Source organism: Pseudorca crassidens, chromosome 3, assembly GCF_039906515.1.
Source record: "Pseudorca crassidens isolate mPseCra1 chromosome 3, mPseCra1.hap1, whole genome shotgun sequence".
NCBI lineage: Eukaryota > Metazoa > Chordata > Mammalia > Artiodactyla > Delphinidae > Pseudorca > Pseudorca crassidens.
This window is the reverse complement of record NC_090298.1, coordinates 92,098,491-93,251,923: the sequence shown is the minus strand read 5'-3', so window position 1 is coordinate 93,251,923 and position 1,153,433 is coordinate 92,098,491. Positions and strand designations below refer to the sequence as shown.

Genomic DNA, 1,153,433 nt, shown 5'->3' with positions numbered 1-1,153,433 from the left:
ACTATCTGAGTTATGAAAAAAGCTACATTAATCAAGACAGTTTAGGATCAGGGAAAGATACAACATACAGATCAATAGAACAGAGTTCAGATACAGACCTATATACATACGATCATTTGAATCTGACCAAGGTGAATGGTACTTCAATGGAAAAAAAACCAATTAGACATGCCAAAAAATTTTAAAATAAAAATAAAGAGAGCTTCCCTGGTGGCGCTGTGGTTGAGAGTCCGCCTGCCGATGCAAGGGACGCGGGTTCGTGCCCCGGTCCGGGAGGATCCCACATGCCGCGGAGCGGCTGGGCCCATGAGCCATGGCCGCTGAGCCTGCGCGTCCGGAGCCTGTGCTCCGCAACGGGAGAGGCCGCAATGGTGAGAGGCCCGCACACCGCAAAAAATAATAATAATAATAATAAAATAAATAAATAAATTTTAAAAATAAATAAAGAGCTTTGACCCTTACCTCACACTCATTGATCTGTTTCCAAAACCAGTTTCGACTTCAAAAACCAGCTCCAATCACATAGTTCAAACAGAAAGACCTTGCTAAGTTTTTAAACTAGGCTTTATTTACTTGGAATTTAATGTCTCTTTTACACACATTCTCTCCTGTTGCTTTTTTTTTTAATTCAAATAAAATTGGGTCCAGGCAACCTGCTTGAGCAAACAGGTATTTTCACAGATTACTAGAGTCCTGAAGGATACGTCTTCTTAGGCTTAGTTTTTCACCAAAGCAGGTAAAGGGTGAAGCAGATACACACATATCCTCCTTTAAACTAACTCACAGACTTTCCCATATGGTCATCAGGAGAATGGAGCTAAACTTGCTGGTGGTCAGCAGTGACCCTCAGAGTGATGGTTTTGCCTACAGTCAGAAACCAGCTGCAATGCTTTTAAAAATGCCCTTCTGAGTCACACCCAGGCTTACTGAATTAGAATCATTGGAGCTGGCTTCAGGAATTTGCATTTAAAACAAATTTTCCAAGGGACTCTTTTACTCAATAAAGTTCCAAAACCACCAGAAGAGTGGATATATTAAAATGTGATTGTATGAAATTATCTGATTTTAAATATTTTTATAATAAACATAAAATCTTATTAACATGACAGATTAGAGAGTGGGTACTTTATCGGTATGACTAGGGTAAAGGGTTCATTCGATCAGGGACTGGCAACGTTCAGACAGGGAAAATTCTTGTACACTAGGCTCCCAAGTTTGGGCTTTATTTTGTAGGTCAGTGTTTCTCAAACTTAAGTATGAATCAGAAATACCCTGGAAGGCTTGTTAAAATACAGATTGCTGAGTCCTACTCCCAGCGTTTCTGATTTAATAGGTCTGGGTTTAGGCTAGATTATTTGTATTTCTAACAAGTTCCTAGGTGCTGCTGAAACTACTAGTCTGGGTAACACACTTTGAGAACCACTGAGAAGCTTAAAAATGTTAAGAGTGAGTGTGACACAATCAAATTTACATTTTAAAAAATCTGGTGCAGTCGTTCTCAAATTTGGTTGCACATTACAATCACCTAGGCAAAGACCTCAGAGCAAGTAAACAGAAGTTCTTGGGGGTAGAGTTGAGTATTAGTATTTTTTAAACTCACAGGTAGTTTCAATAAGTATCCAATTGGCGATCTGTGATGAAAGTGTTGGAGGCCGGTTGAGAGCTAGTTGAGATGGTGATTCTCAAATCTGGTTCCACAGAATTCAAGGATAGACAAGTGAGCAGGACTCCCACTTCCATAATTACAATAAAGCAGTTATGCTTTTATCTTTTCAGACAGTCAGTTAAAAAGAAAGCAAAAGGTTTTGTTGCTCTAAAATAAAATAAACAGTTTTGACAATCCCTGAGTCAGGAGTTTATTGAAATAAGCTTGGCTAGGATGTTGTTAGAAGCATCTGAGAATGGCTAGAGGGTGGCTCAGGGTTGCTGAGAAACGACGTCTCCTGAAACATCAAGAAGCAAATGGTAATTTGCCAGTGAGAAACTTTGTGTGAAATGAGGGGCTTGGGCCAAGGTCTCACTCAGACACTGTACTTCCTTATGACTCCCTAGTGGTGCAGATCATCAAAGCTAATAAAACTGAGGGTCAGGGCTGTTGAAAAGGGAGAGGTTAGAGATTCACGTTTGCGGTCATTCATCCAGGAGACAGGCTTAGATATTGTTATAGGGGCATTTTCAGGGTTAATTCCCCCCTAGAAACCTGAAATCACTCTGGTACCAGGAATAAGACCATTTTTCCTTCTCATAAAACAAGATTAATTCTGTAAGCACTGGTCATTGTTCCTAAGCAAAGTATGCCCAAGGTCACACAAAACATTTTTATGAAAGACAATTACATATTTACATTGAGGAAAACAAATACCAAATAAAGATATTAAGGATATTGGTGGCTTGCCCTAGGGCAGTAGCTTTCAAACTTGAAAACACATACTTCCTGGGGGTCTACCAACTTTTCTCAAAGGAATACAGCATGGTTGGTTTTGAGGGAATCAATTCCAGACTCAACTCTTACCTCTTTCTTCAAAAATGGATCAGCTGACTGCAATATATATACAAATAATGAATTATGTTGTACAACTGAAACTAATATGTTATATGTCAATTACACCTCAATAAAAAAATAGATCATCTGAGAATATCCCCGTAGTGGAGACATCGTGCTGATCCTCCCCTCGTCCCCCTTCTCCCCTTCCCAGTCATCCTTTTTCCTTTTACAACAGAGAAGGACAGCTTTCAGTTACCCTAATCCTACTATGGTGCACTGCTTCAGGGTTTAAAAAGCTCCAGCGTGCCAAAGGACATCATCTCTTCCATAACCCACAATCATCACTCCTATCTGAGAGTCCCTAGAGATCAAAGCCACGAGCACACTGTTACAGAAGACTGCAGAGCCCAGAGGCTTAGCACGAACCCTTGGCAAGACTCCATGCCTTAAATGTCTATATATTTTAGAATTAGAATGTAGAGAGAAGATAGTTGTCCCTGGGGTATGTTTCTGAATGAAAGTGTATTTGAACAAAAGATTCAAAGTAAATATTTTTACAGAGAAAAAGTCTTATTTGAAAGGTTTGACAGTCAACACTGGCTTTGCAAATTGGTTATAAGGCAGACATTTTCCATAAATTGAAGGAGCTCAATCTAAAGCTTCAAGGTTGTGACATATATACACACACACACACACACACACACACATATGTGAGAAGAAACTAAAACATTTTATTAAAATGTATTCAGTTGGAAAAGGGCTTTAAAATTAATAATTCTGTTTTCCAACCCTTTCTGAATATATCATATTCAACAAGGTCCATAAAAGTAAAGAATAATGGGTGTAATTAATAATTGGTTGATGAGTCTTGATAAAGCTTTTTTGATATACATTCCAGAAACTGGGAAAGAAGATTGCTCTAATGACTGCATAATAAATTGATTTGGAAACCAGGTGGTTTTCCATTCCTTAATTTCAACAAAATTGAAGGAGGACCTAATCAAGTTATCAGCTGATATATTATCAAAAATAATTTGTGATAACATAAAACTGTTACCAAACATATGATATGGATATGATTTAGATGCATAACTTGGAAGAAGTCCAAAAATTCAGTGCCACTGATATAACAAAATTCCTTCCACTCCTACATATTTATGTGGGAATATGGCTTTTCGTGCTTGTATCTAGAAAACAAAAATATAAATAAAAGGGATGCTCAGTCCTATTTTATTCTAGCAATGAGCAATATTTATTTATGGATTTATAAATTAACTGGACATAAACTCCATTACTTTTATTAGGAGAAAAATTTCCTTAAAAATTTACCTCATGTTTAAAAGTCACTCATCAAAATTTTAAATTATCTATTTTACTTTAATTGTACAGGAATAATCATTGTCATGGTAACTCAATCCAGAAGAGTTTTTCTTCCAAAATTAATTTAGAAAGAATATTATGGTAAGGTCAAATTTAGAAAAAAATTAATTTCAATTCACATATTTTTGTTGCATAGACATATGGTAGAGTGATCAATAAAAGAACTCTAAGCATAAAATACATTGAGATAAAATTCTCTGAAGGAACTGAAATTCAAATATAAATCCAAGAATAAATGGAGTGATGTAAAATTTCTGTTAAAGAAAACTTCTTATTTATTTTGTAAGCAGAGGATGGAGGGTATCAACTCTTCAAGGTATTTAGATTCCCCTGGAAGCATGTGAAATAATATAACAGTGCACCAGAAATTATAATTCTTTTCAAATATTTGTAACTTATATTGAAAAACAGAGATACCCACTTAACGTTGGGGCGGGGGGAGAGTTGTATAATTTTTCAAAATTCTTTTAGTAGGTATATAAGAATAAAATGTTTGAAACTATTGCCCTCATGAACATTTACCCCCTACACTATTTAGGAAAAGGTGAATTCCTTTGCTTGTCAAATAAGATTGTCTTGGATGGTGCTGACCTAACAGGTTTAAGCCCAAAGGGAAGAGGAATAGATTTCAACTTTAAACTACCAACGCTGCCTTCTGATGCTCAGAAAGATCATGAAAAGACACAAGGATCCATTATCAGAAATGCTCTGCAGAGGCTCAACTAGAGGCTGAGAGCATTCAAACTTTCCACTTCAGACAGAGGCTGAAAGCAAGGAGGTAATATTTAAGTACTGTTTAGATACTGCACTACTAATAAAGTTTATTCTCAATGAGATTTAAAGAACTGGAGCAGTCTGACACAGGGAAAGGGGTTCCCCCAAATTTGGGCACTGTATATATTTAGAAAGTCATTTCTATTTGAAGGTAGACATTATTTTGAAGTCGTCTACTGAACAAGAGGGCCTCTGTAAATCATCGGAAGAACAAATTTAACTCTTTCAAATGTCATAGCAATTTTGGAATTGTTGGGAATCTTGAATTTCATACATCTGTGAAACCTGTGTCTCAAAGAGGTTAAATGTCTTGCCCGAGGTCACATAACATTTTAGTGACAGATGTAAGAAGAGACTACATTTCCTATCTTCTTGGTCTTTTGCTCTTTCTACAATATGGCCTAAAAGGCTATGCCAAAAATAGTCTCTGATTGCTGATTTCCCACATCGCCTAATATTTTACATATTAGGGAATGTTGTTAATCACCATAACAGCAGCTAGCATAGCTTATAAACCCTGAGGAGAAAGAGGGCAAGTTCCTGAGTGCATGATACCTTCCTTAATATTATATGAAGAGGAAAATAACTTCAAATATACTATTAAAAAATCCTCTAATGAATACTGTACCAATGCTGATATAAAAGCTTGGTCTGGTAAAATTTCCCTCTTCCTTTTTCCTGAGATAGGAGAAGCCTGTGGGCTACTTTCCTAATCTTGCTGCTGTTTAGAGCAGAGAAGAATTCTCCTGTGGTTTTCTTGCTGCAGACGGCAAACATCACTCTCCCACAGGCAAGGCAGAAGAAAATGATACAGGATTCACTTGTAATTAAATATGTAGACAACAGTTCAGGAAAAATATATCCAAACCTTCATCAGAAGACTGAACTGACAGGATGGAAAAAAAAAATTCCACCAAGCTACTGATACATCATTTTCTTGAAAACATTATGATACAGCACGTTGGCTCTTATTGGTTCAGGCTGCAAATAGAGAACTGAGTATATAGAGATAACTGACGTTTCCAGGATCTGGTTTATAAAAAGGGGGAGGTGGGTCCTTAAAAGACATGTTCTACAAGATCTGCATTCAGACACAAATTAGATTTCATCCAGACTATAGAAGGGAACAGGTGACTGATAAAATGAGTTAGAAAGGAATTGATTGGCAGACCTGAGTTTTGACAGGAGATTAAAATAAGAGAAGGGACAGGAAAGCAAGAGGGCACTACGAGAAGATCACAGAGCAAAGCACTGACTAGCTTGACAACTGGAGGTTGTTTGGGTCCTGGTGAACACAAGCAGAATAGCTATAAAGAAGGTTTGTGAACTACTTTGAATTTCTAGAGTACTGGGACTTCTCCAGGGAAGAGTAAGAAAAGAAGTGATATTAAAGGAAACCCCAGGGGAGCCAGTGGGCCAACTACCCTCTCCTCTCAGAATCGGGGCACAGCAGGGAGCAGACAGTGAGGAGGGGAACCAGCACCAGTTGCCCAGCACTGGCTGGTCTGTATCCATTGGAAATGTAAAGAGGAAAGAGACTAAATGTATCAGCTGACCCTGTTCTCTTTGCCTTTGGAGGAGAATCTCATCATTGAATCTTCCTGGGTACTATGTTCAGGGGATGACCACGCACCTTGGAATTTACAGTATTGCCAATAAAGGGTCCTATGTCATGAGTCTGATTATGTCTTGTATCCAAACAGTTCTCCAGGTGGATGGGAGGCTGCTTAAAAAACTGTGGAGATGATCTGATCAGTCACCTAATGTTTGCATTCACGGTAGATCCCTAGGGATTATGTGATCCTCACAGACACTGTGGCAGTTGGGCAAGATGTAGTTATTTCATGCTATGGCACTCAGGTCTGTGTTCATAATAAGGAATGATTTCCCTGTTAATAAAGTTGAATGCATCCTGCAAACACCTTGTTTTCCCACAGTTTTTAGGGAAATCACAGACAGAACTTGTATTTACTTCCTAGGTCTCTGACTCTAGCTGTAATTTCTCCCAAAATCAAGGCCTATAACTTAAACCTCTTCTAGCACTGAACATTAAAAACCATGGGCTTACTTAAGTCACTCCAGCATTTTATAAAATGAGGTGTCTATTTAGCTGATGAAACAGGTTTTTTTTAAGCACATACACGTCAAAACTACAAAATAAGAAATACTTAAAATCCTCCCTCTGTTCCCGCTGCATTGTCTCAGGCTCCACAGCCATTCTCACCGCACAAGATGAGCCTTGGACATTCCTCAACTCTTCACACTCCTTCTGTCGGGATACCTTGATACCCCAGGGCTTTTGAATGGGGCAGTTTTATATTTCCATTTCCTTTGTGGAATGTCAGACCCTCCTGGAGACCATGACCTCCAGTTGTACTTGGCATCTCCAGATATCTCTGGGTGCCCCTCCTCTGGCAGCTCTCTGTCTGCCCGTATCCAGGGGAAACAGCAGAGCAGCTCTGCCCAGCTCGGGGTCACTCTCCACCTCACTTTCCTCAATGGAATATGGAGATGGGACTAACTTAGTGGCTGCAGGCCCATGAGTTCTGACTTTAAAGCTTCCTAGATGAGCAAAAATCCTCACTGACTCACCTACCTTACAGTGTTCTCCCTCAACTTCTAGGTGCAGAGCCTGCTAAATTCCCGATGGTTCCATCTGCTTGGAAAGGCTAATTCAAAGTCTGCAAGGACTTAAATATCTTTGGGATGTTACCACCATAGTCAAGAAACAAAATATATTTCTAATGGGGTGGTGGTGGCTGAGTGTTGATGACTAATAAGTGCTCCCTAAAAGGTTTCATTTCCATTACAAACAATGAGAGCAGTTATTCCTGATTCACTTTGACAAGTGAGGAATTTATCTTTGAAATCACACTGGACACTTAAGGTATTTTAGAGCCCATTTGAGCTCTCATCACATACTGCATAAGGCAATGAGGAGTAAAACTTTTTGCAGTAAAATCAATAACTAGAATATTAGACCTCAGGACCCTGAGTATTTATAGTTTAACCGGAGGGACTAATGGGTAGCAAAAATGCTCAGACAAAATATTTCATTTCTTCCAGTAGAATCGCTTCCATGTTTAGCACTCTAAGGGTAATAACTAACATTTGTTTATCACTCATAAAAATTACACAGTTTGGTGCTTATTTGTGGAGGGTTTCCCATTGCCTGAAAAATACCTTTCTTTAAAAAAAAAAAAGGTTATAAAATTAAAAAGGGAATTGAAATAAGTCTTAGGATTCCAAAAACCTTAAATATCTGTTGTTTCATTTAAGCTGCAGCAGCATTGTGAAGCAGGTAATTCTATGACAACACTGGCAAAGGAGGAAACAGGGCTCAGAGAGGTGAAGTGACAACACACAGCACACAGAAAGAAATTTTCAGACAGGAACCCAAGCTGTCCACAGTTAGGTGCATCACTTTCAGCTCCCCAACAAGGCCCCACTCTTATAAGAGTTCATACTTGAATTTCAAGGTATTTTTCCTGAATGAGCAACAGATAAAATAAATCATATGAATTGTATCACCTTTTTTGGTTCCTAAATTTTTTCATTGGTTACCCTACAGTTTGCAATATACAGTTGCAACTAATCTAAGTCCACTTTCAAAAACCACTTATGGGTGGTACCTTATGACAGAGTATTCACGATTCCTCCTTCCCACTCTTTACACATCACACATTCTTTGACTCATCCATAGGCTCTATTCACCCAATATGTTACTGCTATCATTATTTTGAGCTATTACCATTAGGTCAAATAAAATTAAGAAAAATAAACTTTTATTTTACCTTCACTTATTTTTTTCTCCAATGCTCTTCCTTTCTTTTTGTAGATCCTAATTTCTGAACTATATCATTTTCCTTCTCTCTGAAGACCTTATTTTAACATATCTTACAATGCCAGTCTATTGGTGACAAATTCCCTCAGTTTTTGTTTGTCTAAGAAAGACTCTATTTCTCTTGAAGGATAATTTGGCTGGATACTAAATTCTAGTTTGGTGGGTTTTTCATTCAACACTTTAAATATTTCACTCCACTCTCTTCTTTGCATAGATTCTGATGAGAGGTCTCATGAAGTTCTTAACCTTGTTCCTCTATAGGTCCCCCCGCACCCTGGCTTCATTCAAGATTCTCTGTTTGTCTTTGGTTTTCTGCAGTTTGAATATATGTCTAGGCCTAGATATTTCTAGTATTTATTCTCCTTGTTCTCTGTGCTTTCTGTATTTATGGTTTGGTTTCTGTCATTAATTCTAGAAAATTCTCAGCTATTGTCAAAAGAAAGAATGAAAGAAAGAGAGAAAGAGAGAAAGAGAGAAAGAGAGAAAGAAAGAAAGAAAGAAAGAAAGAAAGAAAGAAAGAAAGAAAGAAAGAAAGAAAGAAAGAAAGAAAGAAAGAAAGAAAAAGAAAGAAAGAAAGAAGAAAGGAAGGAAGGAAGGAAGGAAGGAAGGAAAAGAAGGAAAGAGTACACGTCTTTGTAACATCCCAAGAACGTTAGAGTCATGTTACCATCAGAGTTCTGATTATGTCAAGATGGCACCTTGGAACAATCTAGTGGGAGAGTGATGCTCTCCTGTGGGCAGTCCATAAGAGTACCATACCAGAGAGAACAGACACAAATATATGGGAAAAGTCCAGAAAAGCAGGGTCACAGCTAGGAACCTAGAAAGTGTGTTGAGCTGAGCAAGCAATACCAGCAGAATGGGCAATCAAGTTAGAGGACAAAGCAGTAGAGAAATGGAATTGGCATGTGTAGTACAAAGTAGACAAGATATATCATTGAGGAGATTTGGCCAAGATTGTTAAGCCTCACAAAAAAAGCAGAGCCCTGTAGAACCACAAGGAGAGCTCCCCAAAGGTGCCACATCTCACAGGGCACTGGTTCATCCTTCAAAATCTCCTTGTGCTTTGTCGATAGGGTGCTTGACTGACAACAAGGAAAAATGGGTAAGGGGGAAAGTCTACAGTGGAGCAGTGCTCTCTTTGCCCTGTTCACTACAAGTTGGCCTCTGTCCCTATCCTGAGTCAAGTCATACTCTGCCCCACCTCAGGGCCATTATTTGTACTACTTCCTCTGGAGTGATCCTCTCCTCTTCCCACACATTTTGTAATTATATATGTTATTTGTGTGCTCGTTTGATTTCTGCTTTTCCCCCTACCTACAGGCTCCAGGAGGGCAGGGACCACCTCAGTTTTATTCACTACTAAATAACCCACAGGGCTTAAAACAGGTAAGAACCCGTAAATATTTAATGAATGAATGACTAGCTAGGCCACTGTGGTGAGATTCCTGTTCCCTTTACACAGTCACCAGAATAGGCCATGGATGAAAGGTAGCATCAGAGCTGACTGAGGAAGGAGAGGGAGGGGAGACAAGGGAGGTGGTAAGAGTGTGGTAGAAGGAGAGCCAAGTGGTAGCTGAGAGAGACTAAAACATCTGTCAAGGTAATGGGGCACTGGAATAGCTTTGATGCACTCATAAAACAAGCCATGACTGGGAAACCAAGCAACTTGAGAGGGAATAGCATAGAGTATAAAATGCTTACAGTAAGGCAAGTTTCATTTACCCAACGGCCATTTCTTAACAGTGCCAGGTGGGGCTATTTCTTAACAACACTAGTGTTGACAAGCCAATAAGAGATCAAGTTCCCATTTGAATTCACTGGCTTTACAAAGCAGTGTCACCATACTGGAAAACGAAGTTCCTTAAGACAACTAGAAACGCAACTTGGATGTGAGTAGACTACAGGATGCCTCACATTCCATATTTACAAAGCTAATTATCCTGTTAAGAAAGGAAAGATTAAATCTTTGAATGAAGTAAGAGTACCTTGGGAATAGCAGTAGGGCTCTTTCAGAGTCAGAACAACCTACTGGCTTGATTTAAACTTTGTTATCTAGTTTGAAACCAGCAAAAATTTATATCTCTCACCTGGATTGCTTATCAGTTAAATCTATACACCTATTAAGATAATTAAGTTCAAAAATTATGTAATTGCAAAACTGAAGTTTGATCTGATTGAGTTGATCCAGTAAGACTTGTGTCTATGAATCAGTGTAACACTAAATCCTTGGATTTCTCCTCCTGAAATACAGAGGAGGTATATTTCTCTCCATCTTATTACATACTCATGAGTTATGACATATATATATGATTTCCACTAAGGGCTGATGGTTATCCAAATTGAAGGTATTATGTATATGTATACCTAATGAATAACAATTTTTCCCCTAAATCGAAGAATGAAAACCCAAGGCCACTCAGCTACTAAGTGCCCAAATCACATTTTACCAGAATCAGGTTTTTCCCATTTCATCGTTCCAGAATATCCTCCAATCACAAATTTAAGGTCATCAGTTGAATGGCATAAATTTCTAAACATTCATAGACTAATTGTTTGTTGTTGCCATTAAGAAGTTTTATCAATATATTTTAGAACCTTAAAATACCACACCTTTCAAGTTGTTTGCTCCTTCTCTCCCTTCTTAGAACTTAAGTCTATAAGAATAAAATTTTGGTTCTATTCACCCTGAGGAATTATTTGACCAAATGTTAGCTCTATATGATAAGATAGAAAGGATTCTTCCCTACCTATTTTCTTGATTGTATCTTTTCTCTCACCTCGTGTTTACCACAGATAACACTCAACATTTTCCTAAGCAGTCTTTCCCAAGTGATGACTTAAGGAGTCAAGGCACAAGAGAAACAAGGGTGAGCCTAAGGATAATCTGGCCGAGAATCTAAAGCAGTGGTTCTCAATGAACTGTGATTTGGCCTGACAGAGGACATTTGGCTGTGTCTGGAGACATTTTTGGTTGTCACAACTGAAGTGGATGCTACAGTCATCTAGTGGGTACAGCCAAAGATGCTTCCAAGTATTCTCCAATGCACAAGACAGCCTCACCCCTATGAAGAATTATATGGCCCAAAATGTAATAATGTCAAGGCTGAGAAACCCTGTTCTAAAAGAATCAGTGGGGCTGTTCCTGTTTCTTTTGCATCCCCTAAATATGTTGGAAATGTTTACCTTTAGGGTTTTCAAAAGGGAAAACTATTCCCATAACTAAAGTTTTCATAATGCGATTATGCTTTCATATTGCCAAAGTTGGGTGGTAGACTACTGGTCACATTTTTTTTTTCCCAACTCCCCAGTACAACCTAATTCCCCAATAGGACCTAACCCTGATGTCCATATTTTTGTGCCTGACAACAATAAACAGGAAATAAGCTTGCTTTTTTAATATATAAGATTCCTGGGAAACTGTTTGGTGACTAAATCATATCTCCCTTGCCTGACATTCTACACTGCAACATCTGTTCAATGGTTTCAGTCTAAGGCCTGGGTATCACCTAGTAGAAGAAGAAGGAAGAAGGAAAGGGGGTGTTGATATAACGTCCTGATCCAAAGTCCTACCAGTCACGTCAAGGGGACACTCTGAGCCCATGGCAGCTGCCAATGAGAGGATAAATTTGTCATTTCCCACCCTCCCACTCAACCCACAGGTAAACTAGGTTATTCTAGATCCATCCAAGGCTTCTAATATGAGTCCTTGAGGTCCTGATCAGTTTCATAATGATTAAGCATTAGCAATGACTGCTCTATAATAAATGCTTTCTCTTTATAAAAGACAGAATACAGGAGGTGGGGAAAAAAAGCAATTCATGTATTACCTGCAGTCCTCAGTTTCCCAAGATCTCGTTTAATCTAATTTTAGGTTTTAAATGAAATGATAATAATCTTAAGCACTTTTTAGGGAACAGAACCTTAAAGAGTTGTATTACTAGCTTATGGAAAGAATGGACAAATATCCACCTTATACCATTCTGCTTTGATTAGGAACGTAACCACTACCATACATCAGATTTAGTCTTTTCACCAGCTTAAACTCCTTTATTGGCAACTTATTGCACTATGAATAAAATCTAAATTTCTGAAAGTCCCTCCATGTCACAATAATTATTTTTAAAGACCAATAATGTGAATAAACCTTGCCTCTCAATATTTGAGACAGTAAATGGGTTATAATTATTAAAATAAAATAAAATGGAGACGAAGCTTGAAGATCCCCTGAGTATACAAAATCAGTTAAGCCATGTAAGCAGTTATTTCTTGTAAATGCCTCTGAGTCATAAATTAAATCTAAGTCATCTTTCTAAAATGGTATAAGAAAATCACTTTTAACTTATCCCCTGCTGTCTGGACACTCCTCCCCCCCAATAAGCGATCATTGTAAAGATTAAACAGCTTCCTCATTTTCACTTTATAAGCCAAGTTGTGACATCATGCCTCTGAGCTTCTTACCAGTTTCAATATTTCAAGTTTAAAGGATTCCTGTTTGCAAACAGTTTCTCTCTCACTCAATAAAATATTCATATCAAGTAAAAAAATAATAATAATAAAAGAAGTCCCTCCATGACAGTTGTTATTTTCCATGCTCCTCCTGGCTCTGTATCCCTAACCTCCTTTCTGTCATTCAAGAATCCCAAGCTCTTTCTTGCTTCAGTGCCTTAGCACTCACTCTTTCTTCAGCCTACACTGGAGCATTCTTCCTTAAGCCTTTGCAGCATGACTGACTCTTTCTTATTCTCAGGCGTCAGCTCAAGTGCCACCTCTTTTAAAGAGACCTCCCTAGCCCACTTCTCACCCACACACGAGTTATTTTCACATGAGCCTATTTCTTTTCCTTCTGAGCACTTTTTACAATTATCATTAATCTTTTTAGTATGCTTCTTACAATTTTGTTGTCTGTCTTTCTCCACTAGAATGCTAGCTCCCATGAGCACAAGGTCTTATCTGCAGTGTTTCACTGCCGCCAGACCCTCACAGTACCTCGCTCATGATAGCAACTGACCACATTTGCTGCATTAATAAAGGAAGAAGTTCATGTAAGCGAGACATCCTCCACAAGCAGAGATTATTCAAACTATATCTTCCAGAAATTTCAAATGTAATCACATGACCTGAGTCAATATACAGAAACAGAGACATCAGCTCCCCAAGCTCTGAAATGGAGCGGGACACAGAAATTCTCCAATACGTTGACATCATTGAATAAGCCACACAAATAACCTGGTTTGCCAGATGAATGCAGTTTGTCTGTACTCCACAAGTTGATCCAGGAAAATACCACAGACCAGTCCCCTTTCTGTATCAGCACTGATTGAATTTGGATGCTTTTTGCAAAAGTGAACATTTCCTAAATCACTTCCACCAAAGTGGAAATTACAAAGAAGTAAAATTGAAATTATTCTAAAGGATTATGTAAACAATACATCCTGTTGGAAAGTTAAATAATAACAATGTATTAACAAAGGAAGGCAACTGGAAAAGTCATTAAATGGCCATTAAATAAATATATACGTGTATTTGTATCTGCATCTGTATATGTACAGGACTGCAGAATTTCCAGGTTACAACACAACAGCAATATAGATACTGAAGGAAGAGATGCACCAATTATGTGAAAACCTTAAACTAGCATATGACAAACTTCACTGTTAAAAAAAAAAAAAAAAAGGCTGTATATCCCAATTAGAGAAAAGCACGTAGCAAATTCTAGGTTTGTGATACTGCAGTATTCACATACGTTGAAAGTTGAAAAAAAAAGAATTAACTTACAAGGATAATGCTTAAAATATGTTTTTAAAGGTAACAATAATAACATTAAACTCCCAGGCATAAAAGACCCTTGGGCTCTCATGCCTCAATTTCTCTCTCACTGGCATCATGGATGTGGGTCACAGGATGGCCAATCCTACCATGAAGTGGTGAGCTCTGCTACCCAGGTGCTTCCCGGAGAGGGTGTGAAGTCCCTGATCTAGGACCCTAGAGTCTTAGTCAAGTCTTTCATACATGGGGGGTCAACCTGTGAAATCACTGATGCTTTTCGTATTTTTAGTACGTGAGAATTTTGTTTCCGAATCTAGATCCTTTTCCTCTCATTCTACATGCTGTACTCACCTTCAGCTGTAAAGTTGCATTTGTTTCAGAGTATAATCAAATATAAGTCTAGAAATCCAGCAATTCAATTGTTAGTAGCTATCAGCAAAATATATATATGTATATATATAAAGCTTTTGTTCATTGTGTTTGTACCACAACCAGCTGAAGAGCATCCAATGGGAGGAATTTTGATATAGAATCCTACAACCCTCCTCCCCTTTCTCCCTTAATATCTACTAATTTAATACTCTCTATCTTAGAGTTCCCTATGCATGACTACGTAAGATAAATCATTGACCTTTGACTTACATTGCTTAAACAATGATAAACTTTGCTTAAAATACATATGTCCTGTGAATGCACAATGTCAAGTTTACTCAGACCTCTGAGGAGGGGGTGCTGCCTGGCTGGTGCTGCTACATTCAAGAAGGCATGATAAGGCTGGCTCTTAGGATGTGGAAATGAAAGCTGGAGACTTGAACCAAATGCACTGCCAGGATGAAGGGGCATTGCTGGCAGGAGCAGGGAGCAAACTGGACAGAGTGTGCCTCTTCTCCCTCCAGCCTTCTAGTCACTCTCTAGTGCCTCATACAGGTGGACCTCACTAAAAGCCAGCACGCAAAAGAGAAAGCTGTTTTGCGGAGTCCGAGCCCCAGCATTACAAAGCGAGTATAGACAGGTGGATTTGGAGCCAAGAAACAACCTCTCCTACTTGACCTCAGGGTTCAGTGATGTGTTCACTCCACTTGCCACTTGGCATCTACTCGACGCTGCTCAGTTGAAGAATTCAACTTGTCTTCTCTAGAAACAGATATGGGTTTCTGGTTATTAGTGTTGAAACAGAGCACACAAGTCACCCACTAAATCTCCACTAACAGAAGCAGTCAAGCCAATGCCATAGATGAATAAACACAACTTTGATCATATGAAGCATCTTAGCTGATGAAATACAAATTGGGCCAAACTTTCTCAGAATAACAAAATCAATCCCAATAAGTCATTTTCTCCGAGTATGAAGGTCTGCCTTCCCTCTCAATTCTAAAGTGAATGCAGATTTCTCAGTAAGCCAAGGACAGTTGGGCTCGTTAGTAGATTTTCTGAGCTTCTTTCCTTTCTTCTCACTGGTTCTTTTCTCTTCAGCCCTTCCTCTAAAAAGGAAATGCAGCAGTGAAAGCCCATTCAGCTGCTTTCTCCATTGCTCTCTCAAAGGTTCAGTGGGAAAGGACACAGAACCACTAACAATAAATTATGAGGCCTTCCAGCCAAATTCTGTGAAGTTTGGATTAAGACAAAGGGGTGAGCAGAGCTCCCGCCCCATGCCTTGAGCAGGATGCAGATTTCCTCAAAAGTTTACAGCCATCAGATGTGTTGCTACTGATCCTGTGATTGACTGCTAAGATGTAGGGACATGCACAGTATCCTGGAGCAACTGAGAGTGTTGCTATAGAGACTCATCTCAACAATGCAGAAAAGCAGGGGAGGTGTGGGAGGAAACATGTTGCCAGGCCATTCCTGCTGCCCATGATGTAGCATCTAAGCCAAGGAAGCTCCCACTGGTAAAGCTGAGGGAAGGAGGGGCAGGAGTCAGGAGCTGCTAAATCAAAATTCAGGAAGTCTATTACCTAAAGGATGCATCAGGAAAAGGAACTAACAGATTTAACAGAAGAAATTTAAGACAGAAAAACAAAGTAAAAGTTTAGGATGATCATGATCATTCCTCCTCCTCTTTTCCACCAACCTGCTCCCTCCCCACACTCCATACAGGTGGCCACGCAAAATCCCAGATGAGTGAAAATTCAGAAAGGAACCAACTGGGACATATACATCAAAAATCTGCCAAAAAAAAAAAAAAAAAAGAAAAAGAGAGGGAGGTAGAATAAAATAGAAGCAACAGGCAAATAGAGAACACATTTCAAAGGGGAATCACCAAAAAGAATCACAGAAAGAGTTCAGAGTAACAGTCATTTATAGTCTGAAAGAAATTGCAGAAAGCTAATTAACAATTTTAAAAGAGCTCAAACAATAGATTCAATGGTTCAAAGAAGAAATTATGAGTTATTATGAATGGATGAGAACAGGAAGAATTTGAGAAAGAAATGGAAGAAAAAAGTTAGAATAGTAAAAGATAAGCCACATATAAAGCATATCCAACAGAAGCAGATCTTGTGTTCATTAATCAAGCCAGCAATTAGAATATATGGGAAAAAATAAAAGAAGTAGTAAGTATAATTTAAGTATGCAAATAATATATTGGAAATAGATCAATAAAATAAGCAAAAAGTATACATAGATAGGAGGAAATTAATAAAGTTTTTAAGCGCTAAATTTAATGAAAGAGAAAATACAAATAATAACAAGGAAAAATGAATAAAACAAAAGCTGCTTCTAAAAAAATCTAAATTGATCAACCCTTGGAGAAGGGAGAAAACAAAAATTAACAATATTAGATGTAAAAACAATGATATAAAGTATAGAAGAGATGAAAAGACTGTAGAGATAACATATGCAATTCCATATCAACATTTCTGAAAAACAAGAGGAAATGGATGGTTTTCTAGCAAAATAGAAGATGTTAAAATTGGTCCAAGACAAGGTAGAAAATTTGGAGGTATCAATAAACATAGTAAAACATATTGCAAAAGCAGTTTAAAAAATCTGTCATTTCAAAAAACCACTTGCCCCAGACATTTTAATGGATGAGTTTTACAGGCAAGTTAATATAAAACAGATAGTGCCTAGCCCTATAGTAGTTAAACTGTTTCAGACCGCAGCAAAAAAAGAAGTTATTTATAAAGTTAATGTTACCTTAACAGCAATATTAAAGTATGCAAATTCCATTCATGAATATACATACAAAAACTCAAAAAAAAATATTGGCAAATTAAACACAGCAGTATATTGAAAAAAACAATACACCATGACCAAGAAGCTTTTTTAATATATATTTTATTGGAGTATAATTGCTTTACAATGCTGTGTTAGTTTCTGTTGTACAACAAAGTGAATCAGCTACAAGTATACATATATCCCCATATCCCCTCCCTCTTGGGCCTCCCTCCCATCCTCCCTATCCCACCCCTCTAGGTTGTCACAAAGCATTGAGTTGATGGCCCTGTGCTATGCAGCAGCTTACCACTAGCCATCCATTTTACATTTGGTAGTGTATATATGTCAATGCTACTCTCACTTCATCCGAGCTTCCCCTGCCACACCCCTGTGCCCTCAAGACCATTCTCTACATCTGCATCATTATTCCTGCCCTGCCACTAGTTTCATCAGTACCGTTTTTTTAGATTCCATATATGTGCATTAGCATACGGTATTTGTTTTTCTCTTTCTGACTTACTTCACTCTGTATGACAGACTCTAGGTCCATCCACCTCACTACAAATAACTCAGTTTTGTTGCTTTTTATGGCTGAGTAATATTCCATTGTATATATGTGTCACATCTTCCTTATCCATTCACCTGTCGATGGACATTTAGGTTGCTGGCAATTATAAACAGTGCTGCAAGGAACACTGTAGTACATATATCTTTTTGAATTATGCTTTTCTCAGGGTACATGCCCAGATGTGGAACTGCCGGGTCATATGTAGTTCTATTTTTAGTTTTGTAAGGAACCTCCATACTGTTCTACACAGTGGCTGTATCAATTTACATTCCCACAAACAGTGTAGAAGGGTTCGCTTTTCTCCACATGCTCTCCAGCATTTATTGTTTATAGATTTTTTGATGATGGTCATTCTGACCAGTGTAAGGTGATACCTCATTATAGTTTTGATTTGCACTTCTCTAATGATTAGTGATGTTGAGCATACTTTCATGTGTTTGTTGGCAATCTGTATATATTCCTTGGAGAAATGTCTATTTAGGTCTTCTGCCCATTTTTAGATTGGTTTGTTTGTCTTTTTGATATTGAGCTGCATGAGCTGCTTGTATATTTTGGAGATTGATCCTTTGTCTGTTGCTTCATTTGCAAATATTCTGTCCCATTCTGAGGGTTGTCTTTCCATCTTGTTTATGTTTTCCTTTGCTGTGCAAAAGGTTTTAGGTTTCAATAGGTCCCATTTGTTTATTTTTGTTTTTATTTCCATTTCTCTAGGAGGTGGGTCAAAAAGAACCTTGCTGTGATTTATGTCATAGAGAGTTCTGCCTATGTTTTCCTCTAAGAGTTTTATAGTGCCTGGCCTTACATTTAGGTCTCTAATCCATTTTGAGTTTATTTTTGTGTATGGTGTTAGGGAGTGTTCTAATTTCATTCTTTTACATGTAGCTGTCCAGTTTTTCCAGCACCACTTATTGAAGAGACTGTCTTTTCTCCATTGTATATTCTTGCATCCTTTAACAAAGATAAGGTGACCATATGTGCGTGGGTTTAAATGTGGACTTTCTATTCTCTTCCACTGATCTACATTTTTGTTTTTGTGCCAGGACCATACTGTCTTGACTACTGTAGCTTTAGAGTGTAGGTGAAGTCAGGGAGTCTGCTTCCTCCAGCTCCATTTTTCTTTCTCAAGATTGCTTTGGCTATTCGGGGTCTTTTGTGTTTCCTTACAAATTGTGAAATGTTTTGTTCTAGTTCTGTGAAAAATGCCGTTGGTAGTTTGACAGGGATTGCACTGAATCTGTAGATTGCTTTGGGTAGTAGAGTCATTTTCACAATGTTGATTCTTCCAATCCAAGAACATGGTATATCTCTCCAGCTGTCTGTATCATCCTTAATTTCTTTCATCAGTGTCTTACGGTTTTCTGCACACAGGTCTTTTGGCTCCTTAGGTAGGTTTATTCCTAGGTATTTTATTCTTTTTGTTGAAATGGTAAATGTGAGTGTTTCCTTAATTTCTCTTTCAGATTTTTCATCATTAGTCTATAGGAATGCAAGAGATTTCTGTGCATTAATTTTGTATCCTGCTAGTTTACCAAATTCATCGATTAGCTTTTGTAGTTTTCTGGTAGCATCTTTAGGATTATTTATGTATAGTATCATGTCATCTGCAAACAGTGACAGCTTTACTCCTTCTCTTCTGATTTGGATTCCTTTTATTTCCTTTTCTTCTCTGATTGCTGTGGCTAAAACTTCCAAAACTATGCTGAATAATAGTGGTGAGAGTCGGCAACCTTTTCTTGTTCCTGATCTTAGTGGAAATGTTTTCAGTTTTTCACCATTGGGAATGATGTTGGCTGTGGGTTTGTCATACATGGCCTTTATTATGTTTATGTAAGTTCCCTCTATGCCAACTTTCTGAAGGGTTTTCATCATAAATGGGTGTTGAATTTGGTCGGAAATTTTTCTGCATCTATTGAGATGATCATATGGTTTTTATCCTTCAATTTGTTAATATGGTGTATCACATTGATTGATTTCCGTATATTGAAGAAACCTTGCATTCCTGGGGTAAACCCGACTTGATCATGGTGTATGATCCTTTTAATGTGCTGTTGCATTCTGTTTGCTAGTATGTTGTTGAGGATTTTTGCATCTATGTTCATCAGTGATATCGGCCTGTAGCTTTCTTTTTTTGTGACATCTTTGTCTGGTTTTGGTATCAGCATGATGGTGACCTCATAGAATGAGTTTGGGAGTGTTCCTCCCTCTGCCATATATTAGAAGAGTTTGAGAAGGATAGGTGTTAGCTCTTCTCTAAATGCTTGACAGAATTCGCCTGGGAAGCCATCTGGTCCTGGGCTTTTGTTTATTGGAAGATTTTGAATCACAGTTTCAATTTCAGTGCTTGTGATTGGTCTGTTCATATTTTCTATTTCTTCCTTGTTCAGTCTTGGAAATTGTGCTTTTCTAAGAATTTGTCCATTTCTTCCAGGTTGTCCATTTTAATGGCATAGAGTTGCTTGTAGTAATCTCTCATGATCCTTTGTATTTCTCAAGTGTCAGTTGTTACCTCTCTCTTTTCATATCTAATTCTTTTGATTTGAGTCTTCTCCCTTGTTTTCTTGATGAGTCTGGCTAATGGTTTATCAATTTTGTTTATCTTCTCAAAGAACCAGCTTTTAGTTTTATTGATCTCTGCTACTGTTTCCTTCATTTCTTTTTCATTTATTTCTGATCTGATCTTTATGATTTCTTTCCTTCTGCTGACCTTGGGGTTTTTTTGTTCTGGTTTCTCTAATTGCTTAAGTGTAAGGTTAGGTTGTTTATTTGAGATGTTTCTGGTTTCTTGAGGTAGGACTGTATTGCTATAAACTTCCCTCTTAGAACTGCTTTTGCTGTACCCCATAGGTGTTGGGTTGTTGTGTTTTCACTGTCATTTTTGTTAGGTATTTTTTGATTTTCTCTTTGATTTCTTTAGTGAGCTCTTGGTTATGTAGTAGTGTACTGGTTAGGATCCATGTGTTTGTGTTTTTTACAGATTTTTTCCTGTAATTGATATCTTGTCCCATAGCATTGTGGTCAGAAAAGCTACTTGATATGATTTCAATTTTCTCAAATTAACCAAGGCTTGTTTTGTGATCCAAGATGTGATCTATCTGGGAGAAGGTTCCATGAGCACTGGAGAAGAAAGTGTATTCTGTTGTTTGTGGATGGAATGTCCTATAAATATCAATTAAGTCCATCTTGTTTAATGTATCATTTAAAGCTTGTGTTTCCTTATTTGTTTTCATTTTGGATGATCTGTCCATTGTTGAAAGAGGGGTGTTAAAGTCCCCTACTATGATTATGTTACTGCCGATTTCCCCTTTTATGGCTGTTAGCACTTGCCTTATGTATTGAAGTGCTCCTATGCTGGATGTATAAATATTTACAATTGTTATATCTTCTTCTTGGATTGATCCCTTGATCATTATGTAGTGTCCTTCTTTCTCTCTTGTAATAGTCTTTATTTTAAAGTCTATTTTGTCTGATATGAGAATTGCTACTTCAGCTTTCTTTTGATTTCCATTTGCATGGAATATCTTTTTCCATCCCCTCACTTTCAGTCTGTATGTGTCCCTAGGTCTGAAGTGGGTCTCCTGTAGACAGCATATATACAGGTATTGTTTTTGTATCCATTCAGCCAGTCTATGTCTTTTGGTTGGAACGTTTAATCCATTTACATTTAAGGTAATTATCGATATGTATGTTCTTATTACCATTTTCTTAATTGTTTGGGGTTTGCTATTGTAGGTCTTTTCCTTCTCCTGTGTTTCCTGCCTAGAGCAGTTCCTTTTGCATTTGTTGTAAAGCTGGTTTGGTGGTGCTGAATTCTTAGTTTTTGCTTGTCTGTAAAGGTTTTAATTTCTCCATTGAATCTGAATGAGATCCTTGCTGGGTAGAGTAATCTTGGTTGTAGGTTTTGCCCTTTCATCACTCTAAATATGTCCTACAACTTCCTTATGGCTAGTAGAATTTCTGCTGGAAGATCAGATGTTAACTGTATGGGGATTCCCTTATATGTTATTTGTTGCTTTTCCCTTGCTGCTTTTAATATTTTTTCTTTGTATTTAATTTTTGATAGTTGGATTAATATATGTCTTGGTGTGTTTCTCCTTGGATTTATCCTGTATGGGACTCTCTGCAGTTCCTGAACTTGATGGACTATTTCCTTTTCCATATTAGTGAACTTTTCAACTATACTCTTTTCAAATAGTTTCTCATTTGTTTTCTTTTTCTCTTCTTCTTCTGGGACCCCTATTATTCGAATGTTGGTGAGTTTAGTGTTGTCCCAGAGGTCTCTGAGACTGTCTGCAATTCTTTTCATTCTTATTTTTTTACTCTGCTCTGCAGGAGTTATTTCCACTTGTTTATCTTCCAGGTCACTTATCCATTCTTCTGCCTCAGTTATTCTGCTGTTGATTCCTTCTAGGGAATTTTTAATTTCATTTATTGGGTTGTTCTTCATTGTTTGTTTGCTCTTTAGTACTTCTAAGTCCTTATTAAAAGTTTATTGTACTTTCTCCATTCTGTTTCAAAGATTTTGGATCATCTTTATTATCATTACTCTGAATTGTTTTTCAGGTAAACTGCCTATTTCCTCTTCATTTTTTTCATCTGGTGGGTTTTTAACTTGCTCCTTCATCTGCTGCATATTTCTCTGTCTTCCCATTTTGCTTAACTTACTGTGTTTGGGCTTTCCTTTTCACAGGCTATAGGTTCGTAGTTCCCGTTGTTTTTGGTGTCTTCCCCCAGTGGGTAAGGTTTGTTCAGTCGGCTGTGTAGGCTTCCTGGTGGAGGGGGCTGGTGCCTGTGTTCTGGTGGATGAGGCTGGATCTTTTCTTTCTGGTGGGCAGGACCACGTCCAGTGATGTGTTTTGGGGTATCTGTGAACTTATTACGATTTTAGGCAGCCTCTCTGCTAATGGGTGGATTTGTGTTCCTGTGTTGCTAGTTGCTTGTCATGAGGAGTCCAGCACTGGACTTTGCTGGTCGTTCAGTGGAGCTGGGTCTTAGCATTGAGATGGAGATCTCTGGGAGAGCACTCACCAATTGATATTACCTTGGGCTGGGAGGTCTCTGGTGGTCCAATGTCTTGAACTCTTCTCTCCCACCTCAGAGGCTCAGGCCTGACAGCCAGCCAGAGGACCAAGACCCTTTTGGGAGGTCTGAGGTCTTTGGCCATTGTTCAGTTGGTGTTCTGTAGGATCTGTTTCACATGTAGATATATTTTTGATGTATTTGTGGGAGGAAGGTGATCTCCACGTCTTATTCCTCCGCCATCTTGAACGTCCTACCCCTTACTGTGGTTTTGATTTGCATGTCTCTAATGATTAGTGATGTTGAGTATCTTTTCATGTGTTTGTTGGCAATCAGTATGTCTTCTTTGGAGAAATGTCTATTTAGGTCTTCCACCCATTTTTGGATTGGGTTGTTTATTTTTTTGATATTGAGCTGCATGAGCTGCTTGTATATTTTGGAGATTAATCCTTGTCCATTGCTTCATTTGCAAATATTTTCTCCCATTCTGAGGCTTGTCTTTTCACCTTGTTTATGGTTTCCTTTGCTGGGCAAAGCTTTTAAGTTTCATTAGGTCTCATTTGTTTATTTTTTATTTTATTTCCATTATTCTAGGAGGTGGGTCAAAAAAAGATCTTTCTGTGACTTACATCAAAGTGTGTTCTTCCTATGTTTTCCTCTGAAAGTTTTATAGTGTCTAGGCTTAGATTTATGTCTTTAATCCATTTTGAGTTTATTTTGGGGTATGGTGTTACGGAGTGTTCTAATTTCATTTTTTACATGTAGCTTTCCTGTTTTCCCAGCTCCACTTCTGAAGAGGCTGTCTTTTCTCCATTGTATATTCTTGCCTCCTTTGTCAAAGATAAGGTGACCATATGTGTGTGGGTTTATGTCTGGGCTTTCTATCCTGTTCCATTGATCTATATTTCTGTTTTTGTGCCAGTACCATACTGTCTTGATTACTGTAGCTTTGTAGTATAGTTTGAAGTCAGGGCGCCTGCTTCCTCCAGCTCTGTTTTTCTTTCTCAAGATTGCTTTGGCTATTCAGGGTCTTTTCTGTTTCCATATAAATTGTTAAATTTTTTGTTCTAGTTTTATGAAAAAATCCATTGGTAATTTGATAGGGATTGCATTGTATCTGTAGATTGCTTTGTGTAGTATAGTCATTTTCACAATGTTGATTCTTCCAATCCAAGAACATGGTATATCTTTCCATCTGTTTGTACCATCTTTAATTTCTTTCATCAGTATCTTATTGTTTTCTGCATATATGTCTTTTGTCTCCTTAGGTAGGTTTATTCCTAGGTATTTTATTCTTTTTGTTGTAATGGTAAATGGGAGTGTCTCCATGATTCTCTTTCTGATTTTTTTGTTGTCAGTGTATAGGAATGCAAGAGATTTCTGTGCATTCGTTTTGTATCTTGCTACTTTACCAAATTCATCAATTAGCTTTAGCAGCTTTCTGGTGGCATCTTTAGGATTTTCTATGTATAGTAGTATCATGTCATCTGTAAACAGTGACAGTTTTACTTCTTCTTTTCCAATCTGGATTCTTTTATTTCTTTTGCTTCTCTGATTGCTGTGGCTAAAACTTCCAAAACTATGTTGAATAATAGTGGTGAGAGTGGGTACACTTCTCTTGTTTCTGATCTTAGAGGAAATGCTTTCAGTTTTTCACCATTGAGAATGATGTTGGCTGTGGATTTGTCATATGTGGCTTTTATCATGTTGAAGTAGTTTCTCTCTTTGCCCACTTTCTGGAGGGTTTTTATCATAAATGGGTGTTGAATTTTTCAGAAGCTTGGTCTGCATCTATTGAGATGATCATATTGTTTTTATCCTTCTATTTTTTAATATGGTGTATCACATTGATTGATTTGTGTATATTGAAGAATCCTTGCATTGCTGGGTTAAACTCCACTTGATCATGGTGAATGATCCTTTTTATGTGCTGTTGGATTCTGTTTGCTAGCATTTTGTTGAGGATTTTTGCATCTATGTTCATCAGTGATATTGGCCTTTAATTTTCTCTTTTTGTGACATCTTTGTCTGGGTTGGTATCAGGGTGATGGTGGCTTCTTGGAATGAGTTTGGGTGTGTTCCTCCCTCTGCTATATTTTGGAAGAGGTTGAGAAGGATAGGTGTTATCTCTTTTCTAAATGTTTGATAGAATTCTTCTGTGAAACCCTCTCTTCCTGGGCTTTTGTTTGTTGGAAGATTTTTAATCACAGTTACAATTTCAGTGCTGTGATTGGTCTGTTTTTGTTTTCTATTTCTTCCTGGTTCAGTCCAAGAAGTATTTTTTAAGGGAGTTAAGACAGCTCCTTTAGGAAGTCTATCAAAATAATTGAACATATCATCAAAGTAAAGGAGAGAAAATGTGTAAAATTCACTACTCATTTCAGATAAAAACTGTGAGTCAAATAGAAGTAGAAGAAAACTGAAATATGATGAAGACTCTCTACCAAAATCAATATTGACTTATCAAATATATGTTAGTATTGCTCTTCTAACCAAGCAAAATTTGAGTCTGCAACTCAATAGTCAATGCTATATGATAGAAAAAAGACTGATTAACACTAAAACATATATTGAAGAAGTTACTGAGCTTCAAGTATATTAAAAAAACCTATAGACATTTACACCAATAAAGCAAGTCATATAGGGTGAAAAAATATCAGAGTATACCTAGATTTCTCCAAACAATAAACAGAAAGTGTACTGATGTCTCCAAATTTCCAAGGTAAAGAAAGTTTAATTCAAGACTTCCTCTTGCAAGACAGACATTCTCAACTGAGGGAAGAATTTAGGGATTCCAATTCCAAAGATTCATGTTTACAAACAAACACACATGTCTGCACACCTGCGTATGCACACACACACACACACAGAGAAATACACTTCCACACTGGCACACACATGTGCACACGTGCACAGGCAGACACTCATACATGCACATGTAAAATAGGCACTCTTGCAAACAAACATATCATACACAACATGTGCACGCACACAGACATTCACACACATATACCTTGTTTTTTAAATCCTGTTTTTTAACTGCAGGGGGATCTTTAAGAATAAATATCTTACACAGAAAAAAAATATTTAGTGGGTTTCAGCAATTCCTTCAATTTAATTTCAGTGTCTTTTTAAAAGAAATAGACTCACAGACAAAGAAAACAAACTTATAGTTAGCAAAGGGGAAAGTGGGGTGGGGAGGGATAAATTAGGAGTTTGGGATTAGCATATACATACATATACATATACATCTATATATAAAACAGATAGCCAAAGGACGTACTGTATAGTACAGGGAACTGTACTCAGTATCTTTTAATAACCAATAAGGGAAAAGATTCTGAGAAAGAATATATATATATTATATACTATAATATATATTACACATATATATAGTATATATTACACACATATAATATTCATTACACATATATTATATATTTTTATATTACATATATAATATATTATAATATATTACAATATACATATAACAATCACTTTTTATACACCTGAAACTAACAAAACATTGTAAATCAACTATACTTCAATTTTTTAAAAAATTTCAGTGTCTTTTTTTGCAAAAATCAAGAGAGAGTCAAGGAGAGTTTTATTTAATATATTTTGCTTCAATTAGCATGTATTATATGATCTCAGTTTTCTAAATTATTTCTACCTATCCTGTCCAAATATATAGATTAAAATAGCTAGAGAACAGGGTTCATCAAATATTAAGAATGTTATTTCTGAATGGACTTTTGAGGGATTCCAGTTTCTTTTCCTTTTGTTTATTACTTGAATTTATTATAAATTTTATACCCTTTTTACAAAACCAATATAGTTCATTGTATGCAAAATGAAAAATAAAAATAGGGGGAAATGAGAAGAAAAAGAGGAAAAAAATAGTATTACCATAATATTTCCACTATAATGTGTTTAGTGTGTCTGTCAGAGGAGTCAAAGAAAATAGTATAATGGAGTTTCCATTCTGTAAATTTAATTTTACAACAGGAAACATGAGATGAGACAGCCATTCCAAACATTTAATGGGCATCCCTGTCTTCCTCTTATTCAATAATAGAAATTAGAGCTGGAGAAGTCCTCCCCATCTCCTGATAATGTTTCCTGTGCTGTATTCTCTTGGGTTCTTTTAGTTCAGTATTAAATGACTCAAGTGTCAGGGTTTCATCTATTTCGCATTACAGAAGCCAGCTCTTCGCTTACATCTACAGGGTGACAATACCTCCTAAAAATGTGAGGAAAGATTATACCTTATTATTGAGTTCTAATAGGGCCTTGCCTGAGGACTTCCTAGCCAGGCCACAGTTCACTGGATTCTGATTAAGCCACAATGACAGTATAAATTAGACTCATTAGTGGGTATTTTCAGTAACAATAAGAAAATCTGAGGACCATTTTTTAGTATTCATATATTCTTGGACACGCTGCCTTGCTAACCCTATGTAGAAGCTTGCGAAATTATAAATGGTCATTTAAGAAAAAGAGATCTACTCTCCTAGATCCCACCTCAGTTTTCTACTCACTTTGTTTCTCCTTCCTAAGTCACACACACAAGCATGCAAACACACATATTCACATATGCGGCTGCCTTCCTGAGAAGCATAATAACCAACAGAGCTCCAATGGGAATATGGCATTTTTTCTGGTCAAGAGAATAAACATGAAATTCCACAACATAAATGAGGACTACAAGGTGGTAACAGCTAGTAAAAGGGGTTAAATCAAAGTCTAGAGCCTCACATATTAACATGGCCATTACTTTAAGTTTGTACTTTGGATGACTTCTCGTTCTTTTAATTTTGCCAAACTGATTTTCCATGTCTTGAGAATGGACGTATTATTTTTATAAGAAAAAAGCTAGTTTTTTAAAGGCTTGTTTTCTCCCCTCTCAGAGAGTTCCAGTAATTAATCCCTATTCCTTTCATTTTAGTGACTCTGGTAAAAACCAAACTAAACAGCTCTGAAAGGACCTAAAAGCACAATACCCCAGGATCCATGAGCACCCTTTATTTGTATAGTTAGATGATTTTCAACAAATTTTTACACCTGTGTAGCCACCAATAAATCAAGGCTAAAAATATTTCTATCTCCTTAAAAACTCCTATGTGCCCCCTTTCAGTCAACACCTCCTCACCATTCTTAACCTCTGGCAACCACTGATATACTTTCTTCTCCTAGATGTTAGTTTTACCTTTTCTAGAATCTCACATAAATGGAATCATACAGTACCTATCCTTGTGTCTGGATTCTTTCTCAGAGCAACATGTTTTTGAGATTCATCTATTCTGTTGCATGTATCAGAATGTAGTTCTTTTTGATTGCTGAGTAGTATTCCATGGTGTGTACTACAATTTGTATATGTGGTCAGCTGTTGATGGACATTTGAGTTGTTGCCAGTTTGGGGCTATTGTGAATAAAGATGCCATGTACATTCACGCACAAGTCTTTGTGTGGACCTGTGCTTTCATTTCTCTTGGGTTAATACTAAATGCAAAATTCCTAGGTCATATGGGAAGTGAATGTTTAACTTCATAAGAAACTGTCAGATATTGTCCAAGGTGGTTGCACCATTTTAAATTCCCACAGTAAGTATGGGAATTACAGTTGCTCCACATCCTTGTTATGATCAGCCTTTATAATTTTAGCCATTCTAGTGGGTGGATGGTGGGACATTTCATGGTAGTTTTAATTTTCATTTGGGGAGTAAACTTTGATAAGGAGCAGGACATTTGCAAGGTCTTAAAATGTCTCAACACGGGCTGCTTATTAGGAGCAAGAAAAAAATAACAGTATCTATACAGTGGAAAAATCTGGCAAAATTAACATCATAAATGGGAGGTAAGTGGAAATCACGTGCCTCTGGACAACATACATTAAGAAGGATACAATCTCACTTATGCAGTATTCTGATTAGGGGTGTATAACCTAAAACAAATCATCACAAAACATACATAAACCCAAAATGAGGGACATTCTACTTTTAAAAGAAACTACCACAGTCTTCAAAAGTTTCAGTGCCATAAAAGAAAAAGAAAGGCTGGGGAATTGTTCCAGATTAGGGAGATTCAAAAGACATAACTGCTAAATGCAATACTTGATCCTAAATTGGATCCTGTAGCACAGAAGAAAAATACACATACATGTACAGAAATACTATAAATGGCCTTATAGAGTAAATTGGCAAAACTTGTCTGTAAGAAAGTAGATTAGCTAAAAGTATCATACCACTGCTAACTTTACTGAGGTTGATCATTGTATTAAGGTTATGAAGAAAAAGGTCTTCTTCTTTGGAAATCTACACTGAAGTATTTAGGGATAAACAGTTATATTTTTTTCAGTTTCCAAATGGTTCCCAATAAAGAATATATGAGAGAGAGAGAAAAATGATAAAGCAAATAGGTCCAAACAGGCTAAAATCTGGGTAAAGAGTATAGTGCAATTCTTTGTACTATTTCTATAACTTTTGAAGTTTGAAATTATTTTTAAATTAAAAAAAAAGTTTTAAGTAGCTAAACTAGATTGGATCAAGATGGTACCTACTTTGTTTCATATCTAAAAATCCCTAGAAATTAGAGGGAAAAAAAGTTGAGTTTTTTAAAAATCAATAACAGCAATAGGAAAATATGAGTGACATGTGTGGACCAGAAATGTTGTGGTCCTAAAACTATAATAAGCAGACAAGATATTTAGAACAGAAGTCATAACTCAAAACAAATATATAAACTTTCCACTTCCCCTGCAAACACCAAAATCCAGACCTAAATAATGGTCAGCTGGTTTCAAGTTAGATACAAGTACATGAGTGTGAACTTTGAACTCTTACGCCTTATCCAGGTCTCAAAGGAGCCATTTACAGATTCCAGGATTCTCAGTGATGGCAGCAATGTGGCTCTGCCCCTCTGTCCTGATAAGGGATGAAGTTCTTCTGAGGGCCCGGCCCCATGTCTGGCCACAGTTAACAGCTGCAGGCCCAGAGCCCATGACCAATAGGAATTAGTAAACAGCCCAGAGAATGAACAGCCTCTGCTTTCAGAGCAGGGCTTTATTTCAGTGTCACCTGTCCCCGTGCTGCTTTTCTAAAACCTCTCTGACCCCCAGTCACTTGTCCTCAATCCTGCAAACTTACTATGCCTGCTTCTCTCTGACAAAATGAACTTCTCTGCATCACTAAACAGCTGACAAACCCCAAATGGCAAAACCTGTCCTGTTACTGCCTTAGCTGTTTCCCGAAAGTGCACATCTTACTCTGGTCATGTATTCCCAAGGTTCTTGTCATTAGCCTCAGTTCTGCTAATCCATGCTCCCTCTTGAAAACTCCCACTTTTTCATGCTTGGCAAGATAAATCATGTCTCTCCATTATTTCAAGAAGTTATAAATCTTTTGTTAGCAGCTTATAAATACATCATCCTTTTCATTTGTCCTCACAAGCCAACCTTCCTAATTTCCTAATTTCCCAAAGAGTCTCATTGCTCTTCTCAGAAGCCTTTTCCAGCCAAGGTGAAGTTTTGGAAGCAGGGTGCCAAGTAGTCACTTTTGATTCCATTCTAAGGTGATATATCGGAAGCTTCTTTAATTACAAATAGGGAAAGGTAAAAGGATCACCTTCCCTCGACTGCCAGATATGTCATTTCATATTAAACAGGAAAGAAAGAATAACTAGGAACATCAAGTAATTAATCAGCCTAATTTTTAGGAGGTTTTACACCAGCTTCCAAAAATCATATTGAGATCCAACCAAATTGAACTTAACTATTTCCGTGCCACAGGACATTTACAACTGATGTCTTACATGCCACCCCTCAGGTCAAGTCCTCTGGCCTATTTGTTTTTTTCAGTTCTCTCTCATGAAAGTGTAGATTCTGAGTCTTTGTAGAGGCAGTAGTCTAGATTCATTTGTTCAGTAGAAATCTCATATTATCACTTCCCCATACTTCTAATCTGGGTTGGAATTACTGTTGAAATATAAGTCTGGCACCTGTGATGGCACATTTGCCTCATGTACCAGTGTTTCTCTTAAATAACAAGCCCTAATGAGCATCCCAGAGGTCCTGGACCTCTACTAGGGCAACGACATGGACCATACGCCTGCTCTAGTCAATAACAGGGTTCATCTTAAGATAAAAATTTTAAAGTAAAGCAACAAAGATTTAAGAAAAGCATTTCCACCAGGTTTACCCCTTCCGGCTTGTTTATAATGGTGCATGTAACAAAGCCTGATATCCAGAGAATTTGAATTGTTCAATGTCAGTAAAATTACATGAGACCCTATTGGAAGCCCTTTATCTTTTATTACTGTAATTTCATGCAAAACTAGCAGTTAATGTAGACTTGTATGATTTTTCCATAATTAATTATTATTACATCACATTTATTAAAGGGCTCCCGCTAAGTACTTTATTAGTAGCAGCTCTTGAATCTCTACAACAATAATACTCTGAGGTGGATACCATTGCCTTCATTTTACAGATGAGGAAACTGAGGCTCAGCAAGATTAAATAAACTGGCCAAGATCACACAGTAAATGATAGTACAAGGACTCAAAGCCAGGCTGGACGCACCATTATCTGTGTTCTAACCACTCTTCTATACTTCCTTCCCTCATGTTTGTCTCAGCATCTGTTCATGTGTCTTCACAGTCAATGGAGTTAGATTTATTAGAAACTACCTGCCAAGAACCATTCTACTTAAAAATATCTCAAACTGCTCTCTTGTCCATAATATTTTTGAAATGAATTGCCAACAAGTGTGTAAATTAGCTAAGTAGCATCCTCAGGTCTGAAGAGCACACATCTGCAGGCTTGCTGATTCATATTCATTCCAATTTTACAAGTGCTGCCTCGCCTGTGTTTTACTGATAGCTGTTTTACAAGATCTTCATTACTTCCTAATTGTTCAGGCTTCTACATTAAGTTTTGCTTATGAAGACAGATGGTTTGCATGCTTGTAAAGTTGGAATAATAAAAGGAAATGAGAATGCTATACCAGAGCATCCTTCATCCCCAGGACCAAAAAAATCACTAAATTAAATATTCCTTTTCTGGAGCACTGTCAGAGGACACCACCTCTGTGAGCCAGCTTCTTATAAAATTCTGCAGGGTAGCAGAAGCCAAGAACAAATGAAGGGAACGTTAATCTATTTCATTAACCAGGAAATGTGCCCACAGCAGAAACAGTCTGTGTCACCATTTCTAAAAATAAGCCATTTACATTAATCCAGGGCTTCCTTGGGTCAGGCACGCACAGCACATTGAAGCTAGAACCATTCTGAATCAGATAGAGGATGGAGAAGAAGGAGATAGCTCTGGTAGAACAGAGGACAAGATGACTACTTTACTTTGTTGGGTGTTGAATATTTTTGGTATCTCTATAAATACTCTTGAGCTTTATCCTGGGGTATAGTTAAGTCTCTTCGTAGTATTTTGAACCTTTTGGGTCTTACATTTAAGCTTTGCTTGGCAAAGCCAGAGCAACGTGTGTTCTAAAGTTAATTTTTCCCTATTACTAGGGCAAGATCCCTCTGAGTATTTGACCCAAAGCCCTGTGATTTATAAGGCTTCCCAGTATGGCTGTTGGGAACAGGCACTATTCTCCCTGCCCTCATATGAGCATTGTTCCTTCTGATCCTTTAGGATGGTTCCTTCCCGGCCATGACTGTTCCCTTACGCATATGTGCTGATCAGCTCTCTACTGTATATTTAAGGGTAATTTCTACAGAGCTCCAGAGTTTTCCTCTGTGCAGCTTTCTCCTTTCTAGTACTCCTCTCTAAGAATTCTACCCCTCTTAGGCTCACTGAACTCACAGCTCCATCTCAGCCACTTAAGGAGACTGCCAGGCTCAGCCTGGGTACCCATATCTGCAGTATTGCCTAGAAACTCTCACCAGGCAGTCACCTGAGACAATTACAGAGATCACCGAATTGGTTCACCATCTCTCAAGGATCACTCTCCTTCCCTGACTGATGTTTGATGTCTTGAGAACCATTGCTTTATATATTTTGTCCCATTTATTAGTTGTTTCAGGTGGAAATGCAAAACTTATCCCTTTACTGGACCTTTACTGGAGGTGGGAATTTCTCATTCTCTCTTAAAAATTATTATTTCCCAAGAAAGCCTGAAGTTTACCTGCATTCTGTGCCTTCCTCACAATTTACCTCTATCTAGAAAGTTATTTCCTACCTTTGTCCGCATCTTCAACTCCTACCCTTCAGGTTAGACCCGGCTAAAATACCACTTCCCCCATGAAGTCTTTCCTCCATCCCCCACCAGAAGTATTCTCCCTCTTCTGAACTCCGCTGACAATGTTCACCTTCTAATATGTCAAAAAGCAAAATATGTGCATATCTTATCTCCCCAGTAGACAGTTTGCTTAAGAGCAGAGATCACACCTTATCCTTTTCACTTCCTCAGCAACACCTGCTACTCCACTCTACTAGCTGTTAGTAAATGTTGAATGAATGAACAAATAAAATGGAAAAAAAGCATCCCATCACAGAGCACTTAACTCGGATTCACTAGACACACTTGACGAAAAGGCGAAGATACAGACCACAAGGCACATATGGCAGGAGATGGCAGCCGTCATTCACACAATGAACACATCCTAGAAGTAAATAAAACATGAGACAGGTTACCCTCTTTTTCCTGTCTATCTACATTCCTTCAAGTCTCACCAGCTATGACCCTAATGTTAAAGAGTGTCATTTTATGACTTGGTCCCTAGATGTAAGCCAAACATTTCTTTGAGCCCACCAAGAATTCTGAAAATCCTTTGCCCAAAAATGAGACATGTTTTAGTTAATATACACCAGAGTTGTCAGTTTGCTACCACACTTTTTCAATATCAAACAGCTAGGTAGTATAGCCTCAAGTTCTCTCCTTCAGTCGGTCCTTATTGTTTCTCTCCTCTCCTTCCTTTTCACATTTTATATTCCACAAGGGAGCCACTTTGAACTAACCCAATACTTCTAAAAATTTGAACTGAACTAAGCCATTGGCAATCAGCCTGGGGTACACATTGGTAGGAGAGTATATGTTTGGATCTTGGTAATTAATATTATTGACACCATTCTGAGTTGTGTATCATTTAGATGTAAAAAATAAAAGTCAATAAACTCAGACCAACCATCAGAATACCAAGGTCTGGCTGCAGTGACAATTACCCCAAACTTAGTGGTTTAAAATAACAGAAATTTATTCTCTCGCAATTCTGGAGACCAGAAGTCTGAAATCAGGCCAAAATCAAGACGTCAGTAGGACTATGCTCCTTCTAGAGGTTCCAGTGAAGAATCTATTCCTTGCCTCTTCCAGCTTATGGTGGGCGCTGGCATTCCTTGGCTTATGACCACATCTCTTCAATCTTCCAGGCCAGATCTCTCTGCCTTGTTTACATTACACCTTCTTCTCTGTGTCTGTGTAATCTCTCTCTCTCTGCCTCCCTCTTAAAATCATACGTGTGATGGCATTTAGAACCCACCTGGATAACCCAGGATAACCTCCCCACCTCAAGATTCTTAACTTAATCACATCTGCAAGGACACTTTTTCCACGTAAGGTAACATTTACAGATTCCAGGCACTAGGACCCGATACCTTTGGGGGACATTATTCAGCCTACCACATCTTCTCTGCAAAAGTGTAAATAAATTAAGACTACTTTGGAGGGTTCAAGTAATGGATGCTTCCTGGAATCCAATGGTAGCTGACTGTAGATCAAAGTTGGTTCTCTCCTGATCTCTGACACGACAGGGGGTTAAAAGAACTGATTTCCTCGAATATACAGATATATCTCATCTCCCACGTGCAGCCTTGGCTCATGGTCCCACCATGAGGTCACACCCAAACTTCTGTCACACTACCAACCAATTTCGTTAATGAGGAGCACAAACTTTACTGAAGACTGAAGGGGGGTAAGGGGAAGGGACAAGGATGGTAGAAAAGAGAACTTACAACACATAACAAGTTTTCATTTTAAGAAATTCTTCGTGAGACAATGCTTTCCCCCTCCTGCAGTTCTCCTCTAGTCACTAAACCCTTCATCACCCTTCTCTCCTTTATTCTTTGAAAATCCTCTCGATTGTCACAAGCAACTCAATTCTTGCACCAAGTTTGCAAATTTTAGTCAGCAAAACAAAATCCTTGTGGTTACCTAATCCTGCCATCCTCTGAAAGTAATTTGAAAAAAAGCTCTCAGGCCTTGAGCAAGCTGTCTCACCCCCCAGCTCCAATTGTGTACTAGCTTATTCACTCGACAAACACAGCTCTTCCTAGAAAGGAATCTGCTGCTAAGTAAAATAAGAATTTTCATAATAAAACCCTGACAATGAATGAATAATTGTTTGTACCTCTTCATAGTCCTCAACAACTTGCCCACTGAAGAAGTTGGAAAAAAGCGAAGAATCCCACACTTTGTCGAAAGACTCCATACAAATTACAAAATTTCATAAAAATGAATTCTTATTTCTGTCCCTCTCAAAAAATGAAGTTTATTGCTTTTCTTGTTATTACGGTCCTCAGTAAACTTTTTGTAGTAAACACATTATTTTGTATTCAGGATTTATGAGAGCTAAGAAAAAGTTTTTAAATGCTTAAAACATTTTTTTCTGGACATTTCCTTTCACAAGCCCGTAGGTGTCCAAGAATTTTCAGTTCTCCAAATATGCCTGGCAGCATTGTGGAAATAACAGAATCTTGGATATCTTTTCTGGATCCAGTTCTGTATCTAGTTTGTAAGTATCTGGAAAGATTAATTTTTTTCAGTCAACAGTTTAGTAGCTAGAGATCCATAGTAAAAAGGTTTTACCCTTCTCAGTTGCACATGAATCATCTCCTCTAGCTCTCTGACCCACACACGCACACTTTTTACAGGGATTAAATTAAGCTAGCTGAAATGCCAATCTGTCTTCTAGGCACCACAGAGGATATGAAAATGAGTGACACCATCCTTGCCACCAAGAAGTATGCAGGATGGGACAGGACAGAGAACTCAGCCGTTTACCCAATAATCACAAAAGCACAAGCACATAAAGTCATTGGTAGCAACTGATTACACCAGGAAGCTGTTTCTATCACCTGTTTTAGGACCAAAACTGCTCTCCACATAGATTAGAAGACTCTTAAGATCAGGTAGTTTGAGAAAGCAGCCTAGCATTTTGGGACCAAATCCACATAAACATCTCTCTCAGAAATAGCAACAACAGTTAAAGTGAGTCATTTGTTGGTTTTAAAACCCACAGATCGAAAATAGTTCATCGTTCTAAAAAAAAAAAAAAAAAAACTAGACAAGAAAGAGAAGGAACAGGAGGTAGAAAAAGAAAAAAAGGACGAAAGGAAGAAGAAGAGCAGGTATAAAAGGATCACAACTCTCAAAAAGAAATAGAGAAATAGAAGTTACAAACGTCGTGTGTACACGGCACACTTACAAGCCCAAAATCTGCACTTAAAACAACCAGGTTCAGCTGGAATTCCTGAGCTCCTGTCTGCTTAGCAGCCTCAGAGGAGCAAGAGCCACCACTTCTGGAAGGAAAGGCACCAATGCCAGGCAGGAGGCAGCTGAAGAGGAGGGGAAGCAGAACCAGCCCTCATCCCAAGGCATCACGTGTTAGAAGACAAACCAGGGTCTCCATTTTCTGAAATATACTAACCAATTCCTCTTTGATCTGGCCTTTTCAGAAGAAATCTACCTCACCTAGCTGTTGGGAGAATTCAACGAAGAATCTTGGTTCATTTTAATCTTTCCAGGAAATTGTGCTGGAGGTCAGAAATATAGCAACTCAATATGATATTGAAATGACAAGCCAAAGCGAAGGCTATTCTGGACAATTTCGGCACTGGCTGAGTTTTTCTTAACCTCCATGCTAAGCATGCCAAGACTCCCATGCTAACAAGGGAAAACTTTTCAAATTGTGATCCCTGGGGTTTCTGGTCTCCACACATGGTACAAGCCTGAAGACAGAAAAAATGAGGTCAGCAACCTCGCAAAGGCAGGGGGGTCATAAACAGGAAGGCTGTGAAGATGTCTGACAATCTCTAAAAATGAAAACGCCTTTGGCTACTCGCTGGAGCGTTCCAGAAGCTGCGCCTCTGAATCAGGAAGGACAGGGCACCCTTCACAGCTGACAGCTTTCAGGAGCCGAACACTGGGAAAATACGATTTCTATTCTTACACAGAGAAATCTGATGCCTCATGACTGCATCCAGGAGCAGAAGGGGTGCCTGCGTGGCTCTGCTATTTGCTGGCCTGCAGTGAAGGGCACTGGTGACCGCAAAAGGTGTTTTCCCTCCTGCAGTAGAGAGCAGCCCATCTGTTATCCTGCCCTGGCGCAGTGCCGGGGAAATCCTTCACGAACTAGAAGCCTCCTGCCAGAGTTCCCTGGAAACACTCCCCAGACGATCCTGCCCACGCGCGGGAACGCACGCTTCTTCCCAGCCTGCCTTTTTGTATTTTTCCTTTTTATTGCTCCAGACAGCTAGCCAGAGAACAACGCCTGTGATTTAAAACTAGCAGGAGGGTCTGCCTTCAAAGCTGTCAGGAATTTTTCTTATTATTTTAACCCTAGAAGAGCACTGATTGCCTCAATTCAGAGACGCACACCGCTAAGGATGGCATGTTGTAGACAAACCGATGGGACGTGGAAGCCAGCCAAAGCTGTCTGTCTCCGTGCTTAAGCAGGGACCCTCCAAAGATCACTGAGCAATGTGAACTGAATAGAAACAGGGCCCCTAGGGCTGATGGCTAGGCTGTTGACACAGCCACCTGTCCTGCTGGGGGCCAGGTTTCACTGACCCAGGGCCCAAGTGACAGCTCTGGGCACCAGGGCAGGAAGGACTTCCCCTCCCTCAGGCTCCAGAAGAGAGGAGGAGAGGGAGCTGGGCGCACTAAGAGCCCTGTGCACCCCATAGATTCAACGGTGAATCCTCGGAGGAGGAGAAATGGGAAATTGTCCTCGGGTTTGGGCCACCCAGGACACGTGTAGTTTTCACCTGGAAGCAGGCATATGCACCTCTGGTCTGTTTTGGGAATGCTTCTGTGCAAAATGCCTGTTAGGCTCCCTACTCCTCGGCTTTGGGAATACAGAAACCTCTCCACCCACTCGCAAAGCTCTCCTTTCCCTGTGCTTTTCTTCAAGAGTTAATTCATGTTTTCTCTGGCCTGATTTGAGCTTTGGGGAAGGTTGGAGAGCTTTCTGAAATGAATTCCATCAGCCTTGAGTCTGCCTCCACAGACCAGACTGCCAGTCTGTTGCAGTCAGCTCTGCCTTCTCAGCTGAGGCTGGTATCTGATGCTTCTCTGTAGAAGTGACACCGACCCAGCCAAGGCACCTGGTGACCTGGTGGGGCACCAGACATGTGAGCCAGGAAGACACTGGCAGGCCCTCCCCCGACCTTTAGAAGTCATTGGCTTGTGTCCTGAGTCATGGGGTTGAAGGGTGCTTTCTTCTTTACCTCGCTGCTAATGTTGTTAATGATCCAGGGAGGGAAAGCCCTAAGCCATCTTTAACAGGGAAACAAGAATAGGGCAGCAGCACCACCATTCTCAAACTGGCAGAACTACAGGAGAGAAAGTGAAAGAAATCCTGGATGGGTAAAAGATAGTCCTTTTGTTAGTGCCTAAATGAAACCTTTTCCCACATCTATCTGAAATGCAGAAAGAAATAAGTCATGTAACTCACTTTGTAACTATCACACAAAACAAGAGAAGGAGAGTTTTACTCATTTTCTGTTGAAGCTAATCAGCGCAGGCAACCAATCAGGGTATTCCAGTGATAAAACTATAAGATTTTCAGCCTTTTGCTTTTCAGCATTTTGATTTTCTACATAGATCAGAATAACTGTATAATGAACAGTTCTTCATTAAATTTGATTCTGTATAGACACAGCCTTTTATGCTACTGAAGGAAAGTACTCTAAGAACAGAATTCATTCTTTTACAAAAATTAAAATTTCAGTTCCATCACTGCAAGCACAATATATTTTTGTATGAGTAGCCAAACCACCCCCATGCCATAATGCTCTTTGGTATATGGCATATTACCTTTTCAAAACTGAAAGAAAGTCTTTGAGTCGAGAATTCCAAAGAACAGTGTTTCTGGGGAGGGACAGATTGGGAGTTTGGAATTAGCAGAGACAAACTAGTAAATATAGGATGGATAAACAACAAGGTCCTACCGTATAGCCCAGGGAACTATATTCAATATCCTGCAATAAACCATAATGGAAAGAAATATGAAAAAGTATATATATGAATATACATATATATGTATAACTGAATCACTTTACTACACACCTGAAACCAAGCTAAACTAGTCATCATTGATGGCTGGCTCCCCAGGAAATGAAAACAACAAAGAGCAAGTGCTACATGGGACAGAAATATCCCTTCTGCAGTATACAATGAGTATACCAGTAAAATATGTGCAAGAGATTAAAAAGAAATTCCCTACTACAAAGAAACACACTTAACATGCTAACGTTGAGAAGCTATCGCTTATTCTCCTACATTGCTTCCTCCGGCATGAAAAGCAATAGTATTTTCCAAATTGTGATGAGCCTCATTCAAATTCTCATCATTTGAATTCTCCATGTGTTCTAAGTGAAGAAACTGGACAAACGTGTGAACATGAGAAGCGATCTGCAGATCATCTAACCCAATGTGCTCATTTAACAGGTAAGGAAAAGAGGCCCAGAGGAGAGAAGAGACTAACACAATCCATCAGAGCCGTTCATATCAGTCCCCAGACTAGGACCCAACGGTTCCATTTCAGGTTTCCTCTGCAAACCATCTCACCTCCTTCTGCCAGGCCTGCTCTGTCTCCCTCAACAGACTGAAGGGACAGCAGGGGGGGTCTGCCTTCATTTGTCCAGCTAAAGTGTTTATCCTTCCGGGTCTACCTTACATGTTCCCTGCCGTTTACCACTTACTGCAGACTCTCTCCCCTCTGGCATAACAGTAATGAGTTCTCCCTTTCATCTTTAGCTGTGAGTCTGCACTCTCCTGTAACCTCTCTGATATTGCTATCAGCTAAATACCTACATAACGGTTACCATATGGAAGACTCGACCTTTCTATTTCCACTGCTGCTTTATTCCTGTCTTCCCCCCTCAACTGTAAGCTCCTTTAGAACAGAAAATATTTTTATCTCTACACCCTTATACCTAACACAAGGCCCAATCAACAATACTTGCTAAAGAGTATTGTTATTTAAAGCTGGCTTGTTTAGCTATTTCACTTTTCATGTTATACGCATTCTCCCTCCCAACTCCCAAGCAGGTTTCCAGTTCCTTGAATTCAAGACTATTTGAGTTCTTTATACCCCACTATTATTGGGGCATTTGAGGGGGGACTGACTTTTCACTCTGAGGGAACTGTCAGATACATATTTTAAACCTCAGATTCTTTTGCAAGAGTCTGAGTGTTCCTCACAGGCTCTGTCTGAATTCTGCCACATTTTACCCACGGTGGCACTGTAATAGCAAAGTACTTCTCAACCTCATGCCATGATGCGTGGATGGATTTTGTCCACAAGGTGGCTCTGCAAAGGAACATGGCAGGTGCAAACCTGGATGAGTCAGCTCAGGCTACCGGGCTTTCTGTTAAATGAGGGGAACTCCATTCCTCAGCCCTGCCACCGGGAGCCTGCAATCACTGAAGAAGTAAAGTACAATGGAAGACTTGGGTATAGGTCATTCCTCATTCTCTCTTCCCAACTACCATAAATTTTTTACAAACACGAAGAGGCAATCTTCGGCAGGAGGATGGCTGGAGAATGGACATACTTTAGTAATGTTTCCATAGTAATTTATCTTCAGGTTTACTCATAATGTTATTGTCTTATAGATTGCTTTGGTTCAAAATAGTCAGGAAAGGGATTATACACATATCTGCCCTCATTTACTGAGCTTTCTCTGTGGTTGACAGTTTGCTAAGTATTTTACATATTTTATCTCATTTTATACATCCAGCTCTATGAGTTGGGCATTATTAAAAAAAAAGAAAGAAAAGCAGGAGGTATCATGTTCACTAACTTCAGACTGTACTACAAAGCTACAGTAATCCAAACAGTATGAGTTGGGCATTATTTCATCTGTTGTACACTAGAGGAAACTGAGGCACAACCTTAGGTTAGTAGATGGTAGAGAAGTCATTAATTGCCTCACTTGCCAGGCTGAATGCTCCATGAGAGCAGAGACCATGTCCCCATTGTTTCCATCAGGGAGGTTTCCACAACCCCCAGTAGACACACACAGCATAGTTCTTGACACACAGTAGATGTTCAATTAATAATTGTTGGAGGACTAAACAAAAGAATGAGAGAAATAAAAAGGTTATCTCGAGAGTAGAAAGACTAAGAAATCATAAATAAATCAATCTTTGGTTAGCCAACCTTTTTTTTTGTATTTTGATGATAATTTCTCAACTCCCATATTTCTATTACTTTTCGATAAATACATAAAGAAAGTTACAGTTGACTTTTTTTTCCCCCAGCCATTTGGTAAGACATGAATAAAAGAACCCAAAATTGAAGACGCAGACCTCCTAGAGAACGGACTTGAGATTATGGGGAGGGGGAAGGGTGAGCTGTGACAGGGCGAGAGAGAGTCATGGACATATACACACTAACAAACGTAGTAAGGTAGATAGCTAGTGGGAAGCAGCCGCATGGCACAGGGATATTAGCTCGGTGCTTTGTGACAGCCTGGAGGGGTGGGATAGGGAGGGTGGGAGGGAGGGAGACACAAGAGGGAAGACATATGGGAACATATGTTTATGTATGACTGATTCACTTTGTTATAAAGCAGAAACTAACACACCATTGTAAAGCAATTATACCCCAATAAAGATGTTAAAAAGATAAAAAATAAATAAAAAAAAAGAACCCAAAATTGGCCAAAATTCCAAATCTCTCCCTACCAGGGAGGAAGGAGACTCTGGACCGTGGGGATTAAGAGTGGAACAGAAATTGGGTTTTATTAGGAAAATACTAGAGTCACAGCACCAGAATAAATCTCACTGTCATCTAGCTCTCCTCCTAGCTTCAAGCACTGAAATACCTAAATCAGCCAATATAAAACCTTGATTCTAAGGAAGAGCAAATTTATACAAGAAGGCCAGCAACGATAAACCAGACAAATTTGGAAGAGACCTTCAGGGATCAATAGCCATTCATTTATTCATCAAATATTGGGAGCTCTGAATACTTTTTCTCATGGATAAAAAAGCTAGGTATCTTTTTTTAAGAGCTGAAAATTTCAGTTTTGAAGTGAGAAAGGTCTATAATAAAGAGATCCTATGTCCTTTCCATCTTTAAAAATTTAGCAGCTATTTTTGTAGTATTTGAAGTTAGCCAGAATCAGTGTCTCTCACAAAAAACCTCTGCTATTGCTCACTGTAGTTCTATACAGTGGAAACACCATGTGCTATGGAGAGAGAGCCTGCTTTGGGTCTGGTGAGTTCAATTTACCTCTAAATGTTCCCTTAAGAAACCACATTACTCCTCTGTAACTACCTGGGATTTCACTACTACTTTCACTGAAATCACTCTGAGAATGAGCCACAACTCTGTTGGAAATGACTGATAAACAGTTAAAAATTTGGTGGGCTAGCACTGAAGCTAACATTAATTGGGTCATCTCATTCACCAAATCCAGACAGTAAAGATTCCTATTCAGAAATCTTTCCAATTTTCAGACCAATGTAAATCAGCGCAACCCACACCCTATACAAAGGATGTCATCTAAAGAATTCTTTTTATGACAATAAATCATCTTAATTAATGCTTTGCTCTAAGCTCTCTTCTGCCAACACAGGCTTCGCACATTTATTTCTGGGATACACCAGACAGTCTTCTCCCAAGGCTCAAAATTGGGTCTTATTAACTACCTCATAAATACTACTTCAGCTTTTAGTCAAGACTGTGGTGGCCACCAGGCAGTGCCACCTAATTATGCAAAACCTGGGGTGTCTTCAAGGCACTTGCACCACCTCCTATGGGTCCACCAAGGTACAGAGCTTCAGTGGTGAACTGTACCACACATTTCTTTCTCTGCTTTTACCAACCTCTCTCCTATTAACAGACACAGCTATATATTGATGGGCTGGGAAGGGAACAGAGCTGATGGACAGATGGTAGGGAGTATTCAAATCCACCTTAGGATGAGTTCTCTCCCAGGAGTAGCCTCAGTCCTTCATGCGTATGCCCTCCTGACAGATCGCCCTACCTGTTCCCCAGGTGTGCTCACATCCAACTAGTAGTGGGCATTCTTTCATCTAATTTGGGGCCCCAGTGCTCCATGTTTTCATCAAAATCAGTGACAGGATAAATAGAATTTCAATCCAACCTTTTCTAACCACAAAGAAAAATTTGATACCCAACTTTTAGAAATTTCAGTCCCATCTGTCAATATAAAATTGTCAGCCTTTGTCAATCAAAAGAGAAAAAATGAGATGAGTATGAGTGAAGAAAAAGGCTCATAAGCAAAAAATCAAACTGATGCAGTCAACTGAGGTTATGTTTAACAGATGGACACCAGCTTCAAAAAGCTCTCTTGAATATGTAATTGGATTTAATGCTGAGTGATAAATATGATAACTACTTATGTCTGAAAGATGCAAGTAAATGTCAATATTAATTGAATGAAAAAGAGTACCGTTGAGAGAAAGAAAGAACATATTCTTTGTTCAACGTGCCATACATAGACAATAGTGAATAATATCAGGAAATCAGGAATAAGAACACATTTGAGAGTCTCTGGTAAATTGTAAATGTCATTCAAACAAAATATATTACTATGCAAATGCAAAATCTATGTTACGATATTTTCAAAATTAATAGTTTCTTTCTACACTCAGATTTAATAAAGTAAAAAGGAAGTACCTAAAGAATGTGGCTACTTCGGAATAAATGTAAGTGTTCCAGGGTCATTTTCAATTATCTCTGCCTAATCTCTCCTCCTTTTAGCACTTAGATTACAAAAAGAAGGACTCATGTTTACTTTTTCATAAAGCTTAACCATAGCACATCCTCACAGAGTATTATTTCTCTTCCCCCTTCCTCCCCCTCGTCCCCATGCCCCTCCTCCCTTTCTCCCTTCCCCCTCCCCCCTCCTTCTCCTCTGTCTTCCTTTCTTTCTCCTCCGCCTTTTCCTTCATCTTCTTCTTTAAATTTAGCTTATTCCTTCCATATATTATTTAAAAGGGGAAAAAAAGGTAAAACAAACCATAATCCTACAAAAACCTGCCAAAGTTAGTTTTGCTATTCATTCTCACTACTTTTAAAATTTGTTTCTTTTTCCTTTTCTGCCAATTTTCTTTCCTTTTTATGTTACTTCAATTCCTCAGTAACAACAAACCTTTAAACCCCAGTCAGCTGAGGCTATGAGAATACCTTCAGAGTCCTCTGAAGTTAGATCCAGTTCACCCTGGGACACTAGATTTTCTGTCAGTCACTAATCATAATAATCATTTTTGCCTTCCAAAAAATATAGGCCTCTTTTGATACAAATCATGTTAAAGGGCAGGAGCAGAACAGTTTTTAAAGTAATTGGTTTTCCAGTTAAAACCACATTCTCCTATGCTAAAAAGTCACAATGTTGAAAATCATTCTGTCAAAATAGACCTGCTCTAGAATAAATCTGTATTTTTAGCTCTGGCAAATGTTAATTGAAATCAGCATTAGAAACATGGATGAATCAATGAACTGGGTATTTGAAAGCTATCCCATTATAATGGGTATATAAACTGAGCAGGCATCGTCAATATCACACCAATTTTGGGAATCATTTTCTTAGCTGACAATATGAAATTGTAATAGAATCAGAGCATTGAAAGAAAACTTATTTAATAGTTAATCCCTGACTTTATTTTATATTTTTATTGATTCAAAATAAGATTTACTTTTATTCCATTTAATTTTAGATAATGTATTCACATAATTTTACAGTATGAAAATATTCAGTAAAGGGTCTTGCCTGCCTTTCATCATCTGTTCAGTTTTCTTATACACGTATACCTGCCCCATTAGGTAATCACATTTTATTCCGTCAAACGCTGGTTCTGCTAAAATCACCAGCACAACTTATTAATAAGACAAAGCTAAGTGTATTGTTTACTGCAGTAAAAGAGGACATCACACTGCGAAACTTTGTAGTGTAAGGTCAAAAGTTATTGAGAATTAGAAGCTTGGTTTGAGGCTTGTCTTTCGGTGCAGTGAGTTGACTGGAATTGAGTAAGAATCGCCACACAACAGTCCAGGATTAATGGAAACATCAAGGTGAGGATTTTAAAACCTAAGAATTCAAAGAACCGTAAGGCACAAATGGTTGATGTTTGGGGAAGTTCCTATAATGAACAATCAAGGCATTTGATTGGGCATAATTGTCCCAGAAGAGGAATGAAGTGGTATTGGAGACAATGGAAAAGCAAAGTCACATTAGTGTAGACGTAAAATATGGTTTCCATCTCAGTGCCCAGGCTAAGCAAGGGAGTAGATGGGCTTGGTTTTCAATTACTTTCTTGTGTCTCCTGCCAAAGTTTCTCTGTGCAAATGAGATCAAGTATATATTCTTGTTCGTCTTCTCTTCTTTTAAACAAACAATTACGCATTACACACATTCTTCTGAACCTTGTTTTTCTGATTTAACAACATATCTTGGACAACTTTCCATGTCAATAATGGAGAGTACAACTGTGTAACATTCTATAGTACCTACAGATGTACCAAAATTTATTTAACCAGTCTGCTATTGGGTTGCTCCCAAACTTCTAATAACACAAACAGTACAATGATGAATGTCATTTTACATGTGTCATTCACAATCTGAAGGATTAATTTTTGGAAATGGGATTGATCTAAAGGTATGTAAATGTGTAATTCTGATAGATATTTTGAATTGACCTGCATAGGGCTTGTGCCAATTCACTCTCCTACCAGCTCCCATTTTATAGACTAAGAAGACTGCAGCCCAGAAAGATCAAATCATCTGCTTAGTTCACCCAACCCATTAATGAACATGAGTCTCTAACACCTAAGTCTTATAAGTTCCTCCCCAGGGCTCCTATTTTCCTGAATCTTTCTGAATAAGAGGTTGGCCAGTGCTGACCTCCAAGAACCCAACTGGATGATCTCTGAAACCTCCTGATAAATGACCAGTTTAGGAAACCCAAGGGCATTTCCTAATCTGCACTTCCTAACCCAGTTGCAATAGCTGAGTAGATCCTACCAGAAGAAAAAGAGGGGGAAAAAAAGTTTAAGTGGAAGATAAGAAAAAGGAAAAAAAATCCAGTGAAGGAGCAATAACATAAGAGTCACTCTGTGCTGTGAAACAGATTGGCTGTATTAGTGTGTGTCTTTAAAAATAGCAACCTCATTAACAAATGTAGTAATTTGCATTTTCAGACTTCAAGAACCTACTTGGTTTAATACAGTCTCCATCTCTTGGCATCTAAGTTGCTTTTGCCACCATCCTTTAAATTCTAGCTCACAAAAATCAAAGCCAGTAGATGCATTTTGGAAGGTGTAAAACCCCATATGCACAGATCAATAACAGGCTTGTTTGTTTGCTTGATCTGCCTCTTTCTGGCCTCCTAAACCTTGACTGCTTTAAACCGGCTCATCAAGAATCACGTCCGTTAATGATAGTTTGGCTAAAGGACAAAAAAGGCCATAAAATATCCAGTCTCCTGCCTGACACATTCAAACATCTTTGATTATCCGATCCTGCTAAAGACCAAAGCTAAGGGTACAAAGCATGAACTTCTCCTGGGTCAAAAGGAATTGGAAATAAATGCTGAGTGTTCTACACAAAGAAGGAATTTAGTAAATGTTGGCTGATAATAAGGTCTGTCTTTAAAACAATTAAAAATGATCATACACCTCATTATTAGCAACCCACATTTGTTTAAAAACATAGGGCACCTCCTGTTGGCAACCACTTGTACTGGAATTACAGGGAAGATGAAAAAAGAAGGCAAGAGAATTGACTGGTGACTTATCTGCCGGACTCCAAAGGTCCCAGTAGGAGTTGAGGCCTCAAATCCATTTGAGCTTCCCCAATAAGCTCTTTGAACCCTGAGGAAGAATGACATGCAGGGAAGCATAGAAGATGGAGAGATGCTCCATGATTGAAGTAGGGAAGGCATCCCATGGCAGAGGGTGGCACAGCAGCCTCTGACAGTCTATAGATGAAATACTCAAAGAGAGATGGCTTTGTGCAAACAATGCAACAAGCAACAACCTAAAGCACCTGACTTTTGCAAATGAAACAAAACTAACAAAATACTTTTTAATCCGTAACATAGTAATTAGAGAATAATCAGAAGGCAACACCCCTTCTCTCTTCCTTACCCACTAAGCCATATATACTGCCAAGCTCTAATTTGAGGGTTATGACTTCAATGAGAATTCTGTAGCTAATCTAAATTACTCCAGGTTTTAGATCTCCAAAATATCTGGCTTAATTTTACGCATGTTCTAGTTTGGATAATTAATCCAACTATCTGTGATTCTTCACTTTAGTTAACAGAGGATGAAGGGAAATGCAAAATTTAACACCTATACAAAAGTTGTTAATTTCTTAAGGTATCAACCAGCCAAAGAAAAAACAAGTAAGTTGCCTGCATTCTTTGTATGTAAGTATAAAGATGTGACTTTACAGTGGTGAGACTTTTTTATATGTGGTGTGTGAATTTTTTCCTATTACTTTATGGTCACATAAACTTCCACACCTTTCACACGAATAGCTTGAAAATCACCTTGTAGTGTTTTGTTTCTTTTAATTTCTAAGTAATGTGGGCAGTTCCTCATTATACAAACATTGGTTTTTTTGGTGTGTAGATGACATAAGGTTTCTGTTCTTAGTCTCCTTCATTTCAGTCATTCCACAGCTTTGAAAAACTCCAACAAAAAGCAGACTTCAGAAAAAGACAGTTTGATCCAATTTATATTAAAAAAATTAATGGAAATAAAAGCTATGTATATATTTACACATATGTGTGCAAATCGAAGAGAACCATCTGGAACCTTACCAGTGACCCCTCTGTTAAAAGGAGTGGGATAACTGGAAGGGGAAGATGCTTTTCATTTTAACTCTATGTATTGATACTTCAGCCATTGCTCGAATTTTTAATGAAGTGAGAATATATTTACATATTACTTATAAGAAATAATCTAAAATAAAACTTACCTGGATTAAATTCCAATTATAAAATAAAGTTTTGGTCTATACTGCAAAATCTAGACGCTTCATTGTACTTCCCTAAGAATGTAACCTCCCTCTTAGAGGAAAACATAGGCAGAACACTCTATGACATAAATCACAGCAAGATCCTTTTTGACCCACCTCCTAGAGAAATGGAAATAAAAACAAAAGTAAACAAATGGGACCTAATGAAACTTAAAAGCTTTTGCGCAGCAAAGGAAACCATAAAGAAGACCAAAAGACAACCCTCAGAATGGGAGAAAATATTTGCAAATGAAGCAACTGACAAAGGATTAATCTCCAAAATTTATAAGCAGCTCATGCAGCTTAATAACAAAAGAACAAACAACCCAATCCAAAAATGGGCAGAAGACCTAAATAGACATTTCTCCAAAGAAGATATACAGAGTGCCAACAAACACATGAAAGAATGCTCAACATCACTAATCATTAGAGAAATGCAAATCAAAACTACAATGAGATATCATCTCACACCAGTCAGAATGGCCATCATCAAAAAATCTAGAAACAATAAATGCTGGAGAGGGTGTGGAGAAAAGGGAACCCTCTTACACTGTTGGTGGGAATGTAAATTGATACAGCCACTGTGGAGAACAGTATGGAGGTTCCTTAAAAAGCTACAAATAGAACTACCATATGACCCAGCAATCCCACTACTGGGCATATACCCTGAGAAAACCATAATTCAAAAAGAGTCATGTACCAAAATGTTCATTGCAGCTCTATTTACAATAGCCCAGAGATGGAAACAACCTAAGTGTCCATCATCGGATGAATGGATAAAGAAGATGTGGCACATATATACAATGGAGTATTACTCAGCCATAAAAAGAGACGAAATTGAGCTATTTGTAATGAGGTGGATAGACCTAGAGTCTGTCATACAGAGTGAAGTAAGTCAGAAAGAGAGAGACAAATACCGTATGCTAACACATATATATGGAATTTAAGAAAAAAATAATGTCATGAAAAACCTAGGGGTGAAACAGGAATAAAGACACAGACTTACTAGAGAATGGACTTGAGGCTATGGGGAGGGGGAAGGGTAAACGGTGACAAAGCAATAAAGAGGCATGGACATGTATACACTACCAAACGTAAGGTAGATAGCTAGTGGGAAGCAGCCGCATAGCACAGGGAGACCAGCTCGGTGCTGTGTGACTGCCTGGAGGGGTGGGATAGGGAGGGTGGGAGGGAGGGTGACGCAAGCGGGAAGAGATATGGGAACATATGTATATATATAACTGATTCATTTTGTTGTGAAGCTGAAACTAACATACCATTGTAAAGCAACTATGCTCCAATAAAGATGTTTAAAAAATAAATAAATAAATAAAGAGAAAAAAAAAAAGAAATCAATCGCAAATGCTAGAAAAGCTCAATGTCAAAAAAAAAAAAAAAAAAAAAAAAAAAAAAAGATATGGAAGAGCAGACAAAGTAGTTAGAAATGAACAGGCCAAGATCCAGAAGAAAAAAATTCTAGAGACATGGGCCCAAACTTGGGGGCTACATTTGCTGTGGGCATGTTAGCCAATATAGAAAGCCAGTTGAGAATTTTCCAAAACTGATATCAATCCACAGATTTCAGAAATCTCAACAAACACCAAGCAGGATAAATAAAAAGAAACGCACACCTAGAGAGATCATAGTAAAACTGCAAAAAACACTAGACAAAGCAAAAAATCTTCAACACAGTCAAAGAAAACAGTCAAACTGCCTTCAAAATAGTAACATTTACACTGACATTCAACTGTCAATAGATAAAAGCCAGAAAACAGCAGAATGATTAATTTAATGTGCTCACATGCCAACCTAAAACCTGTCCCTGGCAAAAACATCTTTTAAGAATGATAGTGAAAAGGCATTTTTAGATCACCAAAAAAACAAAAACAAACAAAAAAAGACCTGAAGGTATCTGTCACCAACAAACCAATGCTAAAAGGAAATACTGAAATATGTTCTCTAGGGAGGAAAAAAGAAATGATCTGAGAGAAAAGGTCGTAAATGAAGGGAGGAATGAAAAGCATCAAAAATGGTAACAATGATAATCACCTAATGAAGACTAACTTTAAAAAAAAGTAAAAATCACTTGTGAGTAAACATCCACAGATTTAAAATGTGTAACACAATGGATAAGTCATTGAGGGAATGAATTGAAATAAAGTATCTGAGGGTCCTTGAATTGTTAACTATATAGTAACCTCTAAAATAATAATAAGTATGTAAGTATATAATTTCCAAACTAGTGGGGGAAAAAATTTTTTTAAATAATTATCAAAACAAAAAGAACAGAAAAAAAGGAATATAAACAGATGAGACAAAAATAAAGTGCATTCTATGATGGCAGGTTTAAATTAAGATATATAAGCAATTACATTCACTGTAAATGGATTTGATGTTTCAAGTAAATAACAAAGATTGCTGGATTGGATTTTTTTTAAAAAAACAACATGCTGTTCATAAGACACATATCTCTAACACAAAGAAATGGAAAGGTGGATATACCATGCAAATGCTAAAGAAAGATGACTCAGCTACACAAAAACCAGACAAGCAGACATTAATACAAAAAGCATAATTAGAGATAAGGAGGGATACTTCATAATGACATGTTACAAAGAACCAGAAAGCTATAACATTTCTAAACATACATGCATCCACTACAGTGCCTCAAAATGTAATAAACTCGAAAGATTTACAAGGAAAAACAGTCAATCCACAACTATACTTGGACATTTTAAACATACACCTCTCAGTAACTGATAGAACAAACACACAAATGAAACATCACAAAGTTAAAAAAAAAAAAAAGAATGTAACCTCCCAGAAGAACCTTTTTTTTTTTTTTTTTTTTTGCATGTAGAGATATCATTTGTGTCAAAGGGAATAATCCAAGAAAAGCGTCTTTTTGAATAAGCGTTTGGAAAAGTTCAGCGGCTATAGACATTGGCTGCTTTTGTCACTTGTACTTTGCTGCCGTGCAAGAGGAATATTATCCATCTTAAGTGATTTCCACTTGTCTCCTCTTTCTACACAGCAGAGATTCTGTACCATCAATTCCAACCCAGTTTGTTCCATGTCCTTTTTGGATTCTTTCAAAGAATGTTCTTTTTCAAAGCCAATATCTTTGTGCTATTAACCTTTGAGTATCCCTTTGCCAGAGCTGCACATCAGATTGAATTCCGATCACTTACCCCTCAACCTATCACTTCTCTCTTATTGCTTTGCTTGGCTCTTTCCCAAGCATTTCAAGCAGCCAGGCTGCAGTCAAACACCGGCAGATCTAAACAAACTGTTCCAAGAAAACACGCCTTTAAAAGCATTTCCCTGTATTTGATCAGGAAATCCACTTATTCCCCTCCTCCAAGGACAAATTAAATAGAAAAATCCTGTAGGCCATCACCTAATTCTATTCAGCTAGAATTCATTGAGTCTTGCGATGTGTTTAAGACACTTTAATAGATATTGTAATATCTATTGTACAATAGGACAATGTTTCTGTCCTCAAGAAGTTTATAATCTAGCAAACCTAAATCATCATCCTTCAATCCCATCGTTTACCCTCTATTTAATGTATTTACTCTTAGAATCTTTGTATATTTTTTTATTGTGGTAAAACATATACAGCATAAAATTTACCATTTTAACTATTCTTAAGTGTACAATTCAGTGGCACTAGGTACATTCACAGAGTTGTTCAACCATCACCACTATCCATTTCCAGAACTTTTTCATCATCCCAAACAGAAAACTCTGTACCCATTTAAACAATAACTTCCCAATCCCCACTCCCCTCTGTTTTCTGTCTCCATGAATTTGTCTATTTTCGGTACTTCATATAAGTGGAATCATATGGTATTTGTCCTTTTGTGTCTGGCTTCTTTCATTTAGCATAACATTTTCAAGGTTTATCTATGTTACAGCATATATCATAATTTCATTCTTTCTTAAAGCCAAGTAATATTCCATTGTATGTATTAACATTTTGTTTATTTTTTCACCTATTGATGGACACGAGTTGTTTCACCTTTTGAATGGGGGTTTTTTAGTAAGGGAATCTATCTTTTTCATATTTCTACAACCTCTATATTTGCATTGGTTTGAGAAACCTGGATCAATCTTTTTCAAGTGTCCTTAGCCTCCTTGATATGAATACAATGCTCTATATTATGAAAAGCAAGTCATAGAGGAGTAAAACCATGTGCAGTGCAGGCTTCAGCTTTAACAGGGCACAACTTCTTCTGCTGGTATGGACACTCCCGCCTTACACACACACACACACACACACACACACACACACACACACACACGCACTCCATGTTGATGTCTGGTTAAAGGCATGTTAAGCTCTGTTTTATAATTAAAGAAGGAATGTGTTTTCCATTGAGATCTTACAACAAAATTGGTGGAGGAGGGTAAAGAGGATGGTATGCTGTTTATTTCTCTTTAAACATTCTGGGTTTGACCCCCTACTAGAAGACTGAGAATTATAACATAGAATACTGTTTAGAGATTTTTTTGTGACATTTTCAAGATAACCAGAGTTGCATCAAGGCCCAAATGGCATAGTATGCCCCAGACCTGGGAAGACCTTCTCACCTCTGAAAAAAATCCAGCGCTGAGGATTTTGGAGACTGAAGACAATTTCCAAGCACAGACAGAACTATCTTTCTGATGGGTAATGGTACGGGTGGCCTTATTCCTTTTCCTAGCAGCTTTGTGGGCTAGAGAGCGCTAGAGCAAGAGCAGGAAAGAGGGCAGATGTGACACGGTGCCCACAAGTGACAAACTGCTGTGGGGACCCATGGGAGGCATCTTTTGGGAAATTAGTGGTGAACACTTTTAGGAGAAATGAGATTCTGCTAATATGTGGTGGGGAGTATTATCTGATGCTACAATGTCTTTAGTACATATAGGATTGGCTCTAGGCCTATTTTAATTATGATTCTGGCTTTTTAACCATCAAACTCTAAGCCTATATGAATCTCAGTAAATGTTTATAGAGACCTCCTGAGACACTGTGTGCTCCCAATGCCAACAATATAGAGATCATTATTTTTCACAGTCCTATACTAAATCTGCTCTAAATGACAAAATGGTGACCAGCTGTTGATGTTATTTGCCACATGAAAAATAGTGGACGTGCTGGAAATGGCATCAGTGTCAACATAATTTATTAGAGTATAATGAATAATGACAAAAGATGCTAATTTGGGGCTCTTTAAAGACATGACCTTAAGGAAACAGTCAACCTATTTCAGCAAGAGACATACGATATATGTCAACTATAAAGTGAGGTATATTCTCAAACTATTCCTTTAAAAGGGGGGTGACTTTATAGCCAAGTCTAGACAATGGCTCATATGATAGGGCATCTCTCTTGTTTTATCTTACTTGTTTAGAGAAGACATATAATTAGCGAGGGAGGGCAAGGTCATGCTGTGACGGCAAATTAGCTCCAAAGTCCATGTGGCTTGACACAACTTGTTTATTTCTCTCATACTACCTGCCCCTCACAGGTTGGCAGACCTCAGTTCCATGTGGTCACCCAGGAATCCAGAACACTAGAGCCTCTGCCATCTTGTAACTGCTCCACATGGAATATGTGTCTCGTCAACAATGGTACTAGAAACTTGCGCACAGACTTTTTCCTGCCTTACGTAGGAAGAGACCCAAACACTGCCTCACATGATGCATTGACCTAAACTCCTCACTTAATCTCATCCAATTGTAAGGGGGCTGGGAAGTGCAGGAAAAGAAACATAATATTTTGTGAGCTTTATAGTCTCTGCTCCATTAGCCTGATATGACCTAGGTCAGTGTTTGGAATGTGTAATAGTGGTCAGCTGACAGAACTGGGTTTTAAAAGGGAAAATAATAAACTTAACACAAATTCAGTTAGATGTTTTTGTAAACAAATTTTTTAAACATAATTTAAAAAGCAGCAAAATGAGTAGTTACATTGTACAGATCTCAACTACACACTGAAAATAAATTTTAAAAATAACTTCCTTAATGTTAGACAAATGAGGACTTATGACTTGAGCTAAAGTGCCTATTGACAGCATCATATATGGATTCAGAAAGAATATATCTTCAATAACTAAAGCAGAAGTGAAACTTTAAAAAACTATGAGCCTAGAGGCAGCGTGCACTCAGGTGGCACCACAGGAGTACACAGAAGTTGTTGCCCAATGAGACCACTCTGACTCCGCCCACTCCACACCACAGCTTAGCGCTAGATCTGGGACAGACAGGTCCTGGGAGAAGACTGACAAAGAGGCAGCCCAGATCTCTGGTGGCAGTGCCACCATCTCAGTTCCTGCAGCCATAACTCCCCAACCCCCAGCCCCAGCCCCCTCCACACCACAGCCTTGCACTAGCTGGGAGGGACACTCAGGGGAAAGGACACAACCTTGGGCTGCATCTGAGCAGAGCCCCAGGTGCTTGCAAATATGGTTCATTGGTCTTCTGTGAGGGCACCGGCTTCACTTGCCACAGCAATACCCCCCATCCCATTTTGGGGGCAGGCATGCATTCAGGGGAATGGAGCCTGATCAAGATCAAACCTCAGGGCTTCTACTCTCACACCGGGAGCAAACCCCACCCCTGACAGGGTGGTGACAGCCATGGAGCAGAGAGAAAGTCATGCCTCACACCCTGCACAGGTTTTAGATCCCCTAACAGCAACCACACCTCCTATCAAGGGGACAGTGGCCAGCATACCCTGAGGAAAGATGTGGCTGGTATCCATATCAAAACCAGCCCTCGTACCAAGGGTACTGCACACAAATAGTCTACACAGGGACACTTCCACATACAAATACCCTTGCAAGACCACAATAGATAACTTTCTCCTAAGTTCATAGAGGAAGAGAAAGTTAAGTAAAATGAAAAGACAGATGCACTACTCCCAATTAAAAGAGTAAGAGAAATCCCCTGAAAGAACAAATAATGAAACAGAGCTCACAAGTCTCCTAGACCCCAAGTTGAAAGAGGTGGTAATAAAAATGTTAACTGAATTAAAGAAATATTGATAAAAAAAGGAGATCACTGTAACAAGGAACTACAAACTATAAACATGAACCAATCAAAAATAGATAAATTGCTGAGAAAAAAAACAATCTAGAAGCAATGAATAGCTGACTAAATGACACAGAACAACAAATAAGTCATCTGGAAGACAGAATAATGGAAATCACCAAATCAGAACAGCAGACAGAAAGACAAAAAGAATGAAAGCAGCATATGAGATGTATGGGATAATGTAAAACGTACCAAGCTATGCATAATAGGGGTTTCAGAAGGAGAAGAGAGAGAAAGGGGAACAAAAATGTACTTGGCTCCCTCCTTGCCAGGTCTGTGGGTCTGTCCAGTGATCATACTCTCTTTGTGGACCCCACCCCATGACTGGAAGGGACCGGGCAAGCCCGGTGTGGGGTGCTGACGAGGACACAGTGGGGCAGCTGCCCACTGGCATCCTCTGCACTGACCCCACCCCCCACCCAGTGTGGGAAGTAAAGATCAAACCAAAAGAGAAGTGAGGCGCTGAGGCAGGAGCTGGCAGAGTGATGGGAAGCACATGAACTGGGGCTGAGGTCCGTGTGGCTGTCAGGGTCTTGGTGCTCCGGTTGGGTGTCAGGCCTGAGCCTCTGAGGTAGAACAGCCAAGTTCAGGACATTGGTCCACCAGAGACCTCCCAGCCCTTCAACATATCAATCAATGAGAGTTCTCCCATAGATCTCCGTCTGAATGCTAAGACCCAGCTCCACTCAAAAACCAGAAAGCTGCAGTGCTGGACACCCCATGCCAAACAACTAGTAAGACGGGAACACAACCCCCGAAAATCTGCTGATTTTCGTCACCAGAGAGGCTGACGAAAATCATAATAAGTTCACAGATACCACAAAAAACACCACCGGATGCAGTCCTGCCCACCAGAAAGACAAGATCCAGCCTCATCCACCAGAACACAGGCACCAGTCCCCTCCACCAGGAAGCCTACACAGCCCACTAAGCAAACCTTACCCACTGGGAGAAGACACCAATAAAAACGGGAACTACGAACCTACAGCCTGTGAAAAGGAGACCCCAAACACAGTAAGTTAAGCAAAATAAGAAGACAGAGAAATACGCAGCAGATGAAGGAGCAAGGTAAAAACCCACCAGATCAAACAAATGAGGAGAAAATAGTCTACCTGAAAAAGAATTCAGAGTAATAATAGTAAAGATGATCCAAAATCTTGGAAACAGAATGGAGAAAATACAAGAAACGTTTAACAAGGACCTAGAAGAACTAAAGAGGAAACAAACAATGATGAACAACAAAATAAATGAAATTTAAAACTCTCTAGACAGAAGCAATAGCAGAATGACTGAGGCAGAAGAACGGATAAGTGATCTGTAAGATAAAATAGTGGAAATAACTACCACAGAGCAGAATAAAGAAAAAAGAAGGAAAAGAATTGAGGACAGTCTCAGTGACCTCTGGGACAACATTAAACGCACCAACATTCGAATAATAGGGGTCCCAGAAGAAGAATAGGAAAAGAAAGGGACTGAGAAAATATTTGAAGAGATTATAGTTCAAAACTTCCCTAATATGGGAAAGTCAATAGTTAATCAAGTCCAGGAAGCACAGACAGTCCCATACAGGATAAATCCAAGGAGAAACATGACAAGACACATATTAATCAAACAATCAAAAATTAAATACAAAGCAAAAATATTAAAAGTAACAAGGGAAAAGCAACAAATAACATACAAGGGAATCCCCATAAGGTTAACAGCTGATCTTTCGGCAGAAACTGCAGCCAGAAGGGTGTGGTAGGACATATTTAAAGTGATACAAGGGGAAAACCTACAACCAAGATTACTCTACCCAGCAAGGATCTCATTCAGATTTGACAGAGAAATTAAAATCTTTACAGACAAACAAAAAAAGCTAAGAGAATTCAGCACCACCAATCCAGCTTTACAACAAATGCTAAAGGAACTTCTCTAGGCAGGAAACACAAGAGAAGGAAAAGACCTACAATAACAAACCCAAAACAATTAAGAAAATGGTAATAGGAACATACATATTGATAATTACTTTAAATGTAAATGGATTAAATGCTCCAACCAAGAGACATACACTGGCTGAATGGATACAAAAACAAGACCCGTACTACACTGTCTACAAGAGACCCACTTCAGACCTAAGGACACATACAGACTGAAAGTGAGGGGATGGAAAAAGATATTCCAAGCAAATGCAATCAAAAGAAAGCTGGAGTAGCGATTCTCATATCAGACAAAATAGACTTTAAAATAAAGGCTATTACAAGAGACAAAGAAGGACACTACATAATGATCAAGGGATCAATCCAAGAAGAAGACAGAACAATTGTAAATATTTATACATCCAGCATAGGAGCACTTCAATACATAAGGCAAGTGCTAACAGCCATAAAAGGGGAAATCGACAGTAGTACAATAATAGTACAGAACTTTAACACCCCATTTTCACCAAGGGACAGATCATCCAGAATGAAAATAAATAAGGAAACACAGCTTTAAATGACACATTAAACAAGATGGACTTAATTGATATTTACAGGATATTCCATCCAAAAACAACAGAATATACATTCTCTCAAGTGCTCATGGAAGATTCTCCATGATAGATAATATCTTGGGTCACAAATCAAGCATTGGTGAATTTAAGAAAATTGAAATCATATCAAGTATGATATGTTTTCCGACCACAACGCTATAAGAGTAGATATCAATTACAGGAAAAAACTAGAAAAAATACAAACACATGTAGGCTAAACAATACACTACTAAATAACCAGAGATTACTGAAGAAATCAAAGAGGAAATTAAACAATACCTAGAAACAAATGACAATAAAAACAGGATGCCCCAAAACCTATGGGATGCAGCAAAAGCAGTTTTAAGAGGGAAGTTTATAGCAATACAATCCTACATCAAGGAACAAGAAACATCTCAAATAAACAACATAACCTTACACCTAAAGCAGTTACACAAAGAAGAACAAAAACCGAACAAAGAACAAAGAACAAAAAACCGAAAGGTAGCAGAAGGAAAGAAATCATAAAGATCAGATCATAAATAAATGAAAAAGAAATGAAGGAAATGATAGCAAAGATCAATAAAACTAAAAGCTGGTTCTTGGGGAAGATAAACAAAATTGATAAACCATTAGACTCATCAAGAAAAAAATGGAAAAGACTCAAATCAACAGAATTAGAAATGAAAAAGGAAAAGTAACAACTAAGAGTACAGAAATACAAAGGATCATGAGAGATTACTACAAGAAACTATATGCCAGGGCTTCCCTGGTGGCGCAGTGATTGAGAGTCCGCCTGCCGATGCAGGGGACACGGGTTCGTGCCCTGGTCTGGGAAGATCCCACAGGCTGCGAAGTGGCTGGGCCCGTGAGCCATGGCCACTGAGCCTGTGCATCCAGAGCCTGTGCTCCGCAACGGGAGAGGCCACAACAGTGAGAGGCCCGCGTACCGCAAAAACAAACAAACACAAAAGAAATGATATGCCAATAAAATGGACAACCTGGGAGAAATGGCCAAATGCTTAGAAAAGCACAACCTTTCAAGATGGAACCAGGAAGAAATAGAAAATATAAACAGACCAATCACAAGCACTGAAATTGAGACTGTTATTAAAAATCTTCCAACAAACAAAAGCCCAGGACCAGATGGCTTCACTGGCAAATTCTATCAAACATTAGGGAAGAGCTAACACCTATCCTTCTGAAACTCTTCCAAAATATAGCAGAGGGAGGAACACTCCCCAACTCATTCTATGAGGCCACCATCACCCTGATCCCAAAACCAGACAATGATGTCGCAAAAAAGAAAACTACGGGCCAATATCACTGATGAACATAGATGCAAAAATCTTCAACAAAATGTTAGCAAACAGAAGCCAACACAACATTCAAAGGATCATACACCATGATCAAGTGGGGTTTATACCAGGAATGCAAGGATTCTTCAATATATGCAAATCAATCAATGTGATAAACCATATTAACAAATTGAAGAAGAAAAACTATATGATCATCTCAATAGATGTAGAAAAAGCTTTTGACAAAATTCAACACCCATTTATGATAAAAACCCTCCAGAAAGTAGGCATAGAGGGAACTCACCTCAACATAATAAAGGCCATATATGACAAACTCACAGCCAACATCATTCTCAATGGTGAAAAACTGAATCGATTTCCACTATGATCAGGAACAAGACAAGATTGTCCACTCTCACCACTATTATTCAATATAGTTTTGGAAGTTTTAGCCATAGCAATCAGAGAAGAAAAAGAAATAAAAGGAATCCAAATCGGAAGAGAAGAAGTAAAACTGTCACTGTTTCCAAATGACATGATAGTATACATGGAGAATCCTAAAAAGGCTACCAGAAAACTACTAGTGCTAATCAATGAATTTGGTAAAGTAGCAGGATACAAAACTAATGCACAGAAACCTCCTGCGTTCCTATACATTAATGATGAAAAATCTGAAATAGAAATTAAGGAAACACTCCCATTTACCACTGCAACAAAAGGAATAAAATATCTAGGAATAAACCTACCTAAGGAGACAAAAGACCTGTATGAAGAAAACTATAAGACACTGATGAAAGAAATTAAAGATGATACAAACAGATGGATACATAAAAGCCATGTTCTTCGATTGGAAGAATCAACATTGTGAAAATGACTATATTATCCAAAGTAATCTGCAGATTCAGTGCAATACCTAAAAAACTACCACTGGCATTTTTCACAGAGCTAGAACAAAAAAATTCACAATTTGTAAGGAAACGCAAAAGACCCCGAATAGCCAAAGCAATCTTGAGAAAGAGAAACGGAGCTGGAGGAAGCAGTCTCCCTGGCTTCAGACTATACTACAAAGCTACAGTAATCAAGACAATATGGTACTGGCACAGAAACAGAAATATAGATCAATGGAACAGGATAGAAAGCCCACAGATAAACCCACACACATATGGTCACCTTATCTTTGACAAAGGAGGCAAGAATATACAATGGAGAAAAGAGAGCCTCTTCAATAAGTGTTGCTAGGATAACTTGACAGCTACATGTAAAAGAATGAAATTAGAACACTCCCTAACACCATACACAAAAATAAACTCAAAATGGATTAGAGACCTAGATGTAAGGCCAGACACCATAAAACTCTTAGAGGAAAACTTAGGCAGAACATTCTCTGGCATAAATCACAGGAAGATCCTTTTTGTCCCACTTCCTATAGAAAGGGAAATAAATACAAAAATAAATAAATGGGCCTAATGAAACTTTTGCACAGCAAAGGAAACCTTAAACAAGATGAATAGACAGCCTTCAGAATGGGAGAAAATATTTGCAAATGAAGCAACTGACAAAGGATTAATCTCCAAAATTTACAAGCAGCTCATGCAGCCTAATATTAAAAAAACAAACAACCCAATCCAAAAATGGGCAGAAGACCTAAATAGACATTTCTCCCAAGAAGATATACAGATTGCCAACAAACACATGAAAGGATGGTCAACATCACTAATCATTGGAGAAATGCAAATGAAAACTACAATGAGGTATCACCTCACACCAGTCAGAATGGCCACCATCAAAAAATCTACAAACAATAAATGCTGGAGAGGGTGTGGAGAAAAGGGAACCCTCTTGCACTGCTGGTGGGAATGTAAATTAATACAGCAACTATGGAGAACAGTATGGAGGTTTCTAAAAAAACTAAAAATAGAACTACCATACAACCCAGCAGTCCCACTACTGGGCATATACCCTAGAAAACCATAATTCAAAAAGAGTCATGTACCACAATGTTCACTGCAGCTCTATTTACAATAGCCAGGATATGGTAGCAACCTAAGTGTCCATTAACAGATTACTGGATAAAGAAGATGTGGCACATATATACAGTGGAATATTACTCAGCCATAAAAAGAAACGAAACTGAGTAATTTGTAATGAGGTGGATGGACCTAGAGACTGTCATACAGAATGAAGTAAGTCAGAAAGAGAAAAAACAAATATCATATGCTAACACATATATATGGAATCTAAAAAAAAGAAAAGAAAAAATGGTTCTGAAGAACCTAGGGACAGGACAGGAATAAAGACACAGACGTAGATAATGGACTTGAGGACACCAGGAGGGGGAAGGGAAAGCTGGGACAAAGTGAGAGTGTGGCATTGACAGATATACACTACTAAATGTAAAATAGCTAGCTAGTGGGAAGCAGTAGCATAGCACAGGGAGATCAGTTCAGTGCTTTGTGACCACCTAAAGGGGTGAGATAGAGAGGGGGCGAGGGAGATGCAAGAGGGAGGAGATATGTGGATATCTGTATATGTATAGCTGATTCACTTTGTTATAAAGCAGAAACTAACACACCATTGTAAAGCAATTATACCTGAATAAAGGTGTTTAAAACAATGTATTTGAAGAAATTACAGCTGAATATTCTGAAACCTAAAGAGGAAATAGATATCTAGGTACAGGAAGTATAGAGAGTTCCAATCAAGATGAACCCAAACAGATCCACATCCAGACATCGTAATTAAAATAGCAAAATTTAAAGATGGAGGATTCTAAAGGCAGTAAGAGAAAAATAGAGCCAGTTACAAGGGAACCCACATAAGGCTATCAGCTTATTTCTCTACAGAAACTCTGTAGGCCAGAAGGGAGTGGCATGATATATTCTAAGTGCCTAAAGGGAAAACCTTCAACCCAGGATACTCTACCCAGCAAGATTATCATTTAGAATAGAAAAAGAGGTAAAACAATTTCTCAGACAAGCAAAAACTAAAAGAATTCAGCAATACTAAACCTACCATAAAAGAAATATTGAAGGGTCTCCTCTAAATAGAAAAGAAGCAAGACTCTATAGGAAAAGGAAAAATCACAATGGGAAAGGCAAATAAATATGTAGTAAGGATTGAAAATCACTTAGATAAACCAGTACAGAAACATTTTTTAAAAAGTCAAAAAATTGTCAAAGCAATTATAAGTGTAAGCATGAAGATGCAAAAGAGGACATCAAAAATCATAAAATGTGGGGGAAGGGAGTATAGAAATGTAGATTTTTTAAAATGTGTTTGAACTTTCAGTTCAAATGACTATCAGTTTATAGCAAGTAGATATAGTTATAGGTTAACATACATAAACTCCATGGTAACCACAAATGAAAACACAGAGTCACAAAAACAAACAAAGAAAAAGGAACTCAAGCATACTACCAAAGAAAATCATCAAACCACAAGAGCAGAAACAAAAAGAAGGAATGAACAGAAAATAACTAAAAACACAACTGGAAAACAAGTATTAAAATGTCAATAAGTACATACATATCAGTACTTACTTTAAATAACAAGACACTAAATGCTCTGATCAGAAAACAGAGTGGGGGCTTCTCTGGTGGCACAGTGGTTGAGAGTCCGCCTCCCAATGCAGGGGACACGGGTTCGTGCCCAAGTCCGGGAAGATCCCACATGCTGTGGAGCAGCTAGGCCCGTGAGCCATGGCCGCTGAAGCTGCACGTCCGGAGCCTGTGCTCTGCAACGGGAGAGGCCACAACAGTGAGAGGCCCGCGTACTGCAAAAAAAAAAAAAAAAAGAAAAGAAAGTGGAACAAGGCCATAAAGAAATACAAAAAAGGGCATTACATAATATTAAAGGGATCAATACAAGAAGAGGATATTAAACGTGTCAACACATACACATCCAAAATAGGAGCACTTAAATATATAAAACAAATACTAACAGACATAAAGGGAGAAATAGACAGAATAAGATAATAGTAGGAGACTTTAACACCCTGCTGACATCAATGGATAGATCACCTAGACAGAATATCAATAAGGCAACAGAGGTCTTAAATTACACAGTAGATCAGTTGGAACTAATTGATATCTTTAGGATGCTACATCCAAAAAAACTAGAATACTCTCTTTTCAAGTGCACATGGAATATTCTCTAGGATAGACCACATACTAGGTCACAAAACAAGCTTCAACAAATTTAAGAGGATAGAAATTATTTCAAGCATCTTTTCTGATCACAACAGTATAAAACTGGAGATCAACCACAAAAAGAACAAACACAGAGAGACAAAAAACATGCTACTATAAAACCAGTGGGTCAACAATAAAATCAAAGAAGACATCAGATAATAACTCGAGACAGATGAGAATGGAAATGCAACTTTCTAAAATCTGAGATGCAGCAAAAACAGTTCTAAGAGAGAATTTCATTGCAATACAGGCCTCCTCAAGAAACAAGAACAATTTCAAATTAACAACCTAGTCTACCACCTAAAAGAATTATAAGAAGAATAAACAAACCCAAAGTCAGCAGAAGGAAGGAATTAATAAAGATTAGAGAGGAAATTAATAGAATAGAAATCAAATAAAATAGAAATCAAAATTAATAAAATAGAAAAGATCAATGAAACCAAGAGCTGGTTTTTTGAAAAGATAAACAAAATTGACAAACCCCTAGTCAAGCGCACCAAGAAGAAAAGAGAGAGAACCTAAATAATCAAAATAAGAAATGAAAGAGGAGAAATTACAACCAATACCATAGAAATACAAAAACAATCATAATAGAATATGAATATGAATAGTTAAATGTCAACAAATTGAACAACCAGAAGAAATGGAAAATCTTCTAGAAATACACAGCCTGCCAAGACTGAGTCAAGCAGAAACAGATAATTTGAACAAACTGATCACTAGAAGTGAAATAGAATCTATAACTTTTTAAATTTCCCTCGAAACTGAAGTCCAGATTTAGACAGATTCACTGGAAAATTCTACCAAACATACAAAGAACTACTTATACATATCCTTCTCAAACTATTCCAAAAAACTGAAGAGGAAGGAATACTCCCAAATTCATTCTATGAGGCCACCATCACCCTGGTACTAAAACCTGACAGACACTACAAAAAAAGAAAATTAATGGCCAATATCACTGATAAATATAAATGCAAAAATCTTCAACAAAATATTTGCAAACTGAGTCCAACAATACATAATAAAAGATCATACCCTGTGATCAAGTTGGATCCATCCCAGGATCACAAGGATGGTTCAACATTCACAAGTCAATCAATGTAATACACCACATTAATAAAAGGAAAGAAAAAAACCACATGATCATCTCAACAGATACAGAGAAAGAAAGCACTCATCAAAATTCAACATCCATTCATGACAAAAACTCTCACGGAAGTGGATATACAAAGGACCTATCTCAACATAATAAAGGCCATTTATGACAAACCCACAGCCAACATAATACTCAACACTGAAAAGCTGAAAGCCTTCCCCCTAAATTCAGGAAGGGATGCCCACTCTCACTGATTCTATTCAACACAGTATTGGAAGTTCTATCCACAGCAATCTGTTAATAAAATGTATCCAAATTGGAAGGGAAGATGTAAAACTGTCACTATTTGCAGATTACATGATACTCTACACAGAGAACATTAAAGTCTCCACATGAAAACTATTAGAACTAATAAATGAATTCAGCAAGGTAGGATTATACAGAAGATTAATATACAGAAATCTGTTGTATTTCTTTACACTAATAATGAAATATCAGAAAGAGAAAGTTAAAAAAACAATCCAGTTTAAAATCACATCAAAAAAAAATTCTTGGAGTAAATTTAATCAAGGAAGTTAAAGACCTATATGCTGAAAACTATAAATCACTGATAAAGGAAACTGAAGATGATTCAAAGAAATGGAAAGATATCCTGTGCTCTTGGATTGGAAGAATTAATATTGTTAAAATGGCCATACCCAAAGCAATATACAGATTTAATGCAATCCCTATCAAAATACTCGACATTTTTCACAGAACTAGAACAAATATTCCTAAAATTTATATGGAACCACAGAAGACCAGGAATTGCCAAAGCAATCCTGAGGTAAAAGAGCAAAGCTGGAGGTATAACCCCTCCAGATTTCAGACTATACTACAGAGCTACAGTAATCAAAACACTGTGGCAGTGGCACAAAAACAGACATATAGATCAATGGAACAGAATAGAGAGACCAGAAATAAACATAGGCACCTACAGTCCATTAATGTACTACAAAGGAGGCCAGAATATACAATGGAAAAAAGACAGTCTCTTTAACAAGTGATGTTGGGAAAGCTGGACACCTACATACAAAAGAAAAAAAATTAGAACATCCCCTCACACCATATACAAAAATAAACTCAAAGCAGTTTAAAAGACCTGATTTTACAACCTGAAACCATAAAACTCCTAGAAGAGAACATAGGCAAAACATTCTCTGACATAAATCACAGCAATATCTTTTTGGACCCACCTCTTGAGTAATGAATATAAAAGCAAAAATAAACAAATGGGATCTAATCAAACTTAAAAGCTTTTGCACAGCAAAGGCAACCATCAATAAAACTTAAAGACAATTCATGGAATGGGAGAAAATATTTGCAAATGATGTGACTAACAAAGGCTTAATTTCCAAAATATACAAACATACTATACAGCTCAATAACAACAAAAAAACCCAATCGAAAAATGGGCAGAAGGCCTAAACAGACATTTCTCCAAAGAAGACATACAGGTTGCCAATAGGCACATGAAAAGATGCTCATCACTGCTAATTATTAGAGAAATGCAAATCAAAACTACAATTAGATACCACCTCACACCAGTTAGAATGGTCATCATTAAAAAGTCTATAAATAACAAATGCTGGAGAGGGTGTGGAGAAAATGGAACACTCCTACACTGTTGGTGGGAATGTAAATTGGTGCAGCTACCTTGGAAAACAATAAGGAGGTTCCTCAAAAACCTAAAAATAGAGTTGCCATATAATCTAGCAATCACTCCTGGGCATATATCCAGAAAAAAACCTATAATTCAAGAAGGTACATGCACCCCTATGTTCATAGCAGCACTATTCACAATAGCCAAGACATGGAAATAACCTAAATGTGCATCAACAGATGAATAGATAAAGAAGATGTGGTATATATATACAGTGGAATACTACTCAGGCATAAAAAATGAAATAATACCATTTGCAGCAACATGGATGGACCTAGAGATTATCATACTAAGTGATGTAATTCAGAAAGAGAAAGACAATACCATGTGATATCACTTATATGTAGAATCTAAAATGTGACATAAATGAACTTATCTACAAAACAGAAACAGACTAACAGACATAGAGAACAGACTTGTGCTTGCCAGGGGGGGAGGGGGTGGGGGAGGGATGGATTAGAAATTTGGGATTAGCAGATGCAAACTCTTACATATAGGATGGATAAACAACAAGGTCCTATTGTATAGCACAGGGAACTATATTCAATATCCTGCAATAAACCGTGATGGAAAAGAATATGAAAATATATATATATGTATAACTGAATCACCTTGCTGTATAGCAGAAATTAACATTGTAAATCAACTATACCTCAATAAAATTTAAAGAAAACTTTCTTTTAAACTTTCTAATGTTAAAAAATGCAACATCATACAACTGTTTATATGGAAGGTACATTTAACTGGGAGTCCTCTCCTTTTATTTGCTATTTCCAGTAACCCTAGGAAGAACTCATAATCCGTACTCGTAACAGAAAAGAATTCAAAAAGTTTATTTTCTAGAGACTGTACTAAAGAGCTCTTCAATTATGTTGTCTCATTTGATACTGACACTAGTCCAATGAAAGATATAAAATTACTATCTTCATTTTCCAGATTAGCAAAAAGATTGAAATTCGGGAATGTGTCCAAAGTTACACAGTTGTAATGGCATATTCAAGACAGAGCTGTTGAACACCAAAGCCAGGAAACTTAACCTCAATGCCAGCTGGGTCTGAAACTTGAACCTGCACCAGAATCACCAGAAGAGCCTATTAAAACACAGATTACTGGACCCAGACTTGAGTTTCTGATTTAGTAGCTCTGGGTGGGGCTTAATAATCTAGTTTCCACACATTCCCAGGTGTTGCTGACGCTGCTGGTCTAGGGACCATACTTTGAGAACCACGCCTTCTGCTGCAGTGCTGTGTGCCAACAACAACAGTGCTTGCCCCTATAAATGAAACCTATATGCCACGAATCATCATGAGCCATCCAAGAAATCCAGCGCCCAATTTTCACCTACTGGATTTTTTTAAAATTGTTATGAAACAGAAGGTAATATGTAACCCCATAAGCATTATTCCAAATGCCCTAAACATTTTAAGGCCATGAATGTCTTTCCATCCTCCTCCTCTGACTTTAAAGTATCAGAGGAATTTCTTCCTAGTGTTGCCCTGAAAGAAGCACCATCCCACAGAGGTAAACACTAACTGGTACACACACCATTAGGAAGTAATCAAAACATGACTTTATTTAGTCTCTCACTGTCCCTTGAAAATTTATTCAGTGGGGAAAGTTCTTCTCCAGCCCCTGGATAAAGATTTGGACAAACCCATGACTTGTCTCATCTTTTATATAACAGACAGTTCTAAGGTCACTTTAAGTCACACACACAACCACACTTTAGATATTAGGCGGTGCAGCCCACCACATTCATCAATATTATAATTTAACACCCCATCTTCTCCCCTCTTGCACCTGGACTGGCTGTAGGCTGGAGTCACTGTGAGCAGTTTTGGAAGACAGAGCAGGGCAGCAGAAAGCCCCCCGCCCCAGGGCTCCCAACACCTTGGTTGGAAGGTCCTAGGAAAGGTCTCGCTTGAGGTGGTTCTGTCTAAGTGAGACTTGTGCTCTCTGGACCTGCCAGATATTTAAAACAACTCTCTCTCATGCTCACAGGACACCTCCGTGGATTCCATGAAAATTCCACCATGGGAACCTCTCTCCTATAGGTCACATCCTCCTAGCTTTTCCACACCCTTGCAACTTCTTCCTTAGCCCCCAGTAACTGGATGGCTCCCTCCTCCGGCTTGTGGCTTTGGTCCCTCTGCCCTTCTAGGCAGGTCTATTGAAAACCCCAAGCTTACTCCCCCTCCCACATGGCCCCCACCTTGTCCACAGACACACTTCTACATCCTTTGCCCTAACAACTCTGGGACAGCAGGCTGATCCCACGGCAGCAGTGAGCCAACCCTGCTCTCCCTATCTGGATTTCCCAGGCTGGAGTCATACCTGGTCTACAGTGGTTCCTAAATGCAGAGCCCAGCACATCCCCATTTCTTTGAGTGCACCTGTGGAGTCTACCCTCACACAGCTTTGTGCAGAAAGGAGCATTCACAGCAACAGCGCTTTCCAAAGAAACCTCCATTAACACCACCACCTCTTCTACTTTCTCAATTTTTGAAGTGGGTGAGGGAGTCCCGAGGCATGGATCCGCTTCGAGACATTTCCTCTGAAAGTCTGCTCTAAGGTGACTGGCAGCACACTTTGGAACTTCACATTTATCCTACCTCAGCATTCAGTGGAATCTTCCTTTCTGACATAGTTACACAAAAGACTGAGCAAAGCCAGCTGGGTCTCTAGTCAGAGGACATGGGCTTGGTTCCCTGAGGGTGAGGGGTCCTATACAAAGCGGGTGAAGCAGAATGAGTCAAAGATGCAAATGCATTGAAAGGGCCCAAGTCAGAAAGTCAGAAAACAAAGACACCACACACTGAGCCAGGCACAAAGGCAGGAATGGCATCATGAACATGGGGAACAGAATCAAAATTCAGAATCTGGACCCAGATTTCTATAAGCTAAGCAAGAGATAAAGAATGGACTCCCAACACCGCCTATTCCCCCTCAACAGGAAAGCAGCAATCCCAACCCCAGAAGTTGCTGGCTTTTTAAAGTCTAAGTTTCATGATAGCCAACCTACCTGGAAAGAGTAAGTTTATATCCTCATAACCACTTCTCTCCCACTGTTATTCCAATACTGGCTATTTCTGCTCACTAGCACGTACCAAAGGGTGGCACCTGAATGTTCAGTCCCACCAGCAACCAGAACCAATGACAGCCCAGCTCAGGGTGTTTTAGTAGCAAATTCCTAATAGCGCTCAAGAAATGGAAATCATCTGCTACTCCCACACCCAGCCAATAACTGTCACTCTGCAATGCCCAGTAGGTCTGACTGAACTTCTGGACCACAGATAGGAGCTCCCCAGGAGAATAGTGTCACACAGGGTGTCTTTTTGATACATAGGACCACTATGATTTTCCTGCTCTTCATGCAAGTCAAAGCAGATGACTTGTGACAGACTTTGCAAACAGCAAATCCACAGTTCATGGCAAAACATACAGCCTTAGCATTCATTCTTATCTTATAGAACAGGGCCTCACCTGCTTCAGCTCTCCTGATTTCTTCTTTGTTAGTCTATCTATCTATCTACCTACCTATCTATCTGCCTACCTACCTATCAATTCATCCACCCACCCATCTACCTACCTATGTATCTACCTATCTTCCTATATATCTATATTCCTGTTTACCTATCTTTCTTTCTGTATTAGTTTGCTAGGGATGCTGTAAAAATGTACCACAAACTAAGTGGCTTAGAACAACAGAAGTTTATTTTCTTACAGCTCTAGAGGCTAGATGTATGAAATCAAGGTGTCAGCAGGGCTGGTGCCCCCTGAGGGCTGTGAGAGAGAATCTGGCCATCCCTCTCTCCTAGCTTCTGGTGGCTTGCTGACAATCTTTGGCATCTTTGCCTATAGACGCATCACTCTGATCTCTGATTTCATCTTCACATGACATTCTCCCTGTACGTATCTGTCTCTGTGTCCAAATTTTTCCTTTTCATAAGGACATAGGTCCACGTTAATGACTTCACCTTAACTTGATCATCTGTAAAGATCTTATTTCCAAATAAGGTCACATTCACAGGTATTGGGGGTTAAGACTTCAGCATCTTTTGGTGGGGTGGCGGGGGTGTGGGACAGAACAGTTCAATCCATAAGACTATCTTCTCCAGCTTTTCTCATAAAGTCCCATATTAGCAGGTTAAAGAGAAACCATAGCCCCTTGGCTCCACTCATTCCCACATTCAAGTGGCAAATGAAGTCAGTAATAATAGTGAATGTTACTGTACTATAGAGTTTTGGGAAATTATGTAGAAATTTACATTAGCAATAGGACTGTGGGTGATTCATATCTGAATTACATGATATTCATATTTAAATATCTAGCTTTTAGAAAATTACTGCATCAATACATACTTAAGGTTAACCAGTAAATCTACAAAAAAATTTTAATTGGTATAAAAAGATAAGCTAATAATTATTTACAGTTAAAAAAACAGAATAACAGTAATAGAAAGCAGTGAACCACTCAAGACAACACTGGTGACTGGTGGGTGCCTTGATTTTAAAAAGAGCCCTTCCTGAAAAAAACAAGAAATCCAACTATTTGCATTTGTACATGTGCAATAGGACCTTTGCAACTGTGCTAAGAATGATGGGATCCAATTTTCTTAAAGCATACTGAAAGAGTGCCCCAAGTCAACTCCAGGAATGCCAGAGTTTTTGCAGACATCGAAACACTGTGTTTTAGCAGACATCAAGGTAGGTGACCAGCCATATCAGAGTCATATGAATAACACCCTCTGGAAATATGCATGGACCATACATGCATATAGAATGTAGAATGATGCCATATAGAATAGCCCTGAGAAACATGCCAATTTAAATTATAAAAATAAAATATTAGTAATCAAAAATAAGACAGTTTCTAGTAACTAGCCTCTACTTGTTTTTAAAAATGAAAGGCTATGGAATTAATATAATTCACCTGGAAGAAATAAAGACATACTTGTTTATTTAAATTAGTTCACAGGCACTGTATTGTGGACCACTGACTGAGCCCATTATTTAGTCCATGAGATCAGACCATCTTCTTTCCAAAGAACTGCCACCACCTTCATCCACATGACTACTGCAGGAGAAGCCATTTCATACAATATAACTCCTGGCCACCTCTGATAGGTCCAAGTCTGTGTATTTGAACCAAGTTGAACTAATGAGTCATTTTCTAGAAGATATATGAGAAATAAAATGGAAGAAAATATAAAAATTGCAACATTTGTTGCATGCTTACTCTATTTCAATACCTGTTCTAAGCATTTTCTATATAATAATTCATTTAATCCCATGCTGCAGGAGCTGTTAATACCCCCATTTTACATATAAGAGAACTAAGGGGCACATAGGTTAAGTGACTTTCCCAAAGTTAAATAGCTAGCAAATGGCAAAGCCAGAACTCAAACCAGACAGTTTAGTTCAATAAGCCATTCCTTTGTCCACTATGATATACTACTTCTTTGATTTTGAGAGAGAGAGAGAAGAGGAGAGAGCTCTCCAGTGGCTGATGCCCTCCACGTTAACAAGGAAGCAGATAAGAGACAGAAAATAATAATGCAGAAAGCAAAGAAGCAAAGTTGATCACATTCAAGTTCCTGTTTCCAGTCATTCTACAGACAAAAAAAAAAAAATTCTGTCTTAGGATTCCAAGAGATTCTTCAGTTTTTGTATGATATAACTTGCAGCCAAACAAGTCTAACTAATAAAAGTACTAGAATTTTTTCTCTATCCTCTAGTCCTTTTCTTCTTTGAAAAAGAGGTAAATTTCCACAGATTTCTGCTTGCAATAATATGTGATCTAGGATGCTGCTACTAAGAGGGTGGTCCATGGAGCAGAAGCAATAGCATCATCTGAGAGCTTGTGAGAAATGCAGAATCTCAGGCCCCACCCCAGATCTACTGAAATAGAATTGGCCTTTTAACATGATTCACAGGTGATGTGTACGTATATTAAATTTAAGAAACCCTGGTCTGAATAACATTAAAAACCCTTCCATGCAAAGCATCTAGAGGAGCTGGACAACAACATTCCACTTACATGCATGACAAAGGACCCTAAAGTAAGAGAAAAGCCCAAAATGAAGAGGAAAACTAAAACACTGAAATTCAGTAGACAGCTGACATGGTAAATGGGAGCTGAAGCTTCACTGATATCAGGAAATAGAGAATAAAGGGGTGGTTCTAGAAGGATTAGCATATTAACAGCCAAATAGTGATAAACTTTGGCCTGGGCAAGTCAGGGTGATGGAACAGACTCCACAAAAACCTGGGATCTTCAAAGGGATTCACCCTCAAGAAAGAGTGGATTAGGAAGACATCATTTTAACCTTCAAAACAAAAGGACAAACATATTTGTTGAGGTAACATATAGAATGTTAGGAAATGAGTACCATAATGAATAGATAGAGCAGCAGATTCAAAATCTGAAGAGAAAATCAGTTAAGAGGAAGATAGATGTGAAGAAAGGATAAAAAGAGAGAAGCAAACCATGAAAGTGTGGTTTAAGGGAGCAGAAGAGAGAATGAAAAGGTCCAACATGTGTCTTTAAAGAGATGGGAGGAGGGAATGGAGGAAATGGGAGAGAGGTAATATTGAAAAAGATAATGGCTGTGAATTTCTCACAACTGATAAAAGAGGAAACCTTAGTTTCAGGAACCCCAGTGGGTCCCAAGTAGAATTAATACAGCTAAAGCTACATCAGCCCTCATGGTACAACTACAAGAAATCAAGGAAAAAAAGTGAAAAGGCCAGAGTAAAATGATCAATTATTTATAAAGGGATACTAATTATTAGACTGACAACAGACTACTCAATAGTAAAAAACAGAAGAAAACAATTCAGTAACATTTTCCAAGTGCCGAGAAAAAAGAGGCATCATTCCAAAATTCTAAATGCAGCCTAACTATCATTAGAAAAAGAGAGTAATATAAAGACATTTTCAGACAAACAAAACTGAAAGAGGAAAGCTCTCCATGTTCTTCCTTATTGACAATATAATAAAACTGTATCTCACAACTTACTGAAACCAATAAAATTCTATTCCTTAAATCTGTAGCCTAAAAAAAAGGGTGTCTATGATTCTCTCCACCCATGCACAGTATCCCCATCTATTAGAAGGCAAGAAGGCACCAGAAAATACCTTTTCGTGACAAAATGATGATTCCTGCATTGAGCAGTGTCTCTGGTGGACAGCATCCCTTCGTGGAGATTTGTGCAAAATGGACAGGACCTTAGGTGCTGAGTCAGGAAATCTGCTTCCAAGTTCTAGCCCTACTGCTAACTGGCTGTGTGACTTTGAACAATTTACTCTGGTTCCCTGTGTATAAAAAGAGGCAAGTGAGCTAGTTCATTTCTACAACTCCAGTCTCCATCCCTTTGCAGTTCCCTCTTCACCTTCCTGATTGTTGTGATCCGGCATCCACCCAAGGGCCAATTATTTCACAGTTATTATGTAGAATGCAATCGAGATGGTCTCACCCTTTCATGGCAAAGATCTCGAAATTAAAATCTCAGCCCAACAAATATAGAATGGCAGGCCAGAAAATGTTTAGTTCATCTTCTCCTAAGAAAAACTCCTAAAAGTTCAAAACTCCAAAGTCAATTCTTTCCTCACCCTCCGCTCCACACCCACACCAAAAAGTCACAACTCTTCTGAGTTTTGCCACATTTAGCTGATGGGACTCACCAAGACTCCTATGGATTTCTATCCTCCTGGCACTGCCTCCAGCAGTCTCAGTTCTTCCTTCTAAATACCTTAGCACTTACTCTGTGATATAAGTTACCACTCTCCTACTTCCAACAGAGAATGAAAAGATGATTTACCATTTTGCCTTTAACGGTCACAAGAAATATTGAATTCTTCTGGCCCAAAAGAACATTTCCCACAGGGGATCATCTTAAATCGTAATACAAGTTTATGTATTATTCAGGCTATGCTAGAAACTTAGCTTTGGGTTAGCATTACACCACTAGTCTTCATTCACTCCTCCTTGGTTTTTCCCCTTGCTTCCAAATGATGGTCATTCCAGTCCTGTTGCTTCCTTAATTACACTTCAGTTACAATCACCTTTCCCCTAGAGTGCCCACATTTCTCTGGCAGAATGCCCATGACCTCTCCAACAAAAGGGCTTGACTCTCCACTGGGCTCCTTGCTGGCAAGCATTAGGGATGCAAACGGGCTATTTATCACCCCCAGAAATCCAGCAGAGGTGATCTCTCATAGGAAAGGTTCATCGGGTTAATACATAGACAGCTCTCTTCTCACAGTGCATAAGTGAATATATGCACGCATGCACACACACACACATATTCCCATACATACGCTTGCCCAAAGATTAAAATAAGGGAGACGATTTTTCACCATTTGCTCAAAGATGCTATTTCTTGGCTTTACTAAAAGCCTAAGACTTGAATGAGTAGCTATTACTTGTCAAGTACTTTCTGTGTGAGGTAATCTCACTACATACCTGTGCCCTTTAGCACTGCTCCCTGTATTGCTTCATTGCCTTCCCTCTGTCCTTCCAAGGTGTTCTGGGCACCTCATCCTCTATGTGCTGTGAAGTCTTTTTCATCTTTCTATATAGGCCAGGGTGTGATGAACAAACTCCCCACCCCCTTGCTCTCTCTCTCAGAAGGAGTCCTAAAATTAAAAGAATTCAATTTGAAAGTGATGCCACTCCTCGCAAGTCACAAAAAGGTCAACCCAAAAGCTGTTATGATTTCTGTTCTGTTTTGTTTTGTGTGATGCTAGGCCTTCCACAGGACAGAAAAGAGCTGCACACTCCTCAGCACAATCATGGGAATCCCCTTGCTCCTAACGTGCTAAGCCATGAACGTGCTAACAAAAGAAATATTCTTTCCTTTTTAGGGTCTTTTTCTTTTTGGAGGTATGATTTACCTACTGTAAAGTGTACATTCTTAACTGTACAGTTAGGTAAATTTTTACTTGTGTATGCAAACTATGTAACCAACACCCAGATCAAGATAGAGGACATTTCTGTCACTCCAGGAAATGCCCTTGTGCCTCTTCCCAGTGCAGTGCTCTGCTCAAGCACAACCACTACTCTGACTTCCATCATCATCATTTGTGTTTGCCTGTCTTTAACTTCACATATGCAGAATCACACAGTATATACATGTTTGTGTCTCGTTTTACTTCTCCAACAGAATGTTTCTGAGATTTATCCATGCTTCTGTGTTTATCAGTCCCTTCTTTCTACTGCTGCATAGTAGTCCGTTTCATGACTATCCCACAATTGGCTTCTGCATTCTTCTACTGTTGGATATTTGTACTCTTTCCAGTTTGGGGGTATCATAACTAAAGCTACAAACAACAATCTTGTACAGCCTTTTGGTGGATACAGACACTCATTTCTCTTGGAAATATATATGCAAGTAGAATTGCTGGATCACAAGGTTGGAGTATGTTTAGGTTTAATAGAGAACAACTACTAGTTTTCCAAAGTGACTGAGCCAATTTACACTCCCATCAGCAGCTCCAGCTGTTCTGCTACCTCACCAATGTTTTGGATATTTTAATTATAGCCATTGTATGAGTTTGTACTATTCTCTCACTGCGGCTTTCGTCTGAGTTATATGTCTTAACCGTATTGATTTACAGATGTTTAACATCTATACATATTGGATATGAGTCCTTTGTCATATATATACATATATATATCTTTACTGATGAATATCTTTCCTTGCCCACTTTCTTAATGATGTCTTTTGATGAACAGAAGTTCTCACTTTCAATGAAGTCCAATTTATCTTTTTCTTTTTTTTATGACTTAATGACTTTTGGGGTCTTATTTAAGTAATCTTGCCTACTCCATCGTCATTCTTCTTTGTTACATTCTAAAGTCTTTATTGTTTTACCATTCACATTTAGAGTATGAGCCACCTTGAATTCATTTTTATGTATGATGCAAGGTCAGGTTGAAGATTCATTTTTTTCCCAAACAGATACTACTTTCTCCAGCACCATTTATTGAAAAGTGATCTTTTGTCCACTGAACTACAATGGCACTTTTATCAAACCATGTAACCATATATGTACACCTCTATTTCTGTACCCTATTTGTTCCACTGCTCTATTCATCCATCCTTGCACCAAAATGCTATTTCCAGGAGGTGGGATTAGCGTGTGCATCTCTGATGAATGTAAATTTACCTCACTTCACGTCAAACCCTCACTGACTTCACTGTGCAGGATATTAACTGTTGTTTCACCTCGAAGCCCTCCCTTCTCTACTCAGCCGTGTGATGCTGGGGCTCGGACTCTGTAGACAGTTCTCCTGTCCCAGCAGCTCCCTGTTAGTTTCTGCCAACAGAGATCACTAGAGGGAGAATGTGAGGCTGGAGGAAGAACAAAGAATTTTCTCCTTCCTGTTTACCCATCATTCCTATCGGTCTTGCCCAGCCATTGTTCTTTATAGCAGCAGCAGCAATTGGTTTTAATTACAGATGGTTCCAGTTTGGGCTTTATTTCCACACTCCCAGAGCTGGCCTCAATGCAATCCCTCAGAGATACCACCAGGCAGCTCCCTTTCTTCAAGTTCTGGGTCCCAGCTCCGCAAGCCCCCAACTGCCAACCTTCAGGGTCCTATTAACCTCACCCTCTCTTCCATTTCCCCTGCCCTAGGGTGACAGTAGCTCCATGCAGCTCCTATCTCTATATTACCTCACTCATCCCTTATTATCCTTCCGTCCTCCAATACCAATTCCCTGTATTTCTTGTTTTTGTTAAAAGCACATGTCATGCTATGTGCCTAACTGGACCCTGACTAATACACTCACTAACAGAGGGGACGAAGTGGAATTGAGTAGGGTGGGAGAACATACTCACTCTCCCTCCTGGAACTGGAGCCCATGACCTCTGGATTCCGTACAACTGCCCAGAGATGAACGCCCATGCTCACCCTATGTTCTCCAGTTAAAGGCAGCACCAGAAAACATCAAGGCATAAAGGTTTCCTTGGAAAAGGGTAGAATTTCCTCAGAGATGTTGAAGTTGTTAAATTGAGAAATGTGTGTGTTACAGGAGAGGGTCACATACGAGAGAAGTGAGGTCAGCGATGGAAAAAAACATGCAAGGGACACTGAACATATGAAGGCCAAAAGCCTGGAAATATGCTCCCTTGTGCAATAAAGATAAACATTTAGACCAACTAACACTTCAACTGCTGACCTTCCTACCATGCAATACCATTTTGGGTATATCTAACCCTGCAGTAAAGTGCTTCATACACATACACTTTGGTCTGGCAGAGACCCACGTAGTGGTGGGACTGGAGGAGAGATGGGTCTACTCTGCCCCACTTTCCCTCTTCTGGAAAATCTTATGAGTGGCCATTCAGTAAATATCCTCTTGCTTCCTTCTGAGAAAACTGAGACTGAATAATTGAAACAATAAATTATTTTTAAGTGAAAATGATGGAAAAGAGAAATAAAAGAATGATTTTTAAAAGTATTACTGTGACATTTTCAAACTACCTAGCAATCAATTACCTACATGTTTAGAATTTTACTGATTATGAAAAATAGTCAAGACTTCGCATGAGTTGCTGCTTGGCAAAGCTGCTGTAGTAACTACTGCATATATTTTTTTCAATAAACGTCTGCTGTGTACCCAGAACTCAGAATATGAAAAGTGATCAAAACAATGAGAGACTAGAAGATACAAAATATAGGTATGTATTTATATGTACATATATTTTTTTCTAGACAGGGGCAACAGAATAGATGAGGCAGAAGGAGTTTCAGAAAAAAATGATCCTGAGAAGAAGTCTGGAGTCTGCAAATCAAGATGACTAAATTAATGGAAAGCAACTCCTAAAACACAAAAGAATGAACTAGTAAAGCCATTAGAAATAAAAAGACATTCAGAAAGGTGCCTAGTTATATATATAATCTACTAAACTCACTTTCTTGTGTAGGAAAAGCAACTTATTAGAAGAGAATTTTTTTTAAATTACAGATTTCTGATTTAGATGCTCCCTCCCCAATCATACATACACACTAAAATCTCCTTTGAATGGCAGTAAATCCATACTAACAAAGATAAGCCAGAGCAATAGTGAAAGTAAGAACCGTTTTTATCAGAAATGTTGATGGCTTTCTGGAAAACAGAAAGCAGAACAGATCATAATGAGAGAGAAACCAGAGCAGAGAAAACCAAAATGAAAAATAAGCACAGGATAAGGTTTCAGCAGAAGTAGGGGTTATTCCTCCCAGGAAAGCTCTAGGCTCAGAATTGGCAGGAACAGAAGCCAGACAGGCTGTGGAGCAACATTAAAGGTAATTAAGTAAAGGACTGCCTTTGATGGCTAGATCAGGCTGTCCATCCTCTGCTCGGTGGATACAGAACAGCTGTCTGCAGCACCTGCCCTCAGCCAGAATGCTAAGAACTACTTCCTAAATCTAAACAAAGGGAAAGCTGTGCTTGGCTAGTCAATTTCTAGTTAGAGCCTGATCCAGATCTTCCAGGAGTGAAACACACACCCCACCTGTACAGTCATCTTCACTTGGCGATCATAGGGGACCTTCCACACACACCAAAGGGAAGTCCACCTAGGAAGTAGCACCTACCCGCTACCACAAAACCTAGTGTGTAAACTCGAGCAAGGGATCAGTGTTTGGGGTGAGCATACAAATATCAATTGCCTATTCTAATCAGCATAAAAATAAATGTAAAACTGAAAATAACCAGTCATTTAAAGAAAGTCAGTAGCCTGAGAGAGATACAACCAACTGAACAAAACTACTGAAGAAAAATTTTCCTAAAGGCCTTAAAAAAAGATCTGAATAAACGGAGAGGTAAAACATGATAATGGAAGGTAAGGGAATATCGCAACCTTTTAATTCTCCCCCAATATATAAAATCCAAGTAAAAAGCCAACAAGGTTTTTCATGGAACACACAAAAAAATGGATTCCAAAATGCTTAGAAGAGTAAATGTGCAAGAATATCCTTAACAATTTTGGAAAAGACAAAAGAGAAATTTCCTACCAAATACCAAATTTTACTCTAAAGTTTTAGTAATTAAAACAGTATGGGATTTGAAATGGATAAATAAATGGAAGAGAGTAGGTACTTGGGAATTAAGTGTATAATAAAGGCAACATTTTAAATAGAAAGAAAAGGACAAACTATTAAATAAATGCTATGAAAAAATGGAGTAACCATTTGAGGAAAAAATAAGTTCATTTTTATATAACAACTTGTAGCATAAATTCCAGAGGGATCAAAGATTTAAATATAAACAATAAAAACATAAAAGTACCAGAAGAAAATGAGTAAATATTTTAATCATCTCAGGTTGTGAATAGGCTTTCCTGGCATGGCAGGGAAGTGATTAAAGACTGACATCAATTTGACTACGTAAAAGGTAAAATTATTTATGCAAAAATAAATTCGATAAGAATAAAAGACAATGAGCTGAGGGAAAATTCAACAAATGAGGGTATTAATACTCACATAAAGTATTCCTACAAATCAAAAATAAACAGATTAATAACCTAATATGAAAAGGGGTGGAGAACACAATGATACATCACATGAAAAGATTCAAAAGTTTGATCAACATACATTAAGCAAAGAAATGCAAATTAAAGCAGTAAGATTAACTAAAATTGGAAAGATTGATAATCTATTTCAGATAGTATAAGGGAAAAACCACTGTAATACTTGGCTAATGAGAGTGTTTATCAGAATCACCTCTTTTGATGGTATTTGGCAATATTAAAGTGAAAATCGTGTGTATAATTCCAGAACTAGGATTTATCCCATAAAAATACTTACAAAAGAGTGAAAGACTATTGATTTCAATGTATTTGTAATAGTGGAAAACTGAAAACAAACTAAAAACTCATCAGTAGGTTATTAATGCAGCTTTTAAAAAAAGAGTAGTTGGGGCTTCCCTGGTGGTCCAGTGGTTAAGACTCCATGCTTCCAACGCAGGGGGGTGCAGGTCTGCTCCCTGGTCAGGGAACAAAGATGCCACATGCTGTGTGGCCAAAAAAATGAAAATTAAGAAGTTTAAAAAGAGTAGCATGGTCCTACATCAGTGGGTCTCAACTGGGGGCAATTTTGCCCCTCCCTCCAAGGGCCATTTATCTGGAGACACTTTTGGTTGTCACAGTTGCAGAGGGGACGGGCTACAGACACCTTGTAGGTAGAAGCCAGAGATGCTGATAAACATCCTATAGGATTTCCCTGGTGGCACAGTGGTTAAGAATCCGCCTGCCAATGCAGGGGACACGGGTTCAAGCCCTGGTCCAGGAAGATCCCACATGCCGCAGAGCAACCAAGCCTGTGCGCCACAACTACTGAGCCTGTGCTCTAGAGCCCGCAAGCCACGACTACTGAGCCTGCACTCTACAGCCTGCAAACCACATCTACTGAGCCCATGGGTCACAACTACTGAAGCCCACACGCCTAGAGCCCATGCTCTGCAACAAGAGAAGCCACTGCAATGAGAAGCCCACGCACTGCAACAAAGAATAGCCCCCGCTCACTATAACTAGAGAAAGCCCGTGCGAAGCAACAAAGACGCAATGCAGCCAAATTAAAATATATTAATTAATTAATTAAATTTTTAAAAAATCCTATAATCACAGGACAGGCTCCTGCAACAAAGAATTATCAAGCCCCAAATGTCAATAGTGCCAAGTTTAAGCAATCATGCTCTACATGGACTTTAAAGACAGATTCCCTTGATATATTAAGCGGGGGCAGAGGGGGGAGCCAAGTTGCAAAACAGTATGATGTATACTATAGTACAAATATTTGTAAATATTTTATAAATCAGAGGTAATAATAATTAATTCATTGAGTATTAAGTTTAAAAGAAAATCTCATAGAATAGTTAACCCAACTGGCAAAAGTAATATACTCCATTTCTAAGCCTGGCTTACTATATGACTCTTAAATCCCCTCTTCTCTGTCTCTGGCCAGATGCAGAGTGTAAATTTGAAATTTTTCAATGAACTGAATAATTTTCTAGAAGAAAACAGAAATTACCAAAATTGCTGAAAGAAGATATACCAGTAACAATGTAAAAATATTAAATGGATGAATCATACAAAAGTAGCAAATTCCTGATACAAAATCTGCCAAAATAGAATAAGAAAATTATGTCTGTCTCTCATATAAATACGGATTCAATCGTTTAAAATAAAGTTGATGTTCACTGCAGCATCCAATATCCAAGATGTGGAAACAACTGAACTGTCCATCAGTGGATAAATGGATAAAGAAAATGTGGCATATATATGCAATGGAATATTATGTAGCCATGAGAAAGAAGAAAATCCTGCCATTTGCAACAACATGGATGGATCTTGAAGGAATTATGCTAAGTGAAATAAGTCAGAGAAAGACAAATATCTTATGATCTCACTTATATAGAGACTTTAAACAAACAAAAAACAAAATGGAATTCACAGACACGGAGAACAAACTGGTGGTTGCCAGAGGTGGGGTTGGGATGTGCACAAAATGGGTGAAGGGGGTCAAAAGGTACAAACTTCCTGTTATAAAATAAGTAAGTCATGAGGCTATAACATACAGCATGGTGACTATAGTTAATAATATTGTATTGTATATTTGAAAGTCACTAAAAGAGTAGCTCTTAAAGGTTCTCATCACAAGAAAAAGTATTTGTAAGTATGTGCGGTGACGGATGTTAACTAGACTTACCATGGTCATCATTTTGCAAATCATCTGAAACTAATATAATGTCATACATCAATTATACCTCAATAAAAAATAAAATAAAGTTGGCATACTTATAATTCAGTAATTCACAAAATTCAGTAAGTCCAAATAAAAATGTATCAAGTCAAATCTAGGAAAATGTTTTTTAAAAACTGGCCAAATCAATTTATTGAAAAAATGTTACAGTGTTTAACATGAGATGTATTTTTGGTATCATTTTTATTGAGTTATAATTAAGATACAATATTATATTAGTTTCAAATGTACAACATAGTAATTCAATAGTTATAAATTATGAAATGATCACCACAATAAGACCAGTTACCATCTATTACTATACAAAGTTGTTACAATATTATTAACTATATTCCCTATATGGGAATTTTACATTACTTATGTACATTTGAATCTATGTATACCACTTCTAATTACTTCTAAAATGAGATGTGTTCATGTAAGTTATCACATACTGCAACTTGAAAAAAAGCTCTAAGTCTTTTGAAACAAGTACAGAAAAGATATTTAATAAAACTCAGCATTCAGTGTTGGTTTTATAATATGTACATTAAAAACTGTTAGTAAACTAGACCCAGAAGGATATTTCAAGCCCCTAGCAGAGTGCCTACAATGTTGGAAGCATTCAATAAATAATTATCAAATGATTGCATAAACAATGATTCCTTCATTTGATATAGAATATTTACCTTAAAGCAAGAGCAATTTTTTCTTCACTTTATGGTGAAAACTCAGAGGCATCGCCTTATCAGGGATTAGGGAAAAATTGCTCACTCCACTGTTATTTACCTCTGAAATAAGTTTAAAAATGAAAGGTATAAACACCAATTTTAAAAAGAGAAGACAAAATTGTTATTATTGACAAATGATCTGATTGTCTCTCTGGAAATTCTTTATCCTCTCCTCATCTCTTCTTCCATCTTCCTCCTCTCTATCCTGTCCCTTCTTCCCCAAATACACATACAGAGTAAATCAGGCAGGATAGAAAGAAAACCATTCCAGCCCATCAATATTTAAAAGCCAAATCTTTAACACTGTATTCATTTGCAGTCTTTTATCCTGGGCTTTCCATTAGTGTCCCCAAAATTGCTACTGTTCTTCTGGGACAGAAAAATGCCTTCCTATCTCAGTTCTGTCATTCTTTTTTCGGTACTGAACAGGTCTGACACTGGAATTATTTCTGTTGCTTTAAACTAGTGACTTGAAAAGCATAGTCTACGACCTGCTAGGAAGAGATGAGGGTCTTCCTTCTGAACTGAAAACTAAACCAAAATGCAAGTCCTTTCCTTGTCACTACAGGAGAATAATTTATAATTACAAATACATTCATTTTACACTCCACAAATCCTACCAAAGAACAAACCCTTTAATAACTCCATTATGCATGAATTTTTATACCATTTTGTTCATCACCAATTCTCTGTTATCAATGAGTCCACTTTCCACTGGAAGGTTGTAACAGTTCTTAAAAAAAGTTTGAGAACTGATACTTTAAGAAATTCATCTTTTATGTCTCATAGTAACCAAGAATAGAATCTGAAGCACTATGGCAGTTGAAGTGACCCAATAATAATTTTAAAAGCAGATGCCACTGAAAATATTGAAAAGGGTTAAGAATACAATTTCCAGTCTGCCATAAAGCAAGTGATTTAAGACTCCATCATTTAAAAGATTTTAATGTATTTTGTTATTAGACTGAGTTCACAGACATTTTATTAGTTTTCCAAATGTTTTATGTTCACTATACAAAGAAGCAAAAATATTTGGTAGCTTAATAAGCATTTTAAAGCTTCAATCTATCTTAAATGTAGCTTTCTTTTGCAAAACTATAAAGCTGACCCATGGCATCAGGAATTCAATTAGACTATTTCACAGGTAATGGTTTCTTACTTAGTGGTGCAATCACCCATCAAACGGAGTTTTTTCAGAGTTTATTGAGCCATTTTTAATTGTTTTTTCTGAAAGTCAAACTGAAGGCTGTTATAAGAAGGAATGATATACCTCCCCGGGCACATTTAAGTGATTTAGAGCAATATACAACACTTTCAGCTAAAGAACTCTTCTTAGATTTCTCACTCATTTAAAATCTGGGTTTACAGTTCTAAATGTTCTGCAATTAAATATATGTATACATACCTATACATATATATGTACATTCATATATAAATACATGAATATTCTGGTAGATAGTCTTATAGTGACAATAGTATTCCATGTTCTTACAAGCAATTTCTTTTAGAAAGCTAAAAATGTTCCTTACTTGTAATGATTATATTTATTATGATGTCTCAACAAAATTAATTGAATTTAGTCATTAAGAATGTCAACTACAATCATACACCACGATTAAGTGGGATTCATCCCAAGTTCACAAGGATGGCTCAACATATGCAAATCAGTCAATGTGACACATCACATCAACAAAAGACAAAACCACATGATCATCTCAATAGATGCAGAAAAAGCATTTGACAAAACTCAACACCCATCCACGATAAAAACTGTTACCAAAGTAGGTATAGAGGGAACATATCTCAACATAATAAAAGCTATTTATGACAAACCCACAGGCAATACAATACTCAATGGTGAAAAGCTGAAAGCCTTCCTGCTAAAATCTGGAACAAGGCAAGGATACCCACTCTCACCATTTCTACATAATATTGGAAGTCTTAGTCACAGCAATCAGACAATAAAAATAAAACATATCCAAATTGGAAGGGAAGAGGTAAAACTGTCATTATATACAGATGACATGATACTATATATAGAAAACCCTAAAGACTCCACACAAAAACTACTAGAACCGATATACGAATTAAGCAAGGTAGCAGGATATAAGATTAACATATATTTAGGTTGCTTCCATGCCCTGGCTATTGTAAATAGTGCTGCAATGAACACTGGGGTGCATGTCTCTTTTTGAATTATGGTTTTCTCTGGGTATAGGTTGACGTATATACACCATCGATACTATGTTTAAAATAGATAACTAATGAGAACCTGCTCTATAGCACAGGGAACTATACTCAGTGCTCTGTGGTGACCTAAACGGGAAGGAAATCTAAAAAAGAGGAGATAGCTGATTCACTTTGCTGTACAGCAGAAACGAATGCAACATTGTAAAGCAACTATACCCCAGTAAAATAAATAAATAAATAAAGTCTACAAATAACAAATTGTTGGAGAGGGTGTGGAGAAAAGGGAACCCTTCTACACTATTTGTGGGAATGTAAGCTGGTGCAGCCACTATGGAAAACAGTATGGAATTTCCTCAAAAAACTAAAAATAGAATTACCATATGATCCAGCAATCCCACTCCTGGGCATATATCCAGACAAAAAAAGATATACGCACCCCTATGTTCATAGCAGCACTACTCACAATAATCAAGACATGGAAACAACCTAAATATCTATCAACAGATGAATGGATAAAGAAGATGTGGTATATACATATACAATGGAATGTTAGTCATAAAACAGAATGAAATAATGCCATTTGTAGCAACATGGATGCAACTAGAGATTATCATACTAAGTGAAGTAAGCCAGAAAGAGAAAGACAAATACCATATGATATCACTTATATGTGGGATCTAAAATATGACACAAATGAACCTATCTACAAAACAGAAACTGACTCACGGACATAGAGAACAGACTTGGGGGTTGCCAAGAGGGAGGAGGCATGGGGGAGGGATGGAGTGGGAGTTTGGGGGTAGCATATGTGAACCATTTTATAAAGAATGGATAAACAACAAAGTCCTACTATATAGCACAGGGAACTATATTCAATATCCCGCAATAAACCACAATGGAAAAGAATGTAAAAAGAATGTATATATGTGTGTGTGTGTGTGTGTATACACATATGTGTATATGTATGTATAACTGAATCGCTTTGCTGTACAGCAGAAATTAACACAACATTGTAAATCAACTATACTTCAGTAAAAATATATATATTTAAAAATGAATGTCAACTATACAGACTGCATCAATACTTGGAAATACATTTACAAAATGTAATGAGTGTAAAACGCAATGTATAGCATAGTACAGACATACTTACCAAAACTCAACCATGTAAAATTCAAATGGAAGGAATTCTGTTGGGATGTGATGGGATGATCTCAGGCCTGAATGTCTAGAAACCAACGTCTGAATTTCAACCTGTGCAACTACGGGTAAGATACCTAATCCCCCCAAGCCTCTTTGAAGAGAGTTGGTTTCCTCAGCCATGCCATCCTTCAGGTTCCCACTTCTACAAGTGACAAGTGGTGGAATCGACAGACAAGGGCTGCTGCATACGCACACACGGAAGGCCTGAACTATAGCCTCACTCTTGGATGCTTCAGCACCCGAAGAACCACCATGGTGCTGCCATCTGTCTTTCTACCTCTTCTGGTCCCTACGTGTAGCTGCAGCCTCATTTCTTAAGGCTTTCAAAATACACAAAAAACACAACATTTTATTACTCAAGGCCCCTGTTGAGCATCCTACAGCCTATCTTCTTCAGAATACATAGTCTGAATTCCTTCAAACACCTCTTCTACCTAAAGTGATCATACAGTCTGTTTTTCCCAAGACAGTCCTAGTTTAACATTGTTTTTCCAGAATAATAATTATACCTTGTCAAAGTATAAAGTTTTAAAAGTTAAAATATGTATTCAAACAAATATAGAATGAATGTGTGGCAAATATTTTATTTAAATTATTAATCAATTAGGGAACAAATAACATGGTAGAGGACTTGGAACAGAGATGTTAGAATAAGTTTGCTAGTTAAGATATAAAACTGGTTAACACTCTAAGAGGCATTGAATAATAAATTTTGGGATTATCTTTTCTATTAGACAGAAATCTACCAAGTAGGTTTTGTCTTTTCCAGTTGTAATTTCCATTACTAATCAAACAGTGAGATGCTATACCCTTCTAGAGAATCAAATAATCTTGGGCAGGCCTGATAAATTATGCCCCAGTAGGACGCTGAAAGGATACATAATCATTCTCTTGCTTTATTTCCAAGTTTTAGATAATTTTCTAATAGCCCCCTTTCACTCTCAAACGTACCCTAGTTTGGACAATAAATTACATGGCAACTAAAGTTATAGCATATCACTGACATATTTTTTACCTTCCTGGCTACCCTTCTATTGATATTTTTTTTAATACATCTTTGTTGGAGTATAATTGCTTCACAATGCTGCATTAGTTTCTGTTGTACAACAAAGTGAATCAGCCACATGCATACATATATCCCCATATCCCCTCCCTCTTAAGCCTCCCTCCCACCCTCCCTATCCCACCTCTCTAGGTGGTCACAAAGCACCGAGCTGATCTCCCTGTGCTATGCTTCTCCTTCCCACTAGCTATCTATTTTACATTTGGTAGTGTGTATATGTCGATGCTACTCTCACTTTGCCTCAGCTTCCCCCTCCCCACCCCCATGTCCTCAAGTCCATGTTTATCTTTTAGGATGTAGCATCCAGAGCCCCCCCCAAAAAATTTTTTTTTCCACATGTGCCTTGAGCAGTGCAAGCTACAGAGGAATTATGACCTCTCATAATCTCAACACCATCTTGACACTACACATGGATAAACAGAGATCACATTAGTGGGCATCTGGTATTTGTTAGCTTATGTTAAGCAACTGAAACCCTCCAAGTCTCCCTCATCTAGTCTACTCCTTTTGCAAATGTGATATTCTTCAAAATGCTGAATTTACTCTTCCTGGCACATAACATTGTTCTTCTCTTTTGTATATTTTCTTCCAGTTGTGTATCTCCTTCTTTTACATCTTAATTAATATTGGAACTCTTCAGACTTCTAACATGCATTACTCGTGCTTAGTGAATATTGCTTATATGTTTTAAAAAATAAATTGATGAGCCTATCTCTCTGGAATATAAATTATGGATCCCAAATTGGTAAGCTCTAGAGCCAGAGCAATTATCACATCCCACCTAACCCCAGACAAAGTACACCACACCCATCTAAAGAACAGCCTCATCAGGAACTGGCTCAGCGCCTACCACCTGGCACCTGCCCTTGTCCCGCCAGGCCATGAGTCCAGCTGCCCACCACCCCCCTGGCTGCTGCTTCCACCACACACACTTCTGTGGCTTTTGCCTCCTAATGGTCACCCCAGCTCTGGTGCTTGATTAATTGTGTCCAATTCCTGGCCTTTGGTTCACTTCTCAACTCTTGATTAGTCAGTCCTTCCAGCAGACCCATGAATAACAAGTCCTTCTTGCATCAGACCTCAGGATACTACTTTCTGAGTCCTGCCCTTTCATGCCTGCAGACAAGTTTGGTGTGGCCCTAGCTGTGCTCCACTCTTAACAACCCAAGAATATGCGTGGCAAGAACATCGCCAGAAACTGCCTCACTTAAAATTCAAGGTCATGAAGACTCCCACTGCCACCTTCTGTCACTTTCCATTTTGAGAGCTTCACCATCAGATGACCAAACAACTTCACCCCATCCTCATCCTCAACCTACAGAAAATAGAGTAGTCCCCCCACTCTCCTGCGTTTCACTTTCCATGGTTTCAGTTACCCACGGTCAACTATGATTCAAAAATATTCAATGGAAAATTCCAGAAATAAACAATTGATAAGTTTTAAATTGCCATTCTGAGCAGCATGATGAAATCTCTCACTCTCCTACTCCAACCCGCCTCATAATGAATCATGCCTATTATCCACACTGTACCTGCTACCTGCCCGTTAGTGTAGGGGAAAAAAGTATACCTAGGCTTCAGTACTATCCATGATTTCAGGCATCCACTGGGGGTCTTGAATCATATCCCCCACAGATAAGGGGGGACTACTGTAGGCTGTACCCTTTAGCTTATCCTCTAAGCCAGAAGCTGTCAAACTAAAGCCCACAGGCCAAATCCAGCCACTGCTTGATTTTGTAAATAAAGATTTATTGGAACACAGCCATATCCATTTGTTTGTGTATTGTCTGCGGCTGTTTTCGTGTTGCAATGTCAGAGATAAGTAGTTGAGAAACATGTGTAGAGCCCATAAAGCCTAAATATTTACTATGTGATCTTTTACAGAAAACCTTTTCTGACCCTGTTCCCACTCCTTCAAAGGCCATCTTGAATGTCACCTCCTTGTATGTTCTTCAGTATACCACCCCCTGCTAGGTGGAATTAATGGCTTTGTCACTAATAGGTCCACAGCCCTTTATGGATCCTCTATAAAAGCAATAAACATTTTGTATGATAACTGTTGATTACAGGTCTCTCTCCCTAATGGAAGCACTTATCTTCAGGTGTAGGACCATATCATCCCTAAATGTCCAAGACCTGCCTAGTACAGCATCCGACCTACAATGGTTAATCATAATTTGTGACTTATTTTGTATTACTAAACAACTGTGTCCAAGGCACTGTAATAAGCATTTACAGTCATTCTTTTTCATAACCTTCACAATAACCATCATAAGAAAACTGAGGCCCTGAGAGGTTAAGAAGATGGCCAAAAGGACAGAGTTCATAAGGGGTAGACAAATGGTAGAACTCTGATTTCTCTGAATCTGGTGGCTGAGTTCCTGACTCCTAGCTTACATAATTAATGTTTATTTAATAAACCTTCTGGTAAAAAAAAAAAAAAAAAAAAAACCCTTCTGGTAAAGTCACTATTAGCTCCTTATTCTAAATAGTTGGAAATTCAAAAGTAAGAGCTAGAGGTTTTGTGCTTACATTACTCATGTTTACTAAAGTGAGATTCTAGAACTCTTTGGGAAGCTGCAATATTTGTGGGAGTGCCCTGCGAATGAGGCTGCCTGCCATTAGATTTGCCCTGTTCTGTGGTCAAGGCAGCATCCTTGTCCCTTGTAACACAGCCGGGGGGAGTCCAGGAAGGTATAAGGAAAATGTACATGGGTGGATCACCTCTTCAGGTCACAGAAAGGATCTGCAGTCATGGAAATAAGCTGAGTCAATAGTCCTTTTGAAATAATATATCAGAAAGGAAAAAGGGGTACACATCCCATACTTTCAGAATCATAGGGGGGCAATGACCACCCAAGCATTGTACACAGGAACATAGTGTTTACCACAGATTAAAGGTTCTAGATGCAATGAACTTGTTAACTTGTAGATTTCTATTCAGTATAACAGACAACCCCCAAAGATTTATGACCTGTTATACATTAAAGAGTTTTTATAACTAGCTGAGCAATCTTATCATAATACTTCTTTATCACATCACCTATAAATGTCCTAGATTCTTAAATGTTCTTTCAACTAGTATTAACATCTAACTGGTTCCTTCACTAATTAATAAGTTAAATAAAATTAATGACACATGTTCATTTCATTATTGCCTGGAAATCATTATTTTACCTCTTTAAAAATTGTACTTTTCAAATATGTGAAAGAGTTCACATTCGCATGAAGAGGTTCAAGTGATAAAACACAAAGATCTCAGGTCACCTTTAAAAAAAAAATCTGTCTATTATTTAACTTTCCCTGGTGGAAAATCTATGTCTTTTTTTAATCTTCTAAACTGAGGAATGCTTAACTGCCCTCTAGACATCTTTTTAAAGGTACAGTTATCATTGATCTAAGATAATTCAACACCAGGAAATTACACTGGGAGCATTCTCAGTCTGATGGAAATTACTCGTGGACTAGATAAAGCTAAATAAAAATAAGATTTCACAGGTGTTCACATCACATTGTGTTGTATTACAGGTAAATGCAAAGGTTGTATTTTCTCCCTCTATTTATAGCTGACATGAAGTATTTTCAACTAAATTTAGTAACTTTTGCCTTTGAGAAAACAGTGTTAACTCCAGCAATTACTCCAGAGCCTAGACATATAACTGCAATACCAGAGGTCTGGTCCTTCAGAGAACACTGTCCCAGGATGGCTTCACAAGACCTCCTCTCTCATTATATAAGATTACTCAGCAATGGCTAGCTGGCCAACTTCTATACAGAGGCTGAGATTTTCAATGGGGCCAACCTGCAAGATGGGGACTAAGCAAGGCCTGCTGAAACAAGGGCAAGTTGTTCCTGGGCACTCAAAATGCAAATAACGTCACATCTCTTTATTGTAAATGTGTAGATACAACTCAGCTGTGTCCCCTTCAGCTCCCACCACGAAAGGCTGGAAGGCTAATATGCTAGTTAACCTTCAAGCCTCTCCCCATGCACTTTGTACCTTTCAACATCCCAGGGTTTATGGCATGTTGGGTCACAGGGAAGGGCCTGTTACTCAGCCTGTGTGGTCACCAGTGACCTGCCGCTGGCCCAAGCCAGGATCCATTTACATCTGGGGGCTCGAGGCCCAGTTTGGCCTTGGGGACCTTTGCCTCCACTCTCAGTGGGCTCCCCATGCAGCCATCATTCCTCCCACCTCGGTGGCACTAAGCACTCAAAGATTCCCACCTGTCTCCATTCCACCTGGCAGAATCCTCACAGCTCTCCTGGATGGATGCTTCTCCCTTCCACCCTTGAAGTGCCAAGTCTTCAATCCCCTTCCCATCCAATCAATCCATGTTAATCTTCTAAGTGGGCAAAAAGCCCTCAAGAACAAGCACACACTTAGCCCACCTGGCCTCTCAGGGTGAGAGTAATCTACTTTCACCTTGGAACACACAGATGGTAAACTACAAGCTGTGGTGGGGTGTTGAGGGGATGGGGGTCTAGCCTGGGATGGGGAGATGGGCTGGGATTGACGTCTGACAAAGAGGCTGCAAAATCTCTCACTGCTCTACAGTGTAAGGCTACACTCAGGAAAATAAGTTATTTCCCAATAAATTTTTCAAATCCACCTCCTCCACATAATAGCCATATGTCTCTGGGCAAGTTACTTAACCTCAATTTCCTCATCAGAAAACACGGTTAACAATGGTATGTATCTTATATGGTTGGATAAGAATTACATAGTGATCATTCAATAAATCTTGATATTATTAATACCTAGGATTATGATTAATATTTTCTGCCACAGTAAATTCTCAATAAACTGCCACCTTACTTTGGGTGTACCACTGTATGCCGTTAGAATGGAATTACAGGCATGACTGAAGCTGAGACACCTTGAGACAATGTCTCTAACTCCTGAAAAGAACAACTAAATCTCAAAAAATCCTTAAAGGGAAAATCTATGCAATGGAATTGTGCCTGAGAATGAATGTTGTCTCAAAGCCTCATGTAGAAGTGTGGCTAGAGCTGGGCAACTTGGCAACATGAGGGGCACACAGATCTGGAAATTCTCTTATGCTGTTCTTCCCTCTGAGCCCACAGCATGTCATATGTCTAAGCAGGAAGCTTATCTCCTGCTAGGAAATTCTGCACTTAACCTTGGTTTGCACAGTGCACCCATGGAAAACATTTAAGCCCTGCTGGGGGCCAGAGTAATATGAGTGTTCAAATGGATTACCTACAGTGCCGTGATGTTAGATTATAAGCAACGTATGTTTAAAGCACTTGGCTGAAAAAGAACACGAAAGAAAATCTAATATGGCAGCATCATAGAAAGCAAGGGAATAAGTAATAAGAGAGGCCAGAGACTTGGGGTGGAGCCAGGTAGTCAGGACCTGCAGGTCATAAGGAGTTTGGACCTTATTCTAGGGAAGTGAGATATGATCATGTTTTCATTTTAAACAGATTACTCCGGCCACAGTGAAGACAACTGATTATAGTGCGGTAAAATTAAATATAGGGGATTCAACAGAAAACTACTGCAGAAGAACAGGTGACAAATGATGCTGACTTAGAGTAGAATGGTGACAGTGAGAAAGGAAAGAAATGGATGGGTTCCAAAGATATTTAGGAGGTGCTGATAATGATAGTTCGAGGAGGTTAAGAAAGAGGGAAAAGCAAAGCCAACTGCCACGTCTCTGGCATGAACAGCTGAGTGGGAGGTGCCAACCATTTACTATTAGAGAGAGTAGTGGAGGAGAAGCATTTGGGAGAATATCCTATTTGAACTGATGAAACCTGAATATTAAATATGATACATCCAAGTAGGAATCTCAAGCAGGCAAACCAATATTCAGAAGAAAGCTTGGTCAAACGTTTTGGAAGTTCTCAATATAAAAATAGCAATTGAAGCCATGGAAACAGGTGACATCGCCTGGGAAGAGAATACGGAGTAAGAAGAGTAACAAGACAGAAGCTTGAAGGAATAGAGGAAAAGGATAAAGCAAAGAAGACTGTGAAAGAGAATCAAGCCAGGAGTTCTCACCCTATCAGCCTGTGCTACAGAGACCAAAAGGAATTTTATTCTGTATCTACAGGGATGTAATGATGGGGACGTTAGGCCAGGGAGAGGAGGGGAGGAGAGGATGCCATATGGAGAAGGTGGGGGCATGTGTGAGAGTAGGACACAGCTCCCTCCACATACTCACTCCCTACTCCATCCTGCCCCAGTCCCCTCAACTAGCTGGGCTGGCAAAGGGGATTGTGACGGCTGCTCTTCTCTCCATGTGGCTGCACTCAGCCTAGATCTGTCTGGCTGACCCACATTCCTCTGGGTCCAGGTGACCAATAAGGGAACAGAAGTGAGAAGGGAAAGGCCCGCAGCCTCCAGGAGAGAAGGTGGTGAAGGCTGTAACTCCCTTCCAGGCCTTCTTACTAACCACTCATCAGAATACCATTCACCCGATTCTTAGAATCTACAATTTAATAAGATCCCTGGCTGATTGGTATGTACATTGAAGTTTGAGACATAGTGATGTATATAGTAAGGGTCAGTAAACTTTGTAGAAAATGAGAGTAAATATTTTAGGCTTTACAGGCTGCATAGTCTCTGAGAAGACTACCCAACTTCTTCGCTGTTGTACAGCAAAGCAGACCTAGATGATCCATAACACATGAGGTGTCTGTGTTCCAATAAAAGTTTATTTATGACACTGAAATTTGAGTTCTATATAATTTTTACATGTCACACGCACAATAAAGAAGAGTTTTATTCTAGGAGGCTTCTAGAAAATTTGTAGGTAAGAGTATTAGATGACTCCATAAAACCCAGAGAGTAAAGGAGACATACAATTTTAAAAATAAGGTCCTTTGTGAAGATTATGTTTATTCTATTTCTAAATAAAACTTCAGCGTTCAACTTTACATAGCCATCACCCAGAGTCCTATGCAGATGTAACCTGGCCTCACACATAAAAACTGAAGAGCTAGAGCTATTGTGAGTATTTTGAATAAACATTTCTTATCTGCAGAAAAAAAACTGCCCTACTGTTCGATGGTGACTTGGACATCCACAAGTTCTTATAGGCATTTAAACCCAATATTTCCTTCTTAGGATTAATTTTATGAGTTTTTTGCTTGTTGGTTTACCATTCTTTCTCTACAGCTAAATCTTTACAAATGGGTAGGAGGTTCATGTGAAATGCTTGTTTTATCTGTTAAGTCGGGCTGTACTCCCAGATGAAAGATTTCTAAAGATGACCCATTCTTTACTGAGAGAAATAAAATCACCAGAATTTCCCTCTCATCAAATTGAGTGAGATATTTTTCTTAATATTTAAATTGCTCTGCCTCAAAACGGTTTCCTATTTTTTCCATTCTTAAGTCATTAGTGTTCTTGGCATCTCACAGTACATCATCCCACTCAATGCACTCCTCTTGGATTTCTTTTAATCATATCTTGCCAAAAGAATTGAAAAGTGGAAAACTGAAACTTTCCATTTCATTTTAAAAGTCATTTGATATTAAGATCAAATAAAATTCCACCTACTGGCTAAAGTCCCTTCCAAATGCTGTTTCATCCACTCTTTTCCAAATGTTTATGGTGCATATATCTAAGTCATACAAAAAGTTCTAACATTTTAAAACATATATTCTCTATATTACAAGGCAGTAAAATTTAATCATCTTTTAAGAATCTAAAATTATTCAAAGCAAGAGCCAGTCAAACTCTGCAGCCATGTCCCACATTTTTTCATAACCCCCTTTTTAAAAGAAATTAACTGTTTAGTATTGAAACATTAAAATTTTAAACATGAGAATATGTATGAACTTTAGAAGATTTCGTTATTCACTCAACTCTTAAGAAGAAGAGATGAAGTGTCTTCATGGCTTCAGTTTCTTTTTGGGTACACAGAATCCTAATGATATCTTCTCCCAAAAAGTATGAGGAGTTGCTACCTTTCTGTGGTATAGGAGAGCCAAGAAGAAAGTCAGAAATAATAAAGACTAATTAAAGAGGGATCCTGTTTCTCTTCCCTTTAGACTTACAAAGCAGAAAAAAAAAAAATGACTCCCACCTTGAAAGCAAGAAAAAGTTGGATAATTAATAAAATCATGATTTGCCTTGAGCTCATCAGAGAGCCGAGACAGCAAGGCAGACAGGTGAACTGATTTTCACAGGACAGACTTCTCTGAGGAGAGGCCAGCTGCACAAACTGCTTCACCTGTGGCAAAGTACAGCATGAAGCGGTGACCACCTTAAAATAGGATAGTGAGGAAACAGGTAAAATTTAAGGAATTCTTCATTCTTTAAAGTGTAGGCTAGAGTGATGTTGAGATCCCTGGTTAATCCTGACACAGGAAGTCCCGTTCTGTCAAAGCTCTTCCCACCCCATCCCAGCCCCACCCCCCAGCCCTCTGGCACACAAAGTCCCACCCACTTTCCCTTCTTGAAGAAGACCCTTCTGAAAGTGAGAGCCAAGAAGCGTATGTCTCTGGGGATTGGGGCAGGGAATGCTCCCACCTCAGAGCCCAGACAAAGGTTCATGACCTCTGGGCTGGGATAGAAACCAACAAGGCTTGCCCTTCCCTGGGGCCCAGGCAAAGGTAAATTCTGAGGGCAGAGGCAGGAAGCCCCCTTCAAGCCCACCAGTAACCACGTGCTGGCACAGAGATACCAATCTACCACTGCGGTTGGGGCGCAGTGGTACAGGGCAACCACCCGTCTGATCTCGAGCAAAGGATCACTGCTGCTGAGGGAAGCTTAAAAGCTATAGCTGCTGCCACTGGGGATGGGCCAGGAAATCCCCCAGGGTCCAGGCTTCTGTTTTGGCACAAAGTCAGCTACCACTGGGAGAAGACCAGGGAGCTCACTCCTGCCACCAGCTCACCACAGATACTAGGCAGAGCCTGAGGTACCATATAGGGGATAAGAATGATGAAAAAGCCCCACTCCTGAGATCTCTGTACCCAGGATCTAAGTGAGGTTGAACCAAGAGAAGTGAGAACAACCCCTCACCATTTTTAACCTCCCACCAAATCACCAATAATGGCAGCACACAGTGTGGGAGGTGTAAGAGCGTAGAAAGAACCCCTTTTGTGACACAGGCATTCATAAGGGTGAATTGGGAGCACTGAGAAAAACCCACTCACCTAAGAATTGCAACCTCAGGTCAGTAAAGCAGATGATTTTTCCAGTTCCCAATCAAGTTCATCACTTTTAGCAGACGAAGCCACAAGTTTTAACTCCCACCTCCCACCCCAAATCAAATCTACCCGCTCTGGCAGCAAAGCTACTGGTTGTCCCAGCTAGCCCCACATTCTTGCTGCTTCAGCTGTTGAGGTGAGGGGTTGTGAGATAGAAAGGGAAGGCTGCCTGATTTAGCAAATAACAGTAATAATAACACAGGCTATCCAGTTAAATTTAAAATCCAAATAAATAATGAGTAATTTTTTAGTATAAGTATGTCCCATGCAATATTTTAGACCTACTTACTAAAATAATTACTTGTTCTTTATCTGAAATTCAAATTTGGGCAACGTGTATTTTATCTAGCAACGCTAGGGTTATTGTGAGAGGGAACCTCACGCAGGAAGGCCACATAAGCCTGCTGTTCTTATGTTAAATTCTCTCATTTTCAAGGATAAACTCTTCTCAATTTGTTGTCTGCTTTTGGTCAATTTCTAGTGCCCTTAAATGGATATCTTGGGCAACTTTTTCCAGTTCTGTACTTGTTTTGGCAGAAAGGAATCACCATGATCTTCATCCTGCCATAACTGGAAACTGATCTCCCTTAGTTTATAAGTATTAATATTTTTAGAAAATTTTAGTTGGTCTCAGCTATGCAGAGAATAAAGCAACAAAAATGTTAGTTCTCTCATATTTGGACCCAGGTTTAAGGGTAGCATTCTCAGATCATTAAGAAGGGTCCATAGAGAAAGCTCCAAAGAGAAGGTTAACTGTGGAGAGGGTCAGGTTTCTTGTTCAGTTAATTCCACTTTCCCACAGTGAGGTGGTCCTTCTGGGCGCTTTGCCAGTGGTGAACATCACAACTTTGCGGTAGTGAAGAGAGTCTCTTCACCAACATGAAGAGTCTTGGGAAGGTCTGAACTCAATAAAAGTGCAGTACTAGGCACTAAAGTAGGAAACAGGCCAGCCCAAAGATGGTTCAGGGTGCAAGGACTGGTGGGAACAATGACTGGCTTTGAGCTTCATTCCTTCCACTTTGGTTTATCACTCAACAAGCAAACAAATGATGCAACAGTACATACAAGGTCAAGAATTTATGATACTGTGTACGGATGCAACTCCCCTGAAGCTCTCTTGTTCCCCAAGAAGGTGCATCTGAGTTTTAGTGTTTTCAGCAGCCTGCATGGGTCAAGGGATCCTTGCCCGGGATCCAGAAGGGCCAAGAACTGAAGATTCTCCTTCCTTGTCTCATTTTAGACCTGGGAGCTTGCACTGGAGGTTGGCAGGACACGTCGGCACCAACACTCAAGGGTATACCTTATTAAAACATGTCAAGTGAGCTACTATGCAGGTTCAGGTTCAAAATGTATCACTGCATGACAGTAACATAACACAGCTATTAGCACTGACAAAGCACTTTGTATAGCATAGCTACTGCCATGTTTTATTCCTTGCTATGCCATTGGGCTGTCAGATATGTCCATAGAGCAGGCCTGGCAATGACCTTCCACAGTGGAGGACAGATTTTTGAGGTCAAAACCAGGCTTTGCCACTCATAATTTGTGGACCTTTGGTCTCCTTAGCTGTAAAAGGAAATGCAAAGCATGACATATGCCTTGAAGCCTTGTTGAGAAGGTTTCCTTAAAATTAAGCATCAGTTTCATTCCTTAAGCATTTTGCCTCTATGCACCTCCAATTCTTTCTCCCCACATCACTCAGAGTAGAATACTCTTTCAATATCCCAGATCTGCTCATTTTCCTCTTAACACATGGATCAGCTCTCTTAGAGCCTTAGCACCATGCTTAGCATAGTGTTGGCAATAATAATGCCTAATGTTCAGTGAGCTCTTACTACCCGCCAAGCACTGCTCTACATACTCTACTTGCAATGACTCATTCAATCCTGAAAACAAGCAAATAAATAACAGTATGCACTATTATTATCTCCACTTTATGGCTGAAGTAGGTGAGAAACAGAGAGAGTCAGCAACTTGTCCAAAGCTGGTAAATGTCAAAGCTGGAATTCAAGCCAAATAGTCTAGATCTAAGCTCCTGTACTCTGACAATCATGTCCTATTGTCTCATTCTGAATGAAAGGAACATGAAGAATGACTTTATAAAATAAACAGGTGAAATTCACCATCGCATTCCTCAGATCAAAGCAGTACTGTATTTTGTATAAGTGCATTTTTAAATGGAACACTTCATTTAAACTCCCCCCAATGGCAGGAAGATTTAGTTTATTCTCCTAGATAATTGTAAGATTAAAGTAGATGCACTAACTTGAAATAAAGCTCCTAGGAATAATAAAATTTAAACAAAAATAAATTACCATTTAGTTTCCCATTAAATGTTACACGGGTTTGCTAGCTAACGTGTCAAGTGTACTGTTTCAGTTATATCCCCCATTTCCTGCATTTCAAATAACAAATCACAGCAAGTGGCACTAATTTGTTATCTATATCAAGGCTTTTATTCTCCAACCAGCTACTAATAACTTCAGTTTTTACAATGCCTTTCAACACAGAAATTACCTTCTTATATACTATCTCATTAATCTTCAAAACAACCCTATGAGGTGGGCATTATAATTCTCATTTTAGGATGAACTGAATGGCAAACAGAGAGTTTAAACAATGTTTTCAAAGTCACACAGCTTGTAAGTGGCAGAATACAGATCAACCCTCAAACCAGACTCCAAGCATAATCCCTTTCCTATTGCCCTAAAGCTAGACAAAAAGAGAAACAGCTTTCAACCCTATCAAATTCTGCCCCTGGTGGACCCACTGACTAAAACTGGGAATAATATTTATAGTTAAATTAGAATGTGTTTGTTGCAGGGCCCAGTAGTAAGACCAGGTAAGAATCACAGGATTGGAGATATATGAAACAGAGTCCATATTCAATTCATGAATCACTTGGTTTACCGCATACAATTAGCACACACACAGGTTATCAAAGTAGGAAAAATAGAAAGAGGGTCACGAACCACTCCAAGGAGAAGTGTGGGAAGCAGGCATCTCAGGACGAGCAGGGGTCCCTGGTCCGGCTCTGGGTCTCCCAACAGGCAGGAGCAGGAAATGGCCCTCTGCTCCAGCAGCATCCGTCTGGAACAGCTCCAGCAGCCTGGAGTCAGTCCTACAGCCAAGGGCCTTCAGGTTACTGGGCTCAGTGGTCTCATTTGAAGGGGTCTGCCAGTAGGCGGTAAATGTTACTCACCAGGGAGTCTGGCCTCTATCAATTGCCCCTCCCGTTCCAGTGAAGTTTTCCCAAGGATGTTACTAAACAAGTTCCTTATCTAAAGTAACACTCTTAATCTATCACCCGCAGTCCTAGACTGGATGTTTCAAAACAACTAGTGTAGAAGTCACATTGGCCTCTGCGACTCCATCTTGAATTTAAGTAACACAGCTTAAATCCTATCAGTTTCACACAAGATGAGTAGGAATCACAACACAAAAGAAATCACATCATAACAAAGAAACTTGTCTCTGAAGAGCTCAAATACTTTATGCTCCATTAATCTTGCATAATGTCTCTACAGCTGACAAAGGCAAGACCAAAATGTGGATAGTAATCCTCCTCTCAGTCCTAATGCCAACAGCCCATCCAGCCCTCAGCTCTCTGATTCCCTAGTCGCTCCATAGCTGGGCAACTTGGCCTGGGCTTTATTTGCCTTCAAGTCACAGAACAAAAAGTAAAAAGTTGAAAGCAACTTCCTTGTTTCCAAGGCTCTGGGGGAACTTGGCTATGTTTAGGAGTCACTTTAACGCTGCAAAAAGAGCAAAGTGGAGGCAAGATCACAGATGAGTAAGTGGATGAAGCGATCAATTGAGTTCTTCCCCTCACAAGTGGAGCAGCTCTGGGCAAATCTCTTGACCTCCTCTATGGCTCAGAGTCTTCATCTATTACAAAAGGGAGAAGGCGTCTAGGTCAGGTGTCCACAAACCAGTGCCTGAGAGTCAGATTCTTTCTAACGCCTGTTTTGTGAATCAGATTGATTGGAACACAGCCACATCCATCCATCACTTATCGTCTGTGGCTGCTTCTGTACTACAAAAGCAGAATGGAGTACTTGTGACAGATACCATCTGGTCTGCAAAGCCTCAAATACTTTCTGCCTGGCCCTTTACAGCAGAAGTTTGGCAACCGCTAAGCTAGTTCATGCTCCAGCCTTCTCCCTCCAATCCCAAATCTCTGGTAATGACACAATATGAAAAACATATTTGAGTTCTGTAATAGTCCTGAAAAATGAGAAGGGGTATTCTTGGGCACATAAATTTCTGAGGACTCCCTGAAGGACAGAAGGCAAATGGGAGTAGAAGGAAATGGTACATACAAGAAAGGGACAGATGCAGAATGGCCAACATCAAAAAGTCTACAAATTATAAATGCTGGAGAAGGTGTGGAGATAAAAGAACACTCCAACACTGTTGGTGGGAATAAAGATTGGTGCAGCCACTATGGAGAACAGTATGGAGGTTCCTTAAAAAACTAAAAGTAGAGTTGCCATATAATCCAGCAATCCCACTCCTGGGCATATATCCAGGGAAAAGCATAATTCAAAAAGATACATGCACCCGTGTTCATAGCAGCACTATTTACAACAGCCAAGACATGGAAGCAACCTAAGGGTCCATCAACAGATAAATGTATAAAGAAGATGTGGTACACAGATAAAGTGGGATACTACTCAGCCATAAAAAAGAATAAAATAATGCAGCAGCATGGATGGACCTAGAGATAATCATACTAAGTGAAGTAAGCCAGAAAGAAAGACAAATATCCTATGATATGGCTTATAGGTAGAATCTAAAAAAATTGATACAAATGAACTTATTTACAAAACAGAAATAAACTCACAGACACAGAAAATAAACTTATGGTTACCAAAGGGGAGGGAGGGATAAATTAGGAGTTTGGGATTAAAATATAACTAACAAGTTCCTACTGTATAGCACAGGGAACTATACCCAATATCTTATAATAACCTATAACAGAAGAGAATATAAAAAAAGAATATATATATATTTTATATGTATAACTGAATCACTTTGCTATACACCTGAAACTAACACAACACTGTAAATCAACTATATTTCAATCAAAATTTTAAAAAATAAACTAGAGGGACAGTAAAAACATCAGTGGTTGCTACAGGTTAGGGGAGGGAGAATGAATTGAGAAGCACAGGGGATTTTTAGGGCAGTAAAACTATCCTGTATGACACTGTAATGGTGGATACATGACATTTTGCATTTGGAAAAACCAATAGAATATGTACAACACAAACAGTGAACCCTAATGTAAACTATGGGTTTTAGTTGATAACAATTATGTACCAATATTAGTTCATCAACTGTAACAAACGTACCACACTAATACAAGATGTAATAATAGAGGAAAATGTGTGGAGAGAGGAAGGGTGGGGGAGAGGTATATGGAAACTCTTTAATTTCTGCTGTTTTTCTGTAAACTAAAAACTATTCTAAAAAATAAAGTCTATTACTTAAAAATAAATAAATAAATAAATAAAAGAAGGGGCAGCCGTGGGAGGCGGGAGTGACTCCAAGGAAGGCCCAGCTCACAGGAGCAGGACAGAGAGGACAGACAGAGGGCGGCCAGCAGTGTGGCTGGTTAGAAGCCTACCTCTCACAGACTCCACCATGCTGGGCTGAGGCAGCAAAGGCATCGGCCCCAGATGGAGCAGGAAGAGGGGTACATGAGTCAGGGAAGTAGAACAGCGTCCCAGGGAAAACGGGGGGATTGCATTCCCAGGAGAGTAGCTGCCGGCATAGTCTACCCACCAGTGTCACAAAGAGATGAAGCATTCTCAGGGGAGTCAAGAGGGAATCTTACTTACAAGATGAATTCAGCCAAATATTGATGAACTTTTGAGGAAAATCAGCACAATGACTAAGAGACCCCATGTATAAGCACCACCTAAGGCCTGACTAAACAGTGTTACTAAAGCAAACAGAACAAGACTTTAAAGTAGGAACAACTTAAAATAGATAAAGAACTCTTTGAAATAAATAAGACAATGACTCTATAAAAAATCGGCAAAGGATACAAACAAACAAGGTAATTCACAAAACGGGAAACACAAACAGCAATAAATACATCAAGAGGTTCTAATTCTTACCAGAGGTCAGCAAAATTCAAACTCAAACAACAATCACTGACTATGCCGGTCCCCAGCCTCCCTCTGCCCTGCATCAGATTGGTACACTTTGAGAGAATGACAATAACTATCACTGAGGGAAGAGGGGTAAGTACTCATACCCTATTTGTAGAAGTGTAATTTAGATCAGCCTATTTAACATTAAAAATGCCTATTTCCTTTAATCCAGCAATTCTACTTCTTAGTATCTACCAGAGAGAAGTATTATTACATGTAAAGAAAGATGCACAAACATCAATATTCATGAAGCTGTTTAAATAAGGAAAAGTTAAAGTGGCATAAATTCCCATCAGTAACAAATCATTAACAAACTCACACATACAAGCTAAGAAATATTCTGCATCCTATGGAACACTGACTCCAATACTAATGGATGTGAGCTCCTGAAGGACAGTGGCTTTTTTTTTTTTTTACCTTATTCTCTTGCCCCTAGAACAATGTCTGTCATCTACAGGCACTGAAAAGTTACAGAAGAGTTAAATCTGCATGAATGTGCCTGCTGTGCCTTGGGAGGCTGACATAGATGGGCTGCATCAACAACTCTCTAGCTCTCCAGATTCCCACTGGATTCAGCCAACAAGGACCTCTCTCCAAGATCAGAGGGGCTGCATAACAAAATGCCATGGACTGGGTGACTTAAACAACAGACATTTATTATCACACAGTTCTGGAAGCTGGAAAGTCCAAGATCAACGTCCAGCAGGGTTTGGTTTCTAGTGAGAGCTCTTTTCCTGGCTTGCAGATGGCCACCTTCTCACTGTGTGCTAGCATGGCCTTTTCGCAGTGCCTGTGTGTGGAGTGAGAATGAGCAAGCTCTTTCATCTTCTCTAATGAGGGCGCTAATCCCATCATGAGGACCTCACCCTTATGACTTCATCTAACACTGATTACCTCCCAAAGGCTCCATGTCGAAATACCATCACATTGGGGGTTAGGGCTTCAACATATGAATTTGGGGATATACGATGTTTAATCCATAACAGAGAGGGAGGAGGGAGAGGGAAGGATTCTTATTTCCCTGGCTCTCTTCCTATGGAATTCGTGCATAGTGACTGCCTCCCTCCACTGAAGATCTCTCGGTCCTGCCAAGCAGGCTATTCCATCGCTCTCGCTCTCGCTCTCGCTCTTGCTCTCGCTCCCTCCCTCCCTCCCTCCCTCTCTCTCTCTCTCTCTCTCTCTCTCTCTCTCTCTCTCTCGATCCCCACACCCCATCTCAATCACCCCCTATAACTCCTCTGTCCCGGTCTACAGGTGACAACAATGCTCTCATTATTACTCATCTCAGGGTACTGCACTGTCCCCTATGGTCTCCCTATGAAGTTCAGGTTGTCAAACTCTCCTGAAATTACTGAATTTTATTTGAGCCATTTATTTTCTGTCAGGATCCAGAGTGAAATGATAGATTGACATGGTTAGATGTCTAGAGCATATTACTAAGTGAAGAATGCAAGTTTCAGACCAATGCACAGATAACGACACAGTTAATGTAAGTATATATGTAAGAAAAACTAAATATTTCTATATGTATATGTGTATATAAATATAGGATACACATTAAATTGATAACAGCTATTATGTCTGAGGAGAAAACAGACTGGGGAGGTGAACAGGAAAAAGGAATCAAGGGGAAATTTCAATTTATCTACATTGTTAAAGTTTTTAATGAGTATGCACTTATTTATTACATAATTAAAATATCTTAAAAGAAAAACATACATGAAGGACATAAAATGTTCATACTTATATTTTTTTAAAGTATAACAATACTTATATTGTTATACTTAACAATAACAGGCATAACAATATTTCTTTTAAATGTGTACATCAAAATATCGGTAACAGCTACCATTGGACAGTAATATTACATGTGATCCTTGTTTCTGTTTTTTCCTTTCTGTCTTCAAAGTTTCCTGAACTGAAAATTATATGACTTTTGAAATTACGAAATGCTTTACATCATAAACTGGCAAATTAAATTGACAGGATTGGACTAGAGGACCTCAAATGTTGCTCCCAGTTCTAAGTTCTAAACTCGGATATTTCACTTAAAAAAACACAAAATTATCAAAATAGCATAAAGCTACAAGGAAATCAGAGGTTTGACCAAGTCATGGAAGGTTTGAGGAGAACGAATAATAATGCATGAATATTCACAATAGGAAAACAGAGAGCAAGGCCACTGACAGGCATGGAAGACCCTCAGTCTAGTGTATGAGTGGGGCCGGGAGTATTCCAGGTGGGGACCTGGATGAATAAAGACCATGGCCTCCTCTCTGTTGGTAAGGATTCAGGTACCAGGGCCTGGTGGACGTCATGTGGAAAGGGCACGCGTATCAGCAGGGGCAGGAGGGAAAGAAGAATTTAGATGGTGTCCAAAGCCCATGTTTGGCTTGTGCATTGTTCAAAAGCAAATTGGTTTATCCTCCTAAGCCAAAAGCGTGTGCCAAAGCAAGTGGGCAATGACAGCAACTGGCGAAAGAAGGACTTTCCTTCGCCTGATGGAGAGTCTATAAGACCATAATTTAAAATTTTTGATCTTATGGAAAAAGGAATTGGGGAATGACAGTTGTGTTCTGGAGATGCCCCAGCACTCTGAAAAGATGACGTTGGCCCTCCCGTGCAAAAGGGAGTGAGCAGAGAGGGTGGCAGCAGTCCACTGAGAACTAATATAGGCCTGTGGCTGTAAGAATGGGGAAAAAATGGATCAATGGCAATTAAACCAGGAAGACTGATGTGCTTGCATGAAGATGGCAGAAGCAGAATGATCATAATATGTAAGAGTACAGGTTTCCCTCAAACAACACAGGAGCTTAATTTCACTCACTTCTGTTCTGTTTGGGTTTAAATTCCTGTCTGGCTATTCACTAATCGCGTAACCTTGGGGCAAGTTCCTTAACCTGTCATTCTTCAGTTCACATATACAGTGTCTGGTACAGGGAAGATTCTCAATAAATATTAGCAACCTTCCCCCACCTCTCGTTTTTCTTTTTCCCTCTTCTATTTACAGATTTATGCACATACCAGATATATTTTTAGTGCTGCTTCCAACGCGCTGTAATAAATTATGTTATAGGAAGTAATTTGTTTACAAAGCAGATTCATGGATATGAATGCTAAAGAGGAATTCCCTTCCCAAGTATAAAAATATATCACCTCTCTCATTTATTAGCAGGTAACCTACTAATAGGCAAATTTGGAGATTTACTTAAATACAGTATGAATCTTTAACAATGCATACCTATCCTAAAACCCTACAGAAGACCAGTGGGCAATTTTTGTGGAAAAAGGAAGTAGGAATGGTGGTTAGAGGAAAGTCAGTAATGGAATGAATGGAAATAGAATGAAAACATTAAGAGTTATAATGCAACAATCCACCACTCTGTGGCATTCCAATTCTAACTCCACACAGCAAGTGTCTGAGGTTGGGTTCCCTATAGGGAGACCCTGAGATGCAGATTCATGTGAAACTGATTTATTAGGAAGTATTCTGAAATAAACAATAGGGATATGGGGAAAGGAGACAGGACAGGGAAGGGAGCTATCAAGGGTGAGATTTCAAGCCAAGTCTGAGAGGATGTAGCTTCCATTCAATCCCACAGGGGAACTCTGGAGCTAGTGCAGCCCGCTGTCCCATCAAGGGCAAGGGAGATTGAGATTTATTACCTCACACCTGTCCATCACTTGTTAAGGGCTGGCTCTGGGAACTAAATTCCCAGGCACTCCCTGCTCTCTTTGCACAGAGGCAAAGCTATGTTCAGCAGCCGGAGGGCAGCCCTTGCAGAGAGAAATCACAAAGGAAACAGTACACAGGGAAATGGAATCGATTCTGAGGAGATGTGGGCAGAGCACTGACAGTACCCATGCAGGTGTTTGTACGTTTATTGATCTCTACCCTTACACCCGTCCTGGGATCTATCCCCAGGACCTTTCCAGTGAATTCATTTTAAGAGAAATAGAACATATACACTGGCATTTCTCAATAGCATAGATTTTGTTTCCATATGTAAACACAAATTAGTATAATCAAATAAATAGATGCAGTTGCAAAATGGAAGCTAATCTTCAGTCTGGCTGTTAAAAAGAAATTCTACATTATTCTTTGTTACTGCCACATTTGCAAATCTTCAAAAGGGAACCTATTCAGAAGTTGTTTTAGAACGGTTCTTACTCTGTTCAGTAATATCAATCCCTTGAGAAGATTTATTAGGCTATTATGATGTTAGACCTCTTTTATAAAAGAAATATGTACTGAACATCTGATGCAGCGTAATACTCAAATAGAAGGATCTCCACCAAATGGTGGTCACTGTGGGTGTCCAGTTGTCCATCTGCCTCCTACCCTCCTTGACTCCCGTTTCCACTAACCAACTTGGAAATTGTTATCTGCAGTAGCAAAGAAAAGATAATCAAATTTGGCTCTACTCAAAATCATCTACTGCTAATGATAGTACAGAATTAATAGGTTCTTGAGACAACATATATCTCAGGAAGTTCAGGCTACTTCCCTGCATGATTCGCTTTCAACTCTTCAAGGAATTTGCAACTTTGGTGTCTTTTGACTGCTGTAGCACAGGAAGTGCAGAGAAGATGTCCATCCAAAGATGGCTTCCCTATAATCCACAGCATTATACCCTTCCACTTTACCTATATTCTCCTACAGTAAAGCAAACAGAATCAGCTATTTAAATTACACAATCTGCTTTGTTACAACTCAGGAAACTCTCAGCTATAAACTACAATTGGACAGATCTGTCATTCCTTATTGGTTCACTCTTTACTGCAAGGCAAGAATTGTATCTCTCTGCCCTTTGGATCCAGAGGAAGCTGAGTCTTTTTCATATGGGTTTCCTACTAGGTTTTGGAGGTTTTAGCTTTATCATTCCCTTTCTGTCCTCAGAGTGTCCTAAATGCCACATTTTTTCACAACTCAGTACCCCCTTTCTCACTAGGGAGTCCTCTACCTCTACCAGTGCCTGGCTCTGCCTTTGTACTTTCCCATCTATAAAATATGCATCAGAATTCCTGGGACATAATGCATTTGTCACTCTGTTGTGAGAATTTTAAGCATGGAAAGTGCTTTGAACTTGTTGAGGAAAATGTATAGACATACATCAGAGATATTTCGGGTTGGGAGATCACTGCAATAAAGTGGGTACCGCAATAGAGCAAGCCATACAAATTTTTCGGTTTCCCAGTGCATACAGAAGCTATCTTTACCTTATACTATAGTCTAAGTGTGCGATAGCACTATGTCTAAAAAGAACAATGTACGTAGCTTAATTTTAAAAGTACGTTATTGCTAAAAAACCATAATTCGAGCCTTCAGTGAGTTGAAATCTTTTTGTTAATGGAGCATCTTGCCTCGATGTTCCTGGCTGCTGACGATCAGGGTCGTGGCGGCTGAAGGTTGGGGTGACTGACAATTTCTTAGAATGAGTCAACAATGAAGGTTGCTGCGTCAGTGGCCTCTTCCTTTCACAAGCGATTTCTCTGTAGCTCGCAATGCTGTTTGAGAGCACTTTACCCAAAGAACTTCTTTCAAACTTGGCGTCAATCCTCTCAAACCCTGCCATTGCTTTACCCACTAAGTTGATGTCATATTCTAAATCCTTTGTTGTCACTGCAACAAGCTTCACAGCATCTTCACCAGGAGTAGATTCCATCCGGAGAAACCACTTTCTTTGCTTATCCAGAAGAAGTGACCCTTCATCCATTAAAATTTTATAATGAGACTGCAGCATTTCAGTCACATCTTCAGGCTCTGCTTCTAATTCTAGTTCTCCTGCTATTTCCACCTCATCGGCAGATATTTCCTCCACAGAAGTCTTGAACCCCTCAAAGTTGTCCATGAGGGTTAGAATCAACTTCTTCCAAACTTCTGTTAATGTTGATATTTGATCTCTTCTCGTGAATTAAAAATGATCCTAATGGCATCTAGAATGGTGAATCCTTTCCAGAAGCTTTTCAATTTACTTTGCCCAGATCCATTAGAGGAATCACTATTTATGACAGCTATAGCCTTACAAAATGTACTTCTTAAAGACTTGAAAGTCCAAATGACTCCTTGATTTGTGAGCTAGAGAATGAATGAATGTTGTGCTAGCAAGCATGTAAACAACATTAATCTCACTGTACATCTCCATCACAGTTCTTGGGTGACCAGGTGCATTGTTAATGAGCAGTAATACTTTGAAAGGAATCGTTTTTTTCTGAGCAGTAGATCTCAACAATGGGCTTAAAAGAGTCAGTAAACCATGTTGTAAACAGATGTGCTGTCATTCTGGCTTTGTTGTTCCATTTATAGAGCACAAGCAGAAAAGATCTGCATAATTCTTAAGGGCCCTAGGACTTCCAAAATGATCAGTGAGTACTGGCACTGACTTCAAGTCACCAGCTGCAAGGGAGTCAGACTGTCCTTTGAAGCACTGAAGTGAGGCATTGGGTTTCTTCTCTCTAGCTACCCAAGTCCTAGATAGCATCTTCTTCTAACAGAAAGCTGTTTCTTCTACATTGAAAATCTCTTGTTTAGTGTAGCCACCCTCACTACCTTAGCTAGCTTTTCTGGATAACTTGCTGCAACTTCTACATCAGCACTTGCTGCTCCACCTTGCACGTTTATGTTATGGAGATGGCTTCTTTCCTTAAACCTCATGGAACCAATCTCTGCCAGCTTCAAACCTTTCTTCTGCAGCTGCCTCACCTCTGTCAGCCTTCACAGAATTGAAGAGAGTTAACAGCCTTGCTCTGGATTAGGCTTTGGCTTGAGGGAATGTTATGGTTGGTTTGACCTTCTATCCAGACCACTAAAACTTTCACCATATGGGCAATAAGGCTGTTTTGCTTTTTTATCATTTGTGTGTTCACTGGAATAGCAGTTTTCATTTCCTTTCAAGAACTAGTTTCCTTTGCATTCACAACTTGGCTAACTGTTTGGTGTAAGAGACCTAGCTTTGAGCCTGGATTTCAACATGCCTTCCTCATTAGGCTTAATCATTTCTAGCTCTAGATTTAAATTGAGAGATGTGCAACTCTTCCTTTCACTTGAACACTTAGAGGCCATTGTAGTGTTATTAACTTGTCTAATTCCAATATTGTTGTGACTCAGGAATAGGGAGTCCCAAGGAGAAGGAGAGAGGTGGGGAATGGCTGGTTGGTGGAGCAGTCAGAACACACTCAACATTTATTGATTAAGTTCACCATCTTATATGGACATGGTTCGTGGTGCCCCAAAACAATTAGAGAGTAACATCAAAGATCACTGATCACAGATCACCATAACAAATATAATAATAATGAAAAAGTCTGAAATACTTTGAGAATTACCAAAATGTGACAGAGACACAAAGTGAGCAAACCAAACGTTGTTGGGAAAAAAGGCGCCAATAAATTTGTTTGATGCAGGGTTGCCACAAGACTTCAGTTTGTAAAAAACACAATATGTGTGAAGTACAATTTAAAAAAATGAGGTGCAATAATACAAGGTATGCCTGTAATTTCAAAGCTACATCATTGTGTTGCCTGCAAGCAAGCAACTCATAAAACAAACGCTTTTAAGAATAAGTGTTTATATTGAACAACATATCTTTGTTGGAAAGGATTCCTTTTCCATTACTGTCATATAGTTGGATTGTATTATATTAACTAAATGTTATATTATTACAATATATATATGGCGATAACTAAATTAATTTTTAAAGAGGTCAAAGGTACACAGAAAGGATAAAATATAAGCTTAAGGTATATTTTACTCCTCAGCATTTATCAAATAATTCAACCCCATTCAACAAATATCTATTGACACTTACTATACTCCAAGGCACCATGGGGTTATGAAAATGAAAACCAGAGGTAAACATGGCTTGTGGTTTTTTTTTTGTTCAACTATTCAACTGTTGTTTCTTCAACTCCCCTAAGTGGCAGGCTCCATTCTAAGCATCTGGAAGATTTGTGAACAAAGTTCCTGGGCCCCTTGGCTCTGATATTCCAGTAGGAGACAATATATACAACAAATAATTAAATTTAGAAGTTAGTAAGTAGTTTTTTCTTAAAAACCTATTTTCTTAGTTTCCTATGTACTATGCTTAACTTTTCTCTGTGCCCCATCGTATCTGCCAAACGCCTACAATTATTATTTTTCAAATGCTCAAACATTTCAGATAATTTGATTTTAAAAGAGATCTCTCCACCAGCAGAGAACTGGACATTTATTCAGGTGCTATCAAATATCAATATATCAAAACTTCCCATCTCCTCTCTGGCTACATCTGTCCTGAGAATCAGCCCATCCTGAGAAGGAAACTGGGAGCCCCATTCTCAGTACGCAGTCTTTTCTTTAAACCTACTGTATTCAACAATGAGCTTCACCTCTGCCTTCCACTGTGTATCGCGTGGGCTGGAATGCCAGCTCAGAGGCAGTACTCTGTGACAATGGGTGTCATCCTTGAGGATGTAGACACACCAAATCAGAGACCTATACTCCTCACTAAAAAGACTACATGGATCCAGGTCCAAAGCATAAAAGCAGAAACAGCCCCACTGGTCATCATTCCCAATGTCTTGCTGGGACTTTTTGTGCTTCCTGATCTCACAGCTCTGTGCAGGGTTAAAGTCCCAGTCCAAAAATGGGAGAGAACACTCTTGTCAGGGAACACAATAAAGGGCTCTTTGAACCACAAGCCAAGATTGTAACCTGGATACTTTGAAATCCTGTGTCCGGGGACCAAGAGACAAAAAGACTGGCCACCATCACGGCAGGGATAACTGACCCTGATTAGCAGGTGGAGGTGGAGACCAGGAGGAATTCAAGTGATCCACCTGGACATCTCTGGGCACTCCTTTGTCTAATTTTGACTTTTAACGGACAAGTGCAACAGCACTAACTGGAGAAGGGTAGAATTATCAGGGGCTCAAACCCCACAGGAATGAGAGCTTGAGTCACACCACCAGGTAAGGCACTAAATCCAGCAGAAATGCTAACTGAAAGCAAAGGAATTTCGAATGGATAGTGTAGGAGGGAAACCGCGAGCACCAGATGCAGCCCCAGAATCAACTGCAGCAGTGAGGGCTGTAGTTCATCCCTAACTTCCCTCTTTTAAGTTTCTCTTCATGAACAGAGGCCACTGAAACCTGGAAGAAGCTGCTCCCTGAACACGTGGATCAGAGGGCACAGGTGTGGACTGTGGCAGCAGTGGAAGTGTGCCACTCGTTTCCCTTCAAGAAAAACACTGGCTGTTCAGCTGCGAGGAGGGCATTCAGGTGACAGTGTCCACCTGTTAGTACCTTCAAGCTCTGCCTCAGCTTTTGAGTCAAGGCCACACTCTTCCCAGCTGCCCTCAGCCAGTGACTAAGCATTTCTGCCCCAAGAGGGACTCTAGAGTGTTCCCCATTGAGTCTGTCAGATCTACATTGTGGTCTGTCTTGCTCTCCCCAAAGCTGCTTCCTCTCTTCTTTTTTCACAAATGTCAAATTGCATCATAGTCTGAAAGCTTTCCCTGCCCAGTTCTTGCCCCCTTAATCGTTTAAAGGTATTATAGCCACTTGCAGTACCCTCTTGCAGTCCTGCTGCAACTCGGCATCTGTTTCCTAGAGAACTCAAGTGGCCCTTCATTCCAGCAGCTTATGAGTGATGTGGGATGAGGTATGATCAGTGGATTCCATGGCCACATGCCCCCCACCCACATTTTTTCCTGTAAAGTATGTCCCTGGTCCTATGTGATGTTATGCAGAATCCCATGTTGGTGAGTCAAACATTGGGGGTGAGCCCTTGGTTAGTGGTTCTGACTGGGCCTTGCGGTGGAAAGGACAAACACAGTCAGAATATGTATCTATCTCAGCCAAGATGAAGTATTGCTCTTTCCAGGGTAGAAGGGGTTCAGTTTAGCCAATTTGCCACCAAGGGCCTGATCGTTCACCTCGAGGGATACTACCATAACAGGAGTTCAGCATCAGACTTGTTGACAGGTCAACCATTCAGCAGCAGCTAGATAAGCCCAAATGGAGAGACCCCATGCCCATGGGTCCATCATGGCCTTCACATCTCCCACCATAATTACTTCATTCAAAAGCCCATTGTAGGAGCACAGGGGTGGCCGAGAACAGAGGTTGGCTAACATCAACTGGCTGAGTCGTTCTGCCCATTCGGTTGGTTATTGACTCTTCCCCAGTAGACACTTTCTGTTGTCTATTATTATGTGATACAAAGATACTCACACTTCATCATTACTCCCATATGTCTATCTATATGTCTCTACACAAAATTCCTTGTCTCACACCTTTCGATCTTACTCATTCCAGACCCCTGACCAATCAACTAAGTCATTTGCCGCTGCTCATGAATCCATATATAACCTTACCTTAGGCTACTTCTCCTTCCACACAGTGGGTGATCAAGTGCACTGCCCAACGCTCTGCCCATAGGGAGTACTTCCCCACACCAGTCTTTCAAAACCACCCCTGAATGAGGATGAGGCACAGTATCAGTAAATTTTCACTCTCATCAGTATACCAGGTCTACCCATCCACGAACCAAGTTCAGGTTTTCCCACCTTGAGCAGCTCCCATGAAGTCACAGGTGTGAGCTAGGAAGGGGCATTACTGCAACTCCTCCATGGCTGGCCACGCCAGCACTGGCATTTCAACCCAATTTAATGGGGGCTATCATTTTTCCCAAGCTTCCAAGATACATCCCAGCAGAGTAATAGAACTAGCTCCAGGATCTTTGCCAGGGTGTTAAATCCTGCCTTAAAAGAAAGCATCTCATAGATTCAAAAAACTCCCTTATTCAGCTTTAAATTCCATCACCTTTAATCCAGCACCTCAGCACACTCTCCTGGTTTCTGGCAGGTCCTACAGCTCCTTTTGCATATAGCACTTCCCCTTCATGACCTCCATGGGTCATGCTGACACTTGACCTTAGTTATGGGTTGGGTGGCTAGGACGAGAGATGGGGGCAGATTCTGAGAAGGCCAGCATAGTCCTGTAGGCACTTCTATCATATAGGGCTCCTCTACAGTATTCCAGCAAGCAGGAGGAGAGTTCCAAGAGTATAGAGGAATCTGGCAATTCCACATACTCAAGTATATCTACCCAGTTATCTCCAACCTAAATCTCAGAGTCCTACTCCCTGCCTAAGGGGAACTAACTTTGTCATAGAAGACTTGCCTGAGTTGAGAATTCAGCCTTCTCCAAAGTTCTGTCACTCTTACAATTAAGTCTGGTCTTTAACTCTGCCATACATTTAAGTGCTGCCAAGGTAGCTCTCTGTCACACTTTCTTTTGAGTTGGTGATTGATTGCCATGAGCATGAAGGGCATTCAGCAACAGGCGCCCAATTCAGTCCTTATAATACTTTTGCTTCTGAACCTCTCAAATACCAGAGATATTACACAAGCCAGTGCATCTCCTTCCTACCCCAGTTCACCATAAGTAAAAGGCTTAATAACTGCACTGCTGCTACATACCAGGAACTATCAGTACCTCACCTACCAGCAGTGACAGGGACTCATTGCCAGCCACCCTCAGAATCCCTCAGAATCTCTTTCCCAGGACTCTTCTTCTGGTACCAACCATCATAGGTCAGTTTTCCTAGAAGCAGGTCTGAACCAGAGATTTAAATTCGTGGAAAAAGGGGAGCTGAGCAGGGCATCAAAGGTGTCTACCAAATCCCCCATCCACTAAATGTTTCAAACATGAGCACTGCTTTCCCAGATTGATACTTACTGGATTTGAAATATCTTCTTCAAAATGAAGATACTGAAATGGGAGTTTTGCTCATTAGAAACAAAAAAAAATTATGGCCAACCATAAAAAGAAATATATCATTTTCACTCCATGGACTTAGAATGAGAAACCTGGACGGTGCTACAAACCCAGCAGTTAGCTCTCACAGATCATCAACATGGAATCAAGTCTAAAAACACAGGAATTGAAAATCAAGGAGAAGGTGTGGGAATCCAGGTTTAAGAAGTCCCATTCTCCAATCAGTCTACCAATTCTGTAACAGAATGCAAATGATTAAAATAAATAATTTTAAAATAGTTAGGAATTCAAAATAAAGCACCCCTTCTATTAATTTGATATAAGGCTAAGCCTAAAACATCTCATAATTACTTATATCAGAAAATTAATGTACTCTGCAAATTCTAAAGAGAAAATGTGCAAAGGAGTGCTTTACAGACATTTTTAGCTCAAATTTCTCTGTTTGAATTCATAAAGCTCCCTTCTGGTTTCCAATCTGTCTCAAGAAAAAGTACCTAATTGACTGCAATTTCAGAACTGGTGGAAAACAGAAACAATCTGAAGGCCAATAATAGAGTTGAAATGCTTTTCTTCTTTACCCAAACCTAGGTTTGCATCCAAAGATACCGGCTTTGAGAAATGCATTATTTATTTAGCACCGAGAAGAAGGAAGCCAGGCTCTGTTCAGGAGTTTTCCTGCTTTCTGTTATCAAAATGACATTCTGCTCTACAACCACACTTCCCACATAATAGCCTTGCTATTTCCATTTTAAATGTTTTAGACCTTTTTCTTAGAGGGCAAAAGAGGAGTCACATAGTAGAGCATTCTGAGCCTTTCAATATGGAAATTGTCCAAATAAGGTACAAATTCAGCACAGCTATTTGGGAAAAAAAGACCTTGAGCAAACACTGATATTTCCGCATTTCAGTTTTCTTCTAAAGATCAGAAATTTCCTGCATTAATAAAAGTAAAAGAGTAAAGCTTGCACAACTCCAGCATATTCCCAGGGGCCCCACTATTATCAACATTTTCTCTGGTCATATATTAAAAAAGAAATGTAGCAGCTGAGCTAAAAAGAGAACAAAGATGGACGTGAGGGAAACTTTCGAGGCTCAAAATGCTAAAAACAAACACTAAGTCTTTGATGTTGACAAATGTTTTTCCAGAAAAAGAATACCTAGAAACAGTTGAACTTAATCTCTAAAGCCAAAAATGCAGTATGGAAACACAGAATATCTTAAATATCAGTATATGTGGGTAGAGTTCATTCAAAAATATATAAGAAAAGCTTTTAAAAAGCCCAAGCCTAGAATCATCAGATTTAGAGCTAAAGGGGCTAGAAAAATATTTTACAGATAAGGAGGTAGTTAACACGTACTTAACTTGGACATTTCTTATAATGCTCACAAGATAGTGATAGTTGTTCACAAATAAATTCCTTTGGATAGTAGATGCCAGCATAAAATTAAAATTTCTTGGAGACAGAAGAATTTTCAACCAAATATAAACCTTGGCCACAATCCATAGGACTTGCTGGCCACCCTGTGAAATTCAGATCTGGGTTAAGTACACTCACCAATTCTTTCACAAGAAATGCCAGTACAAGCAGTCTAGGTGTCCACTACTGGCATTTCAAATTAGTGGAGAAAATAATTGCATATTAAATAAATGGTGCTAGAACAATTGGCTAAATTTTGGGGAGAAAATTAAGTTAAAACCTCTACTTCAGAACAGTTATAAAAACAAAATAGAGACCAATAAAAGAGCCAATCTTTTAATTAGGAATTCTGAATAAATATAGGTAATTCTGTTGATACTTATTACTATATTTGAGTGGATACTTGCATGATGAGACGGCAACACCCATGAAAAGATCTGAGGAAAGAACATCATTATAGAAGGAAAAACTAGTGCAAAGGCACCAGTACTGGAATGGGCTCAGCAATGCTCAAGGTCAAAGAAATCCAATGTGTCTATAGTGAAGAGACCAAGGAAGAAAGCAGAAGATGAGGTCCCAGAGCTAGAAAAGAACAAGATCATGAGAGACCTTCTAGGCCATGTCAAGGAGATTGGCTTTTATTCTAAGCATAAGGGAAGTTTTAGAGTGCTTTCAGGAAGGGTGACATGATCTGATTTAAGCTTTAGAAAGATTCGTCAGGAAGACTAAAGGAGGAATGAAAAGTAGAGCCAGGGACTGTAGAAATGATGCAAAGAGAGATTACGGGGACTTTCACTAATAGGGAATAAAGTAAGAAAGCAATCCAGGACGAATCCTAGGCTGCAGCCTGGTGTGGATGGTGTGCCATTTACTTGGGGTAGAATTGGGGGGGGCAACTTTGGAGAAGAGGAGTTAAGAGTTCTATTTTGGGCATATTGCATCCCAGCTGCCTACTAGACATCCCTGTAGTAATGCCCAGTAACCAGCTGAATATCTGAGTGAGGAGCCCAGGGAAGAGACTTGAGCTAGAAATATAAATTCGAGGATTCATCAACATATAGATATTATCTGAAGCTATGGGACCAGGTCAGATCAGGTCGGAAGAGAATATAGATAAAGAAAAGAATAGGACCGAAGACTGAGCCCTGGAGGACTCTTACTTTCAGGGATCTTGTAGAGGAAAGGACAGGAGAGGAGTGAGCAACAAGACTGAGAGAGGGGGCCCAAAAGGTGGGGGAAACCAGGCTTACCATGTCCCTAAAGCCTAAAGAAGAAACCTTTTCAAGGAGGGAGTTATCAACCATGTCAGCTGCTAGTGAGAGGTCGATTGGGACAAAGAGAGAGAACTGACAATTGACTCTGACATGGTATAAATCACTGGTGACCTTGATAAGTGTCATAAGATCTGCTTCACTGGCATGCGTTGGACAAAAACTCCATTCCAATGAGTTAAGAAGGAAAATGAGAGAAAGATAGCAAGCATAGGCAACTCTTTAGAGTAATTTTGCTATGAAGCAGAGATAAAAATGGGGAAGTTGCTGGATGGGGACAAAAGCCCAAGGGACACTTGTTAATATATGATGATAAGGCATTTTATATGTTGTTGCAAATCATTTTAAATAATCGGATAATTAACATTTGTTCACCATTTACATCGTGCCAGGGACTGTACCACATACTTTCTTGTTTGCTCTTTTAATTATCAAAGTATCACCGTTTTAGAGATAAAGTTACTGAGACACAGAGAAGTCAATTAATTTGCCCAAAAATACGCCGCTAGTAAGTTGCAAAGCTGATTTGAAAACTGGCAATATGAGCTCTTTACTGCTGCAGTAGAAGGTGCAAGAAAGAAAGCAAATAATTATAGAAAAGTAGTCCTTGAAAAGGTGAGAGATGGTGGGCTCCAGAGGGATGGGTCTTAGCAACAAAAGTAGATGGTACACAGAGTATATAACAAGTAGTTAGGATTTGTGGTAGGAATTGATAGTTCTCCTCGGATTGCATCTTTCATTCCTATAATTGAAAGCTAATAACTTAAAAGTATTATTAAGACATTCCCCGCCCATAAAGGGAGACAGATAAGTAGTCAAGTAAGTGGTTTGTGTAAAGTGCTCAGAATGGAGCCCGGAACATAGTAGGGACCATAAAGAGCTAGAGTCTATTAAGCTCAATGGTGCTACCTAACGTTCTTGAGAAGAATGTGCAGGCAAGAGTGGGGACTTAAAAGGGAGAGTGGTCAATTCTACTGCGGGGGAAGCAAAAGCAGGAAAGTCTTTAAGGCAAAAGATTATTGAGTTTACACTTGAGATGACTTTTGAAAACTGAGTAGGTGTATTTAAGGCATTACCACCGAGAGAGGGAAAGAGCATTACCACCGAGAGAGGGAAAGCCTGAGCACCAGGGGCTCCAGAAAGATCAAATCAGCTATAAAACGAAAAGGATCCACAAATAATTCTTTGCGGCCGAATCAGAAGTTTCAAAGAAGGTCAGTGCAAGAAAGAGGGTTGGAGAGAGAGACAGGAGGGTCTAGGGATAAAGGGCTTTGTATACTACACGGGGAGCCTCCTAATCAGATCTGCAATTCAGAAAGATTCCTTTTGCTATAAAATGTGGGGCGAGGGGGGTGCAAAACCCAAGCTAGGAAGACCAGTTATTAACAGCATAGGAAGAAGAGGATAAGAAGTTATGAGGTAGTCATAATGGAAGATAAAAGTAGAGGCAAATTAAACAAAATTATGGAGTATGCAGTATTTAACAGAGGAAAATAAGTGAGAGAATGGTGGACATTAAAGTAAAACATAAAAGAAAAACTAAACTTACCTCAGAAATGAGTAGATATAAACTCCCCTCAAAAGGGCCTCTGCCAAAAACATAAAACAAAAGTGTACGGAGTAGAAGTGAGGAGGGGAGGGGAAGGGGGATGGAGGATACAAGTGAGGAGGGGAGGTTGAAGAGGTAACAGTAGTACCGACAGAAGGAGGAGGGGAGCGGGGAGAGGAAGGGGCATGGAAGAGGGAGAGGAGAAGGCAGGGAAGTGGGAAGAGGAAGAGAAAGAAGAAAAAGGAGAAGAAGACAAAATGAAAAAAGACGGGTCAGTTGCAACCAACATTTGAGAAATATAATGAGAAGGAAGCATCCACTTCTTATACTTTTGGTCACAGCAGCAAACCATTTGGAAGGAAATCAGCTGGCCCTTTGGATTATCAGAGGTATGACCAAGGAATAGTCGGACAGGTGCTAAATGAAGATAAAGCCACACCCTCTGTGAAATACGAAACACAATCACTGGAAGTAGAACCTCATACACAAGCAACTAACTGTTGGACCACCCAGTGGAAGGCCCCAGATGGGAACTGCCAACGTGTAAGACAAGTCTCAGGGCATCGGAGCTCTGTTCACTCTCCAAAGGATTCCAAGCCAGTCCACAGATAGTAAACCATATCCACAAGGCCAGGCTGTGTTTACCAGGTGCTTTCACTGCATGGAAGAAACCAAAGAAGGGGCAAGAGGAATAGTCGTGTTCCTGAGGCCTTATTGGTTGGCCAGGGGTTGAAGCCGTCTAAGCAGCCTGTGTCAGAAGTAAAACAAGGGATTGGCAGTAGCGTCAGCAGAACTGAAGATGGGGGATAGGTCTAAAGGAGGTGTGGAGACAAAATCTACAGGATCTGGTGACCGAATGGGTTTGTTGGATGTGGGAGAGAGAAAAGTCAAAGTTGATACCCTTATTTCTACTGAAATGAGAGCAGATTTGAAGGTGGGGAGAATATGAGTTCAATTTGGAAATACTGAGTCTGAGAGGCTAGTGAGGCATCAGTCATGTTTGTGGATCAGGAGCTCAGGAGAAAGGTCTGGGCTGGGAAAGTGGTTTCTAGTCATCAGGACATAAGTGGTGTTAAACCATGCAGAGAGCGTGCAGGTCCAGCCATGCAGCAAGAACAGGCAGAGGAAGAAGATCCAGCAAAGGAGACACCACTCCAGGAAGCAGAAGGAGTACTGGACAGGTGTGACTATCAAGGAGACTAAGTAACCAGTAATGTAGGGTCAAAGCTGGTTTAGTGTTTCAGCTTATTTAGTCAATGAGCAGAAATTATTTTACTACATCACTGTTCACTTAACACAGCTGATACAAAGCAGGCGTAAGGAGCACGGCTAACAAGAACACAGACATATCTTGCTGTAACAATAGCACGACCTTCACGGGAGAACAACTTTTAGGGACAAATCTTTTCCCTGAACTCTCCCTTCTCTAGCAATTTTCTCCCCTGAACAATTTTAAGTCATTAAGAGACGCAGCTTCTAATTAACCTAGTGATACCTCCTAATTACTGCCTGCACTCAAGTCAAGACTTTGAAAACTCTCTAGATAGCACAGTCATGAGATTGCAAAACTCTGTGGTTAAATACAATATGATCTTTATTAAAAATTGACACCTTCCTTCTCTAAGCTTAAAATATAATAATAAAAAAAGATCCTCCTCATAATGTACTCCTCCAACACCTCATTTCATTGCTTTTGAAGGAAGTGGAGGAAGAAAGGTTAAGGATCCATGGGAAAAGCTAATTAACAAGTTAACCATTGACCACTTGCTCTTGCAAAAACAATTCTGTAGTTGAGTAACTACAAAGAGATGCACCATATTTCTTTCTATCTTTAATAACTCAAAAAGCCTCATTTAGCTGCTGAAGACCCTAAAGTATGTGCTCTCGCTTCCTATAATTAAGCCAGATTTGTAAGAAATTTTTTTACCCCAGTTGACATGATATTTAGACCATATATATTTGTTTCCACAGTTTCAAATGACCTCTAAACAGAGAAGCTCAAAATACTCTTCTCTACCTTATAAATAGTTTTCAAGGTGATCATTTCTGACACAAAAATTTTGTGATTTCTAAGAAATACTAGGCTCCCTAGAACATAGGTTCTCAAACTTCCCCAGTCCCCTCCTGACCATCCCTGAGGGATCTGAGCCAGTTGCATCTGTGAAAAAGCACATGTGGAATCTATCCCCCAAGTGCTCCTTGTGTGCAGGTGACGAGGGGACATCCACTCTTCATTTGCCTCACTGTTTTCTCCCTACTTCTAGGCACCTGTGGGACATAAATTTCTTAGGAAGGATAGAGCGTGTTTAAAACGGCTCCTGAAAGATTTTGAGTTGAGCAATCTTTTTTCCATCACGAAAGAGCTTTCTGAAATTCATCCAGTCACTAGCCCTCCCCTTAGCATTTTTCTTCAGCATCCATCTGTACCCCATGCATACTCTGAACCAAGAGCTTGCTGAAGAAACCAGACATGAAGGCGAACCAAACAAACATACAGTAAATACCTTTGCTTCTTCTTGGCTACGTGATTTTATTCCTAAACAAAAGTCTCACATGACATCAAAACCAGAGACCGCTTTAAAAGCGGACAAGAAATTATAAATCACTACAGAGTAAATACCATTTTTGCAACTTAAGAGCATAAACAATGTAATACATATAAATAAGACAAAAAACACTCCACGATATAAATCCTATTACTGCAGAACAGACAGACACAACCTTGAAAGCATCCTTGGGAGCCGCAGCATAGACGGATCTGACAGCCTGCACACAACATTTACATGCTGTGAAATTGTACATTCAGCTTCCGAGGAATTATGAATAAACTCTAAATAAAACCATTTCTCTGCTGACTTGAGCCCCAAAAGGGGGAGGGGGCGCTTTGAATTGAACTGACAATGTACTCACCTTGGAATGAAAGTTATTCACCCTTTCTTTTTTTTATCTTTATTTTTTACTATTTTTGCTGATTAAAATATAATCCGTAATTGTAAAAATTACAAAGGAGACAGATGTGAAGATATCTATTTTCCTAATAAATACTGAAAATTATCTATTTTATCTCTCAAACTCAGGCACAAATTATATTGACCTTTTTTCTTTCCATACCTTTGCACATTCTAGTTCCTTAGTGGGAATCCCCTCCCTCTCTTCTTTACCTGATGAACTTACTCTCATCCACTGACACTTCTAGACAATACTCAAAACCTCCTTCTTTTTCCACTAGTGTACATTCCTTGGGGGGACTCTAGTTCCCTGGTTTCAATGGAATCCAGGCTCTGAAAGGGAATAAAGGAGAATGTAGGGGTGTCCATTCACGCTAAAAATGAGGTTTGTACATGTGCTTACATATTCATATTTGTGCCCACAGACATATATGCACACACACAAGTATATATAAACATACAGAAGTAACCGCAATTATCGCTCATCATCTCCTTTACCTGGAGGACTATGTGATATGGCCACCCCCGCCTGAATACCATTTCAGAACATGTTTTACTTTTTGTGACATCTGTTTCCCATCTACATGACCCTTGATGCTCATCTTAGCCAGAGTTCATCTCTATAGAAATGCTGAGGAAGAAATAATATTTTGTAATACACTGTAATTTGTCCATATTAGAGCCAAGAAATTGCAGTTCCCCACGAGTAATTTATAACTAATCCAAGAAGCAGCCCGAACACTAAAGGACCAAGGGCTAAAGGCATCTCAAAACACCCGGCCATTGGTGTTAGTTACTGTCTGTTAGCAGGCTTTGCTAATTCAACCAAGAGTACTTGTACAGATGGTTATTAGAGACCTGGAGAATTCCACTGAACATTAAGCTACTGTGCCCTGCTCATTTCAGTCAACTCTTCTAAACGTCAGGGTTTTTCTGACAGAAAATGATCTCATTGATCCGTGAACAGTTAATTATCCAAAGTACTAAAGGCAGCTACTCAGACCAAGGCTCATTTTGCTTTGGCCTTCACCCCATCAGACCTTGGAAAAATGACTGAGCTTTTAAGGGACAAACTTCCCAGGCAGGCAGCATTAAAAGACAGTGGACTGAAGATCTATCTTTCCAGCCCCACTCATTCTCAACAAGCAGAGCTGTAGAAACTTTGCTCTGTGATGTTCCCTAGAGTACTGTCTGCCCTATAGGAAAAATATTAGCGTCACCTTCAACAGCTGGGCCTCATGCTGATCGCCATTCTAAAAGCAGAGTATTATCGTAAGCTTCCTGTCAGGTATCCTCAGAAAGGGATTATACAACTTACACACGATGGAACCACCACTGCACACCACACACACACACACACACACACACACACACACACACACACACACACATCCAGCCACATACAACCCAAAGGCATAAACAGTATCCAAAGAGCTCATTTATAACCATACCTTGGGCTGCAGGCTTACTTAGCCTTTGCTCCATAAAATTTCAAAATCCATTCAGTTTGGCTGCTTTTCCATCAAATGGGAAGAAAACCACTTAACCTAAGACTTTAAGCTTTAAATCCCCATATTCCTTCTCTATAAGAGAGAAGCGAGAACTCTGTCCCTTTTGGTTTTACCATATTGCTAAATTGCCCATTCAAAAAGCTGATTTTTCTTTTGGAAAAGGACAGATTAAGAATAAATTTTTCAAAGAAAATAAAATCAAGCAGTCGGAGAGAATCTCCCTAACAAGTCTTGGGTGTTTTTGAGGGACAGGGAAATTCACAGCAAGGGGGCAGAAGAGCCCAAATCTTTGAAGCCATGTGATTAATCCAATCAGGCTAGGACGGAGAAGCCCCCCCAGCCCCCAACCGGCAACCCAAACCCAGGGGCTGCCTCTGCTTGCATCCTAATGTCCTCCAGCCTGAAAGATGCAGTGGGAAGGGATTCCCTTTCTGTGCAGCCTCTTTATTCTCGTCCATTCATTCATCCTCACTTATTTGGTTTCCAAGTCAGTAACCCAGATGTCTACAGGCTGGAATACTTGTCTCTGCCAGGAAGGAAGCTTCCGCTAGGGAATTTACCATAACACCTTTTAAAGTGAATAAATGTTTTGCAAACCCCTCTGGGAAAATTGTATTAAAAGGAAGAACAAGGAGGGGAGTTGGGGGGAGTATTGCAGTTCCTCCCCGTGGCTCTAGGACATCTGCAGTGTCATGCCTATTTCATCCCAAGCTCACTGCTTGAGGCTCCACTCAGGGAATTGGTTGATTCACCTATAATCAACTCAACTTGGCAACTGCCTGGAATAATAGTAAAAGATAAATACCTGCAGCCTTCCATACCTTTGCTTCAGCTTCTTTGAGGCTTCAGCTCCACGCCCACCCCAGGCCAAGCCCCTGTTACTTTTAGTTCCTTCTATTACCTGAACTAGAAATAATATTCTAGAGTTGTTTCTGTTGTTGCTGCTTTGAGTTTGTGAGTTAAATAAATGATTTGGAGACTATCTGAGAACCACATGCTGAATTCTAAACTAGAAAAAAAATTGTAATAAACACTTCACTCTTGTCAGAAGAAGAAGGCTGCATTATCTCCTTAAGTTTTTAGACTAAATATCAGTGGTTTTTACAGTGATTCTGTTCATCCCCAACTAATCAAAATAGGTTTATTTGCTCATTATCTTTTAAAAATTTAATTATTCCAGAGCCTTACCCATTTTACTGTTCATTTATATTTCAATCAGTGGCCTTAAAATTTCAGTGAAAATCAAATCTTAATTTTTTTCTAATTTGTCAGGATCTTTGTTGAAAATTTTCACGAAGGATGGGGAAGTTATAGGTATTACAATATAGAAAGAAAAGTTAATTCCCTGTAAACTTTATTTGTTCAACAAAAAAAGACTGAGAAACTAGAATACATGACACTATGCTAAAATGTGTGTGTGTGTGTGTGTGTGTGTGTGTGTGTGTGTGTGTGTCTGAGGTATAAAGATAAACACAACAACGAAGTTCTCAGAGAACTTAAATTCTAAAAAGAAAGATGTTATGTATACATTTTACTGTTACACAAGAAAAATATGCTAAGGACCTAAAGAAACATAAGCAATGTGCTATGAGAACCATTTGAGTTAGTTATTTCCATCTGTGGTGATAGAAAAAGCCAAGAAGGCTTCAGGGAGAAAATGGCATTTGATGCAGGTCAACGGATGGGTAGAATTTTGATAGAGATGGAAAGGGAAATCAAGATGGAAGAAATGGAGTGACCAATGGCATAGGGGACAAGAAGGTTCTGGTAACATCCAGGAATTGGACAATGGTCCAGTGTAGTCACTGCACAGGACACAGGACTCTCAATTTTAAATGTGGAATACCAATTAATATATAATGATGCCTTCCACAATTCATTCCCTCATCCATTTCAGCAAATATTTACGAGGTGCCCACTCTTCTTGGCAGGGACTTAAAAGGATATTAAAAAACAATACTACACAAGTGATTCTGCTATAATTTTTGACAAGGCCCTTCCCCAGAGTTGTTGATCAAAAATCACCATTCCTGCCTTGAGATTACAATAATATCATAGTTGATGTTGCTAAAACATTCTATGTTTAATATAATGTTTGTGAAGACGTTTCATCATTCCAAGGGAGCAACAGAACAGCCTGTTGTAAGAAACTGATTCAAAGCACAAATTATCACTGCATAAAGCATTCACACCATTACAACCATCCTGACTACATGCAGTTGTACCTCCTAAAGTATTGTCTAAGGAGTTGGATGTTTAAAGTGTGAAGCTTAGCCATTTAACTTTGAACTAGCCACCACACAGATTCACTGAAAAGCCAGAAATGCCCATTTCATCTGAAGGGAAAATAAATAATGTCCTCAAACAGTAGTGTTCAACTTTGTAGATAAAAGATAGATAAAAATACATGGGGTTAATGTAAGGATAAATGAGGCAATATATGAGAAGTAATCTGTAACCCACAAAGCATAAACAAATATTAGCTGATTTTTACCACAGAAGTTAGTCTTTGCTGCTGAGTCAGTGCCACTAGAACCCTTTCATTGAAAAAGGCCCCAGCATGCACCATAGGGCATGCATCATATTAAGTCAAGTTGGAAGCCTCTCAAAAGTTATTTCTTGGATTTCAGAAGATCATCACCAGTAAGTCCAAGTAAATAGTAGCAACTGCAGCAGCGGTGAAACTGAGACAATAGCTTTGAGAAGCTGCGAACATCTGCAGGTTGGTAGGGAGCTTCATCAAGATGCATCCTTGCCTCTAATATTGAGATCATGTCATATGGCCTCTATTATAAACATTAACCCAAGTTAAGGTATAGCTGCAAATGGTCACTTCCATCCAAGCACCTTGACAACAGGCTTGTCATTTGAGGTATTTTCTTTGGTTTAAAGCATTCTCACATTCATATTTTGGCTATATTATCTGAGCCACCAAATAAAGCAAGGACATTAGGTCAGCATAACTCATTACAACATCATAATGGCTGAAACTGAGTTACCTAATATTTTCCTAAACCATCTTTGCTGGTCAAAAGTTATTAAAGACAGACAGATAATAACCAACAGTTATTAACTGCTTGTTCTGTGCCAAGCACTCTAATTGGTATTTACACATTAATTATCTCATGTCACATCCAAAAGACAGCTGTATACCAAGGGGTATATAATTAAATGTAATACTTTTAAGTTGTTATAAATGTAAATGTCTGGCTGAGACTAGCCCAACATCTCTTGACCTCTTTCCCCAGCATTTTCCAGGACTTTTAGGGGTTATCTGTTGAGAGACTAGCGCAGAAGTGAGGCTGAAGCAGAGTTGCAGAGATTTCAGACTGCTCCTCTGGGAGACTCAAGAAGGAGGGTCAGCAAAAATGATTACCGAGGGCAAATAGAAAGGATTCATATGACCAACCTGACATCACGGCTTCTTCCAGGATGAGGATAATAAAGGACACAGCATCAGGATTCTCACGCCTTCCTCTCTGCAAGAAGAGAGAGAGAGCTGAAACAATCACAACGAACATGTTACATAGCGTTCAAATTCAAAGGGTGCAGCTCACTATGGCACATTCTCCAAATCCACATGGATGTGGAAGGACACGGACGGACATGCGATGGACACAAAGTTTTAATTCACTTTATGAAAGAGCTTGATTTTCCTTGAAAAAATCCACATCAATGGAATTCCATTGGTTGGCATTACTAGAATAAGGAGGGATATCTCCTGGTTTGTAGATATTGACAAATAGGTCTGAGGATTTTAAATTATTATTAACTAATTTCTCTCTTTTATTATTCCTCACAAAAGACTTTCTCTTTCATCTTCAAGCCAACACTAAAATTTCAACTCCCCTATGAAGACCTGCCTCAAAAGTCATAAAGCCAAAAACTATATGATAATATCCCAGAACCCAAATTATGTAATGCTACTATCATAACAAGGTACTTCCTTATTATTTGAACATTTTAAGTATTTAGCCTAATTAGAGAATAAATTTGAACAAATGAGATCATGCATGTGAAAACATTCTGTAACTGCAGAACATAATGCAAACCTAAGAGATCAGCTCCCTTCCTATCCCCCATGTTCTTCAGATAAGACGGACTGGCGGTAAACAGGGATAAAATCTGTCTGCCCCTCTTGTAAATAACATAATGTCCCAATTGCTGTCACAGTCACTACTACTCTACGCTAAAGCTTTATGGTCGCATTCAACTAGGTATGCAGTCCACTAACACAATTAGACAGAATTACACAAAATCGTCAACATTCAATCATTTCTAACCTACAAGAACAGCCATTTCATGGTTCAACCAAATACAAAGCATTAGTTTTACTTTTAAGATCCTGAAATTACAGACATCACAAATAATTTGTTAGGATTCTGATAAGATTTACATTTATAGAAGATCAATAAGAGCTATACCAGGACTGAGGGTCCTCCATAAGAATTCGGAAGAATTCAGAAGAAGGAGATAGGAAAGGGGCAGTTTTTCTGATTGAGACGGACTGAAACCTACATACCAGGAGGGGACGAGCTGTGTTAAGGAAACCCCAGATATAATGCATCTTATACTGTGATTAGGAGACATGCTGCTATCATCCTGTAAAAGGATAGTGCCTCTTCCTCTCTTGTCTCAGAATTTTAATGAAAGCCCAAAGCTGAAGATAATAGGTGCTAAGAACCCCGACATTCTGAAGTGAACTGCCAGGCATGTTTCTGCAGAACTTATCAGTCACGCAGCTATTACCTGCTACTCCCACCAGCCTGTGTAATAGATTAGAAATTGTAGAATTCCTACGGGTTACTGAGCTGCTGGCCTAGCAATGGTTCTCCAACCAAGTGGAGGTTGGAAAGGTGAGGAGGCATTCTGGGGAGTGTTATTGGCATTCAATAGGCAGGATCCAAGGATGTTAAAGATCCTGCGGTGTAAGGGAGAGCCCTGCACAGCACAGAATTTTCCCACCCAAAATAGCAATAGTGCTCCCATTAAGAAATATTGGCATCAGGAATTTCCTGGTGGTCCAGTGGTTAGGACTCCGAACTTCCAATACCTGGGTTCAATCAGGGAACTAAGATCCCACAAGCTGCGTAGTGCAGCCTGAAAAAAAAACAATATTGGTGTAAATTTTAAAAGGTGAATCTTGCCAGTTGTGACAACATGGATGGACTTTGAGGGTATTATGCTCAGTGAAATAAGCCAGACAGAGAAAGACAAATACCATATGATTTCACTCACTTGTGGAATAATAATTAATAAACAAAATGAACACACAGATACAGAGAACAGAGTAGTGGTTACCAGATAGGAAGGAGGGTGGAGGGAGGGAGAGAGTAAAGGGGGTCGACTGTACGTTCATGGATGGAAACTAAACTTTTGGTCGTGAGCCCACTGTGGTGTATACCGAGGCCAAAATATAATGTTGTACAGTTGAAACTTATATAATATTATAAACCAATGTTACCTCAATAAAAAACACATACATATATAACATAAATAAATAAGGGGCTTTAAAACATGAAATTAAAAAAAAAAGAAATACTGGCATAAGGTGAAAGTCCTGTGGCTTCTCCACTCCCCTCTGAGGACGAGGCTATTCTCCTACCCCTAATCCAAATGATATGGGATTTAAGAAATTAGCAGTGGCTACAAAAGGGCACCTGGCATCCATCCCCCAGGTGGACTCTACCACCTGATCTGCCTCTGTGCCCTTTGGAGCAGAGAATACAAGGAATTAGTTGTGGGAAGCCGCTGGCTGAGGAAAGGGGCAGCCTTGTAGTGGTCTGCCTTCCCGCCTATAGATGTACCTGCTCTGGGCCAAATGGACACCATGGAAGTTAGCCAGGCTTAAGCTCTGAAGCCAGAGGGCTGCCCACTGGGTAATAAACGCATTGTCATTTGATGTCAGCCATACAGAGGACATGGCCAGCCAAGGATGAAACACAGCCCTCTCATAGAGAAGACGTGTGCCCCTTCCTCCATTCTTCCTCCCAAACCTGGGGAAAAGAGGAGCCCCAGGAGAGGGAAGGAAAGTAGGTACAGGAGTCAAGGAGGTGAAGGCACTGTGCAATTTTGGCAGTAGATACAATGCCACCACCATTGGATGCTGCCACCACTGCAGATGGACACTGATAGGGCTGTGACCACCAACAGATTCTAACCAGCCCTTCATTTTTGTCTCCCCTATTGATTCTGTCCCATTGCTCCTAGCAGAACATCTATGTGGCTGAAGGAAACCAGGATATGCCACCCCAAAATATACCTCTTTGATATAAAAAATATACATTTAAAGCTGAAGGCAGTTGAGCAGCAGCAAATGCAAGACAAGCTCGCTCTGTCCTCCCCCTTTTCTGCCTAAAAGCAGGATATAAATTCTGCTTTTACTGGAGATAAAATCTATCAGCCCAGAGACCCCACCAGAGGAACCTGCAAACAAACCTCATTCGTTAGTTCCCTCTCAGATATTTACCTTCCCACTGTTTGCAGCCCTTCCCACAGTTTTAGCTCTTGGAAGCCTAAAATCACTTTCCTCTGTTCCTCTGTCTTGTCACTTCTCCGCAAATGTACTGTTCTCTGTTGAAGACGCTATGTAAGCCAGAATTCTAAGCCACCATCTGAGTTACTCTTTATAAAAGATACGCGCTGCACACGTTAGTCAACTGTTTGCCTCTTGTTAATCCATCTCTTTTTAAAGAGCCCCAGCTGAAAACCTAAGAGTCCTGCCCCCCGCATATGGCCAAGCCAGGTTATGTGAACCCTGCCCTGGTTCCAGGGGTGGACAGAGGGAAGACAGGCTGCAGTTACGTTCACTGGGGTTCCCTCTGCTTTGGAAAGATGAATGTCTACCACACTGTTGTTTTTGAGAACCTACTCGGCATCTTTAAAGAGGTTAAATGGCTTGCTCTGGCACTGTGAGGTGGAGCAGGAATCCAGACTCCTGTCTCAGCCGACTCCAAAGCCTGTGGCCCTAATTACAGTGAGAACTACTTCCCCGTGTGAGCAATTACTTGCCTTCTTGCCAGTACGAAATGGGAGGGAGTGAAGGGAGTGACTGTCTCCAAGGTCGCTGTCAACCATGGGCTCCTTAAGAAAGTATTTCATATCAAGTCCCAGGACCCTCACTCTCATTTTAGGTGTTTCTTCCAGCTTTCCTCACCTCCTACTTTCCCTGCGTGCAGCCAGCTCCTACTCAAACCAGGTAGTGGTTTGACCCTCCAGGTCAGTGTTTCTCAAAATGTGGTTCTCAGAACAGCTGAGCCTCATCCAGGACCTCATTAGAGATGCCAAATCTCAGACCCCACAGCCAGACCTACTTAAACAGAAACTGGGGGTGGGGGAGCAATCTTTGCTTTAACAAGCCCTCCACATGATTCTGATGGAGGCTTAAATTGGAGAACCACTGCTATAGGTCTCACAGCTGTTCTAGATGCCCTACCTTCTCAATGTAGGTCCTGGCATTGGAGCAGCCATTTGTCTTCCTCTCATTAAACCCCACTCCTCTCTCAGACAGTCACTCACCTGCTTCAGGAAGCACCCCCAGCCTGCACACGGGAAATCTCTACCCTAAAAAGGCGGTATGAATTTGTTCTTACCTATAAAGTCTACATCAAGCCACAAAACCTTCAGAGATTTAAAGCGAACATTCCTCTAAAGAAAATGTGCGCGTGTGTACAATACTGTATTTTGACAGTCAAAGGTGGGATAGATGCCATGATATACCTTGAATTATGAGGCCATGGAGAAAAACCATGTGTTTTCTATATAGCACTGAAGACATCAGCAGTGCTTGACAAACATTTTTTAAATGCTCATCTACTTATTGGAATAGTTGAATCCTGACTATATTGTTGGGTAACTGCCTATCATAGGCTTTCCATGGGTACAGAGTTCACTCACATTACAATGAAATCCATGGAAAGGTGAGATGATAAAAAACAGAATGAAATTTTTATAGCTTTCTATAAATGCAGATTCATACCCCTAGGCAAAGCTTCACACAGTTCTTTTTTACCAGAGCAAAATGAGACTCCTCAGTTTCCATGGATTTATGATTCTCATGAGTCTTGAGAAAAACATTCCAGTATTCTTCCCCAATGAATTTTACTTCATAATACCTCAGAAAATGACTTTTTTCCTACTTCTAAATAGCTTGCACACATCTTTTGGTAGGTTAATTTCTTTATTAATAACATTTAATTGCTCTTATTACTGAAACTATATATATTCACTGTAAAAATGATCATTTCCTTAAGTCAGTATTTTGTGTTTATCTTTTCTTTTTATAATTCAGTTTTACAATTAGTAGAATTTGTCAGGTGATGGAATGATTTTAGAGAGATTAATGCAAGAAAGCAATCTTGGATTCTCTTTCTCTAATGCCAGAATGGCAACCTCTATCCTTACTTTTTTTTAAGATGCTGGTTACCAATATTTAATAAAATGCTCACTGTATTTCAGTGAAACTTTATGGTCAAATTAAGTAAAATATAGTTATTTAATATGCATTTAATATCTCCCTGCATAATAGAGTCCCATTTTTGTTCAAACTTAAGTCAGTGAGAACAAAACTACCTGCCCCTCCGTCACTTTTCCAAGGACTGAAGTCTGTTTCATGGGTGATCCTCCTGAGACAGTCTAAGAGCAAGGAAAGAGAGAGGGTGCAGAAGATTTAGTGTCTAGTCATGAGTGATCCAGTGTGGCTACATGATAACTCCTCCCTGCTGTTCACCATCTATATTACTGCAATCTCTCTTTGATACAAAGAGAGCATCACCCCACTCCCTATGTTAGCACTAAATAGACTAGAAATTCAAATTAGATAAGAACAGGGTTAAACTATAAAGTTTCTCATAGGTAATTTTTTATATTTGTGATAAGAAAATGTATGTGATGTATTAGGTCCCATAATCTAGATATATCTAATCATTCTTTGCTAGACATAACATGTTATTATTGATTCAAAGGTAATAATTCATTAGATCACAAATATAACCACAAAACTTCCAAAAAATAAACATAAAATAATTACGCCTAATACTCACGGAGGGGAATGTATTTTCGAATCTTTATTTTTTAGCAAACGCAGAGCTTCTGCAGCAAAAAGCCTAAAGCAAAACCTACTCCGTCAGATAAGGGGGCTGGCGACTGTAGCCCCTCAGAGGGCTACAGAGAGCAGCTCAGGCTGAAGGGTTTCATTGCTTCATTGCTCTGAGGTCACACCAGGAGCACAGTTGAGTGGCTTTTCAGTAAACTCTAGAGCTCTTGCTGGAGATTACAGGTGAGGAAAAGAGAGTTAGTCTAAAATATAGCTGAGGTGGCAAACAGGACTCGGGACTCTTATGGAAAATAAAGAGTGCTCCACTTCTGCTACCTGATACAGCAGGCAGATCTTAATAATTCCCGCCTTCTAACGTTAATGCCTTTGTGAAATCTCTTCCTCTTGAGTGTAAGACCCATGACTTCCTCCTAACCTATTATATATAGCAAAGGTAATGGGCTGTCACTCCCATGATCATGTTACATGACTCCATCTTAGCAAACAGAGAGATTCTCTTGCTGGCCTCAAAGAAGCAAGCAGCCACATGAGAAACCAGCTGTGAAGAAAGTCACACGGCTGATGGTAACTGCAGGTGGTCTCTAGAACCCAAGAGGGCCTCCAGGCAGGAGCCACTAAGAAGCAGGGGTCTTCAGTCATTCAGACGCACAAAATGAATTCTACCAACAACTTGAATGAGTTTGGAGCAGATTACTCCCAGTCAAGCCTCCAGCTGAGAGTACAGGCTGGCCAACACCCTGACTGCAGCCTTGTGAGGGCCTGAGCGGAGGGCCCAGCTAACCTGTGCACAGCCTCCTCACCCACAGTAACTGTGAGATAACACCTGTGTGTTACTTTAAGCCACTGAGTTTGTGGTAACTTGTTATGCAGTGTAGAAAACTGATACACTGAGTCAACATGGAATCTTTCTACTTTGAATCAACCAAGTTTAGCTGACCTCCTTCCCTCATTTATTCGTAATGATCCCAACCCTCACTGAAGGGGGCCTGGTACTTAATCTCTGTGAGGTTTTCTTCAGAGACGTCTCAAGTTTTAAGTGAACCACCACAGATACTTCTCTTTTTTCTTTTTTTTTTTTTGCCACTGAACTGTATACTTAACTTTTTTTCTATTTTTACATTTTTCACTCAATATTTTTTTATTAGAGTATAATTGCTTTATAATGTTGTATTCGTTTCTGCTGTACAGTGAAGCGAATCAGCTATATGTGTACATATATCCCCTCCCTCTTGGACCTCCCTCCCCCCCATCCCACCCATCTAGGTCATCACAGCATCCCAGGGCATCCCTGTGAGTGTGCTCAGTTCCCTGGGGGGTCGCAGCACACCGATTAAGAACTGTGGTGTTAACACATACCTAAACCTCTTCCTTTCTCTTACATCAAGCTACTTCGAGCCTCTTCAATAGCTTCTCTGGCTTCCTTTCTAGAATTTCTCCTCCACGATTTCTTTTCTGAGTAGCCCCAGATTGCCTCAATAAGACATAAATATATATACAACCATGCATCCCATAGTAATACAATCATTCAGAGGCCTTTATTCTGGTGAAGAACTCATTTCCTTTGTCCTCTAGGTTCTTTAAAGGACTTAACTCCTTTTGAATATTTTAAACACTAAACTGAACATAACATAATTAACAAATTAAAACACATCTCCTCACAACACCTGTAAACAATGGGAAGCTCAAAGAATAGTCTCTGTTCCCACAAAAATAATTCTGTTTACTGTGGAAGCCAGTAATCTCTTCTGCTAGCATTTTCCTCTTAGACAGTACCTTAAGGCTTAACTGTTCAATTGCTTTTAAAATCATATTAACAGTCTGAATCATTACAAACTGTTTTTTAAAGGGCAACATTTTAGCCCGTTATGGGAATTTCCAAGGACTATGACAAAAACCAATACTTTTATTCTAATGAAAATTAAATAGTCATTAGCTTTCAGAGAAGGATAGACTAGAAAGCACTTTCTCATTGTGAGAATCAATCGTGCACTTCCATTTCTCCAAATCTCCAGTCACCTTCTGACTGCTCATGTGACACAGAGTTAGCTAGCAGCAGGAGGGATGCTGTCATTGCCCATCACCAACACCACACACACAGTGAAACAGAGCCGGCTGCAGCCTGGCATTCCATCCCTCAAAGTGAGAATTAAATCAAATTGAATTTGCTTTATGCAGAGGTAAAATAATACAGTAGGTCTCTGGCCACCCCCTCTCCACCAAAATAAAAAGGTCAGGGTTTCTTATCAGACTTAAACTAAACCTCTGCTTATCTACATTCTTAGCTAATTACAAAATTAGAGATCCCACCCCTGCCACCACCAACCCTAGGGCCCGTCTTCTACGGTGACATAGCGCCATCTAGTGCTAATATCATCTTAGGGGTATTTAAAAGCACACAAATACGGGGATTCTAAAAAGCAATGGTAAAATAAAATAAAATAAAATCGACAAATATTCACTGAGCACCTACTATGAAGGTATCATGTGCTGTTTTTTCTTCACGACTCTGCAAAAGCTTTCAGAGGCTTGAGTCGCCCTAAGTTTTGTGGAAATGGTTTCTATTGTGGTAGGAGGGAAAAAAGAGATGCTCCGTTGGAAGTTTTGCAGAGGATTCTATCAACATTAACTGTAAGCGTGGAGGTGGCCATCAGGCTGCTCAGCTTGAGCAGATCCATGATTACATTTGCGGCACCTCTTCCCAGAAAAATATGTGGCTACTTAGCATTTATATTGCACTTTCCATCTCCAAACCACTCCACAGAACCTGTCTGATTAATTCCCCCAGCACCCTGGCAAAGTAGTTATTACTCTATACTATTAGCTTCTTTATGAAAGCTTTTGATGGCCATTTCCACTGCGTGTTAGTGAACTGCATTTGCCAAAGAGAATTTCTCCAAAGACTCAGGTCCAGAATCAAAGAACAATTACCATCTGAAACCTTAATGTTTCCCCTTTTTTTTTCCAGGGGAAAAAAAACACATAATTAAGGAGTGAACATATTGTCCCTTTCCCATTCAAGATAAGACTGTCAGAATAAAGGAAAGCTTTATATCATCAATGTGAGACTTCTCCCTAATCTCCCATCACTACTACCACGCCAGAGACCTCTCCTCTAAAACAATAATATCATTGTGTCCTAAAATAAAGAAAACCCAGGAGACAACAGGAGGACTTTGTAAATTAGTATTCTGTGATAAATTAAAAACCTGACGTTTTTAATCTAAATTCTAAAAATCTGTCACTCTTAATCACATTTCATAAACCGGCTATTCCTTACAACATTTCAATTAGTGGTATAATTTACTGCAAAAAAAAATGGTTAAGAAGTTGTGTTTTAATTAGTAAGTCCACTACCCAGAAGTTCAGGACCTGCAGGCCAAACCTGCCTTGGTTAATGTTCCTTAGCTGGTGACAGGGCCCTACAACTGGGATGATGACCTTCGGGGTTATAAGCTCAGTGCCAACCCTGACTTCTGACCTGGGCCCCAGAGTGGGTTGGAATGGCAGTGACCCCACAGTTCCGCCCACTGCCCGGCACCCAGTCTGCTTCGTATCCATAGGCAGTTGGAGACCCTCCTGTCTCTGACCTGCTCTGACCCTCGCCCGACCGCACTGCTGCAATGAACTCAACCCGACCCCTGGTGCATTCGTCAAGACCAGGTGCAGCTCCAGCAGCGCGAGGTCACAAAGGTGAGCGTCACCTGCACCCTCAGCCCTTATAGACTCCCTGGGGACAGAGGCCACCAGGTGGGTGACTCAGACAATCCTGGGCTGCCACCAAGATGACGTGGATCCTGCAGCACTGACCATGGGCCAGGCCTGTGGGGCCTCCTCCTGGCTCTGTGGAGGGAGGGCTGCTGCCAGAGGTGCCCGTGTCCATAGGCAGAGCCCGAGGAGGTCAGAGCTTGTCCACCTGGCACAGAGGAGGTAGAGGGATAGGAGGAGGAAGGGGAGAGGATGCAGGAGGAGGAGGAAGTCAAGGTGGTTGGAAGTAGAGGCGGAGGACAGAGGGCTCCAGGAGGAGAGATGGACAGAGGAGGAGGAGGTCAAGGGGCAAGAGGAGGAGGAGAGGCAGGAAGAGGAGAGAAGATGAAGGGAGTTGGAGGAGTGGGAGAGGCCAGAGCTGGGAGCAAGATGAGGAGAACATGACAGAGGAGGGGAGGAGGGTGACCAGGGGATGGAGCAGGCAGGGCCGATGGATGGAAGAGGTGGAGGGAGGTGGAGGGAGGTGGAGGGAGATGGAGGAGGGGGGAAGGTGGAGGACCAGGGGATCCAGGCCAGCCCAGAGCAGCTGTATCGGCAGCAGGTTGAGGGTCCACGGAAAGGTTGTACCCAAGTGAGCCCCTGGCTTGGCCATCAGACCCAGAGAACCTCACAGAAGCTGGGTGAGGCCTACCGTGGGGAAATGGCTTCAAACTACAAAGGCTTCGGGTTAGCATATGAAACCTCCTGGCACTGCTAACAAGCAGGGGGAGGGGAGGGGTGAGGGCCGGTCGGGGTTTGGGAACCGGCTGGTCCTGAGGGTCCGGTGTCAGGGCCCGGCACCTGCCAGGCTACACCTGCCTCTGGTCACCTTCCCCTGCCTGGTGACAGGACCCTCCCCTTGGGCACCTGACCTTCGGGGTTACAGGCTCAGTGCTGACCCAGGCCCCGTTGTGGCTTGCAACGGTGGCGACCCCACAGTTCCCTCCGCTGCTGAGCACCCACTCTGCCTCATGTCTGTAAGTGTTCAGAGGCCCTCGTGGGCTCTGACCTGCTCTGACGTTCGCCTGCCCTGTTCCATCTCTCCTGCCCCATCCCTGGGTGCACTTCCATCGAAGAGGCTCAGCTCCACCAGTGAGAGGTCATATAGGTGAGCATCACCTCGTCTCTTCTGGCCACGTTTGGGACAGAGGCCACCAGGTGTTGACTCCATGCTTCCTGGGATGCGGCAGAGGTGACACTGAGCTCCCAGTATTGAAGGACAGCCAGGCCCGTGCAGCCCCCTCCTGGCTCCGTGGCAGAGAGGGCTGCTGCCAGAGGTGCCCGTGTCCATGTGAGGAGCCCAAGGTCAGAGCTTAGCTACCTGGCGCAGTGGAGGAGGAGAGAGAAATGATGCAGGAGGAGGGGAAGGAGGGGATGGATGGAAGATGCAGAATACAGATGGCTCCAGGGAGAAAGCTGGATGCAGGAGGATGGAGCCAGGAGCGGAGGTGAGACAGGGAAAGGACAAGGAGCAGGAAAGGTAAATGGCAGAGGAGGTGGAGGACAGCATGAAGGAGGAGTGGGGGGAGAAGGAAGCGTGGCTGAGGTGGAAGGAGGAGTAGGTCTGGGAGTGGGGCAGACATGGAGGGTGGAGGCGAGGGGCTGGCCGAGGACCGTGTAGCAGCTGAGGGAGGAGGAGGGAGGATGGAGAAGTGATGGAAGATGACAGTAGGAGAGGAGGATGCAGGGGATGAGGTGTGTGGGTGGAGGAGGGAGACCAGCAGAACAGAGGAGAGCAGGGGGAGGACGTCAGAGTGTCGGCAACGCCAGAGCCCAGTGCTCACTCCAAGCCCTGTGCTTGTGCTCTGGATCCTAGAGGTGTCCTGTCCATCCGGTCCCAGATCAGAGAGACTGGCCACATGCGGACGTTTGGCCTGTGGGCTGGAGTGGGGACACAGGGCCTCACTCGGTGCAGCGCTTTGCCCCCAGTGCTCTCGATGAGTCACCAGCCCCACACACGCCACCTGTGTGCCCTATGGGTTGGGCCTTCTGTGCCTGTCCAGGAACAAGTGGGTGCCTCTGTGTCAACGGGGGAAATGAGGCCCTTCCCCCTTTGCCTTGTTCAGAACTGTGGACCGAGAGATGGTCTCAGCAGCACAAAGGCTGCCTGACGTCAAATATGTCATCCTTTTCCCAAACCAACACATTCCTGATCAGCCGGTGTGTTGTCTGAGCTGATTCACCAGCTAGAATCAGCTGCGAGTTAAGTTGAATGGAGTAGGTATGAGCATCTTGTCCTAGAGGCCCCTGGTCCCCAATCCCTGCTCTGCCTCCCGAGTGGGGCCATTCTGGGTGGGTGAGTGGTCCTGGGAAGAGCCTAGCGGGCAGGAGCCCGGCGCCACCCTGGCAGTATTTTCATCTACGTGCAGTTTCTCAGCTGCCACCTTCAGGGTCTCCTAGGGCTGAGACGCTGGGGAATCTGGCTTAGAGAGCTCTTTTTCTTAAACTCAACACATCATCAAATTTAGCTGTTAAAGTATACCAGTCAGTGCAACCATCACCACTATTTCCACATCTCACTACCTCGTAAAAACTCTCTTATTCATCAGCGGATACCCACCACCCCTTCCCCAGCCCTGGGGACCAATGATCCAGTTTCTGTCTTGGATCTGGTGATACTGGACATTTCAGATCAATGGAATCATACAACATGCGGTCTCTTGGGTCCTATTTCTTTCCCTGAGCATCATTTCCATCCGTGTTGTAGCCCAGATCGTTATTTCCTGCCCGCGGTACAGGAGGGTTCCAATCTCTCCGCATCCTCGTGTTACTGGTAATAGCCATTCCGTGGGCGAGAAAGTGGTGTGTCCTGTGTTCTTGGTTTGAATCTCCCTGATGGCTGGTGAGGTTGGGCAGCTTCTCCTACACCTGATGGCCTTATTCTCTAAAGCTGGGTAGACTTTGGAGAAAGGCCTATTCATGTCTTCTGCCCATTTTCTAATTGGGCTGCTTCTTTTTATTGTTGAGCTAGGAGTTTTTATATATTCTGTATAGTAGGCCCCTTATCAGATAGGTGATTTACAAATATTTTTATTGTGTAGGCTATCTTCTCATTTTCTTGATGGTGTCATTTGAAGCACAGAAGTTTTTCACTTTGATAAAGTCCAGTTTATCAATTTTTTTCTGTTGCTCATACTTTTTTTTTTTTTTTTTGGCCACGCCACAGGACATTTGGGATCTTAGTTTCCCCACCAGGGGATCGAACCAGTGCCCCCTGCCGTGGAAGCACAGAGTCCTAACCACCAGACCGCCAGGGAATTCCGCTGTGGCTCATACTTCTGATGCCTGAGCAAAACGTGATTCCCGGAAGCTGCAGGAGCCCCTCCCCAGCCAGCAGCTGCCCTCTCCTTTCCTCAACGCCCGAGGCCAGGAGCACGCCCCGCTGCACTGCGGCTCAGCACTTCACCTGGGCCTCCTGGCCCCCTTCTTGTTCCTCATCATCTCCTTGTGACAGAATTTCTCAGGCAGCTGGGAGAGGGGAGTCTGGAAGTGGAAGTGTTAGGAGGTGTGGGTGCAAACCATGACCAGCCAACTGGGATGCCACCCGCCTAGGTGGCACAGTTTTCTCCCCCTCTGATCAGACAGACCAGAGAGCTGCCAAAAGGGAGCCAACTTCAACTTGCTGGTTCCCTGAAGTTCTTTAGTGCACTGGAATATATGGACTTTTTTGTCTTGTAGCATTGGACATGCAGAAGCTGGAGACCCTGCTGGCCTTGGAACGAGCTGAAATAACATCAAAATATGAGCAGGTGAGGCCGCGGCAGAGATCGTAGACACTGAGAGCAGGTGCAGCCCAGGAAAGTGAGGCCTGGTGGGGATCATAGCCAGGAAGAACAGGTAAGGCCCAAGTGGGTATCGTCACCAGTCAGAGCAGGTACATCCCCCAAGCAGGACCCATAGCAGCCCAGTTGAGGATCGTGGCCCCCAGGAGCAGGTATGTCCCAGGAGGAATCAGAGTCAAGCATGAGCGGGGGAGGCCCAGGCCGGGATCACAGTCATCAGTAGCAGGTGAGGCCCAGGTGGGGAATGACAGCCAGCACAGCCAGCAGGAGCAGGTATGTCCCTGGTGAGATCGTAGCCAAGGAGGAGCAGGTGAGGCCCAGGTGGGGCCCATCGCCAGGTATGTGTAGGTACAGCCCAGTGGGAAGCATAGGCAGCAGGAGCAGTTATGTGCCAGGCGGGGATCACAGCCAAGGCTGAGCAGGCAGAGCCGGGGAGGATATCCTCACCAGGAGGAGCAGGTATGCCCGGGTCGGGGTCACAGCAAGCAGGACCAGGTGGCCCAGGCAGGATCCTAGCCAGGTGCCAGCAGGGGAGGCCCAGGCAGCTCCCACTCAGGCAGGCGGGTCTGGTGCTGAGCCCCTGGGACACAGGGCAGGGGAGCCATCCCGCCCCTCCTTTCCCCACATCTCTGGCCCTGGTTGCGCCCTCACCATGGGCCCATCTGGGTTTCAGGGACTCCAGGCAAGGGCTCCAGTGGATCCAGGGGAAGACACTGACCTCTCACTGTACAAAATCACCGACAGGCTAGGATTTTTGCCGTTAGTCATCGGCATGCCCTTCCTTCCCACCTCGGGGCGGGTTTTCATTTGCAGAAAGACCTCTCTGGAGGCGGGACCCATCGCCCCAGCCCAGAGCCTCGACCCCTGGTGGCCACAGCGGGTCGGAGTCTACACCGGGCTGGAGATGAGAGGACTCGGGGAGGTGGTAGGGGCAGGGCTGGGCGCCAGTCCAGGCCTGGGCCTCAGCCGCGAGGCCTCCATGCCCAGCCCTGGCCTCTGCCTCCAGGGTCAGAGGGAGGCCTCAGCCTGGTCAGCAGGCTCTGCAGAGCGTGGCCACAGCGTAAGGGGTGCCTGGGCCACAGGTCTTTGAGGATCCGGTGGGCCCAGCCAAGCGGCCACATGGGACGGTCCCGGAGGGTAGTGCAAGGTGTGGCCTCAGGCATTGCAGGGATGGGCAGGGGGAGAGGGCAGGCAGGACCCGGCCTCAGAAGCTCACGGGAAGGTGACAGAGGCAGGAGAGTTTGCAGCGGAACACGACCTGACCCCTCAGCCTGGAGGACACTCGGGGAAGAAGGCCAGGCCCAGCCATGGTGTGGGGAGAAAGGAGGAGACGTGTATCTGGATGGAGCTGGCCCGGGGCAGGCTGCGGGTGCTGGGCTCCTGGAGGGCGGCATCCTCTCTGCAGAAGGGCGGCCTCGAACAGGGCGAGGCCCTGGGCAGCGACTCACCCGAAACACCTGAGCCAGGGCCTCCACTCTCCGGCAGGCAGGGGCCGCGAGGGCACGCAGCCCACCCCTGAGCCAGCACCCTCCTGGGGTCAGCCCCCACCTCCGGAGTTTCCTGGGCTGAGACCTGGGAGTTGATGGGGGTGGGTGGGGCCTTCCAGGCACCCGGCCCGGTGCAGGGCCTCACACTCTGCTTCTCTTGCCTTCCAGTCAGGAGGTGCTGCCTAGCCTCAGCACTCAGGGCCTCAGTGTCGGTGGCCTCAACACCCACTTGGCAAGGGTAAGAGCCCGTCCGTGCTGTACTGGCAAGAGGAGGTCACGGGCGCAGCTGTGGTTCCCTGCCACCCCTGACCCCAGAGCCGGCGAGGTGTCCTCGGGCTGGGAGGGATCTGTGCCTCTCCTGGCCCTTTTGAGTTCACACCCATCAGGGCCACCCTAAGAAGCTGGCAGCTGGGCCAACACCACCATTTCCCATTTTCCATCAAAAAAAAGCCCAGGAGATTGAGCAAGCCGACAAGTGGGTGAGGATGCTGTGGAACTGGAGTAAATACCAGGGCAGTGAGAAGGTAGAAGGCTGAGCATCCTGACCCTGAAAGGCGCTGGCCTGGGTGCCCCACAAGGCCTGGGGAGAATCCGATGCCAGAGCCGCAGCCAGCCCAGCCCAGGACCCGCAGGAAGGGAGCAGCTGGGGCCACAGTCCGCTCTTAGTTTTGAGAGGCCAGGCCCAGGTCTAGGCAGACCCGGCTCCTCCCGAGCATCTTCCAGATGCTTCTCGCTCTGTCTCCTCCTCGGAGTCCTCCCCACTTGTCTCAGGGCTGGCTTCTCTCCCATAGATGCAGTGGCGGGTCTACAAAGGAATCCCCCCACACGTTCGAGGTCAGGTATGGTCTCTCCTGTTGGATGTGGAGAAGGTGAAAGCAGACACAAAGGGAAATACCACGTACAGCCTGTCCACCTGCTCAGGGGCAGCACTCACAGGCCAGGCCATCAGAAGCTTGTGGGGAGGGCTGCACCTCGGGGACCCCTTGCCCATCCCCAGTGCTTTCCTGGCACCTCCCAGGCTCACAGCCCCCAGGCCCGCCTGGCAGGAAGGCCCTGCACAACCCCCCTGCTGCCCATCCCGTCTGGCCCAGTGCAGACACTGGATCCAGAGATGGATAGATGCCACCTGGAATCAAAATAAGCCCTCCAGACAGCTGAGGGGGGGGAGGGGCAGAGTCACACAGCCAGGGATAGAAACCAGGGGGAAAGAGCAAGGAGACACCCACAGAAACCATGAAAGGAGAAGGCAAAGCCAAACCTGAATCAGGACAAGAAACAGGTCTTTTCCCATCGCCCCAGAGAGGTCCCTGCCAGGTGCCAGCAGGGGAGGGCCTGTTCCCACCGCTCAGCCCCGCCTCTCCACCGAGGGGACCCCAAGGTCACATAGCCCCGGGAGGCTGCTCTTTGTGCCCAGACCATGTAGGAGCAGCAGGGTAAATGAAGCAGAGTGGGTGTGACGGTGGTGGTCACGCTTCTACAAGCAGCCCGAAAACACGTTAACCTAAGAAGCTAAGAATGTGGTGAACACCCACTGATAATTGTGGGACCACACCCAGAATCAAGCTCAGTCCCAAAGCTCTTAAAGGGTCCCCCGAAAACCAGGCAGATACATACAGAGATCAAGATATATGTGGAGGTCAAGAATGTCCCTCTATACCAAAAAAAGCTCTGAAACTGGAAACATGCTTGTCTGTTAGGCCTAAGGGGAGCCCCAAGGATACTTTTCGCCTTCTTAACCAGGGGTCTGAGAGGGGGGTGTCAGGGCTGTGGAGCTCCGCACTCCTCCTGGGCTGTTTCAGCGTCAGGGTGATGGGAGCCCAAGCCCCCCGTTCCCCGGGGCCCTGAGTCTGGCTGGTGCCAGATTCACGCTTGGGAAACGAGGAGCAGGTGACTATCAGAGGCGAAGGCAGTGAGCCCTCGCCCCGCCTAGCCTGTTCCCGCCTGTTTTGCTGTGCCACTCCGGCGGGTGTCAGTGAACAGAGGCCCAGCCGCCCTCCCTCCCCCCCGCCACCACCCCGTACCTGGGAGCAGCCTGGGGGGCAAGCTCAGGGCCGGCTGGCCCTGTCATCCTGGAAGGCCCCATGCTGGGGGCGGAGGAGGGGTCCAGCTGGCCTGGACGGTGCCTTCTTAACTGGCAGGGGTCTGGGCCTTGCACGTGTGCGTCACTCGTAACCCGCCCCGGCTTCAGAAACAAGCAAAATGAGCTTTCTACGTTAACAGCTCACGTTCCGCGGTCCGCCCAGCGCCCGCTCTCTCGCGGTACTTGTGGCTGTTGGTACGGGTTCTGCCTGACGCTGGGCCCGCCCACAGGGAACGAAGGAGCAGGCCTGACTGTACGCCCCGGGTATAAGACAGACAGAGCTGAATGTGACCCGCGCTTTCTGAAATCACATCATGTTCCGGGAGCGCTACGGCATCAAGTGGGTTCCCAGGGCCCCCCGGGGCGAGGGCGAGACCGTGGACCTGGGCTGGCGGGATGCCTGACCCCTGGCCTGGCTGAGCCTTGAGGGGGCGCTAGTGGGCACGTGAGGAGCAATGGCAGAGGTGTGGGGCACAGGGCAGGGAGCGGGAGGCCGAGGGGAGACTGGGGGCCGGCCACACAGGCTCAACGGGCCCCAGAGGGCCCCGTGGGAGAGGAGGGGCGCCAGGCAGCAGAGAGGCTGGACCGGAGCCCAGATGGACTGAATGCGAGTGGGAGGGGTCAAAATGATGCCCCATCTTGATGTTTTTAGCTATATATTTCTGCTCTTTTAGACCGTTTCCATCGTTTATAAAAATAAAGTGTGGTGCTTCCCTGGTGGCGCAGTGGTTGAGAGTCCGCCTGCCGATGCAGGGGACATGGGTTCGTGCCCCGGTCCGGGAAGATCCCACGTGCCGTGGAGCGGCTGGGCCCATGAGCCATGGCCGCTGAGCCTGCGCGTCCGGAGCCTGTGCTCCGCAACGGGAGAGGCCACAACAGTGAAAGGCCTGCGTACCGCAAAAAAAAATAAAAAAAATAAAAAATAAAATGTGACAAACCCCCAGATTCCATCACCCAGGTCCAACACTAAGGACCCTGTCCTGTCTCATCTCCTGCATTCACCACACACTTGACCAGCACAAATGTTTTGCAGGGAACCCAAGACGTCTGGCCTCACCCCATCCCTAGGCTCTCAATATGCATTTTAAAAACAGGGATTCTTGGGACTTCCCTGTTGGTCCAGTGGTTAGGATTCAGCACTGTCACTGCCGAGGGTCCAGGGTTCAATCCCTGGTCGGGGAACTAAGATCCCGCAAGCCGTGTGATGTGGCAAAAAAAAAAAAAAAAAAAAGGGGGGGCTTCCCTGGTGGCACAGTGGTTGAGAGTCCGCCTGCCGATGCAGGGGACACGGGTTCGTATCCTGGTCCGGGAAGATCCCACATGCCACGGAGCGGCTAGGCCCGTGAGCCATGGCCGTTGAGCCTGTGCGTCTGGAGCCTGTGCTCTGCAACGGGAGAGGCCACAACAGTGAGAGGCCCACATACCGCAAAAAAAAAAACAAGGATTCTTTTCTTACACATGATCTGGACCCCGTTGCTACACCTGAAGCATTTACTGTACTCCCCTAATACACAGCCAGGGAGTGGCTCTCCCAATCCCTCACTGCTTTCTGAACAACCTGTTCCAACCCAGGTAACTGTGTGTGGGGTGAAAAGCCTGACTGCCGAGGAGACCGTATGGGCGGGCAGGAGAACAGGTTCTGCCAGCAGATTCGGGGCACCCATGATTAGCCAGCAGGTCAAGCTCAGTCTGGACGAAGAGATGCTCATCAGAGCCCCGATCAGAGAGAAGAGGGGTCTGGCCATGGCGGTGCTGAGATCAGCAAGGCCAACGTGGGCTGTGCTGCCCAAGTGGTCACCCCGGACCCTTCACTCTCCTCTCACAATGAGATGTCTCTACCAAGGGGGCTCCATGGGCACCGAAGTGGGGTGGCCCCATGTCTGCCTTGGCCAGGAGAGTATGTCTGTGTCTCTGCTGACCTCCAAGGCCAGGCCCAGGGCGAGTCAGACGCCACTGGCCCTCGGCACATCCATCACCCCACGGCCACCAGGCTGCAGGCCTCACGGAGATAGGAGCCCAGGGCGTGAGGGATGAGCCTGGTGGGCCCCGACGTGCCCGCCACCCCTGCCCATCTACAGACCTGGGGACAAAATCTGGGAAGTTGCGTGTAATGGGCCAGATGGTAAATATGTTAGACTTCAGGCCCAGCCATGGTTGTCCAAGAACGCAGCCTACTGGATACACAAACGAGTGGATGTGGCCGTGTCCCAACGTGGGACTCTATCTTAAACCTCTGGCTTGTTTGCAGGATGGGGGGACTTGCTTGTGGCATTAGAAAACCAGACAGTCAGGACGGGGTAAGACCATGGACACCGGGGAAGAGGCCAGCCAGGTGAGAGAGAGGACACCTATGAGAGAAAGAACTGACAAGTACAACTGAATCTAAATATAAAACTTTCATTCTGCAAAAGACACTGTTAAGAGAATGAAAAAGAAAGCTACAGAGTGGGAGAAAAGATTTGCCAATTGTATATCTACTAAAGGACTCACATGGAATCAGACGCAAAGTGCTGGCGAGGACGTGGAGCATCAGGAACTCTCGTCCAGCACCGGTGGGGATGCATATGGTGCAGCCACTGTGGGAGACAGCTTGGCGGTTTCTTACAAAACTGCACATACTCGCACCATGTGCTCAGCAGTCACGCTCCTTCGTATTTACCCAAAGGAGTTGAAAATTTGCATCCACATAAAACCTGCACGCAATCTTCACTGCTTTGTTCATGATTGTTAAAAACTGGAAACAACCAAGATGATCTTCAACGAGGGAATGGATAAACTGTGGAATTCCATGAAATGGACTACGATTCAGGGACACAAAGGAACAAGCTATTGCTTCACTCAAGAGCATGGATGAGTCAGACGCATTTTGCTAAGAGAAAGAATCCAGACCCATGTATGATTCCATTCATAGGACGTTCTGGAAAAGGCACAGCCCCAGGAGGATAAGGATCAGCGGCTGCTGGGCTGATGGTCTGGGAGCTTGAGCTGGAGCGCAGATGCGGCGGCCCCTCCTGTGGATGAAAACCCACGGGGCTGTACGTCCCAGAGACTCAACTATCATGTGTGCAAGCTGCAAAAATAAAGAAAATAACTCGTCAAACTGTATACCTGGGATATTTGCGTTTCATTGCATGTAGACTTTACTCCTGAAAAATATTTAACACCGAGGTGCCCTGAAGACTTCACTGCTTTTTTGGCTTATTTCTTAAACACACCTGTTTTGTCGTGAGGGTTTGTCAGATGACATGAAACTAAGATCCTCAGCATGAAACAAGCTCCCCTGTGTCCCCTTCCCCAGGCAGCAAGCCCTGTTCCATGTGCTGGCAGCCTACTCCATGTAGACACTGCGAGTGTACCCAAGCTCAGGCCCTGCGCCTTCCAGGGGGTCTTCACGCTGGTCAGTACGCAGGCGCACAGGGTCACAGAGATGATGCAGGGGGCTCCCCAGTCTCAGACTGAGACATAAAGGCTGGGGTGCAGACCTCTGTTTTTCAGGACAGAAACGGCCCCCGACTCCTGGGTTGTGCGAGCCCCGCGCTTGGCAGGGCTGCCAGGTGCTGGCCTCAGCAGAAAGTTTTTGTAACAAGTTAGCTCGAGGCCTAATAAGCATCGCTGTGGTCATGAAACTTGAGTTTTGATCCTGAAGATGCCATATTATTAATCGGAAACTTAGCAGGGATGGACGTTCCCAGTAACCCAGATGCCTGTGGGCCCCCACGGAGGTAGCTCCCACCCCACCTACTCTTTCCAGAACATTCCCTCCAGGAACACCAGCTGAGAGGACCCCACGGTCTGCTCACAGTGGGGTCTTGGGCCAGTCTCCTGGCCTTGTGCCCTCCGAGGCCCGCATGGGCCACAGTCAGGCCCCCTGCCTGCTCTCACGGCAGGACCTCCAGACCCCATCACCCTGCATGCCTCGTCTGAGAAAGGGGACTTCAGGACAGCGCCCAGAGCCTCAGGCACGGAGCTCTCCCAGCCCGGAGGGCATCTCAGGTGGCCCCCTCCAAGGCGGTGTGAGCTCAGCCGGGCAGGAGCCGTCTAGGAGATGAGGTGGGAGTGTGATGAGGGGGCAGAGGAGGACTCCATGTGCGTCTGGCTCTTGCAGGAGGTGGGCACTGCCAGGGCATGAAACAGGTTGTGGCTGTCCTGCTGATGTTCCTGAGCGAGGAGGACACCTTCTGGGCGTTGGTCCAGCTGATGACTGACGAGAAGCACGCCACGCATGGTAGGTGCCTGATGTGGACTGCTGGGTGTGCCTCAGGGCCAGGGGTCTCCCCGCAGAGTTCCCCTGGCAGCAGGGCTGGCGGGGACCCCAGCCCAGTCCATCTTCCCATCAGCGAAGGGCCCTGGCTCCCCACGCTGCCCTCTGGGTCCTGGAGCCACGGCCCTCAGTCCCGGCCACATCTAGACAACTCTCCCTTCCCTGCTGGTCCTTCTGCCTCATGCCTGCCATCCCCCAATGCCCTCCGAGCCCATGGCCAGACAAAGCCCCGCAGCACCCCCTCCTGTGCCCCCAGCCTGGATGCCAAGCCCAGGAAACAGCCAGGCACACCCCTGTCCCCCACCCCGTGGGCCGCACGCCCTGTCCCTTACTACTGGGACCCCCATCCCACACTGTGGCTGCTCTGGGGAGGGTGAGTGCCAGGACCGGATGCCCGCCCGGCCCTCGGCCCAGGGCACCAGCTGAGCTGGGCTTCTGGGAGCGGGGCCTGTACCCCGGCCGCCCCAGCCTCACAGGCTGTCCTGCCTGGGAAAGGCATGTCCAACCAGGGCTCGGGAGGGCCCCACACGCTGGGGTCACTGCCGGGGACACCTGCGGTACTCGACTCCCCTGGGCATGGCTCTGACTTGTGGGGGTCCGGGGACTCCTCAGTCTTCTTCATTCCGGGGTTCCCAAAACTGCTGAGATTCCAGGCCCATCATGAGCACGTTCTAGGCAGCGCCCTCCCCCAGCGGAAGCAACACCTGGTGAGTGGAAGTGTCGTCCCCCACCACAGAGGCGCTGTCCCACGTCCACTTCGGGGGCCTGGCCCTCCTGCAGGCTTCATTCTCCTTCTCCTGGGGGGCCAAGGGCGAGCTCAAGCCGAGCAGGCCCATGGGCAGCACATCCCCCCGGGCCCTGGGGGCGGCTGCACAGGGCCCTGAAACAGGGAGGTTTCTGGCCCAGTGGGCAGGCCCTGAGCCCCTGTGTCCGCCATTAGGATGAGGAGCAGGTGTCCACGGGGATTTACACCACCAAGTGGTTCCTAAAGTGCTTCATCGACCGGGTAAGGCTGCCCAGAGACGCTGGGTCCCCAAGGCGCTCCCTGCCCCCCACTCCTGAGGCCCGGGGAGGGCCCAGCCCCACCCCCCGACATGCCAGGCTTCTCCTGAGGCGCATCTGAGGGGCAGCCCAGAGCCTTCCTGGTGGGCGCGGAGCACCTCAAAGTCCCAGGGACCAGCCATTTCCGCCTTGGCTCCCATCCAGCAGGCTGGGTCAGCCCTGGGTGCAGGCAAACCAGTGTCGTGCTCCGCTGAGGTGTTCCCACCGAGTGTGGGACAGTCTCTGTTGCCCCCCAGGTTAGTAGTCGTGCTGGCCAGGCCCTTAGGACCCTGAGTGGCCTAGCAGGAGCATCTTCGTCCAGGAGCCACAACCCCACCGGGACGAGCCCACCCAGATGAGGAGCTGTAGGACTTTGATGCAGCCTGGTGCGTCTGTAAGGACCAGAGGCAGATGTGGGGGGGGGGGGCGGTTCTTAGCCTGTGCTGGGACCCCCACTGCGCCCTGCTCAAGCTGCCCCTCCTGTGCCTACTGTCCCCACAGACCCCCTTTTTGCTCACCCTGAAGCTCTGGGACACCTACATCCTATGGGGCGAGCATGTGCTCACGGCCATGGCGTACACGGTCCTCAAGGTGCACAAAAGTAAGTGGGCCTGAGCATGGAGCACACAGGCTGTGGTGGAGGGAGGGCCAGCCGGCATGCAAGCTGGGCAGTGTGCCCTCCGGAGAACGCCCTTTGCTATGGCCCTGCCCATGGCTGTCCCGGGCACAGCTGGACCCCCAGGTGTGGCGCACAGTGGAACACAGCTGCAGCCCACGGGAGGTGTCCCAGGATGCGGGGGGCTGAGCCTTCCCAGTGGGGCCCCCGCTGCCCTGACAGCATCCGCAGCCCTAGAACGCTTCCTGAAGCTGCCCCTGGAAGGCCTGCAGGACACGCTGTCCCAGGCCTGGGCCCTGGAAGATGACACAGAGCTCAGGCAGCTGCAGGCCTCAATGGCTGAGCTATGCAGGATGAAGTGTGACTTGCTCCCCCCCAGATGGGCTCAGCTGCGGTCTCCTTCCGAGTCACCCTCTGGGGCAGTGAGCAGTGGGGTGAGCCCCGGGCCTTCCTCCTCACCCCCATCCATCTGCTCTTCTGCTCTAACACTCGGCCGATCACACCAGGGCTGGGCATCAGGGCAGCCACCACACCAGAGGCAGCCATCGGACCTCTGGCAGATACCAGAGGTCAAAGGCCTGGAAGGCTGCTCTCAGTGTTGGGCTGGGGCGGCCACGCAGGGCCCCATGGGCCCACTCTGCGCAGGCTGAACAGCCGGGTGGAGAAGCTGACCCAGTCTGTTCATTTCCAGCAAAACCTGAGGAGCTCGCCACGAGGCCCCTGGGCCTCTCCCTACCCCTCCCAGCATCAGGATGCTCCCTGGAGAGGACAGACTGGCCCTCCCTGGCCCACCTGCCCAGCACAAGCAGCCCGGACCCTCACCCAGCCCAGCTGTCCGGAAGGCCAAGGAGCAGCAGCAGCATGAGGGGACCATGGGCGCAGGCCTCCCTCTGGGGGCCTCGGAGGCTCCAAGTCTGGCCTGTCCGCCCCCAGCCCAGGACAGCCCTCAGGATCGGCTGCGGCCACGGCGATGGAATTCCTTCCCGAACCTCCCAGTGAACCATGAGGCCACAGGCAAGTGGCCCGCGGACATCAGCTTTGAGCCAGAAGGCTGGGTCCCTTCCCCTGCAGCGCCTGGCTGGGCCACCCCCAGGGCCGCATGACAGGCCTGGCCCTGCAAGGCCACTGAGGCCCCAGCCACCGGCTCTGCCCAGCCTGCTGAAGACAGCGCCGCCAGGCCCAGGATGCTCCTGCTGCCCTGTGGCACCTGCAGCCAGCGCCCCTTCCAGGGCAGTGACCAGCACGGCCACGATGGAGTCAGGGCAGTGCCCCAAGAGCTGCCCCACGGCCCCGCACGTCCCCACGACCCCCTGACCTCTACATCCACAGGGAAGCTGGACGCTCAGGGGCCTCCAGAAGACAAGGTGACTGTGAGCACAGTGACCCTGAGGCCCCGGGAAGCCAGTGACGCACCTGCTTCTTCATGCTGGCCTTCCTGGAGGACGGTGCCCCCCTCGCACAGCACAAGTCCCTGACCCGGAAGGGCCTGGCCTGGCCTGCATTTGGGCCCCGGAAGGGCGGGGCGCCGTGAGCCTACCCGCAGCCAGGATGATGACTAAAGGGGCTGCCCTGGCCAGTCCAGAATTCTGGCCTAAGGCAAAGCGAGCCTTCTCGGAGCTGTATATGGCCAGCTGGGGTGTAGACGTGCCCCACAAGGCCACTTCGGTGACCTGAGGTGTCTCTGGGAGCAACAGGCCACCTCCACCGAGGGGTGGCAGAAGCAGGTGGACTGACCTTACCCTCAAACACGTAAGGAGGCACGGCTGGCCAGATGCCAGAGCCCACGCAGCCACCTGGCCCCCGCGAGGCAGAGCAGAGGACGCTGCTGGGCAAGCTGGACCCAACAGGCTGCCTCCCTTCCTCTGCCAAAGTCAGTTACTTCCTTTCAGGGTACCCCAAACTCAGGAAATACAACCCCATCCAGAGGCCAAATGAGCTCCCCACCTCCCAGCCATTCTTTATGAAGGCCTCCCTCCCAGGGGAAGGGACAGCCTTTGGTCCCAATTTCCCCCCTTGCTGGTTAAATGTTAATAAAGTTTCATGTGTTAAGTGCTAGACTGGCGGGTTCTTGCAGCACACAGAGGTCTCTGCAGGATGCCCCCGGGGCCCCAAGAGGCAGAGGAGCTGCCGGCTGAACAAAGCTGAGGTTCCCGCATGCCTCCTGGGGGGCCACACATACCGCAGCCTCTCAGCCTCAGCCAAACACGGGGGTCAAGACCATCAGATAATTTACTGCGATTCAGCCCGTGCCCAGCGGGCGGCCTCGAGCAGAACCCCAGTCCCTCCCCCACCCTGCCCTACAAACGGGGAGCTGGGCCCTGCTCGTCTCGGGCCCCAGGGCCACTCCGTTGGGAGGCCTGTCCTCAGCAGCTCCCCCACGGCCCACTGACACCTGCGGGGTGTTCTGGGGGCACAGGGGCTACGGCTCCAGGGTCACTGCTCCGGCCTGGCTCAGGGCAGCTCTCTCCGGGGACCTCCACCTCCCCCAGGAGCTGTGTCGGCCCAGACCCAGGCCCTGGCCTCCCTCGCTGCCCTGCCATCCAAGGAGACTTACTTGGGGCTGCTAGGTCACGGGGGTCCCAGAGAGTCCCAGATAGTCCCGGAGCTGGAGCCAGAGCGTCTGCCCTGCATCGAGGGAGAGGGGGCAGTGAGCCCTCTGCTCACTCAGCATGGCCAGACCAGGCATGGCACCCCCGCTGAGCGCCCTGGGCCAGCCTGCTCTCTGGGCCCAGATACCCAGGTAATAGGGGTGGCAGGCAGAATGGTGGCCCAGCCGCCCACCTGTGGCACCTCCAGCCCAGAGGTGGGAGGGGGGTCCTGCCTCCAGCTGCACTTAATGACTGCATGAGAGAAGCAGGGAGCCGGCCCCCCAAAGGCAGGGCTGACAGCTGAGAGCATCTCCCAAGCACGGACCTGAATTAGAAGCTGCTGGGTAGGCAAAAAGGCTGAACAGGAGGCACCGTGGGCTGAGGTTACTAGCACCCCCATGAGAAAAGGGGGTGCCACAGTGGCAGGCACAGCAGCGTGCTGGCACAGGCCAGTGGCAGCCAACAACCAGGTCCAGGCCCCCGCCCACCGGCCATGCTGGTGCACTTGACAAGTATTCACTGAGCACCTATTGCATGCCAGGTGCTACTCCAGGCACAGGGTGACAGGCAGACAGAAAGAACCCCTGCCCTGGCAGGCTCAGGCTATGCTTCAAGGAAAAAGTCCACATAAAGGGAAAATAAAGAGAAACCCACGGGGCCCCAATACCAGAAGAACTTTGGAGACCATAAGACAGGTGAGGAGGTGGGCAGGTAGGGGACCAAGGCTCCAGGAAGCAGAGGCTCATCACAGGAAAAGACCCAAAGGATGTGTGGGAACAAGGGGACAGGCGAGAAAGGAAAAGGGCCTCGGGCCAAGGACCCTAGTAGGGGTATCCCCAATTTGTGATGCTTAAAGAAGGCGTTCCCTTGCGGGGACAGTGGGCAGTGACTTCCTAAACCCCAGAGTCACCTGGTGTGTGTGATGGGGGTTCCTTGGAGCTCTGGAGGGTGGGACCCCGCCTAGCGCCATGGTCACGGGCGGGTCTCCGCTCCGGGGCACACAGCCTACTTGTGGGGCCCCGGAAGACAGGGCCCGGGACACGGAGCCGAGGGGCTGACCTGGGCAAGGTAGAGCGGACCAGCCGCTGCCCGCGGTCCCCGCCGCCGCGCCCCGCCCACTGCTCTTGAGGACAAACTAGAGGCCAACTCCTGGACTGGCCTGGAAATCTGAAGGGATTCAAGCTAATTAAGAATAAATCTTAACAACTGGAAAATGTTCCTTTACAGCCAGGTGCCTTTTGGCTCTGAGAGACCAGCACAAGCACACCCAGGCTCGAGGCTCTGTACTCCTCCATTTACTGAGCACTTCCAGAGGCGGCCCTGCAGGGTTGCAGGTGAGGTTGGGGAGGTGTGGTCCCTTCCCAGGCCAGCAGGCAGGGTGTGGATTCGGAGCCACGATCCTCCCCACTCAGCCCCACTGCGTACCGCGAGGGCCTACTAGGTACCAGGTGCTTTCTGGTGCTTTCTGATTTTGCTAACAACCCTGAGCAGATGGTGCTCCTGTTTACAGAGAAGGAAACTGAGGTGTGGAGAAGGCACTTCACCTGTTCCAGGTCAGTCCCAAAGCTACTGAGTGTGAAAGCTGAGATTGAAACACTTCTTTATCATTAACTATAGTCACCATGCTGTACATTACATTCCCGTGACTGCTTTTATAACAGGAAGTTTGTACCTTTTGGCCCACTTCACCCATTTTTACCCAACCTCCAATGCCTGGCCCCTGGCAACCACTACTTTGTTCTCTATACCTATGAGCTAGACTTTTTTCCTTTATTTTTTAAGATTCCACATATAAATGAGATTGTATGCTATTTGTCTTTCTCTGACTTATTTCCTTAGCATAATACCCCCAAGGTCCACCCATGTTGTCACAAATGGCAAGATTTCCTTCTTTTTAAATGGCTGAATTATATACCATTATATATATGAGTGTATATATATATATATATATGTATATATATGTATGTGTGTATATATGTATGTGTGTATATATATGTATGTGTATATATATATATGTATGTGTGTATATATATGTATGTGTAACATCTTCTTTATCCATTCTTCTATCAGTGAGCACTTAGTTTGCTTCCATATCTTGGCTCTCGTAAATAATGCTGCGATGAACATAAGGGTACATGTATCTTTTCAAATTAGTGTTTTCCTTTTCTTCATATAAATACCCAGAAGTGAACTGGTAGTAGTAATCCACCCAGTAGTTTTAATTAGACCTTTTTACCAAATTTTCAGTTTTTCAGACTTTGCTCCCTCACTTCCAACTTCCCTGAGATGGCCACTGTATAGATAAAAGGGACTTACTATGTCCTCCTGGCAGCAGCAAGGAGGGGTCCCCAGACCACCATGGCATCCTCTGAATCCAGTGATCCTTGCTGCTGAGTGGCTAGCTTGCCTGACCCCAAAGGTGCAACTGTAACCATCACAGATCAGTTCAAACTGGCCCTATCATATCAATAACAGAATGTCAAAGTTATCTTGCAGGGGCACTGAGTCTAAACTGTGAGTCCTGTAACTGGAACATGTGCAGAAGAGGATATTTTGACCTGAAATAACACCTGGCACCAAAGTTTTTCCCCACCGTGGAATCGAAGGACTGGGACACGGCCAGAACTTGAAAGCCAGAACTTCTTCACAAGAAGGGTCCATTGTTCAGGAAGATCTGGTGTTAAAGCCCTTTTTCAGACCTTACCATAAATGGTCTTGTTTAAAGGTGTTGCGATCAAAATCTGTCCTGCCAGTGCTTCGTCATACCAACCCATCCTTCCCTAACTCATAAAAGTTTGACCAAACCCCAGATCATGGAGACGGATTTGCCCTTGCCTCCTGTCTCCTTGCTGGTGGACCTCACCATAAAGCTTTTTCTCTTCTCAAAGGCCAGTGCCATGGTATTGGCTTCTATGTGCATCAGAAAAGTCCTTGCTTCCTAACACAACTGGCCATGTCTGGCTGTTTGGAGGTGATGTGAGAACATCCATCTCTAGGCCTGCGGTCCCAACTGTTTGTCCCCAGTCTAGATGGCCCCACAGATGGTAACCTCGATGTTCTTACTCTGGGCCTCTACCAGGTCCCATCACAGATGGCACCTCCATATCTCCTCCTTGGGGCAAAAAGGAATTCCTGCATCCCTTGCTCATGACTCCAAGTCCATAGGAAACCAGAAGGGCTACTACAGGCCTGTTCATTTCCACCACTGCTTCTGGGACACCATCTGCACTTTCCATGTTAGTAGTGGCCAGCTGCAAGATTGCTTTTAAATCTTGCAGTGTCCCATAGCATAACTGAGAAGGTTTATTAGTAGAACTAGTATCTTGGGCTCCCACATACCTGTCTGGATAGTTCTGTAATCCTTGATGCCTGACCTCCTTGGTTTCCCTTCTCCCCTAAGCCTTATAGAGGGGACAGAGGGACCTCAGACTTTCTTCCTCTTTGTCAATACTTCTAGTCCTTTTTCACAACAAACATAAAAGTTCACAATATTTGTTCAGTAAACTGGAGGAGATTTGGGGACATCTATATGTGGTCTGCTGAAAAAAAAATCATTACATTGTAATTATGATAAATAAAAAGACAAAAATCAAGAAAGTTATTAAATCTTGAATTTGTATAAAATACACAAATATTTTCCAGTCTTTTAAGAGAAACCTGAACGTGACTCTAAATGCATAAATTTGATGTCAGCTTGTATCCCTAAAATAGGCACAAGTAATTTCTGAGCAAGTTTTTCATGATGAGCTCTTCAAATTCAGAAAGTCGACACTGATGAGAAAATTTAATCTCACAAAGGTGTGATAAATTTAAAACCAGTTTTTGCATCAAATATTTTGCAACCATTCAAAATTTGGGGATTGTATAAAAGTTCAAAAACTTACAATAGTAGAAATAATGACATTTAAAGAATCTACTAGGGCTTCCCTGGTGGCGCAGTGGTTGACAGTCCACCTGCCGATGCAGGGGACACGGGTTCGTGCCCCGGTCCCGGAAGGTCCCACATGCCGCGGAGCGGCTGGGCCCGTGAGCCATGGCCGCTGAGCCTGCGCGTCCGGAGCCTGTGCTCCGCAACAGGAGAGGCCACAACAGTGAGAGGCCCGTGTACCGCAGGAAGAAAAAAAAAAAAAGAATCTACTAGCTGTTTCTTTCCTTTCATGGATAAATGTAATATTGAAATCTTGGGTGATTATGGAAAAGCACCTCAAGTGCAATCCAACTTTTTCCCATGTCAAGTATTTAAACTAATGGTAAAGTTAATTTGCAGAAGGCACTTGCGTTGTTAGAGCAGTCACTCCACCTACAGCTTGGGCACCATAAAAGGGTGCATCTGCTGTACCTGGCAAAAATATATCATATATGGAAAAACAGCCATACCTGGGTCTACCAGGAGCCTGCACCAGGCCTCCCAACCTCTGAACTCTGACCACAGGCCCTCAGGTGATACCCACGCTCCCCAGCACCTAGAAGATGAGGTCCCCCACACCCCTGCAATCCCCTGCAGCATCAGAGGCCATGTGTCCACAATGGGCAACAACGCATCTGCCTGATCCACTGGCTGAGGAAGTCCACGCTCAAGTGCAGGGCATCTCCTAAGCCAAGCATAGGGAGAGTGCCTGATTCCATTTTGCTCAAGCCACAGACAAAATTGTTCATGTCTAGAAGCCACGAGCCAGGAGCCACAGCTACTAGCCAAGGGGAATGGCTACCTCAGATCATGTCAAGCTTTCCTGAAAACTAAGAGTCAGGAGGCACCTCTAACCCACTGGCAGTACACAGGTTGGGAAGCCCAGTTCTGCCTTATTCTTGATTCCTACTTGGACATCAAGCCTCCAGGCCTAGACAACAAAAGGGACAGGGGAATCCTTTAAACACTTTAGCAGAATCCTATCATCTGAAGCCTCTGGGTTCTTTTCTCAGCCTGATAAAGGAATTCAAAAAGCAGTCCTACTTTTAAGAAAAAGCTTGGCTTCCAAGCTTATTGTCTTGCTGCTAAATCCTATTTTGAATTTCATAGGCTAAATAGTAACACTTGCTTTTCATCTGCATTTCAACTTTAAGAATTCTAGTGTCTTTGCTCCCAGGGAAGTTGTATGCTTTGGCTGATGATGGAGCAAATCAAGTACATAGAAATAAAAAAGGGAAAAGCTCGTTACTATTTTTCGATACACTGACCCTAATACATGGACATTCGATGCCTCCTAATAAGGAGCCTCAGCCTAACTCTCCAGCTTCACCTCTCCCTACTCTGCTCCACGCAGGAATGCTGCAATCTAGACAACACAGAATTTCTTGCACAGATACCATGCATTCCCCTTTGCTCATGCTATTCATTCTGCTTGGAAAGTCTTCCCTTCCTGTCTCCAGCATTTAAAAAATCTATTCTTTTCCTTCAAGATCCATCTTTTGCTGAGTCTCTCACCACATTTGCTCGTTGATAAACTTGATGCATCTTTCTCCTCTGAACCCCTACAGCATTCTGCAATCTTTTCTGCACCTCTCCTACTTTACCTTGTGCCAGAGTGAGTTGTACAGGTTTCTGCCCCTCATGCCAACTTATGAGCTCCCTGAGAATAGTGATGGTGTCCTGTTACTTTTGTGTCTACTCAACACTCACAGACTCAGGTTTGAAATGATTAGGGTAGCAGTATTGATCAGAAGTAGGTTTAGCTATGTATAAAGAAAAAATAATAGTAGCTTCAACACAGTGGGTGTATTCTCTCACCTAAGAGCTTCCAGGTATAGGACTGTTTGACTGGGGTTAGGCAATCTAGGGCTGGGATCAGGCTCCTCTTAGTTTCCTGCTCTGCCATCCTCAGAATGTGACTTACATGCTCAAGGACACCTTGTGGCTCCTCCAGGTGTCATACATGAATTATAGGCAGCCAAAGGGAGAAAACAGAAAAAAGAACACAAAGGGTACACTGATGTCTCAAAAAATAAAATCTTTTTAAAAATAAGGAAAACAAGCCTCCCCACCACTACCACACACACCCACACCCCCCTACACACACACACACACACACACACACACACACACACACACAGAATACCTGACAGAAAGAGAAGTCACAATTTGTGCCCAGTTTTTCAGGGGGTGAAGAGACACAAGAGGGACTGCCACAGGCAACCCAGGGGAACAAAGTATTCAAATCCTTTGGTACTTCTAAGTCAGGATAGGAAACACGTAGAAGACTATTTGCAGCACAATTTTCCACACACAGAGGAGGCTCCCTCGGCTGCCTGAGCAGTCAGAAGGGAGGCAAGAGAGTCAGAGACTAGTGAGCATGCCCAGTAACTGCCCCTGCCCTCTCTCAGTTGAAAGAACCCACCATAATTTGAGGGATGTGACAATAGATAAAATCTGAACCTTGCTTCCTAAATGAAGTCCTAGAAATTACCAACATGCTGCAGTGGTGGAGTAGAAATAGTGACCAGACAGAGGGTGCTTCAGACAACCCCACTGAGTTCTCATGGCCCAGTGTGGCTTGGAAGAGCATCAAAAATTTTCCTTCTACCAAACTCTACAGAGGTTCAGTGTAGCAGAGAAAGCCCAAGGACCTGAAGAAGCTTGGAACTGAGTCAGATTGAGGGAACACAGAATAGAATGAAAAGAAATGAGAACAGTCTAAGGGACCTATGCAACAACATCAAGCATACCAACATTCACATTATAGGGATCCCAGAAGGAGGAAAGAGAGAAAAAGTGGTGAAAATGTATTTGATGAAAGTATGGTTAAAAACTTCCCAAACCTGAAGAAGGAAACAGATATTCAGGTACAGAAAGCACAGAGGGTCTCAAACAAGATGAACCCAGAAAGACCCACGTCAAGATATATTATAATTAAAATGGCAAAATACAAAGATAAGAAGAGATTTCTAAAAGCAGCAAGAGTTTAAAAAAAAAAAAAAGACTCATATACAAGGGAACCCCCATAAGGCTATCAGCTGATTTTTCTACAAAAACTTTGCAGGGCAGAAAGGAGTAGCGTGATATGTTTACAGTGCGGAAAGGGAAAAGCCTGAAACCTAAGACACTCTACCCAGCAAGATTATCATTTAGAATTAAAGGAGAGATACAGAATTGCTCAGGCAAGCAAAATCTAAAAGAGTTCCTCAAAACTAAACTGACCCTAAAAGAAATGTTGAAAGGCCTTCTCTAAGTGGAAAAGAAAAGGCTGTAGGGCTTCCCTGGTGGCTCAGTGGTTGAGAGTCCACCTGCCGATGCAGGGGACACAGGTTCATGCCCCGGTCCAGGAAGATCCCACATGCCGCAGAGCAGCTGGGCCCGTGAGCCATGGCCGCTGAGCCTGCGTGTCCGGAGCCTGTGCTCCGCAACGGGAGAGGCCACAACAGTTAGAGGCCTGCGTACCGCAAAAAAAAAAAAAAAAAAAGAAAAGAAAACAAAAAGGCTGTAACAAGAAGAACCTACAGGAAAGGAAAAATCCCACTAGTAAAGGCAAATATATAGTAAAGGCTGTGGATCAACCACTTAAATCAGTGAGTATGAAGATTAAAAGACAAAAAAGTATAAAATCAACTGTAACTATAATAAAGAGTAAAAGGATAAATATGAAGATGTAAATTATGATATCAAAAACACAGAATGTCATAGAGGGGAATAAATCATGTAGATCTTTTAGAATGTGTTTGAACTTAAGTGACTATCAGTTTTTTAAAAAGTAGACATAGTTATAGGTCAATATATATGAACCCCAAGGTAACCACAAATCAAAAACCTACAACAGATACACAAAAACTAGAGAGAAAGTAACACAAGCACATCACTAAAGAAAATCATCAAACCACAAGGGAAGAAACTAAAAGAAGAAGGAAAGAACAGAGAAGAACTACAAAAACAACCAGAAAACAAGTAGTAAAATGGCAATAAGTACATACCTAGCAATAATTACTTTAAATGCCAATGGACTAAATGCTCCAATCAAAAGATATGGGGTGATTGATTGGATTTTTTTGAAAAAGACCTGTCTATATGCTGCTTACAAGAGACTAACTTCAAAGCTAAGGACACAAAAAGACTGAAAGTGAGGAGGTAGAAAAAGATATTTCATGCAAATGGAAATGACAAGAAAGCATGGGTAGTGACACTCATATCAGGCAAAGTAGATTTTAAAACAAAGTCTATAGCAAACAATAAAGAAGGACATTTTATAATGATAAGGGGATCAATATAACAGGAGGATATAACATACATTAACATATATACACCCAATATAGGAGCACCTAAATATATAAAGCAAGTATTTACAGACATAAAGGGAGAAATTGAGAATAACACAATAATAGTAGGAGATTTTAGCACCCCACTTACATCATTGGACCAATCACCCGGTAGAAAATCAATAAGGAAACAGTGGTCTTAAATGATACAATAGACCAGTTGGACTTAATTGATATTTAGAGGACATTCCATCCAACAGAATACACATTCTTTTCAAGTGCACGTGGAATGTTCTCCAGGATAGATCACATGCTAGGCCACAAAACAAGTCTCAACAAATTTAAGAGACTAGAAATTATAGGGGGCTTCCCTGGTGGTTCAGTGGTTAAGAATCCACCTGTCAATGCAGGGGACATGGGTTTGAGCCCTGGTCCAGGAAGATCCCACATGCCACGGAGCAACTAAGACCGTGCCCCACAACTACTGAAGTCCACACATCTAGAGCCCGGGCTCCACAACAAGAGAAGCCACCACAATGAGAACCCTGTGCACTGTAACAAAGAGTAGCCCCCCCTCGCCGCAACTAGAGAAAGCCCGCATGTAGCAACAAAGACCCAATGCAGCCAATATTAATTAATTAATTAATTAACAATAAATAAATTTATTTTAAAAAAAGAAATTATATCAAGCATTTTTTCTGACCATATCAGTATGAAACCAGAAATCAATTATAGGAAGAAAAATGGGAAAAACACGACACAAACACGTGGAGAGTAAACAACATGCTACTAAAAGACCCATGGGTCAAAAATAAATCAAAAAGGAAATCAGAAAATACTTCGAAACAGATAAAAATGGAAACACAACTTTCTAAAACCTATGCAGTGCAGCAAAACCAGATTTACGAGGGAACTTCATAGCCATATAGGCCTACCTGTACACTAGTACACAGCTGGAGGCAATGTAAATTGGTACAGCCACTATGGCAAATAGTATGTTGGTTCCTCAAAAAACTAAAAATAGAAATACCACATGATCCAGCAGCTCCACTACTGGGTATATATCTGAAGAAAACAAAAACACTAATGCAAAAAGATACATGCACCACAATGTTCATAGCAGCATTACTTACAACAGCCAAGATATGGAAGTAATCTAAGTGTCCATTAACAGATGAATGGATAAAGAAGAAGCGGTTTGTACACACACACACACACACACATACACACACACACACACACACACACACAATGGAATATTACTCAGCCATAAAAAATGAAATTCTGCCATTTGCAAACATGGAGGGGTTAGAGGATATTATGCTTTGCAAAATAAATCAGACAGAGAAAGACAAATACTCTATGTTTTCACTTATAGGAGGAATCTAAAAAATAAAACAAATGAATGAAAATAATAAAAATAGAAAGAGATTCACAGATATAGAAAACAAAAACAAACTAGTGGTTACCAGTGGGGATAGGGTAGAAGGAAGGGACAAGGTTAGGATAGGGAATTAAGAGATACAAACATCTACGTATGAAATAAACAAGCAACAAGGATATACTGTGCACCACAGGAAAATATAGTCATTCTGTAATAATTTTAAATGGAACATAATCTATAAAAATATTATATCACTATATTGTACACCTAAAACATTTATTATTATAAATTAGTTATACTTCAATCAATCAATCAATAAAAAATGATTTGTAAAAATATTTTAAAATGCTACTCTTCTCACTAAACTGTTTGCTTTGGAAAGTTTAGCTATTTTTCATAAATATGTGTTGTTTATATTTAAATGCAATGAGTTTGTTATTGTTTTAAAAAAATTTCTAACATGGTAAATGTCAATTGATATAACCAACATAAACAAAAGCTCTTCGGAAGTTTCAATAATGTTTAAGGTCCTGTAGAGAGTTTTTGAAACCAAAGAGTTTGAGAATCAGTGCACTGGAGAATTGAACCTGAAAGACTCCAGATTTGGGGATATCTTGAACAGCAGAAGGCAAAGATAAGGCATGAAACAAGGAAAGGATTAAGAGTCTACATACTGATCTATAAAACCTTTCTAACCCTTACTCCCATTGAGCACCCAGGAATCTAGGAACAAGGATTATACCACCTCACCCCAGGCAAAAGATAGGAGAATTCTATTCTGGAGAAACTAACCGACTAAGGGGAAAGTCTAATAAATGACTCCATACTCCCAGTATCATCCTACAGTGAAGTCACCAGACGACAGGCCCTGGCCATGCACACAGCCAAACCAGCTGGTTAATGTCTCATTTAAAGATGAATTGACAGCCCAGGATCACCAACCATTTGGGGGAAACTTCTAATGTGAAAGATAAGACCAAAACAAGCAAACAAGACAAGAGAAAGGCCATGAAGCAAAAGAAAACTTCAAAAGAAAATTATCATTGCCATCCTAAGTAATTGACATTACTTTAGGAAACAATGAAGGAGTACCTAAAGTAACAGAAGACTTGGAAATTAAAAACAAGATAGCCAAAATTAAAAAGATCAGTGGAGGTTTGGAAAACCTAGTTGAGGAAATGTCCTAGAAAACAGAGCAAAAATATAAAAAGACGGGAACTAGGAGAGAAAAGGCAATTAAAGGACTGGTGAAACCAAGTCCAGTCCATTAACTAGTATTAACTTTTGATTTTAAAGCTTTTTTTTTTTCTCTTCATTTTCTTCTTACCCCTCTGACTCCTCTCACACTTGAGCAGTAATAATTAACCAGTACAGGATGCCTTAAGAATGTAACCTGTGATAATATCACTGACGCACAAATCTAAGTTGTTTTCCAGGGCAAGATGACCTTTGCAGATCATGTTAACTCAGACCACCAGGTCACGGACCACCGGACCAGAGACACATAAACCACAGACATCCTGCCTCCTTGTAACTATGACTAAGAACTGTCACAAGATGATTAACCACAAGCTTCCGTTTCTTTCCCCTTTAAAAATCCCTAGCTTGAAGACCAAACTGGAGTGGATCCCAGACTTGCCTCCCACTTCCTTGCTTGGTGCCCTGCAATAAAATCCTTACTTTGTTGCAAACTCTCACTGTCAGTTGGGCTTTCTGCGCTGCAGGCACATGAACCCTTTGCTTGGTTTCACTGGTTTAGAATGTGCAGCATCTGACTTAAAGTAGTTTCACTAAAAAAGGAGAAGAAAACTAAAACACAAGAGAGGAAATTATTAAAGAAATAATTCAAAAAATTTTCCCAGAGCTAAATGATATGAATTTCCATATAGAATGGGCTCACACAAGTATAAGCCTCCAGAGAGGAAAAATGTCATATTCAAATAATGGGGAATCAAATCTTTGTCATAACTTCACAGGAACACTGGAAGCTCGATGACAAATGACACTTCAAAATATTAAGGAGACTATTATTCAGCCATAAAAAAGAAGGAAATCCTGCCATTTTCAAGAACATGGGTGGACTCTGAGGGCATTATGCTAAGGGAAATAAGTCAGACAGAGAAAGGCAAATCTCACTTGTATGTGGAATCTTTAAAATCAAACAAAAACAAACAAAACTCATGTCCAAAAACCAGTTTTTGAATACTATTTGATGAAGACCAGCAAGACTAAAATACAAGTATTCTACTTATAAGAATAAATTACAATGAATCAGAACCCCTAATCATTAACAGTTAGCTTTGAGATGGAATCATACATTCAGGAACATCAGCACATATCTATATACATGTATTCTTCACACTAGCCTAAGCCAATCAGGGATTAGCATCTCACCCGATAACTGCAATGAAGCACCAGGAGAGGTTTGCTAATACTTCTGAGACAGAGGCAGTTGCAGCTGTGAGGACATAAATCTTCAGCTACTCCTATCTGCCCCCAAAGGACTGAGTTTGTCTGAGAATGGAGCCCAAGTGGAAGGGACAGAGCTGGCGGATATAAAGAAATTCTGTCCCATTTTCATTATTTAATCCCCTAAGTAAACCAATGAGCATTCCACTGGCACCTCTCAGTCAATCATCTATTTACCAGTTTGGAGGAGGCCAGTTGGACTTTCTGTCCCAAATGAAAAATTCCTAAATGATAAAAATATAAAAGATATTTGAGGCAGAGGAGGTTTTTCTTTAGCTAACGATGGTCTGCCAAGCTGTAACTCCAGCCCAGCTGCCCACAATGGGGACATTTGAACCTGAATTACAAAGCTGCCCTGTGGCTATGATTCATGTGCAGCAACAAGCTAGCATTCATCAACTGCGTCCCTCATTTTAGCATCTGTTCTCCTACTACAGCACCATTAGGTAATGTATTTGTTTCCTAGAGCTGTCATAACAAATCACTGAAAACTTAGTGTCTTAAAACAATGTAAATTTATCCTCTCATAGTTCTGGACTCCAGAAATCCAAAATCAAAATGTTGGCAGCCCACACTCCATTCAGAGGCTCTAGGGGAACTTCCTTTCCTTGCCTCTCCCAGCTTCTGGTGACCACTGGCATTCCTGGGATTGTTGGCACATCATTGCAATCTCTGCCTCCATGGTCACATGGCCTTCTCCCCTTCTCTCTGTCTATTCTCCCTCTGTCTACCTCTCATAAGGTTACTTGTCATTGAATTTAGGGGCCACCCAGAAAATCCAAGACGATCTCCTCACTCAAGATCCTTAATTTAATTTCACTTGCAAAGACCCTTTTTTCCAAATAAGGTAACATAGGACATGAACATATGTTTTGGGGCACCATCACTGAGCACACTACAGGTCACTAATGTCTTTAAAACATGTCACAGATCATGAAGCATCTTCTTGAGGAAATACTCTTTGACATGGTGGTTCCCAGACTCTGCTTACACACTAGAATCACATGGGAAACTCCTAATGCCCTGCTGACACTCCATGCCAACTAAATTGCAATATTGAAGAACGAGAACCAGGCATCAGTAGTTTTTAAAGATGCCCCAGGTCATTCCAGTGAGCAACAAAATTTGGGAACCATTACTTTCATAGCAGTTCTTTGTTTCTATATATTTTCAGTAATCTTCAAGTTCAAAACTCTCCAGTTTACTTTTTCTGTTTGTTTATTAAAACTCTTAAACTTTTCCCTTGTGGTATCTGTTATTAAAATGAAGTCATTTTATAAAAATAAGACAAAAGAATATCTTACCAGATATATGGTTATGTTTTCCCATTGATTGTGCTCTGAGATCTTAGGACCTGCTCTCACCCCAGAGATCCACAAATTTGCCAGTCTTTGCCTCAGTATACATATCTCTGCCAAACGCAAAGGCAAATTGCTTTGGATGTAATTCCTTTGAGTAGATCTTGTACCCACTGGAATTACATATCGTTTTCAAAGAACTGCTCTAAAATGAATGATTAAACATTTAGAGCTTTTAGGTCTATGAAGTATTAACATCAGAGAAGAAATGAAGAGATTGAGTTTTGAAGGAATCTTGATATGGGTATGGAAAAGAGATGCTCATACTTCTTATATTTCAAGAGAAATTGTTTGTAATATTTTCAAATGAGATCCATGATCTGAGAATCTTAGGGCATGGCATTAGTCCTGAGACATAGTGCTTTCAGGAAGATGCTAAGTTTATCTTTACAAAGAGAAGTTCAACTTGAGCCACATATGTAGTTAAAATAGCTCTTAGATATTGAAACCATGAGCCATCTTTCCATTTTTCTTATTAACTTTTTATCAAATTTGCCAACATTCCACTGAAATATTTTAGGTAAAAATATTTCCCAGTATATATCTCTCCTCACACTAAATCTTAAAGCTCTCCACAAGGATACAGCCAAAAGTTATTAAATAATCCAAAAGCCCAGAACAGATGAGAACATAGCTTATACTTACTAAAAGAAGTTTATACCTATTTAATATCCATTTCATATTACTGCGAGTGATTTTTTTCCCATAATATAAGTTTGACCTCTGGAATAAGCTATTTATCAACATGGCTAATTTTAATACGTATTTACTACATTAATAAGACGCTTTTTACTTTATACACTAATATTTGCTAAAGATTTTAGTAAATCCAAGATACTATACTCTCTGTCTTCCAAGATCTTTTAGCCAGAAGACACAGGAGGATGCAGATTAAAATCTTCCAAGATCTTATAGCCTGAAGACTCAGGAGGACACAGATCAAAATCATCAAGAGCAAATATTTATCAAATGCCTACTTTATGAAATGTGTTTTTCTAAGAATGAGATACCAAGAGGTTTGATGCCATTCCTGGGCTGGAGAGATTTGCTTGGCCTTAGTTGAAGACTAGGACTTGGACAAGGAGAGCTGCTAAGCAAGATAATCAGTTGGAGGAAAGGACCACTGATACGAAAGTACTTGTTGTGGTAGTAGGTATCTGGTCATTGTTTGCCCAGCATCCTTTTCTTCCTTTTCAGGTAATTGCACCCCAACTTTCTTTCGGACATCTATTCTTCTTTCATTCTCAGTCAGCCACAGTTTACAGATCCTGACAGAAGACACAAAACTCCTGGATCAGAGTCAAAACACATGGTTACTCACAGCAATAGCAGTTGCCAGAGTATTTGCATTTTCTTGTGTCAGTTACCTGAGCCCTGGTTCCCAGAAGGCAATGCAAAGAGAGTGGAGGGACATCTGTACACACAGAGGGGTGTGTTTCAAGAACCCAAGCTTTCACAAGGATGGTAAGCATGCCTCCCATTTGTTCCAGAGGGAAACACCATCTCTGTCTTCCAAGGCTGTTTGCTATATAAATGTGAACAAAGAAGAACAAAGAGTGTTGCTCACCACCTGGTTTTGCTAGGGTTAAGTCGTAACCCACTGCTGATCCACAGTGCACTCTAACAGGAAACTGAGACAATAACGGGATGAGGCCCTCTGCTTTGGACAAGCAGTCCCCTTAGACAGTTAGATGTATATCTCAGGCAGAATTTTAATGACCCCAGATTCTTGCATCTTCCCATACACAGAAAAGCACTAAAATCATTCACTTGAGATATCTGTTCTTTGTGATTAGCAGTAATCTTTTGCCAAGATGTATGCTTGACTGTATGTATTCCCTAGCCAAAAATCAGATATAAACTGGTTTCTCCCCTACTTTTTCAGAGCAGTTTCCTCAGAGCTGAGTGATTATCTGTTGGGCTATAGCCTTCAGCAAGACCCTGAATAAAACTTAAACTCGCAACTCTTAAACTGAGTGTTTTCCTTTAGGTTGACACAAACATCATTGAAAACAAAACAGTCACTCAGTGCCTCTGCTCACAAGACATGCAGAAACACATGAGACACAAGGAGAATTGTCTGCCAATGGGTACAGTTTTTGTTTTTCAGTCCATTCTTCCCAGGAAGTATACTGAGTATGCAACCACTCAATTAAAAACTGCTAGTCATCTGGCAGTTTGTTTCCTTAATTCCCCAGTGAAAAGTAAGGACGAGAATATCCACCTTGGATGCTGTACTTAACCATGCCTCAGAAATGCATAGAAGCCTTGCTGAGAAATTTTGTCCAATACAACAATCCCCAAACTTTAACTCTTGGGAGAGGGCTTTGGATGTCACAGTGATAGACAGTACACAACAATTTTAAGAAATCATCTGTTTTTTACTCGAGTAAAAAGAACAGTGTCTTCTGCATTTTGGTGAATAATCTAGTTCATTTGCCAGGTCACTTTCAAACTATCTCATTTTAAAGATTAGTATGCAACATGAAAGTAAAAATATCATTTTCCTCATTCCTTTTTTTCTGAAAAACTAACAAAGAAAAACATTTGTGTCTGAGAATGGTGGTTTTATTACAAATAAAAGGAATTTCTGCACAGTGTGGGCAAAAACTGAAGGAACCCATCCTCTTTAAGAAATTATGCCAGTGAAATTTTTCAAAGATTTAGAAAAGTTCATGAGTAAGAAATGCAAAATAAGTTATAGGGATCACTTAAATATTAAAGGAAATAATACCTAACCATGAAGTGAGCTCTAATGTGACATTAAAAATATACATACTTAATAAGATAGATAACTAGTGAGAACAGACTGTATAAGCAAGGTGCTCACTCAGCGCTCTGTGGTGACCTAAATGGGAAGGAAATCCAAGGAAGAGGGGATATATGTCTATGTATAGCTGATTCACTTTGCTGTACAGCAGAAACTAACACAACATTGTAAATCAACTATACTCCAATAAAAATACATAAATAAATAAAATATACATACTAAGCTAATTCATAACTGGTATATTGTCTTATGATCTTATTCTGATCTCTGAAAGTGGCATTTAATATGATGAAACACAATGGAATTCCTGTTAATGAGCTATCCATATCATAGTCTTTCTCTGCTCTTTTCTAACCAGGTGAAATGATGATTCACCATTTCAACTAAAGAATCTGAAGATATAGTTTCTAGCCTTACAGTTAGGTCTTTAATCCATTTTGAGCTTATTTTTGTGTATGGTGTTAGGGAGTGATCTAATCTCATACTTTTACATGTACCTGTCCAGTTTTCCCAGCACCACTTATTGAAGAGGCTGTCCTTTCTCCACTGTACATTCCTGCCTCCTTTATCAAAGATAAGGTGACCATATGTGTGTCGGTTTATCTCCGGGCTTTCTATCCTGTTCCATTGATCTATCTTTCTGTTTTTGTGCCAGTACCATACTGTATTGATTACTGTAGCTTTGTAGTATAGTCTGAAGTCAGGGAGCCTGATACCTCCAGCTCCATTTTTCGTTCTCAAGATTGTTTTGGCTATTCGGGGTCTTTTGTTTTTCCATACAAATTGTGAAATTTTTTGTTCTAGTTCTATGAAAAATGCCAGTGATAGGGATTGCATTGAATCTGTAGATTGCTTTGGGTAGTAGAGTCATTTTCACAATGTTGATTCTTCGACTCCAAGAACATGGTATATCTCTCCATCTATTTGTATCATCTTTAATTTCTTTCATCAGTGTCTTATACTTTTCTGCATACAGGTCTTTTGTCTCCTTACGTAGGTTTATTCCTAGATATTTTATTCTTTTTGTTGCAATGGTAAATGGAAGTGTTTTCTTGATTTCACGTTCAGATTTTTCATCATTACTGTATAGGAATGCCAGAGATTTCTGTGCATTAATTTTGTATCCTGCTATTTTACCAAATTCATTGATTAGCTCTAGTAGTTTTCTGGTAGCATCTTTAGGATTCTCTATGTATAGTATCATGTCACCTGCAAACAGTGAAAGCTTTACTTCTTCTTTTCCGATTTGGATTCCTTTTATTTCCTTTTCTTCTCTGACTGCTGTGGCTAAAACGTCCAAAACTATGTTGAATAAGAGTGGTGAGAGTGGGCAACCTTGTCTTGTTCCTGATCTTAGTGGAAATGCTTTCAGTTTTTCACCACTGAGGACGATGTTGGCTGTGGGTTTGTCATATATGGCCTTCATTATGTTGAGGAAAGTTCCCTCTATGCCTACTTTCTGCAGGGTTTTTATCATAAATGGGTGTTGAATTTTGTCAAAAGCTTTCCTCTTAGAGGAAAACATAGGCACAACACTCTATGACATCAATCACATAAAGATCCTTTTTGACCCACCTCCTAGAGAAATGGAAATAAAAACAAAAATAAACAAATGGGACCTAATGAAACTTCAAAGCTTTTGCACAGCAAAGGAAACCATAAACAAGACAAAAAGAAAACCCTCAGAGTGGGAGAAAATATTTGCAAATGAAGCAACTGACAAAGAATTAATCTCCAAAATTTACAAGCAGCTAAATAACAACAACAACAAAAAAATCCAATCCAAAAATGGGCAGAAGACCTAAATAGACATTTCTCCAAAGAAGATAGACAGACTGCCAACAAACACATGAAAGAATGCTCAACATCATTAATCATTAGAGAAATGCAAATCAAAACTACAATGAGATATCATCTCACACCAGTCAGAATGGCTATCATCAAAAAATCTAGAAACAATAAATGCTGCAGAGGGTGTGGAGCAAAGGGAACACTCTTGCACTGCTGGTGGGAATGTGAATTGGTACAGCCACTATGGAGAACAGTATGGAGGTTCCTTAGGAAACTAAAAACAGAACTACCATATGACCCAACAATCCCACTACTGGGCATATACCCTGAGAAAACCAAAATTCGGAAAGAGTCATGTACCAAAACGTTCATTGCAGCTCTATTTACAATAGCCCGGAGATGGAAACAACCTAAGTGTCCATCATTGGATGAATGGATAAAGAAGATGTGGCACATATATGCAATGGAATATTACTGAGCCATAAAAAGAAACGAAATTGAGCTATTTGTAATGAGGTGGATAGACCTAGAGTCTATCATACAGAGTGAAGTAAGTCAGAAAGAGAAAGACAAATACCGTATGCTAACACATATATATGGAATTTAAGAAAAAAAGATGTCATCAAGAACCTAGGGGTAAGACAGGAATAAAGACACAGACCTGCTAGAGAATGGACTTGAGGATATGGGGAGGGGGAAGGGTAAGCTGTGACAAAGCGAGAGAGTGGCATGGACATATATACACTACCAAACGTAAAATAAATCACTAGTGGGAAGCAGCCGCATAGCACAGGGAGATCAGCTCGGTGCTTTGTGACCGCCTAGAGGGGTGGGATAGGGAGGGTGGGAGGGAGGGAGACGCAAGAGGGAGGAGATATGGGAACATATGTATATGTATGACTGATTCACTTTGTTATAAAGCAGAAACTAACACACCATTGTAAAGCAATTATACTCCAATAAAGATGTAAAAAAAAAAAGAATTTGTAGATTTAGAATAAAGCTGCTGCCAAATATATAGACTCAGGACACTCAAAATGCATCCCTAATAAGACCCCTTTGATTTATTTACTCTCAAGTTTGTTTTCACACAAGGCAATAGATAGTCCACATTTTTAATGAAAGTGAATGTTTATGAGCACTTATTAAAAATTACACATATTAACCCATGTGTCTGAAAGCCACTCTCTGAAGACATTTGATTCTTCCCATCTTCAGACGAGGCCACTGATGCAACTTGGCCAAGCTCCAGTGCAGGGAATGGTGGAGCCTGGATTCGAGCCCAGAGCTTGTGCTCTCACCTCTACACCCACTGGCCTTAGGAACAGTAGCTAGTTTTCCCTACTTACTGGATAGCAGTCAGAATCAACCCCCAAGGTATATAGCATTTCCTCACTGAATTTCTAGAATTTAAAAATATCACAAGGGTTTTCTCATCTTAATTTGTTGTGGCTGTCATTTTTCATACTATGTAGTTTGTTTTAAGAGTTTTATTGATTTATTAGAACTGTAAATTTCTCACCCTTTGCTCAGATGGGCAGAGGAAATGTACATTTTTAAAATCTTGCCTATAACTCTTCTGATAAGTGCTCACAAGCACCCACCAGCTAGTAGCAGGAGGAAGACATTTACATTTCAGTCCAATCTAGTAATCTGTCTGTCTGAGAACATTCTTTGAAGTAACTCATTGATCCCTCCTGGGATCATACAGGAGATACAGCCAGACTTCCACTGGGGATGCCCAGGCTGGGACCAAGGCCAGGCTTTCAGAAATTCTCCCTTCTACCACCCCTGCCCTCAGATGGGGTGCATGCTCATGGCAGTGGACAAAGGGATCTAATGATCTGAGTGGTAACTTCTTGCTTCTCTGACCTCTGCATCAACCACCCTAGTCAGACTGGTCACTTATCCCTCTGACAGCATTTACAGCACAAATCCGTGCCTGGTGTAATTTGTGGTTTGGTCTCTTTGGCTTGTTCTGGGCCTAGCATTACTCATTGGCTTACTTGGCTTACTTGGAAGTATGTGTGTCTCTTGTATGATCCCAGTCACAGGCTCTGCCTTGCAGCCTTCAGCCAACTGGTAACTTCCCCCCACATTCCCCCACTCCAACCTAGAGCAAATTCCTCATCTAAACCCTTAGCAGGGACTTCCCTGGCTGTCAAGTGGTTAGGACCCTGCGCTTCCACTGCAGGGGGCGTGGGTTCGATCCCTGGTCAGGGTACTAAGATCCTGCATGCCGTGCAGCGTGGCCAAAAAATAAAAAATACTTTTTTAAACTAAAAACATTTTTTTAATTAAAAAAATCCTTAGGCAAATGTTGTGTCATTCCTAAAGAATATCAGAAGCTTCTGGACTTGTCTAGGCCATGAACCAAAGGTGAGTGGGAAAACTAAGCTTAGCCCCCTTTTACGCCTAAAACCACTGTCAACGAGTTTAATTTGATGTGGTTTCTCCCACAAATTAGGGTGTAACTTACAAAAATAACCCCCTACCCCCAACACCAAAATGCCAATCAAGGACACAGCTCCCTGACCTTGGCATTCCCTTCAGATTATTTAACATATTTTAGCCCAGAGAGGAGTGGTTGGGATGCCTCTCACCCCCTACCTACTCTGCCTCTCTCTTCCCTCTTTATCCCACAATTCCTCATGACAAGAGGATTTCATTTCATGCTTAGGGCAGTATGCCTCATGGAATAACTGTCATAGATAGATGGGAATTTACTTTTGTTTACCTTTATTAAAGAAACCCTGATACTCTGATTCAAGTTCTCCCTGTTTGGTTCTTGATGTGCTAAGTTTCAGAAACTTGCCTCTTCCTCATAAAGTTTATCATGCAAGCCTATTGCCTTAATGCAAAATCCTGTTTGATATGGCAGAAATTGAATGTTAATTCTTTCTTTCTCTTTATATTCCTACTGTAATAATCCTATAACCTCATCCCCACGCTCAGCCATATGAATCCCTCAGGCTGTGGAAGAAAAACACATGGAAGGAGACGAAAAAGAAAAACACAACATATTTTTAAGAATATTATCCTAGTTGCACTCATATTTAACATCTATAAGTATGTGCATATTTTCATGATTCTTGTATGGAAATATTGCTTCTACTTTTTTTTCTTTAAAATGTTTTCTGATTCAACCTTGGAGACGTCCTTTTATCACATATGCCACTTATGAGCTATTAATTTGATCTAATTTGAGCTAATTAATTTGATTAATAATAGGTATATATAAATCTTTACTACTGATATAAAATTACAAGAAATAATTACATTAATGCCAGAAAGTGCTCTTCATCTTATTTTCATCATTTAGCAACAGTTTGCATTAGGTATCATTTCATTTCTGAAGCATTTTTATAATGGTTACTGTCTATATTTTACAGTGTATTCAGTTGGTGTGCATATCCATGGATGAGAAGTTATCTCCACAGTTTCTCCCAGTATCAGCAACAACAACAGCAAGCCAGAAGTAAATGCCTAAGATCTTAACTCTTCTGAAGACAGAAAAATGAATACAAGGCACCAAAGAGAAGCAGCAGCATCAACAGTCACTAACCATCAGGGAAATGCAAACCAAAACTACAATGGGATATCACCTCATGCTGTCAGAATGGCTAGTGTCAGAAAGACAACAAACAACAAATGTTGGCAAGGATGTGGAGAAAAGGGAGCCATAGTACACTGCTGTTGGGAATGCAATTGGTGCAACCATTATGGAAAACAGTATGGAGATTCCTCAAAAAATTAAAAACAGAACTATCTTATGATCCAGCAATTCCACTTCTGGGTATTTATCCAAAGAAAATGAAAACACTAATTCAAAAAGATACACACACCCCTATATTCATTGTGGCATTATTCACAAAAGCCAAGGTATGGAAGAAACCAAAGTGCCCATCAATAGATGAATGGATAAAGAAGATGTGCTCCTGCAACTATAGGTAGAAAATGTACAAAAATCCTTAAATTTATGTAAGTTCCCTGTCACATGTTAGCCCATAGCCCAAAGAAAATCTCTGTAGGGAAGTATTGATAGATGTAGCCTTCCCCCTTCCACTTTCCTGCTGGGCTTTTACTCAGAATTAGCACTTTCCTATGTTTCAGCTTCACTCTCCTAACCACACAGAGAAGTCGCCATAATTGTTCCCTTCCATCACTGCTGCCTCATTCTCTCAGCAAAGTGTGGGGGAGTAAAATAAACAGAGTTCTCAGGACTTCCCTGGTGGTGCAGTGGTTAAGAATCCACCTGCCAATGCAGGCGACACGGGTTTGATCCCTGGTCCGGGAAGATCCCACATGCCGTGGAGCAACTAAGCCTGTGTGCCACAACTACTGAGCCTGCGTTCTATAGCCCGCGAGCCACAACTACTGAAGCCCGCACGCCTAGAGCCCATGCTCCGCAACAAGAGAAGCCACCGCAATGAGAAGCCTGCGCACCACAATGAAGAGTAGTCCCCGCTCGCCGCAACTAGAGAAAGCCTGCGCACAGCAACGAAGACCCAACGCAGCCAAAAATAAATAAATTAAAAAAAAAAATCAGGCCACATCTCGATATAATTTAACAAGTGTTTTAAGAAAAAAAATACTGAAGTAAACGGAGCTCTCACTTCCTAACAAAGCCTGGAGGCAGGCCCACGTCAGGGACTGTTGGGCACTTGAACCTAAGCTACCTCCTGAAACACTGAAAACTAAGTCAAGAAGATGAGTTAGGAAAGTCAAACCAAGCAACTCTTTCAAAAGCTGATTGGAAACACACTAATCTGAGAAAGATTTTGTCATCAGAAAAAAAATTTTAACTAGCATTAATTTACAGGTTCTGTGCTTCAGACTACCAGGTTGTGCCCAGTTTTTCTACTCAAACACTTGAGAATATCCTCCTTTCTCTCATGTTGGGACACTCTTCAAGGAAGGAAAGGTTAACCCAAATACGAATACACAATGGTCCAACCACAAATTGTAGATGTGTAGTTTTTCACGGTAAAAACACTAAGCTCCCAAACAGACATTTGTGCTCTCACATTCATAGCAGCATTATTCACAATAGCCAAAAGTTGGAAGGAAACCAAGCATCCACTGATGGATGGATTAACAAATTATGGTATGTATGTATGTATGTGTGTATATATATATAAAATGAAATATTATTCAACCTTAAAAATGAAGGAAATTGTGACATGCTACAACATGGATGCACCTTAAAGACATGAAATAGGCCATCCACAAAAAGGCAATTATTGGTATGATTCCACTTCTATGAAGTATCCAGAATAGTCAAATTCATAGAGACAGAAAGCAGAATGGTGGTTGCCAGGGACTGAGGAAAAGAAAGAATGGGGACTCATTATTTAATGGGTACAGAGTTTCAATTTGGGATGAGGAAAAGTTCTGGAGATGCATAGTGGTGATAGTTGCACAGTACTGTGAATGTACCTAGTGCCACTGAACTGTACACTGAAAAACTGTTAAAATGGAAAATTTCATGTGGGATATACATTTTACCACAACATAAACACACATGCGCGTGTGCATGCATGCGTATGCCCGTGCATGCGTGCACGCGCGCGCGCACACACACACACACACACACACACACAGCTGTGTCCTTGCTCTGAATATAAAAAGTTCCTTAGCCATGCTCCTATACTTGCTGTGTACTACTTAGGAACTGATTTTCTTTTTAGAAAAATTGAGGCATACTTTCACCAGTTGCAAACCCCCTTCCTCTGTCTCGAGGTCATGCTTTATGACCATGCGCATTGGCAGCCTGATCTTCATCCTGGATTGGAGGAGGCAGAGGAGGACCCCAGGACCTCAGCTTGTCCAGCTAAAGCATCTCATTCCACTTGCGCTACCTCCCTGTTTTCCCCAGATGACGGATTCCATTCTTGGTGCCAGCTGAACTTGGTGAACTCCTTGCCCGCTCAGAAAACATCCTGACTGTGAGATGGTATCACGTGGACACGCATAAAAGATTCTGAACAAGTTGAAACTTTACAGTGTGAAGCAGGGAGGGAGGAGAGCCAAGATCTCCCAATGCTCATCCCAGTTCCTGACTGAGGAAGGGAAGTAAAGGGTCCTGATCATGAAGTTAGAGACTCCTCTAGGTCTCCCTTCAACACCTGTCCTTGCACCAGACCACATGAATGCCTTCAGGCTTGGACTCTGACCTGTCCTGGAAGTATTATATCACCTCTGGGCTCAAATGCCTTTCCACATGAGTTGGAGTAAGGGTTAAAAACTGAGGCAGTAAGTCCTCTTACCTGCAGCCTTGAGAAAGGGCTTTCTGTCTGGAATTAGAACAGAAATATATGTTGAGGTCCAGTCATCCAGAAAGCCCCACATACCTGATCTTCATTCTGGCCCCTCTGTCAACATATCATCTGAATGAAGGACTCAGAGTTAAGTTTCAGAGACGCACTTCTCCACTGTCATAAAATATTATTACATGCATCCTCATATCTGATTATTCTTTCTTAAGGGTTTTATGCACTCCTCCACTGTCATAAAATATTATTGCATGCATCCTCATATCTGGTTATTCTTTCTTAAGGGTTTTTATAAGCAGCTTGTAAATTTCAAAAGAAGTTATGGGATGCAAATTTCTTAGCTAAATCAATGTAACAAATGGACTTCTTGACAAGGGTAGGTCAGTCGTGGTGTCTTTGTAGAGTTTGTACGTTTCAAATATGTCTTCATTGTTCGAGTGCTCACAGTGACAAGGTCTCAGACCTGAGACCTGTTGTAGGAGATTCAAGGAAAGAGGTAAAAACAACACAATCTGAACTGGAATAGGAAAGCATATGAGATTGACTCAGCTCAGTCTTGAATTAAACCTCTGAATTAAAGCTCTGAATTTCCTCTAAGCATTTGGCAGCAATTTCACCCACAAATGGCTTGCAGTATCACTTAATTTCCTATTGGAACTTTGGGGGAAATAATGATGCTAACAATAAAGTGAAATAATACATGTGCAAGAACCTAACTCAGTGCCTAGTAACATGTCAGTGCTTGGATGAATTTGAAAAACAATAATAACTTCTTTTATTAAACCAGCTGTAAAACATTTTTCTATACTTTATAGCAGTGTTGAATGGGGATGATCATTTGTCTGTTGGTTGCTTCATCTGCTTCAAAGTGTTCAGCCTGTAAGAGTGGATCAGTCTCAAATAGATATGACTCCTGGATGTGGGAGGGAAGGCATGCGCAGGGCTCCTACACCCGACCAGCAGAAAGTAAACTTAGAGGATTCGATTCAACTCTCTTTCCTCAACTCCAAAAATGGTAATGCTTCAGAAATGGGACAAGTCTAAGTCTGGGCAACAGGATTAAAAAAATAATATGAATCCACTCTCCCTCCTCCCCAGTCCGATCCAAAATAGAATTTAAAATGCTAAAAAGTACTGTAGACCCCATGGAATCACAACCAACTTGTATTACTGACTTAGGGAGAGAGCTTCGGCCTCCTTTCACATCATTTGCACTCTGAGTGCCATCCCAAGTGAAAGAAAATTGACAGAGCAAGGCACCTTCATTGATAAAGGCTTGTTTTTTCAAAAGATTAAACCTTAAATGACAGAGCTTGGTTTATGAGTCCTAAATGGAAAAAGATTCACAAACAGGTGCTGAATTCCTCCCTATTCACAACTTGCTCAGCTTTATGACATGCTTCTTGTGTTCCCTGAACTGCTTGAAAGTTTTTATTTTTAATTTAGTCTTTTTGCTTTGAAACAGGCTTCATTTACTGTGTGCTTTTGGCATTATTTATTTTTCTAAATTTTATTTTCTAAGACACTGTGGTCCTAAGATTCTACTCTTCCCTGGAGCCCATTTTTATGTTTTAAAACTGATTAGGTGGTTTATTTCATTTGTTTGCTTCTGTTTCCTGATTTTATGTTTAGTAGAAATAAAGCATCATGTTAGGGTATGTCTGATGAGATAAGCTGGTGTCCTCTTATTATTCACATTCTTACTTCAGAAGCCTCTAGAACTACTCTAGAGAATGTGCAAGCAGAGAAGAGAGAAACTGCAATGAAGTCATCACTTGTGCAGGATCTGCAGAGGAGACAGAGATGTCTGAGTATGTTCAGAACTTCTCTCCTGATCACCAGAAGCACACTTATTTTCTAGGGTAAGACATCTTTCTTTATCCCATAACTGTGTTCTCACCTTCTTGAGAAGGTAAGAAGTTTGCATCCCATAACTTCTTTTGAAATTTACAAGCTGTTTATAAAGCCCTTAAGAAAGAACCATTTTAAGAAGAGATTGGAGCCTGGACGAATGGCTCTGAGTTTGTGTTGGAGCATACCTTCAACACTCAAGAAGTTACAACTCTACCTTAGCCTTCACTTTCCGCTTGCACATGGCCTCAAAGGCAGCCAGAGGGGAGAAAATGAGGCCCTCTCAGGCCTTTCCTGGATATGCTCACAGTCCCACACATGCACATGGCATTCTAGATTACCAGAAATAAATTAGAGTTTTTCAAAACCCCCTATACATATTTTGTTTCCCAGATTTTCCTCTAAAGTTTCTGGCCAGGCTTGTTTGCCCCAACTGGCATTGTAGCTTCAGGCAGCTGAGATGTTAAAGACTTGCTGCTTATTGTTTTTGACAAATGCCTTGGGGACAGAGCATTTCCCAACAGATCAAGTTCCTGAGTCAGGTCAAGTCATAACAATGCCAGTCATCTCACTAATTGTATTTTGTTTGAAATATACATAAGTATGCTATTTATGTTAAAATGTAACTAGTAATTTTTCAATGAAGTAATACAATTATTTTTAAATCTTTTTTTCAGTTTTAATATCAATTGCATTAAATATTGATAGACATAATCCACAAAAACAGCATCTCTTTAGAGTCCTCAATGATTTTTAAGAATGCAAAGGAGTTCTGAGATCAAAAAGTTTTAGAACGAACAGTTTAGCTAAAAATAAAATTCTAAGTCTAAAGCATTTTTCCTTTAACATTTTGAAGACACTACTTCATTATGTTCTTGCATTCCATGTCATTGAAGAGAAGTTCAGCATTAAATTTACTCTTACCCTTGTACTGACTTATCTGTTCTTTCTTTCTAGAAGCTTTTAGAATTTTCTCTGGTTCTTATTTGTTCTTAAAGTTTATGATAGTATGTCTAGGTATAGGTATCTTCTTATCTATCCTTTTTTATACCCAGTGAATTCTTTCCACTTTCTCTCACTCTGGAAAGTTCTCAGTCATTATTTCTTAAAATATTTACTTCTCTGCTTATTTTTTTCTCTCCTTTGGGGCCTCCTATTTTTATACAGATGTTAACACAGTTTCTTCTACTATTCATATCTCTCGGCTTTCTGTTTATATTTCTTACCTTTTTATCTTTTCCTAACCAGTGTGAGCTCCTCAAAGTAATCATATTGAGTTTTAATTCATTCTTTGTTATTTTTGAGTTCCCATTTTATTCAGTTATTTTATTTATTATGAAACATAGCAAACAGAAGAAAGTGCATAAAACATAAACACCTAGCTTAACAAATCATTATAGAGTGAATACTCATCCAATCACCACCAAGGCTGACTCATGTGCAATTACACAGAGACCCATACTAAGGTCCCCATGGTTGATCTAATGTCACTGTCTTGAGATTTTTAATAATCTTTAAAACAAGGGACTCCACGTTTTCATTTTGCAATGGCTCTGCAAATTATGTAGCCCATCCTGATCACCATCCATGTCAAGAAACAAAAAGATTGCCACACTTCAGAAGCCCCCAACTTGTCCCTTCCCAATTACAATCCCTTCCCTCCCCACAAAGATAATATCTACCCTGACTGTTATGGTAACCACTTCATTGCTTTTCTTATAGTTTCATCACCTACATATGATCCTGAATACTGTAGTTTAGTTTTCCCTGCCTTATGAATGTCTCACGTTGTTGCTCATCAATAAGATGGAGTACACAGAAGCTACTAAAATTTAATTATGAAAGTCACAGGGAATGGAAATAGGGAATTCCTTGTTCCTGACAAGATGGCTAATTATCATAGGCTCTTACTTCCTCCTCCAACTCAACTCTGAAGATAACACATAGAAAAGAGCAGTGAATGAAGCCAAGGCATTAATGTAAAAAGAAGGGGGGAAAAGGCTACAATGTCCCAGGTGGCATGCTGCAATAGTGCACCTAGTAGATAGGGTTCCTGCACAAACACTGAAAAAACAATCACACAAGGTATACGTCTGATAAATGTTCAAAGAAAAATACCTCGTGCAATAAAAGCACATAGTGGGGATTTGACCAAGCCTGAAAATCTGAGAAGGCTCCAGGAGTAACTTTTGCTCTGAAATCTGAAGATGTGGACTGAGGTGAGCCCTGCTGTGGGAAGGAGCACATCTCAGATGAAGGATTTTAAGACAGTGTGCAGCAAGTGAAGAGCAGGTGTCAGAAAAATCTGGACAGGCAAGCAGGGGCCAGATCAAACAGACTTTTATGCCAACAGCAAAGATTTGAAATAGGTCAGGGATGTAATCCAACTTGGTTTTAAAGGGTCACCTGAGTTGCAGAAAGTGGATTGGAATGGAAAAATGGAAATGAAGAGACCAATTAGATGGCTACTGAAGTACTCCAGGTAAAATGTGAGGATGGCTTTTCCAGGGCAGTGACAATGGAGATGGAGAGAAACAGATGGATTTGAAAGATATTAAGAAGTAAAATGGTCAGTTGTGGCTGTAGAAGGTGAGGCAGAGGGATGCATCCAGATTAAGAATAACCACTAGCTCCTGGCACATGCATCCGAATGAACTGGGGTGCCATTTGCTGAGTTAGTAAATCAAAAATGAGGAACACCTGGAGGGGGTTGTGGAGTGGGGGAAGGGGGCATCCAAATAGTGAACTTGGTAGTTTTAGACATGGTGATTTGTTTCCTTGGAGACATCTAGTGAAAATAGTGAGTAGGAGGCAGTGTGGACCTTAAGCCTTTCATATGGCCTCTGATCACACTTGGAAGTTTACCAAAGAAAAAAAGAAAGAAAGAAAAAGGCACCCAAACAATATTCTTTTCATGTACCTATCTTACTCCTTTCTCCATTTTCCAAGGAAATTAATGAAGCCAGAGGTATGATTCTTACTAGGACAGCCTCATTCACAAGCCATGACTCTATCTGAAGAGCACTACAACCTATAATCTCTGATAAACAAAGATTCCTGATCCCTGGACATTAAATAATAATTATTATAATAAAATATTTAATGCAAAACAACTTGAGGAAGCTCTTTAAAAAGCATTGTATACATTATGAACTCTTATTACTGGGTGCCTACAATTGTACTGAACATTGGGTAACTTATTGAGAATGATTCCTTACTAAAGGAGAGGGATTATGTAGAAGAATATGACTTTGTACAGCAACAATTTTTCAGAGACAATATAAGCATCACTTTTCCTTAAAAGGCTGCAGATGTATTCTGTATGAATTTAATACTTAAGCACTAATCATTAACAATAATTCAGGAGTTCCCATAATATCATTATTCTAATAAAGTAAGATAACTTCCAAGGCATCAGTGATCAGTGTTTAAATGAACAAGACTTATTTTATCATCACAAATGGTGGGAGGTAATCAATCTAATATGCCAGTATGTTAGCCAAGGTCCAATCACCCTTCAAACTTTTCTTTTGTTCTAATTGCATGTCCCTTATAGACGCATGTGTTTCTGACTTGATGCTTCTGATTCTCCTTTCATGATACATTAAACTTCCTTAGCACCAATTATTAATTTATTAATTATCATCAAGTAAAAATTTGTTAAAAATGCCCAGAGGATATGTACTGTAGGTTCACAGCTGTAGATCCAGCAGAGCTTATGAACTCATTTTCAGTGAATTAGGAGACTTCTATATGCTCAGAGGCCATTATTTGAACCAAAAATAAAATTTCTAATTATTTCCATCCATAAAATGTCCAGCAGAATGCTATGCTATGCTAATTTTAAGAATATAGAGTAATGTAACAGGTGTCATGAGTGGGCTACCACCTAGGAGAGACAAAATCCTTCAGTGAAGGAAGCTTTCTTTTTGGCATTATCATATTTCATTACTTATGAGCTCTTACCACTGAATTAGCAACAATAGTATATTACTAGGATGCCCTCTCTGTCCCAGACTCTGAACCAGTTGTTTTCTGTGAAATACTGTTTAATCCTTACAACAAGCTTATGAGGTATATATTATCTGCATTTTACAAAGGCAAAACCTGAACACATTGGGAAACTTGCCCCAAGTCACACAGATAAGTAAAGGCAGAGCCATAAATTAATACCTTGCCTTTGGACTACAGAATCTCTATAGGAAACGATGGTAAGGAACAACTGGTAACCTGTGTACACCAGAAATCCTAGAAGCAGAAAAAGAAAACACCCAATAACAAAGATTTTCAATATGATTTTCACCTCCAGTCAACTCTTGATCATCTCAGGATACAGAAAACAGAAATTACCTAAACGATGGGAGTTATAGGAAAAGCTTCAAATTTGCTTCACCAGTTCCTTTTCTTACTTAGTGTAAAAATGTGTTTAGGTTGCAGAGAACTAATGCCACAAAGATCTAATATTAATTATAGGGAAACAATAATCAAACAGAATTAAACTATGTGTGTTAGAAAATGACTTCAGAAATTTTTCATTTTTCCTCTTTCTCCATGTCCAAACCAGGAATCAGACATTTCCTCAAGATATAATAGCACAGACTAGTACCACATTTTCACCATTAATTTATTTCTTGATCATTTTATTGTCAAATCTACTTGCTTTAGAATATCTCTGCCACAACCTCCATTTTCCCTTTTTGGAATTTTGGGGTTTTATTTTTCTGCCTTTCCATAGAAACCTAGGCTTAATATAAAACTTAATATAAAACTCATTAACTCTCTATTGTATAAACATTGTTTCTGTAAGGTAATCTCTTAGGATCCTGGTCATTCTGAAAATTATCCTAGTCTGGGAGCAGATCTTAAACAATAAAGACTGTGTAGGTACATGGTCCCTTTTAACATCATCTCCCTTGTTTTTGGGAATAGAAACATGCTGCAGTCAAGGTCCTCCCTACTTCTCCTTGATCCACCCATAGGATTAATCCTTACTGTATCAAGTTAAAGGTTACTAGTGGGGCTCTTTTTAATCCACTAATTTACATTTTGAAATCTGCCAATTTCCCAATATCAGAGGATATAGGAGTCAGCTCTGAGCATCCTTTTTCAATTTAGTTCAAATGATGTTATATCTAGAAGATATTCCTTCATCTGCGATGTGGAATTTAGCTGTTTCCTAGTTTCCTCTATATTTGATTCTTTTTGTTCATTTTGTGTTTTCAGGGAGAGGAATAAGGCAAACCTACTTTTATTTTACTATCCTTCCAGAAACTTATCTAATTTGAATATTTAAATACCTTATCAAATATTCATCAAAATATTGATTAAATAATGCATATTTAAATTGTAGAGGTATATTCTATGGAATTAAAAAAAATTCAAACATCTAAAGCCTCTTCTGATATTCATTGTTAATAGTACTTACCCAAGCTTTGTTCAAAATGTGAACCTTTGACACAGATATGAGAAATCACATCACTCACTCCCTTACTAACCACTGGTTAATAGGAGTCTTGGTCTTCTCTACATTACACTAGGACCCTATAAGAACACGGAGATAACAGGGGGGTAACTACTTAACCTGTACATACTATACATATCGACTGGCATGGTGAGTAGGTAGGTAAATTTGTTTGAACTATGAGCAGGAACCACAAATGACGGTTTGCACATGATTTAGGAAGAAATAACTTAAAGAGCAGCAGCAATACTTTTTTTTTTTTTTTTTGGTGGTACGCGGGCTTCTCACTGTTGTGGCCTCTCCCATTGCAGAGCACAGGCTCCGGATGCGCAGGCTCAGCGGCAATGGCTCATGGGCCCATCCACTCCGCGGCATGTGGGATCTTCCCGGACCGGGGCACGAACCCGTGTCCCCTGCATCGGCAGGTGGACTCTCAACCACCGCACCACCAGGGAAGCCCAACAATACTTTTTAAGAGTATGAATTCCATGGTTAGGCACTACTTATTAACATTGCCTGGACCACAATATGAATTAGCCCCAAGACCACTTGGTCTGGGTCACCAGACTACCCCATAACTCTTGTCACAATGGACTACTCATTCCTTTATATGTTGCACAAAAGTGCCTTTCCCCACAAAAGTCTACCTGAACATTTCTGATTCTGCCTGCCAGTTTTACCCATTGCAATGTCCAATGTAAATGCTTTCTCTTCCATGAAGCCTTTATCATTGTTTTCTCCAGTCAAAATTAACCTTTCCCTACTTTGCATTTCTATTTTTCCATCTGCCCTTTGTCCTCATTCATTAATTATTATTCAGCATCTATTATATGCCAAGCACTATTCTAAGGCTTACGGATACAGTACTTTAAAGGGTACAATTATTGCTCTATTAGCTCGTATTCAAGTGGATGATACAAAGTAACAAACAAAAATAATTGAATTTCAAGTACAGTTTGGTGCTATAAAGAAAAATTAAACTAGTTAAAGAGTTAGGTGAATAGAATGACCTTATGGAAAGGGTTGGGGAAGACCCCTCTGACTAAGTGACATTTGAGCAGAGACCCACGTAGCGAGGGAGTGATCATGGTAAAATGAGGGAAGAGCCTCCCAAGCAAAGAGAACAGGTGCAAAGGCCCCACGGCAGGAATTAAATGCTTAGCATACTTAAGGAACAGCAGGAAGGCTAGCGTGGCCTAGAATGTTGGGGAGGGGGACAGTGGAAGGAGATGAAGTTTAGAAAGATAGAGGCCAGGTCAAGTACAGCCTTGTCGGCAATAATAAGTACTTTAGTAACAAGGACTGCATCTCCAACTGCACCAGACATCTCATCATCCCTTTCTTTGGTGAACTCTCACCCTCCCCCATAGGGTTCTGTTAAATCTCCATCACAACACCTTGCCAGTTCCCCTGCTGCAAAGTACATGACCCAGGTCAGGTCCAGCACTATCCCCTCCCATCCAGTCCCCAGAGAGTAGATGGTCATGTGACTCAAGCAAGGTCAAAGTTTTAACAACTGCATTGCTACCTTGTGCCAGGGGCTATCTGCATTCCATTTACCACCAGTGATGAGAGTCCTTATTGTCAACCAAATGGTGCATAATCCAGATCCAACATCTTCTGCCAGCATCTACATTTTTGGATCACTCCTGGCACCAAATGTCACAGGTTGGACCCAACTCTGAGAAGGATTATGGCATGCAGGAGTGTTCTTGTGATAAATACCTGAAGAGGGGAAGCAAAGAAGCAGAGTTGGGCAGAGGGAGAAGATGAGCCACAATGCAATCTCAGTGGAGGTCTCAGCCCTCTCTACAGAAAGTCTTGAAGCTGGAATGACCCTTCAGAGTTGGGACAAGAGGCCTAAACATTTATACCCCAAACGTCAATCAGTCACTGGAGATGGGCCACCCTGGAAAGCAGGCATGGCTTGGGCAAGGCAGTTCTCTTCAACTGAGGCAGTACCCACAAGGGGCTGACATCTGAGGGCTTTCTGCCAGCAGCCCAGGCAGAAAGGGGACCTGTTTCCTTCCTCAACAGGTATCTGGGTAACGTACCAGAGTGCCTACATAGAAACTATGACTAGCAGTAAATAATGGATTTTTAAGATAGTGTTTTAAAACACACATACAAATACATACACAGTAAAAAATGTCAATGTTCAACTATTATGTTAATGCCTAAAAAGTTTCAGCTATAAAGCCCTCAGTTCAACCTAGAGGGTGGTGATGAGGATAATACATAATGAGAAACTGAAGTGCCTCATTTTGTCAGGGAGGGGAAACTTTACCCTTACCCCTCTTGTTTCTTTTGGCTGGTTAATAATTAAACTGACACAAGGCAGATTAACAGGAGGAAAAAAAAAAAACAAATTTAATTTTATATTTAGGGTGGTCCCATGGATATAGGATCCATAAAAGTGACAAAAGCAGGCAGCTTTTACACCTTTTAGACAAAGAAACAGTAAATTCGTGAAGAAATGACAAGACAAAGGGGTTTGGGCTTGGAGTAGTAAATTAGTAAAGAAGTAACAAGGTTTGTTTATACAGCCTTCTTGGCCCTGAATTCCCTGTCTCTAGTGATCAGGATGTCTCTCTCCCTCCTGGTACAGTGATGGTACCTTTCACATGGGAGATTTATTTCCTGCTTTCAGGGGGACAAATGGAAATCAAAGTGTCCTTCTTGCACCAGCTGTGTCTTAAATAACTTTAATTCAAAATGATTAATATGCCAAAGGGCATATTTTGAGGCAGCATGGCCTAAGCCTCATCAATGCCATACCTGGCACTCAGTAAATGTTTTCAAACTAAATCTAATAAAACTTGACCATTAATGCTCCAATTTGAAAATTCACATATAAATCCATCATCACAGATGTTAATAAGGAATCTCATACTACAGAAATTCAATAAAGTTTCATTGAACAGGTCAGGGTTTTGACTGAAAACAGATGGAAAGATTGAAGAGATTTTTATGAAGTGCCTATTTACAAAGGACTCAAGGTTAAGGAAAAACAACAAGGGGGAATGAAGTACCCAATGACTGGCAAGAGCAGGAGGCTACTACCACCCCTAGACCAGATGGAGCAAAGGAAGGAACAAGAAGTCGCTGGAAACCAGAAAGTCCCAGCTGTAGGATAGAGCTATCTGACAGGAGCTGTGGCTTTTAGAAGATCAAGGACACAGAGAACCTGCCCAATGACCTAGCAGACGGATGTAGGGAAATAAATTCGCAGCTCTCTATCTTCTCACCTTCCCATTTCTCACTGTTGCCTTCCATTGGCCAAGCCCAACAAGAAGTCAGAGGACATAAAAGCCAGTATCCTGGGCACAAAGGAGAGTGATCTGTAGAGTCAAGGTCTAGCCATCATAGCAACCTTCACAATTGCTCACTATAATTTAAGACACAACATTGAGTTTTAGATATAGTTAGGTATGTTTATCAGTGCAAATGAAAAGAGTATTCTTTTAAAGGACACTTTATTGACTCAATATTATTAGCTTCAGTGGAAAGAGGTGTGAACAGTGAGCACTTTAGTTCCTGTCTTGGCTGGAGTGTGGCTGAGGATATTACCAAAGTCAGAAAGGACTGGAGAAAAAAGAGAACAAGGAAGTAGAGGGGAAAATAGCACATCTTTTGGAGATTTAGGCACTTCAAGAATTTGGGGGGGGAAAAGGGGAATTCCCTGGCTGTCTAGTGGTTAGGACTTGGTGCTTTCACTGCCCTGAGCCCAGGTTCCATCCCTGGCCAGGGAATTATTTAGATCCTGCAAGCCACGCAGTCTTGGCAAAAAAAAGAATTTTGGGGAAAGAAATATGGAAGGGTTATACTCTAGAGAGGTGGGTCCTGAGCACACGCCACGGCTCTTCTTCATGCCTTTGTTTAGTGGTCTGTACACAAGGGATGCTGCAGAGAATCTGTATAGCCACTTTGCCCAAGTGGTCTCCCCATTTGACTTGGGTTTTGTCTCTCTTCGTGTCTGAGGACTCCAAACACCAGTATTTACAATATGTTCCTTATGTGTCATCAATCCTCCATATCCACACATTTATAGTGTTACCTTTGGCTGTGGAGAGAACATAAAGTACATAACTATAAGGTACGTGAAGGGGGTAGGGAAGGTTAGTTACAAGGAAGGCTCTGGGCAAGCTCTCTCCTTAACTAAAGCCTCTCAGCATTACTAGGACACCTTCTGCCTCAGGGGAGAAGGACCGGCTTTTAAGTCATGATTGTAACTGAAATACAGACATGTCTCAGAGCCAAAGAATCCAAGTCCACAACCAGTATCACCCTGGTCCCTCAGCAGCCAGAGGCATATCCTTAAAGTATGTTACGACTGAAGAAGAGCCCCAGTTCCAAGTGTTCCTCCCCATCAGGGCATCCTTTTGACTTTTCCAAAGTCCTGTTTTCCATCAAAGCTCTCCCTTAACCTTTGGGCATTAGGTTCTTCATCTGTTAAAAAAAAAATCATGCACTTTGTGATTTCTTAAGTTCCTTCCAACCCTAAAATGTTCTTGAGAACGTGCCATTTAAATCACTGCACTTTTTCATTCACGTCTATAAAGCTTACGATTGAAGTATGAAAGCACCATGCAATACCACCATCTAGTGGAAAAAAGGAAATAATACTAGGGATAATTAATACAAACAAAATGAAATTTCACAAGGAGAAAGTAATTATGTAGAACATTCCAGGCAGTTTTTTTTTTTATTTATTTATTTGTTTTTGGTTGAATTGGGTCTTCGTTGCTGTGCACGGGCTTTAGTTGCAGAGAGCGGGGGCTACTCTTCAATGCAGTTGGGCGGGCTTCTCATTGCCGTGGCTTCTCTTGTTGCGGAGCACAGGCTCTAGAGCGCAGGCTCAGTAGTTGTGGCACACGGGCTTAGTTGCTCTGCGGCATGTGGGATCTTCCTGGACAAAGGGCTCTAACCCGTGTCCCCTGCATGGGTAGGCGGATTCTTAACCACTGTGCTACCAGGGAAGCGCCTGTATTTCTTAACTTTTTATACATTGTGGGCCTCTTGGAGATTCCCCCAAAAATGATAAAGTCATATATACCTAAATTCTGCATACAATTTCAGGGAACATATGGCCCTGTCGAGGCCTCTCCAATCATGCATGGGCCACAGGTTAAGAACCTCCACTGTTTACATTATTTCAACCATTGGGAAAATTAAAAATGATACTATAATCATCAGGAATCAGTAGATGCTATAACAGATCTATGTCTCCCTTAAAAAAAAAAATCTAATCATAATTCAAACCTCCTTGTTCTTGGGAGGGATACTTCATTGTATTTGGGTGGTTGGGAGGCAGGGTCCCACTGTCCATGGCAGAAGAGGCCGGATGCTTCTGCTTCCTACTCTTTGACAGGAAGGTTACCCACTTGGCCAGTCATTTGCTCCCACCAATTTTGATTCTTGAGAGGGTGGGGAAAAGATACAGGGGAGACTGGGAAATTCATTGAAGAAAGAAGTGGGAATCTAGCATTGTCAGTGTCCAGTGGCAGCAAAGCCAGTGGTAAGATCCTGGACTGACTTTTCCTTGGCTCTAACTCCATCTACACACTCCCCTGCCCATTTCCATAAATTTAATCCTATCAGTTCTCTAAACTGTTTTGACATCCTTCAAATAAATTCCTTTACGGCTTAAGTCAGAATGTGTTGCTTACAATTAAGTTACACCAAACGTTTTGATTGATACACACACCAAATTCTTAGGGGTGACCCAAAAGTTAACTTTCATTCAATACAACATATTTTATCATTTACTTACCAGCACTTCTACTTAAAACAAAAGACTGAAAACTAAAATTTCCAGAAGTCACATCTCTAAAGATGATCAAGTATTGACAGTGCATTACAGCAGTATAAGTCAGTCTTATATGCACACTTCTCTTAACTGATGACCCTATGTTTTGCTGTTTATACAATAAGTCGTTTCTTATTTTGTTATTTTCCCCTATGTTTCACACCAGAATTTGTTTAGTACAATCTCAAATACACTTTGGAACAAGATAAAGGATTCTATATATTTACATACTCACATAAGTGTTTCTGATGGTTAACTAGGATGAATTAAGGGTAGATGAAACATGTTCTGAGAAAAATTAATTGTAACTATAGAATCATTTTTTAAGAAACTGCCACACGAAAGGGAAAGAACCACCAACAGGTTTGTGTGTGTTTTTCAAACCCAAACAGAATAGGCCTAATTTTTAAAAAGATTATTTCCCTGATTTAAAAATAAAATTTTTTGTTCACTAAACTTATTGTGATAATCACTTCAAGATGTATGTAAGTCAAATCATTATGCTGTACGCCTTAAACTTATACAGTGCTATATGTCGATTACATCTCAATAAAACTAGAACAAAAAATAAAGAAATTTAAAAAAAATTATCCAGGTATAGCTAAGACCATTTCCATACCCAAATCATTCTGTTTAAGGAACTATATCCTCCACTTGTAGCTAAGTATACCTTGAAATACATAGTAGAATTGTTCATACCCTCTCATCTAGTAATACTACTCCTGGGTATCTGTCCTAATGAAATTATTTAAAATAAGAAAATATTTGCAATAATACTATTCATAATAGGGAAAAATAAATGAAATAATTTTATTCTAAAAAAATGAAATGTATTTAATATTATATAGCCATTACTATGAATGAATCAGAAGTCTGCAATACCATGGGGGAACATCATCATATAATTTTAAGTGAAAATAAATAAAATATTATACTGTACTATAAAAACGACTAGGTAAAATTCATATTCAATAATGACTTTTTCTCATTGCTATTTTCATTATTGCTCTTAGTAATTTCTTAGCAAATATTTATTAAATGCTTACTAAACACTGGGCAAGAAACTCAGCATATAAAATTGAAAGATTCCTCACCTCCAAGGAATGTCTGTGGACAGAGAAGAAGGCAGACATGAAAACAGTGAATCATAAAGCAATTAAAGTATCTGATAATAACTATAATTAAAATATGCAAAACAGTGAGGAAAAATTATGTCAATACCTAGGACTGGAATGTGGTAAGTGTATGTTTAAATTTTTAAGAAAATGCCAAACTATTTTCTAAAGTGGTTGTATCATTTTACATTGGACTGAGAAATCCAATTTCTCCCTGTCCTTGCCAACATTTGCATGGCCAGTCTTTATCATTTTAGCTATTCTACTAGATACATAATCGTATCTCATTGCAGCTTTAACTTCCTAATGACTAATGGTATTGTGCATCTTTTTCATGTGCTTATTTGTCTTCTCTGTATCTTCTTTGGTGAACTACCTGTTGAAATGGCCCAATTTTTAAATTGGGTTGTTTTTCCTATTATAGATTTTGGAGAATTTAAGTGTTCTGGATACCAGTCCTTTATTAAATGTATGTCTTCCAAATGTTTTCTCATGGTCTACAGCTTGTGTTTTCATTCTCTTAATAGTGTCTTTTAAAGAAGAGAAGTTTTAAATTTTGATGAAGCCAAATTTATCCTTTTGTTCTTTTAGAGATAGTGGATCTAAAAATTCTGGAAAACGAAGGAAGATTTTCTCCTGTTTTCTTCTACAAGTTCTACAGTTTTAGCTCTTATATTTTAATCTTATGTTCCATTAGGAGTTAATTTTTATATATTATGTGAAGTATGGATCTAAGCTCATTATTTTGTATATGGATACCCAATTGTTCCATCACATTTATTGAAAGGGGTACACTTTCTCCACAATATTGCCTTTGTGCCCTTGATTTTATTTATTTATTTTAACATCTTTATTGGAGTATAATTGCTTCACAATGGTGTGTTAATTTCTGCTTTATTACAAAGTGATTCAACTATACATATACATACATCTCCATATCTCTTCCATCTTGCGCCCTATCCCATCTCTCTAGGTGGTCACAAAGCACTGAGCTGATCTCCCTGTGCTATGAAGCTGCTTCCCACTACCTCTCTATTTTACATTTGGTAGTATATATAAGCCCATGCCACTCTCTCACTTCGTCCCAGCTTACCTTTCCCCCTCCTGGCATCCTCAAGTCCATTCTCTACATCTGTGTATTTATTCCTGTCCTGCCCCTAGGTTCTTCAGAAACTTATTATTTTTTTGTTTTACATTCCATATATATGTGTCAGCATACAGTATTTGTTTCTCTCTTTCTGACTTACTTCACTCTGTATGACGGACTCTAGGTCCATCCACCTCATTACAAATAACTCAATTTCGTTTCTTTTTATGGCTCAGTAATATTCCATGGTGTATATGTGCCACATCTTCTTTATCCATTCATCTGTCGACGGACACTTAGGTTGCTTCCATGTCCTGGCTATTGTAAATAGAGCTGCAATGAACATTGTGGTACATGACTCTTTCTGAATTATGGTTTTTTCAGGGTATATGCCCAGTAGTGGGATTGCTGGGTTGTATGGTAGTTCTATTTTTAGTTTTTAAGGAACCTCCATTCTGTTCTCCATAGTGGTTGTATCAATTTACATTCCCACCAACAGTGCAAGAGAGTCCCCTTTTCTCCACACCCTCTCCAGCATTTATTGTTTGTAGATTTTTTGATGATGGCTATTCTGACTGGTGTGAGGTGGTATCTCATTGTAGTATGGATTTGCATTTCTCTAATGATTAGTGATGTTGAGCATCTTTCATCTGTTTGTGGGCAATCTGTATATCTTCTTTGGAGAAATGTCTGTTTAGATCATCTGCCCATTTTTGGATTGGGTTGTTTGGTTTTTTGATATTGAGCTGCCTGTAAATTTTGGAGATTAATCCTTTGTCAGTTGCTTCATTTGCAAATATTTTCTCCCATTCTGAGGGTTGTCTTTTTGTCTTGTTTATGGTTTCCTTTGCTGTGCAAAAGCTCTTAACTTTCATTAGGTCCCATTTGTTTATTTTTTTAATTTCCATTTCTCTGGGAGGTGGGTCAGAAAGGATCTTGCTGTGATTTATGTCAGAGAATGTTCTGCCTATGTTTTCCTCTAAGAGTTTTATAGTGTCTGGCCTTACGTTTAGGCCTTTAATCCATTTTGAGTTTATTTTTCTGTATGGTGTTAGGGAATGTTCTAAGTTCATTCTTGACATGCAGCTGTCCAGTTTTCCCAGCACCACTTATTGAAGAGGCTGTCTTTTCTCCATTGTATAATCTTGCCTCCTTTATCAAAAATAAGGTGACCATATGTGCATGGGTTTAATTCTGGGCTTTGTATCCTGTTCCATTGATCTATATTTCTGTTTTTGTGCCAGTACCATACTGTCTTCATTACTGTAGCTTTGTAGTATAGTCTGAAATCAGGGAGCCTGATTCCTCCAGCTCTGTTTTTCTTTCTCAAGACTGCTTTGGCTATTCAGGGTCTTTTGTGTTTCCATACAAATTGTGAAATTTTTTGTTCTCGTTCTTTGAAAAATGCCATTGGTAGTTTGATAGGGATTGCATTGAATTTGTAGATTGCTTTGTGTAGTATAGTCATTTTCACAATGTTGATTCCTCCAGTCCAAGGACATGGTATATTGTCATCTGTTTGTATCATCTTTAATTTCTTTCATCAGTGTGTTATAGTTTTCTGCATACAGGTATTTTGTCTCCTTAGGTAGGTTTATTCCTAGGTATTTTATTCTTTTTGTTGCAATGGTAGATCAGAGTGTTTCCTTAATTTATGTTTCAGATTTTTCATCATTAGTGTATAGAAATACAACAGATTTCTGTGCATTAATTTTGTATCTTGCTACTATACCAAATTCATTGATTAGTTCTAGTAATTTTCTGGTAGAGTCTTTAGGATTCTCTATGTATAGTATCATGTCATCTGCAAACAGTGACAGCTTTACTTCTTCTTTTCTGATTTGGATTCCTTTTATTTCTTTTTCTTTTGTGATTGATGTGGCTAAAACTTCCAAAACTATGTTGAATAATAGTGGTAAGAGTGGACAACCTTGTTTTGTTCCTGATCTTAGAGGAAATGGTTTCAGTTTTTCACCCTTGAGAACGAGGTTAGCTGTAGGTTTGTCATATATGGCCTTTATTATATTGATGTAAGTTTCCTGTATGCCTACTTTCTGGATGGTTTTTATCATAAACACGTGTTGAATTTTGTCGAAAGCTTTTCCTGCATCTATTGAGATGATCATATGGTTTTTCTCCTTTAATTTGTTAATATGGTGTATCACATTGATTGATTTGCATATATTGAGAAATCCTTCCATTCCTGGGATAAACCCCACTTGATCATGGCATGTGATCCTTTTAATGTGCTGTTGGATTCTGTTTGCTAGTATTTTGTTGAGGATTTTGCATCTATGTTCATCAGTGATATCGGCCTGTAGTTTTCTTTCTTTGTGACATCTTTGTCTGCTTTTGGTATCAGGGTGATGGTGGTCTCATAGAAGGAGTTTGGGAGTGTTCCTCCCTCTGCTATATTTTGGAAGAGTTTGAGAAGTATAGGTGTTAGCCCTTCTCTAAATGTTTGATAGAATTCACCTGTGATACCACCTGGTCCTGGGCTTTTGTTTTTGGGAAGATTTTAAATCACAGTCTCAATTTCAGTGCTTGTGATTGGTGTGTTTATATTTTCTATTTCTTCCTGGTTCAGCCTCAGAAGGTTGTGCTTTTCTAAGAATTTGTCTATTTCTTCCAAGTTGTCCATTTTTGGCATAGAGTTGCTTGTAGTAATCTCTCCTGATCCTTTGTATTTCTGCAGTGTCCATTGTTACTTCTTTTTCATTTCTAATTCTATTGATTTGTCTTCTCCCTTTTATTCTTGATTAGTCTGGCTAATGGTTTATCAATTTTGTTTATCTTCTCAAAGAACCATCTTTTAGTTTTACTGATCTTTGCGATTGTTTCCTTCATTTCTTCTTCATTTATTTCTGATCTGATCTTTATGGTTTCTTCTGCTAACTTTGGGGATTTTTGTTCATCTTTCTCTAATTGCTTTAGGTGTAGGCTTAGGTTGTTTATTTGAGATGTTTCTTGTTTCTTGAGGTAGGATTGTATTGCTATAAACTTCCGTCTTAGAACTGCATTTGCTACATCCATAGGTTTTCGGGCGTCATATTTTTATTGTCATTTGTTTCTAGGTATTTTTTGATTTCCTCTTCGACATCTTCAGTGATCTCTTGGTTATTAAGTAGTGTATTGTTTAGCCTCCATGTGTTTGTATTTTTTCACAGATTTTTTCCTGTAATTGATATCTAGTCTCATAGCATTATGGTCAGAAAATATACTTGATATGATTTCAATTTTCTTAAATTTACCAGGCTTGATTTGTGACCCAAGATATGATCTATCCTGGAGAATGTTCCATGAGCACTTGAGAAGAAACTGTATTCTGTTGTTTTTGGATGGAATGTCCTGTAAATATCAATTAAGTCCATCTTGCTTAATGTATCATTTAAAGCTTGTGTTTCCTTATTTTCATTTTGGATGATCTGTCCATTGGTGAAAGTGGGGTGTTAAAGTCCCCTACTATGATGGTGTTACTGTTGATTTCCCCTTTTATGGCTGTTAGCATTTGCCTTATGTATTGAGGTGCTCCTATGCTGGGTGCATAAATATTTACAATTGTTATATCTTCTTAGATTGACCCCTTGATCATTATGTAGTGTCCTTTCTTGTCTCTTGTGATAGTCTTTATTTTAAAGTCTATTTTGTTTGATATGAGAATTACTACTCCAGCTTTCTTTTGATTTCCATTTGCATGGAATATCTTTTTCCACCCCCTCACTTTCAGTCTGTATGTGTTCCTAGGTCTGAAGTGGGTCTCTTGTAGACAGCAAATATATCTCTTGTTTTTGTATCCATTCAGCCAGTCTGTGTCTTTTGGTTGGAGCATTTAATCCATTTACTTTTAAGATAATTATCGATATGTATGTTCCTATTACCATTTTCTTAATTGTTTTCAGTTTGTTATTGTAGATCTTTTCCTTCTCTTGTGTTTCCCGCCTAGAGAAGTTCCTTTAGCATTTGTTGTAAAGCTGGTTTGGGGCTGATGAATTCTCTTAGGTTTTGCTTGTCTGTAAAGGTTTTAATTTCTCTGTCAAATCTGAATGATATCCTTGCTGGGTAGAGTAATCTTGGTTATAGGTTTTTCCCTTTCATCACTTTAAATATGTCTTGCCACTCCCTTCTGGCTTCCAGAGTTTCTGCTGAAAGATCAGCTGTTAACCTTATGGGGTTCCCTTGTATGTTATTTGGGTTTTTTCCCTTGCTGCTTTTAATATTTTTTGTGTTTAATTTTTGATAGTTTGATTAATATGTGTCTTGGCGTGTTTCTCCTTGGATTTATCCTGTATGGGACTCTCTGTGCTTCCTGGACTTGATTGATCATTTCCTTTCCCATATTAGGGAAGTTTCCAACTATAATCTCATCAAATATTTTCTCAGTCCCTTTCTTTTTCTCTTCTTTTCTGGGACCCCTATAATTCGAATGTTGGTGCCTTTAATGTTGTCCCAGAAGCCTCTGAGACTGTCCTCAGTTCCTTTCATTCTTTTTTCTTTATTCTGCCCTGCAGTAGTTATTTCCACTATTTTATCTTCTAGGTCACTTATCTGTTCTTCTGCCTCAGTTATTCTGCTATTGATTCCTTCTAGAGAATTTTTAATTTCATTTATTGTGTTGTTCATCACTGTTTGTTTGTTCTGTAGTTCTTCTAGGTCCTTGTTAAATGTTTCTTGTATTTTCTTCATTCTATTTCCAAGATTTTGGATCTTCTTTATTATCATTACTCTGAATTGTTTTTCAGGTAGACTGCATATTTCTTCTTCATTTCTTTGGTCTGGTGAGTTTTTGCCTTGCTCCTTCATCTGCTGTGTGTTTCTCTGTCTTGTCATTTTACCTAACTCACTGTATTTGGGGTCTCCTTTTCACAGGCTGCACATTCGTAGTTACTGTTGTTTTTGGTGTCTGCCCCAGTGGCTTAGGTTGATTCAGTGGGTTGCATAGGCTTCCTGGTGGAGGGGACTCTTGACTGTGTTCTGGTGGATGAAGCTGGATCTTGTCTTTCTGGTGGGCAGGACTGTGTCCAGTGGTGTGTTTTGGGGTGTCTGTGACCTTATGATTTTAGGCAGCCTCTCTGTTAATGGGCGGGGCTGTGTTCTCATCTTGCTAGTTGTTTGGCATAGGGTGTCCAGCACTGTAGCTTGCTGGTCATTGATTGGAGCTGGGTCTTAGCATTGAGGTGGAGATCTCTGGGAGAGCTTTTGCCATTTGGTATTACGTGGCGCCAGAAGGTCTTTGGTTGACCAATGTCCTGAACTCAGCTCTCCCACCTCAGAGGCACAGGCCTGACACCCAGCTGAAGCACCAAGACCCTGTCAGTCCCACGGCTTCATTTCTATAGATTAGGGCTTTCCAGATGGTAGAATTATAGATGTCCCTCAATATATTCGGTCTTCTTATCCTTTGGGAAGTCAAGGCAAGTAGCTTGATCCTGAGCTTCTCAAATTTGGGCCTGGTTTAAAGTCAGGCAGCCTGGAGATGTTGGGCTGCAATGTGTCTCCTCTGGATAGTGGTTCTCCAAGTGTGATCCCCAGACCCTCAGCCTCAGCCTCCCCTGCGCATTTCTGTGCCCTTGTTTTTTTTTTAAAAATCAGTTATCCCTAGATGTTGGGTTTACTTCTGGACTATTATGTTCAATTGATCTACCTGTCTATCCGTATGCCAATATCAAGCTGTTTTATGTACTATAGTTTTTTTATGAATCTTGAAATCAGGTACTGTGAGTCCTCTGAAGTTGTTCCTTTTCAGAGTTGTTTTGGCTACTCTAGATCCTTTGCAATCCACATGAATTTTGTCAATATCTACAAAAAAGGCTTATGGGATTTTGATTGAAATTTTGTTAAATAAAGAGTTTGAAGAGATCTGACATCTTAACGATACTGAGTCTTCCAACCCATGAACAAGTTTAAGTCACAAGTTGCTTTTTAGGTCTTCTTTCTCTCAGCAATATTTTGTACTTTTCACAAGTACAAAAACTTTCACAAGTTTTTCCACATCTTTTGTCAGTTATTCCTAGGTATTTGATATTTTTAATGTTACTATAAATGTTATTTCTTTTAATCTACAATTGTATATAAATACACTTTTTAAAAACTGACCCTGTATCCTGCAACCTCGTTAAACACACTAATTAGTTCTAGTAGCTTTTGGTAGTGGATAGCTAATAATTTTGCCTTCCCCAGAATGCTTATTCTGGTAATATTACTTTGATATCCCTTTAGAGGATCATTTCTCTTCTATTCTTGGTCCATGTGTTTGGGGTGAATATTTGACACAGATTTGGCCAATTAGCATAGTGATTGGTATAGAGATAAGCACATGACCAATTGATCCAATGAGAGTCAATCCTGGAGCTTATGAGGAAACTAGCGAGAAAACGTTGCTTTTTCTAGCTGGTTTAAAGTAGGATGTTACTCATTTCTAATTTAAGTCCATTGTGGTTAGAGAACATACTTTGTATGACCGGAAACATTTTTAAATTTATTGAGATTTCTCAAAAATAGAATTATCATATGATCCAGCAATGCCACTTCTGGATATATTCAAGAGAACTGAAATCAGGATCTCAAAGAGACATGTGCACTCTGTGTTTACTGTATTATTATTCACAATAGCCAAGATACAGAAACAACCTAAATGTCTATCAAAAGATGAATGGATAAAGAAAATGTGGTACATACCTACAATGAAATATTATCCAGCCTTGAAAAGGAAGGAAATCCTGCCAAACACAACACCATGAATGAACCTGGAGAACATTATGCTAACTAAAATAAACCAGTTACAGGAGGACAAATACTGCATCATTCACTTTATGAGGTATTTAAAGTAGTCAAAATCATAGAGACAGAGAATACAATAATGGTTGCCAGGGAATAGGGAGAGTGGGAAATGGAGATGAATAAGTTCTAGAAATCTGCTGTACAACACCGTGCCTATAGTTAACATTATTGTATTGTACACTTAAAAATTTGGTGAGGGTAGACCTCATGTTAAATGCTCTTACCACAAGAAAAAATAAATTAATAAATAAATGTATTGAGATTTGTGTCATGGTCCACAAAGTGGTCTATCATGATATTCTGTGTGTACTTGAAAAGAGTGTATATCCTGCTGCTGTTGGTTGGTAAGTTCTATAAATGTTAATTAGGTCAATTTGGTTGATAGTGTTCTTCAAGTCTACAATATATTTGCTGATTTTTTGCTTACTTTTTCTATCAACTATTGAGAGAGAGGTATTGAAATCTGACAATATTGTGAACTTATCCTTTCAGTTCTATCAACTTTCACTTAAGTATTTTGAAGCTCTTTTAATTAGGTGCCTACATATTTAGGATTATGTCAATTGATCCTTGTATTATTACTAACTGCCTGTCTTCAACCCTGTCTTTATAGTCATTGCTCTGAATTCTACTGCCATTCTAGGTTTTTGTTTGTTTGTTTACTAATAGTAGCATGGTATAACTTCTCCCATTTTTTAAAACTTTTAACCTATTTGTTTTCATATTTAAAGTATATTTCTTGTAGGCATCATGTAATTGAGTCTTGATTTTTTTTTATCCAGTCTGACAAGCTCTCCCTTTTAACTGGGATTTTTAGACGTTGATATGATTATTGCTTTTGTTATATTTGAGTCTATCATCTCATTATTTGTTTTCTATTTATTTTGTTTCCATTTGTTATTTCCATTTGTTCTTTCTTTTTTCCTCTTTTCTGCCTTTTTTTGAATTTTTACAAGTCTGGCTAGTGAGAAGAGTTACTATTACTAGCCTTTTATAAGCACCAGGCACTATTCCCTTTAATCCTTTCAGATGGTTCTTTTCCTGACCTCAGGCAGTTTCTGTGCATGCATGACCTGACCGGCACTCTGATGAGTATTCCACGGAGACCGACAGATCTCTGGGGTTCACCTGCTATGCAGTTCTACCCTCTCTGGTCTTCTCTTCTATGAACTCTAGCTGCTCTGGTTTCCCCACTCTAACCTCTGTCTCCTCAACTCAGAAACTTTCAAGTTCTGCTTCAGTTCCCCTCCCTATGCCACAGTCTGGAAACCCTCTGAGGCAGTAAGCTTGGGCAATTGTAGGACTCACCTTGTTTGTTTCCTATGTCTCAGGAATTACTGTCCTTCACCTGATGTCCAGTGTCTTGAAAACTGCAGCTTCATGTATTTTGTCTTATTTTTTTAATGTTGTTTAAGGAAAGAAAGTAAATACGGTCCACGTTACTCCCCATCTTGGTTAGAAGTGCAAGTCCTCACTACCCAATTTTTAAAAATTACTCTAAAACACCAATAATCAAGACTTCAGTATTGGTGAAGGACAAATATATAAATCAATGGGACATAATAGAGAGTCCAGAAATAGAGCCAAAGAAATAGGCAAACTGATTTTTGTCAAAGGTGCAAAGACAATTCAATAAAGGTAAAGTTTTCAACAATGGTGTTGAAACCACTGGACATTCATATGCATTAAAAATAAACCTCAACCTAAATATCACAACCTGTACAAATATTAACCCAAAATGGATCATGAATCTAAATATAAGACATATAACTACAGAACTTTTAGAAGGAAACATAGGAGAAAATCTTCATGACTAAGGATTAGGCAAAAGACTTCTTAGATGACACCTAAATCATGATTCATAAAAGAAAAAAACTGATTTTTTAAAAAAATTTAAAAATACAAAAAATACTGTTATGAGAATTAAAAGCTACAGAGAGAAAAATAAATTTTTAATCACATATCTGACAAAGAACTTGTATTCCAAAAATATAATGAAATCCCCAAACTCAACAGTAAGAAAACAAATGATTTAATTTTTAAATGGTCAAAACACTTAGACAGGCACTTCACCAAAGATGGAGGGTGACTGCTAGAGGCTGAATGTTTGTGTGCCCTCAAAATTCTTATGTTGAAATTCTAATGCCCAATGTGATGATATTAGGAATCTTTCAGGGACCTTTGGCAGGTGATTAGACGATGAGGGCTGAGCCCTTATGAATGAGATTAGTGCCTTTAAAATCCCCTTCTACCATGTGAAGACACAGTAAGAAGTCAGCAATCTGCAAGCAGGAAGAGGGCTTGCACCCAAACTCAACCATGTTGGCACCTTGATCTTGGCCTTCCAGGCTCCAGAACTATGAGAAATAAATTTTGGTTGTTTACAAGCCACACAATTTGTAGTATGTTGTTATAGCATCCTAAAGAGACTAAGAGAGCACATGAAAAGATGGTCAATATTAATAGCCATTAGAGACATACAACTTAAAACGATGATCAGATGCTATCACACACCTAATAGAATGATGAAAATAAAATATACTAGCAATAGTAAGTACTGTCAAGTATGTGGAGCAACCAGGAACTCTAAGACATCGCTGGTAGGAATGAAAAATGGTATAGCCACTCTGGAAAACAGTTTGGCAGTTTCTTATAAAATAAAACATACACTTACCATATGATCCAGCAATCCCAGTCCTAGGTATTTACTCAAGAAATGGAAACATATTTCCACACAAAATACTGTACACAAATGTTTAGCTGTTTTACTTATAATCACACACACACACACAAAATGGAAAACAATCTAAATACCATTTGACAAGTAAATGGTTAAAAACAAAATGTGGCACATTCTATACAATGGAATACTACTCACGATAAAAAGAAATGAACTTCGATATACACAACTTGGATCACTCTTAAAGGCATTATGATGAGTGAAAGAAACCAGACCCAAAAGGTTACATACTGTATGATTTATTTAAATGATATTCTCAAAAGGAGAAAGCTAGAAATGTCAGAGAACAGACCAATGGCTGGCAGGTGTTAAGGGTATATAACTACAAAGGGGTAGCATGAGGGAGTTTTGGAGGTGATGGAACTGTATCTTGATTGTGGTGGAAGTTACATAAATCTGTACATGTGTTAAAATTCATAAAGCTATACGTCTAAGAAAAATTTGATTTTACTGTTTGTTAATTCTAGAAGTTAAATAAAATTTTAAAAAAATTTACAGTAAACCTAACACTGAATGATGACACAACTAATTGGCCAAACAGATATTCTGAGAAGAGTAGGCAGAGTGAATAGCTAAAACTAGTCTCTGATGCTGGAAGGTGCCTGGTATATTCAAGGAATAGTGAGGAGGTCAATGTGGCTAAAGTGGAATGAGCAGAGGAGGAGAGTAGAGTAGAGAAGTTCAGAGATGTAATGGGGGACCAGATCATAAAAGGTGCTTATACCATTATAAGGACTTTGGCTTTGAGCGAAATGGGGAGCCGCTGAAGGGTTTTGAGCAACAGAGTAATACGAACTGATTTAATGTTTTTAAAGGACTACTGATTTCTGTGTTGAAAACAGATTGGTGGCATGAGGAACAGGAGAAAAGGGAAGACATCTTAGGAATGATGGTGGCTCAGTCCAGAGTAGTTATGACACATGTGGTGAGAAACAGCTGGAGTCTAGATATATTTTGAAGGTGAAGCCAAGAAAATTTTCTGATGGATTAGTTTGAGAGAAATAAAGGAATCATGGATGACTCCAAGTTTTCTGGCCTGAACAACCAGAAGAATGAAACTGGCATCAATTGAAAATAGGACAGCTTTAAGTGGAATAGATTGTGGGGAAAGAACTGTAGTTCAATTTTGAATATACAGAATTTGACATTTTATTAGACAGCCAAGTAGAAATTCATTTTTGGCTAGAAAGACCATGATGCATCCAGTGGCCCTGGCTATACTGACTGCACTGTATGGTCCTCTGGGTAGAGAGGAATCATGGAGAATTCAGGAGCATAGTGAGGATCTGTGCTGCGGGAAGCTCATTCAGACTGAGAGGTGTGGCCACTTGTGAATTATGTGTCCAGTTTTTCACCCTGGTGTTGATTCAGGGGTTAAGTTCATTTGACTTATTCCTTAACACTTTCTCTGTCTCAGGATATAAGGTTTTAAATGGTGAAGAATGAGTCTCTGAGCATAAATTCTTAAATGAACATGCCTTTTCTTGAAGTACTCATTTGAGATTATTCTTTCCTTATTGTCTATCTTTGCTGTAATTGGTAGAGTGAAGCTGGGTTGTTCAGTGGATGCAATAATGCAGTACCATCATGCAGTGTCCTGAGAACAAAAGGTCCACGGCTACATATTCTATTAATAAGCAAAGGATTTTATATAAAAACACGTCTTGGGATTTTCCCCATTCCCCTATCGTAATAAGGCAATTTTTTTTTGAGGGGGAGGTATTGATATGAGGCCATCACCTTCTATTGCAATTTAGTATTCTTCAAAGTGTATGAAATTCATTAATATCTCAAGGGGTATTGTTGATCATTGTTACCTTAGTCCTACTATATAGTGTCAGAAATAACAAAATTTTAATGATTTAACAGAACTTCATTTAATAAGTATGTTTAAAGTGCATCTCTTCCAAAAAACAGCATTTTAATTACATTCAAATTGTGTTCATCTTAAATATCAACAAACTCATCATTTACATACAGGGATATATATTAGAAAACAGATGGAAATTAAAACAACTTCTATTTTTTAGAAGTTCTTACTTCCAAATTAGGACACTGTGAACTGCTAAATATGTACCTAAACAAAATGTATCCATTATCAGAAAACCACAACTTGCTCTAATAGGAAAAGAAGTGTAATACGAATATAGTGGAACATAATTCACATAGGCTTAATTTACAGTTATGTTTCAAAGTATAAAACAAACAAAAATCCTGTACCTACAAATACAGGCAAAAGTCACAGCCGACATTTTAAACTAATGCACCAACATATAATGCTCTCCCAGAGAAAGTAGAAGAGTTCCCAAGATTTTATGTTGACCCATGATTTTTCACTTCTTTGTTGTCAAATACAGAAGCAGAGGACTTAGAGTTTTCTTTTTGTCTTTAAATCATATTCATGTTGGTTTTTTGTTACATGGCAATGACCCAACTGCATCATGAGAAGTGCTATCAAACCTGTTCTATTTAGAACTCAGTAACCAAGACATTTCTTTGATTTCTCCCTGTACCTTTATTTCCCTTCAGAAAGCGTCTAAGGAAACTTCATAGACAATTGTGGTAAAGAGAGCAAACCAAATAATTCTGAGATGGCAAAGAAATACATGAGAGTTGGCACTAACATGGGTTTACAAAAAGTTATCCACCATTTATTAAACCACAAATGCAAAAAAAGAGAAATCTTACCTGGAAACATAAGTAGAATAAAAAGTACTAGAAAACAAATAGAAGGCATTTAGAATTGTGGCGTTTGGAGGCTTCAGTTTGGAAGACATAGAGAAACCAAGCTACCAGTAACTGTTAAGAGCATTTCTTTTCAACTTGTATAATTTACTTAAATTTTTAACCTGTCTAAATCAACTTTCTCTAGCCAAAACAAAGAGATCATAATCACTGTTTTTATATCAGAGATGTGTGACGACTGTAATGTAGGAGAAAAGAATGTTTGGGACACATCAGGTTAAAAGAGGTAGCACCAGGAATAAAACTAAGCACTTAATCTGATCTGATCAAAGTCAGGGAGGAATTCTGCCTTTCTTCAATTTTTACTGCATTTCATAGTTGCAAAAAGAACATCCTTTCTTTTTTTTTCTTCCTTAATGTGCCTCAGGTTAAAAATGGCACAATGAATAGTCCTTAATCAGCACACATTATTTTTGAAAGGGACATTTTTAGATTTTGGTCATTTGCTTTTCTTTGCTTGTTTTTTAATGATAAATCTTTAGAGTTGACTCTTCTAAAATGTTGCTCAGATGGACAGATATAGTCAGACCTTTCTTAAAAGTAAACAATTTACTCTGCGTTAAAAAAAATCACCAATAAGAGTTCTAAGTCAGTGTTTCAAACAAATGAAATGTTTAACTTCAAATTAAGTATGTTTAACTGCTATTGTGTTAAATAATGAAACTAACTCTATTTCATTCAATTATAAATGTATTAACAAACATATAATCATTCCCTATGATCACTATAAAAATTAAATTATCCTTTTCTCTTTTATATGAAGATGGTGGTTCTAAAGCAACACTTTCAACCAGAAAAGCCCATTCAGAATAACACACAACCCCATTTCAGTTTTTGGAAGTCAGTGCATTCAGTGGTTATGAGCAGGCATGATGTTCTTCTGAAGCTAAGAAGTCTGGAAGGGTTAAAAAAAAAGAAGAAGAAGAGGAAGAAAAAGAAGAAAAAAAGAAAAGATAAATAATCTGAAAGATATCCTTAATGATCACAAATACTGCCAGTACTCAAAGTCAAGTATGGTATAACCTGAATGTCAATCAGTTGTGGTTTTTTCTCCCAATGAAAGGCGTTCCCATAACTGGAGCAACTGTTCACCAACCTGAGGTTCTAGTTCCTAGATAAACCAAAAGTCAGAATGAACATAAAAAGGACTAGACTGAATTTTTTATCATCAAAACCTATACTGATAAAAATGTAAGAAAATCAAATCAAATTCCATGTTTCTACAAGAACATGCTAAACTCCTATGTTATGCATTGCTCTAATTCTTTTCGTTAAGATTCAGAATTGACTTCCAGATTTCCAAGATTGTAGTTAACCTGCAAATATTGCAACTCTCTGTGACACAATGGTGAGAAATTTCCAGGGAGTTCTTCTGCAATTTTTTCTATCTGGAAATAATGAATTTTGTTTTCATGGAGATTTAGCAAAAGCACTCAGCTTAAACTTCCAAAGGTTTATGGTGATACTTAGCATATTAGATGTTTGGGGTATTTTTCTCAAGAAACTATCTTGGATGACTGTAAGGAATGTGACTTATTTCAAAATCATTATTATAGAATAAAAATGAAAATATTTTTATATATTTGAAAAGAGCATTTATAGTCCCCTTGTGACATCATGTGCACTTAAAAGGAACCCTAACACTTTTCATATGGTGATTTGAACTGAGTCACACTTGTTCAAATAAAGTATTAGATGTGACCTTAGGCAAGACTAGATAGATTCTCTGAATCTATTTTCTCCTATAAAATATTTGGCTAATAACTCATTTTAGGCCTAAGAATTGAACTACCTCATATAAAGAAGCTAGCCCAGTAGTCAATATATCAATATATGTTAATTCCCATCACCTTAACTAGTTTAAAATACATAGCAGCATCATGAAGGCAAAGCAAAGCATAATAAAAATAAAACAAGCCACAAAAATATTAAAAGGTTATTATTTATGTTATATCATTAGTTAAAGCCATAAAGAACTTAGATACTGTTGTTATCCTTAGACTTTAGTGAAATTACTTCAGAATTACACTAGGTTTTGATCATATCTTTAGTTAAACAGGAACCTCCAAGAATTGACTTATGAAAGATTTTATATATGCAATGACAGAGCAAAGTCAAATTTACAAAATGTTAAAAAAAAACAGTGAGCTCTGTCAGGCACATTTGAAAGTAGGCTTTTAACTAGCACTTTTACAAATCTGAACCATTATCTCCCCATGTGCACATAGAATATACAATTTGTATTCTTGCATTTGCTCCTCAAACAAATCACTGAATAACAGCCAAACAAAACAAAAAGAAGAGTGGAAGAAAAATATTAAATGCCATTGCATACCTGCCCATCTCTGCTTATCTGGACTTTCTTGTTGTCATTCCAAGGATTGAGTAAATGGTGTGCAAACTGAAAGGGAAGACTTTCTTTTCGTATCCACTCCACCTTAAACACTCCTCCTAGTCCAGCTGAACCCCAGTCCTGACTCTTCTCCCTTCCTATCTCAGAAGACATTCTAGAAAATCCCTGTGGGTAAAATGAGGGGAAATGGTGAAGGTGAGGATGACATTAAGACTCTGAATTCAATTTATCTGAGAAACTCTGAGTTTTTTTTTTTTTATTTTAAGGTAAAAATGTAATATAAAAATAATATATAACAAAAATCCAGAAAGCCACCCATTGTTTTTTATAAAAAGATGAATTAGCAAATTTTAGAGGAGAGACCAATTCCAGCCTTCTAATATAATTTCAAATACAAACAGATATTTTCTAAATAATATATCATAGTTCTAAACCCACATTTATCCATTACAAGTGGATACAATCTAACTTCTGGGTTTTTAATTCCAAAAATGATAATAATATCAAATAATAATTCATTATTTTATAAATTCAGATATACATCAAATAAAGATGAGTTAAGAAACACACTCAGTTTCCTGACAGTCAAAACTAATCTCTTTGGCCTATTTAAAATAAACATTTTATCAAAAAGTCACGCTTCTCATTACTTTTAATCCACCTGAGAAATAGTAAATCTAAAGTTGTCTCAAAAGGAAAAATTGTTTATCTGGAAAAGCTCTGGTAAAACAAGGCGAAAGTAAAGGGATCCCTATACATCATTCCTTTGAAGAGGTGCAATATATTCCTCATCCAAGCACAATGCATTCTTGCATTCCAATGCAATAAAAAGCCAGCTTCTTTTTAACCTCTATGATTTAAATGATCTAATCTGCAAACAGAAGAACAATGCCCTTTTACTGCTTCAGGATGGCTCACCTGGAAATGTCCAGATCCTTGAACAGAAAATATCAAGTAAACCATGCTGCTTTCCCAAAAGGCTCGGTTTAGCTTCCTCTCATTACTAGAGGTTGTAGACCAGATACCCTTCTGTTGAGAAATTTCAAGGTTTCTCAGATTGCTACTCTTCATTATGAAGTATCGAATAGGCATGTTTGGTCTTGGTGAAGGAGATTTTGAGCCCTAAAAAAGGAAGTATAAATTCTTGAAAGGTAATTTGACCTTTCAAAATCAATAGGCTCTATTAAACATCTTCATAAATATATAAACCAAAATATTTTACCAAACAGTCAACAAATGCAAATAGCTCTATCATGCCTGAAAACCTACACAAGACTCAATCAAAATGAGGTTAAAGAGCCAAAACCAAGCACTCATTTTCAGAGTATTCAAAATCCCTTATCAAGAAAGGATCCTGGGCTTCCCTGGTGGCGCAGTGGTTGAGAGTCTGCCTGCTGATGCAGGGGACACGGGTTTGTGCCCTGGTCCGAGAAGATCTCACATGCCACGGAGCGGCTGGGCCCGTGAGCCATGGCCGCTGAGCCTGCGCATCCAGAGCCTGTGCTCCACAACGGGAGAGGCCACAACAGTGAGAGGCCCACACACCACAAAAAAAGAAAGACAGAAAGAAAGAAAGGATCCTGGTTTGCCAACTTTGATTTACACTCCAAATGTACTTTCAGAAAATATTTTAATAAACTTGCGAAGTCTGAAAACAAAACAAAAATTGCTCCAGCTTACCGCCTCGATACAGTTTCCAGGCAATGCGGGAAGGGAAACACAAACAGAATCCAATGGTCTTACTGAATTGCAGACATAGACCTTAGAGTTTAAAGGCCAAGGTAACTAGATTTTCCATGGCAGTGTACTATATAGAAGGAAGCTTCATGGGAAGAGAACTCCCAGGGAACTGCAGAAGGGGTTCCCAGAAGTTTTTGGCTAAGTAGTGACCTGCACATAGGTAAGAAAAAATGACCTGAGGCCAGGAAAGATCCAAAGGAAAAGAGTTCTTAGAGCTCACACACGGTTGGGAATACTTCATCTTATTCCAGACAGAAGAGAAAGAACTTGTAATACATAGTGCATTAGCCCACAGAAGGATCATACCTTAGTACTGGAACTAAATTAGTATCAGAATAAAAACTGCCCTGGATCCACCCTAACACTGCCTAAAAGCAAATCCCGGAAGGATTACACTGATTGCAACTAACTTAACTGTGTATCAGAAAAATGTCTAACACTATTTAAAGAAATACAACAAAAATATAGCAGCCAAACAAAATTTTAAGGAATGCAAACAACAGGAGAATACGACACACAACCAGAAAAAGATTAATCAACAGGAACAGAGTGAGATCTGACAGATGATGATATTAGGAGATAAGAATTTAAAGCAGCTATCCTAAATCTATGTGCTATGTTCAAGAAGGTGGAGGAAACATAAATGTGATGAGTGGGGAAATAGAAGGTATTTTTTTAAAGACCCAAAGGAAGTTCTGGAGATTAAAATATAATATATGAAGTAAAAATACACTAAAAAGAATGCACATCAGATTAAACATTACAAATAAAAATATCAGTGAATTTAAAGATGTAGCAATAGAAATGATCTCAAATGAAGGAAAGAGACAAAAACAACTGAAAAAAATGAAGAGAATATCAGTGACCCGTGGAACAATATCAAGTAGTCTTACATTTGTATACCTAGAGTTCCAGAGAAGAAGGGGGAGAGATGAGATATAAAAAAAATATGAAAAATAATGGTGTTAAATTTCCCAAAATTGATGGAAACTATAAATATACAGATTAAAGAGGAAATATAAAGAGAACCAGACCGAGTCATATCAAAATCAAATTGCTGAAAACCAGTGGAAAAAGAAAATCTTAAAAGCAGCTAGGGAAAAAAAGACAAATTATATATGGAGAAAGAAAGATAAGAATGATAGTAGACATCTCATGAGAAACTATGTAAACTACTAATATGATAGTATTATAATAATGAAAGAAAATCACTGTCAACCTAGAATTATATACACAGTAAAAATATCTTTCAAAAATAAAAGTGAAAAAGAATTTTCACACAAAAGCTAAAAGAATTCATTTCCTGCAGATCTGTACTTAAAGAAATGTTAAAAGAAGGTTTTCAGCCAGAAGAATATGATCCAAGACAGAAATTCGTGTCAATACAAAAGAATAAAAAGCACAGGAAACTGTAAATATTGAGTAAATATACAGGACATTTTCCTAACTTTTGATAAAAAGATAATTGACTATGTAAATAAAAAGCAATACATTGTGGCACTTATAATATATGCTGAAAAAAAATGTATGAAACCAATAACATAATGGATTGAAGGGTAAAATAAAAGTACATTATTGCAAGGTTCTCAAACTGTAACTGAAAGGGCATAATACTGATTCAGGATACATTAGGGTAAAGTAAAAATGACTTAACTAGTGAATTCTATCAAACATTTAAGGAAGAAACAATACCAAATCTATACATCTCTTCCAAAAAATTGAAGTGGAAGGAACACTTCCCAACTAATCTTTAAGAGTACAGCATTATTCTGATACCAAAACCATCCAAAGATAACATAAGAAAAGATAACTAGAGAATAATATCTCTCATAAACAAAGATCCCTCATTTAACAAAATTTTTGACTGAACAAAATCAAATCTAGCAATATTTTAAAAGGATAATAGATTATGACCAAGAGAGGTATAAACATTAGAAAATCAATGAAATCCATTATATTAACAGACCAAAAAAAAAAAAAGAATTGTATTATCATTTCAATAGATGTAAAAAAAACAAAACACTGAGTATAATTCAATGCTTATTCCTAACAAACCTTCTTATCAAACTAGATCCAAAAGAAAACATCCCACTAAATGGTGAAAGACTTAAGATTTACCCTCTAAGGTCAAGACAAAGAGGAGGGCTCTCAGCATCTTTATTAAATATTTTATTGCAGGTTCTAGCCATAGATATAAGGCAAGAAAAGAAATAAACGGCGTTCACTTTGGAAAGGAAAGAAGTAAAACTACCTTTATTAACAGCATGATTGTCCATGTAGAAAATCCTGAGAAATCTACATAAAAAGCTAATAGAATTAATAAGTGAAGTAAGGTCATAGGATATAGGATAAATATACAAAAATCATATGTATTTCTATATGATACCAATGAACTGAAACTTAAAATTTAAAAAGAACAACAGCATCAAAAATATAAACTATTTAGGAATAAATGTAACAAAAAAACTGTAATATTTGAACTCTGAAATTCACAAAACACTGTTGAGAGAAATTAAAGACTATCTAAATAAATGCAGCTATGCTTATGGATTGGAAGACTAAAAATTGTTAATTGTAGATTTTCAAGTTGATCTATAGATTTAGTGCAATTCCACTCAAAATACCAAAAAGTTTTTCTGTAGAAATTGACAAGCTTCTTCTAAGTTTATACAAAAGCACAAAGATTGCAGAAGAGCGAAAACAATTTTGCAAAAGAAGAACAAAGTTGGAGAAAAATCATTAACTGATTTCAAGACTTACTAGGAAGCTATTATATAATCAAGTCACTGTAGCACTGGCAAAGGAGAAGTATGCAGATCAATGAAATAGAGTCCAATAAGTAGAAAACATATTTATGGTCAATTGATTCTTGACAAAGGTGCCAAGGTAATTCAATGAAAAAAAGATCTTTTCAACAGATGGCTCTGGAACAACTGTATAGGCAAACACCAAAAAATTATCGTTCACCCACCCATACTATAAACAAAAATTAACTTGAAATTAATTAATTCAAGGTATATGAAATAGATCATATACCTATCAATACATGTAAAAGTTCCAACTGTGAAATCTCTAGAAGAAAGCACAGGAGAAAATCTTGGGTTAGGCAAGGACTTCTCAGGACACCAAAAATATGAACCCTAATACAAAAAACAGATGAAACCAAAATAGAAAAAAATAGATTAAATGGATTTCCATCAATATTTGTTCTTTAAAAGACAACTGAATTGCTTTGCTGTACACCTGAACCTAATACAATATTGTAAATCAACTATACTCCAACATATAATAAAAATTAAATTAAAAATATAAAAAAAATAAAGTAAATAAGCAACAAGGATACATTGTACAGCACAGGGAAATACAGCCATTATTTTGTAACAACTTTAAGTGGAGTATGATCTATAAAAATATCGAATCACTATGTTGTACACATAAAACTAATATACTATTGTAAATCAAGCATACCTCAATAAAAAATTTTTAAAAACACTCATAAATAAATAAAGTGATGGGTTACATGAGGAAAAAAAAAGACACCATTAAGAAAATGTAAATGCAAGCACAGACTACTAGAAAAAATGTTCAAAACATAAAATTAAGACTTGTATCCAGAATATACTAAGAAACGCTTACAACTAAATAAAAAAAGACAACCAATAAACAATGTAAAGAGGTTAACAAAAATTTGCACAGATATTTCACCAAAGAAGATTCAGAAATGGCAAAAAAGCACATGAAATGATGCTCAACATCCTTAGTCACTGGGGAAATGCAAAGTAAAACTACAGTGGAGTATCACTATATACCCATGAGAATGGCTAAAATTAAGAGACTAGTAATGTTAAGTATTGTTATGAATACTGAACAAATGGAATTCTCATAGATTATTGAAGGGAATAGAAAATAGTACAGCTATTTCAGAAAACAGTTGAGTAGTTTCTTGTAAAGTTACACTTACCATACAACCCAACAAACCTACTCCTGGGTATGTACCCAAGATTAGAAAACATATCTACACGTAAAGATTTGTACCTGAATATTATTCATAATAGTCAAAAAGTAGAAATGATCCAAATGTCCATCAATGGTAAATAGATAAACATACTGTGGCATATCCATACAATGGAATACTACTCAGCAATAAAAAGTAATAAACTAATAATACACTCAATAATACAGATGAATTTCAAAAGTGAAATAGCAAGTCATAAAAAGCTATATACATTCCATTTACAGGAAGTTCCAAAAAAAGCAAAATTCCCAGAACAAAGAGTAGGTTAGTGGTTGCCAGAATCTAGGGGTGATGGGCATGTTCTCTACATGACTATAGTACAGTTACATGATTGTATACATTCGTCAAAATTCACTCAATTGTACAGTTTAAATCCGTGAATTTTATTGTGTAAATTATGCCTTAATAAAGGCACTTTAAAATTAAAAACAAAAAAACAAAAAAATCTTAAAACCTAAGAATGCAAATCTGCAAAAACACTGCTTTTCCTCTTATTTAACAAGAGTAGTTCAGCAGACATTTTCACCAGAACCACATCATATAGCTAACGAACACTAATCGAATACTCAGGTACTAACAATGCAGGAAAGTAAATGTAAACATATTCTAGACATTTGAAGTCATTCGTATTACAAATTTTTTAAAAGATACATAGTTCTCAATTCTTTATCAACATTTCCTATCTTCCTAACCCCATCCAGTCTTGTGTTTTTTAATATAACCATTGAATTGGAGAAATCAATTAAGAATTGAAAGAAACTATTGTTTTCAATTCTGAAGGTATGAACCAAAATTAATTTAAGAAAATCTTCTTGTCATTTGTTTTGAACAAAAAAAGGTTCTAAAGATACAGAAAGGAAATCATGAACTGCCTAGCTACATGCCATCAGTGAATGACCTATTAGGTTTAAAACACCCCAAGATGATAATAACCTAAAATACCTGGCAAGCAGGAAAAAACTAAAATATTTACTCAGTTTGTCAGCTTCTATTTATATCTAGAACAGAGGCCATGATTAGTCACTTAAAAACAATTATTTTATAATTTTGTTTAAATATGTAACATCAGATTTGCTACAAATCCTTGATACTCTACCTTTCCTGAGGATGGAGGAGAAGGACTAGCACAAGGACTTTGATAATTATTGCTGTCTGTATTCACAGAAGACTGATCTGACCTGTCATCAGTGCTTCGTTTAGGATGTAAAATTCCTCTATCTTTGTACTTCTGAGGTGGGTGCAGTGCTGGAGATGGAGATTTCATCAATACTCTTGAGTGAAAATGAGAAAGCAAAGATCAGTTATACATAAGTTCATAATACAAAGCACAGTCCATTTCAAACCAAAGCTCCAATGACACTTTGATTTATGGAATAGTATTTAAAAAGGCAATTTCATTCTTCAATTACATTTAGATGAAAGAGTTGTATTATTACAGTATACTTACAAAAACAACATTTAAAATAATACAAAAATACATTTAAAACAACCTATAAAAATCTTTAACTTAATATTAAATACCCAAGTATTATTCCCTTACAAAACTCCTAATCTCTTTTAATGTCAGTCCAGGAGAAGTCCTTAACAATTATAATGTCTTATATTGATGTTTAATGTCTTTTAACATTATAAAATTAATTAAATATACCTGTGCTAATGGCCTTTACTAGAATATCACTGACTCCGCTTCCATTCCACTTTCATATAATATCGTAAAGCCAAATACAATAGATTTCAAAAGCATACTAAAAATTACAGTATGGTAAAGTGGAAATAAGACAGGACTAGAGTCAGGAGAGAAGGTTTTTGGGACAGTACTAAATTTACAACTAACGAGGCAGGTGATCCTGGACAAGTCTTAATTTATCTGAGTTTTAATTTCCTTACCTGTTAGATAAAGGGAGTAAAGTAGATAAACGCTAAGATTCTTCTGTTTTAAAATTCTATCAATAAATGCAGCAAAAACGGCAGTCAGGAATTTTATAATTTTTTAAAAAGTATACATCTTAGTGGAACAACCAGACATTAAAAAAAAGACATTAAGTACTTCCTAAAGTAGTGCAATATAAAGTTCATAGCACTACCTATAAAATATTCTTGCCAAAACACTGGATCTAATCAAGCCCTGAGAGCTAACCACCATTTTCCATGAAATACATAGGGTATAGCAATAAAAAGAAACCAATACAGAATGTGGTACATCTAATACCACTGACCTCATTCCCTAAAAAAAGTCAGCAGAGGAACTAACTGCTCTAGATCACAAGAGATTCAAGAAACAAGACACCCTAATACAATGCATGAGTCCTCCCTAGATGTTGTTTCAAATAAATCTATAGTTTGAGAATTGGGGAAATGATTATTTTATTGGGACTGATAATTGGATTTTGATTATGTAGGAAAAATCCCTCTATTTTTAAGAGATGCATATTTAAATACAGAAGGGTAAAATGACATGATGTGTGAGACTGATTTTTGAAATATGTAAACAGAAAAAGAAAGGAAGCAAGAAAAACATAATTGGGGTAGATAAAGCAAATAGGTGAAAATCTTGGTAAACTACTGAAGCTGAAATATGGAATTCACCATGACATATCATTTACTTTGCTATGTTTAACAATATTTATAATAAACAAACAAAACAAAAAAGGCCAAGTCATCAATAGTACATAAACTTCCACTGAGTCTTGCAATTATAATTATTCTGCCTTCAAAACAAGTTAAAATAGCTTATCCCCACAATTTGCTTCTCTTTCAGTAAGTATCTTAGATCCAATACTATTTCGTTCAAAAATGAAATAAAATAGCTAAAACCTAAAAATATTAATGAAAATATATAATGAATAAACATCTGAATAATTAATAACAACTTGATAAATGTAAAGAACCAACTTTTCAGGTTTTTTTCCCTCTCATGAATTGACGTTCAATGAATTATCAAGTTACACCTCTAAAATTCCATCATTCTTTCCCTGGCACTTTATTTACCTAAAAATTAGGTAACAGAACTTAACTGAGTATAATACCTTATTAAAATAAAAATGATGTTTTCAATAGAACTAAATGTCTACTTTCGTGGTTTTCAATTTGATCTTTGACTCTGTGCTGTATTCTAAGCTTTTCTCTCATACTTGGCTTCCCCCCCAAAATTTCATGCACGTAGAAACAAAACATTCGTGTAAACCCTTCCAACCTAAATTTTTATTTAAGAGGAACAAAGAGTTCTGATAACTCATTTATATCTCATTTTTCTTATAGAAAAGATATGTTTATTCTCTGTAAATGAGCAAGTTATTATTTAGAAAATGACAATAAAAATTGGTTTAATTTTAAGGTGGGATGTGGGTAACTTCTATTTTTAAATAGTTTCTTAAACTTTTAAAAAATAGTTTCAATAAAATGCTTTTATTAAAAGAAATTATCTAATCTATATCTTGCCATGCTAGCATGAAAACTCTAACTATAACTCCCTTTTCTCCAAGAAGTAATCCTAGAAAGATTATAACTTCTCCACTCAAAAATAAATCTTCCTAAGAGTCCTCATTCTATTCCTCAACAAGCTACACCAATTCCAGGCCTTATCTATTAATGCTACCAAAAGTCTAAAAGTGGATGAAATTCTGTATCTCACTGTTCAACAGACAAGAGAATGAAGAATGCAAGGCTACAACTTGTAAGGAAAGGAAAATGGTAGACACTGGTATCACAGGTGGAGAAATGAATTTATAAGATAATCAGTTTCTAAAGCATAACTAATATTACACTTTATAATTCTGATTTTCTTCTTCTGTATTTCCAAATTTTATTAAATGAGTATGTCTTACTTTTATAAAGAAAAAAAAAAATGAAGGGTTTTTTTCTCTAAAACTGTATGTGTGTAGTATGTGTGTATGTATATAGACACATATGTGTGTAAAAAGTCTCTGTGAATATAACAGGTTTTTTACACATTAGTCTATAAATAACTCTACCACATAATTTCTATGCAAATGTATTCTCACATTCTAAACAATCATTGTTCAAGTAAACTTTTAGAACACTCTTTTTAGAAAGTGAAGCGTGTCTAAGTAGAAAATGTGTTTTTTACTATTTTCCTTTCACTTGGCAGTGTCTACATCAGAGAAAAAGGTTCAGGGATGCATATTACGAGAAGGTTCTCTAAGCAATTGGTTAAATTATTCCTAAAATGTAATATATGAAGAACTTGGAAACCACCATGTATTATTCCTTTTCAACTGAAGTCTTAACTGATAACATGCTTTTATGCTTCATTCAAATAAGTAAAATCTGATCAAAAGAAGGCAGGTACTATATACTCCATCTGATCCTTGAAAAACAATAAGCACTACAAATCTTTTATGTTTCCATTGTTCCTATTTTCAGGTTTTTAACAATGAAATCATATTCTTATCACAGAGACTATCTACCATACTGCCAAAATTAGCATTCCAAGCAAGAATTTTGTCTCTGTTATCAATTCTAACCTGGTTTAAAAAAAAAAAAATTAACTGATATAAAGAAATTTAAATTTGATTCTAACAAATATTTTTACAACCAGAAATATTTCTGCATCATGACCAACAATTCATTATAACCACTATTATACCACCAAATACATTTTTGGATAAATAATTCAATATAAGAGCTCTCATTATTATTACTAATCATATAATAAACAAAAAAATCACATCTAATTGCCGAATGCTAGAAAGGATAAAAGAAGTTAGCTAAACTAAAAAATTTTGCCAAGACAGTAAATTTATTTACTTTTTTAATATATGTATGCCTCCCCTCAATAAAATGTAAACTCTCTGAAGAAAGAGATTTTGTCTGTCTTACACATTGCCATATCCCTCACACTAAGAACAACAGGCATTCAATGTGTCCCTGTATGAATGAATGAATAAAGTATTTTTCTGTAGGAATACTAGTCAGTGTTATTAATATCTAGGTAAGGCTTGTGGGGAGGCTGTTCTTCTAAATGGCCACAGCCAACACTTCTCGTTGTGAAGTATCTAGGAAAGATATGGCTTGACATATATCAACTAAAATACATAATAAAAAATGTTGCTATCTTTTTCTCAGACCCTAAATTTGTAAATTCTGGAAATTAAACGTTTTGAGCTTTTCCTGACAAAAAAATTTCCTTGTTAAATAACTCAAGACCCCAGGAGCTTGAAATCCTTAATATTATCTAACACTTGAAAGAGTTATCTTTTGAAAGTAACTCTTCCTATTTTATTGCGACCTTTTTGTGTATCTTAGATTATAAGAAAGTAATTTTAAAATATTATAAAAGCATGTGATTCTATGATAAATAACTATTTTCCTAGAGAAAATATCTCGTTTTGATAAAATGTTATGAATTTACCTTTCTGCAGTAGTAGACTCATCAGAAAATTCAATATCTGCTGAAATTTTCCTACTATTATTTGACCTCCAAGATGATGCCAAAGGAAGTTCTTCTGAAGACATAGGCCTTGGCCTTTGGCCAATCCCAGATGGTTGTTGTAAACCTGCAGACTGTTCTTCAGTGCTTAAAACAGCTATAATTGCTCTTATGGTAGCATCATCAACTTGGGACCAAGGTTTGGATGGAGCTCTCATTCGGCGTAAAAATAAGCTATGCCACTTCTGTCTAAGCTGCAGCAATAAACTGGCTGCCTATAATAAAATGGTTTCTTCAGTTCAAATAGATACAAGCAAAATATCTATCACACTTGCAAGACAACTATTTGTTTATTAGTTAAGGTCTAAAACTGTTTCCAAAGAACATGTTTTACATTTCATATCATTTACTATCAATTTCAGTCTTTCTGTTGCATGAAAGAAATAAAATTTATTTACCATTTTGAGGCACTAGAGACCCAAAATCAAATGAAACACTCCAATGAGAGAGAAAGTAAACAATGTGTGGTAGAGTGTGATTAATACTGGAAAAGTAACAGCAGGGTAAATAAAGAAAAATACATTTAGTTCCATTCATACTTTATTTTTACTGCCAAATGATGATGTCCATAAGGCAGCTGAATTCATAGGCCCAGAGAAAAGCTTAAGCTAGAGATACAGATAAGATGTACCTGGAAGTTATCAATGCATAAATGGTTACTAAATCTACACATAGAGGTAAGGTCCTTAGAGATTGTGCAGAGACAGAAGAACAGAGTAAAGAACAGACTACTAGAGAACATCTAACATTTAAGGCACAAACACATACAGAAGAGTTAGTGAAAGAACCTAAGACGGAATGACCTCTCTAGATAGAAGAATCAGGAAATAGTAATGTCATAGAAACTAGTGACAAAGAAGTTAGGACAGGGGTGAGGAAGAAAAATGGGGAAGGGCAGAATCAATAAAAACAAGGGTATGGACAATAGCTAAATATGAGAGAAAGGTCAAATTTATCAAGGACAGCAGGCTGGCTTTGATAACCTGGAGGAGACAATATTGACCTTGGCAAGCACAGTTTCAGTGAAGTGAAAGATCGATGGGAATGGAAATGAGACTGCAGTAGGTTGAAGTGATAAATGAATGTATGGCAAAAAAGTAAACCTAGCCAGTATTGACTTTTAACAGTTGATATTGTCCCAAAAAAGGATATAGAATGATCTTTAAAAGTAAAGATGGAATTAAGGGAAGGCTTTATCAAGAAAAATTTTAATTTGAAAAAAAACATTCATCTTTCCTACTCCAGAGAAATATGAAAAGAGAAAACAGGATGAACTCACACCTTTCCCTTATAAACAGAGTTACATAAAATGAAAGGATTTCTTGTGTACCCAATATTCAATATTTTCTTATATACACAAAAATATTCAAATATTACCATGCTCAAATACTGAGCCACACCTAGATTTTTCAAATCCTCTAGAGAATAAACCCCAATATGGCAGAGAATGTATGAAAACTGAAAAACAAGCTGTATTCTCTCATACTAAGGGCTCAATTTTAAAGATATAATTTTCATCACACTGTGTATCAATTCATACAACTGAATAAAAGAAATCTATCACACTACTAAAAAGCAACTTACCTCTGGCTCTAGTTTGAAATTGAGCCACTCATCAAGTTTTAAAGCTGCCAAATTAGCAGTAGTTCTGTCTTCCATTTCACTATCACTACTGTCATTAGGAATACCATCTGCTGTTCACACATATTGAAAGGAAAAAAAATTCACTTTTACTATCTTATATCACAGACAAAATAGTAAGTCAATATAGATACTCTACATTTACACAAATCCTCCTGATATACTAACAATTTGTGTGGGGAGTTCTCCAAACACAACAGGTCACAAATTAAAACTCAGTATCTGGCCATTGTTTATTTCTCTACTCAAATTCTAAATAAAAGAATTTTTCAAATTTTGTCAAGAACCCTTTTCTTTTTAATATCATTTACTAGCTGATGATTTCCAAATTTGTATTGCTAGTCCAAACTTTTTCCCTGAGCTCCAGATATGGATAATAAATCCACTGACTCAAAAAGAAAAAAATCTTACTTAGGATTCCTTAGCCATCTCAAATTTAACATGTCTAAGAGGACCCCTGACTTCCCTATACAACCTGCTCCTCCCAGTTTTCTGAATCTCAAATAAGTGGCACCAATTATTCAACTAGCTATCACAGCCAAAAACCCAAGAATTAATGATTCCTCCCTTTCACTCACCACCCACATTCGATCCAGCCATTACTAGTACATCCAAAATAATTTTAAATCTATTTTTTTTCATATCAGATGCCATCACTGTAGTTCTGAGCCATCATTATCTATCATAAGACCACTGCAAAAGCCTCCTACCTGCCTCTTCTCTTCCGTCCTTGCTCCTTCAAGCAATCCATTCTCACAGCCAAAATGATTTTTTTTTAACATCAATCACACCATGTTACTCCCTTCTTAAAACCCTTCAACGGTTTCCCTTGCATTTTCCTTTACAAGTCCATGTCTTTCTTTCAACCTCAGATCATCCCACTCTCACCTTGATCACTATGGTCCCAATCACACAATCTTTCTGTCTGTTCCTATATCATTTCCTAGTGCAGAATCTTGGTCCTCGACATCTTCTCCTACCTAGAGCATATTTCTGCATCTTCACATGGCTGATTTCTTCTCATACTTTAGAGCTCAGCTTAAATCTCATCTCCTCAGAGAAACTTGTCTAAGGTCCCTTTCTAAAGTAGGTCACTCCTAAGGAGACCCTCTTCATTTTCTTCAAAGTACCATGCATGTTATTTACTTTTTTGCTATATGTCAACACCCACTAACAGGTGAACTCCTGAAGACAGAAATACTTTGTATATCTTGTTTTCTGTTATATCCTCAATGCCTAGCACAATAACTGACATGTAATAGTTGCCCAATAAATATTTGCTGAATCACCAAATAGCAAAAAATTGGAAACAATCCAGATGTCCGACTATAAAGGAACATTTCAAATGCATTATGTCACTATAATGTGATAGAATATTTTCCAGCCATTAATATGAAATATTAAAAATGTTTTTTATATTTTGTGAAATGAAAATAGCAGAATATAAACAGTATGGGTAAAATAACCTAAAATATGTAAACATACAGAAAAAAATGTATAATATTAAAAAGTGTTTGCGTAAGGGTAGTGGGATTATGGGTAACATTTCCTTTAAACAATTACTTTTTTGTTTTCTTTTTAACATCTTTATTGGAGTATAATTGCTTTACATTGTTGTGTTAGTTTCTGCTGTATAACAGAGTGAATCAGCTATACATATACATATATCCCCATATTCCCTCCCTCTTTCGGCTCCCTCCCACCTTTCCTATCCACCCCTTTAGGTGGTCATAAAGCAAGGAGCTGATCTCCCTGTGCTAAGGGGCTGCTTCCCACTAGCTATCTATTTTATATTTGGTAGTTAAACAATTACCTGTTTTTTATGTTAAACTATCATTTAAATTCAAGTGGAAGAAAAAAACAGACTATCAACAAGTTTAATCAAAAATGCACAAATGAATATCAAGTTACCTTAGAAATCAATTTCAAGAACAATGGTACACTTTAGTAATTTTTAATTAGTCTTAATACATCAAAAGGGAGCTAGTACCACATAAATTTTTATAATTTCAAAATTTGTTTGGTTTAGTAAGAAGAAAAAATTTTATTTCAAATAGATTTGTATTTCCTTCAATAATATATTTACCTCGAAAAGATGAAAGTTCCTGAAGAGCATTACTTGCCAACCTAGCTGGTCCACAAAATATCAATACAGTGACAGGTGTCACTGCTGAACAACATCTAATATTAGCTATTCTATGAGCTCTGGTCATTTCATCATAAATAAGCCAATCTGTGGGCAGTGCCTGAATTGCTGCAGCTTGACCATTAGCTGGAGGAATCTATTAGGAAAATAAATTTTAAAACTGTTAAGTAAATTTATCACTTAATTTACTGGTAATACTTTTAAAATGTACAAAGTCCCTCAGCGAAATAGATGTTGCATATTAGTACCCAAACAAAAATTAAAGCAAGTCATTGGTCATGTAGTTTGTACAAAAGTCCTCAATACTTAACACATTACCTCTTCCAACTTTAAGACTCAACCAAAATATTGTTCCAATGTTGAATTATACATACATAACTAATTAATTTCTTAAAGCAGGTTGGCATTGGGAGCATTTTTTTATTGATCTTCAACTATGTAAATTAGATTAGTTTTACCTCAAGGCCTAAGAGCATTCAAAAAGTTTTACCTTTTTATAGTGAGACTGACTGAGAACTGAAGTGGGATGAAACCGTACTTTTTTCTCCTTTGGCCCTGTCAATACTACATTCTCTCTGTCCACGTGGACTAAATGAGGATACATGCCTGCAACCAATGCAGCTTTAACGACAGCCCAGTTCTCAGAATTTGTGTTAACATCTCGAATGTCACCACCACCTCGTGCTCTCACAAAACCTAGAAAGAGGAAACAAACCACACCAACTTTTTCTATTGCACAAAATATACTTTTAAATTTGGGTTTTTAACAAAAAATTGTATAATCCATACAAGTTTAATGATTCAAATGCCACAATAATTCATAAAATCTCCTCTGAAAAGTTTATAATATAGTCAATGTTCGAAGAAAGTTTAAGTTTGCTTAGGCTAAAGTAAGCAGAAGATTCATTGAGGAGTTAGGGACTTCAGAAACAAATACATATTCTTGCAATAAAGTTCTTCATAAGCTGCTATCAGAAACATACTAAAATCATAGCTGAAAACCTAAACTATTCTGCTGAATGGTATTAATAAATCTTGGTTGTGACAGAAACTAATCCTGGAAGTGAAGTCAAGTAAATATAAAGTACTCTTGCTTGAATTTCAAAAGTCCTTCATATTTCCCCATATTTGAGACAACTCTGAATCCTCTGGTTCATTCCTTATATTACTTTGGCACTTCAGCTATTCCATAAATCCAGGCTCAGGTACTTTTCTTCTGTTTCCTCAATGTACTATGCCACTCAAAAAGAAATTCAAAGGAGCAGTTCTAAAATGAAATAGCAAAACTGACATTCTCTTTAAAAAAAAAAAAATCAAGTGCCTTCAAGTGATTACTAGTTGTTTTATGTTCCAAAAATATAAAGGCCAGCTTTCATATCAATCTACTTAAATTTTTGTAATTTCTCTTTCATAGAGCTAAATATTTATTAATAATGATAAAATATAACAACTACAATCTCTAAATTGATTTTTGCCAACAAATATATTATAAATGGCTCATTGCCAACAGTATCAAAAAGCATTCATATATTTCTCAACTATAGCTTCTACAATATCATTTTTTTAATCAACAAACAAAAGTTGAGGTCATGCAGAAGTCTACAAAGCAGTTCATGAACATAAGATATACAACATGATAATGTCATAAAAATAATATAAGATGGCATTAGTTAACACTAGAAATACTATAACGTATAGGCAACTCTCAGTAGTTTAAATAGGTTCTTTGGAAGAAAACTTTACCTGATGCTCTAAGTTGACCAAGCAACTGAGTTCTCATGCCTATGATTATTTCCAGAGTAGCTTGTGAAAGAAAATTCTTTTCACAAAAGGCTCGCTCCCACCCATCACTTCGAGCCTTCTGCCATGCCTATAAAAATATAATTAAATAACAAGACACGTTTCTAATCACTTCTTAGGAACCAAAGTAACTGAAAATCACTACAATAACCACTCAAGGTCAATTCTCCTTTTTCTAATTACTTTATAAAATCTAAGACTATGAAAAACAAAAACAAACTCATAGATACAGAGAGCAGATTAATGGTTGCAAGAGGCGGGGGCTTAGAGGAGTGAGGAGGGTGGATGAAATAAGTGAAGGGGATCAGAAGGTACAAACTTTGAGCTATAAAAATAAATAAGTCCTGGAGACATAATATATAGCATAGTGACTATGGTTAATAACACTGTACTGTATACTGGAAAGTTGCTAAGAGAGTAATTTTTTTTCATTTTTCAACATCAACATTTATTTTTTTAATTAATTTTTATTGGAGTACAGTTGGTTTACAATGTTGTGTTAGTTACTGCTTCAGAGCAAAGTGAATCACTTATACATATACACATATCCACTTTTTTAGATTCTCTTCCCCTACAGGTCATTACAGAGTACTGAGTAGGGTTCCCTGTGCTATACAGTAGGTTCTTATTAGTTATCTATTTTATATATAGTAGTGAGTATATGTCAATCCCAATCTCCCAATTTATCCCTCCCCTCCCTCTTTCCCCCTTGGTAACCATAAGTTTGTTTTCTACATCTGTGACTCTATTTCTGTTTTGTAAAAAGTTCATTTGAGAGAAATATTTTTTTTTTTGCCTCCACTGAGCGGCATGTCGGATCTTAGTTCTCCAGTGAGGGATTGCACCTGCACCCCCTGCACTGGAAGCGTGAAGTCTTAACCACTGGATCGCCAGGGAAGTCCCTGAGAGTAATTTTTTTAATAAATAATTTTATTGAGACATAATTGACATATAACATTAGTTTTAGGTGCATAACATAATGATTTGTATTGTGAAATCATCACAACTCTAATTAACAGACTAGAGAGTAGACCTTAAAAGTTCTCATCACAAGAAAAAATTTTTTAACTATGTGTGGTGATGAATGTTAACTAGACTTATTGTGGTGATCATTTCACAATATATATAAATACTGTCATTAGGTTGTACACCTAAAACTAACATAATGTTATATGTCAATAACATCTAATTTTTTAGAATAATTTTAAAATAAAATCTAAGACTTTATGACCAAATAGAATTTATCATTTTCAATTTATACTCAAATGCTATGAAAGCCATTGAGTTTATAAAATCCCAAAGAGAACAAAGTATCAGGCAACCTAAATACCTAGCTATGTAAAAATATTTACCTTTACAAATGTGCCTGCTAACTTTCCTCCACTGAAGTATGGGAGATTTTCAATTAAGCCATCATAATACCATTTATATCTAAGAAACCTGCCACTTCAGGCCTCTAAAAATAATCTTTATATCACCCTCCTAATCTGTCTGAGAATGGAAAGTAGGATTCCTAGAAATCACCTATATGTAGCATAATGGAGCTCTCTTTGAAAATGAGTTATCTTGCTTTGGAATATAACAGAAAGACAAAAGCAGTAATTTACCTTCTCTGTTTTTGAAGGAGCTGGGGAAAAAACAAAGAATAGATAGGAATTCTACTCCAAATCTCCCCCCAGTTATAATCACTCAACTGATCTACTATAATATATGGTATCTAATAGACTAAATTAATAGCAATGCATCAACCACTATTCAATAATGCCCACAAAAGACCTTATAATTACTTTTTTAATTGTATATATTGGAAAAATCCTGTATGCCTGGAAAAGAGTACTTTCTGCAAAAACACAATTTTTTAACGTATAGATACAGCCTACATTCAAGAGAATTGAAGGATAAATAACATGTCTACCTTTTCAAGAAATAACATATTCTTCCCCCACATAGCTGAATTTCTAAATTATATATCATTTCCTTTACTCAGGTTCACTATACTTATCTTTTCTTTCCCATTTATCACTTTCCTCAATTTCTCACTATTATCATCTTAAAATTTTTAAGTGATTTTTGGATTTTGCTTTATAAAATTAAATTCTTAACATAGTCTCTTGAGCACACAAGAAAGGAACCTACTGTAAAAAATCAATAAATGGATATTAAATTCAAGATAATTTTCTTCTAAGTTTTGTTCTATATACTTTGAATAATATACGTTTCTTAACTAAAATTTTAGAGCATTCCTAAACAAAATATGATTAAAGATAAGGAATTTGGGTTTATAAAAAAGAAATATATATATAAGTATAAATAAAAATAAATATATACATAGTTTTACAAGGAGAAAACTGAGAAAATGAAAGAAAAAAGTAGAGACAAACATGATAATTTTAACATATTAACAGTTTAGGAAGGTATTTTTCTGAGCAATTAATAAAATGTGACTTTATAATGAAACAAAATTAACAGAATCATATCTATTTTTTAATTTGTTACACTTACCCTAGAAATGTGTTTAACCAGCAACATTTCAAAAATAAAATGACAATAATAGTACCTGGAATGCTCTGAGAAGTGCCATGTGGTCACTGAAAGTCCCTGCAGTGAAACGTTTCCTACAAAGCATAGCTGCACGTTTTTGAGAGGCCTGTGTTGGCAGGACAAACGGATCTCGATAGGCTAGTGTGCAGGCAATTGTAAGGATGGGATCCAGACACTTTAACACCACAGCACATAGGACCATTTTACCAAGATGTGGTTCTACTGGCAAGTCAGCCAAATGATATCCAAGTTCAGTGAGATCTTCCCATGCATCCATTGCATCTATTGTCTAAATAAAAGGATATAAAATAGAACTTGACATGACCAAAAACTGTTTAATCAAACCACATACTTAAAAATCCATAAGTAAGATACAAGAACATAAATTTTCTTTTGCTACTGTACCTCATAAAAAATATATTTTGCTTCAAATATATTACGTAAAAATGAACTATACCTACTGTGTTACTATAATTACCACGAGAGTATTATTCAAAATACATAATACGAAGATAATTTTTTTAGGTAAAAAATTAGTTAAGACATATTCTCAATTGGTTTAAATTTCAGGTAAAATGAAACTATTAAGACACCAACCTTAAGCATGTGCACAGCATTTCTTACAATTAAAGTTGGTGGAGGTTCAGGAGCTTTCATAAGGAAATCAGCAATAGGACAATTAACTGGGGCTAAGAGCTTGGTATGTAAACAAAGTTCCTGTAAATAAGAAGAGCAAATAATTTTGAAATACTGACACTTATAATTGATATTTATTTTTTTAAAAATCCTGGGAACTATAGTTTCCCAACACAGACTAGTAGAGTCTCTGATTAAAATGAACAGCAGAGGGAACAATGTCTTTCTATGAAAGATGGGCTCATACTTTAGTGCGAGAATCTTAATAACCATCCTCCATCAACAGCGGGCAATGTCTCCTCACACAGTTCTTATATATAACAATAACAGTCACTGTCCAAAAATCTTTTTTTCCCCTTTATATTACATTCTAGAATCTTTTATCCATTCAACAAATATTTAAGTTTTTGCTAGGTGCCAGGCACCATGTATCAAGTTGGAGAAAAAGAAGAGGATAGGCAGACACTGCCCCCATGGATTTTCACTGTGTGTGAAAAACAGAATAATTATATAATTAACTACTTAATTACAACTGGGATAAGTGCTATGAAGGATACAGGGAACTAAAGACGTAAACACAAGTTCAAGAAAGAGTAGGAGGAGGCAGCCATGGGAAGTCAAAGACAATTTCTCTGAGGAAATGACACTTAAAGTAAGATGTACAGATTAATTAGGAATTAAACAGAAAAGGAATAAGGGGGTGGTTACAATGGAGAGGGGATAGCACATATGAAGGCCCTAAGATAGAAGGAAACAAAATGTGCTTCAGACACTGAAACTACTGGTATGAGCAGAGAGAAGAGAAAAGGCAAGAATTAAAAAATTAAAACTGGAGACACAAGCAGGAGAGATAATTTAGGCTTTTGTTAAGAACTTTGCATATCCTAAGAAGAACAGAAAATGGCACACAGGCATGGAGAAGTGGGAAGTCATCCAGGTACCTGGATGCCAAAAATATGACCCAGTGTCTCTTTAAGGTTTGGAAGCCAGCATCTAGCTCAGCACACCAGAGAATCAAATTAATGCACTTCTGATAGTTTTCCCTAGAAAGTACATAGTGTTTGGCTGTTCCATGAAGTCAGAAAACCAAAAGGAAAACAATTCATACAGGCCAGGAAATCTCAGTGAACTCAATTCCAAAACTACCAAGGTAAGATCAGCATCTTAAACTGAGATTTTGGTATCATATTTTGTACTTTAAATGATTTGTTTTCTACTTCTCATTGAGAATTTAAAAGGTGAACACTCAGGTGGTTGACAGACTCCTAGAATGTTACATTAAAAAAACAATGTATCTATAAACCATACTAAAATTCAAATGCACTCAAGTAATTCTTTTAAATTTTGGAGGTTTTTGAGTTAAATTTTCTTATACAGAAAAAAATATTAGTTATATATAACCACCCTCCATAATATATACTTTATAATTTTATTTTATAAATTGATTTTTTAAAAGCCCAATCAGTATAAGTTGAAATGGTCCCTCTCCTCCCTCACCCACAAAAAATAGCCTTTTAGATAGAGTTAAGTAAATTTCCACCTGTAATGGCATTCTCAAAAGTTCTGGAGTCTGAAATTCCAACATATTCTGGAATCGAAGTCTACTGAACAGCCGGAAACAAATTCCAGGTCTGCATCGCCCTGCCCTTAAAATTGAAACACAAAATTAAGGCTCAAACAAGGAATAAAGACTATAATAAGGAAACTGTAAAAGCAATATGATTTAGGAGACAGAACAATGAACCAGTATCAGGACATGTGAGTCTGAACCTCTACTCTGATACTGATCCCCTAACCTTTGAAAAGGTACTTCACATTTGTGGGACTCAATTATTTCATTTATAAAGTGAGATTCATGAATGACAAGTAATACTACCTGACAAGTAATACTTCTAAGACAATGGTAAAAATTTATGTACTATATATATATATATATATATATACACACACACAAAAATAGAAGTGAGTAAAAAATAAGGCGTGAATAAATATATGGTAATTTAAATTTAATCAATTTTACAGAGCTGATACTAAGCACTGTGTTTAGGCCCACTAAACACAGAGTTGTGGAAGTTATGCATTACACAACTCTAAGGGAGTGTCATTTACCCCACGATCATAGAGACTTGCATAATTTTCTGGAAAGCACTAGAAATACATCTTGAGGAAAAGCAGTCACTTTTAATTTCATCCAAAGTCCCTGTATCAGCTAATAGCAAGGCTGAATATGCCAAGTGACAGAGATACAGAAATATCCCTATGTAGCCTCACAAAGCTCATAATCCAAAGAGACAAACCTAACCATAACACAGTGTGATACAAGTTAGAAAGTCTGACATTGTTGGACCATTCCTTCCTTCATCAAATTTTTCCCTCACTACATACCCATTAGCTTTCCCACCTATCCAGCCTCCTCTGAAAGATTTCTATCCTTCCCAGTTTTTAAATGTTGATGTTCCTCTGAGGTCAGACCTTAGCCCTTTGCTCTCCTTATTCTGCTCTCTCCCAAGTGATATTAATAATCCTCCTAATTTCAAGTTCCGTCCACCTAGGTCTCCTTATCCTAATTCTAGACCTATATTTCAGAAGGCTCTTAGCTCCATTTGGATTTTCCACAGTCAACTCAAACAACACAACCAAAAATTAATTCTCCCCACATAACCACGCTTCACATTTTCCCCGACAATAGCACCACCATCCACAAAATTTTCATAGAAACCTGTAAGACATCCTTCATTCCACTCTATTCCTTAACCCCCACCCCCTGGATATACAATCACCAATATTACTCTCCTGGATATCTCTTGAATTAGTTACTTACAGGCATACCTCAGAGATATTTCAGGTTCAGTTCCAGACCATGGCAATAAAGCAAACATTGCAATAAAGTGAATCACAGAATGTTTTGGTTTCCTAATACACAGAAAAGTTATGTTTACACTATACTGTAGTACATTAAGCATGCAATAGCATTACGTCTAAATAAACAACGTGCATACCTTAATTTAAAAAATACTTTATTATTAAAAAACGCTAACCATCATTTGAGACTTCAAAGTCATAGCCTCTTTGCTGGTGGAGAGTCATGCCTCAGTGTTGATGGCTGCTGACTGATCAGCTGAAGGCTGAAGGCTGTGGCAATTTGTTAAAATAAGACAATCATGAAGTTTGCCACATCAACGGCCTCTTCCTTTCATAAACTATTTCTCTGAAGCATTCCATGCTGTTGGATGGATAGCATTTTACCCACAGAACTTCTTTCAAAATCAGAGTCAATTCTCTCAAACCCTGCTGCTGCTTTATCAACTAAGTTTACGTAATATAATCCTTTGTTGTCATTTCAACAATCTTTACAGCAGCTCGACCAGGAGTAGATTCTATCTGAAGAAACCACTTTCTTTGCTCATCCATAAGAAGCAACTCCTCATCTGTTAAAGTTTCATCATGTGATTGCAGCAATTCAGTCACATCTTCAGGCTCTACTTCTAATTCTAGTTCTCCTGCTCTTTCCACCACATTTGCAGTTACTTCCTCCCTCAAAGTTATCCATGAGGGTTGGAGTCAACTTCTTCCAAACTCCTGTTTATGTTGATATTTTGACGTCTCCCCATGAATCACAAATGTTCCTAATGGCATCTAGAGTGGTGAATCCTTTCTAGAAGGTTTTCAATTTACTTTGCCCAGATCCATCAGAGGAATTACTATTTATGGCAATTATAACCTTACAAAATGTATTTCTTAACGAATAAGACTTGAAAGCTGAAGTTACTCTTTGATCTATGGGTTGAGGAATGAATGTTGTGTTAGCAGGCAAGAGAACAATATTAATCTCGTTGCACATCTCCATTAGAGTTCTTGGGTGACCAGGTGCGTTGTCAATGAGCAGTAGTATTTTGAAAGGAGTCACTTTTTCTGAGCAGCAGGTCTCAACAGTGGGCTTAAAATAGTCAGTAAACCATGTTGTAAACAAATGTGCTGTCATCCAGGCTTTGTTGTTCCATTTATAAAGCACAGGCAGAGTAAATATAACATAATTCTTAAGGACCTTAGGACTTTTAAAATGGTCAATGAGCATTGGCTTCAACTTCAAATCACCACTTGCATTAGCTCCTAACAAGAGAGTCAGCCTGTCCTAGTGGCATTTTCTTCCAAGAAATGGCTGCTTTCCAAGGAAAATCTGTTTAGTGTAGCCACCCTCATTATCTTAGCTAAATCTTCTGGATAACTTGCTGCAGCTTCTACATCAGCACTTGCTGCTTCACCTCCACTTTTATGTTATGAAGATGGCTTCTGTCCTTAAACCCCATGAAACAGCCTCTGCTAGCTTCAAACTTTTCTTCTGCAGCTTCCTCACCTCTCTCAGCCTTCACAGAATTGAACAGAGTTAGAACCTTGCTCTGGATTAGGCTTTGGCTTAAGGGAACGTTGTGGCTGATCTGATATTCTATCCAGACCACTAAAACTTTCTCCACATCAGCAATAAGGCTGTTTCGATTTCTTATCATTCATGTGTTCAATGGAGTAGCACTTTTTATTTCATTCAAGAACTTTTCCTCCACATTCACAACCTGGCTAACTGGTGCTAAGAGGCCTAGCTTTCGGCCTGTCTTACCTTTTGACATCCCCTCCTCACTAAGCTTATTCACTTCTAGCTTTTGATTTAAAGTGAGAGAAGTGCGACTCTTCCTTTTACTTGAACGCTTAGGTGCCACTGTAGGGTTATTAATTGGCCTAATTTCAGTATTGTGTCTCAGGGAATAGGGAAGCCCAAGAACAAGGAGAGAGATGGGAAATGGCTGATCGGTGGAGCAGTCAGAACACACACAATATTTATGGATTAAGTTTGCCTTCTTATACGAGCACAGTTCGTGGTATCCCAAAACAATTACAATAATAACATCAAAGACACTGATCAGAGATCACCATAACAAATATAGTAATAATGAAAAAGTTTGAAATATTTCAAGAATTACCAAAATGTGACACAGAGACAAGAATTGAGCAATGCCGTTGGAAAAATAGTGCTGATAGACTTGTTCAACACGGGGTGCACAAGATTGCCATAAACCTTCAATTTGTAAAAAAATTCAGTATCTGAGAAGTGCAGTAAGGGGAGGTATGCCTATATTCCCTTTATTTCAACCACCACTATAATAATTCAGGCTACTCTCATCTCTCCCTTATTGTAAATGACAGGATTAATGAAAAGAGTCTCCTATTGGGGTCCTCCTACCATCATTTTTGTCTCTACCTATTCATTCCTCAAAAAGATGGAAGAATACTATAACCATGTTATTAAAAAGAAAAAGGAGAGAGAGAAAATACAAAATGATCCTAAAGGACCAGTCTGCAACTTACCTCTTTCCACTCATTTTTCATTATTCTCCTCTAAACTCCATCCAAACAACTTTCTTTGTCACTCTTGCCTTTAGGCCTCTGTGAATGTTTTCCCTCTGCAATGCCTTCCCCAAATAACTATTTAATCATATTTGTCTCAGATTCTATCTTAACTCCTCTAGAAGCATTATCTAGTTACAGTGCAGATCACATAATATTAAAATTGCTTAATTTATTGGATTCCAAGATGGACTGCAACATTTCCCCATCTCAAACTTTACCCATCAGACCATAGTTTATTCATCATTGCACCCCTAACACTTGCACAGTGAAGGCTGCCAAAAAACATCTGTTGAAAAAGATGACAAAGAAAATTTCTATAATTTCTGATTTTTATCCCTGATAATATACTATTAACACGGTATAAGTCCAGCTCAATGTGCCAAGCCACACTTGTCATAAGAAGACAACTGACACAATAACAACAAAAAATAACAACAAAGAGCATTCTATGAAGTTATAAAGTACAGAAATCAATGTATCCACCGTCTGCAGTAGGCAGCACTCTTAAAGTCAGTATCTGATGTTTTCTTGTTAGTTAAAATGCAAGAAAAATTAGTCAAATAATTACTGAAAAATATGACTCTTTTTAATCTTGCCTTTTTAAAAATGAAAAAGTAATGCAAGTATGTGCTAAATAACTGAAATACAAAAAATACAAAAATAAAAATTGTCTCCTTCCTCCAAGAGCCCCACAAATCCTCCTTCTCAGAGTCAACAATCATTGTTTTGTAATGTTTATCTCAGCCTCAACAACATATGTGTCTAAATATACATGCAAACATACACATGCATAGATATTTTTTAGAACAAGAAAATACTAGATACATGTTTTATACCTTACTTTTTTCAATTAATATGAAAACTGAAAACTCATTCCATATAAAACACATACATCTACATATTTCCTTTTAACAGTTACTTAGTATGACATTGTGTGACAATAATATAATTTGCTTAATCACTTCACTAGTTATGGATACTACAGTGTTCCTAGACTTTTCACTACTACAAATAATACTGCAAAAAACATTCTTAAACATACATCTTGGCACACATACTATGAGTAACACATACTTGGCACACATTTATCCTGAGTACAAGTATGCTCAGGATAAATTATGAGAAGTAGAATCCACTGCTAAAGGGGAGATCTGGATAAACAGTTTCAAATCATCCTCTGAAGAAGTCACATCAATATAAACTCCCATCAGCAAACTGTGAAAGCCTATTGGCCCATGCTTTTGTCAACTCTTGTTGTGTGTGCTGTTAAAAATTTTCATTGATGCCAATCTGATAAGTAAAAAATAGTACCTCATTAATTCGCATTTCTTTAGGTATATATGAGATATATGTGGTATATGTGAGGTTAATGTAGTGGTCTTTATTTAATTGATTTTCATGGAGCTTTTTATGTATTGTACAGAAATTAGTCCTACATCTTACACTGCTTTTATTTTTGTTTTTTAAGTTTCTTATGTCTTCTGAGTGTAGATCATACTAGACAAAATTTTTTATTTTTAACATAACCTAAATTCAACTTTTAAAATAAGTATTAAAATGGTATGCTTTGCAAAAATAATATAAAAATTAAGACTAACACGAAAGTTTTAACATTTTAGAGAAAGTAGAATATACATTAAATATGTAATACATATGAAAATGTTTCCATTTTATAGGCAATTGAATCAATGTCCATTAAATATACATTACCTGCCTTTTCGCTGTATGGCACTAGCTTTGGAAATCCACACCATTTTTAACATTGTAACAAAATTCAGTGCATCGAAGGATTTCTGTAATATTTAAATCACCTTCATGTTAATACATAAAAGGTATTTAAGAAGAAATAGCAGAAAACATTATGAACATATTTTAGCACATCGAGTTTAATTCAAAGTCCCCTTTGATTAATTAAAACAGGATACTGATTTAAAAAAAAAATCCAGATTTCTGGTCACAAACATTCTAAGGAAAAAGAATGAAAACTAAACTTAGAAGAGCTGTAAAACTTCCTCATTCTGTGCCTTGCTAAGCTATCTGTTTTTCTCTGCTACACTTGGATAATGGCAGTCAGTTCTCATAAGGCATCAAGATTGGAGAGAACTGATCTATTCCTTGAGGTCATTTTCTATCAGATTTACATCACTGTGGGTAATAGGAGTGACCAGGGAAAGACGTTTTCTGAAATACTTTCCAGGAAGTTGATTGGAAGAATAACAATAATCACTAAAGTAATCCTATTCCCAACTGAATAATTTTTAACCCCTTCCATTTTACCTCCTGCTGAACTACTAATGCAGTTAGCCTATCCAGAATGTTACAAAAGAGAAGGTAAAAAAGAACCTTTACTATCCCCATACTTTCACTTCTAAAGTGGAAACTTACGTACAAAAATATTTTAAAAGAATTCATTGCTAGAATATATACATCAATCATTCAGTGACTTTACACTTTCCTTTTCATAAAATTACTACATAGAGCAAATACAAATGTGTTCTCATAATTGTTTAATTATGGGATTTTTAGAAAAGATGCTGCTTATTTTGTTTTTAATAAAATGTTACATTTAACAATTTTGTACATAAAATAACTTTGGCACTACCATCACAGTTTACTTGATAAATAACACCTAAAGGCAATTAATTTTTTCACATTAAAAATGATCATTCATATCCACTAGAACAGATATAATTTGCTTTCCCAACATGGATAGCATTGCTCTCCTTGAAAAATCAATTACCTCTATCACTTTCAATTATTTCAGTGAAAGGATCGACCAAAATTAAGGATGCTGAGAATTGCTGGGCATTCCAACACTAAAAGGAAATAAATGCTGCCTTTTATTTATATCAGGAATTGGCAGTAAATATTTTAGCCTTTGCAGAGGGGGTCTGTTGCAACTACTCAAATCTGCCACTGGAGTGTGAAAGCAGCCACAGACGATGGGTAAAAAGTAGACATGGCAGTATTCCAACAAAATTTATTTTTACAAAAGCAGGTGATGGGCCCAATTTTACTGCTAGCCATCATTTGCTGAAGCCTGGTTTTATGTTTGTTTGTTTCCTATCAGCATGGTTCTCTAAGTATCTTTTGAATACCTACTATATGTGGAGCACTGGAGATATAACAATGAACAAGAGGGACACGGTCCATGCCCATGAGTAGAAAGAAAACATACAAAATATGTGATCAAATTCCCACATTGACAAAATTTTCACTGTAACTAGCCAAATCCTTTATTTTATTCCTAATATTTAGTGAGCAGAGGCTAAATTTTTTGTATAATTTGTTAAAATAAGACAGATCCTACAAACTGAATTGTTTAAGGCAGAATATTTACTTTAGTGAAACCAACATTTACTACGTTAAATTCATCTTAGAACCAGAAATTTTCCCATTAAAATGAATTCTGCTTATAAAAGCATTTATTGTTATGGAACTTAACCTTTGTCATTTAGGTAAAAATACAACTTATCCATACATACCTCTTTCACTTTACCAGAATCAATAACAAAGACAACGTCATTGACTGTGATGCTGGTTTCAGCAATATTGGTGGAAAGGATCTGCAATTGGATATTATGTTATCGTTCATATGAAAGCAAAACCAATGACTAATAAAATGGAAAAAAGAAGATTTTATGAAGCTTACTATTTTTCGAACACCTGCAGGTGGGTTTTTTAATATCTTCTTTTGATCGGATGTTTGCATATTTGAATGAAGCATAAAGACTTGGTACCTGTCGACAATTAAGAGAAATTATACTGTGGTACCTAACTGTTATTTAATGCAATAAATATAAAGCTTTAGCTTTTACCTATGAGTATTGTCAGCGAACCGCTTGTCATCAAACAGGATGCGATCCCTCAGACCAACAATTTCATCATATCCAGGCAGGAAAATCAATATTGCACCTTGAAGAAGAATGACTTTTTTTTAAACATTAAATCTCTTTGTAAAACCAAAATCAATCAAAACAACTAGCTATAATGAACTACATCATGTGTTTTCAAGTACTGATAAATTCTAATACTTATAAAATGACATAAGAGATTATTTGTGCATTATTATCAACAAAATTGTATAAAAATTTGTACACACACAAAATACTAAATTTAAGTCAAAGAATATATTTTTGCTTCAGTTCTTTTAGACAATACTTATTTACCAGAATCACAACTATGGCAGATATTGTATAGAAGATGCATGATCAAATCCAAGTCTACTTTTTCATCATCAAAACTATGATGATAAGCTTTCAGGAGCTCTCTGTCTTCTGCACTGAGATCACTCCCATTTGTTTGAACCAAAGAACTTTCATCTAAATTTCCAAATTCCAATGAAGCACTAGAAAAGAAAAACACAGACCAAGTCAAATTTCATTAAAAAGAGTAACGCTTAAAGGCCAATGATTCCCATTATGTCCATGTTCAAATTTTCAATATACTCTAAAGAGGGTAAGTGACAATTAATACTCTATAATGTAATTCATATTTTGGTCTCAAGTATATTACTCAAAGTAAAATTTGGCAATATGTGTTTTTAAAAAAACTCTATCTGAAGACATTTCTCCAAAGGAAATATACAAATAGCCAATAAGCACATGAAAATACATTCAACATCATTAGTCATGAGAGAAATGAAATTCAAACCACAATGAGATACCACTTCACACCCACTAGGATGACTATAATAAAAAAGACAGATAATAATAAGTGTGAGAGAGGGTGTGAAGAAATTGGAACCCTAATACACTGCTAGTGGGAATGTAAAATGGTGCAACCACTTTGGAAAACAATCTGGCAGATCTTCAAAACTGTTAAACATAGTGTTACCATATGGCCCAGCAGTTAGACTCCTAGGTATATAGACAAGAAGAAATGAAAATATATGTCCACATAAAAATCTGTATACAAATGTTTATACCAGTACTATTCATAACATCCCAAAAGTGTAAACAACCAAAATGTTCATCAATTGATGAACAGATAGACAAACTGTGGTCTATCCATAGAATGGAATATTACTCAGTCATTAGAAAGATGCTACAACATGTACAAACCTTGAAAACACTATGCTAAGTGAAAGAACCAATCACAGAAGATCACATATTATATGATTCCATTTATAGGAAATGTCCAGAACAGATAAATCTATAGAAATGGGAAGTAGATGAGTGGTTGCCTAGGGCTGCTAAAGTTGGGGAAAATTAGAAGTGACCTCTAATGAGCACAGATTTCTTTCTGGGGTGATGAAAATGTTCTCAGAATTGGCTGTGGTGATGACTGCATAACTCTTTGAACATACGTACTAAAAACCACTGGATTATACACTTAAGTAGGTGAATTATATGGTATGTGAATTTTATCCCAATAAAACTTAAAAAAACACAAACTTTTGCTCGTCATTTACCTTTTCTTAATAGGTTGTTTCTAATTGTTCATTATTATAAACAATATTCTGGAGAATAGTTCATACATAAAAAAAAAAAAACAGTCTACAGGTATCAGCTTAAAATGACTAATTCAGTTATCCTATACTAAAAGCAGGTTGATTATGCTATTTCCCGAAAGCCAAAATCAGTAGAAATTACTGAAATAACCCCCTTGCTTCTTCATCCTGTAAGTGAAAATATAAAACTGCCATCACTAGTAATTATCAATATGATTTCTAGAAAGTTCAGTTCAGCCCAATCTTTCTTAAAGAGCTTAGCAGAAAAATAACATAAGACTGCTTTCAGGGACTTCCCTGGTGGCTCAGTGGTTAAGAATCCGCCTGCCAATGCAGGGGACACGGGTTCAAGCCCTGATCCAGGAAGATCCCACATGCCACAGAGCAACTAAGCCTGTGTGCCACAACTACTGAGCCTGCGCTCTAGACCCCATGAGCCACAACTACTGAGCACACGAGCCACAACTACTGAAGCCCACAGGCCTATAGCCCGTGCTCCGCAATAAAAATAAGCCACAGCGATGAGAAGCCCGTGCACCGCAACAAAGAACAGCCCCCGCTCGCCACAACTAGAGAAAGCCCATGTGCAGCAACAAAGACCCAACACAGCCAAAAATAAATTTTTAAAAAAAAAGACTGCTTTTAATAGGAAAAATATGAAACTTCTGCAACATTATAATTGTAGTATTTAAAATTTTTAAATGCAATTTAAAACATTCCAAGTTTTTTGTTTTCTTATTTTTACCAGGTAAATTAAGGAGGTATTATGTTCTTTGTTTAATGCTATAAACTTTAGATATCAAGTATCAATAATCCAGCAAACATAATAAATTTAATTTAAATATTTGAAATTTATAGTTGATAACATCATGATCTGTGGAATAAAAAGAAAGCTGACTTAGCTGGGATAATTAAAATATTATCCAGATAACTGTTTTACATGGTAATCTGTAGTACATATTGAGCTACACCTAACACCGTAACAATATCTGGAACATTCGAAGTGTTAGCATTAAAAGGAAGTTCTGGTGCAAGTTCTGGTGCTATTAATGAAGCGATAATAAAACCCACCACACCAGAATTAGTATTTGGATCTGCCAAGACTTTCAGACTCTACATTATTATTTAATGAAATTAAAATGATAAAACTAATTTCATATTTCAAATGTTTACTTCATCTAATACCCGAGACTTCATCTACAGACTTAAATACAAAAACCCAAGTCAAATAAAACATTTTATATGTTCTTGAATAATAGATGTTTTAATATATTTTAACTTCATACTCTATTATTTTTTTGACAGTCTTATCGGTTGAAAATAGATAAAAGCTATCAGTGTACTATAAAATACATTTCCTTTAAATTTCTTTTAAATATATTTTTTCTTTAAATGTCTAATCTAAACTCTGTATAAACATCAAAATTTATCTAAAATAATTATCTAAAAGAAGAATTATAACAGTCTCATAGGATTTTGGAAGTATTGCCCTTTTTTTTTTGAAATCAAAGTAATACATGTACATAGTGTTAATAAACAAGGGTTTTATAGAAGTTATAACAAAAACCCCTCTCCACTCCTAGTCACACTGCCTAGGACCTTTTTCAATTCTTTTAGCCATTACTTTTGGTATTTACTGCCGTATTTCTAAGCAACATGCATCTTCTGCTATTTATTGATTTAACAATTTAGTAATTATCTGTGAATCTCCAATTAATGAAAAATGAGGTCACCACCCCCACCCTCATATAGTTTCCACACACATAAACCCATACAATTTTCGTTAAATCTGCATTCAGCTTTACTTTGCTACGTAAACATTATTTACCCCTGAGCTAAATAGTAAACTATGATTACACTCCCTTTCTTCTGTAACTTTTTGGTTTTCCTTGAGTAATTACTGTCTAATTTTTATTTGCTTAGTTTTCTGTGTACTTAGCACTAATTCTTCCCAAAGTGTCCAACAAATTCATAAAATCTTTTTAATATGATCAAAACCATCAGGTAATCCTTTTTACCCCAGAGGGACTTTCCTCCTGGAGCTCTCTATCTTCTGTTTCTATGAGACAAGGCCTACTGGGCAGCTGTCATAGGAATAGCCCTGTGCACCAACATACTAAGCATTTCTTTCACCTATCTCCTGTGCTGGATCTACTGTGTTCTTCTCTGTTTTACTTCACCTCCTCATTTTTGTAGGACACATTCTCTAACAGCTTCCTCATAAAAAAATACATAGGAAATAAATTTTCCTATCCTTTTTCTACTATTTTCTATTTTTTTGTCTTTTTTTCCTACTCTGTCAGCAATTTTTTTCAACTTTATCTTGCAACCCTTCTGAATTATTTTTCTGCTATATTTTAATTTTCAAGGGCTCTTTCTTGTTTATTCATTCTTTCAAAAATAATCACTGAACATCTATATCCAGACACTGTCCCTGAACAAAGGAGACAAGAAGATTACTAAATTCCACTGGAGAGAAGAGACAGACAATAAACCAATAAATACAGTAAATAAGTAAATTATATAGTTTATTAGAGGATGGTAGGTCCTATGGACAAAAGAAAAAGTAGAACAGGTTAAAGAGGATCAACTGTGGGGGAGGCAGATTGCAATAGATAGGTAAATTTGGGTAGCCCTCATGAAGATGAAATTTGAACAAAGATTTGTGGTCTGTTCCTTTTTTTCTTTTTTTTAAGCACACTGTTTTCTGGTTCATGAATGTTATTTTCGATTACTATTTTTGAAGTTTTCTTCTGGTCACTGATGCTCAGTTTTATTCAACTTCTTGGGGTACTGTTTATTTGATGTTTGAGTGCTTTTTCCACTCAAATGTCTGGTGATCAATCCTTGGCAGTTTGTTTATTTTTAAAGAGTAAAGCACAAAAACCTCCATGTGTACAAGTGGGGAAAATTGAGTTATCTGGTTTAAAGATGGTCATTTCATTGAAGGAATACCAAACCTCTTAAAGTTCTAAATCTTTTCTCTAGGCTTGGTCTGTTTTTCCAGGAAGGAATTCTCAAGTTTTCTGCCAAAGAACATAAGCTTCAAACAGGAAAAGGAGATAGGGACATCAGGGGAACTGAGTGGATGGTATCTCAACTTCTAGTCTTTAAGTAGACTTTCACTTAAACCCCTTTTCTGTTTGATACCTTACTCCCACTCTCCCACTGTACCTGGTCACCCCAAGTCCAAACTCTAAATGGTTTAATTTTTCAATAAACTTCCTACATCCTGCTAAAGTGGGAAAGAGATATCACCTGAGGGCAGGGGAGAAGGGAATCTGAAATTCCAAATATTCCTCATAGAGAATTTCAACTAACTCTGTTATTTTTTTAGCCCTTTCTTTCATTGCTTCATTCAGAAGTAGTTGAATGAGCCTCTAAGAAGTTCAAAGCTAAAATGAGGTTGTTTCTCATTGGCACTTCCCTCTTTAGGCACTCAGGCTTCAGCTTTCTTAGCTTTGCTAAGTCAAACATCAGTAATCCATTAGCCATATATCATCCAAAAATTTACTAACATCTTTCATCAGTTGCATATCCTCTTCCATTCTCTTTGACTTTGTTAGTTTACACATTTTATATTCCTTCCTTACCATTTTAGTGAGGTTTTGGGGAAATGCAGAGAGACAAATACCAAGTTTAACTGGAGATTCCCCTTCTTCTTTTTTAAGATAAAATAAAAAATAAGGTAAATACTATAATACAGTGGATCTTACTAACAACCTACAAAATAACTGAAAGCTGTTATTAGAAAAACTCCTTAGAAACACACACAAAAAAATCTGGATAAGAGACTATAAATAGCCTTCATTTGTCACATTCTATGATTTATATGGCTAAGTTTTTTAAAAAGGAGTCAGGATTAATTAAAAATAGTATAAAGTGTTACCTGTAAGATTCTAGAAGATCCACAATTTCAGTCTGTCCAAAGTGTTTAGCCCAATCTAAAGCCATCCTGCCAAAATTCAAAGATATTGAATTAAGAAAGAGAAATAATATTCTCAAAATTATAAAACCAGTTACTCAAATTTATTCATTCACCCATTAAAGTAGAGATGTATGAGCAATTATTACAAATAGCTTTTAATATAAAGACATATAAGAAATCAAAATAGATATGTGTAGTTATACAAAGATATACAAAGAATGAATGCAATTTAAAATTACCAGCCATTTGATGCTTTAATATGAACATTGGCTCCCATACTAATTAACTGTTCTACTTGACTTGAAAAACCTCGTCCTGCAGCAACCATCAAAGCTGTTGCACTGGTTTCACTATGTCTGTAATCCACTAAAAGAAGGAAAAGATACATAAATGTTACATTTCCAAATTACTTTGGAAAATCATTTTAATTTTCTTGAATGTTAGCAGAATTAACCTGGGACTTGCTCCTTTACCTAAGTATATAACAGCATTGTATAACCTTTAACTCAGTTGATCCAAGAAGATCTGATACTGATGTATCCTTAGTATAAGCAGGATGAAATAGGTACTATCAGTTGGAAGGCAGGAGAAGGAAAGATAGTTGTTAATTAAAATAGAAAAGGAAAGCTACTAACTTTGTAGAATCCTTAAGTAATCTTCCTAGATATGCCTTGACCAAATGACAAGATATAATTAAAGAAGAATTAAAAAGTTAATTTTCATCAGTATCTGGTAATGAATGCTTAAAAGGGCAAATGAAAAGTTCAAAATGATTTTTTGAGGTACTTTTGTTTTGCTTTTATTACCCCATCATGCCAGGTTCTTATTATCTTAGATGCTTAATGAGAATAACACTGGCAGGAAGTTTACTTCCCATAAAACCCTTCCATGAGAAAAAAATTAAACTTTTATTGAATTTAAATTCATTCTTAGAATATATTTCAAGCAATGCAACATACTATAATTACTGAGAACTAATTTTCATAAATCACAAAATTAAAAAATGTCAGAAAGAAATCACCACTGAAAAAAAACCTCTGTAGTAAAATTTAAGATAATTACAAAAGGAAAAATTTAATTTTCCATATATACCCAATTATCCTCATAATTTAACAACCCTCTAAAACATGGTATCCGTTATTAATATAAGCCAACGGTTCTTAAGGTGGGGAGAGGAACCTATGGAGAGAATTACTTCAGGCTTTTTATTTCTGAAAACACAGAGAGCTATGCCTTACTCCTAGATTAAGATTCAGTAGGTCTGGGATGGCCAGGAACATGCATTATTACAGAGATCTGCAAAGATTATGATTTGTACTCAATATATGGGAATTACTGTTCAACGGAATATTCAATTAGGGGTATGGATAAGTGTGGGAGTTTGAAAACATCCAAAAATTCTTTAATACTCTTCCCTTCAAGGGGTGGAGCCTAATTCCCTTCTCCTTGAGTGTGAGCTGGACTAAGTGACTCATTCTAGCAAATAGAATAAAGTGGAAAAGATGGTGTGCAACTTTGGAGACTAGGTCATGAAAGGTACCTATAGCTTCCTGCTTGCCTTTTCTTCTTCTCTTCTGAATCACACACTCTGGGAGAAGCCAGCTGCCACATTCTGGGAAGAATAAGGCAATCCTATGGAGAGGTCCAGATGGCAAAGAACTGAGGCCTTCAGCCAACAGCCAGAGACAAACTGAGGCCTCTAGCCAACAGCCATATGAGTGAGCCTTCTTGGAAGCAGATCCTCCAGCTGCAGTAAATCTTAAGATGACTGAACCCCTGCCAACAGCTTAACTACTACTCCATGAGTGACTAGGAACCAGAACCACTCAGTTAAGCCACTCCCAGATTCTTGACTCTCAGAAACTATGTGAAATAATAGATGTTTCAGGTTGCTAAGTTTGGGAATCATTTGTTATGCAGCAATAGATGATTAGCATCCAGCGTTCCACAGAATGCCTAGTCTTACAAAACCAGCTAATTACTACCTGGTTATACAAGATCACAGAGGGAAATTGATATGATTAAAAAAAAATCTACCAAGCCCAAGGCTTCCTGGATCACATGAAGTATTCTCAACTCTGGTGCCAATTAAGAGTTGAGATTTTAGAAGAGAAATAAAAACATGGGAAGTAAATTACTGTTCATAGAGATACCATAACATTTTAGTTTACTACATACACATGGCCTAAGACATTAGAATACTGGGCTGCGGAAAATGTCCAATAAAACTATAAAGGAGAGGGACCTGGATGGTCATAATGGATGACCATTATCAAAGTAATAGTCTAGTACTCTCTAAAGAAATATCGAGGAAGAGGGTCAAAGATAATACAAAAATACTTTAAAATGTTTTATAAATATTTTAAAGCAACATGTCTCAGAGTTCAAATTTCCTAACTTATGGATAGAAACCTAAATGAAGTAGGCATTGGGCCATATGAGTATCTGTGGGGACCACGTTCCAAGCACAGAAAACAACAAAAGCAAAGGCCCAAAGGCGGGAATGGGCCATATGAAGAGCATATATGAAGAGCAAGAAGACAAGAGTGGCTAAAGCACAGTGAACAAGGAAAAGAGTAGTAGAAAATGAGATAAAAAAGACTGTCAGAGACTAAATCAGGGAAAGAACTTTGATTTTTATTCAAAGTGTAATTGAAAGCCATGGGACAGCTAAGAGAAGAGAAGTGGCATGATCCAATTTCCTTGTCAAAAGGATCAATCTGATTGTTCTCTGGAGAACAGACTAGTAACATAAGAATAGAAGCAGTTAATTGTCCACTGTAATAGTCCAGGAAAAAATGCTGGCTTTGACTAGGATGGCAGCAGTAGAGGAAGTAAAACATGTGAGATTCGGGATTTATTTAGAAGGTAAAACTAACAAGATTTGCTAATGGATTATATGTGGGGTATGAGAGCAAAGTCAAAGATGATTTTATATTTTGTTGCCTTAGCAACTAGGTGAATGGTAGTACCCTAGAGTTAGATTCAGTGTGCCTGGGATGGCCAGGCACATGCATTTTTAAAGAGGTCTACAACTGATAATGATCACTAAGGGAACACTAAGGAAAAAGCAGGTTGAGAGAGAGGTAGAGAAACAGAGAATCAAGTTGTTTGGGGAATATCTAGTTTTATTCCCCTAACAGACTCCCAACCGGAGATGTCAAGTGGTGAGGTGTATTGAAGTGAGGGGGGAGTTCAGGATTGGAGACGTAAAATTAGGACTCATTTTAAATAAATATTTAAAGCTTCAACTAGATGAGATCCATCTAAGGAGTAAGTGTAAATAGAAGGAAGGTCTGAGGATTGAGGCCTGGGACATTCCATATTCAGAGGTCAAGAAAAAGAAAAAAATCCTGCCAAGGAAACCAAGACATACCAGCCAGGGTGATGAGAAGAAAATAAATCAAGTATGGAGTATCAGAAGTTAACTGAAGAACATGTTTCAAGAAAGGAGTGATCAAGTATAGTAATAATAATGCTGAGAAGTTCAAGTGAGGGGATAAACTACTTGACATCTAAATCCCTTCCAGTAATGACCTTTTATTATCATCATTCTACCTTTTGCCTAAAAGCCTTCAGGGTCCTAAAACTCACCCCTGATTGCCAATATCCATTATAACCAACTAACGAAATCAGAATAAATCATTAGTGAAAATATGTCATGTGACATAACGCAGGTACATGTGAATCAGAACTTGAACCTATATAACTAAAGGTATACTAAAATTTTCCATTTATTCAATGAACAATCTAGAGTTAAAGTTATTAACATTTTTCCCCTGTTTTGAAATAACAAATCTCTTTGAAAACCCAAGATACTCCAGGGGTAAAGGTGATGCATAGGGGGGAGTATATTTATGTCACAAATTTTATACACATAAAAATACTTTTGCATATAACTGTCATATATTCACAGACCCCATGAAACTATTCTGGAGACATTAGGTTAAGAGTCCCTGATTTAATACAATACTTATCTATTCTACTATGCTAATAAGAAGATCCTGATTTGTACATTTGAAATAGTACTCCAAAAGAACAAAATATTGGTTGTGAACAAAAAGTGAATTTTGAATTTTATGAATTAAGCTACACTTCTATCATAATAAATAACTTCAAGAGTAATACAAAAAACTTAAATAAATTATACTTACCACTAACATTTTCAGTTAAAATAAGGTGAAAGACCTGAGCAAAGGCATCAACATCTTTACGCAGCCATATGTCAGAAAGACAAGCATCCATTTCCTTTATTAACCATGGTTCAAGGCAATTCACATCTTTTTCTGTCTTTAAAAAGAAGCAAAGATTATAAATTACTAACAGCTTAACCTTTGCTTGCAAAGAACATGAGATGGCCATAAACAGCCACAAGAACTACTAACCATTCGGTATTACAGCAAAGGCTTTGCATAAAAGTTTCTCATCTCATCACAAACATAATCACTCACAATATTGTACCTTGTTTTCACATTCATCTTCTATCTGAGAATGAGCCTGTCAACAAAGGAGTATGATACAGTCACAATATTAACTGTGCTTCTGACAGAATGTTGCTAAATGTACCTGTCTATCAGTGGTCTTGTGTCCCAACTGCACAACAGAGGAAACATCACCTGGAGCTTTTCAACACTGAAGCCACGTCCCACCCCAGAGCAAGTACTTCAGAATCTCTGGAATGGAGGCCAGATTCCATAGGACTTTAAAAGTTCTTTAGGGGATGTTACTGTGCAGCCAGGCTTAAGAATCACTAATTTAGGGACTTCCCTGGTGGCACAGTGGTTAAGAATCAGCCTGCCAACGCAGGGGACACAGGTTCGAGCCCTGGTCTGGGAAGATCCCACATGCCACGGAGCAACTAAGCCCGTGCACCACAACTACTGAGCCAGTGTTCTGGAGCCCGCGAGCCACAACAACTGAGCCCGTGTGCCACAACCACTGAAGCCCGCATGCCTAGAGCCCGTGCTCCACAACAAAGAGAAGCCACCACAATGAGAAGCCCGCGCACCACAAAACAAAGAGTAGCCCCCACTCGTTGCAACTAGAGAAAGCCCACACTCAGCAATGAAGACCCAATGCAGCCAAAAATAAACAAATAATTAAAAAAAAAAAGAATCACTAATTTAAATGGTCAAAATGCTGTTCACTAAACCAAATGGATGTTCCCTGCACTAAATAACAATTTTTAAATATTCTTTAAAAGTACACATTCTTTAAAACTATAGTTCATTTGGATGCATCAGAACTTTAAACACTGGGAGAAAACTGCAAGCATATCTGCATTATGTAGCTTCTCATGCTCAAAAGAGTTAAATTCTTTTTCTAAAAAGTGCATAGTCCCAGCCATCTCACTAATCACCAATGCCTTTTTAAGAATTCTAAACCAGAATCAAAGACCAGAAGGGACCTAGGAAATCCGCTGGTTCCAGTTTTCAAACAGACTCCAAGGAATCCAAAGTAGCAGAAGCCCTGCTTAGGGGTGGGGATGGAGAGTGATGGATGAGCAGGCAGGATTTCTACAAAATATTTCATTTGTAAAAGATATTGTGGCAAAATAGAAGGGAGAAAAGCAGAGAGAAAAAGAAACTGAGGTCTATAGTGGGTAATTGATTTTACAGATTCACACGGCTTTGTGGTATAAACATCAGTCTTGATTACTTGCCCTAATACCAAGAGGCTTTTCTCAGTTTTTTCCTAACTTAGCTTATCTTGCATTGCTTAGCTCATAGGTTCTTAAACTTCTGAGATGATAAAATATCTAGCAATAATAATGTATGTATATATACATAATATCTACAACTATTTTCTTCACAAAATTTATAGAAAATATTGAAATAGTTTTAACTCAGAATGAAACAATAAAAGATGTTGCATTATTTGAAAAAAAAAGTGTGTAGAAAATTATTCTGAAAAATGTGTTGTAGTCTAAGATAAACTAAGGGAATTATGCCTTAAGAATGTAATAAAAAATATAATCTCATGAAATGTTCTTTAAATTACACAATTTTCACTCAAAATAGCAGTGTGAAACCACTGAGGTCTTACCAACTGACTGAAGACGGCATCACCACCATCATCCAATAAATCATTTTCTTCAGTTACATTTGGGACAGCTCTCTGTCTCTGAGATTCAGGCTTGAAAGTATTCTCTTGAGCTGAGTACCATTCTGTAAGTGTGGTTTGTTGTCTTTCTTCTAAATTAATTACCAAAGAAAATAAGTAGATAAATTCTTTGCTTTTTGAAATATATTTCTTTGTTTAAAAAAATTAAGTGAATCTGAAAATACCTAAAAGTTGGCCTTATTTTAAAGTTACTTTTTAAAAATATATTAATTAGGAACATTCAATAAAATGTGTTATGCTGAACCAAAAGGAGACATGAAACTGCTTTATAAAACCTCATCTATTCATCTACTAGTAAGAAGTTTACTTCTGAATCAGGACATAATTTAATGAACAGTATTTTAGCCATATAACAAATAATGTTTAAATCAATGACTAATATTCATATAGCACTTTGTAGAAAATCATTTATTGAATTTCTACCACCATTCTGTTTGAGACACAAGTTATATTCAATTTTCATCTTCAAAAGTTTTGAGAACCAGAAGTTTTATAATTTACATATTAGTGATTCAGCACTGCACTGTGACACAGGCATTGCTAATTGCTTTTTTCAAGTGAAGAATCCAAAGAAGTTAAGATTATTTGTCCAAGGTTATACTAACTAAACAAAGGAATCAAAGCTTGAAGCCAAGTCTTCCATCATGAATAATGTAATTAAAAGTAAGCAAAAGGAACTTAACCTTAATTCAAAAGCTGAGATATAGTATAAATCATAAGAGATGTATTAATAGGCAAGTAATGTTAAATTCAAAGTACTGATGCAATTCATAACAATATCAAGATTTGAAAAACTCAACAATTATACCAAAGATGAGCCTGTTATTACTCATATGCTACTCTTTTCACTTCCTCACCCACTCCCCACTCCCACTCTATAACATATGCTGGGGACAGCCCGCACAAATCTTCTGCCTCCTTAAAATAGTGGTTGAATATTTGGATACAGACACACTCAGCCTCCTCAACTCTGGCATCCCCTTTCAATTCCTCTCTATAGATTATAACTTCTAGACATAAACCAGAATGTAGAACTTCCATATGGGACAGTATTCTAATATAATATTCTACAACTATACACAGAGAGAAATACTTTCAAGTGTCCTTGTATCTGCATAGTATAAGACTGGAGTACTCCAAAAAGTCAATATCAATAGTAATTTTCTTTTATATTTGTTTGATAAAAAGCTTACCTCGTTGTTTTTCCTTTTTGTATTTTAACATTTCTTTATTTGTGTATCCAGTAGTTCTTAAAATGTCTTCCAGAAACATTTCTTTTACTTCAAATGGTCTTCCCTGTACTAAATAGGAATTTTTTTAAACAGTCAATTTGCATCTTAGAGATAATTCACATAAAAACATGAGATTCTCAAATTAATAAATCTGAATATTAATCCAAAGGCAATTCCATAGGTCAAGTGATCCTCATACTGTCCTTTAAATATAACTCTGATCTATATTTTAGACAACTGTTCATTTGCATGTTTTTTTCCAGTGTTTACTATTTACTTGATTGTTTGGCATCATGATAGGCACTAGGAATATAAATGGTAAGCAGAAACAGAGTTCCTCCTGCTCTCTTGAAGCTTGAAGCTTGTAATCTAGCAGGGGAATCTGACATTAATCCAATAATCCAAAACATCAATGTAAAAATAAAGTTGTAAAAAGTCCTGTGAGAGAGAAGTACAAGATACCATGACAGTACATAATAGGGGAATTTGAAGGAATCAAGAAAAGCATCTTCACTGAGAAAAATGAGAACCAAGAGAAGGGAGTAAACAAAATAACTAAGCTACACAGAGAGGAAAGAGTATACTATGAAGAAAAAAACAGTATGTACAAAGCCCCTATGGTGGGAAAGAGTATGATGTTCTCAAGGAACTAAAAGGCCAAGCTAGTTGGAACATGATGTGAAGAGGGGTGTGAAGAAGGGATTGTAGTTCAAGATGAGGCAGAAGAAATAGATAAGTCTTATTAAGGGTTTAGGTCTTTATTCTGAGGTAAAGGTTGTTCAAAGTTTCAAGCTCATGAGAGTATTTAACATCATCAAAATTCCACTTCAGAAATCTGGCTGAAAATTCCACGTTGGCTGCAACATGGGGAATGGATTTAAAAGAAACCAGAGTGGATGAAACAGACCAGGTAGGAGCAATTACAATAGTTCACGATGAAGAGGACACTAACCTGAACAAGATTGGTGATAGTAAAAATGGAAGGAGACAGACAGACTAGATAGATGGGAAGTAAAATCCACAGAACTCAGCATTAGATTGGATATGGAAGAATGATAAGGAAGTGTCAACCACAGTTCTTGAAAGTCTGGCTTACAAAACTCAATGGATGATGTTGTCATTTTCTGAGGCTGACAAGGAAAGCTAAAAGAAAAACAGGTTGGCTTGTGGGAGCCGGGGTTTGGTCAAATGTTAGGTGCCAAAATGACCTTCAATTAGCAGATGCATAAATTTTATGTGCCTTACCACCCAGTAATATTATGAGCAAAACGTCTTACAGGTTTATGACTTAGGTGATTAGGTCAATGGTATGATTAACCAAAACAGGCAACACAAGAGAAGCAGATTTTTTAGAAAGGATTAAGTATTCAGTTTGGGCATATTAGAGGGGAACTGCTTATAAGCAACCAAGTCCAAAGCTCTGGAGAACAGTTTGAACTGGGAAATAAAGATTCAGGACTCATCAGTGCAAGAGAAAGTAGAAGTCAAGGTCAAGAATGAGATCTTCCAGGAAAACTAACTGTGCACCCCCAGTACCTAGTAGAGAACAGCATAGAGCAGGAAAGAGAGAAAAAGCAAAGAAATCAAAGAAGGAAGGGAAGGGAAAGGGGATGGGGAAGGGCGAGGAAGGGCAGGGAAGGGCAGGGAAGGGCAGGGAAGGGAAGGGAGGGGAAGGAGGAAAGGGAGGGGAGGGAAGGGAGGAAGAGGAAAAAAATGGGTCATGGGAAAAATCCTCAAAAATATCAATATTTAAGCACGATGCAAAAGAAGAGAAGCCCACAGAGGAGACCAAGAAAGTACAGGCTGTAATACAGAATGAGACTTAGGATGTAGTTCTGGCAAATAAATTATGGGATACGAGCATTTCACAAAAAAAGGGTAACGATTATGAGAAATACTACGGAAAATATAAGTAAGATTTTTATGTAAAATTAAATCAATTTCAAAACAATACTGGTAAGAATGCACAAATGAATAGCCCCATAAACTGCGGAAATGTGAATCATTTCAGCCTTTTGAAAAAGTAAAATGACAAAACCATCTTACTGTTAAAATTAAAAATAGATACATTCTTTTACTCAACAATTTCACTTTCAGGAATCTATCCTTAGAAATAAGAGCACCAATATATAAGAATATATGTAGAAGGATGCTCATAACAACGATGTTTATAGTAGGGGAAAGGGAGAATCCAGGACCAATCTAATGTCCAAATATTAAGAAATGGTTAAATAAATCATGGTACATTCATACTAGGAAATATAAAAGCAGTTCTTCAATATAATGAACTACATCTAGAGCTTCTAAACTGGAGAACTGTTCATGATATACTGTCATATGAATAAAGCAAATTGCAAAACATTGTATATGGCATGTGCCCATTTATGTAAAAACCATTTTCTATAAACCCAATATATATGTATATATTTACATATGTTGTATGAGCATGGACAAGGTGAGACAGGATATACACTAGGCTTCAACATCAAGTAATCTCAGGGAAGAAAAGATATGAAATGAAAAGAAGACAGGTGATTGTGAACTTTTTCCCTGAATGTCTGTACTATTTCACTGAGGTAAACACATACAACTTTTTCAATTTTTGAGGAGGAAATCAATAATTTTTTTAGAGATTGGTGGAAAAACCAGATTTGATTAAAGGATAAGGACAAAATTTAAGTGGCAACATATTTAGAAGTACATGGGAGGTAAACACGGGCATTAAGACTACTCTTTGAAAGAGTCTAGCAATAAAGGCAAAGCTATAGGACAGAATTTAAAGGGGAATACAAAATAAAGCATATCTCCTTTTAAGACTAGAGAACAGGCTCACTACACAATACCAAAGAGTTGTAGATGGAAAAGGAGAGGACGAAAATATATAGATATGACTGATTAAGCATATTTCAGAGAAAACATAAACAGATGCTCTATACATCAGAACATTCCCCAATTTCTATTATAATAAATAAAATCAAGCCAAAAAAGTATTCTTTCATACAAATCCTAGAAGAAATCTGACAGTTTAACTTACTGTATGTCACTGGACAACTCCCGAAATATCTCATAAAAAGATTTACATCTAAGGCAGCACTAGAAAGAACTAGTTTCAAAGTTGGGTACTTCTGCAACAAATCTCTTAACTTTGTAAGTAAAAAATCACTAAATCGATCCCTTTCATGTACTTCATCCTGCAATAAACAAAAACAAAACCATGGAACAGTTAAAATACAAAAATAAAGTCTTTAAAATTATGGAGCTGCTGGGTTTCACACTAATTCAAGTTAAATGTGGACACAGCCAATTAGTGAAAATGTTGTATTATGGACAATTTAGAAATAATCAGACATTAACGACCTACTGTGGGTAACAAAACACTGCCCTTTTTCCCACAAAAACTACAACAAATGCTGAATTAGTGGAGTCTAATTTAATGTAATTTTAATAAATACAAAATCTATTTTAATATGCTTCTGTTAGCATCAGGACCAGGTGCATCCTGTGGTTTGAATGCACAGAACTAATAAGTTTCCAAAAGCTGCTCTATCACAAGCTTATAAAACTTAATCTAAGTTTTCTGACACAAACTGGATAAAAGCTTAGAATTCTTTAACAAGGTGGTAATTCATCTACTTATTTCATCAGGAGCTAGTTAATTTAGCAGCTTAACCATGAAGTTAAATGACTTTAAAGTATGCCTCTAAGATTTGGAAGAGAAATCAGATGACTAAGCACAGAGAAAAAAGAAAACTTTCACCATTCTGGAGAACTCTTAAAATACATGTGCCATTTTCATATATAAAAAGCACTTTTTAAAAAACTATCTACTTATTTTATTCTCACTCATAAAACCTGATGGTAAGAATATCTTTATTTAATATAAAATATTTATTTCTAACAATTATGGACAATAAAAAGTAACTTGAGGGACTTCCCTGGTGGTCCAGTGGTAAAGAATCCACCTTACAATGCAAGGGACACGAGTTCGTTCCCTGGTCAGGGAACTAAGATCCCACATGCCGCAGGGCAACTAAGCCCGCACGCCACAACTACTGAGCTCCTGAGCCTCAACTAGAGCCCACATGCTCTGGAACCCGCACGCCACAACTACAGAGCCCACGTGCCCTGGAGCCTGCACACCACAACTAGAGAAGAGAAAACCTGCAGGCCACAACTAGAGAGAAGCCTGTTCCACAACAAAAGATGCTGCATGTCTCAACAAAGATCCCGCATACAGCAACTAAGACCCTAAGATCCGACACAGCCAAAAATAAATTAAATAAATAAATCTTTAAAAATAAAAAATAAAAGTTTAAAAAAAAGTAACTTGATTAGAATAGCCTGTTTTAAAAAAATTGGTTCTCATTTATATCCTATTCTAAAAATTTAATTAAATATTTAAATTTAAATATTCTTACCACAATAACATGTGTCACAGTTGACAATGAACTATCTCCTGCCATCAGAGTACGAAGCAGTACCCCATTGGTGCAAAATGTCAGAAGTGTCTTTGGAGAAACCCTTTTTAAAAAATCAAAAAAGTTCACAATTACAAATCTTTTATGTAATTAAAACAAGGTCATATATTAAATGCTAGTGTCCTTTGTACTTAATAAGTGTTACTAATATAACAGTGTACTAGTATATATGCTTTATTAGCAAAGTTATGTGAAATATGTATTTTATGCCTGACAATCTCACAAATTTATTATTACTAACAGCCTTTTATTAATTTAGTAATTATTTTGTTAAAGAACTTAAAAAGATTTTTTTTAAAGATCTTAAACATTTTTTACTTGGGGGAAAAAAGTGTATCATAAATGAGATTAGCTTTTTGAATCACTATATCCAAATAACTATGAGCAAAGAAATGGTACTACTTCTCAAGAAGGTACTACTAGCATTACTACTACTACTAATAATAATCAATTCAGTCACTAACATTTACTGAGTGCTTACTATAAACTTCACATCAAACCTGTGCTCTAGATGCTTTCATTAGCCCCATTTTATACATGAGGAAACTAAGACTCAAAGAGGTGAAATAACTTGCACTTTATCATGAAACTATGAAACAGGATTTCTATCTACGGCCCAAACTCTTTTTCAAGCTATTTATTTATTCAAAACCTCACTAAGTTTAGACATGAGCTCAATGGCCTATTATAAACTTACTTGGAGCAAAATGATCATCTAACTTTTCAACTAACACATGCTCTATATTTAGTGAAATATAAATATTTAGTCTTTTCTGAGAATGATAAAAAGCTACAGGTGAATTGTCTTTACCTGCTTTCTAAACGGATCTGATACCCAATTGTCTGACCAATCCTTTCTCTTCTCTCTGCAGCAACTCTTTCAGCCACAGCAATAGCTGCTAATCGTCTTGGTTGAGTACAAAATATACGGCAGGGGATACCATTTTTAAAGCAATCATCTAAAAGGAACTGAGGAATCTGAAACAAATTTTAAAGTATTATAAGACAACATAATTGTATATCCAGAAAATCCATGTCAATCAACTGAAAAACCATCAGAACTAAAAAAGTTATGTAAAATGTCCAAACATAAAATAATCATAAAACCAACAACTTTCATGTAACTGCTAATAATCAGCTAAAAAATGTAATTTAAAAAAATCTTGTTCACAATAGAAACTAAAACTAAAACACTTAAAAACAGAATTATAAAGAAATAGTTAAGATTTACATGAAAAAGATTATAAAACACTACTGAAAAACCAAGATTATAAAACACTACTGAGAAACATAAAAGACGGGAATATACTAGAAAAATACAACATATTACTGGATAGGAATAATCAATATTGCAAAAATGTCAATTCTCCCCAAGTTATCCTATAAAGTCAATGAAACAACAATCAAAATTCCATTGGAATTTTTTAAATAGTGAAAAATATAAAGAAACCAGAAATAGCCTAATACCAGGATTGCAGACACTTTTCTATAATTAAATTTAAACAGGTCAGAAAGATTTAAAATAAAAAGTAAAAGTCTTCCCCACCCATACTACTACCAATAGTCCTCTCCATGAAAGTAACTACTGTTAATTTTCTTATAAACTCTTTTGGGGAAAAAAAAAGTTTATACAACTTAAATTATTTGTGTATATAAACAGGTTTTTATTCACACAAAGTCATTATTATACTTAATGTTTGTAATTTGCAGATGTCACTTAATAACACATCAGATCTACCTAATCCATTTTAATAGCTGCACATTCCATCTTATGGATGTGCTATAACTTAACAAATATGACTATACATTAAGTAATTTCCAGTTTGTTTAGGCTTGTTATTTTTGATGCTGTTGCTTACTATTAAAAAGAATGCTGCAGTGAACATCTATCTTCACATACTTACGCAAAGACAAATATATGTGGAGTCAAAGAGTATATATAAATTTAAATTTTTATAGAAAAATTATCAATCTGCTCTTCAAAACAATTTATACTTTTACCAACAGAGCAGAAGATGCTGTTTTCCCAACACCTATGCAAATGCTGGATTTCATCAATTTTTAAATTTCAGCCAATCTAATAGTTGAAAAATATAATTATTGTTTTGATTTCATTTCTTTAACTATGAGTGAAAAGGACATCTTTTCATGCACGTCTTACCCTCCAGGATTTTTTAAAATTTGACCAGTTCATTCGGAAGCATAAATGCAAACAAACTGCTAAGAAATATCTAAAAAGAGAAGCTAATAATAAAGAGGAATATTATGCTACATACTGTAAAACTACAAAATTCAAAAAGTGAGATCTTGGTGTAGGAACAGATAATTAAAAATACATAACAAAAATTCCAGAAATATACCCAGGTACTACAGAAATTTAGTATTTGATCAAAAGTAGTATGCACCCCAATGTTCACAGCAGCACTATTTACAATAGCCAAGACATGAAAGCAACCTAAGTGACCATCAACAGATGAATGGATAAAGATGTGGTGGGTATATATATATATATATATATATATATATATATATGCACATATATGTATATACACACACATACATATACACACACACACACATATGTACACAATGGAATATTACTCAGCCATAAAAAAGACTGAAATGTTGCCATTTGCAGCAATATGGATGGACCTAGAGAATATCATACTAAGTAAGTCCGACAGAGAAAGACAATGATTATATGATATCACTCATATGTGGAATCTAAAATATAATACAAATGAGTCTATTTAAAAAACAGAAACAGACTCAAAGACATAGAAAACAAGCATATGGTTACCAAAGGGAAAAGGGAAGAAGGGATAAGTTAGGAGTATGGGATCAATAGATACACACTACATAAAATAGATAAGCAACAAAGATTTACTATATAACACAGGGAACAATATTCAATATCTTGTAATAACCTATTATGAAAAATAATCTGAAAATAATTATATATATATATATATATATATATATATAACTGAATCACTTTGCTGTACACCTGAAACTAACCCATATTGTAAATCAACTATACTTCAATTTTTAAAAAGTAGTATCTTAAAATCGGGGGAAGGGATTATTAAATGAAAATTATATTGGAACACTAGATACTAACATATTGGAACACTAGATACTAACATAAGGAAAAAAGTTAGATTCCTACCTGATATGACACAATAAAATAAACTCCAGATGGATTTTTTAAACTACAAATATAAAAGTATTAGAATAAAATATTTGTAGGAAAATGTTTTTTAATCTTGGGGTAGAAAGTGATTTTCTGAGCATGGCATGAAGCCCTAAAAAAAGGCTGACAGATTTGACTAAATAAAAATGTAAAACTACTAATCAAGATACCATAAGCAAAGCTAAAAAAGCAACCAAAAAATTGTGAGAAATTGTTTTTAAGATATATAACACATAACAGCCATGTATCCATAATGTACAAAGCATTATTAAAAATAAATCCAAAATGATTAAACCTAAAGAAAAATAAGATATAAATAAGTAACTCACAGAACATAAATAGATAATAAGCAAACGAAAAGATACTCAACTAAGAATCAGAGAAATGCAAACTAAACATTATTTTTTGCTTATCAGATTGATAAAGGTAAAAAATAAATTATATCCATTGTTACCTAAGTTTTAGAGAAATGGGAACTTTCAATACATTCAGTACTATTTTAATACGATAAGTCTTTTTTGAATTAACAGACAGTAACTAGTTAATCTAGCTACTAAAATTTTAAATGCAATATTTTTGATCCAGCATTTCCACTTCTAGGAATTTATCCTATTAAAACATTCCCACAAATTAGAAAAGAAATATTAGGATGCAATATAATAAAGTAAGTACAGAGTAAGATTCCTGCTCTGCCACTTCCTAGTTATGTGAATTTGGGTAGATTAACATCTGTAAGTTTTAGTTTTTATTCCACATCTGTAAAAAGAGATAATAACAAGCCTACATATCTTGGGTTAATAAGAGGTTTAATTAAGATAACTGTTGTAAAACTTCAGCACGCAGTAAACAGTCATTTATTTTATCACTGTTATTACAAAAATGCTCAGGAATGCTACTCAATTGTTTAAAAAATGAGGTCTATCGCTAGGTACTAACACAGAAAAATATCCAATATCTATTAAGTGAAAAAAGCAAGATGCAAAGCGTATACATATTATCCCATGTTTGTTTTAAAAATAATCTATATCAATACTGTAAAGAGAACAAAAACAAAACAAACAATCCCCCGAAAAACCCAGAAACATATACTCCAAGTTTCTGACAATAAACCAGGGAGAAATATAAAAACATTATATTTTCTATAATGTTTGAATTTTATATAATGAACATTCAAAAGGCAAATAGGGGTTTCCCTGGTGGCGCAGTGGTTGAGAGTCCACCTGCCGATGCAGAGGACACGGGTTCGTGCCCCGGTCCAGGAAGATCTCACATGCCGCGGAGCGGCTGGGCCCGTGAGCCATGGCCGCTGGGCCTGCGCGTCCGGAGCCTGTGCTCCGCAACGGTAGACGCCCACATAACGAAAAAAAAAAAAGGCAAATAACTTCCTAACGCTCCCAAAGGAAAGATGAAAATGGCTAATGATATTAACTTCAAACTGTCATATTTGTATTTCATAGGACAGGAACATTAGTAATTTTACTTGAACTCCTTGAACAAGATACAATTATTTCTTAGGTTTAAACCCATTTAGATTAATAGTTTCTTTTGAAAAGCAAAGAGAATAATATTTAATTCCTAACTAAATTCTCCAGATCTTTTCATACCTAGTAAAATGATACACATAATTGTGAAAATAGACATCCATAATTCCAGTATACAAATATCCTTAGGAAGAACACTCAAATAATTTAAATAAAACCATATTTGTTATATTTTATCAAAACTTTCATTATCTCTATTTGATATAATTAAAATGGCTACAATTAACATCAACTGGCAAAACTTTCTAATACTAAAACAATTATAACAATCTAAGACATCTGAACAGATTCTTTGGCATGACTCCATGGAATTTCACTTAATCATAATCATGTTGAAGAAAAATCTTATACATTGTCTTCATATAAAAATTTCATCATGTTTGTAATTAGTTTTATAGGCTCAAGTTTTAGGTATAACGAGTTGCACTTCTGTGAAAATGATTAAGTCCCACAAGTAAATAACTGATAAAGTTTATAGTCAACCTCTCCTACCACCTTGCCTTATTTATCTAACTTTATGAAACCAACCAATATAAGCATAGGAAATCTTAAGCAACTGTCAAAAGCAAATTTATTTGTCCATAGAAGAGAAGAAGAAAATGTAAAATTATACTGACTATTCTATCTGCACCTCAATCAAAAGCAAAGTAATTTTACTGTTTCAACGTGCTAACATGTTAAAGAATATAAACAAGAAAAGGTCATATCATTGTACCATGCTTACTTCCAACCTTGTCAGCCTATGAGTGAAACTTCATAAACAATGAAGTACTATGATTCTAAACATCCAAGTCAAACATGTCATACTAATCCCACTTTATGTTAACTTTATATTAACACTTCTTGTTGTTATCAATATTACTTTTAATTTAGCTATGTAAAAACACTATGCTAGGCACTTCACAGACATTACCTCTAAACCCCACCTCGAATGGTAGCAATTGTTAGTACCATTTTATAAATGAGGACTCTGGCTTCAAGAGTTACAAGTCTAGCCTAAAATTTCACATTCAATAAATGTGGAAGCTGGAATCTGAACTGAAGGTCAAAGTCCATTTTCCTTTCATGATACCAAATCACAACCTCACCTCTGTTTAAATAAAGCCCTTATGTACTAATTTAAAAATAAATATTTTAAAATATTACCTTTCTACAAATTCTCAAAATGTACTTCCAGTAATAATTTATTTCTGAAATAACCATTAAAATAAACAAAAGTTCCTTTTTTGTTTTTGTTAAAATACATGTAGTGTAAATTTGATATAAAACTATCACGACATAAAATAATTTTTTCTTCTATAAACAACAAAGAAGAAACAAACCTGTGTAGTCTTTCCAGATCCAGTTTCTCCTACAATCAAAACTACTTTATTTTCCTTAATTATTTTAACAATTTCTTCTTGTTTCTCAAACACTGGCAGAGACTGCCTGAAAGAATCAAATTCAGATTCTCCTCTTTTCACTGGAATCTGAGATATGCCACTGTTGAGTCGCCCACTTGTCTTGCTCATTTCCCGGTTTTCTTTGAAAATGAATAAGAGAACAAAAAAATTTATGATCAACAATAAAAAGAGTTAAAAAACAAAAATAAGTAATTTCTAATGTAATTCCTTTCAAGTGCTTCTTCTCTACTCAGTCTAAAGTTAAAAAGCAATGCCTCAGCTGTTGTACTGCCACACAATATTCTTAGAGAATGTTACACATTTTTATATCAATCAGAAGGCAAATTTCCCAAAAGTATTTCTGGTGCACAATGTTTAAAAATGAACAAAAATCAATCATTCAAAAATCATTAAAAATAAAACCCAATTTTGATATCCTAAAATAATTTTCAGCCTTGTTTCTATCAATTATAACACAGAAAATTATAATTTTAGAGTAGGAAACAATGTATATTATACTTATAAATTCTGTTACATACAGTATGAAAACACATATGAAAAATAAAAAACCCTCTATGTTTAAAGTTAGCATGTAAGATCATGTGATCAAACAGAATGATATGTGTAAATATAAGGTCCTAATGCTTAACAAATCTCCTAATTGTGCATTCTAGCCAACATCTACATTTAAGCAGATAGGAATACAAAAGGCATGATGTGTTTTATACTCTTCACATAACTCAAAATATTTTTATGTGCATGTATTTTTAAAACTCCTTGATAGCTAGCACCATCCATTTCTACATTCTGCAAACATACTCCACCAATAGAAATTATGCAGATTCTTTCACTGGAGATAATAAAAGAAATAACTTTCTCATTAGAAAAGTTATTTTTCCAAATAGTAAAATTACTTCATTTTATAACCTAAATATATTTATTTATCTACCTTTGAGCAAGTTAATGTACTGAAGACTCTGTCCTGTCTCTTCCCAGAAGCTAAAGTCCCAATTCAAAATCCCACTCATTAGTATGTCACGGCAGCATAATATAGGAAAGTTCAGACTTTGACGTCACATCCCAGCTTTGTGGTTTACTGGCTGGTTGAGTGGCCTTGAACAAATTTAACTGCTCTGAGCCCCAGTTTCTTCACCTGTGAAATAGGGGAAATTCTTACCTTGCAAGGGTTTCTATGAGGCTCTATGTAGAGTTTAGTATACTGTCTAGCACACAATAAGTGCTCAATAAATGTTTAGCTATTACTGTAACACTTTACAAAAAACCCTGTCTAACTTAATGACATGCCTTAACACTGCAATTCATTCCAAAATCTTCACAACTCTTAATCATTTCTAACCAACTATTCAAATTGAGAAATCATATTTCATGTTAGTTTTTAAAAATAAATTTTAAGTGGAAAAAGAACAGTCAAGAAATAATAGGATAAACAAGGAAGCTCCCCAGAAAATACATACCAGCTTCAACTGCAAACACATTTCCTCTTTCTGTTTTAGGCAGAAGTTCAGTACGCTCTTTACTGGTGACAGGAAATCTTTGAATTAGGCTCCTAACAGCATGTTTTGTATTATGAGTCAAATTACAGGTCATCATTGCATGAGCTGTTTCTGATCCATCTTTCTTCTTCACAGTTAGGTATCTACTTGCTCCCTTTCTGAATATTAATAAAAATCATTTATTTACTATATATAGTCAATTTGTTCACATATGATGTATGGCTACTTAGAAAACATGTCTCAAGCAAAACACTGAAAAAGATCAAAATGCTCTGGGATAAGATGCTGGAAATCCCAGAAAATTCAGTAAAGAGAAATTTAATGCTAAACTGTCCACAAGACCATTTTCAATTAAAATGCTGCAAATCCAATTTTAAATCAGCAAAAAAAAAAAGGCTTACTTACCCTTAAGTGTTAAAGTTTGTCTTAGCAGGCTTCATGGTGGATGAAACATCACCAGTTAATACATGCTGGGAAACATATAGAGGGAGAAAATCAGTTTGAACAACAGAATCTAAAATTGATAATGAAAACATTATGGTGGTCCAATTATAACAGTGGTCCAGACTAATATATCCCACTGAATGTTTCTCCAGTATGCTGGTAATGTCACACTCCCATGAAAACCTGTTAAGAAAGCCAAGTTTAGTGGCTGGACCAAAAAAACATAAATCAGCACTACTGATAAGTATTTTCAGATGTATACTGGGGAAAAAAAAAAGTTTTTCAAAGCTTCTGACTCTAGCCTTCAATTATAAGGTAATGATGATTTATAACTGTTCTCAAGTTACCTGATGTAGGTATATTTACTTCTTTAAATGGTCCTAATTATGTCTTTGATGACTTCTGTAGCTTTAGGAGTACTAAGTACAATGTTATACACACAGGAAGTCCTCAAATGTATTTTGAATGATTTAATAATACATGTCTATAATCTAGTACAATGTAGTACTGTAAAAAGCTTGGGTTATGAAAGCAAACAGACTTGGATTTGAATCCTATCTCTACCACCTACTAGCTGTGGGACCACAAGCAAATTATTTAATAGCTCTGAGCCTAAGATGATGATAATAATAATAATAATAATAATAATAATACCTGCCTCAAAAGACTCTTCATATGATTAAATAAGATAATGCATGTAAAGGGCAGTATCTGCTACAAAGTACACATTAAATAAATGAAAGCTATTATTATAATTATAATTATAGCCAGGAAAAAATATCGTTTCTTGTACCAAAAAGAGTTACACAAAACATTTCATAAAATGTTTTGCCATTTGTTAATGCCACTATCATATTATAGAAATGAGCAACAAAGCCACAAATACAATGAAAATTATATATATAATTTTACTAATTCTAAATTAAATTTTAGAATTTTCCTAATTCCTAAATCTAATTTAAATATTTTCAACAATATCTTCACTATAGAGTGACATGAAACTGAAGATTAACCTATACAGCCTTAGCTATCTAAGTCTTCTAAGTGAGGCTTTCAATTTACCAAGATTTTTAATTTCTGGAAACTCCTCAATGAATTATACCCTTTCTATGCCATCATCTACTCCTGGACAAGTGCTTAGTGATGTTTAAATGATGGCATAAAGATGAGCTTATTAAAATCTAACTGATCTAGAAATTTTAGTCATTTCCATGGTAAATCAAAATTATTGGATTCTAGAGATGTTCTCTGTAGTAGGTTCTTTTCCCATGGACTTTTCTGAAACCTCAGTACAGTCATGATAGACTCAATCATTCATTCCCCTTCTGTTCCATGTACTTCATAAAATTTTAACTATAGAAGGCCAGAAGTGTGCTGAAATGAGCACTAGAGCAACAGTCAGGAGGCTTGTGTTCAGCTAGTAATAATCTTTCAATTAACTAGCTATGTGATCAAAAATAAATCATTTTACTTCTCTGACACAGAATTTTAAAACCTCTAGTATTTCTATCAGCTCCAAGATGCTTTAATTTTCTCAAAAATCATCTCAGGAAAGTTTTGCTATATTTCACTTTTAATTTTATTTTATTCATTCATTCAATCATAATCATTCATCATATATTGATTACATACTGTATGCCAGGCACCATGCTAGAAGCTACGATTACAAAGTTGAGGAAAATATACTCCTTCCTCAATAAGCTCACAACTAAAATAACAGGTCAGATTGAAACTTTCCTAACATAGGTTGCCTAATAATAATTCAGCATTAATCTATAACAATAACTCATACTAAGCAAGTGTGAGTACTTAGTCATTACCATTTACAATTTACTAAATTCAGTTTGAACCCAGATGGTGGGACAGAAAGAGAATATCAACTTGATAGTTTTTATGTTTTAGTAAAAAAATTCTACTATTAGTGCTATTAGGGCTCACTCCTACCCCATTCAGCACCACAGTGACACTGATATATAATTAAAAAATTAGTGAAATTTTGGCAAAATATTCACCTCATTATTGTGTGGATGAAAACATTCAATATAGTAGAGTTGTCCTACTATGTAAACTAACACACTGAAATCTCATCATCATGCTTTCATTCCAAGGTAACCAACACTATAATTTGATGAATATCTAGTAGTTCCCTTTACACAGCAAAATTGACTAGAAACTACCTGCACAACATGGAAAAGATGCTAGATAAATGAACTTCACAAGAATTTTTTTAAATAATAACATGTAAGCCCTATATGCCATATTTAAGTATAAAAGTAAATGGCCTACAAATACAGATAAGAACATCATAACTTCTAACTTTCAAAGGGAAAAGTAATCATGCATGTTATAATGAAGTTATGACATTTCAATAGCTTCTTCTTTTTAAAGAAAAAATGATGATATAACTAATCAAATTTGATGCAATTTTAATATTAATAAATGTTTCATTTACACAGCATGTTACTGAGTAATCTACCTCAAATACAACCATACATCTTGCTATTCCCCACTTTACAAACCTGAGAACAGTTTAAAAATCTGCTAAAGAGCCAAAATCTGAAATCACTGCTTAAAAAGCTCACAGCCGCCAAGGAGCTAATGCCTCTAAAAAAATACACATTTGTTTGATGTCTAGTATATACTTAATTTCATATCCCTTTAATTTATACTTCCACTAAGCAGACAGATGCAAAGATCTAACTCCAAACCATTTTCTCCTCAATACTGTAATACAAAATTACAAATTTATTAAAGTTTGAATCATACAAATTTGTGCTTTATTACGATTACCTAGAAAATAATAAACCAAACGAGTTATTTTTGTCACTAAACACAATTATTTTCATGTGATGCTATGTTTGTGGTAAATTTTTTTCTTTTTGTGACTTAATGGACAATAAGCAACTTAGAGATGAGCTTTATCCAATATCTCTGTCTTAACTCCTCGCAGTTCCTAAAACACTGTTATGAACTCACTGTGAAAAACAAAAATTAATTAGCTAAACATTAACTAGGTCTGATTGCTGGCTCTGCCACCTGCTAGCTGTGTGATCTTGGGAAAACTATTTAATTCTCTAAGCTCGAATTGCCTCATCTGTTATACAGGCACCAGGTATTGAAAAAATAGAACCTACCATACAAGACTGTTGTGAGGATCAAATAATCTACTTAAAGCACCTAGCACAATGCCTGTTGCACAAGAGCACTTAATAAATGTTAGCTACTGTTACTATTATTCCTGCGCACTGTAGGGGTTTATTTAATGGATATCCAAAACTTCACTAACAGGGTTCATCACTTTTAACCCATTTTCTGTTTTAGCTAGGGGAAGAGAGGTGGAGTGCGGTATGCAATCTTCCATGGCAGGAGGTAAGGGAGGCAGTAACTCAGATCTGAAAGGGGGTCTTGTTGTACGGTAGAGCCTCCTGGTCAGGGTGAGTAGAATAACTGGATACCTATTAAGCAGCACCTTCAGCAATCACAGGATAAAAAACCTGTACTTGGAAAAACCTACTTTCATACACTTTATATTTTCTCTTTCCACAAGTTTTTAACAAAGTTCATCTTGTAAATTTCTTTTTGTCTAACTTGGACTAAGAAGAATAGGAAAGAATTTTGTTTTATTCATGAACAAATTAAAGACTCAAAAAAGTGTGCTCTTAGAACCAAAACACAGTGACATAGGTTGAGGAAAAACAGAACAAATTACAAGGAGGTGAAATCTGGGGTATGGGAAAACTTGACTGGAATGTCTAAGAAAACGTTAGGATATAGTGAAGAACACAAAATGGGGGTGTTACTCCAACAAGAGTATTTTTACCAAAAGATGAGCAATTATAAAGAAAATAATCAATTCAAAGTAAACCCAACTCTCTAAGAGGAGATGAAAAACAAAATCCAACACATGTGGCCTTCATTTTGAAAGAAAGGAGATTTAAAAAAATTAAAAAGTGATCAGAAAAAAAAAAACTGTAAATTATCACACAGTAAGTCTGGAATCTGTTTTTTGAAAACCTTGTAAGAAACTCAAAATAAACTACGGGATCACAGAATCTTAACCAACACATAGAGATTAACTCCTTCATTTTTTACATTTAAGAAAACAGGCCTTTAAAGTTAAGGGACATGACCAAAGCTAAAGAACAAAGCAGTGACAGACTGGGATTAGAATCCAGGTTTCTTGTCCTTTCCTCCACACCTCTCAAATAGGTATTATGGAATCATAATACCAGGCACAAAAAAAAAAAACAAACATACAACAGAAAGACTAACTTAACAATTATTAACTAACTTAACTATCCTAAATTAACAAAGTTAATTCTAGGAGGTTAAAAATAAAAGATCTTCACTCAAGAGTGAACAGAAAAACCCATACAAGTCAGGTACAAATTCTCATATAAATGAAAAGAAAGGATTTAAGAAATATATTCAAAGTGATTTAGTTCTTTATATATGTAAAAAGAAGGAAAGGCATTTGAAAATGACAAGGACCACTAGAAAAACATTGTACTAAGTTTGCTCAAAGATAAAAAGGGATTGGGAAAGAGCTAGGACATTTACTAAGAAGAGGATTTATGGAACACTAGATATAGGGAGTAGGGATGAGATAATAGGTGGGGTTGCCTTGATTCCCTTAGCATCTCTTTCCTGTTTCCTCTTTCTGTCTCTTCAATGTTTCTTCATCCCCCTTTTTTTGTCCTGATAACTTGCTCTCCCCTTCCCCCCCAAACTTTTTTTCGTCTCTGGACCATCCTTTAAAGGATCATGCTACTGAACAAAAGTAGAGGTAGTCTAGTCCAATGGACTGCTTTTCTAAGAGTAATTTCTAAAGGTCATTTCCAAGTTCACTGTTTAGAATTAAAAACCCATGTAACCACAGAAATGATGTAGCTGCAGAACAGTGTGTTTATAACAGATATTTTCTAGTGCAGGCCCACAATCTCTTATCTACTACCCTTAAATTCAAACAGCTCTGAAAAGTGGCAGACTTCTGAAAGTCTGCAGCAACTTCATTTGGCAGCAAAGCCTGGTTAAATTAACATGAAGCTATTTATGATCTTTATTTACCTTAGTGTCAATAATCATACATTTTTCAGCAAGAAATATAACATACTGCTAATATACCCTATTGCCTTTCTGAAATCTGAAAATCTGCATCTCAAAACATATTTGGCCCAGGCCCTTTTGGACAAAGGATTGTGGCCCTGCGCCTTCTTTTTATTTTCAAGTGCAATATTTTACCTATCCAGATGACTATAATATGGGTGGAACCTTCCCAGGACGCCAACACTGCTTTTAGTGATGTTCAAAGTGCACATGCACCTAAGCTACATCCCTTGTCTCAGTCAGTAACTGTATCATCACTATGGTGGACATTCATATGAAAGACATTGCAACCTCAGCTACTTTCACCTTAGGACCTTCTATTTAGTTATTAATATATTTACTTAATTAAGGCTTTGTTTTCCCTCTTCTTAACCTAAAAGCTGGAAGCTGAAATTTCATCTTTTTTTCCCCCAATCTCAGTGGTTCTCAACCAGGAGCAATATTGCTCCCAGGGAAGATTTTGGAAATGTCTAAAGACATTTTTGGTTGTCACAACTGGGGGTGGAAGTGTTACTGGCATGTAGTGGGTGAAGGCTAGGTATGCTACTAAACATCCTACAATGCACAAAATAGCCCTCCACAATAAAGAATTATATAGTCCAAAACGTCAATAGCACCAATACTAAGAACTCTATATCAATCCCATCATTCTTATTCCCAAAATAAAATAACTCCACAGAATTTTAGAGTTCTTCAATATGGATGGCTCAAATGACTTTTCCCCACTATGGATAAGTGATCTTCAAAAAATATTTAAGTTTCCTCTTGTTCAGTTTTATTTAATCAGTTCTAATCATCAGATTCGTGACTTGGTATGAAAAAAAACAACAAGCATGTGTTCTAAAACCATACCATTATAGTACAGTAGCATTAAAAGAGAAAAGTTCTGTAAATAATTGTACTTATTATTTTTAGTCCATCCATTCTTCAAGAAAAAAGTTTTGGTTTCCATACAAGAAGAGAATACCTTTCTCAATGCAATCAACTTCAACTTTTAAACCATTCTCTTTACATCTTAAAATTTACCTTCTTCTCCCACTCTCCCCCAATCAGGGAAAACAAAAAAGGGGGACAGTAAGAAAAGCAAAGAGCTGAGTTTGGTACAGACATGAATCAGATCATCTACACACAATATAATTAAGGATGTGAATCTAACTAAAGCAGTAATAACTATTTAGTCAAAAACATTTCTCTTTTTCGGTAAGTAATTTTTTCAATTAAGAAAACTTGTCAGCTTACCCTTTACTTTTAGAAACCAAACCAAGAGACTGACTCAATCGATGAATAAAGGCTCTTTCCGTACTGGTCAAAGAAGAAGGAAATTCCATTTCTACATGGAAAAAAACACAAAGCATCATTTGTGGATCGGCAATTTTCCTTCAAGGTACTTCAATACACATATATGTTTATAAAATATGAAAAATCATATAAACATATAATCAAATTATCATATTTTATGTGAAAAATAGATATAAGCATTCCTAGGAGATACTGTGGGTTTGATTCCAGACCCTTGTAATAAAGTGAATATCATAATAAAGCAAGTCATACAAATTTTTTTGGTTTCCAGGGCCTATGTTGGTTTGTTGGTTTCCAGGGCCTATGTTATGTTTACACTACACTGTAGCCTATTAAGTGTGCAACAGCATTATGTCTTAAACAACAACATACACAATTAATTTAAAAATCCTTTATTGATAAAAAATGCTAACCATCATCTGACAACATGGAGTTGCCACAAACCTTCAATTTGTAAAAAAACACAGTATTTGCAAAGCACAATAAAGTGAAGTGCAATAATGAGATATGCCTGTACTAATTAACCACTGAATGTCTACCAGAATTCTGGTATTAATAACATTTAAACCTAAATGTGATAAAGGACCCTGATGTTCACCAAAGATTAGTCCTCTTGTGCTGAAATCTTGAGCTCCTGATGAACATATTTTACTATCTTAACTTACTTGCTTAACCAACAAAATGTTTATTTCCTTCAAGGATGAGGTATGCTCAAGTATTATGAATGCTCAGTATCAGATTCCAGTGTCTTTGCCTTCAAAAACTGCATAGAATCCCTATTTCACTGTCTCAGACTGGATATGATGCTGTATATTTCTGGGGCTTCACCTCTGTTTAATGAAAGTTCAGAATCACTCTGTCCAGGTCCTTTTTTGGGGGGAGAGGGAAAGACTCTAAGCTTCCAGAATAAGGGGTTCTCTACTTAGAGCAGCAAATCGGAATGAGCTCTCAATATACTGTACTGATCACAGGTCAGCTGGTTCTGCACTGTGTGACCCAAGACAAGTAGCTTTCCAACCTTAAGAGGTATGGAAGACGTTTCGTCTAACAGAACGAGTTTCTTTTTTTTTTTTAAGTGTTTAGAGTGATACTTCCAGGATGTAAACAAAGCACTACATATTGCCACTGCATTTATTCGTCGAATTTTCTTCTGTTCCTCTACTTCCGAAACTCAAACTAAACGTACCTCGATTAAGGCTACCACCACCTCCTTTAAAAAAAAAAAAAAAAAAAAAAGTAGAGGCTTAACAATACCTAAAAGTTGTGGCAAAGCTACCGAAAGGCCTCTCCCTGGGGAAAGAAATGCCTCCTGCAGTTGAGCAACCTGATTTTCGTGCCTTCGGACGCCAGACAAGTGCCCCGTAACCCGGCTGAGCCGCAGGACGCCACGGGGCTCTTCACATCCCCGGGCAAGGCTCACAACTCTGGCCCCAGCCCCGCGCCCGCTTCGCCCGGGCCCGGTGGACCGCCCCCGTCTCCCCTCCCTCCGGTGAGGCAGCCCCTTCCCACGAGGGACCGGGCTTCCGGGAGGTGGGGCAGCCGGCGGGGTCCCTGTCGGGAACCTCACCTCTCTGGTCCCCGTATCGGAAACGCTCCAGAGCGATATTGACCGCGATCTTCACCTCCTCGTCTATACGAATGTCCTTCAGCCCCTTGGCCCGGCCGCCTCCCGCAGGGCCACACGGCACCGGGCCGCTGCCGCCGCCCCCTCCAGGAGCCGACGGCCGGTGGGAGACGCTACTCGGCCTGGACATGGCCCTGAGGATGTGTTCTCCTCGCGGTACAGCGGCCAGGCCTGCTGGCTGACGGCCAACGACAGGGAAAGTGGGCCTCGGGGGCCTTGGCGGGTTCAAACGGCTCCACAGGCTACCTGCGCTGGATCGGGCTCACCGGAAAGCTCCCGGTGTCCACAACAGCCGATGAGGCGCCGGCGACGCTAGAGTGCCAGCCGGGCAGAGAGCGCGGGCGTGATGACGTCACCGGGGCCGGCGCCGGTGACCTCAGCACGCCGACTGTCCCTGGCGTCCTGCGCGCTGCGTCCAAATCTCCAGCTCCCTGTCGAGCTGGTTCTACCTGTCGTCTCCTGTCCCCACGCACCGCCCCCACGCACCGTCCTGAGGGCCTCTCGTTCAACCACTTATTCAGTCGCTCGCTATTTGGTTAAATCATTAATTCATTCAGTAAGCATGTGTGGGCTTCTACTATGTGCCCTAGATATACATTGGGGAACCAGACAGAAAGGGCTCCTGCCTTCGTGGATTTTACATTCTAGTCGGGGTAGAGTTGCCAGATTTAGTAAACAAAAATACAGGATGCCCAGTTTATTGGAATTTCAGATAAGGAACACAATTTCAGTATAGGTATTTCCCATGCAATATTTGGGAGCACACAGAGTAAAGAATTATTCGGTACCTGAAATGCAAATTCAACTGAGTGGCCTTATTTTATCTGGCAACCCTATATGGGAATAACAGACAGTAGACAAAAAAATGATTAAAGGTAGTTGTAAGTGCTATGTGAGATAATGGAATAGGAAGATGCAACCCTTTAGTTTGGGATGTCAAGGAAGATTATGAGAATGTCCATTTGCTTGTATACAATTCCACTAACATAAACCTCAACCCAGCCACCCTAATTACTTCCACTCTAGTCTTCCTATTATCCATTCTCCAGAAAGCAACTAGAGTGATCTTTTTAAAAACACAGTTGGCTTTCAGTATCTTTGGGTTCCTTATCACTGCTTCAACCAACCACTAAACCAAAAAAAAAAAATTTTCAATTCCAGAAAGTTCCAAAAAGCAAAACTTGAATTTACTGTGCACTGCAACTATTTACATAGTATTTACATTGCATTAGGTATTATAAGTAATTTAGAGATTATTTTAGGTACATAAGAGGATATGTATAGGTTATATACAAATATTACTGCCATTTTATACAAGGGACTTGAACATCCTTGCATTTTGGTATCCTCAAGGAGTCCTGGAACCAATCCCCACAGATAGAGAGACAACTGTACAAGCCAAGTAGGTTAACACCCCTACACAAGGCACTCCAATTGCTCCCCATTGCAACTATAAAACACCCTCAATTCCTTACCATGACCCTGAAGACCCTGCCTAATCTGGCCTCTGTCTACCTCCCACCATTCTCATCCTCACAGTGCTCAAATGCACAGTGCTCAAATGCACTGTTCTTTCTGTCCCTTGAACACAACAAGCTTATTACAGCAGGGGAACTTTCCACTTGCACAGTTTTCTCCTGCACATGACAATCTTCCTCCCAGTACTTCACATGGATGCCTCTTTCTCCTCATATAAGCCAGGATTCCATCCGTTACCTAGATAGGCTCTCCCACATCAACCCATTATCATTTACCCCTGTTTGAAATTATTTTGTTTATTTATATATTTATTATTTGCTCTTTTCACTATAATATAAGCTTTTTAGGAGCAGGAACCTTATCTTGTTTGTCACTGTTTCAACAGTAGCTAGAACTGTATGGTCATACAATAAAAATTTATTGGTTTTCCATATTGTAGAATCTGGAATTAAGATTTGTCATCTCTATCCTCTGAAAACTTTCTTCATAATCCTTGGGATCCTAATCAATTTGATTTGCTACTAGAAAGAGTTCTGGATAAGCAGAAATAAGTCCTGTGTCCTGGTCCTGTCATGGTTACCAGTGAACTGTGTGAACATTTTCTACTATGTTGATCCTAATTTCCTTAGCTGTTCGTAATAATGCCTGCCATTTATTAAGTGCCCAGGGGCACTGTCTTTATTTTTCCAATCCTCACAAAACCATATGAAGTAGTTATATTCCCTCATGATACAAATGAGTAAACAGGCTGGATGAGGTTAAAAACTGGTCCAAGGCCATGCTAGTGATAATTAATGAGGTAATAGAAAAAAAGCCCAGCTGATCATGAGGCCTAGCTTCATTCCAGGACAAATCATAAATAGAAGATAATACCTGGATGCACCAAATATATTGTGATAAAACTGAAAACATTTTATGTGGGGTAAGACACATATTGCTTTCAATTTCACTCGATAACCTCTTTGTTCCACACTTTATTGGCTCCATCATTTATTAGCTTTGTGACTTGACTACTTACTTTGCCTTCTGAGCTTCTGGTTTCCCATCTGTAAAATGGGTATATTTAATATTCATTTTATAGTATTGTGAATTTGACATAATATGTAAGTATTAGGCATTGATCTAATGTGTGCTTCTTCTTTCCTTCTTTCCTTTATTTTGGAATAAATGCCAAAATATTTGTATTCCTAGTACCTAGTAAACATATGGAATATGTTCATTGAAATAAAAGAGAATATTTACTTAAGTTACATAGCAGTAAATTATAAAGTCAATCAGATTCTACATTATCTAATGTTTTTGCATACTCCTAGAAATTCCTGGTGCTTAGGGTGAACACTGCAATTCTACTTTTTACATGTGCTTCAGAAAAAAATTAAAAATAAGGAAGATATGGAATATTTACAAATGATTTCAAGTTGAACTTACTGTCAGATAGACCTAAAGTTTTTTGTTTTTTGTTTTTTGCTGTACGCGGGCCTCTCACTGTTGTGGCCTCTCCCGTTGCCGAGCACAGGCTCCGGACGCGCAGGTTCAGCGGCCATGGCTCATGGGCCCAGCCGCTCCGCGGCATGTGGGATCTTCCCGGACCGGGGCACGAACCCGTGTCCCCTGCATCAGCAGGCGGACTCTCAACCACTGCGCCACTAGGGAAGCCCCAGACCTAAAGTTTTAATCTTTGTTTTTGCCACTTTATAGTTATGGCCTTGTGCAAGGACTTAATCTCCCTATGCTTTAATTTACCCATCCATAAAATGTGTGTGATAAAAACACCTATATCACAGCATTATTACGGGAATTAAGTTAGACTGTATTACCTTTATGCAGATGAAGTACTTAGTACAATTCCTGGCTCATCCTTAGCATTCAGTACTAACTAGATACTTTTGACTTCAAGTAACAGGAAACTAAAGATTAAAAAAAGGCCCAAAATAAGGACATTTATCATCTTACATAGCAAGAAGTCTTAGGATAGGGTGGTTCCAGGAATGATTAGTTCAACATTGTACATCAATGCCCTCAGTCATGCAGAATCTGTTCAGCTTAGCACTCTGCCTCCTAAGAGTGTTTGACACTCCCCTCTTGGTTGCAGATCCAAGTAAGCACATCATCACACAGAACCAGATAAAGGCAAGATAAGTGCCCCCATCTGATGTTTCTTTTTAAGGTAAAGAAAAACTTTCCTAGAAGTCCCAGACATAGACATCCTTATGTCTCCTAGCCAGAACATGGCTAACCCAATAACCAGCAAAGAAAAATGGGATTACCATGAAAGGTCTGGTCTTTTTTGAAAGAGGTGGTCACCTAGAAGAGAATGGAGAAAATTGGGGTTCTCATAGCAAGTAAAAAGGGATGGAGAATGACTACTGGGTAGGCAACCAAAGATATTATGGTAGTCAGCAGTGATGTTTGTCAAATATTTCTGGTTTTCTTCCTTCCCAGGGATGTCCCAGAACTATACTTCCTGGCCCTGTTTCAGTTAGGTGGGAACATATGATTAGTTCTGGGCAAGGAGGAGTGAGTTGAAGTGCTATGTTTCACTTTCATGTTGACCTCACTTTTCGCTGCAGTTAGCTGCAAACAACTAACAAAACATGTCTAAGAAAGAAAAGTGAATTTATCTTATTACAAATTATTTAAAAACTACAAAAGAACATTGCTGAGAAAAACTTAAAGACAAACAAATTAAAACATATACTGTGTTCAGGGATCAGAAGACTCAGTAGTGTTAAGATATCAACTCTCCTCTCATTAGTCTATGAATTCAACATAATCCCAATCAAAATCCCAGCACAATTTTTTTCTAAAAAAGTAACAAGCTGATGCTTCATATGGAAATGCACTAAAATAGCCCAAACAACTTTGAAGCAGAAAAAAAGTTTGAGGGCTAACACAACCTGATTTAAAGACTTAGTATAAAGCTGCATTCAACAAGATAGTGTGGTACAGACATAAAGGTGAACAAATAGATCATTGGTACAGAATAGAGTGTCCAAAAATAGACCCACATATATTAGGACAACTGACTTTTGACAAAGGTAAAAAGATAATTCACTGGAGAAAGGCTGGCCTTTTCAACAAGTTGTGCTGGAACTGAATGGCCAAATGCAAATAAGATTTTAAAAATAATCCCAAACCTTCCCTCACCCCATACACAAAAGTTAACTCAAAATGGATTATAGGCATTACCTAAATATAAGAGGTAAAACTACAGAACTTCTCGAAGAAAACATAAGAGAAAATCTTTGTGACCTTAGGTTAGACAAAGATCTTTTTAGATATAACACCAAAAATACAAACCATTAAAGGAAAGAATTGATAAATTGGATTTCATCAAAGTTAAGAATTTTGCTTTTTGGGGGCTTCCCTGGTGGCGCAGTGGTTAAGGGTCCGCCTGCCAATGCAGGGGACATGGGTTCGATCCCTGGCCCAGGAAGATCCCATATGCTGTGGAACAACTAAGCCTGTGCGCCACAACTACTGAGCCTGTGCTCTAGAGCCCACAAGCCACAACTACTGAGCCCATGTGCCACAACTACTGAAGCCCACACACCTAGAGCCCATGTTCTGCAACAAGAGAACCCATGACAATGGGAAGCCTGTGCACTGCAATGAAGAGTAGCCCCTGCTCGCCGTAGCTAGAGAAAGACTGCACATAGCCATGAAGACCCAACACGGCCAAAAGAATTTTGCTCTTTGAAAGACATTGTTAAAAGAATGAAAAGATAAAACACAGACTGGGGGGAAGAATTTGCAAATCATATATCTGATAAAAGCCATGTCCAGAATATATAAATAACTCTCAAATACCATAATAAGAAAACAAACAACCCAATGTTTTAAACTGGGCAAAGTTTGAACAGGCACTTCACCGAAGAAGATATATGGGTGGCAAATAAACACATTAAAAATGCTAAATATTATTCATCATTAGAAAAATGTAACTTAAATCCACAAAGGGATGCCACTACATAACTATCAGAATGTCTAAAATTAACTGATTTTACAAAGTATTAGAGAGCTAGTTGAGGAACTGGAATTCTCATACACTAGTGATGGGAAAGAAACCACTTTGGAAACAGTATGGCAGCTTCTTTAAAAAGTAAAACACACAGTTACCATAAAATCCAGCCATTCCATTCCTAGGTATTTATCCAAGAAAAATGGAAGCATATATCTGTACATAGACAAGAACACAAATGTTCATAGTAGCTTTGTTTGTAATAGCCCAAACACAGGAAAGAATCCAAATATTCATCAGCAGGTGAATGGATAAACAAATGGTGATACATGCATACAATGCAATACTGCTCAACTATAAAAAGAATGAACTATATATTGTTACACACAGTAACATGGATGAAGCTCAAAATAAGTATGCCAAATGAAGAAAGTCAGACAAAAAGAGTACATCTATATAATTTCATTCATGTCACACTTAGAAAGTGCAAACTAATCTATAGTGACAGCAGATCAGTGGTTGCCTAGGGATAACATGGAGAGGAAGGAATTTCAAAGGGACATGAGGAAACTCTTTGGGGTGATGGATATATTCATTACCTTGATTTGGGTGATGGTTTCACTTATGTATACATATATCAAAGCTTTTAAAATTATACACTGTGAATATGTGCTATTGTATGTCAATTATACCTTAATAAATTTGTTTTAAAAAAAAATAACCTACAAGACTCTGAGTCTAGTACTATTTTTTCCTACACAATATCAGAAGGCATATTCCCTCCTTTATAAAAGTCATTCTTGGACCTCCAGATAAAGAGTTGTTGTGTGATCTTTTATGTTTTAAACTGACATATAATTTCAATCCAAATTGAATGATCAAATATTCTGTATTAATTAAATATTCCCTTATACAAGGTACGAAATTGTAGGTCTGTTTAGCTCAGATAATTAATTTATCTAAAGTAAACATGTCTAATTATCCACAGAAAAATATCTCGGATATGGTTTTGCTAAAAGGGGAAGAACGGCTATCTTGGAAGGCAGAATATTTTAATTCCCAGAAGATACATTAAGACTTTATAAGAAATTAGAAAGTAAGCCACAGAGAACAGCCATCTCCTTCACTAAAGTAGAAAAGACCACACAACTGCTAATATATCCATATAGAATTTGAATTAGCAACTCAGTATCAGTCAAAGAATAATTATTGTCCCACCATGTTAGTCATTTTCCTACAGTACCTCACAGGATGTCACAGAGTTACAAATAATGATAATTTAGAAACTAAAACCAAAAACCTAACCCAACAAAGAGACTTACATACATAAACACTCAGATTTTTATTTGTCTTAGAGATTAAGGTGAAGAAAATGTGTCCTGAATTGAAACCTTGAGTCTCCTTATTACACCCAAGTTTTGGTGTTTTCCCACTGACTTCATTATTTACATATCAAAAATATTCCCAAATAATAATAAAATTGTTGTGCTCAGCCCTAGTTAGATAATATGATTTAATTGGAAGAAATCTAGCTGCTCCTTAATTTTGACAAGTTATTGAGTCTCTCTAGTACTTCTCAAATTTTTCACTTCATGGCACACATAGAAAATTACAATATTTTCATGGCACTGTAGCTATGGCAAAGATGCTAGTGCTCATAAATTTTCATGTTTTCCTCTTCTTTCTAAGCACACTAGACCACATTTCTTCCATATTCTCCCATGTTTCTGTCCCTATTTTTGCCGTGAAATTGTGACACTAAATAGCTAAGTGCCGGCCAGTGGAATGTGGACAGAAGTGATTTATCCTACCCCTCTTGTGATCCTCCCTCTTCTCTAGTCTGCAGCCAGATTTTGGAAGAAGGAATTACAAACAAGGAAAGGGGGAAAGCCAGAATGAGGTCTGTGGTGTTGGACTGGAATTAGCAGTATCAGTATGAAATTATGGCTTTTAATATATATACACAAAGGGATAGGTAAAGAAATAAAAATAACTATGTAAGAATGTATGTGTGAGTGTAAACACTGAGATGGCCTAGAAGCAGACATCCCAATATTATTGTGTACATCTAGCACTCAGATCCTATTTTCCAAATTCCATTCTCCAATAAAAAGAACCAAGGCTCCCTAAAGAAATGGTTGACTCCGGGGCTGGAATAGGACAGAAACAAGATGAACCTGAAACATTTTTATGTGTCAGAAGGTAAGGAATTGCTCAAAACAGGATACAGGCTTATCAAAAGAACACAGGAGCCAACCTCAAGGAGCTCTTTCCTAGGGGCTAATGCTGGCACAATCTGACTAATAAAATAGTGATAGTATTGGAATATAACCCATAAAATAAAATAAACATCCATGAGCCCACGGTAATATTAATACATAACTGGATGTATAAGTAAAGGAGGGATAGGACAGCTCTTCCTTACAGAAGGATTCTAATTATAAATGGTGATGGGAAAACTGGACATACACAAACAGAAGAATGAAACTGAACCCCTATCTTACACCATGCACAAAAATTAACTAAAGATGGACTAAAGATTCGCACATAAGACTTGAAACCATAAAACTCCTAGAATAAAACAGGGAGTAAGCTTTTTGACATTGGCCTTGGCAATGACTTTTTTGGATTAGGCAACAAAAGCTCAAATAAACAAGTGGAACTACATCAATCTAAAAATCTTCTATTCTGCAAAGGAAACTATCAACAAAATGAAAAGGCAACCTATGAAATGGGAGAAAATATTTGCAAACCACATATCCCATAAGGGGTTCATAATCAAAATATATAAGGAACTCACACAATAGCAAAACGACAAATAACCCAAGTAAAAATGGGCAAAAGACCTGAATAAGTATTTCTTCATTTGTATGAAAACATACAAATGGCCAACAGGTACACGAATGGTGGAAATGTAAACTGGTACAGCCACTGTGGAAAAGAGAATTGTTACTTCTCAAGAAATTAAAAGTAGAACTACCATATGATCCAGCAATCCTCCTTCCGGGTAGAAATCCAAAGGAAACAAAACCACTATCTGGAAGAGATATGTTTATTCCCATGTTCATTGTAACATCATTCACGATGGGAAACAAAGTGTTTGTCAATGGATGAAAGGATTAAGAAAATATGGCATATACACACACACACACAATAAAATATTATTCACACTTTTTTTAAAAATAAGGAAATTCTATCATTTGCAGCAACATGGATGAACCTGGAGGACATGATGCTAAGTGAAATAAGCCAGACAGAGAAAGACAAACACTGCATGTGGAATTATAAGCACTTATATGTGGATTTGTTTTTTTTTAAGAAAGAAAAAAATGTCAAACTCATCAAAACAGAGAATAGAAAGGTGCTTGTCAGGGGCTGGGAGGTGGAAGAAATGGGGAGACTCGGGGGGAGGAAGAAGTCATGTACTAACATGCTTGTGAGTCACTAAAAAGGATCCTGAGGGAGTTCCCTGGCGGTCCAGTGGTTAGGACTCCAAGCTTCCACTACAGGGGACACGGATTCAATCCCTCGTTGGGGAACTAAGATCCTGCATGCTGCGCAGCATGGCCAAAAATTTTTTTTTAATTTTAATTAATTAATTTTTAAGAAGGATCCTGAGCCCTGCCCTCCTAGAGGAGAACAAAACAGAAACTCCAGATGGTCTGGGAGATCCTCTAAGAGCCTGACCTGTGCAGCTTTCCCAGGTGGATCCCCAAGGAGGCAGCCTGGGAAAGTGGTGGTGTGGCCTGTCTAGGCAGGTGGGGCTCAGTGTGGTGTAGAACAGCAGGCGATTCCTGGTGCCCAAAAGGGGCCCAGAATTGGCAGAGACATACACCAGACCTGAAGGTTTTGTGCAGCTGGGAACAAGGAATGAAAGACTTAGAAGTTACCAATGTTGTTTGACAACAAAAGAGAGAAACCCTTCCCACATTTCCTGATGCCCTGATACCCCTTAAGTCCTCCAGAGTTTAGAAGCAAGCCTAGGGGTGTATTAGGGGCCACTGAACTGACTGAGATTAAGTTAATTACAGAGAAATGAAGTCCTACATATCAGAATCTGTGGAGTGAAATTTGTCCCCACTACCTGAGTTAATTGTGAAATTTCTTCCAGCTCAATCATTTATTACATGTATAATTACACAGACATCAAAAATATATATTTTGCTAATACTCTGTATATCTATCTACATAAAGGTATATTAATAGGTTGGCCACAAGGTGGTACTAGAAAATGATCTTTTGCTCTAGGCCTTCCTTGACCATCACTGGTTTTAATATACAACTGTGAACAACTATAATTGCAGTAATCAGAGTAGAGGTTGAGATGGCAGAGACTGGGTTCATGTGAGGCAGTGTGCATATTTAAAAACCATAAAAATAAACCCTTTCTATGAAAGTTTCTATTAACTATTTTGTATTCTTCCTCTTTTTCTTATCCACTATCATGTCATCATAGACTATCCCAATTGTTACCTGAAACATCGAACACTATATATTCAGCACTCAGGGAAAAATTTAAATACACATGGTGTTTTAGATCCCAGAGTGTAAATTTTAAATGAATATTTTTACAGGATGTGCCTCAAACATATCTGGGACACCCTTAAACCTCTCCGAAATACTAAAGCTCAGTGCCAAAATGAGAACACAATAGACCAGCAAATGCACTGTGTAACTAAAACAGCACCTGCTATCTCATGCTGAGGATAACCAAGGAGAGGAGGAAGGTCACCTCTTCCAGGTGCAGTCTTGCTAGGTTTTTTTTTTAAATAGATGTAATTTTAAAGAGATGCACAGTAAAAAAAAAGAGAGAAGAGGTATGGAAAAGCTCACAGTTAAGAACTTTCTAAGCAAAGGGGTGGTGTCGAAGACAAAGTACCATGTCACAACCCTGAAGACTACCCACTGGGAACAAGGCGAGGCAGGTTGAAGGAAGCAAGGAAGAAAGCAGTGACCTGAGGGGAGACGTGTAAGTCTAGTCTATGGTCTGGCAGAAGAGGAAATTGATTTTACAGGGAAGCAGAACCACTATGTGGCTTGAAGACAGGAGTGATAAAAATATGCCCACTGGCATACATCCCTGTAGAACTGTAAGGAAATGAAGCTGTTAGGAAGCCAGTCAAGAGCAGGCTGTAAAAATCAAGGATTTCACTGTGATTGTAAGAAGAATCAGATAAGAATCTATGAGAGGAGATGCAGTAGGGTGAGGAGAGTGAATGTCCCTAAGTTTCTCCCTCAGGAGAATGTTCGAAAGAACTCAGATATGAAGAGGGAGAACCTGTCTATTTGTGGAGCCCTCTCCTGGAAACCACTTTCTGGGACATTCTGAGGAGAAGAAAACATAAAAAAAAACTACTGACAGAAAAAAAATTTATCACTAAATATTTACTGTTTCCATTTTATTAAAGAATCTAGTTTTTAAAGCTTAGGCCAAATTTACCTTTACATGTAGTCAAAGAAGAATTAGACACATTTTCCTCTACCTTAACAGTATATTTACACTCCACAAAATAATGACTTTATTTTCCCCATGGCACACTTAGTACTTTGTAAATATAATACTTTGTCTCTCACTGATATTTTTCTTTAAAATCTTCACCAGCAAATCCCGGTAATCACTGAATCTGGGTAATGAGTATAAGAGTTCTCTTTGTACCATTCTCTTTACTTTGGAACATGTTTGAAAATGCTGCTAATTTTTAAAAAAGTCTTTCCAGCTCCAACAAGTATCAAGTTAATAAACCTACATCACATGTAGGACAGGTTAAGAGAGTAAAAATTGCTTTAAGAAATGCAATCACTTTGTTTGAATAGATCATCTGAAAGTAGTCAACTTCATCCAAAAGTAGTCAACTTCAGCAACAGCTCCAGAAGAAAGACCAACCTGGTAACCTCTGGTTGAGGAATAATGTTTAAGAATAATGCTTTCAAATGTTTTGAGGATTTTTCTGTCATGCTTACTTTGGCAAACTGGCTCATGGCTAACACTGGAAGGGAAGGGGGCTACATGAGTAAAAGGAGATTGTATTAGTCAGCTCAGGCTGCTGAGACAAAATACCACAGGCTGAGGCTCAAACTAGAAATTAATTTTCTCATAGTGCTGGAGGCCGGAAAACCTAGAATCAACATCCAGCAGGATCCCGTTCTGGTGAGAGCTCTCTTCCTAGCTTACAGACAGCCACCTTCTCACCACATGCTTACATGGCTTTTCCTTGTTATGTGTGTGTGGAGACAGAGCAAATTCTTTCAAGTCTCCTCTTATGCAGGCACTAATTCCATCGTGAGGGCCCCACCCTACATAGCCTCATTGAACCCTAATTACCTCGCAAATGCTCCATCCTCAGATACCACAGCATTAGGGATTAGAGCTTCAACATGTGAATTTGAGGGGATGCAAACATTCAGTCCATAACAGAGATGGAAGGAATTTCAGAGTCATGGCCTAAAATTCATGTTGACTCCAACTGATTCAACCCTCCCCAAACTATTGTCTATCCTTAGTCTCTCTATATTACCTTTCCCATAACAACTAATCCATCACTCAGGGTAGTGGAGCCCAAGAAGTGCACTAGATTCACATTGGTGTTTGAACTCTTCTTCAGCCCCTTCCTCTCCTCCTGCCCACAAGATCTACCTAATGGACTACTTCCATAAAGTTTTAAATCAGTGCTAAGGACTGAATATTCTTCCAGGGACACTTCCATTTTAATAAGGGAGTCTTAAATAGAAATCTCCAAAGTGCAAAGACATAAATCTCTTTTGTGTAATTCAGGAAATGCTATAGCTAGTGAAGAGTTTGCAAATTTGGGATTCCATCTTATTATGCCCTAAATAATCACATAGAAGTAATTATTACTCTCCTTGTGAGACTGACTCTTATCTGAAATTAATACAGTATTGTAAATCAACTATACTTCAATTCAAAAAAAAAAAGAATTAGGGTAATGCATGAGCAGAGAACAATTCTGTCTCATTGATAATTTGCCAATATAATGGGTATGGGTGAGTGAAACTTTAACTATGGCAAATGAATCATGGAATTTTAGAAATAAAAGGGACCTTTAGAATTCAACCGAATCATTTTACATATGAGGAAAAGAAAGTATAGCTTAGCTGGGTGGATTGTCCAATATGTATGGTTACTTGAAGACTCAAGACTAGAATGCCTTTCTACTACATCATTTCACACCAGTGCTCCAGTTCTGCCTCATATCATTAGACATCAAGATCAGCCTCTGGCAGCACAGAGGACCTGTTAATGAGGAGGTAGTTGAGGGGGAGCATTTCCTCACCAGCAAGGTTTTATATTCCTAGCCCTGAGCAAGCAATTCTGCAGGTTTCATGCAGTGTTGGGCCTCAAAGATTAGTTTGTGATTTCCTGTTAGAGCAAACCACATGTGTTGAATTGCCAGCTGTTGCCACCCACCTTCTCTAGTCATAATTCACAACATCGGGTACTTTCTAGGTAGTCATAGGTCTTATTGCCTCCTTAATTATCAATGCACAACTGAAATAACAAGCACAAGTCTCTTCTTACCTACATAGACTGCTGGACAGGTATAACATTAAAGAGATTTGTGGAGCCCATGGAGAAATGCTGGATTTACTAAATATTTCAGACACAAATCTACTGTCTCTCTTAGATCTCTTCTCATTACCCAATGTGACTATGGTTGATATGCCTCTCCTAGAGAGCTTGATCTCTCTTCACTTCAGGACTTGGCTATTGGGAGCAGTTAAGAATGTAGAAAAAGTGTAACCCATTCATTGCTTCCATGTTCGTTTGAGGTTATGGAGAAAAAGGTAATATCAGCCCTTGGATGGATTAATTACAAGGAAGACTATTAAAGGCATTTGAGGTATTATGGAAACTTTCAAACACAAAGTAAACAGAATAGTATAATGAATCCCCAAATCAGCCATTCTTGACCCATTTGTTCCTCCATACATTTCCCGCTCTTATTCAATTTTATATCTATATATAACAACAGAAATTTATTTCTCACGGTTCTGGAGGCTGGAAGTTCAAGATCAAGGCACCATCATGGTCTCCTTCTCTGGTGAGGACCTCCTCCCCAGTTTTTATAGCTGGAGCAGTCTCACTGTATCCTCCCATTGTGGGAGGGGCTTATTGTTTTTTAAAGTAAAATGTATACATACTGAAATGCACAATTAGCTATATAATTTGGAAATGCCCATATAACACACGCCCCTATTATCTCCTTCTGGTCTCATTTAAAATATGTAAATGTATAGATAAGGAAACAACTTACAGCTTTTTAGCTTTTCTCATTTTCAGATCATGAAGCATTGCTGTGGATGTTCCTCATTTTGGGAATTCTTCCCTTTAGCCTCCCCTCCTCCTATTTCAACATTGCAAGATCAACCCTTCCAACTCCACTTTTGTTTCAAACACTGTTTGCCTCTGCACGTTGGCTCCAGATTTCTGTCTAGCAGCCTAGGTTTGAGGACCTAAATGAGATTTTCTATAATTCCTTCATTGGCGTCACCTATCTCAGATAAGACAGCTGCTCCAACCTGCTCCCAGAACCCAGCAACCTAGCTCACTCTTGACTGTTTTGCCCCAGGGGAGAGAGAAATGGAGCAGTCCGGCCTTCTAGACCCACCTGGAAACCACCTGGAACTGAGAAGGGGCATAGGAGGAACAGAAATAAAAAGCATTCTTCCTTGATTAACCCAAGTGTGATGAACAGAAGGTGAATGAAATGGACAGGATTAAGAGAAATGTCTCAAGCCTTTCCTCATCAAAAGAAAGGAAAGAAAAGTAAGGCTTCCTGGCTCAGAGTGTCAGGGTAATTGTTCTTGCTACAAGTATCTTCTCCCTAAGGTTATTTATTTTGGCCAGATATACAACAAGATACACACTCTTTTTACATTGTATCCCCAAAAAAGCAATATATGCACAAAAGAAAAGGTTTTCTGAAACAATATATAAGACTACTAGGTTAAATACATTCAGATGTTTTCTATTTCTTTAGCTCATTTAAAAAAAAAAAAAAGCTGATCAGCATCCACTAAAATGATTTGGCATTTTATGGGTTGCAATCTAAAGTTTGAAAACCATCGCCCTAGGGGCTTTGCCTACGATGTTGGGTTGGGATGCTTCTCTCTGGGGCTCTTGGTCTCACTGTTTCCTTCACGGGGGGCCAGTTTGAGCCCTCACAAAGTATGGTGGCTCAGCTTAAATCCAGGATACCTAGGCTCCTTACAAGAGATGATATTTAGCTAGGAATTATTTAAAACTAACCAACATTGAGTAACTGCCAGATAGAAGGCTCCCCGTCACAGCCTGCCAGACTCGCCATAGCTGGGGTGGAGGTGGCTGGAGAGCCAGTCATCATCTGAGGTCAGGAGAGAGTGATGATGATGCACAGCCATCCACACACTCAGCCATGCTCCAAGATTCCATGTTGTGTTTGCCATACCCTTTAGCTGCAAGAAGAAATGCAAGCCTCTTACATACAAGAGGTGCTTTGTGTGCAAAGAAAATACCAGACTGCTTCTCCAGAGATTTGAATCTAAATACTGTATAGCTAACTTCCTGTACCTGAACACAGACAAAAAAAAATAGAAAACATTTTAAAGGAGAAGGTCTGATGATAGCTATCCAACAATAAAGGTCCTGGTAATACTATGATGCATAGCCTGATCCAGTTTTCTAATAAAAAATAATCATAGTTAAGTTTCACTGGGCTCTTCCTAGTGATCCATATGACATGCTTTACATGAATTACGTCCTGGAATTTCACAATATCCCTAGGAAATAAATAACACTACGACGCCCATTTTACAGATGAGGAAACCGAAAGGCAAAACAGTTAAGTGATTTGTCCAAGATCACCCAGGAAGTAATCAGCACAGACAGGACTTGAACTCAGGCTATCCGATTCTGTGTGGACACAGAAATATGCCACCTAATCCCCCTTCAAGAGAAGACTTGTTGTCCAGCTGCTGGGAGTGTCATCAGTGGCAGCCTGCAGCTGTCAAACTGTTCAGGGGTTGACTCAGCCTCAAAGAAACTCCTTGACCAGAGTCACGACTTTCTCAGAGCAGCCGAAACCCAGTGACTGATTGAGGTGGAGATATGAAGGCCCAGCCATGACAGACCAACATAGGACAATTCTAAAAGATCACTTTAACTCCAGAGCTTCCTATCAGATTGACATTAGGCCCACACCAAGCTATACTTCTCCTTTTACCTAATCTTGCTTCCTTTCTTTTTCCCACAGTCCTTTCAAGGACAGTCCTTAATAGATATCTTGCACACCATATTCTACCTCTAGGTATCTTCCCTGAGAACCAAAACTGTAGCAAGGAAAAAAACCTTCCCAATGGGCAGAGCTTCAAGTGGTCATCTACTTTGTATAGAGAGAAATGGCCCAAGTTAGAATATATACAACTCATAGGTAGTGGCAAATGGTCTAGCCAGCTGGTCAGGAGCATGAAAGCAGGAAAATTGGAAAAACAGGGAGACAAGAAGGACTAGATAGAGACATATGAAAGGACACATGGGAGTGGGCAAAAGATGTGAAAACCTTTCTATCATATTTTATAGTCCACCAAAGAGGATCAACCACAGAAGAGGCACTAAGCAACAAAGTAGACAAAATAACTCAGCCAGATGACACCAGCCAGGCCCTGTCATCAGCCACCCCAGTGCCAGCACAATGGGCATATGAATGAAGCAGCCATGGAGACAGAAATGGAGGGTATGCCTGGGCCCAGCAATATAGGCACCCACTTAACAAAGGCTGATGTTGCTGCTACTGCTGCCAGATGTCTAGCCTGGCATTAACAGAGACTAATACTAGAGTTCCAATATGGCACCATTCCTTGAGGAGATGAACTGACCATCAGTTCACCTGTTGGTCAAGTTGACTACATTGGGCCACTATTAGTTTGAAAAGGCCTGAGATTCATGCTTACACTAGACACATATTCTTGGTATGGGTACGCCTTTCCTACCTGCAGGGCTTCAGCCAGCATTACTATCCAAGGGCTTACAGAGTGTTTGCTCTACGGGCATGAGATCCCACATAACACTATGTCAAATCACTTAACTCACATTACTTGAAGCACAGGAGGGGGCTCATGATCTTGGGATCCACTGGTCATATCACATACTGCACCACCAAGAAGCTTCTGGAAAGAGAAGTAGAACAGCTTCCTGGAAGTACAGCTAAAACACCAGCTTGAGGGTGATACTTTATGAGGATGGTGAACCCCCCTCCAGGACTCAGGATATACCTTGAATCAAAGGCTTCATATAGTGCTGCATCCCCATTAGGAAGACTACATGGGTCTAGAAGCCAAGGGGTGGAAGCAGAAGTGACCACACTTACCTTGACTCCCATGACCCCTTTGTGAAATGTGTGCCTCCTGTCCACAAAGCTCTTGCCTTTGCAGCGTTAGAAATCTTGGTCTTCAATGGAAGAACTCTTCTACCAAAGGATACAGATATCAGCAGGTAAGAAGAAAAGTCAACATCTTTGCTGAGGTCATTGACCCCAGTCATTAAGAAGAGGCAGGGCTATAGTTATACAATAGGGGCAAAGAGGAATATGTTGTGTGATTCATTTGGGCACCACTTTCATACTCCCTTGTTCAGTTATTCATTTGGGCACCACTTTCATACTCCCTTATTCAGTTATAATTAAATGAACAAGTGTCACAATCAGAGATGAGGATCTGGGTTGTGCCATGAGGTAAGCCACTGAGGCCAGCTCTCTGAGGGTAAGGGGAATCTAGACTTGCTAGTGGGGGAGGGGGACAATGAGTACCACTTGGGACCCCAAGACCTGCAGCAGTGGTCAGAATTGTACTTTTTCCCATCACTTCCTCTAAGACTCCCCCAGATTAAGAGACACACCAGAATCCAAGAGGAGCTGTTCCCCAAATAGCTATGAAGAAGTGGATCCAGATGGCTCAAAGAGTTAACTGTGATGAACATGGAGATGCACCACACAGTTCTTCCTTCAAGAAAGGAGCTTACTGTCCCAGCTTCTAAGAGCGCTGTCAGTAGACAACATTCAGCTGTCAGCCCATCAGGAACCAACTCTGCTGCAGAGACCTCACCAAGGTCACGACCTTCCTGGGGTTTAGATCCAGTGGGATGGGCTCTCCATCCAATAACTAATTGAGGCAGAGGTAGAAAGGTGCAGCCATTTCATTTTAGTATAGGACAATCTGATGGACCATGTGGTAAGCAGAATGATGCCCCTCAAGATATCTACATCCTAATCCCTAGAACCTATGAATATGTTATGTGCATGGCAAGGGGGATCATAGAAGGTGGGAAGTGAGGGGCAGAGGGAAGCAAGGACTCTGGGGTTTCTGGCTTGGAAGACTGAGTGGATGATGGACATAATAAGAGGAAGCAGCTGTGGAGAAAGCAAATAAGTTTAGTTTGATGTGTGCAATATTCAAGTAAAGATGTGAACCTACCCAGTGGGAACCTAGATATATAGATCTAGAACTCAACTGAAAGTTATGAGCTGCTGATACATATTTGGGGATTATTAATATATGAAGATACCCAGGGATAACGGGTAAAGGCATCAGAAAAAGTAGAAAAGAGGATCCTGGGAAGTGCCAACATTAAAGAGAAAGGCAAAGCAAGGAGAGCTGGAAACCAGGAGAGAAATGTTCTCATGCCGTGGGATGAAATGATTTTAAGAAAGAAGGTGTGGCTGTCCATGTTGGAAGGAATGGTTCTCATTTTGGTGAGAAACTTAAACAGCTGTGGAAAATTACCACAGATCATAGAGTAGAATACTGTGGAAGCCCATCTGTTTGATGTTTTATTCAACTCAGTACACATGTATTAGACCACTCCCCTATGCCTAACGGTGTCTTGGAGAAAAGTATAATCTAGATACAGTTTGTGCTCGAGAAGCTTAAGGTCTAAGAGCAGACCCTGAAGTCAAATATAAAAATGACTGCGTGTAAGAAAAACCAGATCTATTGGACTGAATTCTTCAATTTTCATTTGAGTATTTATTTTTTAGATAAAGGCTTTGCCTCTGTTATGTCAAAAATATGACCAACGAATGGAAAGATTAATTTAAAAATTAGACTCTGCAATATCAATTTTCTTTAAAAAAGCAGTTAGTTTGGAACCATATAGATACAGTCATGATATATTCCTATTTGGGATTATACCACAGTTTGATTGGTCATTTCATTATATAGTAGCAGATCTTGCCAACATTTAAATGCTTCCAAATTACATTTATTAAAAAGTCATATGTCAGGGCTTCCCTGGTGGCGCAGTGGTTGAGAATCTGCCTGCCAATGCAGGGGACACGGGTTTGAGCCCTGGTCTGGGAAGATCCCACATGCCACAGAGCAACTAGGCCCGTGAGCCACAACTACTGAACCTGCGCGTCTGGAGCTTGTGCTCCGGAACAAAAGAGGCCGCGACAGTGAGAGGCCCGCGCACCGCGATGAAGAGTGGCGCCCGCTCGCCGCAACTAGAGAAAGCCCTCGCACAGTAACGAAGACCCAACACACCCATAAATAAATAAATAAATAAATTTTTTTAAAAAAAGTCATATGTCGTTATTACAATTTTGTTAGGGACTTTGAAAAAATTTTATAAATCAAACAGTCTGTTTCTGTAGGGCCTATTTCTCCAGTACTTAGATTTATCACATTCCTACATTTTACACTGAAGAGCATTCAAACAGAAATCAAAGAGCCCCATTATTGACTCAATTACCTCTGAAGAAACTGCTGAGAACATTTATCAATATTATGTAAAGGGGAAGGAATGTGGAATCAGGAATTGGGAAACTGGGTTTTCAGTCTCAACTCAATCACTTACTATTTGGGTAACTTTGGGCAAGACACCCAACTGCACTGAATCCGAGAGTTTTTAATCTATAAAATGGTAGTCACAGTAGAATTGCATTGAGGCTATAACAAGGTGTAAAATTCATTATAGTAAATAAATGTGTAGAACTGCTCTACAAACTATAAATTCCTATACAAATATTTATCATATTATCATTACCATTTCCTTGAGAGAAAGGTTAATGTGAAAAAAAATGTTCAAATATGAACCCCCATTTGAGGCTTATAGATGCATACTACATAAGTTTAAATGGCGTATAGAATCATTGCCAAGCTGTAGAGAGAATCACCAAATAACCAATCCCTTTTGGTAGTAAGTGGAATAGAAATAGCCACTTGGGGCATTTTGCTGATCTTAATGACCAGATATCACTCTTTGGCACTTGACATTCATGACAGATATAAGAAATTAATTGATACCTAAATAAATCAATTACGTAACTGAGATCTTAGGATTTTTTAAATCATCTCATATGTAGAATTACATGAATATATGTGATCTATATATGAATGTTTATCCTAGTTGGAAATAGATGATAGATATAAGATAGATATTATATTCATATAGCATAACTCCCTCAATTTTCATCAACATTTTTACCAAATCTTTTAAGAGATTGAAGGAAAAAATAAAGATGTGAACAAGAGAATAGCATTTTGAATAATTTTGAATATGAGGCAACATTTTTACCACAGAATCTTTGAATCTTAGAGTTGGAAGGAATCCTAGATTTTGTATATAAACACCATCCACTAAATCCCTTATCAGTGGTTTTCTGGCCTCTGCTTGCACAGAGAATAAAAGAGTAAATATTCTACAAGGTATCCCATTCTTTTTTTTTTTAACAGTTTTTCTCTTCCATTTTTAAACAAAATTAAGAAAATTCTTCTTTATATTGAACTGAGATATCATCTTAATACTTTTAAAGCTTTCTGACGACATTTTACGGGGCAAGAAAATCATTCATTCATTCATTCATTGAACATTAATTGCCCGTTACCAGCTGGCATTCATACAAGTAGACCCACTCACAAGCCAAGGTGCAGTCAAGTTGGAGATAGGTGTAACTCAATTGTAATTGATTTTGTCCAACACCAAACCCCAGCCTCATCGGAAAATCTCTTTCCCTACAACAAATCTAATTGCCTCTCCTAAAATACTTCCCTCAGTTGATTTTGCAATTTAGCCATTATCACATTTTCCTGTTACTTCCCCAAACCAAATATTGAGGTAAAATAGGGATATCCAGAGTGTAGCAGGCAAACAAAACAATTTCTATCCTTTTCCCTTCTAGATTTTCTCTAGCTCTATGTAAAATAAAGAGTAAAATGGATAAACCTGTGATCATTTTACTTGCCCCTCAGGACACAGTGCTCTGAAACTTCAGCAAGCATATCTTCTGTTTGTTCTCAGGCCATGTTATCAGAAGGCTATCTGACCAATCGGAAGTTCACACAACCAGTCAGGAAAAATTCTACACTTTTAGGGGCCAAGGGAGGAGAACTTCTCAAGAGCAGAGGGAAGAGGAAGGAGGCAGGACTCACAGCAGACGTCAGTTCTGCACAAACTAGCTGTGGGATTCTTCCTGCCTCAATCTCCTCATCTGTAAGGGTGGTAATAAGGAATCTTTAAAGCACCTTACAGTTTAAAAAATCTACAATTTCAATTTTTATTTGAATAAAATCAAATAAATTTGGAAAAAATGCGTTTTCAACATTCTGACGTATGGCAAGCTTATTAAGGACTTTTCAGCTTGTTAATATCTTAGAACAGATTTCTTGACACACATTCAAACTAGATATTATTGGAGGAGGTCATCGAGTGGATGTGACTGCCTGGTGACCTGTAAGCTGAACCCAGGCAATTGGAGGCTCCCCACGCTCTTCCCTTCCTTGGAATATACATTCCGCCCACAGTTCCCACAGCTGGAGCCATTTTCAGGGATGCAGCCTTGAGACAGTAATGTGTTGTTGAGACCATGTGGATGGTATATGTGACTGAACCCAGTTAAGACCCCATATAAGCTCATATTCTGGCTATCAGGTTCAGAGATCTACTGGTCTTGCAGCCACCCAAGACAAGCCTCCTACGTAAGTTTTCTTGCTTATGAAAACTGCCGCCTGCCAATCTGGAGTGGTCTTCCTCTTTCTTCAGTTTCTCCTTGTCCTCCATGCATGGGGGCCAGTTTACAAACCAACAGATATATAACATTGTTCTTAATAAGATTTCATGCATGTGATTTTTATCATGCATATGATCCATTATTACAACATACAGGAACACATTTACAAATTTATTTCTCAACTGATTTAGTTGGAATTGTGATTGTTTTATTTATTAGCAGATCTATGCTGTCTTATTACCCTGAGGTTTTCAGTGACTTTTAGCTTGTAAGAAAAGCTAGAGAAAATAAGGGAAGATGAGACAAACATTTGTGAATATACATGATAGTTGAATTAAAACTTTCCATCATATTATATAGCATCCTAAAAAAACAGATAGGAAAATACATGAATCATTCCCTTCAATCATTCCCTTGTTTATTTGCTTTTGCGGTACGCGGGCCTCTCACTGTTGTAGCCTCTCCCGTTGCGGAGCACAGGCTCCAGACGCGCAGGCTCAGCGGCCATGGCTCCCGGGCCCCGCCGCTCCGCGGCATGTGGGATCTTCCCGGACCGGGGCACGAACCTGTGTCCCCTGCATCGGCAGGCGGACTCCCAACCACTGCGCCACCAGGGAATCCCTCCCTTCAGTTTTGAATGGAACATTTAACAATCATGAAATAGAATATCAATGAGTAAAAAAATATTTCCCTTAAGAATATCCATATTTAAATGCATAGATTTTCATGTAACCAATAAATAACTCACTGATAGGAAAGACTGAATTGTTCCTGGTTTTTTAAAATTTATTTTATTTATTTATTTTTCGTTGTGTTGTATCTTAGTTGCTGCACACGGGCTTTCTCTAGTTGCAGTGAGTGGGGCTACTTTTCGTTGTGGTACACAGGCTTCTCATTGCAGTGGCTCCTCTTGTTGCAGAGCATGGGCTCTAGGCGCATGGGCTTCAGTAGTTGTGGCACACGGGCTCACTAGTTGTGGCTCACGGGCTTAGTTACTCCACGGCATGTGGGATCTTCCCAGACCAGGGCTCGAACCCGTGTCCCCCAGATTCTTAACAACTGCGCCACCAGGGAAACCCCTGAATTGTTCCTGTTATCATCATTTTGATGAATGATTATATAGTTCTCTGCAGTTTTCAGGTCTTACTCTTGTGTTACAGTTTGTTAGTTGTAACAGATTTTCCCTCTGTAACTGGGAGCTTTCACCAGCCAACCAAGAACCAGCTTTCTGAACTTCTTTTCCTTCTGACACAGCGCTGGGACCTGAAATCCTGTAGTTACACCCATTTGCTTACTGGTCAGGAGAACATATGGTCACAAACCGATTAAAACGAGATTTTCTACAGAATGGGGCTGATTTTCCAAAGTGCAGTGATGCAATTCCCCTCTGCTCCCTATCTGCACCATACCCTCTCTGGACTGGATTTGTGAGAAGAAAATTATTCCATAACGGTACAGCATATCTTTCATTTGAAGAGACTTGAGCAGTTAAGGAAACAGCACCAAAGCAGGTGGGTGTAGATTTTCCTTCCTGTCCCAGGCTTGCCACTGACCTTGGGAAAGTCTCATCTCATCTAAGTTTCCACAGTCAGAGCTGAATAGTTAATGAAGCTCCTCGTAGCTCTTTCATCCTGTGACTGACTGTTTATCCCATTTATTCAACTTCTGGTGATTTTCCCTAAAAACTAACTCTATTTTAAAATTTAAGTTAATTTCCCCAAATGATCATGCAGTAAATTTGACTTTTTTTGTTTTGGAGTAGAATTCTATGAGATTTAACACATGGATAGATTCTTGTACCACCACAATCAGGAAACTGTACTGTCCCATCACCCAGAAAACTCCCTTTATAGTCACACCCTCATCCCCTAGCCCCTGACAACCACTAATCTGGTTTCTATCTTTGTCTTTTTGAGAATGTCAAATAAGTAAAATCATACAACAATATGTAACTTTTAGAGACCAGCTTCTCTTAATCAGCATAATGCTTTCAAAATTTTTCCAAGTTGTTTAGTACATCAATAGTTTGTTCCTTTTAACTACTTAGTCGTGTTCCATTGTATGGATATACCAGTTTGTTTATGCCTTCACTCATTGAAGGACATGGGGTGTTTCCAGCTATTAGCTATTACAAACAAATCTATCAATATTATGAATATCTGTGTGCAGGCTTTTGTGAGAACATAAGTTTTCACTTCTCTATGGTAAATACCCAGGGGTGGGGTTGCGGGGTCAGTGGTTAGAGTCTGTTTAACTTCATACAAAACCACAAAACTGTTTTCCAGAGTGGCTGTACTATTTTGCATTCCTACCAGCAATGTATGAGAGTTCCAGTTCCTTGTCAGCACTTGGTATTGTCAGCATTTTTTCTTTTAGCCATTCTGATAGGGGTGTAGTGATATCTAATTGTGGTTTTGTATTTGCATTTATCTAACGGCTAATGGTGTTGAGCATTTTTCATGTGTTTATGTTCACTATCCTTATATCCTCTTTGGTAAAGATTCTGTTCAAGTCCTTTGCCCATTTTTTAATTGGGTTGTTTGCTATCTTATCGTTGAGTTTTGACCTTTTAAAAATACATTCTGAATACATGGCCTTTGTCAGAAAGGTGATTTGCAAATATTTTCTCCCCATCTATAACTTGTCTCTTTATTCTCTTGGTGATATCCTAAGCAGAGCAAAAGTTTTTAAATTGCTGAGGTTCAAATTATTAATTGTTTTCTTTACAGATCCTATTTTGGTGTCATTCTTAAGAACTCTTTGCTTAACCCTAGGTCATAAAAGATTTCCCTAAGAAAATAATTTTAAAGAAAGAAAATGTTATATGCCTAAGGACATTCTTTATGGCACTATTAGTGAACAGTGAAAAAGTGGAAATAATATCATGTTGCCACCATAGAGCAATGGGTACATAAACTATTCCCCTATCATCATAGGGCCATGAAAAATATTTACGGAGAGTATATAATAACATCACAGGGAAACAATTATGGCTTAAGTTAAAGTAAGATACAAACGCTTTGTGCCATATGCCACAATTACAGAAAAAACAAAATACTGCTTAGAAAAATAGATAAGAAAAAGAGATAAGAGATAATACTGCTCAAAATATTATCAAAGGCTACAGTGATTCCAGGTCTTTTCTATATTTACTTATTTTTTTAAAAATATGTTTATGAAATAAATCAAATTATATTTTATGTTTAAAAATCCATTTTTGACATTTTGTCTCTGCTGTGAGACCAAGCACTGTCCTATATTGAATCTGACTGCTCTGTCCTTGAGGGTTGACCAGCTGGCCAAGGGATAGATGTTTGAAAAGAAAGATCTTCCTGCCCTGGCTAGAGGAGAGTTTCCCCAGAGTTGGGGCAGGGAACGTGGGGGGTTGGGCAAGAGCAGGAGTACACCTGATAACACATGGAGACAGAGGCTGTAGCCTCCACACTAGCAAACTCCATTCTCTTTTCTCTCTCCAGTCTACTGTCTCAATTTACTACATTCCAAGGGCTCTGGAAAGAGTCTCCATTTTTGTGTGGATCATAGCGATTCAGCCACTATCGAGGTCCCTCTGTGTGTCAGAACCTGTGTCCTGGAACACCAAGAGGACGGAGGCACAGCCTCCACCCTGTAGGACCTCAGCATCCAGTGATTCCAACTGCCATGCTACACAGGCAAGCTCCTTGTCACTGCTGCAGCTAAATAAGCTCTCCTCTGCTGGACATGGGCTGCAGTTTTCAAAATTACCTTTCACTTAACATCTCTTCAAGTAGCCACACAATTCGCCCTTCATGGTCTCCTGCCCTGAGCTGTAAAATTGTGCTGTGCTTTCTTAAACATAGTTGCCCCATTTCACACCAGGGCATTGATGGCTCCAGAGGAGATAGGTGATCACCATACTCTTCTCCAGGAGGAAATCCCCAATCCTCGTGGATCAGGAGTAGAACTGACAGGCTTTCTGGGCCTATTTATCCCAATTCCCCCCTTTCCACATGGCAATCTAAGCAAACTGAAAAGCCTCCATCCACCAGGCCTGACAAAGGTAATTTGTTCTGAGTTCCTCTTAAAATCCTTAGGACCCACTTGAATATTTCAGATAGGAACTGCTAGAGCCACCCGCAGTGTCAGAGAGAGGAAACAAAGCATGATGGCACAGAGTCACCATTCTGAGCCAATGGGCAAACTAGCCTGTTGCAATAGATTACAAAGTAACAGACCTCCCACCAGGGGGAGGCGCTTGCGGACATGACCTGTGGCTACCTACATCTTGGTCCCTTTGACCTCAGAGCAGGGCTGTGCTAATAAAAAAGGGAGAGGCTCATTAGCTTTCTTTTCCATTCATGCTTGTTTTGAAAACATTACATGCCTTGCAGATTACATGATAATTATACTTAAGGGCTGCCAAGGAACTTCAGGAATAATTATCATATGATTTGCAGGTTTTAGAGCTCATGGTAACACTTTGGTGCTGGGAGGCCTTCTTTAGTGACTCACAGCAATTACCCTACTCTCACAATCTTAGATTGTTCCTTGAGCCCTATGGGAAGACAAGGAGGCTAAATATTCAAAGAAGGCAGGGAGATATGGGGGATGTGAAGCTCCACGGTGGTGGTCCTGACTAGAGGGCCGGCCAAATCAGATCATTCTACTGGAGCCACATGAAGGCCAAGAATTAATCAAAACTAAAACCTGCTCAGGGATCTTTCTTGCAATAGACACAAAAGCGCCTACTCCTTCCTTCTTCTTCCTAGAAGCCTCCAAATGTGATTAAAAGTAACAAGCCAGTCATTTTCACCACTCAACTGAAATTGCTCGTGATAATGTTTCTAACAGTGACCACCTAAGTGGTAAAGCCTTTGAGAATTTTGCCTTCACAGCAGGTGAAGTTTCAGCGGATCATACCTCTCCTGCGTGATCCCCTTTCCCCCTGTGGCGCTGTAGCCCCAGCTGTATTCTACTTCTCTTTAATTTCTCTGTTGATTCCTTTTACACTGCATCAGTTTCTGTGTTTGACACATAGTAGGTGCTGGGTAGTTGTTTACTAAACTGGTGGTGATCAAATACTGCCCAGGAGTTGTATTGAATGTGTGTGCATTAGCGTTTAAGGAGTGTGTGCAGAGTTAGAGAATGATGTCTTGTTGTGTGCCACTCATTTATTCATCACCCAACACCTATTTAACACCTATTAAGTGACAGACAACAGGCTGGGCACTGGTGTCACCACCAGGAACAAAATAGGTAGAAACAGAATTTTTGCCTTTGGGGAGCCTGGTCTAGTGGGAGATGCTGATAAATAAAAAGGTAATGAAAACAGAACCCAATAAGAGCTATGTCTGGGAAGCAAAGAGCACTGTGGGTGCTTGTAGGACATGCCCGAACTCCAGGCTTGGAGGAGGAGAACAGGTCTCCCCAGATTTTTAGGCTGAGACCTGAAGGATCACTAAGATTTGGAGAAGGTTAAGAGGAAGCATGTTTCAGATAAGGAAAATAGCCTGTGAGGGAGCCTGGAGGCAAAAGCGAGTTGAAAGACTGCAGGAATGAAGGGTGAAGGCCAGGGAAGAGGCAAGTAAGGGACAGATTAACTCAGGGTTTTGTGCATTTAGGAGAATTCAGGAGAATGAATGAGGAGGGTGCAAGCAGTTTGTGTTCAGGACACTCACTTTGACGGGGAACTGGGTTACCGGTTTAGAAGGATCTCATAGAATTGAGAAATACACCAGTTCAGCCACAGTGAGAAGAGAGAGGAGAGATCAGTGCTGGATGAGACTTGGTCTTTGAGGCTTTATAGGAAACTTTGGGAATCTTCACAACTGTGCCTTGTGTAAGATGACAGGGTAGGTGGACGGCCCCTTCCCTTGCAAGATAATTAATGAGTTTCCCACAAGAGGGCGCCCTTGCAGAAGAAAGTCCTCATTCATCCATTCACATCCTTTGTGCCTGACGCCAGCAACCTCAGAAGAAACGGCCCCTCAGAGGAGCCCAGCAGGAAGACGTCCCCTGATGAAGACAGAAATTCCGTAGCTCCCTTAAATTCCTGTGGAGCTGAAGCAAAGGTGTTCCTGTGAGTCCAAAACAAAAGACTCCTATTATCACCTCAGGGCTCTATTTTCTTAAGTCACGTCACTCTTTAGGAGTCTCATACTATTTACAACAGCTCCAGTTAAATTTGTACTTATCCTCTAAGCAATGAGCTGCCTGCCTTTGGCGTCTAGAAGGATTCAAAGTGAACCTTTTGGCTTCTTTCAGTTTTACACCATACACATCACCATCAGCTCTGCTACAAGACCAAGAGATTGTGTCTTATTTGAGGTGACATACTATAGTCATGTAGGTGTCTCTAGAAATATGCCCGTCACCTTAACGTCTCTTGGTTTCTTAGTGATATTATCTTGGAATTTCAGCCCATTTCCTCAGGAAGTGCTATTAACAGTACAGGATGCAGCATTTAGTCTAATGAGCAGACAACAGTGTGGGTGTTTTAAGCCCAGGCTACATCTTGGCTGACTGCTTAAATTAAAAAGAATAAATGGACCCTATTTTTTCTTGCCTAAGGACCCCTCAATGGAAAGGCACTCCCCTGCCCCTGCAAGTGTCGACAATAATATACGGCAGGTAGTGAACATCATCTGACATGCTCCTCGCTTGCCCAGACCCTTTCCAAGGCTCTAGGAGGGTCTTAGCAATTTTGTATTGTAATTCTGTTTTTTTTTCTTAAATGGGGCTTCCCCAATTATATAAACTTCAGGCTGTCCCCACAAAATCTTGATTTCCCCAGATATTATTTACATGAAGCCATACCTAGGACCATCCTTTCAGCAGCAGAACACCTGTCAGTCACTGCTAGATCGACCATGTCTAGGACAATAGCAATTGTTTCAAGTCTCACGCATTTCCACCAGCTTTTCTCCCCTGGTCTTTCTTTAAGGGCCTATTGTATCAAAGAGAAGGAAGGAAGTGACTAAGAAAAGGAAGCTATGCCTAAGTCATTGGAAAAGTGTATTTGTCAAATGACACAACCTTTTCCCAAAGTAGAAGTTTCAGGTGAGGCTAAGGACAGCCATGAACTGAAACACGAATCTTAGGAGTTGAATTCCTACTCTTCTGCCTATGGATTGTCCTTTGAGCTTTTACAGATTTTTCCCAGGATCCCCTATATTCCCAAACTCACTTAATTTGTGGTCCATCTACCTCTCTGTTTCCTATTTCCTCTGCGCCCCCAGAGATACGCACGCCTCATTTTCTGCATAGCTGGCTTCATTTCCATCTTTGGCACGTGAGAGTGTCTGTGATGGCTGCAGATAAAATACTTCTGTTTTCCTGGAGTCGTTCCCATCCCTGCCTGTCTCAGACAGCTCCCTTCCAATGATTTTATTCTGTGTCATTCCCCTCAGCCACATAAGCTAGCAAAGCTAACGGAGACAGTGAACTTAGCCTTCTTGTCCATCCCCGCCATGGGAAATCATTTCCAACGGCATTTTGACTCTTTGCAGTGGAAAAGCAGGAAAGAATCTTGTTTTTTGTGGTCTCAAGCCCACAGTGGCAGAGGCTGACTTACTATGAAACTTCCAGCTTCAGGCAAAGAGGGGAAAGAGTGCAGGGCACGTGTAAACTACAGGAATGCCCACATGTGCACACGCATTGAAACATGCCTTAGGTTTTCACAGTGATCGATATGCACATGGGTACAAGCCCCAGTTTCAAGCTCTTTCTACATATTGGATATGCTCTTGTGAGGGAGCCCCCCTTTTCTTTCTTTGACATTCAGTTAAACTAAAAGCAAAAACGGCCATCTGTACTGCCTTTGATACAGTAGATTGCTAAAAGCTGTTCCCTGTCAGACCTCTTCTTTCAGCCTTGGCAGGGAGACACATACACATATGACACTTCTCTCATCCACATATGAGACACAGATTTCTACAGGGTCATAGGTCTTCTATAAAACCAGCAGGCTAAATACTAAATGCTTCCCAGTGACTGGCTTGCCTTCTATGGCCATAGCAGAAAGGAAGGGCTTCATTTTGCTTTCAGGTTTTCTGGTTTGTGTGTTTGTGTGTTTTGTTTTTGCCGCTGAGGGCACCAAACCTTCTCTCTGATCCTCACTTGTGTTTCACATTTTTCATTAACACTTGCATTTAAGCAGCTCATTCTAATTCTTTCCGTTGTTCCTGTTCTGCGTGAACTATCTGCTGGCAGTTGCCATGCCAACCCCAAATCCTGGGGTCCTGCTGCTAGATCACAAGCTGCCATTAGCATATTTTTATTAGCACCTGATTGCCCTCCAAAGACCTTCCAGTTGCTGAACGCCATTAGCTCAGAGTGTCACGAGATTTGACTGCATATTTACAGACTGGATCAGGAAGAGAACAGGCTGAACTGCACAGCCCTTCTCCAGGCTTAGTTTCCATAAGTGCCAGGTTGGTTCCCTGGGTCTCGTCCACAGGGAAGATCATCACAATTGTGTGGTCCTTGCAGGTATCAGTTCTTGCTTCCTGGAGGTGACTTACAATAATGTGGATGCCAGCATGACCCTCAAGCTGGTGGAAGACTTCTCTCACCTGTATTGCAAAATAGGCTGCTCTCCACTGTCTAGGGACACGGGCAGGGGGGATGATGCTACCATCTTGCTCTTTCTAACTTTCACCGAACAGAACGGAGCAGGCAATACTGATCAGAAGTCAGTTTCTCTTCAAAAAAGGGTTAGGGAGCAGAGAGTGAATGAGAAGTGTTTCGATAATTAAGAGTTAAGAAGGCAGATTATTTCAAGGTATGTCCTTAAGAGCTTTTGAAATTAAGTTGCTTTGAAGTTCTGAAGACTCTCAGCAAGCCAGTGAGCTAGGTCAGAGAACGTTGACACCTAAAGTGAAGACAAGAGGAAGTTTAAAACTGCTACTAAAATCTGAAGAAAGCAAAAAGAGTTAGGCTAAACTGTAGGTAAAAACAATTTAGAGAAAAGGGACCTTGCAAACTCAGATGCTTATGGAGACAAGACAGATAAGGCAAATGGATGAAGTGAGATGCTTGGAAGATGATGGAAGGCAAAGGGCCCTCAGTTTCCGTGCTGTAGAAACACGAGTGACATAAGGACTGGAGCAATCGGAGTGCTGACTCTATCTGGAGTGAGCGTCCCTCCTACAGGTAATCAGGAGGGCCCAGTGCTGCCAGATCTTCAGAGAGCTGAAGCAAAGTTAGAAATATATATTTTTGAGGAAAGTTCCAAATTTTAAAACATTGAGCATATAATAATTTGACTTGATTAAAACATTGGGCCACCCAACACTGTGTAGGGCAAAAAAAACCCATTTCTTGTGTTGAATATTGTCCACAAGCTGCCAGTTTGCAACCCATTTTAAAAGGAAGCCACGCTTAATCCTAGAACTAAGATATCATTAAAATAAAAATCCAAATTCCTAACTAAGTAACTGTATTTTGATAGAAAGCACGCTAGATGAGGTCGTATGTTGATCTGTATCCCCGGGTAAATTTTCATGAGCTTTAATATTTGGTTCGTATAATCAAGCAATGCTAGAAGAATGGGAAGTTCAATGATCAGTACAAAAGCTCAAAAGATAAGACCAAACAAATCATGCTTGGCTGGTAACATCATAGAAGGCTTCAAGGAAGAGGCAGGACTTTCACTGTCCTTCAAGGATGGTTGGATTTGGAAAAACAGAGATGAGAGGGGAAATTTCTTGGGTAGAAGGCACAGTGGAACCACAAGTCCAAAGGAAGAAATTATAAGATGCTTTATTCTCCATTGTGCAGACTGAAACATCACAGAGGCAATGCTGGGCTAAATAAATAGTAAAACAAAATATAGAAAAACATTACTGCTCACTTACAGTCCTTAACTTCACATATTAGGTCTGAGAGGCGTGAAAAACTGAATTTATCTTGGGAATGCAGACTCCGGTATTTGAATGTGTCTGCCTGGAAAGCTGACAAACTGAAAGGCATTGCGTTAGTGCTCAGAGTATTTACTTAAATTATGTTCATGTGGATACAATTTCAATTTTCTTCAGAAGACTTGTATCTCTTCATTTTTTTATTACCACTATATGCTCCCACTGTAATCACAAGCCTGGTTGTGAATTCCATTTGGAAGCCTGGGATCTCAAGCCTGGATTTTCTTCAAAGACTTAAAAGTTTACTTGCCCATCAAGGTCAGTTCTTTGACACTTGCCACCTGTGGTCCTCTAAGGGCTTGGTGGTTTCAACATTAATTTGATTAGTCGATAGACTAAATATTATGATAGTCTATCTGTTGATGGAGAATTTGGGTCTGTTAAGTATAACGACTCTGGCTTTCTCATATAACTTGATTACACATCTGTTTCTGTAGAGCTGCTTCCTACAGCCTTCTCAGGCAAAGTCAGATGCGGAAGGGATAGTGAAGTTAGTTCATCCCCAATCAGGCTATCCTGGAGAAAAGTCTGCAAGGGTGGGAGGGGGCCTGGAAGGGTGCCAACAGGGGCTTGCATAGGACTAGCAGGAGGAAGAAAGCTGATTAAAAGTCCAGTTAAGTCAAGTCAAAAGAATAATAAATCAAAAAGGTCATCAGGCTAGAGGAGCTGAGTGGGACATGAGCCAAAGGATCAAAGTGAGGGTCAGAAACAGGATGACTGGAAACAAAGCCAATTCAGGAACTCACCCTGGGAAAGCTGAGACAATGCTCTGGCATATCGTAGGCACAGATGGGTGAGCCCAGCTGGACAGGACCTGTGTTATGACAGTACCAGAGCCTGGATGGAACCTCCGAAGCTGATGTGAAGAAAACAATGTTGAGAGACAATTCTGCAAGCACTAGTTTTGGAGCATTGTTTCCCTAGCCTGTTGAACGAAAGATTTGCACTGACCATCTCTCATGTCCGTGTGAATGACAATGTTCTCTGATGCCATCTGGCTAAAGCACCGTTAGGCTCAGGCCCCTCCTGCAACCAGCCAGTCCTCCCTCAGCCTTTGCAAATCTGTTTCTGGTGAACATGCCAATCATCAGCACTGATCCACTTGAAGGTAACATCTGAGGAGAGCAAATAGCCGGAGCAGAGCCCCAGAACACCCATCCTTCCTCGGCAGGGGAAGGTACCTCAGTTAGCACCTCCTGCAGGAATGAAACGCCTGTAGAGACAGCCTTTCCATATGCCCCAAGATCAGGCCCTAGAATCTGGAGAAATGCTTGTAATGGGAATGTGCCATCCTATAAATTCAAGTACACAGATCAGGCTGAAAGAAAGCGAGGAAAGTGCATGCCAAGTTTGCCTGCGGTCACATAAGCGAGGCTTAGCTGTTTCCTGAAGATAGGAGCTGGAAGTCTCCTGGGTAAAGCTGACTGAGCTCACACATTTCACCCTTGGCCTACTTTATTTATCTTGAAACCACTGAAGCATTCAGTCTAGACCATACAGTATTTCCAGTATCTCTTGTTACTTCTTTCCCAAGCATCTGGTTTTTCTCAGGCCCCACATGACTCACCCTACATGGCCTCGTGCTGGGATCCAAGAACTCCTGCGGAATGTCCTGCCCATGCTTGGGTCACTGCAGACAACTGCTGAAGTCTGGGGTCTGTCCTGCAAGGTGACCTGTCAAACAGTACAAACCTGAGTTTTCTTTCTGAACAGCGAGTTTGGGGCCTTTGACTAGGACTTTATACTGGACTTCTGAATTCGGGGAAGGGAGCAGCCAGGGAGCTCCTGGCCTGGGAACTCTGCCTCAGGCCTGGCATCTGGGAACTTCTTGAGAAAGAAGCACTGAAACTCCTTGGGAGGTCTCAGCTCCCATACAAATTGGCTTTCACATCGTTCATGTCCGTTGTGTCACAGTGTTTGTTATTTTAGTTTTTCTTCACTTCTACAATGTTTAAAACCCCACCCATCAACAAGTGTGAGTAGCTGCCACATAGCTGTGCTAAGCTAACTGCTTTGGTGAAGGCTTCCAGTTTCAAGAGGTGAGATAATAAAAATAATTCATAAAAGGGAACACTGAGTAACACAAGGCTGTGTGTCATGAAGGTATTCATGTGAGTGGCAGACAAGTTCTGTAAAGATGGAGCCTAAAGGGAGAGAAGTGGATGCTTCCGAGTAGAAATAGATTTATAGTAGGCTTTGTAGGATGGGTAGAAATTGAATGGTGGGTGGATACTAAAGGCTTTAATGCAAGAAAAATTATCTGAATTTATTCAGATAGATAGAAATAGTGAACTAAGTAAAGCATAGGACAACAGAGCAGATTGGGTTGATTTATCATTTTGTCTCATTATATTGTATTACCTTTTTATATGATGCAAGATAAGGAATTTGATTTCTATTTGATACAGATTCAGATAATCCCTAGGTATTTACTTACATCTGCCCTTTGGGTTTAAGCATGACACTCCCAGTTCTCATAAACTTTGGCCAAAACACCATATGCTCCTTCAATATCATCATTTTCTTTCAGCCAACAATTTTATGCTATTATGCTGAATATTGTCTATTTGGGATCAGATCCATTTCCACCCCAGGCTTCGTGCAGTCCTTGACATACCACTTTCATATAACATTTGCTTCTCTTGCCTTATGAATGGTCAAGTCAGATAAGTTCCTATTTGTCAATATTTACAAATATTTATGAATATGTAATTCATATCCATCTTGGGTTTCAGAAAGTCTCAATGTCCTTCTATTATTTATTCTATTTCAAACTAAGAAACAATTAACAGCCAATAACTGACATCCAAAGGAGGTATACCAGCAGCCTCAGGAGACACTGAGGCCAGAAACAGGCTGGTTCTGTTGACTCCCTCAGGGAACTGTCAAGGGGTTGATGTCACTTCACTGTTGAAGACAGGTACCAGAAAAGATAGCCATGGTGGAAACAATGTGAACATTTGGAACCAGAGAATGCTTCATATGGGTAGTGATGTGCTTAATCAGAACTGCAAGTGATGGCCCAGTTAGTCATAGGGAAGTTGATGGCCTGCAGAGAATACACCCAAGCCTTTGCACTTGGACAGCCTACCCATAAAACATGTTCTGACCTGTGCCAGATGGCTCCCAGTTACAATCAAATCTTTATCTCACACAACTTTGGATGTTAGAAGGCTAACATCCAGTCATGGCCACAGGGAAAAGAAAGAGGAATTATGTTAATAAGGATGCTATAGCTTCAACATGCCCAGTGGGGCTGTTTCCAAAAACAGAGGAGGGTTTATAGCAAGGTGTTTGGAACTCATTTGTAGAGAGTGTGCACAGTGGAGCAGGATTTGGAGGATGTACAAGAGCCAGAAATTGTGGCCGACAAGTGAGCAGTTTTGTCTCTCATAAGCAAGACAAGTCCCATTGGGTATAATTTGTCCCTTGGCTGTGTTAGCAAATACTCCTAAAAGTGACAACAGCTGAATTATTGGGACATTTCTGGTACCCTTATTTTCACAGAAGAAGAAGCATTATCCTGTGATCAATGAACATGAAGTTCACTGGGTAAAATTTTTAAATGCTGGACCTGATTCTGGGAGTGAGATATAAACATTCTATCAGTGTATATCCTGTTCTATTGCATTAAGTGTTATGTAAGGTCTAGAACAAGTGCACCCCTAAAGTGAGACATGTGTACCCCTGAGTGTCCTTCTGAGATGTAGCTTAGAGAATAGAAGGCTTTGGGAGAATGCTATAGGGTAGAGTTCTGACTGGATGAGTAATACTGCCTTCTTGATTTGACTGCCAAGGACCCTGGGGAATAAGTAGTAAAGAGTATAAGAAGCAGAGATTGGTTCAAGATGGCGGAGTAGAAGGACATGCGCTCACTCCCTCTTGCGAGAGCACCAGAATCACAACTAACTGCTGAACAATCATCGAAAAGAAGACACTGGAACTCACCAAAAAAGATACCCCACATCCAAAAACAAAGGAGAAGCCACAATGAGATGGTAGGAGGGGTGAAATCACAAATCAAATCCCATAACTGCTGGGTGGGTGACTCACAAACTGAAGAACACTTATACTACAGAAGCCCACTCACTGGAGGGAAGGTTCTGAGCCCTATGTCAGGCTTCCCAACCTGGGGATCTGGCAATGGCAGGAGGAATTCCTAGAGAATCAGACTTTGAAGGCTAGCACAATTTGGTTGCAGGACTTTGACAGGACTGGGGGAAACAGAGACTGCACTCTTGGAGAGCACACACAAAGTACTGTGCACATTGGGACCCAGGGGAAGGAGCAGTGACCCCATAAAAGACTGAACCAGACTTACCTCTAGTGTTGGAGGGTCTCCTGCAGAGGCAGGGGGTGGCTGTGGCTCACTGTGAGGACAAGGACACTGGCACCAGAAGTTCTGGGAAGTACTCCTTGGTGTGAGCCCTCCTGTATTCTGCCATTAGCCCCATCAAAGAGCCAAATAGGCTCCAGTGTTGGGTTACCTCAGGCCAAATAACCAAGAGGGAGGGAACCACGCCCCACCATCAGCAGACAAGCAGATTAAAGTTTCACTGAGCTCTGCACAGCAGAGTAACATGCATGTCTACCCACCACCAGTCCCTCCCATCAGGAAACTTGCACACGCCTCTTAGATAGCCTCATCCACCAGAGGGAAGACAGCAGAAGCAAGAACCACAATCCTGCAGTCTGTGGAACAAAAGCCACATACACAGAAATATAGACAAGATGAAAAGGCAGAGGGCTATGTATCAGATGAAGGAACAAGATTAAACCCCAGAAAAACAACTAAATAAAGATAGGCAACCTTCCAAAAAAAGAATTCAGAATGATAGTGAAGATGATCCAGGACCTCGGAAAAAGAATGGAGGCAAAGTTCGAGAAGATGCAGCAAATGTTTAACAAAGACCTAGAAGAATTAAAGAACAAAAAAACAGAGATGAACAATACAATAAATGAAATGAAAAATACACTAGAAGGAATCAACAGCACAATAACTGAGGCAGAAGAAAGGATAAGTGACCTGGAAGACAGAATGGTGGAATTCACTGCCACGGAACAGAATGAAGAAAAAAGAATGAAAAGAAATGAAGACAGTCTAAGAGACCTCTGGGACAACATTAAACGCAACAACATTCGCATTATAGGGGTCCCAGAAGGAGAAGAGAGAGAGAAAGGACCCAAGAAAATATTTGAAGAGATTGTAGTCGAAAACTTCCTTAACATGGGAAAGGAAATAGCCACCCAAGTCCAGGAAGGGCAGAGAGTCCCACACAGGATAAACCCAAGGAGAAACACGCCGAGACACATAGTAATCAAATTGACAAAAATTAAAGACAAAGAAAAATTATTGAAAGCAACAAGGGAAAAATGACAAATAACATACAAGGGAACTCCCATAAGGTTAACAGCTGATTTCTCAGCAGAAACTCTACAAGCCAGAATGGAGTGGCACGATATATTTAAAGTAATGAAAAGGAAGAGCCTACAACCAAGATTACTCTACCCAGCAAAGATCTCATTCAGATTCGATGGAGAAATCAAAAGCTTTACAGACAAGCAAAAGCTAAGAGAATTCAGCACCACCAAACCAGCTCTACAACAAAAGCTAAAGGAACTTTCTCTAAGTGGGAAACACAAGAGAAGAAAAGGACCTACAAAAACAAACTCATAACAATGAAGAAAATGGTAATAGGAACATACATATCGATGATTACCTTAAATGTGAATGGATTAAGCACTCCAGCCAAAAGATACAGGCTCACTGATTGGATAAAAGACAAGACCCATATATATGCTGTCTATAAGAGACCCAATTCAGACCTAGGGACACATACAGAGTGAAAGTGAGGGGATGGAAAAAGATATCCCATGTCAATAGAAATCAAAAGAAAGCTGGAGTAGCAATACTCATATCAGATAAAATAGACTTTAAAATAAAGAATGTTACAAGAGACAAGGAAGGACACTACATAATAATCAAGGGATCAATCCAAGAAAAATATATAACAATTGTAAACATATATGCACCCAACATAGGAGCACCTCAATACATAAGGTAACAGCTATAAAAGAGGAAATCAACAGTAACACAATAATAGTGGGGGACATTAACACCTCACTTAAACCAATGGACAGGTCATCCAAACAGAAAATTAATAAGAAAACACAAGCTTTAAATGACACAATAGACCGGATAGATTTAATTGATATTTATAGGACATTCCAACCAAAAACAGCAGATTACACTTTCTACTCAAGTGCACATGGAATATTCTCCAGGATAGATCACATCTTGGGTTACAAATCAATTCTCAGTAAATTTAAGAAAATTGAAATCATATCAAGCATCTCTTCTGACCACAATGCTAAGAGATTAGAAATCAGTTACAGGGAAAAAAAAATAAAAAACACAAACACATTGGAGGTTAAAGAATACATTACTAAATAACCAAGAGATCACTGAAGAAATCAAAGAGGAAATCAAAAAATACTTAGAGACAAATGACAATGAAAACATGACGATCCAAAACCTATGGGATGCAGCAAAAGCAGTCATAAGAGGGAAGTTTATAGCAATACAATCCTACCTCAAGAAACAAGAAAAATCTGAAGTAAACAACCTAACCTCACACCTAAAGCAATTAGAGAAAGAAGAACCAAAAAAAACCCCCAAAGTTAGCAGAAGGAAAGAAATCATAAAGATCAGATCAGAAATAAATGAAAAGACATGAAGGAAATGATAGCAAAGATCAATAAAACTAAAAGGTGGTTCTTTGAGAAGATAAACAAAGTTGATAAACTGTTAGCCAGACTCATCAAGAAAAAAAGGAAGAAGACTCAAATCAATAAAATTAGAAATGAAAAAGAAGAAGTTACAACAGACACCACAGAAATACAAAACATCCTAAGAGACTACAACAAGTAACTCAATGCCAATAAAATGAACAACCTGGAAGAAATGGACAAATTCTTAGAAAGGTATAACCTTCAAGACTGAACCAGGAAGAAGTAGAAAATGTAAACAGACCAATCACAACCAATGAGATTGAAACTGTGATTAAAAATCTTCCAACAAGCAAAATTCCAGGACCAAAAGACTTCACAGGTGAATTCTATCAAACATTTAGAGAAGAGCTAACACCCATCCTTCTCAAACTCTTCAAAAAATTGCACAGGAAGGAACACTCCCAAACTCATTCTATGAGGCCACCATCACCCTGATACCAAAAGCAGACAAAGATACTACAAAAAAAGAAAATTACAGACCAATATCACTGATGAATATAGATGCAAAAACCCTCAACAAAATACTAGCAAACAGAATCCAACAGCACATTAAAAGGATCATACACCATGATCAACTGGGATTTATCCCAGGGATGCAAGGATTCTTCAATTTATCTAAATCAATCAATGTGATACACCATGTTAAGAAACTGAAGAAGAAAAAAACATATGATCATCTCAATAGATGCAGAAAAGGCTTTGGACAAAATTCAACACCAATTTATGATAAAAACTCTCCAGAAAGTGGGCATAGAGGGAACCTACCTCAACATAATAAAGGCCATATACAACAAACCCACAGCAAACATCATTCTCAATGGTGAAAACCTGAAAGCATTTCCTCTAAGATCAGGAACAAGACAAGGATGTCCACTCTCGCCACTATCATTCAACAAAGTTTTGGAAGTCCTAGCCACGGCAATCAGAAAAGAAAAAGAAAAAAAAGGAATACAAATTGGAAAAGAAGAAGTAAAACTGTCACTCTTTGCAGATGACATGATACTATACATACAGAATCCTAAAGATGCCACCAGAAAACCACTAGAGCTAATCAATGAATTTGGTAAAATTGCAGGATACAAAATTAATGTACAGAAATCTCTTGTATTCCTATACAGTAATGATGAAAAATCTGAAAGAGAAATTAAGGAAACACTCTCATTTACCATTGCAACAAAAAAAATAAAATACCTAGAAATAAACCTACCTAGGGAGACAAAAGACCTGTAGGCAGAAAACTATAAGACACTGGTGAAAGAAGTTAAAGATGATACAAACAGATGGAGAGATATACCATGTTCTTGGATTGGAAGAATCAATATTGTGAAAATGACTATACTATCCAAAGCAAACTACAGATTCAATGCAATCCCTATCAAATTACCAATGGTATTTTTTACAGAACTAGAACAAAAAATCTTAAAATTTGTATGGCGACACAAAAAACCCCAAATAGCAAAAGCAGTCTTGAGGGAAAAAAACGGAGCTGGAGGAATCAGGCTCCCTGACTTCAGACTATAGTACAACGACACAGTAATCAAGACAATATGATACTGGCACAAAATCAGAAATATAGAGCAATGGAACAGAATGGAAAGCCCAGAGATAAACCCACACACCTATGGTCAACTAATCTATGACAAAGGAGGCAAAAATATACAATGGAGAAAAGACAATCTCTTCAATAAGTGGTGCTGGGAAAACTGGACAGATACATGTAAAAGAATGAAATTAGAACACTCCCTAACACCATACACAAAAATAAACTCAAAATGGATTAGAGACCTAAATGTAAGACTGGACACTATAAAACTCTTAGAGGAAAACATAGGAAGAACACTCTTTGACATAAATCACAGCAAGATCTTTTTTGATCCACCTCCTAGAGTAATGGAAATAAAAACAAAAATAAACAAATGGGACCTAATGAAACTTCAAAGCTTTTGCACAGCAAAGGAAACCATAAACAGGACCAAAAGACAACCCTCAGAATGGGAGAAAATGAAGCAACTGACAAAGGACTAATCTCCAGAATATACAAGCCAGCTCATGCAGCTCAATATCAAAAAAAAAGAACAACCCAATCCAAAAATGCACAGAAGACCTAAATAGACATTTCTCCAAAGAAGATATACAGATGGCCAACAAACACATGAAAGGATGCTCAACATCATTAATCATTAAAGAAATGCAAATCAAAACTACAATGAGGTATCACCTTACACCGGTCAGAATGGTCATCATCAAAAAAATCTACAAACAATAAATGCTGTAGAGGGTGTGGAGAAAAGGGAACCCTCTTGCACTGTTGGTGGGAATGTAAATTGATACAGTCAGTATGGAGAACAGTACGGAGGTTCCTTAAAAAAACTAAAAATAGAACTACCATATGGCCCAGCAATCCCACTACTGGGCATATACCCTGAGAAAACCATAATTCAAAGAGTCATGTACCACAATGTTCATTGCAGCTCTATTTACAATAGCCAGGAGATGGAAACAACCTAAGTGTCCATCAACAGATGAATGGATAAAGAAGACGTGGCATATATATACAATGGAATATTACTCAGCCATAAAAAGAAACGAAATTGAGCTATTTGTAATGAGGTGGATGGATCTAGAGACTGTCATACAGACTGAAGTAAGTCAGAAAGAGAAAAACAAATACTGTATATTAACTCATATATGTGGAACCTAGAAAAATGGTACAGATGAACCAGTTTTCAGGGCAGAAATAGAGATACAGATGTAGAGAATAAACATATGGACACCTAGGGGGGAAAGTGGCCGGGGGTGGTGGTGGTAGTGTGATGAATTGGGAGATTGGGATTGACATATACACACGAATACGTATAAAATGGTTAACTAATAAGAACCTACTGTATTAAAAAATGAAATAAAATTCAAAAAAGAAAAAGAGAGTATAAGAAGCAAAGTGTGGGCTTCCCTGGTGGCGCAGTGGTTGAGAGTCCGCCTGCCGATGCAGGCGACACGGGTTCGTATCCTGGTCCGGGAAGATCCCACATGCCACGGAGCGGCTAGGCCCGTGAGCCATGGCCGCTGAGCCTGCACATCCGGAGCCTGTGCTCCGCAACGGGAGAGGCCACAACAGTGAGAGGCCCGCGTACCGCAAAAAAAAAAAAAAGAAAAGAAAAGAAAAGAAAAGTATACTTGATTAACCACATCAATAAATTTGTTTTGAGTCCCGATACATCTTGAGCCCTGTGATGGGCACTAAAGATATGGAGATGAATGGTCCTTGCTCTCAAGAGCTTACAGAATAATGGAGTAGAGAGATGACAATTCAGATGAGTAATTGTTTTGATTGATATATATATGGGACTAGACAGAAACACTTAGGAGAGTACTCTCCTAGGATATTTGTATGGATAGCAAGTGGGGGTGATCACATCATAGGAGTTAAACCCATGGATAATTGTCTTTCTACACCTTTTGTCTCTGTCCTCTAGGGCAGGGATTGGCAAACCATGACCCCCAGGCCTAATCTGGCCCCCCTCTGGTGTTTGTAAATAAAGGTTTATTGGAACACAGCTATACACACTCATGTACATATTGTGTATGGCAGTTTCAGGGCTACAGTGGCTGACATGCATAGTTTCAACAGAGACTATATGGCCTGGTTATAGAAAAACTCTGCCAACCTCTACTCCAGGATATGGTCCTTGTCCACCTGACTGAAGCTGGCTGGCTAGTACCAATCTACAATCCAGTATATAGAAAGGAGGAAAAGAGAAAGAAGGGTGAAACAATTTGTTTTAAGGATGTGACCCAGAAGTTAACTTCTGTTCACTTCTCCCTGGCTAGAATTTAGTTACATGTTTTGTAAGGAATTCCCAGACTTCTTCCAGTTTCAGTGATACACAAGTACTCACAGGACTCAGCATACAATTAAATTCATGGCCAAGATTTACTGTAAGAAAAGGATACAAAGAAAAATCAGCAAAAGGAAAAGGCCCATTGAGTGAAGTACAGAGGAAACCAGCTGCAAGCTTCCGAAAGTACTTTCCCAGTCGAGTCACATAGGATGTACTTAATTCCTCCACGAACAAACTGTGGTTAACATGTATGAAGTGCTCTGTGCCAGGAAAGCTCCTTAGAGACTCAGTACCAGGGGGTTTTATTGGAGCTGGTCATGTCACTCTCTACTTGAGAATGTACCAAAATTCCAGATCCCCAGAAGAAAAGCAAGAGGTCACCATAAACTATATATTTATATACAGTTTAAGCATAGTAACCCACTCCTATCAGGGACTGGTGGGAACCCTCCTGAAATTCGAGTTCCCAGATGACAGCCAAAGGTCAGCCTTGCAAGCAGGGCTTCCTAAGGATAGAAATCTCAGGCCCACAATAATAACCCTTTACTGCACACATGCCTACACTCGGCTGCAATGGAAGCTGGGGAATGTAGCCCGGCTAAACTTGGGAGGTTTGATGATTCAAAGAAAAATTAAGAATGATACTGCGAATAATGAGTAATCTCTGCCACACAAGGGAAGGAAAAGGAACAGGGTAGGGTTTCTTAATCCTGGAACGATTGACATTTGGGGCTGGGTTATATTTTGTGGTGGGAGACTGTGCTGTACATGTCAGTAGCACCCCTCTCAGGCCTGACGATCAACAAAGTCTCCAGATGTTGCCTAATGTGTTCTGGGTGGTGGGGCGGTGGTCACAGATGCCCCACTTGAGATCCAAGCTAGGGTGTAAAGGCTAGAGAGAAACTATAGGCCTTGTTCAGGAAACTACAAGTAGTTTGTTACAGTTTCAGTATCAAGTGAGAGTTGAAGAGTGGCAGGACATCAGGTGAAGGCACAAGGGTGGGGTCAGATTATAAAGCAGGTTGTGTGCCATGATAAGGGGTTTGGATTTTAAAAAAGCATTTAAAGATATGAGGAGGTACTGAAAGATAGTTAAGCCCAAGGATCCTATTTGTATTTTTCAGAAAGCCGGTTTGACCTACAATTGGAGAATTAATTGAAAGGCAATAGTCTGGAGTCAGAAAGACTAATTAGAAGGATATGTCACTTATTCAGGTAAGAAATTTTGAGGAACAAAATAAAGATATAGATGTTGAGAATAAAAAAGGAAGGAATTGAGAAATATCATATACTATCAAATATCATATAAGAAAAAAGAGGGCTTGGTGATTGGTGGGGATGTCTCCCGGGGTTTAGCTTTGGGCATCTGGGCAAGTAGGTTACCGTTCACTGAGGTAACAAAGTCAAAAGAAGGAGCATAATATAAGAGGGAAAGGGATCAGATCAGTTTTTGACTTGCTGAGTTTGAAGTGACTGTTGGATTTCCAACAGGAGATTGTTGATATGAGATGAATAATTTGATATGCTGGACACTTGGTGTAAGTGGGCAGGGGGAACTGAAACCTGCACATACAATCAACTACTGTCCATATTTGTTTCTTTACTGAATTTTTAAAACCCAATAGCTTAGTTTCAAATGTGTATAAAACAACTGTTCTATCAAGCTTTTTAGTTGGAGAGGGTGGTTCCCTCATTCACTGTTTATTCAGATGGGTCTTAAATTATGGCAAATTACCAGCTACCCAAACATTTTCATGTCTTCCTGGACTAAGTGTCATTTCTTGGGCACAATGACTATTTTGGCTTTAGTAACTTTTTTAGGATCTACTGGCATTCAATGCCCTCAAGTAGAAACAATCTTTGCAGGAACTAAAGTACAAAAACTTAGGTAATACTAAGTATTCTGTATCTAAGTAGATACAGAAACTACTATTTTGGAGTTAAAATGACTTAAGCAGATGACATTTCATGCTGGTGACTACAGTTTCCCTGTCTGCAGTAGAAGGTATCCTGTGTCTAGCAGAGTAGTTAAATTTGCATCCTGTCAGGCAGGACACGCATCATGTGATGGAATTAGTTGGAGATGAGTTACTTTAATTAGTAATCAAGGCACAAGATGCTAAACCAAAGAGCGCTGATTCTGAGCCCTGCATACCTCAGTCCATAATTATAAGGGAAAGTGCTTGTATACATTCCTTACCAAGTTTGATATGAGAGTAAACAGTGGGATAAAATTCAGTATCTAGTCCTTAATGACTCGAACGCAGATGTTGCCGTTGACAGGAAGAGATATGTTGAGTGTTGTTTCTTCATTTGCTTAGCAAGATTTGACATGTGGTGAGCCAGAATAGAAATTTGAAAAGTTGATTCAAGATGTGTTGAGGGAACTTTGGGTGAAAGAAGTGATAAAAGAAGCAGGTCTGGATATACAACATTATGCTGCAGATGGAAACTTTAAAAAAAAAAAAAAAACAACCTTCCAAGGATTGCCTGTTTTGATAAGCTGGTTGGTAAATTCAGTTACTCTTAGGAAAGAATTTTTAAAATACATAAAATACACAGTAAGGATATCATAACTCTAAACAATGTCCATTGCCCATCTCTTTGCATTTGTTTACATAGTGATCAGTGCTTACAGATGGCCCTGGAAGCTTGAGCTGGGGGAAATAAAATAAGGTGATGGAGTACAGGGTGGGGTTGTACACCACGTCCCCAAATGCCAAATCTTCCAAGTCCTTTTGATTCATATTGACTGTGCTTTTCAATGCTGGCAAAGGCTAAGGAATGTACCACAGATCAGCTAACAAGAAAGATGAGCAGATTCTATTAAGATAGGGGACATTGATATTGGTAGATCTCTTCTTTGATAAAAGAAAATAGCCACTCTTCACAATGTCTGCTGAATAATAATACAGCATGGCACCATTCCAAGCACTAGAGCTTTGTCTTTAATATTGCCCCATCTTAAGCATGAGCCAGTTGAATATCCTTGGACCACCCGTAAGAGCCAGGATTTAATATACTGCTGTAAGGTCCTCTTCTCCCACCAGCCATACTTGCTAATTTCTGAAGGCTTAGTCACTATTTTTGAATTGCCTACCAAGTTTTCCCCTTCCTTGTGACTGTGTTAACCTATTTTACTGTTGAAATTTTTGAGGACAGTGAATTTTGATGGCCCCTGGGATCAATCACCTCCCATTTAATGCATTAGGGTAGTATTCGAGCCAGTACTTCCCAAAGCCAGTGCTCTGGACCTCATGTCTCTAAAATCCATATCTCATGTTTCCATATCCCATTATCAAATTGGCCTACTGGCATTTTTAAAAAAGTATAAAGTCACTAAGCTACTAATAACTGTTGCTCTTGGAGAGGGTTATGCCTTTCCATATATACAGATCTTCCTCAGCTTACAATGGGGTTACATCCCAATAAACTCATCATAAATTGAAAATACTATAAATCGAAAATACATTTAATACACCTAACCTACCGAACATCATAGTTTAGCCTAGCCTACCTTAAATGCGCTCAGAACACTTTTATTAGCCTGCAGTTGGGCAAAATCATCTAACACAAAACGTATCTTGTAATAAAGTATTGAATATCTCATTTAATTTATTGAATACTGTACTGAAAGTGAAAACCAGAATATGGGTACAGAATGGTTCTAAGTGTATCAGTTCTTGCCCCTCATGATCTCATGGTTGACGGAGCTGCCACTGCCCAGCATCATGAGAAGGTATCATCCCACTTATTGCTAGCCCATGAAAAGATCAAAATTCAAAGTACAGTTTCTACTGAATGTGTATCACTTTCGCACTGTCGTTAAGTGTTGTAAAATCGTAAGTTGATCCATCATAAGATAGGATCATCTATATTGTCCTTCATTTGTTCCTACTATAAATATTTGTTAATCATCATTCTAGGCGTTGGGAATGTATGGATTTTGTTAGTCAGAGTCCTGAAAGGAAAAGGAAGGCACGCTTAAGTTGGGTGATTTAAAGGAAGTATTATAAAGTGACTATTTACAAATTATCTGTTAGGTGGAGTTAAACACAGGGAAAGGACCAGGGCTAGTGCAATTTCCTGGGGCTACTAGGACAGTAGTAAGGAATTCATCACCACCACTACAAAGAGGTGAAAGGAAGGAAACTGAGGCAGGGAGACCTGTGTGGAGAGAGCCAACTGATAAGAAGCTGTGACCTTCAGTTAAAGGAAGCCATCAGCCCTTGATGACCTTGCAGAAAGGGCATTGGGAAGAAATAAACATCTCAGACCACACTCTTCTCACATCCATCTCCTTCTGGTGCCTTCCATCAATCAATCCTCCCAGGATACTGCTGATATTACCAATACAGATCTGCTTCTTAGGACCCAGTAGTGTGAGAATGCAGGGGAATGGATCTCAAGGAGCAAAGGAAGACACCGAACATGCTTTAGATGGATGAGAAAGGGTTCCTTCCTAGGAGCCTGCAAGAGTGCTTCCCACACTTCAGCAGATGCAAGAATCACATGGAGGGCTTGTTAAATACAGATTCTTGGGCCCTACATACCACCACCGCCCAGCAATTCTGATTCAGTGGGTCTAGAGTGAGGTGGGGAAATTAGCATTTCTAACACACTCCTAGTGTTGCCTCTGCTGCTTTTCTACAGATCACATTTTATGTGGCACTGGTCTGACATTTTGAGAAAGGACAATCCCAAACCCTAAGGAATGGAGGTCTAATAGTAGAAAATCAACTCTATTACAATAGTTGAAAAGATATTTTTGCCACTTTCTTAGCACACTATTGACAAGCCTGCTTTCAAGGCAAGTTGATCTCGACTAGAAGCCACCAAAGAAGAGAGTTTTGAATTTGCAAGTAAGAATGTAAGGCTGGCCATGGGTTTAACTTTTCTCCTCCTAAATACATCTTCCTCTTTAAAGAAGCTATTGCTTCACTCAGAGGAAGCAGGAAACATTTCATTTCCAGGGTACCCAAAGGCTAACCTGTGGAGAGACACCATTTTTACTATTGAAATATATACATATTATTAAATTTTTTAAAAAGAGAATGGAAGTCAGATGATTTCATTTTTTTAAATTTTCTGTAATAATTTTTTCTAAGTGAACTTCTAAACTAAAAAAGGAAAACAAACAACAAAACGGCTATAGGAAGCACACAGAAAAGCATGGGAACTTCTCTCCCAAATATTCTTGGATAAGAACCAAATTCCTTCTTATTTACTCTTTCTTTAGCATTATTCCATGAGGGTGATGTACAGTGTTAATCAGATGAGAGGAGCTGGCCTTTGGCTAGAGTAAGAGAGAATCAAAGTGTTTGAACTGAAAACATCTGCTCAGATCAATCACTTTGTATGTGCATAAACTGATGTCTCACTTCAAATGGTTTTCGTATCTCCCATTAGCTACTCCTAATTCTGTCCTTTATCAGTCAAGCTTTTCATTCGAGTATATCAAACTCACTGTCCCACTTCTTTACCTATCATTCATTCATTGCCCATGGACTTCTGACTCCCAACTCTTCCAAAACTGCATTGGCAAAAGCTGACCTGGTTATTTGATCTCTCAGCAGCACTCAGTTCTGAGCACTGCTCCATCATCTTGTTGGTTTCTGTGGCATTTTCCCTTTTGGGTGCCACCTACATCCCTGATAATTCCTTCTTATAACCCTAGTGAATCTGTTGTGTCATATTGCTCAGTCCCTACACAGAGGCTTTCCCCAAAATGTCCAGAGCAACAACTAAAAACCATTTAGGCTTAGATCCCTCTAAGAATATTAAAGGGAATCTAATTCAGCCACATTTTCCAAAGATTCCTATAACACAAGTTTTCTTAAACCTCACAGCTGGTTTGGAGTCTCTCAAACCAAAATCTCCAAAATTCTCTTCCTGAGCTTCAGAGATGAGACTCTTCTTCTTTATTCTCCCACACTCTTCTTCCATCCATCTCTTTATTATATACATTTATTTGCCCTTTCTGCCTCTGCTTTCCTTACTAATTTGGAAAGGGGAAGAAGCAAGAAATGAGGGGCCAAATACACATTTCTTCTTCAAGCATGGGTGAGAAGTAGAGGAAAAGTGATTAACCGGGGTGATGACTCACACATAAGTACTTTTTTTCCACTACACACTGATTCTCTTTCATTGACCCCTCTTGCTCTGCCTTCCCCTGAAATTCTGGCACCACACCAAGTTTCCATGATTGCATTGCCCTGCTGGTTTTTGGTTTTTTGTTTTTAATTAAAATTTACTTTTTTTTAAATATATTTATTGGAGTATAATTGCTTTACATTGCTGTGTTTGTTGCTGCTGTATAACCAAGTGAATAAGCTATATGTATACATATATCCACATATCCCCTCCCTCTTGAGCCTCCCTCCCACCCGCCGTATCCCACCCCTCTAGGTGGTCACAAAGCACCAAGCTGATCTCCCTGTGCTATGCGGCTGCTTCCCACTAGCTATCTATTTTACATTTGGCAGTGTATATATGTCCATGCCACTCTCTCACTTCGTCCCAGCTTACCCTTCCCTCTCCTTGTATCCTCAAGTCCATTCTCTACATCTGCGTCTTTATTCCTGTCCTACCCCTAGGTTCTTCATGACATTTTTTTCTTTCTATTTCTTTTAGATTCCATATATATGTGTTAGCATACGGTATTTGTCTTTCTCTTTCTGACTTCCTTCACTCTGTATGACAGACTCTAGGTCTATCCACCTCATTACAAATAGTTCAATTTTGTTTCTTTATTAGGCTGAGTAATATTCCATTGTATATACCTGCCACATCTTCTTTATCCATTCATCCAATGATGGGCACTTAGGTTGTTTCCATCTCCGGGCTATTGTAAATAGAGCTGCAATGAACATTTTGGTACATGACTCTTTTTGAATTTTGGTTTTCTCAGGGTATATGCCCAGTAGTGGGATTGCTGGGTCATATGGTAGTTCTATTGGTAGTTTTTTAAGGAACCTCCATACTGTTCTCCATAGTGGCTGAACCAATTCACATTCCCACCAGCAGTGCAAGAGTGTTCCCTTTTCTCCACACCCTCTGCGGCATTTATTGTTTCTAGATTTTTTGATGATGGCCATTCTGACTGGTGTGAGATGATATCTCATTGTAGTTTTAATTTGCATTTCTCTAATGATTAATGATGTTGAGCATTCTTTCATGTGTTTGTTGGCAGTCTGTATATCTTCTTTGGAGAAATGTCTATTTAGGTCTTCTGTCCATTTTTGGATTGGGTTGCTTGTTTTTTTGTTATTGAGCTGCATGAGCTGCTTGTAAATTTTGGAGATTAATCCTTTGTCAGTTGCTTCATTTGCAAAGATTTTCTCCCATTCTGAGGGTTGTCTTTTGGTCCTGTTTATGGTTTCCTTTGCTGTGCAAAAGCTTTGAAGTTTCATTAGGTCCCATTTGTTTATTTTTGTTTTTATTTCCATTACTCTAGGAGGTGGGTCAGAAAGGATCTTGCTGTAATTTATGTCATAGAGTGTTCTGCCTATGTTTTCCTCTAAGAGTTTGATAGTTTCTGGCCTTACATTTAGGTCTTTAATCCATTTTGAGTTTATTTTTGTGTATGGTGTTAGGGAGTGATCTAATCTCATACTTTTACATGTATCTGTACAGTTTTCCCAGCACCACTTATTGAAGAGGCTGTCCTTTCTCCACTGTACATTCCTGCCACCTTTATCAAAGATAAGGTGTCCATATGTGCATGGGTTTATCTCTGGGCTTTCTATCCTGTTCCATTGATCTATCTTTCTGTTTTTGTGCCAGTACCATACTGTCTTGATTACTGTAGCTTTGTAGTATAGTTTAAAGTCAGGGAGCCTGATTCCTCCAGCTCCTTTTTTCGTTCTCAAGATTGCTTTGGCTATTCGGGGTCTTTTGTGTTTCCATACAAATTGTGAATTTTTTTGTTCTAGTTCTGTGGAAAATGCCAGTGGTAGTTTGATAGGGATTGCAATGAATCTATAGATTGCTTTGGGTAGTAGAGTCATTTTCACAATGTTGATTCTTCCAATCCAAGAACACGGTATATCTCTCCATCTATTTGTATCATCTTTAATTTCTTTCATCAGTGTCTTATAATTTTCTGCATACAGCTCTTTTGTCTCCCTAGGTAGGTTTATTTCTAGGTATTTTATTTTTTTTTGTTGCAATGGTAAATGGGAGTGTTTTCTTGATTTCACGTTCAGATTTTTCATCATTAGTATATAGGAATGCCAGAGATTTCTGTGCATTAGCACTTGTTTTAAAGCTGGTTTGGGGGTGCTGAATTCTCTTAGATTTTTGCTTGTCTGTGTAGGTTTTAATTTCTCCGTCAAATCTGAATGAGATCCTTGCTAGGTAGAGTAATCTTGGTTGTAGGTTTTTCCCTTTCATCACTTTAAATATGTCCTGCCACTCCCTTCTGGCTTGCAGAGTTTCTGCTGAGAAATCAGCTGTTAACCTTATGGGAGTTCCCCTGTATGTCATTTGTGTAATAAACCATATTAACAAATTGAAGGAGAAAAACCATATGATAATCTCAATAGATGCAGAAAAAGCTTTCGACAAAATTCAACACCCATTTATGATAAAAAGCTTTCCAGAAAGTTGAAAGCTTCCCTAATATGGGAAAGCAAATAGTCAATCATGCCCTGCTGGTTTTTATCAGCTACTCCTGTGATTCTAACTCTCTCTCTGAATGGCAATTGTAAATAATTTTCTTTCACTCAACAGGTACTAGACATCTCCATTTGGATAAACTACAGACTCCTCAATATTCAACGTTCTCCAAATGGCACTTTTCATCTCCACATATGCTTCTCCTCCAATGTTCCTATTGCAGTTGCTCCATATTGCCCAGCCCTGGAAGCTCAGCATCATGCTTGATCCACCCTTGTCTTTCATATACCATCTCAAATCAATCACCAAGCCTTGGGTTATTCAGTTCTAAAAGTCTCTCAGTTCATTGCTCTCTCCCCTACTCTATATTTCTGCTCTAAGATATACCCTTAATATATCTCCCCTGACAGTCTCTTCAGCAATTGGTGCTGGGAAAGTTGGACAGCCACATGCAAATCAATGAAGTTAGAACAGACCCTTGTACCATACACAAAAATAAACTCAAAATGGCCATAAGACTTAAACAAAGACATGACACCATAAAACTAGAAGAGAACATAGGCAAAACATTCACTGATAGAAATCATACCAATGTTTTCTTGGTATGACTCCCAACGCACTAGAAATAAAAGCAAAAATAAACAAATGGGACCTAATCAAACTTATAAACTTTTGCACAGCAAAAGAAACCATAAACAAAATGAAAAGATAACATACAGAATGGGAGAAAATATTTGCAAATGATGTGACCGACAAGAGCTTAATTTCCAAAATATACAAACAGCTTATATAACTCAATAATAAAAAACCAAACAACCCAATTGAAAAATGGGCCTAAATAGACATTTCTCCAAAGAAGGCATACAGATGGCCAATGTCAGACACATGAAAAGATGCTCATTATTGCTAAATATTAGAGAAATGTAAATCAAAACTGTCACCTCACATGGGTCAGAATGGCCATCATTAAAATGTCTACAAATAAATGCTGGAGGGGGTATGGAGAAAAGGGAACCCTCCTACACTGTTGGAGGGAATGTAAATTAGTGCAGCCAGCATGGAAAAGAGTATGGAGGTTCCTCAAAAAACTAAAAATAGAGTTGACATATGATCCAGCAATCCCACTCCTGGGCATATATCCAGACAAAACTATAATTCAAAAAGATACATGCACCCCTATGTTAATAGCAGCACTAAATAGCCAAGGCATGGGCACAAACTAAGTGTCCATCGACAGATGAACGGATAAGAAGATGTGGTATACACACACACACACACACACACACACACACACTGTGGAATATTACTCATCCATAAAAAAGAATGAAATAATGCCATTTGCAGCAACATGGGTGGACCTAGAGATTTTCATACCAAGAGAAGAAAGTCAGAAAAAATGAAGACAAATACCATATGATATCACTTATATGTGAGATCTAAAATACAACACAAATGAACATACCTATGAAACAGAAAGAGACTCACAGACATAGAGAACAGACCTATGGTTGCCAAGAGGGAGCAGGGTGGGAGAGGAAAGGATTGGGAGTTTGGGATTAGCAGATACAAACTAGTATATATAAAATGGATAAACAACAAGGTCCTACTTTAGAGCACAGGGAACTGTATTCAATATCCTGTGATAAACCATAATGGAAAAGAATGTGAAAAAGAGTGTGCATATATATATGTGTAACTGAATCACTTTGCTGCACAGCAGAAATTAACACAACACTGTAAATCAACTGTACTTCAAGAAAATTTTAAAACTATATATCTCCCCTGAACTATTTCAACAGTGCCCTAAATATTTCCCTGCCTACAGACTAGCTTTCCTCAAATAAAACTTCTTCATCACTGACAAAGTGACCTATCTAAAATGTAAATCTTACCCTGTTATTCTACACCCTGCTATTTAAAATCCATCAGTGTCTTCCCCATTACTTATAGGATGTGGGTCCTTCAAGATCTGAGCTCTACCTGCCTCTCTCTTTATGCTACAGCTCTTCTAAAAAGTTTGCAGATCCCTCACAAACCAACCTCTACACTCTGGCTTGCACTTTTCTCTCACTCTCTCTCTGAAGTGCCCTTCTTTCTCCACTGGTTAGTGCCCACTCATCACTTTACCTTCATAGACTGAGATAAATGACCCATCTTGGTGTTCCTGTTCCCATAGCATGGGATTAATCACATGGTATTCTCACGTCTGTCCCCAAGGTTGAATTTCTCATAAGTGTTTTGAGGACTGTCAGAGGTAAAGTCCAAGTTCAGTGGCAGAAGGAAAAAAATCACTGGACTGGAAATCATAACAACTCAGGGTCTAAATCAGCTATTAATCTGCTGTGAAATCTTGGACAAGTCACTCCCCTTCTCTGATCCAGCTTGCATAGGAGAGGCTTACACCATATACAATCATAATCTACCATGTTCTGATTCCTCTCTATACCTTCCAACATATAGAGAGAATATATTCCAACATATATAGAGAATATATTCACTTATGTTCACACACTACCCTTTCTACCTTCCCATCATTCCTCTGCTTTCTTTCCCAGGGCTTTATGTAAGATAGCTGTTCTCAACCCTGGTTTCACTGTGGCACTTTACAAGATACAGATGGCTGGCCCTATTCCCAGGGATTCTGGCATTACTGGTCTAATGTAGTACTCCAGCATTGGTATTTTTTTAAAAGCATGCCAGATGATTCTAATGTGCAGATGATTAGCAACCATCAGCATCAAACAGTGATTTTCAAAGTTTTACCCCCTAGGCCAGCAGGATCAGCATCACTTGGGAAACTGTTAGAAATGCATATTCTCAGGCTCCAACACAGACCTAGTGAATTAGAAACTCCAATCTCTATAGGTGAGTCTGATGCACTTTAAATCATTGCCTCTTTTTGAACAGTTCTCTCTCAAGCCCATGACATCAAAATTAGAGGTCACTACTATAGTTTCAGAGCATTATATCCCTGGTGTTTATCTTTAAATATGTTCATTCATACAACCAAAATCAGCTTCAAAGTTGTTGTTTAAGCTACCCTTATGTCTTCCAATAAGGGAGCTTCCTTGACTGGATCAGAGTTAACATGCAAAAGATATATATGAGGTTAGGGCATAGAATGGAATGCTGGATTTATCTTGGAGAGCAGTAGGGCATATCTCTGGCTGGGATATAGAATAGGAGTGAAAATCAGGCACAGATGCTGCCAACATGGGCAGCACTCTTGGAAGTAGGCCCACTGGAACTGGATACGAGGTTGCCTTTTCTTTCTCTTATATAAGTCTCTGATACCCAACCCTTTCTTTCAAGTCCTGGGATGAAATATATGATACTGGTTGAGGTTACCAGTAAGCCAACATCTAGAAAATTGAATATTTGTCCTAACTGATGTCCTGAGAAATAGAACACTAATTTTAGAGCCACACAACTTGACTGTCTGAACTTGCATCAACATTGATAATATATCAGCTTCATAAGAAGCTTGTTTATACCATTCTTTTATCCTCTAAAGAGAGGGGCAGACAATAACAGCATGAAGCAATTTCCTCACTCTCAACCCATCCTGCCTACATGAGAGGCTGTCAGTCTCTATGGGGTTTAGAGACAAATTCCAATCCTAATTTTTTCTTTTTATTTGCACAAGCAATCTCTCTTCCTTAAATTATGGAGCTCTAAAAATGTGTTTATTCAATCATTAATTAATTCTTGAACAAAATGTTTCTATTCAAAAGCAACATGTTTGTTTTATACTCATCACTTTTTAAATTATATCACTTAACATGTGGAATCTTAAAAACACAAAAAACTAGTGAATATAAAAAAAAAGAAGCAAGATGGCGGAAGAGTAAGACACGGAGATCACCTTCCTCCCCACAGATACACCAGAAATACATCTACACGTGGAACAACTCCTACAGAGCACCTACTGAACGCTGGCAGAAGACCTCAGACCTCCCAAAAGGCAAGAAACCCCCCACGTACCTGGGTAGGGCAAAAGAAAAAAGAATAAACAGAGACAAAAGGATAGGGATGGGACCTGCACCAGTGGGAGGGAGCTGTGAAGGAGGAAAGGTTTCCACACACTAGGAGCCCCTTCGCGGGCAGAGACTGTGGGTGGTGGAGGGAGAAAGCTTCGGAGCCACGGAGGAGAGCACAGCAACAGGGGTGCGGAGGGCAAAGCGGAGAGATTCCCGCACAGTGGATCAGGGCCGACTGGCACTCACCAGCCCGAGAGTCTTGTCTGCTCACCCGCCGGGGCAGCAGGGCTGGGAGTTGAGGCTCAGGCTTCGGTTGGAGCACCGGGAGAGGACTGGGGTTGGCGGCGTGAACACAGCCTGCAGGGGGTTAGTGCGCCACGGCTAGCCGGGAGGGAGTCTGGGGAAAAGTCTGGAGCTGCCGAAGAGGCAAGAGACTTTTTGTTCCCTCTTTGTTTCCTGGTGAACGAGGAGAGGGGATTAAGAGCGCTGCTTAAAGGAGCTACAGAGATGGGCGCGAGCCATGGCTAAAAGCGCAGACCACAGAGATGGGCATGAGACGCTAAGGCTGCTTCTGCCGCCACCAAGAAGCCTGTGTGCGAGCACAGGTCACTATCCACAACCCCCCTTCCGGGGAGCCTGTGCAGCCCGCCACTGCCAGGGTCCCAGTATCCAGGGACAACTTCCACGGGAGAACGCACGGCGCGCCTCAGGCTGGTACAACATCACGCCGGCCTCTGCCGCCACAGGCTCGCCCCGCACTCCGTGCCCCTCCCTCCCCCAGCCTGAGTGAGCCAGAGCCCCCGAATCAGCAGTTCTTTTAACCCCGTCCTGTCTGAGTGAAGAACAGACGCCCTCCGGCGACCTACACGCAGAGGCGGGGCCAAATCCAAAGCTGAGCCTCTGGGAGCTGTGAGAACAAAGAAGAGAAAGGGAAATCTCTCCCAGCAGCCTCAGGAGCAGCGGATTAAAACTCCACAGTCAACTTGATGTACCCTGCATCTGTGACATACATGAATAGACAACGAATCATCCCAAATTAAGGAGGTGGACTTTAAGAGCAAGATTTATGATTTTTTCCCCTTTTCCTCTTTTTGTGAGTGTGTATGTGTATTCTTCTGTGTGAGATTTTGTCTGTATAGCTTTGCTTCCTCCATTTGTCCCAGGATTCTATCTGTCCGTTTTTTTTTTTAATAATTATTTTTTATTTTAATAACTTTATTTTATTTTACTTTATCTTCCTTCCTTCCTTCCTTCCTTCCTTCCCTCCTTTGACAACGAATCATCCCAAATTGAGGAGGTGGACTTTGAGAGCAAGATATATGGTTTTTTTCCCCTTTTCCTCTTTTTGTGAGTGTGTATGTGTACACTTCTGTGTGAGATTTTTGTCTGTATAGATTTGCTTCCACCATTTGTCCTAGGGTTCTATCCATCCGTTTTTTTTTTTAAATTTTTTTTCCTTTTTTTCTTAATAATTATTTTTTTATTTTAATAACTTTATTATATTTTATTTTACTTTATCTTCTTTCTTTCTCTTTTTCCTTCCTTCCCTCCTTCTCTCCTTCCTTCCTCCCTTCCTCCCTCCCTCCCTCCTTTCTTTCTTTCTTTCTTTCTTTCTTCCTTTCTACTTCTACTAATTCTTTCTTTCTACTTTTTCTCCCTTTTATTCTAAGCCGTGTGGATGAAAGGCTCTTGGTGCTAAAGCCAGGAGTCAGTGCTGTGCCTCTGAGGTGGGATAGCCAACTTCAGGACACTGGTCCACAAGAGACCTCCCAGCTCCACATAATATCAAACAGCGAAAACCTCCCAGAGATCTCCATCTCAACACCAGCACCCAGCTTCACTCAACGACCAGCAAGCTACAATGCTGGACATTCTATGCCAAACAACTACCAAGACAGGAGCACAACCCCACCCATTAGCAGAGAGGCTGCCTAAAATCATAATAAGTCCACAGACACCCCAGAACACACCACCAGACGTGGACCTGCCCACCAGAAAGACAAGATCCAGCCTCATCCACCAGAACACAGGCACTAGTCCCCTCCACCAGGAAGCCTACACAACCCACTGAACCAACCTTAGCCACTGGGGACAGACACCAAAAACAACGGGAACTATGAACCTGCAGCCTGCAAAAAGGAGACCCCAAACACAGTAAGATAAGCAAAATGAGGAGACAGAAAAACACAGAGCAGATGAAGGAGTAAGATAAAAAACCCACCAGACCTAACAAATGAAGAGGAAATAGGCAGTCTACCTGAAAAAGTATTCAGAATAATGATAGTAAAGATGATCCAAATCTTAGAAATAGAATAGACAAAATGCAAGAAACATTTAACGAGGACCTAGAAGAACTAAAGATGAAACAAACAATGATGAACAACACAATAAATGAAATGAAAAATACTCTAGATGGGATCAATAGCAGAATAACTGGGGCAGAAGAACGGATAAGTGACCTGGAAGATAAAATAGTGGAAATAACTACTGCAGAGCAGAATAAAGAAAAAAGAATGAAAACAACTGAGGACAGTCTCAGAGACCTCTGGGACAACATTAAACGCACCAACATTCGAATTATAGGGGTTCCAGAAGAAGAAGAGAAAAAGAAAGGGACTGAGAAAATATTTGAAGAGATTATAGTTGAAAACTTCCCTAATATGGGAAAGGAAATAGTTAATCAAGTCCAGGAAGCACAGAGAGTCCCATACAGGATAAATCCAAGGAGAAATATGCCAAGACACATATGAATAAAACTGTCAAAAATTAAATACAAAGAAAACATATTAAAAGCAGCAAGGGAAAAACAACACACAAGGGAATCCCCATAAGGTTAACAGCTGATCTTTCAGCAGAAACTCTGCAAGCCAGAAGGGACTGTCAGGACATATTTAAAGTGATGAAGGAGAAAAACCTGCAACCAAGATTACTCTACCCAGCAAGGATCTCATTCAGTTTTGATGGAGAAATTAAAAGTTTTACAGACAAGCAAAAGCTGAGAGAGTTCAGCACCACCAAACCAGCTTTACAACAAATGCTAAAGGAACTTTTCTAGGCAAGAAACACAAGAGAAGGAAAGGACCTACAATAACGAACCCAAAACAATTTAGAAAATGGAAATATGAACATACATATCAATAATTACCTTAAATGTAAATGGACTAAATACTCCCACCAAAAGACACAGATTGGCTGAATGGATACAAAAACAAGACCCATATATTTGCTGTCTACAAGAGACCCACTTCAGACCTAGAGACACATACAGACCGAAAGTAAGGGGATAGAAAAAGATATATCATGTAAATGGAAACCAGAAGAAAGCTGGAGTAGCAATTCTCATATGAGACAAAATAGACTTTAAAATAAAGACTATTAGAAGAGACAAAGAAGGACACTACATAATGATCAAGGGATCGATCCAAGAAGAAGATATAACAATTTAAATATTTATGCACCCAACATAGGACCACCTCATAATACATAAGGCAAATCCTAACAGTCATAAAAGGGGAAATTGACAGTAACACATTCATAGTAGGGGACTTTAACACCCCACTTTCACCAATGGACAGATCATCCAAAATGAAAATAAATAAGGAAACACAAGCTTTAAATGATACATTAAACAAGATGGACTTAATTGGTACTTATAGGACATTCCATCCAAAATCAACAGAATACACTTTTTTTTTAAATTTATTTTATTTATTTATTTTTGGCTGCATTGGGTCTTCATTGCTGCGCAGGGGCTTTCTCTAGTTGTGGTGATCAGGGGCTACTCTTCATTGTGGTGCACGGGCTTCTCATTATGGTGGCCTCTCTTGTTGCAGAGCACGGGCTCTAGGCATGCAGGCTTCAGTAGCTGTGGCACACAGGCTCAGTAGTTGTGGTTCATGGGCTCTAGAGCACAGGCTGAGCAGTTGTGGTGCACGGGCTCAGCTGCTCCTCAGCATGTGGGATCCTCCCAGACCAGGGCTCGAACCCATGTCCCCTGCATCAGAGGCGGACTCCCAACCACTGTGCCACCAGGGAAGCCCCAGAATACACATTTTTCTCAAGCCCTCATGGAACATTCTACAGGATAGATCATATCTTGGGTCACAAATCAAGCCTTGGTAAATTTAAGAAAATTGAAATTGTATCAAATATCTTTTCCGACCACAATGCTATGAGACTAGATATCAATTACAGGAAAAGATCTGTAAAAAATACAAACAAATGGAGGCTAAACAATACACTACTTAATAACGCAGTGATCACTGAAGAAATCAAAGAGGAAATCAAAAAATACCTAGAAACAAATCACAATGGAGACACGACAACCCAAAACCTATGGGATACAGCAAAAGCAGTTCTAAGAGGGAAATTTATAGCAATACAATCCTACCTCAAGAAACAGGAAACATCTCAAATAAACAACCTAACCTTGCACCTAAAGCAATTAGAGAAAGAAAAACAAAAAAACCCTAAAGTTAGCAGAAGGAAAGAAATAATAAAAATCAGATCAGAAATAAATGAAAAAGAAATGAAGGAAACGATAGCAAAGATCAATAAAACGAAAAGCTGGTTCTTTGAGAAGATAAACAAAATAGATAAACCATTAGCCAGACTCATCAAGAAAAAAAGGAAGAAGACTCAAATCAATAGAATTAGAAATGAAAAAGGAGAAGTAACAACTGACACTGCAGAAATACAAAAGATCATGAGAGATTATGACAAGCAACTCTATGCCAATAAAATGGACAACCTGGAAGAAATGGACAAATTCTTAGAAATGCACAACATACCAAGACTGAATCAGGAAGAAATAGAAAATATGAACAGACCAATCAGAAGCACTAAAATTGAAACTGTGATTAAAAATCTTCCAACAAACAAAAGCCCAGGACAAGATGGCTTCACAGGTGAATTCTATCAAACATTTAGAGAACAGACCTATCCTTCTCAAACTCTTCCAAAATATAACAGAGGGAGGAACACTCCCAAACTCATTCTACGAGGCCACCATCACCCTGATACCAAAACCAGACAAGGATGTCACAAAGAAAAAACACTACAGGCCAATATCACTGATGAACATAGATGCAAAAATCCTCAACAAAATACTAGCAAACAGAATCCAACAGCACATTAAACAGATCACACATCATGACCAAGTGGGGTTTATTCCAGGAATTCAAGGATTCTTCAATATACGCAAATGAATCAACGTGATACACCATATTAACAAATTGAAGGAAAAAAACCGTATGATCATCTCAATAGATGCAGAGAAAGCTTCCGACAAAATTCAACACCCATTTATGATAAAAACCCTGCAGAAAGTAGGCATAGAGGGAACTTTCCTCAACATAATATAGGCCATATATGACAAACTCACAGCCAACATCATCCTCAATGGTGAAAAACTGAAAGCATTTCGACTACAATCAGGAACAAGACAAGGTTGCCCACTCTCACCACTCTTACTCAACAAAGTTTTGGAAGTTTTAGCCACAGCAATCAGAGAAGAAAAGGAAATAAAAGGAATCTAATTCGGAAAAGAAGAAGTAAAGCTGTCACTGTTTGCAGATGACATGATACTATACATAGAGAATCCTAAAGATGCTACCAGAAAACTACTAGAGCTAATCAATGAGCTTGGTAAAATAGCAGGATACAAAATTAATGCACAGAAACCTCTGGCATCCCTACACACTAATGATGAAAAATCTGAATGTGAAATCAAGAAAACACTCCCATTTACCCTTGCAACAAAAAGAATAAAATATCTAGGAATAAACCTACCTAAGGAGACAAAAGACCTGTATGCAGAAAAGTATAAGACACTGATGAAAGAAATTAAAGATGGTACAAATGGATGGAGAGATATACCATGTTCTTGGATTGGAAGAATCAACATTGTGAAAATGACTCTACTACCCAAAGCAATCTACAGATTCAATGCAAACCCTATCAAACTACTACTGGCATTTTTCACAGAACTAGAACAAAAAATTTCACAATTTCTATGGAAACACAAAGGACCCCGAATAGGGCTTCCCTGGTGGCTCAGTGGTTGAGAGTCCGCCTGCCAATGCAGGGGACATAGGTTTGTGCCCCGGTCCGGGAAGATCCCACATGCCACGGAGCGGCTGGGCCCGTGAGCCATGGCTGCTGAACCTGCGTGTCTGGAGCCTGTGCTCCGCAATGGGAGAGGCCACAACAGTGAGAGGCCCGCATACCACAAAAAAAAAAAAAAAAAAAAAAGACCCCGAATAGCCAAAGCAATCTTGAGAACGAAAAACAGAGCTGGAGGAATCAGGCTCCCTGACTTCAGACTATACTACAAAGCTACAGTAATCAAGACAGTATGGTACTGGCACAAAAACAGAAAGATAGATCAATGGAACAGGATAGAAAGCCCAGAGATAAGCCCACACACATATGGTCACCCTATTTTTGATAAAAGGGGCAGGAATGTACAATGGAGAAAGGACAGCCTCTTCAATAAGTGGTGCTGGGAAAACTGGACAGGTACATGTAAAAGTATGAAATTAGAACACTTCCTAACACCATACACAAAAATAAACTCAAAATGGATTAAAGACCTAAAAGTAAGGCCAGAAACTATCAAACTCTTAGAGGAAAACATAGGCAGAACACTCTATGAAATAAATCACAGCAAGATCCTTTTTGACCCACCTCCTAGAGAAATGGAAATAAAAACAAAAATAAACAAATGGGACCTAATGAAACTTCAAAGCATTTGCACAGCAAAGGAAACCATAAACAAGACCAAAAGACAACCCTCAGAATGGGAGAAAATATTTGCAAATGAATCAACTGACAAAGGATTAATCTCCAAAATTTATAAGTAGCTCATGCAGCTCAATAACAAAAAAACAAACAACCCAATCCAAAAATGGGCAGAAGACCTAACTAGGCATTTCTCCAAAGAAGATCTGCAGACTGCCAACAAACACATGAAAGAATGCTCAACATCATTAATCATTAGAGAAATGCAAATCCATACTACAATGAGATATCATCTCACACCAGTCAGAATGGCCATCATCGAAAGATCTAGAAACAATAAATGCTGGAGAGGGTGTGGAGAAAAGGGAACACTCCTGCACTGTTGGTGGGAATGTAAATTGATACAGCCACTGTGGAGAACAGGATGGAGGTTCCTTAAAAAACTAAAAATAGAACTACCATATGACCCAGCAATCCCACTACTGGGCATATACCCTGAGAAAACCATAATTCAACGAGTCATGTACCAAAATGTTCATTGCAGCTCTATTTACAATAGCCCAGAGATGGAAACAACCTAAGTGTCCATCATCAGATGAATGGATAAAGAAGATGTGGCACATATATACAATGGAATATTACTCAGCCATAGAAAGAAGTGAAATTGAGCTATTTGTAATGAGGTGGATAGACCTAGAGTCTGTCATACAGAGTGAAGTAAGTCAGAAAGAGAAAGACAAATACCATATGCTAACACATATATATGGAATTTAAGAAAAAAAATGTCATGAAGAACCTAGCGGTAAGACAGGAATAAAGACACAGCCCTACTAGAGAATGGACTTGAGGATATGGGGAGGGGGAAGGGTAAGCTGTGACAAAGTGAGAGAGTGGCATGGACGTATATACACTACCAAATGTAAAATAGATAGCTAGTGGCAAGCAGCCGCATAGCACAGGGAGATCAGCTTGGTGCTTTGTGACCACCTAGAGGGGTGGGATAGGGAGGGTGGGAGGGAGGGAGACGCAAGCGGGAAGAGATATGGGAACATATGTATATGTATAACTGATTCACTTTGTTATAAAGTAGAAACTAACACACCATTCTAAAGCAATTATACTCCAATAAATATGTAAAAAAAAAAAAAGAAGAAGCAGACTCCCAGATACAGAGAAAAAACTAGTGGTTACTAGTGGGGAGAGGTGGGGAGGGGCGATACAGGGTTGGGGGAGTGGAAGCACAAGCTATTGGGTGTAAGATAGGCTCAAGGATGTATGGTACAATACAGGGAACAGAACCAGTATTTTGTAATGACTGTAAATGGAAAGTAACTTTTACAAATTTTATAAAGTTTTTAAAAAGAAAGGATATTTAAGTGATCTAATGAAATTGTGCATGAAAGGATAAAATAGATAAATAAACATATAGTTGTTTGATTATTTGTCTAGCTCCCTCATTAACTGGAAGTTTCATTCAGATAAGACCATGTCAGTTTGTTTACCATAGTGTAGCCGGTATCCAGCACCAGGTAGGCACTCATTAAAGAGTAAATGAAGGAAATACTGAATGGTGCTTCCAGTGTAATACAGAGGAAGAAAAGGTGCTGTGGGCAGACATGGCGGCTCGTAACCTCTTCTGGTGCAAGTGTAAGAATAAATACAAATTAAGAGGCTCCATTCTCCCTGTTGGAAAGAAAGGAAAAGATTCCCCCCTCTCTCTCTTTTTTTTTTTTTTCTTTTTTTACTCAGAGCATGTACTATAGAAAACTTGTGATTGTAAAGTACTTTCTCCTCTCTTTGAAATGTATATAAATCCTTTTGAAAACTAAGTAGGCCTTTTGTCAGCTTTAGAGAATGTCTTTCTCAAAGACGTGGGAGCTATCTTTTCAAAACATAAATATCAAGAGAGATAGCACACCTACCCCCCAGTTTCTAAGGGAGAATAGGAGCCTACCTTGGGTGGGTACTTTGCTCCAAGTTGCAAAACTGCCTCCTGTCATACAAGTAATGAGAAGTTTGCTTTTCTTCTGGATAAAGCCAATTAGCTAACACAGATGGTCACCTCAATTACCAGGTGAACTAGGAATGAACTATGTGTAACAAATGATGTTATCAAGTCCTCTTACTTGTGGACTAGTTATTATCTATCTTGAAAACATGTATGTAATAGGCTGTATCTACTTGGTAACAAAAAAGGGCGAGATTTCTTTGTCTTCACCATCTTTTAGTGGATTGCCTGTGATATATACATCACATTCTTGTTTTATGTTTATTCAATAAACATAAAACTTCCTTTCTCTACTACCTTTGTGGGGAGGTTTTCTGGATTGGGAGATTTTGTTTCTCATTTTATTTCCCCAATACAGGCCAGGGACAATCAATGGAGAATTTATATGAGAGCAGAAGTTATCTGTGTGAAGAGAGGGAAGCATGTTTGTCATGTGAAAAAGACCAGAGGGGACTCCCCTGGTGGTGCAGTGGTTAAGAATCTGCTTGCCAATGCAGGGAACACGGCTTCAAGCCCTGGTCCAGGAAGATCCCACATGCCGCAGAGCAGCTAAGCAACTACTGAGCCTGCGCTCTAGAGCCCACGAGCCACAACTACTGAGCCCACGCACCACAACTACTGAAGCCCGTGCGCCTGGAGCCCGTGCTCCACAAGAGAAGCCACCGCAATGAGAAGCCCATGCACTACAACGAAGAGTAGCCCCCACTCCCACAACTAGAGAAAGCCCATGCGCAGCAACAAAGACCCAACACAGCCAAAAATAAATACATACATACATACATACATAAAAATAATAATAAAAGACCAGAGATGTCAGAAAGGACTTGATGCAAGAGAGGTGCAGGGAAAATCCAGGTAATGAAGAGCCTCTTAAGTTATGTGAAGGAATTCAGACTTTATCCTGAGGGAAATTGAATAATCAAGGTGGTATCACAATAGGATTTGCCTTTAGAAACCGTAACTCTTGATGTTATGTGCAGAAGGGATTGGAGAGAAGTATTAGTGAATATAAGGAGATGAAGTTAGGTGAGAGATGGGCAATAATAATTACAGTAATAATAATAGTAATAATATATAGCCACAGCTAACATTATCTTGAGCTAACTCTATGCTGGGCCCACTTCTCAGCACTCCACATGTATTGTCATTAATTTTTTTAACGTTTTATTTTATATTGGAGTATAGCTGATTAACAATGTTGTGATAGTTTTAGGTGCACAGCAAAGTGACTCAGCCATACAGTATTGTCATTAACTTTTGCAACAGCTCAATGAGGTTGTTGTGTTACCATACCAATTTATAGATGAGAAAACTGAAAGATAAACCAATTAAATAACTTGCTCAAGAGTAATATAAGATAGAGTTGGAATTTAAACCTGGGCTCAGGGACAGTTTTCTTAACCTCTACACTCCCTCCCGATGTCGGTTAGGTTGAAGGCGGTGGCAAGATGGTTATAATAAGGTGGATTGATTCAAGAAATATTTAGAAGGTAGAATAGACAGACCTGAGGATTGAGTGGATGTGGGGAATGGGTAAGAGAAAGGTGTTAAGGATGTTGCCCAGTTTTCTATTAGTATAGTTGAACTATTCACTGGGGCAGGAGGGCCAAGAACACAGCAATTCTGGAAGGAAAGTTAAAGAATTTGAAGGATACACTGCATTGAGGAACGAGAGTGGAGATGTCCAGTGAAGCAGCTATTACATAGCTGTGGAGCTCAAAAGGGAAGACAGTCCTTAACAGAAGGATGGTAACTGAGGCTGTGGGAGCAGATCAGAATGCCCGAGGAGAGAGAGCACAGTAAAGGGGAGAGGCCCAGATCAAACCCCGGGGAACATCAAGAAGAGAAGAGTCACCTCCATAGTAGATTAAGAAGACTGTCAAGGAAGTGGAGGGGAAAAGAATGCGGTATTTGCAAAGCTCAGAGAAAAGAATGTCCCTGAAGGAAATGGGGTCAATAATGCTAAGAAAGGCCATAAAACCTTCCTTGGCTCAGAAAGAAGGAAGTAAGGTTGTGACCCTCCCTGCCCAACAATCAACCAGTGTGAACATAAATCTAACTCAGGTTCTGATGGAAGGCTAACATGGCAGTACTTTGATTCAATTTTTGTTTTAAATGTTCAGACTACTGTCATTTCCCCCACAATGGTACACCATATTGCTTTCCTTCTGTGAAGCTGAGTATGCAAAATAAGACTGCAAATCCTCCTGCTGCCTCAGGAAGAAAATGCAGAATATGAAAACTGGTGCGGTAAGCAAGCTGATTATTTTGTCTCTGTGAAATCAAAGCCAGCCATTTTCATAGTCTCCTCTCAGATGCCAAAGATGCCATTAACTCTACCACCCTCTCTTATTTGTGACCCTCATCTTCCTATTAATCTCATTTCATTCCTTGACATTTTCCTCTGGCAGTAGATTTAGGGTGAGTTAACCATATTTGCAGAGATTTTGTTGTTTTCTTAAAAAGTAGACCTGCTAATGGGATTTTTGCCTAGTTTGGGTAGGCTAATACAGAGCCTATTATTCATGCTTGAAGATTTGGGGGAATGACTAAATGTTTTCATTCTGTGCAGCTGGGCAACTTAATTTCATTTTGTCCCCTGACATTTGAAGATAACTTTAGGGTTTTCTTTTCTCTTTCCCTCTATTCATTCTCTCCCACACTCCCCCCTCTCTTGCCCTACCCTACCCACTATTGGATTGTTCATCTTTATTGGCTTGGAAACTGGGCTGCAATGTGATTTTCCACTTGGTTTCTAGTGGAATGGAATTTTTAGAAGTTTTTCTATCTTCTGGCTGCATGTGGGTGATGAGGAAAACCCTCTTCATCCAAGCTCAGAAGCTCTAACAATACTTACCTACCAGAAATGGTTGAGGTCTGGAGTTGAGAGTGTCTAAGCCAGTCTCTAAAATAAGGCCAGACCTAAAACAACTGAGGAAGTAAGGAACTAATGACAGGTCTTAAGGATTTAGAGATACTCTCTTTACCCCTTCCTAGTCTTTCTGTACTGAGTCCTCATGGAAATGAACTAGCACTGGTTGGAATTCTGTGCAAGGCTCTGCCAATCCTGTTTTAGCGCTTGACGTGGGTAGTGATAGCTTGAGGTAAGATGTGAGATAGTGAACGGGATAGCTCTGGGGACAGTGCCAGATAGATTTTTTTCTTAAGTTGATAATTTTGAGAACCACCCAAGTTTGGCTCCATTTAGTTCTAAATATCTGCTCCCAGCTTCACTATTGATCTGCTGAACATCCAACAAATTCTGTTTTTGCTTGCTCCACCTTGAAGTATAAGCGGCAGCCCCCTTTCTCCATGGCACTTGTGAGGGAAGTGAAAGCAGTTCTTTGTGCATGCTAGCACTTGTATTTTCCTTCCGCTGTAGATTTAAGGTCCTAGCAGCGATCTCGTGCAAGGGATCCCTCTTGCAGGAGCACGGGGGGTCATTGCTTCTAAATAAGTAACTGAAGAGCATTCCCTTTTAGCTAGAGAAGCATGAAGGATTCTGAGATGGCCAAGAACTCCCCTGCAGAGCTGGTAGATTCAAGTTGGCAGCAGGGAGAGAAGAGTAAGGCTTTCTGGAGATGAGAGGAATGTGGGCCAGGAAGAGGTGTCTGGTAGGAAGCTGCCGGGCTACAGGACTCTCTCCTTCACTAAATGGGAAGAGGGAAAGGAACTACATTTCCTGAGTACCTTGTCCATGCCAAGCACAGTGCTAGGCAATTTTATGCAGATAATCTGGCTTAAGAACTGCTCAGTAAGTCAGACACTATCACGTAACTGCTTATGATGAAACTGAGGCTCAGAAAGGTTGTAAAACTGCTGATCGACACCCAGTTAGGAAAAGACAAGGATGGAATTTGAAACTAAATCTATTTGACTTCAAAGTTCATACACTTCTCTGTAGCCTGCTTCGGACACTTATTCCTTGCTCTGGCATTACAGGGAAAGGGAGGTCACGGTGGACCCTCCCCTGTTCTCTCCACACACTGGAGAGAGAGGGTGTTGACCCTACTCCTGGTCTCCAGGGCTGGGCACTTGACCCTGGCCCGGTGGTGAGACCATGGTCCTTCCTTGGCCACCATGATTAGAGCAGGGTCAGGCAGATGACACAAGTAAATCTAATGAGTTTCAACTCCTAGAGCTGAGGAAAAGCTTCCTTCTTTATTTGGGGGTTGCTAAGCCCGTGGAAAGTAAGCCTGGAGCTGCCCGCACTGAAGAACAGCCAATCAGTAGAAAGTGAGCACAGAGGAAAGCACAGAGGAGAGGTGGATTTCTGGCAATGTCAAACTTATTTCATCATCTCTTCTGCTATGCCTGAAGCTAGACCTACTCCAGAACTTGTCATTGATGGAGCCAGTTTTGCACCTTAAGAAAATTTTTGCTAAGTTTCCTCTTACTTCCAACCCAAAGAACCCTGATTAATATGAGCATTAAAAGAGGGAATTTTTAAAGATATTTATACTGTTGCTATCTTTGGAAACTGGCAATTTATATTGGGGGAGATCACACAAAGCTGTGAAAGAGCTACATCACCATCAAGTGCTGTTTTCTATTGCTACCATAACAGATTATTGCAAATGTAGGGTCTTAAAACAAGACACATGTATTATTACCTTACAGTTCTGCAGTTCAGAAGTTCAACCCAGGTCTCATCAGGCTAAAATCAAGATGCCAGCAGGGCTGCATTCCTTTCTGGAGGCTCTAGGGGAGGATCCATTCCCTGGCTTTTTCAAGCTTCTAGAAGTCACCCACATTCAGTGGTTTGTGCCTTCCTTCCTCCACCTGCAAAGCCAGCAACACCATATGACCCAGCAATCCCACTACTGGGCATATACCCTGAGAAAACCATAATTCAAAAAGAGTCATGTACCACAATGTTCATTGCAGCTCTATTTACAATAGCCAGGACATGGAAGCAACCTAAGTGTCCATCAACAGATGAATGGATAAAGAAGATGTGGCACATATATACAATGGAATATTACTCAGCCATAAAAAGAAACGAAATTGAGTTATTTGTAGTGAGGTGGATGGACCTAGAGTCTGTAATACAGAGTGAAGTAAGTTAGAAAGAGAAAAACAAATACCATATGCTAACACATATATATGGAATCTAGGGGGAAAAATGGTTATGAAGAACCTAGGGGCAGGACAGGAATATAGATGCAGATGTAGAGAATGGACTTGAGGACATGGGGAGAGAGAAGAATAAGATGGGACGAAGTGAGAGAGTGGTATGGACATATGTACACTACCAAATGTAAAATAGATAGCGAGTGGGAAGCAGTCGCATAGCACAGGGAGATCAGCTTGGTGCTTTGTGACCACCTAGAGGGGTGGGATAGGGAGGGTGGGAGGGAGATACAAGAGGGAGGAGATATGGGGATATATGTATATGTATAGCTGATTCACTTTGTTATAAAGCAGAAACTAACACACCATTGTAAAGCAATTATACTCCAATAAAGATGTTAAAAAAATAGAATGAAATAATGTCATTTGCAGCTACATGGATGGACCTAGAGATTATCATACTAAGTGAAGTAAGTCAGAAAGAGAGAGACAACTACCGTATGTTCTCACTTATATGTGGAATCTAAAAACAAAGCCAACCAAACAACAACAAAACTTAAGCTCATAGATACAGAGAACAGATTGGTTGTTGTCGGGTGGCAGGGGGAGATGGACAAAACAAGTGAACAGGGAGGTCAAAAGCATAGTGACTATAGTTAAAAATACTGTATTGCATATTTGAAAGTTGCTAAGAGTAAGTCTTAAAAGTCCTCATCATAAAAAAGAAAAAAGAAAAAAAATCTGTAACTATGTATGCTGACAAATGTTAACTAGACTTATTATGGTCCGCATTTTGCAATGTACACAAATATTGAATCGTGTTGTGCACCTGAAATGCTATATGTCAATTATACTTCAATTTAAAAAAAAAAGTAAATTTTAAAGTTGTGAAAAAATAAATTAATAAAGCCAACAACATAACATCCATCGTCACATATCTTTCTCTGACTCTTCCCTTCTGCTACTTCATCCACCTTTAAGCACCCTTGTGGTTACACTGGGCCCACCTGGATAGCCCAGATAATGTCCCCATCTTAAATTCTGCTGATTAGGAAACTTAATTTCACCCGCAACCTTAATTCCTCTTTTGCCATGCAAACTAACACACTCACAGGTTCTGGGCATTAGGGTGTGGACATCTTGCTGCCAGAGGTTGGGAGACGCAGTATTCTGCCTAACACATTGCATTCTCCTGTGAGAGCAAGGAACATACTTTTTTGTAATTTCGTGTTAATTGCCTGCTTTTGCAATAGACTGTGACCTTCTCTTGTTTCCAGTTTTGTCCCAGTGCCTTCCATGGAGCCTGTACCATACTGCCAATTAATGTTTATGGGTTTGTTTGCTATAGAAAATAAGGGAAAGGGCAATGAGACAAGAGGTCAGGAAAGGCTTTCTGGAAAGTGATTGTTTTGTTACTGCTGTATGTTTGGCACCTAACACTGTCGATTTTCAAAGAATATTTGGGGAATAAATGAATAAATGAAGGTGGGATTTGAATTGGACCTCTTAAGATGGGTAGCATTTAAGGCTTAGAATAAAAAATGTGCAAGGTATGCCAGGGACTCAGGGAAGAGAAGATGAAAGTATGACTGTGTAGAGGATTCACAAAAGGCAAGACTGGGTTTTTGAACAGCCAGCTCAGGCTGGATTCCAGACAGCCTTGGGGAGGAGCCTAAGGTGCAAAGGGCTTTTGTTCTCTATAGTCAGTGAGAAATCCCCAGAGCCACTGCACACCCTACATGACGCCGCTCCGAACACTCACTCCCTTGGTGATCTCATCTGGTTCCATCAATGCCGTCCATACGCTGATACCTGTCAAGTGTACGTATCCCGACCTAACCTCTCCTCTGACCTCCACATTCACACATCCAAGTGCCTATTTGACATTGTCACGCAGGTATCTAAAAAGCATTCCAACCTTCGCGTGTCCAAAATCAAACTCCTGATTTCCACCCTCATTCCTCAACACCAACTTTCTCTTTCCGCAGTCTTCCACATCTTAATAAATGGATATTCCAGACTTTCAATGGTTTGGGTAGAGGACCTTGGAGTCTGCTCTCACACCCCACATTCAACCCATCAGCAAATCCTAACCACTCTACCTTTAAGATATTCCCAGAATTCAACTACTTCTTGGCACCCCTGCCATTAAGACTTGGTTCAACCAGTATGACTGAAATGGCTTCCTAGCTGGGCTCCCTCATTTCACCATCTCCCCTTGATTCTCAATAAAGTAGCCAGAGTATTCCTTCTTCTTCTTTTTTTTTATATATTTATTTATTTATTTTTGTCTGCATTGGGTCTTCGTTGCTTCGCGTAGTCTTTCTCTAGTTGCAGCAAGCAGGGGCTACTCTTTGTTGTGGAGCACAGGCTCTAAGCACCCGGGCTTCAGTAGTTGTGGCACGTGGGCTCAGTAGTTGTGGCTCTTGGGCTCTAGAGCGCAGGCTCAGTAGTTGTGGTGCACAGGCTTAGTTGCTCCGAGGCATATAGGATGCTCCCAGACCAGGGATCGAACCCATGTCCCCTGCATTGGCGGGCGGATTCTTAACCACTGTGCCACCAGGGAAGTCCCCAGAGTATTCCTTTTAAAATTCTAATGAGATCCCTGCTCAAAACCCCCAAGTGGCTCTGCATCTTACTTAGAATAAAAGCTAAAGTCCTTACAACAGCATACAAGTGCTTATACTAGCTGGCCTTGCCCCCTGCCCCCTTCTCTGCCCTCATAGCCCACTATTCCCTCATGTCAAGCTCTGCTCCAGCCACACTGGTCTCCTTAACTGCTTCTTGAACACACCAAGCCTGCCTCTGAGGTACTTACAGCTCTCACTCCACGGACTGCTCTTTTCCCAGACGTTCAAATGACTCGTGCATTCACCCATTCATTCTTTTTTTCAGGTCTCTGCTAAAATATCACTTTCCCAGAAGCACCCTCCTTCACCACCCAATATACAACAACACCCCATCCCCAGCATTCCCTATGCCTCTTACTAAAGGCTTTCCTTTCCCCCCCGCAGCATTCACCCTCATCTGATTTACTATATATTTGTTTATTCCACTAGAAATGTAAGCTCCAAAATACTAGTGACTGTGCATATTTTTTGCAATGTACACTCAGTGCCTAGAACAGTACCCAGCATGTAGTAAGAACTTAATCTTTGTTGAGTGAATGAATTAACAACGGAAAATAGATGAGGAAGTGTCACTTGGGGGTGGGCTTTGGAAGAATGAGGTGGATACAGAATGCAGACTATAGAACCATCTAGGAGACTGAGCTAAAAGCCCAGATTTTTGGATCAGGGAACGTGGGAAAGGAGAGACAGCATGAAAGAAGTCTGCAATGGGAACATCTTAGATATGGTAGAATGAATATTGGAAATGAAGAAAAAAAATGAAGATAAAAAATGAAGAGTCTGGTGATGTGAGAATTTTTAGGGAAATGGGAATGTGAGTGCCACGAACAGAAAGATGCTGGTATAGAGGACCACTTTGGAGGAGAATATGGGCTCAGTGTTTGGTTAGACTGTATTTGATGTGTCTACAAAACATCCACTTGGAGGCTTCTCTCAGGGTGAAGGGCAGACACTAAGCCTGTAAGATGGGCAGGAGTCTTGTGCACTCTTTTGGGCCACAGTCTAATACTCAGGCGGGCTGGGTATCCAGCTTAGCTTAGAAAATAATTAGATGAGGCGTCCTGCTTGACAGGCAGCATGCTTGGAGCTTGGCGTGCTGGGAGAGGGCAAATGCGGGTCCTTCTAGTGAAGTGCTGAGTCGAGTGGAAGGCAGAGACAGCCAACCCAGCAAAGCAAGAGCAAGAGTGTAGTGTTTTTTTTGGTAGCGCCATACGGCGTGCGGAATCTTAGTTCCCCGACCAGGGCTCGAACCCGGGCCCCCTGCAGTAGAAGCATGGAGTCTTAACCACTGGACCACCAGGGAAGTCCCAACAGTGTATGTTTTTTCATGTTGATAAGAAAGTTTGGGACTTACTAGGGATTTCTGAAGACAGGAAAATGCCATTTTATAGACATTCCAGTTTCACAAGTGATTGAGACCATCTGCAGCTTTAAGCCCACTGATAACTGGATGGCTGCAGCAACCTTGACTGCCCAGGAATGCGCTACCTCATAAATCTTGCTTAAATACTTACGGCTCTCATGTCACCCTAGTTGGGAGTCCACTTAAGCAGTTTCACCAGTTAAATATTGGCAGAGACCTGTTTTCCCACCACTCAGTGAAGGAGATTTGATGCCTTCCCCAGAGGGCTGGTGGTGTGAGTGGAACCTCTCTACATTCCTGGGTGAGGACCACGTGGCCCCTGGTATGGAGGCCGTGGTGAACGAGGGGAAAGAGCCGGCTCCCTAGAGCAGGTCCTCACATGCCTCGGGAGGACAAACTATGGAATCAGAACCTCATCAACTGCCCAGTGAACCTCAGTAAAAAGATAGCACCCAGGGCAGCTGAACCCTCAACAGCTCACTGACTGACTCAGCCAATTCCCTTCAGGTAAACTTTTGAAAGTGGCAATGATTTATCTTTAGCTGGGCACCTCTGAGCCAACAGCTAAGAGGACCAAATTACCCTCTTATTTAAAAATACACGCCCGTCTGTCCTCCCTCGATGCGCTCTGTAAAAGGCACTGGCTCTGATTTTCCCTGCAGGATGCCTCGGGACGCCTCACTCCTGCTGTCTTTCTCTCCTTCAGGCCTGGAGCAGGTGTTTGCTTTGCCCTGGGTGGTTTGAATAGATTCCTAATGGACATGTCAGTTTGGTCAAATATTTATCCAAATGTGTGATCTTTCGTTCAGAGAAATGGATGATTTTCATTTTCGCTTGATTTTTGCAACCTCAAGGGGAGATGACATAGCATAGTTTACGGAATAAGGCTTTCTCATCTCCATACATGATGGGCCCACTGACATCATCATGGTCTAAACCTAGTGAGCTGTTAATATCCAACTTTCTGCCCCTGTAACCTGCCCAGGGAAGTGAAACTGTGCTGGGGCAGGAAAGCCCTGGCCTTCTGACTCATACTTGGGACCGTGTCCCTTTGAGATCTTGATTTCTCCTGCCATTGCAATGAGCTGGGCACACTTCTCCACGGCTCCAGATCTCATCCTCGGTCTGCTGGAATTTTCCTTCTCAGACCAGTTCTTTTCAAAGTCATTCTCCTCCTCCCTCACCCCGCCAGCACACAAGCATCAGCTCTTCAACGGGAGGAAATACAGGAAGGATATCCAAATACAGGAAGAGCAGCTGCCTTCAAACAACCCAGCAGCAATCTCTGACATAAGGAAATGAAAAGCCTGACAACCTGCTCGACAGAGTGGGAGACGGGAAATACAGGGAGAATCATTAAATTACTCTCCCGATAAATTATCCTCACTCACAACAAAATCCACCTCTACTTGCTAGGCAGCCTCTTACAGGCCATGTCTCTACTTTCTCATTTATAAAATGGGGACCCTCCTAGGCTTGTTCCAGGAGTTAAATATCATAGCTCCTCAAAATGAAGAAATCGGTAATTCATTCTTCCACACATACTAGTGTCTAATACACGATGAGCCCCAAGGATAAAGCAGTATCCTCTTATGGAACTGACATGCTAAGGAGAAGCTGAGGCTAGAGGACAAAGAAGGAAGCCTCCAGCCACACAGAGTCAGAAGGAAGAGCGTTCCTGGGAGAGGGCAGAGCTGAGGCCCTAAGGCCCTAAGCTGGAAACAAGTCTTGCACCCCCAGGAAACCAGAAAATGGCCAGTGTGGCTGGAGCTTGTGGGTAAAAGTGAGAGTGGGGAGGGAAGCAGGGATCAGTTCATGTGAGACTTGCAGGTCAGGGTAAGTATTTGGATTTCAAGTTCAGTAAAATAGGAAGAATCTACATTCTGATTTACATTTTCAAAGGTCACATTGTCTTCTCTTTGTAGAGGATTGCAAGAGTGAGAGGAGGAAGGGTAGTTTGGAACAAAGGACAGTCATTTAGGAAAGAGAGTATGTGGCTTGGACTCTACATATAGGACTTTTCACTTCCGGACAGTAAAAGTTGAGTCTTAACTGGTTTCCAGTAGCATCTAAGTGCAGGCATTCAGAGTAAAGCATCTTCCCTTATGATCTATATGAAGAGATTTTTGTGACCCTTCTGAAAAATCCAGTTTACTTATCCTTTGGATCACATCTAAGTCTGGTATCTTTGTGGGTCAAAGTCAGAGGATAATAGTATCTAGAGCTGGTAAGAGGTCATATGGTACATTCTTGGCCTCAGCCTAGCTACACGTAGACCCTTTCAGTCCAGATGAATGTCTACGCTTTGAAAAAACTTAACAGTTTTATTGAGATGAAATTTACATACCACAAAATTTACCTGTTTAAAGTGTAGAAGTCAGTGGGTTTTAGTATATTCACTGAGCTGTGCAACCATCACCATGATCTATTTTTAAAGTATCTTTCATCACTCCAAAAAGAAGTCTTGTCCCATTAGCAGCCACTCTCCATTCCCCGTTTCCCCTTCCCCCCACCTAGGCAAACACTAACCTACTTTCTGTTTTCATGTATTTGCTTATTCCATACATTTTATGTAAGTGCAGTCATACAATCTGTGCCCTTTTATGGCTGGATTCTTTCACTTTGCATAATGTTTTCAAGGTTGATTCATGTTGCAGCATAAATCAGTACTTTCTTTTTACCGATGAATAAAATTCTATTATATGGATATACCAACTTTTGCTTATCCGTTCATCAGTTGATAGATATTTGTGTTGTTTCTATTATTTCTACTTTTGGGCCATTATGAATAATGCTGCTATGAACATACATGTATAAGTTTTTGTGGACGTGTGTATTCATTTCTCTTGGATACATACCTAGGAACGGAATTGCTGGATCATGCAGAGAGTCTATATTTAATTGTCTGAGGAACTGCCAGACTGTTTCCACATGAATTTATACTTTTTGAAAATACTGGATGCACAATGCAAGAGATTTCACCCTGCTCCCTGACTGTGCATTTCTTAAGTTATCTTCATGACCAGGAAGTTTTTCTCTACACTGAATTTTGTAAAACCTTTTTCCTTATATTTCTATACTTGAAAGTTTCTTCCAAATAAAGCAATAATGAATTCTTTGGCTTATTTTCTTTCCTCTAGATATTTTATTTCTCCTATTCCATTATAGACCCTTTCTTCATTTAAAAATGAAGGATCTAAAAAGGATCTCACCAATGCCAGCAATTACAAAAGACTGCTTTCCTAGTGACAGCACATATTGCTTTCTTAGTTATATCTACAGTCACTTGGACCTTCAGGTGTTTTCCTGTCGTACTTGTGTAAGTTGCGTTAATCGCTCTCCTCTGTTTGTGGTTTTCCATATTTATACCCATCACTCTACATACCAACACTTAAATTTGGTGCTCATCTGGCCCCTGAAATGGAGGCTTTCTTGCTTGCTTATCATACTCCTCTTACTCATTTCTCCATTTTGGTCCCATAGAACCAGCACATATTTTTCAGAGGCTGGGAGAAGGGCCTCTTTCTCTGGACTGAACCTTGTCTTAAATTCTCAGCTCCTGCTGGGCTCTCCCCTTTGAGATGAAGGAATCTGAATCCTCCTTGCTCCTATGTGCAACATAATAATTTTGCTCGAATCACAACTCTTTATGAAGTAATGCCTCCTAGTTATCGGTTCATCCATCCCTCATTTAACAAAGTTATTAAAAGTCAGGCACTGCTCTAGGTTCTGGGGATACTGTAGTGAACAAAACAGACTAAGACCCTATGCTCACGGGAAGTTTATGTAATTTAAGCATCAACAAGCTTGAACTTTGGGATCAGGTCATTTGAAAGGGACTTTATATTTTCTGGTGAAGTCCACCCCCTCTATTTTTTAAAAAAAATAAAGTTGTAGAACAGAAGGGTCACTTGACTTGTTCATAATCGATCCCTAGTAAAGCTAAAATGGATCCCAGGTCTTAGATTCCCAGTCTCCTTTCCGCCACACTGTGCTAATGGAAAAGGTTTGAGAAGTCCTTTGAACTGGCAGGCATGACATGAATTAATATAGCTTCTCATAGTTATGGAACCATTTATGAGATGTTAGTAGACATTGCTATCGATCTTGGAATAAAAGAACACAAGGTACATGGAAAAGAAGGAAAAGCAAGAAGTGGTATTTGAAACTTCCTTTTTAAATCAGACCCTCTTACTTGAACGAACATCTCTGAGATCAGACTCTCAAGTTACAGTAAACATTGTGAGCAAACATATATGCCTTAGCGTCTCTTTCAGAGATTCCTTTTATTTTCTACAAGGGACGATGAAAGCTGCTCTCAGAGGGCAAGTCAGGCAGCGAATTTTCCTGTTATAATTTCAAAGTTCAGCATGTTGTTTTGTTCCCAGTGGCTTCCTGTTTCTCCTTTCCCTCAGAGGTCAAGATTAACGGCAATTTTCCACCTTGAAAACAATGCAAACATTTCACCCCTATGGATTACAGGGAGGCTGGGCTCCTTGATGTGGGTACACATCTGGCCCTTTATGAGGTAGCTTGTTTCTTCTCAAGGCCTTCTCTTAGACTGGACAAAGAAGAGGATTTTTTTCACTGGTGTGGGAAATAATTCCAAAATTGTGTTTATTAGAAGCCTATGCTCAGAGGCATGCCTTTGAGACTTCTGGTTTTGCAGCCTGGAAGAATCAATCTCTTTTTTTGTGGGGGGAGGGGGTGTCTTCAAATGTAACACAATTCTTTTTTTTTTAATTGAAGTATAGTTAATTTACAATGTTATGTTAGCTTCAGGTGTTCAGCAAATTGATTCATATATATACATATATATGAATATATGTATATTTATGAATATATATATTCTTTTTCAGATTCTTTTCCCTTATAGGTTATTACAACATACTGAGTAGAGTTCCCTGTGCTATACAGTAGGTCCTTGTTGATTATCTATTTTATATATAGTAGTGTGTATATGTTAATACCAAACTCCTAATTTACCCCTCCTCCTCTTTCCCTTTTGGTAACCATAAGTTTGTTTTCTGTGTCTGTGGATCCATTTTCTGTCTTCCTGAGGTCTACCTTGGTTTTGATGGCTGAGTGTCATGAGCTTTCTTCCATCCTCAAGAGCAGAGATGTCCCTGTTGACTCTATGCTATTGGACCTTTGCCTCTATCACCATATCTTTTTCCTTCTAAAACCTCAGGGAAAGCAATGAGAAATCAATGGAGACAGTAAAGACAAGAAACAGGAATAAATACATACCAAGAAAATGCAAGATTTATCCTCTAAGATAGAAAGAAATTAAAGGGGAAGCATCATGGTGGCTTAAAAGTGAAATGTTTACAAATTAGAGACAGATTTGGAAATTTAAAAGACTGGTTAGAAAGAGAGAAGACAAAAATCTGTAGGAAATCTCTGCCGGTCCACCCTTCCCTGTAATATTCCTTTCCCTCATCATCTCACCTCCCCTTCTCCCCACATACACACACCTCAACTTGACAACAAATGCAGTCTGGTAATAAGTGGCAGCAAAAAATTTAATAATTTCCCAAATGAGGCAAGGGATGATCTGGTCCTTTGTCTCTAATATTTATGATTGTTCCCATTTACACACTGTAAATGGGAGCAATCATGTTTCTTGACAGAAATCCCTCTGTCTGCATTTGTTTACTTAGAGATGATGCGTGTAACATCCATCAATCCCAGGAACCAAAACCTTCTGGTTTGCAGCTGTCACTGTGCCACACATGACTTTTAGCTAGTTCTTCAAAGCATTTTCATCTTTCTGTGGTCACTGAAATAAAGTGGGATTCTTTTCAATTTCTATCAGCTTTTATTAAATACTTCCTGTGTGTTATTTTTGCTCAGGAAAGTGGCAAGTTGAAAGGGAATGAGTATACAATTGTCTAGTTTCAAGTCACTCATAGTCTTTTGAAAATGAGCAGAAACAGGATCACCCAATGAGTATTGTGATCTTATGCTCATGGTCTCTACCAAAGCCCACTAACTGGTTAGAACAGGGAGTTGTCAAAGGGGAGCTGTGTCTTTCACCGGGGACCGAGGGCCACCTCTGATAACTGCTGGATACCTTCAGACCCAGGGCTGCTCCCTGACAGGCACAGCCATATAAGACTTCAGATGTCTTAGGAACTTCTCAGGAGAATAGTGACAATTTTTCTTGCTTAGACTTGGAGGAACCAGGTGGATTAGAGTAATTTTGACTGATAGTATATCACAGTGGCTACATGGCCGTCACACGGTGATATAATTAGTCTGCAAGAACCAAATTATATCCATTCTGATTCATCATGCTAACGAGGCTCACTAGAGGACAGTGAGAAGATTTGCAATTCAACAGGGGAAAAAAACTAACCCACAGCAGGTAACATAGTATAAAGAATAAAACCAAGGCTCTGGAGCCAGACTCTCTGGATTTGAATCCTGATTGTGCTCCTCACTAGCTCTAAGACGGTGGACAATTCTCTTAATCTATGCTATACCTGTAAAACTGGATGATAATAGTGGTGTCTGCCTCAGAGAGTAATGAGGGTTAAATGAATTAATACTTTGAAGTGTTCTGAATAATGTCAAGGCCATAGTAAGGGCTCAGTAAATGTTACATCTTGTTATTATATTAACTACCTTAAACAGTAGGTTAATTCAGAACCAACTCATGCAATATTAGCCATGTTGAGAACTCAGAGCACAGATATACTGATGAAATCTGAGTTGGCTTCATGGAGGTGGTGACACTCAGTTTTGTACACAGGTGGGACTTTCAAGGTAAGGGAATAACACCTGCCATGTCTTAGATATATGAATGAGTTGAGCATTACACATTAGGAGGAGGCTGAGGAATACGCGCTACAAGAGTCAAAGTTGCAAGATCCTCAGGCAAAACCTGAAGAGAAAAAACACTCACTGTTTAAAATTCCACCCAAACTAGCTGAGCAATAATGAAGCAAGGTGACAGAATGAGTACAATGCATAAGACGACAGAAAACAATTTTAAAGATAGAATTAATTTATACTCGTATAAGAAAATAAGCACCTTTACTGAACAGAAATTTAGAGGAGTTACTATAATGTAAGGAGGACAGTGTATAAATCAGACTTTAAGTTTCAAACAACAGAATTCACTGTCTATTTTAAGCAGAAAAGAAATTTCTGAGGGAATATTTTTAACCACCTCCCAGGATAGAGAAGGAAAAGTAGAATCAAATTACAGAGTTACACAGCCCCAAACAATGCCCAACCATGCTGGGGCTTCTCTAGCTAAAATTCCCTGACACCACAAGTCAGTACATATCACACACAGGACTAGATAACAGAAGGCCCATCACTGCCATCTTTGAAGTCACGGTCTAAGTCAGGGGCAGACAAACTTGTCGGCTGGACATCAATTTTTGTTAATAATGTTTTTTGGAATGCAGTCATGCCCACTAGTTTACACAGTGTCTATAGTTATTTTTGTGCTACAGCCACAGAACTGAATCTTGGAGACACAGTCCATGTGGCCCTGAACAAAGCTGAAATATTTATTATCTGCCCTTTTATAGTATAAGTTTGCTAACCACTGGACTAGATACTTATTTAGCCCTCAGAAGGAAAAGGAATCCAGACCTAGAACCAAAAACGAAACCATGGCATCCCCTACTAATCAGCGCATTCTCCTCTCTCACCAGAAACAGGCTACAGGAACAGAAACAGCTTCCATAGAGACATGAATAAGGGTCTCAAATGGAAAGATGAGGGTGCTACTAATAATCACAAAACTTTGGAAGAAAACTAAGTACAAAAAAATCAAGATACATAGAAAATAAAATAACATAAAGAAAAAAATTGTCAGAACAAACAGACAAATACCTTAAAGTTAGCATAATTAACATCTATAGAAGCTCAAGAGAAGGTATTGCATTCAGCAAACAAGAGTTTATTACTCTATAAAAGCATGGAAAATTTTTAAAATGTGATCATAAAAAGCAAAAGATGAATGTACATTGGTAAAAGAGAGTAAGTAAAAATACTCCCAGAAAACACTTCAGAATGGAAAGGATTTGGGAAGTATGACAGAAAATTTACGTGGTGTGAAGGGTACATTAAAAGCTTTCATTTCCATCCCAAAAGAGAATATAAAGAACAAGATGGAGATGGGATCTGGGGAAAATCTAAGGGGGAAGAAAGGAGCTTTACATTAAATGGTGAGCAGGTTGAGTGCTGAGCAGGATAAATAGGGAAAGTGTCTTGTTTCTACAGATTTTGATGAAATGTAAGACACTAATGATAGAAAATCTTAAAACTCACAGAGGAGAATCTTACAATTTTCTTAGGGTTAGAGCTAGAGTTACCTCAAAGAAATAAGAATCAATTTGGCATAAGATGTTCCACTGACACATTGGATCCTAGAATAATAAAGCAGAAATGAGAAATAAGATATAATTATAATTAGGTATAAAATTTTTTAATTACGAGACAATGCTATATGAAAAATCCTTACGAAATGAAAATTTTATGGGAACACATTACCCAAACTGGCTAAAGAAGGATAGAAAAAAATGCATAAACCTGTGGAAAACTAGAAAAGATTCCCAAAGATCTATACCATAAAAGGCAATAATTTCTGCTCTTCCATAGATTATAGCTGCCAAACTTTTCAAGAACACATAATTTCTGTTTTATAAACTCTTGCAAAGGTAGAAAAAAAGGAAGGTTTCCTAACTCGAGCCGAGGCTAGCATAACCCTCATACCCAAGGCACAAAAGACTGGCATGGAGAAGGGAAGTGGGAAGCAAATCTCACCTTTGAACAAAGACACGAAAGTCCTAAATAATATATTAATAAATTAATTCCAAGAATATGTAAAATGAGTAATAACTTATGTTGTTTTATCACTCCACTTCCCCTCCTTCATTGTTTTGGAAGTCATAGTCTCCTCCACCCATTAGTTAGTTGTTTCGTGCCTTTAAGACTGTAACCTTTTTCTCTTTAGTTACTCTCAGTAGAAAGCCTGGTCAAAATTATGTAGCCTACTGTTCCTAGAAACAGAGGCTCTGGAACCTTCAGTTTTTGGAAACAAATAATTCAGTGCCCTCAAATATCATACACAAACATAAATTATAAATGAAATATATATATATTGGGGGAAAAATGAATAATTTCTATACCATTATCCTGACCAAAGGTAGCGGTTAGGATGAAAGGAAGAGAATTTTTTTCTAAGCAAGACACAAAACCCAGATGCTATAAAGAAAAATGATTAATAAACTTGACCATATACAAATTTAAACTTATTTAAATTTAAATTAAACTCATTACACATTCACAATTACAAATTTAAATTGACTTAACAAAGGACATCATAAGGTATGTCAAGAAACAGGAGACAACTTGAGAGAAGACATTTAGGGTCCATATAACAAAGAATAATGTTCATAATAATGAAGGGAGGATTTACTAATCAATAAGAAAATGACAAGGAACCGTCCCCCTTCTCAAGTGAGCCAAACTTATCAACAAGTAAGTCACAGAGCAAAAAATGTAAATGATGAATAAAGTTAAGAAGATAATCAACTTCTATAATAATCGATGAGGTGAGACCAGACTACAGATAAACTAGTACTAGCCTATGCAGCCAGCGATAGCAAAACATGTATATACCTTTAGCCAGCATTTTACCTGTGATTATCTATCCTAAAAGATTCACACATGTTTGCCAAGGTGCTTATCTGGAAATCCTCAGTGCCCCTCAGTGACTAAATAAAGGTTACACATCCAACCTATGAAATGCTGTGTAAGTGTTATAAATATTGGGATAGAGTTATATCTGCCTTAGGAATATATCACTGTGAAAGGATATTAGGTAAAAGAAGTAAGTTTGAGAACTTTTATTTTTCATTTAAGTTAAAGAAATCCCATGTGTACCTGTGCATACATATTTATAAATGCTAAAACAAAGCTAGAAAGATGAATTACCAAATTGTTAGCAATGTTTGCTTGTGGGAGGCATTTGAGAGTTCCGCGAGGGTGAGTGAGGGCTCTCGCATGTTTTCCTATATAGTAATATATTTCTTGACTGTTTTATAATGAGATGTATTCATTCATTACGTATATATTAAAAGAAAGAAGTATGGTGCAGAGGCTGTAAGATACAATTAAAGGAGCCTGAGTTTTGGAATTAAGCAAACTTGGCTTTTATAATCCTGGCTTTTTCTTGCTGGGTCTGTGAGTTTAGGCAAGTCACTCAAGCTCTCTGAACCTTCATTTGAATGTATACACCCTTAAAATGAGGGAAATTAAGTAAAAACATGTATGTAAATGTCAACTAGTGCTTTGCATGTAGTAGGTTTTTAACACAACTTGATGTGTTCCGTCTGTCTGGGGAGAGTGAACAATAAGACAGGCAGAGGTTGGGCCGAGACCTCTTCTTCACGACTTTGAAAGTGAGACTTAGAATGACCTAGCCTTCATGTGGTAAGGAGACAAGTCACTGTAAAATCTTGAACTGGAGAGTGACTTGATCCAAAAGATGTTTTAGGAAGATTAGTTTGACAGTTCTAGAGAGAAAAGGGTCCATTGGCATAGCTTTCTCTCCTTTTCTGTATAAACAGTGATATTGAAGAATTCGAACTTTTATGATCATTTGTCTCTCACTTTCAGACATGACCTAGCTGAGGATCTGGGCAAAAGAAAGGTCCCCAAGGAAGCCCTTAGCTCCGTAGCTTTATTTGATCCTCTCAGAATCAGCATCGTGGCTAAGCTCCAACAGAGTCAGTTTCTCTAACTGCTTTTTGCCAGGATTGTCTATTATTCTTTCAGCTTTCTAAGCTACCACTGCAGACAGCGAAGCACAACCAATTGTTCCTTAGTAAGCTGAGGGGTACTTTGAAGGTAGACTTGGTTTTCTCATAGCACAAAATTGTGTAATTACAAACATTCCAAAAAGGATTTATCAAAGTGAGGATAGACTCTCTGTGTTTCCCTGGGAGCTAACTGATATTCTGGCAGGATATTCTCACATGGTCCACCCACGTCAGCCTAGCTGAGCTCCAGCCCCCAGCCTGGTCATTCAGGATAACCCTCATGCCCCAGCCCCCAGCCTGGTCATTCAGGATAACCCTCATGTCCCAACACATTTCTCCTAGAGGATAACACTCATCTGTGGTCCACTTAATGATGATAGTACTAATAATGAGTACATCTGCATACTAACTTGGAGTTTACAAATCCTACAAATATCTACCATTAAGAAAAAGACCATGCTTCTTAACAATCTTCTGTCTAGGGCTCTCTCACCCTATGTTTTTTTTCCCCATCTCCTCTCTATACCAGAAACCATCCTGGCTGAATCTCTAGATTTTGGTGGTATTAACTGTGCTCAGCCTTGTGAAGGCAGGGGATAGATGTTAACCTTTTTATGTTCAGTGTGCTGTCAAGTCACGCCATTGCCCATATTAGTTTCCAAAGACTTAGAAATAAAAATATTTGCCATGGATTGGCTGAATTGGGTCATATGTTACGACAGCAACTGCGATATGCCTCTGGGTGCACTTTGCAAGTCATTCAACAACCTGCTCTGAGAACCACACCTTTGCAGGTGCCTTTATATATGTTCTGTGCTGCGGCGTGAACACTGAATTTACAGAAAGATCACACTGAGATGGACTTAGGTGCTGTTCTCCCTAGAAGGTAAAGAAATCAAGGTAAGCTTCCAGAGGCTTTGGAAGTAGGAAGGACAGAGTAGACAATACAAATTGCATAACCCAAGGCTGAGGTGTATGCCATTGCTTTAATCTTTCTTTTCTCTTCCCTAGGATTCAGTCTAACTGTCACATCCTTATCTCCCAGCCCTTGCTAGAGTGAAATGTGTGAAGCTCTTTCCAAATCCACATTGTGTTGGAGAAAGTGTATGAGGCTACTTTTCTGGGTAAGAGTCCTGTATTACAGTTTTCCTCTTCAACTGGCCTGTGTGGTTTGGGTTCTGTTTTTTGCCTTCTCTGTGTCTCAGAAGCTCCTCCCATAAAGCTGACTTAAAACAAATTAAACAAACATAAACAGAGGTTTATGTTTCTGATCAAGATGGTGTAACAGGCATGGATTTATCCTCCTGCTTTGAACAATCTAAAAAATGGACAAAATACGGAAAAATGGGTCTCATGACATTGGAAAAAAATCAAACGAAATGAACTCTACAATTGCCCAAATTACTGCCTGGAGAAAGTCTCCAGGCTGCAGTTTAGAGATTAGAGGTCTGAGTTGTGGAGATGGAGTTGGGTGCTTGAAATAGCCAATGACTCCATGCTGGAGTTCATGAGGTAGGGTACAAAAGAAGGGAGACATAATCAGAGAGAGAAATTGGAAGATCATGAGAGGGTCCCCCTTGAGTATTCAGTTAAGTATGGATCAAAGCATCTATGTAGGAAAACTACCTGAGCCCAAGGAAAGAATCACTAAAAGGATTCAAGGGAACAATGTCTGGAACTCACACAGGGCTGGAAATAGTGTTGATTCCCATCAGTCAGAATGGAAAACCTCATAATTCATGGGGCACTGGATATATCACTAATAAACGTCTTGTCTGAGTAGTGAGGCATAATTAGCCTTTGACTAAATGTTGCTTGGGTCCCACTGAAAAAGCTTAAAACCAAGACCTAAATAATCAAAGTGTTTCCAGTAACGTAATTGTGTCCCAGAACAAAGCTCATGAATATTTTCAGGAACCTAAGGCAAAATTAACAATGTCTGGCACCCAATCTAATGTTACCAGGCATCTTAAGAGGCAGGAAAATACAACCCATAATGAGGGAAAAAATAAGTCCATTGAAACTAACTCAGAAATGACGGAGATGATAGAATTAGTAGTCAAAGACATTAACAGAGTTACTATAACACTATTCCACATGGTCAACAAGCTAGAGGAAAGATTGAACATGCTAAGAGAGTCATAGTGTATATAGAAATAAAGATTCTAGAGATGAAAACTATAATGCCTGAGATGAAGAATATACTAGATGGAATTGATTACATTTAACATTGCAGAAGAAAAGACTAATGAACTTAAAAGACAGAAATACAAACTATCTGAAATGAAACAGAGATAAAAGGACTTACAAAAAAGTGAACAGGGCATTGGTGAACTGAGGGACAACCTGAAGTAGCCAAAGATAAGTATAACTGGAGTCTGAAGGAAATGAAGGGAATAGAGGAACAAGTTAAACTACACCATGAAAAAGCAATCAGCCAAATCCAGAACACTGGGACATTTTTCAGATCTCCTCAATTAATTTCTTTAAGAAACAAAACAAACAAATGAAAAAATAATGGCTAGAATGTGAACTGATGATTAAAAGAGTCAGCGATAACGTCTTACACCTACTAGAATGGCTAAAATTTTAAAACACTGAAAATGCAAAATATTGGCAAGGATGTGATTCAACCAAAACTCTCATGCATTGCTGATGAGAGTGTAAAAGGTACAGACACTTTGAAAAACTCCTTTGTAGTTTTATATAATGTATGTTTATATACATTTTACCATATTATGGACTAGCAATTTCAATCCCAGGTATTTACCCTAGAAAAATAAAAACTTAGATCCATAAAAGGACTTAAAAAAGAATGTTTGCTGCACCTTTATTTATAATAGTCTCAAACTAGAAACAACCTAATCAATAGGTAAATGGATAAGCAAACCATGGTATCCCATACAATGGAATAATATAATAATTTAGCAATAAGAAGCAATATATAATTAACAGAAGCAAAAATATGGGTGAATCCCAAAAACATTAAGCTGAGCAAAAAAAGCCAGAACAAAAGGGGTATATACTCTATAGTAACATTCATGTGAAGTTCTAGAACAGTCAAAGCCAACCTATGAACGGTGACTGCCTCTGGGGTAGGAGGTAGTAACTGACTGGGACGGGACTTAAGAAAACTCTTTTGAGTGATGGAAATGTTCTATATCTTGATCAGGGTATGAGTCACACAAGTGTATGCGTTTGTCAAAAATTAATTGAACTGTACACTCAAGATTTGTGCTTTTCATTATATATAAATTATACCTCAATTTAAAAGAATGGAGATGAAGAGTAAAATACATTATCATCAATATGTGGACCCTATTTAGACCCCAATACCAAACAAAACCTGACTGTAAAACATTTTTTAGGCAATCAGAGAAATATGAAAATGAAATGGACAGACAGACAGATGATATCAAAGAATTACTGATCATTTTGTCTGGGTGACAAAGCTGTCCTGGTTATATAAGAAAATGTCTTTATTTTTATTCCTATCTGGAAAATATTTGGGCAAGGTAATATGATGGTAGGGATTTGCTTTAAAATGCAAGCAACTAAAAAAAGTAAAGAAGGGAAAAAGAAGGGCTGGATGAAGTATAGCAATATGTTGATATTTGTTGAATCTAGGTAACAGATAAGAAGGAATCCACTAAAGTAAACTCTCTTTTATATATATGCATATATACATGAAAATTTTTATAATAAAAAATGCAAAATGTGTGTCCCATAAAAACTTCATAAGAAAAGTGAAAAACATGTTTTTAAAAAATGATTTGTATCAAATAGAAACTAAAATTTCCTTCACCAGAGATTTTCATGAATTGATATTTGAGTCCAGGCTGGTGCCTCCGTGAACAAAGATTTTCTTTGGCCCTGGTGTTGCTGGTGGTAAAGGCTCCACTTCAACCTCTAGACTCCTCATCTGGAGCACAGGAGAGGAGAATCCCTCCTGGCTCTGTTCTTGTTACTGACAGGAGTCACCTTCCCATATACGCTGTATTTTAGATAGTGGTTATAGCTCAAGCTGATGTGGACTGACCTCAAGGGTTATTTCACATTAGCTGTCTCCACACTTTTTGATCACACACCCTTATGAGCTAAAAATATAAATATATGGGTGAGCATTTCCAATATATATATATGTATTTATTTATAAATTTCACACACCCAGGCACACAAATGTTCTAATATATTTTGCACATGAGAAAACATTATAAAATTGAAATAAAAAGATGGGATAAAGATGGGATAAATGAAATAAATACTATTTTAAAATTTCTTACTAATCTTGATAGCTTCCTGATATCATTCATCTTGAAAAGATGGCATGAATCTAGCAAAAGACAATCAGTTAGGGCAAGGATTTTCATGAATGATAGTGCATATGGTTTACCTCAGAGTAAGGCAGTTACCTTAGAACTTGCACTTGAGGAAAGCAGAGCCACCAGTGGTCAAACGGAGAGCAGGCTGCCCTCTTGCACTAAGTATGATCGGAATCTTTCATCTGTACACAGTCCTTCAATGAGCCTCACACCACAGGCCCTGCTCCTCCTGTCTCACTGCCCCAGCTTCATATCCATTTATATTTTGTTTTCTTTCCCAGTTTCCCAATCTACAATGGAATGGATAGGCAATGGATGATCCAGTTCTCCCAGGGTTCCCTCTGTTCCTTGGCACCTTCTTTCACCTGGTCTTTGCCTGGCATCCTAGCTTGTCTCTCTGTCTCTCTTCTTGAGTCTTGTTGCCCTGTGCTGTCAGATAAAACTTTCCAAGGTTCCATGCTACCCACAGAAAAAGTCCCATGTGTTTTTACCTGGAAGACCACCCTCAAGCCCAACTTTATTTCCCATTGCTTCCTTCTACAATCATTAACTCTCCTGGTCCCTTTACTGTTCCCAAATAATCAAGCCACATCCCTGCGTCCTCGTTTTGTTTCTGCTTTTTCCTCTCTCCGAAATGTCCTCTCCTCCCTACCTTCCTTAATAATCCTTAGTTTTAAGTCCCAGTTTGGGTATCACCTCTCCACAAGGCATTTTTGGACCATTCTGGTCCCTTTAGAATTCTTTCTTCTCCTAAAAACAAAAACAAAGGCAAAAAAACAACCACAATAAAAAACCCTCATATAGTAGTTATTGTTGTTCTCTCTCATGCTGTTATTAGACCACAATTTATACTCCTTTTATTTATTGATTGATTTTTGTCTAATCTGGGAACAATGTAGATGCTGAATAAACAAGTGAATGAATAAATGACTCTGCGATCTACTGTCCTCTCTGGAGTGCCATCTTATCCAGCTACTTTTTTCTAGGAGGACACATAGCAGCTGAACTGTAGGCATTAGAAACATCTGCAAGCGTCATCATATTGCCTGAAGTATGAGTATTATAGTTCTGACTTCACGGAGCACTGTCTGAGTTGTGTCTCTCCTCTCATCCCTCTGGTTTGCTTTCTGTCCCAGGGTAGGGGAAGCAGGGCACCTTGGAGGCAGCACTTTCCCACGTCTTCAGGATGAATCCAGAACCTACAGCCCCTGGAGAAGGATACAGGACTAGAGTAGGTTGAAACAATTCCAGAGGAGCCAGGATTCAGGTTATTGAGGTTACGAGCAGGATTACAGAAAAGATCAGACACTGATGCGAGAGGAATAATGTCAGGAAAGGTGTGCTTTGGACATTATGTGGAGGGGAAATCACAAGAAGCAGCATGTCATCTGCTGTCTCTTTACTTCCTTCTAGGCACTGAGAAACGGATGATTTCCTTCTAGACAGTTTTGCTACAAACTGGACAGTGGTCACTATGGTGTAGTGGGACCAAGTAACTGAGTAGGTTTCTCCTAGGCAGGGGGGCAGTTAACAAAGATAATACAATGTTTATCCAGTAACTTAAGCATTTCTATTAAAAACTAAGCTATTTAAAATAAGGGCATTCATACAAAACACTAATTACCAATCAATGTATCAGGCAGATCAATTTAGGGCTCCTAGATTCCAGTTGGTATTGTCTCTATTCGAACATTAACATATTGATACTTTAAATACTTCATCTGATGCTGAGTTTCCTAAATTTTTATTGTAAGTGTTTATGAAGCATATGCTTTGTGTTTAACATTGGTAATACAAAGAACTACTCTTTTGCCAATTTTTCTGTGAATTCTATTTCAATCTTTCTTAATGTAAGTCCCAAAGGGGCTCTGGTAAATAGGTAAATATGGACTTTAGATCTGCTGCTTTAAAATGGATAGGCACATGAGGGTTAGATAAGGCCACAAGATGGGAATGTAGTCCCTAAATCAATATTTTGGCCTGGTGATCTACAAAGAGGGGCACATTTGAAGAAAGAAGAGGAATCATTTGAGAAACTGTATCATGAAGCAGAGTAGTTAGAAATTTAGCCACCAACAGGAAGATGTAACTTGGCTACAAAGACTTGAAGCAGGAAAGAGGTAGTGACTTAGGGGAAATAGTCAGTGCAAGCAGGAAAGGCCTGGGGACTGTAGCATGATAAAGAGCTTGGGCAGAATGTGTGCACAAGGAACTGATGAAATTTAAAAAAAAAAAAGGAAGAAGAAGAGAGTGCTAACATCTTGTTGTGTGCCTGACTGATATGGAACTGTGAACTGTGTCAAAAAAAAAAAAAGATGAAAATACACTTATGACAATGCTATAAATAAAATAGTAAATTACAAAAAAAAAAAGTCCCTGTGTATTTATAGCCTGCCTATCTGTGCAACCATACATATAAAATATCTGTATTTTACTGTGTTTAAATATTTATTATATTTGATTTCTTTTTTTTTCCACTAAAAATGGTGTTTGTCCTCTAAATGGCCTGACCATGGTACGTGCTAAAAGAACATATAGGAAGCATGGAAACCATAGAGAGTGTGAAAGAAAAGAGAGATCATACAAAGAAAAGAGTGCATGAGGCATCTACGTACAGCTTAAAGAATAATTACAAAGTGCACAACCACAGACCCATCTCCCAGGTCAAGAACCTGAACTTTGCCAGGACCCAGAAGCTCCCTCGATGGCCTTGCTTCTCACCACCACACTCCCTCCCCTGAGCTCAGGAAGATATTATCTTAGATTCTTCTAAAAGCTTTATAATTTTGCCTTTTACGTTTAGGATTATAATCAATGCTGAACAGATTTTTGTGTATGAAATGAGGTACACAGCCAACATTTTTTTTTCTCATTTGGATCCTCAATTGCCCCACATTCACCATCTATTAAAAAGCCTATCTTCAGTGTGCTGCATAAATTATCTGTCTATAAGTCCTGAATTTATTTATCCGGCTTTAAAGAGACACTTCACGAGTTCGTTCATTAACTTAAGCCCCTGATTGTTCTAGCTCCCCATTCTTGAGCATTTCCTACATCTGAGACTCTCTAAATAACAGCCAATTTTCATTTAGTCTCCATCATAACCCTATGAGGGTGCTCTCATTGTTATCCCAGGTGGTTCAAAGGTTGAGTAACTTGCCCAAGGTGGCCAGCTGGTTTGCAACAAAGCCGACTTTCCACAGTCTGCCCTACATTCTCCTCTGAAGCCCAAACACCTTCCACAGTGATGGCCAGCGATTTCATCTCTGGCCATTTCAGCCGCAGGCTTTAAGGTATCCCGCCTAAAACCTGCCCTGACCCATCCTGCGCTCTTAGGCACATAGCTTGCTCTCTCCGTCTATCTGTCTAGAGACGTGTCTGCTGATTCGATTTGAATTCTTTGTCTATTTAAAGAATCAAATATCAGTCAGCCGCTCAGGCGGCCCAAGCCTCAGGCTCTCTGCCCTGTGCTCTTGCCAAGGGATTTTGGCCAGGTCTGGGGTTTTCCCAAAAGGGCTTGATACTTGATACACACTCTTCAGCCTAATTTTCAACCTGTGATGCTTTCCTGAGCCCATACAGGTAGTTGATTGTGCAGCTTTTCCTTTGTGTGCAAAGAATGTTTCGTCATCAGCCCAGATTTACTCTTCTCAAAGGTATCAGTGAGAGATGGCAGCCTGTGGGAACAGGAGAGCTGATTGGAGGGTTGGAAATGGGTCCTCGCATTGACGTGCGTTGCTTGGGTTGCCAAGCAGGGCTGCATTTTCAAAAGGGATAATTATCCAAGGTCTGTTTCAGAGCTGAAATCTGGTTTATAAAAGAAAGGGTTAGGGGTAATGCCATTCACACTGAATTTGCCAAATCCTTGATCATGAAATATTCTCAGAATGTTGGCAATCACTTCTGGGTAACCCCACTTACACAATAGTTCCCAAAGCTGCCAGACACACTGGTATGAATGCTTACGTAAGGTCAATAAACAATGTGGGAGTTCATTGCCTTTCTCTGAAATATCTTACTGACTCTGAATATGAAAAATTTGGATAATCTTTCCTGCTACAAAAACACATGTCAGAGCATGGACGTTGATACCTTGCCCCATCCCTGTGACACTACCACAGCTTGACACAGACCCCATGAGGTTGGATACAGCATAAGACTTTGTTGTTTACATGCTTTACACCTGTTTTTCCTAAGTCTCTTCCTTTGAGATATGCTGGCTTAAAGGCCAGCAGCACCTTGGAAAGAATAGTTCAGCTTTCACTGGAACCTATTCCATGCCTGGTGGGCCCTCACCACACAACTTTAGGTTTCTTGGCAACCTGTCAACAACAAGAGGACTTCAGCTCTTAGCACAGGTGGCATATTCTGCTGGGAAATGAGGTAGACAATGAAAAGCCACTGCAGTTACTTTCCCCCCTTTTTTTTTTGACTCAGAAAGATTCTAGTTTTCTTGGAGCATGGAATGTGCCTATACTTCTGACCATTTGTATTACCAGATCCTTCACTGCCAGCCTATAACACGAGGATGCTTTTGATACATCTCTCACCTTTTAAAAACATTTGTTTCATCAGCTGTTGTCACTACTATCTGTATCGGCTCCAAGAATGATCTCAGTTGATTATATAAGTATTGGATTTATTTATAAGAAGGAATGATATAGACTTCCTCACGGCAAAACCCTGAATTGCAGCGATGCTTCCTCTTCAAAATCAGCTTCAAGCTAAGTGTTTATTTCAGAATTTCCTGGCACTAGAGAAAGCTGGAGGATAAGGAAAGATTACTCAGTCAGTTTAACAGGTCCTTAACTTATATATAACTAGTTCCCTGCAAAGATATTTCTCAAAGTCTGAATTTTGCTATGAGTCCCAAAATTTGCTGAGACAGATTGGTTCACTGTAAATGGGGCTCAGGAAAATCAGTGAAAACCTTTAATCTTATATTTTGGAAGTGAACTTCAACATATAGTGTCTAAATGTATAGAGACTGTGTTGGCAGCAAGGAAATTAGCATTGATTAGAAAATCCAGGGGAATGCACGTTATAGACAGACAGCTGCTAAGCTGTTTCTCTTGTTTACTCTTCTGGGGTGTGGAAGATGAAAGTCCTGCTCTTATGCTCATACTTCCCAATAAAAATCTTTCAGGGACCATCAGGAATGGAGAGAAAGAGACTCTCTGAGGTATTCTAAGATAAACCAAAAGGTAATGTCTGGGAAACAGACTGAGGTAGTTAGGACGGCTGATGCTGCTTCCCTCTACCCCCAAGTCTGTGCTAGCTGAAACATGCAGCAAGGTGGGATCCAAATAACAGCGCATGAAGCCAAGACTGGGCTGGTTGAGATACAAAGCCAGACGGCAGCTTGCATCACCACATCAGCCCACCCCCCCACCATTACCATTTGCAAGCACTTTTGAGAAGTCTCTCTCTGGCTTCTCAGAATAGATGTAGGGTTGGTACCCTCTGTATAAGTTCTCTCCTGTGTGTCTGCATCTTCATTCCTCTGGCCAAACATGTCCTGGGGCTCTAAGGTATGTCATGAGTGTAAAGCCTTCCTTGGAACCTGGGGTTTTCATCAATAAGCCTGAAGGGGCAAGAAAATTCCAGGAGGTGGAATTTGTACAGAATAATAATGGTATGCTGATTCCCAGTTTACAAACAGTTTCCATATCTGAGATGGCAATGAGTCTGCCTGTTTGGTCACCGTTGGTTACCCCCAACTACAGCTACATCCTGACACTAAATAGGTGCCAACATCTGTTGATTTATGAACGAAGAAATCTGTCATTTCACTTGACATCATAATCATCCACTGAAGTAGCTAGGGCTGTTGTCCTCCACCCTCATTCGTAGATGAGGAAACTGAGTCTCAAAAAGAGTAAATGCCCCCCACCCCCACCCAGAACTAAAGACTGTGAGATTACTGCATTGGAATCATAACCCAGTTATTTTTATTCCAAACCCAGTGTTCTGCCTACTATACCAAAGAAAGAGAAATGGAGGAGAAGGAACCTAAGGTAATTTGAGCAAGACTTCCAGGGAAATGGATGAATTCCTAATTTTCTATTGCTGGAGAGGTTGGGGTTTCATCCACACCATGAATCCAGTGAGGGTCTAGAGAGGTCAGCTGGAGGATGTCAGGGGCTACAAGGAGAGGGGCTTCTTAGGGCTTCCTCAGGAAGCCAGCTATTGGTTTGGAAGGGGTGATGCTAAGAAATAGAGTAGCTGTAAAAATTGAAAGCAGGGAGTTCCCTGGTGGTCCAGTGGTAAAGAATTCGCCTTCCAATGCAGGGGACGTGGATTCGATCCCTGGTCGGGAAACTAAGATCCCACATGCCGCGGGGCAACTAAGCCCACGCGCCACAACTACTGAGCTCACGCACCTCAACCAGAGAGCCCATGCGCCACAACTACAGAGCCCATGCGCCCTGGAGCCCGCATGCCACAACTACAGAGAGAAAACCCACACGCCATAACTAGAGAGAACCCCACATGCCACAACAAAGAGCTCGCGTGTTGCAACAGAAGATCCCACGTGCCTCAGTGAAGATCCCGCGTGCAGCAACTAAGACCTGACATGGCCAAAAAAGTAATAATTAATTTAAAATAAATAAATATTTTTAAAAATTGAAAGCAGAATTTTGGAAGAAAGGTTCACAAGGCAAGGGATGGAGGTAGGGCCTAGGGGTCACAATATGCAAGGATAAGGAGGATGGGCCCAGGGACTTGGGGGAATTCTAAGGGTCAGAGGCTAGGGTGCTTTGAGAAGAACTACAGTTGAGCTAGAACAAAAGCGGCAAACCAAAAAGTAGCACAACTGAGACCTGCAGAGAAAAGGTACTATCTTTAATCAATGTGTCTCTGCAGTAGAACCATGATGCATAGTAACATGCTCTGTATTCCCACCCACCCCCACCCCTTCTCCTGGGAATTCTAGAAAAGGTAAAGTAGTAGAACCTACAGCTGCTCTTGAGAGAATGATAATAAATGCCTGTCTTAGCTCCTGAAAATTGGGCTTGAGATTCCTGAGCCAGAGCACATGACACTTTCCTAACATTCATCTCACCCTAAACACCCCTTGACTATTTCAGAAGAGGCCTTTTCTATGACTCTAAATTAACTGAGAGAGACAATGAAATGGCAAGATCACTGGCAGAAAGCGAGGAGACATAGGCTGAATCCTGGCTTTGCCAATAACTGTGTAACCTTAGACAAGTCACTCATACTTCCTGGGTTTCACTATCTCCATTTGGAAATGAAAAGATTAACATAGATTCTATGTTGTAGAAGCCCCCTGAGCCTAACAATCTGTGAAACAAAGGATAGAATCAGACTCAATATTTATAAAGCATTTTGCATCTTCATAGACAGGGTTTTCAGAGGCTGAGTTTACCACATGACACTCAAGTCAGGCTGGTTTCCAGGTTCAGGTTCATTACGCTGGTGATTTACTAAGCTTATCTAATTACTATTCCTATATAAAAATAAATGAACCATTTTTTTTGTTAATTTAGCCTTCCTAGGAAAAAAGTTGAATTTTAATAATTTATAAACTATTACACTAAGAAAGAACAGGAGATTGAAAACATCAAAGACTTTTTTTGCTTTGAGAAAGATGATAGAATATTTCCTTGAGTTATTAGCATATAGTGTGTTCATTTAAAGAGCATATAAATGCATTTGAAATGTCCACGCAGTGACACTTGGAGAGGATGGGAGCATTTCCAGAGAATGATAAATACTAAAGTTCCTTCAAAGGCTGAACTTGGGGCGGAGAGGAGATTGGGAGAGAGATAGTCATCTGAGGATGACATAATTCTAAATGCATGACTCACACTTGCTTTCACTAAGCAAAGTTCCTAAGTAGAATACATGGCCAAAGAGGTTTGTTAGTATTCCCTTTAAGAATTATCACCTGAGAGCAATTGTTAATCAGATACTAACACCTCTGCTCATTGAGAATAGACAGGCTCTATGCAGGATGAGATCAGGTTTTACTAGAATGTTCTCCAACATGTTTTCCTTGTTTTATTTGCTTCACTAGAGTGGTTAGGACCACAGAATCTGAAGTGAGACTACCTGTGATGTATCGTTAGTAGCTGAGTGACCTTGAGCAAGTTATTTAATCTCTTGCCTCAGTGAAGTTATCTCTAAAATAGAATCTCAGAGAGTTATTACAAAGAATAAATGAGTGAATACCTGGCTTGAAAGAATCCTGTTGAGTGCTACTGAGTAGAACACTGTGTTACCTAGGATGATCATTGCTGTTGTTACATTATGTTGCTTTGGAATAACTTGTGCACCCTGGTTGAGGTGAGGAGTAGGGCTCATGATAGGGCACTGGCTGAGTAATGATGACTGTTTACATTGGCTGGACCGAAAAGACCAAAGCTTGGGCATAAAGGTTCTTCTTAACCACAGTTGAGTCATCTCACATAATCAATAGTTGACTATACCTTGGTTTTCATTCTAATTGGGAATTATCTTTGTCCCCTTTCTCTCCATAATGAGAAAGGAGAGTTGACTCAGTATAATTTTATAATGATCAATTAAGTGGCCTGAGATATAATGGTGACATGTGTTCTGTCAATTCTTTCAGAGCTATTGGGAATTGGGTTAGAAGTGAATGATCATGAAACTATCAACTATTATAATTCAAACACAGTTCACTCTAGAAAAAAGGATATTCCAAGCTCCTTCCATACATATTTAGTTCTTTATAGATTTTTGACTCTAACAAGATAATCTTTGCCAATAATATGGTACCACATATGCTTGCAATGAGAGAAACACAATTTGGGGACAAATGGACTCAAGAGAATTAACATATTTCAATGCCTGTCAATATTACCAAGAGGGAGTCAGACATTCCTTATATAGTATCTTCTCCTTATATTTTTTAGTTAAAATAGGTTCACTGATCTACGGAATGTTTCTAATTTCAACTCTATGTAAACAGAAAAGGAGAACTGAGTTGGGTATATTAAAGAAACAGATCATACTTAATTGAACATATGCCTCTTTCTTTATTCACCTTTCTGAAAAGGTGACATAGCCTCTGCTCTGTCTTTTCCTTTCTGGCATCCTGGGGACTTTAGTATCCATAATTCAAACAACCACCACTAAGAACAGAGTTTAAGATTTGTTGTGTCTGGTTGGAAAACAATGGAGGGTTCTGATGTCATTCTTACAATAAACAACACTTTTGGCATTTTGTTTCATGAACTGATTTATTATTTGAACAAATACTCCTTTCTAGAACCCAGTAATCATACACACAAATGCTAATTAATTTCTTTCTTTCAAGCCCAGGAACCACACTTTGATGGCAAAAGTTCTCTAATCTTGACTGAGTAGCAAACCATTTAATTTCATATGTACTAAGAAGAGAAGTAGGGCAGTGTAAGGATGGAAATGAACTGAGGGATGTGAAGCTACAGATTCTACGTAGCAGTGGATATTTCTCTTGGGTAATGGCTTTAATAATCCTACACTTGACAGAAAGGGCAAGAAAGAAAATAAGGTTCTGAGGTCTATTTATTCCTGAATCTTAGCAATTACTTTAGCCCCTGAAATTGGGGTCATCATACTCGCTTTTACCATTTTATCCTTAAAGTCATAGATTGAAAATACTTACTATACTCATTCAGGGATCCCTGAATCAATGGTATTAAGTGGATGGGAGATGGTTCTATGAGTTAGGATTAGGATCAGCAATATATAACAGAAAATCTCAAAATGACAGTGGCTTAAACAAAATAGGTGTGTTTTATTTCTCTCACACACAAAAGGAGTACAAAGTCTAGAGCTGATGAGGTGGCTCTACAGAGTCATCAGGAACCCAGCATCATCCCTATGATGTGGTCCTTGTTCGTGAAAGCCCCCACAAGTTTTCTAATTATATCTATGTACCAGACAGCAAATGGAAGAGACTCTCTTTTAAGGGAATTCTACCCCCAAACTCCACTTAACAATTACATCTACGGGACTTCCCTGGTGATGCAGCGGTTGGGAATCCTCCTGCCAGTGCAGGGGACAAGCCCTGGTCTGGGAAGATCCCACATGCCGTGGGGCAACTGGGCCCGTGTGCCACAACTACTGAGCCTGCATGCCACAACTACTGAAGCCCGTGTGCCTAGAGCCCGTGCTCCACAACAAGAGAAGCCACCGCAATGAGAAGTCTGCGCACCCTAACGAAGAGTAGCCCCCTCTCACCGCAACTAGAGAAAGCCCACGTGCAGCAATGAAGACCCAACGCAGCCAAAAATAAATAAATTAATTTTTTAAAATTAACTATATACTGAAAGCATAAATGAATGAATAAACATGTATGTGATATCTATTTTTTAAAATTACATTTACAACTCACTGGCTGAAACTTAATATCATAGCCAAAGTTGGCTGCAGGAAAGGCTGAGAAATGTGCCTTTAGCTGGGCAGCAATGTACCCAACTTATGGTCAAGAAGCAGAACATAGGTAATGGGAAGTGGCTAGCAGTTTCTGTGCAGAATATTGCAGTAAATTCATTTTAGACGGAAATGTTAGAGAGAAATTGAAAAGATTCTGTGAAATAATGCCTAACTTTTGAGGAACCTATGTTTGTATTCTCTAAGTTTTCTATTTATATGGGTAATGCATGTAATATATACAGGTTGTATTATCAAATTCATGTATTGATAATGCGGGACTTGCAAAAGCTGATCATAGGAAAAGAAGCACATATGAGAATTAAGTCAAGAGTCAGACCTACTATTGTTCCCAGACCACCCATCAGCTGACACTCTATAAGTTACATGCCATTATATTGTGGGCATTATGCACATACAACCCCTTTCAGATTCCACTACGAACAAAAGACAAGGGCATATGCAAGATCAAGGTAATTCTAGGTGCAGGGGAGACCCATCCACCTAAAACAACCAAATAGGTGGCTTTAGAACTGCTGCTCAGTTCATGGGAAAAAACCTATTTCCTAGATAGCTTAAGAGAAAGCTTGTATTAAGAATAACACATCTGTGAAAAGCAATTTTGCAGAATACTGTGATAAAAGCCAATGAATGCTGGAGAGGCACAGGGCAAAAGCAATAGATGAAGGTAGAACTCAGGAGGAAAGGCCTGTGGAGTTACAGTACTGAGAGTCTGGTTGAGAGAAGGTTCCAGCCCAGATGCCAAGTGGAGGATTCACACTAGCTGAGGGTCTGCTAGTTCTTTCTCTCCTCACAAGGTTAGTTTCGAAACCCTCTCAAGGTTTAACAGAAAAGACATGCAATTTATTCACCTGTTGCTGCAGAAAAAGTTAAAGCAAGGATCAGTGTCACATCTGTCAGTCCATAAAAGCCAAATGATGAAAATTTAAATGTAAACAAAGGGCAGAATCACAGACACTCACTTGTGGATCTCAGAAAGGATACCTCTCTTGTGGTCTTTTGTTCTCCACTCCAGCTGTAAGGGAATCCCGGGTCAGGTCACGTGTTGCTGACAGTAGTCCAGTGGCCCTGGATGGCCTGAGTCTTCTCAGGGATCCCTGTGAAAAATGCAACCTTATTGACTTTACAGTTTTTATTTAGTCTCACTCCAAGGAGTGGATCCGTCTTTCTCACTGACCTGAGACAACCCCTTTGCAGTCTTGAGAAAAATCCTCCATAAGCCCTCTGGCGAAGACAGAAATGGAATCATGAAAGAATCAGAGATGTTCCCTTGCCTGAGATCCCAAAGTCCTCTCAGATGGTTGAGTGGAAGCCAAGTGCAGAGAATGAGGGGTCAGTGCTTGTCCTCAGACCTGAGCCACCCTGAAGCCTGACCCAATGGCTTTACTCCCCATCTACAAAGAGAACAGTATTGAGATTCAGACCATGTATATTATTAACACTATTGTAGGAGGCTGACCCGCCCCCCCGCCCCCAAATCTACCTCTGGATCTCAAGCCTTTCCGATACAGTTTCTGGTTTCCTAGGTTTCATCCTACTCTAATAACATGTCTAGGCAGCATTAAAGAGGCTTGATATGCCACAGCTCTTAAACCACCTGCCTGTGGCTGGCCAAAGACAATATCTGCACATCCTCTTGCAGATTCCACAAAGCTGTGTTTGGAACACTGACAAGTAGATGGGAGCCACCAGTGAGCTGCAGCAGAGAGAGACCACTGAGAGGAGACGTTCTCAACTGTGAAGGTCTGTGAAGGTGTATTCTAGCCCTCTCCTCATAAAAAGCCATAGAGTTCCATAAAAGGGACACAGGCAAGGCTTTCCAAACTTTTTGTGGATAATCGTAATATTCATTTGTTCAGTTAACATCTATGGATGCCCATCTTAACCAGACACTAAACTAGCAACCAGGGATACAATGGTGAACAAGACAGATGGCCCCTCCCATCACAGGACTTATATTCTCACGGGGGAAACCATGACAAAGTAATTAACTGCAAGTGTGCTAAATTGCTACAGGGACATACCCAGTTTTACAGAGTGTATTATAAGGGAACTGACCCAACCTATGGTTCAGGAAAGGCTTCCTGGGGCTGTGTGTTTGTGTAATGAAGTTTAAATTGATATCTGAAGGATGAACAGGTGTTAATTAGCAAAGATGGTGCTCCTGGCAGAGGGAAAAGCAGGTGGGAGGCCCAAGGAAGAGGAGGAAATATGGTAATAAGAAGGAAAACGTGATATATATATCTATATATATAGATAGATAGATATGGAATATTTTTCAGCCATAAAGAAGAAGGAAATCCTGCCATTTGTGACAACACGGATGGACCTTTAGGGCTTTATGCTAGGTGAAGTAAGTTGGGCAGAAAGATAAATACCGTATGTAATCATGTATGTGTGGAATCTAAAAAATCTTCAGACAACAAACTCATAGACTCAGGGAACAGATTGGTGGTTGTCAGAGGCAGTGGGGTGGGGTGGGTGAAATAAGTGAAGGTGGTCAAAGGGCACAAGCATCCAGTTATGAGATAAGTAACTCCTGGGGGTGTAAGGTACAGTATGGTGACTAAAGTTAACAATACTGTACTGTATGTTTGAAAGTTGCTAAGAGAGTAGATCTTAAAACTTCTCCTCACAAGAAAAAGAACTTGTAACTACGTGTGGTAATGGATGTTAACTAAACTTATTGTAGTGATCATTTTGCAATATCTACATATATCAAATCATTATGTTGTACACCTGAAACTAATACAATCTTTTATGTCAATTATATGTCAATTTAAAAAAGAGGAAGGAAGGAGGGAGGAAGGAAGGAAAGAAAACAGTGATTCTGGAGCGCAGTGAGCAGTGACTATCCCTACTTGAGCCTGAGGGGGCTGGCAGGATGTCTTAAGGACTTCCACGTCACATGGATAAAAAGAACCTTGCAAAAGCTTCCAGATAGGGGGAAGAAAACTAAATGCATACTCTCTTCTTTCTTGCTCCTTACCTCTCTAGCCAATGAGCTATATATTGACATCTCTAGCCAATGTGCTATATATTGACATCTCTAGCCAATGAGCTATATATTTTAGGGCAAACTAAGAAAAATCAAGCCAACCTTCAAGCTTTGTGCAAAACTAAACTCTTATGTGACATGACTATAAAGCAAATGCTCAGAAATATAAAAACTGTTTTCATCTGACTGAATACATCTATAATTCAGTGGATTTGGCCTTGGCACTTGAACTCAGTTATCTCTAAAAACATGTGCAGATATTTCAACCTCCTGATTTGTATGCCTTCATAGCTCGCTACAGAAGGCAACAAATACATGCCAATTTTGAGTAGTGAAAGGAAAATATGTTTCCCTGAATTGAGAAATAACTTTATTAGGCATATAAGAACTCATTAATGGAAAAGTAAAGCATCCTCCTTAGCTGTAAAATTGGATATCATACTTTCACCTGTTGAAAGAGAAGTGTAAAGACATGGAATCCATCTACAGCCATGGCAAGGTAAAAAGAGAATGTACCCACAGACAAAGAGTTTTAACTTTTAATTAATTTATTTAAAAGTTCCTCAATCTGTTCTTCCTGAAAGTGTAAGCCACTGAGACTTAAAGAGTTTGTATCTTTTTTTCCAAGTCCCAGTTATTCAGAATATTTAGAAGGTAAGGCTATTTAGCTTACATGACAGAGACTTATAATCTCCAAACACCATTCCTCCTCCTCCTGGTACACAGCTAGCCTGCATTCCCAGCCACTGTGATGTGAGTTCAACAGAAGATTAGTGGAAGTAGTATAGGCTATTTCTAGGCCTGGCCTATAAGACTTTCCAACAGGCCATCCTCTGTGCTCTTTTATCCTCCATCAGCTTGATGAAAATAAGCACAGTGACCTTGGAAATTACATAACGAAGATGGTGGAGCCATAAGACACAGAGAGTCTGGGTCCCTGCATCAAGGCTCATAGAAAAGTAGCCAATCAGTTGCTCACAGCTCTGACTTTGTGTTCACTCTTCATTTCTGGCACATGGAAATTTTCCTTTTCTGAGCTCTGCTGTAATACAAAATTTCTGTACTCTTTGTTCAGCATTTCTATATAACTGCATTAGAACATTAAACATTAGTTAGCTCGACCTACCATGTCACTGGAACCAGAACTATATTAATACATGTGCATTATTAGTACCCTGATAAGTAGCAAGACTGGTAACTGAGGAGATAGTCTGGGATCTTGCAGTGCCTCTTGTCATAATTGTAACCTATCTTGTTTCACTGTATCTATTACAGTTGAACTCTCTGCCGGATTGTTGGATAACCTGGGTTTCTTACTCTCACAAACATTGTGGATTGGCCTGATTATAGGAAAGAGTTTATACTTTATGTGCTCCCACCCTGGGGGAAGGGGACATCTCCACTCGGAGCACAAAATATTCAAATAATCTGTCCGACCTTTTCGAGTGGGATACAATCTTTAAAAATTGTACAATTACTTGTTAATTTGCGAGAGAGGGTGAAATTGCACAAGAAATAGTGTAGGCACATAGGAAAAAGGGCAGAATGCAGGGTGGTAGAGCAAGAAAGGAATTATTCTTAGAGAGGGGTGTAATCATAGCGTAACCAGAAGTTAGACATTGTAGATTCACCAGCTACTAATTGTGTAACCTTGGGCAAGTTACTAAACCTCTCTGAACATCAGTTTTCGTATCTGTGAATATAGAATGATAATATTAGCTACCTCGTAAGTTGTTATTTGGATGAGCTAATACAGTAAGTCCCCTACATACCAACCTTTGAGTTGCAAACTTTCGCTCCATCAACGACAGACATGAGTGAAATTGCAGCTTGCCCTCCATCTCCTATTGCTGGCGATCCTCTGGCTCTACCATCTCCCACCTCCTCTCCCTCCTCCAGTCAGTAACTCTTCTTGCCTGTTCAGTCAATGCCAGCCTCTGTATGCCAGCTGTGGTACTGTACTATAGTACTTTTCAAGGTACTGTACTGTAAGATTTTAAGTTTGCTTTATGTTTTGTGTTTGTTTGTTTTTTATGTATCATTTATGTGAAAAGTATTATAAACCTATTACAGTACAGTACTGTATAGCCGATTGTGTTAATTGGGTACCTAGGCTAACTTTGTTGGACTTACGAACAAATTGGACTTATGAACGTGCTCTCAGAACGGAACTCGTTCATATGTAGGGGACTTACTGTACATGTAAATTACTTAAATGGAGCCTGGAACAAAACAAGCACTGAGTATATGCTAAACATTATTATTTAAAATTATTCTAGAAGTGAAGGGGAGGCAAAATGGCAAATGTGGTTGGTTGCTGGAAGCATCTAAAAAGGCACATTGCCATTCCTCCTTGGAGCTCAAGCCTGTTATTATCCAATTGTCTACCAACTCTGACTTAGCTGATTCTGGACTCTCAAGTCCAGCCCTCACTGTGAAGTTAAGGGCCGTGAAAACCCACAAGGTCATGGTGGCAGAACTGGGCCAACTCTTCTCCCTCTCAGCCCCTCCACACCACTATCTGGCAACGGTCACCATGGCTCACTATCAACTGGCCACCATCAACACTTTTTGAAGGACTCAAAACCCCTATGATTCCATCTCTAGTGCCAGGGTGAAGACTCACACGCACACAAATATATTCCTCAGTTCCCTAGGTAACTTACAGAAGCCACTTTGAAAAGACCCAGACTTTTGCTTTGAAGACCATCTTTTTATCTTTTAACAGATGCTGTTCTAATGAAACTTGGTCATTGGTGACTTTAAGTGAATAGTAGGTCCACAATAAGTGACAGCTATTACTATGACTAATTTCTTTAGTCACTATGCTATCTACTTAAAGTCTTTGTTTTCATTTTCAAAGGATTTCAAACATCCCGAGAAGAGTAGTTTTGTGTTTGGCTCAAACTCCGTGAGTTTTTAAATTTTTAATGCAAATGAGATTTATGAGTCACTCTCTGGCAGAATTTGCAGCTTTTACCATGTCTAGTGTTAGAAAAAAGACCCATAACAAGATACAAAATTGCAAAGGAACAAGTGATCAGTTTCAGAAGAAGCTGCAGAAGTAGAACAAATGAAGGGAAAGAGAGTTTCTGGTTATATAAGTGATGGAGTATTTGGAGAAATGAGACATTGAGAGTAGCATTTCTTATGTCTCAGTAGATACCCTTTTCAATACTTATCCTGTGGCCCTGCCTGGCCTCTGTCCTTCCATTAGTCCACTGGGTGGTCTTGTCTTGACAGAGATCATGATCTCCCATACAAGTTTCTTTGTTCTCTTCTCTCTTGGGCAGGCCCATTACATTAGAGAATGTAGAAAAGTGGAGTTGGAAACTGATCTCTGGATTGACAAGAGCAACCTGAACTGCCTCATCTTTTTTTATTCCTGTTAAGTCAATCACAAGCACAAACATTTGCCCACATTCCTTGGAGCTCAAAGACAAGGAGCCAAACCAGAAGGAAATGAGGCTGTGGCCTTGGGAAGATATTTTCCCATCTTTTCTCATTTCTCTTCTCTGGTCTCTGAGTTTTGAATGTGAGCCATAAAGAGACAGATGGATTATATTTACTCCAATGCCTGAAGGAAGGGCAGTGGATAGGAAGGGGCCTTTTTCAACAAAGTAAGCTAGACAAACTCTTATTCAATGATCCACATAAAACTTTAGGATTTGTGACCAGCCTCACCCCAACCCCTTGACTTGATGGTAAGGCAGCTGAGCCCCAGTCAGTGACTTGCCCAAATAGCCATTAAAGTGGAAGATTCAATTCTACTGCTTAGTAACTGACAGTACTGAGACGTTATCATCCTAAACATTTCACAGTGACATCTTGGTAGATCATGTTTGACATCATGATATGTCTTGACATGAGTTGATAGTATGGTATTATCCTTACCTCCATATAGCTATTTGTGACTAAATTCAAATTATAAGGTCTTAGAGATGAAGATATTCTCCTGCTCAATAATGCTGGACTAGGACTGACATTTTCAGATCGACTTTCATTCTAGTCATTGCTGCTGTGATATAGACAGAGAATAACTGGAATAAAGTCCACCCTGGCTGAAAGCAAAAGGTCTTTGATCACATATTCAGTTCTAGTGCTTTGGACAAAGATATGAAGAAAACAATGGGTCCCCACCTAGTTCCACCAGCAGTTCCCCACACTACTGTCCTCAACACTGTTTCAGACAAGCTCTCCAAGGGCTTCCCTCCCTTGTTGAAAAGTCAATAAAGCATAGCTTCACCAGAGACCATGGAGTACACTGATTCTGGAACTACTTGGGCTTCCTTCTGTAGCATCCATCCTTGGACAATGAATGACTAGATTAATTTCTAGCTTACATAATGTCGCTTGCACAAGAATATGTTTGCACACTAGAATATTGACACTGGCAAATGGGACCAGACTTTTGGCAGGTTTTTTGGCAGGTTTCTTGGATAAACAATGCCAAGCTGGCTAACGTCCTATACTTCTTTAGTCTTTTTTGGAAAATACCTAGAACACTTTCCAAGAAATTAATTTAGGTCAATCAGAGTTTATTCTGGATAATACTATTGGTTGCTGTGCAAGAATCTAAGTCAGAATCGACTCCTCTTCCAGACCCAAGTCAGTTAATACTGACATAACGCTTAGGCTTTTTTGCTCAGGGCATGAAAGCTACTGAAAGTTCCAGGAGGTGATACAAATTATATTTCTGAGTGGATTGACCTGGCCATGATCTCACTACTAACGCTAAGGCTTTGAGGAGACAGTGATAATAAGAGAAACAGTACTGTCCAAATAATTTGGAAAGCTAAGGGCTTCTCTGTGTTCATCCCTTTCCTGGCTGGTGGGGGCAAGTGTTCTAGCAGGGAAGAGCACGAGGCTGGAAGCCAGTGACTGGGTTTGAACCTGGTTCTCACAGTTACTAGCTGGTTATAGTAGGTAGTTCAGTGGGACACAAAGTATTCTGTGGACAAGTGTTCATGTCAAATTTCAACAAAGCTAAGGCTACTCTAAACTTCAGTTCATCATAGAATGGATGCTTCTAGTCCAACAACAATTTAATTAGTATGATAATTTTGTTATTAAAGTTTTTAGTTGACAATTTTTTTTAAACTGGACATTATGTTAGAGGAACAACAATTTCTCAGTAATGTCAGCCACTGGATTGCTTCTATGGTCATTACACTGTACATCTGCAATACCAAGTAGTCACTTTCCATTTAGGTTAATTGAGGAGCAATATATATATATATATATATATATATATATATATTGGCTAGTCTCAGAGACTGCTAATAGTGATGTTGCCACCTAGGATTTAATTTTTTTTTCTATTTAGTAGTAATATACTAAGGTAAAGACTTATCTTCTCTTATCATATACCAGAAGATATAATTTTATTGAAACAATGCCACAAACTGAAGCTTTGTGCACTGCTTTAAGAAAATGCTTTCTAAGTATTTTTAGAAATCAACTTCAAATTATTCTACATAAAATTAACGATTTTCACAGTCATAATGAGCTATGGCAGAATTTTACAAACTGCAAGAATTTCAACATGTGAAGCACATAAGTAGGTTTTCTCTTTGTGTCTGGGATGCTTCCTTATATTTGAAAGTGAAGATTCAGTTATTAATAGTAAACTCAACTAGTGTAGACTGTTTGTTTAACTGTCATTACACAGATTAGATTTTATTGTACCCTGGGGGTTCAAATTATTGTTGATCAGAAATACTGTCAGAAACACTATATGAAGGCCTTCCAAAGACTAAGGCTGAAGACCAACTCAAAGAGAAAATTTTGGTCAAGTCTTTAGGTTGATATTAAGCTATGCAAGGCTGGGCAAGCTTACATAGCTTACATGGCTTATATTGAAATTTTCTCTTCTTCATCTGAGAAAGGGGGACATCACATCTTCTTTCCACCCCTTGCTTGATTGTTGTGACGATAAGAGTTAGACAGTAAATGTATAAGTCCTTAATAAATGGTAAAGGTCTATGTATACACAATGTGTTATTCTTACTTATTTCAGAAATGCCAGCATATCTTCCGTTACACAAGCAGAAGGACAAGGGCAGTGTGTTGGTGTAATTGGTGCTTGTAGATGCTTCGCTCCTCAAAATCTCCTTGCCAGGAACCCCATCATTAAGCCATTTTTTGTAGTGCTCAACGTGTCCTTTTCTTCCCCCGAACACAATCCACTTCCGGCCCCGACTGCCTCAAGCCGTCTATATAATTAACTTCAGTAACGCTCTCCCTGTCTCTGGGTCCTCTTCACCATTTTGTCCAGAACACCAGGACCAGATTCATCTTCCAACAGATTTTTGTCATGTCACCTTAAACTCAAATGCTGCTCCCCAAGGCTTACTAGATGAGGTCTGAACTGTCTTTAAAGTCCTTCGCAATTTGGTTCCAGCTTACACGTAGAATCTTACTACTTTCTTACCCATTCCGTATAAGCCAATCAAATCTTTTGTTTTCCCTTCGTATGACTTTTTGCTTTCCTGAGTCGGCATCTCTCTTTGTACTGCATATGTGACATAAAATGCCCTCTTTCTCCTCTCATGCCGACAGAAATCTTGTCTGCCAATTCGGGCTCATTCACAGTCATAGCTTATATTTATACATAACATATGTGCGTGTATCCATATGTGTGCAAGTATATATATCTATAAATAAATTTCATTTCATTCCAATTATATAAATACAGGCTATTTTAAAAAATTAAGTCAATATATAAAATTATAAGAAAGAAAATAAAAATTAGTTGGACTCTCAATCTTGAGACAACCACTATGAACATTCTGGTGACTCTTTCTTGCACTTCTATGTGTACAAATATACACATATATTTATCTTAGTATATAAATGACATAAGATTATACCTGCTTTTTAAATCATATTCACTGTTAGGTATAAATAAAAGTTTGGTTTTTGTTTATTAAATAGGTTCCTCCCTATCTTCTTCTTCCACCATTTTCTCTAACAAACTCAGCCCAGGTGATCAATGTTAAAAACTTGCTGCATATTTTCCCATATCTTTCCTTATGCTTATGTCATCCTATGTGTACTTTATGTTATTGATTAATGTTCAAAGTAGACTCATAAACATATGATTGAAATTCCTCCACTGAACACAGAATTAACCCATTAAAAGTTATTCTATTTTCTTTGTTCACATAGCCACAAATAAACATAACTTTATATAAATACATGCTTGTTCTCATAGTTATACTCTTTTATGCCATCTTTATTTGCCTTTTGTTCCTTTCTTTTTTCCCCTCTGTCTTCCCTTTTTTTTTTTTGGCATGCATTCTCTTCCTCTAATTCATCCTTTTTAATGGCTGCATGATATTATTCAATACATATACACATGCCACAGTTTATTTTACTAGTTCTTTGTTGATGGCTATCCATCTTGTTTCCAGTTTGTTTGCACGAAGACAATACTACAGTAAGAAGGCGTGTGTGTGGGTTTTGTGTGTGTGTGTGTGAATTCTTGATTTTAATTTGATGGATTAGATTTCTAAGTCAAAGGGAAGATACTTTTAAAATTTTCATTGATATTAACAAATTGCTTTAAAAAAAAGGCTGTAGAATTCATATTTCCATTAGCAATAGATGTATGAGTGCTGTTTCCTCATGTTCATAATTAATTTGAGTCTTATCTGAGAGTTAATGTGATTCTCTCACTGCCATTTTAATTTGCATTTCCACGACTACTGTAGAGAATGAGAATCTCTTCACATGTAGAATGTAATTTGTATTTCTCTTATCTGAATTGCCTATTCCTATCCTTTGCTCACATTTATTCTGTGTTATCTTTTTCTAACCAATATGTACAAGCAATCTGTATATCACTGTGGTAGGCAGCCTTCCAAAAAGTCTCCCAGTGATTTCACATCCTGGTATTCATGCTCTTGTATAATACCCCTCTCTGAGTGTGGGCTGGATCTAGTGATTTGCTTCTAGAGATTAGTATACAGCAAAGTGATGGGATACCACTTCTGTGATTAGGTCACAAAGACCATGACTTCCAGTTTGCTAGTGTTCTCTCTGTGGCTCTTCTCATGTGCTTGCTCTGATAGAGAGGGCCACCTGGCATGGAACTGAGGTGACCTCCAGTCAACAGTCCATAAGAAGCTGAGGCCCTTATTCCAACATTTCTCAAGGAAATGAATCCTGCAAACATTCACATAAGCTGGGCAGCAGATTTTTCCCCCTTCGAGCCTTCAGATAACACTGCAGCCTGGCTGACATCTCGACTGCAATCTTGTGAGGGACCCTAAAGCAGAGGACCTAGTTAATTTGTGCCTGGATTCCTGACCCACAGAAACTGTGAGTAGTAAATGTGTATTGTTTTAAGCTGCTAAGTTTGGGTGTTATTTATTTTGCAGAATTAGATAACTAATACAATTACATATGTTAAATTTTTATTGGATTATATATTACAGATATGTTTCCTGATCTTTTATTTGTTTATTGACTTTGTTTATGACATCTTCTTCCATATAGGATTAAACATTTTATATAATTTATTGTCTATTCTTTTCTTGGCCTTTAGATTCGATAGAGTATTAGGGTTAGGGGTAGGATTAGGGTTAGGGTTAGGTTATTAGGTCACTCTAACTCTCTAAGGATGGAAATAAACATGTTAGCCACAGGTTTTGTCCAAAATATGTTTTAAAGTTCTTTCTCCTGGATTTCATATTGGCAAAAAGTTTCCCAGTTATTCTCCAATTCTTGCCTTCTACTGTGATCTTTTTAAATTAGATAACATCTTTAGGTACAATTATTAGGTAATAAGTCGCTCTCTCCTGGAAAACAGCATGACTCTCTAGATTGTAGTTGGCCACAGCCTATGTAGGGAGTTAAGTTGTAAAGTCAAAGAGCAAAATGATAATCATATTTTCTCAAAGTAATCCTTGAGAATCCTTTAAATTGAACATACAATAGAATATATGTGGTTTGGTATATATGCTCCTCTAAGACAGCATGTATATATACATGTGTAAAACAAACAGAGGCTATAACACAGTGTACACATGCAAAATATAACACTACAGTATATTAAATTATGGGATAACAAGATAAAGAGAAAGACACATTTAACAAAGCAGGGGAAACAATACTACTGAATACTCACCATGCATCCTGGGTATCCTTGCCTGGCTCTGATGGTAATAATGTTGACTCACCATGATGACTGATGCTGACAATAATGATGAGTTCAGCGTCTGTGTGATGAGGAATGAGATCATGAAGATGTGCACAGTACACACTCCAGGGATTCGTTTTCCTCCTCCCTGACAACACGATTGTAGGTCATGTGAGCAGTGAAGAGACTGGCAGGCAGAATGGCTCATAATATTTGAAGTGTTATTTTCTCAGCTCTAACTTTTCTTCTTGCTCTCTCTTTAATGGCTCATCTATCATTGATTTCATGGAAGTCAAATACACATTTAGGCTTTTCCACTGTTTGGGGTATAAGGAGTTCAGCTGACTCCAAACAATAGTCAGCCAACTGATTTCTGTGTCGGTGGCAACACTGAGGTTGCATCCTGCAACATGAAGGATCACAAGAACTTATGTGTGGTGGCTCACAGTTGGAGGAGAATTTGCTTGTTTATTGTTTGTTTTATTTTGTTTGGTTTCAATTTCTATTCTGTAGGAGGGGAACCAATTTATACTTTATAGTTACACATGGAAACCTGGATTAACTGATACTATATTTCTACAGTAACTTTTTCCAGGGATGCTTTTTCATCTCTTACAAAGTGGCACGCTTGCTCAGGTGACCTGAAGATAGGGAAATGGTCAGTGCAAGTTCCGTGAGATGTTGAGACATGATGTGATGGGTAAAACCTACAGAACATCTGACCTTTCATAGGAGGAGGGCCTCCTTTTCTTTTTCCTTTTTTTTTAAAAGACATTTTAAAATTTATTTTTGGCTGCATTGGGTCTTCATTGCTGCACGCGGGCTTTCTCTAGTTGTGGTGAGCAGGGGCTACTCTTCGTTGCGGTGTGGGGGCTTCTCATTGCGGAGGCTTCTCTTGTTGCAGAGCACAGGCTCAGTAGTTGTGGCACGCAGGCTCAGTAGTTGTGGCTCATGGGCTCTAGAACTCAGGCTCAGTAGTTGTGGCACACACGTTTAGTTGCTCCGCGGCATGTGGGATCTTCCTGGACCAGGGATCGAACCTGTGTCCCCTGCATTGTTGGCAGGCGGATTCTAACCCTGGCACCACCAGGGAAGTCCCAGGGCCTCCTTTTCAAATGCAAGGTGCGAAGCAGGAAAGGGATGTGAGAGCAGATCAGCATAGAACTCAAATTGGAGAGTTCCAATTTGATGAGGTAAGTGAGAGAGTCAGAAGTTTGGGGGGAATTTTGAGGGAGAAATGGGAATGTGAATTGACCAGGGAAACAGTGAAGATTGCTAGACTGTTCCACATCAAGCACCCAGGTGAAGATAATGACCATACTTCTAGGGAGACAGCAATCTGCCCAGCTGGGGCATTTTGTCTAGTAGTGGAGCAGGCTGGGCTTAGCACTGGAAGGCCTTCATTTCAGGAGAAAATAATTAGGAAGAACAATATCAGAAACCTGAAGAGAGAACAAACTTACAAAGACTAAGGCATTAAAACATGAAGGTAAGACTGACTAAAAAGTGAGAAGTATATGTTCCTAAGGCAGTGGGGCCAGGCCGTGGGTGTTGAGGCTCTGGGGGTCCTGACCACATGGAACCCCAGTGATCATAAAGTTGCAAGTATTAGTCTAATCAACAAAAGCTTAATTTAATGCAGAATCGATCATTCTTACAGCCTGTTGCCCCAGGCTGTTCCTATTGGAAATGTTAGTTATGAATTTTATGACCGCAAATAGCAGTTCCTGTTCTACTATTTGAACACAGGGAATGCTAAGCCATAACAGGTTGACTTGAGGAGGAAGAGTCCTATTTCCTCATGGGAACAGAGGGGCCTCTAATGGGTGGTCCATTCCACTTTACAAAGACTTTTAACAGTTTAAGTCAAAGCCCAAGCAAGTTCCCAGGGAACAGAGCCATAGCTGTGTGACTCACCCAGGAAAAAACTGATGCCAGTCTTGCTAGAACAGACGTCTTACCCCCAGGCAATGGGTAGTATATTTTCAGTCAAGACTCAGAAAAGACATGTGAAGAAGACCTCTTTTTCCCTCGGTCACAGAACACAGAGGTCAATAAACATCTTTACTTTTAATAGATGGCATGGGAGAATAGGAAACCAGGCACTAGCTTTAGTTCTGACATTTACTTTCTGTGGGACTTCCAGAAAATTCCTTCACTTAGAGGCTGAATTGTGCAATGGCTTTCTTCTTAGACTCTAAAATCTTATTTCTTGAGTCAAATCCATCTCCACTTATTATTATAGCTCTGTGACCACAGGAGAGTTATTTAAGCTCTCATGTCCTGATTTACTCACCTATAATAACCAGAAATACTAGTATTGGTTGTAGGCACTAAGTGAGATAGTATTTGCTAAGGCACAGTGCTTGGCATATAATGAGCATTCAGTAATGGTTGACTCTTGCATAGACCTGTTTTATCTTCTGTAAAAGGAAGTTCTTGGGCTCATATCTTTTCCAGCTCTGAAACTCTTAAGATTCTGCGATGAAAATGATTTTTGGTTATTGTTTCACAGTTAGGGTCAGTAGACATTTTCTGTAAAAATATAGGTAGTAATAGATTAGGCTTTTCATGTCATACAGTCTTCATCATGACTACCCAACTCTGGCACTGTAATGTGAAAGCAGCCATAGACAACACTTAAAATAACAGGCATGGTTGTCTTCCAACAAAACATTATTTACAAAACTAAATCCATGGCCTAGATTTGGCCCATGGGAAGTAGTAGTGTGCTGACCTCTGTTCCATAGAATAAAAAAATGTAGAGAAAAGAATTGAAAATCAATTTGTGATAGAAAAAGGACACAGGAAATGATGTGCTGCAAAATTGTATAAGCTTATGGTATATTTTTTTAGCTCAAAAACTTTTTCTGTAATGAGCATAAGAAAAAAAACAGATATTCTACAACAAAGGTGGATAATAGAGATACAATAAACAGCTTTTACAAGCTTAAACATTTATAAATATTTAACTGGCATAAATATGGAAAGTAAGTGAAATGGAAAACAATGGCCCAGAAATTCCCTTTTGCTACAAGTTGAAAGAAGGCAAGATGATGGCAATCATGCAAACAGCATGAGAAGCCCAGGTTGTAGCAAACAGCTAATGCCGCTGTTGACTCCATAATTAAGGAGACAGTTATGCATTAAAATGGCTCAAACACTTGGGTGATTTCTCAACCTTCAGATCACATTTGACCCGATCTGGTCATCTGAATATTACAGTGCAATGACTGGATTATGGGCTGTTTTCCTTATGAATTTGGCTCAGTGACTAACCGCTCAGAAACCAGGCCTTCGTGGTATCTGGATACCTTAACAAAGAATATCAAACTGTATGGTAGTCATATTATAGCTGTGAGCACCTCTTAAAATTATGTTGAGGAAAGAAAAAGAAGAAAAATGCAATGAATAAAAGAAGAGACATACAAGAAAGGTACAAAGGAAGAAATGCTAGTGGAGCACCATAGAAGTAGAGTCCAGATGCCTCATGGGGGCATTCACTTCAGGGGAACTGTGAGAATTCACATGCTATAGCAACTACCATCCCCGTCCCAGGGTCCACTACAGCCATCTCTGTTCCCCAGGACCCCCTACAGATGTTTATGTGTCACCCCTGCCTTTCTCCTCACTTCCAGGTCTCGCCTAGGTGGTTCTCCTAACTAGAGTTTATTCATTTAAAAAAGAGCAAACAGGATAGTATTTGAGCAAATAATTGACTCACAGTATTTTTCCATCTTCTCACTTCAAGCATCCTAACACTTTGCTTGCATCAGGATTTTGCACAACAGAAAACTTGACATCAAAGTTCTTTCCTGCCTTTTGTGAAAGCTTAAACCCTCTGAAGAAATTTTGCCAGGTGTCCCAGAGAGGAAAGAGAGAAAAGATGGCAACTCTCAAGGGGGAGAGAGATTTCCCAAGATGGTGAAGGATGAAGGTCAGAGAGTCTCTCTAATGGTGGGGGTCACACACTGCTCCTTGACAGAAGCCTGAGGAGGGGAAGAGACCCCAAGAACAACTGTAGAGGGCATCTAGGAAAGATGGCCCTAGGTAGACGAGGCTCTATCCCTAAGATTCCAGGGTGAAATCTGGAATCTGAAGATGGATGCTGGGGCTGATGGCCCCAGTTGGACTGAAACCACATGCATCTCAGCAGGAGCCAGCAAGCACCATAGCCCGTGACCAGAGGGACCAACCTGTTACCTGGGCAATACCTAAGTTCCTTTGCACAGGCCTTGAAAGCGGGGAGTCCCAATAATGACTGAAATTACGTTTCCCTCCAGCCTTGAGGGAGGAGGACCCAGGGCAGATTTAAACTGATCTAAAGATATGAAGAAACAGAATGATTCTTGCAACATAGCATCCGTGGGCTGATATTCATGTACCAACAAATGTCTGGGAGTGGCGGGGTAGGGGAAGAAGAGGGGCTGATATTCTACCTGGCACAGTCTCTGAGGCAGAACCAGCAAGCTCCTGGGGGTACGTATTAGGTGCGTGGAGGCAGGGTGACCACCGTGGCTGGGAGAGAGCACAGGGTTGCCTTATAAGTCCTTTAGTGGGTAAACGAGTGCCCAGAAAAACAGAGAGTGGGTGGAGTAACATAACTGAAAACAGCTGAACTGCGAAGTGGGCCTAATTTTTTCTGAACTAAGAATGAGTAAAATGTCTTTTCAAGAACCGGGTATAAAAATGGAACCAGGAGATAAAGAAAACCCACTATATTTAGTTGTTCACACACATGCACACACAGCTAATATAGTAGCCATGCAATGCATTAAGAAAATCTCCCCCTGTACTTTTCATAACTTGCCTGGTTGTGTGATGATCCAGCATTTGGAGACAGGGAAACAAAAGGCCTCCTGACCCAGGGATGGACCCTAAGAGCCTGTAGGCCCATCTGATGGGGAAACATAACCACTCAGGGGGTTCAGGAAGGGCTTCTGGCTGCAAAGGCTGCACCTTTTTGAGAAAAGCACACAGAGTGGAGGGAAAGAGGAGTTCACTGCCCCAGCAGGCCAGGTTGGCTGGGGCAGCCCTGGCCATCTGGACAGCTCGTGCCATGGGCTAGTCTCACACCCACTTTCTCATCCAGCTCTTCTTTCGGTGAGATCAAAGGGATGTAGTGAGTCACCAGTGTAATCAACAGATTTGCTGTTATCTTCATCATTATTATAAAATATTCCAGTCATATTCTGAGTAAGAAGTAATTCCCTCCGAGCAAGTTGTAGAGCAGTAATTCAAAGCAGGCTCTCTGGATCCAGAACTCACCGACTCACCTCCTCTTTGTTATATGGCTTTCTATGAGCACAGCAATGATGGCTTTCACATGCATTCCACAGATGTGGCACCAGCTGTGGACACCCATCAGTGGCACTAAGCCACTGTAATCTGTTAATGACTATGCAAGGTCAATGGTAATTTAGTTTTAAATGTCACATAAAAGGAAGGAGGGAATCACATAAAGGAGAAAAATAAGCCCTCTAGAAACAAACAATTAAGAAGGTCTAATACTTAGCACCTTAGAAATATAATTTTACTTTTTGTTATGTTCATATACCCATTATTAAGGCCTGGTTCTGGGCTAGGGAGTCCAGTAAGCTGGGCAGGCTTTGAAAAGAGGGATCCAGACAAAATCACTGATTTGCTTTTATAAAGTTACATTAATTAAATAATAATAGGAGAAAACAGCCATAAAGGTGAGAAGACAATAAAATGTATTTTTTTCTCTTTGAAAAATTATGCATCCCCAGTACACAGGAATTAGCTATTATCTGCAAATACTATGTTATTAAATTTTCTCTTTCCTTATGCACACATCCTTTTTTTTCTTTTTCCTACAAAAATTGATTGCCACGGATGTGGTCCTGAAATCCCTGTGGTTTCTGAAATCCTGTTCAAAGGACGCAATACATTTTCCTATTCCTGTAGTTTGAGCCAAGCAAAAACAGGAACTAAGTCAAATCATTCCATTTCCTTTTTTATAAAATTAATATACTGGCAGATTAGCAAAATGCCATAGATATGGTCTACCCTTTGTTCACTGGTTTAACCACTCAGTCAATAGGCATTTAATGAGCGTCTAGTATGTCTCAGGCACGGGGAAAGCAGAGGTCAGTCAAACACTGGTCCCTGCCCACATGGAGCTGAATTTAGTAGAGTTGGTGGCCATATCAACAAAGAATTGTGATAATATTTGGAAATACTATGAGAAGTCTTTTTCTTTCTCAGAAAATCTTTTTTTTACCTTGTGACTCTTTCACCATTTAACCAGACCGAGAGACGAAGGCTGACTGCCCGCAAAGAAAAGACACAAAAGGATCCAGTCAGAACAGCATCCAATTTCTGGCTGAGAATATAAAAAGAAAGCCTTGAAAGCTTTCACTTCTAAGAGCCCGGAGTTTGAGGGAGGGAGGAGATGGGGGGTAGCTCTTGTTGTATTTATTTATTTATTTTTGAATGCTAAAACCTTGGCTCTGACTCAACAGAGTAAAGCCTGAAACACTAGCCAGTTTCTACCAAAAGCCAGGGAGTGGGACAAAATGCATGATGACGCAAAAACAGCTTTACAGCCTCAGAGGAGACAAGGCCTTTTCTGAGAAGGAGAAGGAGCTTTGAAAGGATGGAGAAAGGAGAACTAGAGTGTTGAGATGCAATGTGGGGTCTGCTGAAACCCCTGCCTGGGGGTGGGGGGCTGAGAGACATTAGGGATCTGAGGATGGAAGGTGCCCTGCTTTCTATCTGGAGTAGCCCTGCTGGCCTTCTCTTCGGTCGCTGTCCATGCTCAACTACTTGTTAAATCTTTTTAATATTGTCCCTACACTGGAGAATTTGGGTGGTTTTATTCAGGGGTGTCATAGAATATGACCTGCAGTTTTGAAAGAACTCCAGTGAGGATGAAGAGGAAGGATGGGAGGAGGAAAGACCAGAGACTTGGGGAGATGCTTAGAGGCCATTGCCCAGGCACAAGAGGGGAGCAGCCAGTCCAGGAGTGGCAGCACCTTCCTGCTTTACACTAGTTCACTTCTGAGGGAGGTGAAGTAGGGGGAGGATCGGGGATTGTTCCCAGGATTCCGGCATGTGGGCTGGACAGTGCCATCAACCAGCAGACTATTGAGGAGGACGAGTGAGTTGACTGGATCCAGTTGACTGGAGTTCAGTGTCACCCAGGCAGGTCGTGAAATCTCAAGAAATCCTTGGGAACTCAGAGAAATGTGAACTGCTTAACGGTATGGTAAGGAGAATCTGAAGCTAGTGGAACAAATGGACAGCTCCTCACTTGGTGATTTAATGTCCTGATTGAGTCATCACTTTATCCAGAGACAGCTGGTGCTCACTGACTATCCACATGCTCTCTGACACTTTCCGGGGGGCTTTCACTTGGGTTGGGGACTTATGACTGAGTCCTGGCAGTTAAGAATGAGAGCAGAAGGGATATGGTACTTCTGACCCTAGGTTCTGAACTGTCAGTGTGCGTGCTCCATCCATCTCCACCCCTGAAGGATGAACTCGGAGTCACATATTGAGATGCTGGCAGTACAAGATGGAGAGAGCCTGGACCCTTGAGCCATTGGATAACAGACAGCCCTGCTGACCCACATACGTCACGTGAGCAAGAACTACACTTTTGTGTTTGTTAAGCCCCTGAGATTTAGGGGTGTGTCCATTGCTGCCACTAGCATAACCTAACCCTAATAGTGTTTATCCTCGAGCATCCCTGGTCTCTGCTAAAGTGTGTCAATGGGCCATAGCCATTATATTCCTCTTTAGGGAACTTTTGGGAAACTCAGCCTGGGGCTCCAGCTCAGTGTCCTTGATGAATAAATGCTATGGTCACACACAAAAGGAATGGGTAACATGGCTGGAGGAAACCACTGTTTGAATCTAGATAATTTATATTTCAAGGGAAGTACCAATTTATTCGAAGACAGAAAGACACTCAGTCATGAAATTCAATATATCTCTTGAGTTTTCACATCGAATATACTTACTTAGGGTAAAGGTTTGACTAGATGCCAGCCTGGGTCCCTTTCAGTTCTATGAAGTAAAGCTGAAATAACATAAGGACTAGAGGAAATCTTAGAGTCCATCTAATTGTACCAAATGCCAGGCTTTATAGATGAGGAAACTGAGCCCAAGAGAGGTTAAGATATTTATCCCAGATCCCTTAGATCTCCTGAATTCCATTTTCAGTGCTCTTTCTAGTATATTGCCTTAAACAAACAAACCAACAACAATAACAAAAAGGCCTCCTGATTCTTTTTACCTTAAAGGTGAGCTGATTCCTTTCTCTGGGACCCCTTCAATCTATATGAGTCCATGAAACGGGGAGGGAAATGTCTCCTTAGGAGCAAAAAGAAGGAATAGAGAATGGCAGATAGAGGAAGGGAAAAAAGTGCGAGCATATCGCCTTCTTATTTCAGGAACTCCATGTACCTTTCTTGGCCCCAAACCCCTAACCCTTTTTTTCTGCAAGCCCTCCTCCTCCTAGGAATAGACACAGGCTGCAAAATCAGCCTGGAACAGAGTCCTTAACTTTTTCTCATTCCAGTTTAAACTTAGTCTAGTACGGTGATATTTTTTAGTCCAATCCAGTTATAAAAATTCTACTTTATAATTCCAACCCCCTAATATTCTTATTTCAAGATTCTTTCCCTATTCTCCACCACCTAGTTTTAACCTTTTGGTGAGAAGCTGGGAAGGAAAGGGTATCTGCCGGCTTATTAGAATAATGACTCCTAGCTGGAGGGCAACCAGAAGCTCAGGTTGCCAGACTCTACATCCGTCGGAGCCACTGGCCAGTTCCATCGTGGATAATCAGGGGCCCCGCTGGTCCTCACTATGTTGGGGATCCCACTTCTCAGTGCCATTTTCTCCCTCTCACCTTGTATTTGTTACTTAAATTGGAAATTCCACGGAATGACCAGTGGGTTGCTGTGTGTGTCCTCTTATTCTGTAGCTGGTCCGGGTTTAGGAAAGTGAAAAATCTCTTGAGTCACTTTGGATTGATTTCATGAGAAACCAGGGGATTGAGCCTTGCCTTTTGCCATTCCCTCCCCTTCTCTGACTCTCCCTAAAACCCCTTCCCACACTCCAGGAACACCACCTGCAACCATCCAGGAGGAAGGAGATGCCAGGCTCCCCTTTAGCTCATCTGCCCACATTTCACTAGGGAAGACTTAGAAGACTTCAGCTTTGGGAAAGCAGATGAAATCCCCTCCTTCCACACTGGGAGGTGAGATAGAAAGGGATACTGACCACTTCAGTAATAATAAAATCTACTTATCACCTACTGTGTGCCAACTGCTTTTCAAATGCTCTACATATTATCTCGGTGAATCCTCACAAGGACACTAATGAGGTGGGAATTCTAAAGAAGGTGACTTTTTTGTTGTTGTTTTAGGGACACTGAGATGGGGATGTGGAGAATGCTGCTTCAGAGGTTCTGCTAAAGTGCCTCATCTTAACACCCCAGGGGGAGGGCATCCAGTTTCTTTTGTCCTCAGTTTAGAACTGTCTCCACAATTACCCGTTACTTCCAGTCAGCAAACTTGAAGGAGCAGGAAAGGGTTTTGTTCTGTACACTTTTTTTTTTTTAACATCTTAATTGGAGTATAATTGCTTTACATTGTTGTGTTAGTTGCTGCTTTATAACAAAGTGAATCAGATATACATATACATATATCCCCACATCCCCTCCCTCTTGCGTCTCCCTCCCATCTTCCCTATCCCACCCCTGTAGGTGGTCACAAAGCACCGAGCTGATCTCCCTGTGCTACACGACTGCTTCCCACTAGCTATCTATTTTACGTTTGGTAGTGTATATATGTCCATGCCACTCTCTCACTTCGTCCCATCTTATCCTTCCCTCTCCCCATGTCCTCAAGCCAATTCTCTACGTCTGCGTCTTTGTTCCCATCCTACCCCTAGGTTCTTCAGAACCATTTTTCTGTTTTTTAGATTCCATATATATGTGTTAGCATACGGTATTTGTTTTTCTCTTTCTGACTTACTTCACTCTGTATGACAGACTATAGGTCCATCCACCTCACTACAAATAACGCAATTTCGTTTCTTTTTATGGCTGAGTAATATTCCATTGTATATACCTGCCACATCTTCTTTATCCATTCATCTGTTGATGGACACTTAGGCTGTTTCCATGCCCTGGCTATTGTAAATAGAGCTGCAATGAACATTTTGGTACATGACTCTTTTTGAATTATGGTTTTCTCAGGGTATGTGCCCAGTAGTGGGATTGCTGGATTATATGGTAATTCTATTTTTAGTTTTTTAAGGAACCTCCATGCTGTTCTCCATAGTGGCTGTATCAATTTACATTCCCACCAGCAGTGCAAGAGGGTTCCCTTTTCTCCACACCCTCTCCAGCATTTATTGTTTGTAGATTTTTTGATGGCCATTCTGACCGGTGTGAGGTGATACCTCATTGTAGTTTTGATTGCATTTCTCTAATGATTAGTGATGTTGAACATCCTTCCATGTGTTTGTTGGCAACCTGTCTGTACACCACACTCTTACGCTATAACTAGCATGTTGCTTACAACAGGAGAGTAATAGGAATGCATGTGTGTCTCTGTTTACATCGCTTCGTTGTGCTTTTTCACTATGAGAGTAACAGAGACTGTAGCAACAAATTCAAGCAACACAGAAATATAACAAATAAAAACCAATTTTCTGTTACTTAATTGACTCATCCACTGACATTCAACCACTTTTATTAGTTTGGAGTGTGTATGTGTGTGTGTTTGTGTCTTCTACGTACATACTTTATTTTTTCACTGTACATACAGAGATAATATATTTGCTTTCATTTTCATAAAATAGAATTATATTATATATGTCTCTATATACACACATATATATCATACATGTGTTTTATATATATAATATATATGTAATATATTTCTGAGTCTTTTTTTCACTTAACATATTAGTATGTCAGTACATTCAGATCCATCTCATCTTTTCAGTGGTCCTGGAATATTCCTTGGCGTGAATGTTCTATGACTTATTTGTCCATTTCCCTATTGATGGTATTTAGTTTGTCTCCAGTTTTTTGCTCTTACAATGTGTACACACACACACACACACACACACACATATACCTTTCCCTCTAGAGTCAGAGCTTTTCTGAAACAGAATCTTGTATGTGGGACTACTTGGTTGGAAAATGTGTTTATTTTAAATTTGATAAAATCTACCAAATTGTCTTTCAAAAAAGGTCACATCCATTAACAAAACTGTAAAGGGCTTTGTCTTCTTATCGTATATGTCATCAAAAACTTACTCAATTTTTGCCGACTTACCCCTCCCAAAAAAAGAACTATTGTTTTAATTTCAATTACTGTACCTGTTAGTCTGTTTGGGCATTTTTCAAATGTTATTGTCTATTTGTAATTTCTTCTCTAAAATGCCTCTTATCATTTGCCCATTTTTTCCCCTTTCATCTTTTTATACTGTTTTGGAGGAGCTTTTTAGCTATGATAGATATTAGCTCTGTCTTTTCTATGTGTTGCAAATATTTTCCCACAGTCTTCATCTGACTTTTAAATTTGTTCATGTGAGCTGATTTTGCCAAGCAGAAGTTTTGGCTTAATTATTCCAATCTGTCGGCCTTTTTCCTTTATGGTTTCTGGGCCTCCTGTGGACCTCAGAAGGCTCTCCCCACTCCCCGTTTGTGAAAATATGGAGAATGTGCTTACTTAGAGCACGAGATGGTCCAATTCCAAGAGGCAACAGCAACAGAACTGATAGAATGCCAAGGAAAATTGCGCTGAGCCCTGTGAGGAATCTGCCTGGCCCACATTTCCCCTCCACTGTACTTTTCCAGCCTGTGGTTATTTGTTCTGCCTCTAGGCAGCCCTGACGTTCCACCAAGTTCGCCCCCTTCCTCCCTCATTCCTGTGCAGAGAACTGTTTGGTTTTCTGTCTTTGTTCTTGTTTTCCAGACAGTTCTCTGCAATAAGTGGGGCTCCGTTTACCTGCAGGTCTCCCACCCTAGGACTGAATGCAACATTACTGACGATATTTGCATCTTCCTGCACCCCCTTCCTGCTTCACCCCCCCACCCCGCCACTTCCTGGAGTGAGCAAGCAAAGCAGCCAAAGTAGACGTTTGACACATCTGCCCTGGGTTGGCTCAGTTCCAATGGGAAAGTTTGATGTTGCAAGATTTTCATAGCCACTCGCATTTCCCTGACTTACAATCATACAGGCTTCCTTGACTTCCTTCTAATTCAATAAAGACAAAGAAAGCAAGCTGAGTTTGCACTGCTTGGGTCCTGGGGGAACCAGCCCCAGGCAAGCAGATGACAACAGCCTTTGTCTTGGGCCCCTTTCTCTGCCCCAGCTGCCCTTTCTCTCTTGGCTCACTGGGCATAAGTGCTATCAAGTTTCTTTCCCTAGTGGGGTCAATCACAAGCCAATGTCAAGGTTTATCATAGGAGGATTTTTGCCCCACCAGTCTGTCAGCATCCAACATCAGTTATGTCCATTTCTTAAATATTCTGAGTAAACGTAGTATGCCTGTGTGCACATGCAGCTTCAAGACAAGCTCCCCAGCTGCCCATTGCAAATACATTTTAGCCTCCTATACCTGAACTCCTCCTGTGCAAACATCTGGCACACTGCCCCTTCCCTAACTTTTCCAGGTTTCTGGGGTTGGGGGTAGGATGAGTGCAGGGGATGGAGGATTAAGCTCAAAGGCTAGGATTTCAGGTTTCAGTGCTCAAAGCCTGGGAAGCTCAGAGCCCATGGGGACCCGTGGACCCACTGCCCGGAAGGGCAACTCCTCCTGACCTCTGCCCCGGAGGAGCACTGCTTCCCTGGGGACTTTGCTGGTGAACTCTGTGCAGGGTGCTTTCAACACTTCCTTTTGTCTTGGTTATTCATATTTTCTGATTTTTTTCTCTCAAAATTCTAAGTATTGTTTCTAATAATAAAATACAGTTTTATCCTAAATTAAAAAAAATATTATCCTTAGAGAGAAGCTCTCAAAACTCCCAGGAAGACTTTAAAGGAAGCTATGTGGACATTTAAATGAGTTAGTAAGTCCCCCAGAACTTAGGAAGCTCTGGCTAAATACCAATTGTTAACATTATCAGTATTATTATTACTACTATTATTCTGAAGAAGGAATACTTTTAGGGTAAAAGTAGAGTTGGCATTGAATGAGGAACAGAGAGTCGAGTCTAGGATTAGAGGGTGCTTCTCATGGAATATAGAATCTGCTCAAATTAGCCACATTTATCTTTGGGAGCCATATGAGTTTTTCAACTAGTAAGGTTCCCAGCAGCATGATGGATGCTGATATCTTGATGTTTCTCCCTGTGGCCTGGGTTATAGACAAATAATTCAGGGGGAAAAAAAACCACAAGAGTCTCTCTAAACATAAAGCACTGAAGAGAGACTAGAAAAATCAGGAGAGAACTGGGAAGAGATGAGAGGACTGAGTTCCTAGCTGATCCTGAAGCAAAGAAAGATCATTGGTCTAGTGATTCCTGAGAGGCGTGCTTACCACGTATAATTCTGATTTTAGATATTCTGTCCCTTTACGTCAACATATACAGTCAAGGGTTCTGATACTTACATTAGAAACCATGACCACCGCACGTGTCCTTAAACACAGGGAAACGTCTAAAGGATGCATGATTTCCTCTGTTCAACATGCATTGTAAACCTCATATAACCAAATCTTTTGAAGTTTCCTTTCACCAAAAGGAGAGAAGCAGCAGCTCAGTGGCACACAAGTTGTTGAAAATGCATTTCAACCAGAGGGTGCCATTGCCTCTGGGGCCTCATGCCTCCAGCTCACATACAGGGCTTCCGCTGTTTGGGGTGCCAGGAACCCCGCTAGGGATCCAAGTTTTCAAGGCTAATGAAGATGATTTAGATGTGACGTCTGAAAGGGCCATGTGGCATAAAGCCTTTCCTGTATGAAATCCTGGCACAGCTGCTCAGAGAAATGTGAGTGGGCGGGGATGAGGGGGTGTGAGAAGGCAGGATGCCATCAGGCCGAGCTAGCCATAAAAAAGGAGTTAGAGAGTCCAACACCCCTTTTTGTCTTAACTTTATCAATTTCATCTTCCTTTCTTTTTTTAAAGAAGTCCCATTTTAAAAACTTGGTAATTCATCCAATAAAGCATGCCTCTATGCCCAAGTAGTAATATTTACTTTTTAAAATGTGGGATTTAAGATAACAGGGTCAACAGAGAGAACATAATTAATGGAACAAACGGCTGTTGATCACCTAATTAACCAAATAAACTTGAACCTTGGGAGAAAAATAGGTGGGCTGTGACCCAATCATTCCTTGTATTCATGAAGCACCAGGAAAAGCTGAATAATTCCAGAGGGAACATTCGAGAGCATATATTCATTGGCCATGAGTTTAATGTAAATATGCATCAGCCGTGAGGAACCTAGAACTTTCCAACACAGTAAAAGCAAGGTTGTGCTGATTTAAAAAACAAACAAAAAAAAAGACGTATAGCCTTTCACCTTGTAATCTTTTTTCTTAAACCTGACATTTCGGGCTTCTGTGGTGGCGCAGTGGGTGAGAGTCCGCCTGCCGATGCAGGGAACACGGGTTCGTGCCCCAGTCCGGGAGGATCCCACATGCCGCGGAGCGGCTGGGCCCGTGAGCCATGGCCGCTGAGCCTGCGCGTCCGGAGGCCTGTGCTCCGCGACGGGAGAGGCCACAACAGTGAGGCCCGCGTACCGCAAAAAAAAAAACAAAAAAACCCTGACCTTTCAACCCCCTTCCGAGACAGACAAGCCCATTACAGTCCCCAGTGCCTCACTAAGCTCCGCCTAGCGGTCTGAGATCGTGACCTAACAGGTGGACCTCTCATGCTTAATGATTTCTTTCAGCTTCTTTCTGCAGAAGGAGCACACCCAAGACGGTGATAAGAAAAAGCATGGCTGCACCGCCACTGTTATTGCCCCACCAGGCTGATTTCTAAGGTTAAGGCAGCAATTGTAAAACTTGCCATATTTTTCTTGATGATGATGTTAATGCTCTTTACGAAGTTAAAACAACAATGATCTGAACTGATGTAAACCTTTGGGGGCTTGCTGCATTTTCATGAAAGCCTGTAATGACACGTGCAGAGTAGGAAGAGTCACCATCCTTAGTATTCATGAAGAAGACTGGCGGTGAGAACCCCAAGCACGAGCGCCATTGTATTAGCGCTTCCCGCCAACAGCACAGCCTGGGCACTTGATGGCGCAAGAGCAACACGTGCCCTGCTTTAAGGAACCCTCAGACACAGGAGGAGCTTATACTTGGAGTCAGGTCCATAACTTCCCATTACCGCGTATTAGCGACTTTCTAGAACGGGACAGTTTCTAGATTTTTAATACAATCTAACCTTTATATGAAGTGCTTTATTATGCACTACACACTACATATGCATTTTCTTTTTTCCTTCTCATAAAAATCTTATTGGTCACTTTTATTATTATCCTCATATTATGGATGAGAAAACAAGGCACAGAGAGGTTAAGTAGCTTTTCCAAGCTCACACAGCAATACATGGCAACAGTGAAACTCAATCAAAGACAACAAAGTTCATGCTTCTCTGAGACACTGTTTTTGGGTCTGTTTACCAAGAACTTTCTCACATGTAATCCCCGGTAAACTTCAAAACAGCCCTGTACATTAAATATTATTGTCCTCATCGTATGAATGAAACTAATAAGGCTATAACATATACTTAGGTCCATTAGCTTTTTAAGTAAATCATTTTTAAATGCCAAACAGATGTATGAACAACTAAAAACTCTTAAATATAATATTTTTCATATCATATATTTCAAATATTCATCACCTAAGAAAATGTTAATGTTCAATTTTAACATAAATTTTGCCAACTCCCTTTCTGGATAGGTTGCCAGATTTAACAAATAAAAATACAGAATGCCTAGTTAAATTTGAATTTCAGATAAAAAGCAAATGATTTGCATGGGGCATACTTGTACTAAAAAAGTATTCATTATTTATCTGAAATTCAAATTTAACTGGGCATCCTGAATTTTATCTGGCAGTCCTATTTCTGGAAGATATATTTAGTGTGCCATAAATAAGGAAATTTTAAGCCAATTGAAAAAGATCAGAGAACTACTCTTTTGTCATCAGCTACATTTGTACTAAGCGTATATCTGAGGATGATGCCTGCCTAGCTACTATACAACTGTGTGGTCTGGTTTCTGCCCTCCAGGAGTTCACAGTCCAAACAGTCATTACAATGTAAAAATAGTGATAAGTCGATGACTCTTTCAAATGCTTTTAGTTCTAGCTACTAAAAATTAATAACAGGAAGTGCCGTTTGTATAGTTTTTGATGATTTGTGCTAATTTAAGATTCACAAAATTTTATGAGGGCTGTGGGTATTCCCATTTTACAGATAGAGAAAAAGAGACTACAAAGTTATTTGTCTAAGGAAACAAAGAAATGGAGCAGAACTGGGGTTTAAGTCTCCTGATTCCAGCCTCACTCATCTTTCCTCTACTCCCAAAGGACCACGTTTCTCAAAGCAGCAGGCTAGCCATGGAGGGGAGCACGGGGAAGCCACTGCCAGATAGCGGTGAACGCCCTATCTTTCTGGGTACCTTTATGATGGTGCCAGATCCTGGAACCCCAGATGACAACAGAGGGTGATGACTCACCATTAAGAGTCTTCTGGTTGGCCTCAAGCCCTTCAGACTCTGTTAACGGAGCAGGCAGGACTGGCTCAGGTGAACAACCTGGAAAGCAAATTTGTTGGGAGCAAAAAGTAAGTAATTCAGGAAAAGCTCAGGTCCTATAGAGGTGGTCTGACTTCCATCTAGGTCACATTTTTCTAAGTGGATATGATGGTTAACTTCATGCGTCAACTTGAATAGGTCACAAGGTTCATGCTTGGTCAAACATTATTCTGAGTGTTTCTGTGAGGGTGATTTTGGATGTTTTTAATGTTTCAATCAGTAGACTGAGGGAAGCAAATTGCCCTCCCCAGTGGGTGGGCCTCATCCAATCAGGTGAAGGCCTGAGTAGGACAATAGGCTGACACTCCCCTAAATAAGAGAGAATTTCTCCTGCCTGATGGTCTTCAAGCTGAAAAATCCGTTTTTTCCTGCCTTTGGACTCGAAGTGAAACAGTGACTATTTTGGGTCTCAAGCCAGTTGGCCTTTGCACTGGAACCACACCATCAGCTCTCCTGGGGCTCCAGCTTGCTGACTGCAGATATGGGGACTTGTCAGCCTCCATAATCACAGGAGCCAAATCCTTATAATAAATATATACATACACATACATATGTATACATGTATGTATGTGCATATATATATAAAGCTAATATTTTCAGGTTTCTGAATTCTTTACACATAAACATACATATTCACATATTTGTGTAATATACATAGACCAAAGCCATTCTGAAATAATTCATTTCAGAACAATTAATCATATAGAACTGTAATGCATCCTTTCATCAGGAAGCGGTAGAATACAATTTATCTTGACTAAGGAACAATTTCATCTATTTAAGCTGACTTTTGATTACATGAACCAGAGCCTTTACATACAGATGAATGCTATCCTCTTCCTAAGAGTTACCTAGAAAGACTATCAATTCTATAATGCTGAAAATATTTTTTTTCAGATTGTCTAGAGCCCTCAGTACGTTCCACTGAGTATTTCTAGTTGCAATAAATCTCTATTCTTCAGAAATGAATCAGATGTCTGAAAATAGTCAGATATCCAGAGAATAAAAAGGAGGACCAAGCTGGATAATGTAGATGGATGGCCCACTTGGGGTTACAAATTCCAAATGAAAAACGGTGAATCTGGTTTTTTTACTTTCTCTGAAGTCAATCGTATAGAGAAGGATAAAAAATTTTTCATCTGGCAGAATCGTTTTAATATACATATCACCTTCGCGGGATATTTTAGAACAGCATTGAGGGCCTTCAGTTCTCTTCCTGGGGTACCTCTCTAATCTCTCCTCCCACTTCTTGTCATTTCTCGTTCCCTAACAGCCTGCCTGAATTTCATGTGTTCGTGCCCTTTACATCCCTCCTCCTCATCTGTAGAAAACATACTCATACTATTTTTTAACATCTTTATTGGAGTATAACTGCTTTACGTTGTTGTGTTAGTTGCTGCTGTATAACAAAGTGAATCAGCTATACGTATACATATATCCCCTTATCCCCTCCCTCTTGCGGCTCCCTCCCACATTCCCTATCCCACCCCTCTAGGTGGTCACAAAGCACCAAGCTGATCTCCCTGTGCTATGCGGCTGCTTCCCACTAGCTATCTACTTTACATTTGGTAGTGTATATATGTCAATACCACTCTCGCGCTGCTTCCCAGCTTACCCTTGCCTCTCCCCTTGTCCTCAAGTCCATTCTCTATGTCTGCATCTTTATTCTTGTCCTGGCCCTAGGTTCTTCAGAACCACTTTTTTTTTTTTTCAGATTCCATATATATGGGTTAGCATATGGTATTTGCTTTTCTCTTTCTGACTTACTTCACTCTGTATGACAGACTCTAGGTCCAACTACCTCACTACAAATAACTCAATTTCGTTTCTTTTTATGGCTGAGTAATATTCCATTGTATATATGTGTCACATCTTCTTTTTCCATTCATCTGTCAATGGACACTTACACTGCTTCCATGCCCTGGCTATTGTAAATAGTGCTGGAAATGAACACTGTGGTACATGACTCTTTTTGAATTATGGTTTTCGCAGGGAATATGCCCAGTAATGGGATTGCTGGGTCATATGGTAGTTCTATTTTTAGTTTTTTAAGGAACTTCCATACTGTTCTCCATAGTGGCTGTATCAATTTACGTTCCCACCAACAGTGCAAGAGGGTTCCCTTTTCTCCACACCCTCTCCAGCATTTATTGTTTGTAGATTTTTGATGATGGCCATTCTGACTGGTGTGAGGTGATACCTCATTGTAGTTTTGATTTGCATTTCTCTAATGATTAGTGATGTTGAGCATCCTTTCATGTGTTTGTTGGCAATCTGTACATCTTCTTTGGAGAAATGTCTATTTAGATCTTCTGCCCACTTTTGGATTGGGTTGTTTGTTTTTTTGATACTGAGCTGCATGAGCTGCTTGTATATTTTGGAGATTAATCCTTTGTCAGTTGCTTCATTTGCAAATATTTTCTCCCATTCTGAGGGTTGTCGTTTTGTCTTGTTTATGGTTTCCTTTGCTGTGTAAAAGCTTTTAAGTTTCATTAGGTCCCATTTGTTTATTTTTGGTTTTATTTCCATTTCTCTAGGAGGTGGGTCAAAAAGGATCTTGCTGTGATTTATGTCATAGAGTGTCCTGCCTATGTTTTCCTCTAAGAGTTTTAGAGTGTCTGCCTTACATTTAGGTCTTTAATCCATTTGGAGTTTATTTTTGTGTATGGTGTTAGGGAGTGTTGTAATTTCATTCTTTTACATGTAGCTGTCCATTTTTCCCAGCGCCACTTATTGAAGAGGCTGTCTTTTCTCCATTGTATATTCTTGCCTCCTTAATCAGAAATAAGTTGACCATATGTGTGTGGGTTTATCTCTGGGCTTTCTATCCTGTTCCATTGATCTATATTTCTGTTTTTATGCCAGTACCCTACTATCTTGATTACTGTAGGTTTGTAGTATAGTCTGAAGTCAGGGAGCCTGATTCCTCCAGCTCCGTTTTTCTTTCTCAAGATTGCCTTGGCTATTTGGGGTCTTTTGTGTTTCCATACAAATTGTGAAATTTTTTGTTCTAGTTCTGTGAAAAATGCCAGTGGTAGTTTGATAGGGATTGCATTGAATCTGTAGATTGCTTTAGGTAGTATAGTTATTTTCACAATATTGAATTCTTCCAATCCAAGAACATGGTATATCTCTCCATCTGTTTGTATCATCTTTAATTTCTTTCATCAGTGTCTTACAGTTTTCTGCATACAGGTCTTTTGTCTCCTTAGGTAGGTTTATTCCTAGGTATTTTATTCTTTTTGTTGCAATGGTAAATGGGAGGGTTTCCTTAATTTCTCTTTCAGATTTTTCATTATTAGCATATAGGAATGCAAGACATTTCTGTGCATTAACTTTGTATCCTGTTACTTTACCAAATTCATTGATTAGCTCTAGTAGTTTTCTGGTAACATCTTTAGGATTCTCTATGCATAGTATCATATCATCTGCAAACAGTGACAGTTTTACTTCTTCTTTTCTGATTTGGATTCCTTTTATTTCCTTTTATTCTCTGATTTCTGTGGCTAAAACTTCCAAAACTATGCTGAATAAGAGTGGTGAGAGTGGGCAACCTTGTCTTGTTCCTGATCTTAGTGGAAACGGTTGCAGTTTTTCACCATTGAGAACAATGTTGGTTGTGGGTTTGTCATATATGGTCTTTATTATGTTGAGATAAATTCCCTCTGTGCCTACTTTCTGGAGAGTTTTTATCATAAATCGGTGTTGAATTTTCTCAAAAGCTTTTTCTGCATCTATTGAGGTTATCATATGGTTTTTATCCTTCAATTTGATGAAAATTTTTTTATCCTTCTCTATATGATTGACTTCAGAGAAAGTAAAAAAACCAGATTCACCGTTTTTCATTTGGAGTTTGTAACCCCAAGTGGGCCATCCATCTACATTATCCAGCTTGGTCCTCCTTTTTATTCTCTGGCATATCACATTGATTTGTGTATACTGAAGAATCAATATTTCCTTGCATTCCCGGAATAAACCCCACTTGATCATGGTGTATGATTTTTTTAATGTGCTGTTGGATTGTTTGCTAGTATTTTGTTGAGGATTTTTGCATCTATGTTCATCACTGATATTGGCCTTTAGTTTTCCTTTTTTGTGACACCTTTGTCTGGTTTTCATATCGGGGTGATGGTGGCCTCGTAGAAATGAGTTGGGGAGTGTTCCTCACTCTGCTATATTTTGGAAGAGTTTGAGAACGACAGGTGTCAGCTTTTCTCTAAATGTTTGATAGAATTTGCCTGTGAATCTGTCTGGTCCTCTGCTTTTGTTTGTTGGAAGATTTCTAATCACAGTTTCAATTTCAGTGCTTGTGATTGGTCTGTTTATATTTTCTATTTCTTCCTGGTTCAATCTCGGAAGGTTGTGCTTTTCTAAGAATTTGTCCATTTCTTCCAGGTTGTCTATTTTATTGGAATATAGCTGTTTGTAGTAATCTCTCATGATCCTTTATATTTCCGCAGTGTCAGTTGTTACTTTTCATTTCTGATTCTGTTGAGTCTTTTCCCTTTTTTTCTTGATGAGTCTCACTAATGGTTTATCAATTTTGTTTATCTTCTCAAAGAACCACCTTTTAGTTTTATTGATCTTTGCTATCATTTACTTCATTTCCTTTTCATTTATTTCTGATCTGATCTTTATGATTTCTCTCCTTCTGCTAACTTTGGGTTTTTTTTTTTTTTTTCTTCTTTCTCTAATTGCTTTAGGTGTAAGGTTAGGCTGTTTATTTGAGATTTTTCTTGTTTCCTGAGGTAGGATTGTATTGGTATAAACTTCCCTCTTAGAACTGCTTTCGCTGCATCCCATAGCTTTTGGGCCGTCATGTTTGCATTGTAATTTGGTTCTAGGTATTTTCTGATTTCTTCAGTGATCTCTTGGTTATTTAGTAGCATATTATTTAGCTTCCATGTGTTTGTATTTTTTACAGTGTTTTTCCTGTAATTGATATCTAGTCTCTTAGCATTGTGGTCCGAAAAGATACTTGATATGATTTCAATTTTCTTATATTTACCAAGGCTTGATTTGTGACCCAAGATATGATCTAACCTGGAGAATGTTCCATGAGCCCTTGAGAAGAAAGTGTATTCTGTTTTTTCGGATGGAATGTCCTATAAATATCAATTAAGTCCATCTTGTTTAATGTGTCATTTAAAGCTTGTGTTTTCTTACTTATTTTCATTTTGGATGATCAGTCCTTTGTGAAAGTGGAGTGTTAAAGTCCCCTACTATGCTTGTGTGACTGTCGATTTCCCCTTTTATGGCTGTTAGCATTTGCCTTATGTATTGAGGTGCTCCTATGTTGGGTGCATAAATATTTACAATTGTTATACCTTCTTATGGATTGATCCCTTAATCATTATGTAGTGTCCTTCTTTGTCTCTTGTAACAGTCTTTATTTTAAAGTCTATTTTGTCTGATATGAATATTGCTACTCCAGCTTTCTTTTGATTTCCATTTGCATGGAATATCTTTTTCCATCCCCTCACTTTTGGTCTGTATGTGTCCCTAGGTCTGAAGTGTAGACAGCATACATACGGGTCTTGTTTTTGTATCCATTCAGCCAGTCTGTGTCTTTTAGTGGGAGCATTTAATCCATTTACATTTAAGGTAATTATTGATATGTATGTTCCTAGTCCCATGTTCTTAATTGTTTTGGGTTTGTTTTTGTAGGTCTTCTCTTTCTTTTGTGTTTCCTGCCTAGAGAAGTTCCTTTAGCATTTGTTGTAAGGCTGGTTTAGTGGTGCTGAATTCTCTTAGTTTTTGCTTGTCTGTGAAGGTTTTAATTTCTCCATTGAATCTGAATGAGATCCTAGCTGGGTAGAGTAATCTTGGTTGTAGGTTTTTCCCTTTCATCACTTTAAATATGTCCTGTCACTGCCTTCCAGCTTGCCAAGTTTCTGCTGAAAGATCATCTGTTAACCTTATGGGGATTCCCTTGTATGTTATTTGTTTTTCCCTTGCTGCTTTTAATATTTTTTCTTTGTATTTAATTTTTGATAGTTTGATTAATATGTGTCTTGGCATGTTTCTCCTTGGATTTATCCTGTATGGGACTCTCTGTGCTTCCTGGACTTAACTATTTCTTTTCCCATATTTGGGAAGTTTTCAACTATAATCCTTAAAATATTTTCTCAGTCCCTTTCTTTTTCTCTTCTTCTTCTGGGACCCCTATAATTCAAATGTTGGTGTGTTTAATGTTGTCCCAGAGGTTTCTGAGACTGTCCTCAATTCTTTTCATTCTTTTTTCTTTATTCTGCTCTGTGGTAGTTATTTCCACTATTTTATTATCCAGGTCACTTATCCATTCTTCTGCCTCAGTTATTCTGCTATTGATTCCTTCTAGAGAATTTTTAATTTCATTTATTGTGTTGTTCATCATTGTTTGTTTGCTCTTTAGTTCTTCTAGGTCCTTGTTAAACGTTTCTTGTATTTTCTCCATTCTATTTCCAAGATTTTGGATCATCTTTACTATCATAACTCTGATTTCTATTTCAGGAAGACTGCCTGTTTCCTCTTCATTTGTTTGGTGTGGTAGGTTTTTTCCTTGCTCCTTCATCTGCTGCATATTTCTCTGTCTTCTCATTTTGCTTAACTTACTGTGTTTGGGGTCTACTTTTTGTAGGCTGCAGTTTCTTAGTTCCTGTTGTTTTTGGTGTCTGCCCCTAGTGGGTAAGGTTAGTTCATTGGGTGGTGTAGGCTTCCTGGTACTGGGGACTCATGCCTGTGTTCTGGCGGATGAGCCTGGATCTTGTCTTTCTGGTAGGCAGGACCACATCCAGTGGTGTGTTTTGGGGTGTCTGTGAACTTAGTATGATTTTTAGGCAGCATCTCCACTAATGGGTGGGCTTGTGTTCCTGTCTTGCCAGTTGTTTGGCATGGGGTGTCCAGCACTGGAGCTTGCTGGTCATTGAGTGGAGCTAGCTCTTAGCACTGAGACAGAGATCTCTGGGAGAGCTCTTGCTGATTGATATTACATGGGGCCAGGAGGTCTCTGGTGGTCCAATGTCCTGAACTCGGCTCTCCCACCTCAAAGGCTCAGGCCTGACACCTGGCTGGAGCACCAAGACCCTGTCAACTACATGGCTCAGAAAAAAAGGGAGAAAAAGAAAGGAAAAAAAAAAGAGTAAAATAAAATAAAGTTACTAAAATAAAAAATTATATTACTAAAATAAAAAAATTTACAAGTAATTTTTAAAAAGAGAGCAAAGAAACCAATAAGCAAATCCACCAATGATAACAAGCACTAAAAACTAAGATAAACATAAAATTCAGAATCTAGTCAGGCGGGACTTCCCTGGTGGCACAGTGGTTAAGAATCCGCCTGCCAGGGCTTCCCTGGTGGCGCAGTGGTTGAGAGTCCGCCTGCAGATGCAGAGGACACGGGTTCGTGCTCCGGTCTGGGAAGATCTCACATGCCGCGGAGAGGCCGGGCCCATGAGCCATGGTCACTGAGCCTGTGCGCCCGGAACCTGTGCTCCGCAACGGGAGAGGCCACAACAGTGAGAGGCCCGCGTACCGCAAAAAAAAAAAAGAATCCGCCTGCCAGTACAGGGGACGCATGTTCGAGCCCTGGTCCGGGAAGATTCCACATGCCGCGGAGAAACTAAGCCCGTGTGCACAACTACTGAGCCTGTGCTCTAGAGCCCGCAAGCCACAGCTACTGAAGCCCGCGTGCCTAGAGTCCGTGCTCCGCAACAAGAGAAGCCACAGCAATGAGAAGTCCGCGAACCGCAACAAAGAGTATCCCCCCCTCGACGCAACCAGCGAAAACCCGCATGCAGCAATGAAGATCCAATGCAGCCATCAATAAATAAATAGATAAATAGGATAGAATAGAATCTAGTCAGGCGCATACAGCAAACCCCAAGTCTACATTTGCTCCCAAAGTCCACAGCCTCAATTTTCGGATGACGGGGTTAAAGGAGCAGCTACTTCGGGGGCTGTGGCTCACTCAGGCCGGGGGGAGGGAGGGGTACGGAGTGCAGGGCGAGCCTGCGGCGGCAGAGGCCGGCGTGATGTTGCACCAGCCTGAGGAGCGCCGTGCGTTCTCCCGGGGGAGTTGTCCCTGGATCCCGGGACCCTGGCAGTGGCGGACTGCATAGGCTCCCGGGAGGGGAGGTGTGGAGAGTGACCTATGCTTGCACACAGGCTTCTCTGTGGCTGCAGCAGCAGCGTTAGCGTTTCATGACCGTCTCTAGTGTCCGCGGTCATAGCCGCGGCTCGCGCCCATCTCTGAAGCTCGTTTAGGCGGTGCTCGGAATCTCCTCTCCTCGCACACCCCAAAACAATTGTCTCTTGCCTCTTAGGCAGGTCCAGAGTTTTTCCCGGACTCCCTCCCGGCTGCTGTGGAGCACTAGCCCGCTTCAGGCTGTGTTCACGCAGCCAACCCCAGTCCTCTCTCTGGGACCTAAGCTCCGAAGCCCGAGCCTCAGCTCCCAGCCCCCACCCGCCCCGGCGGGTGAGCAGACAAGCCTCTCGCGCTGGTGAGTGCCGGTCGGCATCGATCCTCTGTGCGGGAATCTCTCCGCTTTGCCCTCCACATCCGTGTTGCTGCGCTCTCCTCCGTGGCTCCGAAGCTTCCCCCCGCGCTGTCCCCACCAGTGAAGGGGCTTCCTAGTGTGTGGAAACTTCTCCTCTTTCACAGCTCCCTCCCAGAGGTGCAAGTCCCGTCCCTACTCTTTTGTCTCTTTTTTCTTCTGCCCTACCCAGGTACGTGGGGAGTTTCTTGCCTTTTGGGAGGTCTGAGGTCTTCTGCAGGCATTCAGTAGGTGTTCTGTAGGAGTTGTTCCACATGTAGATGTACTTTTGATGTATTTGTGGGGAGGAAGGTGATCTCCACGTCTTACTCCTCTGCCATCTTGAAGGTCTCCCCATACTTATTTTGAGCCAGTGTTTCTCAAACACCAGCGTGCATCAGAATCACCTGGTGAGTTTGTTACAGCACAGCTGGCAGGGCCCAACCCCCAGAGTTTCTGATTCAGTAGGTCAGGAGTGGGGATGAGAATTTGCCTTTCTAACATGTTGCCGGTGAGGCTGATCTGCGGCCGACAAATTGAGAACTACTGCTTTGCACTGCTTCTTCGACTTTGCTGCATCTACCGTAACCTGAGGATCTTGTTAAATGCAGAGCCTGATTCAGTACATCTGGGGTGGAACCCAAGGTTCTGCTTTTCTAACAAGCTCCCACTTTTAGCAGCATGACTGTGGGACTCAGCTCCGAATACCCCTAATTTTTTTTAGAAGAAGAGGGCCACCCCCCTCCTCTATATCAGTGGTGGCCAAACTTGTCTGCATATTAGAATCACACAGAGATCTTCAAAATATACTGGTGCCTATGTCTCATCCCAGAGATTATGGCTGGTCTGAGGTACAGCCTGGCCTTTGGGAGTTTTAAAAGATCCTCAGGTGACTCTAATAATGCCAACAAGCTTAGGAACCGCTGCTCTAAAAACTCAAGCTACTTTCCATCCTCCATTGTATTTTCATCACAGCTATTGTCAGTCTGTTGGCTTCTTTTGTCTTTGCTTTCATCTAATCTGCCCTACCAGCTCATTCACCCCCCTGAAGGCAGAAACAGAGTCTGTTTCCCTAACAGTGTTTGACACACACTAGCAGTGAATAAATATTTGTTGAATAAATAAATGAGTGACAAAAATAGAAATAAAAATGAATTTTAAACGATATTACCCAAGTCACCAGACCCCAGTAGAGTAGGGTCTGCCAAAAAGCCATTTACCTAAAATAAATTGTCTGACTTTCTCATAATAGACTTACAGGGACTACTGCTCTTCACATGTTCAACCGTCTGACTCGTTTGCGTTATGAATTCCATCAAGAAACTTTTCTGGGGCTTCCCTGGTGGCGCAGTGGTTGAGAGTCTGCCTGCTGATGCAGGGGACACGGGTTTGTGCCCCGGTCCGGGAAGATCCCACATGCCGCGGAGCGGCTGGGCCCGTGAGCCATGGCCGCTGAGCCTGCACGTCCGGAGCCTGTGCTCCGCAACGGGAAAGGCCACAACAGTGAGAGGCCCCCGTACTGCAAAAAAAAAAAAAAAAAGAAAGAAAGAAAGAAAGAAACTTTTCTGATACAGCTTTTATCAATATTTCACACAGCTGATTTTTCACTTGCTACTGCAGGCTTGCTAAGGACTCCAGCTCAGCCCTGGGATCTAGAAACTGTCCTGCCTGCTCCTCGGATTTCAAAAGAACAGGAACAGAGCCCACCCCAAGTTTGTGCACTTACTTTCTCCCGCAGGGGAACTCTATCCCTCTTCTGCACAGGACATGGAGCCTTTTACCCCATCATCAAGGGGAACTATACAGAAGCCAAATGTCTCTGAAAAGATGGAGTCCATTCTCTTTCCCATCATACTCTTCCCTTTCAGACCTCTCCACAACTGCAAACGTAGAGAAATCAGCTGAGTGTAGGCAGCTGAAGCCTGGATCCCAAGCTCCCGTGTCTCATGATGAAGTGAAGACTCCTGTGGGTTTGTTGAATGAGCATAGTTTCTTAGGGTCCATTGGCTTTGTAGTCACACCTGGAAAGGGCAAAACTTCACTCTGTATTTATTCTCAGAGAACTATTAAGTCTTAAGTCACTCACTGTGCCAGTGGCTCCTATACACATTTCCAGGTCCTCAGGCTGCTTCTTGATGTTTGGAACAGATTTGTGTCAAGTCCTGACATTGTACCAAAGAACAGTACCGAGGCCCTGCAGCATTACATGAACTAGGAGAGAAGTTAGCTGCTCATATCAAAAAACCAAATCTCCACTAGCTTAAATATGTAGGATTTATCTTCCCCCCCCCCCACCTTATCTAACAAGACTTTTAACTAATGCTGCAACTCAAAATACAATTAGAGGCAAGGTTCCTCTATTGTCCTTAATAAGAAGACATTATCACCTCTTGGTTACAAGATGGCTGCTGTGTCTACTTACTTAATTGGATACTGGCATTCTGCTTAGCCAGGATCATACATGACAGTTTGTTTTTTCTGGGAAAACCTAGTATCCTGAATTGATTTTGGAAACATAAAATGGTTTTAAGGTCAGCTTCTTTTAGATTGGTAATTTAATTCATTTGGACCAAGATTCAGTGAGAGGCTAGAAAGGCCACTGTAGCCACTGAGCCATGAGGGGCCCAAGTTGAACAAGAGGCTATCCCCGCTTCAAGGATTTTATATTAGCATTGTCACCTAAAGCCTCCTCTTTAGGGACAAGTTCTCTATACATGTGCTGTTTGCACATGCTCTCTGTAAAATGCTTCAAGTAGCATGCTTTGAGGTGCTAAGCTTATCCTTGGTACTCTGAGAGTAGGAATCGAATTCCACCACATGATCCACTTGAAATGTCATCTGGAAACAATTAAGGACCAACAGCTCTTCCAGATGGCTCATAAGTGATACTCTTGGCACTTGGTGGCCAAATATTTGTGGAGGAGAGGAAAACCCACTCTTTTCTAACCACAAATGAAAATACAGTAACTGCTAAAGCCTGACTCCTCCTTAAATAGTCTTTCGGGGAAGGGCCTAGGTGACAGGCTCTCATGTAGTCAGGTAATTAGAAAGCACATACCTTGTGGCAACATCATGTTCTCTTAGACAAAAGGATAACCCTGGAATCAGCTTAGGAAGAACTAAGTAAAGAGAGTAAAGGTTAAAAAAAAAAAAATCTTTCTGAGAGCTGAGATTAATGGGTAACTTGTTTTACTTTCTAAACCCAGTTTCTCCATCTAGAAAACAAGGGTAATATTGCCTACTTCAGAATAAGTTGTGATGAAGATCAATAAAGATAATGTTTGAAAAGCAATAAGGCAACGCCTCTCACATTTTAAGACCCAAATAGATGGTGTCTGTATTATTATTACTCTTATTGTTGCTGCTATTGTTATTTTTACAGTCAAGTGCAATTACCAGTCTAGCTCAGGAAGTCTATTTCATGGTTGTCATCATTATGGTAGAGGTGTTACAAGATTACAGTTGGGAAAGAAGAATATGAGAAAAGCATATACTTTTGAGTGATGTCTCTCCTTATCCCTAAATATTCTTCTTTCATGGGGAAAGGTTTTTTCTTATTTGTTCACAACTATCAGCCACCATAAGGAAACCCTTTGGGAAAGCAATAATCTGAGGCATGATTCTTTTGCTCTCTACTAAATGCAGAAATGGAATCTCTTACACATCACAGACATCTTGTGATTTTTTTTAATTACTTTTTAATTAATGACTCTCATAAACTGTCTCCTGTGTAACTATTCCCTTTAGTTACACAACTGTGTGCCAGACTTGAGCACAGAATCATGGGATTGCCTTGCTGCACACCCATCCCCTGGGAGTGGGTGTAGGAATGTCCTCTGGAAGGTGGGATTTTCTTCCTCAACCATAGATCCAGGGAGAAACTAAGTCATGCCTTGATCCCACCTTCATAAAGGGGGACTGTTCTCTTTTCTTGGGATTGAGCTGAGGTTGGAGCCCTCAATGCTGGCTAGAGGAGAACAAGCTCAGTCCCATGCACAGAGTTCAGGGGATCCCTTCGTGGCAGGGTATAGGGAGCTCAGGACCAAGGCAGCCTGCGGAAGCCCCTAGGAGGAGATTCCAGGAGACATCCTATCTAGAAGCCAGTTTTAAATTTCCTCTTTCTGCGTTATTATTCCCTTCTCTTACACCTAATACTTCACTAAGCCTATGTTAAACATTGCTGCAGACTCTCTGGTAGTTGGAGGAATTATCCATGTCCATATGCGAGGGTCCAACGTCAGTACTTTAGGAGGAAGCAAGTTATGAGATGGCAAAAGATGAATGACTAGTAGACAAGGAATATCAGTCAGAGGAAGAAAGCCAGCTGAGGGGTGCAGGGGAGAACAAGTTGTTTAATGGAACATAAAATCATCCCTAAGCAAATTTTCAAAAGTTTACTAGGGGTGGTGGGAGGGTAGAGAAGAATGTGAGAAGACCAGATTTCCACATGGCATGGGATAGGATTCCAGACTATCATTGTGTTTGTTTTTCTACTGTCATTGTTTGAATTAAAAGGAAAAATTACCCAAAAAGCTGGAGAGTTTGCCGACATTGGGGTTGTCCTCGTTTGCTAGGGCCACCATAACAATATACTACAGACTGCATGACTTAAACAAAATGCATTTTCTAACAGTCTGGAGGCTAGAAGTCTGAAATCAAAGTGTCAGCAGGACTGGTTTCTTCTGAGGCCTCTCTCCTTGGCTTGCAGACGGCCACTTCCCCGCTGTGTCCTCACGAGGCCCTTTCTCGGGCACACACATCCCTGGTGTCTCTCCCTCTTTTATAAGGACACCAGTCCTGTAACTCCTATAAGGACACCCTAACAACCTCACAATCACCTCTTTAAAGACCTCATCTCCAAATACCGTCATGTTCTGAGGTCCTGGGGGCTAGCGCTTCAACATATGAATTTGGGAGGGACACAATTCAGGGGTTAATACAGATGTCAAAAGGCAATAACATCTAGGCCCTAAAGTCTAGAAAAATAAAAGAAGGAGAGACAGGTGGCCATCAACATCAGGGTGACAGCCTTTCTTCTCTTCATTCTGATCCTCTCTTTTGTCTGCAAAACATGGCATTGTTTTTAACGGATCGTCTTTCTGAAAACCCTAGGCTGTCTCCTCGATGCTTTCTCGAAGATTTTAATAAAGAGGTCTCCATTAGGGGTGAGTGGAACGGTGTGGTGGGAAGGACTGCAGGGGAAAAATCAGGAAATGAAGGAAGCCTCCGGTCTCTCGGCCCAGCAGGAAGAGCGTTGGCTGAGACGTGACAGGTTTGCTGCACACAGACCTGCTTTCAGCACTCGACTTCCCCACTGCCTCTGGGGCATCCAGCACTTCATTCAAACACACTCAAGGCAAAGCACTCCAACATTGCTGAACGTTTCTCTGGCAGGTTTCCTGTGCTTCATTCTTCGAGTTAATGGTGGCCGAGAAAATTACACAAGGTATCCAGGATGTTGACATGCTACTTGCTTCACCGTCTACTTCAAAGTCCCTCAGGGTTCTCTGAATTTTGTTTTCTAGAACAAATATTCTTGACATAAGCATCAAGGATGCCCATGCAGTTATTCTTAATGGTGGCAGAAAGCAAGTTCCGGATTTTCAGGTCAGAAGCAATCTGTCTTTTAGCAATTAACAATTAATGGCTTCATAGTAATAAGTTTGGTTGGCACAGGCTTATTTCTTCAATTCACTGATACGATAACAACCATGCATTAAAAATGAACTTATTTCTATTGAGTGATATCATTTTGCTCTTTTTCTTGCTCTTACGCTGTAACTTACCTGGCATTGCCCGAGGTTCTCCTTCAGTTTCCTTGATTGAAGATGCCATCTAAGGAGATGAATTTGATTCACTAAATCATAAAGCTAGATGAGACCACAAGAAATTGTTCAGTTAAATCTGCCAGGAAAACTCCAATGCAACAAAACCATCAACACTTTCCAGGGCAGAAAGGCAGTGTTTCCTGTATATTTCACTGTCAGAAGGATTTTCCTATATCAGGTCACTCCCCTAACAGTGTCTGAACTTGAATTAATTCTGTATTACCGAATCCTCTGCCCCATATCTAGTCTCAGGAAGAGGCCTGGCATCCAACGTTTCCAAGAAAATACACAAACTGAATTCTGAAAATGGTGACCCTGGGTTCCCCTTGAAATCTTGATTTCCAGTGTTAGTTACGGCTACAGCTAGAAGAGCACTTAGCCTGTGGCTAATTCAAGAATTTTTGCCCGATGGATGACTTGTATGGTCAACTCCCTTGAAATCTGGAGAGTCATGCTGGTCATAAATGCAGATTTCCAGGGGGAACCCTCTGCAATTTTTTTGAAGCAATTTTTCTTTTTCTTACGATACATTAGAAATTTGGCTGGTTGCTTATCTTATGCTATTTGCTTATGACTTTGCTGTACTTTTACATGGATGATCAAAGCTTACTTTGCTGTGTCCCCCTCCTTCTGTGGTCTCCTATTCTGCTCTCCTTCCCTCAGTCTTCAGCAAGGATTCACATCTTTGAGAAGACCATCCACCCAACAGTGCCCTCTCCCTTCCATCTGGCAACTTGGCAGTGGGATCAGTCAGGGCTGGCTCTGAACTCCTGCCTTGTGCTATTGGCCAAATAGGAAGGGAGATTTGCTCAGTGACCTGCTATTTGCAAATAAAGAGCCCAAGACACGGTCACTGAGTGACAAGTGGCTGAGGAAAGACTTGGGTTGTCCAATGCTGCATGTTAAAAGCACCTTCACCAGCCCAGAAACCCAGGGTTTCTGGACAGAGAGTCAAAGTGGAAATGCTTCAGGGGTCATCAGCATAGCTGCACTGAATCCCCTACCACTGCCAAACAGCCCAGCTCAGGCCTTTATTTCAAGGGTGAGGAAACTGAGTCTCTGAGACATACGGTCATTTGCCCAAGTTCGTGTAGCTAGCTCATTGCTGTGAAGCTGAGCCCATAACTCAGGTCCCTTGATTTCTAGCTCAGGGTTCATGCTGTTATAGCATGTGGCTCGCAAGGGCTTCTGCACCATCCCATCTATCCCACAGTGCCACCCTAGCCTCCAATCGATAAAATCAACTCTCTGCATGCCAGACAAAATAAGAGGTCTGAGAACGTGAGTTGTGCAGCCAAAAAGCCCGAAGCTACTCTTGTCTCCCTGCCTCAAGAATTGTCCATTTCCCTTACCAGCCAGCCCCTGGAGCAGCTAAAGGGCATGATGTGGCTTTGCATGCTCATTCTGCAGGGAACAAAGGCATACAAAAAGCAACTCATATTACTGGTGTCCTCAAATTCTTTCAGTGTTTCCCTACAGAAGGTCACAATCCTCACTCAGTATTAGAGGCATCCCTTAGCCCGCCCCGAACCTCCCCACATCCTTTCTCCCCAGCAGCTCCTTACCCTGCCCGTTCTTGTCAGTGCTGGATTCTTGCCTCTTGCTATCCCATTGCCCTCCACCAGAGCACCCCTCCTGCACCCTTCACCTAATGCTAGCTGAGCCGCCAGATGCAAATTCTTTTTCCCAGGCGTTGCTCGAGAGGGATCCCCTCCACCTCTTCTCTGAGGTCATCCAAGTACTCCCTGCACATGGAGCATGTGAGTTCAGGTATTGTTTTCTGTGTGTCTCCCAGGCTCTCCTTCCCTAATGGCTCCCGTGCTTTTTAATATCTATTGGATACACCTTGTACTTTCTCACCTCTGTACCTTTGCCCATGCTGTTCTCTTGCTGGGAATTCCATTTCTCATTTCTGCCTATTAGAATCCTACCTATGCATCAAAGTTCAGCCGAAACATTACCTTCCATTAAACCGTCTCTACTCCTCTGTATTCTAATGCCGTTGTAACAAATTACCACAAACTTAATGGCTTAAAACAACACAGATTTATACCTTTATAATCCTGGAAGTCAGAAGTCTGCAATGGCTTTCACTGGGCTACCATCAAACTATTGGCAGGTCTATGTTCCTTTTGCAGGTTCTAGAGGAGGTTTCCTTGGCTTTCCCAGCTTCTAGAGGCTACCCACACTCCTTGGCTTGTGGCCCCTCTTCGTCTTCAAAGCTAGCAGGGTCGCATATTTAAAATCTCTCTCTGCTTCTGCCATAACTCTGCCTCCTCTCTGTCCCTCCTCTTATAAGAATTCTGTGATTTTATTGGGTCCACCTGAATCCTCCAAGAAACCTCATCTCAAGATCCTTAATCACATTTACAAAGTCGTTTTTACCATGTAAAGTAACATATTCACAGGTTCTGGAGATTCCCCTAATGGAGAATCTATCTTTTTCATTTCTATAACCTTATAACATTGTGTTTGAGTATCTGTAATTCAGAGTTCATCAGAGACTGTCTGTATCCTTATAGCAGGATAAATGCTTTTTTTTTTTTGAATTCCAATAAAAGTTTGTTTTTGGACACTGGTATTTGAATTTCATATTATTTTCACATGTCACAAAGATTATTTTCTCTTTTTCTTTTTGTATTGAAGTACAGTTGATATATATTACATTAGTTTCACATAGTAAAATCCCATAGTGATTCAACATTTATGTACATTATGAGTTGATCACCATGATAAGCCTAGTAGATATCTGTCACCATACAAAGTTATTCCAACATTACTGACTATAGTCCCTGTGCTGCACACTACATCCCCATGACATATATTTTAACTGGAAGTTTGTACCTCTTAATCCTCTTCACCTGTTATGCCCAATCCATACCCCCACTCCCATCTGGCAATCACTAGTTTGTTCTCTGTATCTGTGAGCCTGTTTCTGTTCTGTTCTGTTGGTTGGTTTGCTTTGTTCTTTATATTCCACATATGAGTGAAATCATACAGTATTTTTCTTTCTCTGACTTATTTCACTTAGCATAATTCCCTCTAGGCCCATCCATGTTGTCACAAATGGCAAGATTTCATTCTTTTTTATGGCTGAATAATATTCCATTATATATATTTCTCATGACAACTTCATTTCTTGGAAAAGTCTAATCTCCCTTCCCCACTGCAATGTCCACCTACAGGCACAAAGATAATTTACATAAGTATGATCACTGCAGAAATATCTATAGTAATGAATAATTGGAAACAACTTAAAAGTCTATCAGTATGGTACTAGTTAATTAAATTGTGATGTAGTAAAAAAAACAGAATATTAAGCAGACATTCAAAACAAGATGAAGATGCATAAACTGGCATGGAAAATGTTCACAATATGTTGTTAAGTGAAAAAAAAAAGCAAGTTGCATGTAGTACGTCTAAAACAATTTGGCTTTTGAAAGCAAATCATAACATATGTGTAATAAGTTATATATGCAAACAAAAGGATCTGGAAAATAAAGAGGTTATCATTTGTCTATGTGATTTTGGAACATTTTCACCCTCTTTGAACATTTGAACTTGATTTTACAGTTATGTTTTGCTTTCATAATTGGAAGAAGGGAAAGAAACCTATTCTGAAAATACAGCAACAGATGTTATGTGAATTCTGGAAACAAGGGAGGTCAGTAATGGGCATTTGGTAAGAGACTAAAACAGAAGACATTTTTCTTTCACAGGAAACTGAAAGCTAACAAGGAGGTCCTACCCTCTTGTTAACCTTTTCGAAATTAACTGCTTTGCATTCACTTTCTTTCCCACAAAGTGACAGCACTCACATAAAAATGTCTCTCAATGACATTAGGATGTCATGATTCCACGGCTCTCTACATCTGACTCTTCCGGTGCTTCTGCAGCTTGACAATAAGCTTAAGGAAATCTCCCAGAGTTCCCAGGGTGAAGAGTGAGAAAAAAGCACCCCTTTGTTATTGAATTGGATACAGGATTCCAGGCAATATTAACAAAGGAATATTTTTAAAGTGGATTTAATTAGACTGTTCATGGTATAAATTTCTTTTTATATCGCTCCATTTGTGAATTGAGGAAGACTTTTAAATGTCATCTTTTCTTTCCTTACATTTATGTGTCACTGTATTTTTTTTCTCCTATACTCCAGAATCTAATCAATTTAGAATCCTTTACATGTGACAATTCTTTGAATTGAGTTTGGCCACCAAAATAGCAGGACGCTATCAAACTTATTTTTGTATATATGATTCCATATGTTTAAAAGTCAACATGCAAATATATGCAAAAATTCTAGAATTAAAAAAAAAAAAAACTCCCTGAACTTAAAACCAGGCCTTATGGGTGGTTCCAGGTGTTTCGAAATCGGGTGCCTTGCATGTGTGGGTGGGTGGTGGATGGTGAACACCAACCTTACTTTCTTCCTTGAAGTTGATAAAAATGAAATTCTCCAGGAGACAAAGGAGATGCATTCAGTGAGTGTTCAACGATGACTTTCTAATTGACAGTTTTTTCGTAGATACTTTTTAAATGAACATAATTCCATTTACGTTAGTCAACAATACTGCCACTGTTATCTCTGGAATGAGAACCACAAGATTATGCCTTTATACTCTGTCTAGTACCATGATTCCTCTATTACAGAATAATAAATCCAGTTATCTGTTTATTCAAAATTTCAACTTAACTCAATAGTATTCAAAAACACAGCAATTATTTTTTCTGAGTCTCATTTCCATTATTGGCAATCTTCTCTGCATAAAATGTCTTCTGCTATGATGAGGCTAGAATTTCAAAACCTTGAAAAATGCCTTGCTTAGTGTCAAAATAAGAATTACGAATTTACAAAAACTTGGCGCTGTTTATTTCTACTTAGAATCACCTCCTTCTCTCTGGAATCATAGAACTCTTATGAGGAATCTGTGTACCAAGCAAAGATTGCAAGCACATGGAAGAAAAGAAAGAAGAAAGGAATTCAAGTGGTTGGGTTATAAGATATAATGGACAAGAGAATTCTAAGAGGTTTAGAGTGCTCAAATATCTTCCCAGCTCTAGGCAAGCCCAAGCTTGCAGAGTACCACCCACACTCCCACCTCCTAGTCTCCAGCGTCCCACTTCCTATCCACGTACTCTCCTTCCCCTGACCCAGGACCTTCCCTCCTCCTGCCCACTCACCCTCTTACCACCTATCTGGATACTCACCTATAAAGGTGAGCTGATGACATATAATTCAGGATATGAATGAACATGTTTTGAGGTTGAAATCTCAACCCATTCTTAATTTCTTGGCGCATTCTAAGATACAAAGTGACCTTCCCCAGGATGGAACACAAATATGCCCTGTTCATCCCGGGCAGTGGATCAAGTAATTGTGTTTCTGAGGATTAAAATTGCCTTACATTGGGGAAGTAAAGCCAGTTTTTTTGATGTTGAAGATTTGGGCTCATGTTTAAAGTAGAGTCAAGTTTCTTACTGATTGGGCCATTAAAGTCTTTTGTGAGAGGAAATAAAGAAATCTGAGCTTTTGGATAAAGCAGAAGTTGGCATGAAGTTAAGGAGGTTGGGAAGAAAGGGGAGGGAGGGGAGAACGGAGCCCTGAGCCAGGAGGATGTTCCACCATCGCCAAGGCCATACTAGGAAAGGGACCAAGAAAAAGCCCTCCATGAGGAGGTTATCATAGGCATGTTAGCAAATATTTTTCCCAGTTGGAATAAGAGATTTTCAAGATAGGTGGTTGGCCAGGGAGATTTAGAGATGCACACTTCGGACTGGTCAGTCACAGATGCCCATACAAAGTGGGGATTTGGAAAGGATACTCACACAAGAGGTCATGTTCTAGTGACATATATTTTTCCATAAGATAAAATGCATTTCTATTGTGAATGTTTAGAATAACTAGAAAAAAATGGATAGTGAGAGTAGATAGTGGCAAGATGGGGCAGAGGGGTGGGTAGCAGTTGTGGGGAAAGGGCCAGGCTTTTGGGAATACCAGAAATAAGAACACAAAGAGAACAGTAAAATCAACAAAGTTATTTTCAACCATAAGTGCAGAAAGATCGTTTTGCCAAAGTGCAATTCAGATAAAAACCAGACAAGTTAATTTTAAGTAATCAAGACAACTAGAGTCATTGTTCTAGAGCCTATTTTTTATGTCTTCATCCTGGAATTCTTTTTGGTATGTTTTTATTTTTTAAAATATATAGCTAGGGCTTCCCTGGTGACACAGTGGTTGAGAATTTGCCTGCTAATGCAGGGGACACGGGTTCGAGCCCTGGTCTGGGAAGATCCCACATGCTGCGGAGCAACTAGGCTAGGCCTGTGAGCCAAAACTACTGAGCCTGCACGTCTGGAGCCTGTGCTTCACAACAAGAGGGGCCACGATAGTGAGAGGCCCGCGCACCGCGATGAAGAGTGGCCCCCGCTCAATGCAACTAGAGAAAGCCATCGCACAGAAACGAAGACCCAACACAGCCAAAAATAAATAAATAAAGTTTATATATATATATATATATATATATATATAGTTTCTTCAGACCTGGAAAATTTACACTCGTGGGTAAAAGAAAGATGACAATAATGTCAGTGATTCATCACAGATAAATATTGAGAAACTAACAATGTAGACCAAGGACAGAGCTGGAGGATTTGGTGGGCGGGGGGGTGGGGCGTGCGTGGTACAGAGAGGGGAAACGACCTAACTTTTTAAAAGGGAGAATAAGGTAGATGCTGAAGACTATTAAATTTAACACCATTCTCGGGATTTTTCCTGAGCACACGATGATGTTGGAGTTAATCTTTTAGAGCCAATCCGTGTCACAAAGGAAAAGTCATGCCAGGCTATGGTTTCCTTGATGGCTACGATTACTCTACAGGTAGATGGGGGTGCTTTAAATCGAGTGAGTCTAGACTTAAGCAAGTCACTTGACAAAGCCTAAGTTCTGTCCTTGTAATCAAGTCAGGGAAAAAGAGGCAGCAGTGATGAAAGCTAATCCTTGGACTACTGCCAAAACAGTTGCTTAAGAGTAGCCTGGGGAGCTTGTTAAATGCTCCAAGATAGTCGACTGTGCCATAGCTCTTTAGGCTCTGGAGTGAATTCCAGAAGTCAGGTTTTGGTAATCTCCCCAGATGACTCCCATGAGCAGACAGGCATGACATCGCTGAAGGAAGCTGACTTACAGACAAAAGACAAGCTGAAGGGAGACACCCCAAAATGCCATGCGGTGTTCCATTCCAGTCAACACTTTCCTCAGTGTCTCAGATAAGGAGGAGAAGTTTATCACATTCTAGGATGACATGAAACTGGACAAGATTGTAGAGTTAGCATCTGAAATGATCTCAGCCTAAGTCTGACCAGATAGAAACCAAAGATTAGGTAAAAAAAAAGCGCCTGTCAGTAAAATTTTCACATCACCTATGACTTCAAGTCATAGGGGAGACATCTAATATTCATTTTATAATTTGTAATATTAGAAAGTCAATGAAAAAGAATGCAGGGATCTGGCCATGGTCAAAGGTCTTTCGGCCTGGGCAGGAAGATGATTATGTATAGACCTTGCAAGACAAAGAATCAATCATGTGGTCACTTTGGCACACGAATGGGGAGTTACAGATTTCTGTGAGTAGACTTCAGGAAAAAATAGATAATGTGTATGTCTTGAATCCAAAAATGTAGATCACATGGCATACCTTTCTTAAAGTTATGGAATCAAGTATTAAAAAACTGTACTGCATCTCAACAAGGTCCAGGCCAAAAACGCTAGTCATCAGTTAACAACGATGGTACTTGCCCTCCTTGAAAGGTAAGCATTTTTCAATCTCAGAATTGAAAATTGAGTAGAGGAATATCTTAGAAAACTAAAACCCAATAATATCAACATTTTTGCATCAAGGAAACTTAAAATTCAATATTTTGCATACTTGTAATGTTTGAGAATTGCATTTGAATGACAGCTTTGTAACTTCAATGTAAAATATTTAAGTAACTGATTCAGACTTCTGGTTTGCAGTGGAATTCTTACTAACTATATGATACAACAGTACCACTTAAGATAACTCAGGGTTCACAATATTTATAAACTTAATTTATTAGATTTATATGAATTACTTAGTACTTGGGAAAGTTTGCCCATCAGGCAAACAAATTACTCTAAATGGAAATAAAATATATTAAAATTATTAATGCAATGTAAAATATGTGAAAGTGTTTAATTAACTAGTTTTAAATGTGATCAAATGTTGTTCAAAGTCCATTAGAGTGATTGCTAAAATTGCTAAGCATAACTAGAATAACAGGATTTATACATTGAATTTACAGCCTAAGGAAGAATGAGGTTATTAAAAAGCAGTGACTTTAACTAAGTGAGTATCGATTTTTGAGAACAAAATCAACACCTGAATAGTCTTTTCTACATAGACAAGCTATCCTTGAGTGAATCAAAACCTCACGTTAGCTTGTCCAAAGTTGGGATGGACCAGCAGCAAGTGTGAAAATGATGAAGGCTGGAGTTTGAGTCCTTAAAGCTCCAGTGGAGGTCTCGTGATGTTGAACCTGCCAAGAGCCGCCACGATCTTGGACTGAGCAGAGAGGTCAGTGTCCACAGAGAGGGAGCCCATCACCTCTCTCCACTCTACACTGATCAGATCCCTTGACATACCATGCTCACTCCTGGAAAACCTGTCTTTAAGACCAATTGTTGCTAACTGTCCTGAGCCAGTTTGATCATTCACTGAGGTTCTTTTTAGTTTGTTTTTGTGAATAATGGCAGATGTTTTAGTAGATAATAGAAATGGGTGAGATTAGTTACCTCCCCACAAAGTCACTACCAAGTTATAATGAAAGCAGGTCTCCAAACAAATTCTGCCACATGTCTATCAGACGTTTATTAAGGAAACATCTATTAATAAATAGGCACAAGGGGCTTCCCTGGTGGCGCAGTGGTTGAGAGTCCGCCTGCCGATGCAGGGGACATGGGTTCGTGCCCTGGTCCGGGAAGATCCCACATGCCGCGGAGCGGCTAGGCCCGTGAGCCATGGCCATTGAGCCTGCACGTCCAGAGCCTGTACTCCGTGAAGGGAGAGGCCACAACAGTGAGAGGCTCACGTACCGCAAAAAAAAAAAAAAAAAAAAAAAATAGGCACGAAACACTTCATACAATCTGAAATGCCAGTTCTCTGTCCTTTTATGGCATCTGACCATACTTTTCACGGAGATGTTTCTAGAAGCAGATGTAACAACATTTTGATGGCAGAAATCTGTACCTCTTATGGAGGAGCTGGCTTCCAAAACTTAACAGGGCTCTCACGAGGGCACAGGCTTAGACCTGTAAGGCAGCTTAGCAGAACCTAAGAAAATACGTTAGAAAAAAAGCCTGAATTCAAATATTGGCTGTTCTCATACATCAACTTGGGAATTTTACATAATCTCTTTTGCCTTCCATTTCTTCATCTGTAAGGCAGATATAATAAAAATTACCTATTTTAAGTAAAGGAACTAAAGGAAATAATGCATGTTATGTACATAGTGTCAAATAGCCAGCACTCAGTAAATATAAACTGTTATTGTCATTGTTTTGTGTGATTCCAGAGAGAGAACTACTGTTTATGGGTGAGAGTGAGAAATGGGAAAATAGTGAGTCAACTCAAAGAAGTAATTTTCTGGCAATTAGACCATTACAGAAATAGATGAAGGTATCTTTTGCTGAAATAAATTCCTATCAAGGTCGGTATCCAAGATGAAACTGTCTTTGGTCTTACCAGGAGTTTATCTAAGGTTTCAGAGGAGATTCCTGCTGAGGGTAGAAGATTAGATGTAGAGAGGTCTCTTTACTTCTCTCCAGCACAGATTCTACAATATTGGCCCCTTTTCTTCCCTGGCAGGTGTAATTTAGATGTGATTATCCATGTGTGGTCACAGGAGGGTCCTCTAGTCTTGTACTTTTACAGATTGAGAAGGTTGGTCTAGAGAGATCACTGTTTTCTTCATTTCTAACTCTGTGTCCTTTTCCTGGAAAACAGTCACAAGGTCTCTGCTACCTCTTTATTCCTGTTATAAGCAGTGTAGATGATTTTCTGCTTTCACGTTTCTTTCAGGTGAGTCCACGATCACCAATCTGACATTTCCCATTCCCCACTTTACATGCACAGTCACACACATCTTCAAGCAACCCTCACCCCATATTTGTTTTAAAGAATAGACTAGGACCTTGTTTCTGGGCTTAAAATTGTACCCTGGGCTACCTCTCTAGCTTTCTGCCATTTGTATTTCTATGCCATTTGATTCTTGCACAATTTTTGTATATTTACCCACCTCTGTGCTCCTTTTCTCCACCGGGAAAGGCTACAAGCAACTCTTTATCTGTGACGTTCTTGATGTAATACCTCTATCTATACAGAAATCACCTCCTGACTTCTCCTAGGCTTAAATGATGTCTAGACCCCAACTCTGACCTTGCCCTGGTTATGTCTGCTCATCTCCTCATTTCTTGGTTATATTTCACCTGAGGATTTCCTTAACACCCAAACCTGTTACTTTTACTGTATCTTTTAATAAATGGCAATCAATTTTTAACCAGCTCATAATGTTTTCCTGTGCCCATTGCTTCATGCATGAAGAGTCAGAAGAATCCCTTGGTCCTTGATGAACAGACTAATCATAAAATGATATAAGTGATTTATAAACATTTTAAAATGTTCATCCTCACTAATATGAAAAAAGAAAAGAAAAGAGACCCAAATAGGAGCAACGAGGTACTATTTTACTCTTACAAAATTAGCAGATTGGAAACCAGGTGAGTACTGCAAGTCTGGTGAGGATGTCATAGGACAGGTATCTGTGCCTACCCTGTGGATAAGAGTGTAAGTTGGTACAAGCTCTTGGGAAAGCAGTTTGGCAAAATATAATTAGGAAACATGACAGATACATATATAGCCTTGGCGGCAAAGAGTTTCATCATAGATAAGGTAATAGGTAAGAAAGTTTGCTATAATTGAATATTTGGTAGCCATTCAATGTTTTTTTCTTCCTCTATTCTAAAAATTAAACTTTCTATTTTGAGATCATTGTAATCTCACATGCAGTTGTAAGAACTAATGCAGAGGGATCTCATGTACTCTTTACACAGTTTTCCCAGTCATAACATCTTGCAAAACTGTACCACAGTATCACAATCAGAACACTGACACTGAGACTGTTAAGATGCAGAACGTTTCCATCACTACAAGGATCCTTCATGTTGTGCTTTTTTTTTCCTTGTAATAAACTTATTTATTTATTTATGGCTATGTTGTGTCTTTGTTGCCACGTGTGGGCTTTCTCTAGTTGTGGCGAGCGGGGCCTACTCTTTGTTGCAGTGTGTGTGCGGGCTTCTCATTGTGGTGGCTTCTCTTGTTGTGGAGCACGGGCTCTAGGCACCTGGGCTTCAGTAGTTGTGGCGCATGGGCTTTGTTGCTCTGCAGCATATAGGATCTTCCTGCGTCAGGGCTTGAACCCGTGTCTCCTACATAGGCAGGCAGATTCTTAACCACTGTGCCACCAGGGAAGTGCCGTGTTGTGCTTTTAATCACTTGATCCTGCCCACACCCTCTCTTTGGCCCCTAATCTATTATTTGTACACTTTTGTCATTTAAAAAAAGTTATATAAATGGAATCATACAGTATGTAAGCATTTGGGATTGGCTTTTTCTCACTCAGCCTAATTCTCTGGAGGTTCATCCAGGTTGTTGCATGTATCGATAATTCATTTCTTTTTATTGCTGAGTAGTATTCCATGATATGGGTGTACACAGTCTGTTTAACCAGCCCATTGAAAGACATCTGGGTTGTTTCCAGTTTGAGGGTATTATGAATAAAGCTGCCATAAACATTCAGGCCTAGGCTTTTCCATGAACAGAACTTTTCATTTCTCAGGGATAAATGGCCAGATGTGCAATAGCTGGGTCATACGTTAGTTGCATGTTGAATTTTTTAAGAAACTACCAAACTGTTTTCCAAAGGGGCTGAACTTTTTACCTTCCAGCCATGTATGAGCAATGCAGTCTTTCCTCATCCACAGCAGCCCTTGGTGTTGGTGCTATTTTTATTCTAGTTATTCTGATAGGTGTGTAGTAGTATCTCTTTGTGGTTTTCATTTGCATTTCTCTAATGGCTGATGTTGAACAATCTTCAAATCTTACTTGCCACATCTGTATATTCTCTAAGTTGAAATGTCTTTTCATGTCTTTTGCCATTTTCTGATTGGATTGGTTTTTTACTGTTGAATTTTAAAAAATTGAGACATAATTAATATATCATAAAACTCATCCTTTTAAGATGTACAATTCAGTAGTTTTAAGTATATTCAAAAGATTGTGTAACCATGACATTTTATGTAAGTCCAGAACATGGCAATCACCCATATTCGTTAGCAGTCACTCTCCATTCTCTCCTTCCTCAGCCCCTGGCAACTTCTAATCTACTTTCTATTTCTACGGATTTGCCTATTTCGGACATTTAATATAAATAAGATCATGCGATATGTAACTTTATGTGACTGGCTTCTTTCACTAGGCATAAGGTTTTCACGGTTCATCCACGTTGTAGATGTCTCAGTGTTTCATTGCTTTTTTATTGCTGCACAGTATTACATTGTGTGGCTATATCACATTTGTTTAGCTGTTTATCAGTTGATGGACATTTAAGTCATTTCTTCTTTTTGGCTAATATGAATAATGCTGCCATATACATGTGTTTTGTGTACACATATTTTCAGTTCTTTGGCTGTACACCTAGGCATGGAATTGATGAGCAACACGCTAAGTCTACGTTTAACACCGTGTTGCATCCCCAAAAGCCACGTAAGAGTGTGTAGGAAATGTAAAGGTTAAGGAAAAGGCTCTGCCATCTTAGACAAGCTATTCCACTCCGGGCAACTAATTTTCCCTCAGCCGAGCTAATGATTCTGACCTCGTATCACTGCAGAGGGGCCACATGTGAAGTGATATAAGTGGCAGCTCCTCAAGTGTCCTACACAGACAATGAGCAAGCGGGTATTTTTCACACTTCCCAGGAGCTGCCACCACACTTTTTAAATGTCCCTCTGAGCTAGCCCTCCTCAAGAACTCATATCAAATGCTCCTTCATTATCACATCTGACAAAGCAGATCCTAGCTGTTAATGACAAATTAGAGCATCCCAGTTACCCCTCTCTCCAAGAAAGCCGTGCCCCTTAGCTCTGCAGGGAACATTTGCTTTTCAGAAGCTAGCTTTGGGATTTGAAGGAGCGAGCCAGGGAAGCAGCCTCTGAAGAGGCCTGAGTGGCTACCCTTGCTTGCTCCCCTCTCCCAGTTCTCCAGAACCTTAGGTACAAACAGCCCAGGGAGACGAGGGAGGAGGTCTAGGGCCTCTGAGAAAAGACGTGACTGTCTTCCTCCTTCTCAGGGGCACTGGGAGCAACACTATGGTGAGGGGCGTACGGAGACTTGGCTCGGGAGTGGGGCTGCCCCAAGTGTCTGGGAGCAGAGAGCAAGGGACTCTACAGCAGCTGTAGGGACAGTAAGGGGACCCCTGCTCCCTCAGCTTAGCTACGTCACAGGACACCCCGATGGCCAGCGAGCCATATAACGTGTCCCTGGTGTAAGCCTCCACCCTTGATCCTTCCCAGACCTCGGCCATCATTTTTAAAAAAGAGCTGGGTCAGCCACAAACAAGGGTTCTTGTAAAAGGGCAATAGGGGGTTGAAAGCTCCAGAAAACAGATCACAGGGGAACTGGCTAAAGGAACTAAGGCAGTTCTGCCTGGAGGAGAAAAAGGTGAGGGAGCAGGACACGAAAGGCTGTTGTGTGGAAGAAAGAGCCCACTTAACCTCTGTAGCTCTGAGAACTCAGCTAGGACCAAAGGGTGGGTGGAAAGTAATACAAGCGTTAGGCTCAGAAAGGTTCCAAGTAATAATTAAAGCTGCCCAACTTGAAGGATCAGCAAATTAATGCATTCTTAAGATTCTCTATTCCATGAGGCTTTCACGTTAGCTGCATGGGTCTCCCAGGGAAATAGCTAAGCTATGTGTTAATGGCACTGTGTACTGTGAGAGGGAATAGATCAATTTCACATTATTTCTATGGAGTTATGCTCAGAGGTAAGCCTAATGGACACACACACAATAAAAGAAGATGACCCCCTTTTTCTGCCCTGATGCCCAAGCTGCCTGCCGCTCTATGGGCTTTTCTTCAGCAGTGCTGGGGTCCCAAGGACTCAAGGATTGGGAGCCTGCTGTATAACTCACCTCTCACTGACCTGGGCCCCCTTCTCCTGTGACCACTGACCACCACCCCCGCCTTTTGGATATGCTAGATAGAGCTATAACAAAGTGTTTAAAAGAATTTGGAAGAAAAGGATTAGCACTAAAGAGATTTGACCTTGTAAGGAAATGAAGTAAAGGCTCTGAGAAGAATTACCGACTTACTGAATTCGAAGCCCAGGAAGACTGATCTCTGAGATCTTCCTCCTGCCATTTCCCTGTGCAGCAGGGCCTCGGTGGACCATCCACTGACAGGTAGTCTGGATCTTTCTTTCCCTTCGCCATCAAAATTCATTCCTGCTGTGTTCCCTGGGAGTCTTGTTCTCTGCAGTGCACTAAGTTCATGGCCAGCAAACTTCAAGGCTTCTTCATTCAGAAGAATAATGGGGGAATTCAGGCACTGGGGCTGGGTGAGAAGTACTTCTGGCCAAGAGTGAGTTCCTCAAAGCCCAGTGGATAGGTGGCTATCTAGCTCAGAGATCTTAAAACATTTTTATTCTAAAAAAAGAGAATCTTAATAGCGTATTTCCATCATGCAATTTTTAAGTTAATAGTAAAGTTTTTCATCGTAAATTTAAATACTTTCAAAGGTTATAATTTGGAGTATATTGTAAATGTTTCTGTTTTAACATAAAAGTTTAATTTCTTTCATAAATGTATACAATAAAATCCAAACACCGTGCAATTGATAATCCATAATTTTATTTTTGAAAACAAACAATTCTTTAACTTGCAGAAATTTGACGTTTTTTCATGAACTTAAATTTTTATTCCAGTTCCCTCTAAGAATCTTATATTAATAAATATTGATCACCCTATCACATTTATCTGCAATAAAAAAAAGTATCTAAATTTTAAAACTTTTATCTTCTGTGACCATAAAACTGTAAGCATTAAAGAAATCTGTGTGGATGAATTAGCATTATTAGCAATTCACTACTAATTAAAACTACATGCATATATTATATTAATTATTAAACACAAAAATTGAAATTATAATGAAAATGCACCTCAATGAGACGAATTTTTTCGGTTAGTTCTAGTATCCGTGGATGGATATTACTTATTGCTAAAATGAGACAGGGGTTGTCATCAATTCTATTTCTTTTGTTTGTTTGTTTTTAAGCTATGAACTGTAAGAATTGAAAGTGTTTTATTATAGCAATGTAATTCAACTCTTTGATCTCCTTCCATGTTATATGCCAAAATTCATATAATGATCTATTATCAAAAAATATTTCTAATCTCCTGTCACCTGACAACTTGATTAGGTCCTTATGCATTTTTCTTATAAGCAACGAATTGGAAAGCACCCTGACTTGCAAAGAGATTTCTTCTCGTCATTAGAATCTAATTCACTTTCTCAATTTCTGGGAAGAAAGATCTTTGCTACGATTTACCAAATGATTGTTAATTATGCTGTAACGCTTTCACCTAGACCCACCTTTTTAAATCCCATGTCTTCAGAAATGAAAGGAAAACCAGATATATTACTAATTTCATTATACTTTTGCCAAAATAATGCTTTTGGATAAAATATTTTGATCTTATTTTTTCCCTTAACCATATTACTGTTACCTTGGAGTTGCAGATTCAGCCCATTTACGGAACATGTCCATCACAAACCTCATTGGCAGAGCCAGTCTTCACTGTTAAACCAATTAGTCAAATCAGATTCACTTTCTGTCAGAAAAAAAAACTTTGACTTCATTTTTCAATTCAAATAGCTATTTTGAGGATTATTATAAAAATCAATGAGAATTAAAAGCATATCTTGTGAAATTGATCACTAAAACCAATCAGAGAAAATGATATAGAGCTAATATAATTTATTGCATGCTTAAATAAGTTATAAAAACAAAATGATCCATACACTTTCTCAATCAAGAAGAATGACGAAAGGCATGATGTATCTCTAGTAAAACTGTGTGAGGTTACTGAATGCTGCTGACTGACTTTGGAGAATAAGTAAGAACTAGTGTAAAAATCAGAAACGCCACAAATAATAGAAAGGTTCTAGGCGGCTAATCAGTCTAGCAGCACGTAATATTTTTTGTTGTTGTTATGAAAAAGATATTAAACATTTTATAAGACAGAATATGATGAGAATTGACTATAATTGAAACAAATATCTCATGCTATGCTTTGATACCACAGGTTTTTGATAATTTTATTAACTAATGCACATCAAGTCTGAAAGAATCCATAATGAAAAGTTTTTATTCTTGAGTGTTATCCATTTTATCGTGTAAAAATTGAGTATTTTCAAAAGGCATCCTAATTGCATTGAAAATAATCAGCATTGCAAACCTATACTGCTTTAGCTGTTCTAAGTTACTTTCCTCCCAGGTAAGAAATATCCTAGGGATAAGTATGGAGAATAGTGGAAAAAAATTGCTTACAATTACATGAACAAGCCATTTTGGGTAGTTGATGTCTCCTACTGATTTTCTCTTTGCTTCACTCTCTCAGGACTCTCCCTCAAGTGCAAGGCATTCTTTGACAAGAGTCAGGAGGAGAAAGAGGAAAAAGCATTAAATAAAAATTGTCATTATTTCCATCACTCCACTTTACCAGTATTATCTGAGTTCTGAAAATCCAAATGAGTCCAAACACCTCACTTCCGTATTTTCTAATCTATCAGTTTGTGTGTATAAGAAGGGAAAGCCCAAAGCACTATGGATTTATGATTAATCATTAAAGGAAACTTTCTCTTTGTTTGCCACATCTGGGGTTTTTGTGTCGTATTAAGGCAATCTGTTATATTAAGAGTTGGGATGTATGAGACCTGTATCTTTTTTTATATAATGTGGGGAGAGGACTATTGTGAATACAGACTCATTCTCAGCAGAACAATCTTAGGAACACGTCTAGTTTGCATAGAGGATCTAGAAATGAGTTCCTTAAAACTATCCATGAGCATGTATGTACTCCCTGGAAAGACTTCACATACTCTGAGTTACACATACCCCGGCTTGAAAACCATGCATTTATCAGACCCGTATGTAGCCTAACCTAACCCAGTCCAAGATGTTATAGCCTGGGGATCTCAGTCACTGGAGGAGAGTAACTGAAAAGTTGAAAAGAGGGCCCAGAGGTACAGAGAGAACTGCAGCAGCCCCTGTTTGGGGACCAGTAATGAGGAGCCTCTGTTTCCAGTCTGGTGTTCACAGACATGCACGTGCTCCAGCTATCACAGAAATTAGAAGATCCCCTGGCTCTTTGTTGGTGCAAATAAGCACACCACCATCTTCTGAAACTAGAAGTTTCATATTGCAAACTCACAGGCCAACAGAGGGAGGCAGGTGATGTAAACGAACAAAGCAGACGGGGTCTGAGATTAGCTGTGTGAGACTGGATAATGGAGGGGCCAGGCCTCATCAGAGATGGAGGCTGCTACTCAGCTTCCATTTTTCAAGGGAAGCCAAAAACCTGAATTTTCATGTGAAATCTTCCAATTTGTAAATGTTGGCAATTAAATCAACACTTTTATAAAACACATTGCAGGCCAAACAGAACAAGTCTACAGGTCATATCTGGTCCGCGGTTGTTAGTTACCAATCTCTGTCCGCCCAAAGGCAACTGGGTGATATTTTTACCTCTAGAGAGAGAACAAAGCAGTCTTTAACTAAAGTTTGGGTCTCCCGCTCTGACTCCAGCTACTGCTCCAGTTTCTTAGCTCCAGCTCCGCTTCAGCAGTTTATTAACCCTGAACAAGTCGTAGCTGATTCACACGTGGGTCCTGCAAGTTTAGAGTGAAGTGCATGGTCAATTATCTAGTATTTCAAGCTTCATGGGGATGGAGGGAGTTGTCATCATCAAACCCAAGCCATTTAGTTGGATGGACTTTCAAACATCATTTATTTCAGCTTCCCTGTTTTTACAGCTTCCATTAACATTTTCTAAATATTCCTTTCAGGGCTGATAGCACTTGGATTAGTAAATAGTATTATAGTTCCTGGATGCTCTCCTCATTTGCCTTCAGTCTCTGGAGCTTCAAGGACTGTAAAACCTTCTTCAATCAAAGAAATATCTATAGGTCTGCTCTCAGCCATTCTCACTTCCAGCCCTTGGCCTACAATTACCCTGAGGCTTTAACTTCAGATGGTGTGCTGGTTTTCCAATGTGTCCACAAATTCTTTGATACTCCTCCCTTCAGGAGGTAGAGCTTAATTCCCTCCCTGTGAATGTGAGCTATACTTAGTGACTTGCTTCTAATGAATAGAATATGATGGATGATAGTGATTCTGAGAATAGGTCACAGGCATTATGGCTTGCTCCCAGCTCTCTCTTGAATTACTCACTGCGGGGGAAGCCAGAGGTCATAAGGACACTTAAGCGGCCCTGTGGAGAAGCCCATGCATGGGGGAACTGAGTTCTCCTGCCAAGAGCCATGTGAGCAACCCATACTGGGAGCAGATTCTCCAGCCCTGTTTAAGCCTTCAGATGACTGCGGCCTGCTCACCTCTTGACTGCAAACCCAGGACAGATCCTGTGCCATAAACACCAGCTCAACTGCTCCTGAATTCCTGACCAATGGAATCTGTGAGACAAGCAAATTTTGTTGTTCCAAGATGTCAAGTATGGCTGTAATTTGCTATGTGGCAATAGATTAACACAGAGGGGCATAAAGCAACCCAGCCTACCGTCCTCCTGGCCTGGCCTCATCACCTTTCCTGTTCCAGTTTAACCAGGGAAAGAAGACAAGATGTAACTCCTCCCAGCTGTGATGTTAGCTTATCATTTGCTAGATTCCAGGTAGCTGGCTATACATGAATTCATGATTTAAAATCCTATCTCAAATTTTTATCCACTTACAAGTGGATAAAGCCTTTTGTCTTATACATTTGTACACTTTTGTGTGTGTGTGTGTAAATATTCCATGAAGCAGCAAGGTCAGGTATCTTTTGAGATGGGTAAAGAATACCACACAGTAGGTCTTTATGGCAAGGGGTAAAAAAGAGTGTTTTGAGGTGTGTGGGAGTGCCCTGAAAGAGAAAAAATATAGAAATAAAAGGGTCTCGATTTAATTCTCCTTTGTACCCAGAGGCAGCTCTGCAAATACCATCCTAATGAGCCACTGCCTAGCCCCTAATCTCATAAAACCCTCAGAAGGGAAAATGCATGAAAGGCAGAGCTGATTCTATCTCTTTTGACATTTGTCCTTGGGTCTACTTTTGGGGCTCTGAGAGCACATGAATTAACATGAACAAGTGGAAGCATTCAAAAGTAGGCCTTTCCAATGACGAGCCAAGCCAGTTACCATACAGCTTGCATATTTATTGAATACTACTAAAATAGCTAAAATACATTGGGTACTTGTTGTGAGTGCATCAGTAAAGATCACATTGCTACAAAAGCCTGCATATTCAGCAGTACACAACTGCAACTCTACGGAAATGCCACAGATGCAGAATACTGTTTTCTTGCTCTATTTACACAGCGGATATACCTATTCTAACAAAGGAGGGAGGGGGGTAAATGCACAGGAAACTCAGGCCAATGGGGGAGCGAGAAGAGAACGAAGAAGTGCAGTGCATGCGTCGGTTGATGTGTAACAGTCAGAAGCGGGACAGTTCAGAACAAAGCCTGCCCTGTCAAAGGAAGAGCTAAAAGACAGTTATATAAAAATTAAGGTGGGCTTTCAGACTGGCTAACACAACAACATTCCATGAGTGGATGGTATTGTCTGATTGTATTTTTGTTTATCCATTTCATTGGGAGCAAGGACAAAAATGTAAAATCTACACCTTGCTTATCAGAACTGCCGAAAGAGAGTGCTCTGCCTTTAAAAAAAAAAAAAATTTGTAAAAACATTTTTTTCCAACCTAATTTTTGGGAAAGGTCTAATTTTCATGTTCCTACTGAGATGTCAGTTTTTTAGATTTTTTTCAGAGGGCATTTGTTAAAAAAAAAAAGTTTGCCCTTTCTTCCCCAAATATTCTTTCAAATGAAAAGAACCAAAAGAGACACCTAAAAATGCCTGTCAAATTATTGCTTTTCGTTCTCTAAGTGAGGCAGGCGAGGCTATGGAAAGGAAGAGATTTGGTAAGGAAATTACAGTTTTGTGATTGCTCCCGCTACAGTGACTGCGTGTCCAGGAGTGCCAGCCCATGAGACATGGGTCTCTACCGCTCTGTGGTGGCACTCACTCAACCTACAACGCTGAAGAAGAAAGCCACACTGAAGACACAAGGAGAACAAGTCAATCCAGTCTAGAGAACAACATTCGGGGAAACAGAGTACCAACACCTTCTTAGAACATGAAAATAAAAAATAACTCCATCAGAGCTACCTTGCCAAGGAGCATGTTGAAAGTCCAAAATAGCACCATTCATCAGTGTCTCAGGTCCTGTGGCAGCATCTCGATCACTTACCACAAGGAAACAATGAGTTTCAAACTACTTCTATACATCGAAAGAGTACATGGATAAAATATAGAGATATACAGACAATTGATGAACATAAACTACTAGGCTTGTTACATCTAAATGAAAAAAAAAAAAAAATGGGGACTCTCAGCCTCTGCAAGAAGCAGTCGGGAGCTGTGTGAGTGAAAAGGCAGAAGTGGACCGGTTGTGTGAGAGCAGAGGGGGTTTGAGTTGTGGAAGACATCGTCGTAGCAAACCAGGCCTGAAGGCCCACCTGTAAGGGTTGTAAACGTGGATTCACAGTGTGAAATTCTGAGCGTTTTCACTTGAGTCAGAATGATTAAAAACTGGTTTGATGATACCTATTTGTCCACTGTAAATTCTCTAAAGCAAGGCTCAGAGTCCCATAGTTTCTTCTTATACTTGATGATTTACACAGAAAAAAATCCCATATATGATACCATGACCTCATCAATACCCATACACCATGTGTAATACAAATGGAGGTGATTAAAAAGAGAGGAGGTAACTGATTCCCGGGGAGTGGAGCTCACTGCTGCCAAGTGGATGCAGGGAGGCAGCCTCGGTCTGGCCATCCTTCTTGCGGCTCACTTCCTTTGGGACAGGAAGTCTTCCCTGAAGAGCACACAGACAGACACACACAGAAAAGAGACACACTGAGTCACGCTCCTAAAACCATTTGAAAACTTTTGCTTCTCTCTCCCGCCTTTTATCCCTGAACTCCTGGTGTTTTGCAGAGCTTACATATTAAACACAGTTCACCTGAATGTAAATATTAGGTCTGTCGGGGCATGAAGTAATTAAACACTAGCTGCCGTGGCTGCAGTGGCATCAAGCACATCCCTAATGGCTGGGCCCAGCCATGCAGGAGACAGCATTCCCCAGAGTCAGGTTCCTGAAGACAGTTTCCAGGACCCGATAGGACCCCCGACAAAAGACTGGGTGAGAGGTGTTCCTAGGAGTGCTAACACTTTTTTTAAAGAGTTCAGCGGCCGTGGTGGGGATACTTGTTTTCTAATACATAATAAAAATATTTAAAGCATGCCACAACTGCACAAATGTAATTTATGTACAGTTTATTCTAGAAGCAACTGGGACAGTCCCTATGGGCCTTATAGTAAGAACCAGAAGTGGGTACCAAAGGCAGGGGAGTGTCTGGGAGGGAAATCATGTGGGCTGGGGGTGGGAAGGCGGCGGCTGCAGAAAAGAGGAAAATAGTGGGAAACCAAGGCCAGAAGAGAGTGAGATTCAGCTAGATTGGACTGACTGGGGCTCTTCTAGTCTCTCCTCATGATCCTGATGAGTGAGGGTTTCGTGGTTCTGACTCGGAGAATCCAAACACACTGTGACTGATGATCCTTTGAGTACCCACAGGGAGAAGCTCCCCATCACAACCAAACAGCAAGAGGACAGGACAATGAAGCCCATTTGCCCCAACGATGATGCAAAATAAAGGTCTTATCACAACTAGACTTTATGCCTCATTCAGAAATGAATACAGTGAACATTTGACAAGAGTCTCTTTTAGGCTAACACTTAATTACTGGAGTTGTCTTAAAAAAAATTATCCACTATGGTTTTAAAAGATCTGTTTTTTTTTTTCTTTTCCTTTTTGTTCAGGTTACATGTTCTAACAGGATAGTTATAATAAGCCAATTTGACTGAATATAAGTACTTGGGTTAAAGTGATAATCTTGCTTTGTGATCTGCAAATTACTTTATTCAAATTTTTTAAATTCAGAAGTCAGGGACTTCCAAGCAACTTGAAACCAAATAAGTGTTTTCAGCAGCCACCAGAGTGAACTAAATGTAACAGATAATTCAACTTTAAGAAGTCTTATTTACTGTATAGGGTTCCCATATTAAACATCTGTTATACCTAAATATGTTTTAAAAATCTCAGACTTTGAGAGCATGTAACATTTTTAGAACGTATATGAAATCCACTCAGTACGTACTTTAATGCTCCAGTCTTAGTTTGTGATTTAGAGGTTGTTTTTGTATCATTAAATACCAACAGGACCAAACCAGAAAATTAAATTAAAATATAATTCATCATTTACACACACTTAAGGATCTAGATAAATATCCAAAAGCATTGTATTGGGCAGTTCCCTTCACTTGTGAAAATAATTTCAATCTTGAAATTTTGGCATGCAATCCCACTACTTAAAAAAAGAAATCCACTGTAATCCTGATGTCTTTAATGTCTGTTTCTCCTCCCCTATCAACCAGCTAGCATCATGGTTCAGGATATGACAAGCTTAAGTTTTGGGCAAATGAAGAATTCAATGGCTGTTAACTGTCATAGGCCTAGAAAGGGAAATCAAAAGTTCATAACACATTTCACTCAACAGCTATACTCTTTGCATGGCTGGCCTTAACACTGCCTCCTTCAGACTTACTGTGAAGTGAATATATAGAACATCAGTTGGTCCTTACATAAGTCTCAGTTTTACTAATCTCTTATCTCCATAAAAAAATATACAACAAAATGAAATAAAGAGCTGGGTGGGATCTGGGTAATTGGGAAAGATGTCCTTTCAGGAAAAAAAACGTGAAGGAGATTATTTCAGATTTGAATTTATCACGTTTACTATTTTTTTCTCTTTCAAGGACCCAAAATGTTCACGCATGTCTTCCCTTCATTATTCATGTTTTGTGTGCCTACTATATGGATTGAGCACTCTATTAGATTTTAAGTCAACGGAGACAAAAGCAGTCCCTCCAGCCTGCCCTTAATTCATTTGCTGTATGGGAGACACCTAAATAACTGGAGGATGACAAGGCAGTGGTGGTAAACCATGCAGGGAGTTCTGCTACGAGGCACCCTGGGGAGCTCCTGGGGAGATAAAGGTCTGTGTATACTCCCTTTGGAGGCTGGAATTTACTAGATTTCAGTCCCTACCTCCTGTCCTTCATTAACAACAAAAAAAGATATTTCTGCCCCCATTAAAGGAATTTCAAGCTTCTGCAGCAAGGGGAGGAGGTATTTTGAAGAGGAGACACAAAGATGTCTTACTCCCCACAAGTAAGGCCTTGCAAGAATTCATACACACAGTGTCATATCTTCCTCTATCATCCACCATATAATGGTCCCTACAGGACTGAGGAATTTGAGTAATCCAGAAGGCTGGAGGAGGGGATGTGCTCCTAGACGTCCCTTCGCTGATGTACCTCAGGTAGGATGGCCCTCTCTGCTCATGACTGTTAGTACATGAATCCCCCAGTTACTCAATAATGTGCTTTGGGCCAAGTAAGCCAAGATTGTTTTCCATATGATTATGCAAAGACGTGCTTTTCCAGAAGGCAACAGCTAGAAAAAGGACAAATATATTATGCTTGAAATACTATTCATATATTTAGAGAGGAAAGAACTCAAAATAACAGAAGACCTGAATTCCAGGATCCACTATGCCAGCCCCCTGGAGCATACCTCAATGCAGGGAAGGCCTAGGACACAGACTGGCCTTCCAAGAGGAAAGGGAGGCACTGTTGACCTCACTGAGGAACTTGCCCAGTCTACCCCTCTGGTTGATACCACCAGTATCAAAGAGAGGACCTCTGGATGCCTCAATGGGGCAGGAATTAATGAAAAGACTATACTCTCCCCCTTCTCTTCCATAATCACATCTTCCTCTCAGCTACTCAGGGGAATTATGCCTTGAGGTGGCCCAGTAAAGAATGTCTAGACTATACGGCGCCCCCGGTGGTGTGGTCCTGCTGAGGAGGTGGGGTGTGGGTGTGTTTTAAGTAAAGCTCCAGTATTTTAGCGCAGCTCCACTCCAACTCTACAAGATCAGAGTAACTCTAGGTCAGGCAGGGCCCAAATCATTTGGTTCACCCACTTTGCTGCCAATGATTTCAACCTTGACCTTCAGAAATTCTCTGAAAGATTAAAAGTGATTTAGAACTGTTTTCTTCCAGTGCAAACTGCCAGTAGACATAATCTCTTTAACTAATGTCTGCCTGTTAATAAAAGATAAGAAATTGCTGAAACCATTAAGGGTAAGTAAGATAGTTTCCCAAAGTTGAAATGACAGTAGTAGCTGGGGAGTCCTCTCCATTGGTCAATTACACTTAAGAAATTTTTAAATGGAAATTTTATTTTCAATGGACTCTATTTTTTTTTTTTAATTGCAAAATCAATTGGTCAGTGGTAAAAAGTACAGTCCTCCTTGCTTAAGGTCAAATTGATATTTACCCTAACGGGAAAGTCCAAAGGTATCTACAGTAAAAACTGGTAAATGTTTTTGTTGTTGTTGTTGCTGTTTTGAAATGCTGCTAAAATCTAAAATGTAAATTTTACAAATTTTCTTAAGGCAGAGAATTGTCACGCCTTAAGATGTCTGAACAATGAAAGCATGTTTATAGAAAATATTTTTAGGCTAAAAATTATAAGAAAAAATGTAACAGCTTTTTTATATTCTTTCTGTTTTGTTTCATGGGTAATCTTATCAGATAGTCAGGTATTATTACCAGACAAAACTGTCACCATCTTATACTCTTAAGATAACTTTTAGTTAGATATCTTCATATTTGAGTTTATCCACCCAGGAATGGAACGAACAAAATAAAAACCTGCAAAAGGTACATTTGACAAATTGGTTCCATGATTCTTAAATGAAAATTTGCTTTGGACTTTGGACTTGTCAAGAAAGAAAGATAGTATGAACTGTAAGAGTCACAGGACTTTAGGATATTCTTTTTCTTTTTGTAGTATATGTTATTTCCAAGGTCATAATAGTATCAGGTTAATGGATTATTATAGTAGACAATAATGAGTATTAAAATTAGAAATAATTGGGTTTTGAAATTGTTTCTAAATGGAAAAGAACCAAAAACCAAAAACCAAAAAACCTTAACAAAATGTCAGCTAGAGATCTTACCTTAGGAAGCCTTCCCTCCATTTCCTTGTTTGGAAATGGTTCTTGACTGACCCAGACAGAAAGCTCTGGGTAAGAAACCTAGAGAGATATAAAAGTACACACATTCAGATTAAAAACTGGATCCACTCTGAAACCACTTGGGAACAGCTTAATGAGCTCAATTCTCCTCAATGGTCACTTATTTGCCAATTGCAACTTAGAGTGCTGGGGAAGCCCGTCAGTTCTTCAGACTGTCAGTGTGCTTCTGAATGTACACTGCACTCAGGAGAGTTTTAGCTCAATGTCTTCCAAGACCAAGTCCAGCAGAGCAGAGATATCAATCAGTGCTATCTTTTAGCATGCAAAGTGGTAGCTTCGTGGCTTACTGCCTGAGCAAACGAAGGCAATGGGGAGGCCTAATTTTCAAAGCAACCTGTGATAAGCATCCTTGCAAAACTCCATGTTTATGAGATAAATGTGTCATGTACCCACCAAACACTGTTAAATCCTGACTCATTTATTAGAAGGCTCAATTATGCACAAAACATATGGAGGAAAGGAAGAAGCAGCCTGCATCCTCCCCAGATCCACACGTCCGCTGACAACATACTCTGCCCAGCTGCCTGAAAGTAGCCAAGTGTCTCAGAGCGGGGCAGGGCAGGGGACTGGTGGCATCGCCATGAATGATTCAGAGAACGCTAGCTGTTGCATATGGGGGTGGGGCAGGGGTGGGACGAGGTGGAGAGAGTGAGTCCCACTGAGCAACTCTTCTTTCAATATTAAAAAGGGTTATGACGATCCTAAGAAGGTTGCTGACTAGCTGTTCTCCATCTCTGGTAAAGGCAGGAGAGGGGATAAGGACTTAAATTACGACTACAGATTTAGGTCAGCTGTAAGGAAGAACTTGGCATAAGAATTGTTAAATTACTAAAAGAATTTAGAGAGGAAAACTGTGAAATCTTCTTTAAGAAATTTAGAAACCGAATCCAACAACCATCTGTCAGGGCTAATTTACATTTGATACAGCCCTGCTTGAAGGGAGGGGAGAAAATTAGGTAAGATTCCCTCCAGATCTGATTCTCTAGATGCTGTAAATGAGCTTCACATTTAATAAATAATATTAAGAATTACACCTCATTAATTGGTTAACAGACTTGTATGTCTTTTTTTGTTTATGTTTGAAAGCACTAGATGTGGTAGCCTAATCATCGGGCTGACTGCAATGTTTTCAATGTCCCCATCAGTCACTTCGGTCAGGGGGTCTGAGGCACAAAATGTGACGGCTGTGCCTGTTTTGTGGGAGAGTCTAACAGAAACTATCTTTGCTCAACCCCAGGGACATTTATGGCACATCCCACTGTACGAAGCAATCTTACATGCATTACCTAATTTATCCTGAAGGTAGGTTGTAAATAGGTCTTATCATTACAGCGAAGAGGAAACTGAAACTCAGAAAGGTCACATGACTTGCCCAAAGTCACACAGTGTAGGATAGGACTCAAACTCAAGCCAGCCTCCCAGGTTCTGAAGCTGGGTTCTTTCCACCATCCTGATGCCCTCGAATTATCCCAGAATGCAAATTGCCTACCACCTCTCTTTCAAAATTACACCAGTCCACAGCCACCACACACATTTAGGTCTTAAATATTTGAGAGCTCATGCTGCAAGAACTGGGCCTGTTTTCTGACTTCGGACTGGGTCTGCTTTCTGGGCCATGTGGTTCCCCCAACCCCAAACTCCTGCCTCTTGCTCAGCTTTCCCTGCTCTGCTCAGTTCCTTCTAGGAGAATGCCACCATCTGCCTTGTCTGGGACAAACAGCCACCACTGACATTCCCCTGAACCAGGAATGGGTGAAAAGAACAAAACTGCCATCTTAGATACACAAGCTTTGTTTAAGGCTTAAAAGAAAGTTACAGCACACAGAATCCCACTTTGGGAAATTATAGGAGATCTCAAATTGGGACCTACTGTAAATTCACTCAAATAAATAGATAAAAGACGATGACATCTCTACATTACTGCTTTTCAAGGCATGCTTTAAGTATAATTAAAAACATGACACATATCAGCAAGAAATAATACTCTACTGTAAACCAAAAACATTGATAGAAATACATGTAGAAACATAGTAGACACATGGATGCAATGAAAAGCAAAATCAAGTAAATGTTGTATCTGTTTTCTTATGCTTTTTTATGATATTCTACTTTAACAAAATGACACTACATTAGCATTTAACTTCTAGGTCCAAAACATGAATACTGAAGCCACCCAAGTCTGATCTGTAGGGAAAAATAGCTTACCCCTCAGAAATTATTATACTTACTGTTACAATACTTATTACAAGTTTTTTTTCCAAGAAATTTCCTTTTTTTTAAAGAAAAACAGCCAGCGACTGTATGCCAATGAGTATCTGCCGGCAAATCCATGACTAAGGAAAGTTCCTTCCCTACTTCAAATTTGTTCTTTTGAAACATATTAATTTAGCTACAGATTGACCAAGGGCATTTCTAATTAGGCATTTTCTTAGTGTGTGAATCATAAAGTAATCAGTGTATATGTTACGAAAAATAAATGTCACTTTGGCCTTGTGGTAAATTCATCTTGTCTCCTTCTGAGTCAGAATTTTAAGCCCAAAATGGCATGGACATATAAGAATCTCAATTACATTCTTAACACCTGTCTGGCTGGTCTCTAAGAACTCAGTATATCCCTGGACACAGAATCTAAAGGGGAGTAGTTAAACTTTTATTTTTTGGTTTGGGGAAAAGGTGGTAGATTATTAGAAATATATGCTATCTACATTACAGCTTTGTTCATTCCTATACCTGTGGCGTTTTGAAGACTCTTAACATGAAGGACTTAAGAGGAAAAAAATCAATGACAATCATTATCCTTACTCTCGAATAACTTAGAATACCTTTGTCCATGCAGGCATTCACCATGAGTTTGTGAAATGCCCGCAGCGTGCTGCACACAGATAGACTCTGGATATCACAAGAAGAAAAATAGAGTTCCTGACTCCTAGGAACTCAAATCAAGGGGCAGGGGAGGCAAACAGCAGGGGCGATAGATCCTCTAAAAGATCATTTTAAAGCATGTGCTATGGGCTGAACTGTGTTTCCCCCAAAATCCATATGTTGAAGTCCTAACCCCCAATACTTCCGAATGTAACTGAATTTGGAAATAGGGTAATAAAGAGGTAATTAAGTTAAAATGTGGTCATATGGGTGGGCCCTAATCCATTATGACTGGTGTACCTATAAGAGGAGGAAATCAGGACACATCTACACAGAGGGAAGACCATGTGAAGACACAGGGAGAAGACAGCCATCTACAAGTCAAGGTGAGAGGGCTCAGAAGAAACCAACCCTGCTGACACCTTGACCTCAGATCTCGAGACTCCAGAATTGTGAGAAAATAAATTTCTGTTGTTTAAGCCACCTAGTCTGGGGTACTCTGTTTTGACAGCCCTAGGAAACTAACACAGTGTGTTTTAAGTGCAATTTTAAAAAATGTATAGGTTATGTCAACTGTAATAGCAGTTGGAATATCCATCAACAAATTTAAAAAAACAAACAAAACCAACATTTAGCAAGACATCCACTAGTGCTGTCAAGAGAGGAAGTAAGGGTGGCAGCGAGGGATCTGGGAGGGTATGTGATGGCTGCCAGATGCAAGCCAAGGAAGACAGAAGGCTGAGGGGTAAGGATGTAATGAACTCTGTGGGGGGAGGCACCTCCACGGCCAGATCTCGCTACAGCTCTCAGTGGCCACAATAGTAACGACACAGATGCAACCCCACAGGCTGCTTCTTACCTAGTTCAGAATATCAGAAGCTGACAATGATCCTGTGATAGAGGCTTCTGAGTGCTGATAATATGTGGGTCAGAAAAGAAGGTAAGTTGATCTATCTTTCTGGAGAGGATCTGTGCTTGCTGGACCCCAAAGCTGTTCATTCTTCTTGGTATTAGTCAACTGATGCTCCGAAAGTGGACACATGGTTTAAATTGTATCCCTTGCATTCAGGTTTCTGGATTCAAGTTTGTGTTTTTCATGAAGACCGGTTAAACTAACTTTTCCTCTCTTAAACTTCACCAAGTTCTCTCTTGGTGGTGGTGGTGGTGTGAGCACCTCAGAAATGTAAGCACATGGGAATCCCTCACAACTGTTGTTTTATTAAACAAGTAAACCAAAGTTTGTCTTAGTCTTCACAAGAGAAGTGTGTTCTCTTAAAACTGTCTTCCATATATAAAATAAACAACTGTTTGTTTTTGCTCAAGTAAAATCCTCAAACCCTCTCGAATACTGCTCTTCCAGATGTCAGGAATCAGAGAAGCAAGCTATAGCCTCAGCAATTAAGAAAACATCAGTATTTGTGAAAATACAGAGGGGATGAAATATTTTAATGTTTTAAATTGGAGAACATGCAAAGGTTTTGCTTGAATTCGGGGGAAGGTTGAGTGTTTATGCTCATTGAATATGTTAGTCATTGCGTCTTTTTCTATAATGCCACATTTATCTCATTGATGACTATGTTTAGAAACAACAGAACATGAAGAATCATGTTGGTTTAAATACACTAATCATGATAGATATGTATTTAGATATCCATGAGCAATTCTTAGTTAAAACCAATTTTTTTTGCTTTCAAGTATACTTTATATATTTTAACCCACTAATATAGTTTTATGGAGAAAAGGTACTATTTCTTCCTCATTCCCTTAAATGTATTTGATGGTTGGGCATTTAAGTTTCAATTGTCTATCACTGCATACAAGTTTAGAAGAAAATGCTCATGGTTTTTGCCTTTTGTAATCTTTATTTCCTTCTTTCTTTCCAGGCTTGTTTTATTCTCAGGGCAATGCATAGTGAAAAATAACCTCATTTTTTAAAGTCTATAAGACAATTAGCTTGCAATGATTATTGCCAAATTAGAAAAATAAAATGTGGAGGAATCAGAGACCACTCAGGCAAGGTACCCCGGCCTCTCAAAATGCCAACTAGATTATCATTCAAATTATTTTTTCTAACCTCTCAAGCTTTTCATGGCAAAACCTGCTATTTATTTTCCAACAGTATAGTCCACATACAGAATCAATCTAATTGACATGTTTCCTATCACTTCTACCAAACTGCATGTAAATTTTGAACTATATCTATTTAGTACCTGTTTCTAAATTCGTATTTTCCTCTGCTCATTTACTGTCTTTATCAATATTTCTTTGGGGAGACTGTTATATGAGAACAATCTTCAAAGCAGGGTCATGGCTTTATTCGGAGCCTAAGTATACCACAGACATATACGCTGCTTATTTCGCTGGTTAACGTAACTTCTCAGAAACCTGCTATGAAGATGTTGCATGGCTTGCTTGTTAATGACCATAATTATAATATTATTTTCTACCCTTAGTGGGATTCTATGTGCTTAAACAATGGCCTTTTTATGACTTACCAAGGATAGGTGCCCACCCCCAGCAATTAGGAGAGGGAACTAGAGTGGCAGATGTCCAACCTGCATAATTAATTCTTTGAGCAGCAAAGGAGTATATTTTATCATCTCTCTGCCAATGTGTGTGTGTGTGTGTGTGTGTGTGTGTGTGTGTGCGCGCGCGCGCGTGGAGCCAAGTTCTATTCTGCCTAATTGGCTGGGAGGTTGTGAAACCCAGTACTGTAATACAAGGAGAATTTATGTGCACATACATGCTCTTCATTTCTGCAAATACCCTTTGAAGTGGTGCTATTAAGAATCTCCCTCAAAAGTCAGTCTTCTCCCAGGTGTTACTGGTCATGGGAGAGGGCAGAATGTAAACTGAAACCATAAATGAGTTACAAGGTCATTTTCTCTGAACAGCATTACATCAAAGATTAGATGGTGCCAAAAGATGATGCACTGAGCTGTCTCTCTAGAGACCTACTCTTAGAATCTGCCTAACCCTGTGAATGCTGCTTGGAGATGGAGTACACAGTGGGGGAAATGACCTGCAATTAGAAGACCAAAAGATAAATATGCAGAACACTGGGTCATTCAGATAGTGTACGTCACCTCTGCAGATTCTGGAAAGTAAAATAAAAGTGTTAGTTGGTCCCTAAGTTGGCCAACATTCTGGTTTGAGAACTAAGTGAAACATGCAGCGACCTAACTTAAATACACACACACACACACACACACACACACACACACACAGGAGCTGGCTGTGGTAACAATGGATAATCACAGAGAAAGACTTACAAACACCTGACTGTTGCACTCAACCACAAATGCCCTCCTGCTAGAAAGGAAGGCATGGCCTTTTAGGGCACTGCTGTATTACAACACTTGCTGACACTCCCGGTTTTTCCATGGCCTGGTAAGTTCTTAATCTGTAGAAATGAGGGTGGGAGAGACAACCGGGTTCATAGCTCACAAACTGGTTAAGCCCACTGGTATTAACTTTGCTTTGGGTGCATATGTTTACTATGGGCACAGAAAATGTCCACATTTTATTACTATTATGCAGCAGATTATGTTACTGCCCGTGATTACAGGTCAGGCAGGCAAAGGATTCATATCTCTTTACTTTGTGAGTTGGGGTGTTTGAAACAAGCTGTGTAGAGTTTAATAGTGGAATCCTCTAGATTCCCTCTGCTGGTTGTGAAGCCATCTTGAGAGGCCGCTGATGAATATGTGGGAGCCTGACAGCTGTGGAATTTCATTTCTAGATTTCAACTAGGCAGAGAAAGGAAAAGGAAGTCTCCTCACTGGCAACAAAATGAAAGTGTTTACATGTGAAATTAATCGTCAGCACAAAGAGCTTTCACAGTCACTCTGTTCCACAATATAATATTCTGCTTGTTTGGCTGCTGAGTCTTTTAAAATTTGATTTCTATGAATAAGAACAAAGACTTAGAGGAGCCAGGAATCAAGTCAGGAGCAAGTTACAAAAGGTTAACAACATTACCCAACTCTGCTCTGTCACCCCTCTTTGAAACCATGCGCTATGTGAGTTTGGGGGGTTTGGATGGCGTGTGGTTCAAGGCAGGGGTGAAGCAGTAGCTGGAGAACTCAGTGTGCTGAACCCGAGGTCAGTTGCAAACGTTTGTATTGTGCAAACTCCTCTCATCCCAGCCTCATTCCTTTCCAACAGGAACGTGCCTAACACAAAGCAATCCACCTAAAGGCTCCATAAATCCAAAAAAGGGAGTTACTGATCGAGGAATTCTCAGATTTCTGCCAAGGCACCCTCCCCTGGGCTGGAGGTCAGCCTGGTACAGGAATCAGAGCCAAAATGTGGACTGGACTCCGGGAATTAAGTTCACCACTTCAAATCTAGACTTTTAATGGGTGACTTTTCTTTTCAGTGATGAAGACAAAACAAAGTACAAAAAGCTGATAACAGCCCAAAGTAAACCAGGAGAAAAAGTACAAGAAGAAAGCTTGGAAACAAATCTCATAAGGGATATCTAAGAAGAGATTTTCTGAACAAAGGGAAAAAATAAAGCAGCTTTTAAAAACTCTAGTTTGAGATTAAGCAGTTTGTGAGTGAACAATAAGAAAGTGCAGGCCACAAAACAAGACATTTGCTCTTTTCAGCAGAAAAAAAATACTGGCCTTTGTTAACTAGCAAGAAAAAAGAAAAGGCCCCTCAGGCATTTAAGCACAGCATAAGCTTCTCCTTGCCCCATGACCTCAACAAATATGTTAATAAAATCTTTACCTCCCTGGAGTGGAACCAGAATAAATATTTACTTAACACGTCTGAGTTCTAAGTCTGGACCACCTTATTCCCTTATATAAATTGGTTTTCATTTGTAACCAAGAAATCAGAAAAACACCACATCTTGCAATGTTTCTCCTACTTTTAAGGTGAAAGAAAAGAAGAAGGAAGGATGAAAGGGAATGAAGGGAGGGAAAAGAGGAAGAAAGAAAGAGAGCAAAAGACTGAAAAACAGGAAAACGAAGGAAGGACGGAAGGAAGGAAAGAAAGAAAACCATATTGGGCCCCAGTGCACCAAACTGCACTTAGGAATTTTTGAACTGTATTCTCTGCCACAAATGAGAGTCACGCTGTTGATATGCTTTCCAATACTAGACATCTGGAACTAGCAGGACTTTTTCCAAGCACATTCCAAGGTTAATAGGAAACATCTAGACTTGCTTTTATTAGCGGGTTTGAATAATTTTAGGTATGCTGGGTTTCAAACAACTACAAGAAGTCTGATTTCTACTCACCAAGAATACTGATTTTTCTTTCCTCTTGTCCTGAAGTTACTGCACCATCCACTAAAATCTTATAAAACTTTTCACCAACAACATGGAAGAATAAGTCCTCAAAACTCAGATTTCTTTCGCTAAAGCCCTCAATCAAAGGCTAGTGCAATAGGTATTTATTTATCTGGACATAAGGATTTGGGGTTCTTCTTGATCTGGATGAATGATGAGATAACCAGTTGCTTTTGACGAGCTTGTGGACATTTCAAAGCATTCCTATTGATGACATGAGCAAGACTGACTTTTCCAGAAAGTATGTATTTTCTCCCAAAGTGCTCATTCCGAAAGAAGTTATTCTCGCTTTCCATCAATGCACCCTCTTCTGCTGGCAGCTGCAAACCGCTCAGCATTTAGCAAAACACATTTCACAGTTCAGTGCTTGTCTTGCACCGTCTTGGTCATTCAAAGACTGATAACTCTTTAACAGCAAACAGCATCATAACAGATCACCAAATTTGGAGGGAAAATGGTTTCTGTTGTGGAGAGGGTGTAATTAAAACTGGTTTAAATCAGAGGCTAGTTGATTATCTTATAAGAAGTTTGGCTTTAAAAAGGGGGAAAATATAGCCAGATCCGTATCTGCATGCTGTAAGTGTTTAGGTCACAAACAGGGCACTAAGAGGCTTCCAGTAACCTGTCCTCTATGAAAACTGGCAAAAAGCTAAAAGTACAAGAGGAATAGAATAAGGTTAGGATGGACGTGCCCCTGTACACCACCTGGATTTTCAGCCCCACTGAGTACAGCTTGGTCTGATTCAGTATTAGTCTTCTCCCTGACAAAGGCTCAGCCAGGCAGTACCATGGGAAGCAGAGAAGACCTATGGGGGCGGCCACCAACCCAAATAGACAAGGTGTTTCGGTACTGGGAGTCACCCAAAAAATACTTCAAGAGCTGTGAAGATAACTGCAAAAGGAATGCCAAATTAGGAGGCTAAATTCCCTGGGAAAGGGATCACATATTCCAACTGACGCGAAAAAGCCAGCTTTGGAAACTCAGAACTTCATTCCAAGTCCTGACTGCATTCTGCGACAACAGAATACATTGACATTGACATCTTCTGGGCTTTTCCCCCTCAGTCCTTCTTCCATTGCAAACCAATCAGCAAAACTATACTACTCCAAAGGAAGAGAACTGTGAGCAATGCATGAGGGTTGTTGGAACCCACACGGGCAGAGTATGTAAATTTGGAGACCCACAGTTTCCCATGGCAATGCATACTAGAGTTCATTGTAATTTTTTTTTTTTTTTTAATTTTAGGCATGTTTTCCAGGCACACTCATTTAACCCTCAGGGTGCTGTCGCAAGGATGAAGTGCATCAATACCTGTAAAGCCACGGCAACAGGGCCCAGCACACAAGGACTAAGTGGATCTGGGGTAGCTGTTATTATCATCACCCTCACAGTCTGACAGATGAGAATGCTGAGGGGGAGCAGTCAGGGAGCCTGCCCAAGATCACACACCCAAGAAATGGAGAAGACAGGATGCGAACCCAGTCTCTCTTCTCAGAGAACACGGTCTCTCAATATCGATCTTCTCTGCTATTTCCCCAGAGCTACCTGCAGTGGCGTCATGAGGCTCCTGAGAGTTGGGGCCTGTTTTCAACCCCCAAGTAGGTGCTGAGCATCTCCACTTAGTGCCCTTGTGATGAAATTTAGATAGATTTCTGACACCTACTATCAAGAGTAGTTTTCTCAGAAATATTTGTTACTCTGCCAGCTGTGTTTCTGATAAATAGCTGCCCTCAAAAATAACTTACCTAAAAAAATCAGCACTGTCTGAGGGCACAGAGGGTGTGCTCGTCCACATGTCACTACAGTAGTGGGGGAAAGACTACTCTTAGAGCAGCAACTCTCGCTTGGCTACATGAGGGCTGCGGATCTAATTAAACCCCAGCAACACTCATCACCACAGTTTTGTCTTTTTCAGTTTTCCCTGGAAGGAAATGTTCAGCACAATATAAATATCTAGCAAACACTGCAGCTAATTACAAAGGGCATTTGCTGAGAAACAAATGGTTTTCATATGACCCCTAAATGAACTCTCAAACGACTTCTTCTCTGATGGCCTAGTAACGGACAGTCTAATCCAGAATATTTTTCTTTCATCAGATGCCTTTGAAATCATGTTCACTGTAACTTTGCTTTTCAAAATTTCAATTTCAGAACAAACTGTTTAGTCAAAGGAGACTTAAACTCTTATCTTTACCAATGATATACAGATATACAAACCATACACTACATATAAAGTAATCCTAGTTGAAGAGGAAGAAAATAAACACTTATTAGACCAGAGAGGCAGTGTGGAAACTACTAAGAATGGTAATTCAGAAAGAAAAAAAAATTTAACCCGATTCCATTTGGAAACTTTTAATTAATGTAGTAGAAATGCAGTCAGTACTAAAGACAGAAAAATGGAAAAATAGAGATCAGGGAACAAGCCAATTATTAGTTATTTCTATCATGAAGGTAACAAATAGAAAATAACAAGGAAAGTAGTATCTGATCCTCAGACTACAGGCAGAGTACTGTATTCAATCAGTCAAAGACATAGTGCCCCTCTGGGTTTGTCTGAACAACGTAAGAATACTGATCAATTTGGTAAAAATTCACATTAACTATCAGATGAATTGTTTATATGATGCCAAAGAAACAAATTTAATTGAACTTCTGATTGAATTGATTGTGACAGTGTAGACAATTAATCCTGTAAAAGAAAATTAAAGTTTCAAAAGGAGTCCTCATGAAAAAAAAAGCATAGGCTTAATGAAGATGAAATGAAAAGATATGGAGACTTGACTCCCAGACCTTGATAACAAGATCAGAACAATTTGAGATTCTATTATCAAGAAATGAACAAAATATCCAAAGGCCAGAGGCATTCTGTGATGTATAATTAGACCTAAGTCTCCACAGGGCACATGAAATGGAGCCTTAGCTGCGGTCCAGAGCACCTAGGCTTTGGAAACAGTCAAATCCAGGTGACTAAGGATCAAAATTACAAAGATGAGAAGGGCTCCAAGAAGATGTAGGCAGAATTTTTGATGCTCTACTAACTGAATTGGTTGAGTAGATATATTAATTGATTATCCAATCAATAAATCAAGAAATAGTTACCAAGTACTTACTTTCTGTGAAGCATTTAATATTTAGTACGTAGCTTTCAGCTCTAGAGAATGAACATATTATCAAAGAAAATGTCCCATGACCTTGGCTGGAAGTGCCAAAGTAGCAAAGAAAACCCCCTTTTTTTTTTTCTCAAAAAAGTTTTTCAGAGCTAAGCCACCAAATCCTGGATATCTATTCAGGAAAGGAGAGGGCCAGTTAATGAATTCATCTTTTCAAATTCTAATTCTCTTAGCCATGCAACCACAGAAAGTACATGAGATCGCATCTTTCAAAGAGTGGGTCCGTTCCCTGCCCAGTATTCATTCTCTCAGCCAGTGTTAACTGAGTCCCTACAACGCAGCAGGCACTAGGCTAAATGTTCAACCATGTGCTGCCAACAGTGCACGCAGGTTCAGCAACCACCTGGCAAAGGTGCACAAGAACAGACTCTCACCTCATGGTCTCAGTAAGCCTTTTGGTAACTTTCACTATGACGACAATGAAGGACATGAAACAGTCCTTCTTAGTAAAGTACTTGATAACAATCCCTTACTTGGGTCATGTTTATAAGTATCTTAGTCAATAAGTTTTATTCATCTAACTACAGACGCTAGTTTTTCCTTGACGGTTCTTAACGCTGGCTGCCAAACACGCAGTATCTTCTAATTTCTACTCTTTCCTGTCCAAGAATGGGTTCTATATCTGACACTGACTTTATCCCATAAAAGTGACCTCAAAATGCCTGGACCCATTTTAAACCCAACTTTTGTAGATTTCTCCCTGTTCAGCCACTGGACTGCAGTATTTTTCCCTGCTGGAATTGTATCAAACACAATTCAGACAGGAAGGCTGTTACCTGCCCCAGTAATCAAAGGACACTGGTGTGTGATGGTGATCTGAGTAAGGGCTGGAGTGGAGAAGGGAGAAGAGCTAGAACCGGGCAACGACACCAAAACTTCTGTGCACGTTATGAATCTCCCTCTTGTTTTAATTGCCTATTGGTATGAGTCTCTGGCTCATATTTTCACTGGCAACAACTATTCAGCCATTCTCCCTTTCTTTCCAGTCAATGGCTCTGGTTCCCAATTTCAGCTTAAAAGGGGCAAAGAGACCTTCCTTTCATCAAGCACATTCTCTTAAATATCTTCTCCTTCTCCTTTTCAAACACGAATTATGTTTGTATTTTAGTCTATGAAAGTGAGGATAAACAAGGATAGTGTAAAATCAAGGGTTTAAAAATACTTCCAGCTAGATAATCCTAACACTTTTCAGGCACAAAGCTTAGACTGGAAACCATTCTAAGGTAATAAGAGGCAATCATTTCACTTATGAAGATATCATTACCTTGTGAAACCAGAGCAGATGATGCTCTACCGTCATGAATGCCTTAGTCAGACTGCTGAGAGGCAAACTGGGACCACTGGCAAAACACCATTGATGACTTGGAGCACAACGGCACCCCACAGCCAGTGTTCTGGATGGATGTGTGACTCCACCCTAAAGATGAGAGTCCTCTTCCAGCAGACCACACTGAACTAACCTTCTGGACACTCTCAGGGCCTCTTCTGTCTAAAGAAGTGTAGAGGAAGGGAGCACAGAACTACAGAGCTGGTTTTGTATTGTGCTTAGACTTCACTTAACTCTCCCCTTTTACCTCCCTAACAAACACTGAGCCTTCTTTATTCAGTGAGAGGGGTTTTCAGCAGCAAATTCATCACCTGTCCATGGTGATCTCATTTCCTGGGTCATACATTCTACAATCTGCACTGTCGCGACCCTGCAAAGTGTTGGGCTATTACTAGTTGTAAATCTCAAGGTGAACCACCCGGTTCTGCCCAGAAATAACAGATCTCCACGTATCCCTGAGCTCTGACTCATTCATGTATTCCACAGACATTTATCGATTACTAAGAGTGTGCCAGTTCCTACACAGGTACTGGAGCAGTGGTCAGAGTGGTTCATGGAGGTGCAATCTATTCTAAGGTCCATGAAGGTTAGGGGTTCCTTCTACTTTGTAGGAAAAGAATGCCAATCAACTTCACTAGCTGTTCTAGAGTTCCCTCTCAATGACGAAACTTTCCCACATCTGAACTCACCATCCTGGTAGAGGAAAAGGAAAAAAATGAGGCATCACAGCCTCAACTGCTATCATAAAAAGAGGCCTGATGTTCACTTACTAGTGGTCAGTGTTCGTGTTTCAAGTTTACAATCTTGGAGGGTAGAAAAGCATGCAGAAAGAAGCCAGCTACAAGTAGACTGTTGTGTGATGAGTGTACAGAGGAGCATGAGATCATTCCTGCTGGATGTCCTGGGGTGAGTTTCATGGAGGAGTTGTCATTTAAATTCAGTCTGGAGGAAGAGCTTTATTTTGTCAGGAGGAGCATTCTTTCTAGGACTGAGTAAGCAAAGGCACAGAGGGAGGGCCTCCTGGGGCATGTTCAGAATAACAAGTGGCCTGGTCCCTCTAAGAAAATATATGCTATAGTAGATAGAAATAAAAGATGAGTTCACATAGTTCCTGGCATGGCTGCCCAGCCACAGAAATTAAACTTATGAAGGTTTAAACACCGAAGTTGAAAAAAAATACTTGAAAGTATGAGGTGGGAGTAGGCTTAAGGAATTCAAGGAACAGTGCTTACCTATGTCACTTACTGAGAGACTTAGGGGATGAGTCCAACCTCATCTGAAGGGGCCAAAGGAGCTGGTAAAATCGTTTCATATTGAAAACCTTGCAGCTGATGCCTTCTGAGTCTGTGCTGTTTCCAGAAGAGGTTCCAGAAAAATCCTTCTTGGTCTTGGCTTTCCCCAACTTTTGTGTATCATGTGACAAGATTCCCTTATGATGGTCACTAGACTACTGACTAAATTAGTAACAGCCTGTAGGCCTCAAATTGTAAACAATTTTATTATGGTGATGTAAGTGTTGGCTTGAACTCTGAATACGTACATCTGGCTAATCAGGAAGAAGTAGAGAGAGAGAACCAGCTGGGTGCGTGTGGTTACAACTGATTAGCACATGGCTACACCCAGTTAGCCTCACAGAAGGGACGCATGGGGCCGCCTTTCATGCAGCTGGCACGGCAGCAACACCCTCTCTGGCCAAGTGGACACTGACGAACCCTCTGGCATTTACCAGTGGAAGTGCTGCCACCTTCTCCCAAGAAAGAGGTTAAGCGTATGCTCCCTTCCCAACTCCCTCCAGCTAGGGACCTTCTTTCTTTTCCACCACTCCACCCTGACCCAAAGAGAGTGAGAGGCAGCAGTAAATTAAGCTTACAATCAATCAGAAGGTGTATGTGAGTGTGTGTGCCCTTTTCTGTTGGGCACAATCAAAACGCAAAGAACCTGAGACAGGCTGAACCTGAGTGAGAGCCTCGGGCCATCTCCAAGATGCCCGCTCAGTGGCTTCCTCTGGCTCAGCACATCAAGTCCTCAACCTCTAGGTCGAGTGTGTGAGGTCTGTCTTCGAGAGCACAGAGGCCCTAAACAGGGAGGAGGACATTCCCTACTGTAGTAAAAACGCATTATGCTCACTCCTGTAAGCATACTTTTCTTTTATGAGAAATATGCTTTTCTCTCAACTAAATCTACCGGAATATTCTTAATTCTTCATTCACTCAATATTTATTAAGGATTGATGCTAAGCCCTAAAAATCTGAAGAAGGCATAGTACCTGCTCTCAAAGAGCTTCTAAGTTTCAAATTTTGTGCCGACTCCAATCAGTTGTTAACAGAACAAGATTGTGAGGATTGGGAAATCATATTCAGGGTGAATAATAATAATGAGCGTCAAGACACTGATTAGCAATGTCTGCCACAGGTATATAGCAGGAGTCAGTGGTGGCACACATGCCATACATTTGTCATCTCTGGGTCTAGCTGAATTTCTACCTCCTTAAAAAAAAGTTTTTGCCTATAATCCCCAGTCCCCAATAATACCACTCTTCTGCATTTTACAATTTAGCACTAGATTATACTGCAAGACAATGTTTAAGTTTGTCATGCATATTAGTCTTCTTGCCACAACTAAAATATAAATCCACTGAGGCCACTGGCCAACTGTGCACTTTCCATAATGCAAAGAACTAAGCATAAAGAAAATGCTCAACAACAACAACAACAACAAAAACTTGTTCAGCTGACATGGGAATATATGCATAACCCTACTGCTAACTCTTCTCATTTTCTTTTCTTTTTTTTTTTTTTTTACTCTTCTCATTTTCTTCAGTACTTTCAGACATGGCATCTTTGTTTTCTTGGGACCACTTTCATAATATCACAGAATGAGATTATACTGGAAATAAGTAAAGACTCTTTAAAGTTCCAAAACTGGGAGCAAAGGTCCTCCTAGATCCCAGAGGGGATTTTTAGGACTGCAGGAGAAGCTGCTGTGAGTTTTGAGTACCACAGCTAGATCAAACCTGGAGAACTAGCATCGTACCAGGTTGTTCAGAGTGTGGTTCTAAATGCTGGTAAAGGTGAGCAATTGCAAGCCATTCTTTTTTGGGCAAGTGGCTTTATGGCTTAAGCACATTTTTTTTCTCCTGTTAATAAATAATGGATGATCTCCCTGGTGGTGCAGTGGTTAAGAATCCGCCTGCTAATGCAGGGGACACGGGTTCAAGCCCCAGTCTGGGAAGATCCCACATGCCGCGGAGCAACTAAGCCCATGCGCCACAACTACTGAGCCTGCGTTCTAGAGCCCACAAGCCACAACTACTGAGCCTGTGTGCCACAACTACTGAAGCTCGCGTGCCTAGAGCCCATGCTCCGCAACAAGAGAAGCCACTGCAGTGAGAAGCCTGCGCACCGCAACAAAGAGTAGCCCCCGCTCACTGCAACTAGAGAAAGCCCACCTGCAGCAACGAAGACCCAACGTGGCCAAAAAAAATAAAATAAAATAAATTTATTAAAAACAATCAATATGCCATTGAGGTACATTAAAAAAGAAAAGGGAGGGAAGGAAAATAATTTACTGTGGAAACTAAAATTACACTCACTTCAACTTCCTAGCTCTTTAGAAGAATGGAAGGATACAAATTACTTCTAGTCCAGCAAAACTAAACAAGATTAAGTCATTAACGATGAATTTTTTGAAAGTCCAACTTAATAGGTATTAGCATGTATAGACCAAATATTTACTGAGCTTCTAACATATATTTAATACTTTATTAAGCACTATATATGAAGTTTATAAACCCTCTGGGAGCCTATAATTTAGCTGGTCAGTGAAAGAAATGTATGTGGTCCAACTAACAAATAATGCAAGAGAGTATAATCTAGTGTTACACTAGGTTAATACCATGTCACTGCTACTAATAACTGAATTGATATTTAGAATTTAGTTGAGAGCCATGCTAATGCTTAAGTCCCAAACCATTAGAGCTGCTAATACTGTCATGCGCTAATAGATCAGTTTCAGGATCACTGCTGTTTTTTAAACCACTGAGATGAGAGACTCTTGAAGCTGTCCTTAGGTGCAAAACATGTCCAGAAATACCCATTTCAGATAAATTTAGAACCAATAAGTAATATTTTTAGTAACCATAATTTCTACAGCTGTGGGCTGAGATTTATGGTTAACCTGTTTTCCAGTACAAAGCAAAGGAGTGGTTTAAAATTAGAATTTTTTAAATGTATCTTCATCAACTAAGATGACACAGTCCATGTACATGCAATATATTTTCTGGTATACTCAAATTGGATTTGCTGGTAAGATTTCCTTATTGCTAGTTTTTTCCTGAATAAGAAAGGAATTATTCAGATAATTCAGGCAAATCCCTCCCACTCCTACCTCACTCCAGCAACATTTTGAATAGCCAAGATGAATCAGACAAAAATCAACTTTTTTTTTTGTTTTAAGCATAATTATTCAGATAATTATCTCAACCCTCCATTTCACTTTGGTTGTGAGAATAAGACCTTAAAAGACTTTCCAGCCAGAAACAGCATTTAAAAAAATATGTGCAAGAGCAAGGAAGCCACAGTACTTCACTCCAAGGCTCCCAGTCGGTCCAATGTAAGTGAACAGGATGTATAAGACTCATAATCTGGAGGTTACTCATTTGGCTTACTAAAGTATTCATATTTTAGAAGTGTATTTTCTGATTTTAAAGTATTCATCTTAGGGTTTAAAATAAAGTGAATTCCTTCAGTGTATTTATGAAGATCTGATTTACATGCCAGTTTTTAAGGATTGCATCAGGTTAAAATAGAAGAAACAAACAAACAAAAAAAAAAGAATGGTGCTTTAAATAACTGTTTATTCCAAGATTTCTGCTTAAATATCTTCTCCTGCCTGAAATATCTATTTAGTTCAAGAGGAAGCAGGACTGGGGCTAAACCCAGATAGACCATCCCTACTGTCCTCATTCCCTAAACAATTCCCAATTCTCCCCTCACAGTGTGCTAGAAGGCCTGGTGAAAGAGAAGATAGTACCATCTAAAATTACCCTTCTAGGTACTTTTCAGCATCTCCACAATCAAGAATCACTAAGCAACTTGTAAATTTACATTCCAAAACCCAACGGCACAGCTACCAACAGGACCTCATCCCTCCGCAATCTTTGTATTTTTCTTCAAACAAGGAAACCTTATGTTAATGGAGAGATTATTGAAAGAGTCTCCTTGTAAGCCCATGAATGCCACTTCACAGACTGTACAGAAAGCAGAGCTCTATGAATGGTACAATGGAGTCAACTCATCTTTTTGAAAAGCTCAGCATCGGTCTTAGAGAGAATCTAAAATTGTTCCAATTCCTAGGTCTCTGTTAAAACATAATGAGCCCATGCTTATGCCACTGTGAATCCATGGCACATCCATACTTGGAGGCAAGTTTACAGCACAGAGGGCAGTCATGTTGAAAATAAGGACTTACTCTTGACATGGAATTAAATAATTTAGTTTTTCAAACTATTCAATAAGACCCATCTGCTCATCCTGAAATATTTTCTTCTCAGTGATGTACCTGAAGCAAGTACCTTTAAAATAAAACAGCTAAGTAAAAACCAAGGACCCATATAAAAATATAATCTTAGAAATTAAATTTAACAAAAAGCCAAATATAAATTAAAGAAATGCTGAAGATTTCTGCAGACTCACAATATCTTGTTAATTGCAAAGAAGGGGGTGGGGTGGGGACTAGAAAAACGTATGTTTACTAGAAAACTGAAAAAGCTGAGGGATGAGTTATTTAAAAAAAATTCTAGGAAACTAAGATAAGGCAAACCACACTCAAAATTAAAACTTTTAACAGTCCTCCTAAAAGGCACAACCCCAGATGAACTGTAGTCTATGTAAATGGTGCCCCCTGGAGTTGTGCCCAAAGGGTCCCCTACACAGAATACAATGTGATTAAAGCCTTGTAGTGTCAACAAAGCAGTTGTATTTTTTTGGTAATGCAAAAGGCACATTAGTATTCTTTAGTGCCTTCAAATTATCGTTGTGAAACATCACTTTAGGGTATGTCAAATGTCTAAATATTGAATCACTCTGTTTTGAATTCTGGAGTCTACTAGTTAATTTCTTACTCTGGAATGAGCTGACTATAAATTTGTATTTGGAATAGGCCCTTTACTAAGCAGCTCAAATACACTGAAATTAGATCCTCTTTAATGATTTAAATTATGTAAATGGAAATACACATTTAACAGAAAAGGCATGTTTGTATATTTTCTAGAGGTGGCCAGGTGTTAACTCTATTGCTTCCCTAGTACTAGTTTCTACTGTATACGGGCTAAGTCTTTAAAAAGCCAGTTACAGAGATCAGCAAAGTAATCTGTTTTAATCAAGGAAAGAAAATAACTTCATTTTTCCAAAAAGGAGAAAAGGAGGTATAAGACCCCTCTAATATCAGTTTTAAAAAAAACACAATCGAAACATTTTTTTTTAACATTAGAATGTGAAAAGACTTTGAAGACCTCAGACCTCCTGGAATAAGAGAATTGCTAGAAAGTTACTTGGAATCACCCACGGACAATAACTGTCGGTGGTTTCATTTCAGGCAATGGGCTTGTGCCAAAAGGGACTGACATCTTGATGAAAGGATCACCAAAAAGTTGTGAGAATTTTTCCATGACTCAAAATCCTTCCAAGAGCAACAAATTGTGATTTCTCATTCTGCCACCATACATAAACGACAACTGTGAGAAATTGACAACATGTAGTAATAACTCGAATTTGCTCTTCGGCATGCAAATCGTTCCAACTTTCATTCTCGGCTTTGGCACACATGCTTGCCTTCCACAAAGCTCACTCCGCTCACTACTATGGAAACATGATATTTACTCTTTGAGTCTGATCTATAGGGCTAGTTTTGGCAGAGTCAGTGGTCAAACTGATGTTCAACCAAACTGGTCACCTGACATATCACAACACACATGAATCTTCATGGTCTATCTATGGTGACACAAAGGGTAAGGTTCTGGGATAAAGAGCTATAAGACATGATGATGTGGCCAGTCACAGTAAAAGATAATTAAATAAACAAAAATACTTTGCAGCAGTTTATTTTATTACCATCCTAGAACTCTATGACAATGGCTAGTTAGGAATTTAATATGGAGTTAGGAACCATTTGCACAAAACCTACTGATTAGTTTAATTTTCTGTTCATCCCTTTTGCCTCCAACCTTAAGTTCCTTAATTTGGTCATTATCAATCTATGCCCAAACAAGATCTATTTGATTAGGTGCTTTGACACCCACCTGTTGAAATTACAGGTGAGGCACACACAAAAAATAAGAGCTTACTTATTAACAGAATTCAAACAGAATTCATTTAACTGCTTCTGATTCATTTTTCTCGTTGGAAGCTTATACTTGGATTGTTCTCAAAGAAAACACCAAGTACATCGGATTCAATTTTGATTCATTAAATTCCTCCCTCGTTTAAAAGAAAAAATGAAAACTAAATTTGGAAATCACACACTCTAAGTGGCAAAGAGGTGTTTTAAAGAGCATAAACATCTGCAGGAGGACATGCTGTACTTAAGTGAAAAGTTTCATGACATTTCTGTTCTATTTTTCAGTTCAACTTTATTTCCATAGAGGAAATTTTTCAAAGAAAATTAATACACTTATTCAACTGTTTATAACATGTATTTCATCTATTTCTTTAATCAGTCATCAAACACTTAACTTCCTCCTCTGTGGATCATAATGCTTGTCAGAAATAGTTACACTTTCATTTAGAGGATAACATGCTTATCTTCTAAAACTGAGCAGACATCTCTCATAAATGAAGTTATAAATCAACAACAACAAAAAAACACTAATTATGTTAAAGATACAATAGACAGTGTATTAATATAAAAGTCCATGCTCTATGTATATATTGCTTTTAAAGACAGCAGATTCTATAGCTGTTGGATTAGCTGGACACAGACTCCTATTTTGGGGGATAAGTTCTGGCTATCTCTAACAGAAGACTCATTGCTTTGTTTGAGCCCTACTGCTGCCACCTCTTCCACGCATGTCACAACATATCACTCTTCTTAAAGAACAGAATGGTTTCTGTTGTTGGAGTTAAATAAATCGCCCCTTCTGAAAGAGGAATTTCAGTTTTCTATTCAAAATGATTGAAAATCAAAAGACCTAATCCCTAATTCACCACATCCAGTTCATATAAATTGCTGTACTGCAAAGCTCCCCAGGCTAGAGACAGAACCTTTGAAAGGTCAGATGGGGTAGGAACAATGGAGGGTTCAAGCAGGATGAAGGTGGGTGGTTGATATTTATATGGAATAAAGGCTAATAAGAAGCAACTGAGAATCTCCTCTGATGACCAATGCTTACCATTTTGAGAATCCTTAACAGTCTTGGCCTTGCACCCTCCCTCTCTTCAGTCCAAGGAGACCAAAAAACCTGCAAAATATGTTTAAATACAGTAGACAAATTGCCACACCACAGGTCAGCAAATGAGAAAGCCTGTTTAGAGGCTACAGACAAATAACCATTTTCTGTGGTTAAGCTAAGTTACATGCAAATTATTGTAACCACTGGGGCTTCTGAAAGAGCTTTTCAATCGGTCTGTAGGCTTAAATAGGGGACAAAGGAATCCCTGGTACCTAGCTTCCCAGAGTCCTGGGCTATTCTTATTGTTGGGTTCATCTTTAAATTGCAGGAGTTCAAACTTAAAAGTAGAACCAAGTGATAAAAATAGATTGTTTTCTGGCTGCTCTTTGTTCCCAGACATACTACTGGCAGTATATTTGCAATCAAGACAGCAGAATAGGAATCAGCCTTCCACCGCGTAGTGTAATGCCTCAGAGTGGATATTTTTGGAAATGGCACTGCATTACATAACCTTCCGTGCTTAAAAAAAAAAAAAAAAAAAAAAAAAACTACACTGAGGGGGAAAAGTCAGGAATATACACCATTATGCCCTTCTCCCTAAACCAAATAAACATTAATGTACATGCTGCAGTGATTTTCCTCTCAACCTTTGTGTCATCAGAACACAGTTCTTTTGTTAACATAAGTTAAGACAAAAATTAAGATGAATGGAGAAACTAAAAGTTCTCTAACAGGGTATCTTAAGCTCTTCGAGTTTTCCTATAATGGTATTACAGATACATATAAATGCAAATGAGATTATTATCATCATCAAGCAAAAAGCAGTCAGTTATTTTTAAGCCCTCCCTCCCCTTAAGTTCAACTGCTTTATAAGAAAATGCAGGAAAAAAAAAAGTGTTGCAAGATCGAATGCCTGGAAAGACCCCAGGAGGCGACAGCAGCTTTGAAAGAGTAATAAAGTCTAAGGATGGAGGGACACAAATTCATTTTATAAAAGGCGCGGGGGGTGGGGGGAGGCTTGCATGCACCAAAGTGCATCTCATGAAAAGAAACAAAACAGTTCCTAACAATGCTTTATGAGCAAGAAGAACAAAAATTAACCACACCAACAAGCAAAAAACCCCACCCCTTCGCAAAAGAATTCTCCCTCTTAACTTGTGCATTTTTTTTTAAAAAGCCCAAGTTAAATTCCAGCCTTAATGCAGTAGGACCCAAAATGCCAGAATTTCTCCAAGTACACGCTTCAGCTCTTTAAAATTAAGAGGGAAGAAGCATGAACTCTGCAGGGTTGAAGGGTCCAGCTAAGAGCAACGGAAAGAAATCGACACAAAAGAGAAAGCAGCGCTCCCGGCCGGGGATGGGAATGGCATATACTTACAGACAAAAGCCCCGCTCCCTGTTCACTCTCTCCTCTCTACACCTGAAACACAAATGTGGATGAAAAAGGGTATCATGCTAGAAAGACAGCTGGGGGATGGGGAGAGGGGGCAGGGGGAGGGAAAAGGGGTGGAGGAAGAGGAGGGAGGAGGGGGAAGGGAAACAAAACCCAAACCAGCTTCACTTCCAAGAAGTGCAGCCTTGGAAAAAGGAGGGGAAGGTCTCCCTGCCTCGCGCTCTCTCTCTCTCCAAGAGTGTGTCTCTTTCTCTAAGAGTCAGTTTCTTTCTCTCTCCCTCTCTCTCTCCCCCTCTCTCTGCTGCTAGTGTGCTAGTGAACAATGAGCTAATTCTGATGGGCTGGTGCGGCGCCAGCGCCCCAGCCTTGCTGCCACTGTGCTGCCGCGGCGGAGCCAGACTGCTTACTCGGCAGGAATCGGCGACTCGGGGCCCGGTCGGCGAGCGGCCAACGAGCGCGCGCCCCGGCCCTCGGCACCCCGGGCACCCCGCTGCCCCCACTGCGCTGGCCCGGGCCTGGGGGACAAAGGGGCCCGCAGACAGGCGCGCCGCCCCGGCCCCGCCCCCCGCAGCGCGGCGCGCACTCACGCCGGCCCGGCCTCTGTTGCCCCGGCGGGCTTCTTCGCCTCGACGTGCGGTTGCTTTTCAGACAAATAAGGAGGCGGAGGAGGCGGTTTGGGGGCGAGCCAAGCGTGAAGGCGGCCAGGGCGCTGCATAGCCCGGCGGCTGGCCAAGGCCGCGGGGAGAGGCGGCGCGGCCCGTACTGTAATAATAAACCTGCAGCAGAGGGCATCTGAGGGAAAGAGGACGGCGACGGGCGGCAGCCGCCTTCCCTTTTATGTGCCTGTCCCGAGCCGAGCAGAAAATGGTGCCCGCGGCGGCGCGGAGCCACACAGACACACAAAGAGCCGGCGTTGCATGCGTTTGCGCACGACCCGGGTCTGCCCAGCCGGGGACGCGCGCCCCGCTCCCGGCCGCGAGGAAGCCCGCGGCCCGAGCACCCCAGCGGCCCTGTGGCTGCGCGCGCGCACACACGCAGGCACACACATACACACACACGCGTGCGTGCACACAGTCACACGCGTGCACAGGCAGCAAGAGCTGAGCTCTGATGTGATCAGCACGCTCCCCAGGTGCTCCCTTCTCCTTCCCTGAAGGATTTAGTAGGTTCCCCACTCTCAGCCCCACTGAAATCATACTTCTGAAAATTGGAGATTGCGTTTTAAAAGCGGTTCTTTGCATTTCTGATTTTTTTTAAACCTCATCTTTCTAATTTAAAATCTGACTGTCTTTTCACAGTAATGTAAAAGCTCAAAATTTTGCTACAAATTCGAACAAACTGGTTTCGTTGCCAACCAAGTGGGATATAATTTTATGGTAATTGTCAGATGTTAGAGGACAAGATTATTTCCTAATTAAATTGCTTTGCCAAGAGAAAAAAGATATAAAGGATCGTAATGTCTTTTAAATTTGCCATCAACATTTTACTTCTAATCACTGAAAGCAATGTTTTCCATTATAACAATCAAAAGGAAAGGGGGGGGTGGACTTACAAAACTAAGTTATTAAACATATATTTATAGAATGTCTTGTTTTTTAGTCTTAAGTTTTTTTGAGTACAGAAAAGCACACCTTAAAAAGCAATGTTTTACACTCAATTATAAAGAATAAATTCTCTGTAAGCTTATTGCCAGGACTATAGATGTCCTTGCACACTACCAAAGCAGCAAGTACTGATTAGGCTGCCAGTGGGTGCGATGTTTAAGGGGTCCACTAGGAGCTTCCCTGAATTAATCTAAAACATCACAGTCGTTTTCCTGCCAAAAAAACTTACCTTGGAACCATTACTAGGAACAAAGGGAAAAAACAAGTCTCAGTGAACTTCCCTAATGCCTTCAGGGCCGGTGTTCACCAGACAGGAAAGTGATGGAAGGCAGGTCTGCCGAGTAAACAGGGCAGTGGGATAGGGCAGAAGCCTGGGGGCTGCCTCTGCACGTCTGAAGCCCCAGGAAGCTGGTAAAGGGTACCCCAACATTGAGATCTTGGGCATTCACCTCAGAGTCAGACTCGAAACCCAACAGGGCACTGCCACATGTACCAAAAATCTATCCCAGGAAAGTATGCTCAAAAGGTACTTCTACAAGAAAACATTTCTACACACATACACACACACACACACACACACACACACACACACATACACATACACACAAACTGCCTTTAGTGTTTATGCAAAATTTACCTAAGATGATGTCCTTTCAAAACACAGGGAAATTTGGAATTTATTAAACTTTATTTTTTCTCCACGTGTAATCACAGACATCTAGGTGACACAGATCTTTTAAGTAATAAGAACACTGGGTCAGAATCATAATCTATTTACTGTGTTCCAGAAAACAGTTGCAAACCAACTATTCAAGAAACATTCTTGAGTCCCTCCAGGTGTAGGAGACTACACTAACCACTAGGGACCTAAATAGGACCACCCACCATGTCACCTCACTCAGGAAATGTAACAATAGCTGTCTCAGGCGCTCCTGGCTGTCATGCCCCGTCCCACTCCCATCTATCCTGCGGGTGACATGGTAGACCTACTCTCCTGAAATACTTTTCAATCACGGTACTTACTCCCTGCTCCATTACAATACAAAGACCATACTTAGTCTTCCACTTAGAATTCGCCACAATGTAACCACAATCCAGCTTTCTAGCTTTATCATCCCATCTTTTTCCCATTCATGGTATATCAGTCCCTTGCATCCGTATGGTTCATATTCATCCCTAGACCATTAACGATCAGGAAACAAAGTCACACAAACACTGACTTAAACCAGAGTGCCTCTACCTCAGTAGTATTTTGTTGTTTGGGGCCAGATGACTCTTTGATGGGGCCCAGGGGCCCATTGCGGAGGCGATAGGGGGCCGCCCCGTTCATTGTAGGATGTTTAGCAGCATCTCTGGCCTCTACCAAGTGGATGCCTGGAGCAAGCCTTGGCTGTGCCAACCAAATATGTGTCCACACATTGTCAAATGTTCCTTGGAGGGGAAAACTTACCTCTGGTTGAGAATCACTGGCTTAAACAACCAGATCCATTCGTGAGAGGAAAGAGGTAGCCTTTCTTGAGCTATGTGGACCACATGCAGGAGGGACAGAGACCTGAACAAAACTGAGATTTTCTTAGGAAAGAGGAAAAAGAAGAACGCAATGTCCTTATCTTAGACTGTACAGACTGCAGTGAGGGGGTAGGGAAACAATCAAAGCCAAAGTTACAGTGCATTGTGATAAGGACAGTTGTTGAGTTCTACACAGGGTACACTGTGAACACAAAGCCTCCTTTCTTAACCAGACCAGGGGTTCAAAGAAAGTTTCCTAAAGGAAGTGATGCTTAAACTGAATCTGTGAAGAATGAACAAAAGGCAGCAAATTGAAGAAGGGGGAAAGAGACATTCCAGCGGAGACGGGGGCAGATCATGAGCTACGAAATGTGATCGCTGACTGGTGACAGCCAGGTGACAGAAGAACCCTGCGTCAGAAACTGACGGTTGTGTTCTATCCCTGACATGTATGCCAAAGAATAGTCCATCAGAGGACTTGGTCAAAAAGAGAAGTTGTACTTTAGAAACAGGGTTTTCCTTCAATCTCTCTTAGATATCTGGTTCTCAAATATATCCAAATGTATATTCCTACAATTCTATTTGTTTTCAGCCTATGTCATTGCTTGAGGTAACAAGTTTCATGAGGTTGAATTCTAAGTGAAAAGTTGTGTATAAAAGTGGTTAGAGCCAGGTCTATATGACCCTGTATAAGTTCTTTAGCCTTTTAGTCTGAGTTTCTTCATCTTTCGGTTGGGGTTTACATTCTAACCCCAGAGTGCTGTATTAAGTGGAATTGCATACCGTGTTTGGCCTTTAGTTAGCAGTACATACACAGTAGCTTTATAGAATACAACAGAAGTATTATCGGAAACTTTATAGAATAAAACTTATATGACATATATAGTTCCTCTCTGGTCAACCCAAATGATGTGTGGCTCCCCAGTGACTCTTGCATGACTCTTGGGCCTTTTCACTTGCTGTTCCTGCTGCCACAATGCCTCTTTCCTCTTCTTCAATGTGTTAACTCTTGCTCATTTTTCACAAATTTGGGTTGTGTATCACCTCCTTTAGGAAACTTTCTTTGAAGCCCTGGTCTAATTTACAAAGGAGCCTTCATGCTTACTGTGCAACCTGCGCAAAACTCTACAATTGTCCTTATCACACTGCACTGTAACTTTGCCTTTATTTTTCTGTCTTCACCACTAGGCTGCGAATTCCGTGAAGGAAGAGACTGAAGACATTACTGGTTACCTGCCTGAAACCCACTGTCTCTTTCCTCCTCCACATTCTTAGTGAAACCCTGATTTTGTCCTGGGCCCCATCTTTCCCCCATCCAGCCCATGATTCCAGGGAAGATGACCCTAAGGAGTAGATCCTAATTATTTTAGCCAATCAGCGTATTGGATTGCCTGGGTCTAATAACGCTCACCCAGAAATAAGCATGTGACCATCAGACTGAAGGGAAAGAATTATATTGCATGTTAGAGCTAAGAAATTTGAATTCTATGCTTAAAGCAATGTGGAACCATTAAAGAAATTCAATCTGAAAGTGACATGACCAGATTTTTTTTTCCTAGAAAGACTACTCTTAGAGCAGTTTGGAGGATGAATTTTAGTATGGAGAAAGGGCAGAATTGAGGAAATAAGATGAATTAGGGGATTATTACAGTAATCCAGGTGAGTAATTATAAATAGCCCAAAATAAGGTAGAGACCATGGGAAAGGAGATGAGGGAAGGAGTCAAGATACGTTCCAAGGTAGAATTGCAGGACTCATTAGGGGTTTAATAGAGTAACAGGGATTAGCTGGAGAAGAGAGCCCAAGAGGATTCCAGGTTTCTGGCTCTGTGACTGCTTAGATGACGATGGTCCCTCCTGAAACAGAAAACACAAGAAGAGTGGATTTGGGAGGAGAAGGAGGTGATGATAAGTTCAGTTCTGTACCTGTTGAGTGTAGAACTCATACACTCAATACTCCAACAGCAAGCTTTGAGTAATTTTCTTATCACTACCTCCCTTTTCCTCCTGTTTCCTTCCTATGATAGGCTGAATTGTGTCCCCTCCAAAATTCATATATTCAAGTACTAACCCCCAGTATTTCAGAATGTGACTATATTTGGAGATAGGGTCTTTAAAGAGATGATTAAGGTAAGATGACTCATGAGGGTAGGCCCTAATCCAATGTGACTGGTGTCCTTATAAGAAGGAGATTAAGACACAGGCACAAAGGAAAGACCCTGTGAAGATGCTGGGAGAAGATGGACATCTACCAGCCAAGGAGATAAGCTTGAAAGAAACCAACTCTGCTGACACTCCAATCTCCAGATTTGTTAGAAAATAAATTTCTGTTGTTTAAGCCACCCAGTCTGTGGTATTTTGTTATGGGAACTCTAGTAGGCTAATACACCTGCCTTACCCCAAACATCCAGACGACTAAAGGATCTGTAATATTTCTGTTTGTCATGAGTTTTAGGATATTGTAAAATAAAAAGTCCAAGAAGGAGCCTAAGCCTAAAGAAGTAACATGTCCACTAAGGGCAAGGCTTTGTCCAAACCCAGAAAGTAATATTAAATATGTATATGAAAGCTGTAGCGATGGAAACTCATCTGAAATTCAGGGTTCATGGTTCTCAGAACAGCATTCCAAAACACATAAGGAAACCAATTTACAATCAACGCTGTCCACTTGCAAGTTTCCAGCTGTATTTACACAGCTGCTGAAGGCAGCACAGATGAGGATTCTCTACTCCACCACTGAGAAACCCACACTGAGAATATGTTCAGAAAAGTGTCTTCATATCTGAGAATTCAGTAAGTCTCAGGAAGTAACACAAAACATCAAGAACTGAGCCATTGATGTTGGGGACATTGGCAATGAAAGGAGGAAAAATAGGTTTATATTTAGCAAACTGTGAAATCTGAACATAAAAGTGAATATAGGATAACTTCCAACTTACGTCACTCTATCAAACATAATGATGAACATAGCATTTGAAAGATAAAGGACAAATGTAAGAGATGAGGAACTTTTGAAAATCATGGTGATCTCAGTCTTGTATTTTGCCCAACATCTAGAAATAATTGAAAGTCCCTGGAAAAGTCAAGTTAGCCCTCCTGTAGGTGAAGAACAAGCTGGCTGTTGTAGAAACAAAGAGATAAATGGAAGGAATGTCTCAAAGGAAGATTTATTCAGATGATCCTACTATGCAAAACAGACCCATATGAAACATTTTAAAATTAGCCTTCTGCTTGCCTTAAAACTTATCTGAATGGTGGTGCAAAACTTTAAAAATAATATGAGTGGTAAATGCTGTTCCAAAACAAGTATAAGGAATTTAAAAATGCCATGTGTGTGTGCCCATGTATGTGTGTGTGTGTGTGTTACCTAATTCGTCTTAACAAAGAAGAAGGGGAAATTGTGAATTTTTAAAAACTGATTAAAGTAATCAATGAATATTCTCCATAACACTGGGAAAATGCAGAAACATGCTCTAAGAAGCTGACAGAACGTACACCATTCTATTATATGAAGATAGTGCTCACCTTATTCAGGACATGGAGTAACAAAAAAAGTCTCCAGATTTAAACATCCCTTGATACTGTGGCATGGTTAAAACAAAATTTTATACATACTAAATCTATTTTTGAAATTAACTCAAGCACCTTGACAGCTGAGCTAAGTTCTGTCCCCTTACAGTGGGATTTGTCATCCTCAGACTTCAGGATTTAATAGATAGATACCTGAGATACCCAGGGTTATAGTTTGGGGAACCCTCGTTAGGCACTTTCCTCACCTCATCACCCTTCTCATCTGACCACTTAGTCGAGAATGGAGATGGAAGGAGGAGGCTGACCAAAGAGAGAAACAGCTGATTGGAAGCCAGAAGGCTTTTTGCCTTTAGTATGAAGTTCTCCTTTTAAAAAATTGAAGTGATTTACTTCCTCTCCTTGTGGAGATACTCAAGAAGGTAAACCCTTGCCAGAAACTTTAGACATCAGATGTTGTAGTTCCCTGGAATTCATGGGAATACACATGCAAAGAATGATGAAAGTGTTTGAATTTAAAAATAATAATACTTTCACATATTTTTGTTGTACTTTCTTTTTATCTTGTAAAAATCTTCCAGTATATATCTCATAAGCTTCAAGAAACAGATTTTATTATTTTATTTAACAAATGAGGAAAAAGGCAAAAAAATTAAAAGAAGTCACTTAGGATCACAACTCTAGCTAGTAACACTGATTGGACTATCTAAACCATGACTAGACTGCATTAATTTTCACCAAAAGCCCTCAATTCCCCAGAAAATAGCATTTGAAACAAGCATTCCGGGACTTCCCTGGTGGCGCAGTGATTAAAAATCCGCCTGCCGGGCTTCCCTGGTGGCGCAGTGGTTGAGAGTCCGTCTGCCAATGCAGGGGACACGGGTTCATGCCCCGGTCCGGGAAGACCCCACATGCCGCGGAGCGGCTAGGCCCGTGAGCCATGGCTGCTAAGCCTGCGCGTCCGGAGCCTGTGCTCTGCAATGAGAGAGGCCACAACAGTGAGAGGCCCGCGTACTGAAAAAAAAAAAAAAAAAAAAAAAAATCCGCCTGCCAATGCAGGGGACATGAGCTCAATCCCTGGTCCGGGAAGATCCCACATGCCGCAGAGCAACTAAGCCCGTGTGCCACAACTACTGAGACTGCATTCTACAGCCCGCAAGCCACAACTACTGAGCCCATGTGCCACAACTACTGAAGCCCGTGCGCCTAGAGCCCATGCTCCGCAACAAGAGAAGCCACCCCAATGAGAAGCCCACGCACCACAATGAAGAGTAGCCCCCCACTTGCCACAACTAGAGAAAGCCCGCGTGCAGCAACAGAGACCCAACCCAACCAAAATTAATAAATAAATTTTATTTATTAAATAAATAAAATAAATAAATTTATTTAAAAGAAAGAACAGAAACAAGAATTCCTCCTGGGCTGAAAGTTAGCTTATAGAGTCCTTGTATCAATTCTGTTACATCTGTATCCTCATTTCACAGACGGAAAACTGAGGTGAAGAGAAAGCCACCCAATTACTTCATACAGTGTAAAGAGTGGAGCTGAGACTTGAACTCAGGAAGTCTGACTCCAGAATCCTGTCTCTTAATCATCATGCTGTTGTACCCACACTGCTGTGCCCTGAGGTCTAGAAATTCCCAGATCCAATGGACACTGGTTAGTCCTTCACTGCTTGACTCCCCTTAATTTCTTAGCCTTTACTCTCTGGCTTCTTTGACCTTTTCACCGACTCATCTTCCGTCTTCTACCCCATAAATTCTGGCAATTTACAGAAAAGAGATGGTTCTGCAGGCGGAACAGTTTGTAAACTTGAGATTCTTTGAAGAGATTAACTTATTTCACAAATGGTTTTGAATGACACCATGTGCCAGTTACTCCACCAAATACTGGTAATGACGTATTGTCAGAAAACAGAACTGAAAAACTAAGGTTCTCTTCCCCGCCCCGCGCACCACACATATATATTCATCTACATACCTATCCTTACGGTTCCTTTTAAAAGGGCAAAGATTTCATAACCTCAGGTTCATCTTAGTTTTGGAGTTGCGTGTTTTTGACGTTGGCCCTAAATTAAACATCTTTCTAGAGTTGAAAAATGTGTCCTAAGCATTTTTTAAGAGAGGGTAAAGTTTTATTTTTGTTGATTCTCAAAGGCATCATAATAAAACAGTGAGAATTTGACTCTGTGATTGGAAAGTCCCATGAGACTTTCCTGAGAATGCTGAGAATGTGCACATTAAGAAGCTGAAATCCGAAGAGTCCAAGAAAAACTGCCAGGTCTTCATTTGCATGGATTTGCCTCATTTTTCACCAAAAGATCAGAGCCTTAAAGCATCCAGCTGTAATCCCTTAACTATGCCCTGAAAAGGTTAAACACTGCTCCTTAGTAGAGAGAAAATTCTTAGGTTTAGACAATCAAGATCACAAGTGCAGAGGGTGCTGCAAGGTGGTTCTCCATTATGCATCTTCAGTCGCCTCCTACACACTGAGTCCACCCGGATGGACATCTGAAAGCTTCTCTCCTTGAGTCTCCCTCCCTTCCATTGTCTACTAGGCATTCTTAGCCCTTTGCCTCCCCCACTCCTCTTTTCATCCTCCCTGGAGTTCTGTTGCTTCCTCCTCACAATCTCAAGTTCAAATTAGCAGCCCATTGATTTCTCCTCCAGGGAGTCGTTGTCCTTCCGGTTCTGGTGGGAGAAGGGCTGAAGGCCCAGGAGAGGGGTTGGTGAGAGCTTTTTCCCTGGAAGAGCTGGACAAGAGGAGAAAATTTCTGTCGTAAATCATACGAATGGTAATTTTTCATTGGTTGCTAAGTTCAGAACCTTCTTTGTTCCTTCTGTCAACAAATTTATTTTTTATAGTTTTGCAGTTTAAAATGTCCTGAGTTCTTTTTCATAAGTTGCAATTTACTTTAACTTCCCCCCCATCCCAGGGATTTAAGGACACACATGAACAAAGCCTAAATTGGTGATATATAAATGGAATCCATGCAGTCAATGCTTCAACTTGAGTTAGGCTAAACTGAGATTAGACAAAGGTGTATTTTGGGGACATATATGAAGGAAGATTTTATGAGATAAATTAATGAGATAAACAAAATTTAAGCTTAGGGCTTCCCTGGTGGCGCAGTGGTTGGGAGTCCGCCTGCCGATGCAGGGGACGCGGGTTCATGCCCCGGTCCGGGAAGATCCCACATGCCGCGGAGCGGCTGGGCCCGTGAGCCATGGCCACTGAGCCTGCGCGTCCGGAGCCTGTGCTCTGCAATGCGAGAGGCCACAACAGTGAGAGGCCCACGTACCGCAAAAAAAAAAAAAAAAAAGTTGACTGCAAATCAACTATACTTCAATTAAAATATATATATATACATATATATATATGTGATACAAAATTTAAGCTTTTAAAGTCTAGCTTTATGTTTCAAAGTCTGGCTTCAGCACATTTTCAGTAATTTTCACAAAATGTGCTGCAAATTAAAAAAAAAAAATTATTAAAGCAGTCCCTGAAGGATCTATGCTTAGGAGTAGTTCACTGGCAACCCTCCTGAGTGGCTTTACAAGGTAAAAAAGTAGTGGAAATCTCTGTCTCCAAGACAGACCTTTTTCCCCTTGTCTAAGTGTCCATGACACATCCCTACCTGAATGACTCACAGGCATCATAAACTCACCTTATCCAAAACTGAAGTTATCATCTCCCTTGGAAGTATGGGGCCATCTTCTGTTCTCTGTTTATGCAAATCATCACACTTCCACATACTCATTCACATATGGTGGAAACCTTCCTTAAATCCTTCTAAACAGTCTGCAGTTTGGGTGTTAATCCCATATCTCAAATATGGTCCTTCAAGCCTCAAGTTCAGCATTACCCTCTGTGTGAAGTTTTCCTGATGGCCCCAGTTACTCCTCATGGCACCATTCGTTCAATTCAACAAATATTTATTGAGCATCTGCTTACTGTGTGCAAGGCAAAGGGCTAGGCACTGGAGATAGAGCCATGAACACGATAGATCCAGGCACTATCTTAATGGAACGAAATTCTACAATTACAATCACATATTCAAGATACAAGTAAAAAATTAGTAAGCAAGGGCTTCCCTGGTGGTGCAGTGGCTGAGAGTCTGCCTGCCGATGCAGGGGACACGGGTTCGTGCCCCGGTCTGGGAAGATCCCACATGCCGCGGAGCGGCTGGCCCGTGAGCCATGGCCGCTGAGCCTGCGCGTCCGGAGCCCGTGCTCCACAACGGGAGAGGCCACAAGAGTGAGGGGCCCGCGTAACGCAAAAAAAAAAAAAAAAAAAAAAAAAAAAAAGAAAAAGAAAAAGAAATTAGTAAGCAAGGCATTTTTAGATAAAGAATTTTTTAAAATGATGTGGCAAAGATTGACCCGGGGCAAGATGAGGGAAGGGGTATTCAGGGATGGCCTCTTTGAGTTGACACTTGAGCTAAGACCTGAATAATGAGATGGAGCCGGCAATTGAAAGATATGGGGGATAAGCATCCCTATCACAGGGAGGGGGGAAAGCAAGTACAAAGGTACTGAGGCATGAATCAGTGGGGGTGTTCAAGGATAGGAAAAGTGTGATTGAGATAATGTGACTAGAGTGTAATGAGGAAGAGAAAAGAGTACCAAGGATGAGATCAGAAAGGTAGCATTCTTCTAGTTTAGGATGTGTTATGTTGTATTGTAAGACTTCACTGTGTCTGCTTGTCTTATCACCAGACTTTGGGATTACTTTTGATTTTTGGATCCCTGATGTCTGACATAAAACCTGGCACTAAGTAGATAAAATATCTGCTTAATGTGTAAGTATAAAAGAACAAGTTTTTCTTCAAAAATAGAGTTTTAAGTGGTCAAATGGTTCAAGATAATGAAGTTTTACGAAATGTTTAATAAATTATCAATATTCAACTTCAAATATGCACAGAACTTGTGGAGGATTATAAAAGCAAACTATAGTTTCTCTCTTTAGGCTGTAAAGGCTGCTCTTAGCTTTAGAATTCATTTGAGGTGTTAAAATTATTTTTCTTAATCCTTAACCACATCAAGCTCAAGTTTGATTTAGTGCCAAAGTTGAAATGAAGTTGATGCTAACTGGACTAGACTTCAGGAAGGAAAAATAACAAGTTATTCCCAATTATTCCCTCTCCCTGGGTAAGCAAGAGAAAAAAGCGCTACATCGTGATTTGAATGAGTAGTTTCAAAGTATTTTCCAAAGCTCATGCATGGAACCTTTTTTTCTCCCAGGAAAGAAACGTTCAATATAGAAAATTCTGCTTTCACCTAAAGAACAAAAGTGTTTACATTTATTTTTCTCATCCATGTTAATGTTAAAAAAATTTTTTCCTACAGCTATTAGGAGAATAGTAGTAATACTTCATTTACAAATAATGAAATGATGCAGAATGTGTTTAAGTAGTAGGTAAAGACAGATGAGTGCTGGTGGAAGGAAGGAATGAAAGAAGAAGCTATTGAGCTGATATGGGTTTTTTGTAAAATTTTTAAAAATTTATTTATTTATTTTATTTTTGGCTGCGTTGGGTCTTGGTTGCTACACGCGGGCTTTCTCTAGTTGTGGCGAGCGGGGGCTACTCTTCGTTGCGGTGCACGGGCTTCTCATTGCGGTGGCTTCTCTTGTTGCAGAGCACAGGCTCTAGGAGCGTGGGCTTCAGTAGTTGCAGCACGTGGGCTCAGTAGCTGTGGCTCACGGGCTCTAGAGCGCAGGCTCAGTACTAGTGGCGTGCGGGCTTAGTTGCTCCGCTGCATGTGGGATCTTCCTGGACCAGGGTTCAAAGCCGTGTCCCCTGCCTTGGCAGGTAGATTCTTAACCACTGTGCCACCAAGGAAGCCCTGAGCTGATATGTTTTGAGATGTATTGTGTTAGGCACATTCATCTGCATAATCCCCCTTAAACTTCACAAAATTCTTTGAGTTAGGCATTTTTAAACTCATTTTAACAGATCTGGGATTACTGAGTAAATAATTGCCTGAGATCACACACAGTTACTAAATGACAGAGATAGCATTTGAAAGCAGGACTGTCTGACTAGATGCTTCATATTCTTTTATGTGTATATGTAATACATACATATTTATATATATAAAACAATTGAACATGCATTCAATATATATTACACATCCAATAGAAAACTTAGAGGCAGGATTTTATTGCACCATCAAAATTTAGTATTTCCCTATCCTTCTAATATAAACCAAAAATTATATCAAAATCCCTAAGAACATTCTTCATGACCACAGTTTTAGCTAAAAAACTGAAGCAAAAGAATCGTGATTACAGAATGATTTAAAAATATATATCAGCTGTTAAAATAGCTTAGTTTATAGGTTGTTATAAATGCCACTATAAAAAACTGTAATTAGAAAAAGTTTTAGAGGAAATTGACTTACTGGAATTCCATGATCTATAAGACAAGAGAACAGGACTGGAAATTTCTCCAAATCCCTTCCAGTTCTAACACTCTAAAATCCTTTGACTTTAAAGCTTAGAATGGAATTATTATATGAAAATCTATAAGTGCTGTCTTCTGTTTAAATGAAATTCTTTAGTTGCCCTCAAACTGTGAGGATTTGTAAAATCATTTCAGTCACACTCTATTTGCTCACTTCCTCACTTTTGCATTCCTGATAAGCAATCAGAAATGACAGGATGGAGGGGTTTTTTTTTTTAATTTTTCAGTAGTTTTGAAATACTCTTCCTTTGTCATTTTTGTCAGTGCTTGTTTCACTAAATTTTAGAAATGATTCTGAGATGTCCATCATTAATATGCAAAGCTTTATTTTAAAGGGCAATCTCATTTCTACCTAAGAACTATTCTAGTTTCTGAAAGTCTGGAAGTTCAGCTGCCATAAGCAAATCATCATTTGGTTTGGGAGAACTTCTTTATGCACTTGGTGAGCATACTTAGTCTGGTCCCACATAGAGGAACAGGCGTAAGGCGTGAGAGCTGCAAAACCAAGTCGTCTCATCCAGCTTCTCACTAAACACTAACACGGATGCCTCTGGTTCTTTATGGGAACTATAATCATACCCTCTGAGTAGGGGGTTGCTTTGTTTCCCATGAAGAACGTAACTGGAATAACTTTTGACTCAACTTGAAAGATGTTATTTTCCTGAAATGTTCCTTTTCATGAATCTTTCTTATTACATATTATTAATCATGGAGGTATAATACAAATGATGTTGAGTTTCATAGCATGGCAGTTTTGGATGAGGTAATGTTATCTTGTTACTAATGGTTACTGCTGCTTAGTTTCTCTTCGGTAGCAGAGTAATGATATTCAGATGATCTATTTTAGGTTCCATGTTTATCTGTATTCAACTGAAGTCAACATAGTATTGATAATTCCAGAATTTTACTGCACATAAACACATTTTCTTTCAACTATTAATTATGTTTATACATCATCCATATGTCTCTGGTTGAGGGATCCAACAGATCCAACTGTGCAAGTTACAGTGCAAATAACTTTCATTTGATTCTCTGAGCCTTTATTTTTTAAAAATTAAGGAACTATTATATGCTCAACACTGTACTATGTTCTTGGATTAAAGATGAATCCTTTGCTCAAGGAAGGTGCAGCCTAAAGGGAGACTGAGTTGTAAACATACATAAAAACTCTAGTAAATATCTAACTCTCTAAAACAAATATAGTAAGTAGTATTTGAAGGTAACTAGTCCTTGACCATTGCAAAAAAACAATAATGATATAGTGCTTTTATTTCACTCAAACCAAGCCATCGGAGCTAAAGTATTAGTCAAAATCTCTTTGCTCAAGAAATTTGGAGATGTTTATTCCACTGAGAATATTTAACCATAAGGATTTATCTTTAGTGAAATTTGCTGGGGAACGCTGAGAATTTGTCTTTCTCAGTTGTCTCTGGGTAGATTGTGATCAAAATTTTCATGCAAAGATGTCTCTGCTTTCTGCCAAGAAGAGCCCAGAACCAAAGATAAGGTACAGTGATCTAAAGTTCTTCCTCTACCACAGTATTTCTTTGTTCCAAAACAGATTGCCTTCTCTCGAGTGCCTAATATTCTTCTCTGTTTTTCTAAAAACCCCAGCGAGTCCAAATTTGGCTTGTGTTATCACAGAGTTTTACCTGTTCTGTCCCCAGAGCCCTGCATGCATGGCACAGCAGCCCTGAGGTGCTTAGGACAACCCCAAGTATTTGCTCAGACTAAGAAACACAAAGCCACACTCTTGGACCAGACAGGCCCTTCATCCGAGGTTGCAGGAGAAAGGTGATGAGAAGCGCCTTGTGTTTTTTCTACTCTGATCTTCTGGCGGTTCATAAACCACCTGACAAATTCTGGATTAAATATACATTCTGAGAATTTAGACTAAAGCCTCAAGATGAAGAACTCTAAAAAGATCATTCAACTCATCAATGTTCATTCTCCTTACATTACAAACTCAGCATTGTGCTAGATGCTGTGAATAAAGAAGAAAGAGGAGGAAAGAGAGAAATAAAGAGGGAAGGAGGGAGAGAGGAAGAAAAAAAAATAGGTACAGTAGGCATCTTAATGGCCTCCCAAAGATGCCTGTGTCCTACCCCCAAAATCTCTGAATATGTGAACTTACGGGGCAAAAGGGACTTTGCAGACATAATTAAAGTTACAGACCTTAAAAGGGAAGATGATTTTAGATTATCCAGTTGTGTCCAGCTAGTCACATAGGCCTTTAAAAGCAGAGAACCTCTTTTAGCTGCAGCAAGATGTCACAGAAGGGGAAATTCAGAGATTCCAAATGTGAGAATGAGCCGATGCTGTGCTGAGGGTTTGAAAACGGGGCGGTGTGCGGTGGCAATAAAACAGGAAGGCAGGTGGCCTTAAGGAGCTGAGAGGAGCTCCTGGCTGACAGCCAGCAAGGAAACAGGAACCTCAGCTCTACAGTCTCAAGGAACTGAATTCTGCCAACCACCTGAATGAGCTTGGAAACTGATTCACGTCCAGAGCCTCCGGAAAAAAACACAGCCCTGCTGACCCCCTGATTTCTGTCTTACAATACTAAGCAGAGGATTCAGCCAAGCTATGGTGACCTGGGCTTTTAACCTGCAGAACTATGAGATTTTTAAAAATGGGTGTTGTTTTAATTGCTAAATGTGTGGCAGTTTGTTATGGAGGCAATAGGAAGCAGATACAAATAATACGTGGTACTTGGCCGCAAAGAATCTAATGGAGAAGAAAGTGACTGAATGTTAGGTTATAACACTATGATTTTAATGGAGGAGGTCAGTGCGTGAGGAGAAATCATCTTGAAGAATGAGACTAACTGTTTTAAGCATCTCAGTGATATCGCTATTTAGAATACGCCTCATTTTGAGGGCATTTTGTGAGATACTCCAAGTTGACCAAGGATTTGGGAACAGTGTGCCGTGCCTGCCAATCTCTCTCTGACTTGTGGACTGCCCTAGGGAAGCATGAGGCATCTGACTACCCATATAAACACTTTTCAAAGCTGAACAAATAACCCTAACACAGAATCTTACGAAGAATGCAACTTGTCTTTTGCTTTCTTGAGAAAATTGTTAAGTTAGCAGCCATACTCACGTTCTGTGTGTCTGCCAATTGCTTTTTTATAAGCAGGCTTACTTTCAATTCTCTGGAGTGTGCACTAGGGCAAGATTATTTCTAATAATCCAGAGAATGAATTTAGAGCATACATGAGAATAAACTTTTTACTCACTAATAATATCAAGACCCATCTTGTGGGTGGTGGAAGAAAGGGCAGACTAAGGCTTTGTAAAATATGCTTTAGAAACCTGATGTAAAGGATATTTCAAATTACTCTTTCAATTATTACCAAGGTAGTAGACGAGCAACAAGCTGGGGAAGAATATTTGGAACTCATATCACAGAGAAAGGACTAATTTCTTTAATGTAAAGAGAGCTCCCCTAAATCAATAAAAGACCAACAACCCCAGAGAATAATTGGTAAAGTATATTTTAAAAGAAGTTGCAGATGAGGAAATTCTAATGCTTTTTAAACTTATAAAAGATACTCAATATCACTTATCATAAGAGACATTCAAATTAAAACCAAAAATAAATATAATTTATACCTGTTGGACAGAGAAGTTCAAAACATTTTATGATATACTGTGTCTGGAGTATGAGGTGAAACAGTGTCCAATAGCTGAAACACTTTGGAGAAAATTTGTTCATATTTACTAAAATTAAAAATGTGCAAATCCTTGAATCCAGCAAATTCACCTCTTACACTTTTTCCTATAGATAAACTTGTATTTGTAAAAATGATTTATATAAAAGGACAATATTTGAAACACATTTTGTAATAGCAAATGTTTGGAAACAACTTATATTTCTATTAAGAGTGAGCTAGTTTAAAGACATCATGGAAAAATCATATAATACTATTCATCTGTTAAAAAGAATGAACGAAGTTGGAACAAACACTTTGTTAAACTGTTTGATAATGTTTACTAAAGCTAAACATAGGGCTACCTTATGACCCAGTCTTCTCCCAGGTATATCCCCAAGAGAAATGAGTGCATGTAGCCACCAAAAGACATGTGTAAGTCTGTCCCTAGCAGGTGTATTCAAAATGTCCCCAAACTGGAAACAACCCAGATGTCCATCAACAAGCAAATCTATTCATAAAATGGAATAATACTGAGCAATAAAAATAATAGCTGCTATACACAACAACATGGAAAATCTCTCTGATGTGTTGAAGGAAAGAAGGAAAATACAAATACGGTTTCATTTATATGAAGTTTCAAAACAGGCAGAACTAAATGTAGTGACTGACATGAGACTAGAGGTTGACTCTGGGGGCATGAGGAACATTTTAAAGTGATGAAAATGCTCTATATCATGATCTGAATGGTGTTTACATGGGTGTACACATATACAAAAACTCTTCATGCTATATACTGAAGATTGACACACTTTACACACTTTCCAATTTATGTTATACCTCAGTAAAAAAAGTAAAAGAGGAAGAACATGGAAATGGATGAGGATGAGTAGGAGGATGTGTAGGAGGAAGACAACAGCTCTACATGTATCCATGTGTATAATCTGCAAGCTAGATTGTTAAGTGAAAGCATTTCTCACCTAGAGTTCCTCATCTGAACCAGAGCACACAGAAAATTATTTGTAATTATTCCTTCAATTCTCCCAAGAATGGTACATAATACCCATCCTGATGCCAAAGAGAAAAGTTAATTTATCACATATAACTGATGTCTTAGGGTTTGAGAGATTAATTCTCTCCAGGAAATTTAGCCGAGAATATTTATGTATGCTACATTTTGTGTGCTTAAGTATATATTTATCACAAGAAACGAACAGTGATTGTCTCTGACAGGGAACTGTGTAGCTCACTTTTAATTGTATGACCTATTAAACAATTCGAATTGTGTACTATGTGATGGAAACACACACACATTTTTCTTTAAATGGGAAAGTGGGAGTGTAAGAGAGGCGGGACGCTCAGGAATAAATGAAATGATGCTTCACTATAGTTGCACATTAACCAAAACATGTATGCTAGTGGTATTTAGCAACAAAAAATGTTTTAACCTCGGTTTTTAAGTCCAAAAATGCTGACTGTATTACTTTGAGTAATCTAAAAAAGAAAAAGTAAACATATTGAGGGCAAGGTGCATGATTTAAGACTGTCAAAGTTCCAAAACTGTCAGGGACATAGTTAAAGTATGGCAAGGCTCCAAAAATATTCTGCTAGCTGGTTGGGTCACTTTTTCCCATCTAGTCCAATTGTCATCTGATTGCCTGTGTGAGGGCTCACGTGAGAGGCTGATAACTGAGACAAATAGGCTAAGGGAGGTCCAGGAATATGATTGTTTTGTGGGTAATTTTAAAGGTTAGACAGAAAAATACCAAAACAGTTTTCCTGTTTTGCCCATGAATACAGCAAGCTAAAGAAAGCCAAAGAAACTGAAGCCTGATGGCAGAAACTACAGGATTTAGCACGGATCAATTTAGCGTGTGTGCAAGCACATACACACACACATACAAACACACATCAGAAACTGAGTGGTCTGGGTGAGGAGAGGCAAGTTGCTTGCCAGTCTCCAGCCAGCACATCAGGCTCTCCGTATACCGGGAAAATTGCACCAGAATTTCCAGATAGAGTTGTAATAATGAAGATAACAACTACTATACAAGTATTATGAGATTTATTGAGCACATCAACGCATGTGCCAAGTGCTCTACGTGCACTGTATTGTTAAACCCTCACAATATCCCACTGAAGTAAATGATGCTGTTATCCTCATGTTACAAATGAGGAAACAGGCTCAATGAGCTTAAATAGCTTGCTTAACAGTTAGTGACTGTAGAGCCTACTTCCTTTCCTCTGAACCATGTCCTGTTTGTGCATTACATGGCCCATTGTCAGTCAGTGGTAGGAATTCCTTACGTAAAGAATTATACATGCAGCTTCATACAGAGTCCAGCTCCAATTGTGACTTAGGTTTTCCCCAAATCCATTCCATTTCTTAATTTACTAATGCATTTGACCCCATTTCTTGAAATGGGCACACATTTCTCAGAAATGCTTTACAAGTTTGTTTTTATTTGTTTGCTTGTTTGTTTGTTTTTGCTGTGATGCTCACCCCAAGGAGCTGATAGAGATTTCTTGAGAAAACTGTCGAGTAGCATAATCTTTAGCATCTTGCAAAGCCCTGCTATGGAGGCTCCTTAAAGTTCACTGTCTAAGGGTTAATTCACGCAAAATATCTTTAGAGATACTTCAGTAGCATACCATTTCTTGAGAAATTTCTTTGATTACCTAGGATAAGTTCATAATGACATTTCGTTCAGTATTAAAGTATGTTCTATCCTTTTAACAGTCCTAGAGTACCAGAGAGGAACATCAACCACACTTTATTGAAACTCCTTGATTTATAATTCTTCACTACTTACAATATATATGCCCAGAAGACAGTAGGTAAGTAAATTAATGACAATAAAAATATCTCTCCATTTTCTTTCTAATATTCCATGTAGAATAATCTGTTTGCTTGGTTACAAAGTGATTGAAGCAATAAGGGTCAGCTTATTGTTTCATTTTGGGGATATCTCAGCCAACCCAGGGGCGAGAGGAAGAGTCAGATCCCTCAAGGGGCTGGAAGCAGGAACTAGGTGCCTTTGGGGAACTAGATTTCTTTCTCCAGTTCTGGAAGCCAAATGGTTTGCATCCATGTCAAACTTCTCAGCATCTGCTTTGTGCTCTGCTGTTGCTGAGAGGTTTGCTCTGCTTTGCTCAGACTATGTTAGCTACTATCCTTTAGTCCTATCCCATTGTCCTAGGAAAACCATCTGATTGGATGAGTTTGAGCCCGTCGTCCACCATAAGCTATTTCTCTGTAGGCAAGCGTGTGGAATCATGTGGTACACTCCCTCTCAGCATGGCTGTGGGAATGGAGAGGAGAGGGTTTGGGTAGATTTGCTAAGAAGAAGGTTATGGGAGTAGTGAGGACATGACTATGGAGAAAATAGTTGGAATTTGTGTTATAGTTGCCATATGGGAAGCAATATTCTTCCAGAATCTGCCTATTTAGGAACTAGTCAGAGAGCATCTCCATCGTATTTAGATATTTCCTCTCCTGAGTCAATCTAATTCTAAAAGTTCCTAGGATCAAAGGATAGACTTTGGAAAGGGAACCCAAACAGAACCAGAATTGTGCAACAGAACCAGAATCGTGCTATAGGAGAGAGGACAAAAGTGGAGTTTACCTATTTGGTTTCATTATAAATGGGGACTTGGAGGCTCTCTCTTGATTGAATGGTGATTTTTGCCTCAGAAGATCTGTTCTGAAGCATATTCATAAAGTCTGAGGCTGAAGCTTTCCCTGAATGTTATGGAAATTAGAGATGGAAAACTTAAGTGGATAGTGCTGGCTGCAATTCAATGCATGCTAGTGCAATGCAGAGGGGGAAAATGTTATTTAAAACCACAAATGAATGTAGCAACTTCTGCCTTTTCCATGGAGAAGCTAGGGGTGAAAACAGGGAACAATTCATACAAATGAAGGACTAAATCTCTTCGCTTTTCCTTTTGCAGAAAGAGGTGGAGGAGGGAGCACGGGTGAGGCTTAGATTTAGATGGCCTGTGTGGTTTAGCAGAATACACTAGTGGGTCTTTGTACACAAGAGAGAGTCTACGTGCTGAGTATAGGGTATGGAGATTCAGCGGAGCTAATGTGAATTAATTTTTATAAGAAAATGGAAGGCATTTAAAGTTATTACTCCTGAGAGAGAAGGGATAGATAAGAAAACAGAGGAAACCAGGGAGGAGAGCCCTGGAACATAGGAAAGGATCCAGAGGGCTTTTCATGTTAGGGTTTTCCAATATTCTATTTTAAGTTGTTTGGCTGCAATGTAAATACCATCCATTGCTGCAAGCCTCAGTCAAGTCTGCTACACAGAAAAGACTTTAATGAGTGTTTTTGCTTGTGAGTGTTTATTTGGTAGGGAGTGTATTTCTTTGTGTGTGTAAATTATGGAAGCAGGCTTGATTTCAAGTCTTATTGTATGTGGTAGAGAATAGAGAGAGGACATAAAAAACAGATAATTTATTAGTGGAACTAACTCAGTAAAAGCAGGAGCTAAGGGTCATCAGTGACTTGGAAAATTTTAAAATTTCTCATTCTTGCTTCCTGTTGCGAGTTACTTTGCAAACAAGTCCACACCAACATATACCTCATCCCTCATGCTCTTTTTACAATGTGATGTTGATATATATCCCTCAAGAAATGGAGTCTGTGTTCCTCCTCCTCGAACCTGGTAGATCCTTATAAATGCCTCACCCACTAGAACACGGGGGAAGGAATGCCACATGACTTCTGAGGCTAGGTCCAAAAAGGCAATATGGCTTCCACCTGGCTCTTGCTTTCTCACAGGGGGTCTCCCTTAGAACCACACCACCATTTTGGAAGGAATCTTGTGCACCATAGAAAGGCCATGTGTGGTTATATTCTGACCAACAGCCTCAGCTAAGCAACGAGCAAGCATCAACTCTTAAAACTGTGGACATACAGCCTGATGATTCCTGTTCTCAATCTTCCCATTTTCCAGCATAGAGTCCAGACATTGTGCAGCAGAGTAAGGCCATCTCCACCATTTCCTAACTGACTCAAAGAAAGTTTGGGAAATAATCAATAATTATTATTGTTTTAAGCCACTAATTTTAAGAAAATTTGTTATGCTGCAATAGATAAATAAAACAGCCTCACTCCCAGGATCCTCAGAAAAAAATTAAAGAACTTTGTAATGAAATTTGGACTAATTCTCTCTGAAGCTTAAAGAATTGGGTCATATCTGTTTTCACGGCACTTGTTAGAACTCAAGTACTATTCTTTGAACTTCAAGAGTTCTGTAGACTGAAAGACTAAGGCTACCAGTGCAAGGACGGATGAGACGCGCTATGGTCTGAATGTCTGAGTGCCCACAAAATTCATATGTTGAAATCCCAGCCCCTAAAGGTGATGATATTAGGAGTTGGGACATTTGGGAGGTGCTGAAATCATGAAGGTGGAGCCCTCATGAATGGGATTAGTGCCTTATGAATGAGGATCCAGAGAGATCCCTGGCCCCTTCCACTATATGACAGTAAGAAGTCTGCTTCCCAGAAGAGGGCCCTCGCCCAATCATGCTGGCTTCCTGACCTCACACTTCCAGACTCCAGGACTGTGAGAAATAAATTCCTGTTGTTCATAAGTCCATGGTATTTTGTTATAGCAGCCAAAACAGACTGAGACAGGAGAGGCATTGGTTCACGTTTCAGGAATAAAAAGGAAGATCCCAAGGATAGCCAAGGAGAAAACAAGTAGCTTGGAATTAATCCCTCTGGACTCAGCTATTAATCCCTCTAGACTAACCATGTGACTGGAAAATTTCTGGTTTTTGTCTCAGTTTCTTCATTTTAAATGAGGCTCGTCCATGTTTATAATTGTAAGGATCAATAGAGAAAATGCACGTAAAGTGTTCATCATAGTGCCCAGTACAGAATAAGCATGCTTTGAATATTAGCTATTGTTATTAATATTACGCTTAGCACAGCACCTAACACTAGGTAATTGCTTAATAAGTGGTATCTGCAACTACTGAGTGCTCCAAATATTTACTCTAACACGCCAGTCCATATTACTAAATTCTGCATTCCTATTTCCAGGGCTATGTCCCTGGATTTCCATAAGGAGAGGATAGAAAGTTCTGTAGTCTATGGAACTGTCAGCTTATCAGTGTGACTAGTAAGCTCACCATAAAATTGAACTCATTCAAAATGTCCTCATCTAAAGCAATTTATTAGCTATCAGGCTAAAAAGGCATTAATTCACCTCTGCTTGTGTTGGAGTATAAATGGCAATCCTTAGAGATGTGATCATATATTCTGCCAACCTTGGAACATATTCATAACTTGGAGAATCTGTGTTTCAAATTAGACTCTCTTACATTTTGAGTGCTTAATTTCATTTACACTTAACTATATGAAACTTTTGACTCTTCTGTAAAATAGAGCTGAAAATAGATTTTCTGGGCATCTGAGAGTTCTAAATTACCTCTAAAAATAACACTTTGATGAGTAAAGCAGAGAAAAACCAGAAATTTCCCACAATATACACAGTAAGTGGAAAATTCAAGTAAGTGGGTGTAGGAAAACAAAGAACCACATGGTATTTTTTTAAATGGATACTTTTTTTCACGCTTTGCATGAACTTGTGGTAGAAAGGTCTAATTGTTCTGCAATATCAGCAGGAGACAACCCCCAAACTATAGATGACACTTCCAATAGACTTACAAAGTATATAATTGGTCACAATATCTCCACTTTAAATCTCTGTGCTGACTGCCCCCATGAGAGATGGAGCAAGGAAGAGGCACTAATGTAGGTATCCTACGTAAATTCTTGTCTTACTGCTTTATAATTTGAAATTTTAATTTTCTTAAAAGGTAAAAAAATCTTTCCAATATTACCTCATATGTTCTATATGATGGGGAAAGGAGATTATTTGGCTCAAATATTCAACTCAATTGGTCATTGTTATCCTTAACTTTGTCAGCCAGGTAGATGCAAACTAAACGATTTAATTAAGATGTCTGTTGGGTGCTATTTAAGGTCGGGTACTGGGCTATATGTATGCTGTACCAGCTTTGGTTTGTTATAATGTAGCATTTCTCATCTATATCCAGCAGAAGAATAGTGTCCTGTACCACTAATGGTCTTTGAAAAAATGGTTTTGCCTGGCCAAATAAGTTGAGGAAATGTTAGTTTAAACATATTAAAACAATTCTCCCTCCTGTAGGACTTCTCAGGGTTTTAAATATATTAATGTGCATTTTGACTCTCCAAGAATAATAGAAGATGAAGCATTTCCAAACCTTATTTAGTTGCAAATCATCTGTGAAAACTACAGGGCTTGCTTTGAGAACTGTTAGGGCAATGGATACTCAGTGATGGCAATTAAACAAAAAGTTACACTTTTCAAGGTTCCTAATCATCACTCATTCCACTTATTTTTTTTTAATAGATCTTTATTGGAGTATAATTGTTTAACAATACCATGTTAGTTTCTGTTGCACAACAAAGACAATCAGCCATATGCATACACAAGTCTCCATATCTCCGCCCTCTTGAGCCTCCCTCCCATCCTCCCTATCCCACCCCTCTAGGTGGTCACAAGGCAACGAGCCAATCTCCCTGTGCTATGCAGCTGCTTCCCACCAGCCAACTATTTTACATTCGGTAGTGTATATATGTCAAGGCTACTCTCACTTCGCCCCAGCTTTGCCCTCCCACCCCATGTCATCAAATCCATTCTCTATGTCTACCTCTTTATTCCTGCCCTGCAACTACGTTCATCAGTACCATTTTTTTTTTTTTTTAGATTCCATATATATGTGCTAGCATACAGTATTTGTTTTTCTCTTTCTGATTTACTTCATTCTGTATGACAGACTGTAGGTCCATCCACCTCACCACAAATAACTCAATTTCATTTCCTTTTATGGCTGAGTAATATTCCATTGTATATGTGTGCCACATCTTCTTTATCCATTCATCCAATGATGGGCACTTAGGTTGCTTCCGTGTCCTGGCTATTGTAAATAGTGCTGCAATGAACATTGTGGTGCATGTCTCTTTTTGAATTATGGTTTTCTCAGGGTATATGCCCAGTAGTGGAATTGCTGGGTCACATGGTAGTTCTATTTTTAGTTTTTTAAGGAACCTCCATACTGTTTTCCATAGTGGTTGTATCAATTTACATTCCCATCAACAGTGTAGGAGGGTTCCCTTTTCACCACACCCTTTCCAGCATTTATTGTTTCTAGCTTTTTTGATAATGCCCATCCTGACTGGTGTGAGGTGATACCTCACTGTAGTTTTGATTTGCAGTTCTCTAATAATTAGTGATGTTTAGCATCTTTTCATGTGCCTCTTGGCCATCTGTATGTCTTCCTTGGTGAAATGACTATTTAGGTCTTCCACCCATTTTTTAACTGGATTGTTTCTTTTTTTTGATATTGAGCTCCATGAGCTGTTTGTATATTTTGGAGATTACTCCTTTGTCTGTTGTTTCATTGGCAAATATTTTCTCCCATTGTGAGGGTTGTCTTTTTGTCTTGTTTATGGTTTCCTTTGCTGTGCAAAAGCTTTTAAGTTTAATTAAGTCCCATTTGTTTATTTTTGTTTTTATTTCTGTTACTTTACAAGGTGGGTCAAAAAAGATCTTGCTGTGGTTTATGTCAAAGAATATTTTTCCTATGATTTCCTCTAAAAGTTTAATAGTGTCTGGTCTTATTTTTGTGTATGGTGTTAGGAAGTGTTCTAATTTCATTCTTTTACATGTAGCTGTCCAGTTTTCCCAGCACCACTTATTGAAGATGCTGTCTTTTCTCCATTGTATGTTATTGCCACAAATTCAGTGCCCATATGTGTGTGGGTTTATCTCTGGGCATTCTATCCTGTACCATTGATCTATATTTCTGTTTTTGTGCCAGTACCATACTGTCTTGATTACTGTAGCTTTGTGTTATAATTTGAAGTCAGGGAGCCTGATTCCTCCAACTCTGTTTTTCATTCTCAAGATTGCTTTGGCTCTTCAGGGTCTTCTGTGTTTCTATACGAATTGTGAGGTTTTTTTGTTCTAATTCTGTGAAGAATGTCATTGGCAGTTTGATAGGGATCACATAGAATCTGTAGATTGCTTTGGGTAGTATAGTCATTTTCATAATGTTGATTCTTCCATTCCAAGAACATGGTATATTTCTCCATCTGTTTATGTCATCTTTGATTTCTTTCATCAGTGTTTTATAGTTTTCTGAGTACAAGTCTTTCGCCTCCTTAGGCAGCTTTATTCCTAGGTATTTTATCCTTTTTGTTGCAATGGTAAATGGGAATGTTTCCTTAATTTCTCTTTCTGATTTTTCATTGTTGGTGTATAGGAATGCCAGAGATTTCTGTGCATTAATTTTGTGTCCTGCAACCTTACCACATTCATTGATTAGTTCTAGTAGTTTTCTGGTGGCATCTTTAGGATTTTCTATGGATAGTATCATGTCATTGGCAAACAGTGACAGTTTTACTTCTTCATTTCTGATTTGTATTCCTTTTATTTCTTTTTTTTCTCTTAGTGCTGTGGCTAGGACTTCCAAAACTATGTTAAGTAAGAGTGGTGAGAGTGTACATCCTTTTCTTGTTCCTGACCTTCGGGGAAATGCTTTCAGTTTTTCACCATTGAGTATGATGCTTACTGTGGATTTGTCATATATGGCCTTTATTATGTTGAGGTAGTTTCCCTCTATGCCAATTTTCTGGAGAGTTTTTATCATAGACGTGTGTTGAATTTTGTCAAAAGCTTTTTCTGCATCTATTGAGATGATCATATGGTTTTTATTCCTTAATTTGTTAATGTGGTGTATCACATTGATTGATTTGTGCATACTGAAGAATCCTTGCATCCCTGGGATAAACCCCAGTTGATCATGGTGTATGATCCTTTTAATGTGCTGTTGGATTCTGTTTGAAAGTATTTTGTTCAGGATTTTTACATCTATGTTCATCAGTGATATTGGTCTGTAATTTTCTTTTTTTTATGATATCTTTGTCTGGTTTTGGTATCAGGGTGATGGTGGCTTTGTAGAATGAGTTTGGGAGTGTTTCTCCATCTGCAATATTTTGGAAGAGTTTGAGAAGGATCGGTGTTAGCTCTTTTCTAAATGTTTGATAGAATTCGCCTGTGAAGCCATCTGGTCCTTGACTTTTGTTTGTTGGAAGATTTTAAATTACAGTTTCAATTTCGTTACTTGTGATAGGTCTGTTTATATTTTCTAATTCTTCCTGGTTCAGTCTTGGAAAATTGTATGTTTCCAAGAATTTGTCCATTTCTTCGTGGTTGTCCATTTTATTGGCATATAGTTGTTTGTAGCAATCTCTTATAATCCTTTGTATTTCTGCATTGTCAGTTGGGATTTCTCCTTTTTCATTTCAAATTTTATTGATTTACGTCTTCTCCCTTTTTTTCTTGATGAGTCTGGCTAAGGGTTTATCAATTTTGTTTATCTTCTCAAAGAACCAGCTTTTAGTTTTATTGAGTTTTGCTATTGTTCTCGTTTCTATTTCACTTATTTCTCCTCTGATCTTTATGATTTCTTTCCTTCTGCTGACTTTGGGTTTTCTTTTTTCTTCTTTCTCTAGTTGTTTTAAGTGTAGGGTTAGATTGTTTATTTGAGATTTTTCTTGTTTCCTGAGATGAGATTGAATTGCTATAAACTTCCCTCTTAGAACTGCTTTTGCTGCATCCCACAGGTTTTGGGTCATACTGTTTTCATTGCCATTTGTTTCTTTGTATTTTTTTATTTCTTCTTTGATTTCTTCAGTGATCTCTTGGTTATTTAGTAGCACACTGTTTAGCCTCCATGTATTTGTGCTTTTTACAGGTTTTTTTCCCTGTAATTGATTTCCAATCTCATAGTGTTGTGGTCAGAAAAGATGCTGGATACAATTTCAATTTTCTTAAATTTTCCCAGGCTTGATTTGTGACCCAAGATGTGATCTATCCTGGAGAATGTTCTGTGTGCACTTGAGAAGAAAGTGTATTCTTGTATTCTGCCACTTTGGGGTGGAATGTTCTATAAATATCAGTTAGATCTATCTGGTCTATTGTGTCATTTAAAGCTTGTGTTTCCTTATTTACTTTCTGTTTGGATGATCTGTCCAGTGGTGTAAGTGGGGTGTTAAAGTCCCCTACTGTTATTGTGTTACTGTCAGTTTCTCATTTTGTGGTTGCTAGCATTTGCCTTATGTATTGAAGTGCTCCTATGTTGGGTGCATAAACATTTATAATTGTTATATGTTCTTGGATTGATCCTTTGATCATTATGTAGTGTCCTTCCTTATCTCTTGTAACAGTCTTTATTTTAAAGTCTATTTTATCTGATACGAGTATTGCTACTCCAGCTTTCTTTTGATTTCCATTTGCATGGAATATCTTTTTCCATCCCTTCACTTTCAGTCTGCATGCATCCCTAGGTCTGAAGTGGGTCTCTTGTAGACAGCATATAGATGGGTCTTGTTTTTGTATCCATTCAGCCAATCTGTGTCTTTTGGTTGGGGCACTTAGTCCATTTACATTCAAGGTTATTATTGATATGTATGTTCCTATTACCATTTTCTTAATTGTTTTGGGTTTGATATGTGGGTCTTTTTCTTCTCTTGTGTTTCCCTCAGAGAAGTTTATTTAGCATTTGTTGTAAAGCTGGTTTGGTGGTGCTGAATTCTCTTAGCTTTTGCTTGTCTGAAAAGCTTTTGACTTCTCTGCCAAATCTGAATGAGATCCTTGCTGGGTAGAGTAATCTTGGTTGTAGGTTTTCCTCTTTCATCACTTAAAGTATATCCTGCCACTCCATTCTGGTCTGCAGAGTTTCCACTGAAAATTCAGCTGATAACCTTATGCGGATTCCTTTGTATGTTATTTTTTGCTTTTCCCTTGCTGCTTTTAATATTTTTTCGTTGTATTTGATTTTTGATAGTTTGATTAACATGTGTCTTGGCATGTTTCTTTTTGGGTTTATCCTGTATGGTACTCTCTGTGCTTCCTGGATTCGATTGACTATTTCCTTTCCCATGTTAGGGAAGTTTTCCACTATAATCTCTTCAAATATTTTCTCAGGTCCTTTCTTTTTCTCTTCTTCTTCTGGGACCCCTATAATTTGAATGTTGGTGCATTTAGTGTTGTCCCAGAGGTCTCTGAGATTGTCTTCAATTCTTTTCATTCTTTTTTCTTTATTCTGCTCCTTGGCAGTTATTTCCACCAGTTTGTCTTCCAGCTCACTTATTCATTCTTCTGCCTCAGTTATTCTGTTATTGAGTCCTTCTAGTGTATTTTTAATTTCAGTTATTGTTCATCTCTGTTTGTTTGTTCTTTAGTTCTTCTAGATCTTTGTTAAACATTTCTTGTATTTTCTCAATCCATGCTTCCATTCTATTTCCGAGATTCTGGATCATCTTTACTATCATTACTCTGAATTCTTTTTCAGGTAGATTGCCCATTTCCTCTTCATTTATTTGGTCTTGTAGGTTTTACCTTGCTCCTTCATCTGTGACATACTTTTATTGCCGTCTCATTTTCTATTTTTTTTTTTTTTTTTATGAGTGGGATTGTGTTCCTGTTTTACTGGTTGTTTGTCCTGAGGCTTCCAACACTGGAGTTTGTAGGCTATTGGGTAGAGCTGGGTCTTGGTGCTGAGATGAGGACCTCTGTGAGACCTCACTCCGATGAATATTCCCTGCGTTCTGAGGTTCTCTGTTAGTCCAATGGTTTGGACTTGGAGCTCCCACCGCAGGAGCTTCTGCCTGACCCCAGGCTCATGAACCAAGATCCCACAAGCCACGTGAGGTGGCAGAAAAAAAACACAAGAGAACAATGATAAAGTAAAAAATAAAATTAGACTAGGAAACTAACAGATATGTTAGAAAAAATGTAAAAATAAAAATATAGATGAATCAAAAAGTGGAAGGTACATCAATACCACAATAGTAAAAAAGAGGAGGAGGGAAAAGAAAAAAAAAGAAATAAAAAAGGGCAGGGGGCGGGGGAAGGCCTTGGCTGTGGAGGGCAGGGCCTAAGCATGGGCAACGTTTGGGCAGTGGGTGGGGCCAATGCTCAGGACCCACAGGGCTGCAAAAGGCCCTGGGGGCTGTGGGGGTGGGGCTTAGGCTCAAGGACCAGAAAGGGCTCAGGTGTGCCCCCCACCCCTGGTCTCAGAGGGCAGGGGATCTCACCTGGGAGCCCAGCAGGCTTCCTGGGCTTGAGTGGGCTAGGCAAACGCCCTCCTCTCCTCTCCTGCTCCTCTGGTCTGGGGTCTGTGAGGGCCCCTGCCACTTGCCTCTCCTGATCTCCCCAGCCTCCCTCCTATGCCCCCAGGACCAATGTGGTGGGAGGGGGTGGGTGTGCCTTGGAGAGCAGGGGACTGGCCTGGGAGCTCAGCAGGTTCCCCTAGCCTGAGTGGGAGGGGCAAACACCCTCTGCTCCTCTCCTGCTCCTCTGGCAGGGCCCCTCCCGCCTGCCTCTCCTGGTCTCCCCTTGGCTTCCCTCCTGTGCCCCCAAGGACCCACGTGGCCTTGATGCAGCTTTGGAGGTGGGGAGCCGGCTTGGGAGCTCAGCAGGCTCCCTGGACCAAGTGGGCCAGGTGATCGCCCTTCACTCCTCTCTGGCTCTTCCAGGAGATTCCCTCCCACCTGCCTCTCCTAATCTCCCCGGCCTCAGGGGTGCCGATCCTGTCTGGCCTCCACTTCTCCAACCCACTTAGTTCCCCTATGTCCTACTGGTTCACTCTGGGGTTCCTCCTGTCTCCTTGGGCGTCAGAGTCCCCCACCAGTGGCCGGCAGGCACCCTGGTTGTGGGGAGACGCTAACTCTGCGTCTTCCCACACCGCCATCTTGACTCCGCCTCCCCCACTTATTTTTACAGAGAAAATACAATGATACTATCTGGGAACAAAATTACTTTCCATAAAGTCAGGCTGGGTGTGCCTGGAAAAGGGAGAAACTGTTCCAGCCAAGGGAAGGCTTATATTCTCAGGGATCCCTTGGTGCCATCCTCAAGCTTGGAGTTATAGAGTCATTGAGTATCTTGCCCAGAGAGAACATCAGATATGTATATGAACTGCAGGCCAGAATCTGTATCCTATCTTCCTGGAGAGAAATAAGAGGAAGTGTTCCTAGCAATAACCCATCACTGAGATTCCTGTTTCCTTTCTTCCTTTGATACAGATTCTTTGGACCACAAAATACCCATCATGATTTTCTTCATTAACAAGAAGCATGACTTTGTTAAACATAGAAATGTTGTACTCAGACATGACACATTTCTATCTTAAAGTGACTAATCATTACTCCAAGTTTTGGAAGCTACTGTTGGTAAAAATAGGTGCATGCCATAATGACTCCAGAATTTATATATAAGAAGTGGCTTGAGGTGGTGAGCTGGTGGAAGGGAAAAGAAAGAGGACTTGAAGCTGTTCTTGCCCCCCACATGTTTTATTAGACTGGGGAAAACATAGATTATCAATAGCAATGAATGGGAATGGAGGGGGTGAGAGAGGCAACACTGGGACAGGAGTGGGGTCTAAAGCACTCATACGTCTTCCCGAGTCCCCTTGGTTCTCATGTGTAAACTACAAGAAGGAGACGGAGAAGTAAAGGGAAGGAGATGTAGAGGGAGGATGGGGGCAAGAGCAAGAGCTAGAAAAAAAATGAAAAGAGATCTCTACTTTTCCATCAAAGTGCTGAGGAGCTGGAAAGGGCCTTAAAGGCCACCTTGTCCAATTTTCTCTGAAAGAGCCTCTATCTTTCATTAATGTTCCTTCACCTTCTGATCGTTTTCTTCCAATGACAGGGTGCTTATGCAGTTCTCAAAGCAGCTCATTTAATTTTCAAACAACTCCAATTACTAGAGAGTTCTTTCTTACATTTGTTAAAATATCTGTCCTTGGTGCTTACTTCTGTTTCTTGGTTCTAGTTCTGCTTCCTTCCTGGCCTCCCAAATTATACAGAAAATGTCTTCAACATGACTGTCTTAAATATTTAGAGATAGTTAGCGTGAACTCACTAAGTGTTTCTTTTTCTTCTCCAAATATCACCAAGCCTGTCACATGTTCCTCAGATATGATAATTTGAGAAACCTCCTCCATTCTTGTTACTTGCCTCTGGATACATGTCAGGTATCCAATGCCCTTCTTAAAATTTGGTATGAAGTAAATGCAATCAATGTACAACACATAACTAATGCTGTTGTATCTGAAGATAGCACTTTTGGGGAACTAGGATCTTTGGAGATTTGGTAACGTTAATCTCCTTACAGGGAAAAAATGATTCGAATTTTGTATATTGGAGTGGACCACATGGAACCAGTAGCAGCCACTAGACCTGCTGGCTCAGAACATGTCTCTGTCATATATTCTCAACCCTGCTGGATATTCCCTCACTGTGCTTCTTCCCAAGTCCCAACTGGTAGCATTCTCTGATCAAGGTCCTATAACCACTCCTCATCTGACAATGGTATTCCTCAGTGACCTTAGTAGAAAAACATGCTGAAGCTACATACACATTAGCTCCAATGCCCAATAGTTTGTGTGTGTGTGTGTGTGTGTGTGTGTGTGAGAGAGAGAGAGAGAGAGAGAAAGAGAGAAATATTTTTATTATTAACACAAAATAATTTGCTTTAGACCCAGGGGTGCAGAAACTACTTGTTTCTCTGAGCAAATATATTATTTTTTAATGGATTGACGATAAGAGATTCACATTTAATTGATAGCTTAGAGCCCATGTTATGGCCCAGGTTTTACAATTATATAAGCTCTTATGGCTTGCATGAATGCATACTTAACTACCACCCAGACAGTCTCATTCTCCTAGTTAAATTTTTGAGTTTCCAATTTTCATTGTCTTGTTTAAAGTTCTATACACTGCTCTAGATATCCTATATAGAATGAGAGACCATTATTAAGTAACCAACTAATCCAATTTTATGATATTTTGGGAAAAGGTTTAATATATATGTTGTTACCAACATCTTAAAATTAAAAGAAAAATACTGTAAAGATTGTGTAGATTAAACTTTGGTGTACAATAAAAAAATAAATAGCCTAATTTTCCACAGATGATGTGGTTTTAGCAAACTAGATAACAGTTCAGATTCTACTCTAATAGGGACCTTGTGAGAAAAGGGTAAAGCACAGTTTTCTCCTCTTCAAGATACTTTGCTTATATAAGTAATATCTACATAGTTTGAAAAGGAGAGTGGTTAGATGCCACAGAATCAGTAGAAAAAAAATATTTTGGTAACTTTTTGGCACCTGAAAATAAGAGAAAGAAGAGAGAAAATAAATAAGAAGGGAGGGGAGAAAGTAGGAAGAAATTGTTTGAATGAAATGAACAAATAAAATTCATTTCTGCTAGTGATAACAACTAGTTATAACTTAGCTTATAACTAGGTTATTAAGTTTGCTAACTTAGATAATAACTTAGTTTCATGTATGTCATTTGTAATATGGTTGATACTTGGCTAAACTGGCACATGTTAAAGCCACATTAGGATTCGAAAATTCCTTTGTGATAATGTTTCTTATTATTTGGTGGTCCTTTGTGATTTCTAGTTTTTCTAGCTCTTCGCTGTTGAACATCACTGTACAAAGGATACAAATGGGCCTTTGCAAGGGAAAGGGGATGTGTGGTACTGCTTAAAAACTATAACCAGGCATGTCAAATAACAGAGCTCTCCACAAGCCACTCAGTCAAGTGGGTGCTATGAATTCAAAGGAAATATGGGCATTTCCCAACTGAATTACCTTTTTTCATTTTGAGAAGTGTTAGGTTTTAGCAATCTGCCTCACTCTCTTGCATAATGCTATACACCCAATAATATTAGGGGAAGTTGATGAGTGAGTATCTATTGTAAAAAATTTCTGAAATCAAAGTGATATCTATAGCATCCATCTTTAATAAACAGAAGATAAATTAATTTAATGTGTCCTGTTCAGAATTCAATATAGAAATTTGATGTAAAAAATTGCCTTGTCTTAAAATAGTTAACTGGTATAAGTATCTTTGATTCAAGTAGCATTATAAAGACATATAAGGAGATATTGATATTCTACCATATTGTGTCTCTATTTTGTTCTCTTTTAATCTTCCCACTTTGTATGACTAGATGTGGAAGCACAGATGGATCATTATTAAATGAACACACAAGAATAAATAAAACGAATATGTCAGCAGCCAGGGAGTGGACTGACTACCTCATGGCTATATTCTATTCAAGACTGCTGATTCCTGTAGGAAACATCAAGGTGATTTTGCTGACGCTGCTTCACAAAGAAGCCCTGCACAGCAGAATGTGGGGGAAACTTAGCTTTCATTTGGCAAATTCAAGCTGTGTAGACAATCAATCTGAATTATTCTGAACTATTTCCCTTGACATCAAAGTTTTTCCACAGTTGCTTGAATCATCCTTTTGATTTGTCTTCACCTGTCCTTTACAGTCTATGATTTAAAAAAAATAATAATAATTTTTCTAAACTGAATAGGAGGTAGAGTTTCTGTTACTATTATTATTAATATTCAAGTCAAAGAATTTATATATATTTAACCCTGAAATCCAGTAACATATATTTTTGTTTAAGAAATGATTCATGCATTAAGCTATACTAAGTACTCTGAGAGTAGGTTGCTTTGATAAAATTTAGCTAATTCTTCCAGGAACAGCTAATTAAATTGCTCAAAAATACATAAATGACAGCTACAATTGATATTTTAAAATCAATTGGAAACAGAATACTTGGTGCTTACATGTCCATTATCTTTCCCTTTCAAAAGAATTTCCTATTTCCTTTTTCCCTGTGAAGGATATTGTAAGTATATGAAAAAATATTAAAATGTATTTATCAAAAAAAAGAATACGTGGTGCAAATAAGTATTTATTAAAAGTCAAGCATAGCTAAGCAATCATCTAAGAGGAATGTGCTTTCATTATTCTCATTTGGAGATAGAATAATTGAGGCAATGCTGTGTTTTTGAACAGTAAAGCCTGAGTTAACAACCACAGTAGTTTCCTATTGCTGCTGTTACAAGTTATCACAAACTTAAAACCGTACAAATGTATTATCTTACAGTTATGGAAGTCAGAAGTCCAAAATGACTTTTGCTGAGCTAAAATCAAGAAATCAGCAGGCCTGCACTCCTTCTGGAGGCTCTAAGGGAGAATCTGTCTCCTTGCCTTTTCCAGCTTCTAGAAGTCAACTGTGTCTCTTGGCTCAGGGCCCTTCCTCCATCTCCAAAGTCACAGAGTAGCATCTTCAAATCCCTTTCTCCCTTTCTCTTTCTCTCTCCTCCTCCCTCCCTCTTTCTCTTTTTCTCTCACCTCTAGCTTCTGTTCCCACACCTCCTTCTCCAATTCTTCTACCTCCTTCTTCCATTGTTTTTAAGGACCTTTGTGATTACGTTGGGCCCACCTGGAAAACCCAGGTTAATCTCCCTAACTTAAAATCTTTAATGTAATCAGATGTGCAAAGTGCCTTTGCCATGTAAGTTAATATATTCACAAGTTCTGGGAATTAGATGTGGGCATCTTTGAGGGACACTTATTCTGTCTACTACAACCACTATATTAACTGGCATCCCAAAGTCACTGAGTGCAGAAAGCAGAGCCAAGACAAGACTCAGGGCTTCTGCTTCTTTACATAATTCTTATTTTTCATCATATTGTGAGACAGGGATTACAAGGACAGTAATGGCAAAGGAAAATATTTTGAAAGAAATGTCTACTCAAACCTACTGTGGTATCACAGTCTGGCCCAGTAAGTATTTGGAGAATTAATGAATAACTAATAATAGATGACTCACATAATCAAACATTCAGAATATAATAATCACTTATTCATTGCCTAATACTTTGATATGACCCATAAGTACAACGACAGGGCTTGTGGCATTTTCCCCTGCTCTCAAGAAGCTTAAAATCACATTGCAGAAATCAAAACTACAATGAGGTATCACCTCACACCTGTCAGAATGGCCATCATCAAAAAGTCTACAAACAACAAATGCTGAAGAGGGTGTGGAGAAAAAGGAAACCCTCTTACACTGTTGGTGGGAATGTAAATTGATACAGCCACTATGGAGAACAGTATGCAGGTTACTCAAAAAACTAAAAATAGAGTTGCCCTATGATCTAACAATCCCACTCCTGGGCATATATCCAGACAAAACTATAATTCACAAAGATACATGCACCTCTATGTTCATAGCATCACTATTCACAATAGCCAAAACATGGAAACAACCTAAATGTCCATCAACAGATGAATGGATAAAGAAGATATGGTATTATACATATATATATAATGGAATACTGTTTAGCCATAAAAAAGAATGAAATAATACCATTTGCAGAAACATAGATGGACCTAGAAATTATCATAATAAGTGAAGTAAGTCAGAAAGAGAAAGAAAAATACCATACGATATCACTTATATGTGGAATCTAAAATATGACACAAATGAACCTACCTACGAAACAGAAACAGACCCACAGACATAGAGGACAGACTTGTGGTTGCTGAGGGGAAACGGGGATGGGAGAGGGATGGATTGGGAGTTTGGGATTAGCAGATGCAAACTACTATATAGAGAATGGATAAAAACAAGGTCCTACTGTATAGCACAGGGAACTATATTCAATATCTTGTGATAAACCATAATGGAAAAGAATATAAAAAAGAATATATATATATATATATATATATATATATAACTGAATCACTGTGCTGTACAGCAGAAATTAACACAACATCGTTTATCACCTGTACTACAATTTAAAAAAATCACATTTCAGAGACAACTTTACCGTGTATGAAACCTTTAAGACAACTACCAAACTGATAAATAAGAACTAAGTTGTATTTGGAGGGTTGCGTTTCCTGCTGTAAAATTGGATAATAATTTTGAAAACTGAAGAATCAGTGAGATCCATACTGCTGAGAGAAACAATGGAGTCTTGGGAATGACAGTGTTTACCAAAGAGATAAGAAAACACAATTGTAGTATCTGCAAAAATAAAGAAAGAAAGAAATGAAAGTAAAAAACTCACTAGTGGTAAATACACATGGACTATGGGACAGCTTAGAGAAGAAAATTGAGATTCAAAAATTCACCCATTCTACAAATATTTATTTTCTGAGCACCTATTATGAGTCAGGCACCATTCAGGTGCCAGAGAAAAAATATTGAAAAGCTCATCACCTGAAGCTAACACAACACTGTAAATTAACTATACTTCAATTTTTAAAAAGTGGTTAAAAAAAAGCTCATAGCTTGTATTTCTACTGTGACATTTTATTTTCTTGCAATTGAATTTTTTTACTTATAGCTTAAAATTAGGTGGAGGAATACTGGCCCAATTGTTATCCTGTGAAAGGTGCTAACACTTTCAGGATCAAGTCTATATATATACTAGAATTTAGAGAAGAAAAGACGACTTGAGTAAGAGTCCAGATTTTGCAAGTACCATCTTCTGGATGGGCTGTCTTCCCTTGAATTTATGAAGTCCGTCACTTAAATATGCACTTTCTGATACTAAATATAAAGCTGATAATCTTGCTAGAGCTCTTAGAGTCTCTGCAGCTAAACTGGGAAGGCCAGCAGCAGGGCTGCTGGATTGCAGTGTCTCAGATGTCAAATGAGTCCAAAATTGTGCCATCTTTATGTTCAAATGAAATGAGTCCGCTAAATAAGATAATTGAAGTGCTAGAGCTGGTAGCAGCCTGAATGAGTCAGAATAGCCTTCCAACTGCAAATGCCCTGATGAGGATGGGACTTTTATCCTCTTTAGAAAAATTGGTTTTCTTAGAAAAAAGAGTGTAATAGCAAGAGGTAGATTTTAGACAATTCAATAGAACACATTTATGGAGGAAGGGAAGTAGTCTAGGTAAAAGGAGAACTAAGCAATGTGTATAAAGTTCAGAAAGAGAAGACTGATAGGAAAAGATATCAAGTCTGCCAGAAACAGAGAAATCATTCATTTTGTCACTTTTACACATTGTTATTATTTGAAACTTTACATTAAGCACAGATTACTGGGAACTAATTAAATATTGATACAGTTTTCTCCTTAAATTTAATGACCTTAGATATTTTGACCTGAAGAATATAATAAATGGTTATTTGAAAAGATGATTTTGTTTCTTTTGGTACAACTGGATCTTGAAAGACAGGTAAAATTTAATTATAACAAATATGATTGAACTCCTATTTACATAAGACCATAGAGAAATGAGAAATTAAATTATTTAAGGCCCAAATTTTCTAAAAATGAAATACAAAAATCTTCGGAAATGGATTTTAAAATTCCACACCTTGGTCAATAGAGAGTACTATAGCTATTTTAACATTTCCTGGGAGGTCTGGCATTATCAAATGTTAAATCCCACATGGGACTGACAGATGTTGAAGATCTTTTGCCCTAAGATAATTGACTCCATAATACAATTACTTTAAAACCTTTCTCTTTTGTTTTCTCCCTTGGCTGTAGTCTTGCTGTTTCTAGTGCCTAGGTTTCCTATATGCTTCTAATCTGCTCTTGTACTGAATATGCAAATGTTTGCATGAAAATCTGAGATTAGGTCCATATCTCCACTAAGGAATAAAATATTTGGGCCTAATACCAGTTATTTCTGATTTAAGTTTGTCCAGAGGTTACAGTCACCTACTTCTGGTTCAATAAACCCCGAACCAGGAAAAGTGTTATTTTCTTGGGAAATTATTTGTAAATAAAATGTTCCCAAGACCTAGCCAATAGTCCACGTCCCTTCCAAAATTTGCAGAAAGTAGGTAATGGTGATCATGGAATCATATAATTTCCTTTCTTACTTGTGTTACTTCCCTGTGTTCACCAAACACGCATAAAATGATGACATAAAAGGAAAGAGAAAGTTAAAACTTTTCCTAAGTCCTTTTCCTTTCAGTCTTTCTTTGCTCCGAAGGTAGAGAGTGTTGATAGAATGTGTGCATATCAAGAACTGAAAGAACAGTTGAGTTAGTTTGTGAAGTTTTCCACTGTTCTGATAAGAAAAAACACATATGCATGTATAAGCTATGGAGTATGAATTGAACTAGATACCCTTATATTTGCGTTTAAAACTGGCATTGTACAATATAAAGATAAACAATAAAATTCACTCTAACGACTTAAAATTTTATACTTTTTAAATAACAAACTTAAATAGCAGGTAAAAACTAACATGGTAACTTGAGAGAGAGATCACGGGAAAAAAAGAAAAAGCTTTATATTTTAGTACTTTTAATGGCATTTTCCCCCTTGCTTTTTGAACAAGGGACCCAGCATTTTTGTTTTGCAGGGGATCCTGCAAATTATGGAGCCAGCTCTGATCACTGGTGGAACTTTAAAAAACAAGTTTCCCAGATTATATATCTCAGACCTATGGAATCACAATCTAGAGACAGAGGACACAAGCATCTATACTTTAAAAATTTTTAATGTAAAATAGAGGATTCTGATGAGTAACTCTGATTAAGAACCACTACTATAGGTTGTTAGGAGAAGACACTGCTGCCTAGAGTTGTCAGGAAAGGCTTTAGAAGAATTGAATAGAGCCTTAAAGGAAAAATAAGATTTGGTTGAGCATAAGTTTAAGTGGGATCGTAAATATTAAGGCGAAGAATCCAATGAATAAAAACATTAATAGTGTATCAAAGTGTTGGAAAGGACAGTAGGAAGATGGCTTGTCTTGGGCAAAAAAATAGGTGAATCATTAAGCAGGTGATCTCCAAACTGTTAAAGACTTTCAGGATGAGATCTAGTATTGAAAACATTAGGGAGAACAGAATGTTTTTAAGAAACGGACTTGGTACCTTATGTAGGAGAGAGTGTTGATATGAAATATGGGAAGCAGGAAAGACAGTAAGTATGATACCACAGAGCTCCAGGTAAGAGATGGCAAGGGCCTAGATCAGCATAGTACTTTTAAAAATAATATTTAACAAATGTAAAAATAACAAACTAATAGTACGAAAAATATCAGCAAAGGTGCACCCAACTACCTGAACATTAGCCAAAGCAAACTGACATGTTTCAACACATGTTAGAGGACAGAAATTATTTTAAAACATAATGTATTTTTAATTAGAATTAATTTTATATTTAAAATACACAGTGTATATGAAAAAATAATTTCATAGCTTTTTTTTTTCTCTGAAAATACAAAACATCCTGGAGAATACTTAGTGGGCTGAAAGGGACTGTGGGATCCTTAGATGGACCTTTGATCGATGTTGGACCGGACCAGACTGTGGCAATGACCCTAAGAATGAAGTTGAAATAACAGAAGCAAGAAATAATGTGATGGAAGAGTCACAGAATTTGGTGACCGATTGACTGTAAATGACTACGAACCAGTGGAATCAAAAACTTGGAGAATGATGTGTCAAAGAAAAAAATTAAGATTTCAGACGTAAATTTGGTTTTAGGTAAGATGAGTTTAATACAACTGTGGAGCAAGTCCATGGAAATTATTAAGTGCCATTGTTACCAGCCATACAGTCAGAGGTCAGAAGAAGAAATTATTACTTCGGTAAAGTCTAATAATAGGGATTTTATTTAATCTGGATAGGAAATGAAGTTATAAAGGTAGGTGAACCCTCCAAAGGAAAAGCCTTAAATAGAGAAGATCTTGGCAAAAACTGACAGAGGTGATTACCAAAGGTGGAGAAGACTATTTCAGAGAGGTTTCAGGAAATCCAGTTTGACATACAGTCACAAGGAACCAAATGAGTATTTTGTCTAAAATACACATTCACTAGACAGCTAATTGATGTGTCTAAATGCTGTACACATCTTTACCATGATTTTCTTTCCTGATGCTTTCATCTGTTTCCTTTTAATTACCTGCTCATTTTGATAATATTCTAATGTTTGGGGTTCTCCCTTTGCAGGAGATGTTAAGTTTATCTTTTATTGCTCAGGGCATTTATGTCGATGCAAGTGGGAAAGACAAGGTCGCATTTTAAATGCATATTAATATTTATTATTGTCACAAAGCAAGAATATTCAGCATTATTAATAGCCCTATCATATAAAAATCCCCTGGCTGTATTATCAGTTATATTTCCTGATAGAATTTTTTTCATGTCATTTTATGTTATGTCCCTCACAGATATCAGTGTTAACATTTGGAAGGGGGAAGATTTAAAAAATCATGCATAGACACTAAAGATAATATATACAAGAATAACTTTAACAAGTTATGTGAAAGTCTTCAGTGACATAAAAGTATACTGATCAAATAAAAGATATTCCTTATTCCTGAATAAGATAAATAAGGACCATAAAAATATGACTTCTCCATAGATTAATCTAAAAATGTAATGCAACCCCAGTGAAACTAGTCATCTTTTTTTTCGCCTCTGGAACTAACAAGTTGATTCCAAACTTGCTATGAAACCTTTTCTGGAGTGGTCAGGAGAGGCTTAATGAAGAAGAATAGAGATGAGATTATATGAGAAAAATAAGAAAAATGAAAGAGGGACTACTCCATTAGACATTTAAACAGAAATCTATAGAATTAAAACAATATGGTACTGGCACATGAATGCTTACTTAGAACCACAGAACAGAATAGAAAATCTAGAAAGAGATGGCACATGGAAATTTACTATATGTTGAAGGTAGTATCTTAAAACATTGGGGGAATAGACTTTTTTTTTTTTTTTTTTTTTTTTGCGGTACGCGGGCCTCTCACTGGCCTCTCCCGTTGTGGAGCACAGGCTCCGGAGACACACAGGCTCAGCGGCCATGGCTCACGGGCCCAGCCGCTCCATGGCATGTGGGATCCTCCCGGACCGGGGCACGAACCCGTGTCCCCTGCATCAGCAGGCGGACTCTCAACCACTGCGCCACCAGGGAAGTCCCGGGAATAGACTTTTTAATAAATGATTTGGAACACCTGGACAGTCAGTTGGAAAAAGATAACTCACATATACAAGAATAAACTGAAAATAGATCAGTGATCTAAATGTTAAAATAAAATGAAACCATAAAAAGACTGGAAGAAAACATGAGTAAATTCCTTCAAGACAAAAAGTGTAAGGAAAAATGTCTAACTATGACTCAAAATCCAGATGTAATGAAAGATAAAATTAACAATTTGAACTACATTAAACAATAATAAAATAATGAAATCTATTATGTATAGGAAGACATATATTACGTATATAAATCTACAGGTATAGGAAGAAATCTGTTACGTATACAAAATCTGTTGTGCATAATAAGAAACAGAGTAGAAGCTGTAGAGGATGGGATAGGATTTCACTGATTACACCACCTTATATAGTTTTGAATTTTGAGCAATGTTAATGTTTTATATATTAAATAATAAAGTTAAATAATAAAGGATAGGGGGATCCAGAATCCAATGCAAGCAGAAATAAATGAACCTAGTTATATCAAATAAATAACATAACCACACAGAAGAGAATAAAAAAGAATCAAGTAACTTTTTAAATGTGAATTCCCTGACTGATACATTGAGAAGGACACAGTACCCCTTATGTAGCATTCCTGACAAGAAATGTGTGCCTTGAAAATAATCATGAGGAAACAGTCAGACAAATTGAAATTAAAGAATAATTACAAAACGACTAGTTTGGACTCTTCAAAAAATGTCAATGTCACATAAATACAAAAAATTTAAGACTGGGGAATTGTTCTAGATAAAAAGGAGACTAAAGAGACATTACAATGAAATGCAATACTTGCTCTTTTTTTTTCTAAGATTTTTTTTTAATCCTTTTTTTTTAATTTTTAAAAAATTATTTATTTATTTTTGTCTGTGTTGGATCTTTGTTGCTGCACGCGGGCTTTGTCTAGTTGCGGTGAGCGGAGGCTACTCTTTGTAGCGGAGCGTGGGCTTCTCATTGCGGTGGCTTCTCTTGTTGCAGAGCATGGGCTCTAGGTGCGCTGGCTTCAGTAGTTGTGGCTCACAGGCTCTAGAGCACAGGCTCAGTAGCTGTGGCGCACGGGCTTAGCTGCTCCGCGGCATGTGGGATCTTCCCGGACCAGGGCTCGAACCCATGTCCACTTCAATGGCAGGTGGATTCTTAACCACTGCGCCACCAGGGAAGCCCCAATACTTGCTCTTAATTGGATCCCAGACTTTAAAAAGAAAAAAAACCAACAACTGTGCAGTTCCTTATTGGGACAGTTGATGAAATTAGAATATGAACTGTGTATCAGATAATAGTACTATATAAATATTAAGTTTCATGTGACAATTGTATTTATGTAGGACTGTCTTGTTTTATTTTATTTTTTTAAAAGATATACATATAAGTATTTGGAGGTAAAGTATTGCAAGGCCCATAATTAGCTCTCAAATGCTTTAGCGAGTAAATGAATTAATGGTTGAATGAATAAATAAATGTTTGTGTGTTTATTACAGAGAGAGCAAAAAGAAAGAGAGATTAAGCAAATGTGACAAAATGTTAACAATTGGTGAGTCTAGGAGAAGACTATATGAGTGCTATTGTATTATTATTGCCTCTCTTCTGTAGGTTTGAAATTTCAAAATAAAAAGCTGTGGTATGGAGAACATACATATACCTATATATTAGGGACAGGAATAGCTATGTGTATCTAGCCCTGGGTCAAAGAGCACATATACCCAACTCTCCCTGTGGATGGGTACTGCTGCCTCTGATGATACAGCCTTGACAACAACATAGTTTTTCATTTTTTTAATTTATTTTATTTTATTTTTATTTTTGGCTGCGTTGGGTCTTCATTGCTGCACGCGGGCTTTTTCTCTGGTTGTGGCGAGCGGGGCTACTCTTCATTGTGGTGTGCAAGGTTCTCATTGTGGTGGCTTCTCTTGTTGGGAGCACAGGCTCTAGGTGCGTGGGCTTCAGTAGTTGTGGCACACGGGCTCAGTAGTTGTGGCTTGTGGGCTCTAGAGTGCAAGCTCAGTTGTTGTGGCGCACGGGCTTAGTTGCTCCGTGGCATGTGGGATCCTCCCGGACCAGGGCTCAAACCCGAGTCTCCTGCATGGGCAGGCGGATTCTTAACCACCGCGCCACCAGGGAAGCCCAACAACAACATAGTTTTATGTCCTGCTATCCCAGAGTTTCTCCATACAGGGAGAGAGAGGGAGATTCATGTGGTTTTAAAAATGTGTACCACCCTTCATCAAGAAGAATGACAGGTCCACTGCAGAGAAGGAATAGGCCTCCAATGCTCTTCCATGGATAATAGATCTAAAATTGTGTATTCATAGTCTGTTGTAGTAAATCAACACGTTGACAAGGGTATGGAGAAGAATAAAGAAGAGAAAAATAATTTCCCACCAAGTGTTATTGGTGGGGGATGAATTACTCAGCTTAATTCTTACAACCTCCAGCCTTGGAGAGCAGCTTAGCCTTGAATTTTTGATCCAACATGGGAAGGATACTAAGCATCTAATTCAGGCCTCCTAGCCCTGACTATTTGGATTCTGGTGCCAATCCAAAAGGTTACCTTATTTATTTATTTACAGGAACTGGTTTTTCTCTACTATGAGTTTGAATGGCTCCCTCTGACCCTATCCCCAGAAATGGACCAAACTGTGGATTGTCTCACAAGTCTGATCTGAATTCATATGTATGAATGGGGTAGGAAGGTGTGCTTTAGTAGGAGGTTTCTGGTGTTGGAGTAAGACCCCAGAGATCACGCTTCCTGAAGTAGAGCCCTGAGACCGGCCTTGGTCCTGCCTGGACCTCCAAGGACAGCCAGACTTGATGTGGCTTTTGGCTGGAGGAGAAGGAACAGGCTGTGCTGGGGAATTTGTGACTTGGAAAGTCTATTTTTTTAAAAATGTGGGCTGGCAAATTTTGATGTCTTTACAAGACTCCATGTAAGGTAATTAAATCTCATTTATCTTAAATAAATAAATAAATAAATAACTTTATGTATCTGACTGTAGACTTCAGCTTAAAAATAACGCCTAAATAAAATCTTACACCTCATAGTTGTTGACTCAGTGTTAAACAACTGGAAAGTCAGAGATTCTTTATACCAGGCCCAAGTTTAGTGCAAACTCTCATATAAGATGGAAAAAAAATCTCTAACTTTACTACAGCCCATCAGGTTATTCAATCTTTGGAGAATAACAATCCTAACCTTTCTTTCAGATGACTCTTAAAAATAACTAATAAACATGAAGGAATATGCCCGGAAGTTACCAAAGATTATGTAAATGCATATTGATGAAAACAATTCAACCAATTTTATCATATTATGAGTTTAAACTTTATAAAAATATACTTTAAAACTCTTTTTGCTGATTTTTTTAACAAAGAAATTGTTGCTTTAAAGGTAGCAAGTTTTAAAGACAATTTTTAAAAAAACTGTAGTAGAAGGTGAAAATTAATTTTATTAGGTAGATTGAGATAATCGAGCGAGAGTTATTTATATGTTTAGAAGCCCTAAAGAAACTTTAAAAACTAAAAAAAAAAAAAATGATTTCAAGGATAATTTAGAAACTTTTATAACATGCCTTACTATGCACATTTTATAAGTTCACATAAATTTCCATAGAAAATGACTCAGCAGTTCCATGAGTGAAGTTAACCCACCAAGATGGTGCTTAAAAGAGGAAAAGGCTCATCTTGATAACAAAACAAAGCTCTTTACAATTATTCAACTAAATAAAACGTAAATGCAGTTTTTCCCCTTTGGGGAAGGTTAGAGATGACTTTTTCTCCTGCTTTATAACCTCTCAACAGTTCTGTACTCTCTCTCGCCTCTAGACACATACACATGGTCTTCCTTCTGTCTGGAGCAAGAATTTTCTCTTGTTTCTTCACCTGGTTAACCTTTATTTATTTATAAGAATGCCACCAAAGTTTTACTTTTGTGATGCCCAAGACTGTGTTAGCTTCTCCTCCAATGTGTGTCCATCTCAGGTGCTTCTCCCATTGAGAATGCTTCCCACACTTATTATAATTGCTCCTCTGCACTCCCCACTGTGTTGTAATTCTCTACCAGAGAGGGAGGCATGTCTATCTTGTTCAGGGTTATATCTCCAGCTTTTGGTGCGGTGCCGAACATTTGGTGTTTAAAACAAAACCAAAACCTTTCTTCTCAATTATACCAGGTAACCAGGCAGAACTACTTAGTACTGTTATTTTTTGTTTAGCAATTATTCTTTGGCCTAGAACTGAATGCCCCACCCCTTTCCCCCCAATATCATCCTCTGCTTGGATAATTTCTATCTAGCTCACAGGTCTCAATTTCGATAATATTCCCTTTCAGGAAGGCTTCCTTGAACTTCCGGTCAGGGCTTGGTACCCCTCCTACGTGCTACCCTCGAACTCTACAGTGTTCCTATGATAGCCTTTACTGTTCAGATCGTAATTGCTATTTTGCTTTTCTGGGTCTTCTGTCAGAATGTGAACCCTATGATGGCAGGACCACGCCACCTTTTAAACCTTTCTATTTTCAGCATGTGGCATTGCTGGAATGTTGTGAGCACTTAAGAAATATTTGTTGAGTAAGAAGTATTACATTATAATAATTATAATTACAAATGACCTCCTTTTCTTTAGGTTCTCACTCTTCTCTCCATCCTTTGTATCACTGCCAGGTTGGCCTTTCTTAAACTCTGCCTTCCTCAGCTTGCTGCTCAAAACTTTTTTTTTTTAAATAAATGTATTTATTTATTTATTTTTGGCTGTGTTGGATCTTCGTTGTGTTGCGCGGGCTTCTCATTGTCGTGGCTTCTCTTGTAGTGGAGCGTGGGCTCTAGGAGCATGGGCTTCAGCAGTTGTGGCACGTGGGCTCAGTAGTTGTGGCTCGCAGGCTCTAGAGCACAGGCTCAGTAGTTGTGGCGCACGGGTTTAGTTGCTCCGTGGCGCGTGGGATCCTCCCTGACCAGGGCTTGAATTCGTGTCCCCTGCATTGGCAGGTGGATTCTTAACCACTGTGCCACCAGGGAAGTCTGGCTCAAAACTTTTGAATGCCACTTAATTTACTACATAATGAAGGCTCAACTTCTATGTGTTTTTCTTTTTAATATAGTCTCTCCCTACTATTCTCACGTTAAGTCCCTCTACTTCTAATTGTATCTCCCACTTGAGTTAGGCCAATCACCATAGTCTAGATCTATATGACTCTGGACAAATTGACGTTCATTTCTGATTCTGTGCTTAGTTTAGTCCAACACAAAAAACACCTGCCACATCCATAGTTCCCTTCTATAGAGTTTTTTATCGCAGCCTCCCCCTCCCTCCAAAGAGTCTTTTTCATAAAAGTCACTATGTTCATATATGTAAATTTTGTCACCCTGCTGACTGGGCCTGATGTGTGTGGTTGTGTGTGTGCGCATGCATGCATGTGTGTGTGTGTGTGTGTGTGTGTTCTTATTTGGGGTTCTTGATAAAATAACAACCAACCACTAGATGAGCTAGAATCTATCTATGAAGCAGCCAGGGATGCAAGTTCTGACTAATATGGACAATAGTGATCTAGGAACCAATCAAACCAACCTCTTAGGGAAATTTGAATGAGATATTAGTGAGCCAGATAAATATCCGGACAGAGATATAGGTAGACCCAGACAGGGGAGAGAAGGGAAAGAGAGATAGAAAGAGAAAGAGAGAAAATAATAGATACACAGGGGTAAATCAGGCAATAACATGTGTGTGCAGAGCCCATGAGGCAACAGAAGCTGTGAGGAAGAAGAAGAAGAAAAATATACAAGAATAGAATGTGATGTAGTTGGAAGCAGATGCGAATCAGGAATTAATAATTCTCTGCTGGTGTGGCACAATGACATAACCAGGTCACAAGTGCTGTGCTGGCCTGTGGGTCACCCTTCAGTTCCTGACCCATAAGCCACAAAATCAAAAAATCATTCTCCACAAAATCAAACTGTACAACTCCTTTCATTCCTATAATGCCTGACGTGTGGCCAGCATCTGAATCTTCCTTATTTCCAAACGCAGTTACAATAGTCATACCTTTTGATTTAAGATATCCTGTGTGAATCTCTGTTACTGTCACTCTGAAAAACGTCACACAGATTCATTCTGACTTTATAAAACAGTGAAATTCAATTTCACTTGAAGGAATTCATAAAATAGAAATAACTTTCAACACGTAGACCACAGTATAGCCTCTGTGTCATGTAGTTTCTGGTGCTGAAATTTTATAAGCCATTCCATCACTGCAAAGAATGAATGAGCATCTTGCTTTGCTAAAAATGGTTTCCCTCTTAACAAGTTTCATACATATTGAGGCTTTTATATATATATATACATTATATGTATTTGTTGTTGTTGTTGTTGTTGTTGCGGTACGCGGCCCTCTCACTGTTGTGGCCTCTCCCATTGCGGAGCACAGGCTCCGGACGCGCGGGCTCAGCGGCCATGGCTCACGGGCCCAGCCGCTCCGTGGCATGTGGAATCTTTCCAGACCGGGGCACGAACCCGTGTCCCCTGCATCGGCAGGCAGACTCTCAACCACTGCGCCAGCAGGAAAGCCCAGAGTCTTTTATATTTTTTTGTACAAAATTGTTACTGAATTATGTGAGCACTATAGTTATGTTTCAACATTGACAGGTAATATTTTTATTAATTTTTATTTTTGGCTGTGTTGGGTCTTTGTTTCTGTGCGAGGGCTTTCTCTAGTTGCAGCAAGCAGGGGCCATTCTTCATCACGGTGCGCGGGCCTCTCACTATCGCGGCCTCGCTTGTTGCGGAGCACAGGCTCCAGATGCGCAGGATCAGTAGTTGTGGCTTACGGGCCTAGTTGCTCCATGGCATGTGGGATCTTCCCAGACCAGGGCTCGAACATGTGTTCGCTGCATTGGCAGGCAGATTCTCATCCACTGCTCCACCAGGGAAGCCCTGACAGGTAATATTGAATGTTGGCTGAAGTAATTTCTTCAAGTGCATTACAAGTACTGCATACTTATTGAAAATTACTTGGCTTATCTGGTCAATACTCTGTAAATTAATTGAGGGAATTGATTCCTGGTGTTCACTGGGAAAAGAAAAACCAAGCAGACTTACAGGAAACAATTGTAGAGGAGAAAACCACATGTTGTTGAGAAAAATAGTACAATAATGTGGAATGAACACTGGACCTGTGCCCCTTAATCTTTGCTTCCATTTCCTCCTGAACTTCAGATTCGTCTAATCATTATTTCCCTCTCTATCCAGTCTGTATCCAAAGCACCTCATCAATCACTCTCTTGCCATCAGCCTTAATCTCTGTGTTCCCCTGCCCTTTCGCCTACTATTCTGTAAGAACTGGTCTCAGATTAATTCTGAAATAGCCTCTTATATTACTGGAATTTTGAGTACCACTAGAAAATAAAACAATTATGAATATAGGTGCCACTACACATGAATTGTCTTCAGCCTCAGCTTGGGAAACATTTTTATGTGTTTGGTCACCAGTCACTGCTGCTCCTATAGCAGAGAAGTCCAGAATAAGTTGTCCTTTTCAAGTCCCCGAACTCAGGGCCCACCTCTTTCAACAAGGGTTTTGCAATCCCTTTCATAGACACACACTCAAAATATCAATAGAAACTACTAGGCGTGCAATTCCTCAAATTCCGTTCAATACACCTGCAAGTTACTTATAACCTAACCTGTCTCTGGCCTTCCATCCAATCTCAGAGGCTGGGGATTATCAAAGTACAATGTCATCAACTCCAGAAGGAAGGACTTAAAACAAAAGAGTTTTAAGAGCTTTCTGGAGGAGGACAAACATTCTCCTGGGATATTTATTCTTCTCTTGACATTAGAGAAGCCTTTTTCAGAGATACAAGTGCTAAACTGAAGTGCAGACCTGGCTGCAGTTTTCATTAGTTCCAGATTATTGGGATTATCATAAAGGGTTTTGTTTTCTATACAATGATGAATAACTAGAATAAGAGTCAGTGATCTGATTCTTTTTCAGTCTTACCCTCACTGATACCTGGTCCTGGAGAAACAATGATCAGTTTACAAAAGGTAAATATAACTTTAAAAAAATTAGAGACTAATGTTTTTCAATTAGATGAAATTGGGTTCCACTTGTTTCATCTCAATTTGGTCCCTGAACTTTTTTTTCGCAAAGTCCCACTCTAATTCTTAAGAGAGTAATATATTGTGGCTTAGATACTTTTAATATTGACTTTGACCTAAGCAAAAGTCATGAAATATTCTTTGAAAATAAAAATATTTTAAAATGATAAGTATGCATTAATTTCTTCATTTAATATGGCTAAAAAGGGAGAATGAAGAGAAACTGCTTTGGTATTACTTTTAACACAAAACAAAATCTAATTCTATATTATAATCAACATATTATTGAGCAATTTAGGCCAAGGATTTAAAAGTAACAGCTTTTCAAAATTTTATAAGACAAATCTTTTATCTTTATCTCTCTCCTTTAATAAGTCATACCTATGCCAATCACTTGGGATCCTTAACATTCTCCAGGGCTTTATTCCCATATTGTTTAACTGAAAGTTGCCATTTCTATATAGATAAGCGGTAGTTCTAGTATAGTAATAACGGTCACTTCACTGTCATCATTAGTTACCATGTATACCATATGTTGCATAAGTATCACATTTGTATAATATTAGTAATAATATACCTTACCTAGAACTTTTTTGTGTGTGTCACAATTTCTTAGAGCTGGGTATAACTTATTCTCATCTTTTGTTAACACTAAAGATCTGAGCAATTAAGTAACTTGGTAGTAGTCAATAGTACATTCTTGAGTCAAATTTTAACCTAGGCCAGCCTAACCCAAAATGCTAGCTTTTAATTACTATGCTGTATTTCATTTTATAGGTACTTTACCTTCTGTGTTCACATGCAGTATTTTATTTGACTTTGAGAGGCAACATATGAAATAGGCCTTATCACTTCCATTTTACAAATGAAAATTCTGAGGCCCATAGAGGTTATTTAGGTGGTAAGTGGCATGGCTGGCCCCCTGATGGCAAGTCCATCTACAGACTTCTCTCAAATGACCTTAAGGGATATGGCATATATGGTTAGAGGAACAAAGAAGTCTCTCTTTTGTTGTTCCACTTTCAGTAAACAAACTTAATAACACTTAAAATATTTTTTCCAAATTAGAAATCCTCATAGCTTTCTTTGAGGATAAATTGAGATGGTTAGTGATAATGGTTAAAAAAAATAGAACTGACCATTTATGTTCAAATTTGTCAGCTCTGTTTGATTTTCTAGATACACCTATAGATTTTTCTTCCTTTATTTTAACCTCCATTTTCAGAGCCTTAAAAACAATTTCTGTAAAAAATGAACATTGTCCAAAGTATACTTTATAGATGATCATATTACATGATATATTCTTTTTTAGTAACTGACCTCTCTGAAAGGAAACGGTTGTTATGGTTACCACAGAGCAAAAGTGAAAGAAAGAAAGAAAGAGAGAGAGCGGGAGCGAGTGCAGTCACTTTGAAACAAAGTGCTGCAGAATTTTGTTCTGAGTGATCACATTAATAATTTCCTGGCTGGCTTATCTCATCATCCTCTCAGGAAACAAAGGACTAATATACATAAGCACAATAAATGCTGTTTCTTAGTTCTTTTAGGATCTGATATTTTGAAGATTCCACAGATATGGAATCTGCTATTGCTATTCTTTTGTGTGCATACTCTTAAATAATTTTAATTAATAGCTATAGGACTAAACTGTGCAAGTGTTGGAGAAAAGAGGGTCTTAAAACTTCCAGCCAGTTTTTCTTTGTTGCAGAGGTATTTGTCTGATTAGGATTCTGCTGAAGGCTGGTAGTCATGTGCAAATCAAAAAGCATGAGTTTCAGTTATGCAAATATAGTGTCCTTAGATTATTTGATATGTTAACTTGAGACACTGAGCACCTGCAGATGTGATCAGTTAAAGAAAAGAAACATTATTCAAAGGGAGTTAAGTTTCTGACTTATCTATTTATTTATACAAATTTTCAAATGTTTAATCAAGACACAAGGAACAGGCAAGTGTTTAAACAAGACTTCTTATTCATTCTCATACCAGGATGTATTAGGGGATACAATAAAGTGAAAATAATTATATACCATTCCAAGAGCTTAATATTAAAAAAAGGCAAAGACAGAAAAATAACTATTTTACCTCTCCACTGCCTCTAATGACTCACTTTTTGATTGATTTCTGCCATTTACTGACTTGCCCAATAAACAGATATTTATTGAGCAACTACTATGTACCAGGCACAGTGCTGGCTGCTTTGGAGGACTTATAGGGGTATTGATGACAAACAACTCCCTCATCTTCTGCTGGGAGGGACTGGGATTTAAAGAAACAGCCAGACTTGGAAAGACTATATGTGTAAAGGATTGGAAGGGCAGATTAGTCTAGGGGTTAATGGGAGAAAATGGATTGGCCGAGAGGCATTGGGATGCTGTTAAGTAGTTGGTAGGAACTGGTGATTATTGGGTTTGAAAGCAATGATAGGGAGGTTTAAAGTAAGTACAGCGAGTATGGAAAATATTGGAAGGATTGAAAAGAATGGGGTGAACTACTGAAAGAAAAAAATAAAGGAGTGCAAAACACTAAAGGAACTGAGGATACAGGAAGGATTTGGACCTATCAAGGAACCTTAAAGAAGTAAATCCAATAATCAACTCAGTTTTGCCCTCGAGGCGTTTGCCAAATCCTAAATGATATAGGGACAAAATTAGAAAGAAACCTAGTAGACACCTGCTATACCACAGATTTTCACAGTCTTATAGGCTAAAGAGATAAGAATTTCAGTCCAAGATCTACCAAGGAGGATATGGCTGATTAAACACCCAGGCTTTCAGTTGACAGTTCAGAACCCAGTAAGGTTATGCCATAATACTGAGAAAAAACTGGAAATTGACAAGTCTGAAACTCAGCCTTGAGTCAACTCCATATTTGATTGGATTGAGATGATTATCCTTTAACTTCTCTCCAGGAGAAAAGTAAATCATCTCTGAAGAAAAATAAAACTATCTACAGCCTATATAATTTTAACAAAGACTTTGGTTGTCACTCAAGGAGAATTACCAGGCATACAATGATTATTGTACAAAGATTTGTTTAAACTATTATAAATAAGTTGAAGAAAATGGATAAAAAGATAAATTTTTCAACAGAGAAAGTATCTATGAAATGTCAAATGGAAATTCTAAAACTGAAAAATGCAATCAATGAAATAAAGAATTCAAAAGCTGGGTGTGGGAGAAGGTAAGACAGAACAGAAGAAATGATTAGTAACATAGAAGATGGATCAGTAAAAAAGATCCAAACTGAAGCACATAGAGTAAAAGGAACAGAAAATACACATCAAGTCACAGATCTAAGAAGATTCATAAAGCCTAAACAAATAAGATACAAGCAAACCACATCTAGTCACATCAGAGTGAAATTGCTTAAAATCAGAGACAAAGAAAATAATCTTAAAAGCAGTTAGAGGGGAAAAAAGACATGTGGCCTTCAGAGGGGCAATAGTAAGACAAACAGCACTATCTATAATAGCCAGACATAGAAACAACCTAAGTGCCTACCAACAGATGAATGGATTAAAAAAAAAATGTGGTGTGGATACATACAATGTAATACTATTCAGCCATAAAAAAGAAGGAAATCCTGCCATTTGAGACAACATGGATGAACCTTAATGACATTAAATTAAGTGAAATAAGTAAGAGAGAAAAAGACAAATATTAAATGATCTTATTTATATGTGGAATTTTAAAAAACCAAAACCCCAAACAACAACAACAACCAAAGTCATAGAAAAAGAGATTAAATTTGTGGTTACCAGAGATAGGGGATAGGGGGGTGGGCAAATTGGATAAAGGTGGTCAAAAGGTACAAACGTCTAGGTATAAGATAAATAAGTACTGGGTATATAACGTACAACATAATGACTATAGTTAACACTACTGTGTGGTATATGTGAAAGTTGCTAAAGAGTAAATCCTAATAGTTCTCGTGACAAGGAAAAAAGCATTTTTTCTTTTTTCTTTTCTTTTGTATCTATACAAGGAGAAAGACGTTAACTAAACTCAATTGGTAATCATTTCACAATATATGTAAGTCAAGTCATGCTGTACACCTTAAACCTACACAGTGCTATATATCAATTATATTGCAAAAAAGCTGAAAGAAAAAATAATCCTAAAATCAGTAAAAATATTCCCCTGAAATATTATTTTTATCTTTTTAAAAACATTTCTTTCCAAAAGAATTTTGGAATGAAAAGTAGAAACTTTTCAAATAAATGTAAACTAAGGGAATTCACTGTCAACAGGCCCACAAAGAAAGAAATTTCTTCAAAAAGATTTCAACAAGCAACAGGAAAATGATCCTGGATGGAGGCACAATAATGAACATGAGAGAATAAAGGGCTCCAGAAAGAGTAAGAAGGTAAATCTAAATGAATATAGATGTTTAAATCAATGATAGTAATATCTTATGAGGTTTAAAATATATATCAACTGAAAATAAAGAGCAATAACAGTAAAAAAAGTAAAAGGATGGTAAATAAATTTAAAGTATTGTTAGGTCCTCTCACTGTCTGACAGGTGTTAAAATTACTAACTTAATGTTGGACTCTAATAAACCAAGGGTACACTAATAAAATCTAGGATACACTAAAGGAATAACAAAAAATATACACTCAGTAAGCTAAGAGAAGGAAAATAGAGTGATAAAAATAATTGATTAATCCAAAAGAAAGTAAAAAAAAACTGATATTACCAAAAAATAATAAGATAATAGATGACAATTTCACTAGATGTAAATGGTCTAAATATTTCCAATTAAAGTTTTATGATTCTTAGATAAAATTAAAATATTAACCATAACAACCAGAAAACTTGAAAGCATAAAAGGATATACCATGAAAACACTAAAAGAAGGGTGAAGTAGCTATACTAATAACCAAAAATGTAGGCTTTTGGGTGGGAAGTCTTACTAGAAATAAAAGGGACAAACTTATTCTTTAAAAAGGTCAATTCAGTATGAACATATTACATTTATAGATTTTTATATAACTAAAAACCTAGTCATGAAGTATAAAAAACATAAAATATGATCAGAAGTAAAAGAAATAGATATATACACAATAATGTATGGAAGTTTTATACAAAACTGATAGAACAAGTGGACAAATATATCAGTGAAAACAAAGAAGACTCACATAACATGATTAACAAATTGATTGGTTGTAATAATTCCATAAATAATACACAATTTTCTCAAGTGCACATAGAATGTTTATCAACTTTATCCTTAGACTGGGTCATAAATCAAATCACAACAGACCTTAGGGGAAAAAGGATTAAAATCATAAGGAGTATGATTTTTCTGATCACAGTGGAATTAAGCCAGAAATCAATTTAAAGAAAACTAGAAAATCCCCACATATTTGAAAATTACACAATGTATTTCTAAATAGCACGAGTTGAAGAGAAAATCACAACAGGAATTTGAAAATATCATTAACCAACTTATTTATTACTAGATATCAGGTGCCTTTTTATAATATTGTAATAATATCATTAAAAATTTTTATTTCTAATTGTTCATTTCTAGTATATAGAAATATAATTTTTTTGCATACTGATCTAGAATCTAGCCATGTGAATAACTTCACTTAATTCTAATATTTTATCTGCAGATTATTTTGATTTTTTGACAAAAAAATTGTCAACAAATTATGACAATTTTACTTCTTCCCTCCCAGCTCTTACATATTTTATTAATTTTAGTGCCTCATTGTACTGACTAGGACCTCAGCACATCATTGAATAGAAATGGTGATGGTAGACTTCCTTTCCTCATTCCTGATCCCATCAGGAAAGCTTAAATTTTTACCATTAAGTATGATGTGTGCTATAGGATTTTTGTAGATTTTGTCAATTAAAGAACTTCTGTTATGAGTTTGAATTTTTTTTTTTTTTTTTTTTTTTGCGTTACGCAGGCCTCTCACTGCTGTGGCCTCTCCCGTTGCGGAGCACAGGCCCTGGACGCACAGGCTCAGCGGCCATGGCTCACGGGCCCAGCCGCTCCACGGCATGTGGGATCCTCCCAGACCGGTGCACGAACCTGCATCCCCTGCATTGGCAGGCAGACTCTCAACCACTGCGCCACCAGGGAAGCCCTGAGTTTGAATTTTTTTTCTTATTCATATGTAACTGAAAACATTTTACAGAAAGTGTTTCCCTATAGAAAATGTAAAAATACATTAAACATATTGTTATTAATAGAAAGTTCCATAGATGTTAACTTTATGATCTTTTATACTTTCTTTTATTTTTATTTTTTTTGAATTTTATTTTATTTTTTTTTTATACAGCAGGTTCTTATTAGTTATCTATTTTATACATATTAGTGTATACATGTCAATCCTAATCTCCCAATTCATCACACCACCACCCCTCCCCCACCACTTCCCCCCTTGGTGTCCATACATTTGTTCTCCACATCTGTGCCTCAATTTCTGTCCCGCAAACTGGTTCATCTGTACCATTATGAGTTTGAATTTAATTTGCAGTTTTCTTCCTAATTTCTTTCTAGATTATGTATATTCAGCCTTTCTTTTAAAAATTATTAGAATATAAAAAACATAGTCTACACTTAGAAGTTTACTCTGAGCATACAAGTTCAATATCTGCAAGAGAATATTTTCTCAATAAAAATACTAGGTAAAATCATATGAAAGAGCCATTTTTTATAGGTCAAAGACAGTTGGATATCATAAATTTCATAAGTTTCAATTAATCATTATGGCATACCCAGAATAATTACTCAATTGAAGCTATCAGCTATTTCAAATTTATTAATTGCAAGATGCAACTCTGAAGAAAACGGCAGGCAATTAGTAGGAAAAAAAAATGTAACTAAAAAGACCATACATTTAAAAAAATATTCTTCAGAAAAACTGGAGTGACATGATATTACAAATTAATTCCATATGATTCAGCCTAATATTGTAACTTACTGTGAAGAGTCAAATGAAAGTGTCAACAATTTCAACTTTATTAACTATAAGATGCAATTTTAAAAAAATTTCAACAGAATTTCAAAGAGACTTTGTTTTTAAAAATCAAGTTAAAAAAATACATTCTTCAGAATAGTAGAGACAAGGCATTCAGAGATTTGAGTAAATAAAGTCCTTGATTATGTACTAAGAATAATCATTCTGTTAATATTATTTTTAATGTTCCCATATCAATATAAAGAAGTTTTTCTGCTTTCTGTTTTGTTGTATGGTCAACGACATTCATTTGTAAGTTGGCTGGCTGAGTTCAAGGCTATGGTTTGCTGGAAAGCATTCATTTTACAAACCACTGTAGGGAATTAGTATATCTCACTTGACTATGAAGAAGACATATTAGGGTTGAGTTAACGATTTCTCTCAAATATTTAAAATAAAACTGACTAAAGATATGAGGCCTTCTAGGAACATACCCAAGTGACACTCTCATGCAGATGCACAAAAAGACATGTGTAAAGTCATTTGTTGTTGCATTGTTGGCAAAAAAACTAAAATAAGCTAATTGCAGTGGTAAGAATAAATAAAGTTTGGTCTTTTTGTACAGTGGAATTTAGAGGTTAAAATAGTAGAATTAAATATTCATGTATAAATCTCGACAACAAAATGTTGAGTGAAAAAGGAGAGGTAGAGTATGATACCATTTAAACTTAAAATGCATAAAACAATACCATTTATTATTTACAAGTACAGTTGATTCTCATTATTTGTGGTAGTTATGCCCTATATAGCCATCATGACCACTGAATTAGTAAAGACGGAAACACTACTCCTAGGGGAAACACAAAGTTAGGTTCCTGTGACCCTGGTCACAACATTGTTGTCAACCGATCACTATATAACTTTGTTTTATGTATATATCTGCTTGTAGACACCTTATTTCATATATAGATTGTTGACTCATTAACACTGAACTCAGGGCCAGCAGCACTGTAACGCACGCCTGAACAAAGCTTATCTAACACGTGTATTTTCTCCATGAGGTGCCCTGCCGGCTTCTCGCCCTTAGGAATACCGGACAGCACTTCAGTACTACATTTAGGGGACATTTTAAACAGCAAAATCATCAACAAAAAGCACAAAAATGCAAAACACTGGCACTAAATAGACCAGAAAAAGACCACCTGTTTATAGGATGAGAACGAAAACAAGGAGGCAGAGCTTTGCTTTGGTCAATCTCAGCTGAGAAGGTGCACATCCAGTGACTCAAATTTTTCACTACTCTGTACATGTCTGAAAAAGCTTCATGAGTATAGATTTGGGGGTTACAAATGAGTTTTAGCAAGCAGGCAAATTTACAAATACAGAATCCACAAATAATGAGGATCGGCTCTATATACTGGGTTGGCCAAAAAATTCATTTGGGTTTTTCCGTAACATCGTACAGAAAAACCCGAACGAACTTTTTGGCCAATCCAATACATATATAGCACAATTACCAAACTATGTATGAGAATGATAAACACCAATTTCAGAATAATGATAAACCTCTGGTAAAAGGGAATGGAAAGGGGTGAGGGAAGGTTACAAATGAATTTGCTTTTTTTTTTTTAATAGAAAACTGGTATATATATGGCTGATCATAGATATATATTATTTTTAGTAATTTTCCACTTACTTAAAATATTTTATATTTAATAAGAAATTATATAAGTGTGATCTGTCTTCCTTCATTGTTTTATTTAAAGACTAAAAAAACTTCAATTACAGATGAATGTTATTAGATAAGATATGAAGAATTTTTGTATAAAAGTTGTCAAGGATTAAAGTGGATTATTGAGAAAAGAAAAGGAAAACCATCAATTGAAGATGATGTCTGAGAACAAGAAGAGTCTAAATCTGTAACAGCATCTTAGAAACAGAGGTGGGGGTACTTCCCTGGTGGCACAGTGGTTGAGAATCTGCCTGCCAATGCAGGAGACACAGGATCGAGCCCTAGTCTGGGAAGATTCCACATGCCACGGAGCAACTAAGCCTGTGCGCCACAACTACTGATCCTGTGAGCCACAACTACTGATCCTGTGAGCCACAACTACTGAGCCCGCATGCCACAATTACTGAAGCTCACGCGTCTAGAGCCCGCACACTGCAACAAAGAGTAGCCTCCGCTCGCCGCAACTAGAGAAAGCCCTCATGCAGCAAAAAAGACCCAGCACAGCCAAAAATAAATAAATTTTAATTAATTAATTAATTAATTTTAAAAAAGAAAAGAAAGAAAGAAACAGAGGTGGGAATGAATTTGACCAGAAGTTTCCAAACTTGGCTGTGCTGCAAAAACAACTGGATTGCTTTCAAAAACACAGACAGATCTTTGGGTACCAACCTTTCAGATTCTAATTCAGTAGGTCTGGAGTCAAATTTTTGCAAAGCTCACTAGATAATTCAGACACATAATTAGGACTGAGAATCAACAGACTGGATGTTGGCCTTAGACACAGGGCTTCTGCCCTGGAAGGACTTCAGAAGTCATTATGCACACAGCCCATGATCAGTACCTCCTGGGGTTGTGCAAAGAGGCATTCCTATTAGACTCATTTGCTTTCTCTGTTATATTATTTTTATATTCCTGATTGGAATTCTGAGGAATTATGAGATCTAATGACTCATTCAAGAGTGTGAAATATGAAACAGAGCTCCTGATACATACATTTTTAGTCCATTTTGTCATGCCCCTTCTTAAAAAAAAAAAAAAAAACTTTCTTTGGTGTTAAATGAGTTGCTTAAGTCATGTATGTGTATATAAAAAAACTTACAAATGTGGTCTAAAATAGATTTAATATAACCTTAGTTAAAGTTATCAATGTAATCATATTTAGGGACACAGTTATACTTATAAATCTGAATACAAATATGTGAACCAAATCAAAGTACAAGTATTTAGGAACAAAAAACATCAAAGAAATTTCTTGAGAAAACCACATACCAACAGTTACTCTATTAAAATGTCTGCTACTGGTATTTCTTAGCTGAGCCTGGTTGTTTTGTGTGTGTGTGTGTGTGTTTAACCTATTGAAACAGGAAGCAAGTAGGGCAAAAGATGTTAACTAGTTTTGTGCCCCTTTTTCTTCCTTTCTCTCTTCATCTAATTTGTTCAGCATCATAGTCCCAACTCTGGTACTGGAAGGTCCTTCTTCAACCCCCTCTTGCCTTTGCTGTTTGCCTGGCTATGGCTTAGGACTCAGAAAAGGCTGTTTACAGAAGAAAAAAATGTTTATATTGGGGTTTTTTTTGATGGTGCACAATTATCCCATGTTGCTGTAATATTATGTAGGTTGTGTTGCTTTCTAAATAGCACCAACAAACTCTTCTACTATGAAAACACTTGAAATATTTTCTGTATATATATTTTTAATGCACTTTTTGTTATTTTTAAACCACAATTAATTTGCAAATTGGTTGATCAAATTCTGTATTAGCAAGAGTTGCCTGTATATCAATGTACACCTATGGAAGCATAGGCAAATTCCAGTTAGGGTAGACTAGCTTGTTTCAGACCAATTCTCCCAATGTAAACAATCAGAAAATCTGGGGAAAAAATGGTAATTAGCTCTTTGAAGGCATCAGAGAGCTACCAAAGCAGTGAAGATTAGGAATCCAAGACCCTGGAGAGAGAGGGGAAGTATGGAATAATGAGCCTGACATTTGATGTTACTTTTCGCTGAAGGTATTTGTAAATTTATGGTAGATCTGAGAGACTGGGAAGCTAGAGGCAAGTGGCAGAGACGAAGAGAAGACTTGAGACTGAGAAGCTCAGTAGAGCTTTGGGGAGACAAAAACTAGAGGTAGGGCCTGCAAAAGAGGAAAGACCTTGGTAAATACCCCCAGACTATCAGTTGGGACCCCTGAAAGGCTACATGCTAGAAGTAAGGCTGAAAGGAAATAGACCAGTCCTTACAAAGACCAAAACTCAGCTCCGTATCTGTTTCCTATCAGACTGGATGAAGGTGAACTGCCTTTACTCTGCCTGTCTGTCAAAATATAAATACTGTTGGTGGGAACATAAAATCATTCACAGCCTGAAATTTACTCTACATAGACACTGTCCGCCATGAAATAATAATGATAATTTTAAAAAATGCCAAGCATACCAGACAACAAGATCAAATAGTCAAAATCAACAGAAAAAAAACACATATTGTAGTTATGAGGATTTTAAGATACTTGCCATTAGTGTGCACAAAACATAGATGACAAGATGAAGAACATCAACAGAGCACTGGAATCTGCAAAAAAAGAATGAAGTAAAAATTATAAAACTGAAAACCATATACATCTGTCTTTCTGCCTACTACCCAATCCAGCTCTGTTCCCTGATCATTGTAATTAACCTAAATTCTGACTTCAATTAAAACCCTCATATATATTTATCTTTTGTTTTTCTTTAATATACTTTTTTCCCTAAGGAAAGAGAATGTCTAATTGCTAAAATAGAATGCTACAAATAGTTCAGTAAAAGCATTACATATACCATATACTTCCAAATGTGTTACATTATTTGATTCATAATCAGATACAGAGTTATTCATTAACTAGGACTGTTTATAATTCCATTATTAATGAAAAATATATATTTATTTGAGCTGAGCTTTCTTTATAAGATTATAATCTAATCTGTCAGTCACAGATAAAGTTTTCAGGTTTCAAAAAATCACTTAATTCTTATCGTTTTACATTTCCTAGGAGGAGTCTGGAGTAATTCAATATGTTCTCTGAGTAAAAAATCTCAGGTTCTTACTTAATCTAATAAAATCATTATTTTATGAAGTGAGATGACAAATGAGAGCCTAATCAATTAGTCTTTTAATAGATGTTTCCTAGTTACAAATGCATTTTTAAGTATTTTATGAGTTTATTTTTAGGGTAGCATATATCTATAAATATAAATAAATGCATATAGATAAACAATTACCTTTAAAATTAGTTAACAGATTAATGAAATGAACACTTAATTTTCCCGAAATTCTGAGGAGCCAGAGGTGGGAGTGGCAATTAGGAAAAAACGGAAAGGAAATAATATTTATTAAGATCTAAGCCTTGTAAAGTAGGTATTATTCCTTCCATTATACAATGATGTTCAGAGAAATTAAGTAATATGATCATGGCCACAGACCTAGTAAATGGCAGCACTGGAATGCAAACACAGTTCTATTTAATTTTTAAGCCTATATTCTTTCAAGTACACTGTGCTTTCTATCTTTAGAAATAGATAGATGAGTGGGCAGATTTATGTTAAAAGTGGTGAGGAGGGCTTCCCCGGTGGCGCAGTGGTTGGGAGTCTGCCTGCCGATGCAGGGGACGCGGCTTCGTGCCCCGGTCCGCGAGGATCCCTCGTGCCGCGGAGTGGCTGGGCCCGTGAGCCATGGCCGCTGAGCCTGCATGTCCGGTACCGCAAAAAAACACACAAAAAAACAAAAAAAAACAAAAAAAACCAAACTGGTGAAGATATAATCCTGTTAGGAGTTTAACAGGATTTTTATGTGAAGTCTATTGTATTCCAAATTTGAATGTGGCCAGGAAGTTCATCAAAGTTGGATCTCATATTTCAAAAGTGTACAGAATTCCAGGGCCTCCCTGGTGGCGCAGTGGTTGAGAGTCCGCCTGCCGATGCAGTCGACACAGGTTCGTGCCCCAGTCCGCGAAGATCCCACATGCCGCGGAGCGGCTGGGCCCGTGAGCCATGGCCGCTGAGCCTGCGCGTCCGGAGCCTGTGCTCCGCAACGGGAGAGGCCACAACAGTGAGAGGCCCGCGTACACCAAAAAAAAAAAAAAAAAAAAGTGTATAGAATTCCGTATAAAATGTTTGTATCTACTATTGATAATCATTTCCAGGTAAGTTTTAGCACACAATGTTCAGTTATATAGCCTTGAGTGTGTAGGTGCATAAGGTATACATTAGTTAAGATAAATTAATTCCATGAAGTAGAAAGGGATTAAGATATAGATCTCTATATAAAGCACTATGAACAGTTCAATAAATGCATTACCTTTATTTATTTTTACATCTATGTTGTACTTGAGCTAATTCATAACCAGAGAAGAAATATAAGTTTCCTCATTAACTGTTTCCTATCTAGTCAGAGTTGAGGACAATGATGTTGTATCAGAGTTAAGAGATATATATATATATTATATAGTTACCATGCAGATTCTAATTTCCCTTTGCATTAAACTGCTTTAATATTCTGTTATGATACATACTTATGAATAGCAATGTTAGATCATTTGACATTTAATGGAAAAAAAAAAAAAAGCCCAGAGGTTCTCTATATTTTCAGAAGAGACCCAGCTAGCAATGCTCATACTGAAGCAAGATGCTCGTTTGTTTCTTCCTCTAGTCCTTAGTTGCAAGTGGATTGATGGGTATTTGGGTTGGGAGATTAGAGCAGGGCTACAGCTGCAAACTTCAACCCCATTATTTTCCATATCTCCATATGCTTTTTCCATAACAGGAAAATCCTAACAGGATTATATCCTCACCAGTTTTAACTCCTCAATTGCAGTTACATGTTTTTCATTCTATTTATGTTTAATATCTATCTCTCCTTGTAGAATATACCAAAGCACAGGGAATATGTCATTAGTACACCAAAGACAAGCAGAATTCTTGGTTACAAACAACAGAGAACACTTTAGTTTGTTGAAACAGAAGGGGTTTTTGGTAGCTTACAAATCTCTGGGAGGTCTAGAGAACCAGACTTGGATACTACCTAGCCAGGTACAATGAAGGCAGGAAAAATGTCTAATTCATACCATAGACTCTTCTAATAAACCACTACGGCTGCAGCCCAAAATTTAGCACTGAGCATGCTAAAATATGAACACCACAACTTCTACCAGAGCTATTCCAAAAGAACCAGCTTCCAGCTCCACTGTGCATGCCAGAAGATCTATTCTCTCTCTGAGACCACAGCCTTGAGTTTCTCATTTTAGTATTCAAGTCTCCTTCAGGGCCATCTGACTGGTGGCACCTAGGTCACAGGTCTGCAGTCTAATTGCAAGGGGGTATGTAAGTATGACTTTTACCTTTCAGCCTCTTTAGTGGAAGAAGACAAGTTGGAAGAAGGTTGAAATGGGAACTGAATGACTTCATGTACAAAATCTGTTACAACACTCAATTAGTATCTGTTAGATTTCCTTCTTTGTAACCAGGATTTATTTTCTTATTTGAAGATGTATTCTTGTGGACCAGAGTAAAAGTAGAAAATGGATATTTTCTTGAAAGGCAATTCTAATTGCTTATTAGTAGCAGGCTTTCCTATGCCCAGTGGGAAAATGTGATTGATTGGTGATGTCCTTCTTACATACTGAAGGACCATTACTGCTCTAAATATGTAACTTTTTCCTAGTGGAAAAATGGGCACTATTGCACAATATGTATCAATATAGGGGATGTACACTTTTGGTTTGCTTGCTATATATAGTTGTAGTTTAGAGTCAGGGAACCTTGAAGATCAATGTGTTACATCAGAAGGATTGTTAAGGGATGCTGAACTTTTTCTTAATTTTCACTTCAACAATATTTAGCATGAAGACAAGGGTCACTGGCAGAATCAAAGAACTTTTTTCACAAAATGGCCACCTAATGCCTAAGATACTGAGAAACTAGGTTATTCCTCCAGAGTAACAAGATCTTCCATTTACTGTGCTTTTCCAGAAAATGGTTGAGTCAAATGTTCTTCAGGATGAATAAATGCTGTGCATCTCTGGAGATTCAATACACTACAAAGTGTACAAGAAGTATGTTTTCCAAATGTTCCTTCAGACAACCTTTCAAATAACTGCTTCCATAAATATCTTTTGTATTTATGGATAATTTGACACAAAATCTATATTTCTTTTGGATATTTGTCTTTTAGGCAAGGGATGAAGAGGAAGGTTGTGTGGAGGGTCGGAGGTACTGCCTTTGGGACCAAGTAAGAGCATCACAGAAAAAATCTATTTAGTATGTGTATGACCTGTGTCGCTTTAAAAAAAAACCATACACAAACATTCATTCTCTAAAACAATGTTCACCTGCTGTCCCTTGGATGAGTTTAGCTTAATTTCACACTAAATAACCTTAAAGATTAGAGGGCTTAACTACAGTAGTTACTGCTGATTGCTTTGGAAATGAAAAATGGATATCTAATATAAAGGCATTAATATTATACTTGATGGATTATTTATAATAATCCAGACTCTTGGGTCCTCATCTGTTTATTTAACATGATAAAATGAGACACTTCTTGAGCAATCTTCAAGGAAATAATTTAGTACATCATAAAGATATAAATGTATTCCACAAATATTGAATAAATGTTTACTATATGCCAAGGACTATAGTAGGTAATGGGGGCTACCATAATCAATAAGACAAGTTCACTCAGAAAGGTCACAGTCTGGTGGCAACACAGACGTAACAATTGCACTAACATGGCATCATAATCGATGTACATATGATACCATGGAAGCATAGTCTGCTCTTTAGAGGGGGAGACTGAGCTGAATCTAGTAGTTTTCCAGGCAGAGAAAGGCAAGGTCATTCCAGGCAAGACAATTAAGGCAAACTGGCATGAAAGAGCACAGTGTATCTGGGGGAGAACATATAATTCTATGTGGCAAGAACATTGGGTACATGTTAGGGAAACTCAAGAGATGAGGTTGCAAAGCAGACTGTCAAGCTTGTGTAGGATGATACATGACCTACAAAAGAGTTTAGACTTTATTATTTTGCAGTGGGAGCCCAAAGAAGGGTTTTCAAGCAGTGAACTAACATAATAAGATTTGGGCTTCATAAATGGAACTCTGGCAGCCACAGGGAAGACGTATTGGCAGGGGAAGAGTCTGGAGTCAGGAAAACTAGCTAAGACTTTATTTCACAATACCAGTGAGAGATGATTATCTTGAACCTGTTCCTCCAAGATAGCTTGACACCCACTGCCCATAAAGACAATGTTGCTGATACTTCTGGCTTCTTCCCAATCTGTACCCAAATATATCAAGTTCCCATTGGGTTTTCAACCTTTGATTCCAGATTCTTTATATCCACTCTTTCTCTTCTAAGCTCAGTCCCCCACTAAATTTCTTATCTAACGATGAGCTCAGAAAGCAAATACCTAGTAAATAGCTGGTATCTGACCCTGTGAGTCCAGACCTTATCTGAACTCAGCTCCTGTGCTGAGGGCTAGCACCCCATTCATCCTCCTATTCCTCTGTGTTAGAGGATAGAGGATCTGGACTTTGAATAGCTACTGAATTTGTCCAACCCATTCCTGGTCCTTTAAACTCAGCTACCTCACCCACAAACTATGCCATAGACAAACTCCTGGGGGAAACTATAGATGAGTTATTGAATACGATATGACTACTTACTGCCCTGTATTGGGTTTACAATGCTGATGAAGGTGATTCACTAGAGGATGAGAAACTTACCCAAAGTAATCTAGTTACAGTCTTATATCAGCCCTGCCTCCCTGGAAAATTCCCCTAGATCACATGTTAAAACCAGGTGAAAATTTAAGAGATGTTATTATGACAAAGCATCAGGAAATGCCCCAGATTAAAGAGGATTCCTTTAAAAAAAGAAAAAAAGTGACAAAGAATCAAGCCCAATCAGGCAAAAGGTACAAATCTCACAGCCTAAGCTCAAAAGCAGTGACTATCACTGCTGAGTCAGAAGGTACCCCAAACTGAAATGATGGTATCAGCCATGAGGATCTCATCTTTTGACATAGAGGATTAGGTGAGCCCCAGATATTGGAAGTTCATTTGATTGAATCATGATCCACCACCACAACACTCTAACCAGAAAGAGAATGCAAAGATGTGTTTACTGGCACAGAGCCATTTTCTCCCTCCATGCCCCTTGATGCCTCCCTTCTCTCCAGTCTAAATGACTTTAAGAGAAAGTGTGATTAGGGGTGTGGCCAAGGTCTTTTGGCCTCCAATGGTTAGATACATCCATAAGAGTATGTTGGGGAATTTCAGGGAGAAAAAAGACTCAAACTTTTATGACTGTTGTATACAGGTGCCCAATTCACCATCCTACTATTTCCATGAGGAGTGGGGACCTCAGAATTCTACTAATAAGTATTGGCAGGGCCTGCAGCGGGACAGGGAAGCTAATGTGACTTTATGGGTGGGGCCCTTTGGGCCAATTCAATATACTGTTGAGTTATTTGTAGTGAGGTGGATGGACCTAGAGTCTGTCATACAGAGTGAAGTAAGTCAGAAAGAGAAAAACAAATACCGTATGCTAACACATATATATGGAATCTAAGAAAAAAAAAAAAAGGTCATGAAGAACCTAGGGGTAAGATGGGAATAAAGACACAGACCTACTAGAGCATGGACTTAAGGATATGGGTAGGGGGAAGGGTAAGCTGTGACAAAGTGAGAGAGTGGCATGGACATATATACACTACCAAACGTAAAATAGATAGCTAGTGGGAAGTAGCCGCATAGCACAGGGAGATCAGCTCGGTGCTTTGTGACCACCTAGAGGGGTGGGAGGGAGATGAGAGAGGGAAGAGATATGGGAACATATGTATATTTATAACTGATTCACTTTGTTATAAAGCAGAAACTAACACGCCATTGTAAAGCAATTATACTCCAATAAAGATGTTAAAAAAAAATCAATGTACTGTTGTTGCTGCTTCTACAACTGACACTATTAAAAGAACTAATGTTATATGCTTGTACTTTCTTGTTCCATAAGTGCCAGAAGGAATTCTGATTAGGAAAAGCTGCATGTAGTGAAGTGTTAGTGAAACATATAAATTGCTTTCCAACCATCTCTCTAGCCCATCCCAAGTAGGGCTCAACAACCTTAATGGCCCCTTTGAGCTACAAGTTTCTATGACTGATGATTTTGCCCATTGAAGCCTCTGGCGAAAGATGCCTTCATCTGGAAGCCTCCACCAGGGGCACTCCTATGGCTCTGGAGTCATCACTTCCCTGACAAGGCTACTGGGTACATCTCTTTTGAAAAGCATCTATTAGTTTGTTACTGGGCTCTTGTTGACACTGAACACCCGACCCATGAAAAACTTGTAACTCTTTAGACTGATAATTCCATTTTGGGGTGGATCAACTCACACTCAACAACAACTAACAAGATGTGAAGGGCACATCAAGCCTCACTTGTCAAATGAAAATGGAATGTTCAAGAAAACAGCTAGCCTAGCGCAAGCAGAATCTTGGCTTGACATGAAGAAATGGCAGCTATCCTCCTGGGGGAAACTTTATTCCCCATCACACTGCCTAAAGCAAAGCCACTAGCTCAGTGAGATCATCAATGCACAGAAGTTCCCCTAAATGACTGGCTCACCCATGGCTGAGCTCAGCTAAAACCAAATGGCATCCAAGTGCTGCTGTGGTACTTCAATCTCAATGCCATCAATGCAGAGCCAAAAGTGTGGACATGATGGTTGCTATTCTCAATGGGTAGGACTCAAGGCTGTTCTTTGTCCAATACTCACTTTGATGAACCTTGTTTCAGTTTTGTTGACTCTTAGGTTGTTACCAACGGCCTAGCAATTTGGTCAGCCCCTCTTTGGGGCCGTGAACAGTAAAAATAAATTACAGCTGCTGATTCAACCATCTGGGTCACTCCTGTAGAAACCCACAGTAAGGGCTTGTTCTCCTATGAGACCAACTATAATCAAGCTGCTGATGAGCCTGCACCACCCACATTGCTACTATTCCTGTCTAGATCCATGTTCTACCAGATATGGAAACATATCCACCAACATAGAATGGGCAAAAAGCAAAGAACACTTTTTCTAATGCCAAGGTTACTGTTGCATGCCAGACTTGTGACTCCTGCCAAAGGCTGACCTGTCTGTCTCAAGGTGAAGGAGACCGCATTGTATGCACGTGGATTCCATCTGCTCCTGTAAGACTGACTAAATTGGATTTTTTATTCCTACTTGGGGCTATTGGTGGTTCCTTCCTCTAGTGAAAGTTTCACAGAATCCTGTGTTATTGTTCCAGTCCCATCAGTCAACTACGGTCACACCATTGCGCCCTTGAAACTAACTTGTGTCATGTTTTCTGTTTTTTAGAGTTTGAAAATGTGTGACTTTTATTGACAAAACCACTCAATGGTGGGCTGGTTGTCAAGGTATTCAGTGGACTTTTCACTCTCTTTACCACCCATAGACACTCTGCATTGTGGAGTGTGGACCTTCTCAAAAAACAACCCCCAGAGATTTCTGATTCTACCTGTCTCACCTCCTGGTCTACAATATTTTAGCAAGGGGGTTTGTTCACTAAATGTGGCTGTTCTCAGAAAGGAATCATCTTCTCTCAGACACTTCCTGGGTAATAATCAGGAGTTACGTACATCTGTTTTGAAAACTTGAGGTTCCATCCTGACCTTTCCTGGACAAGATACCTCTTTCTTTCCCCTAATGGCAACCTCAGACCAAGCTGGTTGGTACAACTTCCTGGTGGCAGCCAGATTAATGGAAACCTAGAGAATCCAAACTTAATTCTGGTGCTACCATCTGGTTCTCTTGTGGGTTTGACATGGTCCTAGGATGGCCTAAGGATAATGGCTACTTGGTTGGGTACACTGCTTTCCAAGTGATCCATAGAGGTCAAAGTGGTGGACATAAACAGTCTCTGTAAGTCTTATAACTCTTTATCCTCTTGCCTTGAAACCTTCTAGGTGAAAGGTCTAAGGGTAAGGAGGAGGTGATTTTAAACAAGGTAAAGCTACAGATGGGACTGGAATGGAACTTGCCAATTTTATGGCGGTAGAACTCTGGCCTCAGAGGAAGGAACACATTAGACCTTGACAGGTACAGGAGAAGGAGGGATAATAGTTACTTTTGTCTTTCAGAACCACATCGGAGCCTTCCTCAGGAAGGAAAATGCCCTAGTGCACTTTTCCCTGATTGTTGCAAGCACTTTAAATTTATCTGACTGCTGGCTCTGCCATTCCCCACCAGATGGTTCTGGACTTGACTTAGTTACCATTTCCTTTAACCTTACTGAGCAATCTCAGAAATTACGGGAAAAGGCCCCAGCTTCTGCACTTTCCATGCAAAATACCTGCCAGCACCTCTGGATCTCTTTATTCCTATTCCCATAGCTAATACTCAGTCATTCAATGGGTTGGATGAATGCCACCAAGATGGCGCCATGGACAAATAGGTCAAGTTGCCCTCAGGCAGTTCCTCCAAAAGCAAGGATTAGATTACTGTAAGTAAACTTGGAACCTGGGCTGGCCCTGAGGACACACTGGCTATGAAGAACTGTCAGCTTGTGCCCCTGACTGAAGTTGGCCCAACTTGGTGGGCCCCAAGGAATGTAAACAACAGCTATCTCCTCAGGACTGTATTTCTTTGTGGAAGCCAGGAACTAACTTGCCTCCCCCCTTAAAACACAGTGCTTTGCACCTTAGAGATGGTCATACCAGACCTGAAAGTGTTTAAAGAAACACCTCTAGATCATGTAGCCCTCAGACAATTGCAATGATCTCTCCAAAATAAGGCTACTTTTAGCTCCTCAGGGAAAATTCTCAGAGGGAGAACTGACTTGTTATTTATGGGCACCCTCAAGAAAGTTTTCCCTACAATAGGAATCCTTCAATTACAAAAGACAATACACATTTTTCCCCTGACTTTAGTTGAACTGACTGATGACTCACTTTGGCACTGGAAGGAATTTAAGTCAGTCTCAGTCCACAGGCCAGAGTTAGTCTGGATGACAGAGTCATCCTAGACTTCCTTCCTCCTTGCAGGCCAAGATGGAATCTGTCCAGTCACTAATACATCTTGCTGTACCTGGATTAATGCCTCAGGCCAAGCAATTTAAGGAGAAACCATCTGACTTTCTACAGTAGACACTGATCGCTTATGGGATTTGTTTAGCTAGGTGGGACCCCGGGTGCACAATTAAAGTAAGCACTGCAGATGGCCTCATCCTGTTGCTTGAAGTTTTGATAAGAGTACCCTTAATTAAATGCTGTGTAAAACTACTTCACAGGGCTTCCCTGGTGGCGCAGTGGTTGAGAGTCCGCCTGCTGATGCAGGGGACGCGGGTTCGTGCCCCGGTCCGGGAAGATCCCACATGCCGCGGAGCGGCTGGGCCCGTGAGCCATGGCCGCTGAGCCTGCGCGTCCGGAGCCTGTGTTCCGCAGCGGGAGAGTCCACAACAGTGAGAGGCCCGTGTACCGCAAAAAACAAAACAAAACAAAACAAAACCTACTTCACAGATTCAGTGCCAGCCTCTCTCAGTCAGATTAAGCAGAGTGGCTGATGGAGTGGCGTACTCATGGGAAAATTAACCAGAAGCCAAGGCAGTATAGAAATGAGTATGTAGGTATTAGTGGGAGACAATACTCTGTGGGTCCATTTTGTTTTCACATGTTCTGTGAGCAGAGGTACTGAGAAATCTCTCTTTCAGATGATCTTTTCAAGGATATTTTTCTGTTTGTACAGCAGACAGCCTTGGGAGATAGAGATGGTGTCTCCCTCTAAAGTAAAAGGCAGTCAGCCTTACTGCCTATTATAGAAGACTCAAATTCCCTAGTCTCCAGGTTCTTCTCCTATCACACCAACTCACTGTGAGTGCCAATGTCACCCGGCCTTCTTTGTGTTGTCCCGCGGGAATTGGGTTTAGGAAACCAGCGCAAGTGCTGATACTCTGGCTACTGCTATTGCCAGGAGTGATAAAGTCCTTTGATTCTAACCCAGGAGATTTGTGTCTTCCATCAGCATCCATGAAGCTGACTTGAAAGAGTACAAGTATGGTAAAACTTCAGACCCTTCCAAGTTCTTAACAGCTATCCAATGGCAATTTCTTTATCAAATACTGTGGCTCCTATTAATCCTGTCGTTGATTTCATGATCTTTCCAAAAGTAGAACCATGCATTTTGTAGCTGAAGAACCAAAATGTGAAACAGTTATTTTCAAACTAAAATATTTTAAGTATCAGGAAAAATCAACACCAGGTCATAGATCAATGTAAGGAAATGACAAATGCAATAGTGTTTGGAATCATATGTAAGTTGTTAAACTATCTTATTGTACCATAATACATTCCAGCTGCTTGGTCATCCCTTTTTCTCTTCGTGTACTTTTCCTATTTATGCACTTAATTAGCGTAATGAAGTTGAAAAAGTGTTGGGTGGAATATCAGGAAACCTGAGATCAAATAACAGTTTTGCCAATTACTGGCTATGAGACCCTAGAGAGGTCTTCTCCTACTACTCTGGACCTTAGACTATTGATCTTTAAAATGTGAATTAGGGTAAGCAAAATGAATGGGTTTTGTTAGATGATTTTTAAGCGTATTTTTTTTCTAGTTCTTATTTGCAATGAATGGTAGAAAAGAACTTTTAGCCAAGATGGGTAATTATGAGGTTATTTTTTTTTCTTTTTCCTATTTGCTTTAGTGGAAAGTTCAAACACTGGAATAAAGATTTCTACAACCAACTACTTGTCCTAGCCCTTGTGAGCAAGATTTGTTGTAACCCTCCTTGAATTAGGGTTTATATTTCAAGGAGGCACCTCCTGTGAAATGTAATGTAGAAGAGGAACATTCCTTGCACAGAAGGTCTTTTCATTTGCTGTCCTCACCCCACACAACCATCTTTCCTTTGGCCAGCATATTACACAAACAAGAAATTTAGTTGATTTCCTATTCAATAATGACACAACCTTGCCAAGGTCAGGGTGCCCTTGCCAGAGCTGGTACAGGAGGAACACACATTGGCTTAAACTATCATGGGATTTTTCCTGAGCACAGTGCAGCAGCTATAGGCAATGAGATGGTCAGTCTCATTGGTTTATTCATTAGTCGGTATATCAATTATAGCCTTTAGGACCTACTACAGCCAGCCACTGGGAATACACATGTTATTAATAAGACTGTGTAACTGCCCACAATGATCCCACAGTCACTTTGGGGAGGCAGATCAATCAACAGATAATTATAACACATCTGAAATTGGTGAAATTATAGAAGGGAGCAATGACCAGCTCTTCTCTGAGAGTTGTAGAGGACTCCTCAGAGGAGAGAATGCTTGAGTGAGACTTGGAGGCAAAGAATGAGAGGATATTCAAGCAAAAGAGCATGTGAAAAGCAAAAAAGACAGGTGAACGAAGATAGAGGGTCAGATATTTCAGTATGGCTGGAACATAGCTTTAGGGTTGCAAGTAACAGGAGATGAAGATAGAGAGGCAGGTAAGAACATTTGGGGGCAAGAGAGGAAGAGGGTGTTAAAAGATTTGAAACACTTGAGGCTGTGTTTATATGCTGACTAGAAGGAGGTAAAGATAGAGAAAGGGAGATCACTGCTGAATTGAGATCCCAGGGAAATCAGAAGATGGTTTCTAGACAGGCGATGAGCAGAAAGGCTAGTCTGCGATTGAAAATGGATCTCTTCTTCCTCTTAAAAAGACAAAGAGAAAATAGATGCAGACAAAAGTAAGTTTGAAAGAGAAGTGTGGAAAGCTAAGAATTTAGGCATCTTGGCCCTAGGAGCTAGAGAAAAGATAAGGTTCCTGCAGTCCAGGTGGTCAGCAATTCACATGCTTATTCATTCAGCCATTCCTACCTTCCTTCAGAAATATTTGCTGAGTACAGAAATACAATGGTGTACTAGACACTGATTCTCCTTCCAAATAATCTACAATCTAGTTCAGATTTAAAAAGCACAAACTTGGGCCTCCCTGGTGGCACAGCGGTTGAGAGTCCGCCTGACGATGCAGGGGACACGGGTTCGTGCCCCGGTCCGGGAAGATCCCACATGCCGCAGAGCGGCTGGGCCCGTGAGCCATGGCCGCTGAGCCTGTGCGTCCGGAGCCTGTGCTCCGCAACGGGAGAGGCCACAACAGTGAGAGGCCCGCGTACCGAAGCACAAACCTTAGCAGGAAGAAACTTCTTAGTATATGTTTATAGAATGAATAATGAATAAAATAATAAGTCCGACAAGAAAGGCAGAAATGAAGTATAATTAGAATAGAAGGAGAAAGGACTATTTTTTAGGTTTGTGTGGGCCCTGAAGAATGGGTGGATCTGAATATACAGAGACTGGGAGGGGGTGGGAAAGGTCAATCTATGCAAAAAGAACACGTGAGCAAAATTCTGGAGGTGAAAAATGGTAGGCGCTAAAGCAGGGAATAGCAAATCTCGCCTAAGTGATGTGCAGCAAAATAAAATTGGAAACAATAACACTAGTCTTTCTTTTGGCCCCCTACACCAAAATTAGTGATATTTATTGCCTTGGGTAGGACACAAAACACTTCAAGAGAAGCCAGCATTAAAGTAGAAATATGTGGTGAGGAATAGAAAGACAGTCCCTTGAACCTTTCAGAGCCCCAGAGGAGGGAAAGAGAGCATCCTAAATTTTCTTCCATCCCAGATGCAGGTGGCAGTGGTTGTGAATGGATGACTAGACCTAGAAATTCCTAGCAGCTGGGACAAGGAACCCAGAGAGTGGTCTGCAAAGACCTGGTGACCAAGGAGCAGAGAGAGCATGTACATTTTAGTTACGGATACGGATGAAAAAGGACATCCTGTGCTTTTATTTGCACAATCTGGCATCCTACACATGAATAAGACACTCCTTTTAGGTGCTAGGACAACATAGAACACTCTTACGCTCCTAGACCCCAAGTCTATACCGACTTTGAGGAAAACGGAAGGATTGCAAAGAAGGAGAGAGATCTAAATTTAATTGAATTTTAATCCAACTAAGCCTAGGAAAAATCCAGAAGGGATTAAATTTATTTGGACTGGAAAGATTTAGTTTACTGACATCAGTGGAAATTGAGTTTGCTTATAGGAAAATAAAATTCCACTTTTTTTACCCTTAAGTTTATGACTGTAAAATTCAGATATTATTACAAGTAAATAGAGAAGAGTTATGACTCTAAGCACAAGATCACAGTTTCTAAACACACTTTCTAAGACAAGGCTTTTCATAGAAATGACTGATTCAAGATCTGAGCAGGAAGGCACAAAGTGAGTCTGGGATATAATATTGCTTTCCCAGAAAGCAAGAAAGCTTTCCAGGATTCATGAGGTTGCATCAAAGGGCACTGGAACCATCCTGAAGGCCCTCCCATAGCTTAAGTGTAAAGATTCAGGCATCAAAGAAAATAATGATTGAAGTTGATTGAAAGATATTCTGTATATGAAGAAAATCCACAAGTTTATAATATTCAAAAAAGAGAAACCAAGAAAAAAGTAATTTATCATCATTTATGGCATCCATTAAATCAATTCCTTACTTTGAAAACTGGCAATTAAAGGTAAGAGATAAGAATTTATCTCATCTTTCCAATAAGTATTCATAGCAACCAAATGGTCTCAGTTAAACAGGAAACAGCTACTTTACAGATTAATGATAACTAATTATGTGTAAGCAGTGACAAAATTGGACATTAGCTATTTTGAAATCTCTGACAAAATTATTGATTTAAGCAAGAATTATCAATGGCTATTGAAATCATTGGTGAATTGGTAGAAACGGAATGTTCTTATGGCAGCAAACTAACACGATGAGGATTACTTTCTGGTGACAAGGAGAAAACCATAATTTTACCATGGAAGATTCAAAAGGTCATCCCCTTAATCCTGTGGCCAAACTCTAAATCACTAATAGTATACAAGATAATACTTTCTACTCCTATATGAAGTACCATGACAATGTAATCTTACTGGGAAAGTTTAAGTTTAATCTAATCAAATCTTTAGAGTCTAATTTCTAGGTTACCGAAAATATAGGAGGCTAAAGTGGCACTACCCCACAAAAATAAAATGTTGCCATATATATAATTTAAAATTTTCTAGTAACCCACTTTGAAAAGTAAAATGAAATGATAAAATTAATTGTAGTAGTTAATACATTTTTTAACCCAGCATACCTAAAATGCTATCATTTCATGTAAACAATAATAAAAATAATTAATGATAATCCTCAATAATAAAAAATTATTAATGAGATCATTTATACTCTTTTAATTTGTATTATGTCTTCTAAATTTGGTGTGGATTGTACACTACAGAACATCTCAGTTCAAACTAACTACATTTCAAGTGCTCGGAAACTGGTGGCTGCCATACAGGACACCAGAGGGCTGGAAGAATAAGCTAAACAACACTGTGACATTTAGTTCCATGTGCCAGCTTGGCTAGGCTACAGTACCTAGTTTTCAACCAAACACTAATCTAGGTGTTGTTGTGGATGTATTTTATAGATGTGGTTAATATCTATCACATCACTTTAAGGAAAAGAGATTATCCTTGGGGTAATGTGGGTGGGCCTCATTTAATCAGCAGAAAGGACGTAAAAGCAAAACTGAGGTTTCCTTGAGGGAGAAGCTCCTGACTGAGAGCATCTAGCCTGCCAGCCTGCCTTTCACATTTCAGACTCGCCAGCTCCCACAATCCCATAAACCAATCCCTCGGTTTTCATATACATACATGTATGTTTCATATATGTATGTATGGTTTTCATATATATACACACACACATATATATGATATCTATATATAATCTATGTTTATATCTATATATTATAAATGAGCTCTAAAGGATATGTTAGAGACAATTAGAAATTTTTGAACATGGACTTCTTGAATAATTAAGGAGCTATTGTCAGTTTTGATAGGTGGGAAAATGTAAATTTGTCAATGGAGGAAAACATCAATATTTTTTAGAGATGCCATTTGAAGTATTAAGGGATGAGCTATCATGATGATGATGGATTATACTCTATTGACTAAATCTACATGAAGTCATAACCTGTAGTGAAATGAAGGTAATAAATCCAGCCTGCATCCCCATGGACATAAACCACGTTATCTCTAGCATAACAAATAATAGTTAACAAAGTTTTAGCCTAATATTTAACAGAGCTTTACTGCATGATAAATTGGTCTTAAAAAATTAAATGAGAGGGAATCTAAGGCTGTGATGCAGTTAGCTCTCACTAGCTGAGAGACCAGAAGGCATTCTACTTCCACAGCATGAAGGGCAATGACGAGTCATAGGAAGTGATGTAGATGATTCCAAATGTGAGTTTTTCCCCACTTGGCCCATGTCTCCACATGATACCCAAGGACACTATGCCTCAGAATAATAACTTTTTCAAATCAGCTATAAAACCGATATTTTGGCTCTCCATGTTGTTTTCTTAAGAGTACAGATGTCCTGGCCAAGTTACAGTATGTTCTTACCAAAATTCTCCCATACAACTAAAATGACAAGATATTTTTCCTTCCTTCCTGCCATTAAATTGTAATGAAGTGCTGATGGTCCTGTTGTTATGGTTACCATTATTGCTATGGTGATAGCCTATACATTCCAAAAGAAGAAAAACTACACCAGCCCAGTGTATAGCATTATTTTATAAAGGTCCTCTGTCAGAAGTAGAAGGTAAATGTATTTTTCAACATAAAATCTAAATACTGTGTAACTACCATGTACTTAGTTCAGTGTGGGATAGAATAATATTTTCCTATTTGTGTGTACAATAAACTACTTAATAGCTTGCATGGCATTCTGCAAAGCTCTTTCACATATGTGATCCTACTTGAACTTTATAGGATTCTGCAGAGTTGGTAGGTTAGGTGTTATTAACTTCATTTTGCAGACTGGGAATGTGGCAGACACAGTTGGGTGTCTACCTGACATCCATTCATCCCACCATCCCATCTTCATTGCTAACAAAATCCTGATTGTGTCTGAGAGAGAAATTGCTCTGCTTCAGTCTAGGTATTTGTTTTTCCCAGTCCTGCTGCTAGGGGTATGTGCTACAGTTCAGGCTCATGACTCATAAAGGAGAAATCTGCTAGGGTTTCTGGAACATTTTTGTTTGGTTGTATGTCTGTTGGTTTTTGCTTAAAGGACCTAATACAGCTGTCTCTGTCCTCTACTCTCCTTCCTGCTTTGTATGTGAATGTGAGGACTGGAACTGACATAGCCATTATATGACCAGGAAGGAAAAGAAAAAAAAAAAAATCTGGTTCACCAGCTTATTTCTGGATTTTATTATGTGAGACTATAAACCCTTATTTGATAAAGAGACTAATGCAGGTAAGTTTTCTGTTACCTATAGCCAAATGCATTCCCAACTGAGGCTGAGACTGAATGTTTACATGACATTCCCAAGATCACACAATCTATTAGGGGCATACAGAAGACTAATTTAAGTCAATTACTCTTTACACTTTGCAAAGCTGCCTCATCCATTCAATGGTCAATAACACTTTATCCAAAGCTTACAAATTGCCACTATATGGAGATACAATGATGAATAGGACAAAATGCTTCTGCTTAGTTCCACAGAACATAAGCCAAGTCTCAACCATGTAAACAAATATAGAAAGAAGAGATGTTTACAGGAGAAACTGTGGACCAAACCAGGCCAAATCTAGCGTATGACCTCTGATGTAGATGATATTTGAGCAAGGGTTGAGGATAAGGAGATTTACCAAATAGAAAAGGAGAGGGTATTTTAGGCTTAAGGTATAGCAGAATAAAAAGTGGAGCCAGAAATTGTTTGGTGTAATTTCTGTGTGCTTGAGTTTGAGTTTCTCCTGAAAAGCAGAGTCTGAGCCAAGGGCTCACATGCATGTCATTTATTTTGGTACATGATCCCAGGGAGTAAGTGTAAGAGTCTGGGAAGGATGAAGCAAGGACAGGGAGAAAGCTGACACATGAGGGCATTATCACGTGGGACCTTGCTTTGTGCAGTCTTACTGGGACCCTCCAAGGGTCTGTGTAAAATACACCTCATAACTGTCCACCTGAGGTCTGGAAAATGAGAGTGCTAATTAATCGACTCCTGTCCTCCATCAGTCAAGGGTGCCCCAGGGATTGTTAACTACTGTGTACTTTCAGGTTTGTACACATGATAATGTCAAGAAAGTTATCAATAGCATCCTTGCCTTCCTTCCAGAAAAGTCCCAGGACAGAAAGCAAGAGATAAGAGGTTTAGTTATACATGCAGGAAGCTGGTCTCTGCAGCAATAGCTGGAATAAAAGGTACACAAGTGGGATATGAAGCTAAGCACAAAGGCTGGTCTGGCACACTGTGATATGGTTTTGACGGAAGAGAGAACATCTAGAGATGAGACTAGAAAGACAGATAGGACTTGATGAGAAAAGGCCCTGAATTCTGGTGGAAGGTTCTTAAACCCGGGGTCTCTACTTTGGGTACACTGCTGAATTTTATGTAGAGGTTTGTTTATGTGAGTGTGGGTATGCATTTTTTTCTTAGTGGAAGGTCTTAGAGTTTCAGAGCGCTCGGTGATCCAATAGGTTAGAAACTCCTGCTCTGGGCAATAAGCAGAGTAGGGGCAAGAAAATTTTGGGTTGGGGTTCACATTTCAACTTTGTATAATTGCTAATGTTTCATGCTTTTTGACTGGAAGCCCAGTGTCAAAGATGTGTTCAGTGACAAGCCTCTCTGGTTAGCACCCTGTGTTTTAGCCCTGAAACACCCAGGGGCCTCTGGATGGAAAACTCTGGTGGGATCATATTGTTGAGCACTGGTCATTTCTTGACTTCTATATATCATCTCATTTCATTTTCACATGATTCTTGTAATAGGTAACGATGAAATTAATGCTAATTTCTACTTAACTGAACTTATGATGCTCTTCTGTTACTGAAATGTCTAATACAGGCATACCTTGGAGATGTTGCAAGTTAGGTTCCAGACCACCACAATAAAGTAAATATCACAATAAAGTGAGTCACACAAATTTTTTGGGTTTCCCAGTGCATATAAAAATTATGTTTACACTATACTTTAGTTTATTAAGTATGTAATAGCATTATGTCTAAAAAAAGTATAGACCTTAATTGAAAAATACTTTATTGCTAAAAATGCTAACCATCATCTGAGTCTTCAGTGAGACGTAGCAGTAACATCAAAGAGCCGTGATCACAGATCACCATGACAAATATAATACTAATAAGAAGTTTGAAATATTGCAAGAATTATCAAGATGCGACACTGAGACATGAAGTGAGCAAATGCTGTTGGAAAAATGACGTCGATAGACTTGCTCGATGCAGGGTTGCCACAAACTTTCAATTCGTAAAAAATGCAGTATCTTCGAAGACCAGTAAAGTGAAGCACGATAAAACAAGATATGCCTGTATTTTCCTTTTTCTAGGGGAAAATATGTCCATGCTCCAAATTCATGATTGAAATTGAGGCCCTAGAAGTTTGGCTAGTGGAGACAAGACAGCCTTTCTCAGCTGAGAATTACTGTAAGGAGTCCAGGAGCCTGTAGATACACCAAAGAGTCACATCTTATGCAGGAGAAGGTTACGTAGGGATGAGCTTAAGAGTCAGCTGGGTACAGGCAAAGTCACCCTTGAAAACCCCTTGGGAAGAAGCTCTGCTGAAGAAGCCTAAGTATCTCCCAAGTGTTACAGCACAGCCCCATCTTCACCCTTGGTGGAGCCACGTTCTCTCCCTTGGGTGAGTGAGATTTCTTCTTGAGCTGCCAATTAGCTTGCATTAGGAGGAAAATGTTGTTCAAACACCAGATACTAAAACTCTAGAATCACTGTGAAGGCTGCAAGATGCTTACACTAGGGAAGCACAAGGACCGGGGCAGCTGAGATGGACAGTGACTCACATCTTCCCTCTCACCCTCCCTCTCGGGCATTTGTGAATTGAGTAGAACAACAAGAGTAATTATTCTCATTATTTATGTTGTGGCTACTCTTTTTGCTGAGCTACTTGAATTTACATAAGTTAAATGCAATTACGAATGACTCTGTGGATTAAGAATATTAATTAATATTAAGAGCCAGCAGTTACTGAACAACAAAACCAAACTATGAGTTTTAACTGAAATAAGCCACACATGACTCTAAGAAGGAGGTACTATTATTATCCTCATTCTACAGGTGGGAAAGCTTAGGTGCAGAGAGGTAAGGTAACTGTGGTCACACACCTAGTAAGTGGAGAGCAGGTACTATGCCAGACAGACTGGCTACAGAACCTGTGCTCTTAACTAGACTCTGGTGTGTGTATGTGGGTGTGTGGGTATGTGTGTGTGTGGGGCGGTGTATTGGGGGAAGTCAGTGAGAAGGGGAATATTTCAAAATATTGAAAAGGTTGGGAGCTACTTTAATACAACCTCCTCATTGTACAGATGAGGAAAATAAAACCCAAACAAAATAAGGTGCCTGATACAACCATTCATGGGATACAAAGGTATGGTAAGTTGCATAATAGCCCCAAAGATACTGACATCCTAATTCCTGGCACCTGCTGATGTTGCCTTACCTGGGAAAAGGGGCTTGCAGATATGATTAACTTAAGAATCTTGGAAAAGGGAGATTATTCTGGATTATGCATGTGGCCTTAAATGTAGTCACAAGAGTCCTTATAAGAGGGAGGCAAGAAGGTGAAGGGAAGAAGCTGGAAATGTGACGATGAAGACAGGAGATTGGAGTGAAATGAGTCCAGGAAGGCAGGCAACGTCCAGAAACTAGAAAAGGCAAGGAGACAGACTCTCCCTTAGAGCCTCCAGAAGAAACCAGCCCTTGACTTCAGCCTGTGGAATGGACTTTGGATTTCTGAGCTCCAGAACTATAAAAGAATAAATCTGTGTTGTTCTAAGCCGCTAAATTTGTGGAAATTTGTTACAGCGGCCGCAGGAAACAGCACAAAGGGCTTCTTCCTGTTATTATGCTTTGGTTAAGCAGATAGCTTGACCTCTGTTAGACCACAGTCTATTCTGAGTTACATTAACTTGAGAAGAATAAAACTTTATTTCTTTTATAAAATATTTTGCAGTTCACTTTCTACTAATTCAACTTTACCTTTCCCACTGTTTTTTGTTCAGTCAGTGATATTTTAGTGTTCTTCCCTGTGACTTTCTGGCTGTACAGTTCAATGAGATGATACCAAAATCACCTGGGTTTTTTTCTCTTAATATGACATTTCTTTTATTAGCTAACATTGCCTAAGGCATATTTAATGCTATTTGTATATAATTTAAGAAACCTTGATTAGAAACCAAAATGTGTTTATTCATATTCATGGTTCATTCATTCATACATGAATTAAACTAATTTTTTATTAAGCATCCCACAAATGTCATAAAGTCAAGCACAAAGACTCAGGGGACCAAACACTAATCAAGGTGATGCCTGATCTCAGAGGCTTCTCAGCCATGAGAGAGCTGTGGCCTCTTCAGTTTCATGAGGCTATGGATATATTTTCAAAAAGGAAGACATGAGAAACGTGTTTTGTTTTCCATGTCAAATATTTACGTTTAACAAACCAAAGCTTTGGACACATGCAAATTAATGTGATATAATTATGCTCTCCATGCAATAATGATGAAACTTATAAACTGTACTATCTCATAGTGTTCTGCAAAGCAGTATTATCCAGCAAGGGACCTAAGTTTAGATATATGATGGATGCTGTCTGGTTCCAATTCTGTAAGCACATCTCTGACTCTGTATATGCTTGTTTGGAGACAAGGTCAAACTTCTAAATTTGCTGCCCATTGTGAGTGTGAGGCCTGGGCCAAATGTCCCTGCCTACCCCCAGTTATTTCCTATCAGATTAGAATAAATTGCATACAGAGTTACCAGTCACATAGTTAACTATATACAAATAGAATTCAAAGTTTCTATTCATACCCATAAACTAGTCAAAACCACTGGTTGCATCAACTCTGAGGGTAAATATACATGTGTTCTTTCTAGGTCCTCCATTCCAAAATATTCCCAGAGGACACTTGCTGGTGGATTTTTCAGCATTAACAGAGATTTAAGACCAAGCAAGTCTTAGGGAGGGCTCTGTCTGAGGAATGCCCGACCCTGAGATTGAGCACGGCTCAAGAGATTGGGTCTGCAGGGTTGGGTCCTGCTCAGATTCCTCTCTTGAAGGGAACACCACAAATACTCTAAGTCAATAGATGTCTGGTTTATGGCTTTGGGTGTCTTTGTGTCCAAATACTGATGACAAGAAGAAAAGAGTAATTAAAAGACATTTTTTGATGCTTGGATTGTTATAAATTTAAAAGTTAGTACGTTTTCTTTCACATAAATTATTTGTAGACACAGTTGGCAGACCATATGGGTGTATTTCTAGTTCTTTATTTCTAGTAAGGTTTTATTAAAAAAGAAAAACACAGACTAACTAGAGCTTTCAAATTAGCGCAGATTTCAATGCTAGCCATTTAGATGCTCACAGGAAGCCTTCAACACTCTCATTTGCCCACATGGAAAGAAAAACCTTTTCTTTCCCAGTAGCACCTTGGATCTATACCTGCCTATTTAAAATCAAGCATACAAAAGAGGAAGTGCTGATGAATTTGGTACTGTCTAGACAAGTACACTAATGTGCAGTGTTGGGCTGGTGGTTGCCATGGTAATAAGCAAAAAAGCTCTTACAGCTCTGTTAAAGAGTGGGTTGTGGATGCTTCCTTTACAATAGGCAATTTTCCCTCCCTTGAAATGGGGATTGCCAAAAACAATCTGACTAGCTCTAAGACATGGAATCATGACATCCAACAATGTTTCAGGTTGTAAGATAGATGCCACACTCTGATGTTTCTTGTCAAGGTAATTCATTTTCTTTGCCATTTGTCAGCATATTAATAAGTTCCTCATTATGTAGCAGAGGGGCCTGAGCCTAAGAAACAACAGTAAATGGACAGGAAATCCAAAGTGTTTTCACCTGCTTCGATAAGTAATAGTTTTTAAATTTTTCTCTCATTAGAGTTATGCCTTTCTTTCATGAAACCAATACTTTTGGGTCTCCTACTCTGTAACAGACCCTGTGCTAACCTCCAGGCACACAGATTTGCATAATGGGCTTCCTTTTTCTTCAAGGAGCTGAGTTTAGTGGGTGACACGGAGAAGCCAAGCATTACAAGGCAGAGTTGGATAAGTGGTACACGTGACACTCTGGTACTTCCGGAACACGTAGATATGGCACAGAACTCTATCCTGGAAGGCCTATGAAAGTGTCCCGGTGGGCGTAGTGTCTAAGCTAAAAGAAGACAGGAGGAATCCAAGCAAAGTGGGGAAAATATACTAAGAAGGGGGAAGAGGAGATTCAACACATGGGAGGGAGAGGAAATTAACCCTGCATTCCAGTCAATGTGAGAAACTGAGTGAGGGAGGAATGTAGGGTTTAATGGGCTGTGTGAGGGAGGGGAGTAGAGAGAGGTGATTCTTCAAATGTGGGTAAGGTTCTAATCACAAGAGCCTAGCTATACTTATGGTTTTAGACTTTATCCTAAAAGTGCTGAGGAGTCAATGAAGTGTTCAAGCAGAGGAGTGACACTTTGGAAAAATTACTTCTAATTGTCGCATGGACAATGGGTTGGAAGACAGCAAGAATGGAGGCAGGAAGAAAAGTTAAACAGGCTTTGGCAGTAGCCAACCGCTTGTCAAATTCAAGGGTCTTTTCCGAATTATTATTATCCTTTCTATTCATGATGGCAAGGGCTAGTGGGCCCCCAATACCCATGCTTCCCTTATTACACAGTAAGAAGCTGAAATTCAGTTGGGCACGTGGCTGCCCAAAGATTTACATTTCCCAGGTTCCCTTGTAACCAAGTACAGCCATGGAATCTAAATTGAGGTGTGCAACTTCCAAGGTAGGCCTTTCCCATTCCTCTTTTCCTCCTTTCTGCAGGCTTGAATACAAACGTGATGGCAAGAACTGGAGGAACTAACTTAAACCATGAGAAGAAAGCCCAGTGTCTTAGTTCAGGCTGCTATAACAAAGTACCATAGACTAGGTAGCTTACAAACAACAGAAATTTATTTCTCACAGTTCTGGCGGCTGGAATAAGGATGCCATAATGGTCGGGTTCCGGTAAGTGCCTTTTCCAGGTTGCAGACTGCCACCTTCTTGTGCTATCCTCACATGGTAGAAGAAGGACGAGAGCTATCTGGGGTCTCTTTTATAAGAGCATTAATCCATAACTTCCTAGTTTACCTTCCAAAGTCCCCACCACATAATACCATCATATTGGGGGCTGGGATTTCAACATATGAATTTGAGGGATACAAACATTCAATCCACTGCATCCAGTGTTAAAGGAGGCAGAACAACAAAGTACAAGGATCCCTGGACTCTGATGACTGCGGAATCAACATACCAGCCCCGCCAGCATTTAATGCTACCATTTTGATTTTTTAGTTACAGAATCTCAGCCAATTCTCTAACACAGTCTTTATGTCATTTGACAGTGTTGGGAGCTAGTCATTTTCCCCATACACTGTCTATTGTCTCTTCTATATGACAAATTCTCTACCTGTCTGTCTGTCTAGCTAGCTATCAACTCTGTTCTCCTTCCACTTTCTCCAGCTACTCCCTGTGTAGTAGCTTTCCTGGATTCTCTTTGTCTTTCTGTCTCATTGTGGGTATGATTCAAGGCTCTGTTCTACACTCCTTTGTTGACAGAGTTTTTATTCAAGGCAGAAGGCTTCCAATTTTATATTTAAGCCTGATCTTTGTCTAGACTCATATTTTTAGATGCCTGTAGCATATTTCCATTTATGTCTCCAGCTATCATTCCCAAATCAACATGTCCCAAATTGAGCTGGTCATCTTCTTCCCCTCACCCACAAGATTCTATTTTCCAGAACTGTCTTTTTGTTCCAAGGCAGTATCATTTTCTTCTACTCTGTCAGCCTCCAAATCTTATGATTAACTTGAACTGCTCCCCTCATCCTTCATCCCTTATGTCTAACCTGTCACTAAGCTTGGTTACTTTGTTTTGTCTCAAATAACTTTAATATTTGTCCTTCCCATCACTGCTGCCAATATTCAACTCAGCCTTTTTGGCTGGGCCCCCAATGTCCTTTCTCATTCTTTAATACTCTGTCTTGAGCACGGACCCGGTGAACAATTTCCTAAATCACTACCTTTCCTTTTCCCTCCTTAAGAACTAAGAATAGAAGTGATAAGGCTTTACCACATTACTTCCAAACCCATCTCCTAAGAAAGAGTGTGACACAGTGGGAAGAACCAGGTCTTTAGAGTTTACAGAACAGGATATGAACTACTAACCTGTTGATCACCGGGTGTGTGATCTTGAGCAAATTCCTTTACTGCTCAAAGCTTAAATAGTTACATGTATAAATAAAGACAGCAAGAATTCATATCTGGAGATTCAAGTGGGATAAGTCATCCTTACTGTAGTTTGCAGTGCAGAGAGGGTGTCAGTAAATGTCATCTCCCTGTTGGGCAACTACAGTCTGGTGCTACTCTACCCAGCCCATCTCAGTTCCACTTTTTTCTGCCCTCGTCAGGATGACTGCACTCAGTTCCAGCTCTGTGCCTCTGCCCATACTGTTCCACATGAAAGATATGTATTTTCCTTCTTTTTTGTATTGAACAAATATTTATTGAGAGCATTCTAGGTACCAGGCACTGTTTCAGCCACTTACTTAAATCCTGTTCATCCCTTATGGTGTGTCAAGCTCCATGAAGCCTCTGTAGATACTCTAGTGTTAACAGAATGTTGTTCTCTAAACAGCTATTGTCCTAACACTGAGAACCTGGTTGCTGCCTAGTTGTTTGCTGGCCATTTTCTCGCATAGTTATAAGCTACTTGAGAGCAGGAGAATTTGTTAATTACTCTCCTTCCCATTTCCAGTTTGATATACCCTCCCTATTAGTAGCCGACTGACAAATACTGTTGCTTAAAAAAATAACTTCAGGGGCTTCCTTGGAAGCACAGTCGTTAAGAATCCGCCTGCCAATTCAGGGGACATGGGTTCAAGCCCTGGTCCACATGCCATGGAGCAACTAAGCCCGCGAACCACAACTACTGAGCCCGTGTGCCACAACTACTGAAGCCCGTGTGCCTAGACCCCATGCTCTGCAACAAGAGAAGCCACTGCAGTGAGAAGCCCGCACACCGCAAGGAAGAGTAGCCCCCGCTCGCCACCATTAGAGAAAAGCCCACGCAGCAACAAAGACCCAAATAATAAAATAAATAAAAATTAATTAAAACAAAAGAAAAAAGTCAGCTTTGCTGTTTAAAAAAATAATAACTTCAACTCCAATATTTATCACTTAATAAGGAAGCCTCTTTGATTACTTCAGCTCTGGTTTAGGAAAAGTTTAAATCAAGGTAAACAAAAGTTACAGCCATACTAATGGGTAATACAACAAGCCATCTTTAGCTGCTTACATAAATATCATTGGAGATTGGAACCATCTTTTTAGCCTTCCTTCCCACACTGAATATTCACAATAAAGACTTAATGTCCTGCACAACATGAATCATTTCCTAAGGGTCACTTCTATAGAGACGCCAGGTAATCTCCTAAAGAGCTTCAGTCGGGAGGCAATTCTAGATCACCTTCGGGGATGGGCTGTCAACAGTCAAACTTTTTTCCCAGTGGTTGGACAGTGGGGGACAGGGGTGGAGTGAGGCTGTGTAGTGTAATTTTTCCACCTTCATATGTGTAATCTACTTTTTGTATCTCTTGCTTTCAAGCCAAAGTCCCAAAGGGCATGTTACCATAATGTTGTGCTACTGCCCTACAGATTCTCCTGTGTGTCAGGCTTTCTTCACAACATTCTGACGGGGGCGCGGATGAGAACACTGACATGGCCTCAAAGCCTAGAGATGTGCAGTATCTTAGTGCTTCTCAGACTTACAGTCACCCTGACTTGTCATCATGTCCCCTGAGAATGTGAATATATTTCAATTCAATTGAAGAGATACTTACAAAGTGCCTAGTAGGAGCAAAGCATGCCCTTGAGGTTTTATTTAAAGTCAGGAGTCCTGGGTTCTGGTTCCATCCTACCACTCACTTTGGGACTTTGAGAAAGCCATTTCCATTTGCGGTGGCACGGGGCGTTTATTTACTTTACTTTTACTAGTAAATTAGGAGATTCTTCTTTAGAGTACTATGCTCTATGATACAATACAGTTCCTTTGTTTTTGGAGTATACACGCAGGACATTAAGACACTGCAACCAGGCAGTAAAAACATGGCCTGTGGAGCCAGATCACTGAGGTTCAAATACTGGCCCCACCTCTTTAGTAACTGTGTGTCCCTGAGCAAATCAGGAAACCTCTCTGTGCCTAGATCCCTCATTATAAAGTGGTCATGGGAAGAGCACCTTCCTCAGAGGTCTGTAGAGAGGATTTAAAGTACATATCAAAGAATGAATCGCAAGGGCCATGAGGGAGCTGCTTGGGGTGATGAAAGCAGTCTATATCTTGACTGTGGTGGTACTACTGCACACATTCGTTAAAATTTATAGAACTATACACCTAAAAAGGGTGAAGTTACCTAAAAAAAAAAAACCCTAATTTTAAAAATAAAGGTCAACTGTGTGATTCTAATGATATGATATTCTGGAAAAGGTAAAACTATAGCTATAGTAAATAGATCAGTGGTGGCAGGGATTTGGCGGTAGAGAGTCAGGGATGAATGGGTGAAGCACAGGGGATTTTTAGAGCAGTGAAAATATTCTTTTGAATCTGTAGCAGTGGCTGCATGTCATTATACAGTTGTCAAGACCCAAAGAATATACAACACAAAGAGCTAGCCCTAATATAAACTGGGGACTTCAGCTAATAATAAGGTATCAATCTGACTCATCAATTGTAACAAATGTACCACACGAATGAAAAATGTTAATAACAGGGGAATGTGGGAAATCTCTGTACTTTCCACTGCAACTTTTGTAAATCTAAATCTGCCCTAAAAAGTAAAGTTTATTAAGAAAACAAAACAAAAAAAGAAACAAGTACTTAACAGAAACAAGCACTTAGTCAATTAGTTACTATTATTACTATCCCTTTCTTTGAAAACAACAACGAAGGCTTTTTCCTTAAAAGCACACCAACATACCTAGGCCTGGGTTGCATCTTAGGGGAATAAGAGTGTACAAACAAGCAACAAAGAGTGGTCCCTCCCAACTCAGACTTCTTAAATATTGCTTTGTTTAAAAGGGGAATATAATCTCATAGATGTCTCCTCTCGGATCATCTCTCTGAGGCCTGAACTGCCTGTGGAAGCTGCTCTTTTCTCCCGAGCTGCTCTCCTCCATGATTCAGCCACAGATGCTCTTTCTCATTTCATGATCGTATCGGCTGTTGTACCAAGGCACTGAAGACACGGAACAGCCAATTAAATATCATCACATTTTCAGTGCCCTTGGGAAAGCCATACAGGAAACAGACTGTGTTTATATCTCACACCTCTGGGGAGGCTGCATAAGCTGAAAGCAATGTAGGATTTTTCCTTCTCTTTATTCTCAGAGAAGAATTAACAACAAAAATCCAAGCCACACAGCCACCCAAAACAAACAAAAAAATGTAGTTTCAAAGATGGAAACACTCTCCTTCATGATGAATATGCATGTGGGAGAATTGTCACAAAGTCTGTGAACAATCTGGCCAAAGGCTGTTTTATCTGGGGGGCTCAGCAGCTCTTGGTGCTCAGGGTTATTAGAGCACGTACACGAAGTTCACTGAGCACAGACGGGACCAGGCTCCGGGTGGCTCTGTCAGGCAGCACCTTGCAGGGTCACCTGCCGATGGAGCACTGGTAGTTGAGCTGAGTGAGGGGTGTGAGCCCTCCCTATGAGCCAGAAGGCTTGTATGCCAGGCTCACCATGATGAGGACTCTCTGGGGGACCACAGTCAAGTTACATAATCTCCCAGAGCTTCACTTTCTTCATTGGTGAAATGAGCAGGTGAGATTAAAAAATCTCTAGGGTCCTTTCCAGCCCCACCATCCTGTGATTCTAAATTCCTACCGGCAGGGGGTGGGGGATTCCCAGGGCTGAAATACTACATTAAAAATACTTTTAGGGCTTCCCTGGTGGCGCAGTGGTTGGGAATCTGCCTGCCAATGCAGGGGACACGGGTTCGAGCCCTGGTCTGGGAAGATCCCACATGCCGCGGAGCAACTAGCCCCGTGAGCCACAACTACTGAGCTTGCGCGTCTGGAGCCTGTGCTCCGCAACGGGAGAGGCCACGACAGTGAGAGGCACGCGCACCGCGATGAAGAGTGGCCCCTGCTCGCCGCAACTGGAGAAAGCCCTCGCACAGAAACGAAGACCCAACACAGCCAAAAATAAATAAATTAATTAATTAAAATTTAAAAAAATACTTTTAATTACTCTATTTATTTATGTTTATCCATCTGTCAATTTCTATTTTTAATTGTATAAGTAAAACATGAAGATGTGAAAATGAATATGCATAAGAAAACATGAAAAAAGAGAACACTTTACACATAAGGCCAGACCCCTCTGATTAACATCTCCATTACCTTTCCTTCCACCCCTTCCCAGAAGTAACCACTGTTATTATTCTCCTGGTATCCTTCCAGATATTTTCACACCCATATAGATGCAGAGAAAATATAGGCAGTATTGTGTTTGTTTTTTTACATTAAGTGGTATCATACCATTTGCTTCATTCTGCAACTTGCTTTATCACTCCATAATAGGTCTTAAACATCTGTCCATAATGTGCTTCATTCTATAACAGCTCTATGTTATTCCACAGTGTAAAAACTGTGGTTTATTCATCCATACCTTTACTGATGGATATTTAGGTCGCTTATACAAACAGTGGTACAATCAATGCCTCATGGTGAATGAGTGAGTGCATATCTCTAAGGTAGACATTAGTAAGTGGAATTGCTGAATTAGTTAATCAGTGCTTATTTTCATGGGTATTACTAAATTGTTCCAGAAACTGTCTATGCCAAATGACACACCTGTAGGAAGTACATTGTCACAGAGTCATGTGGAATAATGGTTAAAAACACAGGATCAGAGACAGATTGCATGCATTTACCCTCATGCCACCACTCAGAGTTCTGGGACATAGGTCAAGATATTTTCTCTGTGCCTCAGTTACTATGTATTAAAATAGGAGTCAAATGTATGACAGGTTTCTCTGCGGTTTACTGGACACTTGCTGGCACAAAGTAACTGCTCCACATTAGCTTTAATCATCATTTTTACTAGGTTTTGTTTTGAGGAGCTTTAAGCTTCTTAACCAAGTTGGTCTGCCATCCCACTTCCAGAGAATCACTCCGTGAGTCACGATTTTTCCAGACCCAGAGGTTACATGCCTGCTGGGCTCATTTAACTCACACTTCTGAGTCCTTCTCTGAAGTGAAGCCAGCAGAGCCCTGACTGACAGGCTGCCAGTGCCTGTTTGTACAACAGTCTTTGCTAATGTAAATAGCTAAATGCAAACTGCACCATCTAAGAACTTTCAGGGGATTTGAGGACATTCTTGGAGGAAGCTGATTTCATTAATATTTAAGAAGCAAACCACCTAGGACACAGGGCACCCTGACCCCACGTGCAAGTCCATCCCTAGGGGTTGCAGAACAGGACAAATCACCCAGGGCCTCTCCTCCTCTTTCATGCAGGTGAAATCAGGTTAAAATGAACACCGGAGACAGCTTGGAGGGGAAAAGAAAGGTGAAAGAAAATGATCTGCAGCTGTAAGAATGTTTGTAAAACGACAAAAATCCTGTTCTGTCCACTTTCCTCTGTGTTATTGGTGAAGACGTGAATAAGAACAGACTGTGGATGAACCAGTCTTGGTTAATTTGCTGAGCACCAGCTGCAGAGGTCCAACTTTGTCCTGTCCCTCCCTCTCTTGCTACTTGTATGCTAGTCCACCTGCCACGGAGGAAGGAGGAAGGAAGGTGGAGGATCTGGGATGTTTCCACTTAGGAGGAAGGAACTGCCCCCAAAGGGCTACTGAATCTAGCTGTGTCATTAAATATAAAATATGAACATAGTTTTATTTTTTTCTTTTCCCCCAAATCTTTACAAAAAAGGATACTGATGTCCAGAGAGTTAAGTTCACACAGGAGTGTCAGAGCCACTATAGGCCCCAAGTGTCCTGTTTTGTAGCCCAATTGCCCTTTCCATATGTAATAGCCAATTAAACAAGCACACTCAGATCCTTATATCGAGGCTCCTAAGGCATGAATTCTTTCTAACAGTTGCCTTGGACTTTGGTCTTCTGTATAAAGGACTGTGTTTGAAGCAGTATGGTGGGTGATTAAGAACAGAAGCTGGGACTTTCACCAACCTCAGTCTGAATTCCACGGCCAAGTTCTTGACAGCTCTCCACACTAGAAAGAAAACAGTCTACCCTTAGCTCAACTACTTGACCACCTGACAGTGCTTATCCCAAATAATTACCATGTTGACTGTCAAGGCATTCAAATTTACTCATTTTATGATACCAAAATGAAATGGATTTAGTGATTTGTTCCAGAGTCACTGAAAGAACATTTAAACTCAAGCCTTTGTCTTCTTTTCAGCTTCCCTCTGACAAAAAAGAGACAATATGGTGTATTGATAGGTTGATCAATTCATACTTTCAACATACAGTTTTGATCTACTGTGTGCTAGACTGCTTTTGTAAGTTTGATGCCAACTTTGGTATTCCTTAATTTTTTTTTTTGCGGTACATGGGCCTCTCACCGTTGTGGCCTCTCCCGTTGCGGAGCACAGGCTCCGGTCACGCAGGCTCAGCGGCCATGGCTCACGGGCCCAGCCGCTCCGCGGCATGTGGGATCCTCCCAGACCGGGGCACGAACCCGTGTCCCCTGCATCGGCAGGCGGACTCTCAACCACTGCGCCACCAGGGAAGCCCGGTATTCCTTAATCTTAAGTCACTTTTGTATCTGTATGTTTTAATTTAGTCTCTTTGTAAATTTTACCTCAAATTTTTTTCTTTTTATAGAAACATGCTAGTTAAATATTGCTACACGATAACAAAATACAGCTGTAATAGGAAATTTCTGCAGAATTCAAAGCACATGTGCTGGATTTCCAAATGGACGTTACCCTGCACATTTCCCTGGAAAGTAGGGTTGGGAGAGCCAAGAGTAATTGTGGGACTCTTTAGAAAACACAAGTGAGTGCTTGTTACCCCCTTGTTGTGGGACCTAGAGGTCACAACATCCAGAAGTTTATACTAGGCCAGACATTGGAGCCATGAAGTGCAGAGCTGCGTGGTGCTCTGTGGTACTGGCTTCACCTTAAGCCCGTGGTACTCATCATAGATGAGGGAGCAGAACCGAAAAGCCAAATTGATGGTTCTTCAGCCTACATGATGGGCCTCCCCTCCTAACTACTGACCTTAAAATCAGTATCACACAACTTAGCATTTAATGAAAAATGGAGCATCCTGAATAATACTCCCTGAGCCAGACTGGTAGCTTCATGTGTTTTGGTGTTAACAACCTACTAAACCTTAAGCCTCTTGAGTGTATGGATTGTTTGTTATTCTCACCTAGCGTGAGCTGTGTACTAGGGTGCTGGGTGTAGAGTAGGTAAACCTTAAAAATATCTGATGACTAAAATGTCTTCCTTGGGACAAAGGGAATTGCTTGCATTGAGTTCTCCTTACTACACTCTGGAATACAAACTCCATGAACAGACAGATTTTTGTCTGTCTTCTTCATCACTAGATCCCCAGCTTCTAGCAAAGTGAATGGAACATAGTAAGAACTCAATAAAATATTTGTTGAATGGAAAAATAAATGAATGCATGTGCTATTTTTCATTGTCCTCTGAATGGTGGCAGAGAGGAAATGAGTAGCTGCCCACCTTCCTATAGTACATAAAAGCAACAGGAAGTGACAGTAGCCACTGTCTCAAGTGGCAGTCCCTGGAATTGACTGTAAAGGACATGAAAAAATAACCCATTCAATCCTCTGCTATTTGAATCTACTTTAGAGCTAAAACACTCTCCTACAGATTATAGCACCTAAAAGTGAGAAAATTACTTACAGCAATGGCTCTCAAAGGAGGTCCCTGGAAATAGCAGCATCAGCATCACTGGGAACGTGTTAGAAATCAAAATTTCAGGTATTGGGGTTTCTCTGGTGGCGCAGTGGTTGAGAGTCCGCCTGCCGATGCAGGGGACACGGGTTCGTGCCCCGGTCCAGGAAGATCCCACATGCTGCGGAGCGGCTGGGCCCATGAGCCATGGCCGCTGAGCCTGCGCGTCTGGAGCCTGTGTTCCGCAACGGGAGAGGCCACAAGAGTGAGAGGCCCGTGTACCGCAAAAAAAAAAAAAAAAAATTTCAGGTATTACAGCACACCTACTGAATCAGAAATGCTGGAGGTAGGGCCAGCAATCTGTGTATTAACAACCCTCCGGGTGATTCTGATGCAGACTGAAGTTTGAGAACCACTGACCTGAGGTCCACAGTTCTTGCTTCTGCACCTCCCCACTCACCACCATGCCCAGAGTAAGGTTCCTTTCTATTTTATTTCTTTTTACTTTCCTCTACCTAAGTGGTCTAGATTTTCCACAACCCATATTTTGTCCACCAAGTCCAGATCACCTTGTCTTGTCTTGTATGTCCCGGAAGCAGCTGTGTCCAGCTTCTTTTCTGGGGAGGAGTAGGGTAACTGTCATGAGGTGATTCTAGATACTAAGTTTTAGCAAATGTTCACAAGAATGCAGGAGCCATAGGGGCTTTGTTCACAAGAATGCAGCAGCCATAGGGGCTTTGGAAGTCATTAGGTCTGAATCACTCATTTTACATATGAGGAAAATGAATCTCAAAGAGACTTAACTTAGCCACACCAAATAGAGATACATTTAAAAGACTAGAACTCAGTCTGGCCACTCATAAACAAGTTTATCCCACCATTACTGCAATATGCCCCACATAACCTTACATTTACACTTAAGATGTATATTTCCAGAACTCTGAACACCAAGAGTGCATGGAACCTTTTTATGCTACAGTGATTCTCACAAAAAATGCCGTATTCATTCCCATTTCCCAAGAAAGCCAAAGCAATGTGAAAGGCCACATATGGGTGACCAGCCAAAGGACTGGTCTTGAGAAACAAATGACAAAAAGCAGGAAAAGTTTTTCTATCTCCTACTTCACAGCCCTGGGGGTAGATCCTGCTACCCACGTGCCTCTGATAAGACAATGTGAATTTTGGGGGCTGCAAGGGGGTTAAAGAGGTCATTCCCAACACTTTGAATTATAGCTTAGACAGCATGTTCCCTTATCTCTCTCAGGCTGGAGAGCATTTATCTAAGAAGGAGTCATTCTGAGCAAAGATTTTTGTCTTTGGCTGCTAGACACTCCAAAAGGGACTCCACGGTAATAGGTAGACAGACACTAGTTCTAGCCCTCTAGCTAGCCAAAGAAAACCCAAGGCACAATTGAAATGTTGCAGCAAAAGATCCATCCACTGAAAGGCAAAAGATAACAAGTTTAAAAAGGAGAAATTGCTTTCAGAATGAAAATTTTTGCCAAGGAAAAAAGGCAATATTTGAGTAAGTGAAGAGAGTGTGCTAGGCAGCTGTGCCCCAGAGCATTTCCTCTTGCTGTTTAGTGTAAATTAGGCCACCAAAGCACCTTAGAGGTCTTGTGGGTGAAGCTTGGAGGACAGGTCTTAAAAGGGCAATGCTAATGTGCTCACAGATCTGCTGGGGATCTGGAGCCCGGCACAGCCTTGGCCCTGCTGGCTCACTGCTCTCCTACCCTACCATACCTGGCCGTATTGATTTCTCCAAGGGCCGCAAGAGGAGGTCATGCGCGGCCAGGCTGAAAACAGAATGGTTCCAGGAATCTTGCTGAGAAGTCCAAAAATATCTACCATCCCACAGGCAACTTTATCTGCCCAGTCTTTTTTAATCAGGTCATCCTACTACTAACAGTGACTGGTAATGATCCTTGGGCAGTGAACGTAAACCTAAACTAATTCAGGATCAATGCACAGGTCATGTTGTACATTTTTATTAGCATTCTTACTTTGCATCAATTTGGCTTTATAGGCTTACCAAAATTTCTTTCAGATTTCAGGTCTTTGGGCTAATTTACAGGGCAGGCAAATACTCTGGAGCCTTACTTATGACTTTCCTATTACATGCAAGTTGCATAATCATGTTGTTAAGTGAAAAGTGATGTTGTAATGAAATCCTTCTAGGACTTCCAGGAATAAACTTTCTTGGATGGGGTCCAAGATGAAATCAGCTTACACTGAATTCAAGGCTTATAGGAATGAGATCAAGGCACCAGTGTGACTGTGTTTGCACTCAGGGCATAGGACACGCTCCCTTTGAGTTCTCTGTCTCCACAAATGACACCACTGTCTTCTTTAGACTTCATTGAAAACCGTGTCATCCCCTTTGATTGCCTCTTCCCATCAATCACATACAACATTTCGCTGAGACCTATCATGTGTTTCCTTGAAATATTTCTTCCATTTATACCTTCTTGTCCATTCTATTCGCACTTTAATCCTGGGTCTCATCAGTTTAGTGCTTAGATTACTGTGGAAATCTCTTACCTGACTTTCCAGATTCTAATCTCTCCCTCCTTCATTCTGTCCTAAACTCAGTTTCCAATCTACATACACAGGAAACAAAATTTTTTCCCTATTTTCCAGAGCAAAATCCAACAAGGTTTGTATTCCATATCTTAACTGTATTTCTTATTCATCACCCAACATATAATAGATATCATTTAAAAAGAGCAAAGTGAAAAGTGGTTGTGTTAGGAAAGAATAGGATAATTCATATGAAAATGCTTAATGTATTCAGAAACATTATATCAATGTAAAGAATTAAAGAAAAAAATCTCTCAGGAACACTTGGGAAACATTTGTAACATGCCTTACACAAAATTTTGTGGTTCACTGCTCATAAAACAACAACAAATGCTCTGGAGTTTGGATCAAGGTGGTGCTCTGAGAACAGAAGGCTGTGTCTATTTCTGCCCTAAATCCTTAAAAGTGACAGAAAAGGATGTTAAAATTCTGAAAACAAAGAAAAACAAAACATGATGAGGAATCCCTGAAAGAAAACAGACGAGAAAGAAATAATGGAGAAAACAACAGCCTAGAATGCATTTCAAAGAGAACAACTCTGAGAATGGAAAGGGTCAAAGGCACTTTGAGCTTAGAAGCTTCAGGGACAGGGAACAGGAAGTGTTCCTGTAGCAACTGCTATGGTGGTGGGCTTGGGCTCTGCTTTTGGAACAGCCAGATGTGCGGTGTCCCCTCTCTAACTTCTGCCTGGGCTAAGTAGTGGCTGCAGAAGTCTTTGTCCCTGGGCTAATGCCTGGGATACTTGGGTGTGAAAGGTTTGGTAGTGATGCTGATGGCTACAGATACACAAGGGGGGTGAGCACATTATGCCATTCAAATACCAAGTAAAAAAATGAAATAAATGAAATGGTGCAAATCGCACATTTACGCATGATGATTTTCTTATTTACTTTTTCAGCATAATGACTATATTTTTTATATTCCCCTAAACAGTCAGGGAAACTGCTTATTTTTAATAAGTTATGAGTATAATTTTGAAAGCATATATATTTTTATTAATAGAAATGCACTGTCATACTATATCAGAAAATAACAAACCAAGTGCAATTCTTTGTATAAAGCCTCCATTTACAATGAATTCACTTGGAAATTATAAGTTTGGTGAAATGTCTATATTTTGGACAAGAATTAAAACCCCCTGAGGATAGTCAAATTATCCATGGAGCATGTAAATTTTTCCAGTAGTTGGTAGGTTAATAGATGATGGGGCATATTGGTACAGAAAACAGACTGTCACTGAAATATTTCCAAGGACATAGGTCAGATAGCAGGGAAGCCAGCTAAGTGTGAGCACCTTCTTATTAGCACCTAGTTCATTATGCAAGAAAGGAAGCTGTAACTCTCTCTGAGGCATGAAGGAGAGTACAGTGAGGCTCCCAGGGAAGGTTCAGTCCTTCTGAGGCACAACACCAGGAAGTGGAGTTCTCTTACTCAAGGGAGGATTATTGGGAGAATGGAGATATATGACTGTCACAATTTTAAGAATGGACTTTTAAACAGCTGTCAATGTTCTAGAAAAATTGGCTTCCTGGACCATGCTATATCTTTTCACACATTTATAAATCTGTTACCAATCACAGGCCAGGAGAAGGTAAACATTATTCATTGATGCATCAACTTTTATTACCTAATTCTTTGTACCAGGCCCTGTGCTACATTCTGGGAACAGAGCAGGGAATCTGACAAACAGGACTTATAATCTGTTAAAGATGATAGACATAAAACTACTCATTGCACAATTATTTGTTTATAATTGTGACATATATAACAAGGAAGAGAGTCAGGTAAGAGCATGTTATGTTTAAAAATCAAGAGACAACCAGTGTAGCTCATTTCATCTGACAAAGAGAAACGTGACACCAGAGTAGGTTTTCTAAGGTAATCAGGAGGCTGGATTATTTAGGGCATTAGAAGACATATTAAATATCTTAATATTGATTCTAAGAGCCATTCAAAGCTTTAGTCAGGGGATAATATGATTTTATTTGCAATTGTAAAAGATTACATTGGCTTCTGGGTGAAAATAGATTCAAGGAGGAAAGAATGGACCCTAGGGGACCAGTTAGAAGGCTGTGGTAGTGTCCAGGTGAAAGTGGTTATGACTAGGTGCAGAATGATAGTAGTAGAGATAGATAAAAGTGAAAAATGTAAGAAAGAGTAAGAGTTAAAATCAAAGTGATGGGGTGATAGATTAAATGTGGAGAGTGAATGAGAGAGGGGATGATTTCCTGGTCTCCCTTTGCTGGCAGTGCCACTCACTGAGGTAGATTACATTGGAAAAAAAAGAGAGATTTGAGTTCAGTTTTGTATGTGCTGTATGAGAGATACCCATAAAACACCCAAGTAGAGAGACTGAGGTGGATTGATGGATGTTGAATACACAGTCTTGGAAGTCAGAAAGAGGTCTGTGCTGAAATTGTCTCTTTCCAAATGGTTGAAGACTTGTGCACAGATGAGTTGGCTTGCAGAGAATATTAGGAGGAAGGGGAAGGGAACAGGAAAGAGAAGGAAGAAGGGAAAGGGGAAGAGGGAAGAAGAGGAAGAGGAAGAGGAAGAAGAAGAAGAAGAAGAAGAAGAAGAAGAAGAAGAAGAAGAAGAAGAAGAAGAAGAAGAAGAAAGAAGAAAGGAGGAGGAGGAGGAGGAGGAAGAGAGGGAGAGGGAGAGGGAGAGGGAAAAGAGGAGGATGGGGGGCAGTGGTGGTGGTGGGATGAAGTGGGAGATTGGGATTGACATATAAACACTAATATGTACAAAATAGATAACTAATAAGAATCTGCTCTATAAAAATAAATAAAATTTTAAAAAAAAGAAGAAGAGGAGGAGGGAGGAGGATGGTGGTGTGGTCTAGGACAAAGCATTATGGAACTCTTAACATCTCAAGTTTGAGAGGAATATGGTAAGACAAAGAGTCTGAGAAATGGTAGCCAGAGAAATGAGAGAGAAACTATGAGAGTGCAGTGCCACTGAATCAAGGGGAAGTGAATATTTCAAGAAGTGACTATAATTAATGTCAAATGGTGATGAGCAGTTGAATAAGATAAAGACCTTATTCCATTATCAGTTATTCCTATCCAAGATGGTCCATATGCATGACCAGCAAGCTGGTGCTAGCTTTCAGCTGGAAGCTCAGAATTATCACCAGGAATCCTCAGTTCTTTCCCATTTGAACCACTCCATGGGGACTGTTTGGGCTTCCTCACACCATGGCGACCAGCTCCATCAACAAGTGTTCCAAGATACAGGAAGTCTTTTATGGCCTGAGCCCAGAAAATGGTACAACATCATCCCTACTATAATCTATTCATCAAGCAGTCATGTTGTTCACCAAGATTCAAGGGCATGAGACACAGACCACACTTCTTGAAGGAGGACTGTCAGAGAAATCATGACATCTTTAATATACCACAGACCTCAATATTTGACATGTATAATCCTAATCATGGTAACATGTTTAATAAGCAGAAAAGATTGGAAATAACCTAAACATTCATCATTGGGATGAAATAATTTAATTTAGATTATCTTAAGTAAATTAATTTAAATTTATAAAATTAAATACTATGCATCCATTAAAAAGCAATGGGGATACTTTTAATACAATATTATAAAAATATTACCATGAGATATTTTGAGTAAAAAAAGCAAAGGTTAGTATGTGTATAATATGTTACCATCTGTGTAAAAGGAGGGAAATAAAATGCATTTGTATTTACTTGTATTTGCACAAAACACTTCTGGAATAAGCATTCTCATTGGGGTGATATCACCCCCAAAGGGGTAAAAATTGGTTCTTGTGTGGGAGGAATCAATGTTTTAATATATAAAGCACGGTTATACATATAGTGCAAAAAAAGATATACAATATACCTGTGTATTCAAATTAAAGGGGGAGCCAATAATCAGGAAAAAGATGTCTTCAAAGGCTCTTTAGGAGAGTGGTGGTGAAAAAAAGGTTGAGAAACACTTTTCTAGAAGGATGCAAAGAAATGAGTCCATATGGTTGCCTGAGAGAGCTGAAATGAGCTACTGGGAGAAGGAAGTGATGAGAATAAGAATGTTCAGTGTATGTTCTTTCATATTTTTGGTATTAGAACCATGGGAAGAGAGTATCTATCAAAATTTAAATTAAAAAATAAAATTTAAAAAGAAGGTTATCCATTTTATTTAATCATATAGTATTACTAAATAGAAGCTCTTTCAGCATATATTACAGTGTATATAAATCTTACACTTTTAAAGGGCTAGTCTGGGCAAGTAATTAACAATTTCACTCATTTATCTTGACTATTTGAAAGGGAAGCTGGTAAAGTGAAATTTCATGCAAAGCATTAAAAGTCAATTATTACTATACATTCAAGGTAAACAGTTTTAAAATACAGGTTGTGTGGGTACCTGCTTCATTCTGAAGGGATAGAGAGCATATTACTCTCCCAGGGGGTGTGAAGGATCACTGGAGTTATCTCATGCTAAAGTGTTCCCTCCTTCACACTCCAGGATAGGAGAAGCAGCTATCCTGAAGATAGAGAAGATTCAGAGAAGTAGATGCAATGTGAACAATAAAAGTCCTCAGCAACATCCAAATTCGTAAAAAAATTTTTTTTACATGTACCAGTATGCCCCAACTTACACTGCAGAAGAATGTAGCCATGCTAAACACTTGGCAATCTTCTTCTAGTTGGGCACGCCCATATGGAAAACTGGCCAAGTAGATATGTCCTTGCTGTAATCTCTGCTCCTCTAACATTGAAAATCCACAGTAGGGTTGTAGCTGCTCGACTGCTGAAGTCACCAGGAGAAGAGCAACATTAGACTTGACCCTGGTATGTGAATGACAGCATGTAGCACTGGGAGCTGGACCACATCCTAAGGAGGGGATCAGTCTCGCCCAGTGTTGCAAGCAGCAGCCAGTGGCACAGGCCTCATGGTGCCACGTTGCCACTACAACCAATACAGGGCAGCCTGAAAGGATAAGGAGGAGACTTGGAAGCAGTAAATAGTTATGGCTTAGCCTAATCCTGGCCTTGCAAGACAGTGGCTATTTCATCTTCAGAGTTCCTATCTCCCTCCAATGATCTCAACTGATATTGAGGAAGCTTACTTAATTGCATAGAAATTCCACAGTTTGTGGATACAAAGCCCTGAAAATAATTTTGAAAGTCCACTTAGATCATCCATCATTTCCCAAATTTACTCCCAGGTCATATCAAGTTCAACTCTGGTCACAACTGCCATTTAAAAAAGAATGTGAACATATGTGGTGTAGTCTAAACCATAAATTCTGCTCAACAATGCATAAAAGCTAACGCCAGAAATCACCAGGGGATATGTAGCCACTCCCTGCCAACTTTGGATGAACTCCACTGCCTTGAAATGTAGCTCCCTTGTGTGTTTCTCTATGGACACTCAGACAGGAGTTGTTAGAAAGAGAATGGCGGTTAATTCTCATTAAACTACTGTCTTAGTTCTGGTTGCCATAACAAAATACCATATACTGGGTGGCTTAAAGAACAAAAATTTATCTCCTCCCAGTCTGGAGACTGGAAGTCTGAGATCAGTATACCAACATGGTCAAGTTCTGGTGAGAACTCTCTTCCTGGTTGGCAAATGGCTATCTTCTTGCTATATGCTCACATGGTCTTTTCTCAGTGCATGCATGGAGAGACAGAGAGAAAGAGAGAGAAAGAGAACCTTTCTCTTCTTATAAGTCCACCAATTCTATTGGATTAGGATCCCACCCTTATGACCTCATTTAACCTTAAATACCTCCTAAAAGTCCTATCATCAAATACAGTCACATTAGGGGTTAAGGCTTCAACATATGAATTTGGGAGGAAGGGAGAGGGTCACAATTCAGTCCACAGCATCTATAAACAGGGATAAGAAATATTTAAATATTCGCAAGAAAAATTTAGGTTACTATTAGAGAGGTTAAGAATTACATAAGGAGAGCTTGAGAAATGGAGCCATCTACTCAGAAAACAAAACAGAAGAAAATATGGTACCTGATATCTGATACTTTATGCCCCTCAAATGATAAAGATGCATCTTGGACCTATGGCAACGGCTTTTTTCTTTAAATTGAGGCAAAATTCACATAACAAAATTCTCTACTTAAACCACTTTAAAGTGTAAAATTCAGGGACTTCCAGTATGTTTACAGTGTTGTGCAATGATCACTTCTATCTAATTCCAGAACATTTTTATCACTCAGAAAAGAAACCCCATACCTGTTAAGTAGTAACTCTCTATTGCCCCTAACCCAAGACCCTGGCATTGGTCTTTTAAAGTTCAGGAAAAAAAAGTTACAAAGGTGTACTTATTCTTTCCACTGAGGAAAAAAAAATGGCACTATTTTAAAAGGTACTGGTACCACTAACTCAGAGAGTTTAACATAGAGAACTGAGTCTTTGTCTTATTTTGTTGTGGAAAGGACAACTTCATAAAACATGGAGTCAGAGATCATGCAGCAGATCTCTGTTTCCAGGGTATCTCTAAATGCACAATACCAAACAGTTAAAAAAAATTATGGATATCATGTCCTCATACACCCTCCACAACAGAGAAACAGATTTTTGTTGAAATACATTTAAGGAATTCTAAATTAAATTGTTGACAGATTCCTTTGCCAAGCAAAGAGGATGGATAGAGCACCAACAGGGAAGTTTTGTTTTTTATCTTAATTATCAGTATAGAATACCAGTTGCAACCTGGTGGTTTTTCGCAACAAATGGACCAAAATCACAGATAGATTTTATTTTTAGATTTTACTTTTCAAAGAACTTGAACAAATAATGTAATATCTGTAAATTTTACACAAAATGTATACATTTCTAGCTTCACTCAAAAAAATACTAGGTTAAGTGGCACCTCTGGGCCCTTATAGCTGAGGTGAGAGACAATTGCTGGTTTTGAAAGAATCATGCACAACCGAGTTTACTAGAGCTCGCATCTAGTCCATTTCCATCGTGTGTTAGCTGCTTGGCCCCTGATGGCACTTGAATTTGCTTCTCCTATTGTACAACGGCCTCTGCAGAGATATTAAACAGGCATATTCTTTTAATCATACTTCAAGCACAAAGCCATCTAAATAGCAGGCAAACTTGAAGCATCATCCAACTTTTTATCACAATCCTGAATTTTCCATACTCAAAATGAATGATAGTTGCTATCCCTATATATCTAGCAACTTCAGTGAAAAGTACAAAGTTTTTGAGTGGCAGACCAATGACTAAACCGGCCTATTTTGAAAGGTACACAAAAACTTCTGCTTATGTGGCAAACAGTCACTGCACATTGGGTCTCATCATAGGTATATACAATTCACTTACAATCTAATAAGAAATATGTAGGAGCTATGAGGTGGGAATAATTTGAGTTTAGTTTACAAAATTAAGTCTATTTGCATATGTATCTCTCTCACATAGATACAATTACAGATAAGGAGGTATAGTTATAGAATTTCCATACGCATACTAGTTAAAGAGGAGAGACAATTTAACAACATCAGAGGAAGCAACTGTGAAGCACAGAGGTTTACCCAAAATTACCCATTTGCTCAAAGAACAGTAATTAGAATTCCCTTAAATTCCATTTGTTAACATGTAGCTTGAAACTATACTGAAGTTATTCCAAACATATATATTTCTACCATTTAAATATGAAATCAAGGACTTTTCCAAAATATTTTGTTTACATTTCATTTCTCCTCTAAAACCCAGTAGTATAATTGCTCTTAAATTAATCACTGTTAATCAAGTTTTAACTAAATGTCCCAAGTCTTATGAGCAGTTGCATGCTGTCCTGTACTTGTTTTATAGTCATACTATTCTTGGTGTTAAATAGTGTAATACATGTGATCCAGTACAATGTCATGGCTAAAAGCTCAGGTTTTAAAGTCAGAGAGACCTGGGTTAAAGTGCTCATATGGAAAGGACGAACAAATGGAGTCATGAGGATTCTTCTTAAGAGGAACAATGGATTTGTTTGGAAGGGATACGCTTTGAGAAATGCTAAGGAAGAAAGAGTGAGACCCTAAGAGTACGCTCAAGAACAACAGAAGCAGGAGACAAGGAGAAGAACTTGTTTCTTTCCTTATAGAGTAAGTAAAAATAGGAAGAACCAGCCTAAAGTTGACCAAATGCAAGATGTGTTTTCTGGGAGTGAATTTCTTAATAGAGAAATATGTATGTGCAGCCAAGTTGATACAGGCCAAAAAAGACATTAGAATGTCTATGATTTAAACTTCTTCAGCATAGACTCTGCAACGTTGTGTATAAGCCAATTATTGGCTTGGCCAAAAAGTTCGTTCTGATTTTTCTTTCGTCTTACAGAGAAATCCGAATGATCTTTTTGGCCAATCCAAGAGTTTAAAACTCTAGAGGCAAACTATTGACCTTAATGCACCACGAAGGAGTGGTCAGCCAGCTTGTTCCTACAGCTCTCCGTATCTCCCCCAACATCTGAGGGTTTTTAGCCTGACACGGATAATTAGCACAGCAAAAATCGATTTTGTTTGGTGAAATTAAAGGCTTAATTAGTGTGATGCATTTTTGAAAATGGATTTCATTGGTGAAATTAAAGGTCTTCATTATATGTGGATTGGTTGAAATATTTCATAAACAAGTACTGTCAGTTCACTTGTGTCCCCCAAAAAGACATGTTGATTTCCTAACCCCCAGTACCTCAGAATGTGGCCTTATTTGGAAATAGGGCTGCTGCAAATGTAATTAGCTAAGATAAAGTCATGCTGGTAAGGTGGGTCATTTTCAGAATGACTGGTGTCCTTATGTCAAATAAGGAGAGAGATACACACAGGAAGACTGCCATGTGGAGATGGGGGCAGAAGTTGGAATTACACAGCTGCAGGCCAAGGAATGCCAAGGACTGAAAACCAGAAGCTAGGAAGAGGCAAGGAAGGATTCTACCCAGAGCCTCACAGAGAGCATGATCCTGGTGACATCTTGATTCTCGACTTCTAGTCTGCAGAACTATGACAGAATAAAGTTTTGTTGATTTAAGACATCTAGTTTGTGGTCATTTATCAGTTTGAAACTAACATAACAAGATATAAGATTTTGGAGAGGATCATACCCTGCACCCTTAGGGATGGCATTCATAATCGTCAGAGTTCTCCAAAAAAAACAAAACTAATGAGTCGTGTGTATGTGTGTGTGTGTATAAAGGAATTTATTAAGAGGAATAAGCTCATATGATTGTGGAGGTGGCAAGTCCCAGAATCCGCAAGGTGAGTCAGCAAGTTGGAGGCCCAAGAGAATCAATGTATAGTTCCAGTCCAAAGGCCAGCTGGCTTGAGACACAGGAAAAACCAATGCTTACATTCTAATCCAGAGGCAGAAAAAAAAATTGATTTCAGCTTTAAAGGTGGTCAGGCTGGAAAAATTTTCTCTTACTCAGGGAAGAGGCAACTTATTCAGGCTTTCAGATGATTGGATGACTGACAATGACTCCACATTGTGGAAGGGAATCTTCTTCATCTACCAACTTAAATGTTAATTTAAACGTTAATCTCATCCAAAAACAGCCTCATAGAAACACCCAGAATAAGGTCTGACCAAATAGCTGGGCCCCTCGTGGCCCAGTCAAGTTGACAGATAAAATTAACATCACAGCATCCACACTTGATCTCGTGGAAATCATGTGTTCTATCATTAGTCTAGGTGTATTGATAGCTGCTTGTGCCACCTCTAAGGGTAACAGAATCTTGTCCCTGGAATGTAGTTACATCTGCCTGAGTGAGCCTTTTGTACGAGGTGGGGTTGGAGTATCTAAAGGATAAAATATTGGAACTTGCTAATTTATGAACTGTGTTGGCTCTGCATCCTAATGAATATGTGTTTAATAAATGTTTATATTTGTGGCAGAATCTGAGGTGAGACTTGCTTTAATTTATATCCTGATGGCAAGTTTCGAGAGTAGGTAGTTAAACCTCACAATTCTCAAATTTCTTATGTTTTACTTTAGCTATCGAAAAGAATGTAAGAGTCATACTTGACCAAATCTCTGGGAAGGGCTTTAGATTTTCACAGACTGAGAAACTGTCAGCATTCCAGCCATTTTTACTTGGATCAGAGGCATAAGGCATTCCCAGTTGATACCTAGGTCATGTCACTTATGTAATTGCAATCTGACATTGGGCTATTAGCCTTTCCAAATCTTGGTTTAGTCACCTGTAAACTGGGGAAAACAAAGTACCTGCCTCAAAATTAGATATAATAATTCAGGTAACATATTTATCATAAGGCCTGACACATTTTAAGCACTCATTAAAAGTTGTCCTTATTATTTTTGATCTTAAATGATGTTTGACAGGCCAGAAAAATAAACAAGGAGAGCAAATGGGAGTGATCATAAAAGGAACAGAGGGAACAAGGAATGTATTAATTTTCTATCAGTACTGTAACAAATTACCACAAATTTAGAGGCTAAAACAGACACAAATTTATTATCCTACAGTCATGTAGGTCTGAAGTGTAGTAGGCTCTCACTAGGGGATAATCTGTTTTCTGCTCATTCAACTTGGAAGAATTCAGTTCTTTTCAGTTATAGAATCAAAGTCCCCAATTCCTTGCTGGCTGTTTACTGAGGGCTGGTCACAGCTTCTGGAGGCCACCTGCATTTCTTGGTTTGTGGCCTCCTTCCTCCATCTTCAAAGCCAGCAATGGCTGATCAAGTCCTTCTCACATCTCATCTCCTAACCCATGCTTCTGACTCCTTCTTCCATTTTTAAAGATTTATGTGATTAGATTGGACCCATCCAGATAATCCAAGATAACCTCCCCATCTCAAGGTCCTTAACCTTAACCACGTCTGCAAAGTCCTTTTCGTGATATAAGGTAACATATTCACAGATTGCAGGGATTAGGATGTGAACATCTTTGAGGGACCATTATATTGCCTACCACAAGGAATGAGAGAGAGAGGGCAGGTGGAGTCCTAGTAACTCCATGAAATCTCCTCACATTTTCTCCTGATCTAGACACCTTCTCCCCACTCCCACCCCATCCATGCCCAACTTTCTCTCCACAAACCCAGACAGTCAAAGTGTCTCAGGTGGAGACAAAAACAGTGTTAAGACAGGACCACACTGTTTAGGCTGGTGATTTTTATTCTGAGTGGTGGTATAATCTCATCTCTTCAGGAATTGGGGGCTTAGATATTGATGAGGAGAGTTAGATGTAAAAAGAAAATAATCCACATGTACCAGAGCCCAGTCCCTACGGGGCATTTGAGGTGTCATAAAGTCCTAAGATAGGACATGTTCATTTGCAGATACAGTTGAAAATATAAGCCATGTTTTAAAGCTCTCCTTATACTGTTCTCCTTATTAGTCAAAATGCTAAAGCAAGTCACCTGTATTAACACTACATGTGTGCTCTATGGTAAGACTGAGAGCCAAATGTGGAAGAAAGTGAAAAAGAATCATTTCACAAGTCCAAGATATGAATATGTAAAATCCTTCACTCATTGAGATCTACGGGTTTTGATTCTTAGGTGAATGTTCTTTTATCCAATGCTTTCATCCTAAGAAGCAGGGTTTTTCCATTATAGTTCTTTCATGATTTGTGGAATTCATAATAGGCCCAAGCAAGGCTGGCCCTGTCTAGGGAGAAAGTTTTGTGGTTTAACAGGCTTCATTTAGATTAGTTTGTTTGGAGCTGCTAATGTAGGGGGCCTAGTATTTTTTACTACAGATCAGAGAGGCAGGTAGCATAAACTTTTGCAGGACGTCTTCTGAGGATTGCATGGAACTGTGGGCTGAGTGGGAGAGACACTTCTCCCTCCACTCTGAGTTACTTGTGAAGTAGGCTCCCTAGTACCTTATGACCCATTTTAGGCCTACCTCAGTGTAGCCTTGCTTCTGGTCATTTGTCACAGAGCAGAGTGCCTGAAAGACCCTACTGTCTCCTACACTCTCCACTAATAAAATGATTTAAATAGGATGATTCAGATGGCTCTGGAACATGAGCTCTAAAACCATAATGTCCGTCTATCCTTGGGTTGACTAGAATGTCTGAAATCACATTATTAAAGAGTTGTTCTTTGGACTCCAAACTCTGTTAAAATGCAAATACAGGTAAAGGGAAACGATTAACCTTTACCAGCCACTCACCTCTTGAACAAGAGAATATTTTATTAGAACCTTTCCAAAGAATAGATCTTTACAAGGAGATTTATGGAGAATGAGCAAAAAGGGGAGTAAGCTTTCCAGAACAGTAAAATCTCCTTTACAAGGAGATTTATGGAGAATGAGCAAAAATGGGAGTAAGCTTTCCAGAACAGTAAAATCGGAAGAACCAAAGACAAGGTGCACCTACCTCAAAATTTTGCCAAGGGATAATATTTTCCTCATTTTGTGACTTTCTTTGCTAAAAGTTCTTAGAATTTTCTCTTCCTAAACTTCCCCTTAACTATTCAATTTTAAAATAGTACTACTCCTAAAAACATCTTTTAATAATAGGCCTTATGAGATGAATAGAAAAAGAGATAGATAGAAAATGCTTTCCACTAGATCTGGAGCTGTCATTAAAAAACAAAACAAAAGAAAAAATTGCCCTCGTTGCATTTTTGCTGAGAGGATCACTTTTCAGAAATGTAACAGAAAAAAGTAAAATTTAGATAACATGGGAGGCTTATCGTAGTCTCCACCACTCAGAATATACCAACAGTTTACATAATGGCTCTTGGACACCAAGCTCTGCCGGCTCTAATTTCTTAGAAGTTTATTCCAAGGGTTTTTTTTTTTTTTTTCTCAGTACTTCTCCTTATATTATAGATAAAACATTATAATGCAGAAACCACATTCAGAAAAAATCAAGTTAACCCATCACTTCTAGAACATTCAATTTAACTCTTATTATACTTCTGACTGGTAGAGATTAATTCTTTTTTTTTTTTCATTTTTGGTAGGCCAATATTATATTACTCCTATACATTCAGTCAAATATGTTCAATTTGACTTATAAGAGTTACTTGAGGTTGGCAGCAATCTAAAACGCACACACAACATCTTAAAATATTACAAGTACTAAAGAAATGCATGAAACGAACTTAATGTAAAAATAATTTGAACAATACAGAAATATATAAAGTGAAACCAGAAAGGCCTCTTCCCTAATCCTCATTCTCCCCAATCTATAGAGGTTAATTTCTAATTGGTTGAGGAAATTTCTGTTTTTCTCTTGCAGGTATGGAAACCACACCCGAATTTCATTGGCCATCAGTGATGATGGGGCTCAGAACTAAGAGTGAAGCCTGCGTACCAGTTTATCGACTCTCCTTCCCTTGACCATGAATCCCAAAGCACTTCAGAAGGGCAGTCCCTTGGTCTCCAATGACGTAAAATTCCCACACACAGTCCCAGGAGGGGAACTGGTGTTCTTGGGCTGTGAGTACCAAATCCCTCCACTTTCTAAAGCAAAGCAAAAGAAAACACAATCTACCAACACGAGGAGACACTATCCAACAACATTCTTTTATTTAAAATATACGTCAGTAGAATCAGGATGTCAACCCAGGCAGTCTTTCCTCTTAACTATTCTACTTAGTTGGCTCTCATTCCCTAATAATAAAATAGTGGCATATTTTGTATAGTTCAATGTTCCATTACTGAAATCACAATTTTTTCTCAAAATCTGCTTTTATTCCTACGCTACTGATTCTGGTTACTGACATAACCATCTAACCCATCTACCCTAAGCCAGATACCCGCTTGTTAATTCCCGAAGGCTAATCTATCACTTTTATCTGTTAACTCTATTTCCTACATGTCTCTCAGTCTTTCCTCTCTTATCTCTTGCTTCTGCTACAGCCTTGTCAGCTCTCTCTGGGCCCCTGCAACAGCCTCCTCCACAGATGCCCTGTTGCTTCTTTCACATCCTTTACCCACTCTTTCTCCAATGATCCTAAAACACAAGCTAATCATACTACTCCCACTGATAAAAACCCTCTCATGATTTCCCATCCTCTATACCAGGGTCTCTCAAATTATTTCTCATGAACCACCAACATATTAGTCATTCTAAGGATCTTTTCATTTTATTTTTTAAAATTTTTTTTAAAAATATTTATTTATTTATTTTTGGGTGTGTTGGGTCTTTGTTACTGCAGGCGGGCTTTCTCCAGTTGCGGTTAATGGGGGCTACTCTTCGTTGCCATGCGCGGGCTTCTCATTGCGGTGGCTTCTCTTGTTGCGGAGCACGGGCTCTAGGCACAAGGGCTTCAGTAGTTGTGGCACGTGGGCTCTAGAGCGCAGGCTTAGTAGTTGTGGCGCACGGGCTTAGTTGCTCCGTGGCATGTGGGATCTTTCCAGACCAGGGCTCGAACGCATGTCCCCTGCATTGGCAGGTGGATTCTTAACCACTGTGCCATCAGGGAAGTCCATCTAAGGATCTTTTTAAAAGTAAAATTTTGTGGCTGCCACCCTGACTCTACTGAGTCAGAATTTCTGGGGATGAGGCCCAGGAGTCTGAATTTCGATAAATGCTTCAGGAGATTTTTATATACACTTAAATTTAGAGCAGTATAGATCTGCTGAGGAAACTCCAACCCCCATTGCAGGGTACAAAGGTCCACAGGATTCTGTCTTACCTACTCTCCAGTCTCTTCTCCTGCTGTCCCTCTCTCACTTGCTCTCCCACAATACTCAGCCATGCCATGGCTGTGCTAAGCTGTTTGCATTGAGGCGAATGGCCATATTTTGAGGCAAATCTCCCATATTGCCTACTCCATGAGGCCTTCTTCAAATACACCATGCAAAGCAAATGAATCCTTTCCTCCTTTAACCATTTGTCCCATGACGATTCCTTTCAGAGAGTACAGTAGTTGTTTGTTTACCTGTCTGCCCCCCTGTCGCACTGAGAACTCCTTGGGGGCAAAACCTGTCTTTTTCAGATTTTATCTCTACTTCTACCATACAGCCTGGAACAGAGAGAATCTTGGACCAATTTTGCTGTATGAATGATCTTGAGTTTACAAAGGTCCATGAAACAGATAACTCCACATCAGGACAGAGCAGCAGGAGTGGGTATCTTTAGAGGTGACATTCATGTCAAGAAATGGAGCCTCAGCACAGACCACATCCAGGTCATCCTTTTCCTGTCTAAAGCCAAAAAGGCCTATAAAACCTTCCCCACTGCCGCACTCAGGGTCAGTCAAGGTGAAACTTTTTGGCAAAGCTGTGTGTATCACAGTTTCTTTTTCTGCACAGTAAAAAATTTTAGAGAGAAATTGAAATGATGTTTGAAATATAAGTCTGTGTAATTAGCATAGAAAGACTGCACCTTGAAAAATAAACTTTGAGCCACTGAAGGCAGGTATGCTTGACGTTGTATTAATTAGGTTGCTTTTGTAAACATATGACAGAAACTAACTTGAACTAGTTAAGTGAAAAGGAAAATCTTATAATAATACCAGAGTATTTTACAAAACTCAGGCTTAAGAATGCAGCTGGAGATGCGGGACAATTTGAACTAAGGACATGAACACTGTTGGGAATCCCCCCTCTGCTCAGCTTTGCTCCATTCATCACTCTGGCTACACATAGAAGGCATGGTTGCTGTAACTCCTGAGTTTTAGATCGCATAGTTGTAGACTCAAAGAGATCTGACTGAGCTCTCAGGGGAGCAGCTCAATAACCAAGTTGAGTCAATGACTGAGTTTCCCCTGGCTAATTCAGTGTGGCCAGGGACACTAACAGAGTCATACTGGAATATGGGGCCCCAGCTAGGGAGAGATAAGTGCAGTGGGAAATCCCTTAGGTGATCACCAGTGAGAATAATCTCATTGATACTAGAAGCAAAGAGGATAGTTTAAATTGTGAGTAATTCAGGTGGGAATTTTGGAATGGGACAACTGAACAAGAAGACTCAGGCTAGAACTATGCCAGAGGCTGGGCTAAAACCTCCCCTGGTAAAAGCCTTTGCCAATACCACAGTGAGGAACTGACTATTAGGCCCAAGATTATCTGTATAACATTTATCATTTGCTGCTATGCCTGCTAAAGTTAAACATTAATATGCTAAATAAGAAGTTTGTTTCATAGAGTAGTTTCAGTTTTTAACTAATCTTTGCATCATCTTTTTAAAGCCCCAAGTAAACAAACCTTTTTGAAAAGAGCAAACAAGTAGAAAACAGTAAGAAGTTTAGAATCCGATATGCCTGACTGACACTCCAATGCACTAGAAGGTACTTGTGTTAGTCTGCTCAGGCTGCCATTTCTGGTATCTGTCTTTATGTGTCCAAATTTCCTCTCCTTATAAGGACACCAGTCATATTGGATTAGGGCCCACTCTAAAGATCTCATTTTAACTTAATCAACTCTTTAAAAACCTTATTTCCAATTACAGTCACATTTGAAGTCCTGGGATTTAGAACTTCAATATATGAAGTTGAGGGAAGGAAACATCAGAGACACAAGTCAGACCATAACACCAGAAATGCAAACCTTTTAAACTCTCAGGTATACTATTTTTTGGTCTTCATAGTAACTTTTAACATAGCAGGGAGACTTGTATTACCCTTATCTAAAGCGTACAGATAAGAAAACTGCAGGTAACAGTAGGCAGAATCGTGACTCCAAATCAAGTGCTCAATCCCCAAGATCACAATGCCTCTACAAGCTGTCATTTCCACTAATCTTAGTCAGATGCAATTACGAGCTGCTGAGGTCCAATTTGGGCAAGACAGAGTAGGACTGTGGTGGAACAACTGCTCTGAACACTGTAGAATAGGAATCTGTACTTTGGACAATTTAATTGGTATGGAGAACAGAAAAAAGGAGGTTAAGTGCCTTAAAATATAGCTGAATGCCTTGTCATCTGGGGTTTGCTTGACTATTTTTCACTGAGGCTGTTCAAATCCAACCAAAGGCATCCCTGGCAGATTTTACCCAGAAAACTCTAATTTTAAAAAGTGCTGACATTGCCATGGGTGTTGCTCTTGAGATGCAGGCAGACCTGATACACATTTACCTTTTTTTTTTTTTTTTTTTTTTTTGGCAGTACGCGAGCCTCGCACTGTTGTGGCCTCTCCCATTGCGGAGCACAGGCTCCGGACGCGCAGGCTCAGCGGCCATGGCTCACGGGCCTAGCCGCTTCGCGGCATGTGGGATCCTCCCGGACCGGGGCACGAACCCGTGTCCCCTGCATCGGCAGGCGGACTCTCAACCACTGCGCCACCAGGGTAGCCCCACATTCACCTTTTTTATTAAGTCCTGCTCCAATCCTGTCCAAGTACAAATTGGATTTGGCCCTCTCATAGCCACCCAGCTGATGGGCCCAGAACACACAATTCTGATTACTTCATAGCAGTATTCGCTAAGGTACCTTGTTAGAGCAATCATAAAACCATTTGAAATAGAAGGGAAAGTCCTGGCAAACGAACTACTAAAATGGTTGTACTTTACAAGCGTTACGTAGCACAGTTTGTTGTAGCACTGAAGAAAAACAGTAACCTCAGAATGGGATTAAGGACTGTAGGATGGGGCCGGGGGTCAGGTCAGGCAACAGGCCTTTGGTTTCAGAAATGCTGTCATGCTTTTGGATTGAAAGTCAAACTGTCGCCTCTAAATTATGAAACAATGATCACTGCCAGCACCTACCTTTAGTTAGATGCAAGCTTTCATTTTAGTCTATGTCCCACTTCCTAGGTAATGGGTCTCAACGAAAAGCTTAACGGCCAATTGCACACAGCTCACCATCAAGAGAAATGTCTTTTCCTCACTCTCTCCTCCTCCTCATCTTTGTACCACGCCCCAAGCTAACTGTAATGCATTGAACAGGAGATGGCTGAGCTGCAGTTCAACTGTTGGACTGAGCACACACATTTGCCTCCAGTCTTTCTCAATACTCCATTGAAATAAAATTTTAGGAGTGCACAATGAATCAACATATAGCAGCAAAGAGATCAAGAGTGGGGTGGTGGGGCTTCCCTGGTGGCGCAGTGGTTGAGAGTCCGCCTGCCAATGCAGGGGACACGGGTTCGTGCCCCGGTCTGGGAAGATCCCACATGCCGTGGAGCGGCTGTGCCCATGAGCCATGGCCGCTGAACCTGCGCGTCCGGAGCCTGTGCTCCGCAACGGGAGAGGCCACAACAGTGAGAGGCCCACGTACTGCAAAAAAAAAAAAGAGTGGGGTGGTGATTTTTAGTGAATTGGTGGATTTCAACAAATATGCAAAAGCCAGAAAATGGAACGACGTGTATGGCCTATGACACTGTAATCACACTCTTGGGATATATATCAGAGAAATTCTCACTTAGGTCTGCAGAGAATGTGTACATAGATGGTCTTTGCACAGGAACACAATGGCCATTAAGGTAGTGGGGAGCAGAAGAGACTTAGGGAAAGGATGATTAGAGAGGAGTGAATGCATTCTATGGAACACTGGGCAGTAATACATAGAGAAATTAGAATAAGTGAGAATTTATCAGAAAAGTAAAAACAATGAGAAAGCACAATGTCATTTGTGTAAATTAAAGACTCTATTAAAAATTACATACATATTTTAAGGACATGTAAATACATTACTGCAGGTACCTATGGGGGAGAGGCAGATGGAAAGAAATGAGAGTAAAGATTAGAGGAGAAGGAAAAAATATATAATAATAGAAGGTACTCGCTTAAATTACTAGTAACAATGTGCTCTGCATATCATGCCTGGGACCCTATAGGAAAAATACATTGAGTGGAATGGATTGTATGAAACAGGGAAGAAGCCACATCTCAAAATGGGAGGGAATCAATCTATGTACTATAACATCAAGATGATCTCACACATTTATTTATATATATAAGAAATTACCTGAAAATGCACTCTAACTTTTCAATATAAGCAAGTCTAAATAATTTCATTTTTTCACCATGGTGCATACATCATTTAGATTAAAAAATAAAAATTAAGAAAAAGAAGGGTTGCGATACATTGAAAAAAATTCAATTTGATCCTTTTTTTGCAAAAAAAACAAAACAAAAAACCCCCACACCAGTAGGGAGAGAATGCCTGAAGGAAATGTAGGTTACGATTTTAACATGCAGAGTGCCTACAATCTTATTTATTTAAAAACTTGACTTTCTTTGTATGTTTTAAGAAAACGACTCCGAAAACACAGGAAGAGGCTCTGGAGAGCAGTTGCCACAGGGCAGCCTTTCAAGACATTGGTTTGGGCTTCCATAAACCCTATGAAAACTTGGGTTTCTTAGGATCTGAAGGTTAGTGGATCTTTTATTAACAAAAGTCAAGCCAACCAGCAACATGAACCTTCTACTACGTGAAAGGAAATACTGATTAACTGAAGCAATCATTAAACTGGAGAAAACTTAAAACTCCAGTGGAAAAACAGCTTTATTGATTCCCCATGTTTGCCACTGAAGTACCAGCAGCAGGTCTCATGATACTACACAGGAAGTCCAGGTCAGTCAGAGGATTTGCTTTGTTGTATGATAGTTGCAGCCAGATCTTCCTGTCTAGATGAAGATACCATCCAAATCCCAAGAAAACAAAACAAAGGGTAAAAACCCTAGCAGCTGCAAATAATTTCTGTCCAGTCATCAGGATAGTTTTTTGCTTTAATTGAAATTATCATGCAAATGTTCAGAACTAAATAGGGAAATAACACAAAAACATTAACTTAAGCAATACTCAGATTCTATATACACTGTAAATTGAGTAAAGAAAATAATTAAGGGCTTTTAAGAAAAGAAACAGTTGTTTCATTGAGCAAAGACTAAATGGGTAAATCCTTAAAACTCCTTTTCTTTCTTCTCTATCTCTAAACTATACTTGACATTCAAGTATCATTTTGAAAGGTTTCTAGAAAATCTTTATTCCATATTTCCAAAGCAAAGCAAAGACTATTTACAACAAGAGAACTGTACACTAAGTTTAGAACGTAAAAACAGAAAATTAAAGCCGAATAAAATGATGTATGCAATGATGTAAGGAATCTAAGTTGCTAGGATTTCCCATTTAATTTTGGGGGGACCTGAGCATTCAAAATTCATTTTACAATCTTATACCTGTCATGAGGCATAAATGGACAGGAGCAGAATTTTTACAGAGAGGTCTAAAAAATGCAATGACTTTAACCTAGGAATTACTTTAGCTTTAGCAAATAATAATGATAAATTTTCCAAATAAAACCTCTTGGTTAGGGGCTTCCCTGGTGGCGCAGTGGTTGAGTGGCCTGCTAATGCAGGGGACACGGGTTCAAGCCCTGGTCTGGGAGGATCCCACATGCCACGGAGCAGCTAGTCCCGTGAGCCACAACTACTGAGCCTGCGCATCTGAAGCCTGTGCTCCGTGACAAGAGAGGCCGCGATAGTGAGAGGCCCGCTCACTGCAATGAAGAGTGGCCCCCGCTTGCCACAACTAGAGAAAGCCCTTGCACAGAAACAAAAACCCAACACAGTAAAAATTAATTAATTAATTAATAAACTCCTACCCCCAACATCTTCTTTAAAAAAAAAAAACTCTTGGTTAATCTTAAATCAGGTATAGTGTATTGAAGAGAATCCATTTAAATAGCTATGTTTATGATAAGCAATTTTATTGTTTCAAGGGAAAATTTGCTTTTTTTAATGGACAGTTCTGTGATTAAGACTTAGAATGAATTTATTCTAATTAGGTTTTCTGCCAGAATAACCTTGAGGGATTTTCTTTTTCTACTTTTTTTTTTTTCAGTATGAGGTCATGCTAGAACAAAAGTAAATTTGGTGAGATTTGGGAATTCAGTTGTGCTTTTCCTTGAAATTTGATCTTTTAAAGTCAAATCAAATGGAAAACCAGCAACTTTCCAAAAGCACAGGCACTTGTGTGTTGAAAAATGACTTTCTAATTCCCAAGACAAATTAACCTACTGATTCAAAGCAACTCAGGCCTTGGCCCAGCTCTTTACTGAATGATTTTTATCTTCAGGCAATGAGAACATGATTGTTGATGCACAACAGCAGACACCCCTATGGGTGTGGGCCTTCAGATTATGACCAGAGTGGGGTAATCTCAAAACCAGGATGGGGAGGCCATTCACATGAAGTGAAGAGTCATAATATTTATATAGCTATCTATCACAGTAAATTGAAATCAGATCCTCTGCAACAACATTGTTAAGACGTTTAATCACCAGGGAAGTCATAACTCAAGTTAAGCAGAGGATGCCTAGGCAAAACAATCTGTGTTAATAGCTCTTAGAACACCATCTGAATAGAAGGTTCTGGGGCATGGCTTTGGCTATCATGCCTTTTGAGGCTGCTTTATGCTGCTGATCCTGGGGATGTTAAAGAAACCGTCATTTTAATTCAGAGACAATCTGATGCGGACTAAAAACAAATCAATACACTTTCAGCTGTTTTTATTACCCAGTGATGTGCGAAACAGATACGCTTATCTTATCCTTAAACCTCACCAAACCCTTTACAGATCGGGCACAGAGTAGAGCTCAGGAATTGGTGGTAGTGAAAAATAAGTGAGGCTGGGTGTAGGGAATAGGGAGGATGGAGAGAGGACAGACAAACATTCAGAAAATATTAAGGCACTGTTCTCCATGCTGGGAGAGAGAAATATTTCTTTTCATATGCAGTTTACATTCTAGGTGGGAGTGCCAGAGATGAAACAAAAATAACCAAAAAAGGTAATATCAGATGGTTTTAGTGCTATGAAAAAAAATTAAACAGATGACGTGATAGAGAACCCCTGGGGTAGTAGTAATTTGCCAGGTAGAGCAAGAAGGCAGTACAGATAACAAGCGGGGAAGAGAGTGCTACGGATGAGGCGGGCAGGAAGAAGATGGTTATCTCACAGTGTCGCGACTTGGGCATTATTGCCATCTGGGACCAGATAATTCTGTGTTACGGGGAGCTGTTCTGCATTCTACAGGATATTAGCAGTGTTTCTGGCCTCTCCCCAGTAGATGCCAGTAGCACTCCCCAATTGTGACAACCAAAAATGTCTCCAGGTATTGCCAACTGTCCCTCGGAACATTTGAGACTCTCCGGTTGAGAACTACTATCTCATGTAGGGCCTTAGGACCAGGAGCAAGGGCAAAATATTGAACAACTCATGTGGCAAGAGCACTAGCCACTCAGACCAGGCACTGTCTGTAAATAACCCATAAAACTGTACCGGTGCATCCTGGATCAGCCCTGCTATAGCGCACGGTAAGGAGTTCGAATTTTATAATAATTGTGATAGAAAGCTACACTAGTGACTCCTATCAGTCTATTAAGACAAAAAGTGACATGATTTATTTTATGTTTTCAAAAAGACCATTTTAGCTGCTAAGCGGAGAATAGATTTCATGGCAGGGCAGCATAAGAGGAGGCAGGGATACTGGTAGGAGGCTGAAGAAATCTATGTGCAAGATGCTGGTGACCTGAACCACAGTCACAGCACTGGAGACAAATCAAAGTGACTACAATACATTCTACAGGTGGAGGGCAACTGAGGAATCACGGATTATAACTAAGTTTGGGCTTAACAACTGAGTGAATGGTGTTCATTTATAAACATGGGGAAGACTAGGGAAAGATCAGATTTCAGAAGGAAAATCAAAAAAATTTTTTTAGGTATGCTAAAGTTTCAGATGCCAATGAAACATCTAAATGAAATTGTCCAACAGGTACCAGTACCAGCTGGGAACTTGAGTCTAGAGGTCTGAATAAATTTGATAATCACCAGCAATATACAATATAGAAACAACTGATATCCAGAAGTGTATGCTTACATAGGTAATCAACAGAGGAGAGGCCACCAGCCATTTAAATCAGTGTATCTGCTCATTTTCTAAAGATTGACTTGCATATTTCATGGCCTGTCTCCCATAACCTTCAATTTCTTCCCTACATTTTACAAAGATTAGCCTCATTTAATTTCAATTAACAGACCGACCTTTGTACTTTGTTTTTTACTGAAAAATCTTGAGCAAATACTCCTGTGCACTTTTCAAGGATTTCCTGATAATGCAAAATTGAATGCAAATCTGTTAGGGACTGGGATGGGGACAGGGGCATGGAAAGAAAGTCATAGTTGTGTGGGTAACAATATGATTCCTTACTCTTAGTCCCAGATAGCCCAGGACCCCACAATTAAATACTGTCTGTTTTTAAAATATTCAATGCATTTTGTCATCATTTCATTTACTATTATTAAATTCTCATTGGTCTTGGAGGACATGTGTTACTCCATTAGATTCAAACCTGGTTTTAACAGGTGTCAGTATAAACTACTGTTAATAATAAATGAAATCTTATATTTAAATAACACACTGTGGTTTTCAAAGCACTTCTTATGCTAAGATTTTATTTTTACCACAATTTTATGACATAGAAAAGGTAGATATTTGTACACCAATTTTAAAATAAGGAAACTGTTCAGTTAGATTAAATAATTTGCCCTTTGTCCTACAGTTGGTAAATGTTAGGAAAAGTATAGGAACACGAATATAAGACAACTCTAATACAGTACTGAGAGAGTAGAAAGTGTTCTGCCAGTGCATTTATGACAGTGTAACTCACAATATATGACACCAAAAGTGAACTCTTGACTTTTTCCTGAAGATGATATGAGCTGGTCCTCAACCCAGGCATATTTTCCTATGTTCCTTCTCTGTAATCTAATTTTCTATGCTTGATAAAATTTGTGTGTCTGCCTTCCGTGTTCAACATGCTATCTTTCTGTCTGCTTTCTTGGCTTGTCTTTACCCTAGCTGTTAACATCCTCCTGAGACTGCCTTGCTGGCATCTTAACTTTTCCCTGATTACTTCAATCTTATTATGACCAAAACAGTGGTACAGACTATAAAAATTGAATTATATTTTCTCCTTTTCCATGCTTAGTGAGTTTACTCTACCTTTGCTCTCCATTATTAATAAAGTCTCCCATTTTCCTAACCTAAATGTCTCATTCTGAACTGACAAAATGTTTTCTTTACTGATCTTACAACTAATGTTTGATATTGTGGAAAATGACATAAAAGAACAAAGAAAGAAAACATAAATTACCAAATTCCCACTAATCAAATATCAGTAAAATATGATTGCTTGATTACTTTTGCTGTCTTTTGAATGCTGTTAACATTTTAAATGTATTCTTGTTAATAGTACAGGGATTCAAGTCTATGAATTTTACTCAAAGTACAACTTTGGCCACATTCTATAACCTTGGAGGAAAGTGGCCACATTCCATAACCTTGGAGGAAAGTGGTAAAAATGAACTCAGAGAGGCAACATGGCAGAATGTGTAGGGCTTTGTAGGCCATTCTGAAAACTTTAGCTTTTACTGAAATGAAATAGTCACTGGAGAGTTTTAGGCAAAGCAGTAGCATAATTTAACTAAAAGGCTCAACTGCATTGCAAAGTGAAAAGTGCCTATTTAGGAATGTGAACAATGCCACAGAAGTACAAAGAAGCCTAAGAAAATTAATATGCAGTTTAGCCTTCCCTGTCTGTAGGTAATGAGCCCTGTGATTTAACAGAGACATGTTTTATTCTCCATAACTGCAATAACCAAATAAACATTTAAGTAAATACCTAATAAATAAATACCTGTTGGTTTAAACATTTAAGTAAAGTACCTAATAAATAAATACCTGTTGGTTTAAAAAGAATGAAGAAAGGACGGGAAGGAGAGGGATGGATAGAGAGGAAGAAAGAAGGAGAGAGGGGACAGGAAAATCATTTAGTACACCTGCTTCTACAAATAAGGAAATACTTATACTGCTTAGGACAAATACTTAGGCTAATATATCTACTAACTAATCTCAAATTTGAGAGAATATAAAATATGATGATGAGCCTATAATTTAAAAACAAAGAACAGAGAAATGTTTTATTTCTTAAAACTGCTCTTAAAAACTGAGCTTGTAAATGTCAGTTCTTATATGTATAACGTTTGTTTGCCCTGCCTTTCTCACTAGTGTAGATTAAACAAAATACTTACATAGTTACATGAGCCCCTACTCCCTCACATACACAACACGGAGAAGGACAAATTCCTGTGAGAAACTAAGATGGGGCAAAAAGATGCACACAGAGCTGGCTTTCTTCCCTAAGTCAATGCAGAACAACAAATAAAATGCTAATTTGCACATCTGGGCTTGGTTTTGTTATTAGTGTTTGAAACAATTTCATTTTTTACATTGATGATTGTTTACAGGATTTAGTGTGTATTGAAGAGAGTTATTTGATGCATTTACAAAATGAAATAAGATCTGCTTCTCTATAACTATGTTTAGCAGCTCAAGATATCATGGGAATGGACTGGCGTGTAAATTTGCTCTCCCCATGTGAAGCAAACCTACTTCTAGCACAAGTGGCTTCTAAGTCTTCATGATCTAAAACCACAAAATGAGAACAGATACTTGAATTGAGGTTACAGCAGGAAAGTACTTTTGTGTGAATCCCCAATTATCTTTTTGTAATGGCTTGCACATCAAATGTATCCCATCTATATGTCAAAGTTTTCATTTTCTAATACGAAATCCACCCAGAGCCTCAATACCAAGCTGTGTTCTCTCAGCCTTTCCTGTCAATGCCAGATAACAGATCTAGCAGTAACAATTCATCTGACAGTTTTGTGATGAACATGTGAGGAACAATTGGATACAGATAGCTCTGCCATCACTGCGTTATCATTCTTGCAATTCTAACCATAAAATCCATGTTTTGTGGATTAAGTAGGCATTTGTGATGAAATGTCTGGGCCACAGCTTTATTTGTGACTTCTTTCTTTCTTTCCATGTATAAGACTGACTTGATTAGTAAGTCTCAGGAAGGCACAATATAATTTACTGTATCATATAATGCACATTTACAAGAGAATATAAATTACTGAATTTGTTGTAGACTAGAGTGATGTTACATTTTTCATTTCCTTAAATTCAATTATCTTCAGCTAGCCAAATTTATCCTGATTATACCCTGGATAAACCATTTGCACTTCTGATTGCCCATATACCTCCCTGAATTTTCACTCTGGATATCAACAAAAGATAACATTCATTTTAGTCTCTGACATGGAAGCATTTTAAATTTTTATAAATATAGATTAAATAAAAAACTTGCCACTTCTCTAAAAGGGTAAGTTAAATCATCTTTTTTTCCATAATGAGAGTTCTCATGGGGAACATCACAAAGGGTCAAGGTGTGGGAATTAATTGGCTGCTGTATTATGGGGGATTGGTTAGCAGAGTGTCCTTACAAACAAAAAGACCTGAAGAACGGAACAACTCAGAAGGACCCATATACTTATCATAATTGGCTTTCTCCATGAAAAGAAACTTACAGTAAATTTTAAATTGTATCAAAGATAAAATTTAAAAAATATGAAAGGTGCTAAGGATAAGAATGCTTGCCAAGTGTGGGTGTAGGCACGATGCCGTTTGGCACCATCAAGGCCCCAGGCTGGGGAGCTGAGGAACTTGGCCTCTGTGACTGTGAGAAACACAAAGTTCTCCCAGGAGATAAGCCCTCTGATGCCAATGGAGTCACTCCCAAAAAAGAAAGCCCTATGAGGAAGGGACCTTGTCTATCTTGTTCACTGCCAGAATACATTAGTGTGACCAGCTTTCTAAAACACAGATTTCAAGATATTAAATTATTATTTCTCACTAGCCCATATACAGCTACCATTGTGCATGACCCAAATGGTCTCCTACCACCCCAGCCCCTTTTTGGTCCTGGATGCTTCAGAGAGGCATTGCCTGGCAGAGAAGAGCACCCCAGGATGCTGATTTATCACCATTAGTGTCGATTCTGCTGGCTGCTTGCTCTAGACCACCCCGCACCCACTGTTCTGAGGGTCTCCGGTGTACAGACAGTGTCTGCCACACACGAACTGCTCAGCAAGCTCTTCTGAGTAAACTGATGAATAAGGACCCATTTACTTTCCTTATTTTGTGTTTTTTAGTTATGCATTTCCCCAGAAACATTACCTATTTGCTAGTTCAACCCAATGAATACCAAATATCTGCGTGGCTATTATCCACATTTCCAATGCCAACCACCCAGACAAACCCTGACTGAGCACCTACTATGTGGCAGAAAGCCTTCTGGATCCTGGACTGACCCTCCAGGAGCCTGAGGGAGCTGGAGATAGGTTTGGACTTCTTTCCAAAAGCACAGATCCCATAAATAATTATCAAATAAGACAGAAAATGAGATGCCCAAGAGATTAAAATGGCTCATAAGTGTGCTACTATTCTTCAGGCTCCACTTGACTTCTTTTTGGCTTTAGTCATAGGGTCTAAAAGTTATTTTTATGACCAGCTATAGACATTAAAATAGGCACAACTATATGACAGGTGAGGTTACATAAGCTTGAGGAGACCTCTAGACATACATGTAGAATCCAAACCCCAAAGAACTTATACTCATTGCCTACCTACTATGTGCCAAACACCGTGCTAAGACATATACACAGCCTTTCATTGTGTCCAAAACCATCCCATGAGCAAATTCTAGTCTTTACCCCATTTTATACACGGCATAACTAAGTTGTGGGAACCTAAATAATTTGTCCAAAGGTACGCAGCTGATAAGTGGCAAGGACAAAACGTAATCTCCTTTCTTTCTGCCTGTGGAGTTCGGGTGATAAGCACTGCACCATCTACTTTGTAAAGATGTAAATCTAGTACACCAGGCTTCTCTGATATTATAAGTTCTATGCTAGAATATCCAATATTTAAACTAGAGAAGTCTTTACACTTTGTTGGCCACTTTAATTTTCTTCCAAGCTTATGAATTGGTACAAGTTGCTATGGCAACACTCTCCAGGCTTTTCCTCCTGCTCTTTGCTCATCGTGCTCTTCTCTCTGACTCCTTCATCCAATCTGGTGTGGCTCCCATAAGTGACTGAACCCACCTGGCAAAATGGCTCGGGTCTCCCTGGTCACATTTCAAGTGGACATGGATTTGCTTGGTGAATTCCTCACTTTACCCACTCAGAGCCTTGCTCTTCCCCCTGTTCTCCTGATGACCTTGACTACTGGTCTGATACATATTATTGTGTCCATATATCGACCCTGCTTATGATTAGAGCTTGACTCAAAATATATTCTTTCTATATCTCTGAAAATGATCTCTCTCAACTTTCCAGAACGTTATAGTTATGTCTCTCGACTTTGACTCTGAATATTCATGGACAAACTTCAGAGGGGACTGAGATATTCTCTTTCTTGTCTTTCCAATATCCAAAATACCTAAAGACTGTTTTTTTTTAAACCACACTCAATTATAAGTCAAGATGGGACTATGTACCACATACCTTGTATCCTTCAGAGTACCCATTCTAGCATTTTGCACCTAGTAAGTACATAAATAAGTTAATAAATAAATGAATGGATAGTTGGCTGGTAGATGAATAGACTAGAGAAGAGCTAGTATAGTGCATAGGTGAAGGAGAATCTAATTTAAGAGGTACCATTTGTATTTCTTTCCTACTATACAGAGTATCTAAGAAATACTTGTTTATTAAGATTACCAGCATTACTTGGAGTTACTTATTTGGTTTACAATATTGTTAATATATTAGCTACAATCTGTAAGACACCTACTATATATCAGACACTAACCTGGGTACTCTTTATAATTTTTAATTAAATAGCCCCCAAAACATGGAAGGTAAGTGTTAGTATCCCCTTTTTATGGGTGTGAAAAGGTAGGTTAGGCAGGTCGGTTAAGTAACTGTGGATGATCTCTTAGGAAATAAGAAGGAGAGATGGATTTGATCCAATGTCCGTTTCATTCCAGAAGCAGGACTTCACTTTCTCCTATACCACACTGCCTCATTATTGAGGGAGTCTTATAAAAATGTTCCTCTTAAAACTTGCAGGTGTTTTCAGGGGATGAAGAATTAGCATGTTGTCTTTAATCCATTACCACAAACTAGCTGACAAGACCATCAAACTATCTCCTAGCAGAAAGAACAACCTTGTATAAATAGAACTCAGGATGGGTTAATTTTGATGGAAGAAAAGGAAGTTTAAGAAGATTCAAATAGGCATCTTCCCAGATTAACAGGGGGATGAGTCTGTAATTCAATGCCCTACACGACCGAGGAGTAAGATAAGGACACTTAATGATCAGAAGAGACATAGAACCAGAAGCCAAAAGAAGGAACTAATAGAGAACAGGGTGGGAGAGAAGGGATGGGTGCTGAAAACAAGATTTTCTACTTCACAAGAGAGAAGGGGTAATTTCCCAGTTCTATTCTTTTTCTCGCCTCTGGCTCTAATCATAGGGATGGTGCTATTACTACAAAAGACAAAAGGGTAGGGCAGGATAAGAGAAGTAGAAGAGTTTCACATTGAAATAACATCACCACTTAAAGGTGCCTAATGATGGATGAGGGCATCATAAATTCAAATCAAGCCACAGATTTACTTTAAAAACTAAAAGCATGTCCAGTTTGAATTAGGAGATAAAGGAAATGTAACCATCTATAGGCATCAAAAAGTAAGGTTATTTTGTGGTCAATAGTACTTTTAGATTTGAGTCCATTGATAGAAAAAAAATTAAATGGAAATGACAGTCTGGTGCAAAAGCAGGCTCTAGGCTAAGGGCCATATTCCCACTTCAGGTCCAAGGATCAGCATAAAGAGCCATCTAAGCGTAAGGGCTGGTATATCTTTAGCTGAAGCATTTATTGCAAAAGGGAGTACTTGGCTTCTCTTTCTCTCTGCTTACAGAAAACATCCTTAAGGCAGAACATTTCCATCTTAGGTGGTTAGAGAAGCTTAAGAAGTTTAAACATGCAACTTCCTCTAATATGAAATTAGGAATGTGCCCCAAAGTTGCTCTCAGGGAGTGGTCTTTCCATTTTTGTAAAAATCTTGCTCTTCTTTTTGATTATCCTTTTGAACTATGTCCATGCATGAATAAAAGTCCTTTTAATTGTAGACACAGATAACCACTCAGACCAGGGCCAGCAAATGCTATTACTCCAGCCTGATGCCCTCAGATCCTTTTGGCCATTTCTATGCTGCCCCTTTTGTGCTGGCTTTGTTGTCTATTGCTTTCTGTGGTCATTGTTCTTTCAAGGACTCCCTCCAGCTACTGAGCTGTACTCTCAGGGAACTGGACATGCCTGGGAGTTTGCATCCCTTTGAGCCCTGAGCCTCTGACTGATGGTGTGGGGCAATGAAAGACCAGCTTTCTGGCCTCAGGTCAAGAGAACACTGAGGCTGAAGCTACCTTCCATAGACTGCCTGAAATCACAACTTACTCTCCTCTTCTCTTATAGTGCTTTCTGCACTTTTTTCCAGCTTCTCTTGGGAGTACTTCCTTAGTCAATTACTTGCACATAAATCCTCACCTCAGAGTCAGCCTCCAGGGAACCTGACCTAAGACACCAGCCCAAATAAAAAATGGCCGGAGTGGCTTGGGTAACACTGCAAGAGGCGATCACAGACACACATACAAGGCACAGCACCGTCTTGGGAACTGGAGCTCAAGAGCATTTGGGTCCTAGTGCTTCTCTCCCCATTGCACCTCCATGCCACTCACACATTTGTATCGTGTGTGTGTGTGTGTGTGTGTGTGTGTGTGTGTGTGTGTGTGCATTTCTCTCAGCACCTTCCCCAGTTCCCTCACTGTAGACAGCCTTCCCAAACTTATGGCAGCCATGCCCAAGGACACAGGTCAGAGGTAGAAGACTGGTCACCCCGGGGTACCCTTTCATCAGAGGTGCACACACACACACACGCACAAAACCTGTAAGTTGTAAAGTGCACAAGTGAATTAAGCTGAAGGGGAGTAGAAAAAAGGTTTATAAAATACAGATACATTGGCATATTACTGTAAATATTTTATATGTGAAAATACACTAGCGATTATATAATATGGAAAATGTTCATGAGAACAGTAGAACAATTTACTAGTTTTATTAGCCTTTCACATAGGTATAGCTACCTTGTATTCTAGAAATAGATGAATGAGAAAAAATATGTCCTATTTAAAAAAGTATTTGTGTGAAGGGGAAGTGAGTGAGAGGGTCAATGTGAATTGTGGCCTTCTCTTTCCACCTTAAAGAGTATGAGTGAATACTCACATGTTCCTTGGGCCTGTCTTATGTTTTATGATGTAGGTAATTACTGAGAAAATTCAGAACCCTGTCTCCAAATCCTTCCCTCTTCTCTTCTTCCAGAAGATGTGACACACTGACCAAAATCACATCTATTTTTGGCCCATAGTAATACCACAACCCAATATATGCCCACATATGCACATATAAACAAAAGATGTAAACACAATCAAAACAAACATTTTGTGAAATAATACTTAATCTTCCTACCACTGATGCACTCTGTTTTCCATTGTTTTGTTATAATGGAGTCTATTTCATTTTTAAAAATGCTAGCAGCAAGCAACTAAATCGATTTCAGGGCCCATTAATGGGTTGCAACTAGTGCCTTGGGACATTAAGGGTCTGCATCTAAATGCTAATATTACTAGAAGCATTGCCCCTATAAGTCATTATCACCCACTAACACCTTGCTGTGCATCAGCTCATTATTCCTGTAAGAAATGTGTTTTGAGCACCTGCTCCATGCAGGTCTTTTTGCTGAGAGTCAAGAAAGACACAAGCATAAAAAAGCACCCATCTTCACCTTTAAAAGCTCACCAGCAGGGTCCGATAGGTAGGTAGGTAGGTAGGTAGGTAGGTAGATAGATAGATAGATAGATAGATAGATAGATAGATAGATAGATAGATAGATAGATAGATGGTAGTTTTCCCAGGACCACCAGGAAAGAGAAAGAACCATGTAGAAAGTTGCATGGCACGAGCTACAATCATAGTCACACCCCAGCAGTGGTCCACAGCTGTCCCAACTGGCACTCCAAGATGCACTGTATACACCAGCACCCCTAGCCAGCCATCAACCCCAACTGTTGGCCATCACTGCCATGTTGCCCTGGGACAGTCTATGTGGTGGCCACAGTGGTCCTCCCCAGTCCCAGATAGAATCTCCTATCACTGGTTCCCTGAGGCACCAGCTCTTGAATAACAGTCTGCAGTGATTGTGTCTGACTGTTTGAACTTGGGCCATGTGCCTTTGCATGGTGACTTACAGCTGAGATTCTAGAGTCAGATTCCTTGGGGTCAAACCTTGGCTGTCCAATTACTTGCTGTGTGACCATGAGCAAGTTACTTTCTCTCTGTGTGCTCCAGTTTCCTCAACTGTATCAACTGGGCCTCGGACAGGGGAAGCCTGGCTGCCAGAAATCTCTGTGAGGAAAACTTCAGGGGGAAGGCAGAGTGGAGAGAGGAGAAGGCATGAATGCCAGACACTTCCTCACTTGACAATTTTGTGATGGACTACTCCTGTTTTTCCCCACCCTAAGATAATATGACATTCTAGGGCAGTACTCTTCAAATACTTTTGCCCAAATAGCCCCTGAAAGAATTCTACAAACTCTCTACATCCCACAGATATTTAAGTTAACATCTAGAATTTTTATCATAAATTTAAATAGTTGAAAATGTTGTGATTTCTAGCATATAGTATACATATATAGTTCCAGACCTTTTCACAGTCCCTGCTCTCCATCCCATTCTGGGCTTCATTCCTTCTGAGTCCTGACCTCCAAGAGCAGGGATTTAATTATTCAAATTACTTTTTAAACGTTTCTTCTGTTCCCCTAAATTTGTCTTCAGGCAATTGTCCAGCAATTGTAAAAGCTCCATGAAATGACTAAAACAGAGCACAGACGAGACATGACAAACCGCTGTGGAGATGCACTTTGAGTGAGCAATGCTGAAGTCACCCTGAATAGCTCTGCAGGTCTCAGGAGCATAGAGAGGCAAGAGCATCAAGGCCTATGGCCCTCAATGGCCTGTCTTATGCTCTGATTGAGCAAGACCACTGGAGGGGAGGGAGGGTGTGAAACAGAGGGGAAACAAAATATAAGACAACCAGTGCAATGCTAGACCATTTAACACACAGCTCAAAACTTCCCTTTATTTTTATTTTTTTGAAGATTAAGTTAACTTTTTAATTTGAGATAATTGTAGATTCCAATGTAATTGTAAGAAATAACACAGAAGGATACCACTTTCAAGTACCTTTACCCAGTCTACTCAGTTCAGAGTACACTTTCCTTAACCTCTGGCAATCATACTTGGTTCTCCAGTTCAATAATTTTATAAGTTTAAGAATATTGTATAAATGGAATCATACAGTAGGTAACCTTTTGGAATTAGCTTTTTTTATTCAACATAATTCTCTGGAGATTCATCCAGGTTTTTGTGTGTCAGTTGTTTGTTTCCTTTTATTGCTGAGTAGTATTCCAAGGTACAGATGTACCACAGTTTGTTTAACCACTCACCCACTGAAGGACTTTGGGATTGTTTGACTGCTGTGAATAAAGCAGCTGTAAACATTGTTTACAGATTTTGGTGTGAACCTAAGTCTTTATTCCTCTCGGATAAGTGCCCAAGAGTGCAATTGTTGGATCATATTGTAGTTGCATGTTAGAAAACTTCCCTTTAGATGTTAGACTCCCATAAGTATTACCAACCAGGGTTTTTAGCCTCCTTAATCAATAGAAGTTGATCAGAGGCTAGACAAGAAATTCAGGTGAGGCTTTTTTGGGGCCCCTGCTGCAGCAGGGGGGAGCCAGAACAAACAACAGGTTCCCCTGCTTGCTTGCTCTCTAGGGGGGACGAGCTTGTTCCTTATATGGGGTGAGGGTAGGGGTGTGTCCGGGGGTGGGACTGGAGGGGTGGCTTAGGTGTTTTGCCCACCCCTCTGGTGGTGTCGTGTGCAGGGGGCATGCTCAGTACCCTGCTTTTGCTCCTGACACCCTGCTTTTGCTCTGGGCTCTTCAAAAGTGGCAGTTGGGGTTTTTTTTGGTCTCTTTGTATCTTTTGTCCAGAATTTGCCCCAACTGCACATGCACCTAGATATTTTTAGTCCCATACAGTTTCTTTGTATTTTGTTGCTTGAGGAGAGGTGTGTCCAGGTGCAAGCATTGCAGCACTGAAGCAAAGGGTCCCAGGTCCCAGCCTGTCTCATAAGGACAAAAGACAAATTTACCCTATCTGTTACTAACACCAAATGAGAAGAAACAGTCCCCTATACCCCACCCCCAATGATATAATGATTCCCTCGTAAGTGGTGACTTTAATTTAATCTCTAACCCCTCTCTCCCACCAACACTGAATATTATTAAACATGTAGTTTGAAATTGTATTTTCTGAATTTTTTACACCTTTTAACTAGAATGAGTATTATACCAAGAGCTACTGAGGCGCTGCCTGGACTTGATCTTCTGTCGAAAGTGTAAGCCTTCATATTCTACAAAGGAGGTGATGTTGCCCTGTTCACATGGCATGGTGATTGGAAGACCATCATGGAAGGAGGTGAAGGATCCAAAGCTAGCTACCTGTTTTTGCCAACCCAGTAGCCATTTCCCTCCCTTCCTTGCAAAGGGAACTCTAATTTGCTTCAGTGTCCACCTCAGGACAAGCGTCCTGATCCCTAGTTCGGGAACACATCCTGATTTACGTAAGTCACTCATGGCAACCCCACTCCTCTTGTTTGTCATTAGTTTAGAGGATGTGAGACAGTTCTGGTCAGGGAGTCAAGACAGGAAACCATTGAGAGCTTCTAAGAAAGGTTTTCTTACATGTCACAAGGAAGACACAAACCATTTTTGCTGCTGGATATTGAGATGGGGCATGGTAGTCAGTACTTGTACAGTCATTTGGCAACTATGTGGGGAGCTAACTGGAGCACAAAGCCAAGGCACCAAGCATGGCAGAACAGAAGGGGGAAAGAATTCAGATCCTTGACAACGCCACAAAGATGCTGAACTAAATGAATTCAGGCACTGCCCTATCTCGCCCCTTCTCATGTCCTTATTATTTCAACCTTCTGTAGTGGCTTTAAAATATGCCACAATTCTCTGATCCTCTTCCTTAAAAGAGATGAAGTCTAAATCTCCCCCGAGTATGAGTTAGACTTAGTGACTCACTTCTAACAAACAGAATGAGGCAGAAGTGACTAACTTCAGAGACTAGGTCTTGGAGGGTGCCAAGGCTTCCTCTTCACTCTCTCTAAGATCACTCATAGTAGGTGAAGCTAGCTGTCGGGTCATGAGGACACCCAAGCAGCCTAAGGAGAGGCCCACGTGGTGAGGAACTGAGGTCACTTTCAGACAGAGGTACATTAATTGATAAAATGTTCTAAAAGACTGTAACCTAAAGCCAGAGAATTAGAGGGCCTTCCAGGGGTCCTCTGGTTCATTTTCCTCTTCCTTTAAAAGAGCATATAATGGTCTCTGAGACAAAAAGAAGTCACTCTCATAAGGCCTTCCAAAAAAGGAGATGAAAGTTGTTCTAGGGCTTTACTTTCAACAACCATCTGGTGAGAGGCCAAAATCCTCTGGTTATGATTAAACCAATTGCATCTTGAATCCTTGGAATTGAGTAGTGTTTTCCAAAATTTCTTACAGGAAAAGTATCCTGAATAATATTAACAGATATTCTATCAAAAAGGGGGGGGGAGGTAGAGATTTAAAACATACACAGAGCATATTGAAGACTTTGGAGAATTCCTTCTGTAAAGAAGTCTGCTTAACTTTTGTTTAACTCAGAATTTCTCAGATTTAGGGTGACTATGGTTAGTCCTCTGATGCTCCGTTCTCCCAACAAAAATACCTATGATAATTTCTTGGGACATAAATGTTCTTTAGGACACAGAGAAACATGAGTGTGGATGAGAAAATGCTCATGACGATACACTGAATGAATGTATTAACATGAATTGATCAAAATAATTCAACTCTATACTCAAAATACCATAGCCATCCTACGGAGACACAGTCACATCCATTATCTGAGTAATTCAAAGTGTCTAAGTTTAGATTTGGATCTCAAGTCAGAAATGGCACAAGAACTAGCAATGTGCTATGTGCAAAATAGGACTCATGCACATTTACTCAAAAAGATTAGCATTTTTCTCCCCAAATCCAAACTTTCAGATTTTCTTCTTTTCCATTAAACAATACAATTTATGCTCCCTCCTTTAAAATTTCTTATTTTAATATTTCAGAATTTTTCCTCTCAAATATTTGGAAAAGGGAAAGAACTTCTTATAGAGATTGCTAAAATATCCATTTCTGGTGTATAAAACCCCAAATTCGCATGTCAATGCCTGCAAAAAGGTCAAACCATTCACTAACAAGGCAGCCAGTATTGCCAAGGAAGCCAAGCCCTGTTGACTGGCAGTGTCAGTCCCTGAATTCTATCCTGTTAAGCCCCAAAGCCAAGTGAACAAAGCCCCACACCCCTGAGTGAGTAAGAGTATCACTCACAGCAGTCAATTAGGACTTGCTCTAACCAGACAAGGTCCCATAAGGTAAATGGTTCTGTCCTGGGGCTAGGCCAAATCTGACACGCCCAGAATACCTCTAACTTCTCCTAATTATAACTTGGAATTTCTTTGCCATTTAAAATCAAATCATCAACCCTTTAAGACTCAGCAGAGATGGGATCTATGGAAATGAGTATATGCAAGCAGGTATATGAGAAACCCCACTTTCCCCCTCCATCCCCATGGCTCTCCATCTTTGATTCCTGTAGCTGCCACCATGCCTACCACCCAGGAAGAGAGATCATTCTTTTTTTTAACTCTGGTTCAAGGGAGGACGTGAATGCTTTTCCTTAGTTTCCTCAGTACAAATGAGATACACTGTCATTTAGGAAAAAGAACCCCAAAGAAAAGAAACAGAGTAATTACAGAGCAATCTTTGAGTGGTCCATTTTCAAAAGGACGTGATTCTGATGCTCCAACTATACTGTGGTCCTAATGGCTGGTAAATCTGTTTGGACATTTTCCTGGTCTCTTCTATTAGCTAACCCATTAACTGGTTATCCCATTGCCTATAATCCTTTATTGAGAGAGGGTATTACCATCTGGGTCAAGGATGAAATGACTACATTCTTCCTCACCCACCCCCATAACCCCCAATACTCTAAGTTCCATTTTTTCTCTGATATGAGAGATTCCTCATCTATAGTTTTTCTAACTTCCCATATCCAATTGGTCAGCCAACCCATGAAGGGCACTGCTCAGTCCCAGAATTTCTAAGAGCTTAAGGACACCTGCACCATTTGTTTTTGCCTTGCTTGAGGGAAAGATGGACATCACACCACATGGTAAACAGCATTCCTCAACAGAAACCACAGCTACTAATCTAGAAGCTAGGGAGAATTTAGATGGTCTCAGAAACCAGAGAGGGTCCATGGAGTGGAGCCACACAGAACCTAAAAAGACCTAGGCTTCCTTAGCCTGTTTTCCCCCTGGAGCTAGACAGACATAAACACCTCAGAGACTCCTCACTGGCTCTCAGGAGGAGGAAGCTGTGCCTGTAGTTCCATGTTGGGACCCAGCCCACATTGCCTAATGCTTTAAGCAGTAGGCTCAGTATCTGTTATGTGAGGCCCAACAGAGGATTATCCTAGGTGAGAAGTGTGGCCAACACAGGTGGCCGAGCAAGGATGGAGAACTTCCTGGGGGAACAAACAGCAACCCCCAGATGAGGGAGACAATAACTTCAGCCAGACTTACCTACACAACTTTGGAGAGGCTGGAGAATACATCACCCACACGGCCAGATGCTTCTTGGCCTGTGGGAGTTACTGTCCTTGAGGAATGCATACATTCAGGATGAGGCCCCAAACCATGGTGAGGTGGGTGGGTGGGAGGGGCATGACAGGGCTGCCTAGAAAAGAAAGAGTATTTTTTGTAGGATTTTTTCCGGTAGTTCTCTACTTCCTCACCCATATTCCTTGTCTGTGATACAAAGCCCTTCACAGACTGATCCTTAGACTCCTCTCCCAGTGCTATTGCTCTATAAGAGGTTATCAGATGGGTCACCAGACTACTGAATACTACTGGAAAGACATTTTACAAAACCAAAACACCCGAATCTACACTGTGTGAAGTTATCGTCAGTAACTGTGTCTTATTTTTATTTTATTTTATAATAGATTAGGTACATTTTAGTTCAATTTTTTTTAGTTCAATTTTTAAAATTAATTTTAACATCCAGACAAGTGAAATTTGAACTTAAAATGTTTTAAAGTTCACTTCCTCCTTGAGAAAGGACAGAATTATGCAATGGCTAAGTGTATGGGCTCTGTAAGCACATGGCTTTCTTTGAGTCTTAAATCTGATACTTATAATTTGTATGATTTCTAGAGCAAGTTACCTAACCTATGCCTGTCTCATTTTTCTCATCTACAAACTGGGGATGATATGATTTCTGACCTCAAACGCCTATTGTAAGGTTTAATATGCCTTCAAATGTATAACGCACTTGAAACAGAATTTAGGTCTTAAAAAGCCTTCTGGGAATACTAGCTACCCTTATCATTGTTCCTGATTGGAGGCTCAGTCTACCACAGTCATCAGTTCAGAGGTCATCCATGAACTCTAACAATAACTCTCAGAATCTTCTGGCAAAGCAATTAAGACAGACGATGAGGTCTCTATACAAAATATGAAGGAGTAGTTTCCTTATTGGGAAAAAAAAGAATATAACCCTGCTGCCAGGGTTACACTGAAAGAGCAGGCTGGATCAGTCCATCTCCACAGAGACCCTAATCTTACTGTCTTATTCAAAATGTATTTGGGATAGACTCTCAGATGGATTTTTTTTTTTTTGGTCTATAGTACCTAGAAACTACATGTATTGTTCTTGGTCTTCCTTCCTTTTCTCCCACTCTCCGCACAAATACTTTCATTCTTGGCAAAGAGTCCAAGGATCCTCACATCCTCCAGCGTGCAACATCCTCCAGCCTAGCAAACCAACCAAATTCCTTATCAAGACTGATGACTTCTCATGGTAAACATCTGATGCATTAGGTAGGCTAGAGGGGCAGAGATTCTGGCAATGTCCCCTTTGGAATGGTGTGTCAGAAAAATATAAAGAGCTTTCACGTCTTCCAGAGACATGAACATCATAAGCAGAGTACCAGTTTCCTTTTAAAGATATTTTAGAGCAATCAGCATTTTCCCCAGATGACAGAGTGGATCCTCATTATTTGTGGATTCCATACTTGTGAATTTGCCTACTTGCTCAAATTTATTTGTAACCCCCAAACCTTATTCACAGCACTTTTTCAGTCATTAGTGGGCATGCATGGAGTACAAAAATTTTGAGTTGCCCCACGTGCAAGCTCCCAGCTGAGGTCAAACAAGGCAATATTCTGCCTTCTTATTTCAGCTCTCATACTATAAACAAGCTTCCTTTTCACAATCTAGTTAGTACATGTTTTTTGCATTTTTGTACTTTTTGTTGGTGATGTTGCTCTTTAAAATGTCTCGCAACTGTAGTGCTGAACTGCCGTCTAGTGTTCCTGAGTGCAAGAAGGCTACCTTCGGGAGAAAATACATGTTAGACAAGTTTCCTTCACGCACGAGTTATAGTGTTATTGGCCATGAGTTCAAAGTTACTGAATCAACAATACATTAAATAAGGTGTCTTCAAACAGAAACACACATAAAACAAGGTTATTGATCAGTTGACAAAAATGCTGTGACCAGAGGTTTGCAGGAGCCTAACCCTGTACCTCCCCCAGGGGAAATGGTCCAGTAGTCATTAATTCAGTGTTTGTGGCAACTTTATAGAACATAACTGCAACAAATAATGGGAATCAACTGTATATCCAAATCTGAATTAATTCTTTCCATGAAGAATTCTCATTGTTAGCCACTCTCCAAGCATAGTGCACTAGGTTGTCAAAACAAAACTTCTCTTCCAAGGTAAATTTACTTGTTACATAAATTGAAAAACTGAATTAAGGTATCCAGCCTGTTGTTATAAAGATGTCTAATCAACCTTACGTGAAAAAGGACTCTGAGACAGCAAAAACAAAATTTAGTTTAAGGACAGGGATAAAAGATAAAAATCATTATTGAAGTACTATTCCCTCCCTTTTCCACCTACTGATTTAAATGTCACCCCTCTACCCTATCACCCACCAGAGAGTTGCCCTTGTCTCTCTAATACCACAAGCTGTAGCTCGCATGAGGCTATACTGACAAGGGGATCAGAGTATCTATTTGTCTATCTCCTATGTTCCAGGCCCAGAGGAAAATAACTCAGTATTCACATATCTCCCTTCTCTTACAACTTATAGAAGCCTTAGAGGAGAGGGCAAAAGCAGGCATGGTTTTCTCTATCACTCACCACCACCTACTCCATCCCAGTGGGGAAGGAGGGGGGGTCAGAGTTACAGGGATGGGTCCTGACCCTGAGATAGAGAGACACAGGTGACCCAGTGCCAAGATTGGGATCATCCAAGACCACCCTCACTTCTGACACCTAATGCAAGGTTGGGGGCCCTCAAGCCCAACTCTGGCATCAACTACAAGTTTCAATTTCCCCAAGAACATCCTCAGGTTGAGTAATTCACTAGATTAAAAAGCAGCAAAGGGAAGAGGCACATAGGGCCTCAAAAGCATTCCAGGTATGAGCTTCCAGTGGTCTTCTCCCAGTGGAGTCATGCAAACAGCGCTTATTTCTCCCAGCAAAGATGTATGACAATACACAGAGTACAGAGTATTGCTAACCAGAGAAGCTCACCCTAGCCTTGGCGACCAGAGTTTTTATTAGGGCTCAGTCATGTAGCTATGGTAGACAACCATATTGTGTGACACAGGGATCCCAACATAAATCACACGGTCACCACAGATTATCTGCCATCACTTAAGGCCCCCAGGTGAACAGAGACACTGATCAGGAAGGACATTCCAAGGGCTAAAATTTACTTCCCAGGAGTCTGGGGCAAAAACCAAATCTCTCTTTGGCAAGGTAAATCCTTTGCTACACATCTGGTTAGAGATTTCTGCCCATTCTTCTGTGCATGTGGCAAAAACAGCTGCTCCTCCTTTCCACAAGCCCAAGAGCCACTATGTTTTGACTGATGCAGAAGGATCTCTGCCCGGTGAACCTAGGACAGGTGAGATGCAGAGGAGTGAAGGCATGAATCTCATAGACCAGTGGAAGGAGATGGAATGGTGTACTAATTTACTGTTACTGCTGTGACAGATTAACTAAATTTAGCAACTAAAAACTACACAAAAGTATTCTCTTGGAGTTCTGGAGGTCAGAAGTCAAAAACAATTTCACTGGGCTAAAGTCAAGGAGGCTGTAGGGCTGTTCTTTCTGAATGCACTGAAAGGAGGCTCCATTTCCGTGCTTTCTTCAGCTTCTAGTGTCACCTGGAATCTTTCGCTTGCATTCCCTTCCTCCAGCTTCAGAGCACATCACTCCCTTCTCTGTTTCTATCATCACATCGCCTTCTCCTGTGACTCTGACTCTTCCTGAGTCCCTGTTATAAGGACCCTTAACCAGGGTAACCTTCCGTCTCAAGATCCTGAACTTGATCACATCTGCCAAGCCCCTTTTGCCATATAAAGTAACATTCACAGCATGCAAGGATTCGACATGAACACAGTTGGGGGTCCGTTATTCAGTCTAACTCAGATGGGCTGTATGCCTAAAGAGTCATAGGTGCCATAAACACCTTTTATCTTGTATTTTATCTTCATTTTATCTCACCCATAGTAAGAGATTTGCTATGAACAGCAAATATTTGTTTCTCAGAAACATGTATGATATGGAGAAAATTTTTTTAATTTCCTTAATAGAAAAAAATCCCTCTCTAAAGAGACAAGCATTATGTAGCATAAATGTTTTGATAACCTGGAATTATCAGTTGGCTTCAAAGAGTGAAAGTGCTAGCATAACACAAAATTAAGTCGCTCTGCATAAAAAAGAGCTCATGGGATGGGGAAGGGGAGGGATCACGAGTGGAGAAGACAAAATGATTAATGAGGGCTTCCCTGGTGGCGCAGTGGTTGAGAGTCTGCCTGCCGATGCAGGGACACGGGTTCGTGCCCCGGTCCGGGAAGATCTCACATGCTGCAGAGCGGCTGGGCCCGTGAGCCATGGCTGCTGAGCCTGCGCGTCCGGAGCCTGTGCTCCACAACGGGAGAGGCCACAGCAGCGAGACATCCACGTACCACAAAAAAAAAAAAAAAAAAAAAAGATTAATGAGAATTTTCTGAGTGGTGTGTGCTGTAAAACTTCTCCCCCGTTTTCCATGAAATCTTCAGTAAATCCATAATGTGCACTGATATTTTAAGAAATAGGTTTCTTTTTTGGGTATGAAACACACTCTGATTCCTGATTCAAGGATGCTGCTGGGGAAAACCAGAGAATGACTATGGGATCCCAGCAACCTCTGGGTTACAATGAATAAATGGACATCAAACTTTTCTTTCCTAAAACAATTGCAAACTGTGAAGGAGGAAATCAATGAAAATCATCTGGGAATTACAGTCATATTTTCTGGTAGTTTAATTATCTTGTTATAATCTGGAGTTAATACCTGGAGTGAAAGCTCAACGTCAGTCTTCTAAGTGTGGCTATAACAAAGTACCACAGACTGTGCGGCTTAAACAACTAAAAATATGTTGTCTCACAGTTCTGGAAGCTAGAAGTCCAAGATCAAGGTGTTGGCAGGACTGGTTTCTTCTGAGGCCTCTCTCCTCTCTCCTTGGCTTGGCGATGACTGTCTTTCTCCCTGAGTCTTCACATGGTCTTCCCTCTGTGTGTGTCTGTGTCCTAACCTCTTCTTTTTTTTTTTTTTTGCGGTACGCGGGCCTCTCGCTGTTGTGGCCTCTCCCCGTTGCGGAGCACAGGCTCCGGACGCGCAGGCTCAGCGGCCATGGCTCACGGGCCCAGTTGGTCCGCGGCATGTGGGATCTTCCCGGACCAGGGCACGAACCCGTGTCCCCTGCATCGGCAGGCGGACACTCAACCACTGCGCCAACAGGGAAGCCCCCTAATCTCTTCTTTTAAGACACAAATCTATTGGATTATGACCTACCCTAATAAACTCATTTTACCTTAATTACTGCTTTAAAGACCCTATCTCCAAGTACAGTCACATTCTGAGATACTAGGGTTTACAATGTCAACATATGAATGGCCGGGGCCGGGGGCGGGGGGGGGGGGGGGGGTGTTGAGGGCAAGCCCACAGTGAACACAATTCAGCCAAACACTTCTACAATTAAAAAATGATGGAAGGCTGGTATTAGCATTTTAAGACAGGATGTTAGAATGGGCTTAACTGATAGCTAAAAGCCTTAGTGCTTCTGGCCCAGAGTATGGCATACATGTCTTAAAGCTCATTTAAGAGGTTGACCTGACAGAATAAAAAAAATGGAATGTAAATCTCTAAATTGTGTTATTCTCTACAAGGTTTCTACCCTAATTAGTTATGTCTTCTTTTTTTAACATATTTAACTTTTATATCAATACAATAATATACTCACTACTGTTTAATTTGCATTTTAACACCATGTGGGGACTCTGGATTCGATTCTTGGTACAGTCAATCCAACATTTTGTAGAAGAGCAAAACTAATTTTCTTTTTTGTTTTTCTTTGCTTCTGTGATAAGAGTACCTGCCTCAGGGATCAATTCCATAAGGCACTATCTTGTCTTATCCTTACAAAAATAACTATGTTAATTTAGCCTTACAAAAGACATTTTTCTCTATGGTAATTATTTTAGGAAAAACTACCAGTATTTAATAGCTATTTGTTAATAAAATTTTATCCTGATGCTTACCATAAAATGTTTAATATCATTTGAAGTTTTTATTGAGAATGACACCAAATAACACTAAAATCAAAATGATTCATATCTGCTTCAATTGTGGGCATTCTGAATTTTCTCACTTTAAAAAGTCTCATGAGATTTGTATTCCCATCTGATTAATGAGAATCATGGTCACATGTGATAGAGTCATTGTTCAGATCCCTGGTGCATGTTAAAAACAGTCTCTAAAATAGGCTCTGTTGCTTTTCCTGGTGTCTCGGCTCTATTACACTACATCTGCAACACTGCAGGTGTCTTTTATTCATTGCAAAGCAGTTTGTGCTATCAAATAACAACAGCAAGTGTGCACCAAGATCAAAAATCAGAGATAGGTTACAAAGTAATTGCAAAGAAATATGAAACGATATATAAGTTGATATTCCTATTTAAAGACTTCTAAAACACTAATTTGAAAAAAAATAGCTTTAGATTATGGTACTAAAGAAGCCTTGGAAATAGATTTTTGCACTCAAGATTTGGTTCAAAAAAAAGAGAGAGAGAGAAATATTTTACTATGACTACTCATATAAACAGGAGGCTGTACAGAGAAGAGGTCAAGCACATGGACTCAGGAATCAGAATGCCTGGGGTCAAATCTTGCATTCACCCTTTAGTAAAAGGAAATGCTAGGCAAGTTACTGGAACGCTTTGTTTCTCAGTTTCCTCAACTGTAAAATGTGGACAAATGTAGTGCTTTGTAGGGCTGTGGTGAGACTGAGTCCGTTAAAGCACTAAGAACAACACCTGGCACTAGGCAGCACTCAGTACTGGGGCTAAAATATTATCTTCTCCTCCTCCTTCTCTCCTTTGATCTCATCCCATCTCATCACTGCTCTCTCATGTCCTCCTTTTTCCTTTTTCCCACCTTCAGCTTTCTACACAGCTTTGACAATTGGCTCTCCTTTTGCATCTCCACTCTGTCCCCTGGTGAATTCAATAACACATTAATAAAGCACCCTGCTATTACTCTTCAATAATAATAATAATAATAGCTAACATTTTTTGAGCTTTCACTATGTTCCTGTTATGCATCCTTTTGTGAAGTATACTCCACTGTCCTGAATCAGTGTCCTCCCTGAACCCATGTGGGAACATACTGTCCTAATTTTCCTTGCTTCTTCTTCCAAACACTGGGTTCCCTTGGCATTCTTTCCCAGTCCCTTCTCTGTACACTTTCCTTCGTGTGGTGAAGATCACATATCTTCAGTCACCAACTATATGCTGAACATTCTCAAAGCTGTATCTCCAGCTTGAACTGCTCCCCAGAGCTCCAGACCCTTATATATGTGCACTGAACATTTCAACTTGGATGTCCCACAGTACCACAAAGCCAGCACAGGCAATCTGAGTTCATCTTCACACCAAACCCTCTCCTATCTTGCATTCCTGTCTGAAGAAAAAGCATCATCATCCCCATCCCATCCCAGGATGGAATGTGTTAAATGCCGAGTTGAAAAAGTAAACAGCATGGAAATGGGCTCTGCCCTCATAGAACTTAGAATCTAACTGGAGGATACAGTAGAAGAAACAAGTAAATAGGCCATACTTAATTTTCTGTCTTTTTAATATTATCATTAGTTATATAATTAAGTATATTCTTTTCTTGGGATTTTTTTCATTAGCATTTTATAAAACTGATTAACTCTGTCGTATTTTACTACAGATATTTTCTTATCCAGTAACATTGGGTTTTTTTTGCATTCAGAAACTTATTATTTTTAAATGATCAAATCTAATGGCCTTTCCTTCCATGAATTTTTTTCTACCACTTCTAAATTTACAAATGTTTTCTCTATCAGGAGATCTGATGAATATTCAATTTTGTCTTCCAGTTTCTCTATTTGTTTATGTTTCATTCTATTCTACTTGGAATTTATTTTGATGAGGTATTAGTAAAATTTAATTTATGAAGATTTCCAAATCTTAATAGGTTGGATGAGAAATGGCTAGATAGCAGTCTTTTTCATTTCTGAAATATTTTAGACCACCAATTTTTCTGCCTTAAAATTTGCATCTTCCTTGGTTTATCAATAGAACTTTTAGGTTTTTTCCTATTTTTTCAACTTTGATGCCTCTCTCCTATTTTCTCATTCCTCCTCCTTTTTCCTTCTAGTTGTATTTGTTCCCACAGCCAAAGTCTTGGACATCTGTCCTTATCTTGATTGCTTTCCTTGACTCAACTCTGGCCCAAGACATCAAAGATACATTGAGGGACTTCCCTGGTGGTCCAGTGGTAAAGAATCCGCCTTACAATGCAGGGGATGCGGGTTTGATCCCTGGTTGGGGAACTAGGATCCCACACACTGCGGGGCAACTAGGCCCACGCCCCACAACTACTGAGCTTGCACGCCTCAATTAGAGCCCATGTGCTGCAAACTATAGAGCCCATGTGCTCTGGAACCCATATACCACAACTACAGAGCTCACAGCACCCTGGAGCCTGCACGCCACAACTAGAGAGAGAAAACCCACATGCCACAACTAGAGAAAAGCCCACACACCACAGCGAAAGATCCTGCCTACCTCAACGAAGATCCCCCATGCTGCAACTAAGACCCGACACAGCCAAAAATAAAATAAATAAATAATAAATAAATCTTTTTTAAAAAAAAGATACTTTGATTAGGATGACTTTCTACTCAAATTCAGCAAGAATAAAACTCAACATACAATCTCCTGCAGCCTTCAACTGGCTCACTCCCCCATTTCTTGATTTATAATAATCCTTTGTTCCATCAAAATCCCAGTCATATATACCCAAAACCTCAGAATCATCTTCAACTCTCCTTTATCCCTCTTATTGCATTAGTTAACAATTTCTACTAATGCTGTATCTATCACTACGTCTCTATTCTAATAGACTGATGATCAAAGGCCAGAACTCTTCCTTGTAAGTTTGAACAACACCCTAATTTCTCTTCATGAATGTACTCTCTTCATTCTTCAATGTCTACTATGCACTTCTACCAGAGTAATCATCCTAATGTACAACTCCTATCATGCTATTTCCAAAATTAAAAAACTTCAGGTTATAAATGATAAAGTCCAACACCATTATCCTAATTTTCAAGTCCCTGTATGATCTGATTGTATTTGCTTTAGTTTCTTACTAAAGACATTTAAACTAAGGGGGAAAGGAAGAGAAGAAAGAAAGGATAAAAAGGAAAGGGAAGGAAAATGAAAAAGGAAAGAAGAAAGAAGAAATGGAAGAGAGGAAAATGAAAAAAAAATTAAAAGAAGGGTATTTTTGTTGGAAATGACAGATTCCCAATCTCAAAATAAATTAAACACAGAAATAAAATTGTTGGCACATATAACTAGGAATGCAAGAGTTGAATTTGGCTTCAGGATAGTTGGATCCAGGCTTTTACACGCTATCATTGGGACACTGTGTCTTTGTCTATTTCACAGCCCTGTTTTCCTTAGTATTTGCTTTATTCTATGCAGGGTCTCTGTAAAAAGATGGAAAAGATCTAAACCAGTTTATAGCCAGCTCATTTAGATAGCATCACCAAATTTCTATCATTAACTCTGATTGGCTCACTTTGGATCTTATGCCCAATTCTGAACCAATCACTGCGACCAAAGACAAGTGGTACACTCATCAAGCAGATCTGGGACACATCCTCATCCCTGAAGCTAGGTAGTGTGAACCCCACTAAACCAAATGGATGAGACTGGGGGAGAGGAGACTCTCCAAAGAGATTCTGATATGGCATAACACACATTTATGTAAGAAGAACTAAACTTGAAAGAGCTAGTGAGCAGAGTAATCTACTAATCTGAAATTGCCAATTCTGCTAATCATCCACTGGTGAGATTTTGTCAAGCTAATTCAATTTCCTTTGTACTTCACTTTCTTTCACAACAAAATGGGCATAGAATTTATGCCACCAGCTACTGCCAAAAAACAAGATCCTCAGATGAACCTTGACAGAGTACTGCCAACATCACAAATGGCAAAAGTTTACAGAGGTTAGTATGGGCCTTACACTGAAGTTCTTCATATACATATATGGAGCTTTTGATTTTAAAGCACTTTCATGTTGTCTTATTTGATGTGAATAAGATCACCATGAAATACATAGTTTTTCATTTTACACATAATGCTTTGTTTCTCAGGCCATCGTCCCCTGAAAACTTCTCAGCTGTCATGCAGAATCAGTCATTTCCTCCCTTCCTACTCTCATTCTTTCCAACAAAGTCACTTGTAAAGAAGGCATATGGAGGTGCCTCAATACTGCCTCTATCAAGACCCATTTTGTTAAGGGGCTGACATCTGTTTAGAGGATACCACATTTCCTCTTTACTCTCTTCCCCAGCTAAAAAATAAATCCCCATTGACCCTGTGCCAAGAGCAGCCACAACTTCCTCCAAAATTATCTCTGCTTCTCTTCCAGACATACATCTTCTAGAGTTTTACAGTCAACCGATTGAGAGATCAAAACCAAAACCAACCAACCAAGAAACATATAAAATTTCTTCTAACTAAGAAAAATAAGAAAATTCCAATCTCCTTACTATTAATCCAAACTTTTTTTTCCTACAATATAGTGAACTTTAACTCTCCTAGGGCAGTGACTATTTGTAAGATTCAGAAGCACAATTTATGGTTTAAATGTTCTCAACAAGAATAACTTTGACATTTCAAAAGGTATAAATTCAAAGAAATAATGTGGAAGTAATAACTATGGAAGTCCCTGTTTTTGTATTCCCTCCTCCACAATATTTTACAGTTGTCTGTACACAGTAGCTACTTTAAAATTCTTGCTTAAAATTAATTAAAACATTATCTTTGGAGATCCTAAATAGCAAACTTGCTAGAGAAAAAAACACTTTAATTCAGATCTCATTAATTCAGATTCTGTGCTCTTTCAATTAAGAACTGAAATAAATTGTCTACCTTTATAATATTAGTAAGAAATGTGACATGATAAATCATGGGTAATATTGAACTACATTATAGAGGGATATCTATCAACTTTGAAAAATAGTTTTTAGTTTTATCATTCACATATCAATTATAATAATGTAATATGATAGATATGACTTATTGAGTACTGATTGGGGATTATGCTAACTGCTTTATATTATCTTGTTAAATCCTTACAACAAATCTATAAGGCAATTACTTTAATCTGTTCTTTACAGATGCAAAAATTAAATCTCAGAGAGAAACCACTCAGAGGTTATATATACAGGTTGGACCTTAGCTCCAAACATTAGGCTCTTAACCAATACACTGTACTTTTCCTCCTTTTAAGAGGTGACCACTCGTTGGAAGAGTGCATTGATGTGGTAATTTTAAATTATTTTTATACATACCTTAAAGTAAGGCATCTTGGCAAGGAATATTTTGATAACATATTTTAGTTATCATGAAAATCTTAGTATTCATGTAATGTTTGAAGTAAACGTATTTCTTTTTGATGTCTTATAAATGTCTTTTTATGAGTTGCTGAGAGGTTCCTAGACTTTTCTACTTCATTTATTATCAGTTTAAGTTTACATGCTATATTACATACCTGCAATCCTCACTCACATTTCTTATAATTTCTAATTCAACATTTGCTGCCACCTCAATTTTCATGAGCCATATTAAATGTTTTAGATATCAAAGTTACATTTGTTGAAAAACACATTTGTTGGTCCCAAATTTTAAATAACAAACTGCTGTTGAGAGAGGTAGGGGACTAATCATCCCTATAAATCCAGAAATATTTAGTTTCCCACAAAAGCCTTATTCTAATAATTTCATATTTCCTGTAGTGTTATTTCCCTGGTGGAAAGATCAGGTCAGTGTGTTCCACATTTTTTTGGACAACTTTGTATTTTGGATCAGAAATGTATGGCAGTGAACAGCTGTGGAGAAAGTAGAAGGCAGTGTGCTGGATAAATGTTGGCCAAAACACAATAAAATGAATTCTCACTATTTTAGAACAACAACCATACAAACTATATACTTCCAGTCTTCGTTGTAATTCAGCCCTGCCCTTACAGGATGCACATGAGAGAGAGATGTCCTGGTGGTACTTGCTTCTATGTCAACAATCACTAGGCTAGAATCTGTTCTGGCCAACTCAGTTCTATCAAGTTCAAAGACCATTTGTCATATATGCCCAGAGACAAAAACAAGAGTCCTTCCCAGACAGCTGTGCCTAAGGGCCATGCAAAAGTGGTAGTCCAAGTCCAAGGCATGTCTTCATGGAAAAAATTCCTAAACACTAATCCAGCACTTCTCTCTCCTGCCCTGTCAGTCTGTCACCTTTCCCAAGCATGGAACAGCTCACTGTAAGTGGACAACATGTTCCCAGCTGCAGCTGACTCATATCATGACTGCGAATCCAAATCAGCATCTTTCCAGTGTGGGAAAAATCTGAACTTAATCAATTCCCTATGTAGAAGACATTTCCAATTTTTTTCATTCTCTCATTCTCTCTAGAAAGTCACCTAACTTGAGTTTTGGTGACCAAAACTCGCCCATCTGAAATGTGAAATAAAGTACAAAGATTGTTGGTGAATCTCTTACTAGAATGTTCAAAGAGAAAATGCAGATAACAACAAATAAACCATAGAATCTGAGCAAGAAAACTGAAGTAATAGTAAAGTACATAAAGACAAATAAATGAAAAAACAAAACAAAATCATGAAAACCCTTTCTGCCCTCAACCAGCAATTTTCCATAGCAACCTATTCTAATCACAAATAAGAGTGTTCCTGGAAGACCAAGGCTATTGAAAGCATTTTCACTGCCCAACACAAATGTTCTCACGTTAAAAGTGCTGTCAAACAGGCTCCATGGATGGAGCATGTAGGTCACACCACTGAATGAGACATTAAGATTTAAGGTAATTGCAGCTGTCTGCCAACAGTGGGTCAAAACCTGCAATCCACACAAAGGCATTCAAAATTTAAAACCCTAGAAATTTTTTAAAATTATAAAATATTTGAGACAAACAAAAAGGTCTAGGATATAGTATAATGAGCACTCATTTACCCATTTGTGTCTCCCCCATGAGCTTAAGAACTAAAACATTAACAGTGCAATTTAAGGCCCCTATGTGCCCTTCCCTGACAGCACTATCCTTACTCTTGCCTTAGATTACCATCATTCTAAATTTGGTGTTTGTCTTTCCCATAAATGTCTTTATACTCTTACTACATATATACATATCTTAAAATAATATGTGTAATTATTTTGTAAAACTTTAAATAAATTGTATCATACTGTCTGCATCCTTCTTGCTTAAACATTGTGAAATTTATCCATGATGATATAGAGTGCTCCTGTTTATTTATTTACTCTGATATAGTGTTTCATTGCACATACATACAATTTGTTTATCCATCCTTCTAGTGATGAACATTTAGTTTATTTCTAATTTGTTCTATTGCCAACAGTGCTATTATGAACATTCTTGTTTACTTATCTTTGTGTATATGATTAAATGTTTCTTTAGGGCAGAAGTCAGCAAACTATGCCTTTGGGCCAAATCTGACCTGTCATCTGTTTTTGTAAATAAAGTTTTATTGGAACACAGCCATATTCATCTGTTTATATATTGTCTATGGTTGCTTTCACGATACAGTGGCAGAACTGAGTAGCTGTGACAGAGAATGTATGGCCTGTAAAGCTGAAAATATTTATTATCTGTCTTTTTTACAGAAAAAGTTTGCCAACCCTACTTTAGGGTATAAACTTAGCAGTCATCTGTTTGAAGACTACGTAAGTATTCAATTGTACCAAATGTTGCCAAAGGCCTCCCAAAGTAATGTACCGATTGAGACTCTCTTCAATAATATAAAAACATCCCTATTCCCATTGTTCCTCAACCTCACCAACACTTGAAATCTCAAAAACTTTCAAATTGCGTCCATTTATTTTGCAGTTTCATTTCAAATATCCTGGATTTATTATAATGGTTCATGTCTATATTTGTGAGGTATGTTTCAAGGTAATAACTGAAATGGTAGAGCAATGGTATAACTCCATCCCAAGGTCAGGCTGAGGCACAAAAGTGCCAAAGGACATCTCCCTATTTGTTTCTACATAGAGCTCCTCGTCACAAACACTACATCCCATTCTCTTTCCCGACACCTTGACCCCAGGCACACTATCTCTAAGGATCTGTGTGTCTGGATCATGTGTACCAAGTTCTTCTATAGCTCATAATTTGATACCTGCTGAATACTCCTTCTACTCCTTCTGTTCACAGATAAATTGCAAGATGAGACATAGTCTCAGAGTACTTTTTGTTTTGTTTTTGTTTGTTTTTGATGTGGACCATTTTTAAAGTCTTTATTGAATTTGTTACAATATTACTTATGTTTTATGTTCTGGTTTTTTGGCTGCCAGGCATGTGGGATCTTAGCTCCCTGACCAGGGATCGAACCCACACCCCCTGCACTGGAAGGCAAAGTCTCCACCACTGGACTGCCAGGGAAGTCCCCCAGAGGTTTTTTTTGAATAGGGAGAAGAGAGGAGAGAAGTCCTACTGCTTCAGTGTGGGACACATGGTCTCCACACTGTATCTCTGAAGGGCAATTTCTACCACCTACACATGAGGCCAACCAGCTAGGCAGCAGTGAGAATATGTTGAGAGAAGGAAGGATTCAGCTGTGCCTCTGGCTACTCCGAAGGTGAGGTTCCCTGTCTAGGTAACTCTGGATTATCCAGTTTTTTTTTTTTTTTTTTTTGCGGTACGCGGGCCTCTCACTGCTGTGGCCTCTCCCATTGCGGAGCACAGGCTCCGGACGCACAGGCTCAGCAGCCATGGCTCATGGGCCCAGCCACTCCGTAGCATGTGGGATCCTCCTGGACCGGGGCACGAACCCGTGTCCCCTGCATCGGCAGGCGGATTCCCAACCACTGCGCCACCAGGGAAGCCCCTGGATTACCCAGTTTTGATTAAGCTCTTTGATGGAAGGAAATCAACTTTTTATCTTCCCAGGGCCTGTAATTTTGTTCTGGAACACAGGTGTTGATTTACAAGAGTCTAGGTTATTATTATTTCATTTATTTAGTTGGCTGTGATAAGGGAAATTCTCCTCCTCATGGATATTTCTATAACCTGGGTAGGTAAATGAGGCAAGAGGGTAGCAGGGGAAGGGCAAGAAGTAAGGGAAGAAGTTTATATGTGACAGTTACTGGCACATACTCAGAGCAATGAAATGTCAAGTTATGCTTCAATTTTGCAGTAAAGGCTGTTGATCTAGGTGAATTTAAAGAGGGAAAAGGCAGATAAAAGAGAAGAGGGAAAACTGGGTGAGGAAAGGAAGAGAGGAAGTCATGATGAAACAAGAACGTAAGGTAGATAGCTAGTGGGAAGCAGCAGCATAGCACAGGGAGATCAGCTCGGTGCTTTGTGACCGCCTGGAGGGGTAGGATAGGGAGGATGGGAGGGAGGGAGATGCAAGAGGGAAGAGATATGGGAACATATGTATATGTATAACTGATTCACATTGTTATAAAACAGAAACCAACACACCATTGTAAAGCAATTATACTCCAATAAAGATGTAAAAAAAAAAAAAAAAAACCAGCATGAAGAGAAGTTGAAGAGAGCAATTAATAATAGATACGAGGGCTTCCCTGGTGGCGCAGTGGTTGAGAATCTGCCTGCAAATGCAGGAGACACGGGTTCAAGCCCTGGTCTGGGAAGATCCCACATGCCGCGGAGCGGCTAGGCCCGTGAGCCACAACTACTGAGTCTGCGTGTCTGGAGCCTGTGCTCCACAACAAGAGAAGGCATGACAGTGAGAGGCCCGTGCACCGCAATGAAGAGTGGCCCCCGCTTGCCACAACTAGAGAAAGCCCTCGCACAGAAACGAAGACCCAACACAGTCAAAAATAAAAAATAAATAAATTAAAAGAAGGCTCAACATTTAAAAAAAAAAGAAAAAAAATAGATACGATAAGTAATGATTAGCATAACTCCAGCCACGGTGAGGTACAAGTTGGGCAATCATAATACAGGAACGTGTGCTGATACTTAAGGACAAGATGCAGGAACTTCCCACCATGGGGGTGAGTGATTCAGGGCAGCATAGCTCAAAGCCCTGTCAAGCACATACTTCCCAGAGGGGCAATGAGGAAGCTGGTGCGGTGTGCAGGGAGGCCACTCTGCAGCAGACATGGCCATGGCCATGATACACCTTGGGAATGATTCAATGAATTTCCACTTGAACACTCTGTGCGTGGGTACAGGACCATCTGAGGCCATTAGTTTTGTTCCCAAAGATTTTCTCCTGCATTACTGGCAACCTCCTGCACTGCTGTCTTTTCTTCTATCAGACTAGTTGTCTTCTAAAATGTCTGGCTTTTAAGCTTTATCTGAGCTTGCTTTCATTCTCTGGGCATCGTGTGTCCAACCAACATTTATGGAAGGCCAGCTCAATAAATGAGCTTAATTACTAGGAAAACAAAAATTTAAAAAGACACTTCACAGACACTTAAGTCACATTACAGAGTGGAAAGGAGGAGAACATCAACCAGGTGTCTAGACGGGGAGCATGGAGAAATATACTCTTCCTGGGGGAATCGAGGTATATTTTCAGAAGATTTGAGCTGGGTTATGAAAAATAATGGTGAAAGGGGAGAAGGATAGTCCAGGTAGAAGGACCAACATATGTAAAGACACACTGATGTGGAAACACATGGCATGTTTAGGAGAAATACTTTTTAAATAACCACTCCTAGGGGATGGGAATTCTTAGCTTCATGTCCTTGAAATACGAGCACAGGTACCTGTGGAAGTACCAGCAAGTGTAAGATGGGTTAGGGCCAGAGAGTGAGGTGTATGACAGCGAAGGAATTGCAACATTATCCTCTAGAGCCCCACACATCTCACTAATGTGAATTTAATTAAAGTGAATGGACATCTAATTTTCAGCCAGGAACATGATTAGCTCTCTCATGACATTCTGGCCAAGATGGAAAAACATGGGCTCTATGATGGCACATTTGGTATATCATGTGATCATCTCCAGATATTGGAAGAACTGTCAGGTAGAAGATGGATTTCATATTTTATGCCCAGATCCAGAGAAGAGCTGGAACTAATAAATGAAAGTTACAGGGAAACATATTACTGGTTTGGGTCAGAAATGCAAAGTAAGAATAAATACGTGAAATGGAAAGTTCCCTTCATGTTACAATGAGGACAGGGAGGTCTAAGCAGTTAAATGCCTCCAGTGTTTGCACAGAGCTAGAAGCTGGGTCCCCAGATTGTCTGGGGCCTTACCCTCGGACCATGCTGTACCTACCTTCTGCTAGGAGCAAAGAGAGGGCAAGAACAGGATGTTAAATAACTTTTTGAAAAATACATTTTGATGACTATTGGTAACCAATACAAAAGACTGACTAAGTGCAAAATGTTGCAGATTATATAAGGACCAACCTATTGTCAGAAACAGATCGATTATTTTAAGAAGAAAAAGAGAGAGTATATGTATTAGTCTGCTAAGACTGCCATAACAAAACATCACATACTGAGTGACTTAAACAACAGAAATTTATTTTCTCACAGTTATGGAGTCTGGAAGTCCAAGATCAAGGTGTCAACAGGATTGGTGTCTTGCCTTTCTCTTTGGCTTTCAGATGACTGCCTTCTCACTGTGTCCTCACATGGCCTATCCTCTGTGTGCACACATCCCTGTGTCTCTTCCTCTTCTTGTAAAGGATATCAGTCCTATTGAATTAGAGTCCCACCTTGATGGCTTCAACCTTAATCACCGCCTTAAAGGCCCCATCTCCAAATACAGTCACATTGGGGGGTTACAGCTTCAACATATGAATTTTTCAGGGACACAATTCAGTCCATAACAGTATGTAACAGACAGGGAGACACGTCCAGACAAAAGACAGCAGTGTCTGCATTACTGTTCCAAAGAATTCACTCTCACCTCTACCTTGCATGTCCTGTGGCATCTAACTGACCTCTAACACCCTACTTTTTTGCCTTTTACAATTTGTCAAAATAACTATTTATTTATTGACTTTATAGTCAGCTTTTCAACTCTTGTCTTTGGAACTCTGAACTCTATTCATGCACCTGCTACTTGTCAGTTTCTAACACAAAGACTTGATCCTCTTGAACTCTCTTGTTTGCCCCAGTTTGACCCTTTCCTATACACTGACTGGAGTATGATCATCCTTCTCCCCCAGCCCCATCCATCTGTGTGCTTTCAGGCTTCTGAGTGGGCCACATCTGCCAGCACAGCTTCCCAATGGAGCTTAAACTATCTGCCAGCAAGTGTTCTTCCACCACTAAACCAGAAGGTCCTTGAGACAAGGACTATGTCTTGTTCATACTTGTGTACTCAAGGCCCACAATAGTGCTTGAGAACATAATAATTTTCTGAAAAATGTTTTGTGTTAAGTGACAAAGAACAAATCAGGTTCCCAGCGAAGATACATGAGGAAGAAGGCTAAATGAAATTGATAGTGAGTCTGCATTTTTTGTTTGCTCTAGTAAGGAAGATGTATCTCCGCATGCATTGATATTCTCCTCTACAATCACACTCACCCTCTGCCTGCCTGACATGTAGATGGAATAGAAAAGCATATGTAAAGGGTTGTGGTAAGAGTCACACTCCCAGGGCTTCATTCCTTCTCTCAACCAGCACTTTTTAAGCACCAGCTACAATCAAAGAACGATCACAGTCTGTACATATCCAAAGAGGAATACCATTCTTATACTTCTTAAGGTCATAATCTGTTATGATTAACAGATATGTTAATAAAAGAATAATAATATTGAGTATTTTATTTATATGCCACCTCATTCTATAAAAACAATTTAGAAATTTTACAAAAATTTATATAATGCAGAAATATAAAATTAATAGTTGAGAAAGTTCAAAAAAAAGGAAAAATTTCACATACACACAGGCCATCCAGGACTCTGTATCTACAGGTGCTAGAAGTGTGTTACTAATTGGGCTATAAACTACCTATGACTAATACAGAGGAAAAAACATTCAGTTACAAGACTTGTGGTAAGAAACACAACTTGTCCTTATGTAGAGACCCATAAGTAATTTCCTTCTGTGTCTGTATGAGGGAAACATTGCAGAGATTTTCAAGTCAAGATGACATATTAAGTACACTTAAGGACTTAAGTCCTCACTTCCACTCCAATAACCAAACTACTAAATAAGACATATAAACTATACTTATTTTTATGTACATAATCGGGATGAAAGGAATAATGAGAAATACCCAGGTGTCAGAAATGAGTGCTTTTAGGCTGAGTTCTGGCAGCTCATGGTATAGGAGGCAGATCCTGGGAGTAAACAGAACCATGGGGTCTGTATTTCAACACCAACATGAGGATGAGAGTTAAGAGTTACACATCTCACCCCTGTGGTGAAAAACCACAGTTGGGCCTCCTGTGAGAGAACAGGACCTGGTAAGCAAACCATCCACTCAAGCCATGGTTGGAAATAATTTCCTATGGAATTCCAGAATCTTGGATCTGTGTCATATGATTGCCTAGTTACACTATCTTAATCCAAAAAACCCAGAGCCAAAACACAAATGTAAGAACTTGCCCAGGGACAGTGAAAGCCCCTAGGTAAAGCTGCAAGGGGAAATGTCCACAATCCAGGGTATACATGAGGGAGCTCAGAGAAAGGACGATGCTCCAGGAAAATGAACTCACAGACAAGGGTGACACAACACATGAGAATGTCTGGATCCCAAAACCAGACAACACATATAACTCACAGCAAAGAAATAATATGACAATGAGCAATAGATTTTAAAATGAGTACTTTTAAAGTCTTCAAAGATATGAAGAAATTGTTTTTGTGAAACAAACCCAGAAAATTATAAAATAGTAAGTTGATATTAAAAGCTCAATAGAAGAATTAAATACTATATTAAAGCAATTAAAAAGAGAATTAATATATTTGAAGAGAAACCTAAGGACATTTTCCAGAATGAAAGAGAAAAATTAATTGAGTTGACAAAAAATTTTTCTTTTTAATTAAGAGACATGAAAGAGAGTATGAGAAGATCCAAAACACATCTAAGAAGCATTCCAGAAAAAGAGGGTAAATTTGGGAAGCAGCAACATTCAAAAAGATAATAGTTGAAAATATTCAGAAGTGAAGAAAGATGTGGAGAGCTTGTGATCTAGAGCTCAAGCTCATTCTTCTCCATTCTTTGATCAAAGAATAAAACTTTCCTTTGCTTCTGTACTGAACTTGTTCTCATTCTACTGGCATGAAGGACACTAGGCAGAAGGATCCTTGTTTGGGCCCAACTCAAAAAGCTCTGCAAAGGTACCTAGAATAAGGGGCTGTCAGGACTGGAAGTTCTAGTCCTCTTTCTTCCTGTCCTACAAAACCACCTCTAAGCTCGGGAGAGTGGCCAAGATGGCAGAGTAGAAGGACCCTAAGATCACCTCCTCTCACAAGCACACCAAAATCACAACAATCTGCACAAGAGTCATCATTGAAAAAGACTGAAATCTACCAGAGAAGATCCTCTACAACTAAAGACATAAAGACAGAACCAAAATGAGACTGTAGGAGGGGCGGACTCGCGGTATAATTAAATCCCATACCCCCCCAGGTGGGCAACCCACAAACTGGAGAATAATTATATTACAGAGTTTCTCCCACAGGCGTGAGAATTCTGAGCCCCACATCAGGCCCCCATCCTGGGGGTCCAGCACTGGAAAGAGAAGACCGCAGAACATTTGTCTTTGAAGGCCAGCGGAGCTTGACCGCAGGAGCTCCACATGACTGGGGGAAATAGAGACTTCACTCTTAAAGGGCACACACAAAATCTCATGTGCACTGTGACCAAGGGCAAAAGCAGTAATCTGATAGGATCCTATCCTTCTGAAACTATTCCAAAAAATTGCAGAGGAAGGAAAACTCTGAAACTTATTCTCTGAGGCCACCATCACCCTGATAACAAAACCAGACAAAGATACCACAAAAAAAGAAAATTACAGGCCAATATTACTGATGAACACAGATGCAAAAATCTTCAACGAAATACTAGCAAACTGACTCCAACAATACATTAAAAGGATCATACACTGTGACCAAGTGGGATTTATCCCAGGGATGCAAGGATTTTTCAATATGTGCAAATCAATCAATGTGATACACCACATCAACAAATTGAAGAATAAAATACCAGGACTTCCCTGGTAGTCCAGTGGTAAAGAATCTGCCTTACAATGTAGGGGACACAGGTTTGATTCCTGGTCAGGGAACTAAGATTCCACATGTCTCAGTGCAAATAAGCCCATGCGCCACAACTACTGAGTTCACATACCTCAACTAGAGAGGCTGTGTGCCACAAACTACAGAGCCCACGTGTTATGGAAACCGTGCACCACAACTACAGAGCCCATGCGCCCTAGAGCCTGTGCGCCGCAACTAGAGAAGAGAAAAACCCGCACACCACAACTAGAGAGAAGCCCACGTGCCTCAACAAAAGACTCCACACGCCTCAAGGAAGATCCCACGTGCTGCAACTAAGACCCAATGCAGCCAAAAATAAATAAAGCTTAAAAAATATTTTTAAACTATATGATCATCTCAATAGAGGCAGAAAAAGCTTTTGATAAAATTCAACATCCATTTATGATAAAAACTCTTCAGAAAGTGGGCACAGAGGAAACCTACTTCAACATAATAAAGGCCATACATGACAAACCCACAGTTAACATCACACTCAACTATAAAAAGCTAAAGCATTTCCTCTAAGATCAGGAACAAGACAAGGATGCCCACTCTTGCCACTTTTATTCAACATAGTTTTGGAAGTTCTAGCCCCAGCAATCAGAGGAGAAAAAGGAATAAAAGGCATCCAAATTGGAAAAGAAGAAGTAAAACTGCCACTGTTTGTAGATGACATGATGTTATACATAGAAAATCCTAAAGATGCTATCAGAAAATTACTAGAGCTCATCAATGAATTCAGTAAAGTTGCTGGATACAAAATTAATATACAGAAATCTGCTGCATTTCTATACTGACAATGAACTATCAGAAAGAGAAATTAAGGAAACAATCCCATTTACCATCGCATCAAAAAGAATAAAATACCTAGGAATAAACTTACCTAAGGAGATAAAAGACCTGTACTATGAAAACTGTAAGACACTGATGAAAGAAATTGAAGATGACACAGATGGAAAGATATACAGTGTTCTTGGATTGGAAGGATCAACATTGTTAAAATGACCATATTACCCAAGGCAATCTACAGATTCAATGCAATCCCTATCAAATTACCAATGGCATTTTTCACAGAACTAGGACAAAAATTTTTTAAATTTGTATGGAAATACCAAAGACCTTGAATAGCCAAAACAATCCTGAGAAAGAAGAATGAAGCTGGAGGAATCACACTCCCTGACTTCAGACTATACTACAAAGCTACAGTCATCAAAACAGTATGGTACTGGCACAAAAACAGAAATATAGATCAATGGAACGGTATAGAAAGCCCAGAAATAAACCCATACACTTATGGGCAATTAATCTATGACAAAGAAGGCAAGAATATACAATGGAGAAAAGGCAGTCTCTTCAATAAGTGGTGCTGGGAAAACTGGACAGCTACATATAAAAGAAGGAAATTAGAACATTCTCTAACACCATATACAAACATAAACTCAAAATGGATTAAAGACCTAAATATGAAACTGGATACTATAAAACTTCTAGAGGAAAACATTGGCAGAACACTTTTTTACATAAATTGCAGCAATATATTTTTGGATCTGTCTCCTAGAGTAATAGAAATAAAATAAAAAATAAACAAATGGGACAATTAAATTTAAAGCTTTTGCACAGCAAAGGAAACCAATAAACAAAACAAAAAGGCAACCTTCAGACTGGGAGAAAATATTTGCAAACAATGCTACTGAAAGTGATTAAGTTCCAAAATATGCAAACAGCTCATACAGCTTAATATCAAAAAAACAAACAACCCAATCAAAAAGTGGGCAAAACACCTATATAGATATTTCTCCAAAGAAGACATACAGATGGACAACACGCACATGAAAAGGTGTGCAACATCACTGATTATTAGAGAAATGCAAGTCAAAACTACAATGAGGTATCACCTCACACCAGTCAGAATGGCCATCATTAAAAAGTGTACAAATAAGAAACACCGGAGAGGGTGTGGAGAAAAAGAAACCCTCCTACACTATTGGTGGCAATGTAAATTGGTGCAGTCACTATGGAGAACAGTATGGAGTTTCCTTAAAAAACTAAAAATAGAGTTACCATATGATCCTGCAATCCCACTCTTGGGCATATATACAGAGAAAATTTTAATTTCAAAAGATACATGCACCCAAATGTACACAGCAGCACTATTTACAGTAGCCAAAACATGGAAACAACATAAATGTCCATCAACAGATGAATGGGTAAAGAAGATGTGGTACATGTACATAATGGACTATTACTCAGCCATAAAAATAATGTAATAATGCCATTTGCAGCAACATGGATGGACATAGAGATTATCATATTAAGTGAAGTAAGTCAAACAGAGAAAGACAAATATCATATGATATAACTTACATGTGGAATCTTAAAAAAATGATACAAAGGAATTTATTTAAAAAATGGAAATAGAATCGCAGACATAGAAAACAAACTTATGGTTACCAAAGGAGATAGTGGGGAGGGGGAGATAAATTAGGAGTTTGGGATTAACATATACATACTACTATATATAAAATAGATAACCAACAAGGACCTACTGTATAGCACAGGGAACTATATTCAATATCTTGTAATAATCAATAATGTAAAAGAATCTGAAAAAGAATATATATTGGGTTCACCAAAAAGTTCATTCAGGTTTTTCCATAACACCTTACGGAAAAAACCTGAATGAACTTTTTGGCCTACCCAATGTATATATGTATGTATATATAACTGAATCACTTTGCTGTATACTTCAAACTAACACAGCATTGCAAATTAACTACACTTCAATAAAAACACCAAACAAAAAAGATGTGAGTCTTCATTTTTAAAATGCCAATTAAGTACACTGACATACAGTGTAGTGATATTGCAGAATATCAAAGTTAAAGAGAAATCTTCAATTTCCCAGACAGGACAAAAAGAGATTGCTTCCAAAGAATAACACTGGGGGCAAGGGGTGTGGGGGGGCAGGTTTACAGACAAATTGTATATATGAGAAACGAAAGGGGTAACATCATATATAATTGTGATTTGACAAAATAATATAGGTACTTTACCAATTTAATGTCAACAAATTTCAAAATTTGTTAAAATGGGAAAATTTCTAGGAAATGTTGAATTACCAATATTGAACCATAAGGGATTTTTAAAATCTCAGTGGATCAATACACATTAAAGAAATTGAACAAGCAGTTTACTCCTTCTCACAAAGCCAGAACAATACACCTTTATCAAGCTTAAAGCATAGATAATCCCTATCTTATATAAATTCTTCCAGATAATGCAAAAAAAATTATCTAATCCATTTTATGACATTAGTAAATTTATGCTGAACCAAGACAGAGTACCAGAAAATAAAATTATAAAGAAATCTCCACGTATGACATGAATGAAAAACTTTAAATAAAATATTAGCTAAGGCAGTCTAACTTCATGTCTAAATATATATATAGCTTTATGTAACAAAATACACTATGATCAAGTAGGCTTGGCCGTATAGTTCATCATTAGAAAACTTATCAAGTTAAATACATTAGGGAAAATAGAGATTTTAAAAGTCACAAGAAAAGCATAAAGAACAAAACATATACATTTGGTGACACCAAAATTTTAAAAGATCATCTCAATAGATTTTTTTAAATACTTGATAAAAAATCAACAATACGCATTCATGATTCAAACAATGAAAAAACCCCAGCAAAGTAGTGATAGAAGAGAACTTCTATAAGGGAACTTTCAAAAACTAACAGCAAGTATCTTATGTAATGACAAACTTTAGAAGCATCCTCCTGAAAGCAAGAATAAGGAGATATTTTTCATTATGTAATAAAATTTGTGTGCAGAATTGTTTGTTTCCTACTTCATACAAGGAAAATATCAGATGGGTTAGGGAACTAAATGTGGAAATTAACACTGCAAACCTATTTAAAAGACAACATGAGTTTCAGATGGGAAGGTTTTCTTAAGCAAGTTACAAAAAAAGTCATAAAGGAAAGATAAACATATTCGACTAAATAAAATATACAATGGCTAAACATCAAAATATACTCTAACTTACTCCATACGTTCATTCATGTAAATTTTAAGAGCAGGCAAAACTAGTCTATGGTGATTGAAATCAGAATAGTGGTTACCTTTGAGGAAGGGATGGGTGGGTAATAATTGGAGAGGTTTATAGCAGGGGGCCTCTGAGTGCTGGTGAAGTTTTTTCTTCCAATCTGGTTGATGATTCCACTTTTTGCAAAGACATCAGGCTGTACATATGTGTGCACTTTTCTGTATGTATATTAACTAAATTTAAAATTTTAAGTAAACACAGATATCTAAACATGATTAAAATGCAGTGTTTGAGGGTATTGGATTAGATATCAAAGAAACTGAGTATCCAGAATATATATTTTTGTAAAAACTCACAAAATCAAATTAAAATAATGTACCAATTTTTTTAACCTATAGCACTGATAAGAACTTTTAAGAACTCGAATATCAAGAGTTAACAAAGAAGTGGCGAAAACTGCATTCTCATACAAAATCAGTGAAAAAATAAACTAGTTTAAACATACTGAAGAACAATTTAGCATCGTTTCTATACAAATTGAAAGTTCATATACCTTACAACTCAATAACTCCACTTTTGCATATGCATCATAGAGCAGTATTTTTCAAACTGCATGCTGTGATTCATGAGGGGGTTCTTCAATCAACTTCATGTTTTATAACCAGGTTTTTTTATCATGAAGTGTAAAAACAATAAAACATTTGGAATAAATACCAAAATGCTATACATGGAAAGCTGCCAGCCCAAGACATGCTCTTCACTGAACCAAATGAAGAAACAAAAGAGTCAAGTTTTCCATAAAACCAATCTGATAATTTAATATTTTAAATTCTGAGATTGTCCTTACAACTTTTTTTTACTACAGAAAAGCTCTTTCTATTGTAAATTATGATGACCAAATATTAATGGTGGCTGTTTTTTAATGTTTGCATCTGGCAAAAGTAAAAGTTGGCAAACCCGTGTGTATCCCCAACTTTTTGTTTTTTCTGAAATTTCACTGATCTCTGACATCCCAAAGTCTGGGTGTCACTATTCTACTCCATACCACAGCAGTTCCGAGCAGATCAAAGTCACAGACTGAACCTTTCACACTGTAACTACTGAACTAATCACTCATTCTTTAACACATTCAGTGAATGGATGTTGAGGGGACTGAGGCATAAAGGTCAGTTAGCTTGATTTAATTCCACAGTAAGGTCTTTAAAAATGTGTGCCATTGTTCACAAGGGCATGGCAATGGAGGTGGATGGATTATTACAAATCCATCATGATGTGAAAAACAATCCAGTGGATGGGTCAAAAGCTTCATCTTTATTTGAATATGATAGCATATGAGTGCAGTGCTAGTGATCTAAATAAGCAAGAATGTTGAGGATCAAAAAACAGTGAAGGTCTAGAGCCCACTCGAAGTTGCTCACTGGAGTGCTTGTGACAAACAGAAATGGAAAGAGGTTGGATTCTGAGATGGAATTTACCAGAGCTTTCTTAATCTGACAGTAGAATGAAATAACATTTGATGGGACACAAATGGTAAAAACATGCTAAAAATATTCTAATTTCATCTATAATATTTTCTGTTCATTTAAACTACTTTAAAGAGTTTTATATGGTATTTTAGAGTTGAGCTTATCATATTTCTAGCATGAAAAATACATCCTTTTATTTACTCTACATTTATGATTTTCAAGTAGTCCTATAGTTCCTGTGTATAATTTCTGCTGTTTGTAAATCCTACACTTTAGGAAGTGTCAAATACTGCTAATTCCCTAAAGTCTCCTGAATCTATAAACTAGAGATTCCAAATTTGAATGCTTTTAGGGACTAAGCAATAACATAAACGTGTGAAGTGACAATTTGGAGTAATGAGGACTTAGTGAACAGATTCATGTCTTTTTGTTCTACATGGATTTTGAAAACATGTAGAAACTTAACAGGAGTGTTAAAGAGAGTATCAGTGAGCAATTAGCAAAAACTCTAAGGAAGAAGGGGAGAGAAACTGAGATGGTCCTTTAGAAATGAAGGTCCTGCTTTCTATAACTTAGGGCTCCAGTCAAGGGTACAGTCAAATCTCAGGGAAGGTATAGCAGCCTCCATAAACACAAAGCTCAGGTTGCCTCAGTAGTCCAGTGCTAATATCATGCTAATACCATACTTTCATGCTAATACCATGACCAATAATGACCAAACTTTGTTTTTAACCAACTGCACTTCTTTTCTTACACCTTATTTTTGCCTGAGAAAACCTGTTCATTCTTTAGCATTAGCTAAGAGAAGACTACCCTAAACTTGAATCATTAAAAAATAAATCACTAATTTCATTCTTTTACATGTAGCTGTCCAGTTTTCCCAGCACCACTTACTGAGGAGGCTATCTTTGCTCCATTGTATATTCTGGCCTCCTTTGTCATAGATTAGGTGATCAGAGGTGTGTGGGTTTATCTCTGGGCTTTCCATCCTGCTCCATTGATCTATATTTCTGTTTTTGTGGCAGTACCATACTGTCTTGATTACTGTATCTTTGTAGTAGAGTTTGAAGTCAAGGAGCTTGATTCCTCCAGCTCCATTTTTGTTTCTCAAGATTGCATTTGCTATTCGAGGTCTTTTGTGTTTCCATACAAATTGTAAATTTTTTTTTCTAGTTCTGTGAAAAATGCCATTGGTAATTTGATAGGTATTGCATTGAATCTGCCGAACACCAAACACAAAAATAAATTCAAAATGGATTAAAGACCTAAATTTAAGGTCAGGCACTATAAAGCTCTTAGAGGAAACATAGGCAGAACACTCTTTGACATAAATCATAGCAAGATCTTTTTTAACCCACCTCCTAGAGTAATGAGGATAAAAACAGAAATAAACAAATGGGACCTAATTAAACTTAAAAGCTTTTGCACAGCAAAGGAAACCATAAACAAGATGAAAATACAACCCTCAGAATGGAAGAAAATATTTGCAAATGAAGCAACTGACAAAGGATTAATCTCTAAAACATACAAACAGCTCATGCAGCTCAATATCAAAAAAAACAAACAACCCAATCAAAAAATGGGCGGAAGACCTAAACAGACATTTCTCCAAAGAAGACATACAGATGGCCAACAAACACATGAAAAGATGCTCACCATCATAATTATTAGAGAAATGCAAATCAAAACTTCAATGAGGTATCACCTCACACCAATCAGAATGGCCATCATCAAAAAATCTACAAACAATAAATGATGGAGAGTGTGTGGAGAGAAGGGAACCCTCATGCATTCTTGGTGGGAATGTAAATTGATAACAGCCACTATGGAGAACAGTATGGAGGTTCCTTTAAAAACTTAAAACAGAACTACCATATGACCCTGCCATCCAACTACTGGGCATATACCCAGAGAAAACCATAATTCAAAAAGGCACATGCACCCCAATGTTCACTGCAGCACTATTTACAATAGCCAGAACATGGAAGCAATCTAAATGTCCATCAACAGAGGAATGGATAAAGAAGATGTGGTACATATATACAATGGAATATTATTCAGCCATAAAAAGAAACGAAATTGAGTCATTTGTAGAGACATGGATGGACCTAGAGACTGTCATACAGAGTGAAGTAAGTCAGAAAGAGAAAAACAAATATTGTATATTAACACATATATGTGGAATCTGAACAAATTGGTATAGATAATCTTATTTACAAAGCAGAAATAGAGACACAGATGAACAAATGTATGGATATCAAGGGGGAAGGGGGGTGGGATGAATTGGGAGACTGGGTCTGACATATATACACTATTGATACTATGTATAAAATAGATAATAAGAACCTACTGTATAGCACAGGGAACTCTACTCAGTGCTCTGTGGTGACCTAAATGAGAAGGAAATTCAAAAAAGAGGGGATATATGTATACGTATAGCTGATTCACTTCGCTGTACAGTATAAACTAACACAATATTGTAAAGCAACTATACTCCAATTAAAAATAAATAAATAGGGCTTTCCTAGTGGTGCAGTGGTTGAGAGTCCGCCTGCCGATGCAGGGGACACGGGTTCGTGCCCTGGTCTGGGAAGATCCCACATGCCGCGGAGCGGCTGGGCCCGTGAGCCATGGCCGCTGAGCCTGCATGTCCGGAGCCTGTGCTGCGCAACAGGAGAGGCTACAACAGTGAGAGGCCTGCATACCGCAAAAAAAACCCAACAAAACCCAAAAAAGAACAACAACAAAAAATAAATAAATAAAAAGAAATCACTGATATGGTAAATGAGCCAATGAAAAGTAATCCACATAATAAAACTGATGTACTCAGAACATTCCTCACATTTTCCAATCCTCAACCCTGATATCTACGCTGCTGAAAAATCAGTATCACAGAAGACATTGTCAAGTACTTTTTCTTTTCTTCTTTAATAGATGTTTCCCTAAATACTCAGTGAACGTGTCAGAGAGTGACCGCATCTCAGAGGAACTCTCTGAAGCAGAATCTATAACCCTTATACCAAAATATCATTCCACCAAGAAAACACAGAACAAGAGATGTTTAAAATGGATCATCAAAACCCAGTTCAGAATAAGAGGAAACAAAGAGAGCAATTTGAGAATTGAAGGCAGTCAATTAAACAAGACTGAACTTCTTCCCTGTGGCTCTGTCCATAAATGTATTTTAGGGCTTTCTAACAGGCCGTGCTGTTTTCATAGCTGAATTTATTACAGATGTTTCTATGGCACCTTACTCAAATTCACAAGTTTCATATAGTCTGTACTCAAGACCAAAAGCTAGTGAGCTTGACAAAGAAGAAAACGTAGAATGAAGTGATACATGATGGAAAAATAGAAAATTACAGTAAGAAGTGACTCTACTGGTTCAACTCCCTCATTTTATAGAAACAGAAACTGAGCCCTTGGTAGTGACATGCTCAAATAAGGTGAGTGGCAATCTTGTTCATTTTCTACTACTCTATCTCCATTGGTAAAGGCTTTTTAAAAAATTCTTTCAAAGTATTATTAATGCATATAGGAAAGCAAATTAAACAAATGTACATTTTAAAAAACAATAATAATAAAGCAAGAACTTGTGTAAGCACTACCCATGTAAAGAACTAAAACACTGCCAGTCCCTTGGAAACCCTCGCATGCCCCTCCTAATTGCACCCTCTTCCTTCCCTGAAAAGGAAACTAGTCCCTCACTTTAGTGACAACTGTTCACTTGCTTTACTTTATACTCTTACTACTTAGGTACTGTATCCCTAAACAATATATTTTTAGTTTTGTTTATTTAGTGGGATCACATCATTATACGTAAATTTTTATTTCTGACATTTTTCATTCAATGTATATTTGTAAGATTCAACTAAGTTGATGTGTAAAGCTATAATTTGTTCATTTTTTTGCTGTTTAATATTCCATTATGTGAGCATGTCATATTTTATTAATCTTACGGGTATATATCTGTACAGAGTACAATTTCTATGCTGTAGAGTGTGCACATAGTCTACTTAGAACACTTTCAGCAGGAAAAAATATGTAACTCTAATTTAAAATGGCTTAAGCAATAAGAACATTTACTGTTTTGCATAGTAAGAAATCAAGGCATAGGTAAAGTCCAGTGTTACCTGTTTCAGTGGCTCAACAACGTCATCAAGGACCCAGGCAATTCCATCTCCTGCTCTGATCCTTAATATCTCTCTCACTTTGTTCTCAGGCTAGGTCTTTCATAATCACAAGGTAGCTACAATAGCTTCAGACACCATATCCAATCATGATCACATCCAGAGGAAAAAGAGGCCATCTTCTCCAATGTTTCTCTCTTAAGTGTAACATAACCTTTCCCTGAAGCCCCCAGCAAACTTTCTCTCACCTCATCGGTAAGAATTACATCACTTGCCCCACCTAAATCAATCACTGGATAGGGAAATAAAACTCATCTAAGCCAATCAAGGTGTTCAATACACACTCAGAGGCTGGTGACAGGCCCTGTCCCTGAGCACCTAGCCATAGGAATGAGGTTGTATGCTTGATCTTTTTTCCCTTAAATTTTGCTATCATTAAACATAATGATATATTTGTTTATGGTAGAAAATGAAACTTTAAATCTATAGAAAAGCATAATAGAATAGAATAATATTATAGAATAATAGAATAGAATAATAAACCCCATCCCATGAAACCAGCTCTCAGCTTCACAATTAACTCATGCCCCATCTCCTTGCATCTATATCCCATCCATCTCCCCATTCTCTCCCCAGATTATTCTGAAATAAATCCAGCTGTCATGTTACTTCATCTGTAACTACATCAGTATATGCCTTTAAAAGATAAAGACTCTTTTAAAAAACAAAGCCCCAATACAATTATCACATCTTTAAAAAAAGTTTCCTAAGTCAACAAATATCCTGTTAGTATTCAAACATTTCCAATTATCTCATAAATATGTATCTGTGTGTAGTCTGTGTGTGTGTGTCTGTGTGTCTGTGTGTGTATTTACAGTTTGTTTGAGATCCAAATAAGGCCGAAACATTCCAACTGATTGATATATCTCCTAAGCAGGACCAGGTATTCTTGAAAAAAAGTCAGGGTTTTCTAAATGAGAAGGATGGGCATTTAAGGAAATGTGAGCACAGGCTGGAGCCCCCAAACTAACAGGCCTCAACCAGGCTCTGAAAGGTCTTCCTAAAAGACTCATGGACCATGGTCAGTGGCCACACCTAGAAATGTGCAGGTTACAATCTAGAAGACCTCTGTCACTCAAAGGGCAAGAAATATTAAGGATCCAGATTTCTTAGGAAAAGCATATCACAAAGAAATGAGCATCATTAAAAGTTGGGTGGGGAAGAGCATGAAATTAATGCTAATGTCACTGCAGCAAGAATTTGTTTTTAAGAAACCAACCATTAGCAAAAGATTAATAAAGATGGCAAAAGACTAGAAATTTATAATTCCCTGGCAAATGACCCTATTGATTAAATAAAAAGTATAAAAGATAATGACTTCAACTCACCACTTCTTTGTAGTCAATTTTGCTTTTAATCTACACTTAGTTTTAAAAATTAGGTTGTAAGTATTTGAAATGATTGGTATTGAATTTGAAATTGTGATTTTTAAAAAAATGTGGAGTTGAGATAAACTGCTAACAGAAGAAATGATATAGTGCTAATAAGATTTTATGGTATTCTTTATTAATAACTCTCTGGATTCTAAAAATGATTTGTAGTAACAAAGTAAAATATATAGACTTGATAAGATTGGAAAAACATCAAAGCAGAATAAAGGCAAAATTCAAGAAATGAGAGAAGGAAAGGAGATTAATTAAGCAGAAAACATGGGCTAAAAGAAGGGATTGACTATTTTTTTTAAATAATAAAACTTTTTAAAGTTTGCTGTCCTCCTGGGACTTCCCTGATGGTCCAGCAGTTAAGACACTGCGCTCCCAATGCAGGGGGCCGGGGTTTGATCCCTGGTAAGGGTACTAGATCCCGCATGCCACAACTAAGGGCCTGCATGCCGCAACTGAAAGATCCTGCATGCTACAACTAAGACCTGGCTCAGCCAAATCAATAAATAAATATTTTAAAAATAAATAAAGTTTGCTGTCCTATGTCTCCACTTTTCCAACATATTTTGTTTCTGTCTGACAGTCACAAGTCAGAGATAGTAGTTCAATGAGCAGAAAAAAATGTTTACTATCAGCACAGCTTCTCCAGGAGTCGGGCATGGCAGGATGTGCTGAATGGACTAGGACAGTGCTTCTCTACGAGGGAAATCTAGCCCCCCAGGGGACATTTGGCAATGTATGGAGACATTTTGGCTACGTTTGTAGCAATAAGGGAGAGGTACTATTGTCAACTAGTGGGTAGAGGCCAATGCTGCTGCTAAACATTCTACAATGCACACAATGCTCCCCTTTCCCCCAGTAAAGAATTATTCAGCACAAAATGTCAATAGGACCAGGTTAAGAATCCCAGATCTAGTGGATGGAGATGCAGAATAATTCCAAGGCACCAGCCCACCATGCATCATTAACATATACAGAAGGACTTCTCTCTCCTTTGTCCAATAAATTCTTTCTCTACAATTTTCTTTCCTCGTTATTACCTTCACCACAATCAAAATGCATGCTTTAACATCTCACTTCTAGTTTACTGAAAGCTCCCAAATGATCTCCTGGCCCACTTTAGTTCATAAGCTCACAGTTGTCCGACTAATATTTTTTCTGACATTGTAATTCACCCCTTTCACCTAAAGAATGGCAATGGCTTCTGTTTTCCTATGATGTCAAAGCTAAAGTCCTCATCCTGACACCAGACTCATCACCCATTAATGGCTAATTCTTCACTTTTGTAATCTCACCTTAAATCCCCATAGCTCCTCCAGCCAAGACATCTTTCTCCTTTTACTTCCTTCACCTTATTCAACCCGCCTCCTGGTTGTCTCTTGCTGCTTTGGTAAAGAATAATTCTGGGGCTTCCCTGGTGGCGCAGTAGTTGAGAGTCCGCCTGCCGATGCAGGGGACATGGGTTCTTGCCCTGGTCTGGGAAGATCCCACATGCCGCGGAGCGGCTGGGCCCGTAAGCCATGGCCACTGAGCCTGCGCAACCAGAGCCTGTGCTATGCAACGGGAGAGAGGTCACAACAGTGAGAGGCCCGCGTACCGCAAAAAAAAAAAAAAAAAAAAGAATAATTCTGAAAAACCCAACTGCCTTTTAGTTGTTTCCACTGTGATAAGTGGGACAATAGCAGAATCTACTACAAAATTCATGTACTTAAAAGAATTAAGTATGTTCCTTCTAATATTCTATGTCAGGAAACTGTTTTCAACATTAAAGGTTGAAACAAAAAAACATTTTCAGGCAAAAACAATGTCAACTAATTGAAACTGAGTCCCCCTAAAACCAAGTTCCCCTGACAAGTTTATGATTAACTTCTCTATCCAAAACTTTATTCTCCTTCTTGTCCTGCCCCCTGCTCCTCTCAGGACTGGGGAGTATCAAAGGAAAGGGGGAACTGAAACCAAGCAGGACCCTGTGGGGCCCTCCAGAGTACAAAAGCCTCACTGTGTCCCCTGTTTGTTGTTTGTAGAAAAGGGCTTTAGTCTCCTAGGCCTCCCCTGAGTTCCAAAGAGCAGACTTAAGTAATTACTAATTAGGTAAGTGAGGGAATGCAGAAACAAAGGAAAAGCAGTTAAGCAAGAAAAGTAATGACAATAGTTCAGTGATAAAACAGAGTCCTAGTTCCTCCTCAAGGATATACATAACAATTTGATGCATATCTTTGAGTCATTCTGCAAGAACCAAGACCCACAACTAGGTAGAGGATGGTGACTACATGCTGAGCACAAACACATAGAGCCTAGACTGGTTGGAACTAGAAGGTTGATGATTAAGATTCCTGAAACACCACCCTGTTACTTTACCACCAACCAATCAGAAGAAAGTCATGCCTCCTGCAACCCTCACCTCAAATGTTGCCTTTAAAAATCCTCCCTGGAAACCATAGAGGAGTTTGGGTCTTTTGAGTGTGAGCTAACTGTACTCCTTGCTTGGTGCCTGCAATAAACACTGTAATTTCCTTCACCACAACCTGGTGTCAGTAGGTTGGTTTTGCTGCAACGTGGGCCAGGTAGACACAAGTATGGTTTAGTAACATAATCATAATTTTTCCATTTTCCACTCCTCTAATTAATGGAGATTTTCTTTCATGAAAATCTTGGTTTGGAAGCAAGGAAAATTAGGGAGATATCATTCACATCTTTTTTTAAAATTTGGGGTTTTTTAACTTTTAAAAAAGGTACTGCAGGGAGAAATTTTTTAATATACTGAAACCTACTGACTCAAAAAATAAGATTAAAATAAAATACGAAAATTGAGTTTACATTTTTCCACTAAACTCTACTGCAGAAGAGAATTACTCCCTTATTTCTGATAATGCTAAGTCAATATTTATAGTACAGAAATTGAAAACGTTCAGTCTGAATAAAAGAAACATGGGCACTATTTAAAAATATTTAAGAAGTTGTTACACAGAAAGGGGAATAGATAAACTTTCAAAGTTGCTCACAAGGACAAAAGCAGAACAAATAGGAGGCAGTTGCCAGGAGTGAGATTTTGGCTCAATATAAGGACAAAGACCTGCCGCCACTTGATTTTGAAGGACCTTCAGCAATGTTTCAAGACCATCACTTCAGTTAGGAAAATGTGCCCTAATCAAAAACTGATGGCCTTGTCTTCAGCATTCTCTCCTTGACGTTTTATGTACACTACACATGCAGCCCCATTACTTCATATCCTTGGTTACTCAGACCCCTGGGTGTCAGTTTCTCTCAGCATCTGGGCAGCCACCAGTCTCACACACCATATTTAGATGTAATTATGTTGCTTCTTTGCTCATCTGCAGGAGTCCCCTGCTGTGTCCAAAACAAAGTCATAACCACTTAGCATGATTTTCAAGGCCCTTCACAATCGGCAGGCCACCATCAACCTACTCCCCCACCCCAGTGGATAAGTAAATATTTTGATGTAAAATAGGTCAATTTTTTTCAAATTTATTGTTATTTAGAAAAAAGATTTTAACGGAGTTAAAGGACTGAGTTGGTGAAATGTCATAGATAGAAAATGCATCCATATAGTATAAAGGAATTTAACAAAGTCTCTGTAAGACCTTTGTAGTCAAGTTAGAGAAATGTGAACCAGATACTAGGATATTTAGGAGAATCTATAACTAGAAAAGTGACCATCAAGGACTAACTAATTAGGCTGGATAATTACCAGCCTAAAAAGAGATTTCCAGTGGTGGATCACAGAATGCTGTTTGTCCAACAACATGTTTAAAAATATGGAACTCACGTTCATCACATTTACAGATCATGATGCTGAGAGGGAAAGCAAATAAAGTAAATGGCAGAAACAGGACACAAAAAGCCAGGAAGCCGGGATGCTGGATGGAACAAAAGAAGATGAAATTCAACCAGTTCAAAAACCAAACTACAAAAGTACAAGACAGGAAGACAGTGATATTGCAGAACCATTTGTGGAAAAGGCATAAATATTTTACTCAATTGCAAACTTAATATAAGTCAACATGTGACTCTCTCTCCAAAACGAAACTAATATGACCTTGAGTTGTATTAATAGACATACAGTAGCTATAATAAAGGAGATAAATGTTCCTCTGTCCTCTACAACCTAAATACAAAGGAACTGGTGATATTTAGCCTGAAGAAAGACGGTGGATTGATTGCTCTCTTTAAATATTTAAAGAGGTGTCATGTAGAAGCAGCCCTCAGAAGTCTGACATACAATGGGTAAAATATATGAGGAGATAAATTTGGATTCTTCTTCCTAACAGTGCAAACATCCATGGGAGGGAATAAAGCCTCTATTACCAGACTGGACATTTTATACATGCTGTAGGTTGGATTCAAGTCCTGGAGAAGTGACTGGAGTGAATGAGGTAGGTATTTTGAACTCTGAGATTCTACAACTTGGAGTAACTCACAAAGCTGGGGGTCACTGGGTAAAGCTGTAATGGTGGTGGATTGGGCAAGGTGGGGATTAGTGAAGGAAAATTGCTCCATCCTCAAAAAGTGTGAAGCAGAACTCTGGCTGTCTCTCAACAAATTTTACTAGAGATGAATTTCACTTCCACACTCATTTGGAATAAAATTTAACAGAATTATAGAGAAAATTCTCTTTCCATTGTATACTTTATAAAAACTTTAAAATGTTTTCCCTTCCTAAACCTGATCTGCAAACTCTCTTTTCTAAACTGTGTACAATGTAGATTTTCCAGGAGTAATTTTTCAACTGTAATAAGTAAAAGCCTAACAACAAGTTGTAGAATAAATCTGTTCCTCGGAACTAAAATGTGTGGTTCTAAATTTATTTTTTTGTTTGAATTTATTTTGTGTTCCCAAGACATCATAAACCTATCTGCCCACATACATGGGTCTCCTCTTCTTACACCAATGTCAAAATGATGGTTTCGGTCTGAGTGCTTTAGTTCTCAACATCAGTGACAGGCATTTGGCCAACATTCCTTCGGGATTTACCTGTGCCGGTTTTGTATCAACAATCCACGGACATGTTCATTCTCTCTGGCTCCTAGGGACTTCCTGGCCTCTAGTCTGCATTTATTTTCCATTCCTACCACTTCACTATGCATTTTTTGAGGCAGTAGATAAGTCTAGAAATCTTGCTGGCCAGATCTCTTATAGCTTCATTTGCCTGCTTTTCCTTTCTCTTGAGGTGGTGGTTCTCACATTTAGAGTGCTTCCTAATTACCTGGACAGCTGGTTAAAAAATATGGATTTCAAGATCCCATCCTCAGCTGTTCTCATTTAACAGCTGCCTTGAGAGGGGTACACCATTTTTAACAAACCCCAATTCTCCTAGAAGGTTTTTTTTTTAAAATTTTTTACACAGGAGGTCAACAGATTACACACTGAGAAACAATCTCTAAAGGATTCTAAATTGGAATGAAGAGATGTACTATGTGGTCTTTTTCTCATCAGACCTGAGGAAATTTGTTGATGGCCTACATTTTTACAACGATTGGTTAAAAGATATCTCCCTCATCCAAGAAGAGACGGCAATAAATGTAGTTTCATGAATATCTGCTATTCAAATGGTGATCTGTGCAGAGCTTTTTAGAAATACCCCACTCCACACCTACTGCAGAATCAGAACCTGAACTCTAACAGGATATCTGGGCAATTTATATCAACACTAAGATTTGAGAAGCAACTGTGCTAGAGCACATGAAAAAGTGACAAGCAACGTAAGTCATCATACCAGGATTAGATTCAGCTTCAAACAACACAGACCCAAAATAACAGTAGCTTAAACAAGAAAGTTTCTCTCACACATAAAAGTCCATCTATAGATTAATTAGGGCATATACTGTAACTTTGTTCCATGTGGTCCTCAAGGATCCAGGCTCCTTCTAGATCAGACTGTCGTGTTTTGCTATGCAGAATGTGCACTGCACAACTCTAGGACGCCTTTCATATAATAATCAAAACAGATTTGTGAATTGATTATGACAGTTTTCCTGCATCTGGCAATAAAGGGCTTATAGAATGGATGTTTTTTCCTTAATCACAAAAACGTGCTCTTCTGGGCTGATGGCAGAACAGCGTCTAGCTTTCTGCTTACCATCCTTTTGTCCTCCTGCTAAGCTAGATTTCCAGATGTCACATTCACTTTTCAAGCAGAATCCTGGAGGATGGGGCAAAAAGTATGCACCAGCTATCTAGTGCTACTAAATTTATCTGGTGCTGCTACAGTCTTAGCATACATCCCACTGATCAGGCAGGGTACCAGGGATACCCTTTAGCTGCAAAGGAGGCTGGAAAATGTAATCTTTATTCTGGGTAGCCATATGCCCAGCTTAAAAGTCTATTATGAAGAAGAATGGGAAAATCGGTATGAAAAACAACTAGGAATCATATATTTGGGGACAAAGCCATGTAATTCTGAGATTTCTATAGCAAAATAGTCTGCTCTTTCGGAACCTTCTCCACTCAACTAGACGAGTCTAGTTCAAAGTTGAGTCTCTCCAAACTGCCACATTTGATATAGCAACTTCAGCAATGTTTGACCATGTCTCAGTTTTCTTTCCTTTGTCCTGGAGGAGCAGGGGTAGGAAAGTGGTTAGGAGTGAGGCTAGACAGAGTAGCAGAAATGCAGGTGCCAGTTCTGAGGTATAGAGGAAATAATAAAAAGAAAGTAGAAGCTGTCATCAAAGAAAAACTAGCAAACAAGGTGACCTAATACTGGCTCTTAGGGAGTTAAGCTACAGCTTCTTCAACGCTTGTGCTCAAGGCAAGGATTGTCCTAAAGGCAGGAGAGATTGAGTGTGTTAATGGAGGGGTCACCACTCTGGGAAGCAGGTCCAGCTCCAGAATTCATGCAAAATAAAAATGCAGGGTAATTTGTTCAAAAAGAAGGGAGAAGATGCAGTTAAAATATAAAGCTGTTTCCTTTAAAAATATTTTATTATTTATAAAATGTAATAGGGGTGGTAATAATATATGAATAAACAATAACTTACAAATTATACAAAAAATAATACTTTGGTACATAATTTTATAATAAGTAATATTTTATTAATGTAATCTCTTGATTGATCACAAGATTTGTTGGATCATTTTTCTGCAAATTCATTTACCAGGTCATCACAATACTTCATTTTCAATTGATATAAACTAAAGTCACATAAATTGTTCCTGGCAAATAAAAGATAGCAAGTAATTTTTTACAGTATTTAATTGTGAGAAGGCTCTTTCAGCTTACATAACTGTTACTAGAGCTATTAAGAGTATTTCATAGACTGTGTCAAAATTGGGATAAATTTCTGATAAACTATTTTGAAATATAAAGTTTAGTATATCTAGAACCAATGATTCTTGCAAAACTTTTTTAAACAATTTAATTCCTCATAGAAATTCGTTTCATGCATCTGAATTTAATTATAAACGTAAATTAGTACAATGGCATTTAAGTATTTCCTCTAAGAGTTCCTGAAATGGAGGTTGTACAAGAAACCAAAAGTGGCGTCATGAATTTGCAAATAATCCAGAACACTTGCTTATACATCCTATCATATTTTCAATTAAAAGGAAAAATAAATTTTACAATTGTCATCTTCATTAGTAATTGGTTCATCTGATGCTTCATATGAAAACAGTGTTCTTTTCCATCCAATGGGACAATCTTTACATTTTATTTGTATTTCTAAGCCTGTGGCTATTGATACTGAGCAGGGCCCTGTGGGGCTCCTGGGCACAAAGCCTTTCTGTGTTCCCCATTTCTTTGATTACAGAAAATAGCCTTCATTCAGCCTCCATGACCTTCCCTGAGTTCCAACGGGCAGATTCAGGCAGTTGTTAATTAGGGAACAGAGGGGATTCGAGACCAGGGAGAAACAGTCAAGAGAAACAATAGTGCAACCTTGGGGCAAGGTGCTGGTTCCCTATCAAAGGATACATACAACAATGTCTTTACCTGTTTTGCAGATACTGAAACCCCCTCCAGGTGGGAGAAGTTAACTGTTAATGATGGTATGCTGCCCACAAACGTGTAGAGCCCGGACCAGTTGGAACCTGAAGGTTGACGATGCTGACTCCTACTTACCTCACTACCAACCCATCAGAAGAATGTCCACAAGCTGATCATGTCCTCTTTGAACCATTACTATAAAACTTCTCACTATCCTCTCCAAGGGGGGAACACATAGTTTTTCAGGGCAGGAGCCCACTGTATTGCCCTTTGCCTGGCAAAGTAATAAAGCTATCCTTTTCTACTTCACCCCAAACTCTTGTTTTCGAAATTCGATTCTGCACCAGCGTACAGAGAAGCTGAGCTTTTGGCATAACTATTTGCTTTACAATGTTGCAGCAGCTTTCAAACCCAGGGATTCTAAACTCTTTGAAAAAATAATAATAATTCCCTAATATGCTTTATTGCAAGGTCCATATGTACACTTTTATTTTGCAGATATTTATTAGCAAAATTTACTTAACTGCTGGCAGTTCCTATACCAGCGCTCAGTCCAGAGAATTAATAGTTGTGCTAAAGCCCTAGGGACAAGGTCCCAAGACAACAGCCAAGCCAGGGTCATAGCCCCATCTCAGTACTACAGCCTTCCCAAGGCTGCGCTACTGGCTGTCACCACTGCCAACCTAGACTGGGTCCTGGCCCCAGTGGCTCCCTCCAGGTCTCACATCACCCTAGACTGTCCCAGGACCAAGAGTGCATACAGGGCAACGCTTGGTGCACACACTGCTGCCCACTGCCCGTGCGTATAACACAGTGATTTTAAATTTTCAAACATTACACTCTGTTTAAAGTTATTATAAAATAGTGGCTATATTCCCTGTGCTGTACAATATATTCTTATAGCTTATTCATTTTATACGTGGAAGTTTGTACCTCTTAATTCCCTACCCCTGTCTTGTCCCTCTCCCCACTGGTAACCACTAGTTTGTTCTCTTTATCTGTGAGTCTGTTTCTGTTTTGTTATATTCATTCGTTTTATTTTTTAGATTCCACATAGAAGTGATAACATACAGTTTTTGTCTTTCTCTGTCTGACTTATTTCACTAACCATGATACCCACCAGGTCCATCTATGTTGTGGTAAATTGCAGAATTTCATTGGTTTTTTTTTTTGGCTGAGTAATATTCCTGTGTGTGTATAGATATATATACACCACATCTTATTTACCACTTCATCTGTTGATGGACACTTAGGTTGCTTCCATACCTTGGCAATTGTCAATAATGCTGCTATGAACACTGGGGTGCATGTATCTTTTCAAATTAGTGTTTTTGTTTTCTTTGGATATATACCCAGGAGTAGAACTGCTCGAGCTTATGGTAGTTCTATTTTTAGGTTCTTGAGGAACCTCCATACTGTTTTCCAAAGTGGCTGCACCAATTTACATTCCCACCAACAGTGTACCAAGGTTGCCTTTTCTCCACATCCTTGCCAACATTTTTATCAGTGGTCTTTTTGATGATAGCCATTCTGACAGGTGTGAGGTAATTTCTCATTGTGGTTTTGATTTGCATTTCTCTGATGATTTGCAATATTGAGCACCTTTCATTTCTTTTCACAAGCCTAAATCAAAGTCCTAAGTCTTGAATCCTTCATTTGTGTTTAGTAAAAAAGGCATATTTGTAAATTATTTAGTGTATATTTACATTTAATTTCTCCTTTTTCTATCCAAGTTACCAGGCTTAATGCTATTTATCTGCCCCTAATTTGCTATAAAGCAAATTGTTTCTGAAATACTTCCCCAAATCACATATACATATATATATGTATGCGCTCTATTTCAGTTCTCTATCACTGAACATTTTCCCAATGCTCTGAGTACTACCTACATTTATAGGCTGTAGGCCAACAAGAATTGAGACACATACTGAAAAAACCCTTACCTGAGTCTGTTGCCTTGCTTTCCTATAGCTAGTATGTTCTGTATGGCTTCCTCTTTCCCCAGTCTTTATTTCTACCAATTATTTTGGCTCTGGCCAAGATTTTTACTCTTATTGGCTCACAAAATGTTTGAAAGTGATAGAGTTGGACTTTCCCAAAGAAAGCAAGGAAAATATCATGTTTTATGCTGTATTTATACAAGTTGTAGGGCAACTGATGTTACCCTCAAAGAAAGAGATGTGGAAACATAGGGTGAAGCTAGGCAGACAATTCAGGAATTGGTGGAAATTCAGTGACATTAGAATGGCATCATAAACATCTCTGTAGTTTGGGATAATTGACCTGCCATTGTTGGAAAAACACCTCGAATAAAACCGGCCCTGCAGTAGTCTTGACTTCACGTCATTTGAAGAGAATGGAAGATGTACTGTCAACATAAAGTGCCAGGAATTCATAGTGTTGACAGCTGTTCTGCAACAACCTTATGTGACATTGCTAGCAGTCCTATTTCCCAAAACACATCCTCCTTGCCAAACAGTGTGCGCATACATCATACAACAGCATCTTTATATAAAGCTCATCATTATAAGAACTACTGCTATTTAATTTAATCTAATATTAAAATAATTACTCAGCTAACATGAGTTCACTATATTTAAATTCATTTTCCACTTAAATTGCATTTTCAAGATTATCGTATACCTATAAAATAATAGTTGGCAACATCATCTTTATCAAAACCAAGAACCTATAATGTTTAAGGCACTGGAGAGACACAAAGGTAGGATATATTGTCTCAGCTCTCAAGGAGTTTACAATCCAGTTTGAGGAAAAGGAAAGTATCAGTGAGCATTTACTGAGAACAAAGGCTACGTGAGTGCTGAGGATAGAAAGGATGCCCTGGTAATTAGGAAAAGATACAGAAGGCAAGTGGAACTTGAGCTGGATGCTAGTAAGGATTGGACCTCCATAAGGGGAGAGACTGGTGACAGTCCCAATCCAGAGGTGTGGAGGAAGGAACACAAATAAAGTTTAGGAAGTTGTGTGAAGCACATGAATTAACTGAAGAGCTTATATAGGCAGTAGTGAGGATGATTGCAATACTTGGGAACTGGTTGGTTGCTTATGATAGAAACTCAACTTGAACTAGTTGAATCAAAAAGAGGAAATCAGAATAGCAGAGTGTCTTACACAATTCAAGAATAGATATCAGGCACAGAACCTGGGAACAACTGGAACCAAGGACTCTTGTCTGTCTTCCTGTTCCTCTGGGCTCATGTTTCATCTTCTCTTCTACTCTGCAGACCAAACTATATGGTAAGAAACATGGATGCCAACACTGCCCCAGTACACATCTTACAGCCTCAGCAATTCAGAGAGAGGGAGAATAGGCTTTGTTCCCAGTTCTAAAATCCCTGAGAAAGACACTGACTGGCTAGGGTATATGACCAGTAGATCTGGAAGCCTAAGGATTAATGTAAGGGAAGCAGGGTCGTTTAGGAAGTGATGAAGTTCTAAGAAAAGTGTTTGAAAAATAAAATGGTTATATACTAAAAATATATACACGTTACATATAGAAACAATATCCATAAACATAGACGTTCACACTGAAAACTAAAAACGCCACATTTTGTGTTCCTTAACTTGGAATTAAAAATGCTAAAAAAACTCACCTCAAAATGCTAACCTGAAATAGATTTGATTCATTCCTGTTATTCTTCCCTAAAATAATTAATTTCACCTGCAACTATTAGAATGCAATGCATTTATCTTAAGGACTCACCGCTGCTTTGTATTCTATGCCAGTGTTTCATCAAATGCACATTCCATCCTCTTGCTTTTCTGTCTTTAAGTTAGGCAGCATATAGAACTGTTTTACAAATTAAGCTGCTTTTTCTTCTAGTTGAAACCTTTTTTTAATGATAATTGAGTGGAACTAAGCTAACCCCGAAGTATAGATTAACTATGTTATATCATGATTTTACGGTACATATTATGTTTTGAGGCCTAAGATTTTACTAATTTCATATAATAAACTGTATTATAAGGAATCATTACTGCCTTCATTCAGAAAAAATTGTATAACAGCTTCTGACTTAAATAGGAGCTCTGAATATTTCAATATTATAGTGAAAAGTGTAGTTAGAAGCATGATAGAAAAACTGGTATTTGTTTTATGGCATCCTTGACACTTTAAGAAATGCAGATTCTAGTCTTATTCAAACAATTTCCACATCTATGACTGGCACGTTTATATTTCCAGGGCTGGAAAGTAGAATACGTCCCAGAATACATTCTCACGGATCCTCAACAGGATTTAACTCTTCCCTTTCCCTGCATTTCCATGGAAATGCATTTATGTGCTTATAAGAGTACTAGTCATAGTCTCTCATAATAAATCACATAATACATTTCACCATAGTTAGCTCTTTGTGCTAGGAAGTGCTCAATAAAAATACATTGACTTACTTAGAAAAGCAAAAAAAAAAAAAAAAAAAAGAAAAGAAATGTAGATTCTACACCCAGTGTTCCTTTCGGAATAACCCTGACATCTGTTTCCTAGCACATTACTCTTTGCTGCACCCCAGTGCCTTCAACCCAAGTCTGTTCTACCATATACCTGTAGGGGAGCAAAATTTGTCACCCCAAAATGTATCTCTTTGTCGTGAGGATTTATTTAGGTTGATCATTTTTAAGAAACTGAAGACTCAGGAAGTCTTTCTTTTTATCTTCCCCCCTAACTGCTCAAAAGAATGTAGACAGAGGACTGTTCCAGGAAGGGAGTTATCACCATAGATAACTATAGTTTGAACTAGGTGTGACAGTGAGGAAACTAGCAAAGTCTGTCTGTTACAGTTCATCTCTGTATCTCATGTATCTACATGGCCCAGCAAACATTTGCTTTACCAAACATTTGCTTTTCATCTCCATGTGAATTACCTTCCTCCCCTTTGAAGTCCCAGACCCTTACCCCCAACATCCTCTTTCGTCTTTAGCTGTATTTAAGGTGAGGGTTTCAGCCATTTTGGTGAGTTACTCCCTGTTCCTGGGTCTCTCCCATGTATACATGTTATTAATCTTCTGTTTGATTTTCTCCTGCTAATCTGTCTCATGACAGTTTAATCCTTAGAAAGAAAATTTCTTCCTCCTCAACATACCTCAAGGCCAGGGCTCAGCCTCCACTGGAGCAGGAGCCCCATTCTATTCCAGCACCTGAAATGGTGCCAGGGCCACTGGCATTCAGTAAATATTGAATAAATGAATGCATTACATAAAATGTTGGCATTCATAGACATAGATTAATAAACACAGAGTAAAAACATCCCCCAAGTAAAAAACGCAAGGTTAAAATGAAGAGGTCAGTGAGGCAGGCACCAAACAGCCTATAATTGCTTCCTTTCTTTAAAAATGTCCCTTCATATGCATAAACAGTAAATTATTCTTCACATACAGAGCTGAATAATTCCAACTCCATTCATTCCAATTCTGTTAGTACTTCAGTCTCTAAAGGACAAAGTTTCTTGCTCAGTGTTGGCCAGATGGCTCAGGACACAGCTCTGAAGTGCATTCTGATTGTCCAAAGTTTCTTTTGATAAACAGCATGATTGCAACTGACTGGAAAAGTAATTCCTTTTATCAGAAGATACTGGCAACAGAATCATTCTGGACCATAAAATTGCAAAAGGAAATGATAAGAGTGTCAGAAAATTTAATCAATAGGATGAGATCAGTTTTTATTGGGTTCCTTGGATAACCAAACAACACATAGCATATTCTGTGAATTAAGTCTATCCAAGCCCAAACACACAGTTTCACACACTGCACCACATTTCTTTCTGCTACACCCAAGGCATTTTCCTAATTAGCACAAATGAAGGGCATATGGTGGGAAGGAGAGAGACAGCAGGAACCAGGAGTTAGAGGTACCTATGGGGCAATCCAGGGGGAGATATGCAGTAGCAGATATAAAAGTCTTAAGATCAGTAATGCTAACTGATAAGTAATGCTAATCATAGCTAACATGTATTGAAACTTGCTAGGAACTGTGCTATGACCTTCACCATGTGACCTCGCTTAAGCCTTGCAACAGTCCTCTGAGTATGCTCTACATTAATCCCCATTTTACAGATAAGGAAATATAGGCATAGAGGGATGAAATAATTTGTTCACAACTAACAATTGTGAATTGGTGAGTTAAAGCTAGCTGATGCCTCTTTCAAAGAAAGAACAGATCTCATGGCAAACACTGTCTCATTATTTTAATCTGCTACAGGAAGAAAAATCTGTTCATTCATTAGGGAACCCACAGAAGCCCAGCCTGATAAATCAGAATCCCACCTAGACAGTTTGTCCTCCTGAAACTGAGCAGGACCCAGTGGGGCTCCTGGGCATGGAAGCCTTTCAAACAGTTGCTAATCAGGGAACAGAGGGGATGCAGAGACAAGGGAGGAGCAGCCAAGAAACAACAGTGCAGCCTTGGGGCAGGGTCCTAGTTCTGCCTCAAGTGATACACATAACAATATCCTTGAGCTCTTTATCGAACTAAAACGCCAACACATGGAAGATGTTAGCATTCTTCATTCCAGAGAAGCTCAACAAGAGACCACCTGAGGCCAGATTAAAGGAGCGCAGGCCCTGCACACACACTGATCCTTATCAGCAACCCTGCCCTTGAACCACTGCTATAAAACTCCTCACCAAATCCTCCCAGGTTGGGACACAAGTTTTTGAGGGGCAAGAGCCTGCTGTGTCCCCTTTGCCTGGCAAAACAATAAAGCTATTCTTTTCTACTTCACCCAAAACTCTGTCTCTGAGATTTGATTTGGTACTGGTTCACAGTGGACAATTTTCAGCATCATTCCCACCATCATTTATATATCCCAGCAAATTTTTCTTTCTCCAAATAACAAACGTTGAGATTCTGAGCCAAAATAGACTTTGAGGCTTTGAGAAATCCCATAAGCCTTTTGCTGATGGAGGTAATATCTCCTCTTCTTTACACCCATGACACAAAATCTCTGGAATTACTAATGCCCATCTAAAACTTCCATGGTAACCCTGTCTAAGGTTCTTGCCTCCAAATGGTGCTCTCTCTTACCTTTTGAGTCCAGGTAATTCAATTCTGTTTGCCTCCCTTGTCTCAGTTCCAAATTCTGCAGTTATTTCCTGTACTGCCCCAGAAAACGGAACTAATCTTATCTTGTCCAAGAAATATCAAAGATGTAGTTAGCCCTTTAGAATCTGATACCCTGCCATTTCTTTTTTTTTTTTTTTTGTGGTACGCGGGCTTCTCACTGCTGTGGCCTCTCCCGTTGTGGAGCACAGGCTCCACACACACAGGCTCAGCGGCCATGGCTCACGGGCCCAGCCGCTCCACGGTATGTGGGATCTTCCCGGACCGGGGCATGAACCCGTGTCCCCTGCATGGGCAGGTGGACTCTCAACCACTGCGCCACCAGGGAAGCCCTGCCATTTCTTAATGATGATTTAGGACAGAGATCCCCAAACTATAGCTCACAGGTCAAATCTGGTTTTCTGCTTGTTTGTATAAGTACACTTCATTGGAACACAGCCACATTCATTTGTTCAGGTATTGTCTGTGGCTGCTTTTGTGCTAGAAGAGCAGCATTGAGTAGTTGCAAAAGACACTATATGGCCCACAAAGCTTAAAATATTTACCATCTGGGACTTTACAGAAAAAGTTTTTTGACCCTTGGTCTGGGAGGTTAGATCGGCACTCTATCACCAGTATGCTTTCTGCAAAATACATAAGATGTGAAAGACAGCAGCCTTAACATAAGAATATTTATTGCTTTCCTAACCTAAAGTCTAGAGTCAGCCAGGTTCTAGTTGGTTCATAGATTCAACAATGACATCAGAGACCCAGGTTCTTTATACTTTTCCACTCTGTTGTCCTCAGCAGGTTGACTTACCAGTTCAGAGTTTTCAGATGGCTAAACAGCTACAAGCATCCTCACAGGACAGCATCCATAAAAGAAGGAAAGTAAAGGGCAAAGGAGACTTTGACTATATTAAATTCTTTTTTATCATGAAAGCAAAGCTTTCCCAGAAAACGTCAGTAGAAATTCCCATATTTGGTTGTGTGCATAGCCTTGGACCAATCACAAAGGAAACTGAGATTGCCATGATGGGCTTGGAGCCATGGCTGTCATGCCTGGTTGCATATTAGAATTACCTGCAGAGTAAACAGCAAATTAGAAAACACCAACATCTGTGCCCCATCTCAGACCAATTATGTCAAAAACTCTGAGACTGTTCCTAGCAGTGGCATTTTTCTATAACTCCCAAGAAGATCCCAATAGGTAACCAGGAATGAGAACCACTAGTTAGACAAATCATGATTCATTTCCTGGAGCTAAGCATACTTCCACATGAACAAAAGCAGAGTTCATTTGTCTGGGAAGAAGATGGAACAACAGATGGTTTGGGGTAGGCAACCGATGGTGTTTGCCACAGTCATATACATGGACACTGAAGTAATTCAGATAGATGGTGGGCTAATGGGGAAGAGAAGATGAGCAAGGATCCACCCAGAATCCTCAATAAATGGGGAGAAGTACTCAGAAAGTTTCTGGGCAACAACTCCGAGAAGAGTAGAGGGCCATGAACATCAGTGAAGGAGGAACACGCAGATGGAGATCACAGGGGATAGGGAATGTCACAAGAAGCAAGGAATACAGGAAAGAAAGGAGTGCTGAGGATATAATTGGTTCAGTATTAGGCACATTGAGGGTAAAATGTCTATGTTATTTCAATATTCACATGTCTAAAAAACACCCATCAGTCTAGAATTCAAAAAACCATTCTTTTTTTTTTTTTGCAGTACGTGGGCCTCTCACTGTTGTGGCCTCTCCCGTTGTGGAGCACAGGCTTGGGATGCGCAGGCTCAGCGGCCATGGCTCACAGGCCCAGCCGCTCCGCGGCATGTGGGATCTTCCCAAACTGGGGCACGAACCTGTGTCCCCTGCATCGGCAGGCGGACTCTCAACCACTGTGCCACCAGGGAAGCCCAAAAAAACCATTCTTTATAAGCGTTTTGAGAATGATAGGCAGGAGCCTACTAATAATTTCCCCAGGAAATAGGCGTAAAATGAGTAAGTCTGGAGAAAACCCTATCTATGAGGATGGTGGAAATCATAAGCCTGCGTGAGGTTGTTCTGTGAGATGTGTAAAATACAGAGAAACGCATATAACAATCATAAATCAAGTCTGCTGCCAATTGTTTTAATAGACTAGATGTTTAGAACTATCCTGAACTACTTCTGTTAAAGATAATAGAAATTTGTATGTTTTACTTGACATTTTAAGCCTTGATACTAAAATGAAATCACACTGTTTTCAACTAATAAGACAAAGACAATTACCAGGAAAAATCCAGGTCTTCTAATTCCAGATCCCTTGGATTGAGTCCTCACTTAATCCAAAGAATGATTTGCACATAACTGGTAACCACAGAACCTGAGTGACCTTTTGGTCTCCAATGAAACACCCTGGGAAAATTGTTTTCGCTGCACTCATTTAAAAACAGTAACTGCTCTACATCATTTAAGATCTTTTGTCAAGGGAATTCAATTAGCATCAGCCTGAGGTCACCTCAGGACTTCTTAAACTTTTTCATCCTGTAAACTCCCCTGGGTTTTCCATGACTCATATCAACTGTCCACAGAAAAATAAATTCCATTTTCACTGTACAGATTCTGCAGTAGCTCTGGTCTCACCCTCAGTATCACATCAAATCTGAAAGGAGGAAGCACCCAAGGGGAGGCAGTAGGTAAAGAATGCCGGGTCACCCATAGTTCACTGCCTCTTCTCCAAATAGCTACTTGGAGCACTGGGCTACAGTCTCTGACTTCCTGAGAACAGCCCATGATCTCCCTATGAATCAACCAACTCCCAGTGTAGAAAACACTGGGAAAATACTGAACATCTACTTGGTGTAATGACATACTGTAAGTTAAGTAGAACCCAGGAATGCTAAAATAATAATTTGCCAAAGTTGCTATATCAATAGCATTAAAATATCAGCTTAAATCAATAAGCAAATATTTGTTTGCTATTACTAGTAAAATTAAATATGTCACATTCATTAAACTATCATAAACTGAAAATGCCATTCATTAGCCTTTAGTTCAACAAATACTTGAGTGCCTACTATATGCATGTCATGTGCAAGGCCCAAGGTTAGTGGAACACAATTCCTGCTCTTCAGGAAATTTAAAAATCTAAAAATCTAAATAATACCTTTGTTAAAAAAAAAGTTAATATAATATTTTAATTTGGCACAAAGTTGTCAGAGTAAGCCCCACATTCACTGTTAGAATTCAGATGTGCCTGATATTCCACAGGCTTGATTTAATAGGCTGACCAGGAATCCAACCAAAGGAGCCTCTTGCTAAGATGTTGTCATGAAGACAGGATTAGGTAGGTAAGCCTGGCCTGGTAGAAATGCACTTGCTGTCAGAGGAAGGTAATTCTGACAGCCTTGTCAATCAATTGGAAGTTTCCTCTGCCCTTTGTGTAAAAGCAGAAACAGCTGTTTTCACTAACATCTATAGGTTATTGGAGCAGACAGGACCACAGCTTGGTACTCTTTTTTCTAAGCGACAGGTCTATTAACACGACCAAATCTTAAGCAAATTCAGTCATTTAACAAATATTTATTGAGAGCCTACAATGTGGCAGAAACAGTCACAGGGCTGTGTGACCTGACAAAAACCATGTAACAAATGAATAATGTACATAATCCATGAAGTAATCAAGCTGATATATTTTAAATTAATGAGGTCCTTATTGGAATGGAGTGTCCAATGGGTGACAAATTTTTAAAGGACATGTGAAGGCTAAACAAGATCCAGAGGACAATGGTAAGGATGATTAATTAGGAAAGGAAATTAGGTTCTATGAGAAAAAGTTAAATTAATTCCAGCTTTAACTTGGAGAAGACTAAGGGCTTACTTGATTATTATCTTTATGATCAGGAGTGGTTTTATGCTTTTCTTTCCCTTAAAGGCCTAGACATAAGAAAAATGGGATAAAATTAAAGCATTTATTTAGGCATTGTTTCAATCAAAAAAAACACACAATACAGGCACTGCCTTGTTGCCTAACACAATAGGAGATTGCAGAAGCACAAAGATGAATTACAACATAGTCTCTGCCAGTAGAAGGCATTTCATTTCGACATAAGAAAGAACTCCTTTGACCAACTAGGTGATAAAATTCAAGAACTGGCTGAAGGAACATATATAATATATAAATGCCTAGAGATTGTCAAGAATAATATTGACTGCTATTCAAGATTGTTATGATCGTTATGATCATAGAACTAGATGATTACTGATGTTCCTTTCTAGACTGTGATATAAAACCTGTACCTTAGTTTTACAATCAACAGTCTCCTACAAGTGATGTTAGAAGTGACATATTTGCCCATTGACTAATATTATGATTTCATGGCAAATATTCTTATGTCCATTTTTTAACTGATTTATTTAAAAGCAATACCTAACTCCTTAGATTTAAGTGAAAATATCTGATAAATGATTAAGACAAATGATTAAGAATTTAAACTCTGACAAATGATTAGGAATTTAAACTGTATCAAAATTATTGCCAATAAACAGATTATAGCTATAAAATGAGACTATTCAGAATATGATCATCATCTATATTTTAATTTGGACTGTCAGGTTGAATATGCAGACTAGAAAACGAACTATGAAAGCTTAATTAAGTCCTTCTCAAGAAATGTAATGAGTACATATAACCCTGAAGCATAGAGTCACACCTAGAACACTTGTTGTTTAACAAAAACACTAAAAAGAATAAAAATATTTGAAGCTGCCTTCTAGATATTTGTACTTGGATATCCCACTAAAATTTCAAATTCAATGCATCAAGAAAAGCGTGAGAAAGCGAGAGAGAGAGAGAGACTTCAACTCAAACCTGTACCTTGTACTCTTTATGTCTTTCAATTACAGGTATCACCATCTTCTCAGTACTTCAGAATAGAAATGTCAACCATCTTTGACTCCTCACTCTCCTTTGTCCCCCAAATTAATTAATTTAGCAATAATTTACTGGGCACTTATCATATGTCTGTCACCACATTAGAGGTTAGGAGTGCAAAAATATATGTCACTGTATTTGCCCTCAAGTATATGGCCATGTAAACCAATTTTCAGTACCACATAATTAGATTGTTTTTGTTTTAATGTCACTGAGATCACTGTGATTCACATGCAGTGTTATAAGACATAATACAGAGAAAGCTCCTGTACACTTTGCTTCATTTCCCCCAGTGGTAACACTTTACAAAACTACAGTGTATCAAACCAGGATATTTACATTGATCCAATCCTTTCACCTTATTCAGCTTTCCCCAGTTTTACTTGTACTTGTGTGTGTGTGTGTGTGTGTGTGTGTGTGTGTGTGTGTTTAGTTCTACACAGTATCATCACTTCTGGAGGTTCCTATATCCACCACCACAGTCAAGATACTGAACAATTCCATCACTACAAGCGTTGTGTTGCCCTTTTACAATCACACCCACCCCTATTCGAGTGATTTCTAGTCCCCATTTGGGTATCCTTAAAGACTCAGGGATCAGTCTGGCTTCCTTTTGTGAATGTCTCCCAATCCCCTTCCCTCCTCCACCTCCTGATTTATGCTATTATTCTTACTTTAGCTTTCACCATCATTTTGCTTCTATCATGAAGCTACCAGTGTACTATAGTTTAAAAACTCCTTCTAACATATGTCTGTGGACATCAAATCCACTTCTGGTAAGTTTATGGAAATGCAGAAAGTGAGTTGCACATCAATGACGTTGCCAGTTCCAGACATTTTTCAAATACAAGGGCTCAAATGACAAAACTGCCAAGAGTGAGGTCAAGATGACCACTCATTACGTGGAAGATGTGACCAGACTATTTTTTAATAGTTTTCTCTTAACAATAATACCAATATAATCAGAAACCTTAGAACAAATAAATACAGGATGCAATGCAAAATTTATCCCTTGGTGATGAGCCAATGAATGTGTTGATCTAGTTTGAAATTTATCAGGAAAGCTTGACATCTCCTGCCCTTTAAAAAAAATTTACATAGGGCTTCCCTGGTGGCGCAGTGGTTGAGAGTCTGCCTACTGATGCAGGGGACATGGGTTTGTGCCCCGGTCCGGTAAGATCCCACATGCCTCGGAGCGGCTGGGCCCGTGAGCCATGACCACTGAGCCTGCGCGTCCAGAGCCTGTGCTCCGCAACGAGAGAGGCCACAACAGCGAGAGGCCCGCGTACCGCAAAAAAAAAAGAAAAAAATTTACATAAATTATTCTCTAAATCAAGACCAAGTAAATGCCACTTTATTTTTCTCTAATAAAATTAGTATTCTATTCCTATAGTGTACTGATAGCACTCAGTGTATCTTCAATTTAAAGAAAAGGAGGGCTTCCCTGGTAGTGCAATGGTTAAGAACCCGCCTGCCAATGCAGGGGACACGGGCTCGAGCCCTGGTCTGGGAATATCCCACATGCCACAGAGCAACTAAGCCTGTGCGCCACAACTACTGAGCCTGCACTCTAGGGCCCATGAGCCACAACTACTGAGCCTGCGTGCCACAGCTACTGAAGCCTGTGCGCCTAGAGCCCATGCTCCACAACAAGAGAAGCCACTGCAATGAGAAGCCTGCGCACTGCAACGAAGAGCAGCCCCCACTAGACACAACTAAAGAAAGCCCGCATGCAGCAACAAAGACCCAATGCAGCCAAAAATAAATAAATAAATATGTATTTAAAAAAATAAAGAAAGGAAGAAGGAAAAGGAAAAAGGAACAATGCCATACTAACCCTTTAATGTATATAAAATAAATACCATAAAAGGTTAAAGGTTAAAAGGTTAAAGTAGGATTGCTTGGTCTCCTCTCCTCTGAACACACAATCATTAGAAGCTGATCACTGGGACTGTTTCTGAGATTCTCATATAAACTAAACTTTTATTTGTTTTTATTTCCTGAGGTAAAGCAAATATTTTTTACTTTTTGAAAGAAATTCAGAAACATTGAGGTCATGATTTATATTAAGTCCTAAACTTATAGCCATTATCTCAATTGCATCTTTCGATAGACCTTTAATCAGTTTTTAATCTCACTGACCACAAGTTCCAGGCATGGTAATCAAAATTTCCCTCTAACTTATTGGACCTGAGAGGAATATAATCTTTTGGAAATTCCAACATAGGCTTAGGTGAACACAGAGGTTTCTTTGGAGCCAAATTTTATTTTAGCCCTCTTTTCTGATTAGAAATGAAAATAAAAACTATTTAACCAGTAGGTGTATCAAAGAAATGAATGGCTAGCTGTGCCTTCAATGGGAAGTACTGCCAGCTAGGCAGGACCCTCATAAACTAATGATAGGCTCAGTTCAGCCATAACGGATAACAGTTACTAATAAAATTGATTTATATAAATGTTTCAACTTTTGTACTTTTCTCCTCCTTTAATACTGAAGAAAGTCAAAAGAAGGAGCTTTAAAAGGAGACTGGAGGAAGGGAAAAAGAAGCTCACTGGAGGGGAGTCAGAGAGTGGAAAAGGAGCCATGGCAGGGAAGTGCAATGAAAATTTTTGATGGATCTATGTTATGTATTAGAGTGTAATAAGAAAATAAATTAAAAAGGAAAGAAAGGAGAGAGCCTTCAAAAGTCTGCCAATGCTTCAATAACAATAAAAATAATGCTAATATAAATAGCTCCCATCTGATTTGTGTTTGGAACTTACAGTGCACTTTCACCCACACCCATTTTCTTTCCTAATCCTCACAATAACTCTGAGTTAAAAAAAAAAATTACTTAGTTTTATACCACCTAATACTGCAGCATTCAATTGTAGGAATGGCATACCTCTTCTTAGTCGCCCTCTGCATAGAATCTACATTCTCTATCTTTAAACAGGCAAGTAGAGTGGTGGATTCAATCATCCACAGTGTGAATAAGATCTGCCAAAACTGTATTGACCTGACAAGATTATGGAATGTTGATTCCTGTGTGTACCTGACCCTACTTCTCAGTGCTCATGTCATGTACCACACTCTAGAAGCTACTTCTTTACTTAATGTGACTTCTGATGATATGGCCAGCATAAGACATCCTCTCTTAATGACAAATTTGATAGAATTAAAAGGCAACTCGAGGGGCTTCTCTATGAATATGGCAATTTTGTAGTGTTATCTGACAAATCTTTAATTTTTAATTTACTTAGACCTGGTTAAATCCATGTGAACTGAACAGCTGCAATTTAACTGGAAAATTCTTGCCAAGTTCTTCATCCTATTCATGAAACTTAAGCCTTCAAACAATGATTGGTGGGTCAGAAATGAAAGATAACAGTTTCTAATAGAGTTGCATTTACAAAAATATTTCACGTTTTGTTAGTTTGTCATCCAGTACATATTTAGTCTAAAATAAAGCAGAAGCCATGAATATTATTATTGTGGCCTGGGTTCTGACCACATGAGACATATATGGCCTCAGACAGAGCACACTGAGTCCGCACTGTGGTCTAGAATAAGGAGGAATTAGCCTTAGATTGGAGCTCATGTCCATGGAGTAGAGTCACATGGACCAAACAGCTAATGGAGTTGAGTTATCAGTGTCTAGGGGCTCAGCCAATTATTTCCCAACTGAGGAGCTTTTTAGAATACAGATTCACAGGCCATTCCCTGGATCTCTTTCACCCATATTTCTTGGTATACTTATGTACCTGAATTTTTCAAAAGTTTCCCAGGTGACTGGATGATCAGTAAGTTTTGGGAAACAGAGGGCTAAACTAAAATTATTCTAAGTGGGCATAAAAAAGGGGAGAGGAGTTCTCCATCTGCTCACAGACAGAAAAAGCCTCCTTAAACTACTTCAGCATCCAGTGCTGCTAACTAGAAGTTTGATTACAATTTGACTCTTACTCCTTTCTTGGCCATCTGTTTGTGTGATTGATTGATTGGTTTTTCTCTCTGGAAGCTTTAAACTTTGGAAACCAGAAACCTCATTAGGATGTAGCTCTTTAAGGGCATTCTATCAATCTGAAGACCCAAAACCTTCGGCTCAAGGGAAATTCCTCTAGCTCCTTTTCATCACTTCCATTTCCTATGTTCTCTTTTCCTGAAACTCCTGTTTTATGGGTGTTTAACATCAAGGATTAAAATGCTTGTGCTTCAGGGCTTTCCTGGTGCCGCAGTGGTTGGGAGTCCGCCTGCTGATGCAGGGGATGCGGGTTCGTGCCCCGGTCCGGGAAGATCCCACATGCCGCAGAATGGCTGGGCCCCTGAGCCATGGCCCCTGAGCCATGGCCGCTGAGCCTGCGCGTCCAGAGCCTGTGCTCCGCAACGGGAGAGGCCACAACAGTGAGAGGCCCGCGTACCGCAAAAAAAAAAAAAAAAAAAAAAGCTTGTGCTTTAATTTTTAAGTCATTTTTTCCTATCCCTTTCTCTTTTTTCTCCAAATTTTAAAATATTTTATTGTCCAGAACACTAATTCAGCCTTCAGCAATGTTCATTCTGTTTTTCAACCCTTGCATTTGATTTTTTTTCCCTACTCTGCCAATGAGATTTTTAATTTCTAGAACCAATTTGTGTTTTCTAATTACTCATCTTCGTAAGAGTCTTTTCCTCTCCCTCTCTCTCCTCTCCTCATCTTCCTCCTTCTTTGCTTTTCTTTTAATGGATAATAGCCACTTGACTTTCTCTAAAGATACTTTTTACGTGTTTCTTATTAAGCTTTCATCCATTTCTTGAATTATTTCTTTTATAACCTTAGATCTGTGGTTCTGTTACTTCATCTTGTTCCTTCTATTGTTTTTCATCAACTACCTGGTGATAGGTGGCTGTCCATTAATAGCTGGCATGGGTTACTTCTGCAGTGATACAGTTCCAATGTTGCAGCAGGCCTCAACTTTGACTGAAAAGACTGCTTTAAGTTTTTACATAAATTGTTAGGGTGGGTCAAGCAGACAACACCCCTTCAGGCTCCCTGGGCAGGCAGGCACTGGGTACCCATCTGCTCTACACCTTGCCAACTTAGGAAGATGTGTACATTGGCAGAGAAGCACTTCAGAGCTTGAAACTCCTGGCAGAGCAGTCTGTTCCCTTTTTTCTCTCTGTGCTTGTGTGCGTTTCATGTCACCACATGATCTGCTCTCCTTCTCACTCAGACCCCTAAAGGCTTTATTTTGATAATACTTTTCAGGCTTACCCTGACACTGAATTTCGCTTGTGCCTGTCATATAGTTTAGTGGGGGAAGTGAAAGGACTGACTGTTCTGCTGCTCAGATTTAGCTCCTGTTTAATTACTCCGAGGGCTATTCCTTCACCTCCCTCTCCTCTATATTAGGTCACTCTCAAGTTGGAGGATCTCAGGATTGCATTCTCTTTAATTCACAGAAATTCTCAACATTTTCTGCCTGCTGATGACATTCTTCCTCCTTTTCCAACATTGCTCTGAAATATATACATATATTTTATATACACATACACATTCAGCCACATAAGAGATTCAGGACAAGAGGAAATTTAGATATGCTGTCAGTCTAATCTCCTACAATAACTTCTCTTAGACTTCTCCCATATTAAACCACTGACACATTTGACCCCAGGCACAAACACAAACATTAAACCACACCTTTCCTAAAATACATAAGAAACCAGTGAGTAAAAAAGCCACAAAACTCAAAGGCTAATGACATCTGTTCCTTCATGAAAGCATAAATGGAGGAATTATATTTTATATTGACCATTCTTTTTTTTTATTTTCTTTTTCAATGAAAGAAGTTCTATCTGACAAGGTATCTTCTTTGGTAAAGAGGAGCATTGCTAGAGTTGATAAAGCATACCGTTCGACTACATGTAATAGTTTCTATCATTTTCAAAGTATTTAGTCCCAGAGAAACGTAAAGTGAACCCATCATCATGGCCTATTGTGTCATATAAGTTTATAATAAGAATGATGCTTGCAAGGTACTGTGAAAACCTACATTAATAATTCTAAATCTCTTGGATGGTTATCAACCATCTGAATTTACTAGTTACACAAGGAAACTGTTTCTTGCCAAAACACAGAACCACTGGCAGAGGGTTACAACCTCCTATTAATCTGCATACATGCTTCCCTTAGAGACTGAATTTTGAAATCACATAATTCGATATTTGTAAATTCACTCAGGTACATGCTATCTCCCATCTGCCCATAGTGAAGAATCAGGAATCACTCATAAGTCACACACCAATTCTATGTGTCCACCACAACATTAATCACAAATGTGTGTAAATATGTATATATATATATATATATACACACACACACACACACACACACACACACACCATCCAGTTGTGATGTAAACTCAAAACTAAGTGCTTTAGAATCTCCTTATCCTATTTCCAATTCACATCTAGATGGTAAATAGGACGCAAAAAGTGACCTGTAACAAGAACTTGCCTGTCACATATTCATGCATTCAGTTTGGTCTTCAGTTGATGGGAGATGACATTCTACATGGACAAAAATATAAAGGGAGAAAAGCAAAGAGTTTTGATATTAAATGGTAAGTTGTCCAGACTGCCCAGAGCAGTAAACTATAAAATTAACCAATGGGCCAAACGGCCATGAAGGTAAGTTTGAAGCATTTCTAAACACCAGGAGATGGAAATAGAGCTGTAATGGTAGTGCCAAAAGTTGTGATTATCTTTTCTCTGTGAACTTAGAGACATCCTCAAATCAGCCATGTCACACTAGGCTACCCCCCAAATTATAAATTAATAGCAAGCCACCACTAAGGTAGAAAAGAAAGAATCTGAAGAAAGCAAATGCTCATGCTAGCAGAAGATCCTACAGTATATATGCAATGGAAGAAAAACCTGCCTTGCGTCCCAGAAAGCCAGGGATCTGACAGTATTAAAATGATACATAAGGGACTTCCCTGGTAGCACAGTGGTTAAGAATCCATCTGCCAGTGCAGGGGACACAGGTTCGAGCCCTGGTCCGGGAAGATCCCACACGCCACGGAGCAGCTAAGCCCATGTGCCGCAACTACTGAGGCTGTGCTCTAGAGCCCACGAACCACAACTCCTGAGCCCAAGTGCCACAGCTATTGAAGCCCAGGCACCTAGAGCCCATGCTACGCAACAAGAGAAGCCACTGTAATGAGAAGTCCACGCACCACGACAAAGAGTAGCCCCTGATCGCCACAACTAGAGAAAGCCCGCATGCAGCAACAAAGACCCAAGGCAGCCATAAATAAATAAATAAAGTTAAAATGATACGTAAATCATATGCAAAGACAACTTCATTTTGATGGCCTAAGTTGAAAATATTTCCAGTCAAGACTGTGTGTCATGTTATGTTGAGTTTGGAAAAAGAAATAATTATATTATGATCTTTTATTTGTGTATAGAAATGTATTGGACGGATAAATCTAAAAATGTGTGAGGCGTTTCAGGCAGGAAAGTCTAGGGAATAAAGCACCTGTGCTGTATTAGCTTTCTAGAGCTGCCTTTCCTCTATACCTGTGTCCAAATTTCCTCCTCTTATAAGGGCACCAGTCATATTGGATCAGGGCCTACCCTAATGGCCTTAGTTTAACTTAATTACCTCTGTAAGACTCTATCTTTATTTTTTTTAATTTTTTTTAAAAAATTATTTATTTATTTATTTTTGGCTGTATTGGGTCTTTGTTGCTGCGCACGGGCTTTCTCTAGTTGCGGCAAGTGGGGGCTACTCTTCATTGTGGTGAGCAGGCTTCTCATTGCTGTGGCTTCTTTTGTTGCAAAGCACAGGCTCTAGGCGCGCGGGCTTCAGTAGATGTGGCATGCGGGCTCAGTAGTTGTGGCGCACAGGCTTAGTTGCTCTGCGGCATGTGGGATCTTCCCGGACCAGGGATCGAACCCATGTCCCCTGCATTGGCAGGCGGATTGTTAACCACTGCACCATCAGGGAAGTCCCAAGACTCTATCTTTAAATACAGTCCCATTCTGAGGTACTGACAGTTAGGACTCCAACATACGTATTTTTGAGAGGACACAATTCAGCCCATAACACATGCTATCTATTTTTGCTATGTTTTTCTGTAAAGAGAGCAGCAGTGAATGGGTGAGGGCAAGGGGGTGGTGGTGGGGAGACTTACCACTGAATTCTAAATAAATAAGTTCACCAGAGCCCACACAACTGAATTAAATGTCAAGCAAGAGCCCACACTCGATGAAAGAAAAACTTCTACATATTCTTGACAAGAAAAGAAGCAGTGGCAATTTGAAGGAGACACACTGGTTCTTGCATGTGGGCCTTATTAATTCGTATTAACAATAATAGTATACAAAGGTATAGCTTCATCAACAAATTAGAGAAACATTATTAATTGCAAAGTGAACAGATAATCTAGGATTATTTAGGATGAGATCAAAGTTAATTACGTATGAAGCTCCTTTACTGGAAAATATGATAAAGTATTTGTGGTATTATTATGATTGGGATATCAAATCAATAATATTGTCTATACTATCTTTTTTCCAGTTTTCTGGTTTCTATATAGCAGTTGGTTTTCATTATTAGGATCAGATTGTTGATTGAGGTGTCTGGCTTCTTTTTTCAATTTTTTTCTTTTTTTTTTAGAATATCATTAATAGCATATGAGTAGGAATATGAGTAACGTGAAATTTCCTGGCATTTTGACTCTTACTGAAAAATCAGGCAGACCAACAAAAAACTACAGCAAATTCACTTCAGTAGGGTTTTTGACTTTATCTTTATACTCTCCCCTCCAGACCTCATCAGCTCTCTGGAAATGCCACCAAGCAGTCTAGGTTTAAAGAAGTCAAAAGCATTGATGTTTCTTGGCAGACACATATTCCTCCTTTCTGAATCTCAATCACAGCTCTAAAACTCTATGGGGTGATGCTGGGACCTGCTTGGTTTACCTTGGGATGTGACCTGTTTTAGCTCTTGTGCTGGTGACTCACTGAACACATCTCTTTTATTAATCCTTGTATCTACTGCTATCAATCAACACTGGGGCTGAAACAGCTTTCCCAAATGTCAGAAATAAACACAGTGTTTTCCTGTAAGCTCAGAGGGAAAAAAAGAGATGAGGGCATTGGACATATAAAACCATATGCTATATATATTTGGCTTAGAAAGCTAAAGTTTTTAAAATCTGTATTTTAAAAGTTGGGAACCTATTTAATTTTCTCCACTCAGATTCTAGGGGACATGATTTGTCTATCTTAGCTTTTTTCACTTTTCTGATATCTATATGAGATTGATTGTCATTAGGACAAGATTGTTGGTTAAAGCATTTGTATTTTGTTGCTGTTTTTTGCTTGTGTGGTTTTTTTATTCATTTATTTGGAGGAGTTTCATTTTCCATTCATTGGTTTTTCCTGGACAGCCCTCTGTCTCTGCTTGCCATAGTTCATAACTATGGTTACTTTGAATCTTCTCAAAAACAAAGCAAAATCTTTTATCCAAATGAACTGTTTATCCTAAATATTGTTTCCAAACACCATTTTGTTACAGAGCTCAAAACAAAAGTACCAGTAAACACTGTATGTCTGAAAAATAAAAAGGATAGGATGTGGGGACTCAGCCTCTCCAACACAGAGGCAAAATATAAACACACTTGATAATGAAAGCTTTCTTTTAATACAAATCATAGAAAAATCTTCACACATGTGCTCAGAGACATATAAAAATATTTATGAAGTATTGTTTGAAGTAGGAATAAATAAGGAAACTATGTGTGTTAATGGAAGAGTAGTGAATAAACTATGAAATATCAAATCAATAGAATACTATGCGGCAGTTAAAGGAATGAGGTGGACCTGTATGTATGTAGCAGACATTTACCAGGTCTCTATATTTTGTTTTGCTTTTGCCCATTCAGCCTGCAGACCCATTTCTTTCTTTCTTTTTTTAAATTTTCTAATTGTACTTTTGTTTGAGTTGAGAGGCATTTATTTATTTATTTACTTTTAATGGCTGTGCCGCACAGCATGCGGGATCCTACCTCCCCAACCAGGGATCGAACCTGCGCCCCCTGCATTGGAAGTGCAGAGTCCTAACCACTGGACTGCCAGGGAAGCCCCCCATTTCTTATTTGAAGGGAATTCTCCTTTCACAAGATAGAAACACTTGGTAGATTTAACATGTGACTTGCCCATCTCCTCTATGTGCCCCTGGGTGGGCCCACAAAAATATTCTTTATGCCAAAGATTTTGGATATTTGGTGAAAGAGATACCAGCATCTAGAACATTTAGAAACAAGAATCAGAACAGTGCCTGATGCATAATAAGTGCTCAGTAAGTGTTATCTATTCCTATTATCCATCTACACGGAAATCTACAGCATTAACTGGGAATGTGAAACAAACTTTTGTATCAATGCTACTGCACTCTGGCTCTGAGCTAACACTAATTCCTGAGGACCCAGAATATCACTCTAGACTACTGGTCAGAGAGAGGGTATATGGATTCAGATTAAAATGGAATGTTGACAGCCTCAAAGTGGGTTTAGGAGGACCCTGAATTACAAACAAATACAAACTCAGGAGCTGAAGAACGGATATCCTTAATCATAGAGCCCTTCATGATAGCTTCCTGATTCACAGAGTAAAGAATAAAGGACTAAGTAACAAATGAAATACTCTGGAACACGTATCCCTACCACAATATTCAACCAAAAGCCATACTGCAATTCTGAGGACTAGCCAATGTGGTAACACCAGTGAAGATTTGAAATGAATGGGTGGTGGCTTCTATTCTACTGCCATTTAATTCTCCAGTTTGGTTGGTTGAAGAAAGATGGAAGGATACTGGAGAGTAACAGTGGGTGAACATAATCCATCAAGTAAGGCTGTTCCCAGAAGCACTCCATTATCAAACAGAAGTAGATTTAAGGATGAGGTTTGAGCAGTTCTGAAAATCCAAGTAAACTGAAAAGGAGATTGCTTATACTTATTTCAGTCCAACTGCAAAGCCACTCTTGCTGAGAGGATCTTGGAAGCATTTGCCATCAGACTGTGACTGCCCTGGTCCATCTGGCAAAACCATTCCTCTCAAGAGATGGAGACATCACATATCCCTGGACTGGTGCCACTGTGCACTGAGTTTATTTAAAGTCCCCTTCTTCTGGGTCTGGGATTACCAAGACACTGTGATTCCCAAGTTGTTTAACTTTAGGAAAAGAACAGACTGATAATATAACTTTTATTCCTGAAATCATTGTATTTTTCCCATGGTTTCTAACCATGATAAAGCTTCTCAAGAAGGTTTGTATACAGAGAAGGACTGCGTTGATCATGCTCTCACATATACGCCCAGTCCACACAATAGTTATATTTTCCTTTGTTAATAAATCATCATTCTGTGTCTACCTCAGTCATGCAAGTAGTTTGGTAAGCATGAGTCATATTGTCAGGGCCTGGTCACTCCTGGGAAATACAAGTCATTGGAACTTTAAAAGATGACCAAATTTAGCTGGCCTCTCTTTTAGATGACACTGCATGCAGGAGCATATGTCCATTCAAAGCATTTTGAATTTCCTTCCTGTCTTTTAGCTGTTGGTAAGTACCTGCACTTCCATTTTTATTCCTCCATCCTTATTGCATGGTAATTCAATTTCCAGTTACTCTTCTACTCCAAGGTCTTCACTGAAGGTTCTAGAAGGGTTTTCTGGGAACCCACGGTTTTATTGATATTGTTGTCGCTGTTGGAGATTATGGTCACATGATAAAACTAGGCCAGGCTCCAATTTTTCCTTCTCTATCCAACTGTGTCTAGAAACAATTAATACTTGATGTTCGTATAACTGAAAAACTGGCTTCTTTATAGGTCTGTGGGATTTTTTTTCCCCAGAGATGCATGTGCTTGTTGATGCCTCTCCAAGAACTCTGCATTTGCCTGTTGCCCAAACCTGTTGCCAAAGCCAGTACTCTTTACTTCCTGAGTCTTACTTAAACACATTAACCTGGATTAAAAAAAAAGCAGTTTTCTGCTGACCTGTCAAAAAATCAACTCCACAAATGATTAAACTTTTCTCAAGTCTTCTTCCAAACAAGTACTGGATTGCCCAGATATTTATCTTGGCAAAAGGAACACTGCAAACCTAGGGCATGCTGGGTAAAAATCCCATCATTAATCCTAAAGAGGTGACTGAGTTTGCTTGGTATTCACCTTTGGCCTTTGGCCAGATATGTAGAAACTTTTTCTTAGTGACAAAATAGACCTAAGGATATTCAGGAGAGAAAGGGAGAAAAGGAGGGAAGAGAGGAGAAGGAAAGGATAATAGAAACATGTAAATAAGAAATGTGTTCCTTTGGGCTTATGCGTCATAGTGTGTTATACTCAAATCCCAAATATAGGTTGAAATTTTATATTGTATTATTTTTGTAATTGGCTTATTAAGAGTAAATTCCCAAAATGGACCTATTACATGTCACAATTTAACAATGGAAGAGCACAGAACTTTAAAAAATTGTTTTAAAAATAATTGATTCTCTAACTCATGAGTTAGCAACTGAATCATTATAGAATAAATGGCTCACCTAAAAAAAATGTGTTAGAGTTTCATATAAAGTTAGTATTTTTGAACTATTTTAAAAGTAAGTAGTTGTATCACCTAAAATTAAGTTTAGCATTTGATAAAGTCACTTTCCTCAAAGCTCTAAGGATCTTATGTTAGAGCAGTTAGTAAACAATCACATTCCTTTCTTTTTGTGGTTTGATCTGCTTGGTTGATGCCCCATTTAAAAAATATGCTTCAATTAACTAATTCCTTTTACGTGGGATGCCCTATAATATAGTGGACACAACTGTGTTTGTACTTATATGCCTTAAGTAAAATTAATTAACATATAGGATGTTTTAGTTTTTTAGGCCTCCTCAATGGGAAAAATTTATCCTAAATCAATGAACTAGAAATTTAAAATAACACGTGTACACTTATATTAATATAAAACAATAATGATGATGGCATTTACACCTATAGAAGCCATCTAGCTCAATTTATAGATAAGGGCACTGAGGTCAAGAGAATTATAAATTAGATGACATCTGGCTTCAAAATAGTAAAAATATTTTTGTCCTCTTCTTTTAAAAATCACTCTCAAAAAGCATAGGTAACAAGAAACAGAAACAAAACTTTGACTTCAGTACGACTGAGGCTCTCTATAACCCTGAACCAAATAGTATATAAAAGCTGAGAGCAGATGGAGAAATGGTAAGTGGCTTAGCAGGCAGCAGGAAGATTAAGTCTACAACAGCATGATACAAATGAGAAGCAAGCCATTTCTATCCTAGAATCCTGGAAAGTCTTAGGAAATGGAGGCAGCAGTTGTTAAGGAAGCCAGTTGGAAAATCTCTACGAGGAGCAGTGAGAAGTTCAGGTCCCCACCTCCATAACCAGGCAACATACCTCTTCCACCTCCAACAAAAACTGAACCAGAGGGCCCTAGATTGGGACACCAAGCACAGAGCAGGGTGTACCCTCCAGGCAGGAAGCTGGAAGATCCTCTTTCTGAGAAGAATTGTTCCAGAATAAAAATCAACAGAATCTCACATCCAGAGGGAAAATCTTGCTGACCATCTTGATGGGATCCACCAATCAGTAAGACCCAGCCAAATACACCAATTCCAATCAGTATTTTACTGCTTCTCTCATCAATATAAACATAGTCAAGACTGATTAGACGTTTGAGATATGTGAAAGACAGAGATCAGATCTGCCTTGCTGGGCTTTATGATAATCATATGAGTTTGTAAATTCACAGTGTCTGGCAGTGTGAAGGTGCCTGCAAAGCATCCATAAGGTTCTCAAATAATACTGAATTCAAGTGTACATTTTTCCCCTCCCCCAATCACCAAATATGCATATTTACAGTATACCTTTAAAGGTAAATGGAGCATTTTGTTGCTATTGCCCTTGTTGTGATTTTTGTTTTTAAATAAAGTGGAAGGACTATGTCCTCAGCAGTTTCAAGAAGGATATTTGGAGCATGGATACTATAAAAATTGGAAAATTCCTTGTCTGAAATGCACATTCATGGAGAGTCACACATCTAGCTACACAAAGATTAGATGCACACTTTTCATACAGGTGTGCAAATCAAAACCTCCAGGTCTACCTGGAGGTTCTGGAAAGGGATCTTTCACACTGCAATTAAAGAAATCGAAAGCACAGTGATAGTTTTTCTAGATAGGGTGTCTGATCACCAATGTAAATGGCAAAATACATAAGATTAATGTTAATCTGAAGCTCTTTCTCCTCTCTCTTACCAACCCCATCAGCTGGAACAGTCCCACACCTGTCACAGGATCTTTGCTGTGGATCCTTGTGTGACTCCTCATCATGCCTCCCTCTTCCTTGAGTAATGGGCCTGGGTGGTACTTCTTACCAACTCTCAGACTAAGTGGTTCACATGGAACCAACTCCATCCTCCCATTCTCAAGTCTAGAGGTGGACACTTGATCCTTGAGGGACAGTCAGAACATCATCCACCTACTCCCAAACACAGTAGTCAGTTAAGCAAAGAGAATATGTCCACATCAGAAAGTTCCAGGCCTTTGGCCATGGGCATAGGGTGAGAATTCTTTCCTTTCTGCAACATGAAAGATGTAAGTCTGAGCTGCTACGGGACAGCTCAAAGAGAAAGCCTACCTGAGAGGGAAGCCAACTTCCAGAGGGATGTGAAACCAAGATTAAAAGGGTGATTTGGTTCTGATTACGTCAATACACTGGATCTAGCAGTACTCAAACAAGAAATACCCTGGACTTTTCATGTATATGGGCCAATAAGTCCCCTCTCTAGCTTAAGGCAATTTGGATTGGGTTTCCTATCACTTGAACTAAAAAACCCTAATATAATCCTGAATTTGTATGTAAGTATATTCAAGATAAAACTTTATGGTATAATCTAGTCTCCTTCCTTAGATTGTATACGCTAAACTCCCCCACACATGTCTCACATATAGTCTTCCAGCACAAATATCTATCATATTAATAATAGAGCCTAAAAGTTATTTTTAATTTTCCAACATCTAGTATACTTAATAAGGAGTGCAAAATGCTCAATAAATGTTTATTGAATGATTTGAAAATGACAGGCTGAATAAATGAATGAATAATGTACATCCCTGACCTTGTCTAACATTAATGCATGCAGTATAGATTCTCTATATAGATAATCATTAATCCTAATTTAATGATTTCCAAGAATCATTAGAAGCTCCCAATCTCCTTCAGTGGAAAGAAAAATATGAAATTAGCTGTATCTAATGCAAACAGAATGTGCCTAAAAAATTCTTAGTGCTTGCTTAGAAATTAAAAAAAAAAACAAGTTAAACTGGCATGGTTCTTGTCAACTAGAAACTCATCAGCTATTATGGATAATGTATGGAGAGAACTCTAAAGGAAATATGAATCTACAACTGCATGCATACAGTTAAGACAATTACTTTTTAAAAAAATCCTCACATTATACTGATCCCTTTATAGACCTGGGAATTTTCCTCTAAATATACACTAATCTGTTTGTACAATAATAATAATTAAAGTCATTTATTAAGCAATTACCTTGTGCCATACATTGTGAGAAATTCTTTATATACATTACTATTTCTTGAACTCCTCATACCAATTGTACTTAAGATAATTTATCTGAAAGTTTAAATACTGTAAGCATTCAAATAACTAATTTATTCTTAAAAAAAGGTTTTTCATGATTGTCCATTTTTAGTTACACTGTAATAAAAGAGGAGCATTTTGCTACAATATTCTGTGCTAAGAGATGGTGTGACCTCCAAGGCTGCAAATGATAGGAAGGTGATGACAAAATGGACAAGGCAGTGAGGATTACAAAGGATGGTTAGAAAATGATTCTGATGAGGGTCTTTGATGTTGTGAAAATTTCATAAATCCCATGGAACAAAATGTATTCATTGGTAAACAGAAGTTACTCCAAATGCATAGGATGGGAGAGAACCTTGAAAATGAAGGAAGGCACAAGCAAGCAGAGCCCCTGCCTGATCTTTTCCAAAGACCTACTGTATCATCCTCTACTGTGGCTGCTATAGAAAAAGCAAATCCTGATGGTTAGTGATCTTACGAAACCTCTTTCTGCAGATTAGGAACAAATTTCATGTTTTTAAAATAAATTTTGTGCTTAAAAAAATTACCAGACTTTTTTTAGCCATTTTTTTTAAGGAAATCAGTATGGCTTATAAAGTCTGATTTTGCAGTAAAAATTTGGTGGGCAAAATATATAAATATATATAATAACATTTACATCATTAAATATTTATATTTTATGTGATACATATTTTCCTTTCATGGGTAAACAAATATTTTCATTCAAAACATTCGGGCTTCCCTGGTGGTACAGTGCTTGAGAGTCCGCCTGTCGATTCAGGGGACACGGGTTCGTGCCCTGGTCTGGGAAGATCTCACATGCCGCGGAGCGGCTGGGCCCGTGAGCCATGGCCGCTGAGCCTGCGCGTCCGGAGCCTATGCTCCGCAACGGGAGAGGTCACAACAGTGAGAGGCCCGCATACTGAAAAAAAAAAAAAAAAAAAAACTCCACAGATACACAATGAATTCTTTAAGTAATTTGCACGGCATTCAACTCATAAAAAAGATTCTGTAAGACATCTATGCATATAAATTTGTTCATTTCTTATCATACTTGACATCTCATATTATATACCAAAACTGTCAGACTAAAATGTCTTTTGTAAATCACTGTGCTATTTTGGAGTTAAGATACCTAAAGTAAGAAATATTAATCTGGAATGGGTCAGGTCCTGACAGTCTAAGTAAATGATCTTTTACTGTAGGTAACAGTACCCACACTTTATTGATGGGGAAAGTGGGGCTCAGAGAAGTTAAGTAATTTTTCCAAGGTCAAAGTGAGCCAAGATTCAAATCCTTGTCTCCCTGATTCCAAAGACCATGCTCTTAACCAGTGTGATTCAAAGAGTAATGACCAAAGGAAATGCAGTATGATTGGTCTGGCATAGCCCATACAGAATACAGTGTATTACACTAGATACAGCAGTGCACAATAAAATATACCAGGATATAACTCCATGAGGTCAAGGATTTTTATTTGTTTTGTTCACTGTTGTAGCTCCAGAACCTATGACAGTTACTAATATATAAGAGGTACTTAATAAATATTTGTAAAACAAACAGAAAAATGGTTACTTCCCTATACTTACTATTAACACAACCTGATGCTTAACTTTTTTAGCAATGAGAAGATAACAGTGTCTTGTATTTACATCTAAAACTCTTGTTTTTTCTCATAAGCAAATGGTAAGTCACAACTCTTCCATCATGTAAATGTGAAGTGTTTTTAAATTCTACAGGGGGAGAAAGACAATAAATCTGATAAATAAATAAATAACATAGTATACTGAAAAATAAACAAGTGCTATGTAAAAAGAAAAAAAATAGAGCAGGATCAGAAGTGCTGGGAGTTGGGGTGCAGGGGGGTACAATCATTAGTATTTAATAGTGTGCCAGAGCAGACTTACCGAGAAGGTGACATTTAAGCAGGAGGTTACAGAAAGGCACGCAGGTATCTGGGGGAAGTGTGCTGCAGGCTAAGGGAACAGCCAACTCAGACCCTAAGGTGGGACTGCTACTGGTGTGTCTGAGCAACAGCAAGTGGGCCATTGTGACTGGAGCAGAGTAAGCAAGGAGGAGTCTAGCAGAAGATGAAGTAAAAGTTATGGGAGGAAGGGCAAAGCATGCAGGCTCCAGCAGTCACTGCAAGGTTCTGACTTTTACTCTAAGTGAGATGTAGCAGGATTTTCAGCAGAGGCTGCTATATTGAGCACAGACTGAAGGCACCAAAAGCAGAAGCAGAGAGACCAGGAGGAGTTTCCTGCAATAATCCAGGCTAGAGATAATAGTGTCTGGGTCTAGGGTGGTAACAGTAGAGGTGATCAGATGTGATGAGATTTTGGATTTATTTTGAAAGTAGTGTCAACATGCTTTCTCAATATACTGGATATGGAGTGTGAGAGAAAAGGAGACAAAATCAAGGTTTTTAGCCCAAAAAACTTTAAGGATAGAATGCCATTAAATGAGATGGGGAATGCTATAGATGGAGCAGATTTGGCAGGGGGAAATCGTTCCTAGACAACTGTAAGAATCAGGCATTTGGGAAGGAGATCTAAACTGGACACGCAAATTTGGAAGTCACCAGTATACAGAAACCATGAAACCAGATGATCATCGGGCAATAAATGCAGAAAGAGAAGAAAATCAAGGAGTGAGCCCTACTTCTAGGGCTCATAAAGAAGAAGAGGCTGCAGAGAAGAGAAGTAAAAGCAAACAGACTGAAAATGAGTAGACAATAAAGTAGTGGTAAAAACAAACTAGAATGGTATCTTGGAAGTCAAAGAAAGAATATATCACCCAGAAAGAAAGAGGTAATCAAAGCACCGAAGGGTGCTAACAAATCAACTAAGATGAGGATGAAGAGCAGTTTTAAAAGAATTATGGGGGCAAAATGCTGATTAGAGTGGCTTTAATAGAGAATGGGAAAAGAGAATTAGAGACATTGCCAAATAGACTCCTCTGAGGAGTTTTGCTGCAAAGAACTAAGGCAGAAGATCTAAAGAAGACTTTTTAAGGTAGAAGAAATAATAGTAGGTTTATATTCCTGTGAATGTGATATAGTAGAAAGTGAAAAAAGAAAAGACATTGTAAGAAATCCCAGAACTCCTGGAATTATTTTCTTGAGTAAATGAAAGGGGTGGAATCCAGTGTATATGATGATGGTTTTATGTCTGGTTTAACAGTTTATCTCTCTAGTAACATAAAGGAAGGCAAAGTATGTGGGTGCAGAGGAGATGATGGGTGATGTGGAAGTTTTCATGAGATTGCTTACATTTTTTTCAGTGAAAAAGAAGGAAGGTCATCAACTGAGAGTGAGAATGGGGAATGTGATAGTGTTCGAGGAGAGACAGAAAAAGTCTAAACAGTCGTGTGACAGACTTGGAGAGGGAAGAGATTAGGGACATACAAAATGATCAGTGGCAGCATTAAGGGCTCACTTCAGGTTAGTGGTCATGAATTAAGAGTGAGGCAAGGGGGACTTCCCTGGTGGCACAGTGGTTAAGGATCTGCCTGCCAATGCAGGGGACATGGGTTCAATCCCTGGTCCGGGAAGATCCCACATGCCACAAAACAACTAAGCCCGTGCACCACAACTACTGAGCCTGCGCTCTAGAGCCTGTGAGCCAAGACTACTGAGCCCTCGTGCCACAACTACTAAAGCCCACATGCCTAGAGTCTGTGCTCTGCAACAAGAGAAACCACCGCAATGAGAAGCATGCCCACAGCAACAAAGAGTAGCCCCCACTCTTCGCAACTAGAGAAAGCCCGCGCGCAGCAACGAAGACCCAACGCAGCCAAAAATAAATAAATAAAATAAATAAATTTATTAAAAAAAAAAAAAAGAGTGAGGCAAGTCTGCAGGGAGGTGGGCTTTTCTTCAGTCCTGTTTATCCATGGATCCATGTAGAGAGTTGGATTTACCCAGGGTTGTGGTTTTGTAAAGGACAAGGCAAGAGATGGGCAAGTGAGTGATTATAATGATCAACCATGAAATTAGGCTTGGTGAGGGGGAAATAGAGAACAGCAAGGGGGTAAGAGACAATCAAAGGTGGTCGGTAAAATAAATGGAGTTGAGGTATTGAACTTCATCATTTTAACTGGAGCCATTTTTTTTAGCCACTCAACTCTTTTTGAATCTTAATTCTGTTATTAACTATACTGCATTTTTGTATTACATGAAAGTCATGCTAAACTTGGCACTAAATCACTCATTCATTCACCTATTCAAAAATTTTTTTACTGAGTACCAGATGCTGTGGGATATAAAGTTAAATAAGATTGGTCTTTGACCTCAAGAATTTCACAGCCTACAAAAGGAAACAGGCAGGAAAAATGAGGAATTACAGAACAATGTGGTAAATTCTATGAAAAACTACTATAGCAGTACAGAGTGGAGATCTCTAAATCAAACTTAAGGATGACAGAAGACTTCTGAGGTGGTGTTTTGAAGATCAAATAGACAATCAAACAGGAAATAGAAAAGGGCCTTCCGTGGCTCATCCAAACCATAAATCAAAACACTTATTGAAGCTGGGCCAACTAGAGTCTTGTGGCACACCTCTAAAAATCACCTCCTAAATTATACAATTTCACTAAGTAGCCTTAGCTGTTCTGCCAGACCTGACCATTTCACTCAGCTCTGTTTTCTACATCTTGTCCATGAAGCCACCGTCCATGAAGCCACCTTGAGTAACTACTTCAAATATCTTGCTGGAATCAAAATGCTTTATACAGTTTCTCTGACCTCCCAATGCAGGGAACCTATCTAAGGGAGAGATTGGTTTGCCATTTGTTCTTAGAAAATTCATTCAGACCCTCACAATTTATCACTGACTTTTTTCCTAAGTGCTAACAAACCACTTGTTTAATATTCTGTTTTAGGATTTTGCCACTAACTTATATCAGATTCATCAACCTGTAACTTGACTGCTTATACAGGATGAAATCAGGGTGGGAATCAAAACCTCATTTTGAAAATATTTTAGGGAGATGACAGTGTTTGAGAGTCACTTTCATGCTAAGGGAATTGAGACAGTAAAGTTCTGCCTAAGACAAAGGATGAGGATAGACAGGGTAAGATAAATGGAAAGAAAAGAGAGAACATTAGCCTGGAGAAATGGAGTGTTATTTAAGAAGTTTGCATTCAATCCATGAAGGGGAGTAATCCAGGTCAGCCTGGATAAAGTCCTTAGAAGTCAAAGACTATGTCTTGGTTCTGACATCTGGTAAACGGCTTTCTTGGAGCTTGAGATAAAAGCCAGACTAACTAGGGAAAAACTTGGAAACCACTTTTAAATAAAACAAAGGAAATTCTTTTCTATGACATCACACCAACTCTGCCAAATCCCAGTTTGCCGATGCTTGTCACAATGTTTACAATTAAGAATTTGCATACATAAAAGTCCTTGGCTCCACTGCAGTTCAGCAAGGCTGCCAGGAATCTGGAATAACTCCTTCAAGGGGAAGGGAAAAAAATTTAATTGATGACCGACAAAGAATCACTGCTCAATCCAGATAAAAGAGACTAGTGGGTTAAAGAAATTGCATTAAATGGGTCGGTGAAGGCCTATCAGATAGCCAAGCCACTAATTGCTTTTCTTCTTGTCTTAACTGTAAAAGTTAATCCCCAAGTTTTGTTTTATTTGATTCCTTTAGTTGCCTACATTAATTTTTCAACCTTAAAATCAAAATACAGACTTAATACTGCTTTTATCAAGGTTAAAAACAGTGCCTGACAAGGATGAGGATGGCCAAGGGAGAGACTACTTTTGATTAAATCTTATTTAAAAAAAAAAAAATACTTTGCTTGAGCAAAGTATCTGACAAGCAGAAAATCCAATATTCTCTGTTCAGTTTTTCCTGGGGAGGCAGGAAATGGAAGCTAGAAATCCTGAAATTGCCAAAATGAAAGCAGTCTGATTAAATTTCTCTCAACTTAACATTGAGAACAATGTATTATTATTCCAAGATTAGCCAGCCCTGAAAACAAGCATGTTTCCTTCAGGGAAGGCAGCTAAGGCAATCAGAACAATATGCCAATTGTTGCCTTCTCGAATATCGTTGAAATACTCTTTCCATTTCAACAGAAAAAAAAATTTTTTAACCAGCATTATTTATGAAACATCAACCAAACAGTGTGAATAATTATATGGGTGGGTACTCGATGGGTGGGTATTGTCTTCTCTGTTGTTTTATATGCTCTGAACAGACAACCATTCTACAAAACCAAGAAATTTTTTTTTTTTTTTTGCGGTACGCGGGCCTCACTGTTGTGGCCTCTCCCATTGCAGAGCACAGGCTCCGGACGCGCAGGCTCCGCGGCCATGGCTCACGGGCCCAGCCGATCCGCGGCATGTGGGACCTTCCCGGACCGGGGCACGAACCCGTGTCCCCTGCATCAGCAGGCGGACTCTCAACCACTGCGCCACCAGGGAAGCCCAAAACCAAGAAATTTTGAAGACTAAGTCACATGAATAGTTTAAATGAAATATATGCAAAATCAATCTGGCATATTTAATGATGGATCATTGTTATTGTGATTTTATGTTACTGGTGATTATGCATAATTGAATTGGTTTATATATTTATCATAACCAGCATTTTAAACAATTTTTTTCTCTTTTTTTTTTTTTTATCTCTCAGTGCCTGCTGTCAGTGTTGCTTGACAGTTTTCTTCACTCCATGGTAGATTTTAATTCTCATCACTTTATTCCCGTCATAGAAGTTAAATTTCTAGACTTGGCACCTCAAATTTAGGCCCAAGGCTCTAGTCTGTGGACCTCTGCCCTACAGGGACTTGCTCACTCCCACCACCACAGCAGGCCTTCAAATGCCATGGAATTAGTCTCCATTCAGGACCCTTGAATTCCTGCTGGCTGAAGAGTGAAGAGAATGAAAATGTTGGTTGTAAGCCTGTGCACGAGCTGGTGATATGGCAAGCACATGCGGGAAGAGGTGTACAGTGCAGGGGTGGAAGAGCAGGTCAGTCCGCCTGCACAGACTGACAAAAGGGTGGATGACAAAGGGAAGAGGCTGATGCCAGGGAGCGAACAGATGTGGAGTTTATAAGCCTACACCCCAATACCTTCTGAGAAAACACAAAGCTGTTTCCATTGTTTTTTTCCTATCTACCTTCTCCTGACGTTTAGCCTTAATATTGCCAGATGCCTTTAAAAATAAGGGACAGCTTATCTCCACATTATTTCACAGACATCTTTTCCGTTTTATGCACTGCCTAGGACTTAGCGTAATGCCTCATATACTATAGGAACTCAATGAATAATTCTTGAATACATTATTTTTAACCATTTTTGAAAGAAACTGCTCAGTATTGTATGTAGATTGCTCACTAGAACCAGGTCATTGACTCACCTAACCAGTTCATAGCTTATTACTAAATTGTTGATCCAGAAACAGTCCAGGCATCCAGGGTATAGCAAGGAGAGAGTGCGCCTGAGTCTAGTTCTGGATTGTTCATCCAGTGTTCTAGGTATAAAACAGGTAGAAATCTATTTTCTGGCTCAAATCTACATTTTGTCTTAAATAATTGTGTGAATTTTTTTTTTTTTTTTTGCGGTACGCGGGCCTCTCACTGTTGTGGCCTCTCCCGTTGCAGAGCACAGGCTCCAGACGCACAGGCTCAGCGGCCATGGCTCACGGGCCCAGCCGCTCCATGGCATGTGGGATCTTCCCGGACCGGGGCACGAACCCGTGTCCCCTGCATCGGCAGGCGGACTCTCAACCACTGCGCCACCAGGGAAGCCCAATTGTGTGAATTTGATCCTAATAGCAGCCAGCTGCTAGATCTTAGAGCATATAGTTATTATACTACCTAGGTTTTCTTGTCTTTAAGAAGAGGGGCTCAACGGGAGAGGCCACAACAGTGAGAGGCCCGCGTACCGCAAAAAAAAAAAAAAAAAAAAAAAAAGAAGAGGGGCCTATTCATTTCACTACATTTTATTAAGCAGGTCCTGCCTGCAAAGCATTGTGCTCCACACTTCTATAGAGGAGAAACATGACAGTACGGTGCCCTCTATTTTCTTCAGGAGCCGAGACCACCCAAAATAGGTAGGTCTCTATCCTCCTCTAAACATTCACAAGGAAGGGTATTTAGGAACATCTCTTAATAAACAATGTTAATAAAAGTAATTCTTCCTATTTCTTTTCCTTAAATCCCTTTTGGGATTTAACAAGGAAACTGATAAAATGCCTTACATTCCCTAGAGTTAGATAGCTTTTTATTTCTAATCTAAATCCTGTGTGCTATAGCTTAAATCTACTTCCTCTTATTCTGTTCTCATGCAAGACAGAGAAAAATCATTCATCCTCTTCTATATCCTCTATATAATAGTTCTTCATGTATTAAAGATTTCAGCCTTCATTTCTCCAGGTTACATAATGCCAATTCCTTTCATTTTATTCATATATCTTATTTTCCCAAGCTTTTAAATTAATTCCATTGCACTCCTCTCGGACTCTATGGATAATGAAATAGTCATGCGGTCCCTTTCAGATTCCAATTGGGTAATAAACATTCAAGGAGGGAAGTATTTTTAAATCTTAAATCAGAATCTCATATGACCTGGGGTTTAAAACATTTTTGGAAAGCAGGAGGAGGCTGGAAAGCACATATAATATTGTCACAGAAAGCATGGGAAGAAGTAGGAAAGTACTGTTTGGGTATTGTTATTATTTTATAAAAGAGAAAATTAAAGCATGTGTCACAGCAAATAAGGAAAAGATGGAAGATTAAAGTCACATTTAAAATAACCAGCTGCTGATTCCTGGTTTCCTACCAAATTACTGTCAAATGACTATGATATCTGATCATAGTAATCTGAATTTAAGTTAAAAAAAAACAACACAGTATCACAGTTTAATTGGGCAGTGGGAATTCACTCTACACTGTGGTCATATCATTGTTCTAGAAAGTCTTCCAGTTTTCTCCTCTTCCCTTTCCAACCAAGTTCTGCAGAAGAATTCCTCTCCACTGATATATTCTACAGGGAGAAGTAAGTACAACCTCTGAGATTGTTAACCTACTAGACTTCATCTGATATCTAGAATCAATTAGCATGTATATGAAATATTACTTGCCTGAATTCCTTAACTGATGAATGGATAAATAAAATATGGCATATCCATACAATGGAATATTATTCAGCCACAAAAAGGAATGAAGTACTGACACATGCTACATACCATAGATAAACCTTGAAAACATTATGTTACGTGAAAGAAGCTAGACACAAAAAGCCGCATATTGTATGAGTCCATTTGTATGAAATGTCCAAAATAGGCACATCCATAGACAGAGAAGACAGATTAGTTCTTACCACAGGCTCTGAGGAAGAGGGTTGGGGAGTAACTGCTTGATGTGGACAGCATTTCCATTTGAGGTGATGAAAAAGTACTGGAACTCGATAGTCGCGATGGTATTGCAGGGCTCATAAAGTGATATCATTTTTGTGAAGTTCGCCTTATGAAATGTACTTAATACCCCTGAATTGTACACTTTAAAATGGTTAAAATGGTAAATTGTATGCTACGTGTATTTTACAACAATAAAGAAAACATCAATTTGTATTCTCAGGGAGTGTATGTATTAGCACAAAATGAAGCATAAATAGAGGTGGGACACAAGAGGACCCTTTTGCAAGTTGGTAATCAGTTTAATATTTATTGAGAGCCTACTAAGAGCAAAGTATTGGGCTGAGTGCAGAAACATAGCAGCGAACAGAGACAGATGTGGCCTCTGCCCTAGAACAGCAGTTTAGTGGAGCAGCCATTTTTCCGTTTCTTCTCTCCCACAAGAGATATGTTCACATTCTTAGAGAAAAAATAAGAGGGAAAAAAACCCCAAAAAGAAACAGACTCTACTGAGCCACCAAATATACCTCTATCTGTAAATAAACAACCAAAAATGAAGCAAATACCTGCTAAAACAAACAGCTGCTAAAAGTTCATCTCGGGTCCTAAAATAAGGATTGGCAAACTTACAGTTAAATTTACTCTTAACCTTATTGGATGCCATGAAAAAGAAGGGATACTATATAGTGTATCTGCACATGATTTCACAAATAGTATGATCCCTATTTGTAATATAAATTACATATAATTTATCATAAAGAATAAAAATTACAAGAGAGTTTGGATTACTCTTCAATAAACACTAACTCCTACCCTTCCTTACTCCTCCATGGGTTTGGTATATTCCCTTGCCCCGTGGATTAAAGGCTTGGCCACGTGACTGACTTTGGCCAGAGGAACCTTAGAGGATGATGGGTGTAGAGAGTTTCTGCTCTTTACCACAAAAAAGTGCTCTGAGCAGAAACTGGTCCAAGCACAGTGAAAGGGACACAAAACTGATATAACTCTAATTAGCAGCCTTAAGAAGAATTGCCCAACTGTTCCGGGCTAGATCACTCTGCAGTCAAATATACGCCTTTGAGCATGAGAATAATTTCATGTTGTTGTTTAAGTCATGAAGTTTTGGAGTATTTATGCAGCATTATTGTGGTAATAGCTGATTAATACAATACATACATTGGAATCAGCTGACCCAGAATTCTCCCACAATATATGATTTTTTAAAAAATACTTAGAAAGTTAACCAGCAATAATAAATTAACTTCTTCTTTATATATTTCCTTATTCAGTTATAGATTTAGCATTAAAAATTGTCAACTGTGTAAAATGGAAATTTACACTAAGTAACCTATCTTTTATCTATTAGTATAACTGGTAAGATATGCAAGGATATACTACCGAGATGTTAAGAAATATAGAAACTATATTTGCTTCATATATCCTGATATAATCAAGTTCCAATAAACATTTTGATGAAAGCAAATTAATCACTAATTTGACATTTTCTTTTGGCAAATTAGCACGATTAGGTTTCACATTAAATGAAATGTGTTTGTGCCTAAGTACTTCATCAAAGCAAGATCACTGGTGGCATGGCTAAAGGAATATAATTCAGGTAAATCTCTTCACTATATTCTCCCATTTCAGACATTTCTATTCTTAATTTTCATGTTTTCAGGCCTCAGGCAGAGCTTATAAAGCAGTATCACATATTTTTGTGAAATTTTCCTTATGAAATATTGAAGAAGTTTATAGGTAAAGCATCTGGCACGTTCAGAAAACCTTATGATGTTTTTCTTTTAATCTGTGTCCCTCCATTGGTCCAGGTGGAAAACTGACAATACTGTACAGTGACTATTAAGAAGATATTTATAAAAACATTGAGTCTCTTAAAGAAATGTAATTCAGTTTTAACCTTTCATAGGGTGTAAGTTTTTGTTTTTCCTAATAAAATGTTAGCTTATGAGGTAAACATTGTTTACAAACTATGATGGAACATCTAATGAAGTTAATTTTCCTCTCATTGGACACGCCCTGCTATTCACAAAAGTTCACTGGATTATGAAAAAGTGCAAAATAATAAAGAAGAAAAAGATGAAACAATGCTTATTGAGAAACACAAACCAAAAAAGGAATTTAATCTTTATGATAATTAGAAAAAAACACTTTAGGATAGATATGTAATAAAGGCAGGCAAAGAGACACAGTATTCTACTTGCCTGGGATAGCTGAGAGTTAAAAATGACTGTGAAAAGACCGAAACACCCGCCTAAATAGCCACAAGATGAAGTGGAACAGAAACTGCTATTCATTCAATAAACATCAACCATACAGTACGTACTTGATTAGAAGCTAAATAAATCAAGGGAGTGGAGATTACAGGTTGTAGTAAGTCTGAGAAACTTAAATAATGACTAGAGTAGAAAAACACATCAAGGAATCATGAGTTCTGCCCTGAGGGAAAGAGTAGTCATGAAAAATTCCAGAGGCAGGTCTCCAAAGTAAATTCATTGCATGTGTCCTTTGACTAAATTAGAGCCATGGAAACCTTTTTTTTTTTTTTTTTTTTAATATTACTGCACTGTAAAGCAATAGGCCTTGTGATCAGAAAGAAAACTTACAGAAAGCAAGAAAAGAAAGTATTTGAGAAGGACTCAAATACTTTAAATACTTCAAAATGAAATCCATCTCCATAATCTTGATCAATTTTTGTTTTTCTTAAAAAGATAACATCCCTTAAGTAAAAAGGGAAAATACCAATGGCAGGTTGAACCTTGAGGAAGAAAAATAGCATCCACTAGAGTCATATCTGCACATCCAAGGACAAACAATGAGACAAGGTTGAAGATGGTACTGGGCCCTGTGTCATCTTTATTTTGTGTGAACCTAACTGGGGTAATCCATCATTATGATCTTTAAAACAAACAAAATTAGAAGGCAGTATCTCTTTCCCATATAATACCCCAACTTCACGCCCACACATACACCCAGAGTGAGACATGTCTAAAGGCAGATGATGTATCATTTCTGGAAAATGTTTAGAAACAACATACTTGAACTAAGGCTACAGGCTGCCTGCTATCCTAGCTCACACATCACTGCCCCCCACCCCTGACACACACACATAAAATCTTACTTTCCTTTTAAGTTTTAATGGGACGATTTAAACAATGCCTACATAAGCATAATGGAGATCCCACCCACTCTCTGACAAACAGCAGATCAAGAGTCTTCATTTATGACCCTAACCCCAATCATCAGGCATCAAGGAGGCCTGTTCACAGAAACTGAGACCTATCCTCCTCTAGGCCTTCCACCTAGATTACCAGTGATAAAGGTGGGGGGGGAGTGTCTTTGCACAATAAGTGACAAGTTCCCCCAGAATCCCAATTCCACTCAAGTTCAAGGCAGAGCCTCTCCCATCAATAGCAAATCCCAGACCGTGTCTAGTTCAGGGAGATGCATCCCTTAGGCTTTCTAACCCTATGATACAGTGTCAAGCTGGAGTCCATACACTGGGTCAAAGACCCACTTCCTCATGTCCTGTTGCCTCTGCCAATAGGGATCAAGAGGGAGCTTCAAACACCCAATTGTTCCTGCCCAAAAGACTCAGCTTTGCTACCACTTTCTGCCTTGAATCAATGAGAATGGATCTCACTATAGCCTTTAGCCTTGTATATGTTAATCTTTAGACCCAGGTATCTAGGTCCACCCTTAACTCCTACCTTATAATCCCCACAAGGTTCTGCTAGCTCATCTATTCTCTTCTCCCAACCCTCCTGTACTCCTATTACTAGACTTTTGAATTCCATTACTGGCATGGTCCCAAACATCCCCAGCCCCTTCTCCGATTCTCTTTATCTTCTTACTCTAAAGGAAACCTGGCATTGCCCTGAACACACTGCTTCCTGCACAGCCCTCTCAAGCGAAGGCTGATTTTCTCCCATAGCCCTTATGTCCCTGAGCACAGGAATGAGGCGGATATCCTCTCTGTTGCTCATTCCTTTCTCAGTTCCACTACCTAAAAACCTCCAGTTGTGTATTTCATGGCATCAGATTATATTATCCCTCATGCCTCAATATTGCTTTATCTACAGATCTTCCACCAGGTTATTCAGTCTTGTGTCTCAAAGACTTTCACTTCTGGCTCACTGTCTTCCTCTCCAGACTACTCCTTTCTTAATTTTTGGAGATTTCAACATACATGTAGATAATCTTTTCAAGTCTCTAGCTTCTCAGTTCCCTGAACCCCTCTTCTCTAGTGATACTGTTTTCCACATTATTTTAGCCATCTGCTCCCACAGATTTTGTCATTATAACTTCAGCCTCTCCATAAGCATTATTTCACATATTCTACTATTGGATAACCACCTCCTTTTATTCTTCTCACTATATCTAGCATGCAAACTGCAACAATCCTTTGGCCCCACTAGGACTCCAGACCATTGGTCTTACCAACTTCCACTGTACCTCACCTTCTTGCTATTTCTCTCCCTTCTTTAACCAGCTTTACTCTCATAATCCTTAACTCTCTTGTCCTTCTCTTCCATCATTATAAATACTTAGAAATTTTCTAACCCTGGTTAAAACCTTTCAACCACTACATGTATGCACCTCTGCAGCTGGATGTGGCTTTAAAAAACCACAAAACTGGGCTTCCCTGGTGGCGCAGTGGTTGAGAGTCCGCCTGCCGATGGAGGGGACACGGGTTCGTGCCCCGGTCCGGGAAGATCCCACATGCCACGGAGCGGCTGGGCCCGTGAGCCATGGCCGCTGAGCCTGTGCCTCCGGAGCCTGTGCTCCGCAACGGGAGAGGCCACAACAGTGAGAGGCCTGTGTACCGAAAAAAAAAAAAAAAAAAAAAAAAAACCACACAACTACCTTGATTGGTATCACTTTGAATTCATGATCACAAACCTCAAACAATCCCCTAATGCTCTCTTGCTATCATACTACTCTTCTGTAGCCTGTTCATTTTCTACTCTTCTAGAAATTCATTTTACTTTTTCTCATTTCTCCTCAAACTTCCATCATCTCGTCCTGCATCCAAACTCTTGATTATGATTTTGCTTCCAACTTCACTATGAAAACTGAAGCAGTTGGAGGACAACATTCACAAACTCCTACTACCACATCTACCCAATTGCCAGTCTTACATATGTCACCTGTTACCACAGCAGCTTCCTGACTTTCACAGACGAAGCAGCTCCCATAGTACACCAGTTCTTGAGGGCTAGTCTGGGAATCACTCTTGGTGACCCAGTCTAAAACCTGCTCCTCATGTCTTTCCAGACGCCATAATACAAACTTTCCAGCCATAAATTCCTTGTGCTTAAAATAACGAAAGTAGCTTTGTTTTTCTGCAGCTTAACTCTCACTGCTACATCAGTCAAAAGTCAACAAAATGCAGTGGAAAAAAATCTAATATGGTTGATAGGTTTTTTTTTTAAGGAAATAAAGGAACATACCCAACAAATAACAGATGAAGAAAAGATTTTTGAAATGGGAGATACTCCAGAAAACAGAAGAAAATTTTAGGCAAAACATCTTAAATAGGTAATTGGATCAAAAAGAAGAGATGCAAAAGAACAAAGGAGAGATGCTATTTCAAGTGCAGAAGCTATAAAAGGGAGCCAGAAAAGCTAAGGAGAAAACACCATTACAGAAGTAAAAAATAGATTGAAAGCAGAAAGACAATGAACTAATACTGGTGAAAATGCAATTGTAATATTGAGGGAAGCTCAGGAAAATAACAGAGAAGTGAAGATAATAAACTTCTAAGGTAGTCAATACATAAAGCAGAGAATAGAATGTAAAAATTATTCACCAATATTTCTTTTCTAAAATAACACCTATATGTTAACGTTAAAAGGGCTAACTGTGCTCCATGAAAATACAAAGAATTGTATTTACTAATGACATTATTAGATGTCCAAAACAAAGGAAGACTCTTATAAGTACCTGAGGAAAAGAATCAGATCCCCTACAAGTGTTAAATAAAATAAAATAATCTCAGGCTTCACTTCAGCAACACTGAAGGCCAAAAAAGACAGAGGAACTACATCTACAGACGGTTGAAGGGAAAGGAATGGGATCTAAACACTGTATATCCATTCAGGCTGTAGTGTCTGATGTTATAATACCTCAGGAATAAAAACATTAAAAGCTCTTCTTGAAAAAGAAATATACATGAATTCTTAATGGAGCCAAGTGAAAGATGATCTGGAATGCAGCAAAAAGAAAAAAGAGAAATGCTTCCTAGATCATTTATAAAATAGATATCACTGCTACCATAATCATACAAAGGTACCTTTAAAAAAGAAAATATAGGTTAATTTCACTTATCTAGTGATAGCCATTCCAGAAAGGCAGGGATGGATCAAAACTAAGAATTCTATTAATAATGTTCACCATATACTCATCTAAATAGATAGCAAAAATGCATTTGATAAAATTTAATTATTTATAAAAATTGGTTTGAAATCAATCATTGATTCTTGATTTTTTAAAATTTCAATAAACATTTATAGTTATTTAATTAACATGGTAGCATATACAACCCCAAAGCCAGCATTATGCTTAATTTAAGACACCAGAAGCATAAATGTTAAGGTAAGCAGTAGGATGAAAAGATGCCTAACATCACTATGACAGCTTCACTTTGCACTAGAAAAAGTCGGAGAACAGAGCACTGGACTAAGATTTAGAAATACAGAAAAGAAAGGCAACATCATTACTATTTACAGACTGTATGACTGTCTCTCTGGAAAACCAGAGGGAAGCAACTTTAAAAGTACTAGCAGGAAACAAAGTATTCAGCACAGAGCTGGATTCAAAATTAATATACAAAAGTCAAAAACTTTATATATTCTTATAAAATGTACTGAAAAAAAAATTTATAATAGAAACAAAAACTACAAAACATCCTGGGAAAACTGACCAGAAATACATATTCCCTATAAGAAAAGAGTATAAAATTCCAATGAGGGCCATAAAAGACTTGAAAAATGAGTTTTATTTTATTTTGGGGTAGAAAGACTCAAGAGTTTAAAGCCATCATTTTTTATCAAATTAATCTATAAATCAGTGTTATAAAAATCAATATCCCCACTGTACTTTTAAAGTTGGGTCCAAAATTTGAGCAAAGGAAAGTGGAAGGTCTCTTAAATATTCAAATATATTAAAGCCACCATAATGAAAACATCCCAGGATCAGCACAGAAATAGACAGAATTAATAAAAGAAAAGACTCAAGTATATAGAAACATAGTATTTGATAAGGATGGTATTTCAAATCAGTAGAGAGAAAAATGAACTATTGAAAGAAGCAGGTTGTACAATGAACCTGTCATTTGGAAAAGGATAGCAATTTGGAAAATAATTAAATTGAATCCATGACTTACATCTTGTTACAAAATAAATTCCAGAAGAATAAAAACTTACATATAAGGCAAAAAAGTAAATTCACAAATAAACTAAAGGAAACAATGGCAAATGTGTGTCATAAACTTAGATTGCAGCAGGTTATTTCCAAGCATGACATGAAATCTAGAAGCAATAAAATAAATGGACACATACGTTCACAAGAAAATCTGAAACTTCTGCAAGGCAAAATATACCATAACAAAATGAAGAAGACAGAGTCAATCAAAGTATAGACAATACAGAGAAAAGACAAAAGTCTAACATCCCTAATATATATTAATATATATATTTATGTATCATATGTTAACATATTAATATATGATATATTAACATTATATAAAAGTCTGTATTTAAAAAGGCAAATAACCCAACAGGAAAAAAATACATATGAACAGGAAACTCACAGAAGAAATTCTGTGGGCCAATAAACTTATAAAAAGAAGCTAAACCTAACAAAGAAATTTAAATTAAAATGGAATTAACAAAGATTAATAAAGACCAACGACAGATACTAGTCAGTATTAATGAGTGTCTAGACAGGTGTAGTTTAATACAACTTTATTTAGCAGAGCAATTAATAACATATCAATTGGCAAAGTATTTACTGACAATCTACTAAAACTCTAAAAGTTCAGAATCTTTGATCTAGCAATGCCACATGTACTAATTTAGAGTACAGAAAGAAGAGTGGGGGAATGAGAATGGGGGGATATGGGGAAGAGGAATAAGGAGAGTAGAATGAAGGGAAGAGGAAGAAGAGAAGGAAAAGGGGAGGAAGCCAGAGGAGGGGGAAGAGGAGAAGGAGAAGGGAGAGAGTCCTATAAAAAATAAAAAATAAACTCTGGAAGAATATAAAGAATATACACAAACTGTTAGTGACAGTTACTTCTGGAGGATGAGGAAATTGCACCTTACTATTAAATATCTGTGTAGCACTTAATTTTTAAATAACAAAAAAATATTATTTTTGAAATCAAATATTTCAAAAGTAAAATGAAATTGCAAGCAAGCTTAGAAAGACAGCATTTCTTCTACATTGATTTCATTGCTAGGTTTTTCCTGCCAAGTGTATATTTAGAGCTCCCATAGATAAAATTTCTGATTTCCATCCCAGTTGTGACCATCCCATCCCCTCTGTTCATGCACTATAAAAACAGAGGAGAATGGAATGGTCTCCATCAAAGCTTTACCCCTTAACACCCAACACTGACACAATCTATTTCCCCAAAGTGCTCAGATTGTTCATTTTACGAATCATTAGGCAAGAAATGCTGTAAAGCTAGCACTGAGTTATATAAATAATGATCTGAAAGGAATGAAAATGATTGTACTTTGCCAAGTCAGCAATCTAAGAATTCTGTTGGAGAAGGAACAGAAAGTTGTTTACATCAAGATACTCTGAGATGTTTCCAATAAAAGTAAAAATCAAAGAAGTTACTTGGACAGGACTGCTCCATAATTAACACTTTGGAAATGTCTTATCAGCAAAAGGTCTCCTAGGAATTGGTATCCCCGCTCAGTGAAGAGGAGGATTTTGACCTTTTGACTTAAAATTTTTGAATCTTTCCTAGCATTAATTCAGTACCCAAAAAATCCAATTTAGTATTGACTTCTATATGATAAACAAGATAGTAAATGGATTTATACATATTAATTTTTATGCCTCTACATATTTATATTTTCATAGCCTAGGCAATGATAAAAATGATGAAAGGAACTTGGAAAAATAGTTTAGTAACCAATTCTCCCAATCAATACACAAATTATTTCAAAGACAGAGAGTCAAAGTTCTCTGAGGCTTTAATTTTCTTCCCACTGAAAAGCATAGACATGACTCAAAGAAACTGAAGTCAACATCAACCCATCTTCTGTAATTTGGAGATAGTTTAGGGGTGTGTGTATTGAATACAGACCTTGGATGGTCCTCTGTGTCCTCTGTGAAGAAAAGCAACAGCTTGCTTCTCTATATCGTTCTCATCTTCTGGGTGACATCTCTCATAGTTGCTAGATAGCTGTACTTCACAGTCATTTTAATTCAAACCTCACTATGCGTTTAGAGTAAAGTAGTCCTTGTCTTTTGTAGTCTGTTTCTAGTTTAGTCTTCAAGTTGAAGTATGTGATCATCTTAAGACAGATCCAAAATTACGACCCTCTGTGAGTAAAATTCCACCACGGCTGACATGGGAAAGAAAGAAATTTTGGTACCAGGTGTTCAAGGGTTAAGATTAGAGGCAGATCATGGCTGAGTATCCATAGAGAATGTACAAAAAAGATGGTAATTCATAAGACGTCTTGATCTCATTCAATTTAGAACAAAAAGGAACCTCATACTTTGATAGACATTATCACTGCTCACTAATATCCAAGTCTTCCTCCTGGACACATAATACTGCACCTCCAGGCACACATGTGATTTGGCAGGGTCTAATAACTAATTCTGGTCAATGTTATGACTGGAAGTGCTGCATGCCTCTTCAGGGCAGCAATATTCAATTACTGGCATGAGACCCTACCTGCTGTGCTGACCAGATAAACACTTTATGAAATGAAACTGTCGTGAAATGGTAGTGCATTCTTCATCTTGGGACCACAGATGACTGTGAAGAGCAGAGGTCTACTGCCGGACCTCATTGGGTGTATTCTTGGTTTTAAGCCATTGAGATTTGAGGGATCTGTTACAGCTGCATAACCCAACCTCTCTTGAAAAATGCATATACTCAATCAATTATCATGGTAAAAAATGAAAGATCTTTTTGATGTCATCATTATGACCCACAAAGGTGAGTTGGGGGCGAAGTATTATCATTTCAAATCTAGAATAAAGTTCATGACATAGTTGGCTACACACATAAATGAGCACATATATAAATTGGTGGATAAAAAGATCTTTATAGATAATTTACATAAACTAATATTTGGTTTTTTTCAATTTGCCTTTTATTTCCAAATACTTTGGTTTACTTTTTTTAGTGAATAATATTCAAAGGAGAAAGAAGATGGAGCTAAAAATATAAATTCATCCTCATGTGGTTAACAGCATGTATTATAGGTAAGAAGAGTGCTTTCTCTCTGTTTTAGTAATGGGAAGGAGATATTGTTAAATCAACAATGACATGTTTATAAGCCACAGATGTACCATATAACATGGGGATACATGTTTAGCCTGAGACAGTTCTGTTCTGATGCGACAATTAGCTAGCTTACTGGATATTTTATATTTGCTTAATACAGGTACCTTATCTCTCCTTTCACCCTGCTCTTACCCCACAGGCTCTCATGAATTTTGTGTTCAGCCAACAGGGATGCTCAAGCAGCAAATAAAGAGAGAAGAGAATATGGTCAGGGTATTACGCCCTTAATTCTCTCCTTGGAAAATCACCTCAACCTGGCTGTGTCCCTCAAAAGAAAGTCACTGATTGGTTCTCTCAAGGAAGTATGCCCTACTCTCATCTTTCTGGCTTCCATTAACATCTCCCCTTGTAGCTTCCAGCCTAGGGGTGGTAACAGCTCCACTATTCCTAGCTCCAGGTTGCTGCGCTACCCTTGACATCTTACAGAATTCTACAATAGATCAGACTTAATAAAAGAAACGTTTAGGCATTGGCTCTTACTGGCTATTGAAATGGGGGAGAGAGAATTTATCATTATTCCTTCCACTGAATCACAACACTTGATTTTAAAAACGGAAGTATAACGTAATAAATTGTTCATAACAGAATCCAATTTGTTATTTTACTAGGGCTATCACTTCATGTTTATATAGTATAATAAAATACTTTTGTGAAGAATCTGCACATAAAAAAAGCAATCAACTAGATAGGAGAACAAAACAACTTTTGCAACAAAACTAGTCGACAAAAAAGACCCACACATCCCTAAACACAGCAGGTAACAAAAAATTAACAGCATCCACAAGTTGTACATGGTGTCAGTGTCTATGTGGAAGAAGACAAGAGAGAAGAAATGGGGTGTCTGGTGGATCTGAAAAATGAAAGAGCAAAATAGTGCACAGGTATTCACTGAGAAACAAGACCAGCCAATCTGAAAACAGCAGCCAAAATTGGAAAGCATTTTGCCCAACTCAATAGTAGATGACTGCAAGGGACCCACAGTAAAGTCTGAAAAAGACTGAAGCAGTGTGGGTCACATGAACTGGCAAGACCAAACAGCCAGAATTTCCTTTTGAGAGAGCACCCCACAATGGGGAGAAACTTCTTAGAATGAAATAAAAATTCAGGAAAAATTTGGACAACATAGAAAAATGAAAGACAGGGCCCAGGTAAATAGGGAAAGGGAAAGAGACCCAGGAAATCTCAAAAAGTAAGTGAACATATGCTCTAATGCTACAAAAAATATAAAAACTGAAGTGGGAGCACTAAAAATTAAGAAAACTACCTTGAGTAATAGAGCCATAACTTCTAAAAATGTAGGAAAACTAGTTTCACATAAATATGAGCAACAGAAAAGGATCTAGGTCAAATCCAATACAAAGTTATAGGAGGAAAAAAGAGAAAAACCATATACTACCCCTCTGGACACTGAAAACATACTAGAAAGACAAAAGCACAAAACAGATCTAATCATGACCTCCCAGATCAAATGAAGCTGTTAAGAAAACTATATAACTTAAAAGAACAACATAAATCAGAATTATAACTCAGAGTGTTAAGAGTTGTTACACCTAAACTGAGCTGTCAGGCCGTTTACACTGAACTCACCATCTCCCTGGCTCTGTACCCACCTGTCACCCACCCACCACCACCTTCCTTCCACTGATTTATGAGGGAAGGTGAGAACAACAGGGACATGGCATTGCTGTCAGGTCAGGAGGCTCCAAGTGCTCCAGCATAAGCCTACAGCAGAGCATGCGGGAAGATCTTGGGAGAACCTGATCATCTTCCCCGGAACCAGGGGGTCACAGAGCTTGGTTTACCCCTCTCACCTGAAGACGTCAGCTGGCCCTGACTGAGAGTGAGAAGAGCCCCTGATGGGTGCAGGCACACATCCACCAATGGCAGGCAAGAGCACTGCCTGCAGGGGACCAGTTCTACCAGAAGGAGGGGGCAGTGGACCACCAGGAGCCGGACCTGAGGGTGAACCTAAAAGCGTCAGCGTGAAGAACGTCACCTGCACCAAGGAAGTGCAGATGGAAGATTCCCTATGGTGAAGCTTCCTAAGAACTCACCAGGGTGGCCTGTGAGAGGAAGAGCACTGAGCAGTTGCTGTGAGGAACACCAGCACCAACCCGGTCGGTTTAGACGCGCATGTCCCATTCCCTCTCTGTCCTCCTTCCCACCCTCACGCTGGAAGAAGCAGAAACAACCTCAAGGACAGGGATAAAGATGTGGAAAGCCCAGGAGGTGTAATCATTGGTCAAACTGTGCACCCCTTGCCTACTACAGGTTTCACAGGAGCAAGCTGTGAAAGGGGAAAGTTTTTAATTGAGTGAGAGATGGACGTTGCATTTAGACAAGACTGAACTTTCTAATGTCTGAAAATGAGACTGTCTCCAATGCCTGAATATGACCAGAAGACGAGGAGATCTGTCCTAGATAATTTCCTGGGGTGGAGAAGGGAGATCAGACAGAAAGGGCTGATCGAGGGCAAGGTGAAATTAAATAATGAAATAAAGTTGCTCCTGCTGGTATCCTACCAATGAAGTGGTTGCACGGTAACATTTCTGGATCTAGCACAGAAGAGCTACACTCTCTGGGACTCCTGAAGAAATAAAATTAACAGATGGTGAGGACTGACTGTGCCCACACTCAGTGTGGGCCCTTAGTCCTTACAACCTAATGATTCAGTACGGGTTCATACATTCTAAATCTTACAGGTAAGGAAACTGAGACTCAGAAATTTTATGTACATTCCCCAAGGATGAAGCTGATAATAAGGATGGCTAGGACATTTGCTGAGTAGGCTGCACCAGCTCTGTGCTGAGTTTTACACTCGTTTCTCATTTAATCCCCCAAACACTTTATGGGGTAGGTTTTATTTTTATGCCCAGGTCAGGAAGTCAAATTCAGGTCTTTGGTGCCTCGTCCTGCTTCACTACCTTGGGCAGTCAGGTGCTTTAGGAAGCCAAAGAAAAGCTTAGTCCAGCGTATCTTTTAGTGAGGAAAAGGTCCCATTGGCACCCTCAGAGCCAAAGAAAATGTGTTCTAGATTTAATGCCCACTTTTCTTTTCATGTCAGAAGCAGGTAGTCGCAACAAAATTACAGAATAGAGTAGATTTTACTCACTATCCATTTGTATCCCGAAATTACTTGATTCATACCAATAGTTGCTGGGCTGTTTTAAAAATACTCATTTTCTCTATTTAAAGCTGTCAGACACAAACTCTTGGGTTGCAGCCTGATGTAAAATTAACTACCAAGCATACTTCTACTGCCAAGAATAAAAACTCAGAACCATAAAATGTAGATGGCTTACTGTGCTAGAGTTAACGTTATAGTTAGCATTATTAGTTTTCTTCCTAAGGAAGAGCACAATATTAGGTTTGGGACATACCGCTCAGTGCCAGGCAGTCACAGAGAAATATACTTCCAGGAGTCATTGAAACTGTACTAGCTGGAGAGGAAGGATAGATAATCATAGTACACAAGTACACAAATTACACAAGTCAGAACAATGGAGCAGACAGGAAGATGATAATCCTGGTTTCCTTGGGGCAGTATAGAATGTGGTATTTGTAAATCTTAGTTAGATGGTACTGAAATCTACAAAGACACCCTCAGTCACGCAGGGGGCCCTTTTTTATTTTTAGCTACAAAGTGAGGTTACATTCTGTTCTGTTTCAGTAAGAAATGGATTTTGTTTTGTATTCTCTAGGCTCTGTTTTAATTAAGAAATTCTATGACAAAGAGACAAGTTAATTTCTAGAAATCAATTTTATAACCAAAATCTCTAAGCCCTCCACCCTTTAGCCAAACTTGTTTTTAGTAAAAATGTGTTCTGTAACCAACATCTTTTGTTCATTTGTTGTGTCAGGATTTGTTTTCTGCGTTCTTAGTATATAAGACATAGATAAATTCTATGACTCTTGCTGTCCTAGAATTGGTTTTCAAGGTGGACAATGAAAAACGGAGAATTACAAAAGGACCTATAGGAGCCAAGAAACTTTGTCAGATTTCTTAAACACTTCTAACTTCTTGGAGTTTCATGTTATTATCTCATTATCTCATTTCTTTCCCCCTTGTGATGAGTAGTTGTTAAACCATTAAAATAAAAAGATTCTGTGTTGTCTTTAGGTACAGAAAGCAAAGGAGTTCTCAAAGGGCTGCATCTGAATCCTCAGGCAGAATCATGGAAAGAGGAAACACACACACACACACACACACACACACACACACACACACACACACACACACACACACACACACACACAAGAAGTATGCAGTAGCATCATTAAACAAGGAAGGATTCCAGGTTCAGGTAAAAAGGAAGACCTTCAAGAAAGAACACCAGAGCCCTGGGAGCATATTTGGGCCAGGCTGAAGTGAGTGGGGAGAACGTTGCGCCACAGCAGTTACAGGTGCATGATCCAAAGGACGCCAACAGGTTTGCATTTAGGTAAAGCGCCATGCCACAGCGAGCATACCGAACCCAGCAAGGTCATGTCACACAAAAATCTTTCTGACTTTCTCCATTTTAAAGGAGATATGGCCAGACCACCTCTCCCTACTAAGACAGTTGGTAGAGAATATCGTAGCATTTATTCTTCTCTGGTATTGTGGGCCTACCAAGCCAAACTAAAAAGCCCCCTTAAACTAAAGACATAAAGTAATTCTCCACAATGTGGTGTGTTGCACAGTCTCAAAATCAAAAGACAATGGATAGCAGAATTGGAAAGTGGATAGGAGAAATGAAAACTGAGTCCTCATATAGAGAAGTTCCCCCTAAAGGAAGCTTTCTTTAATAGCCCTCCCAAGAACAAGCCTCCAAGGAGAAAAGGAAAAAAAAGATTTGTGTACTTTGCACATATTTGGATATTCATACTTGGAACGTCTTTTGAAAACCTCAACAAAATGGCCACAGAAACCTGGATAAACACTGGCAATTTTTAAAGTAACGACTGCTCCCTTCCAAACCAATTTCAGAAGCAACAAAGAGTACAGTACTGCAAGGAGTAATTGAGCAGTCCATAAAAACAATTCTGCTTTATGAAAGTGGGTGATACTCATGTATTACAAGAAACAGGAAACATTCTCTGTTTCTGAAGCATTTATGGTCATGTGTTAGTATTTATATTAACCTGGATTATTCGCTCTTTAATTGTAGGTAATACAGTGCTATCTAAAGTTAGGTCTCTTTTTTTCTTTGTTACATTTTTCTTATGTCACATGTGCTTTTGGGTCAACATTAATGGTGCAGCACAGAAACACACATGCTGGTAATTATATTTTCCTTAAGATGCATTTCTTCTCTGTTGTGGATTAATTCTTATGATCTTTCTCATGACCAAGCAAATCAGATTTATGTTCATGGAACTATAACAAGAATTTTGGAAATGTTTGTAATGGATCCCACATGTTCTGTTTGCTTAGACTCATAAAGCTGGAAGGGAATTTCAAGAGATCATGTGGGGATTTTAGAAACTGAATTTTATATGATCAGATATCATTTACTAATTTTCCAGAAGGACAGATTTCTAAACAAATGGGTAGTTTCTCTTAGGCCTCTGGAGTTCTCACTTCTAAGACTGAACCCACTTTTGTGTAAGAGAATACACTGTTTATAGATAAAGGGAATTCTGATGTCACCCTTGTGAAGACAGCAGAAGGCAAGTGACAGACACCACAGAACACCTTAAACAATTCTGGTATCAAGAGAGACAGATGACACCAGAATTCCAACCAATTAAAAGCATAAAAACATCTATGAGGCATGTGTAAGTAGTCATTATTATTTCCTAAATGTACTAGTGATGCAATATGCAATATAAGGTATGTTGAATGTCTGCTTTCCACATGTTGAATCTACAAGGGATAATCCTGCTCAATTACTCTTCAATCAGGAAACTGTTTTATTATTTGGTGTCCCAAATATCCTTTGCCTTGAGGAAACTGAAAAAGTTTAGTCATTTTGGCCAGCCCCCTGCTGCTCAGGCATCCATATTTAAATCATCCAAAACAGGTGGTTGCTTATCTAGTTTTTAAACCCTTTCAAACACAGGGATCTCAAAACCTCATTACACCAAAATGCTTCCTACATGTAAATTTGCCCTTTGGGTTACTACCAAACTCACTATAATGAGTACACCTTATCATGGCAGCAGATAGACTTTGTAAGTTGGTAAAGAAGTAGTAATGCATGGTAGGGAGCAAAGAGACAGCTGTAGGAAATAAAGAGGAAGCCTGGGATTAGCTCATGAGCACATGGTGCCTGGTGGCAATTCTCAAACTGTGGCCTGCATCAGAATCACCTGGAGGGCTCATTAAACAGATTGTTGGACCCAGAGCTTCTAATTCAATAAGTCTGTTGTAATGTAATGCATGAAAATTTGCATTTCTAAAAATTTCCCAGTGAGGCTGATACTGCTGGTCCAGGGACCACATTTTGAGAGCCACTGGCCTAAAGTATTTGCACCTGCAAAAGCCCTAGCTTCCTGAGATACAGCAATGTATACAATATAAAGACAGAACAATTTTAGGAAGAAAAAGTTTGCTTTCATTTCTCCTAGAAACATTTTTCACATACCATAAGGATTAGATCAGCAACTGTTTGTCTCCCTAATGATGGAGTTAACTGCTCTGATCCAAAAAGACCCTAAATGGTTACTGCTCAGCCTGAAGTGTTACCTCCCTAGGTATTTACATTTCAAAGAGGCATGAGCTCCAAAACTTGAAGACATCTCTTGGTGGCAAAGGTCACATGGCATTCTGGTTCCTGGAGAGATTTTATTTATAAACCGAAGGGCTGAAGTAAAGATTCAGGCCCATTACGTTTCCAGGGAGACATTTTCAGGAGGGGAGGGGTACAGCTGTCTTCTTCCCATTATAAGCAGAGAAAAATCATTTTCCTTGTCTCTCACCTATGGAGTGTTCAGCAGCTCAAGTAGGACATTTGTCCTGTCTTTTTTTCTTTTTAACATCACTTTTTATTTTATTTTATTTATTTTTTGGCCATGTTGGGTCTTCGTTGCTGCGTGCGGGCTTTCTCTAGTTGCAGCGAGCAGGGGCTACTCTTCGTTGCGGTGTGTGGGTTTCTAATTGCGGTGGCTTCTCTTGTTGTGAGCACAGGCTCTAGGTGCGCAGGCTTCAGTAATTACAGCACGCGGACTCAGTAGTTGTGGCTCACAGGCTCTAGAGCGCAGGCTCAGTAGTTGTGGCGCACGGGGCTTAGCTGCTCTGCGGCCTGTGGGATCTTCCCGGACCAGGGATCAAACCCGTGTCCTCTGCATTGGCAGGAGGATTCTTAACCACTGAGCCACCAGGGAACCCCCTTGTCTTGACTTTTATCACATCACCCTAGAGGTGAGTTCTGGGGCAAAAGGGGTTGATGTGTTTAAGAAACCTCTCTTACCCACAATACTTTATGTATGCATTTAGGATAAAATTAATAAAAAACAAATATTAAAATCCAACAGCATCCCAACCCTAAATCAGCTCTACTGTGATTAGGATACCTAGCAACTCCTGATAAAGATCAAGACTGCACCCAATTGATTCAGTAAAAGGAATATTAACAAATTTTATCCAAATGATTTCTTTCTGGTAGAAAAAATAACCCCATATGTTACAGTGTATTGCCTTTCAGGCCATTAACCAGTTTCCAATCTAACTTAAAAATCTCATTCTAAGATTTTCTTATTGAATTTCCTATAAATGTCCAGTTTCTGTACATGTCCAGTGCTACTGTAATCAGCCTTTCATCTTACTGGTTCCTTCATTATTTGATAAGCTAAGTGATATTGTTGACAGGTTGTTTATATTTGTATGAGTTATACTTTTAACTTTGAAAATTTTATTTACAGGAGGGTCCAGTAGTCATCACTCCAACAAAGCCTGTAGCAACTGGGCTTGCCCCTGGTCTGTGCTGCTACTGCATCTCTATTACCTACTCATGGAAGTATTGACTCTTCTCTTGACAAAAAAGGACTCAGTTTACTTGGGCAGGCACAATCATTCCTCACCTAACATCATGTTCACTCTACCCTGATTGAAATGGGGAAAAATGTTAGCCCTTATATCTGCTCTTCCTTTGACAAAAGGTTCTCCTAGAGCTTTTAAGTAGCACAATTCCAGGCATCCACGGACATTTATATAACCCCCATTTAAATGATGACCTCTGGAGTTGTGCAATATGGGTAGCTCTTGATCAACCCCACTGAGTCTTGTCTTGGGAGGTAAAGATGGATCATTAAAACATTATTTATATTTTATGAGCCTGTGGTTGTAGAACTACACACTCAGCCAGAGGAAGAAGAATCTACTCTATGTCCACATTTGGAGTTACAAAACTAATGAAGAAGGAGGAAGCTCTAGGCTGCTTAAATGTATATAATGAGCACTTTCCATTTTTCTTGTTCTTATGCAGACAGTCATTCTTTCTCCATATAAGTAAATACATTTAGTCACTTCGTGACTCTCAAGCACTGAAGGAGTACAGACGGCCAGGCTCAGCTGTCTCTACCTGTTTCTTTCCAGAGCACATTTGCCTCAGAAGCAAATTCTGGTTCATCCATCCAGCTGTATACATGGTTTGTAGTGTAACAGCCCTTGGTAGGAGTGATTTTGCTGAACTGTTGTTGGATGTGAAGCCACTGATAATCAACAACCCTGAGAAATTATCAGTGTACCACAGAACTCTGTTGAGAATACCATTCTTTACATTACAAGATGCCATCTCCATTAAGTCTTCATTCAGGAAACAGCTGCCTGTCCCCAGCCTCAGGGATATTTCTGTACCTCTGGAGCCACAGATATGTTCGTATCTTATGTACAACTGACTCCATATGCTTCTTTTCTGAATGGCTTCTAAAATATCAGACATAAGCATAAGGGCCTTTGTAGATCTTTGTGGTTGACTTTTAAAATTATTATTATTATTAATGTTATTTCTTGCTCCATTTTAATATCCATGCCTTTGTGTTGCTTACTTCTCTTTTCCTTTAAAACTGTATCATTTTGCTTTCTCTTGTTCTCATTTCCATCTCTTTCTCTCTCTCCAACCACCCCAACTGTCATACAGTTATACACACACACACACACGCACACACACACACACACACACATCTGGAAATGTAAGATCTTTCTGGAACAGGCAGGCAGTAGAAGAAAGAAACTGTGGATTCTCTAAGTCAAGGACTTAGTACTCTAGTTGCCTGTTAACATATGCCCTCATGACTCCACACATTATTCATCTGTCATCCCCCCCACCCTATAGTTTCCAACCTTTCTTCCCTACTTTTATCAGGAACACTAATCAGCTTATCCAATATTCAGTAAGTTTTCAAAAAATGCAGTTCTTGATATTAGGTAGTTCTTTCAATGTTGTCAGGAAACTGGGATGTATCAGTTAAGGGGAGTCATTTGTTTGGGGGAAGCAGTTTTTTGAATTAGTAGGCAATAATATGTGTATTTATGTCTCTGTATAGCAAAAATAAAATTTATTACTGCAGAATATGTTTCTGATTGTTTTAAACTTTCATTGACTACCAGCAGCATATGAAGTAACAGAAACAACAGCATCAGACCTAATTACAGCCCACTGGGCATGCTGCCTAAAATGGTCATTTTCTGGCTTCTGTCTAATATAATTCTGTATATTTGGCTTACCCTGCCAATATAGGTTTTATTTGTCATCACTTATTCAACATTATTCTTAAAGACCTATATCTATCACTAAAAATTCCCAAGCAACTCTAATCATGTAAAGAAAAGAAAAATCTAATTTGTAGAAAATATCTGAGTCCCAACTTTGTTATAAATTCTGAGATTTATTTCTTTAAAAATGTATCAAGACAATTTGAATAACAGTCTTTTTATAGGTTTTAATGTTGTAAATTCTAGATGTTAAACTTTTTGCTTTAATTCTCATTATTTCCAGGAACTCAAGTAATTTGGAAAATATTCCTTCAGGTACATAGTATACTAACTAAGGCATTACAGTTTCTTATGTATCGTGATTACTCGTGTAAGATAAGAGCAAGGATAGGGTGAAGGTTACCATTTCCTACCAAAGAGTCTGTGGTACTAAGATCTTCATAGTTCGTGAGTGCTACCTAAATATTTGTTGACTGTGAAAAGAAGACACCCCTTCCAGGGCCCAGTTCCGTCATTCAGTCCATCCACTGGTCTTGGGATACTTGCACTGTGCTGTTACAGCTCTCACTGTCCTTAACCCCTATTCCCTTTCAGCTTTCCATGATCTTTGGCTCTTACGCAGACAACATAAGCGGGAAGCATCATTAACATCAAATATGGGGAAAGGTGGGGAAGCTGCAATCCCTCTTCCTTTATTTAAACTGCATAAAAGTTCACAAGGCAGTCATATAGAAAGAAATCATATGTCTCAAATGGATAGTTGTAAAAGTTCCCACACCAGGGCAATAGAAAATGTGAAATGTAACTCATCCCCTTACTCCAACCCGATGATATTCCAAACTCTTCCAAGTTCTAGGGCTGGATCAATTATTCATGCATGTTGTTGGTTATTTCTAAATATCCCAGATAAGTTACAGCCATTTGGACATGCTTCCTTTCCTCAGAATTCAAAAAAAAGTGACTGAAATCTAAGGCCCACCCCCACCCTATCCCTGGAGACAGCTGAGTCATTCCAAAGCATCAGAAAATTATCTATTCTGGCAAAATTTCCATTCTCCCCTGCTTGCCTCATCTTTATGGCAGTTAGAAACCCATTGCAAAGCTTCTGGTTACATCTGATGACCACATGCATTTACCTAGCCTAACTTGCATAACCCCGTTAAAATGACAGGGAAGGAGAAAAAAACAACAACTATGCCTTATATTAGTTTCCTGAAGCTGCTATAACAAATTATCACAAACTCGGTGACTTAAAAGAAATTGATTCCCTTACAATTCTAGAGGCTAGAGATCTGATATCAATATCACTGGATAGAAATCAAAGTGTTTGCAGGGCCTCTGGAGGCTCTAGAGGAAAGGCTGTTCCCGCCTCCTCCAGCTTCTGGTGGCTGCCAACATTCCTTGGCTTACGGCTGCATCATCCTAACCTCTGCCTCCATGACCACATCCCCTTCTGTCTGTAACAAATCTCCCTCTGCCTCCCTCTTACACGAATATTTGTGGTTGCATTTAGGGCTCACCTGGATATCCAGGATAGTCTCCCATCTCAAGATCTTTAACTTAACCACACCTGCAAAGTCTCTGCCACATAAGGGAACACTCATAGTTTCCAGAGACTAGGACATGGATCTCTTTCAAGGGGGCCATTATTCACCCTACCACATGCCTAAAAAGATATCAGGAGAAGAATCAACAGCATCTAAGGAAGGACAACTTTTTAGATGATTAAAGTAGATGAAGCAGCTCAACATCGCTAATCATCAGAGAAATGCAAATCAAAACCACAATGAGACATCACCTCACACCTGTCAGAATGGCGATCATCAAAACGAACACAAATAACCACAAATAACAAATGTTGGTGAGGATGCAGGGAAAAGGGAACACTTGCACACTGTTGGTGGGAATGTAAATTGGTGCAGTCACTGTGAAAAACAGTATGGAGAAAAGAATACTAACAAAAAGTGAGCCACTGCATCCATCCAGTGCCTTTCTCCCAACCTGACAGGAGAGCAGAGATTATACTGTGGAGAAATAAAGTCAGAAAGGCCTTGCAGTTATGGCCATCAAATAGAATGGAGGAGAGGAGTGTGGCATAGGATGAAAACTAGGGGATAAATTCAAAGTGCACTAGCGAACTAAGGGATATGCAGCCCCCTTCCTCTGACCCACTCCCAAAATGCCATCGTATAGCCAAAGGTCAAAGAAATGAGGGATTCCTCTCTGGAAGAAAATAAACAATTTCAGAAATATGCATCTACAAGTAATAACATTTGGGGGCATTCCAATGAAAAGACCAGGTCCTCCTTTTAAGACTTACAGTAGCATGTCTCAAATTTTTGGTCCCTGCACCTCCTTATATTCATAAAAATTACGGATGCCTCAAAAGAGCTCGTGTTTATGCAAATTATAGCTATCAAATTTTACCATTTTAGAAATTAAATTGGGAATTTAAAAAATACTTATTAATTCATTTCAAAATAACAATAACAAACCTACTACACAACATAAATAACATTTTTATGGAAAATAATTATTCAAAACAAAAAATATTTAGTGGAAGAGTGGTGTTTTGGCAACCTCTTTAATGTCTGTCATAATAAAATACATCTGGGTCTTCATATCTGTTCCTGCATTTAACCTGTTGCAACATGTTGTTTTGTTGAAGTACATGAAGAAAATGCAGCCTCACACTAATATATAGTTGGAAAATGGAAGAGTATTTGAACACCCTTTTTGGATAAGTGCAGATTGAAACTCCATCACAACTTGAAAATCAGTAGTTTCTTACAGGTTACCTTCAGGTAGAATCTGAAGTCATATCAGTGAACTTTTTCTACTCTGTTACATTAAAGTCCATTGGTCGATCTTGTACTTTGAACGTATCTTTTGATTTTGTAACATCGTGCATTTATCATTTGGAAAAATCATTGCTCACTGAATTATAGAGATCTTCCAAATGTTGACACATTTCACTACACAATATCCAAAAAAATCACATTTGTTAATATTACCACTGATTTCATCAGAAAATTCTGTAAGTATTGGTAAGCTGTCAAGTTCCCAGTGACTAATTCAAATGTTCCAAACTTCTGATATTTCTTGAAAGCTTGAATTCTATCATTGGCAAAAAATATTGTGAATTGTTCTCCTTAAAGTGACATACTCACTGTATTCATTTTTAAGAAAATGTCTACAAGATATCCAACTGTGAATGATCATAGTTTGTCTATCACTCATTTTTGCAAATAAAAAGGTTTCCATGAAAAAAATAACTTCAACTCTCAACTCAACTGCACTAGTGCTTTTCCTTGAGACAGCCACTGTATACAGTATGTAGCAGAAGTGCCCTAGGCAGACTTGCCATTTTCTAACACAAAATGTTAAAAAAACGTGTACTCAATTCAAATTTTACTATTTCACCAAGGTCTACCTTAAGTGAATCCAGCATGTTTTCCAATAGCTTGTAGTGGTGAATAATACTGGTATGGTTTGGTGCCATGTCCTTTGTTCATGGCAAAAGCTTTCAGCACTTTCATCCACCAGTGCTTTGCACCATCAGTGCAAATGTTAACACAGTGAAAAAGCAAATAATATCTGGTATTAACATGAAAATAATTTTGACCTCATGAACTCCCTGCAAGTTTCTCTGAGATCTCAGGGGTCCTCAAACAACACTTTGAGAACCACTGCCCTATAATCAAATGAACAAACCCTATCTTTATGTTCTGAGAACACTTTGTGCATTTTAGTCACTTACTTAAAAATATGAAGAGTTAATTAAGAATAACTTTTGTGTTAGGGTTTTCCAAGACCACCCTCAGGCTCAATGATCACTAGAAGGACTTACAGGACTAGAAAAGCTGTTATACTCATGGTTATATTTCATTACTATAAAAGGATATAGATTAAAATCAGTAAAGGGAAAAGGTATGTGGGTTGAAGTCCAAGAAAAGCCAGGCACAAGTTTCCAGGGTTCCCCTCCCAGAAGAGTCATATAGGGATACACATAATTCTCCCAGCAATGATATGTGACACATGTAAAGTTGTGCCAATCAGGGAAGCTTGCTGGAGCCTGAGTATCCAGGGTTTTTATTGGGAGTCAGTCATGTAGTCAAGCAGTACTTGTATGACTGATCTCAGCTGCTGAGACTTCAGCCTCCCTCCCCCAGTACAAAACCAGGCATTCACCATAAATCACAGTGTTAGCACAAACTATTGGATCACACTGGTACAGTGTGGCCCAAGGCCTCAAGCTTACAAAATCAATCTTATCAAGTAGAATATTCCAGGGGCTCAGAATTTATCTTACAGGAGCCAGCCAAGGGCCAGTTCTGAAGACAGGCCTTTCTGTGAAATGTGCTGGCTTTAATCCAGGCCTGCTCGGTTAACCCTTTCCTGCTCAACCTGCCTCCAACATGAAAGAAAAAGATAAAGAGTTCAAAGGAAAATAGAAGAGACAGAAACAAAGCAAAAGCAGAGAAAAATTCAAATAAGTTATAAATAACATCCTCAGTGAAATAAAAGATACTGCATTCATAAAATAATATGGGTAAGCTACACAATGATCAGAGGATAAGAAAGAGCTCTTGGGAATTAGCCATCACAAAACATCCGAAATAAAGAAATCAGGGCTTCTCTGGTGGTGCAGTGTTTAAGAATCCGCCTGCCAATGCAGGGGACACTGGTTCGATCCCCAGTCTGGGAAGATCCCATATGCCGCTGAGCAGCTAAGCCTGTGTACAACAACTACTGAGCCTGTGCTCTAGAGCCCATTAGCCACAACTACTGAGCCTGTGTGCCACAACTACTGAAGCCCACGCACCCTAGAGCTCGTGCTCCTCAACAAAAGAAGCCACAAGAATGAGAAGCCCATGCACTGCTACAAAGAGTAGCCCCCACTCACTGCGACTAGAGGAAGCCCACACACAGCAACAAAGACCCAATGCAGCCATAAATAAATAAATAAATAAAATTTATTAAAAAAAAGATCAATGTCTCCTAGACTAGATTTGAATCTTAACAAACAAAAAAAAGAAATCAAATGGTTGAAAGTTAAAACAGAACATATCACCAAGAAACTAGAACAAAAAAGTAGAGTCAGAAAATATGAAAACAATGGTTAAAAAAAAAAAAAACCACAAAAATCCCTCTCGAATTGATCCAGGATGGCCAATGAATGAAAGGAGTATGAAAATGAGAGACCAGGGACAATGGAGAGAAATAGCTCAAAGAAGTAACACAAGACATTTTTCCAGAACTATAATACAAACGTCTACAGTTTGAAAAAGTCTACTGAGTGACTACAGCAATGAAAGAATATGCATCATTTCCAAATTTCAGAATGCCAGAGATAATGAGAAGATGCTAAAACCTGCCAGAGAGAGAAAGCCTGTCAATATAAAAGAATGAGAATGGTATCAAATTTCATAACAGCAATACTGAATGCCAGAAGAAAGTGGAGTAGAGCAATGCTTCAAAATCTAAGGGAAAATATTTTTTCTACTTAAAGTTCTATCCAAGCCAAAATATAAATAAAGTGTGAAAATAAAATAGAGTCAGTTTAGACCCTAAAAGTTTTTTTTTTTAACTGAATGTCCCAGGCACCCTTTTGAAGGATATGCTTCAGCAAAAAAGGGAGTCAGTCAAAAAAGAGAAATTTGTGCACTGTAAGCTCCAACAAAGTGACTGCAGCAAAGGGCAGTAAGAGTGTCAAGGAAGGTCCAGAATTATCCCATGCATCACTCTGTTTCCTATACAAGTAGGATGATTGTTCAGCCTCTGTTTGTTGGAACAGTACCAGCTTATACAAGTTGGTCATAAAACCTCCTTTAACTCTCAAAAATGTCCAGGTTTGACAATAAATCATATGGTCACTTTAATTAAAAGCCACTGTATCAAACAGCCTAGCTAAGTTATTGTGATAACAAACGACCCTAAAATCTCAGTGGTTGACAACAACGGGAATGGAATTACTTCCCTTTAGTGTTTACCATGGGTGTCTCTTCTCCACATCTTCATTACAAGATCAAGGCTCAAGAGTGGACTCTAGCTGGGGCACGCAAATTGCATAGCAGAAGGAAAAGAATGACAGCAGAACCACATCATGGCTCTTAAATTCTCTGCTGAGAAGCAGCACTTATCACTTCCATTCACGTTATGGGCCAAAGCAAGTTACATGGCTAAGTCTGACACCACTGAGTTGAGAATTAAAAACCTTCTCTAGTGTGATTCCCAGTAAGGAGAGAAGTTATGTTTCATAACTTCTTGGGAGTAAATTATGTTTCAAAAGTAATTTACATTACCACAGGTATTTAGAACTATTTAGTTTTAAAACTGTGTGTATTTCACTTTAATCAAAATAAAAATTGACTTTAAAGTAGCAATTCATGAAAAGTCCTGATTCTTATCTAGAGAGCAATCAGTTGGATAGATGTGCATTAAATAATCGCATCATTCCTCAATATAGATCTAATGTTGTTTCAGGGAAGTTAGAAGTAGCACCAGAGCTTTCCAAGTGAACAGTGTAAACCACTAGGTAAGACTCTACTCACTCGTGACTTACTACATCACAGGCAAACTGACCTAAGTCTGCTCATTCATTCATTCCTTCATTCAATACACATGTACTGAGCATTAGAAATCTAAACTCAAATAAGATTATATAACTTCCTACAAGGAGCCCTAAATCTTAAGGAAAAAGATGTGAAAATACTGATAATACAATGGGACGTGTACTTTATGCTTTTAATAAAGTACTTTGTGAGCACTGTTAAGTTGATCTTGTTCACTGGTCTGAATCTCACTATCTCCCTCCTGCTCTGGCCTAGCTGAGGCGCTTGGAAATATCTGTGAATTTTTAAACTATATGGCATTTTTATAAGGTGGTTAAATATCCAAATAATCTACAGTGACACTCTTCTCCTTAAGTTCCATGCTAAGTAATCATCTCATGCTATCTACCGAGAGCTTCTTTCTCTGGATTGACAGTCATTGCCTACAGTGTAAAGGAAATGACAATAACACAGAAGCACCAGTGTAGAAGATGCTATTTCCCAAAGAAGCTCTGATTCCGATTATGACCATTCACATAAGAATTCTGATTAAGGGAACCTACAATTCCACAACTGTAAAACCCCAAATTATCAGCTAACATGTAAACTTTCACTAGTAAAAAAAAAAAAACAAAAACAAGCAACAACAACAGCAAAGTACAGTTGACCCTGAGCAAAATGGGTCTGAACTACACAGGTCCACTCATACACAGATTTTTTTCAATAGTAAATACTACAATACTACATGGTCCAGCAGTTGAATCTGCAGACGTGGAACTGCAGATACAGAAGAATGACTGTAAAGTTATACACGGATCTCTGACTGGGGTTGGGGGCTCCATGCCCCTAACCCCCACATTCTTCAAGGCTCAACTGTAGAATGAAAGTGTAGAGCATCGTAAATCAAGGCAGAAGGTGAACCAGATAAGAACGAGAGTAGGGGAATTTTCAGGCTCACATTGATGATGCTTCCCTAAAGGCTGCTCCTCACTGGTCCGTGTATTCCTTCTCTGGGTTGAATATTCCTGGCACTGCAATACATCTCTTCCATTTTTCCCTTAACCTCTCCTCACTTCATGAGATTGTACATGCCTATTGTCCTAAGAGTCAAGCAGATCTCAGGCCCCATCTCCTTAATCTGGGGGAGAATGTATTTCCTTCCATTTTCCCAAAGCTAAGATCACCTAGGAGTAGAGAAAGATGAGAAAGTGTAGGCAAAAACCTTCTGAGAGCTGTGCCTTATTACCTACTGGAAATAGCTCTAAGTGCTTTGCATGCAACATCCTACTTCATCTTCCCATGAGACCCATGAGAACTTTTTTTTAAATCTCCATCTTACTGATGAAAAAAATTGTGTCCCAGAAAATGTAATAGTTTGTCCAAGGTCACATTACTAGTAACTGGTGGAGCTAGGATTTGAGCCCCTGTAGGCTTCAGAGCCAATGCCTTAATTATATACTATACTATACCACCTCCAATAGCAGCAAATATGAAAGAGACTATAGTGATAGAAACTGAAAAGTAACAAACATCTTGAATAGGTGCCAATCCAACAATCTGCAGATAGATTCCACGGAATTAGAAACTTCTGTACTATTTTATGTGGAACATCCACCTTTCCTTTCAAACAACCCCAGCTAGAACAACAACTTGCCAAATGGCTTGAATGCAGTAAGAGCAACTAAACATCTCAAGAACTTATACAAAATCATTTCACAATATATGTAAAACAAATCATCACACTATATGCCCTCAACTTATATAATAACATATGTCAATTATTTCTCAATAAAACTGGAGAAAAAAGAAAAAAAAAACTTAAAACCTAAAATGTTTTCATAGTTACTTCACAGAGCTAGTTTAGCAGCTTGATTTATAGTCAACAATTTGTTCCCTGTGGAAAAAAAATTTTTATCATACAGTAGATCTCATATGAATATTCACTCCAAGTTAGTATGAATTTTAAGCATAAGCATTGTGGGAGAAAATAGTGTTCACTTTTTAATTGCTTAGTGTTTAATTTTAAAATATTTCATTTCTATTCAAGTTGTAATCTGAGCAACATATCCTGCCAAATATTAAAACAAAACTTGTCTTAATTGATTATTAACCATATTTTATAGAAACAAGTTTTATTTATAATCTATTAACAATAAGGAAGAAGACATATAACAATACACATTATTTTTCAGCAGAGATCATCAAGAGATTTGTATTTCAAGTGCTGTATATACTCCAAATATCTAAACCCACATGTATTTATTCTTTGAAAGGAAAAAAGAAAGCAAAAAAGGTCAATTTCTAATTTCACAGAACATTAGTGTGTACTTTGAAAGTACTGATTTTGCCTCTGACAGTTATTTCACTCCATTAGAAAATTATGGCTTAGAGGTTATTAGAAATATAGCAGAATATTACATGTGCATGATGGCAATTTATTACTAAGCTTTCTCAATTTTATTCCCTCTATACTTCCACTTTCCTTTATGCAGACTGCCAGACATGCCACACTACAAAAAAGTAATAATAAGAAATTTTATTTGTTAACTGGATTAGAAGACTTTTCTGGATCATCATTAAACCATTACTATATTTCAAGTTATATTATTCACATACTCTTAGGAATGAAGATAAATATATCTGAGTGTTTTTCTTAGCACACATATTTCTTCATTGAACATGTCTGCCACTTCCTTAATGATATGAGGATTTTTTTTTTTTACATCTTTATTGGAGTATAATTGCTTTACAATGGTGTGTTAGTTTCTGCTTTATAACAAAGTGAATCAGTTATACATATACATATGTTCCCATATTTCTTCCCTCTTGTGTCTCCCTCCCTCCCACCCTCCCTATCCCACCCTTCTAGCTGGTCACAAAGCACCGAGCTGATCTCCCTGTGCTATGCGGCTGCTTCCCACTAGCTATCTATTTTACGTTTGGTAGTGTATATATGTCCATGCCACTCTCTCACTTTGTCACAGCTTACCCTTCCCCATCCCCATATCCTCAATCCATTCTCTAGTAGGTCTGTGTCTTTATTCCTGTCTTACCCCTAGGTTCTTCATGACATTTTTTTTCCTTAAATTCCATATATATGTGTTAGCATACGGTATTTGTCTTTCTCTTTCTGACTTACTTCACTCAAGAAAACATCGGAGGGTTTTTAATGGGGAGGTAACATGACCCAATTTACATTTCTATAACATCTGTACACTGTATGGAGAATGGATTAAGTATGCAAGAGAAGATGCCAGAAGACATGTAGTGTTGAGATTACATAGCTAGGCTTAAGGTAGAGCTCTAAGATGGAGAAAAGTAGACAGATATATCATATATTTGAAGGTACAGTCCATAAGACTCAGTGATAAATCTGATATGTGTTGAAAAAGAAAGAATGACTCTTGGCTTTAGCATTCTATCAATTAGAGATAATTTTATTTTGAGTCATTTTTTCTCTATGTATGAGGAATTTGGATCTCTATTGTATTAATTCAGAGTATATTTTATGAGTATACTTTTCCCACACTTCGTCAATCTGTCAGTACAGTTGATTTCACATCATCAGGGCTATTGTGCCCTTGTTGCCCCAACTCCTGGTGGAGGATCACCCATCCCCCACAAAGGAATTATTTCAAAAGGACTTTCTCAAAGGCCTGGGGAGGCAGAGGTCTCACATAAGCATTAAAACTTCATAGCCTAGAGTTAGGAATCAAACACAAATAAACAAAAGGTTGAATCTTCACTTTTCCTGGAAAAGACTTCTCTTTGGGGAAATATAGTAGAATGCTGATATTTGAAAATATTTAGAATCCAGTGGATTCTATTTGAATATGCTTATGTTTCATAATTTTTCTGATTATCTTTGTTGTTTAACTGAGTAACCACTGGTTTTGACAATCTTCATAAAGCGCTTTTAAGTGGCAAACTGACAGCTTTGATTATGATTATAACAGAAATTGTGTAATGGTATAGAAGTTATATAAAAGTAAAAATAACCATATAATTCGAAGTAACCTTACTTGAGCTCAGTAAAAACTCTGCATTATATAGGAAAGTAAACTGCCTCCCCTTACAAACAGCATTGAAGACCATAAAAATAAGGTACAAATAGAAAACTCACTTTGTCACTAATTGACATTTACGTGTTTCAATTATATCTAAGTTATTAAAATATAAAAGTTTAAATATTACACAAGAACTTCATGAAGATTGTCTCAGAAGAAAAATATGCTCACTGCTTATCACACTGCATGTGGATCAACTGAAAATTAAGTTTACAATGCTGCTTAAAAAGAGACCAAAAGAATGTCCTAAAGTACTAATTCTGGTTGGTGGTATTATGAGTATTATTCATTTTTTCTTTGTTTATTATATTTTATAATTTTATACTACTAAAATGTAAAACTTTTGAGATCAAATAAGGGTTATCGTATTAAATGTAAAAGATAAAGGGCATACATCCTGATTTCAAAGCTACAGAAATTACAACGTGTGGTACTGGCACAAGAATAGACAAATAGGTCAATGGAACAGAATTTAGAGTCTAGAAATAAACCCTTACGTTTACATTCAATTGGTTTCAAGAAAGGTACCAAGACAATTCAATGGGGTTTTTCAATAAATGATGCTGGGACCACCAAATACCTACATGCAAAAGATGAAACTGGACCCTATCTCACACCATATACAAAAATTAACTCAAAAATTGATCAAAGACTAAACATGAAAGTTAAAGCTATAAAGTTTTTAGAAGAAAACCTAGGCATAAGTCTTTGGGACTCTGAAGTAGTTTTGGGGACTGTGAATTAAGAAATCTTTGGTTTCTTATATGTGACACTAAAAGCGCAAGCAATGAAAGAAAAAGAGAAGTTGGACTGTATTAAAATTTAAAATGTTTATGCTTCAAAGGACACCATCAAGAAAGTGAAATAAGGGGCTTCCCTGGTGGTCCAGTGGTTAAGAATCTGCCTTCTGATGCAGGGGACGCAGGTTTGATCCCTGGTTGGGGAATTAAGATCCCACATGCTGCGGGGTAACAAAGCCCATGTGCCACAACTACTGACCCCATGTGCTCTAGAGCCCGCACGCCACAACTAGAGAGCCCACAAGCCGCTACTACTGAGCCCGCGCACTCTGGAGCCTGCGTGCCACAACTACTGAGCCCGCGTGCTCTAGAGCCCGTGTGCCACAACGAAAGATCCCGCATACCGCAACAAAGATCCCATGTGCTGCAACTAAGACCCGACACAGCCAAATAAATAAATAAATATTTTAAAAAAAGAAAGTGAAATGACAACCCACAGAATGGGAGAAAACATTTTCAAATTATATACCTGATAAGGGGTTTGTTTCCAGCACATATTTATAATATATGTAAAGAATTCTTGCAACTCAACAATAAAAATCGAATGTCAAATTTTAAAATGGGAAAAGGGTTTGAATATACCTTCTTTCTCCAAAGAAGATATATGAATGAAATAAGCACATGGAAAGATGCTCAACATCATTAGTCATCAGGGAAATGCAAATCAATAACACAATGAGATACCAGTTCACACCATTAAGATGACCGTTATCAAAAAGACATACTGTAATAAGTGTTGGCAAGGAGGTGGAGAAACTGGAACTCTCATACATTGCTAATGGGAATGTAAAATGATACTGACTCTCTTGAAACAGTTTGGCAGTACCTCAAAATATGATACATCGAGTTACTATATAACCCAGCAATTTCACTGCTAAGTATCTACATATGAAACTTATAAAGAATTATGTCCCCACAAACACTTCTTCACAAATAGTGGAAACCCAAATGTCCATCAACTGATGTAAAGACAAACAAAATGTGATCTATCCATACAATGAACTACTATTTGGCAATAAACCAGGATGAAGTACTGATACAATAAGGATGAATGTTGAAAACAATGTGTTAAATGAAGGAAGCCAGACACAAAAGGCCACATGTTATATGAGTCTGTTTACATGAAATGTCCAGAATAGGCAAATCTACAGAAATAGAAAGTAGACTAGTGGTTTCCAGGGACTGAAGGAAGAGGTGAGGTGAGGGTAGACAGTGACTATTAATAGGTACAGGGTTTCTTTTTGGCATGATGAAATGTTCTAAAATTAGATTTTGCTGAAACTTTCAAAATTTTATAAATATTATAAAAACTATTGAACTGTATGTGCACTCTAAATGGGTGAAATTCATGGTATTTATGTATCAATAAATTTTTTTAAAATATTCACGGCAATAGTGTGACAACACATTATTCTGACAATAATCCTAATATCCATTAACAGTAGAATAGATAAATAATCTTGAATATTTACACTCTGCCATGTCCATGGTGGTGGAAATGAGTGAGCTATATACTAAGAGTACAAATAAAGAAGAATCTCAAAAACCCATCACTGAACAGTAAAAGGAAGGTACAGAAGTACATAGAATGATTACATTTATAGATTTCAGATAGGCAAAACTAAACAAAGTAACTCTTCTCTGACTTGATTACTCGCTTAAAGGGAAAACAAAATCAATGTCATGGTTAACAATTTGTCCCTATTATAAAATCTTTAATTTTTAAAGTTTAAGATTATTTTGTGGGAAAGAAGCCCTTCTTCTCTAAAAATAGACACCATCAATATCTTTATCTTCATTCTGCACTTTATTTTACCAAATTCTTATTCAAAGAAAATTTAAAAAAAAAACTCTTGATAGAAATGTCAATATAAATGATGAAAAAATACTAAACATTACAAAAACATCCACTAAACACTGTAAACATAAGGGTAGGTCCATATTTTATCCCATAGTGATTGATGGCAGATTAAGAGACTGCAATTGAGGACAACAGCATTTTTTGTTCCAATTAGTGATGAAAGATTTCATAGAGTCTCATAATACTTTAAGATTTGTTTCAAACACAAAGAGATTATGAAGTAGAAAGCCTTTAAAACTAAACTGCCTTTATTTTGAGGCCATTTTCTCATTTTACAATTCTCTGCTTATATATTTAAAGTCTGATTGAATGAGAAAGCTACAGTATCCCCATATTTATCAATTTACTATGTGGTTTATAAGATGATTTAGGTTGTATCATTTTTGAAAGAACAGTGAAGGACAAGATTAGTGGGTTCCTGGAGACTCTGATTCAACATTTGAATATTTGAATATAAACATTTGAATATTTTTCAAGGCACCACAGGGAATTTTAAGGAAACCTCTGAATTAGAGACTTTTTAAAGTCCCAATTCCAGTTTTACACTATAAAATACAATAACCATGTAAAGCAACTAGTTAGTAACAACAGGATGGTACTAGGTTAGTAAAGTTATCAAATCACAAATCTTGGAATATAAACACACTGCTTTGTGATGAGCAGAGTAGCTGTTCTATCTGGTAAGAAAAATTGAAATCACATCCACTAGGAAGGCCTGATAGGCACTGAACACAAAATGAGTAACCAGAATTCATTCTTTTAATAAGGTACATTCTTCAAGGCACTTACTCACAGGGAAAATTAGAAATTACGTGATAAGGAGTTCTCATTATCTAGCTGTATGGTAATATTTTTCTTGTAGATATATGTAAACAATCTCTATGCTGTGATTAGATCTCAATTTTTACCCAAAGGTTTTTATGCCTTTCTGCAAAAATGGACATTAGGAATCAAGAGAAAATTATTAAGATTCAGATTTCTCTATTTCTCCAACTTGGCAATGAAGCAGTAACATGGTATGTCAAAAACACCTAGAACTAAAGAACAAATTTAACTCTGCATACCTTATCCATTTGTGGTTATTTACATAATAGTTATCTCCTACAGACTTCACAGAAATTTTAGAAGGCATCTGATTTTTTTTAAGTGGTTGTCTCATAATATCCTTAAATTCCTTTCAAAGGTAAATTCTCCCTTGGGTTTCCCATGTTATGTCCCTTTCTGCAGACACATGTCAATGGAAAGCCAGAGGAATTACCTAAATAGGATGGAGAGAGGGCCAAACATAGTAGTCCAGGCCTGTGTCAGAGCTGAACCTCTTTTGGTTCTACCAATTCCCATCCCCATTTCCACCACGATCCCCTCCCAGCATGCATTATAGGTCTGCTTCTGAATGGTCCTATTTCCACAAAGCTACACATCAACAAGCAAAAGTTTCCTCTTATGTCGTTATTTCTACCTGCAATTGACTTACTGGCTCAACTTCTCTAACGTTCTTTGGAAAAGAAGTTACATAAATAGAAACTTTCTTCTGGTTAGGACATGTTGACTAGAACAAGGTTATCTTTGATTCCTAATATATTTTGAAAGAACAAATACCAACAATTAAACACTGAACATCAATATGTCTTTTGTTTTTTATTCTTTCAAGAAGAAGAAAAATATGAGAATAAGAAAACAAACAACTCTATTAAAAAACGGCCAAAGACCTTAACAGACACCTCACCAAAGAAGATATACAGATGGCAAATAAGCATATGAAAATATGCTCTACATCATATGTCATCAGAGAAATGCAAATTAAAACGACAGTGAGATTCAACTACATACCAATTAGAATGGCCAAACTCCGGAACACTGACAACACGTGATGCTGCTGAGAATACAGAGCAACGGGAACTCTTGTTCATTGCTGATAGGAATGCAAAATAGTACAGCCACTTTAGAAGACAGTTTGGCTGTTTCTTACAAAACTAAACATTCTTTTACCACTTGATCCAGCAATTGTGCTCCTTAATATCTAATCAAAGGAACTGAAAACTTACATCCACACAAAAACCTGCATATGGATGTTTATAGCAGCTTTATTCATAATTACTAAAACTTGGAAGCAACCAAAATGTCCTTTAGTAGGTGAAAGGATAAATAAACTGCGGTACATTCAGACAATGGAATATTATTCTGCATTAAAAGGAAAAATGCTATCCAGCCATGAAAAGACAGAGTAAAGTTAAATACATATTACTAAGTGAATAAAGCTAATATGAGAAGGCAATATACAGTATGATTCCAATTCTATGACAATCTTGAAAAAGAAAACTATGGAGACAGTAAAAAGATCAGTGGTTGTTGGTGTTGAGGGGTGAATAGGCAGAGCACAGAGGATTTTTTAGGGCAATGAAAATACTCTATATGATAATTATGAATATATGTCATATACTTGTCCAGACCCATAGAATGTACAACACCAAGAGTAAACCCTAAGGTAAACTATAGACTTAGGGTGATTATGGTGGGTCAATGTAGGTTTATACTTGGTAAAAAATGTACCATTCTAGTGAATGATATTGATAGTGGTGGAAGCCATCCATGTGTGGGGTAAGGGGGTATGTGGGAAATCTTTTTACCTTTCTCTCAATTTTATTTTAAACCTAAAATTGCTCTAAAAAATAATAAGGTCTTAAATAAAAACAAATATTAATAAAAGGCTGAATAATTTATCAAAATATCACTATGTGCTTTTTATTCTCCCATCCATAGGTATTTTCCCCTCTCCATCCCAAGATTTTCTAAGCTATGTGTCCCCTTGCCTTGCCTCAAATGTTTTCGTGTCCAAATATAAAACAGAAGCTTTTGAGTACCCAGAATATAATACCTTCTCCTGGATTTTATATTCAAAAACTTAAACTCATAGAAGGAATTACGGGGGTTCCAAAGAAAAAGAAGAGAAAGTTGAGGGAATTGAGGTAGGGGGAGGAGGAAGTAGGAGAGCTTCTCTTAAAGAGGTAGGGGACCACAGCTCATCTCCACACAGATGTATCCACATACCCTCTTTCCAAAAGGTGAGTAGCTTTCTTCTGGCTCTTAAAGGTAACCTGTGGAAGAGTGATGGGCATAGAATACTAAGAATCATGTCCATGGGAACCTTAGGGAAAGATCTTATGCCCAGTCTTGGCACAGAAATGACAATGCTATAATGTAACTTAGGATATGAACAGTCAAGACTAAAGACTGAGGGCCACAAAAAAGAATGAAATAATACCATTTGCAGCAACATGGATGGACCTAGAGATTATCATACTAAGTGAAGTAAACCCGACAAATATGATGTCACTTATATATGGAATCTAAAAAAAAAAAAAAAAAGATACAAATGAACTTATTTACAAAACAGAAACAGTCTCACAGACTTCAAAAGCAAGCTTACAGTTACCAAAGGGGAAAGGTTGGGGGGAGGGATAAATTAGGAGTTTGGGATTAAATATACACACTACTATACATAAAATAATCAACAAGGACCTACTGTATGGCACAGGGAACTCTACTTAATATTCTGTAATAACCTATATGGGAAAAGAATCTGAAAAAGAATGGATATATGTATATGTATAACTGAATCGCTTTGCTATACACCTGAAAGTAACACAACATTGTAAACCAACTCTATCAATATAAAAAAAATTAAATAAAAAAAGACTAAAGACCGAGGATATAATGTTCTGAACTGTAAAGAACTCTTAAAACCTTTGGGTGATAAAGGTGGCAGGGAAAGAGCCTTAATAATGATTAAGATTTAATTTCTTGGCAGTCCATCAGGATGGGAACTTGGAGAAAATCTGACCTGGAAAAATGAAGGGGATACAATAGTTTCTTATCGCCTCATGTTATAGAATAAATACTAAATTTTCTACCATAACAACATTAGTAGAAAAATTCCATGTATATACACCATACCTTTTCAGCTCAAGTTTAGACGACCAGACAGAATTCTTCCAGAAAACCACTAATCAATTTTTTCAATTTAAGTAAGGTCATCTATAGAACCATCAAGATATTTGATGCAGGGCTTCCCTGGTGGCACAGTGGTTGGGAATCTGCCTGCCAATGTAGGGGACACGGGTTCGATCCCTGGCCCAGGAGGATCCCACATTCCGTGGAGCAACTAAGCCCATGCGCCACAACTACTGAGCCTGCGCTCTAGAGCCCATGAGGCACAACTACTGAAACCCGCACACCTAGAGCTTGTACTCCGCAACACGAGAAGCCTCCACTCGCCACAACCAGAGAAAAGCCTGCGCACAGCAAAGACCCAACACAACCAAAATTAAAATAAATAAATTTTAAAAAATGATATTTGATGCAGTGGCCACAGCAGAAACATGTCTTGTGTGCACAGTAAAGAGTATAAAGTATAACAGATTTCTCTGAGTAACACATAAAAGCCAATCATTTCTTTTCACTCAGTGGAACAAAACCAAAAAGAAATGAATTATAAAAATGCCAGACCTCCACTTCTAAAAGTATGTAATTTTGTTCTCACATGCATGGAAGAAGTCTAAACTTTTGAAGAGTCAACTCAATTCTTTGTATTAACAGTAGGCTATAATTTTTAAAAATAATCTCAGAGAGAATTTATATCTAATTTTAGAGTAGACATTTTCAAATTCACTTGACTATCTTTATAGGAATACTACAGTATAGAAGGTAACTATCTTTATAGGAATTTATAACTTACAAAGCCTGAAACTGGAGGCAAATCTAAGGAATAAATATAATGCTTGTATGTTTAATTATTTCTTATACACTGCACTTCTTGAAGGCAACAGATCATTCACATTGTAACCCCCTTTGCCCTAGTATATTGCTTTGCACATAGTAGGCATTCAATAAACTTGTTTTGAATTAAATTTAACTCTTTCCTTAAACTTCAGGTTCCTACCCAAAAGTAAACCTGTAGTAGATGATGTGGGTGCCTCTTTTTTTTTTTTTTTTTTTTGCAGTACGCAGGCCTCTCCCGTTGTGGAGCACAGGCTCCGGGCGCGCAGGCTCAGCCGCTCACAGGCCCAGCCACTCCCCCGCACGCGGGATCCTCCCAGACCGGGGCACGAACCCATGTCCCTTGCATCGGCAGGCGGACGCTCAACCACTGCGCCACCAGGGAAGCCCGTGGGTGCCTCTCTTAAATCCCTTTTACAGGTTAATATGGCCATTTCCTAGCTCTTCAAATTGCTATTGCTAACAGCTTGTACCTGTGACCTTCTCCAGAGCATTGCCTCAGCGGGAGATGCCTTGGAAATTATATCACCGTAATTACCCCCATTATGTCCACCCCAGGGGATGGCCAATGATTGGTCGATATGGGATACAGAGTCTGGTCCTCTTGCCTCAAAGCAGGACAGCTCCAGGTTGGACCATTTATGCCTCAGAGCCCTCTGAATCAGGTTAAGGCTAGACTTTACCCAAGACTTTATCATTGCTCAACTTCTCTGCCTTCCTTATCCTGCTTCCTTTACTCCCTTACAGATTTGTCCTGAAAATCACTTCATCAACTCACATATACCTAAATCTGTGTCTTGGACTCTTCCTTTAATGAATGTGATCTAAGATACAGTGACTCTCGTTCTTGTTTCCCTCTCCCTCTCTCATGCGTGCACCATTCCATTAATACAACCACACCTTCCATAAATTGACTTCAGGTTTATTTCTGCTTAACTCTGCTTAATAAGTATTGACTGTTGCCTGGACTTCACCAAGCAAAGACAAAGGGGTGGTTCCTAAAAAGGCAGAGGGTCCCACACAGGCCTGAGAGGTTTTTCAAGAGAGAATCTTGGAGTTTGCTCCTGCAGTATCAAGACTATTTGAAAGTGTAGTTGCAATGCTGAACATAACCAATGTAAAATTCAACTAAAGGTCTAGATTTTAAGAGAAAATCAGGCTCCTGGCTCTATGGGAAAAATTCACATTAAAATTATTTGTCATTACTAATTATGACTTAAAATTGTACAGTAACTGGGAAGACCACTAAGAATCTGGTGACCTCAACACCAACAAATAAAGTATTTAGTTGGCTTACTGTGCAAAAGTTTATAGTAAACTTATATGTGAATATTATATAGATCACAAACTTTGATATTTGAATCACTACAAGATAAAACTTTTTCATGAACATCTAGTAAACAGAAGAGTTGAGGTAAAGTATAGTTTTTACCAACAACAAGGATGGTAAAACAAATGACTACCTTCAAGAGCCAACTCAGTCAGAGGCTTACACTTCCAACTCTTGCTCAGTGTTGATAAATCAGATGACTTCAAGCTGCAACTCTGTAATTCTCTTGTTCTTCATAGTCTCAAAGTGAATACAGAAGCTCCAAATATCACATTTCCACATCACTTTCAAAGACAAAAAAGCATGGGGAAGAAATCTTTCCCAGGAGCCCCCAGCCCATGTCCCGTGGCTCAGATCATTTTCTCTAGGTGAAATGTGAACAAAATGGGAGGACATGGTGGAAAAAGTTTGGGGCCAGGCAACAAACAGTTCTGCTATAGTCAACATAAGTCAAGGAATCCCCTTTAGCAAACCTATTTCCAAGTATCCTTCTCAAAGTTATAAACAGTCATTTGACCAAACTCAAAGCTTTTTCATCTCAGACAAGATACACTGCTAGTTGTAAGGGAGAGATACATTCATTGCAATTCAAAGTTGTAGACAGTGGCATCGTATAACTTTTCTCAAATAAGGAAAAAGGCCTAAAAATAGAATTGCTTTCCTCTGCACATTTTACAATATTACATAAATGTCCACATATAACAGCTACTAGGTTCATGTTGTCCACTAAGAGGGGGCATGGGTGTAAAGTTAAGAGCACAGAAAGCCAGAGAGAGGTGAGTTCAATCTAGCATCCTTCACTTACCAGCCACGGACCTTGGGTCAGTCATTTTACCTCTGTGTGCCTCAGTTTCACTATCTGCAAAAGGGCCCTATCAATCCCTACCTTGCTCTTTTGAGGATGAAGGTTTACATTAAAAAAAAAAAAAAAGCAGTTTCTGGGCCGGAGTAAGTAGTCAATAAGTGTTAGCTATTATTTTTAGTTCAAGACTCTAAAAGCTGAAACGATGACAGTCATCTAGCCAATTCCCATTCTCTCCCTCAACTAGAGCAAAAAAGTAAAAATGACCAGGATCGGCTTCATCCCTTTCCAACCTAAAGGTTTCTGAGAAGTTATGATTTACTGGTAAGCATTTACAGGCCTGAATGATCCCTTCAGAGAGACTTCCTAAAGCAGGCCTCCTAGAAGACTTGTGACTCACTGGACTTAGTTTCTATTATTCCCATGAACTGTAGTATGGAAATGCAAGAGGGGCTAATCTCATTTTAGTCTATTTTTCATTACCACTAATGGCTTTCACATGTCTTGGTCTGAGTGGTAGGTTTTGTGTGAGTATCTCTTGTTTCAAATGTAAAATAATTGCATGATTATAACAAACATAATTTCCATCCTGTAAGCCTCCTAGACAGCATCAGTTACCCATGCTGAGAAGGAAACAATATTTGGAATGCTTTCCTACATTTCAAAAACACTGTCATCTATGGTACAAAACATATTTTTATTAGTGAAATTCTTCTAGATGCTTTTTTCTCTGCAAAGGTACACCAACCACACGTTAGAGTGAATGGCTTTTCTAACCATACTAGTAATTTTACAATATAGTTTTAAATTTCTCTTTGCTATTCCAGTTATTATACCAAATAAACTATGTCATGAATTAACAATACTTGAGATCTTTAAGTATATAATTAAGAAATTATGGGCTTCCCTGGTGGCGCAGTAGTTGAGAGTCCGCCTGCCGATGCAGGGGACACGGGTTTGTGCCCCGGTCCGGGAGGATCCCACATGCGGGGGAGCGGTTGGGGCCGTGAGCCATGGCCGCTGAGCCTGCGCGTCTGGAGCCTGTTGCTCCGCAACGGGAGAGGCCACAACAGTGAGAGGCCCGCGTACCGCAAAAAAAAAAAAAGAAATTATATAAGCCAATCCTCAGTTCCTAACCCATAACTGTCCTGTATTTCATTTTGTCTGGGTCCACTGGTGGAAGGCATCACAACGTACCTAGCATTAAACACCTTCTTTTCGGAACAGATATTTTTGGTTTACAGAAATAAAATACCATGAAATAAAGACAATAGTTTCCAGAGACATTATGAAAAATACATCCAGTAAGAAATTTAAGTCTCTCTCATAAAAAATGAATAAAAATGGATGAATTACTTAACCATATGGAACAATACAGATAACTACATTGCATGCTGTTATACCTAATACAATATATAATAAAAATATATGTCAGTCAGTTTTTGCTGCATAGCAAACAACCACAAAATCTCAGTGATATATAACAAAGGCACTTATTGCTTGCTCACTTGTCTGTAGGTCAGTCGGGCTTCAGCTAAAGGCCTGGCATGGCCAGGCTTGACACAAAGCTGTTAGATGATTCCAAGTCCATTCTAGATTCCAGGTCTGTGCCTTTCCTTGTCTTGGGCCCAACAGGTTACCCAGGGCATATGCTATCATGGAGATGACAGAAGAGCATAAAGGCAAGTCCAACATATATAATATGAAACCATTCATGTAAAATTTTTTAATAAACACAAAAGCAAAACCATGCATTCTTTACGGATATACACATGTATAATAAAGAATAAAAACATGAATGGAAATGGAATGACTTCAATATAGTGAAATGGAGGGAGACGAGATAAACCTGGAGTTTTAGCTATAAAAGTAAAACCTAATTAAAAAGAGAGTCCACAAAAAAAAAATATGGCAAAATATGAACATCTCTTAAATCTCAGTGTGTGGTGAGTAAATACATGTCTATTATAATTTTTGTATATTCAAAATAATTCATAATTAGAAATTATAAATGATTTTAAGTTTTTGAAAAACAGCATAAAGACTAACCAATTGCCCATAATACTTCTGGAAAATACTGTTTCATGGGAATCATAGATTAATTGAGCTGAAACAGTATTTGAGAGAGTCTGAAGACTCTACAAATGTCCTCAGTAACTTAGCCACATATTAATAACTCTCACTATCTAGGACTTCCTCTCCTTTCATTGCCATCAGGGGCTTTGTTCAAAACATTTTCATAATTTATGAGAAATCTTGATGTTTGATGACAACTTTAACTGTGCAATTGACCACACGTACTGAACAATCTGATATTTTCTGGCTTTTTGTCATGCTTATAACTCCCCAGGGGTATTTTTAATACATGGAGATTGTAAGTAGCTAATAGAATGACAGCCAAATCTTATCACCTTCTTTGTTTTAAGGACAGCTCTTATTGGGTTGCAAACAGAGACTGAATTAAAATCTGGATGTGTCCACAAAAAGAGAATGCTCCAACCTGAAAATGGGGTGTTCGGCCAAACTTTACCTAAGGAAAGAGAGCTACCAACACGAACACTGAGTATATATGTTAGCATTTGTTTTACATGTATTTTCCCACAGAATCTTTGCGGGGAGAGTATCCCTTCCTCCATTCTGACTCTCAGTTGAAATTATCACTGTTGTCGTAGTCTCAGCTAAGTGTCACAGAAACAATTTTAAAGACTGATTCATACCAATATGTAACCTATGTACACACCCCTGGAATTCATACCAATATGTAACCTATGTACACAGCCCTGGAAACAGGTGTAAAAACAAAGTTATTATACTGTGACTGAAAGTGAAGACTAGCTATAATTTCCTTCAAAAGACCGAAATAAAATAGTACTATAGTGTAGAGATACATGGAGATATTCTAAGGCAGTTCTATTTAGTAAATAAATTAATTAAGCATATTACATTTATTTAGAAAATGATTACAATTGTTCATGGATAACATTAATGAATTTGGAATTCCTGCATCTTAGAACAAATATGGCCAACCAGACAACTCAATGTTTTCCTTAACCTAGAGAAGGCAAATGAAGACACCAAGAGAGAGCAATGGCCCCACAATAGCACAATCTCACTAGATGATAAAATTTTAAGTAAGAAGAAGAATGGTCAAACATACATTATTGGGCAGGAAGTTCTATTTCCCCTGCAGGAATACATCACAGCCCCCGGACTAATGTATTCACCCAATTTCTCACTTTAAGCCCCAGAAGACACCAGCAAGTCTTCTTATTCCATAGAAGAAATTAATATTTTCCCTTCTATGTAGGCCTGTATCAGCTACCTACATAATACAACATACTAGAGGAGCCATGAATAACAGCATGGATTTTAAAAGCCTTCTAAGGCAAATAATCTCCCTTCTGCTCAGAAAACAAGGCTAAAGTCTCTGACAACAAGCATATAACTAAGTACTCTATAGGCACTATGCTCATTCAACAAGTATTTACTGAGCACCTACTATGTGCCAGATATAATGCTAGACCCTGAGGATACAGTTGATGGCAGGCAGCCTCTCACCCCCAGTAATCCCTACTCCCTGTTATTCATCTTGTGTAATCCCCTCCCCGAGTCACTAGATCCAGTGACTTCCTTTTAATGACTAAAAATGGCAGAAGTGATTGGATGTCACTTCCAAAACTAGAATATGAAAATACTGTAGCTTCTGTCTTAGGTTCATTCAAATTCTCTCTCTCTCTCTCTCTCACCAGTCACCCTAGGGAAAGCCAGCTTGCCAGGGACAGAGGCAGCCCTGGCCCACATAAATTAGCTTAGAAGTAGATCATCTAGGCCTGCCAACAACCACAGGAGTGAGCTTGAGAGGAAATCCTTCAACCCAACTTCAAAAGAGAGCTTGAGCCAGAGGTACCCAGCTATACCACACGCACATAAATCCAGACCCACAAAAACTATAAGATAATAAATGTTTGCTGTTTTAAGCTGCTAAATGTGGGGGTAATTTGTTAAGCAACAATAGAAAACTATTACACTATGATTTACAACACAAACAAGGTCCTTGCCTAAGTGCAGCTTACAAATGAGCGGGTAGACATGGATAATAAACACAGACATAGATAATACAATTTTGTATAATTTTAAATGCTATGGGGAAAGTAAAACAAAGTAATGGGATACAGGGTGACTGTATAGGTGGGTGGAAAAAGAAGATCTCTCTGTGGAGACCAAAGTGAAGAGGATCTGAGCAAAAGGATATGTGCTACTGTAATAAATGAAAAAGTAGATATGAGAATCCAGCTATCTGCTGTTAAGCCAAACATTAAAGAAATTTGCAAAAATGTAAAGCGATGCCATTCTTTTCAGTAATTTTTTGTTTTGAAAAATAGCTATTTTCAGTAAAATGTGATATGTACTATGTATTATTGCTGTCTTTAAATGAATTAATATTTTTCAATTTTAAAATTTTCTGTTTTAATTTCTAATATAATAAATCTAAATAGTTATAGCGCACGTAAACAAGGTCTTTTGAGGATCCTCAATAATATTTAAGAGTGTGAAGGGGTCCCAAGACCAAAATAAGTAAGAAAGCTGGTGTAGGTCATGTTATGGTATGGGGTATGGATCTTACGTGAAGTTGAATGGGACTAAACTCCACTGAAGGTTTTTTAAGCAGATTGATATGACCTGATTTAAATTTTTGAAAGATTATTTGGTGTTCCATAAGGAGAACGAACTATGTGGGAGAGAAATGTGGAAATCTGTCAGAACTTGGCAAATAACTACCCACGGATATTTTCATGTGGACCTAAGGAGGACAGTTCATAAACTGAGGGTTGAATTTTTTACAATAGAAAAAAAAAAATCCCACACGAAAATAACTTATATCTCTATTTTGCAACTAAAGATTTGCTGGTGTCATATTAATAAAAGATTTGCTAGTACCATATTAATAAAAATAAAGGAATAAATGAATCCTGATGATTTAGACGGCAACATGGAATTTCCTTTTCACTTGTTCCTCAGACCCTAGTGATTTGTTCCAAGCCTTCATGTTGTGCTCTGTGGACTTTACCTAGGCACACCATATAATTTCTAAGCAAAATAGCAAAATTATACTTTGGTGACATTTTCTACAAGACGAAACAATCAGAAAACAGGGCTACCTGCTGGCTGCATTCAGCTTTGCTTTTGCCGTTATGAAATGCATGCTTCTATAAACTGGCAGTAATAGAATTTCATCTGCCTTATAAATAGCACTTTTCGAGATGGATTAAATGTTACCTCTAACAGTGGTGTGCCACAGAAATAGAAAACAAACAAATCAAACCAAAAACCCTCTAATTTTTGCATTGTTGGATGAAATGTGGTGGGTTTTTTTTCTGCCAGGTATCAACTCACAGAAACAATAGGATCTAACTTGAAGTTCTAAAAAGTAAAAATTTCAATTAAACCGAATTACTATGGGTGTTTCAGATATCTTTCCTGAACTTTTCTGCCAACACTAAGGAATACCCAATGCTGTTGATGACTAATAAGTCTAGCTTGATTTCTCTCCCACAAGTAATGTTTCAGGAAATACAGTTAAAATGCTAGGAAAAACAGAAATTATACGTCTTTCTGAACTAAGTGAATTTCTGACCTTGCTCATATCCTCCTTTGTGAATTAATCAAGCATTGAGGTAAATGCCTACCTAGTGTAGCCTAAATACAATATCACATATTTCTCATTACCTTCAGTAATTTCCCTTACTTTACAAGACAAGAAAAGGAAAGGAAACAGAGGAAAAACCTCTAATAATTTTTTTTTTCCTGAGAAGCAAAGACAAAGCTGATGGCATCAAAGAATAAAATGTAACAGCACAAAAAGAAGTGAAAACCTGTTAAGGATTTGGTGTAGTATTCCTGAATTGGTCTACAGAATACACTTTTAGCGTAAATTTCTCATCCTGTCTTTCAACACCGAGAAAAGCAAGCAGAAGTAAGATCAGATTTTTTACTTCTCTTTGAGCCAACTTCAGGCAAGCAGTTTTAATATAGCTATTGACCAGTGGCAGAACAGAAATTATTTTCATGGACATGTGATTATGTAATCAAATGTGGAATAAATGCAAACAAACTTGATAATAAATAAGTACAGCTTCTATGAAATGAAAGCATAATTATTTTTTATGCACTCTTTGTAACCCAGTGGAATTTACCAGAGCAAATTTTAAATAGTATGTTTGAAATAGCACTTTATTTGCAGAGATTCATTTACGCAAATTTTCAAAACTGTATTTAAAGTAAAGCACGTCAGGCTTATTAAATTATTTGCCTGATAGCTAGAACAAGGAAACCCTGGAAGTTGGTTTAATTCCCTTCTATTTCTCCCCATCCCACATCCTTTTCCTTCACTCTTACTGAAAAGCTCTCAAGACCTGACTGTTCCAGTTCTGTAGGGTACTAATTGCCATATGAAGCAGGAAGACTTAAACAGAAGAGGCATTAAGGGTGCCAGGGCCAAGCACCCTTGGTGTGTGGCAGCTGCCAGCATCATGTGATTTTAAAAGTTCCAAAAGTCTTCGCTACCCGTCCCCCCACCCCGTCCCAACTTTTGCCCACTGGCTTCTATCTCAGAGCCAGAAATGTCTATAGGTTCCACTCTTTGACCCAAGGAAGTACAGACTCTTGCCTAAATACCAGTATTGCGGAGGAGAGATAGGATAGCAAGATTTAAGTGGAAGGGAAAAGAATTGTGAATTGACACATTAGTGGGAGACTGCAAAATTTAAGCTTATTAAAGTTGAAATGTCATCTACAATATATTTGTATGGGTAAAATAGTACAGGGTCACTAGACTAGAACCTTGGTAGATAAGTAACATAGTGAGTATGGGTGCTCACTTACTGAGGAAAAATGAATCTTCCCACTGGAGCAAAAATCCAAAGTCTTGAAGCAAAGTTGATTCAGGAGCTACAGAGAAAGCCAGGCACCAAAGAAGCAAATCAGGTACACATCAGAGGAGTTTTGCTCTGTGGGCTTATTAAAAGAATCATGCAACCTCCTATCTGATAAAAAAGAGTATGATCAGCTTTGTACTCAAACGTGGCCTGGAAATGAAGTAGATTGTCCAGTAGGTTGGCACTAAGGGTCTGTAACTTAAGAGAGAATACTGGACTGGTCATTTAAGATAAAAGAATTACCCACAGTGAGTTGATGGAGGAGTGTGAAGAGGCAACATCACTAGCAAAATATATTAAAGAAAGTAGGACAGAGGACATAACTATGAAGACCAGGAGTAGGCACTGAACCAGAAAAGGGGCAAGAGAAGGATTTAGGGAAGGAAAAGAGGAGCCAGAAGGGTGCAGATAACTAAAGAAAGGAAAGAATTTCAAGAAAAAAAAATGTGTGGACAACAGTGTCACCAGAAAGAGAGAGTTAAGCAGAATAAAGACTATTAAGTGATGCTAGAAGAGCAAAGTGGAGGGCATTGGTGAACTTTCAATGCATAGACTCAGTGGAATAGGAAGAAGCATAGGCTTTTACTGAAGACAGTAAAAAGTGAGCATAAATAGGCAAGAAGTGTTCTCACCACAGATCCCTCCAGAAAAGGAACCGGGAGAAAGTTAACTCCCTCTCTAAAGTAACAGGTATTGGCTTCTCCTCCAGAAACTTTTGTTAAGGAATGAAGGATGTTCCTCCAAATACTCCCCACTCCATTCCATCCTACCAGCCGACCCACCTGGCAACGCTATTCGCCTTCTAGCAGTTTCCCATTCACAGGGTCTCAGTTCACTCCCTTTCTGCACCAGGCCTGGTGGTAAGAATCACTCCTCTCCCTATTTTCAACTAAATCATCTACTTACCTCTAGATCAGGGTTTCTTGACTTCTGCGCTACTGTCATGTTGAATCCTGTAATTTTTGGTGGGGGTGGGGATTCCTGAGCACTGTAGGATGTTCAGTAGCATCCCTGGCCTTTCCCTGCTAGATGTCAGTAGCATGCTCTCCTACAGTCCTAACAATCAAAAATGTCTCCATATAATGCCAGATGTTCTTCTGGGACAAAATACCTCATCCCCACATCGAGAATCACTGCCATGGACACCTCTGTCCAGTGATTCTCCCTGAAAGCCGGTACAGACCCCTTCTCCCACCCAAGATCTCCCATACTGCCTGTCTCTGAAACAAGCAAATGATATATATATATATTGCAACCATTTTTCTCTGCAGGTAAAAACTGACAAGGCTTAACAAATATAATCCTGACAAAAGTCCAGTTTCAAGAATGCTAACAAAGTGGCCATGCCCTCATATTCCAGAGAAGCATGATGGAAATGAGGGCTGCAGTTTCCATGCCCCCTTCCTGGGCTTCCTTCTTAGCTAAGCACGGGATATAGCTGCATCCCAGTTATGATGAGACTGGATGCTGGACCCACCTCCTGATTCACAGTCCCACTGGACACAGATATGGACTGCATGGACATTAAATCCAATACGTTGGCTTCTTTATTTCATTGTTAGGTTTCAGCTTCATGGTCACCCATTTATGCCAAAAGTCAGTGTAATTTCTCTGCAGTTTGTTCTTATTCTGTGGGGCTCCCCACGCCTATCCTTCAAATATTCAGATTGCCTAGGTTTCAGTCCATCATTTACAGAACTTGCATCATAGTTAGAGTCTTAAGTTTCCAAGCCTGGTATCTTAATCCTTCTCTGGGCCCTTGGGTCAGGAATAGCATCTCCCTTTTGACTCCAAAGCTCCTTCCGTGAATCTCAGGCTGCCCTGCACTAACCTGCCCTCACTCAGTTAGTGGTGGTGGTCTCCTGGGCTCTGGCTATGTGATCTCCAGTCTCATTTTTCTCTGCACCTTTCATTTGTCTAAAACATCTTTTTATTTGAATGTTGAGAATAGTTTGACATGTTAAGAGTTCCAATAAATTCTTCTCAACTTCTTCTTTACTCACTTCTCAACATCGTGGGTCCTTAGCTCATTTGAAGAGAAGAAATAGTAGATATACCTTGAGTCCAATAAATTGTTAATATATTTCTGATGGATTACACTAGCTTTGCCTACTTTTCAAAAGCCTCTCTGAGTCATTATTTATGCCCTTTTCCTCATGTCTCTGAGGAAAGGTTCTTAACCAGGTAAAGCCATTTTACACAGACAGCAACACTAACTAATAATTTAGTTGACTTTGGGATACATCCCTGACCTGCTAGCCAGCAAAGACATTAAAAGCTCTTGCTTTTAAACAGATTGTCCCTTTCTTTTTGGAAATGTATTTGCATATCTCTTTGGAACCCTCTCTTTGAAAGGCTTCATTGGTTGAACTATACAGCAATACTGATTGGTCCTATAAAAAGGAAAGATGTGCTGTCTTCTATCTTCCTCGTGTTTTTATCATCTTGAGGATGGTTACCATTTATCAAAAACCGTCTATCCTTAGCAATGCTTTCCAATTCATTCCCAGATCAATCAACATGCCTGTAAATATTTTCCTTTCAGCCCTCTGCCCTCATATAAGCATAGAGAGGAATAAATTCCTTCTGGCTAATTCATTTAATCTCTGCTCCAGAAAATAAGCAGATACTTCCTTAAGGCTTTCATTAAAAGACCTTTCCAAATCCTACTGATTCTCCTCTAAAACTATATAGTCTAACATAACCACTGACTCTAGCATATGCTTAACTTGCTTTTAAAAAGAAAAGAAAAAAAGGTCCCAAAATCTCCAAAATGTCAATACAAGAGTCCAGGATATCCACCACGTTACCAAGGACTGATAGTACACACGCACAATGAGCTCAGGCCCTCCCTTCAGTGAAGACTCTTGAGAATCTGAAGAATATACACATTGAATTGATCTCTTCATGTCATGGATAAAACTGACAGGAGAGAGCCTTTAGATCATTCTGCTCCCTAACCTGCAAAGTGAAGAATTATCATTTACAACCATAATCTTTTCCCCATTATTGAAAACTCCATAAATACCAGTAACTGTAACTCTTGGTTTATACCAAAACTTTTTATTTAACTGACCTAGGAAGGTTGATTAAAATTCCATTTGGTGTTATACTTTAAAAAACAAGTGAGATGACACCTCTAAGAATACATATACATCCACTTTTCTGAGTCATTTGGAAGGATTATAGAAATAAATGAAATGCACAACAAAAACAGTAGAAGTGAGAATCAGTCCCTGTGGGTGTGTAGGGATTGAGTATAAGAGAGGAAGTGATAAACTGGGAAAGGAGAACAGGATGCATCTCTCTTTAGGACACAGAAAATAAAACAGGAAACTGGGGAAGAGTGTAGGAGGGGTTTTCTCCCACTTTTTTCCTCCCACAGGAAATCACTAATACTTTCTGAGAAAAGAGATAAGCCATCCAATTTTTACCCATTAGTGAAACAGCAATTTCTCAACATAAGCATATTAGTGAGTACTATCCTTTATAATAGCTCAAGAAAATTCTGCTTAGAAAACACATGACAGTAATCCCCACTGTTTCTAAGGTACACTCACCCTATTTTAAACGTAACTCCAAAAATGTGACTTCTAAAGAACACCAAGCAGAATATAGGAAATTCTAAGACCCTGCTAAAAACATGCCAGTGTAATATAATCCTTATACAGAACTGACTGAAGCAAAATGGGCAATATGCAGAAATGTATGCTTTTTAGGGAACATTTTACATTTGAATATATGACATGCCAGTCTTTTTGAGAACCTTTCACAGAAGCAGCTAAGTGGAGCTATTTGGAGTCCCTATTTCCTTCCCTGTCTCCTTCTCTGAATATGACCACTATAGAAGTAGGTTCAGCTCATCCACTGATCTGGCATTCTTAATCCAGAGTGACCCTTTAAGAGACCAGGCCAATTTTCATGAAGGATGAGGCTGGGACATCCTCCTTCCACCCTTCACTTCCCCTATTCAGGGCTTCACTCCCTGGGCTCTCCCCAGAATTAACCTGGAAGCCCAGCAATCAGAGCAGACAGATATAGATTTGATTTGGTAAAAATCTCCAGGATCAGCCCCCAAGCTAACTTCCATCTCTAGAATTTAAGCACCCACCAGCCTTCCCCTAAGTCATTTCACTAGATCATGATGAAAGAAAGTTCAGATCTCTAGTACAATCACAACTTCTGATTCAGAGGAGGAAATCATGGCATTAAAAGTCAAAGCTATTGACAGAGTTTCTTAGCTCATCTGCCTTCTAGTAATATGTGATTCTTTGCATAGTTCGATATTTTATAGCAATTGCAAGAAATAGGTTCTGATCTGTTTGGCCATTTATAATTATTTCAGGATCTCTTTCTACACTTAAAGACTTGAAAACAATAGAGAAATTATATTGTTGACTCCCATGAAATAGCATACATTCAATATAATATATGAATGTGAAATGTTGGGACAGGTCAGAGTTGGTTTACATGAATGTGTTGTAATCTGAATGAAAATACCCCTACATTATTAAAAAGAATATCTAAATATCATTACCATTTGGTATGCAAGGCTCTGGAGGATCTCCTTCCCCATTTCTGTTTTAGGATCTCTACTCTCCACACATTTGCTAACTCAACTTGCATTGTTTTCTTGACATATATGGGGGGGCCGGTAAATCCTACCAGGTTAGCATTTTGACAGCTAGAAGACTAATACCACTATGCAGCATATTCATATATTTCTTGCCTGATAATTAACATATGTATTTTTGAGATCCAAAGAATCCCAATACCCCAGAAATGCCATGTGACATTAAATATTTCTGTGCTCTTCTTTCCCACTGTTAGAGGCTGAATTGTGTCCCCTCAAAATTCATACGTTGAAGCCCTAACCTCAGAATGTTACCATATTTGGAGATAGGGTCTTTACAGAGGTAATTAAGTTAAAATGAGATCATTAGGCTGGGCCCTCATTCAATATGATTAGTGTCCTCGTAAGAGGAGGCAGCATGGATACTGACACGTACAGAGGGAAGATGACGTAAAGACACAGGGAGAACATAACCATACACAAGCCAAGGAGAAAGGCCTAGAACAGATCCTTTTCTCATGATCATCAGAAGGAACCAATTTTGCTGACACCTTGATCTTGGACTTGTAGTCTCCAGAACTGTAAGACAATTAATTTCTGTTACTTGAGCCACTTAGTCTGTGGTACCTTGTTATGGCAGCCCTAGCAAACTAATACACTTACCATAGGAAGAAGGGTGCAGGAAGTTTTAAGATGCCAAAAGGACAGATTGTAAAACAGTAGGAAATGGGGAAGTTCATTAAGATGACAAGTGGGAGCCAACAGGTTACATAAGAGTACAACTGTTAAGCATTCCCAGTAAAAGAAAGGATTAATTTTAGGTTCTGCTGGACCATTCAAAAGGTGTAAATTAAAGAAAATGATCTATCTGTTCCTAGGTTTAAAGAAAAAAATAGAAGAACACTGAAATTCATGAAGATGCAAAGTAGCTAAAAGAAATCTGCCATATTGAAAATATATTAAGATACTGAGTTAAAATAAGTAGTCCTAACATTTGAATACATAAGACATAATACAAAGACATAAGTCTTTGAAGCTGCTCCGTGGCAAATTCTAGGATTCCTTTCTAATGCTTAAAAAAGTCTCACTAACCGATTTACTCACTGGAAAATGGCAATAGAAAGAGTCCTAAGATATTTGTAGCACAATGCAACCCAGGCTGGTAAGAAATAGATTTCAGTTAAATTGATAGAATAATTGATAATGGATTTTTCCCAATATAATTTTTTAATACATATAAATTTTCTTCTAAAAAACACTGATACATGTATGGCAACTTCAGGTAACTCATTAACCAATTTTGGTCCTCTGTTTCCCCATTTATAAAAATGGAAAATATGTGGTTTATAGCTACATAAATATTTGAGATACTCAGATTGAACTTTTTATCTTCCTGGATAGGAGCCATCAGAAGTGGTACAAGAAAAGGGCATACAATATAAGTGACTTTATTTTTGTTCTCATCATCTTCATTATATCATCTCACTCACTAGGGTGGAGAAATATACCATCTAATGTTTCACAAAAGATAAAGCATTTTTCTGTCTTTCATATTGTGAAGAAGGTTGAATTCTCTTCATCATACATTGTGTTTTTTGTCTCAAGCATCAACCCTCTCCTTGGTTTTCTATTCAAGAGGCAGAATATTGGGTTGATTATCATCCTTAAAGCATACCCTTTGCCAAGGTTTACCATTATTTTTCATTAGTTTCAATTCTGGAAGGAAGGAGCTAGAGCCTATGTAGGTGATGGATGGGGTTAAGGGCCCAAGGACTAACACGACTGTATAAGAAGCTACTGCTGGGTGATATATGGACATATTGGAGTAACACACGCTAAAAATGAGGAGGCAGCATGGAGCAGTTGGCAGGACAACAGGCAGCCTAAATTACATCATTCATTTAATAAGTCTAACATATGGCAGCTATTAGATCTCCAAAACAAACGTAAGACTAACCAAGACTCTCATAGAAAAGAAGCTTCCATTCTTATTTTTGTTTATAAAAGTCCTCAGTCCAAGTTGCAGACAATTCCAACATAATAATAACATGTATTTCTAAATGCAATAATAATACAGACCTTGCCACAAAATTAACAGTTTCACCTGATAACATACAGAATGTTAAATGTTCTTATTTTCATCTTATAAATTTTTTGAGGAGTTCTGTAGGAACTCAATTGGATAATTTAATGGCTTTAAACAGCAATTCTCTAATATATAAATTAGCTCATAATTGTTTTCAGAATGAATGATACAAATACTCTATATTAAAGCTGACCTTGCTCAAAGCAAGTGAAACATGCCTTCAATTCTGTCATTCTTCAATTAACCCCATTTTTGTGTTGCAAAAAATGTAGGCGAAAGCTCCAATGATCTTTTGAGAACCTAATCTTGCACTTGTTCTACATGGTTTTTAAATAGTTTCCCTAATCAGGAAAAAGAAGAGAGAGAGAGAGTAAAAGAGCAAGGTAAAAGCACTATAACCTACTAATAATCGTTGGAATTTTTTTTATCGTTCTTAAGTAAAACCCTCCATCTAGATTCCAGCTCTTCTGGTGAGACACCCATACAAAACAACTTTGCACCAAAATTCAAATGGGGACCCAGAAATTAGTTCATTCCTCATTGCCTACCTCTGAATTCTATGCTTTATCCATGTCATTCCCGGGCATGACCCAAGGTGCCATCCCCCCTTATCTCTTGAACTTAATCCTGTTCAGTGTAGCCCTTTGCTTCTTTGACTGACTTCTTCTTCCCATCTGACTTCCCTTTTACCAACTGTCTAAGGCTTTACAATGGAGTATCATTCTTCTGCCCAGAAATTTCCAACATTTTAAACCTTTTTAAGAGTGTCATTTCTCTACCCCCGTATCCATTCACCTTTTTCCAGATTGCACTACTCCAATTTTCCTCTGGGAAACCAACTTCTTCCTCATTCTGTCTTCTTATAATGAAGTTAACTTCACCCCTGTCTCCAGAATTAAAGCCAAAAATTAAAGCATAATCAATCAAAGAATTATATTCTACACCCTTCCTCTTACCATCCATTCCACTTTGTGGTGAAGATGAATTTAGAACGAGCATATGAACCAATAAGGTCCAATGAGATGCAAGGAGATGTGCTGGAACTGCTGACAAAGACAAACTCTGTTCTACTGGGCACAGCCTGGGAGGACATGACCTGGAGTATTGGTAGACATATTTCCAATACATGAAGCCCAAGAATGAAGCCACAGTGAATGATCCAAAACCAAGAGATGTGCAAGACCATTGGGAGACCTTTACACTGTCATTTACTTCTTACATTACTATTTAATTATCTCAGGAGTTGAACAGTGTATCCCTTGAGATCAAGCTCCTGGATGTTTCTTTGTACCTTCAACCATGTCTAACACTGTTCTGTACTTTCTCTACCGAGAAAGAGAATTATAATAAATGTAATAAATAATGTGTATATCTTTGCCGAACATTTCATTCACACCCCAAACTGAGATTAATCTGGGAAATGTAAAGTGCTCTTCCCTTAATTTACTTCTCATAGGGTGAGCATCTCACCACACTGAATGTGATTCCAGAATTTAAACAAACTTTAAAAATACAACACTGTCCCTAAATATGAGGCACCTACTTCACATGAAGCTCAGCTGAAGATTTAAGAAAGTTTTAGGGTAGTGGTCACTGTAAATTTTTGGTTTAAGTGTTGATTTCATGACCAAACCAAAATAATATGTGACCTTCCTTTGTGTGACAGGCTAGTGCAGACCATGGTCATACTAAGTTCACAAGATGGAGAGACTGATGTGGTTTGAAAGTCTGTAGCAGGAGCTTGATACGGCATTTCTTGATACACTGTAGGAGAAACTTGTCTGTATCTCAGAACCTGAATTCTTTGCCTCTAAAAACTCCCTTGGACTGCCCAAAGAGGTGTTACTGTGAAAACAATTCAAGTTTGCCTCAGAGGGAGTGACCTGGAGACCTCTGACCATAATTTGCTCTCATGAGTGCAGTGGGAGTGGGGGAGATGACTCAGAGAATTCCCAATATAAGTGTGAGAACATGTATACCTCTGTGTTCTTATAAAACATTTTTTCCCTTTTAGCAAGCTCTTATGCTCCTCTGAGCCTCACTGTGGTTTCTGCAGAGGAAACGTGATGAGTAAGAACCCAAGAACCTGAAGGTCCCAGCACCTGGTTATCAGAGTGGGACCTCAGAGAGGTATCAGGGCCTCAAAAAGAGACTGAGGTACATCGAGGAAGGTGGGCCACCAACTGCCTCACACAGACGGCCGTGTCTTAGCATGGTACACAAGCTACCTCCTCTAGCCTGGCAGAGAGGAAAAATCGGAGAGAGCTACCTCACGCCAAGGGGCTGTGAAAACTACTCAGTGTAAAGAATGGAGAGAATGTGGAGACCCACATGGATGGATGACCATAGGACAAGTGGAACAAGGTACCGTCTGGAAATCCCCCTATGGGAAAATGTCTGCTGCTTCAAGGCCCCTGGTACATAGGAACATATGAGAGGCTGTTTTGGTCCCACTTGCCAGGCATTCCATGCAGCCATTCCTCCAGAACTGCACTCAGGCATCAGGGCATTGAGCCCCTCTCTGAGGCTCAGCTTGCTCCCCTTCTCACCCTCCAGCCCAGGGGATCTTTCTCTAATCTTGGAGGAAGCCTGTTTTCTTCCCCCTACAACTTCTAAATATTTTGTCTATACCCAAAATACTCTTAGTTTCCTAAGGATTTAGGGTTTTGGAACACAAGTCTAGAGAGGCTCTTTCTACACTGTCACTTCCCTTCCTGAGGTGATGAGCTCACAGCTGACCATCTGCTCCAATGGAGAGAGGAAAGATGTGCCAAAAGAAATAAAATAATAAATTTCAAAGATATTATTCCACCATATTCTCCTCCTGAATTAAACATTTACATCCCTACAAAGAAAATTTACTCTACTTGCAGGCGTCACTCCTAACCCTCACCAAATGCCCCCTTCAGGTACACACACACCACAGTTCAGACCTGGGCCCAAATCTCAGAAGGATGAGAACTGCTGTGTATAAGGCAGCCCCTGACCACAGGAGTGATATTTTCTCTGGGCTCTCAAAGGTGATTTACATAAGAATAGACCCTGGGTGATTTTTGCCCTTATAATTCTCCTTATCTGAGGTCACCCAGGAAATTCTCCCATCTCCCATCAATAATCCCTTCGCCACCTGCTTCCCAAACCAACCCATCATTTCCACTGAATTAAGGAGTCCACTTTACCCAAGAAGTGAAAAACTGTTATTGACTTAAATAAGGCAGCAGGTGTGTGAGCAGGCTCCCCAGCCTGAATTTCCACCATTACTTCATCCCCGACATCTCTGTTACAATATCTCTGGGCTTCACAGGTCTGGAGAAAAAAAGAGATATAAGGGTTTCCTGAGCCCAGACGCTTTCTTAGGTACAAAGTGGCTCTATTCTTTGGTCCTCTAACTTTTCTGAGACCCTTTCATCCTACCCTCATCAAGCAGGACTTAGCTCCACTGTTAGTGCCTGAGGGTTTCCATTAAGGCAAAGTTGCCATTAAAATGGTCCTTTTTTCCTGCAAACGAAACAAAATAGTGGCGTGCTTGTGCTTCACCAGTCTTAGAAAGGTCCTCCAATGCAGAGCAGTGCCCTCTAGAGGCTTAAGAGTCCTGTCTTCTTCCCCAAGACAGTGTCTGACTGTGGCCCTGGCCATTACATTAATCCATAACACAGTAAGGGGACACCCATTCGGCAGAGCAACAGAATCCTTCTGCCTTGGAAGCTACCTTACAAACAGCCTAGGTAAGGGCATCCCAAAAGCGCTGCTGGGCTAAGTACCCATCTATGCCATCTGGCAGGGTCTGAGCTGGTGTTGCCTGCAATCACTCCTTTCTCCTCAGCGTCCACTCTTTACATTCAAAGTCTGAGAAAGATGCCTTGAGAAGAACATTCCATGCATCTAACTTTATAATTACTTTCCTGACACCTATAGAACTCAAATCCATCCATTAACTTTATTAAGGTTACATTTGTCCTCTCTTCCTTCTGCCCACCACCCTCAGGTTGCCCAAAAACTTTAAAGCATTTTTGCAGAACTCTTGCCACCCTGATCTCACTGCAGTCCACAGTTTTCTGATTCCTGGTGTCTTTTGAGTACTAACCTTATCTCTGCATGAGATCATGAGTATTGCCCCCAAAGTGACTTGACCCTAATTCTGGAGTGTGTCTGCAATCTCTAGTCCAGAAATATGCTGCATGAGGAATCACAGAAATTCCAGACAGGTCTCCATGGGTATTAAATACAAGTCTCAACCCTCAAAGCAGGTGTGCTACTAACATAATATTACTTCTCTGTGACTCAGTCTAGCTTTTATTTCAAGCTCCATTTCACTGGAGGGGTTAAAATTTAATCTGTTGGTTTAGCATTCTTCCTTTCACACTTTCACTTTCCTGGGTTGCATCTAAGTCTCCAAGGATTCCACAGTGCCATGCTGTTGGTCACCTACTAAGTCACCTGATGTCCCGTCTGGTACTCTCTCACCACCATTAAGACCTCCCTCACTTCTGTCCACAGGGCTCTGGCGAGTTCAGTGACTCTCCCCTCTGCTTCTGAGCCCTGCTTGAGGGATCCAGGAACCTCTGTGAGGCCATCGGTGGCTGACTGCTGAAACACACCACGTAGCAGCTCCCATTCTGGATCTGATTCCTACCCCGCGGTTTCTCCTGGAAAGTGGGACATAGAGTCATACTCACTTGGGCCCCACAAACCTATCTAAGACAGCACATCCTCCAGAATATTTGGAATTAAGTCTCAGAAACACTAGTCATTCTCCACTGAGTGTTTGGTCTCAAAAATTATGCAGCATGCCCATTTTCCACCCATGCATGAAGAAGCAAAGAAAGCTTGTGTGAAAACAGAAAAGAATTAGTCAAGTTCCCATACAGAAGCAGAGAAATAAAGAAAAAGATCCAGAAAACTGCTACTGGGATCCTAATGGTTTTTTGGTCATAGTACAGTCCCTTGTAAGGCCAGAATGAACCTCTACTTTCAAATTCTGTGATATAAACTTGTATCTTTCCAATAAATTTTAATTTGAGTAGGTAACTATTAAAATGGATTCACATCTTACTTGTAGGTTTTTTTTTTTTTTTTGCAGTATGCGGGCCTATCACTGTTGCGGCCTCTCCCGTGGCGGAGCACAGGCTCCGGACACGCAGGCGGACTCTCAACCACTGCGCCACCAGGGAAGCCCATAGGTTTGATTTTAAAGTCAGTTAAGTGGAAAAAAATCACATACAGTGTTATGTATCCTTAAAATATCTTACATTGCTTAAAAAATATAGAATGCATTTTTTTACAGCTCTGTAAGATGATTTTATTGGCTCCCTAATTAATCCCTTGTAAATGTTTCACCAATTAATTCTTCAACTCTTTCTTCAAGAGTGTAGGTGAATCTACCACTACTAACCTACCTGGTCACATAAATAATACATTTCTTTCCATTGTCAATGATAAGAATAATTTTTTTTTTTTTTTGTGGTACGCGGGCCTCTCACTGTTGTGGCCTCTCCCGTTGTGGAGCACAGGCTCCGGACGCGTAAGCTCAGCAGCCATGGCTCATGGGCCTAGCCACTCCACGGCATGTGGGATCTTCCCGGACCGGGGCACGAACCCGTGTCCCCTGCATCGGTAGGCGGACTTTCAACCACTGCGTCACCAGGGAAGCCCAAGAATAATTTTTAAATGAAATCATTTATACATTATCTCCATAGGTTTTGACCAATCTGCACTGAGTACTGACTATTTAAATCCCCTGCATTATTTAAACTCTCTCTCTCAATCTCCTACTCTTTCTCTCTTGCTCTTTTTCTTTGTTTTGAATTTTATTTATTTTTTTAAACATCAAGTTTTTATTAGTCATCCATTTTATACACATCAGTGTATACATGTCAATCCCAATCTCCCAATTCATCACATCCCCCTCCCCCCGCTTTCCCCACTTGGTGTCCATACGTTTGTCCTCTACATCTGTGTCTCAATTTCTGCCCTGCAAACCGGTTCATCTGTACCATTTTTCTGGTTCCACATATATGCATTAATATATGATATTTGTTTTTCTCTTTCTGACTTACTTCACTCTGTATGACAGTCTCTAGATCCATCCATGTCTCTACAAATGACCCAGATTCGTTCCTTTTTATGGCTGAGTAATATTCCATTGTATATATGCAACACAACTTCTTTATCCATTTGTCTGTCAATGGGCATTTAGGTTGCTTCCATGTCCTGGCTATTGTAAATAGAGCTGCAATAAACACTGTGGTACATGACTCCTTAAGAATTATGGTTTTCTCAGGGTATATACCCAGTAGTGGGATTGCAGGGTCATATGGTAATTCTATTTTTAGTTCTTTAAGGAACCTCCATACTGTTCTCCATTATGGAGAACAATTTACATTCCCACTAACAGTGCAAGAGGGTTCCCTTTTCTCTACACCCTCTCCAGCATTTGTTGTTTGTAGATTTCCTGATGATGCCCATTCTAACTGGTGTGAGGTGATACCTCATTGTAGTTTTGATTTGCATTTCTCTAATACTTAGGGATGCTGAGCAGCTTTTCATGTACTTCTTGGCCATCTGTATGTCTTCTCTGGAGAAATGTATATTTAGGTTTTCTGACCATTTTTTGATTGGGTTATTTGTTTTTTTAATATTGAGCTGCATGAGCTGTTTATATATTTTGGAGATTAATCCCTTGTCTGTTGATTAGTTTGCAAATATTTTCTCCCATTCTGAGGGTTGTTGTTTCATCTTGTTTGTACTTTGCTTTGCAAAAGCTTTTAAGTTTCATTAGGTGCCATTTGTTTATTTTTGTTTTTATTTCCATTACTCTAGGAGGTGGATCAAAAAAATCTTGCTGTGATTTATGTCAAAGAGTGTTCTTCCTATGTTTTCCTCTAAGAGTTTTATACTGTCCAGTCTTACATTTAGGTCTCTAATCCTTTTTTTTTTTTTTAAAGATGTTTGGGCATAGGAGTTTATTAATTTATTTATCTATTTTTGCTGTGTTGGGTCTTCATTTCCGTGTGAGGGCTTTCTCTAGTTGTGGCAAGCGGGGGCCACTCTTCATCACAGTGCGCGGGCCTCTCACTATCGCGGCCTCTCTTGTTGCAGAGCACAGGCTCCAGACGCGTAGGCTCAGTAGTTGTGGCTCACGGGCCTAGTTGCCCCGCGACTTGTGGGATCCTCCCAGATGAGGGCTCGAACCCATGTCCCCTGCATTAGCAGGCAGATTCTCAACCGCTGTGCCTCCAGGGAAGCCCTCTAATCCATTTTGAGTTTAATTTTGGGTATGGTGTTAGGGACTGTTCTAATTTCATTCTTTTACATGTACCTGTCCAGTTTTCCCAGCATCGCTTATTGAAGAGACTGTGTTTTCTCCATTATATATCCTTGCCTCCTTTGTCATAGATTAGTTGAACATAGGTTTACCTCTGGGCTTTCTATCCTGTTCCATTGATCTATATTTCTGTATTTGCCAGGACCATATTGTCTTGATTACTGTATCTGTGTGGTATAGTCTGAAGTCAGGGAGTCTGATTCCTCCAGCTCCGTTTTTTTCCCTCAAGATTGCTTTGGCTATTCGGGGTCTTTTGTGTCTCCATAAAAATTTTAAGATTTTTTGTTCTAGTTCTGTAAAAAAATGCCATTGGTTATTTGATAGGGATTGCACTGAATCTGTAGATTGCTTTGGGTAGTCTAGTCATTTTCACAATATTGAGTCTTCCAATCCAAGAACATGGTATATCTCTCCATCTGTTTGTGTCGTCCTTACTTTCTTTCATCAGTGTCTTATAGTATTCTGCATACAGGTCTTTTGTCTCTCTAGGTAGGTTTATTCCTAGGTATTTTATTCTTTTTGTTGCAATGGCAAATGGGAGTGTTTCCTTAATTTCTCTTTCAGATTTTTCATCATTAGTGTATAGGAATGCAAGAGATTTCTGTACATTAATTTTGTATCCTGCAACTTTACCAAATTCATTGATTACCTCTAGTAGTTTTCTGGTGGCATCTTTAGGATTCTCTATGTATAGTATCATGTCATCTGCAAAATGACAGTTTTACTTCTTTTCCAACATGGATTCCTTTTATTTCTTTTTCTTCTCTGATTGCTGTGGGTAGGACTTCCAAAACTATGTTGCATTTTAGTGGTGATAGTGGACATCTGTCTTGTTCCTGATCTTAGAGGAAATGCTTTCAGTTTTTCACCACTGAGAATGATGTTTACTGTGGGTTTGTCATATATGGCCTTTGTTATGTTGAGGTAGGTTCCCTCTAAGACCATATTCTGTAGAGTTTTGATCATACATGGGGGTTGAATTTTGTCAAAAGCTTTTTCTCCATCTATTGAGATGATCATATGGTTTTTATTCTTCAATTTGTTAATATGGTGTATCACACTGATTTGCATATACTGAAGAATCCTTGCATCTCTGGGATAAATCCCACTTGATCATGGTGTATGATCCTTTTAATGTGTTGCTGGATTCTGTGTGCAAGTATTTTGTTGAGGATTTTTGCATCTATGTTCATCAGTGATATTGGTCTGTAATTTTTTTTTTTGGTAGTATCTTTGTCTGGTTTTGGTATCAGGGTGTTTGTGGCCTCAAAGAATAAGTTTGGGAGTGTTCCTTCCTCTGCATTTTTTTGGAAGAGTTTGAGAAGGACGGGTGTTAGCTCTTCTATAAATGTTTGATAGAATTCACTTGTGAAGCCATCTGGTCCTGGGTTTTTGTTTGTTGGAAGATTTTTAATCACAGTTTCAATTTCATTACTTGTGATTGGTCTGTTAATATTTTCTATTTCTTCCTGGTTCAGAATTGGAAGGTTATACCTTTCTAAGACTTTCTCCATTTCTTCCAGGCTGTCCATTTTATTGTCATAGAGTTGCTTGTAGTAGTCTCTTAGAATGCTTTGTATTTCTATGGTGTCTGTTGTAACTTCTCCTTTTTCATTTCTAATAATATTGATTTGAGTCCTCTCCCTCTTTTTCTTGATGAGTCTGGCTAATGATTTATCAATTTTGTTTATCTTCTCAAAGAACCAGCTTTTAGTTTTATTGATCTTTGCCATAATTTTCTTTGTTTCTATTTCATTTATTTCTGCTCTGATCTTTATGGTTTCTTTCCCTCTACTAACTTTGGGTTTTGTTTCTTCTTCTTTCTGTAGTTCCTTTAGGTGTAAGATTAGATTGTTTATTTGATATTTGTCTTGTTTCTTGAGGTCGGATTGTAGTGCTATAAACTTCCCTCTTAGAACTGCTTTTGCTGTATCTCATAGGTTTTGGACCGTCGTGTTTTTGTTGTCATTTGTCTCTAGGTGTTTTTCGATTTCTTCAGTGATCTCTTGGCTGTTTAGTAACGTATTGTTTAGCCTCCATGTGTTTGTGTTTTTTACATTTTTTTCCCCTGTAATTGATTTCTAATATAATAGTGTTGTGGTCAGAAAAGATGCTTGATATGATTTCAATTTTCTTAAATTTACTAAGGCTTGATTTGTGACGCAAGATGTGATCTATCCTGGAAAATGTTCCATGAGCATGTGAGAAGACAATGTAATCTGCTGTTTTTGGATGGAATGTCCTATAAATGTCAATTAAATCTATCTCGTCTATTGTGTCATTTAAAGCTTGTGTTTCCTTAATAATTTTCTGTCTGGATGATCTGTCTGTTGTTGTAAGTGAGGTGTTAAAGTCCCCCACTATTACTGTGTTACTGTCGATTTCCTCTTTTAGAGCTGTTAGCAGTTGCCTTATGTATGGAGGTGCTCTTATGTTGCATGCATATATATTTATAATTGTTATATCTTCTTCATGGATTGATCCCTTGCTCATTATGTAGTGTCCTTCCTTATCTCTTGTAACTTTATTTTAAAGTTTATTTTATCTGATATGAGTTTTGCTACTCCAGCTTTCTTTTGATTTCCATTTGCATGGAGTATGTTTTTTCATCCCCTCACTTTCAGTCTGTATGTGTCCCCAGGTCTGAAGTGGGTCTCTTGTAGACAGCATATATATGGGTCTTGTTTTTGTAACCATTCAATGAGCCTGTGTCTTTTGGTTGGAGCATTTAATCCATTCCCATTTAAGGTAATTATCAATATGTATTTCCTATTACCATTTTCTTTATTGGAATGGGTTTGTTTTTGTAGGTCCTTTGCTTCTCTTGTATTTCCAAATTAGAGAAGTTCCTTTAGCATTTGTTGTAGAGCTGGTTTGGTGGTGCTGAATTCTCTTAGCTTTTGCTTGTCTGTAAAGCTTTTGATTTCTCCGTCAAATCTGAATGAGATCCTTGCTGGGTAGAGTAATCTTGGTTGTAGGTTCTTCCCTTTCCTCACTTTAAATATGTCATGCCCCTCCCTTCTGGCTTGTAGAGTTTCTGCTGTGAAATCAGCTGTTAACCTTGTGGGAGTTCCCTTGTATGTTACTTGTTGTTTTTCCCTTATTGATTTTAATAATTTTTCTTTGTCTTTAATTTTTGTCAATTTGATTACTATGTGTCTCGGAGTGTTTCTCCTTGGGTTTATCCTGCCTGGGACTCTCTGTGCTTCCTGGATTTGGGTGGCTATTTCCTTTCCCATGTTAGGGAAGTTTTCGACTATAATCTCTTCAAATATTTTCTTGGTTCTTTCTCTCTCTCTTCTCCTTGTGGGACCCCTATAATGCAAATGTTGTTGCATTTAATGTTGTCCCAGAGGTCTCTTAGGCTGTCTTCATTTCTTTTCGTTCTTTTTTCTTTATTGTGTTCTGCAGCAGTGAATCCTACCATTCTGTCTTCCAGGTCACTTAACCGTTCTGCCTCAGTTATTTTGCTATTGAGTCCTTCTAGTGTACTTTTCATTTCAGTTATTGTATTGTTCATCTGTTTTTTGTTCTTTAATTTTTCTAGGTGTTTGTTCTTTAATTCTACTAGGTCTTTGTTAAACATTTCTTGCATCTTCTCGATCTTTGCCTCCATTTTTTCCAAGGTCCTGGATCATCTTCACTATCATTATTCTGAATTCATTTTCTGGAAGGTTGCCTAACTCCACTTCATTTAGTTGTTTTTCTGGGGTTTTATCTTGTTCCTTCATCTAATACATAGCCCTCTGCCTTTTCATTTTTTCTATCTTTCTGTGAATGTGGTTTTTGTTCCACAGGCTGCAGGATCGTAGTTCTTCTTGCTTCTGCTGTCTGCCCTCTGGTGGATGAGGCTATCTAAGAAGCTTGTGCAAGTGTCCTGATGGGAGGGACTGGTGGTGGGTAGTGCTTGCTGTTGCTTTGGTGGCAGAGCTCAGTAAAACTTTAATCTGCTTGTCTGCTGATGGGTGGGGCTGGGTTCCCTCCCTGTTGGTTGTTTGGCTTGAGGTTACCCAGCACTGGTACCTACAGTCTCTTTGGTGGGGCTAATGGCAGACTCTGGGAGGGTTCACACCAAGGAAGTGCTTCCCAGAACTTCTGCTCCCAGTGCCCTTGTCCTCATGGTGAGCCACAGCCACCCCCGCCTCTGCAGGAGACCCTCCAACAGTAGCAGGTAGGTCTGGTTCAGTCTCCCCTGGGGTCAGTGCTCCTTCCCCTGGGTCCGATGCGCACACTACTTTGTGTGTGCCCTCCAAGAGTGGAGTCTCCATTTCCTCCAGTTCTGTCAAAGTCCTGCAATCAAATCCTGCTATCCTTCAAAGTCTGATTCTCTAGGAATTCCTCCTCCTGTTGCCGGACCCCCAGGTTGGGAAGCCTGACGTGGGGCTCAGAACCTTCACTGCAGTGGGCGGACTTCTGTGGCATAAGTGTTCTCCAGTTTGTGAGTCACCCACCCAGCAGTTATGGGATTTGATTTTATTGTGATTGCGCTCCTCCTACCATCTCATTGTGGCTTCTCCTTTGTCTTTGGATGTGGGGTATCTTTTTTGGTGAGTTCCAGTGTCTTCTTGTCAATGACTGTTCAGCAGTTAGTTGTGATTTCAGTGCTCTCGCAAGAGGGAGCGAGAGCAGGTCCTTCTACTCCGCCATTTTGAACCAATCTCCTGCTCTCTTCATTTGAGGAAATTTTGAAGTTGAGTAAGTTAATTATGCACATGATAAAATGCTATTATACATGCAAACAAGCAGAGGACATAGGGGACCATCTACTTTTAGGACAACTCATATATTTTTCCAATGAGGAAACTAAGGCCCTGAGGGCTCATAGTCACTTCAAAAGTATACAGTAGGGCTTCCCTGGTAGCACAGTGGTTGAGAGTCTGCCTGCCGATGCAGGGGACATGGGTTCGTGCCCCAGTCTGGGAGGATACCACATGCCGCGGAGTGGCTGGGCCCTTGAGCCATGGCCGCTGAACCTGCGCGTCTGCAGCCTATGCTCCGCCATGGGAGAGGCCACAACAGTGAGAGGCCCGCGTACCACAAAAAGAAAAAAAAAATGTATACAGTAGTGATTAAGAACATAACCTCTGGAATCAGCTACAAGGGTTAAATCCTGCCTTCACTACCTACTAGCTATGTGAGTTTGGGTACATTCCTTAACCTCTCTGGCCTCAATCTTTCCCTCTACAAAATGAGTATGGTTATAATAATATCTACATTGTTGAGCTGTTGTGATTAAACTTAATAAGTGAAGAGTGTAAATGAATGGTTTTGAACAGTAGCTAGCTTATAGTGAATGTTCAATATATGTTAGCTATTGGTTTTTATCTGTCCAACGACATGAGACAATTAGTAGCAGAACTGGAAGAAATATTGAGTTTTCCAAATCCCTGGCAGGTGCTCTCCACTGCGCTAGGCTCTCTATCATGTGCCATCAACACACTGCCTGGCCAATAGTAAGCAGTTAACAGATGTTTACTGGATGAGTGCAGAGGTATCCATAGAGCAGAAACTCACATGCATAGGTATTTCAGTGACAATAATGGTAAGCCAAGTGGATCCTTGCTAAAATAATGATTTAGTTAGGAAAATATTCAGAATACATTTCTAAATATTCTACAGATTTGATACCAATGGTGTTAAATATATGTATACATAAATATGTATAAAATAATGTGGAAATTCTATGCATCAAAATGTTAACACTATGCTATAAAGTTTGGAGTGGTTTTGTTGTTTTCCTTTGGGCTTTTCTTCATTGTCGAGTGTTCTGCAGGGAGCATGAATTTTTTTTTAACTAGAAGACACAAATAAATGATTTTATTTAAAGGTTATGGATCTAAAGATGAATTGAGTTCAAATGGAAGAATTACTGGTGTTATTGTCAGTAATTCTTCGTAATTCCCTAGTTTCATTATGAAGTGTTTATGAATTCAGTGTGAACAACTCAAGGTTATAAAAGTAATTACATTTAGCTTCAATTACAATTAATAGTTGTTCCACTTCTGCTCACATGACACCTGGTGTTTGGGCTTAAATGACCTATAAGCACACAGGTGCTATCTAATTAAGAAAAAAAGGTTTTCCAAAGACTTCAGACAGACCACATCCTGGGATCAGAAATGTCACAATGGATTTGAAGTTACATGTCATATACTCCTAAATGAATGAATAAATAAATGCGCAAATGACCAATAATAGGAGGTAGATACCATGTAGTATGTGACACGATGTTGAAAATCATTGCAAGCAAAACATTTAATCCACTGGGGTTTTGTTTTTCAAAGCTTCCCCCTTCTCTTCTCCTTCTGTCCATTCTAGTGAAGTAAAGTGAGTGACTACAAGAGTGCAACACTGGGTGTGGTGGGCAGCCTCTAAAATGGCCCTCAGGGATTCCACCTCCTCATATTCATGCCATTCTATTATCCCCTCCCCTTGAATGTGGGCAAAAGTGACAGACTGTCACTTGCAAGATGAGGTTACAAAAAGACTAGTTTCCCTCTTGGGCACCCTCTCTCAGTCTCTTGCTTTGAGGGAAGCCAGATGCCATGTTGTGAGCTGTCTATGACTGGTTCTTGCTTATATGGCAAGGAGCTTATGGCTACATGCAACAGTTAGCAAGGACCTGAGGGCTACCAACAACATGTGTGTCAGCATGGGAAAGCAGATCCTCCCCAGTTGAGGCTTCAGAAGATTACAGATCCAACTTACACCTTGATTGCAGACTTGTGAGGGTCCAGAGGCACACAGTTAAGTCACACCCAGATTGCTGACCCATAGAAACCCTAAGATAATAATGTTTGTTGTTTTAAGCAACTAAGCTTAGGGGTAATTTGTTATGTGGCAACAGATAGCTAATGGACCAAGGAACAAAAAGAAAGCTTAAATTAATACCATACAATGTAATAAAAATAATAATAAAAATAAGACCCAGAAAAGCTAGAATAATTTGGGAAAAAAAATAATGTTGTATTAGATCATAATGTAGAATTGGATTATAAAATAAATATACATATATTGATACTGATATAAATAAAGGATTGAAGAAAGGGAGGAAGGAAGGCATATTTCTTACAGAAAAATTCTAATACATACTATCCTCCCCACACTCCAAGGAGGTATAGCTTAATCTCTCACCTACTTGAGTGTGGGCTGGACTTAAAGACTTATTTCCAAAGAATAGAGTACGGAAAGGGAAAATAGTGACTTCACAATGGAGAAACCTGGAAAACTCTACCACACCTAAGTGGTCAAGATGAACATCAGCAGGGGTAAGTCATGTGGATATATATATCCCTTATGATGTAATGAAAGGGGCACTACAACCCTGTGGTATTCTTGCCCAGAACTCATAACCCAGTCTAATCATGAAAAACATAGCAGACAAACCCATAGTGGGGGATATTCTACAAAATATCTGACCAGTGCTGCTCAAGACTATCAAGATCATGAAAAACAAAGAAGGACTATGAAACTGTCACAGACCAGAGGAGACCAGAGAGACATGACAACTAATGCAATGTGTTTCTCTGGATTAGATCCTAGGTCCAAAAAGGAATATTGGTGAAAAAACAAGCCCTGTCCTCTTCTCTCTATATGTTTCTCCTCTTTGTGCCTTTTATAAGGATCTCTGTCATTGGATTTAAGGCCCATTCAGATAATCTAGAACAATCTCATCTTAAAATCCTTAATTTAATTACATCAGCAAAGACTCTTTCTCCAAATAAGGTCACATTCACAGATTCTGGAGGTTGGGATGTGGACATATATTTTGCAGGCCAAGATTCCACCCACTTACAGATGTTAAACATTAGGGGAAGATGGGTGAAGTGTATATGAGAACTTGCTACACACTCTTTGTAAATTTTCTATACACATAAAATTATTCCAAAATAAGAAGCGTACTTAATAAAATAGTTTAGCAAACTTGGCTTATGACATAAATATTCAGAGAATGAAACCATAAAAAGAAGCATCCAGAGACAGATATCCCTATGTAGCCAGCAAAATTGGTGGCAGCTGTTATCTATAAATTTGTGAAGAATAACACGTATATTAATAACAATACTCTTGGATTACTTTTGGTTTTGAAAACATGTCTAAATCACCAGAGACGGAACACCATCCTGATCTTTCAAATACCTTCAACCAGAACTTGGAAGTGAAGAATGTGAAATTGCTTTGTTTGGTTACTTTTCCTCCCCTTTTATTTTTATTTTTTAAATTTTATTTATTATTTTTGGCTGTGTCAGGTCTTCGTTGCTGCGTGTGGGCTTCCTCTAGTTGCGGCGAGCGGGGGCTACTCTTCGTTGCAGTGCGTGGGCTTCTCATTGTGGTGGCTTCTCTTGCTGCAGAGCACAGGCTCTAGGCGCATGGGTTTCAGGAGTTGTGGTTTGTGGGCTCAGTAGTTGTAGCTCATGGGCTCTAGAGCGCAGGCTCAGTAGTTGGGGCGCACGGGATTCGTTGCTCCGCAGCATGTGGGATCTTCCCGGACCAGGGCTTGAACCCGTGTCCCCTGCATTGGCAGGTGGATTCTTAACCACTGTACCACTAGGGAAGACCCCTCCCCTTTTATTTTTTTTGAAGTAAAAAGAAATCATTTTAATATACATATTTTCACTCAGTTAATTCAACATGATTTCTACTAGGTATGCATACCCATTTAGTTTGATTTGCTTCATAGTTATTTATTTTTCAAAATGCAGCAACCCTCCCAATGAGATAGTTCAGTTGAACTCTTTATTCTTAAAGAGTACAAGGTAGCTTGTCCTCAAAGAGTTGTATCAACTTCAACATTTTCAAAGAGCCCTATGAGGCTGCTCAATATGGTGGTTTTTCACTGAAGCTTCTTATTTGGAAGATGGCAAAACAGACTAGGATCTTCCCAAGTCTACTGGTTGCTTGTATTCATATTGAAGCTCAGGTGGGTAAGAGGTAGAGACTGAATAATAAGTAGATCACCTCCAAATGCAGCTGGGTGAGAAAGCTTCATTTTTAGAAAGGAAACCAAATCATGAAAACCTTCGTAATGGTGTGATTTGTTTCAGGGTTCTTTTGATACTTAAGAAGGGAATTAATCCTGGTGCACACTACTCTTCTTTATAGCCTTCTAGAGTTTTCTTCTCCAGCCATCGTTCTTTAGCCAGGTGATTTACTGTACTTGCTGCAGAACTGAAAGCATGAAGACTCTGTCTACTTTCATAATCAGAGGTGGTGATAGCCTTTTCATTTCCTGCCAAATGGATCCGACCACACTTTTAACCCTGGTGGCTGCACGTCTTCTTGGACAATACCAGCTCGATTTATGGCTTGTTCCTTCTGGTATTCCTCCAGCCGCATTAGGGGCCGGAAGTAGATGGGGTAGAAGGCGGCGCCGATCAGGGAGATGAAGCAGCCGAAAATGAGCGCGGTGCGCAGGTTCAGGGTCATGGCTCCAGCCGGTGGCCACCTTGACCAGCCGAGCAGCCCTCACTCTTGGAAACCGGGATCCCGCCAGCGGTATCCGCCCTCCCCTTTTAAATTACAGATTTATTAGAAGGGTCAATCACTGTAAAAATATATATATTATTTGCAAATTCAACAAATCTTTGATTTTGAGTACTTGTCACATCACAGTAAAATTCCAAACTCTAAAAATTTTGCTGTAATTTATTCAGTGCTTTGAACAAATGCAAGATAAATGGTTCCAATGGCTGATCCTTCCTCTGCATTTATCAACAAAGACATTCCTACAGCTCAGACTTGTGATTTAAAAGCTTAAAATGATTATATGAAGTTGCCCTACTTGAACGTGTTTTTTGGTTTTTTGGTCTTCTTTCTGAGACAGTCCTATCTAATGGCCATGGATCTGTTTTCTTTTAATTTCCTTGGGTTATTTTCCTTAATATCGTAAAATGTGATCTATTATCTCAAATGGTTCATGTTGAAAAGTGATTTCAGGCTTATACAGAATTCTCACTCTCGTAGTTAGAACCCTGCACCTTTTAGTGTAAGGGAAAGAGTCTGCAATCAGATGGCAATCTGATACAGACAAAATCTCAGACCTGGGGTACAGGAACGTCAGGTCCCACAGCCCTGGGATCCAGCCTTGACTGCAGGCCAAATTTCTCTGACTTAGGTAGAGTCATCCAGTGCCAGGATGCAGACTAACAGACAAGAGAGAAAACTGATTCTCCATTCCAAGGTTCTCTGTGCTTCTAAACACAGAATGCACAAACCTCCTTAAAAAAGTCACTTAGAAAGCTCATCAGGGAGAGTGTAATCCCTGTCTTGTTCGCTCCGAGAACATGCTACAGTTCTTTTGATACCCCATCATTTCCTGACCACCAGATTCTAAAATCAGAACCTATTCTTGTATTAAATTGGCATGTTTACCAATGTAATGAAAAGAAGGTGAACATATAGGCTACTATGATGTTTAAAAACTATATCTATGACCTTTTCCCCTACTAGCCAGTTTCTAAGGCATAAAACCATCTGCTTTTCTCACCAATCCAGAGATATCTTCTTACTTGTCCTCCTTCACCTACTCCTGTCTCATTTGAACCATTTGAACACTCCCTTTCTCATGTTTATATCCCAGGTGTGAGTTCCAGTCAACCTACCTCAAACCAAATGATCTCTGAAATGTTCACAAGTGTTCAGTTCTAATCACTAGTGCTACCTTCTGGGAGAAGCCCTTACTTCAATTGCAGAAAGTTGACAGTTGTCTGACAGTTGTCTCCTTTCATTTTCTACAATCTGTTTGTTTCTATACCTTCCTAATCTTCCTTTCTTCACAGCAATTGTGTTTTTTTTTTTTTTTTTTTTTTTTTGCTGTACGCGGGCCTCTCACCGCTTGCGGCCCCTCCCGCTGCGGAGCACAGGCTCCGGACGCGCAGGCTCAGCGGCCATGGCTCACGGGCCCAGCCACTCCGCGGCATGTGGGATCCTCCCCGACCGGGGCATGAACCCGTGTCCCCTGCATCGGCAGGCGGACTCTCAACCACTGCGCCACCAGGGAAGCCCCAATTGTGCATTTTAATCACTGAATTTCATGAGATAAAGTTGCCTATGTGGCCATCCCTTTCCCCCAACACCCTTAGGACTGTTCTAGAGGAAGAATTATAATACCCAGACTTTTAAGCCAGGCATTCACAGAGGGTTTGAGCTAAATTATTTTGGTAGAGGCACAATATGGGGCATCTGAGTCTTAGAGTGCAATACCAGGCTCTGTGTGCCTGTCTCTGCTCCCCATAACCTATCCTTTTGAGGATCCTTGGAGAGAGCTATCCCTGGAATATGCATGGAGACTTTCACCCTAGGCTATAAGATTCCTCAGCTTAAATGATAGCCACTACAACCACTACTCTCCTCAGAATCCTACAGGATTGAGGTCCACTGTCTCTTTCTTCTGTTTGTTGACAGGCTTCTTCTCTTTTTATAGCTCTCAGCATCTTCCACCTTCCCACTTGCCTGAACTCATTGTTTCCTCACTACCTCTAAGTATCATTTAAGAATTTGCTACATACTACAAGTTATTTTATCTATTCTCCTACAAATAACACCTGGTATTTCAAATCATAGCTGTGATGCAAGATAAAAATATGAACTTCCTTTTGTTGTGGATATGAATATGAATAAAAATGCTTATAAGTATGGCTCAAGAAAAACCAATTCATGGACAGTTAATACCTTTACTATAATAAAGAACTCATCATAATAACTTACAAGTCATTCAAAAGTGATCTAAGAACAGGGCTTTAGAAACTAATTAAGTTGTGACATCTGGACTATATAGATCAATCAACAAGACTAGAGAGAAATACTGAAAGAGTGAGATTTTCAGTCAGGAGATTAAGGCTCAAATCGTGTCTCTAACGCTTATTAGCCATGTGACCTTGAGGAAATTTCTTAACTTCTGAAGTATATGTACATAATAATTTTTTTAGTAAATGAGTTATGGTCCCATTTTTCCATGCCTGCCTATACTCATTCCCTTTGGCTTCCAACTCCTCCCATTAAAACTAGAGACTATTTCCTCATTCTCTGAGTCAGGGCTGGCCTTGTACTTTGGCCAATAGGATGCAGCAGAAGTAGTGAAGTACCAGTGCCTAGTCTGGGCCTTGAGAGGACCTCATGCGCCACTCACTCTCTTGGAAACCTACAACAACCATGTGAGCGAGCCTGCGCTATCCTGCTGGAGACACAGATATCCTTCCAGTTCCAGGAACACAGAAGCAAAAGCAGTTTTCCCTACTGACTCCACTATAGTAAAGTCCTAGACAAGGGCTCTCACTGGCCTTGATTGGGTCATGTGTCACATCTGAACCAACCACAATAGCCAGGTGAATGGAGCTCTCGGACCCTATGAGTTTCTTTTTTGACTCCGCTGGGTCTTCATTGCTGTGTGCGGGCTTTCTCTAGTTGCGGTGAGCAGAGGCTACTCTTCGTTGCAGTGCACAGGCTTCTCACTGTGGCGGCTTCTCTTGTTGCAGAGCATGGGCTCTAGGCGTGCAGGCTTCAGTAGTTGCAGCACACGGGTTCAGTAGTTGCAGCACACGGGCCCTAGGGTGCGCAGGCTTCAGTAGTTGCCTGGCTCAGTAGTTGTGGCTCACAGGCTCTAGAGTGCAGGCTCAGTAGTTGTGGCACACAGGCATAGTTGCTCCATGGTATGTGGGATTTTCCCGGACCAGGGATCGAACCTGTGTCCCCTGCATTGGCAGGTGGATTCTTAACCACTGCACCACCAGGGAAGCCCCTATTAGTTCTTGTGCTGATCCCTGTGTGAAGAGAGGAAGCAGTCTGCACTAAAGGAGTAGAAAAGGATAGGAAATGTGCTGAGTTGCGAAAATAATAGTGCCAGAAGCCTGAAATAATATGTTATTGCTACCCTCCAATTTATTACATATGCAATTGTCCTTCCTTATTACTGGACTACATCTTTGTACTTGTAGTCCATAGTCCAGTAAGGCAGAAAGAAGATAATCTGCCTTCAGAAACAGAATTTTGGGCTTTTTGCCAACATCTTTCTCTATAACCACTCTTTATAATCCTCTTAACCACTACGATATGGAGCAATTCTGGGAACATAAAGGAAATTAAACAAACATATATGTACTTCTAAGGAAAAGCACTTTATTATACTTAACTTTCTGTTCTGTCACCAACATACAAATATTCTCATTGCATTCTAACAGGGTTTTTGGTGTTCTGGATACTGAGATTATAGAGGCTTAAGATACCATGGCTGAATTTATACCCAGGCTTTAAAGATGATGTCTCTTGTGAACTGAATCACAGGATTGCAGAGACAGAAAACTTAGTGATCACTTAAACCTAAATTGGGTGAAGGGAGACCTTCAAGATGGCAGAGGAGTAAGACGCGGAGATCACCTTCCTCCCCACAAATACATCAGAAATACATCTACATGTGGAACAACTCCTACAGAACACCTACCGAATGCTGGCAGAAGACACCAGACCTCCCAAAAGGCAAGAAACTCCCCACGTACCTGGGTAGGGCAAAAGAAAAAAGAATAAACAGAGACAAAAGAATAGGGATGGGACCTGCATCTCAGGGAGGGAGCTGTGAAGGAGGAAAAGTTTCCACACACTAGGTAGCCCCTTCGCGGGCGGAGACTGCGGGTGGCGGAGGGGGAAGCTTCGGAGGCACGGAGGAGAGCGCAGCAACAGGGGTGCAGAGGGCAAAGCAGAGAGATTCCCGCACAGAGGATTGGTGCCGACCCGCACTCACCAGCCCGAGAGGCTTGTCTGCTAACCCACCAGGACAGGCGGGGCTGGGAGCTGAGGCTTGGGTTTCAGAGGTCAGATCTCAGGGAGAGGACTGGGGTTGGCTGCATGAACACAGCCTGAAGTGGGTTAGTGCACCACGGCTAGCTGGGAGGGAGTCCGGAAAAAACTCTGGACCTGCCTAAGAGGCAAGAGACCACTGTTTCGGGGTGTGCGAGGAGAGGGAATTAAGAGCACCACCTAGACAAGCTCCAGAGACGGCTGCGAGCCGTGGCTATCAGCGCGGACCCCAGAGACAGGCATGAGACGCTAAGGGTGCTGCTGCAGCCACCAAAAAGCCTGTGTGCAAGCACAGGTCACTATCCACACCTACCCTCCTGGGAGACTGTGCAGCCCGCCACTGCCAGGGTCCCATGATCCAGGGACAACTTGCCCGGGAGAACACACGGGGCGCCTCAGGCTGGTGCAACGTCACGCTGGCCTCTGCCGGCCACAGGCTCACCCCGCATTCCGTACCCCCCCTCCCCCCAGCCTGAGTGAGCCAGAGCCCCCTAATCAGCTGCTCCCTTAACCCCGTCCTGTCTGAGCGAAGAAAAGATACCCTCAGGCGACCTACATGGAGAGGTGCATCCAATCCAAAGCTGAACCCCCGGAGCTGTGCAAACAAAGAAGAGAAAGGGAAATTTCTCCCAGCAGCCTTAGGAGCAGCAGATTAAATCTCCACAATCAACCTGATGTACCCTGCATCTGTGGAATACCTGAATAGACAACGAATCATCCCAAAATTGAGGTGGTGGACTTTGGAAGCAACTGTACACTTGGAGTTTGCTATATGCAACTGACTGGTTTCTGGTTTTATGTTTACCTTAGTTTAGTATTTACAGTTTATTATCACTGGTAGACTTGTTTATTGATTTGGTTGCTCTCTTCTTTTTTTTAATATATATTTAGATTTATTTTTCCCCTTTTTCCCTTTTTTGTGAGTGTGTATGTGTATGCTTCTTTGTGTGATTTTGTCTGTATAGCTTTGCTTTTACCATTTGTCCTAGGGTTCTGTTTGTCTGTTTTTTGGGGTGTTTTTTAGTATAGTGTTTAGTGCTTGTTATCACTGGTGGATTTGTTTTTTGCTTTGGTTGCTCTCTTGCTTCTTTCTTTTTTTATTCCTTTCTTTAAATTTTGGATATTTAAAATTTTTTTTATTTTAATAACTTTATTTTTTTTTATTTTCTCACTCCCTCCCGCCCTCCCTCCCTTCCTTCCTTTCTTTCCTTTTTCTCCTTTCTCCTCTGAGGCACGTGGCTGACAGAGTCTTGGTGCTCCGACCAGATGTCAGATCTGTGCCTCTGAGGTGGGAGAGCCAAGTTCAGGACACTGGTCCACCAGAGACCTCCTGGCTCCATGTAATATCAAATGGCGAAAGCTCTCCCAGAGATCTCCATCTCAATGCTAAGACCCAGCTCCACTCAACAACCAGCAAGCTACAGTGCTGGACACCCTATGCCAAACAACTAGCAAGATAGGACACAAACGCACCCATTAGCAGAAAGGCTGCCTAAAATGATAATAAGGTCACAGACACCCCAAAACACACCACCAGAGGTGGTCCTGCCCACCAGAAAGACAAGATCCAGCCTCATCCACCAGAACACAGGCACTAGTCCCCTCCACCAGGAAGCCTACACAACCCACTGAACCAGCCTTAGCCACTGGGGGCAGACACCAAAAATAACAGGAACTAAGAACCTGCAGCCTGCGAAAAGGAGACCACAAACACAGTAAGTTAAGCAAAATGAGAAGACAGTGAAACACACAGAAGATGAAGGAGCAAGGTAAAAACCCACCAGAACAAACAAATGAAGATGAAATAGGCAGTCTACCTGAAAAGGAATTCAGAGTAATGATAGTAAAGATGACCCAAAATATTGGAAATACAATGGAGAAAATACAAGAAACATTTAACAAGGACCTAGAAGAACTAAAGAACAAACAAACAATGATGAACAATGCAATAAATAAAATTTAAAATTCTCTAGAAGGAATCGATAGCAGAATAACTGAGGCAGAAGAATGGATAAGTGACCTAGAAGATACAATAGTGGAAATAACAACCACAGAGCAGGATAAAGAAAAAAGAATGAAAAGAATTGAGGACACTCTCAGAGACTTCTGGGACAACATTAAATGCACCAACATTCGAATTATAGGGATCCCAGAAGAAGAAGAGAAAAAGAAGGGGACTGAGAAAATATTTGAAGAGATTATAGTTGAAAACTTCCCTAATACGGGAAAGGAAATAGTCAATCAAGTCCAGGAAGCACGGAGAGTCCCATACAGGATAAATCCAAGGAGAAACACACCAAGATACATATTAATCAAACTATCAAAAATTAAACACAAAGAAAAAATATTAAAAGAAGCAAGGAAAATACAAGTAACATACAAGGGAACCCCCATAAGGTTAACAGCTGATCTTTCAGCAGAAACTCTGCAAGCCAGAAGGTAGTGGCAAGACATATTTAAAGAGATGAAAGGGAAAAACCTACAACCAAGATTACTCTACCTGGCAAGGATCTCATTCAGATTCGATAGAGAAATTAAAACCTTTACAGACAAGCAAAAGGTAAAAGAATTCAGCATGACCAAACCACCTTACGACAAATGCTGAAGGAACTTCTCTAGGCAGGAAACAAAAGAGAAGCAAAAGACCTACAATAACAAACCCAAAAACAATTAAGAAAATGGTAATAGGAACATACATACCAATAATATCTTAAATGTAAATGGATTAAATGCTCCCACCAAAGGACACAAACTGGCTGAATGGATACAAAAACAAGACCCACATATATGCTGCCTACAACAGACCCACTAGGGACCTAGGGACCTAGGAGACCTAGGGACACATACAGACTGAAAGTGATGGGATGAAAAAAGATATTCCATGCAAATGGAAATCAAAAGAAAGCTGGAATAGCCATTCTCATATCAGACAAAATAAACTTTAAAATAAAAATTATTACAAGAGACAAAGAAGGACACTACATAATGATCAAGGGATCAATCCAAGAAGAAGATATAACAATTGTAAATATATATGCACGCAACATAGGAGCACCTCAATATATACGGCAACTACTAACAGCTATAAAACAGGAAAGCCACAGTAACACAATAATAGTGGGGGACCTTAACACCTCACTTACACCAATGGGCAGATCATCAAAACAGAAAATTAATAAAGAAACACAGCTTTAAATGACACAACAGACCAGATAGAGTTAATTGATATTTATAGGACATTCCATCCGAAAAGGGCAGATTACACTTTCTTCTCAAGTGCGCATGGAACAGTCTCCAGGATAGATCAGATCTTGGGTCACAAATCAAGCCTCAGTAAATTTAAGAAAACTGAAATCATATCAACCATCTTTTCTGACCACAGTGCTATGAGATTAGAAATCAATTACAGGGAAAAAAGGTAAAAAACACAAAAACATGGAGGCTAAACAATACGTTACTAAATAACCAAGAGATCACTGAAGAAATCAAAGAGGAAATCAATAAATACCTCGAGACAAATGACAATGAAAACACCATGATCCAAATCCTATGGGATGCAGCAAAAATACACCAAAGTTAGCAGAAGGAAAGAAACCATAAAGATCAAATCAGAAATAAATGAAAAAGAAAGGAAGGAAACAATAGCAAAGATTAATAAAACTGAAAGCTGTTTTTGGAGAAGACAGACAAAATTGACAAACCATTAGCAAGACTCATCAAGAAAAAAAAGGAGAAGACTCAAATCAATAGAATTAGAGATGAAAAGGAGAAGTAACAACTGACAATGCAGAAATACAAAGGGTCATGTGAGATTACTAAAAGCAACTATATGCCAATAAAATAGACAACATGGAAGAAATGGAAAAATTCTTAGTAAAGCACAACCTTCCAAGATTGAACCAAGAAGAAATAGAAAATATAAACAGACCAATCACAAGCACTGAAATTGAGACTGTGATTAAAAATCTTCCAACAAACAAGAGCCCAGGACCAGATGGCTCCAAAGGTGAATTCTATCAAACATTTAGAGAAGACCTAACACCTATCTTTCTCAAACTCTTCCAAAATATAGCAGAGGGAGGAACACTCCCAAATTCATTCTACGAGGCCACCATCACCCTGATACCAAAACTAGACGAAGATGTCACAAAGAAAGAAAACTACAGGCCAATATCACTAGTGAACACAGATGCAAAACTCCTCAACAAAACACTAGCAAACAGGATCCAACAGCACATTAAAAGGATCATACACCATGATCAAGTGGGGTTTATCCCAGGAAGGCAAGGACTCTTCAATATACTCAAATCAATCAATGTGATAAACCATATTAAAAATTGAAGGAGAGGGCTTCTCTGGTGGCTCAGTGGTTGAGAGTCCGCTTGCCGATGCAGGGGACACGGGTACGTGCCCCGGTCCAGGAAGATCCCACATGCCGTGGAGCGGCTGGGCCGTGAGCCATGGCCGCTGAGCCTGTGCGACGGAGCCTGTGCTCCGCGATGGGAGAGGCCACAACAGTGAGAGGCCCGCGTATCACAAAAAAAAGAAAAAAAAGTTGAAGGAGAAAAAACATATCATCATCACAATAGATGCAGAAAAAGCTTTCGACAAAATGCAACACCCATTTATGATAAAAACCCTCCATAAAGTTGGCATAGAGGGAACTTACCTCAACATAATAAAGGCCATATATGACAAACCCACAGCCAACATCGTTCTCAATGGTGAAAAACTGAAACCGTTTCCTGTAAGATCAGGAAGAAGACAAGGTTTTCCACTCTCACCACTATAATTCAACATAATTTTGGAAGTTTTACCCACAGCAATCAGAGAAGAAAAAGAAATAAAAGGAATCCAAGTCAGAAAAGAAGAAGTAAAACTGTCACTGTTTGCAGATTACATGATACTATACATAGAGAATACTAAAGATGCTACCAGAAAACTAATCAATGAATTTGGTTAAGTAGCAGGGTACAAAATTAATGCACAGAATTCTCTTGCAGAGATTGGTTCAACATGGCGGAGTAGAAGGACATGCTCTCACTCCCTCTTTAGAGAACACCGGAATCACAAGTAAGTGCTGAACAATCATCGACAGAAAGATACTGGAACTCACCAAAAAAGACACCTCACATGCAAAGACAAAGGAGAAGCCACAATGAGACGGTAGGAGGGGCACTATCACAATAAAATCAAATCCCATAACTCCTGGGTGGGTGACTCACAAACTGGAGAACACTTATGCCACAGAAGTCCACCCACTGGAGTGAAGGTTCTGAGCCACATGTCAGGCTTCCCAACCTGGGGGTTTGGCAATGGGAGGAGGAATTCCTAGAGGCTCAGACTTTGAAGGCTAGCGGGATTTCATTGCAGGACTTTGGCAGGACTGGGGGAAACAGAGACTCCACTCTTGGAAGGCCCACACAAAGTAGTGTGCGCATCGGGACCCAGGGGAAGGAGCAGTGACCACATAGGAGACTGAACCAGACCTACCTGCTAGTGTTGGAGGGTCTCCTGCAGAGGCGAGGGGCAGCTGTGGCTCACCAAGGAACAAGGACACAGGCAGCAGAAGTTCTGGGAAGTATTCCTTGGCATGAGCCCTCCCAAAGTCTGCCATTAGACCAAGCAAAGAGCCCAGATAGTCTCCAGTGTAGGGTCGCCACAGGCCAAACAACCTACAGGGAGGGAACCCAGCCCCACCCATCAGCAGACAAGTGGATTAAAGTATTACTGAGCTCTGCCCACCAGAGCAACAGCCAGCTCTACCCACCACCAGTCCCGCCCATCAGGAAGCCTGCACAAGATTCTTAGATAGCCTCATCCACCAGAGGGCAGACAGCAGAAGCAAGATGAACTATGATCCTGCAGCCTGTGGAACAAAAACCACATTCACAGAAAGATAGACAAGATAAAAAGGCAGAGAGCTTTGTACCAGATGAAGGAACAAGATAAAACCCCAGAAAAACAACTAAATGGAATGGAGATATGAAATCTTCCAGAAAAAGAATTCAGAATAATGATATGAAGATGATCCAGGACCCCAGGAAAAGAATGGTGGCAAAGATCAAGAAGATGCAAGAAATGTTTAACAAAGATCTAGAAGAATTAAAGAACAAACAAACAGGGATGAACAATACAATACCTGAAATGAAAAATACACTGGAAGGAATCAATAGCAGAATAACTGAGGCAGAAGAATGGATAAGTGACCTGGAAGACAGAATGGTGGAATTCACTGCTGTGGAACAGAATAAAGAAAAACGAATCAAAAGAAATGAAGACAGCCTAAGAGATCTCTGAGACAACATTAAACACAACAACATTCACATTATAGGGGTCCCAGAAGGAGAAGAGACAGAGAAAGGACCAGAGAAATATTTGAAGAGATTATGGTTGAAAACTTCCCTAACATGGGAAAGGAAAGAGTCACCAAAGTTCAGGTAGCGCAGAGAGTCCCAGACAGGATAAATCCAAGAAGAAACATGCCGAGAAACATAGTAATCAAATTGGCAAAAACTAAAGACAAGAAAAATTATTGAAAGCAACAAGGGAAAAACGACAAATAACATACAAGGGAACTCCCATAAGGTTAACAGCTGATTTCTCAGCAGAAACTCTACAAGCCAGAAGGGAGTGGCGTGACATACTTAAAGTGATGAAAGGGAAGAACCTACAACCAATATTACTCTACCCGGCAAGGATCTCATTCAGATTTGACGGAGTAATCAAAAGCGTTACAGACAAGAAAAAGCTAAGACAATTCAGCACCACCAAATCAGTTCTACAACAAATGGTAAAGGAATGTCCCTAAGTGGGAAACACAAGAGAGGAAAAGGACCAAAAAACAAACCCAAAACAATTAAGAAAATGGTAATAGGAACATAGATAGCGAAAATTACCTTAAACGTGAATGGATTAAATGATCCAACCAAAAGACACAGGCTTGCTGAATGGATACAAAAAAAAGACCCATATATATGCTGTCTACAAGAGACCTACTTCAAACCTGGGGACACATACAGACTGAAAGTGAGGGGATAGAAAAAGATATTCCATGCAAATGGAAATTAAAAGAGAGTTGGAGTTGCAATACTCACATCAGAAAAAATATGCTTTAAAATAAAGACTGTTACAAGAGACAAGGAAGTACACTACGTAATAATCAAGCGATCATTCCAAGAATTAGACATAACAATTATAAATACATATACACCCAATATAGGAGCACCTCCATATAACAGGCAACTGCTAACAGCTCCAAAGGAGGAAATCGACAGTAACACAGAAATAGTGGGGGACTTTAACACCTCACTCACACCAATGGAAAGATCATTCAAACAGAAAATTAATAAGGAAACACAAGCTTTAACTGACACAATAGACCAGATAGATTTAATTGATATTTATAAGACATTCCATACAAAAACAGAAGATTACACTTTCTTCTCAAGTGCACACGGAACATTCTCCAGGATAGATCACATCTTGGTTGACAAATCAAGCCTCTGTAAACTTAAGAAAATTGAAATCATATCAAACATCTTTTCTGACCCCAACACTATGACATTAGATATCAATTACAGGGAAAAAACGTAAAAAACACAAACACATGGAGGCTAAACAATACGTTACTAAATAACCAAGAGATCACTGAAGCAATCAAAGAAAAAATCAAAAAGTACCTAGAGACAAATGACAATGAAAACACAATGAATCAACACCTATGGGATGCAGCAAAAGCAGTGCTAAGAGGGAAGTTTATAGCTATACACGTCTACCTCAAGAAACAAGAAAACTCTCAAATAAACAATCAAACCTTACACCTACAGCAACTAGAGAAAGAACAAACAAAACCGAGAGTTAGCAGAAGGAAAGAAATCATAAAGATCAGAGCAGAAATAAATGAAATAGAAACAAAGAAAACAACAGCAAAGATCAATAAAACTAAAAGCTGGTTCTTTGACAAGATAAAAAAAATTGATAAACCATTAGCCTGACTCATCAAGAAAAAGAGGGAGAGGACTCAAATCAATAAATTTAGAAATGAAAAAGGAGAAGTTACAACAGACACTGCAGAAATACAAGGCATCCTAAGAGACTAGTACAAGCAACTCTATGCCAATAAAATGGATAACCTGGAAGAAATGGACAAATTCTTAGAAAGGTGTAACCTTCCAAGACTGAACCAGGAAGAAAGAGAATATATGAACAGATCAATCACAAGTAATGAAATTGAAACTGTGATTAAAACTCTTCCAACAAACAAAAACCCAGGACCAGATGGCTTCACAGGTGAATTCTATCAAACATTTAGAGAAGAGCTAACACCCACCCTTCTCAAACTCTTCCAAAAAATTGCAGAGGAAGGAAAACTCCCAAACTCATTCTATGAGGCCACCATCACCCTGATACCAAAACCAGACAAAGACACGACAAAAAAAGAAAATTACAGACCAATATCACTAATGAATATAGATGAAAAAATCCTCAACAAAATACTAGCAAACAGAATTCAACAACATATTAAAAGGATCATACACCATGGTCAAGTGGGATTTATCCCAGAGATGCAAGGATTCTTCAATATATGCAAATCAATCAATGTGATACACCATATTAACAAACTGAAGAATAAAAACCATATGATCATCTCAATAGATGCAGAAAAAGCTTATGACAAAATTCAACACCCATTTATGATAAAAAATCTCCAGAAAGTGGGCATAGAGGGGACCTACTTCAACATAATAAAGGCCATATAAGACAAATCCACAGCAAACATCATTCTCAATGGTGAAAAACTGAAAGCATTTCCTCTAAGATCAGGAACAAGACAAGGATGTCCACTCTCACCACTATAATACAACATAGTTTTGGAAGTCCTACCCACGGCAACCAGAGAAGAAAAAGAAATAAAAGGAATCCAAATTGGAAAAGAAGAAGTAAAACTGTCACTGTTTCCAGATGACATGATACTATACATTGAGAATCCTAAAGATGCCACCAGAAAACTACTAGAGCTAATCAATGACTTTGGTAAAGTTGCAGAATACAAAATTAATGCACAGAAATCTCTTGCATTCTTATACACTAATGATGAAAAATCTGAAAGAGAAATTAAGGAAACACTCCCATTTACCATTGCAACAAAAAGATGACAGACCATGTTGTTGACCATTGCAAAAAAAAGAAGAAAATACCTAGGAATAAACCTACATAGGGAGACAAAAGACCTGTATGCAGAAAACCATAAGAACTGATGAAAGAAATTAAAGATGATACCAACAGATGGAGAGATATAGCATGTTCTTGCAGATGACATGATCTCTTCAATAAGTAGTGCTAGGAAAACTGGACAGCTATATGTAAAAGAATGAAATTAGAACACTCCCTAAGACCATACACAAAGATAAACTCAAAATGGATTAAAGACCTAAATGTAAGGCCAGACACTATAAAACTCTTAGAAGAAAACATAGGCAGGACACTCTATGACATAAATCACAGCAAGATCCTTTTTGACCCACCTCCTAGAGAAAGGGAAATAAAAACAAAAACAAGCAAATGGGACCTAATGAAACTTAAAATCTTTTGCACAGCAAAGGAAACCTTAAACAAGATGAAAAGACAACTCTCAGAATGGGAAAAAGTATTTGCAAATGAAGCAACTGACAAAGGATTAATCTCCAAAATATACAAGCAGCTCATGCAGCTCAATATCAAAAAAACAACCCAATCCAAAAATGGGCAGAAGACCTAAACAGACATTTCTATAGAAGATATACAGATTGCCAACAAACACATGAAAGGATGCTCAACATCACTCATCATTAGAGAAATGCAAATCAAAACTACAATGAGGTATCACCTCACACTGGTCAGAATGGCCATCATCAAAAAAATCTACAAACAATAAATGCTGCAGAGGGTGTGGACAAAAGGGAACCCTCTTGCACTGTTGGCGGGAATGTCTATTGATACAGCCACTATGGAGAACCGTATGGAGGTTCCTTAAAAAACTAAAAATAGAACTACCATACCACCCAGCAATCCCACTACTGGGCATATACCCTGAGAAAACCATAATTCAAAAAGAGTCATGAGGGCTTCCCTGGTGGCGCAGTGGTTGAGAGTCCGCCTGCCAATGTAGGGCATATGGGTTCATGCCCCAGTCTGGGAAGATCCCACATGCCGGCGGAGCAGCTGGGCCCATGAGCCATGGCCGCTGAAGCTGTGCGTCCGGAGCCTGTGCTCCGCAATGGGAGAGGCCACAACAGTGAGAGGCCTGTGTACCACAAAAAAAAAAAAAGAGTCATGTACCACAATGTTCATTGCAGCACTATTTACAATAGCCAGGACATGGAAGCAACCTAAGTGTCCATCGACAGATGAATGGATAAAGAAGATGTAGCACATATATACAATGGAATATTACTCAGCCATAAACAGAAACGAAATTGAGTTATCTGTAATGAGGTGGATGGACCTAGAGACTGTCATACAGAGTGAAGTAAGTCAGAAAGAGAAAAATAAATACCGTATGCTAACACATATATATGGAATCTTAAAAAAAAAAAAGGTTCTGAAGAACCTATGGGCAGGACAGGAATAAAGATGCAGACATTGAGAATGGACTTGAGGACACGGAGAGGGGGAAGGGTAAGCTGGGACGAAGTAAGAGAGTGGCATGGACTTATATACACTACCAAATGTAAAACAGATACCTAGTGGGAAGCAGCGACATAGCACAGGGAGATCAGCTCAGTGCTTTGTGACTAGCTAGAGGGGTGGGATAGGGAGGGTGGGAGGGAGATGCAAGAGGGAGGAGATATATGTATATGTATAGCTGATTCGCTTTGTTATAAAGCAGAAACTAACACACCATTGTAAAGCAATTATACTCCAATAAAGATGTTAAAAAATAAATAAATAAATAGGCTGAAAACAGAAAAGACATCTCAAGTTACAGGCTTTGGGGCCATGCATGGGGCAATTGTTGCTACTGCTGTTCTTGTTCAATGTGTAACACAGATGCTGTATGTATAAATATGTAATCCAGGTATAGTGCTAAACTTTGGAAATACTTTATTCAGTATCATTACAAAGACTGAATGTCTTATAAAATTTAAAACTAATATATATATTAGTTTACAAACTAGTTACACAAACTAGTATAACTTATAACAAACTTGCTACTGTTCAAGAGATCAATCCAGAAATTACGAATTCCAGCAAAGAAGTGAGCAGATTAAGATGTATGTTGCCTACTCATTCTGCCTACTTTATGATGCTCTAATCAGTGTTTCATTTTCGTTTGAACTGAAATGTACACCTTACTGTATAATTTTAAATAGCTAAACTAGTTAAATAAATGATTTGCTTGTGCCAACCCTTTCTGGGCCATGTCAGAGACTCTGACAGGAATTTACAGATAATTATATTACCTTAGACAGCAGTTGTGTTACGAAAAGACTTAAAATTCAAGGACAAACTAAGCCTATTTTTTGCTGCACACATGAGTAAGAAAATGCAGAACTATCTCATGAATTCCAAGAGGTCTGAGAAATTCTTTAATATTTAATTGTATTTAATTGACCATTCCTTTTACCTCCTTGAATTTAGTTTGCCTGTGCCTTTTCATCTATAAAATGTAAAAAACACATGTAGACTGAAACAGCAAAGTTAATACGGGTAAGATGTTTAAAATGCATGTGTTCACAATGCCGTATCTTAGTAAAGCTTATCTATATTAAGTTTAGCAGAGAGGAAAACTACTGGAGAAATGAGAAACACAGAAGATAATCTTAACGCTACATTTAGGCACAAAACACGATCAGCATGCTAAAAGGAAGAAAACACAAAAGTTCAGTTAATTAAATCTTTTCTGGAAAAAATTCTGTATAAGTAAATATTTATAAATACTAAATTAGATAGATAATAGATAGATACCAAAACTTGGTTGTGAAGTAAAATGGAAACAGAATTACAAAGCTAAAAGGAACCAGGAGATCTTCTACAGGTGAAGAAATTTAGGACCCAAAGAGGTAGGGTGACTTGCTGTTGACACGGCTATTTGGGGACAAAACCACACCTAGAATCTATCCATGGCTCTGGCGTTTCCACTCACTGCCTGTAACCAGTTCATCTATTTATTGAGCTGGTCTGCACAGGCCTTATACAGAAAGCAGCTTTATCCTTTTTTCCACTGCCTCTTCAAACCTGCTTTCTGGGCTCATTTTCTACCTTTGATTGGAAACTTGGGAAGGTCCCATAGTTCTCTTTATCCCTTTAAGTTGCAAGAAAAGTCTTACTTGGATATTTTAAAACCCCTTTTATTTACTGTCCAAATTCAAAAATCTTCTCTAATTTAAATTGGCTCCATCTTCCTAAGATTTGGGCAGGAGCATGGGGTTAGGTTCTTCTACCTTTCTTGCTCTACCTCTACCCATGATCACACAGCAAATAAGCAGCAGAGCCAGGATTTGAACCTAGATGGTCTGGCTCTTGTCAGTTAATCTCTTCTCACTGACCTCCTTTTAGTCTCCTCCATCAGGCCCTCTTGCTGGCAGTCCACCTCTCCAGGCAACCTTTTAAAATAACCTCACTTGTGGTCTAGGGGCAACATGCACCTTTGCCACCCCCTTCCTGGTGGTGGAGACTGTTCCCACCAAAGCTCTCTCTCTCTTCTGAACCACTGCAGGCACGGGTAGCTCCAGCCACAGTCTCTCTTAGTGAGCGTCACTGTCCTTGAGTCTCCCAAACTTCCATATCTATCAAGTTCTCCCAGCAGTTCCCCACAGGGGGACAGAGATCTTGCAGCATGCCAGTGCCTCTGTCTAACAATCTTCATCACCAATTCTTAGGCTCCAACCCAGTGGTGAGCAATGGGCTAATATAGGCAGAACTGGTTGCCCAGTCATATAACACAACCTGCTTAGATATCTCTTCAGGATTTGGAAGTACTTGGTAACTAGGGTGTTTATCTTGGTATTGGGGCTTTGACCATATCTCTGAGGCAACAAGAATAAAGGTCACATTTAAAATCCTGATACTGCCTGTGCTGACTAAAGACATTGAAAAGAAAAAACAACACATATTAGGATTATTCGGATAAATTAATACTGAGAAATCTTTAAAGATGCCTATTCTTAAGGAGTCCTGTTAGCTTAATAATGCATTAAGAAAATAACCATAAACTCTCAGAATTGGAAGGGATTTTTAAACTCATTCAATTATGTATCAGTTGGTAAGATATTTCTAAGCTCTTACCTGTCTATGCTTGAACACCCTAATGATGAGAAACTCACCATCTCTTCAACAGTTTGTGCCCATCTGGGACTGCTTCCAACCATCAGTTATATGAAACTCAAAACTGCCTCCTTAAGGTTTCCACCCCTTGATCTTAATTTGATCCCTTGGGATCACACAGAAAAAGTCTAATCCCCCTCTCACAGGACAGACTTCCAAACATGTGAAGCCAGTGTCACTCCATCTTCTATAATGTACTTTCTAATACCCAGTTCCTTCAGCCACTTCCTTTATAACACAGATTCTATTATTGTTATCTTGCTTGTCTTTTTCCTGAATAGTCCCTAGCCTGCCTATGGCCCGCCTGAGGTATAGCACCTAGAAATGAAGACAAGATGGTCCAGGCACGAGAAGAGGAAACATCTCTCTCCTTCAGCATGGCACACTTTTTGATTAATAAAACCTAAGTTAATATTTATGCTGCCGACTGCCATGGTACGTGCTGATTTATACTATATTCACTGCCAACAACACTCCCTTAAGTCTTTCCCAGGTGTGCTACAGCTAAGATATGACTTATCCTGTACACATGCTGTTGATTTCAGGACACAAGTAGTGGTCTTTACATATACGCTCTTTAAAATCATTCTTTTAACACTCATCAAGTTCAAAAAGACTAAGATTTTAGGATCCTGTTTGACCATTTATCTTCTTTAACTTCATATCATCTCAAACTGTTAAGAGTGTCTTCAACACCTTTATCCAGATCACCAATAAAAAGGATTAAAGGAAAAGGCCAAAGACATCCCTAGAACCATCCCTCCATTTGACATCTATCAAACAACACCCCCGGTACCTATTCAATTAATTATCAATATACACAATGACACGTTTCATTTCAGCCAGAGGTGTATGATAAGAGACTTTGTCGTGTCTTGTTCAAATTCAGATTTCTAGGTTCTCCACCCTTCCCAGCTCTGGAGGTCTGGATGCCTTGTTAAAAAAGAAATTTGGGGGACCTTCCCTTATTGTCCAATGGGTAAGACTCCATGCTTCCAGTGCAGGAGGCCCGGGTTTGATCCCTGGTCGGGAAACTAGATCACACATGCATGCCTCAACTAAGAGTTCGCATGGCGCAACTAAAAAGTCCACATGGCGCAACTAAAAAGTCCACATGATGCAACTAAGAGCCCACATGCCACAACTAAGAGCCTGCATGCCACAATTAAAGATCCCTCATGCCACAACTAAACATGCTGCAATGAAGATCCCATGTGCCGCACCTAAGACCGGGTGCAACCTAAATAATAAATAAGTATTTTTTTAAAAAAGCATTAAAAAAAAGAAATCTTGCTGTGATGGGTGTTAAACCCATTCTGGCTCCTCATGAATATGTGATGCTGCTTTTAAGGACGCACCAATCACTTATTTGTTAGTACATTACAGAATTGAGACCACGTTCATCGTTATAGACCAGAGTTTATTGAAATTACTTCTTCCCCTTTTTAAAAGTTTGAAGGATCAGAATCCTCAAACTTCTCCCATCTTTCAGCCCTTTTTGGGCTCGCCATGTTGTCTCACAGATTCCTGACAGAGGTTCTGTGTGGTCAATTTCAAGTTGCCTCAGTACTCAGGGATTTAATTTATTCAGCTGAGAGACTTCAGATCTCTAATGGAGCAACTTGGAATTCTCTTTCAGTGACTAAAACAAATATTAACATTAATACAGCTAAAGCAACTGCAGCAGTGGTGGCGACGGCAGCAGGGCAGAGCAGAGCAGGACGGGGCAGCCAGCCGAGCTTGGGGCAAGGGAGCCACAAGCCGCCAGCACACAGTGTCGCCAGTCCACCCACCTGCCCTCTCCCCATGGCGTGGCGGTGGGGAGGAGGCGAGAAACATAGCTACTATTCTAGGTTGTAAAGTGGACGTCTTCTAAAAATTTTCTAACAAGATGGTGGAGTACAAGGACGTGCACTCACTCCCTCTTGCGAGAGCGCCGGAATCACAACTAAATGCTGAACAATCATCGACAGGAAGACACTGGAACTCACCAAAAAGATACCCTACATCCAAAGACAAAGGAGAAGCCGCAATGACACAATAGGAGGGGCGCCATCACAGTAAAATCAAATCCCATAACCGCTGGGTGGGTGACTCACAAACTGGAGAACAAATATACCACAGAAGTCCACCCACAAGAGTGAAGGTTCTGAGCCCCACATCAGGCTTCCCAACCTAGGGTTTCCGGCAACAGGAGAAGGAATTCCCAGAGAATTAGACTTTGAAGGCTGGTGGGGTTTGATAGCAGGACTTCGACAGGACTAAGGGTAACAAAGACTCCACTCTTGGAGGACACATACAAAGTACTGTGTGCATCGGGACCCAGGGGAAAGGTGCAGTGACCCCACAAAGAGACTGAACCAGACCTACCTGCTAGTGTTGGAGGGTCTCCTGCAGAGACAGGGGGCAGCTGTGGCTCACCTCGGGGACAAAGACACTGGCAGCAGAAGTTCTGGGAAGCACTTCTTGGTGTGACCCCTCCCAGAGTCTGCCATTAATCCCACCAAAGAGCCTGTAGGCTCCAGTGCTGGGTAACAGGCCAAACAACCAACAAGGAGGGAACTCAGCCCCACCCATCAGCAGACAAGCAGATTAAAGTATTACTGAGCTCTGCCCAAAAGAACAACACCCAGCTCTACCCACCACCACTCGCTCCCACCAGGAAGCCTGCACAAGCCTCTTAGATAGCCTCATCCACCAGAGGGCAGACAGCAGAACCAAGAACTACAATCCTGTAGCCTGTGGAATAAAAATCACATTCACAGAAAGATAAACAAAAGGAAAAGGCAGAGAATTATGTACCAGATAAAGGAACAAAATAAAAACACAGAAAAACAACTAAACGAAGTGGAGATAGGCAACTTTCCAGAAAAAGAATTCAGAATAATGATAGGGAAGATGATCCAGGACCTCAGAAAAAGAATGGAGGCAAAGATCGAGAAGATGCAAGAAATGTTTAAAAAAGACATAGAAGAATTAAAGAACAAACACCTAGAAAAACTAAAGAACAAACAAACAGATGAACAATACAATAACTGAAATGAAAAATACACTAGAAGGAATCAATAGCAGAATAACTGAGGCAGAAGAACGGATAAGTGACCTGGAAGACAGAATGGTGGAATTCACTGCCGTGGCAGAGAATAAAGAAAAAAGAATGAAAAGAAATGAAGACAGCCTAAGAGACCTCTGGGACAACATTAAATGCACCAACATTTGCATTATAGGGGTCCCAGAAGGAGAAGAGAGGGAAAGGACCCAAGAAAATATTTGAAGAGATTATAGTTGAAAACTTCCCTAACATGGGAAAGGAAATAGCCACCCAAATCCAGGAAACGCAGAGAGTCCCAGGCAGGAGAAACCCAAGGAGAAACACATCGAGACATGTAGTAATCAAACTGACAAAAATTAAAGACAAAAAAAATTATTAAAAGCAACAAGGGAAAAACGACAAATAACATACAAGGGAACTCCCATAAGGTTAACAGCTGATTTCTCAGCAGAAACTCTACAAGCCAGAAGGGAGTGGCACAATATATTTAAAGTGATGAAAGCCAAGAACCTATAACCAAGATTACTCTACCTGGCAAGGATCTCATTAAGATTTGATGGAGAAATGAAAAGTTTTACAGACAAGCAAAAACTAAGAGAATTCAGCACCACCAAACCAGCTCTACAGCAAATGCTAAAGGAACTTCTCTCAGTGGGAAACACAAGAGAAGAAAAGAACCTACAAAAACAAACTGATAACAATTAAGAAAATGGTAATAGGAACATACATATTGATAATTACCTTAAACATGAATGGATTAAAATGCTCCAACCAAAAGACACAGGCTCATTGAATGGATACAAAAATAAGACCCATATATATGCTGTCTACAAGAGACCCACTTCAGACCTAGGGACACATACAGACTGAAGGTGAGGGTATGGAAAAAGGTATTCCAGGCAAATGTAAATCAAAAGAAAGCTGGAGTAGCAATACTCATATCAGATAAAATAGGCTTTACAATAAAGAATGTTACAAGAGACAAGGAAGGACACTACATAATGATCAAGGGATCAATCCAAAAGGAAGTTATAACAGTTATAAATATATATGCACCCAACATAGGAGCACCTCAATACATAAGGCAAACACTAACAGCTCTAAAAGAGGAAATCAACAGTAACACAATAATAGTGAGGGACTTACACCAATGGACAGATCATCCACAGAGAAAATTATAAGGGAACACAAGCTTACACCAATGGATTTACACATATGGACAGATCATCCAGAGAGAAAATTATTAAGGAAACACAAGCTTTAAATAACACAATAGACCTGATAGATTTAATTGATATTTATAGGACATACCATCCCCAAACAGCAGATTACACTTTCTTCTCAAATGCACATGGAACATTCTCCAGGATAGATCACATCTTGGATGACAAATAAAGCCTCGCTAAATTTAAGAAAATTGAAATCATATCAGGCATCTTTTCTGACCACAACACTATGAGATTAGATATCAATTACAGGGAAAAAATTGTAAAAACACAAACGCATGGAGGCTAAACAATACGTTACTAAACAGCCAAGAGATCACTGAAGAAATCAAAGAGGAAATCAAAAAACACCTAGAGACAAATGACAACAAAAACACAATGATCCAAAACCTATGGGATACAGCAAAAGCAGTGCTAAGAGGGAAGTTTATAGCAATACAATCCTACCTCAAGAAACAAGAAAAATCTCAAATAAACAATCTAACCTTACACCTAAAGGAACTAGAGAAAGAAGAACAAACAAAACCCAAAGTTAGTAGAAGGAAAGAAACCATAAAGATCAGAGCAGAAATAAATGAAATAGAAACAAAGAAAATTATGGCAAAGATCAATAAAACTAAAAGCTGGTTCTTTGAGAAGATAAACAAAATTGATAAATCATTAGCCAGACTCATCAAGAAAAAGAGGGAGAGGACTCAAATCAATATTATTAGAAATGAAAAAGGAGAAGTTACAACAGACACCACAGAAATACAAAGCATCATAAGAGACTACTACAAGCAACTCTATGCCCATAAAATGGACAACCTGGAAGAAATGGACAAATTCTTAGAAAGGTGTAACCTTCCAAGACTGAAGAAACAGAAAATATGGACAGACCAATCACAAGCACTGAAATTGAAACTGTGATTAAAAATCTTCCAGCAAACAAAAGTCCAGGAGCAGATGGTTTCACAAGTGAATTCTATCAAACATTTATAGAAGAGCTAACACCCATCCTTCTCAAACTCTTCCAAATAACTGCAGAGGAAGGAACGCTCCCAGACTCATTATATGAGGCCACAAACACCCTGATACCAAAACCAGACAAAGATACGACAAAAAAAGAAAATTACAGACGAATATCACTGATGAACATAGATGCAAAAATCCTCAACAATATACTAGCAAACAGAATCCAACAGCACATTAAAAGGATCATACACCATGATCAACTGGGATTATCCCAGGGATGCAAGGATTCTTAAATATATGCCAATCAATCAACGTGATACACCATATTAATGAATTGAAGAATAAAAACCATATGATCATCTAAATAAATACATAAAAAACTTATGACAAAATTCAACACCCATTTATGACAAAAACTCTACAGAAAGTGGACATAGAGGGAAACTACCTCAACATAATAAAGGCCAAATATGACAAATCCACAGCAAACATGATTCTCAATGGTGAAAAACTGAAAGCATTTCCTCTAAGATCAGGAACAAGATAAGGATGTCCACTCTTGCCACTATTATTCAACATAGTTTTGGAAGTCCTAGCCACAGCAATAAGAGAAGAAAAAGAAATAAAAGGAATCCAAATTGGAAAAGAAGAAGTAAAACTGTCACTGTCTGTAGATGACATGATACTATATATAGATAATCCTAAATATGCCACCAGAAAACTACTAGAGCTAATCAATGAATCTGGTAAAGTTGCAGGATAAAAGATTAATGCACAGAAATCTCTTGCATTCCTATACACTAACAATGAAATATTAGAAAGAGGAATTAAGGAAGCAATCCCATTCACCATTGCAACAAAAAGAAAAAAAATACCTAGGAATAAACCTACCTAGAGAGACAAAAGACCTGTACTCAGAAAACTATAAGACACTGATGAAAGAAATCAAAGACGACACAAACAGATGGAGAGATATACCATGTTCTTGGATTGGAAGACTCAATATTGTGAAAATGACTATACTACCCAAAGCAATCTACATATTCAATGCAATCCCTATCAAACTACCAATGGCATTTTTTACAGAACTAGAACAAAAAGTCTTAAAATTTGTATGGAGACAAAAAAGACCCCAAATAGCCAAAGCAATCTTCAGGGAAAAAAATCGGAGCTGGAAGAATCAGACTCCCTGACTTCAGATTATACTACAAAGTTACAGTAATCAAGACAATATGGTCTTGGCCAAATACAGAAATACAGATCAATGGATCAGGATAGAAAGCCCAGAGATAAACTCACACACATATGGTCACCCTATTTTTGATAAAGGAGGCAAGAATATACAATGGAGAAAAGACAGCCTCTTCAATAAGTGGTGCTGGGAAAACTGCACAGCTACATGTAAAAGAATGAAATTAGAACACCATACACAAAAATAAATTCAAAATGGATTAGAGACCGAAATGTTAAGACCGGACCCTATAAAACTCTTAGAGGAAAACATAGGAAGAACATTCTTTGACATAAATCACAGCAAGATCTTTTTTGATCCACCTCCTAGAGTAATGGAAATAAAAACAAAAATAAACAAATGGCACCTAATGAAACTTAAAAGCTTTTGCACAGTATAGGAAACCATAGACAAGACAAAAAGACAACACTCAGAATGGGAGAAAATATTTGCAAATGAATCAACGGACAAAGGACTAATCTCCCAAATATATAAACAGCTCATGCAGCTCAATATTAAAAAAAACAAACAACCCAATCCAAAAATGGGCAGAAGACCTAAATAGACATTTCTCAAAAGAAAACATACAGATGGCCAAGAAGCACATGAAAAGCTCCTCAACATCACTAATTATCAGAGAAATGCAAATCAAAACTACCATGAGGTATCACCTCACACCAGTTAGAATGGGCATCATCAGAAAATCTACAAACAACAAATGCTGGAGAGGGTGTGAAGAAAAGGAAACCCTCTTGTACTGTTGTTGGGAATGTAAATTGATAAAGCCATTATGGAGAACAGTATGGAGGCTCCTTAAAAAACTAAAACTAAAATTACCATATGACCCTGCAATCCCACTACTGGGCATATACCCAGAGAAAACCATAATTCAAAAAGGTACATGCGGAGTTCCCTGGTGGCGCAATGGTTAAGAATCCGCCTGCCAATGCAGGGGACATGGGTTCGAGCCCTGGTTCTGGAAGATCCACATGCCACAGAGCAACTAAGCCTGTGTGCCACAACTACTGAGCCCACATGCCACAACTACTGGAGGCTGCGTGCCTAGAGCACATACTCTGCAACAAGAGAAGCCACTGCAATGAGAAGCCCATGCACCACAACAATGAGTACCACCTGCTGACCACAACTAGAGAAAAGGCCGCACCCAGCAACGAAGACCCAATGCAGCCAAAAATAAATAAATAAATAAATTTATTTTAAAAAAAAGGAAATACACATGCACCCCATTGTTCATTGCAGCACTATTTACAATAGTCAGGTCATGGAATCAACCGAAATGCCCATTGACAGATCAATGGATAAAGGATGTGGTACATATATACAATGGAATATTACTCAGCCATATAAAGGAACGAAATTGGGTCATTTGTAGAGATGTGGATGTACCTAGAGACTGTCATACAGAGTGAAGTAAGTCAGAAAGAGAAAAACAAATATCGTATATTAACACATATATGTGGAATCTATAAAAATGGTACAGATGAACCAGTCTGCAAGGCAGAAAGAGAGACACAGATGTAGAGAACAAACATATGGACCCCAAGGGGGGAAAGTGGGGTGGGGTGGGGGGATGCATTGGGAGATTAGGACTGACATGTATACTCTAATATGTATAACATAGATAACTAATAAGAACCTGCTGTATAAAAATTAATAAATATAACACTCCACTGTAAAGCAATTATACTCCAATAAAGATGTTAAAAATAATAATAATAAATAAATCAAATTAAATTTAAAAAAATACAATTAAAGCCACTCATTAGAAACCCACGTTTGGGGGTTTGTGCTGTTGGAGCTATGCTGTGCCTCACAGGAGCACCAGTCTCACAGAAGATTTTCCAATGCTGTCTGCTCCCCCAAAGAAAGACTCTAGCACCACCAAATAGAAAAGTTACTAATATGGAAACAGATGTTCCTAAGAATACTCCTGGAAATCTATGGATATGAAACACATGCCACATATATTTAGTTATAAAAATAAAAAATCTTATTTTTATCTAGCAACTATTTATTTCCAGAAAGTGACTAAGCGCTGCAATCAAGTCATACCTGACTTAAAAAAAAAAACTGAGACATTGAGCTGTCTAACCCACAAAAGAAGTATCTATTAATAATTCAACTCCAATTGCTATGTATATTTCCTGGCAGGTTGGCTCCTGACTAAAAGCACCAGCTTTATTTTCCTGATTGGCTTAGGACATATAGTTCTGCAGCACAGGAATCTTACCACTGAAAGATGTTTCATTTTTGTCTGGACTGGAATACATAAGATGTTCTTTTGGATTACTCAAAGTAGCATATTAAAACAGGTCTTTCCCATGCAACTTGACCAGATATTTAAAAAAAAAAAAAAAATCAAGCATCACCTCTGAAAAACTAGTATAAAACCAGGTTTAAAAAGCACCTAGGGAAGTGGGTGATTCTACTCAAATGTGGATATTCGATTGCTAATTTCATTCCAATTAAAGTGTAACTGAGAATATGCCTCTATAAATTATAGTGCAGGTTTTGTGCTTGGCTTGTACTGCCACCTGGTGGTTTCCTGCTTGTACTAATATCAGACTTGTAAGGAATTTCCTGAATTAGCATTCACTTAGCAGTTTCTTTGCAGTATCACTGTCATTGACAAGTCAGTACTTCTGTAAGATCTCTAAAATGGTGATGCAGAAGAGATTGCACATAAAGTCTCTGGTAACTAAGTTAAGACGAACCCCATCTTATTCAAACACATCATTTATATACGAACACAATAAGTATAATGATTAGTAAATTAATAATAATAAATCTGGAAGAAAAAAATTTAAGCCCAATCACACCACATAAGAAGAACAAAATGAAAGAAAGAGACAAAGCCTCTTTAAACATAGGCCTGCCGAGCTTTTAGTAATAAATAAATAAATAAATAGGACTTCCAGAATCCACCTGCCAATGCAGGGGACAGGGGTTCAAGCCCTGGTCCACATGCCGTGGAGTAACTAAGCCCGTGCTCCACAGCTACCGAGCCTGCGCTCTAGAGCCCAGGAGCCACAACTACTGAGCCCGCGTGCTGCAACTACTTAAGCCCACGCACCTAGAGCCTGTGCTCCGCAACAAAAGAAGCCACCGCAGTGAGAAGCCCGTGCACCGCAACAAAGAGCAGCCCCCACTCGATGCAACCAGAGAAAACCCGCGGGCAGCAACAAAGACCCAACGTAGTCAAAAATAAATAAATAAATAAATTTATTTTTTTTAAATATATATATGAATATCAGAAAACCAAACTGGAAATTTAGGGGTTTGTATTTATGCAAATGAGTAGTGTTACAAAAATATTTTTCATAGAATCCCTTAAGGTATTAATACTTCTTGATATATTTCAGAACTCATGTTTCTCTTTTGTGAAATTTCTCTTTTTGGTTTAGGTCCCACGGTGTTCTCAGCATTCAAAAGATTAACAGGAATATTTTATTATTAAGCATTATATTTGTTAGATTATACCTATTATAAGAATTTGGCCTGTAGATACATGGAATTTCCCTTTAATTACTGAAGATAAAGAAGTTTTAAATTTTGCCAAATCAAGATTATCAATTAGTGTTTTACTCCTTCCATTTATTTATTTTTTTAAATAAAGATAATTTATTAATTTGAAAGGTAATACTTTCTCATGGCCAAAAATAGGAAAGTCTCTCTACTACATCACCATTCCTTGTAACCAGTTTCTTCCAAAAACTGCCGCTGATTGTTAAGTTTAGGAAATCCTTTGTACAATCAAACAAATGTTTTCACTTAGCCTTTCTATTAGTTGATTTTTTGTTCCATTTAATTCCTTAAACTACACAGGCCTTATTTTGATTTATATCAAGTAATATTCTTATTTTTTCCAAAATGACAAATCCCTCTTGCCAGTGACAGGTGTGGGTCAAAGCCCTTCCTTCTCTGCTGATTTGTGATGCTTGCTTTAAGACACATTAAGATGTAACATACAGCACGAACTGTTACCAGTTATATCTTCCATTCCATTGACAGTGAGTGCCTGTGTCAATACCACGCTGAGTTAATTACCTTATAAAGTTGAGAATGTTTTAATATTTAAGTTTAGAATATTTGTTTAACATTTAGTGTTAAGTAAGGAGTTAGTCCTCCACCATTACTCTACTTTTTCTAAATTTTTCTGGCTATTCTCATCAGTTTCTTATTCCAAATGAACTTCAGAATAATTTTGTGAAGTTCCCAAACAATTTAACCAAGTTACTTTAATAAAGAGACTCTGTGAGAATTGTTCTAAATTATAAATTATTTAGGGAAGAATTATTACCTTTACAGATAGCTTGTTAGTAGAAAAACAGGCTTAGTGATAAGCCTTCCAACGCTCTTAAGCTGGACCGCTTTTCAAGGAACAAATTGATGAAGAAACTCAAACTGGGTTTTGTGCCTGCAATGTGGCAGGAGGCATGCAGAGAAATCCCCTAATTCAGATTAATTTAAAATGCTGGATAAAATATTTTAAAATATCTTTCTAAATGCATGGCTGAGTTGGTTGAAAAATAAGGGAAGTCCTCAGGGGCCACACATAAGAGATAGCATGAACCCAAAGTAAGTTCTGGAGCTGGCATTTGCCTGGGACATCTACCTACCTATCCCTGGTGGCTTGCGGCTTAGGCGTCATAGGGCCAGTTGGGAGTTAGGACATCAGGCCTGAACAAGTGGAAAGTAGAACTAATGACCTGTGCATAAAGTTGTGACCCCTGAAAGGTAACACCCCCAGTAAGTGAATTAGGTACGGTGCGGGGGTGGGAGTGAATCACCCTACAGAGAGAAATAGTGGAGATAATTAACCCACTTATTATTAAGAAGGACAAAATGGGGGAAACGTTTCCCTTGAAAGTGACTAACACCAGCCCTCCCTCATGCAGGAGAGAGCACAGCCTATTCTTCGTGGAATGGATGAGACAGTCTGACAGTGCTCCCAGGGTATCAAGTGCCCCAAATGCCTAGCAACACCATACATAAATCTTTTCTAGAGGAACACACCCAAATGATTATCACAACTTAGTTTCCAAAGAACATATGCTTACAGTTTAAAAACAAAACATAAACCTATAAGAAAACAACATGTGACAGTGAGTGGAAACAGTTAAGACAATGCCAATTTTTGACCTTGAGAATATCTAAATGAGTGTGTTTATATTTAAATATAAATCTCGAATATACTTTTTGAGAAATAAAAGGGGGTACCTAACAAAGGAACAAAAGATATCACAAGTAACCTACATCTTTGAAAAAGAACCAAAGAGAAATGCTAGAAAAATAATTTCTAATAACTGACATTAGAAACTCAGTACAGGATCTGGCTCAAGATAGCAATGCAAGAGGCTCCTAAGCTCATCCTGCCACAGACACATGGAATCAACAGCTACATACGAAACAACTCCCTCTGAAGGAAATCCAGAAACTACCTGACTCCTACTCAATGGGCAAATGAGAAAAAACCCACATCAAGATAAGTAGGAGAAGCTGAGAAACAATCTCGCCATAAACCCCACCCCTGGTGCAGCAACGCCCAACTGGGAGGGAACTCACTACTCCCAGCTTCTTCCTAAGGAGTGAGGGACTTAGACACCCCCAATCTGGTGCCCCAACTTTTAAGACCTCCACCTGAGAGACAGGTGCCCGCAAGACCAGTGGGGCTTGCATCCGTAAGACCTACAAGGCCATAGGGATCTAAAAGATAGTTCATAAAGGGCTCCCACAGACTCACAATGGCTAACCCCCCAGGCCCAGCACAGAACCAGCAGACTGAAACCTGCCCAGTCTTTCCAGAAAAGAGGCCTATTTGCATACTTTGATAGCTCTGACCTGAGGGGTAGGCTTCTAATCTAACACACATCAAGGGGCTGACTGCATTTTTTGCTCCCTTCCCCCTACAATTAATGTTTTTGACATGATATCTTACAACTTTTTGTTTTGTATATCCCTTAACTACTCACTGTAGATATAGATGATTTTACTACTTGTACTTTAACTTTCCTACTGCTTTGTAATCAACAGAGTTGATTAACTATGTTTACTGTATATTTGCCTTTACCAGTGAGCTTTCTCCTATTGTAATTTTCACATTTCTAGTAGTGGCCTTTTGTTTTTCCGTTAGAGAAGTCCCTTCATCATTTCTTATAAAGCTGGTTTGGTGGTGCTGAACACTTTTAGCTTTTGCTTGTCCATAAAACTTTTCATGTCCCCATCAAATCTGAATGTAAGCTCTGCTGGGTAGAGTACTCTTAGTTGTAGGCTTTTCCCTTTCATCACTTTAAATATATCGTGCCACTCCCTTCTAGCCTGCAGAGTTTCTGCTGAAAAGTCAGCTGGTAGCCCTAGGTGAGTTCCCTTCTAGGAAACTTGTTGCTTTTCCATTGCTACTTTTAATATCCTCTCTTTAACTTTCCTTTTTTTTTTTTTTTTTTTTTTTTTGCGGTACGCAGGCCTCTCACTGCTGTGGCCTCTCCCGTTGCGGAGCACAGGCTCCGGACGCACAGGCTCAGCGGCCATGGCTCACGGGCCCAGCCGCTCCGCGGCACGTGGGATCTTCCCAGACCGGGGCACGAACCCGCATCCCCTGTATCGACAGGCGGACTCTCAACCACTGCGCCACCAGGGGAGCCCACTTTTTTCCATTCTAATTAAAATGTGTCTTGGTGTGATCCTCTTTAGGCTGATCTTGTTTGGGACTCTCTGTGCTTCCTGGACCAACAAATTTCAAAACACACAATGGATAAAACGGCACAATGGATGCATTCCTCAGAAGGATAACTTACCAAAACTGCCTAAAGAAAAAACCTGAATGCTTCTACAACCATTAAAGAAATTAATTCAGTAGTTTAAAATCTTCCTACAAAGAAAATACTAGATCGAGAAAGTTCTAAAAGCGAGGTTTGTTTTTTAATTCTGACATTAAATTTTTCAGAGAAGAGGAAAAGTTCTCCAACTAATTTTATAAAGCTAGTATAGGCATACTCCTCAGAACATTTCCCTGATTAATGTTTTCCCAATAAATTAACTCTTGTATTTAATACTCCAACATCATATAACATATGTATCATTCAAAACAACATTTCAACAGCGTATATAGGAAATAATATATTTAGGACCCAAAACTCAATACATTTTTACCAGTAACAACAACAAAAACAACAACAACAACAAAGGTGTGGGAAATGCCCTGAGTTACATTACAAACACAACTGGCAATATGTTCTCAGCATCATGTGTCAGGAAATCAAAAAACACACTGAATATCAATGAAGGGGATATTCACATAGATGCCAGTAGTGATAAAAGAAGCACTAAAGTATCATCCTCAGTGTGAATCATTCTCTGTCACATTTCCATAGTGCCTTTCATATTTCATATTACCCTTTTTTCCCCTAGTTTTGTATTATAAGAACCAAAAAAGCTGAGGAAATGTTAAAGATTAATGAAAAAGAAGCAAACCAAGCAGAAAAGCAGTAACAATGAAAGAGAATATGTTACTGCTGACAAAGCAACTATTTGTTAACAACTATATTGTTTGGTGATCAGGAAGCAAAGTTATAGACATTTACAGCCTAATGTTATAGTTTGTTATTTAATTGAGGTTTGTTTACTATATTTTAGTTACATTTTAGGAAATTGGTTTGGGTTAACAAGTAACTCATTATAATTTTACCATTTAAAACAGAGGGCAATAGGCTCTCAATTAATATTTTTGCATAGAACATCTGATTTTCATAAACAAATTACTAATATTAAGTAGATATCTGTATAATTCTAATATCAAAACTATCAAAGACAGTATGAGAAAGATAATCACAGTCCCCTCTTGTCCGTAAACATAAATTCTAAACAGAATATTTTTTGAAATGACAAGTTTGGTTTCTTCCAGAAATGTAAGATTGGTTCAACCTTAGAAAATGTATTAATGCAATTCACCTCATAAACACATTGCAGGAAAAAACCCTATGTTCATCTCAATAGAGGCAGGAAAAAAACATTTAATAAAATTCAACATTCACTCATGATTAAAAAAAAAAAAACTACTAGCAAACTAAAAATAGGGCACTTCCCTAACCCAATAAACAAGAAATGCATTAAAATGTTATACACGTCATACATACATGCTGAAACTTTAAGAGCATTCCTTTAAAGCCGTGAACAAGACAAGGATGTCTATTATCACTCTATTCAACATTGCCCTAGATGTCTTAGTCTCAGCATTCACACACACACATGTGTGCATGATCACAAAGTATAAGTAGAAAGAAAGCTTCCACAGATGATATGATTGTTTAAAGGGAAAATCCAAAGAAAATCTACAAATGCTTCTAAATTATAAAAAGTATTCAAATTATTTAATATCTATTGCATATTAAATCAGATCCCTAACACTCAACATAAACAGAATGTCAACCCCATATGGATTAAGCACTTTAAAATGAAATGTGCACCGCTTATATGCAAAAGCTTACTTATGCTCCTGATGAGAAACTGGAATGGCACAAGGAGTGGGGTAAGAAAAACAGCCCACTTCTCACTCTCCACCCCTTACAGGGTGCATTATTTTCTTGCTGCCATAACAAATTAACACAAATTTAGCAGCTTAAAACAACACAAATTTATTATCACAGCTCTGTAGGTTGGAATTCTGTCACGAGTCTCACTGGGCTAAAATCAAGGCATCAGTAGGGCTGTGTTCTTTTCTGGAGACTCCAGGGGAGAATCTGCTTCCACGTACATTCAGGTGGTTGGCAGAATTCAGTTCCATGCAGCTGCAGAAATGAAGTTTCTGTTTCCTTGCTGTCTGTCAGCTGAGGGCCATTCCCAGCTTCTAGAGGCTGTCTGTATTCTTTGGCTTCAAGGATCTTCCCCCTCCATCTTCACAGCTAACAATGGGAGGTTGAGTTCCATTCCTGCCTTCTCTTCTGACACATCTCTGACTCCCCACTTTTCCTCTTCGTTTTTTATCTCCTCATCTCATGGTCCCTCACGTTAATCATATCTGCAAAGCCCCTTTTTTACTATGTAATGGAACACATTCACAGGTTCTGGGGATTAGGGTGTGGACACCTTTGAGGGACCATTAGTCTGCCTACCATACAGAACAAGGAAACCGGGTCTGTTCCATGCTTGCACTAACACTGTATGTCGTTTGTACATCTTTCCGTAACGCCTCTGCTCCAACAGGGTAGAAAATATCCCCCTTTTCTCACGTCCTTTCTGCTTGTGTTGGCTGAATTACTGAATTTTCCTTCCCAGGCTACGTGAGGTCAAAGCAGACAGGAAGATGAAGAATTTAGAATTAATTTCCTAACACCAACATTATCCAATAATTGAAACAAATGCCTCCCCTCTATCTGTTCTTGAACCATCCAGAGTTTAGGGACGAGTTACAAGGGGCAGATAGGAAAGAATGGGGTGGGAACAAAATGTCAAGCCATTCAAAGAAAAACGGCAGCATAGTTCCCCCTTCCTTAAGAACTCAACCCAAGAAGTTTCCATACCTGGGGTGGCAGTCAACAAGGAGAGTCTAGCTCGTGAGAGTCATTAATTGGGTGTCACTATGTACAACACAGTGTGAGATAATTCAACAAACCTTCCTTAATTCTTTAAACTAACCTATGTGGTACATAGGTAAAGGTATTATCATGTAAAATAGGAACCCGGGCTTACAGAGGTGGTCATATACCCAAAAGCACAAGCGTCAAAGAGCTGGATCGAAACCTAGGTCTGCTGGCTGCTCAAGCCCAAGGAAATTTCCTCTCCCTGACTTTCCCTAGCAAGAAGGCAAGACTGAAGTTTGTTATAATCCTCAAACGGTACCCTTCAGTGTATTCAAATGACACTCTTTGAGGTGTCATTCCCCTTCCCCAACCTTTCTCTCCCCAGATGTTACAGAGAATTCCTGATGAAGGACTTAGAGTTATCTACCTGCTTATTATCATACACATTTACTTCTGTATGGTCACTGTCCCTATTGTCCCAACAGTGATGTTATCATTGAGGCCAGTCCTTGGGTGATGATCACTGGGCTATGGGCTTGAATTTTCTTTTTCTTTTCTTCTTCCTTCCTTCCTTTCCTTTATTTCCTCTTTCTCTCTCTCTTTTTTTCATTTCTTTCCTCCCTCCCTCTCTGTCTCTTTCCTCCCTCCCTCTTTCTTTTTCTTTACCTTCCTTCCTTCCTTCCTCCCTCCCTCCCTTTCTTCCCCTGCCTCCCTCTCTTTCTTTCTGCAATAAGCTTCAAAGAAACAAAGCAAGGTGCTGGGATGTGGTCTCTCTGGGTGAGTCTCTATAGGACTCACAGGTGCCAGGAGACCCAGGTGCTAACACACAGTCCTAATCACCGCAGTCTTTATCCCTTCAAGGAGTTATGGTTATCAGCAAGAAAGTAATTAACTACCTCTGCTGTCTTTCGGTGGTAATAATCAATTCTAAACTTCCAGCATAAAATCCCAACTCCTTACCCCAGGTACAAAGCCCTACATGATTCGCTCTTGCCTGTCTCTTCCGCTGCCTCGGACGCCGCCTTGCGCTCCACACGCGGCTCCAGTCACGCTGGCCAAGGTCTAGCTTCTGAGCAACTGAAAGGTGACTAGTCTGAACTGAAATGTACTGGAAGCATAAAATACACACTGAGGGCTTCCCTGGTGGCGCAGTGGATGAGAATCTGCCTGCCAATGCAGGGGACACGGGTTCGAGCCCTGGTCTGGGAAGATCCCACATGCCGCGAAGCAACTAGGCCCGTGAGCCACAACTACTGAGCCTGCGCGTCTGGAGCCTGTGCTCCGCAACAAGAGAGGCCGCGACAGTGAGAGGCCCGCGCACCGCGATGAAGAGTGGCCCCCCGCTCGCCGCAACTAGAGAAAAGCCCTGCACAGTAACGAAGACCCAACACAGCCATAAATAAATAAATAAATCTTAAAAAAGTAAAATAAAATACACACTGGATTTTCAAAACCTAGTAGGCATATAAGAATGTAAGGTATATCACTAATAATTTTATAGTGACCACATGTTGAAATGGTTATACTTACAACATGTTGAGTTCCTCTTAATTTAACTTGTTCCTTTTTAATGTGGCATTTCTAAAATTTTAAAATGACATTCGTGGCTCACACGAGATTCCTACCGGACAGCACGGCTCTATCACATTTTCCCCTCCTTTGTTTCCTTGGCCCTTACACTATCTGGACTTAACAGTGTCCACGTTACCTGTTTAGTGTCTTTCTCACCCAACTAGAACGTAAGAGAGGAACTCTGCCTCATTCATATCGGATTCTCAGGCATTTAGAACAGCGTGAAGCACAGTAAGTACTCAATAAATATTTCTGGAATTAATGACCTTACTCTTCCTCAGCTGGAGACGGTGAGCTCTGTCTGTCCTCTCCCAGAACACGAGGTCTCAAGTCTTTTGGGCTACACCCGCAGCTCAGCGCTGACCGTGTGCTCTTGACACCGGGTGGAGGGGTGGTTGGGTATCCACACTGGAAAAACGCGCTTCCCGCGCGGAAAAAGCTTCCCGCCCGACGCCCCCGCGCTCAGCGAACTCGCGCTCCTCAGAACTCTTTTCCCCGGGCAGCCCCGCCCCTCGGCCCATCAATGGGCACTTCGCCCTCCGGCCGCACGGCGGCGTCTCGCCGGGACGCGGCGGCCGATGGTACAGTCCGTCCTCCCCGCGCGCCTCGAGCAGTGGGTCCTTCCAGTCATAGAAAAGCATTGTGGGAAAGCCGCACGTTCTTTCTAACCTCACCTCTCTTTCAGCCTGTATGGCGGCGGAGGTTCGGACGGTCCCGGGCCTGTGGCCGCTTGGCCTCCGACGGCTGGGGTGCAGGGCAGGAGCGCGCGGCCGCCCTGAGCCTAGTGAGGCTGGCGCCGCGGCCGGGCCGGGTCCGAGGCTCCCGGTTCCTGAACGCGTGTAGGACAGCGGCCTGGTCTGGCCTCCGCCACGTTGTCGGTGAGACCTCAGAAAGCCCAGAAGCGGCCCCGGGTCTGTGTTCCCATGCCGGGAGATGCGGCGAGGGGGGTGAGGGCTTTGGGGTCGATTGGTCATCGACTGTATGTCAGGGAATTTTTAATAGACGCGGGGGTTTCTTGCGTGTGACAGGGAAAGGCCTCACCGTATAACGGCACGTATGCCTACCTTGTCACGGTGGGAAATCAGGTCATCGCAGAAGTGCCATTTCAGATTTAGTTCTTGATAACTGTGTCCTGGTGCAGAACTTGGCGGAAATCGAATGACCATCACCAGCTCTGCAGGCGAGTTTTCATGTTCCTGCAGAACAGATCAGTTGCCTGGAAATTTTAAGGTTTCAGCCATTTGAAAGACGTTAATTTGGTGTTCGTTACCTAGTCGGATGTTGAGTCGTAAAGGAAACTGTTGAGCTGGGCTTAGTTCTTCTCCCAGGTCATCAACACAACAGTTCATCTCAGCCAGCTGTTTTGGGGACCGCAGCTTTGTGCCGCACAGCATTCCTTACGCGGTTTTCTTGCCGCCTTTGTGTTGCCCGTTCACTTTTGGAAACTAGTGGATGAGGTGTCAAAAAAGGCGTAAATCAAACACTTGTGCAGCCTTTTCCTGCCCTAGTATTTGACATCTTTGGTGTAGGAGCTGCACAAGTAACAGTTATACTCCTATATTATGTACACATGTGGTTTTGATTCTGCCAACGTTAAGTGTATGTTTCTCTTAATAGGTTTTAATTTTTGTTCAGGTGAAAGATGGACGCTTGAAGCATAGACTGCTGCTAGCTGACTACTTACTATCTGGGAGCACAAAGATGACCTAAGGTAGGGTGATAGTTTTGAATTAGAAGTTGTCATACAGCAGTTATTTGTGATGTGAATTTTATCTTTCTAGATTGGGGGGCCTTCTCTAGTGGGTATTAATTAGTTATTAAGGGTTCACTAGTGTTAGTACTGCCGCATCTGTAAACAAATAGTTAACTGCAAATGGGATAGCTTCTTCCCAGTTTGTCATGAAATCTTTACATGATTTTATGTGAATTGTAAAAAACCACTTGCCAGATCTCAGGCATGTTTTATGTTGACATTTAAAGTCCAGAAGTGCATAACTTAATCCAGCGAAGAAGCATGTACTGAAAGTTTTTAAGATGTGGTGCGTGTAAATGTCAAATTGAGTGCCTTATTTTTCTTTTTAGGATGTCCTCGGTGAGGAACTTGACAACTTGATCTTCGGGAGTTGCTTAGAGTATTTACAATTTCCAGGATTGCTAAAAAAAATACTGCTTTTGGATAGTCTATAAATGTACATATAAAACAGTGGGGCTATAAATAAAAATTTAATGTGCTTCTTGGAGGTTTGTGTGCTAAGTGATTAACTGCCAGAAAATAGCATTTTTTTACTGAAGGATCATAGGGAGGGTACCTCCCTCTCCCAGCAACTTCAAAATTATGTTAAATCTCAGCTGTTAAGATTAACATTGAGTGATAGCGATCACTGATAGCCTCATGAAATATAGGCTTATGCTAGGCTCCAAGGAGAAACACGTGCTTTCTTGTAGTGCCTCTTGCGTGATGAAGTGAATTAGACTATTTGGTTTCTAGGTCACAGGTGCGCTGTATGTTACTGCATTTTTTTTTTTTTAAGCTAAAAGCAAATCTGCCTTCACTTTGCAGGAAAGAACAAATAGTGTATTCGGGCATTCAAAATATTTATTGAAAGCACTGAACTAGGAGCTGGGAACACAATGGTGCACAAACACAGTTCCTCCCTTTGGAAGCTTACCTTTGTTTAAATGGAGGAAATGTCATCACAATTGAAAACTTCGTGAGACAAATTCCATGTATGATAGGATTTGACCCAGTCAGGGAAACCTGAGAAGGCAGTTAGGACTAAGGGTAGGTAAGTATTTATGCAAGGCAAAGCTGACCCCGTGCCATGTACAGAGGCCTTGAACAAAAAAAATGGGTATGACCATAAGTCCAGATTTCTGACTATTGTAGCTTCTTTCCCTCTAAGTGTCATCATTTAGGTAAGAGTTGAGTGCTTAATGAGGCTTGAAGGTGGCCATTATGGGAGCTCTGGGTGTTACAAAATGAGGCTGAACAGGTAAGAGGCCAGACCACTTAAGGCTCTGTATAAAGGGAAAATCCATGATGGAAATGCACATTTGCAAGAAAAGGGGTGCTGATGGGCCAACTGGAGGCTACTACCACTGTCTATGCGAGAGATGACCACCTTGGACCAGGGTGGTGGTAAAGTTAAGGAAGAGAGATAGTTTATAGCAGATAGGAGTTAGTAATAAAGGATGTGTCCATAATGACTGCTAGGTGTGTAGTCTTGTACATTTGCAAATCCAGCTGGGGAGCAGTATTTTCAACTAGCTCTATTTGAATTGCCTTAGAAATCTAAGTGACCCCTTGGTACTACACTGGTTTTTAGTCTAAGCTATAGAAATAAACTGGGAATAAATGAGATCCACTGGGGTAGTGGAAGAGGGCCTAGATTTGAGATACTCAACTGGAGAGGTAGAACAGCGTGAGCTGCAAAGGATAGTCAAAATGGTAGAAATGGGAAATGCATGAAAGAAACAAAATATTGTAAGGTAGCCTAAAAGTTAACTTGGATTTGGTGACATGAAGGTGATTTTTGAGGTCCACTTTAGTGGACAGATAATCCTTTTTTTTTTTTTTTTTTTTTTTGTGGTACGCGGGCCTCTCACTGTTGTGGCCTCTCCCGTTGCAGAGCACAGGCTCCGGGTGCGCAAGCTCAGCGGCAACGGCTCACGGGCCCAGGCAGGTGGACTCTCAACCACTGCGCCACCAGGGAAGCCCCTATCCTTTTAAGAAACTTGGAATGGGAGAAAAAAGTGGTAGCTGGAGAAGAATTTGTTGGTGTGAAATTTGGTTCGCTTACTTTTTTTAGATGGTAGTCTAGCTGAGAGGAAGCGGCTGAATATATTAGTACTGGAGAGAGCAGGGATGAGAAGGCTGAAGGAGATGGGCTTGAGAGGACAGGTAGAGGGAACAGGAGAAAGGGAAGGACTAGGGTTGATGGCAGCCATGGCGAGGCTTGTCTGTTGGGTAAGGAGAAGATGAAAGATGTCCTGCATGAGTATTCCTGTTTTTCCTGTAGACTGCAATCATCTGCAGAGAGGAAACGTCTGAAATAGTATTTGGGGAGAATTAGCCAGGCAGACTGGAAGGGACCATTTCAGGTAGAGGGTCATGAATTTATAAGCTGAGGTCAACTGAAATCCACACATAGCCTTTTTTTTTCTGAAAGCACAAGACAAGGACACTAGAAATTAAAAGCAGCACTTAACAAACTTTTTTTTAACATTTGCAAATAATCGTTGGAACTTAATGCCACAAAATACGGTATTACAAAGAACATGTGAATAAAAATATCTGCAGTGTGAAAGCGATGCTTCAGTCATGCATTTGTGCGCAGGCAGATCCACCCAGAGTTGGGAAGGACCTTTTCATCCCACTTGGTGTACTACTGCACAGCGAGCCGGCTGCAGTCCAGGATTCCAGAACTTTGAACCGAAGCATCTGGTGTTGGTTGTGGCAGACACAAGATAACTTGGGAGCTTCCAGGAAGGAAAACATGGCATCAAGTGAATAAGTTTTAAAATACTGTCTTTCCAGTTACCAAATAAAAAGGCCCTTAGGCACAAATATACTGTAGTTAAACCTTTAAAAGATGCAACAGACTCCATTATTTTCTTCTGAAGAAACACTTCTGCAGGTCCAAGATACTTGAATAATTATAATTCACAGTTTCAAAGTAAAGGTGGCACACACACCCTTCCCACCCCCCCATCCCTAGCCCTTCACTGGGATTAAGTCTCTATCTTGAGGCGTGAAGCTTGGGTAGTTTTTATTGTTTTTGCTGTGTGTTTTCCAGCCAGATTGCTTGTAGACGTCTGAGATTTTTCTTCAATCAGGCTATCTTTAGACCCGTTTCTTCTCTAGAAAAGAATGCATTTGAAAAATACAGAAAGTAAGATTCAGAGAAGAAACTACAGCCAAATCAATTTTATTAACACAAATACTAAGATTTAAGACATCACGTTGTATTTAGGAAAGGTATGTAATGTCAAAAGCTGTTCAAATATTCCCTTTATTTAAATAGTTATGATAAACAACATGAAGATTATGTTTAAATCTTAAAAAAGTTACTCTTACAGTTACATGCATAACAAATCTTACTCATGAAAATCAGGCATAAATCTCAACCCATTCCCCCAATGAAGTGTTATTTCCATGGTAGTTGCTGCTAACCCAGGCTCTCAGGCCTCCTGCTTTTCCAAGGAGGGGCAGAGAGATGAAGAGCATGGGGAGCTGGGGGTAATTTTTACTTTTCCCTGATTGTATTTTCAGTAGTCACTGAAAGAAACCTGTACAACACAATGCCCTGGGGACCCGCATCACTTGGGGCTAGAGCTCCCTGGTAGCTGCGGTGGCCCCATCCTGGAGAAATGGGAGTGGAGCTGCCAGAGCCTGAGCACCACACCCAGGGCTTCTGGAAGTGGGTCATGTCCTCCCACAGCCACAGGTGGAGGCCCTGAGGATGACACCAAAGTGTCTCTACAGCTCCCTCTTCTGCTTAACAGACCTGCTCTTAGCTCCTTTTAGAGATGGCCCAAGCTGTCAGTAGATCTGGCTAACAAGCGTTATTTCCTTCTGCACAAGTACCTGCCCATACATAATGAGCTACACTCCAGAATTCATTATTTTGAGATTCATTTGGGCTAAAAATAAACTACCCTCTAAGCGGCTGTCTTTCATCTGTTCCTACAGCTGGCTTGATTTGATTTACTCATATTCAGAGAGGCACCGATGGAGCAACAATTCTGCTAAGCATGAGGAGTACAAATCAAGCTAATTTTGGATCGTCCGACGTTATCTGTTTGGGACAGGTTTCTAGGTAACGGGAGAGGGAGGAGGACACCAGAGCATGAGTAAGTCAGGGCAGGGGAATAGAGAGCTAATATATCAGAAGAATCACTACCTTATAAGTTTGTTGAGGGTTGAACCTATGTCTTCTGCCTGCACACCTTAAAGGAATAAGGAAAATGAATCAAAGTCTCTAATCCACCCCACTTTTACCAGGCTTCTGCATGAAAAAGTAAGGTGAGGTATAGGCAGGCCAGGCCACTAGCAGAAATCTGGCATCATTCTGGAACTTAGGAAATGCAGCTTTCCCACTTCCCCATATCATTTGCATCCTTTCTCCACATGGCAACCAGATCAGTTGTTTCCTTTTGGCACTCAATAAAATGCAAACAAACTCTTTACCATGGCATCTAAGGCCCTGCATTATCCACCCTCCTTCCCCTTTACTCTGCTCAGACCTCAAACACCCCGGCCCTTTCCAGCCTCAGCTCTTTCTTCTGCTTCCATCAGCCTTTCACAAATACTCACATGGCTGGCTCCTTCTCTACCTGTGAGTTTCAGCTTTACAGGTCACTTTCTGAGACCGTCTTTGCCCTATCTTTCTAAAGTGAGGTCATATGTTCGTTTTCTAACTCAGACCTTTGTTTCTTCATAATACTTACCTAGTTGTTGTTTTTTAAATTGTTTTACCTGTTTACTTTTATGTATTATGTGTCAAGGCCAGGAGTCAGCAAACATTTTCTGCAAAGGGCCAGATTATAGACTACCTTCTGTCTCTATTGCATATTCTTTTTCCCTCCCCACAAGCAACCCTTTAAAAACATAAAAACAATTATTAGCTCCTGGACTGTACAGAAACAGGCTGCAGACTAACTTTAGCCCTTGGGCTGTAGTTTGCTGACTGTCCCAGTGAGTGCCTTGTCACTCCTTAGATGTGCTCATTAGATAGCTGTTGAATTCAAAATCAAAGGTTCCCAGAGACAAGCTTAGAATCAGTGCCACTGATTAAAAGGTGCATGTGAGTTGTTCTTGTATGCAGCACAGTGACGGCTATTCTTTCAACATTTCATGTGTATAATTTAAGTTTTTTGAGATTCCTAAATGATGGTGATTAGAGAGTCTAGAGTAGTTGGAAAAGCAAAAATACATGAAATTCCCATTTGTATTGAAGCCAACTTAAATTTAAGACCCAAAAAAAAGAGCTTTGAAAAGTTAACAGTGCTTATTAATCTTCCCAGCAACTTTAAGAGGTAGGTTATTATTTACATTGCAAAGAAATTTAGTCTTAGAAGTTAAACAATGTTCAGAGTCACACAAGTGGTGTGTGGAGACAAGGAGACACCAATGCAGGTCCTGTTTGAATGTGAAGCCTCAACTAATCATGAATGTAATTTTTTTAAAGTGCTATTGACTTGAAACAAATTGTTTGGATAAACTATTAGCTCTCCCAGATTTATCTAATCAAAAATTACACAGATTTTAGTGGAAGTTGTGGTTAACCACTCAGATCTCCATTCCAGACTGAGGCATTCATTCCCCAGCAGCTTGGAGTGTTGGCTGCCATACAGCTCAAAGCTGAGCCCCTGGGACTTCCCTGGTGGCGCAGTGGTTAAGAATCCACCTGCCAATGCAGGGGACACGGGTTCAAGCCCTGGTCCGGGAAGATGCCACATGCCACGGAGCAACTAAGCCCATGTGCCACAACCTCTGAGCCTGCACTCTAGAGGCCACGAGCCACAACTACTGAAGCCCATGTGCCTAGAGCCCATGCTCCACAACAAGAGAAACCACGGCAGTGAGAAGCCCGCACACTGCAATGAAGAGTAGCCCCTGCTTACCGCAACTAGAGAAAGCTCGTGCACAGCAACAAAGACCCAATGCAGCCAAAAATAAATAAATATTAAAAAAAACCAAAACTGAGCCCCTCCCCAGGAACAGCCCTGCGCTAAAGAGAGCCACCTTGTTCAAGGTCATGCCCCCTCCCAGGGGCACCCTTTACCCAGTCACTTGCTACATGGTGAGTGTTTAAGGCCCAGCCCCCTTGTCTCCAAGTGGGATGAATCAGAAGAGCCATCTCAGCTCCAGAGCTCCCCATGGGATCATCTGATGCCTTTATTGGGACTATACCACTCAGTTCAACTCTTACCTATCTCCTAAGAGCACTTTCCAGTATACCTCCTCCATGCAAACCTCCATTGCAGAATCTCTTCCTAGGGAACCTAACCTAAATTAGCACAGGCTTTTTCTGTCCTTGCTCAAGTCACTGACAAAAATGAGTCAAGATAAGCACAGGGCAGTATATGACGGATATGCTGGAGTCAGGGTTCTTAGGTTGTCCATGAACTTCCTGAATTATATGCTTATGTGCATTAAATATGTGCTTACATGCATTTTTATGGGGAAGAGACAGTAGCTATAATTGCCTTTCAAAGGGATCCACAATCCAAACAATCCACTGCAAACAACAGGCTGATACTGATCCATTGTAAACATCAAGTTTGTCTCTGGAGTAATGATTTAAACAGATGTAAATCCATCCAACAACCTTACACAGCCTCCATGTTTTTCTATCACATTAAAAAAAAATACAATGAGAGATGATGTCAAACACCTTGCTGAAATGTCTGCTACAGTGCTCCCCTGATAACAGCTATCTAATTCAGCTGAGTGTTACATTGATTTTGTTAAGGCAGCTAGATGCTTTGCCATGTCCTTGAATTCCGTTTTGACCACATTTTCTAAACATTTCCAGAAGAAAAGTAATTCTCTTTGATGAAGAAGACAGAAATAAAATAGGACTTGAGTAATTCTCTGTCTGCCATCAGTTAACGATCGAACATGGGCCCCCTCTGAGTCTACCACTTTATCCCTGTTTCTCTGGCTCAAAAAATAATCTAGACATACTTTTTAAAATTAGTGAAGCCCATTGTTTCTTTATTCTGGCTCCAAACAATCTTACGATCTTTGTTATCATTGGCTTTGCCCCAAGCCTCAGATCATTTTAGACCTTACACTACCTCTAGCTCTCACCGCTAATGTAACTCTTCCCAGGTTGTGCCTTGTCTTGAACACACACCCTTCCTTCCTTCTCCTTCCATGTTTTGTACATGTTTTTTTTAAACACAGAATCTTGTCATCAGTACAACACCTTCTTAAAACTTGATTATTACCTACTTGATGAACTGTGGAGCCACCAGAACCCTGAGCATCTGAAGATCGGGTCACAGGAAGTGGAGGTACAAGATCCGTTTTTGAACTGCAGAGAGTCAGTTTTAGAATTAATGACTGAGGCAGTACCTAGAATCACAATCCAGCAATACCAAGTACATGAATTTCCATGACTACAGTACTTTTACAAATGGATGCATAGTTATTTCATTAACACATTCATTTAACATATAGTACCTATCATGTCAAGCTGAGATATGGCCACTTTCCTCGAAAGAGAAACTAAATAACACAAAGAAACAAACTACTGTAATATATAACATTTGCTGTGGTAAAAGAAGACAAAATGCCATCAGTTCCAAAAGAAACTCTTATGCCAACTTCTCTCAAATACGGATGCATTTATTATTCAAAATAGAACAGCTCATGCATTTTCTCTTTCTTCTGAAAGCTTCAGTGCATAGCCTGGAAGGGCCATAATTCAGCCTAAGTATAGTCTAGGTCTGTGCTATCTAGTACGGCAGCCACTAGCCACACATGGCTGCTTAAGTTTAAATTAATGAAAATTAATAATATTAGATTTTTAGTTTCTAGGTCACACTAGCCACATTTCAAACACCCCATAGCCACAGACATAGAATACTTCCATCACTACAGAAAGTTCTATTGTACTGTGCTGTTCTGGAGCCGTGAGGGTGATGATGTACTCACACTTGCCTACTTACTTCACTTCTGAGAGAACGGATCGCTCTCCATCTGAACACTGGGACCTGCGATACTGGCGGTAACTTCGAGGTGAATGAGAATGCCGGATGCGGACTGGGTCACCTTGAGTCCTAAACAAGACACCAAAAACCGTGGAGACAAACACAGCAGAAGTCAGAACAGGATAATTTGGAGGTTTTCCTTAATATTGAAACTGCAAAGCAATAATAACTTTGAGAGTTTTAAAAAGAACTTGATTCCTCTAAGCTTGGAAAGCCTAAGTGGCTTCAATCTCACAAGTTAACAAAAGAAAACTGCCTCCATCATACATGAAAATAAAACTTTATAGTACAGTTGACCCTTGATCAATACTGGGTTAGGGATACCAACCCTGAGCGAAGTCAAAAATCCCCATATAGTCTGCCCTCCATGACTGAATCCCTCCATGGATTCAGCCAGCCAGGATCCTTATTTAGTGTAAAAAATCCCAGTATAAGTGGACCACCTACAAACAGGCAGTTAATAAGAGAGAGAGTGATTGCAGTACGGAATGAATAATTAGCTTTAATACCCTCTTTTCTACTTCTTCCTCTATAGTTATTTTTAATTTTAGTTAAAATGTAAAGACAAAGCACTGAATGGAACACCACTGAAGAGTAAGAATGGATTACTCATTTACAAATATTAATAAAACTTTTTAAAAAAGATTTTCAAAGACATACTCTATTTTAGTGTATGGAATCTCTTTTAATTGTTCTTCTGACAGTCCAGATGGATCCACAAGTTCCTTTCTAGAAGGGAATGAGCATAAGAATTAACGTTTTGATACTGGTATAAATACTAACACCTTTCGCAATTGGCAGGTGAGTTTCCCCCTTTCTAATCTTGTTGCAAAACACGGTGTTAATAAAACTAATAGAGTATAAGCCAGGAACGAAGATTTTAAAACTAGGATGTATTTCAGGAAGAAAATGGGAGGAAAACCTTTTCTAGAGCTCTTCTACCTTCTTCCAGCTTTTCTGTATCCAGAATGTAGATGACTCTGCAGCCACCTCCATTTCCCTACAAAAGATCTGCTTCTCTCCCCTGTAGCAGGTGTCTTTTTTTCTTACAAATTTCTTTTCCTTGATATTTATTTATACAATATTGGCCTGTCTGAGGTTCATTTACAGGCGAGGCTAACTGGCCTCAGGAGAGGAGATGTCAGGGCTGCCTGCAGAGGTCTGCTGGTGTGGTAAGGCACCACCACTGAGTGCCAGGCTCCACAGAATGACGGCAGTGAAGGCCACCTGACGGGCTTCAGCCCGAGGCTGCCTCTTGGTGTCAGTGGTCTTCCTTGTAAATGCCTTCAAACCACATGGGTTTTAAAAACAGTACTCACTGAATATGCTTCCATAACTCTTCTTTTGCTTGAATATCGGGACTTCTCCTATAAATAGTAAAAACAACACTCATCTCTGCAAACATGCTTCATCTAACAATCTAATCTCTAACTTTAGAAGAGCTACAACATTAACAGTTTCCAGACTGTGAAGTTCTTATTTGCCCGCTGACACCAGACAAGGAAAGACTGGACAGGGAGGGCTAATGTGGGATGGTTAGTACAAAGATACCAGACAATTTATCTGCTAGCCCACTAAAAAAAAAAAATCACATAAAAATCAGCCATAACCAGGGCTTCATTTAATGAAAGAGCTTAGAACTACAGGGGCAAATCTACACACCCTCCAGTGGTGGTTTTACAATGAAGAATGATTTGAGGCTTCTGTTTCTGGTCCTGCTAATTACTTCTAAGAAAAGGCAAAAGAATTCATCCTGATTCTATTAATATGAACGAGTCCCAACGTGATCTGTGATTACCTAGTGGAAGCAGCCCCGCAAGGGCAAAGAAAATGGTGGGACAGCCAGATTGGCAGACTGTGCGCCACTGACCCACTGTCCTTTCTTGTTGCGTCTGACGTTGCATTTCCGGGCCACGGCGTGGGCCCACAAAGCTGGAACCTATCTGTGGCCTGTGCTGCCACCCCCCACATGCCCTTCTCCATCCTATATACAGAGCCCACAGATCTCTTCTGCTCCAAGAACTACTTGAATAGAAACCGTACCACTACTTTTAATTTCCTAGAATGAGAAATTCAAAGCCAGCATTCAGGTGTTCACACTCCCCATAATAGCAATGAGAACTGGAAATCTATGATCACAGCAACTGTTGCCACAGAATGATTTTTTTTTCCTAGTGAGAAAATAAGCTTTCATCAGTCCTTTCAAGAGAACCAAGGTCTAATAAAGGCCCCAAGAAAAGACCCAAACCCTAACAATTAAAATGCCTGGAGCTAAACAAAGCCACTGATATTCTGTCCTGTGGAATTTTACATTCATAATCTGTATCAGCATTTCTGGGCTCAATATTACTTTCAGCGTATGATATTATCATTGCTTTCGTTTTTCTCAGTTAATAAGGGCATTACTGAAGCATTCTGGTAGGGCTTTCTGAGATCACAGAATACAATAAGTTACTTTCTAGCAATTGAATTGACTAAGTGGTTTTTCCTTTGTGGAGAAAAAAAAAATCTGTAAAGACCTTTTAATCAACTCAAAAGGAGTCAAACACAGAAGATAAGGGGAAGGAGGACTTCCCTGGTGGCGCAGTGGTTAAGAATCCACCTGCCAATGCAGGGGACACGGGTTCGAGCCCCAGTCCGGGAAGATCCCACATGCTGCAGAGCAACTAAGCCCGTGCGCCACAACTACTAAGCCTGTGCTCTAGAGCCCGCGAGCCACAACCACTGAAGCCCGCGCGCCACAACTACTGAAGCCTGTGCACCAAGAGTCCGTGCTCCGCAACGAGAAGCCACTGCAATGAGAAGCCCGCGCACCACAACAAAGTGTAACCCCCACTCACTGCAACCAGAGAAAGCCACGCGCAGCAACGAAGACCCAACACAGCCAAATATAAATTAATTAATTAAAAAAAAATTTTTTTTTAAAGAAGGTAAGGGGGAGGAGATGAAGCCTTGGTCTCAGATATATAAAAAATGGTATTGTTAAAGGTAGAGTTCGTTATAAAGAATAAAATTGTATGCTTAAAAAACTTAAATGCTTCTTTGGAAGGATTTCCTATATGGGATCTGCCTTTCCTACATTTGGCTGGTCTGATTCACTAGACAATAGACAATACATTCAATGATACTTCCAGAGAAGGTGCTAATATTAAAAGCACTAAGCTATTATTCTGTTCCCAGAGAGAGATGGTTCCATTGTAATTATACATCCGCATCTGATTCTTACAGGAAGTCACCCAATAATCCATAGTATTATATAATATCTAGGTTAGGAAGCTACTCTGCTGGGAATCATTCTTATTTCAGGAAGGTGCAGTAGTGAGGCTATCTTCAAGTTAGAGCAGGGTGTCTCAACCTCAGCACTGCTGACATTTTGGGTCAGATAATTCTTAGTTGCCGAGGGCTGTCCTGTGCACTGTAGGATGATTAGTAGCACCCACAGCCTTGACCCCTAGATGTAGTAACATCTTCCCAGTGGGACGACCAAAAATGATGCTGGACATTGCCAAATGTCCCCTGGGGGGGAAAACTGCCCCAGATTTGAAACCACTGGTCAAAGGTATGATGAGGCAGTAAAACAGCTAAGGTTTCATGAAGGAACAAAGGGGCCAAGTTATTGTAAAGATCCAGTATGTGGCTACTGAATAGTGTTGGAGAGAATGACACTGAGGCAGGAACTAAATCTTAAAAGAATGAAGGAATAATCTGATGGCATGAGACTCAAAGCTAAGTGCTTTGAGGGAGGAGGGGAGGAGAATGAGAAAAAGCAATGAGGGGCAAGGAGGACACGCCCCCCAAGGCCACCACACCAGGCCTAGTGGTGGTGAAAGATGATGAATATGAGCAACATACAAAAAACTGATAACAATAGATATTTCTGAGTGTTGGAATTGCAAGTAATTTTTTATTTTCTTATTTATACTTCCCTATCGTGTCTGACTTTTTTTTTTTTTTTTTTTTTTGCGGTATGCGGGCCTCTCACTGCTGTGGCCTCTCCCGTTGCGGAGCACAGGCTCCGGACGTGCAGGCCCAGCAGCCATGGCTCACGGGCCCAGCCACTCCGCGGCATGTGGGATCCTCCCGGACCCGTGTCCCCTGCATCGGCAGGCGGACTCTCAACCACTGCACCACCAGGGAAGCCCTGATGTTCTTCTTTTAGCCAAGAGAATTTCTTACGTTAATTATCAGAAAAGAAAAAAAAAAGGTATTTTCGTGTTTTAAAAAGCTACTATGGGGGGGGAGGGATAAATTAAGAGTTTGAGATTAACATATACATACTACTATATGTAAAAAAGATAAACAACAAGGACCTACTGTACAGCACAGGAAACTATATTCAACATCTTGTAATAACCTATAAGGGAAAAGAATCTGAAAAAGCATATGTACAACTGAATCACTTTCTGTACACCTGAAACTAACACAACATTGTAAATCAACTATACGTCAATTTTTTTAAAAAAGTTATTAATGCTGCAATTCCACAAGAAATGCCTTTCATTCCCATCTCAGAAAAATTAGCAGAAATGTTACCTTTAAAGAAGATCAGTCCTTCTAGCCATAAATATTGGTCTTAAAAAATTCAGGAATTTAGTCTATATGTTTAAATTCTACAGCAACATAATAGTCATATATTTAACCAAACTGAGTTCTGAAATGCCAGCAGTTTCAAACAGCTTTAAGACAAGGAAAAGTCCCAAGGCTATAAAAAAAAAAAAAAAAACGCTAATCTCCAACTGCTAGACTACCTGTGATTTAATAAATGTAAACACAGGCTACATGCTAATGAGAACTATATCATTTTTATGCTGACAACTGCACAAATTTCATCAGTAATTTAGGATGATTTCATTAGGTGCAGCTCAACATCATTTTGTGGATTCAGGAAGCTGTGGAATTTTAACAGCCATTTTTCTTAATTAAAAGGCTTAATTATGTAGGTGTTTTACTTGAACTCTCCAAATAAATTCCTAAGGAAATAAAACCATGAGTTGTCCATAGGTACAATGTATATATAAAATATACATGCAGTCCAGTATTAGTCCAATATCTTTCAAAAGTATCCCTCATACACACCTTATACCAATAACTCAAATTAATATTCACCTTTCAGAGAAATTTCTTTGATGAGACATCATTTAGAAATAATTTTTCTTCTTCCTTATAGTCTTCTTCTGCATCCTCCAAATACTCTAATTATATTACCTAGAAAATATTACACTATAATATATGGCATATATTATATAGTGTATATATAATATATGGCATATATTATATAGTGTATATATAATATATGCCATATATTATATAGTACAGCATATAACATATGCTATATATTATAGTATAGTAGATAATATACTACATTTTGTGTATTATACTGAAAATAAAATAATAAGTATGACAGCATTTGACTTATTATTTTTGTGATCTTATACTGACCACTGCCATAGAAGGAAATTTAGAGCTGAAAATGTGTTACTAAGAAAACTAAGTTTACAAAACATCTTTATTTAAAGAATTCAAAGCACTTAACATATATCTCAGAATAGATATGATTAGATGTCTTAATCTTCCCCTCCTTCCCTCTCCCCCTCTCAGAATTAAAGAAAGATTAGAAAGCCAATTAGATTAGAAAGTCACAGAGCACAGAAACCTAGCTGCTGAATATCGCTCAGGAGTCACTTCCAGGGACTTCACGCTAAATCTTTATCTAAGGCCCAGACTTCTGTTCTGTGTTTAACTGGGAACATCCTTCTACCCTGACCACCTCATTTTCCACAGTAGCATTTTTCAATAGAAGTAGTAAGATATTATTACCACCAGGGGGAGCCTGAGCCTTCATGCACAGCTTGAACCTATGAGAACTTAACTGTTTCAGCTTTGATGCCTCCTCCAAATATCCCAGTGAGTAAAAATTCATCCATGTAGAAAAGAAGTTTCATCTAAGTTTCCTAATGATAAGAAAACGTTAATGGCAATGCAACTGAAAAATAAACTAGATAAAACCGTACTTCTCACATTTTTCTAGATAATATCGAATCATATTTCAGTTTAATGTGTTTTAGGAGAGAAGATTTTGTATTTTATACTACTGTGTGTCTCTGGCATTTAATAATAAACACAAGTTTCTAGTTTATCACTGGAGATTTAAAAAACAATGAGTGAATCATGTATGAATGATGTATCATAACATTCATCCTCAGTGGATACCTCTACATGGGCAATTTACAGACACTGTAGTAGGAATTCAAGAATATGGAAGTAACTGAGATATGTGGTTTACTATATATCTGAAATGCTACATATACTCATAAATATATCTGAAGAACAATTTTAATTACTTTCTTCAGATGGTGCTCTAACCATGTTTTAACTTAAAAAAAAAAAAAAAACCTGTAGTGATTCCTAAATTCTCAAATTCTAATTTTCATGTGAGTTGGGCCCCACCCGACTCTCTTCACTTCTCAGCTATTCCTCATTTCAAGGGAAAAAAAATCAAGTACCTTGTTTATACAGATAAACTGAGACCTGGAGAACTTACTAATTACAGTAACTGCAATTAAGTATTTACGCTGTCACTTGACGTATGTGATCTGACTTAATAATGTTCAGCAAAATCTCATGAGGATGGTATCATTTGTGTTGTAGACACGACACTAGAAGTTTGTGGAGATTAGGTAATAAGCTAACACTAGGAGACGCAGAAGGCAGACAGAGGTCTGGTCTGACGATAGCACCCAGCAGATATTTTCTTAATTGTCAACAAACCTCGGGTTTTTAATGTCATAGCTCAAATAAAAGGCAGAGCCCAGTTTGTCCTAAATAAAGTAATCCATCATCTTGTAGAATTTGAACACTTTTATCCAGTTGCCTACCTGACATTTCCATTTGATCACCCACTTGGTTTTTCAAACCTAATGGAACAGAAATCTTGTCACTTCCCACACATCCCCAGACCACCTCACTCCATCTCATGGATGGAGTGGGTAAAAAGGCATGTCTATCCACTTAATCCATCAATTCAAAATTCATCCACAGTATCTCTCACACTATGAACCTGTTGGCTCTCCTTCCAAAATGTGTGTTCATCCACTTCTCTTCAATTCCACCACCACCTTGCACCTGGACCACCAAAATATTTTTAAATTGCTCTTCCTGCTTCCTTGTCTTTCTCAATCTGCTTTTTACTCAGCAGCCAGAGCAACTTCTGAATGAACTACTCTTAAAACAGATTTTTTTGTTAACTGCACTTTGGCCATATCAGCTATATAGTTAAGCAATCAAGTTCAGTTACAACGTCATCCCACAAACATTTACTAAGTCTTTTCATGGTTTGCTTTAAAACTAAATTCCAGAAAGGTACACATCAAACTCTTAATGGTGTTCTCTCATACAACTGCATTGTTCTGAAATAACCCTCTGTCTGATCTGATATTTTTATCATGAAGGTAAGATTTAAAAGAAAGTTTAAATAAGATTTTAAATTCAAAGTATCATTAGGCTCTTTTCTGATTTCAGTTGATCCGATAGAAGCAATATGCAATTCAAAGATATTACTCTACCTCAAAAGAATATTCTTTTTTGTTTGTTTGTTTGTTGTGCAGTACGCGGGCCTCTCGCTGCTATGGCCACTCCCGTTGTGGAGCACAGGCTCCAGACGCGCAGGCCCAGCGGCCATGGCTCACGGGCCCAGCCGCTCCGCAGCATGTGGGATCTTCCCAGACCGGGGCACGAACCCGTGTCCCCTGCATCGGCAGGCGGACTCTCAACCACTGCGCCACCAGGGAAGCCCCAAAAGAATATTCTTGAACTTCCACTTCTGGTCCAATGGAGTAACTGGTATCAGACAAACCCTCCCTTCCCATCCTCAAAAACTATAAAACAAAATATACAAAGCAGCTGTTTGTCAGACATTGGGCAACAGATACCATAAGCCTGTGATCTTTGAGAGAAGGGAAACACAAGGTTAACCCCCCCCGCCCCCCCCCCACCAACTTGCTCAAGTTTTCTGCCTGGAGGCACTTTCCCAATGTGGTACAAGGAGGTGAAACTCAAGAAGCAACAGATTCACAGGGCTGAGGAGGTAGAAATCAAAATTTGAGGCTAAAATTTACAGTGCAGGATAAAAGAAAAAAGTGGGACTCGAGAAGTCTGCATGGGGTTTTCCTTAAGAGGTTGGCTGAGAACATTAACTACATTTAATCTATACATAAGCTGGGTGGCACTCTGAGGCCTAACAAAAAACAGCCACTGCAAGGCTGAGAGCTGTGTGAAATGGTAGCAGACAAGGCTCTGTTGCAGTCACAGTGGAGAAGCCACATGCTGAGCACTCTGTGCATTCAACTAAGACTCCAGAAAGGCCAGGCCTTAAGAATAAGGACCAAGACTAAAGTAAAGAACATACCCTAGGCTAAGGACAAAATCTAGAAAGTCCCATCCTATCAAAGCATGAAAAATAAGATCAAGAGGATCCAACAGTAATTCAGTTGCCTTCCAGAACAAAATTTGATACTCTTTAAAGGAAGACAACATAATCCAGACCTCCTACAACATATCCTCTAAAATTTCCAGCATGCAATAAAAAATTATTATACATGCAGAGAGGCAGAAAAATATAGTCATAATCTAGGAAAGAAAAAAAAATGTAAGTAGTCAATAGAAATAGATTTTGAAAGACCCAGATATGGGAATTTACCAAGGGCTTTAAAACATCTTTTTTTGTGGGGGGAGTGGGGGCACTGTGAGGCTTGTGGGATTTTAGTTCCCTGACCAGGGATCAAACCCAGGCCCTCGGCAGTGAGAGCTCAGAGTCCTAACCACTGGACTGCCAGGGAATCCCCCCTAAAACATCTTGTATAAATATATACAAGAACTTAAAGGAAAATAGGAACATAATCAGTGAATAGATGGGAAATCTCAGCAGAGAAATGGAAAGTATAAAAATAACAAAACTGAAATTCTAAAACAGGGAAGTACAAAGTTCACTGAATGAGTTTAATAGCAGACTGGACTATGAGGGTAGGAGGAAGGGTTGATGAAGTTGAAAACAGGTTAATAGAAATTACCATGATTGAAAAAAGGGAGAAAAATTTGAAACATGAACAGAACCTCAGTTGCTTATGGGACAATATCAAATGGTCTAACATACATACAACTGGATACCCAAAAGGAAAAAGAGAATGAGTCAGAAAAAAGAATTAGAAAAATAATGGCCAAAAATTTCCCCAATTTGGTGAAAAATACCAAATTACAGAAGAAGATGATAGATACAGTTGACCCTTGAACAACACGGGTTCGAACTGCTCGGCTCCACTTATACACGGATTTTTTTCAATAGTAAATACTACAGTACCTATACAGTCCAAAGGTGGTTGAATCCATGGATGTGGAATTGTGGATAAAGGGGAACTACGTATACCAAGGGCCAACTATAAGTTATACATGAATTTTCGAGGGCATGGGAGGGCTGGTGCCCCTAACCCCTGTGTTGTTCAAGGTTCAACTGTATAAAGAAAACCACACTTAGCCACACCATAATCAAAGAGCTACAAAGCTAATGATAAAGAAAAAAAGTCATAAAAGTAGCTAGTGAAAAAAAGAAAAATTCCATACAGTGTTTACAGAATGAAGGCTAACTTACCACAAATGACAGAGATCAGAAGACAACAGACAATCTCTTTAAGGTGTGAAAGGAAAAACCATCAACCCCAAATTTGATAGATAGTGAAAGTATCTGTCACAAATAAGAGTAGAATAAAAACATTTTCATATAAAATAAAACAGACAATTTATCAACTACAGACCTGTATTACAAAAAATGCTAAAGGAAGGAAAATGGAACGTTGGATCTAGAGAAAGGAACAGAACAGACAGGTAACAGTAAATTGGGTAACTATTCATTTTCTATTGCCACTGTAACAAACTGCCATAAATTTAGTGGCTTAAAACAATACAAATGTATTATCTTACAATTCTGTAGGTCAGATCTGACACTGGTCTCCCTGGACTAAAATCAAGATGTTGACAGGGCTGCACTCCTTCCAGGGGGCTTTAGGAGAACATCCATTTCCTTGCCTCTTCCAGCTTTCAGAGGCTGCCCACATTCTTGGTTGATGACCCCTTCCTTCCTCCATCTTCAAATCCAGCAACAGCAGGTTAAGCTGTTCTCAAATTGAATTACTCTGACTTCCTCTTCTGTCCCTTTTTCCACTTTTAAGAACCCTTGTTGTTACTTGGGTCCACTTGGATAATTCAGGATAATCTCCTTGGCAGAAGGTCAACTGATTAACAAACTTAATTCCATCTGCAACCTTAATTCCCCTTCACCATCTAACATAAAATATTCACAAGTTATGGAGATCAAGACATCGACATATCTAGGGGACATTTTCTGCCTACCACATTAACTATAAAATTTTGTTCCTCTTTTCCTGATTTCTTTTAAAAACAATGTACTGTTGAAGCAAAGATGGTAACATTGAAATGTGGGGCTACTAACATGCAAAAATCAAATATAGGACAATAGCACAAGAACAAAGAGGGGATGATTGGAACTATATTTTTCTAAGATTTCTAAGTTTTAATAAAATTTTATATTAATCCTAAACAGACTGTGATAAATTAGGAACCATACTGTAAGTCATAAAGAAACCACTAAATAAAATAATAATAAAAAGTAGTATAGGTAAGATGTCAATATAAAAAGTAAAATAGAATACCAAAAAATATTCAGTTAACGCAAAATACAATAGAAAAGGAGGAACAAACTAACAAAAAATAGATTCAGTAAACAGGAAGAAAGAGTAAGATGGCAGACTTAAACCCCAAAATATTAATAATTACATGACCCATAAGTATCCTAAACATTCAATTTAAAAGTTAGAGATGGTCAGACTAGATTAAAAAAAAAAAAAAAAAGATCAGGGCTTCCCTGGTGGCACAGTAGTTGAGAGTCCACCTGCCGATGCAGGGCACACGGGTTCGTGCCCCGGTCCGGGAAGATCCCACATGCCGCGGAGCAGCTGGGCCCGTAAGCCATGGCTGCTGAGCCTGCGTGTCCGGAGCCTGTGCTCCACAACGGGAGAGGCCACAACAGTGAGAGGCCCGCGTACCGTTAAAAAAAAAAAAAAAAAAAAAAAAGATCAAATACTGCTGTCTACAAGAGATCAAGAGATGAGCTTAAAGTAAAGCATTAAAACATATATACCATGCATCTTCCAAAATGTAAATAAATAAGGAAACACAAGCTTTAAATGATACATTAAAACATATATACCATGCAAAAAGTGAGCATGAAAAAGGTGTAACGGTTATATAAATACATACACACACACACACACACACACACACACACACGAGTATGTGGGTATAATGGACATAGAGAAAAGAGTATTATTATAAAGAGGATATTTCATAATGATAAAAAGAAAGAGAACAAGCCAAGGATGTCTGCTTTCTTAACACTTCGACTCAACATTGTAATTCAACACTATTCTGGAAAATCTAGCCGGTACATTTAGGAAAGAAATAGAAGTAAAAGGCAAAAGATTAGTAATAAAGGAAAGCTGTCTCCGTTCACAGACAAAATGATTGCAAAGGTAGAAAATCCTAAGAAAAAAAATTTTTTAAAGGCTTCCAAGGCTAAAAAGTCAATTTAACAAGGTTACAGGATGGCAAGATAAAATATCAATATTAAAAAAATAATTTGTTTCTATATACTAACAAACAATTTGAAAATAATATTTTACAAAATGTAGTTCAATACCATTGAAAATATTAAATATTTAGGATTAAATTTAACAAAATAAATGCAATAACTATACTGGAAACCTAGAAGCATTGCTGAAAGAAGTTAAAGACTTAAATACATGGATGAGTAGGACACTAATTTTCTCAAAATTGATCAATAGATACTCAACATAATGCTAATCTAAAGTCTACAGGATTTTTTCTTTTTTGTGTGCAAAAACTAACAAGCTGATTAAAAAATTTACATAGAACTGCAAAGGATCTAAAATAGCTAAAACAACCTTGACAAAAAGGACAAAGTTGGACAATTTACACTGCATGATTCAAATCTTACTGTAAAGCTACAGTAACTGAGACAACATGGTGGCTTAAGACTAGGCAACAGATCAATGAAACAAAATTGGCCCATATCTAAGCAGTCTATTGATTTTCAACAAAGGCTCTAAGGCATTTCAATGAAGACAGTCTTTTCAACAAATGGTACTGGAAAAACACCTGGGAAAAAAAAAACTTCTCAACATCTACCTCTACCTCATACAATGAACAATTAACTCTAAATGGATCACAGATCTAAATATAAAAGCAAAGTCTACATAGTTGCTACAGGAAGATATAAGAATATCTTTGTGATATTCTTTGGGGTAGGCAAATATTCCCCAAAAAAGCCTTAACTATAAATGAAAAAAAAAGATATACTGGTCTTCATCAAAATTTAATGTCTGCTCACCAAAAGACAATGTTAAGAACATGAAAAAGCAAACCACAGCCGAGAATTCTTTTTCAGATATGTATATTCACAATACACATATCTGAAAAAGAACTTATATCCAGAACATATAAAAAGCCCTACAAATAAATAATAGAAAACAACAATTAAAAATGGGCAAAACTTGGACACTTTTCAAATGAACATATATGGATAACCAATAAGCACAGGAAAATGTGGTTAACTCTGTCAGTCATCAGCAGGGTACTACTACTTCAAGCCAACTAGACGAGCTAAAATTAACAAGACAGACAAAACCAAATATTGGCAAGCATAGAGCAGAACTGAATCTCATACATTGCTAGTGGGAGTATAAAATGATACAGCCTCTCTGGAAATCATTTGAGTAGCTTCTTATAAAATTAAATGTGGTTAGACATATCCTCTAACCGAGCAATTCCACTCAGGTATTTACCCCAAGGCAAAAGATAACATACTCCACAGGTACACTTGTGTGGAGTATCTTGAGCTTTTTCACAACACAGCAAAAACTGCAAACAATCCAAACATCCATCAAGAGGAGAATGGATAAACAAACTGTGGTATAATCATACAATGGACTAAGCCACATTTTAAGAGAGCATATATTGTATAATTACATTTATGTGACATTCAGTAAGAGAAAAAATCTAATCTATGGTGATAGAAATCAGAACAGTGGCTGCCTATGGGGGATGGGGACTGAACAGAAGGAGTAGGAGGGAACTTTTTAAATTCTGTATCTTGATTGGCATGATGGATACACTATGTATACACTTGTCAAAATTTATAGACTTCTACCCATAAGGTGAGAGCAATTTCACTAGATGTAAATTTCACCTCAAATTACCTCAATTGTGAAAAAGTTTATTCCATAAGGTGTTAAATGAATCTCAGATCACTCAATTAAAAATGATTAAATCTATAGTCCCATCTACAATATTTGCCCCATAATGTAACTGAATTATAGTAACTGTAATACTCAACAACTTTGGATTATTCTCTTTATCAGTTTTATCTATAAATGATTATTCACTATTTACTATTGTCCCCAGAAATGTATTTCAGCTTCTTCAAAGTTTATATATAGGATTTTTCCTAATTTCATTTTACTTTTCCCTTTATTTAATAAATGAAATTTATTATTGGCATTTAGTTGAATTTAGAGTGCTTTAGAAATAATCAGAAAAACTGAATGCTGTTTTTAAGATTTAATACCAAGTTACCAAAACTTGTGTATAATAAGTCTCTCATAGAAAAAGATTCCACATGGAAGCGTAAAAGCATAGTTGCAAAAGATATGCCCAGGACCACGCTGGGATCGTATCTTGGGGTTCTGTGCCTTTTGGTTAAACTGTCCACAATTACGGCTTGATTCTTCCTGTTCTAAACCTCTCTTTTTTTAATGGAATTAGGGAGAGGTGGTATGCAAGACAAAGGAAACTTTTATTAACTTCTGCTTTAAATTGAACAGTTTAATTAGTCCAGACAAAAACAAATGGAGTAAAGAATAAATCTATAGGGTGTACAGTGCTTAGTGACTACCTGCAAATTTTCTATTAGAGAAGAAACAGACATCATTCGTTATGATGTACCACTGATAAAAACACACACACATTATGGGTTAACTTCTCATTTGAAAGCAAGTCCCTAAGACTGAGCAGAGTCCCCTAGGGTTATGGGGTGTTCCCTCTGGAGCCTGCTCCTGTCCTCTGTTAAACTGAACTGGCACCCTTCTGCCCAGCTCCCTCGGAGCTCCCCACCTACCTCTAGAGACTGCCTCCCATCCACTCCCAGGCATCCTCCCACCGCCCTGCTGAGACACCATCCCTCCTTCCACAAGTAGGCAACACCAGACATCTAACCACCCAGGATCATAAAGGGATAGGTAGTTAGGTACAGCTCACTTTAAAAAGGTATGCTTTGGGGCCGCTCTCGCCTTTTGAGTTGGACCACATTCTGTCTATGGAAGGTGTATCTCCCAGGGCCTCTCACCTTCTAAGGTGGCCCACACTCTGACTATGGAGTGTGAATCTCCCTAACCAAAGCTGCTTTCCCACTTAGTTCTCAGGGCAGAGCCCCCTTGCCTGACCGCTTGTGCATACTGTATTAGTAAATCTACTTCTTGCACATCAAAAAAAAAAAAAAAAAAAAGGTATGCTTTGGGACAAGAGGTGGGTGTGGACAGTCTAAATCTGGATGGTGCAAGCATTTTTGTTTAAGTATAAACTTTATCAGTGCAAAAGAAAATTAATTTGGGGAACTGGCAACCTCATCATCATGGGGTTATTATGCTCACACATGGCACTGCCTAGCAACAGAAGGAGCAGGCCAATCTCAACACGGGTGTAATGAATCACTCACTGACTACTGCTCACAAATGGTGATTTGATGGGAAGTTATTCACATCTGGTTTAATCTGGCACAAGACTTAAGAGGATTCTGCAGACTCAAATTGAGATAAGCAGCAGGTATTTCACCAACTGCCAGGCTCCAGAACAAAGGAGACTATTCCTACTTATTCAGTTGAATATATACCTTTGTTTAAAAACAAAACAAGACATGATTTTGAGATCCTTGTTTTTTATGACATTTTGCTTTGGCCGTGCTCCAACTTCTACTGCTTCAGATACAGTTGATGAGCATAACAAATGTAAGCAGGTATCTATGACAAATAGACAGTGGGATAATCATGGTTGAACTAAATCACTTTAGAAGACCTCAGAGAGACAGCCCAATGTGCCCTAGACACTGCATGCTAGCAAAAGCTCGGAGTTTTTGAATCAAGGCATAAAGAGAGAGCACATACGAGCGAGATCTGTGTCTGGATCGTCTGTTGTTGGGGTCCGCCTGGTTTTTTTCCTTTTGTCTCCTTAGTACAGCTTCCCACTGAGGCGCCGAATCAACCATATCATTCTCCTGCCGTATTCTGAAAGAAAGACCATTCATCTAAAATTAACATCCACATATGTGGTGCTTTATCAGTTCATCCTAAACATGTTTTTAAAAGTTATTTCGCAATATTACCATAATCACTCAAAGCTAGGAATGTATTAACCTTATCAATATATCCTTAAGTAGATAAGTATATAATATTTATATATAAATACATAAACATATATTGGTTATTTTCAGACTTCATCCCCGGCTTAAAATTTCCTAGTAAAAAGACGTGTGTCAAAAACAAAACTCATTTAAAACATATTTAGGGGCTCCCCTGGTGGCACAGTGGTTAAGAATCTGCCTGCCAATGCAGGGGACACGGGTTCGAGCCCTGGTCCGGGAAGATCCCACATGCCACGGAGCAACTAAACCCGTGTGCCACAGCTACCGAGCCTGCGCTCTAGAGCCCGCGAGCCACAACTACTGAGCGCACGTGCCGCAACTACTGAAGCCCGCGCGCCTAGAGCCTGTGCTCCGCAACAAGAGAAGCCATCATAATGAGAAGCCCGCACACAGCAATGAAGAGTAGCCCCCACTCGCCACAACTAGAGAAAGCCCACGCGCAGCAATGAAGACCCAAGGCAGCCAAAAATAAATAAATAAATTTAAAAATCAAACATATTTAGGTTTCGACTAAAGAAACAGTGGTGTGTGCTACACAATCTTAAATCATGAATCATTTTATACAAATATACTAAGTAAAACAGCAATGAATAGTTTTCCTTTGAAATGCTCTTAAAAATTCACAAATTGTCCAAGTTTTCATGCACAATAAGTGCCAGATACAATTTCCATTTTTTTAAGACAAGAAGCTACAAATAAAAAAAGTTAAATGTGGTGCATAATGCCTCAGCAACCGAGTAGGCACAGAACATTCTGGTTATGCTGCTCGCATGTTTAAGAGGGAATGAGGGCTGGGCACTCAGCACTCAGCGTGGCCAGGGGCCCTGCAGGGAATGTAAAATGAGGGAAAGGGAAACTGCGGGGAGGGGGTACTGGGGGGCACAGGCACTTGCCATGTAAGAGCACGGGACAATGTTACTTAATCCTCTCAGTTTTTAAAAGATAATCCACAAATCTGGATTTTTTAAAAACAAACTCTTCTATTTTTTAAGTAATGGTAACCAATTACGAATGCGAAATACTGTATTGACCTGGCAAAACCCATCCATGGACCACACAGCCTGCAGAAGTTTCGGACTTTTGATGCATCAAGTCTTTCTAAAAAGAAGGGTGAGGTGTTACAGGGGAGAGAGGGAACCAAGTACTTAATTAAAGCAAGTGCTTAATTAATGTGTAAATAATGTCTGGAATGCACTGCAGTGATGCTGTGAAGCCATGAGTATTTCTTGCAAAAATCAAACACCTGTTATTTGAATCTTTGACTTTGAATTTATGTACGTTCTTGAGGAAGCTGCTCCAGGGTGTTTCTTTCACACTGCTGCTCCCGGGGCGTGGGAGAGCAGCATGGAATTGCACGGTAATCATCCCAGTACTGTGACTGCATGAGCATAACTGCTTCGAAACAGAAATGAAAAGAATAGACAAGTCTGGAGTCATTTCTCTCACTGAACAGATGTCTTTCCGCTGCCCTGTTACAGCACTTAGTACAGACTGTGGGGTGGATTCCGCTGCCCTGTTACAGCACTTAGTACAGACTGTGGGGTGGATATCTGGATCTGCTTATAATGCAAACCAGTAGAAGAGTGACATATATTCATCTCACTTATACTTAAACAGAGACAATGGAAAGCAAATTCCAGTTTAAAAAAAAAAGTAGCTTATGGGCTTCCTTGGTGGCACAGTCATTGGGGGTCCGCCTGCCGATGTGGGGGACGCGGGTTCGTGCCCCGTTCCGGGAGGATCCCGCATGCCGTGGAGCGGCTGGTCCCGTGAGCCATGGTCGTTGAGCCTGCGCTCCGCAACAGGAGAGGCCACAACAGTGAGAGGGCTGCGTACCGCATTAAAAAAAAAAAAAAAAAAGTAGCTTATGAGGAAGAAGCTATTTAAATCTCTCTAGATTAAAGAGGAATTGTGTTAAGTAAAAAATTATCTGTAACACATTTCAAGTCTTTGAACTGTATATATTTCCTCACTAAAGCTTTCATTCCTAATAGGCTATTATTTGAATATTAACAGGATACAGTCATGGTATTTTTCACAGATTCAAGAACATAGTTCCCTCTTCTAATGACATGTGCAGAGGAAATGAAAACTGAACATATGAATCTGAATATTAGAAACAGCTGAAGAAAAGTATGAGAAGGTGTACGACGAGGTCATAATTAATCACTCTTTGAAGCAAACACTCTCACTTGAAAATTCCATGTGCGCATACACACACACGTGTATGTATATGTATTTTCATAGCCAGAACCTACACCTCTGAGCCATTCCATGTATCACGTGACAGCCAGGGAGTGACCCACCAGACCTGCGGGGCGGGGGGGAACTGTCCTGGACTCTCCCCGGACTGAGGGATCCAAAAGCTAGGAAGAGACAGTGGGAAGGCGTCAGGCTGGCGAGGAGCTGTCTTCCCTCCCACAGGAACCCACACCTTGCATTGCCCGGGGTAGACATAACACCAGGTCCTGGCAACTCCTAAGCCTGGAGTCTTTTAGACTACAGCTTCCGTTCTGAGCTAAATCGCTGCACAGCTCGTGGACAGGACAAAATTCCACTAATTTTTTTTTTTTTAAATCGGTAAATCAGCATCCTTAAATATTTTTGAGAGGTCAAGCCTGCCAGCAAGGGTGAAATCTGACTGAGGCAAACATACGTTTCCTAGAGAAACATTCCTTAGACAGTTCAAAGGAAGCACAAGCAGTATATGCTCATTCTTCTATTGTGGAATTTAGCTGGCTACTTTCATACTGAGGCTTTATTCTGATAACAAAAATTAAAACTCCTGAGACAAGAGCACACATATTTCTTGTACCTTACTAGTAACAAGAGCTAAATCAGAAAGAATTTCAGACGACGGCATGCACCTTTAACTTTTATTTTCCTAATCAAAAAGTCGAAAGTGAGGGCAGTGAAACCATGTCAGTTAATATCCTTGGGACCCACATGTTCCAAAGACAGTTGCCCTCTACTGGGGATACTCTTTCATAAATATTCTAACAAGGTACATTAAAAATGTAAGGCTCATTGGAGAGTCACAACAGAAGCACATTCTCCTGAGTAACGGGTGGTGTGGCTGCCTTAGTCTGTAATGAAGTTTGAAATTACACCCTTACAAAAGGCCTCTGGTTAATGGTACCTCATTACAAGAATGAAAGTGTCATTTCTTCCATCCCTGAACTGCTCCAGAAAATACAGATGCTACATGGAAAGGAAAAATCCTAGCCCTAAAGGCAAGGATATTGTAACACTGAGTCCTTATGAGGCAGGAGTTAACTATTTTGTTTATGCATGAGTAACTAAAGAAATCTTTAAATGTAAAAGACATATCCTATCATGATTCTACCTTGTAAGTCTCATTTCTCCTTAGGTGTAGCACACACAAAGTGTTGGATTTTGCTCCTTTCCTGCTACATTTTAATTTTAATGTGGGGATTTACATTATGAAGAATAAAAACACTGTAAGCATTATATCAATATAGTACCTTTTAAAAAGTCAAAACGTCTTATATGACAGTCAGTCATGAAAGTCTTAAGTGGGGAAAGGAGTCCGTTGAAATTTTCACTGGGGATGTAATCATTTTCAAATGTTATATTTAAAGCTGAACCTCAAAAAATGCTGTTTCTTTCCTGTATCCATTAAGGCAATAACTCTACGTGCATCACATTTTGTCTATTTCCTCATGTACAACCAAGGAGAGTTAGCAACTAGGCTAAGAAGCCTTACCGTAAGGTTTTTGCTTTTTAATCAAGGTATGAGGGAGAGCGTCACTCTAGAATAGAGCATTCTCCAGTAACATTTCAGAATAAGAGAATTCTGATACATTTCCTCCATGTCTCACCAAACTTCAACACCCTAATTTTTCAGGCTATCCGTGCAATTTAGATTTTCACTGCATTTGTCACTTAAAGTTTGCAAAAGGTTTGGAAGACAAAACGTCATATAATCGTTTGATAACAATAATGAAGATAATGACTGTTCCTAGTCTCTTCTTTCCTATCTTCCCAATTACAGTTCTGCCTCTTCTGCAAAATTCTTCACAGTACCAAATGAATTCCTATACAAATCCCTGCGGGTTTTACTTCATCCTCTAGCTTTATCCAGGCAGTTTTGTTCTTAATAGGACCTTCCTTTATACCAGTTCTTAATTCATTTCTCATTCACTGAGATAAAGACCATGTGTAATACTGAACTTGAGAAATCTTACAGAGCAAGTGTATAATGACGCTTCCATTTCTCATTTACTGAGATAAAGACCATGTGTAATACTGAACTTGAGAAATCTTACAGAGCAAGTGTATAATGACGCTTCCAGGCGATAAGAGCAATACCCATCGCTCCTGAGTTCAGCCTCGTTCCAGCTCTGTCATTATCTGACTCAGAGACCCTGGGCAAAACGCTTAACCTTCTTTGGTAGGTTTGTTTCTTCATCTACTGAATTACTGTAAAGATCCTTTCCAGCTTTAAAATTATGGTTCCCTATTCGTGCTTTAATTTATAAGCCATTCAGACACGGTAAAAAAAAAAAAACAAAACTCTCCACTCTTCAGCAATAGCACAACTTCCCAGACAATTGCTTCATACAACCACTCCATCGCTAATATTAAATCTGCAGTTCCCAGCTGACTGTGGACTTGTGTTTCTCATCCACTGCTCTCATTTTTGGATCACATGCTATAAACCAGTCTTCTTTTTTTTTTCAGTAGTTTTTCTTCCCTTGGGAAATTTATGTTGGTTCCAGGCATCTGTCGACATACTCCCTGAAGACCAGCAAGCAAAAAATTCATTTGCTTTTCCCACCTTCCCCCACCATCAATAAATTATTCTTATTTGCTCTTAAAGGTGATTCTATCTCTTCCACTTACTCCTTATACTCTCCCAGCTAAAATGGGCTGCGTTTGGTGCCATCTCCCTCCCCAAACTCTCCTGCTTTCGTGATCCTTCAACCTGCTCTGCTTTTAGTCATCTGACAGCATTCCTCATTTGCTGCAGCTCCGCACTTCCACAGTCATCTCTGTCAACTTGGATTATACTCTGGAATCCCTAAATAATCCACATCAAATGTCTAAATCTTAATACAACTTATTAAAGTGGAAATCAGAACCCTGTGCCATCTGTACCATGGTGAACATCATTTCCATTGGCTCTGCACGAACTGCTCTCTCCCTACCCGCAATTTTTACCTGGTTTGCAGCCAGCCCCAACACTTCAATCAGGGACAGGGACCGGGCAGGAGGGAATGCTTACAAGGAAACAGTTACCTATCTTCAGGCCATGTGGAAGAAACGTCCCTTGGTTTAAGTTTGCCATCATCAAAACCACATTTTTTCCCTGGGGCAGAGGGACAGGAATGCTTTGCTTTGTGTTACCACTCTAACAACAACAAAACCCTGCCAAAGCCGTGATCTAGATCTCCCCGGCTCAAGTGTATTGTCCCTGTTAGCTGCAGTGCCACAGAGGATGGTTTCTTTCTTTTTTTCAGAAAAATAATATAAAAGACCTGTGGAACACATTTAAAATACTTCAAACCATCTTAATCCATTATTCAGATACAGATTCTAAAAGACGTCTAAAAAGCAGGAGGAAACTCTAACAACGTTTGTGGAAGAACAAATTCATGTTAGAAATACTGACTTCTTTATTGTGAAAGGGAGCTGGGCCCCACTTTGCAGATCCAACAGGACTTCAGATAACACTGAGCAGCGCTGAACATTCTCATCAATCGAATAGTACCTGCCCATGCAGGGCCCTTTGTGCTTTTCAAAGTGCATCCACTATCTCAGATCTTTATAAACCCCGTGAAGTAGGCGGGGCAGGTATTGTCCCACTTTGCATGTGTGAAAATTAAAACTCAGAGGGTAAAGGAACCAGCTCCTAGGCACAAAGATCTTCAAAGCATCTTCAAAATTCGTAACGCACCCGTCCCTCGTTCTTTGTTCTGAGCTTTATTTCACCCACACGCGCACACACGTGTGCACACACATCACCTCGGGTACGTAACTCATGTGATTATGATGCAAACATCCCAGAATGAAATTTGGGAAAGGCCCAAATGGTCCCCTGTTGCCAATTTATTCTAGTCCAGCATTTACCCCCAGCTTCTATCATTTCTCTTACCCTTTTAATCCTCACCAGGCTCCAGAGTTACTTCCACTTTTATGCTTATGCAAAAAACACCAGACTAGTTCTCTGCCTCACTGCCCACCTCCTCCAAATCTCCCACTTCAAATCCTAAAAGCCTAGCAACACATCAAAGCTAATGACTGAGTAATCCACAGATCCTCCCCGGTGAATGCCCAAAGGAGTGCTGATTTTCATCAACAGCACAAAGGATACTTTGCAGACCGGTTTCTTTGAACGTGAAGGATATTTTATTAAGCTCAAGGTATTTTCAGGGAAAGCTGGTTTATGAAAGGCTTCACTCTGATAGGTCTACCTCTTAGGTCCTCCTTCAACATACACTGTGGGCAAGTCCTGAGCATGGCCCAGGGGCTCAAACCCATAAAGACCAGCTGACTGACCCTTCTGATCTTAGGTACAAGATTCAAAATTCTAACGAGTAAAACATAATGCAATCTAATATTCACGTTAACTTCATGCTGCTTTGTACTTGGTAGGTTTCTAATTTGATGAATTTAATTCAACCGATTTTTTCCCAAATCGGTATAACAAAGAGTAATCTGAAAAGAAATTTGCAGCCTTTTAGTTTTCAATCCTACCAGTGAATTGAATCCTACCAATTCCACTTCCCAATATCAATCTATCTCTCACTATTTAGATCATAATCACCACTTCATAACTTTTTGGAGGTCAGACACCCCCTTAAGAATCTGATTAAATCTACAGACTATCGCCAGAAAATTGTATACTTAGAAACACAAAGAATGTTACATACAATTTCTTGGCGTTATGAGACCCCTAAAACCTACCCATCAATCAGAGGGTAAGAATACCTGGTCTGAAAATACAAATGTGTAAAGTCAGGGTAGATGGGGAAATGGAAGACAAGGTTAAAAGAAAAGTGGAAAAGGTTGGAAAGAGGGTGTAGGAGAGGTGGGGACAGCCAAAGGAAGAGGCAGTGCCTCCAAAATTAGATAGTAAACTGTCCGGCTCCCTCCACCAAAGTGCTATCACCTCTCAGATTTCATTTGGTCTTTGCAGTAACTCATTCAAGAAAGCAGATCAGGTAGTATGCACTCCATTTTAGGGATGAGAAAGCTAAGTTTAAATTTGTTAAATGAGCTGCCCAAGGTCAAACAGCAGAACATGGCAGAACCAAAACCCTGACCCACACCCTTGGGGGTTTTTTGACACATCACTGGCTCCTAAACAGAGACAGAAGTCAGAGAAGACAGGAAAGAAAGAGTGAGAAAGAAGCTAAGAAAAGAAAAAAAAGGGACCTGGGTGAGGAAAAATAATGTGATATAGTAAAAAGGGAGGCAAGAGAAGAGAAATGAAGATGAGGGTGTACGTAGAGACACTGAGGGGAAAATAAGGACTTTCTGTCATCTGAGATGTTATCACAAGAAACTGTGCTCCAACTTCCAGGTATTATACAAAGGGAGGAAAAATCTATTTTCTCAAATCTTAAAATCTAGAGAACTGTAGGTACCCATGCACATTATGAAAACAGTAAGGAAGCAACAACTGAAGTGAAAGGGGATTAAGAAAGACATAAACAATTCCCCAAAGGAGGCTCGAAGCCTCTGGTATTGTCGGAAACTTCTGTGGAATGAAACCCTGCAGTTACTGCACAGCCCTCACCATCTGGCCTCATTAGCTCTAGACCCAAAACTGACAGAGGGGGTGCTTATCTACAGTTATATTTTTCTAAAACTGAATCTAAACAACAATCCTTGTTTCTGATACTAGCCTTCCAGAGTCGATGGGGATTATGATTTTTTTTTCATGGTTGTTAAAAGCCACAACTACTGCTTTGGATAAAGTTGATCTGTGAACATTGTCTTGTTAACTTGTGTTTCTCCGAACACAAAATCTGAGATATTGAAATTGTCATCCATGGGAACAGCAAGGCAGCTTAAAATCCAATGGGTAGACACAGTGAAAAAACAGTATTTACACAGAATTATCTCCAACCTAACAGGAGAGACCTTCCTTATGTTAAACAAACAAACAAAAACAAAAACAAAAAAAACGGCAAGAAAGAGTAGCATAGGAAAGAGCATCCCAAAGACCACACACAGTCTCCAGAAAGTCTCTCTGGAACTCTGTCCAGAGTTCCACTGGACACTTCATGGGCTTCAAAACAGTGCCTGAAAAGCAAATGCGCACAGTCTTTGTTCCTCTGCCTCAGGCTACAGTTCCCCTGGGGAGACAGGAAAGTGGGGTGTGTCGGGTGCAGGCTCTGGTTTCCAAAGTGAGGAAGCATCCAGGTCTGCATTTAGAGACCTTTTGCTGGCAGGAAGTAGAACATCAACATGTTCAAGATTCACTTTGCCCCATTCTAGGGTTACCAGAGTCCTTTAATAAAAGTACAAAAGACGCCGGTGAGAGCTTGGCTGGGTCACGTTCCCGCCCAAAATAAGGAAGGACAACTGAGGTTGAAGAGATTCATTCTCTCCCCCAAAGTAGAAAGTCAGACATCATTTGACAACCCTTCATTACAGACACAAGACATACTGTGTCTGTAATGGGACCATCAGCAGGGCCGCAGTATAAATACTCAGACCCTTGTACCCCGAGGTGGAATGACTGGGTTCTGGCAAAATTTTAAAGGCTAATAATGGGACGGAGGGGTTAGCGGCAGCATTGCGTAATGGGTACGTGGCACCCAGGGGCAGTGTAATGTGTTGCACCATCTTTCTCTGCACACTGTACCCACACCAGGATTTTCAGGAGTGGATATGGGAACTGCAAGACATGTTTCTTCCTCTGCCCACTTTTTGCTATGCCTCTGAGAGCTAGAGTCCAGACCTCATCTTCTACAGACACAGGCAACTTGTATAACCCTAGGGCAATATCTCTGCAGGTAAAAGAAATGATTTTGAAAACCTTTGTGTCAGTGTGTTTTGAAAGCAATTTCTCATTAATAGCCTTACAAAGTACATTTGCATTTAAACATTCAGAACCACCATCATTCTAAAATACAGTACAAAGAAAGCCAGTCTAAAAAATTGTTCATGAAATTGGGGTGGGAGGAGAAACTGGGGTAGAGGGAGAAAACACCTAGAAGGAATATTGAAACCAGTGCCCCTAGATCAGTAATGAGCTATTTAGGAACTTGTTGGCAACCTTTAAATAGTGTTTCATTTTAATAGCAAATGTCACCGTGAGCATTTTGGCCTGAAAAGACACTGTTTTTAAACAGGTTACCTTCTGAGAAGTTGAGAATAGAGCACCTATGAGCTCAACTTAGAATACACCAAGCAAAACAGAAATATATTTATTAAGATACTGGCTTGATCAGTAAGTACAAATGGGGGAGGGAGGCTGTTCTGTTTGTTAGTTTTGCTTTATTTTGTGTTGTTTATGCAGAAATACTGAATTTTAGAGCACAAAGAGGGTACCTGAGGGAGATCTACCCTCCACACTTGGCTTTTTATAGATAAAGAAACTGAAATCATTTCCTTGAGAAAGGTGTCCTTACACACTGAGATCTCACCTCTATCTAGTGTGATGCCAGCCCCTAAGAAGGCTCCACATGGAAAGCTTCCTAAGAAAATGGCCCACTCTTATAATGCTATCTGGGCTGTTATTATACAGGCTTTGTAGTTAGAGAGGGAGGCCAATTCAATGCATGACCAGCACAAGAGCTCTGAGCACTAAAGAAGGACCTTGGAGATTATCTTATCCAACTTCTTCATTTTACAGAGGAGAAAAAGACGGCCCAGAAAAATAAAGCAACCAAGCAAGACTCCACGTCAGGTGAGAACCGGTTTCCCAACAGTGGCCCTACGGACATCCTTGGGACCAGGTATTTCTTTGCTGTAGAGGGCTGTCCTGTGCAGTGGAGGATGTTTAGCAGCCTCTCTAGCCAGCAGCAATCCCCCCCTACAATTGTGACATCCAAAAGTATCCCAAAACATTGCCAAATGTCCTCAGGGAACACAGGGAAAGACAACTGTCCCCATTTGAGAACCACTGGGTTGGAAACTGGCATAACCAGTAACCAAATCCCTCACCTCGCCAACCTGGTGCTCTTTCATTATATGATCACTTGTTTTCAAATAAGTATTCCAGAACTAGGAAGAACTGATTAGTGCATTAAGCCATCACTGACATTGATTACATGTCAAATCATGTTATTAACAAGCTCTTAAGAATAAGTCTTAAAGATATGAACTAATTGCATTTACCCATCTAACTGTGTGCGCCTGGCACGAATATAAACACGTATTTGCATGTACACATACATAAGGCTGAAACTATGCAACTATGAGTGTCTCGTTTTTTGGCTGGGCAAAGGATAGTGATGTCATGTTAAAAGACACTTCAGGGAGAAATCGCTCTACAAATGGTAAAATTTCTTACCAGCCTTAAACAAATTCACCACGTGTTGTACCTAAATATAGGTCATCATCTTTTTTATTAACAAGAAGGAACCTCACTGTCAAATTGTTTAATCATCTTATTATAAAGATAAGAAACTCAGTCCAAAGAGCTGAGGTTTCCTAAAACCGTGCTTTAAAATCATGCCAGATTCCTTCTTAAACACAGATGAGAAAAATCAGGCATAGAAATTCATAGGACACACAGCTTCTATGACCAGCGGTAGCCTCTGATTTCAGAGTTCCCGTTAACCACGACCTTCCAATATTACCTGTTTCTCTTTTTCCGGTGTTCTCTATTAGAATTTTCTGATTCACTACCACTGCTTGTGTTACAGCGTGAGCGCGACCTGAAAACAAAATAAGAGCAAAAGGAAAAAAAAACACAACCCACATTTATGACAAATGAAAAATTTCAGAAAGGTTCATGTTGGTTCTTTAGAATTAATTCTGCAGTAAAATTACTAATCCAAACATAAGTAGCTGTCGTACCCTCTCCCAGTCAGAGTTTCTCTGTTCAGCCAGGCATCTGAATGTCTACAGAAATGAGAGCAGATTAAAGCAAATGTCACCATGCTCCCTGAAGGGACCACAGAAACAAATACTTCCAACAGAACTCTGACGTGGAAAAGCTAAAAGTCCCTGGGGTGGACTAAATATGGACATAAAGTCCTGTCAAACCCCTACCTTCATGGAGAAAGGGAGAGTTTATTTCCCCTCCCCTTGAATTTGTGCTGGTCCTGTGACTGATTTTTACCAACAGAAGAAGGTGTAAGGGATACTCTGCCAGTTCTAGGACAGTCTCTTAACAGGGCTGGTAGCTTCTGCTTCCTTCTAGCCACCTAAGTTAGCCAGGTGCAGAGACCACAGACAGAGAGAGGTCCCAGATTGCCAGCCATTCTGCCAGGGTCTAGCTAGACTAGCTAACAAACAGAATCACACAAGATATATATGGCTGTTGTTATGTTCAACCACCAAGTTTTGGGTGGTTTTAATGTAGCAAGAGATAACCGAGGGAATTCCCTGGCGGTCCGGTGGTCGAGACTCCACGCTTCCACTGCAGGGGGCACGGGTGTGATCCCTGGTCAGGGAACTAAGATCCTGCATGCCACCGCACGGTGCGGCCAAAAAAAAAAAAAAGAAAGAAAGAAAGAAACAAAAAGAGATAACTGAGACAGCTCCTCTAAGGCAAAAGGAGCAGAAAAAAGAAAAAAAGAGAAACTTCTAAGGATGTTAAGAAAGGAAGACTGAGAACCAGTTGAAGCCAAAATTGATATTTCAAAGTTAAAAAAATTACAATACTCTTAAAAAAAAATTACAATACTCTTAAAGCAGCCACTAATAAAACAAAACATTTTCCCCACTCCTGCCTCAGGTCTGCGCTGTGCTAATCTGCTAAGCCCCCTCCCTCTCCCTTGACCCGCCTTCCAATTTGTTTTCTTTACCTCCTCCTCTGCTTTAGATCTGAGTCCTCACCACTGTTATGGGCTTTCCTATGGAAAACAAACAAACGAAGACATTAAGGAGAAGAGAAAATTATCAGTTGGCTAAGGAAAGCATACCAAAATGAGTTTCACTTCAGTTAATGTAGGTCCCTTACAGAGTCATCCGTTCACCAAACACGGCAGTCACACACATATGCTCAGCCCTACAACTGGCCCCAGAAACATAATACCAACCGGCCTCGAGAAGCCAGCAATCTAGCAGGGGCTACAAACAGACCATAAATAACTATGCACAACGTGTCTGGTAAGTTCCATTCATCCAATGAAGGGGCTCATCTGTAGTTCCTAGGTCTGCAAGTGAAACCAAGTGCTAACCTAATTAGGCCCACCAAACCTTACCTGCCTCGCATGCTTTTTTTTTGTGGGGGGGAAGTGGGCTGTGTTGGATCTTCATTGCTGCGCACGGACTTTCTCTAGTTGCAGCAAGCGGGGGCTACTCTTCATTGCAGTGCAGTGGGCTCTAGGCGCACGGGTTTCAGTAGTTGTGGCACACAGGCTCAGGAGTTGTGGCTCGCGGGCTCTAGAGCGCAGGCTCAGTAGTTGTTGAGCATGGGCTTAGCTGCTCCGCGGCATGTGGGATCTTCCCGGACCAGGGATCGAACCTGTGTCCCCTGCATTGGCAGGCGGATTCTTAGCCACTGCGCCACCAGGGAAGTCCTGCCTCGTGTGCTTTCAATTGATTTTAAACTAGATGTCCACAGCTTCCTTATACATAACACCTCTGACATATGGGTCACAATAGTAATGGTTGCTTAAGTTGTTTTTCAGGAACTTGGAATTAGTTCTTGCCCAGTTCAGACCGGCTGAAACCACTCACCATTCAACTGGGCTTGCGTGAGTGTCTAATGGATGACCTTTTGATGTCAGAGGGACAAAACCTCCACCCTCAGAACATGTGAACTCCAATATTTTTTGAACATGTGTCCTATGAAGAGCCATGAAGCTCGACTACATTTGCACAGACCACCAATTACCTCCCTCTTCTTACCTCCAGTCACGTCTCCCCACGCCTCAGACCACCCTGCCTCTTTATCCCATGAATAGCCCTAAGCCCTGTCTTCAGGGAGGCAGATTTGAGATTTGTTCTCCCTTCACCTTGCTTGGCTGTCTCGTGAATAAACTGTTTCTCTGAAGCAAACCTTGGCATCTCAGCATTGGGCTTGCTGCAAAGTTGGGCAAACAAACCCAATTCAGTAACACAATCAACCAAGCCAAGTTCTGCCATAATCTGACATCAGCTCTCACCCAAATGCCCTTTCCAACACCCTGGCCTCCACGTCCCTTGTCATCGTCTCTAATGACCTCTTCACTACAACTCAGCAACCCCATCATGGTCACACTTTGGACTTTATCATCTGTCACCACCCACAAACACTCTGCTCTCTGACTGAAATCTCCTCTCCTTCCTGAATACCACTTCCTATTTACCTTCAAACAGCTTCGATGGGGCACTCTGGTTAAATATGCGGGCTCTGTAGTCCTGAATGTGAAGCCCATCCCATCCACTGTTAAGTTGTGTGATTTAAACAAATTACTTCTTACTGAGCCTCAGTTTTAATAATACTTCCCACACAGGGTTGTTATGAGGATAAAATGAATTAATATATTTAAAATGCACAGAGTAGGACCCGGCCCACTGTCAGCACTCAATAAATGCTGGCTATTATTAGTATTACTATTATTGCTTATTCAATGACTTCTGTTCTACCGTTCTTTGACCTCAGTAGTACCATCTGTCTATAGACCTTGCAAATTTCCATCAGTTCCTCACCTTTTTTTGTTCCCTCCCTGACTCAGCGCAGATTTCCATCATCTCAATAACATGTATTCCAGTACTCGAAACTTCCTCCAACTCTGTTTTTTGTTCAGTCTTTTTGTCAAAACCCCAAGTATGGGTGAATCCAACTCTCCAGGTTCTCTGAGCCAGCCGGCAAAAGCTGGCCGAGCAGTGCCGGATGAAGTTACGTAAAAGGGCATATTAGCTACACTACAAATCCATTTGCATAACCTCAAGTAGATCTACAACATGACCCAGCAATCCTACCACCTTTCTCTGATCTAAGTACTCTTCAAACTCTTTTCACCTCGCAACCCTCTACTGCTTCAGCAGATGACTTTGTGTTCTCCTTCCAAAGTGAAAAGGAGCCAGCCATCAGATGGGAACTCTTTCCTCTTCCTGTTACCAAAAATAAAACTGACCAACATCTCCCTCTCTTATTTACGGAACTGTCCTTATAATTAAGGTCAGTCCCTTCACCTGTGCCGTGTGGGTCCCATCACCTCTTACCTACTCAGTGACTGTCATTAACTACCCTCCTATCGCTCACATATATTCAACTTGTCCTCCTAGCAAATTCTTTTACCAGCTTTTCAACATTCTCAAGTCTCTCCTATTTAGACATACACATACCTACTTTGACTCCACATCACCCGTGATTTCCTGCCCAGTCTCTCCTCTCTCCTTCAAAGCCACACTTCTTGAGAGAGGTGTCTATGCCCTTTGGTCTCCATTTCCTTACCCTTTGTTACACGTGCCTTTGCACTCCAGTCAGGGCAGACATGGCTCTTTAAGGCCACATTCACGACTTTCATTCTCCCATTTTCCTAACATAATTATATCAAATAACATAACACTGATATGTAAACACAATTATATAAGTATTGTTCACAGACGATCTAAACAGTGTTTCGGAACACAATTCCATTCTTGTATGGGTTTAAGTTTTTCTTAGCGATGATAACTGCCAAGTTTTCTACATACCTATCAGCTGCTTAGCTTTCCTTGTGCTTCTCACTGACTCTTCATCCCAACTCTGAGAAAACTGCAAAGCTCCTCCTGAGATGCACGAATACTCAGATAATCTGCAAGTTACATGTATATCCCTCCTGGAGCCCTCTGCCCTCCTGCTCATATCTGAATAGCCTGCTGTCTAGTACTGCTGCACAAATGTCACTTTGATTAACTCTCTTCACCATGAACCAGGGAATTCCTTTTGCTTCTGTTGGATGGTTCCCATATTTCCAGGTCTCATGGCCTCTTGTCTTGGTTTTGGTGGAACTTATTGACAGAGAAAACTGCGTGGCAGGTACATTATTTTTTTTTGTTTTGAGAGCTGAAATTTCTGACAATGTCTTTATTCTACACATACAATTATGGTTTATCTGGGCACAGAATCCTAAATTGAAAATAATCTTCCTTCAGCATTTTGAAGGCAATGCCTCGTTATCTTCTTTCCCTGCATTTGCTGTTAAGCAGCCCAATGCCATGATTCTGATTTGTCACCATTCGTGCATGGACTTTCTTTTCTCTCCCATTTTCCTCCCCGACACCAAGTTTTAAAAATTCTTTCTTAATCTATAATGTTTTGAAATTTAATGGTCTTGGTATGGATCTAATTTTTCAATCTAGTATGACAAATACTCAGTGGGTTCTCTCTATAGAGTTAAATCATTCCGTTCTACGATATTTTCTTGTACTATTTCTTTTTTTTTTTTTTTTGTATTTACTATTTCTTTAATAGTTTCCTCTCCTGCAATTTTTGTCTTTTTTCCCTTAGAAATTTTATTAGTCAAATGATTGATATCTGGGTTCGATCATTTTTAATCCTTATTTCCATGGATTTGTTTTGTTTTGTTTTGGTTCTACTTTGGGAAAGATTTCCTTAACTTTATCTTCCAAACCTTCTATTAATTATGTAAAATTCTACCCCACGAATTTAAAATCTGAAAACTCTTATGCACTCTTTCCTTTCAATACCACAGTTTTCACTTTTCTAAAGATAATAAACTTTTTTAGAAATTTTTCTTTGTTCCTTATATTGTCTCTATTTCCTGTGAGCTCCCACACGTGTACTCCTAATTGTTGGTTCAGTCTCTGTCTTTCCAAAGAGATGCTATCCTCAAGTGCCAGGTGATTATGGCTCTCTTCGTATTTAAGCATTAGGCACTAAAAAGACTGGAACCCTCTGGATGGTGCAGTGCATGTTAACTGATGGCCTCACTGCAATGTGGAGCTAAGTAAAATGGGTAGTCTCAACCATTTCATTGGAGGATCCTTTGAAAGCTGCTATCTGTAGGCCTTTCCCCTAGTATCTGTCCATATCCTACAGTGAGATTTTCTAATTTCATGCCTAGAAGATATAAGCCTGGCTTCTAGCAGTCTGGGAATGAAGAGAGACGGAAGCTATTTAGTAACCAGATTTTTCACTCTCTTCATTTTTCACAGGGACACAATTTCTCTAACTCTTTTACAAATTAATCCTCTTCAACTATAGCAAATAAATGCTAAAGTTTCTCACAGCTCTATCACTGGCTTTGTCTTTGCATTCTATCCATACTGTCTATCTAGACAGCCTCAGTTCTATTTCATATTTCAACTAACACCTACGAGAAATCTATATTTCAGTCCAGATGGCTAATCTAGCTCCTGACTTATATCCAACAATCCATGTAAATCATGCATGTGGACGTCTCAAAGGTACCACAAATTCAACTTATCAACAACCAAACTCAGGGCTATCCTTTTTGAGCCTGTAATGTCCAGGTGGCTCTTATTTCAGTGCATCACACCTCAATCCATGAAATTGCACAAGCCCGGACTCATTCTTGACATCTGTCACTCCTTCACCCCTCATTTTGGTCCTTCTAGTCCCACTGCTTTTACCTCCTACAGGGTCTCAAAACAATTCACTTCCTTATATCTCCACATCACCACCTTAGCGCAAGCTCCCATTCTCTCTCGCCAGGACTCATATGCTGCCTCATCTATTTCCCCTACTACCTTCTCCTACCTTCTCTCCACAGGACAGTAGGGATCACCTTTACCCAATACAAATGCAACTGTGGTATCACCCCCTTAGAAAAACCACTGGTCTAGTGACCAAAATCCTTAACAAAGTCCAGGTGTCTTTTTTTTTTTTTTTTTGCGGTTCGCAGGCCTCTCACTGTTGTGGCCTCTCCCATTGCGGAGCACAGGCTCCGGATGTGCACGCTCAGCGGCCATGGCTCACAGGCCCAGCTGCCCCGCGGCATGTGGGATCTTCCCGGACCGGGGCACGAACCCGTGTCCCCTGCATCGGCAGGCGGACTCTCAACCACTGCGCCACCAGGGAAGCCCTCCAGGTGTCCTTTGAGATCTGGCCTCATCTTTCTCTCTGGGCTCATTTCCAACACATTTCTGTTCACTCAGTGCTTGAGCAACACTGGCTTTTCAGCCTTGCTCCCCACTCTGTTCCATCCCAAGGCCCCTGAATATGTTGCCCCCGTTCCTGGAATGATCTTTCCTCTTCTTGCCTGCTCTGGCCTCAGCACCCAGCTCAAGAATCCAACCTCAGGGAACACTTCCCCGACCTCCTTGACTCAAGGACTCAGCAAAACTTCCCCTATTGGTGCTGGTTACACAAGTGTTTGGTTTGTTAAAATTTATCAAGCTGTTATACCTGTGATATGTGTACTTTTCTGGAGACATGTTAGGTTACAATAACAAGTTCTTATAAATCCCTCTAAGCACCCTATTAACTCCCCACTCAAGGACATAGAAAAGTTATAACTGCATAGGCATTTGTGTGATTCGTGTATTTCTTCCCCAAATTGTAAGCTCCCAAAGGGCAGGGACTTTCTCTAGTGCTGTTTAACACAGTGCCTGGCATAAAGTAGGCACTAATTAACATTTCTGAGTGTGAAAATGGACAGGGCTGAAAATAACTTGTACTGGCTAGGAAGTATGCTAGCCTTCTTCTTCTAGAACAGGACTGCTTAAACAAGCAGGCTTCAGGGTCTCCATGAACCTTGAAATATTCTATGAAAATTTGTACGTGTATTTAATTAAGTACTTTTTCCTCCTCCGGAATGAATCCAACATTTCATCAGATTCTCAGAGAGTTTTATCACCCAAAAAGGTTAAGGATCAGTGTTCTAGACTCAGCCAGAATTTGATAGATTTATCCATTTAATGACAAACAACTGGCAAAATAGAAAATTTGGATATGTTTTTCAAAATATGTTATCCTGGCCATGCACTGCAAAATAGAATTTTCTATTCTTAAATTTAAGTCCTTGGGATTTCTCCATGCTGATGACAAATCTCGGTTTTAAATGTCAGAGTTTATCCAGCTATGCAGGGATTTGTGCTCAAGGGCAAGGTAAATATGTGTGAAAATAAAACAAGACTGAGAAGGACAGGGCAATTATAGGGCATTTAGAGGGGAAAGAAACAAAGAATGAGCTCTAGCTCTTTATACCAACATGCCGCAACGTCTAGTCTCCTCAAAACACACATGCCCAATAAGAGACCTTTCAAGTACCACACAGAACCAGACAGAGGCCCTGATGCTCAGACAAAAAGACTCTCTATAAAATCAAAAGCCTTTCCTCTGGATGGTGCCAATGAAAGGATCCTCTGTCCACGCACCACAATTACTTCTCTGTATTTCACAGGAAGCCAGCAGAAAACGTATCTCAGTAAAAAAGTCATTAAGTCTGGATTTGGGAATACGTGTGCTCCCGACTATTTCAAGCAATTTGTTCGGGGGAAAAAAACGTAAATTTTTATAAATAATGTAAAAACTTGATAAATTCATTTTCAAGCATATTAAAATAAAAATGACCATCTGCTCAATGTGTGTAATTATTTAGGGAATGCTGAAAAGGTACACTAATAATTTAGGATGAAAAACTATAAAAACCTATCTATTTAACAATCGAACAGTGCCAAATTCTTAATATATTTAGCAGTTCCCACTACCCACATCCCCTGAACACATATATACACACAAATACACTTTAAAGTGTTTCCCAGTGATGTTGCCTTGGTTTTAAGTGTTGTCCAAGATGAACCAATTGTTGGGAGGGAAGGAGGGCAGAAAATCTATTCCCCTGCCTTAAGTGATGACTCATTATCCCTGCCTTTTTCAGATGTACAGACCTGGATCCACTTCTAGACTGGAACAGTTACCCACAAGGAACAGCTACCATTTTCTCCCCAAGCCTGTTTTCTCATCTGTAAACGTGACATAATAATGCTGGGCCAGGGATTTTCCATCGGTTCTCAGTCCCATCTGGACCCACCGCTAATGTCCCCTGTATTGCCAAGACTGGAGGCCTTAATATCACATCTTCCTGGATTCCTTTGCCACTTAGGCACTCAGGAGAGATTTGAAGGCAGGAGGAAAGGGCAAGTGATTTTGCTTCTAGCAGCACCTGTGGCACCCACTGTTGCACTCCTTACAACTGGCGGTTCCACAGTGTTAGCTATGGCGGTGGTACCTCTAGCAGTGGCAGCAAGAGTCACTCCTACAGTGGCGGAGCCCCCGGCAGTGCCAGCAGCAAGTACAGGCACCCGAGGGCCAGCTGAAAGGCGGAAGCAGCCTTGACTCTCTGGGTGACACCCCGTCTCTCCTGGCCGCACAGTGTCCAGGTCACAGACATGCACCACTCTCTGCCTTTTGCTCCTTCAGTCCTGCCCACGTTTGTGTACCAATCCCTGCATTAATCCCTCTCTGCTGGAAAGGCCTAGTGACTGAATGATATACACACCAATTTCTATAGGGGTATCATAAGGATTAAATGAGATAACACATAGCACGTAATCTGCTCAGTACTTGGAACATGGTAAATGGAAGCTATTTTTCCATTATTCTATCTAATCGTGTTGCTCACGATCCAGCTCCCCCTTCTCAGTCCTACTAGGTGAAGGTGATGACCTTTCCCTTCTTAATCACCAAAGGATTTCAGTGAAGTTGGACCTGGTTTGAGAAAGCTGGGGATGAAGACCCTGGGAAACTGGCAGACGTAGAAGACATCAAACAGGGATGGACCAGCAAGTGAGTACGAACAAGGGCAGAGAAAAGAGAAGGGCTTCTGCTTTCTAAATCTACAGTGTATACAAAAAGAACCTTGACAGTTATCTGAATACACGACCTGAACTTCTCATAATTATAAGTCACTTATAAAATACCATTTATGTAGGTACACGAAGTAAAACACAGTCCCCGTCAGGGAGGAGTGAAATGAGTTTCTCTGGTAAGTGATTTCTAGGTCTTCCTCTCTTGGACCTGTCATATTGCCCAGGCTGCTTTGCAGAGACAGTCCAAAACTGCTAGATATGATTTTTTTTTTAGTTAAGTACACACACACAAATATAATCAGACAAACAATGTGACCTGCTGGGTAAAAGGTAACAGGATTCATTTTCTCTGTTCTTTGAAAGGGGTTTTACTCAAGTTTAAGCAACAATATCAGTCCTGAGAGCTAAGCACTCAGTCTCCACTAAGAGATTTCTCTCTAAACATAATCCTATCTTCTCAGATCAAAACATTTAAATCTTCTATATATTAACATGTATCATTATACAATATATATTATATACACTACATATTATATATACTATATAATATCTATTCTCAAAATACATTATATACATTTTTCAAAATGTAGTCTTAACTACAATACAGAAAGCGAGTTCCCATCAATATTTTATGAAATTATTCTCTGAAACTCTGGCTGTTTAAGAGAAATGCTTCAGGACCCCTAGCTTATTTTATCTCAATTAAAAACAAAACATAAACATACATCCTTATTGTGAAGCAATTATACTCTAATAAAGATGTTTAAAAAAAAGCTGAAAGCATAAGCTCTCTGTTACCATGGGGAGACAAACAATCATTATACTATGAGAGTAACCTGTGATTAAAATGCAGCTGGGATCCAGAGCTTCTGTTGGGAATTTAAAACCAAGGGTCGTTCAGCTTACCTCCTCCTGGTGGGCTGTACAGAGTCATGGTCGCTCCCACACGAGGGGTTTCGGCGGCGCGCATAGGGGAACTTGGGAGATTTCGTGCGGTCGTTCGGGGAGTTGTAGAGTCCGCTGGAGTGGAAGAGGAAAGGTCAATGATGTCCGCAGAGGGCCTGGAGGAGCAACACCCTAACCTGGATCTAGGGAAGTGTTCATGACTGCCTGGAGAATACTGGATCATGGGCACATGGTTCTCTTTGCTGACAAGATTTCTTGAAAGGAAAGAGAAGTAAACAAATCATAAAAATCTTCATTTTGCAAGAACGGGTTTGTCTCACTGGCCTTCAACAGTAAGAAATCAACACACACAAATGATGGCAATAACAACAACAATCTGCACTTATGATGAAACCACCACATGCCAGGTGCTGCCTGAGCTGAGGGCTTTATATTCATTATCTCAGCTTTTCTCCAGATCAACCCTAATCACCAAAGTACAATTATTAGACCCATGTAACAGAAGAGAAAACAGAAATACAGAATGTTTAATTAAGCAGCCAAGTAGAGTAGCTAGGAAAGAGGCAGAGCTAGAATCTGAACCACTGTGTGGTCAGACCTGTAACCACCGTAACTATATGGCCAGTAAGTTATGATGCAGGTCTGCTCCTGGTATGGTAGTTGTGAACAAAAGAAACTAAATATTTCTATATTTCTAGGAATAAAGGTCTACCAGAAGCACTATTCATTAGCTATAGTTTTCAACTCAAGTTTTTACAAGAACTATGAAATTGGGAAAATTACCATTTATATGTCATTTCGCATATTCTAATGACCACCAAGCCATCCTAATGCTCTTTCAGGCAGTTTCTTAGTATATACAAATTTTCCTTTCTGTCTTTCCAGGAGAAAGTTTCACGTCAGGACACATCCTGTTGACCTCTACTTCAGAAGTTCTCGGTCACACAGATTTAGGAATCTGACTGACTTGTCCACAGTTAACCATCACCAGCCACAAAGCAGTTGGATTCCATTATTTAACAAGCTGCAATTGCTAACCCCTTTTATACTGTTCTCCTTTATAAAGACAATGATTCTCTTTACCTCTGGGGGCCATTTTCTTCCCACGGCGCATGAGATTTGCTTCTTTGGGTAACAGGGCTGTTTTCATTCTTTGCTTTCTTAAAGCTTTAATTAAAAAACAAAAAGAGTGTAGAAATTAGCTAGAAAATAAAAGGAAATTAACTCGCATGCTTATTTCTTCAGTAAAATTATTTAACAAATGTTTTAAAATGTGTTTTTATTTATACCTGTGACTCATTCCAGAAAGAATATAAAGTGGCTACCTTAATTTAAAAAAATACTTGTTTCCAGCAGTACTTTGGGGGTCTCTTTTCCCCTTCTTTCTTTCTAGTTTTACTTCTTTATGTCAACCAAATGCCGAGTCATCAATTGTTAAGAACCTTTCTAAAGAGTCCACCTGCAGGACAGGAAAAAAGGGTACCAGCAAGCGAAGAAAAGAGGCTGATGAGAAAGGAAAGTTGAGTATCTGGGCTCATGAAGCTGGCTCCCTCTTTTCAGCAGTGGTCAGAGACCGCTGGCTTTGGCCTTGGGTCTGAATCTATGCAGGCTGGTCAGCTCTGGGCAGGTTCAGGCTACCGGAACTGACTTTCTCTGCCCCCAGCTTCTGCCATATCTTGGCTTCATCCTTCCAAATCAGAATGACTTTCAAATGCTATTTCCTGACCTAGTATTATCTTTCTGCCCTAAGAATGTAAATATAACTGAGTTGTTATTCAATCCCAACAAATTGTTTTAGAAACACATGGGAGACACAAGGAAAGGATTCATCAGAACTCTTCTGTCACCAGGGGAGTAGGGGAGGTGTGTCACCTCTCACTTCCCGGGGAGACTCCACTTCAGAAAAAGATAGATCTACTTAACTCTTAATCCACTTTTAACCCTGGCTTTTTGAGGAATCCTCTATTTAATAGTCCTGGAATATAGTCATAGCAGAGTTCTTTGTAACAGTCAAGAAAGAGGAGAGAAAATAACAAGGTCATTTCAAAAAATGAAAATAAACTTGTACCCTAGCATACTATATTCATATAGGAATTAATACAACATAAGCTTAAAAAATTAGATATTTGACAAAGGCACGTAACAGAGCATTAGTAGATAGTAGGTATGTTTTACTTATATATGAGCAATATATTACTCTTATAAAGGTTAAAAAATATTTGGAAGATCAAATTTCTAAAGTAAAACCTTACTTTTGAAATGAGGAAAAGAAATATGGTAGATTTAATACAACAGTAGAGAGTTTGAGTGTGTTTAATAAATCAGAAAGAAAAGAGAAAAGGGAGATTGAGAAATGCAGTAGGGAGATGAAAGGGAAATTGAGAGAGCAGCGAAAGAATAATGAAATCCTGGGGGGCAAATTAATTGCATTCACTGACTGAGCTATTTCTCATCTGGAACTTGAGTAGGAAAATTTGGCGGCCCTTCAGGTATCAGTCCTATGGGCAAGAATGCAGTTACAGAGGGGATTGAACTCCTGTACATTCTAAAAAGCCTTGGGATCTGAATTTCATGCAAGATTACTGTTCTTATGTTGGACTTACCATAAGCATATCCTGTACATACAGATTAAGATGACTCACTAGCCACAGCCATGAGGCTGACTAAGGGAAGCACAGTAAACGAAAGTGTAGGCAAAAGCAAAGAACTTGTCATTCCAAAAAGAAAACCTGTACAGGGAGCGTCCTATAACTAAACAAAACAAAATGATGGCAAAACCCTGGGGACACCCTGCAACTCTGAGAAATTTCATAACTTAGAATTATTTTGCTGAGAAATCATAAACTATATCCCTCCAAGTAACAACCACCCAGTTGAATGAAAACACCGGTATTTACTAATGAAAGATGGAGTAGATGATCTAAGAAGTCTCTCAAGGTCATGTATTTCTGACTGCTTGGACTTCTCCATGATGCATGTGGAGCAGTCTCTATAGAGGAAGTGAGCTGATGAAAGCTACTTATTGTATGTGTAACATCCTGTTATATGAACATAATTCGAGATAGGAAAAAGTGATGCTGAAAGAGCGTCTTAACAGAGAACAAGGCTGATCTTTCAGGGAAACAATCCCCATAATATATTAAGAGAAGGTCTTTCTGCTGGGGGAGGCTGCTGGGAAAATTGGTGCAGAGGACCATGACGACTCTTTATACATATGCAATCACTGCCTTCTGAAACCCTGTGCCTCTAAATGCTATAAATCCTCTTTCTAGGGCCACAGTTCAATGCATCGCTGTAATGAACGCAGTACATTGAACGTGAATATGATCTACTTTACTTCCCAGGTCCCTCTGAGTTAGTCCATTATATCATGCCATTTAAAAAATCCCATGGAATTTTCACTCTGCTCAGAGAAGGCAGACCACACACTATCTGTGACTTTATCACGCTACGACAGCAGGTATCCCTCATTGTCCCTTCAAATGAGAGGGACATACCCTGATGTTTTATATTTCACTGGCATTTTAAAGTGTTCTTTTGCCCACAGAGTTTTTTTCATCAAAAGTACTAGTTAATTATCAGAGTGAAAAGATTCTTAACCTTGCCAACAGAAAAAAAAGCATTTCTGTGACAGCATATAGTGGTGTGTCCTTTCAGTTAACCGACTGACCTTTTTATTGGTGAAGGTGCGATAATTTTAGTTGTTCCTTCATTTTCTCCATTTTCCATGTTTACAGTTACCCGATTTATGCTGTCTGATCCTAGTAGCAAAGAGGGGAAAGAAAGAGATAGTGGAGAAGAAAAGAAAGGAGATAGTGGTCAGAGAAACACAAAGAAGCAAAAACATATTTTTAAATGTAACTTTAGGGATGTCATGGCACATTGTATTGATAAATTTTAATTCCAAATGCATAATGAATTGCCCAATAAATCTGAGTTACTATTTTCTGAAATGTACTAAGCCCTCAACGTAACAATGTCCAAAGGGGTCTAGGTTATGGCACCCCTGTAAAATGGTACCTTTTGAGACTTGAAGAGTTAAAAAAGTCCCCACATCAACTGTTAAAATAAGAATCTAAGATATTTAGTACTATTATATTGGAATGTAAGCCATTCCAATCGGTGCTTGATAACTACGTTGTGAAAAAGTTACTGTTTCTTGGCAGGCCATGACAACCCTCATTCTCAATCAAACCGATCCAGAATATTTTGAACCTGAAAATATTCCAGCTCGTAAGGCAAGCGGCAAAACCAGAGGAATATAGACGTGAGTTGTATCGCTCACATTAAAAAAAAGTTTTCAAATGTGTTTTTTAATGTAAATATCCCTTAAGGTCTGAAACTGACTTTTGAAAAGCTTTTATTCCGCAGATTTGCATACACGCTAGATGAACCAGCAGAGGGAGCCCCCAGCAGACACAACGTTGGAAATCATGATCCAAATAAAGTGCAGCAGATGGGCCCATCCAGGAAGTCTGGATCCCATTCTTGGGAGGGAGGCAGATAAGCCTGCAGGGGTGAGATGTGCAGCACTGATGAGTAGTCTTCTTTTCTCTAGCGGTGTGGCCCTCACTCTGGGAGGCACAGGGGAAACCAGGGAGGGGATGTCCGAAGCCCTTGTTCAATTAACCATGTGGCAGGCAGGTGCGTCTTCCTCAGAAAGGCATCTTGTATGTCCACGGATCAGGTCCTTCAATCCAAAGAGTAATCACCCCTAACGGTTTTCGAGTCGTGAGGTGAGTCTGTAATACTAATAAGAGCTAATATTTACTGAGCACTTAACCATGTGTTGGTGCTGCCCCAAGTACTTCTGGGTCTTTTTAATCATATAATCCTCAAAATAATCCTCTAAGGTAGATACTAATATTATCCCCATTTTTAAAGATAAGAAAAACAGGACTTTGCCAAGGTCCCACAGCTCATAAGTTGCGGGGGGGGGGGGGGGGGGAGCAGCTTTAAAACCCAGCAGTCTGGCTCCTGAGTCTTAGCTCTAAGCCACCACAATACACAGCCTTCCATGACCACCTGCATCTCATCCTCAAAAATCAGTCTAAATTAAGGGTCCACTGGGAGAAACAGACTCTTTAGAAGTGAAAAGAATGTCCAATGAGGGGACTTCCCTGGTGGTCCTGTGGGTAGGACTCCGTGCTCCCAATGCAGGGGGCCCGGGTTCGATCCCTGGTCGAGGAACTAGATCCTGCATGCATGCCACAACTAAGAGTTCACATGCTGCAACTAAGACCTGGCGCAGCCAAAATAAATAAATAAATAAATATTATATAAAAAAAAAAAAAGAATGTCCAATGAGAAGAATATTTAATAGCCAACTAAGAGAAGAATTCTCTCTCAAGGGCAACCAACGCTGAAAGACAACAAGAGAAACAAGTGAGCACCCCAAAGTTGGCCATTCCCTCCAGAACACTTGGAGGCAGGTTTGGCTACTCATCAGGAATGATAAACATTAAGGCATACACCTTGAACACAGAAAGAAAACAGTGGTTTCAAATAAGAGCTCCCAAAACTATTATTACAAGGAATTTGACATGGATTCAACATCTGCATTTTGTTCCTATTCTGGAACCCTGAAATGAAAAGGTGAACCTGAAGATATGTGGCATTAAAGGTACGCTCATGTGGGAGCAACATTCAGAATCCAGGCATTAGAAAACAATAACATTGAGATCTACGGGAAATTTCACCAGGTATAATAAGTGGAACACAACCAACTCCAGTGAACAACCCCATGTGCTATCAGACATCAGAGTGGCCAGTCACTGTCTATTTTGCCATAACCCTTAATAAAAATCACCTAGGCAGATTCCCAAATTTTCTGGTGCAGATTTCAGATGGAGCTGCTTCTCAAAACTGGAATTCCATGTGGTATGGCCCTGGGACAGTGGCAGGAGGGATTAATTCATTTGTGCCCTAGACAGAATTACCCCAACATCATATTTTTAATTGTTTTGAATACATGTTTTTAATATGTGGTATTGTTTTCAGCAGGTATTACTAATTTATACTGCAAGGGACCTTCATGTACCCAAGGCTATTTCCCAGGCTGAGCAGTCTTTTCTTTTTGCTTTTTGGCTTGTTTATTTTTTGTTGGAGTGTAGTTGATTTACAATATTGTGTTACTTTCTGCTGTACAGCAAAGTGAATCAGTTATACATATACACATATCTACTCTTTCATTACAGAGTACGGAGTAGAGTTCCCTGTGCTATACAGTAGGTCCTTATTAGTTATCTATTTTATATATAGTAATGTGTATATGTCAATCCCAATCTCCCAGTTTACCCGTCCCTCCCTCTCCCGCCTGGTAACCATAATATTGTTGAGCAGTCTTAGTCTAACAACCTTGGGGAAAGTGAGGCTGCCTGATCACTTTCACCTGGTTTCCTTCCGAAGCTTCCAAAAACTTAACAAACAGGTAGATCAAAAACTGAGCATTATCTTAAAATAGAAAAATTTCAAACTATGTATGCATGCGTTTTTTCTTAAAGAAACCAACATTGGGTTATTCACAATATCTAAATCATAATTCTTGACATCAAACACTAAATCTATGGTTTTCCCAAAGAATTTCAGGAAAAAAAATCACACACAAGCTCTCTCTCAGACACTCACAAACACCATAGCCAGGCTTCTTCAAAATAAACTGTTTGACTGACAAGACTATTTTACTAACATAAAATGGTATATATGTTAGTCATATAACTCTCATATACACATCATAACTAGATAGGGTAATACAATTTAATTTATGGCTCTTTTATATTCAAAACAGTGTACTACTAACCAAAAAATCTGTTTATATGTATTTTCCTCCTCTATAGCTATGTGAACTGGACAAGCCTATGGTGTAAAAGCCTTACTAGGAAAACAGACTATAAGGAGAAAAGCTACTTACAAGCCTTAACTCAGTGGGAGCACTTCTGAAGTATCCATTCATATAATATTCATATTTAACTATAAATTACTCTATTCTATTCATGAACGTAGGGTTCTTAAAAAGCCCTAATTAGGCAATACCTATTAGCTTTATATTACTAAATATGCACTTAAAAGTAATAACTACTTTTTAAATTTTATTTTATTTTATTTTCGGCTGTGTTGGGTCTTCGTTGCTGCGCACGGGCTTGTCTCTAGTTGCGGCGAGTGGAGGGCACCCTTCTTTGTGGTGCGCGGGCTTCTCATTGTGGTGGCTTCTCTATTGTTGCAGAGCACGGGCTCTAGGCACACAGGCTTCAGTAGTTGTGGTGCGTGGGCTCAGTAGCTGTGGCTCGTGGGCTCTAGAGCGCAGGCTCAGTAGTTGTGGCACATGGGCTTAGCTGCTCTGCAGCATGTGGGATCTTCCCAGACCAGGGATCGAACCCGTGTCGCCTGCATTGGCAAATGGATTCTTAACCACTGCTCCACCAGGGAAGTCCCAATAACTACATTTTTAAAACACTGTATTTTAACCATTGTCCTAATTATGTTAAATGAGTGAGATTTTTTTTTATACTGCTACCATTTAAGAAGAAAGCTAAGCAATTAAGTAAAGTTAGGTTATATATTGCTTACTGAAATCCACAAAGGTGAGAGCGATGGTTATGCATCATCTAGGTTTATTGACTCCATTTTGCTGACATGCACTAACTGCCTTCCTTTTCCAAATGTTTCCTCCCCTCATCATCCCACCTTCCAGAACCATCCCTCCTACGTTAGCTCAGATTCTTGGACTAGAGAGAAGAGGTGATCTGACAAACCAACCACACTAAAGGGCTCATGTCTTCATGTATTAATTAGTCACAGAATAGTTCCTTTCTTTTTTGGCTCCATTGGGTCGTTGTTGTTGCACAGGCTTTCTCTAGTTGCGGTGAGCAGGGGCTACACTTCGCTGCAGTGCGCGGGCTTCTCACTGTGGTGGCTTCTGTTGTTGCGGAGCACAGGCTCAAGGAGCGTGGGCTTCAGTGATTGCAGCACACGGACTCAGTAGTTGTTGCACGCGGGCCCTAGAGTGCATGTGCTTCAGTAGTTGTGGTGCACAGGCTTAGTTGCTCCACAGCATGTGGGTTCTTCCCGGACCAGGGATCGAACCCACGTCTCCCGCATTAGCAGGCGGATTCTTAACCACTGCGCCACCAGGGAAGTCCCATAGTTCCATTTTAAAGAGAAAAAGGAAGAGTCAAATATTAACTAAAATAATTAACTGATAACAACGGAATTTCAGGCGTTGCTCCAGGAGAAATTTTGAGGCTGAAGAAATCGTTTTTCACCACTCCTTTTTCATTGTAAATTATAATGGACCACCAGAAAAGAATATAACATACATATATGAACAGTTTAACAAATTTATTATAAAGTGAACAGCTATTTAACTACTACCCACGTCAAGATATAAAACATTAAGGGAAATTTTCCTACACTACACAATCACTACATTTGCTGTAACTCTTCCTTTCAGATAAGGCCAAACAGTTGTTTTCCATTTAAAATATCTAGAAACACAAATTATCATGTACATATCTCATAAAATATTAATAATACACATAATGAAATTATTAAAATTTAAAATTATTAGTAAAAGTGAATAGGCCCTCAAAATCTTAATAAAATGAAGGACATATCATTGTGCCCCCGTGATTGCCAGCACAGTGTCTTATACATGGTGATACTCAGTGAAGGTCTGTTATTATAGAGGATGTATTTCTGTTTCTACTGTTTTTTCCACTTGAAGGGAAAATTCAGGATAATGATATTATGTTTAAAATGTGTCAAAACCAAGACAAAAAAATATATATATCTGGATGTGGCCGTATGGGAAATTCAGGATGAGAGATGACATGCACCACATCCTACAAGCCTGGGCTACTTCTTAGAGCTTTAAAAGCAGCTTTCCACCACAGCATGCAATTCTTTTCTACTCTTTTAAATGAAAGTCACAGATTACCTACAACAAAGGTCAGTTATTGACATGTGGTTACTAAGGCTCTTAGGTTAACCTGTATTTTATTTTACATAAAATATCAACACTAGCAAGACCAGTTAGAATTAGAAGCATCCAGTTCACTTTCCATATTGTTCACACTAAAAAGACAAAGGACTTGGGACTTCCCTGGCAGTCCAGTGGTTAAGACTCTGCGCTTTCACTGCAGGGGGCAAGGGAACATCCCTGGTCGGGGAACTAAGATCTTGCATGCTGCACAGCACGGCCCGGGCAGGGGAAGAGACAAAGGGCTTTATTCATGAGACTGGTCACATGTGGAAGAATAAGTGTATCAGGAGACTGCTATAGTTTATTAAGAAGCCAAATCTAGCTCATGACCTGTGATCATTTTTGTCTCTGGACTGTTAGACACTACAGCTTAATACGGGTGCACACAATTCCCTACCAGTTAGGCAGCAGTGCAGTGCCAGTGTCCATAGCTCCATGGTCTTGTCTGTTAATTTTTTAACACCCTATACGCAAATGATTCCAGCCTGTGTGCACCGGACCACGACCAGGCTATTGTGTGGTTTGGCTCTGTTCACGATTGAGCGCCCTCATCCTAAGTGACCCTCGCCTTTGGATCAAGAAGAGTGGCTGTCTGAAACAGAATCAACTTTCCCAGGATCTGTTTAGCTACTTGGTCTGGGGGCAATTCTTAAAAGTCAACCGGTGATGTCAAGATTTCAAGATGTGGTGCTGAATCCATAGGGATGTTCAATTACAAAAACACTTTGCATTTAAATAGTATTATGAGTTTCATAAAGTTCATAGCTCAGTTTTACACCTGTCAACCTTAAATGATTGATGTTATTTAAATTGCCATTGCTTTGAATTTACAGAGTAGGCATGGAGGATGAACGTGTGACATTAAAAGAAAAAAGAGAGAATGCCTTCTTCTGTTAAATGGGGAGAAGAACAAATAGCCAATAAGTTAAGCTGCATTGTAATATATACATGATTTCATTTTTAAAACTCTCAAATATGATACATTTGTAAACTTTTAGGTTAAATTTCATCTCACTTATTTTCATTTTCTTTTCTGATCTATGTTTTTAAAACACTGTATCTGATGCTTGAGACAAATAATCAGGACAGATTTTAACTATTCCCAGTACAACAGATTATTAGGTTTCAGTAAAGACAATCTGATTTCATATTATCTGACCCAGAATGACTTATCAGAAGAAATGTGACATTCATGAATTAAGAATGAGCTAATAACTGGAAATACATTTTAGCTCTCATTTTCACACTGATAGTACAAAATCACTTTGCCTTGGTTTCACCAACTTTAGACTGGGTTACTATGAAAAAAATGGCAGATGGTAGAGCAACTTAGCAAAAATAAAACATATTTTTCTAACACGATGAATTACAGTCAAACAGTAAAATGACCAAGGAAACCTCACATATATTCATTTTTTTTCCCTATCATCATGAAAGGCTTTATATTTGGCAGAACTGACACTCATGAAATTACGTAAAACACAATTAAATTTCAAAACACACGATTTGTAAAATAAAAGTGTTTCAGTGTCCAGTGGCTAATTTTTTAAAGTTCAAATGCCTGACATCAGCCCATTCATCCCAAAAAGGCAGCCTGCTTCTCTGTTTCTGTATTCAAATATCCCAAGGGTGATATTTAAACAGTTACTTCTTTACCATAAACATACAGACTTTTAAGACACTGATTTTGCTACATGTCAACTGCAAGATCAAACAAGGCATTCTACTAGAAAGCTGTAGGGTAGATTATAAAGAGTGGGTGCAGATGAGAGAGATGCTAGGAAAATATGTCTATGCACAAAAGATCCCTTCCCTGGTTGGTCTGCTTCCAATTTCTTCTTCCCTGATGCAGCACTCTCCTGGATCCCTCTGCTTTCCTCATGACCAAAACGGTCAACTTGGGAGCATGAGATGAAAGCACTTCATCCTCTGCCCGAACTACAGAGGCACACACACTGAGAGATGGTCGCAAACACACTTCCTTGCAGGTCAGAAGGCCAGGTTCAAAACCAAGAAAAGCCCTCAGGCCCTCAGAGTAGAACGAAAGGGCTGTACCAACTGAAGAACTTCAGGCCCTCAGAGTAGAACAAAAGGGCTGTACCAGCTGAAGAACTTCAGGCCCTCAGAGTAGAACAAAAGGGCTGTACCAACTGAAGAACCTGTGATCTACACCTGCGTATGCTTGAGGGGCTGCCAGATGCACTAACAACAGAGGGGAGCCCATCTTTCCTTTCAGCCCTCCTAGGCCCAATGCCAACACCTCTCTGTGAATGGTTGGCTGGAAGCAGGAAGTGTGGCAAATCTCTTAGATATCAAGTTTTTTCTTCCTGTGATAGGAGGACACAGTTTGAGGGAATAAAACGGAATAAACGCTCACATCCTATCCCAGTACTCTCCTGTACTCCCCCCAGCCTACCACCCCCAACCCCCATCAGCGACACAATTTAGAGCAACATACCACAAACCTTCTCCAGCCATCTTTTCTCAAGCCCCCCATTTATGCTCACTTGGTCTAGGACAGGTGGACAGTTCCACACCTGACCTAAAGTCGGTTCTGTTCCAGAGGAGTGCGCTAGGCCACTGCTCTAGAGGTTTTATTTGATGTAATTACAGTAGTATACTAAGTATATACAAATACAACATATAATTGTGTGTAAAGATCACTTTAAAAAGGCTTATTTGACTCAGGCAAAATTGAGAAAATTTTTGGTTTTTTCTGCTTCCATATTTGAGTTCATATCTAGGAGGCCTTAACTCGGAGTTCTTTAAGCTTTTTACACAAGTACTAACTAAAAGAATTTGAAAAATGATGTACCTCAGTGCATGTCTGTAAGATGCTATCTAACATTGTGCATCAAAAGTTTAAATAGTACCAAAGGATGCCATTTGCAGCATACAGTAAATATTGACATTTTAAAATGTAACTGTTTCCAATCTCTATGTTCATAGAGAACAGTCTGGTGGTTGCCAAGGGGGAAGGAGCTGGGGGAGGGATGGAGTGGGAGGTTGGTTAGCAGGTATAAGCTTTATATATAAGAGAGATAAACAGCAAGGTCCTACTGTACATGTATATGTAGAGAACTACATATAATATCCTATAAAAAACCATAATGGAAAAGAATATAAAAAATAATATATATTTATATATATATGTATAACTGAATCACCTTGCTGTATAGCAGAAATTAACACACTGTAAATCAACTATAGTTCAATAAAAATATTAAAACTGAAAAAAAATGGGCTTTCCTGGTGGCGCAGTGGTTGAGAGTCCACCTGCCGATGCAGGGGACACGGGTTCGTGCCCTGGTCCGGGAGGATCCCACATGCCGCGGAGCGGCTGGGCCCATAAGCCATGGCCGCTGAGTCTGCGCTTCCGGAGCCTGTGCTCCACAATGGGAGAGGCCACAACAGTGAGAGGCTCGTGTACCACAAAAAAAAAAAAAAAAAACTGAAAAAAATCAATTAATTAATTAAATGTAACTGTTTCATGACTTTCTTGAATATAACCAGTGTAATAAAATACCATAGAAATTTGATACCCAGTCATTCATTTTAAAAATAGATGAAATGAGTTTAGCATTTGGAAATTTCATAGAATGTTTCTCTTGTAGTTGCAATTCAATTCCATCTCCTCTGCAAAAATGTATCCCAAAGTAATATGTTTTATACTTGAAAGTTTTTATTCATCACTCTATCTTACTTCTGTGACAAAAATAAAATAGAAATAAGGTAAAAGTTTTATTTCCCATGACCATAAATCTCTACGTGGTAAAAATTTTTTCTGAACCAAGTTATCATTACAATTATTAATAGCATACCATATGAATGCTGATAAATAATTATTAAATATAAAAAGTAAGTTTTTATTGAAAAGTAATTCTTAATGAGATAAACAGGGTAGTTTTGTTTTCCCAATGATTACATGGATCTACCCATTCAAGAATATTCTGTGCTAAAATGAAACAGTTTAGCAACAATTCTGCCTTATTTTTATTCAGATAGATTTTCAATGCTGAGAAACCCTGTTCGCATTAAGTAGAGATTTATATTATTCTGTTAAGTATTCTGTTATAAAGATACCACCAGTGTCCCAAAGAACTTCTAAGAGTTACATGTAGACCTATAACTCTACAAGTAGTGATATATTACCTAAAATTATTTTGAATTTTCTATCAGGTGGCAAATCAGTTGGGTCCTCCACCAATTTTGGTGAAAGTCAAAATGAGAAAATGACATGCAAGGATGTGTCACTTGACAATTAAGATCATTTTACTCTCCCAACACCAACCCAGGAGGTTTAACATTTAAAGGCAAAGCAGTGTAACAGATTCGGAATGGGAAAAACGTCTGCCTTTCTTTTAGAAAATGGGAAAACGTCCATTGGGAAGGGGCAAGCCTACTATCACAGGCAGACTGCTCTGAGGAAAGAGAATCTGGAAATTGATTCTATCAAAACTGCCTGGGCCCACATAACCCTTTGGAAGCCCTCTTGTATCTCCTCTCCACCAGGAGCTGAACACTCAGTTCGAAATCTTCCTTCCTAATCCACCCGTCCTTCAAAATCCGCTTCCTTCACAACAGCATCATGGATTACACATTTATCCATAAGCAAACTATCCTCCTGGACACTTACAACTTTCCTTGCTCCAATCCACGACACCTGACACGTGTGCCCGTATTTCAGTTTCTACCTCTTCAGTCTGACAGTGGTTAAGCATACAAGTCATACAAACCCAAATATGTTTCTCAGCTCTGCCAATTTGCCCACTGTGTGATCTTGGACAAGTTATTAAACCTCTTTGGGTCTCAGTTTTCTCATCTGTAGAATGGAGATATCACCAACTCCTTACATAGTGGATATGAGGATTACATTAGGTAATTTCTAGAAAGCGTTTAGACAGTGCTTGGCATTTAGCAAGTGCTAAATAACTGCTGTAGTCTTTCTATATGATGAAGTTCCTCTAGATCAGGGGCTAAGTTTTATTCATTTCCCATGCTCCATGGAATAGGGTCTGCACTGGGTGTTTTTTCCAGCACCATCAAGTAATTCTTCAACTCTCAGCAGACACTGACTGGGTATCCTGCAATTCAGCTCTATCCTGACACTATCTACCTGGTAGTGTCAGATCCCACAGGTTAAAGGCTCAGCCCCACAAGACTGCCCTCACTTTAGATACCTGTTACAAGTCCAGGTTGCCACCTGTGCTTCTGACCAACAGGCTATAGATTAGAGGTTCCCAAGACCCCCTCCTAAGATTCAATTCATTTGTTAAATCAGCTAACAGAACTCAGACAATCAGTTACTTACTAGATTGCTGGTTTATTATATATAAAAGGATGTAACTCAGAAACAGCCAGACGAAGAGATGCACAGAGCAAGATACATGGAAAGGGGCATAGAACTTCCATGCTGTAAGCACGCCACTCTTTCCACATCTAGATCTACGTGTTCATCAACCCCTCAGAACCCCATCCTTTCTAAGTTTTTATTACAAAAAAAAATCCTAGGCATGATTGATGAAATCAATTATATAGGCATGACTGATGAAATTACTGGCCATTGGTGAGTGAGTCAACCTCCAGTGCTTCTCCCCTCCCCAGAAATCAAGGAATGGGACTGAAGTTTCCAACCCTCTATTCAAGATTAGTTTCCCTGGCAACAAGCACCCCCTCCTTGTTTGGGGCTTTCCAGAAGTCATCTCATTACCATAAATTCAGGTGTGGTTAAAAGGGGCTTGTTATGAATAACAAAAGATGCTCCTTTCACCTTTAGGGTTCTTATCACTTAGGAAATTCCAAGTGTTTTAGGAGCTCTGTGCCAGAAATGGGGATGAAGGCCAAATGATTATTTATTATTATTTTTTTAATGTCCTTATTGGAGTATAATTGCTTTACATTGTTGTGTTAGTTGCTGCTGTATAACAAAGTGAATCAGCTATACATATACACATATCCCCATGTCCCCTCTCTCTTGCGTCTCCCTCCCACCCTCCCTATCCCACCCCTCTAGGTGGTCACAAAGCACCGAGCTGATCTCCCTGTGCTATGTGGCTGCTTCACATTAGCTATCTACTTTACATTTGGTAGTGTATAGACGTCAATGCCACTCTCTCACTTCGTCCCAGCTTACCCTTCCTCCTGCCCGTGTCCTCAAGTCCATTCTCTATGTCTGTGTCTTTATTCCTGTCCTGCCCCTAGATTCTGCAGAACCACTTTTTTTTTAGATTCCATATATATGGGTTAGCATACGGTATTTGTTTTTCTCTTTCTGACTTACTTCACTCTGTATGACAGACTCTAGGTCCATCCACCTCACTACAAATAACTCAATTTCGTTTCTTTTTATGGCTGAGTAATATTCCATTGTATATGTGTGCCACATCTTCTTTTTCCATTCATCTGCTGAGGGACACTTAGGTTGTTTCCACGTCCTGGCTATTGTAAATAGTGCTGCAATGAACATTGTGGTACATGACTCTTTCTGAATTATGGTTTTCTCAGGGTATATGCCCAGTAGTGGGATTGCTGGGTCATATGGTAGTTTTCTATTTTTAGTTTTTTAAGGAACCTCCATACTGTTCTCCATAGTGGCTGTATCAATTTACATTCCCACCAACAGTGCCAAGAGGGTTCCCTTTTCTCCACACCCTCTCCAGCATTTACTGTTTGTAGATTTTTTGATGATGGCCATTCTGACTGGTTTGAGGTGATACCTCATTGTAGTTTTGATTTGCATTTCTCTAATGATGAGTGATGTTGAGCATCCTTTCATGTGTTTGTTGGCAATCTGTATATCTTCTTTGGAGAAATGTCGATTTAGGTCTTCTGCCCATTTTTGGATTGGGTTGTTTGTTTTTTTGATATTGAGCTGTTTATATATTTTGGAGATTAATCCTTTGTCAGTTGCTTCATTTGCAAATATTTTCTCCCATTCTAAGGGTTGTCTTTTCATCTTGTTTATGGTTTCTTTGCTGTGCAAAAGCTTTGAAGTTTCATTAGGTCCCATTTGTTTATTTTTGTTTTTATTTGCATTTCTCTAGGAGGTGGGTCAAAAAGGATCTTGCTGTGATTTATGTCATAGAGTGTTCTGCCTACATTTTCCTCTAAGAGTTTTATAGTGTGTGGTCTTACATTTAGGTCTTTAATCCATTTTGAGTTTATTTTTATGTATGGTGTAAGTGTTCTAATTTCATCAAATGATTATTTATTATTAATTACAACATCACAGGTCTTATGCCAAAGAAGCGCTCAATAAATTCTTGTTGAATGAGAAGGTAAAGGGGATAAAAAGTGTCATTTATGATAACTCACTAAAGGTATGGTATTTAACTGGAATATACAATACGCCTTTAGTCTTGCGTGCTTTTTTAATTTTGATAGCTATGCATGGAATGCTAAACACTCCCAGAAAGAGTGGAATCATTAACTTTTTAGAGAAAATCTAACCAGCTTGCCATATATTAAGACATTTTTTACAGAATGAAAATAAACATCAGCTTCAAGGCAGAATAGAAAAGGGTGTCAACAAAGGAAGACAGCCTTGAACAAACCATACACCCGACTCTGTGACCTAACCTAATGCTCCTTGCAATTAACACAGTTACTGCCATTTCCCCTCTTTCATGGGTAAAATGTCCCAAAGAACTTAAATATTTTCTTAAAAAAATGACTTGATATAAAATCAGACTGACTTGCTGCTCCTCTGTAAATGCATTATCTTCAAGAATATCTGCTGAAACAAGCAGATCTAGTGAAGTAAAGGAATCACACAATTGTGGGAAAACCAGAGGATGTATACTTACTTTCAAATCAACTTTCACTTTTTTTGTTTTCCATTCACTTTCCAAGGATGTGCCTTAATATTCTAAAGACCTGGGTTCAAACCCTGCTGCTGCTCTTACTATCTGTGTAACTTTGAATAAGTATTCAATGTTTCTGGGCTACTGTTTCCTCATGTGTAAGATGAGGATACCACCCACCTTCCCACAGGTTTACCAAAAGAATTGCTTCACTTTATGGACAATGAGGTGAAAGCTCAGCATGTTGAATGATGTGTTACAAGTCACAGCCGAGTTAGACCAGGAATTCAAGTCTACTCAAGTCAGGTACATGTTTGTTTGTTTGTTTGTTTGTTTCCTGCCACTGTACCACATGCCTTCTCAATGCAAAGGCTTATATAATCAGTTGCAGGAGTTCTTAGGGTGAAGAGAAAGTGACGTCACAGATTTGGACCACACCTCAGTTGATCACCTAATTCTGACTTATCAGGTTTGAAGGAGGACAGTCACAATCACACTCTTTCGAAAACAAAGTTAACACTCTCCTAAATTTTCTAGAAATCCTGTCCCAAACTACCCACATAACAACTCTTGGTCAGAATGTCTTGCTCCAATTCCCTTGTAGGACAATTTTTACTAATTTCTTCCCTTCCTGTCTTCAGCTGACCTAGAGAGGACAAACATGCAAAAACTTCACAATACCCATCAAGTGCCCAATAGGTGTGAGAGTTATTACGTCACTGTCTTTTTCCAGACATTCCTCACAGTGCCTAATGATTCTCATCCAGATACCCTCCAGGTTCCAGAACTTGCTACACTTGCAAATCATTTCACCTCTCTGGGCTTCAGTTTCCTTGCCTACAACACAAAGTGATTGTCCTCTATTTCATCTAATCCAAGGACTGTGGGTCCTACATGAGTCTTCCTCCTTTGAAACAAAGCATGCTCTGACTCGAGGATCTACAGTGCAATCTCCTACACTTTAAGGCCTACGTTTAAATGTACAGATATGAAAAAAAATAAAAATAAAAATAATAAATGTACAGATATGAAAATGTCTTATGCCCTTTGCCTTGAAGACTTGAGCTGTATCTGTAACAGCACAGTAGAAATCCTAACATTTGAATTTGTATGATCTGTCTCGTATCGTTCTATTACTTTTTCCATAAATTATGATGCACGCTTCCTAGCCTAATATCAGTGTCCTCATCTGGAAACTTGAACAGACATTTGAAATCATCTTGTGAACTTAAGGCATTCATGACAAGTATCTGAAGGGCTTTGTTAAAGTACAAAATGGTAAAAACACAAATGCTATGAAAGAATACAGAGTAAAAATAAATCTCTCTCCCACTCCGGATTTCTGATTTCTCTTTTTGATTGTATTTTTATGTAATGGGAGCATATTACATGCTGCTGGCCCCCACCCCTGGCTTTTTTTTTTTTTTCTTGCTTATACTATCTCTTGGATATCCTTCCATATTGACACAAATTTATCACATTCTTTTTTGTTCCTCCTCTCCACGTCGCAGACTCTAATTGACCTGGGATCATATTCCAGCTCTGGGGCCCTGGGCAAGTCCTTGCCTCTGTCTTCTCACCTGTTACACTGAGAGTCACAGCACCCTTCTAAAAGAAATGAGGGAGATACTATCTGCATGTGCCTAGTACAGCACTTGGCATGCAGTGATGCTCAATGACTGTTGGTCATTAACATTCCTCTGCCTTGTGGAGCTCCTCAGGGGATCTGACCTTTCAAGGCAGACGTGGTGGGACTATAGAATCGGACCAACACAACGTCAAATCCTGCCCTCAGATTTCTTCTAAGAGACACATGGTATTTCCTAGGGGTACACATCTATTATTTCATTAGGCCAGTTCCCTACTAATGGACATTTAGGTAGTTTTCAGTCTCTGTGATGACAAACACAGCAACAGGCCTGCTCATATTGCAGAAGTGAGGTTGCTGATCTAACAGCTTATTGAGGTTGGGACTTGACTTATGAAATCACAGATCCACAGCCCCAGCTTCTGTTTACTCCTCATTCAACAACTCTGCTTCCCTCCCCGAGCCCTTTCAGCTTAGCCCTTTGTCTTCTGTTTCCACTGCCTGCCTGACATGAAAAGTGGACTTGGATAGGCCTAGTACCTGATTACCTCAAATAGGGAAAACCACCTTATACAGAAGATGAAATGATTAACTATGTGAACTTTAAAACAAGCATACAATCTCATCATTATTATGGATTCACTGTAATGCGTTTGTTATTCCCAATTCATAGCCATAGACTATCCCAGTGGTGCTGGAGCGCCTAGAGAGTGGTGAGCACAGAGTAGGGGTAAAAATAAGGTGAGAAAAATGATTACTCTGGGAAGTAGGAACAGGTTAAGTAGGACGATACCCAACTCTGGGCTCCCAATACTGCCTGACAACAGCTGCCCTTGTGTACCCAGAGATCTTCAGGCAGGCAGGAAAGGAGAAACCTACACACAGGGGGCCCTTTGACTCGCCTACTTCCCTCATACTTGTTTATACCCAATCTTCTAGAATAAATCAGGGGTAACTGACGTCTTTCCAAAGCCCATTCTCTGCACTTGAATGACTCTCTCCACCCATCAATCATAAAAGGCCACACCTCCCTCATATAATTATATTATCCTTTGTATGTGAAGTTGATGCTATATGGTAAATATAATTCAAAGACTCTCAGGTGGACTCACAGGCTGGTCCACACTATGTAGAGAAAGACTCCTTTTGATTTAGGAGAAAGAAACTGAAGTGTACCAAGCCCCTCCACGTTCTTGACACGATGCTGTGCCCAATGCAGACACCATCCCGCATGACAACAACCCGTGAGGCAGGAAGTAATACCCCCACTGGACCCATAAAGAAACTGAGGCTCAGCCTGGTTAAGTGACTTCATCACACTACACAGTTAGTACAGGGATGACTGAGGCTGAACCCAGATTTCTCAGATGTAGCTCAGTCTGATATGCCAGTCTCTACTCACATAGCTTGCCTTTTGTCTGCATTAAAAAAAATAATGATTTTTTAAAATCTATTTTTGATCGCCACAAGCCAAGCTGGGTTTCTGCTGACCTCATGTCTGACACAATGTGCCCACCAGAGCAAGCGCTCAGTAAGTGATTATTACTCTCTTGACATTACTATGTCTCAGCAGCCCAGAGCTTTATACTACAACAAACTGATGAAACTGTACTTCGCTATGTCAAAGCATTTCTCCGTCTCTCCTGCTTTGGGCTACACCCAGCTCAGGTCACCAGTAAATGTCGGTCAGCTACCCACGTGTGAATCATTTGCTAGGGGGTTCAGACCTGTGTGGCACCATCATCCCCTAGAGTTGGCCAACCGACCTACCAACTACAAAGTGTTCCTGCTGGGAGTCATGGAGTGTAGAACCTGACCTCCACAGGGGATGCTGCAGAAACCCATAGAGACCCCAGGACAGGTGGATCGGCCATTCATACCAGCTCTGTCAAACAGAGGTTCTCAAGAGGCAGCCCTCAAGCCATACTGGGCCCTTAGGAATGTCTGATTTAGCACACAGAGACGTTCTTCAAAATGAAATCGATTGCCAAAAGTTAAAATTCTGGAAAAGTTTCTATAAATATCTAAATTTCGTGCTTCCCTTGAGACAGTGGAAGATTGGCAACACTGGGTCCTCTCTCCTGCACAGAAACACTGGCTTGGCCTGAGCAGTAGCTCTCTGCTTCCAGACCAGGCACGAACCATCCTCACTCACAAGTCACTTTCAGGATCCCTCGGGCATTGTGTCTGCAGCGTCTTCCACAGATTCAGAGTGGGAATGCCAAAATGTCACCCGAACCGGCTTTTCAGTTGTCTGAAGACTACACTGCAACTATTTATTTCTCTGTTCATCAGTACGATATGCTTAAGAACTCAAAATGCTGCATCAGACAATCACAGCATTGTTTATCCACTGTAAATGGTTTCACCCATTACTTTTCTTGCAGCTAATTATGGATTATAGCTAAACATTTTGTCTTTACTGCCTTTACATTCTGCCTTTACTGCTGTCTTCTTACAGCAGAAACTCTTTTCTGACAGGAACCCACCTTTGTGAGCTGCCAAGAGCTTGTCAGAGAAAGGGCTGTACAAAATATGCACTTTTCCTTCCTGCCATCTCGCCTCCTGCTTTACCCCCAAGCTCCTCTGCCGAGCAGATCTGGAGGAATGCTCTGGCTGCCTGCCCTGGCGCTGAACTCCTCTGGGGTGGGGTGGGGGTGGGGCAGAAGGCAGGCTGGGTGCAGGGCTCCTGACTCTGGAATGCGCTTCCTCATCGAGGTGCCAAGGTCTAATCTTGGTGGGTTCTAAACACAATGGCTTTTGAGCTACCAGGGCATTTATTATTCCTGACTGAGAAATAAAAACACAGGCTTTTTAAAGTTGCAGAGAACTGAGATGCAGGTTAAGGGCAGTAGTCATCAAGTTTGACTGAATTACTTCAACTTCAGAAGAAACAAAATAACGTCTTCTAAAGTTACAAGTCATGTAGTATAAATTAATGATATAAACTAACAAAAAGCTAAAGTCTCCTTTCTATCACAACTTGTTTTTTAGTATCTATAAATGTTAAATGAGAGGTGAGAATTTATGCCAATGACTCTTGGAATTGTATAGCTCTAAAGTTTTATTTTAGAGAGCCTACCAGAATTCAATTTATGAAAATTCATAGCTGGCCTCATTAGAGTTGTTTTTTTTTTTTTTAAATCTATCTTCTTTTTAAACCACAACTCCATTTTTGCCAAACACAGTACAATCTAATAAAATAAACTTTTTCTACGTTTTAAAATAAGCTTTCTACCATTTTAATTGTCAAAATTTTCAAATAAAAATTTAAGTAATTGTGGCAGGAATATTTAGTAAGGTAATACTTTTGCTTCTCTTTGGTCAATAAAAAATAATTAGAAAAAAAAAAAAAACTACCGTTTTGAGCTATTGTTCCTTTCCTGCCCAGCCACCCATGAACAAATCTCAGGAACAGGGAGCTTTGGAGCAAGGAGGCTGCTCTGGAGCTGAGAGTGTGGGAATCAGAAGTGACAGGGCTGGAGGAGCTGCCTGGAGTGGCAGAAAAGGCTTGGTGGGGAAGGAGATGGAGGCTTGAGGGCTACAGTGACCTAGGGACCTACAGGCCACTCCCCTCCACCACCCGCCACAGCGGAGCCTTAAAGGGGCAGGCTTGACCCTAAGCACAGGAGGCTCCAGGCTTACCAATAACCCCTCCCCTCCCATACTCACAGTGGCCCAGATTCACACAGAATTGCCCTGCTTAATGGGACCTGCTAGGTGGGATAAGGAGCACAGAGTGACTGATGCAGGTGAAGACAAGAGCACCCTCTTCAATTGCTCCACTCCAAGTCTGAACCCCACCATGACCTTAGAGACTGGGTCTCTCTACCAGCTGGGTTCAACTGAGGCTCAAAGCAGAGTTCATTCGAATTAGAGGAAAAAGAATATGTAACATTCAGGGGCTTCCCTGGTGGCACAATGGTTAAGGATCCACCTCCCAATGCAGGGGGCATGGGTTTGACCCCTGGTCGGGGAACTAGATCCCACATGCATGCTGCAACTAAGAGTTTGCATGCTACAACTAAGGAGCTCATGAGCCTCAACTAAGGAGCCCACCTGCCGCAACTGGGACTCAGCACAACCAAAAGAAAAAAAGAATATGTAACATTCAAATAAACATAGAACAACATTATCCCTGCCCCCAGAGCATTCTTCATATGTGCATGACAGCAACTGAAATAACTCTGCATCACAGGCATTGCTAAATGGTCCTTCCCCACCCAGGACAATCATGCTGTCAAGGGCAGGGTCATCTCTGGGTCCCCAGAACACAGTTTTGTGGAACACAGGCTTCAAAAGTAATTCAAAACCAAAGTGAAATGTACATACAGCAGTCTCAGTTTTTAAACACAGCACTGTGTGATCCTCTTTTTTTAGTAAAAATTATAAAAATATACCATTATTTAAAATACATACAATAAATCAGCATGAATACTTAGAGATATCACTACAAAAATATTCACTTTAGTTAGAGTTATATTTTTCAAATTTTGAAACAGCTTAAATATCCAAAAACTAACGACTGGTTGAATAAATTATGTCACATCAATGCATCTATGCAGCAGAAAATTATTTGGACATTCAAATGGTGCTCTATAAGAACACTTAAAACTTGTTAGAACATATTCATGATATGTTATTAAATAAAAAAGTAAATAAAAACACCGCTATATCTTTTTTTTTTTTAAACATCTTTATTGGAGTATAATTGCTTTACAATGGTATGTTAGTTTCAGCTTCACAACAAAATGAATCAGTTATATATATACATATGTTCCCATATCTCTTCCCGCTTGCGTCTCCCTCCCTCCCACCCTCCCTATCCCACCCCTCCAGGCGGTCACAAAGCACCGAGCTGATCTCCCTGTGCTATGCGGCTGCTTCCCACTAGCTATCTACCTTACGTTTGGTAGTGTATATATGTCCATGCCTCTTTATCGCCTTGTCACCGTTTACCCTTCCCCCTCCCCATAGCCTCAAGTCCATTCTCTAGTAAGTCTGTGTCTTTATTCCTGTTTCACCCCTAGGTTTTTCATGACATTTTTTTTTTCTTAAATTCCATATATATGTGTTAGCATACGGTATTTGTCTCTCTCTTTCTGACTTACTTCACTCTGTATGACAGACTCTAGGTCTATCCACCTCATTACAAATAGCTCAATTTCGTCTCTTTTTATGGCTGAGTAATATTCCATTGTATATATGTGCCACATCTTCTTTATCCATTCATCCGATGATGGACACTTAGGTTGTTTCCATCTCTGGGCTATTGTAAATAGAGCTGCAATGAACATTTTGGTACATGACTCTTTTTGAATTATGGTTTTCTCAGGGTATATGCCCAGTAGTGGGATTGCTGGGTCATATGGTAGTTCTATTTGTAGCTTTTTAAGGAACCTCCATACTGTTCTCCACAGTGGCTGTATCAATTTACATTCCCACCAACAGTGTAAGAGGGTTCCCTTTTCTCCACACCCTCTCCAGCATTTATTGTTTCTAGATTTTTTGATGATGGCCATTCTGACTGGTGTGAGATGATATCTCACTGTCGTTTTGATTTGCATTTCTCTAATGATTAGTGATGTTGAGCATTCTTTCATGTGTTTGTTGGCACTCTGTATATCTTCTTTGGAGAAATGTCTATTTAGGTCTTCTGCCCATTTTTGGATTGGGTTGTTTGTTTTTTTGTTATTAAGCTGCATGAGCTGCTTATAAATTTTGGAGATTAATCCTTTGTCAGTTGCTTCATTTGCAAATATTTTCTCCCATTCTGAGGGTTGTCTTTTTGTCTTCTTTATGGTTTCCTTTGCTGTGCAAAAGCTTTTAAGTTTCATTAGGTCCCATTTGTTTACTTTTGTTTTTATTTCCATTTCTCTAGGAGGTGGGTCAAAAAGGACCTTGCTGTGATTTATGTCATAGAGTGTTCTGCCTATGTTTTCCTCTAAGAGTTTGACAGTTTCTGGCTTTACATTTAGGTCTTTAATCCATTTTGAGCTTATTTTTGTGTATGGTGTTAGGGAGTGATCTAATCTCATACTTTTACATGTAGCTGTCCAGTTTTCCCAGCACCACTTATTGAATAGGCTGTCCTTTCTCCACTGTACATTTCTGCCTCCTTTGTCAAAGATAAGGTGACCATATGTGCGTGGGTTTATCTCTGGGCTTTCTATCCTGTTCCATTGATCTATATTTCTGTTTTTGTGCCAGTACCATACTGTCTTGATTACTGTAGCTTTGTAGTATAGTCTGAAGTCAGGAAGCCTGATTCCTCCAGCTCCATTTTTCGTTCTCAAGATTGCTTTGGCTATTCGGGGTCTTTTGTGTTTCCATACAAATTGTGAAATTTTTTGTTCTAGTTCTGTGAAAAATGCCAGTGGTAGTTTCATAGGGATTGCATTGAATCTGTAGATTGCTTTGGGTAGTAGAGTCATTTTCACAATGTTGATTCTTCCAATCCAAGAACATGGTATATCTCTCCATCTATTTGTATCATTTTTAATTTCTTTCATCAGTGTCTTATAATTTTCTGCATACAGGTCTTTTGTCTCCTTAGGTAGGTTTATTCCTAGATATTTTATTCTTTTTGTTGCAATGGTAAATGGGAGTGTTTTCTTGATTTCACTTTCAGATTTTTCATCCTTAGTGTATAGGAATGCAAGAGATTTCTGTGCATTAATTTTGTATCCTGCTACTTTACCAAATTCATTGATTAGCTCTAGTAGTTTTCTGGTAGCATCTTTAGGATTCTCTATGTATAGGATCATGTCATCTGCAAACAGTGACAGCTTTACTTCTTCTTTTCCGATTTGGATTCCTTTTATTTCCTTTTCTTCTCTGATTGCTGTGGCTAAAACTTCCAAAACTATGTTGAATAAGAGTGGTGAGAGTGGGCAACCTTGTCTTGTTCCTGATCTTAGTGGAAATGCTTTCAGTTTTTCACCATTGAGGACGATGTTGGCTGTGGGTTTGTCATATATGGCCTTTATTATGTTGAGGAAAGTTCCCTCTATGCCTACTTTCTGCAGGGTTTTTATCATAAATGGGTGTTGAATTTTGTCAAAAGCTTTCTCTGCATCTATTGAGATGATCATATGGTTTTTCTCCTTCAATTTGTTAATATGGTGTATCACGTTGATTGATTTGCGTATATTGAAGAATCCTTGCATTCCTGGAATAAACCCCACTTGATCATGGTGTATGATCCGTTTAATGTGCTGTTGGATTCTGTTTGCTAGTATTTTGTTGAGGATCTTTGCATCTATGTTCATCAGTGATATTGGCCTGTAGTTTTCTTTCTTTGTGACATCCTTGTCTGGTTTTGGTATCAGGGTGACGCTATATCATTTTTGCAGAAAAGATATGCAAATGACCAGCAGGCTATATAAAATAGTGTTAGCGCTAAGAGAATGGAACTGAACATGAAAGATATTCTTTTTGCAGGGGAGGGGGAGTTCTGAGGTTCCTCAATTTCCTAAAGCGAGGATGTATTTTTATAATAGTCAAAGCATAACATGTGCTGCATTTTTTAAAAGATTCTCAGCCTGATGCTGAGAGGCTGCCCTTGAGCACGCTGGGCTGTGCATTATCCAGCTCCTCAGCCTCCACCCTAGAGGGAGTGTGTTTTAATACAACACTAGTGGGGAGGGGAGACGGACGCGAGGGCTCAGTACCGTTCCAGGCTACTCTGTGAAAACTGCATTTGGCTGGATCTACATAAGCCAGGAGAGAAACAAAAACAAAACCCCTTGTCCCTAAATAAATCAGCTTCTGGAATTTCGGCTTCCAAGGAGAGACAGACAGACAGACAGACACAGTGTTACAGAGGAAGATATTTTTCTAAGAGCACGAGGAGAGGAAAAGGAACAACCTGAGCAGGTCTGTGTAAAAAGCACGTGTGATTCCAGCATCTCAAGTGGAATGAAATGTTGACTTGACACGAGGAATGCTTTTGATATTCTTGGTTGGTCTCAAAATAATTTCATGAGGCCTGGTGTTTGAGAAATAGCAAAGGATCTGAAAGTTTGCTTATCAATTATACCACATTGCACTTGATCCAAATGGGATTTAAGACTGATCATGTTCAAAGATAATCACAAAATATTAAGATAAAGATATTAAATGTTAAAGCTAGAATTTCTGTCCTAAGTCACCTGCTTATTATGTAATCTTGGCCAAATTACCTTTATAATCTTAGTTTTCCTCATCAGCTAAATGGGGATAATATTACTTATGTGGCAGGTAACCCATTGCAAAATTAAATCATGTCTTATTTTTACCACTGTAGAACCATCAGAAAGAATTTAATTTCCTCTCAGCCCAGTGAGAGGAGGGGACCTACAATCAGATTTAATTTCACTTTAGAAACTGTAAGTCAGGTGACATTCTCACAGCCAGCAGCAGTGGAGCAAACTCAAAACACGTTCCTCATAGGCTTGTCATGAGGGTTAAATGAAACAACAGCTGTCATAATGCTTTGCCAACTGTCATTTGATGTTCAGATGTTATTTTTTGATTAGTTATCTATTTTATACATATTAGTATATACATGTCAATCACAATCTCCCAATTCATCCCACCACCACCCCCCAGATGTTAATTATTGTTATTAAAAATTCCATTCTCTTCATACAATATGGCAGAAAGAGCCAGGAGATCTGGCCTCTCGTCCCAGCCCCACCCCTTTCTAGCTACTGGGATCATGTCTTCCTCATCTGTAAAATGGGAACGTAGTGTCTGCCTTGCTTTACCTCACAGGATTACTGGGAGGTTCAAGTGAAATAATATATGTGAAAAGCCGGTGGAGAGTGTTAGACAAGGCTGATCTGTAAGCAAGCCACAAACCAAAGTCAGTAAGATCACTTTAGAGTAAAATTCCGTGAGCTCTGAACATTGAACGTGGATTGAAACTGACTGATGAGGTGGTTTATTAAAGAAGTGGTGTGCATTAAAAACAAAAAATCTGAATAACCCAAATGTCCATCAATAGTAGAATGAATAAGGAGCTGTCATACAATAGAAAACTCACTGCAAGAAAAATGAATGCATTTTAGTATATATTACATATAACACTGATAGAAGCAAGACACAAAGGAACACACTCCTTGATTCAATTATATAATGTTTTAAAAATAGGCAAAAAAACTACTTTGTTCAGAGAAGGCTACATAAGTACTAAAATTATAGTGAAAAGTAAAGAAATAATTACCACACAGTCAGACAGAGGTTTTCACTGGTTGGGGAGGGAGGAGAAGGTGAGGATGTGACCAAGCAAACAGCAGGGACTTCTGGGGCTGTAGGCTATGTTAAATTGTGTGTGTGTGTGCATGTGCATGCCTGCGTACATATTTATATATGTATATAAACACACATACACTTATGTGTATGTGCATAGGTATATAGTATGTATACTTTATGCACTTTATTATAGATCACAATAAAAGACCAACGATAACAAAGAGCTGAATTCTTTACAGACTCTTATGTCAACGGTATTTTTTTTAAGACTTTTGCCAAAGAATTTGTTTCAATTCCAATCTCAGCTACACCAAACTAAGAAATTACGCAGTTGAGGTTTTATTTAATGCCTTCAAAAAAGAGTTATTAAGTATAGTCATTAAGCAGGCTATGGGGATTCAACTTGCTTACCTGCCTGCTTATTAATAATTTCTGATTGCGTGGACATTTTCTGGGTCAAATTAAAAATTCTACTGTTAACAATTAAAAACCTCCAGGGCTACAGTCACCACTTAAGTGTATGTTACACCAGGAGCCTAAAAGGAAACACAAGGTTACAATGAGGCGTTGGGGGCTCTGTGACTTACCGGCTGGCTGTGTTGGTGCTATTCTCTTAGGGTAAGTCTTGCTTCGACTTCTTGCCACATTCTGATCTGGCCGGGGAAGTTGAATAGAAAGATCTCGACTCATTTGTAACGCTGTCCTGCCACTTGAAAAAACAACATTTTGAGTAACACAAGTAAAACCACACAGCCACAAAATTACACCACAGCTCATGGAGAATATCTGCAGTGTATGGAGAGAAGAAAAAACACAGATTCACACAGGTTATAAGTATGTAGGGCTTTCAATTGATTCTCACTGCAATGTTAACTAAGGAACTAATAAACTCTAGTAGGAAAGATTTAGGTGAGACAGAAGTGCCAACTGAAGAATGTCGCTCGCCACCTGGTTCTACAAGAGTGAAGTCACTAGCCACTAAAGTTGCTGACCTTCAATACACTCTGAAAGGAGTTCAGGACAGAGATCAGGAATGAGGCTGGGAAAAAGTGGCCGAACAGGCCTTCAGATAGTTAGGTGTTTTCAGGAGAAAATTTTATGAACCCAGTTTCTTGCACCTTCTCATACTTAGAAAAGCGCTAAAAGCATTAACGGAGACATCTGCTCCTCGTTCCTAGTAGCAACCTTCTACAGAGGTGTGTGCTTGACTGCACGCATTCCCTTAGGAGCGGTTCCTCAGAGCTATCTGAGAGGCTCTCTCTCAGCCTCTAGTCCTCAGTAAGCCCCAGATAAAACTGAACTCACAGCTCTCATGTTGAGCTTTTTTTCAGCCGACACAAGGAAGATCTTTCAGAGGGAGAACCAGGAAAGAAAGGATTTATTAAAGGAGGAGTTAGGTTTTGATTTAAGTAGAATGATAAGCTAGAAATAGAGGATGCTGATGGTCTTCCAGCTCTACAACTAAATAGTAAAGAAATTGTGTTGGGCTAAACTACAGAAGGCAATGATTCTACGTGAATCAACATGTCCCCGTGCTGTACTTATAAGGCAAGTCATAGAGCCTCCCCAATTGGACCACTTAGTGTGATTTCACTCTGAACCCTGTGACACAATCAACCATTGATTATGCCCACTTCACCTGAGTCAGGAAGTGCCCAGGAAGATTTAAAGCAGCCTAAAACCCCATGCACAGTACCGCTTCCTTAAGAGTATGTGAGGATGCAACAGGGAGAGCTTTCCCTGGGGACAAACTAAGCTACTCAAGGAACTATGTAATTTAATTTGCTATATTTCAGTCAACATTCATCCTACGGAAAGTTTATTCCACAGCTGAATTTGAGCTAATGAACAACTCTGGCTTTCATGACAGAAAGTATCATTTAGGTACAGAGAAAATGCATTTCTAATTATCTATCAATACTTTGATTCACCACAGTTAAGAGTCACCTAATAGGAAGAAAAAATAGTCTTTTATTGGCCACAAATCCCATTTATCCTACATTTACAGAATATATATTGGTGGCTCTCTCCCTAAAAGAGACTAAATAAGACTTAGAAAGCCAAATTCACCTCCTACATTCTTCTGTGAAAGCTTCCCCTCCTTACTACCTCATCTACTTTTATTAGAAATAAAGAGAGGCCCAAAACACTCATAAAAAGCAGTTTCTCATCAGGCTAAGTGAGGATATGACTTGATATGAGGAATTAAAATGACAGGTTCCATCCATGTACTTCATATTCAAGACTTCATGGAAACCAGGGGGAGGGGAGGGAGTAGGGGGGAAAACTGTGAGAGATTTTCTTTCACTTGAAATTTAACTACTTTTTTTTTTCCTTACATATAATGAAAATATATAAAAATCTAATAATGTTATTTGATAAGAAAATTATCATTTACCAGCTTTCATTTTGCTGTTTTCTTTTACATATTAATGTATTGTTAATAGACAAGTTCTGGAGACTGGGTTCAAATCCCAGCGATGTCATATCCTAGCTCTCTGACCTTGGGAAACATTACTCAAACTCTCTGTATCTCCATTTCCTCATTACTAAAGTAAGAATAATACCAATGACCACTTCATAGGCTTAACATGAATGTTAAGTATTAATATTTATACATTTTCTAGAACAATGCCAGGCACATAAAAATATTATATAATTATTTACTAAATACAAGTAAATAATTTTTTTAAAATAATCAATTTGAGAATATTTCTACAGTTTTAACTATTTGTTTTAAAGGTAGTACATAAGGTAACACAAATAGCAACATCTCTCCCCTGAAAATCTTAAAAAAATTCTATACAGAGAACAAAATTCCACTATTAGAAATGGTTTGGAGTATGAAGATAGCATCTACTTAAAACAAACTTACTCTAAGACTTGGGTAGTATGTACTTCATTGCATAGAGGAAAAAATATTTGCCCTAAAAACATAACCCAATAATATGTGGACCACTGAGGCATTTTATAATGAGATTTTACTTTATTATTCAATTTTTCCTCATGGTTTCTCTCTCAGGAATAAATGAGAAATGGGAAAATCATATCACAAGATTCATAAAACTAAAGTCCAGAAACATAAACTGATCTTGCACAGGCTGTACGGGACCTGGGACTGGAACAAGCTTTCTGTCCTCCAGCTGGTCAGTGTGGCACAGCTTGGCAGCCTGGGAAAAGGGACAGAGTGCAGAGCCATTTGGTTTAAAGCTACAAGCCCAGGTTAAAACGCAGCTCTGCTATAAGTGTGTGGCCTTCAGCAGCTGATTTTTTAGATCTCCTAGAGCCTCATTTTCCTTATTTATACTTGTTCAGACTACTTCCTAGCAGAAATACTTCTGTACGGTATTCTTAGTATTTTCTTGTAGCAAAAAGCACTTGACAACAGTAGAGATTTTTAGTGTCGGTGAAAGAGCTCTTACACACCCGGCAGCTCTCCATAGTGACAGGACAGAGCATTGTCCCCAGGATCACCCACTTCCCTGCCCCTCACGCTGTGGCACACATACTCCCATCCTATGATGAGGCACTGCCAGCAGCCCTTCAGCTTCAAAGTGAGGATACAATCGGCCATCAGTGGGGTAGAAGGAAGAGAACAAGAGGAAAGACACCTGGGTTCAAATCTCAACTTTGCCACTTACTGGTTAAAGGTCTTTAGTTCAGTTACCTTATTTTTGGGGGGCTCATATTTCTTGTCTACAGAAATGAGCATATGATACCTCCTTTGATGGGTCACTGAATGGATTTAATAAAGTAACACAGGTGAAAGTACCTGACACAAAGGAGGTTCTCAGGAGAACTTGGTCTCTCTTCCATAGTTCATGAAATGTGGAAAGCTCGTGTGATTTAAGTTCTACAAGAAGGTCATCAGGGTTCCTGAGGGGTGGTTCTTAGGTCTAAGTGTCATTTCTAGAGTATAAATTCTACACAACTCATTCATTCATCAAAACCAGGAGTCCCCTACAAACTTAACAAAAGGTAGAGGCAAGATTAGTTTTTAAGAGAAAGAGAGAGCAGTGTGCAACGAAATATTTAACCAAAGATTTAATCAATCTCTATTTCAGATTATTGGTAACTGATGATAAATCAACAAAAGAAGTCAACTGTCAGATTTAAGCTCAGCCTTTTCCCCAAAATGTAATTTTAAATTTTGAAAGGATTGCCTGTCACATTTCACTAAAATTATCTAATTTTCCCCTCTTAAGTAATGACTAGTTTTTCTGTTGGATTCTCCTTGGTATTCTGCAAGCCCTAAGATGCAAGAGAGAAAGTAAAGACTAGAATTCTGTCTTTCTCTATCACATACATCCCACTATAAACACATATACAATTATACACACAGACACCCACACTCACACACCGCAGCCACTGGTTATGCTATTCGTTATCCTCCATGCTCTAAAAGCCTACAGGGTAAAGGAAGGAGCTACCTATGTTTCCAGAGCTCTTCCTTCATTCCAAGATATCTCCAGAACATCTCAAAATAAAGGAACAGGCATATGATGTTTATTAAAGTTTGGTTGTTATTACTCTTTTGCCAATTAACAGTCCATGTGCTGGCGACCACCCAGCAGTCAGAGACCCATCCCTGCGTAAGCCTGGCTCTGGGCAGTGGGATGAAACACCTTTCTTTCAGAGATGGTGTAATGTTAGTGCTTCCTACATACAGACACTGAGATTTGGATTTCATTAAGACTTACCAAGCAGTTAACACCAGCCACAAAACTGAACGGATTTAGCAGAGTTTCCAATTTGCAAAGGTTATCTTTAATTACTTTTGTGGAAGAAATGATACTCAATATGCAAAATCCAATAACTTTCTAATAATAATTCCCACAGCATTTGCATTTCAATAAATTTGAGAAATCAGGTATGGGTAAATTTGTAGAAACCAACTACAGCATACATTAAACAGTATAATTACATTTTTTAACAGTAAGAATATTAAGACAGATGCTTTTTCACTAGCTTCATTTCAGTGACAAAGAGACAGATTTACACATTCACTCTATAACCCTTGAAATGTGTTATGCCCCAACTGGAAGAACAGCCCCAGTACTGACTATGAGCTATTTTTCTCAATATAAAAGTAAATACTCTTTCCTTAAATTCCTTTAATTATATCACTATCTAGGGAAGAAACTTGATAACCTGCAGTTTAAATTTTTAGATTTCAACGAATACTTTCCTACAAATATCAAGAACATCTATAACACAATAATACTTAAGTGTTATTTTAAGTCAGCTAATGAGCAAATATCCAAGAGAATAATATGTAAAGATTAATGCACTAAACATTTAATATTAATCACTCCTCTATTGATTATCTCTGGCTTCAAGCGAGACAAAAAAGTGGTTCATCAAAGAGAGGAATTAAAATCTGGCATATCATCTTGCAAACACTTCACCTGGATTTTTTTTTAAGTCTCCTAAGTAAGCATTTCATTTGGTGATGTCTCCAGTGGAACTGACAGAACCCTGTCCCACCTCCCGAGTGCCATTTCTGCACCCTGCTTGGGTTTTATGGGGCCTGGGACCGCCTTACTGCCTGAATAATACTGTAGCTCTCTGAAGGCAGAGATGGGGAGATCTAATTCTTCATACCTCTGGGTACCTAACACCCTGTTTTCCACATCACAGGCTCTCCACTTAACAGAATGAATTGAAACAAAACAAATTCTTTTTCAAAACACAGAAGGCTCCCATTTTCAAAAAGACACAGGCACCTGCCTGACTGCTGGACAATCAGGCTTTTCCTGCAACATGCTAACAGTCTGACTAATGTTAAAGGAAAGGGCTCTGGAGTTCCACTGCCAGGGATTGGACCCCACTTTACTGCTTCCTAGCTGGGTTTCCCTGAGAAGTGACTTGTCGTCTCTGAGCCTTAGTTTCCTCACATATTAATGAGGATAACATTAATAAGACTGCCATGATTAAATGAAGCAATAAATGGAATACATTTAGCACAATACATGGCACTTAGTAACTGCTCTGTAAAGTTAAGATATACTTGCTAGCATTACTATACGTAGGCGTTATGCTACAGAAAACATGTGATTTGACCCATAATATAAAGCAGGGGTCCCCAACCCCCGTGGCCTGTTAGGAACCGGGCCACACAGCAGGAGGTGAGTGGTGGGTGAGAGAGCAAAGCTTCATCTGTATTTACAGCCACTCCCCATTGCCTGCATTACCGCCTGAGCTCCACCTCCTGTCAGCATTATGGTGAGTTGTATAATTATTTCATTATATATTACAATGTAATAATAATATAAATAAAGTGCACAGTAACTGTAATGTGCTTGAATCATCCCAAAACCATCACCACCCACCCCCTCCCCATCCATGGAAAAAACCGTCTGCCACGAAACCGGTCCTTGGTGCCAAAAAGGTTGGGGACCGCTGATATAAAGTATACATTGTGTTACAATAGAGGATCAACTGAATGTCCCAGGAATACCAAAAAACTACTATTCAGAATATCTACTTTGTTTCATAAACACAACATAATTAGAGATAAGTGATAATTGGATCAAAATGAATTTCTGAAGATAATAAGCTCTACTACATTCTAAACACCCTAAGCTTAACCTAACTAATGTAGAATTTAAATAATTAAACCTAGAAAATCATTTTTGTCAAGACAGTTTAATAGACTGCTATTGCTTATCAAATTCATTGGCACTGTGGAAAAATAAGGAAAAAATCTGATCACAAACTTTAATGTGCATGCATGTATGTGGACAGCTGCATTAAATATTTATTCATACACACCCCACACACAGCCCAGAGGAAAAAAAATGCCATTTACCTATACCGGTGCTTATAACTCAGGGATCCAAACTTGCTGAGTTTTCTTGACAATGAATTTGATTCATTTTCTGGCATTCTAATGAATTTTTAAAAGAAAATTAGATAGAGAATCACAACTATACTTACGCAACACTTGAGCAAAAGCTGTGTAGAAATATGTAACAGTGCAACACTGCTTAACACAGTGAAAGTATTTTATTCATTCTACATATCGGCAGGAATAATAATCGATTATTTTTAAGCTAATACTTGACATTCTAGTATTTTATATCTGTATCATGTCAAAACACTCATACTTCCTGAAGACTATCAGATACATCACTGCCCGCACAAGGAAGCTTTTATTGTGAATCAATTTAATTTCTCTACTAAATTATCTTGGGAACTTTTGTCACTACACTGGTTTACCCAAGCCAAGGTTCTCAGGGCAGTTGATCGTATCTACAGGGGTGGCTCACTCTTCTTTGTACTTTCCATTCCAGGGTACTTTCAACACACACCTCCACGTGCAGTTCCTAGGCCCAGCCCCACTACAGGAGAGGCAATGCCTCAGACCTTTTGGGCTCTATCCCTCTCTTAATACAAACTCCACAACGGACATGGGTCATTTTATAAGGCTACTTCTCTAGCATCATGCTATTTGGGGAAACCGTTCCATGCAAATCAAACACGAATAAGGGGAAGAGTTAATCTAGTTTTAAATTTAAAAACCAAAAATAGAGTTTCAAGTATTATCTGATAAAATTGAGTTTTATCTTTACACCATAAGGATGTGACACAAACAGGATCCCCACAACCCAATGGTCAATTCTCTGCCCTCATCTTACGTGACCTCCCAGGAGCATGCAATGCAGCTGCTAGCTCCTTATTCACTAAGACATTTTTCTTTCTCATATTCCATTTTCCCATACCCTACTGCTTACTTCTTCTCATACTCCCCAGCTGGCTCTTCCTGTCCTCTAATTGCTGGGAGGATCCCACAGCTCAGTCCCTGGCTTTCTGCTCCTCTCTCTTCACTTTTTCCACAGGTGACCTCATCCAATCCCCTTTGCCTTAATACCTACGAAATTTATATGACCAACCTTGGTCTATCCTGTATGCCTTGTATACCCAGCCACCCATTCCATACCTCCAAGCTAACAGTCATTTCAAATTTAGTAAGTCCACAGTAAAACACTTAATTTCCACCAATACCAAAGCTGCACTTTTATTACATAAATGTCAAAAGCAATTGTCCTTGATCCTTTCTTGTAGCATGAGCAAAGAAAATATCTATATATGTGTGTGTGCATGTAAAAATGTTAATAAAAGAGAAACACTGTACATTTCTTCTTGTAGACAGGATAGAATTCTTGTTATAAAAACATATGCACATCAAAAAAAATTAAAAAACAAAAACAAATGCAATTTTCATTTATTAGGACAATGAACAAAGGTTTCACATTAACATACCTAAAAAATGTATGATGTTCTACACTACACTTCCAAAGATGCTTGCAAGCAGTTTTACTTCGAGCTTCAAAAAAGAATGAGGTTTCATTGCACTGAGAGAGAAACAGAGAGAGAATATAAATTACAGACCACAACATTCTTCAGATGACAGCCACCCTTCTAGGTACCAAAAATTCAAGTAAGCAGAGAAATTACTGTTAACACATTAAAAAAATAATTATCTCTTGATAAAAATACAAAATGTAAGTTCCATGTAAATCTTAGTGCCATCACCTTTATTATGTTCTTCTACATCACCCCATGACCACGGATAATCAGAGTGATGGCACTGAAGCACTGCAAACTCTTCCGTCATCAATGGGCGACCAAAACAGGAAAAATACCGACCGTGTGAAAATCAACTCCCCAAAAAAAGAAGACACCCATAAACCCAGTTTTTATGTAATTTTAACTGTATTTTTTTCAGGGATGTACAGGCCACACTTAAACTAAAGAATCTCAAGAGGGGTCGCTGGGAGGTGTGACCACCACAGCAGTGTAATCTGAGAAAGTTAAATAATGTCTCAGGACTGAGTTTCTCCATTCTGCATCAAGTTATTGGGGGAAATAAATTAAATGACATGACAGATGTGAAGTTCCATATATTAGGTATACAATTAATTTTAACTATCATTTTAATCTCACAGCTACTTATCTATTTTAATACATAAGAAACAAAGGCATTATTAGAGGTAATTTTAACTGTGCAGCAAAAGATACTATTTTTTTAAGTGACTGAATAGGAAACCAAGCAAAATACAGTATCCACACTAAAATAATAATAAACCACAAGCTCTTTGAAATTATATAATTGCTAACTTAGTCTCAAATAAAAAGCAAACTCAAGTCACAAATGCAGAAGTGCCCCTGGCATAAGGTTTCCATGGATTCATAAACACAAAGTTGTCAATGCAGAAGAACAACTGAAACGATTCCTCCCCCTATACACACACTTTTAACAAGGACAGAACATTTATATGCATGAAATTTCTCCAATTTAGGAGTTTATTTGCAAAATGAAAGGGTGTGATGGAAACTGAGCCAATATATGCATGTTACAGCAAGGCTTTGTAATTCCAAAACCTTGTGAGGTGGAAGAAGGAACTCAGGGCAAGTCTCAGGTTTCTAAGTTGGGTGCTGCTAAGTAGTAAAATACAGCAAGTGGAAAAAAATTGGGGAATTGGATAGGGGGGGTAATGGACATTAAGTTCAGGCTATTTTGATTCTGAGATGCTCATGGAACTAGGAACTCAACACGCCTAATGGGCCAGTAAACATGCAAGGGTAGAGCTGAGGAGAGAGGTCGTATCTGCTGGCACAGATAATTTCACCTGAGAATCTAAAACAGATTGCTCAGGGAGAGAGCACAGCGTGGATAACGGAATCACAGTGAAGATGCTTGTGAAGGTGAAGTGAGAGAGGTCAAAAGGGACCTCAAGGCAATGGTGTCAGAGAGGCTGGAGGAGAGGGCAAGTCTCAAGTGACCCAGAAAGGTTGCAGGGCTTGAAAAGAGGTCACTGCATTTAATGGGGAGAAATCTTCAGTGGCTTTCGTGAAAGGGGTTAAGGATTACAAAATTAGAGGTGATGAAGAAAAGGTGATCAATTCAGAAAGTGTTTTCCTCAAAAGCAAAAGAAACTAGGGGGGAGGTGAGGAGGAAGGGGCACAGAGGAACATCCTTGGAGGCAGGGTGAGAAACCAAGCCTCCTGTCAGGAGATGGGAATGCTTAGAGGGGAATTTGTCTTCTTTTACTTTTCCTTTTTAAATATATACTCATGGTAACAAACACCAAAAGTTACCAAAGTGGATAACACAATTCTAACTCAATCTCCCTCCTACCACTGTCTCCAATTCCCCTCCTCAGAGGCAACCACTACTAAGAGTTTGTCATATAACATGCTGGTGTTTTGTTTGTTTGTTTGTTTGTTTGTTTGCGGTACACGGGCCTCTCACTGTTGTGGCCTCTCCCATTGCGTAGCACAAGCTCCAGACGCGCAGGCTCAGCGGCCATGGCTCACGGGCCCAGCCGCTCTGCGGCATGTGGGATCTTCCCGGACGGGGGCACGAACCCGTGTCCCCTGCATCGGCACTCAACCACTGCGCCACCAGGGAAGCCCATGCCGGTGTTTTAAAGTCACTGGATTATCTGAATATATAATACACAGGTCATTAACTTTAAGATAATTTTGCTTCTGGTTGTGTATCAGGATAAATAAGATAAAGTCAGTACATGGGACTTCCCTGGCGATCCAGTGGTTAAGACTCCAGGCTTCCACTGCAGGGGAATGGGTTCGATCCCTGGTAGGGGAACTAAGATCCAGCAAGCCTCAGCAAAAAAAAAAAGCAAAAGAAGAAGCCAGTACAGGACAGGCTGCTCTTCCGCTCCCCAATCTAACACCTTCCTCAGTATATGCACCCATCTCCCTGTCAACAACTGAAACACAAAGTGTGTTAGGACTAACGTACTGGGCATTCTCACTGACAAGAAATGGTGGCTACTAGTGACTATTCTGTGACACAGACACCTTCACATTTTAGCAAAAGCATCCACAAATAAGGTGGAATTGACATACTAAATCGAATTTTCACAAAGTGATTTCATTACATATATCATCCAGATTTCCAAAAGTGGAGGAGAAACAAAAAAATGTTCAAACTTGAAAACAAAGTAAATCTCCTTAAACTTTTCTAGGACTGGTTTTCACTTTATTCGTCACAGAAACATCTGTATTCTTTTGCTTTTCAAATAGAGACCTGGTCACAGGAAATCTAACTTTTAATATATTTTTTAAAACTACCATCACCTAATGAAAGGATAAAAGGTATTTAAGATCCAACCAGAATTGGGTTTTCTCAAGTTTCTGTGGATACAAATATATTAAAGGAACAAAAGAGCCTCCCACAGGCTCCCTAATTACTTCTGCCCTGTGCAAATGACAAATATAAACTCATTCCCCCATTCATACAGGGCTTTAACACCAGCTGCCTGGTTTTTGTCCCACTGTTAGCAGAATGATCCAAATACTAAAAGGCAAGTTAACATAAATTTAAAAAGAGCCAGGTATTCAGAATAAATTCTGTGTATTTTTGCCACACACAATAACTGCTGGCATAAATGTAACTGATGCGGCATTCAAATGTCTTTCTTTTTGAAACTCTGCTACCTACTAAACCTCTTCTAAATGGACGTGGACAATTAGCACCTTTCCATTTGTTCACACAAAGACACGTAGCTGCTTAGCTTCAGAAGTTCATTTCAACCTATCGCTAAAATACTTTATCCAAGCAACCAACGCTTGCTTTTGGCAAAATTCCTCAAACACCTTCATAGTTTTCGTCATTTTATGCCGGAAGCAAAGCTATGGTGTGAATCTATTTCTTTTCCTTTTATAAAGAGAGCAAGCTTAAGTCACCTCTAACTCAGATATCACATGGGGCTTCATCACACTGTGGATCTCTAGGTAAACTGGGCTCAAAGTCCCAATTCCATCATTTGTAAGAATTCAGGACCTAGATTATATGGACGAATTCCCAACCTAACTCCCTCTGTTCTTCTCACTCTTTTCCCATCTTTGCTGGCTATGTTCCTCTTTGCAGCCTTGAAGAAATCAATCTACTTTAGCCTGGCTTCTCTGAATCGTCTTGAGTTTACTGACAGGGCCATGGAGGGGCTCACACTACAAGATGCACAGCAGCTAACTCTCCCTGGGCTCCAGCTTCACTGCCTCTCCCACGCCCAATGGGCTTGCCACACACAGTCCCTACTCTAGCTGGTCCCTCTGCTTCCGTCTTGGGAAGCAGCCACTACTGGACAATCTGCCTTCCCCAGCTTCCCTAGAATTACGAGGACGAACATTTTCTCAATCCTGTCATTATATATTCATCCCACCTCCACGGTCAATAGAAGTAACCTAAGGTACACTGCATAGGTCAAATACTTAAGAGTAAAGAGATTAGTACTTCTAACAATAGTAAGATGCAATCATTACATAAATGTTGCAAAGGCCTACAACAGACAGTTTTCTTATCAATGATCCATAAAGGCAGAGGAGAGGCTAAAAAGAAGTGCAAAGATTACAAGCCTACAGTTTTATGGCATCTTTTTTCAAATATTCAACCTCTAGAAGATTTATATGTACTTGGCAATTGTTAGCTTACTTTAGACACTAGATGAAATAAAAATCAGGGGGCTAATAGCAAATGACTGAAAGAACTTAATTACTGATAAAGCAAAGGAAGGCAAATGGTGGAACAGAAAAAAAAATTATTCTTGAACTAAAAAGAAATACGAAAGAAATATCACAAAATTTTAAGTATTAGAGAAATTCTGTCTTTATAAATGGTAAGCCTGAATGATTGCAGTTGTAAAAATTTAACTACGTTTGTGTATGTGAGACAGTGGGCACGATGTTTGTTTTAATCACTTTCCCCATATTTTCCACTGCTTTCTCATCCCGAGTGCAAAGCCAGACAAAGAGTTCAGAGTAACCCCTGCAACCAAAAAATTATCAATCTTGTTATTATTTGGAAAGGGAAGTTAGAGGGAATTTTAAAACACTTGAGTAAAATATTATCTTGTTCTTTCAAGTTTTTTCTTTACAGAGTGCTCCCTAAAAAGTGTTTCTTACATCATTAATGTCTTATGCTATTGGCATAAAAAGAGTTCTATGGTCAAAAAAGTTTGCGAAACACTGGGTTAAACGCTCAGACCTTTTATTGAGCTAATATGTACTGTGACTCTCCAAGAGCTGGTAAGGTAGCTGGTGTTTCCCTGATCTATATGAGCAAAAACTTTATTTCAACTACTCTGGTTTAGAAAATATAAACATCCCTACACACACACCAGTTATTTTTAAAATTCTTTCTGCAATGCACATAATATAGTTTGAATTAAAAATCACTGTGCATTTCAACAGAGCACTGGAAGAATAACATTAATTTCTATTCCTACATATATGTTGTATTCTACAATAAAAGAACAAAACCAACAAAAATATTCCAGAACTCTTTTGTCAGCTATGTGGGTTATATTTCAAACTATACACTAAAGATGAAAAACCTTTTTACCTCTTTTACAGATGAATAAATTAATTGCTTGATGAATAATTGTTTATAACTCTTTCTATTTCATAGAAACATAAATTATAGAATTGGAAAGGATGTGTTAGATTGTGCTGTGCATCCCCTCTTTTTCCCTTTCCTCCCAAGAATTCAAAAGGAGAAAATAGGAGCCAAAACATTAGAGAATATTTATATCATGTTTCAGTAAACTCTGAAAACTATTTCATTGAGCTTATTCTGTTTCCTATTTGAAAAAATGCACAGATGCAAACCCAGAATTCCAGATGGCTTACTTTTGTTATTGTTGTTTTTACTCTATCTTTTCCTCATCTTTTCTTTAAAGAAACTGTAGGATTTCCTAAAATGTCAGCATTTCTCTCTTATATTTGCAGATTTCATTTTTTAATGGTAACTAATCTTTATTGCCAGTCTTACAAATGTTTAAAAAATTTTAATAACAAGTGTTACTTAAGCTTGTTAAAATGAAGGCATATCTGGTAAGATCTATTGATACTCTTAATGTAGAAAAATTTTATACCAGAATTTAGACATTCCTTCCAAACAAATGGCTCACTTAATTATGGAGAAACATACTAGCAAATGAAGCAAAGGAAACTCCATGGGCCTGGAAGACCTGAGCTCCCCTTGTTGCCTTGGCAAGAGCTATTCACCAGCCGAGGCTAGTCAAGAACAAGCTGCTGCCTGAGCCCTTTCCTGTGCAAAACTTCAAGAGCTCTAAGTGCATGAGGGCAAAGACACTTCTGACTCAGAGACGTGTACCAGGTGCCTGTTACAAGTCCAACTTTGGACTGGGTTCATTCAACCTCACAACAACCTTGTAAGACAGATTTTATCATCCTCACTTATTAGATAAGGAAATGTAGGCTAAATGTCATTCAGGAAATTGTCCAAAGTTAGAGAAGTGGGAGATCTGGACTTACACCATGCTATCTGACCACTAGTCTAGTAATCCATCACTTAATCTGAAAGACTCCAAACCACACTGTCATATGGAATCAGGATCCAAATGTTACTAATAGAGTCACACCTGTGAACACTTAGGGGAAAAATATAACACCTATAGTTCCAGGTACACTCAACACTGTAGGTGAAATGTATAATGGCACAGAAACTGCGGGTGAAGGTTAGGATGGGGGAATAAGGCAATATCTAACATACCTACACATACACTCACCCTTCCAGCATTCCTACTCCTGGGAATTTACCCCGAAGGCAGCCCTCCAACGATATAAAAATACATATGCCCCAAGTTACAGACTGAAGGAAAATTTTTAATTGCAAACTATCAAGAACTACCTAAACGTCCCAGCATAAGAGATTGGTTGAATAAACTGCTTTACAGACACTCAATGGAGTACTATGCAGATGTACAAGAGAACAAGAAATCTCCAAATGAACTGATACAGAGATTTCTAGGAGGCACCACTCAATGAAAGAAAAAGTGCAAAGAACACATAGAGTATGCTATATTTTATGTAAGAAAGAAAAACACTTTAATATGCTTATCTTTATAAACAGAAATACAAGGAGGAGGATAAACCATAAAACCCTGAAGCTGGTTACCTCCAAAGAAGGGTAAGGGAACGGAACTAAAGGAATATGGGAGTCAGCAATACTTCTGAGTGGGCCTTCTTGCAGAGTTTTTGCCTTTTGGAAGCATGCTAATCTTCTACATCTTCAAAAATTAAAATCAAAGAAAAGAGGATATGAAGGGGGGGCCTATAACTGAAAGCAAACTGAAACAGTTAAACCTAACTAGATCTCAGATGAACCCCAGAGACACAGGAATAGGGAAGGAGGGAAGGAAAGGCCAACCCAAGTACATTTTGAACACGGTATTAGACTCTATACTGTCTTGGCAAGGTGATATACATGAGTGAAAGAATCACACAAAAAAATTGTCAATTTCAGTGGTTTGGCCAAAGCAATTCTGAAACTATTTGAGATGCAGTTTAGGACTGAGCACACAAGTAAATGTATTTCTGTTATTGGGAGCCATGGTTCTCCCAGGCCAAAGAGAGCCTGTACAAAACTGAAATGAGAGGGAGGCTTCCCTGGTGGCGCAGTGGTTAAGAATCTGCCTGCCAGTGCAGGAAAGGTTTGAGCCCTGGTCCGGGAAGATCCCACATACTGCGAAGCAGCTAAGCCCGTGCACCACAACTATTGAGCCTGTGCTCTAGAGCCCGCGAGCCACAACTACTGCGCCCATGTGCTGCAACTACTGAAGCCCATGCTCCTAGAGCCTGTGCTCCGCAACAAGAGAAGCCACCGCAATGAGAAGCCCGAGCACCACCAACGAAGAGTAGCCCCCGCTCGCCGCAACTAGAGAAAGCCTGAGCACATCAGCAAAGACCCAGCACAGCCAAAAATAAATAAATAAATAAAAGCAATCATTAAAACAAAGTGGAAATGTTCAATTAAATACAATAATAATTTTTTTTAAAAATGAAATGAGGGAAGGAAGAGCAAGCCCTGTGGGGATGGATGGAAACTGGAGGTATGGCATGAACTTATGATTTCTAAAATGTGCAGAAGCATGCTCCTATGCACACGTGTGTGTAAACATATGTATTCATATTTGTACACATGTGTCTATTCATGCTTGTATTCCCTAGCTTTGTCCACTAGAAAGGCTGAGAAGCAAAGTCACCCCAGTAGCAATGACCACACCTAACACCCAGATCTTGACCCTTCCCCACTGAAAGGGACCAGGGCTCTTTGGAGAAATGGCTGATAACAGAGTGGATGCAGGGTAGGTAAAAGATGCACCTGAAATACCAAGCTATACCAACAAAGGAAGAAAGTGACCAAAACAATGGTAAGGGCAGGTCAAAAGGGCACAGGAGTCCCAAAGGGCTCCCACTGGCCAAATCTAGGACAACTTCAATAACAGAATAGTTAGCTACAGTAGTGTATTACAAACCAGTGAAAAAATAGGAGTCAGTCCAGGCCAATAACAAATAAAAAGGAGAGAAGGTGAGGCTCTCACCTACAGCGGAGTGCCAAGGGCTGACTGATACATGTGGAGGCAGCAGGACAGCTAGAATATCAGCATTTTGCAAGCATCATAGTAAAAGATCAAATCAGGCAAGAGTCCTCAATGGATGCTAGACCTAAGGTAAATATTGAAGAGCAGGGCACTTGCACTGAATTACATTATCTCTCCACAGATTGCTTATTAGTTGCAAAGGAGAAAAATAAAAACCCAGTAATTATCAAGTGGAAAATTGGGACAACCACGACCGGGTGATCACACTTAACATAACCGATAGGAGGCTGGCAGTGGTTACCATGCACCTCCAGATGTGACACCCTGGGAGACACACAACTTCACCTGTGCTGCTTTCCAGAGGAGAATGCAGAACCTCAGTCAATCACAGTGAAACAGACAGATATGAACTCAGCAGATTTCCACAGTTGACCCTTGAACAACAGGGGGTTAGGAGCACCAATCCCCACACGGTCAAGAATCTGGTATAACTTTACAGGCGACCCTCTGGATCCAAGGCTCTGCCTCAGCATGTTCAACTAACCAGAGATCAGGAAGTAACTGTACTACCTATCCAGTGGAAAAAATCTACCTACAGGTGGACCCACGCAGCTCAAACTCCTTGTTCTAGGGTCAACTGTATTTTCAAAAAGTGGAGTAGAATTGTAGTCTTCAAAAATCTCAAAGTCATAAAAAACAAAAATGTTACTAAAATGTTCCAGATTAAAGGAAGCTAAGTTGATTCTACATTGGAGCAGGAAAATACTATAAAAAACTTTATTAGGTCAGCCAACAAAATTGGAATATAGGAAGTAGATGATACAAGTATTCTACCAAGAGGGCAGACAACAGAAGCAAGAAGAACTACAATCCCACAGCCTATGGAACAAAAAACACATTCACAGAAAAACAGACAAGATGAAAATGCAGAGGGCTATGTACCAGATGAAGGAACAACATAAAACTCCAGAAAAACAACCAAATGAAGTGGAGATAGGCAACCTTCCAGAAAAAGAATTCAGAATAATGAGAGTGAAGATGATCCAGGACCTCGGAAAAAGAATGGAGGCAAAGATCGAGAAGATGCAAGAAATGTTTAACAAAGACCTAGAAGAATTAAAGAACAAACAAACAGATGAACAATACAATAAATGAAATGAAAACTACACTACAAGGAATCAATAGCAGAATAACTGAGGCAGAAGAACAGATAAGTGACCTGGAAGACAGAATGGTGGAATTCACTGCTGCAGAACAAAATAAAGAAAAAAAATGAAAAGAAATGAAGACAGCCTAAGAGGCCTCTGGAATAACATTAGACGCAACAACATTTGCATTATAGGGGTCCCAGAAGGAGAAGAGAGACAGAAAGGACCTGAAAAAAATATTTGAAGACATTATAGTCGAAAACTTCCCTAACATGGGAAAAGAAACAGCCAACCAATACCAGGAAGCACAGAGAGTTTCATACAGGATAAACCCAAGGAGAAACACGCCGAGACACATACTAATCAAATTGGCAAAAATTAAAGACAAAGTACTGAAAGCAGCAAGGGAAAAACGACAAATAACATACAAGAGAATTCCCATAAGGTTAACAGCTGATTTCTCAGCAGAAACTCTACAAGCCAAAGGGAGTGGCATGATATACTTAAAGGGATGAAAGGGAAGAACCTACAACCAAGATTACTCTACCTGGCAAGGATCTCACTCAGATTCAATGGAGAAATCAAAAGTTTTACTGACAAGCAAAAGCTAAGAGAATTCATCACCACCAAACCAGCTCTACAACAAATGCTAAAGGAACTTCTCTAAGTGGGAAACACAATTGAAGAAAAGGACCTACAAAAACAAATCCAAAACAATTAAGAAAATGGTCATAGGAACATACATATCGATAATTAACTTAAACGTAAATAGATTAAATGCTCCAACCAAAAGACACAAATTTGCTGAATGGATACAAAAACAAGACCCATTTATATGCTGTCTACAAGAGACCTACTTCAGACCTAGGGACACACACAGACTGAAAGTGAGGGAATGGAAAAAGATATTCCATGCCAATGGAAATCAAAAGAAAGCTGGAGTAGCAATACTCATATCTGATAAAATAGACTTTAAAATAAAGAATATGACAAGAGACAAGGACACTACATAATGATCAAGGGATCAATCCAAGAAGAAGACATAACAATTATAAATATATATGCACCCAACATACGATCACCTCAATACATAAGGCTACTGCTAACAGCTATAAAAGAGGAAATCGACAGTAATACAATAATACCGGGGGAATTTAACACCTCACTTACAGCAATGGACAGATCATCCAAAATAAAATAAATAAGGAAACAGAAGCTTTAAATGACACAAAAGACCAGATAGGCTTAATTGATATTTATAGGACATTCCATCCAAAAACAGCAGATTACACTTTCTTCTCAAGGGCGCACGAAACATTCTCCAGGATACATCACATCTTGGTTCACAAATCAAGCCTCAGTAAATTTAAGAAAACTGAAATCATACCAAGCATCTTTTCTGACCACAACGCTATGAGATTAGAAATGAATTACAGGGAAAAAAACGTAAAAAACACAAACACATGGAGGCTAAACAATACGTTACTAAATAACCAAGAGATCACTGAAGAAATCAAAGAGGAAATCAATAAATACCTAGAGACAAATGACAATGAAAACATGATGATCCAAAACCTATGGGATGCAGCAAAAGCAGTTCTAAGAGGGAAGTTTATAGCTATACAAGCCTACCTCAAGAGACAAGAAAAATCTCAAATAAACAATCTAACCTTACACCTAAAGGAATTAGAGAAAGAAGAACAAACAAAACCCAAAGTTAGCAGAAGGAAAGAAATCATAAAGAGCAGAAATAAATGAAATAGAAACAAAGAAAACAATAGCAAAGATCAATAAAACTAAAAGCTGGGTCTTTGAGAAGATGAACAAAATTGATAAACCATTAGCCAGACTCATCAAGAAAAAGAGGGAGAGGACTCAAATCAGTAAAATTAGAAATGAAAAAGGAGAAGTTACAACAGACACCGCAGAAATACGTAGCATCCTAAGAGACTAGTATAAGCAACTCTATGCCAATAAAATGGACAGCCTGGAAGAAATGGACAAATTTTTAGAAAGGTATAACCTTCCAAGACTGAACCAGAAAAGAAGTAGAAAATATGAACAGACAAATCACAAGTAATGAAATTGAAACTATGATTAAAAATCTTCCAACAAACAAAAGTCCAGGACCACATGGTTTCACAGGTGAATTCTATCAAACATTTAGAGAAGAGCTAACACCGATCCTTCTCAAATTCTTCCAAAAAACTGCAGAGGAAGGAACACTCCCAAACTCATTCTATGAGGCCACCATCACCCTTATACCAAAACCAGACAAAGATACTACAAAAAAAGAAAATTACAGACCAATATCACTGATGAATATAGATGCAAAAATCCTCAACAAAATACTAGCAAACAGAATCCAACAACACATTAAAAGGATCATACACCATGATCAAGTGGGATTTATCTCAGGGATGCAAGGATTCTTCAATATACGCAAATCAATGTGATACACCATATTAGCAAACTGAAGGATAAAAACCGTATGATCATCTCAATAGATGCAGAAAAAGCTTTGGACAAAACTCAACACCTATTTATGATAAAACTCTCCAGAAAGTGGGCATAGAGGGAACCTACCTCAACATAATAAAGGCCATATACGACAAACACACAGCAAACATCATTCTCAATGGTGAAAAACTGAAAGCATATCCTCTAAGATTAGGAATGAGACAAGGATATACACTCTTGCCACTATTATTCAACATAGTTTTGGAAGTCCTAGCCACGGCAATCAGAGAAGAAAAAGAAATAAAAGGAATCCAAATTGGAAAAGAAGAAGTAAAACTGTCACTGTCTGCAGATGACATGATACTATACATAGAGAATCCTAAAGATGCCACCAGAAAACTTCTAGAGCTAATCAGTGAATTCAGTAAAGTTGCAGGATACAAATTTAATACACAGAAATCTCTTGCATTCCTATACACTAATGATGAAAAATCTGAAAGAGAAATTAAGGAAACACTCCCATTTACCACTGCAACAAAAAGAATAAAATACCTAGGAATAAACCTACCTAGGGAGACAAAAAACCTGTATGCAGAAAACTATAAGACACTGATGAAAGAAATTAAAGATGATACCAACAGATGGAGAGATATACCATGTTCTTAGATTGGAAGAATCAATATTGTGAAAATGACTATACTACCCAAAGCAATCTACAGATTCAATGCAATCCCTATCAAATTACCAATGGCATTTTTTACATAACTAGAACAAAAAATCTTAAAATTTTTATGAAGACACAAAAGACCCCGAATAGCCAAAGCAGTCTTGAGGGAAAAAAACGGAGCTGGAGGAATCAGACTCCCTGACTTCAGACTATACTACAAATCTACAGTAATCAAGACAATATGGTACTGGCACAAAAACAGAAATAGAGATGAATGGAACAGGATAGAAAGCCCAGAGATAAACCCACGCACCTATGGTCAACTAATCTATGACAAAGGAGGCAAGGATATACAATGGAGAAAAGAAAGTCTTTTCAATAAGTGGTGCTGGGAAAACTGGATGGCTACATGTAAAAGAATGAAATTAGAACAGTCCCTAACACCATACACAAAAATAAACTCAAAATGGATTAGAGACCTAAATGTAAGACCGGGCACTATGAAACTCTTAGAGGAAAACATAGGAAGAACACTCTTTGACATAAATCACAGCAAGATCTTTTTTGATACACCTCCTAGAGTAATGGAAATAAAAACAAAAATAAATAAATGGGAACCTAATGAAACTTCAAAGCTCTTGCACAGCAAAGGAAACCATAAACAAGACGAAAAGATAACCCTCAGAATGGGAGAAGATATTTGCAAACAAATCAACGGACAAAGGATTAATCTCCAAAATATATAAGCAGCTCATGCAGCTCAATATTCAAGAAACCAACAACCCAATCCAAAAATGGGCAGAAGACCTAAATAGACATTTCTCCAAAGAAGACATACAGATGGCCCAGAAGTACATGAAAAGCTGCTCAACATCACTAATTATTAGAGAAATGCAAATCAAAACTACAATGAGGTATCACCTCACAGCAGTTAGAATAGGCATCATCAGAAAATCTACAAACAACAAATGCAGGAGAGGGTGTGGAGAAAAGGGAACCCTCTTGCACTGTTGGTGGGAATGTAAATTGATACATCCACTATGGAGAACAGTATGGAGGTTCCTTAGAAAACTAAAAATAGAATTACCATATCATCCAGCAATCCCACTACTGGGCATATACCCAGAGAAAACCATAATTCAAAAAGACACATGCAGGCTTCGCTGGTGGCGCAGTGGTTGAGAGTCCGCCTGCTGATGCAGGGGACATGGGTTCGTGCCCTGGTCCGGGAAGAACCCACATGCCATGGAGCGGCTAGGCCCATGAGCCATGGCCGCTGAGCCTGCGCGTCCAGAGCTTATGCTCCGCAATGGGAGAGGCCACAACAGTGAGAGGCCCGCGTACCGCAAAAAATAAATAAAAAAATAAAAAAACACATGTACCCAATGTTCATTGCAGCAGTATTTACAATAGCCAGGTCACGGAAGCAACCTAAATGTCCATCGACAGATGAATGGATAAAGAAGTTGTGGTACATATATACAATGGAATATTACTCAGCCATAAAAAGGAATGAAATTGGGTCATTTGTAGAGATGTGGGTGGATCTAGAGACTGTCATACAGAGTGAAGTAAGTCAGAAAGAGAAAAACAAATATTGTATATTAGTGCATACACGTGAAACCCAGAAAAATGGTACAGATGAACCGGTCTGCAGGGCAGAAATAGAGACACAGATGTAGAGAACAAACATACAGACACTAAGGGGGGAAAGTGGTGGGGGAGGGGTGGTGGTGTGATGAATTGGGAGACTGGGATTGACATATATACACTAATATGTATTAAATGGATAACTAATAAGAACCTGCTGTATAAAAAAATAAATACAATAAAATTCAAAAATTGAAAAAATAAAAGACGTATTCTACCAACATAAATTAAGTTGATAACTGTACTGTGGTCTATGGTCACATTAGAGAACATCTCTATTCTTAGGAAACACACACTGAAGTATTTAGAGACACATGACACGTTAAACTTACTGTTAAATTGTTCAGAAGGAAGTGTGTGTGTGTGTGGAGAGAGATAACTAAAAAAGGAAATGGAGTAAAATGTTAACAAGTGAACGTGAGTAACATGAGGGGAACTTCTTGTTTGTAATATTTTAATCTTTGCAACTTTTGGTAAATTTGGAATTATTTTCAAATAAAAACAAATTTTACAAATCTGTTTTTATTGGGCTTCCCTGGTGGCGCAGTGGTTGAGGGTCCGCCTGCCGATGCAGGGGACACGGGTTCGTGCCCCGGTCCGGGAAGATCCCACATGCCGCGGAGCGGCTGGGCCCATGAGCCATGGCCACTGAGCCTGCGAGTCCGGAGCCTGTGCTCCGCAACGGGAGAGGCCACAACAGTGAGAGGCCCGTGTATCGCAAGAAAAAAAAAAAAAATCTGTAGTTCTATTAAAAACATGAAAGGAACCCCTAGCTTACGTAAGCAAGACCTCTTGGGCTTGTTGACAAACAGTGATAACTCCTGGCCACCGTGACTTCCTCTTCTCAATGCAGGCTGAGAGTTCGGCCAAGTGCATCTAATTACTCGTGGCCAGAGCTGCCAGAAACCTTTTGGTTCTACATCCTGTCACGGGTAGGTTTGGCTGAGGTTAGTTCCATGATGCATCACACGTAAATGTAATCACAGCATTTTTTTTTTCCCACTTATTCAACAAATGTGCTTTGGACCTGCCAACTTCCAGGCCTACTCTGGGGACTGCATTCTTTCCCTGTTAATGAAACCAAGAAATTCAGGTATGATTCTGAATTCCTCCCTGTTTTGCACAAAAAAATTCAATCTGCTACCAATCAGAAGCAATTTTACCTCCTAAATGCCCCTCAAATCTGTCCACTTGCCTCCTTCCTTGTGGTGACTACCCCCTCGTCATCTCCCCTTGATCAGTCTTCAGTCTCCTAACTTGTCTGTCTCTGTTCTCACCTCCACATTCACCCTGCAGCCAGAGTACTCTTTCTGAAAGGTAAATCTGATCACAGTGGGTGAGGCCCTAGGCTTGATGTACCACCCAGTCCCCTCCAGCAGTCCTCCAGTCCATCAGTCAGCATCAAGACCCAGCACACGCACACAGATCAGAGAAATCCTCTCCCAAGAAAGGTAGGACTGCACTAGTGCACTGGGACCATCTCACTTCCCTCCGGCCTTCTACCCTCATCACTAGGGCGGACAGCAGACGTGGAAAACCAACCCTCACTCCCTTTCGAATTTCACAGCCTCTTCGCTTTCATCTGCCTTGAACCCACTGGACCCCATCTCACTATGTCCCCTATATCTGTTTATGTCAGTCACCCCCAAATAATGCTCAGCATATCCCCTTGTCTATCCCCCCTCCTTCACTGCTACCCACATCCTGAAACACTTCCTTGGTGCCCTCTGGAATTCATAGCCTACCAACAACAGCAAAATCCCCCAGCTCCAATCTGTTCTCTTAAACAGAGAGGGTGCTGCCTTCACCCTCTTGAGCCTGTCAACCCAGGCTCTCCCCTGAGGACAGCGTGCACCGCAGCGCTGATGTGGTGCTGTGCCTTCTGCCCCCACGCTTCTCATATCACTGGGCCTGCAAGTGGGGGAGGATCCTCCTTGCTCCCCATTGCCACTTGCAGACCATGCTCTCTCCCTCCCCATAGAACTCCCAGGTTTGAATGTCATCAGATAATATATATCACCTGTGATCTCTATGGTGGCTGTCGCCCTTAAGTCATCTCCCTCACAGGCTGATGCTACTACACTCTCTGTCACTCTCTCCAATACTACTCTTGCATTAACCACTGGAAATTTTAATATATAAAAAAAAGATCCCTCCCACTCCCAGACATCTCAGTTCCCTGAACTTCTCTTCTCCAACAAGGTTGTCTTCCCCCTCTCTCCACCCTTCACCCCCATGCTCCTAACTCCAGAGCAGGGTTTCTCAGCTTCAGCACTACTGACACTTATTGGGGGAGGAGGGCCTTCCTGTACCAACACCCAGCACTCTGGGAAAGTTTAGCGGCACAGCCAAACTCTACCCTCTAGAAGCCAGCACCATCCCTGCCCAACCCAGCGCTGTGACAACCAACAATGTCTCTAGATGTTGCCAAACATCCCCAGGGCTGGGGAGCAGGGGATGAGAGGCCATTGCCCCCAGGAGAACCACTGCCCTAGGACTTTCCCTTTACAATAACTGAAGCTCTTCCCTAATCTCAATGCCTAGCACCCAACTTTCTGATCACCACCTCCCTCTCCAGCTAACTCCCTCCAATACTCTACCCCCAACAATCTTTCAACTAAACCAGGACCTCCACCCACAGACTTGACCGCTCTTTCAGTGTCCTCAGTCACCTCCTTATCCAGTTTCAACTCCATGGCAAATCACTATAATCACTCCCCTGCCCCACTGGGTTCCCTTGCCCTTCTCTTTCTTATTGCTTTCTTAACAAAACCAACTCCCCACTTGCTCCAGGCCTGCCCCAGTGCCACTGAATGGGGCTGGAGAAAAGCATACCATGAGTGGGCTCACTTGAAATTATGACACTTCACACCATGAAACTATCATAGTACATCATCAAACCACACGTCCCATGTCCATTTTCTCTCCCAAATTACTATTTAATAGTAATTAATTCCTCTTCCTTCAGACCCCAACACATCCTCCCCAACCTCAATCTCAACTGCAGAGCGTGCTACCTAGTTCCCTCAAAATAAAAGCAGAGGGCTTCCCTGGTGGCGCAGTGGTTGAGTCCGTCTGCCGATGCAGGGAACTGGGTTCGTGCCCTGGTCCAGGAAGATCCCACATGCCATGGAGCTGCTAGGCCCAGGAGCCATGGTCGCTGAGCCTGCGCGTCCGGAGCCTGTGCTCCGCAACGGGAGAGGCCACAACAGTGAGAGGCCCGCGTAACGCAAAAAAATAAAAAAATAAAAAAAAATAAAAGCAGAATGGTCATAAGAGAACAACCACCTTCCCCAATCTACATTCCCACACTCCTTCTTCCTTCCTGCAAACCAGAGATGAACTGCCCTGGCTGCTCTCTAAAACCATGTATATGCCTACATTTATATAACAGCTGGCATCTCCTATCCTCTACTCAGCAAGTACCATTCCAGCATTTCTCTCTCCTACATCAAGTTTTCACCATGTATTGGATCATTCTCATCAGGATATAAATGTGCTATTATTTCTTCCAACTTACAAAACAAAACAACACACACCTCCTCTTGCCCCACTTCCCCCGCCACGTATCTCCCTATTTGTTCCTCTTTGTGTCAAAACTCCTCAGAAGAGCTGTCCACACTCACCATCTCCAATTCCATTCCTCCTATTACCTCTTTTGTTTTTCTTAACATGCATGAATTTAGGTGTCCATTCTCCTATGAATGAACATCTCTGTTATTTTATTTCTTTTTTACTTTCACGTAAGTGTTGCAAGGAATATCCATGTCCCTTGTGATTCTCTAGGGTACAAAGAGCTAAGAGTGGAGTTGCTAAAACTCACTCTTCAATCCACCGAAACTGGTCTTATCAGTGACCTCCTACATTCCTAAGGTTGATTCTCAGTCCTTATCTAATTTGACATGTCAGCATCATTTGAACCTTACTTAATACATGAATTTCACTTGGCAAAGGTGAGGACAATTTAGGATTCCTTCTACCTCCCTTATTGTTCCTTCTCAGCCTCCTTTTCTGGTTCTTCCTCTTCTCTTCTCATCTACACTCATTCTCCTAGTGACCTCATACAGTGTCATAGCTTTGAATCCAGGGATATGTCAATGATTCTCAAATTTGAATATTCTGCAAAGACATTGGTCCTGAACTCCAGACTCACAGAGCCCACTTACTAAATGTCCCCACTCAGAAGTCTAACAGACACCTCAGACTCATCATGTTAAAAATGGGGCTCCTGGGACTTCCCTGGTGGTGCAGTGGTTAAGAATCCGCCTGCCAATGCAGGGGACACGGGTTCGAGCCTGGTCTGGGAAGATCCCACATGCCGCGGAGCAACTAAGCCCGTGTGCCACAACTGCTGAGCTCACGTGCCACAACTACTGTGGCCCGCGTGCCTAGAGCCCGTGCTCCACAACAAGAGAAGCCACCACAATGAGAAGTCCGCACACCACAACAAAGAGTAGCCCCCGCTCACCACCACTAGAGAAAGCCCGCGCGCAGCAACGAAGACCCAACACAGCCAAAAATATAAAAAAATAAATAAATTTATAAAAGAAAGAAAAAAAGAAAATATTGTTGGGGATATTGAAAAGAAAAAAGATGAGATTGTTATCTGTGGATACAAAGCAATATATAAACAGATGTTAGACATTATTACTATCTAATAAGATATGTCAATGTGTTTTGTTGGACATGGTAAATATTAAAAAGTGGAATTGGACAGTGTTAGTGGCATAGTGTGACACCAGGAAAATCTTTTATCTGTAGGACATTGCTGTTCTTTTGGGAACTGAATCTCTGAACTTGGCCCTAACAGCTCCTAACATAAAGAGTTAAGTCTCTCTGACTGGACCAGCCGACTGGAAAACCAGAAGAATAAGGATTTCAATCCTTTTCCAAGCTGACTGTGATTATTGTTCCCGGTAATGGGTTTCAGGGGCCTTTTTTATTTAATCTATGATTACAGTTAGGCCTCCATAATAATCAACTTAATTCTACCATTATGTAAATCACCACCTCACAAAGATACCCTGGTGGAGAAAGAAGAAAGAGTCTGCAAAGCCAGAATTCTCAGAAAATGGAGTGCCTTGGTTAAATTAGTGTGCGATTTAATAAAATAAATTTTAGGGCTTCCCTGGTGGTGCAGTGGTTAAGAATCCGCCTGCCAATGCTGGGGACACGGGTTCGATCCCTGAACCAGCAACATCCCACATGCCATGGAGCAACTATGCCCGTGCGCCACAACTACTGAGGCTGTGCGCCACAACTACTGAGCCCGCGTGGCAAGAGCCCGTGCTCCACAACAAGAGAAGCCATGGCAATGAGAAGCCCACGCACCGCAACGAAAAGTAGCCCCCGCTCGCCACAACTAAAGAAAGCCTGCGCACAGCAACGAAGACCCCATGCAGCCAAAAATAAATTAATTAAATAAATAAATTTTTAAAAAAATTTAAAGAATAAAATAAAATAAATTTTAAAATTCCTTTGATTCAAGCCTGAGTTATATGTGACCTGCTTTGGCACCTTACTAGAGACCACTGCCAGGAGCACACAGTGCCTCAGGCTGCACACAAACAAACATCCGTGCCTTCTCAGAGATGCTACAGCAAAGGGACTGAGCTGTGTGTGTAGGAAACCAGGCCACCCTGTGGAGACTGCCATTTTTTAAAAAAATCACATGCTGACATCAATTTTGTTATCGTTTTCCCTTAATAATGAAGAAATGTAAGAAGCTGAAAGTTCGAGTTAGCTGAAACTTTAACAAATATTTATCCCAAGGTTGTAGAAGACATTTTAAGGCACTGTAATAATAATGTACAAAGAGTTCACCAAAGGCCCTCCTTCACAAAAATAACTTAGGTCTAAATGGAAAAAATGACTTTGAATAATAGTAATGCTTCCATGAAAATTCTTTTTCTTTTTTATATTTTTATTGAGGTATAACACACATAATCTTTTTTTTTTAATTGAGGGAACAGGTGACCTTTTTCTTTTTTCTTTTTTTTTTAAATTAATTTATTTTTGTTGTGTTGGGTCTTCGTTTCTGTGCGAGGGCTTTCTCTAGTTGTGGCAAGCGGGGGCCACTCTTCATCGCGGTGCGCAGGCCTCTCACTATCGCGGCCTTTTTGCGGAGCACAGGCTCCAGACGCGCAGGCTCAGCAGCTGTGGCTCACGGGCCCAGCTGCTCCGCGGCATGTGGGATCCTCCCAGACCAGGGCTTGAACCCGCGTCCCCTGCATCAGCAGGCAGATTCTCAACCACTGCGCCACCAGGGAAGCCCCCTGACATATAATCTTATATTAGTTTCAGGTATACAACATAATGATTTGATATTTGTATACAATGCAAAATGGTCACCACAATAAGTCAAGCTCTGTCACCTTATATAGTTACAGAAAAGTTTTCTTTCTTGTGATGAGAACTTTTAAAGATCTACTCTCTTAGAAATGTTCAAATATACAACTTATTTTATCACTGAACGTTTGTACATTTTGACCCCCTTTATACATTTTTACCAACCCCCCAACAAATAATGAATTCTTTGGGAGGAGAATCTTATGTAATATGTACAAGTTTTACAGTGGCAATGATGACATTATTATTATTATTTTCTTTTGGACTACAGGAGTTGGAATTTGGCTACTTAATTTTAAGTTAAAAATAATTTTAGACTTAAATAATTTTAGACTTAAACTAAATTTAGTCTACAAATAATTTTAGACTTATTCAGAATTCCTGAAAACCTTTTCGTTTTGTGAATAGTTTCCCTTGCTGTGCCAAAACTTTTTAGATTGATGTGATCCCTTTGTTTATTTTGTTTTCATGAAAAGCCTTATCATTTTATTATCACTTTCTCTTTTTTTTTGGCTGTGCAGCTTGTGGGATCTTAATCTTAGTTCCCTGACCAGGGATTGAACCCAGGCCCTCAGCAGTGAGAGAGCGGAGTCCTAACCACTAGACTGCCAGGGAATTCCCATTATCACATTCTTATTAAAAACTTGAAATGTTATTTCCAAGTATTAAACAGACCTTACTCCTTGCATTATCAAGTCACATGAAACCAGCAGCAGGATAGGAAGAAAACTGTATAACACTACTATCTAATGAGCTATTCTACAATACTTTTGGATAATTTTAATTCAGTCTTTTATCAGCACATCTTTTAAGGTTGAAGAAAACTGGACTTTCTTCAGACTAGACTGTTGAGAACTACTACAAGCTTTTTAGACTATTCGTTCCTTTAAAAACTAGGAATTTCCCCTCTTTACAAGTTAAAACTCATGTCAAAATTCAATTTTAGTTTCATCAATAATTGGCAGCATATCACACAGTTCTGGGAGGGATCACTGTATTTTTTCTAGAAGAAGAACCAATAGTAGTATCAGGTTTTCTGATTTGGCAGCCCACCATCCCAGTACATCAGTTCACTGATCAGGCCGCAAGTATTTACTGAGCACCTGCTACACGTGGGGCACTAAACCAGATACCAGGTTCCAACTGTGGTTGCAGCCACTTTGCTTCCTGTATCCCAGCTTGTGGCTGCATCAGCAGATTTTGTTTACTTCTTTCTACAAGTATCTTATTAGAAAGTCAATTCAACACTGTTCACTTAAGTTTTATTTCAGCATAAAGTTAGCATCAAGGAGACAGAAGGATGAATTCTCCTACGTTGTATTTTCATCCACGTATCCCAACATGAATTATAGGAATAGCACTTCAAGGGAGCATTATTTTCACAGGGAGATTAAAAGGAAGCTTTCACATCCTGTCTTCTTTTGCCCAGTTTCCTAAAAGCTACCTGTCAATGCACGAGAGCACCCTGAGGCTCTGACAAACACTGTACCCGCTACCCAAACAGTCCTGGAGGTCACTGCCAACCTGCAGAGTGACCATCAGCACTTCTGCACCCTTGGCTTACAGCCTCCCTTGAAAGCATCCAGAATTTCCCATATGGTTTATCTACCACGCTCAACTAGGGAAAGAACAGAAGTGTGACTCCCTACAGGTTGTTGTTCAATTGACTTCGGGACAAAATTAGGACACGTTTTATCCCGCATGCAGGCTGCACCCTTCTAATTACATGAATCTTACCTTCATAGACCATATTAAAGATGGAATTACACTAATAGTGATAATCACATCCTATTCTCTCCTGTGCCCTAGAAAGGTTATTTTTTTTCCTTTGCTAAAACTGAAGTGACATTTCTCCATTACCAACTCATTCATTCCTACTCATTTCCCCTTCCCTTCCTTGACAAATTGTTCACGTGAGTCAATTAACCTCCTTCCATGTGGCTGCAGCTGAAGAAAACATGGCGGTTTTACTTCACCGTGTCTTCTAAGTTATCAATGAGTAGACAAGGCTTCCCGTCTCAGGGAAGCTAAGCACTAAACACAAACTTACATCTTTTCCCAGTACTCTGAGTTCAAACTGTGTCTCCTTGAAGTGAACCTTTGTAATCCGAGGCCTGAAAAGCAAAACAGATAGTGGGAAGTATTCAGTAGAAAAAGACTGGTTTATAGACTGCTACTGGAATTGTAGAGAGTTCCCTGTACATCCTTCATTCTGGACACCTTCTTGAACAAAACTCCATTCTCACTCTCCTGGGCTTCTCCAATACATGCAGACAAGCTTAGAGTCCCCAGGCCCTGGTGGTGCTGCCTTCCCAGACACAGTGGAGTGCTATGGGCTCCCCTATCTCTCTCAGATCCTTCCCCATTTAGAGTTAGAACTCAGAGGAGTCCTGGGCCCACAGACTACCCTGGAATGGGTAGGAAATCCTACTACACACAGCTTCCATGGACAAGAGAGTCCAGAACCAAAATACCTGAAATTTACAGAGAAAAGATACACCGATATGCATTGGAAGAAAACTTATACCCAAGTTCACTCATTTACTTGTCAACCACTGGAAAGGTACCTGTTTGCCTTTCCCCAACTCTTTCAATGACATACAAGTCCCATAAGCCGAATACATACAGCGTACAACTTTAATACCAACTCTGCCCTCAAGTTAAACTTACCAGAAATACTTCCCCACTTGTTTTTTATTCTTGTAGACAACAACACCAACCGGAGTTAATCCTAAGAAATACTCAGATTTGTTTTCTCCCTACAAAAACAAACATATGTTTATAACCATAAATTTGTTCATGTAAAAACTCTTTCTCAAACTGTAACTAGCCATACACACATAATCTGTTGCATAAATACTAGATCTGGTTTTTGAAAGACATCATCTTAGAAAGCTAGCTAAGCTATCATGGTAGCTAATGTGCTGCTCATTTTTTTCAAAGTTTTTAAGAAAATTTTTCTTAGTGCTTTCTAACTGGTCACCTCAGTTCATTAAGAGAACCTGGACTACCTACCAATCCAGCCACTGACTGATTCACCCCGTGTTGCTTCTACAGTGGTGTTCAACCCTGGTTGCACATTAACCAGGAATTCCTCATGCAGCTTAAAATGCTGATGCCTGGGTACCATCAAAACTGGTTAAATGAGAATCTGTAATGAAGGGGCCCAGGTATCAGAAACACATCAATGCTCCAGGTGATTCTCCTGTGCAGCCAAGAACTGACCACCACTGGCTGCTCTCAAGGGCCCCTTCCAAGGACTCGTCTTGATCTTACTCTCTGATCGGGACAGTCATGAGTCCTGGTTCACCACCGCCCTCCCCAGAAACCTCAGGCAGCCACCTGCAGACATACACATGGATTTTCTGAGGTCTCCAGCATGCTGCTTCCTATTTCCATTTGTGACTTTAAGACTGCTCAAAATTTTAAAATACGATTTCTTCTGCTAGGTGAAGACTGGAAACCCTTCATTTCCGGGCAATAACAAATCCCAATTAAGAAAGTGGGATCCTGGGCTTCCCTGGTGGCGCAGTGGTTGAGAGTCCGCCTGCCGATTCAGGGGACACGGGTTCATGCCCCGGTCCGGGAGGATCCCACGTGCCGCGGAGCGGCTGGGCCCGTGAGCCATGGCCGCTGAGCCTACGCGTCTGGAGCCTGTGCTCCGCAACGGGAGAGGCCACAACAGTGAGAGGCCCCCGTACCGCAAAAAAAAAAAAAGAAAATGGGATTCTGAAATGAAAAGGTCACAGAGTGGATACCAAGAACACACAGAGAATTGTGTTTGTATCCATCTTTTTTCTACCCTAAGGTCAAATAACAGCCTGCAAAGTCAAATTCCCAAGGAACATAAGATAACTAATATATTTTCAAAAAATATCAGCTGTTGCCCACTTTCAGTTCTAAAAATTCGATTTTAAAGGAATGTATGGAAGATTCTAACGAATTCGGTTCACTTGCCATAAATTTCCACCTCCCACAAAAAAAATATTTTTGAATTAGAATAAACGTCATACAAATGCAGAGGCATTTCGCAGAAGGCTCTCTCTTTATACATTTCCTATAAAATATATTTGTTAAAAAACTGAAAACCTAACAAGATTAATGTGGCTAGAAGAAAAAAAATAATAATTACTCCACAAAGTTTTACAAGTATTTTTAAAGGACAGCAGTATGGAGCATTTAATGGTTTAATGAGATTAGACTGTAATTTATCAGGGAGCTACTACTTCTCCCAAATATGTAACTTTTATTGCCATATTAACAGTATAACCAGGGATGCTTCTAATTCTTTACAAATAATATGAGATGATTTGTTTTAGCAAACTCTGATGAGCAAAACACATATTACAAAATGAATACATCAATGAGCTGTTTGCATTACAGTAAGTCTTATCAGGGTTTCTTAAAAATTGAGTTCCAAAAAAAACCCAACTGAGTTCCATAATCCAAATGACAAACATTCAATCTACGTATAATCTTTAGCAATTCACTTCGTGTAAAGAATAAGACAACTGGTCCATTTTCTCAAATAATCAGATTTGTCAATTGGTAACTAAACTCTCATAAAATCAAAGACAATGACATTCCAATCTCACTGGTGTACAATAACCAGTTGGTAACCTTAGAGAAGTGGCTCAAAGTTGAAGATCTGGATCCTGAACACTCAGTACAGATTCAGTGTAAGTGCCCACTGATCATATTCCGTAAGTTTTCATCAGCCACTGAAGAAAAACTGCAAAAATTCTCCTATTTATGCAGTGGCAATAACTACAGTAGGCAGTAACCCTAATATTGACAGAACCTGCATATCCAACATAGAACCACCAACAGTTACACATATACTGTTGCCTAAAGTCTACTTTAGCAGGCAGGTGATTTTATGAATGTTTTTCAGCCATAAAATCTATTTTTTGGAAAATCCTCCTGTTTTCTGTCTAATATAATCAATTATAGACCAATTTAAAACTGTTTTGATGTTTAGCTAAGCCCTCTGGAGCTGTTATCCAGGTTGTGTTTTCAAGCCCAGTTAATTGTTTTTCTACACACGGAAATATAATCACAGACCTTTATGCAAAACTCATTAGGCTTTAATCCACGCACGAGATTCTTTGTGTTCAAAAACATCAGATGAAGAAGTATCATCTGCTCGCTAAACAACAGGACTGCTCCTTTCCTTTGGGAGTTCCAGTGACTTTTTAAGAAAATGTCATCAGCTTAAAATACTCTGTGTTAATTAAATGTTACTCACATAGACAGGATGGAGGTCAACACCGTACATCTCCAGGGATTTAGCAGTCCTCAAATAATTCAGCTCCGCTTCAGAAGGAGCCTGACCCCTATGCCCAGAATAAAAACAAAGAGCCTTACTTTACTGATAGCTACTACACTCACAGGGAACAGAAGCCATTTTCACTATATTCGCTGGAAAAATAAATAATGCTTTGTGCTAATGCAAACATAAGCCTTTGTATTTCAAGAAGACTCTTGCCTTTGTGGTGACAAAATTTTAATACTCTGAGGTGATACTTGTAAGTTAATTTCATTTACCAAATCTAGTTTTGCTCATTATAGCTGATCTCAGTAGCCCCACATATATTAAAAAGTCTCAGTTTCAGAAACCCCCAAAGAGATTACTGAGCATATAAGCACTCAAATTAAAAAGCATACCCTTTACAGACAGTAAAACGTCTCTGTGTACCGGCAGCTCTCCACTGGGAGGGAAACGAAGGAGAGCAGTGTTGGAGGGAAGAAGAGAATGGGCCCTCACCACCCAACCGGGGCTCATCAGCATCTCCTGAGCACATGTGTAGTCCTTTAGAAACTGTAAACGTACTTGTCACTTTCTTAATACAAAGTATAAAAATCTTCCCAAAATCTTCATTGGTGACAATATACAGAAAATAGCATTCATTCCTAAAGAGGGTAAGCACCTGCCAGGAATCTCCATGGATGACTGGAACACTCTCTCTCTCTCTCTCTCTCTCTCTCTCTCTCTCTCTCTCTCTGTGTGTGTGTGTGTGTGTGTGTGTGTGTGTGTGTGTGTATGAGAGAGAGAGAGATTTTTAATGGTTAACAAAAGGAGTCACAAATTTTTAAAAATTAAGAAATCCTGCTTCGATGCAATCCCATGTTTCAGCCATGGTACTCTGGAAAGCCCAGCAATATAATACTTTTGAAATCTATAAAGAAGAATGTTTACCACAAATTAGACACAAGAAAGCTACCAAACCTTGATCAAGCTTTAGTCTTTTAGAAATAACAGTCACGCTGTCAACGCCATGCCATAAAATAGATAAGGTCCTTTATCAAAGCTCCCTGATAATTTCAAAACATAAGTGTACTTGGAAACTCCTAGCAGAATCAGTATTCTCAGGATGTGCCAAGCACGGTGCCCTTCATAATGTTATAACAGGTACTCTCTTAGCACCCACTTCAGTGAAACCTTAAAACGAAGGACTCTAGAACCAGGCTGGAGAGCATTCTGGGGCATGTTAACACAAGGTGGAAAGCCTAGTTTCTCTGATTGCAATTCAGCAACTGACTTCTGGTGCTACTCACTGAAACAGATCCTTTAGGCAAACATTTTTTGTTGACCAGATTAATTCTACACTTTTTTTCACCTTAACTGTAATACATCTGAAAGAAACCAAGCAAATTCAAAGGGGGATGTTACATAAGAGGCAATAAAGCAAAGTTAATCAGTATAGAGGATTTAACCAAAATAACTATAATTAAATTATAACTTCAATGCTGCAGGCCATTAATTGAAAATCCTACTAGTGGAGTGTGTTTATTTCTCAGAAGCACATGTGGTGTTAACATAATACCCCTTGAGGCTCCACACTGGCATCATGATCTCCAGATTCATTGCTAGAGACTGAATAGGGCTTTGCTTGTAACTGTGAAGAACTTACATACTTAAGACAGAGCAAATCCAGAATACATTAAGGCTTTTGTGGTAATAACATATATTTATAGTTTAAAAAAAATAAATTTCACAAGGTACTGGTGACTGAAAAAAATAGAAGATTGCAAAATACAGTATGTACAGAATGATTTCATTGTAAAATCATACATACATAAATCTATATAAAATAAATTTTCTCTATGGGAAATCATGCATAGAGAGAGGTCTGAAAGGCCATTAACTAAAAATATGTTGACTTTAGGTACTGGGATTTACTCTCTCTTTTACACTTTTTTTCCCTTTATACTTTTTAAATTGTCTGGGTTTCCTATGTGCATTTTAGTGTTATAAGCAGTAAAAAAAAAAAAAAAAAAAAAACTTTGAAAAGAAAAAATGTTCAAGGCACAGACGAAGAATTTGTTAAGAAACTTTTCTTAAGCCTGTCAATAGCATAAAATGATGGTTGATGGGCGATGTGACATAAAGTGGGATTCTTTTTCTTCCAGCTTTATTGAGATATAATTGACATATAACGTTATATAAGTTAAAGGTGTACAACATGTTGATTTGATACATTTATATACTGCAAAATGATCACCACTATAGCACAGCCAACACCTCCATCTCGTTACATAATGACCATTTGTTTTTTGTTGTGATAACATTTGAGATCTACTCTCTTAGCAACTTTCAAGTGTTATGGATAGACCTTGAGGGCATAATGCTTAGTGAAGTAAGACAGATAAAGACAAATTCTTGTATAATACCACCTGTATGTGGAATCTAAAAAAGCCAACCTCATAAAAACAGAGACTAGAACGGCGGTTACCAGGGCCTGGGGGGGTAGGGAATGGGGCGGGGCGGTGCGGTGCGGGAAATGGAGAGATGTTGGTCAAAGAATATAAACTTATAGTTTCAAGATGAAGTTCTGGGGCCCTAATGTACAACATGTTGATTATTGTTAATAAAATGTGATTCTTACATTAGAGTTTTATGAATCCTTTCTATAGCTTCTTCAAGTTCTTCCTTCTGGTCAGGAACAAACCGGTACTCTGACACATACCCCGCAGTATGCTTATACGGATCATAATCTCCAAGTTCCGCTAAAAAAGAAAGAAACTGTAATTTTTTTCCATTTTAGGAAAATATTCCTAAAAATACAGGAATAAAAGTATTCTTCTCATGCTTAAACATTTTCTTCAAATGCTTTATTAATAAATGTATATAAGATAATAACTAATTTTAGTTTAAAACAACTCTGATGAGACTATATGGATAGTATAAACAAAATCTTATATTAAAAAGATAAAATTTTTGCTTTCTGCAAGACTATGATTATCATTTTCATTTAAGTTATTCTTACCAGTTTATATGAAGTAAAATGTTGTACACAGAATTTAAAGTACATATAATGGAAATGCTTGAGGTGAAAAACAACCATAACCTCTCTCAGACAATGACACCAAGAGATAAATCATGTGGTTCAAAACGTATTTGCCCCACATAATGGTCATGGAAATATAATACAATGCTGCACATAACCCCATTACAGTTTACACAAAGAAACTAAATGAAGCCAGAGAGTTCACTGTTATGCTTATAAAAATTCTCCCTACATTAATCCACCTTCCAAACCCAACCAGTTCCCCAGTTCATTTACACAACATTTTTCCTAGAATATTTTTTCTAAGCTATTTCTGGTCTGCAAGAATCACACAGGCAAGGAACATGCTGTCTCATCACCCCCATACCCTGCTTGATTCTTAGAAGGGGCTCAGTAAATATTAAGTGGAAACAGCCTCAGCTTCAGCCTCCAAAACGACAGTACAACCTGGAGCTGCCCCCATGGCCGCCACATGGATGGCAAGAGCTGACGGACAACGGGTGCGGACTGTGGGCCACGCTCTAAACTGGCGATGGACCTGCCCATGTGGAGTCATCACAACAGCCACTTGGAAGCAGTGGGATCTCTGAGGCAGAGCGGCTCAGAGGGATCAATCAACTCAGGAGGAATGTAGAATAGAACAAATTTTCAGACCTTCCACGGAATCAAGAATCAGTGCTATTCCTGTGACTAAAACTCCATGCAACCTACTACAAGGGATATGTAACTAGCTTCACTTTTACCCCTCCTGAAGGCACAGTGATTAAAACCTGAAATCTGACTAAATTCAATTTCTTTTTAGCAAAATGTCATTTGATAAGAAGAACTTTATAAACTTGCTTAAAAAGAAAAATTCAAACATTCTTCTCAAGAGCTCTGAAGCAAATTTGCTTAAGTGGAACCTACACTGGATGGCATACGCTCCCAGCTGAGCAGCGGTGTTGACAGGGCAGGGCAGCCGGCCCTGAAGGACATCTTGCTTCACCTGCAAGAAAAACTGATATCTAAAAGAGAAATGGAAAAGAGAGATTAATGATATCTTCCACTACCCTGACCTGTAGTTTCAGACCCTGAAACCCATCACCTTTCACGAAAATAAAGCCACTTTCTTCTCTTTTGTGAGGGGGCTGTTGCGTGAACAGGGACTATTTACACACACTGCAGAGGCAATCAGGGTAGTGGCTAAAGAGTGCAGGCTCTCAAGTTAAACCAACTGGATTGCATCCCAGCTCCAGGACTCACGAGCTCTTGGCCTTGGACAGCTGCTTCACATAACAGCCAGGCTCTTCAAAGGTAAAAGTGAGACCATGAAGTATCTACACCTCATCAGGTTGACGTGGAGGTTTCATACAAGCTAGTCTCACCATTCTCATCACTGCCACTGCCACTAACACTACAACATGTTCTCACTGGAATGAAAAAATTACAAGAACCCAGCCAATATGCTATGTGTTATCAGGGTCTAAAATCATGGATACAGGACAGAAAGGTCATTATAATGTAATTCCATCAATCCTCCCACTTATTAAGATGCTGCCCATTATCTGCGGCTTTGCTCATTCCACCTGCTAAAAGAAAACCTTGTATAATAATAGTGCTACTGGGCTTCCCTGGTGGCACAGTGGTTAAGAATCTGCCTGTCAATGCAGGGGACATGGGTTCAAGCCCTGGTCCAGGAGGATCCCACATGCCGTGGAGCAAATAAGCCTGTGTGCCACAACTACTGAGCCCATGAGCCACAAATACTGAGCGTGCGTGCCACAACTACTGAAGCCTGCGTGCTACAACTACTGAAGCCCGTGCACCTAGAGCCCGTGCTCCGCAACAGGAGAAGCCACCGCAATGAGAAGCCCGCACACCGCAACAAAGAGTAGCCTCCACTCACCACTACTAGAGAAAGCCCACGCACAGCAACGGAGACCCAACACAGCCACCATAAATAAATAAATGAATGAATGAATGAATAAATAAATAAATAATACTGCTACCCACTGTTCTAAACATTGTAAATATAGTAACTCATTCCAAGTATTTAACAGACAATAATTTATTTAAGACTTTAAAATGAGGTTAGCACTATTATTATCTCTTTTGCAGATGAAGAAGCTAACAGACACAAAGAGATGAAAAAATTTGTCCACGATCTCGCAACTAGTTAAGTAGCATAGCTAGAACTGGAACCCAGGCAATGTGACCCTAGCACTCTCTTAATCAGGATGTTATGCAACCTTAGCTAGCTTTCCCCCTCCCATTCAGCCTTTCTGCCAGTGAGTGAAAGAGGTTTATGAACCAATACAAGGAACCATCCATGCCGTCCTCAGCCGCCATCACTTATTCTCCCTCTCTCTCTCTCTCTCATACACACACACACACACACACACACACACACACACACACACACACACACACACACACACACACACCCAGGCTGTCTTTTGTGATTTCTCTTTCTTTGCAAGGTGACGCTCGCTGTCATTGGGAATGGCAGGAAAAAAAGCATAGGAAATTAATTCTAAAAATCAGCTGTGGTAAGTTTTTCTTCACCCAAGGCTCACAACCAAAGTTCTTAGTGAATTTTAGATGCTACTCTGATTATTTCTAGAAGACTGATAATGAACTTCGTGCCCACAGGCTTAAGTGAAAATCTGCCTAACACCTTGTGTTTCCCCACTACTCAGTTAGTAAATGTCACCACGGTTCTCCAGACACATAAGCAAGGGAAACCCAGGACAATGTGTAACCCCTGGCACCCACGCTCAATCACTAAACCTGTTTTTTGGAGTCTATACACTGTCTTCCATCTCCTAGTCCAGGTCACTAACCACTGGGTTTCTAAAACCTTCACTACCCTTGCCACTAGTCATACTTATCTCCCTTGCAAAAGACCCTTCCAAGAGGTAACTAGGATAATGTCACTGCCTTGATTTAAAAACAAACAAACAAAACTTAAGACACTTCCTTTTGCCTTCAGGACAAAGTTCAAGATCCCTAAGATAGCTTACAATACTTGCTTATTTCTTGAGTCAAATCTCTTGCCATTACCAATGGCTAACCCCACTCCTTAAGTTGCGTTCACTTTCCCAGCCCTACTAACTACTTTCCATTCCCTGAATGATCATCTTAGATATCAAATCCAGTTTGTTATAATCATCTGGGTTCCTCTTGAAGAGGAGAAAAGCAGAGTAAAGTGACATTAGCAGAACTGAAATGCAAAAATATAGACATTTCCCCAGAATTACTACTGCTTGCTGGAAACTTGTGTTTAGCTTCACTCCCTTCCTCTATTGTTAACTTGGAATCTCTTTTCCTAAAGTGTATTTTTTTGAGTAAATGGGTCACAGAGGCACATTTGTCTTGCTCCATTAAGACTTTTATAACATTTGACTGAATAGTAAGATCTTTTGCCAAATAAAGAAACTGAGGGACCTAATCCCATAAGACTTTGCTTCAGAAAGGGAAAGAGAACCAAGGAGATGATTTCCCCTTGCTTTTACAAAGACAGAGCTGAAACAGAGAAAGACAAGCCGGTACAAAGAAAAAGGAACCAGACCCCACTGGTGACTGTATTTCCAGTACCTAGGGTTTAGCACACAGTAACTGCTCAGTAAATAGCTGTTGACTTGATGATAGATATATGAACAGATAGACAGATAGATGAAAATGGGAAAAAATGAACATTCTTTGTTGTCTCTGAGAAATTCATGAAGAAAAAAAGGACATCTGTTCAAACCTCCCTGGGTAGCCTGCCTTTTAAATATACTAGAGATCTTTAAGTCATTCCATTAAAAAAAATAATCCACTAAAATCAAAGGAGGCAAGTAAACTATTTTTAACTAATAATTTTATTAATTTTTATCACAGCATCATATTAGTTTTGTATAAGACAATCTATGATACAGTAAAATCATACTTTTACATGCTGAACATTTTATCTTATCTCAGCGCTTGTTTTTAACTATATATAACTTATTTTGTCCATTTATGGGACCTAGACTACAATTTTTTATTTAAATTACAGATTTAGAGTTCCTGAGTCTTTCCTTCTACATCATTCTGATTAAGGCTACGACTGCATGTGTGAGTCCTTGTTTATCTCTGGTTTTAACCCGATAAATCCCAGTTTGCCTAGAACAGTTCTAGCTTAAGTCTGTTACACATTCCCCATTATTAATAACTCTCTTCATCATTCTCCCAAGTGTTAGGATTTGAACAATAAATTATATTGTAACCCTAGTTACATTGTACCCACATTGGGGGAAAAAAAATGCTGATTTAACATGATCCTCTTAATAAGGAAGCTTTCCAGAACACACTCTGGTACAAAGCAGAGGCCGCATTACTGGCTATCTCTGTATGTAAATTACCATACTGGTGTGCATGCACTGTGGCCCAAGCTAGATTATCAGCCCTGGGGGAGAAGCCCTCCATCTTGCACCCCATCCTCACTCATCACAACAGTACAACCAGTACAACACAAGAGAAGGGCCTGAAATACTGGCCTCGCCATTTTGTGTTTGTGTGATGTTCATAGAACAGAGCTGAATTGACACCCAGGATGTACAAGCTGATAAGGACCATAGGCAATTTAGCAAGTGTCAGAGATGAGAAGAACAAGCAAAGGAGATTTGCTTAAAGAAGAGATGCTGTTCTTTCCAGAGCCCAAACAGGAGGTTCTCCTGAGACTTCTGGGGCCCAAGACAGCCAGGAAGGCTCACAGCAACGAAGGCTGAAGTGTATCTTCCAATGACTTGAGACCCTGGTGAGGAAACTGAAAGATATGAGGACAAGTAGAAGTTTGATTTCTGGTGCCAGAAAAATGTGACACTGAGACATCTGGGAGGAGAGCACCTGCCTACAGGAAAGGCAGGACGGTTTCCTGCATCCAACAGAGAGGGATGCAGCCTGTGACAGGAGCCTAATCATTTTGGATGAAACTTAATGTGCAGGACAGAAGGAAATGTTTAAATAATAACATAGTACTGAACACTGTGGGGGAAATAGCATGTATGACTTAAGAAAAAGAAAAGCAGGAGAGAAAGCACCCACTGACTCTCAAGAGAAAATGACAAAGATTGGGAATAACATTTTTGCAGTTTAAAACTGATGATAAACATACAGGAGCAAAGAGTAGCAGTATCACCTTGTATTTATATAGTCCTTTAAAGGTCACAATGTCTTTTGAATCCAGACTGAAATGTGACCCACAGCTCAACTCAGATGTGTTGAGACCCATTAACTTCACTTAGAGAAGGAGACAGGGACACCGGAAGAGAATGTGTGACTGAAGGTCACTCAGCTCATAAAGAAGCTAAAACACACTACCCTTAACAAAGAGAAGGATATGGATTACCCAGTATAATAATAATAAATAATTGACGAGCTTAATGTCAATCCCCAACAAAGTACAATAAAATATTAAAAAACAAACACCTGTTTTCAGAAGCTAAAATGGATTCATCATGAACAAGTCATTTGGAACTAACATTATTCTCTTTTTAGAAAGAGTTAAAATTTCAGTGTCATCACACATAGGGTTGTCAGCAAAGCAACAGGCAGACTCACTCACTCAGACCCACTCACTCTCCGTCTTCTCTCTCTGGAGGACTGAAACCATAGCTCTCTTTTGGTCACTATAGAATCTCCTTGTCCTCAGTGCACTGGACAACAATGCTGCACACAGTATTGAAAGGAGGGTGAGTGAGTGAGTGAATTCTGTCTTTATGTACAAATTCAAGAAATGCAGGCTAGAGGGCAGTAGTAGGATACTCTGATTAATGGATTGACTTTAACCTGGAAGACCTATCCTCAGGGCTCCAAGTTGGTCTTTTCCTCCCTAATTTTTTAGTCAGTAATTTTAAAATATAAGATAATCATTATTTCTATTTTAACTACCCCTACCATCTACTGAACACTTCATTTTTGCATTATGGTAAGTACTTGGCATGTATTATCTTATATATTCCTCCATCATCTTTTATTTATTTATTTTTGGCTGTGTTGGGTCTTCGTTGCTGCGTGCAGGCTTTCCCTAGTTGCGGCGAGCAGGGGCTACTCTTTGTTGTGGTGCGCGGGCTTCTCATTGAGGTGCTTTCTCTTGTTGCGGAGCATGGGCTCTAGGCGCACGGACTTCAGTAGTTGTGCCTCACGGGCTCTAGAGCACAGGCTCAGTAGTTGTGGCGCATGGGCTTAGCTGCTCCGAGGCATGTGGGATCTTCCCAGACCAGGGCTCAAACCCATGTCCCCTGCATTGGCTGGTGGATTCTTAACCAATGCACCACCTGGGAAGTCCCCCATCATCTTTCTGAAGAAATACTATAATGCCATTTTACAGATGAGAAAACTGAGACTTTAAAAGGTTATGTAATCTTCTCAAGATAACACAACCAGTGAGTGGCAGAGCAAGGCTGCAAACCCCAGCCTGTCTGCCTCCAAAGGCTGCCTTCTTAACGAATATGTGCACTATGCTTATCGAATCTGCAGAAGATAGCTATGAATGACACATAATACATGGAAGGCTGTCATAATGTTTTGAATCAGAATTGAAAATAAGTTTAACAGATGTCATGAGGACACAAATTATTTTAAAAACTGATAAAGAGAAAAGAGATTAGATTTATTTCGCATAAACCTAGAAAGAAAACCTAGTGCTGATGAGAGAAGTTCCAGAGATCTTTTATTTCTTATTGAACTTCCAACTGCTTTGTGAAGCAGTAAGGTTTTCTCTCTTTAAAATGTTTAAGAAGAAAGAAGCTGGCTAACATCTCAGGAACTTTTTATAAAAATGGAGGGTAGGATATATGACCTCAGAGTCCCCCAACTTCATCTATTCAGAAAACATTGTAGAGCACATAGCAGGTACTCCCAGTTGAAGCAATTCTATTAACTTATATTTTTCATAGTCTGAAGCCTTATTTTTTAATGTATCCCATTCATCTAAAAAATTTTCCCCCTAGATACAATGTCCTTCTGGAATACGTCATCGAGCATGACAATTTATCTACATGAGAAGATTCAATGCAGCATCACATATAATTTTAAAAAGGAAACAAGCTGGGTAGTCATCCACAAGGGTGGGAGTAAAACAAATGGGTTAGATGGTGAAAGAGGTCTGTAACCGTATGTATGAAATTGTGTGACTTTCAAAAAAAAACTATACATGGAAGAATAAGTAAAAGCATGTTTAGGGGCTTCCCTGGTGGTGACCCGGTGGTTAAGACTCTGTGCTTCCAATGCAGGGGGTGCAGGTTTGATCCCTGGCTGGGGAACTAAAATGCCACATGCACGCGGCCAAAAAAAAAAAGGGAGCTGTGTTTGACTCTGTACTATATTTTGTCCTTTAACTGTTCTTAGATGGAATCACCACAATAAAAATAATTATTTTTTTTTTAAAAAAGCATGTTTATTTGTGATGACCTAGAGGGGTGGGATAGGGAGGCTCAAGAGGGAGGGGATATGGGGATATATGTATACTTATAGCTGATTCACTTTGTTGTACAGCAGAAACCAACATAACATTGTAAAGCAATTATACTCCAATAAAGAAAAAATAAATTAAATAATAAAATTCAGGGAAAAAAAGCATGTTTACTGTAGCTTTATTTTTCATATCAAAAATTACAAACTATGTATAAAATAGATGGAATAAGAACCTACTGTATAACACAGGGAACTATATTCAGTATCTTGTAATAACCTATGTCAGAAAAGAATCCGAAAAAGAATATATATGTGTATGTATAATGAATCACTTTGCTGTACACCTGAAACACTGTAAATCAACTATACTTCAATTTTTTAAATTAAATTTCATAAAAAAGAAATAGAAGAGAGAAAGTGAAGGAAAAAAATTACAAACAACCTAAGAGCCAGTACAGAGTAGGTTGGAACAATTTTCCAATGAACGGAAGCAAGATAAATGTTCGACTTGAAAATGCTGGCCTAAGTATGCTTTTCCTTTCCTTTAGTAGCTTATTTTGGGGTATTCTGTCTTCTGGTTTCAGTTTTTGCTTTTGCCAAAATTATCTCATGTAATCGACTCCCTTCCCTTTTTAAGGTCCATTATGCCTAACCATTTAAGTTAGCATATTCATGCAAATCAATGATTTTATCTCTAGGATATACTAAGAGTCAGTATACAATAATATCACATTAAATGCTCATTTAACTTACTTAGATTCGACTCTATGTTTTGTACAATAAAAACAAATTATTATAGATCATGGCCACTAACTAAGCCAACAATATCATCTGGTTCTTTACATGAAATGGTCTAAAACTTGAGGAAAAAAAGGCTGTATTCAATATATTGTGCAGTTGTAGATTACACACAAATCCATATGTTCTGCTAATGAGCTGTTAGTAGATTCTAAAGGGAAATTTCTCTTCATCATCAGTATTTGGTAAACAGATGTGAAGTAATGCATTATAAAACACTGCTCTTTTCCCCCCTTCTTAATACTAAATCAAGTATCTTTTGGAATTTAACTCTCATTTAAGATGTAACTCACTGGGGGACTTCCCTGGTGGCGCAGTGGTTAAGAATCGGCCTGCCAGTGCAGGGGACACGGGTTCGATCTCTGGTCCGGGAAGATCCCACATGCCGCAGAGCAGCAAAGCCCATGCACCACAACTACTGAGCCTGCACTCTAGGGACCGTGTGTCGCAACTACTGAGCCCGAGTGCTGCAACTACCGAAGCCCACGTACCTAGAGCCCATGTTCCACAACAAGAGAAGCCACCACAATGAGAAGCCCGTGCACTGCAATGAAGAATAGCCCCCGCTCGCCACAACTAGAGAAAGCCCGTGCGCAGCAACGAAGAACCAACGCAGCAAAAAAAAAAAAAAAAAAAAAAGGCTTCCCTGGTGGTGCAGTGGTTGAGAGTCCGCCTGCCGATGCTGGGGACGCAGGTTTGTGCCCTGGTCCGGGAAGATCCCACATGCCGCAGAGCGGCTGGGCCCGTGGGCCATGGCCGCTGAGCCTGCACGTCCAGAGCCTGTGCTCCACAACGGGAGAGGCCGCAGCAGTGAGAGGCCCACATACCACACACACACACAAAAAGACGTAACTCACTGAACCACCAGAGCAAGAGAGAACGAAATAATAAGTGCTAGCATTTATCAAGCACTTAACTACGAGCCGAAAGCACTTAACTATGAGCCGAAACAACGAACTTATAAGAGCTTTACAAACATTATTCCATTTAATGCTTACAAAAACCTTACGATACAGGTACATCTCCAATATTACAGGTGAGGAAATTGAGCACAGAGAGGTTACTGATAACATCAAAATGAAGAACTTTCCTTGTATTTTCATAAAATGTTGTGCCCTGTAATTCCCTAATGAGTTACAGATATAAATGTGCATTTATACCACTTGGACTCAGTTTCCCCATAAGCCCTCAACTCAGAAATCCCTCTTGAATGCAAAGACTCTTCATGAAATTCTAGCCCTGCCTTTGCAAGTGCTCATTAACAATGTGGTGATAGGAGACGCAAAGCAGATGTCAGCACAGTTCTACAAATGAGGCCTAATTACAGCACTTCAGAGCGGAAGAGAAAAGGTCTGATTAGCTGACCCTCTTCTCATTCTTCTGTGTGCAGTGCAGAATCAAGACAAAAGAAAGTCTAAGGAAAAAGATGAAAGGATAGAATAGAAACAAGACCATAGACTGTCTTAGTTATCAAGGAGATGATTTCCAATGTTCTGAGCAATGCATTAGGCTTTACTCAAGACAATGACGGGCTCACTAGGAAAACTGACCATTTAGAGTTAAGTTAGGGAAAACGCTTCTGTTTTTGCTATCACATGCAGGCAGGTCACTAGTGGAGTAAGTGAAAACATAATGCTACTGTCTGCTCTTTATAAGCCATTTTCAAATGTTGGTGTGGGCTGCTTTAACAATATAATCAATACGAATCAGAAATTCTGTCTTAACTGAAATAAGATATTTGATGACAAAGGTAAAGTAATGCATTAAAAAACACTGGGTTTTTCCTCTCCCTTAATACTAAAAGCAATTATCTTTTCATTTTCCATAGAGATGAATGAAATCCCTGAACAGCTGATATTTAAGCTACAACAATTAAAGAGAAGTGAGTGGCTCTTCAAGTTTATAATTACGTATGCAAACTCAGCATCAAAATACTGTCTCTACATGAATGAATTTATCCATGAAACAGAAACAGACTCACAGACATAGAGAACAGACTTGTGGTTGCCAAGGGGGAGGTGGGGTGGGGGAGGGAGGGATTGGGAGTTTGGAATTAGCAGATGCAAACTATTATATATAGAATGGATAAACAACAAGGTCCTACTGTATAGCACAGGGAACTATATTCAATATCCTGTAACAAACCATGGGAAAAGAATATGAAGAAGAATATATATGTATATGTATAACTGAATCACTTTGCTATAGAGCAGAAACTAACAAAACATTGTAAATCAACTGTACTTCTATAAAATAAATTTAAAAAAAATATATCCTCCATTTATGCAGTTCAGATGGCTACTTTTACAGGACTACAAAGACTGAATGCATCCTTCACAATAACAATACAGAAATATCCCATCACAGCAGATGCAGAATCTATTATCATGTCACCCAGGTCCATTCCATTGTTCAAACACATCTATTGTCAGACACTGAACTGCCTCACGCAATGCTAGTTTAAATTTAACTCTCACAGTAGTCCTATTACCTACAGACACCCATCCAAATATTTGACCCCAATTTGTTTTAAATAAAGCCTCTTGTATATGTCATACATGTACTGATCAAAAGCAAAGTCAGTACTATACCTGGTTATTTCTTCTTTAAGCTTACATGGATCTTCGGCATAGAATTTAATACCAAAATACAAAGTATACGGAGGTCCAGCTAAAAATAAGAAATAGAAATTAAATTTCACATTATAAATTAGTCGAATTAGTAGTGTAATATTACACAACTACTAAAAATTACAATCAGCAAAAATATTTGCAAACCATATACTGGATAAGGGGTTAATATCCAAAATATATGAGGAACTTATACAACTCAATAGCAAAAAACCAAATAACCCAATTAAAATAATGGAACCTAAATAAACATTTTTCCAAAGAAGACATTCAAATGGCCAAAAGATACATGAAAAGATATTCAACATGGCTAATCATCAGGAAAATGCAAATCAAAACCACAGTGAGATGCCAACCTCACAGCTACAAGAAGGGCTATTGTCAAAAAGACAAAAGTGGGGCTTCCCTGGTGGCACAGTGGTTGAGAGTCCGCCTGCCGATGCAGGGGACACGGGTTTGTGCCCTGGTCCAGGAGGATCCCACATGCCACGGAGCGGCTGGGCCCGTGAGCCATGGCCGCTGGGCCTGCACGTCCGGAGCCTGTGCTCCGCAATGGGAGAGGCCACAACAGGGAGAGGCCCATGTACCGCAAAAAAAAAAAAAAGACAAAAGTGTTGATGAGGATGTGGAGAAAGGGGAAGCCTTGTGCACTGTTGGTGGGATGGAAATTGATCAAACCATTAGGGAAAATAGTATGGAAGTTCCTCAGAAAGTTAAAAACAGAGCTACCATATCAGCCAACAATCCCACTACTGGGTATTTATCCAAAGGAAATGAAATCAGGATCTCCAAGAGATGTATGCACCCCCATTTTCACTGCAACATTATTTACAAAAGCCAAGACATGGAAACAACCTATCAGTAGATGAATGTGCACAAAGAAATGGGATATACATACACAATGTAATATTATTCAGCCATGAAAAGAAGGAAATCCTCCCATTTTGACAACATGGATGAACCTGGAGAACATTAAGCTACGTGCAACAAGCCAGACACAAAAAAACAAATACTGCCTGATCTCACTTATATGTGGAACCTAAAACAGTCACATGCCTAAGTGCAGAGAGTAGAATGGTGGCTGCCCAGGACCAGGAGGAGGGAGACATGGGAAGCTGTCAGTCAAACAGTAAAAAGTGTCAGTTATGCAAGATGAATGAGTTCTGGTGATTTAATGTAGAGTTTGGGGACGATAGTTAACTATTGTGTACTACTACTATATTACATACTTGAAATTGGCTAAGAGGATAGATCTTAATTTAAATCTTCTCACCCCACGCCCACCCCGGTAACTATGCCGAGGTTATAGATAAATTATTTAGCTTGACGTGGTACTCTTTTCACAATGTATACGTCTGTCAAAACATCAAGTTGTACACCTTAAATATATACAAATTTTTTATGTCAAAGATACCTCAACAAAGTTGTTTAAAAAATTACACTCACCAAGAATTTCTAAAGACAGAAAATGCAAAATGAAAAAACAAGGGTTCAGAATTGGGCAATAGTAAGGCTTCAACTATGTCGTTATCTATGTAGTATGGGTCTATGTGCTCATAAACACAAGAAAAAAGACAGAACCAAATACATTAGAATATTGCCAGTTCTTCTCATCTCTGGTTAGTGAGATAAGCACAAGTTTTATTTATTTCTAATTTTTCACATTTTCTACAACATATGTATTTTTCATAATGAAGAAAGATTACTGATAAACAAAATGAATAGTTTTAAAAACCACCTAAGTATTGCAAAATGGTGGAAACAATTTAAATGCTCAGCAGCAGGTGGACCATTTAAGTCAACCACAGAACATACACAGGGTACCATTCAACCGTTTAAATGGGCAGAGGGGAACTTTATGTACTGATGGGAAAAGATCACCAAGCTCTATTTCTGACTGCAGAAATATGACTCCTTCTGTGTGTAAAAGAAAGTTATCTGTTAAAATATGGGCCCACGCCCCAACAGAAGAATGCATAAGAAATTACCAAGAGTGGTAAACTTTGGGAAGAGGGGCTGTAAACTTTTTTTGCCCAGCTTTATTGAGGTATAATTGACAAATTAAATTATAAGATATTTAAAAGTATACATTGTGAAAGCATTTCTCCCCAGCAAGTTAATTAACACATCCATCCCCTCACATACTAACTTTTCCTTTCAGTGAGAACATTTAAATTCTACTTTTAGCAAAACTGATAAGTCAGAAATTTATTATCATGTACATCTCTTACCATTTAAAAACAAAATTATCAGTGAGGCTATGTGGTAGGATTAGGAGCAATATTTGTTTCATTCTTAAACTTTTCTGAATCTAAAAATATGTTCTTACATATTTAAGAACACATTTCTCATCTCAGTCATTTACCACACACAGAAGAACTACATGCACAAATACCAAATATATATGAAACAAAATCTGGAATTGTACCTGGGAAAATATAAAATATAATTAAACACTCATACTGTGCAAGAGGACACAAGCCCCTTCATTTGCCAGCCACATTATATTTTCACTAGAAATATTTCTATTTCAGAAGGTACAAATATAACCTGCACTGTTTCCAAAACTGCATACTTCTGAGCAATGTGGTAACTAGATCTTATATTAAATCTGTTTTAAAATGGATTTGCTACCTGGTGCACCAATCGGTGGTCATAGTTTCTAATTATTTTCTCCAACAAAAGCTCTCCCACACAAATAAAAAAGATATGAAACAGGCACCTGTGTAAAAATACTTCCACCCACACACTGTTATCCCAAGTCTCTGATACTGTATAACAGACACAGTTGATTTTCATTTTTAACTAAGTAAATAAAGTCACAAATTTAGAAGCTGGGGAGAGGAAGTTACATAGAACAATAGATAACAAAGCCATAATGAACTTATAATGTATGAACTATGTTATTATTTATTATTATTATGACACACAAGCTATGTGTATAAAACCCCTGTTCCTGGCACACAGAAGACAAGCAACACTAGGGCCTCGCCCTGCTCCCCTAAGCTACGCCTTCCTGTGTAAGGCACGCCTTAGGCTGGAGCTTTCTTAGAAACTAAATTTTAAAAGAAACTTTGTTACAATTTACGGTTAGAGTTGATTCCATATGTCCGAGTTCTATGTTTCCTTATTTTATTTCTGACAAACAGACCTCTACCCCTGAACACAGATGTCAAGGAGGCACTGACTGTTAAGTATTTAGAAAAGCCAGGAAGTCCACCCGCTGCTGATCTGTGCCAATCAAACTCTGTGTTACTGAGCAGATGGGTCCACCTGCACCTGCAGGACACCAGGGCTGGCATCTGGGGGCAGAAGGAGCACAGATGCTGCTGAGATGGTGCACAAAGGGAGCAAGGCCTTGTCCAGACTCCAGAGCTGCTTTTATTCTCTGGAACATGACAGATTGCACCCTATTGACCAAGCCTAGATAGTTGAAATGTATTTAGTGATGAGCAGTTAAGCAGAAGTTTGAAAAATATATAATGAAAAACATTGTTTGGACTAATTTTCTTTAAGGACTTTTGGCCCAAATCAGCCCTCCCTTTCCCACTTACATACAAAGTGTCTGGTGTCCAAATATATAAATTACTATTCGACTGTATTTGATAATGTGCAAAAATGTTTCCTAAACATCTGATTCCCAACAAGCATCTGGTAACATATGCAAGGCAGGAAAAGCTCCAAGGAGGTAAAGCAACTCGCCCAAGATCCCAATGATGAGAACCACGTTTGCTAGTACCTAGAGTTCAGTGCCTGCTGGCCACTATTGCATACAGGCTCTCAGGGAAAATATTATAACACCTTTAGAGCAAGCAAATACTTCATCTACACATCACTGTTTTATAGATCAATCAAAGGCTAGAGAAATGGAGATTTTGGAGCAAGGATATGTCTACCCAGGTATTTTTTGGCTTCCTAGCCTAAGACTGACTATAAATATCAGGTGCTGATGAAGTAAATTCCTAGATTATCATCTTGATCTATGTCTTTCCACAGAGTCTACCTTTAAGAAATCCTTATGTAAAGTAAGTTAATGTTGTTTTACTCTAGCAAAATAGAAGCCAGAAACTGGGAATCCTCTAATCTACCTTTTGTGAAGACTAATTTCAAGGCCTTTAATGATAATAGTCTCCCATTAGCTCAGGATAACTAAATCATAATGCACCTATGAGAATCCTGACGACTAGCAAATATTCTGTCATTTTTACAGATATTCCTTCTGACTTATCTGCTGGAGATGTGAGAGCCATTCTCCCTCATTAATTATCAAACTATCTTATGAGATAAAAAATTATGCATTATTCACTTACATAACTTTTCTTCAATTGTAATATCAGTGTTTTATTCTTCCTGTATGTCAAATTTTTAATAGGATGACATTTATTTAGGATGAGAAAGTAATTGCATTACAGATTATAGATATTAAACATAATATTTCATGCCATGTAATGAAATAGATACTTCAAATGCTCTTAGGAACACTTGAATAATACACCTTAAATAAAATAATTTCTACTTTTCTTCATCATTTGGGTAGAAATCTCAACTTTTTTCTTATAAAAAACCTTTGCATTTGTTTTAAAATAACAATTCCTGAAATTTTTGGACTGGTATTTTTTAAATTTTTTTATACAGCAGGTTCTTATTAGTCATCCATTTTATACACATCAGTGTATACATGTCAATCCCAATCGCCCAATTCATCACACCACCACCCTCACCACCACGCGCCCCCGCCGCTTTCCCCGCTTGGTGTCCATACGTTTGTTCTCTACATCTGTGTCTCTCTTTCTGCCCTGCAAACTGGTTCATCTGTATCATTTTTCTAGTTGAACTGGTAATAAAATAAGTGGTTCAAATGGACAAGACAGATAGTTACTGTATTTATTATTATACCTGAATATTTTGGAAAAGTGCAGATTTCTAGATCCCAAGGGATGAGACTTGTTAAACTGGAGTGCCTACCATTCACACGAGGATACCTCTTGGAAGTTTTCTGCATTCACATCTAATCACATGAACCTCCTGCTTCTCCTCAGCCTTTAGTGGGCAGTTTGCTCACTCAGGAAGCACGTGGTATTAGAAGTCAGAAGGTCAGGACTTCAGTCATCCCTCTGCTGTCAAGCAGCGTCTCATCCATGGCAGGTCATAAGCTGTTTCTGATTAGGATTTACTCCTGTGTAGGCTGAGTAGGCAGAACTTGATGACGTCTAAGGTATATATTTTGAGGCCTCCAGCCCCATCTTTGAAACCTGTTGCCCACTCCCATCCAGAATGCTGGCCCCTAGCGGCTATGTTTGCACTGACCTTGCAAAAAGCCTAGACATAGCTGACAGGACTGAAGTGAGCTACTGACTCAAACTGGGCTGGTCCGACACCCGCCCTAGAATTCGGAATTGCAATTCAGAGACAGTCAGTGCACTTCTGCCTGTGGCTAGAGCTGTAACTTGGAAACTGAGGAGGCTTAAAGAGAGCCAGGCCACAGACAGAAACAAAAATGATGCTGATGTTCAGAGAAACAGTACTCACTGAGTCCCTGACTGTTCCTTCTGCAGTTCTTAGCTCCCAGTTCCTTTCTGAGGCACAGCTCGGTTCCTGTCCGTAAAGCATCATGTGACCCATTTTACCACAGGGAGTGAGCCAATACACATGGAAAGTACAGACTCAGAATGGGGGTAAGAGAGGCCAGAAGAATCCACTAGATCTTATTAGCAATAATTTGTACATTAAAACAAAATGGTCTAATGATACAGTTTCAGTTTGGGAAGATGGCAAACATTTTGGAGATGGACAGTGGTAATGGTTGCATAACAATGTGAATGTACTTAACGTTGCTGAATTGTACACCCCCAAGTGGTCAAAGTGGTACACCTTATGTTATATACCGATATTTTACCATAATTTTAATAAAGACGATTTAAAAATAACTACTCTTCTGCATACTTAAGGGCTGCAAGTGTGTGTGCACATGCACATTTGTAAATAAAAACTTGGGTTATGGAAATTAACGTTAATGAATATAACCTTAATTAGACTCTGAGTCACCTAGTAAGATGCACATTGATAAAATTAAAACCAAAACAGATGGGTCCTTTCTGAAGCCACAGCAATCTTTCAGGTTACGAGGGCACTCCTTAATTACCTACTCAGCCAACTGAATAATGTGAAGGGCAAGACCACTCCTTAACCCAAGAAACCCAAGCACTTTAAAAGGTCGAATGTCCACCTCTTTTTCAAACCAGTGCCTCTCTGCCTTTTCTGTCTGAAGGTGAAATTTTAAAGACAGTGGAAAAGTCACAGACAAAAGTCCAGGCCAGGTGCACACAAAATCCAAATTCAATACTCAGATCCACTCAGAGTCTTTATCTACACAAATCTAATCAGAGTTTGCAGAGACCTGGCGACGTACAAACACCCATCTCCACATTCTGGCACTCAAGTGCTAATATTCACCTACGTAGTATTAAAGCCTATTTCTGCACCCATCTAATCATGGACATTATATTATTTTCAAATTTGAACAAAGTTAAAATCAAATACCTACTGTTGATCAGTTCTTTGTGTTCAGCTAGGGTTTTCGCAGGATCCAGCCAATACTGTGTGAGGAAGAAAAGGGTAATTACAGAAATTAGTTGCTTTTCATTGGCCTTCGCTTCAAGAGTATTTGGAAAGTGTTATTTTTTTAAATAACATTTAAATAATAAGTAAAACATTTCATTTATGATATATACACATAAACTTACATAAGAGTTTTCTGCTGCTAGGACATTAAAAGAAAAGAAAAATGTCAGCATCTGGAGAGAAGCAGAGAAGAGAAACAGGAGAGAGCCCATGCTGGGTTCTTAGTTGAATTCTCGTACTGGTTATAAGATCAGTAACATCAAGATGCTACTGAGTGAGCTTCTTACCGCCTCTGGTGGGAAAACAACGGCTGCAGAGAATGCCCCCCAATCTCTTTCCAGAGTCCCTATAACAATTCCCCTACAGACATGTCTACCCCTAAAATGTCTTTACTCTTTTCATGTCCAGTCCCATCCCTTACAGGTATTGCTGCTAGATGTAAGGAAGAAAGCAACCAAATCAAATCACATCCTCATTAAGTAATCCAGGAGAGGTGGCTCAGCACAGTGACTGAGGGTTTGAGTCCCAGAGCAGACCGGTCTGGATTCTGTCCTGGCTCTCCCCTCATTATCACCATGTAACTTGGAACCAGTTACTGGACCTCTCTCTCTGAACCTTCTTCGTAGGCTTGCTAGGAGGGTTAAATCAACTAAGTCATAGCAAAGTCTTCAGAATAGCCCCTGGCTCACACTAAGCACGCAACACATGCTAGTGATGATTATTATTAAGGTGTGATGGTCATTCTTAATAAGTGCCATTAGCCAGTCTAAGGTACTTGCTTATTAATTCAAATTAATTTTTGATGAATAGAATTTTAGACAGTGATGGGAGAATTGGGGGCTCTGTGGAGAGGTCTTCCTTTAAATCTCACCTTTGTGAAATAAAATCACTGAAAGAAAAAGAAACAAGCCTTCTGCCTCATCTTCATGTGGAGGAAGCGCAGGGGAGAAGCAAACCAAGTACGAAGGGGACACCCGGGGCTCCCATAGAAGCACACAGTCGAAGGGATTCCACTGCCTGGAAAGTCAGGGGTGGTGGGCAAGGTGGAAACTTTACCCTGCTGTTCTGGCCAAATGCTGGAGATTCCAAGGGCTGAGCTAACCAGTTTCCATTTTCTCATGTTCCCGGATGAAGAAGGAGCAATTCTCATAGCAGGGCGGTAGGAGCTGGTCCACCTTGAGCCACTTCATTCCCAGCACTCTTGTGTTCGTCCTGGTGGAATCATTCACACTCTCCTGACCACACTGGGTCAAGAATCACAAGCCACTAAAGGAGTCTAAGAGAACCTTCCTGCCCAGCTTCCCTTTCCCTGCCCCTCCACTAAGGGCAGAAATGCTTGCTCTGCTATATAACAGTAGCAGTAATTATAAATAGTAATTATAATATTTTACATAATCCCCTTACCTTTTATTCCTAATTACATATAAAAATCATTCATCCTAAATGAATGTCATAATCATTTTATTGTAAGATTTTATTACAATACTTAACTCTATTCATGTACACATAATCTTCACTATTTGCCACTTCTAGAGCAGTTTCAGATTTTCCAACTTTTTCAAAAGGTATCCAATATAAACGGGTAGCAACTTATGACACAAGGTTCATTATTCCGCTCCTTATCACGTCTCAATTTTTGAAGGTCTAGAAACGCTCACTTTTAAAGTAAAAAAGATACATTTGAAGAAGAGGCCATAATCAGTGAACTGCTTTGAAGCCCACAATGGCTAAAGATGTGGCTTTGGTGTTAAAATAAATGGCTCCCAGGGAAACACTGATTCATTCAAATCAAGTAAAATCAATTCAAATGCTCAGCTGTGTGTTGGACACAGAGCAGACCCTTTCCTCTAGGTATATAAAGCTATGGCTGCTTCCCACAAAATGGTAACATTAGGTGGGTGGACTGTTTCTTGCAATTCATGTTAAACAAAAGGGTTTGACTATCCCTGGATTTTTCGAGTAAGATAAAACCAAGGAAAACACACTCAACCATAAACACTTGCATCAGGTTTCTATTGCTGCCATAACAAGTTATCACAAATGTAGAGGCTTACAACACCACCCATTTATTAACTCCAAGGTCTGCAGATGAGTTGGTTTCTTTGCTCTAGGTTTCCCAAGGCCAAAATCAAGATGTCAGCTGGCTGGGGTCCTGGAGGGTTATTTGGGGAGGAGACCCTACCCACAAGAGCACTTTTGGGAGGAGACTTGGAGTTGGGCCATGAGAGGCCTTCCCAGTTTTCTCCAGATGTCAAGGCACACATAATACTAGGCCTTACACTGCACTAAGTGCTTGGGGCAAGAAAGGAGGGGAGGGAAGAGGCCTCTGGTCTTCCTCCTCTGTCTAATCTCATCTTGAAACTAGTAAAAGACAGAAATTGCAAGAGAGTCCCCTTTTAACATCATCATCTCCCCCCAAAACAAACTTTACAAACATTTTCCTCAAACCAAATCATTGTCTGTCTGTTTTCCCCTCCAGAATGATTTCCAGTCATTAAAAAGCCAGGTAAAGAAAACAAGAAGGAAACTTTAAACTAAATGTAATGGAAAAGACTGGTTAATCTCTTAAAATTTTTTCACCGAATGATAGTCTGTACACTTTTAAAATAAATCTTTCCTTGAGAGCAATCAGATTTGTGAGGTGAAAAAGTATAATGAAGTTTCTGAGACGAGTTAGAAATTACAATTTTGCAGCAAAAAAGGAAGCGTCAAGACTCAGCCAGAGGCTGCTCACTGCACATTAGATACGCTAAATATCAATCCAGCACTTGCCGCGCACGCATTGCATTTGGTCTAAATGGAAACCAGGGGTTACAGAGGTCAGACAATGATAAATGCCCCAGAACGTACATAATAAAACACGAGCCACCAGGTTCCATAAGCTAGCATTTAAAATGTAAAACCCACTTACGCTCAACCAAAGGAACCAAAGCAGCCATCCCATGATGACACGTGTCACCACACATTATCAACAAGCGATCAAACACAGCACACGTGTGATCACCATGAAACACATCAGGCAGCTGCTCCATCACCCGTGAGAAAAAAGGGCACAGAATTTGCCAATGAACACAGCATCCCAGCTTCAGGTTTAGGGTCTACATTCAGAATATTCACCTATATCCAGAATGGATGTAGGCTCTAAAACTGTGATACCGTTCATTCACTTAACATTTGTGGAATACCCACTACATATATTCTTTATATGTCATGTCAGATCTTGTCTTGGGGAGTGTAGGAAAACACAAATGACTGAAACTTTTCCCTAACCGTGGGGCACCCACAGTTTACCAGACACAGAGTTGAAATATAATGTGGTGAGATGATCATGCGTATAAGATGAATACATATGAGATAAAAAGGTGATGTAGAAAGAAAATGAGCTCTTCAGGGTAAGTACAGGAAGGCATCATTGAAGAGAAAACCTTTGAACAGCATGCTCGCAAATAAAAAAACTTTCCCAAAATAGAAATGGAGAACACAGCCCTAAGTTTTTATAAGAATGATATCTAACAGCTCCACTGCTCTTAAAGCTAATGGATCCATTTTTAAGTCACAACATAGAACATAATACTCCAAGTCCTTTATAGCTGAGGACTTCCTGAAATCAGTGCTACCCGATAACTAGTAACTGTGCAGCTAAGAAATCAATGTTCCTGAAGGACTTCCAGAAAAAGAAGACCTGAAGGACTTCCAGAAGCAATGTCCCATTCAGTCTTCCCATCTGTCCTGGGTTGGGGGAAAGAGAGAAGCAGAGAGCTGAGCAGTGGTCACTGTGGTGCTGGGCTACAGAACAGCTTTCCTGAACTGCGCTTGCTACCTAGACAGTCAGGAGGAGAGACAGCCCCATCTCTCTCATCATCTCTCAACATTCAAGCTGTTCAGTCTCTAGGAAAATCTTTCCATCTTGCCCCCTTCCTGTCCCCCATCTCCTCTCTCTCTCCTATTTCAAACTTACATCCTATAGTTCTGTATATCCTCACAAGCTGAATTAGATCCTATTTTGCAGGAAGATAAGGTAACAATTAACCAAAACAGACCCTGCTCTCTCGTCCTGATTTCTACAGTGGGTTTCCTAACACAGGAGAATGTTAACAAACTGTAACCCCAACACCCAATCACTAAGGAGTCAAGATGACAAGCCCTCCTTGGCAATGACTCTTTGCCAGGGTGCAGGAGTCTAGTAGTTAGGGGGCCTTACCTCTTCAGTCCTGTCAATCTTAATAATGGCATTTATGCAACCCGAAGAGAAATGACAGATGGGCACAAGTTCCTTCTTACTCTCTGACAGTCTTGGCTAAATGCCCTGGGCGTCTTTTATCCACCCTGGCTGATCATGTCTCGATTTCATCAATTTCCTGGGTAACAGTCTCAAAATTAGATTTTAAAACTCTAACGCTGTCCAGTAAACCAATATCCTAATATTCAAAAGATATGTATTAAATTCAGGGTCCAACCTTCCATTTGTCAACTGTTCTTTTGGAGTCTCCTAGAGCTCTAATAGTAGAATAAGCCCTAAAACATCTTACATAAAGCATGGACAGCATCAAATAAAAAGAGCTTTGCTGCATCTTATTTAACACGGAGTATAATTCTGACTCACCTTTGGAGAATTTAAGAATACCACAATGATATTTAATAATGTCTCCTCTAGATCAAAAAAAAAAGACTTTAAAAGCACACAGTCTTCATCAATATAACAAAATAACTTCTTGATCTAAGGGAGTATGAAAAGTTGACAATCTATAAGTGACAATGGAGCCAAAAAGATCTCAAAAAAGGATACTACAGCTCATTCCTGCAGAGTTCTAGAACTTGACATAATTTGCACATAGGTTCCCAGAAATCCAGGACTGTGGTGATAGCTATTTGTGCTTTGTCCACACCCATTTTCCAGTGCCCCTGTATAGACACATCTCAGGCCCTCTAAGCAACATTCACAGGACGTGGTTTTAATTTGCTCCTCGGTATCAATCACAGAAGCCTTAGGACCTCAGGTAAAACCACCGTCACAGAGCTAACTCACAGCAGGGACAGAAACCAGGGCTTGCCATTAGGCCATCACTGAAGGAAGTATGTGGGGGTGGGGGTGGTGACTGGGCCCCATGTTTTCAACAAAAGTGGATTCCAATTAATTACTGTTGGGCCATCTGGCTCCTCAAGAAGTGTCATTGGCCCCAGGGACTATTCCTCAGTTCTTTCACATGGACCCTGGCACCACCTAAGACCTAGAGAAGTAACAACAGTAACAGCTAATGCTTATTAAATGCTTACCATGTGCCAGGCACTGTTGAAGACTTTACACTCATTCACTCATTTAGTCCTCTTAATAACTCGATGAATTAGGAACTACTATAATTACCACTTGACAAATGAGGAAACTGAACCACTGATTAAACAACTTGCCCCAAAATACAGAACAACAGGTCCAAGGAACTGAAGCCCCTTCCATCTTATATTCAAACCAAGCCATTCTCAAGAATATTGTCCTAATAGGAATGCACAATCTCAATTTCAAGATTTGTACATTCAACTCACTACCAACTCCTCTTTTCCCAGCTCACCCCTGTTAATATTCTGATTCCACCAGGATACACAAGTCAGAGATCCTACTACCTTTTCACCGTCTCTCCTCCCTGCCCCAACCCATGTCCTCACTTTGCTCACAATCCATTATCTTCGTTCACTCGCAGTTGTCGTCAGTTCCCTCCATGATATCCACTGAAAAAAACACCCGCCAACTCTCTGCCTTCTCCATGCCAAAACCTGAGAGGCTGACCATGACTGGAGACTCAAATTGTACAATCACAGATGGGCTCACTTTAAAGTCATTATCAGTAACCCAAGGGAACCCTTGGTACCACCCAGAATCCTACAATATTTTATTCTTTCACCTGCTTGGATAACTCCTTCACACTTTCTCCTCCCCCTTTCTCACTCTCAGCTGATGATCTTGCTTATTTCACTTAGAAAACTGAAGCCATGAGGAGAGAACATGTATGCATTCTCACAGCATCTACCAACCTGCCTGCATCTGTGCTGGTGTCCTGTCTTCTCTCTGTCTTTTTACTGTGGATGAATGCCCACGCTCCACTTAAGCCCATCCCTTCCCATCTATTCAGGAACTTGGTTCCAGCAATTTTCCGCTCTCTTCCCTGCACCATCAAAGTTTCCCTTTCCATAGAATCATTCCTGGCTGAATACATGCTTTTATTTCTCCCATATTAAAACACACACACACACACACGCACACGCACACACACACACACACCCCTTTTTGATCCCTATATCTGCCCATTTTACTTCTGTACTTTAAGTCAAATCTCTGGGAAAAAAATTCTATAGTCTACTTCCTCTCACTTTTTTTTTTTTTTTCATTTGGTCAGTATTGATTTATTGGATGCATCCCTTCTATACCCAGCAATGTCCTATCTACTTTGGGATGTGCACAGATGCAAAGACATGGCGAGATATAAGACATGGCCCATTAATCAAAAAACTTAGAATTTACTTTGAGATTTAACAACTGTAGCTTGCCTTTATTGGCCTCACTATATGTCTGGAACTATTCTAAGCCCATTTCTGGATTTGTTATCTCGTTTAATTGGTTCAATGGAAAAGTTTCAAGTAGAACAGAAGTTTGATTTTTCCTCACGTCACAGTACTGGGCAGATAAATTAGTTGATAGGGCTTGTTATGAGTCGATGAATATGAAATCATTTTCTAAATTATAAAATGCCATATGGGGAGTGTTGGGAATTTCATGTATGGTGGTAATTTGGGGAGTAGTTTCAGGTTAGAGAAGACTTTAAAAAAACAGATAGAGTATAGAGCTTAGATTATGAGTCCCTATTTACAGATGGGGTATTTAAGTCTCTGAAAGGCCTAGTGATGTGTTCAAGGTCATATTGCCAATGAGTCAGGGAATCATTCAAGTCTCCTGACAATGGGTCAGTACCCTTTCCTCTAATCCTAATTCCACTGGCCAAGTATACAACCAAGCCAAAAGGAAGACTAAAAGTGTACTGGGGTGGACTAGACAGTCTCAGTTATGGGTTAACATCATTATTTGCTCTAGCACACCAATAATACCCAGAGAAGAAAACAAGGGTCATGGAAAACTCTAATTTGTAGTTTGAAAAAAACAAAAATGAAAACAATGGTATTTTATATGTCTAGCACACCTATTTTGTGCCAGGCATTGTACTAGATGTTTTGCATATTATTTTTTCACATCATCCTTTTGACAACCTTTTAAGAAAAGTACTTTTATCCCCATTTTATAGATGGAGATAGAATGATGGCCCAAAGTTCCACAATGGGCCAACTGGGAAGCAGAGATTCAAACTCAAATATGCCTGTATCCAAAATACATACCATCTCCACTCTCTCACTATGCCTTCACTCAAGTGGAATAAATCTGCTATGTGAACTGTTCTCTAGTCTTCATTATTTATTTTTCCCAAATGTGATCATAATTTCTTATCCAAGGGCTAAGGCCTCTCACCCCCTCTTCAGTCCACTTTAGAACCCACTCTAGTTCCTACTACAATGACCTCCAATAGTTGTTAAATCTAACGACAGGTGAAGAGTCTTCACCCACTGTCTTGAAATACCTTTGCCATGTGGTCTGTAGTACACCACTCCCTCTGTCCTTTCCTCCTACCTTTTTGGCCACATCTTCACAATCTCCTTTGCTGATTGTTCACTGTCTCCTAACCAGGAAAGGCTGGATTGCCCTGGGCTCACATCTTACAACCAGGCTCCTGGCTTTGAATGACATCTATACATGACAACTCCCAAATGTATGGCCAGACCAGAATTGCCCCCTGAAGCCAACTGCCTACTTGACATCTCCACTAAGATGCCTATTAGAATCTTAAAGTTTCCATGTTCAAAGAGGAAATGATGATTCTACTCTCTCCCAGAAAAACCTGTTCTCCTGCAGTCTTCGCCATCTCAGTAAATGGTACAAAACTCTTCCATTGGCTCCAGTCAATGCCTCTTTATCGTCTATCTCTTCTATCAATCTGCAAATCCTGTTGGCTTATGTTAAAAATATAAATAGGATCTGTCAAATTCTTACCACTCCCAGGTCCAAGCAGTCATCACCATTCACCTGGATTTCTTAAACAACTCCATTAATGGTATCCCTTCTTCTCTGCATTTAAAGGAATGCTTTAAAATGTAGATCAGATCAGTTTATTCTCCTTCTCAACATCCTCCAGTGGTTTCCCTTCTTACTCAACTAAAATCCAAAGTCCTTAGGATGGTCTATAAGGCCGTATATGATCTGGCCCTACTCCCCTTCACTCTCCATTGTGTGTTTTGAGAATGAGGCAGCAGGAAGGACCTTAAGGAGACTGTTAGTGGAAGGCGCAGGGCCTTCAAGGGGGCCTAAAGGAAAGCGAAGAGAAAGCTGTTGGAAGCAGGAAGAAAGAAGACCTGACTCTTCAGGCGGAAAGTTTAGCAGTGCTGTTGCCTGGGGCAACATGGAAAATAAAAGATGCACCTAATGAACTAGATGATCCAGATAAGATTTCCAGGTGGACTGGGGAAACTGCTGATTGACTTGCCCCCGACAATGAAATCTAAAAGGAAAGAGAGAAGCTGAAAACAAACTGTGAAATATAAAGGATCCAGGACTTACTAGGCTTGAAATAAAATTCTCTCACCCCTAGACTTATCAGAAGGCAAATGATGCTACAATTAAGAAATGGCTCCTGGGCAAAGACTGAATCCAGAGTGCTGCCAGGAAATTATGAATGTAACTGTAAAACTTTATTAAGTCTTCAAAAGATCTAATATGATGCCTCATAAACTAAGAAAAGGTCCTCTAAGAATCTTAAGGACATTGTTTCCCAAAAGTTTTACAAGGAATCTAAGGTATAGAAGAGCTTATTTCAAAGCGATTTGTCAGTGTTGCCTTTGTCTAATAAAGCTGATTATAAATTGATTCACAAGAAATCCACAAAGTTCTTTGAAGAAATTCTATCAGGGGACTTCCCTGGTGGTCCAGTGGTTAAGAATCCGCCTTCCAATGCAGAGATGCGGGTATGATCTCTGATCCGGGAACTAAGATCCCACATGCTGTGGGGCAACTAAGCCCACACACTGCAACTACTGAGCCCACACGCCACAATTACAGAGCCCACACGCCACAACTACTGAGCCCACATGCCACAACTAGAGAGAATCCTGTGTGCCGCAACAAAAGATCACGAGTGCTGTAACTAAGAACTGATGCAGCCAAAAATAATAAATAATTTTATTTTTATTTATTTATTTTTTTGTGGTACGTGGGCCTCTCACTGTTGTGGCCTCTGCCGTTGCAGAGCACAGGCTCCAGACGCGCAGGCTCAACGGCCATGGCTCACGGGCCCAGCCGCTCCGCGGCATGTGGGATCTTCCCAGACCGGGGCATGAGCCCGTGTCCCCTGCATCGGCAGGCGGACTCTCAACCACTGCGCCACCAGGGAAGCCCCAATAATTTTTTTTTTTAAAAAGGAATTATATCAGCTAGAGTTGAAAGGACAGAGATCCTACACACTGAAAAGAGGTCTTTGGACCCCAATCTTCATCAGGCAAAAAGCAGACTGAAAATACTACTCAGCTGCAAACATACATTACTTTTATAGAAAGGGAAGGAAAACTCAGAGAACAGAACCAAAAGCCCAGAGGGCAGAGCCAACTGTCACAAGAAGTAAGACCAAGCTCTAATCAAAGAAATGGCTACATGTGCCTAGCTAGATTTCAGAACTGTTATGGACTAGTGATTGCTATGTGCCTCCTGTTTTCCCTCATTCTAAATGCAACTTTTATACCACTTATCCTATCCCATGTGTGTCCCATCACTATATGCTGAATGGTGGTGGGGTATGTGGATATATATTTCTTACCCTCTTAATTCACAGGTCTTCAGATCAAGAGGAACTATATTCAAGGGATTGAACTTGAAGAACAATACCCAAAGAGTCTGCCTTGACGGGCTCTTGGACCTTAAGTCTGAGTCCAATGTCATAATAAATGAGATTTGTGAAGGCCTTGGGAAGGATAGGTGCATTTTATATGTAGGAGGAAGAGAAATAATTTTTGTCTGGCAAATAGACTCTCATGTTTTGAAACGTGTGCAAATTTAGTTGACACTCCTCCCATCAAATGGGATAATCTAATCTCTCTTCCCTTTAAATGCAGGCTGGCCTTCTCTTCACCTCAAATCAGTAGAATACAGCAAAAGTAATACTCTCTGACTTCTGAGCTTAGTCATAAAAGGTGATACTGCTTTTTCCCCTCCCTCCCTCCCACCCGACCTTCCTCTGGATGCCTGCCCTGGGAACCCAAACTCTACCCTGTGAGGAAGGCAAGCAACAACATGTAAAGTCTAGATGTAGGTGTTCTACCACCAGCCAAGCCCAAGCCAGTGCCAACACCAACCACCAGACACATGGCTGAGATTTCAGATAACTTCAGCCTCCAGCCTTTGAGCCTCTCCAGCTGAGACTAAGTGATGCAGAGCTGAGCTGTCCCTGCCAAGCCCTGTCCTCACCACAGGTTTATGAGTAGAGTTGCCTTTTTTTTTTTTTTTTTTTTGGCTGCACTACATGACTTGTGGGATTCTTAGTTCCCCAACCAGGGACTGAACCCACACCCTTGGCAGTGAAAGCACGGAGTCCTAACCACTGGACTGCCAGGGAATTCCCGGAGTTGTCTTAAGTCACTAAATTTTGAGGTGGCTTGTTATACAGCCATGATTAACAGGAACATGTGCCAATTCATCAAGATCTCTTTGATTTCTCACTCTTGCATACAACATGCCTGCTTTTCCTCCTGTGCTTAAATCATCTGTGAACCTGGTGAGCATGCCCTAGCCCTCCATAGCTTCATCCCAGGTCCTGATATCAATATTGTAAGCCCTGGAACATACCTAGAGACTTCCTTCTAAGTTGATATAATTCAAAAATCAGTTCTCTCTGCTTAAGGCTTAACCAACTAAACTATCTTTCAATTTAACCATCATTTTTTCATTTAATCCACAAATATATCAACTTTTCTGTATATCTTTCTGAATTCTAAATATAGTAGTTTTATCACAAATAAAGAGGTCAGACATGAGTTGGTTTTTTGGTTGTTAATAGAACCATGTTGGATTATAGGGACCAACTATTCTATCTCCTAGAAGCCCACAGATCATCCCTTGGACATGCCTTCCTGCCAAGCCACGACTATCTCCAGTGAGGCTGCTCTACAATTGCATCTAACAGGCTGTCGTTATCTCTCAGGGGTCAGTGTATTTAATCACAAATGAGTTTGGATTTCTTCTTCTTTTTTATTTATTTGGTTGCACTGGGTCTCAGTTGCGGCATGCTTGTGGGATCTAGTTCCCTGAGCAGGGATCGAACCCGGGTCCCCTGCATTGGGAGCATGGAGTCTTAACCACTGCGCCACCAGGGAAGTCCCTGGATTTCTTCTTAACAATAAAAACAAACATGTCTTAAGGATGACAGATTCTATGAGAAAAGTCCTGAATGCTGTGAGTGAACTTTAAGATATCAATTTTGTGCTGCTCAAGAGACTTTAGCTCTTCTTCAAGAAGTTTTGTCTATATTTTTGATAACTGAAGTTGCTACCTACACATTTCTAACATCTAGATAAGTGAGCCATCATGGTTTAGACTATGGAATCATTTTCATCTTGAAATATGATCTTAAATCTGCCATGCTCTGAAACTGTAGTAACTGAAATAATACACAGGTGGTTAAACTAGAGTTTGTTTTTAAACTCTGTTCTACTAACTGAATGTAAACATGGCTTTAAGTAACCATGTAATTTGTCACAGAGAAGCCAAGCCAACCCAAGGGGTTATGCAGTAAACAGGACCTGGAGCTCCTATTCAGCACCACTACACACAGTTGTGCCTAACTCCAGAGGCCCAAATTACACGGTGGGTAAAGATGTACATGGCAGCCCTGCCCCTCTTCTCTGCATTTATAGTCTATTTCTCCCTAAATGACCTTAAAAACCTTAAAGTCTCATGACTCTAAAAACCTAGGGACTCCCAAATGTGACTCTAACCTCTCAGAAGCCCAACTACTAGCCTAACATCTCCACCTGGATGTCCACTGGGCGTATGAAGCTTCACCTGTTCAAGCTTCACCTGACTCCCCACTCCCAAAATCCAGCTCCTCAATCAGGTCCCATCACTTCTTAGCTTCAACTTTCAATAGATTCCCATATACCCAGCCTACCATAGGCTGCTGGGCACTCTGTAATATAGACCCTGCCTGCCAGTCACTTTGTCACCCTCCTTCTCACTACTATTAGCACCACTGGTCTTTTTTTCAGTTCTCGAACACTTCATATTTGTCTCTGCCTTAGGCCACTGAACAAGCTGTTCCTTCTGCCTGCCATGCCCCTCCCTTCTTGCCGTTCAAGTCTCAGTTTAAATGTCATCGCAGAGAGGCTGTTTCTGACCACTCAACAGAAGGAGCCTCCCAGTCACTCTGGCACATCTTATATTATTTTCAAAGCACTCATCACTACATGATATTTGAAAACATATTTACGATCTGTCTCTCCCTAGAATATAAACTCCTTAAGGCCAGGGACCTTGTCTCTTGCCGACCACTGCAAGAGACACAGTGGTTACCCAATAAGTATTCGCTCCATGACTCAGCGGAGATGAGAAATAGCAAATGCTCTTATCTCTTCACAGTTCCAGGTCAGGGGCACTGATGAGAGGAAGGATATCACACTGTAAACAAGAAGTTTCCTAAGTGAATATTCTCTATAAAATATCCTGCAACCCCAAAAAAGTGGTGAGCATCAGGGCACGAAAAAATTAAGCTCCTATATAGCGTCAGCTTTTAAAGGGCCTACTTTCGTTAACTCAAAAAGCTACTTTGAAAATTCACAGTCCAAAAGAGAAAGTAAGTCTTGCCTCTGTCGCCCTAAAAAGTACCTGCCCAACTCTGAGCAATTCCTGAAGCATCTCTCCCACTAGAACGGGTCACACAAAAATGGACAAACTAGTCATCTTAGCTTTTAGCACATGCAATATATTTGATATTTTATGAAATTCTAGAGAAAATAATATAGAAAATAATGCATTTTATCAGTATGCTTCTGGAACATCCCAATCAGATCTCTTTTTATATTCATGAAGAAACTCCGCTTAAGATTCACAATAAGGTTAAATCAAGGTCAACGTATCAGAGGTTTGTATCAAAACACTAGATTAAAAAAAAAAAACCTAGTTTCCTATGATAATCAGGAAAATGTCTAGAATCATTAACTCTAAAACCGCTGCTTTTCCATTAGCCAATCAACTGTCTGAAATTCCATCCTGTATAGCTCATTCTGAGTTAACCAGGTAGAAGGAAAATCTAATAAAATCTTCATGGTAAGGACATCAGCAATATTCTTCTCATGCACTTATACAGCTAAGCAGGTATGGGTCACAGAAACTGGTCACAGAAAACCTGTTTTATTGACAAGAACACTTAGCATACCTGCATACTTTGTTATATATGCAAATATATGTGGATATGTATATACAGGGAAGTTTGTACCATTCCAGATAGTTTTGTTTTAAAGTATTTTGTACCTTTATCATGTCCAAGTGTTTCTCCTTTTAATCTATTTTTTGCTTTACAAAAAAAGAAAAAGACACTGGTGCCATTAATGAAGAAATATAGAATTCAGTGCCTCAACTCGCTAAAGCTGGAAGACAAGTTTATGAAAGCTGCAGGGTAAAGTATTTTATTATACATGACCCATGGAAGACACATTTGTGCCCATTATTATCAACCATCTGAAGTAAAAGGAAGAGAAAAAAAAGAACTACAAGAGGGTTAGGTTCAAGATACACCATGGAGCCAACTCTAGACAAATCTAGGTCCTTCAAAAGCATTTTTGAAACCATGGCAAAATCAACACACACAACAAACAATCAGAGCAAGCTCTGCTTCTCCCTAAGGGCTAGAGCAGGGAGGAAAGCAGGAGCAGCTGGCAGGTGGACAGGCTCCTCTCTCAGCACTTCCTGGGGTTCTTTCCAGCAGGCCAGCTCCTGAATTCTCACTATGCAGCACATGACTGGGCTCAGAAGAGATCAGACCCACTCTGAATGGAAACCGGTTCCAGAAAAGCACCATCACTTCCTTTCTTAATAGAAACTGTTCAACAGCGATAGAGAAAGACGAAAACCTGTTTTATTGAGACTAGTTTATTATGAACAAATTTTTAAAAACCACGGGACCCACAACCATACAGCCGCCGGTGTCATTACCTGAACTCAAATCCTCATACACTTCCTTCTACCACACACTACGCTACCTCTTACTAGAGAAGAGTACTCTCAACAGCACCCCGTAGCTGCCAGCACGCTAAGGATAGCATGTATCTGCAATTTCTTGCAATTCCAGATACTTCCAACGTAACTTCCTAACATCTCAGTAAAGCTTTAAAAAAAAATAAATACACACACACCTATATAGATATAGATATCTCCGAAGGCTGGTTAAAATAAACAGCAGCAGAGGTCTTTCTTAAGAGAACCAAAGCAATAAATTCAAAGAACAGCAGGGAAAGGAGGCAGCAAACAGACACAGAAAGGCAAGGCAGAAGCATTCTTGTCAAGGCCTGACCTCTCTCTGGCCTGCCATTTGTCTAGGTGAGAGATCACTTAGTTGGCAGTGGCAGAGGTGGTAACAGAGTGAGAAACAGGACATAAGCCCTCCCCCCTCCCCTCAAGGAGTTTCCAATCAAGTGGGGCATATTATTTAAGAGAAAAACACAATGTGGGACTTGCAGTGTGTGGACAGGGGTTAGCCTAGGGCACTTGTGGGGTGAGAGAAAGCTTCAGGAGGAGACTAATATCAGAGACTGCTCAATCAGGTGGTAAGGAAGAGCAGGATCAACAGGTAAAAATGAGGCGCGGAAGACGAGGAGGGTATTCAGGCCGGGGAAGCAGCAGGTATATCACGGAGACACTACAGTTCAGGTAAGGAGCTGCAGGTAGTTGAGTGTAGCTTTCATGTACCTGCAGTGTGGGTTTGGGGGGAGGATGATTGGTGGGGGACTGAAGAATTACCATGCAAGAAAAGCCCTAGAGCAACCAAGGGCCACATTTCTTGAAGGCCCTTGTAATCCTTGTTAAGGAATTCCTGAATTTTCCCTTTGGGACCCATTAAAGAATCTGAAGCCACAGAGGAGACATCCTTAAAGTAGTCTTTCTGAAAGAAAACCGCAACTGCAGGGGGCAAAACATGGGAGGGAGCAAGAGCAAAGACAGGAAGACCAGTCGGAAAGCTTTTGCAGAAATCCAGGCTCCCGTGCTGGATTTTTTTTTTTTTAATAAATTTATTTATTTATTTGTGGCTGCATTAGGCCTTCGTTGCACACGGGCTTTCTTTAGTTGCGTCGAGCGGGGGCTACTCTTCGTTGCAGTGTGCGGGCTTCTCATTGTGGTGGCTTCTCTTGTTGTGGAGCACAGTCTCTAGGCACGCGGGCTTCAGTAGTTGCAGCTCGTGGGCTCAGTAGTTGTGGCTCACGGGCTCTAGAGCACAGGCTCAGTAGTTGTGGCTCACGGGCTCTAGAGCACAGGCTCAGTAGTTGTGGTGCTCGGGCTTAGTTGCTCCACGGCATGTGGGATCTTCCGAGACCAGGGCTTGAACCCGAGTCCCCTGCATTGGCAGGCGGATTCTTAACCACTGAGCCACCAGGAAGCACCTCAACCAGGATTCAGAGCTGGGAGGTTAAGAGGTAACCGTAAGTCCTGCTGACAACTGCTGTCCTAGCTTAGTTACAGTGACCCTTTTCACTCTCAAAAGTACCCTGGGTTGGGTGATGAATCCCACAAGTCATGCTAGTTATTAAGGAGTAGAACTGACAGGACCTGGTGACGGGTTAGTTCTGAGAAGGAGAGACAGTAGAGTTAAGGATGACACCCTAGCGTGAGTGGAGGCATTCACTAAGGTATTCAGACAGAGGGGCAGGCACCTCGGGGATGCAACCATGAGGACTTCCTAAAGGGTACAAAGACAACAGATAGTTTTAAGGGACTTAATTCCCAGATTCTCAACTTCCATATACATTTTTCTTCACACTTTTATTGAGAAATAATTGGCATCACTGTGTAAGTTTAAGGCATTCAGCACAATGGTATAATTTACCTATATTGTGAAATGATGACCACAATAGGTTCAGCTAACATCCATCTTCTCATATACACACAATGAGAAGAAAAGAAACAAATGGTTCTCCTTTGTGATGAGAACTCTCAGGATTTACCCTCTTAACACACATACTCTTTCTAGACCTGATCTACGTGAGCACAGACCTGATGAGAGGTCCTGCCAGCTCTCCCCTCTTCCCTCTCCTTTCACAACCCTCTTTTCTCATTTACAGCAGGAAGGCACCTCTCACCCTTTTAAACTCTAGGGCGCTCTGCCCCAGGATGTAGAAAATTCCCGAGCAGAAAGATAGAAACATTTTTAAATACCAGTGTCAGCAAAGTTGCCTTAAATAAAACACCCTAAACCAGAAGAACAGGGCTTTCTCTCTTTCCCTACCTTACACGTCTTTCTGGTGAGGACTAAGCAAAATGAAAGAAACATGGTATGTTGGTCCTTGGCTGGGTTGTTTGGAATTCAGGTATATTATAGAACAAGGCAGCAAAAGGGAGTTTGTTTAATGATCTTGCAACTTCCATTGTCCAGCTACTATCAAAATATATAAAAATATGCCTAGCTCATGAGGAAGAGTCCCACAGAATAAAACAAATCAAAGCCCTGGTAAGTCTATCTCATCTAAGTGACAAAACACTGTGCCTTATCTGTCTACCCATCTCAGAAATCAAATTCCAAAGTGAAGTACTCGTCACAGAATACGTGTTAACATTTTTATTTAAATTGACAAATGACAGAATGTACACTGGTTTAGCTCAGTGGCTTGATAGTAACTGGCTCTGCCAAAGTAATATGTTGGACATTTTCCATAAACTGGATTAACTAAATCTACAGCTCCACAATTCTGATAAAAATATAAAGTACCTAACTATAGATAAAAGCATTTTACCAAAAATCATGTACTGGCAAATGTTCATTAAAATTAACAATTTTTAATTTTCCTAATCCTTTAAAACCAAAGTAGATTACATCAGATGCTTCTAAGTAAAAGAGAAAAAGCAAAATTAATATTGTGTTGATAAATCTTGGTAAAGCATTTTGAATACATCTCCCAGAAATTCTGAAACTGAATTACTATAATGATTAACAAATTGTTCGCCACTCAGGCGGTTTTGATTTCATTGCTTTCAAACTGAACTGAAGGAGAACCCAATGAGTGGTCTGAGAAATCTCTGCTCTCAGAGCAGATTGAGAGGGGTTGGTGATGACTACAGAGCCTTGGAGATACCTGACAGATTACTGAAAATAATTTTAGATGACAGATCACTATGTGATTCTTTTGGCGTATAACTCAGGAGAGTTCAAGGAATTAAGTGATCTTCCTTTATCAAAACTCCTTCCTTTTCAATCTAACTCCTTTAGTAGATAAGGTTACTCAGTGCTCATCCTTATAAAGACAAGAAATGGGAATAAAACTGATGCTGAGCCCTATCTCACTCCAGGAATATATTATAATCATTCAGGGGTACACGAACTAACTGAGAAGCAGCAGCCCATTACTTCATTGAGATGCACTTCCAATAAATGTTCACTTTTTATGTTTAAGAGTTATTGAAATGCATAATATTTTGCTGTTTTAGTTGAAAACCTTGGTAATAATAACTATTCTTATGGCTCAATAATAAAGCCTTAAGGTCTCATGAAATAAACTTTTAAACTTTCAATTTCTATATAAAATATTGTTATGGATAAATATATTTTATTAATAAAAATATAATAAGAGAAAATTCTATGAAGTAGAATACGAAGAAGATAAATGACTTTTAATGTAGAACTTGTTCACGTCTACTTTTTAAACATTGATGATGAGTACCAAAATTGCTATGATATAGAGATGCATTTAAGAGTATACATTTAAGAGTATACATTTAAGAGTAATGTGACAGATTTTACAATGTTGGTACTCATGATAAACCAAAAATTTGCATCTATTTAAACTTAGGATAAAATTTTTATTCTCGACCTAAAATTATATACAGGTACATAGGTTTTTTTCTTTAATTCTGGAAAATCACTACTGTCAAGAACATTAAAAAAAAAAAGAGCACATCTGGAGGGAGAGATGATGACTTCAGTTTTGAATATGTTGTGTTGGAGGAACCTTAGGAATATCCAAGTACAGAATAAGAGCAAACACTTATACTGCACTGACCACACCATTTAAAGCACTAGTCTGGGTGTTTATAGACTCCTTTACCCCTCACCACCACCCTTTGAAGCTGGTACTATTATTATCCCCACTTCATAAATGGGGACACTGAGGCCTGGACAAATGAGAAGACTCACCCAATGCCACACACCTCTCCCAAGTATAGAGTTGTATGAATCCAGAGAGTCTGTACACAGTATAATGCCTTGAGATGTCTGGGTTGGTGATAGAAATTTGAGGGTCAACTGAGCTTTTAGATAGTAATCTAAACCATGGAGCAGATGAGATTAGGTAGGAAGAGTGACATAATCACCAGCAGGAAAATGAGAAGCTTCACTGCTGGGGGTCCCTATGAAGATCCTCTGGCATTCTCTTCCAGGCCCCTGGACTCATGAAGAGCCTCCAGCCATGTTTGTTTGTGTTTTTTTTCCAGGTACCCTTGATGTTTTGTCATCAGTCCTCCCAGGCTGCTGCACTGTTTATGATGGTCAAAGGGCTACTGAAGAAGATCTTTCTGCTTCTTGATCTTTGCCCTATTCCTTCACCAGATACCTGAAGATGCTTAGATAGTAAAGGCTCTTCCCCCCAGTTTTACTGAGATATAATTGACATATAACACCACAACCAAGTTGGATTCATCCCAGGGTCACGAGGATGGTTCAACATATGCAAATCAATGTTACATACCACATCAATAAAAGACAGAAACCATATGATCATATCAACAGATGCAGAAAAAGTAGGGACTTCTCTGGTGGTCCAATGGTTAAGACTCTGCACTCCCAATGCATGGGACACAGGTTCAATCCCTGGCTGGGGAACTAAGATCCCACATGCCACACGACGCAGCCAAAAAAAGAAAGAAAGGAAAAGAAAAAGCATTCGATAAAATTCAACATATATTCATGATAAAAACTCCTACCAAAGTGGGTATAGAGGAAACATATCTCAACATAATAAAAGCTACTTATGAAAAACCTACAGCCAATATAATACTCAACAGTGAAAAGCTGAAAGCCTTCCTGCTAAAATCTGGAACAAGACAAGGATGCCCACTCTCACCACTTCTCTTCAACATAGTATTGGAAGTTCTAGCTACAGCAATCAGACAAGAAAAAGAAATAAAAGGTATTCAAATTGGTAAGGAATAGGTAAAACTGTCATTATATGCAGATGACAGGATACTAAATATAGAAAACCCTAGAGACTCCACACAAAAACTACTAGAAGCAAAGTAGCAAGATACAAGATTAACCTACAGAAATCGGTTGCATTTCTTTACACTAGCAATGAAATATGAGAAAGGGAATGCAAACAAACAATCCCTTTTAAAACTGCAAAAATGAAATAAAATGCTTAGGAATAAACCTCACCAAGGAGGTGAAAGACTTACATGCTGAGAACTACAAAACATTAATAAAGGAAAGTGAAGGTGATTCAAAGAAACGGAAAGATATCCCATGCTCCTGAATTGGAAGAATTAATATTGTTAAAATGGCCATCCTACCCAAAGCAATCTACAGATATAATATGATCCCTATCAAATTACCTGAGACATTTTTCACAGAACTAGAAAAAATAATCCTAAAATTTATATGGAATCATTAAAGACCCAGAATTGCCAAAGCAATCCTTAGGACAAATAACAAAGCAGTAGGCATAACCCTCCCAGATTATGGACAATACTACAAAGCTACAGTAATCTAAACAGTATGGTACTGGCACAAAAACAGACACATGGATCAATGGAACAGATAGACAGCCCAAAAATAAACCCAGACACTTATGGATAGTTAATCTTCGACAAAGGAGGCAAGAATATACAATGGGGAAAAGACAATCTCTTCAGCAAGTGGTGTTGGGAAAGTTGGAGAGCTGCATGTAAATCAATGAAGTTAGAACACACCCTCACACAATACATAAAAATAAACTCAAAATGGCTTAAAGACTTAAACATAAGACATGACACCATAAAACTCCTAGAAGAGAACATAGGCAAAACATTCTCTGACATAAATCATACCAATGTTTTCTTAGGTCAGTCTCCCAAGGCCACAGAAATAAAAGCAAAAATAAACAAAGGGGAACCTAATCAAACTTACAAGCTTCTCTACAGCAAAGGAAACCATAAACAAAATGAAAAGACAACCTACAGACTGGGAGAAAATATTTGCAAATGATGAGACAGACAAGAGCTTAATGTCCAAAATATACAAACAGCTCATACAACACAATAACAACAAAAAAAAAACCCAACTGAAAAATGGGCAAAAGGTCTAAATAGACATTTCTCCAAAGAAGATATACAGATGGCCAATAGGCATATGAAAAGATGCTCATCATTGCTAACTATTAGAGAAATGCAAATCAAAACTACAATGAGGTACCACCTCATACCAGTCAGAATGGCCATCATTAAAAAGTCTACAAATAACAAATGCTGGAGAGGATATGGAGAAAAGGGAACCCTCCTATACTGTTGGTGGGACTGTAAACTGGTGTAGCCACTATGGAAGATAGTATGGAGGTTCCTCAAAAAACTAAAAATAGAGTTGCCATATGATCCAGTAGTCCCATTCCTGGGCATATACCCAGACAAAACTATAATTCAAAAAGATACATGCACCCCTGTGTTCATAGCAGCACTACTCACAATAGTCACGACATAGAAACAACCTAAATGCCCATCGACAGATGAATGGATAAAGAAGATACGGCGTATATATATATATATATATATATATATATACACACACACACACACATACATACACATATATACACACATATGTGTGTGTATATATATATATATAATGGAATATTACTCAGCCATAAAAAAGAATGAAAATGCCATTTGCAGCGACACGGATGGACCTAGAGATTATCATACTAAATGAAATAAGTCTGAAAGACAAGTACCATATGATATCACTTATATGTGGAATCTAAAATACAACACAAATGAACATATCTACAAAACAGAAACAGACTCACAGACATAGAGAACAGACTTGTGGTTGCCAAGGAGGAGCAGGGTGGGGGAGGGAAGAATTGGGAGTTTGGGATTAGCAGATACAAACCAGTATATATAGGATGAATAAACAACAAGGTCCTACTGTGTAGCACAAGGAACTATATTCAGTACCCTGTGCTAAACCAGAATGGAAAAGAATATATATACTTATGACTGAGTTAATTTGCTGTACAGCAGAAATTAATACAACACTGCAAATCAACTATACTTCATTGAAATTTGTTTAAAAGAACATTGTATTAGTCCAAGACATACAACATAATGATTCGATATATGTATATATTGTGAAATGATCACCACAATTAAGTTTAGTTAACATCCATCACCTCACACAGCCTTTTTTCCTTGTGACGTGAACTTTCAATATCTAGTCTCTCAGAAAGTTTCAAATATACGAAGAGTATTGTTAACTATAGTCACCATGCTGTACATTACATTCCCAGAACTCATCTCATAACTGGAAAATTTTACCTTTTGACCACCTTCACCCATATCCCCCACCTCCCACTTCTGGAACCACTAATCTGTTATCCGCATCCATGAGTGTGGATTTTATAGATTCCACATATAAGTGAGATCATACAGTCTTTGCCTTTCTCTGTCTCACTTATTTCACTTATCCTAATGTTCCCAAGATCCATCTACGTTGTTGAAAATGGCAGGATTTCCTTCTTTTTATGGTTAAATAACATTCCATTACTTTATTTATACATACATATATCTCACATCTTTACCCATTCAACCACTGATGACACTTAGGTTGTTTCCATGTCTTGGCTATAAAAGTTTCAATTTGTAATAATTCAACATGACAAATTTCATTTCTCTCTTTGCAGTAGGACTTGTATGATCACTTACACACATTTTATCAGTCATTACAGGCATTTGCAAGAAGCTAAAGTTACAGAAAGTGAAATCTCACACTCACACTGCAAAATACAACAAATCGTAATGCAAAGAAGAATACCATTACTCATGGCAGCGCCTGCCTGCTAGTGCTCAATGGATGGGATCATTTTTGCTCAATAATCCTCAGAGCACTGGGGGCGGTGGGGAGGATACAAATATATACACAGTTTAGTTTTTATTTTTTTTAAGGAAGTTACTTCAGAAAAAATAGTGCCAGAAGAAGCAGCATTAAGCGTGGGAGCCTATATTCAGTCAGAACATAAGAAAACCATGGACAAAATCAACATTTTTAGCAAAAGGCCGAGGAAAAGTGATCATAAAGAAGACTGAATAGGAATAACCAGAAGAAAACTTGAAAAGAGAAAAAAAAGGAGAACGTGTTGTCAGAAGAGCAAAATGAGAAGATTTTAAGAACAAGGGTCAATGCAACAACAGAAAGGAAGATAAGGGCTGAAAGTGTCACTTGGATGTAGCAGCTAGTGACGACCCTGAGGACCATTTCAGTGTACGATGGGCATCAAAGCTGAACTGTGAGAAGTTTAAGAATGAATGAGATTTGATGGGGACTTCCCTGGTGGTCCAGAGGGTAAGACTCTGCACTCCCAATGCAGGGGGCCCGGGTTCAATCCCTGGTCGGGGAGCTAGATCCCACATGCATGCCGCAACTAAGAGTTTGCGTGCTGCAACTAAGACCCGGAGCACCCTAAATAAATAAATAAATAAATATTTTTTTGAAAAGGATGAATTAGATTTGAGAAGTGGAGGTGATGAATTTAGGCAAAGCTTTCTGGAGTTTAGGTGTGACACAGAGGGAGTCAATATGGTAGTAGACAAAGGATCGCATGGGAGTGGGGGAAGGGTGGTTTTAAATGTGAGAGATTTAAACATGCCCAAACCTTGCCAGAAGAAAGGGAACAGAGAGGTAGAGGGCTGAAGATGCAGAAGAAATGAGAGGTGATAAAATCCAGGGGAGAGGCACTGGGGCTCTTCCACTGAGAGGAGAGGAAAGGATGGGTAAGAAGCAACTAAGTGTGTGAGAAGGGTTAAGGAGTTAGGGGGTTTCCATCAGATTTCTTTTATTGTCTTCATGAAGAAAAGAAGAGTTCACTGGGGAAGAGGACATCACATGCTGACTGAATTTGTATGCTACCTGTCTTCCTCCTTCTTTGACTTCTGAAGTCATAGGACAGCAGATTCAGCAGGTTGAATGCCATATTCTGAGAAAAGCTCTATCTGGATAGAGTCTGCATTTGAAGGAGTAATTTGTAAAGACACCTCAAGTGCTAACATTAAAACGGGATGTGATTATAACCACTGATTTTAAAACCGGAAGTAGTATTGAGATATCACATTTATTCTTATTACTGCTTTCAATATCAACAAAACTAATCTTCAAAAATCTCCAAAGCTGTTTCAGAGTCCAAAGCTTATTTGATTTTCTCTCTTCTTTCCCCCAGACTGTTTCCTTCTTTTCTCTAGTCCACCTTTTCAAAATATGTATCACCAGCAATATTTTCCTCCATCCTAGTTTCAACAGGAAAGGCCTTCAAAATGTTTAACACCTTATAGTATATGTGTGGTCTCTAATTTGGTCCTACAGCAATCCTGAATGTTGGGTCAGGGAAGGCATTATTCTCAATATTCAGAAAAATGAAGTGACTTGACCATTCTTAGAAACGGACATAGGACTCAGACCTATCTTGAGACTCCAAAGGCAGCTGTCTGTTCTACCACACACACTTCACTTATAATAACTTCTGAACACCCAAAGGCAGCTCATGTTCCTTTCAGCTTCACTGTAATTTCAAATTCACCCAATTATTAAAGGGAATAGGCCTGTATCATAATTTCAATTCTCTGCCTATCATTAACAGATCTTACCATCCCTCCCTCATAATAAGGAATCTAGATAATCTTGAAGCAGCAACTAATATTACTCACAGACATCTGCAGATACACATGTAGCCCTAATCACAGAAATCCTGAGCATCTGCAGAAGGTTATATGCTATTATTACCCAGGAAAGTAACAGTATCTCAGGTTTCTGCCCAATGTGGTGACACCAAACAAGAAGGCCCTCAAGTTTCCACTGAGCAAGCAAGATAAGATGCTTCCCACAGTAACCATCTGTATTGGTTTCTTTCTGCTGCTGCAACAAATGACCATAAACTTGGTGGCTTAAAACAACAGAAATTTATTATCGTACAATTCCGAAGGCCAAAAGTCCAAAATGGTCTCAGTAGGTATAACAGACTGAATGTTTGTGTCCGCAGCCGGGAGTTTACATGTTAAAGGCCTAATCCCAATGTGATGGTATTTGGAGGTAGGGCCTTTGGGAGGTGCTTAGGTCAAGCAGGAATGGGATTGGTGCTCTTGTAAGAACTCTTTTACCATGTGAAGTTACAAGAAGTCAGCTGTCCACAACCTGGAAAAGGACCCTCACCAGAACCCAACCACGCTGGCACCCTGCTTCCAGACTTTCAGCCTCTAGAACTGTGAGAAATCAATGTTGCTTGTTTAAACCACCCAGTCTGTGGTAATTTGTTAAAGCAGCCCAAACCGACTAAGACGCTGGGCTTAAAAACCTAAGTGTGGGCAGAGCTGTGCTCCTTCTGGGGGAACCAGAGGAGAACCCTGGCCTTGCCCTTTCCAACTTCTAGAGGCTACCAGCCTTCCTGGCATCAAGGCCTCCTTCCAGCAAATACATGACTTTGACCTCTGCATCCAACTGTCACATCTCCTCTGACTCTCCTGCCTCCTCTTTCATGTATAAGAACTCATGTAATTATATTGGTCACACCTGGATAATCTCCCCATCACAAGATCCTTAATTTAGTCACATCTGCAAAGTCCCTGTTGCCATATAAGGTGACATATTCACAGAGGCTGGGGATTAGGACACTGAGCAGAGAGAGCTGGTACCCATTCAAAGTAAAGACACACCAAGCTAAGCTGCTGGCCACATGCCATAAGGAGAACAGGAAGGTGTTCCCAATGAACGGCCACTCAACTGGTGACAGGCAGGCCTAGAACACACTGGACGCAGCCCACTCTCCCAGCAGTTCTTCTGTTCTAGATTAAGAGTCAGTACTTTAAGAGAATTTTAAATATTTACAGCTAGTAAGTGGCAGGGTCATTCGACAAAGCTGGTGTGTTCTTGTAACCCTTATGACAGACGGCCTCACAGACACCTTCCATCACGGCTGGAAATTTTCTGTAAGTTGAACCACGGCCCAGATATAAAAGAGACATACCCCGCACAGACCAGTCTGGATTAAGAACGAACCTGATGACACAGGCCAGAGCAGAACAAAACGGAGGTTCTAGGCCCAGGCTAAGTGCTTTCACTATTGCTGTCTTTAAGGAAAGAAACTACAAGTACATGAAGCCCACGGTGCATCTTTTTTTTTTTTTAGGTTTTTTTGATGTGGACCATTTTTTTTAAAGTCTTTATTGAATTTGTTACAATATTACTTCTGTTTTATGTTTTGGTTTTTCGGCCGCGAGGTATGTGGGATCCCCAACCAGGGATCGAACCCGCACCCCCTGCATTGGAAGGCAAAGTCTTAACCACTGGAATGCCAGGGAAGTCTCCCCCATGGTTCATCCTTAAGAGGGTACTTTCTAAAAAAAAGCCTGAGGTAATGCAGGTGGCACTGTGTTAATTCAGTCTCAGTAACCGTGTCTTCACAAAAAAACTGTTTTTATTTTCCAGAGATTCTTTTACAGACCCATCCTGAGAAGTGAAGTTAAGAAATTATGATGCCCAGAGTGTTCCAGATCAAGTCAGCTGTACCTTAGAGAGACATTAGCTTTAACAAGATTTATTTCTGTCCAGCTGTTACTCTTTACACATATATAACACCTAAATCAATGTGTTTGCTACATGAATTTCCCAGGACTTGGTTCCATGGAATGTACATAAAATCTGTATTTTTTCATATAATATTCCAGGCAGTAAATTCCCTTTCCTCAGAATTCCTCAGACTACATGAAAAACATAGAAAGCTGCAGAACATGGCCTGCATATATTAGGTATTCATTAAATAACAGCTGAACGACCACATGAATGCGGCAACACACAAAGGCCTAAATGAGCTCTCTTGTCACAGGTTAATCTGAGAAGTTTGCTTATTGGTAATTACCATTTAACTCTTCTCAACAAACATTAATATGTAAATTGCATAGAGAGTTCTTTTTATTTATTTATTTTTGTCTCTGTTGGGTCTTCGTTGCTGTGCGCGGGCGTTCTCTAGTTGCGGCGAGCAGGGGCCACTCTTCGTTGCGGTGCACGGGCTTCTCACTTCAGTGTTTCTCTTGTTGCACAACATGGGCTCTAGGCGCACAGGCTTCAGTAGTTGTGGCTCACAGGCTCAGTAGTTGTGGCACAAGGGCTTAGTTACTCCGTGGCATTTGGGATCTTCCCAGACCAGGGCTCGAACCCATGTCCCCTGCATTGGCAGGTGGATTCTTAACCACTGTGCCACCAGGGAAGCCCAAAAGAGAGTTCTTTAGTGCCCAAAGTATGCAAAACCTCTTTATCTTACACACATTCAAGTTGGGATATTATAGTGGTTGAAAAGTCTTGGAGACATGAAGACTGGGTTTGAATTCTGATCTTAATACTTGCTAGTTATGTGACTTTGGAGAAACTGTTTAATCTTTTTAGATTCCGTTTCTTCATCTCTGATGGTAGGATAATAATATTTAACTTGTACAGTTGTCCTGAGCATGTAATGAACACAAGAAAATGTTCAACAGTTCCTGATACATTGATGACAACAATGGTGATGGCTGATACACCTGGATTGAGGCCTCTTGGTTACTCCCATTCTCCAGGACAGACAACAAGCTCCCTGCCATGTGGGGGTCCACATGTCCTAGGGACATATTCATTAGGCATGTTGCATCCTAATTTCTCCAGGGTAGCTGCCCATCTTCTCACGCAACACACACTAATTCTCTGAGGTGGGCCTAAAGCCTTCCCTAATCCTTCCTTGCCAGCTCTGCAGCCACTGCCAGTCTAACTCAGTTACATCTGCATGCTTATACTTCGACCACACCAGGCTGACTAGCAGTGCTGCAGGCTGCCCAGTCTATTTCCCCACCCCCAGCCAAAGTTCAGGCATGGCCCCAAGGCATGATCCACTGCTGATGGAGGGAGAAGGAGGGAGAGCTTTTCACTGATGTAGCCATCTCTTTTTCCTTGTCATCTTTCTTCCATTTTATCCCCAGCTCCTCATCCCACTATCTCTTTTTATTTGCTTCAAGAGTTGATCTAAGTGGTGCCCATTAGGGCCTCAAAGTCTTCTCTATATAGATCTTAATTACACTAAAGGTTGTTACACAGGCATTCCCCATTAAAATAAACTTTCGGGTGCAGAAAGAGTAAAGCAATAAACAAAATCCCATCTAATGGACAGTAATTCAGGTATATTCACAGAAATCATTCCTCTATTTTTAGGACAAGGACTTTTCCCCATGTCCTGTGCTATTCTAACATACAGTTATTCTTATTTACCATAAGTAACTATGGGATATAGAGAGTGAACAGGGAAATATGAAGTTAGGTTTACCAACAATCTCCTCAGAAACTTACAGTTGGGGAGGTTGCCCTTCCAGAGTTAAAAAGGCTGCCTGCACTTCTTCCTGAGGGAGATCCCAACTTCTGCCTCAGAACCCAAGAGGAGAAAATCAGGAATGGAATCATGTATTCCTACCCAGACACACGCTCCCAGCCCTGCAGAAATGATAGGCCTTGAAGAAATGGTTACCTAAAGTCAGAGTAAACTTTCATGAACTTATTCTCATAGCTTCCTACAATTAAAAGGAAAATAAGAGAATACATTTGAACATACAAAGACTAAGTCACATTTACAAATCACCTTTATTTTATCTGAGTTTACTAGAAAGAAATAAATTCAGGAGGCAAAAAAAATAGTTTTTCATGTGATTTACACATCTGATTTATTTTACCAAATAAAAAGCATGACTTAACAGTTTTCTCCTTCTAATTGTATAATTTATTTTCTCCTAAGACCTGTATCACAAATGCGAACCCTTAGGAATAAATGTAACAGAAAAGAAACTCTGTTCTGAATAAGACCTAGAAAACTTTAAATAAACTACCAATACCAACTGCTAATTCTTTTGCAATGATATGAGCCATTGTTTAAAATTCTCTAGCTTTTCACATCTTTTTCTTTGGAATGTAAAAAAAAAAAGGACAGATAAGGTCTATATAATTTTAGCAAGACAGTCGATCTTTCCAGGCAAGGTCTGACATACTAGATAAGATCAGGAAACTGAATTTCCCTCTGCTAGGAAAAATACGATTTCAAAAATATGAATGTAATGCAAGATATCTTCTATAGCCTTCAATTTAATCTCTCAGTACAGATATACAGTTCTGCTATATTGACTTATGGCCTGTACAAAACAGAATTCAGTGAACTTCTGAGTATGTCCGTTCCCTTTCTTTGCATTACGTGTTAATGACCACTCGCCTTTAGAAAGCAATTCCTTCCTATGGAAAGCTAACCAATACACCCAATCTCTTATTCCTACTATGTGAAATGCTCATGTGAAACGAAACAGGTTATGGAACAAGCTCAAGAAAAATCACAAGTTACCGCCATCAATAGCATTCCGCTTGTCTGCCTCTTCTCATCCTAGCACGTTCTTGGGAACAGGAAAGAAAAGGCCCACTTAGACAATCATGCATCTCAATGAACAGACCCCAGACCCAGATGACCCAGTGGACACTGGGACAACTGAGGAAGAACGTATAAAAAATAAAAGATATGTCAAATACGGTATTTTTAAGGTAAGCATATAAGCATTATAAGCATAAATAAGACTGTCTATCTGAGGTTAAGATCTGTCTTAGACTTTTAAACCAAAAGTTACATTAATGAATATACTTTTGTACCTCAAAATCATCACCTCCAAAGTCTTTCCTCTGTTCATCACCGAGAGACAGCATTTCAGTCTTACCGAATAGAATCTATACTAACCAATGTGGTAAGTTTCTTAGTACCTCTCTACCATCCAACCAGTCAGGAATTCTTCAGTTAAATCCTCATGAACAAATGACATCCTACACCAAAAATTTGGTTGCCTTTATCACTCTTATTCCATGAAGCTCATGAATGAAAACCCCTACTTATTTTATAATTGCTCGTCCAACTTATAAAACTTAGATCGGCACCTTTTTACACTGTATTTCTTTAAATACTCTTTAACCATTTACTTTCTTAAAAAGCAATAATGCCTATCACTTCAAGAGACTAGCCACTTGGCTCCTAACACACATTAAATGGCTAATTCAGTCCTCCTAACAGCACAAAGGGAAAGTACTCTCTATAATATGGCTGCGAAAAAACAGAAACTATGTAAGCCACCTACAAAGAAATCTGCACACACATAAGCTATGAATCCTACAACTCTACAACTTTTGGCAGAAGTGGAAAAAATACAAAGAAATTAGCAATGGAAAACATGTTTATGTTTTTCAGTCATTTTCAGTTACAAAAACCTAAAGATCAGGAAAAGCCAGAGATACAGTGAAATTTATACAAGAAAAATTTAATATGAAGTCATTGTACTCACCGTCTGATGGTTTCTGTCACAGTAACGCAGCCCAAAGTAATCTATCTCCACAAGGTTTATGTGACGGAATACGTGCTCAAGGACAACGGAACCTTTCGTTGACTTCTGCAAAAATAATTCACAGTTTTGTTTTATAACAAACACAGTGTGTGTTTTTTTTAATAAGGTGCCTTGTCTTTCTCAGTGGGACACAGTCACAGTTCTCATCTTTTATTAGCTTTGCTCACATGGGAACAATTTTATTAGCCCATAGTTCCCTCTTTAAGTTTTGCCTCAATTACAAAGAAAGGGATTTCAGTATTAAATGAATTGCTTTGGAAAACAATTTTTAAATTGTTGTACATTTTAAATTAATATAAGGTTCTTTTCTTACAGGACTGTAAAATATCTTTAAGATGAAATTATTATTTTAATAAAGATAACAGTTTATATGAAGTGCATCTAATAAATTCATCAAAAAAACTTACTTTGGTTAAAAATCCCACAGTTCTTTCACTTTAAAAAGCAATTTTCACCTACATCATTACTCTCACAACTAATGCAGAAAATATATAAAATTAAAATAACAATAGCCAAAGCTTTTTAAATTTTTTTCTTATTTTCTTTAGTAAGGTTTTATGTTTTATTTTTTTAATTGAAATATAGTATGCATACAATATTATGTTAGTTTCAAGGGTACTACATAAGGATTTGACATTTGCATACATTATGAAATGATCACCACAATAAGTTTAACAACCATCTTTTCCCATACGGTTACTATGATATTATTGACCATATTCCTTGTGCTGTATATTACACCCCAATGATTATTTATTACATAACTGGAGGTCTGTACCTCTTAATCCCTTCATCAATTTGGCCCCCTCCCTTCTGGCAACCATCCATTTGTCCTTTGTATCTACAAGTCTGCCTTCATTTTGTCTTATCAGTTTGTTCTGTTTCTAGATTCCACAGGTATTTGTCTTTCCCTGTCTGACTCATTGCTCTTAGTAAAATACCCTCTAGATCCATCCATTTTGTCACAAATAGCAAGGCTTCTTTTTTTTTTTTATGGCTGAGCAGTATTCTACTGTGTATATACACACTGCATCTTTATCCATTCATCTATCAATGAACACTTAGGTTGCTTCTACATCTTGGCTATTGTAAATAATGATGCAATGAACACTGGAGTGCATATATCTTTTCAAATTAGTGTTTTTGATTTCTTCAGGTAAACCCAGAAGTGAAATTCCTGGATTATATGGCAGTTCTACATTTAAATTTTCAAGAAACCCCCATACTGTTGTCCATAGTGGCTGAATCAATTTACGTTCCCACCAAAAGTGTACAAGGGTTCCCTTTACTCCATGTTCTCATAAACATTTGTTATTTGTTGCCTTTTGATGATAGCAATTCTGAAAAGTATGAGGTGGTTTCTCACTGTGGTTTTGATTTGCATTTTCCTGATGATTAGTGATATAGAGCATCTTTTCATGTATCTGTTGGCCATCAGTTTGCTTTCTTTGGAAAAATGTCTATTCAGGTCCTCTTCCCATTTTTAAATTGGGATGTTTGTTTTTTTACCATTAGGTTGTATGACTTTTTTGTGAACCTTGGATATTAACCCCTTATTGAGTATATTGTTTGCAAATATCTTCTCCAATTCAGTAAGCTGTCTTTTCACTTTTTTGACAGTTTCCTTTCTGTGCAAAAGCTCTTTAGTTTGATGTCATCCCATTTGTTTATTTTGCTTTTGTTTCCCTTGCCTGAGGAGACAGATCCAAAAAATATATAGCTAAGACTGATGTCAAAGGGCCCACTGTTTGTTTTCTTCTAAGAGTTTTATGGTTTCAGGTCTTACATTTACGTCTTTAATCCATTTTGAGTTTATTTTTGTATATGATGTGAGAAAGTAGTCCAGTTTGATTCTTTTGCATGTAGCTGTCCAGTTTTACAAACACTATTTATTGAAGAAGCTGTCTTTTCCCCATTGTATATTTTCCTGCCTCCTTTGTCATAGATTAATTGACCATATAAGTGTGGGTTCAATTCTAGGCTTTCTGTTCTGTTCCATTGATCTATATGTCTGTTTTTGTGCCAGTACCATATTGTTTTGATTACTGTAGCTCTGTAGTGTAGCTTGAAACCATGGAATGTGATACCTCCAGCTTTGTTCTTCCTTCTCAACATTGCTTTGGCTCTTTGGGGTCTTTTGTGTTTTGATACACATTTTAGAATTATTTGTTCTAGTTCTATGAAAAATTCCACTAGTATTTTGATAGTGATTGTGATGAATCTATAGATTGCCTCAGGGAGTATGGTCATTCTAACCATATTAATTCTTTCAGTATGTACGTACAGTATATATCTTCTTTTTTTTAAATAAATTTATTTTATTTATTTATTTTTGGCTACATTGGGTCTCCATTGCCATATGCAGGCTTTCTCTAGTTGCAGCAAGTGGGGGCTATTCTTCGCTGTGGTGCACAGGCTTCTCATTGCAGTGGCTTCTTTTGTTGCGGAGCAAGGGCTCTATGTGTGCAGGCTTCAGTAGTTGTGGCATGAGGGCTCAGTAGTTGTGGCTCATGGGCTCTAGAGCACAGGCTCAGTAGTGGTGGCACACAGGCTTAGCTGCTCCACAGCATGTGGGATCTTCCCAGACCAAGGATCGAACCCATGTCCCCTGCATTGGCAGGTGGATTCTTAACCACTGTGCTACCAGGGAGGTCCCACAGTATATATTTTCATCTATTTGTGTCATCTTCAATTTCTTTCATCAAAGTCTTATAGTTTTCCAAGTACAAGTCTTACTTCCGTGGTTAGATCTACTCCTATTTTACTCTTTTGATATAATTGTGAGACTGTTTTCTGTTTTCTTAATTTCCTTTCCAATAGTTCATTGTTAGTGTATAGAACTGCAACAGATTTCTGTATGTTAATTCTGTATCTTGCAACTTTACTGAATTCATTTATTAGTTCTAATAGATTTCCGATGACATCTTTAGGATTTTCTATATACAGTATAATGTCATCTGCAGATAGTGACAGTTTTATTTATTCCTTTCCAAACTGGATTCCTTTTATTTCTTTGTCTTATCTAATTGCTGTGGCAAGGACTGCCAATACTATGTTGAATAAAGCGGCAAGAGTGGGCCTCCTTGTCTTGTTCCTGATCTCAGAGGAAATGTTTTTAGCTTTTCACAGCTGAGTATGATGTTGGCTGTAGTTTTGTCATATATGGCCTTTATTTTGTTGAGATATGTTTCCTACATAACCACTTTGTGAAGAGTTTTTTTTTTAATCATAAATTGAGGTTGAATTTTGTCAAAAGCTTTTCCTGCATCTATTGAGATCATTATATAACTTTTATTCTTCAATCTGTTAATGTGGTATGTTACATCAATTGATGTGCTGATATTGAACCATTCTTTCATCCTTGAGATAAATCCCTCTTGATCATGGTATATCTTTTTAATGTATTGTTGAATTTGGTTTGCTAATATTTTATTGATGATTTTTGCATCTATGTTCATCAGTGATATTGGCCTCTAATTCTTTTTGTGGGGTCCTTGTCTGGTTTTGTATCAGGATGATGCTACCCTTGAACAATGAGTTTGGAAGCATTCCTTCCTTTGAAATTTTTTGGAATACTTTGAGGACCCATGTTAACTTTTTGTTTGTTTGTTTGTTGGCTGCTTTGGATTTTCATTGCTGTGAGTGTGCTTTCTCTAGCTGCGACAAGCGGGGGCTATTCTTCGTTGCTGTGCATGGACTTCTCTTTGCAGTGGATTCTCTTGTTGCAGATCACAGGCTCTAGGCGCGTGGGCTTCAGTAGTTGTAGCATGAGGACTTAGCAGTTGTGGCTTGCGGTCTCTAGAGCACAGGCTCCATAGTTGTGGCTCAGGGGCTTAGTGGCTCCACAGCATGTGGGATCTTCCCAGACCAGGGCTCGAACCCGTGTCCCCTGCATTGGCAGGCAGATTCTTAACCACTATACCACCAGGCAAGCCCTTAACTCTTATTTAAATGTTTGGTAGTATTCACCTGTGAAGCCGTCTGGTACTGGACTTTTATTTACTGGGCGTTTTTTTTTAATTACTGATTCAATTTCATTACTGGTGATTGGTCTGTTCGTATTTCAATTTCTCCCTGATTCAGCCTTGAAACATTGCATGTTTCTAGGAACTTATCCATTTCTTCTAAGTTGTCCATTTTATTGGTGTATAATTGTTCACAGTAATCTCTTAGGATCCTTTGTAGCTCTGTGGTGTCAGGTGTAAATTCTCTTTCATCTCTGATTTCATTTATTTGGGCCCTCTCTTTTTTTCTTGATAAGTCTGGCTAAAGGTTTGTCAATTTTGTTTATCTTTACAAAGAACCAGCACTTAGTTTCATTGATCTTTTCTACTGTTTTTTCAGTCTCTATTTCATTTATTTCTACTCTGGTCTATGATTTCTTTCCTTCTGTTAACTTTGGGCTTTGTACTTTTTCTAGTTCTTTTAGGTGTAAGGATAGATTGCTTGACATTTTTCTTGTTTTCTGAGGTAGGCTTGTACTGCTATAAACTTCCTTTAGAACTGCTTCTGCTGCAGCCCATAGATTTTGGATTGTTATGCTTCCATTTTCATTTGTCCCTAGATTTTTTAATTTTCTCTTCGATTTTTTCGAGTGACTCATTGGTTGTTTAGCAGCATACTGGTTAGCCTACAGGTCTTTGTGTGTTTTGCAGTTTTCTTCTTGTAGTTAGTTTCTAGTCTAACACCAGTGAGGGTGAAAAAGATGTCTGATATAATTTCAGTCTTCTTAACTTTATGGAGACTTGTTTTGTATCCTAGCATGTGATCTATCATGGAGAATGTTCCATGTTCATTTGAAAAGAATGTATTCGGCTGCTTTTGGATGGAATGTTCTAACTGTACCTATTGAGTGTCTCTGATCTAATGTGTCGTTTAAAGCCACTGTTTCCTTACTGATTTTCAGTCTGGATGATCTGTCCATTGATGTAAGTGGGGTGTTGTTTTCGTTTTCGTTTTGCCTGGGCCCAGTGGCATGTGAGGTCTTAGCTCCCTAACCAGGGATCGAACTCATGCCCCCTGAAGTGAAAGAGTGGAGTCCTAACCACTAGAGCAACAGGGAATTCCCTGAAAGTGGGCCGTGAAAGTCCCCTACTATTAATGTGTTATTGTCAATTTCCCCCTTTATGTTTGTTAATATTTGCTGTATGTATTTAGGTGTACCTATGTTGGGTGCATATATATTTACAATTGTTGTATTTTCTTTCTTTTTGAATCGATCCCTTAGATGATTATATACTGTTCTTCTCTGGCTTGTTACACTCTTTCTTTTAAAGTATATTTTGCCTGATACAAGTATTGCTACCCACCAGCTGTCTTTTCATTTCTCTCTGCATGGAATACTTTTTTCCATCCTCTTACTTTCAGTCTGTGTGTCTTACATCTCAAGTGAGTCTCTTGTAGGCAGCATATACATGGGTCTTGTTCTTTATCCATTCAGCCACTCTCTCTTTTGACTGGAGCATTTAAAGTAATTGACAGGTATGTAATTATTGCCATTTTGTTAAGTTTTCTGGTTGTTTTTGTAGTTCTTTTTTCTTCCTTTCTCCTATGATAGATTTTTGGTTTGCAGTTACCATAAGGTTCATATTTAACAACCTATATACATGTGATTATTTTAAGATGACGATTTCAAGTTTGAAGACATTCTAACATTAATCTCCCCCCACCGCACTGTTTACAGTGTTTGACATCATATTTTATATCTTTTTGTTCTGTATATCTCTTATATAGTTCTTGTAGATATAAATAATTTTCTATATCTTCTAGCCTTCCTACTAGCTTTATAAGTGGTTGGTCAACTACCTTTACTTTATGTTTGCCTTTACCAATTAGATTTTTCCTTTCATAATTTTCCTATTTCTATTTATGGTCTTTTTCCTTTCTTGCTTAGAGTAGACGCTTTAAAACTTCTTACAAAGCGGATTTTGAGGTGCTGAACTCTTTTAGCTTTTCCTTGTCTGTAAAACTCTTTCCCTCTCCTTCAAATCTGAATGATAGGGACTTCCCTGGTGGTGCAGTGGTTAAGAATCTGCCTGCCAATGAAGGGGACACGGGTTCAAGCACTGGTATGGGAAGATCCCACATGCCACAGAGCAACTAAGCCAATGTGCCACAACTACTGAGCCTACACTCTAGAGCCAACGTGCCACAATTACTGAAGCCAACGCACCTAGAGCCCATGCTCTGCAATGACAGAACCCACAGCAATGAGAAGCCCGCGCACCGCAACGAAAGTAGCTCCCACTCGCCTCAACTAGAGAAAGCCCGCACGCAGCAAGGAAGACCTAACGCAGCCAAAAATAAAAAAATAAATAAATTTATTTTAAAAAAAAATCTGGATTAGGGGATTGGTTCAAGATGGCAGAGTAGAAGGACATGCTCTCACTCCCTCTTTTGAAAACATCAGAATCACAACTAACGGCTGAACAATCATCGACAAGAAGACACTGGAACTCACCAAAAAAGATACCCCACATGCAAAGACAAAGGAGAAGCCGCAATGAGATGGTAGGAGGGGTGCTATTACAATGAAATCAACTCCTATAACTGCTGTGTGGGTGACTCACAAACTGGAGAACACTTACCACAGAAGTCCACCCATTGGAGTGAAGGTTCTGAGCCACGTGTCAGGCTTCCCAACCTGGGGGTCTGGCAACAGGAGGAGGAATTCCTAGAGAATCAGACTTTGAAGGCTAGTGGGATTTGATTGCAGGACTTCGGCAGGACTGGGGGAAAAAGAGAGTCCACTCTTGGAGGGCACACACAAAGTAGTGTGCACATCGGGACCCAGGGGAAGGAGCAGTGACCCCATAGGAGACTGAACCAGACCTACCTGCTAGTGTTGGAGGGTTTCCTATAGAGGCAGGGGGTGGCTGTATCTCACTGTGAGGACAAGGACACTGGCAGCAGAAGTTCTGGGAAGTACTCCTTGGTGTGAGCCCTCCCAGAGTCCGCCATTAGCCCCACCAAAGAGCCCGGATAGTCTCCAGTGTTGGGTCGCCTCAGGCCAAACAACCAACAGGGAGGGATCCCAGCCCCACCCATCAGCAATCAAGCAGATTAAAGGTTTACTGAGCTCTGCCCACCAGAGCAACAGCCACATCAACCCACCACCAGTCCCTCCCATCAGGAAACTTCCACAAGCCTCTGAGATAGCCTCATCCACCAGAGGAAAGAGAGCAGAAGCAAGAAGAACTACAATCCTGCAGCCTGTGGAACAAAAACCACATTCACAGAAAGATAAACAAGATGAAAAGGCAGAGGGCTATGTACCAGATGAAGGAACAAGATAAAACCCCAGAAAAACAACTAAATGAAGTGGAGACAGGCTATCTTTCAGACAATGAATTCAGAATAATGATAGTGAAGATGATCCAGGACCTCGGAAAAAGAATGGAGGCAAAGATTGAAAAGATGCAAGAAATGTTTAACAAAGATCTAGAAGAATTAAAGAACAAACAAACACACGTGAACAATACAATAACTGAAATAAAAACTACACTAGAAGGAATCAATAGCAGAATAACTGAGGCAGAAGAATGGATAAGTGACCTGGAAGACAGAATGGTGGAATTCATGCAGCTGTGGAACAGAATAAAGAAAAAAGAACGAAAAGAAATGAAGACAGCCTAAGAGGCCTCTGGGATAACAAACGCAACAACATGTGCATTATACGGGTCCCAGAGGGGGAAGAGAGAGAGAAACGACCCGAGAAAATATTTTAAGAGATTATGGTCGAAAACTTCCCTAACATGAGAAAGGAAATAGCCAACCAAGTCCAGGAAGCACAGAGAGTCCCATACAGGATAAACCCAAGGAGAAACACGCTGAGACACAAAGTAATCAAATTGGGAAAAAATAAAGAAAAAGAAAAATTATTGAAAGCAGCGAGGGAAAAACAACAAATAACACACAGGGAACTCCCATAAGGTTAACAGCTGATTTCTCAGCAGAAACTCTACAAGCCAGAAGGAAGTGGCATGACATACTTAAAGTGATGAAAGGGAAGAACCTACAACCAAGATTACTCTACCCAGCAAGGACTTCATTCAGATCCGATGGATAAATCAAAAGCATTACAGACAAGCAAAAGCTAAGAGAATTCAGAACCACCGAACCAGCTCTACAACAAATGCTAAAGGAACTTCTCTAAGTGGGAAACACAAGAAAAGAAAAGGACCTACAAAAACAAACCCATAACAATTAAGAAAATGGTAAGAGGAAAATACATATCGATAATTACCTTAAACATGAATGGATTAAATGCTCCAACCAAAACACACAGGCTTGCTAAATGGATACAAAAACAACACCCATATATATGCTATCTACAAGAGACCCACTTCAGATGCAGGGACACATACAGACTGAAAGGGAGAGGATGGAAAAAGATATTCCATGCAAATGGAAATCAAAAGAAAGCTGGAGTAGCTATACTCATATCAGATAAAATAGAATTTAAAATAAAGAATGTGACAAGAGACAAGGAAGGACACTACATAATGATCAAGGGATCGATCCAAGAAGAAGATATAACAATTATAAATATATATGCACCCAACATAGGAGCACCTCAATACATAAGGAAACTGCTAACAGCTCTAAAAGAGGAAATAGTCAGTAACACAATAATAGTGGGGGACTATAACACCTCACCTACACCAATGGACAGATCACCCAAACAGAAAATTAATAAGGAAACACAAGCTTTACAGGAGAAAATAGACCAGATAGATTTGATTGATACTTATAGGACATTCCATCCAAAAAGAGCAGATTACACTTTCTTCTCAACTGCGCACAGAACGTTCATCAAGTCTCAGTAAATTTAAGAAAATTGAAATCATACAAAGCATCTTTTCTGACCACAGCGCTATGAGATTAGAAATGAATTACAGGGAAAAAAACGTAAAAAACACAAACACATGGAGGCTAAACAATACGTTACTAAATAGCCAAGAGATCACTGAAGAAATCAAAGAAGAAATCAAAAAATACCTAGAGACAAATGACAATGAAAACACGATGATCCAAAACCTACAGGATGCAGCAAAAGCAGTTCTAAGAGGGAAGTTTATAGCTATACAAGCCTACCTCAAGAAACAAGAAAAATCTCAAATAAACAATCTAGCCTTACTCCTAAAGGAACTAGAGAAAGAAGAACAAACAAAACCCAAAGTTAGCAGAAGGAAGGAAATCATAAAGATCAGAGCAGAAGTAAATGAAATAGAAACAAAGAAAACAACATCAAAGATTAATAATACTAAAACCTGGTTCTTTGAGGAGAAAAACAAAATGAATAAACCATTAGCCAGACTCATCAAGAAAAAGAGAGAGAGGACTCAAATCAATAAAACTGGAAATGAAAAAGGAGAAGTTATGACTGACACCTCAAAAATACAAAGCATCCTAAGAGACAACTACAAGCAACTCTATGCCAAAAAATGGACAACCTGGAAGAAACGGACAAATTCTTAGATAGGTATAACCTTCAAAGACTGAACCAGGAAGAAATAGAAAATATGAACAGATCAATCACAAGTAATGAAATTGTGATTAAAAATCTTCCAACACACAAAAGTCCAGGACTAGATGGCTTCACAGGTGAATTCTATCAAACATTTAGAGAAGAGCTAACACCCAGCCTTCTCAAACTCTTCCAAAATATTGCAGAGGAAGGAACACTCCCAAATGCATTCTGTGAGGCCACCATCACCCTGATACCAAAACCAGACAAAGATACTACAAAAAAAGAAAATTACAGACCACTATCACTGATGAATATAGATGCAAAAATCCTCAACAAAATACTAGCAAACAGAATCCAGCAACACATTAAAAAGATCATACACCATGATCAAGTGGGATTTATCCCAGGGATGCAAGGATTCTTCAATATATGCAAATCAATCAATGTGATACACCATATTAACAAATTGAAGAATAAAAACCATACGATCATCTCAACAGATGCAGAAAAAGTTTTGGACAAAATTCAAAACCCATTTATGATAAAAAACTCTCCAGAAAGTGGGCATAGAGGGTACCTACCTCAACATAATAAAGGCGATATACGACAAACCCACAGCAAACATCATTCTCAATGGTGAAAAACTGAAAGCATTTCCTCTAAGATCAGGAACAAGACAAGGATGTCCACTCTCACCACTATTATTCAACATAGTTTTGAAAGTTTTAGCCACAGCAATCAGAGAAGCAAAAGAAATAAAAGGAATCCAAATTGGAAAAGAAGAAGTAAAACTGTCACTGTCTGCAGATGACATGATACTATACATAGAGAATCCTAAAGATGCCACCAGAAAACTTCTAGAGCTAATCAGTGAATTCGGTAAAGTTGCAGGATACAAAATTAATACACAGAAATCTCTTGCATTCCTATACACTAATGGTGAAAAATCTGAAAGAGAAATTAAGGAAACACTCCCATTTACCACTGCAACAAAAAGAATAAAATACCTAGGAATAAACCTACCTAGGGAGACAAAAAACCTGTATGCAGAAAACTATAAGACACTGATGAAAGAAATTAAAGATGATACCAACAGATGGAGAGATGTACCATGTTCTTAGATTGGAAGAATCAATATTGTGAAAATGACTATACTACCCAAAGCAATCTACAGATTCAATGCAATCCCTATCAAATTACCAATGGCATTTTTACAGAACAAAACATCTTAAAATTTTTATGGAGACACAAAAGACCCCGAATAGCCAAAGCAGTCTTGAGGGAAAAAAACGGAGCTGGAGGAATCAGACTTCCTGACTTCAGACTATACTACAAAGCTACAGTAATCAAGACAATATGGTACTGGCACAAAAACAGAAATAGAGATCAATGGAACAAGATAGAAAGCCCAGAGATAAACCCACGCACCTATGGTCAACTAATCTATGACAAAGGAGGCAAGGATATACAATGGAGAAAAGAAAGTCTTTTCAATAAGTGGTGCTGGGAAAACTGGATGGCTACATGTAAAAGAATGAAATTAGAACAGTCCCTAACACCATACACAAAAATAAACTCAAAATGGATTAGAGACCTAAATGTAAGACCGGGCACTATGAAACTCTTAGAGGAAAACATAGGAAGAATACTCTTTGACATAAATCACAGCAAGATCTTTTTTGATCCACCTCCTAGAGTAATGGAAATAAAAACAAAAATAAACAAATGGGACCTAATGAAACTTCAAAGCTTTTGCACAGCAAAGGAAACCATAAACAAGACAAAAAGACAACCCTCAGAATGGGAGAAAATATTTGCAAATGAATCATCAGACAAAGGATTAATCTCCAGATTATATAAACAGCTCATGCAGCTCAATATTAAAAAAGCAAAGAACCCAATCCAAAAATGGGCAAAAGACCTAAATAGACATTTCTCCAAAGAAGACATACAGATGGCCAAGAAGCACATGAAAAGCTGCTCACCATCACTAATCATTAGAGAAATGCCAATCAAAACTACAGTGAGGTATCACCTCACACCAGTTAGAATGGGCATCATCAGAAAATCTACAAACAACAAATGCTGGAGAGGGTGTGGAGAAAAGGGAACCCTCTTGCATTGTTGGTGGGAATGTAAATTGATACAGTCACTATGGAGAACAGTATGGAGGTTCCTTAAAGAATTAAAAATAGAATTGCCATATGACCCAGCAATCCCACTACTGGGCATATAATCAGAGAAAAACATAATTCAAAAAGACACATGCACCCCAATGTTCATTGCAGCACTATTTACAATAGCCAGGTCATGGAATCAACCAAAATGCCCATCGACAGACGAATGGATAAAGAAGATGTGGTACATATATACAGTGGAATATTACTCAGCCATGAAAAGGAACGAAATTGGGTCATTTGTAGAGATGTGGATGCATCTAGAGACTATCATACAGAGTGAAGTAAGTCAGAAAGAGAAAAACAAATATCGTATATTAACACATATATGTGGAACCTAGAAAATGGTGCAGATGAACTGGTTTGCAGAGCAGAAAACTGGACACAGATGTAGAGAACAAATGTATGGACACCAAAGGGGGAAAGCGGCAGTGGGTGGAGGGGTGTTGTGATGAATTGGGAGATTGGGATTGACATGTGTACACTGATGTGTATCAAATGGATGACTAATAAGAAAATAAACATTAAAAAAAGATATTAGCTTCATTAAAACAACAAATACTGTAAAGTTTCTTAACTGAAATGAATCTGAGCTTGGAAAAAAGAGGGATGTGTTGATTAGAACACTGTACAGGGATTAATTAGTTAATAGTTTCTAAAAATAGTTAAAATAATGAAATTGTATGTGTCAGTAAAGAATAAGCATATGATAATGCTTTCCATTAAAAAAAAAAAAAAAAGATCTGAATGATAGCTTTGCCGGGTAGAATAATCTCAGTTGTAGGTTTCTTCCTTTCATCGCTTTGAATGTATCATGCCACTCCCTTCTGGTCTGCAGAGTTTCTGCTGAAAAGTCAGCTCACAGTCTTACAGGAGGTCCCTTGAATATGACTAGTTGCTTTTCTCTTGCTGCTTAACATTCTCTCTTCATGTTTAATTCCTGCCATTTTAATTAAAATATTTTTTCATGTGGACCTCTTTGGATTCTTCCTGTTTGGACTCTGTGCTTCATGGACCTGGATGTCTATTTCTTTTCTCAGGTTAGGGTAGTTTTCAGCTATTATTTCTTCAAGTAAATTTTCTGCCCCTTTCTCTCTTCTCTTTCTGGGGCCCCTATAATGCAAAATGCTAGTACAACTGATGTTGTCTCAGAGGTGTCTTAAACTATTCTCATTTTTCTTTATTTCTTTCCTTTTTTTTTTTTTTTTTTATTCAGTTTGGGTGATTTCCACTACTTTGTCTTCTAGGTTGCTGATCCGGTGTTCTGTATCATCTAATCTACTGTTGATTCCTTCTAATGCATTTCTGATTTGTTACTGTATTCTTCAGCTCTGCTTGGGTCTTTATATTTTCTTACTCTTGGTTAAACTTCTCATTGTGTTCATCCATTTTTCCCCCAGGTTCATTGAGCATCTTTGTGATCAGTACCTTGAACTCTATCAGGCAGATTGTTTAACTCCACTTCAGTTAGTTCTTTTTCTGAGGTTCTGCCTTGTTCCTTCATTTGGAATATATTCACCTGTCTCCTCATTTTGCCTAATTCTCTGTGTTTATTCCTATTTATTAGGTAGCTCGATTATGTTTCCCAGTCTTGAAGAAGTAGCTTTATATAGGAGACATCCTGTGGGTCCCAGCAGCATAGTCCCCTCTAGTCACCAGAGCAATTTGCTCTAGGGTTCTCCTGTACATTGCCCTTCTCTTGTGGTGGGTCCAAATACTGTAGGTGCAGTAATAGGCAAGACTGGCCTCCAGCTCAGTTGGCTGCCAGGTCCTGCCTTGTGCTGTGGTTGCCAGCCCAGCGCTGGGCAGAGCTGGGTCCCAACATAGGTGGCTTTGTGGCCCTGAGGGTTCTGGAACTGGTGCTGGCCTGCTGGTGGACAAGTAAACCCCTGGCACTAACAGGCTAGAGGGAAAACTCCAAAATGTCCCTTGCCAGCACCTGTGTCTTCATGGTAAAACAAAAATGGCTGCTGCAGCATCTATGTCACCAAAGGGAATCCCACTTGCTTCCTGCCTCTCCAGGAGACTCTCTGAGATCAGCAAGTGGGTCTGACCCAGGCTTTCTTCGAATTACTGACTCTGTGCTGGGACTCAAAGCATATGAGGTTTTGCATTCACCCTTTAAGAGTACAGTCTTTGTCTCCTACAGCCCTCCAGCTCTCCCATACGTAAGCCTCACTGGCCTTCAAAGCCAGACATTCTGGGGGCTTGTCTTCCCAATGCAAACCCCTTGGGCTGGGGAACCCAATGTGGGACCTGGACCCTTTGCTCTTTAGGGAAAACTTCTGCAATGGTGGTTATCCTCCCATTTGTGGGTCACCTTCCCAGGGGTGTAGGACTTGACTGTAATGAATCTCTCGTACCCATCTCACTGTGGTTCCTTCTTTTCATCTTTGCTTGTGGAAAATCTTTTTTGCCACTCTTCAGGTTGTTCCCAGAGGTAGGTAGTTGCTCTGTAAATGGTTGTAATTTGATGTGCCCATGGGAAGAGGTGAGCTCAAGGTCTTCCTACTCTACCATCTTGGCCACTATGACCAAAGCTTTTATTTTCAATCCTTAACTAATAAACCTAAAGATAAAAACCACCAAAGTTAACCTTCTGAAAAGCCCTTGTGAAGATATTTGACTTTATCTCTTTCACATAAGCACAGACATAAGGAAAATATTTCCCTTACCTGTTTGGTAAATGCTAATACCTGTCTAAAAAATCTAATCTCTCTTCTCCCCCTCCCACTACATCATCTTTAAATGAAGATTATCATCTAATATATTAAATATTATTCACACATAAGATAAACATTTAATCAGCAAACATTACTCCATATACACATTAATCTTGAAAAGAATCCATTTTGATGGTATATGTACAGATACAGATTTTCCTTTCTTTTTTCCCATCAATGGGAATGACAGGTACATCAACGACAGGTACAACAGGGTAGTAAAAGAAATCCCCAAGATGTCACACATTATGTTAACGAAGCAGGGCTTTGTTCAGTTGCACTTTCCTCAAAGAATTACCATTACACACTCACTCACGTATGATAAGAACACTGCACTGTTTTTAGAAAATGTATTGTAATATAAGGGAAACGTTTTTGATTAAATATATAATGAAATGGGTGATAAGAGGTGATAAAAGCACACACTGTGAGAAGACAGTTCTTGTTAAAAATCCCACAGATATTTCGTTTTACTCTAAATTACCTTAGTTAAACTTAACTGGTCCTTCATTCAAAATCCATTTGATAATTTATAAACAAAAAGCCCTTCCATGATAAATCTTTAGGTTCTTAGACATTTTCTGCTATAATAACAGTGCCACATCCAGAAAATGTCTCTTTGTGCTCATGTCCCTATGTCTTTAACTAAGGTAAAAATCTGTTGGTGAAATTACTCATTCAAAGAATAGGCCTACTTAAAATTACAATGGGCACTGCAAAAAAGACCATTACAATTCATTCAATGAGAGTACATGTCTCAAGACCCTTGCCAGCATTTGGAATGAGCAAAATTTTTCCAATCTGACTGAGCAAAAAAGAGGGGAGGGGGTAATTATTGTAATTTGCATTTTCCTAACACTGATAGAAGTGCTCTAGCATGTGCTGACTAACCAATCACATTTCCCAGCACTTTGGTTAGGTATTCTCTAACTCAAAGTTTATAAGCAAATTCTCTTTAATACTTCTAATACTTGTACAATTTCACTTAGTATACTTAGTTCTTCACTCCATCTGGAAACTATTTCTGTGCTTGGGATAAGGGCCTAATTTTGTTTCCAAATGGACAGACAACTACACCACCATTTACCTAAAAGTCCATCATTTCCCTTTTGATTGAAGCAACTTTATCATCTACTAAATGAATCCTCATTCTATGCCATGGATTACTCCTGGACTAATCCTCCAAGATTTTATTAACTTTAGTTTAATATAGTTTGTTGATATCGATCATTCTCTTTCAAATTTGTCTCTGCCAATTCTTAGGCATTTTTCTCTACTACAGGAAGTTTAGAACCAGCTTGCCAATTTAATAAACAATTCTGTTAAGAATCTGACTGGAATTAAATTGAATTGACAGACTGGATAACTTGGGAGGTAATGATATGATATTTACAAAGTGAAACCTATATGGTTTTCTTTTATATTCATCAAGGATTTTATACTTTTTTCATGTAGGTCTTACAAAATTCTACTTAGGCTTTGTGGTAGGCAAAAGTTACAAAATGCCCCCTCCCCCCAAAAGAAATGTCCTGCTCTAATCCCTGAAACCAGTGAGTATGTTAAAATTTCAGCCCTCTTATTGTGTCATATGTCACAATTTTGACATTAAAATAGGAGGATTATTGGAGTGTGTCAGACCTAATCACTTGGGCCCTAGTAAGCAAAGCACTTTCTACAGCAAAAGAGGAAGGCAGAAGGGAAGTCAGAGATATTTAAAGCATGAGAACAACTCCATAGGTTCTTGCCACTTGAAAGATGGAGGGGGCCATGTTAAGCAGCCTCAAGGAGCTGAGAGTAATCCCCAGTTGACAGCCAGTAAGGAAATGGGAATCTCAGGCTTACAACCACTAGAACTGGATTTTGCTAACAACCTGGAAGACTTTGAGAGTATATTCTTCCCCAGGGCCTTCAGATAAGAGACCAGCTGACCAGCACCTTGATTTCAGCCTTCTGAGCCTGAGAAAAGAACCCACTCATGCCGTGCTGGACTTCAGACCTTCAGAATGGTGAGATAACAGATAGGAGTATGTTTAAACCACTAATTAGTGGTAATTCGTTATGCAGCAATAGAAAACTAATACAGGCTTATTCTTAGCTTTTTTTTTATCGTTTTACTGTTATACTATACTTTCTGACTGGCTATCGTTAATCTATTGGAAAGCAACTGATTTTCTCCACTGCAGGCTCTACAGATACCACATGACAGCTGCTTGGGTCTTCTCCTCATCCTAATATCCACAGCCACTAAACTTGAAGCAATCCTCAATCCATCACTACGCCCTCCCATGGTTCTCTGGCCCATGTTCTGGGCTACAGTTTTCACCTTCAATTGTTTTATGTTTGCCTTTTCGTCTCAGGAATTTTTCTCAAACAATTTTTGGCCAACTGAGACCAGCCTATTTTTCAGGTGGTTCTGGAAAATGCACCTGTATCTTTCCTATTCAAAATAGTTCTGGGGCTTCCCTGGTGGCGCAGTGGTTGAGAGTCCGCCTGCCGATGCAGGAGTCACAGGTTTGTGCCCCGGTCCGGGAAGATCCCACATGCCGCGGAGCAGCTGGGCCCGTGAGCCATGGCCGCTGAGCCTGCGCGTCCACAACGTGCAGGCCACAACAGTGAGAGGCCCACGTACCGCAAAAAAAAAAAACAACATAGTTCTGGAAGGCTGGCATACCAGCCAGTGTTCCACCTTGATCTCATGTTCCACCTTGATCTCATTTCCCCTTTGGGTCCGTTCTCCTATCCAGGCACAGACAGGAACAGGTAGAGCCACAGAACTCCACCGAATCCTTCCATCCCAAGCAGGTAAAAAAAGTGCTTCATGAAAAAAAGAGGAATGAATTATGCTTGAAATTACAGTACTGAAACAGGGCAGATTTTTAAAAATATACATCTAAATCAAGGTTGTCTTTATACAAAAACATTTTATACCTCTATTTCCACAAGAAATGTTAGCCTTTTCACACATATCATCTACTCAAAAAGCATAAAAAAAGATAAAATGCCCTGCTTATGAAGAAAATACACAAAGGCAAGCTTGGAAAACCAGTTTAGAAGTTTGGAAAGTCTATATGGAGATTGCAAAAATTTCATGCAAGAATCACCATCTCCAAAACTATCATTGGAAAAATACCAGAACGTAAGTCTGTTGATCCTGTGACAGTTGTGCATTTATATAGAATCTGGTGCTGAAAATAGTTTACAAATATTAGCCTTTAGCATATGTTATCCGCTACAGAGAAACCACAAGGAAAGCATGCAGTGTTATGCAATGAATCCAGAGCTGACCTAAGAAAAAAACATGATGTTCCATGATTCCTTCTACAGTTTTCTGTACATTACAGGTGTGTCTGCACACATGCCTGGAACAGAGCCAGGTGGACCTCAGAAATACTATATTTCTGTCACTTCTTCAAGCAAACATGTACATGAAAACCGCTTAACTTCTCCTCTGTTATACTGCAATATGACAAGACTCAGGAAGCTTGGATGCCAGCAATACACTAGCTACTGGGGCAGGGTGACACCACCAGCTCACATTTCTGCCCATCCTACACAAACTGACCCCTTTCAGTCTCACTCCCCCTCAGTTGTATTACATGGGGATGTCTTCTGCTTTTACACTTATGGATAATTTCATTCGTCACATGGGTTCTTCAAAGACACTGCCTGTGGGGTATATGTTGCAGTTTGAGTTGAAAGTCTTCAGGTTCTGAAGAAATCATCCTTGAATAAAGAAATTAAGAACTGATAGAGAACTGACATGGGAGCCAAAGAACAAACTAGAAACACACTGGGCAAGGAACAGGCCAGTCCAGGATTCATTACTAGAAAAGGACAAGAAAATATCATCAAGGATATTATGAAAGAAACATGACTTCATTCAAACATTTATTGAGTACCTCTTACATGCCAGCAAGTGATTAGTATCTATAAGATGGAAGAAGTACACTAATAAGAATGCCAGAGGAGGGACTTCCTTGGTGGCTCAGTGGTTAAGAATCTGCCTGCCAATGCAGGGGACACGGGTTCGATCCTTGGTCCAGGAAGATCCCACATGCTGTGGAGCAACTAAGCCCATGCACCACAACTACTGAGCCTGTGCTCTAGAGCCCGCGAGCCACAACTACTGAACCCGCACGCCACAAATACTGAAGCCCACGCACGCTGTGGCCCGTGTGCCGCAACTACAGAGCCTGCATGCTGCAGCTACTGAAGCCCGTGCCCACACTCCGCAACAAAAGAAGCCACCGCAATGAGAAGCCAGCGCACCACAACGAAGAGTAGCGCCTGCCCGCCACAACTAGAGAAAGCCCACACACAGCAATGAAGACCCAATGCAGCCAAATTTTTTTTTAAGTTTTTTAATAATAATAAAAAATTAAAAAAAAAAAAAAAGACTGCCATAGGAGAGTCAGGCGCACCTGGAATATAATACCAAGAACCTTGATGGAGGAAGCAGGTGACTGGCCTATCAGAACCCTGGAGAAGCCGGGGGGGCTATGGACCGATAAGAAATTCTAGAAAGTGAGACAAGGAAGGACTTGGTTTTCTGAAGCTTTTTGGTACATTTGTCTAGTAACTATGCACGTCTTATCTGAGTAAAAAAAATTTTTAAAGAAAAAATATGCCAAGTAGGAACTAGTCATTATCTTTTTCTTCCTCACAGCTATAGCTATTTTGTAGATTTGGCTCATGTGCTATGAGGTATTAAGTAAGGAAAATGTGGAGAGAGAAGATAGCACTATGATGGTGAGCTGTCAACATTCTGACCACGTTTACACCAACAATTCACACTCGCAGCCCTCAAAACAGTGACTTTAAGACTTTTTAATCTGAATTCTTCCCAAGCCCTTTGAGCAGGCAGACCTAACTATTCTAGGCCATCATATACCAGCGTGGAGGCCAAGTGCCCCCAGTCCTTGAAACGCTGAGACACAGGCTTCACTTCCAAGGGAGATGGTTCGTTTCACCTGAAGTTTAATATAAACTTATTTCTTAACTTTACTTCTTTCAGTGTTTGGCAAAGGAAACTCATGAATGTGACTGTATTTAGCACCATTCCAAGTCTTTCTGACCATTTCTAGAAGAAATCTCTGCCAAAATGAGAAAATCAACAAGATGCTATAAAATAAGACATAACTACAACCAAAGCACTTGGCAACATGCCCAAGGATTTTCTGGAAAATGAATAAAATATTGTCATAGACAGATAAGGCACATCCACTACTGAGACTTTTGAGAGAATGAGTTGAGTGCCAACACAAATAACAGAAAAAGAATTTCATGAGGTCTCCCCGCATCCTGGCTTGTCTGTACTGTTCCCTTTTTGTGGAACATCTTCCCTCCTCTCTGTCCTCAACAAAACCCCACTTACCCTTCAGGACCAAGTGCAAATACCACCTTCTCCATAAAGCCTGTCCGTATCCCCTTAAACTCATTATGACCTCGGCCTCCACTGGACTTACGAAGTGTCTTACTTTTGTCCTTCTCCGAGACTTACACTATTCTGCCTTTATTAAAGCCATTTGATACTTCTCTTAACTTTGCCACCAATATTTAGACATTTTGAAAGCAGGTGCTGAACATTACACACCACTTCCTTTCCATGTCAGTCCAATAATCCATACACAGTAAGACCCCCCGAAAGTTCACTGAATAAGTACTAAGGGCCAAGAAACACGGAAGAGAAAGATGCATTATTGGAAACATGGTGGCCTAGGAATTAAACTTCTCTTCCTGTCTCTCAATGAAGATTTCCATTTTTCTTGACCAATCAAACCTATGAGAGTGAAGAAAGATGGATGGATTCAGTTATCCTGCTGACCTCAGTATAACCACTGACTCAAAGCTACTTGGTCTATGTTTAATTTGAAAAACATACATTTGTTTCAGTGTTAATATAATTTCAAAAGACTTAATAGACTATGACGTTGGTATCTTACTTTTTTTTTAAGTATCTTACATTTGAAATTTGTAAGATACAAAACAATTAGAGGCCTGATATTCAATTTTTATACATCAAATATAAAGATACACAGTTTTCTTTATGCAATAAAATAAATCTGACAAGAATCTGGATTTCCATCTTCAGGAAAACAAAAAAGATTGGATATGAGGCAGTTAAGAAGAAAATAAAGAAATAAAGGAAGCTTCTGACTTTTTATATCTCCATTCAGAAAAACTTCATTTAAATGTTACAATTTATTAATTTACTTCTCAAATGAAAGTAAATAAATGCCTGTGACATATTTCTGGATGGTAAATTATATGCCACTTAAATCTCAGCAAATAGAGAAATAGATTACTTTCATTACTGACATCCTAGCAGCATTCTGGAAAGAATGGAGCTACAAGAGGCTTATAATCACAGAGAAAGACTCCCAGGCAGGATAAATTTATTTGAAAATACCATCAGTGAGGCTTTCAACCAGAACAAAGGATTCTTCAAATGAGTAACAACACCTTTGCAGATTAACATGACATTACAAACCAGAAAGGCAGGTTTTTACCAGCTGCACAGAATGATAACTATTACGTTCCACACAAACAGCTTACTCCTTCACAAAGGGGAAATGAACCCTTCGAAAAATTCTTTAATGTTAAGCCTATAAAAATTCACTATACTTTTATTTAATATTCTTGACATAATAGATCTCAGTTTCTCTGGGAAAGCAGAAAAGACGTTAATTTTTTTTTTTGGCTCAGGGTTGTTAGGATAACGTAAAGCAGGGGTGATGGGGGAGACACTCCTCAGGCACCAATGGTAACTGCTTCTCAGACCAAGTACTGTTAACCACCATCTGAAGGTTTTTTTATTTTTTTTAAATTAATTTATTTATTTTTGGCTGTGTTGGGTCTTCCTTGCTGAGCACGGGCTTTCTCTAGTTGCGGCGAGCAGGGGCTACTCTTCGTTGTGGTGAGCAGGTTTCTCACTGCAGTGGCTTCTCGCGGAGCACAGGCTCTAGGTACACAGGCTTCAGTAGTTGTGGCACGCAGGCTCAGTAGTTGTGGCACACGGGCTCAGTAGTTGTGGCTCGTGGGCTCAGTAGTTGTGGTGCACGGTCTTAGTTGCTCCACGGCATGTGGGATCTTCCCAGACCAGGGCTCGAACCTGTGTCCCCTGCACTGGTTGGTGGATTTTTAACCACTGCGTCACCAGGGAAGTCCCCATCTGAAGGTTTCTGACTATGAGTTACCTTCACTTTAGGTGAAGGAATTAAAATGTGTTTATTTTTCAAGGTACTGCCTATGGTTTTCATACATAAAAGCTTGTTTGCACTGATGAACTTTTCTCAGATTTTAATGTTTCTATTGCTGTGTAACCAACACCTCCAAACTTAGTGACTTCAAGCCACCATCACAATTAGCTCATGATTATGCCATCTGGGCAGGGCAAAGAAGGGACAGCTAGTGTCTGCTCTGTCTGCTGTTGGCTCAAGAGGTTCCCGTAGGCTCAAGTATCTGAGATGGTTTCATTCAATAGTGACATCTCACCTCAGGTGACTGGAATGGCTGGGGGCTGGCGGGGCCTCTCTCCCCGACCTCAAAGTCTCTCCTGCTCCGAGGCCTTTCTCCCAGTAAGGCAGTCCGACTTCATTACATGGTGACTGGGAGCTCTGAGAGAGCAAGAAGAGATACTGCCCAGTTTCTCAAGGCCCAGGCCCAGGACACCGTCACTCTTGCTACACCCTATCTGTCAAAGTCAGTCACAGGGGCAGTCCAGATGGAAAGGTAAGGGAAAGAGACTCCATCTCTTGAAAGGAGAAATGACATGAAGGTACAGGGAGTGACTGGAAGAATTGCTGGTGGTCGTCTTTGTAGACAATCTACCATATTTCACTTCCTGATCTCTCTCTATACCTGTTATATTCTTTTTTTTCCTCTGCTGAACTCATCTTCACTGTAATGTTTCAAATTACAGGCATACCTCATTTTAACGTACTTCCATTTATTGTGCTTTGCAGATTCTGAGTCTTCTACAATGTGGAGGTATGCGGCAACCTTGCATCAAGCAAGTCTGTCGGCACCATTTTTCTGACAGCATTTGCTCACTTCATGCCTCTGGTCACATTTTGGTAATTCTCAGAATATTTCAAACTTTTTCATTATTATTATATTTGTCATAGTGATCTTCAATGTTGTACTGCAAAAAGATTACAACTTGATGAAGGTTCAGATGATGGTTAGCATTTTTCAGCAATAAAGAATTTTTTAATTAAGGTATGTCCTTTTTTTAGACTTTATGCTATTGGACATTTAATAGACTGTGGTATAGTGTAAACATAACTTTTATATGCAATGGGAAACCAAAAAATTCACATGACTCACTTTATTGTAATATTCTCTTTATTGTGGTAGTCTGGAACCCAACACACAATATCTCCAAGGTACACCTATATATGTTTGGATAGAGCAGATCACCTTTCTTCCATCAGCTTTAAATACGTCATGTGACAGGCAGTATGACTTGTACAGGACACCCAAACTCTTCTTGTAACTTACTATACTGTTCTTGTTTTGTAACTTGGCTCTTATCTGGTACTAGAAAGTAGATTAGGCTTTTGTACTTTTTGTAGGTTTTTTTTTCTATTTTACATGCATTTATTTTACTCTGTTCACATTGCACAATTGTCATATAACCTACATTTCCATTATAACTGAGCCATACACATAGCTGTGACTCCACAGTACAATCACAAAGTGGTATCAGATTTAAAATGCATAACCCGAAAGTGAATCATGACTTTTACTTTCATGTCTCAAACACTTAGAGGGGTGGAAAAAATTAGTTCCTCCTCCTCTCCCTTCCTTCCTGAATAACTGAAACATTCCATTGAAAAGCCACTAGGCTCCCTTCCTCAATACTTGTTAGGGATACGTAGTGGTTATCTGGCGCGGCTGGACGTTGAGCCAGACAGTTGTCTAAGTAGGGATGGCCGCTGAGGAAGGCAGCGGCCAGAGTTGGCAGGTGGGTTACACACAGAGGAATTAAGCAATAAGTAAGTACACGGTGAAAAACAGGAGCCAGGTTTCTTCTGTTAGAGAAGGGGAGTTACAAAAATGAGAAAACGAAACTGTGGACATGGAGGTACCAATATGAGTACATGACTTAGTATGTTCAGAAAAACATAGGTGTGTATGTATACACACCCCACTCCTCTAGATCTGCCCCCTGAGATGGCATGGGAGCAGTGACACCCGGATAGCAAGGACCAACCTGGTGCCTAGATCTTTGGTTTCTAAATATCATCCTCTACTCCTTTGAAAACAGACTGATTCAAGGCTGGGACAGGGAAGTAAAAGGGCTAAAATGCTTTTTTATTACCAGAAAGGAATGGAGTGCTCAAAGAATGATGGGGTCTCTTTCAAAAGAATAGAGGTGTTAGCTTGAAGGGACTCTTACTGGTCAAATCTGGGGCAATTTGAACATCAATATAAGGGAAAACATCAGATTATAATACTCTGAGAGGAATCCCTGAGTCCATGTGAAATACAAACATATTAATGAATAAACAGAAGAGAAAATGTTTTTTATAATAAAATGCCAACTTATAAATGCAGAAGGAATGACAGAATTAGAAAATGACCATCATAGTTATAACTGATTCAGTGAAGAATCATCTGCAATGCTAAAAGGGGTGGGTGAAAAGTCAGAGGAGGAATGGAATATTTTACAAGGTCTCAGAATATCTCCCCACAAAATATTTATTACAAAGGATAAAACAGAAACTTTACAGTGGAAAAAACCTGGCAGTCAAAGCAATGAAGTTAATTTTACCAATAGTGGGACAAATTGACACCATGTACCACCTGAAAGGATGCAACCAATATAGCACCACTTCTGTGTTTTTCCTGCCAAAGATACTTAAGCTAAATTTAATACTGAGGAAACATCAGACAAGCCCAAATTGAGGGGTACTGTACAAAACACCTGGCCTAGTCTCTTCAAAAATAATAAGGTCATGGAAGTACTGAGTAACCATTCCAGACTGAAGGAGAATTAAACAACATGTTAGCAAGATACCATGAATAATCTGGATTAGATTATTTTGTTCTAAAGGGGACAATATTGGGATAACTGACAAAATTTGAACGAGGCCTTGGATTAAATAGCCAGACTGTATCTCACTTCCTGATGCTGACAGTTGTGCCATGATGATGAGGTAGAGGGTCCTTGTTTGTAGGTAATTTGGAATAAGGCATTCAGTGGTAAAAAGTCATGTTTTCAACTTACTCACAAATGGTTCAGTAAGAGAGAGAAAAAATAATGATAAAACCTATGTGGTAAAATGTTAACTGCATCTATGGGTGAGGGGTAATTGAATTTACACTGTTTAGAATTCACTCAGCCTCCCAACTTGAAGATTATATGATTTTTTATGAAATTTGGGGGAAATTCCAAATTTAAAAGATAAAGTGAAGCTTTGGTAATATTTTATTATGTCATAATAATTCAAAGTCATATAAGCCAAAATCACATAAAACAACAAAACTGCTAACACTAATTCTTAATGGCACATACTAGTACTTTACATATACTAACTCAATGCTCACAGCCGCCCTGTGAGTTGGAGATGATACTGTAGCCGACACTTACTATCGGCCCTGCACTGGGCACTGTTCTAAGAACACCACATCTTTCCGTAAAGGGGAAATTCATTTAATCCTCATAGCAACTCAAGGAAATAGATGTTATTATTTTCCTCACTCTACAGATAAGATAATTAGAACCCATGGGTTAAGTAAGAGCACACAGACAGTAAATAACAGAGCCAGGATTAAAACCTAGGCTGTCTGGCTCTAGAACCTGTGCTCCAAAACGCCCTCACACTGTACTGGGAAAGCTAAAGAAGAGGTGTGAGGCCAGAATTCTCTCAAAACTCCTAGGGAGAGTTTCTTAAAATCTGTATCAGAGCCAAAGGACCCACCTGGGTTAACCACAGATTTTAAAGCTCCCTAAAATGACCTGGCCAGAAATCTAAGTTGGTTCTACTTGGAAAGACACTGTGACTGGTCCTCGGAGGGGCTATCTCACCCTACCGACGCCAGCAGACATCAAGGGTCACTGTACTGGTGACTTAAACCACTCAAGGACCAAATCATCTCCTCCAAATACCTCAGTTGATGGGTCCCAGTTTGACGGCTTATACTCATCCATTATCTCACACACACTTTTATCTTCCAGTACTTGATTTACCATGGCCCAAGAGCCCTCTTAGCCTGTCTGAGGACAAGGCATCCACTAAAAGACAAAGAAAAATTACAGCCCAAGTAAGAAGTCTCAAGCCACTTGAGTGAGGGAGACGAAGATGAACAACTAGAACGGTGTCTATAAAAAGACCAAAGAAAATAAGGGAGAAAAGGCAACGGGGATTTTCAAGGAGATACTGTTAGAACACACCAAAAAAGGCCTTTTAAAATCAAATTAAAATTTCAAAAGACACAATGGAAAAGGGCATGATCAGTACTGAGAACATTCAGTGTTCTGAAAGATCAGACAAGCATAAGTGAAAATACTAGAGAAATGGAAGACATAGCCAGAAGACAGAACATGCAGAAAACAGGTTTTCCTGGAGGAGGAGAAACAGTAACAAAAAAATAAATTGGAAGGGAAAGTGGGAGAGGACAAAACAAAAGAAAACCTCCCTGAACTGAAAAGGGATAATTGTCTAGACTGAAAGGGCTCACAGAAAGCTCAGGCAGCATTAATGAGGAATAAAAAAGACACATGCCTAGGCTTGTGAAATACTTAAACTGAGAAGGAAAATCATCTGCAACCACGTATCTTACTATGTTCATTAACATGACTTTACTATTTCAGGAAACCCTTAGCCAGGAAGATGAAGTTATAAATAATTTTATTGTTTCAGGAACTTTCCAAAACCCATTTATTTAAACAATAGACAGCTCAACTAATCCTTATGAGAGTCAATATCCCTTACTTAGCCCACCGTTCTTAAACTGTTTTATCAAAAACTTGGTCTAATTCTATGTCCTTGCACTGAACAGCCTGCCTCAAACCAGACCTTAACGAACCTCATAAATCCCCCATCTCTGTCCTCCCTCCTCTGAAACACTCAGTCAGTGTCATGGTCCCCCTCACTGCCGTAAGCAATAAACTTGGCTTTTTTTTATCTATAGGTTATTCTGCAGTCTTTTCAGAGTCAGCAGCCAGAGACTCAAGATTAAGAGGAAATCATATAGTTACTCAAACAAGTTGAACAGAGGACTTACAGGGGAAGAAGGATCAGATTAGCATCAGATTTCTCAACTGCAATACTGAAAGCTAGAGCACACTTAAAGAGTGACTACTGAGAGAAAAAGCCCAACCAAGCTGTTCTTCACCTGTCAGAGAAGACAAAAACCCTTTCTTGAATATGGGAAAGTAAGAAGCTACTTAACCAATGAACTCAACCTGAGGAGATCTTGGAAGATGTGCTCTAACTAGACAGAGCCCTCAAGATGGGCAAGACAAAGAGGGGGGAAGCGGCACAATGTAACGGGACGAAGCTACTATGACTTGGAATTTATAGTTTATAATTTAAATGTTTATTAAGAGACATACAATAAGAAGAAACTTAACAGATGAGAATAAAAAATTCTAACCTGTCTAGGTAAAACCCAAGGTGGGGGGATATTTATTATTTAATTTTTTATGTTAATATAGAATTTTTAATTGTAGCTGCTCTGGAAGTATCCAGTGGGAAAGGAACCACTAAAAGGATGAACAAGCAAAGAATGTCCATGTTAATGATGAGGTTGGTAGAGAACTGAGCAGAAATGTGACCATGGAGCAAAAGAAAGGAAAAGAAGAGCAAACAACAACAAAGTATAATAAATGATAAATTAAAAATAGATGGCAAGAAGAAAAACACATGTAACATTTAGGATGATAAATGTCAGTGGTGAAGGAGTGACAATCTTTTAAAAAGTAACCAGACAGTAGCTATCACAGGTACCCTTAGAACAAGCTATCTGACTCTGGGGGATCCATTTTATGGAAATGAAAAGCACCAGCTATATAGTCAAGGATGTTTATAACTGCAGCACTGAGAGTGGCAAAATAAAATCCCCCAACCTGCATGGCCACCAACAGAAGAATTATTGAATAAACCACAGTCATTCAAAATAAGAAATTATGCAACAATTAGAAAGGGTTGAATAAATATGTGCTAAGTTGAAGTGATATTCATAAGATATTTTACTTACAAAAGCAGAGTCGTGTTTTAAGTGGGTGATGAGGAATTAAGTTTTTCTCTATGCATCTCTACATTTTTTTAATTTATTACAACAGTATGTTTTACTTTTGCAATTTCAACTTTCAGAATTTCAAATTTTGTAACTTCAAAACCATCTAAGACGGCTTCCCTGGTGGCGCAGTGGTTGAGAGTCCGCCTGCCGATGCGGAGGACATGGGTTCGTGCCCCGGTCCGGGAAGATCCCACATGCCACGGAGCGGCTGGGCCCGTGAGCCATGGCCGCTGAGCCTGCGCGTCCGGAGCCTGTACTCCACAACAGGAGAGGCCACAACAGTGAGAGCCCGCGTACCGGGGGGGGGGGGGGACATCTAAGAAAAAGAAAAGAAAAGGTGGTAGGGAGGTCATTCCTTGGCAAGAGAACAGCACAGATCAGTGTTCAGAGGCAGCTGAAGGTGAGTCAGGGACCTGGGTTTTATCCAGCTCTGCTCCTGACTCACTGAACCTCAGGCAGGCTGCTTAACCATGCAGGGTCCCAGTTTCTTCATTTGCGAAATGGGATCACTGAACTAAATAAAGATCCTTTCCGGCTCTGGCAGTCAATGAATATTTAACAAAAACTGCAGACTGAATACTCTGGAAACCCACACTGTCTGCCTCTTTCTCTGTGAACTTACACTTATCCAAAATCTAGGCAAGGGTGAGTGCCGCCAGTCCACCTGAAAGCCGTGCCTAACCCCCAACCAGAAGGAAATTCCACCAGGGCGTTATCAAGAGAACAGCCAGATCTACACAGAGACAGCACAAAACCTGTTCACTGGAGTCCCTTCGTCAAACAGGGCCCTACCAGTTTCATAGAAGAGGCAATAAAACATAGAAGGGTCGATACCCCTTGGTATTCTGGCCAAGGGGTAATTCAAAATAATTATGTTTCTTTTCATCTCAAATTTCTGAAAAAGATATATATTTTTAAAAAGGGGGCGGGGGAGTACTATCAGAACAGAAGTAAAAAAAAAAGAAAAAAAAAAAGTTTTACAAATTGGCTTTAGTCATTGAAAGCTTTCTACTCACCATGCCTCTAAAGACAGGGTATTGTTCCAGTGCCCTGTTATTGCATTTAGGGTTCCTACCTCAGCACTCCTGAACAGTACGTGATGTACAGCAGTTCACAGTGCAAAGCCTGGTGCTCTCAACTCACCCTGTCTCCTTTGTTTGCCTCCCTACTTCCTTTTTCTTGTCCCTGCTCTCCACTTTTAAGAATCAACCAAATGACTAAAGCCACTTACACATCTACACCATGTAAGTTCTACAGTCAACCAAAAATCTTCAGAGGCAACAGAGCACTAACAGGATCACAGAATCAATTATCTATTCATTCAACAAACATTCACTGAGCATCTACCATACACTGTGCTAGAGACTTTCAATATCTCATTTAACCCTCACTACAAGTGCATAAGTCAGTAGCAGCCTCAATTTTACATATGGGGAAACTAATGCTCAGGAAGGTCAGCTGAGTGACTTGCCAAAGCCATGGAACCAGTTAAGTGCTGAAGCTGAGCTATTCACCTGAGGAAGGGCTCATGGTCATGGTCCTTCCTGAACATGATGTTAAGGCTCAGAAGAGCAGACAGTATTTCTGGCTAGAATAATTAGAAAAGGCTTCCTTAAAGAAAAGAAATTCAACATATTATGGAGTAAACATGGCTTTTTTAAAGAAGGACCCTCCATGTTTAAATTTAATGATTCTAAGAAATAAATATCTTCTAAACCTCCTTTTAAGGATAGAAAATGTCAAAACTATCTGTACCTACTCAATAAGACATTTTTCTATTTAACAGAAATTGTAAGCTACAAACTTCAGCTGTAAATAGAAGCACTTTGAATACAGTGAACAATCAATAACTACTCTTGGATACAAACAGGAAAGGAAAGGAGAACAGGCAAGCACTGGATTCAAAGTGGGGTCTGGTTGTCCAGTCAATCCACCCTTCATGGTCATTGCAGTTCTACAACTTTTAATTACACGCAGTCTCCACTATCAGGTTATTTTATTTCTTCTTCATATCTTCATTTTATTTCTAGTATTGGGGCAAGTTATAGTCCTTTAAAAAGATGCTGTAAAATATTAGGAGAGAAAGATCCTATAAATCAAAATAATCTTAGGTGAATTCAAGTTTCCCAAAGAAATAATATTGTGAATAAAGAGTTGTTTACTGCAGAAAAGGTTATGTATCTGATAGTCCTTGTGCAGAAAAGGGTTGTGTACCTGATAACTATTTTAATGGTTGTATCTAAACTGTTTTTTTTAAAATGAAGTGATTTTGGATTTTGTTATAAAGTAATGAAATAGAGCTAACTTAAGAATTTGCCCCAGAATTGAGTAATAAACAGAGCTGAGACTGGAATCCAACTCTCCTAACTGCTCAATGTATATCCCGCTCATCTAAAATGTTGGTCACTTTGTAAACACTTTGTAAGCAACCAATACTCCCCTAAAAAGTTTCAAGAAAATCAAATTTTCCTCATTCAAACTATATTGTACCATTGACATTTTTCTGAAATTTTAATACTTAACTCATTAATCCTCAAGTAGCAAAGCACCTAATAAAACTTCTCAATTCCTTGGATTTTTTTGGGGGGGCGGGGGTGGGTGGTAAAACAGTTAATACATTAGAAGGAAATAAAACTGTATTAAAAGAATGTGAATCACCAACTCCTAAATCACAGGTCTTACAGATAAATTTTTCTGTGTCACTTATTAAAGCACAGTTCATCCAATTTCTCCATTCTAAGGAAGTTTAACTAAACTGCACAGGGAAATGTTGACAAGGGCCAAGAGGCATGGTCTCTGTTTCAAAGCAACTTGAACAATGTGCATTTAAGCAGCCCCTATCCCCTGAGAGCTATGCATCCAATAGGGTAGCCGCCAGCCACATGTGGCTATTGAATAAATGTGTCTGGTCCAAATTGAGAGGTGCCGTAAGTATAAAATACACACTGGGTGCTTCCCTGGTGGTGCAGTGGTTGAGAGTCCGTCTGCCGATGCAGGGGACACGGGTTCGTGCCCCGGTCTGGGAAGATCCCACATTCCACGGAGCGGTTGGACCCGTGAGCCATGGCCGCTGAGCCTGTGCGTCCGGAGCCTGTGCTCCGCAACAGGAGAGGCCACAACAGTGAGAGGCCCGCGTACCGCAAAAAAAATAAATAAATAAAATAGTAAAAAAAAAAATACACACTGGATTTTGAAGACAATATAAAAACAGAACAATTTTTATATTAACTATACGTCAAAATAATATTTTAGATATATTGGGTTAAAGAAAATGTTATTAAAATTAACTTTTTAAATGTACCTACTAGAAAATTTTAAATTATCGATGTATTTCACATTATATTTTTTTTGGACAGCACTATACTGAAGCTTTTCTTGATAAAGGAACACAACTGTTGACAGCAGGTTCCCTGGGTTGGCAAAAGGGTTCTGACAGTCCTGATAACTAATTCTGTTATGACAGACTCTCCCTATCTAGTCCTGGCTCTGATCTTAACTAGGTGGGTGACCGAAAGCTGCCCCTTAACCTCTCCAGCCCTAAATCCTCATCTGTAAATCTGGAGAACTAATACCAAGGCATCATTTTAAACAATGAAGACACTGAGACCACATTTCCTGCCTTCCGGTTCATTGTTCCTTTCACTGCACAACTGCATCACACCGCTTTCCTGATTTTATCTGTTCAGTGACTCCACAGTGCATCTCCAAACCCAGGGACCGGCCTGAAAATGGGTGTCACTCTACAGGAAAAGGAGAGTGTAGACGAATCTGAGCAGACCTATCCCACCACGGGGGATATTTTCAGCACCCCGACCCCCTCCTCAGCTGAAAGTGAGAGGACTTTCCCACAGTGGGTGGCCCACGGGACTATTTGCAACATCAAAGGGAGGCAGAGTACTGGGCATCTTCAGAGCTCCAGGCAAGGCTGTGTGACCTAAGGCAAGTCTGCTGAATCATGGTCACACTCAGTTTCCTCACCAGCAAAATGCATTAATAACACCTGCCCAACCCACATCATGGGCTGGTTTGGAAGACCAAATAAAACCTATCTGGAAGCTGTTGAAAAGCACAAAGCACCACATACACAGTCACGGTCTCACTCCTTTCATAAAATGCTAGCCTGTGCACAATCACAGTGTGCTCTGCGCTAACCAGGCTCTGCGGCACTGTAAGATAATAAGGGCACGGTTTGATACCTGGCTAAATTCATTTATTTTTTAGGTGAAAAAAAGAATAGATGTAGATCACTTATTTTTTAAGTTTTTTTTAAAAACCAGGATGATGCCAAGTAATGAACAGCTTACCTTCATCCCGCATTTACTATGTACCAGGAATTGTTCCACATTCTTAATATTATCAGATTTGATCAGAACAACTTATGTTAGAGATGAGGAAACTAAAGTGCAGAGAGTAACTATGCCTTATACGTGGTAGGAAGAAACAAGACTTGACCCCAGGCCACCTGGCTATGCAGTCCATGCTCACACCTGCTGCCAACATGCAGAGTATACTCTCTTGGTAGAAATAAAAAGGCCTAATACTTGTGCGTCTATGTATCAGTAAGTGTCAACATATGCATATTTTATATAGATTTGGAAGAAATTATTAATAGTGATTACCTTCAGAGAGAGCAGTTAGCAGGATGGGGTGTGCACAGGGTGACAGGCTTTTACTCTTCATTCTGTAAACTCCTGTGCTGGTTCAAGCTTCTGACCTTGTGCACCTTGTTTATGTCCACAGACTATTTTAAGTAAGGGAAGTCATCTTTCAACACGCTAAGGAGCTACCTTTCTATTCTTACAAATCCTTAAACCAGCAGAGCAGGAAAGCCACTGACTCTGCATCAACAAACCCAAGCCCCAATTCCAATTCCCACTACTTAACACTCATGGACATTTGGAGAACTTCCTTAGCCCTCTGGGCTCAGCTGCTTCTTCTACAAGGAAAAAACTCCACCTTCCTCACAGGCTTGCTGTGAAGATCAATGCATGCCAAGAATCCGGTCCCAAACTGGTGCCCAGCCATCGCTGAAGAATATTACTTCCGCTCCATCCCCGTTTAAAACTACTCAGATCTGCTGGTTTTACACATGAAACAAGGAGATGTGTTGACCTGCTGCACCAGACAGATGGCCCCAAACTGGAGGTGAACTCTGCTTCCTGGTTTCCTTATTTATAATAGGCAGTGGGCACACGTGCTCGGGATCCCCCAGCACTGCAGAAGTGAGGGTTCCCTGGGGTTTCAGAGGGCTGGTATGTCCTGCTTCCCACTGGGGTGTTGAACCAAAGAAATACTGGGAATCCAGGGCCAGAGCAGCAGAGGGCACCAGGCTAGGGCCACCTGGGCAGGACCCTCTGGGTACTGCTGCTGCATCCTGACAAGTCTCATCAGAGCAGAGCATCAGGTCTCAGCCCCCGGGAATAAGCACCCACCAGTCCCCCAACCAACGCGGGCAGCAGCAGCTGGGGGGCAGCTAACTCATGGACAGCATGGATCTGCTGTCCATGGTACCCAAGGGGTACCTGCTTCTGGGTACATGTGAGAACGGCCTGGATTGCTTTTTCAAGATACTGATCCTTCACCTCCAACCCTGAGCCGTCCAGGCGACTGCCAATGGGCAGACAGGCATTAGAATCACAGCAAGTTTTTCTTATTAAGGAACAGGATGCTACCAAGAAGCTCCCTCTCAAAACAGGTGAACTGGGAACAGAAACTGAAGAAACCTAAGGGATCTGGTCTGTGGGAGCAGGAATGAAAGCAAAGACATTCGTGACCTCCACTTCTATCCTCTAGGAGGCAGGTACAACATTACAAGAGTTCTGCCTCTGATGCTCTAATTCCAAAATCTTAAGAAGGTGAAAAGTAAAACAGTCTTCTTGGTTTTAGCTCTCGATTCCAAACCATCTCATCAACTTATTTTACTCTTGAACCATTCTTGCTGACACACAGCCTTAGGTGGGGTGGTACCACTTCTGTTATTTGGAGTAATCATCTGGCTTAGGGACCACCCAGGACCATTTAAGTGTGGCAAGGTCTGCCATGAAATAACTGCTTATGGGTTTTTATTTTTTTAAGTCAGTACCAGACTCACAGACATAGAGAACAGACTTGTGGTTACCAAGGGGGAAGGGGGGGAAGGGATGGACTGGGAGTTTGGCTTTAGCAGATGCAAACTATTTTATATGGAATGGATAAACAACAAGGTCCTACTGTATAGCACGGGGAACTATATTCAATATCCTGTGATAAACCATAATGGAAAAGAATATAAAAAAGAATGTATGTATAACTGAATCACTTTGCTGTATAACAGAAATTAACACAACATTGTAAATCAACTATACTTCAATAAATAAATAAATAAATAAATAAAAATAACATCTGTAATAAAACTCTGCACTACAAGAGATGTGGGCACTACTGCTCCTGAATGGCACCAGGCCCTCTCTGAAATCACCCTTCCACTCCCCAGTCCAGGCACTCTTTTTCCACTTCTGGTTGTCTTTCATTTCTCTCTTTCTTTGTGCATTCTTTCTTTCCTAATAAGTCTTATATTTGACTGACACCCCAAGCTATATTTTAAGCCCCACTGATAGCTCTCAGAATAACATGGATTACCAATAGTACAGTTAAAGTTAGGAATTGAAAACATACACAGATACGGTAGAACTATAGCTTTCTAAAAATTGACCTATTTTTTAAAAGCACATGAATATTTTTGTACTTTTGCTTATGTATTTTGTGGCTCTTTACATATAGTAAAAGGCTTTCTTCCTTTATCGTTTTAAAAGCAACACAACATACCAATCAAGAGACTAGTGTTCAAGGTTTGGGGAAAGGTTCTTCATAGGCTCAGATCATTCACAGCATGCAGTAGAGGAAGAACAGGGATATGGTGGGTACTGATACTTAAGCATAAATCACGTTTGTTCTTAATACTATCGAGTCCCCAACTCCTGCAAATGCTAAGAATACTGAAATCATTCGTAGCCACTTTGCTGAGCAGGAGCCCTAACTGCAGGACTGTTTTTCCCTCCATCAGCTTAATACCTGAAACTAAGACAATACTGCAAATCAACCACACTTCAAAATAATAATAATAGGGGCTTCCCTGGTGGCGCAGTGGTTGAGAGTCCGCCTGCCAATGCAGGGGACACGGGTTCGTGCCCCGGTCCGGGAAGATCCCACATGCCACGGAGCGGCTGGGCCCGTGAGCCATGGCCGCTGAGCCTGCGCGTCCGGAGCCTGTGCTCCGCAACGGGAGAGGCCACGACAGTGAGAGGCCCGCGTACCACAAATAATAATAATAATAATAAAATGGAGGCATCCCTGAAAAGCTTAAAGTATATCACTTTGGGAATGAGCCTCTCACTAAGGAGCTACATTCCTGAGCAGGTTTCATTTCCCAGGCAAGACCCCTAATTCCTCCTGGTTCTGCTGGGCCCTCCCCTCTAGGAAATATATGGGGGTGGGGGAGACATCGAGCAGGGGGGATGGGAAAATGATAGGAATGTGCATGTCAGCTCTGCTGACCCCACCAGCTGATTAAGGAGCCTCACTGCTGGTCTCCACGGGAAGCTGCAGCCAGCCTCAGACGGAAGGATAATGGTTGTGACACCAAACCCCAGGAGACGGGGTGTTGATGAATATTAAACAAACACACAGACAGACAAAGCAGAGATGATCCAAGATACTATGTTTGCACTCCCTGTTCTCAGAAATGGATAGCTTGGCCACAAAGGGAAGATGTGTCTTCCCCAAACTGCTTGACTTCCTCTGGTCCCTCTTTTCTTCCCCGACTCTCTCCTCCACTTACACGCTGTTAAGAGATCTCTCTCTGACTGCTACATATTGACAGCAATTCTGATCCCACTCTTTCCAGGACACGTCACCAGCTCGGCTTTTGCATAAATGCTTCTCTGGCAACCTAGCTGCCTGCCGGGGCCCCTGACCAGCCAGGAGGGGTATCACATTGAATTATTCTATGTGCACACTCCATGATGTCGCCATCGGTTTCCCCTGTAGGTTTACATAAACAGCTTACTCAGCACCCACTTCAGGTCATCTCAAGGACCACAAAGCATGATTAACAGTGAGTCTAAGAAATGAAAAGTAAGAGATGAGGGCTGTGAGTGTTTCACAGACACCCCAATGGGCAAAGCCAAACATTAAATTCTGACAGAGAAAAGAACTGCAAAAAACATTCGTGACAACCTTAGGAAACATACTACTAAATTCTGGCCTAGAATGGGATTTTTCATTTCCATTAAGTTTAAGTAGCACAAGGAGAACTACTCTACTCTGTCATCAGAAAAAAAAGCCAGGGTGGCTTTGCACTGATTGGGCACAAGGGGTCTGGACATGGGATGCCTTGTTTGGATCCAACCAAGGCCCTGCACGGTGGACCTGAGAGCAGGGGGACGATCTCCATCACTGAAAGGCAGAAAACCAAAGGCACCTCCACTAGAGTCTGAATCCACCCAAGCACCAAACTCACAGAAGGACACTCCTTCCTCAGCAGTTAGAAATCTTTTCAGTCTTATAAAGAATTAATCTATTATCTTTAACCAGGAAAAGGTAGACATAATATAGATTTATAGGCAGAAAAATACCACCACTACTTTTTGTTTGAAACTCTTCTTTTTTTAAAAAAACCAGATCTATACAACCAAAGGAAATGAGGAATATGATAAAATCACTGGAATAGGTTTGGATGCTTCTAGATATTCAAGTCTACTAACCCAGGCCCACAAATCGGCATTTCTCAGATGGTTCATTTTACCCCATTATACCAGCCAGACACTGTGATGATCAGGACAAGATCTCCTGAGGCAAATCTGTTCATGGCTCTCCATCTCCACCACCACCACCTGTTCCGAGCCATCTAGACTACCGCAGCTGCCTCCTAACTGGTCTCCCGCCTAAGCACAGAAGCTAGCTCTCTCAATCCGGAAGCAGTATGCATTGTTGACATTATTATCCCTCAGTATTTGTCCTTCAAACCTGTCACGTGCAGATTTTGTAAGATGAAAGAACATTTGATCATTAATACTGATGATGCATGTATACTGAGATTTTTCACTCACATAGGAATTAGAATTTATTGCTTTTCCTCTGTTATAACTTTCTAAGATATCTAACTATATTTAAGTTTCTCTTAAAGCCTCTAATTTGATCTTAATACAGACCTAACTGATCCGTTTTAGTAAGTTTTGCCACAATTTGGGTTGGTCTGTGTCCATCTAGCACAGACTCTATCTGGACCACATTCCCTCCGTGGACCAATGTTTTCTGAGCATTTACTATATTCAAGGCACTGTGCTAAGTACTAATGTAATGTAACAGTAATGCTACTAATAACTGACACATTTACTGAACACTTAAAATGAGCAGACTGTTTTAAGTGCTTCCATGCAGTATCTCAGTTATCACAGGAGGCTTGTGAGACTGATAATACTCCTACCTCCTTCCGATGAGAAACTGCAGGCTTAGAGAAGCAAAGCCATTCACGTACAGTGCCACAGTAAGTGGTGGGACAGCAAACCTCCTGAGTTCATATTCCCCACTATACTATATCCTAAGACCCCAATATCAGTAAAGTATCCCTTGCCCTCAAGAATGTGAAAATACCTAAGAAGTGGTGAAAGCATGTAAACAAATAGCCTTCTCTGACCTGTACTGTAAGGAAACTACCAGGGGACTTCCCTGGTGGTGCAGTAGTTAAGAATCCGCCTGCCAATACAGGGGACACGGGTTTGATCCCTGGTCCAGGAAGATGCCACATGCAGCGGAGCAACATGCACCACAACTACTGAGCCTGCGCTCTAGAGCCCACAAGCCACAACTACTGAGCCTGTGCGCCTAGAGCCCATGCTCTGCAACAAGAGAAACCACCGCAATGAGAAGCCCATGCACCACAACGAAGAGTTGCCCCTGCTCACCGCAACTAGAGAAAGCCCACACACAGCAACGAAGACCCAACGCAGCCAAAAATAAATTTATTTATATATTTATTAAAAAAAAAAAAAAAAACTGCCAGGAAGAAGATGTTATGAGAATTGGGAGGAGGAAGTGGACTGTTTCATTAGCATAATCAGGGCAGGCTTTTCAGAGAAGGAAGCCTTTGGGCCACTCCTTGCAAGTGAAGGTCAGAAGCAGGCATTCCTGCAGGAGGAAACAGCAGGAACAAGGACACCATGGTAGGAAGACACGGGGCACATAAAGAGACAGAAAAGGACTCCACTGGGCCAAGTGCAAGGTCCCTCCTGAACACATCACCTCTTCTCCATCCCCTCGGTCTCAGGTCACGCCCTCATCCTTCCTCCAGCCCACGTCCCCGCCTCTTGCCCTCCTGTCCCCTTTTCTAATACAGATGCTGACAGTGTTCCTCTCCCGAAAAACCTGCCCACAAAGTCAAACCTTCTTGGTATGATACTTAAATCCAAGTTACCAATGTCTCCACACCTCTCACTCCCAAATATCCCATCTAACCTGTTCCCCAGCCAAACCAAATCTCTTCCTTCCCCTAAGCAGACTGTCCCTTCTCACGCCCCAGACCCTCCCACAGGGTACCTCCTCTCTCTCGAAGGCCTTCCTCTCTTGTCTGTTGGTGAACTCCTACCAGCTCTTCCCTTGGCAGCTGTCCCAGAGCCACTGCCCACCCTCGCCCTGGCTCACCTCAGCCAGTCCAGCCTCCCTGCTGTTCCCTGAACGAGCCTACCACATGGTCATGCCAGGGGCACTGCACTGGCTTCCCAGCACCAGAAAACCTCTCCCACCACATGTTCTGCAGTCGTTCCCACACTTTCTCCAGATGAAGGGGCTTCCTCTTGCAGCCTATGTGAAAAAGAACACCCCCTACACACATACCCCAGCCTGCCTCATTCCCTTCACACTGCTTTATTTTCTTCGTAGCCTTTATCACAACTTGATATACACACAGAAAGACCCACACACATTTTCTATTGTGTATTTTTTAGGGCCTACCTCAATCTCCACAATAGGGCTGGCAGACTATAATGCATGGGCCAAATCCAGCCCACCACCTAGGCTTTGATTAGAACCAAGGCACCCCATTATTTTCCATATTGCTAGGGCAGGGTCGAAGAGTTGGGACCTCATGACCCACAAAGTCTAAAATATTTCCTACCTGATCCTTTACAGAAAAGGTTTGCCAGCCGTGCTCTCGAGTATCAGGCAATCTGCCTCTCTCTCCCTCTGTGCTCACAGTTTACCTCCAGACCTACTGTTGCCTTACCTAGCAAGCAGCAGGCACTCAGAAACCATTTGTTAAATGGAAGACAGGGAGATGGAGGGAGAAGTGTGAAAGGAAAGGAGTAAATGGATGCAAGAGAGGCCGGAGAGGAAATCAACAGGCCTGGTGACTGCATGCAGGTGCCAGGAAAAAGAGAAGGAATCATGCAACAGAAGGATTTCAAACTTGGCTGTGTTCCTCAGGCAAAGGAGGAGGTTCTAATCAAACCACAAACACAAGTTCTGCATCAGGGCTGGCTGTCTCCCCATTGATGGGTTTGAAATGAAGGTGTCAGGCTCCTTGGCAAGGTCGGTCAATGACCCACAGCACAGCCCCTATTAATAAACTGGCTCCATTATTATGGGATTGAAATATATACTGGAGATTCAAAGTTTTGGTAACCAGAGATAATATGCTTAAATTTGAATGGCTAACAACAGAGTAACAAGTAAATACATATAAGCCAATTTATCAATTTTAAATGTTTATAAGCAAATAGAAAACCTTAGACCTGATGGAGGAGATCCTTTAATGATTAGCAAATCTTACTCTCTGGGTTAACAAATGAGAAACTAGGACCCAGACTGGTTAAGTCACACAGCTGGTTAGGAGGAGGAGGCTGGAATAGAACCCAGAACTCTTGCCGAGGGGCCCGGGGCTCTTCCCATCATCAGTGCTCACAGCAGCACCAGGAGTCAGGAGGGAGGTCCTGCCGACTTCCAGCACTTTCATTGAAGCACTGGGGACGGAAGCAAGACTGCACAGGACTGAGGGAGCAAATGAGGGAAACAAAGAACTGTCCAATTAGGAACACCAATGGGGACTTCCGGCCCACCTTTCACTTGACCTTTCTGTAGCACAGTGGTTCTCAAAATTTAGGCTGCATCACAATCAACTGGTGCTGTGGTTAAAACAGGTGGCTGGCCCACCCCAGAGTTTCCTCTTCAGTTGGTCTGGGGTGGGCCCAAGAACATGCACTTTTAACAAGTTCCCAGGTGATGCTAATACGGCAGGTCCGGAGATCACACTCTGGGAACCACTGTGGCAGCAACTGACCTTGACCCGTCCTGTGGCTTTCCTGACTCCTCTCTCACCTGGATCTTCACCTCTCTCTCTGGCCACCAGTTTGAGAAGTCTGTCTATGAAAAGAAGAGGGGAAACAGGGCGGTGGCAGCTGCAAGTTCAAGGAAGATGAAAGAACCTGAGCTTGTTCACAACACATCAGAGGAAAGAGCTGCTCTTAGTGAGGGAGCACAGAAGGTGGGGACAGGAAAGAATGGCAGACGTCTGAGCAGACAGAAGGGCACAGAATCTATCCAGACATTAGTGACAAGCCCAGTGCCCTAGAGGTCAGGCAATGAATAATTTTGCAAGTGTGTCAGGATGAATGTCTCAAAGTGAACGCTATCTACCTCAAAACAATTCCTGTGATTATTACGCTGCTTTGCCAATAGGGCAGACAAACTGTCAAAACAGTTTAGTGCTTCCTCTAGATGTGCCTGCTGAGAATGTAGCACATTCTTTAAATATCCTCAACTTTTGAAGATGGCCATTTGAGGGTGGCTGTAAGTTGGGAAAAGTTCAAAACATTATCTGAAGACCAGTCTTAGTAAAGGAGTTGAGTACACCGAATAACACGATATTTCTTAGTTAAAAACCAAGAAATACATTGAAAGTAAGACTGATTTCTTTAAGCAATAATGGGAGTACCATTATTATATGTATAAAGTCTGCTGAAAAATACTCATAGATACATAAGTTATGATATTCTTAAAATTGGTCTTCTCGATTTTATAACTGCAAGATTGAGGTTTAAGTCATCAAACAAAAATTATGTGTGTGTGTGTATATATATATACATATATATATACACACAGAATATATATATTCTGTGTATGTATGTATGTATGTATGTATACATATGGAAAAGAACAGATGATAGAGACTGACTTGCCATCACCTTTCTCTTGTTATAATCCTCCCATGAAACCAACAGTGTTGGGGCACTAAATCTAGGTCATCAGGTCCCTGCCTCAGAAAGAAAAGATCTTCATTGGTGACCCAGATGCTGGGGAGGGGGAGAAATTGGCTGGAAGCTCCAGCTCTATAATCAGACAGACCTCATTCGAATCCCGGCTCCACCACTTCCTTAACGTGTAACTTTAGAAAAGCAACCTTCCAAAGCACAAGATTTCCCATTTTAAAAATACAACTGGTAATAAGAACTGCCTCACAGGATGGCTTTGAGAATTAAATGACAAGATCCTGTACTGTGCATGGCTGGCACATGCTGCTTCATTGTAAGGTGTCCTCCATGCTAGCTGTCACTGTCACAGCTCTCATGGATCTGCTAAGGTCAGGATGCCCCTGTGGAGCCTGGACGTGCCCCATGCTCCATCCCCCTCTATCCTATCACGAACACTAAAGCCAGCTCCAGAAACCTGGGAGAGTCAGTGAGGACTGTTACAAATCCTACTTCGTCCAAACAGGATTTAGAACCAACTAAGCCCTCCATTCTTCAGCATCATTGAGGTCCCCACTCCCTGGGGAGTCACCAGGGGCTGGCTAGAGCCATCTTCCCCCTAGAGCTCCTCTGGCCAATGCATCTATGCCTCTTCCTCACAGATCTGCCTCATCTGCCCTATCTTTCCATCTTATTACATTTTGCCTTCTAACTTGATTTTCTATTCCTCCTCCTACTAATAAAGGCCATAAATTACTGGGCACTTAATGTGACCAGACACTATTCTAGAGCACTTTACAGGGATCATCTCATTTTATTTCCACAACAACCCTTTGAGGCTGAAACTACTGTTATCCCAGTTTTCAGAGAGGAAAAAATGAGACACAGAGAAGTCAAGCAACTTGCTCAAGGTCACACAGCCAACAAGCCATGAAGCCAGGAATCAAACACAAGCCATGTCATTCAGAGCCCGTGCTCCAAACTACACCTCCTCATACAAACGTACAACCAGATTTCAATGATCCCAAGTCACAAGCATTCTAAAGCTGCCTGACCATATCCAGCAATGATCCCAGCTTCCATCCTCAGGCCTTTACTTCCCAGTATGAAAAAAGAACCATGCATCTTCAAGTTTTGTTTTTTAAGAAAACTTCAACTTACTACTTCCCTCCCCTCCCTCCGAAAGGCAAAATTTGGCCTCTTCTGAAGGCACGACCATGTGTTTCAGTTTCTCAGTGAGAAGAAAGTTTATTCAGTTCATTTTTCTCAAGTGTTATAACAGAGCAGCCGTCTTGCAAAACACTACTAACAAGCAGAAAATGGTAAATACATAATAGAGAGACAGCATTCCTGGAAAAGCATTACACTTCTGTTGAGGATTCTTCAACTGGTACACATTTTATGTGGTTGCCACGTTACCAAAAATCACATTACCCATTTTAGATAAAGAAATCAATAACCAAGTATGAAGTATACGTCACATGTAGGGAGACAGTGAACGGGCAAAGGCTCTGATCCTGTTGGGGTTTGCAGGCATTTATATTTGCCCTACTACACGCCTAACTGTCAAGGTGCCAAGATACAGAAAGCATTTTAAGGTTTATCTTCTCATTTTTGACAGCTTGAGAAGAAAACGAAGTATTTCTTAATGTTTGTTTTCGTTTCCTAGAGTTGACATAACAAAGTACCACAAACTGGGTGACTTAAAGGACAGAGACTGATTGTCTCACAGTTCTGGAAGCCAGAAGTCCTAGGTCAGGCTTGGTTCCTCCTGAGGGTTACAGGGAAAATCTATTCCATGTCTCTCTCTTAGCTTCTCATAGCCTCAGGCTTTCCTTGACTTGTAGATGGCATTCTCCCTGTGTGTCCACATCATCTTCCTTCTTTTTACAAGGGCACAGCCATACTGGATAAGGACCCACCCTAATGACCTCATCTTAACTAGATCATCTGCAAAGACCCTATTTCCAGTGAAGGTCACATTCACAGGTACTGGGGGTTAGGACTTCAGTATCTTTCGGGGAGACACAATTCAACCCATTCCAATGCCTAACAGGGAATCTGTCTTAGATTGCTTCCTTCAATATGATTTTCCAGTTCTCATATAAAGATTAAATAGTAACAAAAACAGATCCCTGCTCTGAATATAATAAATTTTTTTCAATGCTATATAACAACATATTAAGGTTTTATTTTTACCTTTCACCTTTACTGGTTCTCATACAACTATATATGCATGTCTGCCAATTTTATTTTGTGATGTGCATTTTGCTTACAAATAATCCACTTAAAATGATGTACAGTTTATCTTACTCCTGTATGTACTCCCTGGGTAAAGATCCAAATTAGACAGCAAGCCCATAGCATTCATTCAGCCCTAATATAACCTTAAGTACTGTTCATAAGTAAGTATCCATTTACACATACACAAGGACCTTCACATCTACTGTTCACTCTGCAAGAATATTTCTTTCTAACAAATAGCCAGATGGTTTGCTCCCTTCATTCAAGTTTCTGGTCAAATGTTACCTCATCAAAAGTCCACAACTACTGCTCTAAAACAGCAATCCTCCCCACATCCCATCACTCTTAGCCCCTTCACCCAACTTTATTCTTCTTCTTAACACTTACCGTATATTTATTTTTTCATTCTGTAATAGGTCTCCTCTTGCCAGATGGAATAGGGACTTTGTTTTAGTTCATTACTCTTTCCCTGAGCCTGGCAGATACAGCACTTCATAAATTTTAGTTGAATTTATTGAATAAATCCTTATCAGATTCCAAAAATCCCACATATAATTCATTGTGTTCAATTATAATGCATTAACCTTCCTACTTGAAACTAATACAAATGTTGCTTACCTCCCTCACAACCAATTCTTCAAGAAATAAGTTTACAAAAATACATATTTTCTGTGTGTGTGCATACAGAAAATGATTTTAATACCAGAGGTCACCAAACGTAGCTCTGACGCTTTAGCTGTCAACTGAAATATGGTAGTAGGATTCTCTAATACCTCTTTCATAACCTCACAAATGAACAAAGCATGTAAACTATTATAAGCATCTTTGTTGATGGCTCACATCCAATTATCTGAAAGGAAGTCATTTTAAATATTAAAAGCTATATTGCTCATCCTTAACTACATGCCTTGAAAAATAGGGCACTCTAAAGACAGAATCCTGTATCTAAAAAAATACTGAAGAATATTTTTGGACAGTAATCTAAAATTCTGTATATCATCTTAGCTTAGGTGAAGACAGTATAACAGGATTGAATATGCAATTAATTATGTCAAAATTCCTTCAAATATCTTTATTTAAAGCCAAATATCAATTCCATCCTATAGAACGAACCAAAATAATTCATAAAACACCATGCAAAGTTACCTGCAATTAGAAACTATACATTGTCAGAGAAATATATTCTTGGGAGACACTGTTAAAAACTTCACTTTTTAAAAAGAGAGGTTAATCAGTAAAGTAACCCTTTCCATTAAAGACCATTTCCTTAAAGATAGTGGGCAACAAAAAGAAATACCGCATACAGTGTGCAGGAAGACAACCATGCTTCCTGGACACAATAAACGTTGTCCCAGCTGGCTTGCCAATTTCTTTTCCTTCCATTTCTTCATTCCTTTCCACTATTCTTTCTCCTTCTATCTCTCTTTCCATTGAATTGTAGACATATGAAATATACCTTATCACTGGTACTTCCAGATAACTTTTTTAAAGCATTGACTGCCATGTATTTCTAGAAACTGTGATCAGCCCAATCCAGTGGGGTGGGTTTGAGATGCCCTGCAGTCCTGAGTGGGTGGGTTGGCAGGGGGTTCTACAGAGAGTAGCAACTGCACTGGGCACATTTTCCAGACCCGTTTATCAGCCAGGCAATGTCCCCACGTGCTGCATTAGGTACCAGTTTAATCCAATACACGTGAAAGGAATTAGAGCTGGAGGCGTCTACTCCTCTTTGGCATGTTGAGCTGCAGCAGGCTCCACGGCCACTTAGGTTGAGGAAGTAAGGGGTAGTCTTGAGGGAAGGGCAGCCACTAAGACTCACGGGGATTAGTTTGTAGGCTTCCAGCTAGCAGATGGGCATACAAAATAGGAAAATTCCAGTGCACATAGACACTCAGGTTTTGTATCAAGTTGCTAAACTTCAGAGGCATTCAGTCCCAAGAGTGCATTTTAGCATTCCATCTTGTTGACACAAACAAATCTCTCCTAACCCAGGAGAGAAAAACAATCTAGAAAATGCACAAGGCACTTCGAACAGAAGAGTTTCTAAACAGGTTTCTTAGAGGATTTCTATAATGTTTAAGTGATTTAAAATAAAAATGTCATATTCAGAATGAGGCCTGTAGGAACAGATTCCATTTTAAAGCAACTGAAATACAAAACACAAATAGGAATCTGGGAATAGTAGGCAGTTGACTTCACAGACAAGTAAATACTTTCTGTAACAGTCTTTTACATTAAGGGTCCTCAAGTGCTTTCAAGCATTAACTGGTTTCATTCTCCCAATAGCCTTGGAAAGTCACTCAGTAAAATTTGGCTTCATAATTTCAAACATGTTGAGGTTCCTAAGAGGCAACCAAGATGAATTTCTCATCCCTGTGTTTAAGAGGAAATATAGTATGCAGTATAGTGATTAAGAATTCAAAGTCTGGATCCAGACAGCCTCACTTTGAACCTTAATTTGGAGACAAACCTGGCTTTGAGCCCAGCTTACACAACCGACCCTTGACTGTGTCATCTATAAAATGAGTAGGACACAGTATCTAAAAAGGACAAATCACCCAATATTTTCAACAAATAACTAGTAAATCAGAGAAAGAGAGCCTACAGTTTTGAAGACACACACATCTACCAATTGCAAGGTACAGTTTCTCTTTGTATTCTGACCCAAACTATTAAAGAATACATACTTTATCACACTTATGAAACGAGTGGAAATGTTAATACTGCCTGGATTTTTTTTTTTTTTTTTTTTTGGCAGTACGCAGGCCTCTCACTGTTGTGGCCTCTCCCGTTGCGGAGCACAGGCTCCGGACGCGCAGGCTCAGCGGCCATGGCTCACGGGCCCAGCCGCTCCGCGGCATGTGGGATCTTCCCGGACCGGGGCACGAACCCGTGTCCCCTGCATCGGCAGGCGGACTCTCGACCACTGGGCCACCAGGGAAGCCCCTGACTGGATATTTGATCATATTAAGGAATAACTATTAAATTCTTGGCAAGATAATAGGATTATGTTATATGAAAAGAGCTCTTACCTTCTTAAGCCATGGTCTCCAGTACCACAGCCACTAACCACATGTGGCTGTTTAACTCTCAATTAATTATAATTAAACACAAGTAAAATTTTGTTTTCTCAGTCTCTAGCCACATTCCAACTGCTCAATAGCTACGTGTAGCTAGTGGCTACAGATATAGAATAAATACCTCTGTCATAGCAGAAAATTCTGTTGGACTGAACTGGGCTAGAAATATATACCTACTGAATCATTTGTGGATGAAATGATGACTGGGATTTGCCTCAAAATAAAATAGGAAGAGGAGAAGTGGATGAAGGTGTGGATGAGGTAAAAGTGGTTTATGGTCGTTGCAGGGGGAAATGAGGGTACATGAACGCAGTTCATTAACGTATTCTCTGTGACAGTCACACCTTTATGAGTCAACATGGCCAGGCTATAGTCCCCAGTTTTTCAATCACTTATCTAGGTGTCGCTATGAAGCTATTTTGTAGAGTTGAGTTGATAGACAGTTCTTTGATTTCACTGACAAGGACAAGGGAGATCAATTCATTTGCACAGAAATCTTAGGTTACTAGAAACACTGGGACAAGACAGTTAGTCACAAGAATCCACAATTACTTTTGTGTTCTCTTTCCAAGATTTCCAGTAATGTGGAATGCCAAATCATTTATTCACACAGATACAACTATATGTTATATTTTCATCAAATATCTGATAGAAAAGATCTTCAAAGTTAGATAAATTAGATACTTTTCACCTAACAAAAAAAAAGAGAAAGAACTTGTATGATGCCTAAAGATTAATAGAAATTGAAAGAAGTTAAACTGTGAGAATAGATACTGCCTTATGGTTTTCATAAAAATATGTTAGCCATAGAGGTTCATAAACAGAAACACGGCAGCCATACACCATACTATAGCCCTGCACCATACTATAAACAGAAATATGGCAGCCGTATACCTTACTACAGTATGGCAGCCCACCATACTATAGGCCTGCATACCATGTACAAGCATATCATACTTTATAGTGTTATTTTATAGTCATAACCAAAAAATAAATGTTAGTGAAACAAAACTTGCAAATCATCATTTCCCTGTTCCATCAGACAACACAAGTTTTAGGCACAGAAATCCTCTGTGAGACTTCTCAGGCCACAGCTTTAAAAGGAGAGCTATATCCAGATGAATTCTTAAATCCCCAGTGCTCTTTACAGTTTTTTAACACCAAGGCGGAAGACCTGAGAGTCAATGCCCAACATTTGGCATTTTGACAGTTACAGCCTGAACAGCCAGCTGTATGTCTGACTCTAACCCCAAACCAAAGTTGGGCACAAAACCAGTAAACCAACAGTGCCCTGAGCCACAGTATGGAGAGAACCACTGAGGTCTACACATAGTTCTGTAAGGAAACAATAAGCAAATAGCAAAGCAAGTGAAAGCTACAAGTAGCATCATCTAGCCACAAAAGTGAGCTGGAATAAACAAAAGATGGTTAGATACACATACATACACACACCAGCATTTTCAAAGTGCGATCCATTAAGAGGGCCCACATTATTTGCCTCTTTCACTGTGTTGACATCTGCACTGATGGTGGAAAAGCAATAGTCAGTAAAAAGATGAAAAAAATACAAAAGGAATCAGTTGAATTTTTAAAAACTGAGCAACACTGGCAATTCACCAAGTGGTGTAGATAATTCATATCTGCTTATTAAAGTGCAGAATTTAGGTAAGTACTAATACTTTAATTACAGATTATCCACTCCCCCAATTTCATCTCCTACAGGCAAGACTTTGCAAGCATCTTGGAGCCATTAACTTGCTTCAGCTAAGGACATGTGTTTGCTCTGTTCATATGAAAATTGAGACACAGATGTAGAGAACAAACGTATGGACACCAAGGGGGGAAGTGCGGGGGGGAGAGGGATGAATTGGGAGATTGGGATTGACATGTGTACACTGATGTGTATTAAATGGATGACTAATAATAAAATAAATAAATAAATAAACATTAAAAAAGAACTTCACTATATCAGATATGTTATTTTTTAGGTTCACCATAATAATAAACCAATTTGCTAGACAATAAATATCTCAAAAAGTATATAATTTTATTTCTAACCTCTGTTCTCAAAAATGTTTCTGTTTGCTATAATGGAAAAGAATCTGAAAAAGAATATATATATATATATATATATATATATATACACACATATGTATATATATATATATATCTTCTTTTTTTTTTTTTTTTTTTTTGTGGTACGCAGGCCTTTTACTGTTGTGGCCTCTCCCGTTGCGGAGCACAGGCTCCGGACGTGCAGGCTCAGTGGCCATGGCTCACAGGCCCAGCCGCTCCGCAGCATGTGGGATCTTCCCGGACCAGGGCACGAACCCATGTCCCCTGCATCGGCAGGCAGACTCTCAACCACTGCGCCACCAGGGAAGCCCTATACATTCTTATATATATATAAAACTGAATCACTGTGCTGTATACCTGAATCACTGTAAATCAACTATATTTCAATAAATAAATAATTTTTTAAAAAAACATGCGTTTGGACCTTCACACACCATTTATTTATTTATTTATTTATTTATTTATTTATTTTTGGCTGTATTGGGTTTTCATTGCTGCACACAGGTTTTCTCTAGTTGAGGCGAGCAGGGGCTACTCTGCATTGCAGTGTGCGGGCTTCTCATTGCAGTGGCTTCTCTTGTTGCAGAGCATGGGCTCTAGGCACGCGGGCTTCGGTAGTTGCGGCACGTGGGCTCAGTAGTTGTGGCTCACGGCTCTAGAGCACAGGCTCAGTAGTTGTGGCGCATGGGCTTAGTTGCTCCGTGGCATGTGGGATCTTCCCAGACCAGGGCTCAAACCTGTGTCCCCTGCATTGGCAGGTGGATTCTTAACCACTGTTCCACCAGGAAAGCCATTCACACACCTTTTAATTATCCATTTTATAAGTGGCTTCTCTTCCTCTCCGCTTTCACTGCTTGACCCTTGAGCATCCATTTAAAATATAACTGAATACTTGTGGAGCAGAGTGGTGACAGAAAGACTGAACTAGCAGAAATTTGGAGAAAAGCTTAAGTCTGAGAAGCTGAGCAGCCAAAGGCCATAGTTTCAATGTAAGATCGGAGTGGGGCACAGACAAGGGCTAGCCTGTGCCTCCCACACTCCAGCAGAGAAAAAAAGGAGCCCCAGTACCATCACCTCCCTGGGCTCCTCACCCAGCCACAGATGCCCAGCCTCAAACCCTCCCATAAACCCTCTAACTTCCTTCTTGCTGCCAGAGCATCTTTCCAGCACCCCACCTTCACACTTTTCCTCTGACAAAAGCCCTGAAAGGCTCCCTACCACTTACCACATCTGCACTATTTAGGCTGGCACTCTATTCTGTGACTCAAATTATCCTTCTGTGTGAATATCCCAATACACCCTTGCATCAATCAAACTGAAATATCCAACATAAGCCAGCATGGGCCACGCTTCTTACCACAACTCACGGCGTCCCTCTACCTGGATTGCTTCAGCCTCGCTCTAGTCTCTGCCCACTGAAATTCTTACCTGTCCTTCAAGGTTCTCCTCAAGCCAACTCCTTCATGAAACGTTCTATAAAATGCCCCACCTCTGTCCACTTATCACCTTGCGCCTGTATTAGAATCAAATGGTACACATATATTCTTTTCCTAGTAGCTTATAATCACCCCAAAAGCCATGGCTTTCATGTTTTATTTATTTCTCTTTATATCTCTAAAAACAAAGATAGTCCTCCTAGACTGCTAAATAATCATTTTCAGATATCAATAATAACGGGCCCAAATCCTATTTCATGAAAAGCCATTTTATTAGAAAATGTGATGTAAAAACACAATAGTCCTAAATGTTTCTTGGCTGCAGACAAAACCTAAAACATCTGGGAAGTCCCATGAGTCCCTCTGCAGGAACAGTGGGGAGGCAGGTATATGAGGAAGGTGTGGGGGGTGCAGGGGGCTGAGATCAAGGCAGACCTGCAAAGTGAGACAGCACGTGACGAGTGACGTGACAGTGGTATTAATGAAGCGGTCAGGTGTTTTGTGGACAGAGAAAGTGAACCTCGACAATGAGCCCCCAAACATCTATTAGGGACTCCATCTGTCCGTTCAGAAGCACACATGTGCAAATCAAGAATGTGTTTCAAGTTATCTCCAAACAAGCTATGTATTCCCAGTACAGAATCATCCTAGAGCCTCATCCCGTTCAATAATGTTACTAAGTCTGTGAGTCTGTTTCTGTTTTGTAAATAAGATCACTTGTATCATTTTTTTCACTTTTTTGGAGAGGATAGGAGAGACTTGGCAAAGCCCCAGTATAGGAAGATGGGGCTTGGGTGACCTGCTGGAGAGGTGAGCCTTAGAAAGGAGTGGGGCTTCTCTTCTGAGATGAGGGAAGGAACGAAGAGTGGGCGCTGCTCCTGAGGAGTGTGAAGGTGGAAGGGAGGGAAGCACAGGAGTTTACACTGCACTGCCTCCAGGTGAGAGGTAGGGGCATTTGCTGAGGCTGGCAGAGGTGGGAGATCAGGATGCCAGGGGTGAAAAGGTCTGCAGCAGCCACCATGGGGGAAAAGAGAGAGTTGTGTAAGTGTGACTTAAAGCAGGGGTCCCCAACCCCTCAAGAACCAGTAATGGTTTGTGGCCTGTTAGGAACCAGGCTGCACAGCAGGAGGTGGGAGGTGAGCAGTGGGCAAGCAAGCGAAGCTTCATCTGTTTTTACAGCCGCTCCCCATGGCTCACATTATCGCCTGAGCCCTGCCTCCTGTCAGATCAGCCACAGCATTAGATTCTCATAGGCGCTCTCGAACCCTACTGTGAACTGCGCGTGCAAGGGATCTAGGTTGTGCGCTCCTCATGAGAATCCAATGCCTGATAATCTCAGGTGGAGCTGAGGCTGTGATGCTAGAGCTGGGGAGCGGCTGCAAATACAGATTATCATTAGCAGAGAGGTTTGACTGCACAGAGACCATAATAAATCAACTGCTTGCAGACTCATATCAAAACCCTATCAGCAAGTGGCAAGTGAAAACAAGCTCAGGGCTCCCACTGATTCTGCATTATGGCGAGTTGCATAATTATTTCATTATATATTACAATGTAATAATAATAGAAATAAAGTGCACAATAAATGTAATGTGCTTGAATCATCCCGAAACTATCCCCCCACCCCCTCACCCCTGGTCCGTGGAAAAACTGTCTTCCATGAAACCGGTCCCTGGTGCCAAAAAGGTTGGGGACCGCTGACTTAAAGGACTGCTGTGCAGATACGAGTTTCTAAATGAGACTGAAAAATTAAGGCAACATCTGTTTGAAGACAGATGATTTTCTCTAGCAGCACTGGAGCCAGGGGCAGCAAGGAACGTCAACACCTCTACATCCAGCATCAGAGCTGGCCACTGTGGGCACAGCAGGAAAGGAAAGAAAACAGAAGACACACAGGAAATCTAGGACGTTACTGACCCTGGAGTCCAAAACTGAATGGAAAAATAGAATGAAAGCCTGGAGGAAGCTGACGGGGAAAATGGGTAGGTGGAGAGGCTGACTAAGTAAATGAGCTACAGAGAAGACAGAATAGGAGACTCCGGTTAAAGAGGGATTTGTGAGTTAAAGATTTTGCAAAGCAGACAAGTTCCAAGTGATGACAAGGCCAGGGTTAAGCCATGTCAGTGCTATAAGGAACAGTGAAGTTCATGGGGTCAAGGAAGCAGACAGTGTGAGGGATGGAAGGCGTCATAGTATAGCTAGCGCTGTCGAACAGAACTGCTGCCAGGACAGAAATACTCTGTATCTACCTGGTCCAATACAGCCGTCACTAGCCACAGGGGGCAATGGAGCACTTGAGATGTGCCAAGCAGACTGAAGGACTGAGTTTTTACTTATTTCAACCTTCATTTATTTAAATTTAAATGAACACAATCAGCTAGAAGCTACCATACTAAGTAGTGCAGATGTAGAGCAATGGTTCTCAACTTTAACTACACAATGGAATCACCTGGGGAGACTTAAGTACAGCTACCTGGGTCCTGCTCCTCAGAGATTCTTATTAGTTTCAGGCATGTGCCTTAAGCATCAGCACTTTTTAAAGCTCCCAGGATATACTGGTTAAGAACATGGACTCTGGAATCAGATTACCTGAGTTCAAAACCCACACCTGCTGGTTGAGTTCTGCGACTTCAAGCAAATAACGTCATCTGTGAAATGGGAATAATGACAGTACCTACCTCAGAGGGCTATTCTGAGGATTGACTTTTATATAAACTTGCTTTAAAATAGTGCCTGGGGACTTCCCTGGTGGTCCAGTGGCTAAGACTTCGTGCTTCCAACGCAGGGGGCATGGGTTCAATCCCTGGTCAGGGAACTAGATCCCACATGCGGTGCAGTGAGGCCAAAATAATTAAATTAAAAAAATAAAAATAGTGCCTGGCACATAACAAGAACTCATTAAATGTTAGTTATTATGATTCCAGATGGCTGTTGGAGTCACCTAGGCTGACAACTACAGGGAAAACAGTGGGTGTGAGCTGCCGAGCACCTAAATCTGTGTTGAGGAGGAACCCACATGTCAGGAATAGATTGAGTTGAAGATCAGGAGAAGGCAAGAGAGGACAATAAACGAAGGGAAGAGAAACAACCTGGAAGGGGCAGTGATAAGGCAAGTAAAAGCAGACCGCACTCCCTGGCTAAATGATATACTACCACCGGGCAAGGGAGGATGGGAAGAGGCATGTCAGGAGAAAGCCAAATTTGAGGCAGGGTAAGGAAGGACGTGAAAGAAACATTTAATTCACTTTGACAAAACCCCACCCATTCCCCTAAAACAGTGAACATAAGCTAACTGTCAGTCAAGTACTGCTTTCTGTACGTTTTTCCCTGCCATATAGTTACCCTGTACAAAAAATATCCAGGAAAGGCTTCTGATAGATGAAAAGCCCATTTTCCGATTAGGACTCCAAAACAAACAGCAGCCTCTGCACAAGTGAACAATAAATACTTCATGATTCATAGTTGGTCTAGTTCAAACATGGCTTATGGATGCTGAAGTCTTTGCAAACTATATGCCAAGATGCTACTAGCAAACCTGTTTTATCTGCTTTTTTTTTTTTTTTTTTTTTTTGCGGTACGCAGGCCTCTCACTGTTGTGGCCTCTCCCGTTGCGGAGCACAGGCTCTGGACGCGCAGGCTCAGTGGCCATGTCTCACGGGCCCAGCCGCTCCGCGGCATACGGGACCTTCCCGGACCGGGGCACGAACCCGTGTCCCCTGCATCAGCAGGTGGACTCCCAACGACTGCGCCACCAGGGAAGCCCTCTCTGCATTTTTAACTATGTCTTTTATAAGTCTCAGAGAACACTAATGCCATTAATAAGCATAGCATATTACCATCAGGTAAGAAAAACTATTACACGTGACTAAAGAAAGAAGTTTTGTGTTTTCTTTTTTAATTTGATTTAAGAACAGGTAACAGGGGCTTCCTTGTCAGAAAAAGAAACACCTAAGCACCTCTTTTCTACAAGCATGTTTCACACTTCAAACTGATATTTCACTGGCTGTGGAGTGCTACATGTGTTTATGTACAGCACAAATTGAGTTTCACAATGGAAACTCAATTTCCAATATGATGAAGGTCACTTCTGGTACCTCATTAGGAGCCGGTCTGAGAGCATTAAGAATGTGTGAAAACAAACACGCTCTTTCAATCAAACCTTCTCCTAACACAACTACAAGCTCTGCAGGAACTACCTTTTGCAACAGACCACCACCCACGAAGAATTCCACTCCTTCACCTGCTGGCCCTTACCGACTCCTAGGGTTGCCCTTCTTATAGGTATACTGAGTGATCTTCGAGCTGGAAACAAAAGCATAACAAACCACGTTCCACTTGCTTTGATTCCCTCAGACAGCAATCCTTCCCTTTCCACTTCTGAAAAGTTAGAGCTCCACTAAATCCTAGGGACCTAAAACACCATACTAACGGTCAAAGTCAAGTTTACTGTAGTCAGGTGAATTATATTTTGGCCTCCTGCATCGCACAGTGGGCCCAATAAATCCATGGACCCACCCTATGGTTATTTTTCAGTTTCTGAATGTGTTATTGAGTAAACATGCTCCACCACTGATAGACTTCCCACAATGGCTCCATGACCACTGGGTATGGGCTATTATGATAGGAATGACAAAGTGACCTCCCTACTAGGATAGTAAACCAAAGGAAATAGTACATCCATGGGAAAACTGCAGAGATTAATACCACCACCAAAAACTTGAAATTTTCAAGGATCACATTCACCTCTTTGGTCCATGCAGAGAACAGACAGATCTTAGAGAACGGCTCAAGCAGTGGCTCCAATGTAGCTGGCTTTACCAAATGAGGTACCTTCTCTGGAGCAAATCCAGCTCCTGACACCTGACAGGAAGCTACTCGTCTGGAAAATGCTTTACCAATATGCAAGGAACACAAGAAACCATTTACTTTTATTTCAGGTCAAGTTCAAGAATACAGTTTCAACATTCTTGAATCGGGGTTTTAACAACTCTCCTCTCTGCCATACTTAGTCTACAGAGACCTTGCTTGTCTTCACATCCTACAGACCATCACACTGGTCTGCTGCATTGACTACACCATGCAGACTAGACTTGATGAACAGGACATAACAAATTCCTTGGTGTCTTAGTATAATGCATCCAAGCTTGATGTTGAAAAAAACACCATGAAAATTCAAGGGCTGCAATGTCAGTAAAGTTTCTGGGGATACAGTGGTCTAGAACATGTTGGAACCTCCCCTCCAAAGTGAAATGCAAATTGCTGAACCTGGAACTGCTTACTATTGAAAAAGAGGCACAACTCTTCACGGGCCCCTTTACATTTTAAAGACAATACATTTATACACACTTATAGGTTACCTTTACTAGGTAACCTTAAAGATCACCAGTGGTGAGTAGGGCCCAGAGCAAGAGGTGGTTAGGCAGCATGTCTGGTCTGCAGTACCAACTGCTATGCCACTTGGGTCTTAAGATGCAGCAGGTCCAATTAGTTGCCTCTAATAAAATCCAGAGAATCACAGCACCCACCCTCTAAGGTTCTTGAATAAAGCCATGCCCACTTCTGCAGATAACGGTCTTTTTAAGAGAAGACTCCTGGCTTGCAACTAGCCTTTGGCAGAGCCTGATGAAAAGATATCAAGTGACTTGTGACCTGAGCTGCCTATAATGATCTGAATGCTATCTGACCCACCAGACCATAAGGTTGGGCCTGTGCAGAAGCAATCAACCATCAAAAGTGAATGGTGTAAAAGAGACTGGGCTAAAGCAGGTCTACAGGGCACAAGAAATCATATAAGCAGATGGCTCAGACACCTCTAACGCCTACTCCTATTATATTACCACACCTAGCGCTTCATGGAGAATTTCTTATGATCAGCTGACTGAGAAGGAAACTTGGGCCTGGTTAAGAGACAGTTTGTACGGTATCTGGCGCCAAGCAAAAGAGGACTGTTGCAGCCTCGCATCTCCAGTGAACAGCATCCCTGAAATACTTCGTGAAGAGAAATCATCCTAGCAGACACAAGTGTGACCACTACTTTCGCTTGTCCACTTGATCAACACTGAGAAATGGCCAGAATTATGGATCTACACTGAGTCATGGGCAAGTGCTAATGGTTACCTTGGATGGTCAAGAACTTGGGGAAAAACAGTATGGGGAGCGAGGGTACAAGAAGATCTAGAAAGAGGTATATGGAGGGACCTCTCAGGATGATCACAGTATGTGAAAAATGTTTTTCTCCCGTGTGGATATACACTGAAGGGCATCCACCGCAGAGGGGCCTCTCGATAATCAAGTAAACAAAATTACAAATCTCTGGCTGTCAGTTAGCCTCTGTCACCAGCCACCCCAGGACATCCTCAACAGACTGACTAGAAGTGGCCATGGTGGCCATAGCAGAGGCTATGCATGGATTCCACACAAGGACTTCTCACAAAGGCTAACCTGGCCCCTGCCAACAGTAAGTACCTAACTTGCCAATAGAAGAAACCAATCCTCAGTCCCCAAGACCTCCCCAAGGGAAGTCCCCCTTCCCCTGAAGGATCAGGCAGCCACTGGGTGGAAGATAGATTACACTGGACCCTTTCCATCAAGGAGCAGGTAATGATTTGTCCTCACTGTTTCCGTCCAACTTATACACACACACACACACACACACACACACATATATATATACATATACACCATGTTATTTGCTTTTCCTCACTTCTTTCTCTACCCTTTTTAAGAAGGATTCGCCATGGTGGTGAACTTTACAATTTAGTTTCTAGATTACAGAATATTCCATGAAACTGTGAATAAATTAGAAGAGACAAGAACTACATCCGTAGACAGATACTGTTAACTATCACCCAACTATGAAGTTCTTAATCTGAAATCCTGATGTGAGCACATGATTAATCATTAGGAAACCTAAAATCCCCCTGCAATCATATGGGGGCAAAAACACACACATAAGAATAGCAAACATTTATAAGACTGACAATAAAGAGGTTTGAGGGCTTCCCTGGTGGCGCAGTGGTTGAGAGTCCGCCTGCCGATGCAGAGGACACGGGTTCGTGCCCCAGTCCGGGAAGATCCCACATGCCGCAGAGCGGCTGGGCCCGTGAGCCATGGCCGCTGAGCCTGCGCGTTCGGAGCCTGTGCTCCGCAACGGGAGAGGCCACAGCAGTGAGAGGCCCGCGTACCGCAAAAAAAAAAAAAAAAAAGAGGTTTGACAAGCACGTGGAGCAACTGGAATTCTCATATATTGCAATTTGGAGCATAAATTGGTATATCCACTTTGGAAAACTATCAGCTACACATACACATACTCTGTGACCCAGTAATTCTACTTCTTAGCTATACATGTAAGATGAGTAAGTGCACATATCCACCAAAAGACATGTATAAGAATGTTCAGAATAGCTTTATATATAACAGCTAAATACTGTCAACAGAATGGATAAATTGTATTATACTCATATAATGGAATACCACACAGAAATTGAACAGAAAAAAGCAAAGAACTTCTGCTACAGGCAACCACATGCAAGAATCCCAAAGCATAATGCTAAGTGAAAGAAGCAGAACATAGAAGAGTACATATTTTATTATTCCACTTATGCAATGTCAAAAACAGGCTAAATTAAGGTACAGTGCTGAAAGTCAGAATAGCGGTTTACCTCTGGGTGGGTGAGTGAAAGGGGGAGAGAGGTACTGTTTCAAAAGGTACACAAGGGAGCCTCCTTGGGAACTGAAAAGATTCTGCATCTTGATCTGGACAGTGTTTATACAATTGTACTTATATGTAAAAATGCATCCAGCTATATACTTAAGATTTGTGTACTTTACTGTATGTTATACCTCCATAAAATGGTTCTTAAAAGATTTATGTATATGTACATATTCTTAGAAGAGAATCCAGAGGTTTTTTTTTCCCCCAGGTTCTCTAATGAGTCCAACAAAGATAACGAAAGCCAGAGATATTCAAATTTTCAGCTGAGTGCTTGCTTAGAGAAACTTCCGTCTCTCTACATAGCCAGAGGCAGCCAATTATCTACCATAGCTGATTTCAAAAGCTTTCACTTCCTTATGCTCTCTAATCTTAATGTGGTTGGAATAACAATGATTGAGTTTCAAATTTGAAAAAACTTACTTGCTGCTTCAGTTTCAAGGATAAGTAGGGAAAAAGTCCTTGAAAGCCTTGATGAGTTTATGTTAAATATGTCATGTATCACTACGTTTTAAAATGTTAACCTTATTATGATACACCATCTTCCCTTTCTCTCTCAACATACTATGTTTCAAATTTCAAAGTATATATTTGAACTCTGTAATTACTTAAAATTACATTTTCTTAAAAAAAACTCTTGTCCAGACTAGATCCAATACATTTGTAAAAGTGTAATCAGATAGGGTAGCTGGGGGGGGGGGGTCCCCGAAGAGAACCAGGCATGGCTTTCTTGACATAAGAGAAGTCATTTTTGGCCTAAGCCATTGTGTGATTTAAGCCTGGCCACAAAGCTTGTCCTTGAACAGGTCTCAGTTATATCATGGGAACAAAAGAATGCAGAAACAACCTTATCAGGCAAGAGAAGTAACAATAGCAAAGATAGCAAATCAGTTGTAAACACTCCCAATTCTGTATCAGTGGTAAAGGTGAGACTAAAGCACAGTCTGAGCCGTTCTACAGAATTTAAATCACCCCCCCTTGCGGGCTCACCCACCAGAAATCTAAGGGATGATGATGTCAACCTTTTCTGACCCTCATGACTTCAATCAACTAAAGCTTGGACTCTGCCTACCACCCAAGCCCCTTCATGAATATGCATGTATCCTTAGCTTAAAACTTCCCCAGTTTTGTTGATGGGGAGACACTGCTTTGGGAGAGATGCCTGGTGTTCTCCTTACTTGCTGCAAATAATAAATCCTTCCTTCTCCCCATCTTTGGCTTGTTTGTGTCTTTTGGCTCAACACCCACCAACAGGCAAACTCAGTTTTAGGGTAACAAAAGGAATTAAGGAAAATAAGCAAATCCAATTCTAAATATGTTTTATTATGTTGACATTTTTTTCCTTCTTTCTTGATAAGCCAGGCCATTAAGGCAAACTTTTAAATTCTTAGGTTATTTACTATACTAAACCAAATAGGCTTGTCTACCATTAGACCATTAAGTTTATAAAACAAGCAGACCATTAATTTTAAAAGTCAAGCAAAACACTGACCTCGGTTTACCATTAATATCAATTCCACTGAGGTTATTTAGATATTAAAGACTGATTTCTTTTACTAATTTTTATTGTTACAATGTTGTGTTAGCCTCCACTGCACAACAAAATGAATCAGCCATACATATACAGATATCCCCTCCCTTTTGGACTTCCCTCCCATTTAGGTTACCACAGTACATTAGGTAGAATTCCCTGTGCTATACACTATGTTCCCATCAGTTGTCTATTTTATACATAGTATCAATAATGTATATGTGTCAATCCTAGTCTCCCAATTCCTCCCGCCCCATCCCTTTCCCCCTTGGTATCCATACATTTGTTCTCTACGCCTGCGTCTCTACTTCTGCTTTGCAAATAAGATCATCTATACCATTTTTCGAGATTCCAAATATATGCATTATTATACGATATTTGCTTTTTCTGAAAGACTGATTTTTTAAGTGAACTTTTATTTTAAAATAGTTTTAGACTTATAGAAAAGTTGCAAAGATGACGTAGAGTTCCCATAAACCTGGCACCCCGTTTCCTCTACTGTTAACATCTGACATTATCATGGTACATTTGTTACAACTAAAGAACCAACACTGGTACATTTCTATGAACAAACTTCCAGACAATATCTGAATTTCACTAGTTCTTCCCTAATGTCTAAGATTCTATCCAGAACACCATATTACATTTAGTGATCACATTTCCTTAGCTTTTGGTCTGTGACAGTTTCTCAGACTTGCCTTAAGTTTGATAACCTTGACAATTTTAAGAAGTACTGAGTTGAGGAATGTCCCTCAATCTGGATTTGTCTTATGTTTTTCCTAGAAGGCTTTGGTTTTGCAAACATCAAATTTCAAAATATTCAACTCAAAGATTTCTGACAGGACAAGGTACAAAGCAAAAATTTTGTCCTTTATCTCCCCATTTATTCAATGAAAAATGCACTATATTCTGGGAAGGAGCCAACTACAGCTTTAAATTCCAGACTGCAGGTATAGAACTTAAGCAATAGGAAATTAAGCTGAAGAGTGTTGCTGGGGGACAAATCACAAGAAACCTAAAGAAAGTGAGCCTGAGAAAGACTAAGTGCCAAGGAAACATTTCGGGAGAGCTGGGAGAAAACTCACCTGGCATCTACTGTGCCCCAGGCATCACTCTGAAGCTAGAGTTCAACTACAGGAACTGTACTGACTGTTGCCCCCCGGCCACTACCTACCTTTGCCCAACTCTCCCGCAGCTATTCATTGCAGCCTGTCTTTCTTTGTAAGCTGTCTCTAATCATTTTCAGAAAAAGAAAAGAAAGTGGTCAGGTCCCAGCAGGAAAGAGCATTACCAACAGAGTAACTGAGATTAATCAAGGAGCATCTACAGAGATGTGGGCAGAGAAACCAACCTGAGATGGTACAGTACCCTGGGGCACGCAACCATGGGAAGCTGCGCCACACCGAGTTTGAAATAACAAGGAACGAAAGGAAATACTAAAATCCTGGAAGAATAGTGACTGGGAAAAGGGCTACTTGACAGGAGCTTAGGGGAACAGACTTTCCCACCTCACTCTCCTGTCCTCCCACCCTGCTAGAGCCTTTCATCGGCCAGAACCAAGGAGACCAGAAGGCAAACAAGTTGATTACATAGGTCAGCATCCCAGAGCACAGAACAGAGTGGATTAGGATGGGGAAAGGATCTGGAGGGGCCAATAAAAGACAGGCAGTTCAGAAAGGAAGGCACCCTTCAGACAGCTATTTGCATTTTGATATTTGTTCGTCTGTCATATCACCACTACTGTACTGTGAACTCCTGGAAGAGGGGGATTTACAGAAATAATCTTAGGTCCAACGCAAACCTCCTAGTAGGCCATGGAGGTCTATCTGAAAGAAGAAAGGCAACATACCCATCTCATCTAGTAGTCAGGATGGAACTTGGGTCCACCACAGCATGACTCTGCTGCAGGGAAGGCACACAAGCACCCAGACTAACCGCTCAGCTCTGCCCCACACCCCATGTCAATACAGAACAGAGTCTGCACCTATGGTCCCAGGCCAGTGCCTATGTTCTAACAAGGAAGAACCTAACCACTGGGTCATCCTGCCCAATACTTCATAAGCTCCAAGGCTGGACCTTGAATCTACTACACTTGATAGTCTGAGAACAAAATAAAACTTCATTTACATTTCACTCCACTTCTCCAAATAATTTGTCTTGCTTAAGATCCTATAAAACCAGTTGTCTGGAGACTTTTAATGAGGTACTAGACCTTCTATGTTTATATAAACAGCAGACTTCCCTTATCACCCACTACTTGCATAAAGCTCCCTGAATAAAGGCCCTGCAATGCCCTCCCCATCCTTCCCCTGCCCTCTTGCCTTGGGGCCCTTGCCATCTTCCACGGTGGTACTTTCCACTCCACATTCCCTACCTGGCAGCTCCTCCCAGGACAAGTAGATGCCTCCTTATTTCTTCTGACTTCCTCCCAGACCAGCACTGTACTAGGCAACACAGTAAGTGCCTAAGGAATTCATGCACTGAATGTGCTGTGCACAAATGCCTTTGCATTTAATAAAAACACCCATTCCTCTTTTCGGAAATGCAATGAAAATATGAAAGGTTGAAGGACCACAGGAATGACATTTACATTTCATTATGATCGTGCTGTCAATAAAGTTCCAAGTCGCTATTTTAACAAACCATGAACAGCCTGCGCCATCAAACAAAGAACACAAAATACCATCACCCACAATGAAATCTCTGCAGCGGTGTGGCAATGAGCCATCATGCTCACCTTACCAGGAATACAAAGCATTTAATACAAAGATTTAATATTGTTCTTTATAAAAGGAGATGATCAATAATTGCGTTTAATTTATCAAAATGGGTTTGTACAGGGACTACTTGGTAGGAAAAAATAGCTCATAAGGCTTATGATATAAAATAATTTAAAAGCAGCCAACAGGGCTTCCCTGGTGGCGCAGTGGTTGAGAGCCCGCCTGCCGATGCAGGGGACACGGGTTCGTGCCCCGGTCCGGGAAGATCCCACATGCCGCGGAGCGGCTGGGCCCGTGAGCCATGGCCACTGAGCCTGCGCGTCTGGAGCCTGTGCTCCGCAACGGGAGAGGCCACAACAGCGAGAGGCCCGCGTACCGCAAAAAAAAAAAAAGCAGCCAACATAAATAATTTTTGTAGCTTTTAAGTCTTTTATTAATCTTATTACTCAATTATCATTTTTAAAGATACGAGGAGTAAGCTTTCAGAACAGATTGGCCTTCTAACGGAACATCTTCATACCTATCTCATCTCTCTGCCTTCACTTGTAAAGTACTTCTATTCCCTCCTCATCATTGATCTAAGAGCATGGATTCTCTTCTTGGACACCATTCCTTCCATACTACGGTTGACACTATTCTCTCGTCTCCTCTGGCTATTTGTTGTCCCCTCCCTTCTATCACCATCTTGTCCCCATTGACTCACACTTCCTTTACAGCTCATATATACCCCTTAGTCACTCAAATCCTTTAAAAAAATAATAATAACCAATAGGGACTTCCCTGGCAGTCCAGGTTAAGGCTCTGTGCTTCCAATGCAGGGGACGTGGGTTCAATCTCACATGCCGCGTGGTGCAGCCAAAAAATTAAAATAAATAAATAAAATTTAAATTTAAAAATAACCAATAATAATCTCCCTGGCCCGTACGTAAGTCCCTCCAGTTGCTGCCCATTGCTTTCCTCCTCCTCACTTGAAAGACTGTTGGTGCTCTGGCCTCCTGCATCTTTACTTCGTGCCCCTCCTTTTCTTGAGCCAAGGCCAGACACCATCATGCTACTGCATCTGCTCTCCCAAAGGCCACCAATTTCTTGTAGATGCCAAACCCACTGATTACATTTCAGTCTGTGTCTTGCTGGCCTTCTCTGCCATGTTTTATACCACTGACCTCTCCTTCCCGTGACTACTATAATGCAATTTTTTCATTTCTGGTTGTTATGGAGTTCTCTAACCATTCCTGCTTACTTTGCTTTCTCGGTGTTTCCCCGCCCACTTCTTAAACATTACTGTCCCTAATGGATCTCTTTTGATACTGCCTCTGTCTTTCTCTCTGCCTTCTCACCCCTCTGTCAACAATTCTCTTTCATCCCTCCCACTGCCTTGCCCCCTTCTCGCTCTTTCCAAGCTCTCCTTGGAGTAGACAGTTGTATCCACTTCCACGGTTCTAACTCTCACCTTTCACTAAATGCTCCCTAAGTCTTTTCTCCAGCTACAGAAATATACTTAGATGGCAGCTTTGATGCCTACAGTGTTTCAGACTCAACATGAATGCCCAAGGGTAGCCTAGCCACCATTAGTCTGGCAAGCCAGGGATCTGGAATCAACCTAACCTCTTCCTCATTTTCCAAATCTTCCAAGTCTTACCTCCTAAGTATTTTTAAAACTCATCGCCCCCCCACCTTCCTTTGCACACAGACTTCCCAATACTAATTTTAGGTTCTTACTGTCTCACCTGGACCACTGCAAAGTCTCTAACAGAGCTTCCTGGTTCTCCTTATTTTGAACCTGGTTCTCCTTAATTCTGAACCTCCTTCATTTCACTTCCCTGACACAGCCCTGCCAGATCTACTGAAAACACAAATGTCTATCAGCAGCCCAGTCAAAACCCTTAAGAGGACCTTCCATTAACTCTGCTCATAGAGCATAAAGGTCCTCCCATTCCAGGCCCACCTACTCCCCTAGCTTTATGTCCCACCTAGTCTCTACTTGGTTTCATGTTCTAGCAATACAGAACTGACTGCTGTCACCTGCCTGTGCTCCCCAGGGCTATGCCATGGCTCTGTGTCTTTGCTCATGCTATTTGATCTTCTGTGGAATTCTCCTCATACCCTCCCTTCCCTGAAAAAGTCATATTCATTCTTCTGGTCTCAGGTGACATCTCCTCTAGGTAGCCTCCTTGGCCTCATTAATTAAAATCACCTGTTTCTGTGTTGCCTCCAGAGGGTAGGGACCCTGTCCTATTTAGTGGTGTATTCTCAGGGCATAGCATAGCACAGAGGCACAAGAAATGTTTACTGAATCAAAGAGCCTTAATGAAGGTAATTGGACTTGAAGCAAAAGTTAGTATGATTAAAAACATCTGAGGGGTATTTTGAATATCATTTAGATTTGGATCAAATTACTGGTAAATTAAGAGGACCTAAAGAAAAATTCTTGGAGGTAAAAGCTTTGGTGAGCCCTGAGAACACTATCTTTTCCTTCATTATAACTGCAAACAAAACAATACCAAAAATCAGACTAGCACATTTCATTGTTTCTATTGCAATAGATTTTCAAAGGAGACTTATTTCTCTTGTAGTCATTCTTCCGTTCAGGGACTTGAAGGAACAGCTGCATAATCAGATCTAGATATGATATTTCTTTAATGAATGAATTAGAAAAACTTAGGAATGTATTTGAGTTTATTTGAAACAGCCATAAATCTTGTGACTTTATTTTCAATGCTTTGCTTATATTAAATGATGATTTATGACAACATGATCCTAGTTTAATGTTAAGAAACATGGCTCACGAAATGATTTCCAAAAAAGCTAAATTAATTCACCCACATGTGTTCCACTACTTGCGAAAGGCCAATGTCCTCATACTACTTTAAGTGTTTCTATACAGCACTGAACACAGACCACTTACAAACTTGGGGCTCTTTATATAATATAATGAGCACCATGTGCTATGTTGGGGTTTTTCATTCATTTATTTAATATTTTCCAAATTCTTAAGATAGTTGTTTTATCTCCATTGTGTAACGGAAGAAATGTTCAGAAATAACCAGCGTGCCACTGGAAATTGCTGGGAGGCAGCAGAAATGCTGTCAGGGCGGTGGGGCAGCTTATCCTCTGGGAGTCGTGAGCTTTCTGATGGGACAAGAGGACACCAGGGCACAGACCCCTTGGCCCACTTAGCCTGGAGCAAAAGGTACTGAAACTTGGGGAAGGCTCCCTGGCTTCTAAGCTCTGCATTAATCTCCGATGAACACCCCAGGTTGCTTACCTGCTTCTGCTGCTTCCCTACTCTGGGATGTAGGTCTGCAGAACTGTTTCTACTCTGTAGCAATCCTTGGCTCCTTTTAACCACTTTTGCTCCTCTACAGAACTGGTAACTTTTCCATCATTCAGGAATTACTCCATAGTTTTCATCTGTCAGTGGCATTCTAAACCTTTCTTGAATTTTACAGATTTTTTCTCTCTCCTTTTTAAAATTTTTATTCACTTATATATTTTTTGGCTGCACCGTGAGGCTTGCAGCATCTTAGTACCCCGACCAGGGATCGAACCCAGGTCCCCAGAGTGAAAGTGCCAAGTCCTAACCACTAGACCGCCAGGGAATTCCCAGATTTTTTCTCTTCCAACAGTATTTTTTCTGTCATTTTCACAGCATTTTTAAGCATATGGATGGTAATGGATGTGTTTCCCATATTCATAAAATGACATCCTAATCAATTTAGATATTTGATTGACAACCATATTATCGACTTGGTCTAGATTAAATAAAAATACTCATGGATTTCTTTAAAAAGATTAATTTTTCAAGTTACAAATCCTCAAAAGTCAGTTATGCTCCAAAAGTCTGTAAACTGGTTGTTTAGAACATAGATTTTTTTTTTTCCTATCAGCAATAATTTTACTCATTCACGCAACACCTATCATGTACAAAGTACTGTTTTAAGTGATGGAGATACTATAGGAAATAAAACAGAGAAGGTCCCCATCTATTACAATTCCTGTAATTTAGGAAAACTTCGGTATAAACAATGAGCACTGTGTGTACTGTATATTTACATAATGACTTATGGACACCCTAGTAGTCGTCAGTTAGCATTTCAAGTTCTGTTATCAGGAGTTCACACTCCTGCTTAGCACTTTAAGTATCATTATTTTAAAACACAACAAAAGGTTTGTTAATTAGCAAACTGTCTGAAGGAATGAGAAGTAATTTTGATTTGTGAAAAGAGTGGTGTCCAAGATATGTGGTTGGTTAAGATTATACAGACTCCACCATCTCTGCAAGACCAAGACATCAAATATCTGGCAAGGCCAAAAATCTGACACCTGTAATGTGCGACTCAAGATCTGGAACCTTTGTGCTGCTTCTCTCCACCCCTCAGGAGACTCTCTTGCTTGACTTGAGTCACAGCTCGCCAGCCTCGTCATCAGAACATCATCACCGCACTTGTACCAGAGGAACCTCAGCGCCCAAAGACAGTGTGGGGACTCATCCAGAGTGACCAGACGGTATGTGGCTCTGGACCTGCTGGCACTGCTTTCTCATAAACGACTGTAAGCCTGGCAGAATTAAGACGAGAAATTGCTTTCGTTGTTATTTCCCAGCTGGAAGCCAAAGCCTGGAGAGAGGGTTGTAGAGCACCCACTTATTTCTAGATTTTGGAGGTCTCCAATATTAAACAAAAGAACCCAACAATGCTGGAAGGCCAGACTGACTTAAGTCAGCCTGCAACACAGACCTCGTGGAGTTTATATTCTAGTAGAAGAGATGGATAACAGCAAGTAAATAAGTACCTATCAACAGTGGTATTATTAGGAAGGAAATGAGCAGAATGATAAGGAAGGCCCTTCCAGGAGGGGATATCTGAGCTGAGTGTGCACTAGTCATGAGAGGAGGAGCACATCCCAAGTGTAGGAAGCTACAAGTACAAATTCACCTGCCACCCAATCTGGAATTGGATTTTTTTTTCACATATATGTCAAATGTGCAGAAACTGGTAGCCACCTATATTTTATGTCCATTTAAACAATACGAAGAGCTAATTTATTGAGCATTTGTTGTCATATGCCACTGTCGACTGAAAAAATCATTACACAACCTGAAAGTTGAGAATTATGTTTTATTTGGCCGAGAAAACTGAGGACTTAAGCCCAGAAGACAGTCTCTCAGACAGCTCTGAGGGACTGCTTCAAAGAGGTGAAGGAAGAACCAGGTATAGGAGTTTTGCAACAAAAACCAGGTAGTCGAACATCAAAATATTACTGCTAATTAAAGAAAACCAGACATCTCCTCAATGAATTTAGTGCTTTTCTATGTTTGGGCAGATGCAAGAGGCTGGGCTGATTGAAACATTCCTTTGATATACACCTTAACTATCTAGGGCCAGTATCCTACTCTTCTCCATTCTGAATCTCCTCAGGGTGCACACAGTTGGGGATGGCTGCAGTATCTGCTGGCTTGGTGGTCACAACACCCTTCGTTTACTGATATGTCAGGCGACATTTTTCATCCACACCTGGAACTGCTTTAGAGCTTTCAATGTATTAACTAATGTCATCCTCAGAAAAATTCGATTCCCATTTTATAAAAGGGGACACTGAAAAACTAAAAAGCTAAGTAACTAGCAAGCAACAGAGGCAGGATTAGAACTAGCCAGTCTGCCCGTGGTCCCCATGCTCTTAACCACTTGAGCTGCCTCTTCAAAGCCTCATTCTGGTTATTCATTCTTCAGGAATAAACTGAAACAACTGCAGTCAACCACCGAAAGGTCCATGATTCAATGGCAAGAGGGAGTATCCAACTTTTATATTTTCATGGGGAAACGTTGAGGTGAATGTTTATATGGTTTCTATAGTGCTGAAATTACGTGAGTTTGTTTCCATCAAGTTCTGGATCACTTCCAGAAAATCAGGTTAATATGGGAAGAAGAGAAAACATGCATTTTTCACTGAGTATGTGGTAAAGAGAGCAACGCATGCACACACTTGTCAGTTCTGCCAGAGCGCAAGTCTGCAGGGAGGAAGCACCCATCTTCTGTAAGAACTTCCCACAAAGAGAATTATGAGTGTGGAATGAGTGCCCAGTTCAGAAATAAATGGCATTCTTCAAATGTCAGAAGCATCCCCACAGAATAGCACAGGCCCCCAAGAAGACTGCTAAGCTGGTGTTACAAGCTATGGCCATACAGAAGGAGCTCATCCATGCTGACAGTGATGGGGGCTGGAAACAAAAGGCCGAGAATATTCTCATTATCCAAAAGCCCCCTGCGTTAACCCTCTAAGAATGAGTAGAAGTGTTTCCTAAATTTAGAATTCAGAACCACGGGATTCTTATCACCCATAGCTCCAGACCAAAAAATATGTGTGTGTGTGTGTGTGTGTGTGTGTGTGTGTGTGAAATATCAGTATTCAGGGGAATGAATACTTTTGACAGTTAAAGATGATGGAAAGGGGTAAAGTCTTCTAAATAAACATGATTCATACTATAAAACATCACATTAGTCCAGTCACCTAGGTTACCTAACAATAGGAGTTATAAACATCACTCACAGACAGCAGTATTTTGCCTTCCAGGACTTCATGGTGCATCTCAAAACAATTCCACCAGTAAGAGAGCCCTGCCAACGCCCATCCCTGGGTGCTGGGGCTTACCACGAATGTGAGCTTTCTCTGGAGTCCTACCTAGTTTGGTTTTTTTCTTTAAAAATGCATGCAAACTTTACATTCTACTCTAAAAAAGATCTGTTTTGCTTTTTTTGCCTGTTTTTGCAAGGTAATTTAAAACATGATTTTTCTACAGGGCAGAACTGGCACTCCAGGACGATGGGTCAAGTTTATCCTGTGACTTTTCACATCTTCCCCCACCCCCCCATCCCTGCCACTGAGAATGGATATAAACAAAACTTTGAGTTTAAGGCCAAGGCTTTTAAAAAATGTAAAAATCCATAACGTGATGGTCACTATTCAGGTTCTTTTTGTCTGCAGAATGGCAGCTCTCAACTCCAGCTGCACATTACCTGGGGAGCTTTTTAAAAATACCACTGCCTAAGCTCCACTCCAGATTAACTGAATCAAAATCTCAGGGTAGAAGAAGAGACCATCATGTATAGTTGCTGCTTTCAGCTCCACTGGGGGACTTTAACGGGTAGACAGGGTTGAGAACCACTGCGTAGAGGATACTAAAGAAATATCAAGGCCCCAGAGTGATGGTGGAACACTAAAGCCAAGCAATCCTCTTGCCCCTTCTTCCTAAGAACCCCTTGGAGACACAGATAGTAATTGGGTGACAACTTCCCCCGCTCCCCTTTCGAGTGGGATCAAAACCAGAAGGTTGAAATGAGATCTCAAAATCTCATAATACCTAACAAAATCTCATAACATAATACAAAAATGTCCAGGTTTTGTTCAAAAATCACTCATCACACCAAGAACGAGGAAGATCTCCAACAGAATGAAAAAAGACAAAACAACAGATTTCCACATCAAGATGACAAAGATGTTAGAATTATCTGACAAAGATTTTTATGTAGCCATGATAAAAATTCTTCAAGGAGCCATTATGAAGATGCTAGATAAACTGAGGGAAATGCTACCATGTTCTTCAGGTCCTTGAAGTAGGTTCATCACTAGCCTGGACAGAACTGTGCAGGTGTGGGCTGGTGCAGGCTGGGAAGCTTCTTTGCGGGAAGGATCCCATGGGACTCCATCCCAGCTGTACACTGGCCTGTGGTCTCCTAGGGCCTGTTCACTATAAGTTGCCTTTGTCTTTTTTTTTTTTTAATAAATTTACTTATTTTATTTATTTATTTTTGGCTGTGTTGGGTCTTCATTGCTGCGCGTGGGCTTTCTCTAGTTGTGGCGAGCGGGGGCTAATCTTCGTTGTGGTGCGCGGGCCTCTCATTGCAGTGGTTTCTCTTTTTGCGGAGCACGGACTCTAGGCGCACAGGCTTCAGTAGTTGTGGCACGTGGGCTCAGTAGTTGTGGCTCACGGGCTTTAGAGCGCAGGCTCAGTAGTTGTGGCGCACGGGCTTAGTTGCTCCACGGCATGTGGGATCATCCCGGACCAGGGCTCGAACCTGTGTCCCCTGCACTGGCAGGCAGATTCTTAGCCACTGCACCACCAGGGACCAAGTTGCCTTTGTCTTAATGGATCTAATCTGACTTTCTGAATGAGACTGTTGAATGAGTCAAAGATGAGGACCACTGAGGGGAGCTACCCCTCTGGGGACTGACTGACTGACAGTGTCTGTGTCTCCAAAGGCTTCAGATGTGAAGAAGGGACAAGAGGACTGATCCCAGGGGCTGACTTTGACTTGACACAGAAAGTAAGAATGCAGGTAAAAACTGCTATGGATTTCATCAAAATTAATAATTTCTATTTAGCAAAATATCCAGTAAAGAGGATAAAAAGACAAGCTACAGACTGAGAGAAAATATTTGCAAACTACATATCCAAAGAAAGGACTAATACCTAGAATACACAAAGCACTCAAAAAATTCAACAGCAGGAAAACAAACAATCCATTTAGAAAGTCAGCAAAGATAGAAAGAGACACTTCACCACAGGATATACAGGTAACACATGAAAAGATATTCCACGTATTTAGCTACTAGGGAAGTGCAAATTAAAACTACAATGAGCAATTCTCTGTTGAACAACAACAGAACAAACAAACAAAAAACTACTATGAGATATCACTACATACCAAACAGGAGAGCTGAATAAAAGTAGTGACAACACCAAATGCTGGCGAGGATGCAGAGAAATTGGGTCGCTCACATATTGCTGGTGGGACTATAAAACGGTATAGCCGCTGTGGAAAACAGTTTGGCAGCTTCTTAAAAAACTAAACATGCACCTGCCACGTGACCCAGTCATTGTACTCTTCAGCATTTATCCCAGAGGAATGAAATTTTTATTTTCATACATAAAATGTATGTATGAATATTTATAGCAGCTTTGTTCATCAAGCCAAAAATTGTGAACAACCCAGTGTCCTTCAGCAGGTGGATTAGTTAACCAAACTGCGGTTGCATCCAAACCATGGAATACACGCAAAACCTGGATGAACCTCCAGAGACGTATGCTGCACGAAAAAAGCCTTTCCAAATGGCTCCACTGATAGAACGTTCTTGAAATGATAAGACCATAGAAAGAGAGAAAAGATTAGTGGTAAGGAGTTTAAGGAGAGGCAGAAGTGGCGGAGACGTGGATGTGGCTATAAAAGAGCACTGGGAGGAAGCTCTGTGGTGATGGGAATGCTCTGGATCTTGACTGCATCTATGTCAATACCCTGGCTGTGATACTGGACTACAGTTTTGCAAGAAGTTACCATCAGGGGAAACTGAATAAAGGGACACAGGTTCTCTCTGTGTAGTATTTCTTACAACTGCATGTGCATTCTCTCATAATAAAAAGTTTAATTAAAAAAAAAAAAAGGCTACTGGCCCACTGAACATTAACTGCAACATACAGAGAACAGCAAGTACCTGGAAGTGACTTTTATGCATATTCAAGATTATTATTTATGGGCCATTTTTTATTTATTTATTTATTTATTTATTTTTGGTACGCAGGTCACTCACTGTTGTGGCCTCTCCCGTTGCAGAGCACAGGCTCCGGACGTGCAGGCTCAGCGGCCATGGCTCACGGGCCCAGCCGCTCCGCGGCATGTGGGATCTTCCCGGACCGGGACACGAACCCGTGTCCCCTGCATCGGCAGGCGGACTCTCAACCACTGCGCCACCAGGGAAGCCCCTATGGGCCATTTTTAGCTCTAACATTTCATCCGTGATTCGTGAGTCCCAGCAACCTAATTTTATTCAATAAAGGAGGGGACCCCATAGCCTTGCCAAGACTAATATTTCCTTGGTGACATTCAATATAATATTAGCTATCAAGCCTATGACACACACAGCCTCTAGTGACCATTTTCTATGCTGCTACTTGCTTTGATCTCTTCCATCTCTTTAGTGAAAGATGCTAAAATGCCCATCTGTCCAGCAGTACGACCTTTCCAGTTCTGTCTTTCAGACTAACATTTTCATATGAACTGGAAAAAAGCCACTACTCCTAATGCTTCATCTTTCCTGTCACAAACCCAACTCTCAGGGGAAACCAAAAAGGGTATTACTCTACAGTGTATTTAGGACAACAAGAATTCATCTATTTTTACATTTGGAGGATTCTGAATCCACAATTATTGGGTCCAAAAACAACAGAAACAAAAAACTTCCACCTTCGCTTTTTACCTACAAGGATAGTCATTAAAACTTTCCAAGACATAAGCATCCATGTACCTCATCTACAGGGAGTAACTTATTTCAACGTGGGAAAGTGAAAACCTATCCTGAATTTAAAACACTCCAGAGGGAATATCTACAATCCATTCCACTGCTTATTCTGATACTTCACAACTTTCATTGGTCAAGCCATGCTATCTTCTGCATCACATCTTCGTAAAAATTGTGTCTGTTTCCTCTCATGACTGGAGGAATTCGTTTTCACACAATGTTAGCCACTCCTAAGAATGCCAGATTGGCTGGGTCAGAGAGTACTCAGCATTTGGCTTACACACATTGAACTAGATCAATCTGAAAGACAAGGAAATTCCAGGGGCCGTTCCTGTTCCTGCAGCTTCAGTTCCCCGACGCCTCTCTCAGGTGTGCTTTGAAACAGAGTCTGATCTTAGTGGTTCAGGTGCATTCTTTTTTTTTTTTTTTAACAACACAAAGCCTCTAAACACAAGCCTCCTTCTTCATTTGTCTGATGTGCAATTGAACATATAGTAATAGCTCCAAAGCAAGACAAAACACGGGCCCTGTTTAACAGCCGGTAGGGCAGTTTCCATGGGGGAACCTTTCTAAAGGTATTTTTTAAGTCTAATTTTGACTTAAAATTAAGTCTTATTTTGCGTCAGGGGCTAAATATGGAAACCATTCCACTGTGATGTGCTCCCCGTAAATCCTTATCTGTTCTCCTGTGGCTTGGGTGTGTGCAGGTGTGAGCATCCATGAACACCTTCACACAAGTGGAGAGCACACCGGGCCAGCACCAAACCAGCGCTTCCTCACTATCTCTGCAGATACTCATTCTCTGAGGGGCCAGTACACTGGGGAAGCCAAGGCAGCCCCCCAGCTTTCAATGGACATGAATGGAGGCAAAAGAACATATATATCTCCCCTCAAACATTTGGAAAGTTCTTCTTAAAATAATTAGGAGCTTCCCTGGTGGCGCAGTGGTTGAGAGTCCACCTGCCGATGCACGGGACACGGGTTCGTGCCCCGGTCCGGGAAGATCCCACATGCCACAGAGCGGCTGGGCCGCTGAGCCTGCGCATCTGGAGCCTGTGCTCCGCAATGCGAGAGGCCACGACAGTGAGAGGCCTGTGTACTGCAAAAAATAAAAATAAAAAATAAAATAAAATAAGTAAGCCACGGGTTTATAATGCACAGTGTGGTGAGTATAGCTAATATTTATTGTATATTTGGAAGTTGCTAAGAGAATAGGTCTTAAAATTCTCATCATGAGAAAAAATAAAGTGTAACTATGCATGATAGATGCTAATATTGTAGAGATAATTTCACAATATATACATATATCAAATCCTTATGTTGTACACCTGAAACTAATATAATGTTATGCATCAATTACACCTCAATAAAAAAAATTACAACTTCTTTAACCTGAGTTTAAAGGCAAAATAATGGTAAATGTGTTGCAATTAACATAGCAAACCAAGGCTAACTTTACTGTTAAAAAAATAATAATAAAAATATGATCCTGTTGTGAAATGGACTGTCAGTAAAATGCCCATTTAGAGGCTGAGAACCTTCGACCACAGCCAAATTTCTGCCACACACATACATGAATTTTTCCTTCTTATGCAAGCAGATGGGAGTGGAAGGTATATACTTCCTAGGTATCAAACTAAAGAAGAATGAGTAATTTGTCAAAACGCTGACTGAAGTGGTTTTATTTAAATTTATGTTAAAAAGGCAAAAGAAAAGTCCTGATGGGATTTTGCCTGGGTTTGAAGACATTTCAGCATGAGAGGTAAATAAATTTTTCCCTAGGACTCAATATATGCTGGGAAAAATAATACAAAGAACAAACCCATCCATTTCCTAGGGTAGTATCTCTGAAACTGCCTCTGTGGTCAGTCTTGATCATTCCATGACCTCATGACCCTTCAATCCACTGAAGCTTCCCACCTTCAGGAAATAGCTGTAAATAGCACATATGATCCTGGGATATGGATTCATCTCTACCTTTTATAAAGACCTGGAGAAGCCCTTGTCAGCAGAAGCTACCTTCCTCTAAACTCTGCCAGGTACTCCCCCCGACAGCCTGCAGCTTGACAGTGTGGGCTGTCCCAGCCAATGGAACCTGCAGAAAAGGAAGTCTGATGGGGCTGTGCTGCTTCCGGGGAAAATGCTCCTCTCTTATGAAAAGAGATGTACCTGTCTCAGTCAGGGTCCCTGGAAGAAACACAGCTCAGGACTCAGGTTGTATAATCTGGGAAAGGCTAACAAAGGGTATTGCAGAGTATTGGTACAGTACAGAAAACCATTAGAGACTGCATTATCCCACAGTTGGTAACAAACCTGTAACCACCCCAGACAACCATGAAAAAAGCCAAGAAACAGAAAAGCCGATCCAGAGCTGTTAACCTTGAACCAATCCCGAAATGCCTGACTCCAGAGAAGAATAAACTTGTTACCTAAAGCCAAAATACCATCAATTAAAAAATAAAATCCATTGACCAGTCTCTGTTTTATCAGTCACTGAAATTATCTCCTGACTGAGATTAAAAGAATTAAAATTATAGTCTAAGTGACAGAGATGAGGCAGCCCCAAACCCAGAAGATGTTGAGAGACTTCATTGGACCAAAGGACACAAACCTCAAAGGAGGGAAACAAATGGGTAATACCTAACCTCACCAATGAATTTTTAAGATGCAAATTTGTATTTCTCAAATCTTCAAATACTATATATCACTCAGAGGAGATTTCAGTCTCACAAGCTTGTGGTAGGTGTTCAAATTGGTAGAATTTCTGAAAATAATGTGAGCACCATGTATTGATTTCTTTGTCACTAGAACATTACTCCTTTCTCCCCCTAAGCTTTACTGTCTCAGAAATAAAGTTGTGAACTCACTGTTAGCCAAATTAACTTTTTTAATATGGCTTAATTAGTCCTTTCAGTTACACTTACTTCTAGCTACTTTAATAAAGAATTCAGCCCCAGCGCTTTATATTTTTAAAAGGCATAATGGGATGAAGCAATGCCGTGCATCCTCTCAGCTGTGAGGCGGGTCTTTATGAAGCACAGCTGTTTGCACTAAGACCTAACGAAGGCAGTATCACCCATGAATGGGCATCATATGTTAAACCCTGCAAACATACAGTAAAGGAAGAAACAGCCCCTGAACACCAGCCTCATAAACCCAGTGCATAAAATTGCTCAAGCCTTACGTAAAATATCCCACAGCAAATTACTCCTGTCTGATCCTAAACTATTTCCAATGGGACATCAAACCTTCAGTAATACATTTTATTAGCTTAAAAATTAACACTTGATTTTGATAGATTCTAAAAGGCTTACACATCCACAGTAATTATTTTAAGGAATACAGAGACTTCCCAGTTCATCTATACGGCCCAATACTGATTTAAAAGGATGCTCAGGGAATGGGTGTTCTGGGTAATTGAATTTTCCAGGTTGTTTTAATCTAATAAATGATTGTTGAATTTAACTGTCAGGCTCTGATCTGTGAAAGATATAAGAAACTGGACTGAGCACTAACTTCAGGACAGATTGTAGAAATAAAGTTTTAAAAGAAATCTCTGGGGCTTCCCTGGTGTAACAGTGATTAAGAATCTACCTGCCGGGGCTTCCCTGGTGGCGCAGTGGTTGGGAGTCCGCCTGCCGATGCAGGGGACGTAGGTTCGTGTCCCAGTCCAGGAGGATCCCACATGCCGCAGAGCGGCTAGGCCCATGAGCCGTGGCCGCTGAGCCTCCACGTCTGGAGCCTGTGCTCCGCGGCGGGAGAGGACACAATAGTGAGAGGCCCGCATACTGCAAAAAAAAAAAACAAAAGAATCTACCTGCCAATGCAGGAGACACAGGTTTGAGCCCTGGTCGGGAAGATCCCACATTCCGGGGAGCAACTAAGCCCATGCGTCACAACTCCTGAGCCTGCGCTCTAGAGCCCACGAGCCACAACTACTGAGCCGACGCGACTAGAGCCCGTGCTCCACAACAAGAGAAGCCACCGCAATGAGAAGCATGCGCACCGCAACGAAGAACAGCCCCCGCGCACTGCAACTAGAGAAAGCCCATGTGCAGCAACGAAGACCCAACACAGCCAAAAATAAATAAATAAATTGATTAAAACATAAAACAAATCTGATATCACCTTTCTTTTTAATCCCATATTTAGGATCATAAATATAGGACACATCTCAAAATTGAGGTTATAGATTCCAGTTACTTTGGACAGTAAAGGAAGATACTATAGACATGACACTGGAAGACTGAATAGATGGAGAGGCTCAGTGGAAGCGGAGAAAGCAGAAGCAACTGAGTTGACACAACAAACACTGGTGGTAGACTCTTTTCCGCTCCACCACCCTACCTGACACTGACCTTACCATTAAGAGAGCCTACCACTGGGTCCTCGTTTTAACTAAAAAGATTAAGGGAAGAGGAAAAAACAAAAAAAAAAAAAGAAAAAAAGAGCAAATTGCCACCTGGATCCCTTAAGTGTGTGTGTCCACCTGGAAGACCCACATCTACCCCAAGAGACATGGGCCTCACATCGGATACAGAAAATTAAAGCCCAGAGAAGAGAATTACCTTCCCACTGGGACTAACTACAGCATAGCACTGACCTGCAGAGACTTAGCCATTCATACACAGAGGAGGAAGGCCTGAAGGCTGCTTGCCCTTCAGCTTTGTCAGCAAGTGCCCCAAGGGACTGATTCAGGGTCCTGCACTACTGAGGATGAAGCTCACTGAACTGGAGGCCCTCAATGGTCTCTCCCCTCAAACTCTGTTCAAAAAAGTCCCTAGGCTGACTCACATGGCTGCTGACTTTGGCCAGATCCAGATGCAACCAGGGATTAAGCTAGTTGCATGAAGTCCGGGTACCTGAGGCTGACCATGTCCAACACAGGGGCCCTCCCTGAGCCCACCTCGACCACCATCCCCACAGGACACCCCAGCTTCCATCAGGGCTCCAAAGCCTTCCCATCACTTTAAGTATCTCAAAGGTAATGAACCACCACTAGAACAAAAGTGTCAAACTTTGCCTAGAATGGGCTAATAACAGTTTCTTACTAAGTGGCTATATTTTAAGGAAACTGTGTTAAATAATTTGCAAAATTTCCTTTGAGTTGCCAAATAATATAACATTTATCACAGAGTCCTCCAAACTGTAGATTTGGGAAGTTTCTACACTGTCCAATATACATTATCTGTAAGTGAGATTTTATATGAAACAGTTCTGCAGATTGTAGGCTTCATCAGAATGCTGAGGCATTTCTATACAATCACATTAAACAGAAAAATCAGACATCCAGATTAACCCTAAGAGATGGATTCAAAACTCACGAAATACATTCTTAATGTTCCACCTTCACTGCCTTAAAAAGAAATGTAAAAGTTGTGTGCCCAATTGATAACAACAATAATAAAGGGAAAAGGAACTAAACCACCCGAATCTTCTACCAGCACATAAGGACCAGCAGAGAGAAGTTCTGGAATACCAAACCCAAGAGTTTCTCACTAGGGGCTATGCCACAGAGGAGATTTAGATATTCTAGTTGTTTCCGCAGAAATTCACAGATCATTAAATTAATTCAAAACCCAACAGGGTAGCAAACTAATAACTTACCCTTACATGATTACAGCCTGCAAATTTTCACCAATCTCCTTCCTTCCCATTATTTAAAAGGGCAAGCAGCCGAAGGTCGAAGTTTGAAAGCGCAGGGCAGAGCTGTTGCTAGAGCAGACTTAAGGAAGGCAAATGGTAGGGGAGGAGCCTGGAAAGGCTAAGTCTGGAAACAGATCAGTGGACCAACCTGGCTTGGGTTCCTCGCTCTCGCATCCTGGAGTGTATCTGAAACACGAGGGGGAGGTTTTTTAACTTTATCCAAGCTCAGATCCCACCCAGACCACTTGAATCAGAACCTCTCTGGTTGTTTTCAAGGCTCCCCCAAGTGACTATTGTGCAATCAGGGGTTAGCCCCACTGGCCTGAGAAGGAGTGAAAAAGGAAAATGGAAGGCAGGAACAGATAACCTGCGTTCAAAACACCTCAGGTCCACAGGCTGCCCTGACATAAGTCTGTTCCGTGCCCACTTGGGGAGCAGAAGGCTCTCTCAAAGGCCTGGCCCAGACATACATCCACCTGGTCCATTTCTGTGTGCAGGGTCAGCTCCAAGCTCTTCTCTCCCTTTGCTCTGTTGCTCTATCGTTAAGTGCCATGCAGAACAACTGTCTGTTATGTTCCGAAGGGCATCTTGGTGGGACCCCAGAAAACAGAGAGGGACTGTGGAAACACTGCCTGTGAGGGGTCTGGTGAGCCAGCTGAGCAGTGAGTTTCCAGGCTCATTACTCTCCCCTTTTAGCCCCCTGCTACGAGTTCTCAGACATAAACACACACTTAAGAGTAAATTATTGGTTTGCGGGTCTCTGAAGCAGTTGCTTCTTAAATTAATGAGCTGTGAACTTATGCTAAAGTAACTTCTCACCCCAGAAGAGAACTGTTGTATTATGAAAAAAACCAAATGTCTGGGGCTTAGCAGGAGGTTCAGAGCACAAGAGTGGGGGGAAAAAACAAAAGAAAGTACAATAATTTAAAATGCAAAACTAACATTTTCTAATATGAGAAATATATTTCATCCAAAATTATTTCCCTGTATGGGGATAGATTTGTACTGGCATTTTTAATAAACTGGGTGGTTCTGCCTCATGGTCTCTTGATGAGGCTGTAGTCAGATTATCAGCCCACGGCTGCAGTCAGCTGAAGGCTTGAATGGGCCAACAGACTAAATTTCAAAATGGCTCGCTCACCAGGCCACTGGCAAGGGATTTGCTTTTAAAACCAACTATATATTCACTTATTTAATAAGCAATTGATAGACTTGATCAAAAAACAATTTTTACCAAAACAATCTTCACATATTATACACATATCTTGTATGTTTAAAAATGTATACAGTATCTCTTGAACACCACCTGTGCATTCTCCCTGCTATGTTTGGTGATCTTAAGAACACCAAATGCATGTAAACTGAGTGATGGGTGCAATATGGATTTAAACTTAGAGAAAGGAATTGTGACCAAAATGAAGAAGACATTTTTTTTTAAATACCAAAAAAATGTAAATAACCAATGAACATGAAAAAACACTCAAAAGTAATCAAAAATATAAAACCTTCACATTTTCCTTAACAAACTGACAAGGATATTTTATATGCTAATATTCGATGCTTGTGAAAACTCTTGAGTACAAAATAAAATAATAATGATAATAATAATGATAACAGCAGCCAGGGTGCATTCTCAGTTAATCGTCATCACTATCCTATAAGGAAGGTATGTAAGAAATGAAGAGAAAGGGATCCTGTAGACTCAGCACATGACTGGCAAGCAGCTGACCCAGGGCTGACCACAGCTGTGCTGACTCAATATCCTAAACATTAAACCTTACCCTAAAGTGTAGCCTATGTAGGAAATATCTGGCCCTATGAAACAAGAGCCTCAAAACTCTCCAAGCCCTTGGATCCAGAAATCCCCCTTCTAGAGTACTCAGGCTGGAGACAATCATAAACTAAGCCACTAAGCTAAGGAATGCATGCAGCATGTTCATACAGTGGTGTATAAAATAAACTGGCCAGAGTGGAATAGTTAGAACAGGATCATATAGCTTTCAAGACAGAAGGCAGCTTTAGAGATTACTTAGTCCAACACATTCACTGTACAGGGATGATTATTCAATATGAAAAAAATCTAACTTTTCTTTCCCCAATGTGGGGAGACATGGGGGACTCTTTTAAAAAAAAATGGCCTTTCCTTACTTTTTCCTAGGACTGCCCAATTTCCAAACTCAGCAGTTTAATGGGAGGGAAGGTCTATCAGCCTCTATAATAAACAGCAACAAAATAAATGCCTTTTTAGAACTTGGGTTTTCTTTCTTTCACATATGGTCCTCCCCGGAGGCCTGTCTTTGCTATAGAGTCGGAAATTACAACTAACTTGTGTGACAGTTGCTGATTTGAGTTCATAGGCTCTGAGTAAAACATACATGGGTTTTAAAACATAGGCTTCTAAGTGGCTCATCCAGTACCTCTGAGACTTTTTTTCCTTACTGTTAGGGTGTTTTCTGAAAGGAAGAAGCTATTGGGAGCCTAGCCTTAAAAAAGGGGTGCGGAGGTGGGTGCGGTATCCAGTACATCTTGACTAGAGCCAGCAGAGAAATGTGTTTAGCCCACATTAAAAAGAGGTGTTCCACCAGTCAGAATGGCCATCATTAAAAAGTCTACAAATAACAAATGCTAGAGAGGGTGTGGAGAAAAGGAAACCCTACTACCCTTCTGGTGGGAATGTAAGTTGGTGCAGCCACTGTGGAAAACAGTATGGAGTTTCCTCAGAAAACTAAACATAGCATTATCATATGATACAACAATCCCACTCCTGGGCATATACCCATACAAAACTATAATTCAAAAAGATACATGCACCCTTATGTTCATAGCAGCACTATTCACAATAGTCAAGACATGGAAACAACCTAAATGTCCATCAACAGATGAATGGATAGAGAAGATTTGGTACGTATATACAATGGAATATTACTCAGCCATAAAAAAGAATGAAATAATGCCATATGCAGCAACATGGATGCAACTAGAGATTATCATACTAAGTGAATTAAGTCAGAAAGAGAAAGACAGATACCACATGATATCACCTATCTGTGGAATCTAAAATACAACACAAATGAACCTATCTACAAAACAGAAACAAACTCACAGACATAGAGATCAGACTTGTGGCTGCCATGGCAGCGGGGAGGGGAGGGAGAGGGATGGACTGGGAGGCTGGGGTTGGTAGATGCAAACTATTACACTTAGAATGGATAAACAACCAGGTCCTACTGTAGAGCACAGGGAAATATATCCAATCTCTTGGGATAAACCATAATGGAAAAGAATATTTAAAAAAGAATGTCTATGTGTGTAAAAGTGAGTCACTTTGCTGTACAGCAGAGATTGGCACAGCATTGTAAATCAACTATACTTCAATAAAAAATTTAAAAGTAAATGTAAAAAATGAAAGCATAAAAAAAAAGAGGTGTTCATTCAATAAGTATTTACTATGAGCCCACTATGTGCCAGACACTGTAGTTGATGTTGAGCAAATCTCAGTGGACAAATCCTAAAAAAACTCCTGCCCTCATGAAGCATATATTCTAGTACATTCTAGTGGAGAAGGCAGGCAACAAACAAAATCAGTAAGTAAATTATACACTATGTTAGAAGGTGGTAGGTATGATGAAGAGAAATAAAGCAGAAGGGGCTTAGGGAAAGTATATGCAGAGGGCTCAAGGAGGGCTCAGAAAGGAGACACTTGAGCAGAGACCTGAAGGGACGAGGGTAAGCCAGGCAGAATTCTAGGGAAAAGCATTCCCAGCAGAAGGAACAGCAGGAGCTAAGGCCCCAAGGCAGAGACCAGCTGCGCGTATGAGAAACAAATAGACTTTACTCCTAACATCTTCATGACTCTAAAACCTTAGAACTCAGAGTACTTAACATTAATTATTTTACTGTCTTTTAAGAACTCTCTTTTTTAAATTATTTATTTGTTTATTTTATTTTTGGCTGCGTCAGGTCTTAGTTGCGGCAGGCGGGATCTTCGTTGAGGCGTGCGGGATCTTTCACTGTGGTGCACGGGTTTCTCTCTAGTAGTGGCGTGCAGGTTTTTTCTTCTCTAGTTGTGGTGCTCGGGCTCCAGGGTGTGTAGCCTCTGTAGTTTGCGGCACGCAGACTCTAGTTGAGGCACGCGAGCTCAGTAGTTGTGGTGCGCAGGCTTAGTTGCCCTGCAGCATGTGGATCTTAGTTCCCCGGCCAGGGATTGAACCCCCATCCCCTGCATTGGAAGGCGGATTCTTTACCACTGGACCTCCAGGGAAGCCCCTGTCTTTTAAGAATTCTCTTTAAAAGTAAACCTAAAGCCTTTCATGTTTAAAGCAGCCATCCAAAAGCAAAAAACACGGTGTTGTGAGGGCACGTTTCTCGAGAAAATGGACACCCACTAACGAGCACACCTAAACAAAACTGCTGTGACCTTGATCTCAGGTAGGTCACATTCAGTAAGACACCTGCTGAAGGTAAAATTATAATTAGACAAATCAGTCATCCCAGGAAATGTGCTTTAGCATGTAGGTGGGGTTCTAGAGGCAGACCAGTATACAGGTGAGAGGAGGGAAGCAAGAAGCTGTCAATCAGCAGAAATGGAATTCTGAATCCATCCTCTCCCCACCTCCCCTACCAGGTACTCTCACCCCTACCCACATTAAACCTTCCAGCCACTCATTTTCCATCAATATTCTTCTCTAAACACCCTCCGTCACTTAGGATGGTAACAAATCACCAGCTCTTTCATTTATCCTCCTGACTGTACTCCAGACACACTGGGTTCTTCCTGTTTCTGCTTCAGGGCCTTTGCACCAGCTGTTCGCTCTGCCTAGAACTTCTGCTTCCCCATCACTCCTACTCAACCCAAGTATGACTCCCTCAGGAAACTTCCCTCCCATTCCATCAGAGTCCCTGTTGTACACTCTCGTGTCACTGCCAATGTTTCCTCCCCACACCTGGGCGCTCACACACCTGGGCATTCATACACCTGGGCGCTCACACACCTGGGCATTCATACACCTGGCCGCTCACACACCTGGCCGCTCACACACCTGGCCGCTCACACACCTGCTCCCCTGCTGAGCTGTAAGCTCCATGCAGGTCGAGACTGTGTGAGTTGGCCTCATCACTGCATCCAGGGCCCAGCCCAGTGCCTGACACCTGGAAGGTTCTCCAAATAAATTTGTTCTGTGAATGACTATCCAAAACGTCCTTACTATCTTTTTTTTTTTTTTTTACTCCACGTCACGGTGGAATCCCAGCTCTCATCACCTCACCACTGACTGCTTTCCCAGATTCCAGGCTCCTCTCGCTCCAATCCAGTCTGTAGTTGTTACCTGCCAACTTATCTTCCTAAAATACCACCAGGACTCTCCTCTGCTTTGACTTACCAGTCAGCAGGGTCTTACCTCCTTTTCTTTTTTTTTTTTTGCGGTACGCGGGCCTCTCCCTGTTGTGGCCTCTCCCCTTGCACAGCACAGGCTCCAGACGTGCAGGCTCAGCGGCCACGGCTCACGGGCCCAGCCGCTCCGCAGCATGTGGGATCTTCCCAGACCGGGACACGAACCCATGCCCCCTGCATCAGCAGGCGGACTCTCAACCACTGCGCCACCAGGGAAGCCCTTAGCTCCTTTTCATGGTTTTCAAGTCCTTCCCTTACTGAATAACACCAACTGGATGCCATCTGGTTTTCCCCTTTGCTTCCAGGTTCGGCCAGCCTCCTCAGTGTCCCAGCAGTTCTACTGGGCAATCCTTCATTTTCTGTGTATCTAAAGCCCACTTATCCTTAAAAGTCAACTTCAAGACACACTTCTCCATGAGACCCTTCATGTCCCACACATCAATATCATACTTCCAGCCCTAGTACAGATTTAACTGTTCTCTTAAAATTTCACTTATGTTCATGTTGTATCACCCATAACAGGCTGACTAGTGTCAAAAAGAAGGAAAAGGTCACATTTACTGAACATCACTGGGTATTAGACATTTCATGGGTATAAAATATCTGCGTGCATGGTGAGTACTGTTAAAACATCCATTGAATTGACTGGCTCACATTTTCTTATGGCCAGTCTTTAATGGCCTATGCGCTTACTCTATGAAGTAGCCTTAAAGACGAAAATAATAATGCCCCCACCCCCCCCAAAAAAATGGAGTAACCAAAAATCCAAAATGCTCATGAGTCTGAGAAAGAACAGGCAGCTTCACTCTCCTTTCCCTACGACCAAATCAATCATTCAGGTTGCTGAAAACAGGAAATCTAATTGATTTTCCTGGGCCCTGTCCACTCTATGTGGGGAGCTGAACAAGCCACAGTAATCTGTGAAACCTGAGTAATGAAAAGCTGATTGTGGCTCCAGACTAGATAAACCACAGACACGATCTCCAGATATGAAAACTTGCACCTGTCATCACAGCCACCTTAGACACAGCCCATCAGACTTTCAGAGCTAGAAGGAAGCTCAGCTATTTATTCTAATGGTCAAATGCTTGTGTCAAACATACAATTAACGTATTCGCTACCCAGGGTCTGCAGAATCCTTTCCTCACACTTCACTCAGTTAAGAACTAAAAGTTCCTGTGTAAGGAAACTATTTCTCAGTCAAGGTTGTCTCATTAATTTTGAAGATCTTTTTTTAAACATTATCCCTGCATGCACTGACACAACCAGAAATACCAGATTCATGTAATAACAAATATACACGTGGATTGTATGTGCTTTATTCTCAGCCCAAAAGTTTTAATTTATGGGGAAGTGGAAAATCTATTAGTAATTGGTATAAAAATTACAGATGTTTCTAAATATTTGGGTTCTGGGACTTCCCTGGTGGTGCAGGGAAGAATTAAGAATTCTTAAGAATTAAGAATTCAGGCGGTTAAGAATCCGCCTGCCAATGTAGGGGACATGGGTTCAGTCCCTGGTCCAGGAAGATCCCACATGCCTCAGAGCAGCTAAGCCCGTGAGCCACAACTACTGAGCCCTCATGCCACAACTACTGAAGCCCGCGTGCCTAGAGCCCATGCTCCGCAACAAGAGCAGCCACCGCAGTAAGAAGCCCACACACCGCAACGAAGAGTAGACCCTGCTCGCCGCAACTAGAGAAAGCCCACGTGCAGCAACGAAGACCCAACACAGCCAAAAATAAAAATAAAACAAATAAATTTTTTAAAATATATAAATAAATATTTGGGTTCTTACTGGCTCTTACTCCTTTATTTTCCTTCAAGAGGACTCTAACACAACCTAACACAAGAAATGGCAGCCAAATTGACCCAAGTGGTGTCAATGAATCTACTGTGAAGAGACTGGCCAATAAACTAGAGCCAAACTCTTTGACAAGTATTATACATGCAGAGAGACCCAAAATATTCCAGTTTAAGCCATTTGTTCATCATTTTTAGCTGAGCATGCTTAGAAAACTAGCAACTTGACATATCTAATAAGCCATGGGTTCCACTCAAGAGCAGCAGAATTTATTAAATGTAGGGAGAAATGGTACATTTTGTTGTCACTTTGCTATCCCAATCTCAGGCAGAAAGCACAAAATTAACCATTTGAGGACAAAAGTGTAAACGTACACTGGTAAAGCCAACACAGAGGTAGGCCTGTGCTGAAAACCACAACAGTCTCTGTCAGGAACTTGGCTTTGCTCAACTCAGCACTAACTGAAGCAAATGGAAAAGCACAAGGAGGACCCAGTGATCTGTAAGCGAGTTGACACAAAATCACCACCCTTCCCTTAGGAAAAAAAAATCTCTGTGTCCTTTCCAACTTTTCAATTATATCAGATGGGAAGCATTTTAAAATAAGAATCAATTCACAATGAAACTTTTCAAAATAACAGTTTTTTTAAGTAAAGCAAGGTACATCTTGTTGAATATGCACACCTGTTTTCAGTAGCCCCGATGCTCACACTTGAAGAAAATGTTGTTTCAGAACATAAATACTGCTCATCTTTTGAAAACAACATTTAAAAGCAAGAAAAATGGTTTCCTAGAGAGAAGTTAGTCATACATTTACTCTTTTTTAAAAATTTATTTTATTGAAGTATAGTTGACTTACAATGTTGTATTAGTCTCTGCTGTACAGCAAAGTAATTCAGTTATACATGCACATATATATTGTTCTGCACAGTCTTTTATTAATGGTTTATTAAAGGGTATTGAATATAGTTCCCTATACTATACATAGGACCTTGTTGTTTACCCATTCTATATGCAATAGTCTGCATCTGCTAATCCCAAACTCCCACACCCCCTCCCCCTTGGCAACTAGAAGTCTGTTCTCTACATACATTTACTCTTAAACACAACTACCCAAATATTAAAATGGTAAACACAAGGTCACTTATCTTTCTCCCTCTGGCACGTGCACGCACGCGCACACACACACACACACACACACACGAGTTCAGCATTTTCAAACAGAAGGAAGTCTCAAGAATTTTTATCCTGAAAACACACAAGAAGCTCAAGTTTTTTCACCACCGCTCACAAAGGAAATTTGTGACTTAAGGGGATTGATCTGCTGTCAGCCTGGGGTCTGGTTTCCTTTATAGCTGTTCTTTGGTAGTCACCATAATGGCTGTGTCAATACTGATGTTTCCATGACATTGTCACAGCCTGCTATCCCTGGGTGCATGTAATGGCATAAAGGCATTCTAAGGGAAAAGTTCTTCAGGGTTTGCCAGACAAAGATTTTAGAAAATAATGATTTGTTGAAGTTCTCATGATCCTCAAAAAATGGCTATTCAGATTCTTACAAAGGTTAAATCATAATACACTAAATGTCTTCATCACAGAACTCAACAAAAGAATTGCAAGTCTTCATTTTTGACTCATAATTTATTCCAACAAGGAATTTTAATGAGTAAATCCTGCCAGGCTTCCAAATCTAAGCTTCATTTTTGAAACACATTTTTATCAAGTGATGAGGATTATCTAAATTGAACTTAGCTCTTTCTGCTTGGACAGGCAAGCTGACTACTATGCTACCAGAAGTGCAAAGGGATTTATTTTCAGTTATGACCTTTAAAAATTTGAAAAGCTGTACGTGAAGGTCAACATCAAAAAAGAAAGAGAGAGAGGGAGAGAGAAGAAAAGAAGGAGGGAGGAAGTTGGTAGCTGTTTTCAAAGTAATCTCTGTCCAACCAAATAAATCAGTTTTCTAGTCAGCAAATGCAAATACAAATAATAATAAGCCTTTTAAGGAAAACTGGGGTTTTTTTCTTATCGTTTAAAACTTTCTAAGGACATTCTAAGTCATCATTTCACTTTTCTTTTAATTCCTCATAAGGCTTAGCACTATATGATGACATAATAATAACTGCTAATATTTGTTATTTCTCACGTTATCATGTGCCAGCCACTATTCTCAGCCCTTACATGTATTATTTCATTCAAACCTCATAGCAATCTATGAAGTAGATAGTAGTGTTATCCTCATTTCACTGATGATGAGACTGAGGCAAAAGGTCACTAGTTAGTAAATGACAGAGCCACAGGATAATAATTATTAACACTCCAAAGCACTTTAAACTTTTGCAAGAGTTTTTTCAGCCGTTATCTTCCTTGGGGTCTCACAACACTTTGATATTGACGGAATAACATAAGCATCAGTTTAATTTTACAAATGGAAAAACTAAGGCTCCGAAACTTTGACTTTTGCAAGGTAGGAAATGAAGGAACTGGCAAAGGAATCCAGATTTTCTGAGTCTATATTCTCTGCTTCTCTCACCATGCAGGTTTTCTTTCTCACTGTAGATCCTCAATACAAGTATTTTCAAAACAAAACTCTAGACTTCTCAAAGCGTAAGTCTAGCTCCAGATGGTTTAAAATGTATCTAATTCACCTTTTTATCCCCCACGTCAGGTACAGTGCCTGGCACAGAGCACACTATGAGTCTGCATACTCCCCAGACGCCCATCTTCCTCCACCAAACTCACTTCTCTGTGTTCACGCTACCCTGCAGTCCTTGACCACCTTCAGAGCCACGGTTCATCCTCTCAAGTCATCACTCTGAGGAGGCCAGAGTCTATATAAATCCTCAATCCAGAACCCAAAAAGATAGGAAAACTGAAAGCTTTACGTTTGATGCCAAAACTCACTTGATGACTACGGCAGTCCATCTTCAAGACGGCTCTCAGTGATGCCCGCCCCCCGGTATTCACACCCTTATACAGTGCCCTCTCACTCCAAGGTTAGCTGGTGTGACCAACAAAATACCATAGAAGTAACAGGATATTATATGCGACTGTGGCTTCCATCTTGGGCTTGCTCTCTCTCTAAAATCGCTTGCTATGTAGGGAAGCCAGCTGCCATGTTGTGAGGACACCCAGGAGCCTATGAAGAGGCTTATGTGGTGAGGAACCATGACCTGCCAACACGCCCGTGAGCAGGCTTGGAAGCAGACCCACCATCCCCAGATTACCAATGCCTCAGGCACAGTTTGAGTGCAGCCTCAGAGAGACCCTGAACCAGAATCATTCAGTGAAGCTGCTCCTGGATTCCGGACCCACAGAATCTGTTTGGGATAAATGTTTGTTCTTTTAAGCTGCTAAGTTTTGGATGTAACATGGCACACAGCAACAGATAACTAATACAGAGACAAAATCTATTATAAACTGGCAGAAGGCAACTTATAGTCTCTATTTACCCCACTTATTGTGAATATCCAAATCATGAGCTGTGCAAATATTAATGTGCTTGTTTTATGAGATATCACCCCAAACCTGGCCAGGGATATTGCATAATGGATGGTTTATATACCATATTACCTTGCTGGAATCTGAAAAATTTTGAATCTTCAAACACACCTACCCCAAGGGTTTCAAATAAGGCACTGCAAACCAATATTCACTTTTTCTAAAATTCCTTTCCTGATTAACCCCACCTCGGCATATAAGAAACATCATTTCTTATAAGAATGTCTATACCTCTTAGAATCTCCACCATATAACCCAGTACTTGATTATGAACTGTATTGAATTCTGTTGTTTTATAAGTAAATATTTGTCTTTCCACCTGAAAGTTAAATTTCTTTTAACTTTTTAAACTTCTTTTAATTATGAGGCAAACTCCATTCCTCATATTAAACCTAAACTGTCATTTCTCATGACGTCACCATTTTTAACTGACAGGATTAGTAAAATATTAAGACAGCAAACTTGTGTCTGCCTCTTCTTTCTTCCCCTCCTCCAATTTATTTTACCACCTAGGACTGCATTTGTTAGCATTGGGACTTTTTTGAGTCATACTGGGGTACGATGATTTTAAAACCTCAAGCTTTTAAACATGACTTATATGTTCTGTATAATGTTCAGTTTGTAACTTTTTAAAGTGTGGATATAGAGAGGGATAAGTAGGAAATATAAGAATTGGTTATTTGGGGAGCTTTTTTACTTACAGTATTTAAAAATGCAAGAGTCTGGATGTGAAATTATGTAAATTTCACTCAAATACTTATGAATCAAATCACTGTTGAACAAAAGATTTGTTGCTGTGTAATTACTATCTTGTATGCATTTGAAAGAATTAAATATACTTATGTTTGAAGGAAAAAAAAAAAGGCAAGAGTGTTCCCTCTATTTCATCATCCCTACCAGAAATTCTGAGTGCTACTGGTTATAAAAGCTCTGAATAAAATCTCCTAAAAGTGAGTTCACAAAGCAATACCCACAATTACAGACACACAGCACTGGTCCAGACCCCCATACACCCTCACACTCAAAACCTGTTTATCTTCATGTAACTACCCCAGAACGTTATGTAAAAACAGCATCTGAAAGAAAAAGAAGCTGGCTCTCTGAGGAATTCTGGAAATTTTGCACATCCTCCAAGTGCCCTTGTAAACAGCAGCAGATGCATGAAATAATCATTATCGGGGGAAAGATCTATTAGCCTCCTGATGATTGGCCCATCTTAAACCTTTCAGCAAAAGAGCAATTTTACCTTTCTACTTTCCTCTCTTGCACCCTCCCTCAGGCAATAAGAAGGGTTACTAATCAGTTTTTAATTTTCTTTCCTGGAGAGATACCAGAATGGAGCTATAAGAATTCAGGATAAAGACTTTACAAATAAAGACCAAGGAAAAACTCTCAGTGATATGAGCTCTAAAACCATGGCCATAACCATAAATTATTCTAGGCCTTTTAAATAAATAAGCATTTTCAAAAAAGCCAAAAAATTAAAATGCAATGCAGTTGGTATCATTCTGAAAAGACATTCCACATAAGCAGACTCTTTTCCAAACTGGGAGGGGGGAAAAAAAGATTCTTTAGGACAAAAGAGTCTCTCCCTCATAAAACCTACCCAGAAAGAGTTCCACAAATCCAAATGCCAAGGCTGCAGAAGGTAATCAAACCAGATGTAGGCCTAGAAGGACTTAATCTAAGGGGGTGGGGGGGAAACGGGGAAGGGTTGGGAGCATGGAAGAGATGGGATTGGCAATAAACCTAGATGATTTTCAATAAATTCTGACCTCTTCCCCTATAATCAGCTCTCAGCCCTTCCTCCCTTGCAGGCTTCAAAGAAACTGAGGGTGGGTGAGCACTGAGAAATTACCAGACAGGAAACCAAGAGACAGGGTTCTAGGACCACGTGCTGGGCTCTGGCAAATCACTGCCCCTCCCTGGGTCCCTGTTCCCACAGCTGTGGAATGAGAGGACTGGATTAGATGATTCTAAATGCCCATGCCGAGTCTAGCTTTCTATGGTAAGTGAAAGCCAGGCTGTTGTAACTCATGTCATCTCTTCCACATTCTCCCCGGGTGTCTGCTGCATTTTGGAGCAGCATCACAGGGCTGAATTAACTAAGGACGTGTGACCACACTCAGATTTGGTGCAGAGAACCAGACAGTTGAACTACTGGGCAAAGAATGAGTGGCTGGCAAAAAAAAAAAAAAAAGCAATGACAAGTAGAAACCAATTTGTGTGAAAGATTTTGACACACACAGCTGTGGCATTATCTAGATTCTAGACATCTGAAATTTTCTTCACAGAGGAAACTGCCTGTAGCCTGCGTATCTACTGGGATTTGTCAAGCGTTTGAATACTACCAGTTTTAAAATGCACAATCCAGACAAAAGCTGTAGAGCTTCTAGTATGCCACTTTCAATACCACTAAGATTTGCTACCATTTGCCCCAGTCATAGGGAATTCAATTCCATGAAGCCACGGTTGCTCCCTAGGCTTCAACCTGCAATCACACTAGGAATCCTGGAAGTGCAAGGTTGAAAGGAAGTCATGGGGATTGGGGAGGGTGTGTGCATTCAGAAGTGGTCTTCTAGCCACCTACATTATTTTCCCAGGAGGAGAACACTGCACATTGCACTCTCAGGACAAATCTCTAGCAAATTCTCAGTGTGTTGCCAAGTAATAGATGAAATCCGCATACCTATTTAAATGACATTAACTTTTTGAACATGCTACATCTTCACCTACCAAAACTAACGAAGAAAGTTATTCATAAAACATATGCTAATACTCTTTTCCAGCCCTCCATCAAGTGATTTACAGAAGAGCCTGGAAGGATCAAAGGCAAATCCTTTACACAACGTAAACAGCAACACTCAAAAGCTTATACAGAAAAGATTTTGGAAATCTAAATATTCAACAACCAAGGTTTCAAGTTACAAAAGCAACAGCAGCATGACTAAAACAATCCTTCTATCAGTCTTTCTTCAAATATGACAAATATTTACTGAGCACCACCATGGGCGCTCAGGGATTTAAAAGTGAATAAAATATATAATACTTAACTGCCACCAGGAAGTTTTATAGGAAATTTTGCTCAAAATATTAAATGTCAAATTTGTTTTAACTGGGAGTGTTTTCTCTGCTGAATTACACACACCTACCCTGCCAAGGAATTAGTAAAACTAAACAAGATGCATAGATAGGCATGTCAATCAATGGAACAGAAATGGGAGTCCAGAAATTAACCTTCATATTTATTGTCAATTGATTTTTTGATAACAGTGCCAAGACAATTCAATGGGAAAAAATCCTTTTTTCAACAAATGAGCTGGGGCCACTGGATATCCACACGCAAAAGAATGAAGAATGGATCAAAGACCTAAATGTAAGAGCTAAAGCCATAAAACTCTTTAAAAATATACAAGTAAATCTCCATAACTTCGGCGTAGGCAATGGCTGCTCAGATATGACTCCAAAAGCACAGGAAACAAAAGGATAAATTGGACTCCATCAAAATTTAAAACTTTTGTACACGAAAGGACACTGTCAAGAAAGTAAAAAAAAAAACCCATAGGAGAAAATATTTTCAAATCAAGTATCTGACAAAAAACTTGTATACAGAATATATATATATATGTATATATATACTTTAAACACTTATACTCAATGATAAAAAGAAAAATAACCCAATTTTTTTAACTGGCAAAGAATAGATATTTCTCCAAAGAAGATATACAAATGGCCAACAAGGACATGAAAAGATGCTCAACGTCACTATTTTTCAGGAAAGTGCAAATCAAAATGACAATGAGATACCACTTCACATCCAAAAGGGTAGTTATAATCAAAAAGAGTAAAACAAGTGTTGGTGAGAATGTGGGGAAATTGAAGCCCTTAGACATTGCTAGTGGGGATGTAAAATGGTGCAGCCACTGTGGAAAACAGTTTGCAAGTTCCTCAAACTGTTAAACCTATGACCCAGCAATTCCACTCCTAGGTACATATGCAAGAGAAATTAAAACACATGTCCACAAAAAGACTTACACATGAATCTTCATAGCAAAATTATTTATAATAGCTAAAGTCCATCAACTGATGAATGGACAAATATGGTATATCCATGCTATGGACTATTATTCAGCAAAAAAAGGGCTGAAATACTGATACATACATTATGAATGAACCTTGAAAACATTATGCAAAGTGAAGCCAGTCACAAAAGACCATATATTATACAAATCCACTTATATGAAATGTCCAGAATATGCAAATCTGTAGAAGCAGAATGATTAGTGGTTGCCTAGCAGGAGCAGGTAAGAGGGTTGGGAGGAAATGAGGAGTGACTGCTAATAAGTATAAGGTGTCTTTGTGGAGTAATGAAATGTTCTAAAATTCATTGTGATGGTGGTTGCACAACTCTGTAAATACATGAAAAGCCATTGAATTGCACACCTTAAATGGGTGACTCGTATGGTCTGTGATTTATATCTCAATAAACCTGTTTTTAAAAATTAAATGAGAAATTAAGGAGTCAAGGAGGTACACTCCTTGTACCAGGGAACCTAGAAAGTAAAGAGGTGAAAGATGTCTTCTCTTTCTCAGATTCACTGCTTATGTCGATCTGGAAGTACTTTTCTTATTCAGATTAATTCACCCAGTCAGCAATCGTTCATTGATTCCTTAGGAACTCGGCTTGACTTGGGGATCCCATAAAAAAGATATAGTCCCCTCCCTCAAGGCTTTCCATCTCCAGTAACAACAGCTCCCTCTCATTAGGCACAGGGCTCAGGGTTTCACGTGCAGTATCTCAGGATAATAAGCTGGAGAGCTTGACCCTAATTTTACAGATGAGGAAGCTGACTCTAAGGGTATGTGACCTGACCACATTTACAGCACTAACACATGGAAAGGAGACCTGAAGCCAGATTTATCTATGACCTAGACCCATTCTCTCTTCATCTTACTATACTGCTCCCAGGGCAAGGTGGGCAGGAAAGTACGGAAACTCCTGCAATGAAATGCAGGCCTGATTCAGGTCAGGAGAGGGCCTCTCCAGTGCTTCACCAAGGAGAAGTCTTCAGAGAAGGTGGCATTTGAGCAGAACCCTGCTTGACGAGAGCTGGGACTTCACTCAAACAAGATGAGGTGGGGTGGGGCTTTCCGGATAGAAAAAGACCAGGGTGAGAGGGAGTGTGGAGAATTCAGACTAGAATGCAGCTCCCTCTGGCTAGAATCCGTGAGAGGCATATGGTAGCAGTGGGAGGAAGGTCAGATAGAGGTGGGGTCCGATCATGAAGGGCCATGATACTGAGGAATATAAACTAAGCCACGGAGGCTGAGAACCCGTGGGAGTATCCAAGCCAGGGTGAGAAAGGCCACACTAGAGGCAGTCACAGGGGATCATGCTGGTGGCTACTACAGGTGTCCAGCTGAGAACTGAGAGTGGTCCAGATCAGGGCAGGAGCAATCAGAGGAGGGGAGAAGAGATGAATCTGGAATATATTTAAGAGGTGGAATTACAACACCTAGAAGGCTGTGGAAATTTACAGAGAGCCCAGGCGCCAGAATCCTGACCAGAGGGGCAGAGGGCCAATAGCACCCACAACTCCTACCTTTCCTCCTGACTGAACCCCTCCCCCAGTTGCCAGCTGCCTTAGGAAAATGGATTCCACCCCCACCCAGTCCCAGGGAGAATCTGTTGCCCTAAAGGTGATCCTATTGCCATTATAGCTCAAGAATGGCCACAAGACTTGTTCTGCTAAAAGACACAAGGGAAAGTCTGATGGGGAACTTGGGGAGAAGGAGTCTTCTCTCCTTTTTGAAGAAGAGTCTGTCTCTATTCCCAACTCACATATTGCCATGTGCAAATACTGTCTCTAGAACCATTACCCATCTGCATATGACCCTGTCTCCCAAGATGACAGAGCCCAGAAGAGATGGAGAGAAGCTGGGAACCTGACGTGAACAAATAAGCTTCCTCACGTTAAGAGAATCTGCAATGGAATCTCCGCAACCGAGAATCAAAGCATCTTAACTGATGAAGACGGAGAGTGGCCTCATTCGCCAAACTAGGCAGCACAAGAAGAGAGAGTCTGGAGCGAACAGAAGGGCTTAGACATCGAGTGTGACCTCCAGTAGGCAATCAGAAATACAAGTCAGGTAAGAGTGAGGAAGTCTGGACTAGGGGTACAGATGTGAAGTTTCAGCATCCCAGTGGTAGCTGAGGCAATGTGAGTAAAAATACAGAGACCTGAAAAGTCACTGGTACCTATGGATATCGAACCACCACTGTTCCCCCACTTCTAACAACCACCCATGCCTCTCAGAGAGCCAGTGTCACTTTGGGCAGGGGTGGGGGATTAGATATCCCAAACTGGAATTCAGAAAAAAAATTATTAGCTAATAATAGATCACACATAATGATAGCTATCATTTATTGAGCACCTTTTATCCTACGTGCCTAAAATTCTTTTCTCAAATTTGCACAGTCATCCCATGAGGTAGTTATCACACTCCTCAGCTTACAAATGAGGAAAGGGAGGCTAGTTCAAAGAAGAGTCCTGTGGTCCATCGCAAGACCAACAATTTCATGGTAAACCAGGATTTAAACACAGGGCAGGATAGGGGAAGGGGAGAGACTGAAGATGACCACACAGCACCCCAGTTAGGAGGCTGGTTGGTGCAAAGTGGGAGCAGTGAGGATGGTGGATAAAAACCAATTTTGACAAGTGATAATTAAGGCAGCAGAGGCTCCAAGACCGCTTCTCAAACACGGCTCTGAATGAAGGGCAAAGTGGGACGTGAGTGGTTTAAAAACTCAAATGGTCTCGGTGGGCTAGCTCAGAAACTTGACCCCCATTCAAGTCACTGTTCCTATGGAAAGCTGTATTCTACGCAAGGTACTTTCTACCCAACTTCCAGGACGCTGCGCCCACAGAGTTGGTAGCGCTGAGCATCACTAACTGCGCTTCCTCACGTGCTCAGAACACGGCATTTCTCGACAATCTGCTGCCATATTTGATTCCCTCCTTGGTCTCAGTCGGCTGATTCCTCCTCTGCCGTCTGACCTTTTGGTCACTGACCATGAGGGCTAGCACTCAGCACCTCTCGGGTTTCCCTGCCTGCCACAATCTCCCTTGTTTTAACTTCCACTTGGCATGTCAGTATCCTTGAAAACAAACTTCTTACCCCTTTGGAAGCCACTGCCAGGCCCTCTCATGACTTCAGCGATTACTGGGAGAGCCTCTGCAGAGAGCCATCTCAGCCTTTGGGGATTCAGCAAGAGTGTTTAGTTACAGAGAAATGGATTACCAACAGGCGGCACTAAGGAAAAGTGACTGTTTCACTTTAAAAAAAAAAAGAAAAAAAAAAACAAACAGGAAATCATGGTTCAGAGGGCACAGGAATGCAATCCACATTTCTGAGAATGCTACAGACTCTCCCAAGTGTGGTAACAGGCTTTTTGAGTCACAAACTAAACTGGCTGGTTCCTGACCTTAACACACCTAGTCGAGACCCAAACAAGTGATAACAGAGGCCTGGTTACACTTAACACGTGAGACTTAGAAACAAATCTTGCTACGCAGGAGCAAACGTCAGTTACTCTTACCCCCCAAAGCAGGCTAACCAGGAGCATTATGTATAAGCTGTACGCGTGGCTAAAATATCAGAGACAAAAGCTCGGTCAAAGCAGTCAACCCCAGAGAAGCTGCAGGGTTATGACAAATCTGATGTCTGATGTGTCCTGTTTATAACAGGCCTGCAGAAAAATCCATTGTGCGTCGGAATGAAAAACTTAACATTTGTCATAAAAACCCAGTATTTAACTTCTCAACCCTGTGTTTTCCATTATGCCTTAGAGCAGGGTCAGATGAGGTTCAGGAGTAAAATGGGTGGTACAGCAAGATTAAAAATTATACCAATGGTCCCCGATTGTGTAAACCCACACTGTGAAACCAACTGATACTGTTCTCCAATGGTTTACAGAATAAGAGACAAGGAAGAAAAGCAAAGTGTGAGGATCTATTATCCATTCGTGAAATATGCCCTTCTTCCAAAAGACTCTCGACCTATAAGGGGAAAGTTCTACTTTTTAAAAAGAGAGAGAGAGGGAAGGATTCAGTAGTTACTTCTACACTACAAAGATGTTGGTAACTCGTGTTTTCTAAAATGGCCGCTAGTCAGCTCTTCAATGCGCTACATGCACCCAGTCCACTGCACCATCTCATTTTCTACCCATTATCAATATAAAAATTAGAGTATCTTGGCAACAGATTTTTCACAGTGAGATTCTCTTTATTCTAGGTCTTTTCGAGTAAAAATAAAATGGCAAAGAAACCTCATTAACCAGAAGATTTTCAATATGGCCTATTCCAACGGTAACACTCCATTCATTCTTCTATTCAAATTACAGTGAATAAGCATCTATTACATGTGGTGTACAGCTCTAGCTGCTGGGGATCACGGGCGAGGGCTTTCAGGCTTCTGAGGGAGACAGACGTGTCCAGAAATAATGCCTGCAGTGTGGTAAGGGCTATAACAAGAAGCGTGCAAGACACTGACAAGCACTTAACTTTGCCAGGGCACGCCAGGTCTAAGTCTTCCTAGCAGATGGGACGCTCGGTTCAAGTCTTAAAGGATGAGCTCAGATGAGCGTGTGCTTAGGGAAACACAAAACAGTGCCACTCAGTGGGAATCCCAAGTATAAGGCACAAGCAAGTCTGGTATGTTTGGGAGACTGAGCATTTGTGCGTGCCCATATAGAGCAAGTCGTTTGGGTAGGCACACAGAACTGCTGAAGGTCTAGAGCAGGGAGGGTGGCAAATCAGACAGTGAAGGGTGGACTTTATATGCAGACAGGAATGAAGCACTAAAAGAAAGAGAGGATAAGGAACGGAGGAGAAAGAATCTAGACCAACATTTTCTGAGGGCTTACCACATGCAAAGCACCTTGAACTTATGAAGTGGGTATGACTTTGTTCCCATTTTACAGATGGGGAAACTGAGATTCAGAGAAGAAAAGTATCTTTCTGGAGGCCCCACAGCTAATAAGTAATCAGTGGAGCCAAAATGTAAATCCAGGTGGTCTGATGCTACAGCCCATGCTTTTCATCACTTCAGTATATTGCTCCTAGTCTAAGAATATTAAGCAAGTTAAAGATACAGATTTCATATTGTTTTCACTGACCTATAAGGCACATGACTCACTCCTCCAAAAGAGAAAAAAGAAGGCATCCAAAAGTCAGTTTGCATCCAATGTGTACCAAATAAAGGAGAATAAAGGAAACTGCTACCCTCCACAGCAGTGGTTCTCAAATGAGGGTGATTTTGCCCATCAGGGGACATTTGGCAACACCTAGGCATATTTTTGGTTGTTAGAACTAGGCAAGAGGTGCTACTGGCATCTCATGGGCAGAGGCTACAAATACTGCTAATTATCCTGCCATGGAGCAGACAGCATCCCACAACAAAGAATTGTCTGGCCGGACTAAGATACAACCTGACACAAACCACTGAAGAAAAGATGAGTTTCCCATCTTGGTTGGTTAAAAATAACCAACCATTGTCCATACAGCTAATGGACAGTCGAGTCTGGACTTCTGACCCTGCAACTTAGATTTAACTCTATCGCCATCTGCTACGGTCTGAACGTTTGTGCCCTCCTGAAATTCATATGTCGGAAACTTAACTCCCAAGGTAATGTGTTTTAGGAGGTGGGGCCTTTGAGATTAGCGCCCTTATTTTTTAAAAAAAGGCCAAGAGAGCTCCCTAGGCCCTTTTGCCGCATGAGGATACAACAAGTTTTCAACCTGGAAGAGGGCCCTCACCTGACCATGCTGGCACCCCGATCTCAGACTTCCAGCCTCTAGTACTATGAGAAATAAATTTCTCTTGTTTATGAGCCACCAAGCCTGTGGTATTTTCTTATAGCAGCCTGAACAGACTAAGACACCACCCATGCTCAAAAGAAACAAAAGCTCTGCATTAGTTTAAGTTTAGTTCAAAGTCCGTTTAAGCTTAACATCACAGAATTCAAGGACAATTACACTAATGGGGCTGCAAAAAGTACGATTCACCATCAACCAAGAAAAGTGTAAGTCCCTATATGAGGATAGCTAGCCATTACCTGCTAGAGGTAACAAACAATTCTTTCCCCATTATATTGCTTTTAAATCACTTTTAAACCATAAATGATAAATGACATTTTTAATAATTTTTTTCAAGAAAAACTTCTTGTAAAATTGAGGGGGCACTTAAGTCTGAGGATGTAATGTATAACATGGTATTTATAGGTGATAAGGCTGTATTGTATAATTGAAATTTGCTAAGAGAATAGAACTGAACTGTTCTCAACAACAAAAAAATGTAAATATGTGAGGTGATGGAATGTTAATAACTCAATGGTGGGATGGTGGGAATCCTTTCACTATATATATATATATATATATATTATATCATCACGTTGCACACTTTAAATATATTACAGTTTCATTTTCAATTATACCTCAATAAAGCTAAAAAAATACTTTCAATCATTTTTTAAAAACAAAAAAAATATGAAGGGGCATTTATACAGTAGCTGATCTTAAACAGTCACAACATGGATATCATATCTGAATTTTAGAAACCTAGATGCAGTGTGGAAGAGGGGTACTTCTATCCCAGTTACATCTAATTTACTAATTTACTAACCACAGCCTAATTTACTAACTACAGCCAATCTTACATTAACAGAAATGTTGGTGTATGATTACTTGCTTCAACCTATGTTTATAAGGTCCCTGACTGTGTACCTTATGTAGTTGATATTAAAAGGTATAGATATACACTTAATGTGATTTGTGAAAAACTATTGTTTTTCACTTTTTCCAAATTTTCTCAGATGTTTTCTTTACCAGTCCAAATGGAGTGAAAATTACAATCCTTGGTAAGGGACACGCATATAATTTAAGTCCCCAGCTTCTGTTTTTCTAGTTTATTAGGAAGTTTCTGATCAAAACATCAAAATTGACTCATAATATTCCCTCAGGAACCTCAGGATGATTAGGAAGTAACTTCATTTAAAAGTTAACGGATGAATCTAACTTTGTGAATTGTATGCTATATCTCAATAAAGCAGTTTTTTAAAAAAGTTAATGGAATTTCCATCTTGCTGTCATATTGGTTTCATTAATTTAGTCAAATACACTGAGGCAAAAATAAGCACCTCAGTGTTTATTACATTACTACTCAGAGGACTAAAATCTTGCTGAAATGAAAATACTAATCTAGTTCACATTTGCAGCAGCAATTATGAGGACTAAATCATCAAACCTTGTGATTTTTTTCCCTAAAAATCTTTTGCTAATCAAATGACAACTTATAAAAGTAGTCTGAGCCACATTCAAGTTTTGCTTTCTAAAAGAACTAAAAGAAGGATCTCTACCTCCCCCAGGACATAACAAAAGTTTCCCTGAACAAACACTGCTCAAAAAACCAAGAGACCAACCACAGCAGAAATTCTTACTAAAATAAACAACAGAGATAGCAGCAGAGAACAAACAGCTAAAAGCTATTGTGTGGCTCGACACACAACCAATAACATTCAGTTTATATAAACTTGGGTTTTTAAATCTTGCAGAGGGCTCAAACTACGAACTGCACGCAAAAGACTTTCTGCTTGACAAGGTGAGGTTAGCTCTAAAACAAGTTAAGAAGGCAAATTGCTACATCACATTATGAATACAGACACTGGGTTTTATTTTTCTAATTATTTTTAAAACAGAAAATTATTTTCCATTTAAGTGCTACTCATCTTAACACATAAGATGTGTAACTATTGTCTTCAGGCTGAAATGCTTTCCATAGGACACACGTTGGTTTTTTTTTTTTAAGTTGATGAAAAACTTTGATCTGAGTTGCAGAAAAATCACTTCATAACTAACTTTTCAATGAGCAATTTGGTGCTTAAAGAAATCCAGAGAGTGTTTTTCAAAATAGCACACAGAAAAAAATGTTTTACCAAGCTTCTCTCATATGTTTTCTACTTAAATTTACTACAATTAATCTTCTTTAACCTACAATGCATTATTATAACAGTAATGCCAGCAAATTCTTAAGTAACTATTTAGGAATCAGTAAAATTCCTTCCATTAAGGGATGAAATATGTGAATAATTTTACCACAGAATTAGATATCTTCATTTGAGAAAGAATGTGAAAAGGGGTCATCTCAAAATAAATATTAGATAATATTTTTGAAAAAAGATTTTTCTATTTTAATTTCGGGGAAAATGTCACATGCTTAACTTCGATTTTAATTAGTGATAATCAAAATTATCAAGAGTACTATCCTGGGGGGGAAAACACTGTAATAGTAGTTATTGGCTATTAAGTTTGAAGTAATTGCTTACTATTTCATTTACAAACTAAAGTAGGAGTTAAAGAAAAAAAATAATAATAATAAAGCAGGAGTTAAAGAAAGTGCCAAGTAAGTACAGAACAATAATATACATATATTCATTCAATGTTTGAATACCATCTACGTGCAAGATGCTGTTCATACGTTATACCATTTGTAAATATATATATATGTGTTTAATTTAGTACATACCACAAGCAGATAGGTGCTTAACACATGCATTTTATGGTAGCATGGTAGTTACAGATAATGTGGTTAACTTCAGCAGACATCTGTGTTATACATATGGCCATCAAAATAATTGTGGCATGCTTTTGTGACACTGAAAGAGGGCAAGCCTGTTGCAAAATGATTACTTCCAACAAAAGCATGCTTAAATTATTGTTCAGTTAAATGGCACATATCCAAAATAACAGCATTATAAAGTTGCTATTGCATTTGAATCCCTCACCAATTTTTGACCTATTTGTAAAACAAGATAAGCACCATCAGGATATAAAAAGTAATTATGGATCAGGATTTTTAATTCATGTTTCTTTGACAAAATTATTCCATTTGATTCTGAGTCTTGGCTGCTCTCATGACAGAATAATGTACATGTTCCACAACTGACAGGAGTAGGGCTTTCATGATTAAATAGGAAGCTCACACACCAGATGACTTTAGACTTCAGAAAGATTTCTATGTTTTTTTAGTAACAGATCATCAGTTATCTTTCTCTAATTGTTTCGAAGCCAAAGAGAATCTATGTATTATCAAAAATGTATGATTTTTTTTTTTACTTTTGTCTATTTTGTGCTCACAGTACTCCAAAGAATGTTACGTCATCTTGTAAAGTAAGTTCTTTTCCTGATTTCATAGGGGTGGGGGGGATTGGGAGTTGGAACATAAAAAGCTAAAAATATACAATGAACACTCTCCCCCGCCAGAGTCTTTTATTGTCCTCGAAAGGAAACACTAAATGAGAATCTGATTGACTTTTGCTTATTAAAATTACAGAAGAAACAATATTCAAAACAATTTCCTAAAGGGTTAACTGTATCTTGTGGCTTTAATTGATCATTTTTGCCCTCTTTCTCTGACAAAAAAAAAAAAAATGACAGCTGTGAAATTAAAATTCTGTACACCAAGACCGGTAATAACAAAGCTGAAGCTTTTGGCCAAGAACATTTACTCTAGTGTGCATAAAGCTATGTAAAATCTGATTCACACAAGGAAATGCCCAGAGCCTACGCCATTAGGATTAACTTCTGAGATGACAAGGCTAGGACAAGACAATTGGCAGCCTGAACTTGATTTCTCAGACAGCCTCCTTGGCGGGGGGAGGGGGACCGTTTCCCTTCATCAGACTCAGCTGCTGAGGTATCTAAAATGCCTAAATGATTTAAAACTGAAGGAGAAAGGGAAACAAAACACTCGGGATTCCGATCATCTCTAGGTAGCTACGTTGTTGCGAGAGAAAAACTAGCGCGCAGGCGCGTCAGTCAGGTTGTCAACCGTAAACATACGAGCTCGCCAAAATTAAGGAAGTGAATGTCTGCAAGCTCCCACAGCCTTTTTGTTTGGGTTCTCTAGGTTAATACCAGTAATTGCATTATAATGACCTACGAAGAGACGCAAAGTTATTACCTCGTTTGGAGAGATGTTTACTTAAATGTTGGGATAAACCAGGTGGCTTTTGGAAAAGGAAATTATTTTCCGGCCGAACGTAGCATTACCCAACCACAAACACAGGCGACACAATCACAACCACCCAATAAATGTGTTTCAACGAGTGAATTATTTTACTTCCCCAATAATCCTATCAAGAAAAAAGGTCTTCAACAAAGCCGAGGGAGAGCGTGCCTTCAACACTGTATGCTGCCCGTACAATCAATTCTGCGCCTCTTTGGGAGCTGCGGGGGCCTTAAACGCTTTTGGAGGAAAACGACGTAGGGAAGTTTGGGTCTCAGCTGCAGGACGGTGGATTGCAGCCGAGAGCTTGGTGCATGGACCCTCCTACAAGGCGTCAAACTTACTTTCCTTTATGAAGGACTCAAAGTTAACTCACCCTGACACGTCCTCCCTCCACCTGAGCGCGGGGGGCAACTGCCGTTCGTTCCCACCGTGCAGAGACGCCACCGCCGTCCGCCCCGCCCGGGTGACAGCCCTGGGACAATGCCGCGGAACCCCCGAGCCTGCCCGGCTACGCACCCCCGACCCCGAACATGCCCCCGGCCCGCGCCTACCTTGATGCCCTGCTGCTGGGTGGTGAGGGTTAACTTGGATTCATTCAGAAGCAAAACTTCGCAGTAAAATTCTTCCGGAACAGCGCAGAAACAGCCCATGTCGGCTGTGGCCGGCCTCAGCCAGAGGAGAAAGCTGCGACCCAGGCGCTGAGCCGCCCCCTCCCCTCAAGCGCGAGGCATTAAGTTATTGTCCGCACCGCGGCGAGGTCGAGAGGACCAGTTCCCGGCGGGGTCCAGCGCGGCGTGGACCAGCAGCGCGGCGCGGACGTAAGGTAAGGAGGGCGGGGAAGACCAGGAGAGAGTCAGCGCCCGCGAGCGGCCAGGGAAGCGCCGGAGGAACTGGGCGCAGAGGGCGGCGGCCCGTCCCCGCGCATCCTGCGGCTCCGGCTCCTCCGAAGGCGGGGGTACCGCGGCCCCAACCGCAGCCCTGGGGACGACAAAAATCTCCTGTCAAAGGATACAAGAGGCAAGAAAAGGGAGGGACGAGAGCTCTAGGCCGTCCCCGTACTTGGAAGCCCCTAGAAGCTCTGCAGCCGCCTCCACCCACGCCCGCCTGGAGCGCTGCAGCCACGCACCGGCCTCCTCTCCGCCTCCGGGGTCCCCAGCGGACGCGCACTTCCAGCTCCGACCCCACCCCGCAGCCCCCGGTCCGGTCCGCCGACTGGGGAGCACTCAGCTGTTCCTTTGTGTCAGGGGTACCCACGACGTCCCGGCCCCACTGCAGGGGCAGTGGCGAGGGTCGTCACTCAGTCGGCTACCTCCACCTCCACGTTCCCAACCCGCGGGCACCGAGAAGCCCGAAAAGGGTCGGAAAGGGCTTCGGGCTCCTTACCGCGACCGGCGAGTGGAGGTCAGCTCGTCGCGGGGCGCAGCTCCCGTCTGAGGATCCCCGAGTTCATCACGGGGCTACGTGTAGCCAAGTTGAAGCTTTCCCTCCGAGAACCCCCTGCCCGGGCGGCGGAGTGCTGCTTCCCCGGGAGATTCAGAGAAGCGGGCAGTCGGGGGACTTGCGGGCGGAGGAGCGGCCGCCCCGGCTGGGAACGCGGCCGGCGGGCTGGTGGGGTTTGCCCTGGGCGCGCCAGGCCGCAGCGGCTCCCGGGAAAGTTCTCTTGGCGGCGCAAGGGATGGCGCCCCGGGCGGGAGTAGCCCAGGTGCAGCTGGGCCGGGCCCGGGCGTCTACAAAAGGCCCTGGAGCGAAGTGGGGACCCAGTGGCCGGGAAGGGGGCGCCCCTTCTGGGCGGGGTCTCGGCCGGGGATGGAGGGTGGAGCGGAGGTGGTCAAATGGCGAGGTGCGGAGAGGTCCGCACAGGAACCTGCGCGACGCAGGAGCGGGTCCGCCTAGCCGTCGCAGGCCCTGGCCCGGCTCGCTGTATGGGTTTCCCGGGGAGACCTGGAGGCTTGCTCTAGGAAGGCAGGCGCAGCGAGGGTCGGACCCCGGCTTTCCGCGCTCCCAGTCCCACGCCCTCCGCGGGACCGGCTATGTCCAGGATTGGCGGGCACAATAGCTCTGAGGCTGCAGTGCCCCCTGGTGGGAACTCGTGTCCGTGCACAAGCAACCGAGGCTGAGCAGCGGGTGAGGCAAGGCCCCCGCTGGCCTTCGGAGCAGGTGCAGTTTGTGCACTTCAGCTGGGAACCAGGAGCAAGTTAATGCAAGTGAAATAGGAGACACAAGGGGAGGACGCGGGCCGGGGAGGGCGCGGGCCAGGGTGGACGGTAGGCCTCCCAGAAATCTTCTCTACTTTACATTGAGTATTGGAAAGAGCGAGAGTTTGGGTATCAGACGGTTTTGAGCTCTCTCCTTTACCACTTTTAAACTACGGAGCCCAAGTGCGAAAAATTTGCTTAAAGCCTAGGACGCTACTACTTAAAAAAAAAAAAAAAAAAAAACACCTGGCATCCACAGCACAGTAGAATTATAGAATGGAAATGCACAATGCAACTTTAGAAGGAATTTCCTCCCATAGTGGTTTGCCACAAAGGACCTTCTGTAGAAAGCCTCCTTCCCTGTTGTCTCAGCCCCATCTAAACATAAATTAGCACAACCCCCAAAGCGTGATAAACCCACTATGTTTGGTATGAACTTTACCTAAAGCTAAGAATCAAACCCTGCTTTATCTTTCAAACTTACCGTGAAATTGAAGCAGGTTTCGAAATTCTAACCAAATTCTGTGTCCAACTTTGGGTTGCACTGGCAAAGTTTTGCCTCCCGTGAGCTGACATCTTATTATTCTAGATTTTAGTGTCTTTACTTGGGGAAGCTTTTCTTTTCTGTAATATAATTCCTCACACAAATTACCAAATGTGACTGAAAGATTGCATAACAGATTTTCATTCTTTACCACAATATCCAATAGAGCCACCTAAGCTTACAAAAACAAAAGATAAGGCCCAAGTGTAATCATTTGCTTGCCAGTTTTGAGTTTTGCTGCCCCCTGTTTTATGTTCTTTGATTTTGTGATTTTGTTTCGCTTTACCTCCAATGGTAATGGAAAGGCTGGGAGTTTGGAGTGGGGCAGGGATTCTGTTCTAGGCTCCTCACAAGGGAAAGTACAAAGCCATGGAGTCCTATACATATGACAGCCTTTTCTGGATGACACATTTTCTTTTCCATGTCTTTATTGGGATGGAGAAAACAAAATCCACTTAACACAAAATTAGAGTTTCCTGGAGAAAATAGGAATTCCACAGGTGTTTTGTTGTTGTTGTTAAACAGCCTATTGAGCTATGGAAACCAAGCAAGACACTGTGGGGCCTTCCTGGGAACAGACCCCACCCTCATGTCCCCTTGCCTCTTGTTTATATTATAGAAAAGCTTTAGTCTCCTAGGCCTTCCCCAAGTTCCAAAGGGAAAATTTAATCAGAGAAGTGAGAAAATGCAGAAACAGAGGAAAACAGTGAAGCAAGACAAAATAATAATAGTTTAGCCATAAAACAAAGGACCTTTAGTTCCTCCTCAAGGGCTTATAGATAATGTTCTGAGCCGTATCCTTGAGTTGTTTTGAAGATGCTAAAATCCCACCAGGTGGAAGGAGTTAACTGCATGTAGACCACAGACCAGTTCAAACCAGAAGGTTGGTGATGTTAACTTCTGAAACACCACCCTGTTACCTCACCACCAACCATTCAGAAGGCTATCCACCCTCTCTCTCACCTTGTCTTTAAAAACCCTTCCAGGACAGCCATCGGGGAGTTCAGGTCTTTGTGACCGTGAGCTGCCCGTTCTCCTTGCTTGGCCCTATGTTGGGTGCCTTGCAATAAACACTGAACTTTCATTCACCACAACCCGGTCGGGAGATTGGCTTTACTTTGGGTGGGCTAGCAGACCCAATTTTGGTTCAGGAACACTATAACTGGCACACAGTAAACTGTGTATATTTGAAGGATACAGTTTGTAAGTTTTGACTTATGCATACATGAAACCATCACCACAGTCAAGCTAGTAAACCTGTCCATCACCCCCTAGAGTTTGCTCCAGTACCTTTGTAATCTCTCCCTGTCATTCCTCACCACACCTCACCTCCCCAGCAACCACAGACCTTCTTTCCATCACTATCAGTTATCGCCATTTTCTGGAGTTTTATATAAATGGCATAATAGTGCCAACTCTTTTCTTTTGGTCTGGTTTATTTCATTTAGCATAATTATTGTGATATTTATCCATGTTGCTGTGTATATCAATCGTTTGTTCATTTGTATTATTCAGTAATATTCCTTTGAACATGTGTATGCCACCATTTGTTTATCCATTCATTTGTGTGGTTTCTAGTTTTTTACTATTACAAATAATATAAATATTACAGATCCTGCTATGAGGACTATACTAGTGAGCTCCGGCCGCCAAAACAAAAAGCCATAGACTGGGTGGCTTAAACAACAGGCACTTATTTTCTCACAGTTCTGAATGCTGGAAGTCTAATCAGGATGGTTCCTTTCTGTTGAAACCTCCTCTCCTGACTTACAGGTGGCTGCCATCCCACTGCATGCTCCCATGATCTCCTCTTTGCTGGGAGCTGTTGGGGAGAGCATGAGCTCTGTGTGTCTTCTCTCATAAGAACACTAAACCTATTCTGTCAGGGCCCCACCCTTATGATCCTTTTAACCTTAATTACCGCCTTATAGGCCCTATCTCCAAATACAGTCACCTTAGGGGTTAGAGCTTCAACATATAAATTTGGAGGGGACACAGTTCAGTCCATAGCAAGGATCCATGTCTTTGTGTGGACATGTGCTTTTATTTCTTTTGAAATAAAAAAGAATAGAATCATTGGACTAGAAGATAGACAAATGGCAAATAAGCACATGAAAAGATGCTCAACATTATTTGTCATCAGGGAAGTGCAAATTCAAATCACCGTAAGATACCACTACAGTCCTAATAGAATGGCTACTATACCACCACACCAAGTGTTGGTGAGGGTGAGGAGCAATTTGTGTTCTCATACGCTACTGGTATGAATGTAAGATGGAACAACCACTTTGGATAACACTTTGAGAGTTTCTCAAAAAGTTGAACATATAACCATCCACAGGATTTTGGAGGAAAACTTTCTCTGCCTATACAGAGAAACAAATTAACAAGATACTACTCAAACATTTTGTCCCCAGGAAAATCATATAGTTTTTCAACATGTGCATAACATAATACAGTCTATTTAAAGCCTTGTGTCAAAACCTTTGATCTCTCTTCAGAGATTTTTAAGAAAGTATTTTCTTTGGTCAAGATGACATTTTGTCGTAATAAGCCCATGTAGATGAATCAAATGACAAATTCAGAGTAGATACAATTTTATGGAAATATGTAGACCATCTGTGAAGGACTGCAGGAATCTCATCCTGGAAGAAGCAGTTTCACTTTACATAAAACAGGCCCCTACCCTTTGCTGAAACATGCACTTCAAAATGCCAGACACAGCATTCTGTTTAAAGCACCATATTCTCTTTAAGATGTGTTTAAACAATCTGTCTTATGTCATCTTTTTATAATTTTATATTTTCCAAATTTCAGAAAGTTAACTAATTTGAAAAAAGAAAAAACACTTTTAAAACATTGACATAAATAAGTTAATTACTTAAATACCTGAAGGCTATGCAGTAGAATCACCAGGAAGACTTGTTAAAACACAGATTCTGGCCCCATCCCCAGATCTTTGAATTCAGTGGGTCTGGAATGGGGCCTGAGAATTTACATTTCTAACAAGTTCCCAGGTGAATGCTGCGGCTGCTTGGGAACTACACTTAGAACCACTGCTTTAGAGCTTATCTCTCAAAAAAAATAATAAAAGTTGTTCCTAATTACCTACAAATAGTATTTTAAAAGGGGAAAGTTCATTCTTTACCAGCAGCCTCCCTCTTACTCTACCTCATCCATCAAAATAATGCCTGTCAAAGAAAAGAGTATTGAAGACCTTGCCCAGTAGGTTACATCACAAAGAGTAGTTTTTAAGGAAGGGAGATATCCCTATTTGAGTTTCATCATATTATGGCCTAGTCTATTCGGATACCCTCCTCATTTTTCTTTCTCATATAGTATGTACCCAGGCGCATCCAGTTTTTAAGCCCATTCTGCCTTCTGACTCACTTCATATAAATGTCATTAACCAGCTATCCTCTCTTCTAAGTAGTGAAGCTTTAGATCCCATTTGTTGAAATGCCTCAAAGGTGTTACTCACATTTCAAGGGAAATCATCTCCCAAGATAGTTATCTAAGCTGTTTCTTCATCCTTGTGATCTCCATATAAATGTTCTTTGGAGTTTAGGGGAAATTCTAATTTTGTACAGTTTGGGTTTTTTTGTTTGTTTGTTCGTGTTGGGTCTTCATTGCTCTGCGCAGGCTTTCTCTAGTTGCAACGAGCTGGGGCCACTCTTCGTTGCAGTGCAGGGGCTTCTCATTGTGGTGGCTTCTCTTGTTTCGGAGCACAGGGTCTAGGTACACGGGCTTCAGTAGTTGTGGCACACGGGCTCAGTAGTTATGGCTCTAGGGCGCAGGCTCGGTACTTGTGGTGCACGGGCTTAGTTGCTCTGCGGCATGTGGGATCTTCCCGGACCAGGGCTCTAACCCATGTCCCCTGCATTGGTGGGCGGATTCTTAACCACTGCACCACCAGGGAAGTCCCTTTTGCACAGTTTTTAATCCTCGTTGGTGAATGCATCAGTATGGTTCATATTTGGTATAAAAGGTTTGGAAACTTGACTTTGAAATACCTAGTCTCCCCTTATCTGTTCAAATATATACTAGCAAAAAATGGAAGCAGGGGAGCTAGTCAATAAGTCTAGTTCGTTTGGGGATATTTTTTGAATTTTTTAAACAGCAGATTAACATCTTTGCCTGTTGGATTGAGATTCCAAAGATTGGCAAGTGTGGGTTAAATGGGTATTTTGATACATTGTTGGTGGAATTGTAGATTGATTCAGGCTTTCTGAAGTGCAATATGTCATAAATACAATAATTTAAATATGCATACACTCTGACACAGAAATTCAATTTCTAGGAATTTATCCTTATCAAATAATAGACACAGATGTATGTAAAAAGATATTTACTACAGCATGTTTATAATATTAAAACTTTTTAAACAATCCACGGGCCCCAAAATAGGGAGTTATTAAATTAATTTTCATGTATGTGTATAATAGAATACCCAGCAGTTGTTAGAAAAGATGAGGGTAATGTATATGCACTGACATGGAAGTTCTCTTAGGTAAGCAGTGAAGTAAAAAGAGAGCAGCTTATATAATAGTGCAAACAGAAACATCCATGTTTGTTTGTTTTTAAAAGAATGTTTGGATTTTTTACAATGAGCATGAATTAGTTTAAAATAAAAATCAATCTTTATGTGAAATAATTGTCAAATTACCAGTTAGTGAAACTGGCCTTCATTTAAGAATGAATGCCTTTTCTAAGTCCTAACCTGGACGCTAATGTGTTGACTATTTTGCCTGGTTCATATATTCTGGTTTGTGCCCTGAATAAAGCATATCAATTTAACTTTATTAACATCAATTTAGTGATACAGGTATTAATCCACCTAAACAAATTTGAGGAAAAGGATAAGGAATTTAGCTTTTAGTTACATGCAATTATTTTGATTTTGTCAGACAAGCCATGTGACCTTAGAGAAGTCCCATCATTTATAAAATAAGGGACCTGGGACTTATGGTGCCTCTTGATATTCATGCCCAGCATGCTGCTTTCCCACCCCTCTCTTCTAGAAACGACACATTGCTCTTTCTGTAAGGGTGCTACCCCAAAGGAACAACCCAGTGTAACGTCTGGCAAAGAAACATCTGGAGTAGATGACCTCTGTACTCATGTCTAACCTTCTGATTCTGATATTAGGAAATTGTCAAGAAAAACTGAATACAGTCATTTTCTACAGGGAGGGAGATTGGTGGACAGGACTAGAATGGAGACAACGTTTGCCATATTCCTTTTTACACATTTGGAGTTTTGTAGCCTCATTCTGTGCATGTGTTACTTAGTCACCTCAGAAGTAAGTATTTTAAAGTCACTTTTAAAAAGACAAAGTATAGTTTATGATCTCATCTTTTTAAATGGATCGGATAGATTAAGGATTGGATTTATATATGTGAAAATAACAGTGATTATCTCTTTGTGGTAGAACTGTGAGCGAATTTTATTTTCTATGATTTTATTTATTTTTGTGAATTTTCTTCCATGAATATCACCCCTGTGGCCAGGTAAATCTTTTTAATGTTAAGCATTAATCTTACAAAATAAAAATGTGAAGTAAAGAGCAAAAGGAGGCCAAATGAGCACATCAAAACAAGGGGAGAAGTTATCACACGGTCTCTATTAGCAACCACGTCACCTAACACAGACATGCTCTCAGGGCATGGCCTGGGAATCACTGACTTTCAGCCCCTCAGTCCTCATCCCCTTTCACCATATGAGCCGTTTTCTTAGCTTAAAACCTTCATCTTCCTAAAATCCTCCTCTTTCAAAATCTCCACCCACTGCCCCATTTTCAGCTCAGTAAGTCCACTCTCTGCTCAGGTATCCACTTTGCCCTCCCTCCTCCAGGAAACTCCTTTGACTCCTGGGTCTGGGTTGGGTCCCAATCTAATCTGCATTATTACCACCCTCTTACTAGACTGTCGTTCCTCAACTCTGGGCCATGTTTGGCTTGTTCACTGTTATGTCCCAAGCACCGGTCACAGTACTTAACTGACAGTAAACTCTCAATAAATACGTGTTGAATGAATGAATGAGACCACTTGTACAGGCTCCAGTTGTGGCATGCTACCTGCACATTTCTTTTGAGCACCCTCAACTGGACTTGATTCCCTTCCCAAAAAACTCTTACTTTGCCAGCTATCTGTATTCTCAACCAAAAGCAGCTTTTACTGATGTGGTGATAAAGAGTTGGAGTAAGCATAAAACCTTTGTCATATATTGAAATGTGCACTTTACCCTTGAAGCTTCTCATTGCCTTGTGTATTACTGGATTTTGTGGCTGTCACCTGGATCTCAGAAGTGTTGTGAGGTATCCCCTTATTTTCTGTAGAAAGTAACCTGAATGAGCAATTAGGACAGTGGTGAAAACTTAAGGCTTTCTTTGTGCAAACTTACAGACCGGAGTTTACGGTCAAGGTATATTAAATAAATACCAAATACTATTAGAAGTAGCATTTGAGCTGATATCTAAGATGATACTGATAAAAGAGTTACAATAATCTGTTCCTTTAGAAAGCTTGGTTGAGTTCCCCAAGATGAGGATTAATCTCTAATAAGTGTTTTTTGTTTTGTTTTGTTTTTGGCTGGGTTGGGTCTTTGTTGCTGAGCATGGGCTTTCTCTAGCTGCAGTGAGCGTTGGCTACTCTTCTTTGCGGTGCGTGGGCTTCTCATTGCGGTGGCTTCTCTTGTTGCAGAGCACGGGCTCTAGGCGCATGAGCTTCAGTAATTGCGATGTGCGGGCTCAGTAGTTGTGGCTCATGGGCTTAGTTGCTCCGCAGCATGTAGGATCTTCCCGGACCAGGGATCAAACCCGTGTCCCCTTCATTGGCAAGCAGATTCTTAACCACTGTGCCACCAGGTAAGTCCCTAATAAGTCATTTAATCTGGGTTTAGGGGATGCTTTATTGATATTATAATTGGAGTTGTTATTGTTGGTAATATTATAAAACAGCAGCAAGCAATATAATTACATAGGACCTATGGCATGTGAAATCTGGAAAGAATTTTAATGATAACCTAATCCTAACTTTTAATTATTTTATGGATGAATGTATTGAGACACAAAGAGATGAAATGTTTAACTCTTGACAGAGTTGGATTTAACCACAGGACTCCTGCCCCTTAATTCTTTTTTTTTTAATTGAAGTATAGTTGATTTACAATATTATGTTAGTTTCAGGTGAACAGCAAAGTGATTCAATTATATGTTTTTTGACATTATTTTCCATTATAGGTTATTACAAGATATTGAATATAATTCCCTCTGCTATACAGTAAATCCTTGTTGTTTATCTATTTATGTATGGTAGTTTGTATTTGTTAATCCCATGCTCCTAATTTGTCCCTTCCTTCCTCCCTCTCCCCTTTGATAACCATAAGTTTGTTTTCTATGTCTGTGAGTCTGTTTTTGTTTTATATATAGATTCATTTGTATTAGTTTTTAGATTCCACATGTAAGCGATATCATATAGAATTTGTCTTTGTCTGATTTACTTCACTAAGTATAATATTCTCTAGGTCCATCCATGTTGCTGCAAATGGCAATATTTCATTTTTTTATGGCTGAGTAGTAGTGCATTGTGTGTGTGTGTGTGTATTTCACATCTTCTTAAACCAGTTGTCTAGTGATGGGCACTTGGGTTGTTTCTATGTCTTGACTACTGTAAATAGTGCTGCTATGAACATTGGGGTGCATGTATTTTTTGAATTGGTTCTCATCCTAACTGAATATATACCCAGGAATGGGATTGCTGGATCAAATGGTAGCTCTATTTTTAGTTTTTTAAGGAACCTCCATACTGTTTTCCATTGTGGCTGCACCAATTTACATTCCCACCAACAGTGTAGAAAGGTTCCCTTTTCTGCACACCCACTCCAGCATTTATTATTTATAGATTTCTTGATGATAACCATTCTGACCAGTGTGAGGTGTTGCCTCATTGAAGTTTCGATTTGCATTTCTCTATTAATTAGTGATGCTGAGCATCTTTTCCTATACCTGTTGGCCATATGCATGTTGTCTTTGAAAAAAAAAAGTCTATTTAGGTTTTCTGCCCATTTTTTGATTGGGTTGTTTGTTTTTTGATACTGAATTATATGAGCTCTTTTAATATTTTGGAAAATAACCCCATGTCGGTCACATCATTTGCATATATTTTCTCCCAGTCTGTAAGTTGTCTTTTCTCTTGTTGATGGTTTCTTTTGTTGTGCAAAAGCTTTAAGTTTAATTAGGTCCCATTTGTTTATTTTTGCATTTACTTCTTTTGCCTTGGGAGACTGATCTAAAAACATATTGCTACGATTTATGTCCAGGAATGTTTTACCAATGTTCTTTTCTAGGATTTTTATGGTTTCATGTATTATATTTAGGTCTTTAAACCATTTTGAGTTTATTTTTGTATATGGTGTGAGGGAGTATTCTAATTTCATTGATTTAAATGTAGCTGTACAGTTTTCCCAAAACCACTTGTTGAAGAGACTGTCTTTTCTCCATTGTATATTCCTGCCTCCTTTATTATAGATTAATTGACTCTAAGTGTGTGGGTTTATTTCTGGGCTCTCCATTCTGTTCACTTGATCTATATGTCTGTTTTTGTGCCAATATCATGCTATTTGGAGGTGTGGAAGTTTTATGCCTCCAGCTTTGTTCTTTTTCTTCAGGATTGATTTGGCAATTCTGGGCCCTTTTTGGTTGCATATAAATTTGAGGATTGTTTGTTCTAGTTCTATGAAAAATGTCATGGTTATTTTGATTGCATTAAATCTGTAGATTGTTTTGGGTAGTATGGCCATGTTAACAATATTAATTCTTCCAATCCAAGAGCATGGTTATCTTTTCATTTCTTTGAATCATCTTCAGTTTCTTTTATCAGTGTTTTGTAGTTTTCGGCATGTAGGTCTTTCACACCTTTGGTTAAGTTTATTCCTACGAATTTTTTTTGACTTGACTTTTATTTATTTATTTACTTTTGGCCTCACCATACATCTTGTGGGATCTTAGTTCCCCGACCAGGGATTGTACCCAGGCTGTCAGCAGTGAGAGCATGGAGTCCTAACCACTGTATTGCCAGGGAATTCCCAACATGATTTTAAATGGTTTATGTTTTTAATTTCTCTTTATGATAGTTCATTATTAGTGTAAAGAAATGCAACAGCCCTCTGTACATTAATCTTGTATCCTGATACCTTTCTGAATTTATTTATTAGTTCTAATAGTTTTCATGTGGAGACCTCAGGGTTATCCATATAGTGTATCATGTCATCTGCAAATAGTGACAGTCTTACCTCTTCCCTTCCAATTTGTAAACCTTTTATTTCCTTTTCTTGTCTGATTGCTGTGGCTTCCAATACTTGTTGAATAGAAATGGTGTGAGTGGACATCCTTGTTTTGTTCCTCAATTTAGTGGGAAGGCTTTCAGCTGTTCACCCTTGAGTATTATGTTGGCTGTGAGTTTGTCATAAACGGCTTTTATTATGTTGATATATGTTCCCTCTATATCCACTTGGGGGAGACTTTTTTTCAGGAAGGGATACTGAATTTTTTCAAATGCTTTTTCTTCATCTCTTTAGATGATCATGTGGTTTTACCTTTACTTTTGTTAATGTGGTGTATCACATTGATTGATTTGCATATGTTGAACCATCCTTGCATCCCAGGAATGAATCCAACTTGATCATGATGTATGATGCTTTCCATGCATTGTTGGACTTGGTTTGCTAATACTTTGTTGAGGATTTTTGCATCTATAGTCATAAAGGTATTGGCCTGTAATTTTCTTTTTTTGTAATGTCTTTGTATGGTTTTGGTATCAGGGTGATGGTGGCTTCATTGAATGAATTTGGGAGTGTTCCCTCCTCTTCAGTTTTTTGAAATAGTTTGAGAAGGATAGATATAAGTTCTTCCTTGTATGTTTGGCAGAATTCCCCAGTGAAGCCATCTAGTCCTGGACTTTTGCTTGCACAGAGTTGTTTTTGTTTTTGTTTTGCTTTTACAAATTCTATTTTACTAGTGATCAGTCTGTTCAAATTATCTGTTTTTTCTCGATTCAGTTTTGGCAAGCTGTATGTTTCTAGAAATTTGTCCATTTCTTCTAGGTTGTCCAATTTGTTGGCATATAACTGTTCTTAGTATTCTCTTATGATTTTTTTGTGTTTCTGTAGTATCTGTTGTTATGTCTCCTCTTTCATTTCTCATTTTGTTTATTTGGGTCCTCTCTCTTATCTTCTTAGTGAGCCTGGCTAGAAGTTTGTCAATTTTGTTTATCTTTTAAAAAAATAGCTGTTGGTTTTATTGATCTTTTCTATTTTTTTTAATCTCTATTTCATTTATTTCTTCTTTGATCTTTATTATATCCTTCCTTCTTCTGACTTTGGGTTTTGTTTGTTCTTTTTCTAATTATTTTAGGCGGTGGTTTAGGTTGTTTATTTGAGATTTTTCTTATTTCTTGAGGAAGGCCTGTATCACTATGAACTTCCCTCTTGTAACTGCTTTTCCTGTATCTCATCAATTTTGTGGGGTTTTTTTTCATTTCCATTTGTCTTGAGGTATTTTCTAATTTCTTTTTTGATTTCATCATTGACCCATTACTTTTTTTTAGTAGCATGTTGTTTAGTCTCCATGTGTTCATCTTTTCCCATTTTTCTTTCTGTGGTTGATTTCTAGTTTCATATATTTGTGGTCAGAAAAGATGCTTAAAATGATTTCTATCCTCTTAAATTTGTTGAGGCTTGTTTTGTGACCTAGTATGTGGTCTGTCCTAGAGAACGTTCTATGCATGCTTGAAAAGAATGTGTATTCTGGTTTTGAGGGATATAGTGTCAGGTAGGTATCACAAGGTTGAAGCTGCCAGTGCAAGGCTGTCTCTGCCCTGATTTTTAGCAGGCCAGCACACATGCACTCCTCTTCAGTAGAGCCTCAGCTTCTCCAGCCCTACTATCTGTCTCAGCAGATTTCCCAGCAGGCAAGGGGGCTGTCTCTGTGCATGACACCCGGACTGGGACCTCCAGTTTATAGCTTATCCTGCTCAGTCCCCAGGGTAAGGGTCCACCCATGTGGACCTTCTGCTTTTTATAGATCCTTCCTAGAGACACAGGTCCTGACCTGATGCCTTTTTTTTCCATCTTACCCAGTTGCATTGAGATCTTTCTTGTAGCTTTTGTTGTATAGGAGTTCTTCTACCAGTTTCCAGTTAGTTTTCCATGACAGTGTTCCATATGTAGATTTTTTTTATATGTTTGTGGAGGGAGGTGAGTTCCATGTCCTCCTACTCCACCATCTTGATACCCCTCTCCTTAAGTCTTAATTTGTTAATTTTTTCATTTATAATTTCTCTTTACTTGCAATATAACATCACCCAAAACTCTAGGAAAATATGAAGTTAAGCTTTGCTGTGTATACATATACTATATATATCAATAGTGTATATGAATAGTGAATATGCTTAGTCCAGGTTGTAGGTAAGTCCAGGTTGTAGGTAAGATAAAGCAATATTTAAGAAGGGGTATATATCCAACCATAATCAAATTACTATATTTCATTGACTCTAAGATGCCACTGATTCCATTAGTAACTTATTTTTTTACCACCAAGAAAGAAAGAATTAATTGATGACACTATCAATTATGAGAGATATCCCAATTTCAGAAATACTAACATGTGGGGAAAAATGTCATCTTGAAAACTAACAAAGTATGATGATAATTAGGATTATGTTTATACTACTCTTTTCTGCTAAAATAATTGATTAATGTTACCAATGTCTCTGTATTTATACGATGCTCATTGGTAAATATAAGTGAAGGACACAGATATAAGTATTTTCATGTAACATGTATACAAGAAAAAATGCATGTGTGTAATTTTTTTGTAAATCAAATGATAGGAGGATGCTTTTGAAAACCCAACTTAAACCAATCTTTAAAATAGAGTTTATTGCCTTGCTGACTACAAATTTCAAGCATCATCCAAGAACTCACTCTGATTCCCTGTGACCTTTTACCTATACCACCTCCATGTATTGGTCTTTTTAACTCAGCCTGTTTTCTCTTGAAGCAATCAGATTCTGGAGTAATTCCAATACTCACATCTGTTGTCCACACCACACAGAGAAAAGGGTGTAAACCATCCTAACTTTCTTAGTTGGAGGCCCAGGGTTCACTCTGATGGACCAGCTTGAGTCACACGCAGTTCAATGGAGTTATTAGGAGCATAGATTCCAGAGCCAAACTACCTGAGTTCAGAATCCAACCCAGCTCACTCTTTACAAGCTCTGAGCCTCAGAGCAGCACAAAGAGGTGGTTATAATAGCACCTACCTCATGCGGTTGTTGTGAGGGTTAAATGGACTAATGCAGTCATTAGAACAGTGCCTGGCACTTAGTACATCCTATGAAAGTATTTTTGATGACGATGGTGATGATGATGATGATGACAGTGATGGTGATGGTTGTGGTGGTGGTGGTGATGATGATGGTGTTGTTCATCCCTGAAACAATCACTGTGGCTAGAGGGACAATGTACTGAAAGGCTTAGCCTAGGTCAGAAGCCACCTCCCGAGTGATAGGCAGCATTTGCTTCTCTGGAATCACATGGATCCCCAAATAGGGGCACTGAAAAGGAATGATTGGGCATTTGAAGTATAGAAAGCAGGTAGGAGTAACCGACAAATGTCTACTATCCAAATCATGGTTTAAATACACAGGTTTGTTTGCCAAATCATATTTGGAAATGAGGGCCATGTGTTCAAGGTAAATAATGATCCTTTGCCTTATATCTTTGACAAATATCTATTTTCATGTACCAAGTTTCTATGTTGTATGAATTATACATTTAAAAAGTGGTACTCAGACTCCCCTTTTCCTCACATATTTCCATTCATTTTACTACTCAGTCATGACATTGACAACCCACTGTGTACCAGACTTAGCAATGAGCAAACTGCACATGGTTTCTGCCCTCATGGAGTTTGCAGTCTCACAGAATGATAGTTCTTAGCAAGCATTCATCTTCCTTTAGTTAGATCACTATTGTATAAGACAGAAGTGAAAATAAGACTCTAGAAGATCATTATGTGAATTTGGGGGGTTGAGTAGATTATTTTTGACTCTAGTATTATAATTATAAATGTGGTTTTTTTTGTTTGTTTCTGCGGTATGCGGGCCTCTCACTGTTGTGGCCTCTCCCGTTGCGGAGCACAGGCTCCGGACACGCAGGCTCAGCAGCCATGGCTCACGGGCCCAGCCGCTCCGCGGCATGTGGGTTCTTCCCAGACCGGGGCACGAACCCGTGTCCCCTGCATTGGCAGGCGGACTCTCAACCACTGCGCCACCAGGGAAGCCCTATAAATGTTTTTATGGATCTGTCTTCCCTATTAGACTATGAGCTGCTTGAAGGCAGAGGCTGCACCTTATTCTGCTTCTTACCTGTAACACCTAAAGTACTGCCTGGCACATCATATGTATCCCCAGATTTTAATGAATCCATTTAGTCTCTACTCCAAAAAAGTAGTATGCGTGGCTGCAGTGGATTAGAGTTAGGTAGGAAGAGTATTGCCTGAGTATTTATCCAAAAGATACTTCTGCTTTTGCAGTTTATGATATCTTGAGGTTAAAGTTTACCTTCCCCTTACCTATATATCAAAGCAAAATATGGCATATAATCTGCCTCTGAAATTAAACCTCAGTTTTTAACTGGGCATTTTCCCCAAATTCCCTTGCTAGTAGATATATCCATGTGGCTCAGACCTGGCCGGTGAGGTATAAGTGTTAAGTATTCAATGGTACTTCCTGAGAGCCTTTTAAAAGTCTTCCTAAAAGTCTTTAACAAGAAGAAAGGAGACGTACAACATCTGTCATCCCTGCTGGCGGCTGGCATTTGAATGGGATGGCTGGAACTCAAAAAACCTGGTCAAGACAATGGCAGGGAACAAGAAAGGAGCCTATAGCCAGCACACGTGGAAGCACCACACTAGCCTGGGGCAGCCTGTCTTGGCTTTGTTATGAGAAAGGAAGAAAGAAATGTCCACCTGTTCAAACCCCTGTTGTTTGTTTTTGGGGGATTGTTTTGCCGTTTTGTTACAGGTGGCCAAATGTAATCCTGTGTGAAACCCACAGCCATGTTTCTAACTGTATAGAATAGTAAAGAACTAAATAAACAACCTACACACCTTTTTTTTTAAGGACCACTTACTTATGTGCTCTATGCCACTCCTTGAAAATAAGTTTTGTCTATTATTGAAGGAAAATATTTAACTTCTCTGATTCTGTATATCCTTAAAATTTGTAAATTCCATTTCTTTGAAAATCTATTACTCAGACTTCTTAATTAATTCAGAAAAAAATAGGAGAAAAGAAGGAATTTCTTCCTCTGTAGAAGTCACCATGGCCACCTGCAGCAGCAGCCTGACTAGCCTTGCCCCTCCTTTGGCCTCTCTGGGCTTGAGAAACGGGAACGGGGGCAGAAAGCAAAGGTGGGTGAGGAGATACTCCAGAGTTACTTCTTGTTACTCAGAAATCATTGTAACTAGCTTTTTAAAATCCACAGCCCTTTTCCCCAGGCCTGTTGTATAATTAACCTCACTTGAGGTTCTAAACCCTGTGACAAAGACAGGGCCAGTATTATCCTCATCGTGAGGCTGAGTAAACGGGGGCTCAGAGAGGTGATAGTACTCCCCCAGCCAGTGGTGTTGTGGGGAGAGGGGGTCTGTTCCACGCGGGCGTGCTGTAGTTGCCTACGCACTCATGGGTCCGACCCAATCGAATAATTCCTCCTTTTTAAAGTAAAGGTGAAATAAAACAAAGGTATGCTTCTCCTCAGTCTGATTTAACAAAGCTTCCCATGGGACCATCTTGAGGTTAGGCAATCAATATCCATCCTATTTTTCCTTTTCTGGATTTCAGCTTTCGCAAGTGGACTTTGGTGAAAGAATTGGGCGTGGGGGTGGATTAAGGTACGAACAGGAGAGCCTTGTTGATATTTCAGTCTCTTCCCAGACTGTGCTTCTGAATGACCGAGTCCCCTGCTTGCTGGGCTGGCGAGCCCCCTGACTGATCAAACCTGCCAGCACACTTCGGCTGGCACGCCAGGAAACATATGGTGTCAGGTCAATATTTACCTTCATTTGACGCCTGCAGCACTTCATCTATTTATTTATTTATTTAGCAGGCAATTAAGCTTCATGGAGCAAAACCCCTTTGTTCTCTACTTAGGTTACTGGATATCAGAGCTGTGGCAAACAGCTTTCAGACAAGACCATCCAACCCTTAGTGTGCAATGTTTGCATACCATTGCTTCTCCTATGAGAGGAAAAAGGAATACACAAACATATGCACACAAATATATATTTGGACTATATTATTATGTACAGAAGAATACATTATTAGTAATATAGTAAATATAAATGTTTATATTTATTTTTATATATTTATTTATATCTCTCTATATAGTATTTATAATATATTTAATATATATATAGAAATATTTTTGTATACAATATAAATATATTATCTGAGAAACCCTATATAATATTCTTTTTAATTTAGGCATACATCATGTCAATGTGTTACTGGTGTTTTTTGGTACCTTGAGAGGCTTTTGTAAATAGAAAAGATTATTGAGGAACTTCATTTTTTTTATAAGTTATGTATTAAAATTAAATATGGAAAGTCTAGGTCTTTTCTGAGCTTTTAGTTCACTTACAAATATTATTATTCTGTTCATACAACTAACAAATTTTAACAGTCACTTTGAAGGAAGGTTTGATTAATGTATTAAATTAATATACAAACTGAGTTCATAAAAAGAAACCCTCAAACATTTTAAACAGAGTTTTTACATTTTATTTCCATCTTAAGTATTTCAACTCTCTAAAGAACAAGCCAACCCTTTTTAAGAACCTAAATTACTCATACATGGCTATTAAGCATATTTTTTAAATGTTTTAAGATTTCTAATCCTGTTTTTAGACTTACTAACATATCCTTATATTTTCCAACTTAAAGTCACAGGTTTAAATTAATTATTCAATTATAAATTTATATAGGAAACAAGGTTACTTGTTGACTCTAACAGGCTCAGTTCCCTTAAATATAACAAATACTTAAAGTACGAAATATGCACAGGTCCCTTAAGACAAAAATTATTGATGTCCTAAGTTTGTCTCTGTATTGAATTCTGAATCTTCCTGAGAGTAAAAGATGCTTTATAACTAAGGAAACAATGTCATCTCAAGTAATTTTGGGATTACCGTCTCAACATGCTAACATTTCTTCAAGATCACAGATTTTAACTGGGACGTGAGGTTAAGGGTTAGAAATGTGCAGCACCATCTTCCTCCCAACCCCTATGGTCATGCTGAGCCCCTTCTCATAGTCACTGTGTAAATGCCAAGTGACTGGGTTTAGGACTCTCCTGACCCTAAAGGGTGGTAGGCTCTAAACAGTGGATGCGCTAAAATCTTTTCTCCCTATTCTGCTGTCCCCACGCTTGCACTTGAGCCAGTAACTTGGGAGAAGTCTCCTCCCTCTCACTCAATTCATAATCTAGCCAAACAGTCACCAGATTATTCCTATTTCACCTACAACCTCTGAAATCTCTCTCAAATCTGCCCCTATTCTCCTTCCCCACACCTGTTGCCTGAGTCCAGGCTTCGTCATTTCTGCCTCTGGTTGCTCAGTAGCCCCCTCAACAGTCTCGCCTGTCCAGGGGCTCTACACAAGCCTCCTCCTTCGATCATGTTGATAAAAAGTATCCCCCATCACTGCCATTTACAAACACCTTCTGCACACCAGGCAATAAGCCAGGTGTTCTACCTATGTTTTCCCATTGACTTTCACCAGAGCCCTGCATAAGACAAATCATTGCCTCATTTTAAGATGAACATATTGAGACTCAAAAAGTTTAAGTAACTTTTTCAAGATCCCAGAGCTAGTGCATAAATAAATCAGGATTTAAACCCAATGCTCAGCAGTTCCCCAAACAAGCCTTGTCTCCCTTCTCCAGCTATAACACTCCTACTGTTTTCAGAACTATATTCATGGATCTCTTCCTCTGAGAAGACTGCCCTACTCCCCACCCCAGTCTGATTTCGGTATCTCTACCTTGGTTTCCATAGCACTTTCTACATTGCTTTATCTGAGCACTAAGCACACTTTACTATAAATGATTTGCTTACACTTCTTTACCTTCCCAGCATCAAGGAAACTTCCTGGCACGCTGATAAATAAATGTGAGTGAGGATGGGGATGGGAAGAAGCAAACGAACAGCTCCTTGCTGTGACTCAAGCACAGGTTTTATTTAGAGACCAAAAGACTCCATCACTTACTAGTCCAGTGACCTTGGGCAAGTCTTCTAACCTTTCTGGTATTAACTCAGTGATCAAACAAGAATAATAATTCCTCTTGCTGGGTTGTTGTGAGAATAAAATTAATATATACAAAGAACGCTAGGCATACTGCTTGACCCATAAACAATAAATGGCTACATTATGATACCGTTGTGGTTATTGACCACCAAGGAAGTTGTTTGTGAGTAGGGTGACATAAATGAGGTATATAAAAGTGGAGTACCTTGCAGGCAAGAGCCTGGCCTCTCTGGGGACCAGCAACAGATCTGCTCTATCTCTAGATACAGCTCCCTTTCAACCTAATCAGAGGATGCTGAAAGTCTCCCCTTTTCCATGGTTTATTCTAATTGAAATCTGCAAACGTTTACTGAGTTCCCACTGTGTGCCTTGTAGAATACACACTAATGAGAACAGGCCTTTGCCCGCCAGGAGTTGGTTCTATTGCTCACAGGGAAAAGACTAACACACACCAGTATCGACCCAGAGGAGACCCATCGCTGGTCCCAGTGGAGCTGGGAACACACTAAGGGGTAAATAAAGAGACAGTCAGTGGAATCAGATGAGTAATTCATCATCCCAGGGCAAGTTTGGATTGTGGAGAGCCCAAAGCAGCGACAATATGAAATACGAAATTGTAGACCAAGCTAGAGAGCTCTTAACGTAAACTTTCGTGTTTGGGTACCACGGATTGATGTAACTAAATCAAAGCCCTCAAATATACCCAGATTCTGCCGTTCCATATGTGACTTTGTGTAGAGCAGGAATTGGATTGTGACAGAACTTCAATCTCTGATCTACTTTACCGTCTTCTAAACTTTTTTTCGTATATTATTTCATTGGATTCTCATAACCAGCCATGGCATCGGGACTTTCTCCTGCCATTCCAGGTTAATACAGTTTATCTAGGTGATAGCCTGTGTTGTGTGATTTGACAGGAAGATACAGATTCCAAAAGCTCTCCATCTCCCAGAAATTTCACCATCACTAATACATTCCTTTGGGTTAACAACTGACTCTAGGAAGGTCACATGTTAAGTTGCTATCTTGCGTATTTTGGTATGACTGACTTAATTATCCTCTTAATAACTAATTGAAAGCACAAAATAAGAAAATACTTATTAAGTACCTACAATGTGACAGACAGGCTAGAGGGTGGGACACAGTAATGAATGGGTTGCAATCCCTGCCCTCCAGTGGCTCACAGCTTAATGCCTAGAGCCTTTTGAAGCCTGCAGCACTGCCAGTGGGAGGCCCTGTGGTCAAGAGTTCTGGGTAATCCAGGATGGCATGAGGGCTCAGACCAAAAGGTAAGAGGAAGAGCTTAATGTACATTTGAGCTATTTCACCGTTTGGTCTAGGGCAGTCTTGTGTCCTGGTCTCTGCAGTCTGTTCTCACCTCTGCCTCCTGAGGCACCTGCATTGTACCACCCCGACCTTGAGTATTCATGTAGGTGGCCTGTCGATTTCGCATCCTGAGGGCTTGCTTTGATAGTACCCACTCCTCTCCAGCCACTGCCCTAGTGCCAGACCCTCATTTTCTTGCATCAGACTTCTCTTCACAGCCATTTACTCATCTCCCTGTCTCCAGCCCTGTGACTATCCATCACTCTTCCTGCACTGCAGCCAGAGCATCCTTCTGAAGCACTACATCTGATCTTCATCACCTCCTAGATCTCATCGTTCCACTCCCCAGGTAAAATTCTGCCAGGGGTTCCCCCTGCAGATACAAGCTCCCCACCACATACCCGGGTCTCACCCTGTGTACTTTTCCCCACAAACACCCACTCACCGAGTTCTAGCCAAAATGAACCATAGCCCAAGGTGGATATGTGTACTTTTATTTCTAATAGATTCCACCAGATTTCTTTTCCCACAGTTGTAGCAACTATTTCTCCCCATCCTCACTAGCCTTTTAAAATTTTGCCAGCCTGATGTCTGAAACTAATATCTCGTTGTTTAAATCAATGTTTTCCCTTGACCTCTAATGAGGCTGGACATATTTTTATATGTTTATTAAAGATTAGGATTTCCTCCTCTATAAATTGCCTTTTCATAACCCTTGCTCAATTTTCTGTGAGTGTTTATCTTTTTCTCATTAACTTGTAGAAGCTCCCTGTGATACTAACTTTTTAATTTTCTAGTAAACATAATAGCTAACCATTACTGAATGCTTTTATGTACCAGGCACTGTTTCCCCAGTCAGTTCTAGGTCTTTGATTTTGTTCATGTTACAGTTTTCTAAGTATAAATTACTAAGTGTTTAAAGAAAAATCGATAAATGAATGAGTGAATGAATTGAAAGAATAAAATATGTGAGTTTTATTTGCCCCCAAAGACTGGCTTTTTGATCAGGGGCTATTTCATCGTAGGATTTCTCTGTATTGTCTTGTGCCCCTTTATCACTTTCCAATCACCACTATCTGCCTCTTGTTTGGCCAGGTAGTAAGTACAGTACACCAGAGACTCTTAATAAATGCTTTCAAAATGAGAAGAACGCCTTTCTCTGCCTTAAATTTTAAGCTTTGGAAAAGGACTTGGGAAATACACACTCAAGGTGAGAAGAGGAAATGCTTCTTGTTTCATGAATTGTATGGAGGGAGCCATTTTTAGTTACCAGGAAATAATAAGCCTAGCACATAGGGATATAAAAGATCTTAGCAATGAGGCAACTAAAATTTTAATGTTATTTCTTTAGTATATTATATCCTTCTGGGAGGAGTTTATAAAATCCTTCCTAGCTTATGAAGTACCAACCAGCCTGCAGAACTCTAGAGGAATTTCTTCCTTGTTTCCACCAAAAGGAGCAGAATCCTCAACAACTGGGCGAAGTAGAATGGCCGAAAAATATTAAACCAGAATCAGAGGTTTCACCCCAAAGCATGGATTGGATGATTTTCTTTCAATCTTAGAAGAGCTTTGCACTTGAATTTTTGCCTGTGTACCCCAGTGGAATTCAAGATTAATTTTTTCCTTCAAGATCCCCACCCGGTTCCTTCTGCTGAATCTACAAAGCAACCTCAACCTCTCCTTTCTTGTCTACTCTTTCCCTCCCTCTACCCTCCACCCCAGTTTTCCTCTAGTAGACCTTTCTCTTAAATGACTCATAAATTAAAGTCCGTGCATTTGCGACACATTGTGTGTTACTTGCAGATAAAGCACTTAAGTGTTTCATTTGGAATCAAACACAGTTTCCTGAGGAAATAACTGAAATCACAGAATTGTTGAATAAGCTGATAAGCAAAATCAGGTCACCAGGCAAAAGTTATCTTTTTTGACCAAAGAATCTAAAGCAGCTTTACAAAGACACACAAACAGAAAGGCCTCGGTCCGAGAAATCACTTAGGTCAGACCCTAAATACAGGACTGTAGGCTGTCAGAAAATAAAGTTTTAATAAAAATGAAGAGCAGCACCAAGTCCCACAAACTCATCCTGAATAACTGCAAAAGCCGCCTCCCTGGTGATGGATACATGACATCCGGCTTCAGTGGTTCACCTGTCTCCTGGCTGGAAGCAGAGGTCCAGGCGGGAAGATCAAAACCCTGGTCCATAACTTATTCTAGCCTGAGGATGATCACTGACGTCAGACTGTAGTGAACCCTGAGTAGGATCAATTCATTCACTCATTCATTATTCAACGAATCTTTATCGAGCACATACTCTATCAGCAATACACTATGTCCTCGTGGGGAAAAACAGTCCCTGTTGGAAATCTAGCAGAGGTAGTCAAGTCAAATGCCAATAGAAGCAGGCAGGTAACGTAAATGAGGCAGGCTAGGGGGAACTGGGAATTGCGGTGGCCTGAAGAGTAGAGGCTCCATCGCAAAGAGTCTGCCTTCACAGAGAAAGACAAGGATCATATGGTATCACTTATATGTGGAATCTAAAAAGTGATACAAATGAGCTATTTACAAAATTAAAACAGACTCAGAACAAAAACAAAAAAATTTATGGTTACCACAGGGGAAGAGGGTGTGAGGAGGATAAATTAGAAGTTTGGGATTAACATACACACTACTATATATAAAATAGATAAACAACAAGGACCTATTGTATAGCACGGAGAACTATATTCAATATCTTGTAATTACCTATAAAGGAAAAGAATATATATATATATATATATATGAAAGAATATATATATATAACTGAATCACTTTGCCATATACCTGAAACTAACACAACATTGAAAGTCAATTATACTCCAATTAAAAAAAACAAAGAAGGTGCCTTTATTCAGCTCCATTGATTATTACCATAAGGGAGCATGAGCTCAATATTGCCACATTTTCCAGTTTTTAAAAAAGCCTCACATCCCAATTTTATTGAGAAATTTCTTCTGCTTAAAAACTGACAACTATTTTCAATTTGTAAAAAATACCGTGTCAGCAAAATATGACTGCAAGGCCAAATTCAACCTGAGCAGCCAGAAAACAACCTCTGCAATAGAACATAGTATAGTACAATATTTAAAACACAAGCAGTGGATTTCACAAAGCGTTGCCGTTTCCCTCTCCCTCTCCCCTCAACTTTTGGAAATATCTAAAACATGGAGCAGCTGCTCTTACAATATGTTGACATAAAATAAGTTTTTTTAAATGTTTGGAATATGTTACTGGAAATCTCTCCCTACCCCAATCCCCTAGCACCATTTGAGGTGCCTGGGATTTCCTATGCAATGACTGTAAAGATAGGAACCTTTCTAATCAAGCGTCCTTACCACCCACACTTCATTGGTCTTCTTGTGTTTTTTTTTCCCCCCATGGCTGTCTCAAGATCTACATAGTAGATATGTATGCTGAAACTCAGGCCCTCCTGGCACTGCAAAACCTCACTGATTTTTACAAAGGGGAAGTCACTTTTTCCTTTCGGGGGCAATTGCCACCTTCTCTCTATATATTCCCGGAAAGTCTCCCACTCTTGTTCTTCAGCACCAGCCAGCATATCACACCCACCCTATAGCTAATGCAGCCCTTACTGCAGCAGTATGCAAATTAGACAAAGGGAGCCTTGACTCCAAGGCACTTCATTAAGACTTGTTGGGAGATTGTCAGAACATGCAAATCTCTGACTTCTTCATGAATGGGCTCCCTTACAGTTGTGTAATACACATCTACACACCAGTAAGGGGTGGTCCTGTGCCCATCCCCTCCAGGGGTACTTTCTCTCCAATCCATCCTCAAACTCCTTTTCTTTTGGCACCTCATAGACCCATGGCCCTTGGTTTTCAACTTCCTGTCTTCACAATTAATCAGCCAGTTAATAATGAAGGATCTAAACTATATGCTCCCACCCCTAGGTCTAAATCTTATAAAGGATTGACAGGCAGAATCACCTTTGTCAGGCTATGTGAGAGGGATGCTTTGAACAGCCTGGAAAAGGGTGGGATGTGGCAGCTTTCTAAGGATTCTTGAATCTGGGCTTCAGAAAAGAGACTGAAAAATGACAGCCAGAACTGCAAACTAGTTCAATCTATCCTAAGACAGAATTTTGTTTCCTTTTGTTTTTGCAAGCACATTGTGTCCTAAAACTTGTATTTTTATGCTTTTAGGACATTAACCCCTCCTTTCAACTGACTTATATACTACGTGAATTAAGAAATAGATTCTGTTCTTAAAACAAACACCCAAAGTAACAGTGACTTAAATGAAATGCTTTTGTTTTTTCTCTCATGTAATATAATTCTAGCATAAGCATTACAGAGCTAAGATGACAGACTTGTGGTGTGTGAGACCCAGGTCCTTTCTGTGTTGTTGCCCAGCCAAGGTATTGTCCTCATCTGAGTGGTCCTAGATGGCTGACTACCACAAGGAACAGGTTCCTGCTGATGAGAAAGAAAGAAGGAGAAGGGGAGGGTGTGTGCATTCTCCGTAACTGCACAACCAAGAAGTTACCCTTATCATTTCTGCTCATACCGCATTGGCTAGAACTTAATCACAAGGTATCTTAGTCTTCTCAAGCTGCCATAACCAAGGCATTGCAAATAACAGAATTTTTTTTCTCACAGTTCTGGAGGCTGGGAAGTCCCAGATCAAGGTGCTGGCTGATTTAGTTTCTAGTGATAGCTCTCTTCTTGGCTTGCAGACAGCAGCCTTTTCACTGTGTCCTCACATGGTAGAGAAAGAGAGAGAGATCTTGTCCTCTTCTTAGAATGCCACAGTCCGATTGGATTAGGGGCCCGCAATTATGACCACATTTACCTTTAATTACCTCCTAAAGGCCCTATCTCCACATACAGTCACATGGTGCTGGTGTGATGGGAGGGTAGAGGGCAGTAGGCTTCAGCATATGAATTTGGGAGGACACAATTCAGTCCATAACACATGGCCTCACCTAGTTGCAAGGGAGCCTGAGAAGTGTAGTGTATGTTCTGAGCGGGATTCTATTGCTAATCCTGGAGGTCCATTAGTAGTCTCTTGTACAACCCAACTTTTTACCTCCCCAGTTCTTCTGGGCATTTCCTTTAGCAATACTATTTGAATGTCTTCGTTATTTTATTTTCAGTTTTTGTTATCCCAACAACAGTCATATCTGTATTCAGAAATAAATACACTGTAAAGACCAACATAAGTGATGTTCTTATTACCCACCATTGCTGTAGTTGAATGTTAATTTAGCCTTTCAGAGAACACAAGTGGCCAGTGAGGGAATGCTAATTGTATAAAACCATTTTAATTTACTAAAACTATGTAAAACAAATGAAAATAGTGTCACCTTTTGTTTTTCTACTAGTGACTGGCTCAGCTTCTGCTCCGTAGCCTTGTTACATGATAGGAGTGAGGCACTGCTCAGACTCCTCACTTGACTCAGAGAGCTGACCACATCCTGCAAAATTGGATTTTAAAAATATGTAAATTCAGGTCAAACAGCCCCACATCTGAGATTTAATGGCTAATCTGTTCAGACAGCTGCTTCTTGGCCAGTAAATTACAAGGTGACTGAGTTCATTAAGATTTTCACACACAACTAACTCCTCAAATTGTATTTCATACTTTTCTAAGGCTTTCATGGACAAAGCTAGTCAGATGAGCTATGGTTATAGCAGAAAGAGCCAATCTGTCACCATTCGTTTTCCAATAGACAAAGAGGCATTATTTTCAGGTTGATTAAAACTGGTCACTCAAGCCAAATTCCAGGATGAGGTCATGAAGATCAGTCACTGTAGTGTTTATTGCCAAAGGCAACTGAGGAAGGAGTCCAGTTTAGTTTGCTGAAAGACATAGGGCCAAAAATTCTAATTAAACTTTAAAATTACGTTACCTTTATGCATATTATCCTGCACACATTAAAAATAACAATGCCAAATGCAGGTCCTTAAATATTAGTCATATGTATGGACATTGTTTAAAATTTCCACATCATTGGTTTAGATCAGGTATGGTTTATTATTATTGCTCTTCTCTTTCCTCTTTTTGGACAATTGAAACTTTATTTGTTTTATGAAACTACATTTATAAGCAAAATAATGTGGAATATGCTTTATTCTGCTCATACAATGTATTTAATATTATTTTACTATTAAATATGAGGGAATTTTAATAAGTAATAACTTCACTCAAACTTTCTCATATGTAGTATGAGTTACTTTATTTCCACAGAACTGTCTAGCCAATGAATTCAAATTACTTTGAATTCTTAAAACAACTGAGTCTTTTGCTATAAGCGTGTTATGATAAAATCTCACAAACTGACAATAAGGAAATGGCTATTCTACGAAGTGAGAATTCTTAATCACAAAGTATTTTTAAAGATAATTTACTCTTAATGTAGTACATATAATATGTAAATGAGGATTAAAATAAACTAGTGTTTTTTGGACAATAAACACAAGCATTTAACACAAAATAACTTATTGCTAAAATCAGAAGTTGAAGGCTCAAAGAATAAATTGTTAATTTATGAGCGCTTGATTTGGAAAATTAAAAAGTGATCAGTTTTAGACTAAACTGCTTTTTCTAACCAGTAAGGCCATGAAATAGAACACAAATTACTTTCAATCATAATCAATAGGAATCAATTATACCTTGAATTGTCAAAAATTGAAAATGAAATAATAATGAGACTTAAGAGTCCCATTGGTTCTTGGAATATAACCAAAGGAATTAAGCTTTAAAATATGTGAAAAGTCCTATCTACATGCTTTGCTATTCATTAAAAAAAAAAAAAAAAACTGTTAGCAATCAAAATGTCCTTTTATAGGATGTAGTTATAAAGTCATTTAAAACTGCACTCAAAAGAATATGAAATAACATGGAAAATAGTTATGATATAATGTTAAGTATAAAAAGCAAGTTCTTAGATTTTTTTCTCCCAAAGGAATGAATTACTGAGGTGGGAAATAATTTTGGTTGTCATTGATAGAAACGATGAGAAAGAGCCATATTTAATGCCTCCCGATCTAATGCTATAAATTTAATAGTGAAATACAACATTGCAAACATCAATTCCACTTATCTCCAGCAGGGCATTTACTTGAAATCCATACATGTTAACTACTTCTTCCAGTTTCTCCCCGGTATCCCAGATGTAAAATGTTTGTAGAATGCGTTGGACTCCAGGGGGTGCAGGCAGGAAGCCCCTTCATTTTTCTCCCACTTTGATCTTCAGATATCTCCCATCGTGTTTCCCTTCTTGGCCCCTGGATGAGAGCTTAAGCAGATCCTATAGATTTGCAGTCCCTTTCAGAGATTAAAAGGTTTAACTTTCAGGCACAGTGTTAACAAATCCCGTAGGATAAAATGAAAACTTTGATCTCTCCAGCTTCTCCCTGCCACCATCCACAGACTAGCAGTGGGGAAGGGGGCTTGATCTACTCCATATTTTCACAATTCCCCGACGTGGCTCCTCCACTTTTCCTCTCCTACTCAGTGTGCACCCTTTGGCTCCTCCAGGGTTGGAGGAAATGGCAGGGAGAGGAGATAGACAGGTAAGGAGGTAAACAGTTATGACTGAATGGGTGCTGTTCTAATGTGGTGTTTGTGACTCCTGCGTGGCAGATGCACCAAAGCTGGCTCTCTTTTGGGGGGTTCTTTGCCCTCAAATACCTCCAGCACTATGTGTGCATTGATGTGGGTGGTGCACTCCCCAGATGACTACTTGTTCCCACCTCCCCAAATCCTGTTTCCATTGCAATGTCCCACGATGGCCACTCTGGCCCAGGGAATCTACTGTCCCTCAAGGGAAGCACAGCCAGCATTGCCTCACTGCAGCTGCTTCCCTTGCCCTGCTTCAGGGGCAGGTCCAGAGAACCTCGAACCTTAGAAGTTTCCTGGCAGGAGTCAGACCCCAGATGCTCTAAACGCTGGGAGTCATGTGTCACAGTCTTCTGTGAACGCTCTCACCAGTGGCCATTCCAGGACCATAGCTTTGTAAGGGTTTATGGAGGAGCCCCCTCACTTGGCTGGAGGTGGGAGAGGGTAGCACCATCTCTCTCCCAGTGGGAGGGGAGGGCCATGCCACAGAGCTCAGCGCCCACCAGACTTCCAAGAAAGGCTCATTCTCAATCCTTCGCTCAACCTGGAAAAGGCAGCAGAGCCAGTTTGGAGTCACCTCTTAACAAGTCCTATAGAGATGGTCTAGCACCTCTCTAAAACATGGGTCCACTTGCCATGAATTGTTCTCAACTGAAATTAAGAAAAATCCTCTTTGCTGTTATGTACAATAGCCCTCGCTCGTTAATAAATAGTATTCCTCTACTGCCTCTGCTCAATTCCAGTGGATTACCCTAAAAATCAAATGGCAAGTCAGTTTCAAGTAGTTTTGGTTTTCTGCTCAATCACTCCAAGATACTAAGGCCTTCTTAAATAGACTATATGAATATTCAGGTCAGTCTGTTTTCTGCAGTGATTTGTACCGGGGATTCAGACGGGACCAGACTTGTCTGCTGATTTGGTAAGGCAGGCCTGCCAGAGGGTCTGCTTTGTTTTGTTCGTTGAAAAAGAAGAGAAGCAGGAGTCCAAGTCCCAGAGGGAAGGAGATGTGGGGGAATGAGGTAGAGTTTCAGTGATGCTCCTTGGCCAGCCCCATGGGCAGGGGTTGAGTCAATGGAGAGAGTGGCTGCAGGCAGAGGCTGAAGGAGCTGTTTATATAAGGGACTCTGTATGACACTGAGACATGAGGATGTAGGCAGTGCTGCTTCTATGCCCAGATAAGGGGGAAGCACCTTCTCCCCAGTCAGGCACAGGCCACCGTGTGCCTTCAGAACACGAAACATTCCGAAGAGGGCAGCATAGCCATTCATTGGCAGCTTTGGAGGCAGGAGGCAGCCCCTTTGGCCAGGACATCAGTAGAGTCTCAGTGAGCCTCTGTGACAGTGGCAGTGGATATTAACAAGTCAGATCCTGCAAACTCCCGAGCGGAAGTTAAATCATGTATCTTCTATGTGCTTCAAGCAGCTCCAAGTCCAGGTTCTCTGGGTGCTATCCAGTCCCCCTTCAAATGTAGCTCTTCATGTTTAACCAAGTCAAGCAACGCTATATAAAATAGTGGATAGAGAAGAGAATAACTTCAATAACATCTCTCATTTGGGAAAAGAGAGAACACAGTAGTCCCTGGACTATAGCATATATTATCTCCTGCTGGACAGGAATAGCAGGGACTCCATGCCCTTGTGGTCCTTGGTCTATCCACCAGCTGCCCCAGCTTCTGACCTTGGGAGGCATCTCCTTGGCTCATAGATTTCCATGACCACTCGTTCTCCTTTCTGAAGACCTCCCTCATCTAATAACCCAGAACAACAATGGAAATTGGGGCTGTTCTGGTGACTGTACATCTTTCTGAGACCACTTTCTATTGATGCAAGTCCTAGAGGCTCGAGCAGGTTGAACCACGCTTAGGGGTTTTCTGACCATGATACTCCTTAAAAAAACATAGTAGGCTTCAATCCCATGGACTATTAACCAATGTCTTAGATCTATGCGAGTCATAGACTTTGGATATAGCACCTGGACTTCAAAATTTTTTAGCCTACAAATAGACCTGGGTGCCTGTGCTAGTTTTATGGTACCCCTTTGGCCTCTGCCCTAGGACAATTTAAAACAATAGAGGTAAGGCAAAACCCATTAATCTGCCCCTTCTCTGCAGCCACATCCAAGGTGACATTCATGGTGAGAGTGATCATCCCTGTTGCAGAGGGCAGGAGCTGCATGGAAGAGCTCAGCGAGTCAAGTCCTGGGTCTCATATTAATCCCTACCTGTGGCTCTTGCCTCTCCGCTTTTCTCTGACATTAGATTTGCGAGAGAACGTGTTTTTTCACAAATATTACAGGATCTGGATCTTAAGCTAGACTAAACACTTACAGATAGAATAAGCTCTCTTAGTAAAGTTGTGTTTTCCTCCCCCTCTATTAAAGGCCATTTATTGGGGCACTATTAATTGGATGTCTAATTAGTGTTTACTATAGCTAGCTTATAGTTACGGTTTATGTTCTGTGTGTAAATGTGTATCATTTAGGGCCAGCTACAAAATTTGCAGAGTCCAGAACAAAAGGAAAATGTAGCGCCTCTTGTTCAAAACAAACAAACAAAATGCTATTAAAGGTACTACAATATAAAGCTTTTTCTTTTCTTCTGTGTGCTCTCTCTCAACTTACCCTATGTTTATAAATTTCTACTTATTCTAAGTAAAGAAAAATTAAGATTTTAAATTATTAGCATGAATTTTTGCCATTCATTTTTATATTGGGTGATGCTGTTTTTAAATGCAAATACAAGAACGTTTAACTTGTATATGGGGTTACTGAAATTATACCATTTGTATTTTGCAGCTTATACATATATATGCATTTTGTTCTTACTGAACAGTGAAACACTGCACAAAACTAACTCAACTGTCTTTATTTTGCTTCTTGATACTTACATATTCTGTTAGCATTCTCTACCTAAGCCTTCTGTTGAGGGAAGGAGGACTGAAAGGAAAAGGAACTATGGGTTGCCCTATATTTCTCTTTTCTTCTATGTCATAATTTTCAGTGCAGGTTGGTTAATATTGGTAAATAAGAAGGATATGGTAGAGTTCCTTGGTTGTTCTTATTTCTTAGAATGCCTTTGCCTTCTTTCTGCGTTTGGAGCAAATTTTGGTTGAAACAGAGAACATGGTCTCCTGGGGCTGTCAATGCCATCATTTACTCTGTTGTAGATGTAGCATAAATGCTTACTTTGTTCTTGCTTTGAGTCTTGCTCAGCTCGCAACCGCCGGCATTCTGTGCTCATGGTGTACCACAGGTACAATATGCAAATGAGGCAGCAAGGAGTGGAGGACACCCAAGTTTGCAAGTACCTCCTCTGCTCCTGTGTGTGCTCTGTGGTTCCATCAGAGTTTATTTACAATACAAAAATTCAAAGATAAAATTATTAAGAATATCAAGACAGCAGCAGCAGAGCATTAAACCAAGCATGGTATCTTTCTAAGCACTGAGCCCTGTGTGACTCCACAGGCTGCTTGCCCATGAAGCTGGCTTATGAAGCTGGCCCTGATGGTGTTATGTAGTAGTCATTGTTCTCAATGCTTTTCCTATTTTAATGAATTTAACCCTCTCAATATGGTGCACACTTCATATTTGGTCTATATGATATTCTCTGACTAACAGCTTCGTGGTCAGGATTTACTGGAGTATGTCTTTGCCTGAAGCTGTAATGTCAAAATATCACTTCTTATAGTACACCTACTTAGTGCATTTGGAGTGAAAAAGTCATGAAGACAACAAAAACAACAAAAGGAGTCTTTGTCCAAAAATGGATGACTTTTAAATAGCTATATAGTAAAAAAGCACCAACTGAATAGTCATTTTATGAGGTAAGTCTGTATTCATTACATTGACCAAAATTCTTGCTAAATAGTAATCAGGAAACCAGGCTTCATCTATTGTTTTGCTCTCTCATCTTTAGCACACAGAATTCATGCTAATGGTTGGAAGATGACTGTTCCAACTTTAGGCATCATGTCTATAGTCTAGGGAGAAAGAACAGTAACCCAGCCTTAGAGACTTCTAGAAAGAAGTCTCTACATTTCAGTACCCACAATTATGTTATCTATAGCTGCAAGGGAGTCTGAAAGATGTGTATTTTAGCTTTCAGTCTCTTTAGTAGAGAAAGGCAAGAAAAAGGGGGTTTGTGAAAGCCTCTTGGATAGTCCATCCAGGGTGTCCACCACAGTCTACCCTCTTGGCTACACATAATTCACACATTTCCTTATTTTCATATATTCATTTCATGTGGAATACGTTTACTTCTTCTCCCACGGAATAATCTCTAGTTACTACATTCAGGTCAAAGTCTAGTATCTCTATGTAAGATCCAGTCCTTTGCAATAGTTCTGGCTGTAGTTCCCTGTGACTTGGTAAACTTAAGTTTAAAATTAATGATATCTGTACAAAACGTAAGGTAGATAGCTAGTGCAAAGCAGCCGCATGGCACAGGGATATCAGCTCGGTGCTTTGTGACTGCCTGGAGGGGTGGGATAGGGAGGGTGGGAGGGAGGAAGATGCAAGAGGGAAGAGATATGGGAACATATGTATATGTACAACTGATTCACTTTGTTATAAAGCAGAAACTAACACACCATTGTAAAGCAATTATACCCCAATAAAGATGTTAAAAATAAAATAAATAAATAAATAAAATTAATGATATCTGATCCAAATACACCGAGTATATGATGATGGAGGAAGAAACAGGATAACTACAATTTTAAAAACTCCCATTTGGGAAGGTACAGATGGGAAACACACAGCCCATATTACATCCTGCTGGACAGTAAGAGTAAGAATGAGGCCCTTGTGCTTAGGCAATGGAGTTTTTCTCCTCTGACCCTGGCTCTGCCCTCTGGGGAAATCCTCTTTATTTTCCTTTGCCCCATGGCTATACATTTGGAGAAGACATTCCCTAGTTACTGTCTCTTGTGGCCACATCTGATGTGAGCATTTAGGAGGATGCTCTTCCTAGAGGTTTCTTAGCTTTTGAAAATCTTTCTCTAGGTTTGAATTCTGGCTAAGAGGCCAGTTAGGGACCAGTTGTCAACCAGTCTTGAGTTTGCTTTTTGTTTCATTTTGCTGTTGTTTTTGTTGTTGCAATAGAATTTCACCATAAAATAGTCTTCTACATTAGCTTCTATCGTTTGCCTTCCAGAACTATGCTCTACTCATCTCACCCCTGCTCTGTGCTCTGGGAAGCTGACCTGTATGCATGACCTCAATGATTCCGTTGCTGTCTGGCTTTCTGTTGGGTTTGGCCAATGGTAGGGAGAATCTGGTAGAAGGTCACAGAGAGAGGAGAGGGAAATCAGGGTATCTTTCCCCTAGATAGCTTTCTGCTGGGTTGCCATGGGCCTATCAAAGGTCATAGCTCCTGTTGAATGACCTTTCTCTGAATTCCGATAACTGCTCCCTCCCCTTGCCCTTCAGGTTTAAGAGTGGCAATGGCTCCCTGCCATTACTCCACCTGGGGGGCCACAGTGTCCCCTGTAGTTTCCCTACACCCTTCTCATATCTCTGTCCCTTTCAAAAACTCTCCTCAAATTACCCACATGCATCATGCTCTCCATTTCCTGCCAGAATTCTAATTACTACAACTTCCAGTTTATTTGCTTCTGGTCAAATATGTATGTAGGTATATATGTTTTAGAAAATTGCATAGTGTCATGAAAATTTTGAGAAACTTGAAATTTATCTTATACAGTGGATGGAGAATCAAATCAAATTGTGGATCACCATTATACAGCTGAGTGTATTATTATTATTATACAGCTAAAGGTCCTGTAAATGGTTGAAAGTAATAGGATAAGAATGCAATGAGGTAAATGCTATACCATTTAAATTCATGGGTGGTTTCAGAAATTAGCGAAGGATAAGTGTAGCATTATTACTTCCACTTTACAGCTGGGAAGAGTAAAGTCCAGATAGGTTAAGTGACTTGGCCATTAATAAGTAGCAGTGCTGAGATTTCAATTCAAGGAGTCTGGCTCCAAATTCTAGGCTCTTACCTTCACCCACTGATTCTCTGGGCGGTACCTGGAAACAGTTGGACCTCGGGCAGGTTCAGGCATAGCACACATGTTAGAAATGCCAGATCCTAAATTTTAAACCACATGGTGTCCTGTAATTTCTCACAGTTAAGTAAAGAGACCATTTTGGAGCTGGGAAACAAACTCAGATTTTTTTGAAAACCGTAGGATTCTATGACTCTTAGAAACTAGCCACAGTATACAGTTTGAGTTAGTTTCTCCTCTCTCTATGTTTCCATTGACACCATGAACACACCACTGTTATAGCTTTTATTACAGGGCTGTAATTGTTTTTATGTGTCTATCTTCTGGTCTGTGAGCTCTTTAAAGGAAAAAAAAATTATGTCTTATTCATCTTCATTAATGTTCTATAATATGGAACATTCAATGAAGGTCCAATTAATATCTAACCTATAAATATCTATCTAATCATATCTTAGTTTGGCCATCCATGCAGCTAGCCACAACGTAGGTGAATTTCTGTTGATCTGATTGTCACTAGTTATTACATCTTTTAGGACCCAATTAGTATTTTTACTCTTATCAGTATTGAGACAGATTTTAACATTTAATATGGACATGCATAAAAAACTAAAAGCTAAGCAACAAGAGATAAAAAAATAACAACAAACAACAACAAAAGAAACGAAACCTGGTGTCCCTAAATTGAGCCTTTGAAACGTGAATCAAAAGAAGGTGTATTATTAATTACGTCCTAAAAACATTCTGGTTTATATCCAGCTCAGTTAGCCCCTTTAAGGGGCTGCACCCAGACCAGGAAAACACACAGACAGCACAGCAAGAAATAACAGAGAAACTTCTACTTGGTTACTCTCTGCTGAACCTTGGAACATTGGGTTTTTATCAACTTCTGCTGGATTATTTTTATTACAACTTTCTTCTTAGCTTCTCTGAGCAGGAGAAAGATTACTGAGATATTTAGCTCATTTTCTCTTCCTTCAGCATTTCAATGGGGCATGGGGTGGTGTTGAAGAGGGTTTGTCTGGGCGTAGATATTGTGATGGCTCTGTGTTGCTTTGTTTCCTATATCTTATCCTTGGTAGTAACATGGATGTTGGCAGTGCTAAAAGTACATCTATTCCCCCAATTCCCTCCATCTGGCTTGACAAATGAGCTCAAGCCATATGCTATATCTACCTATCTTAGGCACAGTGGAGCATTCATTCAACAATATTCATTCACCCAGCTGTCTGAACACCTATTTTGTGCCAAACACCATGACAGAGATCAGATTGGTGAGATAGTCCTTACTCTCAGTAGTTTAAAATCTACTACGGAGCCAAGATAATCTTACCTGGAACAAACAGTAAACAATATGGAAGAGATTATAATATATGATAACTTCTTTTAATTAAACCTTTTATTTTGAAATAATTGTAGACTCACATGCATTTGTTAGAAAAACGCTTTACTCAGTTTCTTCCCAATGCCAATATCTTACAAAACCATAGTACAAAATCACAACCAGGATATTGACATTGATACAGTCAAGATACATGGAATGTATTTGATGGAAATGATGGTCCATGTAAATGATGGAAATTTCCATCATTTCTGTGAGCACAAGGATCCCTCAAGTTTTCTTTAATAGACACATCCATTTTCCTCCTGATACCACCCCCTCCTTAACTCCTGGCAACCACTAATCTGTAATCCACTTCTATAAATATGTCATTTCAATGGAATCATATAATGTGTAGCAACTTGGGATTGGCTTTTTTCACTCAGCATAATTCTTTGAAGATTCATCCAGGTTGTTGTGAGTACAAATAGCTTGTTCTTTTTATTGCTGAGTAATATTCCATGGTATGGATTATCACTGTTTAACTCTTCACCTGTTGAAGGACATTTGGGTTGTTTCCAGTTTGGAGCTATTATGTATGAAGTTGCTAATAAATGTTCATATAAAATTATTTTTTGTGAACATACTTTACATTTCTCTGGGATACCCAGGAGTTGGATTACTTGGTTGTATGGTAGCTACACATTTAGCTTTATAAGAAACTGCCAAATCATTTTCCAGAGTAAATGTACCACTTTACATTCTCACCAAAGGTGTATGAGTGATCCATTTCTCCACATCCTTGTCAGCATTTAGTGTTGTCATTATTTTTATTTTAGTCATTCTAATAGGTGTGTAGGGATATCTCATTGTAATTTTAATTTGTATTTCCCTAATGGCTAATGATGTCAACATCTTTTCATGTATTTATTTGCCATTTCTATATTATTTGGTGAAAATTCTCTTCATGTATTTGCTGATGTTCTAAATGAACTGTCTGCTTTTTTACTTTTGAGTTCGAGAGTTCTTTTCATATTGTACATACTAGTGCTTTGTTTGGATATGTGGCTTGCAAATAGCTTTTCTCTGCCCCTCCTACCAGGGTCCTTTACAGGGTAAAATTTTTAATTCTGATGAAGCCCAATTTATCAATTTTTTTGTTTTATATAGATCATACTTTTGGTGTCAAATCTAAGAACATATTGCCAAGTCCTAGATACCAAAGATTTTCTCCTATGCTTTTTTCCTAAGAGTTTTATCATTTTACATTTAAGTCATTATCCATTTTGAGTTATTTTTTATATAAGGCATAAGACTTTTCTCAAATTTCTTTTCTTCTCATTTATTTATTTATTTATTTATGGCCTATGGATGTCCACTTGCTCCAGCATGATTTGTTTTGCTATCTTTCCTCCATAGAATTGTTTCTGCATCTTTGTCAAGAAACAGTTGGGCATATTTGTGTAGGTCTATTTCTGGATTCTCTATTTTGTTCCATTGATCTATGTGTTTGTCCCTCTGCCAATATCATATAGTCTTGGTTACTTTCATTATATAATGTCTAGAAATTAGGTAGTTGGTTCCTCCCACTTTATTCTTCAAAAAAAAATTTTAGCTATTGTAGTTTCTTCACCTGTCCATATAAATTTTGGAACAATTTTGTCTTGATCTACAAAAAATCTTGCTGGGATTTTGATAGGAATTGTGTTAAACATGTATATCAATAGGAGAGAAATGATACCTTTATTATGTTGAATCTTCTAATCCATGAACATGGTGTGTCCCTATACACATTTTGCTAGATTTACACCTAAGTAAGTGTTGTTGTTTTTTTTGAGCATTTACAAATGGGATTGCATTTTAAATTTTGATTTTCACATGTTCACTGCAACAGGAATGACCTCATTACCATCGGATAATCGTGAAAGTCCTGACGCTCTTTGAGGCCTCCTCTGAGACCTCTCCAGGGAAAGGGAGATGGATGGAATCCCAAGCTCCCTAGTTGACCCTCTGTGACACCACCCCACTCAGAGTGTTGGGTGTCTCATTACAGCCTCACAAGTATGGAAGGCTAGGCTCCCCATTTGGCCTTTGCTGGCATGGGTGGGAGTGAAGCTGTAGTGTTTTCTGTGATGTTTGATAATAACAGTAGAGCTGTTATTATCTAGAAGTTTTCTGTCTTGCCAGATTTCCCTTTTCTTGGTCCGTTGGATATAGTCTTTTGTTGGGGTTTTGTTTTGTTTCAGTCTGTCTATTTAGCATTTCTAAGCTACTCGCTGCTTCAGCTCCAAGTTCGGGCATATGAGACAAAAAGAAAACCCAGGGAACTCACCACTGTATTATTCTTTGTGTCCCCAAGTCTTTAGCTGTTTTGCCTTTTTCTCTGTAATTTCCAGAGTCTTCTGATGTGTTGGAAAAACACATCTACTCCTTCTCCCTGGAAGTGAAACTAACATTTTCAACATAAATAAGATGTTGTCCACAGAGAAGCAGGTTGGGCTAATGAGGATTGAGATGGTAGAAACAGATTTGAAACTAGCTTTCAAAAATAGTAAATGAGGAGAGTAAGAAAGAAGAGGAGAAATGAGAGGGGGAAAAAAGGAAGGCACTTCTAGGAGGACATGAGGCTGGGAATCTCTAGGATGTGAGCAGACCAGCTTGACTAGAATGGCGAGTTCATACTTGAGTAGAGCAGAGATGATAATAAGAGACTATTACGTTTGTTTGGTACTTAGTACCTTTCATGCATTCAGCTAAGAACTTGAGATATATTGTCTTATTTACTCATAATTCTTTGAGGTGACTTGCATTTTTCAGATGAGTAAAATGAAGCTCAGAGAAATAACATAATGCATCCAAGATCACATATTTAGTAAACAGTGAAGCCTGAATTGAACTCATGTCTTTTTAATGCCATAGAGCATGTTTATAATCACTAGGTCTTACTGCATGATAAGAGAGCACTCACATTATGAGCTCCTGGAAATCCAAGGAATGAGTTTGAAGTCAATTCCTTGGAAGATGAATAAATTGATAAAACTGATGTTAAAGGAGATTGATCTATTAGTGGAAGGCAGACTATACTAAAGCTGGAAAAATGAGCTCACTGCCTAACTATAGAAAGCTTGCTTGTTCATTTTGCATTTAATTCATTCATTCAACAAATGTTTATTACATGCTATATTAGTAAGGATTCCACCAGCGCAACAGAACCAGTAGGATATATCCAGTAGGGGAAAAAGACGGAGAGAGATACACACACATACAAATAAGGTCTTTGCAAGTGTAATAAAGTTAAGATGAAGTTATACTGGATTAGGGTGAGTCCTAAATCCAATGTCCTTATAAGAAGAGGGAGGGCTTCCCTGGTGGCGCAGTGGTTGAGGGTCCGCCTGCCGATGCAGGGGACGCGGGTTCGTGCCCCGGTACGGGAAGATCCCTCATGCCGCGGAGCAGCTGGGCCCGTGAGCCATGGCCGCTGAGCCTGCGCATTCGGAGCCTGTGCTGCGCAACAGGAGAGGCCACAACAGTGAGAGGCTCGCGTACCGCAAAAAAAAAAAAAAGAAGAGGGAAATTTGGACACAGATAGAGACACTGGGGAGAAGGCCATGTGAAAATGGAGGCAGAGATTCCAGTGATGCATCTATAAGCCAAGGTGTGTGAAGAATTGGCAGCGACCACCAGAAGTTAGAAGAGGCAAAGAAGGATTCTTCCCAAGAGTCTTTGGAGGGAGCATGGCTCTGTCAACAATTTGGTTTTGGATTTCTGGCCTCCAGAACTGTGGGAGAATAAATTTCTGTTGTTTTAAGGCACATAATATGTGGTAATTTGTTACAGCATCCCTAGGAAACTAATACAGGAACTAGGTTCAGTGAGCAGAGTGAAGGGTGGATGAAGATCCAGAAATGGAGACAAAACTAAAAACTAGGAATGAGGTGGAATTGGCTAGAGCAGGTCAGGGGAGATGTAATGAATCTTCTTGGTAAAGAAATAGAACTACAGTGTCTGTGCCTTGCATTATTGTCCTGGCATGTGAGTTTGACAGAATGACTTAAGGCCAAAAGGTCAGAGAAATCAAGGACATAAGCATTTTGGAAGATACATATTTAATATCCATTAGTAGACCTGTCTTAGGGGAAAAGTGTAGGGAAATTAAGACAGAGGGATGACTGATCCTTAGGATTAATTAAACTTACAAAAAGGAAGGGGAGCCATCAGAGGAGAGCGAGAAGGGATCATGAAAGAGATGGGTAAATAGTAGTGATTTACTACCATGTGAGATGAGGAAAGAAAGGACAAGGGCATCTGTTAACTAGACCACAAGCACCTTGAGAGCAGTGTCTTTGTACTTTCAGTAGCTACAAGAGTGCCTGGTCCAGAGTAGGCGTTTAACAAATATTTACCAAATTAATAAAGAGCCATTTTCTAATACAGGAGAAAACGAGAATGAAGATAAAAAAAGGGTATATGATTTAAGCAAATAGGAGACCCTAAAATCCCAATTAAAAACGAATCTACTGGGCTTCCTTGGTGGTGCAGTGGTTGAGAGTCCGCCTGCCGATGCAGGGGACACGGGTTCGTGCCCCGGTCCGGGAAGATCCCACATGCCGCGGAGCGGCTGGGCCCGTGAGCCATGGCCGCTGAGCCTGCGCGTCCGGAGCCTCTGTTCCGCAGCGGGAGAGGCCACAACAGTGAGAGGCCCGCATACCGCAAAAAAAAAAAAAAAAAAAAAAAAAAACGAATCTACTGATTCTTGTCATGCTAGAAGTCAGAGAAAACTAAAAAATTATGTAGTCCACCTCTTCATTTTACAGATGAGGAAACTGAGGTCCAGAGAGATTGCTTTTGTGACTCTTGGCTTTTTTGAACCGAAGGTGCCTTCTGTAACTGGCAGGTGATTTTGTGTTGCAGCTGATACTAACTCCTTTCAATCATCAAGTTTCTAGTTAATTTTTTTTCCTATCCTTCAATGAAAGTATCAGTCAAGCTTAGTTGTTAAAAGCAAAACTGAGAATTTGGCAGCTACAGAGCTAAAATATGAAAGCTCTGATTAGAGAAAGGAACGATAAAGGGTGAATTTCATGATAGTAATTTGAGGTCACCAGCTAGAACCCAGACTCCCTTCGGAGGATGGATAAGGTCACGTGCAGGGTATTTAACATAACTCTTAGGGCTTGGAGATGAGGACAGCAGGTCTAGAACTACTAGAGTTTCCAATCAGAAAATGGACTTTAACAACAATTAAATTCATCCCAAATTAGATGTTTTCATGACTCCTCTCTGACATCCTTGCTGGGACTTGCCAAAGTCCCTGCTGCCAAGCAGATGACTGTGGCTGGGCCCCACAGGGGACCATTAGAGAGCAGGACCTGTAGTGGCAGCGAGAGGACACAAACCCAAAACCACCAAAGAAAACAGCTCTCAGCTGAGAAAACCCTGCTAACACAGGTAGGGCTTCTGGAGCCTAACTGCAAAGCCTGTTTATTAACTTGCTAAGAAAGAATTAAAACAATCCTTTGAAATACTGATCATCTCTCAAGGTATATTTCTGGTCTCCTAAGATTGACTCATCTATTCCTCCACCTTTTTTTCTTTCTTTAGTTTTTACATCCGGGAGGATAGGATGTTCCACTCCAGTACAAACCTGCAGTGACTGAGTGATCTGACTAATCAGACACTAAAATAGGTTCTGCTTAGAAAGCAGCTCTAGATTGGAGGCTATCATCCCAATCTTATTTCAATCAAGAATTTCAATTGATTTTGTTTTGAATTTCAGTTTCTTTGATTGGAGATTTTGAAAAAGAACAAGAAACAATAAAAAATAGGCTTGTGGGGTGTGCTCAGGCTGACCATCTGCCGGAGAAGGCAGCCAGCTTTCTGCATCCCGGTGGCTCCAACAACGTAGGGCTCTGAGGCCTTGAGGAAGGAAAGGAAAGTGCTGATGAAGGGTTTTCTAAGACTACTCATTAAATGAGTTGGTTGGAGGATAAAAATCTCTACATGTAACAAAGTAAAGAACTGCCTCAGGAAGTACCAAAAATTCAGTTAGGTACACATGCCAAAAACATATACAATATTATATTCTATTTTTAAACTTTTTTTTTTGCAGAATAAGGTATGCAAATAAGAAGATAACAGGCAATTATCAAATTCACTCATTTGACACCAATCCTATGCCAATACAGGGCTCTTGACTTTTGCATTTCTGGATGTCTCAAGATTAAAACCAATTTGAATCTCCTATTTTGTACTTTGTGTTTGAAGATATCATTCAAGTACTTAGAAGTAACTTCTAAGTGGTTGAGAGTCCGCCTGCCGCTGCAGGGGACACGGGTTCGTGCCCCGGTCCGGGAAGATCCCACATGCCGCGGAGCGGCTGGGCCCGTGAGCCATGGCCACTGAGCCTGCGCATCCGGAGCCTGTGCTCCGCAACGGGAGAGGCCACAGCAGGGAGAGGCCTGCGTATCACATAAAAACAAAAAAAGAAAAAAAGAAAAGAAGTAACTTCTGACTGAGACATAACACAGAGATAAAAAATAAAAACAATGATAATTTTTATTGAAAGTCACCAACAACTATTTCAATGACTAACTGGAAAAGACAGAAACAAGAAATCTGTCTGATTTAAGAAAATGTACTCTCTCCTAAGTAAAAAGCAGAATGAGACACATTCAACTAGTCAAAACACCTGGAAACACCTGAATCCATCTTTCTGACCCCAAGGGCAACTGCCACATTTATCACCAACAGAATCCTTAATATAATAAAAAGTGACTTATTGTTCCCAGTTAGAAATGTCGCATGAAATAATGGAATGATAAGGCCATTCAGGAGAAATCAAAATTGACTGGTAGATTTACAATAGCTATCAGGCTTAATTTTCAATATGTAACCGAGCAGGACCCTGTGTGGCCTTCCCAGGACAGACCTCTCCCCATGTCCTCTGTCTGCCTCTTGTCTGTAGAAAAACTAGCCTCCTAGGCCTTCCCTGAGTTCCAAAGAATAAATTTAATCAGAGTAATGAGAAAATTCAGAAAGAAAGGAAAATAGTCAAGGAAGAAAAAGTAATAATAATTTAGTTATTAAACAAAGTAAAAGACGTTTAGGTCCTCCTCAAGGGCTATAGATAATATTCTGAGCCATATCCTTTGAGCTGTTTTGCAGATACTAAAACCCTCACCAGGTGGGAAAAGTTAACTGTATGCTGACCACCAGCAGGTAGACCCCAGACCGGTTGGAACATAGATAATGTTGACTCCCAATTACCTCACCATCAACTAATCAGAAGAATGTCCACGAGCTGATCACATATGCCCCCAGCCCCACTTCCTCACCCTGTCTTTAAAAAACTTTCCATGAAAGCCATCAGGGAGTTTGGGCCTTTTGAACATTAGCTTAGTGCCAGTAGACTGGCTTTACTGCTTGACAGATAAGCCGACCCGTTTGACTCGGTAACAAATATGTAGCTATAAGGAGACCACTGATATTTGTCATTTAAATGAAGGACTAAATTATGTTTAATGTGGTTTATTTTCCTTGATTTTGCTTGATTCATCCTAACACATACAATCGTAGCATTTGTTATACGTCCTACAGAAAGCACCAATTCATTGTTTGTTGAGAAAAGATTTGAAATGCTCAGTAGCCTGGAGCTGAAAAGGCTAATCAGTTTTTACAAATCAAAATAATACCTTGTAAAGCTAAATAGCATGTGTCTTCACAGTTGAATTGTATCAGATTCTATAACACAAGAAACAGAACATTGCTGGCCTGCTAGATACCTCATCTGAGCTTTAGGCAAATCACTTCAACTAGGATCTATGGTTCTTCAATAACAAAGAGAAGTCAAGCATATACAAAGAGGAATGCATGTTTCAAGAATGTGTCTCTGGCATTTAATCCACTAAATTATCTCATAAAGTGTTTCTTTGCTGTTTTTTTTTTTTTAAGAAATTAGCTCTTTTTTGGGGGCGGGGGTCTTTATTGAATTTGTTACAATATTGCTTCTGTTTTATGTTTTGATTTTTTGGCTGCAAGGCATGTGGGATCTCAGCTCCCCGACCAGGGATCGAACCCGCACACCTTGCATTGGAAGGCGAACTCTTAACCACTGGACCGCCAGGGAAGTGCCTCTTTGCTGTCTTAAGTAGGTGCTTTGGGGATTCATCAGTGTGATTTGTGGATATTTGAAGCAATGCAGGAAATGCCAGAAAGTGCCCTGATTACCTGTAGATGTTTTTCTTGCCTCTGAAGTGAAGATTACACTCACAAAATAAGGTTTAAATTAGACCCTTCTCTCCCCTCTCTACTGCTGTGTTCTCTGCCCCCAAATCATCTGCTCCAGCCCTAGTTTTGTGCCTACATCACTCCAGCCTTGGCATCGGCTTACCTGTGTTGTCACTCTAGATCACCACACTGCACATACAAGGGGGTACCTGCAGCTCACCTTCAACGACCAGTTGTTGGGTGGAATAGGAGTATCTCAGGATGTCTGAAGCTCTTAGACCAGTGCTCTGAGCATACTCCTGTTTCTACAACGTTAGCGCCCCAACCTCTAACCCTGGTTCAAAGCAGCCTTCATTCCCAAAATGACAGTGGCAAGACTACTGAGCTGAATAAAGAATTCAGTCCCAGACCTATGGCCCATCAGCTGCAGGAAACCCTCATTTCCTATGCTACCACAGCTCCCTGTGTATGACTTTTAGAGTGCACTTTTTTTTATCAGTTTTATTGATACATAATTGATGTATAATAAATTTCACAAATTTAAACTATAGAATTTGATAAATTTTGTCTGACATATACATCTGTGAAACTGTCACCATAGTTAAAATCATAAACAAATTTATCACCTCAGGCCCTCCCCACCTCCCTGCACTGACAACAACTGATCCACTTTTTGTCACCATAGATTAGTCTGCATTTTCTAGAATTCTATATAAATGGAATTATGAAGTGTGTACCATTTTTTTTGGAGGGGGGCGTCTGGCCTCTTTCACTCAGAGTAAATATTCTGAGTTTCATCCACATCATAGTATATATCAATAGTTGGTTTCTTTTTATTTCTGAGTAGTATTCCATTGTATGGATATGCCATAATTTGTTAATGCATTTACCTGTTGAGAAACATTGTTGTTTCCAGTTTGGAACTATATGCTATGAATATTCATGTACTAGTCTTTTTTATGGGTGTATACTTTCATTTCCCTATAAGTGGGATGGCTGGATCATATGGTGTATATTTAACATTTTTAAGAAACTGCCATTGTTTTCCAAATTGATTATGCCATTTGGTGTGATCAGCCTATTAGTCCCTATGGCTGCTGAAACAAATTACCATGAATCTGGTGACTTAAAGCAACAGAAATTTATTCTCTCACAGCTCTAGAGGCCAAAAGTCCAAAATCAGTATCACTGGGTTGAAATCAAGTATTAGTGGGGCCACATTCCCTTGTAAGAGAGAATCTGTTTCATGCCTTTTCCAGCTTCTGGTGGTTGCCTGCATTCCTTGACCTGTGGCTGCATCATCCTGGTCTCTGCTTCTGTGATCACATTGCTTCCTCCTCTTCTGTCTGTGAAATCTCCCTCTGCCTCTCTCTTATAAAAACACTCATGATGGCATTCAGGGTCCACCCATTCAGGGTCCATAATATTCTCAGGATTAGACTGTTAACTCAGTCACATCTCCAAAGACACCCTTCCCCCTTTTGGGCCATGTAAGGCAACAGTCTCAGGTTCCATGAATTAGAATGTGGATAGCTTTGGTCAGGGGGCATTTTTCAGCCCACCACAGACAGTCTTTTTAATTTTAGTCATTTTAACAGGTTTGTAGTAATATCACAATATGGTTTTAATTTGCATTTTTCTGATGGCTAATGATATTGAGCATCTTTTCATGTGTTTAGTTATATTTATATATCTTCTTTGGTGAAGTATGTGTTCAAATATTTTGCCCATTTTGGTTTTTTTGCCCATTTTTAAGTTGGATTGTTCATTTTCTTATTTTTGAGCTTTGAGATTTCTTTATATATTCTGCAAGGAAGTTCTTTATCAGCTATATAATTTATAGCATTTCTTCCTATATGTGGTTTGTTTCTCATTCTCTTTATATATATATATATATATATATATATATTTATTTAATTTATTTATTTTGAGCTGTGTTGGGTCTTCATTGCTCTGTGTGGGCTTTCTCTAGTTGTGGCAAGTGGGGGCTACTCTTCATTGTGGTGCGAAGGCTTCTCATTGCAGTGGCTTCTCTTGTTGTGGAGCACAGGCTCTAGGCATGTGGGCTTCAGTTGTTGTGGCTCTCAGGCTCTAGAGCGCAGGCTCAGTAGTTGTGGTGCACGGACTTAGTTGCTTGGCGGCATGTGGGACCTTCCTGGACCAGGGCTTAAACCCGTGTCCTGCATTGGCAGATGGATTCTTAACCACTGCACCACCAGGGAAGCCCTCTTTCTCATTCTCTTTGACAGCATTTCTTTCTTTCTTTTTTTTTTTTTTATTTTTTGGCTGCTTTGGGTCTTTGTTGCTGCACTCGGGCTTTCTGGCTTTCTCTAGTTGCGGTGAGCTGGGGCTACTCTTCTGGGGGCTACTCTTCATTGCAGTGCACAGACTTCTCATTGTGGTGGCTTCTCTTGTTGCGGAGCATGGGCTCTAGGCACGCGGGCTTCAGTTGTTGTGGTGCACGGGCTTAGTAGCTGTGCCTTGCAGGCTCTAGAGTGCAGGCTCAGTAGTTGTGGCGCACGGGCTTAGTTGCTCCTTGGCATGTGGGATCTTCCCAGGCCAGGGATAGAGCCCATGTCTGCTGCACGGGCGGGCAGATTCTTTTTTTTTTTTTAATAGATCTTTACTGGAGTATAATTGCTTCACAATACTGTTAGTTTCTGTTGCACAACAAAGTGAATCAGCCATATGCATAAACATGTCCTCATATCCCCTCCCTCTTGAGCCTCCCTATCCCACCCCTCTAGGTCATCACAAAGCACCGAACCTATCTCCTTGTGCTGTGCTGCTGCTTCCCACCAGCCAACTATTTTACATTCGGTAGTGTATATATGTCGATGCTACTCTCACTTCGCCCCAGCTTCACCCTCCCACCCCATGTCCTCAAGTTCACTCTCTATGTCTCCCTCTTTATTCGGCAGGTGGATTCTTAACCACTGTGCCACCAGGGAAGTCCCAACAGCATTTCTTGATTTGTATCATAATTCATCCCTTTTAGACCTTCTGGACTGGACCCCTTAAGGGCATGGACTATAAACTATTCCTTCTATGTCCTCAGCACCCATTACAATGCCTGACATGTAAAAGATCTTCATTGAATATTTACTGTTCTTCTCTTCATTGCTCATCCTTTTCATAAGGTCACATTTAAAAAGCAAAATTTCTCATATTATTAACATAATTTCAGTGTGGTCTATTTAGGATGTAGTTTATTTAATTTATTTTTTATTGAGATATAATTTACAAGTTATAAAAATTCACCCTCTTAAAGTGTACAATTCAGTGGTTGTTAGTATATTTATAAGGTTGGGCAACCATCACCACTGTCTAATTCCAGAACATTTTCATCACCACGAAAAGAAACTCCATGCCCATTAGTATCACATCCCATTCCCTTCTCCCCCCTCCACCCTCCATGATCCCTGGCAACCATTAATCTACTTTCTGTCTCTATGGTGTTGCCTATTCTGGACATGTCATATAAATGAAGTCCCATGATCACCATCTGCAAGCTGGAGACCCAGGAAAGCCAATGGTGTAGTTCAGTCTGAATCCAAAGAACTGAGAACCAGGGGAGTCAATGGTGCAATTCCCAGTCCAAGGGCAAGAGAAGACCGATGTTTCAGCTCATCCAGTCAGGCAGAAAAGCAAAGTCTTCCTTCCTCTGCCTTCTTTTTCTGTTCAGGCCCTCAGTAGATTGGATGATGTGCACCCACATTGGGGAGGGCAATCTGCTTTACTGTCTACCAGTTCAGATGCTAATCTCACAGACACATGTAGAAATAATGTCTAGCCAAGTATCTAGGCACCTCCTGATCCAGTCAAGTTAACGCATAAAATTAGCTATCATAAAGATCATCCACATTGTATCATGTATTAGTATGTCATCCCTTTTTATGATTAAATAATATTCCATTATATGCATATACCGCATTTTGTTTATCCATCCATCGGTGGTTGGAAATTTGAGCTGTTTCAGCTTTTTAGCTACTATGCATAATGATGCTATCAACATTCATGTAAAATTTTTTGGTTTAATATATGTTTTTAATTCTCTTGGGCATATACCTAGAAGTGGAATTGTTGGGTTGTACGGTAATGCTATGCTAAACGTTTTGAGGACCTTCCAACTGTTTTCCAAAGTGGCTGTACCATTTTACATTACCATCAGGAATGTATGAGGGGGTCCTATTTTCCCACATTCTCTCCAACATTTATTATTACCTGTCTTTTTTATCATGGCCATCCTAGTGGGTATGAAATGGTTTTGCTTTGCATTTCTCTAATGACTAATGATGTTGGCATCTTTTCACTTGTTTATTGGTTAATAGCTGATTTAAAGTCTATGGTATGTCTGGTGATTTCAACATCTGAACTTCCCCAGGGACCATTCCTATTACATTGTATTTGCTATTTTCTTTCCTGTTTAAAGGGCCATATTTTGTTTCTTGGCACACTTGTAGTTTTTTTGTTAAAAACTGGACATTTAAATAATAAATTGTGGCAACTCTGAAAATCAGATTCTCTCCCCTTCCCAGCATTTGTTGTTGTTGCTGGTGGTTGTTGTTTGTTTGTTTTAGTGGCTTTTCTGAACAATAAATTCTGTATTCTTTGTTGTGTGAGGTTGCTGAAGTCTCTGCTCAGTTAACTTAGTGGTCAGGTAATCACTGGGCAGAGATTTCCTTAGATGGCTGGAACCAGTGTATCTCCCAGTCTTTGCCGAAGGGCTCTGTGTACATGTTGGAGCATGCCTTCAACATTCATTCAGGAAGTTAACAACTCTGCCTTAGCTTCCACTTTCTATTGTGTGGGCCCTCAAGGTCATCCAGAGCTGAGAGCTAAGGACCTCCTCAGGTCTTTCCACAGCGTGCATGGAGTTCTGGGCATACATAGCCCCATACATACACTTGACTTTCTAGATTCTTAGGAATATGTCAGAGCTTTCAAAGTCCCTGTGGACATCTTATGCCCCATATTTTCCTTTAAAGCTTTTTTGGTTAGCGTATTGTTTATCCCAACTTTATTTGTCACTCCTGTCAACCAGAGAGTTAAACAATTGCCACTAATTGTTTGGCCAAACACCCCTGTGGAAAATGCTTTTCCCACTAGATGAACTCCACGCTGAGTCATGTCAAATATAGACAGCCTTGCAAGTAGGGTCTTCCAGGAACCACCAGGCAAGTCAAAGGATGATAATTCTCTGGAAATGAGGCTTTGAAGGGCGTCTAACTCCATTCAGCAACTTCCAGTGGTTGCCAGGTTACCAATTTTTGAGATGATTGCAGGCTGTTTGTTTTCAAGGCAGTATGGAGCTAGAGAAGGGGGTTGGAAGAGGGCAAGTTAAAATGCCACAAATCTCACTGTTTTTGCTGAGATTGAGCCATTTTTTCCTGAATAAACACTCCTCAGATTGCTGCAAGGCTTGGGGTTTATATCTAGAGTTCTGAAAAAGTGAACTGAAAATTTTTAGCAGTTTTCTTCTTCCTTTTATAAAGAATTCGTGGTGGTCCTTACTCTGCCATTTTCTCTAACATTACTCCTCTGTAGCTTATTTAAGGTGACATATTTTGCCACTCAAATGGTTGTATCCAATTACCATATTTTTGCATGGCTAACTCCTACAAATCCTTAGGACTCAGCTCAAGAGCCCCTTCCTTGAGCAATGGAACACTTTCCGTAAATTAAATCAGATGCAGAAGCTGATTAAGGGAATCAGATGCCGTCCCAGCTGCTCTTGTTCAATGAGTGAATGAGGAGAACTGGATCTATGCCAAGTCAGCATTCACTTTTCCCAGTTCCCCCCACCTCCTCCCTATAGTAGCCCTTGAAGCACTGCCTCTGAGAGCCTGAGGCTCTGCAGATCATAGCATGAAATTCTAAAGCAGAGGAATTCTTGGGGGGATTTCAGAAAGCAGATTCAAGCAGCAGGCTGTCAGTTGGGCTGGCTAACGTCAAAATCCTTTCTAACCAGAAATTATATGTTTTCTTGAATGAAAAGAATGAACAATTACTCCGATGATTCACTAACAAGGCCATTGTATTTTTTTTACAAAATTATAGAAATATGTAAATTACTGATACGTGCCCCCCGCCAAAGAAAATTCACTACCTATTAGAAATATGAATATAAGAAAAGTCTTCTTAATCTATTATGGAGATTCTTGTAGAGAAATGTTGGCTAAGAATTTTGAAGACCATTGGCACAGGTATATTGATACTACCACTGCCTTGGATCATATCTAAGTTTTTCAAATTAGACAATTAGTATGAATCAACCTGAACATCCCCTGGGACATGTGAGTCCTATTTTGGAGACCATAGTGTTAAATTTTTTTTAATGGGCTATAATGTTATTTCTAAGTGGATTTAGAGCATTTTTAATGTACAGAATTAAGAAAATCGGACATTTATTGGTTTTATATAACATAATGCATTTATAGACTGGTGTAATATGTTGTGGAAAGAAAAAACTGTTGGGAAACTAATACCAATAAATAGTGGTTGATTATGGTACTGCTGATATTTTAAACAGCTCTCTTTTAGGACTTCCCTGGTGGTCCAGTGGTTGGGACTCCGTGCTTCCACTGCAGGAGGCGCGGGTTCCACCCCTGGTTGGGGAACTAGGATCCCTTATGCCATGCAGCACAGTCAAATAAATAAATAAAAATAAAATCATTGAACAGCTCTCTTCATATACTATTTAGACAAAATAACCAAAAATTTTAGACTTACGGGATTATAATGAAGACAGTCATTCATACCTAAAGTTCTAAAGCAAAGCAAAGAGAAATTGAGGCTGCCCAGTTATCCTGTGAAGTTTGTCATTGAAGACCTCTAGCCTAGGTGACTCAGAGAGAATAAAATGCTCTTCTGGGCTTCCCTGGTGGCGCAGTGGTTGAGAGTCCGCCTGCCGCTGCAGGGGACACGGGTTCGTGACCCGGTCCGGGAAGATCCCACATGCCGCGGAGCGGCGGGGCCCGTGAGCCATGGCCGCTGAGCCTGCGCGTCCGGAGCCTGTGCTCCGCAACGGGAGAGGCCACAACAGTGAGACCGCGTACCGCAAAAAAAAAAAAAAAAGAATAAAATGCTCTTCTTTTAATAACAGATTTTTGCCTGAATAACTCAGACAATTTCATTGATATTTCAATTAGCATTATCCATAAAATCATTTTAAGTAAGAAGTTTTAAAATTAGAACCTCTAACTGAGGCATTCAAAACAAAAGATACAACATTCCAAAGCAAAGTGAAAGTTGGTTGTATGACCATTTTAAAAATAACTTTATATTTTGAAATAGTTCAAGACTTCCAAGAAATTACAAAAATAGTTCAGAGGGTCTCATGCACCCTTCACCAAGCTTTATATAATGTTAATATCTTACATAGCCATTATATATGTCAAAACTAGAATTGCATAACTCTTAAACTCCCCATTCATGTTGAGCCTATAAAAGCATCAAGTTGCTGGAGATCAAAATATAGGATTTTTGAAGGATGATACTTCTTCAGAAAGAACTCTGGGTATACAATGTTCATTGCAGCTCTATTTACAATAGCCAGGACATGGAAGCAACCTAAGTGTCCATTGACAGATGAATGGATAAAGAAGATGTGGCACATATATACAATGGAATATTACTCAGCCATAAAGGGAAACAAAATTGAGTTATTTGTAGTGAGGTGAATGGACCTAGAGACTGTCATACAGAGTGAAGTAAATCAGAAAGATACAAACAAATACCATATGCTAACATACATATATGGAATCTAAAAAAAAAAAAAAAGGTTCTGAAGAACCTAGGGGTAGGATAGGAATAAAGACGCAGATGTAGAGAATGGACTTAAGGACACGGGGAGGGGGAAAGGTAAGCTGGGACGAAGTGAGAGAGTGGCATTGACATATATACACTACCAAGTGTAAAATAGATAGCTAGTGGGAAGCAGCTGCATAGCACAGGGAGATCAGCTGGGTGCTTTGTGACCACCTAGAGGGATGCATACGGAAGGTGGGAGGGAGACGCAAGAGGGAGGAGACATGGGGATATGTGTATATGTATAGCTGATTCACTTTGTTATAAAGCAGAAACTAACACACCACTGTAAAGCAATTACACTCCAATAAAGATGTTTTTAAAATTTAAATAAATAAATAAATCAAAAAACAAACAAACCAACCTCTGGGTATGCTAGGGGTCCCCCCTAATGCTTCATCCACAAGCGACCACAGATCTATAACAAATTTTATTTTCTATTATTTCTAAGAGGCCCTAACTGTCTGGAAAACTATAGGAGAATAAAACCTTAAGGTAACTATATGGGTTTTTGGTTTGGCTTTGGTTTTTTATTTCCTTAAAGCTTGGCAGCTTTTACTATTTTCTAATTCAAGGAGAATATTCAACAACAACAAAAAATTGTCTCTAGGTAACTGTGATACAAGACTTCAAAGGCAAAATTTCTTTTTCTTTAAATCTCTCATGAGCACATCTCTAATGTTATTTCTACTTTTGTAGCTGTCTCATTTTAGCAAAATTGTCATTGAAATCTACTTGGGAGAGAAGGGGAACGGCAGTCATATGCTCAGTGTGGTTTTTATCTGCCTGAACACAGACCAAACGCCTGCAGGTCTGTACCCTGGCAAGTCATACTTTATCACTGAGCATGCCTTTGTACCTCACTTCATGACTCAGTGCTTGACTGGTCCACCTCCTTCCAATTCTGCATCACCCATGTCCTCTCCACTCAGCTGAACCTCTTCTTTTGATCTATCTTTTCAGGTTTGGATTCTTCCTGGGATTTTTGCAATCCCTCAAATCTTAGACTTGGTCCACTAAAAATAGGGCATGTTTAATTCAAAATCCAATACCTTCACTTCATTCCTTTTGGGGAAAAAATTAATCATTTTATTTCTTATGTTAATGTTGTTGATCTTATTTTCAATTCATCTCTGCATTTCCTACTTTACCTAGCAGAGTGCCTTGGACATAATAGGAAATGAGTGAATGTCTAATGAATGGATGGATTCCTTCCATAAAGGAAGGAGCTGAAAGGATGACGAATTAAGGCAATTAGCCAGATAATTAAAACATTTTAAATTAAACATATAGAGTGTCATACAGAGTGAAGTAAGTCAGAAAGAGAAAAACAAATTTCGTATATTAACACATATATGTGGAACCTAGAAAAATGGTACAGATGAACTGGTTTGCAGGGCAGAAATAGAGACACAGATGTAGAGGACAAACGTATGGACACCAAGTGGGGAAAGTGGCGGGGGTGGTGGTGGGGTGGTGGTGTGATGAATTGGGAGATTGGGACTGACATGTATACACTGATGTGTATCAAATGGATGACCAATAAGAAAATAAATTTTTTAAAAAACACATTTTTTTCTAACATTTGGACAGTTCAGCAAGAGTTTTTTTTAATTATACAGATAATTACTTTAATATACCACATCACTCTTTGCACATGTGTGAGACCCAATATTTATATACAAATACAGTCTTACAAAAAGTAGGTAACCCCAGTTGGATTAAAAATCATGTTCATGGAAAATTTCTAAATGAATACAAAAGATACTGTTACCAATAAATATTATTTCTGGAGAGTGAGGAAAGGGAATTTTTTGATCAATGAGGTCACCAGACTTACAATTTTTACAGTGTATGCTTCTGTACTGTTTTTTTAATTAATTTATCTTCTTTCTTTCTTTCTTTCTTTCTTCCTTCCTTCCTTCTGTCCTTCCTTCCTTTCTTTCCTTCTTTCTTTCTTTCTTTCTTCCTTCCTTCCTTCCTTTCCTTCTTTCCTTCTTTCTTTCTTCCTTCCTTCCTTCCTTTCTTTCCTTCCTTCTTTCTTCCTTCCTTCCTCCCTCCCTCCCTCTCTCTCTCTCTCCCTTCCTTCCTTCCTTCCTTCCTTCCTTTCTTTCTTTCTTTCTTTCTTTCTTTCTTTCTTTCTTTCTTTCTTTCTTTCTTTCTTTTCTTTTCTTTTCTTTTCTTTTTTCTTTTCTTTTCTTTTCTTTTCTTTTCTTTTCTTTTCTTTCTTTCCTCTCCCATGCCACACGGCTTGTGGGATCTTAGTTCCCCAGCCAGGGATTGAACCTGGGCCCTCGGCAGTGAAAACGTGAGTGCAGAGTCCTAACCACTGGACCGCCAGGGAATTCCCACTTCTGTACTGTTTTAATTTTTCATGAGCATGTATTACTTTTCAATATTAATTTTTAAGATTATATTAACTAAGCAGAAAGCTAAGCAGAGGTACTGTGGTCCTGAACTTTTGAGCTTATAGCCTTCATTGACTCATAGTGGGGAACACAAAAACAAATGCCTCCAGAGCACAGGCAGGTAATGTAAGTAAGCAAACTGGGCTGCAAATAGATTATGGCAAAGGGGGCAGTGCCTGCTCTGTCTAAAGTGGCCAGGTGCTACCCAATTAGCAACTCTAGCTAATTGCTGCTATGCAGGAATATGGGTCCAATGCTGTCATCACTCAATTTTCAAAGGAAGTTAGAGGTCTGGAAAATTTTTGGTGTAATTTCCTGATTTTTAAATGAAAGCAATTGATTTTAAAATTTTATAGTTTAAGATGTAGACCAAACAAAACATGTCTATGGCCCAGATCCAACCTGTGGGTCACCAGTTTGCAAGCTCTGACTTAGGTAGTAGTTTAGAATAATTTGTTTGTTCTTTTAAAAACAGATGAGATGTTTCAGGAAATTTACTCATCTGTTGCCTGTTTTCCTCCTATCCAAAATAGCAGTCAGTGTTCCAGAGCATACAAAAGGCTTTAGGTATTGCCATGATGACTGAGCTGTTAGGACCCAGAAACTGTCAAGCCTCTGCAGACTTGCTAACTGATTCCCAATCAGCATAGCATTCTGGGGCCAGTCACAAAGAATAAGGTCTCAGGCGTGGTAGCAGCTTTTCCTGAGAAGGCTGTGAAGGCCAAGAATTGAAATGAGGTTGATAGAAAAGAATCAAATTGGAGTGGTCTTCAAGCCTTAGAGTTATGGCCAATTGGATTATAAACTTTAAAATAGTCATGGTGGCCAAATTTAGATTATGCCTAATGTGATGTTTGGGTATGAGCAGGGTTCAAGACAAATAAAAAGCATTTATTCCACATAAAGACACTGGGAGGCAGATACACATTTAAAAAGATGAGTACCTCCCAGCTTCAGGCTTAGTATTCAAGGTCGAGCCATAAGGGAAGAATAATTCAGAATAACCCAATGGAGTCTATTTTTCACTTAAAATCATTTTTATCACCATTCAATAAAGACCATGAAGATAGTGCAGTTACCCTGCAAATGAATTCTGTCAAGTTACTTGCTCAATTAAGGTTTCATGCCAGGTATTTTCCCCTTACAGATAACAATGTCTGCCACACCACTCACCAGCACTCGCCATTGAAAACTTAGCTGAAAACCGAGAAATACATAACATTAACCAACAAAAGCCCTCAAAGCATCCAAAATTACCTTTGCAAGGCCAGGAAGTAAGGACCACAAGGCTGTTTAGAGGGGCATCTCTCCCTCCACACAGCACATGTTGAGACCAGTTGGCACACAACGCTGAGAGAATGGACTCTGGTTCTTCTGTTCAATGAGGTTGGAAGCAGCAAATGAATACAACACAGCACTTCATAAGCACTCCATATATTTATCAAGTGATATATATGAATACTGGAAACAAAACACAGCTAAAACTATCAGCCAGCTGCCTGACAGGAAGAGAGAAGGCAGATATCCTGAAGAGTTGACACAGACTTAAAATAACACCTTGGTCTGAAGATATTAAGGGTGGGAATAAAGCTCCTGAAAGCCTCACTCTACTCTGCACAGTGCCAAGCTGCTGCTCTTCCCTGGTTGAGATGGTCTGCTCTGGGGCCCAGGTGCCTGGGTTCCATTGTTACCAACTGGCTGGTTGAAGTGGGACAAGTAGCTTAACCTCTCCTTTTTTTTTTTTTTTTTTGTTGAAGTATAGTTGATTTACAATGTTGTGTTAGTTTCAGGTGTACAGCGAAGTGATTCAGTTATACGTATACATATATGCATTCTTTTTCAGATTCTTTTCCCTTATAGGTTATTACAAAATACTGAGTGTAGTTCCCTGTGCTATACAGTAGGTCCTTGTTGGTTATCTATTTTATATTTTTATGTATATCGGTGTGTGTGTGTGTTAACCTCTCTTAACTTGGATTTCCTCATCTACAAAATCTATCTGCCTCATAGGGTTATGAGGATTCAATGAGTTAACGTTTGTTAAAAAAAAAAACAACAACAACTTAGAAGAGTGCCACATACATAAAAAATACTCAATAAGGTTATCTCTGGATGAGGGTGCTGTGTCATCCCTGAAAAAGATTAGATTATGTTCAGGATAATCTAATTAATAAGACAGGAAGTAAGTAACAAATGTATGGCAGACCCTCTCCCAAAATTCTTAAAACAAAAAGTTTTGGTTGGGGCTTCCCTGGTGGTGCAGTGGTTGAGAGTCCGCCTGCCGACGCAGGGGATGTGGGTTCGTGCCCCAGTCTGGGAAGATCCCACATGCCGCGGAGCGGCTGGGCCCGTGAGCCATGGCCGCTGAGCCTGCGCGTCCGGAGCCTGTGCTCTGCAACGGGAGAGGCCACAACAGTGAGAGGCCCGCGAACGGCAAAAAAAAAAAAAAAGAAAAAGTATTTAAGAGGCTGAGCTTTATACTTTATACTTTTCATTCCATCACAAAGGAGGGCTAAAAAAAATTTCAACCTTCTATAAACTCCTTCAGAATCAGAAGTGTATAACTGCCTTTATTTCCCCTCTCAATGACTAGCATAGGCTTAGAACTGTTTGGCCTCATTTTTGGCCATTTGAGTCTGACGGACCCTCACCCACACATAAGCAAGATTGAAGCACTGTTTAAATTTGGATTCAGAATACCCTAGCCATGCTTTCCTCTTGATTTCAATTTCCTTCTGTTTCTCTTATCTCCCCTGCTTCAAACTCCTGACTCCATTGCCCAGCTTTGGCCTCCATATTTGCCCCATGGATTTGGTGTTCGCCTTTCCTCCCCACTGTGTTCTGACATCAGTCACTCACTACTTGAACAGTCATCATCTACGCTCTCACCAGTGCTGGCTACATAATCTGTGGAGCCCAGTGAAAAATGAAAAAGTGAGGCCTCTTGTTTAAAAAGCAGAAGAAAAAGTTTTTCCCTTTTTCTTTGTGGTCCCTCTCTTGACTTGTCATGGTGTTTTATACTTGCTGCTTGATGTTGCACTCCCTCATGCTTGAGGACACTTGAGGGACGAGTGTGTCCCAGTCCCACAATTCAACAGGCGGCCCGTGTGTGGCATGCCTGGCCCCATCCCTTCCTGCCTCATGCCCAGGCCCCAACCAATGGATGCTGGGGGTGCTGGCAGTTGAGAAGCAGGGAGAAACAAGTGGTGAAAAGCAAGATGGCTTATGAGCTGAAGCCCCAAGTCCCTGGTTCATGCTCCATTGTCCCATCCAACTTCACTTATAAAACACAAATTCAAAAATTAAATTATTAAAAATTTCAAGATGGCGATCACAGAGCATTCAACTTGAAGCATGGCATCCTTCTGAGCAGAAGGCTTTGCACATCTGCACTGGTTGCAGGCTCATGATGCATGAGCCCTGCCTGCCACCTTGGAATTCTAAACCCAATCCCCACTTGGGCCTCTTGGCCAGCACCCTGGTCCTCTGGGAGGGAGTCTGATTCAGACACTGTCCTTCACACTGTAAACTCAAAGCCAGAATCCCAGAATTCAGTCAAGTTATTCCTTGTGCCTCTTGCTTTACTTTGTGTGTCTGGCTTCCCTGGATCCACATACCCAACATGCACAAGTACCTCAGGACAAGAAATGAATGAGCCACGTTTTCCCCACACTAGTCTCTGCTTTTCTTTTCAGAAGCATTTCCAAGCGTCTGAGCGCCTGAGAGGAGTGCTGGACCAGATCCCAACACACACATTAAACTGTATAACAGGACACCCTTCATCTAAGACCTTTTTCTTTTTTTCCTCCTTACCTTTCTCTAGCTCCATCTTCTTACTCATATTTCAAGTTACACTGTGTTGAGTATAGGAAGTCACTGTTTATGTTTATTATTGAAAGAGGCATTCTGATCCAGCCGTGACAAGATAGAGAGTCAAACAAAACCCACTGTAACGCCCTTCAGCGTAATCTGAGTAGGCTGTATGGATTTTATAGTAACCAGCCATGTGCTTCCGGCTGCCAGCTCCCAGACTGAATTTCTCTGCTACCAGTAGATATTGGAGATCTTTTGCCAATTCTCTGGAGAAATAGAAACAAGATTTACTGAGATCAGATATACCATATTTATTTCAGGTGACTTAATGGTTGCTTTATCTTGAGCATTTAAAAAATCTGTTAGGCTTAAAAAATTTTGAATTTAAATGTGAAAGTTATGGTTGTCCTTAGCTAATTCAGTCCCTGCCTTATCCTTTTATCAGTCACATCATATGAAATCATACCATTTGTCATTTCATATCAGAGTTTTAAAATGAAAAAGACCTTGAAATCATCTCATCTACTCATTTCACTTTTCAGATGAGGAAACTGAGACCCAGAGTCACACACAGCGTGTTAGGTAGTGTTGGGAGCACAGCTGGAACTGGCTTCTGACTTCTTGCCAGCCCTGCCCTGACTCTACAGCGTGAAGACTCAAAGAATCAAAGAAGTATAAGAAATGTTTTTGGGATATTTATAGAGTTTTTTTTCTGATTAAATGACCAACAAATTAGCCTCAAATAAAACATTTTAAACTCTTTTATATAAAAATGGAAAGACCAACTACAAACTGGGAAACATTGAAAATTTGCAACTCATAAACCTTACTGCTCTTATTAGATTGAAAAGCACCCATATACTTACATAATTACAAATCAATTATCCTTGGTATTTGAGCTTATCCAGAATCTTGTTTGTTTGTTCCTTTTCAGGATCCCACGTAATGATCGTTTTTAACAGCACTCACAGAACCAGCACCATGACATACCCTAGAGACCCCAGTACCAGCCAGTCAGTGCCCCCTCCTCAGAGGTCCAGGCCTCACCCAAGGATGCTGCCTTCAAGCTCCTGAGGCAACAGTACAGCTGAGCAGTGAACCTTCTCAGAGGCTTGAGTCTCAGCTTTGTAGGACCCACCCTCAAGCTTCTAACCTTAACAGTCCCAAACTCTTCCATTTATTCCCCGGGTTTTAGGCTGGTAGCTGCGTCCTAAGACAGCTACTTCCTTAGTGTTTCTTTTTTCCCTTTTCATTTCTTCAGTATTTGGTTGACGCATCTTTATATGAAATTCTCTGTTAAAATAACTCGTGTGATTTCTGTCTCCCGACTGATACAATCAATCCAACAACCCTGTGAGGGTATATCCATTTTTCAGATGAAAAAATGGAAACATAGAATAGATGAGTAACTGAACTAAAGACACAAACTAGTATGAGACAGAAATAAGCTTAAACCCAGGTCTTTCTGGTTGCAAAGCCATTGTTCTTTTAAACAGCACAGTTCTGCAAGGTAAAGGCAGATCTAGTCAGTAGCTCTCTGGCCTCTTTCAGCAAGGAGATTGGTATTCAAATTAGACTGGGTAGAAGCAAAGTATGTCACGTAAATGCAAGAGTGAGCACATGTGGGCCCAAGTGAATTCTATTCCAAGGCACTGAAGGGACCTGCAGACGTGATTTGGGATACTGTAATCATCTCCAAACAAAACTAGAATAGTAGAGAAAGTTAAAGATTTTTCCCTTTTCCAAATGGGTATACGGATATTTAGTCTTCACATTAATCTCCAGCAAAAATCTCAGATGTTCCTTGTGACTTCTACCAAAACTGCCTGATTCCCAAGAACAAGCACGTGGAACCAACTCAGGTCATTTACATTTACAGAGTGCTCTACAACATGCTTGTGGGTAAAACGGTGAAATAAGGAATGGATGAGGGTCACAATTTTGGTGTGTAAATATGCTTGTCTGGAAGTAAGGGAAGTAAGTTCAAGGGCAGTGTTGGTGCCTGGGCTGGACCCAGCAGGCGGGTTTCAAAAGGCAGAGCAGAGAGCAAACCCGAGTCTTAATCCTCACTGCCAGCGAGGCTCCTCCTGTGCCTCCCAGGGTAATGAATCCAGGTTGAAGTAAGACCAACAAGGAAGAAGTCGTCAAGGTCATCCTGATGATCAGATACAGAAGGTAAGCAGACCCAGGGATTATTACTAGGGAGATGAGATAAATCTATCAGACCTTGCAGTCAAGTGTTCCTTTCTAAGGGAGGAGCTTCAGGTTTCTCTTTGCATCCCTGTCTCCAAGTGGTTAAGATGGTGACCATTGTGGTCATTTGTTGGTTTTGCCACCAGCATCCATTCCTCTTCCTTCTGGCAGCAGTTCCTTACTCTTTCTTTGCAGGAACATGCTTTGCTTAATTGGCTACATTCTTTGTGAACATCAAGAAGTCCCACTGCCACCTCCAGCATGGGGTGAGCATGGGCCCCAAGCCAGGCCAATCAGATTCTCCTTAAAATTTGAATCCCTGATCAGAGACAAAAGACTAAAAACAATTGCTGCTGAAACAAAAGCAGCACCTTGAAAATACTGTCCATTGGTTCCTGCTCTTTGGATTCCCAAAGCTGCCTCTGTTCTGTTCTCTCCGGGCCTGATTCTTCCACTCCCCCTTCAATTTTCTGAGCTACCCCACTTCTCTCAAATAAATCCATGTTTAGCCAGGGCTTTTGTTCATTAGTTTGCTTGCTTGTAGCTGAGGAATCCTCACTGACTCCACAAGCTGTGCTGGTAAAGGAAAAATCTAAAGCTTCTCTGCAAACTTTAGCAGACTGCTATAGAAAAAAGACATTGGTCTTTGCCTTCCCTGGTGGTGCAGTGGTTGAGAGTCCGCCTGCCGATGCAGGGGACACGGGTTTGTGCCCCGGTCTGGGAAGATCCCACATGCTGCGGAGCGGCTGGGCCCGTGAGCCATGGCCACTGAGTCTGCGCGTCTGGAGCCTGTGCTCCGCAACAGTGAGAGGCCCGCGTGCTGCAAAAAAAAAAAAAAAAAAGACATTGGTCTTTTTCTACATTGTTTCCAGTTGCACATACTCACAGCAAAGATACAGGGAAGCAGATTTTAACTTCTATACTTTCAGGGACTGAATTGACTTTTTGTTCACCACTAAATCTGAAGTGCCCAGCACAGTGGTAGGTGTTAAATAAATATCAATTATGTGAATAAATGGAAATAGAGAAGGAACTTTCCAACAATTAGTTTAATAATGGAATTGCTACATCATGGAGTAGCGAGCTCCTTGTCACTGCAGAGATTTTTTTTTTAATTTTATTGAAGTATAGTTGATTTACCATGTTGTGTTAGTTTCAGGTGTACAGCAAAGTGATTCAGTTATACATATACATGTAATCATTCTTTTTCAGATTCTTTTCTCATATAGGTTATAACAAAATACTGAGTAGAGTTCTCTGTGTTATACAGTAGGTCCTTGTTGATTATCTATCTTATATATAACAGTGTGTGTGTTAATTCCAAGCTCCTGATTTATCCCTCTCTCCCACATTTTCCCTTTGGTAACCATAAGTTTGTTTTCAATATCTGTAAGTCTGTTTCTGTTTTGTAAATAAGGTCATTTGTATCATTTTTAAAAATTAGATTCCACATATGAGTGATATCACATGATATTTGTCTTTGTCTGACTTACTTCACTTAGTATGATAATCCCTAGGTACATCCATGTTGCTGCATATGTCATTATTTCATTCTTTTTATGGCTGAGTAATATTCCATTGTATATATGTAGCACATCTTTATCCATTCCTCTGTCAATGGACATTTAAGTTGCTTCCATGTCTTGACTGTTGTAAATAGTGCTGCTATGAACTTAGGGGTACATGTATCCTTTTGAATTATAGTTTTGTCTGGGTAAAAGCCCAGGAGTGGGATTGCTGGATCATATGGTAGTTCTATTTTTAGTTATTTAAGGAACCTCCATACTGTCCTCCATAGTGGTTGTACCAATTTACATTCCCACCAACAGTGTAGGAGGGTTTCCTTTTCTCCACACCCTCTCCACCATTTATTGTTTGTAGACTTTTTGATGATAGCCATTTTGACCAGTGTGAGGTGATGATACCTCATTGTAGTTTTGATTTTCATTTCTATGATTATTAGTGATGCTGAGCATCTTTTCACGTGCCTCTTGCCCATCTGTATATCTTTAAAGAAATGTCTACTTATAGCTTCTGCCCATTTTTTGATTGGGTTGTTTGGTTTTTTGACATAGAGCTTCATGAACTGTTTGTATATTTTGGAGATTAATCCCTTGTCAGTCAGTTCATTTACAAATATTTTCTCCCATTCTGTGGGTTGTCTTTTCATTTTGTTTATGGTTTCCTTTGCTGTGCAAAAGCTTTTAAGTTTAATTAGGCCCCATTTGTTTATTTTTATTTTTATTACTCCAGGAGGTGGATCAAAAAAATATTGCTGCAATTTATGTCAAAGAGTGTTCTGCCTATGTTTTCCTCCAAGAGTTTTATGGTCTCCAGCCTTACATTTAGATCTTTGATCCATTTTGAGTTTATTTTTGTGTATGGTGTTAGAGAATATTCTAATTTCATTCTTTTACATGTAGCTGTCCAGTTTTCCCAGCACCACTTACTGAAGAGGCTGTCTTTTCTCCATTGTATATTCTGGGTTTTTTTTGTTTGTTTTGTTTTTTTGCTGTACGTGGGCCTCTCACTGCTATGGCCTCTCCCGTTACGCAGCACAGGCTCTGGACACGCAGGCCCAGCGGCCATGGCTCACGGGCCCAGCCGCTCCGCGGCATGCGGGATCCTCCCAGACCGGGGCACGAACCCGCATCCCCTGCATCGGCAGGCGGACTCTCAACCACTGCGCCACCAGGGAAGCCCCTCTCCATTGTATATTCTTGCCTCCTTTCTCATAGATTAAATCACCTTAGGTGCGTGGGATTGTTTCTGGGCTTTCTATCCTGTTCCATTGATCTATATTTCTGATTTTGCACCAGTACCATACTGTTTTGATTACTGTAACTTTGTAGTATAGCCTGAAGTCAGGGAGCCTGATTCCTCCAACTCCATTTTTCTTTTTCAGGATTGCTTTGGCTATTTGGGGCCTTTTGTGTTTCCATAAAAATTTTAAAAATTTTTTGTTCTAGTTCTGTGAAAAATGCCATTGGTAATTTGATAGGGATTGCACTGAATCTGTAGAATGCCTTGGGTAGTGTAGTCATTTTGACAATATTGATTCTTCCAATCCAAGAACACAGCATATCTTTCCATCTGTTTGTGTCATCTTTGATTTCTTTCATAAGTGTCATAGTTTTCAGAGTACAGCTCTTTTGGCTCCTTAAGTAGATTTATTCCTAAGTATTCTATTCTTTTTGATACAATGGTAAATGGGGTTGTTTCCTTAATTTCTCTTTCTGATCTTTTGTTGTTAGTGTATAGGAATGCAAGAGATTTCTGTGCATTAATTTTGTATCCTGCAATTTTACTGAATTCATTGATTAGCTCTAGTAGTTTTCTGGCAGCATCTTTAGGATTTTCTATGTATAGTATCATGTCATCTGCAAATGTGACAGTTTTGCTTCCTCTTTTCCAATTTGGTTTCCTTTTATTTCTTGTCTTCTCTGACTGCCATGGATAGGACTTCCAAAACTATATTGAATAAAAGTGGCGAGAGTGGACATACTTGCCTTGTTCCTGATCTTAGAGGGAATGCTTTCAGCTTTTCGCCATTGAGAATCATGTTAGCTGTGGCTTTGTCATATACGGCATTTATTATATTGAGGTAGTTTCCCTCTGTGTCCACTTTCTGGAGAGTTTTTATCATAAATGGGTGTTGAATTTTGTCAAAAGCTTTTTCTGCCTCTACTGAGATGATCATATGGTTTTTATTCTTCAGTTTGTTAATGTGCTGTATCACATTGATTGGTTTGCAGATATTGACGAATCCTTGCATCCCTGGGATAAATCACACTTGATCATGGTGTATGATCCTTTGAATGTATCATTGTATTTTGTTGAGTATTTTTGCATCTATGTTCATCAGTGATATTGGCCTGTAATTTTCTTTTATGTGTGTGTGGTATCCTTGTCTGGTTTGGGTATCAGGGTGATGGTGGCCTTGTAGAATAAGTCTGGAAGTGTTCCTTTCTCTGCAGTTTTTTGGAAGAGTTTCAGAAGGATAGGTGTTATCACTGCAGAGATTTAAACAGAGCCTAGATCTCTTAGGATGACAAAAAAAAAAAGATTCCTGCATTAAGTAGGTGTTTCCAAAAAGCATTCTAATTTTTGCTTTGTAATTCCGTAACTATTTTTTATTTGCTCTTAGAAAAAAGGTCTTAAAGCAAAAATAGAACACTATATGCATTAAGATAATATAGAGAGCACAGCCTGTATGGTTAGAACAAAAGGTATATGATACATTTTCAGTGTTCGGAGAGCATTTCTTCAAATGCCCACAAATAAGCTAGCAAAAACTGTAGCAGGAGACATAAACCATTGCTGGACTTGTTTGCAGTGACCTACAGTTGATCTATTTTTAGTCTCAAGGAAAGTGAAATAACAAGAAAACGGATAGTTTGGTTGCCATGGTTATTACCAGTTCATCTCACCACCATTTTCCGTCATTTCTAATAACCTAGTTTCCCGGAGTGATATTTTAAGAGCCTGTAACCAAGGCTCTTTATTAAATGGGTTTCCCCTGGTGCCACCCTCATCTGGCCCCTTTTCACAGTTTCCCTTTGTCTTGCCAGTCTTCAGCATGGCGGGAAAATGGAAAATACCCAGCCTAAGGCTACCAAGATTTTTCAGCCCAGGTAAGTCTTCTGCTTGGTTGCAACCACTTAGGGGTCTAAATGGTTAATGAGCTCCTGAACCTTGAGGACACATCCTTCCTTATGTCACCAGGACAAAAAGCAATTGAGATAGTGCGTTGTTGTTTTCTTTCTCATTTCACTTATTTTATAAGCAGCACACCTTGACAGGGGAGGCAGGTGGAATTTAAGAAAACACAGTCTGGAGAATATGCTTCTTTGTGAAACTGAGCTTCACAGCTCTCTTGGTTGCTTGGGATTTCTTGAGTAGCTAACAAAGACAGTATCTCCACTTTTGACAGAAGCCCCTGAGACTGGAAGAAGTCCATTTGGGGCCGCTTAAGACTTTGTGGAGAACTGTGCTCTGTTGGTGAATTCTGGTCCGTGTTGTAGCAGTTTGTGGAAGTGTGGCTTTCTATAGACTCATTCATTTTTTTCTGTTAAGGTATGGCTAGTGCCATACATCTACACATCTAAACGCTAGGTGGCAACCTTGCCTTTTGTGTCACCAGTCAAAGCCATGTTATAAACTCCTAATAATTAAGGAAATAAATGACACCATTAAATCTCAGCCTTCCTCTCCCATGGTTTAATTTAATATTGGCATCCAGATATTACCAACAGTCAAAGGCCATTCTTAAAGGCAGACCCAATAATGTGTATAGACTTGATTTTTTTGGAAGCATTTGCCCTAATGCCTGCAGCCTCACAATTGTTAAGAGTTCCCTCATCATCCTGGGTGTGGACGTACATGGATTAAACACTTGTTCCAGGAATGGGGGAGTCTATGGTGAACGAGAAACAAGGTCCTTGCTTTTGTGGTGCTTGCATTGAAGTAGAAGAGGCAGCAACAATAAATGAATAAGTAAATGAAATAAACTTTAGATAATTACTACAATGGAAAAATGAGGGCATAATGTAATAGCAATTGAGCATAAGGGGAAAAGGATGGAGGTCAGGAAAGGCCTCTGAGGGGGCTGGTCTGCGACCCAAGGCTAGAATGAGGGCAGCAGGCCAAGAGCTGGAGGAACAGAGGTCCAGGCAACCGGCAGAGCAAATGCAGTAGCCCCAGGGCAGGGACAAGCTGTGGGTGTTTGAGAATTAAAAAGAAGCTTTCTATTTAAGAACTAGAAAGTGTGCCTGGGTGTGGACATTCCCAGGGAGTGCAGGGAAGAGCCAGGCAACATGAGGCTGGTAGGTGAGCAGGGGTCAGTCGGCATAAGGGCAGTCGGCCAAGGAAGGAGACAGAATTGATTCCAAGCTCAAAAGAAAGCACTGGAGACAGAAGGGCAAAGGGAGTGGAGTTCACGGTTAGTATCATCACCAAAGAGGATGTACTGCGCTCTAGACAGCTCTCGCAGCGGACTGATGATCAGTATATTTAAAAGACGCGTCTCCCATCCTAGGACCTCCCAACCAAGAACAGACCCTGGGAGCAGAGCACACCCCAGTGAAGCATCATTCTGAGTGTGGATCCCTGCAAGGAAAAGGCAGAAGCAGAGGAAAAATCAGTTTTGGGAAACACTATTAAACACTGGGACAAGCATCCATTTGCCTCTGAGAAAGTATTTGAACCCACACACCTCCTTTATGTCAGAAAGAAAAATGAAAGAGGTAGAATTTTCCCATCGTGATATGCACAGATCAAATTTAGGCTCTAGGACAGCTGAGTTCCACTTGGCTCTCTTTGCCTGGCATCTAATGACGAAGCTTTATGGTAAATGATGATGGTACCAGGTTGATAGGAGACAAGCTATTTAGGGCGCTAACTGAGGCATTTTAGTCAGAAGGCAGACATTTGAAAATAAATACAGCCTTGCTCAGCTAGTCCCAAGACCTTCCTTTCGATACGGCCACACCCAGAGCTGTTTATGGGCTACTCAGCCCACTTAGCCTCATGGCTTGGCACCGAGCAGCATCTCGGGAGGCTGTGAGTAGAAGGCCAAGCGGGGAGGCTTTGCCCCCTGACCAAACAAAACAAGGATGAAGGTGCAGGACTGCATTTTCCTGCCAACTGTATGTGTGCACAGACACATATGCCATCCTTTTGTGTCTTTTCCCCCCTTTTGAGGTTGCTCTGTTATCAGTGTCATCCACTGAGAAGCAGTCTATTCAAGTAAGATAAATGAGGAGTACGTATCTAGTGGGTCTTGTGTCCAAGTGGAGAGGACGTTTCCCACTGAGAGGGGACAGCCACTCCCCAGTTCCAGCCAAGTGTTTCCATGCAAGAATGTGGGGGCTGATATTGTTAAATCTCTTGATTTTTCCAGAAAACCCAGATTTTTATTTGACATCTTCTGCCTTTTAAAATGTTTGCAACTGATTCAATATTTTAAAAATCTTATGCAGCAAACTAGTGAAAATAACAAAAGAGAAGCAGACTCACAGATACAGAGAACAAACTAGTGGTTAGCAGTGTGTGTCAGGGGGCAATATAGGGGTGGGAGAGTGGGAGATACAAACTGTTGGGTGTAAGATAGGCTCAAGGATGTATTGTACAACACGAGGAATATAGCCAATATCTTGTAATAACTGTAAATGGAAAGTAACCTTTAAAAATTGTATTAAAAATTTTTTTAATTAAAAAAAACCTTGAAGGCCAAATAAATCATGTCTGTGGATCTTACGTGGCTTGTGGGCCACCCATTTGTAAACTCTGCTTCAGTCATTTATTTTCCAATATATATTATGAAAATTTCAAATGTGTAGAAAAGTTGAAATAATTTTATAGTGGATACTTCTGTATACCTATCACCTAGATTCTACTTGCTTTATCACATATCTATTCAGTGACTTACTGTAATCAAAATTTAACTGTATGGAAATTTGAAGGGGCATGAAAGAAGAAAAGAGAGGGTAAGTCCTGTAGAGGTGACTCTAGTCTATTAACTCATTTCTTAAAATTCAACCTCAGGGGGAGGAGGAGATGGGAAATTGCTAATCAACGGGCATAACATTTCAGCTGTGCAAAATGAGTACGTTTTAGAGATCAGCTATACAGCCTTGTACCTAGAGATAGCAACTGTATTGTACACTTAAGAATCTAAGAGGCTGTGGGACTTCCCTGGTGGCTCAGTGGATAAGACTCCGTGCTCCCAAAGCAGGGGGCCTGGGTTCAATCCCTGGTCAGGGAACTAGATCCCACATGCATGCCGCAACTAAGGAGCTGGCAAGGCTCAACTAAGGAGCCTGCGAGCTGCAACTAAGGAGCCCATGAGCTGCAACTAAGGAGCCTGCCTTTTTTTTTTTTTTTTTACATTCCATATATATGTGTTAGCATACGGTATTTGTTTTTCTCTTTCTGACTTACTTCACTCTATATGACAGTCTCTAGGTCCATCCACCTCACTACAAATAACTCAATTTCATTTCTTTTTATGACTGAGTAATATTCCATTGTATATATGTGCCACATCTTCTGTACCCATTCATCTGTCGATGGACACTTAGGTTGCTTCCATGTCCCAGCTATTGTAAATAGAGCTGCAATGAACATTTTGTGTACATCCTTGAGCCTATCTTTTTTTACCCAATCGTTTGTACCTCCCACTCTCCCACCCCTATATTCTCCCCCCCACCCCCCATGGTAACCACTGGTTTGTTCTCTATATCTGTGAGTCTGCTTCTTTTTTTTTATTCTCTAGCCATGGTTTTAAAATGGGCCTTAGGAGTTAGAGACTTCAAAGCCCTGGTGAGCCAGGTCAGCACTGGGCACATCCGACCTGCCTCTCAAAGTGACATTGCAAGGAGGCAGCCCCTGCATGCTGGAGGGTTTTGTGGACTAGAGAGAGCCCGCATTCTGCCACCTCCCTGGCCACAGTCAGAACCCCTGACACCTCAGAAGTGAGGCCTGGAAGGTCCAGGCAGGGCCACTGCCCTCAATTTGGTCAGAAAGGGCCAGCCTCGGACACTGATATCCCTACCAGTAGGCAAGCATGCAATTAGAGACATCACTTGCTCTGAGTACGGGTGAGCTGGGCCTCTTTGCACATGGGATGCTCATTTCATGTAGGAGGCTAGAGTCAAAAGCCTTGGCTGTGAAATCTGATTATTTTAATTAAGTCCCATGAGACTTGATGCAGAACACTTTCCAGAGGTTGAAAATAGCTTTTCTCAGGGTTCCCACATGTGCACTGGGACCCAGGGAAGATATTTCCATCTTGACAGCAGCTCTCGTGTTAGCTTGTCTGGAGGGATTGATCAGCAGCCTGCTCTTGTCCTTTGTGGTGACTGAGGAGCACCCAGGGACAGAGGCCGGGAGAAAGCTTTTATACCTACTCCTGTTCCCCACTGCTTTCCACCACGCTTGAAGAACATCACATTCCGCGTGCGGTAGCAGCGTATCATTAAGGGATGGTAATCACCATGGTAACCAAGGATAGTCCGCTACAAGCAAAAGGAAAAAGAAAGAAAAGCATGGAGCCCGAGCTTGCTACACCCACAGTAGCTCAAAATGCCCAGGCTTTTAAGTAATATGGAAAAGGAATATATTTCCTAGACTGACAGCTAGACCAAATGTTAGAATCATTAAACTGTAAAAGTGAAAGAAGTCCTACAGAACGACCAAGGGCTGCAATGAAATGCCTTCAGGATCAGCTGATCAGGTAAATAATCAGGCTGGTGACACCGTGGTGGTCACCCTGGGAAGGTGGGCAGTGTGTGTGTGGGGTGTCTGCAAAATTGGGGCCAGGTTCTGAGAGAAGGGGCAAGAGCTTCTGCAGCTACAGCTAACTGTAGCAATGGGAGAGGCCAGCTCTGTTATGTCAGATTGTGCAATTTTCAAAGGAAGCTGAGAATGCAGATTTTTATGCCAAGTATCCCAGTTTTGACTACTAAGTGAAACTAATTTCAAGCAGGTCAAAGGAAACACATCTATGAACTCCAGTTTATTATATTTGATTCAATATGTGCAACCCACTCTTTTTCTTAAACCCTGAGGATACCGAGGTTCAAAAAAGTTGTTATTTGTGTAGGTCACACAGTCACTTAGTGAGCAAATCAGGCCTCTGGGGTCTGGACTCTGGGGACAGTGCTCTTTCCCTTCTAAAATGTGGTGACAAGGCAGCTTAGCTCCAGGGGGGCCAATTTCACTATAATTAGTCACAGACTCTACTGGGAATCAGGCCTTCCTATAGGCTAAAAGTTTAAAAACCATAAAAACAGTTCTCAGAGAGTATGAGATGTGTGACTCTATTATTCATTCCTATCCATTCCTTGTTAGACCATTTCCTGAGTAGTTTGTGTTTACTGTTATTGTAAATGGGATTCTTAAGATTAAAATTTTAACAAGTAGCTATTATATATAGAAAGCTATTAATTTTCTCATTATATTTGTAATACCCACTTTACTGAATTTCCTTACTTTTCTCTAATGACACATCAACTCATTATTGTGGAATTCTAAATAACTAGATCTTCTGCAAGTAATGTTGTTTTACAGCTTCATTTCTTTTTCTTGTCTTTGCATTAATTAATACTTATATAGGACAGTGTTAACTAAGAGTAGTTAATGGACATCTATGTCTCATTCCCGAATTTAACAGGAATTATTCTTTTATCTCACCTTTAAGCATGATGCTGGCTTTCTTTTTTTTTATTGAAGTATAGTTAATTTACAATGTTGTGTTAGTTTCTGGTGTACAGCAAAGTGATTCAGTTATACATATATATGTTCTTTTCATATTCTTTTCCATTATAGTTTATTACAAGATATTGAATATAGACCCTGTGCTATACAGTAGGAACTTGTTGTTTATCATATGCAGTAGTTTGTATCTGCCAATCCCAAACTCCTAATTTATCCCTCCCCAACTCCCTTTCCCCTTTGATAACCATAAGTTTATTTTCTATCTGTGAGTCTGGTTCTGTTTCGTAAATAAGTTCATTTGTGTCATATTTTAGCTTCCACATATAAGTGGTATCATGTGATATTTGTCTTTTTCTATCTGACTTACTTCACTCAGTTTGATAATCTCTAGGTCCATCCATGTTGCTGCAAGTGGCATTATTTCATTCCTTTTTATGGCCAAGTAATATTCCATTGTATATATGTACCACATCTTTTATATCCATTCCTCTGTTGAGGGACATTTAGGTTGCTTCCATGTCTTGACTGTTGTAAATGGTGCTGCAATGAATATTGGGGTGCATGTATCTTTTCTAATTATGCTTTTCTTCAGATATATGCCCAGGAGTGGGATTGCTGGATCATATAGTAGCTCTGTTTTTAGTTTTTTAAGGAACCTCCATACTGTTCTCCATAACAGCTGTACCAATTTACATTGATGCTGGCCTTCTATATATATCTTAACATAGTAAGAAAGTATCTATTCCTACTTTATTAAGGACAGTTTAAAAAATAGTGAAATATGTTACATTTTATCCTTTTTTTTTTTTTTAAGCACCAATGGCGATGACTAAATGGTTTTACTCGTTTGAGAAACATGGGAAATTATATTACTAGATTTCCTGGTGTAGAATGACCTTTGCCCTCCTGGAATGAAGTCTATTCTTTTAAAGTTATATTGGATTCTGGTTACAAACATTTTGTCTGAGATGCTTGTATTCATATATGGTCTATAGTTCCTTTTGTTGTGATAGCTTTGAAAAGTTTTGTCATAAATATTGTTCTATATTTATAAAATAATTTGGAGGCTTTACTTCTCTCCTCTACACTCTTGAATGGTTTAAATAGCATGGGGGTTGCCTGGTCTTTAAAGATTTGATGGATTTAAACTGTTAAAATTTTAAGTCCCCATAGCTCTGTCCAAGTCTGACCCCCACTCTTGTCCAATTCTCTCTCCTGAAGGACAGTCCCTATCCTTCCTGTCCTCCACTCCACAGTATGTCCCCTTGTTCAAGAACAGCCTTGTATTTCTTCTCCTTTAACTAGTTTCTTAATCCTGGTAGCTGAAAACCCCAGGTATCCTTCAGAGTGCCTCCCACGTAGCCTAGGAGTCTTCTGTACAACCCAGGTGACAGAGGTGTAAACGTAGATTAGTTTCATTTAGCCTACCGCTTTCCTCCTGCTTAGAAGGAGCGCCAGACCCAGGGTTCTTGTTGCATTTAATTATTGGTCTTCAGCATTTGTTAAAGCCCATGTATTAAGTGTGGCTTTACCAGGCCAGCATGGGGATGTCTCTTTTTCTTTTACTTTGTCCAATTCTTATTCACTTCATTTCTTCTTCCCTTTCTCTCTCTCTTTTCTAGCCCTTTCCTCCTGCTAATGACAGAGGTGTTCATAGATTAGATTCCAAGAGCAGGAGACATTCTGGTCTTTGTTTAGCTTACGTCCTGGATTCTAGCTTTTCACCGACATTTTTATTGTAATAAAACCAAGACCTTTGCAAAGTGTTTCCTAGTCGCCCCAAATGAGACATATCGGAAATGAAACCATCCTTCAGGTAGATAAAGCCAGTACTGGAATTGACTAAATCTTGGTGGAAGAGATCTTTTGCACAAAGTATCCATTTCCTCATCAGGTTGCTCTCAAGCTAACATGCAAGCCCAGGAGTTTTCCTGACCCCATGGATATTTGTGATGAGGGGGTCCAGAGAAGGAAAGCTCCAGGGCTTGATCACATGCAGGTGAAACAATGGGTACATTGAAAATCCAATGCCAAGGGGAAGAATGTTCATAGCTTTCTGGGGCTTGATCCTTTCCAGATCTGGCAAAACTGGGCCACACATTTCCCGGGATCTTGGTGCCCAACTCTGTGTTTCTGAAGCCCATCATCCTAGATGAGTTTGGGGCAGTATTACAAGCAAAGAAAGAAATTTGCTGATGACAGGAACATGGTTCTCCCAGGAATAAACATGAACAGGTGGTTGAGCAGCAGATTCTTAAATACTGTACCACTACAAGAGAAGGAAAATATGCAACATTTGCACTGGCAAAAATATCCTGTCTTTAGGGCTTCCCTGGTGGCGCAGTGGTTGAGAGTCCACCTGCCGATGCAGGGGACATGCCACGGAGCGGCTGGGCCCGTGAGCCATGGCTGCTGAGCCTGCCTGGGCATCCGGAGCCTGTGCTCCGCAATGGGAGAGGCCACAACAGTGAGAGGCCCTCGTACCGCAAAAAAAAAAAGAAAAAAAAATCCCATCTTTAATAAAAACTTTACACTGTTAATGCAAATGATATGTTAAACTTGGTGGGGGAATGGCATGCTATTGCCACTGTTGTTTGGTAGGACAATTAACAGTGTTAGCAGAATCCCCGCTGGGCACTTGTACAGTACTTAACACTTTCAAAGGCCCTGACAGGCTGCAATTCATTGTAAGGCTTTTCACGTGCTTTTTCTGGCCTGACAGTGCTTTAGAAGCATGTAAATAACTCTTTTCTACATTTATACCTTAACGCAGTAGCTAGCTTGGTTTATACCCTCAATTAACAGGTTTTAAAAGTGCTGTAACCATGTAAGAAGTCAAATTATGGACTAGTTAGCAACCCAATCATTAGCTTGAGACTCTAACCTTAGTTATGGAGAATAAATAATATTAATTTCTCTTCCTGGTTTTCACTTTTCTGTGCCAAAATACCCCATTAATGAAGCCCCAGAGAACACAAATTTTTTTTTTTTTTTCGGTACGCGGGCCTCTCACTGTCGTGGCCTCTCCCGTTGCAGAACACAGGCTCTGGACACGCAGGCTCAGCGGCCATGGCTCATGGGCCCAGCCGCTCCGCGGCAGGTGGGATCTTCCCGGACCGGGGCACGAACCTGTGTCCCCTGCATCGGCTGCATCGGCAGGCGGACTCAACCACTGCGCCACCAGGGAAGCCCCAGAACACAAAATTTTTAATCAGATTTTAGAAATGCACATGCACCAACCTTGTCAATAATAAGAAAAACTTCATGGGCCAAAATACATTTTTATCTTTGCTCCTGTCCCAACAGAATTTACCATCCATACTACCGACCAAATGTGTGAAAGCAGTCTATCCAATAAATGACTTATCGTACATTTTTATTGGCTCAAGACAGATATTACTTCTGAGGATGATACTTCAATCTCTCTTGGATTATTTTTCATAGTTTACGGTGTTCTTTCTCTAGGTTGTGACAAAGATTCTTTGCTTGACCAAACTTTAGTCAGGCTCCTGAACCTTCTCCTAGGTCCAGCCATATACCTCCTTATAAAATCTAGTTGTAGCCAGAACCCTGCTAGGTCAGTTTAAAAGAGCTCCCTATCATCCAAATGTGATCACCCTCCATATCTAATCAGGTTCCTCATCTTCCCCTGTCCTCCAAATGATGTCTGATCACCCTGGCCTGTCTTCAGCAAAGATTTGGTTAAGTCAGTTTAGCCAGAATCCCCCTAACCCCTAATGTTTCCCCTTAGTGATTTTCCATCCACTGATCACTATCCTGCTCCTTGGTTATAAACCCCCACTTGCCCATGATGCATTGGGAACTGAGCTCAGTTCTACACTGAGATCTCTAGTTCCCCTATAGTCTTGAATATATTTTTATCACTTTACCTACCATCCAGTTCTGATTTCTTTTTGACAGTTAAACAACTACAGTCACATATATTTATTGTCCACTTTTAGGAATATTGCTCTAACTAAAAATAAATAAATACCTATGGACAAGTAAGAAAAATAGACTTTCAACTTTTCTTTATGCTAAAAAACAGCATAAAAAACATAAATGTTTAAATCAATGCAGCATTAATTCAGCAGTACTTTCTACACACGAAGCATGTGCTAGGCATAAGGATACCATGATGAATAAAATGTGATTTTTGCCTTAAAGATTTCACAGCCTATCTGGGTAAGGAAAAATGTATATGTGGAATAAAGTATAGTGGTGTTTAAAATAGAGGTGTGCCATAGACAGATAGATAGGAAGGAGGACTGGAATGAGGGAGGGAGGGAAGGAAGGAAGGAAGGAGGGAAGGAGGGAAGGAAGGAAGGAAGGAAGAATAGAAGGAAGAAAGGATGGAGACACAAAGAAAAAAATTCATACATGGGGTGATCAGAGAAAGCTAGAGTGAGGAGATATCATTTTAACTTAACTATGAAGGTTAAGTAAGCAGTCACCAGTTAGTGGTTCTAGGCAGAGGGCAGGGTACCACCAAAGCAAAGATGGAGAAGTAAAAAGACGCATGGCACTGCCCCCCAATACTCCTGGAGCCCAAGGATATGAGCACAGTATGAAGTCAATGCTCAGTAAGCCTTTGCTGAATGCACAAATGCATGCATGGAGGGAATCCAGAAACATAAGCCATTGATCTAAAAATTGCGACAGTCCTGAGAAGCTGATCTAGCTAAAGCAAGTCATTGGACAGAAGGCAATGGATGGACTAGTGAGTTTGTGAAAGGCAGATCACAGGCCCTAGAACTCTAACTGCATTTCTCACTGGGATGCAGCACTGGGATGCTGCAAATTTGCAGCAGAAAAACATCAAAAGTGGAAGAGACATTAGAGAACATCTAATTCCATCCCAAGAGGTTACATCGATGGACTCAAGGTCCAGATTCTGTGTCCAGCAGTGGTACCCCCAACAGTCACCTGATCTATCACAGCCAAGGCCTCTGACCATGCTAAAGGAAGGAAGAAACATAGGAAAAAGAAAAAGTGGTGTATAAGAAGAAAATCCGGCAAGCAGGCAGGCTGGCTGGCCTGTGGACCCCGGCTTGAGATTTGGCCAGCATTTGGTTTATTTTTCAGCATCTTGCTGGAAGGGAAACTCCCTTGAGCCCAGTTCCCATTAGAGCAAAGGAATGGCTTTTCACAGCCTACTACACAGAAACAAGCCTGCCTTCAATCCCTCTTGAGGAAGAAGGGCTTTTGTGGTACTTCAGCAGCGTTGTTGGTCCTTTTTCCCCCACTTCGCCAGGGCAATTGGTTGCAAGTTTCCAGCCCAGCCCTTCAACTCTTAACAGGAAATTCCTAGAGACTAATTAGGCTGGCTACAAAGTCTTTGGGAGCTCAGCTCTGAAGCCCTCCTTTGAATTCTAAAGGAACCAGCAGGGGCACCTGGGCCTCTGCTCCTGGTCTTCCCTCAGCCTTGACCCAGAGAACTGGGGGGACGGGTTTCCCAAGTGGAACAAAACTGACCCTTGATTTCTTTGCCTCAGCTTTTTCCTACACCAGGTGTCCTGAATTAAATATTCTAACTACAGAAGAGGGGTTTTTAAACCCAGAGGTTCTTAAATATTAGCATGCATCAGAATCACCAGGAAGGTTTATAAAGTGAAGAATGCTGGTCCTCACCCCGTTTCTGATTCAGTTGGTTCAAGATGGAGCCTGGGGCTTCCCTGGTGGCACAGGGGTTGAGAGTCCGCCTGCTGATGCAGGGGACACGGGTTTGTGCCCCGGTCCGGGAAGATCCCACATGCCGTGGGCCCGTGAGCCATGGCCACTGAGCCTGCGCGTCCGGAGCCTGTGCTCCGCAACAGGAGAGGCCACAACAGTGAGAGGCCCGCGTACCGCAAAAAAAAAAAAAAAAAAGTTGGAGCCTGAGTATGCATTTGCAACAAGTTCCCAGATGATGCTAACGGTTGTGTGTCATGGCCCACCCTTTGAAGATCATTAAATCAGGAATCGGATCTTGCATTTTTTTTATTTCCTGCAAACAGGTTATTTTCTGCCAACCTATAACTCAAAATTGCCCTCTGTCTTTCTCCTTGGAAACAAAATCATTTCATTGAGTAATTACTGTTCAATCTACTTATTGCTACAACAATTTTGTTCCTGGCATCCAGAGACATTCCTAATTTTATTTCCTGCCCTTCTTCTCTAGAGCAGAATCTTATTTATAACCTCCAGGCCCAAATACATGTATAATAGGAACAGCAAAACAAGACAGCCCAGAGAACAATGACAGGGTTCTTTTCTAAGAAAAAGGAACTTCATCTGAAAGCTTATGCAAGCTTTAGACAAAAAAATGGGGTTCCATGTACATGGAGTGATGGTAAATTTCCTGCTCACATTCTAATAGGCTGTGTTGGTGAGGAAAATGTTTTCTCTGGAGAAGGCTAGGAATTGGTGCCAGGATTAAATGTCTCCAAGAAAGAAATGACAGAGGGTTGTGGAGAGTTGTGATGGGTAGACATGAATTTTGGGAAGAGAGTGTTCAACCCACTAGGACATGAGGTAGAGGATGAGGGAGATGTCAGCTGATGAAAGTGGCTTGTGGAATGGGAAGGTGAAACATGGGTCACGTTGAAGAGACTTGGCAGTTTATCACCTTAGCTCCACCATTCTAGGTACAACTTATTCGATGGGAAAATTTCACCTAAACCTTGAGTGTTCTTCAAGGTTCCATGTTGAAGCCATTCCAGCTAACAGCCTTGCCATTTTTTTACAAACTACATTACTCCTCCTTTCCACAATAAGGTGCTTGGTGCTGGGTGTATACAAAATGACCAAAATAAAATCTCCAAAGAGAAGAAGTGAAAGGATAACACTTTCCAACTCTGAGATCAGTGTTTGGTTAGACAATCTCCATCTTTTATGTGTGTCTTTTGTTCTCTTTGCCAGGTGTTGCCTCACACCTAACTCTGTTCTGTTTGTTTCTTACCACTTTCTTATAGAAATCCAGACTTCAGCCTAGAAGCCAAGCTCCATGAGGGCAGGAACTCTGACTGCTTTGTTCACAACCGTATTCTCAACGCCTGGTACCTGCCTCACACGATATGTGCTCGGTAAATATTTCCTGGATGGATAAAGAGAGGGAGGGGTGCAGGGCAGAAAACTGGGGAAAAGGAGAAGAAATGTTTCTGAATAGTGAGTCTGGCCTAGAGTCCCTTTAACTAGTGCCACCACTTTGGATGATACACCTTAAATTCTCATAACTGCACCTTGCTTCTCTGAAAAATAGGGATAATGAGGCCTGTCTTGCAGGCTTGCTTTGGGTATTAGAAGAACATATATAAAATACTCACCTCTGCATCTGAGGCAGAGTAGGAACTCAGTAAATTATAATCATTATTGTTACTATTGGTTTATTCCATATATTCAGTCATTCTGCTGAGACCATCCTTGGAAAATCAAGCCTATGTTAATCCGTGTAGTTTGCAATTTGGTGTTTTTAAACTCAGCAATATACTCTCTTGTTCTTATTTTCTCTTTTCTCAATTGAAAAGATGCCCAGAAGCAAATAACTAGCCACATATAGATTGGACAGCAATTTCCAATCAGTGCACAAATATTCTGGTAATGCATTTAGCATACAAGTCAATGGCACGTTGGATTTCCAAACAGACTCTAGGCCTTGTGTATCAAGAGGATTATACTTGCTGCCTACTCTCTCTGGCTGTACTGTGGTGAGGATTCCTGAGTTGATATATATTAAGTACTTTGAGCTGCAGGGAGGAAAAGGTGTCATAGGAACACAAGGAAGTATTAAATGCCAAACAAATTGCTTTAACTCAATGGCAGGTTGGAGGCTTTACCCACCCCCCCAAAAAAGCATAAGGAAATAGTAACTCACGATTTCCACAAACAATTCAACTCCCTTATGGTTTTTCATGCATGGGTAAATTAATATACAAAATAGAGAATAATTCTAAAATTTATGAATTTGCTCTTGGTTAAACTTTAAATATCTCAAAGCTAATAGTTGTTTAGTTTTCCTAAGTTCTAATGAAAACACTTCATACATATGTTGGATCCTCAGAGCACAAAGTCAAGATTCATCAAATGTGGTTGCATTTATGATCAAGGCAAAATGCCTTAATTAAACAAGTAATTAGCCTTGAGGAGAGAAATGAGCACAGAAGTCCAATTAGTGAATCTGTTAACTGTTCCTCCCAGTGACACAACCAATAGCCATTCCACATGCAGTCAGTTACTTTGATCATGGGAATTACATATGGTCCTCTGAAATGCACAATGGCAAAAGTAAATTAAACACTAAGGAAAAGTAATGAATACAATATAGCAGAATAACGATTAGACTGGGAGCCAGGAAACCTGGGTTTTAGTTCAGGCTGCCACTCACAAACTGTGTGGCGTAGGATAAAGTACCTTAACCTTCCTAAGCCTCATTTTCCTCTCATTAATTACGGAAGCTGGACGACATGATTTCTGAAGTCCCTTCCAGTGCTGACATTTTTCAAGCTTGTGTTGAGGAATTCCTCCCTTTCAATTCTTATTTTGGAAGCCACTCGCTTCCTAGCACCATGTCTGCCAAATAGCATCGCTGCCAGCAATTTACAAGGTAGGTCTGTCAGTGCAAGAGAGAGGCTTCTGCCTGATCTAGTTTTGTTTACAGTGGCAGCATTTCAGCACATCCTCTTTGCTTTCAGCAGGAAGCAGCCAGGCAGCAAAATTGCTGTAGCATAAAACAAATCCAGCTGCAGGGCATCTTCAAAATGCTCCCTATGTGTTTTTCAATTTAGCCTACTATTAAAATTTTAAAGCACCATTTAGAGCTGTAGCTTGCAGTTTTCTGTTAAAAAAATGAATCCAAGTTTCTCATTACAGGATTTGGGGTGGCGGGGGAGGGTGGGAGGGAAGGGGCATGTTCAGCGAGAGGAGATATTTTAGAATGTGGTACATGATTTGCCTTTGGTCCCTCCGGTCCCAGCACTCATCACCTGTGCCTCATTCAAGGGCTTTAGAACCCTTCTTTTCACAATCAGCGAATTCAGAGCTGCAGGTGAACTCCAGACCGAGAGAGGGGATTGGAGCAGGGACAGCCTAACCTGCAGATGCCGTGCATGGTTTGGGTGAGAGGTATCATCCAAGAAGCTATGGATCTGGGTTGGCAGGAAGAGCGAAGACAAGGCATGGAGGAAGAAGCAGCATGGTATGTTTGTACAATGCAACTAGTTCTAGTGACTTTGCGTTTAAAGAAGAAGAAAAAAGCAAGGGATGAGACGGAAAGATAGGCAGTGACCAGTCCTGTAGAGAATTCTCGAACTGTGTTGTGCCGCCCGGACACCCCCTCCAGCACTGAAGGACTCAGTCTATAGCTGCTACTCACCCGAGGTCACAGCCCCACCCCAGGGGCCACCACACCCTAAAACTTGTTAGGTGGTCGGGCATATAAAAGGCTCCCAAGAGCAATTCCTAATACATTTCCTGCACACTGCTAACCTGCTAGTCAGATTCTGCTTCTTGGGGAGTCCAGTCCTTAACACCCTGCTAGAGAGATTGATGGTACCTTTGTTGGCAGTGGTGAGACATTTAAAGGTTGTAAACAGGGGTCAACCCTGATCAGATTTGCAATTTTTGAAGATTACTCTGTGGTAGTATATGGAGAGTGTGTTGAAGTGGCAAACACAGAGGAATATGTCACGTGGGAAAGGACTTTGATGCAATGCAGCCTCCAAATACACAACCAGGAGAGCTCTCCCAGCAGAGCTCTCCCACCCAACAGAAAAGCTCACAGTACAAATGAAAATGCTCGGGCTTCCCTGGTGGTGCAGTGGTTAAGAGTCCGCCTGCCAATGCAGGGGACACGGGTTCATGCCCTGGTCTGGGAGGATCCCACATGCCGCGGAGCGGCTGGGCCCGTGAGCCGTGGCCACTGAGCCTGCGCGTTCAGAGCCTGTGCTCCGCAACCGGAGCGGCCACAACAGCGAGAGGCCCACGTACCGCAAAAAAAAATAAAAAAATAAAATGCTCAAACCACACAGCTCCTTAAGTCAATCCATAATACACAGTGAGAAGCAAGGGGGCAAGAAAGGGGGTATGTTAAGAGTCAGGATAGGCGGCAAGCAGGTGAAAGGACCATGCTAGTTGGGTCGTGTTCGTAAGTCCTCCTCCCCCCACCCCTCCCCTCACATCAGCCTCTTCCATTGATGGTGTGGTTACAAGGACCAGAGTTGAGGTTGGAGCAAGGGGCCCAAGAAGGTACCTGAGGCCAAAGACACACTTGTTCTGTTGAAGGGGAACAGGGCAAGTACGCAGGCCACAGCTGCAGCTTTCCAAATAGCCCGCTGAACAGCTACAAGTTCTACCTGCACTTCTTAGGCAGAGCACATGCGGGGCCAGTAGGGAATCATAATTATACTGGGTATCACCATTGGGTGACTGACTAGGAGTGACAGATCACTCTCACCCCAGTGAAAGCACAGTCATCCCTTTCTATCTATAAGCATCTCTCGTTTGTTATATCATATTTTCTACTTATTCCATGTATCCTCTGCATGTGCCATAAGTTAATAACTGACTACCTATTTTGAACACATCTTATGAATTCTACCTAAGTCTCACATGCTACTTGTTTAATCATTCTCTATTTTTTTTAATTGAAATATAGTTGATTTACAATGTCATGTTAGTTTCAGGTGTACAGCACAGTGATCCAGGTAGTACATATATCTGTTCTTTTTCAGATTCTTTCCCTTATAGCTTATTACAAAATATTGAGTATAGTTCCTGGTGCTATAGAGTAGGTCCTTGTTGGTTATCTATTTTATATATAGTACCTTGTTAATCCCAACCTCCTAATTTATCCCTCCTCCCGCCCGTTTCCCCTTTGGTAACCATAAGTTTGTTTTCTGTGTCTGTGGATCTATTTCTGTTGTATAAATACATTTATTTGTATCATTTTTTTAAGATTCCATAAAAAAGTAATATCATATGATATTTGTCTTTCTCTGTCTGGCTTATTTCACCTAGTATGATAATCTCTAGGTCCATCCATGTTGCTGCAAATGGCATTATTTCATTCTTTTTTATAGCTGAGTAATATTCCATTGTATATATTTACCAAATCTTCTTTATCCATTCATAAACGTTCTCTATTCTTAAACATCCTATGAGTTTTGCCTATATTTCAAAAGTTCTTCATTCCCTTACTATCAATACTTCATACTTCTTAAGACTTGCATGCATCCAGTTTGTCTGTTTTGTCTTTTATAGCAAAATTGAATATTCTCAAATACGACAGCAAATGCATATTACAAATAAAGACTGTTTGGAGGGTTTTTGTCGAAGTGGAGGCTATAGACAATGTGGTTTTGACTTAGGGAAGTGACAGTAGAGATTCAGGAGCAATTCCATAAGATGAAGTGAGCAGAAATGACGACTAATTAGATGTCATAGGTGAATACGATGGGCGGATCCTGTTGGCTGGCTGACCCAACATCCATTCCATCCCCCTTCTCCCTCCTAGTGTAGAGGCTAGGAAATCTGCATACTGATTAGCAGCCTCTCTTGTTCCTGGGAATGGTCAGAGGTCACAGTTCTAGCCAATGAGATATATATGGAAGTCTGCTAAGGAATTCTATGAAAGCAGTTGCTTCTCTTAATAACAAAAAGGATAGAAATAGCTGGAACTGTCCCTCCCATCATCTTCCTGTCTTAAAGAAACTGATGCTTGGAGCTGTGACAACCATTGTGTTACCTACCATGATGTGAGAAGCCACTATGCTGAGAATGGCAGAGTGGAAATATAGGAAGAGCCTGGTACTTGACATCTTTGAGCTGCTTCTTCAGCCCTGGGCTGCCAACCTTCAGACCTACTGTTATGGGAGAAAAATGAACCCTATTGTTAAAGCACCACGAGCTGGATTTTCTGCTACTCGTAGCCAAACACATCCTAAATTCTTAGTGAAAAGGTGAGAGAAGACAGAATAACTTAATCAAGTGGCCAGACCTTGATGCAAAGACATTGCAAACTACAGCCTTTGTCTTAGGTAACCTAACCATGAATCGACTAAAAATTGGAAGATCTCTTACTGGTATAAGGGGACAACCAGCAGTATTTTCCGTAGGAGGATCCAGGCTGCTGGTGCTCAGCAAAGCAAAGTCAAGTTTCCCTTCCTCCCTGGTTTTCTAGCATCCCAAAACTGCAAACGATTTCAGACTGATTAAACTAGGATTTTGGAGGTGGCAAGTCCCAAGATCAGCATTTTTAAAAGCATCTTGGATGATTCTAATGAGCAGCCAGGGTTGAGAACCTCTGCTTTTAATGAATACATCTGTTTGGGGATAAGAATACAGCCACCGCTTCCACCTTCTAAACTCTATACTGTTGAGTAATCTGGGTCTCTGAGCAGAAGTGGGAATTACCAGAACATTAGGAATTTACAAATACCTCTTTCCTCCTGTAGATTCATTACAATACTGTGAATCTTGAATGCAAACTACAGACCCATGCTTCCTAGAGCATCAAGATAAAGTCCATAGAGTGACGTATTGCCATTCTACTACATTTTTCTGTCAGCTGGTGCAAGTGTCACCAAAACTCTCATCCACACTCATCCACACAGCAAAGAGGAATCATCCCACTCCTCTCCTTCTGTCTGTAAACTTTTCTATGGTCTAGAATCCCTTCTAAGACTGAGGCTTTTTTTTTTCCAGAGTGGAAAATGTTTCCAGTCATGCTTTTATCAAAGGCCTTTTCTGGTGTCTCAGTTCGGCCTTATCTTTGTAGTGGTTATAATACTTCTGACCATAAAATTCAGGTATGCAAAAATGTGAAAACCTATATTTCCATAACTGACTCTCCTTTCTGTCTTGAGACCCCATTCTATTGATTCTTGATGGCAGAACTAGAAACAAATCGATTCCAGGTAAACTTGATCCGTTCAGGGTTTTACTCCTTCCCTCCCGCCTTTGCCCTTGGGGAGTTAGAGGGAGACTGATAGAACATCTGGACACAGAGGGGGCTCATCTGGTCCTTGATTATCATCTGTCCACGCTGGCATCCTCTGCTGTGTCCTTGTTCCTCGAAGTCGCCAATTGTCAGCCTCTCTCCCTGCTGGCATCCACGGAGGCAACTGAGTTCCCATCTGGCCTTTGATATAAGGACAGTGCTGACATCTGTTCTTGGGCCCCCTCTCCCCAATACGAAGCATCTGTTAGTCTGCCAGGCCTCCTTGAGATACTTCTGTACCCGTCTCAGACAAGCATGGATGTACTCCAGGCCACTCTGGGCTGCGGGAGACTCAGGACTAACGTGCTATGCTGAGATTTCTTCTTCCTGACTTGCACACTAGGGCAAAGTGTGAGACAATCTCAGACCTTCATCATTTTCCTGGGACCCCCGCCCTGGGAAGAAAAGTCAGACTCTCAGCCCTTGAGCACTGCCCCCCATTCCCATTAGCCCAGAAAGGGGCCAGCACAGGGCTGACTGTTAGAGACACACAGCAGTGTTTCCCCTCTTCTCCCTATTCCCAGCCCATGGGATCTTCATCTGTCAGAGTAAATAGGAAAAATGCTGGCTCAAAGTGTGGGGACAGACTAGGGGCAAAAACCAATAATCTTAACACATGTATATGTATAACTGATTCACTTTGTTATAAAGCAGAAACTAGCACACCATTGTAAAACAATTATACTCTAATAAAGATGTAAAACAAACAAACAAAAGAAAACCAGTAATCTTTAAACATATATTAATTTTAATTAAATTTATTAAAGTTTATTTAATAAGTTTTAATTATATGTATTAAACTATTTACATTAATTAATATTACATTATATTAATACTTTAAAAATACTATTCTACCACATCTCATTGTAAACCTGGAAAGTCTGCATCCAGTTCACTCATCATCAAGAAAAATTGATGCATTAAAAAACTAGATACAACAAAACAGGATTATTTTCTAATGGAATATCAATGCTTACTTTTTCTCTTATATCCCCCTTCCTACATTTTTCAAATTTCTTCTGTGAACTTCTTTGCTTTATATTTCTATAGTAAACACATCTGGAAAATGTCCAACAAAATGTCTGCTGAAGAGAAAAGGTATAAAGGAAAAGATTGATAAGTCTGATCACATAGCAATGAAAAGTTAAATAAGGCAAAAAAACCTTCCATAAACAAAATAAAAAGACAAATGACAGATTAAAGGAAAAAATTTCTCACATGACAGAAAAAGGATTCATGAAGAAAATTAATACAATAGGCAAGCTGTATAAAACTGTATAACATATATAACAGGGTATCAGAAAAAAAAGCAAAAGGCCAAAAACGTAAAAAGAACCTCACTCAATTACATAAATGCAAATCAAAACAAAACAGAGATATCATTATTACATAGATTTGCAAAGTGAAAAAAATGTATAAAACTCAGTAAATGGTTAGGGCATACAGATATTACATTTCTTAAGGATATAAACTTGAGTGACTTTCTGGGGAGAAATTTGGCAAATCGATCAAAATTTTAAATGTATTTCTAGAACCCCTTGCAAAAGTATGTACACCAACTAAATAAGGACATGAACAAGGATATAAACAAGCATAATCATTGCAGGAGTGTCTGTAACAGCCAAATGAAAAAGGATAAAAAAAGTGGAAACAGCTTAAAGGACCATCCAAAGGAGATTGGTTAAATAAATCCTTGTACATTGATATAATCAAATACCGTACAACTGTGTGAAACAAACATGAAGTGATGTGTCGTATTCTAATATGGAAAATCCTCCAAGATATATTATTAACTGAAAAACCAATGTACAAGACAGGGTGAATAGTATAATGATCATTTTCTTGTAAATAAAATATATTATGTAATTATCAATGTTTATGTATTCACAGAAAATATTTTGGAAGAGTAAACAGAACTGTTAACAATTTCTCTACAGTTTGAATATTCTAACCAAGCTCATGTTTAAAATTTATTTTTTAATGTCAACCACAATTACCTACCTGTGGAATTACAGATAATTCTATTTTCATATAGAATTTCAGTTTTAAAAAATGAGCATTCAGTTAATTTAAAAAAAGCAATAATATATAGAATTTCATGAAGTCCATTCATCCTGATCATTGGTTCTTATTTTTTTTTTGGTTGCGTTGGGGCTTTGTTGCTGCCTGCGGGCTTTCTCTGGTTGCAGCGGGCAGGGGCTACTCTTCATTGTGGTGTGCGGGCTTCTCATTGTGGTGGCTTCTCTTGTTTCGGAGCACAGGCTCTAGGCGTGCAGGCTTCAGTAGTTGTGGCACGTGGGCTTCAGTAGTTGTGGCTCACAGGCTCTAGAGCGCAGGCTCAGTAGTTGTGGTGCACGGGCTTTAGTTGCTCCGTGGCACTTGGGATCTTTCCGGACCAGGACCCAAACCGGTGTCCCCTGCATTGGCAGGTGGATTCTTTTTTTTTTTTTTTTTGCGATACACGTGCCTCTCACTGTTGTGGCCTCTCCCGTTGCGGTGCACAGGCTCCAGACGCACAGGCTCAGCGGCCATGGCTCACGGGCCCAGCCGCTCCGCGGCATGTGGGATCTTCCCGGACCGGGACACGAACCCGTGTCCCCTGCAGCGGCAGGCGGACGCTCAACCACTGCACCACCAGGGAAGCCCTGGCAGGCGAATTCTTAACCACTGAACCACCAGGGAAGCCCTGATCATTGGTTCTTAATGAATGTGATAAAAGTTGTTGCCCTGAGCTGTCCAATGCAGCGGCCACATGTGGCTATTGAGCACTTAAAATGTCTTGTCCCGATTGTGATGGGCTGCATGTATGGAACACACATCAGATTCTGAAGACTTACTATGAAGAAAACAATGTAAATGATCTCTAAGTAGTAGTTTATATTTATTACATGTTGAAATAATATTGGGGTGTATTGGATAAATAAAAGTAATTTCATCTGTTTCTTTTTTATTTATTTTATTGAAGTATAGTTGATTTACAGTGTTGTATTAGTTTCTGCTGTACAGCAAAGTGATTCAGTTATACAGTTATATATATAAGTATATACATATATATACTTTTTAATATTCTTTTCCATTATGGCTTATTACAGAATATTGAATATAGTTCCCTGTGCTATATACATAGGACCTTGTTGTTTATCCATTCTATATATAATAGGGCATCTGCTACTCCCAAACTCCCAATCCGTCACTCTCCTACCTCCCCTCCCTTTTGGCAACCACAAGTCTGTTCTCTATGTCTGTGAGTCTGTTTCTGTTTCATAGATAAGTTCATTTGTGTCATATTTTAGTTTCCCACCTATTTCTTTTTTACTTCTTAAAATGTGGTTACTGTAAAATTAAAACTTTTTTTTAAATATGAAAATTATGGGGCTTCCCTGGTGGCGCAGTGGTTGAGAGTCCGCCTGCCGTTGCAGGGGACACGGGTTCGTGCCCCGGTCCGGGAAGATCCCACATGCCGCGGAGCGGCTGGGCCCGTGAGCCATGGCCACTGAGCCTGCGCGTCCGGAGCCTGTGCGCCGCAACGGGAGAGGCCACAACAGTGAGAGGCCCGTGTATCGCCAAAAAAAAAATCAAAATAACTCAAAATGGATCAAAGACCTAAATGTAAAACTCTTAGAAGAAAATATAGTATAAATATTCTTGATGTTGGATGAGGCAATGGTTTATTGGATATGACACCAAAAGCTCAAGCAACAAAAGGGAAAAAAAAAAAAAAAAAAAAGAAAATTATGAATGTCATTAGCATTATATGCATAATATTTTATTATGAATTCTATTATTCTAATATTATTCTATTCTATTGGATAGCACTACTATGAAGTCTCTCTCCATATGCTCAAGGTATTGTTTACAGTTTTGGGGTATTCACATTCCCAAGTCCATCCATGTATCCCAAGTTAGGCACCCCACTCCAGCTACAGATGAGGCTAACCTGCAGAGCTGTATGGTTGACCTGGTCCAGGTTGGGTCATGATAAAAACGTGTTGCCTGAGCTACACTTTAGGGTGATGCTGTCAGTCTTGATTCAGGGTCACTGTTATCAACGTTCCTATGGAGCTTGTTGTTTTAGCTGATGAATGGATATTTTAGTGATTTTTCTCACAGAATCTTTATAGAGGACCTTCATAAGGAAGGTAGTATCAACTAGAGTTATGTTTCTACTGACTAATTATTTTGTTACTCTAGTTGCCAATAGTTATTGAGCCTTTCTATACACCATGCACAGTTTCACGTTCCTTACATCTCTTACCTTCCTTAATCCTCACAGCAACTTGCTGAGGCAGGTGCCACGATTTTCCCCATTGAAAGTTGAGACATTGAGAGTTATTGTTCACAGTGACTGAGCCCATAAAAGGCGTCTCCAGTGCAGAAGCCCAGGTTCCAAATCTCTACACTATCTTTTATGGATGAACCCCATGAACTGTAGATCTGACCAGGTTTTCCTTTTGCTGATGGCTGCTAGGAAGCTAAGAGCGTAAGAAGTACATAGGTATGGCAGTCTTACACTGTCCTCATTCCTGGCTGTATTATATATCCTTACACTCTCATTCTTTTTTATTGACTATATTCTATTACATGGAACTATTATAATTCATATCACCAGTCCCAATTTATAGACACTGAAGTTGTTTCCAGTCTTTTGCTACTATGAACAACTGGAAGTAACATTGCTGGGTCACACTGTAGGTGATGTCAGTTTTGACTGCAGTGCCAAATGCCCTCCACAGTGTTGCACCAACTTACACTCCCTCCAGGAATACTTGAGGACGCCTATTTCCCCATACTGTTGCCGTTACAATATGTATCAAACTTATTAATCGTTGTCGATCTGATACGCAAAAAAGCCATCCAGGGCTTCCCTGGTGGTGCAGTGGCTGAGAGTCCGCCTGCCAATGCAGGGGACACGGGTGCGTGCCCCGGTCCGGGAAGATCCCACGTGCCGCGGAGTGGCTGGGCCCGTGAGCCATGGCCGCTGCGCCTGCGCGTCCGGAGCCTGTGCTCCGCAATGGGAGAGGCCACAGCAGTGAGAGGCCCATGTACCGAAAAAAAAAAAAAAAAAAAAAACATACAATTTTATGTTGATTTTATTGTAAATGATGTTAAGTATATTTTCCAGTTTTAAGATCCATTTGTATTACATTTTCTATAATCAATCTGTTATATACTTTGTCCATTTTACCATTGGGTTTTTGGATTTATTGATTTGTAGGAGATCTTTATGTATTAGGAAAATTGCTCTTCCGGAAAAGCATGAAAGGAATGAGGAAAGCAGGGTAGGGAAGGGGAAAGACTGGAACAAAGAAGGGCTTATGCTGCTGGCAGTCAGGAAACTTCTGAGAGAGGAAGAGAGTATTCAGCAATGACATGCTACTCAGAGGCCAAATGAGACAAGGACAGAAAAATATCTATCATTTGTAGGGCCATCAACCCGGAGGTCACTGATAATTCAACAAGAGAGGTTTCAGTGGAGAGGTAGGCGTGCAAGCCTGCCCCGGAGTGAAGAGTAAGCGAGAGGTAAAGAAGTAGAGACGTTAAGTATAGAGTGCAGACACCACAATGAGAAGCCCACGCACCACAACGAAGAGTAGCCCCCACTCACTGCAACTAGAGAAAGCCCACACACAGCAACGAAGACCCAGTGCAGCCAAAAATAAAATTAAATTTTTAAAAAAATCAGTGAAGTATAGAGTGCAGAGTTGTCTGTCCCCTATTAAGACAAGCTGTCCTGGTGTTGCAGGAAGGAGGACCCCTTCCAGGGCCCAAGAATGGGCTCCTGTCTAACATTTGGAAATGAATTGTTCTAGGAGACACACAGAACACATTATTGGAAAGGGGAGCCCGGCTGGAGAGCAGCAGAGTAAGGGAACCCAGCTCTGCCACATGGCTCAGAGTCTCAGGTTTTATGGTAATGGGGTTAATTTCCGGGTTGTCTCTGGCCAGTCATCTTGCTTAGCCTATATTTGGTCTGACTCAGTGTTCTTCCTGGTAGCACATGCATCTCTCAGCCAAGATGGATTCCAGCGTGAGGGCTTCTGGGAGGTTGGCAGGATGCATCATCTCCTCACTCCTCCCTTTGGCCCCTCCCAAATTCTTCCTGGTTAGTTTTACAAGACATATTATGGGCTGGCGTCCCCTCCCTCCTTTTGGCCCCTCCCAAAAGGAGGGAGGGGTTAATGTTCAGAGGCAGCACCGAGTTCTTTATCAGGACCTCCTGTTATGAGACAACTCATGCAAGTGGTTATCATCATGTCTGGCCAAGGTGGACGGTTTCAGTCAACAGTTCCCTAACACTGATATCAGTGAGTGGTTGATTGTGAGGATAACTTCTAGGACAAGGTGGGTCACTTCAGCTGAAGGCAATTCTCCAGGGAAGGGGGTAGCTGTGAGCCATCAGCAGCCAGTACTCACAGCAGCTGGGAAAGGATGCTCTGACCTGGTCATGGGGATTGGGTGGACCAACAAAATGATGTCGGCCACAGGAGGTGAAAACGAGTGTTTTATTTTGGACATAGTGTGAAATATTTGAGATATCAAGGGTCAAGCAAGCACCGGGAAAGTCTATAACTGAGAAAAGAGGTCTGTACTGAACGTGTAAGTTTAGTAGTAGTAAGCATATAGATAGTATTTATTAAATTATGCAGATATCTCTGTACTGATATAGAAAAAGCTCTAGCATATACAGTAAAGGGAAAAAAGCAAGAGGCAGAATAGTGTTTGATACTGCCTTTTGTGTATGAAAGGGGAGAAATAAGAATACACACATACACACACACACATATACTCACACATACGCATACATTTGCACATACAAAAGGAAACACTGGAAGAACATACAAGGAAGAATACAAAAGGGTTTACCTGAAGGGTAAAGGGTAGGGGTGGATGGGGACAGGAGCAGACATGAAACTTCTTAAAGTATTTTAATATAATTTCCATTGTTATTGCCTAAAATAAATACAATTTTAAAAAATTTTTAAAGGAAAGAAAGCCATGTGGATAGTTGAGATCTTCTATGAAGAAAGAAAGGAAAAGAGAAGAGGTCCCAGATCCAAGGCCTGAAGAAAATCAATGTTTAGAATTTTGATTGTGGAGGAAGGACCAACAAAATGCAAGAAGCAGGTAAGAGGTTAAAGGAGAAAACCAGGGATAAGTGGTGTTAGGATGCCATTCATGGAGGTGGTGGTATGTGAGCCATTGTTACACCATTGAGAGCTTGATATTGGCCGTGATGGGAGTATTTATTTACACTGTGGAAAAAGGAAAATGATACACATCAGGGCTTTTCCCCTTCCTTGGAGCCGGTTTACCAGCACACCACTGCACGGAAGTCAGGACACTTCTGAGAGAGGGAGAGAGTATTCAGCAATGAAATGCTACCCAGAGGCCAAATGAGACAAGGACAGAAAAATATCTATCATTTGTAGGGTCATCCACACGGAGGTCATTGATGATTCAACGAGAGCATTTTCAGTGGAGAGGTGGGGGTGCAAGCCTGCCCTAGAGGGAAGAGTGAGTGAAAGGTAAAGACGTAGAGACACTATGTGTAGGCCACTCTTCCTATCAGTTTTGCTGGAAGGGGAAGAATGAAATCAATAAGTTAGTGATTTGGGATCAAGGAAGGGAAATGTATGCGTTTTAAGGTGAATAATCTTGAAACTAACATGTACACTGATCCGATTACCCCAGGAGAGAGAATGTTGAAGAGAGAGGGAAAAGACTGGTGCATTGCCCTTGAGATAGTATCCCCAGCACACACAGAGGGACTCTCATTTCATAGGAAGGACATTTCTTCCATTTGAGAAGAAGTTTCCAAGCAGCATCTGTGATGGGGCGGTGCCCAGATACATAGGCCCTGCCAGCTCCCTGCCTGTGAAAGTTCATTACCAACACCTTGACATTCTTAAGACAGAGCACGCACATATGCCTTTCTCTGAGACATGTAACCAGTTAGTAAATAAATTTCTGCGTGTCCTCAATATCTCACAGGCAGCCTAAAAACTCAGAATTCCAGCCGTGGAAAGAAGGGAACCTGCTAAAGAGTGTAAATAACCTAGGCAAATGAGTTCTCAAAAGAAGGTTAGAGGTAATTATGTGTCAAGATTTCACTGTCTGCCACTTCTAGATTACAGATGACTTCAACAAAGTGCTAATGTTTGATTAATGCTTTCTAGCTTTTAGTAGCTCAGCTAAAAGCACAGCTTCCAGTGAACAGGTGGTACATTAATTGAAACATAAAAGAAAGAGACTGAAAATGCTTAGGATGAGGAGAAAGGCCTTTAGAAGGTGGAAATGGTGATTACCTTAATTGTTTCAAAAAGGCAAGGACTGATCTTTCATTCAGAGGAAGGTGCCCCAGCCACGGTAGCAGTTTTCCACCATCTTCCAACCATTTTGCAGTTGTAGAGACAAGTGCCTTTGATGAATCACATTTGAATGGGGTTCTTGCTATGCTAACTGGGTGTTGATAGAGTTATGTAGTGGAAGTAACAAGGCCTTTGGATAAAACACCTAGTACCTTACCTGATGTGTTGTCTCAGGAGAAGTCTAGCCTCAGCCTTACCTCACGGAGAACTCTGGAGCACGAGTTGTACCACAGTTTGTTCTGCCTGAGGCAAGGGGGCTGGACTTGTATACCACACCCTGTCAGTCAGTCACGGGTTACGGACCACCCTCCCTGGAGGGGCGTCATAACCTCCCTGGCTTCTGTGGGTAAGGACTCTCCCACTGGCTAAGGGCAGGTGCCCAAAGAAAGAGGCAGCTGTGAGCTGCTTTGAGCAGCCAACACCCGCAGCAAATGGAGTGGGGTGGGAGCTCCAGCCTAGAAAAAGAGGATCTGTGTGGGATACCAATAGCATCTGCCTCAGAGGACAAATGGCAGTGGTGATTCCAACCCCAGACCGTCATCCAGGAGCAGATCCAGCAGGGAATGCAAGTTCCCCTGAGCCAAGCCATTTGGATCGCTGTTGGCAGTTCTTGAATGCTCAGTCATGGGATGTCTCGGTAATGAAAATACAGCTGCCAAGCAATACCAATTGATCCACAGACTAGAATTACTGAGATGTTCAGCCCACAAGCTTACTGTTTCTGTTCCCCCATTTAATGGTTGTTAAATATTTTTTTAGGGAACTCCAGGTAGAAAACAACGTATCAAATGCACAATTCTTATGCTAGAAATGCTTGCATTTCACAAAGTTTGATGCCATTAGGAATTGTCCATGTAAGATGATCATGTCCATGATCATGATATGAGCTTAGCTGTCTTTTCGAATTTAAGTCTCACAGGGCAAAACCCTGGTTAGGATGAGTAACATGAGGAAAGGCACAGGGCAATTTGCTAAGTACATGATGTTGTACTGCTGGGAGAGAAAGAAGTATATTGTGGGCTCTGTGTTATCAGTGACCAAAGGTTACTTGAGTAACCCATTCCCCGAGGTTAGCAGATGAGCTTCAGATGAGCAAATAACACAAATCAATACTTGTTTCAACTGCCTATGAATCACAGAGTGAGATTCCCTGCAGATTTCAATGTTCTAATTCTACTTACTACTGAAAATGCTTTCTTAAGCCATGGATCTCATGACCTGAAAGGTCCATTATGAAATTTCTTGTTCCTGGCCAGGTAAGACTAGGACACTGAACGCAGAACCTGAATTCAGAAGTTTGCTCAGCTGCGTAGTGGCTGAGTGGTGAAATTTCTGGGCAGGATACAAGTACACTAAAGAAGGAAGCTGGGCCGAGAGTGCCGAGGTTGAATTCAGGTTGAGGAGAGAGAGTGTTTTGTCTTGCGACTGAAAAGAGTACTCTCCGTGAGACAGGAATCAAAGGTTCCAAAGAGAGCAAATGGGGAGAAAGATGACTAGGTGTCTAAAGAAATGATAGCAGTCATCCCGTGGAAGCATTTGGAAGGCAAGTACCGTGTCACTTATTTTTCTTAAAACTGCCCGTCTCTGCACATGGAGGGAACATGCCTAACTAAGATAGAAGTTCTTTGACATATTAGATTTTTCCATTGTCTTCTGAAATGCCTGCTGTTTTTAGTAAGAGCTTACTAAGTACATGTTTAATTAATATTGTGTCATTATTAATGTTCTGTAGGCCAATTAGTTTTAACTTATTCAAATTTAAACAGGAGATATTAACTGGGTACGTGTGTGCAAAGATAGCTTTTTGAGAAATACTATGTTTATAAATCACCTCGAGAAGCCTTTAAGTTTCTGAATTCCCACCCCTTTAATTAAATGATTCAGTGAGGAATTTTGCTTCCTGGCTTCTTTACAGCCCCAAATTTCTCAGAACAGTTTTTCTGTAGGTAAATGTAGCAGTTCTGTGGGTGCTAACCTACTGCTCTTTCCATGTCGACGAAAATAGCATGGTGATAACTGTTGTAGCCCAGTAGGAAGCATGAGAATCTCCTGGAGATCTTGGTAAAATACAGATATATAAAAACACCCTAGAGATGATTAGTTATTAGGTCTAGGGTGGAGCTCAAAAATCTCATTCCTAAGAAGTGCTCAGATAGTTCTGATGCAGATGTGTTTCAGTAGACTATTGCCACAATGATATCGCATCACAAACCACTCAGGTCTCAGTGGCAGACAACAATAAGCATCAATACTTCTCACTCACACATCCACGGGTAAGCTGGAGTACTTTTTATGTAGGCTCCAAGCTGTTGGTTGGATCCAGATCTGCTGCACGTGTCTCTCATCCTCACTGAACCAGCATCTTACCTGAGGCAGGCTCTTCTCATGGAGAAAAGCAGAAGTATGAGATGGCAAGCACCTGCCAAGCCTCTGCTCACATTTTGTCCCCTTATGTCCTATTGGCCAAAGGAAGTAACCAAAGCAGAAGTCAAGGGAGGAGAAGGATACTTTTTTCATGGAATCCTGGTGGAAGAAGTAAATATTTGATGAATGAAAATTTAATTGATTACAAGGTCATACAAAAATTCTGTACATTGAAAAGCACTGGAATCTCTGGAACCATCCAGGAAAGGTGAATGCAAGGCCAACTGTTTGTTTAGTAGGTGATTCAACAAACATTTATGAGTGACAACCAAGTGCCAGCCAGAGAGGTAATTAGTTATTGTGTATCCGTAAGGAGTCCAGTCCAGAGACAGATAAGTACACAGGTAATTACAAGGCAATGTGCCAATTACCATATAAGAGAATTGACAAGATTTATTTTTTAAAAAAATCTAAAACCAACCTGAAAAGCAAAATGTAATATTCTCTATGAGCCAGCAATTGTAAAGTATCCTTAAAATATGGGAAACACATAGAATCGGATTGTAAGATGAAAGTGAGTCCCAAAGCACTCTCTGGAGAAGACTACTGCAAGTAATGGAAGCGGCTCCTGGCACGTTCCAGGCTCACAGGTTGTAGAAACAAGGGGAAGAGGAGGCCCAGGATACCATTAGCTTAGCAACCAGCAAAAGTCTCAGGGACGGCGTTGATTGGCCCAGAGGGAGGCACACCATTCCAGTGATATTAGTTGGCCCAGTATAGATCAGAGTCCTACTCCTGAAGGGAGAAGGGGAACTTATTAGCCTCATGAAAAAAACAGTATGGGAGGTGGTTTCCCAAGAGAATATCAAAGTACTGGCAAAAGAAATATGTCCTCCATGCTGGAACACTATATGGCTGAAATAGAGAGGTTTATTTATGAATGAATGGAGAGCACACATGTAGGGATGAAGGTGTGAAAGGCCATGGACCATTTAAGAAACTTCAAATAGTTTGGTATGATCAGAGTGCTTGGCACAAAAGGAATGGCAGAATATGAGTCTGAAAAGTTGGCAGGAGTCCATTCATATTTGGTGCCAGGGAATTGGATTACTCACTGGGGCACAGAGACGTTAGACAGGTGAAAGCCATGAGAGTTTGCATTTTAGAAAGGTTACTAGTGCAGCCATTTGAAGGATAGAATGGAGGAAAGCAGATGGAGAACTAAATAGCAGCCCCAAAAATCTGTTGTCAGTCAGAGACCAGGTGAGAAAAGATGAATCCTGAAATAAGGGAGGGGCAGTAGAGATAAGGAGCAGATGATGGTTTTTGAGAGATGGGCAGGCCTTATGGACCTATGGAATGTGAGGTGGATGGGGAGTGTGGGAGAAGGAGGGCTAAGATGACTCCCAGGTGTCTGGATAGGCCACCACAGGGATGATGGTGCCATTCACCAAGAGAGGAGAAATGTGAAAAGAAGTTTCTGGGTGAATGATATAAGCCCTTTTTTTTTTTTTTTTTTGATAAGCATTGGTTTATTCCTAGTTTCTCATTTGTTTCTTTTTTTCTGTATTTTTAAAACTTTTAAATTTTATATTGGAGTATAGTTGATTAACAATGTTGTGTTAGTTTCAGGTGTACAGAAAAGTGATTCAGTTATACATACACATGTATCTATTCTTTTTTCAAATTCTTTTCCCATTTAGGTTGTTACAGAACATTGAGCAGAGTTCCCTATGATTTACGGTAGGTCTTTGTTGGCCATCTGCTCTAAATATAGTAGTGTGTATATGAATAAGCCCATCTTTAGACACCCTGATTTCGAGGGTACCGTGGAGCATGCAGGTAAAGATAGCCCACAGAAAACCTGGGGTCTGGACCGAAGTCTCACTTTTCTTCTGCCCAGGGAGAGCGTTCCATATTTCATTAAACATTTCTAAAAGGAACCAGTCCTCATACAACAGAGTGTTTAGTGCTTACTAACTTAACAAAGGAGGGACAGCCCAGCAGACATGGTTTTGTCCCAGGGTCTAGGATTTCAACTCACCCAGCTCTCTCTAATAAATGTTACCCTCTTGCTTCATTAACCAGAATAACATTAGTTATGAAATTTGTTACAAGGAAAGAGACTGAAATACGTACCCCTGGAGAGTTAGAAATATTAAGGTACACAGAAAGGTGTTTGGAGACATAGGCTGCCTTCAATTTAAAGGGCTTATCTGGCCAAGGGTTGCTGGGGGAGAGACAAAGGAACTCACAGGCCCTGAGTTGAGGTTCCCCTCTGGCCGGAACCTCAGCTCTCTCGGCTCTGAAATCCAGAGCATCTATTTCTCTCACTGGCTTGTGCAACCTTCTTCTTCATCTGTTTCAAGGCTCAGAGTTGGCCGTAGTGATAAATAGTAAGAATTGGGACAAATGGCCATAAACATTGATGGAAAATGACGTTCTAATTCCCTGGGGAACTCAATTCTGCATCTGCTTCAGTTCAGGAAGAAAAGGAGTACAAAAGAGGCTCTCACCCCAGATTCTTTTTCCCCACTCTGAAAAGGTGAAGCCTGGGTTGAGGAGAACTTTCCTCTCCCACGACAAAAGCTGAAAACTTAAACCCACCTTGTGCCTAACCACCAGTCTTTCTGGAAAACGTTCCCCTCTTTGTCTCTTTGTATTTCCCAGCTATTGGAACTGGAGTGCTCAAAGAAGTACCTGACCTTGTTTGTCAGATGAGAAACAGAAAATGCTGACCCTGAATTCTTTGATTTTCTCCCGCTGCTAACCTAGCAGTACTGCATAATCTCAGACACTTCAGCAGCCTAGGCAGGCTGGGGGTATAGAATAATGAGTGCATATAGCTCCTTGACCAGAGCCTTCTCTTCCCTCTGGAGGGACGGAGGCCTTTAGCAAGGAGTAAGCACAAAAGGGAGTGATATGCAGGCGTGGCCAGGATAAAGGCCAGTTTCAGCCAATACTGTTTGACTTGCTAGTTACTGTTTCTACTCAGAATGGCTTTTCTGCTCTGTTGTGTTATCTTCCTGCCACTAATTTTGTCGGAGGAAGAAAGTGAGCCCACAAGGGCAGAGGCAGTATCTCATTCATTTCCAGAACTTAACACAGAACCTAGATTTAAAGAGGCAGAGATTGTGGGGAGGACATCTTTTGCAAATTTGAAAGCTTTTACTTTCAATTTGCAGAAGAGAAATACCGGTTTGAAGATGTTAAGAGACTGGTTGAAAACAGAAAGCTAATCAACAGCAGTGTCTCAACTGGGCACCTTTGTAGATAAGCAACAGAATACAACTCTGGCATATTTAACCAAGAATATCATTTATTAGAGGGATATAGAGAGGATGGAAATCTAGAAACCCAAGTCAGAAAAAACTCCCATCCTAATAGGAGTTAGGACAGATACAAAGAGATCAGGGATTTCTCAACCATCTCACTTAGGAGTCAGTTTATGCCAACATTATTTACCATCTTTGCCATCACTCTGCTTAAGATGGTCCATGTCCTAACAGAAAGTTTTGTTATAAAGCAGAAACTAACAAACACACCATTGTAAAGCAATTATACTCCAATAAAGATGTTAAAAAAAAAAAAAAAGGAAGTTTTGGATTGGCCAAGCTCACTTCCACATGTCCACCACTTGGAGAGGGGTGGGCAAGACACTATCTCCAAGACTTAGAGTCCCATCAAGTCAACATACAGTGGGGAAAGGAAATTTCCCCCAAAGAAAACGGGGTGTTGTTAGAAAGAGAGAACGGGTGCTGAGTGGCTACCAAATTTAAATGTCCACCAGGTCATGAACATTTGAGACCAAAGTTTGCATTCTTTCTTTCCCTAGACCAGCATGGTATAAGCAGAGGTTCTCAACCAGTGGTGATTCTATCCTACTAACCCCAGAGACATTTGACAATGTCTAAAGACTTTTTTGTTTGTTGGGAAGAAGTGTTATTGGAATTTAGTGGACAGCAGCCAGAGATGCTGTTGATAATCCCGCAGTGCACAGGACAGCCCTCCACAAAAAGGAAGTACCCAGCCCACAGTGTCAGCAGTGCCACGTTGGAGAAACTCTGGTATAAGCAAAGACAGGGAACTGAGATAATACACTGCGTGTTTAAGAAAATTCAATCATTTAATTTGGTGAGAGTATGGATTACATATAGAAAAGTTGGAGGTGGGGGGAAACTTAAAAACAGAAAGTTTCAGACCAGATTTTGTGGGGTCTCAAATCACAGGCTAAGTTGTCTAGACTATGTTTAATAGGACTGGGTGCTTTGTAGCCCCAAATTATATCTTAATTGCCTGGGCCTGGCAGATGTCTCTATTTACTGTGGAGTTTATCTCTAGGAGACATTTGGAGCACAGGACTGAATGCCATGAGACTGTCAATGACAAGACCCCATCGGTGTGCCCTTGTCCTGGGCAAACTCTCAGGGTCCGTCCCAAGAGTTTTGCTTCTCTGTGCTTCTTGCATCTCTCCAGTATATGATTTTGGAAAGGTCATTGCTTCTTAGTGTAGATGTTCCTGCTAAGAGATTAACACTATTATCAACATTCTTTCAAGTAATGTAGCTACCAAATGATCTTTATTCTTTCAGAACAAGCTGTTTTTAAAATAAACATATTCCACTGGTTCCCATTTTTTTTTCACACCTCTGAAATCAGGATGTACTTACAATCAATAGTATGTCCCACTTTAATCAGTAGCACTTTTTTCTTTGGGATATATACCATTATGGAGCTTAAAAGCAATGGCACTTTAAATTCAACAAAATATAATATATTTATTTTCCTCTCATTTGTCACTGGTTAAATTTTATTCATACACATTTTAAAGGACTGGTTGTTGGGAGTGTATGGGGGTATTAGGGTCGAACTCTGGCAGAATGCTAAGAAATATACAGAATATTATGATGGAACTGGCCCTTCTCTGTCATCATTATTTTATAATTAGAAATACGGCTCTTATGTTGAACAGAAGAGGTTTTGTAACATGCAGCCATCTCCCCAGTGGGAACATCCAGGGCCTGCCCCCAGTGAAATGTTTCATCTGTGTTTCAAAGCCTTTAAAGAGTATGTGAAAGAAACGTTCATTCAGGTCAAATTGCATTGGCATATGCTTTGGGGCTGTTCTTATTTTATACAGACTTCCTTGGTCCATCATTAGATAATTGTATTTGTACAAAGGAAATGGAGTAAAATTTCCTTCTGCATCCTTTCTCTGTTTCTCATCTTTATCCTCTAAGAGGTCTTCCGCCATTCCTTTGTCATCCCCATACATCAGGAAGATGAATATGTAATGACATCCACCCTCCTGCAATGTTATCAGCCTAAAAAGCAAAGGCTTGAAATAAGACTAAAGAAGAACTGGAAATGGCTTAAGCAACTGTGAATTTCCAGGAAATATTTATGAGCTGATTTAAATACTAATGAGCTGGTAATCTGACAGCAGCAGCAAGAAGACGAAGATACAGGAACGCAAAGTCTCAGCTGAGCCGTGGGCTGTCTCCTATCTACAAAAGCTGTATAGTAGAATGGCCACATTTTAAGCCTCATGCTAAACAGACATTTCTAAATCCTGTTAAGTGAGAAATTGACATTTTCCCACTAATTTCAATTTTTTATTTCTGCCATCCTACTTACCAGTGAATTTGAATCCCATCTTTAAAAAGGTATCTGGGGCCTGAATGTAAATATCACTTCATCTAAACCTTTTATCTCAGTGACTACTATATTAGGAAAGACGCTTTCGATTTCCTTTTCTGTCCACTTGAAGAATCTGCCAAATAGCCTCTCCTTGCAAGTTCCGATGCAGCAGCGTGAACGATGTCTCCAGAGTGTAGTAAGAGGTAATTTATCCAAAAATGTCTCCTGTCCCAGCCTGACTGCAGAAAATACTTCACTTGCCTATGGGTTAGAAAAGATAAAAACACTTGCTATTATAATAAAGTAAATTTAACTTCCAAAGAGCTTTTTACATATATTGCCTTGGGCCTGACAATCTGCTGACTTGATCCAAAATAAACAACTGGCTCTTGCATTTCTAAATCATAATTCAAAGTTCCACACACAGACTTGCTGTTACGGCTCGTTCAGTGGGGATTTGGGGGTGGGGGATAGAGGGTGCAGGGGGCATTTTTCCTAACATGAAGATGCTAAGGCAAGGAGAAAAATAGGAGGGGCATACCAGAGAGTCTCTGGAAAACGAGTCATCTTTAGAATTGGGGGGCTGTAAATCCCAAAAGTTAGACAGCAGAGAATCGGGTCACATCATCTAGAAACCTTGCACACGTTGTGCTGCCCCAGGGACATGGTACTAGAGGGCCTGGGACTAGAACAACATCAGTGAGATACTCACCTCAGGTGCAAAAATTAAGGCAGCACAAAAAAAAACCCCTCAATAATCAAGAAAAATACTATTTTTATGCAATATTTTTAAAACTCAAAATTAATGCAAAAATAAATAATGAACAAAAGAGCACAATTTTAAATAAAAACAGGATTCAACAATGCCATGCTAAGCCATGTTGGAGCCTGAGGCAAAAGGAATAAGATACACCCCTATATAAATGGTTTAATGTTTTTTTAAATTTTTTTTCAGAAATTGATTGTGACTATATTACCTATAATTTGCTCTATTAAATACAGGAAAGTGAAATTATAAAAAATTCTGCTTGGAGTATAAATCGCATGTTTAAACTTAAAATAATGTTGTGAATTTTTATACACCTGCTTGAACGTTCTGGTCAGAACTCTGCTGTGGCAGCGCTGCACAGAGCTGGCCCAGGAGACATGTTAAATACGTTAATATGCGAGGCTGAGTAACCAACCTGAAGACAATGTTAAGAACTCTTGTCAAAGGTGCTTTGTATTTGTGTGACTGGATTTCACGATATGTGCAACACTTGTGGACCACTGTATTAGGATGCTACAATTAACAGACAACCCACTGCTGATTACTTGACAATGAAGAAAATTTATTTTCATCTAACAGGAAGTCCAAAGGAAGAATGGCTGCAAAGTGGTGAATTCAGTAGCTCAGTGACACCAACCAGGATTCAGGTTCTTTTCATCGTTCTGCTCTGCCAAAAATAGCAGTCGGCTTTACCTTTGGCTGGCTCGTCTCACACATAGAAAGTGGCTGTCTTAGTTCCTAGAGCCCCATGTAAATCTGACAATGCCTTACAAAATGGAAGAAGTACTGTTTTTTCCCTTTTTGATCTCATTTTAAGACAGAAGAAAACTTTCTTAGAGGCCTTCCTGCAGAACTTTCCCACATCTCATTGGCCAGAAAGAGGTCACAGCCACCATTGAGACCAGTCCCTGAGAAGAGGAATGGCAGGCTTATGTTAAGGAAGATTTACCCTAAGTCACATCATGGAGGGCTAGTCACCCAAGCAAAGTTAGGGTTCTGTAACAAGGAAAATGGAGGAGATAGCTATCAACTGGGCAGCCAGCAGTGTCTGCTACAAATACCAATTATGAGTGGTCAGACATTGGGTAGAAAATACATCACAAAACTTTGTATCAGGCAAATCATTCATCATTACAGGAAATGACCATGATGTCATGTAAGACAAACTGCAGAAATCTTCAATGAAACTACATAGTGAGATCCATACCTCCTAGCTGGCAGCAGGAGAAATTCCAAGTAGATCATAGAATTAAATGTGAAAACTTCACTACTATTAAATGAACACATTGGAGAACTCTATTATAATCTTGGAGTAGGAGAAGGCTTTCTAATTATGACTTAAAATCAAGAAGCTGTAAAGGGAGGAAAAAAAATTCAGCACGGAATGAAAACACCAGAAATAAAGCCAAAAGATAACTGATTAACTGAGGGGTGGGGATTGTAACTCATATCTTAGACAACAAACTAATCTCCCTATTGCATCAGAGCTCCTAGAAATCAATAAGGAAAAAAAGTCATCAACATATAGAATAACATAGAATGATAGGCAAAGGAGGTAAACATCCAATTCACTAGGAAAAAAACCAAAAAATGTCCCTTAAACATATGAAAAGTTGTTCATCTTATTGATATTAGGAGAAATGAAAATAAAAACTATCCTGAGATGCCATTTTTCAGTTATCTGATCAGCAAAAGTGTGGTAACACTCTACTGACAAGGTTGTAGGAAAAGAAAGAGCCTGGGAGAGTAAAAATTGGCATAACTCCTATGCAGGACAATTTGACAGTATTTGTTAAACACCTATACCCTTTAATCCAACAATTATGTTTCTGAGAATATATCTATGGATCCTACAGATTACACATTCTACAGATCTGTTTGTTTACCTGCAAAAAGATTTCTCAGGGCTAATATTTAACTGGAACACATAAAGCCCAACTGGCTTTATGGAACAAATAAAGCCCAACTGGTTAATTCATGGCCAGTATCTATCCTAAAAGGTTGATGTCCTGGATGTACTGAAATTTGAAATTTTAAAATATTATCCCTTTGGGTATGAAGAAGTCTATTGTTTTGTAGAAAAGTACTGGAGACAATCCAAACAGCCAACGAAAGTGGACTAATTAAATAAGCTTTGGTGACCCATACAATGGAATATTATGCACCTGCACAAAAGAATGAATGCATATCTGTAGGTAGTGATATGGAACGTTCTCCCAAACCTGAAGTTAAAAAAAAAAAAGCAAGGTGCTGATCAGTATGTATAATACTCCAACTTTTGTATGAAAAAGAAGAAAGTAGCTATCATAATATATCAAAAAGATGCATAGTTATATTTGCTTATAAAAATATAAAGAAACTCTGAAGGAAACACTAGAAAAATAACAGTGGTTACCTGTATTGAGGGGATGGCAAACTGGGAGGATGAAAGACAAGGATAAGAGGAAAACTTTTCACTAAAAATCATTTATTTTTCTTTTGATTTTGAATTATGTTAATATATTTATTCAAAAGTTCAAATAAAATTTATTAAAAATCTGTAATTGTTTACTGTTGCCTACAGTTCCAGTTCCAAATCTTTAACTTGGGATTCAAGACAAATCATAAATTAGCTCGAATCAACGTTTCCATGGCGAATTCCTACCAATTTCTCCTCACCTCTACCCTCAACCCCTGCCATCCACATACACACAAAACTGCCTTTCCTGGATCCTCTCCCTAAAGATAATCACTGTTAACAGTTTTCACTTCAGAAAAAAATATAATATGCGTATGCCTACATTTATATTAGCCACATAACATTTTTGGAAAATTTTACACCTGTGATCATGTTTTTATTTATTACATGTTTTAAAGATTTTTCTGTATCATGAATTTTTTTTCCATTTATTTATCTATTTTGTAACCTTTATGTATTGATACATATGGCTTTTTTTAATGGTTAGATAACATTACATCACATGGACACATCATAACTTAGTTATTTTCCTTGCACATTTAGATTGTTTCAATTATAGTTGTTTGTACAAGCTATGCTGCAATAAATATCTTGGCATATTTTTGCCATAATATCAAAGTATAATTGTTAGGCAAGTGTTATGTGCATTTAAAAGTTTGATTGATAGTGTCAAGTTGCCTTCACAAAGGTTATATCAGGGTTATATCAAAGATTATGCTTTCAAAATATGAAAATACTCCTTCTTTCCTCACTCTCTCACCAATATTATTTTGAAACTTCTGAAAGTTGCCTGATAAGCAAAAAGTATTCTTTTTATGCTTAATTAGCATTTCCTTAATTATGAGAATGAGCATGTTTTTATATGTATATAGGAATTTGTATTCCTTTTTCTGTGAACTGTCTATTCCACTTTCATGGAGTCAAATGAAGCCATTTCTTCTCTTATGACTCCAGGATTTAGAGCTTTGTTTAGAAAGACTTCTCCACTTCCACATCTCTCTCTCACACACACATAGAAATTCTCCTATATTTTCTTTAGTCTCTCATATATCTTTAAATGTTTAGATCTTTAATCCATCCAGACTTGACACGAGTGAGAGAGAGGTAGTATATCCTAAAATGAAACATTGTAACTTAATTTCTTTCCAAATGTCCCAATACAACCTCCTGTACAATCTATACCTTCATTGATTTTAATTACAATATTTATTATATACTCAATTCCCATAGGCATTAGGTCTTGTCTATTCTGTTCTATTAATCTGAATATCTCTTCTCACCTAATACCACAACATTTAAGTTACTGTAGCTTTATAGCATGTTTTTCATCTGATAAGGCTGGTCCCCACCACATAAGTCTTTCCTTTTTTTTTTCCCCAAAAGAGTCTCAGCTATTTCAGCACATTTAATCTTCCAGATGAACTTACAGGTTAATTTGAGGGAAATAATATTTTTATAATATTGAGTCTTTCTGACTGTAAGTCCAGTGCTCAAAATGTCACATGAAATCATGAGATAATTACTTAGCGAATCTGAGACCAGATGCTTGTGGACATTTCTGACCAGATTAGTTGTGTGAGTCATATGAATCTATGGCATAATTGTGCAATTCTCCTCTTTCTTGTGTAGACCCATGAGAATGACACGGGTATCAGGAAAACCAGGCCCAGAGCAAAAAAATAAACAGTCGCTGCATATCCTTCAGGAATTTTTTAATAGAAAAAGTAATCATTCACATCCTGTCTACAGTGAGAGTGGAGCTCCAGTCACAGTCAATTCTGCTGCTCATGTGTGCTGGAGGCTGCGTGCGTCTTGGGTATAGAATTCCTGGCTTGTGGCCATAACCAATACAAGAATAAATGCCATTTAATTCCCCCCAGCTGTTCCTGGGGCCCTCCGTGGGTGGGTCTGCTGAGGGGTGTTTCATTCGATTCACAGGAAAAAACGTGCCCCTCAGTTGCTTTCACAGAGCCAGATTTGCTAAGACTTTCCATACACACTACTGTGGGGGGAGGCCATGAAGACTGCTCACAGCACCGACCAACCAGCCCAAGGTGTTCTGCAGGGGCTCTGACGGTTTGCTGCAATGCTCTAAACTTGCACTTCATTTCACACTGAAAAACCAGTGCTTTGTGTTCAGTGTAAGATCTTCCCAATGTGTGAGGTTAAGGAGACATCTTTACCTATCTAAATAAATGAAGCATTGGACATGATTAAATAGAAATTACACTTTACATAGTATTAAAGGTGACATCCATCTATGTAAATTAGTGTAACAGAAGAGAATGTAATGTTCCTAATCCAAAAATATAGATCTTCTTTGCTTGACATAGGCTACTAAGTTGATATTTTGTAGTTCTGTGTTTAGGTGCCACTAAAGTAATTTTAGTTTCTGCAAAGAGTAGTCATTTCCCAATTCATATCAGATAATTCCAGTGCTGTAGTTCAAAAAGATACTTCTTCCCTTGAAAAACAAAGGCAAGGGACCCTGTATGGTTTGCTCTTTTGTTGTTTTATTTTGTTTTGATACATCTCAAGACTATGATAGAAGGTTTAGGAATTGTGCACCATGTTCAAGGTTATACCAAGAGAGGCTAATGTGGCCAAAACCATGTGACATAGTAGGGTTGGAGGTTCTTTGGGGCTGAAATATGGCTGAATGAGCTTCGAACAGCCCCAAACCAAGGGTTCCCTCCATTTTTGCCTCTGGTAGGCAGAAACTATATGCGGACTAGACGAACAGAGAAAGAATCCTTAATGAGAACACACTTAATACAAGGTACATATTTAATCATAGTTAATCTGCACCAGACCCTGCTTTGATAACTAAGCCTCACTATTTAGGTTAGCTGTATGCATTTTAACTCATTCAACAAACTCAGTTCCAACATGGGAGATCCGTAGGCTAGCCAACCCATGTTTTAGGAAAGGAAGCGTATTCACTGAGCGCCTACTGTGTTTCAGACCTTTGTTACATAAGACTGCTGTTCACAGTTCCTAGCCCACCATATTAGCTTTTCAGTATTTCAAATTTTTATTGTTACATATTTTTAAGTATTCAATTAAGAAATACATTGCATAGTCTATAATACTTAGAGAAAAGAAAGTTGGAAATTTCCCCAAAGGAGATGTTTTAAATACAAAAAAGAATATCTTCTGAGATCTACATGCTGCAATCGAAAGGGTTTTAGAATGTTTCTCAAGCCCTACAGTGCAGCACATCATAAGAGGGGATCTTCCTTCCAAGGGACATATTTCCAATAGCAAATAACAAGGTGCGGTGCTGGGGAGAGACTGGCTTGGATATGGTTGACTCGGATGTGGTTGATTGAGTGCTGCTCACCATGCATTCAATCTCATTCTCTGTGCTTCCCCGCAGCAGAGGCTGGAAAACTGAAATCTACATTTTCCAGACTCTCCTGATGCCAGAGTTCTAGATGCCTCGTGGGCTCTGGTGACTGCATGCACTTTGATTTGATTTGGAGTTTGGGAGTGAGACTGAGAGCCTCTTACTGTGACTTTCTGCTGACAAACAAGGTCTCAGTGTGTCAAGAAGCAGGTGGTGGCTGGACTCAGACTTCGAATTTCTGGACTCCAGCTTTAAGGGGCTAGAGAGGAAGTTGTGTTCACTATGGCAGTGCTTCCTGGTCGCTAGAGCCCCACTACAGCAGTGTGTTCTTAAACGCAGTATTGCAGTGGCTGCCGCTGATCCCTGCTCCTCCAGCCCTTCCAATGGTTTTAGAATTATCTAACGCCCTGTATAAAATTTGTTTCTACTTCAAATACCCAGAGTTTTCTGTTTCCTTCACTAAACCCTGACTGATGCAGGAGCTCCTTAAAAGTTTCCCGAGGTCTTCTGAATTTAAATTTATACCCCTAGTAATGAAGTATCAGCAAGAAGGACATAAATAAGAGTTTAGTATATTTAAATCACTTACTTATAAGCAGTCTAGTTCTAGAACAATTAGAAGGTGTAACAAAGTACCTTCCTTTTATTGTGCATTTACAGTCATTACTCCATTTAATCCTTACAGAAACTCCATTTTACAGAAGAAAAACCAAAGGTTTAGAGACCTTAAGAAACTTTTGTTCCGCAACGTTGTGGTATACAGAATAATGTCCTGCAACCCTCCCCCAAAGGTATCCACCTCCTAATCCGTAGAACCTGTGACTATATTACCTTACACGGCAAAAGAGCTTTGTAGATGTGATTAAGTTATGGATGTTGAGATAGGGAGATGAGCCTGACTCATCCAGGTGGGTTCAAGGTAATCACAGGAGTCTTGGTAAGAGAGAGGCAGGACGGCCAAAGGGGGAGAAGGAGATGGGATAACCAAAGAGAGAGACCTGAAGGTGTCATGCTGCTGGCTTTAAAGATGGAGGATGGAGCCATGAGCCGAATGCAGGAGGCCTCCAGAGGTTGGGAAAACAGGGAAACAGATTCCGCCCTGGAGTCTCCAAAAGGAATGCAGCCCTGCTGACCCACTTTAGATTTCTGACCTCTAGCACTGTAAGAGAATAAATTCTCTTGTTTTAAGCAGCTAAGTTTGCGGTAATTTGTTACAGCAGCAACAGGAAACTAGTACAAACATTTAATAAATAATTATTGAGATCCTATCATTCAGTGCTGGGATGGTTGTAACAAAACTAAGTGCCTGTACTAATATTCCAGCTTGCATTCTTGCCTGGAGTTTAGCAGAAGCAGGACCCAAGCCCAGGCCTGTCCATCTTGCGAGCCAGTGCTCTTAACACTGTACTCTGCCACCCTCACCATACCAGGTTCAAAGCAGGTGCCCAAGCCTGTGCCCTCTTTTAGTCTAAAGGGATCTCATGAGTTTTATTCCTAATTGGATTTTGATAAGTTGACACAAAACATCTTTTCTCATTTGTAGGGACCCGGATGATTCTCTTCCTTCTGAGAGGGCCACTGTGGTATTTTCTGCAAAGAAGGTTTCCCCTCCCCCGACCAAGTACATTTCTAGACCTTTGTTTCTCAAGTCTTTTTCTGCATAGGGGGTGCTTGTTAAAACGTCCAGCTTTTAGAGTTCTAATTCCATACATCTGTGTGGAGCCTGAGGCTGTGCGCTTTTACAGTGAAGGTGATTCTGAGGCACATCAGGGACCTCACCTGTGAAATACTGTTTTCTGTAAAATTATAGAAGAGCCTTACTTTCTGAATCCTTAGAGACATGGCTTCCAACATTCCAATCGCCTTAGTTCTTCTAGCAGGGTTTCCAGCTGACATTCTTTTCTTGATAACACATGTTTTGCAATGGCGTTGGAAAATAACGGAATCCTGCACTGACTAATAATATGGGTTGTATTGTTTTGTTTCTTTGTGGTACAGTAATGCTACTAGAGTTCTCTCTCTTTTTGATATTATTATAATATTATTAATATTTAATATTACTACTACTAAAAAGTCATGTTGAAATAGTCAGTGCATTTCAACATTCTCAGACATACTCCAGTAGGACTGGATTTTTTTTAATGCCATTTAAATTCAGTTGCAGATTGTTTCACTGAAATTGCCACTTACTGGTCTGTGGTTTAAAAATTCCTTCTAAGTGAGAGCTCAGAAGCCAACTTCACTTCACTGAAAACTACAGATTATACTGGCTTCCTTTCGATATTTACAATATTTCACTGAACCAGAGAATTTTATTGCTGCAGCTAGCACCAGTTATCCAACCGAGCCCCACCATTTTGCAAATGAGGTTTAAAGGAGGGAAGTGACTTGCCTAAAGTTATACAAGTAGTTAAGGGACAGAAGTGAGATTAGCAACTGCTTTCCTGATTCCTGGTCTATTCAGAAGCTCAGTCACTATAATTTTATTTCTAAATCCTCTTATGGTACATTGATTACTTCCAGTGTAACTTAATTTTTTATAGTGGATAATCTGGAGAAGATAAATTTAAAATGCTCATATTTTTGTTTTGCTATTATTTTCTTTGAAGAAATAAATTCAAGACCTCTTCCACGTTGACCCCAGTGTTTTTTTCCCCTAGGTATTCATTATTTAAAAGAGGATCATTAAGGACTTAGAAAATTTTTTGTGGATCTCTGCTGTTAGCTTTGTCTTGATAACTCTCCCATTCAAATAAAAACAATCTCTACTTTGTTAGCTTTGTCTTGATAATTCTCCCATTCAAATAAAAACAATGTCTGGGGAGTCTGAGTGAGGCCTGGAGCACACCAACCTCACTCCGTTTAATGCACCATTAAGCCCGTCATATCCAGCCCTACCCCCCAAATCCTCTCTGCCTTAGCAACAATGAAATGTTTCATACAATTGACTCAAGTGAAGTTCTTTGAACAGTTGTCAGGGTGGGAAACTCAACACCCCAGAAGAGTGATAACAGAGGTGGTAGTATAACAGCTGGGGGCATTGTACTGCCAGCCACAAGCTGAAATAACGTGGGCCTAACTCTCAAGTTACCATTACTCTGATTTGGATCCAGGAGCAAAAAGCCTAGAACAGTGAATACCTGATTCAGTGTGAAACTCAGAGATACCCGATCCCCGGTCTCATCAGTATAACAAATTGACCCCTGAAGTCTTCCTATTTGCTAATTCTTCTGGCCTAAATGCCTTCCCCGCCGCCCCACCCACCCACCCCCACCCCCCCGCCAGTGGAAAAGCAAGGGGAAGACAGTGCTGACAGGCAGGGCATTGGATTATACCCAGCAACTGGCTATCAAATGGTAGAGGGAGCCCTCTTTCTATCAAAAGAGGAAGAAGAGAGGTGGGGAGGGGCACAGGGCACAGGGCAGCTACTACTGCTCCGACCTTACCTCTGTCCTGTTGAAGTCACGTTTCTAAAACAGCCATGCAGGACTTCCTGTCTCAGCTCCGACATGTAAAAAACCATACTCAGAGATTATCTTGACGTGAAGCAGAGCAGGAAATTGAAGTGGGACAGGGAGTTCTCATTGTGTCTCTTGGCAGCAGGGCTGACAACAGTCAGAGGTGGAGGTAGTAATTTTGTGGGAGAGGCTTAAGATAAGTGTTGTGTGTTTTCACATGTCTTTTACAGATTTCCAGTTCGGGCATGAGAAACATTGGGTTGGCGCTTCCATTTATTGTTGTCTTGAATTCCAGCCCATCTGGGACAAAGTAGTCTTGTTTGGTTACATCCCACTGGAAAATTAGTTCAATGTCTTTTTCTTCCTCCAGGACACAGATTTTCTTTGTAACAATTCATTCATTCACTTGTTTATTCTTTCAACAAACAATTATTTCTATGTATGATACTTGCTAGGTTCTTGGGATATAGGGGTGATTATAGCTGCCTTCATAAAGCTTAAGGTCTTGTGAGGGAAGCATACAATCAAATAAGTCATGACAATAAAGTGCACTAAGTGTTACAGTAAGGGACGTGAAGGGAAGAGTAGCTGAAACAACAATCTTGCCTACGTCCTCATCTAAAAACTGGGCATGATAAAAAGAATATCTACCTTTGGGGCAGGCATGAGAACCAGATGAGATGATGTGGTTAAAGTCTCTGTTAAATGGAATGACTCTTAGTTATACTTCCTAGTCACATCCTCTGTTGAAATCATTTAAATGCTGCCAAGAAAGATTTGTAACAACACTTCTCTTGTTTTAAGAGCCCAGGCTCTGTTTCCATAAGATACAAGAAGCGAGCCTGGCGTCATCCACCAAGTGCTAAACAAAGACTTATACCAGCCTCCGTGGATGAGTTACTCCCCGTGAAATCCCTACCCCACTAGGTGTCCATGTTCCAGAGCAGACTGCATGGACAAAGGCAGGAGCCAGCCAAGTGCAAGGCACGGAAGGATGATGTCCTTCAGGTCTGAGTTCACCATGGACCTGCCCGACCTACCTCTACTCTCCTGGCTTCCTGCCTTTCACTCAACACTTCTCACAGTTGTATTCATCTATTTATGGGATCATGTTGATCCATCTCTCTCTTCCCTGGTAGATGGTGTGCTCTACTAGGACAGAGCCCAGGGCTCTTTTGCTTCCCACTGTATATGCCCCAGCCTCTAGCCCTAGAAGAGTGAATAGTGCTGCTTGATAGATAGTGCCTGAATGAATGACAGAATGCGTGGTACTTACGTTGACTTATTCCCTTAGGAAAGTATCACTTTCTATCTGAACGTTGGTTTCCACTTGACATTTCTCGATAATGAAATCCCTACAAGACTCTTCCTGGAAGATGCTACAGGCAGGATGAGGCAATGACCCAAAGGGAAAGTTCAGGTTGAAAGGGGTCAGGACAGTCACCCAGGGTGCCTTTCAAGTGCCTACAGCAGGAAATTCTAGAAAGAGTCTCACAGCCACCTCCAGCTGGGAAACATTTCCAGAAACGAGGGAAACACATCCTTTTGAAAACAAGGTATTTAATGCCCTTTCGTGTTTGGAGAGGAGCTGGGCTCAGCACCCTGCTGTGAGGAGATTTCTTCCTCAGGGGTTCTTGCCTGAGCTCCCAGTGTGTCCTGCAAGGAAATAGTAAACATACACCCTCAGCTTCTGATGTCTATTTTTATGCCCTGGTTGTGTGTAGGGGGAAAGGAGAATACGTTTTGAGTATGTGTGTTTTTCCCCTGGTGCCTGGTGACTCCCACGAAGGCTGTAAATCCCAAAATCCAAACACAAGAAGCCTATGTCAGGAGGCAATGACCCACCACTTTGGACTCCATTCAACATCTACATGAAGAATGTCCTTGGCAAAGAGCAGTTTCAGCATAATAGTGGTAAAAATAACAATCATTCTCTCAATTTTCAACTAAATATAACTCCTAGTGGCTAAAGTTCTATAAACTAATCAATTAGTTTATAGAACTAATAAAATAAATGTTACCTCGGATATACAAATTCGTTATTACCTATGACATAAGATATTACGGATTGCTGTATAAGTCGTTGTTTTACATCATTATCTTAGAATTTCGAGTGTTCTAAGCTTTCCTATATAGAGTGAAGGGAGACTAGAAGAAATAGGATTTACTGTATGCATTGCAAAAGATAATGCCAAAGAGTCTATAGTTAATTTAAAGAGAGAATGAATTTAATAAACAATGGAGAATATTGGAGCCTTGAGTTCAGGTAAACCTTCTGGAGGTAAACCAAATGCTGAAGGGAAATTGAGGTTAGCTAACTGGCTCCCATGTGTTTTTGCAAAGCTCAGGGAGTGACAGCAGCATCACTGACAAATGAGTGCTTCAATAGACAGTTGCCCGATGAGAACCTGTTACTAAAGCGGAAGTGAAGTGATTTAGGAGGCACACTGTAGGGAAAGGGGCACTGAACCAGGAGAAATAAAGTTAAAATTAGAGCAGATTGGGGAGAGTTGAAAGGCAAAAAATCATATCGATTAGGGTTCCCTTTCTAAGCTCCTCTAATGAAAACTGAAGATGACTATCATGTCTGCAAGATTTATTCATTCAAGAATATCAGAATCAATCTACCTTTCCCCTGACACGGGCGATGTATTAAACCTCCGCCCTACACATTTCAACCAGGAGATAGACTAGCCTAGGTCCCCTATTATACCATTTAGAGCCTCAAGATGTTTTCCTTCTTAGCACTAAATCGGGGCTGTCATGTGAAATCTACATATGTGGTTATTTGACGGTCACTTTCCCCCATTAAACTACAAGTTCCTCAATGACAAAATTTTTTTTTTTTAATTTTTTTGCTAACCATTGGTTCCTAGTGTCTGGCACATTGCCTAACACATAGAAGACATCTATTAACTGAACGAATGAACAAATGAATGAATAAAACCTACTTTTCCTTCCCCTTTTCTCTCTTTTTCATCTTCCTTTCCTACTTAGTGTTTTCTGTTTTTCTTCTATTTCATTTCATTTCATTTTCAGATCAAAATCAAAGTTCACATCAACTCTTCCACACATTGGGTTCTTTTGGTCAACAGCCCTGCATAAAGCTAGGAGTAGCCTGTTTTGTCTCCAGACTACTCATATGTCTATCCCACAGAACAAAGATCAAGAACCTTAGAGAGCCCTAAACCAGCAGTCCCCGAGAAAGGTGAAGAACGTGGTGGCTCCAATTACAGACGCTGGCACAGAATACTTGGGTTTCAGTTGTACTTGGATAACTTACTGAATGCGTGATCCTCCTTGAGTTGCTTAGCCTTTCCAAGTTCTAGTTTCTACAACTGTGAACTGAGGATGGTAATAAAACCAACCACTTCCAAGGGTTATTTTAATGATAAAATGACTTACTATTAACAAACTTAAGACAAACTTAAGACTGCTCTGGTGCTGGAGAGCACTATAAGGTATCACCTATTATTATCTCTGTGACCTCAAAGCCTAAATGTGGACGTTGTTATATATTTTTGCAACTTGTCCAAAATTTGCCCCCCAAAGTGGACAAAGGAACTAAATGTTAGACCTTTGTCCCCTGCTGCCTGTCACTGCTCATTGGCAGTCTCCTTGCCCAGCTACCCAGACTGCAGGAATGTCTGCTCTGGATTGGGGGGGCCGGAGCTGTTGTCCTGGCGGCTGTAGTAGAAGGGAGAAGAACCCTGTCAAAATCAGAGCCCAATAGCCAATTGTTTTTCCAGGGCAGAGGTTTCTTTGTTTCCACTCTTGCCTTTAGGCAACTGTGGTGAAGGTATTCCCTTGGCTCTCCAGAGAGGCAGTCTGTGCCTAGGAACACAGCCTCATCCCAAGGGCTCCCCTCTCTTATAGCCACCTTTCCCAAACACCAGCAGGATCGTGTGATTGAATTCCTGTGTCACTGGGGGAAAGGAATGCTTTATAACTTTACTTCAAGCATCCGAATCTTTCTCTCCAAATCTGGAGAGATTAAGGTTTTTGTGACATGCAGCTCAGCAGGCAGAAATGGTCGGGGCCTTGGCAGGGGGGAGGGGTAAGAAGCTGCCCAGAGCAGCTAGGGGCCAGAGTCACTGCACCCACCAGCCACTGCGTGGAAGAGGGCTTTTCTGAGAGAAACAGGAAAGAGTGGATGAACTATCATTTCTGCATTTTGCCCTCCAGACAACCGAAGAAATCAGGATGACCAGCAGAGTCCTCTGCTGGGGGAAAGCAGCTCTTTGCAGTCCAGTTTAGAGGGTTGCAGTGGGGAGGAAAATGGAGTCACCCTAGATGTACTTCTCTTTCTCCAGGATGTGGGAAGGAGTGGGAAAGAGGCAGCACTCCAGCACGGCTCCCAGTGGACGGCCCCTGAGACTTGAAACTGTTCGGATGGATGGGACCAGCGGTGTACACAAAGCCACACTGCAGCTTTCTAATCAAAGGTCTGTGAGATGGGAACTGAGTTGTCAGGGACCCTAGGGGGTGCTTAGAAACCACAAACCAGAAGTGCTGGGGGCTGGTGAATGAGCTGAGATGGCCTGCTTGCAAAATTGCACAGGGAAGAGAAAGCTCACGTTTGGGAGCTGTTCCAAAGGGCCTGTGCCTGGAAAGCGGGTAACCTGAAGCTGTGTGTCCAGGCTCACAAACCCCAGTGCAGAGAAGCCTTGAGGATCATTCTTGTGTATGCTGTGTGGAATCAATGTACACAATTATACAACCTCCCTTTTCACAATCGAGCCACAAGGCAGGAACTCTATGTTTTCTTAAGGTTGACTCAAAATTTCCACTTTGTGGGAAATGAGAGACAGGGGAGGGAGAGTTTCTCATCATTTTCATCCCCACCTGGTTTCTCTTCTCCAGGCCTGGTTTCAAAACACTTATACATATAATCCTCACCTTAGACATTAACCTGACTTTTAATATCTTACTGATTTTAATTTTTTTTTAAGTTTCAATTTAAATAAATCTCTTTCACCAGTGGGATATCTAATGAAAGATGCAAGGTATCTAATTTAGGAACATTTTCTTAATGGTTATACATCTTGGGAGGAAGGAGAAACTACTTAAAATACTGTAAAATTTAACATTGGATTTGTTTTTCCAAAGCTGCAAAATAATTAGAACTCTAAAGGAAAAAAGTCTTCGGGAGGGACCCTTACCCTTTATTTAAATGGAAAAATAAGTTGATTTCCGAAAGGAAAGTTCTGGAGCCCTGGGTGCTGCTAATACTACTCTCATGGTGCTGCTAATACCCCAATACTACTTACTATCCTTAGTCAGTACTATTGTTAATACTATTGTGAAAGTTACCATTGTTAGGCAAATACTCTAAAGCCACACGGATTAATTTCAGCAACCACGTACATTTAGGGCGTCTAGATCTTGTAGGCCAAACACTCTTATTTTAATAATGCATTACATTGATGTAGCATTTTCCAATTTTCACCATGCTTTTAGATACATTATCTCACACCTATTTTTCAAAATGGCCTTCTGAGACAGACAAAGCAAGCATTATCGTTTTTTGTTTCGTTTTTAACTAGCTTCTTGAAAAATACACTCACACACAGGGCAACAAATTCAAGTAGAAGGGCATAGATAGAAAGTTAAGTCCCTCTTAACCTGTGTCCACCTAGTCTCCTCCTGAGATATGATTACTGTTAAGAGTTTCTCTATGTCCTCTATGTCCTTTTAGAAATTCTATGTACACACTAGCCCAGTTCTATCCATATGTGCTCTTTAAAGATGAACTCACACACATGGCAGGCTCTTCCCTGGTTTGTACCTTGCTTTTTTCAATTAACCAGTGACTTGGAGATCTTCAGTAACATGCAAGCTGTGCCTCATTCTTTGTTTGATAGTCTATGTAACTGGTCCCCTAGTGATGGGTACTTAGGTTATGCCCAGCATTTTCTGTTACAAACAGTGCTACAATGAGCAATATTAGCAAAAACTTAGATAGTTCTTACTTGGTGTTTTTCATGCACAGAAAGTCAGTTAATCCTCATAACTATCCTACGACACAGAAACTACCATTAGTTCATTTTAAAGATGAGAAAATAGGCAGAGAGATAAGTAATTTGCCCAAAGTCACACAGCTAGTAAGTGGCTTTGATTTGCATGGATTTGAATCCAGATAGTCTGGCTCTAAGGCCCAAACACAATGTCCTGCCTCTCGTGTTTTCCCTGTGCATTTAGATCTGAAAAGCCAGACCACACTGCATAGGTGGTGAAACAGACCAGAGGGCTTGGTGCTCACTGCTGCACAGCTGGGTAGTGGCAGAGCCTGAACTAGAAACCAGGTCTCCCAGTTCCCAGATCCTGGCGCATTCCACTACACTTCGTGACCTGCCAGTGCCTTCAGAATGTTGTCTCTTTGAATTCCTGAGAAGTTCTGAACACTTTAGGCATGAATGGAGCATCTACACTGAGAAGTAGTTGAGGAGAAGTGGTGTTAGGAGAGACCTGGGACCGTGATGAAGGAGTTCAATTCTCAGGGTCTTTCTACCACTCAGCTCCCATACTGGTAGATACGGGATAGATAGATATTGTGTTAAAGCAAATGTTACCACAGAATATCTTTGATATAAACATGTACTTTTTGAGTTGCAAGTTTAGAGATAAATTATATCAAATTTTATTCAATGTTACCACTCATTTTTGGCTATTGCCACAAAAAAGAAATTATTAAATCATGAAAGTTTCGACTAAAGAGAGTAGGCCCATTTTAACCCTACATGGCTACGTATTTACCACAGAGAAAGTGGCAGGGAACCAACATTCTCCCCTCCGGCTTGAGAACGGTACAGCTGCGCTCTGTATCTGAAACTATCTTCCAAAGTGCTGGGCAGCCCTGGAGAGTTGTGAGCAAAACTATTTTCAGTACCCCTTGAGTTTAAATAGTTCAAGAATCTCCCTCAGATGCTCACACCCGCCTGGTCTGGCCCCACTTGACTATGAATGCCTTTGATTAAAAGGCTGGAAGCCTCCTCAGAACCATCTAGTTGCGTCTTTCATCATCATACGGCCTCACATTGCTTGGTATTTACTGTCTTCCGATCACTTTGCCACTTATACGTTTCTATGACTGCCCCCATGACCACCTTATGAGGTACTGTGTCTTCACTAGTTCTGTATCCCCTTCACCTAGACAGGGCTTAACCCACAGTGGAAGCTCCACAAATGTTTGTTGAATCCTTCCCTGTTTTTCTCTGCTGTCCTTAAATTTCCTCCCACTATTGTCCAACTGTTGCCCGGGAAACCTGAACTCTTCCAGCAGCGATGCAGGCTGATGGAGAACCAGGCTCCCTGCCTTTGCTGCCAAAAGAAAGAATTGAGATAGGTTTCTGGGATACACATTTAGGTTTATAATTTTTCTTCATTCATTTGTCATTTGTGCACCTACTATGTGCCAGGTATAATGCCAGGCACTGGGTGTACAGAAATGAACATTCTTGTGTGAATGACAGATACAACACTGAATACACAAATATAGGATCACAGCTCCTGGCACATGCACTGAAGGTGCTATGAGAGAGGCTACCAAAGTCTAAATTACCAGTAATTTAGACTGGGAAATCAGGGAAGGCAACTCTGAAGAAGTGATATTTAAGCTGAGACCTAAGGCTGTGGAAGGGATCCAGTTACTCACAAAAGAGGAAGGAGGAGAAGGCCAGCGAGGGAACAGCATATACAAAGTCACCAATGCAAGAAACAGTTTGGAGTCAGAGACACCTCTGGTGCCCCATGTTACATCCTCTCAGCCCTCCTCTGTTTCAGCCACAGCTATGGTGGACGGTCCCTGACAGCTCAAACTCATATCCATCTGACAGCCACCCACCTCAAGCATCTGAGCACATCTTTCTTCTTTCTCTGATAATGGCACAAGTGCAGCCTAGAAATGCCAGGGTATTAATGCTGTCCCCTACTCCAACCCCCACCAGGCAACCCTCAACTGCAGGGCACAGGAGCTGGTCCATGAATGTCTCAGCCTCCCCTCCTTTAGGTGAATATCACTGGGAGACATTCTGTACACTTCTCAGGAGGTCTCAGCAAAAGATAGACATGTTGCTCACAACAGCAATTTCCAAAACTGTGCTT

At 39.7% G+C, this 1,153,433-nt stretch overlaps 4 protein-coding genes, 8 long non-coding RNA genes and 2 other non-coding genes across 25 annotated transcripts; 6 read left to right on the top strand and 8 right to left on the bottom strand.

The window, feature by feature from the left end:
• Window positions 1-199,823: 199,823 nt before the first annotated feature.
• On the bottom strand, window positions 199,824-268,679 carry YTHDC2 (YTH N6-methyladenosine RNA binding protein C2). 3 transcript variants are annotated; one of them, XM_067731456.1, is made up of 30 exons: window positions 268,273-268,679; window positions 266,646-266,736; window positions 259,818-260,014; window positions 258,283-258,482; window positions 253,038-253,204; window positions 252,167-252,269; window positions 250,783-250,939; window positions 247,710-247,817; window positions 246,439-246,587; window positions 244,548-244,683; window positions 240,633-240,759; window positions 240,355-240,420; window positions 235,183-235,361; window positions 234,832-234,928; window positions 234,666-234,753; window positions 234,499-234,579; window positions 232,724-232,806; window positions 227,154-227,259; window positions 225,575-225,694; window positions 224,994-225,266; window positions 222,380-222,506; window positions 221,127-221,332; window positions 220,577-220,772; window positions 218,434-218,543; window positions 216,772-217,064; window positions 212,497-212,671; window positions 206,564-206,767; window positions 205,628-205,810; window positions 204,316-204,403; window positions 199,824-204,187 (listed from the first exon to the last, which is right to left on the bottom strand). In XM_067731456.1, exons 1-29 carry the CDS (start codon window positions 268,457-268,459, stop codon window positions 204,323-204,325), a joined length of 4,290 nt encoding a protein of 1,429 aa, XP_067587557.1. In that variant the 5' UTR covers window positions 268,460-268,679; the 3' UTR covers window positions 199,824-204,187; window positions 204,316-204,322. The 3 variants fall into 3 exon arrangements, with proteins under 3 accessions (XP_067587557.1, XP_067587556.1, XP_067587558.1); XM_067731455.1 differs by having other exon boundaries at window positions 199,824-204,403; XM_067731457.1 differs by having other exon boundaries at window positions 199,824-204,403; window positions 218,434-218,540.
• Window positions 268,680-405,036: 136,357 nt separating this feature from the next.
• LOC137220772 (uncharacterized) lies at window positions 405,037-414,074 on the bottom strand. Its single transcript, XR_010941790.1, has 5 exons — window positions 413,914-414,074; window positions 409,454-409,537; window positions 406,129-406,163; window positions 405,394-405,631; window positions 405,037-405,186 (listed from the first exon to the last, which is right to left on the bottom strand). It is a non-coding gene; the product is annotated as an uncharacterized lncRNA (long non-coding RNA).
• Window positions 414,075-429,030: 14,956 nt separating this feature from the next.
• Window positions 429,031-458,539, bottom strand: NREP (neuronal regeneration related protein). Of its 4 annotated transcripts, none has more exons than XM_067731453.1 (5): window positions 458,163-458,539; window positions 457,561-457,602; window positions 456,183-456,251; window positions 435,053-435,130; window positions 429,031-430,778 (listed from the first exon to the last, which is right to left on the bottom strand). In XM_067731453.1, exons 3-5 carry the CDS (start codon window positions 456,183-456,185, stop codon window positions 430,653-430,655), a joined length of 207 nt encoding a protein of 68 aa, XP_067587554.1. In that variant the 5' UTR covers window positions 456,186-456,251; window positions 457,561-457,602; window positions 458,163-458,539; the 3' UTR covers window positions 429,031-430,652. The 4 variants fall into 4 exon arrangements, with proteins under 4 accessions (XP_067587554.1, XP_067587555.1, XP_067587553.1 ...); XM_067731454.1 differs by lacking the exon at window positions 458,163-458,539 and adding an exon at window positions 457,983-458,068; XM_067731452.1 differs by lacking the exon at window positions 458,163-458,539 and adding an exon at window positions 457,790-457,920.
• A 59,970-nt stretch (window positions 458,540-518,509) lies between these two features.
• LOC137220771 (uncharacterized) lies at window positions 518,510-775,058 on the bottom strand. Its single transcript, XR_010941789.1, has 3 exons — window positions 774,832-775,058; window positions 591,257-591,410; window positions 518,510-518,568 (listed from the first exon to the last, which is right to left on the bottom strand). It is a non-coding gene; the product is annotated as an uncharacterized lncRNA (long non-coding RNA).
• Window positions 627,961-631,915, top strand: LOC137220770 (uncharacterized). The gene is made up of 2 exons (XR_010941788.1): window positions 627,961-628,058; window positions 631,624-631,915. It is a non-coding gene; the product is annotated as an uncharacterized lncRNA (long non-coding RNA).
• LOC137220769 (uncharacterized) lies at window positions 655,111-679,470 on the top strand. Its single transcript, XR_010941787.1, has 3 exons — window positions 655,111-655,163; window positions 678,988-679,066; window positions 679,288-679,470. It is a non-coding gene; the product is annotated as an uncharacterized lncRNA (long non-coding RNA).
• On the bottom strand, window positions 738,859-739,387 carry LOC137220768 (small integral membrane protein 20-like). Its single transcript, XM_067730092.1, has one exon. The coding sequence runs from the start codon at window positions 739,317-739,319 to the stop codon at window positions 739,116-739,118; it is 204 nt and encodes a 67-aa protein (XP_067586193.1). The 5' UTR covers window positions 739,320-739,387; the 3' UTR covers window positions 738,859-739,115.
• A 152-nt stretch (window positions 775,059-775,210) lies between the features above and the next one.
• On the top strand, window positions 775,211-776,800 carry LOC137221566 (uncharacterized). Its single transcript, XR_010942063.1, has 3 exons — window positions 775,211-775,438; window positions 776,196-776,271; window positions 776,643-776,800. It is a non-coding gene; the product is annotated as an uncharacterized lncRNA (long non-coding RNA).
• Window positions 775,975-776,109, top strand: LOC137222871 (small nucleolar RNA SNORA13). Its single transcript, XR_010942648.1, has one exon. It is a non-coding gene; the product is annotated as a small nucleolar RNA SNORA13 (small nucleolar RNA).
• A 1,890-nt stretch (window positions 776,801-778,690) lies between the features above and the next one.
• On the bottom strand, window positions 778,691-1,036,889 carry EPB41L4A (erythrocyte membrane protein band 4.1 like 4A). Of its 7 annotated transcripts, none has more exons than XM_067731446.1 (25): window positions 1,036,281-1,036,883; window positions 1,035,449-1,035,875; window positions 932,505-932,609; window positions 902,541-902,592; window positions 895,958-896,036; window positions 886,059-886,156; window positions 884,751-884,871; window positions 882,110-882,197; window positions 879,532-879,620; window positions 878,912-878,975; window positions 856,478-856,569; window positions 855,024-855,101; window positions 848,800-848,921; window positions 824,276-824,366; window positions 821,689-821,772; window positions 820,606-820,719; window positions 811,797-811,844; window positions 810,624-810,701; window positions 799,586-799,705; window positions 785,603-785,650; window positions 784,944-785,012; window positions 784,242-784,352; window positions 783,519-783,604; window positions 780,464-780,509; window positions 778,691-779,420 (listed from the first exon to the last, which is right to left on the bottom strand). In XM_067731446.1, exons 2-25 carry the CDS (start codon window positions 1,035,545-1,035,547, stop codon window positions 779,393-779,395), a joined length of 2,010 nt encoding a protein of 669 aa, XP_067587547.1. In that variant the 5' UTR covers window positions 1,035,548-1,035,875; window positions 1,036,281-1,036,883; the 3' UTR covers window positions 778,691-779,392. The 7 variants fall into 7 exon arrangements, with proteins under 7 accessions (XP_067587547.1, XP_067587548.1, XP_067587545.1 ...); XM_067731448.1 differs by having other exon boundaries at window positions 779,298-779,420; window positions 783,523-783,604; XM_067731447.1 differs by lacking the exon at window positions 780,464-780,509.
• Window positions 779,417-812,971, top strand: LOC137221567 (uncharacterized). The gene is made up of 4 exons (XR_010942064.1): window positions 779,417-780,379; window positions 809,675-809,728; window positions 811,814-812,100; window positions 812,614-812,971. It is a non-coding gene; the product is annotated as an uncharacterized lncRNA (long non-coding RNA).
• A 52,694-nt stretch (window positions 1,036,890-1,089,583) lies between the features above and the next one.
• Window positions 1,089,584-1,089,662, bottom strand: TRNAV-CAC (transfer RNA valine (anticodon CAC)). The gene is given in 2 exon segments: window positions 1,089,584-1,089,619; window positions 1,089,626-1,089,662. It is a non-coding gene; the product is annotated as a tRNA-Val (tRNA).
• Window positions 1,089,663-1,095,679: 6,017 nt separating this feature from the next.
• Window positions 1,095,680-1,149,775, top strand: LOC137220767 (uncharacterized). The gene is made up of 4 exons (XR_010941786.1): window positions 1,095,680-1,095,714; window positions 1,100,304-1,100,366; window positions 1,125,909-1,126,048; window positions 1,149,644-1,149,775. It is a non-coding gene; the product is annotated as an uncharacterized lncRNA (long non-coding RNA).
• Window positions 1,133,798-1,145,492, bottom strand: LOC137220766 (uncharacterized). Its single transcript, XR_010941785.1, has 3 exons — window positions 1,145,319-1,145,492; window positions 1,135,294-1,135,557; window positions 1,133,798-1,134,178 (listed from the first exon to the last, which is right to left on the bottom strand). It is a non-coding gene; the product is annotated as an uncharacterized lncRNA (long non-coding RNA).
• Window positions 1,149,776-1,153,433: the final 3,658 nt, after the last annotated feature.

Bases quoted from the DNA above. Each gene is read 5' to 3' on its own strand.
- LOC137220768 (XM_067730092.1), bottom strand. From the start codon at position 739,319: ATGACCCTGAACCTGCGCACCGCGCTCATTTTCGGCTGCTTCATCTCC.
- NREP (XM_067731453.1), bottom strand. The intron at 430,779-435,052 runs GTAAGATCTCTA...TGTGCTCTTCAG, and splicing joins TGGAGGGAAGGCTTCCTAAG to GGAAGACTTCCTGTCCCAAA.
- YTHDC2 (XM_067731455.1), bottom strand. From the start codon at position 268,459: ATGTCCAGGCCGAGTAGCGTCTCCCACCGGCCGTCGGCTCCTGGAGGG. The intron at 252,270-253,037 runs GTAAAGACAATT...TTTTTTAAAAAG, and splicing joins CAGATCCGTTTAGAAAGCAG to GGTTTCTCCAAAGACACTTC. The intron at 225,695-227,153 runs GTGGAAATTTAC...TCTTATTTACAG, and splicing joins TTTTGAGAATGCCATTACAG to GAACTTTGTTTACATACCAA.
- EPB41L4A (XM_067731444.1), bottom strand. From the start codon at position 1,035,547: ATGGGCTGTTTCTGCGCTGTTCCGGAAGAATTTTACTGCGAAGTTTTG. The intron at 856,570-878,911 runs GTAAGTTTGTGT...TTTCTCTCTCAG, and splicing joins TCAGAGTACTGGGAAAAGAT to TGCAATGAAACCTCATTCTT. The intron at 779,421-783,522 runs GTAGGTAATAAT...ATTCTTTTCTAG, and splicing joins GTGGCTCCACAGTTCATCAA to AGAAGAAACGGGTCTAAAGA.